This window comes from Penicillium hordei (assembly GCF_028827395.1).
Source record: "Penicillium hordei strain IBT 12815 chromosome Unknown utg000001l_segment0_segment0, whole genome shotgun sequence".
In the NCBI taxonomy this organism is placed as follows: domain Eukaryota; kingdom Fungi; phylum Ascomycota; class Eurotiomycetes; order Eurotiales; family Aspergillaceae; genus Penicillium; species Penicillium hordei.
The window spans coordinates 7496780-8387741 of NW_026623142.1; the positions used below are offsets into that span (position 1 = coordinate 7496780).

At 48.7% G+C, this 890962-nt stretch overlaps 362 protein-coding genes across 362 annotated transcripts; 174 read left to right on the top strand and 188 right to left on the bottom strand.

Moving 5' to 3' along the window:
* Window positions 1-4123: 4123 nt before the first annotated feature.
* Window positions 4124-6363, top strand: N7537_002829 (fungal specific transcription factor domain-containing protein; the record flags this gene model as incomplete). Its single annotated transcript, XM_056893887.1, has 5 exons — window positions 4124-4450; window positions 4507-4587; window positions 4642-5282; window positions 5336-5521; window positions 5592-6363. The coding sequence occupies 5 exons, from the start codon at window positions 4124-4126 to the stop codon at window positions 6361-6363; spliced, it is 2007 nt and encodes a 668-aa protein (XP_056758882.1).
* A 592-nt stretch (window positions 6364-6955) lies between these two features.
* Window positions 6956-8467, top strand: N7537_002830 (ClpP/crotonase-like domain-containing protein; the record flags this gene model as incomplete). Its single annotated transcript, XM_056893888.1, has 5 exons — window positions 6956-6969; window positions 7302-7453; window positions 7561-7698; window positions 7798-8343; window positions 8418-8467. The coding sequence occupies 5 exons, from the start codon at window positions 6956-6958 to the stop codon at window positions 8465-8467; spliced, it is 900 nt and encodes a 299-aa protein (XP_056758883.1).
* A 196-nt stretch (window positions 8468-8663) lies between these two features.
* On the bottom strand, window positions 8664-9590 carry N7537_002831 (uncharacterized protein; the record flags this gene model as incomplete). Its single annotated transcript, XM_056893889.1, has 3 exons — window positions 8664-9173; window positions 9233-9488; window positions 9553-9590. The coding sequence occupies 3 exons, from the start codon at window positions 9588-9590 to the stop codon at window positions 8664-8666; spliced, it is 804 nt and encodes a 267-aa protein (XP_056758884.1).
* Window positions 9591-10299: 709 nt separating this feature from the next.
* N7537_002832 (thiolase family protein) lies at window positions 10300-11649 on the top strand (the record flags this gene model as incomplete). Its single annotated transcript, XM_056893890.1, has 2 exons — window positions 10300-11397; window positions 11449-11649. The coding sequence occupies 2 exons, from the start codon at window positions 10300-10302 to the stop codon at window positions 11647-11649; spliced, it is 1299 nt and encodes a 432-aa protein (XP_056758885.1).
* Window positions 11650-12246: 597 nt separating this feature from the next.
* On the bottom strand, window positions 12247-12939 carry N7537_002833 (enoyl-CoA hydratase/isomerase family protein; the record flags this gene model as incomplete). Its single annotated transcript, XM_056893891.1, has 1 exon — window positions 12247-12939. One exon carries the CDS (start codon window positions 12937-12939, stop codon window positions 12247-12249), a length of 693 nt encoding a protein of 230 aa, XP_056758886.1.
* Window positions 12940-13651: 712 nt separating this feature from the next.
* N7537_002834 (uncharacterized protein) lies at window positions 13652-15575 on the top strand (the record flags this gene model as incomplete). The annotated part of the gene is made up of 5 exons (XM_056893892.1): window positions 13652-13905; window positions 13956-14326; window positions 14379-14450; window positions 14513-15190; window positions 15250-15575. The coding sequence occupies 5 exons, from the start codon at window positions 13652-13654 to the stop codon at window positions 15573-15575; spliced, it is 1701 nt and encodes a 566-aa protein (XP_056758887.1).
* Window positions 15576-17064: 1489 nt separating this feature from the next.
* N7537_002835 (uncharacterized protein) lies at window positions 17065-18705 on the bottom strand (the record flags this gene model as incomplete). The annotated part of the gene is made up of 3 exons (XM_056893893.1): window positions 17065-17388; window positions 17447-18228; window positions 18360-18705. The coding sequence occupies 3 exons, from the start codon at window positions 18703-18705 to the stop codon at window positions 17065-17067; spliced, it is 1452 nt and encodes a 483-aa protein (XP_056758888.1).
* A 2309-nt stretch (window positions 18706-21014) lies between these two features.
* Window positions 21015-21654, top strand: N7537_002836 (phosphotransferase family protein; the record flags this gene model as incomplete). Its single annotated transcript, XM_056893894.1, has 2 exons — window positions 21015-21187; window positions 21243-21654. 2 exons carry the CDS (start codon window positions 21015-21017, stop codon window positions 21652-21654), a joined length of 585 nt encoding a protein of 194 aa, XP_056758889.1.
* A 773-nt stretch (window positions 21655-22427) lies between these two features.
* On the bottom strand, window positions 22428-24649 carry N7537_002837 (putative phosphoinositide phosphatase (Sac1); the record flags this gene model as incomplete). Its single annotated transcript, XM_056893895.1, has 3 exons — window positions 22428-22604; window positions 22666-24392; window positions 24442-24649. The coding sequence occupies 3 exons, from the start codon at window positions 24647-24649 to the stop codon at window positions 22428-22430; spliced, it is 2112 nt and encodes a 703-aa protein (XP_056758890.1).
* A 388-nt stretch (window positions 24650-25037) lies between these two features.
* N7537_002838 (Rab family GTPase) lies at window positions 25038-25979 on the top strand (the record flags this gene model as incomplete). Its single annotated transcript, XM_056893896.1, has 5 exons — window positions 25038-25107; window positions 25175-25194; window positions 25254-25280; window positions 25364-25555; window positions 25632-25979. 5 exons carry the CDS (start codon window positions 25038-25040, stop codon window positions 25977-25979), a joined length of 657 nt encoding a protein of 218 aa, XP_056758891.1.
* Window positions 25980-26994: 1015 nt separating this feature from the next.
* On the top strand, window positions 26995-29077 carry N7537_002839 (MICOS complex subunit MIC60; the record flags this gene model as incomplete). Its single annotated transcript, XM_056893897.1, has 4 exons — window positions 26995-27108; window positions 27169-27277; window positions 27351-28963; window positions 29033-29077. 4 exons carry the CDS (start codon window positions 26995-26997, stop codon window positions 29075-29077), a joined length of 1881 nt encoding a protein of 626 aa, XP_056758892.1.
* Window positions 29078-29542: 465 nt separating this feature from the next.
* Window positions 29543-33169, top strand: N7537_002840 (uncharacterized protein; the record flags this gene model as incomplete). Its single annotated transcript, XM_056893898.1, has 1 exon — window positions 29543-33169. The coding sequence occupies one exon, from the start codon at window positions 29543-29545 to the stop codon at window positions 33167-33169; it is 3627 nt and encodes a 1208-aa protein (XP_056758893.1).
* A 735-nt stretch (window positions 33170-33904) lies between these two features.
* On the top strand, window positions 33905-35137 carry N7537_002841 (uncharacterized protein; the record flags this gene model as incomplete). Its single annotated transcript, XM_056893899.1, has 1 exon — window positions 33905-35137. The coding sequence occupies one exon, from the start codon at window positions 33905-33907 to the stop codon at window positions 35135-35137; it is 1233 nt and encodes a 410-aa protein (XP_056758894.1).
* A 565-nt stretch (window positions 35138-35702) lies between these two features.
* On the bottom strand, window positions 35703-38292 carry N7537_002842 (elongation factor G; the record flags this gene model as incomplete). The annotated part of the gene is made up of 4 exons (XM_056893900.1): window positions 35703-35757; window positions 35822-37851; window positions 37920-38031; window positions 38090-38292. The coding sequence occupies 4 exons, from the start codon at window positions 38290-38292 to the stop codon at window positions 35703-35705; spliced, it is 2400 nt and encodes a 799-aa protein (XP_056758895.1).
* Window positions 38293-38901: 609 nt separating this feature from the next.
* On the bottom strand, window positions 38902-39384 carry N7537_002843 (50S ribosomal protein L36; the record flags this gene model as incomplete). Its single annotated transcript, XM_056893901.1, has 3 exons — window positions 38902-38941; window positions 39023-39057; window positions 39136-39384. The coding sequence occupies 3 exons, from the start codon at window positions 39382-39384 to the stop codon at window positions 38902-38904; spliced, it is 324 nt and encodes a 107-aa protein (XP_056758896.1).
* Window positions 39385-39989: 605 nt separating this feature from the next.
* On the bottom strand, window positions 39990-41807 carry N7537_002844 (threonine dehydratase, biosynthetic; the record flags this gene model as incomplete). Its single annotated transcript, XM_056893902.1, has 3 exons — window positions 39990-41290; window positions 41350-41566; window positions 41628-41807. The coding sequence occupies 3 exons, from the start codon at window positions 41805-41807 to the stop codon at window positions 39990-39992; spliced, it is 1698 nt and encodes a 565-aa protein (XP_056758897.1).
* Window positions 41808-42587: 780 nt separating this feature from the next.
* rcf1 (respiratory supercomplex assembly factor RCF1) lies at window positions 42588-43309 on the top strand (the record flags this gene model as incomplete). The annotated part of the gene is made up of 3 exons (XM_056893903.1): window positions 42588-42631; window positions 42728-42798; window positions 42885-43309. 3 exons carry the CDS (start codon window positions 42588-42590, stop codon window positions 43307-43309), a joined length of 540 nt encoding a protein of 179 aa, XP_056758898.1.
* A 937-nt stretch (window positions 43310-44246) lies between these two features.
* N7537_002846 (MARVEL domain-containing protein) lies at window positions 44247-44884 on the top strand (the record flags this gene model as incomplete). Its single annotated transcript, XM_056893904.1, has 3 exons — window positions 44247-44322; window positions 44374-44659; window positions 44722-44884. The coding sequence occupies 3 exons, from the start codon at window positions 44247-44249 to the stop codon at window positions 44882-44884; spliced, it is 525 nt and encodes a 174-aa protein (XP_056758899.1).
* A 448-nt stretch (window positions 44885-45332) lies between these two features.
* Window positions 45333-46908, bottom strand: N7537_002847 (uncharacterized protein; the record flags this gene model as incomplete). The annotated part of the gene is made up of 9 exons (XM_056893905.1): window positions 45333-45405; window positions 45466-45649; window positions 45697-45775; window positions 45844-46200; window positions 46262-46361; window positions 46415-46458; window positions 46508-46637; window positions 46702-46749; window positions 46811-46908. The coding sequence occupies 9 exons, from the start codon at window positions 46906-46908 to the stop codon at window positions 45333-45335; spliced, it is 1113 nt and encodes a 370-aa protein (XP_056758900.1).
* A 663-nt stretch (window positions 46909-47571) lies between these two features.
* N7537_002848 (bZIP transcription factor) lies at window positions 47572-48120 on the bottom strand (the record flags this gene model as incomplete). The annotated part of the gene is made up of 1 exon (XM_056893906.1): window positions 47572-48120. One exon carries the CDS (start codon window positions 48118-48120, stop codon window positions 47572-47574), a length of 549 nt encoding a protein of 182 aa, XP_056758901.1.
* Window positions 48121-49407: 1287 nt separating this feature from the next.
* Window positions 49408-49750, bottom strand: N7537_002849 (LYR motif-containing protein 2; the record flags this gene model as incomplete). The annotated part of the gene is made up of 3 exons (XM_056893907.1): window positions 49408-49499; window positions 49557-49614; window positions 49667-49750. 3 exons carry the CDS (start codon window positions 49748-49750, stop codon window positions 49408-49410), a joined length of 234 nt encoding a protein of 77 aa, XP_056758902.1.
* A 410-nt stretch (window positions 49751-50160) lies between these two features.
* N7537_002850 (NAD-dependent succinate-semialdehyde dehydrogenase) lies at window positions 50161-51928 on the bottom strand (the record flags this gene model as incomplete). The annotated part of the gene is made up of 4 exons (XM_056893908.1): window positions 50161-50278; window positions 50329-51598; window positions 51661-51748; window positions 51806-51928. The coding sequence occupies 4 exons, from the start codon at window positions 51926-51928 to the stop codon at window positions 50161-50163; spliced, it is 1599 nt and encodes a 532-aa protein (XP_056758903.1).
* Window positions 51929-53667: 1739 nt separating this feature from the next.
* Window positions 53668-55179, top strand: N7537_002851 (uncharacterized protein; the record flags this gene model as incomplete). Its single annotated transcript, XM_056893909.1, has 1 exon — window positions 53668-55179. One exon carries the CDS (start codon window positions 53668-53670, stop codon window positions 55177-55179), a length of 1512 nt encoding a protein of 503 aa, XP_056758904.1.
* Window positions 55180-55750: 571 nt separating this feature from the next.
* N7537_002852 (uncharacterized protein) lies at window positions 55751-57793 on the bottom strand (the record flags this gene model as incomplete). The annotated part of the gene is made up of 1 exon (XM_056893910.1): window positions 55751-57793. One exon carries the CDS (start codon window positions 57791-57793, stop codon window positions 55751-55753), a length of 2043 nt encoding a protein of 680 aa, XP_056758905.1.
* A 1055-nt stretch (window positions 57794-58848) lies between these two features.
* N7537_002853 (TolB family protein) lies at window positions 58849-60882 on the bottom strand (the record flags this gene model as incomplete). The annotated part of the gene is made up of 1 exon (XM_056893911.1): window positions 58849-60882. The coding sequence occupies one exon, from the start codon at window positions 60880-60882 to the stop codon at window positions 58849-58851; it is 2034 nt and encodes a 677-aa protein (XP_056758906.1).
* A 1825-nt stretch (window positions 60883-62707) lies between these two features.
* On the bottom strand, window positions 62708-63364 carry N7537_002854 (phosphoglycerate mutase family protein; the record flags this gene model as incomplete). The annotated part of the gene is made up of 1 exon (XM_056893912.1): window positions 62708-63364. One exon carries the CDS (start codon window positions 63362-63364, stop codon window positions 62708-62710), a length of 657 nt encoding a protein of 218 aa, XP_056758907.1.
* A 557-nt stretch (window positions 63365-63921) lies between these two features.
* N7537_002855 (NAD(P)-dependent oxidoreductase) lies at window positions 63922-65224 on the bottom strand (the record flags this gene model as incomplete). The annotated part of the gene is made up of 6 exons (XM_056893913.1): window positions 63922-64190; window positions 64255-64424; window positions 64478-64649; window positions 64702-64858; window positions 64950-65134; window positions 65188-65224. The coding sequence occupies 6 exons, from the start codon at window positions 65222-65224 to the stop codon at window positions 63922-63924; spliced, it is 990 nt and encodes a 329-aa protein (XP_056758908.1).
* A 532-nt stretch (window positions 65225-65756) lies between these two features.
* Window positions 65757-65955, bottom strand: N7537_002856 (uncharacterized protein; the record flags this gene model as incomplete). Its single annotated transcript, XM_056893914.1, is given in 2 exon segments — window positions 65757-65892; window positions 65909-65955. The coding sequence occupies 2 exon segments, from the start codon at window positions 65953-65955 to the stop codon at window positions 65757-65759; spliced, it is 183 nt and encodes a 60-aa protein (XP_056758909.1).
* Window positions 65956-65979: 24 nt separating this feature from the next.
* Window positions 65980-66510, bottom strand: N7537_002857 (uncharacterized protein; the record flags this gene model as incomplete). Its single annotated transcript, XM_056893915.1, has 3 exons — window positions 65980-66244; window positions 66358-66405; window positions 66446-66510. 3 exons carry the CDS (start codon window positions 66508-66510, stop codon window positions 65980-65982), a joined length of 378 nt encoding a protein of 125 aa, XP_056758910.1.
* A 4-nt stretch (window positions 66511-66514) lies between these two features.
* N7537_002858 (uncharacterized protein) lies at window positions 66515-66835 on the bottom strand (the record flags this gene model as incomplete). The annotated part of the gene is made up of 2 exons (XM_056893916.1): window positions 66515-66689; window positions 66732-66835. 2 exons carry the CDS (start codon window positions 66833-66835, stop codon window positions 66515-66517), a joined length of 279 nt encoding a protein of 92 aa, XP_056758911.1.
* Window positions 66836-67269: 434 nt separating this feature from the next.
* nop7 (mRNA-binding ribosome synthesis protein NOP7) lies at window positions 67270-69410 on the bottom strand (the record flags this gene model as incomplete). Its single annotated transcript, XM_056893917.1, has 3 exons — window positions 67270-69173; window positions 69237-69335; window positions 69389-69410. 3 exons carry the CDS (start codon window positions 69408-69410, stop codon window positions 67270-67272), a joined length of 2025 nt encoding a protein of 674 aa, XP_056758912.1.
* A 170-nt stretch (window positions 69411-69580) lies between these two features.
* On the top strand, window positions 69581-71069 carry N7537_002860 (GPI-anchored transamidase subunit GAB1; the record flags this gene model as incomplete). Its single annotated transcript, XM_056893918.1, has 5 exons — window positions 69581-69722; window positions 69774-69838; window positions 69902-70104; window positions 70160-70779; window positions 70831-71069. The coding sequence occupies 5 exons, from the start codon at window positions 69581-69583 to the stop codon at window positions 71067-71069; spliced, it is 1269 nt and encodes a 422-aa protein (XP_056758913.1).
* Window positions 71070-71147: 78 nt separating this feature from the next.
* On the bottom strand, window positions 71148-72118 carry N7537_002861 (N-terminal L-serine N(alpha)-acetyltransferase NAT4; the record flags this gene model as incomplete). The annotated part of the gene is made up of 2 exons (XM_056893919.1): window positions 71148-71932; window positions 72037-72118. The coding sequence occupies 2 exons, from the start codon at window positions 72116-72118 to the stop codon at window positions 71148-71150; spliced, it is 867 nt and encodes a 288-aa protein (XP_056758914.1).
* A 787-nt stretch (window positions 72119-72905) lies between these two features.
* On the top strand, window positions 72906-74165 carry N7537_002862 (zinc-dependent alcohol dehydrogenase family protein; the record flags this gene model as incomplete). The annotated part of the gene is made up of 4 exons (XM_056893920.1): window positions 72906-73067; window positions 73170-73559; window positions 73619-74065; window positions 74121-74165. 4 exons carry the CDS (start codon window positions 72906-72908, stop codon window positions 74163-74165), a joined length of 1044 nt encoding a protein of 347 aa, XP_056758915.1.
* A 681-nt stretch (window positions 74166-74846) lies between these two features.
* N7537_002863 (putative raffinose synthase protein Sip1) lies at window positions 74847-77765 on the top strand (the record flags this gene model as incomplete). The annotated part of the gene is made up of 2 exons (XM_056893921.1): window positions 74847-75035; window positions 75132-77765. 2 exons carry the CDS (start codon window positions 74847-74849, stop codon window positions 77763-77765), a joined length of 2823 nt encoding a protein of 940 aa, XP_056758916.1.
* A 307-nt stretch (window positions 77766-78072) lies between these two features.
* N7537_002864 (tyrosine--tRNA ligase MSY1) lies at window positions 78073-80120 on the top strand (the record flags this gene model as incomplete). Its single annotated transcript, XM_056893922.1, has 4 exons — window positions 78073-78389; window positions 78475-78628; window positions 78683-78969; window positions 79034-80120. 4 exons carry the CDS (start codon window positions 78073-78075, stop codon window positions 80118-80120), a joined length of 1845 nt encoding a protein of 614 aa, XP_056758917.1.
* Window positions 80121-80425: 305 nt separating this feature from the next.
* Window positions 80426-84319, top strand: N7537_002865 (mismatch repair ATPase MSH6; the record flags this gene model as incomplete). The annotated part of the gene is made up of 5 exons (XM_056893923.1): window positions 80426-80755; window positions 80821-80868; window positions 80924-81101; window positions 81157-83567; window positions 83621-84319. 5 exons carry the CDS (start codon window positions 80426-80428, stop codon window positions 84317-84319), a joined length of 3666 nt encoding a protein of 1221 aa, XP_056758918.1.
* Window positions 84320-84803: 484 nt separating this feature from the next.
* On the bottom strand, window positions 84804-85187 carry N7537_002866 (uncharacterized protein; the record flags this gene model as incomplete). Its single annotated transcript, XM_056893924.1, has 1 exon — window positions 84804-85187. The coding sequence occupies one exon, from the start codon at window positions 85185-85187 to the stop codon at window positions 84804-84806; it is 384 nt and encodes a 127-aa protein (XP_056758919.1).
* A 220-nt stretch (window positions 85188-85407) lies between these two features.
* On the bottom strand, window positions 85408-85734 carry N7537_002867 (uncharacterized protein; the record flags this gene model as incomplete). The annotated part of the gene is made up of 1 exon (XM_056893925.1): window positions 85408-85734. One exon carries the CDS (start codon window positions 85732-85734, stop codon window positions 85408-85410), a length of 327 nt encoding a protein of 108 aa, XP_056758920.1.
* Window positions 85735-86361: 627 nt separating this feature from the next.
* On the bottom strand, window positions 86362-86901 carry N7537_002868 (uncharacterized protein; the record flags this gene model as incomplete). Its single annotated transcript, XM_056893926.1, has 2 exons — window positions 86362-86736; window positions 86800-86901. The coding sequence occupies 2 exons, from the start codon at window positions 86899-86901 to the stop codon at window positions 86362-86364; spliced, it is 477 nt and encodes a 158-aa protein (XP_056758921.1).
* Window positions 86902-87328: 427 nt separating this feature from the next.
* On the bottom strand, window positions 87329-87750 carry N7537_002869 (uncharacterized protein; the record flags this gene model as incomplete). The annotated part of the gene is made up of 2 exons (XM_056893927.1): window positions 87329-87571; window positions 87637-87750. 2 exons carry the CDS (start codon window positions 87748-87750, stop codon window positions 87329-87331), a joined length of 357 nt encoding a protein of 118 aa, XP_056758922.1.
* A 1594-nt stretch (window positions 87751-89344) lies between these two features.
* Window positions 89345-90118, bottom strand: N7537_002870 (putative histone h1.3.; the record flags this gene model as incomplete). The annotated part of the gene is made up of 2 exons (XM_056893928.1): window positions 89345-89959; window positions 90023-90118. The coding sequence occupies 2 exons, from the start codon at window positions 90116-90118 to the stop codon at window positions 89345-89347; spliced, it is 711 nt and encodes a 236-aa protein (XP_056758923.1).
* Window positions 90119-90782: 664 nt separating this feature from the next.
* N7537_002871 (uncharacterized protein) lies at window positions 90783-91689 on the bottom strand (the record flags this gene model as incomplete). Its single annotated transcript, XM_056893929.1, has 3 exons — window positions 90783-91198; window positions 91253-91414; window positions 91470-91689. The coding sequence occupies 3 exons, from the start codon at window positions 91687-91689 to the stop codon at window positions 90783-90785; spliced, it is 798 nt and encodes a 265-aa protein (XP_056758924.1).
* A 279-nt stretch (window positions 91690-91968) lies between these two features.
* N7537_002872 (glutaminyl-peptide cyclotransferase family protein) lies at window positions 91969-93168 on the top strand (the record flags this gene model as incomplete). The annotated part of the gene is made up of 1 exon (XM_056893930.1): window positions 91969-93168. The coding sequence occupies one exon, from the start codon at window positions 91969-91971 to the stop codon at window positions 93166-93168; it is 1200 nt and encodes a 399-aa protein (XP_056758925.1).
* A 318-nt stretch (window positions 93169-93486) lies between these two features.
* On the bottom strand, window positions 93487-94535 carry N7537_002873 (YeeE/YedE family protein; the record flags this gene model as incomplete). Its single annotated transcript, XM_056893931.1, has 2 exons — window positions 93487-94191; window positions 94248-94535. 2 exons carry the CDS (start codon window positions 94533-94535, stop codon window positions 93487-93489), a joined length of 993 nt encoding a protein of 330 aa, XP_056758926.1.
* Window positions 94536-95253: 718 nt separating this feature from the next.
* N7537_002874 (FAD-binding oxidoreductase) lies at window positions 95254-96764 on the top strand (the record flags this gene model as incomplete). Its single annotated transcript, XM_056893932.1, has 2 exons — window positions 95254-95512; window positions 95578-96764. 2 exons carry the CDS (start codon window positions 95254-95256, stop codon window positions 96762-96764), a joined length of 1446 nt encoding a protein of 481 aa, XP_056758927.1.
* A 663-nt stretch (window positions 96765-97427) lies between these two features.
* On the top strand, window positions 97428-98862 carry N7537_002875 (uncharacterized protein; the record flags this gene model as incomplete). The annotated part of the gene is made up of 3 exons (XM_056893933.1): window positions 97428-97967; window positions 98024-98221; window positions 98281-98862. 3 exons carry the CDS (start codon window positions 97428-97430, stop codon window positions 98860-98862), a joined length of 1320 nt encoding a protein of 439 aa, XP_056758928.1.
* Window positions 98863-99388: 526 nt separating this feature from the next.
* N7537_002876 (putative ABC bile acid transporter) lies at window positions 99389-104257 on the top strand (the record flags this gene model as incomplete). The annotated part of the gene is made up of 3 exons (XM_056893934.1): window positions 99389-99715; window positions 99803-102397; window positions 102455-104257. 3 exons carry the CDS (start codon window positions 99389-99391, stop codon window positions 104255-104257), a joined length of 4725 nt encoding a protein of 1574 aa, XP_056758929.1.
* Window positions 104258-105270: 1013 nt separating this feature from the next.
* Window positions 105271-107454, top strand: N7537_002877 (aspartate--tRNA ligase MSD1; the record flags this gene model as incomplete). The annotated part of the gene is made up of 3 exons (XM_056893935.1): window positions 105271-105481; window positions 105561-106276; window positions 106336-107454. 3 exons carry the CDS (start codon window positions 105271-105273, stop codon window positions 107452-107454), a joined length of 2046 nt encoding a protein of 681 aa, XP_056758930.1.
* A 1023-nt stretch (window positions 107455-108477) lies between these two features.
* On the top strand, window positions 108478-110122 carry N7537_002878 (uncharacterized protein; the record flags this gene model as incomplete). Its single annotated transcript, XM_056893936.1, has 4 exons — window positions 108478-108709; window positions 108771-108964; window positions 109076-109434; window positions 109747-110122. 4 exons carry the CDS (start codon window positions 108478-108480, stop codon window positions 110120-110122), a joined length of 1161 nt encoding a protein of 386 aa, XP_056758931.1.
* Window positions 110123-110321: 199 nt separating this feature from the next.
* Window positions 110322-111061, top strand: N7537_002879 (succinate:quinone oxidoreductase subunit C; the record flags this gene model as incomplete). Its single annotated transcript, XM_056893937.1, has 3 exons — window positions 110322-110364; window positions 110429-110516; window positions 110596-111061. 3 exons carry the CDS (start codon window positions 110322-110324, stop codon window positions 111059-111061), a joined length of 597 nt encoding a protein of 198 aa, XP_056758932.1.
* Window positions 111062-112035: 974 nt separating this feature from the next.
* cox10 (protoheme IX farnesyltransferase) lies at window positions 112036-113637 on the bottom strand (the record flags this gene model as incomplete). The annotated part of the gene is made up of 1 exon (XM_056893938.1): window positions 112036-113637. The coding sequence occupies one exon, from the start codon at window positions 113635-113637 to the stop codon at window positions 112036-112038; it is 1602 nt and encodes a 533-aa protein (XP_056758933.1).
* Window positions 113638-113800: 163 nt separating this feature from the next.
* On the top strand, window positions 113801-114767 carry N7537_002881 (putative monosaccharide-P-dolichol utilization protein; the record flags this gene model as incomplete). The annotated part of the gene is made up of 2 exons (XM_056893939.1): window positions 113801-114427; window positions 114498-114767. 2 exons carry the CDS (start codon window positions 113801-113803, stop codon window positions 114765-114767), a joined length of 897 nt encoding a protein of 298 aa, XP_056758934.1.
* A 198-nt stretch (window positions 114768-114965) lies between these two features.
* med8 (RNA polymerase II mediator complex subunit MED8) lies at window positions 114966-115823 on the bottom strand (the record flags this gene model as incomplete). Its single annotated transcript, XM_056893940.1, has 2 exons — window positions 114966-115584; window positions 115699-115823. 2 exons carry the CDS (start codon window positions 115821-115823, stop codon window positions 114966-114968), a joined length of 744 nt encoding a protein of 247 aa, XP_056758935.1.
* Window positions 115824-116827: 1004 nt separating this feature from the next.
* On the bottom strand, window positions 116828-118267 carry N7537_002883 (uncharacterized protein; the record flags this gene model as incomplete). Its single annotated transcript, XM_056893941.1, has 3 exons — window positions 117899-118267; window positions 117591-117830; window positions 116828-117504 (listed from the first exon to the last, which is right to left on the bottom strand). Exons 1-3 carry the CDS (start codon window positions 118194-118196, stop codon window positions 116828-116830), a joined length of 1215 nt encoding a protein of 404 aa, XP_056758936.1. The 5' UTR covers window positions 118197-118267.
* A 984-nt stretch (window positions 118268-119251) lies between these two features.
* Window positions 119252-120151, bottom strand: N7537_002884 (uncharacterized protein; the record flags this gene model as incomplete). Its single annotated transcript, XM_056893942.1, has 1 exon — window positions 119252-120151. The coding sequence occupies one exon, from the start codon at window positions 120149-120151 to the stop codon at window positions 119252-119254; it is 900 nt and encodes a 299-aa protein (XP_056758937.1).
* A 1021-nt stretch (window positions 120152-121172) lies between these two features.
* On the bottom strand, window positions 121173-121438 carry N7537_002885 (uncharacterized protein; the record flags this gene model as incomplete). The annotated part of the gene is made up of 2 exons (XM_056893943.1): window positions 121173-121313; window positions 121379-121438. 2 exons carry the CDS (start codon window positions 121436-121438, stop codon window positions 121173-121175), a joined length of 201 nt encoding a protein of 66 aa, XP_056758938.1.
* A 213-nt stretch (window positions 121439-121651) lies between these two features.
* N7537_002886 (uncharacterized protein) lies at window positions 121652-122464 on the bottom strand (the record flags this gene model as incomplete). Its single annotated transcript, XM_056893944.1, has 2 exons — window positions 121652-122310; window positions 122362-122464. 2 exons carry the CDS (start codon window positions 122462-122464, stop codon window positions 121652-121654), a joined length of 762 nt encoding a protein of 253 aa, XP_056758939.1.
* Window positions 122465-123358: 894 nt separating this feature from the next.
* Window positions 123359-124750, bottom strand: N7537_002887 (uncharacterized protein; the record flags this gene model as incomplete). The annotated part of the gene is made up of 4 exons (XM_056893945.1): window positions 123359-124285; window positions 124345-124488; window positions 124550-124651; window positions 124712-124750. 4 exons carry the CDS (start codon window positions 124748-124750, stop codon window positions 123359-123361), a joined length of 1212 nt encoding a protein of 403 aa, XP_056758940.1.
* A 453-nt stretch (window positions 124751-125203) lies between these two features.
* Window positions 125204-126064, bottom strand: N7537_002888 (uncharacterized protein; the record flags this gene model as incomplete). Its single annotated transcript, XM_056893946.1, has 1 exon — window positions 125204-126064. The coding sequence occupies one exon, from the start codon at window positions 126062-126064 to the stop codon at window positions 125204-125206; it is 861 nt and encodes a 286-aa protein (XP_056758941.1).
* Window positions 126065-127889: 1825 nt separating this feature from the next.
* On the bottom strand, window positions 127890-128335 carry N7537_002889 (uncharacterized protein; the record flags this gene model as incomplete). The annotated part of the gene is made up of 2 exons (XM_056893947.1): window positions 127890-128117; window positions 128183-128335. The coding sequence occupies 2 exons, from the start codon at window positions 128333-128335 to the stop codon at window positions 127890-127892; spliced, it is 381 nt and encodes a 126-aa protein (XP_056758942.1).
* Window positions 128336-131044: 2709 nt separating this feature from the next.
* Window positions 131045-131550, bottom strand: N7537_002890 (uncharacterized protein; the record flags this gene model as incomplete). The annotated part of the gene is made up of 2 exons (XM_056893948.1): window positions 131045-131296; window positions 131365-131550. 2 exons carry the CDS (start codon window positions 131548-131550, stop codon window positions 131045-131047), a joined length of 438 nt encoding a protein of 145 aa, XP_056758943.1.
* Window positions 131551-134692: 3142 nt separating this feature from the next.
* On the bottom strand, window positions 134693-135214 carry N7537_002891 (uncharacterized protein; the record flags this gene model as incomplete). The annotated part of the gene is made up of 3 exons (XM_056893949.1): window positions 134693-134724; window positions 134789-134839; window positions 134899-135214. 3 exons carry the CDS (start codon window positions 135212-135214, stop codon window positions 134693-134695), a joined length of 399 nt encoding a protein of 132 aa, XP_056758944.1.
* A 1086-nt stretch (window positions 135215-136300) lies between these two features.
* On the bottom strand, window positions 136301-137236 carry N7537_002892 (uncharacterized protein; the record flags this gene model as incomplete). The annotated part of the gene is made up of 1 exon (XM_056893950.1): window positions 136301-137236. One exon carries the CDS (start codon window positions 137234-137236, stop codon window positions 136301-136303), a length of 936 nt encoding a protein of 311 aa, XP_056758945.1.
* Window positions 137237-139439: 2203 nt separating this feature from the next.
* Window positions 139440-141911, bottom strand: N7537_002893 (putative Patatin family phospholipase; the record flags this gene model as incomplete). Its single annotated transcript, XM_056893951.1, has 3 exons — window positions 139440-140682; window positions 140733-141577; window positions 141651-141911. The coding sequence occupies 3 exons, from the start codon at window positions 141909-141911 to the stop codon at window positions 139440-139442; spliced, it is 2349 nt and encodes a 782-aa protein (XP_056758946.1).
* Window positions 141912-142623: 712 nt separating this feature from the next.
* On the bottom strand, window positions 142624-143696 carry N7537_002894 (uncharacterized protein; the record flags this gene model as incomplete). The annotated part of the gene is made up of 2 exons (XM_056893952.1): window positions 142624-143389; window positions 143449-143696. The coding sequence occupies 2 exons, from the start codon at window positions 143694-143696 to the stop codon at window positions 142624-142626; spliced, it is 1014 nt and encodes a 337-aa protein (XP_056758947.1).
* Window positions 143697-144047: 351 nt separating this feature from the next.
* N7537_002895 (uncharacterized protein) lies at window positions 144048-145442 on the bottom strand (the record flags this gene model as incomplete). The annotated part of the gene is made up of 1 exon (XM_056893953.1): window positions 144048-145442. The coding sequence occupies one exon, from the start codon at window positions 145440-145442 to the stop codon at window positions 144048-144050; it is 1395 nt and encodes a 464-aa protein (XP_056758948.1).
* Window positions 145443-145910: 468 nt separating this feature from the next.
* N7537_002896 (proteasome regulatory particle base subunit RPN2) lies at window positions 145911-149647 on the top strand (the record flags this gene model as incomplete). The annotated part of the gene is made up of 5 exons (XM_056893954.1): window positions 145911-146124; window positions 146224-146393; window positions 146452-146975; window positions 147042-149279; window positions 149330-149647. Exons 1-5 carry the CDS (start codon window positions 145985-145987, stop codon window positions 149645-149647), a joined length of 3390 nt encoding a protein of 1129 aa, XP_056758949.1. The 5' UTR covers window positions 145911-145984.
* A 436-nt stretch (window positions 149648-150083) lies between these two features.
* N7537_002897 (uncharacterized protein) lies at window positions 150084-150275 on the top strand (the record flags this gene model as incomplete). The annotated part of the gene is made up of 1 exon (XM_056893955.1): window positions 150084-150275. One exon carries the CDS (start codon window positions 150084-150086, stop codon window positions 150273-150275), a length of 192 nt encoding a protein of 63 aa, XP_056758950.1.
* A 255-nt stretch (window positions 150276-150530) lies between these two features.
* Window positions 150531-152375, top strand: N7537_002898 (putative acyl-CoA dehydrogenase; the record flags this gene model as incomplete). The annotated part of the gene is made up of 4 exons (XM_056893956.1): window positions 150531-150645; window positions 150711-150722; window positions 150784-151061; window positions 151140-152375. 4 exons carry the CDS (start codon window positions 150531-150533, stop codon window positions 152373-152375), a joined length of 1641 nt encoding a protein of 546 aa, XP_056758951.1.
* Window positions 152376-153094: 719 nt separating this feature from the next.
* Window positions 153095-154891, top strand: N7537_002899 (uncharacterized protein; the record flags this gene model as incomplete). The annotated part of the gene is made up of 1 exon (XM_056893957.1): window positions 153095-154891. The coding sequence occupies one exon, from the start codon at window positions 153095-153097 to the stop codon at window positions 154889-154891; it is 1797 nt and encodes a 598-aa protein (XP_056758952.1).
* Window positions 154892-155951: 1060 nt separating this feature from the next.
* spt5 (transcription elongation factor spt5) lies at window positions 155952-159265 on the top strand (the record flags this gene model as incomplete). The annotated part of the gene is made up of 5 exons (XM_056893958.1): window positions 155952-156053; window positions 156117-156296; window positions 156361-158408; window positions 158461-158639; window positions 158691-159265. The coding sequence occupies 5 exons, from the start codon at window positions 155952-155954 to the stop codon at window positions 159263-159265; spliced, it is 3084 nt and encodes a 1027-aa protein (XP_056758953.1).
* A 377-nt stretch (window positions 159266-159642) lies between these two features.
* gmdB (general amidase GmdB) lies at window positions 159643-161565 on the bottom strand (the record flags this gene model as incomplete). Its single annotated transcript, XM_056893959.1, has 5 exons — window positions 159643-159776; window positions 159826-159913; window positions 159985-160863; window positions 160921-161196; window positions 161263-161565. The coding sequence occupies 5 exons, from the start codon at window positions 161563-161565 to the stop codon at window positions 159643-159645; spliced, it is 1680 nt and encodes a 559-aa protein (XP_056758954.1).
* A 1429-nt stretch (window positions 161566-162994) lies between these two features.
* On the top strand, window positions 162995-164581 carry N7537_002902 (NAD(P)/FAD-dependent oxidoreductase; the record flags this gene model as incomplete). The annotated part of the gene is made up of 2 exons (XM_056893960.1): window positions 162995-163618; window positions 163676-164581. 2 exons carry the CDS (start codon window positions 162995-162997, stop codon window positions 164579-164581), a joined length of 1530 nt encoding a protein of 509 aa, XP_056758955.1.
* Window positions 164582-165361: 780 nt separating this feature from the next.
* Window positions 165362-166117, bottom strand: N7537_002903 (Major facilitator superfamily domain general substrate transporter; the record flags this gene model as incomplete). Its single annotated transcript, XM_056893961.1, has 3 exons — window positions 165362-165486; window positions 165642-165684; window positions 165806-166117. The coding sequence occupies 3 exons, from the start codon at window positions 166115-166117 to the stop codon at window positions 165362-165364; spliced, it is 480 nt and encodes a 159-aa protein (XP_056758956.1).
* Window positions 166118-166182: 65 nt separating this feature from the next.
* N7537_002904 (Major facilitator superfamily domain general substrate transporter) lies at window positions 166183-166437 on the bottom strand (the record flags this gene model as incomplete). Its single annotated transcript, XM_056893962.1, has 1 exon — window positions 166183-166437. The coding sequence occupies one exon, from the start codon at window positions 166435-166437 to the stop codon at window positions 166183-166185; it is 255 nt and encodes an 84-aa protein (XP_056758957.1).
* Window positions 166438-167286: 849 nt separating this feature from the next.
* N7537_002905 (GNAT family N-acetyltransferase) lies at window positions 167287-168252 on the top strand (the record flags this gene model as incomplete). Its single annotated transcript, XM_056893963.1, has 3 exons — window positions 167287-167335; window positions 167430-167866; window positions 167920-168252. 3 exons carry the CDS (start codon window positions 167287-167289, stop codon window positions 168250-168252), a joined length of 819 nt encoding a protein of 272 aa, XP_056758958.1.
* A 161-nt stretch (window positions 168253-168413) lies between these two features.
* N7537_002906 (Zn(II)2Cys6 transcription factor) lies at window positions 168414-169979 on the bottom strand (the record flags this gene model as incomplete). The annotated part of the gene is made up of 4 exons (XM_056893964.1): window positions 168414-169187; window positions 169254-169516; window positions 169582-169653; window positions 169706-169979. The coding sequence occupies 4 exons, from the start codon at window positions 169977-169979 to the stop codon at window positions 168414-168416; spliced, it is 1383 nt and encodes a 460-aa protein (XP_056758959.1).
* Window positions 169980-170698: 719 nt separating this feature from the next.
* Window positions 170699-172324, top strand: N7537_002907 (carboxylesterase/lipase family protein; the record flags this gene model as incomplete). Its single annotated transcript, XM_056893965.1, has 1 exon — window positions 170699-172324. One exon carries the CDS (start codon window positions 170699-170701, stop codon window positions 172322-172324), a length of 1626 nt encoding a protein of 541 aa, XP_056758960.1.
* A 726-nt stretch (window positions 172325-173050) lies between these two features.
* Window positions 173051-174700, top strand: N7537_002908 (carboxylesterase/lipase family protein; the record flags this gene model as incomplete). The annotated part of the gene is made up of 1 exon (XM_056893966.1): window positions 173051-174700. The coding sequence occupies one exon, from the start codon at window positions 173051-173053 to the stop codon at window positions 174698-174700; it is 1650 nt and encodes a 549-aa protein (XP_056758961.1).
* Window positions 174701-175223: 523 nt separating this feature from the next.
* On the bottom strand, window positions 175224-177697 carry triA (uncharacterized protein; the record flags this gene model as incomplete). Its single annotated transcript, XM_056893967.1, has 3 exons — window positions 175224-175397; window positions 175458-175913; window positions 175985-177697. 3 exons carry the CDS (start codon window positions 177695-177697, stop codon window positions 175224-175226), a joined length of 2343 nt encoding a protein of 780 aa, XP_056758962.1.
* A 1538-nt stretch (window positions 177698-179235) lies between these two features.
* Window positions 179236-179865, top strand: N7537_002910 (uncharacterized protein; the record flags this gene model as incomplete). Its single annotated transcript, XM_056893968.1, has 1 exon — window positions 179236-179865. One exon carries the CDS (start codon window positions 179236-179238, stop codon window positions 179863-179865), a length of 630 nt encoding a protein of 209 aa, XP_056758963.1.
* A 679-nt stretch (window positions 179866-180544) lies between these two features.
* N7537_002911 (acyltransferase family protein) lies at window positions 180545-182173 on the top strand (the record flags this gene model as incomplete). Its single annotated transcript, XM_056893969.1, has 1 exon — window positions 180545-182173. The coding sequence occupies one exon, from the start codon at window positions 180545-180547 to the stop codon at window positions 182171-182173; it is 1629 nt and encodes a 542-aa protein (XP_056758964.1).
* Window positions 182174-182914: 741 nt separating this feature from the next.
* N7537_002912 (uncharacterized protein) lies at window positions 182915-184918 on the bottom strand (the record flags this gene model as incomplete). The annotated part of the gene is made up of 4 exons (XM_056893970.1): window positions 182915-183339; window positions 183397-183477; window positions 183532-184135; window positions 184187-184918. The coding sequence occupies 4 exons, from the start codon at window positions 184916-184918 to the stop codon at window positions 182915-182917; spliced, it is 1842 nt and encodes a 613-aa protein (XP_056758965.1).
* Window position 184919: 1 nt separating this feature from the next.
* Window positions 184920-185328, top strand: N7537_002913 (uncharacterized protein; the record flags this gene model as incomplete). Its single annotated transcript, XM_056893971.1, has 2 exons — window positions 184920-185027; window positions 185071-185328. 2 exons carry the CDS (start codon window positions 184920-184922, stop codon window positions 185326-185328), a joined length of 366 nt encoding a protein of 121 aa, XP_056758966.1.
* Window positions 185329-185377: 49 nt separating this feature from the next.
* N7537_002914 (putative pantetheine-phosphate adenylyltransferase) lies at window positions 185378-186589 on the top strand (the record flags this gene model as incomplete). The annotated part of the gene is made up of 1 exon (XM_056893972.1): window positions 185378-186589. One exon carries the CDS (start codon window positions 185378-185380, stop codon window positions 186587-186589), a length of 1212 nt encoding a protein of 403 aa, XP_056758967.1.
* Window positions 186590-187124: 535 nt separating this feature from the next.
* Window positions 187125-188821, top strand: N7537_002915 (F-box domain protein; the record flags this gene model as incomplete). The annotated part of the gene is made up of 2 exons (XM_056893973.1): window positions 187125-187607; window positions 187668-188821. Exons 1-2 carry the CDS (start codon window positions 187244-187246, stop codon window positions 188819-188821), a joined length of 1518 nt encoding a protein of 505 aa, XP_056758968.1. The 5' UTR covers window positions 187125-187243.
* Window positions 188822-189118: 297 nt separating this feature from the next.
* N7537_002916 (histidine phosphatase family protein) lies at window positions 189119-190708 on the bottom strand (the record flags this gene model as incomplete). Its single annotated transcript, XM_056893974.1, has 1 exon — window positions 189119-190708. The coding sequence occupies one exon, from the start codon at window positions 190706-190708 to the stop codon at window positions 189119-189121; it is 1590 nt and encodes a 529-aa protein (XP_056758969.1).
* A 1294-nt stretch (window positions 190709-192002) lies between these two features.
* Window positions 192003-193250, bottom strand: N7537_002917 (M6 family metalloprotease domain-containing protein; the record flags this gene model as incomplete). Its single annotated transcript, XM_056893975.1, has 1 exon — window positions 192003-193250. One exon carries the CDS (start codon window positions 193248-193250, stop codon window positions 192003-192005), a length of 1248 nt encoding a protein of 415 aa, XP_056758970.1.
* A 1203-nt stretch (window positions 193251-194453) lies between these two features.
* N7537_002918 (uncharacterized protein) lies at window positions 194454-197357 on the top strand (the record flags this gene model as incomplete). The annotated part of the gene is made up of 1 exon (XM_056893976.1): window positions 194454-197357. The coding sequence occupies one exon, from the start codon at window positions 194454-194456 to the stop codon at window positions 197355-197357; it is 2904 nt and encodes a 967-aa protein (XP_056758971.1).
* Window positions 197358-197785: 428 nt separating this feature from the next.
* Window positions 197786-199029, bottom strand: N7537_002919 (TFIIH/NER complex subunit TFB3; the record flags this gene model as incomplete). The annotated part of the gene is made up of 3 exons (XM_056893977.1): window positions 198987-199029; window positions 198690-198930; window positions 197786-198620 (listed from the first exon to the last, which is right to left on the bottom strand). Exons 1-3 carry the CDS (start codon window positions 199021-199023, stop codon window positions 197786-197788), a joined length of 1113 nt encoding a protein of 370 aa, XP_056758972.1. The 5' UTR covers window positions 199024-199029.
* A 194-nt stretch (window positions 199030-199223) lies between these two features.
* Window positions 199224-200984, top strand: N7537_002920 (prefoldin-like protein; the record flags this gene model as incomplete). The annotated part of the gene is made up of 1 exon (XM_056893978.1): window positions 199224-200984. One exon carries the CDS (start codon window positions 199224-199226, stop codon window positions 200982-200984), a length of 1761 nt encoding a protein of 586 aa, XP_056758973.1.
* A 746-nt stretch (window positions 200985-201730) lies between these two features.
* On the bottom strand, window positions 201731-202790 carry N7537_002921 (uncharacterized protein; the record flags this gene model as incomplete). The annotated part of the gene is made up of 2 exons (XM_056893979.1): window positions 201731-201842; window positions 201901-202790. The coding sequence occupies 2 exons, from the start codon at window positions 202788-202790 to the stop codon at window positions 201731-201733; spliced, it is 1002 nt and encodes a 333-aa protein (XP_056758974.1).
* Window positions 202791-203237: 447 nt separating this feature from the next.
* N7537_002922 (Zn(II)2Cys6 transcription factor) lies at window positions 203238-205666 on the top strand (the record flags this gene model as incomplete). Its single annotated transcript, XM_056893980.1, has 5 exons — window positions 203238-203302; window positions 203361-203983; window positions 204045-204076; window positions 204157-205479; window positions 205544-205666. The coding sequence occupies 5 exons, from the start codon at window positions 203238-203240 to the stop codon at window positions 205664-205666; spliced, it is 2166 nt and encodes a 721-aa protein (XP_056758975.1).
* A 282-nt stretch (window positions 205667-205948) lies between these two features.
* Window positions 205949-208073, bottom strand: N7537_002923 (protein kinase IKS1; the record flags this gene model as incomplete). The annotated part of the gene is made up of 2 exons (XM_056893981.1): window positions 205949-207971; window positions 208018-208073. Coding segments are annotated over 2 exons (2079 nt in total), but the record flags the coding sequence as incomplete, so codon positions are not given.
* A 385-nt stretch (window positions 208074-208458) lies between these two features.
* Window positions 208459-210925, top strand: N7537_002924 (uncharacterized protein; the record flags this gene model as incomplete). Its single annotated transcript, XM_056893982.1, has 4 exons — window positions 208459-209131; window positions 209182-209206; window positions 209256-209822; window positions 209878-210925. 4 exons carry the CDS (start codon window positions 208459-208461, stop codon window positions 210923-210925), a joined length of 2313 nt encoding a protein of 770 aa, XP_056758977.1.
* A 642-nt stretch (window positions 210926-211567) lies between these two features.
* On the bottom strand, window positions 211568-213827 carry N7537_002925 (putative GTPase NOG2; the record flags this gene model as incomplete). The annotated part of the gene is made up of 3 exons (XM_056893983.1): window positions 213644-213827; window positions 212832-213579; window positions 211568-212419 (listed from the first exon to the last, which is right to left on the bottom strand). The coding sequence occupies exons 1-3, from the start codon at window positions 213739-213741 to the stop codon at window positions 211568-211570; spliced, it is 1698 nt and encodes a 565-aa protein (XP_056758978.1). The 5' UTR covers window positions 213742-213827.
* Window positions 213828-214104: 277 nt separating this feature from the next.
* N7537_002926 (uncharacterized protein) lies at window positions 214105-214974 on the top strand (the record flags this gene model as incomplete). The annotated part of the gene is made up of 1 exon (XM_056893984.1): window positions 214105-214974. The coding sequence occupies one exon, from the start codon at window positions 214105-214107 to the stop codon at window positions 214972-214974; it is 870 nt and encodes a 289-aa protein (XP_056758979.1).
* A 711-nt stretch (window positions 214975-215685) lies between these two features.
* N7537_002927 (uncharacterized protein) lies at window positions 215686-216092 on the top strand (the record flags this gene model as incomplete). Its single annotated transcript, XM_056893985.1, has 2 exons — window positions 215686-215834; window positions 215960-216092. 2 exons carry the CDS (start codon window positions 215686-215688, stop codon window positions 216090-216092), a joined length of 282 nt encoding a protein of 93 aa, XP_056758980.1.
* Window positions 216093-217478: 1386 nt separating this feature from the next.
* Window positions 217479-217989, top strand: N7537_002928 (DUF2462 domain-containing protein; the record flags this gene model as incomplete). The annotated part of the gene is made up of 3 exons (XM_056893986.1): window positions 217479-217528; window positions 217636-217717; window positions 217828-217989. 3 exons carry the CDS (start codon window positions 217479-217481, stop codon window positions 217987-217989), a joined length of 294 nt encoding a protein of 97 aa, XP_056758981.1.
* A 464-nt stretch (window positions 217990-218453) lies between these two features.
* On the bottom strand, window positions 218454-221068 carry N7537_002929 (uncharacterized protein; the record flags this gene model as incomplete). Its single annotated transcript, XM_056893987.1, has 5 exons — window positions 218454-219050; window positions 219103-219428; window positions 219485-219593; window positions 219646-220771; window positions 220845-221068. The coding sequence occupies 5 exons, from the start codon at window positions 221066-221068 to the stop codon at window positions 218454-218456; spliced, it is 2382 nt and encodes a 793-aa protein (XP_056758982.1).
* A 1460-nt stretch (window positions 221069-222528) lies between these two features.
* N7537_002930 (5'/3'-nucleotidase SurE) lies at window positions 222529-223857 on the top strand (the record flags this gene model as incomplete). Its single annotated transcript, XM_056893988.1, has 3 exons — window positions 222529-222540; window positions 222850-223724; window positions 223788-223857. 3 exons carry the CDS (start codon window positions 222529-222531, stop codon window positions 223855-223857), a joined length of 957 nt encoding a protein of 318 aa, XP_056758983.1.
* Window positions 223858-224377: 520 nt separating this feature from the next.
* N7537_002931 (DUF5427 domain-containing protein MTC1) lies at window positions 224378-225955 on the bottom strand (the record flags this gene model as incomplete). Its single annotated transcript, XM_056893989.1, has 2 exons — window positions 224378-225351; window positions 225412-225955. The coding sequence occupies 2 exons, from the start codon at window positions 225953-225955 to the stop codon at window positions 224378-224380; spliced, it is 1518 nt and encodes a 505-aa protein (XP_056758984.1).
* Window positions 225956-226676: 721 nt separating this feature from the next.
* Window positions 226677-227240, top strand: N7537_002932 (carboxymuconolactone decarboxylase family protein; the record flags this gene model as incomplete). Its single annotated transcript, XM_056893990.1, has 1 exon — window positions 226677-227240. The coding sequence occupies one exon, from the start codon at window positions 226677-226679 to the stop codon at window positions 227238-227240; it is 564 nt and encodes a 187-aa protein (XP_056758985.1).
* Window positions 227241-230931: 3691 nt separating this feature from the next.
* On the top strand, window positions 230932-233220 carry N7537_002933 (uncharacterized protein; the record flags this gene model as incomplete). Its single annotated transcript, XM_056893991.1, has 1 exon — window positions 230932-233220. One exon carries the CDS (start codon window positions 230932-230934, stop codon window positions 233218-233220), a length of 2289 nt encoding a protein of 762 aa, XP_056758986.1.
* Window positions 233221-234179: 959 nt separating this feature from the next.
* On the top strand, window positions 234180-235552 carry N7537_002934 (putative C2H2 finger domain protein; the record flags this gene model as incomplete). Its single annotated transcript, XM_056893992.1, has 3 exons — window positions 234180-234342; window positions 234401-234780; window positions 234839-235552. 3 exons carry the CDS (start codon window positions 234180-234182, stop codon window positions 235550-235552), a joined length of 1257 nt encoding a protein of 418 aa, XP_056758987.1.
* An 808-nt stretch (window positions 235553-236360) lies between these two features.
* N7537_002935 (TMEM14 family protein) lies at window positions 236361-236786 on the bottom strand (the record flags this gene model as incomplete). Its single annotated transcript, XM_056893993.1, has 1 exon — window positions 236361-236786. One exon carries the CDS (start codon window positions 236784-236786, stop codon window positions 236361-236363), a length of 426 nt encoding a protein of 141 aa, XP_056758988.1.
* Window positions 236787-237237: 451 nt separating this feature from the next.
* N7537_002936 (M28 family metallopeptidase) lies at window positions 237238-239674 on the bottom strand (the record flags this gene model as incomplete). The annotated part of the gene is made up of 3 exons (XM_056893994.1): window positions 237238-237294; window positions 237357-238732; window positions 238783-239674. 3 exons carry the CDS (start codon window positions 239672-239674, stop codon window positions 237238-237240), a joined length of 2325 nt encoding a protein of 774 aa, XP_056758989.1.
* Window positions 239675-240107: 433 nt separating this feature from the next.
* N7537_002937 (RTC4 family protein) lies at window positions 240108-241836 on the bottom strand (the record flags this gene model as incomplete). The annotated part of the gene is made up of 2 exons (XM_056893995.1): window positions 240108-240366; window positions 240425-241836. 2 exons carry the CDS (start codon window positions 241834-241836, stop codon window positions 240108-240110), a joined length of 1671 nt encoding a protein of 556 aa, XP_056758990.1.
* Window positions 241837-243051: 1215 nt separating this feature from the next.
* N7537_002938 (uncharacterized protein) lies at window positions 243052-244795 on the bottom strand (the record flags this gene model as incomplete). Its single annotated transcript, XM_056893996.1, has 2 exons — window positions 243052-244335; window positions 244400-244795. 2 exons carry the CDS (start codon window positions 244793-244795, stop codon window positions 243052-243054), a joined length of 1680 nt encoding a protein of 559 aa, XP_056758991.1.
* Window positions 244796-244976: 181 nt separating this feature from the next.
* N7537_002939 (uncharacterized protein) lies at window positions 244977-247509 on the top strand (the record flags this gene model as incomplete). Its single annotated transcript, XM_056893997.1, has 3 exons — window positions 244977-247115; window positions 247170-247235; window positions 247306-247509. 3 exons carry the CDS (start codon window positions 244977-244979, stop codon window positions 247507-247509), a joined length of 2409 nt encoding a protein of 802 aa, XP_056758992.1.
* A 456-nt stretch (window positions 247510-247965) lies between these two features.
* N7537_002940 (TMCO4 family protein) lies at window positions 247966-251359 on the bottom strand (the record flags this gene model as incomplete). The annotated part of the gene is made up of 2 exons (XM_056893998.1): window positions 247966-249249; window positions 249305-251359. The coding sequence occupies 2 exons, from the start codon at window positions 251357-251359 to the stop codon at window positions 247966-247968; spliced, it is 3339 nt and encodes a 1112-aa protein (XP_056758993.1).
* Window positions 251360-252604: 1245 nt separating this feature from the next.
* Window positions 252605-254493, top strand: N7537_002941 (uncharacterized protein; the record flags this gene model as incomplete). The annotated part of the gene is made up of 2 exons (XM_056893999.1): window positions 252605-252614; window positions 252674-254493. 2 exons carry the CDS (start codon window positions 252605-252607, stop codon window positions 254491-254493), a joined length of 1830 nt encoding a protein of 609 aa, XP_056758994.1.
* A 1742-nt stretch (window positions 254494-256235) lies between these two features.
* N7537_002942 (uncharacterized protein) lies at window positions 256236-258630 on the bottom strand (the record flags this gene model as incomplete). The annotated part of the gene is made up of 2 exons (XM_056894000.1): window positions 256236-257203; window positions 257283-258630. The coding sequence occupies 2 exons, from the start codon at window positions 258628-258630 to the stop codon at window positions 256236-256238; spliced, it is 2316 nt and encodes a 771-aa protein (XP_056758995.1).
* A 1939-nt stretch (window positions 258631-260569) lies between these two features.
* N7537_002943 (uncharacterized protein) lies at window positions 260570-260935 on the top strand (the record flags this gene model as incomplete). The annotated part of the gene is made up of 2 exons (XM_056894001.1): window positions 260570-260668; window positions 260822-260935. 2 exons carry the CDS (start codon window positions 260570-260572, stop codon window positions 260933-260935), a joined length of 213 nt encoding a protein of 70 aa, XP_056758996.1.
* Window positions 260936-262386: 1451 nt separating this feature from the next.
* On the bottom strand, window positions 262387-264414 carry N7537_002944 (uncharacterized protein; the record flags this gene model as incomplete). The annotated part of the gene is made up of 5 exons (XM_056894002.1): window positions 262387-262624; window positions 262684-263160; window positions 263217-263811; window positions 263860-263933; window positions 264026-264414. Coding segments are annotated over 5 exons (1773 nt in total), but the record flags the coding sequence as incomplete, so codon positions are not given.
* A 1225-nt stretch (window positions 264415-265639) lies between these two features.
* N7537_002945 (putative C6 transcription factor) lies at window positions 265640-268147 on the top strand (the record flags this gene model as incomplete). The annotated part of the gene is made up of 2 exons (XM_056894003.1): window positions 265640-266233; window positions 266291-268147. The coding sequence occupies 2 exons, from the start codon at window positions 265640-265642 to the stop codon at window positions 268145-268147; spliced, it is 2451 nt and encodes an 816-aa protein (XP_056758998.1).
* Window positions 268148-268637: 490 nt separating this feature from the next.
* Window positions 268638-269387, top strand: N7537_002946 (putative oligosaccharyl transferase subunit Dad1; the record flags this gene model as incomplete). The annotated part of the gene is made up of 3 exons (XM_056894004.1): window positions 268638-268901; window positions 269040-269221; window positions 269321-269387. 3 exons carry the CDS (start codon window positions 268638-268640, stop codon window positions 269385-269387), a joined length of 513 nt encoding a protein of 170 aa, XP_056758999.1.
* A 426-nt stretch (window positions 269388-269813) lies between these two features.
* On the bottom strand, window positions 269814-272732 carry N7537_002947 (putative mRNA splicing factor RNA helicase (Prp16); the record flags this gene model as incomplete). Its single annotated transcript, XM_056894005.1, has 3 exons — window positions 269814-270215; window positions 270282-271822; window positions 271877-272732. 3 exons carry the CDS (start codon window positions 272730-272732, stop codon window positions 269814-269816), a joined length of 2799 nt encoding a protein of 932 aa, XP_056759000.1.
* Window positions 272733-273372: 640 nt separating this feature from the next.
* On the top strand, window positions 273373-274023 carry N7537_002948 (putative prefoldin subunit 2; the record flags this gene model as incomplete). The annotated part of the gene is made up of 4 exons (XM_056894006.1): window positions 273373-273412; window positions 273482-273572; window positions 273706-273898; window positions 273991-274023. The coding sequence occupies 4 exons, from the start codon at window positions 273373-273375 to the stop codon at window positions 274021-274023; spliced, it is 357 nt and encodes a 118-aa protein (XP_056759001.1).
* Window positions 274024-275398: 1375 nt separating this feature from the next.
* Window positions 275399-276439, top strand: N7537_002949 (nuclear transcription factor Y subunit beta; the record flags this gene model as incomplete). The annotated part of the gene is made up of 4 exons (XM_056894007.1): window positions 275399-275552; window positions 275829-275939; window positions 275996-276123; window positions 276203-276439. 4 exons carry the CDS (start codon window positions 275399-275401, stop codon window positions 276437-276439), a joined length of 630 nt encoding a protein of 209 aa, XP_056759002.1.
* A 681-nt stretch (window positions 276440-277120) lies between these two features.
* Window positions 277121-278380, top strand: N7537_002950 (Gfo/Idh/MocA family protein; the record flags this gene model as incomplete). Its single annotated transcript, XM_056894008.1, has 3 exons — window positions 277121-277161; window positions 277215-277940; window positions 277999-278380. The coding sequence occupies 3 exons, from the start codon at window positions 277121-277123 to the stop codon at window positions 278378-278380; spliced, it is 1149 nt and encodes a 382-aa protein (XP_056759003.1).
* Window positions 278381-278691: 311 nt separating this feature from the next.
* On the bottom strand, window positions 278692-281225 carry N7537_002951 (uncharacterized protein; the record flags this gene model as incomplete). The annotated part of the gene is made up of 8 exons (XM_056894009.1): window positions 278692-278779; window positions 278838-278887; window positions 278939-278952; window positions 279017-279076; window positions 279138-279231; window positions 279297-279818; window positions 280813-280915; window positions 280972-281225. The coding sequence occupies 8 exons, from the start codon at window positions 281223-281225 to the stop codon at window positions 278692-278694; spliced, it is 1185 nt and encodes a 394-aa protein (XP_056759004.1).
* Window positions 281226-283124: 1899 nt separating this feature from the next.
* N7537_002952 (uncharacterized protein) lies at window positions 283125-285596 on the top strand (the record flags this gene model as incomplete). Its single annotated transcript, XM_056894010.1, has 3 exons — window positions 283125-283191; window positions 283334-284447; window positions 284504-285596. The coding sequence occupies 3 exons, from the start codon at window positions 283125-283127 to the stop codon at window positions 285594-285596; spliced, it is 2274 nt and encodes a 757-aa protein (XP_056759005.1).
* Window positions 285597-286016: 420 nt separating this feature from the next.
* N7537_002953 (TatD family hydrolase) lies at window positions 286017-287201 on the bottom strand (the record flags this gene model as incomplete). The annotated part of the gene is made up of 1 exon (XM_056894011.1): window positions 286017-287201. One exon carries the CDS (start codon window positions 287199-287201, stop codon window positions 286017-286019), a length of 1185 nt encoding a protein of 394 aa, XP_056759006.1.
* A 254-nt stretch (window positions 287202-287455) lies between these two features.
* On the top strand, window positions 287456-288838 carry N7537_002954 (uncharacterized protein; the record flags this gene model as incomplete). The annotated part of the gene is made up of 1 exon (XM_056894012.1): window positions 287456-288838. One exon carries the CDS (start codon window positions 287456-287458, stop codon window positions 288836-288838), a length of 1383 nt encoding a protein of 460 aa, XP_056759007.1.
* A 321-nt stretch (window positions 288839-289159) lies between these two features.
* On the bottom strand, window positions 289160-291063 carry N7537_002955 (putative alpha/beta hydrolase; the record flags this gene model as incomplete). Its single annotated transcript, XM_056894013.1, has 2 exons — window positions 289160-290659; window positions 290719-291063. 2 exons carry the CDS (start codon window positions 291061-291063, stop codon window positions 289160-289162), a joined length of 1845 nt encoding a protein of 614 aa, XP_056759008.1.
* A 387-nt stretch (window positions 291064-291450) lies between these two features.
* Window positions 291451-292842, top strand: N7537_002956 (Spo7-like protein; the record flags this gene model as incomplete). The annotated part of the gene is made up of 1 exon (XM_056894014.1): window positions 291451-292842. One exon carries the CDS (start codon window positions 291451-291453, stop codon window positions 292840-292842), a length of 1392 nt encoding a protein of 463 aa, XP_056759009.1.
* Window positions 292843-293436: 594 nt separating this feature from the next.
* N7537_002957 (MCM DNA helicase complex subunit MCM3) lies at window positions 293437-296417 on the bottom strand (the record flags this gene model as incomplete). The annotated part of the gene is made up of 7 exons (XM_056894015.1): window positions 293437-295515; window positions 295574-295837; window positions 295897-296002; window positions 296057-296103; window positions 296159-296210; window positions 296267-296285; window positions 296345-296417. The coding sequence occupies 7 exons, from the start codon at window positions 296415-296417 to the stop codon at window positions 293437-293439; spliced, it is 2640 nt and encodes an 879-aa protein (XP_056759010.1).
* Window positions 296418-296892: 475 nt separating this feature from the next.
* Window positions 296893-297171, bottom strand: N7537_002958 (Nucleic acid-binding OB-fold; the record flags this gene model as incomplete). The annotated part of the gene is made up of 2 exons (XM_056894016.1): window positions 296893-297043; window positions 297140-297171. The coding sequence occupies 2 exons, from the start codon at window positions 297169-297171 to the stop codon at window positions 296893-296895; spliced, it is 183 nt and encodes a 60-aa protein (XP_056759011.1).
* A 669-nt stretch (window positions 297172-297840) lies between these two features.
* On the bottom strand, window positions 297841-301800 carry N7537_002959 (putative translation regulator (Cya5); the record flags this gene model as incomplete). The annotated part of the gene is made up of 1 exon (XM_056894017.1): window positions 297841-301800. The coding sequence occupies one exon, from the start codon at window positions 301798-301800 to the stop codon at window positions 297841-297843; it is 3960 nt and encodes a 1319-aa protein (XP_056759012.1).
* Window positions 301801-302232: 432 nt separating this feature from the next.
* N7537_002960 (signal recognition particle subunit SRP68) lies at window positions 302233-304199 on the top strand (the record flags this gene model as incomplete). The annotated part of the gene is made up of 3 exons (XM_056894018.1): window positions 302233-302423; window positions 302489-303622; window positions 303692-304199. The coding sequence occupies 3 exons, from the start codon at window positions 302233-302235 to the stop codon at window positions 304197-304199; spliced, it is 1833 nt and encodes a 610-aa protein (XP_056759013.1).
* Window positions 304200-304997: 798 nt separating this feature from the next.
* On the top strand, window positions 304998-306785 carry erg5 (C-22 sterol desaturase erg5; the record flags this gene model as incomplete). The annotated part of the gene is made up of 4 exons (XM_056894019.1): window positions 304998-305166; window positions 305238-305388; window positions 305451-306699; window positions 306750-306785. 4 exons carry the CDS (start codon window positions 304998-305000, stop codon window positions 306783-306785), a joined length of 1605 nt encoding a protein of 534 aa, XP_056759014.1.
* A 778-nt stretch (window positions 306786-307563) lies between these two features.
* On the top strand, window positions 307564-308392 carry N7537_002962 (uncharacterized protein; the record flags this gene model as incomplete). Its single annotated transcript, XM_056894020.1, has 2 exons — window positions 307564-307869; window positions 308000-308392. The coding sequence occupies 2 exons, from the start codon at window positions 307564-307566 to the stop codon at window positions 308390-308392; spliced, it is 699 nt and encodes a 232-aa protein (XP_056759015.1).
* Window positions 308393-309088: 696 nt separating this feature from the next.
* Window positions 309089-312400, bottom strand: N7537_002963 (putative mitochondrial translation initiation factor IF-2; the record flags this gene model as incomplete). Its single annotated transcript, XM_056894021.1, has 3 exons — window positions 309089-309332; window positions 309429-311875; window positions 311960-312400. 3 exons carry the CDS (start codon window positions 312398-312400, stop codon window positions 309089-309091), a joined length of 3132 nt encoding a protein of 1043 aa, XP_056759016.1.
* A 525-nt stretch (window positions 312401-312925) lies between these two features.
* Window positions 312926-316946, bottom strand: thtA (the record flags this gene model as incomplete). The annotated part of the gene is made up of 5 exons (XM_056894022.1): window positions 312926-314353; window positions 314407-314579; window positions 314640-316227; window positions 316286-316400; window positions 316459-316946. The coding sequence occupies 5 exons, from the start codon at window positions 316944-316946 to the stop codon at window positions 312926-312928; spliced, it is 3792 nt and encodes a 1263-aa protein (XP_056759017.1).
* Window positions 316947-317550: 604 nt separating this feature from the next.
* On the top strand, window positions 317551-318006 carry N7537_002965 (uncharacterized protein; the record flags this gene model as incomplete). The annotated part of the gene is made up of 2 exons (XM_056894023.1): window positions 317551-317642; window positions 317702-318006. Exons 1-2 carry the CDS (start codon window positions 317624-317626, stop codon window positions 318004-318006), a joined length of 324 nt encoding a protein of 107 aa, XP_056759018.1. The 5' UTR covers window positions 317551-317623.
* Window positions 318007-318178: 172 nt separating this feature from the next.
* Window positions 318179-319536, top strand: N7537_002966 (TBC domain-containing protein; the record flags this gene model as incomplete). The annotated part of the gene is made up of 3 exons (XM_056894024.1): window positions 318179-318404; window positions 318470-318601; window positions 318656-319536. The coding sequence occupies 3 exons, from the start codon at window positions 318179-318181 to the stop codon at window positions 319534-319536; spliced, it is 1239 nt and encodes a 412-aa protein (XP_056759019.1).
* Window positions 319537-319838: 302 nt separating this feature from the next.
* On the top strand, window positions 319839-320901 carry N7537_002967 (Yip1 family protein; the record flags this gene model as incomplete). Its single annotated transcript, XM_056894025.1, has 4 exons — window positions 319839-319883; window positions 319934-319985; window positions 320049-320754; window positions 320811-320901. 4 exons carry the CDS (start codon window positions 319839-319841, stop codon window positions 320899-320901), a joined length of 894 nt encoding a protein of 297 aa, XP_056759020.1.
* Window positions 320902-322663: 1762 nt separating this feature from the next.
* On the bottom strand, window positions 322664-324828 carry N7537_002968 (TFIIB-type zinc finger domain-containing protein; the record flags this gene model as incomplete). The annotated part of the gene is made up of 7 exons (XM_056894026.1): window positions 322664-323649; window positions 323705-323843; window positions 323904-324009; window positions 324081-324334; window positions 324389-324498; window positions 324551-324641; window positions 324724-324828. 7 exons carry the CDS (start codon window positions 324826-324828, stop codon window positions 322664-322666), a joined length of 1791 nt encoding a protein of 596 aa, XP_056759021.1.
* A 595-nt stretch (window positions 324829-325423) lies between these two features.
* On the bottom strand, window positions 325424-326282 carry N7537_002969 (Eukaryotic translation initiation factor eIF-5A; the record flags this gene model as incomplete). The annotated part of the gene is made up of 4 exons (XM_056894027.1): window positions 325424-325491; window positions 325550-325682; window positions 325735-326001; window positions 326172-326282. Coding segments are annotated over 4 exons (579 nt in total), but the record flags the coding sequence as incomplete, so codon positions are not given.
* Window positions 326283-326533: 251 nt separating this feature from the next.
* On the top strand, window positions 326534-328770 carry N7537_002970 (putative GARP complex subunit (Sac2); the record flags this gene model as incomplete). The annotated part of the gene is made up of 5 exons (XM_056894028.1): window positions 326534-327409; window positions 327462-327756; window positions 327804-328588; window positions 328637-328672; window positions 328726-328770. 5 exons carry the CDS (start codon window positions 326534-326536, stop codon window positions 328768-328770), a joined length of 2037 nt encoding a protein of 678 aa, XP_056759023.1.
* Window positions 328771-330643: 1873 nt separating this feature from the next.
* Window positions 330644-331777, top strand: N7537_002971 (putative choline kinase; the record flags this gene model as incomplete). Its single annotated transcript, XM_056894029.1, has 1 exon — window positions 330644-331777. The coding sequence occupies one exon, from the start codon at window positions 330644-330646 to the stop codon at window positions 331775-331777; it is 1134 nt and encodes a 377-aa protein (XP_056759024.1).
* A 1469-nt stretch (window positions 331778-333246) lies between these two features.
* Window positions 333247-334538, top strand: N7537_002972 (zinc-dependent alcohol dehydrogenase family protein; the record flags this gene model as incomplete). Its single annotated transcript, XM_056894030.1, has 5 exons — window positions 333247-333354; window positions 333410-333478; window positions 333551-333767; window positions 333836-334294; window positions 334345-334538. The coding sequence occupies 5 exons, from the start codon at window positions 333247-333249 to the stop codon at window positions 334536-334538; spliced, it is 1047 nt and encodes a 348-aa protein (XP_056759025.1).
* A 350-nt stretch (window positions 334539-334888) lies between these two features.
* N7537_002973 (uncharacterized protein) lies at window positions 334889-335836 on the top strand (the record flags this gene model as incomplete). The annotated part of the gene is made up of 2 exons (XM_056894031.1): window positions 334889-335253; window positions 335395-335836. The coding sequence occupies 2 exons, from the start codon at window positions 334889-334891 to the stop codon at window positions 335834-335836; spliced, it is 807 nt and encodes a 268-aa protein (XP_056759026.1).
* Window positions 335837-337040: 1204 nt separating this feature from the next.
* N7537_002974 (PSP1 family protein) lies at window positions 337041-339694 on the bottom strand (the record flags this gene model as incomplete). Its single annotated transcript, XM_056894032.1, has 3 exons — window positions 337041-337554; window positions 337611-338238; window positions 338299-339694. 3 exons carry the CDS (start codon window positions 339692-339694, stop codon window positions 337041-337043), a joined length of 2538 nt encoding a protein of 845 aa, XP_056759027.1.
* A 4077-nt stretch (window positions 339695-343771) lies between these two features.
* Window positions 343772-344931, bottom strand: N7537_002975 (NifU family protein). Its single transcript, XM_056894033.1, has 3 exons — window positions 344615-344931; window positions 344012-344545; window positions 343772-343944 (listed from the first exon to the last, which is right to left on the bottom strand). The coding sequence occupies exons 1-3, from the start codon at window positions 344897-344899 to the stop codon at window positions 343801-343803; spliced, it is 963 nt and encodes a 320-aa protein (XP_056759028.1). The 5' UTR covers window positions 344900-344931; the 3' UTR covers window positions 343772-343800.
* Window positions 344932-346721: 1790 nt separating this feature from the next.
* N7537_002976 (zinc finger HIT domain-containing protein) lies at window positions 346722-347374 on the top strand (the record flags this gene model as incomplete). Its single annotated transcript, XM_056894034.1, has 2 exons — window positions 346722-346792; window positions 346861-347374. The coding sequence occupies 2 exons, from the start codon at window positions 346722-346724 to the stop codon at window positions 347372-347374; spliced, it is 585 nt and encodes a 194-aa protein (XP_056759029.1).
* A 1233-nt stretch (window positions 347375-348607) lies between these two features.
* N7537_002977 (putative Ras guanyl-nucleotide exchange factor RasGEF) lies at window positions 348608-351889 on the top strand (the record flags this gene model as incomplete). Its single annotated transcript, XM_056894035.1, has 6 exons — window positions 348608-348859; window positions 348955-349279; window positions 349335-349529; window positions 349717-351215; window positions 351270-351698; window positions 351751-351889. The coding sequence occupies 6 exons, from the start codon at window positions 348608-348610 to the stop codon at window positions 351829-351831; spliced, it is 2781 nt and encodes a 926-aa protein (XP_056759030.1). The 3' UTR covers window positions 351832-351889.
* A 647-nt stretch (window positions 351890-352536) lies between these two features.
* N7537_002978 (LYR motif-containing protein) lies at window positions 352537-352902 on the top strand (the record flags this gene model as incomplete). The annotated part of the gene is made up of 1 exon (XM_056894036.1): window positions 352537-352902. One exon carries the CDS (start codon window positions 352537-352539, stop codon window positions 352900-352902), a length of 366 nt encoding a protein of 121 aa, XP_056759031.1.
* A 577-nt stretch (window positions 352903-353479) lies between these two features.
* On the bottom strand, window positions 353480-354721 carry N7537_002979 (putative PP-loop ATPase superfamily protein; the record flags this gene model as incomplete). The annotated part of the gene is made up of 1 exon (XM_056894037.1): window positions 353480-354721. One exon carries the CDS (start codon window positions 354719-354721, stop codon window positions 353480-353482), a length of 1242 nt encoding a protein of 413 aa, XP_056759032.1.
* Window positions 354722-355361: 640 nt separating this feature from the next.
* Window positions 355362-357147, bottom strand: N7537_002980 (uncharacterized protein; the record flags this gene model as incomplete). Its single annotated transcript, XM_056894038.1, has 3 exons — window positions 355362-356062; window positions 356271-356462; window positions 356517-357147. 3 exons carry the CDS (start codon window positions 357145-357147, stop codon window positions 355362-355364), a joined length of 1524 nt encoding a protein of 507 aa, XP_056759033.1.
* Window positions 357148-358097: 950 nt separating this feature from the next.
* Window positions 358098-359426, top strand: N7537_002981 (Herpesvirus glycoprotein N; the record flags this gene model as incomplete). The annotated part of the gene is made up of 1 exon (XM_056894039.1): window positions 358098-359426. One exon carries the CDS (start codon window positions 358098-358100, stop codon window positions 359424-359426), a length of 1329 nt encoding a protein of 442 aa, XP_056759034.1.
* A 165-nt stretch (window positions 359427-359591) lies between these two features.
* Window positions 359592-360992, bottom strand: N7537_002982 (uncharacterized protein; the record flags this gene model as incomplete). The annotated part of the gene is made up of 2 exons (XM_056894040.1): window positions 359592-360795; window positions 360856-360992. The coding sequence occupies 2 exons, from the start codon at window positions 360990-360992 to the stop codon at window positions 359592-359594; spliced, it is 1341 nt and encodes a 446-aa protein (XP_056759035.1).
* A 2184-nt stretch (window positions 360993-363176) lies between these two features.
* On the top strand, window positions 363177-364666 carry N7537_002983 (uncharacterized protein; the record flags this gene model as incomplete). The annotated part of the gene is made up of 4 exons (XM_056894041.1): window positions 363177-363332; window positions 363382-363655; window positions 363710-364065; window positions 364136-364666. The coding sequence occupies 4 exons, from the start codon at window positions 363177-363179 to the stop codon at window positions 364664-364666; spliced, it is 1317 nt and encodes a 438-aa protein (XP_056759036.1).
* Window positions 364667-365340: 674 nt separating this feature from the next.
* On the top strand, window positions 365341-366219 carry N7537_002984 (uncharacterized protein; the record flags this gene model as incomplete). The annotated part of the gene is made up of 2 exons (XM_056894042.1): window positions 365341-365491; window positions 365546-366219. 2 exons carry the CDS (start codon window positions 365341-365343, stop codon window positions 366217-366219), a joined length of 825 nt encoding a protein of 274 aa, XP_056759037.1.
* Window positions 366220-366481: 262 nt separating this feature from the next.
* Window positions 366482-367945, top strand: N7537_002985 (Zn(II)2Cys6 transcription factor; the record flags this gene model as incomplete). Its single annotated transcript, XM_056894043.1, has 1 exon — window positions 366482-367945. One exon carries the CDS (start codon window positions 366482-366484, stop codon window positions 367943-367945), a length of 1464 nt encoding a protein of 487 aa, XP_056759038.1.
* Window positions 367946-368026: 81 nt separating this feature from the next.
* N7537_002986 (Glucose/ribitol dehydrogenase) lies at window positions 368027-369004 on the bottom strand (the record flags this gene model as incomplete). Its single annotated transcript, XM_056894044.1, has 3 exons — window positions 368027-368376; window positions 368438-368893; window positions 368974-369004. 3 exons carry the CDS (start codon window positions 369002-369004, stop codon window positions 368027-368029), a joined length of 837 nt encoding a protein of 278 aa, XP_056759039.1.
* A 2313-nt stretch (window positions 369005-371317) lies between these two features.
* On the top strand, window positions 371318-372509 carry N7537_002987 (uncharacterized protein; the record flags this gene model as incomplete). The annotated part of the gene is made up of 5 exons (XM_056894045.1): window positions 371318-371477; window positions 371531-371598; window positions 371656-372029; window positions 372087-372157; window positions 372223-372509. The coding sequence occupies 5 exons, from the start codon at window positions 371318-371320 to the stop codon at window positions 372507-372509; spliced, it is 960 nt and encodes a 319-aa protein (XP_056759040.1).
* Window positions 372510-372791: 282 nt separating this feature from the next.
* On the bottom strand, window positions 372792-375758 carry N7537_002988 (uncharacterized protein; the record flags this gene model as incomplete). Its single annotated transcript, XM_056894046.1, has 4 exons — window positions 372792-373040; window positions 373099-373203; window positions 373256-374343; window positions 375296-375758. 4 exons carry the CDS (start codon window positions 375756-375758, stop codon window positions 372792-372794), a joined length of 1905 nt encoding a protein of 634 aa, XP_056759041.1.
* A 373-nt stretch (window positions 375759-376131) lies between these two features.
* N7537_002989 (ketopantoate reductase family protein) lies at window positions 376132-377238 on the top strand (the record flags this gene model as incomplete). Its single annotated transcript, XM_056894047.1, has 2 exons — window positions 376132-376339; window positions 376412-377238. The coding sequence occupies 2 exons, from the start codon at window positions 376132-376134 to the stop codon at window positions 377236-377238; spliced, it is 1035 nt and encodes a 344-aa protein (XP_056759042.1).
* A 268-nt stretch (window positions 377239-377506) lies between these two features.
* Window positions 377507-378574, top strand: N7537_002990 (amidohydrolase family protein; the record flags this gene model as incomplete). The annotated part of the gene is made up of 2 exons (XM_056894048.1): window positions 377507-377617; window positions 377684-378574. 2 exons carry the CDS (start codon window positions 377507-377509, stop codon window positions 378572-378574), a joined length of 1002 nt encoding a protein of 333 aa, XP_056759043.1.
* Window positions 378575-379814: 1240 nt separating this feature from the next.
* N7537_002991 (Hsp70 family protein) lies at window positions 379815-382165 on the bottom strand (the record flags this gene model as incomplete). The annotated part of the gene is made up of 9 exons (XM_056894049.1): window positions 379815-379844; window positions 379908-380210; window positions 380270-380492; window positions 380556-380665; window positions 380715-380814; window positions 380862-381129; window positions 381192-381258; window positions 381331-381943; window positions 381996-382165. 9 exons carry the CDS (start codon window positions 382163-382165, stop codon window positions 379815-379817), a joined length of 1884 nt encoding a protein of 627 aa, XP_056759044.1.
* Window positions 382166-383102: 937 nt separating this feature from the next.
* On the top strand, window positions 383103-384450 carry N7537_002992 (uncharacterized protein; the record flags this gene model as incomplete). The annotated part of the gene is made up of 2 exons (XM_056894050.1): window positions 383103-383817; window positions 383888-384450. 2 exons carry the CDS (start codon window positions 383103-383105, stop codon window positions 384448-384450), a joined length of 1278 nt encoding a protein of 425 aa, XP_056759045.1.
* Window positions 384451-386233: 1783 nt separating this feature from the next.
* Window positions 386234-389086, bottom strand: N7537_002993 (uncharacterized protein; the record flags this gene model as incomplete). The annotated part of the gene is made up of 1 exon (XM_056894051.1): window positions 386234-389086. The coding sequence occupies one exon, from the start codon at window positions 389084-389086 to the stop codon at window positions 386234-386236; it is 2853 nt and encodes a 950-aa protein (XP_056759046.1).
* An 846-nt stretch (window positions 389087-389932) lies between these two features.
* On the bottom strand, window positions 389933-390716 carry erg2 (C-8 sterol isomerase ERG2; the record flags this gene model as incomplete). Its single annotated transcript, XM_056894052.1, has 2 exons — window positions 389933-390270; window positions 390344-390716. The coding sequence occupies 2 exons, from the start codon at window positions 390714-390716 to the stop codon at window positions 389933-389935; spliced, it is 711 nt and encodes a 236-aa protein (XP_056759047.1).
* A 1145-nt stretch (window positions 390717-391861) lies between these two features.
* N7537_002995 (S1/P1 nuclease) lies at window positions 391862-392887 on the bottom strand (the record flags this gene model as incomplete). The annotated part of the gene is made up of 3 exons (XM_056894053.1): window positions 391862-392431; window positions 392485-392585; window positions 392647-392887. The coding sequence occupies 3 exons, from the start codon at window positions 392885-392887 to the stop codon at window positions 391862-391864; spliced, it is 912 nt and encodes a 303-aa protein (XP_056759048.1).
* A 1572-nt stretch (window positions 392888-394459) lies between these two features.
* On the top strand, window positions 394460-395155 carry N7537_002996 (YukJ family protein; the record flags this gene model as incomplete). The annotated part of the gene is made up of 1 exon (XM_056894054.1): window positions 394460-395155. One exon carries the CDS (start codon window positions 394460-394462, stop codon window positions 395153-395155), a length of 696 nt encoding a protein of 231 aa, XP_056759049.1.
* An 805-nt stretch (window positions 395156-395960) lies between these two features.
* Window positions 395961-396763, bottom strand: N7537_002997 (uncharacterized protein; the record flags this gene model as incomplete). Its single annotated transcript, XM_056894055.1, has 2 exons — window positions 395961-396494; window positions 396542-396763. 2 exons carry the CDS (start codon window positions 396761-396763, stop codon window positions 395961-395963), a joined length of 756 nt encoding a protein of 251 aa, XP_056759050.1.
* A 4966-nt stretch (window positions 396764-401729) lies between these two features.
* On the top strand, window positions 401730-402567 carry xgeA (putative endoglucanase; the record flags this gene model as incomplete). The annotated part of the gene is made up of 2 exons (XM_056894056.1): window positions 401730-402091; window positions 402171-402567. 2 exons carry the CDS (start codon window positions 401730-401732, stop codon window positions 402565-402567), a joined length of 759 nt encoding a protein of 252 aa, XP_056759051.1.
* Window positions 402568-402981: 414 nt separating this feature from the next.
* On the top strand, window positions 402982-403215 carry N7537_002999 (uncharacterized protein; the record flags this gene model as incomplete). The annotated part of the gene is made up of 1 exon (XM_056894057.1): window positions 402982-403215. The coding sequence occupies one exon, from the start codon at window positions 402982-402984 to the stop codon at window positions 403213-403215; it is 234 nt and encodes a 77-aa protein (XP_056759052.1).
* A 2075-nt stretch (window positions 403216-405290) lies between these two features.
* On the top strand, window positions 405291-406590 carry N7537_003000 (cyclin family protein; the record flags this gene model as incomplete). The annotated part of the gene is made up of 2 exons (XM_056894058.1): window positions 405291-405940; window positions 405996-406590. 2 exons carry the CDS (start codon window positions 405291-405293, stop codon window positions 406588-406590), a joined length of 1245 nt encoding a protein of 414 aa, XP_056759053.1.
* A 660-nt stretch (window positions 406591-407250) lies between these two features.
* Window positions 407251-408245, bottom strand: N7537_003001 (uncharacterized protein; the record flags this gene model as incomplete). Its single annotated transcript, XM_056894059.1, has 2 exons — window positions 407251-407712; window positions 407838-408245. 2 exons carry the CDS (start codon window positions 408243-408245, stop codon window positions 407251-407253), a joined length of 870 nt encoding a protein of 289 aa, XP_056759054.1.
* Window positions 408246-408700: 455 nt separating this feature from the next.
* Window positions 408701-410431, bottom strand: N7537_003002 (GNAT family N-acetyltransferase; the record flags this gene model as incomplete). Its single annotated transcript, XM_056894060.1, has 2 exons — window positions 408701-408896; window positions 408978-410431. The coding sequence occupies 2 exons, from the start codon at window positions 410429-410431 to the stop codon at window positions 408779-408781; spliced, it is 1572 nt and encodes a 523-aa protein (XP_056759055.1). The 3' UTR covers window positions 408701-408778.
* Window positions 410432-411009: 578 nt separating this feature from the next.
* Window positions 411010-412458, bottom strand: N7537_003003 (putative proline utilization protein PrnX-like; the record flags this gene model as incomplete). The annotated part of the gene is made up of 1 exon (XM_056894061.1): window positions 411010-412458. One exon carries the CDS (start codon window positions 412456-412458, stop codon window positions 411010-411012), a length of 1449 nt encoding a protein of 482 aa, XP_056759056.1.
* Window positions 412459-413397: 939 nt separating this feature from the next.
* On the top strand, window positions 413398-414329 carry N7537_003004 (pyrroline-5-carboxylate reductase; the record flags this gene model as incomplete). The annotated part of the gene is made up of 2 exons (XM_056894062.1): window positions 413398-413434; window positions 413488-414329. The coding sequence occupies 2 exons, from the start codon at window positions 413398-413400 to the stop codon at window positions 414327-414329; spliced, it is 879 nt and encodes a 292-aa protein (XP_056759057.1).
* A 143-nt stretch (window positions 414330-414472) lies between these two features.
* Window positions 414473-415732, bottom strand: N7537_003005 (uncharacterized protein; the record flags this gene model as incomplete). Its single annotated transcript, XM_056894063.1, has 1 exon — window positions 414473-415732. One exon carries the CDS (start codon window positions 415730-415732, stop codon window positions 414473-414475), a length of 1260 nt encoding a protein of 419 aa, XP_056759058.1.
* A 984-nt stretch (window positions 415733-416716) lies between these two features.
* N7537_003006 (uncharacterized protein) lies at window positions 416717-417442 on the top strand (the record flags this gene model as incomplete). The annotated part of the gene is made up of 1 exon (XM_056894064.1): window positions 416717-417442. One exon carries the CDS (start codon window positions 416717-416719, stop codon window positions 417440-417442), a length of 726 nt encoding a protein of 241 aa, XP_056759059.1.
* Window positions 417443-417681: 239 nt separating this feature from the next.
* N7537_003007 (DnaJ family domain-containing protein) lies at window positions 417682-419290 on the bottom strand (the record flags this gene model as incomplete). The annotated part of the gene is made up of 2 exons (XM_056894065.1): window positions 417682-418863; window positions 418925-419290. 2 exons carry the CDS (start codon window positions 419288-419290, stop codon window positions 417682-417684), a joined length of 1548 nt encoding a protein of 515 aa, XP_056759060.1.
* Window positions 419291-419580: 290 nt separating this feature from the next.
* N7537_003008 (mitochondrial 37S ribosomal protein mS37) lies at window positions 419581-420094 on the top strand (the record flags this gene model as incomplete). The annotated part of the gene is made up of 3 exons (XM_056894066.1): window positions 419581-419710; window positions 419844-419923; window positions 419996-420094. The coding sequence occupies 3 exons, from the start codon at window positions 419581-419583 to the stop codon at window positions 420092-420094; spliced, it is 309 nt and encodes a 102-aa protein (XP_056759061.1).
* A 683-nt stretch (window positions 420095-420777) lies between these two features.
* Window positions 420778-422445, bottom strand: N7537_003009 (cytochrome P450; the record flags this gene model as incomplete). Its single annotated transcript, XM_056894067.1, has 3 exons — window positions 420778-420914; window positions 420967-422060; window positions 422117-422445. The coding sequence occupies 3 exons, from the start codon at window positions 422443-422445 to the stop codon at window positions 420778-420780; spliced, it is 1560 nt and encodes a 519-aa protein (XP_056759062.1).
* A 750-nt stretch (window positions 422446-423195) lies between these two features.
* Window positions 423196-423609, bottom strand: N7537_003010 (uncharacterized protein; the record flags this gene model as incomplete). The annotated part of the gene is made up of 2 exons (XM_056894068.1): window positions 423196-423358; window positions 423581-423609. 2 exons carry the CDS (start codon window positions 423607-423609, stop codon window positions 423196-423198), a joined length of 192 nt encoding a protein of 63 aa, XP_056759063.1.
* A 41-nt stretch (window positions 423610-423650) lies between these two features.
* Window positions 423651-427281, bottom strand: N7537_003011 (Disease resistance protein; the record flags this gene model as incomplete). Its single annotated transcript, XM_056894069.1, has 3 exons — window positions 423651-425506; window positions 425554-426251; window positions 426323-427281. The coding sequence occupies 3 exons, from the start codon at window positions 427279-427281 to the stop codon at window positions 423651-423653; spliced, it is 3513 nt and encodes a 1170-aa protein (XP_056759064.1).
* A 2508-nt stretch (window positions 427282-429789) lies between these two features.
* N7537_003012 (FAD-dependent oxidoreductase) lies at window positions 429790-431755 on the bottom strand (the record flags this gene model as incomplete). The annotated part of the gene is made up of 4 exons (XM_056894070.1): window positions 429790-430920; window positions 430973-431177; window positions 431240-431628; window positions 431726-431755. The coding sequence occupies 4 exons, from the start codon at window positions 431753-431755 to the stop codon at window positions 429790-429792; spliced, it is 1755 nt and encodes a 584-aa protein (XP_056759065.1).
* An 809-nt stretch (window positions 431756-432564) lies between these two features.
* Window positions 432565-434331, bottom strand: N7537_003013 (uncharacterized protein; the record flags this gene model as incomplete). The annotated part of the gene is made up of 3 exons (XM_056894071.1): window positions 432565-433017; window positions 433070-433630; window positions 433684-434331. 3 exons carry the CDS (start codon window positions 434329-434331, stop codon window positions 432565-432567), a joined length of 1662 nt encoding a protein of 553 aa, XP_056759066.1.
* A 703-nt stretch (window positions 434332-435034) lies between these two features.
* N7537_003014 (uncharacterized protein) lies at window positions 435035-437135 on the bottom strand (the record flags this gene model as incomplete). Its single annotated transcript, XM_056894072.1, has 2 exons — window positions 435035-436661; window positions 436714-437135. The coding sequence occupies 2 exons, from the start codon at window positions 437133-437135 to the stop codon at window positions 435035-435037; spliced, it is 2049 nt and encodes a 682-aa protein (XP_056759067.1).
* Window positions 437136-437285: 150 nt separating this feature from the next.
* On the top strand, window positions 437286-437505 carry N7537_003015 (uncharacterized protein; the record flags this gene model as incomplete). The annotated part of the gene is made up of 2 exons (XM_056894073.1): window positions 437286-437366; window positions 437395-437505. The coding sequence occupies 2 exons, from the start codon at window positions 437286-437288 to the stop codon at window positions 437503-437505; spliced, it is 192 nt and encodes a 63-aa protein (XP_056759068.1).
* Window positions 437506-437811: 306 nt separating this feature from the next.
* N7537_003016 (uncharacterized protein) lies at window positions 437812-438649 on the top strand (the record flags this gene model as incomplete). The annotated part of the gene is made up of 3 exons (XM_056894074.1): window positions 437812-437898; window positions 438005-438387; window positions 438451-438649. 3 exons carry the CDS (start codon window positions 437812-437814, stop codon window positions 438647-438649), a joined length of 669 nt encoding a protein of 222 aa, XP_056759069.1.
* Window positions 438650-439617: 968 nt separating this feature from the next.
* Window positions 439618-440535, bottom strand: N7537_003017 (uncharacterized protein; the record flags this gene model as incomplete). Its single annotated transcript, XM_056894075.1, has 1 exon — window positions 439618-440535. The coding sequence occupies one exon, from the start codon at window positions 440533-440535 to the stop codon at window positions 439618-439620; it is 918 nt and encodes a 305-aa protein (XP_056759070.1).
* Window positions 440536-441132: 597 nt separating this feature from the next.
* Window positions 441133-442646, bottom strand: N7537_003018 (ankyrin repeat domain-containing protein; the record flags this gene model as incomplete). The annotated part of the gene is made up of 2 exons (XM_056894076.1): window positions 441133-441672; window positions 441723-442646. The coding sequence occupies 2 exons, from the start codon at window positions 442644-442646 to the stop codon at window positions 441133-441135; spliced, it is 1464 nt and encodes a 487-aa protein (XP_056759071.1).
* A 936-nt stretch (window positions 442647-443582) lies between these two features.
* N7537_003019 (F-box protein) lies at window positions 443583-445400 on the top strand (the record flags this gene model as incomplete). Its single annotated transcript, XM_056894077.1, has 1 exon — window positions 443583-445400. The coding sequence occupies one exon, from the start codon at window positions 443583-443585 to the stop codon at window positions 445398-445400; it is 1818 nt and encodes a 605-aa protein (XP_056759072.1).
* Window positions 445401-445912: 512 nt separating this feature from the next.
* On the bottom strand, window positions 445913-447266 carry N7537_003020 (nucleolar and coiled-body phosphoprotein 1 family protein; the record flags this gene model as incomplete). Its single annotated transcript, XM_056894078.1, has 2 exons — window positions 447171-447266; window positions 445913-447088 (listed from the first exon to the last, which is right to left on the bottom strand). The coding sequence occupies exons 1-2, from the start codon at window positions 447207-447209 to the stop codon at window positions 445913-445915; spliced, it is 1215 nt and encodes a 404-aa protein (XP_056759073.1). The 5' UTR covers window positions 447210-447266.
* Window positions 447267-447811: 545 nt separating this feature from the next.
* N7537_003021 (non-canonical purine NTP pyrophosphatase) lies at window positions 447812-448602 on the bottom strand (the record flags this gene model as incomplete). The annotated part of the gene is made up of 5 exons (XM_056894079.1): window positions 447812-447877; window positions 447936-447997; window positions 448058-448361; window positions 448432-448482; window positions 448525-448602. 5 exons carry the CDS (start codon window positions 448600-448602, stop codon window positions 447812-447814), a joined length of 561 nt encoding a protein of 186 aa, XP_056759074.1.
* A 619-nt stretch (window positions 448603-449221) lies between these two features.
* On the top strand, window positions 449222-453914 carry N7537_003022 (GTP-Rho binding exocyst subunit SEC3; the record flags this gene model as incomplete). The annotated part of the gene is made up of 3 exons (XM_056894080.1): window positions 449222-449396; window positions 449579-451818; window positions 451881-453914. The coding sequence occupies 3 exons, from the start codon at window positions 449222-449224 to the stop codon at window positions 453912-453914; spliced, it is 4449 nt and encodes a 1482-aa protein (XP_056759075.1).
* Window positions 453915-456806: 2892 nt separating this feature from the next.
* On the top strand, window positions 456807-463190 carry N7537_003023 (guanine nucleotide exchange factor DCK1; the record flags this gene model as incomplete). The annotated part of the gene is made up of 1 exon (XM_056894081.1): window positions 456807-463190. The coding sequence occupies one exon, from the start codon at window positions 456807-456809 to the stop codon at window positions 463188-463190; it is 6384 nt and encodes a 2127-aa protein (XP_056759076.1).
* Window positions 463191-464094: 904 nt separating this feature from the next.
* N7537_003024 (calcium/proton exchanger) lies at window positions 464095-465535 on the top strand (the record flags this gene model as incomplete). Its single annotated transcript, XM_056894082.1, has 2 exons — window positions 464095-464505; window positions 464597-465535. The coding sequence occupies 2 exons, from the start codon at window positions 464095-464097 to the stop codon at window positions 465533-465535; spliced, it is 1350 nt and encodes a 449-aa protein (XP_056759077.1).
* A 583-nt stretch (window positions 465536-466118) lies between these two features.
* On the top strand, window positions 466119-471302 carry N7537_003025 (putative plasma membrane phosphate transporter Pho87; the record flags this gene model as incomplete). Its single annotated transcript, XM_056894083.1, has 7 exons — window positions 466119-466451; window positions 466540-466926; window positions 466997-467404; window positions 468217-468560; window positions 468715-469915; window positions 469972-471094; window positions 471157-471302. 7 exons carry the CDS (start codon window positions 466119-466121, stop codon window positions 471300-471302), a joined length of 3942 nt encoding a protein of 1313 aa, XP_056759078.1.
* An 837-nt stretch (window positions 471303-472139) lies between these two features.
* On the bottom strand, window positions 472140-472936 carry N7537_003026 (uncharacterized protein; the record flags this gene model as incomplete). The annotated part of the gene is made up of 2 exons (XM_056894084.1): window positions 472140-472146; window positions 472251-472936. 2 exons carry the CDS (start codon window positions 472934-472936, stop codon window positions 472140-472142), a joined length of 693 nt encoding a protein of 230 aa, XP_056759079.1.
* A 985-nt stretch (window positions 472937-473921) lies between these two features.
* Window positions 473922-474453, top strand: N7537_003027 (uncharacterized protein; the record flags this gene model as incomplete). Its single annotated transcript, XM_056894085.1, has 2 exons — window positions 473922-474373; window positions 474447-474453. 2 exons carry the CDS (start codon window positions 473922-473924, stop codon window positions 474451-474453), a joined length of 459 nt encoding a protein of 152 aa, XP_056759080.1.
* A 602-nt stretch (window positions 474454-475055) lies between these two features.
* On the top strand, window positions 475056-475694 carry N7537_003028 (DUF2470 domain-containing protein; the record flags this gene model as incomplete). Its single annotated transcript, XM_056894086.1, has 1 exon — window positions 475056-475694. One exon carries the CDS (start codon window positions 475056-475058, stop codon window positions 475692-475694), a length of 639 nt encoding a protein of 212 aa, XP_056759081.1.
* Window positions 475695-476471: 777 nt separating this feature from the next.
* On the top strand, window positions 476472-477183 carry N7537_003029 (40S ribosomal protein eS8; the record flags this gene model as incomplete). The annotated part of the gene is made up of 2 exons (XM_056894087.1): window positions 476472-476545; window positions 476655-477183. The coding sequence occupies 2 exons, from the start codon at window positions 476472-476474 to the stop codon at window positions 477181-477183; spliced, it is 603 nt and encodes a 200-aa protein (XP_056759082.1).
* A 466-nt stretch (window positions 477184-477649) lies between these two features.
* N7537_003030 (uncharacterized protein) lies at window positions 477650-478678 on the top strand (the record flags this gene model as incomplete). The annotated part of the gene is made up of 1 exon (XM_056894088.1): window positions 477650-478678. One exon carries the CDS (start codon window positions 477650-477652, stop codon window positions 478676-478678), a length of 1029 nt encoding a protein of 342 aa, XP_056759083.1.
* A 436-nt stretch (window positions 478679-479114) lies between these two features.
* Window positions 479115-482135, bottom strand: N7537_003031 (glucan endo-1,3-beta-D-glucosidase; the record flags this gene model as incomplete). The annotated part of the gene is made up of 7 exons (XM_056894089.1): window positions 479115-479134; window positions 479191-479450; window positions 479524-479585; window positions 479646-481370; window positions 481430-481575; window positions 481629-481875; window positions 481935-482135. 7 exons carry the CDS (start codon window positions 482133-482135, stop codon window positions 479115-479117), a joined length of 2661 nt encoding a protein of 886 aa, XP_056759084.1.
* Window positions 482136-483223: 1088 nt separating this feature from the next.
* On the bottom strand, window positions 483224-486156 carry N7537_003032 (UTP14 family protein; the record flags this gene model as incomplete). Its single annotated transcript, XM_056894090.1, has 2 exons — window positions 483224-483406; window positions 483466-486156. 2 exons carry the CDS (start codon window positions 486154-486156, stop codon window positions 483224-483226), a joined length of 2874 nt encoding a protein of 957 aa, XP_056759085.1.
* Window positions 486157-486360: 204 nt separating this feature from the next.
* N7537_003033 (mitochondrial 54S ribosomal protein mL41) lies at window positions 486361-487002 on the top strand (the record flags this gene model as incomplete). Its single annotated transcript, XM_056894091.1, has 2 exons — window positions 486361-486645; window positions 486709-487002. The coding sequence occupies exons 1-2, from the start codon at window positions 486424-486426 to the stop codon at window positions 487000-487002; spliced, it is 516 nt and encodes a 171-aa protein (XP_056759086.1). The 5' UTR covers window positions 486361-486423.
* Window positions 487003-487372: 370 nt separating this feature from the next.
* N7537_003034 (uncharacterized protein) lies at window positions 487373-487632 on the top strand (the record flags this gene model as incomplete). The annotated part of the gene is made up of 2 exons (XM_056894092.1): window positions 487373-487423; window positions 487474-487632. The coding sequence occupies 2 exons, from the start codon at window positions 487373-487375 to the stop codon at window positions 487630-487632; spliced, it is 210 nt and encodes a 69-aa protein (XP_056759087.1).
* A 129-nt stretch (window positions 487633-487761) lies between these two features.
* On the top strand, window positions 487762-491587 carry N7537_003035 (HECT-type E3 ubiquitin-protein ligase; the record flags this gene model as incomplete). Its single annotated transcript, XM_056894093.1, has 3 exons — window positions 487762-489764; window positions 489822-490824; window positions 490916-491587. The coding sequence occupies 3 exons, from the start codon at window positions 487762-487764 to the stop codon at window positions 491585-491587; spliced, it is 3678 nt and encodes a 1225-aa protein (XP_056759088.1).
* A 252-nt stretch (window positions 491588-491839) lies between these two features.
* Window positions 491840-495015, top strand: pab1 (polyadenylate-binding protein). Its single transcript, XM_056894094.1, has 5 exons — window positions 491840-492044; window positions 492170-492224; window positions 492409-493916; window positions 493971-494545; window positions 494608-495015. Exons 3-5 carry the CDS (start codon window positions 492426-492428, stop codon window positions 494753-494755), a joined length of 2214 nt encoding a protein of 737 aa, XP_056759089.1. The 5' UTR covers window positions 491840-492044; window positions 492170-492224; window positions 492409-492425; the 3' UTR covers window positions 494756-495015.
* Window positions 495016-495537: 522 nt separating this feature from the next.
* N7537_003037 (transcription factor domain-containing protein) lies at window positions 495538-497639 on the top strand (the record flags this gene model as incomplete). The annotated part of the gene is made up of 2 exons (XM_056894095.1): window positions 495538-497024; window positions 497093-497639. The coding sequence occupies 2 exons, from the start codon at window positions 495538-495540 to the stop codon at window positions 497637-497639; spliced, it is 2034 nt and encodes a 677-aa protein (XP_056759090.1).
* Window positions 497640-497840: 201 nt separating this feature from the next.
* N7537_003038 (uncharacterized protein) lies at window positions 497841-498233 on the bottom strand (the record flags this gene model as incomplete). Its single annotated transcript, XM_056894096.1, has 1 exon — window positions 497841-498233. One exon carries the CDS (start codon window positions 498231-498233, stop codon window positions 497841-497843), a length of 393 nt encoding a protein of 130 aa, XP_056759091.1.
* Window positions 498234-499944: 1711 nt separating this feature from the next.
* N7537_003039 (uncharacterized protein) lies at window positions 499945-501092 on the bottom strand (the record flags this gene model as incomplete). The annotated part of the gene is made up of 2 exons (XM_056894097.1): window positions 499945-500774; window positions 500846-501092. The coding sequence occupies 2 exons, from the start codon at window positions 501090-501092 to the stop codon at window positions 499945-499947; spliced, it is 1077 nt and encodes a 358-aa protein (XP_056759092.1).
* A 137-nt stretch (window positions 501093-501229) lies between these two features.
* Window positions 501230-501994, top strand: N7537_003040 (Zn(II)2Cys6 transcription factor domain-containing protein; the record flags this gene model as incomplete). Its single annotated transcript, XM_056894098.1, has 1 exon — window positions 501230-501994. One exon carries the CDS (start codon window positions 501230-501232, stop codon window positions 501992-501994), a length of 765 nt encoding a protein of 254 aa, XP_056759093.1.
* A 1589-nt stretch (window positions 501995-503583) lies between these two features.
* Window positions 503584-504748, bottom strand: N7537_003041 (uncharacterized protein; the record flags this gene model as incomplete). The annotated part of the gene is made up of 3 exons (XM_056894099.1): window positions 503584-504324; window positions 504377-504648; window positions 504700-504748. The coding sequence occupies 3 exons, from the start codon at window positions 504746-504748 to the stop codon at window positions 503584-503586; spliced, it is 1062 nt and encodes a 353-aa protein (XP_056759094.1).
* Window positions 504749-505508: 760 nt separating this feature from the next.
* On the bottom strand, window positions 505509-507094 carry N7537_003042 (sugar porter family MFS transporter; the record flags this gene model as incomplete). The annotated part of the gene is made up of 2 exons (XM_056894100.1): window positions 505509-506567; window positions 506621-507094. The coding sequence occupies 2 exons, from the start codon at window positions 507092-507094 to the stop codon at window positions 505509-505511; spliced, it is 1533 nt and encodes a 510-aa protein (XP_056759095.1).
* Window positions 507095-507941: 847 nt separating this feature from the next.
* On the top strand, window positions 507942-510631 carry N7537_003043 (fungal specific transcription factor domain-containing protein; the record flags this gene model as incomplete). Its single annotated transcript, XM_056894101.1, has 6 exons — window positions 507942-508945; window positions 509000-509208; window positions 509255-509387; window positions 509447-509668; window positions 509757-509912; window positions 509977-510631. The coding sequence occupies 6 exons, from the start codon at window positions 507942-507944 to the stop codon at window positions 510629-510631; spliced, it is 2379 nt and encodes a 792-aa protein (XP_056759096.1).
* A 982-nt stretch (window positions 510632-511613) lies between these two features.
* Window positions 511614-513450, bottom strand: N7537_003044 (flavin-containing monooxygenase; the record flags this gene model as incomplete). The annotated part of the gene is made up of 4 exons (XM_056894102.1): window positions 511614-511750; window positions 511834-511970; window positions 512022-512555; window positions 512621-513450. The coding sequence occupies 4 exons, from the start codon at window positions 513448-513450 to the stop codon at window positions 511614-511616; spliced, it is 1638 nt and encodes a 545-aa protein (XP_056759097.1).
* Window positions 513451-515402: 1952 nt separating this feature from the next.
* N7537_003045 (uncharacterized protein) lies at window positions 515403-518276 on the top strand (the record flags this gene model as incomplete). The annotated part of the gene is made up of 7 exons (XM_056894103.1): window positions 515403-515478; window positions 515535-515589; window positions 515672-516698; window positions 516757-516879; window positions 516941-516991; window positions 517056-517180; window positions 517235-518276. 7 exons carry the CDS (start codon window positions 515403-515405, stop codon window positions 518274-518276), a joined length of 2499 nt encoding a protein of 832 aa, XP_056759098.1.
* Window positions 518277-518983: 707 nt separating this feature from the next.
* Window positions 518984-519379, bottom strand: N7537_003046 (uncharacterized protein; the record flags this gene model as incomplete). The annotated part of the gene is made up of 1 exon (XM_056894104.1): window positions 518984-519379. One exon carries the CDS (start codon window positions 519377-519379, stop codon window positions 518984-518986), a length of 396 nt encoding a protein of 131 aa, XP_056759099.1.
* Window positions 519380-519883: 504 nt separating this feature from the next.
* Window positions 519884-522152, top strand: N7537_003047 (uncharacterized protein; the record flags this gene model as incomplete). The annotated part of the gene is made up of 4 exons (XM_056894105.1): window positions 519884-520021; window positions 520073-520198; window positions 520296-521274; window positions 521680-522152. Exons 1-4 carry the CDS (start codon window positions 519917-519919, stop codon window positions 522150-522152), a joined length of 1683 nt encoding a protein of 560 aa, XP_056759100.1. The 5' UTR covers window positions 519884-519916.
* A 337-nt stretch (window positions 522153-522489) lies between these two features.
* N7537_003048 (HECT-type E3 ubiquitin-protein ligase) lies at window positions 522490-526189 on the bottom strand (the record flags this gene model as incomplete). The annotated part of the gene is made up of 3 exons (XM_056894106.1): window positions 522490-523412; window positions 523462-525585; window positions 525649-526189. The coding sequence occupies 3 exons, from the start codon at window positions 526187-526189 to the stop codon at window positions 522490-522492; spliced, it is 3588 nt and encodes a 1195-aa protein (XP_056759101.1).
* An 888-nt stretch (window positions 526190-527077) lies between these two features.
* Window positions 527078-528052, bottom strand: N7537_003049 (60S ribosomal protein eL15; the record flags this gene model as incomplete). Its single annotated transcript, XM_056894107.1, has 4 exons — window positions 527078-527218; window positions 527284-527510; window positions 527598-527754; window positions 527966-528052. 4 exons carry the CDS (start codon window positions 528050-528052, stop codon window positions 527078-527080), a joined length of 612 nt encoding a protein of 203 aa, XP_056759102.1.
* Window positions 528053-528767: 715 nt separating this feature from the next.
* Window positions 528768-530202, bottom strand: N7537_003050 (RING-H2 finger protein; the record flags this gene model as incomplete). Its single annotated transcript, XM_056894108.1, has 3 exons — window positions 528768-529438; window positions 529489-530029; window positions 530101-530202. The coding sequence occupies 3 exons, from the start codon at window positions 530200-530202 to the stop codon at window positions 528768-528770; spliced, it is 1314 nt and encodes a 437-aa protein (XP_056759103.1).
* Window positions 530203-531364: 1162 nt separating this feature from the next.
* Window positions 531365-533503, top strand: N7537_003051 (histone acetyltransferase NGG1; the record flags this gene model as incomplete). Its single annotated transcript, XM_056894109.1, has 3 exons — window positions 531365-531887; window positions 532002-532468; window positions 532520-533503. 3 exons carry the CDS (start codon window positions 531365-531367, stop codon window positions 533501-533503), a joined length of 1974 nt encoding a protein of 657 aa, XP_056759104.1.
* Window positions 533504-533964: 461 nt separating this feature from the next.
* N7537_003052 (nitrogen permease regulating protein NPR2) lies at window positions 533965-535797 on the bottom strand (the record flags this gene model as incomplete). The annotated part of the gene is made up of 4 exons (XM_056894110.1): window positions 533965-535011; window positions 535071-535207; window positions 535260-535688; window positions 535755-535797. The coding sequence occupies 4 exons, from the start codon at window positions 535795-535797 to the stop codon at window positions 533965-533967; spliced, it is 1656 nt and encodes a 551-aa protein (XP_056759105.1).
* A 1535-nt stretch (window positions 535798-537332) lies between these two features.
* On the bottom strand, window positions 537333-538226 carry N7537_003053 (uncharacterized protein; the record flags this gene model as incomplete). The annotated part of the gene is made up of 1 exon (XM_056894111.1): window positions 537333-538226. One exon carries the CDS (start codon window positions 538224-538226, stop codon window positions 537333-537335), a length of 894 nt encoding a protein of 297 aa, XP_056759106.1.
* An 825-nt stretch (window positions 538227-539051) lies between these two features.
* On the top strand, window positions 539052-541595 carry N7537_003054 (uncharacterized protein; the record flags this gene model as incomplete). Its single annotated transcript, XM_056894112.1, has 8 exons — window positions 539052-539079; window positions 539129-539146; window positions 539195-539328; window positions 539389-539487; window positions 539540-539693; window positions 539745-540013; window positions 540063-540623; window positions 540675-541595. 8 exons carry the CDS (start codon window positions 539052-539054, stop codon window positions 541593-541595), a joined length of 2184 nt encoding a protein of 727 aa, XP_056759107.1.
* A 684-nt stretch (window positions 541596-542279) lies between these two features.
* On the top strand, window positions 542280-542699 carry N7537_003055 (uncharacterized protein; the record flags this gene model as incomplete). Its single annotated transcript, XM_056894113.1, has 1 exon — window positions 542280-542699. One exon carries the CDS (start codon window positions 542280-542282, stop codon window positions 542697-542699), a length of 420 nt encoding a protein of 139 aa, XP_056759108.1.
* Window positions 542700-543059: 360 nt separating this feature from the next.
* Window positions 543060-543260, top strand: N7537_003056 (uncharacterized protein; the record flags this gene model as incomplete). Its single annotated transcript, XM_056894114.1, has 1 exon — window positions 543060-543260. The coding sequence occupies one exon, from the start codon at window positions 543060-543062 to the stop codon at window positions 543258-543260; it is 201 nt and encodes a 66-aa protein (XP_056759109.1).
* A 117-nt stretch (window positions 543261-543377) lies between these two features.
* Window positions 543378-543755, top strand: N7537_003057 (uncharacterized protein; the record flags this gene model as incomplete). The annotated part of the gene is made up of 1 exon (XM_056894115.1): window positions 543378-543755. One exon carries the CDS (start codon window positions 543378-543380, stop codon window positions 543753-543755), a length of 378 nt encoding a protein of 125 aa, XP_056759110.1.
* Window positions 543756-543959: 204 nt separating this feature from the next.
* N7537_003058 (urease Ure) lies at window positions 543960-546776 on the bottom strand (the record flags this gene model as incomplete). Its single annotated transcript, XM_056894116.1, has 5 exons — window positions 543960-545957; window positions 546048-546425; window positions 546536-546562; window positions 546617-546703; window positions 546756-546776. 5 exons carry the CDS (start codon window positions 546774-546776, stop codon window positions 543960-543962), a joined length of 2511 nt encoding a protein of 836 aa, XP_056759111.1.
* Window positions 546777-547444: 668 nt separating this feature from the next.
* Window positions 547445-548784, bottom strand: N7537_003059 (uncharacterized protein; the record flags this gene model as incomplete). The annotated part of the gene is made up of 3 exons (XM_056894117.1): window positions 547445-547870; window positions 547947-548321; window positions 548716-548784. The coding sequence occupies 3 exons, from the start codon at window positions 548782-548784 to the stop codon at window positions 547445-547447; spliced, it is 870 nt and encodes a 289-aa protein (XP_056759112.1).
* Window positions 548785-550093: 1309 nt separating this feature from the next.
* N7537_003060 (cytochrome b5 reductase family protein) lies at window positions 550094-551212 on the bottom strand (the record flags this gene model as incomplete). Its single annotated transcript, XM_056894118.1, has 4 exons — window positions 550094-550662; window positions 550713-550790; window positions 550845-551112; window positions 551168-551212. 4 exons carry the CDS (start codon window positions 551210-551212, stop codon window positions 550094-550096), a joined length of 960 nt encoding a protein of 319 aa, XP_056759113.1.
* An 864-nt stretch (window positions 551213-552076) lies between these two features.
* On the bottom strand, window positions 552077-553314 carry N7537_003061 (60S ribosomal eL20 domain-containing protein; the record flags this gene model as incomplete). The annotated part of the gene is made up of 5 exons (XM_056894119.1): window positions 552077-552235; window positions 552296-552472; window positions 552530-552714; window positions 553125-553224; window positions 553306-553314. The coding sequence occupies 5 exons, from the start codon at window positions 553312-553314 to the stop codon at window positions 552077-552079; spliced, it is 630 nt and encodes a 209-aa protein (XP_056759114.1).
* Window positions 553315-553479: 165 nt separating this feature from the next.
* csn12 lies at window positions 553480-555107 on the top strand (the record flags this gene model as incomplete). The annotated part of the gene is made up of 6 exons (XM_056894120.1): window positions 553480-554048; window positions 554100-554172; window positions 554227-554379; window positions 554438-554499; window positions 554547-554967; window positions 555021-555107. The coding sequence occupies 6 exons, from the start codon at window positions 553480-553482 to the stop codon at window positions 555105-555107; spliced, it is 1365 nt and encodes a 454-aa protein (XP_056759115.1).
* Window positions 555108-555159: 52 nt separating this feature from the next.
* Window positions 555160-555403, top strand: N7537_003063 (uncharacterized protein; the record flags this gene model as incomplete). Its single annotated transcript, XM_056894121.1, has 2 exons — window positions 555160-555211; window positions 555258-555403. 2 exons carry the CDS (start codon window positions 555160-555162, stop codon window positions 555401-555403), a joined length of 198 nt encoding a protein of 65 aa, XP_056759116.1.
* A 237-nt stretch (window positions 555404-555640) lies between these two features.
* N7537_003064 (BTB/POZ domain-containing protein) lies at window positions 555641-556854 on the bottom strand (the record flags this gene model as incomplete). The annotated part of the gene is made up of 4 exons (XM_056894122.1): window positions 555641-555694; window positions 555754-556027; window positions 556123-556524; window positions 556631-556854. The coding sequence occupies 4 exons, from the start codon at window positions 556852-556854 to the stop codon at window positions 555641-555643; spliced, it is 954 nt and encodes a 317-aa protein (XP_056759117.1).
* Window positions 556855-557617: 763 nt separating this feature from the next.
* On the bottom strand, window positions 557618-559029 carry N7537_003065 (ubiquitin-protein ligase RMD5; the record flags this gene model as incomplete). Its single annotated transcript, XM_056894123.1, has 4 exons — window positions 557618-557836; window positions 557895-558659; window positions 558715-558842; window positions 558909-559029. The coding sequence occupies 4 exons, from the start codon at window positions 559027-559029 to the stop codon at window positions 557618-557620; spliced, it is 1233 nt and encodes a 410-aa protein (XP_056759118.1).
* A 2556-nt stretch (window positions 559030-561585) lies between these two features.
* N7537_003066 (Frag1/DRAM/Sfk1 family protein) lies at window positions 561586-562547 on the top strand (the record flags this gene model as incomplete). The annotated part of the gene is made up of 5 exons (XM_056894124.1): window positions 561586-561637; window positions 561694-561775; window positions 561841-562083; window positions 562141-562346; window positions 562408-562547. 5 exons carry the CDS (start codon window positions 561586-561588, stop codon window positions 562545-562547), a joined length of 723 nt encoding a protein of 240 aa, XP_056759119.1.
* A 999-nt stretch (window positions 562548-563546) lies between these two features.
* On the top strand, window positions 563547-563926 carry N7537_003067 (uncharacterized protein; the record flags this gene model as incomplete). Its single annotated transcript, XM_056894125.1, has 2 exons — window positions 563547-563861; window positions 563912-563926. 2 exons carry the CDS (start codon window positions 563547-563549, stop codon window positions 563924-563926), a joined length of 330 nt encoding a protein of 109 aa, XP_056759120.1.
* Window positions 563927-565444: 1518 nt separating this feature from the next.
* Window positions 565445-567982, top strand: N7537_003068 (putative Sin3 complex subunit (Stb2); the record flags this gene model as incomplete). Its single annotated transcript, XM_056894126.1, has 1 exon — window positions 565445-567982. One exon carries the CDS (start codon window positions 565445-565447, stop codon window positions 567980-567982), a length of 2538 nt encoding a protein of 845 aa, XP_056759121.1.
* A 256-nt stretch (window positions 567983-568238) lies between these two features.
* N7537_003069 (Tim10/DDP family zinc finger protein) lies at window positions 568239-568655 on the bottom strand (the record flags this gene model as incomplete). Its single annotated transcript, XM_056894127.1, has 2 exons — window positions 568239-568416; window positions 568558-568655. 2 exons carry the CDS (start codon window positions 568653-568655, stop codon window positions 568239-568241), a joined length of 276 nt encoding a protein of 91 aa, XP_056759122.1.
* A 199-nt stretch (window positions 568656-568854) lies between these two features.
* On the top strand, window positions 568855-570897 carry N7537_003070 (uncharacterized protein; the record flags this gene model as incomplete). Its single annotated transcript, XM_056894128.1, has 5 exons — window positions 568855-568907; window positions 569122-569384; window positions 569435-569599; window positions 569657-570082; window positions 570134-570897. The coding sequence occupies 5 exons, from the start codon at window positions 568855-568857 to the stop codon at window positions 570895-570897; spliced, it is 1671 nt and encodes a 556-aa protein (XP_056759123.1).
* Window positions 570898-571120: 223 nt separating this feature from the next.
* N7537_003071 (uncharacterized protein) lies at window positions 571121-572329 on the top strand (the record flags this gene model as incomplete). Its single annotated transcript, XM_056894129.1, has 3 exons — window positions 571121-571187; window positions 571241-571393; window positions 571467-572329. 3 exons carry the CDS (start codon window positions 571121-571123, stop codon window positions 572327-572329), a joined length of 1083 nt encoding a protein of 360 aa, XP_056759124.1.
* Window positions 572330-573153: 824 nt separating this feature from the next.
* N7537_003072 (acetate uptake transporter family protein) lies at window positions 573154-574122 on the top strand (the record flags this gene model as incomplete). Its single annotated transcript, XM_056894130.1, has 3 exons — window positions 573154-573488; window positions 573558-573732; window positions 573799-574122. 3 exons carry the CDS (start codon window positions 573154-573156, stop codon window positions 574120-574122), a joined length of 834 nt encoding a protein of 277 aa, XP_056759125.1.
* Window positions 574123-574459: 337 nt separating this feature from the next.
* On the bottom strand, window positions 574460-576890 carry N7537_003073 (uncharacterized protein; the record flags this gene model as incomplete). The annotated part of the gene is made up of 4 exons (XM_056894131.1): window positions 574460-576108; window positions 576160-576355; window positions 576410-576498; window positions 576710-576890. 4 exons carry the CDS (start codon window positions 576888-576890, stop codon window positions 574460-574462), a joined length of 2115 nt encoding a protein of 704 aa, XP_056759126.1.
* A 312-nt stretch (window positions 576891-577202) lies between these two features.
* pxa1 (putative peroxisomal ABC transporter (PXA1)) lies at window positions 577203-579668 on the bottom strand (the record flags this gene model as incomplete). The annotated part of the gene is made up of 1 exon (XM_056894132.1): window positions 577203-579668. The coding sequence occupies one exon, from the start codon at window positions 579666-579668 to the stop codon at window positions 577203-577205; it is 2466 nt and encodes an 821-aa protein (XP_056759127.1).
* Window positions 579669-581067: 1399 nt separating this feature from the next.
* Window positions 581068-582987, top strand: psrA (putative general stress response phosphoprotein phosphatase Psr1/2; the record flags this gene model as incomplete). The annotated part of the gene is made up of 5 exons (XM_056894133.1): window positions 581068-581155; window positions 581232-582337; window positions 582419-582568; window positions 582623-582721; window positions 582775-582987. 5 exons carry the CDS (start codon window positions 581068-581070, stop codon window positions 582985-582987), a joined length of 1656 nt encoding a protein of 551 aa, XP_056759128.1.
* A 1151-nt stretch (window positions 582988-584138) lies between these two features.
* N7537_003076 (putative protein phosphatase PP1 regulatory subunit Sds22) lies at window positions 584139-585658 on the top strand (the record flags this gene model as incomplete). Its single annotated transcript, XM_056894134.1, has 7 exons — window positions 584139-584274; window positions 584348-584379; window positions 584448-584519; window positions 584665-584961; window positions 585027-585101; window positions 585158-585560; window positions 585642-585658. 7 exons carry the CDS (start codon window positions 584139-584141, stop codon window positions 585656-585658), a joined length of 1032 nt encoding a protein of 343 aa, XP_056759129.1.
* Window positions 585659-587362: 1704 nt separating this feature from the next.
* N7537_003077 (cytochrome P450) lies at window positions 587363-588645 on the top strand (the record flags this gene model as incomplete). The annotated part of the gene is made up of 4 exons (XM_056894135.1): window positions 587363-587863; window positions 587930-588247; window positions 588315-588425; window positions 588484-588645. The coding sequence occupies 4 exons, from the start codon at window positions 587363-587365 to the stop codon at window positions 588643-588645; spliced, it is 1092 nt and encodes a 363-aa protein (XP_056759130.1).
* An 844-nt stretch (window positions 588646-589489) lies between these two features.
* N7537_003078 (uncharacterized protein) lies at window positions 589490-591013 on the bottom strand (the record flags this gene model as incomplete). Its single annotated transcript, XM_056894136.1, has 5 exons — window positions 589490-589655; window positions 589716-590000; window positions 590050-590148; window positions 590201-590788; window positions 590853-591013. The coding sequence occupies 5 exons, from the start codon at window positions 591011-591013 to the stop codon at window positions 589490-589492; spliced, it is 1299 nt and encodes a 432-aa protein (XP_056759131.1).
* Window positions 591014-592119: 1106 nt separating this feature from the next.
* N7537_003079 (uncharacterized protein) lies at window positions 592120-593385 on the top strand (the record flags this gene model as incomplete). Its single annotated transcript, XM_056894137.1, has 4 exons — window positions 592120-592235; window positions 592339-592653; window positions 592732-592948; window positions 593221-593385. 4 exons carry the CDS (start codon window positions 592120-592122, stop codon window positions 593383-593385), a joined length of 813 nt encoding a protein of 270 aa, XP_056759132.1.
* A 144-nt stretch (window positions 593386-593529) lies between these two features.
* On the bottom strand, window positions 593530-593904 carry N7537_003080 (uncharacterized protein; the record flags this gene model as incomplete). Its single annotated transcript, XM_056894138.1, has 1 exon — window positions 593530-593904. The coding sequence occupies one exon, from the start codon at window positions 593902-593904 to the stop codon at window positions 593530-593532; it is 375 nt and encodes a 124-aa protein (XP_056759133.1).
* A 200-nt stretch (window positions 593905-594104) lies between these two features.
* Window positions 594105-594842, top strand: N7537_003081 (uncharacterized protein; the record flags this gene model as incomplete). The annotated part of the gene is made up of 2 exons (XM_056894139.1): window positions 594105-594249; window positions 594295-594842. 2 exons carry the CDS (start codon window positions 594105-594107, stop codon window positions 594840-594842), a joined length of 693 nt encoding a protein of 230 aa, XP_056759134.1.
* A 243-nt stretch (window positions 594843-595085) lies between these two features.
* Window positions 595086-596550, bottom strand: N7537_003082 (serine/threonine-protein kinase; the record flags this gene model as incomplete). Its single annotated transcript, XM_056894140.1, has 3 exons — window positions 595086-595621; window positions 595690-596261; window positions 596333-596550. The coding sequence occupies 3 exons, from the start codon at window positions 596548-596550 to the stop codon at window positions 595086-595088; spliced, it is 1326 nt and encodes a 441-aa protein (XP_056759135.1).
* A 1170-nt stretch (window positions 596551-597720) lies between these two features.
* On the top strand, window positions 597721-599874 carry N7537_003083 (uncharacterized protein; the record flags this gene model as incomplete). The annotated part of the gene is made up of 4 exons (XM_056894141.1): window positions 597721-598440; window positions 598513-598545; window positions 598593-598708; window positions 598845-599874. The coding sequence occupies 4 exons, from the start codon at window positions 597721-597723 to the stop codon at window positions 599872-599874; spliced, it is 1899 nt and encodes a 632-aa protein (XP_056759136.1).
* Window positions 599875-600138: 264 nt separating this feature from the next.
* N7537_003084 (NAD(P)-binding protein) lies at window positions 600139-601205 on the bottom strand (the record flags this gene model as incomplete). Its single annotated transcript, XM_056894142.1, has 2 exons — window positions 600139-600250; window positions 600301-601205. The coding sequence occupies 2 exons, from the start codon at window positions 601203-601205 to the stop codon at window positions 600139-600141; spliced, it is 1017 nt and encodes a 338-aa protein (XP_056759137.1).
* Window positions 601206-601937: 732 nt separating this feature from the next.
* On the top strand, window positions 601938-602529 carry N7537_003085 (uncharacterized protein; the record flags this gene model as incomplete). Its single annotated transcript, XM_056894143.1, has 2 exons — window positions 601938-601976; window positions 602092-602529. The coding sequence occupies 2 exons, from the start codon at window positions 601938-601940 to the stop codon at window positions 602527-602529; spliced, it is 477 nt and encodes a 158-aa protein (XP_056759138.1).
* A 266-nt stretch (window positions 602530-602795) lies between these two features.
* On the bottom strand, window positions 602796-603806 carry N7537_003086 (uncharacterized protein; the record flags this gene model as incomplete). Its single annotated transcript, XM_056894144.1, has 1 exon — window positions 602796-603806. The coding sequence occupies one exon, from the start codon at window positions 603804-603806 to the stop codon at window positions 602796-602798; it is 1011 nt and encodes a 336-aa protein (XP_056759139.1).
* A 447-nt stretch (window positions 603807-604253) lies between these two features.
* N7537_003087 (putative aldo-keto reductase (AKR13)) lies at window positions 604254-605538 on the bottom strand (the record flags this gene model as incomplete). The annotated part of the gene is made up of 6 exons (XM_056894145.1): window positions 604254-604549; window positions 604620-604814; window positions 604867-604980; window positions 605042-605185; window positions 605241-605319; window positions 605380-605538. 6 exons carry the CDS (start codon window positions 605536-605538, stop codon window positions 604254-604256), a joined length of 987 nt encoding a protein of 328 aa, XP_056759140.1.
* Window positions 605539-606452: 914 nt separating this feature from the next.
* On the bottom strand, window positions 606453-607672 carry N7537_003088 (lactonase family protein; the record flags this gene model as incomplete). Its single annotated transcript, XM_056894146.1, has 2 exons — window positions 606453-607257; window positions 607311-607672. The coding sequence occupies 2 exons, from the start codon at window positions 607670-607672 to the stop codon at window positions 606453-606455; spliced, it is 1167 nt and encodes a 388-aa protein (XP_056759141.1).
* Window positions 607673-608623: 951 nt separating this feature from the next.
* N7537_003089 (uncharacterized protein) lies at window positions 608624-609022 on the top strand (the record flags this gene model as incomplete). The annotated part of the gene is made up of 2 exons (XM_056894147.1): window positions 608624-608779; window positions 608843-609022. 2 exons carry the CDS (start codon window positions 608624-608626, stop codon window positions 609020-609022), a joined length of 336 nt encoding a protein of 111 aa, XP_056759142.1.
* A 560-nt stretch (window positions 609023-609582) lies between these two features.
* Window positions 609583-611076, bottom strand: N7537_003090 (glycoside hydrolase family 76 protein; the record flags this gene model as incomplete). Its single annotated transcript, XM_056894148.1, has 3 exons — window positions 609583-610167; window positions 610225-610916; window positions 610980-611076. 3 exons carry the CDS (start codon window positions 611074-611076, stop codon window positions 609583-609585), a joined length of 1374 nt encoding a protein of 457 aa, XP_056759143.1.
* Window positions 611077-614316: 3240 nt separating this feature from the next.
* N7537_003091 (uncharacterized protein) lies at window positions 614317-615110 on the bottom strand (the record flags this gene model as incomplete). Its single annotated transcript, XM_056894149.1, has 2 exons — window positions 614317-614910; window positions 614970-615110. The coding sequence occupies 2 exons, from the start codon at window positions 615108-615110 to the stop codon at window positions 614317-614319; spliced, it is 735 nt and encodes a 244-aa protein (XP_056759144.1).
* Window positions 615111-615774: 664 nt separating this feature from the next.
* N7537_003092 (uncharacterized protein) lies at window positions 615775-616858 on the bottom strand (the record flags this gene model as incomplete). Its single annotated transcript, XM_056894150.1, has 3 exons — window positions 615775-615801; window positions 615869-616656; window positions 616714-616858. The coding sequence occupies 3 exons, from the start codon at window positions 616856-616858 to the stop codon at window positions 615775-615777; spliced, it is 960 nt and encodes a 319-aa protein (XP_056759145.1).
* Window positions 616859-617455: 597 nt separating this feature from the next.
* Window positions 617456-619949, bottom strand: abaA (transcription factor AbaA; the record flags this gene model as incomplete). The annotated part of the gene is made up of 3 exons (XM_056894151.1): window positions 617456-619224; window positions 619282-619458; window positions 619514-619949. 3 exons carry the CDS (start codon window positions 619947-619949, stop codon window positions 617456-617458), a joined length of 2382 nt encoding a protein of 793 aa, XP_056759146.1.
* A 1290-nt stretch (window positions 619950-621239) lies between these two features.
* mrd1 (RNA-binding ribosome biosynthesis protein MRD1) lies at window positions 621240-624146 on the bottom strand (the record flags this gene model as incomplete). The annotated part of the gene is made up of 4 exons (XM_056894152.1): window positions 621240-622454; window positions 622507-622779; window positions 623032-623820; window positions 623919-624146. 4 exons carry the CDS (start codon window positions 624144-624146, stop codon window positions 621240-621242), a joined length of 2505 nt encoding a protein of 834 aa, XP_056759147.1.
* Window positions 624147-624373: 227 nt separating this feature from the next.
* Window positions 624374-624983, top strand: N7537_003095 (dynein light chain DYN2; the record flags this gene model as incomplete). Its single annotated transcript, XM_056894153.1, has 7 exons — window positions 624374-624413; window positions 624465-624487; window positions 624543-624576; window positions 624628-624662; window positions 624715-624741; window positions 624791-624860; window positions 624919-624983. The coding sequence occupies 7 exons, from the start codon at window positions 624374-624376 to the stop codon at window positions 624981-624983; spliced, it is 294 nt and encodes a 97-aa protein (XP_056759148.1).
* Window positions 624984-625478: 495 nt separating this feature from the next.
* N7537_003096 (rhodopsin family protein) lies at window positions 625479-626310 on the top strand (the record flags this gene model as incomplete). The annotated part of the gene is made up of 7 exons (XM_056894154.1): window positions 625479-625509; window positions 625653-625706; window positions 625768-625801; window positions 625864-625888; window positions 625959-625991; window positions 626046-626086; window positions 626163-626310. The coding sequence occupies 7 exons, from the start codon at window positions 625479-625481 to the stop codon at window positions 626308-626310; spliced, it is 366 nt and encodes a 121-aa protein (XP_056759149.1).
* A 402-nt stretch (window positions 626311-626712) lies between these two features.
* N7537_003097 (sodium:solute symporter family protein) lies at window positions 626713-628951 on the bottom strand (the record flags this gene model as incomplete). Its single annotated transcript, XM_056894155.1, has 4 exons — window positions 626713-627304; window positions 627363-628533; window positions 628598-628770; window positions 628830-628951. 4 exons carry the CDS (start codon window positions 628949-628951, stop codon window positions 626713-626715), a joined length of 2058 nt encoding a protein of 685 aa, XP_056759150.1.
* Window positions 628952-633647: 4696 nt separating this feature from the next.
* Window positions 633648-634113, bottom strand: N7537_003098 (SEC61-beta family protein; the record flags this gene model as incomplete). The annotated part of the gene is made up of 2 exons (XM_056894156.1): window positions 633648-633682; window positions 633765-634113. The coding sequence occupies 2 exons, from the start codon at window positions 634111-634113 to the stop codon at window positions 633648-633650; spliced, it is 384 nt and encodes a 127-aa protein (XP_056759151.1).
* Window positions 634114-635185: 1072 nt separating this feature from the next.
* On the bottom strand, window positions 635186-636354 carry N7537_003099 (uncharacterized protein; the record flags this gene model as incomplete). The annotated part of the gene is made up of 4 exons (XM_056894157.1): window positions 635186-635470; window positions 635522-635719; window positions 635776-636208; window positions 636269-636354. The coding sequence occupies 4 exons, from the start codon at window positions 636352-636354 to the stop codon at window positions 635186-635188; spliced, it is 1002 nt and encodes a 333-aa protein (XP_056759152.1).
* A 2976-nt stretch (window positions 636355-639330) lies between these two features.
* On the top strand, window positions 639331-641453 carry N7537_003100 (cytochrome P450; the record flags this gene model as incomplete). The annotated part of the gene is made up of 8 exons (XM_056894158.1): window positions 639331-639644; window positions 639695-639725; window positions 639775-639918; window positions 639970-640099; window positions 640157-640787; window positions 640845-640978; window positions 641254-641319; window positions 641371-641453. The coding sequence occupies 8 exons, from the start codon at window positions 639331-639333 to the stop codon at window positions 641451-641453; spliced, it is 1533 nt and encodes a 510-aa protein (XP_056759153.1).
* Window positions 641454-642131: 678 nt separating this feature from the next.
* Window positions 642132-642532, bottom strand: N7537_003101 (uncharacterized protein; the record flags this gene model as incomplete). Its single annotated transcript, XM_056894159.1, has 2 exons — window positions 642132-642425; window positions 642476-642532. The coding sequence occupies 2 exons, from the start codon at window positions 642530-642532 to the stop codon at window positions 642132-642134; spliced, it is 351 nt and encodes a 116-aa protein (XP_056759154.1).
* Window positions 642533-642809: 277 nt separating this feature from the next.
* Window positions 642810-643671, top strand: N7537_003102 (uncharacterized protein; the record flags this gene model as incomplete). Its single annotated transcript, XM_056894160.1, has 2 exons — window positions 642810-643014; window positions 643097-643671. The coding sequence occupies 2 exons, from the start codon at window positions 642810-642812 to the stop codon at window positions 643669-643671; spliced, it is 780 nt and encodes a 259-aa protein (XP_056759155.1).
* A 522-nt stretch (window positions 643672-644193) lies between these two features.
* Window positions 644194-644376, top strand: N7537_003103 (uncharacterized protein; the record flags this gene model as incomplete). Its single annotated transcript, XM_056894161.1, has 1 exon — window positions 644194-644376. One exon carries the CDS (start codon window positions 644194-644196, stop codon window positions 644374-644376), a length of 183 nt encoding a protein of 60 aa, XP_056759156.1.
* A 716-nt stretch (window positions 644377-645092) lies between these two features.
* N7537_003104 (Proliferating cell nuclear antigen) lies at window positions 645093-648904 on the bottom strand (the record flags this gene model as incomplete). The annotated part of the gene is made up of 9 exons (XM_056894162.1): window positions 645093-645110; window positions 645176-645462; window positions 645547-645976; window positions 646041-646081; window positions 646989-647510; window positions 647563-648014; window positions 648070-648551; window positions 648608-648801; window positions 648856-648904. 9 exons carry the CDS (start codon window positions 648902-648904, stop codon window positions 645093-645095), a joined length of 2475 nt encoding a protein of 824 aa, XP_056759157.1.
* Window positions 648905-651773: 2869 nt separating this feature from the next.
* Window positions 651774-652742, bottom strand: N7537_003105 (uncharacterized protein; the record flags this gene model as incomplete). The annotated part of the gene is made up of 2 exons (XM_056894163.1): window positions 651774-652469; window positions 652533-652742. 2 exons carry the CDS (start codon window positions 652740-652742, stop codon window positions 651774-651776), a joined length of 906 nt encoding a protein of 301 aa, XP_056759158.1.
* A 1337-nt stretch (window positions 652743-654079) lies between these two features.
* N7537_003106 (uncharacterized protein) lies at window positions 654080-654445 on the top strand (the record flags this gene model as incomplete). The annotated part of the gene is made up of 1 exon (XM_056894164.1): window positions 654080-654445. The coding sequence occupies one exon, from the start codon at window positions 654080-654082 to the stop codon at window positions 654443-654445; it is 366 nt and encodes a 121-aa protein (XP_056759159.1).
* A 191-nt stretch (window positions 654446-654636) lies between these two features.
* On the bottom strand, window positions 654637-655632 carry N7537_003107 (Zn(II)2Cys6 transcription factor domain-containing protein; the record flags this gene model as incomplete). Its single annotated transcript, XM_056894165.1, has 1 exon — window positions 654637-655632. The coding sequence occupies one exon, from the start codon at window positions 655630-655632 to the stop codon at window positions 654637-654639; it is 996 nt and encodes a 331-aa protein (XP_056759160.1).
* A 469-nt stretch (window positions 655633-656101) lies between these two features.
* On the top strand, window positions 656102-657193 carry N7537_003108 (uncharacterized protein; the record flags this gene model as incomplete). Its single annotated transcript, XM_056894166.1, has 1 exon — window positions 656102-657193. The coding sequence occupies one exon, from the start codon at window positions 656102-656104 to the stop codon at window positions 657191-657193; it is 1092 nt and encodes a 363-aa protein (XP_056759161.1).
* Window positions 657194-657688: 495 nt separating this feature from the next.
* sha1 (putative calmodulin-binding protein Sha1) lies at window positions 657689-658600 on the top strand (the record flags this gene model as incomplete). The annotated part of the gene is made up of 1 exon (XM_056894167.1): window positions 657689-658600. One exon carries the CDS (start codon window positions 657689-657691, stop codon window positions 658598-658600), a length of 912 nt encoding a protein of 303 aa, XP_056759162.1.
* Window positions 658601-660590: 1990 nt separating this feature from the next.
* Window positions 660591-660857, top strand: N7537_003110 (uncharacterized protein; the record flags this gene model as incomplete). Its single annotated transcript, XM_056894168.1, has 1 exon — window positions 660591-660857. The coding sequence occupies one exon, from the start codon at window positions 660591-660593 to the stop codon at window positions 660855-660857; it is 267 nt and encodes an 88-aa protein (XP_056759163.1).
* Window positions 660858-661710: 853 nt separating this feature from the next.
* Window positions 661711-662989, bottom strand: N7537_003111 (alpha/beta fold hydrolase; the record flags this gene model as incomplete). The annotated part of the gene is made up of 3 exons (XM_056894169.1): window positions 661711-662363; window positions 662467-662669; window positions 662727-662989. The coding sequence occupies 3 exons, from the start codon at window positions 662987-662989 to the stop codon at window positions 661711-661713; spliced, it is 1119 nt and encodes a 372-aa protein (XP_056759164.1).
* A 1045-nt stretch (window positions 662990-664034) lies between these two features.
* On the top strand, window positions 664035-665657 carry N7537_003112 (uncharacterized protein; the record flags this gene model as incomplete). Its single annotated transcript, XM_056894170.1, has 4 exons — window positions 664035-664080; window positions 664146-664524; window positions 664591-665374; window positions 665463-665657. The coding sequence occupies 4 exons, from the start codon at window positions 664035-664037 to the stop codon at window positions 665655-665657; spliced, it is 1404 nt and encodes a 467-aa protein (XP_056759165.1).
* A 1675-nt stretch (window positions 665658-667332) lies between these two features.
* On the bottom strand, window positions 667333-667552 carry N7537_003113 (uncharacterized protein; the record flags this gene model as incomplete). Its single annotated transcript, XM_056894171.1, is given in 2 exon segments — window positions 667333-667401; window positions 667421-667552. The coding sequence occupies 2 exon segments, from the start codon at window positions 667550-667552 to the stop codon at window positions 667333-667335; spliced, it is 201 nt and encodes a 66-aa protein (XP_056759166.1).
* Window positions 667553-668414: 862 nt separating this feature from the next.
* N7537_003114 (uncharacterized protein) lies at window positions 668415-668699 on the bottom strand (the record flags this gene model as incomplete). Its single annotated transcript, XM_056894172.1, has 1 exon — window positions 668415-668699. One exon carries the CDS (start codon window positions 668697-668699, stop codon window positions 668415-668417), a length of 285 nt encoding a protein of 94 aa, XP_056759167.1.
* Window positions 668700-674448: 5749 nt separating this feature from the next.
* On the top strand, window positions 674449-676620 carry N7537_003115 (DUF2457 domain-containing protein; the record flags this gene model as incomplete). Its single annotated transcript, XM_056894173.1, has 1 exon — window positions 674449-676620. The coding sequence occupies one exon, from the start codon at window positions 674449-674451 to the stop codon at window positions 676618-676620; it is 2172 nt and encodes a 723-aa protein (XP_056759168.1).
* Window positions 676621-677467: 847 nt separating this feature from the next.
* On the top strand, window positions 677468-678691 carry sar1 (Arf family GTPase SAR1; the record flags this gene model as incomplete). The annotated part of the gene is made up of 5 exons (XM_056894174.1): window positions 677468-677486; window positions 677734-677837; window positions 678022-678127; window positions 678247-678546; window positions 678651-678691. 5 exons carry the CDS (start codon window positions 677468-677470, stop codon window positions 678689-678691), a joined length of 570 nt encoding a protein of 189 aa, XP_056759169.1.
* Window positions 678692-679657: 966 nt separating this feature from the next.
* On the bottom strand, window positions 679658-680771 carry N7537_003117 (aminotransferase class IV; the record flags this gene model as incomplete). The annotated part of the gene is made up of 3 exons (XM_056894175.1): window positions 679658-680488; window positions 680537-680641; window positions 680697-680771. The coding sequence occupies 3 exons, from the start codon at window positions 680769-680771 to the stop codon at window positions 679658-679660; spliced, it is 1011 nt and encodes a 336-aa protein (XP_056759170.1).
* A 718-nt stretch (window positions 680772-681489) lies between these two features.
* On the top strand, window positions 681490-683206 carry N7537_003118 (Major facilitator superfamily domain general substrate transporter; the record flags this gene model as incomplete). The annotated part of the gene is made up of 5 exons (XM_056894176.1): window positions 681490-681678; window positions 681738-682160; window positions 682213-682374; window positions 682433-682889; window positions 682947-683206. 5 exons carry the CDS (start codon window positions 681490-681492, stop codon window positions 683204-683206), a joined length of 1491 nt encoding a protein of 496 aa, XP_056759171.1.
* Window positions 683207-683282: 76 nt separating this feature from the next.
* On the bottom strand, window positions 683283-684542 carry N7537_003119 (fungal specific transcription factor domain-containing protein; the record flags this gene model as incomplete). The annotated part of the gene is made up of 3 exons (XM_056894177.1): window positions 683283-683733; window positions 683798-684367; window positions 684430-684542. The coding sequence occupies 3 exons, from the start codon at window positions 684540-684542 to the stop codon at window positions 683283-683285; spliced, it is 1134 nt and encodes a 377-aa protein (XP_056759172.1).
* A 2538-nt stretch (window positions 684543-687080) lies between these two features.
* On the bottom strand, window positions 687081-688330 carry glcA (type 1 serine/threonine-protein phosphatase catalytic subunit GLC7; the record flags this gene model as incomplete). Its single annotated transcript, XM_056894178.1, has 4 exons — window positions 687081-687176; window positions 687251-687550; window positions 687675-688076; window positions 688154-688330. 4 exons carry the CDS (start codon window positions 688328-688330, stop codon window positions 687081-687083), a joined length of 975 nt encoding a protein of 324 aa, XP_056759173.1.
* Window positions 688331-690185: 1855 nt separating this feature from the next.
* Window positions 690186-692691, bottom strand: N7537_003121 (leucine-rich repeat domain-containing protein; the record flags this gene model as incomplete). Its single annotated transcript, XM_056894179.1, has 2 exons — window positions 690186-692552; window positions 692650-692691. The coding sequence occupies 2 exons, from the start codon at window positions 692689-692691 to the stop codon at window positions 690186-690188; spliced, it is 2409 nt and encodes an 802-aa protein (XP_056759174.1).
* A 4496-nt stretch (window positions 692692-697187) lies between these two features.
* On the top strand, window positions 697188-699388 carry N7537_003122 (patatin-like phospholipase domain-containing protein; the record flags this gene model as incomplete). Its single annotated transcript, XM_056894180.1, has 2 exons — window positions 697188-698627; window positions 698678-699388. 2 exons carry the CDS (start codon window positions 697188-697190, stop codon window positions 699386-699388), a joined length of 2151 nt encoding a protein of 716 aa, XP_056759175.1.
* Window positions 699389-701255: 1867 nt separating this feature from the next.
* N7537_003123 (MFS transporter) lies at window positions 701256-702847 on the bottom strand (the record flags this gene model as incomplete). The annotated part of the gene is made up of 3 exons (XM_056894181.1): window positions 701256-702137; window positions 702203-702481; window positions 702539-702847. The coding sequence occupies 3 exons, from the start codon at window positions 702845-702847 to the stop codon at window positions 701256-701258; spliced, it is 1470 nt and encodes a 489-aa protein (XP_056759176.1).
* A 4297-nt stretch (window positions 702848-707144) lies between these two features.
* On the top strand, window positions 707145-709009 carry N7537_003124 (uncharacterized protein; the record flags this gene model as incomplete). The annotated part of the gene is made up of 2 exons (XM_056894182.1): window positions 707145-707829; window positions 708159-709009. The coding sequence occupies 2 exons, from the start codon at window positions 707145-707147 to the stop codon at window positions 709007-709009; spliced, it is 1536 nt and encodes a 511-aa protein (XP_056759177.1).
* Window positions 709010-709905: 896 nt separating this feature from the next.
* N7537_003125 (tetratricopeptide repeat protein) lies at window positions 709906-713445 on the bottom strand (the record flags this gene model as incomplete). The annotated part of the gene is made up of 5 exons (XM_056894183.1): window positions 709906-710798; window positions 710851-711066; window positions 711120-711936; window positions 711995-713015; window positions 713066-713445. 5 exons carry the CDS (start codon window positions 713443-713445, stop codon window positions 709906-709908), a joined length of 3327 nt encoding a protein of 1108 aa, XP_056759178.1.
* A 779-nt stretch (window positions 713446-714224) lies between these two features.
* Window positions 714225-716157, top strand: N7537_003126 (RNA-binding protein VTS1; the record flags this gene model as incomplete). Its single annotated transcript, XM_056894184.1, has 3 exons — window positions 714225-714726; window positions 714782-716049; window positions 716101-716157. 3 exons carry the CDS (start codon window positions 714225-714227, stop codon window positions 716155-716157), a joined length of 1827 nt encoding a protein of 608 aa, XP_056759179.1.
* A 163-nt stretch (window positions 716158-716320) lies between these two features.
* On the top strand, window positions 716321-716649 carry N7537_003127 (uncharacterized protein; the record flags this gene model as incomplete). Its single annotated transcript, XM_056894185.1, has 2 exons — window positions 716321-716366; window positions 716411-716649. 2 exons carry the CDS (start codon window positions 716321-716323, stop codon window positions 716647-716649), a joined length of 285 nt encoding a protein of 94 aa, XP_056759180.1.
* Window positions 716650-716716: 67 nt separating this feature from the next.
* Window positions 716717-717305, top strand: N7537_003128 (EMC6 family protein; the record flags this gene model as incomplete). The annotated part of the gene is made up of 2 exons (XM_056894186.1): window positions 716717-716791; window positions 716919-717305. The coding sequence occupies 2 exons, from the start codon at window positions 716717-716719 to the stop codon at window positions 717303-717305; spliced, it is 462 nt and encodes a 153-aa protein (XP_056759181.1).
* A 321-nt stretch (window positions 717306-717626) lies between these two features.
* On the bottom strand, window positions 717627-718736 carry N7537_003129 (3-methyl-2-oxobutanoate hydroxymethyltransferase; the record flags this gene model as incomplete). The annotated part of the gene is made up of 2 exons (XM_056894187.1): window positions 717627-718256; window positions 718350-718736. 2 exons carry the CDS (start codon window positions 718734-718736, stop codon window positions 717627-717629), a joined length of 1017 nt encoding a protein of 338 aa, XP_056759182.1.
* A 286-nt stretch (window positions 718737-719022) lies between these two features.
* Window positions 719023-720652, bottom strand: N7537_003130 (uncharacterized protein; the record flags this gene model as incomplete). The annotated part of the gene is made up of 4 exons (XM_056894188.1): window positions 719023-719190; window positions 719260-719698; window positions 719792-720046; window positions 720159-720652. The coding sequence occupies 4 exons, from the start codon at window positions 720650-720652 to the stop codon at window positions 719023-719025; spliced, it is 1356 nt and encodes a 451-aa protein (XP_056759183.1).
* A 1008-nt stretch (window positions 720653-721660) lies between these two features.
* Window positions 721661-724250, bottom strand: N7537_003131 (SLC26/SulP family anion transporter; the record flags this gene model as incomplete). The annotated part of the gene is made up of 2 exons (XM_056894189.1): window positions 721661-723736; window positions 723795-724250. The coding sequence occupies 2 exons, from the start codon at window positions 724248-724250 to the stop codon at window positions 721661-721663; spliced, it is 2532 nt and encodes an 843-aa protein (XP_056759184.1).
* Window positions 724251-727885: 3635 nt separating this feature from the next.
* On the bottom strand, window positions 727886-729483 carry N7537_003132 (uncharacterized protein; the record flags this gene model as incomplete). Its single annotated transcript, XM_056894190.1, has 3 exons — window positions 727886-728563; window positions 728631-729134; window positions 729286-729483. Coding segments are annotated over 3 exons (1380 nt in total), but the record flags the coding sequence as incomplete, so codon positions are not given.
* Window positions 729484-731684: 2201 nt separating this feature from the next.
* Window positions 731685-739335, top strand: N7537_003133 (uncharacterized protein; the record flags this gene model as incomplete). Its single annotated transcript, XM_056894191.1, has 4 exons — window positions 731685-732216; window positions 735235-738810; window positions 738861-738981; window positions 739044-739335. The coding sequence occupies 4 exons, from the start codon at window positions 731685-731687 to the stop codon at window positions 739333-739335; spliced, it is 4521 nt and encodes a 1506-aa protein (XP_056759186.1).
* A 2024-nt stretch (window positions 739336-741359) lies between these two features.
* Window positions 741360-742828, bottom strand: N7537_003134 (type I HSP40 co-chaperone YDJ1; the record flags this gene model as incomplete). Its single annotated transcript, XM_056894192.1, has 4 exons — window positions 741360-741676; window positions 741743-742567; window positions 742641-742710; window positions 742793-742828. The coding sequence occupies 4 exons, from the start codon at window positions 742826-742828 to the stop codon at window positions 741360-741362; spliced, it is 1248 nt and encodes a 415-aa protein (XP_056759187.1).
* A 1003-nt stretch (window positions 742829-743831) lies between these two features.
* On the top strand, window positions 743832-744492 carry N7537_003135 (cytosine deaminase; the record flags this gene model as incomplete). Its single annotated transcript, XM_056894193.1, has 3 exons — window positions 743832-743990; window positions 744080-744345; window positions 744471-744492. 3 exons carry the CDS (start codon window positions 743832-743834, stop codon window positions 744490-744492), a joined length of 447 nt encoding a protein of 148 aa, XP_056759188.1.
* Window positions 744493-744634: 142 nt separating this feature from the next.
* Window positions 744635-745908, bottom strand: N7537_003136 (uroporphyrinogen decarboxylase HEM12; the record flags this gene model as incomplete). The annotated part of the gene is made up of 4 exons (XM_056894194.1): window positions 744635-744705; window positions 744766-745689; window positions 745764-745805; window positions 745854-745908. The coding sequence occupies 4 exons, from the start codon at window positions 745906-745908 to the stop codon at window positions 744635-744637; spliced, it is 1092 nt and encodes a 363-aa protein (XP_056759189.1).
* A 935-nt stretch (window positions 745909-746843) lies between these two features.
* On the bottom strand, window positions 746844-748452 carry trm82 (putative tRNA methyltransferase; the record flags this gene model as incomplete). The annotated part of the gene is made up of 3 exons (XM_056894195.1): window positions 746844-747216; window positions 747271-747948; window positions 748004-748452. 3 exons carry the CDS (start codon window positions 748450-748452, stop codon window positions 746844-746846), a joined length of 1500 nt encoding a protein of 499 aa, XP_056759190.1.
* Window positions 748453-748699: 247 nt separating this feature from the next.
* On the top strand, window positions 748700-749776 carry N7537_003138 (60S ribosomal protein uL10; the record flags this gene model as incomplete). Its single annotated transcript, XM_056894196.1, has 2 exons — window positions 748700-748814; window positions 748891-749776. The coding sequence occupies exons 1-2, from the start codon at window positions 748762-748764 to the stop codon at window positions 749774-749776; spliced, it is 939 nt and encodes a 312-aa protein (XP_056759191.1). The 5' UTR covers window positions 748700-748761.
* A 2166-nt stretch (window positions 749777-751942) lies between these two features.
* On the bottom strand, window positions 751943-752954 carry N7537_003139 (SDR family NAD(P)-dependent oxidoreductase; the record flags this gene model as incomplete). Its single annotated transcript, XM_056894197.1, has 2 exons — window positions 751943-752154; window positions 752231-752954. The coding sequence occupies 2 exons, from the start codon at window positions 752952-752954 to the stop codon at window positions 751943-751945; spliced, it is 936 nt and encodes a 311-aa protein (XP_056759192.1).
* Window positions 752955-755584: 2630 nt separating this feature from the next.
* N7537_003140 (uncharacterized protein) lies at window positions 755585-757164 on the top strand (the record flags this gene model as incomplete). The annotated part of the gene is made up of 4 exons (XM_056894198.1): window positions 755585-755846; window positions 755903-755942; window positions 755997-756203; window positions 756267-757164. The coding sequence occupies 4 exons, from the start codon at window positions 755585-755587 to the stop codon at window positions 757162-757164; spliced, it is 1407 nt and encodes a 468-aa protein (XP_056759193.1).
* A 299-nt stretch (window positions 757165-757463) lies between these two features.
* N7537_003141 (kinase-like domain-containing protein) lies at window positions 757464-758938 on the top strand (the record flags this gene model as incomplete). The annotated part of the gene is made up of 2 exons (XM_056894199.1): window positions 757464-758707; window positions 758764-758938. 2 exons carry the CDS (start codon window positions 757464-757466, stop codon window positions 758936-758938), a joined length of 1419 nt encoding a protein of 472 aa, XP_056759194.1.
* Window positions 758939-759195: 257 nt separating this feature from the next.
* On the bottom strand, window positions 759196-760436 carry N7537_003142 (uncharacterized protein; the record flags this gene model as incomplete). Its single annotated transcript, XM_056894200.1, has 5 exons — window positions 759196-759598; window positions 759663-759744; window positions 759801-759839; window positions 759892-760076; window positions 760138-760436. The coding sequence occupies 5 exons, from the start codon at window positions 760434-760436 to the stop codon at window positions 759196-759198; spliced, it is 1008 nt and encodes a 335-aa protein (XP_056759195.1).
* A 465-nt stretch (window positions 760437-760901) lies between these two features.
* N7537_003143 (alpha/beta hydrolase) lies at window positions 760902-762066 on the top strand (the record flags this gene model as incomplete). Its single annotated transcript, XM_056894201.1, has 2 exons — window positions 760902-761135; window positions 761200-762066. 2 exons carry the CDS (start codon window positions 760902-760904, stop codon window positions 762064-762066), a joined length of 1101 nt encoding a protein of 366 aa, XP_056759196.1.
* A 1307-nt stretch (window positions 762067-763373) lies between these two features.
* Window positions 763374-764870, bottom strand: N7537_003144 (GNAT family N-acetyltransferase; the record flags this gene model as incomplete). The annotated part of the gene is made up of 2 exons (XM_056894202.1): window positions 763374-763657; window positions 764393-764870. 2 exons carry the CDS (start codon window positions 764868-764870, stop codon window positions 763374-763376), a joined length of 762 nt encoding a protein of 253 aa, XP_056759197.1.
* A 472-nt stretch (window positions 764871-765342) lies between these two features.
* Window positions 765343-768082, bottom strand: N7537_003145 (putative GARP complex subunit Vps53; the record flags this gene model as incomplete). The annotated part of the gene is made up of 3 exons (XM_056894203.1): window positions 765343-766089; window positions 766152-767947; window positions 768010-768082. The coding sequence occupies 3 exons, from the start codon at window positions 768080-768082 to the stop codon at window positions 765343-765345; spliced, it is 2616 nt and encodes an 871-aa protein (XP_056759198.1).
* Window positions 768083-768606: 524 nt separating this feature from the next.
* N7537_003146 (uncharacterized protein) lies at window positions 768607-770920 on the bottom strand (the record flags this gene model as incomplete). Its single annotated transcript, XM_056894204.1, has 3 exons — window positions 768607-768642; window positions 768709-770277; window positions 770468-770920. The coding sequence occupies 3 exons, from the start codon at window positions 770918-770920 to the stop codon at window positions 768607-768609; spliced, it is 2058 nt and encodes a 685-aa protein (XP_056759199.1).
* Window positions 770921-771729: 809 nt separating this feature from the next.
* N7537_003147 (retrograde cargo receptor ERV46) lies at window positions 771730-773212 on the top strand (the record flags this gene model as incomplete). The annotated part of the gene is made up of 3 exons (XM_056894205.1): window positions 771730-771922; window positions 772020-772200; window positions 772270-773212. The coding sequence occupies 3 exons, from the start codon at window positions 771730-771732 to the stop codon at window positions 773210-773212; spliced, it is 1317 nt and encodes a 438-aa protein (XP_056759200.1).
* A 478-nt stretch (window positions 773213-773690) lies between these two features.
* N7537_003148 (uncharacterized protein) lies at window positions 773691-775334 on the bottom strand (the record flags this gene model as incomplete). The annotated part of the gene is made up of 1 exon (XM_056894206.1): window positions 773691-775334. One exon carries the CDS (start codon window positions 775332-775334, stop codon window positions 773691-773693), a length of 1644 nt encoding a protein of 547 aa, XP_056759201.1.
* Window positions 775335-778004: 2670 nt separating this feature from the next.
* Window positions 778005-779344, top strand: N7537_003149 (glycoside hydrolase family 28 protein; the record flags this gene model as incomplete). The annotated part of the gene is made up of 4 exons (XM_056894207.1): window positions 778005-778256; window positions 778310-778732; window positions 778806-778935; window positions 779016-779344. The coding sequence occupies 4 exons, from the start codon at window positions 778005-778007 to the stop codon at window positions 779342-779344; spliced, it is 1134 nt and encodes a 377-aa protein (XP_056759202.1).
* Window positions 779345-780456: 1112 nt separating this feature from the next.
* N7537_003150 (uncharacterized protein) lies at window positions 780457-784245 on the bottom strand (the record flags this gene model as incomplete). The annotated part of the gene is made up of 4 exons (XM_056894208.1): window positions 780457-783525; window positions 783580-783734; window positions 783793-784155; window positions 784230-784245. 4 exons carry the CDS (start codon window positions 784243-784245, stop codon window positions 780457-780459), a joined length of 3603 nt encoding a protein of 1200 aa, XP_056759203.1.
* Window positions 784246-786626: 2381 nt separating this feature from the next.
* On the top strand, window positions 786627-787208 carry N7537_003151 (uncharacterized protein; the record flags this gene model as incomplete). The annotated part of the gene is made up of 1 exon (XM_056894209.1): window positions 786627-787208. The coding sequence occupies one exon, from the start codon at window positions 786627-786629 to the stop codon at window positions 787206-787208; it is 582 nt and encodes a 193-aa protein (XP_056759204.1).
* Window positions 787209-787401: 193 nt separating this feature from the next.
* Window positions 787402-789439, bottom strand: N7537_003152 (MDR family MFS transporter; the record flags this gene model as incomplete). Its single annotated transcript, XM_056894210.1, has 6 exons — window positions 787402-787830; window positions 787896-788056; window positions 788110-788613; window positions 788670-788940; window positions 789018-789096; window positions 789180-789439. 6 exons carry the CDS (start codon window positions 789437-789439, stop codon window positions 787402-787404), a joined length of 1704 nt encoding a protein of 567 aa, XP_056759205.1.
* A 1162-nt stretch (window positions 789440-790601) lies between these two features.
* On the top strand, window positions 790602-792292 carry N7537_003153 (uncharacterized protein; the record flags this gene model as incomplete). The annotated part of the gene is made up of 4 exons (XM_056894211.1): window positions 790602-791370; window positions 791428-791508; window positions 791545-791761; window positions 791791-792292. 4 exons carry the CDS (start codon window positions 790602-790604, stop codon window positions 792290-792292), a joined length of 1569 nt encoding a protein of 522 aa, XP_056759206.1.
* A 591-nt stretch (window positions 792293-792883) lies between these two features.
* Window positions 792884-794614, bottom strand: N7537_003154 (uncharacterized protein; the record flags this gene model as incomplete). The annotated part of the gene is made up of 2 exons (XM_056894212.1): window positions 794503-794614; window positions 792884-794442 (listed from the first exon to the last, which is right to left on the bottom strand). The coding sequence occupies exons 1-2, from the start codon at window positions 794585-794587 to the stop codon at window positions 792884-792886; spliced, it is 1644 nt and encodes a 547-aa protein (XP_056759207.1). The 5' UTR covers window positions 794588-794614.
* A 228-nt stretch (window positions 794615-794842) lies between these two features.
* N7537_003155 (DNA-directed RNA polymerase core subunit RPO26) lies at window positions 794843-795569 on the top strand (the record flags this gene model as incomplete). The annotated part of the gene is made up of 4 exons (XM_056894213.1): window positions 794843-794880; window positions 795017-795286; window positions 795357-795476; window positions 795536-795569. 4 exons carry the CDS (start codon window positions 794843-794845, stop codon window positions 795567-795569), a joined length of 462 nt encoding a protein of 153 aa, XP_056759208.1.
* A 913-nt stretch (window positions 795570-796482) lies between these two features.
* Window positions 796483-797842, top strand: N7537_003156 (MCT family MFS transporter; the record flags this gene model as incomplete). The annotated part of the gene is made up of 2 exons (XM_056894214.1): window positions 796483-796661; window positions 796714-797842. The coding sequence occupies 2 exons, from the start codon at window positions 796483-796485 to the stop codon at window positions 797840-797842; spliced, it is 1308 nt and encodes a 435-aa protein (XP_056759209.1).
* Window positions 797843-798251: 409 nt separating this feature from the next.
* Window positions 798252-798959, bottom strand: N7537_003157 (peptide alpha-N-acetyltransferase complex B subunit NAT3; the record flags this gene model as incomplete). Its single annotated transcript, XM_056894215.1, has 3 exons — window positions 798252-798423; window positions 798484-798715; window positions 798791-798959. The coding sequence occupies 3 exons, from the start codon at window positions 798957-798959 to the stop codon at window positions 798252-798254; spliced, it is 573 nt and encodes a 190-aa protein (XP_056759210.1).
* A 432-nt stretch (window positions 798960-799391) lies between these two features.
* N7537_003158 (uncharacterized protein) lies at window positions 799392-800729 on the top strand (the record flags this gene model as incomplete). The annotated part of the gene is made up of 2 exons (XM_056894216.1): window positions 799392-800098; window positions 800171-800729. 2 exons carry the CDS (start codon window positions 799392-799394, stop codon window positions 800727-800729), a joined length of 1266 nt encoding a protein of 421 aa, XP_056759211.1.
* A 624-nt stretch (window positions 800730-801353) lies between these two features.
* tif32 (putative eukaryotic translation initiation factor 3 subunit EifCa) lies at window positions 801354-804688 on the bottom strand (the record flags this gene model as incomplete). Its single annotated transcript, XM_056894217.1, has 4 exons — window positions 801354-801837; window positions 801895-804269; window positions 804351-804575; window positions 804647-804688. 4 exons carry the CDS (start codon window positions 804686-804688, stop codon window positions 801354-801356), a joined length of 3126 nt encoding a protein of 1041 aa, XP_056759212.1.
* An 861-nt stretch (window positions 804689-805549) lies between these two features.
* Window positions 805550-805952, top strand: N7537_003160 (guanine nucleotide-binding protein subunit gamma; the record flags this gene model as incomplete). The annotated part of the gene is made up of 3 exons (XM_056894218.1): window positions 805550-805701; window positions 805759-805816; window positions 805890-805952. 3 exons carry the CDS (start codon window positions 805550-805552, stop codon window positions 805950-805952), a joined length of 273 nt encoding a protein of 90 aa, XP_056759213.1.
* A 957-nt stretch (window positions 805953-806909) lies between these two features.
* On the top strand, window positions 806910-807729 carry N7537_003161 (Rdx family protein; the record flags this gene model as incomplete). The annotated part of the gene is made up of 3 exons (XM_056894219.1): window positions 806910-807050; window positions 807248-807419; window positions 807566-807729. 3 exons carry the CDS (start codon window positions 806910-806912, stop codon window positions 807727-807729), a joined length of 477 nt encoding a protein of 158 aa, XP_056759214.1.
* A 928-nt stretch (window positions 807730-808657) lies between these two features.
* pdeB (3',5'-cyclic-nucleotide phosphodiesterase PDE2) lies at window positions 808658-811676 on the bottom strand (the record flags this gene model as incomplete). The annotated part of the gene is made up of 2 exons (XM_056894220.1): window positions 808658-811437; window positions 811496-811676. 2 exons carry the CDS (start codon window positions 811674-811676, stop codon window positions 808658-808660), a joined length of 2961 nt encoding a protein of 986 aa, XP_056759215.1.
* A 2832-nt stretch (window positions 811677-814508) lies between these two features.
* Window positions 814509-815745, top strand: N7537_003163 (glutathione-independent formaldehyde dehydrogenase; the record flags this gene model as incomplete). Its single annotated transcript, XM_056894221.1, has 2 exons — window positions 814509-814899; window positions 814991-815745. The coding sequence occupies 2 exons, from the start codon at window positions 814509-814511 to the stop codon at window positions 815743-815745; spliced, it is 1146 nt and encodes a 381-aa protein (XP_056759216.1).
* Window positions 815746-816040: 295 nt separating this feature from the next.
* On the bottom strand, window positions 816041-817287 carry N7537_003164 (NAD(P)H-quinone oxidoreductase; the record flags this gene model as incomplete). Its single annotated transcript, XM_056894222.1, has 3 exons — window positions 816041-816667; window positions 816729-817087; window positions 817263-817287. The coding sequence occupies 3 exons, from the start codon at window positions 817285-817287 to the stop codon at window positions 816041-816043; spliced, it is 1011 nt and encodes a 336-aa protein (XP_056759217.1).
* A 710-nt stretch (window positions 817288-817997) lies between these two features.
* Window positions 817998-822918, bottom strand: N7537_003165 (DNA-binding E3 ubiquitin-protein ligase SNT2; the record flags this gene model as incomplete). The annotated part of the gene is made up of 2 exons (XM_056894223.1): window positions 817998-822316; window positions 822372-822918. The coding sequence occupies 2 exons, from the start codon at window positions 822916-822918 to the stop codon at window positions 817998-818000; spliced, it is 4866 nt and encodes a 1621-aa protein (XP_056759218.1).
* Window positions 822919-825590: 2672 nt separating this feature from the next.
* Window positions 825591-828911, top strand: N7537_003166 (DEAD/DEAH box helicase; the record flags this gene model as incomplete). Its single annotated transcript, XM_056894224.1, has 9 exons — window positions 825591-826421; window positions 826478-826660; window positions 826711-827179; window positions 827234-827405; window positions 827455-827616; window positions 827678-828124; window positions 828199-828619; window positions 828703-828817; window positions 828880-828911. 9 exons carry the CDS (start codon window positions 825591-825593, stop codon window positions 828909-828911), a joined length of 2832 nt encoding a protein of 943 aa, XP_056759219.1.
* Window positions 828912-828947: 36 nt separating this feature from the next.
* Window positions 828948-829645, bottom strand: N7537_003167 (NuoB/complex I 20 kDa subunit family protein; the record flags this gene model as incomplete). The annotated part of the gene is made up of 2 exons (XM_056894225.1): window positions 828948-829398; window positions 829464-829645. 2 exons carry the CDS (start codon window positions 829643-829645, stop codon window positions 828948-828950), a joined length of 633 nt encoding a protein of 210 aa, XP_056759220.1.
* Window positions 829646-829910: 265 nt separating this feature from the next.
* N7537_003168 (Zn(II)2Cys6 transcription factor) lies at window positions 829911-832182 on the top strand (the record flags this gene model as incomplete). Its single annotated transcript, XM_056894226.1, has 7 exons — window positions 829911-830053; window positions 830103-830888; window positions 830943-831009; window positions 831066-831252; window positions 831310-831469; window positions 831530-831679; window positions 831732-832182. The coding sequence occupies 7 exons, from the start codon at window positions 829911-829913 to the stop codon at window positions 832180-832182; spliced, it is 1944 nt and encodes a 647-aa protein (XP_056759221.1).
* A 276-nt stretch (window positions 832183-832458) lies between these two features.
* Window positions 832459-835064, bottom strand: vtc4 (putative vacuolar transporter chaperone (Vtc4); the record flags this gene model as incomplete). The annotated part of the gene is made up of 4 exons (XM_056894227.1): window positions 832459-832859; window positions 832921-834451; window positions 834512-834974; window positions 835060-835064. The coding sequence occupies 4 exons, from the start codon at window positions 835062-835064 to the stop codon at window positions 832459-832461; spliced, it is 2400 nt and encodes a 799-aa protein (XP_056759222.1).
* A 995-nt stretch (window positions 835065-836059) lies between these two features.
* Window positions 836060-839189, bottom strand: N7537_003170 (MCM DNA helicase complex subunit MCM4; the record flags this gene model as incomplete). The annotated part of the gene is made up of 3 exons (XM_056894228.1): window positions 836060-836650; window positions 836706-838828; window positions 838898-839189. 3 exons carry the CDS (start codon window positions 839187-839189, stop codon window positions 836060-836062), a joined length of 3006 nt encoding a protein of 1001 aa, XP_056759223.1.
* Window positions 839190-840133: 944 nt separating this feature from the next.
* On the top strand, window positions 840134-843964 carry N7537_003171 (putative DUF221 domain protein; the record flags this gene model as incomplete). Its single annotated transcript, XM_056894229.1, has 3 exons — window positions 840134-840300; window positions 840368-842886; window positions 842937-843964. The coding sequence occupies 3 exons, from the start codon at window positions 840134-840136 to the stop codon at window positions 843962-843964; spliced, it is 3714 nt and encodes a 1237-aa protein (XP_056759224.1).
* Window positions 843965-844085: 121 nt separating this feature from the next.
* rmt2 (protein-arginine N5-methyltransferase) lies at window positions 844086-845357 on the bottom strand (the record flags this gene model as incomplete). The annotated part of the gene is made up of 1 exon (XM_056894230.1): window positions 844086-845357. The coding sequence occupies one exon, from the start codon at window positions 845355-845357 to the stop codon at window positions 844086-844088; it is 1272 nt and encodes a 423-aa protein (XP_056759225.1).
* A 392-nt stretch (window positions 845358-845749) lies between these two features.
* On the bottom strand, window positions 845750-846840 carry N7537_003173 (prohibitin subunit PHB2; the record flags this gene model as incomplete). Its single annotated transcript, XM_056894231.1, has 4 exons — window positions 845750-846073; window positions 846134-846489; window positions 846547-846615; window positions 846666-846840. 4 exons carry the CDS (start codon window positions 846838-846840, stop codon window positions 845750-845752), a joined length of 924 nt encoding a protein of 307 aa, XP_056759226.1.
* A 53-nt stretch (window positions 846841-846893) lies between these two features.
* On the top strand, window positions 846894-847946 carry N7537_003174 (putative polyadenylation factor subunit CstF64; the record flags this gene model as incomplete). Its single annotated transcript, XM_056894232.1, has 3 exons — window positions 846894-847068; window positions 847121-847414; window positions 847444-847946. The coding sequence occupies exons 1-3, from the start codon at window positions 847017-847019 to the stop codon at window positions 847944-847946; spliced, it is 849 nt and encodes a 282-aa protein (XP_056759227.1). The 5' UTR covers window positions 846894-847016.
* Window positions 847947-849352: 1406 nt separating this feature from the next.
* N7537_003175 (putative SNF2 family helicase) lies at window positions 849353-856079 on the top strand (the record flags this gene model as incomplete). The annotated part of the gene is made up of 5 exons (XM_056894233.1): window positions 849353-849662; window positions 850001-850139; window positions 850192-850947; window positions 851025-855719; window positions 855791-856079. The coding sequence occupies 5 exons, from the start codon at window positions 849353-849355 to the stop codon at window positions 856077-856079; spliced, it is 6189 nt and encodes a 2062-aa protein (XP_056759228.1).
* Window positions 856080-857716: 1637 nt separating this feature from the next.
* N7537_003176 (putative metalloproteinase) lies at window positions 857717-858404 on the top strand (the record flags this gene model as incomplete). Its single annotated transcript, XM_056894234.1, has 2 exons — window positions 857717-858317; window positions 858373-858404. The coding sequence occupies 2 exons, from the start codon at window positions 857717-857719 to the stop codon at window positions 858402-858404; spliced, it is 633 nt and encodes a 210-aa protein (XP_056759229.1).
* A 1458-nt stretch (window positions 858405-859862) lies between these two features.
* Window positions 859863-860827, bottom strand: N7537_003177 (complex I 24 kDa subunit family protein; the record flags this gene model as incomplete). Its single annotated transcript, XM_056894235.1, has 3 exons — window positions 859863-860261; window positions 860317-860607; window positions 860708-860827. 3 exons carry the CDS (start codon window positions 860825-860827, stop codon window positions 859863-859865), a joined length of 810 nt encoding a protein of 269 aa, XP_056759230.1.
* A 338-nt stretch (window positions 860828-861165) lies between these two features.
* On the bottom strand, window positions 861166-861507 carry N7537_003178 (uncharacterized protein; the record flags this gene model as incomplete). The annotated part of the gene is made up of 1 exon (XM_056894236.1): window positions 861166-861507. One exon carries the CDS (start codon window positions 861505-861507, stop codon window positions 861166-861168), a length of 342 nt encoding a protein of 113 aa, XP_056759231.1.
* A 947-nt stretch (window positions 861508-862454) lies between these two features.
* Window positions 862455-863105, top strand: N7537_003179 (uncharacterized protein; the record flags this gene model as incomplete). Its single annotated transcript, XM_056894237.1, has 1 exon — window positions 862455-863105. The coding sequence occupies one exon, from the start codon at window positions 862455-862457 to the stop codon at window positions 863103-863105; it is 651 nt and encodes a 216-aa protein (XP_056759232.1).
* Window positions 863106-863385: 280 nt separating this feature from the next.
* N7537_003180 (uncharacterized protein) lies at window positions 863386-863754 on the top strand (the record flags this gene model as incomplete). Its single annotated transcript, XM_056894238.1, has 2 exons — window positions 863386-863497; window positions 863537-863754. The coding sequence occupies 2 exons, from the start codon at window positions 863386-863388 to the stop codon at window positions 863752-863754; spliced, it is 330 nt and encodes a 109-aa protein (XP_056759233.1).
* A 289-nt stretch (window positions 863755-864043) lies between these two features.
* On the bottom strand, window positions 864044-864871 carry N7537_003181 (uncharacterized protein; the record flags this gene model as incomplete). Its single annotated transcript, XM_056894239.1, has 3 exons — window positions 864044-864366; window positions 864430-864563; window positions 864591-864871. 3 exons carry the CDS (start codon window positions 864869-864871, stop codon window positions 864044-864046), a joined length of 738 nt encoding a protein of 245 aa, XP_056759234.1.
* Window positions 864872-865613: 742 nt separating this feature from the next.
* N7537_003182 (OPT family oligopeptide transporter) lies at window positions 865614-868513 on the bottom strand (the record flags this gene model as incomplete). The annotated part of the gene is made up of 13 exons (XM_056894240.1): window positions 865614-866237; window positions 866297-866406; window positions 866467-866663; window positions 866713-866748; window positions 866801-866916; window positions 866967-867067; window positions 867117-867234; window positions 867287-867535; window positions 867600-867724; window positions 867775-867811; window positions 867861-867934; window positions 867985-868190; window positions 868245-868513. 13 exons carry the CDS (start codon window positions 868511-868513, stop codon window positions 865614-865616), a joined length of 2262 nt encoding a protein of 753 aa, XP_056759235.1.
* A 1166-nt stretch (window positions 868514-869679) lies between these two features.
* Window positions 869680-871459, top strand: N7537_003183 (M20 family metallopeptidase; the record flags this gene model as incomplete). Its single annotated transcript, XM_056894241.1, has 3 exons — window positions 869680-869999; window positions 870051-871252; window positions 871305-871459. 3 exons carry the CDS (start codon window positions 869680-869682, stop codon window positions 871457-871459), a joined length of 1677 nt encoding a protein of 558 aa, XP_056759236.1.
* A 1339-nt stretch (window positions 871460-872798) lies between these two features.
* Window positions 872799-873473, bottom strand: N7537_003184 (uncharacterized protein; the record flags this gene model as incomplete). The annotated part of the gene is made up of 1 exon (XM_056894242.1): window positions 872799-873473. One exon carries the CDS (start codon window positions 873471-873473, stop codon window positions 872799-872801), a length of 675 nt encoding a protein of 224 aa, XP_056759237.1.
* A 2934-nt stretch (window positions 873474-876407) lies between these two features.
* N7537_003185 (dienelactone hydrolase family protein) lies at window positions 876408-877377 on the bottom strand (the record flags this gene model as incomplete). The annotated part of the gene is made up of 5 exons (XM_056894243.1): window positions 876408-876447; window positions 876498-876704; window positions 876764-876825; window positions 876894-877225; window positions 877284-877377. 5 exons carry the CDS (start codon window positions 877375-877377, stop codon window positions 876408-876410), a joined length of 735 nt encoding a protein of 244 aa, XP_056759238.1.
* A 1588-nt stretch (window positions 877378-878965) lies between these two features.
* On the bottom strand, window positions 878966-880033 carry aah1 (adenosine deaminase; the record flags this gene model as incomplete). The annotated part of the gene is made up of 1 exon (XM_056894244.1): window positions 878966-880033. One exon carries the CDS (start codon window positions 880031-880033, stop codon window positions 878966-878968), a length of 1068 nt encoding a protein of 355 aa, XP_056759239.1.
* A 450-nt stretch (window positions 880034-880483) lies between these two features.
* N7537_003187 (L-threonylcarbamoyladenylate synthase) lies at window positions 880484-881782 on the bottom strand (the record flags this gene model as incomplete). The annotated part of the gene is made up of 1 exon (XM_056894245.1): window positions 880484-881782. The coding sequence occupies one exon, from the start codon at window positions 881780-881782 to the stop codon at window positions 880484-880486; it is 1299 nt and encodes a 432-aa protein (XP_056759240.1).
* Window positions 881783-882364: 582 nt separating this feature from the next.
* Window positions 882365-885815, bottom strand: N7537_003188 (putative DUF814 domain protein; the record flags this gene model as incomplete). The annotated part of the gene is made up of 4 exons (XM_056894246.1): window positions 882365-883976; window positions 884027-885603; window positions 885668-885736; window positions 885783-885815. 4 exons carry the CDS (start codon window positions 885813-885815, stop codon window positions 882365-882367), a joined length of 3291 nt encoding a protein of 1096 aa, XP_056759241.1.
* A 2278-nt stretch (window positions 885816-888093) lies between these two features.
* On the top strand, window positions 888094-888524 carry N7537_003189 (CFEM domain-containing protein; the record flags this gene model as incomplete). Its single annotated transcript, XM_056894247.1, has 3 exons — window positions 888094-888177; window positions 888247-888385; window positions 888475-888524. 3 exons carry the CDS (start codon window positions 888094-888096, stop codon window positions 888522-888524), a joined length of 273 nt encoding a protein of 90 aa, XP_056759242.1.
* A 566-nt stretch (window positions 888525-889090) lies between these two features.
* On the bottom strand, window positions 889091-890617 carry N7537_003190 (60S ribosomal uL16 domain-containing protein). Its single transcript, XM_056894248.1, has 4 exons — window positions 890473-890617; window positions 890167-890316; window positions 889770-889945; window positions 889091-889699 (listed from the first exon to the last, which is right to left on the bottom strand). Exons 1-4 carry the CDS (start codon window positions 890611-890613, stop codon window positions 889255-889257), a joined length of 912 nt encoding a protein of 303 aa, XP_056759243.1. The 5' UTR covers window positions 890614-890617; the 3' UTR covers window positions 889091-889254.
* Window positions 890618-890962: the final 345 nt, after the last annotated feature.

Below are 890962 nucleotides of genomic sequence, written 5' to 3' on the forward strand. Positions count from 1 at the left end.
TTCAAAATGCAATAAAACGCTCCTCTCCACCAACCGATGTTATTTTACTTTAAGCTATACGACTACTTATTGTAGGATTCTTCTTTACACTACAATAGGCTTAGTGATATCAAATTGGCAACGTACCTGCGAGCTTGACCTTGGCCAAAGAGTTGACCTTGTGTTGAATGACTTTATTCAAAGCCCGAATACAGATTATTTTCGTTTAGTTCTAATCGTATCGGACATATCTGAGTTGTAATATTAGGATGCTCTATGATTTCAGGCGAGTTGTGGCTAGGGACGATCCACTTTATCTGTGTGTGTGCTGATGCCTCCTGGACAATCAAGTCCAGAAGGGAATGAAGATCATTTGTGCACTCATGCTACGCATCAATCTAAAAAGGTTACAGGACTATGCAATTTTGATTACTTATGTCGCCATGTTGACGAGCCCGCCCATGGACTGATGGGTGTGCGCGAGGCTTTTCGTCGGTCCGAATTCAACCCTGACATGAGTCATCATGCAATATGACATGCTTTGAACGGTCGCTACACTATGCGGCTTCGGCCATATATAGGGTAGTCTGAATTGCTAAGTATCACATTACGAATTATGTCAAGTGTGGATTGGGGGAGTCTCGGCGCCATTTCTGGGAGTGGTGGTGCACAGCGAGCAAGAAAGTTGACTCACCACGTCTAGTGTAAAAGACTTCCTCTGCATACTCATCAACCCCTGCCCACCCCCCGCTCAGTGAGTGGATGAAATTCTTTTGGCAGAAGGTCTGGGGTGCTGGATTATGGGATCTATAATAAATGACTAGCTTTTAAGATCGACTAACTAGGAAGATTTCTTGTTTTATAGATGGATTATATAAGATTATTAAGAAAGTAGGCAACTTTTATAAGTTATAGCTACTAGATATAATTCGGGTTTATCCTATTTTCTACTTAAGTAAGTTACAAAGGCCGTGATAATGGAGCCTTTATAGGGTTGTATACACATCCGCCGCTGCCGATAAAGATTATAGAAATAAACAAATAAGAAGTCGAGAAGATCTTGATTACCAGAATACACTTCCTAGAACTAGGTATAGGATAAGCTCTTAATGCCTAAAAGATAACAAGATTACGAGGTATCTTGCGGAATTAAGAGATAGAAGCCCTAAGTATTCTAGAAAGAGTATGATGTAAGGTTCCTATTCTTCTAAGGCTAGCATGTGATATTCTATCGATCCTAGCTAGTAGTGTAAGCGTTAAGCGATTATTCAATTACGTTCGCGATATCTACTATCGTCGTAGTCAATTAAAACTAAGTAACTACGACCCGAGGACTTAGTTTGTATGATAAACCTTCCATTTTTACACGAGTGGCAAATTTATATGAAAATGATATCACAGATTGGGGCCTGAATCACTTCTGGATAGAAGAGTATTTTATACCTCAAATCAGACTGATTGCAATACAAAAACAAGGTGGCCTAGTTCCTCAAGGCCTAAATGTAAACAGTAATGATGACACTTAGGCCACTTGATCGCCCTTATACATCTCAAAGGTTGGGATATTGATAGGCGTGGTGTTTCCCGCCCATAATCCGGCACATCCTGCCCAGTCTGCGATATTGGTCAATACCACCTTGCTCACTTTGACAAAAGGGACCGGAAATATATTAGGACTCACAAGTAAGGAATGCGACAACTAAGCCAAACGAGTACCCAGCCCTTAGCAATGCAGCGCTGCCAACCATGTTCCCACAGGCGAGAAGCAACAAACAAATGCTTAGGAAGACTAGGTCCAGGAATAAGACCCAGGAAGAGCGCACCGCCCCAATAGATAATATCACTGTCAATATAAACCATGCCAGAAGAAACATAGCCAAAGCTTGCTCAAACTCGGGTCGTATCGCTCCTGTTTCAGGATCGGTATATGCCGCCATGATCCCTGTACCCGGTAGGTAAATCATCGCATAGGAGAAATTAAAGGCGGCGTATGAAGGGAATAAGGTAGCCCCAAACTATTCAGATAAGAGTGAGAAAATACTGACAACTTGCTGGCTCTAAATTACCAAGCATGTAGTATCAACTTACTATATTGCCGCTGAGGAATTCTATAACCCCAGCAATAAACTGACAGACGCCCCCAAAAAACATCAAAACTCCGATGAGTATATTGGGCGTGGTAATTGAACGGGCTTGAAGCCCCATAATGGAGATAAGAAATATTCCTTTGATCCACATAAGTAAATGCTCTCCGAACCGAGAACGAAAGGCTTACCGGTAGCAAAAGAGAGCAATCCTAGGGGCGATGGACTTGCAAGAGTGCGGTTGACTATTGGATAGTCAGGGTGGGGCCAGCGGTTAAGGTGACCCCCATCCGTGCTCTTCCGTTCAATGTGGTCAGAGGCATGTTTATCAACAGGCTCCACGATGTCCGACATAGTGCGAGACTGGGCAAGACAAAAACAATATCCGGAATGATGATGTTGATCTTTTCGGGTCCTTCTGGAATCGCCGAAGACAGATTATCTGCCAGAGGACTTGCATTCCTCTGGGTTACCAATTTTATATCAACCACTGCAATTGGAATCAGTTGTCCAAAATTACCGATGCGCAAGCGGGGTCCCCATTGTTCTCTGTGGGCGCGCAAAGTTCAAGCAGAGCCACGAACTAGACTTTGTCCCACTTCGAACAAGAGCCAATGGGTGGCTTAGATTCTAACCTCGGAACATTCGGGATCTCCGGGCCAAGGTTATCGGTCCAGGAGGATCGCCCCAATAATTACATCCCATGCCTCTGGCGGTGTGCGGTGGTTCTCGGGCACGGGTAACTAACCAAGTGTGCTGATCTAGGGTCACTCCTTAAGGAGTCACAATTATTATAACAATAATATCAGAGCTCATTCAGCTGCTCGCTATCTTACAGAGGAGCCTCCACCCTCCAGTCGTACCTGTTACTTATAAGCTCTACAACCATTCCTAGGTCATTGTTGAATCATCTGCACGTCGCTTCGCCCGTCTATAATTACTACTACTTCACATATAATGGATATATATACAGGGAAATGATCACATACTTCTGCTAAGGGATTTATCTATAATTACTTATAGTATTATTATAATTTAATATTTATCCGTCGAGACATATATATTGATTGGCCTTTGACTCAACTGATATAAAAAAGAGCAGCTAACATCAAGATTAGTCGCCGTTGGTGTATCTCCACGATTAAAGTGAACCTTTTCCAAGTACAAGTGTTAGCTATATGCTACATCACCAAACCAATTCAAAACACAAAGCAAGGTTGAATGACCAATCGGATTGCTAAGGGTAACTAAGTTCACTAACCAACTGAATGACATTGTCTGTTCTTTTTGTGGAGTAGCCCCCGCCCCCGCCACCGCGATGATCCATACTTCTGACTGAAATATGGGGTCTCTTCCCCGATTCTTGAACGCGACGTGATCTAGCTCTCCCCTACACAATTCAACCCGACCTTCACTTCTTTATCTGGCCCCGATTTCCCGTCAACTACTGTACAGTGGTAAAGAATCCTCCACAGGAAGGCCCAACATGACCGATACCTACAATGCGTCATACCATTCCTCACACACCGAACTCCCAAATCCACGGCGCAAAAGAGGCCGGGTAGCCTGTGACTCGTGCCATTCACGTAAGGTTAGATGTGATTTTACTTCTAGCGGTATGCCCTGTACAAACTGCCGGCTTGATAAGCAGAAGTGCTTCCCGTGGAAGCCACGCAACAAGTGAGACCCTCGAACCTATTTACTCAGAGGACGTGACCTAACTCGATCATAAAAGACATAGAAAAAGGCATACCAGCAATTCTCCCGACACGAGAACTAATCAAACTACCACCGCGACCGTGACCTTCCCTCACAGTCCGCTGGATGTGTACCCACCATCTTTGTCTGACTTCCCAGATCCCAGGCCGGGAGTGAGTTTCGATTTTCCTCTCGCTCCTACTTCACTACCATCACCCAACGGCTCTTCTTTCCTATATGGGAATGAGGAATCAATCAGGGGACTGGTTCTCCCCGGTTCGCCTTCAGAATGTATTTCGGAGTATTCGTCACTTCGACGGAATGTTTCCAGCACGAGCTCACTTCGCTTTTCGGTACCGTCGATGCTGGGCGAGAGTGCATCCGAATCAAGCAAGAGAATTTCTGACCGAAGTGTCGTCTTCTCGTACTACGAATTTCTAGGGTTACAGGGTCTTCCCAAATTGCTTTCAGCGGACGTCAAATATCTCGAATCTAAGGGGTGTTTCCGGGTTCCCAGCGATAATTATCTGGACGATTTCATGCAGATGTATTTTCTCCACGTCCACCCCTTCATGCCAATTCTCAACGAAGGAGACTTCTGGAACTCATATGGGCAGAAGGACAACATGCTTGGTGCCTCCAAGGTCTCCCTCTTGGTCCTCCAAGCCATGCTGTTTGCTGCGTCCGCAGTATGTAACACGGTTTCATATCATGATACTAGTTCTTGTGCTAATACAGTTTAAAGTTTGTTCCCCTGCGCACATTACGAGCCTGTGGTTTCAGAGACTCTCATGAGGCCCGGGAAATGCTCCACCAGCGTGCTGCTGTAAGGAATACAGAGCCCCTCTACTATTATCTGCTAATGATGGTGTTTCAATAGCTACTCTATCAGTTTCAATCAGAATCAAACTTATCCTCCATAGCGCAGGCATCCCTGTTGTTGTCGCTCCAATCGTCCGCCCGTGATGTTCATAACAATACGTCATTCTTGTCCATCGCCATTCAATGCGCTCGTTTGGACCGTGCCCACCTCTACAGTGTACTTCCCCAGATGAGCGCACGAGAACGACAGGATAAAAAGAGACTGTGGTGGTGTTGCCTTGTACGTGACCGAGTCATTGCGCTTGGGGTGCGCCGGCCACTTCAGATCACCCCGGACCAATTTGATCAGCATAGGGAACCTTTCGCAGAGGAAGATTTAGAATGCGAGGTTGGACGATCTAGGGTTTATGATTCGGAATCCAAGCGGTCGCTCATTAAGATCTTCGTTACGCAGTGTGAACTGGCAGCCGCGCTCACATCAACCATCATGGCTATCTATCCGCCGGACAGTGTTCTCATGTCTCTGCCACACGCGAGCCCAGATCTGGCGGGGCTGTCCGGCAGGATAAAAAGTTGTAGACAGGACCTCAATACGTGGTCCGATGCTGCAGAGGCACGATTAAAACACAACTCTGGAAAGGACGTTCTGGGTGTTAACTTTGTGACGCTGTACGCAGATCTGTTGCAGATATATTACCAGTAAGTGGACGCTTATGTCCGGCCGCATTATCCAGTTAGCTCATTCCGCTTAGTACTGCCCGGATGGCGCTGTGCCATTTCATTATCTATACTTCCAGCACGTGCTATGCTCGCAACGCAGACTGGACGATGCAGTTGAATATCAGCGAGGGTGATCTCAAGTCAGCCTACGCCGGCCTACAAGATGTTTTCAAGAGGCTGGTGAAATCCAACCTCGCTGGCTATCTTCCGATTAGCGCGTATGCCACCTTCATCTCGTCGATTTCCATTCCGCTGTCACCAAAGGCTACAAATACTGATCGATTGCAGATCCGCGTATACGGCACTACCTCTGCTATTGGCCTCTCTCGACGTCTGCCTGTCAACATCGGAGTACCAGAAGAAAAGGCATATGCGAGACCTCTCACAGTGGGCAGAGGCCATGCGACAATACGAACGCCGTTTCAGATTCGCCAAATTTGTTTCTGAGATAGTTCGTAAAGTTCTTCAGTTTGTGAACTACGCATCATCGTCAAGGGCTCCTTGGTCCCCAGTCGACAATATATCCGGATTGACCGCATCTACACCAAACCACCTACCTCGAAACTGGAGTGAAATTCATGCGCAGAATCCGCAGCTATATTTCAAGCTCTTGTTCTCGCTGGACCATTCCCTATCTTACGGGAAAATGCCGTCTTTAGGTGAACTTCCTGATTGGTCTCTTGCGCAACGCAGTCCCCGGCGAGATAAGTCACTGGACGCTACAGGATGGGCAAACGGAGATCTGGATTTGAACTCTTCAGCAATGTTGGGTACTTTTTCTCCGGGTGTACTAGAGCGAAGCGTCCCTTTTGACTGCTCATCAAACGAGCAGTGGGAAACTGTCCTTTCGATTCCGAGATTATCGCCACCTCCCTATCTCCAGCCGTCTCAACCGCCTGAGCATGAGGATGTTGTGGCCGGATCCCAAACAAATCTTGCTTCCGTGCGCTCTGAGCCCCAGGCATATCACAATGACAACGAAGTGGATGCCGGTGACGACCAATCAATGTTCGACACACTTTCCTTCCTTCTCCAGTATTCATGCCCCTCTATTGGATAGTAATTACGGAGAAGTAGGTTTGTGTGTGTTTTCGAATTGCACATTGCTGAAATAATTATAGATAACGTCCTCTTTTGGTAGATGTTAGTAAACCAAGGTGAATCTACTTTCAATCGGCGTCTTTCACTCTACGGAATGGTCGTAGGTAGCAAACCTCTCCAGACCAACGAGAGACATTTGTTTGTGTGCTACAATTCCGAAATTCATACTGGAATGGAATTAACCATGCCTCGAACTGTACTTGCAACGCCGGGACCTTACGATCTTCAATTCTGGGAAGCTCTAGTGCTGTTTAAATATTGCTTTTCTGCTGGAGAATAGAGTTCTGTATAAGTTGTATCAAATCATGCGCCACGGCGATTTCCGACTTCTTTAGTCTGCTTTCCCTCCTGATCACCCCACAGTAGGAGATGCAAGCTTAGAATTGGCGTACTGAGGGGCACATGGCCATCTCCAAGTAGGTAATTAAGCCAGAGCTATGCTAGTGCGGATGTCCATGGATCTCCTCATTGAGGATATGGTATGTGATCCAATATCCAGGAGGATATGCTGTATTCTAGTGGCGACAGAACAATACCATCGAGACTGTCAAATGAAGCTATATTGGTATGGCCCCGTATGGATGCAGGATGAATAAGGCCAAGCGGAACCAGAACAGAATGAATTGGTTGATTGATCGGAGAAGAAAATTGGAGGATCAGCAAATACCGAACCTCATAATTACCGAGGCCGAGCCGGGGAAGCCTTCCCGAGGTCACCACACGCCCTGGGTGTTGCATAGAAGAAGAAAACGTAGAAAAGGAAGGTGGAAATATCAAGCTGAAAAAAGGGTTTCCTGATCCTACGTTCTTCTGTTTGGTCACACTGGGACCCCCTACTCTAGGTTGACTGAATATTATCCATCTGCGCGGGTAGCAGACTGAGCTGATTAGTTCCAGTCTGTTCTTAAGAAAACCAAAACGAAAGGTCGCCACGTCGTTCCACCTCTCGTTATTTACTGTGCTCAGTGCTAGCAGTGAATCTTCTAATGGCGTCGTCAACCGTTCTACCAGTGTACGAGCACATCATTTGCTCAACTCCGAAGCCCAGGGTAGGTCTGAGTAGGTTACCAATTCCATTGTTATTTATCACGCAGATCGTGGACCAGACATCCCACACGTCCTAGATGTAAGGATCCTCACTCACTAACAATCGCAGTTGTGCTCAACCGACCGCAAGCGCTGAATGCTCTCTGCAATGCGCTGGTTACTGAACTCAACGACGCGCTGTCTCACTTCGATAAAAGCAGGAGTATTGGTGCGATCATCATAACTGGCAGTGAGAAGGCTTTCGCTGGTATGCCTGAACCCAAACCATCCCCGCTTTCCTTCCCATGAGCATCAGCTTTGTCGAGTCCGGTGGGCTGATCTGGTACCCCTGTGTGTCCAAATGTAGCCGGCGCAGATATAAAGGAGATAGCGGAGTTGTCATTCTCGGCCGCATATTCAGAAGATATTGTTGCCTTGTGGTCGCACCTCGCGAACAATATCCGGAAGCCTGTCATTGCGGCAGTCAAAGGCTACGCGTTGGGTGGAGGCTTCGAGCTCGCGCTCATGGCGGACACTCTCTATTGTACCTCTGATGCAATGTTTGGTCTGCCGGAGATCAAGTTGGGGGTTATTCCCGGTTCTGGAGGCTCGCAGCGTTTGACGAGAATTGTTGGAAAGAGTAAGGCTATGGAGCTGATTCTAACAGGCGAATATCTCACTGGTAAGGAGGCCGGGGAGTGGGGACTTGCGGCCAAAGTGATTACCGGTGGAAGAGAGGAATTACTCGCTGCTGCTATCAAGACAGCGGAGAAAATCGCCAGTTACGGCCAGATTGCAGTGCTAGCAGCCAAGGAGGTGGTCGGCAAGAGCCAGGAATTACCACTCAGAGAGGGTACAGAGTATGAACGACGACTCTTCCACGGGCTGTTTGGAACAGCAGACCAGAAAATCGGTTTGTCACCCTTGTCTATAATAGGGGCCGTGAATCATGTATAAATCCTCCGCAGTTGCTGATAGTTTATACAGGAATGACCGCCTTCATGGGCAAGAAAAGGCCCGTCTGGTCCCGCATATAGATACAACTCATTCACTGCCAAGTATTCTTCGATCCCCCCTTTTTCTTTAAATGGCTATTTATGGTTACAATTCGTAGAGTAACGGATTACGTGTGAAAGATTAGCTGCTCAAGGCAGTATTGGATCAAAGTGAAAAACACTGAAATCAATTCTATCACTAGGTATTGGATAGCCCTGTAGATTCATGAAGCTAGGATCACAATTTAGAAGGTAACCTCATTGCCCCATCAAGCCTCAAACAACATCCATTAAGCATCCGGTTCCGACATATTTCTAGAACAAACTCTGAAAACTCGTCGGGCTTTCCCGCTCGTTTCGGCCATTCAAAGTTGCGCTCGATCGTCTGTCGTGCCTTTTCAGGCAGTTTCCCCTTCGCGGTCATAGCAGTGGAGAAGAGACTAGGAGCAATAGAGACAGCTCTGATCCCATATCGACTCAGATCTCGTGCCAAGGGTAGTGTAAGTGACCGGATGGCCCCTTTCGTAGCTGAATATGCCACTTGGCCCGGCTGTCCATCGTATGCCGCAGCCGAAGACACCATGACGACGACCCCTCGTTCATATTCGTTCCCAGGGTCGATTGATTCGGGTAACTGGGCAAGCTGGGAGACCACGAGACGGATAAGATTGAGGGTTCCGACAAGATTGATGTTGATGGCATTTTGGATAGTTGAAAGAGCCAACGGCTCGAAAGAAGAGTTGATTATCTGTTTCTCGTTAGATAGCGTTCCTTTGTTGAAGTTGAAGACCAAAGGGTGTGAGTTACCATTCCTGGGGCAAGAACACCTGCGCAGCAAACAGTGCCCCCTAAGGGGGCGTGGGTCTCATTACTCCATTTGACAGTATCTTGCACTGCGTCTGCAACACTTGTCGTGGATGCAATATCTACTGGGTAGAATTTCACCCGATTGGGTGGGAGTTTCTCCACGATGGCTTTGGCAGGTTCAGTAAGATCAAAGACAGCAACATATGCCCCATTGTGAACTAAGCCTGTGGTAGTTGCCAGGCCCAGCCCGGAGGATCTACATGCAACAATGTTAGTGACCTTGAGCCTGATCTTAATGATGGTTGCGTGATCCCGCTTACCCGCCGGAGATAATAAATGTTCTATCTTGCACTCTCATTTTTCTGTTTGGTTCTCTTTTTTCTCAGAACAATAACCGCCGCAAGATAGGTGGCCTTATAGAAGTATACATATCTTGTTTGCTCAAAGTGGATGGTCTCGGCTATCGGGGAGGCAAGCTCGGTAAACTACTGCGGCCTCCTCGGTTCTGGGGGGCGAAAATTATCTATATTAAGATCTATATTTTACATAAATTCGGGTTAAAATAGGTTATTTGTAGGGTTTTAAATCGGGAATCATAACCCTAACCCGCAGCGATTTCGGGTGTAGGTTGAAGGTCTTAACCCGTATTGCGGGTTATGGCGTAGACTAGCCATACGTGATTAAGGGAATCGAGACTATACAATTTTCGCCTATGCGGAGATTATATGAACTACTCCTTTGAGTGATACTATTTTCGGCAAGAATATCATCGATGGTCTACAGTTTAGGGGCGTTCTTCCTCGGACCGATAGGACCACTTCCCGTGGCCTAAACTGCCTCGGAACTGAACTAGTCCTTGCCTTGTCCCGTACCCCTCGTTTCAACAACAGCCCATCATGCTTCCTGATTGACTTATATATAATTTCTCGTTTCTACCGTATTGAAACCATTCCTAATCTTTTGGGCTGATACTCCTGAGCAAAGCTAGCTCACTTATATCGTCACTTGCTTCTAGCCGCATATAACCCACCTTACCTGCGCAAATAAGTGGAAAGTTGTCTTACGTCATGTCTTCCAAGACTTTGGAGCCCACTGGCATCTCCTCGACCGCTGCCGAGCGTCTCAGCCAAGTGGGTCATCATCTAAATCCGACGACCACGGAGCGAACAGAGATTCTAGACGTATATATTCTGAGCGCCGCCAGGACTCCGACCACTCGCTTCGGTAGTTCATTCGCCAACGTGCCGGCTCCACAACTAGGAGCATACGCTATTAAAGAGGCACTCAGAAAGTCCAAGTTGCCTCTGACCAGGATTACTGATGTCTACATGGGCAACGTCCTGCAAGGATCTGTTGGCCAGTCACCTGCACGTCAAGCTGCAATACTTGCCGGACTCCCGACAACGGCCGAAGCGGTCACCATCAATAAAGTGTGTGCATCTGGTCTCAAAGCGGTCGTGATGGCCGCCCAAAACATCCAGCTAGGGTTATCCGAAGCGCAGGTCGCTGGAGGAATGGAAAGCATGTCCTGCGTTCCGTACTACCTTCCCAGAACACCCCACTTCAGTCCACCTGGACATATTAAGCTAGAGGATGGCCTAATGAAGGATGGTCTTTGGGACGTCTACAACCAGATACACATGGGAAGCTGTGCGGAAAACACAGCTCAAAAGCTCAATATCTCTCGAGAGGCTCAGGATGAATATGCCATCCGTAGCTTTCTACGAGCACAAAAGGCATGGGCTGAAGGGAAGTTCAAGGACGAAGTTGTTCCAGTCACTGTGAAGGAAAAAGGTGGAGAGGTTGTAGTCAGTCAAGATGAAGGGTTCGACAGGCTTAACGTGGACAAGGTGCCAAAGTTGAAGCCGTCATTTACCAAAGAGAGTACTGGAACTGTGACGGCTGCAAACTCTTCACCTCTTAACGACGGCGCGAGCGCGCTGGTTTTGGTCAACAGGGCTCTTGCTCAAGAGTACGGGTCTCAGAGCAAAGTTTTGTCAAAAATCATCTCAACGGCTGATGCTGCCGTTGATCCTATTGATTTTACCATTGCCCCGGCCAAGGCAGTGCCGATCGCTCTAGAGCGTGCAGGATTAAGGAAGGAGGATATCGCAGTATGGGAATTCAATGAAGCATTTGCAGCGGTCATCAAGGCTAACGAAAAGGTAGTCTTCAAGAGCTTGTCATGTCGTACATATTTGCTAATCTGTTCTTAGATCCTCGGCCTTGAAAACGCGAACGTGAATCCGCTAGGAGGAGCTATATCTTTGGGCCACGCTCTCGGCAGCTCGGGATCCAGGATTCTTACCACTCTATTGCATCAGCTTAAGATCGGGGAGTACGGCGTCGCAGCGATTTGTAACGGCGGTGGTGCAGCAACGGCAGTTGTGGTTCAAAGGGTTAAGAGTGTAGATTAAGACAGAACGGTCAATCCAGGAGGTTATGCAATCATTCTATTTGCGGATAATACCTTCGCCTCATTTTGGATACACAATTATGTTTGAGAGCTAGGAAAAAGGGTCCCTGAAACTGTAGGTTGTTCAGATTGCCCGCCCGAGACAGAGGTCAGATTTGTTCGCGGAGGCATCGTTTTGGGATATCTAGAACATACGAGAGTACGGAGTATATATGCAAAGGTTACTTCCGTCAGTAGGTGGAATAGACTGCCGAAGCTGCCACCCGTGTGGTCAGTCTTTCTAACTAGTTACCAAGCAAGAAGTGACACATCTCTATTGCCGGCAGGTAAAGAAGTGCCCAGTTGTCGAACGTCGCTTACCATCCTGGTATACTACAGTTAGAACTGGAAGAGTGCTTGCTTGAGGCACCGAAACCTCAACAGACGTTATATACTTTTAGCAAGTCCTTTATCACAGAACTACAGTACTGGTAGTGGATATTACTGAACAAAGTTGTAACTCAGCTATGTTGTCGAATAAGTTCTTGGATCACTGTGAATAAAGCACCCTATGGCAGCGAACTGATCATGGTATAAGGATAGTCTATCCCAAGTCATGTTACAGACAACCCTTAGCATGTCCATTATCTTTAAGTCTGCGTTTCTGGCGTTGCGCACTTTGGAATTGCTCTTTGCCCCTTGCAGGATCCCCACTTGGTATCCTCTCCTCATGGATAAGATAGCATTCACGATCATTTGCTTCCAGTAACTCGTTGATAACTGGTTGTTTCATTAATCGTTTAGTTCCCAAGAGAGAACCAGTTGGGGACAGGGCAAGGTTTTCTGCGATCTCGATAACTTGGTCCAGAAAGTTTGCGGCTGGGAGGATCTTGGTGACCAGACCTAATTCCTTCGCCTCTGGGGCTAGGATCCGCTCCGCTGTAAGACATAACAATGATGCCCTCTGGTGGCCCATAAGCTTTGCGAACGTCAGACTCGAAGCAGCCTCTGGGGCCATTCCCCATTTGACGAACGGTGTGAAGAAATAGGCGTCCGGGATGGAATAGACCAAATCAAGCAATGCAAGGCTGCTGGCACCATATCCAACAGCAGGCCCATTCACCGCGGCAATTAGGATCTTCTCACACAAAATAAGTTCCTTGTTAAGTTGATGGAAGTCCGACCCGGGTGCGAAGGACATCTCCTCGTCACTGACTAGTTCCATGCCGGTGCAGAAGAATTTACCGTTTCCTGTCATGACAATGATCTTGACGTCGTCGTTTTGTCCCGCCCACCGAATGGCCTTCAACATGTCGGCCACTAGTCTAGGATGTAACGAGTTTCCTGCCTCAGGTCTATTGTACTTCAATAATAAAACTCCATTATGTGGTCCCTGAAGCTGGATGAACCTTAGTCCAAGTTCATCTGCCATCTTGACCTGTTCAATCCAGATATATTAGTTATGAGCTCCCTGTTTATTGTTGGTAAGGAGCACTCACTTCTCGGTCTGTTATCAAAAGTTCAAATGTAGAGGTTCTGGTTTGACCGCAGAGATGCAAACGCAGGGGAGATTGCACAGAATGGTTCGATCGCTAAATTGAATCTCGGTTCAAAAGTAATCAAGCACGTTAAATTAACCCTGAAGCAATTCACCAGTGACAGTTTTTAGCCTGAATTCGAGCGCCGAGGCGGGATACTGGTGTACCCTTGATTCTCACCCTAGCCGTCAACCTCGGGCCGTCGGTCGCCCGGGCCGTCATCAAGGACTGGTAAGGCTGCCATAGCTCTAAAATATTGACGATATTTGCGGTGAATGTTAGTTAATGAGGCGCATTAATATTTACTCGGCCCGATTCATAGCTAACCGATGTTGCCAAGAGCGATGGTGGACTAGACAGTTGGTAGAAGCCCCATGCCCCTGGGGGCAATGGCTGTACCCTAATGCCAAATAGATATAAGTAGCTCGCTTTCTTCGCTTTAGCTTCCGGAATTTAACGTGTACGAACCTCATCATTAATATCAATATGGAGTCCCTTACACAGAGTCCTTTGCAACGGCCAGATCATTTCAACTTCGCAACTGATGTTGTTGATACCTGGGCTGCCAAATCGCCCTCCTTGCAGGCCATGTTATGGGTGTCTCACGATAAGGCCACCCAAAAGTTGCTGACTTATCAACACTTCTCCCAGCAGTCACATCGCATTGCTCTCTTACTCGACCAGCTGGGTGCACGCCCAGGAGATGTTATGCTGCTAGTCCTTCCACGGGTTCCAGCATGGTAAGCGTTTTCTTTGACACTGGGTAACCGACTTTCTAACAGGTTTCCAGGTGGGAAATCTCTACAGCCGGTCTCCGCAGTGGAATTATAATTGCCCCGGCTACGACATTATTGACCGCGAGGGACATCGAGTACCGCTGTCAAAAAAGCAAAGCAACGGTTTTTGTCGGTGATACCACGAGTGTCCGCAAGGTCCTGCAGGTCCGTAACAAATGTCCCTCTCTCCGGGTCATCATCCAAGCAGAGGGTGAGCCGGAAGCAGGGGTAACGGACCTGTACAAGTCCCTTCAGCGGATCGAGACAACCGCAAGGTACTGCTCAGTCCGGCGCCCTTGGAATTCTCCGGCAATCGTATACTTTACATCAGGCACTTCTGGTCTACCTAAAATGGTGCGCCATAATCAGGTCTCTTATCCATTAGGTAATTTTAGCAAAGTACCAAGAGTCGCGGCAAGATTAAACTAACAACACAGCACATCTCCTCACCGGCAAATATTGGCTCAATTTAGGGCCTGGGAAGCTCTGCTGGAATTACACCGAGCAAGGTAAGTAGATGCCGACATTATCCCCTTCTAGTGAAATCTCTGCTGACTATTTGGGACTCCAGGATGGGGAAAAGCGGCATATTCTTACTTCGGAGCGTGGAACTGTGGCGCCAGTTTGTTTATCTGGGACGACCGTGGAGCATTCAATGCAACCACAATCCTCGAGCATTTGCATGATTTTCCAATCACAACACTATGTGCCCCTCCATTAGCCTGGCGGCAGCTTGTCCAGCAGCAGTGCCAACAATTCTACCGCAAGCATGCCCCGCGTGCTCTCGCACAATGCAATTCAGCTGGGGAGCCACTGGATAGCACAGTAATTAACCAATGGCGTGGCCTCAGTGGATTAACAATTTGTGAAGGTTACGGCCAAACTGAGACAACCTTGATGTGTGGAAACTATGGTGGTTTTGCAGTTCGCCCTGGGTCGATGGGCAAGCCGATTCCTGGAGTGCCTTTGTATGTCATCAACCTAGCTGGCGAAGAAACTGCAGCGAACGAAGAGGGGGAGTTGGCCCTCCTAGTTACCGATGGAGATTCTCCGTCAGATTTCTTCGGAATCTTCGACGGATATGTTCGTGATAACGGTGAGGTGACACGCAGCGAGAGAATCAGCACCTTCCATGGGAGGACCAGAAAGTGGTACCTGACTGGTGACAAGGCCAAGAGAGACAAGGATGGATATTTGTGGTTTGTGGGTCGCGCAGACGATGTTATCAACTCCTCTGGCTATCGAATCGGTTTGTGACTGCATCCCCAACAGGATCTGCGGAGCTAGCAGCTGATATCTCTTTTCTAGGCCCATTTGAAGTTGAATCCACACTGAAACAGCATCCCGCTGTGGCTGAATGCGTCGTGATATCTTCCCCTGACATGGTCCGTGGAGAGGTGGTCAAGGCTTTCATAGTTCTGACCTCAAGATACGCAAATTCCCCCCAAGCTCAGCTTACAAAGGAACTGCAAACGTTCTGTAAAACAAATTCTGCGCCGTATAAATACCCGCGGAAAGTGGCGTTTGTCAATCAGGAATTCTTACCCAGGACCAATAGCGGCAAGATCAAGAGGGCAGAACTGAGAAAGCTGGAAGGGCAGAATATGAAACCTGGGAACCTTCCTAAGTTGTAAGAGGTGGCGCTTACCAAACAGTATACTACTTTGTGCAACTAAAGGTGTATGTTTCTGTTTATAAATTACTATCCTCATCATCAGAGTTTATTCTTTATATCAAAACAGTAGCCTCTCCCCCAACTTTCTCGAGTAGGTTGATTTCATTCTATTATATATGCTTAAATGGCGACTCCCGTAAGGCCAAAATTGCTGCCCTACGATTGAAGAGAACCGGTGATTGCACCCAATTGTACCCTGATAAAGAGAATGCAAGCAGACCCAAGAGAAGATGATGAACATAAATTTGAGGGTAGTTGTGGGTATTTAACATCTCGGTCGTCACTACGATCCCAGCACGTAAGTCTTTACTCAGGAAAGAGATATGTCGAAGTATGTGGAATGGTAACTTACCACGAAAGGGCTTATTCATCAAGTGCCCACTTCACCATGCTTTTTTATAGACTGCGCCTTTTACCCTGTCCATGGGCACTAGGAGGTGCCCATTACCCGTGGGCATTTTGAAATTACACGTCCATCGCCCATCATTATGCAAAATTAATGTGAGAATTACCATATTAGGCAATTTTATATACACAATTAGCTCTTGGAAGTCTCCACCTTGCCAAGAGTGCCCATGAATGTCTTGGCGACGCTAAAGATGTCTCCACTATAATGGGCGTTGCAGTTTAGTTATAGGGTACTTGACGCCTAAATGGGTCATCCGTAGACTAGGCCAGGTACACCGTTTAACTAACTAGTAGGGGATGATTACACAGATGACGTCAAACTGGACAGATTGGGGACGGTGGGACGTTATTGGACTTCCAGCGGCTCGAGTGCTTGTGGCAGTCGGTTGAGAATATCAAGTCGTGGCTAGACGAGTTCTACAGAATTCCCTGCTCGAAACTTGTTGGCCAGCCCTTTCACCTTTGGTCACAGATGATTCTGAGTAACCCCCTGTCTATGTGGGATGAACAGAGCAATCCCAATAATGTACTTGATTTCAAAATTTGATGCGGATTGGTGGAGATATAGGGCCTTAAATTTATCAACTTTTGAAGTGTAGCAGTTCCACAGAATATCCGTAGTAATGCTAATATAGTACCTGAAACTCACCAGGCCCAATTCAATACTTAAATATATAGCCTCCTTATATACACGTCTCTTGCCTAGACTGATTGAAAAATTTTCTAGTCTATATTTAGACTTCTAGGATTCTTGTATTAATTAGCTAGATTAATCGAAGTTAGAGGAAGTTACTAAAGTGCAATATAGAATATGTTATTGACATTCTTCTATTTAAGGCTAGCTATACAGAAGACTTGGTAGTTTACCGGTATGCAATAACTAAGCAACGAGGCGGGAGAGATGTGACAGCATATCTGAGAGTTCTTCTGCTATAGATGTCAATTCTCCGCTGAGAGAAATCAGGAGCAGAAATGAGACAAGACGTGACATGAGTAAGAGGGTACTCGGATCGATGCCACAGGCCACAAGAACCAGAAATCTAAACACAGTGGTAGCTCTCCGCCAAAGTCGGGTCACTGCCTAGGGTGTAGACTGACTTCTGTGGATATGGGCAGAGGATTTGGTCGTAGGTGGTACCTTTGGCGCTAGTAAAGCTAACAGGCAGCGTTTCTGGAGCAGTACCATTCTCAACCCATTCCACTAAGGCCTCTAGGACTGTATGAGGTTGACCTCCAGAGCCCCCAAAGCAATGCGCTACTCCGGGGGCAAGGAAAAGTCGATAGAAATCATGAATATCAGGGTCTAATTCTTGAACAGCATTGTAATAATGCTCCGAGCCTCTGGTAGGGATGACGGGATCAGCCTAAGAAAATTAGCTTCTTACTGTAGTAAATCGGGACTATAGATAATAAGTTACTTACCAGGCCATGGAAGGTTAGAATTTTACCCCCGTGAGTCTTGAATTGCGAAAGATCAGGGTCAGCTGTCTCGATGGTGCTAGCAAACTGTTGCCTTCCAGAGTAAACAATTTCGTCGTACTGTTCATGGGAGATGCTGGTGAGATCGAAATCAGGGTTCCTTTCAATGAAGAGTGCCATCCACTCTGTACCGAGATAGAGTGGTGCTCCAACGCAAACATCGCCAGTGCAACGTGTCCCAGCAAGACCAAAAGCGGTAAGAGCGCCGGAGAGATCTGCCCCTCTATGCGGCCCATACCATAGGAAGTTTCCTTTGGAAGTTTGTGGGCCTGACCACGTAGCATTTGCTACTACTGCTGCCGTGTGACTGACCTGCATTGTCGTATTTGTGGAAGCGCAGTTAAAGACAGTGCCGACGACCGTGAAGGGGTCAAAAACGCATGTATCTGCATCCGAGATTACACCATCTAGAACGCCATCCAGACCATCGCACGCGGATACAGCTGCTTCAGTGATTGTGTCCAGCTCGCATCCATGAGGATATTTTCCAGCCAAGTTCATAATGAGTTGAGGCCAATACATGGCGGTGAAAAAGGCATTCCAGTTAATGGCCGGAGCAGCAGCAGCAACGCCATCATACAAGCCAGGATATCGTTGTGCGAGCATCATGCCCTGACGGCCGCCCTGGGAGCAACCGTTCCAGTATGACTTTTTTGGCGATCTGCCGTAAAAGTCCTTAATGAGGCTTTTCCCAATGACTGCCTGGTCGTATAACGAGCGAGAGGCTAGATTTTGCATATTATAAAGATTGACGTTGCCGGGGCTCAGTAGCGCCCATGCACTGGCAGATATATCCACCCCGACATTCAAGCCCGCGCATCAGTTGTAACGCCGGCGTAGCCAGAACTGATCGCACTGACGAGTTCTGGGTAGGCCAGTTGGCTGATAGGACCACCAGCAACCCATCCTCCGCCGCCAACTCCTTCCATCCGCTCGTTCCACGAGTCAATCGGCAACCATGCCGTAACGCTGATGTTGTCGCCTTGACCCGGGTGGGTATAGGAAACTGTAACATTGCAAAAGTCCACGTTGGTAGCATTCGCAGTAGGCGTGTTGAAAAGCTGTTCGGCCGGTACAATTGCGGTGAAATTGGTAACCAAATGTGTATTGATGGAGGTTATCTCAGCACCGAAGACATGTGGAGGGGTAAACGTTGACGGGATACAATGCGCATGCCCCGTATTGATGGTAGGATAGTTCATTGTTATCCACTGATGAAGAAGGTAAGACAATGGAATGATAAGAAGATAATAAAGCATCCCCTTGATAAGCAGATATTAAAACATTTCCTCGATTGCAGTACATGGTGACCTTCATATACACCGCCAGGGCTCAGTCCGTGATTTGGATAGTTCTGGAGATCTTGCCCAAAACAAAAGTACCTCGGCGGATTAGGCTCTGCATGCAAACAAACCTTATTTCCCCGCGAAAGCGAAGCGAGTTTAATATCAACTTCCAACTACCGGCTTTTCGGCCGGTTCGGCTTCGGCTCGGTTCGGCCCCGGTAGCCCATTCCTGTCATTCAGTTGTCTGTTGACATTTCACCAACTTGTTGCACGTATAGTGGTCTGCTGATTATTTGGCTAAGTGAAGGAAGGGGGTCGCTTTTGAGAGCTATCCCATAGCTCATATGAGCATGCTGACGCCTGTATGGCTGGTACTTGGCAGTTACAACGCTCGAGTTCATGCGTAATTCAGAATTACAATGCTACAAAACATGAGAAAAGTAGGCACTTGATGAATAAGCCCGTTCTCGCCGGGTAGTAAGTTACGACTCTATATACTTCGACAATTACATATTTCTCTTTAGGATTCATATATATACCTTTATTATACACAAAAGCCTTGAGCTAAACTTAGCTAGTATATTAGATAAACATTTATACTAAATCCTGGGGCTTGATTTTAGAGTACATAATACTTTCTTTAGACGATAGTATTTTTTTAGGGTTGTTAAGGATTTGGCTGCGGCCACTCTCGTGAGTTGCAGTATTTACTTCCAAATAGTTCAAGATCAATTTTTGAAATTGGTTTTTTAAGAATCCATGGTTGGTTGGTATTCAATTCTCGCCCAACTACCTAATAAGAATTTGAAGATCCATATAATAATTACCATCTATTCAGCCCAAATACCCGACTATCTCTTGGAAAGTCTACAAAATATACCTGACAAGGATCAAGCGGAGTAGATTGTGGCTATGAGAGCTGCCGCCAGGAAAAAGAGATTAAAGAACAAAGATAGGACATTTTCTATCAAACAATGGCACCCCAATAGGTCATCATCTAGATCAAGTTTAATTTCTCACTGATCACCCAGTGAATGCTCACAGGTCCCATTAGCCCATAACTTTGCCTCTCGGTATTTGCAAAAGTCGGCGCCATTGTCGACAATGGGATCCCAAGAGCAAGTAGACTGTCTGCGTCTGCCCTGACCCGTTGTACAAAGTCGTAGTGACCTCAATCTTAACCTCATTTTCTTTTCCGCAAGAAATTAACCCACTGATATCCATTTTTGCGTTGTCGTAACCTTTTATACTTCTAGGTTTGTCTCCTCAATCCAAACTCTAGAAGTATTATGCAGTTTTAAGAATACGTCCAGCAGCTGATTAAAAAATTGCCTAATGAAAGCATTTTGTGGCTAGTATTAATAAAAAATTGATTATATACATCCCATGGCAACATACCGTTTCTATCAACTAATAAAATGGCCGGACCTGGTACTTTATTGCATTGCATATACAGTCCTAGTAGAAAGTGGATCACATCTATCCTTGTTACCGACAGTCACAATATTATTGGTGCTCGTATCAAAGTACCCAAGTACCCACTGCGTTCTTCGGTCTGGATTTTGGTGGCGAGTCTGCTTTGACGTCCAATGTTTACACATAAATACCGCTCCTGTTCATAATTTGAGTTTTGTGATTTCGACATTCTTAAGAGTGATGCATTCCTTCCTTCCGCCATCCGCTAAAATCCTATCTGCCTTGGACTCCACTCAATACGCTTGTACAGAACTCATTCCTCTATCTGGGGGCTTCGTGAATTTCATCTATCGCGGGACTCTCATCTCAGCTCTCCCTACAATTCCACCGACCGCCGAGATAATTCTTAAACATGCTGAGCCTTATGTTGCTGCCAATTCGGCTTGGGACTTTGCTATATCTCGCGTTGTAGGTTGTTTGTCAATAAAACTTGCCTTACATACTCATGTTCTCAGCACTATGAAGCTCTCATGCTTAGAGCCCTAAACGCGCTTCCTCGAACAAATTTGATGGATGATTCCGTGACTACACCCTTTTTTCACGACTATTTGACACAATGTGACACCGTGGTTCTGTCGAATTTCGCAGGATCTACTCAACTCCAATCATATCTCACTTCGCACGACCTTGGTGAAGTTGCAATCCACAGATTCGGATTATCATTAGGACAATGGATGAGACGATTTCACGAATGGGGCGCTGCTCCAGAGCAAAGCTCACTGCGCACGAAGATGAAAGGAAACTCCAAAATGGCTGAAATGAAATATAACATAACCTACGGTCGCTTGAAGGAGGCCATCACTAGGTTTCCAGCGATACTTCAGGAAAGTATTCCTGTTTTCGAGGAGTTAGCGCAACGACTCGAGACCGAAATGGCGACCGGAGAAGGCCAGCTGATACATGGCGATTTTGACTGTCGAAAGTGAGTCTTCGATTATGACAATGTGCTTCTATGTATTGACTTTGCATGGTTCAAGTGTTCTTATCTCGGATGGGCCTCTAACAGTCGGTTCCTGTCCCATCTCACTTTGTGTAATTGACTGGGAATTGTCACGCATTGGTTCAATAGCTTCTGATGTTGGCCAGATGTTGTCTGGCATCTATCTCCTCACGGTCTTCAACTCCTTCCAGGCTGGCCCAAAAATGATTTCCTCATTCATGCACGGTTATGGTCCAGTGACTGATGAACTTGCATTCCGTATCGCTTTGGATGTTGGTACGCAGTTGGTGTTGTGGCCATGCCAGCAGGCTGATAATTATGATGACCACCTTATTGAAATGTGTGTCGATATGGGACATAAAATTATTCTTCATGCTGAGAAACAGGCTAAGCCATGGTTCCGTGGTGGGGTGTTCGATAGCATTTTCTGTTTCATAGAATCTCACTGAATAAATGACGCTGCTTCAAAACGGAAATAAAATATACAGTAGAGCATCAATCGCGGATCCCGGAGGCAAGCCAGTTAGTAAAGAAAGATCACCATCCCTCTTCCTCGCAAATTTATTGGGTTTGGTTCTGGCACAGAGTCAGCATGATCTCGCACTGCTAGAGAACATTGGCTACTTGGTGAAGAATCGACCGCTCATGATGGGCAATTCAAAGGACGTGGGCGTTTGGGTAGATGCGAACAAATTGTTGAAGCTCTCCGTAGTTAAGGTTTCTGTGCTATAATGGCATATGTTGAGCTCCATCGGGTGTCAAAATAGCCCAATTGCTTTAGAAGTGAGCATCGCTTCCAAAGGGAAATGAAGAACACACACAAACAAGGGTCGTGCGGTGCTTTAAAACTTATTTAGAAAGATATGCAACTTCCTAATAAGTAAATTTGAATATGGATGTAGGTCTTCTAAAGTGTTCATGTACTGGCTAAGGGAACTGCGAGGGAGAATCCGAGCAGCAAAGACGATGGGGACCGATTTTAAAACCCATGGCAGCAGCATACAGCTAGAAACCCTCGTGGTGGTTCCGAGCCAGGAAACAGTGTATCAAACAAAGGGGAAAGACGATTAGAATCGAATTGAAGGGGCAAGGAACAGAAAGGAAAATGCCGGCGGGCCTGTAGTGGTGAAAAGAATGGTAATAAAACATACAGCCATGGAGTATACAGAAGATGAGAACAAAGGGTAAAAAGAAATAGCCGAAGAACGCCGGAGTGAGACATTTACTCAATCCTCGTCTTGCCCTCTTCCAAAAAGACGAGACGGGCATTGCTAATACCACGCTGGTGTCGTCTGGCAGGAAGCCAATTACCGATGATAGGATCCGAGCGTGCTTTGATGAGAGCATCCTGATATCCCTCAGCGCCAGCGACCGGCGTGTTCAGCTTGGGCCAATTCACCTATAGAAAACAGGGTCAGTGGGACATACTTTGGGTTTGTTAAGGACGGTAATGAGCTTACATAGAGCATGCCGTGGCCATGCACGAAACGGAAACAGTAGACCGCCACCAACAACCAGAAGATCGTGAACAAGCGAAGTGGCCAGACAGCGGCATCGGGCAATCGCCGTGTGAAAAGCGCTACCAAAACCATGAACACACTAGCAGCGAGAACATATGGAACTGACTGGATGACAAGTGGTCGTTGGTCAAGGAATAGCTGGATGTTCGCAAATGTTGAGTCCGATGGGAGATATGTGCCCAAAAATACATCGAACCCATCTTGTCGAGGGCCGTCCATAAAGTTGTTGCGTACATATCGCGTAATGGAGTTGTTCAAGTCTTGCAGCATGCCGGCCCGCGTACGCTTACCAGTCCGAGTGAAATCAGTCTTCAGGGCACCAGTACCGGAATAAGACTTGGAGACAACATCTGCGTTGTCTGCCCAGATATTCCGGAACAGGTTTTCAAACTCCTGGTCATCGTTGGCAGTCTCTCCGGGATGGAGAACGCCTGCATCCATAAGCTGCCGTGTAACCGCCCAGCGGCCGAGCATGCTCTGCACTACATTAGTGCGGTCCAGGCAATCCATACAATTTGTTCGGACAACGCTCGTTTGCGTAGAACGAGTATCCAACTGGCCACCAGCAGCACCGGGACTCTCCACTCCGCGGAAATAACCACCCTGGGTCAGCCCATCGTTCAGGCGGCCCATGAGCAACTCTGCGCGATGCCATTTGAGGCCCTTGGTCTCATTGTGGAAATCAAAGTACACATAATGCAGGCGGTCCATCTCTTTCTGCTGGAGCCCTGGTTCCAAAACATGCATCTTTTCAGGGGTGCGCTCATCAGCCTCGGTGCTTTCAGATGTGGAAGTAACTAATGTGCGAACCAGCTGCTCATATGCGCGCTTGACATTCTCCTCCCTCCCTTTCTGGTTCACGAGATTGACCATGTAATTTTCTCCATAGATGCGGATCTGTTCGGCGAAATGCTTCCGCGCAGCTTCGACGGAAGTCTCAACTTCACGGACCTGAAGCTTCGGTGTGTATTTGAGATCGTTAACTTCAGCCCAAAACACGGGGACACTACCTCGAGTTTGGACAAAAGAGTAGACTTGAAGGTCTTGTCCAGCTTTGCCACTGGTCATTGATTGGCCTCCACCAAACCCGGATAGTCCACCGGTCGAGTCATTCAAGATCACAATCTGCTCGGTCTCGTTGTAGTTTGAAACATTGCCTTGCTCGTCGATTCCGCGAGAGAAGTATCTTGTTCCGGCCCGGTGTCTAGATCGCCGGGTGATAAGCGCGAAGGTGAAGGATGTTGACTTCACTCGGGCAGGAGTAATGCGCATCATGCCGAACATCACTGGCAAGATATATGGGTCAGCCCCTGGTTGGGGACCATAGCGAATTCCACTTGTGTCATTTGTTCCAAGGCTAAAGTTGATCAGATCGGATTGAATGAAGCGATTCCAGAAGAAGCGGTCGTCTGCACTCTTCCACATCGGTACATTAGGGGCATTTTGTGACTGTCGCTGGAAATTATTGGTGATATCGAGGGAGTAGGAGAAGTACATGGGTCCCCTTCGAAGTAGGTCTTTCACCACTGTAAGATAGGCATCTTCGTCGGTGTCGTGTAGCGGCCGTTCTCGCATGGGGAGGAATTCTGTTCCGGCAACTTTGTAAACCATATGGCCGCGCAACCGTCCCATGGGCTGAGCTTTGGTGATAACAATGATGTATTTATCTGCGAGCGTCAGCGCAACCTCCTGAGTTTCTATTGCGAGCGCAATTACCAAGCTTCAACTTGAGGATTCCAAGAATTCCAGCAATACTTGAAATGCGCTTGGCACCTGGAAGGGGGCCATCGTTCAAGCGTAAATCACCAGTTGGTCGGTCGACTACTAGAGTGGGTGCCTGGCGTGATGATGGCGAAGTAAAGGCATAGTGGGAGGGCGACGCGTGTAGGTTGATATCCCGAAACGGGAGAATAGGAGGAGTCATAGTTTAGAAACAGGACCTCCTGAAATGAGTGATATGAGTTGATTACAAGAAAATATGAAAATGAAGAGACATAAGTAAATTCAAGTCTCCCGAGTCTCCAAACAGACACGGGAAGGTACAAAGTTACAGCGGGCCACTGTGGTCAGTACGCAGCCACACCGCCCCGCTGCTCCTGTGGCTGGGCCTTCCGTCATCTATTCCTGTCTGCCTTAAACTACGAGTTGAAGTGTCTTGAATCTTTAAATCTTTGTGCTCCATACCCTTTGGATCTTACGGTTTCTTTACTCTCCTACCGGTCTTAAGACCTTGAATCATATATCTCAGTCCCTTGACCCTTTCATCTTCCTTCCTACCCTCGCTCCCACACCCTCCATTCTCTCTCCTGATCATGGCTTCCAGGCAAGCAGCAGGAGCCCGCCCGGGCGCAAGATTTGCTCAGTTCAAGCTCGTCCTTCTTGGTATGTTCTGATGTTGCTCTGCTTTTTGTTCAACTTTGAATATATGACTGACATGCTGTGCTTATAGGAGAGTCCGCTGTCGGAAAGGTTTGGGATACCATTTGCGATCTTCTTTATCAGCCGCTGACTTGACCGCTATCTTCCAGAGTTCGCTAGTCCTCAGATTCGTTAAAGTGAGTCTTCGGCGATTGCCACATTACTTCCCGCGGCGAGCCGAACGTACATGGAATAATAAAATGCTAATCTCATGGTTCAGGACCAATTCGATGATTATCGCGAGTCGACGATCGGAGCCGCTTTCCTGACACAGACCATCTCCCTCGATGATACCACCACAGTCAAGTTCGAAATCTGGGATACCGCCGGCCAGGAGCGTTATAAGTCGTTGGCTCCCATGTACTATCGCAATGCCAACTGCGCTGTGGTTGTCTATGACATCACCCAAGCTGTAAGGTCCAGTCCTGCATCATATCTTTCATTTCATCGCCAGTATAGAAGCTAATGTTCATGAAACTACCACATAGTCGTCGCTGGACAAAGCCAAATCATGGGTAAAGGAACTCCAGCGCCAAGCGAATGAGAACATTGTGATCGCCCTGGCAGGTAACAAGCTTGATCTTGTCACAGAGAGCCCTGATAAGCGAGCAATCCAAGAGGCCGACGCCGAGGCCTACGCACGTGAAGCGGGCCTGCTTTTCTTCGAAACCTCTGCCAAGTCCTCGACGAACGTCAAGGAACTATTCACCGCCATCGCCAAGAAACTACCTCTGGATCAGGCCGGTCCCCGGAACTTGCGGGCGACCCCTCGACCCGGCGTTGACTTGCGACCAGAGGCCCCTGGAACCCAGGGTGCCGGTGCGTGCAATTGTTAAACAATTACCCGATCATACTCCCTCTTAGCCAGTGCGCCTTCGTCTCCCCCACCGTTTGAGAGAAGGCGCAGGCTACACATCCCAGCATCGTTTAACGGTGGTATAACTCTCTGACTTTCTATGATTTCGCCAATGTCATTTGATCGGACCCTGGCACCATTCCCTACTCGCTACGGAGCCGAGGGATAGACTCTCGGTTCATGATCAATCTAACCCTCTCGGATTTTTCTTTGCTTCTTTTGTCCTTGCTCAGCCTGCTCAAACGTGGCCTCACAAGTCCCCTGTTGGCAGAAGGATTTAACTTCCATAGGCCTACATGGAATTTGGCTTTAGACATGCTGCAGCTGGATCTGTCGGTGCTTTGATGGTGCTATTCCTTCTGTACTCCTTGTTCCTTCTCACCTGGCGTCTGCATCTGCTGTTTTTTTTTCCTTTCGTCCAATGTCTTGGGCTGAAGTCTTGATATTCCCGTTACCCTTGCCTCTCTCAGAATTCTTAGTTATGCTCAAATAATACATTTTCCTCACCTGTATGTACAGTGGAGACCTACAATATGTTAGTGGCGTAGGAAAACCAAAATACATAGGCACATCAACTCTATATACCTTGATTCCGAATACAGCCAGGAAATGTAGATGTCTTGTTACTTTGTTTTTTGAATCTATAAGTGTTGCTCGTGTCGATATATTCCTCGGTTGATGTTTAGAACTGAACCACACCCCCCCCCCTCTCCCCCAAACATTTAACCAGTGGTTAATATCCGCGAAAGGATGCCCCCATGTTATAGGCCAAGGCTATTTTATCTTTCATTACACTGAATCCAAAGCCCAGCTAGATATGTATACTTCTAATGTCAGTATGTACGGAAGTGGGCATGAAATGGCGCGCAAAGCCACTCTGACCGCCCGCAGGATTATCGGGGCGGATCGCAACTGAGCAACAAGTTCCCGTTTTCCTACTCATCCATCTTTCTGATCACCTTTAGCCACTAATTTCGGCGATTGTGCGGCTCGTCATGCTGCGCTCCTCGATTGCTCCGGGTCGGCAATTGCTGTCAAACCCTGTCCGCCAACGGATTCCATCGCAATGGCTGTCCAGAGCCGGTGCAAGCAACCGGCTGGCAGGTCAGGTAAAGAGAACCATATCCCTAAGCTTCTTGTCTCTTCATACTCACAATCACCACGCGTAGCGATTCTTCGCCGATTCTAAGCCCCCTACTACCGGTGGTCCGACACCAGCCTCCCCTTCCTCCGAATCCAGTGTCCCTCCCGAGACCATCTTGAAGGCCGCTGAACAAGGTATGACGACCCCCTCGTTCATCAATTACCATTGCGGCCTAGCCCACATGTCCTAATGCGATATTTTTTGCAGAATCTAAGCTTCCTCCCTCGCCTCCGGCAGCTGCTCCTCGCAAATCCGGTCGTTTCCGTCGGTTCTTGATTTATCTGATCCTCACATCCGGCTTTGCCTACGGTGGCAGCATCTTCCTGGCCTTGAAGTCTGATAACTTCCACGATTTCTTTACCGAGTACATTCCCTACGGTGAAGAATCCGTTCTTTACTTCGAGGAGCGCGACTTCTACCGCCGCTTCCCCAACGCCCTGAGACACCAAAACCGTCTCCCGGCTGCACCCCGAGAAGAGGGAAAGCCCGTCACAATCCCTGGCAAGAGCGGCCTGTCTTGGAAGCTTGCTGAAGAAGAGAAGGCCGACGCTGATGCTAAGAAGGCAGCTCACGAGAGCCAAATCAAGCCCGCGGCCGCCAAGCCCGAGGATCGGAGCGCTACCGTGATCAAGGCCAAGGAAGACACGGCCACGAAGCACAGCTCCAAGGAAACTAAGTCTGAGTCCGAGTCCGAGGCGAAGAAACCCGTCTCACTGGATGAGCCTAGAGAACCTGCTGTTGCTGCCAGCACCATTGAATTGCTCCAGTTGCGGGATGGTGACGACGGTGTTGTCCAGGATCTAGTTAAGACCTTCAACGACATCGTTACCGTCATTAGTGCCGATGAAAACTCCAGCAAATACTCTGCACCTGTCGCCAAGGCCAAGGGCGAGCTGGAGAAGATTGCCGAGAAGATCGCTGCTATCCGTAGCGAAGCTCGCAACACTGCCCAGGAAGAGCTTAACAAACTACATGCTACTTTTGATGAGTCTGCACGTGAATTGATGCGCCAATTTGAGGAAGTGCGCTCCACTGATGTTGCTTCATTCCGTGAAGAGTTCGAGGCCGAGCGCGAGAAGCTCGCCCACGCATACCAGCAGAAGGTCAACACCGAGCTTCGCCACGCTCAGGAGCTTGCTGAACAGCGTCTTCAGAATGAGCTTGTTGAGCAGGCGATCGAGCTCAACCGCAAGTATGTTCACGAGGTCAAGGGCCTGGTCGAACGCGAGCGTGAGGGTCGTTTGAGCAAGTTGACTGAGCTCACAGCCGACATTAATGAGCTTGAGAAGCTGACTGCTGGGTGGAGCGATGTTATCGATACCAATCTCAAGACTCAGCAGCTGCAGGTCGCCCTGGACGCAGTTCGCACTGTGGTCGAGCGTGCCGAAACCCCCCGTCCGTTTATCCGTGAGCTTGTGGCCGTGAAGGAGCTTGCTGCTGGTGATTCCGTCGTTGAGGCTGCCATCGCATCTATCAACCCCACCGCTTACCAACGTGGTATCCCCTCCACTACCCAGATCTTCGAGCGTTTCCGCCGAGTTGCAAGTGAAGTCCGCAAAGCTAGCCTGCTGCCCGAGGATGCCGGTGTGGCCAGCCACGCTGCTAGCCTTGTTCTGAGCAAAGTTATGTTCAAGAAGGATGCTTTGTCCGAGGGTGATGATGTCGAGAGCATTCTCGTGCGCACTGAGAGTTTGCTGCAGCAGGGCGATGTTGACGCTGCCGCTCGTGAAATGAACACCCTCCAGGGCTGGGCTAAGATTCTGAGCAAGGACTGGCTGGGTGATGTTCGCAAGGTTCTCGAAGTCAGACAGGCTCTCGAAGTAAGTTTTTGTTCGCCCTTCCGGTTGGGCAATTGGCAACAAATTCACTAACAACTTTCCTTTTAACAGGTCATCGAGGCCGAGGCCCGTCTGCAGTGCTTGCGGGTTGAGTAAGCGCATATTTTGAGCGAAGCTGAATTCATTTTCCCCTGTATATCCTCGTCTTTTACAGGAACTGTACCTTTAGTTGTACTTGTGCTTTAGACCCAAATGCTAGAACTTTCCCGTGTCTATTGACTCGTCTAAGGTGTGCAGCATGTAGCACCTGTACTCTAGATCTCAATGCATCTTTTGATCCTAAATTCAATGCCTAATAAGTTTGATGCTCAAGTCCTCCAGGGTTTCGTGCGCAGGTGGCTGCAAATAAAGTGATTACGTAACCTTGACTGACGCGCAGTCTGATCTACACTGGGGATAATGTTACGTCTTGCAGGCTAATCATGCAACATTGTCTTTAATTGCACTAGTGTTTGAAACCCTTGCCAACTTGACTGATCGCACCTATGCTTGTTTCTGCCCAAAGTATGCCTGTCTTTGTCTCGAACGTTGTCATCTAGCATTGTTGCCCTTCTCGCAGCGATGTCGCAACAACCGAACAAGCCCCTTGTACGATCTTCAATGTCTCCGGCGGATATACAAGACCGATCCTCGGGAACTGCACCGTCTTTGCTCCGATCCGATGGGGGCTCATTTCGCCAGACCCCGCCCCGACAGAACGACGACCGAGCAAGCGGGGAGTTGGAAGGTACTACACTGGGCAGCGGTTCCCGTGATGGAGATCGAAGAACACCGGGCCAGCGGAGGACCCAAAGCTCAAGTGGCTTCTTGCTCGACTCGTTACCTCGCCAGCGAAGCACCAAAGTTAGCCTGCACCGCCCTGTCCCGTCAGAACCTCCCCAGCCGAAGCGCAGCGTTCCCGAACCGGATATCGTGGTCCCCAAGAAACGCTCTAGATTTCCATGGAGCCGGCATAAGCACCGTGAATCCGAAGCGATGCCAGAGGATGCGGGTTCAGTTCCGATCGGTGCTCCGCAGGCTCCTACGCCTCCTGGTAGACAGCCCTCCGGAAGCTCCTCACAGCCCGAGGTACAAGAAGACAATGTGACACATTCAACTCCTGGGCTCGATAGGGATTCGATCCAGATCGTCAACCTAGCCTTGAACCTTAATGAATCTCGGAGAAGGACAGCTTCTGGAATACCCCCAGGCTCCGAGAGCCGAAGACCAATATCTGTCTCGCAACCTGCTGTTCCCACAGTAGACGACTATGCGTATTCCCCACGAGCGAGGAACTTCCAGCGCGATTCGCCGTATCGCAATTTTACTCAAGTCTCCGGTAATCGTTTGTCACAGGGGACACTGCCGAGCTTAGAGCGATCATCTGTTGTGGATTTGTTGCCTCGATCCGCGATTGAGGATCACAGGGCCTATGAATTCTCCGAAAGCACTTTGGCTCGTGCTGAGAGAGCACGCACTCATTTTGATTTATTTCATGAATATATGCGCCTCCTGCCTTCATTGCCACCTCTTCGAGATGCAGTCAAGGGTGACGCTGAGTTTACACCACGGAAACCCTACCGTGGCTATAACCCGCTTCAAATGATTCGCAACCGGAAAGTCAGATATCGTGAGAAATGCACCATCGATCTAGCCGCAGAAGGATGGCATGACGTTGAAAGAGTCCACCAATGGATCAATGAGGTCGAGCAAAAATACAGCCAAAGAGAGTACGACCCGCTAGATTGCTTAAAGCTGCCACCTTTCCAACAAGGTCGTCGCCATGTATCTGTGGGGGAACATGAAGATATAGATATGATGCCTACCTCTCCGGGATCAAGCTTGCGGCGAGTCAGCCGAACCAGCAGCATGAAGGCCCGTCGACCACGTCTTGATTGGAAGACCTCGCCAGCAGAGCTTCTGGCCGATGCCGCCTGGCTGGAATATGGTGTCAACAAGACGAAGGTAGTCGACAAGGATGGCTTTAAACTCTACCCCGATTCTACCAAACTAGTTAGCATGGACACAAGCGACAACTTTGGGACGCCTCATAAGCAACAGCGCCTTCCGGTTGAAGTGGCAGATCCTAGGGAGGCACGTTCGTCACCGCACACTTCTGTGTCCAGCTCTCACCCTGCATTGGCGCAAGAATTTAAGAGTGTTCGCCGCGGGCGGCACAAGCACAAATTTCGAAGTCATTCACACAGCTTACGCAGTCGTAGTGCTTCCAGCAAACGAAAGCCGTCACGATGGGATCATGTCAAAATGCGTTCGGGCAGCGTCTCGAGCTCTTCAAGCTCAGATACCCGCCCTTCCGTCGATGAAAAGCCTCGCATGTCTCGTGAGAATATCCGCGACCATGTTCAACGATTCGTGGAACACGCACACTCCGGATCTCGGACATCCCGCGCCAAATCTCCGGCTGTTCGTAACGATGAATATGGTCGGGGAAGGACACCACAACCAACCGAGCCGTTATCGGTCAACACGAAGCAATCCCGCAAGCACAGAAAAGGTTCTTTCTCGTCGGCAGGCAGTCTTGATGACCGGCACGATCCCCGTATGTCCCTGGAAGGCATGGATAGCACTGCGCCTAACTCTCCCACTCGCGTTGGCTACTTCCCGAGTATAGCAGTAAACCTGTCACCCCCATCAAGTCGGTCTCCCTCGCCCGCAAAGAAGGGTCTCCGTCATAAAATTGTTTCACGCCACGAGCGCAGCAAGAGCAAACACGCAGAGCGAGAGCGTGAAGATGAATTGCCGGAACCTGATACTTTGCGTCAGCGAAATCTGACGGCGCCTGCACAGACGGAGGGTGCGTCCAAGCTCGAGCCGAGTCCTCTTCCTGACGTTGTATCGTCATCCTATAATGATGATCAAGGCACGCAGGAAGGCAATCGGGTAGATGGACATCGGTCCCGTAAAGGGCCCCATCTTCCCGAATCAAAGCTACGAGGAATATTTAAGGGACCAGGTCGCATAGCAGAAATCGTGGGCAATGAGGTCTCTAAGGTCGGAGATCTCATCCTGAAGAAAGACGCAGATCCTGAATCTCGGAAATCATCGTCCGCCACAACTTTTGCATCAGATGATAGCGATTCTGATGAAGAATCTAGAGGCGACAAAAAGTCTGGCTCCAAAGGCCTTCTGCGGCGCCTGCCAACATTTACGGATGAGCCTGGGCGACTGACTCGCAGAAATTCCGAGAAGAACTCATCCCGGAACTTCATTCCCTCTCTGCCGACCTTCACATCACCCCTGCGGCAAGACGAACGAAGTGAAGCAGCAGAGATGACTGATTTCAGCAGTCCTCGCGAACGAGTTTCCTCTCCAAGAAATTATGGTTCTCGTGATTCTCCCAAGAAGTTCTCGCTGCCACGCGCCAAAACGCTTGATTTCAGCCCTTCTATGTACACGGGACGGACAAAGCACCACGAGATTAAAGACCCTTCCGTCCCTTTCAGCTTAACACGGCCTCCTGTCACTGGGCTCGCCAACGCTCGAGCATCACCAGGGCTTTCCCCGGAGGGAAGACGCACAGGTCTTTCAGGTGCCAGTCGCGCCTGGAGTATATCTGGGCGCAGTATCCACACCTTGATTGACACTGGCGTACCTGGTAAGCCCGAAGTAGAGCGCACACGGGCTCTTCTATTGTCATCGGGGATTAAAGCGCGAGAGATTACTCGCCGAGCCCACCCTCCCCGTGAACAAGCTCCTAACTGGCTTCAAAACTCCTTGGGCCCTGGTGCATCTGTTCCACGAGTGACGCGGGCCAGCGAGTTCGACCTCGCTGCTCAATGCCTCCTCCAGCGTTTCGAGCACACCCAACAATCGTTCCAACAATCCATGCATCAATTCTCCACCTCCACCTCATTGCCTCTCCGATCCCAGCTGAGGAACCTGGAAAACCTAATCAACAATTCTCTGGCTCCTCGCGTCCGAGCCACGGCAAATGACGCCGAGGATTTATGTGTCCAGCTCAACACCACCAGCACACTTGCTGTTAAGCAATTGAGTGATGCCCTTGACAAAGGCCTTCGTAAGCGTCGCCGTCGATTGCGGTGGATCCGTCGCACTGGGTTCATGGTTTTGGAATGGGCCTTGGTTGCTATGCTGTGGTGGGTGTGGCTTATTGTCATGGGTTTCAAGCTTGTGCGTGGTGTCTTCCGGGGTGCTTTCACTGGTATCCGATGGGTCTTGTGGCTTTGATTACAGACTCCATGTGCATATCTCTTCTTGATTCTTTCTTTTCCCCACTACCTTGGGGGGCTTTGCTATTTACATTACTGATTTTTAACTCCATCGCCTCTATTGGCGTGCATATACCCTTGCAGTGAGCTTGTTATACCCGCTGTCTTCTTTTCTACTTCACCATATTATGATTTAATGGAGCGTTACATCTATTTCAAGTGATCCACATAATATTTTGTCTTCACCTTTTGTACATAATTCACCTGTCCCGTCTCTGTTCCAATGCATTTCTTTGCATTCAAACAATGCTCATTCGCGTCTTTGATGGCACCTGTCCACTGCTTGCCTTTCAGCCCGCGGGAGGTGACATGGGCATAATACAAGATGATATTCCCCTGCAAGCAACCGGGGTCGACAATGAATGACTCGAACCCTTTGGAATAAAACGATTCGCTCTTCTTTGTTTGGCGCTGTTATTTTACTCTTTGGATATTTCAGACCAATATCTTCTTTGATCCAAAGACTTGAAAGTGTGCAGGCATACGCACCTCTTTATTCTCTTTCTCTTGCCTATGCTTAAACAATGGCACCTTCACTATATAGAAAGGAACAAGAAGCATAAATACCTGGAGATCTCCGTTAGGTTCAATCAACTCTCACATATTTTGACACGCAGCATTTCTTTCAAGAAACATACCGATCCTCCCTCAGGTACATTTTTTCACAATATATCGCTCATCTTATACACCGAAAATGTCCCCAACAGGTAACCAGTTTCCCACTAACTCCTCCAGCCCAGTACAACCCCATCTAAGCCGCTTCTACAAGGAGGCCAGCACCAGCCGGTGGCAACTAGATGGCCTCTTCCAGACATTCTTGGAGGACAGACCAGCCGACACCATGCTTGCCGTTCAGGAACGCCGCCTTCTCATTTCCTGGGACCTCCAGGCCATCTATTACTTGAGGAGATGCTTGAGGACATGGATTCAGGACAAGATCCCCGGCGACGCCATTGGTGCATTCCTCGTGACAGTCTTGTACGAACAAGACTTTCATCTGGATTACTTACTGACTATGATGGTTCGGGATGAACAAACCCAGCTACACATCGCTCGTCGTCTGTTGGCATTCTACCAAATCCGAGACGAAGCAGGAACCCCCGTCTGGGATAATGTCGCCGTCTATTCCGAAGACACCCACCAGAATCCACCAGCTCTTCAGAGAAAGAGTGTTGCTGGAAGCTCCGCTATTACCAGGAAGGAGCTTCCACATCGCATCCCTACACCGCCGCCTGCTGATCCGAGATGGCCCCTCTTCATGAGTGCGCTTAGCGCCCCGGAGATTGAAGACCTCATGGACAAGTTAGACGATGATCAGTATCCAGACGAAGATCTGGCCCCCTTGTTCACCGGTGTGAGTGAGGAAGATATTCTCATCATCCAGGCGTTCCGCAGATTCAATCTCCACAAGAATGATTTCTCTAAGGACCTCCCTCTCCCTGAATCTGGGGCCGATCGGATTGAAGATATATCCAAGCAGACTAACACATCACAGGATAAACCCCTCCCTTCCCTTCCTATGATTCTTCGGAAGCCTCTCCCAACCCTACCCACTGACAAGGCTATTCCCCGTAAAGCCCTCCCCCTCCCACCCCTTTCACGCCCCTCAAGCCCGAACCCCTCATCTGTGCGTGTGTCGACTTTCACATCGGAGAAGAAGAAGTTTAGAGTCCGATGGGCGGACTGTGTGCCAAGCGAACATGCTAATATTGAACAGGGAAAGGGTAAGGCTGACCTACGTTCGTCTGCGGCAGCTCGTTCAAAGCCTTCCCTTAACCTCAATAAACCAAATGCTCCTGGTCCGTCTGACACTGTTTATGCTTATATTCACAGTCCTTGGCATTATAATGTTCCCCCACCCCCTCCTAAGCTAAAGAAAAAGGCAGGAGTCGAGGACTTGCGCCAGGCTCGAGAGCGTGGTGATTGAATGACTGAGAGATGTTGAGTCGATACATTAGGGTTAGGCTAGAGTTCTGAATCTATACTTGTCGGGATTAATAATCAATACATGTCTTCTGTTGTATCGGGAAGCCTATCTTGAACATACGAACTTGGGAATTTGGCAGGGTATATATTTTGGTCCTGGTGTTCGAGACCTTTTTATCCCAATAATGGTTTGCAACGATAACACTGGTCCTTTGTTTTGTTTTTGTGTTGGATATATTCTTGTCTCATGAACTGGATTCTTTAAATGTACAACGCTCGAAAGAACAATTTAAAGAAAAATATATTGAAAGAATAATGTATTTGTTCAGACAGGAGAGTAGAAAGTAGTATCTTGATCTTGAAATACAGGTCCCAGAAAGTCACAATGTGATATAGTGCCATGCGTAAATAGTACAGGGGGGAGTTGTTGATGATGGAAGAAGCAGCAGGGATTGAAAGCAAAATATGCTGCTTCTGAGCTCCAACAAGAGCCAATGCCAGGCACTGCCTGGCTTGGGTTGTTAGAGTAGTCGGAGTGGGTGGGGGTTTATTACATATTTTATCGTTTATTTCTTGTGTCTGTCGGCCTGGGCCTTCAGGTACTTGGCAATGAGTTCCTTTCTGTAAGAGAAGCCGGTTAGCAATGGACACTGTATTCAGAGAAGTAATTCCGGTTAAAACATACTGCATGTGAGGAGGAGCCTTTTCGTAGTGGCTGAACTCCATGGTGTATTCACCCTTGCCCTGAGTAGCGGCACGCAGGTTACTACTGAAGCCGAACATGCCGTTCAGACTGCAGTCAGCGTAGACAGTGAACTCGTCAACACCGGTCTCGGTGTCGTTGATAGTGGCACCGCGCTTGTTCAGCAGGCCGATGACATCACCCTGGAACTCAGTGGGAGCGGTCACGACCGTCTTCATCAGAGGCTCCAGAACAGAGGGCTGACTTTCTGCGAAAGCCTTGCGGAACGCCTGCTGGGTGGCGTTCTTGAAGGACATTTCGGAAGAATCAGTCATGTGGGTGGCACCGTCGTTGATGACCATGCGAGTGCCGAGAACCTTGTGGCCGATCAGAGGACCCTTGTCACAAGAGAGGTTGAAACCCTTCTCGCAAGCGTACAGGAACTTCTCCGAAATGCTGCCTCCAATAACCTGCTGCTCGAACTTGTTCTCCTCGAGGACACCGGTAGGCTCCATGAATCCCATAACACGGGCGAATTCACCAGGTCCACCGGACTGCTTCTTGAGCAGGTGGTCGAACTCAACGCGGTTGCCAATGGTTTCACGGTAGGCGACCTGGGGTTGACCGGTCTCGCAATCGACCCGGTACTCACGACGCATACGCTCGACGTAGATGTCAAGGTGGAGTTCACCCATTCCGGAGATAATGGTCTGGTCACTTTCGCTATCGTAGGATACTCGGAAGGTTGGGTCCTCTCTCTGGAAGCGGGCCATGGCCTTGGAGAAGTTGGCACCGTCCTTGCTCTGCTTGGGCTTGATAGAGAGCGAAATGACGGGCTCGGGAACGAACATGGAGGACATGCTGTAGCCGAGAGTTCCATCCGTGAAGGTGTCACCAGATGCACACTCAATACCGAACACGGCACAGATCTCACCAGCGCCGATCTCGCTGACTTCTTCCATGTCGTTGGAGTGCATGCGGACGATACGGGGAACCTTGACCTTTTTGCTGTTGCGAGCGTTGAAGACGTTGGCGCCCTTGCGGAGAGTACCCTGGTAGACGCGGATGTAGGTCAATTGACCGAAGTTGCTCTCTTCCAGCTTGAAGGCCAGACCAACAAAGGGAAGAGAGTTATAGGGGACAAGCTTGACAGACGCTTCGTCACGCTTCTGGTCAAGGGCCAGGTTCTCAACCTCAGCGGGGTTGGGAAGGAAGTCAACAACACCGTCTAGCATGGGCTGAACTGACTTGTTAGCCAAAGCAGATCCCATGAAGACAGGGGTGAACTTCAAGCCAATAGTAGCACGGCGGATGGCGGCTCTGATCTGATCCTCGCTGGGAATGACCTCTTCCAAGAACATCTCCGCGATCTCATCGTCGACATCGGCAAGAGTCTCAATGAGCATGGTGCGACGCTCCTCGGCAATGGCCTTGACCTTCTCGGGAATTTCATCCTTCTCCATGATCTCCTCACCACTCTCGCCAACGTTGTATAGAGCCTTCATGCGGATCAAATCAACGACACCCTCGAACTCATCCTCGGCACCGATGGGGACCTGAACAGCAGCGGCGGGGATCTTAAGCTTAGTGTTGATCTGGTCAACCGCCTTGAAGGGGTTAGCACCCATACGGTCCATCTTGTTCACGAATGAGATACGAGGAACGTTGTAGCGGCGCATTTGGCGATCGACGGTAATCGTTTGGGACTGGACACCTGAGACAGCACACAGAATCATGACAGCGCCGTCCAGAACGCGCAGCGCTCTCTCGACCTCGATGGTGAAATCAATGTGACCGGGGGTATCAATCAAGTTAAGGTGGTACTTCTGGTCAACACCCTCCTTATCCTTCTTAACCCAGTCACAGAAAGTGGCCGCGGACTGGATGGTAATACCCTTCTCACGTTCCAAGTCCATGGAGTCCATCTTGGCACCGACGCTGTCACGCCCGCGGACCTCGTGGATAGCCTTGATACGACCAGTGTAGAAAAGAACTCGCTCGGTACAGGTGGTTTTACCGCTGTCGATATGGGCCTGTGCAGGAAGACTTCATTAGACAAGAACAAAAAGCAGGAACGAGGCAATCGGGATATATTACGTACCGCAATACCGATGTTACGACACATGTTAAGACGAGCGGCCTCGACCGGATCGAGACTGTCGATAATGGCGGCTTGGGACAGACTCGCCGGGTCGGCCTTAGCAGCCTCAAGACTAATAACAACATTAGAAAGAGTAAAATAAAAGGGATCGGTCCGACGAGAATCCTTACACCGCAGAAGCAACAGCAGAGGCATTTCGGCGCTGGTCCCATTGTCCCAACTTCGACTGATAAGCCGGCGTAACAGCGGCGGACCGGAACGCGGCCGTAGAAGCGCATCGTTGGCGCAGAAGAGTCTGGGGTTGGAAACGAGCTGATCTGGTCAAACCAGACACTGCGCGGGATTGTAACCGTGCAAGAGAAGGAGACCGCATGGTGATGATCCAACCACACCAGAATTGATATGATCAACGCGAAATTGAATGTTTAGTTGGCTCCCCGAAAAAAAAGTTCGGGGAAGCCAGGAACGCGTCACGTGATTATTTACATCGACCCATCAGAGCCGGGAGATTACCATTGGGTGGATGGATAACTATAAAATGAGATATCAACATTGAAATCGGCGATATCTTGGTTGTTTGAGGGCTTGAGTATGGTGTCAAGCCATTGTTTGGAGCAAACTGCGCGTATATCCATAGATACTGGCAGAACAATAAAGACAGGACTGGAGATCATGATATGAGTTGAATTGAAACATGAAGACCTAATAAACTTGATTGCCACACTAATATACAAGAAAAATACACAAGCGCCGTGGTACCCAACCACTGTCTGGTTTTGAAACAAGAATGCAAAAGTATGCCGCAGATCCGAGTTCCGCGACGACAAGTCGTGTATCCAAGAGATTTAAAGACGGCCTGGGTATCGAGTGCACATTTGTATGCCTGGAAATATTGCCAATATCTCAGATTGTTCGAGTAAAGGCTGCCGCGGAAGGATAAAGCGATGCACGCTGTCGGAGAAATTGACGAAAAGCGACGACTCTATTTCCCCTGCCGTTGCTTGTGCTTGGGGTTCTTCGAGCTAAAAGAACAACGAAACAACATGTTAAAACTGAACGGTCTCAAGCACAGCCTTCGATGGCATAGGGTAATCACAACTCACCAGATGATGTAGACACGGCCTTTGCGGTGAACGGGCTGTTCAGTAGTTAGTATTAGGTAAACATAATTTCCTAACCATTCCAACATGAACATATTCAATATGTCATATCATACCTTGCAGCCATCGCACAGTCTCTTCACAGAAGACCGAGTCTTCATTCCCCGAACCTGCTCCACCTGTCTAGCAGATCCATTTGCCACAGCCACAGCATTGCCGGAATTTGCTTGTGCACGGAGCCTCGTTAGGCTGTTGCGAATCATGTGCGAGAAAGGCCGTAATGAAGCGGTCCGGGTAGTCACAGAGGGGAGGAATTGGCGGAGAGCCCCGGAGGAGGCACCGAAGACGGAGCGGAGGGAGAACATGGTGGCAGTTTTCGGATTTGGTCTATCCCCACAGAAGGTGATCAATTGGAGGCTGCGCCTCGAGTATCACCTTATGAAGAACAAGAGGTATTGGGGTGCGGTGCGAGGTTGATGTTTGGCTCCAAAGGTTCTCTCGTGTTGCGATCGCAGATGTTGGCCGGAGCTTCTGTATCGCCGGTGGGCCGAGGGGGTGGCCGCTGTGATTGGTCGGGTTTGCACTACAAGTATAAGGGCATGGGAAACAGGAAGATAGTGCGAAAGTGCGTATGTATTTATTTAGAGATTCGATAGACAAGTCGGTTTTGTTTATTGAGATTGTTTAGGGATGCTAGCCGGAATATATCTGCTGGGCCGAAATGAAGATCTGATCGTCAAGACAGTAATTGTGCACGAATGCAACCGACATTTGAGGATATTTGTACCTATGCAAGTATGTGGTAAGGACCCCGAAAGCAGACTATATGACCTATGATACAGAGGGTCTAACAAAATGAACCAAACGCCAAACAAGAGACAAAACTAGGCCTGGACCTTAAACCGCTTAAACCACAACAAGCTATGAATAATGAATCTTCTCGTTACCCACCATCTCTTCTTTTGCGATTCTAAGAGCGCAAGAAGGTCTTGTAAGTGGGAGAGTCAGTGTGCTCACTAAACGGATAGCCCAGATCCCGAAGGAATGCCTCCAAGTCCTCCTTCTCAGGCGACGGGCACTGGATTCCAGCCAGAACCTTGCCCACATCACCGCCATAGTTGCGGTAATGGAACAAAGAGATGTTCTGTTCAGGACGGAGGGTGGTGAGGAACTTTGCGAGAGCACCTGGACGCTCGGGGAACTCGAACATGAAGATACGCTCATCGGCGACCTCGCAGCGGCCGCCGACGAGGAAGCGCACATGACGCTTGGCAAGTTCATCATCACTCAAGTCCCGGCAGCTCATGCCGCCCTTCTCTAGCTCTGCCATGATCTTGGCCAGGTCTTCGCGGCCAGTAGAGGCAGATAGCGAGATACCCATCAGCACATCGGCCGAGTCTTCGCGGGCATAGCGGTAGTTGAACGCGGTAACAGCGTGGGGCAGAACAACCTCAACGAGTTTGGCGAATGCACCGGGCTTCTCGGGGATCTTCACGCTAAGGAGTGCCTCCTTCTTCTCGCCAAGGGCAGCGCGCTCGGCAACAAACCGGAGACGATCGAAGTCCATGTTGGCACCGGAGGTAATGGCAATGAGCTCGCGGTTGGGGTCAGGGCTGGGGTTCTTGGCAATGTACTTCTTGAGTCCGGCAAGAGCGAGAGCGCCGGCGGGCTCGACGATGGACCGGGTATCCTCGAAAGCGTCCTTGATGGCCGCGCAGGTCTCGTCGGTGGACACCTGGATGACATCGTCGATGACCTCGCGGCTAAGACGCCAAGTTTCCTCACCAACAGACTTGACTGCTGCACCGTCCGCAAAGAGGCCAACCTCCTTGAGGAAGACTCGGTTACCCGCATCGAGGGACTGAGCCATAGCGTTAGCATCGTAAGCCTCGACACCGATGACCTTCACCTGGGGTGCGATGCGCTTGAGGTAAACTCCAATGCCGGCAATCAGACCACCTCCACCAACAGCGCAGAAGACTGCCTCGAGCTTGTCCAAGTTTGCCTGGCGTAAAAGCTCCATACCGATGGTACCTTGACCAGCAATAACATAAGGGTCGTCGAACGGTGGGATGTTTGTCAGACTATGCTGCTTCTCCAATCGGTGGGCCTCATCCTTGGCAGCATCAAAGTCCATTCCGTGAAGAACCACACTGCCTCCCAAGCGAGCAACGTTCAGGTGTTTAATGGCCGGGGTGCCGGAGGGCATCACGATGGTAGCGGGGATTCTCAGCTTGCGGGCAGAAAAGGCCACACCTTGAGCGTGGTTTCCTATATTGAGTGAGTAAGAATCACTTCCAGCTTGTCTCATCTATCAGGTCTAGACTCACCAGCAGAGCAAGCAATAACGCCCTTCCAACGCTGCTCATTGTTCAAATGAGCCATCTTGTTGTATGCACCACGGAGCTTGAAGCTGAACACTGGAAGCAGATCCTCACGCTTGAGAAGGACCCGGCTTTTCAGCCGGGCACTCAGGTTGACAGCATGGGTAAGAGGGCTCTCTTCAATAACATCGTAAACTCGTGACGTCAAAATCAACCGGAGATACTAGAATTGCGGGGCAATGTTAGAATTTGAAAATCTGTGGGAATTGCAAAGCTTGAATTACATCTGGGTAGCCGTTGGGAAGCAGGAAGGCTTCAGGGATTCCCCAATTAGGAGGCAAGCCGGGGGTTCTCTGCTCGCGTTCAGAGGGCGGCGTCGGAGCGGCGGTATACTCGGTCAACGCAAGCCCACTCATCTTGGGGGTGACGGGCGTCGTGACGCCGTTGGAAGTCTCGTCAGACATGATACGTTCAGGTTGATTTCTGCCAAACGATGGAGACAATCAATCCCAATTTTGATGAGAAAGAACTTGACAAGTCGGCAAATTCTAAACTGTGACTCTTTTTTCTTGCAGAGGCGGGACCGGTGATCGGAGAACCTTATGTCATCAACCCCGACTGCTAGCCCTAAATAAAGCTTGATTTGGGGGATTTAGGAGTGTTGAAGGGATGAAATAAAGTATATGAGATCAAAGTAAATATTAAATTTTCACACAGATGTGAAATTGTGTAACCCTTAGACTAAATAACTGAAGAGAACGTTGGGTAGCAGCCCTGGAGGTATAGGTACAGGTAGGACGTCCATAGTAGATAGCGGTCAACAATGAGGGGCTAATTGTACTTGTTTTGCGTTTTTTATTCTATTTCATTTTAGGCCAATCATAAAATAAAAACACTTATGAATAGAAGGATTTAAGAAAAAAAAAATATAAAGCCTAATGTCCTTGTAGCGTGGTAAAGACAGTCCTAGATGTAGTACTCTCCAGCCCAGGAGGGGTTACATAACCCGATATGTTTGAAAACTTGGCGTCATACCACAGCTCGACCCTGTGCGCCCCAGCATCTTGAGGAGTCTATTCCAACATCGAAAATTTGCAATTCCTCGCCGAATTTAATCCTTGCCACTACACAACCCGTTTATAAGCGTCGACCAAATATCCCCGACTCAAAACCTCCGCATCCCGTGGACGCGATTGGACTCCGCACGACCACTGTCATCATACCCGACCACGATCAACTTCACGATGAATCGGGAACCCGTGCCTTCGTCTTTTGACGAGGGAAACCCGTATGTATCACACATTATCCGCATATCCCGCAAGCAGCACCGGAAATTCCGCGGAGAAAATGGAAGGCTCATCTGCTAACCCTCGACGTCCTACAGTCAATTTACAGAAGAGACCGGCGTCGAAAAATTCACACGGCGCCTCAAAGAAGAGCCGCTCGTTCCACTTGGTACGAAATCCCCCTAGCACACGGCCTCACGTTCTCCCTCGGGATTTCCTTCCGAATATTAAACAAACTAATACATACTACCATAGGATGCGCCGCAACATGTTATGCCCTCTACCGCGCCTACCGGTCGATGAAATCCGGCGACTCGGTTGAAATGAACCGAATGTTCCGCGCCCGTATCTACGCACAAGCCTTCACACTAGTCGCGCTAGTCGCCGGTGGAATGTACTTCAAGACGGAACGGCAACAGCGCCGGGAATTCGACCAGGCCGTGGAAGTTCGGAAGAAGCAAGAAAAGCGTGACGCGTGGTTGCGCGAGCTGGAGATTCGTGATAAGGAGGATCGTGAGTGGAGGGAGCGTCACGCTTCTATTGAGGCTGCGGCTAAGGAGGTCGGGAATAAACCGGCGCCACCCAAGGAGTCTGAAGCAGCGCGGTCATCGATTGAACCTGCCGACGAGAAGTCTATCGGGATTGTGGATGCTGTGAAGGCTCTTATTTCACGGGACTGATGGCATGCGCTCTGTAAGATAGGAGAGATTCGTTTTCCTTTTTTTGTACATATGCATCGAAATTCTCCAATCGTATTTGGATTTTCAACTGATGAATTCTGCTATTCTGGAATGTGTAAGCACAAGTGGCAGAAGTACGATTACCTCATTTGCTTGTCATATTTAACTATCTGGGGTCGTACTGTATACGGGAAGTCCGACGATCGACATGCCGAGGTTGAAATGTCCCAGTTGATCCGCACCAAACAAGCACGGCACTAGCACAACAAGGTAAACCACCTTCTTGGCAGCATACTGGAAACCGAAAAAACCAGCATGGGTGATTTTGGATCAGCATGGCCGGAGTTATTTGCTTGGCCGAGGCTTTCATGTGAGATCGACAAGGCTAGCGCCGTGCGGCAACCTAACATATGATGCTTAGGGCATATTCGGAACGGGAGGGCCGTCAAGTGCATTGAGTGTGTTTTTGAAATGACATATTGAATCCTTAAGGGTATAGGAAAGTACAAGATGAATGCGCTTTTCATCTTGAAGACTAATATGGTCAGATGTATGGAGGAAGGAGATGATCCAAAGGCGGGGAAGTCGAGCTACTCGACACCAAACCCTAACTTGGAAACCCCCAGGGTCTATCAGAATGATCCTGCGTCAAACTTTTCAGTCCCTGGTCCGAGACTCCACCCTTCATCCAGCCTAAGTCTTGCTAATCTTCTCCAATGCATATTCTTTCCCGAGTTATAACACCATGACGTGTGGAGCACAAGCTAGACGCCCTATGGGCCGTCTCTCACGAGAGTATAAAGGCCTATGGTACTCCCCTATTACCGTAGATCTCGTTGTCTAAACTTTTCCTCTATACCCCTGTCAAAAAGACATTACATATACCGACCTGTATACGTAATTACCCAGCAAAAAAAGAACCGTTCCCACATTCAGAATGCTGTCCTGGATCTACCCATTGCGAATCGTGCAGGCTATCCTGTCCCTAGCCACAATTGGTCTTACTGCATATGGTTTGTTTTACGGTGCATGACGTCTATCAGGACAACGCTAACTCTATCTAGAAATCGCCTCTCTGTACGACAAATGGTCCTACTCAAATGTAGTCTACTACATGCTCTTCAACGGCTGCTGGACAACAGCCATCGCAGTCCCATACTTGGGCCTCGCACCCCTACGCTTCCCTCGCTTCTCACATGAGATCGCCATTCCTCTCATCGAGCTGCTCACCGGTGGCCTCTGGCTCAGCGGCTGGATCGCCTTGGCTGTCATGATTCCTTCGCCTGGCGCATGTCACTACGCCAGCTGTCACGCCCTCCAGGCCTTGATTGTCGTCGGGGCTATCCAATGGTAATAACGAATGTCCAAGTATTAATGCACACATACATTCTCTAATACATTGTTCTAAACAGGGCTACTTTCGTTGTTACAAACACCTTCGCCATCCTAGACCTGAAGAACTCACGCCGCAACGCGAAGAACCACCGCGACGATGCTGCCCCCGAGATGACTAGTGTTGATGCTAATCCTACTGGCAATACGACCACTCCCGCCACCGCCGATGCCGCTGTCTAGATGGGTGTGTCCATACCCTGAGGATTCGTTTTACCAATGACACTTGCACAACTTGCAAGATATGATACGCACGCGGTCGAGTTTCCGTTTCCTAAATGAAAGTGATACCCCACTTGGTTGATTTGATGAACATATGCCCGACCCTGTTTATATGCCAGGATTTCTTGATAATGCCAGACATGGTCTGGTCATGTATCGAACTAATGTTAATACAATAATCTGTTCCTACGCTCTTTCTCTCATCCATTCCCGAGGGTGCAACTTAACTTATAGCACCGTCAAAAGCAATTGAACCATATTAAATTTGAAATTATTAATCATGAATGTATGAATGTACTCTAGATTAAAATGTATAACCAACAAAAATCTCAAAACGAACGTAAAACAACCGAAGATACCCCGGAAATATATGCATTTTTGCTCAACCGATATCCTTTCCAGCCACCTGTTATACTGATTTCATCGGCCCCCTTTGGCCAGATTGGTTCATTTCAGCGTGGAATGCCAGCACCTCGTTGTACCTAGAAAAGGTCAGCAGAATGTCCTGAGATGCGTCAACATGCACTGCATTCAGGACTGACATGATGGTCTTCCAGATATCGGCTGGGAGATTTGCTTCCAGGAAGGCCCAGTCAAATGCTTCCCTTGCGACGGGTTCGTCGTTGGGGTCGTGGTATGGTTCGAGATATGGGAATGCGAGGGCTTCTGTTGCAGATATTCGTACTTGAGGGTCAAATTCAAGCATTTTGTCGATCAATACCGCCGCTGATGTTGTTAATATTTGATTTCTTGCAGAATAGCTTGAAACGTACCATCTGCGTTGGCGTTGGGGATGAGCTGTGATATTGGCTTGCGGTCTCGGTTTGGGAGTGAGTTGATAAAGTTCAATGTCTGCGGAGAAATAAGAAGAAATCAGGAGACCCATTTTCTTTCAAAAAGACATGTTCTCAACTACTAACATTTTCACTTGTAATATTGTTAATGACTTCCTCGGGGGGATTCCCAAGTAGATCGGTGATAACACAAAACTGGTTGATGTGATTCGTTCCGGGGAACAAAGGCTCGCCCAGAAGTAATTCAGCGAAGATGCACCCGGCACTCCATATATCGACTTTTTCGTTATACTTTCGCCATGTAAGCATGATCTCCGGGGCACGGTAGTACCTCGTCGAGACATAGCCTGTCATATGGGGTTCTTGGATGCGGGCCAGGCCAAAGTCGCATATTCTCAGGTCGCAGTTCTCATTCACAAGAATGTTGCTTGGCTTTAGATCTCGGTGGATGACACCGGCTGAGTGAAGATATTTTAGACCACGCTGGAATTGTTGATGGTCAGAAGATCGTGCTTGCTGTGGGGTTGGTATAGATGATACCAACCATTATTTGATACATGAAGTATTGGGCAAATTGGTCTTCGACTCTTTTCGCTTTCAAAATTGTACCAAGGTCGGTTGCCATAAGTTCAGTCACAATGTATCTAAAGTTATTAGTACTTTCAATGCACGTAAAGAGAGTGTAGTCTCTTCGTACATGTCTTCAGAGGGAGAAATGAACATGTCAGTTAGGTTGATGATCTGGCGGACAATTAGACAGTTGTTTAATACTAGCTGTGGATATACTCACGTTTTCATGTCGCAACTGTCTCAATAATTTTATTTCTCGAAACATGTGTCTTGCAATGGCTGGTGTCTTGAAAGGTTCCGCGAGTTTCTTCACGGCGACAGTCCGATGAGCAAGCTGATCCCTTGCAGAGCTATACGAGAAGTAACTATTAGTTTCGATGGATCACGGTATGCTCCAAGACAGGGGAGTGATACCAGACAACCCCAGATACCCCAAGCCCGACAGGCTTCCACTCCGTATAGCTGGTTTCATATAGTCTTAGCATACAAGATATAGTGTATTACTGGCTTTAGTTGTTCTAACCGTTCAGTTGTCTCGAATATTGTTCCCATTATTGATTTCTGGGAGAAGGTTGCCATTTGTTCCCCGTAGGGTGGCGTAAGTAAGGCCTTGGGCATCATCGATAGTATAGAAGTAGATAAACTGCTATAATACAGAGATGATATAAAATATATATGTATATAGGTATGTAGGCATGTAGGCATATAAGCATATAAGCATATAATGAAGAATAATATGAAATCGGAAGAATAGAAATTAGAAATGCCAATATATACCCTTTTCGATGTCGTCAGAGCCCTCGGGTAGTGACATCAGCGGCTTTGCGGGTCTCCCCACATCTCCAACACATCCAGCATATCCAGCACAGACACGCAGACACACAGACAGAAGAATCTTCCACATTCCATTTGTTTTTGTAGATCTTCATGTCTGTCCACCCCGATCCGAATTGTCTCTCAAATAATAATGGTTCGATCCATACCGGAAGGCTTTCGAGGTTTCTACACGAACTTGTCACAAGGGGGCATACGCCTCAGCGTCATGGGAGTACCCGTTCCATGTATCCTATTTTTTTTTCTTCTGTGGAATGTGATGCGCAAATAGTATCCATGTCATGGGCAGGATCGTACATTCGTTGATTCGTAACTATCAAAAGTTTTCAATATGAGTGTAAAAGCTCCTCCGAGCGGCAGGGCCTGCAGTCCTGAGATTAATATACAACATTGAAGTTAACGCCCATCGCTAAACATAACAGCCTTCCAAACAATGGGGAAGGTGAGTCCTTAGGTATACCCATTGTCGGCATTGATAAAGTTTTCAAACATGGAATCGGCAACAAAACCATTTGGCTCGTAAGGGGCAAAGTCGTTCGCAATGGCAGGCAATACCGTCCAGTCGTTGTTATACGCGCCCGGTCCGATGGGATTGGCACCTGTATCCTCTGTGACCGACTCGTCGGAATAGGTCCCAGTTGAAAATGCGGGCGATAAGCCGGTTGGTAAGTTGGAATTCGGATCCTGGTTGGGAGGACTTTGCAGGACGGTCTGGGTCATCCTGGCGAGTTGGTTGTTGATTTGGTGGTCTTGGCAGTCGGCGTGTTGGAAGATGAGGTTTTTCAAGTTCCACACTTCTTCTCGGAGGCAGTTCAATTGTGCTAGGAGGATGTCTTTCTTTTCAGTTTCGTCGGTGAGACGACGTTCGATTTGTTTGTGTTCTCGCTTCTTTCTTTCGCGACATTTGTTGGCGGCGACGCGGTTTCGTTCGAGGTGCTTTGCCCGCCCGGGGCTGACGGGGTGGGAGTGGGAGGGAGAGGTGGGTGATACGGATTTCATTTTTTTTTTTTTTTTTTGTCACACTACCAATTATGAAAGTATTGGAGGTGATAAGAGAAGTAATAGAAAGTAATTTTGAATATTATAGAATTGAAGAGTTTTTTTTCTTTTATAGTTTTCCAAGTCAATGAGCAGAGTAATTCCAACAATTTGCCATGTAGAGCTCTGACTTGATATATGAACCAACCCTACAGTGTGGGCTCTCTCACAAATATATAATAGAGTCTGGACTAAAATCAATGACGTATTGTGTCAAGGATCTAGACAGGATATAGACTATAAAGCAAAGCAAGCCTCAAAACAGCTGTAACCCGGCAGCCGTTTCCGTCCAATCGTCTATGCCTCAGGTCCACATGGAATTTGTAACATATCATCTGGGAAGTTGGAATAAACTTGAGAGTTGTGGGTGGAGGTGGCAAAATATTATACATATTCATCTATATCGTCCGCTGTAGATCCATATTAATCGCCAGGATTGAACTGGGATTAAGGATGAGTTCTGACATCATATATCTTCACAGGATCAACATGGCCGAGTTTAGTTATGATCTAGACCATCTGGCCATGCACAATAAGAGTACAAAATATTCAATAGAAAAGAATTGACGAATTGAAAAAGATTGAAGACCCAAGTTTGTTGGAATACGAGGACATTAAAACGCATATCTTGATGCGGAAAGATCAGGCTAACCTCGGGATTCTCCAACCTCGCCACTTTGCTCGAAAAACTTGGCATTCCTCCCGTGCTAGACCTAGCCTTGGATACCATAACACAGAAGCTCCCTCCGAGAAATGCCTTGTCAATCCGATAGTTTGAGAGAGATTCGTCAGCAAGACCATACCCTCCATCCAAGCGCAATACATAGTCTTTCGTTATGTTCCTGCATATACATGCAGGCTTCTGGTGATCTTCCGCCAATAGAAAGACTCCAAATCGGATGAGAGCAGTGCAACCAATAGTATGAAGGTCAACAGCGTGCACTCTTGGCTCGGCATTACACGCCATATTTCTTGAAACAAGAATTGATTTAATACACAGAAAATATATTTACATAAAAGCCCATCAACACAGGTCAACCAGCGATCTGTTCATCGATATAGCGTCTCATCGTCTCGAATTCTGATTTGCCTGTCTTTAAGCTCGTTAGCAATCCATAGTGTTAAAACAAATCACTGGAGCTTCATACCGAAAGCAAATATCTTATGTGTTGCTGCAGCAAGAAAAAGTCAGTCAAATATTCTCGAATATGAATATTCCCATGGAACCGAGAACAAGAACATCAAACATCAACCTACCACATCCGATACTCCACGATGGCGCTCGAACTCATCGCGTGCATACTTATGCAGCTCAGTCCTTGTTGACGAAGGAGGGACTTCTGAGCATGTCTCTGTTAGTCACATACATGGCCCGGTGATTGGGATGGTGAGCGTACTTATTAATGCTCGGACGATTTCCCGCCATAATGACAACACACGCTGTCTTTGGATGAACTATACGGTCAATTAGTACATATACTTCAATCCAAGCTTGATAATTACTTACATGGTCTAGACTGATGGAAGGCTTCTTCAGCTTGGAGGGCTGGCTGCGCGAGATCGCGGCGAGGAAACGGTGTGAGGGACGCATTGGATCAGATCATACCATGGCCTTGTAGATGAAACAAATGATTGCACGCGTCTGCAAGGTTTCTTTTTTGATGATAGAGATTCCGATTAGCTGCTTGTAGGAGAAGGGATATAGAGGGCGGTGAAACAGTGAATATTTCTGCCGTCAGCATTATGTTTGACACGGTCAGGTGATCTGCTATATACGACGAACCAGGGTGTCAACATAACACTGTTTGGCTTCCTGTGGAAATTGCCATGATATCGGAAGGTTATAGGGTCTGGTCTGTACGAACCAGCTATGACTTTGGGTAATGTTTAAGACTAGGCATGGAAGGTGTAGAAGAGGAAAAATGTTCATATAAATGCGTGGTAGGGTTTAAATGTTAAGAAATATATATAGTGTTCAAGTAGATCATTCGTGTCCAATTTTTACTCCTGTAGAGGTTGGCTCATGCCACCAAAAGTGATGCTCTTGATAATCATGAACTCGTCGATACCATACTTGCTGCCCTCACGGCCGAAGCCACTCTGCTTGACGCCACCGAATCTATAAAGGTTAGAGCTTGGTATACCAATTGTGGGGAGATGCAAACTTACGGAGAGGCAACATCACTGATCAAACCAGTGTTGACACCAACCATGCCGACCTCCAGGGCCTCAGCAACACGGAAGATGCGGTGAACATTACCACTGAAGAAGTAACCAGCGAGACCGACCTCGGCATGGTTAGCCAGGTCAATAACCTCCTTCTCAGTCTTAAAGGGGAAGAGACCAGCTACGGGGCCGAAAGTCTCCTCGGAAGCGAGAAGCATATCCTTGGTCATACCAGTAAGAACAGTAGGGTGGTAGAAGTTAGGTCCAAGTGCGGTAGCTCTTTGCCCACCAACGACAACCTGAGCACCTCTAGAAGTGGCATCCTGCACATGCTCGTGGGCCTTGTTGGCGGCACGCTCGTGAATGACAGGTCCGTGAGTGATGCCATCCTCGAAACCACCACCGAGCTTGAAGTTCTTGACCTTCTCGACAAAGCGCTTGGCAAACTCTTCATACACGCCGTCTTGAACGTAGATACGGTTAGCGCACACGCAGGTCTGGCCAGAGCTGCGGAATTTGGAGTTGATGGCACCCATCACGGCTGCGTCAAGGTCCTCGACGTCATCGAAAACAATGAATGGTGCATTACCGCCGAGCTCCCAGGAGACCTTCTTGATTGTAGACGCAGACTGCTTTCCAAGTATGCGGCCGACGTTAGTCGAGCCAGTGAATGACACCTTACGTACCTCCGGGTGGGTGGTAATGAGCTCGCCCACTGCAGGGGTGTTCTTCGAAGAAGTAACAAAATTGACAACACCCTTGGGAATTCCAGCCCGGTGCGCAAGCTCGGCAATCGCATTCGCTGTGAAGGGCGTCTCCTGGGGAGACTTGGCCACGACTGTGCAGCCCGCCGCCAGGGCGGGGCCAATCTTCCGTGTAATCATCGCCGCGGGAAAGTTCCATGGCGTAATTAGACCGCACACACCAACAGGCTGCTTAACAGTAATAACCCGGTTTCCGGGGACGGAGGCGGGAATTGTGTCGCCGTATGTGCGGGGTGCCTCCTCACTGAACCACTCGAAGAAGCTGGCGGCGTAGTTGACCTCGCCCTTCGCATCAGCAAAGGGCTTTCCGTTCTCCCATGTAATCAGCTTCGCTAGATCATCTGCGTTCTCCACCATCAAATCGTACCACCGGCGCAGCATGCGCGCACGCTCGCGGCCTAGTGTCGTGCGGAATTTGGGGAAGGCTTCGGAGGCGGCTTGAATCGCCTTCTCAACATCGGATGTATCGAGCTCGGGGCATGTTCCGATCAATTTGCCAGTAGCCGGGTCTGAATGAGACAAAAAAAAGTTAGCGATTTATCTGAACTGGAATGTTCAATTTGGTACTTACCGTGGACTTCGAAGGTCTTGCCGGACTTCGCATCAACCCATTCGCCATTGATGTACGCTTTCTCAATGAACAGCGATTGGTCTTTCAACTGTAACCCATTAGTATAAACTACAAAAAAAAAATCACATTCAATTGTAGATCTTACCTGCGGCGCGCTGTGTTTCATGCTGTATAGTCTCTGTGCGCGAGCAGTTGGGGGGATGGAAAAGGGATATCTCGATCGGGGTCTCAATAATTGGCGGGCGACGGGGCGGATGATGCGGTCCATTATAAAATCAAGGCAAGGAGGAGCCTTGGAGAGAGGAAAAAGGGGAATATAGAGAAAGTTTTATTGTGAGTGCGGGGAGCTGGAGGTTGGGGAGTTGGAGATGCTTTTAAAGGGAGCAGTTCAACAGTTCTAGTGGGGGTATCGGTGTCTCGAATTGGTGACTCAATGGTGATTGCTCTCTGTGTCCGAGAAGCACCGAATATGTGTGTAATGAGAATGCTAAGAATGAGAGATGGTAATCTTCGAAGGGGAAGCTCCATGCTTAAAGCGGGGATCTGCGGAGTTGATGTCATCTATACTTAACCTCGGGGCCATAGATCAACACAGTTTTGTTTTTGATTTCGTTCTTTTTGGATATGTTCTAATACGTTCTTCAGTGTCTTTTTTCACGTTATATTGACGAAAAACTAACTGAAATAGAGACAACTCTTTCGATAGAAAATGCTTCATTTCATAGATCTGGTAATTTAAGTAATTTTTGAAATAAATATTACAGATTACGGCTGTTTCAGCCAATGGAAGTCTCAGCCTTTCAGGAACGCGGGATTTACAACCAATGATTGCCGATCTTGGACCTCCGGCCTTGAGATAGTGTATTGGAATTACCCCGAGCTCATCTACCACGCATCGGTTTATTCCCCCACAAATCACCAAGCACCCTCGAAGCAGAGAATGGGAATCTTTCCTTTTTTTATAAAGGAAAAGCGCGATAGAATAAAAAGCAAAAGTGACTGTTGTAGATGGACATGGGGACTGCGCAGGGTGCACAATCACTCAAAAGAAAATGACAGGGGTGGCCGCCTCTAGCAATAAGTAGTGTTCAAAGTCCTGCTATGCCATCACTATACCGAAGCATTTGATACAAAGCACGATATGTGCCTCTTCCAGGAGCAAAATGGATATCCCAGAGTGGTAACAGGTTGCATTTTGCGGGTGAGATCCAAGGGCTACCTGTCTACTCGCAAGATGAGACCATCTAACACGCATCCGGACTATACCAATGGATATGTCTACAATGAACCCCAGACGAGCGTACGCATAACACAAGTGACTGTATTAGACTAGAAGAACTCCTATACAAACTGGTCTCATGGATATATCTTGACCAAATCGTCCTTTTTGGGTTTGGTCCGTTTGGAATATCCTGCCCTAGTACCTAATAAAGTCATTAGATAGAGGATACTTTGAACATAGTACCCTAGGCCACAATAGAATATCAGAATGGCAAATGTGACAATACTCTCTTACCCCTTAAAGGTTACCACCAACCTTCTTTCACTTAAAAGCCAATCGACAACCCCATCCCATTTGCCTTCTTCACCACCTCTCTACTTCACCATTCACCACTTTACCCTTTAGTACATCACCTTTCATTACTTTAATCCTTTCCCATTTTGCCAGTTTGATACCTTTCGAACAAGGCTCTCAGCCCAAATTCGAACAGCATTTTCTCAGTCTAGTCGAGACAGCTCGCTACATTGCTTTGCCTGAAGGTTGGTGTCACGCTCTCATTTGAACTCTTAAAATCCATAGGCTAACAGAACTCATCAGACACCAGCCATCTACCTATTTGCAAGCTAGCCCGGGGACCCAGTTGTCCTTCTGTCTCCACATACCCACCAACATTCGCATCTTTAACCCAATACTCCTCAAATCGAGTCGAGGTGCCTCGATACGACACGAACGGATCCTCCGCTGTCCCTGATGTGAACCAGCACATCACGGGCACCTCGGAAGGCATGATTACCCAGCTAGACGACTGGTCAGCTGTTGTCCCAGACAGAGACGGTATGGATACCCGACTTGACGACTGGTCACCTACTCTCCCTGATATCAATCAGCACATTGAAGGCTCTATGAACATACAAGTTGACATCTGTCCACCCACTGTTCCCTCAGTCTCAAACCTGAGTTCGTCTTTGTCTGCAAAGTGCACCCTCTCGCCACCACGGGGGACCATAGATCGATTCGGAAGCTTGCCATGGTTTGCTCTCGAAGAAATCCTCTTTCACTTGCCTGACTTGTCTACCTTACATCAATTGTGCCAAGCTTCGCCAGCTGTGGCTGAATATCTCAGCGACAAGGTTGGAATATTTCCAAAGGTTGTTGAAAAGATCATGGATCCGTGGATTGACCCTGTGACTAGCGAAGATATAGATTTCCGTACCATACGGCACCCTGATCGGGGTGTCATAATAGATACCTCTGTTTTTTTTCGAACTCTGGTCTATCTCTGGTGGAAAGAGAATGTCGTGGCCACAGGTGTGCCTGCGGATGAGAACCCGTTGCCGGATGACTTCAACGATGTGTGGCTCTACCACATCAATATCGGTTTAGAGGGCTTCGTGGAGCCAAAAAAGGTCGGGGAGATTCCCCTCCCATTTTCAACTCCGCCGAAGATTCTGCGTTATCTGCTGAGTCTTGCAAGCCGCATCCGGCGGGATGCCCATGCCTTCTTCCACAGCGCCATGGATCTTTTCAAGTCTAGCAAAATCGAGGAGCTCTCGTACAAAAAGGGAGTGTGGAAAGAAAACGGGACCCGTCGCCCTCGTGGCGTTCCGATTGACAGCAGTAACGCGGATTGGCCTCTCACTTGGTTGGAGGAGCAGCGCATCATGCAGGCCCTGTTGAAGCCGTACATTTTCTCGGTACTGCGCCGCATGGTCTGTGAGACAGGGCTACTGAAAACCAACGCTATTCCTCCCTCTCCCAAGAGACCGGATTCCACAGATACGCTCCAGGACCTGCAAAAGAATGCATTGGTAAACTTCTGGGCACCTTTTTCATTCGCTGGTATGACGGGGAATGAGCCGCTTGAACAACTGGAGACCATCTGTACCTGGAAAGAAGGAAGACGGTCGCACGGAACGCAACCCAAGCGAGACGCCAAGTTTACCACATGCTGTCCGAAGTTTAGCCAGCTGAGCGACGAGCAACTCAAAAAGGGCTTGTGGTCTCTCCAACATAGCACGCTTCCGGGGCCATTTTTGGCACAAAATTCCACTCACTCTGTTGTGAGAGACGCTGGCCTTCGCGGAGACTTCCACAAGTTCGGCGTAAGCTTCTGGGACATGGATAGAATGCTCAACTTGGGGCTCGCGACTCATAAGATGCACCGGGAGATAGACAAGAAAGACCTCGCGTTTCGTTGGTTGACTCTGCTGCTGTCGAACAAAGGCCCCAGAAAGTACGGCCAGAAAAGGTTGGGTCGATTCCGCAGTCGTACAAAGGCTATTCCGGTAGCCAAGTAGGTCTGCTGGACTTGACCAGGTTCACGCCGGAGGATGGGGCTTCCGCTGACAGAAGCCATATGGGTGGACATCTTTTCAATTTCTTTTCTTGATCTATTCGCTAATTTGGTTACCGAGGGAAAAGGGAAAAAACGAAAAACGAAAAAAAAGCACACACACATCGTGAAGGCGATGTCTTAGCCGTGAGGAACGGCTGATTTCGCTATTGAACTAAAACAGAAAAAGGAAAAACACAAAAAAAAGCTGTGGAGTACATTCATTGATCGCACTAGTAACCCCAAAAGAGACATACTTAAGATTATCACGCATTGTAGACAACTCAGTGATAGACACTTGCCAGCAGTCACTCTGTTCTGTGGTTTTTATAGCGGGACCTGGCATTTTCATCGGCTCTCTACTAACTTACTGACTGCATCATGGTTAGGTTAGACACATGTTCTATTGGAAATCTAACCTCTAGACCAGTTTGAAAGGCATAACCCAAATAGTCTTGACCAAGCCGGGACTAATCTATGGATGTTGATAGGTACTTTGATTCACACTTGCGACTGACGTACATAAAGAAGACAACCTATTCGAGTACGATAACCGGATCATCCTGCTCAATCGAGGCTTCATTCCCAGGAGCAACATGTATACCATGCGCCTTTTTCAAATGCTGGTTCAGGTTCCATTTCCGTGAAAACCCATTCGTATGCCGAGTGCAAGTCCTGACAGGACAGAGGATATCCACTTTCCGATGAGGACCCTTTCCAACGCCCGGTTTAGCCGTCTTTTGTTCTTGGTCGGCGGCTTGTTCTGTGTCTACAGTAGGTTCCGCCACTGGATTTGTCGGCTCCTCCGGGGCTGGGGACGGGGATGCGGAGGGAGGAACGATTGCAGGACTCTTGTGTGTCTTCGAGCGTCGCTGGCCTGCTATCCTCGTGTTGGATTTAGGAATCTTTGATTTGGGGTTCGGTTTGGGTATCGCCGCTTTGGCTTTGGGTATCTTCACCGTGGCTTTCTGTTCAAGCTTAGGTTTGGTGATCTGCCTGCGATTTGGCTGGGGGGTTGGCGGAGGGATTAGCCGAGGACTTGGTGGTGTCGAGTCGATCTCGCTCTCGCTTTCGGTGTAGGCGTATTCTTCTCGAGCACCTGCCTTGCTCCTCTTTTTTACCCTGCCTTCAGGCATTATTCGGAATTCCATATCCTCGCCAAAAAGGTCGGCGCATCGCTTTGATGCGCGCATAACAGCAGGGGTGGGAAGGCCCATCATTGATGCCAATCCCATAACTTCACTCCAGTCTCGGAGTTTGAGTCGGCCCTTGATGTGTTGGTTGTTATCGTGGCCAACAGAGGAGTCGCGAGATTGCGCTCGGGTTTGGGAAACATCTGGCAAGTTTTCATCTTCCGTCTCTAGTCCAGTGGACATGCGTGCACTGTTGGAACGGCGTGATAAGTCCCGTTCCTGAGACTCCCGTCGAGCACTTCTTCGACCACGTGATCGACTTCTGCTTCTGCTCTTGTGGCTCTCTCGAGTCAGATAGTCTTCTTCATCTGAATCACTCCATTGCTCATCACCAGAATCTTCCTCGAACTTGCGACCCTTTATGGCGCAATGAAGTCCGTATAGCAGGCGATCTACTTGTGATATCACATTGCGGGCTAGCGGACGTAATTGGCGAATAGATTTGTCCTCGTCGAGGAGGACGGTCGGCCGGAGGATTCTTGTATCAATTGGCTCTTCTTCTTCGTCCTCCTCCTTTTTCTCCAATTCGTCGTCCATCAATTCATCCCCGTCGAGCATCTTATTCCGGGGGTTATCTTCAATTTCCTCGAAATTCAACTCTCGGGCTTGGAAGGTCTCCTTGGAAGTCTTCAATATGAACGCTGTGATGCATTCTTCCAATTCTCCACTGGGTCGGGAATCAGGTTCCATTTGAAAAATATCAGGGGCGTCCATTCTCCTCTGAATCACCTCGTTGGATCGGGGAACTGTGGCCGCATGAACAGGCCATGCAGCCCATCGCTTGTTCACACGGAGTGGTGCTTTGTCAATGACCCCAGGGTTCTTCCGAGCACTGTCCCGCGCTCGCCTGCGAATCGCGTGGGCATTGTAAAGGTGAGCCGCTAAATCTCTGGTTCGGTGGGTAACCATTGCATTATAGGCTCCGATTTCATCGGCATTGTAGTTTCTCCACGAATTGGCGTGTCCATCAAACAGATTGGGACGCTCAACTCCAGGTGGCAGGTCAAGACCTCGGTCAACTACGTAGTAAATTGGATCGTGTTGGGGCTCCCGTGGCCCTTTTGAGCGTATGCGACTTCTGCCACGATTATTGCCTTCATAGCTTTCGTCTTCAGAGTCATCCTGGAACGCCAAGGGCGGTTCTCGCATTGTGTCAAATTCATTTTGATCTAGCTCCTCATCCATGAGATCTGCTTCAGAAAGAGGCTCTAGAGGGGCATCTTGATTAATGGGGTCACCAAAAAGAGAACTCCTTGGTGGTTCTGGTTGAGAAGAAGGTTGTAGGACATCACTGCTTGGGCCTCCAAATAATGATTGGTGTGGCTGGGCAGATTGCGGCGGAAGAAGTTCTGGCAAGGGCACTTGGCTTCCATACAAATATGACATGACGGGAAGAAAGTTCGGTCTCTTGCCGTTGTATGCGCAAAGAGTTTAGACCTGCAGGGCCTAGATGTCACATAGGTGCGGATTTTTATTGGACAACATCCGACTTAAAGGTCAAGAGGACATCCAGTGTCAGAAATTTGAGTAACGGGTGGTTTAAATGGTGAATTTTGACTCTTCTGTCCAACAGTTCAATTGTTTTCGAGTGTTGAAGATGTCAAAAATTCCAGGCGGGTGGATCACAATACGGTCACATGATCGATATACAAGTTCCCGTCCAAAATATGTGCGCTAGTCCCAAAATGGCAGTATATAAGTTTCTGCCCTATGTAATCTCTACTATGTCTATCACGATGATAGGATTCCAGCGATCACGCAATCTCCAACTGCCTATTAACTCTGGATCAAGCTTTCCAAGTACACCGGCAGAACACTGCTCGTGCGAGGCTGACGTGGTACTGTGGAACAGTCAGATACCCGTGGAGGCACAAAGATCGTCGCAAAGACTAAAATTGTGTTATGGTAACCTGAGCTCCTCATTCTGGAATACCTTCAAGCCCACCTGCGACGCTCGATCCTTCCATGTAAGAGCCAGGAGGAACTACATTGACCCGAGTGGGCTTTGAAGGCAAATCATATTATTTCAGCCACCATATCATTTCAGCCCTAAACACAGTGCTAGGACGAGCTAGCATACTCGAATCAACTCCTATCACTGATGTCTCCGGGCTGCTCTGTTTTCCAGCGCCCTCGGAGTCAGTTCCTCAGTGGGGTTTAGTGGTCCCCACAACTATAACTATGGACCAATCAATTTACGTTGCTGGCGTAACTTTAATGTATACTATTTTGCTCGATAGAACTTGAATATGTAGTTGCATGTGAACGAGATATTGGTAGAAAGATAGATATTTATGCAAAGGAAAAGGGTAATGATGGTATTTCAATAGTAATATAGCCCCACGGCTCTATGTAATTATTCAAAACGAATGAAAGTGAGCAAGTCAATTGCCAGAAAACGGAAGTGAAACCACCCTTCTTTTATACTTTGAAGCCGCATTCTAGAACCCATCTTTAGGAAGAAAGAGCGGCATAGGATCCTCCCAGATGGAGTTGGTCAAGGCACGCTTATTGGACCCATCGGAGTCCATGATCATGATCTGACCGTAGGGCTGGAATGTCTCGTCGTACAAAGGGCACTCATACTGGAACCCGTACATTCCGGAGGACCACATGATTTTTCCATCTTGGCGCCAAACGGCGTGGGCGTCATTGGCGCCGCTCGACGTCAGAATGCGAAGATCAGTGCCGTCAGGGCGAATGATACAGACATCGTAGTTAGTCGGAGAAACCTTGCGGGTGAAGACTATCCGTTCCCCATCGGGCGAGAAAGAGGGAAGATTGTCCCAGCCACTGGTGAGTTGGGTAATCTCTCTAGTCTCCATGTCGATAACGCGTAAACCAATATCTGTCGCGTCGCCGTACTTAGCGGTGTCGGCACCCCAGACGCGGTAGACCACCTTCTTGCCGTCGCGAGAGAAGCTGGGAAAACCAGTGTTTAGGTCCTTGGTTCCATTTATCCAGAGGTTGCTAGAGGTGAGGACGTCGATGTGGCTGCCGTTTGCAGTGGAACGCACAATCCAGCCTCCTCGCCAATCACGCGCCTCAAACCAGGCGCCTACTCCGAAGACGACCCATTCGCCGTCCGGGGACCAGCTGGGACTGTAAGCCCCGGCCAGACCTTCTGGAATCAGAGTCGTGTCGAGAAGACTGGTATCATTAGGGTTGTAGAGTAAGGAGATCTCCCTATCCTCTAGGTCAAATGTGGCAATTGAGGAGTTCCCAAGTTGCCTTTCAGTCAGAGCCACACGATCGTCCGACGAGAGTTGAGGGAATACATCAGTGAAGCGGTATTCCCAGTCACTGTCCCAGCTGTAGAGCTCTTTAAAAAGAGGGCGGATAGACCAATCAATTTTCTCGTAAACAATGTACTTTCCATCAGGAGACCACGAGGGAGAGCGGATAGTGGTATTGAAGTACGTACCATTTGTGAGGTACACGCCCTCCTTAACGCCACCCTTCAGATGGTACCCAATGGTGGAATTCGTCACGTATTGAGGAAATGTCTTGACACCTCTACCGCCAACCTCAGTTCGAGGGCCATTGCCGTCGATTCCAATTGACAAAATTGTGGAATTGGCAGCTGCCACGAGCTCAGGTCGATGCGCATGCCATGTCCCATTACAAGTCATCTCGTAGAATATGAGGCGCTTGCCATCAGGTGACCATTTGGGAGACCCAAGGCAGTGGCCTGTACGGTTGACGATACGGCGAAGATCCGAGCCATCAGGGCGAATAACATAAATTCCGAGTTCTTGAGTGTGCTCCCAGCCATTCAGACCGAGATAGGTAAGATTTCCGTGGCCATTCCATCTTGTGTTGCGATCTGAGGAAAATGCAAGCCAGTTTCCATCTGGCGACCAAGCTGGACGGAAGTGCCCGCGCATCATGTCCTCATCTGGTCGGTTAGCTGGTGTATCTGTGATATTCCACTCGGCCCCAGTCTCCAGGTCTTTGACCCAAATGTTAGCGATGTAACTGTTGGCTGTCGAAACATATGCTGCCAATGTTCCATTGGGTGATATTGTAACGCTGTCTTCCACTGATGGGGATGTCACAATCGGCTGTAGATCGGATCCATCTGGGCGCACACGCCAGATATCGGAGTTTCCATCGCCGTTGCGCTCACTGGTAAAGCTGATCCATTCACCATCGGGAGAGAATTCGGCATGGTATTCATAGCCGGGGTCTTTCAATAAAGGACGCTCGTTGGTGCCGTCTGCGTTGGCGATGTATAGTTCTGAGGCGCCGGGCGCAATTCGGTTCATCAACAGCAGACCCTTTTTCCCAGCCGCTGCGGAGGGAGTAGGAGACGCAGCACTTGTGGTTGATTTGCTCAGAATGGCGTCTCGAGGTAAGTGTGCATGGAGAGTGGCACTATGGTCAATCTCAGTGCCCGTATCTCGGCCATAAGGGCAGTTCGCTAACGCAGGGGCAATAGCGAGACCCACGACAGCGACAACGCTAAGACGCATTTCAAATGCCGTGGAAAATCTTCGAAAGACAATGGTCTCCGGTAAAAGAAGAAATCTCCAGGGCTCTTCCAATATTACAAAAAAGAAGTTGTCACAGTAGTAATATGGAATGCGGGAATGAAAACCCGGAAGGTGCTACCTACTTGTAGGTAGCTGTACACATGGTCTTATAGCCATAGGTTTAAAGAGTTTTGTTTGGGTGCCCTATCTAATTCTTTGCTTACGAACGATTTATATAATGGATCATTTAATAGAGAATCTCCCAGTTTAGCCGAACCTGTCATCTGGATCAGGAACTCATTATCTTATATTGATTAGCATCCTATATATTCAACAAGATCGACGTCATTCTTGCCATGCTCCATAATACTTTAGCTTTTCGAATAGAAAGTTGGCAGACTGCTATACGATAGTTACTCCAAGGTATTGGTATACAATGTCAGCGAGTGGTACAACTTCGCAGCTGAATCGTAGTTTTAATCCGCATAAGAGAGATCTCGAAATCGTATGTTTACCGTCTAAGCTTTCCCGACAGTAGCTAAACTAGTTTGACCGTCAGAAGAGCAAGGGTCTGAAACATGGGTCGACTCTGCATACTTCCCCGAGTAACCCTAACCACGTCGTTTGCCATGTCAAGAACATGGAAGCTATCGAATAATAATAAAAAGGTGCAGAGTGAGATTCCAGACAGGGTTTTCACTTCCGGTCAAAGATTATGGTTTTATACTCAAAGGCAGGAAATATCGTACCTCATCGTCAACTGGCAAGCACCGCGAGACCCCGGCCTAGGACCGAAAATCTGCGGAACTAGCTCCGTATGGGTGGAAGCAGCGGCTTGAGGGATCCGATCAAGATACCACGAAATGAAATAGTCACCTTGATATGCATATTTTGAATTACTTTATGAAGCATTCCTCCGGTCAGTGTTCTTCCAGAGTAGGCGCCCTAGAATTTGGCACAGAGACAGTAGTTGGGGTCCACCAAGTCGGATCAGAATACAAGAATTTACGACATGACATTCCAGAGCGACAATGGATCACATTCGAGTGGCATTTTCAGTAACTACTAGTGGCATGGAACAATGTATGATGACTTCTTTGGCTACAGATGCCACAAGGAAACCATGAGACATGCCCAATCGGAGTCAGCAAAGTACCACCAGCCTAGCCCGGATTTTTTTCGCATATGGTACAGCTAAGAGATGTTTATCCGCATACATCGTTTCACAAAACCGATCAGTGGAAACCGATGTATATATTGATACTAGCCCAAACCGATCTATATCTTCTCATACTATTGAGAAAGTGGGAAACGCCACAGAAGGTTTGACGGATTGCTCACTAAAAGCTAATGGTGAAATTAATACAGCACTCTATCGTGAGACCATATATTCTTGTCTGACGGCTGACATTGAACACGAGGGCCGGCGTTAGGTGCCGACGCGGTTGAGGTCGCGGTAGAGCTCTGGCACTTTCTGACTACTATTGTTACTAAAACATAGCCTGCCAAATTCATCTCAGGTTTTTGGATTTAAATCCTCACATCACCAATGGTAACTTTGAAATCTTAGCGGACAATTTTGGGACCTGTCGGATATAAATGTGGGGCTGTAGATCGTGGTCCTCGAGACTCGGAGATGGAGCTGATGCAGGCATACGCCACTCATTTCGCCATTTCTACTGTTTAGGATTGGATAGTAGATTCTTCCTTATGCTAGAAAATACGAAACATAATGGCTACACGCACATAAAAAGGGAAGCACAGGTTCGCTCTATTTATTCATGGACATGTTGCCAACCACTCAACAGGCGAATCAAAGTCTTGGTCATTCTTCCAAAGCGGATTCCACAACAATTCTCGAATCCTGATCAAATGTAACAATAAAAGTCTTCCACTTTGCCTGTTCAACTTCTGTTTTCTCCTGGCCGATGACAAAGCTCAAAAACCCGCCATGTGTAACAACGACAATGTCTGGTCTTCCGCTGTACTTTAGTTCTTTGAATTTCTCCTCCAACCGACTCTGGATCCGTGCTCTGCGCAACTTCAAGCTCTCGACATCACTGGCATAAAGTCCTTCCTTTGCTGGGAATGTGGGATCCAAATCTAATATTTCCCAGGGTAGATCGTAAAACTCCGATTGTAAAATCGCGATGTCGGAGCCAGTATCACATGGTCGAGCGGAGTGTGCCTGCACATCTGGCTCTAACAAAAGACGGGCGCCATTTTGAATTCCTGCCCCGGAGCCTGGGGCATAATATTTCTCATCGATGCTTTGTTGGAGGCCTAGACGCGCCGTTTGAAGAGTGCGTCGGAGTGGAGATGTCACCACTAGACCAACACTCTCCTTGAACGGAAAGTCTTGACAGAGTTTTAGGCATTGTTGGATTCCTTTTTCTGTCAATGGAGGGTCGAGAATGGTTCTGTCGTGGCTGGGATTGTGGGTTCCCTCTGCGTGTCGGATGAGATGTAAACGGAAAGACATTTCGGCGGCGGTTGGATGGTGATTTTGTGACCGAATTGAGAGATACAGTAGAGCGATCAATACGAAGAGGCAGATGAGTATGAATCTCATGAATATTTTCATCTCCGTTCTGAATCTAATGATCGGTAAGAGTACAGGGCCCCGAAGCTTATATCCGACCTCGGGAGCTTAATCGGACCTCCCTTCCAACTTGGGGAATATCGGCCGCGGGCATAGAGTACATCGGATGAGATGGAACCGGACCTTTTCTGAGAGATGATCTTTGACCAATGAGAAATAAGACATGCTGTGGATCGGTTCCCTTCGTGGATATATTAACATTCAAAGAAATAAGAAGGTACAGAAGGATGGTAAAATAGGTTATGCACTGACCTCTGTCAGAAGCAGTGATGGAAGAAAGTCAGTGTCATTAAGACAGCTTGAGACGTCGCGGTTAACACCTACATACTCGATCACTTACGATCCAAAACATTCCAACCTTGGAAGTGATCCTGAAAGCTGTCGTAAGTGCTTTCTCCACCCCCGGGACCCTCCTGACTGCGTATGCGGAAAAAGTACTATCGAGAAGAATTGTCTTCCTTCCTGGCGTCTCGTTCCTTCACAAACGTATTTTCGAAGTCAAGCCCACAGTCCTGACGTATGATACCGTACCCAGACGATGAATCCAAAGGCCGGCTGCCATGCGCATCTGAGAAGTCCTTCGCCCGTACCATATTATCCAGTGCCACCTCGGCAACTTTTAATCTCGCACCGACGTCTTGGGCGCAACTGATGCCGTGCTGAACATCTTTGATACCGAGATTCAGGTTGGACAAAGGGGCTTGACCTAGATTATACGATCAGCAAAAGAAGAACAAATCGAGTATTCCCAATTGGCGCCATATCCATACCTTCCTCTGGCAGGTAAACACCCTGCGTCATGCGCCTAGAGCTGGAATGAATCAAACCTCCAAAATTCAGTTCAAGCAACTTTTCAAGCATGCCTGTGCTGAGATCGCTTTTCTCCGCTAACACCTGGGCTTCTCCCACGATTTCCATTGCTCCTGCGACGAGAAAATTACTAAATAGTGTCAGTAAGACTGGTATGACAAGGTATATTTGTCGCAATCCTACCCCAAAGTTTTGAGAAGAGTGGCTTTCTCAGGCTGCTCCGAGACAATCATCACATCCCGAGCAATGACATCTTTTCCGAAAGGTGTGATTTTATCAATGGCTTGACTTGGGCCGGCCATCGCCATCAACACTGTACCACTTTCCGCGGCTGGGGTGGCTCCGAAGACAGGTGCTAGTGTAGTCCATGAGAAACCACAAAACATGACTAAGGTGGGTTTACTTACCAGCAACGAAGGATGCATTTCGTTTCTTTAGTTTTTCATTTGTCTCCTTGGTCGTATTTGGATGCACGGTGGTAGTATCCACAAACAACTTGCCATCAATATCTTTGACGGCCAATATTTGGTCAATGATAGCATTCAGAGCTGCATCATCACTGGTCTGGTGCTCAAGGTTAGTGATAACGGTTTATTCTAAATCTGGTAGATCTGTGAAGGGTCCCTGAAAATGAATTGCCGATTCATATACTCACAGATATGAATATCAGATCACATTCGGTGACAAGTTCGGCGATAGACTCGCATCCAATACCTCCATGTGATTCAAGTGGCGCGCCGCGAGACCTCGTCCGATTCCAGAATCTTAATTGTGATATTGTGTCTTGGTGGAGAAATCTTTGCACATTTTGCGCCATTGCAAGTCCCATACTCCCGAGTCCTAGAGGAAATTAGAAACGGGAAGCCCAATGGAATTGTTCTTCATTGCCGTACCTATCCATCCCACAACTTGCGGTTTGATTGTCGCCATGGTTGATTAGTTTGTTTAAAGCTCGTGTGCGCCGATACTGCTTGATATGTGTAAGTTATTACTTGATGTATCCCAAAGCGAAAACATCAGCAAATATACGTGAGACCTCGGATGTGACCCGAGGGATGACTCACCAATAAGATGTCCCCGGGAGGGGCCCGAACACTCTGAGTATAGCTGCCCAGGGCGTAAGATAAAAGGGAAGAAGATGGGTGTGAGGAAGAATGTATTATTATTAAGGCATAGATGAAATTAACTAACCTATCCCAATTATTAACATCAAACATCACTAGAATTCCCACAGTTATCAACGATCGGAGCTCGTCTTTCTATCCACCTTCTACATCATCGTATTCTTCACAGGATGCAGCAGCATATGTGGTACCGGTAGTCAGTATGGATTTCCGCACAAAGAAAAAATCAATCTTACCTTCTCTGCATCACCATCCCTCAGCCAGGCTCTATAGAGCCTCCCAGAATATTCCGAATCGAATATATATGTCATATTTTCCAGAATATCTTGATGCATATCTCAAGTCCAGATACTGTCACTCCCAGAACTAATAACCCCAGCCTCATCGGAATTCACACGGTGATTCAACTCCTCAGGGTTCCATTCTTGCGCATGGTAAATGGGTTGGGGAATCTGAACCGACTTCATACAGAGCCTAGGAGGTTGGAGACATCTCTGAGCCTAGACCCAGGCCCTTTTCAGTTAGATCAGCGTCCATAAAGCGGAGCAGACATGCTGAAAGTCAAGACATGGAAATGGGGGAAGCCCGGCGTGGGGTGTCTGATCTTTCGGTGAACTCGTAGATCATATTCCGCATCGGCCAACCCGTGTTCGCTGGATTAAACTGTGGAAGCCAGGTAATCACATCTGCTTCCTCCCCAACATCCCAGCTCGATGTTTCCATTTCTAGTATCGGCATGGTCGCGGGAAAGGTGCCTCCCTTGAGACATTTAGGCCCTCCACTGGCATTGGACCCCAGATAGTTGGACGGCTCACCATACGTTGATCTACCATTCTGTTGAATTGATCCCAGGTATCATGGACAGTGGGGATGTAAAAGTACGAGTTACGCTCCTAGTGGTGTTTCCGGGGGTGTTGTTTCGCGAATTCTGTTGCTTACCCTAGCAAATTATACAGATGTCCAGTGTGCCTTCCTCCTGTGCTTTCACTTCATAGTCATATGCGCCATAGCGGGATGATGGATCAACACAAAGACCCCTATCAAGGTTTCACGCCTCATACGAACCGAAGATAGGAGTAGGGAATTCTGCATATGATTAATCGAGCTGGAGCTCTGAGTGATTCGTAATGATCTTGCTCAAACCACAAACCTGACTGATTCCAACGGTATAGCCTTTCATCGCTGTGTTTTTGTTCTTAGGATCCAAAAGCGCCCTGTCGGGACCAATACACGATTGGTAGGACCCTATCCACTTTCTCTTCCTTGCAGCACTGTTGTAGTCGGGGTATGGATTACATAGGATCGGTCATGACGTGGAAGAATGACCATCTTTCCAGAGGCGCAGCTGGAGAATGTGCTCATTGATCTGTGGACGAAGGAGGATCATTCCAAACACATAAGAAGCAATAACAACCATGCTGAGCTTCTGGAGCGCTAGGTCAGTCAGTACCTTTGAACAACATTACGAGTCGCTTCACGAAAGGAATGACGAGAGTGTTTATAGATGTAGGTAACTTCCAAATTCGAGTTGTTCACGTGGATACATAGAACGCCATTGACAACATGGGGAAGGCACACGCCAATGTTAACGATCATCTATTCACGGCCTAGGGTCCAGTATACGTGTTGAAATGAGTTGCCAATATCCTACATCTGGCGATAGGTTGACCAGTTGGACTACACAGGGTTTCAAGATGGCAGAGGACAGACAAAAGCTATACATATAACTGGGGTGTTACCCCATAAATAGCATTAAAACTTCACAAATTTTTGAGGTGCCTATACAGGGGACATATCCAAACCGCAACGCCCGGCAAAAGCACTATCTAACATGCACAAATGACCCGAGCTTTAGTTCTTCTCGCCCTTCTCGCCCTTCTCAAGCTTGCGTCTCTTGGAGCGGAGCTTGGCGGACTCGTCAGCGGTCTTCTTGTTAGAGTACATCATCTTCTCAAGCAGCTTGCGCTTCTTCCGGCTCATCATCATCTTCTGTCTCTCGAGCTCCTCATCCTCGCTGCGCTTCTTGGCGGCAACCTTCTTGGACTTGGAGTTCTTCTTCTTGGCAGCTTCATCAGCAGCGGCGTTAGCGGTGAAAGGCAGACCAGCGGCTTCGGCCTCAAGCTCCTTCTGGTGCTGAGTGCGGGCAGCCTCGTCGTCATCTTCGGACTCGGATGCGGCTTCTTCGTCAAAGCCACCGAAGTCTTCGTCTTCCTCCTCGGAATCCTCCTCGCTCTCGTCGTCGTCGGTGCCGGCAACATCCATGCCTCCGTCGACGGACTCTTCGTCGGACTCCTCGGCAGTAGCAGGCTTGGCGTCAACTGCGGGTTCATCCTCCATCTCCTCATCGCTATCAGAGGCCTCGGCGGCAATCTCGGCTTCATCCTCATCCTCCTGATCGGCGAGACTGGCGCGGGGGTCGTAAGCGCCACGAGTGGCCTTGACCCAAGGGCTCAAGTGGGGTGGGAGAGTGGTACCGGGTGCGTAGAGATCAGCTCGGAGGAGCTTGCCCTCGTTAATGCAGTCCCAGACCCACTGGGGCTGGACGTAGGTACGGCCAGGAATGCGGGATCCAGGCTGGACCTTCTGAACGGCCTTCTCATCGGCAGCGGGAATAGCGGGAAGAGATTCCTGGGGAAGTTGGGGACGATCGACAATTTGGTGAGTGATGCGGGGGTCGGCCTCGTCGTGAGTGAAAGCTCCATCTCCCAGAACGGAGGCCCATCCAACGCGCTTGCAGCCGAACGAGCGCAGAATGAACTCAAGGGGAGCCTTGGGGGCTTCACGGGAAATGTAGAACACGAAGGGGGCGAAGAGTGCACCGGCCTCATTGCCGCTCATCGCGGGCTGGGGGAGAGTGTCGGCTTCGGGAGCGGCGGGCTCGAAGTGGTCGATGGCATCGGTTGCCTCGTCGGTAGTGTCGACCATCTCCTCATCCGTGCTCTGTTCCAAACCGGCCTTCTTAATCACCTTATCAACCTTGGCTTGAAGTTCCTTGGAAACTTCCTTGTTGGAGTTGCCGTTGCTCTGAGCCTTGCTAGCCTCAAGAGCCTTGGGCACCTCACCCACTGTGCGGCCCTCAAGAGTGAAAGCTGCCAACTCGGCACCATTCTCGTCACTGCGGGTATCGAACTTAGGGGGGTATCTCAATCCAATTGAGGAGTACAGGCGGAAGTTGACAAAACCCAGAAGGGTGGTGTAAAACTCAACAAAAGTAGCCATGATACGGTAATCGACGTCGCCATTGACACGCTGGACGAAACGGTATGGCACGAGCCACATAATGTCTTGGCCCTGAATCGTAGCCTGGTAATAGATACCCTTAATTGAAAGGAAGGATCTGCGCAGAGAGTTGGTCATGATCAGGTAGTGCTGGAACTCATGGCAAAGGCGCTGGCAGAGCGCAACGGTCTTAGAAGGAACATGGTCGGTGGAGGGAAGGGTAGCGAAGAGGAATAGAAGAGACAAAGCGTCGTCGAGATCACGGAGGGCATCGATAAAGGTCGGGTAGCGCTCTTTAATGACATGGTCCAAGGTGAGTCTCGGGGCGTTGTTCTTTTCTAAACGGGAGGCATCGCTGACTTCTCCACGGCCGAGAGAGCGGGCGATCTTCTTTGCAAGTGACTTCTGGTCACGGAACTTGTTGAGTAGGGGCTCGTGTAGCAGGTACTGGATGTCCTTGGTGTAATAGAAGGTGGTGTTGGGAGTAGACGTCTTAGAGGCCTTCTTCTTACTACGGGGCTCGCGAGGGTAGATACCTGATATCGGATACCATGTTAGTCTTGCGATTCAGATGGAATACCCATAGAAGAGGTAATTACCCTTGAAGATGCATAGTCGGCGGAAATCTGGCAAAGAGATCTGAAGTTTGCGCACGGCCTGAGTTCTGGTAATGTAGTTCTTGGCTGCGCCAGAGGTACCTGAAAGGAGTGTCAGTAAATTCAATTGAAATTCCCGGTTCAATTCAACATACCCTTCTTCTTAACTTTACCCATGATGAAAAATGGTTGTCAAAAGATCCAAACGGCTGCTGATAAGAAGAAGAAAATTTCTCGATAACTTTTTTTTCTTACCGCAACGAAAGTGGTCCGTGCCCGAAGGCGGAGAGAGAGCCCTGGGTCCATAAGGACCAGCTGGAATCAAACAACTAAAGCCTCACCCCGTCATGGCTGTAGACCGACGGAAGATCGCTGTGTTCGGCGCGGCTTTTGTGCTGCGTCTACTTCTTACATGTCTTTTTCCTTCATTGCCTGATTTGTTAACGGGGAGAGTCGAAGTTTCCACTCCCGTCAATAGCTTCAAACGCCGTACGTGTCTCCGACTATTGACTCCGCATTCTATAAACTAATTATATGTAGTGCAAGAAGGTCTATTCTTGTACACAAGAAATGTGTCGCCTTATGATGGTGGCGTCTTCCACCAGGTTCGTGATTCTAGATCCCTCTGATTCCGTTCCTTGAATTGACAATTCGATCCGATGATTTAGGCGCCGCTCCTGTTACCTCTCTTCGCACTACTCCCGGATGCAAAGAGCTCGCCTTTGCCAACCGCAATTTTCTACTTCATTGTCGACCTCTTGAACGCACACGCATTGGTAACCGTCTCTGCGTCAGGCCAATCGTTTAAATCGAGACTACACTCAGCGGTCCGGAAACATGTCCGATGGGATGGAGTGTCCGTTGCAGCATGGTATGGATCTCCTGGCCTGGCAATCGTATAAATTTACATACTTACCACGGAATAGGTTTTTGTTCAATCCTCTCACAATTGCGACCTGTTTAGCGCGATCAACCAGCGTATTTACGACATCAGGAATCCTCTTCGCCGTCTCTAACGCAGTCGCTGGAAATAGCATAAATGCGATGCTAGCCCTGGGATTGGCTTCATATCTGTCTCTATACCCGGCGCTGCTATTTATGCCGTTGGTCCTGCTATGCTATGACCGACGCTTGGGGGCACCAACCCCACCCAATGTTGGATCTTTCATTGTTCAACACGCTGCCCTACTGCTGGCCAGTGTAGCAGGCCTGCTTGGTCTCTCCTTTCTGATCACCGGTAACTTCTGGGAGTTTATCTCGGCAACATATGGTTTCCATCTGTTGGTTCCAGACTTGACCCCCAACGTGGGGCTGTGGTGGTACTTTTTCATTGAGATGTTCGACTCATTCCGAGAGTTCTTCCTCGGCGTTTTCTGGCTTCACCTGGCTAGCTACGTTGGGGGTCTCACCGCTCGCTTCCGCAGCCAACCTCTGTTCGTCATTACCTCGCTATTGGGTGTCTTCGCCATCTTCAAGCCATACCCTAGCATCTCAGATGCCTCGCTGTTCTTCGCGTTGCTGCCATTATATCGCCACCTTTTCCCATGTGAGTATTTCCAAACATTGAGTATATATGTCAAAACCTAACTTGGTACAGTGATGCGGTATACCTTCTTTGCGGGCTCAGCAATCTTGTACTCCAGCCTACTCGGCCCGGCTTTCTACCACCTTTGGATCTACGCAGGATCCGGAAATGCCAATTTCTTCTACGCCATTACCCTTGTCTGGAGTTTGGGTCTCTCCATCCTGTTAGCCGACACCGTCTTCGCCGCTCTCAGAGATGAGTGGGAACAAGAGCGCCCAGATCAGGTGGGCGAAGAGGTGCGACAGGTGTAATGTATACTAACTTTTGCACATCACTATTTTCATATCAAATATTTGCATTCAACCCCTTGACAAAGAGATATCCAACTATTATAATTTCAACGTCTTCGACAAGATCAAATAATCCACATCCTTAATAGTCCCATTGCGCAACATGCGCGGTCGGGGCGAGTACTCATCAACCTCATACCCAAGCCGCTCATAGAACCGCCGAGCAATCTCATTCGACTTGAAAACCGTCAACATAGACTTCTCTAAGCCGACAGCACGACCGATTCCCTCCATCCGACCCATAAGCAACCTCCCGACGCCCCGTCCCCGAGCCGCCGGCGACAAGTGAATCTCGTAGCAGTAAACAACCTCCTTTCCATCCTCGTAGGTAACCATAAATGATAAAAAGCCGAGCACATTCGGAGAACCAGCACCAGACGATGAAATAGACTCATCGCCTTCTTTCGGAGGCGGAGACGGAGCATTGTTGTCTGCGACATCACTCTGCTTCGCTCCGGGAACTTGCCCGCTAGAATCACTAGAATCATTCGGCGTATCCCGCAGAACCAAATACTTCATGTCGGGCAACTTCATCTCTTTCCGCTTTTTGGTGCGCGACCAGCCTGCAGGCGACGCGCTGTAGGCTTCGCTCGAGGTTTGCTCGATTAGATCCAGACATGCATCCAGATCAGCAGCGGAGATTGTTGCCGCGGAATAGACGTCCACGCGTGGTGCGGGAGTCATATCCTGCTGTGGCTGGTTTTTGGATGGATTTGGTTGATTAATCGCATCATTATTGGCTGGATCTCCTGCTTGTGTTGGAGTCACGTAGTGAGCGATGAAGTCGTCAATGGACAATGCGTTGGTCTGTTCTACCAGTGAGACTACGTGATTATTAGCGCGTCATTCATTGAATATGATCGAATCATGTAAATCAATAAAACAAGCTTTGGGGCTGAACTAGCTTGCGAGTGTGGAATTTATTCACTTTTGTTAGAGACGCGTCGGGTTGTGGTTCGCGGTCTCTTGGCTTTTAATTTTGTGACTCGGCCTTCTTTCACGGGCGGCATGGTTAATTCAAGGGTTTCTGAAAGGGTGTTTGATAAGTCCAATATCGATTGAGTGTTGCTTGAATGTAAGAACTTTGGGTTCATAGAAGAATGTTGTGGGTGAAAGGCCGACCCCGGACTTTGACCGCAGGAAGTATACTCCCATGCTTGCGCTTCTCTAATATCAAAGCCTCTTGGTCTCTTTATATATTTTTCTTCCTTCGGAAACCATGAACAATCCTCTTCCTCGCATCTTTGAATGCCACATTTTATTCACCCTTTCTTCTCTTTTCTTGCTCAACCACACCACCATGCCGCCCTCCCGACTGGGTTCCACTACACTACCTAGACCCAGCTGCAGCTAGCCTAACATGGGCCTTGTGCTCTCAACGGATCAATCGCCTATTCCTTAGCAGGTATACCACAGGGCTGATCAGTGGCAGCCAATTCACCAAAATACCCATTTCTGTTATGATCCGACAAATATATATCCTAGAATTTTCGAGCCTGGTTGCTTATATCGCCTAGCACGTCAAGCTTCAATTTGATAATTGATCCTGAAAATTCTTCTCAATACACGTGAAGCTAGACCCTCAAATAAAATTAAGTAACGATTTACCTAGATAGAAAACAGGTTTCGTTGGACTCTTAATAATCTCTCCGTCACCACTTGAGTGGATCTTTCGCTCAAAGCAGGAACACGGCAAATACGTCAGGCTTGATATAAACTCCCCTCAACCCCACCATAAATCATTTCGCGCTACGTTGTACACTGTTTTGAGTAAATTGGTCTACCTTATACGGTAAAATGTCTCCCTCCACTATGAAGCAATGGGTTGTTGAAGATGGAGAGCACGACTTCGACGGTCTTGTTTACAAGGACGCAGCTGTTCCTAAAGTCGGCGAAAATGAAGTCTTGGTGAAGCTCCAAGCTGCGTCGCTAAACTATCGCGACCTGACTATTCCCAAGGTATGGCCTTGCAAGAGAAAAGCGGAGATTTTCAATCTTGATTGAATTGTCTGCGCAAGATTTTTCTTTTGCCATAACCAACCTCTAACCTCTTTCCCACAGGGCCTCTATCCATTTGCTCTCAGTCTTCCGGTAGTCCCAGGTTCTGATGGTGCCGGTGAAGTTATAGAAGTGGGATCCAAGGTTGTTGAATTTAAAAAGGGTGACCATGTTGCCACTCTCTTCAATCAGGGCCACCAATACGGCGAGATTGACACATCCGCAGCGGGTACTGGCCTGGGTGGTGTAATCGACGGTGCCCTGCGTGAATATGGCGTATTCAATGAACAGGGTCTTGTGAAGGCGCCGAAAAACCTCGATGCCCGCGAAGCTAGCACCTTGTCGTGCGCAGCGCTCACCAGCTGGAATGCTCTATACGGTCTGAAGCCTTTGAAGCCCGGCCAGGTCGTTCTGGTGCAAGGAACTGGTGGTGTTAGTATGTTTGGCTTGCAGGTTAGCACTGAACTCATATATATTCCATCAGAATGGACTCGGCTAACACGGCCTTATAGTTCGCCAAAGCTGCTGGCGCGATAGTTATTGCGACAACCTCTTCTGCAGAGAAGGCCGAGAAACTCAAGAAGCTTGGTGCTGATCACATCATCAATTATAAGACCGAGCCCAACTGGGGCGAGGCTGCTCGCAAGCTGACTCCTGACGGAGCTGGTGTAGACCACATTATCGAGGTGGGTGGTAGCGGAACGCTACAGCAGAGCTTCAAGTGTGTGAAGTTGGAGGGTATTATCAGTGTTATTGGTTTCCTTGGAGGCGTGGACCCAAAGACACAGCCGACTGTTCTGGAGACGTTGACTCATATCTGCACTGTGCGTGGTGTTTATGTTGGTAGTAAAGCTCTCATGAGGGATATGATCCGAGCTATAGAGGCCAATGATATCCACCCTGTGGTGGATGAGAAGGTGTTTAGCCTTGACGAGACACGGGAAGCCTATGATTATATGGTAAGTTGATTATCACCAGTGAAGAGGAATTGCATGCTAACAGATTGGAATTCAGTGGGCCCAGAAGCACTTTGGAAAGTTGACTATCAAGATCAACTAAAAAATGGGATGGAAAGAGGCTAGGAGGCAACGTTAATGTAATATGAGTGCTGCTGGCATATATTGGGACTAGGTACCTTCCAAGATTAGAAATGGCAAGTTAAAAGGAAGTACAACCCAATACTGGTATCCCCAACAGCAGGTGGCCGAGTGGTAACAGGTTGCACTTGTGTACTACGAGAGAAGTGCCGAAGATCTTCTACTACCTGGACTGTTCCGGTTCGACTCCGGTCGTTCTCGCGTTTGTCCTCTCTTTTCCCCCCTTTTTCTTCATCCCTTGAATCTGTAAATATCTCGAATTGACAATGATTTTAAGGTTTGATAGTGGGGCCTGCCATATTCAAAACTGTCCCAGGGTCTATGTTAAGCATCTTCTTGAAGTGTTTCGGTAGTTGTTAAGAATGTGCATAGGCTATATAACAACTAATAGTTCGTGATATGTTGATGTTTGGTGTTGAGGCGAGGCTCATCCTGGTTGGTAGACAGGGCAACTGCGCTTCCCCGCCACTTCCCCTGCAGGAGTTAAAACCAACCACCTGCAAGCTTCTTTCTTTCTGTTACACTCAAGTATACACGTTTTCTATAGTCTCCTCTGAGATAATTCATAAATCAACATTTTTCTTTTGTCACCTATTTTCCGCTGCTGAGACAGACACCTGATCCAACACCCTACCTTTCTTCAATGCAGGTCAACAATAGAGATACCTCAACCCTCCCGATTCAGGGCCCTAGCCAAAGCGCTCGAAAGCCACAAGCATCATTTGCTAGCCCGGTCCAAATGGCCATGTTTGCACGGGTAACATCGTATCCCCCGCTAGGACAAATCACTTGTCTCCAACCGGCACAGGTATCACGGTCTGAGGAAGATGCGGTGAGTCACCGAATATGATCATATCTGATGTCGCCAACAATACTTTCCCAGGCGTTATTGAGGCTAGGATGCAAATCCATACTAATATCATTGAAGCTGCGTTTCACGGTTACCATCGAGTCCAGTAGCTCATTCCCCGCACAATCATGGGAAGCGCAGATCTGGCATAACATCACTAGCCCCGAATGGGGTTCTCTACCATTAAAGAAATATAACACAGACCATGCAGCTCTTTTGACCGGAAATGGTAGCGACTACCACTACCATCGCTATATATTCTCAACAGAGATATTACTGCCAGCCGCAGGAGGTCATGCCCAGTTCACTGTCCGGTTCCGGACCGGTCCAGACACGGAATGGCAGTGGGCTAACCAAATACACCCTGTCAACGACGGTGAAATTATATATAGCGCATGCCACTCTGATCTCGGCAAGGCTGTGTCCACTGATGTCGCCGCACCCGCCCCTAAAGAGCAACTGGCGAAGTACATTGATAATCTTCATGATGACTTGCAAATTGAGTCACGGCTTAGTGAATCTCCTGGATCGGTCCTTTGGGCGCTTTTGGGTGATATAGATGCTGCCCAAATTGGAACTTCAAGCATCAAACGACTTGCGCTTGGCACCCCTTCGTCGGTGGTGAGGTATTTCTCACTAGTACGTGTTTCGAGTCCATGGCTGGGTCCTAGACATGGCAAAGAAAACTTTCGACTTACCGAGGACGCAATACTTTGCTCTTTTCTGCGCGAAGATGGCGTGAATCTTGTTCTACTGGCTGTTTCCGGAGTCAACGATGTTTTGACCGTATTCCAGTCAGGCGAGAACGGTGAAGTTGTGATCTCCGCAAAGAGTGACGATTTAGAAGCATCAAAGTTCCATGTGCTTATCAGCGCCGCGGAAAATTTCGAAGTTGCTATGTCTGCAGTAGTCTATGAGGCACGGAAAGTGGTCCGGCCATTTGCTGATGCAGCTCATCTGGATTTGGAAGATTCGGTCCCGTTGTCTCCCCCTGGTGATGATATGGTCCTTGTTGAGAAAGACCCAAGTGCACAGTGGCTTTCTGAGTGGTTTGACGGTCTCACATATTGTACTTGGAATGGACTGGGACAGGAGCTAAGCGAAGAGAAGATCTTGCATGCCTTGGACTCATTGAAGGCGAATGGGATCAATATCGTCAACCTCATTATCGATGATGGCTGGCAGACAAATGACAATGAAGGGGAGTCTCAGTTCAAGCAAGGCTGGAAGCAGTTCGAGGCACATTCCAAAGGATTTCCTAAAGGATTGAAGCATACCGTGGAAGGTATTCGCCAAGCACATCCCAATATTGAACATGTTGCGGTCTGGCACGCCTTGCTGGGTTACTGGGGAGGTATCTCACCAGATGGAGATCTGGCTCAAAGATTCAAAACAAAGCAAGTGAAGATCAAAAACCCAGCTGCTAATGGGCCCATGCCGGAGAGCCTACCACATTTTACAATGCTTGCCATTGATCCCGATGAGATTAAACGATTCTATGACGAGTTCTACAGCTACCTTACGTCTGTTGGTATTGACTCGGTCAAGACCGATGCACAATTCTTCCTCGATCTCCTCGAGGATACAACGGACCGGCGGAGCTTCATGACTTCTTACCAAGATGCATGGTCTATCGCATCACTCCAGCACTTTAGCACTCGGTCAATCTCATGCGGGTCAATGACTCCTCAAATTATCTTCCATTCACAAATGCCCACCAACAAACCGACACTTCCATTGCGAAACTCCGACGACTTCTTTCCAGATTCTGTTGCCTCTCACCCGTGGCATGTATTCTGCAATGCTCACAATGCACTATTCACCCGATATCTGAACGTATTGCCAGACTGGGATATGTTCCAGACAAGTCACACATACGCATCATTCCACGCCGCAGCACGATGTGTATCTGGAGGACCAATCTATATCACTGATGAGCCGGGCAAACATGACCTAACCCTGATCGATCAGATGGCCGCACCTACCGTAAAAGGAATCACGGTGATCTTGCGTCCTAGTGTAATCGGACGCACGATAGACATATACCACGACTACAACGAAGGACATGTTCTGCGCGTTGGAAGCTACATCGGCTGGGCCAAGACCGGAAGTGGAATTTTGGGCCTTTTCAATATTCGATCCGCCGAGGCGTCGAGCATAGTCTCGCTGATGGATTTCCCAGGAATTCACGACGACTCCGATGGCCAGTATATAGTGCGTGCACACAGCAGCGGTAAGATCTCGCACCGTATGCGGCCCATCAGGGACTCCTTGGTGTCACTTGTTCTGGAGCCAAAGGGTTGGGAGGTTCTCACTGCTTATCCGACCCGGTCGTTCAAGCTGACGGGAAGCCACGGCAACAATGTCAGTCCAACACATGTGGCCGTGCTGGGCCTTTTAGGAAAAATCACTGGCGCAGCTGCTGTAGTGACTTCGGATATCTCCGTTGCTGAGAACGGCCGTTTGCGAGTCGATGTCAGCTTGAAAGCCTTGGGGACTCTGGGGATCTATTTCTCGGATCTACAAGACAAGAGCATTGCACGGAATTTCATGGTCATGATTTTGGGTCAGCCAATCCCACAAAATACAGTGTGGAAGCAGGGCGGAGAGAATGCTAATGTGCTGGCAATTGATGTATTGGCGGCATGGAAATCCATGAAGTTGGACAGTGGATGGAGTAACGAGGCCTTTGTACAGGTTTTTGTGGGTTGAGGTAGCACCTCAACATTATTCGTCTTTGAAACTTACCATCGTGTTTTATCGATAGAATTAGTATTATTCTAACGCAGCATCTTTTCTCTACCCCAGTCAGTATATACTTCTCGGGCCCTAAGCCCTCAATCCAGTCCCGATTGGGAAATCGATCAACATGTCAAAGATAAGGGCCGCATCATCAATGTTCCGGACTTATCGAAGGAATCTTGGACATCTGGAGCTAGCCCTGGAGGTATTGATCGTGTTTAGACTTGAGTCCATTGCGACCCATTTTTATTAATATTCGCATTCTCAAACCGGTCCAATGCGGCCACAGTCGGCATCGCTCGGCCAAGCGCCGTACCGCAGCCTTCTCACCCCCCGTCGGATCCCGTGCGGAGCGCGCAGTTTTGCCGCAACAACAGCAATTCGGCTGCGCGGTGACGGAACTCGTCCAGTATTGTCCTCTTCGCAGTCTGGGACATGCTTCCAGCAGCAGAGATGGATTACACAAAAGTATATCCAGCGTATGAAAGACGGGGAAAAGGAGTGGGCTGGGTTTGCGAAAGAAATCAAGGCCGGCGACAGGAAGAACTTCGCGCAACACTTGGAGGAGCGAGGCTTGATTCATGATGTTGTCGGGTATGTGACTGGGATATAATGGATTGATAGCATTTGCCGCAGAAAACATTTGAATGGCTCGCTAATCGTTTCCTTTGGATTGCAGCGAACGGGACTTATTGCATAAGGTCTTCACGGAGAAGCGGGCTGGAATATATGTCGGAATTGACCCGACTGCCCCCTCAATGCACGTTGGACACATGCTTCCTTTTATGGTTCTGGCCTGGGGATACGTCTGGGGTTTACCTGTGACATTCCTAGTAAGTTTCCTGCAACTTCACGCCCAATTGAATACCCCAACTAACACCCTCTAGCTTGGCGGTGCTACTTCTAGAGTCGGCGATCCCAGTGGGCGCCTCAAGGGCCGAGATGCTGTTCATTCCTCAATCCGAAAAGCAAATATGGCTAGCATGCATATGCAGTTGAAGAAGTTGGGCTCTAGCATTGAGCAGTACGGCAGGAGACACGGACATGAGAGACGCCCGATGTGGAAGCGGGCATTGGAGAACAATAACACTTGGTGGAACTCGATGCCTTTCCTTGAAGTGTTGCGAGACCTTGGCGCTTTCATGCGACTTGGTCCCATGCTCGGCAGAGATACGTGAGTTATAAGCAGGTCCGACGGCGTTGTTGTCGCGGGTTTACTGACATTTTATGTTTACCAGTGTCAAGACACGATTGAACCAAGGCGATGGCATGTCATTTGCTGAGTTTTCCTACCCTATTCTCCAGGCTTGGGATTGGTGGACCCTGTTCCAAAAGGGCACCCAAATCCAAGTCGGAGGTGCCGACCAATATGGTAACATCCTGTTTGGCATGGAGGCTGTCAAGTCTATCAGCCGAAACACTGCCGACGAACAAGTCCGCAACCCATTAGAGTCAGAATTAGATCGGCCGATCGGTTTCACTACGCCGCTACTGACAACGGCGTCCGGCGAGAAGCTTGGAAAATCTGCTGGAAACGCTGTTTGGCTCGACAAGGACCTGACTTCTACATTCGAACTTTACCAGTACTTTGTGCGCACGCCTGATGATGTTGTCGAACAGTACCTCAAGCTGTTTACTTTTATCCCCTTGCCTGAAATCGCCACCATCATGGAGGAGCAGAACAAGGATCCATCTAAGCGCGTTGCGCAGCACAAGCTCGCCGTTGAGTTTGTCGAGCTTATTCATGGCAAGACCGAAGCTGATGCCGTAGCTCTCCAACACCGCCAGCTTTTCCGTCCCCGATCATCAACCGCAGAGCCCACCCCTCTTCCTAAGTCATCCACTCCTCAAACTGGTCACCCGCAATCTCCCACCGCTGGCTTCCAGACTCCTCAATCTGGGAACCCATATGCTCCTCAAACAAACTGGGCCAATATGGGCGATATTAAGGTCACCCTCCCCGAATCCCTTGTTTTCAACCAGCCGTTCAACAAAATTCTCTGGTCAGCCGGCCTTGTTTCATCCAAGAGCGAGGGCCACCGAGTCATCATCAACAATGGCGCCAAAGTTGGAAGCCGTCCTGGTGACAGTGGTCCCATGTCGGACCAATTGTCTTTCACGCCTATCCGGCCGTGGGAGGCAGACAAGACGAAGGAATTTGTCTTGAATGGTAATCTCCTGATGCTGAAGTTGGGCAAATGGAAGCTCAAGGCCGTTCACATTGTGACCGATGAAGAATACCGCGCACAAGGGCTGACGGCTCCTGGGTGGGAGACCGAAGAGATTGAGTCCACCGAGCCGACACAGCCGACTAAGTCGGACTAAAGTGCATGTCCACTAGATCTGTAATTCTACAATATCCAATCTGTACAATAGTATAAATATTATGTCGTCACCCCTCAAGACAAATAAAACCCAAGTAATAAGTACCCCGTAGCGAGGAAAGACAACGTCGGGGGTGTGTCGATCAGTTGATAGGTCGAGTCTCGGAGAGAGTGCTTTACGCGTCGACGCGACCCGCGCCTTATCTCCACCCTGTCCCCGATTCCCTTACAACTCCCCTAATCACCATGTTGAGTTGAGAGTATATTGCCATTTAGTCTGAATTGCTTTTATTCTATAAAAAAAATATGGCCAAACCATCGGCCTCATCTCCGTCCGCCGCGTCATCCCCCGCGCTCAAGCGCACAACTCCCAGCACCCAGAACATGCGAAGCCAGAAGTCAATTCTTGGTTTCTTCCAAAAGTCCTCGCCAGCGACTCCATCAAATAATCGGACGCGAGAACCCGCCTCGTCCCCCGCACAGAGAGCCTCCGAGAAGCATAGTGAGAGCGCTGTCAAGCCCACACCGAAGGAACAAAAGCGAAGCTTCTCAAGCTTTGCGCAGGATTTGAGTCCTGTACCAAGCAGCGATCTTCCATTGCCGGAGGAGGAAGAGGATAATGGCAGTGTTTTAAAGGTATATTAATCTGATATCTCCTGTTTGTTTGTTCCTTCACTCTGACTGAACTCTTCTCTCCTTAGACCACCAAAGAGGCGCAGCAGGATTCCACGATGTCGCCTTCGCGTCGGGTACGTGTAATACTTTATTGCTCAATTGATCTATTCCGCTGACTTGTTTGACCAGGGAAAAAAGAAGGTCAGCTACAAGGAGTCTGACTCCGAGGGCGAGGACGACGACGAGGTTATCTTCCGCCCTAACCGCAAGGACCGTGTCTCCGGCCGTGAAGCTAAGAGAAGACGAACTGAGCCGGAAAGTGAAGATGAGTTCAATGAGGCAGGAGATGGAGGATACTCGGATGATGGTATGGATTTCTGTTGCTAGTTGATTTTGCTGGCACACGACTAACCCGGATATAGAAATGGACGATTTTGTCGTTGCAGATGACTCCGATGAAGAGATAGCCGCATCTTCCAACAAGCGGAAACGACCATCCACACAATCGGCACGCAAGCCTACTTCCAAGTCTTCGTCCGTCCCTGCTCCTCCTCCACCCGTCGATGACATCGATCTCGATATCCCAGAGGGAGAAGGTTCAGCTGGAACCGCGAAGAAATGGGCGTTTGATCCGGAGAACACAGAACCTCGGAAAGAAAGAGCTGCCGTGGCGTCTTCCAAGACACCGTCCAGCGCGAAAAAAGAAAAGGCCCACATCAAGGAGCCTGAGCAGCGCTATTCGTGGCTTGCTAATCTCAAGGACATAGATGGCAACCCCAAAGGCCACCCTGACTACGATCCCCGAACTATCTACATCCCTCCGCTCGCATGGTCCAGATTCTCGCCTTTCGAGAAGCAATACTGGGAAATCAAGCAGAAATTCTGGGATACTGTGGTTTTCTTCAAGAAGGGCAAGTTCTATGAGCTCTATGAGAACGATGCCACCATTGGTCACCAACTTTTCGATCTCAAGCTCACGGACAGAGTGAACATGCGCATGGTTGGTGTTCCTGAGATGAGCTTAGATCACTGGGCGAACCAATTTGTGGCCAAGGGCTTCAAGATTGCCCGTGTGGACCAATCCGAATCCGCACTGGGTAAAGAAATGCGTGAGAGAGAGGGCAAGAAGCCCACCAAAGAAGACAAAATCATCAAGCGAGAGCTTGCATGTGTCCTTACTGCGGGTACACTGGTCGAGGGCTCCATGCTTCAGGATGATATGTCCACATACTGTGTTGCGATAAAGGAAGCGATTGTGGACGAGCATCCCGCGTTCGGCATTGCCTTTGTCGACACTGCTACAGGTCAATTCTTCTTGTCTGAGTTTGTGGACGATGTTGACATGACCAAATTCGAGACTTTTGTCGCGCAGACCCGTCCTCGGGAGTTGCTGCTGGAGAAATCTTGCGTTTCACAAAAGGCCATGCGCATTCTAAAAAATAACACCGCACCCACCACTATCTGGAATTTCATGAAGCCTGGTAAGGAGTTTTGGGAATCCGATATCACAATTCGCGAGCTCGAGGCAAGCGAGTACTTCGTCTCGGTGGACGATGACAATCTCACGGCCTGGCCTGAGACCCTGCGTCAAGCGCGCGAGAAAGAGTTACTGATGTGTGCATTCGGTGCTTTGGTTCAATATCTGCGAATGCTGAAGATTGAGCGGGACTTGATCACCATTGGCAACTTTACGTGGTACGATCCTATCAAGAAGGCTACAAGTCTTGTACTGGATGGCCAAACCCTGATCAACATGGAGATCTTCGCCAATTCTTTCGATGGCGGGTCTGAGGGCACTCTATTCCAGTTGCTCAACCGATGCATCACGCCCTTCGGCAAGCGCATGTTCAAGCAGTGGGTATGCCACCCATTAATCGATTCAAAGAAAATCAACGCAAGATTGGATGCAGTTGATTCACTCAACGCCGATCCCACTGCCCGGGACCAGTTTTCCTCCCAGTTGACAAAGATGCCGGATCTCGAACGACTGATTTCTCGTATCCACGCTGGCAACTGCAAAGCTCAAGACTTTGTACGTGTCTTGGAAGGATTCGAACAGATCGATTATATCATGGGTCTGCTCAAAGAAAGTGACACCGGCTCAGGCGATAGCATTATTGGTCAATTGACAACCGCGATGCCTGATCTTGCCTCTCTGCTGGGATACTGGAAGACCGCATTCGATCGTCCAAAGGCTAAGGAGAGTGGAATTCTTGTTCCAGAGTCCGGTGTCGAAGAAGACTTCGATAACTCCCAAGAGATCATTGAGCAACTCCACCGGGACCTCGACACCATGCTGAAGAAAGCTCGCCGGGATTTGGGGTCGTCTGCTATCTGCTACCGGGATAACGGCAAGGAAATCTACCAACTCGAGGTTCCAATCAAGGTGAAAAACATTCCAAAGGATTGGAACCAGATGTCTGCGACCAAGCAGGTCAAGCGGTACTACTTCCCCGAGCTTCGTAGCCTCATTCGCAAGTTGCAAGAGGCCCAAGAAACTCATAGTCAGATCGTTAAGGAAGTTGCTGGACGCTTCCACGCCCGGTTCGATGAGCATTACAGCACATGGCTGGCGGCTGTTAGAATTGTATCGCAACTCGACTGCCTAATCAGTCTGGCTAAGGCTTCTAGTGCCATCGGCCATCCGAGTTGCCGACCTGTGTTTGTGGAGGATGAGCGAAGTGTCTTGGAGTTTGAAGAGCTCCGTCACCCTTGTCTTCTTTCATCTGTCGAGGACTTTATTCCCAATGATATCCAGCTTGGTGGCAAACATGCTAGCATTGACTTGCTGACCGGTGCTAATGCTGCCGGAAAGTCCACAGTTCTCCGAATGGTGTGTTCACCTGCTCCTCCCCTTTGCTTTAATCATTTTACTAACAAGTATAGACCTGTGTTGCTGTGATCATGGCCCAAATCGGTTGCTACCTTCCCTGCCAGTCAGCCCGACTGACCCCAGTCGACCGTATCATGTCTCGACTCGGTGCAAACGACAACATCTTCGCCGCCCAGTCAACATTCTTCGTGGAGCTGTCCGAGACAAAGAAGATTCTTTCCGAGGCTACCCCACGCTCACTCGTTATTCTTGACGAACTCGGCCGTGGAACTAGCTCTTACGACGGTGTCGCCGTGGCCCAAGCCGTGCTTCATCACATCGCTACCCATATCGGAGCCTTGGGCTTCTTTGCCACCCACTACCACTCGCTTGCTGCGGAGTTCGAAAACCATCCCGAGATCGCACCCAAGCGCATGGCTATCCATGTCGACGACGTCGAGCGCCGTATCACATTCCTGTACAAGCTTGAGAAGGGTGTCGCAGAAGGTAGTTTCGGTATGCATTGCGCATCCATGTGCGGGATTCCAAATAAGGTCATCGAATGTGCGGAGAATGCTGCCAAACAGTGGGAGCACACTAGCAGGCTTAAGGAGAGTCTGGAGCGTCGTAAGGGCGGTGGCTACGTCGGTCTGGGCTGGTGGAGTGATGTGGCCTGGGCCTTGCGTGACACTGTCACAGAGGAAGACTCGAATTCAGGCGATGTCTCGGATCGTGGCTTGGATGTCTTGATGAAGGCAATTGAGGCGCTTTAGTGTTTGAGATATCTGTTCGGTGGTATTTCGTTCTTTTTTCCGTTCATCATAATGTGGGTCTATGATCTTTGTGTCTTTCATTTCAACTGGCCGTTCGTGTCAGATTTCATTCTGTTTTTTTTATTTTATATCTTGGTTCAAAGGGCGTCTTTGGATCTGTTCGGTTATCTAGTCTCCTATTCCTATTACTATGTATTCATCTCCTTAGCAAAACATGTTTTTCATTTCAAATCAACCTAAAATCCATCATTGAATCCAACTATCAAACTCGGTGACCAATGCCATTGCTTCTTCGGTTTTGGTTTCTCAGATTTCTTTTCTTTCTTGTCCTTCGAATCTGCCAGCTGAACAAAACACAACAAAACAGAACCATTGCCACCAACACGCAGTCGAACAACCCAGCAATTTGATCATAATCCATACCTGCATGTATATTCCCTCTTCTTCTTCTTCTAGCAAACACGATACCTCCAATCAATCAACATCAGACATGAGTTTCGTCGAGCTCCTCGGGTTTCTCGTTCTCATGCATGGAGTCAGCCCTTTCATCATGCTTTTCTTTCGTGGTCTTCGCGGTGCGGCCACTTATCTTTGGTGCATCCCCTTCTAGAGGAAGACCATTCATAGCTCCCCCAACGACATCTTTATCCGGTGACTCAGCGAGTTCATTGATCTCATCAAGCTCCTTGTGATTCACAGTCTGGGATCTGGCCTTGACCGAAGCGGACTTGGTATATGCTCGAGCAGGTCGGCGTTCGACTTCCTCCATGTCACTATCGTTGCACGAAGTATCAGCCAGTTCACCGAGGTCTCCAAGTCGCTTGCACTTAGCTCTGCCATGGCTTGTGCGGGAAGAAGCAGCGCTCATGTCTTCGCCGGGTCACTCATCGGCACTTTCTTCTTTGGAGTCATCCTGGTCCGCGTATTGGTTTCTGCCACGCTTCACACCCGGTTGCGCTCGATGTTCTGGTAGCTTGCGCGGGAGGGTACGGGCTTGATGCCTGCATATAAAGGACTGTCTCTTCCCTTCTCACTCCATGACTTGGAGAGTGCTTGTTGTGTCTGTTGCGTTTCGTAGCTTTTTGTTTCTAGTTCCGGCGTTGGGTCTTGCTTGCAGGGTTGAAGTTCACCAGAGAAGACTCGTCGCCTTCGACCTCGCTGTCCTCGATATTCTCACTTGGGCTGTCCAGAGACATGCGCTTGCCTACTCCCTTGCGTTTGGTATAGTCTTTGCGCTTAGCGTTCTGGCGACGGTCCTTTGATCGAGCTTCGTCGATCTCTGACTCAGAAGACTCCGCTGTGCTTCTTCCATCAGACTCGTTGGGCAATTTCTTGTGTTTTGGGAGATTTTTTGGTTGGTCATCGAGGGCCGTTTTGAGAACATCAGGGAATGGCTGTTGTGCTAGAGTCGCCATGATCAGTGAATTAGCAGCACATAACCTGAGTAGGTTTCGCTTGTCGTTTCTGAATCTATTTCGAGCACATGCGGGTTTTACACTTGCAAGACGTGCCAGTTTATTGCTGTCAATTTTCTGAAGGCTGTTTAGCAGGTACAAGTTAACATTCAGAGTATGTAGGTAACAACCTGTGTGGCATAGCAAAAGTCTGCAAGAGCTAGGAACTTGACATCACACCCTGACAGACCCGTCCATGCAGGGTTCAGGACTCTAGAGTGATAAAACATGATGTGTTCATGATAGCCTTATTCCTTGTTAACTGGACGAACAAGAACCAAACCGGGAAATACAGAAGAAGGGAGTGTGTAGAAGGAATATGGAGGATAAAGGGAAAGCAAGGGCAATTTATACCACAAGTTCACACTAGACAACGTCTACGCACATTTACATTTGCCGGTGACTATATCAAGTTGTGCAATGGGTTTTCATTGTTGGGCAAACATCCGTGGCCATTCCATATGAGAGGGCGAACTAGGTACACTTGATAAACACTCTTTCTGTCATGTACCTCCGGTCAAATCAATTTCTTAGTTATCTCAGATCCCATAGAAAGTCCAGGAGAAACTGCATTGACGACAAGACCACTTAGTCAATAGGCTCCGGCTTGATTTTGATATGGGCATCGGTATCGGCCTTGACCTTCACCAGACTGTCGGTGCTCTCTCCCGATTCAACCACAATCTCAACTTTCACAGTATCCTTGGTATCCTCTTCAGATTCAGCCTCGGTCTTGATGTCATGTTTGGGCTCAAGCTGCGGGTCAACAGCTTTGTCCCGACGCTTCTTCGCGCGGCTGTTGGCTGGAGACTTTCCCTTGGCATTCGAGTTGGTCTGGTCGTCGTCTAGGTTGTCCAGCTGATCCTCAAACATCTTTTCCAGCTTGCGCTTAATGGAGGGAAACCGGCTGCCTGCTGATTTTCTCTTCATATTGCTCAGCTTTCCGAGTTTTTCGGTATCAAGCTAAATTGTAGACACGGTCAGTTTGAGTCATGGTTCGGAGGCTGGTACAGAGAGTGTGCGTACTTTTCCACCCATGCACAGGACACTGGCCATAATGAGCTTTATTTCACCGGCTGTGAAATCACCCAAAATCCCAGACTTTTTGGGAGATGGGGTGGTCGACATCGTGTCAGTTGATATCCTATGTGACAGTGTGTTTGTCAATGGATGGGCTCGTTCTTTTTGATGAAGTGTGGGTTTATTGGGGTGTGCAAAGGCACTGGATATGGGTTGTAGTAAATGATGTTACAGAGCACGATCTGTTGTGTGAAGAGCAAACAAAGTTACGTGCACTTTGTGGAAATAAGAAACTGTTGTATGGGACTCGAAGACTACCATCTACATTATGTCCCTTGAGCTAGCCTAATATTAGAATTTCTTTTATCGTTTGAATCATGGATCTTCAGATTCTGTGTGATGCACTGCAAATGAAGCCGTACCTGATGATTGAGCTTCAACACAACATGTAGGGTCCTTAGAACATCAATCCTAGGTTAAATCTGCAAAGTTGACCAGTGGAATTGATCTAACCACTGAAAGATCTCATTCCATCCTAATGCTCAGTATCCTCAGCGTGTGCAGCCTCCACAGCCCCATCAGAATTCTCATTATCGCCCTCATGCTCCTCGGCTTCTTCAACTTCTTCGAGTTCCTCGGGTTCCTCAGCTTCCTTGATAACCGCGCGGGCGCCCCTGTTCTCCTCCCATCTCTCAAGGCATCGTCGACCCTTGGTGAAGACAGTTCTAGCAGAGGAAGGCGTAACGTTGCAAAGCTCCCCAAGCTTCTTCCAGTCAACCTGCCAAGAAGACTCGCCATGAGCTCAAATATCGCGGAGATTAACAAACACACTCTTCCACTTACCTTGGGCTTTTCCATGCATAGATATCCCATCAGAAGGTGCTCTGTCTGGCTTGGAGTGAGTCCTACGGACTTCGCCGGGTCAGAGGTCTTCTCTTGTTTCTGTAAGTGAGACATGGTTGTTGTTTGTGATGTTAGATAGTGATAGAAGGCTGAATAGGAGATTGTAGAAGCGAGTCTTGTAGATATTAAATTCAGAAAGGCAGATGACTGTTGATGGGGAAGGAATCGAGGAAGGGGACCTGAGAAGTCAGTGTATAAATAGCATCCTACTTGGGAACCGATGCACATGAACAATTCACGTTCCAAACAGCCACCACAATGCATCATGTTGACAAAACCAACACTTCTAGCTCGTTGGCATCAGATAAGCCCATTTCCTGTCCTCTCAATCGATTCTATACTTCTAAATGGGTTAATCCCCCAGTGGGCGAATCTCGCCGTAGTGAGTCTTGTCGTATCTAATCTGTAGCGCTTAGAAAACTGCTTTCCATGAAATCTAGAGCCAATATCTAGTACAAGCAGTTTGTTCCATTCGTCAGTCACCCACAAGTATTACTTTATATCAGCCTACAGGAGGTACGAGGGACTATTTGCTCTGTAGCCTGTGTTCCCTCTACAAATTGTACTTAATTCGACCTACTCACTCCAAAGATCGTATAAGATCCCAGCCTCTGTTGACCTTGTTCCCGGTCTGTCTATAGGGAAGCAATTGCCGGTCCTCCATAAAGCAGTTTACAGGTACTATAAAGCGATACACCTTCTGTAAGGTTCTGAGCGTATTCCTGGCTAACACATACGAAATTATCATGTCTTACTTCCAAGTTACCTCCAGAGCATCAAAATTCTTAATATATCCTCGATACTACGTAACATCCTACCTTCATTCGTATTTGATTATTAGTATTTAGATGCGAAATAGAGTCTTAATTCAATGCATATCGTGGGTTGGGGTGGCCTGTAATCGGCTAGCTTCGGTAGGTACATCCTTGTATGTAGGGTTAGATACTGATATCAATAAATCGACACCTCAGGAACCCCTTTGCAGCCGGCCGTTTGTAGGATCATAGGTAGCCCCATGCTGTATACTTAACCCGCTAGTATATACAACTAATGTCCAACCTAACTAACGCTTAAGTAACGTCTAAGCCAAGTGCCTACATAACATCCAAATAACGTTAAAGTCACGTCCAATCAGATAGTCAGTCACAACCCGAACTATGTATGATACACGTTTTAAACCTAGCGGTACACAACAGCCACTCTCCTACCACACAAGACCTGTATTATAGCTTGTTTAGACTCTACTCAGATATGCTACGACCCTTACGAACGTCTAACCTAAGTAATATCTAACTGACGTCCGATTAATGTCCAAATAACGTCCAAGAAACGTCCAAGTGACGCAACATTCAGGGGCCCTCCGCGGGTCAACGGTTGACTGCATATGCATGTTATCCCAGATATACTTAAAATGTTAGATACGTAGTTAGAGCAGCAAACACAATATCCATTGTTTTTCATTTGAATGCTTTATCACTGGTTTGAGATGAAACCCAGTAGATACTTTTTTTTTTTTTGTTATTAAGAGCATTCACAATTCCCCTTGATAGCATCCCCATATTCTTCTCATAACCATGTGAAAATCTGGTAAAAAGTACGAGTTCTCAAATCCGTTCTACCTCGTGCCTGAGTGTTCATAAGCTGAGAATTAATTCTTGTGCTGGTCGTTCTCCTGGGCCTTTTCCTGCTTGTAGGCGCCGTCGTCGTCAGCGGACAGTGGGGACTCAGGAAGTTGCAGGTTCACAGCCAGTTCAAGCTCGGCGTTGATGTCCTCATCGGCCTTGACGTTTGCCTGCTCTTTCTCGGTCTGAAGCTTGATTGCATCAGCGGTAGTGGCGGGCTCAGTGAGAGACTCAGCAGCAGCGGTTTCAGTGACAGGCTCAGCGGCGGCAACAGCAGCCTTGCGGGTAGTATCCTCAGCGAGGTTGGCGGCGAAATCGAAATCAGCAGAGAGAGGACTAAACTCGAGCTTGACGGAGACATCCTGGTCGTCGGTTCCCTCGGACTTAATAGCGGCCTTATCGTCCTTGGTGGCCTTGGCCGACTTGGGGGTCTTGGGAGACTTGAGAGTGCGAGGCGCCTTCGTATTGGCCTTTCCGCGCTTGGAAGAAGTATCCTCGGGCGACATGGTGGCACTGGCACCATCCGCATTAGCATTGTCATCGGCGTACAGCTTGTCTAGCTTGCGCTTCGCATTGCGAAAGAGCGTATGAGCAGACGAGGCCTTGAGGCCAGCATTCGAAGCAAGCTTGTCGTAGTCGATCTTTATGGTCCCATATTTTAGCAACGTAATTACACTGTGAGAACTTGGGACCGGATAACATACCTTATCATTCTTCAGGCAGACATTGGCCAGGACCAAAAGCCTGGTCTCAGTGGCGGAAATGCCGGGAAACAGGGTCGGCTTCGCCGGAGAAGACATTTCGGATCAGGTTGGTGGGATTGGATAGAAATTTGGTGGTTAAGGTCGAGTTTCAAACTGATTTTGAACTTCAAGTAACGGATGTACGAGGAAGAAGAAGGAGATTCCACGGCAGGTGGAAATAGTAAATGAAATAGCAAGCGGCGTCGATCTGAAACGGGTTAAACTGTTTTCCAGAACGCGCGTTGAAGTGAATCTCTCAGCGTAGGATGTCAATCTGGATGTCGGAAAGGAACTTCGGCCACATTACGACTGACAGGTATTTAATTGCATTCAAACGTCCCATCACGGTTAATAGTAAGAGAGTATATGGTCCCTGGGGGAGTCTTTGGTTCAGATATGCCCAAGATGAGAGCTAAGTGAGATCTGAGGCCATATGAACAGGCTTTATTTCACCCTGGAGCATAAGAAAACAAATTGGTAGCAACTGAATTCTTTGCGTTAACACAATCCATACAAGTTAATTGCGGCTGGGACCTCATATTGTTTACTGTGACGAAGGCCCAAGAGCCTGGGGTAAATGGATATGAAATACACATGACAGATCCAGTTATTAATTCATAGCTACCTTCGATTAAAGTGACTGAGATTAGGCTCCGTCGATAAATCACTGAGAGAATTGGGCGCCAGACCATCAATGGAACCAGCCATAAAATTGCAGAGATCAATGAGGCTGTGACTTGGCCTTTTGAATCTGCTGATAAATTCCATTCCACAATTCAGGGAAGAAAGCCGATGTCTGTCTCCCCGGTTTGCTGTGGGTTCCAGTATAGAACTGGGTGGGAGCTCTTCCCTGCCACCATCGTTGCGGTGACGGATTCAGATTCTGGAATGTGACGGGCCGCAACGCGTCTTTGAAGGGAACGAGATCTCCAAGACGGACAGTCGTTTGTCGGGGAATGGTATTGAATCGCATGCTGGTGAGATATAGCACTGCCGTTGGAGGCAGGTCTTTTGCGTACTGGACAGCGGCTTCCCGCGACTTCCTCGCGAAGGCAGGCAGTGCCAAATGAATAAAGTTCACATATGGGGCAGCAGTATACGAGACGAATAGCATTGGGAGGGCGCCAGCAGCAATCACTAAAGCAAAATTAGCATAAACGCTCAGGCGGTGTAATGTCCAAGTTGGCTTACCCGCAGGTGTGCTGTACCAGGGGTAATCATCAGCCACGGAGCATGCTGGCGCAACGATTAGACATGCTGCACCAAATAGAAGCACTGTGGTGATTCGCAGCGTCCCTAGAAAGATAGCTCTGCCCGTCCCTCCATAATAGACCAAGATTCGTTCTGGTGGCCCTGCAACTATAGCTCAGCAAATGCGCTTAATAGCAGTGGGGAGGGTTCATATTACCTGTCCTAGTGGTTGTCTTTGGTGGTGTGAGGTTTCTTGTGACTGGAGAACGTGTAGCTGGGGGGGTTTCCTTCGATTTTGGTAATGGTGAAAGATGCTTCTGCGACGGCCGAGGGATCTGCGACTTGAAGCGAACCCAGACGTTCCTACGAAGACTGCGCTGGGCACATTCTGGTAGAGTTGTGCGTAATTGAGGGTGAAGTAAAATCTGTAGTCGCATTGTGCGTGTGTAATGTAGTTGGCTTGGGATTTGGATGTTGATTGATCTCCCCAGTAAATCGGCGTCGACGCCGATCGCGCGGCAAAAAAGGTGACCGCCTTGGCTTCCGCTCTGTTTAGATTGCTGGATGTGCTGACCCTTGCCAGGTTTTTGACACATTCTCCTTTGATATCATACCATATAATATCGTTGATTACCTAGCTAAATTAGGCTTGAATTCATCTTATCGTTGCTTTGATGCAGGTCGTGACCCGTTAGCGCGAGCTTTCCTTTAACGCCATGTCTCCGGCTTATCGCATGCCACCTGGCATTGTGTCACTTTGGCTATGCCTTCTTGTAATGCTTCTAGCATGTGTAGAAGCATACGAGGAAATATCAGATAAGACATTGACCGGACTCCTGCGGCCCAATAACGACTTCGACATTCACAATGGCGCTCTGTTGTCACCTATACTAAGGACCCGCGTCCCTGGCACCCCCGGTTCCACCGCGGTGCTCAATCACTTTGCCGACTTTTTTCGAAACACATTGCCCAGATGGACTATTGAGGTTCAGAACTCCACAGCCAAAACACCACTATCCAAGGGGAAGGAGGTACCTTTCCGAAACTTCATCGCTACTCGCGATCCTTCTTGGGCCTCGGTTGGCGACGTTGGCCGGCTCACTCTTGTCGCCCATTATGACAGCAAGATAGAACCGGAAGGCTTCATCGGAGGCATCGACAGTGCTGCACCATGTGCGATGATTATGCATGCCATGCGCAGCATCGACGCCGCGCTAGAGAAGAAATGGTCCGCGCTGCAGGAGCAAGGACTACATACCTACCTCGAAGAAGAGCGGGGTCTCCAGGTTATATTTTTAGATGGCGAAGAGGCCTTTAAGGACTGGACTGAGACCGATTCCCTCTATGGAGCTCGTGCTCTGGCTACACATTGGGATGACCAAGTCTACCCCGCGATGTCAGAATTCAAGGGTCCCTTGTCATCGATATCTTTGTTTGTCCTTTTGGATCTGCTGGGCTCGAAATCCCCGACAGTTCAATCTTATTACGAGACCACACACTGGGCTTATCAAAGCTTGGGCGCTCTTGAAAAACGGTTCAAGTCATTGAAGCAGTTCAAGTCTGCCTCGGCTAATCAATGGTTCGTTGATACCGAAAAGGACGGACACAATCTGTCGCCTATGGGTGGCATCCAGGATGATCACCTTCCTTTCCTCGCGAAGGGGGTTGAGATCCTGCATCTCATTGATTTTGCCCCCTTCAAGGGATTCCCTCCTGTTTGGCATACACTCGACGATGACGGTGAACATTTAGATTTGGATACCGTCGAGGACTGGAGCATGCTAGTTACTGCCTTTGTTGCGGAGTGGATGGAGTTGGAAGGCTACTTTGACCATCAATCTACTCCCAGTCCACGCAGTAACGACAAATCTGCTGAATTAGAAGCGCTCCGCATGGACAGGAAGACTGAGTTGTAAGCAAGCCATTCTTCCGTTTACTCACCTCTCTACATTTTCAGTCCCCTGTCTAGTCTTTTTCCCTGTTATATACCCAATGCATTTATTCGCGGGCCTATGGCATCTATTCTCAGTTCAACCGACTATGTACATATTCTGTGGCATTGCTAATCTGGTCTCGGACGCAGCTCCTGAGATCTTCGGACTTCCATCTTTTCTTTTCTTTTCTTTTCTTGCATAATCACGCACCGATTTCGACTCTATTCCCCCGAAAAGACGCCAAAGTTCAACGAAGCTAATGAAGAATTAAATGTCTATAATTTCCATATCCCATTCCCTTTAAATGAGGTTGCCCAGCATGTAACCGCCCATCGTGATCAGTCCCCAAGTCGGCTGTAGGACTGTTCGCAAAATTGCAGGCCCCGGGCAGACCCCTCTCAGTCCCCAGGCTAGTCCAAACGTCGCAGCACCCGCAACAAAGCGCCAATCTATGTCGCTCACCGTGGCCGTTGGGAGTCGCCAGTTCTCGGCAAGGGTAGGCTTCGCAATAGGCTTTCCCTTTTCAACCGCTTGGCCTGGTTTCTGAGCCAGGAAAGTGAACAGCGACGGTCCAATTCCAAACAGAATTATCAGCGCCAGCGATGGATCAAACCGGGATGGCTCAGTCAAGAAGGCAAAGAACCCGAGCACCTTGGCTGGATCCGCCATTCCAGATATCAAAAGGCCCAGACCAAACTCCAACCCTGTCACATAAGAATAGACAACCCTAGATTCCTCCGACCGATGGACCTTCTGCGGGACAACCATGAAGTTCATGACAGCCGCCAGCAGCACTGCACCAGCCATGAAGCCGAACTCCGGCCCAGATGGATACATTGGTGTATAGCACGGGGTCGTACCGCAAGACGGGATATTAGATCCGCCCTCAACAAAGTTCGCCGTGAGCAATGCAGTTGTGAAGAAGATGGCGGTTGCAATCAGCGAGCGGGGTGAGAGACGCGAAATGCCACACAGCATATGTCCCGAGGTACAGCCTCGACCGTTCTACTTCACTTAGTCAACCTGTTCCTCGTTCGCCAATTATAACCGATACTCCTCACCTTGGTTCCCCACCCTAATAGGAAGCCCACTCCCAACGTTGCTGCAGCAGAAGCCCATGAATGTGGCGGCGCAGAATAGTCCGGGATCAGTGATGGTGCCAGCAAGTACACCGGTACAATACTGGATACTAAACCCGCGATGATGGGCACATTGTCACGACTCGGGTTGAAAGCGCACCCGGATAGGAGAGAGGATATACCGAATATGGCGCCGTTGTGTATGAGTAGGCCGGATGAGCCGTGGAATAGTAATAGCGCGCCCAGCGTGGTATGAATTGGGGTGAACATGATGGTGATGCTCTGGCGATTGTCTTTGGTATTAAGGTTTTCTTCCTGATGTCATTGCGGGAAGTGCAGTCTGGGGATGGATGGTATGGGGTATAAAATGCCAAGGAAGTTGGGAAAAAAACAATAACCGGCGACTCTCTCGTGTTCGATGTTTGAAAAAAAAGGAAGCAAAGAAGTAAAGAAACAAAGGAGTCGAATTAGGGTTTCCATATTGGATGACAAGGAATTTCCGGATCGGGGACCATTCACGTCGCCGTTATAGTTATAGTGGTCCCCGAGCAGTTTCTTTCGGCATCTCTCGGTATTCACCTGGGCCATTATGAACTGATTGGTTGACTATTATATTCGAACATTTGCTCTCAATTTCGTCATCTCAAGCGCTCCGATGTATTAATTCGCCGTGTTACTCCAGAGTCCCTTCATGCAGTAGCATGACAGCCAAGTCGAGTAACTATGTCTAGACGAAGATCCTCAAATAATCAGAAGACCCCCTGAGTACTAGCAAAGGATGTGACAACCGTGGCATATGTAACAACTGTCACACCGAGAAAATGAGACGTCGGAGTGAGCAGAAAACTTGGCCGCGGTTCTCCGTCTCGTGAAGCAGTCGCGATCCCACCCCTTCTATATGTCCCACCGGCCATTACAGATCTTCTCCCTTGCATCCGCTTTACCTGACCATCTTGGGAGTAGTCTTCAATTTTCATTCTCATCTAAAATGGGAAACACATCCAGCATCGCCGGCCGTGAGTGCTTCATGGCTGCCGTGGGAGGAAACCCTACTATGGCGACCTTTCGGGGAGATCTTTCATATGAATTCCGGACCTTGCCATCCTATAACCTGGCCATTCCTGTCCATCCCGCGGTAATCACCTATCCGAATACTACGAGCCAGGTTGCTGAAATTGTGCGTTGTGCCGTTGAAAGAAACTACCGGGTGCAAGCTTACAGTGGAGGTCACAGCTATGGCAACTATGGTATGAAAGTACATTCTATATCCAAATCATTATGTAACTTTGCTAAACCAACTGCACTATGGTAGGTCTGGGAGGAGCCGATGGTCACGTTGTCGTCGACCTAAAAGGTTTCCAGAACTTCTCCATGGATCCGCACACCCATATCGCTACAATTGGGGCCGGTACAAACCTGGGTGATCTCCAAGACCGCCTTCTGAACGCAGGTGGTAGAGCGATGTCACATGGATCTTGTCCACAAGTCGGAGTTGGTGGTCATTTCACCATTGGTGGTCTCGGTCTCATGTCACGACAATGGGGAACTGCGTTGGATCATGTGCTGGAGGCTGAAGTAGTCCTGGCCAATTCCAGCATTGTGACAGCGTCGGATACCCAGAACCAGGACATTTTCTGGGCTATCAAGGGTGCGGCCGCCAGCTTTGGTATCGTCACTGAGTTCAAAGTCCGCACGCAGGAAATTCCCAAGGGCGCTGTGCAATATACGTATACTTTCAGTCAAGGAGATGTACTTGACAAAGTTAAACTCTTCCAAGCTTGGCAGTCCATTATTGCAAAGCCTAATATTACGCGGGATTATTCCACCGAGCTCACAATCTTCCAGGAGGGTATTATGATCACGGGCAGCTTCTTCGGAACCAGAGAGGAGTTTGAAGAATTTGAGCAGGAAAACAGCCTCCCAATCCACAACAAGGGCAATGTGGCATACATCACGAACTGGCTAGCCTTACTAGCCCACGCGGCTGAGAATTACCTGGTCTCAATCGGTGGAGCTTTGCTCACTTCGTTCTACTCCAAGTCTTTGTCATTCACAGTCGACGAATTATTCACTGAGCAGGGGCTAGTCGCCTTATTCACGTACCTCGACACGGCGCCGAAAGGCAGTGAGAACTGGTGGGTTATTTTTGACTTGGAAGGTGGCGCAACCAACGATGTTCCTATGAATGCCACGGCCTATGTGCACCGTGACGCTGTCATGTGGATGCAATCCTATGCTGTTGTCGGCTTTGAGCCTCCTGCATTCATTCCCAGGAGGTTCCTCGATCGCTTGCATCAAGTTGTGATTCAACATCGACCACCTGGGCCTTTACGTTCCTATCCGGGATATGTTGATCCTTATCTTGAAAATGGTCAGGTGGCCTACTGGGGATCGAATCTTGGGCGGCTCCAAAGTATCAAGACTCTTGTTGATACGAAAGATGTCTTCCACAATCCGCAGAGTGTGGCTGTTAACCCCATTATCAATTCTCACAATTAAGGTTACTTGAGGGAGAAGTCGGATGTTAGTCTCATATGTTTTATCGGCACAGGAGCGAGCACTATGGTATAACTTTGTTGGTAGTGGTTTTAGTTCATCTCACATGCCCTTCCGATAGTGCATCTGTCTCTACTCCATTCCGCGGACAAGCAGCGGAAGTACGGTTGTATAACGGCTGACTCCAGCTCATTTTTGCTTTTGGCGTAAAATATTTAGGCGGAGGTCACTGTATCCTTTCTTCCCGATGGTACTTTTTTTTTTCCACCCAGGCTGTATTTTACAATGAGGCTAAAATAGCCACCCGATGAGATTATATATAAGGGAAAGTCAGCCACCACCCTAGCCTCCGAGTACTTCGGATGTAGAGAAGCTGTCAAATTTGCCATCGATCTCATAGTCCTCTGATTCTATAGATATATAATTGGCCGGTGACTGATTGGCGTTTTCCATCCTAATTATTTTCACGTCGTTGGCTCTGCCAAAACTTCCAAGTTTGGAAGTCAAGCTTGTTAGTAAGCTGCGATCCCGGGGACATCACCTCAAGCTCCGTTTGTAAATGTCATGCAGGTAGTACATGAATCTAATAATATCAATGATGCATGTCATTCGTGTAACTCTCGCTTGATCCCGGCTGCGACACACGTTAACCCAGGTGCCCCAATCATGAAACGCGCATGCAGCCTAGAATCCAGCCCGGAGCATGAGCTAAGAAACGAACTTCCGCTAAATGACCAGCGCCCAAATCTCTTAAGCTTAAATGCGCCTATCTCTCCACCACAAAAGAGATTATCCACCAAAAGGGGCAAGGATGGAGAAGGAGACGCTACTCTACTGAATGCATCACAACTAAACACTTTATCCAGCCTCGCTGCTATCGAAGCAGGTCAGGTTAAAGTGACCGACCACCTGAGTACAATTTCAGCAAAGCTCAAAGAATGTGTTCGCCCTCTTCCAACACATCCATTACCGCATCTGCCTATCAAGGAATGGATGGAATTGTACAGACGCAACGAGCAACCAGAAGGACGCCATTTCGTCATCCATCAACATGACCATCCCATCGCAGGACCCCATTATGACCTCCGTCTCCAGTTCTCGGAGACCAGCTCTGTGAGTTGGTCGGTTATGTATGGGATGCCTGGGGATCCGAATAGCCAACGAGTGAACCGGAATGCAACTGAAACTCGGATCCATTGTTTGTGGGTGGGTTTATAATCTGGGATGAGATGGTATGATATCGATTACTTACACCTTTACAGAATCATCTCATTGAAACAGCTTCCCACCAAACGGGGAGCCTGATTATCTGGGATACTGGAGAATATGAAATTCTACCTTACCAAATGGACCCATCTGGCCCGGAGACCGACGACTCTCGATCAGAGGTCTCCGTAGATAGTCATGTTTTATCGGAGCCAGTCCCAGATAGTGCGAAGTTGCGAGAAGCTTTTCAGAATGTAGGTATATCCCTGTACAACGTGGAGAAAAAGGGGTTCTCTAACGCCGAAACACCAAGCGCAAAATCCGACTCCGACTACATGGAACCCGTTTGCCAAAAGACTACACTATTATTCTACGGATGGACAAAACCACCGATTTTGCGAGGCCAATCCGACAAGGCCCCAAACGGCGTCGCCAATCTCGGCCAAGGGCGCCACAAGCGCGGTTTACCTCGGACTCCGGATCACCTTCGCCGCCACCAAACAAACAAAATTTGAGAGTGGATCTAACACCTCAGAATAGCCCGACTAAGGCACATGCAGACGATACCTACACCGCCGACATGGAAATCCAAAGAAACAATGCCTACCCGGGGTCCAGCAACACGATCGGCTCGATCCACCAACGGCGGTGGTATCTTAGTCTAGACCGGGAATCCTCTGGATTTGAACCGACGGTAAATCCAAGGGAGTTGAAAGAAAAAGGCAGGAAAAAAACGTGGATTCCCAAACTCGGACAGGGATTCGAGCCGTTCTACGTGCACGGCCCAGATTCTGAGCGAAGCGTTATCACTGCACGATTGGGGCGTGATGTCTTGAATGATGAAGCCGTGGAAGAGTTTGTGCCGAGACGCGGGTGGAGGCCCGTCCTGCATTAGGAGGATATTAGATGGATACAAGCTATACAAGTGGGGAATGGTGAATTCTCCTTGAATCCGAGTTGAATGTTTAATGATTGTCCTAACTCTGGTTAGTGAGTATAGATATGCTATTCCGCACATGACCATTAGAAGACGCAATACCCCCAACCTTGTGGGGGCTCGGAGAGTTCGGAGTTAGCCTGTTGCAAGAGGAATATGCAGCCACTAAGAAGTTCAGTCATTGAACACGAGCAGTGCACAATATAGTGCGTGTGACTCAATGCACAGCCCTAGGGGGAAATTGATCTGACAGTTAATACTCATAGAGTATTATGAAAAGGTATTGGTATTCTGAGTCACTGGCGGTCTAAGATCGGTCTATTCCCTTCTTGTTCCCCGCTCAATGTCACGATAGCTCGCGCTAACATACAGCGTATTCGTTATAGTCACTGATAACGCCTTGATATTTCCTTTTGTCTCTCCTTTTTTTTTTGTCTTTTTTTGTCTTTCTTTTTTTTTTTTTTTTGGCGTCCGAAAAAAAAAAATGGCATACTTGGCGACATCTAGTTATCTAGCCTTGTCGCTAGTTGCTCTGGATAGTATACCTGCTATTAAGAGTATTGCCCACCGCATTTCCCTCAAAGCTCGTGATTACGAGCCCATCCAATTAGCCAAAGATGTTTACAGCGACGAAGATGGAGAAGCGACAGAGGAATCCCTCCAAGCTTTCTCTGATAAATGGCAAAGAGTCCTCATCGCCCTGTTCTCCATCGCCGGGTTTCTGGTGACGCTCGCATTGGCTGTTCTTGCGACATTGAAGCTTACCATTGCAAATTCCACGCCATTGATCTGGCTGCAGTTCGGAGTATGGGTATGTAGAAAACCCGACCAAGAACACAAAATAACACAAAACCATTCGATTTGAATCAAACTAATGGCCAATTCTTGTTTATTTTAGACTCTGCTCACCATTCAAGCTATTGCTTTCTTCACCGAGCCCCGACCGACAAGCCGATATGTTCTCGGCCACTTCGCTTTCTGGGGTAGTATCATTGCCACTGTAGTTCCGAGCATGGAAGTGGGTATTTTGGCAATCTCTCAACTCGGACTTCCCCATGGACAAGTTGGGGTCAGGCTGCAATTGGCACAAATTGCTAGCGCTGCTCTTCGCGCTGTGTTTTGTGTTCTGATACCACGTCGTCCAGATGTTTACCATGAAGATAAGCTGGTTGAGCGGGAACTTTCAGTCTCCCTACTCAGTCGGTTCACTTTCAGCTGGGCCAATGGGTTGCTAAACTACGCCGTGGAGCACAAGGCCATGGATCTCGAGGATATTCCCAAGCTTACAGCATCGAAGCGGGCTGATTTTCTCCGTGAGAAATTCGAAATTGCCCGGCAGAACCGGAAATTGTGGCTAGCGATTGTCTTTGCGCATTTGGGGCCACTGATCGCCCAGACCATACTTAGTCTGCTGATCTGCTTTCTGAGCTTTGGACCCCAGGTCGCCCTATTTCAGATTTTGAAAACACTCGAACTGCGCGGTACTCCGGACTGGAATGTCGGAGCATCGTATGTTTGGGTCCTGGCTCTGGGTGGTCTGTTGTTTCTTGCCTCGACCGTCGAGTCATGGCTGTTCTGGGTGGTCTACTCTAAACTTGGAGTTCCGATCTTCGCAGAGCTGTCAGCAGTCATTTTTGCCAAAGCCATGCGTCGGAAGGACGTGAAATATACAAAGAAGTCCAAAACGACAGATGGATCCGATAGTTCCAGCAAAGGATCCGGGGAGGCCGACGATGATGACGAGGATGCATTGAAGAAAAGTCGCCAGAGTATTATCAACCACGTGGCCGTGGATGCTCGACGTGTTTCCGACTTTGCCGCTTTCAACTACATTATCCCGCAGGCGATCTTCCGAATCATTATCGGTGCCGCGTTTCTGGTCCAAATCCTCGGCTGGCCCAGTGCCTTCGCCGGTCTTTCAGTCTCTCTTCTTGTAACACCACTGAATATTTACGCAGCTAAGAAATATTCGAATGCCCAGGACCGACTGATGAAATTCCGTGACCAGAAACTGGCGATCGTTACCGAAGTGCTGCAGGGAATTCGGCAGATAAAATTCTCGGCCTTGGAGGAGCAATGGCAGAACCGCGTCCGGGAGACTCGAGAGACCGAACTTGGCGCATTGTGGGCTTCCTTTGTAGCTGATATTGGCCTGCTTGCGATCTGGGTTCTCGGTCCTGTCGGCTTATCTGCCGTTTCGTTGACTACATATGCCATCCTTAACGGTACTTTGTCACCTTCTATCGCTTTCACGGCTATGGCAATCTTCAGTTCTCTCGAAGCGTCGCTTGCTATCATCCCAGAGCTCACATCGATGGGTCTGGAGGCGAAGGTAAGTTCGGACCGTATCGACAAATTTTTGGCTACCTCCGAAAATATTGTCAATACTGTCCCTGCTGATTATATCGCGTTTGAACACGCCTCCGTTGCATGGCCCGCAGAGGAGGAAGATATCGAAGCTTCGGAGGATCGTTTCATTCTGCGTGACATGACCTTGAAATTCCCGACCAAAAGTCTAAGTGTGGTATCGGGCAGAACTGGCTCTGGAAAGAGCCTGCTTCTCTCGTCGATCCTAGGTGAATGTGATGTTCTCTCCGGAACGATCAAGGTACCCGTTCCACTTCCCATTATAGACCGATTTGATCACCTTGCGACAAAGGCAAATTGGATTATCGACTCGGCCATCGCCTATGTTGCGCAGATGCCCTGGATCGAAAATGCTACGATCAAAGCGAACGTTCTCTTTGGACTACCGGACGACCCAGAGCGCTACCAAAAAGTCATCTTTGCTTGCGCCCTGGCAAAGGATTTCGACATGCTGCCAGACGGCGATTTGACCGATATTGGTGCCAATGGTGTCAATCTGAGCGGTGGCCAACGCTGGCGTATATCCTTCGCCCGTGCATTATACTCCAGGGCTGGCATACTTGTCATGGATGACATCTTCAGCGCCCTCGATGCCCACACAGGTCGTCACGTCTTTGAGAACGCCCTTACTGGTGAACTTGGTCAGAACCGAACCCGCATTTTGGTCACTCACCATGTCGCACTGTGCCTTCCTCGCACAGAGTACTCCGTGCTGTTGGAGAATGGTCGTATTAAATATGCAGGTACCATTGATGATCTGAGGGAATCACACCATCTAGAGGATATCCTTCGCGAGGAACAAGCTGCTGAACAAGCCGATCTTGCAGCAGATGCAGAAGACTGTGAATTCCTCAATGATGAGGAGACAACCCTCCAGAAGGTGATCTCGAATACATCCCACAGAAGACCGAGCACGGCTGCAAATGGCCAAGCTCCCAACGGAAGTGGGGTTGCTGCTACACCAGAGACGTCTACACCGAAGAAGTTCGTTGAAGACGAGAAACGGGAAATCGGTTCTGTGCAACTATCTGTTTACCTTGCTTTCTTGAATAAGGGTGGCTCCTTGGGCTATTGGTTGTTGACGCTCGCGGTCTACCTAACGTATTCGTCTCTCTTGGTTGGACGGGTAAGTGCATAAAATCACAAAACAGGTGTATTTGTTTAACTAATCCTTATTTATCAGTCTTGGTGGATCAACATTTGGACACGTTCAGCGTCCAATACTCAGGCTCATCCTGAGCAATACAGTGTCCTATTGCAGCATACCATGCAGCCGACTGCACCGGTCCAACAACACGACGACCTCTTTATGTACCTCGGAATCTATGTTGCGATCTCGGTCACTGCCTGCATAATAGGAACAGTCCGTTATTACTGCATTCTTTCGGCATCAGTCCGAGCCTCCCGGAACCTGTTCAATGGCTTGATCTATACTATCCTCCGCGCGCCACTCCGGTGGCTGGACACCGTCCCATTGGGACGGATTCTCAACCGCTTTACAGCCGACTTCCACTCAATCGATTCACGAATCGGATACGACATCGGCTTCTTCGTGAGCAAGATCCTAGATGTCCTTGCAATTATGATTGCAGGAATGCTTGTCGACTGGACGGTGATCTTGCTCGGCATGGTCCTGCTGCTAATTTGTGTAAAACTGGCCCTATCCTATCTTGCAGGTGCCCGTCAAATAAAACGTCTCGAGAGCACTGCCAAAAGTCCTGTGTTTGAGCAGTTCGGCTCTAGTCTTGCTGGGTTGATCACCATTCGTGCCTTCAGCAAACCAGGTACCTATGTCGAAATCATGTACGGCAAGATCAATCGCCATGCGCAAGCATGGTGGACCCTGTGGGTGTTCAACCGCTGGCTCTCATTCCGCATGGGCATCGTGGGCGCTACGTTCTCAACTATCACTGCTGGGCTCGTGGTCTATCTACCGGGTATCAGCGCTTCGCTTGCTGGTTTCGCTCTCAGCTTTGCGTTGCAGTATAACAGTGCGATCACAATGGCACTACGGCAATACGCCAACATTGAATTAAACATGAATGCCACAGAGCGTGTCATCGAGTATTCCAACATCGAGATGGAGAACCAAGGAGGAGCCGACGCACCGGCGGCCTGGCCTACAGAGGGCCATCTCGAAGTTCACGATCTCGTGGTGGGCTACGCACCAGATCTCCCACCTGTATTGAACGGGCTCAGCTTCTCAGTTGAGAAGAACCAGCGCGTGGGTGTGGTTGGACGCACAGGAGCAGGCAAGTCCTCTTTGACACTTGCACTCTTCCGATTCCTGGAAGCACGCTCTGGCCAAATCTTCATTGACGGAATCGACGTCTCCACGATCAAACTACACGACCTCCGTAGCCGACTTGCCATCATTCCGCAAGACCCAGTGCTATTCTCCGGTAGTGTGCGATCGAATCTGGACCCGTTCGACGAATACAGCGACACAGAGCTATACGATGCGCTAGCACGTGTGCACCTCATCTCCGAGGCCGACGACGACGAGCTCACCCTCACATCGCGCACTGCTACGCCCCGCCAGCCCAGTGAAACGGGCGCCACGACACCACCGACGGCACAGAAGACGAATTCTAACGCTTTCACCTCTCTGTCCTCGACTATCTCCGAAGGCGGCCTTAACCTCTCCCAGGGTCAGCGCCAGCTTCTCTGTCTTGCCCGTGCTATCGTCTCGCGACCCAAGATTATGGTCCTAGACGAGGCGACCTCGGCTGTTGATATGGAGACCGACGCGTTGATTCAGACGTCTATCCGTGCGGAATTCGGACGAAATGCTACCACGCTGCTCGTCATTGCGCACCGGCTTAGCACCATTGCGGACTTCGATCGTATTCTTGTCATGGATGCTGGAAAGGCGGCTGAGTTTGGTACACCTAGGGATCTTATGGGGATTGAGGGTGGTGTTTTCAAAAATCTTGTTGAGAATAGTGGAGAGAAGGAGGTGTTGGAGAAGATGATCTTTGCGTGAAAAAGCGTTCAAAAAGATGATATACGCGATTAGGGGACTATATTTTGTTTTGGTTATTTTTTGTTCTATATAGATTACTTGAAGCTGGGAAAAATCAGCATGCATATCAAAATTCATTGTTGCGATTCGAAATTCACTTGCATGAAGAGCTGTTTTCAAATAAACATACGAATCCAGGTGGCCCTTTTAGAGATAGCTATAGTTAAACACGAAGATACATGCGAGGAAGTCCTGCGTACTAAATTTGATATTTTAATCAAGCCCCTGGTATTTGCTCATGTCCGGTGTCTTCTCATCAGTGAGGTTATAGAGAGCCGACAGCGACGCAGGCGACTATGCCTGTGATGAAATTGACTCTTCTATAATCCTACTGCCGAGAAGAGACCGACATAGGAACAAGTCCCTGAGGCCAAAGTATAGCTAGCTAGATGCGAATATAAGAGCCGAAAGAGAGAACCTTGGACACAAAGGTATCGGTGCCAACACCCGTCCAACATTCATCTATCCCAGCTTCGAGGGAAGCCCCTAAACTATGGCCCAAAGCCAACAGTTACACCTTCAAGTCTTGTGAATAGGATCAGAGATGCCTTCATCGCGTCCGTCATGTAAACAAGGTTGGTATGCCGAACGCATATATCACATACCCTGCCCTCGATTCGTACAGCCCTTAAGCCCTCCGAAGAGAGAGAGCCGCACGTCTCAGAGGGAAGAGACTGTCTCATATATAACACACTAGGCTTTCATCATTCTGGGAAACAGTCAGTACAATGGTCAAAAATGGTAATTCCCCTTTGAAAGGGGCCAGGGAACAAGAATACTCACAAGTATAAAACTTGGAAGGATGAAGAAGAAAAGAAAAGCAGCCGAGCGAAAAATCCCGCGCTTTTTATTTCTGCGGGCGCTAGTCCGCTTCTAGGGCGGGGTGGTTTTCTGCCGGTTCTAATGGTCAGATTGTCCGGGCATGACTCGCTTTCTTCTGGTTTGGCTGCAATTGCATTCGCGACAATTGAAATATGCCAATTGCTGCCGTGCAGCTCCGCTCTTTGCGGTTGAGATCTAGCTACATCGAAATCTCGAATCTTCTGCGCGGTCGATCCGTTGCTTCGCCGAGACAATGTTATATGCCCGTTCAGACTCCGCGGCAGTTCCATGCTCGGGCTTGCTTGCGACAGGGGGAGCCTCCTAAACAGCTTCCTGCTTTTCTGGAAGCGTACAAGCGGGCTGGTATGTGGATAGACTCTGCGGAAAAGCTTGACTTTCCCATAGTTTGAGATGGCTGTGGCTAACACATGATGCTCTACAGTGGACTTCCCACCTGCCACCCACGACTTCGAAACGTTCTTCACACAGGCTGAGCCAAACACAGAAGTAGTGCTACATGGATACCTTGGAAACCGCGCAGATCTGTCCAAGAAACTTTCCTTCGTGCGCCTATCCGATCCCACCCTACAACACAGCCTACAAGTTGTAGCATTCGCCAAGAACGATGCCTTCGAGCAGCTAAAGACCGTGAACGCAAACAGCCCCGTGGCTGTGCGCGGGACAGTTCAAAAGAAAAAGACCAAGCCATCAGAGGGGGAGAATACACCAGCCCAAGACCAATGGGAGCTCGCATTGGAAGAAATTCACCCGCTCAACGACTTCCCCAAGGACTTAATCATGACACCTGAAACGGTCTTCCCACCTGAGCAACGTTACCTCCAGCTGCGCTCGGATGCGGAGCTGCGTGAAGCACTGCGCTTCCGTGCCCGCGCTCACAATATTTGCAAAAAAGAGCTGGAGCAGTGTCGTCCGCCGTTCGTAGAGATTGAGACTCCGCTGCTGTTCAAGTCTACCCCGGAAGGCGCACGGGAGTTCATTGTGCCTACACGGAGGGAAGGGCTGGCTTATGCGTTGCCGCAGAGCCCGCAGCAGTATAAGCAGATTCTCATGGCTAGTGGTTTGCCAAGGTATTATCAGTTTGCGCGCTGCTTCCGGGATGAAGATTTGCGTGCGGATCGTCAGCCCGAGTTTACTCAGGTATGGACTTCTATTGTTTGGTTGGGTGATGGTGATATAAGCTAATTGGATATCTACAGCTTGATATGGAGATGTCTTTCGCGACAGGCGACGACGTCATGCGCACCGTGGAAGGGGTCATTCGCCAACTTTGGTCATCATTGATGAAGGATCCTGCCCCGGAGGGCCCATTCCGCAAAGTCCCCTACCAGGAAGTCATGGCCAAATATGGATCTGACAAGCCGGACACGAGATACGGAATGGAAATCATTCGACTTGATCATGTTCTCCCCGTGGATCTAGTCGGCAAGATTTCTGGCCTTACTAATCCCATCGTGGAGGCTTTCAAGCTTGAAGGAAATAACAACGATCCCGCTGAGACCCACAAGTTCATCACCGAGTTCCTCGACTCCCCGGCAGGTGCGCCGTTCAACAATAACCCAGACGGCGGCCCAGGCGTTTTCATCTACAATGGCAAGCAGCCGCTTTGCGGACTACAGCCCTTCGGCTTCGAAGCCGCCGAGCAAGTCGAGGAACTACTAGACCCTGACCACGGTGACCTGATCGTTCTGCAGGCACGCCCCCGTGCTCCTTTCTCCGGGGGTTCAACCCCCGTTGGCGATCTACGCCGTGCACTACACGCAGCCTCGGTCTCAGCAGGTTTCAAGCCCGCCGCGACCGGATTCGACTTCCTCTGGGTCGTCGACTTCCCCCTCTTCTCTCCCTCCGTAGACTCAGAGCCAGGTCAGGGCGGCGCCGCAGGCTTCTCCTCCACACACCACCCCTTTACCGCACCCAAGACCCCCACCGATGTCGATCTCCTCCTCACAGACCCCACCAAGGCGGTAGCTGACCACTACGACCTCGTCGTGAACGGCGTCGAGCTTGGCGGTGGTAGTCGTCGTATCCACGACGCAGCAGTGCAAGAATTCATCTTCCGTGATATTCTGAAAATGCCAGCTGAGCGGTTGACCGACTTCTCGCATCTGCTCGATGCCCTCCGCTCTGGCTGTCCGCCGCATGCGGGTCTTGCGCTGGGCTTTGACAGACTTGTCGCTGTTATGCTCGGTAAGGAATCCGTACGTGATGTGATCGCTTTCCCGAAAACTGGTAAGGGGGGCGATGATGCCATGGTTGGTGCCCCGAGCCCCATGACCGAGGAGGCATTGAAGACGTACCATCTACAGTTGAGGACGTAGATATTGGCTAGCGCCACTAGCGATTGTATATCACTTTGTCCTTGTGGACTATACATTTTGTACTATATCGATGGACTATACTCCGTACCCGGTTTTCATTAGCATTTGTCTAGGAAAACCCTACAATTCTCTTCGCAGCATCGACTAGACCAAACCACGTGCAACATACACCGTACTTTGTCCAGTCATATCAGGGGTCTAACTTCTTAGTGGACTACGATACCTGAGACATGCCAGAGCCACACCCCTGAGCATCGCCCGGTTCCCACTGAGAGTTCAGGAACGCCCTGGTACGATTCCTGCGAGGACTATTCTCCACACTTCTGGACCTTTTTTTAGGGCTGGTCTCGGCCGATTTGGAGTTCAACGGCTAAATTGCCCGATTGAGTACTGATAGACCCATTTTTGAGAACATCCCCAATCCTGGGTCCTTGGAAGGTTTGGTCGGCTTCATTTAACTCAAACCCCAAAATCCCTGTGTCTCATGACTTTTGTGGTAGATCTGTCATATCTTCAGATATATTACATGGATATACGAAAATAGATACATCAGCTGAAGACGATTTAGAAATGATTGTATGAACTAGAATACCTATGTATACCTATGTTAAGAGACAATTTGACCTTTCTAACTGATCTTCACGTTCAGATCCGAATACAGAAACCCGGGAGAGCCCGGGATCCATTCAAGATCTCTGGTAGGGCTACTCCGTGTGTTCTCCAACGATCGGGACTAAAAAAATTAGTATATCCCCCACAACAGGGGGGTCCAAGGATGAAACAGGATCTCGTTTCACTAAATTTTTAGTTTCAGACGTTCCCCAATATACTATCCTTCCGAGGTTAACCCGAATCCAAGTACCGAACAAGTCAACAAATACAAGTATATAAGAATGAATCATTCCTCTCGAGTGGGTTGTATCCCCATTCATTCACTCTAATCCCACATTCATACACTATTTTACACTGCAGAGCTGGTCTCTCAAATCCATTCTTTGACAAATATAATTCCCTCGTTTCAACATGAAGTCTACGACCATCCTCGCCTTGGCTAGCATTGCCATTGCAGCTCCCACCCGCACCATCGAGAACCGCCAGCTGTCCGGTCTCGGTTCCAGCACTGGGACCAGCAGTGGCCTGGATGCCTGGAAGTCTCTCATCCCAGGAGCTTCGGGGTCTAGCAGCAGCTCCGATGCCTCTAGCTCAGACACCTCGTTAGGCAGTGGACTCAGTGGACTCAGTATCCCCGGTTTGGGTAATATCCCCCTTACCAAGCTACTACATCTGAGAACGCAATGCTAACAGTTAACTTCTAGGCTCGGGCTCTTCCACCGAAAATGGCGTGACCCAGAATTCCGGCTGCAAGGAGTACACATTCATCTTTGCGCGCGGAACTACCGAGACGGGTAACATGGGCACGGTCATTGGACCCCCTCTTGCCAAGCAGTTGAACTCCCTGACTAGCGACAAGGTCACCGTCCAGGGCGTGGATTATCCCGCGGACGCAGCGGTATGAGAACCCCTTCCTTTCCTTATCTTCAGTATTTGACTTGGCGTTGCTTTGTGTACTCCTGTCAAGATCATCAAACCAGATCTGTCAACTAACACTCCATTCGAACAGGGCAACGCAATGATGGGCGCATCTGGCGGTCCCACCATGGCTAAGCTCGTCAAGCAGGCTCTTAGCCAGTGCCCTAAGACCAAGGTCTTGTTGGGCGGATACTCCCAGGGTGCCATGGTCGTCCACAATGCTGCCAACAGCCTCACTGCCGACCAGATTACCGCTGCCGTTCTTTTCGGTGACCCACTCAAGACTCAGAGTGTCGGTAAGGTTGCCGATGGTAAGGTCAAGGAGTTCTGTCACCTTGGTGACCCTGTCTGCCTCAACGGTGCAAATGGCATGGCGCACCTTACTTACGGCACTGACGCTGAGGCGGCTGCGAAGTTTTTGATTGAAGCTGCTGGTGGTTCTACTTCTTCGTAGGTTAATGTCTGTGGTTGTCTGTGGTTGTCTGTGGTGGTGATGATGTGGAGTGGATGGGTTCGAGTAATATGTGGGATAATGTAGGAGAACTAATATCAATACATTCACCAATCGGGAGTTCTGTTTCAATGAGTACATGTATTGTCTAACCGTAGAAGCGTCCGGTGTTCCAGACCAACGTGCAACACTGCGGGGAAGCTTGACGACAAGAAGCGTAGCGGTTTACAACCTTTGACAATCACTATAATCTAAGAATGCAGTCTGTCCAGGTTGGCGAGCGAGTCTGTGTGCCTTCGGCAATAACCCAGACCGACCGCAGAACGGAGCGTTTGCGCAGTACATCGCCGCGCCCCGGCCGGCTTTGACTATGCTTCGCCGACCTGCGGCCACGATATCCGGGAATTTAACCACACACGCCGACACGCCGAGCTTCGCGCTCGGTTGCATCATCGATCTCCCCTCGATGAGTATCTGCTACAAGGCAACGGCCGCGATGGGGACCAGTATCTGAGCCTGGAGCCGTTTCCCTTGCCCATCAGCATCGAGTCGAGCCACCCAGGATTCAAGGGCGTCATTGGCGGCTTGGACGCCGTGCACAAAGGCGAAGTTGCTTGGGTTAACCCTGCGCTATCACACCGAGGAACACACAAACTACCTAACTACCTAATACCTACGCACCCGTAATGCAAGGTCTCGGCCGGACCGCTACAAGACCGACAAGACCGACAAGACCGGACAATTCATGCCAGCGAGGGTCAAACAACGCTAGGCTGTCTGCCCCTGCAATGCTCTTTCTCTGTCCTTTTTTTCCTTTCCATTCTCTCCTTTCCCAACTTTCTCTGTCTCTCTCTGTTCCTCGTGAGGAATCCACATCCCATCCACCATGGCGGGCTCCACCCAAAAGAATATGATGTTAACGCAGAAGGGTGAGTCTTCTGTTGTATCCGTTCTTTTCGTTACGTTCGATGTCAGCTGACAAGCAGCCCGCAGCGTCGTCCATGTTCAATCGACGCCGTGCCACAGTAGCATCCCCGCCTATTACGCCGGTCATGGGTCTGGCGTGGCAACAACAAGTTCGGTATGCCATACACAAGATTTAGAATAACATGTTGTTATTGTTGGGAGATATGTATTGACCGATGCGACTTTCCCTCCAGGATGCAGACTACGAACCCCATTACGACACCACTGAGGGTGATCACGGCGGAATCCGCCCAAGAAGGACTCGCTAACCAACGCCTACGGCGGCCTGTGGCGCCTCATCTGTCCATCTATAAATGGCAGGTTCACTCGGTCAGCTCCGCCATGGAGCGAAACACGGGACTTCTCCTCGCCGGCGGCCTGTATCTCTTCGGCACCTCCTACCTGGTGGCTCCCTGGCTCGGTTGGGATCTGTCCTCGGCCGCCCTCGTCGCGGCCTTTGGCTCTTTACCGGTGGCCGCCAATGTCGCCCTCAAGTTCTTCGTCGCCTGGCCCTTCACCTTCCATCTCTTTAATGGCATCCGGTATCTTGTCTCCTCCACTGGATACACGCTGAATAGTAAGTCTCAGTTTATCAAGATCGCATGGGCGGTCGTCGGCTCATCGGCTTCGGCGGCCGTTGGCTTGGTGGCTTATGGTTAAGGGAGGGGCCATTCAGGGAAAGTTCACTCCCTAGATACGTGTTTCAAAGAGAAGAGTGGTCATTCCGTACATGTAGTCAAAGAGGATTATACAAATTCTAGACAGGCTTTTGTAGCAAAACTGAGGCGAGAAGTACGCGGCTGGCATCTAACTATTTGCTTTTAGAAGTATTTTTGGCCACCTTGGAATATCATGTCCGGAAAGAAATAGAGAAGAGACAACAGCAAAAGAATAGAGAACTAATCTCTCAGCCAAAGCCCGAACAATTACGTACCCTAAGGAGATTCTATGGTGTCACTGTGTGGGCGAATGGAAATGCTTGAGTTACAGGTCAGGCTGTAAAAGACTAGGAGAGTTTTGGTCATATTATATAGCCTTATACGGTCATCAAACTAGTTTTTTGATTAGGCTATAGAGAAAGCATGGCAGATAATAGTCTAGAAGTGGTGTATTCTGGAGAGGAAGCAATCAATACGGAAATATATTTCAGAAGTTGAGCAGGGCCTTCGAACTTCACGTATAGAATATATATAAAAACAATGATATCTCTGAAGCTTCGATATCCCAAAGCCAAATTGTTAACCCACTGCCCAATATCCCCTCTACCAAATCCAGTTTCGAGGGTGTCGTTGCCACTCACCATATTCTTTGACAGCTACGTCTCTGGATTTTCAATGGACATGCCTCTATCAAAACTGGATCAGCAACCGTATTGGAAGTCGTCACATCCAATCCAGGAGAGTGAGACGGCAGAAAATTGAAGTTGATAGGCGCGACCGCGGCCTAAATCTGGTACATGCAGCTACATATAGGAGACGGGTGTTATACAAACAAAAAAAAGAAACGCCACTCCAAACCGCTGTATAAGACAAAATCCCAGAAGAAAAAGGTGGTTCGAATGAACAAGGTGAGGTAACTCAGTGAGAAGAAAGAAACTGGAAGGTATCCAGCACGAGGGACTTGTAGTTCAAAGCTCATGCAGTGGACAAAGTACTTGTCCGGGTTGATGGAGCACGGGATGATGCAGCATCTTGGAGTTTAGCCTTCTCGCCTTCCAACTCTTCTTCGCCCTCGTAGTAGAGATACTCCTCATCCTCTTCATCGGCTTGCCCGAATATATTCCTCCAAACGCCATCCCAGAGACCCTTCTTAGTCACTAGGCCGCCGACTAGGAGAATAGGCAGTTGCCAGATACTGGCCCAGAAGAGGCCACGTGCAGTGCCATTCGCACCCTGGTGTTGATAGAAACGGTATGCCTCGCGGACTAGCCAGCCATTGGCGAAAGTGCTACCGACAAGGAAACCATGTCCGACCACATTGACCCACCAGAGACCAATGGAGATGGGGAACATCATAATAGAGTAGCGCAGAGCAACCCGGGCATTGCGAGCTGGGTTCACCCAGCACAGCATCCTGTAGCCGGCTGCTTTGTACTCATCCCGGATCAGGTGGGACAAGGCGTTGAAGTGGGGGAATTGCCAGGCGAATAAGATTGCACCGAGTAGCCATCCTCCAATGCTCTCTTCGCTGAAGAGCATGTCGCGCCATGTGTCATGACCAATTGTCGCTGTCTGGCCTGCTGCAGCGATCCATCCCATGAGCGGTGGGATACCACCCACCACCGCGCCAACCCAGGTATTGATTACGTGGACTCGCTTCAATGGTGTGTATACAAAAGCATATAGGAAGATATTGGTAGCGGATAGAGCGGTAGTTGTCGGGTTGGTCCCGACATAAAGGAGCGAGAGGCCCGTGATGGCGGTGCCAATCGCGAAGAGCAGAGCTCCCCGACGCGAGACAAGTCCGCGCACAATAGGACGATTACGCGTCCGGGACATAAGTGCGTCGAATTTCGGTTCGAACATCATGTTCAGTGTATTGGCGCTGCAGCAAGACAGGAAGGTGCCCACCGTCAGGTATATAAAGGTCAGGGTCGAGGTCGAAAGTGTGGGGAGTGGGGTCATGGCCGGGTCGAGGGTGAGCAGGGACGAAATTGGATACATCCCGTATGCAGTGGTGGTGGTGAGTACGACCAAGAAGGACAGTCGCGGTTTCGTCAGGGCGAAATATGCAGCCAACCTGCGGCGGAGGGAGGTAGTGGGGAGTGTGGATGAGAAGTTCGACAATTGCGCCGAGGCATCAAGCGGGAGGCTGGGTTCTGGTTGTCCGGTTGAATTGATTTCCTCCTTCAAGCGCTTCCGTCGACGATGTGGCAGTTCCTCTGGTGTTGCTTCTGTCGCAATCGCGGCGGACGATGCTGTTGCAGTCGAATTGACTTGACTGACGTCCTGATCGCTGGGAGATGAAGCGGTTGATTTGCTTTTCGTATTGGAGGACGCAAGTGAAGACAGCAAGCCACCTTTATTGTTTGACCCGTCGTAGAATCGATTGGCCGAGAAATATGATTTGTGGAATACTGAAGGGGACTGGTCATCCGCAGTCCCGGTCCGCCGTTTCGAGGATGATAGGAACCCCCGAATGCCCTCGGGGCGCACATAACGAGGCCCAAAGAGACATTGTGAGCACACAAGCGCCTCTCGAGGCCTCCGTAGAATGGATGGCCGCAGAGGGATCATGGCGGGTCGGTCATGCAGAAGGAAGAAAAGTGGACGAGCGAAGTTGAATTTCCCCGGTGGTGCACGGGCCACATCCGTTCACTTTGGAATGTCAACAAATTGTTCTTCGTGACATTGCCTAATCCAACACTGCTCTCTCTTTTTCTGATCATTTGCATTCATTATGGATACCATTCAGAACACAGTGATTACACCTCTTCAGCCATATTTGGCGCCTATTGTCTCGGCTATCCCCGAGCCAGTACATGATGCCGTTGTGTCCTTGATTGGAAAGTCTTGCCACGGCGCACTGTTGGTCGATCTCGATGTCACTAAGGACCCTGCTTGCACATCACTCGCCATCTCCAAGGCCCTTGGCATTGCCATCGTCGGTGCCAGTGCAGTCGTCAAAATTCCGCAGATTCTGAAGCTGATTAACTCCCGCTCCTCTGCCGGTGTCTCATTCGTCTCTTACGCCCTCGAAACCGCTAGCTTGCTCATCACTCTCTCGTACAGCGTGCGCAACCAGTTCCCATTCAGCACCTATGGTGAGACCGCTCTCATCGCCGTCCAGGATATCGCTATCGGTGTCCTGGTCCTGAACTATGCCGGACGCTCCGCCGCTGCGGCGGCTTTCATCGCTGTCGTAGCTGCCAGTGTTTATGCGCTGTTGTTCGACCAGACCCTTGTGGATGCGCAGACCATGGCCTACCTTCAGGCTGGTGCAGGTGCTTTGGGTGTTGCTAGCAAGGCGCCTCAAATCTACACTATCTGGCGCGAGGGAGGAACCGGACAGCTTAGTGCATTCACGGTATGATTTTCTTTACCTTCTAACGTGATCCCAGTTCAAATACTAATTGTTTTTTTCTTCTTTTAATTAGGTGTTCAACTATCTCATCGGATCCCTGTCCCGAATCTTCACGACCCTCCAGGAAGTTGATGACCAGTTTATCCTCTACGGATTCATTGGCGGCTTCTCCCTCAATGTGATCCTCGCGATCCAGATGCTCTGGTACTGGAACGCCCCGGCGCCCAAGCAGAAGGCCGCCGCCCCTCGCCCAAAGGCAGTTGAGAAGGCACCATCAGCTCAGAGCACGGGAGCGTCTCCCAGACCTAGCGTGAAGACACCCACCACGCGCCGCCGGGGTTAGATAGCTCAGCGATTGCTTCCCTTCGCTTTTTCCGGGTTTGGTTAAAATAGTAATAATGCCGTCCGTTTTGGAACCATGCAATTGTAGAAACGAGCTACGAGAAGTTGTATTCATGGGAAAAACCGTGGACCAAGTAGAATCGTAAACGCAGGCCACATGTCCTGAGTCAAGACTATCCAGTCTCTAGAGATCGCAAGACTACGGCATGCGCCCAGTAGTCATATGTCTCAAAATAAGATCCAACGGCACAAACGGCTGCACGGGATGCGGGTGATGAGGAGCAATATTGTACTCCAACTCAGCAGCACCAGGCTTCCGATGAACACCAACAACATCCATCTCCTCCGCATCCCCCTCCTCGCCATCACTTTCCTCTTCGGACCCATCATCATCCTCCAACTGCCTCCTCAACCCAGTAACAACATTCTCAATCCCAGCCTCGCGCTCCTCAAGCGTAAAATTCCCACCCCAATTCCTCCGCCGCGCTTCCTGGTTCGCCTCGAGCGGCGCCCATTCCCACAGCTCCGCGAGTTGTGCTTCGCTCAGCGGTTTGTGCGCGGCATCAGGGTCGGAGAAATTAGACTGTGCTGCGGCGGGCTCTGTACCGGCTGCACGACCGCGCGCAACCCAGTCTTCGACACGGGGATCGAGTTTTGTGCGGAGGAGTTGTTCGAGGGTGTTTGCTTGTGTTCGGCCTGGGTATTCTGGGCCTGGGTAGGCGACTAGGTTGGAGAGGAGGTCGCGTTGGTCGGAGAGTTGGTCGGAGACGCTGATGAGGTTGTTGGAGATGATGCTTGCTTGGGATTGAAGGGAGGTCCTGCAGGGGTTTTTTTTTGGTTAGTTTGATAGGTTTGATTACTTATTGCCTTGGTGCATTTGGCTGCTTAGGTCTGGGAATGGGATTGGTTGGCGGAGATGGTAGAGCTCTTACCAGGGCGGAAGAGGGTCGCTTTGGTTTAGACTTGCGATCAGCGAGCCTAGTGAGCGAGTGAGCTGCACGAGACGCTGCCGTGATTGTTCGAGGACTTTAATTTGTTCTTGGGTTAGGTTGGACATGGCTGGTTGAAAGATGGAAGGTCAAAGAGCTCTCCAATGTGAGGGGAAGAGATAAAAGTGTAGATCAACGGCGGAGAACCTGAGAGCCCTCCAGTTGACCTCTCTTACCCCAATTTTTTTCAATTTTGTTTCCAAACACTATATTTCTAGTCCAATTGGAACTCTTTGGTTTATTTATTCTATATCAAAACAATGTACCTAAGTGCACAAGTGACAGTGCTCAAGTTAAACAACCCATACCGCTAAGCACTCAGCACCAAGCCCTCCAACACCTCCAACCCCCCATAATCAAACCCAGAAAATGACACCACAGTCTACAAATCCAAGAAATCCAAAAATAACCTCAAGGTCGGCCATCACATCTCCCATTGGACCCTTAGACCCTTGGCGGTGCGTGCTGAAACGCCTGCAGAACGGCCGACCAATCTGCAGCGACGCTGGACCATAAAAGCCCGTCGCCCAGAGGTTCTATAGCCGATGATCTCGTATTATCTGACAGTTTGGCTTGCGTAGGTTTTGCTTGTCCCGTTGTTGGCATTGCTGGGCGGCTTGTCAATGTTATTTTCGGATCTGTGTGGTATGTGTGTGTGTATATTTAGATCGTAGAGGGGTGAGGATTGATACATAAGTCCTCCTGCCGCCCTTTCTGGTGATGTTGGATGCTGTTCTTTGGTCTTCTGTCTTCTTCTCACTGTTCTATTTTAAGTACTATGTTGTATTTTACTGAGAATCTTTGGGTGCTGAACACTTGTTTCTCCATTTGGCTATTGACTATACTATATACGCCAAAGATATGCAGACATTGCAAGATGTCGGGGATATATTGACGCGATGGAGCAGAATAACTCCGTAAAACAATAACCCAAACGCCGTCAACAATGAGGTGAGCTGATATCCTGATCTCATTACATCCAAGCCACAAACTGACTCTGCTATCCACAGACATTTCATCAATGCTATACAGCAACAAGGTAAACACAACTAGGTACAAGTTGTCACAACAGTCACTGCCACTGCTGGGGGTTCTTTTGATCTGGATCAAAGGTCTGAGGGTGAACAGGTACCTGACCATGCTGACCCTTTTGGTCCGGCTCAAAGATCTGAGTGTGAGCAGGGACCTGACCATGCTGCTGCTGGTGCTGCTGCTGGTACTGCTGCTGAGGAGATTCCTCAATAATATCCTGCGAAAAGCCCGACTTATCCTGCCCCTGGAAGTGCTGCTGGTACTGTTGGTTTTGATAATGTTGGTCCTGGTGGCCATACGCAAGCTCTTGTCCACGGCCATCATTATCAACAAAGCCAAACCCAGACCCGTGTCCATACCCGCCAGAGTTATACATCTGTTGCTCGGCCCAGGCTTGCTGCTGCTGCGCGCTGGTCAGCGATGCCCCGTTCCAATGGTTGTACGGGTTAACCGCGTGGCGGTTCCGACGGGTCTTCTTGCGTCGGTGCCGGATGAAGAAGAAGCAACATAACGCGAGCGACGAGACCAGGATTAGGAATCCTACGATTGGCACGGCGATCACCACTCCCAGGTCCAATTTTGAGATTTTGGAAACGGGCGTTGTGAGAGAGAGACTTGAGGGGAGGAGGGATTGGGTGAAGATTCTTGTTGGGGCTATGTCGAATGCCTTGCCCGTTACTGTCTTGAAATGGCAGTTGTAGCGGATGGACTCGAGGACTGGATTTGGAGCATGGTTAGTTGTGGTTTTCTTTGGATTTGCTAATATCATATGCACACAGGAATGGATTGCAGGGCATACGTACAGTTTGCCATGTACACCTGGGTGGTTGTCAGATTGTAGCAGAACTCGCAGGTGTTGACGACATTATCTGCGAACGACGGGGCGTCACACCACGAGTCCAAATTCGATGTGTCTGGGGTTTCAATGTTGGTTTCGACTGCTACACGCACGCCATCGCATGCGACTGGGCACGGTGACGAGACATTTGAGATTGAGTCTGGAGATCCAAACACACAGGTCGAAAAAGCGTAGCGCAGGTTATCTGGTTGAATTGGTTAGATCGGAGCGACAAACCGCAATCTGCGATCTTTGGAAGGTGGTACGACATACAGAGTCCCCAGTTCACATCCGACTCTCCAGTGTTCGCATCGTTGAACTTGCTGTCCAACTGGCAGGAGATACATTTTTGGAAACCTTTCCCTACTGAGGATTGATTGTATGATTGATCCAAACACGCAATCTCGGAAGATGTAGTGTTGGCCGTTGTACCACACACATCTGTACAGGGCGAACCCGGTGTGGTTTTCAATCCGAAAACCACAGGAGCTGGGCTATGCAGCAAAATCGCAGCCAGGACAAAAGCCAGCATCCTGGAGGACCTTAAACTTCCGTCACTTAGCCCGAGCATGATGAGCCGGAGTGAACAGAAAGTTCAACAGCTTTTCTGTTCTTACAGCGACCGCCAAGGAGGTGGATGAGAGTAGGCAGAGTGCCGGATAAAATGATCTCACGTTCGCATGAGAAACGGTAAATGTAACTTAGGATTGTGAGTTCTTTTTCTCGGGGCGGGAAAGCTTCTTTTTTTCACTGCGAGCAGCTCTCGCTCAGTTCCGTTTGGATGTGACGACTAGGTGGAGTGATTTAGTCGAAAGAGCTCACAGGACAGGGAAGTACTGCACAATCCAAGCACCTGAAAAGCTACTAATGCTTGGGCGAGGGAACGGAAAGGATGCGCCGGTCGAATCAAGCACATTCTTTTGCTCCCAGCATTGGTCCTCGGCGCTTAGAGAACGCCATCTACAGGCTGGTTGGTGACTGCACTCTGACTGGGGAATCGAGGAACGGTTGGTGGGGATGGAGTGATCGCCCCGTCATCCTGCTTCTAGTGGATATGCTGCAGGAGTACAGAGTGTGATGGGCTCTGAGGCTTGATTGGTGAGTGGTGGTTGTGACTGTGATACCGTCTGCATAATGCACGGACGGGCGCATGTTCACCCCCCCCCTCATCTGAGTGAAGTCGCAAAATCCGGTCAGGGCTTGTTGGAAACGGGTGTCGGCATCCCTCGACTGGAAAAAGAGCAAAAAAGAAAATATTTGAAGTTTTGATCTGCCAAGGGATCCCCCCTCTTGCTAGGGCCGGGAGAAGAGGGGACTCGGGATTTTGAAAAGATCCAAGTATACCCGTACTCTGTACTCGGTATAGACATAAAAGGTACAGATGTACAACATAGATTTCATTGATATTCGGTTCAAATAATTGTATGAAATAACTCAAATTGCAAATAAAACCGCCATAATGCAAAATAAACAAAATTAATAAATAAAATTGAGGCAAATCCAGTCCAACGGGCGACCACAGGTCTTCCGAACAAGACTGATTCGAACAAGATTGATTGGTTACGCCCAAAAGAGAAAAGTTACCACCAATAGACTTCTAGTTGAACATAGTTTGTTCGGGACATATCAACCATAGAGCTCATCGTAGGAAGGCACCATTTCCTGTCGAGGCGCAGGCTCAGGTTCCCGCTGTTTTGTACGGGGAGGGTATCTTTTCTCGAAGGGAGGTTGCTTTGGGGTATTGTATGCAGCGCGAGGTGTAGAGGGGGGCATAGAGGGAGCAGAGATAGAGGATGCAGTGGTGAAGCTGGTTCGTCTCGAGTTGGTGCCACCAGATATAGATGCCGTGGGTTCTGTTGCACAGCTTTGGAAGCTGCAACGGCGCATGCGTGAAGTCACAGCGAGCGGAGGAGATATGGCTGGGATATCGAAATCTTCGGGATCGTCGCGTGTTGTGTGCGACATATCTCCCATGCCGTATTCTCGAGGGCTTAATTCAATTCGTGGGCCCAGAGTATCTCGTTCTTCCTCTTCTTCGTCGCATGACTCATCGGTAGTGCATTCGTCATTGATGAAAGAGCTTGAGGGTCGGCGATTTGGCCCATGCCTGAGATCGCCAAGGCCGAGTCCTTGACCTGGTGGTGTGTGAGATGGCGGGGTGTGTGTATCTCTATCTCCCACACGACGCCGTATGTTTTGGTCGAAATATCCTGTAGGGAAGGATGGAGTGTCTCCCACTTGGTGTTCTCGGGTGGCTGTGCTTCGCGATCGTCTGCTCGAGGTGCCAGAGATCGGCTGGCGTAATGGGCCACCCGGGAGATATTGTTGATTTTCTTCAGACTGTATGCCTGCCGTCGCTGGTGCATTCGTGACAAAACCAGAAGTTTGATCCCACTGATTCCAGGACCCTTGCGTGGGATAGGTGATAGAAACATCACCCCAGCGAGAGTGGAGTTCTGTGGACACTCTGCGCTTCCTTTTGAACTTCTTCATAAAAGTCGCCATGGCCTTCAACCAATTCTTCATGGGAGCTTGAGGGGCGGCGCGTTCAGGGTTCAAATTTAGCAAAGGGAGGACAAATCACTCCCTAGTGCGGTGCTCATCTCAGAACTTATCAACCTCCCCACAGAGAGCATGGGTTCTCTCCCCAGGGCGACAAGTCAAGCGCAGCAGACGAACAAAGAGAGATAATGACAATGTGGCCAGGCAGATAGATCGCCTGCATGTGTTGAAGTTATATCAAAACGAGTCGTCCATGGAGGCACACTAGCCAACCACTGCATATCCGTTGGCAACCAAGAAGAGAGAAGATCTTCCGAATGAAGTGCCTGACGGGGATGGGGTTAGTAGCCAACTGACCCAGCGAGTGATTAGAGACCCGGGACTGAACCCGGTGGTCTGGTACAACCCCTCTACTGGTGGCCCCGGTGGCGGAATCTAAGAATCGAGACAATGCTGCATCTCACAGAAACAGCAGCGCCTCGGGGAAGAAAAAGAAAATCAGCGAAATGCAGGGCTAACAGTTGACCGGCTCAAGGTCCAGGCGGGTCGCCGAAAATGAGAGGCTCCCATAACTGCATCGTAGGTAAAAAAAATGCATGTGGGAGGGGTAGTTGAGATCCCTGTTCCCCTTGGTCATTCTCAGCGAGATATTTAGTTGCGAGGTGCGGCGCAGTCAACTTGCGTGGACAAATTGACGCGGGTCGGCCATAGGTTGCATATAGTGTGTCTGTATCAACGGCGTCCTCGTCGTCCGTCGTCTTGGCATGGCGCTTGTCTAGGGATCTGCACACACAAGAACAAAGACCCTCGATATGATGATCGGATTTGGGGCTAGACAATTTGAGTGGCAGATTTATCTCCTGAATTCAGGGATCACGATGCAACAATGGAGGTGATAGTGACATTGAGGCAGCTTCTTCTTGACCAGTCATTTGCTAGTATCGACGAGGAAGAAAAAATACCAGGTGAAAGACAGGGATCAAAAGAGGGGGTTGCCCCCCTCTCAAGGCGTAAAAAGTGCGAGAAGGCGTAAAAAAGCACTGTTTCACTGTGACGCATCTGAATCCCTGCAACGAAGTGGAGTGGAGGGATCAATATTCATGGTCGAGTTAGCGTAAATGTAGTGTGCAAAGTAGACAAGGTACCTCAAAGAATGTGCACTTCCTAAAAGAGGAATTATTAGAGACTAGGATCTTAGGAATGATCAAATTGAGGCGTTTGAGCCGGGGATATTCCGGTAGATGTACGTACTGTAGGCGCCGAGAGGGTGTGAAAGGGGAAATTGCCGGGATGATCGATATTGGAGATCATAGCACAGACCAGGTGTCTGTCAATCTACCAAGTATTTTACTATGAGAATTAGAGCGTTTTCACCGGTTAATGAAGGTTGATTTTCGAAAACTTGAATAAATCAAAATGTAACAAATAACAAATAACCACCCCAGTCACATTTTCCGGAAAAGAAAGCGCCATGTCGTGATAGTCGTAAAAACAAGAAAACAAGCCCAAGCCACTGTCACAATCTCAACGGAAATTGGTGATCAGCCGCGACAGAACGGGTTTAGGTTGTTTTGGGACGGCCTGGGCCGAAGGCATTGGCTCAGATGCACTCCTTTCTCTCCTATCCCTCCTGTCCCTGCGTTCCTGTCTGTTCGACTCCGGTGGAGGTGGTATAGCTGCCTGGCGCCTCGACCTATTTGGAATAGCCACAGGACCAATTGGCGGCCCATGGTCAACCATTGAAACCGGCCGGGAGGTTGCTAGCCTGGCGTCACCGTAGTGAACTGCGCTCAAGCGGGAAGAGGGACCGGGGTGTGGATTGGCATGATTGGTGGGGTTATAGGTATAGGTGTGGGCGTTAATATCGCCCACCATGGAGGTTGGCCGAATAGGTTGATACCGTGACGGATCATATGTTGGCAATGTGGGGTATGCCGGGGGTTGATCGTATGAAGGCCGAGACAGTTGCTGTTGGTACTGTTCCGCGTGCTGGGCCTGGCGACTGTAGTCCGGCGCAAAGGAGGATAAGGGCCGGGGTTGGGAGTGGAGACCCCTGGATGTGCCTAGTTCGTCCGTTTTATAGGCTGGTGGTGGTTCAAGAGGAGAGAAGTCTTCGGAATGTTGGGCATTTCTTCTTCTGGCCCGTTCTTTTCGTGAGAAGAGGTATAGTAAGCTTCCAGTCACTGGTTTAGGTTAGCTTTCTTTCTGGGCGGGTTGCGGCTCGGGCTGCATACTTGCTAGGAAGATGAGGCTGCCAGCTATCGCGCCAATGATAATCACGGGGGTCCGAGAAGAGTAGTTATCAGAGCGGGGGTCAAGAGAAGAATTAATTGACATAGCCCAATATTTAAGGGTAATTCAACGGGGATGTGTTTGCCGGGAGGACAACCAGGATATAGATATTCAAAGTAAACAAAGAACTGAAGTCAAGACGGATTTGACCTCCACGATCTTGTATTAAGACCAGAAAGACTTTAGAATTGAGCCTCAATTCTGTGGATGCTAACAACAACCCATGCTCTGAAACTGCGAGGATATAGATATATAAGACCCTGAAACGGGATCAACGAAGCTTAGTGCCAACCTGACACACGGTCCCTGTTTCAAAGATATTTTGAGCTCGCGGGGGAAAATAAAGATAGTATCACTTAACTATAGATAGATTTGCCCAAAGGCGACAAAATTAGCCAGCATTAGTTCAATTAACCTGCATAAGCGGCGGGCTAGAACCTCGTAAATGCACCCTAATTTCTAAATTAAACCTGCTGCATCTGTGAACAAATCATGTTCATGCATTTGCCGTCGCCAACAATGTTGTTGTACGTTAACCGGTTCGTCCAAAGCGCTTGGCAATCAGCAAATGATATCCCCCGATTAATCCAACACCACAGCACAGAGCTGTATATAATGAAAAGGCTATCACCGCTTGTTCACCCAGGATTATGAAAGATCTACAAGATGTGATGAGTGTTGATCAGCTGTCAGTGCTCTGATATGGTCCTCTTCTACCCATTTTTGATTCGACGGGTTGCTCACCAGATATGGAAACCGTCACACCAAATCTAAGACAGCGCAAGCCCTACTTCAATCTTCCAATCCCCGATTTGCAAACTACAAGTACAAGTATTCTCTTTTTTTTAATTTCATACAATTTATACCCTTTGTCTCTATTCCCTTCCTCGCAAAATGACTCACTAAAAACCCCCCCACCCGAGCCTCTTCCAACCACTTTTACTCCGCATATGCCCGATAAACCGCCATGCCCTTGTCAGTCACAAAGTCCAACGCAATTCCCTGCCCCACAAAGAAAACATATCCCTCCTTTAACTCAGCGGTCTGATTACCAGGGAATTTCATCTGACCGTCACCTTTGGTAACAATCATCAAACTCGGCCCAAGAATGGCCTTGTGTGTCTCACTCTCCCCAGCCCCAAGTGTAGTACACAGCACTGAGAATTCACTGATAGGCGGTGCATAGACATCCGTCTTGCCATTCAGGCCCTTGTCACTCTTTCTACGCGGCAGCAGCGCATCCTGCGCATTATGTGGTACAAAACTCAAAGCCTGTCCGAACAACTCAACGCTGTCGCGGTCTGCAGCCGGACAGAACCCTGTGTTGATGACATTGTCTGAGCGCGCCATGCACTCCACGATATCGCCTTCCAGGTAGGCGTGAATGCTGTCTGCGGGGACGAAGACGGAATCTCCCGGGCCTAGGGTCATGTAGTTCATCAGCAGGGCGGCGACTAAGTTTCCGTTGTCGCCTTCGCCGTATTGCTTTGCTAGACGGCTAAGTAGGTTGGGGATATAGGTGTGTGCGCCGAACTGGGATTCGGGGATGGCTTGTAGATCTTTCATTGTCTGTGCGACTTCTTTGGGTGGGGCACTCAGTAGAGCCTTGCATACTTGGCGCAGGGTTTCGTCGTTAAATTGTCCGGATTCGGGGATGTATCTTGCTAGGTGGTTCAACTCGAACAGCGCTTGGATGTCTTTCAGGGGCTTCCAGCCAGCGAAGAGCTCGAATTTGGACAGGGCGATTGCAATCTCTGGCTTGTGCATTGTGTCGCCATACTTGTCGGGATGTTCTTTGTGTAGTTGTGCGGCGAGCTTCAGGTCTGGATGGATTTGTAGGGGCAGCGCTTTGCTAAAAGATAGAATCTAGATCAATGTTAGTTTATCTATGTGCCCACACACTAATTCTTGGCTTTTGGGCTTGCCTTTGGCAGAAATGGAATCTCTGGACCCCATCGGTCGTGAACGGACTTGCCCACTAGCTCGGGATGCTTCTTCAGGTACTCGCCGAGGTGTTCGCCCGTGGAAAGTAGATAGGATGGGTTTGAAGGGTACGTGCCCAGCCACATCTATTCAAAAGGTCAACATGACTGTACTTATAGTAGCCAATAACTCTGACGAGAAGCTTACCTCGGAATAATGCTTGGAGTGGTCAATTGCTGCATTGTTTGGCGTTTTAGACCATAGCTGCGCAGCAATCGACTCTTTTCCTTTTTTCCCCCAGTCGTCGTTCTGTTAATCCAGGGTAAATAATTAGTATTGACGTAAAATATATAGGCAGAATATACTTGCCTTGACACCACACCGAAGTTGGACTACTGCGTCTACCATCGCGGTCACAATGGTATTGAGATAACGAGCTCGCTATTGTCAGTGTTCAATATTTAATGTTCAACTCGCAATTAAATTGCTTCAGACCGCCGCTCTTATGTGGAATTTTCTATTGGCTGGGGCAAAAGACGTTGATATGCTGTCATAGTGATATACTCAGGTCGAAACTTGAATTCCATGACGGAATGGGGGGAAATCCACCAATTGGAATGCTATGAAGAAGTGCTTGAGTTGCATGCCACTGGGCCAATGATAAATTCCAAGGTTGAACGGATATTACCCAAACTTTTAGCTAAATTCAGCAAAGCTACTGTAGAGTGAATAGTGAAAAAGTAAATAAATGGTTTCATTCTGAGGCGTTATTGAAAGGCCAATAACCACCAAAAACACCCAACACCGGGCAATGATGCTCAATAAAATCAAAATGTAACGACCGAAATACACATAGACCCATTACTCATAGAGATCATCAGGATCAGGAACCATAGCCAATGTCATAGGCTTCGAGATCGAAGAGGCCCTCTTACTATCAGCCGCAACAAAAGGCGACGTCCGCCGTCTAGGTGGCAGCCCATAATTTCGCCTAGAACCGTCCGAGCTATCACGAAAGCTAGTAGAGTGCAAACTGCGACGGTCATCCTCCTGATAGGTGCTCCGGACAGGAGGAGCGTAATGATCGCGATCGCGACCGCCGTATCGCCGGTCACTAGACTCAGACAACGAGCCCCGCCGCGAGTGAGAGCTGCGGGCCGAGTTGACAGATTGGCTGCGCGGAGTCTCAGCGCCCGAGCTCTGGAGGTACCGTCCGTTGGTCGGAATGTACTTGAAGCGATTGCTGGGATGAGTGTTGTTTTCGACTACTTCGGAGGTGTAGTCCTGTTGAATTGGTCGATATGCAAACTCAGTTCGCTTTTGCTCGGAGCGCCGGGCGTCTCTTTCCGACTGTGATTCGCCCCGCAGTTGTTTCGGACGCGAGGCGAGGCGCACTGAGAGCCGACCCGGTCGCAGGCTTCCAAGGGAGAGTGAGCTGCGCCGCGAGACTGTTGAGGCTTCGCTGCAGACGCTTCTGGCGTCGTCGTCTTGGTCCTCTTCTTTCACTGGGCGGGGATTCCGGCGGTCTTGCGGAGAGCAGTCCGGCACGTAACCTGGCCCGTAGGTTGATCTCTCTTTGGCGGGTCGATGGGGGTTGTCGTATTGATTCCACGAGCCGTCTGTGGGCACGGAGATGGACACATCCCCCCATCGAGCATGGAGAGGTTTTGAAGAGTCCGACTTGCGGAAGAGAGATAGAGGTCCGTTGACGATTCCCGCCATGATATCTGTAAGATTTTTGTGTGATATCGACTTGTATCACTCTGATATCACCCCAAAGGAGAAGCAAAAGGTGACATCCGTTTAACGGGGGGGAGTAATAATCGAGCGGGGGAATTATAGGACAGGGTTGGTATTAATGCGTTCTAATGAGAACCAGCAAACAACCGGTGACGAGGACCAGCGGATAAGTCCCCAAGTTGGCAGAGTAACGGGATTCGGGTGGCCCTTCTGCAATGATCCAGAAACAAACAGGTGGCTAAGGCCGCGGATTGGATAGTAGCCAGGATGACGATAAACAAGGGTCTCGAGAGACAATGGAGGGGTCGCTAATGAACTGAATCCTTGTAAACAGGCAGGCTAGAAAATAACAAAAGAAAGCAAATCAAAAGCAAATCAAATCAAGTGGGAGTCCGCCAGGGACTTTGGTCAAGCCAGTCTGAAACTGAGAGAGAAAGACCCTTCATTTCAGCGGAAGGCGTCCGGATATAAAGCTTGGTCTCAGAACGGGGACAGTCTAAGACCACTCTAAGAGATGTGTAAAGCGCTTTGTGTCAGTCGGAGATCTCATTGTAGCTGTTGACACCGACCAATAGGGCGTAAGCCTTACCGCCGAGAGGTGATGCAGAGATCTACACTCTGCGCTTGACAGGGGGACTTGTTCAAATGTTCCTTAATTAGTTCGCATATCGGCCACTTTGGGTCTTAAAATAGATGTCAATTAGCTCCAATTTACATTCCCTACTTGCAGCTTGCATAATGTACCTTTGGGAAGTATTCATCCACTTCACATGTTTTGTATCTCTTTTTTAATCTCTATCTTGACTATTTTACAAAATATATTGTGTTTTTATCTTGGTTAGATTCTATTTGCCAGTTTCTGTTTGGTGTCTTTTGTGTTGTTCTCATCTTTGTTGAGCGATTACTTTCGAGGCCACGCTATAAACATACACGAATGTAACCCACCATGAACAAACCCAGCTAATTAACGATATTTATAGAAATTCTCATTAATGCGAAACTGTACTTAATGTATGTACTGACTAATGTATCTGCTCTCGGGCTACCTACCCTAAATATGCACCCTAGGGCTAGAATATGAAATTGTATACAAACATCAAGTACAAGCGCCAAGCCGAAAATAAAACTCCAGGCTAAGTTTGAGCCTTTTTAGTAAATAACAAAAGAGGCGCCTATAGAAATGCTTTCCCTACCTTATTCGCCCGGAGCATACATTCGACCGAGCTTCCGTCAAACGGTAACTCGACTAAAACACAAAAGCTGACCAAAAAATATTCCCTTGTGACAGATCATGTAGTTGAGCATCATTCTCGAGACCAGCTTTAGGTCTGTACCTAAGTACATTCCTCGTTGGAGTGGTGATTTAACCTGATCGTATGTCTTGTGAACAAAGGTCCCCGTGTGCCGTCGGCTTTGGGCAGCGGACTACATTGGGTATTGTACGCCTTAATCCAGTGACAATTACAACTATGGATTCATCTTGACTGGGCTATTTTTAATATATTATCTGACGATCAATCTAGTTCAATGTCATCTACCATATGCATATAGATAGAACAATTCGTTATGTACCATTGAAAAGAACAGATTTCTCAACGCCGTTGTGGAAGTAAACGATTTGGACTGTCTCACCGCGACGAGCTCAGCCACCTCGACCATCTCCAAGGGCTCGACTGTATTCGTGGCGTCTCCCCCCACATCAACCCTCAACCTCGTGCCAGAAGCACGGATCTACTTCAAGAAGGCGTGAATTCATGGACATGGCGCCGAACCCATCATACGGCGGAAAGAAGACATTATTGTCCATTTAGATGTCTTGCATTTCGCTGATCTTCACAGGGGTATCATCATCCTGAGTGTCATTCTTTAGACCTTCTTGGTTGGCAGGGGTCTTCTCACGCTCTGGTTGATCACTTTGAACCGAGTCTTCCTGGCCATTTATGAAGTCCCCAATGTCCTTCAGCAGCCGAGTCAACTGCATACGAGTGGCATCTTTAGTCTTCCCCAGTGCGTTGCCAATCGCCTCGTGGTCGAACTAGAAAAAGCCACGGTCAATATAAAATCTAAGAGCAAGCGTGAACCAAATGAGAGATAACAGACCTTCACCGCGCTATTCTTGATGGCGAGGTAGAAGAACACTTCATTTTCGGTGAAGTTCTTCTTGGTGGCTCTCATGGCTTCGGTCTTCGTGACCTTTGAGTGAGGCACGGCTTTCGCCGGCTCGTCCATTCCCTTCTTTGCACCAGGGGGCATGACGAGAAAGCAAGTTTCCTGTTGGTGAGAAATGAGGTGAGGGTAATAATTAGTAGGTCTTTTGAATGAAAAATGAAGGAAGAATGCGGAGATGTATGGAGAAAGGGAGGAGAGAAGAAGAAGAGAGGAAGTAAACGAGGAGTTGACAATTTCAACTAAAATTGTGGTCCAAAATTGGCCAGGCAAACGTTGCTGTCATGAGAAGTAGGCATACGAGAGCTGGCGTGTAGATCTCTCAATTTGATGAGACAGTAAGGCGCACGTACTACAAATAACCTTGCTTTTATATCAGATCTGATGTCCAAGTGAGGCTGAAGTGATCCACAATATAAATCAAGCAATGCTGATATCATTGAAATGAACTGATCACAGCGAGGACGCTAAAAGCAACACACTTAAATTCATTGTCAATATCGCTCTATCAAGTTCTACCCAAAGTGACTTCACATTATCTATAATCTGACGTGAACGTACCTCGCGGCGATGTTGATTGATGGGTACATTCTTCGAGTAGGATTCGTGCTTTTCCTTTTGCTGTACAGGCTAAACACAACTCCTCACCTGCCACTTTGGGTCGAACAGGCTCTTTCCCCTTACCCTTCGACTTGTGGGTTGCTGGGGTAATTCAACGAAAGTTTCAGTTAACCGGCATACAATATATGGTTCATGAACATGTGTATGTCAACAGTTAGTCGCTTCTGGTGCTCAGTTTCCCGGTTGATCCTACTATATTTGATGGCCACAAAAAGGAGGATTCCGTGCTTGGCAAATGCCTGCCTCACGTGGGCTATGACTTTTGCCGGTTCCTTTCCCTTTTACGAAGTTGAAAATGTGAATCAACAGCAGAAGGATCAAGGCCTTGAAGGAAAGAAATGCGGCGAGTGATAGAGAGAGGTGAGGGGAAGAAGTAGAAAAGGTTCCGGGCATTTGTATATCTGCGCTTTGAGGAAACATGCCTCGGGCAAATGTGGGGATTTCTCGGTCAGATATGCTTGCTTAGCATAACTGTATGTGGACTCAATAGTAAATAAATATATATGATCAGTGGGGTATAGGCACACAGAAAGAATCAAGTAATACCAGCGATCTTGCATCCAACGGGGATAGGAGGACACTGAATGTGAGAAGTATAGAGGTAGAAAGGGGCAAGGAGTATAATTACTGGGTATGCTTATCAAGCGGCAATAGCTAACCTTCATGGTATTCAGGAGAGCCAGAAGGAACCTTGGAACTCCTCGTCGCTGACCTTATTGACATTTAGCTTGAGCTTAAATTTGGCCGGAGCCTGATCAGGCACCTTGCCTTTCGCCTTCGACTCGTTGGTTGCTGGAGCCATGGTCCAGCTTTGTTTGTTAATTGATATGGTGAGGTGGAAAATCTGAATGAAGAGATAGTAGTGATGATCAAAGGCCTCCCTGAGCTTGATCTTGGTGGCGAACTTGTTCTTGGTGTCATTGCTTCTCGGCACAGGTAGAACACCGAAACCCCCAAGGTTGTCAAAATAACACCGTTAGGGGCTCCAAGCAGTATATATTTAGTTTAATAGCCCAACCTGACAGTTCCCCACGACAGTGACAACTCCGGGCCTAAAATCCCTTCAGTTGCTCACTGGAAAAAAAGGGTTTCGTAACGACAGCCCGTGTAGCTCCATGGTACTTTCTTTTGCTGCAATCGATTTATTTGGAAATTTTCTGGTCCAAAATCCTTGAATCAATTGTTGGAGTCTTTAGGTTCTTTGAGTTGGTGTTCTATTTGCAAAGCGGGTGAAGCAAACACGAGAACGAGCACAGCGAAAGACTCCTTGCAAGGCTACCTGGGTCAAAGAAACCAAGTCGACCACACAACTACCCAAACAAGGTGTGCGAGGAAATGGCTCGAAGGTGTGTGTTTTAACTTTGGCTTTGGACGGCATCGTTCGAGCATGGCAGGGAGTAATCCAACATTGTCGACACAGGCAGGAGCCCGAGTTGGATGCAGAGGCGTAGTTAAATATATACATCCTGGTGGCAAAGAAATCACTCTCTAGTGCCATGGTCACGATGATCTAGAGAAATCCGCATTTGGTATAAGTCAGGGTCTGACAATAAGCATATAAGATGCCACCAAGGACAAAGTGAGAACCCACTGACTTTGTTAGGTATTGCCTAGCTTCGATGCTTTTGATGGCCATACTGAACGATTTCATCAAGCCTGATGCAGATGTAGCTTGTTCATGATAATAACACCGAGACATATCTTGAATAGAAACAACAAAGGCATGGAATCATAGGATAAGGCTCAGCAATTATGAGGCTATCCAAAAGGAAAGTTGATGTGTGAAGACCTCACTGAGAAATGAAGAAAAAGAAAAAGGAGATTTAAGTCTTTTAAACGCAAACTGACCCATTGAAGACCTGACATGTCAGGTATCAATGAGGGACAAACATCTATCAATGAAATTAGAAAATAGACTCTCAAAATCAGGTGTAGATTGTCTCAATGTGATGTGTCTCGCAACATGGGGTGAATCGCGGTCTATTGTTGGGGTTCTGTGTCACCATCTTTTGGACCGTCTGAGCGAATATTGATGAAATACGACACTACAAATTTACAGAAGTAAGAGAAATGAGAGTCAGAAATCTCTTTCATTGTTACATGTCATTTGCCCCCTTCCAGTTCCTTCTGAATCAAAACTTAATTCCACAGCTGTGGCCAGTGTGTGCGGGTACCTCAGTTCTCGGTGGCCTCATCCTCGGTGGCCTCATCCTCGTTGGCCCCCTCCTCAGCTACATCGGACTCCTTGGTAGGAGTTGCGTCCTTCTCGGTAGTCACTTCCTCGTTATCGGTAGTAGGTGCCTGCTTATGGCGAGGCGTGCCCTTTCCCTTCTTCTTGAATCCATACTTCTGCTGGAGGCGAATAAAGCGCATTCGGCATGCCGCTTTATTTATGCCGAGAGACTTAGATGCAGTCTCGTGATCGACCTGTCGTGAGGTTTTGGTTAGTATAATCTAAAGTCCAGCCATTATGTATCATATAACAGATAACCAACCTTGGAGCTGTTGAGAAGAGTCAAGAGAAATTCCTCATCGCTGGTCTTTCCCTTTGCCCCAGTCTCGGAGACTTCGACCTCAGCCTTCGGGGCCTGGACATTTAGCTTCAGCTTCAATTTGGTCGGGGCCACGGCAGGCTTCTTGGCCTTGGCCTTTGCCTTCTCCAACTTAGATGTAGTAGCCATTATAGAGGTTTGATGGCTTGTTGGTTGGGTAAGATTATGAGATTGAAGATGAGACGGAAGTGATGAAAGTTCTGATGAAAGTCCTCGCTGTGTTGAATCAAAATTCCAAGATGATATGTGTAGAAGAGAAGAAAGGAACAGGGAGGAACCAACATCTGGAAAGGCTTTTATACCTCTAGATTTTGAACAAACGCGCGGGAATCAATATAACAAGCACTCGTTTGTGGGTACTGTACTAATGCAGCATATTACCCAATACGGTACATGTTAGAGCCTCGGGGTACAATCAAACGGTTGTCACCGTCTGTATCTCAAATACGCAAGCAAGAACACTCAGTTTAGAATCTATAGCGGCCCAGCGTAGCTACTCGCGACACTAACTTCTGTTGGGGACTTGACAAGAGCCAAGCCGAGCTTCACTCTCCCATTGATGCCGCGGATGAGACATCGCAGGTGACAGGCCTCTCTTCTGTATATATTGAGTGCATAGGCTAACATTACTTCCACTTTGTAACTACACTGCCGCTCGTCCTACTCTAGAACCCTCATGTCTTCGAACTTGACGTCGTGAGTGGGCCATAGAATCGGCTACAAAGATGCCCAGAGAGCGTAGATAACACTAGAGATCCTTTGTTTAACGTAATTGGGACACCTACAATGGCTAGTACTCTCTTAAATGGTTGTCGAACTCAAGCCAGCGAACTCTGAGCAAACAATACATGATAAAGGCACTCCCTTTTGTGCTGCTCCCCGCTCTTCACTAAGAGCCTGCTTAAGCGTCTAAAGCACGTATGGATCACATCTTTACTCGGGACTACATACATATTTTGTTTTGAATCATCTCTAGAGCTAAGACGGGTGAATTCTCTAGGAGACTATAGTTGACAGGGTCCTCGGTGTGACCACATGTGGAGTTTCAATACGAATCAGACGACAGTAGAAATACAGTATCCTTCGGATTTCTAGCCACTGGTGGTTCATCGTGATATTACAGTTGTCTATGTATGAATAACTACACATAAATAAAGTTTCTGCCATATATCCATCTTGTACCATCAAGTGTCGTGTCACTTGAGGCTCTTGCATTGAATCCCCACAGGTGCCCCACTTTTAACCTTAATCCTAGATGTCATCGTGGATCTAGTTGGAATCGATTTATTTTCAGAGCCCATGAAATTTGTGCGTAGCAAGATACTAAACTGCTTTCTCTTTCTCGCCATCATTAGGTATGATGCTACCAGCACATTGGAACTACCGGGACTCGGTTTCATCCCGAGACCCCGTCTATCACTATCTCCTGCGATGGGTGATGGATCATCAACCTCCCAATCCAAGACTTTGTTCCCTATGTGCCATTAGCAAGTCAAATATATCCTGGGCAGACTAAGAAGATGCACTCAACTTGGTGAAAGGTGCTGAAACCTAAGACACAAAATTTGTCAACTATCGATATATTGTGAATCAGCCTCCCATGGGCATTCAGCCATTCCAAGGCACGCACCTCTGCCCTCGCGGGTCTCTTTGGGCTGGATGTCTACATCCTAAGTCTCCTTGATCCCAACTTAAATGACACACAACTTGTGAAACTGATGTCCGAGGTCCCCTCACGCTGTATCGTTTGGCTGGAAAATGTTGACGCCCCCAGACTGGGTCGGCAACATATAAAAGATACAGGTGTTCGGCCGAGGGCTGTGAGTAGTGTGGCTTCTTCGGTGGATTCGCCCGTTGGACGGCCACCTGGTTCAATATATGTGGCCCCCATCGCTTCAGTCTCACTATCGGGTCTTCTCGATGATATCTACGCGGTGTCTTCACAAGAAGGACGAATCCTAACCATGACCTCCAACTCACCAGAGAGACTCGATCCGGCGCTCATCTGACCGGGCAGAGTAGATACGCACGTTGAATTTGAGCTCCCCTCCCGCGAACAGATGCATGCCATATTTACCAATATGTATAGCGACGTGTCCGTTTATTTATTAAGAGACAGGGAATCAGGTTTGAGTCTTGATGCGATGGCCGAAAGGTTTTCCTCATCGATCGCAGAGAGATAGATCAGTGGGCCTCGCGCGGCTACAGGGTTATTTGCTGCAGTACAAGAGATACCAAGGCAAGCAAGTGAAAATATGGCCGATTGGATAAAAAATAATAGTGCATAGTGAATGCAATCTGGATAATGGTATGGCATTGGCCAGCTCGGCACGATTCAACTATTGAATATTACGTAATGCAGCAGCATTTTGTACTCAGGTTATATCCAGTCAGGAAGTCTATAGAAAATGCGGTGAACTAGCTACAGTAAATCTCACGCACGTGCATACGGATATCTTGCTTTTACGAACGGATGCTTCAATCATCCACCATGTTATAACGAAATTTTCGCCTTCCTGCGAACTTTGTTAGCATAATTTCTTTCAACGTTCTATACCAACGTTTATTTAAACTGAGTCAGTCGCAGGTCTAACCGTGGACTTGTGAACAGTAGTATATACATACCTAGGTTCCCGAAGGAGTGGAGAGACCTGCCGATGTGGCTTGATCCACTGAAGTGTTTTTCTCCCTCCATAGGGTTAAGATCTATTTGTATAGTGATACCTGTCAACTAGTTAACGATGTATAACATAGGGATCCAATATATAACCTATCGCATGGTCCTCAGTTGAGAGGAGAATTGAGTAGAAGTTAGGTAACCAATACTGTATGGGACCGGAATGGTAGTCTCGAACTAAGAGCTAAAATTGACAGTTCTAGAGGACATACCACATAGTGACAAGGAGCAATATGCGCTTTTTCCAAGAGTACGTGAGGCGTCCAATACTGATGCCGTAAGATTCTCGAGTACGGAGTACATACCCAGAAATCCATGTGCAGATACGTCGTTTTTCCGACAGAATCTGTTACACCATCCAGCGTGCAAAAGCTGGACAAGACTTAAGAGTAGATCTGGTCCTTGACAGGTTTGCGCCATCTTTCCAATGTACGATCAATTTGCAGCTGTACCCCGCACCTAGTGATCAAAGTAGAGACCTATGTAACTAACATACAACTGTACAGAGGTCTTCTCCGCAGCACCGGTGGCAGTCACTTCGCAAGTTTGACCTCCACGCTTGGAATTGCCGTGTTCCAAAGTCAACCAAATGCTTCACTGCATTATTATCTCCGCTTCGTCAACGCCTGCCTCGGTATTAGACAAGACCATTCCCTCAATTTTGCTAAAGGTCGGAGGTTTCCTACTTACCATTAATTAGCCATGCATAAACTTTCCCGTCACGTTGCTCCAAAGCTGTGCCTGTAGATTACGTTAGTGGCACTCCTATTTTGTATAGATCATCAGTTGTCGTTACATACCTCCCACGCGCAGCTTGTAAGAGTCTCCATCAAGATAAACGGAAGTGGGTTGAACTAGGTATCCAGAGGCCGTATCTTCCTTCTTAACCCAATAGACGGGTTTAGGCAGAAGACTTTTGTCTTCAGTAATATGTCGCCCCAGAACCCATCCATCAGATTCCAAGCGGCTACCGCCAACCCACGTGAAAACGGCCTGGTTGGAGCCAACCTTTGCTTGGGTCCAGGACTCAGCATTTTCCTCGGGCTGGGTTATAGGTTCGCCCTTGACGCGGATGATGAAGGGGCCGATAGTAGCATGCTCATTATCCCCATCCATTATAAAGATTGTTTAGGGGGAAGATGAAGAGTAATGTTCCTGATGGGATGGAAACAAAAACTTCATAGCCGATATTTATAACCAGCGAACGTAGGCGGGGTCATGGGTCAGCCAGCCACAGTAAAGTGGCCAAAGTTGGTGGTAACTATTGGATTTTTCAGGACTTGTCACATTACGAGCGATGTAAGACGTAGTTCTGCATGAATCGAAGTTTTCAGTATGTACAACTAAATAGACAACATTCAAATACCCAGTTCTACTTGAGATGACATCAATTAGAGTATGACCACCGATTTAAAATTGATAGTCAAGGACAGCTAGTGCTTACCTGGATGAGTCTCTGTGATAATGGCTTTTCCTTCTCTTAGATCAACACCATGCAAAGTGAAAAATAATAATGAAACAAAAAACTAAAACAAAAAACGGAAAAAAGGAAAACAGGAAGGGAATGGTACAATTCCTTAACGTGTAATATGATAGGTCATATTATAGCATACCGTTCGAGGCTGTCGGTTTTCCTATAGGGCAAAACTCGGGAAAGTAGTACGAAGTACAACATATGGTTCTGGAGTAACCTACGATTAGAAACCGACGGAGTTGGTTAGAGTACTATAGCTAGATTGGCTCAGGCCGATTTTCGTCTGAGATATTTGGCCCTAACATCCGAAGCACGTAATCTACTATTCCAAACATTTATACCACAATATTAACACTCTAAAAAAGATCAATAGCTCAAATGAGTGTGTATTCCAAGGTGGAAAAATAAATTCAAACATTGAAACTGACAAAAGAGCCTGCGTGTAATTCATAAAGAATAAATCGTCTCGCAGACCCAAATCTAACCAAAAACATTCTAACAAATCTATCCCATGACCCGTAACCCATATATCCTGTACAATACAGTACTGGGCACTTGAGTCAATCAATCCCAATACATCGAATCCTCACTCCACTGTACAATATGTACAAAGCGCGAAAGGCGTCTTGGGTGTGACATCAAACATCAATTCATATCACAAATCCAAGACTAATTTCAGCGCAGCAATAGATAACGAGGAGCCACTCAGCCGCTCAGATACTCAGTATTTACTGAGGGGAGGGCGTGGGAGAAGGTCCACTGGGAGTGGGGAGGCCAGTGGGGAACTCCTGGTGCTTCTCGAAGGGAATAGAGAAGGGCAGGTCGGTGGGGAAACCGGAGGGGAAGGCACTCAGGAATCCGCTAGGGATGGAGAAGGGGAGGTCTGTGGGGAACTGGCGCTTCTCAAATCCGCTGGGGAATCCGCTGGGGAAGCCGGTGGGGAAACCGGTAGGGGCGGGGAATCCCCAGGAAGGAGTGCCAGTGGGAGTCGGGAAGCTGCTAGGAGGAGGCCCGCTGTGAGGACCGTTGAAGGGAGGGCCATGGTGACCGGGTCCGTGGGGGAACTCTCGCTTCTCGAAGGGGAGACCGGTGGGCGCGGGGAAGCCACTGGGGAAGCCACTGGGGAAGCCGCTGGGGAAGCCACTGGGGAAGCCGCTAGGGAAGCCCGAGGGAGGAGGACCAGTGGGAGTCGGGAAGCCGCTAGGAGGAGGTCCGCTGTGAGGACCGTCGAAGGGAGGGCCATGGTGACCGGGTCCGTGGGGGAACTCGCGCTTCTCGAAGGGGAAACCGGTGGGCGCGGGGAAGCCGCTAGGGAAACCACTGGGGAAGCCACTGGGGAAGCCACTGGGGAAGCCACTGGGGAAGCCACTAGGGAAGCCACTGGGGAAGCCGCTAGGGAAGCCCGAGGGAGGAGGTCCAGTGGGAGCCGGGAAGCCGCTAGGAGGAGGGCCGTCGGGGAACTGGCGCTTATCGAAGGGGAAGCCGGTAGGAACACTGGTGGGAGTGCTGCTGGGGAAGCCGCTGGATGGAGTGGGCGCGTCACTAGGGGCGCCGGAGAAAGGAGGGTGTCCCTGGGGCAGCTCGCCGATGAAGGGAGGAGGACCCTGGGGCAAGGCGAGGGCACAGCCCATCATGCCCATAGCAGCGACGCCGGTGTACTTCATTGTGATTGGTATAGATTAATTGGAAGATATATCAAAGGAGTGGAGAAATTTAGATGGAAATCAGACTTGGATATATGGGTTGTATATCTGACAGATCTTATAGTTTAGAGAGAAAATCTCGGAGGGCCTGGGACGGGTTTATAAGGCTGCCGACTTATCAAGCTTGTTGATCTGGGAGCTTGGTCCTGCCGAAGTAAATTTTGTGATCGCGCCATGACTTCAGTCTGGTTGCCTCATTAAAGGCTGGGCAGGCCGGAAGGTGGACTGGCGGGACGACGATAGTACCTTGAAACGGTAGAAGTGGATGTGTCGATCTTAACTTCAGGGACCTTAGGGTCGTTAGGGACCAGACACAAAGTAGCCGTGGGCGGGCAGAGGTGCATGGCCTGGGGCTGAGTTATTTTCCTTCGATCCTTCGCTGGTCAGCCAACGCGTCAAAAAAGGAAAATAGTGGTTCTGGTACGTTCGACGGGGCAAGTATCGACGGTACGGTTGAGCTACAGACGCCACAGCCAGGTACCAAACAATGGTGCGACGATCATCTTCCGCGTGCAGAATAGCATAAAAGGCAAATCGATGATTGTCGGGATGTTCTGACCGTATCGAATGCTTCATCTCGGAGCGTTCCTACCTAACAGGCTCGAAACCAGGCACGGCCAAGAACGAAACTAGTTCTTACTCGGCTTCAGGGCGACTGGCGCAAGTTACCCCTTTTTTTTGGCCGTAGCACATCATGTCAGAGATGATTTGCTCATCTCGACTTTTCCAGCGTCATTAGACTTTGTCCGTAACAGAATGGCTGGTTACTGGTTTCATGTGTATTTGTTTCGCCACGGCGTGCGTAACAGGAAGGCTGATACACAGCCTGTGTGAGGAGGTGCGAGTTGTCCAGACGAGGGTGGACTCGACGTGGCTGGAAAGGGTTGGGAGAGCCACTGATTGATAAGTCAGGACCAATGGTCACGGCCTGATCGGCGAAGTGGACCACTTTTGAGCCAATATTTTCTGAGTTGCGGACATTTAGGCTGGTTTTGGATCCGTAATGGACATGCGCTCAGAATGAATGGCTCAATTATAACGGAGTAGTCTCCCCGGGGTTAAGCTCTGATGTGTTCCACTGAAACACAGAAAGTATCTCCTGTTTCTACTCCGTACAGAAGTTCGAGAACATTGAGATACCGCAATCTTGGAAATGGCCTGGAACATTGGTTGATGGCCGAGTCGTCGTCAGCCCTGGGGTGAATGGGATCTAGCTGGGCCCACAGTGGGCCCCGTGACATAGAATCAACGTTGGTAGTGGATACTTCCACTTTGCCCTCAAACCACCTGCAACAGGGACATCACGATAAAATATGGACCTGTTTCGTGTTTAGATTCAATCTATCGGCATATCTGTATTAACATCCATAGATTGCACAGACACGTGTACGGGGCAGGTAATCAATGTATCCATGACCCATCAATGCTCACTGCCGATTCTTTCCTGATACTAATTTGCCTCTGTACTCCACCAGCTTCTCTCTAGTTGGCTGTACACCAAAGGCGCCAAGCATCCTTTGTGACTATTAAGCTCACTAAGCGGCATGTTCTCGGGACTTGAACTGGGAAACAGCTTAGTTTCAGGGATATTAGCGCTGACGGTGGAGCCTGTATCAACCCTTGAATGTGGAATTATATATCCTTATGTAACTTAAAATGACTAGTCGATTGAAGGTCTAAACCCAAACTCCATTTCATCTGGGGATTCAACGCCCCACGATGTGTACGTGGAAAACTTCCCCACTATATACAGAAAACCGCTGTATGGCTGTCATGTTGTAGATAGCAAAAACGAAATGGAAAGGGAAAAAGCAAACTCCGCGAATCCTACGGATTGGGTATACCGAAAACAGAACCCCAAGGAGGGATTATACACAAAAGAGGATCTAATAAGTGGACTTCGGATTGAACAGACCAACGGAGGAAATATAACCGAGCCAAGAGATACAGTGGATGCTTAGGCTGCAGATATACAGGATCACAGAGTCTGCAGAGATCAAAAGTTCTTCCGGTCCGAGTGTCTTACATCGTACGGAGTACGGGGGTATGAAATTAGTTTGATTTGAGGGGCAAGCCTGTATGTGTCAAGGAGGCTGGAGTCTGCGGCCAGTGACTCCTGAAGAAATGAGGAACGGAGTATGCTACACGATTAATCGTATATTCTTCAATGCCGCTGTTTGCGCGTCAGGGAGTCAGGCGAGCTCGGGTGGACGGTTGGCGTTGGAGTCATACTGAGCAGATGGCGGGACGAAGGTGGTACGGTCATGGAGAGATCGCGAGCCGACGGCACATACGCCTGCTTTGGGGAACTGTGACGAGCCGTAACGGAAGAATTGTAGGCCGGACCAGAAGAGAATGAGGATCGTCGGGACCGAACGGGGCTACGGGGTCCGTGACTCCCAGGTGCTCCACCGAACGAAGATGACTCTGAAGATGCTCGGTGGCCTGCAAGTTTGGGACGAAGGATGTATGATTGTTCGAGCTCGTCGTCGCTGCTTGATCCGATGTCGAATATCGCTCCGTTATTGAAGGATACTGAGGATGTACGGCGGTGGGTCCTTGGGGTCGACATGAGGATTGACTCGCTCGACTGCGAGAGAGGCGGGTTCTCCAGTGAAACAGTGCTTCGTGCCTTTCTTAGTTCCCGGGCTGGTTGATGCCGTGCTTGTCTGCCCGAGTGCCTCTTTTCCAGCTCGGGGCTATGGGATCCTCTTCGTCTGTCGCGATAACGTCCCCTTCCACTGCTGTCTGCCGAGTCAATCGAGTGACGGCTACGGTTCGGCATACGTAAATCAACCTGGCTCGGACTGAAGGCTACCCGGGCCCGCATATTTTGAATGGCATTATCGAGTGCCAGCTCAATGGCGCAGTGATTTCGGATGCGGCTTAATCTTGGCCATGTCGCCCGCTCGCCACTCAAGCATGCTGAAAGCATGAATTCCGTTGTCGGATTCTCCAGGAGCCGTGGAAAGTTGGAGGAAATGAGTTCTGGGTATATGTTGATGTCCCCATGATATTTCTGGTTTACGATAGAGGCAAACTTGGTCATTGATGTTGGGAAGACTCCAAGCTCTGAGAGGACGTTCATCCGATGCAGCACCTCGTCTTTGGCAAGGTGTGTCATCGTGTTCATCCATCGAGGGATGAATGAAGGGCCACCGTTTGACTCGTCCTGTGGGCCTGTTTCCTTTGAAAGGAACGGCACCACATGGGGATTCACCTGGGAGACAATGAAATGGTTCACATTAAACATCTCTGATAACCGTGTCATGGGCAGATCTCCGTCGACAGAGCCATCGATATACTGTTTGTGAAGGTCATTCCACGGGACTGGTTCCCCTGTCAACGGATCTTTGGCCATCAACGTAAATGGCCTAAATACAAAGGGAACAGAGCATGATACCGCCCTTGAGAGAAGTTAGAAATGTGTTGGGAGGAAGAAAAAGGGGGAACTTACACAGCAGACCAGATCAACACATTAGGCGCGGAAATATAGTTCAACAGCCGTGGAAGCTCATACATGCCGGCACTCGATACACAGATGTTCAGGATTCTGCGGGTGCGGTTATATGCTTCCTGAAAGGTCATATCTCCCAGCCAGTTCCTGATGGTCTTCGCCAAGTGGGATATGTCAAGAAATGATCCAAACTTCAAAAAGCGAGTCATCTTCTGCAGGATATTTTCCTCTTGGCCCTTCTCATTGAAGACATCAAAATCCCCATGTACGTAGGTATCCAAAAGCGCCGGCAGTTCTTCATCTGTGCGCGTGCAAAAGACCGCGCACACAATGCTACCAGCAGAGGCACCTGAGATAATCCGAGGGATCATGTTCGCCTCATAGAGAGCCTTGAGAACCCCGATATGGGTCATGCCAAAAGTGGCACCACCGGAAAAGAGGAGCGCACTGCGACCAAATGCCTGTCGAGCTGCCAGCAGCTGGTCCAGGATATACTTCAGCTCCAGTCCATCGCAGCGATCATGCACCGACAAATCCACCAGTGTTGTGATGGTCTCCAAAGCCGTGGTAATATACCTATCAATCAAGTCCTTGGTGCCGATATGCGAATGGCGATAGAGAGAGGCATTGCTCATATGCGCCAGGTCCCGACTTAGCGCAGTGCGCACCAAAAACAGCATACGGCTTACGTCGCAGCTGATCCGAGCATCTTCCAATTGTCGCAATCGATCCTGTACCAAGCGAGGATCATATTCGGCGGACTCGAGGGTCTGCTTCCAGGCATTGTTGTTCTCTAGCTCATCCAGTTCAATGGCGCAACTTCGCCATTCCTCGTACGACACAGCCTGCAGCCTAAGGGTTAGAAAGGGTCACTCTGCAGATGCGATCGCCTGTCCCAGGTACATCGCATGTACTTACATTCTTTATTTTCAAATATAGGACTTGTTTGCGGTCCTCGATTTCCGCCCTTTGCTTCCGCTGTTCCTTGGAGAGGCCATCGCGGTAGGTGTGCAGAGTATCACCGGCCCAATTCCACGTGTCCTTCACGAGCGACGATACAGCTGGGATGGAGATTGTTCTGCGGAGAGGCCGCGGAGGTGGCTGGGATAAGGGGTGTTCTTGGGAGTGTTTGCGCCCATGATGGCACTGAACTATTGTGGGGTCGCCCAATACCGACATGGCAGGCCTGTGCATTGGGGAAGCAAGCCATCAGCCGGGGTATGAAATGCGGAGATCTGTTACCTTTAATAAATCTCGTATAAAAAAAGAGAGTAAATGAGTTATAAAAAGTAGAGATTCTACCAGTTCAAGTCAAGTTTGGCGGTGACCTAACAAACGTCACGAGGGCCAATGGTAGCCAGTTTCCTCAGGCCCTTGGGCTGTCCACTTTTGGTTCCTTTTTATGACGATTTCACTATTCCTCGAATACTACTGGACTCTATTACTCCAAGTGGAGATGTTCGATTTATAATATTTCAGTTTATTTGGTCTCCATGAAATATCAGAAGACCTGTTTTTCCCCATGATCTCACCCCCACGATCAGCTACCCCATGACAGTGGGGAAGCATCATAATACTTGCCTACGGAGTACTCCGTACAATGTACAGGAATTTATCATAATCTATCACTATTTTCTTCATTTAATTTCAATAAATATGCCTCTAATATCCTTTTCTGCAATCATTGGAATATGAAATTCTCAAATAATTGGGCATCAACCCCGTGGAACCCCGGCCAGGGGCATCTTCACATGCAAAGCGGCATGTGAGGCCTTCAGGGCTGATTTTCGCCTTCCTATGTCATCTTTCGAGATTGTGTCGCTACAATTCATGCGTATATGGAAAAAGCTGGGTATGATTGGACAGCCAAATAACCAAAAGCAGAAGCTTATCATATTTCGCGGAGCCACTCCTTCAACGCATGTCTTGCTCGCACCTCGACCCCATTCTCGCGCCAGAAGTGGCCCGCGCCATCGATCATCCGAAACTGGAACTGACTGCATGGCATGTGCACCATCTCGTCTGACCACCTCTGCAGTTTCCCAACGGAGGTGAAGGTATCCTGGTCCCCAAACAACGCCAGGGTATGGTGCGTGCTCTGCTGGTCTGCTGGACGCGGGCAGGGGATGTGGGGACCTTTAGGCGTATCCGTTTTCACGTTCAGTGATAAGGTCGAGAATACAGTTAGGAATTGGCTAATCGGCGGCAATAGCGGAGACACGAGGAGATAGGAGATGGATGTCGTCAATGCACGGAGGTCTGGAACATCGGCCAGATTATGACTCATTTGAAGTTGCTCTAGGGACAATGCGGCTATGCGTTTTGCTGTGCTCCTAATCTCGTGTATTGGTGTTGATTCGTTTGTAGGGGTTGTAGTTGGCGTGGATTGGAAAAGGCTGAGCATAGTATCGAGGGTCGGTACATTTGAGGCAATCAATGACCCATAAGAATAGCCACCAAGAATGAGATGAATATCTGTGTTATTTTTCACTCCGTCGATGACTTTGCGGGGCTTTGAGGAGTCTACTTCCTCCCTTGGGGTCAATGCGAGATGGAGGAAGTGCAGATATTGCAACATGAATCCGTAGAACGACACATAATCACCAAGTTCTGGTTTTGCAGTCCAGCTTGTTCGTCCCTCAGAGTCTCCAGCTCCACTACATATCATTCGTTAGCAACTTGGTCATCGCAGAGTGTTAGCAACGTATGATTATACCGAAAGTTGAAGGTCCCCACGACGCAGCCGGCTTGTAGAAGCTCACTGCCAATGAAATTGACGACTGGATCATCGTAGCATCCTCCTAGAGTTGCGTAGGGATGTGCGACAATAGCACCGCGGTTGGGCCAGGTTGTTGCTGATTCTATATTTTGGAGCGCGGACGGGAGATAAATGCGACATTCGAGTTTGGTGCCATCATAAACAGACGGGAGGAAAAAAGAGAAGCGTGCTGATGGAAGATCCATGGCCGGGTCTAATTTATTTCATATTTCTTTGTTTTGAAATGCAATGCTTACACTTCGATGTTAATAGGAAGAGGTCGAGGGTGAGGCGAGGTTTCGGTGTTCCGCCAACCCCAATAATCCGAACCAACTACCAGATACATTTTGAACATCGCCTAGAGCAAAATATGAGAAATACGGGTATATAGCGAGAAATATAGTGATCGGATTTATCAATAATTACAATAAGACAAGACTAGAAATTCATTTACATGGCCAAAAGATGAGATTACCACTCGGCGGGAAGATGCTATGTAGATCGTATAGATTTGAGTTGTTATTGATAATCATTTAAATATGTTCTAAGTGGACTGATCAGGTCAACCATGACGGATCTGGCTCATCGTCTTCATCCGACCTGGAATCCGACCTAGCATCCAAATGATGGGGATCTGCATCTTTGAGCAGATCGGCTGGAGGTTCTGGGTCGTCATTTTCCAGCTGCCCAGCGCGGGAGTCCTCATGGCTCTCCTCCAAGCTGTGCTCGATCAGGGGAGAATCTTTGGGAAAAGTAGAGTTCACGGGTGCATCCTCTTCATGAAGCGGGAGGCCGAAGGCGGGAAGAAGCAAGCTCCTTGCCTCTCGCAGGGCCTCTAGCTCGGCTGCAATGCAGCAAACTAATAGCTTCCAGTCCTTATCCTCGGCGAGCTCTAGATGTGATTCGATCCGGTGAGTGGTTCTCTCCAAGTCATCCAGAATACTCCTTACGAGTCCATCTTTGTAACCTGGCGGTGTGGATCCTCCTGACTCGGTCGTTGATGTGGTCATCTCGACATAATGTCGCATGTTGGATTGTAAGCGCTTCTCAAAACTAGTGACATCGGACACCGCTTGTTTCCATACTCCGCCTCCTTCTTCCAGTGCCAGTATTTCCGCATCCACTTTCTCTTGCCTACTGTGCAAACCGACTTGTTCGGTGTTCCAATGCTCCCGGGCCATGTCAAGTGTGCGGCGTTTAGGGTTCAAAGAGTGAAAGGTGGATTCGCCTGAGTTTTGCGATAACGGTTGGATCGGAGGGTCACGGAGGTAGTTTCGGATGTCGGAGTCGAGCAAAGACAAAGATTCGGTATAAGAAGAAAGCTTGGCATCGACCGAGTTGTTGATGTCTGAAATCTCGTTCACAAGATGTCGATGTTTAGCTTTCATCTCATACAGCCTGGTCTCCAATTCATGAATGTCAGTCTCAAGGTTCCGAGCCTCTTCTTCTAGTTGCTTTGAACGTCGGCTCTCCTCATCTCCATGTATAGTTTGAATAGCATCTTCTAAACCTGTTCTTCTCGACAGGAAGCCTTGGATATCTTGCAATGCGTTGTCCCTTTCATCGGTTTGAGATACGAGAATCTCTCGTTCTTCTTCTCGTAACTTCAGCAGATCATATATTGATTGAAATATGCCCTCTCGGGCAGCCCGAAGCCCGATCTTCTTGGGCGCGGGCTGCCTAGTGGGCACTGTGGGAGGGGATTGTGGTCGACTCGCATTAGATGACAATGTTGGAGTTAAAGTTCCGGTTGAGATATCATCTGCTTGAGGCCCAGCGAGGACAGAGAGAAGGCCTTCGCTTTGAGCATCGATCAGGACTTGGAGATTGCGTTGTATGTGTTTCGTCTGACGTTCAACGTATAAGAGAGGGTCATGGTGGTATGTAGAAGCTCCAACCGGCACAGGCGGCAGCCTCTTACCACGAAAAGATTGTTGAAGAAGCGTTGACATGACAGAGAAAGGAGGGTGGAGGGCCAAGCTTCGACCAGAGGAAGAGTTGGAGCTTTATTGTGGGAATCCTGGGTAGGAGGACTATTTAGTAGTTCCAGTCCAAGATCTGACCTATTCTTAAAACCATCACCGGATTAGAAAGAAATAATTCATTCGCCAGCTGATGAGCTGTTTACCGCGGACGGGGGCCGCTCGCAGCTGACCGAGCACCATCCACGTGATCCTTCATGTACAGTCAGCTCCGCTCAGGCGTTGACGTTGCTCTCGCGCCAGCAAAGCTTCTGACAACTGCTCCCTGCTTCCATTCGTACGTGCACTTCATCCATTTCGTTTCTTTTATTTAATCAACTTTTGTCTTTCTTGTCATATTCTCATTATTTGGGGTGACTGATTCCCCCTTGAAACCTTGTTCTGCGCTGGGGCTGATTCGCTATTTCAAGCTCTCTCCCGATTGACGTTGCTTCATCCCAACAGCAACAAAACACCTATCACTCCTCCAACTCTGTCCAACAAATCGTGACGCGAATCGTTTTTCAATAAAGATGGTCGGACTCGTATCGGCCGCCGGTTTGGTTGGCTTCCTCTCCGAGCCTGACCCAGAGCTCAAGGTCTTTGCTTTGAAGACATTAGATTCTCAGATTGATCATCTCTGGACAGAGGTTGTCAACTCTGTTCCTGAAATGTGAGTTTGTTTTGATGTGAGAATGAGCTTCATCTCGATTGTTGCGTCATCTCTCCCGAGTCCGACCGGCTACTAGGCCTTTGCTGACTATCCATCCAGTGAGGCTCTCTACGAAGATGAATCATTTCCAGAACGTGGCCTTGCAGCACTAGTCGCATCAAAGGTATATTATCATCTGCAGGAATATAATGAGAGCATGGTTCTTGCTCTAGGCGCTGGAAAGCTGTTCAAGTTGGAAAACGGCGGCGAGTATGAGGAGACCATTATCGGTATGCTGAAGAAGATCCGCGGCATTGACTATCTTTGATACTAACATGTTTCCTCCAGCAAAATGCGTTGATACCTTCGTCTCTCTGTCTGCTGCCCAACGGCCTACCGCAGGTGACCAACCAGCTAATCTGAACACTGCATTCCCTGCATCGGGCGACGGTGCCACCAGCACATCCGCCAGCCTCACTTCTCCTATCACACCTTTCTCCAAATCCGCACTGCCCTCGAAATCGTTGCTTTCTCGCGCGGAGGTTCCCGGCGTGGACGCTGCACACCCTGGTGGCGATGACACTAGCGCTCAGCACGAGGAAAACTCCCTTGTGTTGAAGCGCGGTGTCCAGAGTCAATTGAAGACCGTTATTGAGCGATTGTTTGAAGCATGCTTCCGACAAAAGCGATACCGTCAGGTCATTGGAATCGCCATCGAGGCAAAGAACCTGGATGTGCTCCGCATGGCTATCCTTCGCGCCAGCAGCGACGAGAAGCAGGAGGAGGGCGACTCCCGTGGCAGCGAGGAGCTCATGGAATATGTCCTAGACATCTGCATGGGGATTGTCCAAGAACGAGCCTTCCGCAGCGAGGTTTGTGTTCCCTAAAGATTTCTACAACATTTGCCCGGGCCGACTAACCAAGTCTTAATTTCCTAGATCCTCAAACTAATTTTGGAACTTCTTAATGAAATCCCGGCACCCGACTTCTTCTCGATCGCCAAATGCGTTGTCTACCTTAATGAACACTCGATGGCCTCCGCCATTCTCCGTCAGCTTGTTGAAAAGGGAGATGCGCGATCCCTCGCCGTTGCTTATCAAATTTCCTTCGACCTTTACGACAACAGCACCCAAGAGTTCCTTCAGAAGGTTCGACAAGAGATTGCTGAGCTTGTCCCCGAAAACGAGGCGGAGAAGGAGAACAATGAAGAGGACAACGAGCCAAGAGAGTCTGACGCATTACTCGAGGACCAGGGAAGCTCTTCCCGAACCTCGGATAAACATTCAGATCTATCAGAGGATGCGGTGACTGCATTCAAGAACATTCTCTCAATTCTCGATGGAATCAAGACCATCCAGTTGAATCTGGAGTTCTTATACAGAAACAACAAGGCTGATATCGCAATTCTGAACAAGATTCGTGACAGCCTTGAGGCTCGCAATTCTATCTTCCACACTGCTGTGACACTTTCAAATGCGTTCATGCATGCGGGAACCACCCACGATAAGTTCTTCCGCGACAACCTAGAGTGGCTCGGAAAGGCCGTCAATTGGTCCAAATTCACAGCCACTGCTGCATTGGGTTGTATCCACCGCGGCAACCTCAGCCAGGGCCAGAAGCTCCTCCAGCCTTACCTGCCCCGCGAGCACATCGCTGGAGTTGGAGGCTCAGGATCTGTCTACAGCCAAGGTGGTTCCCTCTATGCCTTCGGTCTCATCTATGCCAACCACGGTGGTATGGCAGTTGACATCATTCGCGATCACTTCAAGAAGGCTACGGAAGAGGTGGTTCAGCACGGTGGTGCTCTTGGTCTCGGTGTTGCTGGTATGGCGACAGGCGACGAGGGCATTTATGAAGACCTGCGGAGCGTTCTCTACACTGATTCCGCTCTCAATGGTGAGGCTGTCGGTCTCGCCATGGGTCTCATCATGCTTGGCACCGGTAACATGAAGGCTCTTGAGGACATGATCCAGTACGCACACGACACGCAGCACGAGAAGATCGTTCGTGGTCTGGCTATGGGTATGGCTTTGATCATGTTTGGACGCCAGGAAGCTGCCGACGAGCTCATCAATGGTCTCCTCGGTGACCCCGACCCAACTCTGCGCTACGGTGGTATCATGACCATTGCCCTGGCTTACTGTGGCACTGGCAGCAACAAGGCAGTCCGCAAGCTTCTGCACGTCGCTGTCAGTGATGTTAACGACGATGTGCGCCGAGTTGCCGTGCTCAGCTTGGGATTCATCTTGTTCCGCAAGCACCAGAGTGTTCCTCGCATGGTCGAGCTGCTTTCCGAGTCATACAACCCTCACGTCCGATACGGTGCCGCCATGGCACTCGGTATCTCCTGCGCCGGCACCGGCTTGGACGAAGCCATCGACCTCCTGGAGCCTATGCTTAAGGACTCCACCGACTTTGTCCGTCAGGGTGCTTTGATTTCCCTTGCCATGGTCCTCGTCCAGCAGAACGAAGCCATGAACCCCCGTGTTACCAGCCTCCGCAAGGCCATGATGAAGATGCTTGGTGACCGTCACGAGGATGCTATGGCTAAGTTCGGTTGTGCCATTGCCCTTGGTATCATTGATGCTGGTGGCCGAAACTGCACTATTAGCTTGCAGACGCAGACGGGTAACCTCAACATGCCCGGTATCGTTGGTGTTGCGGTCTTCGTGCAGTACTGGTACTGGTTCCCTCTCACACACTTCTTGTCGCTTAGCTTCAACCCCACATCCGTGATCGGTGTCGACCAGAAGCTCGAGGTGCCACACTTCAAGTTCCACAGCAATACCCGCCCCAGTCTCTTCGACTATCCCCCTGAGCAACAGGTGAAGACCGAGGAGGCCCCGGAGAAGGTGAAGACTGCCGTTCTTTCTACCACTGCCCAGGCCAAGCGTCGCGCGCAGCGTCGGGAGAAGCAAGCACGCCGTGAGAGCATGGACATTGACCAAGCGCCCACAACACCTAAGGCTACCGATCAGCTGGATACAATGGACACAGACGATGTTGCTAAGGAGGAGGAAGAAGCCAAGGAGACAGAGAAGGGTGTGGCCGAGGTGCAGAAGAAGAAGGCCGAGCGGGAGAAGGTTGGGTACGAGCTGGACAACCTGTCAAGGGTACTTCCAGCTCAGCTCAAGTACCTCACTTTCCCCGATCCGCGGTACGAGCCGGTCAAGAGGGTATGTTCATTCCTATTTGTCCCAATGAATCCAATGCTAACAAATTGCAGCCCACTGGCGGTGTTGTCGTTGTTCTCGACAAGCAGCCCCACGAGCCTCGCGAGGTTATTGAATTGAAGGCCAGCAAAGACGCTCGCCAAGCGCCTCCTCCGACCGAAACCCTCCAGGATCGCCTGCAGGCCGCCATCGGAACCGCTGCTCTGCAGACCCCTCAACGGGCTGATGCTCGGGCTGCTCTATCCGCTGCCACAGGTGGTGCTGCGGCTGGTGCCGGTGTTCTGACTGCGGTTGATGAGGACGAAGAAGGCGTGGAAGATGCACCCGTCCCGGATGAGTTCTCGTACGAGTCAGATGGTGAAGATCAGTAGAGGACTGATGCGGCATAGAATCTTGATGCTGGATGTATTACTAGACTAATCAGGCTGTCTACGCCGACGTGATCTATTTGGGGGCTAGTATAGCTTCCGTCACTGTGATTGATATGAAAGTTTCCTATGTTACTTTAAACTACCCTGCATTCTTTTCGTATTGTACGTACTCGTCAGGAGGCCCACTGCCGCCTCGCCTTGATTTGAACCCACCAGTTAGACTTGGACTGGCTTGATGCGCAAGGGTTTTGGATGTAGTACTTGCACATGCATGCGAGAGGTACATCACGAAACCACGAACTAGACTTTGTTGCACAAAGTAGTTATTCTCCTATATAAGAGTTACATTTTACAATTTCTATAACTGTGTCGAGATATCCTCGGAATTGTAGTCTATATGGAATATAATCCAATCGCAAACTGGCCGATACTTCACATGTTCACATGTCTCGGCCCTACCCGGAGCCGACTACTGATTCTGACTCAGCAATCCACTGACCTGCAGAAGGCTGTGATGCCTCGGCACTGTTGTAATGACGCAGCACGAGCCAATGAACTGTCTGTCAACGCCGATGACCGAGATGATCAGCAGCCAATGAAGCACCGACCGCTACAACGTATGTTTTAAGGTCCCAAGGTATACGTTGTGTGGGAGCATGTGAACTGGTACTGTAATGCTCCGAGGCCCCTTTTGGTGCATCTTCATGACCAGACTTGGAATATCACCCGAACTTAAGCGGAAATTATTTCTTGCCCCATAACTCATATATTCCCCAGCTTCCCCGGAATTGGAATTTTCTTCTCTCCTACTACTGTTCCTTGGCCATAATATAAATCTTTGTTGTGTGCATTTTGCCTTCATCCCTTTTCACCCATCGCCACCATGGCAAAGACATTCAGCAAAGAGGACGTCGCCTCGCATAGTAAGGGCGACAGTCCCTGGGTCATCATCGACGAAGACGTCTACGATGTTTCCAAGTTCCAAGACGAGCACCCTGGTGAGTGAAGTCATGTGTGCAGGTGGATGGGGATCACATGCTAACATTCCTTTTTTTTTGAACAGGTGGAAAAAAGAGTACGTTGGTCCGAGAGTATCCGCTACGCCCAATAAATCTATATTGACAGTGTATGTCTAGTTCTCCAGCGAGTTGCCGGAAAGGATGCTTCAAAACAGTTCTGGAAGTACCACAACGAAGGCGTTTTGAAGAAGTACAAAGGTCAGCTGCAGATCGGTTCGTTGGATACGAAGAAGACGGCACCGGCACCTCCAGCACCAGCGCCGGCCCCGAAGAAGGCGGCCCCCGAGCCGACGCCTACCGCCTCTTCGTCTTCCGTGACACCGCCTGCCACCGGCGAGCCCCAGGACCCTTATGGAGAGTTGATCCCTTTCGCCGATCCCTCATGGTACCAAGGTGTAAGTTTTGCGTTTACTACCTGTCACATACTTGTGAGGTTACAGTTACACAGAGGCTAATATATATGTCGCTCATAGTATGCATCCCCTTACTTTAATGAATCCCACGCCGCACTGAGAGACGAGGTCCGCCAGTGGGTCGAGTCCGAGATCGAACCAAATGTGACCGAATGGGACGAGGCCAAGGAAGTTCCTGGCCACATTTACAAGCAGATGGGTGAGCGCGGCTACCTGGCCGGACTGCTGGGTGTCCACTTCCCCGAGAAGCACACCCCGTATCGCGTGAAGTCTGTGTCACCAGATCGCTGGGACCTGTTCCACGAGATGCTGCTGACCGACGAGCTGTCGCGTGCCGGCAGCGGTGGTCTTGTGTGGAGCCTGATCGGTGGCTATGGAATTGGCTGCCCGCCTTTGGTAAAGTTCGGCAAGAAACCGCTGGTCGACCGAATCCTGCCAGGTATCTTGGCCGGCGACAAGCGCATCTGCCTCGCTATCACCGAGCCCGATGCGGGGAGTGACGTCGCAAACTTGGGTTGCGAGGCTAAGCTCACTGAGGACGGCAAGCACTATATCGTCAATGGCGAGAAGAAGTGGATCACTAACGGTATCTACTCTGATTACTTCACCACCGCCGTGCGCACCGGCAAGGACGGGATGAACGGCCTCAGCGTGCTGCTCATCGAACGCGAAGCCGGCGGTGTCAGCACCCGCCGCATGGACTGCCAGGGTGTATGGTCTAGCGGCACGACCTACGTCACCTTTGAGGACGTCAAGGTGCCCGTGGAGAACCTCATCGGCAAGGAGAACCAAGGCTTCAAGGTTATCATGACCAACTTCAACCACGAGCGCATCGGCATCGTGATTCAGTGTGTGCGCTTCTCGCGTGTCTGTTATGAGGAGTCTGTGAAATACGCACACAAGCGCAAGACGTTCGGCAAGCGTCTCATCGATCACCCTGTTATTCGTATGAAACTCGCCCATATGGCCCGCCAGATTGAGGCCACCTACAACTGGCTCGAGAACATCATCTTCCAGTGTCAGTCCATGGAGGAAACTGAGGCTATGCTTAAGCTTGGTGGTGCCATAGCCGGATTGAAGGCGCAGTCTACGCAATGCTTTGAGTTCTGCGCTCGTGAGGCTAGTCAGATCTTCGGTGGTTTGAGTTACAGCCGTGGCGGTCAGGGCGGTAAGATTGAGAGACTGTACCGTGATGTGCGTGCCTATGCTATCCCCGGCGGTAGCGAGGAGATTATGCTTGATTTGAGTATGCGCCAGAGTTTGCGTGTTCACGGCATGTTTGGCATGAAGCTATAGAGCATTTCCTGGTGTTTTTCGATTGCGGCGGTAGAGCATGCCCATTTTGATTCATTTCTTTTGCTGCTTTCGGCTAGATATCCTGTTGTCTGTGACGACATCTATTTTATATTGCTATGATCTGATCTGCCTTGTACGATAACATTACATTGGCCTTTTTTTGGTATATTTCACGATTTACGGTGTACGTCGCCGCCTTTTGAATATTCCCTGCATATAACTCATTCTCAGTCATAGCTAAACTCCTGGTATCTCCATAGTTTGCGATATTAGCCGCCCATTACGTTGGCAAGAAGAATCATGGCCATGGCTGATAACGAAAAGCATCAAAAAATCCCCCAGAGGAATGGGAAATGTTACGATCTCCATGTCCCGAAATCTCATCTTTGTTCAGACGAGTCAACTTATGCTCGAGGGTCCAAGTTTCATGTTCAGCCCGCCGAATCTCTTTCGATTTCACTCCTTTATTCTCATTTTCTTTGATGGGATTCGAGCTGTGATCAGGATAACCCTGAGAACCGTTAAAATTGTGTTCGAAGTTCTTTGATGCCAATCTATTATTAGGTAAATGTGGTGAGCTGGCTTCCTTTCGAGTCAAAAGCCGGGAATTCGATGCGGAAATATAACGTCGAGAGGTGCCCATCTGCCTATTTAGGACTCTTGAGGCAAGTTATTTGTGCCTACACCTTTCCTTGAAAATTATCTGCCAACCCTTCACGATGTCTTTACGATCGTTTGATATGAACGACAGTGCATATGATATTACAAGTGATATCGATGGAATGGTTCAAGTTGTATCTGATGAGCATTCCGCCACATCGCTCATACTTGCCAATCTGGTGGCTCGACGAATGCGCGAATTCCAAGAGAACGAAGACGACTTCACTGGCTCTGGGACTGCTCCAACTGACCTCCTGTCAAGTCTTAGCTCAAATGATACCGATGAAGTTAGCCACGAGTTCCTACGGAGCATAGCCTATTCCATGGATCTTACGACCATGCCTGAAAACCTACTGCTTCTGGTCCTCCCTATGCTGCTACATGTTGATACAAAACTTCCAACCCCCGAGGACCTTCATGCTCTGCATGAATTCGCTGAAGCATCCTCTATGCACCGAAAGCATGTGGAAACATGGTTGAGATCTGAACCAGCTCAAAGCACACTTGAACAAGTTTTCAAGCCATGGATGAACTACTACAGCTTCAAACCCGCGTACCAATGCAGAGACGAGATTGCGGGCTACAAAGCTAGCAGAGGCGGTGTTGGTTTTAACTATGCGTATGAATTTGTGAAAGAATGTCAATGTACAAGCTGTCTCTCACTTCTCGGCAATCTTGGGTTGATTGATTTCAGGAACTACGACCAAAATGGCAGGAGCTTCCTCCATGCAGCCATTGAGGGCGGAGATGCCGAAAGTGTAATGTTCATTGTCGCTATCTTGCTGAAAGGAGAACTGGATCCTCGGCACTTTCCCACGTCTATCGATGGAATGTCGATTCCCCACCACGTCGCTTTGATGCACGACAATGACGTCTTTAGAGGAGTCATCGAGTTTCTAGAAGATGCAGGCTACCCTCTGTCTGTGTGGAACGATGACGGCCTCAAGCTCGAACTGTGCAGCTTCATCACTGCCGAAATGGCCGAACGGCTCTTGTCGAAGGGGTTCAATATCACTAAGCTCCCGAGAAATACACTTCCAATGTATCTGCCCGACGAGGATAACCCTGAGTACGACTCCGGCGAGGAGTGGAACCGCGATGCAGAATACGGTGATCCTATCACCCGGGGCGAAGACTTCGACCCCGACAATGACAAGCTCGACCCAAACTCGATTCCATATGATGCTATTGGAGTCAATCCAATCGAACTCCATGCCACCTCTCGAACCATCTGGCACCGAGCAATCGAGAACCCCCAAGGCCCACGAATCCTTGACTGGCTATTGGATCACTCGTATACCCAGCCAGGGTGTCGGACGGACTTCGACCGCGACACCGGTGAGACTGCTCTAGTAGTAGGTGCAAGAGGAGGCGAGCCAGCAGGCATTGATTGGTTCTGTCAACACTGTGACCCCATGGCGGGACGGGTCCGAAGTTCCCAGGATACCGAGGGCGATGAGACCGCAGGTGCTTATGCGTTACAAGTAGCAGCCCATAACCTGCGGCCACATTGCGATGCCATTTTCAAAAGGCTTTTGCGTCATGTCGACCAGAAATTTTACTGGGATATTTCTATGATCAAGGGTTTGTATTGGTTGATTATCAAGAATTATCGAGATATGTACCGAAGGTTAGAAGATCATAAGGAGCCAGGCCGTGAGAGAGCTCAACAGATGGCCCTCCTGCGCTCCCTCACTTCGGCTAAAACCAGAGCGCTGAATAACAGACTCGAGCCATTCTGGGATACATGGGGGCTGTCTGAACAGCGGAATTGGCTCATTCAGTATTGTACGATTCTTAGGTTGAATTTTCTGGTGAAAGATTTAAGTTCGGATGTTTGGGATGATTCTGATTAGGAGCTTCAAGCGTCCTCGAGGGAGTATACTCGAAGTCAAACAATACAAGGCTAATTTGGTCACTGACCTACTTGGATGTATGTACGATCCTTTCCCCTGCTCCTTATGGGGTTCATTCTTTCCGAGGTTGTTGTTTGCAAGCATCACTCGATTTTTCTTTTGTCTCCTTGGTCGATGAGTCCTCATACCGTGTGTTAGCTCAAGGTAAGAAAATAGATTGATCGGGACATTCACTCGCAGCAGTGTACTTGCGAGGACATTGTAGTTTGTCCTGGTTCTCTAATCAATCCTACTTGATCTTGTACATCTGGCAGGGTTTGCATTTCAATTCGTAAACTGTTGGAAATAATATATATATGGGTGTATCCAAATGGAAACAGAATAATCATAGCTTCTTCATTAACTTAGTGATATGATGTATGCTCTTCAAGCTTTCGAGGTCTTCGCGAAGGATGGAAGTTGAGAAACGCCAGGCTCCAAGGCGGCCAAATACGGCGCGCCACAGCGACCGGTTACGCAAGGATTATGCCTCTGAGCAACACGACCTCCACGCTTCGTCACTTCAATTCCTCATTTGCCCTTTCTCAAACTACCCCTTACAAGCAGTGCTATAAATTGCGCCTGCATTGTGGTGTGGTTGTCTCTTCTTCCTAACCCCGAGATCCCCATTCCGATCCGTGTTCTTTGTAGGCGGTCGCGGAACTCGGTGATTGCCCGCAGAGCTCGACTGTCTGCTGTGCTCCCTCTTATCTTTCCAGTCGCTTTTCTCTCGTCTGAATCAGCCTCATTTCACTCAATCCTACTCGGAATTGGCTGTCATTCGGAAAATATCGGGCTGTTCGCATCCTGTTCGTCTACGTTTTGTCTCCCAACCCGCAAGTTGTAGCGCGGTTTCCTTAGATACGGTATGTCTTGCTTCTCCCATGTTCTCTTTGTCATTTCAGTTGCTGATTCTCCTGATGATCAATAGGAATCTCACTGTGTCTCAACTTCAAATTACGACTTGCCAAAAGTGGCGACTGGATCATCTACAATAGCGCGTTAGACACTATCTACCACAATGTCAAACTTTCTCAACCACGACTTCGGGTCCGAGGACGAGGAGGATGATTTCAACCCTGCTCCCCAAGAAGAGTCTGATGTAGAGGAGCCCAGAGCCAAGGTCCGTCTACAGATTCGTCCCAAGCCTCAATGGATAAAGCGCTAACAAATGGGCGCGAAACAGCCAGCCAAGAATGAACACGACGGTGGCGATGGTGCCGATGAGGAGGAGGAGGATGATGTGAAGTACCCTCGCGACGCACATGCACATGAGGAAGATGCCAAGGATGTCGAGGATGACGACGAGGAGAATGAGTTGGACGATGAAGACGAGGAGGAGGAGGATGATGAGGAAGAGGATGTGGTATGTTCTCCATGGAGACCTGGTAGTTCACGAGCACTTAATTAACCCATAGTCTCTATTTTAGGCACGTCCACAAAAGCGAATGAAGCGCGCTGCCAATCCTTTCATCGAAGACGAGGCCGGCGTCGATGATGAGGAGGACGAGGCCGATGATGAGGAAGATGAACTCGCCGAATATGGCATGGAAACACATCCGGATGATCTTGATGCGCTGCCCCAAGGCACCGAGACGGACGACCGCCGCCATCGACAGTTGGATCGCCAGCGCGAGATTGACGCCAGTATGGACGCAGAGAAGCAGGCCCAGATGCTCAAGGAGCGATATGGACGCAACCGTGCTGCCGCAACAGATTCCCTTGTGATCCCAAAACGACTGCTGCTTCCCAGTGTGGAAGATCCCAGCATTTGGGGTGGCCGCTGCAAGCCTGGCAAGGAGAAAGAGGTCGTATATTCAATCCAAAAACGAATTGAAGAGCGCCCAGCAGGCTCCCGCAACCCCATTCGAATTATCTCGGCTTTCGAGCGCGGAAACATTATGCAGGGCTGGTTCTACTGTGAAGCGCGCAGGCAGGCCGATGTTATCGAAGGCCTCGAGGCCATCAACTTCTACTACCCATCCCAGAAACTGACTCTGGTTCCAGTGAAGGAGATGCCAGATCTTCTTCGTGTCCAGAAATCGGAAGAACTTTTGCCTGGTGGCTGGATTCGCATCAAGCGTGGCAAATACCTCGGCGATTTGGCCCAGATTGAGGAGGTCGAAACCAATGGATTGAATGTCACCGTGAGACTTGTTCCCCGACTGGACTATGGCATGAATGACGATGCTTTCGGTGCCCCTTCTGCGGATGCTAAGCGCAAACGCGGTGCTGTGAACACCGTCCGCCCTCCCCAGCGCCTGTTCAGTGAGACAGAGGCGAAAAAGAAGCACGCAAAGTATCTCTCGTCTACTTCTGGTCTAGGCGGAAAATCATGGAACTACTTGAATGACAACTATGTGGATGGGTTCCTCATCAAGGATATGCGTGTCCAGCACTTGAATGCCAAGAATGTCAACCCACGACTAGAGGAGGTTACAATGTTCGCGCGTGGAGGAGAAGACGGAACTGCCAATCTGGATCTGGCGTCGCTGGCCGAGACTCTGAAGAACTCTACCGCTGAGGATTCATACCAACCGGGTGATCCAGTGGAGGTTTACCGGGGTGAACAGCAGGGTCTTATTGGTCGCACAGTGTCAACTCGAGGTGACATTATTTCATTGCAAGTTACCGAGGGCGAGCTGGCCGGTCAGACAATTGATGCGCCGGTTCGAACTCTCCGTAAACGATTCAGGGAAGGTGATCACGTCAAGGTTATCGGCGGCAGTCGATACCAGAACGAACTGGGCATGGTCGTGCAGGTCAAGGACGACACTGTCACTCTGCTCAGCGATATGAGCATGCAGGAGATCACAATTTTCAGCAAGGATCTTCGACTTTCTGCTGAGATGGCTGCCGATGGACAACTCGGTATCTACGATGTTCATGATCTCGTCCAGCTTGATGCCGCCACTGTCGCTTGTGTTATCAAAGTAGACCGAGAGTCTCTCCGTGTGGTGGACCAGAATGGTTCTATCCGCAATATTCTTCCTACGCAAATCGCAAACAAGATTACTCCCCGCCGCGATGCTGTGGCTACTGATCGCAATGGCGCAGAGATTCGAAGTGGTGATACCGTTCGCGAGGTTTACGGAGAGCAGCGCAGTGGAGTAATCCGCCATATCCACCGTTCGTTCCTTTTCTTGCATAATAAGGCCCAAGCTGAGAACGCCGGTATCGCTGTGGTGCGAACAACGAATGTTGTTACCGTGTCAGCCAGAGGCGGTCGGCCCACTGGACCGGATCTCACTAAGATGAACCCTGCCCTGGCGATGCAGACTCCTGGAGGCGGCGCTGCAATGCCACCACCTCGTCGCGGCCGCGACCAGCTGATCGGAAAGACTGTGACTATCCGCAAGGGTCGTTATAAGGGTCTTGTCGGTATTGTCCGCGACGCAGACGACAGCTCCGCTCAAGTTGAACTTTACACATCTAACAAGCCCGTACATATCCCTCGCGACATCCTGACACCTAAAGAGTATGTTCTCCCTCTCTTATGTTTGATCCACAGTCTTCCTAACCTTTTACAGTCCTGTTTCCAAACAGCCCCTCTCCATGGGCCGTGGAAGAGGAGGAGGTGGCCCCGGAGGGCGAACTCCATACACTTCTTCAAGCGGTCCTGGAAGAGATAGTTGGGCCGGTGGTCGAACACCGATTGCGGCCGCTGATTCGTCTAGAACACCCGCTTGGAATGGCGCTTCTGCCAGAAGTAAGTACACCCATATTGGAAAAGTTGACGAAGATACTAATCATCATATAGCTCCCGCTTGGGGTGGCGTGAGTGGCGGCCGTACCCCGGCCTGGAGGAACGACGGCTCTCGTACCGCGAACCCTTACGAAGGAAACCGCACCGCATATGGAGGAGTTGGCAGCCGAACCCCGTCCTGGACCTCGGGATCTAAGACACCATACGACTCCAGCTCCGGCTTCGACGCTTTTGCCTCTGGATCCCGCACTCCTGGCTGGAACGCCAGTGGGGCCAACGCAGGAGGCCGTACTCCTGGCTGGAACAGCATGTCCGCCGGCAGAGACCAGCGTGATTTCGACGATGCCCCAACTCCTGGTGGAAACTACTCCGCCCCTACCCCCGGCGTATACGCTGCTCCGACCCCTGGTGCACCAACTCCTGGCGGATGGCCCGAAAGTGCCCCCACCCCCGGTGGGGCTTTCAGCGCGCCCACACCCGGTGGCCCCTCGAAGCGAGACTATGACGCTCCAACCCCTGCGGCGTTCGATGCGCCAACTCCGGCAATGGGTGGAATGGCTGCTACGCCTGGTGCTGGGTATGGTGGCAATGATGGAGGACCACGGTACGACGACAGCCCGAGTCCGTAGTTCTTGTTCTCTTTCTCTTTCAAGTACCAAAAGCTTGTCCTTTCCACACACCTTAAGATATCAAACGGGATAGGACCGGTTCACATATGTATTCTACCTTTTGAATTTATTTTCTTGCAGAGCAGCAGCCGGGGCCAAATGATATTTCTTTGTCGCTGAACTCGTATGATCTTGAATGGCTCATTGGTGGAACTTAATATCTCTAAGAAGCAAAAGAAAAGAAAAGAAAAGAAAAGAAAAAAAGAAAGAAAAAAAAAAAGAAAAAAAAAACTTCCATGACTTCAAGCGCGAGGGAGCTGGTACCCCTGCATATCCCAAGTGCAGCCAACCGGCCAAACTTCCATTTTGGGGGACTTACGGGGATAGACACATTGCCATCAACCATGTAACATGCCATCAACAGCCAGAGCCCGGTCAATAATATCCGCTGCCCACAGACACTTCTCATCCTGGAAGCGCGGCGTGATGACTTGGATTGCGCATGGAGCGCCATCTACCTCATCGGGGAGATCTGGCATCTGTCAGCAATCTATTCGATAACAAGGGACAAGTTCACTGACAGTCCGGCTGCGCATCATCGCTTGTTGTCATAGGCCCGGGATCAAGCTCTTTGGACGCATTTCCAAATGGAATAATGCATGCCGGATACTAGATTGATAGAAGTTAGCACACCCTGGATAGTCAAGGCGACAACAGTAGAGACAAAAAGAAAGACTTACATCCAAGACATTCCACATGACCGTATAAGGCGGCCATCCATAAGTATCATGGCCCACAGCTGTGCTCTGAGCTCCAGGAGCCAGAATCACATCAAGCTTCCGATCCACCCATGTCTGCCTCCAGGCCTCATGAACCCGCTTGCGAGCGGCATGCAACGCCAAGATAGTCTCAAATGGCCCTAGATTTTTCTGAGCAGGGAACGGACCAGATGACATCGGGCTCGCAGCCTTAGCAACCGAAGTTACAAGGGGCTCGCCACTGGCCGCGATGATATCCTTGTGTGGGCCATAGGTAAAATACTGAAACGCAATGCGCGACGCATATGCCAAACTATGTGCTTCATCATCACCCCGAAGTCGGATTATACGATGTCCTGCACGCGTCAAGGCCTCAACAGCCCGATCTAGAGCCCTCTTTACAGGCGGGTGGAGCGGGAAATGGTCATCCTCAGCAAGCACACCGATGGTCAAGCTTTCGCTATCGTTGATACTAGACGGGATGGTTTGCCAGGGAACCCCGACGGCAGCAGAGTCATACTTCCACGCCTGGCCGTTTGCGACAACGGAACTCATCAGCAGTTTGAGATCGGCGATGCTATGTGCCAGTGGACCTGCAACTGGAACAAGTCCCGGGATCCCCTGCACGGCGCCGGAGACCTGTCCACCGAAGGGAATACGGTCGGCTGTGGGCTTGAAGCCGTACACGCCACAGCATAGCGCGGGGATGCGAATCGAGCCGGCGATGTCGGTTCCCACGCCCAGAATCGATCCCCGGAAGGCTACTAGTGCACCCTCGCCGCCGCTGGATCCGCCCGCTGTTAGGGTTGTTTTGTGTGGATTCAGGGTGCGGCCGAAGACGTTGTTCTCCGAGTCTGCTGTCTAGGTGATTGTTAGCTTTATGCTCTGAGCACAGCCTGAGCCATTTGGTGCTTTTACCATCATAGTTTGTGGAATGTTGGTCTTCACATATAGCACCGCGCCAAGCTCCAGAAGCATCTTCACTAGCGCTGAGTTCGTCTTCGCGGGTTCGTTCTCGAGAAATGCTACATATCCTATTGTTGACTGCACGCCCTCGACGCAGAAACTATCTTTTATGCTGATCGGTAGACCATGTAAGGGACCAACGGGCTTTCCCTCCCGCTGGAGGTACTCATCTAGGTACTTAGCACGCTCCAGCGCCTGGGGGAAGAAGGTCTCTGTGAGACACGAGATCTACACAAATATATGTTAAGATCATTCCTTTTTTTTTTAATTCTCTCCTGAATAAAGTGTACTCACAACCTGCTGCGCAATAGCAGCCCTCTTACAAAACGCCGTTGTAACAACCGCCGAACTGACCTGCCCCGAGGCTAACTTGACCAACAGCTGGCTTGCGGTATAATTCTCGGTCAGGTCCAATTCAACTTCGGAGAGCAGACCACTACGACGAGGAAGATCAATATCCAGTATACGCGGGGTTTCTTGTGCGAGCGCAAGCTGGTCAACGCCTAGAAGCCAGTCGCGAGGAATCTTCTGCTCGCATTCATGACGCTTGGTGGCAACAAGGTCTTGCCAGTTGCTGAGGGATGCTTCGGATGCCATTTTGGAGATGGGATACATGTGATTTCACGTTTGTGACCATCTCCCTTTTTATATGATTTTTTATATACTTTTCATGCTCGCCATCGTGGAATTCACCCGCTAGAAGATGTTCCCACCTCCGCTTTTTCCGCTCGTCTTGACTCCCCACTTGGTGTGGTCAGGTTAAAGTGTGTGTCGACCTGCCGCTTTGGGATAGCTTGGAACCGGGAGGAGTCCGCGATAGCGTTTGATCGTTTCAGTTGCATTACTGTTGTTTTTGCGGGGTTCTCCTATCAGATATTAGGAAGGTAACGTCGTAGTGTGAACATTGGCTATAGTAGACTCTAAATCTCCTACTCTCGAATCGGCAATGTAACCCCCTCTATCTGCCGTCGGTTATCCAACCCCCTCCAATATCAAATCGGATATTGATTTTATTTACTTGGATAGAATATCTTTTGACTTGATATCGGGAGCAAATTGCCCAGATAATACCCCATCGATCCAGATTTCCCCCTCACGGCACATAATACCGAGACACACCAACCTATTCCGCCAACCGTGCAGACCAGGTCTAACCTCAAGGCGAAATGTAGGAATAACTATAATTCCTCTCTAGAATATTATCGTAGGCGGAATAGCGTTAGGATAATCATCGATAGACTTGGTGTCCCTTGTTCCTGGACCGGGGACAGACTGTGCGGCGGATAGCGAGGTGGTAGCTGTTGGATGTACGGACGGTGCAGTGGAAATCTATAGTGGTGGAGGGTGAAACAGTGGTATGATAAGCTGCTTGGAGTCGAGGACATCAAGAAAAAGATCTAGGATCTCCTAGGTGTGTTCTCTTCTCTACTATTGCCGGCCCTCCAGATGTGTTCTAAAACGCCCCGCAATCTCCAAATCTCAAACGAGTAAGCTGACCCACCGGCGCATTATCTAACTCTATCAGATGGCCCCGGGCGCAGGTGCCCCGGGGTCTCCACGGAAATGAAAAACTGGGAGACCGGCCCACGCCCGAGGCGGTCTACACAGCGGTGACCATCTCCTATTCTTCCGGCAAATCCTGTTGTGACTTTCGTCGAAAACCTTGGACATACGTAGTACATAGATTAGCTCATTATCTGAATGCATTAGTGAATTAGTGTTTTTAGTATTTTATAGTCAACCCTGGGAAGTGTCTTAGGTACCGAGGTAGGCAGGTCCAGCAGGTCACTTCTTATTTGCGATCTGATATTGGCCGGACTACTTCAGCCTCGTGTTTTTATTTGATTTTTATTTGATTTCCATTTTGTCTCATACGTATCTTCTGAATATCGCGTAAGACCCGTGTTTTGTCATCTAGTGCTCTTGCCATTTGCTACTTATTCTCACCACACACTATTCTTCCTTGACTTCCTTTCACTCAACACAGATTTCTACCCTGTACCGTGGCTCTGACATCTCAGCAACCATGCCTTTCGCTACAGAAATCCTGACTGACCCTTCGATCTCAGCCTCTGCTAGACAGCAAGCTCTCAACCGCATCTACTCTGACCCAGGCCTCCCCCAGAGTTTGACAACTTCGTCGTTCTGGACCCGGGGACCCCACAGCTTCAGCCAAGGAGCAGCAAAGCCTCTTCCCAATGAAGCTGATATTGTTATCATCGGATCTGGCATTACTGGAGCATCTATTGCGCGGACTTTGCTTCAGAACCGTGCGGCAAATACCTCTTCTACCTCTCATCCATCTGTTGTCATGCTCGAAGCCCGCACAGTCTGCAGCGGCGCAACCGGCCGCAATGGCGGTCACATCCTAGAGTCAGCCGATGAGTACAGCGAGTTTGCCGATGCCTTTGGCGTGGACGCCGCACGCAAGCTTATCCGCTTCCGATTGGCCCATCTGCAGGAGATGCTTGCTGTCGCAGAAGAGCTTGGCATCACTACTGAGACACAAGCACGGAAGGTTCAGTTCCTGAGCGTTTACTTCGGTGATGAGGATTGGAAGGCAGCGTTGGAGCGTATGAACCGTTTCAAGGAGGGGATGCCGGAAGAATCTGCTGAATGGACATCTTATGAGGGAGACGCTATCCCGAGGGTACGTTGATATTTTATATCGGACACCTAAAATTCCTACGCTAATGTTCTTTTTTAGGAGTTATGTTTGACTCGTGCCCGAGGCGTCATTTCCGGCCCTGCAGGCGCCCTCTGGCCCTACAAATTCATCGTTGGCATCCTTACTCGTCTCCTTGCCGACTTCCCGGATGACTTCCGCGTGGAAGAAAATACCCCCGTGACCGCTATCCATGACTATACTGCCACCAACGGCCCGAAATACAAGGTGCAGACAAGCAGAGGCACCATCACCGCCCGACACGTTATCCACTGCACCAACGCCCACGTCAGCCACCTGGTCCCCGGCCTCCGGGGCCGAATCTTCCCCGTGCGCGGACAGATGTCCGCTCAAACCCCTGGTGACAACTTCCCGAACCAAGCAGCGAATCATTCCTGGCTCTTCAACTACGACCGCGGATTCGACTACATGACCCAGCTGCCGGAGGGGCAAGTGATGCTCGGCGGAGGCTTTGCGCAGGCCGAGGCCGGTGGTCTAGCGGATCTGGGAATCTCAACTGACTCCGATCTTAGTCTTTACATTGATATCCACTTGTCTGGGGCCCTGCGTGCCATCTTCGGAGCTAAAGACTGGGGCTGCGTGCAAGGCGAGCCCGTGCAGGCAATGTGGACCGGTAGCATGGCGTTCAGCTCTGACGGGCTCCCGTGGGTAGGACAGTTGCCTGGGGCTGTGACAGGTCGGTCTGAGCATGGGTCTGAGGGGGCCGAGTGGGTTTGTGCTGCGTTTGGTGGGGAGGGAATGGTTCAGGCTTGGCTCGGTGGCAAGGCGGTGGCGACCATGTTGCTTGCACGAGATGCTTCGCTGAGTGAGACGATCAGTGCGGATCTTTCGTGGTTCCCTGAGCAGCTGCTTGTTTCCGAGGAGAGATTTGCTGAGGCGGCCTTGCCGAAGGAGGTTGAGGATGACCTGCACAAGGCGAATCTTTAGATTGCCTCTTGGGATTTTATACATTAGATTTTCAAGTGCTTTGATTTTTCCGCTTATCTGACTACGCGGTATTCTTTTTTTTCCCCTTTAGCCTATCATCTTTGATGGTTGAATAAAAGAAAACATTTGTTTTTATGCAGTCTTACAATCATATTCTTAGTCCTGTGGTCGTGTATATGGTAGGGTTAGGGCTTTCTCATATGGCGGCAATCTCTTTCAGATCAGGCTTCAATTTTATCTCGAGGCTAAACGAGGGATGTGAAACCTATTAATAGTGGCAATTGGTGAAAAGGACGTGTCCTGTACCCCATATCATGCACCATATCAAGGCACCCCCAAAGCTACCGTATCATCTCGTACAACCTAGGTCATCTCTTAGGAAAGGCATCCAATGCCGCAACGTCATGGCCATAATGTCAATAAATACAGGTTATCATTTCGAGTATGCAATGAAAGCTATAATCATCAATATACTTGATTCAAATGACATCCCGGGGGACATAGGTCAATATCACCCGACTCCCAAATGGCCCGCCACAACAACTCAAGTATCTCAACCCAGGCAGCCAGAATCCGCCAACCTCCAGTGGGAAATCCCCACCGCGAGAAGAGAAACACGCAATATCCAGGCATGACGTAGCCAGGTAACACAGCAAGCTGTCAAACAGTATGGCAATCCTCTACGATATCAAGATACCGGTTTGTCAATGAGCGCCGGGCAGACTTTCCCCAAATAACCATTGGGATAATTATACCATTAGTAGCTAGACCCATCATCCCTCATGATATGGACATATTCTGTATATCATTGCGCTGGATCCATGGGGTGGTCGCGAATGGAATTGCGATACTAATTGCGTTGCGCATGAACGCCACAACAGTGAAAACGTCACCGCTCCGGTGACCTAGAAACAAATTTTAATACAAACGGCTCACTTGAAACAAAAGATGTATCATATAGGGCGTATCATGTATCTCGAAACGAGATAGCTTTGAAAGCAGCCAAATCATGCCTCTCTGTAACTGTCCATGACTAACGCCAATGCAGTAACTAATTAACTAGTTATCACTAATACTGCCGAGGCCAAACCCGAAGAAGACACCTGCAACGTAGGGTCAGATCCAGTGTATTCCATATAATCCAGAAATAAGAATGTTAGCACTCATTCATCAATAGAGCCTCAGCCCGAATGAAAACTTTGATTGTGAATGTTGTTACCTTACCCTAGAGATCGTTGCACCGAACATAGTAATGCCACCTGCCATGAAAACGGCCGGAAGATGTAAGATGTACAACCCCATCTCAGGCTCGTAATAGCCCTGGTTCTGTTTTGCGTAGTACAAACTTGGCCGATCATCGAGGAACCCGCTGTACAGTACACCGAGGATGTTCCCAACCAGGGGACTAACGTTGGTGTATCCCATTTGTGCAGATGAGAAGAGGTATGATGACTCTGGGAATGCGCGTGACAAGATGCAGGAGATCGCTGTCAGCCAGCCTACTCCAGCTGCGTACTGAAACGCGCCAAATGCCATGGCCGGAAAGACGAGAACGCAGAAGGGGCGGTGGAAATGCGGCCAGATTGGTTCTGATGTTGGTGTTACAGGGCAATTCGCTTGCGCCATGAGTTCTGCGGTACGGTAATGTCCAGCACATGGTGGGAACGAGCCTGATCAATGATAGAGAGGCCTTTGGCTGCAGGTACCGAGTCAAATTTGACCAGGCCATCTTCTTTTATTTCAATTTCTGGGTCGTCTTCAATGATAGGACCGGCTTGCGCAATAAACGCAGGGACATGTTTCGTTTTCTCATACATGAGGAAGAGAACTAAAAGGACGGCATTGAAGATCCCCATGGTCTGATGGGGCGAACGCTAGCGGTGCTGTGTGGCTTGTTCTTCTGTAGCCATGAGAGTCAAGAAGCTCTCTAAATTGATAAACATCCCGCAGCTCGTTCTGAATGTCTTCTAGTGGCTACACATGATAGACTTTGATCTCTTCACTCCCAGTGCAAGCGATGCCACGGATATAGGAATCCAGGCAGAGAGATAAGCCACGTGTTCTGTGACCCGGATAACATCCAGGACTCGCACATCCATCACAGATGCGGAGAGAAAGACCCCTGAGATAGAATGAATTCTGATTGTCAAAGGGCTGATGGAGGTCAGCTTATCTTCTGATGTTTCTTTCCGCCCAGATTATCCGTTGCGTCAGTCTTGCTGATTGGGAATAGTGTGCGTTCATACTTGGCCCTGGGGATATAAAAAGGACAACTTCTTGCATGTAACTGCTAGGTGTTGAATACTCTTTATCGTTTGGTAATAAAATAACGTGCTAGAAGGTAGAGAGTCCAAAAAAAGGCTTTCTCAAAACAAGAGCAAAAGGAGAAAATTGGGGACATGAACAGCCAGAGCTATAGCCAGTTACACGGCAGTTAGAGAGAAAAATGGCATCTCAAAAAATGAACCCTCACAATTTAGGGCTAGAAAGCTGCGATAACAGTGGTGCATGTATCGGGTTGCAGGGGTTGCAGCGCCGGCTCAAGCCGACTAGACCTAGACTGTATACGGTAGGTGGACGTCTGGTATTTTCGACATGACTCCGCTAGTACTTTCCAACTTGGGAATAATTTTATATCACTAATAACCATGTATATTTTTGTTCTTTATGTTCTTGTCAATAGCCACTCTCAAAGTCCCTGGGAAATGTCTGCCAAACCGCTGGTCAAGGTTGACCTCTTTCGTGTTCACAAAGGTACGGCTTTTATATCTTCCTCTCTCTTAATTAAGTATAGACCATGCTTATGGAAGTGGCGATCAGCGAAACTGATAAAAGACAAATGGTGTAGAGTATCTTATTCCCGCCATCGCGCAAACGGTTCATCTCGCTTTCTCTTCTGATCCTTTGATCCACTGGCTAAGGCCAAATGCTGCACCGTGGGCTGAACAGGATACGGGCAGATGGAGCTGGCAGTATCGTCGCATCCAGCGCATAATGCTCAAGGGGGAGGTATTCAATTCTGCCAACGTTAAACAAATGACAGAAGATTATCCGGGGAATGGCAGAAACAAATTATCGACAGACACTCCCATCTCTGCTGTTGCCACATTGCCTGGAAAACAGCCCGGAACATCTTCGCACAAAGACGACAACGCTGGTGCTGTGGTGTTTCTGCACCCACCACCGGGACGAAAACCCTGGTCCCTATCGCGAATATGGCTTGCGTGCAAGTTGTGGTTATTAGATCGTCTTGTACCAGTACATGATAGCGGAGCGAGAGATAAGGTAAGCAAAGCGCTACCTATGGTCCTGGTTCTTTGTTGACTCGACTCTCTTAGCGCGTTGAAATGCTCCTCGACAGACATGAAACCTGTTCGAAGTTATTGGAAGCGAGGTACTCTCGACAAAAGCTATGGTACCTTGAGGTTGTTGCTGTGCATCCTTCACTGCAATCACGCGGGCTGGGTGGGGGCGTGATGAGATGGATTTTGGAACACGTTCACGGCGACCACATATATCTTGAATGTACCCGGAAGGAGAACGTGGCGTTCTACGAGAGCTTTGGGTTTCGAGTTGCCGAAGAAGTTGAGCTGGTGGATGATGCGAGTCAAACTGGAGAGCATGTGTTTAAGCACTGGGTCATGGTGCATCCGGGAAAGTTAATGCTGTAGAGCTCCAATATCATAGGATGGAGGTGGGTTCAGTCTTCGCTCCTTTTTGTCCACTCTTAAAGCGCCTATACGGATGATCTAATTTTAACAAATAGCTTGGATATCCCATAGTCAGATTAACATACAGTCGTGGCATATTTACAATTGTATCCATCTATAAATCATATCAATCCCATCTCCAGGCCTTTTTGTTGAGCCAACTCATGCACACTCAGATTTGGATCTTCCTTCTGCCATAGCTCTTCCAACAGACTAAGAAGGGTTTCACACTGATGAGATCCTAACAGAGCCTTCCTAATGGTTTGTTGCCATTCTGGCTTGTGACACATGATACTGACTTCCAATCCAGCGACAAACATAGGAAACACGATTGCATTTATGGTATGAGCATCTTCGGTTGGACGCTCAATCGACGCGAGACGGAGAGCATCAAGGCTGGCCAGAATCCGCGTAACAAGAACGGATGTATCTGCTGGACACTTTTCAGGCTGCCGCCATGCCGAAAGATTGTCGAGAATAGGAGTAGAAGACGAGTTAGCTTGTTTTCTGACGGTCAGGATACCGGCCAGTCGATGCGCCTCCCACAGGTAACACTGTAAAAAGCTCCCTGACTCGCCAGGCCAGTCCCAAAGAGTTTGTTCCGTGGTCTCCGCGCCTATCCCGGCAAGGATATCAAGTAGTGTACGAGGAAGACCGCTGACAGGCTCAATGCCATACCTGGGTGCCGCGGGCTGGCAATATCGGCGCCAGATGCCAATCTCTGGACCCCGGCGACCGATAGAAAAGCAGGCCATATCCAATACCCCCATCACCTCGAGGAGGTGGATACGAAATTTTGTTTGGGTAGAATGGTGGTGCATATCATCGAGGCCATGGCTCTGCAAGATTTTGTGCATACCTTCCAAATGCATAGTCCAGGGCAGGCCGTGGATCAGCTGAGATCAAATCAGTGTTAGAACCTTAAGCCAGAGGATAAGCGAAAAAAAGTTGAGGTTACACACGCCAATGCTACACAGCAGCAACCCCGAAGTCAACGTTCCATCGGATAGGGTTGTGCTGCACGCCAGTTCTGATCGAAAGGTCCTTAATGCGGTGTCGAAGTACTCGCAGAACTGAGAGGTGCTTGTGCTGGATAGTGCGAGTTGGAATGCAATGCAGATAGAATACAAGGCGCTGGATTCTTGACAAAGCTGTGGGAGACGCGGATGAAGCATGCTATCTCTTGCTTTTGTTGAGTGAAGCACGTTAAAGCCATTATTCATGACTACTCGATATCAGTGTCAGTGTTGCAACCCGCCGTACTCGAATGTTTTCATGCTACAAACTCACATTCGTTAAAAAGAGCCTCATCCTCAACTGCCCTTTGCGAAACCGCTGGTTCCACCTCCGGACTCGCTTCTGCTACAGACCAATCAATATTAAATGATCTTACCGGTTCACAAACCACACTAACCGGAATCCCCCTCCAGTTCCACCCGCCCTTTTCTCTCCTTGATGAGATCCCTTTGTCTTCCCTTCTGTCTAGATGGCACAGAAGTCTTGACCGGTTTATCAGCACCAGTAAAATGACCGCGCGATGCAATCCCCGTACCCCATCTTAGCCGAACCTCATAGCCCTCGCACACAACCCCACGCTCGGCACAATTTTGACAAGAAGGGCGCGCATTATCACAGCGACGCCGCCGTCGTTTACACGTCCAGCAGCCTTGGTGTGAGCGGGTCGACATGCCTGGATTTGGGGTGTTGTACTTGAAAGCGTTGGGCGGAAATGTGATCCCGCCATTTAATGTAAAGCGGGGCGTAGATAATGTGGGTTCCGCGATAGCGCGTCCGACTGCCTATTTGGGATTGGTAGTTTATGAAAGCAAGAAACGTTCTAAATGATCTTTATTATTATTATTGTTATTATTATTATCATAAGTCAAATGGCTGGTTTGAGTTATCAAGACTTATGACAGAAATATCTCGTGCAACATCGAAGTGTCGTATTAATTGGCCAAGAAACCGATGATATTTACTTCGGCATGGACTTTCATATTGGGGCTAGTGTATCTCGGACATTCGGCATATCGTTTTCGACTTTGTCCGAGTCTCCTTCGCTTTTTGGTATTTTTGGAGCACATCCACTGTCGATCAACCGGCACCTCAAATAAACATGCTTCTTTAGCAGTGCCGCGTGGCGCATGCCGCGGCCTAATAGACAGCCATTGGTCTCCTCTTACATTTAGGGGCAGCTCCATCTTTAGGAACTCGTCGTCCAGCATGAGCTCCACGAGGGCTTCGTCTATAGCCCACGTAATTATTGATTTTCCATGGAACGATTTTGAGTTCTAGGGCTGATCCTAGAGCTGGATTGATATTCATGGATTATATAGAGTCCTGCGAATCGCCTCTTGATTAATTGTAGCCTACAGAACAGTCAATCGAGAATATCTTCAAAGGTCCGATGTTAAACCTCCTTCAAATTCTCCTTGCCACCCCGGCACTCGCCGCAGCTGCCAGTTTCCCCGTCATCCAAAGTAACCATGGGCCTGTCAAGGGTGCATCATCGCCTTTCCGAGACGGCGTAACTGTCTACAAGGGCATTCCTTATGCTGCACCTCCCACAGGCTCGAAGCGTTGGACTCCTCCCACCAAGCCCGACTCATGGACTGAGACGCTCCACGCAACTGAGTTCGGTCCCCAGTGTGCCCAGCCATACTCTGACGCCGGTATCTTCTCTTCTGGGAAGAACTCAACCAGCGAAGACTGTTTGACCCTGAACATCTGGACCCCTACATACGACACCACCTCGGCTACCGAGATTAAGAATAAAAACCTCCCCGTCTACGTTTGGATCTTCGGCGGCCGTTTCGAAGGAGGCTCCGGAGATGTCATCACCTATGATGGAACCGGTCTTGCTTCTAAAGATATCATTGTTGTTACTATGAACTACCGTCTCGGTGCTTTTGGCTTCCTTGCTCACCCCGACTTGTCCACCGAGTCTGGACACAATAGCTCTGGAAATTACGGTATCTTGGACCAGCAGTTTGCTCTCCGCTGGGTTCGAGACAACATTGCCCACTTTGGTGGAAATGCCAGCCAGGTGACTGTCGGTGGTCAGTCTGCGGGATCCGCCAGTGCATTGGACATGATGTGGAGTCCTCTCAGCAGCGGTTTGATCCACGGTGTAATTGCCGAGAGCGGTGCTCGTGGACCTCATGATCCTGCCACTGGTAGTGTTGCTACCAGCTACAACACCAAGGACGTTGCTGAGGACTTTGGTGTCACTTTCCTCGAGACTATGAATGTTTCGTCGATTGCTGAGCTCCGCAAGCTCCCTATGGCTGACCTTATCGGAGAGGGCCAGTTGATGGAAGACGATTACTTTGACGGCACTGCCTTCTCTGACCTCTGGTCTGGGCCTCCCCGCTGGCGTCCTGTTATTGATGGCTACGTGTTCCGTCATGGATACGGCGAATCTTTGGATCTGGGTGCCCACGCCGATGTCCCCATCATGACTGGCAACAACAAGAACGAGAATGATGGAGGCGCCTCCACCGTTTCCGATTACAAGACCCTGTGGACAAAGGTGTTCGGCAACTACTCCTCTGAGTTCTTCTCCCTCTACCCCGCCAAGACAGACACTCAGGCTAGCGATAACAGCGATGCTGTACTGCTCGATATGGCCCGCATTGGAACTTGGGAGTGGGCCGCCGAATGGGCCGCCGGTGGTGCGAAGAGTGATGTCTTCGTGTACTACTTCACCAAGGCTCCTGCGGAGGATGAGGAGGGCGGCGCATACCACGGTGCTGAGATCTGGTATGCTTTCAATAACATTCCTTACTCGGACTACTCCAATGTTACTTGGAATGCCACCGACTACAAGATTGAATCTGTGATCTCAGAGTACTGGGCCAACTTCATCCGCACGGGTAACCCCAACGGCGAAGGCTTGGTCTACTTCCCTCCGTCCTCCAACAACTACTCTGCTATGCAACTGGGTGAATCTTTCGGCGCGGTTCCAATCGCCGCGTCCAAGAAGCGCATCAGCTTCCTCCGTCGCTGGATGTCTACTTTGCACCAGTACTAAGCAGGGCAATTTTCACCGTTGATTCTAGTGCTTCTGCCATGTCAGACAGTATTTTTGTTATATAGTATACGTAGTTTAAACTATCCTTGCAACTACCAAGGTCAAAACATGCTATTGTTAACATCTCCACTTTGACGTACTCTTTAAACAAGCCGTCTCAGATTTTAGCAATCTATCGATCCAAAGTACTACGCTTAAGGCTCTACTTCGGGGTTTAAAAGGGGGCTAGGTTTATCTTAGAGCTAAATACGTCAGACTGGGATATGGGCCCCCTAGGCCCTAAACAAGAACTGAGGTTTTTGTTATGGTCTAGTAGTAAAATTGGTTGTATTTGTCTAACAAAATATTCAAGTACATTCCGACTATTTTACATGAGCTCTAATAGTTTCACGATCTCCCGTCCCCGAATAGGAACCCGGTATCCCCGAGGCAGATCTGCAACTCCACATTTATGTCCGAGGTCTCGCCCCTAGTACTTTCAAATTTGAGAGGTATTACTGAAGATGTGGGTTGGACCTGAATCGTAATCACCACTTTTCTATTCTGAAAAGGAAACATGGATGGCAGATCGTTGCTCAGCGGCCGCGTTATCATCCCCTGGACGTATTTCCATGTTTCGATTTAATAGCAACATGTGCTATCTATATAACATTTGAGCTCACAGTCTTTCTCTTCAGTTTTCAGACTTTCGCTTTGATCTATCTCATCCATTCCTTTAGACCTACCATGAAGCTGCTTTCCACACTCGCTGGTGTGGCAGCCTGCGGCTCGTCCATCGCCTCTGCCCTAAGTCCCCCAGTTATTGACACTCACTACGGTACAATCCATGGCGGTGTCTCCCCCTTCCGCGGAGGTGATAAAGCCTTCGTCTATAAGGGTATTCCTTACGCACAGCCTCCTACAGGTGCAAACCGTTGGACAAAGGTTGCAGGTCCATCGAAATGGGGCAAGCTGAACGCGACCGAATTCGGACCACAATGCGCGCAAACAATCAGCGATGCTGGCATTTTCTCTAGTGGCAAGACCACAACCAGTGAGGACTGTCTTTACCTTAATGTCTGGACTCCGGCCTACAAGAACCAGACCGATATGTCCGCCAAGAGGCTGCCGGTACTTTTCTGGATTTATGGAGGACGATTCGCTGCTGGTTCCGGTGATGTTAAGACCTACGACGGCACTGGTCTAGCAATGAAAGACATCATCGTAGTGACCATAAATTACCGTCTGGGACCATTTGGATACCTCGCCCATCCCGAATTAGCGGCCGAATCGGGCCACAACAGCTCTGGCAACTATGGCATTCTGGATCAACAAGCAGCTCTGCACTGGGTCAAGGAGAACATTCAACTCTTCGGCGGTGACCCTGATCAGATTACCGTCGGGGGGCAATCCGCTGGATCAGCTAGCGCCCTCGATGTTATGTGGAGTCCGCTGGCTAAGGGCCTCGCCGAAGGTATCATTTCAGAGAGTGGTGCGCGAGGAACACACGATCCTATGACTGGAACCGTTGCCACTAGCTATCGGACCAAGGCAGCCGCTGAAAAGCAGGGAGTTGTGTTCCTCAATGAAATGAACGTGACATCCATTGCCCAGTTGCGGAATGTGTCTATGGAGGCCCTCCTAGAATATGACTCGCTCTCCGATACTATTTGGGAAGGAACTCCTTTCGCTAACCTCTCCGACATTTTCATGGAGCCACCCATGTGGCGGCCCAACATCGACGGATACGTCTTCACTGACAACTACTCGGAAGCGTTGCGCAATAACTGTCATGCCGATATCCCCATTCTTACTGGAAACAACAAGGACGAGTCCGGTGCCAGCCCAGGCCTGTCGTACACTGTTTCCAACTACCGTGCTCTCTACAGCAAAATCTTTGGCGATCTTTCAGATGAGTTCTTCGCCTTGTATCCCGGTGCAAATAGCACCCAAGCATCGGAAAGCGCCAAAGAGTTCTACCGTGATCTCAGCCGTGTCGGTACCTGGCGTTGGGCCATCGACTGGGCTACAGGCGGCGCAAAGAGCAACGTCTACACTTACTACTTCACTCACGCTCCTGCTGAAAACCGCGAGAACGGTGCTTACCATGGCTCCGAGCTCTGGTACACCTTCAATAACATTCCCTACGCTTCGTACTCCAATGTTACATGGAACAGCGAGGACTATGCTGTCGAGAACAAGATGGCTAACTACTGGGCGAACTTCATCCGCACTGGAAACCCTAATGGGAATGGGCTGCCGCAGTTCAAGCCCACTACTAAGACCTCTGAGAAGACTATGTGGCTGGGTGATTCGTGGGGAATGGGCCCCCTGACTATGAATAGCAAGCGCATCCAGTTCTTGCAGAAATGGACTGCTCGTCTGCCGACTTGGTGATTTTCAAATTTTGGATATGGCCTGTGTGAGTTGTATGGCTAGCAGCCTACATTCATTCTTTTTGATGTGTCATAAATTATAGATCACTCTATGATGTGAATGGAACCAGTTGTATACCATTATTCCTTAGTCCAATATTTAGCAATATGCGTCCTTGAGATAGATCGTTGGCCATGTTTGTGCGAGTCATCTGTAGGTAGCTTACGAAATGGGCAGGGGATGCTTCCAAGGTTCTCAATCCGTCGTCAATAAGTACTGTGGGATGGGTTGTCACTTTCTTTTCTAGAACATTTACACAGGAGATATTTAGCCAAACCGAGGCGACCAAGAATAATGAATTTAGGACATTCCCTTGTCTAGGTAATGTCGCCCTAAAACAACATATAACCCATGCACAATATCTATTGCAGTGCGTACTTTTTTACTACAAACCAAAAACCATATCTGCAGTGAACCACAAACTAAACCCTAGTAAAGCCTAGATCAGAAAAAAAAAATACATAATACAAAGCGGTAAATACCATCATGGCGGCACTGCTCGAGCCAGCAAACGGATATTATCCACAAAGCCCTTGACGAGGTCCTCGTACTGGTTCTTAGGATCGCCGGACATAGCAAGCTGGCCCTGACGACGAATTTCTTCAGCCGAGACTTCAACTTCAAGCTCGTGCTCGAACTCATTCTTGCCCGGTTGTTGCTGTGATATGTAGTCAGAAGACTGTTTTCAAGGGTGATACAGAACATTGGATAAGCTTACATCGGATTTGGCTACCTGGGTCAAGTCCACCTGGTAGGCCAAGTGGCGGTAGCTCATGCGATCTTTGATGCGATCGCCTCGTCCGCCTTTTATGACAGCTGCATCTATCACAGGGAGATTGCTGACGTCGCCTGTGTATTCCATTTCAAGATTGACACTGACGCGCCAGTCCACGGTAGTCCGGGGACTGCAGACGTCTACGTCGGCAACTCGACATTTGACGATTTTCGCGAGGATTTCACCGGTTCGTTCATCGGTTGTCACCCGGACTTTAGGTTTGTGTCTCGGGTTCAAGTTTTGACGAATCACGGGGGGTAAATCAGATGCTTGAATCTCATAGAAGGTGTCGCGTTCTTTCTTGTGCACATATGCAAGTGGGATTCGGGTTGAGTTGGGTTGGGGCATTGACGCTTTCACAGCCTCATTCAGGAAATTATTCATGGCTCGATGTTGTTCCTGTGGATTGGAGTAAGTAAATTTCATCGGGATCGAGGCATACTCGCTAGGACATCGGGCAATCAACTTACCACAGTCATTTTACTCTCAAACGAGGTTCGAATCCGTGCATTATCCCGGTTGAGGACGCTCTCAGTTAGAATTGGAAGGTGGATCCGGTCTCTGCTGTCCATGTCGATGATATGGCCCAATTTCGCCTCAATTTCAATGATTGTCCCCTGGCCGGCAGCAGCAGAGCCTGTTGGTCCGGCATTCACATCGTTTCTCATGACCACATGTTGAAACAAGAAATCACAAAGGGTTTTTGTAATCTCCTCGTGTGGAATGAAGCCAGTAATAGACGGCTCCCAAGGGCCCAGCGATCCTACCGTCTGAGAAGTACTCGGTGGACGAAGTGAGGGAGTCGGCAGAGCTGAGGGAGCTTGCACGCGAGGCATACTTGTGCTTGGTGAAGCAACGGCAGGTGCTCGTGTGACCCGTGCGACGGGTGTGACAGCCATTATCGAGGAAGACCGTCTGCGAGCAGCCAGGGAGGGATCCTGCTGGCTCTGTCGCGCGTGTTTCGGAACTGGGGGACGGGGATTGGGAATAATTGGGCGTCTGCTTGTGTTGCGGGGTGTCAGCCGAGCATAGAGTGGAGGCTCGTTGTACCTCCTTCTCTTTTGCTTGGGCTGTTGTGCATCGACACGTGGTTCGTGGTCGATTTCCATGTCCACGGCGTGGGCGCCTCCACGAGCGCCGGAGGGTGAACTGTTCATTTGACTGCCTGGTGCCAATGGAGAGGTTAGGAACTCCGATCCTGCGACGGTTGGCTTTTGTGCGGTGGGACTCTCAACCAGCTTTCGGTCTTCGGAAGAACGGATTGGACCAGCAGTCGCTGAGTCGGAGGCCGTGACGATGCTGTTGTGACGGGAGATGGATTTGGGACTAGCGCTTTCGGTTGGCTCTTGCTTTAAGCCGCCCGAAGGGAGATGAGTCGGCTCGGAAGGTCGAGAATTATGCGGAGAGAATTTTCGCTGAGTGACAGGCGACTGCGTTGGAACCTGATCCCGTATTAAGGCCACCGGTGTGGGCTTCGGGCTGGATAGGGGATTGCCAGGGGAATCGTGTCCGGAGGACGGCGGGCGGGCAGTTGACGGCGACTGGTGGGTGGCAAAGGCAGGAGGAGGACCTAGGGGGGTGCCGGAAACAGATCGATGTGCAGTGGGAGAGAAGTGCTGCGATGGAAGAGGTTGTGATGCAACAGGAGGGCTGCGGAAAGATTCAACTGGAGCTCGGGGTGTTGTCATCACCGACTGAAGTGATTGAGAACGCTGTTGAGAACGCTGCTGGGCGAAATAAGTCTGTTGTTCTGGGTGCTGCGGTCCAGCACTCAGAGGCTGTGGTGTGTATGGCGAAACCAGAGGACCGCCGGGGTGTTGTGGATGCGACCCGTATGCCGACGCGCCAAATGGGTCATGCGTGCCGGGACCATACGGTGTCGAGATGTGTGGAGGTGTCTGGCTGCGCTGAGACCTCACCGCTGTGTTGATCACTGGGCCAGAGTTGAATTGTTGGTAAGGCGATTGAACGGATGCGAAAGGTGAGCTTCGCTCTGGGGAAGCGTGATGCGGGTGTTGCAACGGAGGAGGCTGAGGCGGACGTGTAGGATATTCTGAATAAGAAGCTGACTTCTTCGGGCGCTTTTGGGGGGTTTGATCGGATATGGGAGAACTGGCCGAGTTGCTTGGAGGTGGAGGATTGGAGGCGCCGCCGTCGGTGTTCATGATCGTGCGCAAATCCATCGTGACTGCACCCACTTCGGGACCACTTCGACCACGCGAGCACTTTTATCAAGAAATGCACGCGACAGGCGATCGCGACATTCAGATCGTATCGCAAGATGTCGGGGAGCAGAAAGAAGGCGGCGGGAAAATGAGCGTGGATGGACAAAGAGGAAGGGAGAAGTTCTCGAACTGCGGAATTGCGCGAATCAGGGAGCTGAGAGGATCATCGCCGCTTTAGGGAACCGGCGACATCAAGGTCCAATGGTCTATATTGTGTGTCAATCTGTATCGATCACAGAGATGTCTAAGTTCTACGTTGGGAGCTTTGGAGCTCAAAAATGTCCAGCGAAGCTCCCGTGGAAAACGGAGCTCTTGGAAGTATGATGCATACGGAGAGCTTGGTAGAACGAACTATGGAAAATGTCTATTATCTTTTGGAAATCACCCAATTCATACAAGTTCTAACAGTGTTTGACATGATATATGTGTTTTCAACCTCTTGAGTCCTCTACGATGGTAAAAAGGCCACGGTTGTGATCTCGAGATGTCTTGGCATTGACACCTGAGGCATAAAATAGTGCGCTAAGCCGCTTTTGGAACTATACACTGTCCTTCCATCAACCTACAACCTCAAGGTATATATGTATGAAAGACAGATCTCGGTGTGATGTAAGTATAATGGTAAATATTCTTAAATCTGTAATCTAGTAAGCCCACACGTTCATTAGTTCTATTACATACCGAACTCCTTTGCACTTCGGCGTCCCATATCCTTAATTCTTGTTTGCCTCCAGGGCTATACCTAGTTACCTTTGTTTGTCAAAGGCCTCTTTTCTCAGGCCGCTGCGAGATATATATAGTTTGTAAATCTTCTGCCTCTAGAAAACTAATCCATCTTTCTTTCTCCCCTCTTCTCTCTGGGGCATCCTTGTAGGTGTCCTAAAATCCCTCCTCAACCATCTCTCCTATTACCACTGCTATGGCATCAAATCCGTCAAGCAAACCCCGGGGTAGGAGTATTACTTCAAGATATGCAAAATTTTAGCTGTCTAACACGTTTATATAGCCAAAAAAAAATTGTCGTAGATTAAGCAACGAGTCCAGCAACGAGTCCTCTGGCTCGTCTGTAGAGACTAACTTCCCGCCTTGTTGGGACCGTGAAGTTGTTGCCGCCGCCCAAACTGCTTCAAAGGGTAGGTTATCAGGTTAATATATATTCCTTTCAATGGTGCTCAGACCTCTTCCTGCAGTTTCATTCTAACATTTTCGACAGCCCACACTTGATACTGCAGGGAATCCAATGCTCAGTTTTCGCAACACTCGATTACAAATTGCAATAACTTCATTACCTCCAGTCTGTGACCTTGACTGGCGTCATGATATTAAAAAATATCTTAACTCTGAGTTTCAAGGTCGAGCTGCGCTTGGTCAAAGCTTAGGTACGGTTGCTTTGCCTGGACAAGAGTGTGCACTGCATGCAAGGGCTAGGTTCTTTCAAATCTTATGTTGTTTTTCCAACAACCAGGTTTCCGAGACCTTTGTCTACTGGCGCATATATGAACTGCTCATTTAGTAAACAAACAAGGTGTAGCTTCCCGGGCCCTCATCCTCCGAACTGGATCATCCAGTGGCTTCGTGCGAACGAGGTCGATCTCGCCTTGCCGGCTGGTAGTGTTGCTCGAGTTGCAGGACCTATCTCTGTGCTTGCTCATGCTGGCGTTCCTTTTTCGGTCGATGAAGGATCAGTTCCCTGTTCTACTTCGACTCGATCCAAGCAGCATAGTCCTGAATACTCTACCAAATGGTACAAAACCCCTTTGGATGACAGATCGCTAGCAAAAGACATCAATGGCATAATTGTCGCTTGTAAGAATCTACGTGAGATTCGTGTTCGTGTGGCGTATGATATCAAGAAGCTGTCTAAGTTTACTGGAGACGGTGGGTCGTCGGAGGAGACCCTGGAAGATGACCAGCCCAACCCTTTTTACGATTCTGATTCTGAGCATGGTGATGATGATACTGGTTCGGCGGATGCCAGATCGGAGAATGATGGATTGGAGGTTAATTCTGTCAATTTTGCTCTCGGTGTTGGCTCTGTCGATCTGAATTCGGATGTTATTGATTCTGATAATGTTGATGGTGGCGATGTTGATTCAGATGTGGACACAAGTCATATTGACAAGTAAACAGATTGGTTTCTTTTCTACCTGGAATACTAGAAAATGATATGAGAAATTCTACTGTTGATTCAGAAGTAGGAAAAGTAACATAGGAACCATTCAGCTATTCAATAGGAAGTAGTAGAAGTAGATATATATAATTATTGACTACTATTGATACATCAGACACCCCGAGGACACATCCATAGATATCAAGGTGTCTATAAATCAAAATTCCCGAATGTAATTGAATCTTGAACTATAGCCTCATTTATATAAGAACGCCAAGTGCTTTTATGGACAATCACGTTCTAAATGCGGATTAACGAAAACGGAAATCGATCGGCGTCTCTCTGCCTTGTCTTTACTTTAATCTCCTTGACTCTTCGACTCTTCTTGAATATCCCTGACTCTCATTTAATTTCCGATTTCACCTCCCTGATATTTCGCCATTTCCAGTGGCGGTGAACCAGGCCCCTTCCTGCTGACGTATTTACCTGAATTCGCCGACCTCAGCCCCCGGGGCCGCATCATCGGCTTTATCGCACCTCGCTGGACGAGCGAACTGTCCAGTTCCATTCTCTCGACTGTCTCAATACCCTATACCGGCCTAGATGCTTCCCTTTGTCTATTAGAGCGTCTAATTTAAGGCTTTTGCCCCACCGGACATGCCCACTTGCGATCGACCCGACCTGCAGAACATAAAATGACATCCCACCTCGATCGGGCCACCACCTCGGCCTCCGACATCCCTTTGAAAGATCTCGAATCTGCCTCCTTGGAGTCCCATTCGACGATTACACCCCGCTGGAATGGCTTCTCACAATTTCACCCCTCAAACATCCTCGCGCATCCCGAGGGACTGACACCGAAGATGTCGCAAGAGGACTGGCTGGCATATTCTGAAGACACATGGCACAGGTTGACACTTGCGCTTACGCCAAGTTTTCTACAACACTTGCTGGGCAGTTCACCACCCCAGCCTGCGAAGCTCCACGCCATCGCAGCTCTAGATGGGCTGCGTGGCTGGGCCTGTCTCCTCGTCTTCAATTTCCACTTCTTTTTCACATACACATGGAAGGTCGCGATAGGATGGGGGTTTGGCGGTGAAAACTTTGGAATTCACCAGTTGCCCTTCTTCCATATGCTGATCTCTGGTCACATTATGGTGGCCATCTTCTTCGTCCTATCCGGCTACGTGCTGTCATATAAACCGCTGAAAACGATTCGGAGCAGGTCCTTCGATCAAACTTTCACCGTTCTCGCATCAGGCACCTTCCGCCGAGCATTTCGTCTATATATCCCCGCAATTACTGGGATTCTTTGCGTCTTCGTGGCTGTTCGTCTCGGGCTGTACAATTACTCCCACGGCGTCATCAAAGAGGGACACACAATCCTCGGCACTAACGAGCAACATCCACATGTGTATAAGTCCTTCTCAAAACAAACCGATGACTTGTGGGTCACCTTGGCCACCTTGATGAACCCATTCGACTATGCGCTCTACTACAACTATTATAACCCGCACCTTTGGACAATTCCTCTCGAATTCCGCTCCTCACTTATCCTATTCGTCGTCATCCTGGGGACATCACGCTTGGTGGCACCTGTGCGCATGACAATGGTTTCTGGCTTGATTTGGTTCTGCGTGCGTTATGGTCGCTGGGAACTCGTCCTATTCCTCCTTGGCATGCTGATGGCCGAAGTGGATCTCATCAATGGAACCTGGGAGCCTTCCGCACGGCCGGCGGTAGAAGACGATAAAACAACCATACGCCTCAGTCCCGGCAGCAAAACTACCATCAGAGTATCCCGACGTGGGCTATGGATCTCACTCTTCGTAGTCGGTCTCTACTTCGGTTCATGTCCCAACATCGGATTCAAATGGACGCCTTTCTACAGCTGGCTGTGGCACATCACCCCCAAGACCTACCCAGAGCCGCACCGCTTCGCCCAGACTATCGGAGCCGTCCTCATCGTCTTCTCTATCAATCACTCCCCTGGTATCCAGAAACTCTTCACAAATTCCTTCTCCCAATACCTAGGCAAGATCTCTTTTGCATTCTATGTTGTCCACGGCCCCGTCCTCCATTGTCTGGGCTACTCCATCATGCCCAATATCTGGAATCTCACCGGCAAAGAGACAAACTTCCAATATTGCCTTGGCTTCCTCATTGGCTGGCTGATCTGCCTCCCCATCGCCATCTGGCTAGGCGATGTGTTCTGGCGCGCTGTGGATATCCCGAGCGTCAAGTTTGCGCGCTCGCTCGAAGATCGTCTCATTTCCAAGGGTTCAACACTCGGTCGCCCAACCCTGGCTACCCACGCAGAGTGAAATTCTTCGTTGACTTGGCATGGACCTGTTTATATTAGACCGCGATTGTCTAGTGGTTGCTTTTTCTGTCTTACTACACCTGTACTCCACATGATACCTGCTCGCTGGGCGAGGCATTTTGGTTATTTTTACTGCATTGTACTGTCGTTCTATCCATACTCCTAAATTTTAGATTCGTGATTAAAGCAAGACTATCACGTCATACACTCGTTCAACAGAACATGAAAGTAAATGCATATCTCATTCAAGCTGTCAAATCCTTACGGCGGGGTTGGCCCCTATCATCAATCCTAGTTGTTCCCAAAGGAGCTACGAGCTCGAGGTAATGTGATTGCAGTGATTTACGTAGAATAGGCGCCCAAGACCATTCCTAACCAATAGCAAATGGTACATATCCAATGTATAGTTCATTCATTCGTTCACTCGTACCAAACAAGTCAGAAGTGTGGCCAATCAATAGACACAAGAGTCACCCATGAAGATCATCGGGTTTCTCACTCGACCTATGCAAAGAACGTACCGGGTCCGACACAGAGAAGCCGACCAGTACCAGCGAAGCACACATACAGCAAAGCAAAGTAAAAATAGGAGACGCTGTGCGCACGCGAAGCAATAGATCGCGGCAAACAGAAAGAAATATCAGAGAGATTGGACCATCTAATGCAAGAACCATGGTTGTCGGAAAGCACCAGGGAAGAGAAGAGACGTCGTAAGGAAATCAATACTCCTTTTTTCGTTGGCTCATAATGCGACTCCAGTTAGCCCTCGTCCGCCGCACACTCCCAGCCATTCCCGTGGCTGGCCGGTGTGGTTGGGTCCGCCTTGTGGGGACCAGCTGATATTGGAAACTTCGTATTCGCTCTGCCAGACGCCGGCTGGGCCGCGCTCCGAGGTTGTGGAAGGCGGTGCTCCTGGGGTGGTAGAGGGAGGGGAGGCGACTGGTGCAGCGTTGTGCTGGTTGATGAGGTCCCAGAGGAGAACCATGCTATCGTCGCCGCCGGATGCGAGGATGCCACGACGGCTTGGAGACCACTCTACGCAGTTCAAAGCAGCCGAATGGCCCTTCAGTTCCAATAGAGCTTGGCCTGGTTGTCGGACGTCAAGAACGCGGACCACACCGGAGTCTTGTGAGAATGTTGCCAGGAGATGAGCATCATGAGGGGATGCTAGGATATTGTGTTAGCTTGCGATTATCCTCTGTGTCGGGATCGTGTTGTCCATACCTGCGATTCTCAACAACGGCGGAGGGTATAGGCCGGCCTGCGATTGGCCAGGGGGGCTGGAGCTTCCAGGGGTCATCACTGCTGAAAATATTATCAGTATTCAGAGCCTATAATTATATTTTGGCAAACACTTACGCTTCTCGTTCTTATCCGTCGGCTCGTAAATGATTGTGCTATGCTCAAGGCTTCGCAAATCAAACATTCGAACACTGCCATCAGCGCCACAGCTAACAAAGACATCAACACTGTTAGCACAGAAGCGAACGTCATACACCTCCTTGTCGTGGGCAATCAGTTGCGTCTTCGCTGTCAATGTGGGAATATCCCAAATGGTGCAAGTTGTATCAATGCTCGAAGTGATGATCAGACTTGGAGAAATTGTATTCCAATCAAGAGATGTAATAGGAGCAGTGTGCTCAGGAGATTTTGAATTAGACAGCAAAGCCAGCGGGGAAAGCTTGGAGGTGGCAGGATCTCGCTGGTTCATTGGACGAGTGATCGAGTTTGAGCTTTGTAGAGGCTGAGAATTCGGCAGTGACCATAAGCGAAGGTGATCTCCCGACGTGGCCAGCAAATCAGTCGATTGCTTCTGAGATGAGGGAGGTTCCCAGAGGATGCGGGTAACCGGGTAAGAATGTGTCGCCTCGGCCGTTTTCACATAGTCCAGTTTGATTTCTCCCGCAGCCGCATCTGGTGTATCGGGATCTGGCTGTGTCCAGTGTGTATCGAGGATTTGAATCTATTGACTGATTAGCATAAACATATTTATCCATAGGATGAATGCACATACATAGTTGTGACTGTCTTCTAGATAACTTCCCATGGCTAGCTTTCCACCAAAGCCCGAGTTTCCTGTGATAGGCCATTTGCACCAATCCACTGCATATATAGGCCATGGTGCGACGTAATTGCTGTTGGTCGGCACCTGGTTGTCTCCGTTGGTGTAAGGCATCGATGATATTCCGGGGTTCATAAGTGCTTCGCTCAACATGTGTTCTCCGGAGGGCCTGATGTCAGACAGACCCAGGGGAGAGTACTTAGAGCCTTGCGGGGTGTGAGACGGGAATCCTCCAGGAGAGGAAGGATATTTGGAGCCATCGGCCCCACCATGTTGTTTGTACATGGATTGGTCGAACCCGGCCGGGCTAGATCGCGAATGTCCATGTGAATTAATCATGCTGGCTCGGTGGTTTGTTTGCGACGACGACGGCGGCATGGTAGGGACAACCGATGGAGCGGTATTTATTGATACTGCAGCCGGGCGGTTCTGATTTCCTGGCTTCAAGGCTCCGGGAAGGGCAGTGCTGCTGTTGTTCCCGTCGCCGCCGTACTGAGAGCTCTGTTGTACGTTAATCGAGGGAAGCCGGGCACCTGCGTCCGGCGTGGCGGGATAGTCGTGCGAGGAGGATTGGCGGGACAGGTTTGGATTGATTAACCCGGTTGATGGAATGTGAAGCTCCTCCGGCTGGCGACTGAACACAGCCGACCGCCGGTGGGAGTCGTAGGAGGCGGGATTCGACATGATGTGGCCTATGCTGAAGAGCAAGAGCGCCGTCTATGCAGGGGATGGTGCGATGGATCGTAGTTGGAGGATGAGCTCCACTGTTTCTCGATCGAGATCAGTGAAGGAGGTTGGGAGATGCACCAAATTGGGGATATAGCGGGGCTTCGAAGGAGCTCCAACCAGAGGACCGTGTCAGCCAGATATCATTCCAGCTTATCAGGTCACTTGGCTCGCAATGGCATCCTCATCTCAATCGGAGAGTTGTAGAGTGGAGGACAGAGGGCGGTGTCATCCTACCAGAGCAGCTGACTCAGCCGTGTACCCCAGCCTGCGATGATGGATCCGATCAGTTCTTCAGGGTGGTGGCTCCTTTTGCTTCTATGATTTCTCTGAGATTTCTTGGTTTCTTGAATTCTTTGTTGGCTTGATATCCGTGAACCCCAGTGATTGTTACTGTAGTTATATATTCTTAACACCATGGCTTCCGATCATACCAATTCACCCACGGCTTTACTACTACTTCCCCCGCCTCCAGCCTTTTCTTTTGTCCAAGTCAAAGATGCCTTCCAGCCATCCTTGGTGGATGTCTACACTAAGCTCTCAAATGCCTTGATTGGATCCAACCGTACGGCTATGCTGGATATTGCTTTGGCCATTCCAGACCTTCTTTCCCCAGCCTGCCAACCTCGGGCCAGAGTGTTTGCACAACTCCAACATTATCTGAGCAGCGTCTACACCCTGGTTGGTGTTGTCTGTGCAACACAGAACATTGAATTGGATTCTCCGGGTGGCATTGATACCCGGGTGGTATTTATCAATGCAAGTGAGAGCACCTCGACCATCCAGGCTTCTGATAGTCCTCGCTTTGGACCCATTCTGGACATCCAATCACTAGCAAATTCAAGGCGCCGTTGGGATCATGTTTTCTATATGTCCAACACAAATGGCCAAAATTTGGCTAATTCCTTCACCAACAGTGTTAGCAGTCAGACTCGGGACGGCACGGCGGCAAGCATGCAAGCCATTACCAGCCAGCCTGACTGGGAGATCTCTGACCGCCTGTTAATTCCTGACGACCAACATCCATCCACTCCATACTATTCCGTGGTCGTTGGTGGCACATTTGATCACCTTCATGTTGGTCACAAGCTCTTGCTCACGGCAGTTGCATTGGTCCTGGAACCGCTGGACCGGGAGCAGGAGGGCCGCCTGACCATCGGAGTGACCGGGGATGCGCTGTTGGTCAATAAAAAATATGCCGAATTTCTTGAGAGTTGGGAGGAACGTTGGCAGAGTACTGCAGATTTTCTGACGGCCATTATGGATTTCTCTCCTGAAAAGAAATCACCGCAGATCGAGCGTGTTTTTGCGCCAGGACCCAATGGGAAGACTGTCCTTGTAAGGATCCAACCCAACTTGGCTTTTGAATTTGTGGAGATCTCCGATCCTTTTGGGCCTACGATTACCGAGGAGAACCTTGGAGCAATTGTTGTTTCAAAGGAGACACACTCCGGAGGGGCGGCCGTCAACGAAGAGCGGTTGAAGAAGGGATGGAACGGCCTTGCTGTATTCGAGGTGGATGTACTCCAATCTGGAGAAGCAGCCACGGCCACTGATCTTGAAGGCTTCGAGTCCAAGATCAGCAGCACAGATATCAGACGGCGCCGAGTCCATCTCGCGAAGGTCTGATAGGTACACACGGCACGTAATGATATGGAAGATCCAACAGCTAGTAGATAATCTCTCAAACACTTGTACATACATTAGTTCATCTTGGTTTCGGCCATTAACCCCCAATCAATAGTTGCCTACCTCTTGGGCAGACACATAATTCACACGCATGGTCCATCACTCTGCATGATGTGACGACTTCCCGGCGGGGTCGACATTGGCCCCTCCAACACTACTCGCTCTCATTCAATGGCCTTTCCTGCAGGTTCGCGCGCTGGCTGGCCGCAGAGTCAATCAATCATGTGATTCTGGTGTGGCAGCGTCACCAATGAAATTAAGCGGATCGTGTCAGAGAGCCCGGCTTGTCAGTGCAGAGGGCGCTAAATCAGGCACTTGACGATCATCCCCGGTCGCGAAATCAATCGTTAGGGCGAGAGCTCTCGTTATGCATGGTGAGACAAGTCAACTGTCCTACTAGTGTCTGCAGGAGAACGACGAGTCGAGTATTCGACATGGTTTTTTTGTTTTATTTTATTTTTATTTCTTATTCTCTCCCCCTTTCCCCAATTCCCTCCGTGATTTGTCTCTCCGGTCTTGGGGACAGGTTAAGAACATCGATTTTCCCTCAATTCCTCCATATTTCCATGTTGCTGCTACTTCAACAAGCAGCCGATGCTTCGGCTGCGCGCGCCGATCATGGCCCAGCCACGTCACATTTATGATCTTGCTGACGAGCTACTGAGCGAGATCTTGTCATTTCTTCTCGAACCCGCACCTCGAGCCCTAAATGGCAGATTCAATGGAAATGGACATACTTCCAGGCCTAGCAACCACGAACATGAAGTGTCCGATCTTGATCACTTTCGGCTCGTCTGCAAGCGCTTCATGCGAATCGGCACCCCTTACAAGTTCAGTCGATTCACTCTACGCTTTTCTGATCATGGCTTCCGGCGATTAGATGAGCTGGTAGACATGCAGTTGGCCTATTATGTGAAAACCATCACATACATGGTGCGACCCTTTTATCAAGGAAGCGGTACCAGCTCTTCAATCTCTCATGCACAACCGAGCAAATTAAACTAATAGCAAAATACAGGATGGGCCCGGACACTACGAACTTTGGGGTCAGAAAATCCCGAAATATCCCAACTACACAGTCGCCGACTACGTGAACAAACCAATCTAACTGAAACCAACAACGACCAAACCCGCCTCCGCCGTGCAATCTCATCGTTCTCGGCTCTACAGGAAATAAAACTCCTAAGACTGCAAGACGAAGCAGACGAGCACCTCATCGACTTTATACGCGACCGCTCACTAGGAACCGGCAGGACCGCAACAAGCGTCCGCTTCGACTGGGAAACCGCCTGTTCGCGCGCCGTAACAAGCCTCAGCATCGCCCTCCTCGACTCAAAATGCAGCTCCATCCGTTTCACAGGGCCCCAAATCAGCCCCGAAGCAACCCTCCAGCTCCTCCGCGCTCCATCAACAACTCTCGCCGCCATGGGCGGACGCCTCACAAGCCTCGACATAAACTTCCACTCAACAACCGACATCACCGCAACAATGGCCGATCTCTCAGAAGTCTTCCACCGGTTCTTCGTCGCAGCCAAGAACCTCATCGCCATCCACATCGGCTTCCTCAGCAAAACACCCTTAGACCTTGACCTCGAGCTACTCTTCCACCACATCCGCTGGAAAACCCTCCGCAAACTCAGCATCCAAGGCTGGCGTCTGAGCGCAGACGAGATCATCGCACTCGCACGTCGTCACAGTCCTCAATTGCGTGATTTCCGCTTACTCGGCATCTACCTCCGACCTGGCGGTCAGTGGCGCGATGTGTTGGTTGTCCTGCGCGAGGAAATGGAGCAGCTGGAGCGGTTGGTTCTGAAGGATATTGGTTATGCTGCACACTTTGATTCGGTTGCTGTCTCAAACGGTGTTGAGGTGTTCGATAATTACCCTACTGGCCCTGTGCCATCTTCTTTTACTGTTGCGACTGGTACGTCCTCGGCTGTTCAGTCGCCGACTGCTGCCCCGCTCGCATCTGATGGACTCCCTGCTTTATTAGGGGGAAGGCGATTGCCGTTGAGGCGGACTTCGCTTGAAAGACTGCGTGCTTTGTCTAGTGAGGACTTGGGGGATGATGGTGTACATGTCTTGCATGAGCAAATGCCTCTTTGGGAGGCGTGGGTTATTTCTGCCCCGCATCAAGTGAAAAGGAATGGTCAGCCACATTGGAGTATGTAAAAGTGAGAGAGGTAGAGAGATGCCTAAAACGTGCTGATTATTATTTGGACTTTGCTTTGTTTGGAGTTGGGGGCTGTTTGGATTACCTTTTTGATGACTTGCATGTGTTAGAGCCTTTTGATTATATATTTGGATGCAATTATATTGTTTTCAAGCAGATTTCGTAATAACGTGTAGTGCATTAATATTGGCCAAAAGAAATAAGGATATGTATGTAAGGATGCAATCTTTGGGGTATCGCTAGACAAAAGTACGTTGGAAGAGGACCAACCCTGCACCAATTATTTTCAAAATCTCCTATTCATAGCACTGGGGCCAATCACCGCCAGAGCGCGCAAAAGTGAGGCCCTTGACGAAATCGCGACGGCGACAACGGCCAAGCTTATCGACGGGGCAACCATGCAGCGGAACAACACGGTCGTTAACGAGGACTCGCACGAGCGGCTCCGGGTCGCGGCGACATTGCATCATCTCGACATAAGCACGAGCACCGAAAGGCACCGTCCAGGCGGCTGAAAATCCGTCCGTTTCGTTAGTTGACTGGGCCTTGGTGAGGGAGAGTGGAGAAGTGCCGTTGTACAGTCCTAAAGCAGAGAAGAACGGAATCATTCCATTGTCGTGCGTGAAGTCTGCGTACATGGTGTAGTTGAGGGGGAATGTCGCAGCGCCGGGGGCATCGAGTGTACGGTTTGTGCTTGTGTTGTCGACCACTGGGGCGTGAGTGAGACGGGCAATGAGTTCGTTCACGAAACCGACACCCTGGGTTGGGCCGAGCGGGTTGCCTGCGCCATAACCGTAGTACTTGCTCAGTGACTGGAGGTAGTCGTATTGGTCCCATTCGGCCTGGGTGAAGAGGTTGCAGAATGGAGATAGCTTGGATCCATCGCTAGTCAGGGACACTGTCTCGAAGGGGCAAATATCCATCAGATTGATCACATCGATGTCTTCAAGTTTGATGCCAGGGAGGTTAGCCTCAAGACGGGCTCGGATGGGCGGCACAAAGATTGCCATGTATTTTTCTTCGACCTCGTCGCCTAGTTCACTTTCTTCGAACTTGGCACAGATCTCACTGTGGTTCAGAGTGTTGTTGGTGCCAGACTCTTCCGAGATGAGGACATTGACCTTAGGGCTTGATTGACGGTGATTGGCATGCTTGTCATTCAACTTTTCCTTCTGAAAGCCCTTGATGAAGTTCACTCCTGAAGCCACAACCCGCTCCGAGTCAGATATGCGAATGAAAGGCACGGCCTTTTTAGCCAACGCCGCATAGCGCTGGTAGAACTTGGTTCCCGAGCTCACCATCTGGTTCACTCCAAAGGGTACCAAATCATCACCGCCCATGGTGTAGTTGTATGAGCGGATGAATTCCGTGTTGCCCTTGTATGAAGTCGCGTTCGCTTGGATGCTTTTAACGAGCGCGGCATATGCCTTGCTCTTTTTCGCCGACGGGAATCGAGCACCATGACGGGAGATCACCTGAGCAAAAGTGATCTGACAACCGTGAGGTACCTCATCTGAGATGGCCGATTCGTCAGAAAGAGAGAAATAGGGCGAATATTGGCCCCACTTGTGCGAGAGCGAGGAGTTGCATTGATAACCGCCATCAACAGTATTGCAGGCATGTTCGTGATGCGATGATCGCTTCGACTTGTTCAGGGGAAAAGCCACAGGTAGGTCGGGCTGGGTTGTGACATGCGAGGGGGGGCGGTTGCACTGGGACCCCTTCGCGAAGTACACAAACAGGGCGAAAGCGCCCAGCAGGGATACTAGGGTAATTGTACGCCATTTTCGGGCCGATCGCTGGCGTTGCTGCTTCCGGCCTTGATCTTGGCTCTCGCCAAGTAGGCCCTCTTCCTCCCCATGCTTTTCTTTGGAGAACGCTGCCATTGCACCTAGTGAATGAGTAGAGGGTATCACGACAAGTACGTGGAACCTGCAAGGATATCGAATGCGAAGAGGGGGAAATCAGTCCATTTTTAAATGTCGACCTGGCTCTAAAGCATTTGGGTTAACCCCTTGCGGAGGTTGTGCTCGTGAGTGTTTTGATCCCGCTGATTGGTCCGTTGTTCTTTCATGAAGCTGAAACACGTGGGCCCGGAGATGCCCTACCTGTGGTGGGATACTTAGCAGTACTTGGCTCTTACCATGTTTTAGTATACAACTTGAAGTCACTAGAGGTACCCAGTTATACATTAGCCCAACGGGGTTATTTAACTAACATGTGGTGATCTTCCTAATTCTCGCCCTACAAGGACAATTCTATGTACAACATGATCCTCAATTCATATCAATCTACATAATTACTTCCCCTCTAGGGCAGTTTCGGGCAATTAGCCCGTGTCTTACGTCGCATCCAAGGAAAGTTCAAGGGAAGCCCAACACTAGCTTGTTTCTTAGGTTACTCATATAAAGTTTTGGTGGCTTATCTCGTGTGGAGCCCGGGGCATATATTTCCGTCCCTATCAGATGAGATTGTCTTTCCCCTGGACTGATTTAGCATATTGAGATGCAGGGGCACTGAGGTAAAAATAAAATAAAATAAAAATAGTGATCATTGTTCGCTCGGTTGACTATTTGACTAAGTTACTACTTTGCACATGTATATACATATTTGTGTACCTCCCCGGATAATACGCCACGCCAAGAAAAACCATTCCCACCAACTACAAGAACCCAACGCCCCATGTGCAGTGAATTGACTTTCTAGTAAATTATGACAATATAATTTCAAGATCCTAGAAGAAATACAAGGAAGAATAAGCGAGTATGCATATCGCATACCCGCCTACTCCGTACTATGGAGTCCATTTAGGTACTGCCGAGGTATATAGGTGATAGACCAGGCTAGAAGTCATTGGCTTTAAAAGTACGCGTTGCTGCAGTGCGACGATTAAGGCATAGTCGTCTGTTTCAAAGACCAGCAGACGCGTAGATCGTATGTAGATCAATTCGATCACTGACCCGGAGTCCATAACGGCGCTAAGTAGTACGGAGCACCAACACTAATACCACCTAGATAAGGGGGTACCTAGGATAGGTATAGAGTCGGATATAAAGTCCAAAGGTATACTATAGTACATGCGATAATAAACTAATATAAAGCAACGTCTAAGGAGAAGCAGCCCACGAGGGTAATATATGTTGTGCATAAAAATCCAGCCACACCGACGATGTACTCCACTCACTCCACCTCGACTGTAACGGTATAATCATCTCCCTTCTGCCCGACCACAGTAATTTTGACCCCATCCTCGGAAACAAAAGTCTTCCGGCCTGCCTCGGTTGTAAAATGGGCATCATTGAGCTCTTCACCACCACAACCCCCAGAACCTGGAGTCGCATCATGAACGCGAATAGGGCCAGCGCCGGAAGCCAGGGATGTTGATACCGTATAGATAAGGACCCCGGAACTGCAAGCCTTGCTATCCGCGCCAGCCTTGGCTCTCACCTCAGCGACAATAGCAGTAGTCTCGTCCCGCTTCACAACGACTCCCTTAACACCCTCCTTGGTTCCAACGGGGGTAATGGTGTGAGTGGTCGATCCAGCACCGTCCACACAATCGAACTGGTTGTCAGAAAACCAACCCAGCTTCCACTTGTGCCACGCGAAGTAATCCGGGAGCCCCCCGCTGATCAAACCCATAATGTCATGTCCGCCAACATACATGGTGGTGCTGCCGCCGGAACCATCCGAGGGATACAGATCCGGTAAACCCATTGTGTGTCCTGTCTCGTGATTCATGACCAAAAAGCCCCATGCGTCAGGAGCGTCTTGGCCGAAGGTGACAGTTTTGCTGATGATAGTTCCATCCCCCGCCGTCAGTTCGCCCATGAAGGTAGGCGAGAACGAGATGTGCTTTGCTGCCTTGGTCGGAACAATGTAGAGAACGTCGGTGCCGGCGAAGTTGATGGCCTTGCCGACTGAGTCGAGCGCATCCTGTATGTATTTTGCTAGAAGCTCTGAACTAATTTCACGATCGTAGGAGTAGGTGGAGGACTCTGCGGGCATGCGGTAGAAACGGGATGTGTCGGCGGTGACATCGAGAGTAAGTTGGCCAAAAGAAGAATTGGCGTACCAGTCTGGTGCACCGGGAATGAAGAGCTGGTGTAATTCTTCTGTGGGCTCTGAGGCCGCTGCATCAGGGAAGTCGACGAAAATCATGTAGGCGTTGAGGGTGCCTGTGCTTGGCGCAAAAGTCTGGTCTGTAGCACCGATACCCTCGGTGAGATCGACGGAAGTCGGCTTGAGTTTGCAGGAGCTATTTCCGGCAGCGCGTGAGTTGATAGCACGAGCATGATGATGTTGGTGTGCAGATCCAGTCTTATGAGTAGACGTAGAAACCGAAGGGCATGCATTGACAACTTGCGTCAAGAGGCAGAGCAAGCCCCAAGGAGCGAGCCCTGACAGCTGATTGAAGTGGGTCTTCATCTGTATAGCTCTCTTGATTTGGATGATTTGTGCCTTGTACTACATCCTTGACTGGCAATCGAGGGCTTTATAGTTAGGAAGAGCATTCTGGTCCAAGTGAGACATGAGGTGAGAAAGAGAATCATTATGAAACAATCAAGGCAATTCAAAGGATTCCTTGGTTCCATATTCATCAAGCCAAGATCTATTAGTCGTCTGGAATAAAGAGAAGTAACTAGTACGGGGTAGATCGAATCTTGTTAATATTAGACTACCTCTATTGTTACATTGCCTATCATGGCTTTTTACTCGTATAAGAGATATGTACACTCCTACTCCGGAATCCTTGATCGGTAGCTACAATAAGTGGTATAGATACGTCTCTGCATATATACTTACACTCTTTCGACACGGACATGCCGGAGAACCTCGTGGTTTCTGAGTTTCCTTTCTTGCTCTTTTTCATATTATCTGGGAGGGGGACATCTGCATTATGAGTGGGGTTCTCAGGTACTAAGGGGCTAGCTATGTACTCCGCACCACGACCGACGAGAGATAATAGGGGCATTACTTTGTCGATCACGCTTGGCGTGGTTATAGATACACGTGACGCCACAGCAGCCTTATTGTTAGGTGTAGTATGAGGTCTAGTTACCGAATCAGACTTGTGTTATATATTAACTAGTTAGTGCCTTTTCTCTTTCCTTAGTCACACACTTCGAGGGTTAAGAAAACCCACATGGTACCAACATAAGTCAAAGGTTATACATAGATAAGTGTCTTGCACAAGGTATGCTTTTTTACTGCCTTCGTATATATATAAAAAGACATAAAAAGACATCTAAAAAGAGCATCTAAAAGACAGGACAAGGCCGTATAAGCCATCTATTCTTGTATTATTTGTATGGGAAATCATATGAATGATACCTGATTTCTAGATTTTTGTATGACTTACCCATGCTAGAATGCAGCAACACTGCTCGTGTTAGTACAATTGGCACTACTCTTAGTATTTCCAGCAAATATAATAAACTTCTCTCCATCTAGTACATCTGTTTAAGTAGAAATAAAGAAGTTGAACAATTCGATTCTGTACTTCGGCTGTGGGGGGAATCCAACCAATCAGAATTCCCGGGGTTGCCGAGACGCGCCCGACCCAAACATTCCAACTTTGCTCCAAAACAAACCAACTCCAATCTTCAACTTCACCCTTTTACACTTAGAATGCCTCCAATGAACAGAAATTCTGGTTTACACGACGATTCATTTTCGCTCACCAATTTGGACGACGAAATAATGGGCACCTCAACACGACGTGTCGATGAGGAGCTTGACTACGATATCAACACATCAACACTTGACCGTGCTTTCCCCGAATTTTCGCAAATACAGACCTCCGAAGAGGAGGAACACGAGTTGGACGACGATCTTTCACATAGCGATCTCGACATGTCCGTCGAGGTGGGACGCGGTGCTGAAAAACCAGAACGCGACGACTCGCGCAGCTCTATGATGAGCTTCGAAAATAGTGTACGCTCATCATCACCCGCCATTCGCGTTGAATACCCCACACCACAAAAGCCAGTTACTGCCACGCGTCCATCGCGTCGTGCTGTTAGTGAAAATCTACGCAAGAACGCTCAGGTGCGACGAGCGACCCAAGCACAGAAAGAAACTATGAGTCCGCAAGTCTCGAAGGCTCAACGCGACCAGCGCCGGACCTTCTCCGATATGCACGCCAAAGTGCGTGACAGCTACGAGGGCTCATTTTTGGGAGATGAACGGCCTGCTCCTATCACCACGAAGACGCGTTCGACGCGTTTTGGAAACGCAAACACCTCACAGGAGATTGCAGACGCAATTGAGCGAGCTTCGCGGGACGCCTACGCGAAGGAAATCCGCAAATCGACTTCCAACTCCGCAGGAACTCCCCGAAAAAGCAGTGCTAATGCAACCAACACCAACACTGTTGGTGATACCATGACCCATCAATCATTCCTTCTTCCCGACCTCCCTAACATCTCTGAACTCGTCTCCGGTGTGTACGAAGATGGCACACCTGTTTACTCCCGACAGGGCAAGATGCGCTCTACCCGATTTGTGTCCCCACTTCATGACCACACAGACGTGTCTCTCCCTCACGAGCACATGCCGCTTGATGCAGTGCCTGTCCCCGAAGATGAGAAGGCTTTGTTTGTTCATTTGAGACTACTTCAGGATAAAGTGGCAGAATTGGAGATGTTCAAGTCCGAAGCAGAGAGAAGAATGGACAGTTACCGCCAGGAGAATTCATCTTTGAAGGCGAACAGACCTCGCCAGTCATCAGCGAAGTACGAATCAGATGATAATTCGCACAGAAAGGGATCTAAGCGTTTGGAAAATGAGAACCAGAAGTTAGACGCTGCCAATCTCGCTTTACAAAACCAGTTGGATATTGCCGATCGAAAGGCGCAGGTCCAGGAGTCTGCCATCAAGCGCTTGAACCATGACAGAGAGTCGGCTATCTCACAACTTGGAGCCGCTTATCTCGAAACTCGAGAGCTGAAGGCCGAGAACGAGGAATTACGACAGGAAAATGCAGAACTCAAGTCCCAGCTCAGCCGAACCTTGGGCCGCAAGGCTCGCGAACAGGACACCATCGAGTCCGAAGCTAGTTCAGCCGTGTCTGATGATGTCGACGACAGCCAATCTTACACTGAACCCAGTGGGGACGTTAGCCGGAGCACCAGAGACGGTACATCGAAGAGCAACCGCTCCACTACGAGAACCAGACGCCAGGATGACTCCCGCTCGAAGGTGTCTACCCAAGTGAATAAGGAAATTTCTCGCCTTGAGAAGCAACGTGCCGATGAGGCCCTTTTCTCTATTGAGATGCCATCATCAAGACGTACATCGACCTCTAAGCCATCGAAGTCAGCTGTGTCTCGCTCGGCCGACTCAAAAAGCTCCCGTAAACAACCCAACACGAGCAAACAGCGTGTGAAGCGAGTGGTAGTTGAAGATGTGGCTGGGCCGGAGGTGTCTGAGCAGACTAAGGCTTCATCCGAAACAGACGTTACCCTCTTGAGTGTTATTGATGAACATGAAATCTCTCGTCTACGCAAGACATTGGAAGAAGAAAGGATGATCCGCAAGCAACGACGTTCGAGTGCCCCTAAGGAATCCAATCCTACAGAAACCGTCAACTCGACTAGACAGAGCATTTTGAAAACTCCTGCCCCTCGCAAGTCATCACTTCGCGATTCCAAAGCAGAAATCCCTCGCCCAGCCTCTGCTACTGGAGACATTACCACCGCCTCAAAGGCCAATACCGATGGAGACGGTAGTCTTACAGTACCAATTGCCGATCGTTCTCGGCGTCATTCAGAAAATTCGTTGCCCGCAGTATCCCAGCGCAGGAAGCAGCGAAATGCCACTGACGTGACCTCCGCTTTCATCCTTCCTGATATTACCCTCCACCACGTCGACCTAGCGGCCGCTGATCCATCCAAGTTGCCACAAGCCACCCAAAAAGCATTGGATACCATTGCTCGACACAATGGAGAGAACTGCACAGTTTGCAACGGTCACTCCGCTGACGGCACCTGCAACCACGAGTCCGTGAAGGTTGCCAAGCCCATCCCTGTGTCAGGGCGTATGCCCAAGCCATCCGTCTGGAATGAAGAACCAACTATGCGCCCCTCGCAACCCCCTGCCGTCGCTCTTGCTATTGTTCTCAAGGGCCTGGAGGACGAACTTTCTCACCTCAAGATGCAACTGGCCACATACCAAAGCGCCTACAACAAGCTTGACCCATCGCTCGGCAAGCGCCCGCGCAAAGCCCTGCAAGAAAAGATTGACAAAATTTTCAAGGACATTGACATGAAGTCCGACCAAATCTACGCTCTTTACGATGTTCTGGAGGGCCAAAAGCAAGACGGGCGTGAGATGACCGAGCAAGAAATGGAAGTGACTCTGGAGTCAATTGGAATTGATGTCGGCATGTCCCATACGCCTGATGTCACTGGTACTACCGATAACTCTTCTCGCCACGGCCAGATTGACTTGGATGATGAGGAGGATTTGCCCTGGGAGGGTATTGAGAGCACTGGTGAGATGACTGGCCACCTTTCTCTGGGCGGCCACTGAGTTTATTGCATCGCATTGCGTATGTTTATACCATTCTGGTTATTTTGATGCTACTTTGGCGCTGGTTCATGGAGTATGGTTCCATCTGTATGTTTAATTCATTGATTTGGGTAATCGATTGTTGGTTAGGTAGTTCTTGATACTCAAATGTCATTCGGTCGTATCGCGGCCTTGGAAATAACCTTTTCCATCCCCCCTTCAAGAGTTCAATGTAGCGGTAGCTCCCTTTCCGACCGTTTACTTATTGTATGCTGTATGTATCAATCTCAATATCTTTGTCACATTTTGGTTAGATGACGGTAATATCATATGCAGTGGCTGGGATACCCCAAGCGAACAGAAGAAGAAAAATACGCCATCGCTGTGCTATAAAAGAATCCAATACCATGCAAGCCCCAAAGCCATTGCAAACCAAGTTGAAGTGGCATTTAGGCAGTGTTCTCCCCACCCTCCACGGCCATAGCAGCACCCTCCGTAGCCGTCGACTTTGAAATATTAGCAGCATCTCGCTGTGAGATTTCCTCCCCAACAAAGCAGCTCAACCCAGCAAAAGCCTCAAGCAGGGTACGCGAGTAGTATTCACGCAAATCATAACCACCAGCCAGCATGCGCGCATCATTGCGAATAGGATCAAGATACTGCGACGGATAATACGACTGGAGAGTATAATAATCGCGCTTGTCGGCCACATAGCCCATAAACGGATCGTACGGTTTCTCTGGCTCGGGCGTCTTGATCTTGCGCAGACCCTTGACAAGTCCCGTATCCGCCGCCCCAGCATGATCCGCCGTAGAAAGATTCGTCCCGCGCTTGGTCTCCGACCGCAGCGCAGCCTGTTTCTGTCGAATGCGTTCTTCCTCGCTGCGGCGCGCGGACGACTTCTTGAGTAGTACCTTGTGTCCTTCGCGCGCGATGGCTGCGGCATCTGTTGACGAACCGGAGGCGAGTCTTGAGAGGAAATCTTCGCGTCCGGCTTGGATCTCGCGTCGCTCGGTCTCGTATTCCTGGCGGACTGCTTGGCGGCGCAGTCGGGCTTCTTCTTGTTCGAGGGTCATGCGGGCTTGGAAGGAGGAGGCTTCCTCGGCTTCTATGGCTTGGTTTGTGCGGATTGATTGCATGTTGTCTGCGGCGTATTTTTGGAGCTGGGCTTCGGTCTTCGCCACGTCGATCCGGCTTACTAGGTTCGCGATTATGTCCTCTCTTTGTTCGAGGAAGTCATCGTATGCACGTTTTGAGTCGAACTCTTCTTCACGGCGGTTCAGGCTGATTGAGATAAACTGTTAGTCCTCGCATACCACAGGGTTCTTCGGGGGTATTTAGCAAGAGACGTACATGTGCATCACACGCCGCCGGATATCTACTTCTCTTTCCACCCCGATATCTTCGAATGTCTGCTTGCGGAACCGATTTTTACGCAGCGTCTTGCGACATCCAGCTACCGGACAGTTTGCAGGACCGGATGAGAAGATGCGGTCCACGCACGACTCGCACATCTTGTGGTAGCATTCCGGGTTGATGAGAAAGCGCATGTCCGGGTTGAGGTATCGTGATGATTTGCAGACAGGGCAAACCTCTGTGAAAAGATGTAGTTAGCATTATATATCGCGACAAAGCTGAACAAGACCTTACCGTCTTCATCACGGCGAGAAGCCGCATCGGAGGCCATGGTGAGAGTAAAGTGACGTGGGAGAGATGGACCACGACTGGCTTGAGGCTGATAAGCAACTTATGCGCACGGACCACATCATCATCACCTTTTTGCGACTTTTTTCTTTTTTTGCCTCCGGCAACCCCTCTCTTTGCTCCGTTTCATTCAATTTACATTGCCTGTGCAAAACTGCCACTGAGTTTTCGCATTTCACAACCATGGGAGTACCGAACCCCAACCTCGACGCTCTCGAGGAGCAGCGCCTCGCGCTCGAAGAAAACATCCTCCAACTTCAAAAATCACTCTACCACTGGCGAACCTGGGAAGCAGAATACGATGGACTCCGCGAGGAGATCAGCAACCTAGAAGATGACGCCAGCACAGACGACTTCTTTGCTGTGGCCCTGGAATTCGGTGGCACGCTGGTGGACCAAAAGGAAATGCAGACAATACTTGGTTCGCAAGGTGTGACTCGGTCTCGCGGGCAAGTAGTTGATCTTCTTGGAAGACGCATCGACTACGTGCAGCAGAACGTTGCGACTATGGAAAAGAGGCTTTCGAAGGCCCAAAATGAGCTGCACGCTTTGGTCTTGAATGATCAGCCACCGCTGCAGGACGGTGCGGAGTTCCCGATGCAGGAGATTATGGAGGAGCTTGATGAGGATGGAAACGTTGTCTCGAGCAAGATCAATACACCTGGCAATGATGCTTCGGAATTGCTGGATGTGCTGAAGAAGGCTGGTGTCAAGGATATCCCGGAGACGAGTGAGCCGATAGCTGCAACTCCCGCCAATGCTACTACACGCGAAGGCAAGGTGGATGAGCCAGCCAGCTCAACGGCTACAGATCAGCAGAATGGTTCCTCGAGCGACATTACAACCACGGAGCCAACTGGCGCATCCCTGAAATTCTCTCAGCCCCAGTCCGTGGTGACCGCCGAAGATCGCATGCAGCCACCTGTCACGGACGTGAATGAATCTGCGGAAGAAGCAAGACTCCGCCGTGAAATGCTCGACTATGGAATCAACGAGGTGGGGGCTATTGTGGCAGAGTTGGAAATGGACGAGTCCGGAAGTGACATTTCCTTCGACGAGGACTACGATTACGACTACGACGAGGAAGATAACGAAGATGAACATGGTCGCTCTCACACCCGCCTTCCGGCGGAATACCACCAGCAGATGATGGAATTGGAGGCCAAGCTCAATGCCCGAGGCTTGATGAACATGGGCAAGGATACCGAGACGTTCCCCAAGGAAGTGCAGCAAGAGATCGCAACACCTTCTGAGGTTGAAACTTCCACCCAAGAGAAGAAGAAGCCTAAGAAACGAGTTGCGTTCGCCGATGACCTTGATATCGCACCAGCTCCCGCACCCTCCATCGCCGCCGAGAAGGCTCCTGCTTCTCAGGCCGAGCCTCAGGTGCTTGCTGATTCCATTGTTGAACGGACCAGCCATGCCCTGGAGCCCTCTCCAGCCACCCCCGCTGTTCCCAAGAAGACGTCGCGATTCAAAAGTGCTCGGGCCGCTGCTTTAGGTAGTACTGCTAGTGAATCTATTACTGCCGGGGCTACAATTGCAAACCCCTCTGAAGTCACCGAATCCCGCCTTCGCAAACAGGCCAATACCGCTCCATCCGTGGTACCTCCGGTCCTCTTCCCTGCGACACCAAAAGAGCCCAAACCCTTCTCCACACCGATCTCCGATGTCGTTGAGAAACCTTCTCCGCCTCAATTCCCACATGACCGAACTCTGGCCGAAAAGGTCTTTGAGCGACAGGTCAAAACAGGGGCTGCAGTGGCTCCTGAATTAGACCACTATGACGAAGAGCTTCACCAGAAGCAGATTGCGTCGGAGTTCTTCAATATGCAAAAACGCTTCAACGGCACATCGAAAGATGACGAGGAACAGGATACTTTCCCTCCTGAAGAAGATCAACCCAAACGTGTCAGTAAGTTCAAAGCTTCACGAATGGGATAGTTTTGCAAGAGTTGAAGGGCTATCTAGACTCAACTTCACCTATGTATGTACTTGTCAGGAAAGACCATTCAACTGTTTGTTTTGTTTGTTCCCCTAGGCACCCTAGTCCTTATTAAAACCCTCCTTCTCTCCCTCTTCTTCTTCTTCCTTCCTCCTGCCTCTGACCTACGGGCTTCCAATTTCTTGTGGGTTTACCCCCAGGAAAAATACCAAGGTGCATACCCCTGTCTCGTGAGATGGGAAACCGTGGTATCACTCACCAACTGAAGTCCAAGATCAAAAGAGAGCTTCTCTGGCTGCCCTCCTTCAATTTTATCAGAACAGGAGAGAAATCGTATGTTACTCGGGCTTCTCTAGGGAGGTTCAGAGCAACTACGGGAGTATTGACTAGCTGGAAAATTGATAGATGGAGTGTGGTTTATTTATTCTCTCTCGACATCACACATATAGCTTAACTTGAAGTGAATGCATATATCTCGACTTTATTTTTCCCCCTATCACCTACCTGGGTGCATTGTCACGTAGTCCCCCGCTTGATGCTTCGTCGTATTTCCTCCGCTTTTACCGTGGGACTGATCTGGCTTGTACCCAAACCTACAAGACTGCATGTCTTTGTGACAGCAAGAATCGGATTGTCGATATCGCCATATAATTCCTCATTTTCTATCATTAAACCTATATCTGCCCACGACAGAGCCCAAAGTGCAACATAGTTCCCAGCATATCAACAAACGAAGGACATGACCTCAGAAACAAGATGTCACGCCTGGTGCAATCTTCTCTAACTTGGTAACCAACTCCTCGAAAAACGCTTCCTGGATTAAAACTCCCTTTTTATCGGTCACGATACAAGATGGGCTAGAGAACAGAGTTAGCTGACTTGATTTCCCTAAACAGACATCAACAACCAACTGACCTGTGAACACGACAGTTTGTCAAATACTGCCCATTACTTTTGTCATCAGCCATGATCCCGTGTACCAAAGCCCGACTACCCTCCTCCGTACTGCGAGCCAGCAGCTTTTCAAAAGCACGGAAACCGACATTGTCCATTTCCCGCACCAATTGAGACTTGCAGAAACTGGGGTTTGGCGTGTTGATGATAACCAGTGGTGCTTTGCTCTGTGCAAGCTGATCTGCGAATGCACGCACACCAAATACCACCAGCAGCTTTGACAATGGGTATCGACCCGTCATATTGGAAGCTTCTTTGTTGTTGAGCGATTTGAAGATACCGCCCTCTTTTTGCGGATCCAGGTGCTCAAGAGAAGCGATGTAATGCAGAGCCGAGTTTGGAATGGTGATGCGAGGTGTGATATTGAACTTGGAAGCCGACTCTCGCAATTTGGGAACCAGTAAGGAAATAAGCAAGAACGTGCTCACCACGTTGACGGTAATGGTTTTCTCGTCCTCTTCCGATATACTGAATGTATTGGTTGCTAACCCTGCATTTGCTAGCAGGGCATCAAGACGCGATAGAGCTGCAGCACGGCTGGCAAAGCTTTTGACTGAAAAATAGCTATCCATGTCCAGCAGCCACACCTCGACTGAGCTTTCTTCGCGGCTGGTGGATTGTAATAGTTCTTGTCTTGCAGCTTCGCCCTTCTTCAGATCGCGTACGGCCATGATTAGCTTCTCCACGCCTAGGCGCAACAGGTGGCGGCTGGCCTCGAGACCGAGTCCTTGGTTTGAACCGGTTACGATGATTGTTTGTCCGCTGAGATCGCCTTTGGGGTATGGGAGCTCGATAAAGGTGTTGGAGAACACCGTTGATGAGAGGCCCTCTAGAGATGAAATCAAAGGCATGATTCTGTCTTGTTTGATTGAATTCGAATGAATATGAACAAGACAATGGAAGAGGTTGCGAATTGTAGTAGCGAAGTATCACTGTTCAAGATTCAACGGATACTTTTCTGGTTGCTTTAAAAGGAAGCCGTTTCCTTCAGCATTCGGACTTATTATATCCATCCTCGTCATTCCAATTTAACTCTGTAAAGGAGGCTGAAAGACGCCTTGTAGGGTTTTATTATCTCCGTCTACTACGTATATATTACGCACATCCGTTTGCGGAAAAAGGTGTGTAATTATGGATCTAAGGTATCAATACCGTTAAATAACAGACCTGGCGGGGATGGAGATAATATCTCCGCTTCGAATCGCCCCCCTTCTTTTTTATACTCCAAGATAAGTTGTCAATCTGTTACGAAAATAACTTTGAGACTTTCGCTTGACTAACTAAACTCATTCATGGAAATGACTCTGAAATTTGAAAAACGAAATCGACCGCCTCTGTCCTGCGAATCATGTCGCACACGGAAGTAAGCATGCATCGCATACTACTCCCAGGATCTGACCTCATAGACTCACTTTCCCTAGATTGAAATGCAACAGATCTCTACCCTGTGATACATGTATCAAACGCAATGTGGAATCTAATTGCACATACGCTTCTAACGCTGTACGCGGTAAGACGCGTGCTTCAAGGGAACGTGCCTTGAGCGATAGACTGAAGCGTCTCGAGGATACAATCCAATCATTTGTCGGGGGAGAGAATGTGTCCTCGACAAACCCACAGCCACAACCAGAAGGGACACATACAATTAGTGAGAGTGGAAGCGTTCCTAGTACTCATGGAGTTTCCGTCACCGCGGCTGGGTTGGCTACCAGCAATGGACGTCGCACCGGAGACCAACCTCTCCAACAGAAAGTGGTATCCAGTAATTTCAATGCTCATAGTGGTAAAAATAGCCACGTTGATTCCAGTCACTGGTCTTCTATATTGGAGGATATCAAGGAAGTCCGAGAAAGCTTGTCTACCGTTGATCCCTTTTCGCTCAGCGAGCCGATAAACGACAGTGGAAGTGGACAATCAGATCTGAGCCTTGCTCCTGGGAGTGAAGCACGATTGAACATCAATGATATTCTTACCTCGCTCCCAACGCGCCCTATCTGTGATATGTTGGTCTCTCGATATTTCAATGCTCCGTTCATGGTACTAGGTGAGATATCATTTGCAACTACCCTCCATCGTATATCCCGCTGATTCCAGGACACTGACAGGTATTGTGCACTCGGGCAAATTTCAGGATGAAGTGAGTTATATATTTTGTGTTGTACTTCCTTTTTGAAGCTACTCGATGGAACAATCCTTATCCTGACTGACTCGTGACAGTATGAAGAATTCTGGAAAGCACCGCACAAAGCTCCCGTGCTTTGGGTCGCGCTTCTTTTCGGTATCATTAGTGTATCAGTCCATTTCTTCATGAAAATGAACGCAGACGGGGCTTTGAATGGTACAATTCCATCGCCCGATACCCTTCAACAGAAGACAGCCCAATGCCTCTTGCTGGGAAGATATAGAGTAGCCAATGCCTACGCACTAGAGGCATTGCTTCTGTATATTCAGAGTGGCTTCTTGGGTGACATGAAAACCGGCTGCCGGCAATGGTTCGACATGGGGATCATACTGAGGTTAGCGTTCCGCATGGGCTACCACCGTGACCCCAGCACTTCTCCCGGGACGATGACACCATTTGATAGCGAAATGAGACGTCGGTTGTGGCTGCATATCTTCCAGCTGGATGCGCTCTTGAGTTTCCAGCTAGGCCTTCCAAGCATGATACCGGCTGAGTGTTGTGACACACATGTTCCCAGGAACTTAAACGACGCCGATCTCCAGGTTCGGATGTCGGCATTGCCTCCATCTCGCCCGTCCTCGGAATACACCCCTTTCCTCTATTTTACCTCCAAGGCCGGTGTAATGAGAATCTTCAAAAAGATCGTTGCCCATACAATCTCGCTCGCAACACCATCTTACAGCAGGACCCTTACTTTGGATGCCGAGATGCGAGGGGCTTACAGTCTGGTTCCTGACTTCCTAAAACGGAGAGACACCAGTCAATCCCTCATGGATTCATCCGAGATAATTTTAAACCGATGCAATATCGAACTCCTGTACCTGAAAGGACTCGTCGTTCTACACCGACGGTATATCCGATACGAACACCAAGACGCCAAATTCGAGACTTCACGACGCTTTTGTGTGGAAGCAGCTCTTGAAATCCTCGCCCGCCAAGTAGACTTGCATCAAGCATTTCAGCCAGGTGGCCGTCTGCACGAAGACCAGTGGATGCTTTCCTCACTGACAATTCACGATTTCCTCTTAGCTGCAATGGTCATATGTCTGGATATATCTGTGCGTCTCGAGTCTCATACAACAGCGTTTGTAGACGAGCGCGTAGACCACGGCTTTGTTTCAAGAGAGATTGCCGCGCTGAAAACCTCCCAACGCATTTGGGCTGCTAACAGCCATCGTTCGCCGGAATCTCGCATTGCATCGCTGGCGCTAGACTTGATGGCCCGGAAGGTGGCTGAGCGTCAGGCTACCTTCTCGTGTGATCACGCTGCGTTTATGGAAATTCCTCGAGTGAGCCCGGAGTTGCCTTACATGGAGCCAATGTCGGAAATGATTGATGGGTCTGAGACATTGGACTGGGTAAGTCCTTTCATGGAGATTGAATTGATTATGAATAATATCTAACTATCTACCTCTCTCCTAGCTCTTGTTAGACCAGTATTTCCAGAACTCTGGTCTCGAGGCGCCTCAGTTAGACCTAAGCAACGATATGGGTGGGTTATTTACGGATGTTCCTGGAGCATTTGACCCTTTCGCGTATAATTAGCTACAGCATCAAAGTAGTTGCCTCGGAGATAGGGAAGGAAAGCTGTCTGGCAACCTGTGATTTACTAAAGATTTAAGCTCACTACATATTTGGTTCCAGAGTCTGCTATGTAAAATTCAAGTAACACTTCAATACATTACACCGAGAGTAGCTGTATGCCTCCATGTATGCAATGGAATATCTCATTAACTCGTTAAAAATATCAGGGGCATCATCGTGACAGTGACATGTAGATGTACAGTAAAAGGGCTGGAAAAATAGATGCAATGCATCCTAGAGTATTCACAAGTTCATCTCCGAGTTTCTGCGCCAGATACATAGGGCACCTAGACGGAAACCCAGCCCGACGACCAGGAGGTGTAGAAATAGGGCAAGAGCCTGGGTTTGAATACTGCGGGCTCTTAGAGTAAATGCTGCAGAGAGTAGAAGAGGGTAGAGGATCCAGGGGTTGACAGCCAGCGGTGAACATGGATGAAGAAGAGATGTGATCTTGACAAGGAAGAGACTGAGCTGTAGAACAGACGAGGATGGGAATGGGTTCAAAGATGCCAAAGAATTAAGGATGGGGAAGCGGCTCGGTGGGGGTGGGAGGAGATGATGTTGAGGGATTGGTTGAGGCTGAGGCTGCGGGTCGACGGGCGGTGATGATTCATGAGGAGGTTGGGCTGGAGATGACGGCGGGGAAGTAGAGTAGCGACGCCGGATAATCAATTCTTGATCTGGGCTAACAGAAGGGCCCTCTAGATTGGTGTCAGACACAGGCGCCGTATTGCTTCGAAAATGACTGGGGTCAGGTATCGAGTCACGCCGGAAAGATGCTGGGTTTCGGCGCAGATTTTTGGTGGGAGAGAGTGCTCGCTCTACTGATGGTTGCTGACTATCTAATGGGCGGATTCGAGCCCCAGGCAGGTCGGAGCTTCCCGAGCTGGCTTTCCTGAAACGGAAGTTTTCATTTGAATTGGCACCGACTTGGATGCCGTTTAACACATCGTCAGCTGAGGGCCGCCGGCCGGGATCAACCGAGAGCAGGCGCTCTAGGAACTTATAGAGCTTTTCGGGGAGATCGGAGCGAATAGCTCGTGCGTGATCAAACCCAGCCCAGCTGGTGATCTCTGCACGGAGCTGATCCAAGTCTTCTTTTTCTTCATTTATGATGTCCGCATTTGTGTATGGAAGAGCTGCAAAACATAGAAAATAAAGGATCATTCCAAGTGAGAAAATATCGGACTTGAACGTAAAATTGCCGAATGGTCCGTCGGTATATTCTTGGCGAAGAACTTCGGGTGCGCAATATGAAAGAGTACCTGTTGCACCAGTCGACTTACGCATTGAATTTTGAGTCTGCACCTCACCGAAATCACTGACCAAAACTCTAATACCATCACTGGTCTCGTGGAGCAGGCAGTTGTGTGGCTTCAGATCACGATGGATATATCCATTGGCGTGAAGATACCGAAGTCCAGAGGTGATATCACGGAAGAAAGAATAAATTTCATCCAGCTGCAGCGTGCGAGCTCCTCCAAGGTTGGTTCGAGGCTCTGGTTCGCCTTTAGATTTGCGGCGAAGGCGGTCCTTCAACTGCTGCGCAGTGGTCGAGGTTTGAACAGAGCCACAGATGTAATCATGTAAATCACCGGCATTGCAGTATTGCTGTAGAATAAATGCGCAAGGTACACTCGGGCCGAAGGTGCTTATTTTCGCATTTTCCAGCCAGACATGACGGTAGGAGACAAGATTCTGGTGCGAGAGATGCTGTAACAGCTGCACTTCGCCCAGAACCTTTTCCAGCCACTCATGATCATCGCCGACGGGGACACGCTTGCAGGCATAATGACCAAGAGATACACTGTCTAGGACATGCTTCACTAGTAGTACCACCCCTTTTCCACCTTTGCCTAACACTCGTTCCTCCACAAAGAACCTCTTGAAGTAATCTGGGCTGAATGCCGCAGAGGAAATTCCCTGTGGTGATGGCTGTGAGGATGAGGCAGGTTGAAGGGGCCTGTTATTGGTAGGCCCGCGGGGTAGGGCGGGCTGAACAAGGCGGTGGCTTGGAGAAGGAGGTCTCGAGGATGTTGCGGAGCCGGGGAGGCTATTGTTGAGCATGCGAAAGTAGTTTGGGTTAATGAATTCGCCTTCGGGCTCAGTATCCCCACAATGTCGTTCTCTATTATTATCGCGCATTGAGCGATGACAGAATGGGCAGTTGGCTAGCTCCAAATTGTCAATGTCTTCATCTGACGTATTGCGGAGAACGAGCTGTTGAGAATCACGGTCAAAGACAACCACCGAGTCATTGTGCCGCCTATTCCAGTTAGATAACTAGTAGCATAGATTAGAAGATCACTTACAAAACGACATCACGGTTGCCCCCATTGTAAGGGACCATAGACATGTCGACGGGTATTCTAGCATCGATGTGAGGGAATGGGGATACAAGCTGCCATCGATGACGATGTAAACCTGGGGGCGGTGAGGGCACGGCGGCGGATAGTGACACTTTGGTCGATATTACTCTTAACCTTCCTTATATTCCTTGTCTGTACTCTTTTATGAGCAATGAGATGAAATTGGAGTCTATTTATACCTTATCCCAGGCAAACTCGAAGTTGCAGCCAAATCGAGACCCAATTCGGGTATCCCTCACGAGAGCTGAAACAGCGACACTAGGCTGATCTATGAGTGCCCAGGTGGGGTAGAGTTTACACAACGCACACAGCCCTTTCAATATAGCCCGATAATTACCTCAAATACGTGGACTGAACCCCAATTACAGCCTGATTTGAATCCCAATGGACCCGATTTCTATCACCGGTCTTGTAATAGAGGTCAGCCATGTGCTATCGAGCCTGATCAAATATGCCAAAGCGGTGCAGACGGCAAAGTCCGAAGTGCGAAAACTCAGCGAAGAGCTCTTTGCGCTAAAAGGGATATTGGAGCACCTGGCAGCACAGGTAAATGATGTCCCCAACTGGGAGGAATCAGAAACAAGTCCATTTGACCGCGATGTCATGGCGAGAGTATTGCATACAACAAATGAGTTTCTCCAATCCTTACTCATGGGCTTGGAAACGGCTGAGACCAAGTTTAAGCGCCTCAAGCAAGCTCTGAAATGGCCTTTTACTCAGGCGGAAGTCAGTGAGCATCTGATCCGCCTGGAAAGAGTCAAATCGTGGTTGGTACTGGTTCTCATTGCAGACCATAAATCGGTGGATCGGGAAATGCAGCATGAGATTCGTGACCTGACAAATACACTGAAGGAAGACTTGCAGATTCGAGCTCAAGAGCAGAATCAACTTGCTAACAGGGAGCTTTTGCGATGGATAGCTCCTGTGAACCCTGAAAGCTCTCATCTGCGGGCGTCGAAAAGAAATAGAAATGGGACTGGTAGATGGTTTGTCGACGGTCATTTAAAGACGTTCCTCGATCAAGACGAAAATCGGACTTTCTTCCTCTTTGGAAAATGTATGTACCCATTGCAATTTCGGGGGCTTTCAACTGACATAGTTATGAAGCCGGAACTGGAAAAACCACGCTGTTGTAAGTGCCGTTGACAATCGGGTTGCTTCTTTTATCTGACGTTCGATAGTGCGCAGGTTGCCGACGAACTTACTTCTATGGTTTCTCAAGGCCAATCTACGTGTCTTGCCTATTTTTATTGTACAATTAGCGATTTTGGCTCCCAGAATGCACGAAATGTTCTAGGATCACTTGTGGCCCAACTCTCGGGCACAATGCCTTCAATATTGGATGAGATCCGGTCTGTCTACAACAAAGGTCCAAAGAATCAGGCGCACAGGTTCCCTATCGAATTGTCTGTTCTCGAAGCTGCCATCCTCAAATCTGCTTCCGAAAAGGCAAAGGTTGTCCTTCTGGTTGATGCAATCAACGAAAGTCATGATATGCAGCTCCTTGAAGCATCGCTTCTTAGGCTTGCTAGTCTGTCCACGAACATCCGCGTGCTTATAACCACTACCAGTGCTATGAGTTCCATCAAGCACCCCAATGCATATGTTTTAAACATAAGCGGAAAGTCGAGAGGGGACATTGATAGTTTTATCAAATACAGACTTGAGACTGATGATACATTGAGAACTTTGGCACCGGAATTCCAAGCGGATATTGAATTTACTCTTCTTCAAAATGCCGATGGATCGTCAGTATAGTATCGATCTTACTACGCTTTCTGTTATCTAATTATTTCTTCGCAGATTCCGCTGGGTCCAGCTCTCTTTGGACAACCTGAGCGCGCAGCGATCTGTAAGGGCAATGCGACAGGCCTTGAAAACGCTTCCCGGGACTTTACGCGAGACATATGCAAATATGTTGGAAAGAATCGCCCCTGACGATTGGAAGATTGCTCATGAGGCCCTCTTTTGGCTCAGTTTCGCCAAACAGCCTCTTACTTTGAGAAGTCTTAACGAAATAGTGGTCACGGATGAGACAAACACGACACTTGATGAGGATATGATGCTCGTTCCTGCCCATATTCTTCTCCAAATTTGCCAAGGACTTATCACCGAGGACCAACATGGCCACCTAAATCTCGCACATGCATCTATCAAAGATTTCCTAACATCTGATTGGATTCGCTCATCTCGAGTCCAATATTTTGCCCTGGATCCTACAACCGCAGACCTGAAAGCCATGCACAGTTGTCTCACCTACCTGTGTTTCGAAAATTTTGCACAGGGATATCTAACATGTCCCAAGAACCCAGCCAATGTACGAGAGAAGCATCCTTTCATCAATTACGCCGCAAACTTCTGGCCCCAGCACGGCGCTGCTTGCGGCTTTGGGGGTCCCAATGAGGACATAATCCATAAATTCTTCGGCACAAGATCTCTTCCCGGCCGGGGGAATTACGGCACATGGATGCAGGCGTTGTTACGGACAACCGCTAGTTCAAACACGAACGATGCTATAGCCATTGATGGAACGCATCCTCTATACTACGCCGCCTCGTTTGGTATGGTTCCAGTCGTCGAGTCTATTCTCGCTTCTGAGCCAGACATCGATATCAATGCTCCTGGGGGCCGTATTGGAGCTACATCAGTGTGGATTGCTAGTCTTCGATTCAATTTTGAGGTTGTGGATATCCTCCTGCGTGCTGGAGCTGATCCATCCATCCGGGATCCAGGTAGTGGGCTTAATGTGCTTGATCTTTTGAGGATGGTACCGAACCGGCATCGAAACTACCATGGTCTTCGGCCCATCTTAGATCGTCCAGCACCTTGGAAGGATCAGTTGAAACAATGAAGTGGAAATCAGTGCGATTTTGTTGCAAATTGCCAAGTGAAGATTTATTTGACCAAGTATGTCGCTATTTTCTGCCACGCTGCTCCCCGGATTCAATCCGTGGTTGAAGAGTGGAACCACACAACCTTGGAACCAAACTCAGCTGATCACCTTGCTGTCCACGGGTGGCTCAGCCGCAGGTGGAAGATTGGATTATAGAGCAACACGTACGAAGATACCAATTACAACACTCTGAACGAGAAAGGGTTTAAGTAAAAATTATTTTCATTCAATTTGATTCCTCATCGAATCGGGTATCTGAGTTGGAGCTAGTGACTGAAAAACACCAAAACTCCTCGGGTTGTACAAATTAAGTACTTGGATGCTCACGATTGATCACGCGGCTTTCAGATGACAGGCGCTCTTCGGGCCTGGGCGACATGTCGCAAGGCAGCCTTCAGACTTCAGTGCGATAAGAGCACGCGCCGAATGCGTTGTGTAGAGTCAAGTCCGCTCGATGCGGACATGGTGAGGAATGACTCGGCGGGAAGCTCTGGTGTTTCAAGAGCTGGCATAGCCGATCTCATGTCGGCAGACTTTCTGTTTTTCATAAAGCAGAATGGGGATGACACTCGAGTGCCGTAGAGAACACCGGTGGATCAATCACTCCTCCTCGCCACTCTCCACATCGCTGACCTCCAAGTTGGCGATCGAGTCAGCATCGCTGTCCTCGGCGTCGACCGCCTCGTCCTGCGCAGACTCAGCCTCGGCCTCAGCCTCGGCATCCTTGACAGTAGGCTCGTTGTTTTCATCCAACTTGCGCTTGCGGGGCATCTCGCCGAGGCGACCTTCACGGCCCTCGACACCGTCGGCAGGTTCCTCGTCCTTCTCGCCCTTATCACCCTTTCCGGTACCCTTGGGTGGGGGTGTGTACCAAGGGATCTTTCCACGAAGGAAATCATTGATCACCATCTTGGCGACACCATCCAGATCGGCCTCACCTCCCTTGAGGAGACGACCACCCTGGCGAGCAAGAAGCGCGAGCCAGTCGAGGTAGTTCTCCTGGTGCTTGATACCGTAGGTGCGCTCAAGGTGACGGGGCAGGACACGGCGGAGAACAGCCGGAATGTATTGCTCTGGGTTGTGAACGTTCTCCACTCTGCAGACTCCACGGAGAAGGATGTCCTCCTCAGTGTCGTTGGCGTTGGGCGGGACCACACCAGGACAATCGATGAGATAGATTCTCTTCATCAAAGTAATGTACTGCCACACCTTGGTCTCACCAGGAATGGGGGCGACTGTGCACACCTTCTTGTTTCGGAGAGTGTTAATGATGGAAGACTTGCCCGAGTTGGGGTAGCCGATCAAGCCAACAGACACCTGCTTGCGGTCGGAATGAAGGGACGAGAACTGGCGAAGCAGCGAGATCAAAGAACCCTTGCCGAAAGAGTTGTTGATATTGGCGTGGAACGCAAGACAAGGGTAGTCCTTAGAAAGATGACGAACCCAAGCGGCCTAGTCAAAGATGCAAAGTTAGCAATCAGTCACTAGCAATGAATAAAACATTGTGTAAAGGTAGAATGTGTGGGATGTTACTAAGAAGACTGCTACAATGCCACCAAAAAAGGCAGAAGCAGACTTCTACTCAAAAACAAAACACAGCTGGCCCTTTGCGACAGGCTTTCAAGACGAAAGCAAGTCAACCTAGGTTCATAACGAAATTCGGTGCGGGCCAGTGTTAATATACCAAAGCTGTAACAGACGGAATTCCATTGAAACAAGCACAAACGAAGTCGTGCACGACCGAAGTCGCAGGAAGAGGCCTTGACTTAGCGATGGAACAGGGGGGTAACAGAAAAATGCAGAACAAAAAAAGCAAGAACGGTGCGATAAGAAGGGATAGCAAAGGGGAAATAGTGAAACTTACAGCAACGCCAGTGGGGACGAGATCGCACTTGTTCAGAACGAAGATCAAGTGCTTGTGTGGTGCCTCCTCTCGAATGTATTTCTCAACACTTCTGCAACGAGTACCTTCGGGGTCACGGGAATCCAGGACATGGATGATGACATCAGAGGAATCGATAACCTTGTAAAGTTCGTTCCAGATACGCTTACTCTGTCCCTTAGAGAAGACAGATTCACGAGATGTAGTGAGCAGACCCAGGTCTTCGACCGCGGCAGTGTCATCACCGCGAACAATCGCACTTCCATCGGCATGAGTTCCTTCATCGTTCTTCTCGATGTAGCTGTCCTGCATCTTGGCTGTCTCGCCAGCGAGGTCTTCGAGAGACGACACACCAAGCTTGACGCGCTTGCGCTGAGCCTTGGGGCCGAAGGTATCATTGAAAGGAGAAGTCTCAATAGCCATCTTAGCCTGATGTTGCTTCAGTCCGTTAACTTTATCATTGTCCCGAATCAAGCTCATGGGGAGCTTGTTAGTCTTGAGGAGGACTTGATACGGATCGGCAGCACGCTCAGCAACAGCATCACGGAACGAGGTCAAAGCCTCTTGTGAGATGACACGGGAGTTAGCAAACCATTTACGGTTTGGCTCGATGCGGGCTGTGGGCAACTCTTTGGATTGATAACTCGCAGCGACTGTGATATCACCCTGAGCGTTGCGGCGTGGAGTACCATCCTTGAACATGTTCAAGGTCTTGATCTTCTTGGCATCACTGGGAGGCGAATCAGTATTGATTATTTAAAAATAATAACGATTTTAGCTGAGGCTGTACATACCGGTAAAAATTTTCACCTTTGGTTTTGACATTGCCCATGCCATCGTTGGGCTTCCCCTGCCGCACTTTACGAGCGGCCTCCTTCTTTCCTGTACCCATGATAGCGGTTGTGGGTTGAAATGTGAAGGGAGAAGTGAGTGCCTGACGAAAAAAAAAATCGAAGGCAAGACCAAACACGGAGAGTGGCAGAGTGCAAAGAAGAGAAGAAGAAAAATAAAAGGCGGCGAAGGAATTATTTTTTTTGGCGCCAAGACATTGCCGTGCACGGACCAAGGGAAAATCGCTTCTGTTTCTTCCGACTTACTCGACCGCGTATCCTCCCTATTATACGGCAATCAACCTCAGGTTACGTCCCGGCTTAATTGAAGGTCGTGTCATTGACCTTTGATTCGATCATCTACTTTACAACAATACCCTGCCAGTTTTATCACTCCCTGGAGTGACAGGGTTGAATTGCGCCGCATGTCTGTCCTCCGCAATAGCCGGACTGCCACTGTGCAGGTCCGTGGATTTGCTTCCTCCTCCAACCTTCGAGTTGGACCCGAATCGCCTCACTTCATCGATGTGCCGAGAATTCTCCAGCCTACCAACCCCCGCAAACCTCACGTCAGGGGTACTCTCCCCGTGCCTCGCGAGCTCTTCCCGGCCCGCCGAGCGGACAAGCCCCGGATACAATATCTCAATGCAGTCACACAACTCCCCAAGTCGGAACGGGTAGTGAGCCCAAATAGCAGCAACCCCGAGAAGCAGGAATGGAAGCACAAGATGGCGGATCTGCGGAGACAGAACCTGCGGGACGGTCTGCGAGACCTGTACTCGCGGAAACGGTCCGCGGATGCAAAGATTGTCAGCCGCAGTCTTGAGAGTCAGAATCGGCGGGACCGCATTCTTCAGCAACCCCAGCGCGAGGATGAGCTCCTCACCCGGCCATCGACCATCGAGGCGATGATGCCCCATAAACAGCCAGTCTTGCCCGACCCCAACCGCGAGGAACGCCTTGCGCTCTCCCGGGCACGTCTGGAAGCCAAGCAGGCACAGAAAGAGATTGAGCGGAAGGAGCACCTCCAGTCGTTGTATGTGAATGCTCGCACTTTCATCACAACTGAGGAGCAGCTCGCTGCTGAAATCGACCGGGTATTCCCCGAGGGCGAGAACCCAGCGTGGCGCAACGACCACCAGCCTGGCGAGAACATCTGGAACCTGGGTAACCCCCCGACTGTGTTCAATCTTGCCAACAAGACCCGTGCCAACGAGGCTGTTCGCTGGGATGTCTCTCAGGAGCGTGTTAAGAAGCTTGGCGAGGCACTTACTGGAGGTAAGATGCGAGAGTAATCGGTTTTTTTTTGGGCATCATGTACAATATCTATCAAGCTATAGCATTTCAAAACTCAAATCAAGAGATCCTTTGAGACCCTTTTATTTTCTCAAGTATTTTCTCAACTCGAGTTCCCATTGCGATTCAATGCAAACACAAGCAAGGTTCCCCTAAGAGTGGATACAACTGAATGGCGAGATTATGCCAAAACAAAAAGCAGTCTCACCTCGCTAGCCACCATCGAACCTCGGAACCTACCGCACCATATCCAAGTTCTTGACTCCGTCGGCAACATATCCTCAAATTTAAGCAACCACCATCCGAACAAAAGAGGGAATCCCTATATGTATTGTAGACATTTTCTGCTCTTGGTCGGTTTAATGCCTGGCAAGATGGGTACCACATGCAAACATCTCATCGCGTCTCAGTATCGTAGCTGAAAGGGATCTTTGGTGTGGCATGGTTGATTCTAGCTTCAGGTCAAGTGTTACTCTCCTCGGGCCTTTGGTCGTAATTGATAAATAATGACAAAGAAGAAAGATTGAATATACAATATGAACATGGACATGGATATCAATGTATTCTACTATGACATGACAAACAATTAACAGGGTACAACAACAAAAGACGACAGCAGAGATGACAGCAGAGATGGCAACAACAACAAGAGATGATGGCAACAAGAGACAAGAGACAAAAGAGACAACAATGGAAGTGGAGCCACAAAAATGAATCTTGAAGCAAAGTGTCAGAAAATTTGTCGGACAACAGAGAGCTATCTCTGTGAAAAGGTCCCAAAAATTGGGTTGGAGATGAGAACAGAGCTCCGGGAGACCCATGTGGGTAACCCCAGGAAGGGCAGTCAGTATCCGCAGAGGTGAGTAGGAGTGTCTCCGGCCAGGTGTCCCAGCCCTGTTACCTCCACCGACGTGCTTCGTACCACAGCCTACCCTGAGACCCCAACAGAGACCAACGAGTCAAAAAATTGGAGGTACTCAACAGGAACCACGATGTGCAATGTGAACCTGGAGTGTGGAGAAGGAAGAAAGAAGAGAAGGAATTGGGACGGGGAGAGGATATTTATACCTTCCCCGTGGCTGAAGGCAAACGGGGAAACTGGGGTGACAAGTTTTGACCCAAAATGGAAGGCACCTGGTCGGGGGATGGTGCCGCAGTTGTCATGTTTATCTAAGCAATTTACTCGGATAAATAGCATGTGCATGGTTCCTTTCTTACTGGAATGCTATGATTGAGCTTGTTGGGCTTGGAACGTCAGGACATCTTGAGCATCCGGCACCGTGGTATGTTGAGGCTTTCTCAATTACTATTGCTGGTGAGTGAACTATTGTTTTGTGTCGTGGTTATGACTTGGCTGGTTTGCTTTAGCAAGCTCAAACTGTCCGCGCTGGTATCATGGCAAAGGCAAGAGCCCTGTCTCTCAACTAGTGTGTATCTTTTCGTGCAACTCTGACATATTCTTGCTCTAGCATCAACATCTACGATCAACGGAAGCGAGCCTTCACATTAACCACACTCGTCGGCGAAGCCAGTCTGGGAGGTATTGTTGGAACGGCAGTTTTCCTGATTGTTAGTGCCGGTGGAAAGTCAATTGAGGGACAGGTTGGGTTTAAATATCCACATCATGGATGGCCGAGTACTGGAGATGCATTTATTTCTTTCTTTCTGGTGTTTGATCACTATCTCACTATGCTACTGGCTTTCCTCATTTGACTGGCAACCATCAGTTGAAACCACATGTGATGTATCTAATATGGTAATAGAGAATGAAAGCCTTCAGATTGCTTGTCCGTCCCGATGATATATCGATAATGAGAGTCTTGGTAAAGCAAACATATAGTTCTGGCCTAAGTCCACCATCATTCATCATAGAGACATCAACATATGTATTGACCACGCACTTCACACAGCCCTAGGGATGAATTAAAAGGTTCAAGATAAAACCCATCGTATTCCTTTATGCATAAGCATGGGTCTGAGGTACAGACTGTGTCCCTTTGTGCATAAACAGAGTAGAAACTTTAAAAAAGTGTATGTTAAAAGGAAGTATAACCTAATACTAGTATCCCCAACAGCAGGTGGCCTAGTGGTAACAGGGTGCACCTGTGTACTACGAGGGAAGTGCCGAAGATCTTCCACTACCTGGACTGTTCCGGTTCGACTCCGGTCGTTCTCGCGTTTATCTATCTTTTTCTTCCTTTTCTTCATCTTTTTTTCATTATCATTAATTTCATCCTCATCATCTCTAAAATTATATTCCTCAGCCAAATGCGTAGTTGTATACTTCGGAGCGGAAAATACATGCCCCAGGCCCACAATGCACGTGATCCAGATAAGCCGATAAGCAATTTTCCCTCTGGCAACCCCCCCGAAAAAAGAAATAGAAAGCCCAGAATCACTTCGTGCTGCTGGCGGTGCTACTTTACAAAATTCATCTGTCTCTTTCTCTTGTGGCCATCTGCATACAAATTCCCTCCATACCAACCTCAACCCCAACACAACCATGGTGCAAGGATCATTGAAGAAGGCCGGTCCTACCGGCCCAGGCAGGAAGTAAGTGACACTCACAGAGACAAAACCACCACTACAGACGACAGTCACAGTCCCATCCGTCCACCCAGGAGAAAAAAAAAAAAAAAACTAACACACCCGCTCACCAGGCCCGCCAAGACCACAAGACCCGGTGTCCGCTCCGTCGCGCCCAAGAAAGCCGGCCTGATTAAGCAGAAGAAACTGACCAAGGTACGCACCGATCCGCTTCCAGACCACACTCTGTGCCCTGTGATACAAGACCAAGCACAAGAAAGACGAAACAGGACCAAAGAAGCAAAAATCACTAACATCGCTTTTAGCAACTCACATCCGGTCTCGTCTCAATGACAGAACGCAGTCTCGCGACAAAGGCAGGCCATCTTGAGCTGTTGGCTGGTGGAAAGAAGGACCGTCTGCAGAAGGAGCGTAACGCGGCTCGCAAGGATGGGACTTTGAAGTCTGGTCCTAAGAAGGCGACTTGAACTTGCAGTTGTGGGGAATTCAATGTTTTAAAAGATTGAGATGTTTTGGTCTGACTCGATCGTGTTTACAATTCGTCTATACAGAGCTCGTTATATGAGTGCATGAAATCGATACCCTGTTTCTATTGTCTTTTGATCTATATCTATACAAGGTAGATAGGTTGTATGAGTTGGGCGAGAAGAAGTAGATGAAGTAGAGATGAGAAGCATTGTATATCTGTCGATAAATAGTAATTCTATGTACAAATTGTGAAAGAACCAACCGAATAGGATAGAACATGCGGAATAATCATCAAATCATAAGGCAGATCTTGTATGTAAAAGTCATGATGCATCCAATAGAAACAAGAAATCTCGAAGAGGAAAAGGAAATAAACGAAACAAAAAAAAGGGTATCTATAATTCTAACTCCAATGCCATTACCATCCAAACCATGTTCGCAGATCAGATCTGCCATCCCGGTCTCAGAACTTCGAGATGCGGTTCGGAACACCAGCCTGCTCAATCAGGTCCTGGCCACGCTCCATCCAACTATTGAAGCCGTCATCACTGGAGTCCGAAGGGAAATCATCCCAAACGGCATTCTCCGAGTCCGCATATGTCGACCAGATGCCCTTGGGCACATCAGCCGCCGACCAGGAGGGCAGCTTCGCCAGAACGCAGGTGTAGTAGACGTAGAGGATGCGGCAGAGGAGCTCGACACGGTCGACGTAGTGCTGCTGTGTGGGATCGGGAGATTGGCCGCCGTCGCCGAGCCGCTTCCACCAGCTCACGCGCCATCGCAGCGTTAGCAGGATGTGGCCGAGTTCGCCGAGGAAGCGGACGTGCGTCTCGTGGGTGATCTGCTTCCACTTGATGTTGTAGAAGTCGCGCTCAAGCTTGCGGAAGCCCTCGACTTCGAGCATGCGGCAGAAAATTCGGGAGAGTTGAGCTGCGAGGAGGATTTCGCGTTGGTCTTCTGGGTTGTTGATGTCCATGGTTCGTTCTTCGCCTGCTGAGTCAAGAGGCACAAAGCTATATTTGGCGCGGCTGGGCATATTGTTCCACTGGGAGAGGAGGGTCTGGGGCTGGTTAGTTTTTGTACTCTTGGCATATGGAACAGTGAAGTCTTACATAGGCTTGGTTCATTGGGTCGCAATCGGCAACGCAGGACAGCCAGTTCTTGGACTTGTCCTTCGAGTCCACAATTCGTCGGTCGATGAACTCGAGGAAAGTGGACTTCGAGTTGCCGTTGTACTCGCTCAGGGTCTTCAGGAACTTGTAGGTCTCTCCCAGGTCAAGGACGTAGAGAGAGCCCCAGGCCTGGCTAGCGCGGATGTTGAACCGCCCCTGGCGCTCAGCGAGCAAAGACAAGAGCTGACTGAGGTCAAATTCAGATGGGATCGCCATCCGGACTCGGTTAGAACCATCCATCGTAGGGTGGTTGATAGCTCGTTGAGCTAGATAGGGTCAGCCAATTTGAAACAATCCTTGGGGAGATTTGCTGGATGCTTACAGATGTAGTTGCAGGTTCCAAACTCGACAATGCTGGAGAAGCATGCACGAGCGCATGGTTGCTCGTGAAGTGTGGGCCGACAAGCATCGCAAGGGGCGCTTCCGTCACACTGCAAATACGTTAGCTTTATGAAAATATAAAATTCATGCGGAAATCCTCACCTTGCGCTTGTTCAGTCGACACTGAACACAAGTGTCCTTGTTTTTGCGGCGCAGGCCTGCATTGGCCCGTCCAACCATACTCAATGGGCCCTTACGACGGGCGCCACGAGGGGGCGAGACGAAGTCTGCAGACGCAATGGAGCCGCCTTGGCCATCCTCCTGGACAATTTGCAGGGGTCTTGTGATGCCCTGATCCATTGAAGCAGGGTTCCTGGCCTTGCGCTTCTTGACTGTAGCTGAGGTCTGCATGGCAAGTGGTGCCGGTCGACCGGCACGCTGGCCAGCGGTCGACGAAGCCCTCGATCTTGCAGGAATAGTGGAAACTAGAGACTCCACAGGGGCCTCACTTACCATGAAGGCAGTGGTCTTGAATGCAGGCTGTGACCCCTCCGGTGAACTAGATTCATGCGGTGAGGTCTTCCACTGGACATCGTCGTCTTCCAACTGACGGTCCGCAAATGCAGGGGTCTCGTCGCTAGTGGCGGAGTAGGAGCACTCGTATATTCCCGACAGATCGCCTGACACTGAAGAGTTTTCGGATTTGAATTGGAATTCCTGTCCCATGTGTGCGTTTTGGGGGCCAGCAGTTTGAGAGACCGGCGTGATCTGCTGGGTGGGCAGTTGGGATTCCAGACTATTCAGCCATCGCGATTCCAGCGATCTGATAGAAGTCTGGAACCCCCGCAGGGAGTGATCCTTGGGGTTCTCCTGTGCGTCCACCGAGAGTGCCATGGACTCTTGAGGTGGAGGCATATTCTCCACGGGAATGCCATGTTGAATTTCAGTCCACTCCTCGGGGATCATGGGAAAGGACTGCGGAATCTGCTGGAAGGACATGATGCCTTCTACCGGGGCATCCGGGAAATCACCATGAGGCATCTCCCCAACATCATCGACAATGACGGCCCCATTCGAGTGGTTCGGTCCTTTCGCGTAGGAATAGAGTAGAGATGCATCCATCGGCATGGCCACTGAGTTGTACAGTTGAAAGTGTGGCCAAGCCTCGTCCGAATGGTAATTTTCGTCGGCGGAAGATGGGATGGTCTTGGGGCTAAGAGTGCCACTGGCAGTTCCCTCAACGAGGCCATCGGGGTAGTTCAAGTTCTCGGGTGCTACATCGTGCTTTCTATAACAAAACAAGTGTCAGCCACATCGACATCGGACTTTTGCGGTTTCACATCGGGAAAGGGTTTCCGGACCTGTTCTCCAGACTACGGAATTCTCCAGCCAATGGGCCATGGAAGGTCCCTAAGTCCGCGATATCCGCATCGCACTGACTCGATTCCTGGCTGGTGTCCCACTCGGGTGGCTGGTCATAACCCAGATGTTCCCATGAAGCGACAGAAAAGGCGCCCTCAGTTTGCCAATTGTCCAAAATTTTGGGGTCGATCCCCGCAGCGGTCCCAGTACTTCCACAGTCCATACAGGATAAGAGGGTGAGGTTGCGGCGACGACCTCGTTGAGCAAAGTTCCCAAAAAGACTTGGCTTTTTGAGACTTTGCGGGTTCAGGTGGGTGGCAGAATGGGTGTTATATAGATAAGCGGCGAAGATGTGTCGATGTGTCCGAGTATCGAATGGATATAGGTAGTGAATTGAAGAGGAGAGAGTTGAGGGGCCAGAGGATTGTTGCAAGGGCTGACGGGGTTCCCCACCTCAAGATTTTCTGCGATCGTCTTTAGCGTGCTGCGGCACAGACCACTTTAGTATTTGCCTTTTACAACGTATGAAAATAGACTCTGGGAGTTGTATTTAAATATTTGAATTCCAAGATTAACATACATATGCAAATATAGGGGATATATAAACCCATCAGAACATATGTTTATTGTGTACGGAGTACGAGCCGTATACCTGGCGATCGCCGATAGGCATCTCGCGGCACAGTGGTCTCACTGGTCTTACGAGTGAGGATGGTCCACGGATGTATCAAAAATGTACGTGGCGGGCCCCTGAGCTATGAATGGTCCAGGAACCTTGGTGATTTTCTTTTTTTCTTTTTCTCTTTTTCTTAATGCAGGCGCATTACGCCGACTAAATGTAACATCAATTCTTCAGTTAAACCCCAAATAAAAATTTCCATCCAGACCCTGTTCTACCGTGTAGGTTGCAGCACTGCCTTGGCACTTGGCAGGGTAACTTGGGACAGTCCACGGGTTGCAGGACGGATTACCTCATCCCTCCTTTTGGTTTCCAAGGTTGGGCTTTAAACTTCTATAAACCCTAGAAGTATAGAAGGATAGAACGTATTCTAGGTGCATATAGGTATCTTATGACTTAACGTTATCTCTAACCTTTATATCATCGATTATATAAACCTTGGAACACATGATTGTTATCTGTTACTAAATTATATAGATGGGCCCATATATACAAAGTAGGCGGCAAGTTTTGAACAGCATTTATAATGAACTATGAACTATTAACTATTAACCGGATGATATATCCTATCCATTACTACTCCAGTCTTGTACAGCGCATAACATATCAACCTTGGAAGCCCTCCAGAGTCATCAACATATCGAATAATAGAAAACTAATAGTCAGCGTCCCCGAAAGAAACCCGAATCGGTTCACCGCACGCTGCATTCGGTTCTACCATTACCGTCCCCGCAGCCTGAACTGCTTCACCCCGGTGTGTAATTCGGTGTGGCCAATGGTTCATTCTTTACCCTGATTCCCCCAGGTATAAGTGTCCTGCACCCCGAGTATTTCCGGGGTGCAGAAATATTTCTTTCTTTTCTTGTTCTCCTTTTAAAAAAACACTAGAAAAGAACCAAAAACAAAATCACCGTCCAAACGGCCACAGGGGAAACCAAAATCAAGATCCAAATTGAAACTTCGGATATTCACCCATAACGCCCTTGGCGCTGCTTAATCCCGTCATGCACATCCTGGTAAGTGACATCACGGGCAATATTTCCTTTCTTTTTCTTTTTTCTTTTTTCCCCCTCCTCCTGGCGAAACACGGAGTACGGAGTTACGGAGTATAGAAAGCCATTTCCTGCAGGGATCTGCTCATAGATCCATACTCCTTCGGGAACATCATCACGGCATGATACTCCACTCGTTATCGCAATTTCATTGCATTTCCTTACGCCCGAGCAATACGTTGCACAAACGTAGATAAAGCAAAAAGAAAAGAAAAAAAAAAAAACAAACCAAGAAAAAGCCAAGACAAATAAACTAACAATTCCCAAAAATAGGTCGTCAACGACGATGGTCCCCCATGCACCAAACTCTCACCATACGTCCGACCTCTAGTCGACACCCTCAAAGCAAACGGCCACCAAGTCTCCGTAGCAATCCCCGCAGCCTCGCGCTCCTGGATCGGAAAAGCCCACCTAATCGAAGCCTCCCTAACAGCAAGCTACGTCCACCCAGACGCCTTCAACGCAGACGGCAGCTGGGACGAGAGCTTCGAATCCCCAGACCCGGAGAATGACTGGGTGGTGATTCGCAACGGCACACCGGCCAGCTGCGCCCAATTAGGTTTGCACAACCTATTCACCGAGCGCGCGCCCATCGACCTCGTCATCTCGGGCCCGAACCACGGCCGCAATGCTTCCACCATCTACAACCTGTCCTCGGGGACGGTAGGCGGTGCGCTGGAAGCGGTGTTCTGTAGCAAGCGCGGTATTGCTATCTCGTTTGGTAGCAAGGACCCGCAGCCTGATGATATTATTGCGGCGGCGGCGAGACTCGCTGTTAGGGTTGTGCAGCATCTTTATGAGAATTGGGATGAGAGGGTCGAGCTTTATAATATCAATGTTCCTATGGTTCTTGATGTTGAGGAGAGGCCTGTGCTTTATACGCGCACGTTGCCGTATTATTGGTCTAAAGGGTGTTTGTATGCTGAGGAGGGGACGGGGAAGAAGGTTAATGGTGTGGACGGTTTGAACGGTGTGAACGGCGTTCATGTCAATGGCGAGGCGAATGGCACAGCTGTTAATGGACATGCGCCTGCGTCTTCTAGACAGCGTCAGTTTAAGTGGTCTGCTGATTTGTCGGATATGAAGAAGACGCTCCAGGAAAGTGAGGTTGGCACAGATGCTCATACCGTGCTCAATGGGTCAACTAGGTAAGAGATGGGTTCTTTTTGCTCTGCGCTGCTGGGACCGGATATACTAATGCTGTGATTTAGTGTGACTGCCCTCCGAGCCAACTTCTGGCATGTCCCCGGTCTTGAAGGACCGCTGCACATTGATGCTTGAATGAGTTCTTGAACAGATTCTGAATGCTTTGGATGATCCTACGATACCCGCCATGGTTTTCGAAAATGCATAATACGGTGATTTATGGGAAGACCGGTCCGTTTTGTACATATACGGGAATTACATACACGATTTTCTTTTCTTTCTTTTCGCAAGTGACAAGAATAGTCGGCTGCTTATAAGGCCTTGTCGTATCTTTATAGTGTCTTTTTAGGTGTATACGCAGGCGGTTAAAGAAGCATACTTTGCGCAGGACTCCTTGTCATGTCTTTCGGGTCTTTTTAGATGTATAAGAGAACATACTTTGTGCAAGAGACTTTTCTATGTATACATAACCTTCAAGGATTTCGATAATGGTCATTTGCTGTTATTCTCACTACTAGAAATCCCGGCGTAACCACTGAAACAAAATATAGATATAGATATAGATATAGCTAGTGCGGGTGTATCACATAAACGACAGGAGATGCTGGGATAAGAGCGTCAGCTCTTGAGCTCGGTATAAAAGATCACAGCAGTCCTAGAGCGCACGCGCAGCTTCACCTGCGCCACTATCCACAGTCGACGCCTGCTCAGCTCGCATCTTGCCCTTGCCGATACCTCCCTCACCAACGCCCATTCGTCGAGCCACGTATCGCTGCGCGATGATACCAGCGGTCAAAGAGAGGGTTTCCTCGATCCACTCCGAAACCCACTCGCGGGGGTCGACACCTCCACTCTCAACGACCTCAGCAATGGCTTCGGGCACCACAATACGCTGGACATTCGCATCCTCGGCCTCGGGATTCTCGGCGGCTGGCACCGAAGCATCGAGCCATTCAATCCATGTCTGCGGTATACTCTGAGAGATGGCGTGGAAGGCAATGCCATGTATGGGGTCGTGGAGGTACAGCGCGAAGGAGATCTCCTCTTCTTGCGTGTCAGCTTCCACGGCTCCTTCGGTAGCCTTCTCGCCAGTCGCACCCGCCTGGAAGAGGTCCTTGGAAGTAGTCTGGCTGATGGCCTGGATAGCCAGGAAGATATCGCTGCTGCGAACTGGGTTCGATTCACTCAGGACTTCCGAAGCGTGCTTCGCGGCCTCTTCGACTCCGCCACGGGACGAGAAGTACTCGGCGGCATAGGACTCGGCGCTGGCTCGTGCGAGCTTAGAACCCTCCACGGTGCCTCGCACGGAAGAGATGCTCCGCGGTTGTCCAGGTGTGACCGTCCGCCACCAGGGCCCGTCATTCCAACCGGCACTGGTCATATAGCCGGTAACATCGAGCCCGCGCTTCGGGGATGACTCCTGGCCCCGCTGGATCACCAACAGGTCCCCGCCCTCGACTTGGGACATCACTCGCGAGAATACCGCGTAAACTAGCGGGTCGATACCTGGGTAGCCGGACATATCGTGAGTCACGTGGATTTGTAGACGTTCATGCGACGAAATTGGAGGGGCGAGGGTGTGGATGAGGTTGGTGAATGTCGGGATTGCCCTGTCTCGAAGCTCGCCGCCTGCGTGTGCTAGTTAGCTGTCTACATGTAGGAGAGCTTTTTTTTTTAGAAGATCCATACCAAGATCACGAAGAGCTCCAACATTGCCCTTGACCTGCTGAGCCCACTTCTGAGCCTCCTCGTTATTCTGAATCTCCTTGACCGCCGCCTCGGCCTGTTTCATAGCCGCGGTGGCTGTCGCGAACAGGCCTCCAGACCATCCACCCCACCAGCCAGCACCCTCCTCGGCTGGTTGCTGTGCGGGGACATTCTCAGGCTCAGCCTTGGGCTGTTCTGGTTTTGTTTCTGCGCGTGAAGACCGGCTGGTCTCCTCAGACTGGCGGACCGGCGCCTTGTCCTCAGTCGGTCGGTCAATGGTCGCACTCGGACGGGGAGATCGCGTAGATGACCTGGGCTTATCAGAAGACAGGCGCGGAGTACCTGGTCCACTGGCTGGACGCTGCGTGGCTAGGTGGTCCAGCTCGGCCAGGATGTCCTCCTGCCCGCCCTTGGCATTGTCGGATACGATAGCTTTAGATGTTTTGTTGCCGGATTTGTCAAGACCGAGGTCGTCAAACTGAGCTAGAAGCTCGTCACTGGTGGGTTTGGGGGCCTTTGGAGGCATGTTTTTTGGGGGGGAACAATGTTCAGGAGAGGTGACGACACCGTGGGAGCTTCTGAACTTGTGGAGATCATGTGCCAAGACCAACCGGACGGCAGATGCTTGATTAAAGTAGAATTTAGTTAAACAATGGAGAGAAAGCTTCAATTCTTTGATTTAGATATTTTCATTCGATTCTTAGGGAAAACATAAGCCTTGGAATATTAGATTTTGGACCACCTGGACCTTGAATTCAAATGTATCACCCCGGCACAGTGCAGACTCTTATAATGTCAACTGTCTTCGCATCTTCGCATCTTCGCATCTTCACATCCTCACATCCTCACATATTCACATCTTCACATTTTCACATTTTCTTTTCACAGGTCCATACCTGGAGTGTTAAGCACAATCAAAGCCAAACCTGCGGAAGCAACTCGGAAGCGTCCCGCGACTTTGATATCCGCTCCGTCTGGACCCACGCGGGGTTGCCGATAAATAGTTGCACATTCCCCGTAGCCCCAGTTCCCATTGCCAAAAAAATAAGAATAATATCTTGCAGCTTTAAATACAGGTACCGGATACCTGCCTCTCATTCAAAGTAGCTGTCTGTTCCAAAGCACAGCCTATCGACTCATACCTCTAACTGACCTCAAACCCTAGACCCTAGATTCTACTCATATCCAGCCATTGAACGAACCAACTTCCAACTAAGCTCACCTACAACCTTTGCATACCACCCACCATGCGTCTCCCATACGTTGCAGACCCTCCAGCAACTAGCACACCAGACGAAGCCAGAATCCTAGCCAGTGTCCAAGCCCGCCGAGCCCCAAACCCACTCCTCCCCCTCGACCTAGCCCTCCTACACTCCTACCCAGTCACAGAAGGCTGGAACTCATTCATTGGTGCAATCCGTACCCGGACCACACTTACAACCGTTATCCGTGAACTAGCCATCTGCCGTGTCGCAGTGGTCAACGGCGCCCTGTTCGAGTGGGAACAACATTCGCCTCTGCTTGAGGAAGGTGGATTGAGCGCAGAGGCATTGAAGTTTATTGGAGATGCTCAGGCGGACTTCTCGAGCGAGGCTGCATCGTCGGTCTTGAGTGCTGACCAGAGGGCTGTGCTGAAATATACCGATGCTATGACTAAAACGGTTACGGTGCCCGATGAGGTTTTTGCGGAGCTGAAGGGGTGCTTTGATGAACGAGAGGTTGTTGAGATTACCGCTACGATTGCGGCTTATAATTGTGTTAGTCGCTTTTTGGTGGCTTTGGATGTTGGCGAGAAGAACCACCTGCACTGAGCTGTAGGTGTTTACAACCCTTCTGGCAAGATGGACTGGTTTTAGAAGAGCCATTGGCCCTTTTATTAAGAGGGTCTTCTAGCTTGATACTTGGCCGCAGTTAGAGGTCCTATAGCCCAATGCTCGTAATGATCCACGTTTAAAACAGAATGTGATACATCCAAGTAAGGTGGCACCAAGCATTCAGTTATAAAGTACACTATCTTTCCTTGACTTCCTTCTCTTCTCTTTGTTTCTCTATTCTGATGTTTTTGTTCTTCTCCATGTGGTTCCTTTCTCTTTGAAGGTCGCCCTGGTTCAGTCAATTTTTCAGTGTTATGCCTAGGTGAACTAGACGCCTCAGCGTAATGGCGGCATCACTACCCCTGTAACTACTATTCGAGATCGCAACACTCCTACGAACTGACGAGATTTGATTTCTTTGATTCCATACACTCATGTGTGTCGCTATTGGTAGGCAGCCCTTGAGCCCCTGGCATATACCAATCACGCTGTCTATAGTGACAGTTACCATAAAGAAAAAGGGCGACGTAGAATTTCCTTGACACATTTTCAAAAACTCACATCCGGCAGTTGTTCCATACGACAAAACTAGATTCGAAGGCTAGAGTACGACATCATCGTCCCCTGCAAACTACTGGACTGGACCACAAGTAAGAACCCGGATTATAGCGTAGACAACCAATTAAGGCAGGCCAATGATTTCGCCTCCCAAACGGCTATATTTGAATATTTGACCTTTGACAAACGCTTCATTCGTGGAACTAGCGTTGCCGTCTTAGCTTGCATCTAGGGCTTCGAGAATCTCGACACAATAAAGAAGAACAGGGGCTTCTACCGTATAGATCGGGTTCCTGCTAAAGGTGTCCTGGGTCATCATCTCTAGGCGACCTTGGCGTTTTTGTTGGTTCTTTGTCTGTAGGTGTCTCTGGCATCTTTCTCCGCCAAGGTAATACCACAAGCCTAGCCAACTAATTATGTTACGCACAGATCAGTCCTTGCATATTTTTTGCTACGGCGTAGTATATACGGACCCCGCTGAGTGGCTTAACATTATGCATGTCAAATACAGTTGACATTAAGGAATGAATTTTATTGGATATCGTCCAGTCGAATCAACATTGGAATTTTGTTTATCGATAAACACTGCTTTCGTGCGACATTGCTTCGATTCTTGTGCAGGATTTATATAGTCCCTGCAGTATGTCGTATTTTTCTAAGCAGTTTGTATGACCTTGTATATACCTGCCATTATGCTTCTTATTTTTGACGCTTACTACGATATTCACTGGGTCATGAGCACTCTCCAGCACTTCCTATCTCAGTGTTTTTCCGCGGAGCTGCTTTGGGGTCCAACGTTAGCTCTGTCAACATATAATTCAAAAAATAGCAATGAACTAGTCCCTATTGCTATGCTCTAGATTACTACAAAAACTCTACATGAGATAGAGTAGAATACTAGAAATTATTCTCGAGTGACCCTCGGCATTCACGGGTCGAAGGAACATTCGAGGAATATTGGGGCGACCCCAGGGACCCACTCATGGTATATTTCCTACCGGGGCTTTTTGGCTGCCGCTTTTACCCTGCTTTTTATATCGTTTCTTACTCGTTTTTTTCAGTTGAGCTCCAATATCTGAAAGAGAGTTATGTCTAGTAGTTTATTGTGAGGTTTCCTTTTTTTTAAAATAAATAAAAATGAAGTTGTAACAAATTGAGATAAACTATGCTCGGGAAGTATAAGATGGCGCTATGAAGAACGCGACAACGTACCATATCTAACCAGCCAACTTATGATCTAGATAATAATTGCGAAGGTAACCAAGATATATCTGGGATAAAGTTTCTATCTGAAAAGGCCCGGAGGGTTATGGTATGTCGTTTAGGCGATGGAGATATGAGCGGCTATTTTTTCTGGTGACGAGGCGGTTACTACAAGGGTTATTCTTGGCTAGAGTGACATCATACTGGATGCTATAGACCGTGAGAAGCTGGAGTTAAACGGTTTTCTTTGGTATGTATAGCTGGTTTGGGTTTGGCATGCCTACTGCCCCTACTCGTGACTTGGTGTATGAGACAATTGTTGAGGGAGGTACATATGCAAAATCCATCCTATGTACTATCTATACTACCTATAAGCAGACATAATATAGTACGAGGTGGCAATGTATATTCTAGTCTATATATCTTAATGGGGATACACGCCACTCCGTTCCTTGTGACACAAGACATGGAGACCATGCACCAGAGGGACCCTGGCTCACCCATGGACATACACATGCGATCTAGGTGCTATCTAAATATAATCCAAATAGCTGGCATTTGGTTTCCTGTCGCTTGCTCGTGACGAGTATAGAATAGATGTAGCCAAGTCCATGGGTCTGTTGACGGAGGATTCCCTGGAAGTAAGCGCATAGAACTTTCTCCCACCGGGGTGTCTCCAAAGCTTTATTCCAGTCCAGCTGCCGACCTCAATAGCTAGCTATCGAGGAGACACGCTATTGTTCGACTCTAAAGTACGTATCATGTGACGCATGAAAAAACAAAGGTTTGTACAAAAGTAGGCGACAATGCAAAAAAATAGAGACCATGGACAGTTGAAGATCAATACAATGCAGAGAATCAATAAAATCATCGATGAATCGTGATGAATAGTGATCAATCCAAATCCCCAAACCCCCTTTCCCCAATGTAGTCAAATGTGGCTAGTAGATATGAGACCTCTGATTGGTCGGGTCAGGACGGGGTTTCCACTGCGTATGAAACTACAAAACTATCTCTCTCTCGACTTCAATCTCTTCTCAACCTCATCATCCTTAGCCCATTTCACCTTCCGATTTATTTTCTGCTCCTGTGCTCATTCTGTTCTGTAAACTCCCTTCATCTATTGTCTTTGTTTTCGTGTCATCTTCTTTGCGCGGTGTCGCGTCGACGAAGATCATTTTTTTCTTCATACTACCCGGGGCCGCAAGATCTGCGCGCCAAACACAACTTTGCGACTTACTCTTGCTTTTCACATCTTCTCTATTTCACCTGTCTCCTAAATCTTTCCCCTTCTCCACATTCTCTCATCCCACTTGTGTCCCAAGTGGACTGTCACCTACCCAGCCTTCCCCAGTCAGATAAGTAAGTACACATCCCTGGCAGCCACTCATGCCCATCCTGCACCTTTCTTTGCAGCACTCACTAACAGCGAGCAGTCATTGGCTGTGACTCGTGTCTTCTATCCACAAGAATTCTACTCAACTTTAAACATCTCATGGTAAGTGTCGCGTCTTTTCCACTTTTTTTGTATGGCACAGTTTCGCAGTGTACTTCCAAGGTTCCCGGTCAGATCTTGATACATGCATTTTTGCCCGACCGTGTCTTCTGTCTCATGGGTTTTCTCATGTTACATGTTACAAGTCGCCTTTACTGGGTTTACAATGTCTTGTGATTCTTGTGTTCACGCTGGTCCATGCCTTGTGCCTTGGCCCTTGGAACCGCGGAATTGCACTGCGATTTACTGGCGTCTTGGCACCCGCAAGCGAACCAACGCTGACCATCTATACAGATTCTTTCTTGACATTTTTCATTCTCTATTTGAGACCTTTGTTTTTTTCTTCTTCTTCTTCTTCTTTTTTCTTCTGTTCATTAAAACACTCATACCCCCTCTTGTTCTTCCTTCTTTTCTTCGTCCATTTACGCCAAAATGGCCCCTATCCCAAGGGCCGATTTGGATGGGGACAATCCTTCTTCGGATATTGGTGACAGCCAGGACTCCCCGCTGCGTCGTCAATTTTCTGAACCCTTTCGTCCCCAATCTACTTCCACCCAAATCTCTCAGTCCCCGGAGCCCATGCCTCGACGGCTCAAGTGTGACTGGTGTGGGAAGCTTTTGATGCTCCCAAATGACGCAGACGTCTCTGAAGAAGATGTTCTAAATGATCATATCAACGAAGCTCACCCAAAATCTATCAACTTCTCTGGGTATGATGGTGCCGAAGATGGCGCCGAAGATCTCGCCGAAGATGGCGCTGATGACACTTACGATGAGAATGGCGATATCCAAGATGACGACGCCATTGAACAAGAAGCGGCCATAGTTCAAGCTGCCAAGCCAGAAGATGGCGAAGAGATCATAGTGGAACTGACCACTGACGACAACAATGGCACCCTGCCAACCGCAATCCAAGACAATGTCAGCCACATGCCCGAAACGAAACGTGACCTGTTGGACTGGCTCTCCAACCCGCGTACTGGATATTCCGAGGAATATCGTGCCCGCGAGGCCGAGTGGCGACGACCAGATGTAAAAAAGCGCCTTGACCGCTTCTGGAACGTTCATGATGCCAACCAATTCTCCCCCAACTACGACCAGGAAGCTGCCAAGTGTGAATCTACTTGGGACAATGCTTTCCACGACCCTTCGAAGACCAAGAAACGTGATGCCCCTGAACCAGCCTCTCGTCCCCTTCCATACAAGAAACCTAGAGTCGACAAAGGTCAATTCCTCGAAGTACAGGCTCAGGAACTCGATGAGCTTGTCAGTATGCTCCGCAGTCCCGAAAAATACACCCCAGAAGAACTCTACGCACTTACAAAGACCGCCGCCTTTGCTTTGAAGTCATTTCAAGATGAATACCTGGCCCTCGATGACCTTTACCTCAAAGCGCATCGACACAAACGGGATGAACCCTCATATCAAACAAAACGACATCAAATGCAAGGTCACAAGAAAAAGGGTGGAGCCCCACTGGCTCACGTCAATGAGGACAAGCTTGACTTCGAGGATAAGAAAGAGGCAATGCTCTATGGTTACAAACACAATTACTTCTCGACCAACACCCCACTTGTTCCCATCCGCACACAGCAGGATCCATTCGTGCAGGGAGGCTTTGTCCCAACTCCCGCGCAAGCCAGAAAGATGATTGCTAAGAACAAGGAGAGTGGTGATCTTAACCCTGATGGGTGGGCAGCCATGAAGAAACATGGCGTTGAGTATCACCCTCAGTTGTATGAACCTCGACGCGAGCCACTTGTGCCAAAAGTCACTCGGAAACGCAAGGCTGCAGAGGTTGAAGTACCAACCAAAACTACTGATGCGGAAGAGACTCAAAATGAGAGTGCGGATGGTGATGAAACCGATGAAGACAACCACCCCGCAAAGCGACGCACCCGTGGCCGTGGCGGCAAAACCGTCGTTGCCGAATCTACTCACTCTGATACTAACTCTCGCCGAGGCTCTGGCCGTGGCCGTGGCCGCGGACGCGGCCGTGGGCTTGGTCGCCTTGGTTCCTCTCGGGCTACCTTCGAAGTCACCCCTGCCCCAACTCAACCCTCATCTCGGGGTCGGGGTCGACGTGGCGCTAGCAGCCTGGCCTCCTCATCACTCCCTCCAGCAGAGACCTCCTTCCCGGCCGTCGAGCCTGTGGCCACCGAAAGCCCTGTCGAATCCGCTCCGACATCGGCCAAGAAGGAGGCTCTCTCTGCAGAGGCGATCGAGGAGGCCAGGCGACAGAAGATCGCCAATTCGAAGAACCCAAAGAGGACCAAGGCGATGCTCGATCACTGGGACCGGTTCAACCGGGAAGGACGCATTCGAAACCCAAAGCGATCCAAGGCCCAAATCGAGCAGGACCGGACCGTCGACGGCGCCGCCGACGAGGTCCCCAAGCCCACTGGCCCCGGCCGCCGCAAGAGGTCGCCCTCGCTGGCACCGCTTGCTGGCAACCTCGCCCCCAAGGGGCCCACCGGCCTGCCCTCAATGGCAAGCGTACAGGCGCAGCAGCAGCAGCCTATGCCTCCCACCCTCCCTCCTATGGGAGTGGTCTCTCACTACGGCCCCGGCCCAGTGAACCCTTTCGCTGCTGCTGCGCCTGTTGCGCCTATGGCGCAACTGGGGCAACCCATGCCGCCCCAGTACGCCCCATTCCCGTACGTCCAGTACCACGGGATGGGTCCCCTCCCGGGTCATAACCCGCGGGACCCACGCCGTTGAGGGCAGGCCGGCTTCGTCGAGGCAATCCCCGGTTTTCCCTCTCTCTCACTTTAGCTATTATCTTACTTCATGTTCATTTCACTTTTTATTTACGAGTGAGAGAGAGGGGACTGGGGATTGCCTCGACACCAACTGATCATTGCTTCTTGGCCCACCCCAGGGTTTGGAATGGGATCGCAAGGACACCCCTTCACCCCGGTTTATCTTGACTGCTTGGTGCTCGGCCCTCTTCGTGACTGGGCTGAGCCCGCGGTCGATACGCCGGGGTGGATGTGGTTCCCTGTGGTCCCAGGCCTCCCTGGGGTGTGGGCTAGGAATGCAATGATCAGATACATTACGAAGATACCGGTGCCCTGGCAGTGTCCGGACACTGCCAGGGCACCAATACATGTACTCTAGGGCGGGAATTCAAGTTGTAAAAAAAAAAATCTTATTCACTATCCGTAGTTAGGTTGTAGATCATATCTTGGAGTTTAGACTCGGGGTTTTGTTCAATATGGGTAGACCCCATGTTATAAATCAGTTGTATGTTACACCTTCCCTGCCTATGTTTCTATACTGTGTGCCCAACACCAATAACGGGGGAAATATCTAGAAAAAAGACTACCAGAAAGATTATCATAATTGGACATTCTACTCCCATGTAGAACATTCTCACAAAAGGTAGCCTAGGGCAACGAAATGGAATTAAAGTGAGGAAATTCAGTTGCAGCAGACAAACCAACTCAGATTGTTTCCCAAATACAAGCAAGAAGATAAAAAAATATCTTCAAACCGCTTTAAAGTTCTTTCACTCACAACTTCATCCTTCATCTAGAGCTAGTCACGTGGTAGTCACGTGATACCGGCTTGCATCATGGCCGGATCTGCGACACACTCCTGAGCAAACATCCCTCTCTTTTGCAACCCCACACACATTTGCGGTTTTCGAATTATTGTTTGTCTCTATCGACACTACAATGGGCAAAAAAAGACGCGGTCCCTCTCTCGAGGAGCTACTCGATCGCCCATGGTGCTACTACTGCGAGCGTGACTTTGACGACCTGAAGATCCTCATCTCTCATCAGAAAGCTAAGCATTTCAAGTGTGACAACTGCAATCGCAGACTTAATACCGCCGGAGGTAAGTTGCATTTTGTCTAGATAAGGTGGGCGCATGTACTGATGGCTTGTGTCGTTAGGCCTATCCGTGCACTTGAGCCAGGTCCATAAGGAACAATTGACTCAGGTCCACAATGCGCTACCGAACCGTATGGGCGTTGATATTGAAATCTTCGGTATGGAGGGTATCCCCGCGGATGTCCTCAAGGCCCATCAGCAGCGTGTCGCTTCACAATTTCAGCAGGCCGAGCTGGATCGCCAGCATGCGACAGGCAATCCTCCTACTGGCGCCTCTTCTGGTGGGCAACCGGCGAAGAAGCCCAAGCTCGAACCCGTTTCAGATCTTAAGAAGCGACTGGCTGAGCACAAGGCCAGGCGTGCGGAGGCGCTTGCCGGAGGTAGCAGCGGCGATGTGACACCCTCTAGTGCCGCTCCGTCTACATCAACACCTGGTGGATACGTAAGTCGTATCCTGCTATTCAATGTGAAGTGATTTAAGAACTAACAGTTGTTTCTAGGCGCCAACGCCTCAGGTCGCAGCCACTCCGCAATATTCTTACCCTCAGCCCTACGGTGGCCCACCCGCTGGTGTGACACCACATTTCTCGCAGACTGGCAGTCCTGTCTATTCGAGCTACTCCCCAGTTGGTGGACAACAGGTCCCTGGTGCCTCACCTTACACCCCATCCGGGTATCCCTCGCCATTCCCCGCCGGACTTCCTGCACAGCCACCAGTCTCCTACGGGGCTCCTCCTTTCCCCCAACAACAACCTCCACCATCCGATAGCAGATTTACGGGCCTACCGGCCGCCTCAAACCTTCCTCAGCGTCCTGCTTTTGCTGTGCCTTCAGTCAACGCGCACGAAATGCAACAGATGCACATGGGACACGTCCCGTCCCCCACCCCCGCAACTTCGGGTTACTCTAATGGATCCAGCGCCCAACCAACCGAGAATGTCTCCACACCTGTTGACAATCAAATTTCAGGCGCAGCCAGTGACGTCGCATCCAAGACAGAGGGTGCAAGCAAACCCAAAAAAGAAAAGACCAAGCCCGCAGTCCGATTGGTTTACAATGATGACACGCTTAGTCCGGAGGAGAAGATGGCGCAGCTACCTCGATATGCATACGTTCCCGACAAAAGCACGCAAACCGCCCTCAGCGAGCTCCCAGGCAACGCAATCGTGGGCGCCATTCAAGATTCCGATACGGTGATCGATCCGGCACATTAAGTTCTGCTTTGTTTTTTCCTACTGCATTTGCAAGTGATGGAGTTACGGAACCCAGCTAAGTCGACACATCAAAAATTCTAGTTACATATGAGCATTCTTCCGGCTGGATCTTTGCTTGTCATCAGTGGCTCTGATTCCAAATCCTAGTCTGGCGAGTCCTCCCCCGTCCCACCATCTCTCTCTCTCTCCCAACAACCCCAGGAAACGTCGATGCTGTTTGTGTTCGATGCTGCCAGATAAAAAGAACATTTTGAAAGACATTGAAGGAGAAAATCGAAAAACTCCCAAAAAATCATCAAAAAAATACCCAAGAAAGATTTGAGATATTCCCTTGAGTCGCTCGTTCGGGGAAGGGAGGTCCAGGTCTAAGCTATTGGCTCGTGAAAGTCACATCGACGAGCCTACGTACAGTACGTGCCTTGCCCTTTGATCCTCCCTCCTGACCCCCCACTGGAGGTTTAACCCTGGAGGAATCTGTTTGATGTGAATGCCTGAGACGGCAAAATGATGCCATCTACGGTCGATGTAAGTTTTTACCGTTTTCCTGGAGGTAGGAAATCCATCTTGGGGCGTTTTGTGGAATCTCATGCCCTTTGCGTTTTTTACCAATACATGTTTTATTCCAGTGATCTTGTCTGTACCTTGTATCCGTAAAGTAGCACCAATCTATGTATACAACATACAACTAAAGTCAATACGCAGATAGCTGATGAAAGACTCAATTGATATACAAGTACCACTAAACCCGAACTAACAATCCAATTCCATTATCTCTCCTACACCCTTTCCATTTTCCTTCTAATCCCAATCACGCCCTCTTCTCCTTAAACGCAAACCCAAAAACAAAAAGCCCATAAGTAGCTAGCACAGACAAAGCCAACGGAACAGGCTTTCCACCCGTCTTAATCACGCGCGGAACAGAGCTTCCACCCAGCACAGCCGATGCCAGAAGACCAAGTTCCTCGCCGTAGGATTGACCGGCGCGCAGACGCAGGAATGAGAGGAGGTAGACGAGGCCGACGGAGACGCCGGCGATGATTGAGGGGAGGGACCCAGTCCGTGTGTAGCCGATTATTCCGCCCAGACTTGTGAGGAGGGAGAGGGCTAGGGCAGAGGTTGTTGGTGGGGCCTGGGTTTTGTTAGCTTCGGTTTTGGTTTGTCTGGGACAGATATAAGAGGTGGGTGGTGGCATGTTGGTGGTGACATGTTGGTGGTGACATGTTGATGGTGGCATGTTGATGGTGGTATGTTGATGGTGGTTTGGTTTCATTGGGGTGGGATTGGATTGCGGGCGGTGGGTTGGATTGAGGGCGCGGTGCGGGGATGTAGATCTGTGGACATACCATCTTGTAGATTGAGGGTGGATTATCTCTTCTTTTCTGGAGGTTTGGAGGATTACGGGTCAAGAGGAAGAGGGTGAGATGAGGAGAGATGTAAGTTACTCAGATGAAGCTCGGTCATGCAATTGATTAGTCAGATGACGAAGTCTGGGGTAAATGTGCACACATAATTTAATGCTTGGAACTATATAATTTATGTGTTGGGATCTGTTTACATGACTACGATTTCAACGTCGTACTCATGGAATGTGTTCATATCGATGTTAATGTGCATCTTGAAGGCTAACTATGCTATCTTTTCGACACTTTATCCTACCTAGGTAAGATAGTCCGTTTACCAGCCATTTACAGCAGCAGCTTGGTCGCAGCACCAATTCGTTCCTGGATGATGGAGCTCCATTTCTAGAAACATCGAAGTTAGAAATTGTACCTAATGTAGAAGGGGTTCTCAAATAAACACATACCTCGGCGTTCTCCACATCTCCGGCCTCAAAACTCTCTACCAATCCAGGGTAGGTGGCTCCGGAGTAACCAGTCCAAATGCCAGGGGCAAAGACAACATGCTTGAACCATTCGCGGCCATCCAGACCAGGCTGGTACAAGAAAGCCCGCTCAATGCCCTTGTATTTCGCATTGGTAACGCGAATCTGGAACCACAGTCTCACCTTCTTCCACCAGTGGTACCAAGGCACATCATCGCCAAGCTGGGACTTCAGGTCTGCAGCGTGGGCATCGAAAGCCTTCGCGGATTCTTGGAACTCAAGAATGGCCCTATCTAGAGGTGCGAAGTCGAAGTAGGTCTTCTCGGGGAGATTGTCCGCCGCAGGCTTAATGTGGTCTAGGTAGGATCCAAGGCCGAGAGAATAGTCTGTGGCGTTAAGCGCAAGAAGAGGAGACTCCACCAATTGTGCCGCTGCCAGAGCCCAGAGCTTTGTGCAAGCTTGATGGTAAAGGAAGTCCTTGTCACCGTACTTCTCCATCCATGCGAAGCTATCGTAGTTGGAGTGGTAGTGGTAGACTGGGTCATTCTTACCACGACCAAAGCCAAAGTCGAGACTGGCGACACCGGCGAAATCTTGGAAGGCAGTGAAGTCACTGCCGCTGCCCATTGTCGAGATTTTGCCACTCCAGACATCGCGGACTGTCTGGCCCCGCACGGTCTGGTTAGGGGAGAGTACCAGAGCGGTGACATCATTGATGACCTTGTTCAGCAAGGGACTGGCCCGAGGTTCGAAGTTGGTACCCGCAGCAGCCACATCGACATTTAGATAGGCGATGTTGGCCTTGGAGAGCCATGGGAGGTATTCTTCTACCCACTCGGTCGAGCCAAGCAGGCCGTACTCTTCGCCGTCCCAGCTGGCAAAGACGACAGTGCGCAATGGCTTCCACCCTGCCTTGAGAGCCTCGCCGAAGCTGCGGACGACTTCGTTTAAAGCAGCGGATCCACTGTTGGGATCTCCTGCGCCACCGGCAATCCACGCGTCACGGTGGTTACCGAGGATAACAACCTCATCGGGGATATGGCCCTTGATGGTACCAATGACGTTCCATAGTGGGGTCGTCACATACTCCTGGAGGTTGTGGAGGTTGATCACCACATCCTCGGGAGATGGTCCGATGTTGTACTCCACACCCTTGTAGCCGAGGCCGCCTCCCTGCCAGTACTTGTTGAAGTCCGACGCTTTGGGGCCGTGACCGTTAAGCGCCTTCAAGAATGGCAGAACCTCCTTGTACGAGATTGGGAGAGATGGGATTGAAGGGATGGAGTTGTGCGGATCTTGGCGTTCAACTCCAGGCTTAGATGCGTATCCCGGGGTTGTGGGGTCACCAGGAAGGATACCTTGTTCAAATTAGCTTTGTAATGCCATTACTTTGGAAGAAAAGCCTTACTGAGGAATTGAGTGCTACCTCTCTGGATAGCGCTGGGGTTCCGTGCAGGTCCATTAGGATAGGCTTCATAGCCATTTTCCTCGGTAATTTCACCATCTTCCTGAGGATCACTGTAGATAACTACGCCGACCATGCCGAGCTCCTGTGCACGCTTCACCTTCAACCCACGGAAAATCCCACCGTACTTGGCAATGGCAATCTTACCCTCCAAGGTGATGTTGGCATTGACAAGGTCCTCAAAGTCCTGGTACGTGCCAAAGTTGACATACACATACTGTGCAGTCACATTGCCGGTAGCAGAATAGCCATGGAATACTGGGATACGGTCTGGCAGGCCGGAAGTAGGATCCTCTTCGAGGACATCCTCCTCTAACGTAGCTTCGAAGGTCACTTCGGTCTTATCACCGGAGGTCTTCAAGAGGGCCAGACGGTGTTCGAGCGGGTAGTTGATGTAAATGTCATACGCCGCGAGCCCGGTATCCTCCACGCCGAATTCCTTCCATTTTTCCAAAGTCCAGAGCGCCTGGGATAGGTTCTTTCCTCCTAAGTGTGGGCCTGCGGTATAGTATCTGCTCCACTCTCGGGCCTTATCTGCGGAAGGCACATTGAGGAGAATCTGCTGGAGCTGTTCGTATGGCAGACCATAGCTCTCTGGCCACGCTTCGTGGGGAATTGGATGGGCACCAGGGAGATAGGACCAAATGGAGCCACCCTCTCGAGGTAAAATGGCCATGGGAAGTAGGAATAGAAGAGTCGCCACGGAAAGCAGGGCTGCAAGGGAGATAGTACACGCTCGACGAAGAGCATGGTGCGGATATCTATGCCGCGGAGGAGCGACATTGACCTCCAGCAGAGGTGTAGTCTCTGAATACGGCATGTCTTTCTCCCTCATCTCGTGTGTGAATGAGGGAAGAGTAAAAATGTCAATCTTACCCAAGTGGAATGCTTCTCCGCATGGTATCATCGACCGAGCGATCACCTTATCGGCTGACAAAGCTACCCCTCACGGGCCAGCCCGCCATAAAGTTGCCTCTTTGGGCCGAAATATTCTCGATCTATGCGAAATACTCGGTTTTTCTCACTAATGGGTAACGATCATGTGCTGATTGGGTCTTTGATTGAGAATAAATATAAGTGGTATTCTAGTAAATATAAGACAAAACATGAGTGGTATCATAGTGGCTGTCTATATACAATCGCTCAGAATGATAAACTGCATGACTCTTGAAATGGGGGCAAAAAGAGATAAAACACAAGTCACAGCCAGAAATGAGATGAGGCAATATAGCACCCGTGGTATAGAGTGTAAGAGAATAAGCCCACAATCATGATTCTTCGACATCTTCCGGTATTGGGACAACATTGAGGTCTGGATGGACTCTTCGACCAATGTCCATACTCTCCCTGATAATCCGACGGGCATCTTCGTCGCTAACTTTCATGTCATCCTTAACCATAAGCACAGCCAGCTCAGGCACAAGGACAGATTGTGTGTAGCCAGCCACGCCCGCCGTCTTGATTAGTTCATCTGTAGTCGCCAGGCGACGTACAACCACAGAAAACCGACGGATGATTGTTTCTAGTCTAGATTGAACACAGATGTTAGCGTAGTTCGACAAGCAAGGGGTAATATACCACATACATTCTGGTTGCACCCCTGGTACCATAATAACCACAGGTCATCGTCTCAAGTGTCTTGTCATCATCCACTCTAACACGGGAGTTTCTCGCTTTCCCTGGTGTGAAAGAGGTATTAAGGATGTTTCGGTAATAAGAGAAAGCACCAGGGACAAGTAGTTTTTCAAGTTCGGGGAAATAGCTCTGAACACGCTCTTCAAACCCATTCCAATCAATGTTGGGGTACCCTCGGTCACGCCACAAATCCATCGCACTGCGGAGTTTGTGTGATTCACAAAACATCATCTGTTCGCGAATACGTTGCTTCGGCTTTGATTTGAACAGTTCTAGCGAAGCCCAGTCTACTTCCTTACGGCATATCGGGCACAGGGCTTGGCTGGGTGGGGATGGTTGGCGCTTCTCTTTCATTGTGAATTCATCAAGCTGCGACATTTCCTCACAAGTGGAAGAAGTCGGAGATGAGAGAGGTGAATCATCGTCAAGCAACATTGCTTCGTATTCTTCCATTGTGTATGGGCCGTGCGAGAAACTGGAGTTTGAGTTTTCCCCGCCACAAGGTTCTCTAAAACTCGAATTTTCAACATCCTTTGGCATAATAAAAGTCTCCTCGGGTTCTGTGGGGGCTTCCTCCACTGGCGACGGCTCTTTCGATTTCTCAGTCGGTCGTGGGGGGAAAGATGGCCTGTTAAAATAGCTCGTCTTGGACACAGACGCATATTTTGTTGCCTTTCGCCGCTTGTGACTCTGCGAGGAGAAGGAAAATAGATCGTCACTATCAGAGCCCATCATAGCACTGAGGTTTCGTGAAAATTCGCTTTTGCGAGGGTTTCGACTATGGGTTTGTGGACTACTGTATGTCTTATCGTTTCCTTCCGCAAGCTTCTCCTCCAAGGTCGTAGTCGTATAGTTCACGTCTTTGCGACATGGGGAAGCATCGCTATCGCTAGCATGCTCTTCATCGGAACTTAGAGGATCAGCATCGGTGTCGATATCCCACTCTTTCTTGTTGCTAGGCTGAGCAGCATTTGAAGCCGGGTCTTCCGATTCCTCTTCATTGTAGCCGAGAGGCGGGGAGCTTGGAGGCGGGGAGCTCAGAGGTGGGGAACTCAGTGGGGAGCTGAGAGGATCGATGTCTGTATCAATCTCTAGCTTGTTCTCGATGCTAGGTTGAGCAACATCCACTTTGGAGCCTTCTGCTTCCTCTTCATCGGAGCTCAAAGGCTCAGCGTCTGTATCAATCTCCAGTTTTCCCTCGTCACTAGGTTGGCCAGCCTCTTTATTTTTTGTCGCGAAATCGATCCTCGCATCTTCAGGCTCAGTTTTATTGAAAGTAGACAAAAGATGCTTGGGCGGAGGATTGCTCTTCGTCATGCGATTGGACGCATAGCTGGAATCAGGTTTGGCCTGAGCCACCATGGTGGACGGTGGAGGATTTCAATTGTCAATTGTCAATCGACAGTTGTGGGCACCAAATCAGGGTGCTGAAAGCTTCAAGTCAAAGAGAACTGATCCGTGTTCATCTGAAGCGCGTTGCTCAGACTGGGGGGAATTCACGGGGCGACGCGTTTTTGCGCGTTTTAAGCTCTCTGGGGAAATGTGTCTGCGGCCAAGTTTGAGGTGAAATGTTGAATTGGGGTTGGATTGGTCTTTTGGTCTTCGAAACAAAGAACACTCGGTTTCGAGAAGCTGAGACAATGGGGACACTTGGCTACGGCGGACTATAGCGGCATATCAGACATCGGGAATTTGATTGGTTGAACCGTCGCTTTTCATCCGGCAGAAAATTATTGAGTATACCAACATCTAACTATAGATCTATCCATCTAGTTAGTTGTATCTATTGTAATACTCCAAAAATTGCATATTGTATAGTGAAAAGTCACTTTACAGAAACTATGCTCCTCACCGTTGTTCTATCGTTTTCAGTTATCCATTTCCAATCATCTTTCTAGCCACAACATTGAGACGGGCCGGAAATACTTCATAAAGAGACCCAAATAGGGCATCCAAAAGAGACACCTAGAAAATACCTATGAAGAGACAAAAAAATCTAATACAGCCGCCTAAACAGACAGCTAAAAACGTTAGAATAATATCAAAATGAGAAAGAGGCGGGGAGCAAGGCGGTGAATTAGTCAGCATTTTAAACCAATCAAATAGTTGCTCCAACTTTATCCGATGTGTCGCTATCTGCCTCCGTAGCCAGCGCCAAATTGAGGGGAAACGCGTGACACGCGATTGCCACTCTGGTTTGATACTACACTTTTGTACAAGTCTTAGGAATATCGAGGTACCACTATGGAATGGATATCCACTGCCAGCTAAGGCTTTCCTATGCTAGCTACGGCCGCTTTGTATTGAAATCTTGAGCAATTTCGCGGTATACAGACAGGTCTTAGGGGGAAAGGCCGCATACTCATCTCTCTGGCGACAGACTTGCCCTAGATCACTTTCACTTTTATGTCTACCCCCTTGAGATCTTCCTCTCTTCTATATCCCACTACTTTCCGGGGACGATATCTACATATGTTGTTCGCAGACGAGATAACTTCCGTCGCGGCTAGGCGCTGGTCGTACATTGAGAGAGCACGAAAGGAAATCATGCAAATATACATTCAAGCTGTGTTTATATTATGCTTGGCCCTCAAAATTGCTTAGGTCTTTCAGCAACGGGGAAACGATAGTGTCGAAGACACGCTCCTCGAACCTTTTCTCGCGACATAGACCAGACCAAGTCAAGCAGCTATTAACCACATCAGCATAATTTGTCCCACTCTCCATGTACACCATTTTGACAAGCCATGACGCGGTATTGAATCTGGACAACAGTGTATCCTGATCCCCATCCTCCAGATCCAACAATATCTGGAGAGGCTTTCCAAGAGATAGCTCCACCAACGCAAGCCCCAGTGGTAATAGACGATTTTCCCCGGGATCAGAATACTTAGTATCATTCCGAGGCCCTGGTATTGCGCTGGTGGCGGAAAGAGGCCATGATAGATATAGATTATCCAATAGTACATTGTCACCGTCGTCGCTTGTAGCGGCCAGGTAGACATCAGAGATGTCCCACCAGGATTTCAACCAATTACCGCCGAATTGGATCATACCACATGCTAGAGCAGTTGCAATATGAAGGCGGTCCCGTCGACTGATATGCGATAGTACCTTACGGAGAGGCTTTTGTGGAATGCTTTTTGGGAGTATCTTGACGGCATGCATCGTGTATTTCACAGAGGCATCTAGGTCATTCGAAATCGAACCTATACTTTTCCGTCGCTCAATTTCTGATTCAGCGATGCAAAGAGACGAACAGAAGTCTTGGATTGGTGGGGCAGATAGAGCCTCTCGACGTTTTTCCGATGACCGTGCTTCCTCCGCAGGAGGCATGTCAAACTGAACCCTAGGCTTCTTCTGATGATAGGACTTGGGGTCGTCATGCAGAGAGAGACTAGCAAGTGTAACTATCTCTTCAACCTGCCAAGGTTCAAACACCACTTCTGTCCAAGTCCATAGGCAGGTTAGATCCGCCTCTTTTGTATTAGAAAATATCATTCGAAATTGGGATATGGCGTCAACGTCGCTGTCGGGGTATTCTTCCGTACTCCGTAAGGAGTTTATTTGCAGCTGGAGGTGGACGCAATGGTGATTCTTGCATTGACAGCCCCAGTATCTTCCTCCAATGATTGCTTTAAACAACCCCTCGGCATGCTTACGGGCCTTTTGATACCGTTTCAGAAGGTAGCCCCAGCCCTGCCGCTTCTTCTTTGTATCTTCTAGATGGAATGAATAGTCGACCAGAGTCTTGAGAATTGTATTGGTTCCATCAATTTTCACGAGGAGATCGTCGTAGACTGCCTTGCTGAGGATCTTTCGAAATTTCCATATGTTCCAGGCTTCGGTGACGGGTGTCGTCTGTTAGGAGAATAAATCAGGTTAAGGACTGATTAGATGGTCATTGGAAATGCCAACTACTGACCTTTGTATCGGTTGCGCCAATATCTAGTTTATGTGATAGTTGTTCCAACAACTCAGAGAGGCCAGCCATATTGCCCATGAATACCTCGTAATTTCGGTCCAGCTTCGAGCGTAGTCGCTTTTGCAAGTCCGGATCCTTCCATCCATCACCCTGTGGATCGCAGATGAGCTCAGAAACTTGATCCTCATCGTTCACGACACCTTCCAAGGCTTGTTCCAGTGTATTCAGTAGAATCGCATGCTGTGTACGGAGGTTTATTGCATAACCTTTAAACTCCCGTCGATAGCGCCTCAGACCCTTGATCTTCTCTATGCCGCGGACGTAGGCATCGATCTGGTTCACAAAGAGCGGGAGAATCGCGAGAGCGAGCCCTGCAGCCTCGATTCCGGTGACCATGTCTGGTTCTTTTCAGTCCTTGCAAAAGAGAAATGGGGGGGTTTTTTCAGCTGAACAAGTGCTTGCGCTAGTGAGTACCCCGCACTAGAGCCGCAATGAAAGATTGCCCATGTACATCCTAGCAACCCATCTAGCACCTTGATAATGCCAGAGGCCTTGCAGCTTCAAGAATTACCGCATAATGGTGGCAATATCGGAGCTGTTGCAGAGCTGTCTCAATCAGTTTCTCTCATTAATCAACTCAGACACGCTCGCCGATCATACCGAGGTCCTACTGCAAGAATGGAGGGACGAACTAGGCCGACTTCGCGTGTGGGCATCAAATATCGGTGCCCATCAGACCCGTCAATCCTCGCTGGATTACCGTCTTAGGGATGCTTCGCATATCAAGAGTCAGGTAGTGAGGCTCTTAGAGCGGTTCCAGGAACTGCTCACTGACCTCGAGGATGTGCTTGAAGAGAGCAGTGATGACGAAGCCCAAGACCATCAATCTGAAGATTTGGGAGATTCAGAAAGCAAGAACTCCACCACCGAGATTCAAGAAATCCACCAAAGCCTCGTTGAGACGATCGACCAACTCTACCAGATGTCCATGATCATCCGCAAACCCGCACAGCATGATCGACTGGTCGGAACCAAAAAAATGGATTCCGAGCCCTTCCAGTTGTGGGCTAAGCAGCATACCTCCACCAGATATCCCAACGCAGATGCGCTGGCTATCAATCGTATCAGTTCCGCAATGGCACGACAGAGGGCGATCTTGAAATATCGTGAACGACATCATGCGAAATTAAGTCAGGGCATCGTTTCCGAGAGTGACGGTAAATCGACCATACTATCAGAAACGGTGGTGACAGATGTGTTTGAGGAGATACCTGGCCAACTTAGCGACATGACCTCCGATGCTGGCGTATCTGAAACTTCATACGCAAGCACCCTTCTCGAGGGCACTGGTGCAGATGCCCCCCAAATACCACCCATACCGAAAAATGGCACAGAAAGGAGACCCTTTGAATGTCCATACTGCTTTTACATTATCACGGTTCGTGACAGGACCGCATGGGCGCGCCATATTTTCCGCGATCTGATGCCGTACGTCTGCATTCTCCCAGGATGCTCGACACCCAACAAGCTCTACGGGGGCCGTCGACAATGGCATCATCATGTCCAGCAAACACATGCTTCAGTGTCAAGTATGGATGGTACATATGACTGTTCTATCTGCAAACAGGGCTCTCTTCCCACTGCCAAGTTTCATCAACACGTGGGTAAACACTTGGAACAGCTTGCGCTCTTTTTGCTACCACGAACAGACGAAGATAAAGATGAAAACAAAGAAGGGACGGATGAGAATCTTAGCAGCCTATCTTCGGACGACAATTCAGTGGAGAGTGTCGAGCAGCGCGATAATATGAACAATGCAGCAACACCAGCTTCCGATTCCAATCCTAGTAATCACAATCCATTAGGAGGGTCAAGCAAACATTCCACATCTTCAGTCGGAGCGAACCTGGGCGAGAGAGAGTCCCCGGGAGATCTGGAATCCAACGTGGAGGACGAAATGCGCGCTTCATCGTCCCCTTACAACCGCGAATACGAACTCGCTATGAGCCAGAAGCTCCATGAGAAGAGCGACCCCCAGCAGTACATAGACATCTGGAAGAAGCAGCAGGATACCGAGCGTCTAGAGCGTGAACCGGAGAAGCACTATGACCCGACTTACCCGCCCGACTCCAGTGAGTCGCAGCTAGTAATTGAAAAATTGAAGTGGTCCGAAGATGAGATCAGTGGACAGAAGCGTGGGTCGGAGACCGGCCAGTATCAGAAGAAGCTTGAAGAAGCGGAGGAATATGCCGCCGAACGTGCATTCCGCACAGAGGAGTCGATAGAGCTTGCCTGGCGTAAGGAACAAAATAAGCTGCCTAAAAACATTAATCAGCAGATTCAATATGAGGATAAGGGAAAGGCGAGGGAGACCGAGGAGCAGAGGAAGGAGTGGCTTGATATAGAGGCTGCTGCTGCTGAGAAGTGGAAGCTCGAACAGGAGCAGATCAAGCAGAGACAGGCGGATGAGGTGATCCGGAAGGCGAAGGAGCTCCGCGGTCACCTTCGCGACATTGGCTATTCCGATGAGGAGATTGATGCTATCATCAATAAGAAAAAGAAAGAGAAGCAGAAAGGCGAGGAGTTGAGTGAGCAACTGCGCACCTCAGGGTACAACGAGGAAGAAATCGAGCATATGCTCCACGATAAAACCAAGGAACAGGAGGAGAAGCACAAGGAACATAAAGTGGAAGAGCCAAGGATAACTTGGATCAAAGTATGAAGTACCACCATCACATCGAATAAGGGTTTCTACTAACACCATCCCCAGTGCCACCGCAAGCACCTGCTTCCCGATACCTTGATAGCCTACAATCTTCCCTGGGACTGGGATGAGGTAAACCTATTATCCTCTGTACAAGCATTTCTTGATGTGACCCAGTGCTAACCCTATTTTCCTCTACCAGCACGACTCCAACTACATCATCATCAAGACATGGGTTGGCGAAGACATCCAAGAACAGCTCTTCGCCCACACCCGCCGCTTACGCGAGGGCAAGCTCATCACCCAGACCTCCAGCTCACCACCGGAATCGCCCACTGTAAATAAGGATCGTAAGTTTTTCGGACGGAAGAAGAGCCCTAGCGGTCGTCTAAGGATATTCAGCTAGTTTAATGAAATTAGGCTCAAGACAATATTGATCTCATCCCTCGTCTTCGATGTAATATATAACCAAAATAATCCACTAAACTCGCTTTTAGTGAAGCCTTTTGAATAATCAATTATATTTGATGGTATTTGATGGATATTGTATAGTTGTACAATTTCTGTCTCCGTCGCTTCCACGGTAGTTACTATAGATAGATTGATTCTACGAGAAAACAGACAAAGAAGCCAGTTGGGCCAATCCGTTTGCGTGTAACTTGAGATCATATCGTGATAATTGTTGAAGCTAGGGCTGCCTCTATACATAGATGGATGGGCATATACACAATCAGATCCTAGCGAAGCCAAATACGCATGTGTAAGCCATGCGCCTCATTAAGTCTCGGAAACCGAATCAACGGAAGGAAAGTATAAGGGGAAAGAGAGGAAAGGCAAGATGAGAAGAACCCTTGAGCCGACACTATTCAAACGTCATGGAGATCTCGCCATCCCGATGTCCCTGATCATGGTCCGCCCAGGCATTAGGCTCCATAGCCATGGCTCCGAGGGCGCTGGAACCAACCGTCGGCATTGTGGAGGCAGTTCTCAACTCTGGACGGGAGTGAATTTCGTCGTGTTGGTATCGTGGGGAGTCATGGAAAGATGTGTCAAAGGTCATTTCCATATCTTCGTGCTTAGGCACGTGAGAGAATTCATTGGGCCCGTGAGGAGAATACTGCCCCGATGCGAGCGGGGGTAGCGAAGAAGTCCGGGAAGCAGCTGGAAGTTCGGGTGTCTTGGGCCTCTTGGATACAGGGGGAGAGGGCTGAGCGGGTTGTGGTTCTGTCGGAGCGTTCAGGTCTAGCTTCATCAGAGGCATAGTCGACTCTAATTCTTTAATTTCGATCGCTTCGGAGTGCAACTCGGCTCGAATGGCCTCGATGTCGAAGAGGACAGTGCCGGGGGTGCTTTCGGGCTCACTGGAATCGCGAGGGGCGGTGCTTTTGTCGACATCATATGTTTCCCACTTCTTCTTTTCGGCCATCTTGCCTCGCTTGAACAGGCCGAAGCGCTTCTTCTCTGGCTTGGCCTCTGCTTCTCGACGGGCTTCATCAATCTCGCGGATCAATTCGCGCTGTCGTTCGGCGTGGTTATCTGGGTCTGGATCCTCAATCTCTGCAAACTCATCCTCAAGAACCTCCCAACCAACTTCCCTCAGGATTCGAGGCATAGCCGTACGATAATCCATGTGACCATTCACAAGCGTGGTAATATCAAAGTTCTCGATGCCCGGTATCCCTTCGACAGCTGCGAGGCCGGCGACTTTCATGATGCCACCACTTGTTGCCCGGAAGAGGTAGCCCAGAATCCAATCATTCGTGGCATAACCATTCACAAACCGGCCAGACACCACACTCCGAGCCTTGAGGTATTCGTCTTTGTTCGCGACAACGGGCGAGCCAAATAGATATACATTCTGAATTAGACCGTGGGCGCCCTTTTCGGCTAGCTCTTTCAAACAAGAAAAGATCACACGCGCACCGAGGGAGAAACCAAGCAATGTTATAGGCCGATTGCCAAGATTCCGCTCTCGCAAGGAATCAGCCATAACGAGGCCGGCTGAGTTGGCGCGTGCCAACGAAACGATCCAGGGATTGTCGATCAAATATGCGAGTTTAGTGAGGACAAGTGGTAGTTGCAAGGATGCCATCAGCGCCATCAGGACGGTACTACCTAGTACTTGTTGCAGACCTTGTGTTAATGCCTAAACGAACCAGTTAGTTTATTAAGAATTACCGCACCTCTTGGAAAAAGCTTACCTCTGTTGCCAAAATATTGATAGTGTCACCCATGCTTCGAAGCATATCAGGCTCCCATAGCACGGAATAGATATCGCCCATGATGGGATCGACAGTACTGAAGGGTAGACGGACATCATCAACCTTGCCAGTCATCCAGCCAGAGACCGTCACAATCAAGTTGACCTTCTTATTATTATGAAGAGGTCGATATTCGAACGTTTGAACTGCACCCATACGCCGCTGCGAAGCCCTCATTCCAATGGTGCTTCCACCTAAAGTAGCACCAGAAGCGATCAAAGCTGTGCCGCCGGCTCCTCCCAGGAATGCACTGGTGCCAGAGATACCGACTGTAGTAAACCCAGCAGCAAGACCAGCTCCGATGACGGGTGCCAACAGTCCAGCGGAAAGGCCAATAACCAGTCCACCGCCAACGGTCGCTAAACCCATAATCATATATTTCCGCTTCAAGGCCATCTTGCGGCGTTTTTCCATGTGGTCTGACTCGTCCCAATTCTCTTTCTCTGCTTGTTCTTGCATTTCAAGAGAGTCTGTGACTCGCTTTTCGAATCGCGAGATCTGTAGCCATGTTACATCCAAAGCTGCGCCGACCCTTTCCAGAAGAGTCCGTGACCGAGCGTCGTATGCTGAATTCGCGATGAGCACAAGGAACAGGTCACAGAGGACAGTCCAGCGGAGATCGATATCTATGCGATCAGAGGTTGGCATCTCAGAAGGCATCTTGACCTCCGGGGGCTCCTCGGTCTCGTGGGCCTGGTATGGCGGAGGGGGATCTAGTTCAGATGAATCCGTCTCTGCGGAGATTCTAGATGGGGAGTCGAGTTTCTGACTGGATGTAGAGGTTTTCGGTTCACTCTCTGCCATCGGATTCTTGACCCGCGCATTCTGCATGAGTGGTGGCACCAGATCTTCTGGTTGCACCCCATGTTCCGCGAGCTGTTCGATCATGATTTGCTCAGCAGAATTGATATCCATATGAGCATAGACTCGTCCCATGATCGCCTGGCCCCATTTTCGGCTGGCATCCGAGGCTTTCTGCATGGTTTTGCGCGTGGACTTGGTTGTGGCAATCGATGCCAGATCATGATTCATATTATGGATTGCCAACCTGACAACCCCCACATACGCGATCTTTTGAGTCTCGTTGAGAAGGTCTTTGGTGGCCTGGAGCTGACTGATGGAATCTCGCATTTCTTCGCCAACCAGACCAGCAGAGTTGTCGCCTGCCTCTCGGAACAGGTAGCTTGTATCGTCATCTAGACTTGTGGCAGACTGAGCATCTTCATCGAGCTGCACCCGAGTATAACCCTTCCCTGCTCCTCCTAATCCTTGATATACAGCCTCGTCGCCTTCTTCTTTGGCGCCACGAGCAACGAGTCTCCCATAGTCGTCATAGTAGTCAAATTCTCCAAGTGCAGGCATCGATTGCCATTCATCGGGCTCTGCGTCTGACTCTTCACTCTCGGGGTGATGTGCATCAGGTTGGGCGAGGCGCTGGTGCGACCATTCCGACACCTGGGCGGTTCTTTGCTTCGATGTTGAGGTCCGAGGCTGGGCATGTGCACCAGAGGCCGGTGAATACTCCGGAGGTGCAGTAGTGTCCTGGGCCTCTGCGCCCTTGCCTCGCTCTTCTGTATTATTCGAATCGACTGGCTCAGGGGCCCCGGAATCCAGCTTGCCCTGTGGCAACTCCGGCTCTTTCTCCTTTTTCACGGCGTCACTATATCCCGTCGAGCTCACCGTCACATTCTGAATGTTTTGGCTTGCATTCTCTCCTTCGGAAGTCTCGCTGGGTGCGGGGTCGGGTCGGCGTGCTCGAATGGGAAGGCCAAAATCATCTACTTCATCTGATGCGGGAGGATCTTGTTTAGCAGACCCTGTAGCAGGCTCGGATGCTACTGTTTGGGGCGATGAGCCCTCCGTCTCTTTTCCATTTTGATTTGTGGGGGATTCGCCCTTCGATTGGGGCTCCTGCTGGGACGAATTGGTGGCGTTCGGTGGGGAGGGTATAGGATGATCGGAGGTGTCTACGGTGACACCCGAGGCTGCGGTCATGATTTCATGGACTTGAGGCTCTTGGGGGCTTTAAGGTAGTGTATCGGATCCCAGTTGTCCCTTGCGTCCTCACGTTCCTTCGCGATACCTTCGGGAGCTCACCCATCCGGCCTCACAATTGTTGCGTTGAGCTTTTGAGCTCTTATTTGGGTGTTTGTTTTATCACGAGTTTCCCACGTCCGATTGTAGGCCACTAGATGGTCGGACAAGCTTGAGCAATCTCCGGCAGATGACGGTGTGCCACGCGGCGAAAAAGGAGGGGCGGAGAATGCGGCGGAGAGATCAATTAACCAGCACAGCAGCCACAACAAAGGATTCAAGTCAAATTTGTAATTAAAAAGGTTTAAAGAGTTATTGAAGAGAGAATACTTGGAGGTTTGGGGGTGGAGGTTAGGCAGATAGCAAAAGGAACTGTTGAGGGACCGAAAGCGGAAATGCGCCCATCGAGTCCGATGCTAAATAAACAAGTCTGAATGAAAACAGTAGGTATTTAAATACTTGAATACTATATACATTCTTTTGAATATTTTTGATATTCTCTACTCTTCATTCTATGGGAACGTTGCACACTTGACAGGTCAAGGGTTGTAGGATCCACGTCGAAATAGCTGCATGTCTACTCCATACCAGGTTTGTGGCTGCCTTATTGTATTTTGTTGAACATAGCATAAGAAATCCCAGGAATCGGGGATATCGGAACCTTTGAATTAACTTGAACTTTCATTCCAGATCCCAGTTCTTATGATACGAGGTAATTGCCACGATGCTTCGCCCTGGGAGAAAACCCGGGCAAAGGCCAAGGGTAGGGTCTTTCACAGGCATCCGAAGACCTCCGGTAGAGAGTCTGCCCTTTCGATACAGGCGAGACAGTCTTGATAAATTAATCCAAGGCAAGGAGCCGAGTGCAACGTCGTGTCGATCGAAGTTTGAGGCAGTGCCGGCGGTACTTTGGCCCGGGACTTCAATATAACAAGGAAAAACACGTACTATATCATTTTAGGTTGAAGATCGGCTTCGCCCGTCCTTGTAAGCCAACGAGAAGGCGAGAAAGCATAGATTATGACGCCATGAATCGTGGGGGTACAAACAGATAATCCCCGGGGGTTCAAAGGCATATGTCAGACGTGAGTCACTTGATATACAGTAGGCTTGCGGCTCTAATTCTTGGCGGAGAGTAGCTCAGAGGTTATGATTGTTGGGGAAACCCACTTTGTCTTTTGATATGATCTGAGACACTGCTTCACCATGGCACAAGGTATGACCTTCACTTTAAGATGTTGAGAAATCATACTAATGAGCTCCTTCTCCCCAAAGGCTCACAGGCTTCTATTGTTAAGATCGCCGGCGCGGGATTTCGGCTCTCACTGCTCCTCAATGCTGCCGCCTGTCAACTCGCTCAGTCGAGGCTGGAAATTCATAGCATCGCCAAGGGGATCTCTCTTTTTGCTCTAGCACTCAAACATGTTGGGCAGACTATTGAGGGTACCGATGTGGACCAGTCTCCAGAGGCAACAGAGACGGCCTGGGAGATCGCCGGGCAAGGCCAGATGATCTTTATTGAACTCGAACACATGCTAGATAAGCTGAAGGCAACCGATAGAGACAGTGACCTTATAAAGATCCCATTGCAGGAGAGACTCAAATGGTGTTTCCGGAAGCAACATGTCACTTATTTACTAGCCCAGTTGGAATCTCTCAAGCTCAGCCTGATTGTGATGGTACAGACTCTGCAGCTTGGAAAAGTCATCAAATCCAACATTGGCGAGGGGTTTGATACTGATTCCCTTACATCCTCCGCCGATGATGCGATTGCCCAAGAGAAAGCGGAATCTCAGAACATGATCATCGTCCGATATTGGTCTGTCAAGCGCCTCGATCGTTTGTGGGATCTTGTGGAACAGGAGACTTTGGATGCCGCCAAGGACCCGACAAATCAGAGAATTAGTTCGAATTACTCGTCCAATATGGCATCGAAGCCCTTGGCTACGGCAACCAGAGGCTCGGATCCGACAAGACTGTCCATTATTACTCTTGGAGACAGTGACGTGGGTCTGAGTGATATGGAAAGATCCCCGAAGGATATGGTGCAACTATCCGAGAGCACATTGAACGGGCTGCTTTCACTCTGGGTGCCTTTGATTGACCCTTCGAAATTACACCACGCAAGCAAACGTTCCAACGCATCCAACAAGCTAGTCCAGCCTCGAGTATACGTCTCTTCAGACACCGAAGAAGACGATACCGAAGAGCTAGACTTTGATGGTCACGAAATCCGAGGTTACTACCTCGAAGGATCAACAGTGGACTGGAGAGACCCTCATTCCCAAGAGGCCCGACAGCATGCAGCAGAGCTACGGCGAAAGTACTCCAGCTACCAGGCTCACGTTGAAAGCGAACCAGAGCCAGATGAATTCAAGCATCGAGATAAGCCTCGCAGCGACCCAAGGGTCATCGACTCAAGTGATGATGAGGACGAGCAAAGAGCTGACACCCATCGGCCCTCACACAGCACCAACCCCGTGCAAGGTCACCGTTTCCACTCCAACAGCCTCTCATCCAGGTATCCTCCGGGTCACACCAATCCCGACAGTAGGTCCAACACATACCCAAGCGGCAGCTTCCCCACCCCTAGCCATACCATACCCCGTCCTCCACCACTACCTTCACACACACTACCGGGTCCTCCCCAGCAGCCATACAAATACCACCCAAACCAAGACTACGCCACAGCCCCCCGATCCATCCCAATGAACATGAACCAACCCAACAACCCAGCCATCACCATTCCCAACACCAACTCCTCTCCCAGAGGCCTATCGCCAAACCAAGTCCACTTCGAGGATCCCCGAGCCCGAAATCAGGCATACAACAACATTATCCCTAATAGCAACAAAACCCAACCCCGCTACCATCCATCCGCATACCCACTTTCTTCCTCATCCCCTGAGTCTAGCTTCCGAGCCTCGCCGACTCGCTCGGATCAACAATCTCCATCGGTGCACCCACGCCGGTCCTCGCACAAAGATGCCAAGGATCGGCATAAGGCTTTGACTCGTAATGCTACAAGGGGATTGGCGGGAATCGGGGCTATTGCCGGGTTCATGGATGCGCTAGAGGCATTTTCAATTTTATGATTTACATTGCTTTACTTTTACGCTTTTTCTTTAGTTCGGTGCATTGGGTTTTTGATTTTTCCCGGGGAGTTGAATGGGCCAAAGGTCAAATGCCTGATTTCGTAGGGATGATGCGTTGATATGCCTGAGTCATAGACTGCTTTCGACACCGCTCTATACCGTATACTGTAAATTTACTGTAAATTGAAGCTATTCTTAGTTATACATACCATATATAAGAATAGTTGGCTGGTTATACGGTCTTGTCGTGTCTTTTTAGGTGATGTGTTTGGATTTATTTTTGGCTAGTCTTTTAGATGTTCTTTTTAGGTGTCTTTTTAGGTGTATACAAGGGCGGTAAACAAAGCACACTTTGTATAAGAGACTTTGAAATCTCTATATTCCTCAAAATTGAAGCTATTCCCACCCACAAATGATCAGTTTCTTCGAATCCCCAACATCGAAAACCGTCCCGAACCGCGCAAAACATCTCCTTATATTAATCTCGGGAGATATGTTCGGTCGCAATAGCTTCAACGCCTAGAAATAGGCGCATACAGTGATGTATATTGTAAGAATAACTTCATTCTTATGAACTACCTAGGCCCACGGGTGATCTGTTATAATTCAGGTATCTATTTTGATTTCTGCCCGTCTATGTAAAATAAGGCATAACTAACTAGTTAATTCAAGCATATTCGGGCACCAAGCCTACAAAATCAGGCCTTTGACCATTGGTTGCTCTGCCCCTTCGCATTGGTTGGTCCTGGTTTCGGTTGGCTTTTGATATCCATGTTCTATCTATGCAATGAACCTATTTTGATTGAGACTAGCATAAAGTATGATTAACGAGTTGTTTATGTATTATTACGTGATTACTCCAGGGCTGTCTACTTATCCATGGGTTCGCATCTTCCATAGATCCTGGCTCTAGGGTGTTATACAGCACATTCTCAAATAGGTAAAATCCTCTCGAAATAGTGAAAAGGAGTGCTCCCATCGAAATACAAGAGCAACGAAGCATCCACAAGCCAATCTAAGAACGAGGAAGCCTTGAGACCCTCACGATCAAATGCGGGTTCGGCTTCGGCTCGGAATCAGCCCGAAGGCCGAGTACACAAGCCAATGCCATCAAAGACATATACCAATGCAACCAATGCAACCAATGCAACCAATGCAACGTACTCTGTACATGTAACATCATACCCCATAGTGCAAAAAGAGCCAAGGTCCCGAATAAACCCACATCAGACCTGATAATTCATCCCATCCCGGTGGGTTCCATCGCGGAAGTTCCGATTCTCCCGAGCTTCCGACAGCGCGTTGCGAATTGAATTTGTTCGGGCTAATTGGGTTAATGTGACATCCCGTTGTGGGATTTAGCATATTCTCTTCTTTGTTGGGGTTTCTTCTCTTTCTCTTTCTCTTTTCTTTTCGTCTTGGTGACTTGACTGTGTCTAGTTTTGCTGTGCACTGGTGGGTATGGGTATGCCTGCTGCCTTCCAGGTTCTATACTCCCATCTATATATCAGGGTTGAGTTATTGGGCTGAGCTCTACCTTTTTTGAGACTTCTTGGATCTTCTTAGATCTTGTTCTCGTCTATTGGTAAGCATAACATACTTCTCTGGTATGACTACGGGATATCAGTTTGAAATACTAACAAGCTGATATGTATATACAGTTCATATTCATGATCTATGACCTTACATAGACTGACATGCGCATCCATTCCAGGCTTCCCCCATTCAGGGTTCCAATCATCTCAAAACTCAGGCAAAGGCTGCACGCCAAAAATACTCCCATCAGGAAGCCACCCATCCAACTCCATGCCCGCCCTAGCCATATGCTGCCCAGCAGCGTTAACCGGCATCATCTGCGGCCTATATGAGTACTGAGGTGGCAACGTCGCCTGCGCATGCGACACCGAAGGCTGATACCCTGCCGTGCTCATGGGGTAGAAATGCGGGTTATGCCCACCATCCATGGCCCACATGTTGGCACCACCCATCGGTACGTACCCGTCGCGCATGCTGTCTATCGCCGGCGGCATTGGGGCCATGGGAACGATGGGGAATGAGTCCATCGTTGATGGGACTTGCTCCAAATGTGCATCTTGGCTTTGGCTTCGGCTAGGGTGTGATACTGGACCCGAGATCGACTCTGCAGTACCAGTCGACGGACTCCCCGATAAAACCCGAGAACCAACTTCGATCCCTCCACTATGCCGCCTCTCCAGCCGCTCATACCAATCCCGACCCTTGACGCCCACAACATAATACCACCGACTGGGGATATGGTACTTACCCCCACCACTAGCCTCGCTTAGCTTGTTTGCTAGGGCGTCGAGGTAGTAGGCCATGTTCACGGCCTGCGCCGTGACAACTTCCCCGAGAGCACCGGTACGGACGGAGAAATGGATTTTCAGCAGGGATGTCACGGCCATCCCGAACCGGGTGTACATGAGATTCGGGAGTTTACGCATCGTGTTCGTGCTGCAGGTCAGCACAGCGTCCAGCAGTTCATGTGCGGCGTTCATCCATTTGATGTTGATGTCGATACGGATTGCGCTGAGTGGGCCGTCCGGTGCTTCGCTGCCGCCGTTGCCTTGTTCGTCGAGGGTCGGCAGTGTGTAGTATCGTCGCTTTATTGCGTTTGGGTCGCGATAGCCTTCTCCTACGCCGAGTTCGTACATCGCTAGTGCTGTGTAGCGGTATTCGAGGATCATGGGGACTGGTTTGATGTAATAAGTTAGCATTGGGTGGTTTGTGGACGCATCATGACATAAATCGAGAGGGCTGGTGTTGCTTACCGGTGAGCAGTTCTGACGGGGTGTTCTTCTTCCATGTCTCGAGCCGCTTGTCGAACCAGCGTAGCACAGCTTGGACCCGCGACTCGGTTAGGGGCGATGTGGTACTGGTGTCGTCCAGACCGAATGAAGACTTTGCTTCATCGGTTATCCGTTGGAGCTCGAACCATGTCGCCACATGTTGGTCCGTTCGATGCGGCGAGTTTTCTAGGTGGCTGAGACACTCGGTCATCCAGTCATTGAACTGAAGCAGATTTGGACGGCGGGTTTTCATCGCAACACTCGAACCGAGATGGTAGCAGCCGAGGACTGCTCTCGCCTGCTCAGCCAGCACGTCGTCATGTTTACTGCTCTTGCGATCGGACTTTTTCGAGACACGACGCTTATTAGCTAACCCAATTTCTAGCGCCATCGTCGAGGCGATGTGCGTGTACTGATAAACCTGCAGCTTCAATGGCGAAGCGGGCGGGAGATAAAAGATGATCATCAGCAGCAGCGCTTGCACTAACTCTAGTGACTTTTCGCCTTCGATGAAGAACCGCTCTGAATAGAGACGGACCATCTCGCGGTTCAGTACGGTTGCCAGGCTTGCATCGACGGATATGGATGTCGCAGCAATCACAGAGAGAAAGAGAATTGGCTTTGTTTGTCGCAGTTGAGCTGCCGTGGTATTCGAAGGCAAAACGACCAATGGAAAGAAGAATGCGAGTTCGTGAATGAAATACGCCACCAATTGCTCTGCATCTTCGAGGGATAGAATCCCCCGATCGATCACGTCGTCTGCCGGAGGAAGCCTCTCCTGCTCGGACACAAAGCCAGCTGACATGCTGGTGAAAGTCGGCGGTGCCGAAAAGCCACCATTATCGTGCGGGGTATTTAATAACTCAGGGGAATAATCCATGTAACGGACATCCTCGGACGAGTGAGCTGAATGGTCCCGCAAGGCGAGACTGCTCTTAAAATCAGCATCGCCCGAATCATGATCCTGGACATCGTCCACGTCGCTTTCATCACTAGAATCCGGTTCTTCTTCTTCGGGAATGCGATTTTTCAACAGCGAACGCATCATCCGCATCTCCTTCTCGAGCTGAGCGACACGCGAATCTGTCCGTTTCCGGGGCCGCCGTCTCTGCGGCGCCACGAAGACACATGATCGCTTGCCCTTAGCGCATCGCTGGCATTGATTAGGCGTGGATGGGCTGGGGAGACAGCGAACCTTGAGACTTCGGCAAGACTCGCAGGATCTGTTTAATTGCTGGGCGGGTGATCCTTGAGGGTTGCTTGATTCGCCTTGGGGTGTGGAAGAGGTCTCTGGCATATTCACACACATAGGCTTGCCAGAAACCGTCATGGAATGAGAGTTTGGTGGTTGTTTCGCATAAATTATGAGACGGCCTCAATGGTACGTCCTAGTAGCGATTGTTACTGGGTATATCGAGTCATTTTATCGAGTGAAAATCGTGCAATGGGGGGGACTGACATGAAAGTCGAATCAACCAAAAGTTGTCTGATAGATTTCGATGTCAGACCCCACAAAGATATGAGTTAAGGAATCCAGGAATTTATCATGTGAAAGCTAGAAAATTAAATCGAAGCTTAACGCAAAAAGATGCTAAAAGCGTTCAGGGAAGGCTAGAAGCCCTGGAGAAGTGGAGAGGGTAAGAATCCTTGTTTCTCCGCGCTACGTTGTTGGATAGAAGTTAAAATACATATAATGTATAGTCTGGTAATCTTACATACATATATACATCAGATTCCGGCTCTCCTTCTATTTTAGTGCTTATCCCTTGCCGCTTTTTGAGTAAACCGGAGCACTTCCCGGAGTATTATATATTTACATTCAAAACTCTTCAATGTTCAACGTTATCCTCTAGCTGGGAAGCATAGGCATAGGGGGCATTTATTAGCATTACTATTCCGCGGCTATGCCATTATTTATGCCACTATTTGACTCGTTGACGGTGCTTGAGGTCTCATAGACGTGTTACACGTTAATAGATTTTGAAGAAAACAAGGGAAAGCGCATTTAATCATTAATATTACCATAGGAGATAAAATAGTTCACGAACTCTGCAGGGAATGCAATCGCCCATGTCTATAGATTGTGGCCTGGTTTGTGAGGCATTTTAAACATCATTTCCTATCTTGGTAACTCAATCGCTCAGCGCCTCAGCGCGGTTTTTGTTCAATTACGCAGGCATAAGCGAGCAGATCTTCGCGGACAGCAAAGCTAAACATAAGGTTAGATCAATCTTCCCACCCCATCAATAACATTTTTTTCCCTATCAAAATCCACATCTGAATACGCTGTTGAATATTCATACTCAGATGCCAACAGTCCAAAACTATATATATATATACTTTCAACTCCACTGGGTAATGTTAAGCGTATTATGGAGTAGAAAAAATCAATCTATGTTTTTATGTGTAATAATTACAATAGTTTCTTTATGGTACTTATTCCTCCACATTAGATATCCAGGATTAATCCTAGTATTCATCCAATTGTGCCGGACTTATATTATATGTGAGTAAACAAACCAAGTGGGCAGGCAAGATGCTAAGCGCCCTAATAAAGCGGCAACACCCGTTCGGGAAAACCTAGATCCGGTACACACAAGTACACATGTAGGGCACTACTAACTAACCGGCTCTTTCATAAATTACAGTAATTACAAACCCTCTTGCTTGAGAGGGTCCGTACTTTTTGTAAAAAAAATTCAGGGGCCGGTTACTAGTAACATTCGAGTGATCGACCAATATTCTTTCATGGTGGCTGGTTCAGGGAGGAGATAGGCACCAGCGTATAACAACCTACCAAATTGACTTCTAAATGAAACGGTTATGAAGATTGAAAGACTAAAGCTAAACATAGCGAATCATTATGCTACCATATCTCCACTGAAAGCCATTGGCATCGACAGTCCATTCATTACTGGCCTATCGAAAGTGCCCGACGGTTAGGACCGGTTGTCCTAATCGGTTCATGCGCCTTTTATTCTCGCTATAACTTCCTATTTGCGGAGACGAGCGAAATAATGCGTACTTTTATGGATATAAACATAGCTTCGCTGTGATTTTTTTTTACCATATACGAATGATTTATCAAAAATTGGAAAATACCAACGGCCAATTCTCTGAATACCCCGGCCGGTCGGTGAAATAACACTGTGTGGGATATCCACTGAACAGAGTATTAGAGTCTCACCGGGATATAGATTGTCTTCACTAAAGAGTATAAATTAACCCTTGAGCCATATCTGCGTGTCTCAATTGTTGTTTACTCCACAATGAGCCCACTTGACGATGAGCCGGAAGACGATCCTTATAAGCATGTGACAGAGGATTCGGTTAATATCCCTCTAGAAATGATATTCTCGGTATGCCGGGTAAGTGGGCACTATGGAACATTCGAGCAAAAAAGGTGTTCTTTGACATGTGCTATGTACTTTGTAGAGTTGAATGTGGATTTAAAGCTGTAGGATGCGATTTCCAATGCCAGTCAGTCAATTATATAGATACATCCAGAGTATCAATGCTAGTTTATTAAGGAGATTCATGCGGCCTCTCTGCTTGTTATTAACCAGTTGCGAACTATCTGGGTAGGTTTATCTCTCGTGTCCGCTCTGTGTCCCGACAAGCATTTTAGCGCATGAGGTTTCTGGTGGTAACGTCCGTGGTTTATGGAATAGATGGATATCTCTCTGAATATCTTTAGGTTCTATGTATGTTGTATGTGACCAGCTGACATCTTCCCCTGCAATTATCCATGGGTACCACATTCTGTTGTCAATCTGTATGTTTATTTTTTAATTTGCGTCTATAATATGGAAAACCACATGCGACAACTTCCAGAGTACTCCACTTTCATGGCCGGGACAAGTGACGCTTGGAGGGACAAGTCCACCTACAACATAAGTATTACACCCCTAGGCACGTGCTCCCATTACTTCGAGTTATTGAGCTTGTAAGCTACTACCAGCAGAAATGCTATCCTTCCGACGTCGTGAAGAGGACTGGTTCGGGTCTGCCCGGTCGCACGGCGGCTACGGCTGGAAAAGAAACCCGATCCATTATAGTCGGCATCGGGAGTCAAGACTACTTAGAACAATTTTCCAAATCAGGCAAGCTTGATTTTCATTTCCCTCTTGTTATGGCAGCAGGAAGATCCGATGAGGCTCGGGCTCGGGGTTTCTTCGGGGAGCGACCAGTGCACAACACAAAAAGGCTTAACTTCTTGTGCAGTCTTGTATAATTGGCCAGCTCCAAGCTGTGCAGGTTACCTAGGTCCCTAAATGAGCTGCGATGCGCTGCTGTTGATCAAGTCCGGGGAGGATCTACTGTACCGTCCATCTTCTAATATGCAGCTGATGGGTCTTTTGCGTCGCTGTAACGCATAATGGAACATTGGAGGTTATTGCTGGAGGCGAGTGGGATTTCGTTCGGAAGTTACCCGAGGACTTTGACACAAATTTGGGGGGTTCTTAGTTGATCATGCAATTTTAGCCGGAGATCAGCCGAAGTAGCTGGTAGCTGATATCTTGGTGAAGGGCGATCCATCTTCAACCTTAAATCCATGAACTCTATAATTGTGCGGGATAGGAGACCCGTATGCCGGGTTCCAGCTCGGGGATACTCAGAAAATACCTCGGGGATACCTAGGTACCCTGATTTTCGTTTATGTAACCAGCTAATCTCGAGTATCCCCCAGTTGCTAGACCTGAGGGATACTCGAATCACTTGATTATATAACCACAGCAGCCAACCTTGGAAGCTCGAGCTAGGAAACGGCAACGGACATAGCGTTAGCAGGATGCGCGTCCTCGTCAGCTGTGGACATATCAGTCTGGAATTTGCGTTTTACTCATAGTACCCCCAGCCACAATTGTCAACGCGGCTCAAGACAGGCTCATTGCCATGTATACAGACCCTGCAATTGTTCTTCCATGGAAGTCATCAACTCTTGGATATGGATTCCGGAAAAACCAAAAATTAGAAGAGCTGCAGGTTTTACTATCACCGAGATTAATATTCAGTTTCTAGAATCTAGCTTAATCGAAAAGAATAGAATAGAACAAAAAAACAAGAAAGAGAATAAGAATCATCTTCAAGACACAAGGTCATAAGAAATCTCGATTTCAGTTCCGACAAATTTGACATCTCTTTTCTCCTGTGCTATCCTCTGGTAATCTCTAGCTTGGATCTTTTTCTGCCGGAGAATGCAACTGAAGCATTTCAAATTTGCGATCACCTGCGCCGTCTTTCTTTGATTCGAAAGATCCAACGCCCACGCGCTCACTTCATTGATTCGCGGGTGATTGGAATACTTCCCACTTGCTAAAGACCTATTTGAAATGATTAAAATGGGTGATATCTTTAGGTATTTAGGTAATCAAAGCTTTACTTGTATAACTTTACCCAAAAATTGTCCAGACGCCATGTGAACTTGCTAGGGTCCCCAATAAACACAACTCCGCCCATTGGCCAGTTCTCGTGTAAACACTTTTGCAATAGCCAAAGAGCATCTGATGGCTGTGGGTTACCCTGGTAGGGCTGCAATTCCTCCGTTGACCAATTCAAACAGACAAGCGACCTGCTTTCTCCTTGAAAAAGCTTTGCGCGGATTTCATTGACACTTTCTAGTGCATTAGCTTCTGTCATCCCAGCGGCCCTTCTGAGTTGCTGCACTACTATACTGCTCCACGTAAGCCCGGTTTCCTGCTCCCACAATCTGACAAGCTGGTAGCCTAGATATTCTTGATCCTGGGTATAGAACAAGCGACAAAGCGGAAAGGTAGCAGAGGCGCCTGTGCCAAGAGTTCCCTCTTGTGTTCGATATGGGGTACCATTGTCGTCCCACAAATCAATCCCGTCCTGAGTGCTAGGTCATCTCTTAGCAAGTTTTATTCAACAAGGTAACTAGTCAGCATGACACACAAGAAAATAAATTTTCCCTTCGAAGAGAGGGCCTGGTTAGTTGAGCTGGGTGCACAGAGGACAAATTTGAAATTTTGCCCATCGGGGTCCTCCCAGAAAATCGCGAACTTGGAATTTCTCCAAATGGCCACCGGAGCTCCGTTCCAGCTTTGCTGATATTGGGCTTGGAATCGACTTGGCTGACTTATTCCCCACTCCTGCTCGAGAAATTGGCAAGCATCGACCAATTGTGATGGTAGAAGAGCTATTGAAAGCTCACTAGACACCAATTCCACGGCCACTTGGTGGTTAGTTGGTCCAGATAGCTTGAATGAAAGGTCCTCCAGAAATCGTCTTATGCTCGATGGAACAAAATCACGGTCGGTGGGAACATGCAGACCCTCCGAAATGGTGATAACCTCGTCCGTTTTAAAAGGTTCTTGCTGTAGTTTCTGACGTTTCCGCGGTCTCTCTGTTGTCCCTAGAGATACTTGCTGCCTTCTCGAATGTTCTTGCGAAACAAAGGTAGCGCCGGGCCCCAGAATGGCACTCACGCTGGCATCAGCTAAGAAAGACGAGCCTTTCGTGAGCTTATTCGCCCAAAAGAACCAGTCGTCTTTTCTCTGGCGATTTATGTGACTATGCAGCTCTGTTTAGATGCCACAGAGTCCAGGCTTGTTGTCTTCGATGGGAGGAGCCTGGCTCATCGACGGCAAATCAAACCATAAGAAATCGATCCTATTATCGGGTCATTAGAATGAGAACTCTGGAGAGAGATCCGGATATTTTTTTGTGGATGTCATAATGAACATATCTTTATTGGTCGTGACGCCACTGCCAGACGAGAATGCTCTCGCATATTAAGTGTAGTCGAGGACCATTTTGGTCTTTCACCATGAAGCTGAGCTTTCAGGTCATCGTAACGACCGTAGAAGTTCTGATCGTTTAATGTTTTCTCCACGGTGCTCTTCATGTAAATACAGCAGTCCTCTCGCGACCGTTCCTCGAAAGTAGCCGCGGAGTCTAAAACAACGCTTATAGCCAGTAGTAATGTCCACATCGTCATGTCGAGGACTTTGGCAAACATTTCTGGGTTGACTGAGTACCGTGCCAGGCCGGGGTGGAAGCATGGTATCTGGATACAACAGACATCCGCTCCACAGTGAATCAAGTTCAACACCACAGGACAGGCCAGTTTTAGTATAGATTTCTTAGTTATTCCTAAATATGTATCCAAGTAGGACCTGTGGCGCAGCGGTAGCGCGTGAGATTCCAGACCTCAAGGTCATCCGTTCGATCCGGGTCGGGTTCAATTTCTTTTTTTGCTTTTTTCCCCTAGTAATTTAGGTTTTGGGGAATTAGATTTTTGTTGCGTAGTGATAATTCACCAACAATCTTGTGTAATAGTCTTAGTAGGTTTGTTTCCCATAAAGACCACCTAACCAGTTGGTTGTATATATTATCCATGGGGCAACGATCCAGGCGTGTAAAATTATAACATTACCAAGCATTATTTCGACCTTCCTGGCGTCAACTGTACATGAATTTTCTCGATGTCAATACCAATTATGTGGTCAAATCGGAGAGAGACACTTTGGATAATATCGATGCCCGCTGTATTGATGTGCCGTCCATTTTCATTGATATCACTGCTGTGTGCAGATATGAGGATAAACGGCAGAATCGCCATACGAAAGCGCTAATTTGCAGGGATAATCATCACTTTGGTGTATATTATCTATTGCTATATATATATATTCTCGACGGTGGGTAATGCAGGGGAGTGACGTATCCCCCTGCGTGACAGTCTCTTCAGGGGTCTCCCGGTCAATTTTCCATACGCTTATATATATATACATATCCAGGGAGAGTATGATAGCCCGGAGGCACCTCACCCGAACAAGGTTTTATGGATAAGTCCTAGACTGTCCTATACCATAGATTAGCTTCGTTGGCAATTCGGCTACAGTCAAATAAATATCAATGAACATACCCAGGTTTGGGAGTCCGCGATGTGATCTATAGCCATCATATTTTACTTGGATGACTGACTGATTTCCCTTAGGCGCAAATGCAAGCGCTCGCTTCGACGAGGGTCGCACTGTAATGATAAAAGCCGTAAATATACCGCTACCTAAGTATCTATTTAGCTTCAGGCTTTTCAAGATGTGTATGATCTTCAGGGTCGATAGAGATAACGGCCTTTTCCCTAAACGGGACAACAACCCCCACCTCCTGCCCCCGGGGCTACGGGCCAGACCCCGTGCTGAGTCATCGCATTTTGCAACTCCAATCAGCCAGTCACATGCCCGCATGTCGGGCCCAAGCGATCCATGGATAATTTGATGCATATGCGATTACTCTCGTATTTTTGCCAGATTCCCTTGAACTACTAGGCTTCGGAGAATATGGGAAGCGAGACCCGACTTCCTTAACTCAGCGCTATGTCGTTCCATTCAGCTTCGCCAGAGGAGCTGAATCTCTTTCCCGTCAATAATAATACTCTACCTACGAATTTGACCGCCACTTTTCCCCGCCACGCGGGTGACGAACCCCCGAGCTCTCGCAGCTGTGTGACCTGCCGCCGCAGAAAAGTCCGATGCAATAAGAGGTCCCCGTGTTCGAATTGTACCAAAGCCGGTATCGATTGCATTTTCCCCCCTCCTGGCCGTGCGCCGCGGAAATCCAAGCGCCCACCGGACGCGGAGTTGCTTTCGCGGTTGCGTCGTTTGGAGGGTGTTATTGATCACCTTAGAAGCGGTGGTAATACAGAAGGTGCATCAACATCGGCCCAGGCACGGTCATCTACGCCTGGATCCTCGACCGGTCGCAGCGAACCGACTGCGCCTACGTCTGCCTCGACCGAGCCACAGAAACCACCGAACCAGGCTGACGGCGGACGTCCCTGTCCGTTCGAAGAATCGGATCCGAAGAAACTTGCTCCCAAAAAGTTTGAAAATGAATTTGGGCGGTTGGTCATTGATGAAGGCCGGAGCCGATATGTCAGCAATCGGCTCTGGACTAGTCTAGGGGACGAGGTAGATATCCCCCATTTTCTTTTGCTACTCAGCGTACTTTATACTAACATATCTTAGATCGAGGAGCTGCAAGATATCATTGATCACACATCGTCAGAGGAAGATGATACACCTTCACCGGAATCTTCTCACTCCGGTTCACATGACGGGTTCCTTCTTGGATTCTACTCACTTTCAAAATCTCTTCAAGAATTTCATCCCCCCACGCCCAAGGTTGCAATACTTTGGGAAGCATATCGGGAAAACGTGGCTCCTTTGATCACCATCGTACACCGACCGACTGCTAAAGACCTATTTGCCGAGGCAGCACGGTACCCAGATGCACTGGACAAAAATTCAGAGGCACTGGTATTTGCCATGTATCTCTGTAGCCTTGTCAGCATGAAACCTGACGAGTGCTTGAGCCGGTTCGGCGAAGACCGATCTACTGCTGTCAAGCGGTACAGGTTTGCTACAGAGCAAGCGCTGGCAAAAGCCGGGTTATTGAATACACAAAGCCTGGTCCTTCTACAGGCCGCTGTCTTATTCTTGGTCTGCGTGCGACGAGAAGATGATAGCAAGTTTGTGTGGTCCATGACATCGGTCATATTGCGCCTTGCTCAGGGCTTAGGCTTACACCGGGATGGCACCAATTTCTCTCTGAAACCTTTCGAAACAGAGATGCGACGCCGATTATGGTGGCATATCTCGCTGTTGGATGTCCGCTCATCTGAAGATCATGGGACGGACCCGCTCATTCACGAGAACATGTACGATACTCTACTGCCATTAAATATCAACGAGGACGACCTGTCGCCTGACATGGAAGAGCCTCCCAAAGAGCGAGAAGGCTACACGGATGCAACATTCTGCCTCATTCGCTGTGAGATCACGAGCGCTTTGCGGAGAGCAAATTACGTCTGCCCCAGGGCCCAGTTTCGTGCACCTAACAGTTTACCGCCCGTAGATCGTGCTGGGCGGATGATTCAAATTATCAGTGATCGATGTGAACAACGGTATATCAGGCACTGTGATATGAACATCCCCGTGCAGTGGTGCTCCGCCACAGTTGGGCGTCTGATCCTTGCTAAGTTATGGTTGATCGTCCATCACCCAATGACCCGAAGAGACCGCGGAAATGTGTCACAAGCAACCCGAGAGAGCTTGTTTCTGACTGCAATCGAGGTCCTCGAGTTTGGCCACTTGCTTGAAACTGATCCCAAGACCGCCAAATGGGGCTGGTTGTTCCGGACCAATATGCAATGGCACGGAGTCGCGTTTGTTCTGTCCGAAATATGTGTCCGACCAATTTGCCCTATGACAGATCGAGCTTGGACCGCTGTCAGTTCGATCTACACGGAATGGGCCGCGCAGGCCACGCATAAGAAGGGCATGCTGTGGCGGCCGCTCGCCGCCTTGATGAAAAGAGCTTCTGCCACTCGGTCCAAGCAACAGCAAGAATTGCTATACGATTTTGGACCATTACCCACCAGAACAGAGCCCATTCAAAGTATCTCTAATAACAATGCCCTTCCCCGGATTCATATGCCAACGGGGATGTTGGATTCGCCCCCAACAAATCGACCAGGCCCAACAGAACAGGTTATAGGTGATGCAGACTACAATATTGACCTCAGAAATGGACCAATAGGTGTTTTTCAAGACATGTTCCCTGGCACGAACATCCTAGCGACATCAAACGATCTATTCGATGCTCCACCGGCCCAGAATAATGTCTCGGCACCAAGCTTTCTTGCAGGCCTGCCCCACAACACAGACACGAGCAATCCATTCTTGAATCAGATTCCACTTCCCGAGGCCGCTCAGCTCAGCTGGGAGGAATGGGACCAAGTCATGCGTGATTTCCAGATGGATGTTGAAAATGAGGATTCTCAGCGAGCCAACACAACCAATGTCACCGAATGGTTTGTCTAGCCTCTTTATAAAGGGCGACTTCTTTCTTGCCTGAAGCTTTGGCTATTAATGATGTGATGATTCATGGTGTTGGTTACTGGATGATATCCCGCTCCCCTCACTATTACTATTCTCCTCTCTCTTGTGTATTACATATATCAGCGACATTTTGCTGTAGCACTTTATACCCAACATCAAACACAAATTCAAATAAAAAAATCCATCTAAATACATCAATCAGTGATTCCGCCATTAAACTATGAACCGAATAGTTAGAATATTCGTTATCACTTAATTGTATACTTCCAAATCGGGATCTACTCCACCACGTGATCACAGTGATAACAAGCTCCAAGCTGGCATCAACCAGCACTCTCCACTCCGCCATTGTCCACCAACCCACCGTGTTTGCACTAATTTTCCAGTGAAATCTCCATCCGCACTATCTACAATCCATTCACTCCCAATTACACACACCCAATCACCACCGAACCCCCCAAATCTCAAAATTATGGCTCCCAAGCGCCACGCGGCCTCAACTACCTCCGCGGCACCCTCTATACCCACGCCTGCGTCGGCGCCCACATCATCCAAGCTCTCCTCAGGCCCAACAACCCTCAAGACCAATGCATCAGCTGCTGAGATCGCCGGTCATGTCTGGCAGCAGTATGCATCCACAACGCCGCAGCGGACACTCCTCCTAGATGCCTTCATGGCGTTCTTGGTTCTTGTTGGTGGATTGCAATTCGTGTACTGTGTTCTAGCTGGAAACTATGTAAGTTGAAGCCCTGGCCTGCAAATGCTGTTTTGGTTCTTTTGTTTTTGTTTTGCCTCTCTTTTTCTCTTGTCTTCTATACGACGTGTGACTTGCAATTGGAAATATATAGACCGATAACTAACATCTCCTGTATAGCCCTTCAATGCCTTCCTCAGTGGCTTCAGTGCTGCTGTTGGCCAATTTGTCCTTACGGCAAGTCTGCGCATGCAAACTAGCGATAGTGGTACTGGTTCTGGATCGAAGCCGAGCTCCAAGGGGAAGAATGCGCGCTTTGCGGATGAGAGTGAAGAGCAGGGGACGGGTACTTCGCACGAAAGGCGAGTTTCTTCTATTTCTTTTATCTTTTTCATGGTGATATTCAATGTCACAATTGCTTTCCCGAGGTTACGAATACATATGCTGATCTTCAATTCCAGGGCCTTCGCCGATTACATTTTCGGAAGCTTGATCCTACACTTTTTCTGCGTCAACTTTATCAACTGAGCTGTGCTCGGCGCTCGAAGCCTCTGTTCAGTACCATGCTGGCTCATTCTGTCTGGGGTTGGTTTATTTCGGTCTTCAGATGGAGTGGGGGATGTCGTCTCTTAGATATCCTTACACGTTGGAACTTTTTTTAGCCGATCTTTGTTTTAGTCTTGTACGCTTCGTCTATGGTCGAGGTGAAAAATGTTGTGCATATTTGACCTATCTGTTTTCACAATATTGGCTTGTTGGACAAGTATATGTCATTCAAATGGCCCTATGTCAGAGACAGCCTGGTGTAGAACAGACTACTCGGAGATGAGCCGAATAAGCACGCAATGGCGGGTATCGATTGAACAAGGTCCATCCTAGATGGATTAAAAAACGAAATGATGTTATACAAACAGGGTGCCTCAAGCCCCCAAAGAAGTTGTTTTCACCGCAAAATTAGAATGCACGTCCAGGTCTCCGAGGCACCGTAGGCCTCTTGACCACACTGCTTCCAGGACGACTTCCACCGCCGTGTGCTCCATCGCCACTGGCTCCAGGTCGCGATGAAGAAGAAGAAGAAGAAGACGAAGCAGTCAAACCGCCGACCTTGCGTCCAGGTTTGATGATAGGTTTACGCACGGCGGACTTCCCGCCAGCCTCAATTTCCATTCTGCGACGGGCGGGGTCGTTGCGTTCCTGCTCGCGCAATTTCTCAGCAGCAGCGCGTTCACGGTCAGCTGCCATCTGCTCTTCGATTTCCATGCGCTTGTTGAACTCGATTTCTGTGACGCGGCGGTTGCGCTGCGAGTAGCCTTTTTCTTTGACGGAGTAGAATACACCACCGAGTTCGGCGAGCCACTGAGAGAAATGAGTTAGTTGAGTACTAGATGACACACAAGCGGGATTGGGGGAGTGGTAACCTACATGAGGATCAACAGATGTCACTGTGGACATGTATTCCTTGGAAGTCAAGAGCAACTCGTGGTAGACGACGTACTCGGGCACATGGCCGATACCGTACAGGGCACTTGTAGGGTGAAGTGCCATGGTCACGCTGGTGCGGAGGTTGATGAACTCGCCGATTCCCTTTACTCGTGCGGCTTGGTGGAAGAAGCCCGAACAGATGCACTTGCGGATGGTGTCCCAGTCTGTGCCGCAGCTGATGAGGGGCATTTTTTGTTTGGTCATGATGTCAAGAAGTTGGTCACGGACTTCCTTGGCGCGGCGGAGGGTTTTGGAGTGCAAAAAGTGCTTGGTGCACCAGGCATCCGAGTGACCGTTGGTTTTCCATTGAGTGTAAACATGGAGAAGAGTCAAGTGGTCGGATTCTGGAACGAAGAATTTCTCGCGAGCTGAATCAGATTCCTCTTCCCGTTCTTTGGGACGATAAAAGACGTTTGGAACCGAAAGCATTGCGACGATGCTTAACATCTCCTCGCTGCACTCGTATTCATCAGAGGCCATGATTATGAGCTTGGCAAGAGGGGGATCCATTGGGAATGGTGTCATGCGACGTCCTAGAGGTGTAAGATCGCCCAGGTTATCCAGAGCACCCAGCGCCCAGAGCTCGAAAAGAGAGGTGGAGATTGTCTCTTGTGGGGGAGGATCCATGAAGTCAAAGTCCAGAAGGTCCTTCACGCCAAGGGATTTCAGCAAAAGGATGGTATTGGAAAGACTGGTTCGCTGAATCTCAGGGATAGTTTGAATGTAAAGTTCGTTCTTGTAGGCTGTCTCCGTGTACAGACGATAGGCCTTGCCCGGGCCAGTCCGCCCAGCACGTCCAGATCGCTGGTTTGCATTGGCTTGGGAAATTGGAGTGACCTGGAGACCGTCCATACCCATGCGAGGGTTGTACACCTTCAGCTTTGAGTAACCTGCATCCACGACGAACATGATACCGTCGACCGTTAGACTTGTCTCAGCAATGTTCGTAGCCACGATTACTTTGCGCACACCCGGAGCGGCCTTCTCGAAGATCTTTGCCTGTTGCTCGGCCGGCATTTGACTGTAGATGGGTAAGACGCTGAGTTTCGGTGGATCATTCAGCTGCTTCAGCCTCTCTTCGACTAGATCGCAGGTTGCCTCGATATCTTCTTGTCCAGTCATGAAGACAAGAATATCACCAGCGCCCTGGGATACATGAATGGCTAAGACCTGCTTCACCGCACTATCAACATAATCTTCACAAGGTGTGCGCGAGAAGTGAAGATCAACAGGGAAGGTTCTGCCAGGAATGATGAATTCTGCGGCACCGCCAAAGAAACGCGCAAATCGTTCGGAGTTCATTGTTGCCGAGGTCACGATCAATTTCAGATCCCTGCGCCGGGTCAGAACTTTCTTGAGGAGACCCATCAAGACGTCAGTGTTCAAAGCTCTTTCGTGTGCCTCGTCCATAATGATGCACGAGTATTTGTCGAGATCCTTTTGCGTGAGAGATTCTCGCAGTAACACACCATCCGTCATATCTAGTACCTAGATTAGCTACATGATCACACTAAAGCGAAAAGGGAGAAACTCACATTTGATCACAGTCTCATCGCTCGTACAATCCTCGAAACGGATGGCGTATCCGACGAGTGCACCGAGATCAACATCCATCTCCTCACTGACACGCTTCGCAACACTCATAGCAGCCACACGGCGAGGCTGCGTGCATCCGATCATACCGAACTTAGAGTAGCCCTCTTCGTGTAGGAATTGAGTTAGCTGGGTGGTTTTCCCAGATCCAGTCTCTCCGACGACCACCACAACTTGGTTGTCCCGGATGACCCTCATTAGATCTTCACGCACGGCAAAGGCGGGCAGATACTCTCTCTGTTCGCGCATGGTTTTGCTACTGCTGAAAGTGCTGGCGCCACCACCGCTTTTCTTCATATGTTTGGCAAATTTGTTTCCTCCTCCTTGGTAGGCTTCCTCGATAGGCTCGGCGACTGCGCTGTCTCCTTCGTCCTCTTTGATGCCCATGAAGTTGCCCAGGGCTGTGCCGGCGATATTTGTCGCCTCCTGCGCTTGCTTCTGTCGTTCGCGCTGCTGTCGGCGCTCGTTGACGACCCTGCTTCCTTTCCGACTGAACACCGCCATGTCGCTTTGCGGATCACGAACAGCGGAGATTGGCTCCAGCTGCTTCGTGAAGATCGTGCGACCATCAAGAAAAGGCGGGCGGAGGTCATGGACGAGCAAATGCACTCGAGTCGCTTCTTCGTCTTCGGGCATGAAGTCACCCTCATGGTCTCTTCGTTGTGCCACACCAGAGGTGAGCATTCGATTTGTCTCCCAGTTGTCAATATCCTTTCGTTTTGCGTCGCGTAGGCCTGCAGGGAGGTGTCCAAAGCCCTTGTGTCTTTTGGCCGGAGGGCCCATATCGTTGCGAGACATGTCGTCCAGCCGGGCTTGTAAGCCAGGTTCAAGGCTGGGGTAATTCGCAATGTACGAGCTGGTCAGCTCTGCGCGGGGTTGAGTTTAAGAGAAAGTGATTCCGCGGAGTCGAACCTCTTCCTATAGCGCTCAAGCCTCACCGCCATTTATTGCCAGAAGAGAGTCACCGCCCTGGCAGTCTAGTTTCTAGTCTTCTAAAAAGATAATGCCATCAGGGGGAGTTAGCTTCAATTTATTAAAGAAGTATTTTTTTGGGAACCTGACACGAAGCAGCCTTGTCTTCACATTCTAGAAGATATGTAATTGGTGGAGTCGACCTCCAGGTCTTGTCTCGTCCCTATCGCATCAAACATTACAAACCATGATATCAGTCACGTGGTTTACCACTTATTTTATGAAGAACATAGAATTGGTAGTATAGAGTTATAATAATTATTATTTTAACACTCTTTGCAGTTAATTCGAGAATTCGATTAGGTATAAGTGATATCCAGAGCTAAAATCACTTATTTATGGGTGTGAGGTGTATCAAAAGTTCCATAGTAGTGGCCTCCACCAACACCGAAAAGCAACCGCCCCGCATCGTCATCTCAATTTCTCGAGCTTCCACTTGCCGACCACACCGTGACAAACAGCCATCATGTCTAGCCAGAAACAGATTGACCCCAAGAAGCAGCAGGGTATGCTTTTTCCATTGTCCCTACAAACCCTAAGAAATCACGAAAGCTGATGCGAACCTCTCAATCCAGAGCTTCAGCACCAATACACCAACTTCAAGAACACCCTTCAGCAATTAGCACAAAAGATTGGTGATATTGAGCAGGAGGCAGAAGAACACAAGTGAGTCACTACCAGGATTATGTGCTGTCCCCACATCGTGGGATCTTGCTAGGCTTGAATCCCGGGCTACCCCACGGAGCAAGCACAACCAGCGATGCCTTATGAATGTATAATGCTGACATTTTTTTTTTAGACTTGTGATTGAAACCCTCGACCCTCTCGCCGCAGACCGAAAATGTTTCCGCATGGTGAATGGCGTTCTAGTTGAGCGTACTGTCAAAGATGTTCTTCCTACACTCAAGACCAACTCGGATGGGTTGAAGCAAGTATTGGAGGATATGCTCAAGCAGTACAAGACAAAGCAGGGCGAGTTGGATACCTGGAAGGTAAGCGCATCTCCTGTCTCAAGGCCGTTTCTCAGCCTGAATACCCTGGGAACTTGGTATGGGCAATGCTAACCTTAATTTCCCCTTTGCAGAAGAAGAACAACATTCAGGTTGTGCAGCCTTAGTGGCATTCCTTTTCTCTGTATACCTTCAATTTACGTGTTCCCGGGTGGTGCTATCTGAGCGCGAGAGCAATAGGCTACCGGCGTTACTGGGAACGGCAAAAGACTAGACATAATGCAGCGTTGATTTGTGATTTGATATCAAACCTGCAAGATTAGCTCCTTATCATAGTTAAAAAATTTTATACCCATAAGTTTTGAATCATAGATATTTCAGCTGGGGCTCTCGGACCTCAGCAGAGTCGCATATATCAGCCTAAGCTAACCTCCAAGGTTGAAGAAAGACCGCAATTGATGCCTAACTCAAACCATCTGGTCAATACTTCAAGAGTCATACAAAGTTAGATATGCCTTGTACATCAATGTAGGTGCCTAGGATGCTTTATGTAACTACATATAAAGATGCAAGCCTTGATGCCTGACTAAACAGCAAAATGATTAAGCCATCATATTAGGTTGGGCCTTGAAGTACCTAACTTATTGAAGATGGATATGCAATGTAAAATGCAATAAAACGCGAGGAAATGAAGTTCTGAATACATGTATGATCCCAGCTTCTATAGATCTGTGACGATAGTGACACAAGTTGCACCAACTAATTAGTACGTCATTATGCTAATAGGTAATGCTTTTGAATAGTACGTGATATGATTGATTATGTGCTCTTTATCTCCTTGAAACTTAGAAGACCGGCGTTTCGTTTGTGCTTTGTCTCGATAATCAAAAAGTTGATACAATTGTAGTTCACGACCAACCAAAGCGATCGAAAGGCGCCGATCCGCCAGAACTTCTGGTTCGCCAATTAACCTCCCCCAGATCCCCCAGATCCTCCAGATCCTCCAGAAACACCTTAACTTTAGCTCCAATAAGAGATCAGATCACACTAATTATCTAAAGGCTCCCTCTTTTACGCGACTTGCGACTTGCGATTTGGGAAGTTGGGCTCTCCCCTAATCTAACGCCTCCCGAGGTCATTGCGCGTCGCATCTTCACTCCAAATCCCGACCACTTGCGCATATTCGGTGTTTGTAAACGGGTATGTTGTACGTGATCGCGTTCCATACTAAACCCGAATCCCTGTCCTTGGAAGTGCCCCATACCATTTCCCAAACACGAGGCTAATTGGTGCCATTTCGCGCGTCGCATATAACAGATCTAATATCCTACATTGTCAACCCCTGGGCTGACGCTATCCTTAAGGCTACTGTGAAGTTTGTACCCAGCCAATACAACCCTGTCTACTCTTGGAGCCGATTCTGCGCTGTCTGAAACAGAGGCGATCGCCCAGCATTGTGATCTGACGTGGTCTGACAACAGAGCACGCGAAACACACATTGACGCCCAAGCCGAGGATCCACAATCTAAACCACTTATAATCATGTCGAACTCTCCTTCCAAGGACGCTGAACTTGACCCCGAAGCGCAATCGGGAGAAGAACAAGATCACATGGACAAGGACCATCATGATGTGCAGGGACACCCGGGCGAGTTTGAGGTGAAGGAACAGGATCGGTGGCTTCCGATTGCAAATGGTATGTCGCGTCTTGCATTTGGTCTGTTCTGATTTGCGCGTACCTTGCCTTTGCCCTGATGGGCTCCTTTTCTTTCCCCCGCATTTCTGGTCTTGTCCAAAGTCTCGGATCCTTTCGTCCTAAACCCATACATATAAGCAGGATGTCTTTTCCAGATCTTTTATCGGTACAACTTACATATCCAACCCTTCCCGTTATCCCCCCCTCAATTTTGATGATCTTACGCAAAATACCCCCATGTCTCCACAACATGTTAACATCACCAATCTTATTCAGTGGCTCGTATTATGAAGTTGGCCCTGCCTGAAAATGCGAAGATAGCGAAAGAAGCCAAGGAATGCATGCAGGAATGTGTGAGCGAGTTTATTTCATTCATCACAAGTGAAGGTGAGTCTGGTTCTTGCTTGGTCCAAGTGGGACATACTAATCGGCTATATTCGCAGCTTCGGAGAAATGCCAGCAGGAGAAGCGTAAGACAGTCAACGGCGAAGATATCCTATTCGCTATGACATCGCTTGGATTTGAGAACTACGCCGAAGCACTCAAGATCTACCTATCCAAGTACCGCGAGGTAGAGCCCCGCAACCCAAGAACAATCCCTGGACCAAGTCTTGAGCAGTCGTTAATTCCGAAATACTAACTCGACCTAGACTCAATCTGCCCGTGGCGATAACCAGAGGCCCCCCAGCGCTGGTTATGGAGCTGGGGGACCCGTCGGTGGCCCTGGTGGACCCGGTTCAGCTCGTCCCACAGGATTCCCCGATTCCGAAGGCGCAAACCCTATGCTGAATCCCAACCTCGATCCATCCGAGCAAGACGCCTCCGGCTACGGCTATCCTTCCATGGTCGGCCAGCCTCACAACGGCGCGGGCGGCGAGTCATACTAAGGTATGATGCGAAGGAGCTAGCCAAGAGACACTGTACCCAATTTTCATATAGGACGCTCCTCGATAGCACTAACGAAGCAGATCTAATTCGAACGTGACCAAAGACGTCTTCTGTTTCTTGGGTGTTTATCTGCAATAGTCTCTTGGCTGATCGATGTGTTCGGGGTATCTAGAGGGCTTAACGGCTTGCCTTTTTTTTTTTCATTGGATTTCGGTAGATTAGGATTTTCGTCGGGCTTTGTATTTATTTCTTTTGATTTCGGAGTTTTGCGGCGAATTATAGGCGGAATGAGGACATCTGTATCTACGACAGTGCGAGGTACAGGAGACTAAGTCTACAATCTGTACCTCCCAATGTTGGAGTAAATGCAATATTCTTCCCTACTGCATGTCCTGTTTTGCAATTGTAAGATCTTTAACGTTGATGGTAGTCGTATTCAGCAAGTTCTTAAGTTCAGCGGGGCTCCAGAGCTGTTCCACGCGGGGCATCAGATCAGCGCTCTTTCAATCCAATTTACCCAGCATATTCGCTCGAAACATTATTCGACCTGATACGTTTATTGTCCTGCACGAATTATCCTGCGTGGAATTTTTCTAGAATCAACATTCAACCTTGGAACCTCAGGGTTCTCTAACAATTACGTCATTGGAGAAGCTGAAGAATCACCTCACACATTCAAGATGGGCACCGACAACAGGATCCTTCGCGTGGGAATAATTGGGTAAGAAACCTCATTATCAAAGCGCAGTATAATGATACTAATATCCCAACAAGATGTGGCGAAATCACTCAAGTCGCCCATATCCCAACTCTCGGCTTCCTCTCAGATTACTTCCAAGTCACCTACCTATGTGATGTCTCCGACAATGCACTCTCGCACTGTGCCAAAAAGGTTATCGGGGGTACTCCAAAGACCACCCGCAAGGCAGAAGATCTCTGCGCCTCCCCAGATGTGGACATCGTAATGATAGCCAACAGCGACGCCTTCCACGTTCCGCACGCCGTCCTAGGTTTGAAGCACGACAAAGTCGTCTTCATCGAGAAACCCATGGCTCTCTCCCTACAAGACGCGGACCGGCTCATCGATCTCGAGAAGCAATCTTCCGGAAAGGTCATGGTGGGGTATATGCGGCGGTATGCGAGCGGGTTCATCGACGCGGTCAAGGAAATAGGAAGCTTTGATCAAGTGTGCTATGCGCGCGTGCGAGATATCGTCGGCCCGAACTCGGATTTCGTGGGCCAGTCTGGGACGTTTCCTAAGGTTTTCTCGGATTACAGAGAGGAGGATGTGAAGGAATTGTCGAACAAGACAAGCGAGTTCTTGGAACAGGCTTTGACGACGGAATTGGGGATTCCGGTTACGGCTGATACTGCTGCTCAGTGGAGGAATTTGGGGAGTCTTGGATCTCATGATCTTAGTGCTATGAGAGAGGCTCTTGGTATGCCGACGGCTGTGCTTGGTGCTTCTTTGTGCTCTGCGACGGGACCGCCGTTCTGGAGGTAAGTTGTGAATTCTGTATCTGTGGTTCTGGGCGATATGTTGATCTTTTTGCTCCAGTGCACTCTTCCAATATCCTTCTTTTGCTGTGTCTTATGAGTCTGGAATTGATGATGTCCCCCGTTTTGACGCGTCGATTGAGGTCTTTGGTGGGAATAAGACTGTCAAGGTCTGCATTGATTCGCCTTATGTCAAGGGGTTGCCTACCACTATGCACATTCGTGAGAAGTTGGAAAATGGCTCATTCCGGGAGTCTGTGGTTCGGAAGACGTATGAGGATGCGTATACTTTGGAAATGAAGGAGCTTTATGCATTTGTTGTTGAGGGTAAGCCGGCCAAAACCACTTCGGAGGATGCTAAGAAGGATCTTGAGATCTTCGGTATGATTATGAAGGCAGGTCTGGAAGGACAAGCTAGACTTAACAAGGTTGTTCAAAACTAGTTTATTTTGAACTTTTGCCCATGCTGTCTGTGTACAAACCCGTGGATTGTGATGGAAAAGTACCAATAAAAAAAATAACAAAAGTCATCGCCTGGAGGCGATCCGGCAGCTTGAGATCAAACGGCACTCAAACTGAGAATGGACGGGGATCCAAAGTAGCGGTGCGCCAAATGTCGCCAACGACAACCGCTAGGCCAAATGCTCGTCCATCCATTCACATAGTGCAATGCCATTTATCATATTAAGTGAAAAAAGAGAACTGAGTTCTAAACTATATACCCTTTATCCATCACGTTCATCGATGGTTCTTTCTATTTGGCCGCTTTCCCCCAATGACCGTTCGGGCCATACTGTGTAGGAATACTAGGCCACGTATCTATGCCGTCCAAGATTGCGAGTCTAAAAGTTTGGTTAGTATCTGTTCTAAAATGCTAACCTCAAGTTACTGGCAACTTACGCCATTCCGCCAGTGAGATGCGGATCGATATGGCAGTGGAGGAAGAAAGCCTGTCTGGTTAGCGGGAAATTCGAGAGGTTCTACATGGATCAATGCCTTACCCCAGGATTTTGTACTGTCAAACCCAACCATATTAGCTTTTTGATCCCCAGAAGAAGAAAAGTGAGTGGAGTACATACCATGATAGCGAACTGCCATCCAGTTTGGCGCTTCTAAGGAAGGAAGCGTTGTGAAGGTATCTGTCCCATCCATTAGTTCCCAGAACTAGGAAAACCATAAGGAAAGCTGTGTATCTCATACCTCTCATTGGTGGGTCGACCAGGTTCAACTTATCTGGGATTTCCCGTTGAGCCTCTGCAACAGAAGTCCAATTGAACTTGCCCGTGCCAATACCCTTAAAACACACAAATTAGAATCCATACCATGAAATTTGTACTCGAAGTGTTCAAAATAACTCACTAGAACATAGACCCTGTTTGAGTGCTTGTGAATCGGATGACCAGGCTGGATAGTCGATGCTTCTCCAGACACCGTGAAGACAATATCCACCCAGGTATCATTGTTCGTAGCAATAACCAGGTCACTGTCTGCCTGTGATTGAGGGTCCCATAACATCGGCTTCTCTGACTCCAGAGACATACTGTACGAATTATCTCCATTGAGAGACCATTTCCAGGCTTTTTCAATCCGGCCAACGGTGAGCAGGTATGTTCGGTCCGCTTGTTCACTGGGTCGACTTGGGATAAGTGGCTTAATCTTATTTTCCTTCAGAACAACAACATCTGTACTGATGCTGTTTCCCCCGTAGTCGATTGAGGGTTTGCCCACGACGGATGGGTCACCGTCGACATAAGAGAAAGTGCCGTACCCGGCAATCTTTTGGTTGATTCCTGCACCGGCTGCTGTGATCGAGTAGTTACCTGGCGTCTTGTTCAATTGAACTAGAACGGAGTAGCGAGCACCGTTGTTGAGTGTCAATGCCTGGAAAAAGATTATTAGTCAGTGCAGTGCTCATGACTTTGCAGAGTATAACGTGAGATGGGTAGTATCATACATCAACTTTGGTGGGTACAATATATTGACCATCGACTTCATAGACCCAAAGAGAATGGTTGTTGATAGAAACTGTATTTAGCGAATAAGCTTAGCTTACTCCTGGAACCTATGAAAGCATAACAACGAACATACCTGATGGGATTGAGATCGATGCTGAACTGATGAGATTGAGGCTTACCCAGCCCTTCAGAGGATCAACTTCGATCACTTCTTCCATTGACTCTGTGGCATTGCATTGGTCAAACATGGATGGTGGAATTGCGGTGTAGTTATGCTGAGCAGATGTTGTTTGAGCAAAGGTATTCCGAACTGGAAGACATCTTATGTTGAACTAATCGTCAGCTTTTTGACCGGCAATTTGGAGAGTTAACACCTACCCTTTTGCTGTATAGTTCGTGCCCTGAAGCAGGTAGGTCAATGGTTTGGGAATTAGGGTGGTCAAATAGCCAGGGTCGAGGCAGCGCACTCTGCCTTTCCCATTGATCAAAATAGAATCCGCACATCTAGAGTTGGTATAAGCTATTAGCCCGATTTCTCATAATGCCTCTGTGGAACTTGCAATGTATCCAGGTTTGCAGAAACTGCAATATCCCGGAGCTCTTCTGATGTATTGTGAAACCAATCAGAAATCATCAGCAATTCGGGGTCTCGAATGGCATTGTTGATCTGAGAATGTGCCCCTGTATCATTTGATATCATACTAGCCAAATTGGCAGCAATATCTCGCGGCCTGGATGTTATAAATACTCAGTCGCCTGCGCGAATAGGTAAGATTTTGATTTGGGTAGGTATTCGCAAACCTGATGTAAATCGGCCCATATAGGCCATCCATTATTTGTCCCGCGCAATGCGAATGATACCTCCAAATGTTAGCAAAAAAGAACTAATTACTAGGTAGGAAGATCATGGACCCACTTACCAGTATGTTCCGTATTGTGAAGTAGTAAATTTGTAAACAAATCTTCCGCCAGGGGTAATAGGTTTCTGCGAGACTCCAGGCACACCATCTGACCACGATGTCCCTTGTTGCCTATTTTTGTCTCAGTGATAAGCCAAGTTATTTTCCAAGAAGACTCACTCAATGCCATGCCAATGCATCGTGGTGTTATATGGCAGGAAATTGTTCACTGTCACCTCCACATTGTCGCCCTCATCGAAGAGGAGAGGGGGCCCAGGAAATTGGCCATTGATCAAGCTTTGCTGGCGTTCAACTCCGTCGGGCGCCTTGGTGTCCCATGTTAGGTTAAGCTCGAACTTTTTGGTCGGGGCTGACGGAACAAGATGTAAAGCAGCACCTAGTCCGATGAAACAAAATAGGATAGATGGCTTCATATCTAGATTGGTGGGATCCTTGACGTTGTGCAGGTAAGAATTGAAATTACAATAAGATATTAGGAATACATTCAAAGGGCAGGGGTAGATACACGAGGGAGGTACGGATTCCGGATGGAGTTCTTAAGTATTGAGCTGCAGGGTGAAATGACTCGCATTAATAGAATAGTTAGTTCGGCTATTTAATTTGAGAACTATGTACCTGTACATACTGTGTAACTATGCATCCCTTCTCGTATGTATGTAGATCGTTTTCCAGGGGCAATTGACCAAGAACGAGAGGCTTCGGCAACCCGGTTGGGCCGTCAGCCTCGAGGGCCGACTTTTCGGGAATAGCTTGGGCCCATCTCAAATATTACATAGCTCGGAACGGTTCGGCACACTGCGTCTAGAGGAACCTTTGAAGACCACAAGCCTTCAGTCGGTAGAGCCTCACCAAGAGTCAAACGCCCCTTCATACGTAGAGCGAACAAGGGATGGAGTGTACAGAGTACGGAGTCCACGGGTGTAATGTTGCCGCGTATACCATGAATTATTTCCTGCCTAAGTTTGAGATAGATTCGAATCCCAAATAAAATGCTGGCTGCAAGAGTTGAGTTGCCACAAAATCCGTGGGGCCAAAAAGCAAGTCCATCTATTGATTGATAAACACCCCCTAAATAAGATAATTGGATGTTAAGGTCTCACTTGGCATTGGACTCTTGTTCAAATTCCTGGGCTGAAATAAGGCAGATGTCAGCCTAGGGGTCAGTGACAGAGATCATGAAACTAGAAGGAGGTGAAGCTGATATACGAGTCGCAGATCTTCCGAGGTTCGAGTTAAGGGCACATCTAATGTTGTGGCGCACCAATAATGGGTGATAGGACCCACTCCGTAGTCTCTACTCGCTATCTTCTTCTTTCCTTCCTATTTGGTTTTGCTATACGGCGTATCAAATACACTGCGCTCCGATCATCCCCAGTACCACTCCTTAGCTAGATCTAAAAATGTTGAAAACTTAGATGGCGATCTTCAGATATTTTTGTTCCATCGGTTGATCTCGTTGGTCTTCTTTCCCATTTTTGGACTGAAGCGAAAGGTTTGGATGGGTGGCCCGGAGTAAAAAGGATGTTCATTTGATTTATCACTCATCTTGACGTGCCTGGTTTATAGACCGTGCAGGCATGTGGCTTACGTTAGGTCCTTGAGGCTCTGCATATCAGGCACACAGCCCGGTACACAATGAAGACGAAAATCTCCATTATGTACTATACCGTCCAGATTTGTTCGGTTACATTAGTATAATTCTTGGATGATTCTTTTAATGAGTCAGCGCAATTAATTCAAGGCTTTGACCTACTATTACCTGTAAGCATTTCTTCTCCAAATAAGATTCATTGGTGATCCAAGTTGACAGGAGACATACAGAAAAGTAATTCATAAACTTAGGCGTTCTACAGAGTACTAGTAGACTGCATATATGTGAAATGCGTAATACTGTGGCTGTGCGTGCAGATGTATATAGATCGACCCGTGCACCATATTCAGCCCACCAAAGAGAAATTAAAACTTGCTCTTGATGTTCTAGGAGAAGATGAGAACTCCCTTGCATTGATTGAGAATACGATATATCAAATCCATGCAATTCCCAAGGAAGGAATATGACACTGTGATACGAATTTGGCCTGCCTTTACATAATCGGTTTCTCCGCATCCACGTGAGTCTCCACCAGAGACCCGATCCCGCAGTTCCCTCAACTTCCCGACATTTTTGCTTCTTTGATTTTGTTGTTTGTCGCATTATCCTCGGCAATCGTTTCGGAGTTCGCCCATAATGCCTTGAAGTGACTGGTGTTGGTGACTCGAATAATGCAGAATCGTGGCCGATTTGGACGAATGATGTCAACGGTACTCCTGCCATGTCCTCCGTCAACGATAACGCCCCCTCGCCGCTCCCGGTGGATGGGGTGAGCAAGCGCAAACAAGGTAAGCGCTTGTGCAATACCCCCTGTCTGCCCGATTACCTGATTGTTGTGTAATTTGATTTGCGGTTTCTTTTTTTTGTTCTCGGTTATCGGTTATTTTTGCGCGATCAGACTCGCTAACCGGTGACTCAAAAAACTCTTAGGCTCCGCAGCTTGTGTCCACTGCCACCGGCGCAAGGTTCGCTGCGATGCCCGTACCGTCGGGACACCCTGTACCAACTGTCGCGCCTCCGGAAAGGCCGACTGTCGCATACACGAAAAGAAAAAGCGTCTTGCAGTACGCTCAATCCTAGATCCCGTTCCGATCCGATCTCGGCCTCTACCCACATCCGATCCCACCTCAAACCCTGCTCTTGCAGCAGGGACACCATTACCACCAAGTTTTCCAACTGCATTCCAAAGCGGCCATGCTACACCGATATCTGGGGGCCTTCCGCAACATGGATTCCAGCAAGGCACGGGATCGGAGGCATTTGGCCGGCACGGCCACGATATGGCGCATGCCCATGAGGCACACACGGAGATGGAGCAACATCTCGTTAAATTGATAGATGAGGAGGAATCCGGCAGAAGGGAGATCCAAAGAGGCGTGCGTGCCTTCTATGTCGGACACGAACATTCGAACATGTCATTCTTGTTCCGACAACAACGAGAACAAGATGACGATGTATACCATTTTGCGAGCAACGAAATCCCACGGCGTCAAATGAAGACGGGTCATGATCAGCTGCTTATGGATGCTCTAACACTCCCAGAACCGGCTCTCGCAGACGAATTGGTCCAGGCTTATTTCACATATGTCAATCCGGGGTACCCCATCATCGATGAGGATTTATTCATGACACAATACCGGAACCGGGATCCTGCAGATCCTCCGCCAGTTCTACTTCTTCAAGCAATCTTGTTGGTTGGTGCGCATGTTTCTCGCGCAAAAGTAGAGCGAGACGCTCTCAAAGAAATTTTCTTCCGCCGCACCAAGTATCTGTTTGACAATCGCATCGAGCGAAATCGCGACATTCTTGTCCAAGCGGCCCTTCTTTTGACGTGGCATTCGGACAGCGCAGATGATGATGTTGCTGCAGATGCCCATTTTTGGGTTGGGGCCGCTGCACGTATCGCCACGGGGCTTGGAATGCACCGTAATCCCGTTTCCAGTAGCTTCGTGACTCGTGATAGGCGAATGTGGCGGAGAGTTTGGTTCATTTTGGTCCAATTTGATGTGTTGATCTCCCTGTCATATGGCCGACCTCAAGCGATGTAAGTCATCCCCAACGGCCAATTTGCAGCAAATACTAATCAAAATTTCAATTCAGCAATCTGGACGATTCCGACGTGTCTCCTTTGACACCCGCTGATTTTGAGAATTGTGGTCCTCTTGTACAAGCAGACTACGTGATTCATTTTACCGAACTTTGTACGATGATCTCTTATCTCATTCGTGATCGATTTGGACTTCGGGCAAGTGAGGAACGGCGAAAGGCCGTTCTTCAAGAAGCAGACGGATCACTGGCAACCTGGTCTCTGAAACTTCCTGATAATCTTCGGCTACGCGCCTCTGATATGGATCCTTGGTCCGCCATGCTTCATTTGACCTACAACAACTTCCTCATTCTGTTGCACCGGCCTCACCCCAGAGCCTCGGCCTATTCCGATGACTATGGCCCTCACGATGCAGAAATCTGCAGTGCAGCCGCCGGGGTTATAGCCTCAATCTTTGAGGAGCTCAGGGTGCATGAGCGTTTGAAGTTCCTTTGGTACACTGGCGTCCATACGCTCTTCACGGCAATGATTCAAGTCCGAGTTGAGCTCCGCTTCTCAAATCCAGTTCTTGCCATCAATGCCTTGCGCCGCTTCGATTCTGCCTCTTACTCGCTGCGCGAGTTGGCTCAATACTGGGTCCATGCTGGCACAATCCTGCGACTCTTCGAGGACTCCAAACGTCTGCAAGAGGATCTGCGGATGGCAACTACGGAACGACCTAAGCCGTTCGGCGACCCCCATCATGCGCACAAGATGCCCATTGCCTCTCCTGTTCCATCAATTACCATGCAGACCCCCGGACCACTCTCCTTCGGTGTGCCCACCCCCGAATCCACCCCTCTCCAACAAACCACCCTCTCACCACAACCCAATCCTCAATTTAATAATTGGATTGCTCCTCTCCGGCTTAATGTTGGCCCGCTGGAAAGGAACGATCCTTTCTCAAGCAGCATGCAAGTCGATTCCATCGAGCCAGCTCGCGAATATCCAGACTGGAGGCAGTTGTTTGCCTTCGGTGATGTAGACCTACCTCCTCCCGTGGGAGTTGAAGGTCTTCCCGAGCTTGAAGATGAATGGCGGCAGATCTACTGGCAGGATGCCCCCATGGCAGATCTTATTCACGATGGAGGATGGATACATAGCTAGCTTTGTCTTGCTACCTCTGGTTGATGACTGTATAAAGCTGTCATCTTTCCATCGCCTGCTCTCCAAATACCTTTTCTACTTTGACGACGAGACGAGCCATGCCAGGGCACGCAGATACACGATACATCTTTAAGAGACCATGTCAGGTCACAGACACCTACAGACCCAGCCTATGATACCATGTCACAAATGATCACATACAATGATAGAGATATACCACATCATATAATTGCAAATAGTGATATCGGATAAAATTAGTTGGGGCCTTTTCGTATATTGAATGAGTCACCTAGATCGCGCTATAATATGCATTTTCGCTAATCGCACCGCTCAAGAAACCCGCTCAAGGAAACTGCAATAAATCTAGAAATCGAACCCATGCTCACCCCATGTAGGAATAGAAAAAATGAAACACAAGACCTAGCCAAACACAAACCGCCGCCAATTATCCGCAAGCACCTGGACACCATGCCGCAACTCCCATCCACGTAGCTGACAAACTTGTCGGGCCACATCTTCCAGCAACTCATCCATCTGCGCACCCGCAACATGAAGATCACTTTCGATAAGAATGCGGTCCTCAGGCAAAGCCTTTATAACATCGCCAACCTTCTTCTCGGCAGTACCGGAGAAATTGATCATTTTCGAGAAAGAGAAATAAACATCCGACGGATTCGACCGATGCAAGAACTGGCGAATAGGCTCAACAGAACCGGTATAAGAGTGCATGCAGATACGAGGCGGGAAAGGCCGATACGATTTCCCATTGGAGTCGGATGCTTTAGTGGACTGAGAACTATCAAGCGTCTTGTCCTCATCATCGTCGTCATCGTCATCGGATACGGCGCCTTCCGCATCCCGCTGCTTGTCTCTCTTCCGTCGCGATAGCACAACCCGTTCATGTCCTGCCCAGAGCTCCTTGAGCACATCAAAGACCCCGCCGTGAGCTTGCACGCTGTGCATTGAGACGGCACGGTTCATTTCTCCCGCTAGCTGTAGCTGCGCTTTCAGCACGGTGCGCTGGTGTTCTGGCTTGACACGGTAATTTGAGAGACGTCGGCCCTCGCGTGAGCCGGGGGTAAGCTGATCACCTCTGTTATCGGTATCAGCTGGAGTCCATGGACTCGGGAGTCGGAATGACCTGTCCAAGCCCACTTCGCCGACTAACGCATTCGGGAACTGTTTGAGTCGGTTCCGAGTCTCAGATATTAGTTCTGAGAGGGGCTTGGGAATAGGAAGTAAATCGATGAATGGCTGGTCGTCGGCTGCAGATGGTGTTAGGACGGTGGTGTAGTGGGCGGACTTGTGCTCGGCTGGGTTTTGTGTTGCTGTTGGTTGTGCAGTGTCGTCCAGGATCTGGTGCGAGAACCACGGGTGCCAGCCGAAGCAGGGGACTACGCGGTCTGTTGTTGATTGGCTTTCCTTGGCTGAGAGTGACACCGCTGTTTGTTGTACGAGATCTTGATCTTCCCCGCGTGTAGCCATGATTGTCAGCGTTGTCGCTTTCATCCGCGGGATGTCGGCCACTGAGGCCAATGTGTCGGTGGGGTGACAGTGGGCATCGTGGACACCAATGTCCCAAGGGAAGGGTTCGCCTTCTGACATATTTTGGAGGGATATTCAATACAAAAATAGAATAGTTCCTCCAGGGCTACCATGTAGATTCTAAGTTTTTGATATACCAAGGCTGAAAGTTCCCGAAGTGATGTAATTGGCGTTTTGTGCCTGGGGCATCAATCTCACATGCTTTCTCCGCAATTTGTTGTTTGTGCTGTGACTGGGCGTTGTAAAATGCCGAAAGTCTTATAATCATGGACTTCCGGTGTTTTGATCCCTTGGGGATATAGACTGACTCCTCAATGTGGCCCTCCATATCAACGTTGCTCGCGCTGCCTATCCTGGGCCTCATCTCTGTCCCACTCGTTCTCTCAGCATGGGTTACAATCTCCGCTGCGCTCTTTGCACTGTTACTCAGACTCTCAATAGTCTGTATTGAGCTAGTATGCGGATTGGCCATACATTTCTTCTCAGTGCCAACCTCATCTACCTCATCATTATTGGCATTCGCAGCCTCAGAACCTACAACCCCAGCTGCTGGTAGATCAAGAAGGAACTCCAGTCAAACAAGGACACATCCACGAAAGACAAATGACGTTCTCAATTCCTGGGGCATTGGTACCAGTATGAACGATGCAGCAAACCGAAAGAGGAACTCTTATGCACGGAGCATGATCGAGGCCCACAACTTATCTACCCAAACACCCGTCTACAGCCTGCCTATAAGCGGCGATGAAAGACGAGACTTCGAAGGCGTAGGTGGCTGGCGCTCGTACCGAACATCCAGAACACGCAGCTTAAATACTCCACACGAGAAAGCCACAAGCTCAACCTCGTCCTCTTCAACATATAGCACCGGCGACATCGATCCAGACGTAGACATCGACGCAGACGAGCGAGCCTGGCTCTCTCTAAACAACCGTCTCGAGCTCCCCTCGCAGCTCGTTACACTATGCACAAGTGTCCACCCCGGAAGCACTCTAACCAGCCCTGAAAGCGCCGACTGGCGCAACGGCCGAAGCAATTTCCAACCACGGACAGGAGAAACGGATTCACAGGATATCTACCCGGAGGAGCAAAAAGACGGGTCAAGACACCACCAACGCTCGCTGACGACTTCTTCGCTGACGACATCTGACCGACGCACGGGAACGGGACTCTCCATAGCGCTGTCAACCAGGCCTGATAACGTAGCTGTTCATTCGAGGGAGTACGGTCAGTCGATGTTATCATCGACAGCACGACTGACGGCCCCGTTCATGACGCCGCAGCCATACGCGCGACTGGATTCAAATTCGCTTTCCCAGTCGCGGGCTCTCCCGCGCGCTTTCAATGCTAGCGGTGCACCGTTCACGAACTCATATCTCTCTAGCTTTGGGGATGGGCTGGGACAGAGCTTCGGGAGCAATAGTAGTGGTGGGAGCTTTGCTAACGGAGGTGGGGGTGGGTACTTCTCATTGAGACGGCCTGGGTCCTCTGGTAGCCATATTCTCTCTGGAAGAGTTAGCCCCAGTACTAGTGGGTATAATACCCCCGCAGTTGGTCTGTCGACTGAAGAGCGTGATGCTTCATCAGTGGGGCTAGCGCGGTTGATGGCGCATTATCCCAATAGCCCTAGACATCGGAGACAAAGTATCTCTGGGCCGAATTCGAGGGGGCTGGCTGCTGGGGATCGATACGGATGAAGGGCGTTGGTTCATTTTTCTTCTTTGGGAGGCGCAAGGAGCACAAATGATTTAAAAAAATGCCATGAAAGCTGTTTCTCCGATTGGGATATTCATAGCAACTGTCATTGGTTTTGTTCAAGTCTATCTAGTCAATATGTACCGTACAGAAGTGTAGCCACGTAAAAAAAAGGAGGGGGGGTGGTACATAAACACCAGGGGCAAAAAAAAAAGAGAAAAAGCCACAATAAACGAGAGACCAAGCCAAAATACATCACACTCCAGCTCTAAATTGAATAAAATGATATTCAGGACAAAAGGAAAGAAGCCATATCCACATCATTACTGACGACTTCTCTCCCTCTGGTTGACTTCTTCCATCTCGGTGAGCACAATACTGTTGAACTCCTCCCAGCCATCGAGATACAAATGGTGGCCAGCTTTATTCACGACAACCACTCTAGAGGAACCTTCATCGGCACGCTTCTCCTCTGGAGTGGCCTTTTCCAGGACTTTGCGCTTTTCTTCTTCCAATTTAGCGACTGCTGCATGGCCGCCTGAGACATCCATCCAGTCGTGGTCGCCATACATGAATACCACGGGGAGACCCCTCTCGCGCCGAGCGGGTGCCAAAGACTCAGATGAAGTAGCGGCGGTGGACGCGGGCGTACCCTCAGAGGGCGTTGATGAAGTGGTAGCAGCGGCAACTGGATGAGGGAGGCCGCTTGTATTTTGGATCAGTTGTCTTCCGAGGCCCTGGACACGGTGGATCAGAGGACTGCGAGCAAAAGCACCTGGGGCAAGAATGTATGCCAGCGCATACTCGCCGCTGCCGCGAAGACTGAAGATCGAGTATGAATAGTCGTGGAGTGCCTTAGCTTCATCGGCTGGCAGGTGGGAGAAACGACGAGAAGTCCATCCGGACACTAAACGTGGCCCTAAAGGACCGGCCCACCGCACTAGACTGAAGGGGGAGATATTGGCATCCCATAGATACGCGAACCACTTGGGGAGAACCCGTCGTGGGGGTGTAGATGAAGCGGAACTGGCCGGAAGTGGTTGGCGCCCAGTGATAAAGCTACCGTCACCGGTCTTTGGCGGAATGGCAGACGAACTGATATCGCGCTCGTCTTGGGTAAGCTCGTTAGACAACGTTGACGCCGGAGGCTCGGCCACATCTGCAGTGACAGCATATGGGTCCTCTGGAATTCCAACTGGAGATGCCAGGATAAGCTTATTCAGATGACCAGGGTATTTCAGCGCGTACGCGACCGCCATGTACCCGCCAAGACTGTGTCCAAGCAAGGTGAAGCGATCAATCTTTCGTTTGATGCGCCATTCCTCCAAGGCATCTACAAACCATGCTTCGGCCTCCCTGATGGCTTCTTCTCTTTCCTTTGCCTTGATTTTGAATGAGGGTCGAGTACTCCGGCCCATGCCCAGCATGTCCAAGGCATGGAGTTGCCAGCCCTTCAACCGACTCAGTGGTTCGAAGTTTTTATAGAAGAACCCAAGTCCGGCGCCGTAGCCGTGGAGCATGACTAAATGCTGGTCTGCTTCCTCGCCGATCCTCTCCACCGAGAACTCATTGAGCGCGCGGTCTTTCCCGCTCAGTTCTACCATGCTGGAGCGCCATCGGCGAGGGCCGTAAGGGTCATCAAGGGAGTTACTGGTGACTTCTCCCAGCTGATTAGGGTCTGCACTCTCGAGACTGGTAGGGGTAGTGCCATCGGGGAGCTCTGTTGTCTGTCCAGTCTGGAGGTGGGTGGGGGGCTGGTGATGCAAGTAAGGCAGATAAGATAGGACTTTGTGTTCGGCAGCAGCTGCAGGTATACGAGCCCACTATAAAGCAAATGATCAGCAGAATTCAGCAATGGGGGCGCTCCTCGGTTATAGGTTACCCATTGGTTGAAGCCTTCGCGGTAACCCAACGGGAAAAATGCGCGCGCCGCTGCCGCGCCAGCAGCAGCCTGATTCGCATATGGACTTCCCGAGATCCTCTCGGGATGGTTTTCAACTGGGCGTTGATGACGTTCATGAACGTCCTCATGGGACGAGTTCAATGATTCTGACGCCATTGAAGACATTCGTTGCCTCCGAGGGAGGGTGGCAAAGACGACTGAGCGAAGTCTAGCCTGATGTTGAGGGATTGAAAAGGGGAAGGGAAGTCGTGAAGCTATTTCTGCGGTTCGGAAGTTGGTAAGACAGAGGGTTTCTGCTAGCAAAAGTTGAATGGTGGCGCTCATGGGCGTATAAGAAGGGAGCACGGAGACAATTCGGTCACTCCGCTTAACCCCGGTAGGCCTAACATGCGCACCGGGCAGAAGATGTAATATCCGGAAGAAAGCCGATGAAATTAGAAATATGATGGTTGAATTTAGGTAAGGACAATGGACAATGGGTAAAATAGAATTACTTGTATAGAGAGAGGGAGAAGAAAAGAAGCCAAGTCAACTGGGCAGATGATGTCGATCCAACTTCGCTTCCTTTCAACTTCCCGCCTTTCTCCCTCTTCTTCACATGCGATGACACCAATGACATTCGCTCTGGGCCGGATCGGCCAAGTTTTGATTTGACTTTAACTGACGAGCTTTGCTTTTCATATTCTATTCTCATCTTAGGACTCTTTTACCATGGCTTCGCCTTTAGACCAGGTGGTCAAAGGTGCCCCAACACCAGATGCTCGCGCCTCAACAACCCCAGAGCCATTGAACTCCTCACGGTCATCTCAAGCTCCCCGTTCAGATCCCTCCCCTCAACGTCCCTCGACCCCAGACCCGCTAGCACACCTGCCCTCCTCCCCACCCCAGATCTACCTAAACCTTTTAATACTCGAAACCTCGCTGCGAGCCCAATATCTGGCCCTGCGCGAGCGTCGCCGTCAGAACACATTCTTCCTACTTTTACTAGCCGCTTGGCTTGCGCATTTTGCATATGCCCTTTTCCTTCGCCCGCGTGAAGATGGCCGCGGGGTCGGCGGCTCTGTCTACTGGGTGGTGGAGATGGCGGAGAAAGTCGCCCTACTTGGCGGGGTGGTAACCGCATTGCTTGTCTGGGGTACAGGGCAGTGGGAACGAGGGATCAGATGGCCTCGGCGCTGGCTCGCTGTCTCCAATCGCGGCCTGCGCGTAATGAACACCAAGATCATCATCATCCGCGGTCCCTTCTGGCAGGAGCTACTCTCCTACATCTCATTCCTGTTCCCATTCTCCGCCCCGTTCTTACCCTCTCCCAATGGGAACTACCATTTCGTGGAGCAGAGCCCCTCCGATAAACGCGCTGGTGGTAGTCGGCAGCACTATCAACAGTACTACAACGGTGCTGACACCGAGTCCGGCCTAGTAGAAGAAGACCTCAGCCCGGGAGGCGACTACATCCGTCTCCTCCTGCTACCCAAGTCCTTCTCCCCGGAATTCCGCGAAAACTGGGACGATTACCGCACAGATTTCTGGGAAAAAGAAAACGAGCGTCGCGCCCAGCTCCGCCTGAAACTACGCGAGCGCGAGCACCACCTCGCCCAAACAGAAAGAGGCTGGCTCAACCGACTCGGGTTCGGCTGGCGCGCCTCACAGCGCCGCCGCCTTGTCGCAGGAACCCTGCACCGCCCAATCGAGCCCGAATTCAAACACCGTCTAGGCCACGGCCACCACCCCTCCATCACGAAACTCAACCAGGAGCAACGCGGCCCATCCTCCCGCCGCAATACCCGCTCCGAGTCCCATTCCCGCACCTCATCCCGCAGCACCACTCCCGTCGACACAGGCTTCGAAGATCGTCCCCCTTCTCGCTCTTCCACTTCCAGTCGGCCCCGTCGCGGAAGCACCGCCTCTGGACAGGACGCGAGCCCGCAGCAGCGGAAACGGAAGGGCTCGACGCTTCGGAGGGGTCTGTCGCCTCTCACTCAGGCGCAGATTCGGGAGGGTGTACGTACGCCGTCCTTCTCGTCTGATGACTCTGTGTTGCCTATGGGTATGATTGAGAAAGATAAGGAGGAGGCCATACCGAATTCTGTTCCGGAATTGTAGTTAATAGCACCTTAGTACGAAATGTTGTTCATGCTTATGCTGTTCATATCTCTATACCCTGTTTTTTTGGTTTTTTTTTGGTCTCTTGTCATGTTTGCCAGACAATTGTTGCTCGGAGTGCTGTCTTAGGAAACTTACATTAGCTATGTATACATATCCCTTAGAGCGCGGTGTCGTGAGTTCTATAGATAAGCACTAATGCCTCGCCTATATATGATGGTGTGTTAGATTTGATTCCTTTGGAAACTCCTATTTTACTGCATCATCAGTGTCAAAATAAACGAATCACTGCTAATCTGATCACATCACATGGCATGGCATTACGATTGCAGGTGAGCTAAGCGTAGGACTACCATTCAGGTCTTGGTGGAAGTCAAGGATCGAGTATTCATTCATATTTCTCGTATTGAGTTCACTAATATTCCCCCACAAACCCACTCCATACGCCAAACACACAAAAAAAAAACATGCAATGATATCAATCCCAATGCAATGACAAGAAAGCATGCTCGTAAAACTGGACGCATACAAATCCAGTATTCTCCCCTCCACACGAGGAGAAAAGTATTAACAGTGCCGCATAACCCAGATAAATTAGACCCGGTACACATCCTCCTCGTCCTCGAGGTACATCAGGATATTATCGTCGTTCATGACCCGCAAGGCCTGGATAGCCTCGGGGCGGGAGAAGACGTGTGAAGCGCCAAGTTTGGACGATTCCCGGATAGCAGTATTAACAGCATTGATCAGGTCGTCAATCTTGCATGTATCGCTGTCCTTGAACACAGTCTTGCCCATGAGCGGGCCCAGAGTCTGTCGGAAGACTGCCATGCGGGCAGGGGTGATCGGGGCATCTGTGGAAGTGGACTGCGAGTCTGTCTGAGATTCAATGAGCTGCGAGGCTGGCTGTGAGGATGCCATTGACATCTGAGAGTCTGTTTGTGTTTGAGCGCGGGCTGTCTGGCTCGAACGCAGGCGTTGAGCGCGAGGGCTGGCTGTGTATAGGCTGTCTGGGTCTTCGTCCTCGTCGAGAACTGGAACACTGGACTGCGTTGCAGTGCCGCGGGTGCGTGCTGTGCCTGTACGTCTACCCGGTGTGGCGGTTGATGTGTTGCGGGCGGTGGTGTCATCATCGGAGTTGTCGTCGAGTTCGGCATCGCTGTCGTCGTCGGAGGAATCGTCAAAGGTGGTCACCTTGCGTCTCTTCCGGCGCTCGTCTTCGACCACTTCCTTGAACATGGCGAAGCGAAGGATAGCCTCGGCATGTTTGGCATCCTTCTCGTCTACTCGGTTAGACAGGCGGGCCTTAGCATGTGCAGTGGACAGACGAATCAGTGTCTCCAGGGTACGTGGGGTAATGGGCGATGTGCGACGCTTATTGCCGGTGAGTTCATCGTTTCGCAGAGCAGAGTATGTGGCGATGACGTGGTCAGCAGCACCCTTGGTCAAGACGGGCATGATTCGCTTCTTGGCGTATTGGATGTACTTCTTGATGAAGGGAATACTGATGATTTCCACATTCTTGCCACGACGGCGGCCAGCATTGGCAGCATCAACCATACCACCGTGGAGCATGACATTAAACTTCTCGAAAACCTCACTTGGCGCGTTGGCATCTTGGCGGTCTTCACCACCCACGCCCAATGTTTGGTTAAGCTGTTCACGAACGGGCGCGCCCTCCTCAGTTCCAGGCTGGCGGTAACGGTGCATGCGTAAAACGTGCTCGGAGATTATTCGGTCGTGTGCGTCCTCAATATCATCAGTCACGACGAATAGCAAATCGAAACGAGAAAGCAAGGAGTCGGGAAGAGCAATGTTCTTGTGCGGGTCCTTGTGGGGATCATATTGGCCATAAACCGGGTTGGCTGCTGCAAGGACACTGCAGCGAGCGTTCAAGCTTGTGTGGATACCGGCTTTTGCGATTGTCACGGTCTGCTGTTCCATGACTTCGTGAATGGCGACACGATCCACATCACTCATCTTGTCGAATTCATCAATACACACCACACCACGGTCACCGAGGACCATAGCACCAGCCTCCAGTCGACGCTCGCCGGTTTCTTTGTCAGATGTAACGGCAGCAGTCAAACCGACACCGGAAGAACCACGACCGGTAGTAGCGATTGCCAGTGGCGCGGTATTCAACACGAAACGCAGAAGCTGGGACTTCGCAGTCGAGGGATCACCAACCATAAGAATGTTGATATCACCACGAAGATGGGTTCCGTTATCCAAGTTCTTCTCCATTCCACCAAGAAGCATCAGAAGAATGGCTTTCTTGATGTAGTCATGTCCGTGGATACTGGGAGCCAGAGACTTGGACAACAAGTCAAATACGTTCCTCTTCTTGGCAATCTGGTTGATGTTTCGAATATCCGTATCCGTAAGCACGGCCTCTGCAATACCTCCGCCGCTTTTCGACGACAACTGGATAATGTTGTTCGCCATGACGACGGTGCGGAAGGTCGACGAGCCACTACCTCCATTACCGAGGGTACGGTAGATACCGACCAGCTGGATTCTGTCGCCAGGCTTGGCGGTGTCGACGAGGTCGTCGTCCAAAATGACATCGACACTTCGAGGCAATTGTCCTGCCGGGGCACGTTCGGGCATCTCTTGGATGGAAATCGACTGGTGGTCGAGATATGTTGAGTAACCGTACTCAGTGATAAGCTAAAAATTATGTCGTTAGTCTCAAATAATCGAGTGAGATTGTCCGAGCTAGACTCACAGGGTTCTTTTCATCGTCCTCTTGAGGGTAAACGTTCAAACTGGTTGCGCCGCTGGCACCCATAGTTTGATCACGATATTTTCTGGCAACAAACCGATCCTTTCTCTCGACGTAGTGAACACTCTGGACGACCTTGGGGCGTACCAAAGAGCATTTTGTCACAATTCCCTCGAGTGAGACCATGTGGTTCAATTGTTCTGAGCCCAATGTGCGCGGGTTGCAGGAGAATTCTCCAAATGCGCCGACATAAGCGCAGTAGTAGTTCTGTCGATATCGTTAGACATTCAATGTCTGCTAAGAATCATCCCAAACCGAATACACACCGCTTCATCTGAGGTTTCTCTAAGTGGTCGACCGGGTAGGGTTTTGACAACCGCCTTCAACGCAGCGTCAAAGGCTTGTGAATAATCGAACGGCGAAGAGAGCAGCCTACAACCATTAGTTGGTGAACCCAATTGCACTTGTTATAGAGGTATGAGTTACCCATCGGCAAGCTCCCGGTTGTGTGCTCTGATTTCATCGATGCTGACCTGTCCAAAATTATCAGCACCAGCTCCTGGCAAGGAATTTCGCAGATCCACGCACTGTCAATCGTCGCGCACCCTTGTTCAGCATAACCACAATGTCTGCTCGATAACTTTTCCAGTCTGTTAGATATATATTGTAGCACATTAATCTTCGAGATCGACGAACCTGCGTGCCCGTGCATCATCTGAAAAAAGAACTTTGTTAGTTTTAAAGGGACCATAACACTTAACACAATGGACTTACTAGGGTCAAGAAATTCAGTTGCGGCACGCACGCGATCCTGCGCGGCCTCATCACGTAGTTGTAAACCGTCCATGATGTGTGATGCAATATAGTGTTGGTGGGAAGGAGGGAGTCGAGGGGGCCGATTGGGATTTCCCGATTTGCTAAAGTGGAACGCGTGAAGTTGCACGCGAGAAGGCGCGTCCCACGGATACCACGGGCCGTGCTGACTCAGCGAATAATTTTTCAAAAGCTATATAAACCCCCATCCCCCCGATCCTTTTCTTCTTCTTCAAGCGACTCTACGTGCGTTCTCCTCCCCCCAAACAGTTGGAAACCTTCCGGGTTTTCCATACTGGACATTGGCATTTTGAACTTTTCAACTGACTTTTCTTCCTCTACAGTTCAAAGAATCACTTTAGAGTAGACGTCCCCTTTCTAAACTCTTTAAAAGAGCCACAGAATCTCCACCCTTGCTGATGACTACATGTCCTCGATGCCCTAAAGTGAAACCTTTTTACTCCCGCCTCGACTGTTACGCGTGCTGTCCGCAGTGTCTGTGTTTCGGTCTAGGGAGTGGTGATGATCTTGACCTGGTCTCGACGTCTGACTTCGGTCGGTCGGTCCTGGTGGGTGTCGAGGAGGTCTGAAAGGTCCTCTTCCATTTCGGTTGACGGTGTGGACCGCTGTGTGTGGGCTGCTAGCTGTTCATTTAATATACTGTTTATCCTCAATGAAAAAAGAAATTTGATTCAAATTCAATACCCGTAAAGATTCTCGTAACTGATGTTCCGTCTATATTACGTACGAACTTACCCTAGGCGTGTAGTTGTGAAACCATTCCTCATGTTAATACAGTGACTGGGCATTAGTTTTTGCACCCCTGGCCCCACACCCCGATGATTATATAATATTCTGCCAGCCAAAAAAAAGCATATATTATAATTATCTTTAATAATAATAGTGTATAATAAAAGCATTCGTTTTAAAGGTCTAGAAATGAAGAATACACCATTTTATTTCCTAAAAATCAGCTTTACGTGCTATTTTATGGTGATCCTATTCATGGATACTACGCGTTTTAGGTAGGCGGTATAGATATATAGTGGCGGTGAGCTATGTGGGGCTATGGGGGGTGCAAAAACTTATGTCCACTGACTGTAGATGTTCGGCCCAATATGGCATTTTGCACTCTACCGTTGCCGGTTCAACGTACCATAGCAACGACGAAATAATACTACATAGATTTAAGAAGACAAGAGAATTTGATTGCTTATGTGGCCTCTATACTAGTAAACATTGCGATATCTCTTTGAATTTATCTTTCCACTCTTGGTTCCATAACTAGAAAACGGAAGAATAAGGAGCCAAACAGTACACAGACTTGCATATATATATATAACCAGTGATACCTCATGAAAGTTGAGAAAATCAATGTATTGTACAAAACTAATGTTAGAAACAAGGATATATATACAAGCTAAAATTACAAAGTCACTGTACATGGAGCACGCTGCTCAACGGTCGTCGCTCGGTTCTTCCCTGGGCGTCGTCCAGGGTCCCTTGTACTTTCTTCGCACGTTGTCTCGTTGTGAGGGTGTTCGTCCAGGTTTCACATGCAGCCCAGAATTGGGTTTGAAGAGAAGGTGGGTTGGAGTATGCAGCTTCCACTTGCGGTTATGCTTGTCGAACAGTTGCCGCTCAGGGGTCGGCTTCTGGAAGTCGGGATGTTGCAACCTTCTCAAACGTCGCTTGTAGGCCTCAGCGGACGGGATATTATTGGACTTGAACGCCTTCTCCATACTCTCCTTGTAATGGCTGGCTTTGAGCTTCCATTGTGTTGTCACATTATATTCCTCGTCAATTGCGGTTTGCAGGTCAACTTGGTCCTGGCGAGGAAGGATGCTTGCCAAATCGCCCAATGAGCTCTGTTCTGGACTGCGGAATAAGCCAGTACGATTCAACTCGTCCGCGGAAGACACGGACAATTGGGTTTTGTTCGATAGGAGAGGCTCCTCAGCCGCTCTCTTAAAGCTGCGTTCTTGTCTGTTGCAACGAGGGCCAAGAGCACCAGTGCGCGAGGAGAACAGGTGGGCCTGGCGTGGAAGCATCTCGCTTCTTGCTGCATGGCCGCGCAGGATTGTACCCTGATGTTTGTCAGGCACATATGGCATCGCGGCGAGGGTATCGACAGTCCGTGGCGCAATTTTGTAGAGATTTGCCAGATGCTGATTCCCCTCCATAATGCTTGTTTGCCGGAGCCTTTGCAGTGTGCCGGCTAGTTGGACCATGGTAGGGTAATGGGGGTGCATGTAATCGGGCTCGATTTTGCGCCAATGTTCTCGGGCCAATTTTCCCATCATTCTCCGAGGTTTAGTGATACCCGAGCGACCTTCGAGATGGAGGATTGTCACGGGGGCATTGAGTGGTCTCACGCCATATCCCTTGAGAAACCATGACCAACCAGGGAAATGAGCGATGAACTTCTCCTCGAAGAGTCGAAATGCCTCCACATTGTCGGGATAATTATCAGATGTCGCAAGCGATCGAACGTAAGCTGACCAGTTGAAACCAGTCAATGCAAAGCCTGCTGTCTGAACTTCGGCCACAACTTGATGCATTCTCTCAAACATGCCTCGGCGAGCCAACGAGTGCAGGTAAATCGAGAGTGGAGAGTCCAGGATGAAACGTTGGGCAGGAATGATTTTGGGCTTATCTGATTGAGTGGTGGGCATTGAAAGCATTGACGGGAGAGGGGACTCAGCTGGTGCTGGCAGGGTTGACATCGGCGACTGTGAAGACAAGATTTTGTCAAGGTCACAGGTACCGGCCGTCTTGCTTACATTTGCCATAATAGTGTGCCAGCACTCTTCTACTTTCTCGTAGTTCTGGGTTCTAAGATAAGCATTCATAACGGCTTTGATGAAGTCAATCGGTAAGGATGCCAATTCATCGCCGTCCGATGATCCCGCAGTTCGTCTGGATTGTATGTAATGGTTGAAGGTTTGGAGTGCCTTTTCAGCGCCACCATGGAGGCCGTATGCGTCGATCAGCCGTTGATAGTGGGTATCACTGAAAGACTCAACAACAAAGCCCTCTAGCGGGCTAGATAATCGACTGTTGGGTGGCGAGGGATTGGTATCGAATCGTGCGATTGATTCAGCAAGTGTCTTTTCTGCGTTCTCGAAGACAATATCTTCAACAGGTGCCTGAAGATCTTTTGCGCTTTCCACGTCTCTCGCAATCTGCATTCTCAGGTTCAACAGGCTCGCCTCCATCCCAACTCGACCGAAGCGTGCTTGCATTTCGCGGGAGATGACATGCACCATATCGCGGTTCCGTTGCTTCACATATCCGAGCAAGAGAATACAAAAATGGTGCTCGGTTGCTTCGAATCCAACTTCATGCATCTTCCTGAGAGTAGTCTGCGCACGATCCACTTGCTTGGAATAGACATAAGCAAGCATAATAGCCGCGTAAGTCATTTTATCCGGTTTCAAGCCTAGCCGTCCCATGCGGTCAAGGACGCGTCGGAAGGAAAACTTGGATACCCTGAATGCATATCGCATTAGAAGAAAATTCCACATTCGCAAGGGAGACCCCCCCACCGCTAAATCCCAGCTGCTTGCGACAAGCTCTTCTGCATGACCCAATTGCCCATTCTTGCAGTACGCCTGAACAGCCGAATCAAGCATCGGCCTCGTGATTCGTACTCGGCTCTTCTGCGCCTCTTTGAGTAATTGACGGATGGCTTCGATGTCGCCTCGCTGGGCGAAAATCCCCATCAGTGTGCCAAACGTGTACGAGTTGGGAGGTACATAGTTTTCTCGCATTTCTGAGAAGGCAGCTATAGCACCTGATAGATCCTTGGCAGTAGTGTGCGCCAGAAGCAGTATATTCCAGCAGACTGTGTTCAGCGGGAGGCCAAATTCTGTAGGAATTCGATCGAATTGTCGCCGTGTTTCGCGCACATCACCTAGCCGCGCGTGAACGACAAGAAGGGGGGTCACCGACCTTTGGGTCTTTGGGCTGCCGTGATCTGCAACGAACCTGTCGAATAAGTGTTGGACGGTTTGCACATCCCCAGTCTTAGAAAAAGCAACCATTGCGTCATTGTATGAGCGGACGCTTGTTTGTTTATCCTTATCAAACTCCGCCTCTTCGTCCAAAAAGTATGGCAAGCTGTCGGTCATCTTGAATTTCAACAAGCTTTGAATGATGGAACGAATCGTTTGTATGGTTGGCCTTGCTAGCTCATGTTGTTTGCGCAATTGGCGATACAAAAGGATGCAATTGACAAATTCCGACCGCTGCTCTGATCTTAGGTAGACATTTATCGAAAGAAAATAGTGAGCGGGGGTCGTAAAACCGATATCTCCGTACTTGAGCAACAGTGAAAGCATAGTTGATATCGGTGTGAGTTTGACCATGTCACGAGACTCGAAAAATCGTTCAAATAGACGGGAGCTAAAGTCTCTGGCCGCAGGGGTAAGATACTTGTTATCGGCTGCCAAGTACTTTCTTAAATCAAGGAGATGCCTGGGTAGGGAATAGCCAGGAAAGTGAAAGCGATCAAGCCGATCTAGCAAAGATTCCAATGGCGGTCGCTCGTTTCCAGGAGTCTCCAATAGGGAGCTCCATAATGAGACAATTCTGGGCCACTCTCTGTTTTCCACCATGTGCATCAGGCCCAGCGAGATGATCTCTTGAGCAAATGGCGTGGAAATGGCTCGCCGGCAGATACCGCCAAGATTCGCGGGTTTTCGATCCGGCAATGATAGAAGCCGTGAGCTTATAATGTTCTTAAAGTCTAACTCAGTGAGATCTTCGGGTGCGATTGCTCTGAAGAGCGTCCATGCTCGCATTTGTTCCTTTTCTCTGGATGATTTACTCATATATGCACAGAGTGCAGAATTGAGTTCCGACGGACATCCGGCTGCGACGTACATCACCCAAGCTTTATCAAATTCGCTGCCATTCTTCTGAAGGAAAGCCCGGAGTGTTGCGCTCGCTTTCCCGTCCTTATCAAGAGATTCTGGATCCTGAGGCTCTTGGGCCCGGTTGGATGCGTCTTCGTGGGTGGATGAAGTCTTTGCGGTAGCTTGTTGAAGACTTGAAATGGAAGCATAAGATCTGGAAAAGCCCAGGTTTGGTCTCCTCCGAAATCCAGTCCTGTTCTGGGAGCGAGGCAGACGCGAAGCTACCAAAGTTTGAGCATGCCCAGGATATAAGAATTCGAGCGATGGCCCTATCCCATCGCTTGGCTCTCCGCTTTCGTGTTGACTGCTAAGAACGGGGGACGATCGTTGGCCTGACGCCTGCAAAAGCGCGATAAACCACTGAGGAGCATCCGCTCCGGCGCCATTGTGCTTCCAGAAATGACCGGACAGGCAGTTTCTTTTTCGGATCACGCCATTGGAATCTTGAAGGAAACGCCGTCCCGCGTTCTCGAGGCAGCCTGTTGCACGTTCGAGCATCACCCTCAGTCGTAGTTTGAAGCCGCAGGATGCCGTTATGATTCCGCGGTTTGTATTGTGTTCGGTTCAGAAGCTCTGTCTAGATAATACTCGAGTCAGAAAACTGTCCTAACAAGCAATTGAGCATGTTGTCCTTGGTGGTGCCATTCGTACCAAGGAAAGAAAACCAGACTCCTCGAATTGTGGACCACAAAGTCGCTCACACACAGATCCCGGACATGAATTGCCAATCAAGGTCCAAGCACCTTGATTTGAACAAAAAGGCAATGATAAATCCAAGGTCCCATAAGCTTGGAGAAAACAACGCAAAAGATTCGGAGGTGCATGAAATTGCCGGGGGTTCACCGCCTTTACTGAGCCCACCACTTCAACCGTGTCCCTCCCATTCTCATCACAAGGACCCCGAATAAAAGAACAAGAAAGGAAAATATCATGGAGGTCACTGATTTTATCTTCAAAGAGCGAGAGGAAGTTCTCCTGGTGGGTGACTACAATGCCTACCGGGCACACACTACCAGAAAACTGCAGAAACTCCGCAAGAAGCTTGGTCAGGCCACAGTCAAAGGTCGCAAGTATACTGCCAAACCAGCTGTGACTGCTGAAAATGTTGGAAGCAATGTGTCGTATGTTGCTTACCCAAATTTCCATTCCCAATTACTGCTTTGACTAGATTTCTAACATACGCTAGATATGTACATCTTTTGCTTCTTAGTTCCGAACGAGCTTGGGCGCAAGCAATGCACATGAAGTCCACACATTCCGCAGATACTTCCGCAAAGGGCATCTCTGGCGCTGCTCGGCGTCACATCATTTCACGACTGAACAAGGCCACTGGGTATGCGCAGCATCTAGTCTCGCTACTTCACGAACAATCACTTTCTGGGACAAGTGACATGGATGTCCTGGAGACTCGGGCTTATTTGGCAATGATTTCCGGTACTCTCTGGCTTGAAAAGCGGAAATGGGAACAGTGTCTCCAAGACTACTCCATCGCAAGAGTGATTTACACGGCTTTGGGTCAAAGGGTCAAGAGAGACGCTTTTCGGGATCTGCTCTCGGGGACTGTTGACCCAAGTCTCCGATACGCCGCCTATCAGATGAAGCTTCCCCGCTCCAAACCTACCTCATCGCTAGCCATTGAATTCTTCCCACTGGATTCAGAGATTCGCGCCGAGGTTGAGAAGATCGACCCCTCTTGTCTCGCCGAAGAAGCAGCCGGTACTCGACGAACTGCAGAGGGAGAGGTGCAGGAATTGCCCCAATCTGTCACTTGGAGATCGCGAACTGTCCCACTGGATGACGCCTCAATTTCTCAATCGCTAGCTGCTGCTTCGGCCGCGGAGGCTCGCCTCACTACTTGGCTGGCAGGCGCAGGAAAGTCGGCCGCTGCTAAGGATAAAGCTGCTGCATATGACAATGTGATTATTGCCAGTCAGGATGCTGTCGATGCTACCAAATCTGCCATTGATGACCTGGCTAGTGAGGGTGTTGATCCTAGCGATAAGAGAATGCAGGCACTGCAGATCACTCGAACTGCAGTTAATTATACTTTGGTTGGTTGGCGAGTCGGCCGTAACCGGGTGTTGTGTGGAGAAAGGGACGGTCTGTCATTTGAGGAACAGCAACCGACGTCGAATGGAAAGGACACTGCGAAGCACACTACAGGCAATGGCAAGAAGTTGAACAAGCTCCGTGAGCGTGTTGTCCTATATGATTCGACACTCCAGAGCTTAGAATTTATTCTCGAGCTTCCTGGTGTTGCCGCCGACTCGGCCTTTGTGCAGGATCTAGAGGCAAAGCGGCACTACTTCCGTGCTCTCAGGTATGGCTTTTCACCACGATCCTCACTGATTTTCGCAACTAATCACTTTTTTTCTCCCCCCTTCTTTAGATGTCTTGCTTTAGGAAGATCCCATGGAGTGCTTTCGAAGTCAAAGGAGGCTCTTGCGCTGTTTTCTCAAGCCCTGAACCTCGTAGCATCCGCTTCTCCCCAGTCGGCAACAAATACTGAAGGTGTCCCCAAGCTCGACGTCTCCCGAGTGCAAGCAAGTATCTTGGAGTCAAGTTTGCGAGAATTGGTTGCTCAGTACCGTGGACTTGTCACTCTGGAGAAAGTGACTGCTGAAGAGGCGGCACAATCGAGCCAGCGGCCAGTAGTAGAACGACTACAACAGTTCGCAGGATCTGGACTGAACCTTAATAATTTGGTGCCGTATCCACCTCAAATGCAGCCCATCCCCGTCAAGCCTTTGTTCCTTGATGTGGCATGGAACTACATTGATTACCCGCGCGAAGGTGGCCAGCGACAGGAGGGTCCAACTCAGGCACAAGCTCAATCCCAAGGTGCCGAAGAAGAAACGAAAGGCCGTCGTGGATGGTTTGGTTTTGGCGGTCGCTGAAACCCCTTACATAGATGCCATGCTACGAATACCCATTGATACATATCGATACCTCTAGTAACTTTGAATGTGTACGACATAGTACGATATGTACGTAGTAACAAGCATGAGCACGTGCATATATGAACCCTTACTTCACGACCAATCAGCGACGATCCAACTCTCGGGAATTCTCTAGCCGGTGTCACGTCGTGCTGAGTAATTGTGATATGGCTTTACGCTGACTTGTTTGTATTCTTGGATATACCTAGTTGTCCTACTTTATACGGAGTATAGACTAAGGCTTTCCAGCATTATTTTGTTATTTTGGAGAACTCCCAGAATAAAATCCCCTTGGAAACCCACATCGATACTCCGTATCCGTATCCGGATCATCATATCATTAATATTTAAGCCCGGCTCGGAGATTAGTGCTGAGAACCCCGAACTATATAGGCTTAAAGCAGAGATTGTCCCAAGAATAACACAAACTAAACACATGTACGAGTACTCGGTACAAAAATTTTTTTTATCTATATGAAAATCAACCTAACAGAATCTATTGAATATTAATTAGGCCAATAATTCAAATCACAATGAACATTATTTATGCATCTGATATGGGCTAATGCTGCTAATGCTGGGCATCCCGGGGCCTCCGTGTAATTGGCGTTCCCGCCCCTGAGGGCCCCAGTCAATTCTTTCTCCCCTCTCTCCACTCACTTTTTTCCCTTTTTGTTCTGGCTTCCTCCCTTCTCATTAGCAATTCCCTTTCTCTTCAATTCTTGCTCGGAAATTTGACCCCGTGGACTCCCCAGCATGGTCAATATGGCCAACCTCACCGGGAGCTTCGTCTCGCCATCGGCGGATGCGACGGTCTCGCCCCAACTTTTCGCGCCGTCCGGTCTCGTTGCCACCATATTGGATGGCTTCACTATCTGGAAGGGCCTGTTGACTCTATTTGTCGCCGCCGTCATCTATGACCAGGGTGAGTGCGAATGCGATATGGGTGGCCTTTCAGATCGCGTCTTGAAACTAACCACGACCCCCTATTTACAGTCAAGTACCACTACCTCAAGGGCGCCATTGTTGGCCCTATGTACAAGATCCCCTTTATGGGCCCATTCCTGGAATCAGTCAACCCCCAATTCACCAAATACAAGGCCAAATGGGACAGTGGAGACCTCAGCTGTGTTTCCGTCTTCCACAAGTGAGAAGTCCCAAATGTACTTATTTCCTGTTGGGTCTGCTCTCTAACAATATTCTACAAAGGTTCGTCGTCATTGCGTCGACTCGTGATATGTCCCGGAAGATTTTCAACTCGCCCACCTATGTCAAACCCTGTGTTGTGGACGCCGCGCACAAGCTTCTCGGCAAGACTAACTGGGTCTTCTTGGATGGCAAGGCCCATGTGGATTACCGTAAGGGTCTGAACGGGTTGTTCACTCGCCAGGCCCTGGCCATGTACCTCCCCCGCGCCGAGGAGGTTTTCAACTCTTACAACCAGCACTTCCTCAAGAAGTCCGCTGCCACCAACTTCACCCCGACCCCCTGGATGTCCGAGTTCCGCGAGCTTATGTGTGCTCTGTCTTGCCGTACCTTTGTCGGTTACTACATCACTGATGAGGGTGTCCAGAAAATTGCCGATGACTACTATCTGATCACTGCCGCCCTCGAGCTGGTTAACTTCCCTATCATCCTTCCCTACACTAAGACCTGGTACGGCAAGAAGGCCGCCGATATGGTGCTCATGGAGTTCACCAAGTGTGCTGCTAAGTCCAAAGCCCGTATGGCTGCCGGCGGCGAGATCTCCTGTATCATGGACGCCTGGGTTAAGGCCCAGCTGGATTCCGCTGCATACCGCGAGAAGATTGAGAAGGGAATCCCGGTTGATTCTTCAGAGAAGCCTAGCCAGGTTCTTCGTGAATTCTCCGACTTCGAAATTGCCCAGACTATCTTCACCTTCCTGTTCGCTTCCCAGGATGCAACCAGTGCCGCCTCCACCTGGTTGTTCCAGCTGATGGCTGACCGCCCCGAGATCCTGGACAAGGTCCGTGAAGAGAACCTTAAGATCCGTAACGGTGATCGTGATCTCCCTGCCACAATGGATATGCTAGACCAGATGCCCTACACCCGCGCCGTCGTTAAGGAGACACTGCGCTACCGCCCTCCTGTCATCATGGTTCCCTACCTGGTCAAGAAGGACTTCCCTATCAGCGAGACCGTCACCGTCTCCAAGGGCTCGATGATCATTCCTTCCGTGTGGCCCGCATGCCACGACGAGGAGGCTTACCCCAACGCCGACTCGTTCGATCCAGACCGATGGATCACCGGTACCGCTGAGCAGCAGACCAAGAACTGGCTGGTCTTCGGCACAGGTCCCCACTACTGTCTGGGTCAGACCTATGCTCAACTTTCCCTGATGTCCATGATTGGAAAGGCCAGTATGGTGATGGACTGGGAGCACACCCCCACCCCCGAGTCAGAGGACATCAAGGTTTTTGCCACTATCTTCCCTCAGGTATGTTCAAATTCATTTTCTTTCATGATCAATTCACTAATATCTATTAGGATGACTGTCTTCTTACCTTCCGCCCCCGCGCTTAAATTCTCCCTTTTTGTACAAAACCCCAAAGCGAAGTTGGAACCCAGCCCCATTTTCTAGACAGAGGGCTTGGTTACCTTGACATGATGCCTTCCTGTCCTGGAGATGGGGTGGTCCGCTGACACTTTTCTTCTTTCTTCGATTTTGATGCACAATGAACGCTCAATACAGGACAAGTCTTTAGCACATGTTTCTCTTAGAGGGACCTTTCATACCCTTGCGCAAAGAACCCCCATTGCGATTATGATTACCTGTTGCCCGTGAGGGGTCGCGGGGGGTTTCTTGTTTCTTTTCTTCAAAGTGACGACTCCTAGGGCCATGCATATTAGAACAATATTAATTATCTTTCTTTCGCTTAAATATTTATGACATGTCAGATATTTGTTGATACACTTGAGTTAACTAAACATCCTATATCTTCTCACACCTTGGGATCACGTTTTTATATACAGCTTGGGTAAATTTTTCAATCACAAGATCTTATTTACTTGGTATACCAACACTCCACTATATATCTGTGCTATCTCGACTCCACACGAAATTAAACAAAATCTATCTTGACTCTCAAACAAAACTTCCCTAGCCATAATTTACCCAATTGATTCATTTCCACCAGTCAAAAATCTCAATATTGCCTTAGTATTGCCTGTATAATACCCCCTCAAAAACCCTAAACCAGTATGAGGTCACGTGCAACAGATACTGACATCACAGTCCCTCATCCCGAGATAATAACTCCCGACTCACCTCCGCGGACAATCAAAATCCAGAATCAAAACGATGGCTTCAACATTATCATCAAAGATCCAGCGATCTGCTATCGTGCTGTCTTCCGCCGCAGTCAGAACCCCGGCGCGCAGTGCGGTATCACCAGCCGCATCCTTGCACCGAGCTATCTCCGCACCAGCAAGAGGACTAGTTACTTCTCCTCAGAGACGTGTTGTCCCTGGTCTCCTGGCACCATCATGCAGTCTCCAAACCAAGCCAAGCCTGAACACCAAGAGTGCGAGTGCGCGCCAAGTGCAGACACGGTGGAATAGCGATGACGCTAGCTCGGTCAAACTCCGGGAATGGGGTTTCGAAGATGTATGTACTCACCAGAGCAGACCGGCTCGGACATTATTCCTCTGCTCAATTAATTCCTTCCTTGAAGCGAATATCCCAATAAGCACAACCATAAAACTGTCGTTACGAAACTAACAAAAAACCAAATCAGATCAATACTGCCCTCCCAACCTCATCCCCCGATTCCCCAACCCACAAGCCCATAATCCTAGTCGACGTGCGCGAGCCCGCCGAACTAAAAGGCACGGGTATAATTCCTACTGCAGTGTGCGTCCCGATGGCATCACAGGGAGACGCATGGTACCTCACGCCAGACGAATTCGAGACCCGGTTTGGATTCGCTAAGCCCGATCCCACGGAGGGCGAGGGCGAGCCTGCGCAGATGGTCTTCTATTGCAAGGCTGGTGTGCGGGCTGTGGCAGCGGCGCAGATGGCTGTGCAGGCTGGATATGATCCTGCTAATATTGGGGTTTATTATGGTAGTTGGTTGGATTGGGAGAGGCACGGAGGGAAGGTTGAGAGGTGGGATGGGGATGATTATTGAGTTAGGTTCATTTCCTATGTGTTTGATAGTGTTTCTGGGGATAAAGGCAGTTTACCGAGTACGTTGGTCTTGGTCTGTGGGCTGAGAAGAGGATTGATTGTACATACTACATAATGCTGAATAGGATATTGAAGGATAGATAGATCATCTTGTCTATTCTAATATTCTCAAGCAACCGCTCGATTTGGTCTGTGTCCTAAAGAAGACCGATCTTAAGTTTCAAAACTGGTTTGCTCCCGCGGGTTAAAGACAGATAAAGATCAACTATGTACTCAAAAGTATATTCTCTAATGCAAATGCTTGAATAGTATAAATTCAAATCACTATAACAGAAACAAAAGATATGGTATCGACCAGGCCTTGCTTTTCCTATATCATGTACATGCGACTTCTCTCGCTGTTCATCCATCAAGTCATGGTCATTCATTGCATGTTCAGATCGTAATCAAAATAGAATAACTTTTCCGCTTTTCGATAGCAATTGTCATAGCCTAGTAGATTTCGATTCGTTTCCTCCAAACTGGGCTATGATGGAACCGAAGGCCAGAGGGCCGACGGAGAACAAAGCTCGCCACTTACTGGCATTTGATCGTCAACTTCGCTCGAGGATAGGTATCGCAAGGCTGGAATGGGTCCGGTGCTGACGATTCTTGATATGAAAACATCGCGCACCGGAAAGAAGCCCTAAGACCGAATTCAAGGAATGTCGAACACGGGCTTGAGCTTCTTGACCAGAGCCCATTCCTCCATAGAGACTTCGGACCGGTAGAACTCCTTGAGGGTGTCGATACTGGCACGCGAGATGTGCGAGATAAGCTGGTCCTTCTCTTCGAGGTGACGACCATACATGGGCTGGTTGGGTCCCTCGACCTTAACAGCAACGGAGGGCTGACCTCTCTTGCAGACAGGGACGGCCTTGTGATCGCGCTCGATGGATGTGCTGTGAAAACGGTTGCGTTAGAAATCAGACAAAAAAAGAAACAAAAAAAAAAAAAAAAAAAGAAAAAAGAAAAAGATGAAGGGGACCAAAACTTACACTCTACCAATATCGACGATCTCCCTTACACCAGCAGAGTTGGTCCTGACCGCAGCCAGAGGGGTGTGGAGACGCAGACTTCCTTCAATGACATCCACACCGATGACAATGGGGTCGGTCTTGTTGAAGACAGCAATGGGCTTGATGACACAGGGGAAGATAGCAAGAAGCTTAGCCTCCTCCTTACGCTGCTCTGTGATCTGAGCCATGTGCTCAGTGAAGTTATCGAACAAGTGGTAAATGATGTCGGCGGTGAAAATCTTGACACCAATTTCGTTGGCATAGGCCGTTGCATCCTTATCGACCTTGACATCGAAGCAGAGCATAACAGCATATTCCTTACTCTTCTCTAGCATGGTACCAGCCATCATGACATCACGCTTGTAAACGGGACCGATGGAAATATTGGCAACAGGAATCTTGGAGACCTTGAGGAACTCCAGGAGAGCCTCAAGCGAACCCAGGGTGGAGGCTTGGACAGTGACACCACGCTGATCAGTCGAGACACGGCTCAGCAGGTTCTCCAGATCACTCATGACCTCCTCCTCAAGATCCTCCTCATCATCGTCAGGGCCGACGACAAGCATGCGAGAACCAGCAATAGCGTGCTCCAAGTCGTTGGCAGCAATCTTCACACCGAGGGCAGCCTTGACCTCCTTGTTGTGAACGTACTGGGACTTCAGACGCAGCTCCTTGAGCGGTGCTGGCGTCAGAAGAGCACGGATATTGGTTGTGATAGGACCGTTGAGACCGCACATTACGATGCGATCACCCTCGCGAAGGATACCGTTGGAAAGGATAACGTCAATAGTGGTACCGAGACCCTCAATGACCTTGACCTCCAGAACCGTACACTCGACTTCGGACAAGTACATCAGCGAGTTGGTCATACGCTCTTGACTCAGGCTGGTCAGGAGCTTCAGCATATCAGGAACACCTTCTCCGGTGTGGGCGGAGGTGGGAACGAGAGAGACGTTGCGAGACAGAGACTTGTTCTCGAAGAACAGCTCGGAGTTGAAACCCTGCTCGGCGAAAGCAAGCTTGGTGGCGTCGAGACGAGTGCGGAACTCGTTTTGAACACCCTTGTTCTGCATAGCCAAACTATCCTCGAAGCCGTTGTTGTCAATCTTCTTCCAGCCGTAGAGACGATCGATCTTGTTCAATGCGACAATGAAAGGAGTCTTGCGGTCACGCAGCAAACGCATAGACTCAAGGGTCTGGGGCTCGAGACCGTGCATGATATCAACAACAAGGATAGCAATGTTGCAAAGGGAGGAACCTCTTGATCGCAAGTTGGAGAAGGACTCGTGACCGGGGGTATCGATAATCAACAGACCGGGGACCTTGAACTCGAACTTGCCATCCTTGTTGACAACTTGGGTCTTTGTGCGTAGAGCGTCGACAGGGAAGTAAGTGGCACCGATCTGCTGGGTAATACCACCAGCTTCGCCCTCCTGCACATTGGTCTGTCGGATCTTGTCGAGCAGCTTGGTCTTACCAGTATCGACGTGACCAAGAATACAGCAGATAGGAGATCGGAGATCATCCTTTGAACGAGCGGCCAGAGCCTCCTCGTGCTTGAGCTTTCTCCGCTCAGCAGCCTCGGCCTTTCTTGCCAGAATGGCCCTTTGGTTGGCGGATCGCTCTTCATCAGATGAGTCTTCATCCGACGAGTCGTCGGAGTCGGAGTCGGATTCTTCTTCTTTCTCCTCCTTTTGGGCGGGTGCCTCCTCAGCGGGCTTCTCTTCCTCATCTGATTCCGCATCCCAGCTGTCCTTGACATCTTCGTCGGCAGCCTGCTCCCAGTCTTCAACGGCGTCCTCTGCCGCAGGGGCGGCAGCAGCAGCAGCGGCCTCAGCCTTGGCTTTCTCCTCGGCCGCCTTCTTTCGGTCTTCAGCTTCGCGCTGAGCCTGGGCTCGAGCGGCAGCAGCTTCGAGGTCCTCTTCCTGCTTCTTGCCAGCCCTCTTCTTCTTGTTCTCATATGTAGGGCGGGTCTTCTTCTCGCCGCCCTCCTGCAAGCCAGCAACCTTGCCACCGGCGGCAATCATCTGCTGCAGGCGCAATTCACTGCGCTCCTTGGCCTCGCGCTGAGCCTTGGTGAGCAGCTTGCCTTCCCTGCGGAGCTGTTCCTTCTTTTCGCGCTCCTTCTCCTTCCTGCGCTCACGAGCCTCGGCACGCTTCTTCTCTTCCTCTTCATCGAGAAGTTTCTGCTTGGCCGCGGCAGCCCGCTCTTCTGCTGCAATGCGCTCCTCCTCCTCACGTTGCTGTCGAAGAAGCTCCTGTTGCTTCTGAAGAGCTGCTAGGTGGGGAGGAAGCTTCTTCTTCTTGCCAGTCTCTGGAGCGGGTGCAGCGGCGGCGGCTTCATCTTTCTTGGAGGCCTCGGCGGTGGCAGCCTTCTTGGTTTCGGCCTTTTCTTGAGCAGGGGTGAGCTTCTTCTTTGTGGCAGCCTATATAGACGAGAAAGACACGTTAGTACATGGGTTCGACACCCGTAACGGTCTTTCAGCATGAAGAAAAATGTAGAAACCTACCTGCTCCTTCTTGCGCTGCTTCTCCTTCTCCTTCTTCTCACGCTCCTTCTCCTTCTTACTCTTTACTCGGAACTCGCCCTCGGGCTGCTCTTCCGCCGCAGGCTTAACCACCTCCTTGATGGGCTTGGTCTTCTTTCCAGCGAAAACATCGTCATCGTCGAAGTTACCCTCCTCGGGCTGCTTGCTAGCCAAATCGTTGGCACCCTGGGTATCGGCACCCTCGACGTCCTCACCCTCGACAAAGTCATTGATCTTGCCCTTCTTAGCCTTCTTGGCCTTATTTTTTCTCAAGGCAGCCATAAGGCCGCCGACTGGAGCAGCCTCCTCGTTGGCATCGTTCTGGGGCTGCTCATCGGCGGGAGCAGTGGCGGGAGCGGACTCGCCGAGATCAGCCTCCCAGTCCTCCTCCTGTCTCTTGTTTCCCTTCTTCTTGGGCGCCATTGCAATAGATTTCCCTTGGGGGGTTTGTTGATGATCCGATTCGAGTGGTGAACGGGAAAATGTAGCGCACAAACGGAGTTAACCGGTTATTTGCGACTCGTAGTAATACGCACACGTATTAAAAGGGAGAGGATGACAGAAGTAAAAAAAAAGGACAATCCCCAGAATGAAAGGCGAGAGATAGGAGCTCTCTGTAAGGTGGGCCTAGAGAGGGGTGTGGGAAGGGAAAAGAATTTCGGGAAGAATCATGGCCGGTGGGGAACAATGGCATCGGACTTCACTTTCTAAGTCGCCACCACGAACTGGCTGGATTTCCCCCCATATCCTGTCAATAGTTTTCTTCCGAATATCTTACATAGAATGTGTACTAATCTACCAGAAAACGAACTCCAAACATTACTACTAACGTTTTAATTTGAGCTGTGGCGTAGATACACTCTTACAAGTCAATTCAAACCTCCAGGGCTATGTACTTCCAAGCTTGGTCCTCCACACTTCTTCGCCCCGGTCAACCCCCCCTGGGGATTAAATCTCAATGTGCAGCAGCTTTCGAAGCCAGCTGAAAAGTGCCTGGGTATGGTTGGCACGAACCCCGAGCACATCCTCAACTGCCCCAAAGAACATGTGCACTGTTTCAGGGGTCAAGTCCTTGAACTGACTCCTGTTGCATGCCATGAGAATCTCATCCAGGTGTTTCGAGTTGCGACTGGCAAGGCGACCCAGAATGTTGCCGTCGATATGCATGTTGTTCTCGACCTGGGAGATTGCATCAAGGTAGCGATGTCTGCGGGACAGGGAGGGACAGATGACCTCATCCCTAAGGCAGATGTTGAGTATAAGTCGAAGGAGGTGCCACTCCTTCGCATCCAGGGGCAAGAGCCTGTAGACCGATCCATTGATGCCAAAACCATAAAAGGTGTTGGTGGTCGTCAGGGAATCTGGAGACTTGATGCCCCGAGTGAGCTTGATCAAGGAGACGGGGAGATCGGCCCTCGGACAAGGCACAAGGTCCCCTGGTTGATCGAGGTTTGTGAAAGCCCGGGTAGCTCCACCTCGGGTACTCACAAAAATGACATCCGGATCAATTCCATACCCGCGCACTAAAGTGTGAGACAAACCATCGCGTGCAACTGGGTCGAAACTATGCATCAGGATGTCTCCGTCCATAATCTTGTAGACTAGTAGGGAATGTCTCGAGGTGGTGACGTAGATCATGCTTCCTTGCACTGTCATCGCGACAGCTGGGGATGGAAGGGTAGCTGTAATATTTCGAACCCATTTTGTTTGAGAGTTTCGTGAAGAAACCGTGAAGAATTTCTTCCCGGAGACAATGATCAAGCTATCGTCGCATGCCGCCATCGCATAAACTGGGTGATCAAACAATTGGGTATGTTTGTCAATGCAAGTGATCTGCTCAGGATAGTTGGCATCCCGAGACGCTTGTATGAGCATCAATCGACCTTTGCGGTTATTGGGTTTGTGAGGCAGGCTGATTGAAGTCCCAATAGCGATAAGATGGTATGCATTGCCCTCCCGTTGTGGCATCCAGTCAAAAATGCATGTGATTTTCTCACCAGGGACTCCACGTGGTCTCCAGGGGAGAAGGCCGCGATGAGCCATGTCCATATCGTTAGGGACCACTGGCGACTGTGTGTCTGGGTCCACAAACTCGACGCATGCCGTGCGGGCAAGATCGAGAGGCCTTTCTTGGTTTCCGATCTGGGCGACAGAATATGTAACGATGAGACTCCGGAGATGATTGGAGTAGGTGAGCTTGCTGGGATTTCCGGGAATGTCGATGCGTCGGGGAACAACCTTTGCTTCTTGTTCCAGAGAGCATACCAGAAGCTGACCATCTGCAAAACAAAACAAGTATGTAGTTGGAACCTCAGACCAATACTCTCTTACTTCGACAATATCGAAGCTGCTAAGTCTGGTAGGGAAGTATGCAGGCTGACATGAATGTTAGGCCATAGCTCAAAAGGACAGAATGTGATATAACTTACGCAGTTCTGATCCGTAATCCAAACACGAGACAGGAAATAGTCAAAGCCATTGCCATCTGGGGCATATGACACACGCCAGAAATCATCCCCACATGTAAACAACGCAAATTTGTCGTAGGATTTGAGGTTGATTGATGTTTGCCCAAGATCGTGTGGCGCTCTTTGTTTCAAACCTGAAGAGAAAGTATGTGGTTAATGAAAGAGACCAATAAATGGAACAAAAGATGACTCACATTTGAAACCGAAGCCAGGGTTACCGTGACTATCAACGACATCTGTATCTATCTCAAACGGAACAAGCGTGCCACTTCGCAGCCCGCAGAAAAGGAATGCGTGAATTTTATCGTCTGAGGAAGTGTGGATAACAGCGAGACTTTCAATCGTTTTTGACATGCCTTCTGGATTGTCGACGATATCGATAAGAGTGTCGGCATGTTGTGTGATTCCACCAGTCTCGTTGCAAACCTCGAATGACAGCACTGTGCCATCACTGGTGCCCAGGAAAATAAACCCAATTCCTCCCCAATTCTGGTAGGACATACAGATGGGCTCTTTTTGGAGCGGGTATGATAGAGCCTCATGATCAGATAGGGAGGGGGGACTTCCTTCAGTCGTGACTATCCGAAGAAGATGGAGAAAAATTCCCTCTTTACTTCTTGTAGTTATGATAACAGTGGAACTTGGGCCATCCACAATAGCTGCCGTGACAAATGCAAGGGGATCATGTTGAACACAGTTGTTGAGAGTGAAATCAGTAGGGACGAAAAAGTGCACGGCTCTTTCTGTAACCCGAACAATGATACCGGAAGGCGTACAGTCCATTGCCAAAGTCTGCTGAATACCCAAGCCTGAATCGTCCTCAAGCGCAGTAATGCCATCTCTCATGTCGGGAGTCGTACGAAGAAGCAGCGACGAAAGCGGGTCGGAGGCGAGCAAATAGATTGAGTCCTTAGCACCGAATGACACAGCCCACATACTACGTATGCTGGACAATTCACCCAATGAGGCTGAGATTCCAACCTGAGCCTCAATGCCGTACCGAAGTTCGGTGATAGCTCCATTGCCTGAAGCAGAAGTTGAGCCGACGAAGAGCCGATCGTAATCATATGGATTTTCTTTGGAGACGGCTGGGGAGTTTGAGGGAATAATAACTGCATCGGGAACTGGTGCCCAGTTGAGGAATCGCTGAACACATCTGGGGTGATCCCGTGCCTCCTGGACAAACAACCCACCATCGCCCTGGCTTCCAGCAGCAATAATGAAATCGCCACCTTCATGGCCCATATCAAGAATATCAAATGCCGTATCAACATCGCAGTGGAGTTGACCCAGAGAAGTCTGGGTTTCGAGTTCCCCATCGTTGCCGAACTCGAGATAATAGATCCAGCCTTTCTCTTGACAGAGGAAGATTCCATCGTACCTCTGACTGTACATCCAGTTCCGCGAAGGTCTGGCCCAGCGAGTCCACAGTCCAGCTTCGGATGATTCTGCATCAGGAATGATCGACGGGTATCGCATCGGACGAGACAAGCAATTTGGTGTGTACATTGCCATGGAATTTGTGGTAATTAGGAGGTAGGACGATTCTTTGGCCAAAGGAATGACCATGCTAGGCAACTGGTCTTGCCGAGGCAGAGGAGTTGAGGTGAGTTTCGGACTCATGCGGTTGAGCATACTGGCTTCATCCCATTCAAACACCATAGATCGTGTTGTGCCAAGGTTATGGACAATAAGCAGTAGAATAGTCCGTTTGTCATGGTTGTCCTTCGGGTAAAGGAATTCCATAAACAGGATATCGCCATCCACTTGTAAGAATGTTTCCTGTTCAAATATGGTTAATATCGGGCACATGATAGATAAAATAATAGTGAGCAAATACACTTTCAAGTGGGCTCAGCTTCCCCTGAGCCATCTGCCTTTGGAGTTCGCTAGGAGATTTCAACCACAAGACACCGAAGAAATTCCGTGACGCGCTAACTGCAACCGCACGCGATCTGGGTCATGGTATAAGCATTCGTGGATCCAATTGAATTGGTGATAGGTGATACTTACTTGGGATCAACAGCTATGTGCTTGCCATACTTGTCGGCTATGTTGACGTCGCGGGGTAGAGGTCGATTGTAGGAAACAAATGGGCCGCCTCCCATCTCCGAGTAATATATGAAAAGGAGCTCATTTGAGTCCGTAGCAAGAAAAAGAATGTGAGGAGGCAAATGATCAGTGTCGTAAGAGTTGTAGGAGTGAGCCAACAAACTTGATGGAGCTTCAGTTCCCCAAGGCAACTGGGTGCTTACATTGATGACCTTTGCCCCAATAAGCGAGCCTTCCAGGTCGGATTTTTCGACAACATCTTGAAGATGACCACTGGGCAGGGCTTCTTTGATTTGAATTCGCCGCTCTCCAATGAAAACCACATCGTTGTGGGTTTTATTGCGAAGACGCGCCGGAAGGATCCAGTTTATGACAGGGCTGGGGATCAATGGCTGGGTAAGCAGTCCAGTCATACGGGTCGAACGCGTGACGGGCTGGTTGCCAGACATTGCGGTAATTGGGTGGGTTTCACAAGAAACCGAAAACAGAGTAGAGCAAACGAGGAAATGATGCTGGAGACAAAGTCGTGAAGCGGGATAGAAAGATGTGAAGAAGCCCGAAGAGAGAGATGAAAGATGAAAATAAAAGGTAGAAGGCGGAGTTATAAGTGAGTGAGTTGGAAGGGAAGTAGGTAATAGGCAATATCAAGAGCCGGTCAGGCAATGGCCTGAGGCGCAAGCCCCAAGATCTGCTTGCACTGCACCACACTTCTTATGACTTTTTGTATTCAAGAAACTGGGGGCATTTGATATTTGCGAGGTCCACTTGTCTTCATACTTCAAAGGGTGGAATATCAAAATGCAATATTTGGCTGTGAATTGATATATGATGCGCAACCCGACCCTAAAGAGAGCACAGAAGGTTGGTTGTCAATGATCCCACAGTCAAGTATGTCCCAGACAAGCCCTGTGATGTCTTTATTAATCATTGTATCCCACACGTGAGGAACAAATCTCAATGTGAGACTTACAGCTTGCCCGGACGCTATACAAGTAGTAACAGTCCTCGAAGATGTGCAAATATCTCCCATAAGCTCCATTAGTTTCTTTCCAGAAAGCCAGTCTTTATCACAAGAGCTAACACTGTCACTGGCAGACGACCTGGAGGGCAAGCCAATTGCGGAGTTATGCAATTACCACCCGTCGGTGAGCTGTCGCAACCCCAGAGACCGAGGACTTCTAAGGGTGCACAACACGGCACACAGCTATATGCGTCCGAGATCTTGCGACGAATACCGCAAATCTATTGAACTGGAGCGTTGTGCCTAAGCCTAGCATAGAGCGAATGTTGTTATCGGCGAAAACATGTCGCGGCTGCCGATCGCTGCCTAAGGCCGGCAAGTGGGACTCCGCCGCCTTTGACCTCAAGTCTTCCACGGCTGGGTCTATGTGCCTAGAGTATCATCAGTTCACGTTCAAAAAAACTTCATTTATTGAAAAAAAAAAGCCATTCTGTCACATATCTGGCATTGAGTCGTTGGTTTGGACACGCCGTTTCGTTATCTGGTGAAAAGGCGTAAGCTCCAATCGATCTATATCCGATCAGTCTCTCGATATTGGGCTAAATTCAGAACACACAACGTGAATTTTGTTCATTCAGGTCGAGAATCACTGAGTAATAACTTCATCTTTTCGTGTTTAGCTGCTTGATCTCGTGGGGAGGTGACATTAGCAGATGAAGGATGGAGGATACCGGAAAAGAACATCATTATCCCAGCTCTGAGGACACGTCTGAATCAGAAGAATTTCCCAGAAACTTGAAAGAGAAGCAAGAAATAAGACAGGTGGCTCGAACAGAAAAGGCGAGAGCCATCCGCAAAGCGTGTGCAACGCGCGATGTGGAAGCTTTAGCTGTGCACGCAACTTCAGCAGGCGGGTTACTTGAAGACAACTTGAGACAGATAGCATGTGAGTTCAATGTTGTTATGATCTATACCAGTGCACATTCATGGAATCACCTAACCGGTGAACAGGGCCTATCTTGCTACGATGCGATGAACGAACGCAGCAATTTGATTCAGTTCCAAGGAATGAACTTTCACGACATGCCGACGAGGAACAGGTAGAACTTGATGTCAACCGGTCGTTTGTCTACTACCCAAAAGGTATGTTATTATATCTCTCCCCGAAAGACGAGTTTGTATGTTAATAAAGTTTAGCTCCCGAGGAGGAAATGTTGAAAAAGAAAAAGCAGCTGTCCAACCTGATCTCTCAAGTACTAAGAGAATACCCCATGCTTTGTTATTTCCAAGGATATCACGATATAGTCCAAGTTCTTCTCTTGGTACTGGGCGAGAAGCAAGCCTTGCCAGCAGTGGCGCAGATATCTCTTTTCCGCATACGTGACTACATGCTACCATCGTTGTCTCCAGCTGTGAAGCATCTCCATCTCATCCCTGCAATCATTGAGACAACAGATCACGAGCTAAGACGACACCTTGGCAACATTGAACCATTCTTCGCTCTCGCAGCTACACTGACTCTATACGCTCATGATATTCAAGAATACAGCAACATTTCACGGCTTTTCGACTTCCTTTTAGCTCGGGAACCCGTGGTTGCAATCTACCTCTTCGCAGCAATGATCCTGTCTAGGAAAAAAGAGTTGCTTGAAATTCCAGCAGATGAGCCTGAGATGCTTCATTTTACGCTTTCCAAGCTACCATGCCCACTTGATCTAGACGGACATATTCTGCATGCGGCTCGGCTCTTTGAGGACCACCCGCCAGAATCATTGCCGCTTGGAGCTTGGAAACACATACCCTGGTGCAGCGTGCTCAAAACCTCAAGAGACCCACATGGGAAGTACACCGCGTCTTCTGCAGTGTACTTGTTTGAAAGGCAATCTCAACAGATTCGGTCCGAGGAGCGCAGGAAACGAGCTCTGGATTTCTTGTGGAGCCACCGTCGGTCCCTGGGTTCTGTGGCGTTTGCTATTTTGGTTGGAGCCGCATCTTTCTACATCCGCAAAAAGGGACTCGACACCTCAATCTGGTCTTATGTTGGCCGAATTCAAAGGGCAATCCAAAACTGGGTTTAATCTTCAAGGCGATGTATCAGGTATCGTGGATGCTTGGTGCTATTGCATGTGTATAATAATGAGAAAAAATAATAATAGAACCAAGCTAAAAAAAAGATCCCTATGTTTGAAGATCATGAGTTAAAAACTCATATATAACAAAAATATAGTCAATTTATACAAAACAATATGCATTTGATACTCGTGTATGATATTGGGTAGTGGTACCCACAATTGTGGCTTGAGCGGTGGCTTTATCTGCGGAAGCTGATGTGTACACTTAACCACTCCCCTTCCAACAGCTTACCTCAAAACCAACCACAATGGCGAACCGAGGCTACGATGTCGTAGTAGATGTGGATGCAGAGGTAAGTGCATTTGAATGAACAATACATAATTTAAACTAACAAATCAGCAGGGCGACCTTGGCCACACTGACCTACAAGAAGACCTCGAATTCCACCCCTCCAGTGAGTTCTCCAAACAAACCGGCCCAGCCCAGCTCTGTCTAACCAAGGAATCCTCACACCCAGACTTTGAAAATGACCAAAGAACCGCCAAAGTCCAAGGCGACTCCGCCCCATTCTTGGGCGGCGGGCCATCGCGCCAGCGTGACCGGTCCCCTGGCGGTACGCCGACCAAGCACAACTGGTGGTCGTTGCACTACTACGAGCAATTTTTCGACGTCGACACGAACGAGGTCCTCCGCCGCTGTGTGGCGACTGTGTACCCGCGCACCAACTTCCTCGATGTGCTAGAAGGTAACGCAGACCTGTACGGACCGATCTGGATCGCAACTACAGTGGTTGTTATCCTGTTTTTGACGGGTACTATCTCGCAATGGCTGTCAAACAATGACGACAAGCACTTTGAGTACGACTTCACGCTGCTATCGGGCGCGGCTGGCCTGGTCTATGGGTACACGGGTATCTTGCCTATTGGCCTGTGGGGTGCGCTGCGTTGGTTCGGCAGCTCCACCGCCGACCTTATTGAATGCTGGGCTCTGTATGGGTACTCCAATTTGGTTTGGATTGCCGTTGCACTGGTTAGCTGGAGTCCGTTGACTGCGCTTAACTGGGCGCTTGTTGGCGTTGGCTTTGCTTGGAGTGTCTTCTTCCTTCTGCGGAACTTGTATCCCGTCTTGAATGCCACTGATGCCAAGGCTAGCAAGATCCTCTTGATCTTGGTTGTTGTGCTACATGCGGCACTGGCTATTGCTATCAAGGTGCTTTTCTTTGCGTAAGTTGTGTCCTTGTCTGACGAACCAATTGACATTTAACTGACATATCTACTAGCCACGGGAGCCCGGTCTCAAAGAAGAACAAGGACAAGGACCAAGACGATAAGAAGACTGACGACAACAAAGGGATGATGTTCCGGGCATAAGCGGGGAAAGGAAAGATCATTGGCTTTCATCTGGAATACTGGCCATTCCGTCGATTCTTGCTCAGGTAGCAGGGCTCGCAGCTCGAGGTTTCTAGTCGTGTTATTGAACGCATGCATGTATTGTACTCTGTATTTATCGCAGATGGAATTTGGAGATGTGAAACAATTCGACTTTTTGAATTTTACACGTTTCATTTCATGGAGTGCAACTTGGTCGTCAAGAGGAGCCAACTAGAAAAAGTATGACTGTGGCTGCATTGATTTTATCATCATATCTAACGCCATTTGTAATCCTCTCCATGTAGCAGTCCAGCCAATCCCCATCTCTGGAATCTGCACCACAGCACGCCGAGCACAAGACCGAGGAGCGAGTCGTCTATTTGAGCTTCTTCTTGGGGCGGAGCTGGTTGGTGTGTCCGCACTTCTTCTTGCGGCAGTTGGTGGCACGGGGAGGGAGACGAGCCTGTAGAAGGTCCGAGTTAGTACATGTGTTGACGTAATTGATGGCCTTGTCACGGAAGGCGGTTTCATGACGATGATCGGGCGCAGGCGGAGAGGCAAGGTAAACGTACGTAGCACTTGCGGCAGATGGCCTTGTCGCAGTTGAACTTGGAGGCAAGGGCCTTGAGGGAAGGCTCAATGATACCACCACGGAGACGCAGGACAAGGTGAAGGGTGGACTCCTATAACGAGTTGATATCGCATGTTAGCGAATGTTCCACCAGGTCGCAGACCGTAGACCATAATGTGAAGCGATGATTCCTCCTCTTGCGTATCCGTGGGCAGAGTCATCTCTGGGCAAAGAACATGTCGGATTGATCCGATCCACCCGAGATACCATAACGCCCCCACTTTTGGTCCAAATCATAAAGGTTGAAGGTCGATCCCTACCTTCTGGATGTTGTAGTCGCTTAGGGTGCGGCCATCCTCGAGCTGCTTTCCGGCGAAGATCAGACGCTGCTGGTCAGGGGGAATGCCCTCCTTGTCCTGGATCTTGGTCTTGACGTTGTCGATGGTGTCGCTCGACTCGACATCGAGGGTAATGGTCTTACCCGTCAGGGTCTTGACGAAACTATATCGCACCGTATTAGTCCATGTTCTTATTCCTCCTTAGGCTTGGGTCGTATCGGCGATGGATCGGGATTGTGGTTCGCGATGACATTCGAGGGGTTCAGAAAGACCTACATCTGCACTGAAACGGCGCGGAAAAAGACGATGTTAGCTCACTGAATCCATAGCGATGCATAGATTCTGTTGCACGGGGTGTATGGGACGTACTGGTTGCGAGTTTTCGTTGTTGTCGGCTGTCGGTCGCTGTGTTCCAGGCGGAGCTGTCGATTGTCAATTTGAGGATTTCGCTCGCTTAGCAAAGGTGGACCGATCGGGGTACCCTAAGCCCTAGTTGTTACCCATTTGCGTTATACATTATGTAAGCAACCCCGGCCGACCCGGCCAATGATAACTTGGCAGTGTATCTACATACGTCAGGTATAGTAGATAGCCCTGGAGATGTTCTACTAAAAATAAATGAGCGTCTTTTCTGCTCTTAAAGGTGTATCCTGATCAAATACAACAAAATTTCGATCATGAGCTTAGCTGGAAATATCAATACGTCAAGAGAAGGCAAGAATAATTCACAGCAAACCTTAGGATATCAAATAATGCAACTAGAGATAGAAAGGTGTACAAAGGTGAACGCCAGATACATGATCCCAAAGCCCCAACGCCATGCATATGATACAACAGAATTTCTCATCAACCCTTAGATGGTCGACCACATCCTTGAATCGGACATGAAATCATCGTCGTCCATATCTTCGGACTCCGCATCGTACATGTCCTCTTCAAAATCAGCAATTCCATACGTCTGGTCCACATCGCTTTCGTCAGTGTCCATTCCTTCTGCCCCCAAACTAGCGAAGTACTCTCTGTTCTGTCGCTCTTCATCTTGCTGTGCGATCCTAAACTCAACAACTGTGACAGCACGGACAAGAGTTTTCAATGGGACTGCAGCAAGCTGTGCTGCTAGCTCGTAAAAAGTCCGTGCTGGGCCACTGAGATGTGATTCCCATCGATACCTGTGATACCACTCGCCGGGACGCCTGTAATCGACCTCTTCGTCGTCAGGGATGACCCTTCTGGTTCTAAGGGTTTGCATGACTGTTTGTAGCAAAAGGTCGAGCTTGTCTCCAGTCTTAGGAGGAGGAGGAGGGGCAGAAGTAGAGGATGATTCCGGGGCAAGGGATGGATCAACTGGAGTAGAAGTAGAAGATGGTTCCGGGGCAGGAGTAGAGATTGGATGGATATCTTGTTCTGTTCGGCTGATGGGAAACATTTCGGCGATGCGATTGGGTTCCTTAGAAGTATCCAGCCAACTGCTTTCGTACCAGTCCATGTAATGGTCAAATTGGGCAGGCGTCATGTTCAACACGTCTTGATCTGTGATCTGAATGGCAGTCCTTTTTCCAATCTTTCCCCCAAACGGCAGATCATGATCGAAATTGCTCTGGGCCTGTGCCCAGAGGGTCCAGTCCATGACCTGCGCAGCGGGCTCTTTAGCTGTAGTGGGGTACCTTTTCAAATCATCGATTGGGAAAAGTAGTTTCGTAGAAATGACGATCAACACTATCAATTGCAGATCGGGAAGAAAAAGTGTTGTTTTTCGGCCATCGTATGAACTTGGCGTCGGATATTGGAATGTGAAGCCTAGTAGATCTTGCAAGATCTTAGTTGCTTCATATATCTCAACTAAGACTTGTTAGCTAAGATAAACTGGACAACCATGTGGCAACTGTTTTCATACTTGGTAAAGCTAATCTCTTGATGAGCCGGAAAAGAACCATGGGCGAATTCAATGGAGGAAAGTCCAATTCAAATCGGCGCTGATAGAATAGCGCTAGTGCCATGATGCCGCGGTGGAAACGATCCGCATTAGGTATTGTCTTTGTCAAAATTAGTCCAAGGCCAACCTAGAAAGTGTTCCAGAGTCAGAGTAGACTCACATTGACTTCAAGGATCGCAGTCAGCTCTGGCGGAAGCCTATCCCTCATTTCCCGAGGGACGGTTGTTAAGACTCGGGCGTAGGGGATCTCCTGTCGCATTATCATACTATAGAATGTGAGTATTGCTCATCCTAGAAGCAAACGACCGGGTTTGCATAGAGGAAACAATACACATACTCGTGAAAATCAATGACACAGACAGGAAGCCGCATCAAAAATGCTGCGAGATAACACAGTGCAACAGAATCAATCAGACGAGGCCATTCAAGATATCTCGAGTTTGGTTTAAATCCATCACGAGATTCATCTTTCCCTTCGGGCTGTGAGCTGAACAGCTCAGATTCGGTATCATCATCATCATCTTCAGTAGCATCAGTGATTCTTGATTCAAAATCTTGCAGACGAAGAGCCCAGAGATCGCGAACAACAACCTAATGTATGATGAGCTTTGATCCTTGAACATATAGAGCAACATGTGGACGTACCTCAAGTTCCTCTGGGAACCCGTGATCATGAACCAAGACATGACATTGTTTCCAAAGGATAAGCTGGTAGGTTTGCAAGAATAATGTGTACGCCGGACGGCCACGAAGTGCTTTTGACAAAAGTCAGCAACGAGAACGATGTTCAAACTGCTGATTACATACTCTTGCTGGCCTTCTCCCTGGTTTCTCTCTTCAGGCGATGGGTTTTGCCTAGGTTACCAAAATTATCGGCATCTTCTGCGACTTGGACACCCTACGCAACCACATCAGCTGTGTACTTCTTGACATTTGATGCAGCCATAGGATAAGGTTAGGAAAGCCGTTGGACGCCATACCTCCTGCAAATGACCGCGCCGACAATACCAAAGTCCATTGTCGAGATAGTATCGGGTCTCACGGCAACCTTCTTGACCGCAGACCCCTCGGGTAACGTAGTCCATCCCCAAGGGATTTGTTCATGCTTGTTTGAAAAAGAAGGGTTGGTATACCGAAATGGCGGGACTTTTTTTCTGCCTCCATCCAGTGACCGCCGATTTTGTCGCTCCACATGTCCCGCAATGCGCGCGCTGTGATTGACCCGTGGACTATCTCAGACGATTAAATATCTCAGAAGATTAAATTGCTAGGTTTTATGTACTTATGTACTTTGAATTATTATTGTTGTTTTCTGGGGTTACACTTGTGTATATATTGTGGTTTGGGGGGTGAAATTGAGATCTAAATCCTTTCAACTACGTTATAATTACTGGAACCCATGTAGTAGTCAAGCAAGATTGAGTATTTATTCATTCATCACACTATCATGAGATGCTGAGACTCAGAACTGTTCGGACAACACATATCATGCCAACCAAAGCAATTCTCGGTCCAGCCCACATCCAAGGTTATGTGGGGGACAGATCTTGAAGCAATGAGCATAATCGTTCAAAGAATCGTATCCTCCTTTGAACCATGAAAGATAAAATTTTTGGCGGGCTTTGAGCCCTCGTGGAACATAAAGGTTGGCATAACAGGTAATAAATCCAAGTATTAAATTTAAGCCTTGGGAGCCTCCTTGCACTCCATGGCGGCCTCCTCGTTCATGGCAGTAAGGACGACGATGTCTAATGGCACCATGTCAGCAAAAGTTCTCTAGTAATTTTGGATATTGGTGTGACTTACTGCAATCCTTCTCCTCGGTAAGGAACATCTGGTTGATCTTCTGACCAACCTCGTTGTCGGGGACCTTGACATCCTCCTTGGTGTCACCGTTGTCGGTCATGAGGGACATGAAGCCATCCTCAGTGATATCGAGCTAACTTTTGTCAACAAAACAGTCCAAATTTCAAGTCATCAGAGACACTCACGAGCTGGTACTCCTTGCGGGTAACGTTGGGGACATCCATGTTGTGGGTGGAGGGGGAGAGATCCTCAAGCTTCTTGCCGGTGAAGATATCGGTGGCGATCAAGTGAACCTTGGCGTGACCGTGCTTTCCAGTCTTGGAGGTAGACATGTCAATGATTTTGCAAGGGCGGTTCTTGATCACAACGTGGCCGTTCTTGCGCAGAGCAGAACACTGCATGGGGTAAGTGAGCGAAGCTCCGGCATCAGCCGAATCGAAAGTGACATCGTGCTGTAGTGAATCATGTTAGCGAGCGCTTCAAAAACTGCCAATATGGTGGGGTTAAGAGTCCAGGATGGCCTCGTGCCCTCGAGAAGAAGAGGGGAGCCGCATGCGGGGCTGGGACAGAAATCCTCAATACCGCCATTGGGGATCTCGAATTTGTAAAAGAAAGTACATACCTCCTCGGCAGACATGGTGAAAAGATTTGGAGGGGTTGAAAGAGGGGGGTTTTGCGAAAAATTTGGGGAGGGGGAAAAAAATGAAGAGAAGAGGAGAGAGAAAATCAAACGAACTAAAATCTATCGTGGGCGGCGACGCCGTGGCGGGGTCGCTTACTGGATTCTGATTGGCCATAGAGGGTTGTCAACCTTGTTGGGTTTAGTGTATATGTGAGGAGTGTCCGAGTGTCCTGAAACAACCTAACAACTACAACTGTTCGACCTTATTCTTGAGGTTACTTGGGTTACTTGGTGGATTTCCAAGTATACTCTAGATTCCTTGATTTTGTTCTGAACTCCCATGCCGTTCATCCTTTTACATAATGTGGCGTGACCGGATATCAGTCCAGTCAACTCCCTCCGGAGCCAATAGTCGCAACCTTTCTCCTCTACCGCGACGATCATCCTCCCAACTATCTCCAAGTCCCTACAATAGCCGCCCTGGTGTAACATCTAGAACTTCATCAACATCTCTTCTCGTGACCCCCAACGACTCTACAGCATCTCTCCCAACTGCACGGGCGACCAATGGCTCTCCTTTAAAGCAGACGAGTATTCAACGACCTCGACCGGCCAATGTCCCGGATCCGCTAGAAGTCTTGAATGAAATAATCGGGAAGGAAACCCAAACAGATAAGCATGTACCGCAACTATCTTCAGTGCCGGAACGACCAGGACAATTGGTGGAAGCCATCCGTTTCGACGGGCTGAGCCTCGAGGACTTTCTGGAAAAGCAGGACCCAGCACCAAGGAAAAAGACCCGGGAAAGTGATGTAAACGCGCAAACTGTTCAGCAATTTGAACAAGAACGAGATAAGTTCCAAGAGTTACACACATCCATTACTGGATGTGATGAGGTGTCCAAGTCAGTTGAGCTGTACTTGAATGATTTCCAGAATGAACTGGGTGCCGTATCGGCAGAGATCGAAACTTTGCAATCTCGCTCAACACAATTGAATGCGATGCTAGAGAACAGGCGCAACGTGGAACGGTTGCTGGGACCCGCCGTGGAGGAGATCAGCATATCCCCCAAGGCTGTACGGACAATTGTCGAGGGTCCAATCGATGAGAATTGGGTGCGTGCATTGAATGAAATCGATTCTCGAACAACAAATATCGAAGCCAAGGCCGCCGCTTCCTCCAATGGTTATAAAGCCGTCGAGGATGTACGACCCCTTTTGACCGATGTGAAAACCAAAGTGAGTATCCACACCCCTCAAATTATCTAAAACTGCATTAACATATATACAGGCAGTTCAAAGGATCAGAGACTATCTTGTGTCACAAATTCGTGCTATGCGATCGCCAAACATCAACTCTCAGATTATCCAACAACAGCGTCTGGTGAAGTTTAAAGATCTATACAGTTATCTTTCAAAGGTCCACCCAAAGCTGGCAGGAGAGATATCACAGGCATACATCAACACCATGCGCTGGTATTACACATCTCATTTCACACGCTACCTTCAAGCACTCGATAAAGTCAAGGTTTATCCTCCTGACCGCAACGAGGTGCTTGGAGGCGATCCATCTACTCATCGATCAGGTATGAGCTATGCTTCTCTGATACCGCCTATATACTGATTATTTCAGGGAACATGATGCCTGGCGGCCGAGCTGGCTCTGCCGTGCATGACCCTTTCTCCCTGGGTAGACGTATTGATGTCCTCCGAACTGGCAATCTCCAGGCGTTATCATCCTACCTGGCCGAAGAGGATAATACCTACCATGGAATCGAAGTTCCGTTCCGAAACTTCAACCTCGCATTGGTGGATAATGTGTGCGCCGAGTACTCTTTCCTGACTGAGTTTTTCTCCCCGAAGACCTTCCATCAAATCTCTCGCAATGCCGTGGAAATATTCCAGCAAGTCTTTACCCTTGGCCAGAACCAGACTAAGAAGTTAATCGAGCACACCACGGATTCTCTGGGTGTCCTCATGTGTGTTCGCCTCAACCAACATTCGGCTTTCGAGCTTCAGCGCCGAAAGGTGCCCGTCGCTGACTCGTATGTTAATGGAACCAACATGCAGCTCTGGCCACGTTTCCAGGTGATCATGGATCACCACGGTGACTCACTCAAGCGAGTTGGATCTAACACTGGGCGCAGTGCTGTCTCTGCCCTTTCGATCGCTGGCGGAGACGACTTGAAGCAGTCTTCAGCGCCTCACTTTTTGACTCAACGATTTGGACAGCTTCTTCATGGAATCCTGGTGCTCAGCAGCGATGCTGGTGACGATGAGCCGGTGTCCAACAGTCTGGCCCGGTTGACTGCTGAATTCGATTCTCTTTTGACAAAGTTGAGTCGCAACGGCACAGACGCAAAACGAAGAGAGCGATTCCTCTTCAACAATTATTCATTGATTTTAACCATCATTAGCGTATGTTGTTGTCTCTGTGTTTTGGGGACGCGCGCTAATCAGAAACAGGATACCCAAGGCAAATTAGCAGTTGAGCAGAAGCAGGTGAGCATTTTAAACGTGGCTATTGGAGATTATATGACTAACTTCCCCTACAGCATTTGGAAGAGATGCTCAAGAATAGCAGCAGCACCAAGCGGTAGGAAGCGATTGCATACACCGGACAGATGCACATTCCATGTGGAATAACAACATAATGCATTTAGATATCCTTTCACATATAAAGATTTTAATTGACGTGTATACTTATCCAGACACTTGGATGCAACTTCGCACCTAAAAATGTCGAAAGAGGACCTATAAATATATATCGTAACAACACAATAGTGGATTCAAGCCCTCGGATTGGAAGCACGGACTGAATCATCTGTTACCCTTGAGAACACCTGCCTTTTCGTGTAGGAATGAATATATATCTCTCTCAATTATCGGCTTTTGTATAAACTGCCGTATGCAGCTAGACACTAGACATAAGGATGTTGATCTTCACGGCTATTCTACCCCACAATTTGTCTTCCTTACCATAACTCGGCTATGACCAGGATCCCTAAAGCCCTCGCCAAGGCATGTCTACACTGTCGATCTCGAAAGATCCGTTGTGACACGATCCGGCCTCGCTGTTCGATTTGCGAGACCCAAGGCGGGGAATGTATTTATCAGGTGGAGACGCCGTGGGCATGTTCCCTTGCGTTTTGGGTACTTGGCGAACTATTGTAGACCGACCCTGTCCCAAATAGGCCGGCTACAACGAGAAAATACGGAGCTCAGATCCTTCATTGAAAAATTGAAAGGCGAAGAGAGAAACATACTCAGCCTAGCAGTGGCTGAAGGTCTTGAACCCAACCAGAGGTCATCCAGTCAGAACCGCCGGCAAAGCCTCGATAGTATAGCTACTTCTTCAGATGAAGAATTCGACGTTGCACCTTTTATATCTGTAGATGAGGCAAGTCGACTTGGCACTTTTGGGCTTTCACCTGCCCTACATTATCCAATAAAAGCGAATCGTTGCCCACAGCGCCTTCGGCTCAATTGTTGAACAGAGAGCACATGAAGAACAAGCTTATAGCTAATGCAGCCCCACAAAGACAAAATGAGCGTCTGCTATTAAATCTTCCAGATATTGATGGTGTACCTACTGAGCTCACCCTGCATCTGTTAGACGTACATTGGGCTCAGCAACACCATGCCTTTCATCACGAATATCTCGCTGGCTGGCCTATAAATCGCCATACGGTCTCCACAGCGCACCCTACATCCTCAGCTACGCCATCTACGTAGCATGCACAATCCGTGCCCGAAACGCCTTCGCAAAAGCACACCACAAGGAGCATATATCCCGCTTAAAAGCAGGTCTCACCTGTCTTGATGAGATATCCGTGGTGAATCCTGATGTTTGCAAGCCTGCAATCGTCATACGGAAATTGACCGAGGCAAGTAAGCTTGACCTTCCCGCTGCTGATACAATGACCCCCGCTTCCCAGGTTGAGATTGTTTCTCCGGCGGATGGTTTGAATGACCTGGTTGAGCTTGATGCTATCGTTGGGATGTTCCCAAGTAGATATTCTGTTCTTGGTAATGGTCTAGAGTTTCCCACTGGACAGGAACATGATACGGGGTTTTTTGGACTTGATATTCCATATGATCTGTTGTTTGAGCTTATGGATGCTTCGATGAATCTGCCCCTGCCAGAGACGGCTCTTTTGTTTACTGAGAATCTGTGAGTATGCTTGTATATTACAAAGATACAATATCATTTGTATGAACTGGCATGACCTTGAAATAACTAACCATCATGTGATCGACCACTTAACCTAACCTCCTTAGGCAACCACAGCCCCCTGGGGGCCGGATGACTCACAAATAAAAGTACGACCTTTTCTTTGTATATTATTTCAAATAGATAACCTTGGAAGCCCCATTCTGCCTAAGTGAAAAGATTATCTATGTCTGCTATTTGTCTGATCTTTTGACAACCAGACCTCCTAGAGACTTATCGTCTCACACGGACACAACCAGATGATAACCACCACAAGCATCCCTGTGACTATTCCAAAAGATGGCTCACTGCCCAAGTCCATAATCAAAGACATTATCAGCACGCTACTCACCGGTGAGTGGCCCAACGTGGACCCAGAAACGCTCATTGTGACACGCAATACTGGATACGCAAACATAAACTGTGTAGTGGAACGACCAAAGCCAAGGAGCGACACACATTCTGAGCCTCTCAAGGTATTCCTCAAGCTCCATGGCGAACTCGACGGAGAAATCGAGGTGTTCAAACACTTAGTTCCCAACAAACACGAAGAGGCACAACTATGCTCTGATTACGCCCAATCCGGCCTTGGTGCCAAGGTGTATGGTTTCTTCCAGACACGGGATGGCACTTTCGGAAGGATCGATGAGTTCTTAGATGCACGCAATTTGGAACCAGCAGATGTGGAAAATGCACATATCCGAGCTGAGGTTGCGAGAGAAAATGCCGTTTTTCATACTATGTCCACACAACGGGAGAAGAAGCCGGTTCAGTTATATTACGATGCAGTGACCAGAGAGCTTGCAAGATACCATAAGATGGAAAAGCTAAAGAGGCTTGCCAAAGAAGGAGGCGTCAACATGGACGATCTTGTTGAGTATGACTTTGTGTCTAGAATAAGACGAGTCACGGACAGACTGGAATCCATGGACGGGAAAAAGGGATGGTGCATCCACGATGTTCAATTCATGAATACGATGGTGAAGAACAGACCCAAGGAAGGAGAAAGAAAGATCGTGCTTATAGATTTTGAATTCGTCTTTCAAAATTACCGAGGGTTCGATATTGGTGGGCACTTTTTGCAAAAGATGTTCCAGTGGTTTGATGAAGAGAACAAGATTGCTACCTGTCGACCATATACGGAGGAAGAGAAGAGGCATTTTTGTGAGGAGTATGCGAAGCAATGGAACGAGGAGACTGGTGATTCGGATACAGGAGAGCAGGTTTTTATGGAATCCGAGCTGGGGTTTATGTTGGCTATCACATTTGAAATCCATAACATGCTCTGTTTTATGGATGAGGATGATGATAAGGATCCATTGAGCATCTTAGGGCTTAACAAGCTGTTTGAGGAGTTTGTTAATCAGTATAAAAATCTGGGGCTAGGGAGTTGAGAGGGCTTCAGCGAATGCAGTATCCTAACAACGTATTCTTGACTGTTCATTCTGTTATAGAAGATCAATGGAATAAAGCTTATAATCTGTGTTTTATCTTCAGCACTTCCGTGGGATAAAAGTCATGCTCTTCCGCATGTTTCGGATATTGGAAGCTCGTTGGCGCGGTGACACGTTGTAGCACTGGAACATCGATTTAAGTAACCGTCAGTATCAAGGATCCTTACCGCGGCCTGATTTGAGTCAATAGAGTATGAAGTAGAGTCGAGTCAGTCGATTCCGCAGAACGCAAAGAGACAACAAGACAGCCAAGATAATTATGACCATCTGAGCCAACAGCAAAGTCCAAAATCCGTTGAGGAAGTACCTTATAATTCAAGCATCCAGATCCAGATCCCAAAAGACCAATCAGACCCTTTCCCAAGCATAGGCACCCCTTCAATCCAGGGTAAACCCGAAGCACGTAGCTGCATATCCGGTGTGACGCATATGCACCCGCTATATACACCTCAAGACACAATAGCCGATAAAATCGTATCCCACAAATAATTCGCCCCAATTGACCAGAATCACACAGCCCACCTGTAGTATCCGTCCGGGTCCAATTCCCGCTCTTACCGCAGCGGTCAAGTTATCACATGTGTATCGGTGAGTCGATTTGGACGCCTCATTTGACAGCTTTGACAACCCCCGGATTGAAATTTAAGCTATCAGTTATATCCCGCTCCGCGTGACCTGGCTTTAATCTTTCTGATTTGGGAATTGCTTCTTTTTAGGTTGGCGGGTGCCGCGGGGAAGGGAGCGGTGAGGTGATTGGAGGTTCTTGGTGTGAGATTGGGACTTCCTTTTTGGCTTCGTTTCGCTTTTTCCGAGGAGCTTGGTCAGCTGTTGGGGAAGAGACTTTTGGCTTTTGGCTTTAGTATGTCTGGGAAATCGGTGCTGACAGGTAGGTGTTTTGGCTGTCTATGTCTTCATGAGATGCTCAAGACATCCATGTCATTGATGATCAATCAAATTAATCAAGTTCCATGACTGCTGAAGTCCGGGATGAACCCCGACACTGAGCTCCGCGGGGTTCTCCCGATTCGACCTCACTTGGCGCAAACGTAAACGTGAAACCCATATCTGGGGATTCAGAACTGTTGAAAACATGAGAAATCACGTAGATAGCGATCTCCCATATTAGTGGAGGCGAATGCAAGCACAAAAATGACACCGATCTCGACCCTCATCGAATTGCAAGGGACAATCTGTATACTTCGTCCGAAGGAGGCGTTTGAATATCGCATGGGGCGCTTGGATAAGACGGGTTGAGAAAAGCTTCCCTCATTTCATAAGCTCCCTTCTTTCATAAGCTATATATATTGCTGGGATCATCTTGCTTCCTCCCCTTTCCATTGCAAAAGGTTTTGGTATCCGATCAACCTTTCCGTTCTCTTTCCTCCTCTTAACACACCATACCTTCAATCATGGCTACCTCCATCCCTAAGACCATGCGTGCTCTGCAGTACTCAGAGCCCAAGAAGCACAATATCGTTGAAGTCCCCGTGCCTGAGATCCGCGAGAACGATGTCCTGGTATGGAAGCCATCCGTCGATTTGCAGGGAAGCGAACTGACCAAATCCTCATTAGATCAAGGTCAAAGCCTGCGGTGTTTGTGGCACTGATCTTCATATCCACGAGGGTGAATTCATTGCCAAGGTAGGTCATCCCACCATAAGAACTCATCGTGTATTGGTGTGTATCGTGTATTGGTGTGTTGACAGTCTATAGTTCCCTTTAATCCCCGGCCACGAAACTGTCGGCGTTGTCGCCGCCATTGGATCCAAGGTCAAAGACTTCGAGATTGGCGAGCGAGTCGTCGCCGATAACTCCGAGCTGTGCGGAACATGCTTCTACTGCCGTCGTGGTGATGAGCTGTTCTGTGAGGACTTCGAGGCTCACGGTGTGACGATGAACGGTGGTTTCGCTGAGTACTGCGCCTACCCTGGTAAGTAGAGCAAGCTGCATATCAAAAGCGTACCGGGCTCTTGATACTGATTTCGGATGTCGTTTTAGCTGGTAGAGTCTTCAAGATCAAGAACCTATCCGACATCGACGCGACTCTCCTCGAGCCTGCCTCCTGCGCCGCCCACGGTCTGGACAAGATTGCCCCGAAGATGGGCTCGTCCGTTCTGATCTTTGGTGCTGGTCCTACGGGTCTGGTGCTGGCTCAGATGCTGCGCCAGAACGGTGGTTGCAATGTCGTCGTTGTTGCTCCTGGTGGTTTGAAGATGGATTTGGCTCAGAAGCTTGGTGCTGGTGATAAGTACATTGAGCTGTCGCGTGAGGCTCCCCAGGCTCAATTCGATGCTCTTAAGGCTGAGAATCCTTATGGATTCGATATTGTCGTTGAGGCTACTGGTAGCCAGAAGATCCTTGAGGACTCCATTAACTATGTTCGTCGTGGTGGTAAGTTGGTGGTATACGGCGTGTACTCGAGTGAGGTTCGGGTCTCGTGGTCGCCGGCTAAGATCTGTAAGTTTTCTTGTTCCGTTCTCTTGAATCCCTTGCTGAATTCCTTCCAGTCGGTGATGAAATTACTATCCTCGGCAGTTTCTCGGAGACCTACAAATTCCCTGCTGCTGTTGACTATCTTGACTCGGGCAAGGTCAAGGTGGATGGCATTGTGAACAAGGTGTACAAGATTGAGCAGTGGGAGGAGTGTCTTGAGGCTATGCGTAACAAGACCGCTATCAAGGCTGCCATCACCTTCGATTAGATCTGGATATCGCCGTGAATTTCATCATACACAAGTACAGTTCATAGAGGATAGTTAATAGAATTGACTCTTCCTGGAATTATGGGGTATCCTGACTTTATATGTACTTGCAAGTGAGGACCTTGATAGACCAACAAGGTACTTTTGAGATTAATGATATTATTATGAGATATGATGAACGATATTCCACTAAGGGGAATTTATACTAACAAAACATGAGTCTATAGATACAAAAGAGGAAAGAAAGTCGAAAACGGTGTCCATCATCAGCCAAGCTCGGCCTCTCCCCGCCTACGCAAACTCTCCACCCAAGCTCCAACAACCATCACCACCTAATTCCACAACCCACAATGGTCAAACCTCTAACATTCAAAGGCGACAAGCCAAAGAAACGCAAGACTCGCACCACAGACAATGAAGCACCAACCCCCAAATCGCGCAAAACCGAACCCGAACCAGAGGACAACCCAGAAGACCAAAGCTGGGTCTCCGCCGACTCCCCAAGCGACATCGCCGGTCCAGTAGTCCTAGTCCTACCCTCAGACGACCCAACCTGCGTCGCGAGCGACGCCAACGGCCAAGTCTTCGCCAGCAAACTCGAGAACCTCGTCGACGGAGACCCAAGCACGGCAGAACCGCACGATGTGCGACAGGTCTGGGTTGCGTCGCGGGTAGCGGGGACGGAGTCGTTTAGTTTCAAGGGACATCATGGGAAGTAAGTACATTAGACTGCGTTTTATCGCGCCAGACACATATTTACATTTCCCAATTCCTATTCCTACTCTGCATTTTTCTTTTTTCTTTTTTCTTTTTTCCCTAATCCAACCCAAAAACTAACACCCAACCCTCCAACCAGATACCTCTCCTCCGACACACATGGCCTTTTCACGGCAACCGCCTCAGCAGTCAGCCACTACGAATCCTTCCTCGCAATCCCCTCCCCGGAAGTCACAGGAACATTCTCCCTCCAAACACACGGCGGCGACGGCGAGTCCTTCCTCTCAATAAAAGAGAGTACCAAAGCCGCATCCGGCGTTGAGATCCGCGGCGACGCGAATACGATTTCATTTGAGACGACGGTGCGCGTGCGCATGCAGGCGAGGTTCAAGCCGAAGTTGCGCGCGTCGAAGGAGAGTAAGGCGTATGAGAAGATTAGTAAGAAGGAGCTTGAGGGGATTGTTGGGAGGGGCCTGGATGATGATGAGGTTAAGAGGTTGAGGAAGGGGAGGAGGGAGGGGAATTTCCATGAGGTTTTGCTTGATGTTAAGGTTAGTGGGAAGCATGATAAGTGGGCTTGAGATGGAGCAAGTTGGACTTTTGGTTCTGTTTGCCCGCGAGATTCTTTCGAGTTGTGCGAGCTGCGGGTTCGGGTGGATGGTCATGATGGATAGCATCGGGGCCGGATCGCCATAGGCTTTCCGATGTTCTCGCCCATTTGTTGGTCTAGCCTGTTGGGATTTAGGACGTTGCAAATGCATCGCGCGAGCTCCGTTCAGATTGAGGGAAACCTCAACATGCTGGGCCTCGCAATTATCGATTCTGGCCCCGGCGAGGGAACCGTGTAGGTGATGCATGGTATCTCTGTAAGCCTTCGAGGTCCCCCATGAAGAGAGACGAGGGAGGGGGTTTAACGGCCCATGATATCAGCCTAGATGGTGGTTCATTCCTCTATCAAACAGAGCACTCGAATATCATTTTAGACAATGTACAGCGAAGTACAAGACATGATGAATGACACAAATCTCCCTTCCGGGGCTGTACGAAACCCATTTTATATTTTCTCCTCTTGTAACTGTAAGCCTCAAACCCTTTTGATCTGTGTACAATTTGGAAAAGTTAAGAAAAATCAAACATCAACGGAATACAAGACAAACACGAGAATTTCAAATCTCAAATCAAGGAATCAACTTAACTTCAATTAACACAAACAACGCAAACATCCATTTGTAGATAGAGATAGTTCTGATTATGGAAGACATAATTCGTCACGCAGAAACAGATCTATGGCAAGAGGGGGGCGGTAATGACAGAATGGGGGAATGTGTCCCGTAGAGCAGCAAGCCCTGGGTATGAATTCTAACAACAGTAGTACAAACAAGACCTCGGAACCCCGAGCAAAAGCGAGAAACGGGAGCACAAAAGAAAGCATGACGGACCGGAGTTCAGTGGGAACATAACAGAGAGAAAAAAAACAGCAACCGCGTCCACCTTGCGGAAAGCATTCTCTGAGGAAAAAAGGAAGACAGATAAAAGAGAAATAAACGAAGTGGCGGAGCGATATCTGTGTTGAAAAAGAGAAAGGGAGAAAATAGCAAAACTGGTCAAATCTAGGTTCGTAAGGAGTCTCTTTTACCGCGAGGATAAATCCCAGAAGATGGGACGGGATGCAAACGGGTAGGAAGGTAGAAGCAGACGATTGTACAGAGATAGGCGAGGAGCAGAGGAGGAGCCATTGGAGATGGAGGAAGGAAAGGCAGCAAAAAAGGGGGGGGGGGGAGGGATCTAGGAGTTGAGCGATAGGCCCTGGAACCGGTTGATCCATTCGCCCTGCGCTGGGTGCGTGCGGGAAGAACCATTGGAGCCGCCGATGTTGCCGGGGTATTCGAATGAGTCTGCAGGACCAAAGCTAGATGGCAGCTGTGGGGAAAGGACGTCCGAATGAGCAGGTCCTTCTGAGTGACGGGAGGGCTGAGAGAAAGGCTGGTAGGACTCTCCGTAGGATGTGCGAAGCATGCCCACGGGGTTTGAAATTTCTCGGCCTGTGTCGATGGTATCTCGCGAAGCGGAATAGGATCTGTTCTCAAGTTGGTGGCGACGGTCTGCTTCCTGGCCATAAAGGGGGTTGGGCATGGTGCCAGGACCTGGCAGGCCAGCCGTAGGGGGTGTGACAAACGAGGCCGGGTTGATAGCTGACATCCAGATGCGAGTCTTGTAGATCTTGAACAGGTCAGTCACCAGCGAGTTGAAGTTGATGTACGAATCAGCAAAGTAGTAGAACGTAAGCTTTTTCCAATCCCTGCATAACAATTAGTTCAACCATCACGGGTGGCAATCGGAGCCAAGTAGACTTACATTTGAAACTCGGCATCAAGGATCTCCATATTAAGTCGGTGCTCAACAACTTTCTGCTGGCAGACCCGCTTGGCTTTGGCTTCATTTCCTTCTTTATCGTGCAAAGTCAAAACCTCATGTTGCTGTGCCAACCGCTTGATGAGCTTTGGCTTGATGTCTGTCGCGGGTTCCTGTGCACTGTGGGGACCATGGGGACCCATGCCACCTGTGGCACTTCGAGTGTTCATGCCCGAGTTGGGGTTGATGAGGGTGGACCCCTCAGGCTGGCCGTGTCTAGAGAAAATCATGAGGGTCTTGTAGTGCTCTTCCGCATAATGCTGCTTCAACTCCCGTGCCTGTTGGAGCGAGATGTTTGCATGAATGACGGTGCCCAGATCTGTTCCTCGATCTGCCTCCACAATGACGAGATCACCGGTTTTCACCTGAAGACCGGTGTCTTCTTGGATGTAGAAAACGTCCGCGCGGCTGCATTTGAAGGCGACAATGTACAAAAGCTGATTTTGATGAGCATGTGACAATGCGGATGGCTGACGACCATACGCATTCGACATCGCATATTGGCTGAGAGATGGCGGAATACCCGAGGAGCCATCTCCACGCAAAGTTTGTTCACGGGAATAGTAGGGCTCTGCAGAAGATATTAGCTCTGAGTTATAGCAAAAAGGATGTCGCAAGTAGATAGACTCACGGTTGGAATAGTCACTAAGATTACCATAGCCGTCATCGCGGTCTCCCATAGTTGCGCGAGGCGTAGCAGTAGAGTGTGAGTCCACAGGACCGATTGAGCCATGACGCATCGGAATCTCGGCGAAAGAGTGTCGGCGACTTTGAGGCATATCACTGCCACCGAAGCCTAGAGACGTTTGCCAATGAGCCTTGCGGACATTATCTAGAGCACGGTTTTCCAGCGGGGAGGCGAAGGACGAGAATTGCGATTCCGGGTGCGCTAAATGCTCAGAGAAGCGACGACGAGAATTGCCACGCAGATTATTGTATCCGGTAATATCACGCAATTCTCCTGGATCCTCTCCACCCAAATCTCCCTCTGGAACACCGCCTCGGATACGATGCAGTGGATGACCACTACCGATTGATGCGGCTGATCCAGCTCGCTCACGGTATCTGTTATCCATTTGACCTGCCGCAGCTGCTTGCCTTAGGAGTGCGTTCTCGCGTGCCAGCTGCTCGATCTGCCGAGCCTGACTCGCTGAGTAGCTCATGTCACTTTCCGAGCCGTTAAGGCTCTCGTCGCCATCATCATCCTCGCGGACTCGGCCGAGCATTGCGGTATCGTGTCCTAATTCACCGAGCATACTAGGACGTGATGCTCGAGGCTGAACAACAGACATTTGGCCGGGACCGCGGGAGCGACTTCCTGGGTATTGTGCACCGACAGCGGGAGCCGCACCGGGCTTGCTAGCAGCAAGACCGAGGAACTCAGGGTCCATCTGACCAACAGAATACGACTGAGAGCGGTAGGCTTTGAGAGTTGGTTGTAACGGGATGGAGAATGGGATAGCAGATTCACCAGATATGGTACGGGTGATTGGGCTCAACATTTCGTCTGGCACGTTGCCGCCCGCAGGAGGTGGGTTGGTCATTGTTGGAGAGGGTACCATTTCAGCCAAGCGAGAAGGCGGTTCTTTGCGAGATTCAGTGTTCCAGATTCCTGTGCCTGTGCCCCAGGAAAATGCACCTCCTCCGGGTTGGTTCCAATTGAACGATGCAGCAAGACCTGGGCTCGTAGTAGTTGCCCATGGTGCCTGATCACTAGCGGGGCTTGTAGGGTTAGATGGGGAGGAAGAAAGGTGCCCTCCAGACAGCGAATGTTTGCGCTGAGCGGAAAGCGGAACCTCATTCAGCCACGAGGTGCGACGGACTGGTGGTTTGGTGGTAGGGGGGATAATGTTCTGGGCTTGCGCTCCATGCTCCCCATCCTCGTCCGAGGAAGCCAATGCATCCGAGTCTGGGGTGGAGCGGCGCACGCCTGGATGAGTCTTCTCGAGGATGGCAGATGCTGTCGCCGCAGCGGGTGGGGTAGATGACTGAGCCATCGAGGTCGGTTTGTTAGAGGGCGCTGCCATTCTGGTAAGAGGAACACTGTTACAACGTTAGTATAGGATTCCTAGTGTAATATGTGTGACAAACGGGATCATTCCCTGCAGACCGTGTCACCATGAGCGCCATTTGACACCCAATTAAGCAGCACAACCAGAGCGGGGTTGTTTAATCAAGGAATAGCCCAAAGCTATGGGAGAATGAGAGATAATTCACTGACCTGTACGATCTTTGTTAATGGCAAAGCTGTGCTGTATAGGTGTCTCTTGGCTCAAAAAAAGAGAATGAACACATGCGATAACACCCGTCTTTATTCCACGTGCTCGATGCGGTTTGGGTAGAGGATCGATCTCTGATCTTTAAACGGAGGACGGTTCACTAGGTGTATGCGCTATGTTCAATTCTGGTTAAAGTAAAGTTAGCGATTGTTCCCATAATGAAGCCAGATAGTAAAATAGGGGGCAAAAAGCACAAATAAAGGGAAATATAAGCATATGTGGGTGTGGCATGACCGAGAACTGTAAGGTAAAAGCGGAGATTGTGCAGATATGCATACCCTCGGCCCCTCCTGTGAGAGGGTCCAGAAGTGGGGATACTAAAACAAACCCCTCAACCAAGAGAAAGCCGTGCACAACCCCGAATGACATGGATGTGAAGTACAATCGCGAGTAGAGTAAGAGAAGAGTGAGAGATGCCAACAGAGAAGAGAAATAGAAAAATAACCCGTAAGCAGATAGCGCCACGAAGAGGCACATTGCTCAAGACGTAGGAAAGCAAAGCGACCGAGAACTAGACTCGAACGTACCTCAAGTTGGCGTCAAATACTTGAACGAATCCTTTTAGCTGGCCTAGCTGGCGCGTGTAGATCACCAGACACCTCTCAAGCAAAATAGTTATCCACGAAGAAAACAGAGTCGAAAATCAAAAGCAGTCGCGTGATCGCAATTGTGTCTAGAGAATTATCCATTGTATCAGCCCAGTCGCGTCCAGGACAAGGGAAACTCGGTAGAAATGTTGCGCGACTCACCACTCTAATCGTTTCTCACCAAATGTCTATTTGCAAGGTGCGTACGGTGATCGTGGATCTTGTCAAGAATGTTGGGGGAGTTCTGTGCCTGAATTGCACAGGTCAATTTTCGAGGTGAACGGAGGAACGAGGGCGACGAGATGAGAGGTCAGAGAGACAACCGGCGAGAAGTAGAAGGGCCTTATTTGCGGGGAGAGAACGAGGCGCGGGTCAACGAAGATGCTGAATTTGAATGTTCGATAGTCGGTCTATTAGGAGATGGGAATGCGCTCGGTGAGTTTGCACAATCGAAGCTGTGACCACAGATGACGTTGAGCGAGCCGGGACTGGGCTGAACCCCTTAAGGATGGCGCATCTTGAGATCGAAGAAGAGTGTTGATGATGAAAGTGGGAGGTGAAGGGGGGAGGGGGAGAATGTAAAAGATGAGGGGAACGCAAAGAGCCTGGGGTAACTTCTGTTACGGATCTGGCAACGTTGCCCCGGAGGACACGGACCACTATGGTTTGATCTTCGAATTTTTTAGTCGATTTTTTAGTCTTTTTTTAGGGGGGTTTTAGTTGTAGTGAGTTTTTTAGTTCTTTTCTAAAAGAGATGTAAATTATGAAGATATATTAGATTACAATTTTCGCTATAACTATATGTGAAATTAAATAGAAGATGATCAGGAATACGGAGCTCTCCATAGGGTTAGGGAAAGTGGCGTAGACCCCCATCCAGAACAGGCGGGTCCCTTGGAAAAATAGGCCGATCATCTGGGGTTGTGGGCACTCCCAAGTACATCCAAAGCAGTACAATATATCTAGGTATATAATATTATATCTATATCTACATCCACAACTACTAGTACCCTGTAAAAGAATAACCCTCACACGGCCCTCGGGTCGCACACTTGCGGGGCAAATAAGCCCAGACTGTTCTTCCATTTTTACCCCGGATTGATATGCATTTTCTGACACTTCATATTCCCCCCTCTTAATATAAAATGAGCTTCCACTCGACCCCTCTTTTTGCGGGGATATTCTTCACATCACAAGCCATACATAACCCATCCATCTCTCTATATCCTCGGACAATGCGTCTAGACCATTGAACAGCTGTGGCACATGGTCGTGTAGTACAATAAATAGCATTGTCAACGTGACTCTTTTGCCCCCTAACCCCTCAGTGGATGATTTCACCCCTTGTGCAATATATTGGGAAACAAAAATATATACACCCATGGATATATAAAGTACTGTCAATGAAGGGAACTCAAGGATCAATTTCCAAGGTTCATCTGCAATTGCTCTCCTTTCCGACAAATCATGCTATGCCCCGGGCCCTCCGACCGGGGTTGATCCCTGGCACAACATGTTGCATCCAACCGTTGAGTTGTGGTCAAATTTTTTTTTTTTTTTTACTTGTCTGCTAATGTACGCGCTATTCCAGGGTTGTTATTAGGTGCCGTTTGTAGTTGGAAAATTGCGTCCTTCCTGTCCTTTCCTTTCCTTTCTTTTCCTGCAGTTACATATTACCCCGCAATTTGAGGAGCTATATCCAGTCTAAAACAATGTGTCCACAGTAGTCACTACTAATACATAAATAGCACCTCTGGAAATTAGTGTCATCACCTAGGATGTACAACATATAATATACACACTCTGGGTTGTTTCTTAATCCCTTAAGCCAAACTACGCCAAGCTAGGATAGTACTACATAACTCTTTAGAATGATTAATTGATGCAGTACCATGTATCTTAGTTTGGTATAATACATGGTGTATGTAGTATGTCGTCACACCCAAATAAATGTCTTCGTGGACAACCAATCATTTCCACAAACATGCAGAGCAAAGTGAAAGGGTCAAGTGATGGGGAGCTTGAAAGGAGGACCCACTAATTGGTTGTTCAACAGCCAAGGGGGTGGACTGCAAACCACAGTCCCCAACCTAACCAAACCTAATCTACCAGACCCCTGGAATTGTTCAAGCGTACCGGTTGTTACTATGCTGAATGCTACATCTGCAAATGTTAATACACACTCGCCTGGACTCGTGGCGATTCTCTAGACAGGCACACGGTTTCCTATCCACTCAATTCCATGCCCGAAAGACAATGTCTATGTTCACTTTCAGTGCTCGGATGAAAGATGATGTACACCGGTATACGGCTCGTTCAAACGTATATTCTACATCAAATAGAAGACCCGGCATGTCCCAGTATAGGCTGATTGAAGACGTCGAAGACCTGGACAGGTACCAACCTGGAGGATATCACCCTCTACAAGTCGGAGATGAGTTAGATAATGCCTGCTATCGAGTGATTGACAAGCTCGGATATGGAGGATACTCGACCATATGGCTAGCCCGTGATCTCTGAAAGGCCCGATGCGTGGCAGTAGCTGTGGTCACTGCTGATGCTAGTGGCTGCACGCAGGAGGATAGTCTTATATCTGCTCTTGGGAACGCGGCATCTAGACCTGGAAAAGGAATTATCCCACCCCTCATCGACAAATTTTGGGTTAATGGCCCTAATAGGAAGCACAAGTGTATTGCCGCTCCGCCTGCACGCATGAGCTTGTCTGATGCCAATCGATTCTGAAGCCAAGGATGTCTGCGCGCAGGGCCTTTGATCAGAGGGTTGAATACCCCAAGAGCCATGGGCTGAGGCGGGCCGGGAGACCGACGGAGAAAGAAAGGAGGGCGTTTGAAATGATGCTTCGGTCGATGTTGATATAACGGCTGAATGAGCGACAGCTCAACAGGCATTGCACCCAGAAGGGATGAAAGACTGAGGTCAACCAGCTTTGTTCCAAAGCTGGAGTATTTCTACGAAAGAGTTATGAGAATAGGTGTATTATACCAGAACAATTATTACTATGTAAATGGTAGATCATCCTTAGCCCATGTTATCCAATTTCGAGTAAGCTTTCAGGATAGCCACTAGAACCCCTAGCCACTTTCTAGTTTGCATTTGTACAGTACTGTATTGTAGAGCCATTGAGAATATTAATACTCAGATCGACTTCTACTACTAGTAGTAAATAAAGTTGGAATCAAATTAGTTAAAAATTCATTTCCCTTCCCCAAACTAATGTACAAGGTATATGTTCCCAAATGATCTATTTTACGGTGCACTGTCCAAAGGCGCACTAGCCGTAGCAGCAGCACCCTTCTGCTGGCGCAGTTTCTCCTCAAACTTGGAGAACTCGTGCATGGAAATAATCTCCTCCTCATCCATAACCTGCTCAACACCCTTGACCTCCTCAATCTAAAAAAGCAAAGTTAGCAAATAACTCTTATATCAAACCTGAATGGGAAATCAGGGAAGGACTTACATAGTGCATAAGCATAGACTCAATACCATTCTTCAGCGTAACAGTGCTGGAGTCGCAAGTCCGACAAGCACCACGCAGCTTCAGCATAACAATACCATCCTCAAAGCCTTTCAATTCGATATCACCACCATCTTCTTGGATAGCAGGGCGAATACGAGTCTCGAGCAATTCCTTGATCATACTGACAACCTCATCATCATCCTCGTTAAAAGAGAGCGAGTCCTCGCCACTCTCTTGCTCGCCATCAATAGCACCCTCAACTGTCGTCACGATGGTCTCGCCAGATGTCACGGCTTGCGTAATGATGCTGAAGACTTCCGGCTTGATGTGCGCCCAGTTCGCGTCGCTGCCTTTCGTCACTGTGATGAAGTCTGTGCCGTAGAAGACGGATGTGACACCTTCAACATCAAGCAGTTTCGCCGCGAGCGGGGATGGGTGTGGAGGCGCGAGGGTGGATCGTGGTGACATGTACTCGAGGAATGTGCTGGGGAAGTCCTCTGGGAGGACCCGGTGGTTAGGGATGAACTTCAAGGCCTAGATTATCGAAGAGAAGTCAGTTCGGGTTCTTTCGTCAAGATCAGATAATTGAGCTCTGGAACTTACGTCAGGGTTGGGAGTGTTCTCGGTCTGGATGAAAATGGTGCGCTTGCTGGTTGGCGAGAGACCGTTCACTCCACCCTGCGAGGCGGACTGCTGGTGTGGTCGCACTGTTGGTCGGCGACGGGTCTCTGATGCTGTGATGGTCGGGAGTCGAGCTGCGCTGGAGACATATCTGTAGCGTGCGAATGCCGGTCTGATTGTTCGGGCGGAGCACTCGACGGGAGTGGCCAGACGGCTGCTTAGTAGAGCGCGGCGAAACATTGTTGTAGATGGAGTGCTTAAAGACATTATGTCGTAGAATGGAATGTGCAAAGATAGTTGATAACAGGTGAATTGTAGAAAAAAACACTCGTCTCTTCGGCTGCCGCTCTGACGCAATTTGATTACACGTGATCTTGAATCATAGCCGGATGACAAATGAAGTCAGTTTCTCGGCCAATGAGAAGAGGTGTTTTGTACAATTACACAACTATGGATGTGCCGAATGTCGGAGGTTGAGAAACCGGTAGTTCACAGTCAATTGTCATCCTAGATCATATATCGAAACGAGATTTTGTGATTCGTTCTACACTCAGATAGAGTACCATCATTTCCCCTCGCAATCAGTCTTTAGGGAAGTGAGCTTCTTCCCAGTCTTAGCCTTGTAGTAGAGTTTACCTTCTAAGAACCTGGAAATTCCAAAGTCCCATGACGGAAGGACGTTGAAGTATGGACTTGGCCTCGCGGATTGTAAGGAGCAGGCCATACGGAATGAAAGTCGTCTGGTATCGCGGATGTAATCCAGCCCTCTTTCAAGAGGGAGCCTCTGAAAACAGTCTTTGAAGGCTTAAGCTATGCAATGATTGAGCTTAACCCCAAAGAGAAACTGACTGGGACAGGACCACGTTGCACCACGTTATATTAAGCTTTCTCTCGCATTTCACAAATACAAGGATGAGTTTATCCTTCAAGGACAGCTAACAATATAACAAATGCTCTTTAATAGAGCAACCATGCCCTGGGAGTTCTCTCTTTTCCATAGTTGATAGATGTACCTGTATGCATAGGTCTGCATTCCAACCACATCACACACCCGGTAAACCCGGTCATTAGACAGCAGCAGTAGGCGCTGACTTTGTGATGGCAATCCTGATTCGGCTATGAAAGAAATCCTGATCCGTGAGAAGTAACCACTTTATCTAACATAAGTTGCGGTGGTGCCTGTATAGTACTTGCAGAGGTGGGATAACAAACGGAATATAATATGTGGAGCCATCAACACCTCATTGATGAGTTGAATCCCGTAGGTTGTGATGGCTCTAAGAGGGTGGTGAGAGAAACCAGGTACCTGGAAAAATCCCTTACCGTCTTAGACTAAGAAGCAGCAGCGGAAGCAGCATAGTGCAGGTATCACACTTTGCATACCTGTAGGGCAAGTGGCATCTAGCAACTAGGACTGCTCGCAACAAATCGGACAGAGTGCCGTAGTATCTTGCAGATGGGTACCAACATGGTCTCAACAAGTCATAAATCAACCGGCGGACACATCAACTGAAAATTTGCAATAAACTGCACTCATACCTGGGATTTGCATCAAATAAAGTGAGACCGGGATCCACCTAGTATGGCCAGGTTGGTATCCCCACAAGTGTTGTCGTGGCCATCATACGAATGTCATGCTTTGGCTCCCCGAGTGGTGGGTGAAGACACGATCCCCTACGTATCCCATGCAAACGTGGCCGGCTCTTGATGTATCGCGTGCATTTTGGCTTTGTTCCGTCACACTGAGACAGTGGTTAGATTTTCCAAGGTTGGACGTGGATGATCAGGCTCCAACCAGGTCTTGGGGAAAAAATCCGACATCTGCTTTGCGCGTTTCGCATATATTGTGTAGCCTTCGGATCTAAATATATAGCACATCACCTATTTATGGAGTTTCTCGTTATGCGTGTGCCTGAATACGGTTGATGCCTGAGGCATTAAAGCCGACCCGAGCTTCTTTGATTTTCGTGCAAATCATGCAAATCGGGTAGCTTGGCCTTATCCTTCGAGCAGGACGCGGACCAGTGAAAAAATGAGGGAGCAAGTTTGATCACTGTGCAGCTGATGGATTCATTGGGAAATCGACACAATGCCTGGTTCCTGTGAGGTTTGCTCTTTAGAGCCCTCAAAATATCGCTGTCCCATATGCGGACTGATGAGGTACTGACATGATTATGCTTCCATCCCTATCCATACTTGGAACCAGTTGCTAAGAGTTATCGATTTAGTTGCTCACTTGCATGCACCCAGTCACATAAGATATATTGTGCCCCGAAGCCACCATCGAATGAGGACCCGAGTCATGATCCAGCGCCCGATGTCAATCCCACACCCGAGAACGATACCAACGGCCCTGAACCTGCAGAGCCAACTGGCACGAGCGCTCCCTTGATGACCCCTGCAGCAGTGGCAGCATCATCGGAGATGAAAGAGCTTCTCACCCAGCACCCCGAACTCCGCAGTCAGCTACAAGATATGTTCCAGTCAACGCTGGAAGAAGAATGGGAGGAATCATACACAGCCCCTGCACGTGGGCGTGGACATGGCCGCGGGCGAGGCCGTGGAGGGTTTGCTCCTCGTAGCCGTGGCCCATGGACGTCCGAGAAAGGCTTCAACCGCGGCCTGGGCAGAGTCCGTAAGCTAAGGCAGGATTGTGAGGAAGGGACGGAGACTGGCCAGGCCGCCGAGGCGTTCATGCGGTTTATGGCGCTTGTCAAGAACAGCAACTCAGACTCAGCTTGAGTCATCTATATTTTCCGGTGAAAAGCAACATGCCAGTTGGACGATCGGCACATATACGTGCACCACATTTATATGCTGAGTCCGTGTAAGTGAGACATGCAGATGCTACGAGATGGTGGGGCTTTTTGATCTACCCTAGCTGTTCCAATAGAGTAGCTGTCAGACTTGACAGCTTGAGCCATATTCAGCCTCATGCAACTCATGAATACGGCCTTAGTCTTACATATGATTCATTATTCCATGCTACCCTCGGTTCCTGGGTCTGACAAACGCATTTGCTAGTCCACGGGTAGATCAAAGCGATGAGCACCCTAGGGTGTTCAGGCCCATCAAGTGCAATATCGCACATACAAATACAGCGTACGTTAGCAAGCCAAAGGCTAGCCGAAGTCCTACATAGTGTCAAATTAGCGGCGCTTTTAGCGCCCCCAAGAAAGCGGAGCATATGCTAACGGCCCAGACTCCGAAGACCAAAATTTTGGTGGAAAAAGTACCAAAGTACTGAAAACTCGGAATCTGCATGTTTCTGACTAGTCACATGGCGCATGAAACATTAGCAGATGAGGGTATGGAGTAGAGTACTCTCTGTACGGAGTAGAGTACCTACTTACATAGTAGGCACTCAGTATTGTAAGACAAACAGCTCCGAGATGACACGGCAGAGTCAAGGCAGCTACTGCAGCTCTAGTCAAGTAACAAATACCAACTTTTTAGGACATAATGCAACACTGTAGATCGACTAAGTGAAATCGTCTTAGACCCAGCCTCGGTTTTAGTGGCCACTCATTTTGAGACCTTGGGATATTACCATGTGTCGAGTTCAGCTGAGCCGCTTTAATAAACACGAAGATCTTTTAGACTTCCAATGAAACGCGAGAATAGCATAAAAAAAAAGGATGATCCCAAACCAATTTCATATTCCTCAATATATTCTCCAATCTTCTCCAATCTTTGTGATCTGTCCATATTTTCGGTTTGCTTTATCATTTCTCTTCCCCGTTGCGCCAAGACAAAGATATCCGACGCAGCTCCGGCTAATTAGGGTAGTTTTCAAGTCAACTCGGAAGCAATTTTGATAAACACATTTCGGATGGCTGCCTCGCTGCTCTACCGAACTTGATCTGTTCCAACAATGGATGCGCTGCAGTGCTCGTTCTCTGAACTTACACAGTAATCAGAGCGCTGTCACACCGGGCCATTCCGTGGCCTCAGCAATTGCCGACCGCTTCCGTTATGATCTCACAGCAATCTCGCCGAGAGAGAGCTTACAGCGACAAAGCTCAAGCAATGACTGCCATAGCGTCCCAACGACCAGGCATGGGAAGTCGAACCGCTTCAGCCCCGGCTGGGGGTCTTTATAAACTCGATGTGGCGCGGAAGCCAGGAACGGGGACACAGGCCGAACACACATTGCTGGAGGAAGATGAGGGGACGCCATTTACGGGCGAGGCGATCAAGCGCACACGATTCAGTCAGCAGGAGGGGGTACGTTTTGAATTGATCCAGGGCGATGAATGATTCATGGCTACGGTGTACAGAGAGCTTCAATTGCTGACGGCTCCTTCCCCCCCCTTCTATAGGAATCCACCAAGACCGGCTTCCCCGAAGTGACCATTGCAGTGGCCGGCGAAGAAAATGCCGGAAAGTCCAGCTTCGTCAAATGTGCCCTCGATATGAAGAACCCGCCTGCCTCCCCTATGAACAAGAAGAAAATGTCATTGAACGGATCGGTCTATATTGTCCATCTGATGGAAGTCGACCTGACCCAGGTTCAGTTCGACCAGGACAAGAATATCATCTGGCCGCGTACAGGGCGCGACAAATCCACGCCAGTCATTGATGGAGTTCTTGTTCTACATGATGCCACCAAACCGGATCGACTCTCTTTAACAACGAATCTTATTGGTAGGTTCAACCACGGGGTGTACCTGGTATGGGGACTGATTTTCCCGGAATTTAGACTCATTGGCTGCCTCGGACCTTCCTTTCCTGCAGGTTGCCTGCAAATGTGATGTCAACCCCGAACCTTTGGAAGACAGTGAAGTGGATGCGATCCATGATCGATACGAGATCTATCGAACGTCGTTTTCGTCGCCTCGATCTCAACGCATGTGCATAGCGTTGGTTTTGGGGGCAGTGATTTCTACTCGAGAAGGTAAGCAAATTTCCCCTTTCCCCCTTTCTGTTCTCGAACACAAAACCATTGGAGTTGAAATGTGCCTTGACCCCCCAAGCGGAAGCGGGCCAATGTGGGTCGCGGTAGGAGCGTTCGCTACTTTTGTCATTCCCCATAGAACTCGGCTTTTTTTGCTTTTCTCCTTCTAACCCCTCTTCTTCATTAGATCTCTCCAATAATCCTAATACTTCTTTGTCTTCGCCGACGAAAATCAAATCTGCCCACGATTGGCACCATACCCGTGCCAACTCCGAAAACCCCTCAGCCGTGTTCACAGCCGCCGGCGGCACACAAACGGCCTCAGATCAATGTGTCGACGGGGATGGTGAGGACCGTCTCCCAACCGATGAAAACAACTTGCAGCATACGTCCAATTCCCACCGTTATGCCCGCAGTAACTCACAACCGGTGCGACCGCAAACTCCGCCATCTGGAGCGCGTTTAAATACCCACAGACCGCCGGCACAAGAACTAAACTCTCCCAATCACGATAACCGTCAGCAACGATTGCATAACGCCTGGCGACACAGTGGAGGATCAGACGCTTTCAACAGTTTCTTAAACATGGATGACGAGGCAGACGATGAACAGAGCCGGCCCACGAGCCCTGGCGCAGTTCTACGGCCAAAGCCGAGCAGCGAGAGCAACTCGAGTGCAGAGACAGGTCTATCGTTCGATGAGCTAGTCGATCGTTTGATTTCCTTGCCGATGTCGAAACAAGACCAAAAATTCCGTTCTACATTCCTCTGCCTGTACCGAAAGTTTGCCGCTCCCGCAAGTCTGTTAAGTGCCTTGATAAGTCGATTCGAGCGAAATGAGATGGGCAACGAGGACCAGCTGGCCCGCATGGCGGATCAGCTGCGATTACTCGATGTCATGGCGCAATGGGCGTCGGACTACCCTGGAGATTTCGCTCACCCCAACCTTCGCAAACGGATCCTTGAATTTGTCGCTATACTCGAAAAGAGCCATTTCTACATGTTTGCTGCCAAGGAGATCGGGTCGCAATTAGACTCCAATGCACAAGACGATGATATTGGCTGGGCATATGGGGGTGATGGTGATCTCGAGGAGTCCGAAATGGTTGAGACATTCTTCGACAACTCCGGCCGAAGTTCTCCAGCCGCTGTTCCCACTGGCTCTGCCCCTGTCACTAACACTTACGACACCGAGGAAGAACAAGACCCCATCTATAGTATGAGTGCGCTGGATCTCAGTAGTGGGCCGCATGACTCAACATCAAGACTCTCAGGCACTCTTTCAGTCTCCTCGAATCCCGACAAATCGAACGGCATTACCAGTCAGTCATTCACATTGTTGAGCCTTGACGCAGCCCAAAAAGAGGCTTTGCGTCTTGAATTAACACATAAGACTTTACTTGGCAAACTCCAGTGGCGGATTTTCATGGATACCCCAGAAGAGGAGTTCGCACGAGAGCTGACGCGGGTTGACTGGGTCATGTACAACTCATTCCGGCCGCGTGATCTTGTGCGTCATGTCAGCATCTCGGGTATGGACAAGGATAAGATCAAGAGCTTGACGAATGTCAATCGGATGATCAAGCAATTCAATCATCTGGCGTTCTTCGTGGCCAGCCTGATTCTCTTACGTGATAAGCCTAAGCATAGAGCGCAGGCGTTGGAGAAGTTCATGAACATCGCAGTGGTAGGTTTTCTCAACCTAGCTACTATAAGGTCAGCAGCAACTAACAGCTCCCAGAAACTCCGCCGCCAAAACAACTACAACTCCTTGGGTGCTGTAATAGCTGCCATCAACGGCACCCCTGTCCACCGCCTCACACAAACTCGAGACCTGATCCCCATCCCAGCTCAGAAAGAGTTCATGCGTTTGGTCATCCTCATGAGCACCCAACGAAGCCACTTTGCCTACCGCCTTGCCTGGGATAATTCGTTCTCAGAGCGAATCCCATTCTTACCTCTCCACCGTCGCGACCTTGTCTCTGCCGAAGAAGGCAACAAGACATTTGTCGGCGAGAACAAATCTCGCATCAACTGGAAGAAATTCGAGGTCATGGGTGAGGTTGTTCTCGGAATTCAGCGAAGCCAAAAGACCCCTCATCCGCAGGCTCAAAAATTCGACGATGTCGAGCGACTGATCCTGGACTCGAAGCTCTCTGGAGACGAAGAGGTAAGATCTCTATTATCGCGAATCATTGTTTCTTCTCATTAACGTCATCTAGGACTTGTATGCTCGTAGCTTGCACGTCGAACCGTCCACGGGAGCTGAGGGACGAAGGAAGTTCGGCTGGTTACGCTCTTAAACCCTGTCGCTTCTTCGACCATATCTCTGACAACCCCGGGCACTCATCTCCATCAGCCTCAACACGAATTGAAGCTTCTCTCCTACACAACCATCTCATCTAACATCTTTCCTCCTACCTTCATATCTACCCTACCCTTCTTACCCTTCCTACCTCCCCCTCCCCTCTACACTTCCTTTCTCATGTCGCCACGCCCCTATATGATTGATAAATACTGTCGTTGTCTTTTGCCTGCTTTTCGTTATGAACTCGGTCTCCCGCGGGGGTCGATATGACACTTGTAACGGTGATGTATCTTAAAAAAAAAAGCTCCGTTACGACATTTTGTACATATGTGTGCTGAAGTGGGCAGTGATGGTCATTGACTGTCTTGCGGATAGCAGTTCCCTACCCTGGTATATATTGACATCTTTATGCATATATCTCTTTCTATCCTCCATCTATCCAATAAAGTCGTAGCCATAACAAACAATATCGAATAGTTATCAAGATCCGAGCTAACATTAAAACTAGTAGCACTAAATAGCGGAAGCCGCATACATTTCTAATCACGTGAATTACTTATCCACCCGGTTATCTCAACCTCCGACCAGCTCCAAGACCAAAGACAATCTCACCTCCAAACCTCCGGTGCACCAGGGTCTCAAAACCACAAAACCAAACCGATAAAATCTACCACAACACCCTACATCCTCCGTCATCAAAATGTCCACAACTATCCAAGCGCGCACAACCTACCGCGCCCTCCTCCGCGAACTCCCACGCCGCCACCTCAAAACACCCTCCCCACTCCACCAACACCTGCGCGCGATCTTCCGCTCATCACCAGTGACATCGTCACAATCAAACGCTCTACACTTCTCAATTCCAAATACAGACGAGGAACGAACACTCCGCGTCCAAGAAGCAGACCAATTCGCTCAATATGCCCGCGCCCAGCGTGTCTACTCTGACCTCCTTGAGCGCTATAACCCGGGTATGAGTATGGATGAGGAGGAGAAGATTCGTCTTACAGCGAGACGGGTTGGGTTTGATTTGCCTGAGTTGCATGTTCCTGAGGGAAAGGAGTAGTTGAGCAGTGCTGAGGTGTTGGTATTGCTTGGCTTTCCTTGGTTCGTCTTGTTCTGTCAGTGGATTGTCGATTGTGGAGATGGTCTGCGTTCTGATTATACGGCAGAGGCGGATTGTTCTAGGCTTGGTTGGAAGCTGTGAAGCTGTGGTTTTGCTGGAAAGCATGTATTCCATGGAATGGCGTTGTTATTGTTGATTTGGGATTTTGTATACTACGGTTTTCATGTATAAAATAAAATAGAGAGCATTTTCAAGTACCATGAGCTTGTTTTTCATTTTGAATTTCTTTGTGCTATGCATTAACTTTGGATAGAAAGGCATTTGGATTGACGTTCCAGTCGTAACTTGGGGTATCTGATATTCAGATCCAAGGATCTGAATATTTGTTCAAACAACATGGGTTGCCGCACAGTGTTTGAGGGCACCGAGAATGGACACCTGATGTTGACACTGAGTGTGGTTGCGTTGCAGAGGCGACGGCCTAGCAAAAGGGTCATGGTGGAAATGTTCCGGACCCGAGAGGACGCTGGCGCTGAAAGTTGGGCGTTTGAATAGACGTGCTTCCATGGCTGACTCTTCAGGTAGCACTGAGCTGGGCACGCTCCATCTGTCTCATCAAAGTCGAACTGCTTTCTTCGTCTTCCATGCCAACCCCAACTTCAATCGCAGTCTTGGGTCGGTTCCGGTTCAGACCGTCTAGCAGCGTGCACGCTTTGCAAATCCGTTGACTGGAAATGTAGTTACAGCGCTCGCAGTGTTTGATAGTCTGCGCCTTGACGGCCTTACCCGTTGGCCCGCGGTTCGGCTTCACGCGTACACCGTTAGGAATCTTGATTTCAGTTTCGAGCGACTCGGCCGCGTCATTCTCAGTGAGCTGCTTCTCCATTGCAGCCATCTCCCCCCCACTGGTTCGTCCATTCTGACTACCACAGCCACCAGCCGATTCCTCTTCTGCACCAGCCTGCTTGGATTTACCGGCACCCCGGACTTCCACGGGTACAAGCGCGGCCATGTCCTCGCCACTCTTGACAATGTCGAGGATCGAACTGGGGCGAATCTTCTCAAGATCCTTGATCAGGGTACGAGCACTGCCGCGGAACGCCTCAGGTGAGTAAATACACTCGGTGGTGAAGTAGTCTAGCTGACGGTGGTGGGCATAAAGGACGATCTCCTTCTCATAAGCGTACTTGAGAGGCTTGCTGCGCTTGATATCCGAAGCGTCGGAGCTAGTGACGATACTAGTACCGCGCGACAGACGGGGCAGATCACCACGCAGGAGATTCATCATAACGGTCTCAGCAACATCGTCCGCATTGTGGCCTGTAACAACATGCTTGATGCCCAAGCGGGCGGCGCCTCGATCGAGCGCCTGCCGCCGGAACACACCACAGTACGTGCAGTTTCCTTTTTTGCCCACTTGTTCCACAACCTGGTCCATTGTCCAGCCGTAAAGCTCGCTATATCCCAGGATATCAAGCGGCATCTCGTATTGCAGAGCGTTACGCTTCACAGTCTCGAGACTGTCATCGCGATAACCGCGGATGCCCTCGTCGATGGACAGTAGACATAGATCCAGTCCGTAGTTATATTGCTCGTTGAGGGTTTTCAGTACGGCTGCTAGTACTGTGCTGTCTTTGCCGCCGCTGGCTCCGATCGCGACTCGCTCGCCGGGGAAGAAGAGGTTGGTGCCGATGATGGTTTCGTGTACTTCGGTCTCGAAAACCTTGATGAAACAGGCACGGCAGAGTTTGTGCCTGTTCTTAGGTCGGATGATGACGGCGCGCGCCTCTTTGCAATCGAAACATGCCGTCGGTGCCATGATGAGTTGGTTAGGCCTGGGACTTGGTGGCGGAGAAGAATTTCTTTCTCCCCCGCGGTCGATCGAGTGGTCCGTGCGCAGTGCATGGGTTCCAAGGTTAGATCTATATCAACGGGCTATACTCGGTCTTTGCCATTGGAGAAAAGGAGCCAGTCTAGAGAGTTAAATGGCCTTGAAATGTCTTATTTATACCCCAACTGATCTGATTGCTCATTTGACTGCCATTCCAACCCATGTGAGATGACACACTTCCCACATTGACGTTAACAATTCCCAATTATCACTTTACATAAAGACAGAAGGTGAGGCTTATGAATTTACTTTCTTTTACTTGTGTTATGAGGCTAAATTATTTACTGCAGTCAGTTACTTGCTGTTTGTTAATGTAATCATCATGCCCACAGATCTGATAGTTTAAAGTACACAAGATGGTTATAACACAGCATAAGCGTATGTTATAGCCAAGACAGAAACCAAAAAAAAAAAAAACCCCCAGTGAGTCAGGTACAAAAGAATTGCGAGATAACAACCAATATAATTTGGTGCACGGTTCAAGGGTGATGGATTGAAATGTGTGGGCGTTGTGACCGGAATCTTGGGTGTTATTTCCCTCGTAGTTCTGAATTGAGTAAATCTCAAGTTATTGTTTACGCTGCCTTTTCTTCGCGCGGTTCTCTTCAGGTACATACTCGAGGATAACATCATATTCCCTAGGCGAAGTGGGTCGAATCGAAAAAGCTTCTCCCAGAAGCCTGTTTTTTAAGCGGAATCCAGGTTCAAAGGATTTTAGGGCCGAATCGAGGTATGATATTTGGACATAATGACCCCCTATAGCCGGCCTTGGACGTATTTTGACTTGAACCGTGCCTGGTGAACCTTTCAAGCAAAGTTGGTGGGAGGGCGATTGACCAGGGGCGAGAAAGAGAGCATCTGAGTTGTATTGGGAGGTGCCCAATAGAACTTCAAACTTTTCGCTCGCTTCATGTCGCATCTGGAATCTCCATTGACTATCCCGGATGATGTCGAATCCATGATAGAGGGAGCTATCTGATCCGTAAGTAATGAGATATTCTCCTTTCCTCCTGCCAGCTACTTGGCATTTAAACTGACTGCCCACGTATGGAATACGGAGGAGAAAGGCTTCAGATGAAGGTTCAGCATTATCCATTGGAGCTTTGTATCCAACTTGGCCGCGACATGTTGCGAGTAATTCGAATCCAGGAGGAAAGTTCAATCGCAAAAAAGACGCCTGGAAGGGGAGATCGAACCCCTCTGTGATAACGATAGACCTTCGGCCCAAACTCGTAAAATCGATGCTGCTCTCCCAGCGAGTGGAAGGATCTGTAATAGCGCTTAGATGGCCAACTCTTTCGAAAGTGTACCCAGAAACCTGAAATGATTTTGTTTGCATCAAGTAAATTCCATGCTGGTAGGGACCTTCCCCTATAAATGCAAGGAAGAGGGTGTAACGGCGCCACTGTCCTATTCGAAGAAACCCTCCGTTTAGCTCAAGTGTTTCATATTCAAAACTGAATGGCAGCCAACTTACCATCGCAGTCACCAATCATGTCTGTTTTGAGTAACATCAAGTCGACATCTAAATGTAAACCTCGTGCAGATGTTGAGAGATTGCACCCCGGTAATCTCCAGCTTGTTTGAGTATCGGATCGCGGTTTGAAACAGGAGAGCGATGGGGCTAGAGCACCTAGTCGTTGTGGAATGAGGTTCTCTTTATTGAAATCTTTGATAAGTGTTAGTCATTGAAGGGACACTCTTGTGCTTGGAACACACTCACCGTGTGCCTCCCAGAGCAAGAGGCTTGCATCATCGTACTTTCTGATGAGCTCTTGCTGTAACCGCAAAAACGCCCGATCACCCTCACCATAAACCAAAGGCATATTAATCCCAAAGAGCCCAAAAAGGGAATAAGCCCTGTCTTCTACTAAAGTCGTCTGTCTCTGTGAAGCCCAAGAAAAGCGTTCCCGGATAGAGCACTCATAGAATTTTCGTAATTTATCGGGTTGGATGCCCGTAGCCCTCTCGATTTGCTTTAGGCCGTTGTTTTTGTCGACGATTTCGAGCCAATTCTTGTCAACGAACAATAGAGATGTCGGAGCTATGAGCTCTTGAAGTGTCCACCCCCTCGTAAACCACCTCGCACGGATAAAGGAAGTCTCAAGAGATTTTGCATCTTTCACGTCGACATCTTCAAGGTACGCATAGCAAATCATGGATTCTTTGTACCAGCGAAACATGGCGTTGATAGCTTCTTGTGTGTCAGACGTGTTTGTTTTATCAATGCAACAGGTATCCATCCAAGCCCATTCCCAGCCGTTTTCTCTCGCAAGGTCACAGTAATTCTTCAGCTTTTTCCAACCCTCGGGTTTGAACCGGCCACCCATCAACTTGGAGTAGGATACCTTCATATCTTGATAGGTGACCTCACTGACACCATTTGAATCATTCGGGAGCCATGTATGTGACAATATAGCATATTGTGGAAGCGGACTTCCATAATGTGGAAGATCTGCCTGTTCGTAGAGCCTATATGATTGTGTACAGAGAAACCTCATGGTGCAGAGCTCTAAGGTAGATGAACGGTGTACAGATATTGAAGACTGTACAGTATATATGGAAAGGTGTATCGAAAAGAGTAATCGTGAAAGAAAGTCTACTCACTTAAATCCTAGAAATCGAGCCTATATTTATAGCCTCACTTTCCATTCCACTTCAATAAATTCCGCATGCAAGGACTGTTTATCTCAAACGAGAGAGGGATAGCTAAAAATTAAATCCCGCAATTTCCTAAGCGAATCAACCCATGTATTTCTACTTCATGAGTACAGAAATAGCATTGGAAGCGCTAAGCTTGCATGCGGGCAATTGGTGTTGATTGGGTATACCGATTGAACCCCAATTCCGTGGTAATTACTGTCCAATGGATATATTCGTATCACTCCTAAGACATCAAAAACCACCAGGATGAGACCAGGTGCTTAATAGTTGATTTATGAGGCTTTCGAAACGCCATCTTCCTGCGCCCCACCACGTATTTTTGTCAGTTATCGGTGATGTCACGTAAGTGAGGCTGAATATTGGGTTTCCATAGATAAACTCATTCGTAAGTTTCAAACAGGCATATTGTATATACGCCCTGGCGATAACATGCGGGCTTTGATTGGCGGTTGGTGGTGCGTAGATGAGGCTGAGCGCTCTGGCGCAGACCTGGGCGGCTGCAGAGCTGACATAGCGAGTCACCATAAGTTGTGCTGCTCCCCATCTCAATGTGATAAAATCCAAATAAATCAAGGTTCTCGGATTGTGCGAGACCGCTTGCTTCAAATTTTGATCCGCTACTCTGAAACAATCACGAAATATGACTATCCAGGTCACGCTAGGCACTCTAATGTCAACATACATCCCAGTACCCTCGGTCCCGCAAATAGTATCGGAATGGGCCTCTTTGATTCCTCTGGCCTGCCATCTCGCTAGTCCCCAAGATGATCACTTTACCTCGGGCGATGTGTCTCTACATGGGCGAATTTCATTAATTCTATTTCCCCGCCTTGGGACTTTGTGGGGGCTAGGAAGGCTCTTCAGCAAAGGTTCGAACTATTTTGATTACGCGAGCGTCAAAGGAGGCGCTGCTCGAACAGTATGGGATGTCAATTGGGGATCCGAATTCCCCTGCGCAAACGGTGCTGCAAGTGCAGCAATTGAAGATTTCGCCCTTGGGCGTCTTACGGACCAAACAGGGGTGATACCAAAGCTTCCAATCCCTATTCCAGATAGCTATGTCACCGCTAGCTCCCCAGAAACATCTCTAAACAATGGGTCAGATGAGGCCCCAAAGATTCGCAAACAAATATTGCATGTCTACCAGTTTCGGTTCTGTCAGCCCCGACGGTCGATACGATTTAAAGTCGACAGTTTTATAAGATCAAGGATTCCTACTGCACTCATTTCCATTATCCTTTGCGGCATTTCAGTTATATTCGGTCTTGTTGGCGCGTATGGAAGCGCTGGCCTCATCTTGATCACCGCAATCTCCAGACTGGTTGCCTGGGCCATAGTCATTCCTCGAAGCGCTGGGTATCTGAGCAACAACGAAAAACATGACATTGCATACATGTTAACGGCATCACACGTCAACGCCACGGAGTGGAGTCTATACACTGGAGATCGCGCAATTGTTGACACCTTGCTCAATAAGCCGATGGTTCATTTCCCAGAAGGTAAACAAGCACAGTTAGCAGCTCGCTGGTTTTACTTCGCACATGCACTTCAACTTGTCGCAATCACATACGTGGCGGCACAGAAAGGCTGGGATGGTATATTCTTAGTGTGTGTCCTTTTTGTTCACAATATTTACAGTTGGACACTTTGCGGCAATGCAAAAGCTGCTGACTGGATGGCCCGAGAGGGTATTGAGGTCAAAGTGAAGAGCTATGAGTTTGGCTGGCGAACTGCTATGCTAGGTTGTATACAGGTATTCAGCGAGTCAAAGGTCACCCGCTGGATGGATTCGATAGTGGTTCCACATGTGCGACGTGACGCCTTTCTCGGAGTTATTCAGGGAAAGGAATTGGAGAATTGCTTAGAAGTCCAGCTTGATGAGTATGATCTGAACTGGATTAATAACGCAGCGTCACTATCCGTTCAGGGAGGAGAGGCATTAAAGCGTGATTTCGGTGTTGGCAAGTGAACTTATTGTATATTAGGACTTAATGTTTAGTCACTATATTCGAGGCTGGTGATTTTGAAGAACCTACAGCGTTGAATAGGATTTGCAAAGAAAAACACCCTAAAGATTCTACCCTAGAAGTGTTGTGGTGCACCGCGCCCAACCACTACATGCGTACTTTCGCATTCATGCCTTTACATTCTTATCTAGATGCGCCACAGGCCTTCCCTTTCGACAAAACAGCCTAGCAAAGCACAGAGGCCACTGCTTCTTCTTAGCCACCTCAACGGCCTGACGATGAATATGATGTCGTCTCAAATGCAGAGAGTAAGGCTTCGACCGATCGGCAAACAACTGAAGATTCTCCTTCTCCTTGTCGCCTAGCTTCTCTGCAGCCCTAACAGTTCGCTCCTGCGAGAACGCAAACGAAGTCCCAATAATCTTGAACCGCCGAGCCATATAATGGATATGGGGAGAATGCCAGTCGTCGGATACCCAAGAGGGCTTTGCGTTCCATGGCAGCCGTCTCTCCTTCTTGAACGCACGCCACCATTCCTCAGTCGATAACCGGCCCTGCTCCCCACTAACTGCATGGACGCATCCACTCGTCCCCAGCGCCACATGGACCAGAGTTCGATCCACTACCACATCAACCGGGACTTCGTCGATCGTGGATTCTTGATTTGGATTTTTATATCGCGTTGAGAGCTTGATTTTCCGACCTGGATGTAACATGTACGCTGCTGCACAGGCTGTCGATGGGGCTCCGTGTGAGGTCGCGAAACCGGGGTATGGGAATTTATCAGCTGGGCCAAGGACAGACGGTCTGATAATTAGGACTTTGTCCATTTTGTTACGCTCGGCTGCCTTCTGAAAGACTAGTCGTTCGGCGAGATGTTTGGCGTATGCATATGGCCATGGAAAATCATGGGCGTCGTATTCGTCCGATGAGCCGGTCTTTTGTATTGCGCTCCATGCTTCAAGTGCAATTTTGAGGTAATCTTCCTCCTCCCTGCCGAGGGGATAGATTCGCTCGTCAACTGATACGTCGTGCGGTTCGTGGGATTTCCATAGATGGGCATTGGCATATGCAGTGGAGAAAAATACGAAGCGCTCGAGGTTCGGGAATTTTAGGGCGTATTGTGTGAGACATACGCTTGGCGCCAGCACAGTATATGATAACTCTCGCAGAGAATTGTGTAGTTGAGCTGATGATGCGATATGGAAGACAATATGTACTTTCTGTTTTAGCATCTGTAGTGTCTCTTCTGATAAATTCATTGTCGCGGTATTTCCCAATTCGCCATCGAGGATAGTTATCCGCTCGTTTTGGGTGAGGATCTGTGCCGCGGAGGGAGGAAGTATATCAGACCATTTTGCCTTTGCTTTGCTGGTCATTCAAGTCAGTAACCTTGGAAGTATTGTTTTGACTTGTATTTTGGTCACTTACTCGGAGCCACCCCGACATAGTACGTATACTCGTTTCGGAGACGACTGGCTCAAAAGTCGACATAGAAGCGCAGTTCCAATAAAGCCTGTTCCTCCGGTGATGAACAGAGTCCTGCCATTATAATAATCCCATATCATGATGGACTGAACCTCCAATCTCCACCTTGATGGGTGGAATGGAAATATGCGGCATATATAATGCAATAAACTCGCACACAGGAGCCTTCAGGTGGGGTCTATGGTCATAATAAAAAGCAGGTTAGCATTGTCCTTTATTGGATATTGTGGCTGGCAATTCGATGATGGCAGTGAATTCCGATTTCGGGTGCATGCATATCTGCAACTAAGATGAGGTGGATGCAGCCGTGTGATCCATCACACTAGGAGAGTACGCAGGGACCAGCCATCTGAATTGTTTAGTAATAGCGAAGCGACAGGTATGGAAAGAGAGTAAATGTTCGTGACGTTCAAATTGATACTCACTAGTGTGAGAAAGGTAGTGCCGATGTTAGCATGTACTGGATAGGCTAAAATAACAGGAGCGTGATGAATACGTGTATTATGTCGAATGATCTATCTCAAATATCGAAACACTAATAGACCAACCTCGCTTAATGCGTCAGAATCAGTGACACAAGGGGTGAGATTTCAGTTTGCCTGTAGATACATGCACACCGCTTCATGCACCACCTAGCCAACGAGACGACGTAGCAACTTGAATCTTCATGCATCTATATGTTAAGGATGCATTAGACAACAGCAGATCTTTTATTCTATTCGTCAAGCTCTATGTTCATGCCGAACGGATCACCATTACTTTGTACATCTGCTGCCAAAGGCGGAAACAGTCTCAACCCTATTAGTGTGTAACTCCTGCTATCTATATATCTCTAGCATATTTCTCAGTTGTTTTCTTTTCAAAGCCAAGGTTATTGTGCATGGATTCGAACGATGTGCATGTTCAACCCTCGTGCACGGTAGGGAGTAAATTAAAATCCATGCTGGGCTGCTCATACTCCGGCTCAAATACATCCCACCAGGTTCCCACCTCTAAAGCCATAAACATCATTAAAAGGATTAGGTCGATCTCCATAAAGAAAGCCGTGCACCTCGCGGTCAAGCCAGATGCCAAATCCTGCCCGGCGCATGGACTCCGTTATACCAACCACGAGTTTGGGTCTTGACGACTTCTCTCGCTGACATAACATAATGTATCGCGTATTCCATTGAGCAGACCATGCCAGTTTCCATTGAGGAAGTCAAGCAAGCCCAACTCGATAGAACACACGGTCTTCGGAAGTGCAGAGTGGAGATCTAATAAGTGGGATTGCTTCACTTGGAAACCTGATAACTCGAAGGAACGGAGGTTTGATCGCTTCTTTACAGGGAGTATATTAATTAGTGGGATGGACGCTGTGGTATCTCTCTGGGTGGCGACCGTTGTTCCGAATTTGAAGTACCTCATATTCTTCGCCTCGGACAGAGCTTGCTTAAGATAGCCGCTCCAAAATGAGGGCCAGTCTTCTTGCTCTTACTCGCCTACAAGAAGTAGAAGATTTAGACGACAAAATCTAGGGCTGTGAAGTATCGAAAGGAAGTTATCGTATTTCTCGCACGGTTGAGCAAATATGGTACAGTCGAGCCCGGTCGGAAGGTGATCGACATCCAGAACCAATTCTAAGACACGGTGCTTGTAGTGAAACTTGCTATATCGAGGTCAAATAAGCCGACTACTGACCATTGTTGTCTTTAAACGTCTTCCTCGCGGCCAGAATTGCTGGTGATGTTTAGTTGGTTATTACAAGAATACGAGTCTAGCATCATACTTGATGTCAAAACAAGCTGGAATTCGTGCCTTGCAGTCAAATAGGGAATGACAAGAGTTAATATTTACACAAACGTTGACTAAACATGCGATTGGCGCAGGACTATCTGTCAGCGCATTTCCAATCTCCGTTAACGAGACTGCTACTGGGTTTTGGCAATTATGAGCGACAGATAGGCCAATGTGGGGATAGCTGTATCACACAGCATTCCAGGCACGTCTCTGCCGTAGTGCAGAATTCCCAATTGTGTATATAAAGAAGCTCATTGGCGGGGATCCACAAAGCGGGCATTCCAGAGAGCAATTATGTGGGGAGGGACAACAGAGTTGGGATAAACATACATATACCAACATGTTTATTTTGTGACGGCCTCATCTGGTCTCTTTTATCATTAATATAGCCGTCTGGGTTGATTTCATAGGGCGCGGTTTTGCGTCTCGTCCTATTTTACTATCTTTTGCGAAACCCGTTCTGCATATCCTTCACTTCTGTCAACATGAAGCCAGGTCTACTCGATATGGGCTATGGCCGACCTTTGGAGTTTACTCTCTCAGTCGTCGTGAAGACCAATCCTAGTCCGCTCGACTTTCAATTCGCTGCCGATACCCTGGTCTCACAATGGCCTGTACTGAACTTGCGAATGGACCCGTTGGTACGTACTCAGTAATATGAACCATTGCGCAGAGACTAACGTCGGGCAGAAAACGAAATTCTTGGAACCAAAAGACCCCGGGGACCTGGCCGAGGTATGGGAAGGAAGAACTCTTAAACAAGAACTCAGCGACATTCTCCAATTTTCCCCCGACCCGGACTCACCGCAACTGATTGACTCCGAAACGCTCGATAAGGTATTGGATTTCGAGTATGGAATCTTGCATGCATGGAAGCAACGAGTCTTCTCCATCCGAACGGTAGACTTGATTGATGCTTGCATAATAGGGTTCAAGTTTCTGCAGCCTCTTTGCGATGCAAATGGTAATTGACATCTTGGGAAGCACCAAAGTAGTAGAGCTGACAATATGATTATAGGCGCCCATAAAATAGTGCAGGCTTATTGCAGCCTGCTCAGGGGAGAGCGCATTACCCACACCCTCCATGGCCGGCCACCCCTGTCACTGAAATCAGAAGTACTCGAAAAATGCGCCGAGAAGGTTGAGTCTCATCAGATCGCAGACCTGCACAAACATTCGATGCATCGCACTTGGGTAGCCGGAATCGGGGCTCTCGGGAAACAAGTTGCACGGAGTATATGCTATCCTTCTGCTAGACGGATCGGCAAGACCTTGTTCATCCCCCGAGGACGAATCCAGAGTTGGCTAGAAGAAGCCGAAAGTATAAAGGCCAAGGTCACTGAACATGATCTCTTGTTAGCTTTTATTTACCAGGTGAGGAATGCTGCCCTTTATTCAGTCAACCCAAAATTGAACCAGTTCACTGAGAACATACCTTAAACAGGCCGCTTTACACCCGCCTACTGCCCACAGCTTTGGCCTAGCCATTGATATCTCAAAACAACTCCAGTCCGAGGCAAACCTCTCCAACCCATGGTACATGATGCCCCTGCCAGATCCAATTCCAACAAGCCAATATAGCTCTCCTTCATTGGTTCGACTCGCAATACACATTCGGCGTGCGGTTCACGAGGGCCAGCAACCAGAATGCATTGGAGAGATCGTCGATCAGCACAAGAACCTCAAGAAAAGCCCCATGGTGCCGAAATCCTATGGCGGCCGGGTGGCTCAACCGCGCATTGCTTCTTGGAAAAACTTGCCGCTTTATGATCTCGATATCCAAGGCGAAAGTCCGCTCTTTGTACAAGGTAGTGTCGATTACTGCGGGCTTCTGCGCGAGACTAAGACTCACTTGGATGATTTGTTGGTAACATGGAAAGCGCACGGTCGGAATGGGGAGAATGGTGGTTATTGGGTTCATGGAAGACTGCCTGAGGCTGTTTGGAGGCGTATGGCGGATAATTTAGGCTGCTGATGTTGATTCGCTGAGGTTGATTTCTTTTTGTTTTCTTTACACGACTGGAGCGTGTCTTTATCTTTGTGTTATACAGTATGATTTTTAATTAAAAGGTGAAGATACCACGTTTTAGCGGACTAGTTATCTTTAAATATTATTGCAAAAGAAGGGTGGAATATGTTGCAAGACCTTGGCAGGCTCAATACGGCCTCCACATTCCCTCTCGCAAAAAAAAATAGAATTAAACAAGCTATGTATAGCTTGATAAGCCACCATCACATTTAAGCGTAGGTCAGTTTCATTTATGTTGTGTCTGCCCTGAGTGATGTGAATAGAAAATAAGGTAGATTAAGCTTTCCGAACCCGACCCCGAATACGAACCCGACCGAAGTCTCGCACAATTGCTCTGCCTGAAAACTGAGACTTTGTATGGAGTATGTTGTAGAAACAAGGTATTCCCAAGGGTCACTAGGCTGCCATGAAGCCTCTATTAGTGACCACTCTCCTGGCTTCTGATCTACATAGGATTAAGCGATCCACTGTTGTGTATCGAGACTGCCTTTCCAGACCCGAGCTAGAGTCCTGCTATAAATGCCATGGGGGATCTGGGGTTTCAATGCTTGGTTCCATTACTACTCACTTATACCTCTAAGAGCAAGTCTTGTCTTTGTGTTTTATAAAATCTTAACAGGATGTCTTCGACTTCCTACTATGCCTATACGCCAAGTTTGATTCTTGCGGTGGTCGGAGTGGGTATATATTGCGCTCTCTTTGCAAGCCATGCTCTCCGTGTATGGCGCTTTAAGGCATGGGATGGGATTTATATGTTGATGGGAGCCCTGGGTAAGGAACAACTAGATCCAATTTTAAATTGTCTTCCCACTAACATCTTAATAGCTCAGGCGATGGGATTAGGAGCACGAGTGTACTCCTCAGAAGATACCGGTAGTTTTAGAGCCTATGGCGTTCAGAATTTGCTTCTTCTCCTCGGGCCTACCCTATGCATGGTGACCGTCAATCTTACTCAAGTGAAAATGATGCGCTGTTTGAGATCCGAAAACTTTGGTCTCCTCCCTGCTCAATTTCGACTCCCTATCTACCTTACTTCCAACATCCTCCTTCTTCTACTTCAAGGTATCGGCGCCGTAATCATTTCTCTGACTCACAAGCCCGCGCTCATTGAATCTGCAATGAAGATCCTCACGGCGAGCTATGTATGCCAGATGATATTTTGGATGTTCACTTTGGCGGAGAATATCTTCTGGAGTTTCCGATTTGGACGATCTTCGTTCTCCAACACCCAACTCATGATGCCTCACTGGAAACGGTATAATCAGCTGTTTGGCCTTGCGATCTCAATTGTTGCCATGGGTCGCAACATGGTGCGATTGACACAGATGGGCATGGGACCCGATGGCTTTTTGACGGCCAATGAGTGGACGAGTTATGCATTTGACTTTTATCAAGCGGCGATTATTCTCTTGGCGTGGGGAATCTTCTACTTGCCGGGGATTTGCAAGGAGATCGAGTTTCAAAATGTGCATCAGGCGTTGCAGAATTATGAATGTTGAACAGAAATTGTGTGGAATTAGATAGAGATAGAGAGGAATCTAGGATCACGCGCGAAAACGGCTACCCGACGGTGTAAGGTTGTAGATGTTGCAGATCCCCGCACGAGATGGCGCTTGTGCGGATTAGTCAAGTCTACCCGACCTTATCGTTGGGGACTCATTATTGGATATGGATATCACTCTCCCACAAACTCATAATCCTGATGCCTGAGATTAATACCTTCCACTGAATTCATTGAGCTGAACAACTTCAAAAACCAATATGTCCTCAGCCGTTCCAAAAAGAGCCTGTGATCAGTGTCACACACTGAAAGAAAAATGCCGACGCCTGAGTGCAACAACGTCATGCGAGCGATGCGATAGACTAAACCAAACCTGTGAAACGACGCGAAATCTCGCGAAACTCGGACGAAAACCACGCACCGCAAGAACATTATCCTATAATCTCCCAACCTCCAATCCCAGCTCAGTTACCTGCAACACAAAAAAACTCGATCTATCTTCACTCCAAAACAACAACCTCTATCCCCATGTTTACTTCCCAGTCGACAAGGGTCTATTCAGCAACCCAGCCCTATTCCCAGAACTAGACCAGTGGGAAAGAAAGTTCCTAAATCTTATGAAAGATCTCGACGGACCTTCCCCACTAGACAAATTCCTAATCGGACCAAGCTTCCACGAGTCGCACCACCGTTTCTTCGTGCAGAGCCTTCTCCGGCCCGCGCCTACGTCTATATTAAAAGACGCCACAGTCGCCTGTGCCGCAGTACTCCTTGGCGACCAATATGCGCAGTACACGAAAACAAGCGTCGAAGTCGGGCATCGACGAGCTGCGCTGGCTGTTTCGGGACTGCGGTCGTTGCAGATATCCCAAGAGCAAGATTTGGTTACTGCAATCCTCCTCAGCGTGAGTATAGTGACCTTCGCTATGCATGTTGTTGATGGACAACCGTTTCTTATATCGCATTACACGCTGGTGCTTATTAAGCCGGTTTATCACACTCTTTTGACGATGGATTCTGGTATTATGGATTTGGTGATGTGTTTGGTTAGTACGGAGACTTTTGAATGTCTGATTCGGTCGGAGTTGCCGACTATTCGAGTCGGTGAACGTGATCGTTGCGATGTTGTTGATCGGTATATTGGGATTAGCTCGTCAATTTTTAGTCATTTATATGATCTCTGCGAGACGAGTCAATTGATGAGACTTAGTGGTGGGAGAATGGATATTGACATGGTTGAACGATTGGACGCGATACAAGGTTCCCTGGAGCGATGGAAACCTTCGCCACCGCCTGATCTCATTGAAAGATTTACTCAGTCTGAGATCGTTGGGATGCTTGCCCAGGCCCAGGTCTTCCGTCTCGCGGCATTACTTATTGCCCATCGGCTACGCCATCCCTATGGGCAATGTGACAAGGAAGCATTACAGTTGTCCAGCGCTATTACCGCGGAGATTGATATGGTTTTGCAATCTACAGGGCGTTCAATGCCATGCATGACACTTCCATATAAAGTTGCATGCTTCGAGATCACTGGGACTGAAGCGCGAGCAACAGTCGTTGATAGGATCCCCGAAGTTGTGACTTTCTCCAGACATTCACAGCTTCAAGTTCGGCGCACCCTGTCATCGGTGTGGGGCGGGAGGGATGGCGGAGACCAGATCTACTGGTTCGAATTAGATAATTATATACGCAAGACGCCTTCCACATGGACGGACGGATAATGTTCTAGTCTAAAAATTGTGCTACTGTTCCAACATTTGGCCATAAATCAATCTCACCAGCGTGCCGAAACCCTCAAACTTCTATTTATGCCCCATCATTGCAGCCCATGTCATCCGAGTCTGCTCGTCATGAATCTCGGGCTTTTCAATGAAAAGGAAGCTTTTTCCTGAAACGTGAACAGCCCGGGAATGTATCTCATCACCAGCGACACGCATCCCTTTGGCATCCACCATATCCACCCCAGACAGTAATTGTGAAACTACACCAGTTACAACGTCCATAGGAACAAATAATTCCCGTGGAAAGATCGCGCAAAACGTTTCGTCAGCAAGTAAGGGCGTTTCCACGACCCCAGGGCATAGAGCGTTAACCCGGACTCCCTCTTCCCAGAGTCTCTCTCCGACAGAGCGCGTGAATCCAACAAGCGCATCTAGAAATTCATTAGCCATGCCTTGTATCAGAGTAATTTGACTTCTTTCTTCTGAACCCACGTTTAGTGCTAGAATACATCGGGGTTAGCATACAGGGGTATAGACCCCCGATACTCGACGTGAGTATTAAGTTCCTATGCCCTTTCGTTGACTCCGGAGAGTGACGGAAATAGTGCATCGCAAGGTAACTGGTATATAGAACGCCATTCAAGTTGATATCAACAATTTCGGAACTCGGTTCGGGCGGGATGCCGGCCTCAGACTTGGCGAAGAAATCGGTATATTCTGCTCTTCCGGCGTTCGCGAAGACAAAATCTATTCGACCAGTCGCATTGAAAATCTGGTCAAATACACCGGCTAGTTGTTGGTAATTTCGTACGTCGGCTTGGTAAAATGTGGCATTGGGGAGGGAAGCTGCTGCGTCTTGGCCGCGCTCTTTGTTGCTGCCGATAATGTTAACCTGCCAGCTGCCGGTCTGGATCAGGTCATTGGCAACTGCAAGGCCGATTCCACTAGCTTGTTTTTTTTTAAATTTTTTTTAGCTTTGGTTCACGAATGATCGACGATCCATGCAGGGATTGCCGGGATATACATACTGCCACCGGTGATCAGAGCGACCTTGGCCATATTCGCTGTGTAGAATTTCCAGTCGAATGATGATATTTCAGTGAAAAAAAAAAAGTCGGGGACGAAATGTTTTGGTGGGGGGCTTTCTTTGATCGATCGTGTGGCTTGACGCTAATCGTCGATGGTATGCATCGAAAGCATCGTTTCTCCTTGATTGGAAGGGTCTATGCCTAGTTGGATCACTATCGGAATCAACAATTGGATCGGAAGGGTAATTAATCGCTTCCAAGGTTCATTGCAGGTCCACAGTGGAGTCAAAAGCAGCAACGATACCACATGGTTGGGCACCGGGAGTGGGTTGGGCTTGAAACCTTGGTGGATCTTCCCCGGAAAGTGCACTCCTGGAGATTGGGTGCGGCTCCCGAGGTCTGAAACATTGATGCCGTCAGCCTTGTGGGCTGTAAAGCTTGTGGGTTGCAAAGCTGCAGGTCAGAATCGGAATCGCGACAGCTGCAAGTGTGTATAACGGTTCCTCGTGTCCGATTCATTAAACGCCATCCTCAGGAATTTGGGTTATATTCGGAACCTCCTTGTTTTTCGAGTGGCCCTGTGCGTTGAAGGGTTATGTATAATTTGCTCGTAGTGTGGATAGCAATAGCAATATTGGAAGACACTAACGGTTTTGAATTCTCGCTCCTGGATTGAGATAGTACGTCAGGTCAAAGTAGACATACTTTGGAGCGGGACATCTTAGACTTTCCGACTTTGAAGTTTATCGAGGGTATTGGGCGACAGAACGGCAAGGGCGAACGGAAACTTTGATGAAAGATGAGGTGGACCTTCCAATGACTTACTTTGAAGAGAGTCGCGGTAGATGTTGTATTCTCCGATTCTCCGATGTAGCCCCTTGCGAAGATCGGGGATCTTCAGTGCGGAGTACCAAGTGGGTTACGTGGATTCAGGGCATATTCCATGGCGGACAATTAAGCTATCAGTTGTGTTGCACAAAACTGTGCTTAGAACAATGTATTGAACAATTCCAATTAAGATTGCATTCAACATTGCATTTATGCATTTCTGTGCCATAATTTGGGAAAGGCAACTAAAGATCATCAATCCAGGTGCAACAGAAATGCAATCCGGCTGCATGAGATGTATATCAACCTCGTAATTAATGACAAAAACGCTATCATGTGGATTAAACATAACGGCTAAAAAGACTAACTTCCACCATGTGGGGTGCAATCGGATGTGTCCGCTGTCCAATTGACGTATCATATCGGGTAAACCCCAGACCTTCACTGTCTTATTGTACGAGGATTTACCGAAACGGCGACTTCGGAAGAGTATTTGATGACCCGTATTTCTTTCAATTATTGGACGATCATGGCGTTTTTGGCTACGTTGTAGGTTGTGCATGGGGAGACAGCTGTCAGTGACTGGAGGCATTGCAATACTCCGTACGGAGTGTATGCATCTATTTCTGGTTATTCTCCTAGAGCATGGGAATCCCTACCCCGGGTTTTGTGTATGTCAACAATGCGTGGAATTTTTGATTGTTAATCCCTTGCCTGGAATATAGGGATGAGTTCGGGAATTTGGTTGATTAATCTTCCGTTGTGAGAATTTGACTGCAAAGCAATGAACAATCATTCTCCGCTGCATATTTTCAATAGTTATCTCAATCAAAAAGCAATGTGCCAGCACATTCTGTCATACCGCTCAACGCGTCCTATCTACTGGGTTTGCGGGCTGATTGTGGGAAGAATGTCTTGCAACAAAGTGCATCTCACAGGTGTCAGATCCAAATCTGATACATCCACTCTCCTTAGATGACACGTCGGGAAAGGATTCCTATGCCTCGATATGATTGGCGAAATCTCTACGGTCAAGGCACATAATACTTTGCTGTTTATGATCTGACAGGCCGTTGATTAGCAACGTCTTGCTTTTTCTCTTGCTTTTTCCCAGGCAAAATAGTCCCACAACAGAATATGTAATCGTTCGCACTGGAGCATGTCTGGGCTGAAATGCCATCTGCACCTAAGCCACGCCTTGTCATCGATGTGATCGGTAAACCTGTTCATATCATCTTTGCGTTATTTTCATAGTTCTCGAGAGATATGACACATACATAGATGGGGTTCCCCCCCTTCCCCCCTTTCTCATCTCCTCGAGGTACATTAAAGACATCAAACGCAGGCTTAAATGATTCCAAATTATTCAAACCAACAACTTCCTCTCGTTTAATTATACCTCGTTGTTGGGGTTTATCCACCACACCTGCCTGTCATGTCTTCCACAGGACATTCCTCCACCCCCACGTGGACACCGGGAGACTTCGACCACCCGAATCAGGACCTACGCAGGTCAATGATTATTGCACTGGTGTTTGCTTACACCTTATCCACTCTCTCGGTTGCTCTGAGGATCCTGGCGAGGAAGGTGACGGGAAGCAGGCTGTTCCTGGACGACTACTTGATTATGGTTGCTCTGTTCTTCAAATATGCATGCTCCAGTGGAGTGGTTGTTCGTGAGTGACAAAAATACTGCATGAAGCCAACTTCATACTAACACCAATATCAGTCCTATTCAATGGAATGGGCTCACACATTACAATGATCCCAGCGAAGAATCTCCTGGTTTACTTGCAAGTACGTTCACGTAAAAGATTCGGCACTATACCAAATACACGTATTAACTCAAGATAGCTCGGATTCGCCAATGCCTTTATATACACCGGCTGCATTGCCTTCATTAAATTCTCCATTCTAGCGCTGTACAAGCGTCTCTTTGCAGTCCGACACATGACAATTGCAGTGAACGTCGTGTTTGTATTCATCTGCCTCTGGGTTGTGGGTGTTTACGTTGCCGGTGCTCTTATTTGCATTCCCGCCAAGAAGTTCTGGGACCCATCCGTTGAAGGAGCCTGCCTTGACTCGGCCAAATTTTACTATGGCATTCAAATCCCAAACATCCTCACCGACCTTATTCTCTTGATCATGCCCATGAGAGTCGTGTGGACATTGCCGATTCCCAAGGCCCAGAAAGCGCTTCTTTCTGCAGTCTTCCTTGTCGGTGGCCTGTATGTTTGATGTCCAATTCGTGTTACAGTGGAAGAATTCTAACACTTCGTTTCTAGAACCTTGATCTTCGATTGCTTCCGCCTCAATGCCATGATTGAATTGGTTAGGCAAGGTCCTGATATTACCTGTGAGTATCAACATGCTTTTTATTTCTTTCAATCCCCTGATCTATATCACTAACTATTTATTAAGACAACCAAGTCCCCGTCATTGTGTGGACTTGTATCGAAGCAGCAGTTGGAATCACAGCTGCTTGTCTCCCTAACCTCCGCCCTCTCTTCAAGATAGGTCACCGCAACTTCTGGTCTCAGATTCGTTCCTCCAACAACGTATCCGAAAGGACTCTTGTCGGTTCGAGCAATGGTGGAGGCACTATCACTTCCAATCACAAGAAAAGTGACTCATTTGCGGTTCGGCAAACTTTTGAGATGCCCCCATATGAAGAGTACAAGGATGAGAAGGCGGTGGAGAGAGTCTAGGTCTGCGGACCCTTTTTGGGGAATGGGGAGGCTCCATGCGGACTGCACAGGGTGGTCGGCGGGATTCAGGCGAAACAGGAAAAGGAAAAATTTAGCACGCTCTTTTATATTCTTCTTTGTGATACCTTCTTTAACACTATACACCTTTAGTCTTCTTATTTATACTTTCACGAGCTTATCTCAAAATATTATACCATTTCTTAATGTCAGAACTAGAGTTTCAATAAATACAAAAGCGACGTCCAATTTCTCGTGCAAATATCCAGTTGTAAAAGTTTGTATCTAGATGGTCCGATGGCTAAGCTGATTCGCCGCCATTCTTCTATAACTCGGTGCCGTGGCAATCCTAGCCTTCTTACCCCAGATGAGAAGTGGGACGGGGAGCAAGAGGATAACAAACGAGAGAACCGCACACAGAATATGCAAGTCTCGCAGGCCCATCTTATTGACCCAAGGTGTCAGCACAAAAAGTACGATCACCGAGAAGATGTTTCGCATGAAAACCACTCCAACTAACGCGTCGCCGATAATCTAGAAGCCATCAAATTAGAAAGAGAACCCAAGCACTCAAAGTGAAAGAAGCACTCACGTCTTGATAGCAATCCATGAGATACGAAAGCGCAATTCCGCCAATGGCGGCAAGTGAAAATCCAAAGACTCCAAATCCGACAGCAAGAACAGCCCAATGCGCACCCTAGACAGTGTTAAAAAATATCCAAAATCTTTGTTTCGGATGCGTCACTCACATAGGCAAGGCCCATCCCGAATATTAGTATTCCCGTAGGACTGGTAATGGCAACAGGCAGAGCAAGCCACAGACGCATCTCCGGTTCGTAGATACCACCGTTGCGCTTGGATAACCACAAAATAGATTTATCGCTCAAATATCCACCGAAGGGGAAACCGAGAACGGCGCCAACAAATGGTGCCACATTCATCAGTCCAACTCCAACAGCATTGAAGTTATAAGGCGGTATAATCATGTAAGAAGCCTGTAGCGAAGTCAAGATAGCGAACCAGCTCAGCGTAGAACCATATGTAATAGCCACATAGGAAACAGCCGGGAAAGTGAAGAGCGTCACGATCGGTTGATAGTAGTGCGGCCACAGCGCTTCGTCGGTGACGGTCACCAAAGCCATTCGCTGGGAATAGGGTTTGATCGAAATATCCGAATTGGTATTTACGCGACTGGCGGACGTCTCCTGGGCGCTCTTTGAATCCACTGCGTCCCCATCTTTGTGTGATTTGGACTGTTCACCGGTCACTTGTGTATTCGCGGTAACATTGCGACCATCCAGACAGGGGATATATTTCGATTCCTCGAAAAGAAATATCACACAGAGTAGTGTGACTCCGAAGAAAATCACACACCACCACCACATCCACCTCCACCCTTGTGCAACCACGATGTATCCCGAAGCTACGGGACCAAGGGATGCGCCCGTAGACTGGATGATGGCATACCATCCGTTCATCGTGGCGTGCTGATGCACGAAGAACATGTCAGCGATGGTAATCTGCACGATGATCTCGCTGATCGCGCCGCCGATGCCGGATATCAGGCCGCTGCCCATTAGATCGCCGACGGTGGACATATTGGCTTGCCAGATGCATGCTGCGAACTGTAGGGAGATGCTGAGGATGTAGATTGGGCGTCGGCCGTATTTGTGGACTAGCGGCATGAAGAAGATGCAGCCTACGGCGAGGCCGCCGTAGTTGACGGCTGCGTTGGTGTTTAGAATCTCGATGGAGTAGTTGAGTTCTTCTTGCATTGGACCCCATGCTGTGAAGCCGATGTCGAGTTGTACGAAGGTCCATAGCACAAAGAAGCTTACTAGGGTGAAATTGAGGATTTTGCGAGATTTTGACCAATTCAGGGGGTCGTTTGGGTCGGATGATGGGGTGGGGAAGAGGACCAGTTGGTCTCCGGATTGGTGGACTGGCTTGGTTAGTCAAGTTGTACATGTTGTGTACTATTGTGGGTTACACTTACTATCCTCTAGTCTGACTGTTCCTGGAGCCCAAATGGTTCCATCTTGGTAAGTGTCATTCTCCATAGTTGAGAGTTGGATACTGAAGAGAAAAGTGAATTTGATGGAGCATGATAGGCATAATCGTCCGTCTATTTAAGCAATTCACCGATGTGCGCTTGCGGATACTCCATTGCATGTCTTATCAAGCTTGAATATAGACTGCGGGGAAGCCTCGAAGTCTACAGACGGGTAGACTTGATACGCCACTAGGTCGAATCAGGATGCGTTAAACATGCCGGCTTGGCGGGATTCGGGATTAACAGGATGTCTCAACCGCGGATTTTATTATTATTTTTGATCCACACATAGGCCTGTAGCTGCAAAATCGAAGATTTTGCCTCAGCTTAAGCTTCCAACGCCCGAAAAAAAAATTAGTTTCACCCCTGGAACGGTGATAAGCAAAGCGGCAATTCCCTAGAGCTCTATACCGAGCAACAGGAAATTCCCGAGGTCGATATCCTTCCAAAAACTATAAACAAAAAGCCAAGTCAAGCGACCTAGTCAAGCGACCTAGTCAAGCGACCTAGTCAAGCGACCAAATATACGCACGAAACATCTCTCGACTATAATCACTCCACGGGTAAACAGTAAGATCAAACTCCGGCTGCAACATCCTCCGATCCCTCTCGGTAAGTTGGAATTGGCGCAGATCAATACAACAAGGACACTGAGCAGTGCAATGGCCCCAACCCTTCCTCCTGTTCGGATCAGGCAGATTCTCACAACACTTGCACTCACGACCACAGCACCCACCCCGTCTCGCACAATCCTGGCGCAACCATTCACTCTTCAGATACCACTGCGGCTGCTTTCGAATCCACATATACCCGCTCTTGATGGGTCCCACGGGACAACCCCCTAGGAGCGTGTCGTATATCCGCTCGAGACGTGTGTACTCGTGGTCCAGAGCTATTAACTCTTCGATCAAATCTGGTAGAACGAATTTTCCTGCTTCGCTGGAGCCGTTGTGGAATTTATGGATCCACTTCTTGTGGAAGTTCTCACGTTGGGTGGTTTCACGTAGACGCTCTTCTGTCTCGATGATCGATTGCGCCCATCGGGATACCACGTCCCAGTCTGTCTCCCACCATATATGTCGCTTGCCGCGTATGATTTGCCAGTTGACCCATCTGCCGGAGGTTTCTGCGACATCTTGGACGTACTCGAGGAAGTCTTCGAGCGCTGAGAAGCGCATTTGCTTGACTGGGTTCTTCATTTTGGGTTGCGACTTTGGAAATGCATTTGGAAATGCATTTGGGAGGTGACTTGAGGTTATTTGGAAGGGTAGAGATGTTACTTACATCACTTTTTATCATCCGATCACTTGGTGTGGATATAGTTTGCACGTCCATGGTGAAACGTTGGTATAGTTTACTCCCGACCATTCTAAGAAGTGTGACTGAGTGAACAACAACCAAATCGGGTTCCAAGGTTCAAAGGATTTTGGCGTTATCGCCCAGTGAGGGGAAGAATGCTGATAAGGGGGAGACTCCGAGGTCGGAGCTCCCGTATTGCACGACGGCTTTGGTGGTTAAATGTAATTTCTTGACATTATATCCTCCAAAGTTATTAAACACAATCAGCCCAGCATGTCCCACGATACTGCTACGGCTAAGCGCCGAGTGTTGGTGATTGGATCAGGTGGTGTGGGGACGATGGTCAGCGTTGCCCTCGAAAGATCTGGACAGGCATCAGTCACTTCTGTTCTCCGATCCAATTATGAACAAGTTGTTCGGCACGGATTCGAAATCGAGTCTATCGACCATGGAAAACTGTCATCCTGGAGACCAAGCGCAAGTATGTAAACTCCCAAGGGTTGCAGGTCAAAACACAGCTAGCCAAGCCTATCCGAAGCTAACACATAGATAGTCGTCAATGCTGTTCCCCTAGCCGACGCTAATACCCCATTCGACTATGTGATCGTTACAATGAAGAACATTCCCGAAGTGAACAACATCCCCAAGATCATAGCCCCCGCCATAACCCCTGCTTATACAACGATCGTCCTATTCCAAAACGGTCTGTACATCGAACCACCAATAATCGCAGCATTCCCCTCGAACGTGGTATTATCAGCGCCGACTTTCATCGGCGCACACGAGCGCAACGGTCACGTTATACACGACGATCACGACAAGTTCTACATTGGCGCATTCCACAACCCATCCGTGGATGCGGCGATTGAGCGCACCAAGCTCGAAGAGTTCGCAGCAATCTATAACGGGAGCAAAGTGGTTAATGCCAATGTTGTCGATGATATCGTCTTCTATCGCTGGCGGAAGGTGCTCTGGAATGGAATTTTCAATCCCATGTGTGCTATCACTCAGCTTGACAGTGCTGCGGTTCGACGGTTCGGCGGCGAGCATAGTTTGATTCGGCCTGGTATGGCGGAGATGGCGGCCATTGCGAAGGCGGATGGGTATGATCTCGGGCCAGGGATTGTGGATGAGATGGTTGATGTTACTCCTCTCGAGTTGTCTTTCCGGCCTAGTATGTTGGTGGATGTGGATAAGGGGAATCCGATGGAGGTGGAGGTTATCCTGGGGAATGCTTTGCGTGTTGCAAGGGAGAAGGGTGTGAACACTCCGATCTTGGATAATACGTACCGGTTTTTGAAGCTCACTCAGGCGCGGCTGTTGGCTGCAAGGGGGTTAATTGTTGAGCCGAAGGAACTGCCAACAGTAGATCTGATATAGTCATTTGTCTAGACTGTGTTTCGGTTCAAAGATGTGTAGTTAGCCTGTTAGTTTCATTGTTCTACGGCATTGACAAGAACGAGAAGTGGTAACACAACATGTTCCCTTGTAGTTAATCTCGAGTCGGTAAGCAGTAAGCAACCGTGTTTCATGAGAAAATCGGTGAAGAATACGAACTAGAAATGTCGGTCTCAGTTGCGGGGATGCATGTAAGACTATAATACCAGCAACAATCCCCCCAACTCCATACATGCTCACAAGATCCAAAATGGATAGAATCGATGTTCACACTCATTGTGTGCCACCTTCGTATCGCGAGTATTGTCTACAGAATGACTTCGCAGGCAGAGGCCACCCAGATGGAATGCCCGCGATTCCAGTGAGTCCCTCTAAGCGTTAACACCACAACACATTGAATCCCCATGCTAAACACAATATAATGCAGGAATGGAGCGCCGAAGCACACATTGAACTAATGAACAACCTAAACATTAAAAAATCAGTACTGAGCATGTCCTCCCCGGCCACACACCTAACCCCGGGCAACGACGAAGAAGGCAGAACCATAACCCGCCGCGCCAACACGGACATGTCCAAGATCTGCGCCGATCACCCAAACCACTTCCTCTTCTTCGCATCTCTCCCCCTCCCAGACGTGGAAGGCTCCCTTGCAGAAATAGACCATGCACTAGACCACCTTGGCGCAGTGGGGTTTCAAATCCTGACCAATTCGCATGGCATCTACCCGGGCGATCAGCGCTTTAGTCGTGTTTTTGACAAATTGAGTGAGCGCAAGACTATCGTCTTTTTTCACCCTACTACCTGTCTTATCCGGCACGACGATGACTCACTTGAGAAGGTTACGCCACTTCCCGGTGTTGCTGCGCCTATTATGGAGTTCATGTTTGATTCGACACGGTCGCTTATGAGTTTGCTTACTTCTGGGACAGTTGACCGGTGTCCTGGGATTACTTTCGTGGCTTGTCATTGTGGTGCAACTTTCCCTCCCATTATGGAGAGAATCGCGGAGTTTTCGTCGATGGTTCCTTGGGCAGGTGATGGGATTAGCGGGGCGAGGATTAAACAGCTGTTGCAGACGCGTTTCTATTTTGATCTTGCCGGTGTGCCGTTCCCAGATCAGATTCATGGCCTACTGCGGCTGGTTGATTCGTCTAGGTTGCTGTATGGGAGTGATTATCCCTATACCCCTGCAGCGCTGGCTGAATCCCTGGCTCAGAGAGTGGATGATGGATTGCAGAGTCTATTTGGATCGGAAAGAACAAAACAGATTTTGTTGGACAATGCGCAGGATCTTCTTGGAGCAAACAGAGAATAGTCTAGGATTGCAAACAATTCATGATTAAGGAGAGGGACATTCTGATCTACAATAGAAAACTCATAATTTGGGCTGGTTGTAACCAAATATGGTAGAGATCCACCATTCCAGTTACAAACAAGCTGTGTAGTACCCATCGATAGGATTCCGAATGGTAAGCTTCTATAGATCCTGTCATCCGGAACGACGATATTAAATTAAATCTCACCCTGGACAGATTCAAGAATTATCATAAAACCGTTGGCATGGCGTAGGCCTAGTTGCATAGTTGATAATGATGGGCTATAAGCCACCATTTTTTCACTAATTGTAGATAACCGACAGATATCTATAACATCTGTGGGCAGTGGATTATCCATTGCACGGCGGATTGAGAGCAGTCCAGGGGAAACAACCTCGATATCAAGAGAGATTGCATCAATCTGAACCACAAACTTGTGTTGGGTATCTTTGATATCAAGTGAACATGGCAGATCTTCTTGCTTAAGGAGATAAGACGCACTTCCACTTTTGCTAGGGAAGCTTTCGCACCAGTTTTTCGAAAAGCCAGTGCTCGCAGGTTTCGTTTCATAGTCGGATTTAAGGCCCGATATGGGGGAATCGTGACGGAAATAAGGTTGTTGTGTAATATTTGAAGTATCACTCACTGTCGAGCCACTAGTTAGAGGTAAGAATGCAATGCTCTGCGCTGCATACTGGCTCGGAGGGCGAATATTGAACCCATTTCCCCGCCTCATGTTCTTTGGAACATCCTCAAACGAAAAATCCCCGGGAATATCGACGGCTTCCAAGAATTTCAGATCGATGGCAAGCTGGAAGCCTTGACGGTCGGGCAGGCCCCCTTAGCTACCATATAGCTTTTTACATGAGACTTTTTAGCGCCTTGACTAACTCCCAATGCTAAACTACAGACGATATATAAATCTCAGGGGAATTCTATGTTGGGCAGCCAATTGTTCTTAGAACCTTTAGTGGAAGAGTCGGCCCGGCCCGGCTCTTTTTGTCACTTCCTATTGGCTGTCGCTATAGATAATGATAATCACATAACAGAAGTAAGATTAGGGAAGATTACGTCTCTCTCACTTCTTCTCGTTTTGATAGAGGAACGGCCAATAGAATTGTTCACGGTATCTGCTTACAAGAATAATAATATTTGTCCGCAATCGCCACACAACGTCCAGTCCTGATCCCAAGGATAAGGAGGGCAATCCCCAGTACGCCAATTAAGTGCGCTAAAGATTCAGACACAGCCTTCAATCATAGAAAACAGCTACAAGTTACCAGTTATCGCTCATTGGAACTCCACTTCTGCTTTTCCCGATCCCAGACTCACTCCTTGATAATAGACTATGAACTCGTTCGAAGCCCCAGAAGGCACCATCTCGATTTCAAACGACCATCTTTTCACCCGCACGCCATCATTTCTCACGAGATCGGGAAGAGAATTAAAAGGGATGTGCTGGCGGTTAATGTTTACTGTGCATAGTTTGTGGACCTTCGAACTGCGCCTGGATGGTGGATTTTCATCATCACACTGGAAAATTTCCAGTTGGAAGGGTTTCACAAACTGGTCCTCATTTGTGTGGCACTCGTACCAGTCATGTCGAACAGGTTTTGCTTTCGAGACATCCCCACCCTAATGTGCAAGTTAATACAGACTGTCATATATCCTCATGGTTGGATTAGGGAAGAGACCTTTTGCATGTACCACTCCATCTGGTTCCCAGCCTTCCAGTTACCTTCCACTTCATCGTAGTATTTGTCCTCTGTCCGGTGTATATCAATGTTATACTCTGCGGAGTACTTAATACCTAAGCTTTGTCGTGCGATGGTTGACACGACAGTAAGATGAGAGCCAGCACCACCGTGTCCGGTTAAAAAGCCTTTAACAATGGCACCACGGCAGATAGCCGTACGACTAATAGACATACAATATCAGCATACTGCCTAGATATCATATTTGAGCAATGGTAACACTTACGGTGCCATGCCCATGGATTGTATAATCTCTATGCCGTGTTGCGCGTACTTCGCCGATAACTGGTTAGAGAGGTAAGGACTGCAGCCAAGTCCGCCGACAAGTATTATTTGCTGGTAATCTTTGAGCATCAATTTATAAACAAGGGCTATTCATACGAACTTTAACCGGAAGACCTTTCTCTCGTGTCTTGCTGAGTTGCTGGTCAATGAGCACCTCGATATCGGAGAAAACCGAGGTAAATGCCTTTTGAATATCGGAGCTAGATCCATCAGTCTTGGACTTAGGGGAAGGTGGATAGTTGCGAACCTTGAGAAGTGAATTCGCCCATTTTTGATAAAAGGCTTTCTGGATTGGTCATTAAGCTCAGCACCCTGAAAAGCCTCGGCAGGAACAGAAATAACGAGTTCTCGGACATCGGTGTTCGGCTTGTACGTCGGTTTGTAACCGTATTCCCACTGGTCTTTCAGTATAGATTTCACGCCTGTCGGGCTAAGTTTGTTCCATTGTCTTCCCAGACGATCTCTGCAGAGGGTCTCGAATGCCTCGTCGACAAAGATACCACCACAGAGACCACCTTGTCTCAGACATGTTAGCTATCGGTTACCAGCAACACATACTGGGAGGTCGGCTAATTACCAGTCCCTATCACTGCTTCATGCATCTCGATTGGATCCAATTCTCCAACTCGATAGGTGATGAGATCCTGCGAGATTATAGTTCATCAGCACGAAATATCCAGCTTCGCGCCTGTAGGCTTCAACATCCACCAACGTACCACAGTGCCTCCGCCAGCGTCGCAGATCACATAAACATCATCGGTCTCAATGTCATGTTCACGGCCACGTTCGCAGAGTGTTACAAGAGCAGCTGCCTCTGGCTCCGGAACAAAGGTGAGGGTCGTGGGGCCAATAGGACGGGCTTGTAAAATGCCAGCGTTCCGTGCAGCCTCTTCCATAGCCTTGCGCGCATAGTCCTTCCATATAGCAGGCACAGTAATGACAACGTGGAAAGTGAGCGCAGAAATGACCGACTTACTACGAAACATGTGAATTGTTTCCATGGTATGCTGCCACAATAATCGGAGGTAATCCGCGACCAAGTCCGTCGCCGTTTTACCCGTCTCTCGCATCAGCTTTCGTGCACGCAAGAGAGGTTCAGATTGATGCTGCTCTTCGGTCATGTCTTCATCACGTAAGAGCAGCAGCTTGAACCAACGCACAGGGTCCCCGTCATGTGGGATACCATATCCCCACATCACTTTTCCATTCTCATAGAGCAGCTCTGTAGGCGCTTTTGGTTCCTCTCTCGCGTGTTCAGGCCAATTGCTGATAATATTAATCTCATCTCTCTCAAAATCTTCCACCGTTGCCCATGCCACGCCTGAGTATCTGCACTTCTGTTAGTACCAGCTAATATGGGGATTGCACAACCGATGCTAACGTGGTTCCAAAATCAATTCCGATGACCAGAAAGTCGTCTAGGTCAGATTGCCTCTTCTTTCTAATTTTTCCAACTAAACCTCTGAACCCTCGTTCATTGCGGACTTCCGAGGTTTTTCGCAAAAAGCTCTCTTTCTCCCCGGATTTTGGTTTGCCCTTTCGGAGAAACATCGTGTGCACTTGGAGTAGTGTATAAAGGTCTGAGATGACTTGGACTGAGTGTATTAGAGCTTCAAGACTAAACAAAAGAACATGGAATATCGTGGGCTTCGAATATAAATTTAGCCGCTCGAGGTCACAACCTTTGTCACATGTACTTCCCAGGTTCGGATCAGCTTGCCCAATCTACATCTTACTGCATTATACTAGCGGCTTGGATAGGCCCATGTACCGTTTGCCAAAGCTGATGCATATCCATACTTCGTACGCTGGTAACACCTGCATATCTACAAGCAGCCCGAATTGCAATTCCCAATGTGATGCGGAGTACATGTCTTTGGGGGTTGTTGGCGCTTCTCTTCATCGGTGATTGGATATATTAGTGAGGCTTAGCGAAAATACGGGAATCTATTTCATATGTTCCAAGGTTAACGCCCGGGCCTTTATTTGCTTTTTCGAATAAACATAACATTAGCATGTAATTGTGGTGTATGCTACTACCCCTCTCCCACCCCTTTTAGTACATCTACTTCGACTCATCGTGGATGGACTACTCCGTACCTCGTACAAAGTACTAGCCTTTACCAAAATATGGGGCGCGTATTCATTTTGGGGGGGCTGTTGACCCGGGTGAAAGGCGCTGTACGGAGTGGCATAGGATTGGATGCCTCGTTTCAAGAGTTGGGAAGATAACACGGACCCAAAGGATTTGTCTGTGTTGGATACTAAGCTGTCGGCCTTTATGGTGTGCTCGGTGCCAAGTACCTTTTGGTCGTTGGGGCATGTCCTGGATTGTCACGCTCTCTCCATCAGAGGAGTTGTGAACTCTGCGGCTGAGTACGGACCTCAGGGGTATTCCTAGATACAGACTAAAGTCACGCTCCATCTCCCTGTCTTCTTCCCACAGATTCATTCACATTTACTGCCCTCACGGCTATCACTCGAAAACATGGCAGATATAGTGTCGGATTTACCACAAGTTCCTCCAAATTCCTTACCCCCTTTACCACCACGGCCAGGTCCACGCAATGAGGACAACATATCTCTGAAGCAAGAAGAACTGGCGCCTTATAGGCCTTATAGTAGAGGAACGACCGACGATGTTAGCCCACCAGCCTCGGATTTTGCAGCAACTGCGACTTCGCAACCTGCAGATCAGGTTCCTTTCGTTCAATACAATGACCTCGTCCAGGAACTAGCAAAGGCGAAGAACGACCTCAAAGAGGAGAGGCAGGCACATTGGCAGACCACGTTGGATCTGAGACAGAAAGAGCAGACCGCGGCTGAATTTCAACGATATTGGCGGGACGCGATCAACGAACTGAACCGATACCTACGTCTGAGTCATGGTAACAGCCAAATGACCGATGATATCTTGGTACAACATGTAAATCATCTGCGGCAAAGTATAACGGCATTCTCAGCGCAGTGCTTCAGCGACAAGCTTCACGACTTCAGGGCCTTAAAATACGGATATGGCCTCTTCAAAGAGCACATAGCAATATCGCAGAGTGAATGGGAAGGCTATATGCGCTCTGCTAGCCTGCGCGCGAACCTTATCCAGGCCTTTCTATGGGGTTTCATCAATAGCGAGATATTTGGTAAATTCTGCTGGATGACAGACAAGTCGGGGTCAAGCGTATATCATATGTACGAATCATTCGGTCAGTATTATGTGGCTTGGATCCACGTTGCACATATTCAACGTATAAAGCTAACGTACATGTTCCACAGGCCAGCTCTACGAGGAATCGGAGGACTTGGTTCCGGATGCACGACAAAAGTGTAGCATGTGGCGAGCAAATACATGTAATTTGATGCTCGACACTATGGAATTACAACGGGACGAAGTTCATAACGATCCACCGGAATGGGTGGAGAGTGTTGAAACTGTCAGCAAGGTCCTAAGTTCATTCTCGCGAGCGAAATTAGCCACCATACGGGACAGATTGCAGGAGCTATTTGCGATTAGTATAAGTCTGGACCAAGCAATCAGTAGGCAAGTTGCCATGATTACCTGGGACTTTGGTTCACAAATACCCAGCCCATTTGACCCGACACGCATGGTACTCGAGGGTGGATCTCAGCCGGAAGGTGAGAAGCTGGTCGCGAGGCTGGTACTTGCACCAGGTCTTCTCAAGCGCGGCAGAGCGTCAGGGGACAGGTTTGACGAGACCACACGACTCCTAAATACGATGGTCTCTTGTGAGTTTCCGGTGTATAGGGTAGCCCGTGACCAATCCCACGGAGGTCCGAGTCTCAAGCCCAAATGGTTAGATAGGCGCCGGGGTAATTAGGAACAGAAATGATTGTGGATTCGAATTATGGATGACTGTTTTCTTTCAATGTTAGTTTCAAAATCTCGATTCAGCCTTCATGACAGGGATAGGAAGCAACATTGAATAACAGAAAATGAATTGCTCCAATGCATATATAGAGTGACGTATTCTAGGCTGTGTGAAAAATCATACGCATATCAACAGCACCCTGACTTTACTCAGTGCTAAGTGGAAATATGACGAAACTCACTAGTGCCTCTGCAAAAAAGAAGTTAGCATATCTCTAGAGCGTCAGCACCTTCAACTTACCCTCTGCTTCTTTTTCTTTCTCTCTGCAACCACGTAGCGATATACGTGCAAGTTATGGTAGTAAATGTTGGTCTCAAGAATCTTGTTGCGACGAAGCGATTGTAGTTGCTTTGTTTGTTAGGCCTTTACTCCTTTGTATATATATCCTATCTTTGAATGCCTTTTCATGGATGTGTACATATCAACCCATACCTTCTATCCTATAGGACGTTGTTTTGCAACTTCAGTTGGCTGGGCCTTGAAGGCCTGCCCGGCACAAGGGGAGCTATCTCCACTACCACCCTCAGTCTATAGGAACCGAGCGAGCATGCCTCCGTTCTGCCACTCTACCCGTTTCATATAAATTCCCTCTGTGCAGCATCCGGTCATTCAACTGGGGAGTTATCTTGGTTATCTCGATCAAGGAACCGAACCTCCGAGTTATTTACGCCTTCCTATTCATCCTGTATCGCCATTTTCTTTGAATGGAGGAGTCATCCACTGACATTTGCGACCCGCTTACAACTCCCAATAAATGGCTTTGTAAACAACCCTGGAATGCAAGTTTGACAAGAGAGAGGAGAGAAAAGGAGGACATGTGGTATTGTCTACAAACAAACTGAAGCCAGCTAAATGGCCTATGAAAGCCTGGCAAACAAGGTACATAGGAATTTATCTCCCTCTACTTTTTCTTCTCACCTCCCTAGTCTCTTATTTCTCATTCTTCTTCCACCATGGTTTTACTTAAGAAGTCCAACAGTTGGTAGAAATGATGCTTCCTGCAGAGATCCAACTTCACATCTTTCGATAAGTGGTGGACATTTTGCCTTGGGAGGATTCATGGAGGGCAAGACATGTGAGCAGTACGTCAATTTCTTCGGTTAGGGTGAGAAAAATGTGTCACCGCTTGATGCGGCACTGGAACTCCGATCACCTCATCGCGGAGAAGGAATTACCCATGAAATGGAGAGGAGCAACCCAGTTGTCGAGTTTCTTCTATAGAACGGGGTCAACCCGAATGGATGTGTGGAGCCAGTGGTTTGTGGAAGCAATCGCGACTGAAAACATCCCCGGCGGCCTCAATGCTATTCGAATATGGCGCTACAGTGGATAAGGACCGCATTCTATTACTTATGATGAACGAGACCGATTCTAATTGGACCGATTTATTACGACTTATGAAGATCATCACTTAGGGAGGATTCATAGATATCGGCAGATTTATCAGTTCATCAATATCAAATCATTCATACGAAAGAATTTCCTGATGAGAAAAGAACAAATGACTACACACGTAGCATGGCGATAGAAGGTGGTCGTATGCCATTTCCTGTACTTTTGGAAAAAGAATGGTATGAGAGTTTTCCTTCCATTTCAAAGCTATCCAATATTTTTGTCTTTTTCCCCTTTTTTTACTTCAACCCCAAGGAAATACTATCATTCCATAAGCAATCTCGTAAGCAAATGTGTAAGAACCGATATTGAAGTCCACCTTCTCCACCGAGTTCATCTCTTAGATCATATCAACAATCTCATCACGGAGTGATTCAATAATAGCCGCAGGTGAACCTCGATCCCGCATCTTCTTCAACTGGAGTGGAACCCACTCGGAAGCCTTGGCATGCACAAGTTCCCAAACAGCCCTCAAACCCGGATGTTTCTTCTGCAGCCATCCCATCGCGAGCAGCGTAGCGAGAACAGTCGCCTCATCGCCATGCGGGAACCCTTGTTCAATCCGTCGATTGACACTGTGGTACATTGTGACCAACTTTTTGGTTGTTGAGTTCATGTTACACTCCAAAAGCTCGAAGAGCTCGTCCGACCACATCCAGCTGCCTTCAAAGGTTTGCAGCTGAATAAGCTCGTGCATTCTCATCTGCGAAGTTTTGGTCAAACTAGGAGTCGGGGGTGTTGCAACTGATCTCATTTGGTGCAGCATGCCACCAAGCCTTGGAGCTGCAGGTGATGCAGTTGATCCATAGAGAGGCATCGGGAATCCAGGTTCCATGGGTGCAGGTGCTGGAACTTTGGCTTGCACCATACGCATTGGAGCTGCAGGTAATGCGGTTGTGCGACACAGACGACTTGAATCTCCAGGTCCTATGGGTGTAGAAGGTGCTACTTGGGAGTTGGAAGTGTGGTGGGTTCCAACATACTCAGAAAATGCCTGCATCTGGGGGACACCCCAACCATGTACACCGCCAGTGTGTGTAGGTCCAGGACCCAAGAACCTAACAGACCGTGACATGGGAGAAACACGCTCTACGGCATGTTCCTTCAGCGTATGCTGTTCGCCTTGTTGTTCTGAAGAAGAAGAGCTGCGCTCTTCCAAGGCCACGAACGAGCAGTATTTCCCAGTGACCTGGAACTTGATTCCCAGGTTCTGGCATTCAAGCTCTGCAAGTCTCTGCTTTGTGTCGGCGTGGAACTGTTTGAGTTTGTTTCCTTTCTCGTCTTCGGCATGAGAGAGCCAGCCGTGTCCCTCTTCCAGCTCGATCACGGCCTTTCGCGAAGCCAGGTGATGAATTGTTTCGCCGATTCCGATGTCATAGATCGGGATTCGCAGCTCCAGTAGACCATCGTTGGAAGTAGCAGTGAACTTCAGCGACTTGGGGATCTTCTCTGGCGAATGCGGGTCCATAAGGAGGAAGACATTTGTCCTGATGAATGGGTACAGAGGTGGGATGTTGTAGGGAGCTTGGATTGCTCTTGGAGGGGTGAGAGTGGGAAGGGTTCCAGTTGCTCTCTTTTCGGCATCAGCATTCATGTCGGATTCCTGGAAGTTCCCATCGTACAACAGAATTGGCTGCGATGAGCTACGTGTTGTTCCTTCAATGGAAATGTCTCCACCTCCCTCCTTCTCTTTGCCCTCCGCCTCAATATCGGTAAAGTTCTCAGTATCACTCACAAAGTCGAAATCAAGCTCTGTTTCGGTTTCATATTCAATTTCGAGTTCGAAGTCGTGGATATGAGGGGTCAGGGCACCCTTGAGCATGCGGACGACCTTGCGATCGAGTTCTTCGTACTCCGTAACCGACTGGCAGAATCCATTTCCGACTCTTGCAATCCCCTCAATCAAAGAGTGAGATGCTGCTTCCCCAATACCAAGGGAGAAGAACCGAGCAGAATTGTCGGCAGCTTTTTCGCGGACGAAGTCGAACAAACGGTCCTGCTGGTAGATCTGTCCATCAGTGAGGATCAATACATCCAAATCTTTGAAATTGAGTCGATTTTGAACAGTTGCCATGACCGCTCCTTGCATCTCCGTGCCACCCATATTCGCTTCGACATTGTCAGCAAAAGCCAAAGCTTGCTGCAAGCTGGATGCATCGTACACCTTGCTCGTTGGCCACATGAACGAGTAGGAATTTCCGAAAGAGCAGATATTGAAGCAGATACCGACAGGCAAAGACTTCAGAAAAACCTGGAGTGCAGATCTCAAGGTTGGGATTTTGTGTCCCATGCTCCCACTTCTGTCAATGACAAAGACCACCTCGGGATTAGCCGGTCGGAGGCTGAACTTTGGCACAAGGGTTGCCATCAGGGCTCGTTGGTTAGGGATGGCTGGATGTCTTTCAAGCAATGCGCACGGTGTATCAAGCCCATCTGCTTTGATGAGAACGACAAAGTCTTGTTCCAGCACCACGGATGTATTTCTCTGCTGATGAATCACAGACGCAGATGCTTGCGATGGTTCAAAGGTAGTGGACGTTGCTGGCGTAGAAGAAACACGGCCGAGAGAGACCTCGACCCGGTGGCTTGGGGATACCAGTTCCCGGATCACCAAGCTCTTCTCCATCTGAACATCGACGGTGATAGACATCCCCTGAAGGTTGGTTGACAGACCAAATGAAGATAATTGAGTTGAATCGTAAGACTGTCCAGTTCCATAGCGAGGAGCGATGGTGCTTGGCAGTGTGTAGCGAATGCCATCAGTCTGAGAGTCTTGTTTCAACTCTCCCACGAAAGTAATATCGACGTTGATCTTTCCACGAGGGGGGGCCTTGCCGAGTCGAATAACGAAAACATCATTCATGGAGGTGTGGTCCATAACAGCAGCAGTCTGATCTTGAGCCACCGCATTTTGGTAGTCTGCATTGGCTTGGGACTTGGTTTTCACTTTGCTGTGCAGCAGACGAGATCCAACCTTGCAGTCGAAACCGACAACACTGACCCCATCGTAAAGAGGGAAGTGGTAGGATATCTCTTCGATGACCCTGTCAGATGGGTTGATAAAGGCCTGTGTCAAGGTTGTACGGGCTGCAGAGGAGAGGATAGTTGCATGGGCCTTGAGTGAGACCTGCGGGAGATACTGAGGTTGCCAGTTACCAGGCTCGTACCAAAGGCATCCAGAGTAGCCAGCCATGATGGGCTATCACACTGGAGCGAAACAAGGACAGCAAAAGTAGTGTGCGATAAAATGCGATGTGTTGAGTACTGGTTTTAATAGATAAATCAAATATGAAGAAGAAGAAGAAGAAGAAGAAGAGAGGTGCAAGCAAACTGCAAACTTATATAAAGTTATTTGTACAGGCACCCAGCTCGGAGAGTGCCCTCCCGTTTGCTGCCTACGCTTCAGCAAATGCTTATTTTGACAGACAATTTACTTTGGAGATAAATTTAATAATACTCATTTGATTCACAGGGATCTACTTAGGTAGTATCAGGTATATGATGACTGAATTACACTTTGACCACTTCGGAAACTCTGGATCCTGAGTCTTAACTACAAATTCTGCATTTTATATGGCCAAGCACATGCTATTAGTTAAAGTGTCTTTGTTTCCAAGGGTAGAGTTAATATATCTTCATTTGTAGTGGATTCGTGAACCATCCAGGTAAAAACAAACAGGAAAGAGTTAGTGCTTTCACTGAGCATACACATTTGGCTAGGTCACTTAAAACTACATAAACCTCTCGCGATCTACTAGGGACCGTTGGTGGTATTACGTTGAGAGTATCGATTCCATACTTTGACCATGCCTCAATTCCAATGATCAATGTTGCAAAAGCAGCTCGACAACCTCAGCCGATGATTTCATTAAAAAAATGTGCTACTACCAGTTAAGCATTCACCATATCCAATAAATTTTACAACCAAAACGGCACCTCGCCAGGTTCCCAACCAATGCCCATATCATACATTCCACATAGACCTCATGAATTCAACTGAAGTCTTCCAGATCAACAAACCCCAAAATTTTACACACAATTACAGCTTGTACTGCAACAAGTTGCCGACCATCTCACGGGCAGTGATGCGTGTGGTAGCCCACAAGGTCGGGAAGTCCAGAGTGCTCGAGAAGGTATCGGCGTAACCGAAGAAGAGCATGGGAGGGATCCAGCCACGGGCGTATTCCAGCGCGAAGCAAGACTCATCCATCTTGTACTGCTTGACCTCGCCGCGGACCAGGTGGTGCACGCTACCGGGCGGGTAGACCTCGGGCTTGAACTCTCCGGGGACGTAGGCGAGCTGGGTACCCTGGAGGATGTTGAAGTAGTCGTCAGCAGTGTGGCGACCAGAGTGGCCTTCAGTTCCGATAGCGGTACCTGCGCAGAAGTAAATATGGTTAGAAGGGGAAATGGAAATGGTGGTAGACATTGTTGCGGGCGTAAAACTCACCGAAGACAATCAGGTACTCGGTGATACTGGCGTGAATCACGTACATGGCGCCCATAGCGCCGCCGGCGTTGTTGAATACCCACTCCTCCTGGGTGCTCAGGTAGTTGGCGCCGACCTTCTGCTCCAGCTCGGCGACGATGAAGTTGACGATAGAGCGGGTGTCCTCGCCGTGGGCGCTGATGGCGCGCTGAGACACATCGTGCAGGTGCTCCGGGTCGAAGATGTAGAATTGCTCAAGGCGCGCATCGAGGTATCTGTAGACGGCGGAGAACAGGGCCAGGAAGATGGTCAGGTAGCTGAGGGTCTTGAGGGAGAAGCAGCGGCAGCGACAGCCGGAGCTGGAGCTGGAGGACTTGGAGGATTTGGAAGGCATCTTGGGATTGGGGAAGGGTCCTAGAGTAGCAAAAAGAGGCAATCGAGCATTTAAATTTATTTTCCGCCCCTGGCGAAAACCCCGGAGTTCCACCCGGGTGGGGCACCAAAGCAAAACAATTGATTAATAGTTAAACACCCTCGCTTTGGTTCAATTCATTACTACAAAGTACAGTCTATATGGATCAATTCCTTGCTCAAATATGTCTCATTTCTTGCTTCAATACATGCACCTCCCATGTACTGGGTGTCTACTTTGTAGGGTGTTTGAAATGCGTTTGTAGATATGTTTGTATCTGTTTGCATTGTTTATTTTGGCTGACGCATCAACAGCCCATGCCGGATGCTCGCGATCCGAATTGGCGTCTCTTTCATTGGTCAATTGTCCTTGTTATCCCCCTTCAGCAATGATGTTGCCTCCATATATTTATTATACGGAGTACACTATCCAAACATCTAACCGTGCCAGGCCCACCAGCAGCTACCTGGCATTAGAAATACAGGATGATTACATATCATCTACTCCGTACCTAGGCACTATACAAAAGTGCATATTACAGATAGTCATCAATGTCCGCACAAATTGTTGAAATGGCGGGTTTTGTCATTTTACTTAGAGTCGTCAACATCGGTCATCTGTTGTTCGTACTGTTTGAACTCTCAGGTGTCACATTCTCCCATAGTAGTAGATTAGCTCTCTTTCCTCCTACATCCATCTTTACAACTATCACAAATCCACAATACATTAGTTACATTGTGCTGCTTCATGATCTCATCTACTCTGTAGACTTCAACACGTACACCAGCTTTCCGTCAAGTAACCTAAGCTATTGGCTCAATTTGTACTTTAGAGTTCGATGTAACATCGCCTTTTTTCTCACTTTCCCTTCTTATAGAGCCCATTTGTGCTATGATCCGTTGATCGCCCTTTCAACCTTATTTGACGTCTTCTGATGATTATCTGTCGTGTGGGATTTCTGCAACTAAGTTTTTTAAAAAGAATATGTAATACAATTTCATAAGATACGGCGCAAAAAAGCCACTTTTGATGGCATAACTCCTGCTCTCTTATACGAAAATTGTACAGAGCCGTCGTAGGGCCATCCCGCCATGAGACCACCCTAGAATAATCCAGTCTCATGGACTTCAGAGATCTCTCATCCGATCCCCCTGGACAACAAGCGCAGTTTTGGCGCGACTCTTCTCGGCAAGGGCATTGATCCAGGTTGCCAGACGCACGCCTGCTTTAAAGATTTGTTCCGCAATGACCGGCGCGGCATCGTCATAGTATTCGCCCGCAAGATCTTCGCCGTTAAGATACGGAAGCCCCTTTTTGAAAACAACGGCACAGTTCAAACGATTTGTCTCCTCTGCCCACTGCTTAACACATGTCTGGGGGTTGGTCACATCCGCACATTCGACAGCGGTCGTGGGTCTGTGTATGTTCTTTTGGACGAGATGCTTCGCCCACTTTAGGGATGCCACTTTTTCGTCGTTATGCTTGAGTCGATGTTTGATGCCGTTGATCTTGTGTGGCATGTCTGTGTCCCAGATACTGTGAAGATTATCTTTGTGGCCGTCAAAACAGACCATCACCTTATTTCCTCCTTCCTCATAACCTTCCACATGCAAGGGCATATGAAGGTCCCCAAAGAAGTGGAGCAAGAACATGATAGCTTCTGTTTGGTTGAAGCTATCATCATTCACTTGAACGGTCTACTGCCAATTAGATTGCGACCAAAATTACCACGGGCAAATGGGAGCCTAACCATATCTTCTATGGCCGAGATGATGCAGCCTTTCGTGCTTTTGCAATCCTGTGGGAGGGATGATATATTACAGGTATTCCGCAGGGGATCATCCTTCACATCTACATTTTCACGGACAATCAACATTTAACGATAATCCATCTAGTGAGAATTATGACATACCCACATAATGCCAAGGTTTGGTCTCAGGATGCTTTCGTTTGATTTCATCGGCCCATGTGGCCGCGTCTGAGATGTCGAACTGCTTGTTCTGAGGCAGGAGATTATTGAGAAACTTTGTGCCCTGCTCGGTGAGATAGTACTCAGCTAGATATGCAACAGTACGATGGCCGACATCTCCCCATCCAAGAGTCGGCCCACAAAGAAGATACCAGACGGATAAAATTGCAACGCCAGAAACCATTTTGGTTCTGGTGACGACGGGATTTCTTTTACTGGGCGCAATGGTACTCTCATAAGAGTCGAAATATTATCCGACGTAGATATTGAATCGTCTAGTATTGCGACTATCCTTTTATATGTAGGTGAATAATCCATGTCAAACACCCATAGTCTGGGTAGCTATTTGCTATGAAGTCATGATCCTCTACGCGATCTAGATTTTACAGACTCTATTATTGTAAAAGCAATCTAAACTAGCAGTAGGACCCAATATAGGGAATATTGGTACGTGCTAAACTTTTTAGAGTCGGCAATTTTCGAGATACGTATTATCGTAAAGTGGCGGCTTAACCCAACCAACCTTCTTCAAATTCATCCAACTCCTTGTTAATATTGCTGCAATCTTTCTCGCTGAAAACAGCTTATCTAGCAGGTCAGGTGGTTTGTAAAAAGAAATAGCAAGAATAACTTTCTACGGTTCTAGGGGCGTATTCCAACCCACGGATAGATCTTCTTGGCATGCAGCATGCTCAGTTAGTCTAGAACGATAAAGGCTTTCTCTGGGGCCATGTAACTGACATGTATAGGTGCTGGAGGAGGAGGCGTCATTGATAAGAATTATAGTCTATTTACCTTTAACAATGGCTTTAGGATTCCGCGGTCATTTTAAAGAAGATTTAGGGTCAGCTTGGCACTAAGCCCAATTGCTATCATCCAACCATGGGGACTGAAGAGTAGCGCACATAGGCGTTCATAGAAATAGTTCTAGGCCTTTGAACTATGCTTTGCAAATTATCCTAGCCTGATAAGTAGGGGATTGATTGGGGGCTATCCCGCGGGTTCTCATATTCTCCCTGCTCGCCGTTAGAATAGCCGGGAACGAGCCCAGGTCCTGGCGGCTTTTGGGTAACGGGTAGCCCCGTAGGTAGTGGCGAGGTCTAACACCGGCCTAGATTGACCGTAATCAGTTATTTGCACTACCTAATATCACCCTCCCACTCCCTATAGGCTAAATAGAACAAATTCTACTCGATCACCGCCAAGTCTAGTTATATGTATCATCTTGTCTTATTATGGTATATAGTGGATCTTCACCACCCCGGAGTAGATTATCTACTACTCTACGTATCCACGGCTTAGGCTTAGGGTTAGGGAAGGAACTGGTTGTCTTATTATAAGTAAAGTATTGATCGGGTCGAGTACGAGATCCCGCGAAATAAACTGAGGGGGCTAAACTTTAACCGAAACCACCGATACGTTTTTCTGTGTGACGACTACGCGACCGGTGCGCTAGTCTATAACAACTTTCTTTTGATATACGAAGTAGGATTCAGACCATAGAATTTGTTCTACCGTGGGAGACCAATAGTGAGACTTGACTAAAAAGTTCGACCTAAGAAGCCTGCCAATGGCAATGAAATTCTGTAGCGACAAATCATCATTCCATCGTTGGGATAACCTACCCACTACGTCAACAAAAGGAATAGCAGAGCCTGTAAGGCTATAAAGCAGGGCTGATCGTATATTCTAAGGTTACGATTCTAAAGCTGCCTCTATCTTGGACTGAGACTTTCTATTTCAAAATTCAAACCACATGCCTGTTCCCCACTACGGCGTCTGGGCTTGCCGCCCAACTAGGTATGATGCTGAGAGACAAGGAGTACCCACCCCACACATTGAGCTCTTTTTCACCGATGATACCTCGAAGGAGCGGAGGGCTGCTATTAACGTCAAATCGAACGGTAAAGATTCTCGCCTCGTATTTTGGGTTTCACGCGACTTCTCCCATCCCATCACCAATCAACTCTCGGATTTGGACCTAGGCTTTCACCTAGTCCAGGATTCCAACAGTGACGATGGCCGAAATGATCGCCATTACCGTTACAGTCACTATTATTCACAAAACCTCGATTTAGAGGGTCTCGACTTTTATCGCATGAAGGACCTTGTAAATATTCAATCTGGAAAAGCCCTGCCGCATGATATCCCAGGCCAAGACAATGATATCTTGGACAAGGTGAGGCCAATCCTCGATGATGCTATCGACAACTCGGCAACTGCTTTTATCTTTGGGGCCTCCTTCGGGTCGGGTATCCATAATATACATATGAACCAGGGCAGTCTTCCTAGGTATGACAATGGTGTCTACTCGGACGGAGCCGTGCTGTTCAAATTTGACGATGGGCACTGGGAAGCGGTGTTTTTGGCCTTTGCTTCGCAGAGGCTCCCAACCGACGGGCAAGGAGAGCCGGAGCCAGGCAGTAAGACCTTGATCGATATACTTGAGTAGCGGGAGGCACATCATGTTAAAAGTTCATTGGTAAAAGCACGGCATTGGTATTATGATTACTTTGTTGCGAACTGGTAAAATTGATACGGCCATGTGGTGTCTGACCAGAGTTTGTATTATTTTCAATAATGATGAATATCAAGCAGATTTATAACCGTATTGTATGATGGTATTTGTAAACTCTCTCGAATCCCACGTACCGTGAGCAAGAATAACGTTTGGTATCACAGTTGGTCTCACATTTCATGTCGCATGGGCACCTTGACCGTGGATATAATGCCTACTCGATGTAGCATGGTATATCGATGATATAAGTGACGAATAATAAGACAAATCATACATTCATTATGTTGTAAAGTAATAATTTCATACAACATCAGCTCGCGATAACCAACACGGTGAGCTGGAAATGAGCCGTCGCACCTTCTTGTTACTCAATGCATCACCCGAGGATATTGTCAAAGCCTTATTCTGGGGACTTGTTCGTAAAGAAGCAAATTTGCTTGATGAATGTCTTCAGGATGAAGTTTTCGAACGTTGATATGTAGTAGAAATCAGGCAGTTTTAGTATCATAAATCAGATTTGTAAATATCAAACTCTGTGCTCTTCAAACTATGGGGAAAATTGGCAACTCTGTAGGACACTAATTGCAAAGATGGAATGCGTTTTCCCACTGGAGAATGGGCTCTGTTGTCTGAGCTAATTCCACTGTAAATCCTGCCCCAAGATCCGATAATCTACCGGTAATCCGTGTTTTTCTTCTTCCAGATCAACAACCACCTGTGCGTCCGATGAATTTCCATATCAGTAGCGCTCCATGATGAGCTGCGTCTTTAGCGAGTCCTGTGCTAGAAGCCAACCCCTGCTTTGCAAGTAATTGGCTAAGCTGTTCTGCTCAACCGAGGCTGTCGTGCGACTCTTCGTCTTGAAAGAGGCCTCGACGATGTGCTCAATTTCCGTACCCGGGAAGTTGAGGAGGGGCCAGACCTCGAGGTATAGCTCCATCCCGTTCCACATGCCAACAGAGCGCCTGACGACAACCGGGCCAAAAATACGTGACATTGCTAACGCTTTGGTGCCCCATTTGTTGTGATACCAGTTGTCGAACTTGTCCGGCGCTTCATCGATCAGCATTTTACGCGACTCGCTTGTTCCCGGCAAGTCTGTTCCGCTATTCCTAGATTTCGCTATATCTTTCTTGCGGCTGATAGATAGTGTCTGCTTCTCGTAACCCCATTCGACTTGCGCCTTATATTTCGTGTCGCCGGCGTCGAAACCATCGCTATTACCCGTAGTAAGAGCGGCATCAATGTCGCCACCTGTGATGGCATACCGCTTCTTATACGTCAACTCAAAGCCGTCCTCGTTTTCAGTGTTGCGTATACGCCCCCCCCCCAGCCGGCTGTATAGATATCCTTAGAGCACGTGTCGAGGAACTGGACATTTATCTTGGCGATAGTCGGGGCCGTATTAAAAGTCGATAGAACAGTGTCCGTAAGCTCATGTTTAGAGCTGAGGACCGCTGTTGGGTTGAGCAAGAGCTTGACCTCGTAATCGGGCGTCATATTTGGCACTTCCTTTGTTGGAGAAATGACAGTGGCGGTCATGGCGAAGGATCGGCGCGGTGAGAGACGTATGGTAGATGAGAGCTCGCGGGCTGGACGTGGAAGAAGTACCTTGAGCAATAGAGGAACTGTTATTACACGACAGACCAAGATGGTTCTTAATGACTGTTGTTCGCAAATGTAGGAGTTCGACTCTACCTAACAGCTAATAAATAGAGGGAGCAAAACAGTACGAGTTCTACGCAGAGTCCACTATTCAGTGAACCAAATCATCTAAAATACTTGCCGCCAAACCATATGATGATATGATTTCCTATTCCGAGCAGAGGTCTTCTCACCTATGCACGGCACCTCAACCTTCATGACACCATCGACTCTCGCCCCATACGCCTGAGTTGATTAATTTTCGATTGAGAACCCGTGACATAAAACAATACTGCATCGAATCTTGATGCGACAAGTTCGCTATCATTGTGATAAAGCGTAGCTTGTATATGCGTAATTCCTGAATTATTAGATAATAACTTTCTGAGCTTCCCTGGCACCAGTTTCAACGCTAGATCAATACCATTTCGTAACAATTCCTATCTCTCAAATTGCATGGATCACAAACCCACTATAGTAACACAGATACAGGCCTAATCCCAATGCACAAGCGATGTGTATCAAGATGATATGGCAAGACAATACCTACAAAACTGGATCCAACATCGGGTCCCCGCCATTTTCAGTACACCACATGACACATGTCGATCATCCGAGCTCACAACCTTGTGCTAAGATGGTCCATGGTTCGGCCATCGGCGAATCCACGTCACTGTGGACGTCACACCCGGGCCATAGGTGGCAGTAAGATACAAGAAGTTATCAATGCTGTCGAATACTAAGTCCGAATACATGGTAGAAACCAGGTATTATACCCGGAAAATCATGTGACATTGGGTACCAGGCATACCATACAAAAGTGTATATCACAGTTAGTCATCAATGTCCGCATAAATTGTTGAAATAGCGGCTTTTGTCATTTTAGAGTCGTCAACATCGTGTTATCTATACCATACATTGTTCGTACACCAGCTTTCTGTCAGAAATCAAATAAATAGGTATCCCTGTTTGAATCTAATCAAAGTTAGTATTTAGCTACATGAAACATTCAAACTTAACTATTTGTTTTAGTATCACAGTCACTACAAGTTTCACAAGTGTGTTGAGATCCTTAGACAAAGTCCCGCAGTCCGCGGAACCCAATCGTCAGGGATATTAAACTTTATTCTTCTATCATCCTCCCCGAGGTCAGTTGGTTCAGCGGGGCCCATATTGTCGCTAGCCTAGCTTGGAGGTAATTCTTCACCGATGCCTTCTTTGAGTACGTTGTAACCGGTGAAGACATAGATTCCTTTCTGGGAGTAGAAATCATACGTTGTTTAGGTTGCACTGTTAGAGGCATTTGCACGTCGTCCTATCACGCCTCTCCGCGCTTGTTGAAGTCATGGTTGAAGCTTTGTGCGCGGTACGATGTGGACAAGGCGAAGAGGATGTAGCTCATGATGGTGTCGTTTGGGTGTTGGCTCTTCGGTACCAAGCAAAACTTATTGTCCGGTGTAGACTGAAGCAGACCGAATGCCCCAATGATGACCAGGTCTCCGTGGGAGGTCCAGGTACATATAAATCTATGACTATCGAATCAGAAGCCAGTTTGCCATTGAGCATATCCCTGTGTACCTGGCGTGAGGCTGTCACCGACAATCAACATCCGCCTATCCGAATAGCGCTTCCCTAGGGGTGGAATGCTAGGTTTCATAATTTGCTTCTCTGCAATTTCTGTGTAGTGTGACAGGTGGGAATGTTGTCGTTGTCGGTTTCGTCGGGAGTCACATCTAGACCTCTGCATAGCCCATAAAGCCCATAGCCCATCGGCCGGCTATGGGCCCATTGGGGCCCATAATGGGCCCCCATTATTAAGCAAACAATACAAATATGCTAATGTATCGCAGCTGTATAATTAATGCATTTTTTCCCTGTTTTTGGGGGGTATTGAAATTACCACTAATTGATTTGATTTTATTTATAAGATATTAAGTAATAGATACTAGGAGGCCGAAAAACAAGAATCAAAATTGATTTTCTAAAGCTTTACTTTTTTATAAGAGGTACTTATTTTTATTAGGGGTTTACATAGTAAGTAGAGCTACTATAAGTGTTACTACAATTGACCATAGAAAGTGGTATTCATCCTCTATAGATAATATATATCTCTTTATACTAATACTTAGTAATTCCTTCTAGGTGCGAATTCACGGTTAAATTGGATCTTTTTGGGGTTATTTTGTAGGAAATTTTGTATGAAATTTAGTATTATGATGCTAAAACCAGTATAAAATCCACTTAATTCCTACTTCTTACTATGATAATATAATAATACTGAAGATATAGATTAGGACCTGCGTAAAATACAGTCATTAATCATCTGCTTTACGTATGCCAAGACTGTATTTGTGCACAGAAATGGGCTTTTGATGGGCTTTGATGGGCCCCCATTAATGGGCTGTGGGTTGGGCTTTGGGCCGGGGGTCTGGGCCCATTGATGGGCTATGTAGAGGTCTAGTCACATCTTCACCCCTGAGCACAGATTGGGTAGAATATTAGCTTTGGTCAGAGGGTTGGAGATTGGACTCAGTGGGATTGCGCGTGATGGACTGTCAGTGCTGGAACATATGGCTGGTTTGTGTGTCTTGGCGGGTATGCTTTTGCTGGTAAGCAAAACATGAGATATTTTGAGGTCTGACCTGGCCATCGACGATACGTATCTTCGATAGAAGTGCACCTAGTCTCGAGTCAAGTCCACTGGGTACATATATCTATGGATGTTTTGGCGTCAAGCTGCACTAGCTGTTACATAGTTTGCGTAATATCAGGGAATATATAAAGATCCCCCCCTCCTTCTTTCTCTCTTCTTCTTCTTTCTTCCTTCTCCATTCCGCCGGGTTCGTGTTACACATCGTGGTTTCAGTTGTCCAGCGAAGATATCCAGAACGCACTGATGATCTTTGAAGCGGTCCAGTTAAGGCTGAAACTGGGTTAGGGCCTCGGTCCTAATTTAATGGTACGAAGCATGTTGGGCGGATTATCCGAACGGGAGCCTCCCTTGGGAACCTATCCGGCTGTCTAAACCTGACCTCTATGGATACAGACTCTGATCTATGAGGAGTTGAACACTGTGCTCTTTGGGCCAATTTTTGGGACCTATCATACAGAGACAGCACTCGCTCTGTTGTCCATGGGTTCCTTCCGAGCACTTTTTTTTTTTTTCTTCTTTTTTTTCTTTTTCTTTAACGTTGCCGTTTGTTGATAGTGTGGTTGTCTATGGCCTAGCTGTTGGTTTACTCCTTGACTTGATTCTTCTCTTTTTCATACATGTTGTTCGTTGGTCATGAGGCTTGTTTTCATTGACTTGCTTTTTCTTACCTGTGTACTTAACTATCAGAAATATATTGTGCTTTGTCATTGTCCCTTATTCTTGTATCATTCCTATTTGTAGTTCTTGAAGACTAGTCAACTAGGCGTCGGGCACATAGTAGCACGTGTGGCGTACCTACTATATCCATGGGAGCCACTATGTTTCAGTTAGCTAACACCGCCTAAATGTAATGTTTTGTTCCCACGCAACATAGCCACCATGCACAGCACTCTTTGGGGTAATACGAGCAATAACCTCATGCCCCACCCATATTCACTCTACAGAGATCAAAGCTAGGAAACAAAGTGATTGCCATTGGAATATCACACTTAGGAGCGTGGATCCTACATACCAGTATGAAATACTACTTCCATCGACAGCTATTCGATGTATCCAAGATCAAAGACAGCTTCTCCTGAGTTAATTGCTCACGGAAGTAGGCGGGTCCGTTTGGTACGTGCACTAGGTCCTTGTCTTTTGTCTTGACCACTCCCATCGATTTCCAGCGAACAAATAAAGGGTGCTTCGAGCTTGTCGGGCAACATGCCATGGTCGATCCATGTGAAGGATTTGGAGCCAGCAAGATACAAGCTCAAAACAGTGGTTGAGTGAATAAGATATTCATATCTGACTAAGCGGCTCATCATCACCTGAGCAGGCCCCGTGGACCTTCGAAAGAAGCTCGGGGGGCGATCTCCTGATTAAGGATGGCAAGAACCGTTTGGTCCCTGTACTGACACGTGCATTTGAAGATCATGGTCCATTAAAAAACGGTCGGATTTCCGCAATCTCTCTAGGGCCCGGAACAATTCTTCAGCCAAGATTTCGGAGTTAGCATCTATTTTCCGTCTTCAAATGAGATTATTGCGGGGTACGCACATATTGGTGCATGTGCATGAAGAACCGATGTGGCAGTTCTCCTTGCGTTGAATTGACCATGCGTTTGAAGGATTTCGATGACACCCGGAGAAACCTCGCAACCATCCTAATGGTTTATTCAGGGGGAAATCTCGAAAAAAGGTGGATACCTTCCACAATCTCAGGTACCCCATTCTCTTCTAGAAGCAGCATCTTCTCCGCCCCGCACTGTGCCGTCGTCTCACACATGCTGCCAAAGGAGATATTCCGAAATGCAGGGAAAAAAAGACCAATACGAATACGCAGTGATCGGATAAAGTTCTACATGGCAAGGGTCCATGGCTAAAAAGGCACATGTTGTGACAGCGACAATCTCTTTCCCGGATACTCCGTGACCTTTGCTCCACGCAAGCTTTTTAGCTTTTGGAATTATCCGGATGTTGTGGAGTTCCGGTCGCGATTTCGTTGGATAGCCAAAATGAAATGTGAGACAGGACTGCTCGGTGCTCTACACGAAACATGAGTCCACCAATCTAGAGTCCAGATTTTTCCCCAAATGGACGACTTCCGAAAAAGAGAACATGGACAGTATAAAGCAGACCGAGAAACCCGACTTCATGCGATATGAACAACTCCCATTTCCATACACGCACCCTCTCCCATCTATCCTGAACACCAGTTCCAACCGCAACCATGAAGTCCTTCATCGCACCCATGTCTCTCATCTCCCTGGCTTTGTCCGCCATGGGTGACGCCGCTACCGTCCCGGTCAACGACATCGCCCGTCGCGGCACAGAATTCTGCGACCAGTGGGGCACAACCACCACGGACAAGTTCACCCTCTACAACAACCTCTGGAACCAAGCCAAAGACACCAACGGCAAGCAGTGCACCACTCTGGACTGGAGCAACGGCAACACCATCGCATGGCACACCTCGTACTCGTGGGCCGGTAACGCACCCAACGAGGTCAAGAGCTACGCCAGTGCCGCGCTCAAGTTCACTCCTCAGATCCTGAGCACTGTTAAGAGCCTCAAGTCCGCCTGGACCTGGAGGTAAGTTTTCTTGACCCCGTGCCATAGTTACATATGTACTTCCGAATGAACAGCCCCCCGCTAACTGTCTCCGGAATAGCTACTCCAACACCAACATCGTCGCCGATGTCGCGTACGACCTGTTCCTCAGTTCTACTCCTACCGGCAGCGAGGAGTACGAGATCATGGTGTGGCTTGCTGCCCTCGGTGGTGCCGGCCCCATCTCGTCCACTGGCAAGGCCATCGCCACTGTCAAACTCAATGGTGTCGAGTGGGATGTCTGGGTCGGTCCTAATGGTCAGATGACTGTCTACAGCTTCGTCGCTAAGTCTACCGTTACTGACTTCGGTGGCGATCTGTTGGACTTCTTTGATTACCTTGTCAAGAACCAGGGTCTGCCCAACGGCAAGTACTTGAAGACTGTGCAGGCTGGCACTGAGCCTTTCACCGGTACTTCTGAGTTGACTGTTTCCAACTACTGGGTTGAGCTTCTGTAAATCGTCACACGGTTTAGCACAGATGGGTGATCTGAGACTTGAATTTCTTACCTTGTTGCTGCTGAAACGGCCAGGGTAGTCTTGGAAGTGTATGATTAGGGCTTGAATGCGATGGTGTATTCGTTAGGAAATGCAAATTAATTTAGAATCCCCCAAAGTACCGAAATGTGCGATAATCCGCACTCCCAATAATAGAAAGACGTATAATTACCAACAAGACACACGGAAACATTACTCTCAGCCCACTACTCCTCTGTGCACACGGTCGCATTGTCGATGTTTCACTCTAATACCACCCTGCAGAGCACACAACACGATCTCTAACCGCCGACCCAACGCTGAAACAAGCCCTTTGATCCTGAAACCCATGCCAGCGCCTAGTCTCCACCAAACTTTTGGGGTCCCAACGGCCCCATGGAGCCTGGACCACACCGATGGGAACACATGTGGGAACACCAAACACATAGGAAACCCCCGAGCACAAAGCAAGCACTCTCAACCAACCGTATATCCAACATTCCAACGGCGATAAAACAGCGAGACGCCATGCTGAAACGAGGCGCAGTTCACGCATCCAACATTCCAGATCGTAACCTGATTCGGCTTGGCGGAATGGCGGGTGATGGGCCGCGCATGGATCTGGGGTAGTGACAAAGCAGGAGAGCGCGCGTAGAGAAAGCTAAGAATAACAAGACCTACATAACTACATATAGACAAGGAAAAGATAAAATTAGAAACGCGAAACGTCGCAGCGCTTCCATGGTGTTGGGACTGTAAGCGCTGGGCGGGAAGGCGGAAAGGGAATTTGCAGTGGAGGGGAGACGGGGACACAGGCGCTTATATAGATGCATAATGTATGCATATGCAGTGTGTTCTGTCTTTTTTCTTAGGCTATGGAGTAAACGGAGAAAGAGTGGGAATAACTAAGTACACGCTAAGAGTGCTATGCACGGATCATTGCATGCATCCCACGGGATTGCAATATACATTACTGCATGGGTCGGGGAGATAAAAAAAAGAGGTTGGGGAGGAGGTTGGAAAATTCGATAGATCCAACGGGAAGGAAAAGTATCGTGATGAATGATTGTGACGTACCTTATGTGAGGTGGGAGTATTTCAAGGTTCGGATAATTATTTGGCTCAAATAGTAAATTGTTCTCTAGGAGGCCAGGTATGTTGAATCCCTCGAACACACTAAACTTCCTTGACAGGGGGGTTGGGGATGGGATCCAATGAGGAAGGGGAAATAGGCACAGGATAGTTATAAGCTGTAAAAGGATTAAAAGGATGAAAAGGGACACTTGACAGGGATTCTAGTTTCGCCCCATGGTGATATCGGAAACTGACAGGTTTCGAGTGATTGGGCACTAACGCGAGTTCGCGGCGCCAACTTGAAATCGCCACCTGTTGTTATTTTATTTTATTGTTTTTTTCAGCTGAGGTTGGTTGTTAGATTGTTGGATTGTTGGATGTTGGTTTTTGAGGAGATTAGGCAGTAAGGTAACATAATGTACATGTAGATAGTAGAGTACTATTTTGGTACGCGTTCAAGGAATGGAATGACCCGTATGAGACGGTCAGTTTCATCGTTTCATAGTTCATAGGTGAATAATTGAGTGGACCCTATAATGGCGATCCTGGATCAGGTGGTTTAGTATTGGATCCCCCTCTTATTTTGGGTTTTCATGTATAATGTACAATACTATCACATTTAAATCAAATGTAAAAGTAAAAGTAAATGAAAATGAAAATGTAAATGTAAATCAGAGTAACTAAAAAACCAACATGAAATACCAACCAGTACATACATGAAAATGAGGCACTCAACCCGCTATTGGATGAATCTAGGGATAATAACGCACAGGTACAATAATAGTCTATCAACTGTACATCATCCGTTCTCTTGACAAATCAGCTCACTTTCTTTCGTCTCAGACTCCGCGCGCCAAAAGGTTGGACCATCTAAGATCCAACTATGCAGGTTCGCTCTATTCTACCCCTGTGCTTGGCCTATTCCTTCTGTCTTCTAACTGGATGACACGTCCTTGCAGGGGAAACACCGTATCTCCCCCTCTGCTCCCACTCTGGCGCATACCAGATACTATAACTAGACAGGTATTCCGCCCAGATTCTTCACGAGATTCATCCACATGCTCAACGTCGTCATCCTTTCCTTTTTATAATTCCCTTTTGCTTTGATCATTCGCCTTTTTCTATAATAATTTCCTACCAGAAACATTATTTTCAATTTATTGCTTACTTGCAGTGAACTGTGGATTGTGTCTCGAATAAATATCCGTCGCGGGTCTCAGTTTTGCTTGAAGCTCTCAGTTAGGGCTATCGATAGGCGTTGACACGACAACCCCAACTATCCCATCCTTACTGCAACATTCTTTTTTTTTACAAAGAAAAGAGTACTTCATCTGAAAGTTATCCTGCTGGTCAGGAATTCAATTTTCTCATTTCCGACGTGTATTTGCTTCTTTGAATCTGATTTTCGCTTTTGCTTCACTTTGTGTCGACTTTCATCTGATACCCTCGCAAACACAAAGACCATTGTCTCGTTTGCCCAAAGATTCTTGAGTTGGATTGTCCGAGACAATTCATTACCGGGAACATTCTTTGATCTCTGCCTGTTTGTCGACATACTTAATTCCCATCCTCGACCGATCTTCTCCGACAACCTCTATCAAAATCCCTCTACCATATCACTATATCTCAATATGGATTCACTGTCACTCAACCGAGCGGCTCTCGATGAGTTCGTCACTACCCGAGTCACTCGCGAAATGGTGTCACACCTGGCTCAACAAGCAGCCCAGGTCATCCGCTGTGAACCGCATGTGACCAACACCGTCAACCAGAATGGCCAACCTACACCACCATCCACGCCTCCAATGGAACCCTCTAACCTGCCTGACCTCCCCTCAATCGAGGCCTTCATCGCCTCACTTGTCGCTCGGTCGCAGGTGCAGGTGCCCACTCTCATGAGCTGTCTCGTCTACCTCGGTCGTCTTCGTTCGCGTCTACCACCAGTCGCAAAGGGCATGCGCTGTACTGTCCACCGCATCTTCCTCGCCTCACTCATTCTCGCCGCCAAGAACCTCAATGATTCGAGCCCAAAGAACAAACACTGGGCCCGTTACACGGCAGTGAAGGGATTCGAAAGCTTCGGCTTCTCCCTCCCCGAGGTCAACCTCATGGAACGCCAGCTCCTCTTCCTGCTTGATTGGGACCTGCGCATCACCGAGCAAGACCTGCTCACCTACCTCGAGCCCTTCCTCGTTCCCCACCGCCAGCGTCTCATCGTCCAAGAGCAAGAACGTCTCGCTGAAGAAGAATATCGCCACAAACAACAACAACACCGTGAATGGTATGCTATCCCATTCCCTAGATCTTCCTCATGACACCCACTAACCGATCCCTAGGCGCCGTCTCCACGCATCAGCCGATCTGCTGGCCAGCCGTCTCCGCCGCCAAAAGCTCGAAGCCCGTGGTGAGACCCGTCGCGCAAATGACAACTCCCTCCGCCGTCTCCCCAGCCACGTCTCGTGCCCAACAATGCACAACACCCACTACGCAACACAGCATGTTGCAGAGCACGATCGCTACAACCCTTACCAGCGCCAGCGCGCATCCCCCACCAGAATCAACCGCTCTACCTCTCCACCATCCGTCCGTGACGTGCCACCTCTCTCCCACGCCGAGACATTCAACTCTCTCTGCTCGCGCTCCTCCAGCGTCGCACCAAGCTCGAGAGGCACACCGGCTTCCATCAGCACGGTTTCCTCCCAGGGCGCCGACGACATCATGCTCTCGGACCCGTCCCGCAGCCCGGCATCGCTCTCTCTGAATTACGGCTATGTCAATGTCCCCCACCTTGAATCCAAGAAGTCCTTCGAACCTATCCGCCAGCCGTCCAAGAAGCTGAAGACTAGCAGCCACACCCACAGCGGCGGCTTTGTGGCTCGCTTCCTGGCTTCTGCAACAGGCTCTTACATGGGCGGTCGTCGATCTCACTAAATCGAGCCGGTTCTCGATTTTTTTTCTCTTTTTTTTCTTTTAGCAGCCTGATCTTTTACTTAATCACCCGATGCTATTCACGCATCTCTCATTATTCCTATCTATTGACTATCTGATTCAACACACATTCCCATATGACTTTTATTTCCTTTTCATATTTCCATATTGTTGCTTTTGAAAAAGCTGTTCACCCCGTTGATACGCACATGTGCCCATACCCCTCGCTCAGACCTGTCTATTGATGTTCGCAAACGTCTTACACTATGTATGAGCTTGATTCCGACCAGAGTTGTCACCCTCTCTGCTTTCCTTTCGTCTTTCATCTATTCCACTCGCTACTGCATCTGCCTCGTGCATTCGGCGTTTGTATGTCTGGTATCTCTTATGCTTGTCTTACCCTTTCACTCGTTTTACACTGGACACTATCTAAGAATCGCTATGTTTAGACTTTTTTTGCTCACGTTTGCGATCTACGTTGTACTTTTGATGTACTTACCTCCTACTTGGACAATAAAACTTAACACCTAATTTGGATCTTGTATAGTATTGTAAACTGTAAGAATGTGATGTAGAAGCCTTGTTGTAGTCATAGTAAGAACATTGAACCTAGTCCTCCCACCCCCTTGCGCAACTATTCAGGACAGTATATTGCATACCCCTTCACAACCCGAACCGCTCATTTTCCTGTCCCTGACCAATACCCTTACCCTTATCTTTATTCTCAGCCTCAATCCTCGCCTTATTCTTAACCTCTTCTTTCTCCCTAAAGAAATCCCCTATCATCCTCCTAGGCTCCGACCCATCCTCTCCAACCACAAAACACTCCCCAAAAGCCTCAACACCAGCTTCAATCCCACCCTCCAGCGAAAGCTCCTCCCACCTCGAAATCAAAGCCTTCTGCCTGCGCACAGCAAGAGGCCCGTTCCTCCCTATCTCCGAAACCCACTCCAACACAGCACCGTCAAGATCCTCATCCGCAACAACCCTCTCAACAAGCCCCCAGCTAAGCGCTTCCGTGGCAGAGATTGTTCCTCCAAGTAATAGTAATTGCCTTGTACGGCCCCAGCCGATTAGGCCGGGCAGGAGTGCTGCTTCGACAACGGAGGGGATGCCGAGACGGACCTGATGCATGTTACTATTACCCATTCCAACATATGTGCTTTCAAACTATGTGGATCTGTATCCATCCACGCATCTCATTCCAATATCATAGAAATACAATTATAAATAAAGAATGAAAAACAAACCTCCGGCATCCCAAAAACAACCCCCCGACCTGCAACCCTCAAATCACAAGCCGCAGCAATTTCCAACCCTGCCCCAAGCGCGAACCCATTGATCCGCGCTATAACGGGGACGGGACACGTTCGGATTGCGGTGCATGTTTCGTGGACGTTTATTATGAATTTCCGTGCTGCGGTGGCGTTCGGTAGGGTTGATAGTTCGGTTAGGTCTGCGCCGCCTATGAAGGATTTCGAGCCCGCGCCGGTTAGGGTTATGGCAAGAAGGTTGGGTGTTTTTGAGATTTGGTGCAGGGTTGAGGTTAGGTTTGTTAGGAGGGGGGTGGTAAGGGAGTTTAGTTTTTTTGGGCGGGAGATTGTTAGGTGGGCTATTTTGGAGGTTTTGTGGGGGGTCCAGGTTGTTAGAATTGACATTTCGGTTTGGAGGGATATATTGATTTGGGTGCTTGGGGGAGGAGTGGAAGGCTGATATATGGGCTAGTTTATATCTTGAGGCCGAGAAACACCGAGGCGTGGGGAAGATGTGTGTAGGTAGGCTTCCCCGCATTTATGTATCCTCGGATAGTTTAAGCTATAGTATATTGAAGTCTTGGTATTGTTATAGGACAAGAAAGTAATAGTTAAAGGGTCCCTTTCAACATGGTCGTCGGAGGGTGAGAGCTGAATCAAGGATCCTATTACTGGGGAAAAAAGGTATCTGGAGAGTGAGCTCGGGACAGGAGCCTAGGAAGAAAATCAAAGATAGGTGAAATTGAACGTCATACAATCCAATACAAAATAACCAGAACAGTCGTTCTATTGAGATAAGCCGCCCATGGCACCTAAGTAAATGGCCAAGACAATGTTTCAAGCAAGTCAAATGTCAAATAACAAGAAATGTCAAAATCCAGGCAATGCTAGCTGTTTCGTTAATCGTGATCATCTCAATGTAAATCGCCGTGATGGCTCTATAGAGCCGGGCTTTCCCAGTACTCGCGCTTGATCCTCATAATAGCAGAGTGCTTATGCGGGAAGCTGACCTCGCCTTCTTTGTAGAAGCCTGCTTTTTGGAGGTAATTAATGAGTCTGCGAGAAGTTAGCACATCCATCTTCCTCTTCCTCTTCGTTTTCTTCTTTCGTTTTTTCTTAATAATGTTGGTCACTCACTTGATATTATCAATCCGCGGCTCCAACACCACAGATTCAGTCCGCATATCCGACAAGAAGCAATGGTGCACCAATGCACTCAACCAAACCGCAACACGATGCGCACCCCGGTACTCCTGTTCCCCAACGAGCAGATGAATCCCCCGATCAAAATTATCCACATGGTCCATAAGTCGTCCCAGCCGATCTTCCTTGACCCAGTAAATCTCAAAATAACCAAACGGCTTCCCGTCCCAACATCCGATAACAGGGAAACTGTGTCGGCTAGTCAGACTAGCAAGCAGGAACTTCTCCTGCACAGACTTCTCTCCACCTTCACCCCACATCGCCTCCACCCGCGGCACATTCATCCACCGGTGCAGCGTGTCCAGATCAGAGCAGATATTTTCGGTCAGATGCTGCGCGATACTAGTCACAGCCGCGGTAACAGGCGTCCCGGGCCGACTATCAGTAGCCCCCTGCGCGGCCGACATCGGCACAAACGCAACGCGGAACGAGAGATACTGACTTAGACTCGGCACGTAGCGCACGTAGAAGACCTCGCCCTGGTGCGGCGGCTTCGGACGCACGGGGTGTCGCACCCCGTTCGTGAAGGTGAACTGCATCGGCGGAGGCGGGTAGTATGTTGGTAGGTGGCTGCCAGAAGTGAACGGTCCTATCGAGGTGAATGGGCCCATATTCGCCATGTGGAAGGTTGCTTCCATGGGCGCAAGCTCCAATGGCGTTGCGACGGATGGACCGCCGTCGGGCGCGGGCGACGCATTCCGCGACCGGTAGGGAGGAGTTGTGGGGCGATCTCGACTTGGCGTGAGGGTGAAGAGGAATAGACGTGGGTCGAGCTGCCAGAAACTGCGTCGGCTTACGAACATCGTGGACCAGCTGCTTGAGTCGCGGGTTTCTATGGGCTGGAGACCGACGGAGGAGTCTTCGGTCGCTATTAGGCCCATGCGCTCAAGCTTCTGGAGCAGATTCCGGCCTTTGAAGATTCCTTCGCGCTTGATGTTTACGCGCCAGACGCCTTTTGGTCGGCCGTCGGGCGGGGTCATGCTCGATGCGGCAGTCTCGACGTGCAGATCTGGCTCGGGTTCGTGGAAGTACCACCATAGAGTTGCCCACAGCATCATGGCGATATGGCGCGTGGGTGAGGTCACGGGCTTGAAGTCGCTTGTTGGTGGGTTGACCATATACGAGATGTAGAGGGAGTCGCGGGTCAAGGTGGGGGTGGTGAAACGGGTGAAATTATCTTCATCATCGCGGGATTTCTCCTGGTCTGGTTCATCTTTCTGCTCGTTTTCCTTGGGAAGCTTCTCGGTATGGATTATGATTGTCCAACCTGGTGGGAAGGTGGAGTTGTGCTGGACGTTGAAATCGGCGGATTTGAAGGTGACCCCACCAAAAACGGGCGAGACGTTGAAAGTGAGGCCATTGGGCAAGTAGCAGGTGGTGTTTCGCATGGCGAAGATATCTTCGATATCTTGGGGAAATTCTGGGGAGTCACAAGACCCTCTTTATAGAGTAGCAAACTTTTTATCTCTGCTTTGGCCCCTCAGTGCGTGGGGTGGGAAGAATCGTGCAACCAACAGCAACTAAGGCAGCTAAAGCAAAGATATCCAATGCCAATAACTTAATTGGTAATGCGAAGTTGGAGATTGTTCAGAGAAAAAAAGAGAAGGAAGATTCTCGGAGAGGTTACATGTCCGATGACGCAGACCATCAGCCCACTACCACTATGGGTCAAGCTTTTAACTTGATCACCAAGCTATATAGATGTTACCTATACATTTATTTTTCTTATTTCCAGTTCTTATTTCTTATTTAGAACGCTATATGCTATACTCTGATCAAGCTATAGCTATATTATTTCATGTATTCAATGTTATCTCAATTAAAGATTTGTGGCTTTCCGGTAGATCTTGTTGATCTTCGAAATTTCCCTGGAACAAGGCAAGTCCCAAAGATCAGCGCCAATAGGAAGCAAAGTAAAATAAGTAAAAGGTATCGAATTAAAGTCGCCAAAGTCCAGTTAAACGACCTAAAAGTCCTCCACTGTGGTCCCTAACTTCCGCTCCCGCGCCAAGCGCACCAAATCTCCGCCAGTCACGAGATCCATCAGTCCAAGCCCAACCGATTTGTAGATGACATTCCCCCGCTGTGACCATTCACGCAGACTCTTTTCTTCATCCACAGTTGCCGCGTCACGGGTGGCATCACGAACCATAAGTAGCTCGCCCAACTCGACAACTTGTTTCGGCTTGATTCCGGCTTGAATAATCTCGCCCGCCTCTTTCATGGCCGCGTCTAGACTATCCACTACAATCACACCACTACGGTGGATATGTTTGTGCCAATGACGATGCGCGGGCTGTACATTGACCTCATCTCGGAGGATATCGGGATGAATCTCGGCCATGTGTGCCTTGTATGATCCAATTGCACAAATCAACCGACCCTTTTGACGGCCTTCGCCTGAGGTGACATATTCCGCAGGGAAAAGTGGTTCGGGAGAGGGAGTACAACAGAAGATCGCGTCGGCCTTGCGCACATGATCCTTTAAAACGCGGCTATACTCGCCGAAATCCGTGCTGACAGCGGAAAACTTGACGTCTCCGCGCCATTGGATATTTTCGGGCTGGTAGATTTCTTGCAGAAGCTTGGCTGCGCGATCGAATGAACGGTTCACAATGATTACCCGGCGGATGTCCTCACCGCGGAGAACCAGCGCCAGGCGGATGTGCCAGTAAGCCTGGGTGCCCGCTCCGAATACAACAATGGTGCGCACCTTCTTGCGTCTGTTGAACATCATCAGCGAAGCCAAAGCCGTGCGGAATGCTGTCAGTTCGTGTGCGTTGATCAAAGCAAATGGCAAACTTTCGCCATCTAGGAGCGTCACACTGCCACGCGGCGATGTGTCACGAGTTCCTGCGCCCGGCCACGCGCCAAGAGTTTTAGAAATATTCGAGGTGACATTTTGCTGATTGACGCAACCAGTGAGGAGTGTGGAATTATCCGTGCTTGATCCTGCCGTGCTGCTGCTAGTGGTGGTAGTGGTGACAGGACTGATCGAGTTACTATCCTCCTTGTCCTCTGAGCCCACAGACAAGTCACTCAAGTCGGAGGATATGGAAGCCACCGAGTTTCGGAAAGAACCTCGTCTGCGCGAGAAAATCTGTTCCTTCTCCTGCATATCCACGGTGTCCCGTTCAATAGCACAGCCAGCATCGCCCCCGTCCTGCAGGGAAATCATCTTGATGCCGATTGTCTGACCCGTGCTTGCGGGCATGAAGATAGTGGTGGTGCCATTCTGACGAGTAATGGCCGTTCGCTGGGGTTGATAGGTCGCTGAGCAACCTTTCTCCTGGGATCCACTGGAGTATTCTCGTAGAGCCTCGGCGAGATTGCGCTGCAGGTTTAGAATCTCGTCGCGAGAGAGCGCATGCAGCAGCTCGCGGAGCTGGGATCGGGAGAGGACGGTGAGAGGCATGTAGATGGTTCGTATTGGAAACACAAAAAGGAGAAAGGTGTAAACGAGTAGCGGAGGACGAAGGGAAGATAAAGTCTGAGATCTGCGAAGAAGGTCCAATTAGTCAAGTCCTAATCTCGCCTCTGCCAAGCTAAGAGTGAAACAACTTACAGCCTATTATTGTACACACAAGTTCTCCCACGCCAAGTCCTAATGGAGTAAAAAGCAGGGGACCGAAATAGCTCGGGGCGTCGGGAATAGCAAACTCGCCTCCGAGGATGACGACAACTGCGACTTTGAGGTGAGGTGGGGGGAATAGCGGGGGCGATCCGCGAAGTTGATAAAACAACAGCTGTTATTAATTCAACGAACAATTCAAGTCATAGGCTCAGATTTTGACAAGCATAGAAGAACTATGCAGCCAGAGGAGGAGGAAATGTAGAAGATTGGTGAAAACGGACCCTGCTGCATTCGGGGATGCAAAGCCAAGCCCAATGCGGAAATCTGTTATACGCCACTTTTAGGGCCGATTGGGTGCCTGAGGCAAGAATCAGATATAACTAAGTTGATGTGTACGTCGCTTGAAATGGACTAGATAGATTATGCTCATATTCTGGGCTGTCTCCAAGGGAAATAATAAGACAAATCCACTTTCAACCACCCTGGCCTGGATGATGTTTCGGATAACCCATGTATCCACCTATAATCATCGAGAAATAATTATAGAGAATGGCTCGATAAGAGCAATTGGCCTATCATCTCAAATATATCAGAAAAAGACAAGTTCAATACTCTAAGTTCTAATAGAATATTCTAAGATAAGATGAACGAATCTCGGCATCGGCTACCGCCAATGTCGGACACCTCACCCGAGATCCATATGAGTCAAAAGAGATAGCCAACCCCTCAACTCAGAACACAATTGACCTTCCAACTCTCTCAGTATCTATTTAGAACATCATGGCCTCAGGACAAACCCTCGGATTTATCGGATGCGGTAAGTAAACATGTCCATCCCTCTATAGTAAACCACTACTAACAAACCCCAAGGTAACATGGGAGGCGCCGTCCTAAACGGCCTCCTAAACACCGCATTCTCAACCACAAGCACTGAAACCACACCAAAGCCAATTACCCGTTTCATTGCCTGCACAAAAACAGCAGCCTCCGCAGCCCGGCTCCAAACAAAAATTGCCCCAGAGCACGAACAACTAATCAAAATTGTCTCCAACCAAACCGTCCAAACAATGCAAGATTCCGACATAATAATTCTCGGCTGCAAGCCCTTCATGGCCGAAGCCGTCTTAAGCGAAACAGGCGTCCGCGAAGCCCTGTCTAATAAACTCGTCATCAGCATGCTCGCAGGCCCCACATGCTCAACCCTAACCCTCCTCATCAACCCAGACCCCAGCTCTCCAGACCAGCCGCATCTCATGAAAGCGATCCCGAATATGGGCGCGCAGTTCGGACAGTCGATGACGATCATCGAGACTCCTGCGCCGACGATCCCAGAGTCTATGGTTGCGGTCACGGAGTGGATTTTCAAACATGTCGGTGCGGTTAAGTATCTAGGTTCTGAGCAGATTGGACTGGCGACTGTGCTTGTCGGGGCAACGATGGCGACGTTGACGTTGCCGATTGAGGGGTTGTTGGATGGGTGTGTTGCGGAGGGATTTAAGAGGGTGGATGCGATGGAGTTGGTTCTGCAAGGGATTAGAGGGTTGTCGGCTGTTTTGGAGTCTGGTCAGCATCCGGCTGTTGTTAGGGAGAGTATTTCTTCGCCGAGGGGGTGTACGATTCAGACGCTTTTGAGTCTTGAGAAGGCGGGGACGAGGTCGGATTTTGCAGAGGCTATTGTCAGGGGGAATACGCATTTGAAGGAGAAGATGTAGATACAGATGTAGATTCTGAAATAGAACTATACAGCCAGTGTATGTATGTGTGAACATTTACTTGTAGATATATGACGGATTAAAGCAATTGCACTTGAACGCCTGATTTCCAAATTTAATTCATTTCTCATACTGGGTTGACATCACCCCCAAATATCATCATCATCCTTCACCAAATCATCTTCGTTCAATACTTGCAGTCCATTCCCACGCTCCTCCCGCTTCCGCTGTCGCTTTGTCACCGTGCGCCCCGGGGTAAAGGGCGTCACGGGAGTAAACGGCATATACGGACTGTACGGCGTAGCCATCCCCGTAACAGGACCCGCCCGGTTCTTCACAGGTCGTTCCAAGATAGTGGTCTTGGTAGCCGGGGCACTTTGCGGCGGGTATGCCTCGCGGAAAGGTAAGTTGGACGGGATGGTGGAAGAAGGCGAGGGAGTATTCAGGGTTAGAGGGGCCGGTGGACGGGCACGCCCCGGAGGGGGTCGAATTATCTCGCTCGCCTGCAGCCGCGGCACTACTGGTGGAGGACCGGGGTTATAAATCCGTGGGGAAAGAGGCGGGTTTTCGGGTATATAAGCTCGGGGCGTGGCCACTGCTGGCGAGGCTAGTGGAGAGGAAATGGGCATTTTGCGGATAGCCAAACGCGGGGAGCGCACTTTGCTCGGATCTGGATTGGCGCGCGAGCCTGAGTTAAAGAGCTTGGATAAGCGTGAGCTGTTGAATCCCTTGGTGGGGGACTTCAATGGTGGCAATGGTGCCAATGGTGCCAAGGAGTTATCTGAGACGTGGGAGCCACGGTCAGTGAATGGGTTTGTGATTTGGCTGTCTGGTGATTGTGCTTGGAGGTCTTGTTCTCGGACGGACAGATCAACTCCGGAAGCCTTTTGGGCATCATGTTCCATGACTGCCGCGTACAGCATCTCCATATCATGCTGGGCTCGTTGTCGGTCGTTTGCGACAATGGACTCGTCGATGGTCACCATGCTGCCGTTCATGGACGGTTGGGAGGGCCTGGTGCTTCTGTTCAATGATCCCCAGGACTTAAATCCACTGGACTTTGGACTTGGGAGGTTGTGCGACATTGGAGAGACTGGGCTGGGATCCATGCTGAGAGGCGGTCTGACGGGCTTCAGAATTTCCATATGCAGTGTATAGTTGGAGGACTGGACTGTCCGACGCAGGCGACGTCCAACGAAGATAAGTAGAGCTAAAAGGAGAGCGACGAAGATCACATAGGCTCCCACAATGCTTCCAATTTGAATTGCTAGCAATGGTTTGTTCAGTGTTGGGGGCGCAGCGGACTTGGATTCACGTTCGATGTTCTGGGCCTCAACCGGGGCACTATGTACAATCAAGAGCGTAAAAAGGACGGACAAAAAGAAGATTATCGGGGTAGTCATTTCCGCCTGGATTATAAAAGAGATGGGAGAGGAAAAGTAATTATTTTAAAAGTAGTAGTCACTGATCGACATTTCGAAACGTCGAATCTTACACGAGGATTTGGGGTGATACATGTTCCAAAAGTGACGGGGGCGGCAGGGGGAGGGGTCACATATAAGAAGCAGCCTTGCATAGGATGTGATGAAGTGAAGGGAAAGTTAGCACAGAGGCAATCAAGTCTTCAGCCTGTCGTTGGTCACAAATACGCGCCCTCATGCACGATCGTCACCTGGCGGCGGCCACTCACAGGGGAGAACCCTAACTCCCCCAAAGGTCTTGTTTTGGAGTTATTTTAGAACATTTTCCAACTTGTGATTTAAGTAAGGAGTACTCCATACATTCGATCGTCTCAAGCCATATTTAATTGGTCGAAATCAAAGCATATTATCGTTTGGGTATACTAGAATCTCCAGTTAGCGCATTCCTTGCCAAATAGCATACTATACGCACGTGCGCCATAGCGAAAATCAATTCGCATCATCTGTAATGACGAGAATATCCGAGAGAAAGCTTTCGAGAATCTTATATATGAATGCTATTATCCTGTTATAATTTACAACTAAGCCATAATATACAATTTTATCAAGCATTTAGTCGAAATAAGATATCTTGTCCACTTCTTCATATTTTCAAAAAGATGAAAACACTTCCGTTGCTTGTTCGTTGAATTCCTAGAGAATAGATACAAATTCAAATCGAGAACTTGGAACATTCGTCTCTCTGTCACTGCAAAAGATACACCCCGATGCAGCTTCCCTCTTTCGCTCCTTCCAAATGATATGACTCCAGGATCACCTACCCACAGGTGGTCAACCGAGCAAGCTCCCCAGTGAACTCATCCTCATCCTCCATCACTGTCTATGTACCTTGAAAAAAATATCACTCATAAAAGCTCATTCATCACTTATATCATAAAACACATCTACCAATTTGTCCCAAGACCCATGGGCAATAAGATCTCCGCAGTGCACGGCGTGAAGTCAGACCATTTCTACGACCAAGGCAACGCCGTCAACGAGATCTGGGTGGGCGACGTTGAAGTCATCTCACGTTTACCCTTCGGCGATTCCGACCTCGAGCAAGCCGGCTGGCCCAAGGGAGACTTCCCAAAGATCCCGTGGCATCAGTTCATCATCCCCATGCAAAAACGAGACGAGGCCAGCAACACGGCTACCAACCCTTCCTCGTTGGCTATAGATGGGACTCATTGTACTTGTCGAGACTGGCTACCAGAACATGGGTACCTGGGCATGTACACGAGAATCCACCCAGATGCTGCAGATATGATTGGGGCTTTGTTCCTTTCAGTCGCTGGCTTTCTGTGGATATATTTTACGGGCAGACTCTGCAGGGCTTTCAGGACGTGGCAATGTGTACGGGAGGCATCACTGCTCCTCCCAGATCCGGTCGCGGCCAGACGTAAGGCTAACGGTGACCTTTGGATTCGCCTCGGTCAATCATACGTTGTGTTTGTTCTCTCCATCCTCTGCTTGGTGCTGGGCTTGCCAGCGATCGCTGCTGGCGCAAAGAAACTGGATGCTGCGAGCTTCGTTTTGTATAATGGGTTTTGGGGTGGCCTTGGTGTTATTATCAGCGGCCTCATCATTTACCCTTTAGTAATGTGGTGGGATGCGAGAAAGCTACGACCTGCGAAGAGCGACGAGCCCTGAGAGAGCTGAAGATTTCCATCCAAGTTCGTGAGGGCAACGTCCAGCTTTGTGGGGAAATTGAAAGGCGGGGAGGTAGCGTTGGAAATATCGTTTTTGCTGGCTTTATTCTGAGTGGCATCACTCGTCATGTTCGATGTCACATTATTGGTGTATTGTTATCTCTGGTATGGCCCCGCACAGGTTGAACAGAAGGAGGGAGAGGTTCTCTGTTTCTTTTTTTTTTTTTTCGTTTGCTTTCTTCAGGCTTTAGTGAATAAATCGCGCCACAGCTCTTTCATACCGTAACCCTTCGACTGATCTTCTTCGTGGACTTTGACAGACTGCGCCATCCCCAGTGACCCAAACTTGCTGGAGGAAGCCGGCGGAACGATTGATGTCGGGCGCGCACGCTCCGTTGCTCGACGTTTAATTTCCTCCGCTAACTCAGGCGCTACTGCGGCATAGCATGCGTTGAGCTCTCGATCAATATTGATATATGGTTTGTGGGCGAAGGCTGGAGCTTGCAGGTTGTATGAGCGTGCAAGAGTATTGATTTGTTTCACGGCGAGTTCGTGATAAGAACGCTCGATTGCGAGGTAACCGGGGTCTCGTAGTGGTGGGAGATGGGCTAGATCTTCCGAGGTTTCCTCGTCATTCTTAATTGCAGGTGATTGGGATGTCTCTGACTTGGAGGTTATCCGGCCATCACTGTTAATCTCCGAGACGGATGTATCTTCTTGAAGTGAAGCTTCCAACTTTGCTTTGTCTGCCAACCGAGCCTCAGCTGCAGCATAGGCTTTTGCCCGCTTCATTTGTACGTCCAAGGACCCACCCTTACTGGCAATCAACATCGCAGCATGTCTCCGCCAGTCCGCTCGAAGACGTTCGCGGAATCGGTTGAGCTCCGAACTAAGCTGCTGTTGCTTCTCGATCCACGGCGGCACAATTTCCTGCTGCTGGATGATCTTATTCATAAAATATTCAGTTGTATCAATGAATGCGCTGCTCGCATTGGGATCCGCCTTCGTATTGACGCCTTTCCCACGACGTATCTTCTTAAATTGTCCGCGCGCGATCGCATCTTCGATTCGCTCATTTGCTAGCGACGAAAGACCCGAGATCGAGATCGGCATGGAATGCGCCCCGGGTGTCAACTGCTCCCTCATCTCCCGTCGCATATCCTCGCGCTCCTCTTCGGAAAATCCAGGCGCCTGGCTCAGTGTGTAGGTAGACGTGCGCTCTTTCGCTTCGGCAATTCGCTCTCCGCGAGACTTTTTGGGCTTCGGCGTGAGTTTGAGGTTCACAGGATTGGGGATTTTGTAAGGCATTCGGATAGGTTTGCTCGCATCGTCTAGCATACGCAGAGTCGTGTCCTCAACGCGCTCTACTCCTGTCCATTTAGGAGCGGCGGCGTTCTCGCGTGTGCCCTGTCCTGCGGCAGACTGCGATAAGGAATGTAAGTTAGTGATTGTTAGATAACAGGGCATGATAAGGACCACATACGGGCATTTCGACTATAGAATGAGCAGCAGCATACTCGCTCCTGAATGAAGTGGCAGCAATGCGCTCTGCAAGCTCATTTTTCAGTTCTTCCGAGAACCCTGCTTGCTCAATGTTGCGATGTGCAGATCGTCCACCTTCTAGCATTGCATCTTCAGTCATTTGAGCCAGACGGCGTCCCATCGGACTATCCTTTTCTTCTCCCTTTGAGCCATCCTTATCCTCCGTCTTGGTCGTAGACGAGGGCGATGTCTGATTCAGGTGGCATGCTGCGGAGAACCGCCTAGACGCGGGAGCTATCGGAGCTCTGAAGGTGCATGTTGAAGAAACACCACGGAGGTGTGTTGGCAAACTGTATTTTCCAGGCATAATTAATAGCTTGCTGTTATATTCAACGAACTTGCGATATCAAAAAAGAGTGTGTAGGACTTGTTAATAAGGTGGCAAGCCCTCGACTTGATAAAGAGAGCCGGGGCGCGACCAATATTAGTCATCCACCTCCGCGGAGTCGAAACTTCGGATTTTGTTTGTCGAAGATCCGTCGCCGGCGTCAGTCTACCATCGTTAATCCCACACGCGGTCGCTTCGAGGCATTTCGCCTTTTCTCGCTCCAATTGTTACCTTTGTTTCCAGTTCTACGAACCGAATAATTTCCCACCATGGCACCCAAAGGCTCCCTCTCCACCCGGCTCAACCCGATGCGTCTTAACACCATCAACCACCTCCGTGTTCGCCGGCCGAATCAGAATGAGCAGAACCCCTGCGTGGTAGTGATGTCGTCTATGCTTAGTATGTTCATTCTTCTTCTGTGGCGAGATCGACTCTGTCAATCCCTTGTCGCCCTGGCTTCACATTCCAGCTGCGAAGTACCTTGAATCTCGAAATCCTGAGTGGGTTACTGACAATATTTCGTTGCAAATAGACTGCTGGGCTTCCGCTGGATACGGCGCAGAGGGCTGTGCTGCTCTCGAGGCTCAATTGCGCAAGTGCATGGATGCACCGGTACGTTATAATCCACCGCCGTTCTTTTCCTTCATTGTCGACATCCCCCTAACAAGTTCCTCCCGCATATAGAAATCCAGGGAGCAGAAGAAGAACACCGTCAACTACCACCTCATGAGAATGTACCCCAAGGTTGTTGGCCCGCGCAAGAAGGATGGTGTTCTCGGTTAAAATGTTCTTTACACTGGATTGTTCGCGATTGTCTATCCGGACTTGGCAGCACAAGCGAGTTGTCCTGGAGTTTTGGGTTTCTTTTTGATACATTATTACGCGAATACTCGGGCCTTCATCGGGATCTGCTGATTTGGTCCGCTTATTTTGCATCAGAGGCTATGGGAGTTGGCTTTTACTCATATGTACAGTATACAACTATGTGGGATATGGAATCACCTTTCAGAACAATTGATCATACTTTTATTTGATTATATAGCCCCCGACACAGATTATAGCTGAGATGAACTGTCGGCGCTAGCAGGGTTATGGACAACGGCGAACTTCCCTGAGTCACATCCCTCGCTCACAACTTCAGTTCTCTTCTTCGAGGCCATCACTGCTGGTAAGATCAAGGCTCTCTTAGTGGATGAACAAGGCCAGAGCGTGTGGGACAATGTGGTGAAGGCAGATAATGTAGAATTGTGTCTCTTTGGCGCTAGGGGACTGTGTTAGTCTTGCGGAGATTCTTAATTGGCAGGCTGTGCATGGCGCATTGGTCGTTAGATAGGAGTCTCATTAATCTTGTCACTTATTCTTTTAGCTGTAATATCGATACTTTCTGATTGATCAAATCCATTTAACTCTGAGTTCGTACTGCTTGTAGTAGGAATGGCTGCCTGCAAAATCCTTCCCGTAACATCTCAGACAGACTCAAACTTGAGGATCAGTTTATCGCCTGTCGGTTTCACGGTGTAAGCATCGATAGCTTCAATATTGTCATCGTTGACAATGGTGGTGCGGAAGCTAGTATAAATCGCAGCCACGGCGAGTTTCATTTCTGCCAAGCGGTAATCAGTATGATTCAATGATTGGGATCCTTAAATTCATACCTTGCAGTGCAAGATTACTTCCCACACACATACGTCCTCCACTCCCAAACGCCCAAAACCACCGCCGTTTCTCTTCCAGGTTAGCCGGCGAGTTTTCAGCTTCCAGCCAACGCTTCGGCTGCCAGGCCTCTGGCTCTGGGAATACTTCCGGGTTGCGGTGCAGTGAATATCCTTGCGCATTCACTCTGGTGTTGGGTGGAATGTCTGCATACCCGGCGAGAGTGCACGACGGAGATGGCGTCACCCGAGGTTGAATTCCAGGGATCGGGGCATGAAGTCTCAGGGTCTCTGTCACGATCGCTTCCAACAGGGGCAGGCTATCAATTGACTTGGCTGGCGGTAGATCGGCTGACTTTGGGTATGAAATCGGGGGACTCAGAGTGAGTAGCTCCTCTCGAAGCTTGTCCTGCACTTCTGGATGTCGAGATAGTTGCCAGAATAGATATGTGAGGCCAACAGCACTGGTTTCAAAGCCTGCAGTCAGCTGGTCGTACATCTCGCAAGCAATATCGAGTCGCTGTTGGGCTTTGTCTGGCTTTGTTTCTCCATTCTTTGTGGAATGCTTGTCCAGAGATTCTTTCAATTGCTTGTAGACAGTTGGCTCGATGCCTGGCTCGGAAGATGAAATTATCTGCTCTGCTCTATCGCATAGGTCCAGAGCCCAAGAATCAAGCATTGCGTTGGCTTCGTCACAGTATTTGGGTATCACACGAAGACCAATCCGTCTCAGCCACCCATCCAAATATGGAACTTCCTGGGCATAAAATTCAAACGGCTTTCGGCACATGTAAAGGTGAAGCCAGTGCTTGCGGACCGAATTATCTTGCAGGTAATTAGTGCCATTCTTCAACCCGAATAGATAGGAGGAGACGAAGTCCATTGTTAGTCCCTGGTTTAGATCATGTACGTCGACGGATTTGCCGGACATTGCTGCTTCTTGAAGAATCGGCAGCAGTCGATCGAAGATGACTGTATCTGAAACTATCCGCATATGAGGGGATGTTTGCAGAGTCGATTTGGAGTATATGTTGGATAGCATCCTTTTTCGAGTTGAATGTGTCTTGCTTCCGGTCATGGTGAACATGCTCACTGTTCTGTTTCTCATGGTGAGCTACTTTTTTACTATCAATCAGTGTCTGCGCATACTAACCCAAATGATGCGAAGACTCGTGGATACCAGTCATGCTTCTCAAATCCGCCAGCATAAACTGACTTAATTCCTCCCTCGACACAGTTGATCGAGATCTCTGATGGCCCTAGCCTAACAATAGGACCGAATTTCTCGTGTGCGGCCTGAATGGTCCGGTTGTTCTGGCTTGTGAATCGCCTCCATAGCATCCATACCGGCGAGAAGGAAGCACTCCAGTGTACGTTGGGGATCTTCGACAGTGGGGAGAGGAATGCTGGGTAAATTAACACTTTGTAGAAGATGAGACCAGCAAAAAATACTACCGCCAGGGCAGTGATCGAATATGCCATTTTGAATGCGGGGAAGCTTTTATTTGCCGTCCACTGTGGTAGATATCTGGTGGGAATTAAGATGTATAAGAAATGCGGCTTGAGAGTCCCTCCGGGCCTGGAGGTTGCATACAATGGAGATTGCCGATACCGCTATGCCACTAGCTGTTAGCCCAGCGAACGCCCATCCGTGTATTACAGGTGGTGCCGAGTGTGATCCCTAATTGCAAGATTAACCAATAAGCCCCATACCGATTCAGTTCCACTCACTCTGATTCGTTGTGTGTTTGCCGACAGTGAACAGTTAGGTAATGGAAATAGAAGATTGTGCAAGTGGTCAACTTGAGCTACATACGGAGCACCTACGTCCATGTAGGTTTCGATAGGGAAACTCCAGGCCTTGTCCAATGACCTCGGCGACCGTACTTCCCCGCGAAAGCGATAAGGCGATAAGCGTAATGGACTGTGACCTGGTACCCAATGTATGATTTTCCGGGTATAATACCTGGTTTCTACCATGTATTCGGTCTTGGTATTCGACAGAATTTGCTTTGACAGAAGGATTTAACTCGAACAGTTCGAATATCGTGACCGGGGGAGAGTGGGGTTTACTAGGTACCCTTGTGCCTTTCAGCTAATCCCGGTTGTCAACGCCCATTGGTGCGTACGCCAGAAACATTGACATAGACCGAGAATCTGGTCGCTCTAAGGTTATTAGTCCAAATTGCCGTTCGTGCGACCCGTTCCCAGCCGGATCTGGTCCCCTGGAAGCTAAGGCCACAGGGTTGTCACAGACCCCTGGTCAGCTTCTGCGCCGCAGACCATTGTAGGCGCCGTGGTCAGTGAAAGGGCACGATGGTCTTCGTAGGCTAGTACAGTCATTAGCGAAATCTGCTTCCGCTCCTCACCGTCGAAAGTTTTAATGAGAGCTGCTCTGCCAAAATGGTGGTATATAAATAGAGTCTACCATCATCTATAACTCGATACCTCTTGTAATTTTGGAACGATACGAAACGTGCTGGAACACTGTAACTTTACAGAACACATAGATGCATCATAGTGAAGAAGGCCGTACATATATATAGGAAGATAGACTAAGAACTAGGTGGGAGGCATGTCTGAATCCTTTGCAGGGCTTATTTATGCTTGTACATACCGGAGAGCTTCGCTCTCACTTTCTTTCATTTTGTTCCCCGCTTTGTTGTTTTCTTTTGAATAAACTCTTCTCAGTCAGAAATCTCACACACGTCACGCTGTAGAGATCTTAATCTGTTGGAAAGCCAGGTATATCGTTCGCTATCCTGGCCCCAAACAGCCTCAGTGCCTACCAGCGCCCGCTGATAATACAGCAGAGCGGTATCAACTTTCCCATTGTTCTCACATAGAAGGCCAAAGTTTATAAGAGTGTTCAAGGCAGGGATGTAGGTGAAAGGTGAGGTCGCGACAAAAGCCTTCTCGTAGCCTTCCAGCGCTCGTTCGTACATCGCCTCTGCCTCTTGGAGCCTGCCTTGATTTTTATAGAGGATGGCGAGGTTGTTAACGGTATCTAGCGTCGACGTATGTTCTCGTCCCCACGCCTTCTCGTAGCCTTCTAGCGCTCGTTCGTATATCGCCTCCGCCTCTTGGAGCCGGCCTTGATTTTTATAGAGGATGCCGAGGTTGTTAACGATATCTAGCGTCGACGTATGTTCTCGTCCCCACGCCTTCTCGTAGCCTTCTAGCGCTCGTTCGCACATCGCCTCTGCCTCTTGGAGCCGGCCTTGATCTGTATAGAGGTTGCTGAGGTTATTGACGGTATCTAGCGTCGACGTATGTTCTCGTCCCCACGCCTTCTCCTTGCCTTCTAGCGCTCGTTCGTACATCGCCTCTGCCTCTTGGAGCCGGCCTTGATCCGCGTAGAGGCTGCCGAGGTTGTTAACGGTATCTAACGTCGACGTATGTTCCCGTCCCCACGCCTTCTCCTTGCCTTCTAGCGCTCGTTCGTACATCGCCTCTGCCTCTTGGAGCCGGCCTTGATCCGCGTAGAGGAGGCCGAGGTTGTTGATGGTATCTAGCGTCGACGTATGTTCTCGTCCCCACGCCTTTTCGTAGCCTTCTAGCGCTCGTTCGTACATCGCCTCTGCCTCTTGGAACCGGCCTTGATCCGCGTAGAGGAGGCCGAGGTTGTTGATGGTATCTAGCGTCGACGTATGTTCTCGTCCCCACGCCTTTTCGTAGCCTTCTAGCGCTCGGTCGTACATCGCCTCTGCCTCTTGGAGCCGGCCTTGATCCGCGTAGAGGAGGCCGAGGTTGTTGATGATATCTAGCGTCGACGTATGTTCTCGTCCCCGCGCCTTTTCGTAGCCTTCTAGCGCTCGTTCGTACATCGCCTCTGCCTCTTGGAGCCGGTCTTGGTCCGCGTAGAGATAACCCAAAGAATATAGTGCCTCCGCATCCTCACCTTCAACTTCTAGATTATTTATTATCTCCAGGCATCTATCTGCATGTGCAATCAGCCGCCGTTGTATAAGCCAGAATCTGTGTTCTTCCCGCCGAGGCACATGCGCCGCTACGCATTTGACTGCTATCCAGGCCATACTCTTGTCAAGCCCCTGGTTTAACACATGAATCATCCACGAATGAACGCAGCCATGTACGCTATACCCTCGTGACTCCACACGCTGTAATATGGTAGTCGGATCAGCTTCAACGAGCCCGTGGCTGCACAGAAGTCTCAAGCTTGCATGAAATGTGAGCTTGTTCTCTGTCAGTGCGCACAGCCATTCCGGCTTCTCCGGGCCGCTATACTCCAGCAGCTCATACCATAAGTCTTCATTAGCGAAATAGGCCCATTGTCGGAGAAGCATAGCCGCAATAGGACTCTGCTGCTGAATGTATCGATACGAAATATTCCAAGTTGAGTACAGCGTTTGATCGTAGGCCCCTAGCTGTGGCGTATCTTCGTGTAATCTCTGCCATGATTCTCGGTACAGCTGGAGGTACTCAGTGTAGCTGATCGATACCTGCTCTAAATACGCGCCAGCTGTCGCGAGGGCCAGAGGAAGTCCATCGAGTTGCCTTGCAAGATCAGTGGCTACGGGGTCTGCTTGATATCAGTAATTGATATTGGACTATATGCTTGATGCTCACCTTCTTTTAGATCTTCACGGCCAGAGACGGAAGCCAGGATCTCGAGACTATCATTGATATCCTCTAGCTTGCGCAAGTGAAGTGTTTGGCCTAGCTTTACCATAGAGGACCGTGTGGTCACAACAATGGCACCATGGTCGGTCTCGGGCAGAAATTTCCGAAGATCAAACGCCTTTGCAAGATCTTTGTCATCATCGCTATGTATACCTGCCTCGACAGAGGAAGCATAGCTTATGCCTTTCCTCGTATGGTTGCCCGGTAGGGGATTATCATAGTTATCATAGATGATCAACCAGCGATCGTTCATCGGGTCGTCCAACCATCGCTTGGTCGCATTCACTGTCTCGTCCAGATCTCGACTCTTCAAAGCACTGGCAATGTATGTAACAGACGGATGGTGGCGTAGAATCCACTCGGCTGTGCGAGCAAAGCTTTGCTTCAATGTTGTTTCATCCCTTGCATTTAGCCATATTATCGCTGAGTAATGAGACCGATTCCGTTTGATATATGCGATGGCTAGCTGCGTCTTACCAATACCACCTAACCCATGCACCACAACAATACGGCGTCCAACAGATGTGTCAAGAATACCATGCATTCTCTCCAGCTGATCTTTTCGTGCAACGAATCGCGTCACTTCGGATATGTCGGACAGATTAAGCGGGAGCTCGAAATTGATAGGCATTGAGTTCGGATTTCTAGGTCATAGATTGATGAGCTATGAGCATACATTTGTGGCCTCCCTATATTAGGCCAGAGAGAAATTTACCGTTGTGCCTCTTCAATGGACATATGGAAGAATAACTGACGTGCATACGCGGCCGCTACCGCCGCTGCATAACCATGCCATTGGTCGTTTTTATGCGAATCGCAATAGTCGGAGATGCCTCGAATCACCATACATGGGAAATCAGTAAGGGCCCCTGCAGCCTCCATTTCGAAGCATAGCACCCCATGCTCCTGTGCCAGATCATCTCTTTTCTTAGCATCCTTGATCACCATCTCCCCTGAAGCTATTGTGCCTCGGTGTACAACAATAAACGAGTCGTCTTCCTCGTCTATCGGTCGCTCGATACGCTGCCTCGGGTCGCATCCACTATCTTCACATGATATCCCTTGCTGCCCATGTGTATAGTTGGCTGGGTAGAGATTGTCATTCGCAGCGCCGGGGAACTTGAAGCGACGAAGTGGTCGACGACTAGTTTGGATTCGCTCCAGGTTCTTCCAAATTGGATCATAGTCCATCCTATGGCGCCGGATAGCCACCTCCCGCGCAGCGTTAAGAAGAGCTGTTGGCGGAGGTGCGAGGAATCCTTTGCGTTCAAAGTGACCCGCGTTCGCTTTTCCGTGATCGTACTGTACTGCTCCAGAGTGTACACCAGTCGGTTCACTAACGACCACATGACCTAGACGGATCATTCCAAACTCGGTCTTTGTCGGTACGCCGCCCCCAATCCCGACCAGTAGGCCATACTTGAGGTTTGGGAACGTCATCTTCATTTGAGTGACGACAGTAGCTGCGGAGCAGTTCCCCGCCCGAGGAAGACCAGCAATAACCACGTTATGGTTGTTGATGCTGCCGAGGTTGTAAATGTTTGTATCCCCGCTGGGTTGCGGAAGACGTTGGTGCTCCTCGTCTAGCATCTCCATTGCCGCAATTTGTTCCACCTCTAACGGGCATATCCATCCCACCCGGTAGGAATCGCGGCTCAAACATTTCAGCGACATTTTCGGCTGCACGCTCGGCGTACTTCACCAGGGGGGATTTCAGGCGAAAAGGCTTCGATATTGTAGCAGTTATAGAGTGAAAACTATCCGAGGTAAGTAAGATCCCTAGTAAGACTAGAACTCGGGCGGGCGAGCACAAGGTTTCGCAATTGTGGCCGGAGGAGCGCAAGACGTAAGCGCCAGCCTCGTGCGTTGTGGGGAACCATCAGCCAACCAGACACGAATACGAGTCACAGTAGGATGCGAAGATAGTTGCAAAGAGTGTTGTAACTAATTTCCACCATATTACAAAGACTAAACATGGCAGGCCATTTGAAAAGAGATATATCTGGTATCAGACAGGCTATTGTACCTAGTTAGTGGCACTTCATGATTGATACTAAACCGTAACTAGGACCTAGTCGAAGAGCGAGCACCACCTCACGATGCATTTCCAATCGCAGCAGCGTCTATGGATACCTTTACACTACCCTCGGTATCTGGACAGTCGACCACTTTACCCACAATCGTGTAGGGGTCCAAGTCACATGAAGTTGGATCTGTGATTAGCTTATCAATGACATCGTCTATTGCATCGCAGGTCTTGATAGCTGCATGATTGATTTGTTTCAACGCATAAGTATGGATATTCCGTCAAGGTGTTCCTCACAAAAGTCGGCAAAAAGTCACCAATAGCAAATTTTGTAAATTCAATTCCAGGTGCTGACCATAGGCAGCCACACTCTATCAGAATCATACCCACAAACTTTGCTGGCCAATCAACTCATTGACAATAATTGAGAGAATTATTGGATACTGTCGAATAACTCGCAAAATCAATTCGCGCAAGTAATTGCGCGAATCTACAAGTTCAAAAATAGTGTGGCAGTGAAGCAAGCCCTGGCAGCGCGCAATTAATTGCGCTTGCCAAAATGGACTCCACGATCTTACATGTTATTCTTACTCCGAGATTCCTTGGCAAAAGTCGTGAGCAGTTCTCGCTTTTATATATAACGTGAAATTAGAACCAACTTAATGATTAAAAACAGGCTCAAAAGATTCCTGAGAATTCCAACTGAGTGTGTGTGTGAGTAGCCAGGTTTTTCTCCAAATGACAAAGCAAAAGGCTGACCATGTGCTTGAACAGCAGAATTGAGACTTCTACTCTTGCATATCATTCCAGTTCAATTTCAAACCATGTGTCTTGCTCTAGGATTGCTCTTCAAGGACAAGTCCAAGGGGCAGAAAGCGCCTATGGGACCTGGCCCTCGTCCCCACCCTATGACAGCACGCCCGCCCAACACTTTGCCTCCGTCTAATCGAACTTTTGCACCATCTTGACCGCAGAAACATGGGGTGGATTGCTCTATAGGAAGATTGATTTTAAAACATGTTTTGCTTATTCTTTCTGTTTCCCCCTGGAAGAAAACGCGCCGGTCTAAGGCGTAATTTTCACCTGTATAGACGGGTAATGCTTCTGTCTGCGCATTTCTATAATGAAACAAACTCGAAATAACATCGTGAAACTCCCAACGTCCTCAAAAAAGACTCCTGAGATTTTATAAATACTCAACAGCGGAATCCAGATAAAACCCACCAAGGAATTGCCAGGAGAAAGTTCAACATTAGCCCATAGGAGTATTTATCCCCACGACCAAAAAAGAAGATTGGAAATAGAGCTTCATTAATAAAAATATGTACAGCATCGGGCGTGATTTTGAGTTTGGTCTCTCTTATATTTCCAGTAGAGAACGATTGTGAGGCTTACTGTATGTGACCAGTTCGGATCAAGATGACCACAACGTACGCACCACTATCAGCCCTGCCTACGACACCTTTCTCGATACACACTAGCACTACTTTCAGCCACTGCTTGTGGGAGCTATTAAGTGAAGCGTTACGGTCGCAGAAGTTCTAAAGACTTCTGCTCTGGCAGCTCGTTGTACTCGCAGTACGAGCTGTGGAGCACCACAAAACGATGCGTACATTTGTCAGAGACAAATGTTAAGGTCTAGCTTCACTGCCGGCATATATACGTCTCGAATGGTGACAGAACTCTTCGACAAGTTCTGGGCTTCAAGAAAGCGCGGCTGGGATGATTGTTCTAATGAGCTATACTTTTTATGGAGTCTACTAGGAATTGACAGTAAAGGGGTTTGGAGAGCGATGCCATCTTAGAAGCTCGCTCTTTTTATCGCAGTATTGTATTCTGGAGCGGATAAATACTCTAGGAGACTAGTGAAAATAACGTTCGGTACATATTCAATAAGCCTATGGAGATCACAATGGACGGAGATCACAATGGTTGAATAGATCGATCAACCGAGCTGTCTACCATATACAATAGAAATACAAAGCGAAAGAAAGAGAACCGAGCAGAGCTTGCGGTCTTAACAACCTTGGAGGAATAGCGAACAATTCTGCAGGACCGTGCAGCAGGGCCCGACGGAAAATCCAGGTAGCGAGCCATACGTGTCGTGCCTGTGCAAATCATGTTCGAGCAAACCATTTTGGTAGACCTCAGTGACATCACCCTGAAGCCTGGTCAGTCTTACACAAGGGCCCGAAGGTCGTGCCCCCCTTAACTTCTTCCCAGCCCTCATTTCCAACGCATCGCCAGCACCAAAAGACGTCTTCCGGGTCATACTTGCGCTTCACGGACTTGAGCCAATCGTAGTTCGCTCCAAACCAATTCTCCCGCCATTGAGGGTCAAATCCGTCGGCTTCGTTGAGATAAGTGCCCATGCCTGGTGTCAGCTTCTCCATAGCCTTAAGTTTCTTGAAAGTAGCCTTGCCCTTGACTTCCTGGACGCCTTGTGCCCCCTCATTAAGGGGATATAGATCGACATGCGTCAAGAGAGTATAAGTCTTCCGCCATGCTGGGTTGACAGAGGTGTGCGGCTCCGGGTGTAGGACTTGACCACCTCCATCGAGAGACAGGCTGAGTCCAGATCCAGAGGGACGGGCCCCTGGTCCTGTCTCGATGAACAAAGTCCTGAGCATACTCGACAGGCTTTCATGCTGGGACAACAAAGAATCCTTGTTAAAGAACCGAGAGACCATGAGCAGACTATCTCCGGCATTGGCTTGGTGACTTCCCGAGGTGAAGTATTTGTGGAATGTCAGGTATTGATTGAAGGAGGAGACAATATTCAGCTCTGTATTGTTATACAGAAGTAACCCACTGATCAGGTGATCGTTCACAAACTGCTTATCATTCTCAATGGTCTCGGAAGAGTTGCCTTCAAGAAGCTTAATGAAAGTGTGACTGTAGAGAGTCGATCCTTTCATATTCAGCAGCGCACCGATACCTCCGAATCCCCGGTCCGAAAGAAGCGGATACTTAGACAAGGCGTTTCCGGAGGCATTAACTAGACTGGTCAAGTTGCCTTCTTTTAAAGTCATGAGTAATGTATGGGCGAGGACCGGGCGCGTAGGATGTACTTTGATCGTAGCTGATACGACAACACCGAACGTACCACCACCTCCACCACGCAGAGCAGTGAATAAATCTGGATAATAGCATGCGTTTGCTATAACAATCTTTCCCGATGCTAAAACCACTGTATATTCGAGGACTTGGTCCGTCGCTAGCCCAAAAGCGTGGCTTGTAGGGCCATGGCCAGCGCCCTGGATATAGCCTCCAATAACTCCCACAGTCTAGCAAATGTTAGTTGACTTGATACCAACAACTCAAATGGTGAGACCTTACTTTGTCATCACCACCAACAGCAATAGAGCTGTGCTTGGCTGCAAGTGCATACACATCCTCCCAGATATATCCGCCACCAACTGTGATGGCGCTTCCAGTCCAGTTGGCTCGACAAGAAAAGTTTGATGGGACGTAGCGCTCTTGGAAATGAAGTCCAGTCTGGATATACTTGATCCAAATCATCAAGCTGCCGTATCCTTGCGATCTACCACCAAAATGTTAGCGCACAATAAGACTTGTACGAACGCGGGATTTAGGTTGTCCCACCTTTGCACGATATCGTGGCCAGTATTTTTTATCACAAGTCGCAGATTGTTCTCTTTAGCAAATCTGATACCAGCCGACACATCATTTGCTTTGGTCGCATTGATAGTGTATACTGGGACAGCACCCAGCTGGCACAAGGGGTAAACGGCCACGGAGGCGTTGATTGGTGGACAAGTGTCAGCAACTGGATAAGTGTACCCGATGGGGGAAGCTTCTTGAAATTTTGAGTTGGTCCATTCCTGGCTGATATCTTGACATAGCTGGGCATCATAGCCTATACCGGGGTAGCACGGTTTGGCAATAGGTTGGTTGGCGATGAGCTGCCCGTCAACGGATGCGTTAAGGGAGTTCCATTTGAAAGATGAAGGCCAGCAGCTGTCAGCGGGTGTCTATTGTCATCTTACAGGTTAGATGTCGAAGTTCAATAGTTCAAGTTGAGAGTTTACTTGCACATTTACAAGTACCAAACGCGGATTCTGCGCTAACAAGGAGCAAGAAGAGACTTTTGAAATGCATAGTTGATAAGTTTGTTAAGGCATCAATAACCGAGGCGAGGCTAGTTACTTTATATCCCATCTAAGTTCCGATGTCCGATGGTTTGGCTACTAGTTGAGCCTTAGTAGAACCACTCCATGAATTACAGCCCCGTTCTGGTGCACAGTTATCTTTCGTATTCCAGCCAAAGAATATAACCATGAAACCAGGTATATTAGTGGATCAGGTAAAAAAGACTAGCTCTGCCTCTAATTGGGCCGTAGGTTGGTTTAAAAGTTGATTTTCAAACATTTTGCGGTCACTTGAGCACCGCCGAGTAATGTCAAGGGCTATGGAAGTGCGCAACGAGCGCGCAATTTCCATCACTTGGTGGGGCCAAAACTTGTTCCCAAAATTGGTGATTTCTTGGCTTCAATTCTTACCTATATGGGTTAAACCGATATTTGAATTTCAACTTGTTGGTTTTCCAAATTTAGTAACATTCCAGTGTAAATTGTAGGCTGGTGCAGACTCATCTCAGGCCATTGATCACTGTTTGCCTTGGCTCAGTCAGACCTCTTTTGGAAGTTCTATAGATCTTTCGCTTTCTATTCTGTAGATAGTTTTATCAAGTTTGTAGATTGGCCTCTCCTAGTCAGCAAATAGATTATTCCCTTTTTCTTTTGTCTCCTGATCTATCAATAGAAAACGAAGAGTCACCGTTAAGTCCTCATATCACTCGGAAACTATTCATAGAGTAGAATCATTTGTTTAAAATGCTTTTGCTGACAAAAGGGCGGATTTTGTGCCATAATATTTATCTATCAATCTCTAGTAGCTATACAGTGCGTCTAAGTTAGGGTCCTGTCGGAGTTGAGTTCAGAGGCGGTCTCCGGTCGAGGAGCATGACTAGGTTCTCCATCCGAACGGTTGCTTTCGCTTTGCTCCATCATATTGTCAAATTGTGCCTTCAAATCTTCGGTCTCTTTTTCGGTGGGAAGGTTCACGACCGCAAGATATAACACGTTTTTTTGAAACACTTTCTTGATGTAGTATTTTCCTGTGCTGGGGATCACTCGCCCGTCTTCGGAATCTACTGGTTTGCCAAACAGCCGGTTGATCCCTAGCGCCTCGTTCCTCTTAGCGAGTAGTTTGCCCGGCCCTGGCAGAGGAACAAGACCGCCCGTGACAAGAGAGATAATCGATCCGCTGTTCGCTGGATGATCTGGATCATTGAAGCGTGACTTCATAGGCTTCCGCTGTTCAGAAGGTACAACCATTGGGGTCCCAGGGTGTTTTTTCTCCTGCTTCATAGTTAGTGGTATTATTGGAAGTAGCGGGGAAAGGGAAACAGACATAGAAAACCATCGCCCTTCTGTCCATATAGTCGGTGGCCCATTGCCCGGCATCCCTAATCTTTTCAATAATCCCCTGTGACTGCTCTTCCTTGTAAGTACCCGAGGCAATCTGATCTAATTGGGGGTAGATTAGGCTTGCACGCTCGGGTAACTCCAACTCAGACTTGGTTTCGCCGCTCTGCACCCGGATTTTGTCAAGTGCTTTTCCGAAGTTTGACCTCTTTGAATCAGTATCGCTCCATTTCATAGCTGCCTGATTGATGTCCACTTTCTCTTTCTTGAAGAGAGATTCCTTTAGTGAATTGGTAGCTTTTCCCAGTGGTCCTTGTTGCTCGCTATCATCTGGTTTGAACGCCATCACCATGACAAATAACCCGCGTGGCATGAAAATGTCACGATTGACCATCTCGAGAAAAGTGTTTGAACGAGTACGTTTCTGTAATTCACGAGCGGTGCCTGCGATTACCGATAGAACCGTACCTACAGCCATGGCCGCGGGGAATGGAAGCGATGATGTGATCTGAGCGGCGATGAAAACAACTTCAATCCAGGCAGATGCCTGCTTACATTGTCAGTGAATGGAAATTCAAAATAGTAATCATTTGAACATACGCGATTAACCGTGTCAAGGTACTGAAGGAATTGCAAAAAGAATTCTTGCTTGATACCGCATTTGTCGAGGTCGGGTGCATATGCGCGTACGAATCCACGGTCTTTGTTTCTCGGTCGACGTTGAGGAATTATGACGGGACAAGGAAGTCGCTGTAATTCTTCCGGAGCGGGCCCTGCAATGGCAAGCAGCTCACGGGCTAACGCTTCTCTCTGTTTGATTTTCTCTTCCTCATCTTGCTCTGGCCCGCCATGTAGCTCGGTCAAATTATCGCTATGGGGGAGCGAATCCGAGTTTTCACTGGAGTCTGGCTGTTCTAAACACTCAATCAAATCATCAAGTTGCCACGCGACCTCGTCCTGGTCGGCACTAGCCACTGACTCTAACGAGTGATCTCTTCCGACATGAGAAGTGTGTAATTCTCCCTCGATGATATTGCGATCGTGTGGCTGTTCCGATGGTGAAGACGAAAGAGAGCTGTCAGCACAAGCTTTCTGGTCAGAGGCCGGGGTTTCGAATTTGTCTGCCAAGCAGTCGTTGGGCAAATTATATAGGGCTTGATCGTTTGATGCGGAGCGATCCTTGGCAGTATGAATTGCTTCTGATACAAAGCCAAGGCCTGTTCTCAAGATTTTAACAACAAAAACCATATTAGAAGAGCTTGTAACTAATGGAGTAAGATGGAAAGGGGGCTGGCTTTGTTCATACGCTTGCCAGTTTATCCTCTTTTTACATGTCCACCTTGACCGGGGGTTTATCTGTTTCGGGATTTAAAATGGAAAAGAAAAGATAAAGTTTTACAATTCAAATTAAAACCCGAGCTTGTAAAAACCTCCGACATCAATTTTATCCATAGTGAGGTTGGGATGGATCGGCAAGTTCCACACAGCTCTAAAGGACTATGTACTATAGGGGCCAAAACACCTCTCACGCACTGAGACAACCACCAACCACGAATCATGAAGAGCAGTGATCATAAGCGGACCCCATTCTCATACGTTTGCATCATCACATGGACATCCACAGGAGCGGACTATCTGAGTTACGCTGTGGCATCATTGGTTTAAAATTTGCGCCCTCGTTGCGCTTTTTGTTGACGTGGGATCGACGGGCCTAGTGCTCGAAATTTATCAGTTGCGCATTTTTGGATATTCCTTCTGGGATTAGTAAAAAGTTATGGATCGCAAATTGCCACCGGATGATCACGTACTTATCTTCACTGTATACATACTCATTATTTTAATTAGGCATCGGTGTAATGTGTTTCACAATCTTTCCATTGTACTTCAAAGCAAACTGAATCCACACTATGCTTGGTGAAACTCAACAACAGACAACTATACACAGGCCCTCTTAGAAAAGATTAGACATCCCCAGGCTCAAGTTAGTCTCTGGAGCATCAATCCAGTCACACAGCTCCTGTGGGTTGGAAAGGGGGCCAAATCCTCCAACATACGGCCAGATGTTCCATGCTTCATTTGACGTATTCAAGTCAATGAAAAGTTCTTCGCTGAGATCTGTGAACATGTTGGACATGTCTAGCCCCTGCCGCTCCTCTCCGTCCTGGAATTTTTGTTTCTCACTTTCTTTCAAAATCCTGTCTTTCAAGTTTTTCATTAACTCACAAAAGCATCCTATCATTTTGCTACACGCAGAATAAACGCAGCCATTGGCATACGCCACTTCAGTTGAGATCCAAGGTACCGCAACAATGGAGTCAAACCGCTGTCTGCATGTTTCAAAGAGCTCGAGCTGATTCTCGAAATTGGGGTTCAGCCGTCCAAAACACTTCAAATGAACTATGTTGTTTTCAGTGAGATTTTTGCAATGTGTGAGAATTTCGAGAGCAACATGCTGAAGTGGGGGGCGCAATTTAACATCGCCAAGCTTCAAATTCGTACACTCAAGAAACATCTCGAGAAGACATCTCAGCTTTTCAGGGTACTTTACTCCAAGTTGACTCAAGACCATCGCAAATGGCTGAGCTGCACCGGCGAGCACGTCCTCCCTGCTGGCCCTGACTTGATCGCTAATTTGAATTGCTTCATGACTCTCAATTTCATCTTCCCATCTGATTCTGCCTTCCACCGACCTTGCTTTCAGAACCGCAGCATATAACAGCCCGAGACCCCATATTCTAGCAAGGACAGAATTGAACCTTAGCTCTAGTAGGAGGCGAACGGCCATTATTTCTCCTGAGCTGTTCTTCAATATGGCGTTGCTGGTTTTGATTTCTTCAACACACTTCGCCTCGGTTTGTTCAAGAATCACAAAAAGGGCCCCAGGGTCGTTCCATTGTTCTTTCAAGTTTGCCAAAGCATCCAGCAAGATGCAGACTGATATAGCCCAATATATATGGAAGATTGTTCTCGGTGAGCACTGACGATGTTCCAAAATAAGCTGGTAGCCATCAATCACAGGCATTATCTTCCCCAACGCTTGTCTTAGAGCTCCATGTGATTTTGCAATATACCCGTCCAAAAATGTATCATAAACCAGTATTTGTAAATGCTTTACAGTTTGATTGAAGCCTGCATCGAATTCGGTACCACCAACCATGTGTAATTGTCGGGGAGTTGTCTTTTCTTGTTCAAACTTTTCTCCCAGCCGATGTGCAATTCTGTGTGCCAGATGAATAAAAGTCTCAGATTTGACAGCGCGGTGCAGCACAGTTTTAGTTGTAGCCAAAACTGTTGGTTTATAATCGGCCAAAAGAAGGCAGACTGCAACTGAGTCGTGATGTGTAGGTGGTGAAAATATGAAATCTTGACCAAGATACCCCACAGCAGTACGTATACTCAGTCTCAATTGGGGATGTTGCTCGTTTAAAGCTTGATCAATGTCTAACGCAATCAAACAAAGCAGTGAAAAGAGCAGTTTCGTAGCGGAATTGATCGACATGAACTCATGTGATGTCAAACGGCCCCTGAGTTCTATCAAACTTGGCATTGACGGCAGGAAAAAGCGATGCCAATGCAAACTATTTTAGCGAGTTAGATAGGTTGACAAAAGGTCGAGTCATTAAGACTTACCTTCTTTCGAGAGATATTGCAGTGTTATCATCAACGAGATCAGGAAGAGGTACGCTCCAACACGGAGGCACCGGATCCAAGTGGGCCCCAAATGCTTCATCTCTAGCCAATATGGACGAGAGAAAGTAATGAGGCTCTATCATGGATTGGAAAAGAGCTTCTTTAGACGGCAACTCAATTGCATGCGACGTGGGACCAACCTCTCCTGTATCAGAAAATAGAAGGTCTTTGATGTGCATAGTGGAAGGAATAGTATCGGACCCACTCGCACGGGACTCCAAGCCACGAAAGCGCTTTATAGCGGGGCGTCCTAAGAACGTAGGCTCAAAAACACATTCCAGATTCATGTTCCGGCATCGTTCACAGGATTTTTCTGGGGGCTGCGGAATACCAAAGGGCTTGATTTCATTTCTATCCTGCATGATGCATTTAATCTTTCTTGATCGACAGCCGCGACAGATGATGCGGGCATATCTTCCCCTCGGAGTTCGCTTGGTTGCTTGGCTTTGCATGTTTGGGACCTTGGGTATTGTATGCGGCTGATTCATAAAGGATTATGAATTAACGGCAATATGTGTGGCAAGAAGTGGTGGGAGAATCATAATTTGGAGTCGGAGGTCGGAATGATACCCGTCTACGCTATGCCTTACTGGGTAAGCCACAGGCGTCTTAGCTGATTAGGCAAAAACCCATGCCAAGACTGCTCAAGTCAAGCCTTTGCATCGCCCCTTCGATTGCAGATCCCTGAAGCCCGACGTGGGTGGCATTGAGAACAAAATTTGCGCGCGATGATCCCTAAGTTGCGCGATGAACTCGGCGGTGATCGTCGCTGCCCTATGCTATCGTTAGACAAAGTGCTATCGCCCATACTACCTACGGTGATATGGTCGCCTGGGATGGCTTAGTGTAATTCTCATCCGATCAATTTGGATTATCTGTGTAATATTTTAAGTAATCTTGAAGGCATAAAAGGAGCACACGCTCCCTCAACATTGAAAATTATCATCCGCATTCATCAGTACATCTATTATCCCCCATATTTTGAAGACTTCAGACAAATTTCTCAATCTATACCGAGTAGACCCGACTTCCTTTCAAATGTCGTACGCCAACGGTGAAATTTACGGTAATTCCGCGGAGGCTGGCTATTTTGAACAAGCACACCAGCAGAGCTCTTGTCTTCAGGTCAGTTGGTATCTGCAAAATGATCCTAGGTTTAATGCAATCGAGCGAAATCGCCGGCAGCTTAGGTGCTCAAGTAACAAGCAATACTGAACATCACATTTTAAAGCAGCAGAATACCTATTCTGGACAGCAATCTAGTAATGTCCATGAAGCTCCCCCGCCCTACACTGGCACAAACTTGTGTCAATGCGGCTCTATACATCCACCGGCCGCACCCAGGGTAACTCAACCTCCTACCTCCGCCCCACCGTACGAACCACAACAGCAGCGTGGTGAGAACGCCTCCTATTATGATTATGATGGTCCATGCCAACAAGCAAAAGCGCCTCATGGTTTTGAGGGCTCAGATGGTGAAAAGGGCCTTGGGTCTACTGTCGTAGGTAGTGCCGCTGGAGGATATGCAGCCCATCATATGGGCGGCGGAAAGCTAGCCACTGCAGGAGGTGCCCTTCTGGGGGCTGTCGGCATGAATGTGGCAACCCACAAATTGTATGCTAAGCGTGGATTACCCTGGATTGATTCTTTCGAAAAGTTATAGCTAACTTTGAGAAGTAAACAACACCAATATCAACAACAGCAACCTGCACAGCAACCTGTACAGCAAACTGTGATTATCCCAGCTCAAACGAATGCATTGGGCAATGGTCTGGGCGGAGGCCTTGGTTTGGGTTCAGGCTTGGGTATGGGTGGTGGCCTTGGACTTGGTCGGGTACAGCGCAGGCTCGCCCGTCGCGGAATCGGCATGTATTAGTGTTTATTAGGATAAGATATTATCATTCCATTTTGTTAATGGGTTGGATCCTTCAAGCAAGCTGTTTCGTCTATTCGGAGACATTAAATCCCAAAATAGGTTCTTTGTATAGGAACGGTCCTGCCTCGCGGGGTAAAGGTGCTAAAGTATACCGCGCTAGATAGTAACTATCTAACACTAAGCTATTAATCTATCAAATATAAGGTTACACGGTTACATAACGTACTCGAGAATTGTTAAGAGAGTCTAGTTAGATAAGATATCATGTAGTGTAGAGATAGGATATCTCGTTAAGTATATTTCTATGTACCTATACAGAGTATAGTTCTATAAAGGACGTACTAGTACAATCTATCGACAGGGACTGTTTTAGTACAGGGGAGTCCACCCTTAGTGGGTGAATCCATGCCGGGAATTTGCCCTCAAGTATCAATACGCGCATATAATCTCATTCCTTTGGCTTAGAGGTCCCAGCTCTTTTGAGACCGCTCGTCTATTCGATAAAATGGTCTACAGATCTGTTACGTCACTGGTATCACGGTGCTGGATAAGTGTCCATTGGCGACTCTCCCCGCCTAGTTCCGTGGGTATCGTGCCGCGATGAAAGCCTTAAAGCCGACGTCCATTACTAGAATGCATACAATTAGTACATTCAATGTCGATTCTGCGACTAAGTTCATCGCCACACCATAGATTGGGAAGCAAGGGGTTAACATCTTTACATTGCGAAGATATGGAAACTTAACCTCGCTGCTTTCCCTTGAATGATCAACGCGAGGCTGCGTATGAAATCTATGAGAAAAGGCCGATATACGATGCGGCTCTATCACATCTGATGAATCAATTCTGAACGTGTGTTGTTTTTGTGAGCGCAGAAAGTGCACTCCAGGAGACGCACTGCGTTCATGGAGGTCAAACACATCTTCCAGTGAGCCTCGTAAGTAAACGAAAAAGGGACGAAGATGAAATTATTCTTCATTTAACATAACCCTTCTTTGTCTCTTATTTTCATGCAGCAGGTATAGCTCAGACTGGTATTGCTCAAGGGCCCGGTTGCCGCCAGACCGTCGGAGGTGCGAGAAATCCTCCATATCTACCTCACAGAGATCCCCGAGCTTTTGAATGTCGGTCTCACTCTGCCCCTTTATTCTCATTTCAGCCCGTATTTGTTCTTGCTTGTTCTCAAATTGGATCAGAAAGTTGAAAATGTCGGTATCGATCCAGCCCAAACCGTGGAGGCTATCGCATATCTTCTGCTGGAAAGGAGTCAAGTTAGAAAGATATGCGATTTCCTCGGGGGATGGTTCGCTAGTACCGGCCACATTCTCAGGAGGGTTTCCGCCTTCACGATCCAGTTGCTCTTGGGAGACAAATGTGAGTTTGAGGTGATCGCCTCTGAGATTGGGGGCTTTAATTCCTTCAACTGGCTCCTTTGGCTGAGTGTTGGGAGCATCCATGATGGAACCTTTGAATGCTAAACCGTTGAGTTGGGGGATCTGACTAGGGACTCCCCATGTCACTGCTTGCCTGAGAAACTGTTGAAAGAGCTGTAGGAGTTGCTCAGACACCTCAAAATCAACGACCAGTTGTCGTCCTCCGAGATCGGCAGCCGCATGATCGGAGAAATAAAAGTATCCTTTGGAACCCTGAAAGGAGACCTGCTCTAGCCCGCCATATATCGTCACTTCAGATCCAAGGGTGACACAATAACTGTTGTTGAAATAGTCATCTGTTAAAATATCACCATTCCAAGGCTCTTCCGCAGAGAGTTGTCGCTGGAATGTCATCACCAGGCCCGACCCGTCGGCACCTTCAGCAAAGAATGCCTCGAGAACATCATAATACTCGTCAACTTCGCCGCCAGCAACTTTTGCAAGTATATACATTGCGGTCAGGCTCCTGTATCCTGAAATTATGATTCTTGGCTTTCTTGCTACATGTGAAGAAACATAGACCAGTAATTCTCAAAAGCCAGGAGATTGGGAAAATCGGAGCATGAGTTTTGCTTCAAAGGGGTGAGCTTAGTTCAACCTTTTCCAAGACACGTGTTCATTCAGCTTTACTCGTAAATAAGCTTTCCTTGCATCCAGTTCTAACCAATGATTTAGAAGGGTCCCAAAAAAACCAACAGCTTCCAAGCAAGAGCAGATTCGGAGTGTCCAACTTCGTAGGAGTGGTGGAATGTTTTCGTCAGGAACGGGATGAGATTGCACCAAGAGATCATGCGCTTCACTTACACGCGCAGGACACAGTAGTTACCAGCTAAGGAACCCTAATGCCAAGTCGCACTAAACTTTATTAAGGAATGGAAATATTGTTCTTCTAGTTTCTTATAGATACAGGTACATACAGAGCTAAAGTTACGTCCTGCATGTTCATTTGTGTATAGAAATACGTGTATTGCGAGAAACTTCCGAAAACAATTCAAACAACAGTGGTGGATCGATCGGCTAGTCTTCCTTTACTGACTTCTGACTTTGGGGTCAAAGATATGGCGCAAACATTTGTTGAGACATATCACCCCAGTAATCCGGCATAAACCCTAGGGGTGTTACACCGTGATTATTATGGACATGAGGGGAGGCTCCCCGTTTCAACAACGCCGTCACCAGAAATGGCTGCTGGCTATCGAAGGCCAAGTGAAGCGGTGTGTTTCCGTCCCTACCAGCCTCTGAGAGTGCTTCCGGACGGACATCAATTACAAACTCTGCAGCATCGATATTATGTTGTACTTGATCGTCGTCAAACGGATCAAATGTATTACCAACAATGCAGTGCAGGACATTGTTGTCTTCACGCCTGGCCGCGAAGGAAATTCCTCTGGCCAACAGTTCCTTGAGTAATAGTCTGTTCCCCCGCCAGAATGAAGCGCGGAACAGAATCTCCTCGCCTATTTGGGCCATATCGAGTTGATCTAATAGCAGTGATATCATCTCGGGAGATGTCGGGAATGCCAGAGACATAATATAGCGGTCAAATTGCCTTGCTTCCACCCCGAAGGCCGGCGAACCCGGTTGCAGCCCCTGTGATGGTACACGAAATCGCCACAATGTCTGCTACAGGATTCTCGCACTAAGCGTGGCGACCTGCAACAGTTTCGTTGACAGATATCCGGTCCATGGCTAGGGGACAAATGCAGGGTCCGCAATTTGTCAATAGCTGCTGTAACCACCATCTGCTCCTTGGAGCCCCGGGTATTGATATCGGCCCCGTGGTTAATCATCCAAGCGACAGCATTTAGATTATTTCCCCGAGCAGCGGTATGAAGGGGGGTATCGCGCGGATGCTCGATATCAAGCCCCGGCATATTGACATCCGCTCCTCGTTCTGACAGTAGCGCCACGGACGAAACATGGCCAAACATGGCCCCATAATGAAGAATATGGTTAAGATCAGCCTGTCCCGGAGCTGGATCGATCTGATTGCAATCGAGAATAATCCGCAAAAGTTGCTCATTGTGGAGCTTCAAGGCATGTTTCCCGAGATTGATCCAGCTTTTCTTTGAGATCTTGCTATGCTGTAATAGTCGCTCGGTTAAGGCCAGGTCATTCCGATCCATCATGCTCTGTACCATGGCAAGCACAGTGGAAGTGTCAAATGTCTCATGCTGCTCTTCCATTGCGGTCAGTAGCATCTGCACCCACTCATATCGCCCTGCGTCTACCGCACTTTGAAGCATATAGTTCATTGTGTCGGGATAGCTCTGATAATCGAGACGGCTGCGCTGAAGAACTTTCTTTATTATCAACGTGTTGTTGGTCGAAATAGCATAAGGGAGTAATTCCACGGCACTATTTATGCTGGGTTGGAATTCCATTGACAGGTCTGTCAGATCGAGGCTTATATCCGCATTCTCTTCAAATCGCCATAGTATTGGGTGAAGTAGCTCTGTTAAGCGACGGTTTGTAAGGATTAAACTGTTCAGCACACTAAGGGGGGATACTTCTCCTAGAAGTAGGAGAAGCTCGTTGGGTAGATATAGAAGACTGATCGCCATGGTGTGTGGGAACTCAGAATTTTGTCTTATGTGCGGTTTGTAGATGTGGTTGTTACAGCCGTAGGGGGACACAGTATATAAACTCAATATCATGAATCATCCGATTGTGCTCGCTCCTCAATACGAGGTGAAATAACGATGATCTCCGTTCACACGCCATTCATGTGAATCATGTCTATTTTCGGATAGACTGTCTTCTGCCGAGACCACAATACCTTAGTAGGAAGTGATCGTCATTAGTACTTTGTCAAGAGGATTCTGATTGGTTCTTCAACCTTGGCTTTCTTTAGCGGAGCGAGCTGTCAGTTGAGAGACTCTACAACATAGTTAGGGCTCGTAAAATGGCTTACATAATTTATTACTTTCGAGTCTCCCTCAGGTCCCAGAGCTGAGGGAGACTCGCGGGTTTTAGTTTCTTCCTCTCCTAACGCAATACAGAGAGTTTCCAGTGTACTCAGTACTTCTACATTGTACAGTACTTCTACATTGTAGTCCATAAGTCTCCTCTCTAACAATAGTCTTTCACTCTAATTTATAGCTCCAAAGTCTACTTAGTAGCTTCTCTGGTACAGAAAAAAATGAAGACAACCCTCCAGAGCTGTCCAAGCGCCCGCGCGAGGCCATGTGCTTACGTCATAAGGCAACCGGTGCCCACAGGGGGCAATTTGTGTATTAAATTGCTGCCCTACGGCATAATGTATGAATATATGAACATCACACGACCAACAATTGTGGGGTAAAATATAGATCGAAGCTGTAATCTGCTTGTCGTTGAATGAACAGAGCTGTCTCTGCAGAACTTCCCTTTCCAGCACACTCAATGAACATCATCAAAACACACAAAAGTGGCGGAAAACGAATAACGATGGCGATAGTCTGAAAGCACAAAAGCTTTGTTCCTTTCACATCCCTGTCGATCAGGCTTACACTTTCAAGATGCTCTCCGAGCTCCCATCGGAGATCATATATCAAATCGCGACACATCTCCCAACTGCCAATGCATTAGCCCATTTGTCCCAGACATGTCACCGACTACATGATATTGTTACAGCTGAAAATTCTCGGATCTTCCGAGCATTTGTGCGAAGCAAATTCCCATCTATCGAAACACCGCCGTTCTGGAAAGATGCAGCGCAAGCTTTGACCTCCAGGTCCCGGGCATTGGACAGGAAATCCATCATCGGACGATTTGTTGTGCCACCTGAAACTGCGACTCGAATCGGTTCTCACGAGGTAATTCGCCAGGACAATCCGACTCTTGGGTATAGACCTGCAATTGATTCTTACGAGATCTGGAATGGCCAACGTTGGGCTGATAGGAAAGAGGTTCTTGCCTGGGGTGCTGCCAACCAGCTTGTGATGAGGATCAAGCAAACTGGTGCTCGCTCGCAAGAAGACTGGCTTGTGTTCAATGATATTGATCATATTAGCACATATGATGACATTTGTTCTCTGCATCTTTTGTCCTCGGGGAATCAATACAGCAATGATACCAGCGTGGAGCATCTGATCTTTGGTCGGGTTCGAGGTGATATTGCTCATCTTGTCATCTCTCCCAATGAAGCAACATTTGAGTACAAGCAGAAGTTCATTGCACATGGACTAAGACTCGATAAAACTGATCTGAGCAGCGATACCGAATCTACTTTGGCTGCTCATTTTGAAAATGGATCCATCGCTTTCTACCATACCGAGACCGACAAAGAAGAAATAGAGCCATTCACATGGCTTATCCCGGAAGGCTCCTCGCGAAACAACTACTCGAAGCTGCTATCCTCGTCGCTGGTAGCAGTCGGAACCGGAAATGTAGAAAACTCCTTGTCCATCTCGAAAATCACCCCAGACGGCGTTTCTGCATATCGACAAATCGGAATCGGCTCTTTAGACACCAACTCCACAAACCTCAATTCCAATGTCAATATCGGTGCCATTGAATCCCTCAATAAGCATAACTTCGCAGGCTCCCCGGGCGAAGTCTTCCTAACCGCCTGGGACGACCACACCGTCCGACTCCACGATCTGCGCTCTCCAAGTCCCTTCGAAGTCTCCTACAAAGATGCCACAGACTTCAACCCAATCTACAGCCTCCACGGATTCGGCCACGACCACTTCCTAGCCGGAGCCGGCGGCGAAGCCGTAGTAAAAATCTTCGATCTGCGCATGTGCAACACCTACAGTTACCTCGACGCCCAAGTACCCGCCTCGCAATCACAGAGCACGCAAACGACAAGGAATACCAAAGCCAACACCAACCTCAGAACAAACGCAAAACCCCGTCCTAAAAGGGGCTTTTCCATGTTCCTTTCCTACCCACCACCCAAAATATTCCCCCAACAAACCCCACCCCCAACCCGCACCCGCCAAAGAGGTCCCTACCGAGGCCCCATCTACACAATGTCCTCGCCCTCGCCTTCCTCACCAACCGTCTACACAGGTATCGTGGATGGGGTCGTCCGGCTTGATTTTGCGTCTACGGATGACCTAACCGGTCCGCAAAAAGAGTGGTACGAATATAATCTGGACCTAGGCGTGAATACGGGTTCCGGGGATTTACCACGCTGGAACGCCGAGGCGTTCAATCTGGCTGGGTATGAGCGTCCGGATGAGGATGACTTCGCTACTATTTCTAAGCTGAGGAGTCAGCGCACGTTTGCGGATCTTGGGCCTGGGGATGTGGAAGAGACACATACGGGTTGGGATTATAGGTGGGAGAGCTTGGAGGAGCCTGGGGCTTGGAGGAGAAGGGATGGGTAGGTTGTACATTTTGAGTTTTTTGTTTTTGTAGATTGCACTGTTTTTCGTAGATTGTCAGACTAGAAGGTGTGGTAGGTTACGTCTTTGGCTTCTTTCATACTTCAAAGGGGGTTGCAAATACTGCGAAAGTTCGTCGAGAACGGATCCCAAACTTTTGATTGATGTAAGCTAATGAGCAAAAAAAAAAAATTTCTATGGCAAATGTTGAGTCCAACGATCTAGTCCATAGCTCCGTGTACGCCGTGCTGAGTGAAATTGGTAAAGTATGATGTGAGATATGAGAGCCTTATCTCTCCATATTCATCCATTGCAACAAACCTGAGTTGCACTGCAAAGTCTGCAGCGACAAAAACATAGCGATTCTTCCCTTCGGCAAAGCGACATCCAAGACAAAAAGCCCAGTTTCGGGGGTCCTTGTGGGTTTGGTGGCAAATGTTTTGATTAGATGCTGACGATAGCCTGATATTATGGACTAGCGAATATGGTTGTGTCGCAAAAGCAAGAGTCGTCGTTTAGTCCTCGAACTTGAAAGAGGTGGTGCCGGGGGCGATGTCGATGGGACCGCCGCGGTAAGAGCCACGCTTCTTCTTGTTCTTTTCCTTGGTGAATCCCTTGCCGCGAGTCACGGACAGGTCCTTCCAGGCGCGGTCTGCGTAGGCGTACGACATATAGTCGTTAGAGGGGTGGTTGTGGGGCAATTCACTTAGGAGAGCCAGAGGGGTGGGGCGAGCTCCGGTGTGCTTCTTCTTAACAGGTCCGTTTCCAGGAGCGGGGCTGGCGCTCGAGGAGGTGGACTGCACAGCCTCCTCAGCCTTCTTGACGGGCTTAATCTCGGTCTCCGAGGAAGGGGCGACGGTGTTGCTGCCGGATGAGGAAGATTCGGAGTCGGAAGAGGAGTCGGACTCGGGGAGAGGAGTCTTCTTTGCCTTCTTCAGGGCCTTCTTGGATTCCTTCTCGGACTCGGACTCGGACTCAGAAGAAGAGTCGGACGAAGAGGAAGAATCAGAAGAGGAGTCGGAAGAAGATTCAGACGAGGAATCGGAGGAATCAGATGAAGAAGAGTCGGAGGAGGAAGAAGAAGAAGAGGAGCCCGACGAGGAATCGGAGTCAGAGCTGGAAGAATCCGAAGAAGACGAAGAGTCGGATGAGGACGAAGAAGAAGAAGAAGAAGAAGCCTCCTTAGGGGTGGGAGAGGTCTTGGCCTTCTTAGCCTTGGGGCTATCATCTTCGGACGAAGAGGACGAGTCAGAGTCCGAAGAGCTGCTGGACTCGCTGCTGGACTCGGCCTTGCGCTTCACACCGGCAGACTTCTGAGCGGGGGCGGGGGCAGGGGCGGGAGCCGCAGGAGACTCATCATCATCCTCGTCGTCCGCATCACTGTCGGAGCTGGAAGAGGAAGAGGACGAGCGAGTGGCGTCGCCCATCTCAACATCCGAGTCGCTATCAGAGCTGCTGCTTGAGCTAGAAGAAGAACTGGGGCTAGCAGACTTCTTAACGCTGGATCCCTGCTCGGAGGCTTGGAAGAGTTCCAAGAGAGAGGGTGCATTTTTCGCATCGCTCTTCTTGCTCGACTTTGCCGCTTCCTTGGTGAATGCGGTGCTGGTCTCGGGGAAATTGTCCGACAAGAAAGCCGCAACTGAGGCGATCAGCTGAGGGGGAATGGACTTGGTAGTCTTGGAAGACTCGGTCTAATTAGGACATTGTCAGTCTGATCCTCTGGTCTGTTTGTAGATCATGCCAATCGACATGTCAGTCGAAAGTCAAGCATACCTTCTTGACCGAAGTCTTCTTGCTTGAAACCTTGGCCATAGTGACTGAACGGTTCGTTTCGAGGATAGCGAAAAGAAGAGAACCTTTGGGGTAAAGAGAGGCTATTTAGAAATAATCTGCCAGGAACCAAAAAAGAAAGGGAGAAAAAAAAAAGTATATAAAAGGCGGTAAGGCATAAGCTTTACGGTGATTGGCGAAGGTTGGTGAGCGTTGATTAGTGGAGAGAGGCGGTGGTTAGCACGCGGCTATTCCGACAAATGTGTTTCGGTTCGCTGATTGGTCCTTTCACCGCCCTCATCCTGCGATCCTCACCTCACCTTTTTCATTTTCCAAGATTTGTTATTCCACCGCACGTGTATCTTATCGTTCGATTAGGGTCTACATGGTGCTTCAGCTCTTAATCAAAAGCAAATCAAGGCAAGGCAAAGTAAAGCAAAATGGCAACCTATTATTCAGACAATAGTGGCTCTTCAGGATCAAAGCTAGGCAATGTACCTAGGGCTTCTCTATTCAAATGCAGATCACATGCATCCATAGATGTTCCGATATAGACTATCCATTCATATAGCTTATTGCGGAGCTAAATAACTCTGACGCTTTCAACGCTCATACGACAATGTTTAGGTCTGATGACAGTCCAGTCATGCTGTATTCCTCAGCCAGTCCTGCAATTTCTCCAGGGCTTTGAACCTCTCAGAAACCGTATTCTGTTTGCTTAAATTAGTGACTAGTGAATTCACAAGATGCTTCCCCGAATCAACGCACCTTGTATGCAAAACTCATTTCTGCATAGGTTTGGCCTTCGACTTCAAAGATGGGATCAAAACCTGAAGAAAGATTAGGCTTGGTCTCTCGTGAAACATGCAATAGACGATTAGAAAACATACCAAACCCACTTTCTCCCCTTTTATCGACGATTTTGCCTTCCGTATGTCCCTGAAAAAGGAGCGGCTCAGATCCTGGGCCGGCAGAGAAGGCAACTGTACATACGGCCGTGGCTGCTTTGTCGTCATAGCCGGCGAGTAGTTTGCATAGGCCATCATCACCTAGAGCAGAGTAGAACGACTTTCTGGGAGGTATTAGAGAAGACCATGACAGCAATTGATATCGGACATGCATATATGGCCCAGGTAAACCTTTGAGTGCCCTGAATTCAAGGGCACTATCCTCTGTCAAGACAGGGCCATTGACCTATGGAAAGAAACATTCACATTTAACCTGAATGTGCTCTGCTAGCAGAAAATGTTTCATAATGGCACACTGCTATAGCTGCTTTTTGACACTTGTCTCGCGCAATTTCTGAAAGAGGACCCTAGATTTCAGGGATCTCTATATTTCGATTTGAAAGCTGCACCGTATCACCCAGGATTGTTCTAGCTTCAACAAGCTTGTTCTTGTTCCCAATGATGAAATTGATCTTGCTGGAGGACATTATGACTATAAAAAGCTAACGCGATGTATATGATGTATGTATTAACTTGAAGATATAGTACAATACGCAGTTTCTACCCTCCAGGCACCAGGGCTGGAGCCTGGATCTGGCGCCCAACAGCCGGGCATGGGGATGGATGACTAATTTTAGGCTGGCAATTAAAGGTCAATAGGATCAAAGTCAAGCGATAACACCTCTGTTTGTCAATACACCAAAAAGCAGGTCGTATAGTGAGACTCTAGTGGACAATGTCATTTAAAAAAAGCCTGCGCTCATTTCAATGTTAATCTCTAACATTCCGCACGTTTGTTTACAGCTCAGCAACCCCGGATCAATTCGATACTCCGCTCCAAGCTCTCCGCCTTCCAAGGTTCCGCCGAGACACGTTGATGAGCTAATTCGAAGTTCAGCGCTGGCCACTTGCAGTACTCTGGCCTACAACGTCTATTGCTTTACACCTCGTCATATTCCGCCGTGTCACAAACGCCTTGTCACTTAACGGATTCCAATTCCTTCCGCGCGTGGTGCGTAGTGGCGTCGCCCGTTTCCGACCCTCCCGACCATGTCCCCTTGATCTCGCGGCTACCCACACGTGAGCTTTGTGTCCCTCGATATCATAATGAATGGCCGAGACCGTCCCCGCGGGCCTCCGCCAGGCCCGCTACCACCTCGTGGAAATCTGCAATCTGATTCGGGCTCTAGCCCGAGTACCATGACAAGAGGGGCCGCCTTCGAGGATGAGAAGAAGCGCATCATTCATAGTTGTTTCGCAAAAAAGGATGAAGATGGTCTCTGTACGTACACTATCAACGTACTTCCTCGATTTTGCCCACCCACCCAAGTTCAGTCAATAGTGGTGTGTTTTGCAACACATTGCGAAAGTGACGTACAGAGCCTAGACGGGATCGCAACGCGTTTGCTTCGTTGAAATATCATTTTTCCCGCGCTCTCTGCTAACCCACTTTTTCGCTTCTAGTGCTCGAATCCTATATAACGCACGTCCGCATCACCGAGGATTCAGCGCATCCCTCCAGCCCTTCCCCGCCAAACGGGCCACCGGAGAACAAAAAACCTCGTATCATTATTATATCGGTTCGAAAGTCAGGTAGAGTCCGCATACACAAAGCTCGAGAGAACAATGAGGGGACTTTCTCTATCGGCAAAACTTGGATGCTCGACGATTTAAGCGCAATTCAATCATTTGCGTCTCTGGTGCCGAGAACACCAGGGGAGCAGCAACAAAAAGAATGGGCGGGCAATGTAGGATTCACAGTAACAATTGGAAAACCATATTACTGGCATGCCAGGACTTCTAAGGAAAAGGAGTTCTTCATCGGGAGCCTGGTCAAGATCTACAGGAAATACACCAATGGAAAATTCCCCAACCTCATTGGATTTGATGACAAGGAGCGACAAATGCTGGCAAGGCATGGACAATCGGCACAGCCAGGACAGCCAGCGCAACCAGCGCAACCAGGTGGGCCTTCAAACGGTCCACCGTCAAGGGGACCACCAGCACCACCGACACAACCAGGCGCTCCTTCAAATGCTCCGCCGCCAAGGGGACCAGGTCCAATTCCTTCAGCCTCGGACAGCCCGATGCCTCCTTCGCTACAACCATCATACAGAGGTCGTGATGCCAGTCGCGATGCGCCTCGGGATGTCAAACGGAAGCCTTCCGAAGACCCCACACTTCGCACCCAAAAGAGCCATGAGCAGATATCTCGGCCGTCGACCGGTTCTCGGCCATCTACAGGACAAGGCAGATCGGCGCCATCCCCCTTTGATCTACACAAATCTCCTCCTCCGTCTCTCCTTTCTGGGCCACCTCTGGACCAGCAACCGCCGCTACGCACAGCCGAGCGTAGCGCACCAAACGCAAAACCCCCGGGTTCGCAATCGGAGCCCAGGGGAACAGATAATCTGACTGTTGCAGCGCAAGCCAGCAACTATGCCGGTATTCCAGAGTCACTCCGCCCTTCTTCTGCTCCCAAACCCCCACCTCTTGCTACTCAGCCAGTTCAGAATAAGGCACCAGAATTCATGCGCAGCAATGATGCACTTCGTCCTACCACTTCTGGTTCTTCCAATAATGAGAATAGGGACACAGCCCCACGTCCCACGCCCAGCTTTGGGCCAAAGTCGCCCCAACGTGGTGGCGGGGAGAAGGCATTCACGTTTAATCAGCCCTCTTTGCCTCAAGAGAAAAGTGCATCGGATACCTTGTTAGCTGGACCTTCCGGACAGCCGCGGGAACCATCTTCATCACCAGCAATCGAGGGACTGGTTTCAGAGCCTGCTGCTATTATGGCGGCGAATCTGCCCTTGCCAGAGCCTATTCAGCCTTCCTATCAAAATCCCAAGACCCCTATCGAAACCGTTCCTGCCGCGGACTCGCCATCTCAACCTTCCCCGGAGGAGGTTGAAGAAACTGGCGAATTCGAGCCGCATCGCCCGGGGCTCGGTCCTATGGTCAAGAAAAAAGAAGGAAAAGACATTGCAGGCGCCTGGAAAAAGGCTGCAAATGCTTATGCTGGTTTCAAGCCCAGGGTTGGTGGGGCTGGTGAGCGACTGCTGGCAGCCGCGAAGAAGTCACAGGCCGATGCCGAGGGCCCTGATGGTATCACCAGCGTTGTTCCAGCGCCGTCCCTCTCCCGGTCGGCAACTGATCCCCCGCAGAGTCCAGTGGTAACAAAGTCGGAACAAGATCTACAACTCCCCGCGCCTGCTGCAGAGCCGGAGACACCAACGGTCGAGATTACAGAGCCAGCACCCGAGGAGGTCGCAGTTGCCCCTGTTCAAACTCCTGAGATATCACGGGAGAACCTCTCCGATGTTGTTGTAAAGGTTGAAGATCGTTCAAGATCGCCATCCCCGGCAACTCAGGGACGTCGTCGCAGACGCCATGAAGACCACACTATGAAATATTGCCAGGCCCTTGGAATCGACCCCACCGTTCTCGACGGACGTGGTATTGATTTTGATGACATCCTCACTGATTTGGGCTGGAACGGACGGTTGGCAGATGAACAGAAGATTGAGGATTTGGAAGCAGATGTTCGCCGTGAGATTGGCCGTGTCGAGGCCACCAGCTGGCTTGGCAACCTTGAACAGCAGGAAGGAAAGGTGGAACAACTTGCGAGCTTGATCGATAGGACGATTGAGGAGTGTGATGAGCTGGATGGTCTTTTAACCCTTTACTCTCATGAACTGAACGTAAGTTTTGGCATTACGAAATCGGGATTGATCTTTAGTCGGCTAATGAGACTACATTACAGACTCTTCATGAGGATGTCGCCTACATTGAAGCTCAAGGTCAAGGTCTGCAGGTTCAAACAGCAAATCAGAAGCTCCTGCAAAACGAACTCCAAACACTATTGAAGACACTTTCAATATCTTCATCCGAGCTGGGACCCCTCAAGGAAGCCTCTTTGAGCAACCCCGATGGGTTGAAGGATACTGAAAACGCTCTGGCGACGTTGTACAAGGCCATGCTCACGATCGATTCTGACATTGGACAAAACAAGAAGCGTCAAGTCGATGCAAGTGTCGGTGTCTATGCTGATACAGAAATCGGCCAGATGCGTGCGATCAAACAAAAGAAGGAAGAGTATCGCTCTACTGCAACCATGTTCCTCAACCGACTGCAACAGTTCATGGCCCTTGCCTTCAAAATGGCAGAGCAAAAACGCGTTGATTGGACCAACGGCGGTGCCAAGGATGCGATGAAATTGGACAGTGCCGCACGAGGACACTTCCGTCAAGAGGTCTGGCGATACAATGCCCTAATGCTGTTTTCTAAGGAGGTTAGCATGGCAGAGTGGCGTAGCCTTGTCGGCCTCTATGAGCAGCAGTCCAAGCCTTCGTACCAGGGCGACTTCCGCGATAATAATACGGCTTGGAAGACGACCGCGCGCAAACCAACGGGAGATGAGCAGGAACTCCTCTTCACACACCAAGAGAAAGAGAAAGAAGCCGAGGGTCTCACCATGGCTGCACGGAAACTGACCGTGCGACGAGGCAAGACGGTGCGAGCTGCCGCTGGGCTTCGACTGGCTTCGGGCGGCGCGAAGAAGCAAGGAAAGGCTGAGCCATCTGAGGCATTTGCTGGGACTCTGCGGGAGACATTGAATATGATGGCTCAGGAGCAGAACTTCGTCGTCCAATTCTTCCATCTCAATTCTCTTGCCAGCGCCGATTTCCCCGACCTGGTGTCTGCGGCCATCCCCGAAAACCGCACTTGTCCTGATTTCTCTGCCAACCAGCCGCATGATCCTGATCGGGGAATGGCAAAGAGAGTCGAGCAGATTATGGGTGAGATTTACTCATTCTGGCCGAACGATATGCAGAGCATGGTGGACTGGGCGATGCAAGCTGATCCTCTCCAAGGAATCGGTATTCTCCATGCCTTGGAGACTGCCATGAATGACTTTGATGACACGAACCAAGAGTTCATTCTTCATGCACTGCAGAAAATCCATTCTCGCTTAATGGGATTGTTCAACCGATTTGTAGACGAGCAAATCCGAGGGATTGAGGATACCAAGGTCAAGGTGAACAAGCGGAAGGGAGTAATTTCCTTCATGCGGGTGTTCCCCAACTTCTCCAATGCGGTAGAAACCATGCTATCATCCCCGTCCGGCGCCTTCTGCGACATTCGCGTTAGCGTTAATGACGCATACGACCGCATCAACCGTGCGATGTGGGAGTCACTCAAGTTCATTGCTAAGGAAGCACCCGGCCAACCTCCGGGTGTCACTGCGGGCGCGGGTGATCCGGAAGACAAGGAGATCCTGAACTACCACATCCTCCTCATCGAGAACATGAACCACTACATCGAGGAAGTAGATGTACACAACATCCCCGCACTTGAACGCTGGGCCGGTCGGGCCCGCCAAGACTTCCAGGAGCACATGAACCTCTACCTCAACGCCGTCATTCACCGCCCACTAGGTAAACTGATTGATTTCGTGCAGTCGATTGACAACCTCCTCGCTGCGGGCGGTAACCCGACCGATATCGCTGCCCGCGCCAGCCACTCCCGCATGATTGCGAAGAAGGTGCTTGCCTCCTACGATAACAAGGAAATCCGCCGTGGCATCGAAATGCTTAAGAAACGCGTGGAGAAGCACTTTGGTGATGCCGATGATCCCGGTCTTAGTCGTAGCCTTGTTGTCAAGGTACTTCGGGAGTGCGAGAACCGGTATGAGAAAACGTATGACCGCACCCGACAGATTATTGAAGATGTCTATGAGGGTCAATTGGATCTGGACTGGCGCAAGGAAGAGACCCTTAGCATGTTCCGGAAATGAGATGTACTTATTGAAAGTTAAATCTATTCCCCTTTATTTTGTTTTTGCTTTTTTCCTAGTTATTCGCTTACAAGTATAGTCGGCTTCTTATGCGGCCTTTATGCTTGAGGACGTAAAACTTTGATATTCCGGTCTATTTGACTCTAAAATATCCGGGAATATTGAGGACATTGTGTGCAAGGATACTCCAATGCTCTACTGTGTTTTTCCAATCTTCTTTTTGTGTCTTTTTATATGTCTTTTCGATTTCTTCTTAGCTGTATATAAAGGCTATGAAAAGCATAATCTGTGCAGAGGAATTTTCTATGTATAATCAAGGGCTTGTATCAATTCCATCTTCGGGGAGGACGGACAAACTGCCGGAACACGCAACGCTTCAGTGCAACTGAGAAGCCAAAGGCCTAGATAGGCCATTATCTAGGTGCACGGTGGAACGTGAGAATGGGGAATTGTTCAGCGAAAAAGCCAACCTACAGATAAGACTATGAATAGAACTTTCATCACAAAAATCCCGATCTAGTTATATCAAGATACTTATTCCCACCACCGCCTAGGCTTCAAGAAATAAGCCTCTGCCATCCTAGTGATATAGGGTAGATTTATATCCTCGACTTTGCTTCTAAGTCCATCAACAGTCTTTCGCTCCTTGCTTGTATTATAATCAAAACCTCGCACAAAGCAATAATGACACCAAGTTGTACAGTGTCCTATACCTCTAGTACGGTTGGTAATTCATAGGCGTTTTTTTGCAGCCGCCACAGCCTCGACCACAACAACCCCCTCTCCCTACGACAGTCTTGAACTAGTTCCTCGCGAAGATACTATGTTGGATCTTCTCTTAAGGAATCGTAGGGCTTCTGTAAAGGGCTCAAAGGAAGCATCGATTCGAAGAGGTAGGAACTCTGCTCAATCTCGCTGTATTTATGTCGACGGGTTTGATAGGTGTCTTTTGATGATATTTAATGGCTGCTCTGGACATTCTCTTAACAGATTCCTCCTGCTGAACGGGTTCTCGAAGAAGATAGCCGGTAATGATGATATTCACGAAGATCTTGCTTTCAATCCTGAGGGTATTGCCGTATTTGAGTAAATCCGCATTTTCTCTTCATTTGCCCGCCTCTCCGGAGCATTCAATGGGTCTAAGCCTCTTGTTTCTTTTGAGTATATTGGAGGTAAGGTTTTGAATACGTTAGTGCTTTGTGTTAAGGGGTAAAAGTGAGATAGAATAATTGCTATGTAGAGCGGAGTATATAGCCCTAGAGATGTATATATGATGAGGCAAGCGATATGGCCATCACCTGAACGGGTCTAGGCGGAAGTTAGGGTCGATTGGTATATAGCGATTGCCTCAGAACATCGAATCTACTTACAATACCACTCTAAGTCGATGTCTCATTTTGATCATGGGAGATCAGTTCGGTACCACAAGGGAAATTTTTGAGTTATGGCTCTTTCTCCTTGTTCTTATCATTGTCGTGGATGTATGTAGTCATTGCTGCTCTGATAACTTATATGTGTATGAAGTCCGAGGAAGCACGGCAAGAACCCTCTCTTTATCTTGGATGACTATAATAGGATCCTTGATAGTAGCAATTTGGAATCTATATATAGTCCTTCAGAGAAAGTACTTCTTGAAGCCCCTAGAAGACGCAACACGACTGTAGCTTATGACTACATGTATGTTTGTACTAGACATGAAACCGTTAAGACATTACTCCTATACACGGTATTCAGAGCTCTAGGATTCTAATTCTATTGAAGCATATGTAGCCAAGCATTCAAACTATCCGGCGTCGACTAACTACTAGACTACAAGACTACTACCACAGGACTGGCCAGAGACCCAGAAGAAGACCCTGGCGATAGGCTGAAAATGAGATGTTACATACATACCTGACGTACTTTTGAAACTGAATGCTATGTTTTGTTTTTGTTTTTTTGCTTTTTTACTCTTTTTACTCTGTCTTCTCTTATAGGTTGTAAGAGATTCGATCTTCTCATTGGCCATATTGACCCCACCGTTCGGGGCTTCACATTGTTTCAGGGGTATGGAGTGTTGTAGGGTACGGAGTACGGAGTACTATGTATGAAGCAAAGTATGTAAGGATCCATCACATTTTAATTGTAGATATGCACTATTTCAGGCGAATGGGAATAAACATTGAACTGTGTTCGTCAATTATTGATTGAACAAGCACATATGTTAGGAGAATGTAATCTTAAAATGTGTAGCTAACGGCAGATGAAGCAAGGCGAAGGCAGTTATCCTCCGAAGTCCCAGCTTCTGGTCCAAGAGATAGGCTGTGGGGGTGATCTTCGATCTTCGATTTTAATCTTTTCTCCTTTCAAGCTCTTGTGAGATATTTCCATTTCCTTCTTTTTTTTCATTCTTTTTCTTCGGATTGTGTGTTATTCTTTTTTTTTATACGGTGAGTGTCTTCCCCACGTCTCTTTAAGTGGCCTCCAGGTCTCCACCGAAATGTCTCTCAAGGGGGGCACGGATACTTCTCATTTGCGACTCAGACATTTGTGTCTTTTCGTGTAGAGAAACTACAACTCTCTGCGTGTTCTTTCCTCGCTTTCCGACAGGGCGACAACTCTTTTGGTCCTTGTACCTCCCTAATCATGCCTCTTTAGATCATTACTTGTCGCATAACATTCCTCGGATTCCCACATTCCTCTCGTTATTCACCCACGCCCCCCTCCGGGACCCAACGACTATCTCCCACTACATGTGGCTTCTGATTGACCGAAACGAACATTCCTCGAACTGATCCACGCCTCAGAAGCCCCTTCCCGCGAACTTTGCGGTCGGAGACCCATTTGCGGGGACTGGCACGCCACAAATCAGGTGTCTCGAGCTAATCGCGTCGAGCGATTCACAGCTCAGCCATGCCCTGGCGGCCGCTGCCTCGCATTGCCTTTGCTGTGGCCATATACCCTTTCAACCCCTCTTCCCCCGCAGATCTACCATTGGAACTTGGCGATGAGCTCTACATAATTGAACAAGGAGGCACGGACGGTGAATGGTGCCGAGGCTATCTAGTCGCGCCGCCGTCATTGCTGGCCGGCTTAACAAGCACCAAAGGCCAGACCCTCGAAGCTCGTGTGTTCTCGGGTATCTTTCCACGGAACTGTGTTGAGATTAGAGAGGTGCTGGGCGACGGTGATGGATACAAGGCACTACTCAATGCTGATCGGAAAAGCATTGATCGACTGACCTTGTCCGGTTTGGATGGAGACTACCTCCCCCGTAACAGTCTGGCTTATTCTGTCAGTGACTTACAGGCTGTTGGCGAGGTGTCGGACGTTGTCTTTGCGAAAAAGGGGAAACCTTCTCAGATTATCATTCACAAGACCGATGGGTCAGACCAGGCAAGTCCGCGATGGCGGACGGGCTCGATCCCGCATACGCCGGTCTCCTTTACTCCCCGTGACCCTGATGCGCCCAAACCTGCTGCCCCGGTCCCAATGCTCAAGATCGGTGATGAAACTCCGACTTCTCTCACAGAGCCACTAGTCGATGAGATCGCATCCTGTCTGCGCGAATGGCATTCTACTAATTTGCATGAACTGCTCTTGGAACGCCGGTATGGTGTGTTGGAGGAAATGTCAAACATTGTACAAGAGCTGGACTTTGCGAGACGACAGTTGCTACACAATGTTCTGACTGGAAAGGAGAAGGAAGCATTGCGGGACGAGACTGTCTGGAAACTGGTCAAGGCAAACAAAATGCTTAGTGGGGACGTGATAGTCCGCGATCCGGAGCAGAGAGGCCGTTTGCTAACAGGTGATGACTCTGCCATCCAATTGGCAAAGCTGCAGTCCGAGATGAGTATGCTCGACTCCCGTCCTACCCAAACATCCGATGCTACAGCCCTTCATCATTTGCTGCTAGAAATCAATGCGGTATCAGGCAATGCGCCGGGGCAAGTGACCATTGGGATCCAGCTGTTTTCCCGATCAGACGCCGGTTCACTCAGTCCATTATCTGAGACCTTTAGCTTAGATATTCCGTCTCCTGATAAGTTTGTCAACATGAGCCAAGGCAGTAGACTGAAGACACTGTTCACCGAATTGGCTGCAACAGACATCGGAGATGGGTCTGCGAATGGGCGGCAGCTCTATCTAGTTGCTTGGGTCCGTGCTCCAGAGTCGCGATCTGCAGCCGATACCACTCCCGTGTCGAGGTCATCAATCTCACGAGAAAGTCCGACCCCGACCAAGGCCGCGACAAATGGGGGCATTCAACCCTCGACCAAGGGAAGTTTGAGAACGCGACGCAGTATGATGTGGACGCCCAAGCAACGGGGACCGAGCTTCGATCAGCCATCTAAAGGCACTACCCAAAGCATTCCACGAACATCAAGCAGTGCATCCAGCGTCAAAGAGGCAACTACCCCTCAATCCGCCCCAACGAAGGAGGTCTCGGCGATTCGCACTGTTGGCGTAGGCATCTTGGAGATCTCGCCGATTCTCCGACAGGAGAAGGATGCTGAGCAGGTGATCAACATTTGGTCGCCCCGTCGAGACGGCGAAGACGGCGAGGGGTTGACGGATGGCTTTGACAAGTTAATCCGTGCCTTACTTCCTAGTCCCACCGGCCGGTATGTGCGTGCCGATCCTGCTGCACGTTTACACCTCCATCTACGCCCCTTTGTCAGTAGCGACGCCGAGTGCCTGATTCGTCAGAACCCTACCATATTACACGATGTCATCCAGACACAGCGCATTGGATTCTCCAAGGCTCCTACGAAGCCAAGATCCGATATTTACGTGACGCTCTCTCAGGCCGTATTCCCTACAGATGCTCTTCTGTCTCACCCGCAGGCTGGTCAAATTCCTCTGCAGGCAGCCAGCGGACTCCACAACCTTCAGCTTACTCTCGAGGTACGTGATGCTAAAGGAGCACGGATAGACAAATGTGTCTTCCCTTCGTCATCCAATACTTCGAACACGGCATGGCGCACTACAATCGCCCAGCGCGGCACGCCTTGGAACCAGACCATTCGCCTCAAGATCCCCACAGAACAAATTCCTGGCTCGCACATGGTGATGAGTGTTGCAGATGCGCCCGAATTTCCCTTTGCTCTTGCCTGGATGCCCCTGTGGGACCAGCAGGCTTTCATTAAAGATGGACGCCATTCTCTGCTGTTGCATGCTTATGACAAGCAGACATCTAGCATTGAGAATGGCAAGGGTGCTTATCTGAACCTCCCATGGAGCGCGCTCGGCAAGAATGAATCCGCTAAAGATGAAGCTGTGACGGGGCCATTGGCCACTTTGCACCTTGAAACTCACCTCTGCAGCACAGAGTACTCCCAGGATCAAGTCATTCTCAGTCTTCTCAACTGGCGAGAGCGGCCCGTGGACGAGGTCTTAGATACGCTGAAGCGTTTGCTCTTTGTTCCTGAGATCGAGATTGTCAAACAACTCAGCGGCGTCTTTGATGCACTGTTCGGGATCCTAGTCGAGAATGCTGGTAATGAAGAATATGAGAACTTGATTTTCAACGACCTGGTCACTGTTCTGGGTATTGTTCATGATCGACGATACAACCTAGGCCCGCTGGTCGACCGCTACGCCGATGAGCAGTTCAACTTCCCGTTCGTCACCCCATGTCTCATTCGAAGCTATCTGCGCCTCTTGAACGCAGCGACCGATGGTACGCAATCTCGCAATCTTCGCGCCGCCTTCAAGGTAGGACGCCATCTATTGAAGTTCATCATCAAGGCCCGCGAGCAGCAAAAGGCCAAGGAGGAAGGTATTGGCATCACCACGGTGCAATCCACCTTCAACAGAGATATGCATACCATTTTCAAGTCTCTGGAGACTTTGATGAAAAACTCCTCGCCGGCTTTGGTAGGTAGCAAAACACTGGTCGTTCAACATTTCCATACGTGGCTCCCTGAGCTCTCCCATGTTCTGAGCAAGGATGAAATGATTATGATCGCTCTAAGTTTCATGGATTCATGCAAGGATGTCACTGGCATGTTGATACTCTATAAGCTGGTTCTCATTCAGAACTATACCCTATTTGAGGTTTTCGCCTCTGGCGACGAGAGACGAACCTTGATCTCCAGCTGCGTTGGCTGGTTGGCTCCATACTGGGGCGCCACCTCGGGCGTCTCGGATTTGTATCGTGATCAGGTGCGGCTGAGCAGCTCAATTGTAGCTCAACTGCTCAGCCAGTCGGATCCTCTGCTTTATGGATTCATGCCAAGTATTGTCGCCTCTTACTGTGCTATCTCCACTGAAGGAGTAGAGGAGACGGAATACCTGTCTTTGCTTTTCAGCAAGGCTTTCCCCTTCCAGATGAAGACTGCCAAGACTCCTCAAAGCTTCGATGAGTCTTTGGTCGAACTGTCTGCGCTTATGGCTGCCATTGCCAAGATCCCGTCTCCCAAGCTTCCCAACTTGAAAGAATTGGAGCTTGCACTGTTTGTTGCTCAGACCCTTGAGGCCCACAACTCCATCCTTGACTGTGAGGCTTATCCCGAGACCTGGTTCAGTATTCATGTGTACAACCACCGCGCGACTATCAAAAGTCTTGAAATTATTGCAGTGTTGCTAATTGATAAACTCCTACCGGCACCGGATGATGCAGACACATTCGATACCAAGCTGTGGGAGTCATTCTTCACAACTCTGTTGAAGGTGATTTCTAGCGATGTCCTTGCGCTCGAGACATTCCCTGAGCAGAAGCGCCGTGCTGTCTGGAAGATCGCCGGCGATGTTCGTGAGCAAGGTGCGGACTTGTTGCAGTCTACGTGGGAAGCCATTGGTTGGGAGACCACGGATGACGAGAGAGGGCGCTTCAATTTGAAGAAGCTGGGCGGTTATCAAGTACAATATGTTCCCGGTCTGGTTCCTCCCATCATTGGTCTGTGTCTGAGTGTCCACGAGGGACTGCGACATGTTGCTGTACAGATACTGCAAACAATGATTCTGAGTGAGTGGGATCTGAACCAGGATATCTCCATTATTGAAACGGAGATCATCTCTAGCCTGGATGCCCTATTCAAGTCCAAGCAGATGAATGAGAGCGTTAGCCAGAAGATTTTCATCGGTGAGCTGTTGGATCTGTTCGAGACTGAGACTATATCCGATGATCTATTGTCGAACGCTGTCAAGAGTCTTGTCGGGACAGTCGATGAACTCTTGGATCTTTTGGTGGCCTCTCAGAGCGGCGCCTTAACGCAGAGTCTGCACGCTCTGAAACTGATGGAATATATGAAGGACATGGGTCGCGAGGATATCTTTATTCGTTATGTTCATGAACTTGCCGAGGCTCAGGCCGCAGCAGGCAATTTCACTGAAGCAGGTCTTGCCCTTCAGTTCCATGCCGACCTCTACGAATGGGATCTCACCAAGCCTCTGCCGGAGCTGCTCAGACCTGCATTCCCACCTCAAAGTGCATTCGAACGGAGAGAAGCTTTATACTTCTCCGTTATCCAGAACTTTGAAAATGCCATGGCCTGGGGCCCCGCGTTGGCTTGCTACAAGGAGCTGGCAGCGCACTACGAGCACACGACAATGGATTTCGCCAAGCTCTCCCGAGCCCAAAGCTCCATGGCTCGAATTTACGACTTCGTCGCCAAGGGCGGCAAACAATTCCCGCGTTACTTCCGTGTGGCGTACAAGGGTCTCGGATTTCCTCCCGGGCTACGCGACAAGGAGTTCATCTTCGAGGCATCCCCGACAGAACGCATGGCCTCTTTCGTGGATCGCATGCAGCGGGAACACCCTACTGCGCAGGTCATGTCTACTGGTGAAATTCCTGACTACGAGGGCCAGTTCCTTCAGATCAGCGCTGTCAGCGCATACCGCGATGTGTTTCATCCTGTCTACCAGCGCCCCAAGGTTCCGTCCTCTGTCCGCGAGCACTTGCTGATTTCGGATCCATCTCGTTTCTCTGCCACCTCGCGCCGACACACGAGCAGCTCGGACGTCCGTGAGCAATTCGTTGAAAAGCTCGTTTTCACTGTCTCGGAAGCGTTCCCGAATATCCTCCGTCGTAGTGAGATAGTTTCTGCTCAGGAGGTTGCTTTGTCGCCTCTGCAGACTGCCATTGAGCGCACGTGGCGCAAGACACAGGAGCTTCAGCTTATTGGCCGCCGTGCTGCGTCCGGTGAGGATTCTAATCTATCTAATCTGACTGAAGCTTTGGAATCACTGCTTGAGGTCAGATCGTCAACCTCTAACTGTGTGGCATTGTACCGTGTATTCCTATCCGATGCGGAGATGGCAAGGAACAAGCTGCTTGAGGAAATTGATGAAGATGCTGAAGAAGTACAAAAGACACAGCAGCCTGTGGACCCAATGGAGACTGCGCTCTCCGTTGCACTCGTCGACCATGCCTTGGCTATCAAATACTCACTGTCTCTTTACCAGCGTCCCGCTCAGCAAGCTACCCAAGCCGAACTGCTTCGGCGATTTGAAGATGTCTTCGAACCCGAGCTGGGTTCTCTCGCCCCAGCTCCGGAGTATTCATCATCTACACCCACCCAAACAGCCCGCCAATCACCCTCCTCGAGCGACAACCGCCGAATGCCGCCCATCCAGCGAATTGTCAGTCCGGAACAAGATCAAAACCGCGCAGCCCGAAGCAATGCCCACACGCGCAAGCGCTCCGACAGACAATCTGTCAGTCACCGGATCAGCATAATCAACCCCTTCAAACGATCCCACGGCGCCACCAATTCCATCTTCACAATCCAGCAATCCGACAGCAAGGGCCAAATAGTAGGTGAACAAGACGAAAACATCGACGATGACACGGCCACGATCCACAGCCGCACAACCAGCCACTCCCGCAGCGGCCGAAGCGAGAAGCGTCGCAGCTTCTTCGGCGGCGATAAGACATACAAGCACGGCTCCTCGCCGTCCGTCGCCCATGAATCCCAGACCTCACTGAACGCCCACAATGCCTCCCGAGACACGGCCACACGCTCCACCGACGGTCGCAGTCGCGCTGGCTCTCAGCACCGCGGCCCTACTGCCAGCGGTGCTGCCACGGATCGGGCTGCGCCCGCTTCCAGTGGTGGGTGGTCGACCCTCCCGTCCACGCGCGATTATTCGCGACCTGTCACACGCGACAGTAATGCGATGACCCTCACGACTACAAATGGCACAGCCCCTTTGTCCCCTGTGCTCAATAATAATAATACCGGGATGCGGGACTCTGTGCTCCGTCGTTTCAGTATGCTCAAGGGTGTTGGTCGCAAGAGCAGTCGGATGGATTTTAAAGCTAATGGTGCCCTTCCGGAGGAATAATGAAACCCCTTTCTTTTCTTTTTCTTTTTCTTTTTCTTTCCTTTTTTTTTCTATCCTTTATACCTCTTTTTTGTTTTTGTTTCTGTGTCTTGACCCTCCTTTTTTAACTTTTTTTCTTTCACTTCTTGATGTGACTTACTACCCTGATGTATTCTTTGCCTTAACTTTTTTTTTTGTTATGTGGACTGGGGTTCTCCTTTTACTGGTGTTAAAATATATATACCATGTGCTATATAGTTCCAATCTACATAATGCTATTTCCCATCTTAAGATCAACAGTGCTTCCAAGCTTCTTATATATACTAAAGTCTAAGTCGTCAGCATCCATGGATCTCCAAAACACAATTGTCCGTGCATCCAATCGTGGAATGTGGCAGTGCATGGTCTTGGCTTTAAGCTATAACCAATAAGAGTGACTAAAAAAAACCTGGCATGTGGAGTTCCAAGGCTGGTGGGTCGTAATCTCAAAGCTCGTCTCCCTCCCCACTGACTGGGCCACACTGGGCCACACTTACCTTGGCCACCACCTAACGCTCCACTTTTCTCCTCATGCTCCTAACATCAAGGCTGTGCTAACCTTGATTCCCACGGAAATCTCATGTTACAGTCGCTAAGAACGAAAAAAGTGGCTCGAACCCCGCCAATTATTTGTTCCTCAACCTCTTTGAAAGCTTGGTAGAAATCATGTGTGCGTTGATATACTCTCCTCCCCTTCCCCATCCCCTTCTCCCATTCTTCCCATCCGCTCCTTTCCGACTTTCTGTGAAAGTCCATCAAATTATAATCCATCCGTTCAGGCAACGGACCATAATTCATCAAACTAACTCCAGAGAAAAAAATTTATATTCCAGCTCTCCCAAACTTCCGCTCCCACTTCAGAAGCCACACCTTCGGGCCCAGAAGAATGAACTCTGGCAACAACGGCTCCCTGAACGCCAATGAGCGTACAGGATTACTTGGCGCACACCGTGGCTCCTTCTCTGGCCTCGAACCTCACGAGCACATTGAGCATGGACAGCACCACCACCACCCAAAGGATACCCGTGTGTGGGTGCACTGGCCGATGCACGTCGTTCATCTGACGTGGAGAACCATCGTCCGTGACTACGTCAATGTCCTGCTCATCTTCGTGCCATTGGGCATCATTTCCGGTGCCCTCGAATGGAACCCAACCACTGTCTTTATCCTCAATTTCTTTGCTATTGTTCCCCTCGCTTCGCTGCTTAGCTTTGCTACCGAGGAGCTGGCTGCTACGCTCGGCCAAGCCCTTGGTGGCTTGATGAATGCCACTTTTGGAAATGCTGTTGAGTTGATCGTAAGCTTACCCAACCCTCCCCGAATTGACGCCCTCAAAGCTAGCGGTTGATATGTTGGATATTACGCTAATTTTCTTTGTTCCTTGATAGGTCAGTATCATTGCCCTAAGACAGAACCAGATACGCGTCGTCCAGGCCAGCATGCTGGGCAGCATCTTATCTAACATCCTGCTCGTCCTGGGCTGTTGCTTCTTCGTCGGTGGTCTCCGCTACCGCGAACAGTCTTTCAATACCACTGTGGCATCAACCATGTCCTCGCTTATGGCTGTGGCCTCCGCGTCGCTTATCATCCCTGCCACACTCTACGCCGCGATCTCGGATAACTCCGTCGCCAAGCCGGACGGCACAGGTGAAATCACGGACCCGGACCGCGCTGCGCAGAAGAACATCCTCATCTTGTCACACGGCACCTCCATCATCCTCCTAATTATCTACGTCATGTACCTCTACTTCCAGCTGGGTTCCCACTCCGACCTCTTCGAGGAGACGAATGGCAGTGATACCGAGAATGTTGCTGGCACCGAGGAGGAGGAAGAGGAGGAAGAGGAGCGTATTCTCAGCCCCTGGGCTGCGGCCGTTGTTCTCGTCATCGTGACTATCCTCGTCTCGATCTGCGCCGATTACCTGGTCGATGCTATCGACCCCCTTGTAAAGACGACAGGTATGAGCAAGACGTTCATTGGACTAGTTCTGATCCCGATTGTGGGCAATGCCGCGGAACATGTTACTGCTGTTGTGGTTGCGTACAAGGATAAGATGGATCTTGCGATCGGAGTTGCTATTGGTAGCAGCTTGCAGATTGCGCTGTTTGTCACTCCCTTCTTGGTTATTCTCGGCTGGATCATGGGTATCGAGATGACACTCCACTTCCAGACTTTCGAGACCGTTGCGTTCTTCATTTCTGGGTTGGTTGTTACTCTGCTTATTCAAGATGGAAAGTCCAATTACCTGGAGGGTGGTATGTGTCTCGGCATGTATGTCATACTTGCCTTGGCGTTCTACGTCTACCCTGATACTATTACCAATTAAGCTATGGCTTGGGTTTGCGGTTTTATTTTCGGCTTGGGGAGGTTGTCGTCTCTGATGCTGTCTCTTTTGTTCATTTGAATCATCCATGCCCTAGCGTCTACCGCTTTTTCTTGTATTCTATGTCAAAATTCTTGTCTATAGTACATTGGTAGTCAAAAATTGCAAGTGCGGGTATATCTCTATAGGTATCTGTGAAAATTAGCTATAAAAAAAGTATTGTTAAAAAGCGAATTACTTGATGGAGTTATATTGACATCTTGTATATCTTGGAAATATATCTATGCTTAAAACAACTTAGAATCAACAGAAAACATATTCTTTTCACACATAGCCTTGAGCAGACAAATTGAAGCTTATGTTACCCCTTTCTTTCATCGTAATTTAAACTAATTATCCACTTATATCCATGGCCTTTCAATCCTGTTTCCATCAGTTGTACATTTCATGACCTCACATCGAAATTCTTGGCGCTGACTAAACCATACCGGAAATTTGCTCGAGACCGCAAACTTTCCAAAGTAGGCCGATTAATCACGACCCTGGTTCAATAATTGTACAGGGGCCAATTCACACAACCGCAAAAATGGCACCTCGACTCAACCTCTTCACAGCCAACAAGGCCGTCTCGGCCCTGCGCCAATCCACCACTCCCGCACTCTCCTCCCCCCGGAGCGTCGCCATCCCTCTCCGATTCCGCGCCGTCCAGTCACTACCCATTCAGCGTCGATGGAACTCTTCGCGCGATGGCTCGAAGAAGGTCGAGCCCCAGCCTGACCAGCAGACTTTCCCAACTGCTGATCAGCTGCCCGATGTTAGCGAGGAGGCCAACGAGATCTCCCGAATTATGGATAAGGAAAAGCGCTGTGATGGTATTCCTTCTACTCCGGAGTTGGATCAGGGGTCGCCTGTCGAGGAGGTGAGCAAGAATTCATAATACAATGGCTTGTTGGAAAGCCGAATGCGAAATCGCTGGATATGGTTGTTAACTGTGTTTCGTGGAATAGATCCTCAGCCGCGACGAGGACGCAATGAAGCACATGCCCAAAGTTATGCGCGACGCATTGAAGAAGTCTAGTGGCTCGCGCTCGTTCTCGACTTCCGCTCGAAGCCTTATGAACGATCTGCAGGGCGTTGAGCCTAACAATGAGGCTAACCTTATTCCTAATGTGCCTGGACTTGAGGGTGCTAGTGATGAGGCTGCTGCTGCTCTTGCTAGCATGATTGAGCAGGTGCAGGGCCAGGCGCTTGAGGAGAACCCTGGGCTTAAGTTCGATCCGCCTGCTGTTCCCGAGGACCTGAAGACGTTGAACTTCCGCAAGCGCTACGATACCATGCAGGACCAGTTCACTAAGATGATGATGGAGAGTGGGAAATTGACTAAGGCGCAGAAGGTACGGTTTTCTTCTCCCCGATTATGTCTGGTGTGGGTGTAGTTGAGAAAATTGACTAACTGAATATTAGAACATGTCTCTCATCCTGGACCACCTCCGCACCTCCTCTCCTCCCCAGATTAACCCTCGTCGCCGTCTTCTCGGAGCTCCCCCTGCATCCCAGCTCCCTCTCGACCCCGTCCTCTACCTCACTCTCGTTGTCGACTCCGTGGCGCCTCTCTTCCGAATCCGTCAGCAGAAGGGTATCGCCGGTGGCGGTACTGCCGTGCAGATCCCCCACCCGCTGACTCTACGCCAGCGCCGCCGTACCGCTATCAAGTGGATTCTTGATGCGTCTGATAAGCGACGTGATGCGCTGTTTGCGAACCGTGTTGCGGCTGAGGTAGTGGCCGTTGCTGAGGGTCGTAGCGGTGTCTGGGATAAGAGGGACCAGCAGCACAAGATTGGTATTTCTGGTCGTGCGAACTTGAACACTAACGTTCGTCGCTAAATTTGCCTTTTATCGGCTTGTATTTCTTCTATCTGGGTTTTGGGGTTTGTCTTGTATCTCTGAGCACTTCTGCATATGTACATTTATATAGTCTGGTCAAAAAAAATTGACTTTTATTCTTCATGGACTTATTGTATTCTCCGAGACAAGTACTACACAGTGGTCATCCTTCGAATTTGACATATGCCACGGAGTTTTAATGTGGCTTATGATCTCTCGATATCATTGCCCTATATAGGTATGGCTTACTCCCTAGTGTTACATGTTCTATTATTGGAGGACCACCTGCCCTGAATCAAACTTACTTGCACACCTTGCATATTAATTGCTTCTATACATTAACCCTATCTTGTTCTCTGTGACAGCTCTCCCAGTGTTTTGTATAGACCGTTGTCTGATAGGCCCCCGCCAAGCAGCACGCTTACCTAATATACAGCTTAGCTCGAAGCGCAACTTGTTCTTGGAGTCGGAGAAAGAAAATAAAAACGCCAATACATTCAATATTTTACATGCCTACAGTCTCGGAGTTGATTCCAACCGAATACACGATACACTTCCGATCAGTGGAGTGCCCCGTGCTATCATTGCGGACTTGACCATCACCCAGTGCAACCCCAAGCTACAGCTGACCGGCCTTCTCGACCCTCTTCGCGCCCCCACCCACGATAGAGCCCCCTCCTACATTCCCCTCGCTCTTGCGCCTCTCTCTACCCTTTGGATGACCTAGGCCGACTACCCTCCGGCCCCCTCCTTCGACGGTGGCTCCTACCTCGCACACCGATTCCATTGAACTTGTCGAGTACAACCCTACCTCCCACCCAGCTCCCACAAGCGCATCTGGCCCCGCTCGCTCAGACCGATATCAAGAAAGTGCTGGGCGGTTAGACCCTTCCGCCAACTCGCAGCCGCTTGCGGATCTTGATACAGTTGGGGAATCGCAGGAGAAGACATTAGAGTTTGACCGGCCTCAGGGCTCTCGTCTTCGGTTCTGGGCTGAGGCTCTCCGACGTCGCGCTCATTACGCATCGCACGGGAGCGTCGATCCTGATTCCAAAGCCAAGATGAAGTTCTCGCATAGTGTTCAGTTTAACGCGGTGCCCGATTGGAGCTCGAATTACATCGCGTACAGCAATTTGAAGAAATTGTAAGTTGTTGGCTTAACTTAGTTCGTGGGCTCGGTGGATGTGATTGTGTATACATGCAGATTCGGGGATCTGGATTGGTGTCACATTGCACAGGATCGATGCGTCTGGTCGGATAATTGCCTTAAATAGGTGCTGACGTTGCATTGTGACCAGGATCTATACCCTTGAGAAACAGTTCAATCGCATTGAGGGACCGGCCACCACAGATGTAGAGTCCGCTCCGCTTCTGGGTGCTGAACCGAGTAACCCGGATGCAGTCTTTAAACGGGCTCTTGATGTTGAGATGGATAAGATCTGTTCCTTCTATCGGAAGAAGGAGGCGGAGATTTTTGAACTCGCGGATGAGCTCATTAAAGACGCCGATGTATATCTTTCCGAAACGGACGGTGTCAACATGGATCCCGTCAGCGAGACAATCATCAAGGCAAGCTCCCGCCGCAACGGCAATACCTCGATTTCGCGTCGGCGGTCTAGTGCTGTGAGCAATGACTCGCTGGCAGACGACGAAGGAGAAGGTGGTGATAGCGACGATGACCGGTCCCCGACGACCCTCCCACAGCGTCGGAGATTACTGCGGTCTATCGATGGCGAGTCTGGTACTGACGACCAGTACGGTGATATGGTAGACTCTTCCTACTTTGGACAGTCGACTACCCGAGAACCGCACGACTCGCACTTCAACGACGAGGATTTCCTCGCTCTTTACAACACCGGTATATCGTTGAAGAAGCGCCTGATCGAATGCTACGTCTCGCTCTGCGAACTTCGCTCCTTCATCGAGCTGAACAAGACTGGTTTCTCCAAGGCACTGAAGAAGTATGACAAGACCCTGGACCGCAGTCTGCGTCGAGACTACCTAGCCTCTGTTGTCCACCCTGCGCCTCCTTTCACCGACAGCACCATGGCTGAAATCGATCGGCATATTGAGAATGTGGAGGGTGTGTATGCGGGCATCGTCACAAAGAACAACAGACAGTTTGCTAGACGCGAGCTCCGTTTGCATTTGCGTGAGCATGTCGTCTGGGAGCGAAACACCGTTTGGCGTGAGATGATCGAGATTGAACGTCGTGCGCAGGCCGCCAATGTTGGTATTCGCCGGACCCTTCTGGGTGGCGATGAGGACCCGGCCACTGCAAGGCGCCAGGGCGACAAGAATGAGATCCGCACCCAGGAGATGTCAACGCCGCTTGGTCGGTTCCAGTTCCCGTCGTGGCTCTGCAGCTTGAGCTTTGGTACGCTGGTATTTAGTATCGCTCTATTCGGCGCAATGCTTTCCGTGAACGTGATGGAGACTCCCGAGGAGCAGAATTGCTTGGCTATGTTGATTCTCGTCAGTATCTTGTGGGCCACTGAGGTATGAGATACTGTTTGTTTATTTCGCTCACATTGAATGCTAACATCGAGTAATAGGCTATTCCGCTGTTTGTCACTTCGCTTCTTATCCCATTCCTAGTCGTGACTCTAGGTATCATGCGGTCAGACGATGAAATTCCCGTGCGGTTGGGACCCAAGGAATCAGTCGGTAAGGTGTTCGCAGCGATGTGGACTCCTGTGATTATGCTGCTCCTAGGTGGCTTCTCAATCGCAGCGGCACTGTCCAAGTACGATATCGCACGACGCATGGCCATGTTCGTGCTAAGCAAAGCCGGGTCAAAGCCATCTGTGATGTTGCTGACCAACATGTTTGTAAGTATGTTCCTGAGCATGTGGATCAGTAATGTTGCATCTCCCGTGCTCTGCTTCTCGATCATCCAGCCTTTGCTGCGCAACATGCCTCCCGAGTCAGACTTTGCCAAGGCACTCGTGTTGGGTATCGCATTAGCCGCCAATGTCGGCGGTGCAGCGTCCCCAATTGCGTCGCCCCAGAACATCATTGCCCTGCAGAACATGGAACCGAACATCAGCTGGGGTACATGGTTCTTCATCGCACTGCCCGTCTGCATCATCTCCATTCTCCTCATCTGGGTTCTGCTGCTGGTGACATTCCGTCCGGGCCGTAACGCAACTGTCATACCTATCCGCCCTGTCAAGGACCGCTGGACCGGCATCCAGTCCTTCATCAGCATCGTCACCCTCCTGACGATCATCCTCTGGTGCGCTAGTCACCAACTCGAACACATCTTCGGCGACATGGGCGTTATCGCTATCATCCCTCTCGTCCTCTTTTTCGGAACCGGTATCCTCAACAAAGAAGACTTCAACAACTTTCTCTGGACAATCATCATCCTCGCCGCCGGTGGACTGTGTCTCGGCAAGGCTGTCACCTCATCCGGCTTGCTACACACAATCGCAATGGGAATCACCGCCCGCGTCGAGAACCTCAGTCTGTACAGCGTCCTCTTGGTCTTCTGTTCTCTCATCCTTGTCATGGCCACTTTCATTTCGCATACTGTCGCCGCCCTTATCATTCTCCCGCTTGTCCGCCAGATCGGCATTAGTATGGAGAACCCTCACCCCAACTTGTTGGTCATGGCTAGTGCATTGATGTGCTCTGTTGCGATGGGGTTGCCCACGAGTGGATTCCCTAATATGAGTATGTTCTTCTCTTCCTTCAGCTCACTTGTATTGAGCTCCTTGCTAACTCGTCCTTTTTAGCTGCTATCATGACCGAAGTACCCCAGACAGGCCAGCGATACCTCCAAGTGCGCCATTTCCTCACTCGTGGCGTCCCTGCCAGTCTCATGTCCTTTGTGGTAATTGTCACCCTTGGATATGGACTGATGTATGTTGCGGGGTTGTAGGGTTGATGGTGTGGTGGGATGGTCTCGTGACACTTTTGGAGAAGTTGGCTGTCTGCTGTTTTTTTTGTTAGATCGGTTTATATACTCGGCATAAACCAAGAGAAGAGAAGATATATGGCTTGGATATACTACCTATTCTTTTCTCCTTGTGTTAAGTGTTATTTGGATTCATTGTATTTAATTTTCTTCGCTTCGCTATGTCCGGTTTCTGTTGGGATTGGATTGCACAAATGATAATAGATCACTACATAGTAGATGGGTTGTCCAGAGTGTTTTAATGCACGTGTCTTTCTAATGGCTTCGATCGCGTATGAGTGGTTACACCTGTCCGACTTCCTTTTCCAAGCAATATGGACGCCTGAATGACATCTAAGAGGGTTCTGTGCAAGGTTTGGGGAATCCTCTTTCCCTGCCTTGATATTTACTAGTTACCTTTTTTCAATCTACGCATCGTATTGAAGACAATAATAACGCAAAAGCATAGTTCATTATCCCAATGCTCCAGACCCAGATACTTTATAAGACTGAAGGCTGAAGGTACCGTACACCACAAAGACACCACACTTTGAGGCCAGATCTAGGGAGATGACCTCGCTGAAGACAAGAAAGACCAAAGAAAAGGAGGTAGAGATGAGAAATGTAAAATAAAGTAATAAAAAAAAATCAACCCATGCATCGTGCATCACCGTAATATAGCCCATAAACAAGTCATTGAAGGTATCCGTAAACACACCCGATACACCCATACAACGGGTCCCAGGTGTTCATCGAGATGAGATAGGATAAGCAGATATAGAAGGGAGGTATATACTCTTTTCTATTTTCTGAGCGGCAAGATTAATTACTAGATCGTCAGTCAGTGAAATGCACTAACGGTAACATCGAGTCAAGTTACAGCGACGGGGAAGGTTAGGGTTAGATGTGACGGGACAAAGGGGGGATACTAACAGCAAACCAATCGTCAAATCACCATGAATCTTCGCCTTAAGCTGAACCTCAATATCCAGATTCAAGTCCAACCGCAAACGAAGCTGCTCGTCCCGACCACCATCCTCCTCCTCCTTTTTCTCTCCGCCACCGAGGATCCCGCCAACGGCCTTGCCCGCACTACCAGTCGCCCCGTTCAGGGCATTACCAGCTGTGTTCTGCACGAGTTGGCCGGCCTGGTCGACGCCACCAACGCCCGGAAGTCCGCCGAGCGGACTGCCGTTTTGTTGCTGTTGCTGTGGCTGGCGCTGGCGACGGACACGACGCTGGGGTCTGGGCTCTGGTTCCATTTCGCTGCGGGCGATGGACTCGGTATCTGATTCTTGGGGGCGGGGACGAGGTCTGCGACGACGACGTTCGGGCTTGGGTTGGGGTTGGGGTTCTGGTTCTGGGTCTGCTTCGTCTTCTTGTTCTGGCTCAGGCTCAGGCTCTGAGTCTGGTTCTTGTTGTTTGGCGGGTTCTTCGGGCTTGGGGTCGTCTTCTTTGGGTTGTTTGTCCTGGTCCTGGCCCTGTTCCGAAGATGGAGGGGTTTGTTCTTGCTTGGCGGGAGATTTCTTGCCTAGCTTAGGAGGGGCACGTTTTGGTTTGTTTGGAGTTGTGTTTGTTGAATCGGGATTAGGGGTGGGAGGTTGTTCTTGATCGGACATGTTGGAAATAAAAGAAGGAGGTTGTTAAGGAGGGAAATGAGGGGAATATGAATTGATTCGAGAATGAGATATAGAAGGACAATGCGTCAGAAACGGGATAAATGAAGTACTATGTAATCGTGCGTATAGTGTAATGATGTAGATTGCCCAACCGTTTATATCATCGGAGGAGCCACTCGGCTTGGATAAAACCGGGCCTCGTAAATAGAATCTAACCGCCTCCGACGTCAGTTTGGAATTTGTTGGAGACCTCTACTGTAGTTCAGAAGTCAGTGGGTACTGCATAGATGATGGGGAGGGGGAATACTGAAACAGAAGTTATGACGTCCGGGACAAGGATCAAGGCGTGGAGTATGGAGCAACCTTGTATAACATCAGGTTCACGCGCCAATCAGATGAGATGTCGGTGAATTTAGTGCATTGACGTTCTCCACTGAAATCGAAATAGATTAAGTAGACGTAAGTAGACGTAAGTACTATCGGAAATGATATGACGCCATTCGACGTCAAGGTCTTCATAGTAATAAAAAAATAAGTCGGCCAATGATCCATCCCACAGATGAAAGGGACTTTTTTTCTTGTTCCTGAGGTTGTTCTATTGGTTCAGGCCAGTCTGCCCGTTGTTTCCACGGATTGGGATGGGGCCCGATATGTAATTGGCGGGTTTCCTGACATTCACCGTGGAGTATTCTCTGTGGACACGGCCATTGTGACAAGTCTAGGGAGATGTCTGATGACGGTTGTGGAGGGAAGGAGAGCAACAGCCTTCAACGTCATGCCCCATCCTTGATATGATGTCGGTGCCATTTCCCCTTCCATCATATCATATTGTCCCTTTCTTTCCTTTTTGGTTTATGTTTAGGATATCCTTCTACTTTTTATACACTTTTTTTTTTATAACTTTTTTGAAATATATCTTCCCACCTCTATACTCTATACTCTATAATCTAGTCTCATATCATCCATCTCATCCATCTCATCCATCATGGCGACCGTTGAAAAGACCAAACAACAGCCCAAGAAGCTTCCCGTCCAAGAGGACCTCTCCGACGGTGAAGACTATGACAGCGCCGACGACTACACCGACGAGGAATATGAGGAGGAAGTACCACAAACCAAGACCCAGAAGGGAAAACAACTGCAGAAGAAACCCCTACAGAAACAGAAACAACCCGTTCAACAATACGATGATGACGAATACACGGACGGATCGGAATATGGCTCAGACGAGTACGAATACTCCGACGACGATGAAGCCGTACAGCCCTACTCAAATGAAAATTCAGACTTCAAGCCCAACGGAGGCATGGACGTCCTCCACAAGGAGGAGAAATCAATGCTGGACGAGGAAGGCATGAAGTTGAGATTGGAACTGAATCTGGAAATCGAGGTCGAGCTCAAGGCACGCATCCACGGTGACCTCACCCTAGCTCTCATGTAAGTAATAACCGAGGCATGCAATCCCTCCCCCAAGACCCCTTGAAGAATGTCTGCTCAAAGACCGAACTAGGAGTTGATCGCGTTTTATCAACAACAGGGCTTGATCACCCAATTACCCATTCTGGTTCCATTGCCAATATCACGAAGATCCGACGTCGTCACGAGTGATCCTTTTTTTTTTTTTTTTTCAATGCTTCAATGCTTCAATTGTTTCAATGCTTGTCATAGAGCCATGCTTTTTTTTGGGGATTTAATATCTTTCCATTTGTTTGGCATCCTTTTCTTTTTCTGCAATGGTTTTCCTGGTCGGCGCGTAGGGCCAATGGATGCAATACCCCGGAGTGTATACTGCTATGTATATTCCTTGGGCAATCACTTGAATGGAGTTGGATTCAAAAAATTTTTTTTTTTTTGCTGCAGTAGCAGCAGTACAGCAGTGCAGAAATGGAATAGTGTAGTAGTGTGGTGTGATGAACGTCAAGTGTCATGGCGGAAACTGTGAAGCCGAGGCCGGGGTCTTGGCGCAGATTTTCGACTGACCCGCTGTGTTACTCCCCTCTTACATTGTACTCGGTGTTATTCTGTACTCGGTCCATTTTCCAATTTTCAATTGTCTCACTTGTTTCTCATAATCCAATTGACACTGTACACCTCTCTCCCACCCAATACAACCGCCACCATGTCGTCCAAAGACTTCATCATCAAGCACATGAACGCCGACCACCAAAACTCTCTCGGACTATTCCTACAAGCTTACTGCGGTATCACATCCACCCAAGCCAAGAACGCCCAATTAGAAGAACTCAGCACCTCAAATTTGATCATCACCGCTCACGGTACCCGCTACATCGTCCCTATTGAACCCCCAATGAAGAACTACTCCGAGGCACGCAGCCGAATGGTCGCCATGCATAAGGAGAGTCTAAAGCGTCTGGGTCGCAGCGAAATCACACTTACAGAGTACCGTGCCCCGCGCGGCATCCAGGCCGTGATCTTTGTGCTGTGTTTGTTGTTCTACGTCACCTGCTTCCAGCGCAGCAACCTGCAACCCGGTGCCGATCTTTACGAGTACTTGGGACTCCAGCGTGTGCCCTGGTTCCCGCGTCTCGTCTGCATTACCCAGCCGTTCGTCGTGGCTATTCATATTATTGAGACCATCGCGCTGGTTGTGACTCAATTGAAGCCGTTGAATGTACCTGTTATGTCGGGTTTGTGGTGGAAGTGGGTTGCGTCGTGTTCCGTTGAGGGATACGGTTCATTCTCGCGCATTAAGCAGTTCGTGAAGGAGCAGGAGGCGAAGAACGGCAAGAGCCAGTAGAGGGTAGTGACATGGGCAGTCAGCATGGGTAGTCAATGGTGACACCTGCAATTACTGGCGGAGAAAGTCGATCATTTGTATTTGTATGGATTTCGGGATTTCCAGGATAACTAGAAATTGACACAATTAAATTTTCAATGCTGTACAACGTGAGGATGTAAATGGCTTGAAAATGGTCAGATCGTGGTCGATGGCCCCTTCCAGATCATGAATTACTATTTGTAACACGTGACTATGTGCTGAGTCAGGCGCCAAACATCACCTGACCGATCCAGTGACCGATCCAGTGACTGGGGCCACTAATCCAAATCTGGTCTAGTGTCGGTTAGGGCACTACACAAGCGAGCGACACAGTGCGCCCTGCGAAATTCAGCGACTCCACGACCTCAAACTCCCACGACAACCCTACGACAACTAATCTGTGTTTCTGGTGAAGGGCTGCACATTTAGAGGTGAGTTATCCGGCTATCTCAACTCCTACAAGGTTTCTTTCGAAAAATTCTGTTTCGCTCGCTGCGCCCATCAATTTCGATCATCGGTATTCAATTCCTCTACATTCAACTTTCGATCCTGTCTCGCCTTCAACGGTCATTCAACCACTCCGCAACCACCGTCGCCCAACTGTTCGATATTCGAAGATTGATTTTGTACGGCGCTCGCGACGAAACAGAAGGATTGAAAGGGAAAAAAAAAGAAGAGAAAAACTTGTTAAAGGTCCACAAATCAACAACATCTAACTTGTGTCCGTCGACTTAGACCCCTCCATCAATCGCAAACATGGGTATTTCTCGGGATTCTCGCCACAAGCGCAGCGCCACCGGTGCCAAGCGCGCTCACTACCGCAAGAAGAGGTACGATTCTATCAACCCAGCATGAGGTCGAACATTTTTCTTTCTTGGAGGGAGAAAAAAATGGATTCGATATACCAGTTGCAGATTCTTACATGTCTTCGTTCTACAGAGCGTTCGAGAAGGGTCGTCAGCCCGCCAACACCCGTATTGGCACCAAGCGCATCCACCTTGTCCGCACCCGTGGTGGTAACCAGAAGTTCCGTGGTCTCCGTCTCGAGTCCGGTAACTTCTCGTGGGGCTCCGAGGGTATCTCCCGCAAGACCCGTGTCATTGGAGTGTCCTTCCACCCCTCCAACAACGAGCTGGTCCGCACAAACACCCTGACCAAGTCGGCCGTTGTCCAGATTGACGCTGCCCCCTTCCGTCAGTGGTACGAGGCCCACTACGGCCAGCCCATCGGCCGTAGACGCCAGCAGAAGACTGAGGCTACCGAGGAGAAGAAGTCCGCCTCCGTCGCCAAGAAGCAGGCCGCCCGCTTCGCCGACTCCGGTAAGACTGAGTCTGCCATCGAGCGCCAGTTCGAGTCCGGTCGTCTTTTCGCCGTTGTTGCCTCGCGCCCCGGCCAGTCCGGCCGCTGTGACGGTTACATTCTGGAGGGTGAGGAGCTTGCTTTCTACCAGAAGGCTATCCGCAAGTAAACGAAAAAATAAAATATTCGGTTGTTGCAACGGGTGGATCGGAGTTTCAGCTATGTCATGATCAGAGCATCCACAGGATGCAATTTGTCTGTAGAGCTCTGAGCCGTCAAATCCATGGGAATTGTTCCTAGTTTCATCTCTTCTTTGATAGTTGGCATTCCTTGCGTAGTGAGCTTGTGTAGTGAGGATACAAGTGTCGAGTATCGTGACACTTGGGAATAGTACATTGTCGACAAGCTGCGGCACGATATACTTGGACTTGGGTACAGATGATTAACATACGAGTACTATGAACATAGTTTGATGTTTTAATTTATTCTTTTCTTACAAAATTCATCAATGCTCCTTGTGTCAAGTGTAGATCCTTGAAACATAGAAGGAACACTCTCCGGGGGTACTCCCCGGGCCCGAGCTCGATCCTTATCCATCTCACCCCCGCAGCCCAATCTTCCCTCAAACAACCAACATGACGACCATCAAAACCCGCATCTGCATGATATCAGACACACATACAGCCCCTCCATACCCACCCCAAAGTACAGACAATGCCTACCGCTACCCCCTCCCAAAAGCAAACATTCTCCTCCACGCCGGCGACCTCACAAAAGTGGGGTACCGCGTCGAGCACGAAGCAATGATCGCCATGCTCGCCGACGCCGACGCCGAGCTCAAACTTGTAATAGCAGGGAACCACGACATAACCCTAGACGAAGAATACTTCACAACCGTCGGCTACAAACGCCACAAGCGCCCAGAGAAACTAGGCGAAGAATCCATCCTGCTCTCGGACGATAACCTCCAAACAACCCTACGCACCTCTTCAACCGAGAACCCAAACACAGACTCTCTAAAAGCATACGTTCGCTCCATAAAATCACTCTGGACGAGCGATGCCGCCCGCAATGCAGGGATCATCTACCTAGAAGAAGGAATCCATTCCTTCACACTCTCAACAGGTGCAACATTCACTCTCTATGCATCTCCATACCAACCGGAATTCTACAACTGGGCATTCCCATACCCCCGTGATCAAGACAGATACAACCCCGCCCCCGCTGCACACCCACAACCTCAAAATCCAATCCCGGATTACCCGGCCATCGACATCCTACTAACCCACGGCCCGCCCGCCGGAGTCCTGGATCAGGTCCCGCCTGATTTGAACGTTGGATGTGAACATCTCCTTCGTGCGACGCGGCGCGCAAAGCCGCGACTACATCTCTTCGGTCATATTCATGAAGGGTGGGGTGCGCAGCGTGGGGTGTGGGATGATGAGGTCGGTAGGGGTGGTGTTAGACTTGAAGATGTGCCGACGGATGCGGAGGAGATGCTAGAGAATCGAGGCGCGTTTTATGATGTTAGTGCTGGGGCCGAGCGGCCGCTGCGGGTTGGGGAGGAGACGCTTTTTGTTAATGGGAGTATTATGACGGTTAATTATCAGGCGAGGAATGCGCCGTGGGTGGTGGATATGGAGCTTCCTGTTTCCGGGGGATAGATGTTGGTGGTTTATTGTTCGGTGACTATGGATAAATTACTGGACTATAATAGGAAGTTGGTATTGATGCTTGGGGAATAAGGGGGGCGGGTAGAGAGACTGGGTTGTATCCAGATATATATTTACCAGGGGTTAGGATGAAGATATATACACACAAAAAGAAGTATCGATTGGGAATTATTTCTACAATCAAGGATAGTCGGCCCAAGGTATAGGAGCCAGTAAATACCTATCTGACATTGTCATTTCGTTCTATATACACGCAGTACAGCACAAGAAATAGCTACGAAGAAAACCCTCTGAACCAACACAGTACCACCCGAGAAACAGGTCAGAAACAGAACAAGAAGCAAATCAAAATCAAATCACAAGGCCAAAATAAATAAACGTATGCAAACTAACTCGCAACTCCATAACTCTAAGAAGTAAGACCCCTCTAAGAAGCACCACCGAGACCTATGATATTTGTTAGCTTTTGCAAAGACATCATATTCTAGACGCAGGAGACTCACCAGCAGCAAACGCCAGGTACCAAGTACGCGAAGCACCACCATCAATCCAGCTGTAGTCGAAGTCCGGCTGTGTGAAGAATTCCCACGACGATTTGGGATCGACGAGGGCCAGGTTGGCGTATAGCACACCCCTCCATCCGCCCTCGACCTTGGAAGCCGGGGTAGAGGCATTTTCAGCGAACATGGCCTGCCATTCCTGGTGCACGAATTCCTTTCGGCGTGTGAAGGGGCTGTGTGGCATCAGTGGTAGCATGTGGATACTGTGGTGTTTGTTAGCAATAGCTCATAGTTCAGAGTGAAACAATAGCGCGAACGGTTGTATAGTATACATACCCTTGGATGAATTCGAGGTTGGCGCCGAAGTAGGTAGTGTGATCGACCTTGTTCTCGAAGAGCTGTTTTGGATTTGTTAGTCTTGAGTTTGGTTAGACAGGGATGAAAATAGCGGCACTTACAATTCCAGTTACTTTGTTTGCAGTAAAGTTTGCCGGTTGGTTGACATTGTCATCCTCCATCAAGAAGTAGTTATTGAGCGACCGACCCAGGATGCCGAGCATGATATTGCCACGAGCTTCCATGCTAGCATCGCCGGTTGTCTGTCCCCACATTTTGATCGCATACGCGAACATGGTATCTTCCGAGGTCGATTCCTGATCCTTTCCATCGAAAGACTCGAACAAACCCTTCGCCCACGAGTGGCCGTTATACCAATCGAAAGAGCGCGAGAATGGGAAGTGCGGGTCATCTGCAACAGAGTTACCAGCATCACGAACGAGCATGTTGACCCACTCCTTGTTAGCGGCTAGCCAGCTGGGATCAAGAGAGCCGATGATAGCGGCTGTTTGGATGAAGTAGCCGTAGTGGAAGTGGTGGTCATTGTATGCGGTGTTTCCGAAATCCTGGTTCAGGTCGCCGTCGTAGCCGGCGGTCGAGACAACACCCTTCCAGACGGCGTCGTAGGCGAGCGGGTATTGCTGCTTGTTCTGTACGAATAGATCGAAGGATTTCTTGAGTTGTTGGAAGGCGTCTGTTGCTAGATCGACATTGTTACCAAGCTGGTTGACAGTGTACACGAGCGTTGCGAACTTGCTCAATGCCTTGCCGCTGTAGTACATGCTGTTGAGGCTTGTCTGCTCTGAGATGTTCTGTTTGAGCTCGTGGGGAGCAGCCTCGAGAATGGCGTGCTGGGCTGTGGCGGAGAGGTTGTGGGCACTGCCATGAGTGGTTGACCACGGGGCGAATCCGATATCGATGGGGAGATTTTGCTCGACCATAGTCCAGCTTTCTCCGATCACGGCGGTGGAGTTGCCCTTCGTTGTGGTACGGAGGTGAATATCGGTGATACGGCCCTGGGTGGCATTGTCGAAGGAGTGGACGTGATGGGGTAGAGCGAACATGATCAGAGGCGTACCCTTAACATCCTTTCCGGCCTTGGTCCAAGAGAGCGTGTAGCTGCCCACATCATCTGTTACAGAGCCAGATATCTCTCCTGCTACCGGGTAGACACCAGACGAGTTATCATAGAACTTCTCGCCAGAATTCCCTGCGGGGTTCTTCGCGACTTGGATAGTACCAGAAAAGCCCTCGGGACCGCGGAGATTAGTATTTGAGACCAGCTTGAACTTCGGATCCTGGCCATCGGCCGGAGTAGCATAGACAAGCCAAGTCGTGTCATCCTCAAGGAACACCTGGTACTTGAAGATACCGGGCCTAGGCGAACCGGCGCTGACGACCTTGCGGAAGAAAACACCACTTTCGATCAGGGGCTGCAGATCATTGTACACAGCTGTTGTGTAGCCCATGCCTTGCACAACGGGGAAGGTGATCTGCTGAGCCGAGCCTGGGGAGCGCTTGATCACAGCGTGGGCCGAGAAAGCCCTTGGCTGTTCGACGTTCATGACGGAAGACTGGTCAAGTTCGGTTGCAGAGAACACCAGATGTTGAATGCCGACTGGGTTGATGTAGTACTGCACTGGCTTCCCGGGGATTTTGTCATTCGGGGGCCCGTATGCGAGCATGTGAGCCTCGATATGGGAGATACCCATACCCCAGCTCTTCAGGGAGCCGCCTCCTTTTGACCATCCCAGAGAGTAGGGCTGAGCAAAGGTAGCATTGGTCTGAGAGCCCAGGAAAAGGCCGGCGTAGAACTTATTCGTCGCAATAGGGTCTGTGGTATTGGCCTATATTACAACGTTAGAATGTTCCATCTGTATCTTGCCCGCATTGGGGAGTATCTTACGTGTTCGTTCTGCACAGGGTGGTCATCTCGAGACTTGATATTAGCAGGGACAGAACCAGTCGCAACTGGCTGGAAGATATCTTGGCCGTGCATGGTTTTAGGATGATCTGATGCAACTGGGGGTGAAGAAACTGTGTCCACAGGCCCTACCAAGTATTAGAATATGTATAAAGTGTTAATATTTCATGTTCAATCATACCGTGCGCCACAGTGGTGCTTGGTTTGGCCTGTGGGGAGTTTGTCACAGATCCAGCTGTAGGAATTGGCGCTGAGTGTTTAGGCTGTTGTGCTGAAGTTGTCGCTTGAGTCGCAGTCGGTGCTGGTGCAGCAGTATTACCACCTATACCCAACAGACCTTCCAAGCCGTCAACGAGTCGGGCAACGTCAATCTGTGGAAAAGGCTGCTGAGATGAATGACCGTCCTTTTCTAAAGCTACTCGATACACCTAGTCCAAAAGGTCAATACCATGCCATATGCCATGTAGCACATTCCTCTGAGACGTACTGGGTGAGACTCAGGAACGAGCAGCCTGTCTTCAGTGTTTGAAGGTGGATATTGAGTCTCAAAGGCACCTGCAGACTCGGTAGTTGTGGTTTGCAGAGCAGCTTCTACCCCATTTCCCACATGCGGGAGACAGTAGGCTATGTCTGTGGCTAGAAACCAAGTCAGCAAGGCTGTAGACTTCCATTTCAAGCGTGAGTCCATGATGAAAAGCCAAGTCTCGTCAGGAGCGTTAAACACGCGGAACTTGTAGGATGTCTGTGTGCTGTTCCTCAATTCAACCCAACCGGATATGAATTACTCGAGGGTAGACAGCTTCAGAGGAGTCCAAAAGGCAGGGTGAAACCGGCAAAGGAGATAAATAAATCCAGAGGAAAGCACACTTACAAATATGTAGCTATAGATTCCAGGAGACGGACTATACCCCCTCGGAGCTCAGACACTCAAACACTCAAGTCCAGATTGGGACAACACAAGGGCTGGTTTGCGGTGAATGGCCCGCAGATAGATTCCGTAGACTGTCGATCTTTCATAGATATTAGCAGTGCACAGTCTTTAGCCAAGGGGAATGACGTGGGTTGAATATCGTGTCTGGCTCAGCAATGTAGGGAGCACGCAACACGTCGAGTCCGCGTGCGCTCCCTACCCTCAGGAATGTGTGCGGGAATCACTGCAACGACCACTTACTGAATTACACGGGACTGAGTTACCCAGTGTTAATTGGCGTTAATTGGGAGATAGTTGTGATCACTACCCCGTAAGCTGAAGATGTCAACTCCAGGCACCACTTGCCAAGAGATCGCCATGTGGAGTAGAATCCACGACAAGATGGAAAAGGAACAAAAACATGAATATGTTCGGATTCAAATTGTTAAAAGAACTCAGGAATGACACAATATGAATCATCAGACTATCCATGGACACTTTTTAGTTACTTTTTAGTTACTTTTAATGGAATCATGGGACATGTTCCAATGGTTTATCCATAGTCGAAGCTAACATTCCATCGAGGCATCTGGGTTGTCTAGATAACATGTACTTAAGATGATTGTAATTTTGCATGAGGACAAAAGTCCAAATGAAATTATGGTTGGATGGTGACAGGGTGTGCGAAGTACTCCATCGGAGTATACGAACTAAATTGTATAAACTATATTGTGCACATGGGCACCTGGATTACCTGAAGTACAGCAAGAACGAAATGCTTTTAATTCAAAAGGCGCCGCATAATGGGTCGCATTAGGTGCTGACATTGAACATGGCATATGTGAAGTGAAATAAGATATCTACATTCATTGCATGGGCTTCGACATGGGCTTGATGATGCCCTGCTTGATCATGACACGAGGCTTGGTGCCACTCTGGAAGGTTTCTTTCGTAGACCACTCGGGGCCCAGGGGCAACCGCAGGGATCGTTCGTACTGCTGTTTGGTCTCGAACTCATGCGGCAACTGGCTGGCCATGTACTTCTTGTTCTAGAGTAAAAAGTTAGTGAATTGTCCGTCTTTGAGTGTGGGAACAAGACTTGGCTTACCTTCTGTACTCGCTTCTGGTTGATAATGACCCGATCAAGCTTTGCGTCCTTACGCTGATGGGGCTTCACACCCGCCACAGTAGTCAGGTCTCGCTTTTGCTTCTTTTGCTGTCTCTTGCTGACACCTTCGCCGGCCCAGCTGCCCCAGCCCGGGAGTGTGTTGTCTACAACCTGGTCACCTTCGTCTTGGACGGTGTCCATCTTATCTTGTTCGAATTCTTGGACAACTTCATCGCCGGCAAAGGCCCTCTTCACGAGGTCGTGGTTCTTAAGCAAGACGGGCACCTTCTCCTCATCATCGCTGTCATTCTCGTCGAATTGTTGTTTCGCGAGGGTTGCCTTGGCGTTCTTTTGCTTCTTGCTCTGTTGCTTCGCCGGGGCAACCTCGGGCTGAGTAGCATCGAGCGAAATGTCAATGCTCTCTTGGGCATCTGGGGCGGTTCGGCGACGGTTGGTCCGTTCTGTCTGAATCAACCAAGGGTTCTCCTCCTCCGTGGGAGTATCCTTTTGCTGATCGGAAGAGTCACCTGAAGGTCGTGAAACCTTCTTGTTGCCGGAAGCTCCTGACTTGTGCTTGGTAGTACCATTGACAACAATGTCAACATCATCGTCTGATACTGCTGCATGTGCGGCTTCATCGTCAGAATCTAACTTTTCCTCGAACTCATTCTTGGGCAACTGCTTTGCGACAGACTTGGCGTCGGGCTTCTTTGATTGACCAAACTTTCGTCGACCGACCTCCGACTCTGCCTCAGACAGAGATTCCTCTCCGTGGAGTTCACGGTTGAGTTGGCGAAGCTCCGCATCGTTCTGTTCTTTGCGGGCGGCATCGGCATTTTTCATGAATTTCATTTCGAAAAGGTCAGCATGGCGCCCTTTCACGACATCCCCAGCATCATCACCGCCCTCGAGGGCCTTGAGCTTCTTCTGTATCTTTTGTCTTTCCACATCGGAACCCTCCTCGTTCCAAGGGTCCTCATCTTCTGAATCGGAGCTTGAAGAGCCCAGGTAGTCATCGTCTCCATTGGAAACACGCTTGCCTTCGATTCTCTTCCGTAGCTCCTCCTCTCTTTGGGCCAAGTCGGCTGCACTGTTGCGGGCCTCTTCGTCCCAAGCAGTGCGACCGGTCTGTTTCAAGCCCTTGGCCCATTTGCTTTCACGATGCTTGGAACCCATGCGAGCCTCGGCTCTCAAACGCTCGTTTTTCTCCTGGTCCATCTCGTCCATATCCACGCCGGCTTCCATGAGTGCATTTTGCTCCTGTTGCTCCATCTTCTCGCGCTCTTTGCGGTGAACACGGCGATAAGACTTGCTCTTGATCTTCTTGATGCGCTTGGCGCGCACTTCCTCTCGGAAAAGGAGGTCACGTCGCTTGCGGAGTTCTGCGCGACGAGCCTGGATCTCTTCGATAGGAAGATTGCGGGCCTGTAATTCCTCGAAACTCTGAATCTGGTCCTCGGCTGACTTGCCTTCAGCCTCAGCCAGTCCACTCTCCTCAAGGATGTTCTGGATGGCGTTTTCAAGGTCTGTCTGCGGCTTGGCAGCTTCCAAGCGGTGAGTCTGCTCAGCATCAGGATCACGTAGTGGGAAGGAAAGGTGTTCGGCTCTGCGGTTAGCTTTGACGGTTTCGAGCCATCGGTTCAAAGTCTCCTTGCTCTTCTCATAAGCAGCAGTCCGGTCAAGTCGGTCCTGTTGGCGTTTTGCTAAAGGAGCATCTAGCTTGCCAGGAATGCCCGATTTTGATGCCTGGACAACAGAGTCGATATGTTTGAGCGAGCTCTTGAGACGGGAGTCCGTGATTGAGGGTAGAAGATCGGCGACAGTCAACTTGTTGGCAGATGTCAACCCGTATTCCGAGGGCTTGCCTTGTTCTTGTGATTTTTGAGCGCGTTTCGTCGGTTTTTCGGTCTCCATAGACTGGACAAAGTCTTGTAGTTTCGAAAGTCCGTGCGGATCCGCATCGGCATCGTCGTCCGAAATAGAAAGCCCGTCGTCGCTGGTATCGCTTTCACTGTCCCCCTCTGACCCAGAATCCTCGTCGCTATCGTATTTCGCAGCCCGCTTGGCTTTCTTAGCTGCTTCTTGGGCCTCTTCCTCCTCGGCCGCTACATTCATATCCCAGGCGGTCGCGAGATCAACGGCGTCTTCTCCTAGGTCATCATCCTCGTCGTAGTCTTCACCGTCGGATTCTTCCTCCGACTCGTCGACATCCTCAGACAAGCTGATCTCTGTAGCCTTCTTTGGCTTGGGTGCCGCTTTCTTCGGTTGAGATTTGGACTTGGAGGCGCGGAAAGTGAAGCCCTCGAATCGCTCTTCGTCGCTCTCGCCGAGAGCTTCGTCGCTGTCCAATTCGCTGTCGTTATCGCTGTTCACTTGTCCAAGTGTCCATTCATGTCCCTCACTGTCGCTGCCACCATCGAGGCTTCCGGTGTCCTCGGTTCTGCGGCGTTTATATTGGGCGGCGGTATCCTCCTCGTCGTTCTCGTCGTCATCGCCGCCAGTGTTTCTCTTGCGGTTGAAGGTGCCATCATCGTAGGCTCCAAGACGACTGCGCTTAACACCTAATCTAGTGTGAATTGTCTGCTCTGCAATAGACAGTGCATTCTGCGACCGAGTGCTTTTCCGCTTCGGCGCTGATTTTCGCGCCGAGCGGTCCTTCGGACCCTGCTTCTGAGTCTGGCTGCGAGGCATAGTGGCGTATAAGTCAAGAAATCAAATTCTTGACTAAGAAAAAAGCTTCAGATCAGTACTAAAAAAGTACCAAGTGATCTGATGGCTGCTTTTAAGAGGGGTGTAGATGGTGTTGAACTTTTTTTCTGCCGGGAAAAAAGTTCTCGGCGCGGAGATTAGCGCGACCCGTTCATTCGTCGAGTTTTGTCTTCCAACTCCCACCGGGACAACTCGACTCGCTTTATCCCCTTTCTGTTCCAACTTCGAGGCTATAGAACTGTCGCCATAATGTTCAAGCCCACGCAGCCAATGATGGTGCGTTTGCGCTTGACCACCAAGCAGGTCAATGGTGGCTACTACAAGGGAAACCGGACCGGCTCCATGGGTCACTTCGACAAGAGAGGCACATACAGGCCTGATTTGACAAAGCACCGTGTGTATATGCCTGCGGAAAAGCTCGAAATTCCCGGGTGGCGTTACACCGCTGAGACTGCGAAGGAGCCATTCACCGTGAGCATTCATAACCATTTGATACCAGTTGACCAAGATGCGGATTTGCTAACATGGCTATAGCTCGCCCCCTTCATCACAAAACACATGCGCAAGACACCATCGAACTACGTTCAAGATATCGAGAGAAATGGCCGAAAGATTACCGTAATCAGAGGATTTGAGGGCAAGGACTATCTGGAGAAGTGGGCCGAGACCGCTGAAGCCGAAGAGGCCCGACTAGCACAACCCTACACCGAGAAGACCAAGAAGATTGAGACCAAGCCGACGCCGCAGATTGAGCAGATTGAGAACCAAAAGCTGGCCCAAACGCCGGAGACGCCGGAGACGCCCAAGCCCTCCAAGACCCTTTTCTAGGAATCCCAAAAGACTGAAACCGCATAGCGGGGATTGTCTATGTTTTCAACTGAATTGGGTGCGCCTACCTAGGCGTTTGAGAGCACTCCCTAATCTTTATGCTAGCGGCCCAGCATACAACCACCTTCGCTGGGCATCACCCAACAATTTCATTGATCAACCTCTCCGTTGATTGAATATATCCCATGTATTATAGTCTCTACAACATCAACTTGATTTGGACCACGGAGGAGCCCGAATGCATCGGTGGACGTGTACCATTTGGCATCGAGACAGGAGCAATTGTGTACTATTTTGACAAATTCCATGAATATCAGATTATAAAGAAGTTCAAATGGCATATCGCCTCGTTTGGCATTTGTTTGGCAACATGTCTTTTATCCATGTGTCTTCTAGTATCATTTACTTGAAAGCTGTATGGGTAAGAACCATTTAATTTGCTAATTTGCCAATATGTTTGTTGTATACCAGGCACTCTACTCAACTGTCAGCTTAAAGTCCAGAATGTTCCGGTGGCAATTCGAGTGGAAAGGTACCTCACATCTTGAGGTGTGGTCCGTGCTCAACAAGTCCGATAAGCCCGCCATGCTCTACCGTATCGGCAACCCAACAGGGACGGCGATGTCATAGTTCTTCACCTTTTCCCTTTTCTCCCCCACCAGTGACGCGGGCTTATGTTGACTTGTTTCTCTGCGTCTAGAGCGTTCGTGTTATCAGACCTGCTGGCTATTTCCCCATCAGGCAGCTCCTGCTGCAACCATGTTTCAATCCTTCACTGGCAACTCTCGTCGCCCGCGGCAGGTGAACCTTAGTGGCCGGGCCACTAATCCTTTCGCTGCATTTCCCGGAAACTCGCCGACCAGACAAACACCTCATGCTGCAAACCCCGAGAGCGCAGTTGCCATTGCCCAACGAGAGCGAGCACTGAGACAGCATGAGAGAGATCGACAGACGGCATCTCGCACCGTTCAGCGAGTTTGGCGGGGTCACTACAGCAGGCAAGCAACATATAAGGGCTGGAAGTCTGAATGGGATACCTTTGAGTGGGAGAGGGTTATCCGTGCCCTGGAATTTGACGATAATCGGGACCCAACGACGGAGCTTGAGCGTCTGGAGTGTCTAGCACGTCTTTCCGCCCCACCATATCCCACAGCGGAACAATGTCTGGACCAACTCAGGCTTCTAGTTCAGTTTGTGGGACTGGTAAGAAAGAAAGAAGATGTTCTACGTCTCGTATACTTCTGCAATGTCTTTGAGCAGACCTTCCATGCTCTCCCCACGATCGCTACGGAAAATGATTGGACCGAGCTGTTGAAACGGCTGGCAACCGCTATTCTCCATGCTCTCAGCTCAGCAACGGAGAGCCCGACTCATGAAGCAGCAGTCCTGCGTCTTCTTCGGACGATAGTCTTCCTGGTTGACTTGATACCAAAGAAGATGGCAACAATTGCCAAGCACTACTATCAAACGATGGCGTTTTTGACGAAGAACATCAAGCGCTGGGAAGGCACCCTGTCACCGGAGAATGTCACGAATGCTGTTCTCGCTCTTCTGAGACCAATCACCTCAGAAACGATGACAGCCTATGAAGCTCTTGCTATGTCGTATCTCACCATTCCGAACCTACCCGCTCATCTTGGTGAGCTTGATGGATTCGCGCACCAAATCAACTACAAATTACTGGCGCCTGCAATCGAATCATGTATCCCTCTGACCAAAGAACGCCTTTCGACTGACGATGTCGAGGGTATCGAGGGTCGACTTTGGCTGCTTGCATACTTGATCTTCTTTCACCGATATGCTCTTCCAGGCCAGGCCAACCTGCAAGCACCAGACCTCGGTTTCTTGAATGTGGTCTCTGGGTTACTTAACTCGACCTCTATTTATCTTACAAGGTGCTTGGAAGCGGACGAAAATGGCCTGGATCCAGTCAAGGGTCCTTATTTGGATCAGTTTGTCACAGATCAAGTCAGTAGCCTGGTGAACCAAAGTAGCATCACGGGGCTACTTTCTCGCATTAAAACGTCCCAGCTTTCTCTCACAGATTCTACAACCAACGAATACAACGCTTCGAGAGAAGCAAAAATTCTTGCCACGTACGCTCTGAACTTGCTGAGGGTGTTCCCACGGCGCGGAGATGATATTCGGATGTGGTTATACCTGGGCTCAGCGCCTTCAGCAGGTCCGGCTTCTGGCCAGCCAGGTGCGAAGACACCGGCAATCAAGTACTTTTGGCACGCATCAAAATCTAGTCAGATTTTTGAAACCATCAGCAAGGACTCGACCCAGGTTCTCCCATTGCTCCAACTGCCACAAGATGGGAATAAAGAGGATCAAGAGCAAGAGTGGACGATTATCCTGCTCTTTTTTGAGCTTTACACGTTCGTTCTGAAAGTCATGGATGACGAAGAGTTCTTTTCAAGCGCGTCACCATTTGCAGCTTCACCAAGTGTGCTGTCTTCGTGGACGAAAGAGAGTGCGCTGCCGCTGAAAGACATTAAAGACATGACTGTCTTCCTGAAGAACCTCGCCTTCACTCTATATTGGAATGTTGCCGACTTGACTAAGAAAGGGCCTGTTCCCTCTTCTGCTGTGGACCTCAGAAGTTATTTTAGCAACACAGCTCAGGTTTCTGGACCAATGGAGCGTGCTGAAGTGGAGACCAAGAAAGAAATCAATGATCTTCCTGGCGTGACAGGTATCCCACTTGACTACTTCAAAGGCTTGGTTACAGGTTTGCTCAGAATGCTGCATGAGCGAGAGTGAGTCGAAATGTTCCGTTTTCCATGATGTAGGCACTTCAGCTGACGCGCTTTTAGTTCTCGACGCAAATTCCTCCCTCCTAATCATTGGCTAATGACAGATCGATTCGACATGGAAGGCTTTATCCCAGCCGTTGTGGCAGAAGAGGAGAAACGTCATGAATTCCAGGACGACGATGGAGAGTCCGAACCTGATCTTCTTGACGAGGAATACCCGGAGCCTTCTCACCTTGTCGGCAATAGTCATGCGCGACGACTAATTCACATTCAAGCCATGCGGAATAGCCAACGAAGACAAGCACAAAACAATGCTCTGGCCGCCATTGCACCACGGCTAGAGATACTTCGAAATATGCCTTTCTTCATCCCATTTTCCACAAGAGTGCAGATCTTCCGTCAATTTATATTTAGGGACCAACAGCGTCGCCGGAAGGGCTTCGTGGATCCTGAGTCCTGGCGCCTATCTGTGGCCCAAAATGCTATGATAAATGGACCGCCTGAGGGTGCGGCAGATATCTTGGCCCGACACCACGCCGACATCCGGCGTGAGAGTGTATTTGAAGATGCATTCTCCCAATACTACGGCTTGGGTGACGGTCTCAAAGAGCCAATCCAGATCAGCTTCATTGACCAGTTTGGAGCAATGGAAGCCGGCATTGATGGTGGTGGTGTGACCAAGGAGTTCCTGACTAGTATCACTAGCCAAGCTTTCAAGACGGATGATTATGAGAGCATGTTTTCGGAAAATGATCATCATCTGCTGTATCCTAGCCCGATAGCGGTTGACCAACTCAAAAAGGTTCTCAGCGAAGCTGGACTCACAAGTTCAAGCCTAGAATGGCAGGATGACGTGCGCGGTCTTCTTCGACGATATGAATTTCTCGGCCGGATCATTGGAAAGTGTCTTTACGAGGGGATCTTGGTCGATGTCAACTTTGCACCGTTCTTCCTCTTGAAGTGGGCCTTGACAGGAGGCTCTAGGTCTGCGGTGAAGGAATCGTCCTATCGTGCCAATTTAAACGATTTGAAGGACCTAGATGAGGGACTGTACCAGGGTTTGGTAAGTAGTGTCGCCCGGCAAGCTCGGGATTATTGTTTTTTTTTTTTTTTTTTTTTTTTTTTGTAACATGCAGCTGACCAATTTGTTCCAGTTACAACTGAAAAATTATCCCGGAAATGTTGAAGACTTTGGTCTCGACTTCACCATTAACAACATAATTCGGATGCCCAGTGGAGCCAACCGCACTGTCACGGCAGAGTTGAAACCAAATGGTTCACAGACCGCTGTGACAAACAAAAACAGATTAGTCTACATTTCCTACGTGGCTCGTTACCGTCTACAGTTGCAACCTGCTCTACAGACGAACGCCTTTTTGCAAGGTCTGGGCCAGATCATTCAACCTGCCTGGCTATCCATGTTCAATCAATCCGAGTTACAAACCTTAGTGAGCGGAGACAAGGCTGATATTGATGTGGAGGATCTGCGACGGAACACCCTCTACGGAGGCGTGTATGTGATTGGTGATGACAATTTAGAACACCCGACCATTTCACTGTTCTGGCAGGTTATGCACGAGATGACCAACGAGGAGCGTCAAAAGGTCATCCGATTCGTGACGTCTACCCCTCGAGCTCCATTGCTGGGATTCAGCCACCTTCGTCCCAACTTTAGCATTAGAGACTCCAGTGAGGATCAGGAACGTTTGCCGAGCACCAGTACTTGTGTAAATCTTCTCAAGTTACCACGGTACTCTGATGCAGACACATTGAGGAGCAAGCTTTTGTATGCCGTTAGTTCGGGTGCTGGGTTTGATTTGAGTTGAAGAGGTTTTGTGTACATTTTATCTGGTAGACAGTTTACTTATGATTAATTTTTTGCATGCATAGCATGGGGTTCTTTTGGAATCTTCCGACAGTGAGATGTACTTTTATGTCCGAGGTTATACTTAATAAGCCCTTAAAGCGGCAACCCCATCCCAAATAGGACTAGTGTCCCCATCTCGTGCAGCCTCTGAGTTTTCCAGAACCAATTGCTTTTGAACGGCTCAACTTTTTTTTCTTCTCCTCTTACAACCTCCCCCTCCATCTTGTTCTCTCTTTCTTTCCAGGGAAAAGTCTTCCTTTTCTTTTCGAATCCTTAATCGAAAGATACAAAATCTCAAAAAAACACGAAAAACCCAGAAAAAGACTTTTTCCAGTTATCTTATCTCATCCCCGATTGTGCGGTGTGTTGTGTGGAAGATTTTCTTTCAACGCCTCCATCGTCTTCATTTTCACCTGGTTAGTCATTTTACTTTTTGTCCTCTCTTTGATTCCTCGTTGAAAACAGTGTCCTATCTGCTTCTTCTTTTCTCTCTTGCGCATGCAATACACTTTGATTCCCTCCCCCGCTAACCAGCCATCAGTGCTCTCTGCTCAAGTGAAATTTCTCTGAACTCTTTGTTTCGTGGATCCTTTGCTGTATGGCACCCCTCTCTTTTCATTGATTCACCCCTCGTTTTTCTCATTTCCCCTTGGTTACTTGCCAAAGAGACTGCATCAACTGCGGTGTAACCTTATCTCATATGCCTCCTTGATTCCCCCTCCCCCTCTCCGCGATAGGCTCGGTATGCACATGCTAAAACTTTTTTCTTTCTTTTCTCAGTGAAAACAGTCGCCATCATGTCTGCTGAAGCCCCCACCACCGCTCCCGTCACCGACAACGTTGTCGCCGCTGCCCCTGAGGCCAATGGCACTCCCGTCGAGGCCACTTCCGAGGCCGCCGGTGATGCCAACAACCAGCCCCACTCGGCTTCCCTCTACGTCGGCGAGCTTGACCCCTCTGTGACCGAGGCTATGCTCTACGAGCTCTTCTCTTCCATCGGTCAGGTCGCCTCCATCCGTGTCTGCCGTGATGCCGTCACCCGCCGCTCCCTGGGCTACGCCTACGTCAACTACAACAACACCGCTGACGGTGAGCGTGCTCTTGAGGACCTGAACTACACTCTCATCAAGGGTAAGCCTTGCCGCATCATGTGGTCCCAGCGTGACCCCGCTCTGCGCAAGACTGGCCAGGGCAACGTGTTCATCAAGAACCTCGACAACGCCATTGACAACAAGGCTCTCCACGACACCTTCGCTGCCTTCGGTAACATTCTCAGCTGCAAGGTCGCTCAGGATGAGTTCGCCAACTCCAAGGGTTACGGTTTCGTCCACTACGAGACCGCCGAGGCTGCCAACAACGCCATCAAGCACGTTAACGGTATGTTGCTGAACGACAAGAAGGTCTTCGTCGGCCACCACATCTCCAAGAAGGACCGCCAGAGCAAGTTCGAGGAGATGAAGGCCAACTTCACCAACATCTACATCAAGAACATCGATCTCGAGATCACCGACGACGAGTTCCGCGTCATGTTCGAGGCTTTCGGTGAGATCACCTCCGCTACCCTCAGCCACGACCAGGATGGCAAGAGCCGCGGTTTCGGTTTCGTCAACTACGCCAACCACGAGAGCGCCGAGGCTGCCGTGGCTGAGATGAATGAGAAGGATGTCAAGACCCAGAAGCTTTACGTTGGCCGTGCCCAGAAGAAGCACGAGCGCGAGGAGGAGCTGCGCAAGCAGTACGAGGCTGCCCGCATGGAGAAGGCCTCCAAGTACCAGGGTGTCAACCTCTACGTCAAGAACTTGACTGACGACATTGATGATGAGAAGCTCCGTGATCTCTTCACTCCCTACGGTACCATCACCTCCGCCAAGGTTATGCGTGATGCCGCTGAGCGCTCTCCCTCCCCCGAGGGTGAGGAGAAGGAGGCCGACAAGGAGACCAAGGACTCCGAGGAGAAGGAGGTGAAGACCGAGGAGACCGCTGAGGTCAAGGCCGAGGAGACCACCGAGGAGAAGAAGACCGAGGAGGGTGCTGAGTCCGAGGAGAAGAAGACCGAGAAGAAGGCCTTCGGTAAGAGCAAGGGCTTCGGTTTCGTCTGCTTCAGCAGCCCCGATGAGGCCTCCAAGGCCGTCACCGAGATGAACCAGCGTATGGTCAACGCCAAGCCCCTCTACGTTGCTCTCGCTCAGCGCAAGGATGTCCGCCGCAGCCAGCTCGAGGCTAGCATCCAGGCTCGCAACACCATCCGCCAGCAGCAGGCCGCTGCCGCTGCCGGTATGCCCCAGCCTGTAAGTTACAATTTTCATGATCGGTTATCTACTCAGTTACTAACTTTTGACTAGTTCATGCAGCCCGCCGTCTTCTACGGTGCTGGCCAGCAGGGCTTCATGCCTCCCGGACAGCGTGGCGGTATGCCCTTCGCCCCCCAGGGCGGTATGCCCATGCCTAACATGCCCGCTGGACGTCCCCAGTACCCCGGTCCCTTCCCCCAGGGTGGCCGTGGTATGCCCCCCAACCAACAGCTTCCTCCCAACTTCCAGGGTATGCCCATGGGCATGCAAGCTCCTGGCGGCATTCCTAACGGCATGGGTTACCCTATGCCCCAGGCCTTCGGCCGTGGCGGCGGTGGCCGTGGTGTTCCCGGTATGCCCATGAACATGCGTGGCGGCCCCGGTTTCGGTCGTGGTGGTCCTCAGATGGGTCGTGGTGGTGGTCGTGGCCAGCCCGCCCCTGGCGGTCAGCCCGCTGGTGGCGAGCCCGCCTCTGCCAACCAGGCTCTCCTCGCTGCTCCCCCCGCTCAGCAGAAACAGATGCTCGGCGAGGCCCTTTACCCCAAGATCCAGGCTCAGCAGCCCGAGCTTGCTGGCAAGATCACTGGTATGCTTCTGGAGATGGATAACGCTGAGTTGCTTGGCCTGTAAGTTACACTATTGTTTTCGTTCTATGTGTGAGATGATTTACTGACTTTGCTTCTTTCAGGCTCGATGATGAGGAGGCTCTCCGCGGCAAGGTTGATGAGGCCCTTAACGTCTATGATGAGTACATGAAGAACAAGGGTGATGGCGAGACCGAACCCAAGCCCCAGGAAGCCGCCAAGGAGGCCCCTGTTGAGGAGAACAAGTCTTAATTGATGTGTTCACTCTTTGTCTTCTCGGAAATCCTGGACGCACGTTTTTGACGACTTTTCCTTTCTCTTATCATTATTTGTTCCCATCTTTTACCCTTTCTACCCCTACATCTCCCTATCTCTGATCCTGATATCCCTCGGTTCGAAAAGTTTGTTCTTAGGCAGTCACCTTCCTGGTGTTTAGTTGAATGCGGTATGACATTCGGATTTTTTTCCCCTATTTTCCGGTTTCCCTAGTACAGTCGGTTTTCCTTTTGCCTTTTCACTCGGACTGGACTATATTGAACGTTCACCGATATTGGCATGGGTAAAAAGTCTTTTCCCTTATTCTAGGCGCTGGGCGTGGTTCCTTTGACAGTCAACCTTTTCGCTATCTTCGTTTAGTTTCTTTTTTTTTTTTTTTTTTTTTATTCGGCTGGGAGGGATTTGTGAAGTTTCTTTGTTTCCACAGCTCTCCCTTGCTCTCCCTTGCTGCCTTTTGTTCAGATAGATTTATGAATTCCTCACGGAAAAATCCGGTCGTTCTTATGTCTGTTCTCGGTTTCGAGAGAGCAGCGCCAGACAATCAATGGGATGGCCGTGGCCTATTTTGCTTCAACTTCCTTTCGACTGTAGAGTGTGTCTTCTTTATTTCCCGAGATATTTTGACCTTGTGGGCACTATTGTGCGCCTTCTCTGATGACTCAGCATGTCTCGAATGACGCCCGGTGGATGGATGATTTCTGTGGAAAGAATCGAGTTTTAAAGAGATCATCTCATACACACGAGATGATATATGCACAATGGCATCGGAATTTGTACCCGAAACATCTGAAATTGGTTCCTTGACGGCACATTCGAACGAGGATAGTCAGTTCGTCGGTAGCTCAAGCGGTGTCTATTTCATCAAGACAGTGAAACGTGCATTCAACGACCTAGACGGCCCAGGTTCATCTGAGTCAAACTTTCCCACAGCAGAGGAAACGCTCGTAGGCGCCGAAACCTCACCTCGTGACAAGCGCCAGCGCACCTCATCCGTCAGAGAGACTGCCTCGTCCTTGGTGGTTGAATCTCCCACAGAATGGACCTACGACCCAACACTGACGGCATCTCTGGGAAACCTCCCGCCCCCAGATGTCGCAAAGGGCCTGATGATGATGTATTTCAAAGTCTGGCACCCTCTATTCCCGTTCCTACATGGTCCCACCTTCCTGCAGGCGATGGAGAAGGTCTACTCCAGTGGGAATGAACCTCAACACACGCAAGAACCCTGCGTAGATCACCGGAGTACATGCTGGACAGCCATTTTCCAATGTGTGTTCAATCTAGGCAGTCTGCTAGCGCCAGAGTTAGAGCTCCCGTTGGAATCGAAGATCCAATCACCAAACAGTTTTAATTCTCTGCTCGGGACACTCTCCTCTCGACATGATATTGTCTCCCTGCAAACGCTTCTAGCAATCCAAGTATATCTCGTCGCGACCATGTCACTTCGACAAGCATCGACCGTCGGAGGTTGTATCCTACGCTCGATGCTCCATGCCGGTCTCCACCGGTGCCCATTTCGATACAAGCAACTTTCCACCCACGACCGACAATTGCGGAAGCGGGTCTTTTGGTGCGCTTATGCGATAGATAGATATCTGAGCCAGGCTTTGGGTTTGCCGCTTGGTATACAGGATTCTGATATCGATGTGTGTCTGCCTGCTGCCCGGGAAATGCATTCTCCTCGAGGCCAGACGACGCAATCTGCGAATGATATCTCTGCGTCGCAGCACGGGAATAAAGAAGACCACGGCAAGGAAAGCGTTCTTGCCAGCTACGTTGATTCGGGCACTTTGACGGGTCGGGCGTTGGAGCTCTTCCATAAATCAATATTGGTTCGATCCGTTCGTCGCAGTTCGGTGTTGTTCCTCGTGACAGACGTGCATAAGTGGTGGAATGGACTTCCTGCCGATCTCCAAAGAAGGCCGGCGGTATTTGAACAAAGGGTGGGATCTGCGATGGCAGATAGTGCGTTTGATTTTGCTCCTTTTTTCACTGTGTTGTATCAACATCTCATTCTGATCATTCATCGGCCTTCGCTGTCACTGGACCCATCGACTGCGGAATTCTGTTCTGGATTACAAACTTGCATCGGGGCCGCTCGGGCTATCCTTTTAGCACTCAGGTTGCAAGTTGATAGCCACCAGGCTTTATTCTGGCCCGGTTTCTTGTCGGCTGCGTGGATGTCTGGGTTGGTTTTGGCTTTGGCTTGTCAACTGAACCAATATGTGTTGACAAAGGGCCTTCAGTATGTGACGTGTTTCTGTTTACTCTGGTTGATCTTCGATTGATTACGATGTACTAACTATCCGATAGGGAAATTGAAGAACTTTCGGGATTCCTGCGTTTGATGTCCACTCAATGGGAGACAGCCAAACACTGCCACATATCGCTTTCAGTGCTGGCTGCGAAAATCCAACAGTCAGAAAGTGGCTCCGATCCAACATCAAACTCCCAAGCATATGTGGCCAGGGGCTCTGAGGGGAGTCAGACACTTGTGGAGTCATTGACTGCACGCGAGGAGAACAGACGGAGACTTGGTCGTCTATCGCACTTGCAAGAAGAGTCTAGCTCATCCGTAAAGCCATCCGATCTTGAGCAACGGAGTAACGCATGGGGAGAATCTACCTATAGGGGGCATGATCCCACGGTAGTTCCTTCGACGTCAATGCACCTGTCACATATGAACGAGCAGGGTATCCTTGCTGATTCACCCTCTTCACTGCAGAAAGATCTACAGGACATGGGTCCTGCACAACTCGAGGGCATATCGAATTTCGACTTGAACATGGTCGATTTAATCGAAGGCGCTAACTTCGACACTCTGTTCGATATGATCGGACAGCAATTCCCAAGCTTCTAAGTTTATGCTACATACCACTAATAAAAAACAATCTACAATCTAACAACGAATCTACATGAACAATACCAAAGGTAGACAAACCAAAATAAGGCATATTGTTCGCGTAGTGGGTATGTGTATTCCTCTCAAACGATCATCATCAAATCCCCCATTCATTCAGACCATCAACCCGCCCTCAGCACCATAACCATAACCATCACATCAATTCTGATCCCGCACCTCCCGCCGAAAAAGCAAAGCCCGATTAATCTGTACTCTCCCATTCCGAATCTCTTGGCAATAGTAGTCAGCCTGCAGTTCCGCGGCTGCGAGAATAGAAGCCTTGTTGGAATGGTAGTCTCCGGGCACCTTGATAGAGACGCACAGGGGGTAATCATGATGCTTGGCATGGACGGAGATGGATACGGTGCTTGTTCGGATGTAAGCTGCGACTGTGCGCATGAGGGTCTCGTCGTCGGAGTCTGAGTCCCGTGCCTGGATGAAGACGTTCACCCAGTTGCTGACTTGACGTGGGTTGTACTCGGGTTCGGGGATTAGCTCTCCGTCGAAGTAGAACATGCTCTGCATCTTTCCCGTAGAGGTGAGGATGTCCATTCCTTTGGATAAAGGGTTTGTGGGATTTGCTTACCTTGTGGGTTGTTTGTTTGTGGTGAAGTAAGTGACTGGGGAGGAAAGGAAAGGTGGAAGATGGGAAGGTGGGTTTCGAGTTATTGTAGGATTATATGGGCTCTGTTTATATACTCTTTGCTTCATCATTCTCTACTGTTTATAGTCGTCTCGGGAGCCTGAGTAGGAATAAAACAAAGGAGTTATGGTACAATGCTATTTTCAAGTGCTTTCATCTATTTCCAGGATGCCTTTGTGTTTCTGTAGTTATTGAGTCTTTGAATCTTTCAGTGGTTTAAGGTCTGCCTAGTTCATTACTCGAAGGGAATCTACGTATTCTTTCCTACTCTATCGACAATGGGCCTTTTACAGTTAAGCTTGAAAATACACGATGTGTTCGTAGTATGGCTATTTTGACTAGCAGCACGGCATAGTGGCATAACGGCATACAAGGCGATGCTATCGCAGCATACTGTCTCGAAATCTCAGACCTCAATGGACAGCTATCTAAGTTTATTACTTTCATCTAATTAGAGTCAGACTCCAGGGTTGCTTATACAAGTGTAAACCAACCAAACTTCTACAGCACACACATTGGAAATACAAAGAACAAAGATACTCCAATTCCCCATTCTATCAAATAACATAACCAGTCTAAACAATCTATAATTCATTCAAGCATCATAAAATAAAGACCTCAGTCCTAGCAAAACACCACCTAATCCCCTTTCCCCAAGAACCGAACATTATCTCCGAAAAAGCAAAGCCCGATTAATATGAACCGACCCTCTAGCAACCTGTGCTCGAAGATATTCCGCCGACACCTCCGCCGCAGCAAGAATTGACTCCTTATCACCATGCTCTCCGGGCACCTGGATCGAGATACAGTACGGGGTATCGTGGTGCATAGCATGGGTGGTGATACTAATGACTCTTGTTCGGATGCAGATGATGACTGTGCGCATTATAGCGAGGTCATCGCATCTGTAGTCGCGTGCATTGAAGAATATGTTCACCCAGGTTGCTCGAGAGTTGTATTCGGGCTCTTGTAGCAATATTCCGTTTTGGTAGAACATCCCTTGGAGAGTGTTGGTTGGGTGGGTTTGTGGGTTTGTACCTGAAGGGACTGACTTTGTTTCTTTTTATGAATGGATGGCTGTGTGAGTTTAGATAGATTCGAGTGGTCGAGTGGATTTGGCTTTGAAGGCCCGTTTAAATGCTTTCTGAGTAACTGTGAAGTCCTGATATAGGGTGCTAAGGGCCGTTTAAATGTTGGACTATAAGACAATATCATACTGATCTTGTTTCTACTCCTTTTATATAACGAAAAAAAAATGTCATATTGCTATAATGGCATTTCCGGGTTTCTTAGTTCATGGACTCCTGATCTGTTCCGTCTTGTGCGAGATGCCTTTGAGATTTTCTTTATGGATATTCATACAAATTTGACAGGTAAGTGACCTTCTGGACTATTCCCAAGAATATATTGCCCATTTACTCAAAAAGGGGTCTTCTATGGGTTAGTTTCTATAGTCATCTGCCCATATTCTGTGACTATTGATATTCAATGTAAGGTCAACTGATCAGTTCATTTAAAGCAGTATTTCAGATGACACCAGACGACAAAGAAAGACAAAGAGACTAAGAATAGAAGAAAAGAAGAAGAGAAAAAAAAAAACAATGAATTGTCTTAGACCTTTCAACCCAACTTCTCAATCTCCAAACAAACAGCATCCACAACCCCCTGAGTGTCAGAACTTCCCCCAAGATCACGAGTCAAAATCCCCTTAGCACAAACCCGTTCCACACAACCCATCAACTGAGCAGCAGCATCCTTCTCTCCAATCCAAATCAACATTTCCGCCGCCGACCAAAAAGTCGCAACCGGATTCGCAACCCCCTTGCCCGTAATATCAAAAGCACTACCATGAACAGGTTCAAAAATCGACGGACTCTTCCGCGTAGGATCCAAATTACTGGAAGGCGCAACACCAATTGACCCAGCCAATGCAGCAGCCAGATCCGACAAAATATCCATATGCAAGTTCGTCCCGACAATCGTATCAAGAGACTCTGGCTTCATAACCATCCGAACAGTCATCGCATCAACAAGCATCTTATCCCAGCTGACATCGGGGAAGTCCTTCGCGACAAGACCAGCAATCTCATCCCACAATACCATCCCGTTGCGCATGGAATTGCTCTTCGTGACGACGGTGAGGAACTTACGCGGCCGCGACCGTGCTGTCTCAAATGCGAAGCGCATAATTCGCTCGATGCCAACGCGCGTGAATAAAGCCACTTCCGTCGCGGCTTCCCATTGCTGTCCGATGTGAGAGCGTCCGCCTTGTCCTGCGTATTCGCCTTCGGAGTTCTCACGCACGAGAATCCAGTCGATGCCGTTTCTTGCCGTGTTGAGAGGACATTTGGTTCCTGGGAAGGTACGGACTGGTCGGACGTTGGCGTATAGTTGGAGTGGGCCGCGGAGGGCGAGGAGTAGGCCCCAGAGTGAGATGTGATCGGGTACATCTGTTTGTGTTAATGTTTCCTGTTTACTAGTCCGGTAATTTGATATGATGTATGCAGTATAGATAACATACCGGGCGACCCAACGGCTCCGAATAATATAGCATCGTACCGGCGTAGAGTATCGAGGTAATCTTCAGACACGTATCGTCCGGTTTGCTTGTAGTACGCGGTTCCCCATGGGATATGCTCAAAGTTGATATTGAATGTGCCCAGGGTCTTTGCGAGTTTCTCGATGACCTGGATAGTAGCGCTGACTACCTCGAGACCAATGCCGTCGCCTGGGATTGAGGCAATGCGATATGAATTCTTTGAAGCCATGATGAGAGAGGAAATACGTGGAACTAGAGAAGATGTGGTGAGTATTTCCAGACAGGTAAATGCCAGACTATATATAAAACATGTCTGCAATCAAATATGGCTGATAGTTCACCCTGCCATATAAACTTTTTGACCGAATGGCCGCTGTAACGACGAAGGCCTTTCGGCAGAACTTTCAGGCGATGGGATTTGCCGTTCGCCACTGTCCCACACGCTCTCCTCAACACACTGTTGAATCAACCACAGAAAATAAAATGCCATCGAAATCAAAAGCAAAAACACCAGCGCGTATAACAATCGCTTGCAATGCGTGTCGTTCAAAAAAACAAAAATGCAGCGGCCGAAAACCAATTTGCGAACAATGTCTCGAGAACAATCGACCATGTAACTGGCCCGAACAGCTTCGAAGAGGACCTGAGAAAGGATATGCCGAAGCTCTAGAAAACCGACTCCAGCTCACTGAGAGCATTCTTTTAAATTTGCTTCCACATGTCTCGGACGAGCAGCTGTCGGCTGCGATTCCTCGCCGAGAGAGCAGCGGCACGTATGTGCCATTCCCCAGACTCGAGAAGAGAGGGATGGAGAGTTGGTCGCAATTCCCTCTTGATACTTATCATGGTATTCGGAGGTGGCAACAGGCTTGTACTGAGTCTGAAAGGGTGGGTTCGGAGGTACAGCAGGAGGGCTCTAAGAGAAGGCGTTTGCAGAATGGAAGCTCGGATGGTTTGATTCAGACATCTACCACAACACGAGACATCAATGGAAGTTCCAATGAAACCACCAACCGTGCGGTCCTGGAGTCGTCTGGTAATGCACGTGAAGAGAGTGCCCTGGTTGAGAGAATGATGAGCTCCTGGCAGGGGGCCCCTTCGGTCGAGTTTCAACGCCAGTTCCTGTGGTGAGAAAACAGAGGTAGAATTCTTGCTTTGAGTTTGTTTCCTATCTACACTGGCACTTCTAAGCGAACTATAATAGGCAGTGGGCTTTGGGCAATCAAAATGGGTTCTGAGGATATCAACCATTGAGAAAAGTCATGTTAAAGATTGACTAATATCAAGCAAGTTTAGCACAGGAATCACAACCCTATTTTACATAGTCAACTAATCAGTGAAAAATATTCCGTTTGTACTCTGCGCCCTCATCTAGCCCTGATATGGGCTACACTAGGAAAAGAAAGACATAAGAATCCTAGGTGTGAAAAGAGGCACCACCCCAACTACGTCTGAAAAATTCTTTTGATATACGAATTTAGTGTAGGATAAGTGCCCAGGTGGTCAGCTTTGAAACGTTTGACCAAAAAAAAAAAAAGAGATATTCCTGCAGGAACGGAACCAAATATTAGGGCCAATGGCGTCATTAGGTTTATGTCACCACGAAGCTCCGTTCTTATTTTTTTAACACGGAGGGAGTCGACCGACGAGCATATTTAAGTCTTGACCGGGGGGGGGGGGGGGGGGGCAGCTATGAGATGCTCACCCATATTCCCCACGCAGATGGCTGCAACTGCCGCAGGTATCGCCACTAGGCCACGGGTATCGCCACTAGGCCACGGCCACCCGGGGATTTGCTATATTAGGATGACTCTTTTACATATAAGAACATTTCTTAGCTCTTACTTTATCTATGCCTCGCTTTAGATAGTGAGCTTCAGAAATTAGAATGGTACAAAGATTGAGATTTTATTTGAGGATATTGTACTTACTAGTAGAATTACTAGTAGAATATGGCTATTAGAGATTCATCTAGATGAGCCTGTTGTAGATCTTAAAGGTTGTAGTCTCCCCTACGAGACATTGGAGTCATCCTTTTTGAAGAATTTAGCGATCTTGAATGTGCCCTGCTCGATTTCCTCACCACAGAGGGTTTTAATACCTGCTTCAAGATGGAGTTGCACCAATTACTTCGGCACTATTATACGGTTCCCATTGCCCGGCGCGATCATGTTTCCCAAAGGAAAAGTTCCACAATGAGATCTCCATCATGCAATTTATCTTGGAAAAACTCCAGATAAACTCCCAATCCCGGTACCTTCCGTCTTTCGCTGGGGAGAGACAAAAGAGTCTCGGGGCTGGGCCTTTTCATCGTCATGAACTATATCCCCTATAAGGGGAGTAGGGGTGATCTTCTTGAGACACCAGGACGTCAAGCAGGACAGGCTAGTACTTAATCCGGACCTCAAGCCGGTCAAACTAGAAGCTCTCTATAAAAAACTAACCAACATCGTCCTTTCGTTGTCTACACTTTCTATGTTTGCCGGTATAAGAGCAACCAGTCAAGTAAAAGAAGTTGTTTGAAATCAGTTGTCTAGATTGCTGAAGGTTGTAGTAGGGGAATAGGATGAACAGGATGCGAGAAAGCGCGTTGTAGATAATTAAATGGTGACATGTCCACGGGTGCGACGTGAGACATGCAAACAAAATCCCGAAAAATACCACTTTGATATCTATTGAGTACAAAAATCGGACAGCTTCATGTGTAAGGTGTCCTGCATCTAAAGTCTAGCCTCTTTCCCAAAATTGAAAACGATCTTTTCCCCAGTAACCAAACTCTTCTGCAAAGCCGAACCAATAACAACTGCCTTCACTGAGCTTGAAAGGGACACTGGCGGAGTCGTGTTATCCAAGCAGGAAGCAGTAAACTCGTTAGCTTCCGTGAGGAAAGCCTCTCTGAAACGCTCATAATAATGCTTAGGTAGATCGCGTCTAGCTCCCTGCCCATCATGGATCTCAAGGTGGTTCTTCCGGCCTTGCATGTTGACTCTGAGTGAGCCTTTCTCGCAGATGATCTCGGTAGTATCTTCCTGTCCAGCAGCCATCATACGCGAGCAGAAAAGGGTAGCAATCTTGCCACCGTCAAACTCGACCGTAGCTACCGCGTTATCACGGTCCTTGCTCGAGTCCAATGCAGTATGGACGGCAACGACTCCAACGGCTTGCAAACTTTTGATATTGGTGTTCTCGCCAAGGAACCACAGCATGAGATCAATATCGTGGATGGAGCAGTCGAGGAAGATTCCACCACTGGTCTTGGCGTACTGCACAAACGTCCCAGTAGTGTCGAGCATATCTGCAGTTTGGGATCTGAAGACCACTGGTCGGCCGTGTTGACCTGATACCATTCTCTCGTAGGCCTCGCGGTAAGAAGCATCAAAGCGACGCGAGAAACCGCACATGACCTTCTGGTTGGGGTGGGTTTTGAGAGATGTGTTGTACGCGTCGAGAACAGATTGGGCCTGTTGTAGTTAGACTGTGTCTCTGTATTTGGTCTCACGTAAAAATGCTTACAATCTTGATGTCAAGAGACAAAGGCTTCTCGCACATGACATGCAATCCCTTCTTGATAGCCGCAATGGTATGATCTGCGTGGACTGCAGTAATACCAGCAACGACTACAGCATCCAAGTTTTCTTTCTCGAGCATTTCATAGTAGTCTTTATAAATTCTGGCTCCCGTGAGGCTTTCTGATGCCCATTTGTGTTCGTTGAGATCAGGAGAGCTTGCTGCTACCACTTCGGCACGAGGCGTGAAAACATGGTAGTTCAATGCGTGTCTCTGGCCTGGTATGTGTCAATTGAAGACCTTCGCCTAATCGTGAGAACAATGCTTACCCATTCGGCCAAGACCGGCAATACCGACGCGCAACTTCGGGGCTGACATTTTAAGAGGAAGGGGAGTTTTGTTTAAGGGAGTAGTAACAGATGAAGACTTTGAAAAAGTGCTTTCGAGAAGTAGTCGCTTCAACAATGTCTCAGCCGGGTTTATATATACAATCGTTGTTCGGAGTGGATACAATGCTTGGCCGGGAAAGGGAATCCGAATAGAACTAAGACTTGCCAACCGATAATGCTATCCCACTCGCAAGAAGCATCGTCGAAGTTATTTCACCACCGAACCTATTATGCTACACCCGCCTATTTTCTAATGTATTTGAGAAGGGCCAATGTCATGGTAGTATATGCCTCCCTAGTCCAATGCAAAAAACCTTTAGATTTTATTTTATGAGCAAAGTAACTTGAACTAGCAAACTATGATGAATACTTGCTAGACTCTTCAATAATATCTGAGACATTCTGGGGTTTCACAGACAAATGCGCTTTGCCCTAGGATGAATGGGATCCAGCCGCCCCCGGGCCGCTTAGTCTTTACCCCACAAACTTTAAAAATAACCCATTCCAAGGTTAGAAGATTGGCTTCGGGGAGCATGTCCGTAGAAATCTTTTTATGTTGTTACCTACGGAAGAAATTTGGATGGGAGACCGAAGCGAAATATATTCTTTGGTTGTCTGTTGGAAGAATATCTTCCAAGGTCACGAGGTGGGCATCTTATAGGTGTGAAGTAGCCCCAATACTGTCTTCCCAGGACTGCCTTCTATATCTGTCACAATCTATACAAGTTAAAGGGACCCCAAATCCAAAATCAAGCCGCAATCTCACAGTGCTCAGTGTCAAGATTTTCCTTCCCAGTGTGTGCCAAATCAGAAATAACCTCCGTACGGGCTATCATGGTTGCCTCCGTCCAACTAATTGCATTCCCAGCCTCATGTTTGATTTCAAAGAGTCTGTCAATCTGCTCAAGAGACAAGTTCGCAGTCTCAACATAGAAGTACCAGATAATTGGCAGGAAACTGAAGTTGAAAATGGCAAAAAGCATGTAATACTTCCACTGAATGCTTGCGATGGCCGTTGGAGTAGCAACAACGATAACATAAACGAACAACCAATTCGTAGTGGTAGCAAATGAAGTACCAATATTGCGCATTTGCTGGGAGTTTATCTCTGCCGGGTAGATATACGGAATCGATAAGAGTGACGTGCCGTAGAAGATGTAGTAGACGAAGATGAACACCACAGCTAGAACAGACATGCCCTTGTTGTCGGGTCCACCATACCGCAGTCCAACGGCAACAAGTGCAAAGCAGACGCTGCTTCCAGCGGCGCCAAAGAGCATCAATCTCTTTCGGCCAATGCGATCGATGAGCATAGCTGCAACACAGCCCCAAAACATCAGCGAAATAGAGTCAACGGCTGACAATATCAGGGCCATTCTGTTGTCCAACCCAACTGATCGAGTCAGAACCACTGGTAGATAATATGCGATAACGTTTGTTCCGCCAACTTGCTGAAAGAAGGCAGTACCAGCTCCAAGAAGAATTCTGCGCAATGTCTGTTGCTTGCTCTTACGCTTGAAGATTGCCTGTAAAGGCTTCGATTGTTGGACTTCGGATTCATGGTTCACAGAAATCTCTAGACTTTGTATCTCGTCCACCACTTCCTGGTCATCGGTTGACTTTGCAAGGAGTCGTGCTAGGATTTCACGGGCTTCATTGGCACGGTGTTTCATAACAAGCCAACGCGGTGACTCTGGGGCGACAAGAACGAAGGCAATGGTGACGAGGGCAAAGAAACACTGGAAGCCAAGAGGAAATCGCCAGCTCACTGGAGAGTGAGGAATAAAAGTGAATCCATAGTTCATCCACTGCAAAAAGAATCAGCATTGCTCTCTCTCGTGTTGTGCATGAGGTAGCTTACATTTGTGATGACGATTCCGAAAATATTCGTTACCAACTGAGCAACGATGAGTTTCCCACGATGCTTTGCACGTGCAGTTTCCGATTGCCAGATAGGAATTGCAATTGTGTTCATTCCATTTCCCACGCCTGCAACAACACGACCGACAATCATCTGCGCGAGGGAATAGGATGCAGTTTGGAGAATCGCGCCGACGATGAGGATGCAGCACCCGATCAAAATTGTCCGTCTTCGACCAAGTTTGTCTCCAGCGTACATTGTCACCAAAGTGCCTATTATACAGCCAATATCATAAGTCGCAACGATTTGACCTTGAATGGTCACGCTTGGGTTTCCAAATGTCTCGAGAAACGGCTTGTTGTCCAAAAGCCCGCCAAAGACTCCCTGATCATAACCAAAGAGGAGGAAGCCGGCACCGCATGCTGCAGTAATTCTGTATTGAAGCCATTTCCCCTGTGCATTCTGGAAAAACATGATGAGTAGGGTTTCCTCAATGTACCCAAGAGGTGTTATATTAGCACGGACCACTCGTGTGCAGTTTATATCAGTATTTATATACAATGCAATCTACTTTCTGTGATAGGACTACCAGATAAACCAACTAATCCTACGAAAACCTGGGGTGTTGCAGAAAACGTGGGGTATCGAACCCCCACCCCGGGTATTGATTCCCGTAGGCGTGGTCTATTCCTAATTAGGTTAGATCCAACTCCGGATATACCAGCGATTGGTCCCCGGAGGAACCACTGGAACAAAATTAAGGCGACATCTCCGTCGTCAACGCCGTCTATCATAGACGATGAGGTCACTCGCAGTTTACATATACGAGTCTACTCCGTTTGAAGCCCCAAAAATACAAATGCGGGGATTGACAGTGGTCCTTTTAGTAGAGCCAATAAATGGCAGTGGAAGCTTTATAGTTCGGATTAAACATTTCCCCTTTAATCTCACCCCGCACTTCACTTAGATCTTTCAAGTCACCCTCGATATTGCTAAGAGCCTAGTCTATTGCAAACGCATAGTCTCATGGCAGCCAGAAGGACGAAGAAAATATGCCAAAGCCCAGTGTCCCCCCAAAGAGGCACCATGCCTCCATGGCATGCGTATCATGCCGGGAGAGTAAAGTCAAGGTGACTATCAATTAGCCCGGTGGAAATTGCAAGAAGCTAATCCCAGCAGTGCGACGGTGGTAAGCCCAAATGCTCCAGCTGCATAAATAAGCACCGCGAATGTCGATACCAAGCTGTAGACAAGAGAAAGTAAGTGACCCATCAAGTCATTCCATAAAAAAATGGCTGTCGGTTAGATCATAGCGCTGATCATGTTCAGACTCCCACTCCGTGTTGCCATAGAGCTTCTATCAAGCAGAGTTGAACAGCTCTGTCTTTTCATTCGCGAAAGTGGATTAGAGGCCCCGCCTATGCCGCAAGAAAAGGATACGGCTCTGGCTAAAGTACTTGATCTCCTTGGCTTGACTGAAGTTCATTCAGCTGCAGGAAACAATTACACTAAGAGAAAATCCCCCAATCACAACTCCCCATCTGCAAAGGATGATCTGCCTTCTGATGCACCAATTTCTCTGCCATTCTCCGCTGCTGGTATAACAAATGATTTGAACAGCACTTGGGCCCAGGCATCAAAATCCCCCGATAACACATCGCAAAATTCCCAGTCGAGTTTTGCAATGCTTTCGAATCCTCATGCTGTGTCGACACTGCCAATGATCCTCGACACTGGAGATCTGGACATCTCAATTGCAGAAGAGTATCAACCCGTGGATGATCACTCGGATCATTCATTGGCCAATTGGGACTGGACCTTGGATTTTGGAACATGCATTACACCACCATCTCCAGATATCCAAGACATTAGGGTAGAGCCACTACAATCGCCAGGGGAGCAATTCGAGAGACGACCTGAGCCCTTTGAGCCTGCCGCCGTTCAAACCCCACCCAATCTCAACAACGATACTAGAAGCACCGAAGAGATTGAAGATCTTATTGATGAGCTTTCTGATCGGATGGGCACATTGCGCTTTGGCCCTGGAGGACGAGCTCGCTTCTATGGCCCGACATCGACCTTCAACCTTGCCGACGCTCCAGTGTCTATCAACACGCAGAAACAGCGTACCGTCGATTATCTCGACGACATAGAGTATGACCAACAAGTTCCAATATCTCTTAAGGAGCATCTCCTCAATCTCTACTTTACCTGGCAAGATCCATCGTTTCACGTCGTCGACCGAGGAATGTTCGAGAAAGGAAAGACAGCCTGGGATGGGAGAGAAGTGACCCCGTTCTATTCCGAAGCACTCTGCTATGCAATGTGAGTTTGTATCAATTCGACAAACTAGATAAGTGAAATAACATTCGGAAATAGGTGCTCTCTCGGCGCTGCTTTTGAAACCCGTTACCACCCATCCTTTGTCACGTTCCCAAAGTCTCTCGGTGAATTCTTTGGTGACCGTGCAAAAGAGCTTCTGGAAATAGAACTAGACTCCCCATGTGTTGCAACAATCCAGGCGCTAGTCATCTTGAGCAGCCATGAAATTGGTGTGGGCTCAGATACACGTGGATGGCTATACAGTGGTAAGCTCTATTGAAAGTTCCTGGGTTGCTTAGCTTACAATCATAGGGATGGCCCTTCGACTTGCTTTTGATCTTGCCTTGCATATTGACCTCTCTCCCTATGTTGCTCGTGGGTCTATTACCGCTGCCGACGCCGAGCTGCGTCGAACCGTCTTTTGGGCTGCGTATATGGTGGATCAGTGAGTTCCCACGGTATTTTCGTATTCGCTTAGGCTATACCTAATCTGCTAAATTCCAGTCTTGTCGGCTTCTACCTGGGCAGACCTTTTTACACCAACATGGAGGATGTGACAGTGAAAAAGCCCAACGACGACGTCGACTACCGAGCACCTTGCAAATGGACGCCCTACGCATCTCCCATTCCATTTGACAATAATTCGGGATTATATGACTGTGTAGGGGCTGTCAGTCGACAGGAAGTTTCACTATGTGAGCTTATGGCACCTTGTGGCTACTTCCTGTAAGTTCCCGTTCTCGTTTGTCGTCTCTCCTCGGCTGCCTCCATTGGGAGTCAGTGCTTCGGCTAACCTAACCTTCACCCCGAAAAGATATGGAACATCAGGTATTCCAAGAGCCTTGCTCCAACAGCTTAATGCAAATAATGTTGCCAAGCTTCTCAATTGGAAAGCTCAGTTGCCCTCATTTTTACAAATCGACCTCAACAACCACACTTCTCCTTATCTTCCGCATGTGCTACTACTTCAGTGAGTTGCTATTATACTTGTCTTCAAAAGTCTTTGGGAACATGTTTACTAACTCATCCTAAAGCATGCAATATTACCAGAACCTCATCTACAGCCATCGACCCTGGATGTCAAAAGGCTACCTCCAACCACAGCCCCCGAAGGGACCTGGTTCCACCCACGCTCGAGAAATGTGCATCAACTCCGCCATCTCCATTGCCAAGATCCTTGTATTATACGAGACCCGATATACCCTCCGCCGCATAAATATCAAAGCCGTCTCAATTACCTCCTCTGCCGTGCTCCTACTTCTCTTCGCCGCCGTGTCCCAATACCAAACCCCCGAAGGAGAGAATATTATCGCTCACCTGAGTACCTGTTTCAGAGCCCTCGATGAGTTCTCTCTATCCTGGCAGAGTGCCAATCGCGCTAAAGACCTTCTGGTAAGGCTCCAGCATAAATGGGAGATCCGTACACGTGCTACCAAGCCGGACCGCGGATCTGACGGGACTGATTATCCGCCAAGAAAGCGGTCGCGAACACTTAATGGATCTGACGCCATAATCCCTAATCCTGGAGGGCTTACAAATACACAATCTGAGACGCGTGATTTTCAGTTGGAGTCTGGGTTGGGCTGGATGCTTATGCTCAGCGGCCAGCTGCCATCGGATGGGGATGAAAATCTCTATTCATTCATTGCGAACACGGATATTCCGGAATTCGAATACGACACTAGATAGACATTAGGAGATTCCAATTTATTTAAATTTGGAGATGGTGGAATTAGCTTCAAATGTGCACATCATTGGTAAAAGGTACAACGGGTGATCCACAACGGCGATCCTCCCCAAAAGTCGGGTGCGTTTTTAAATTGGGCTGGGCCGAAGTTCTGCCAGAGTTTTTTGCAGGTTCAGCCACTTAATCAATTACAGTTCACATGGTTCGAACCCCTGTATTTTCTGCACCAAGAATTGCTTATTTGCGCCTTTTAGGGTATCAACCTACCAGACAGAGCACCCTGTATTTTCTGCACCGAGAATTGCTTATTTGAGCCTTTTAGTGCATCATACCATACGAAAGTACGCTTTCATATATGATATGTATATTGTTCTCTTATCCTATGCTTTCGACCCGCAGTTGCCCCTGACTCCAACCACGATCACCCCTGCTTGTTCCATCACCGCTAGTTTCACCACTTCAATCTATTCCGCAACCCGTTGCGAGCCTATCGCAAGCCTATCGTAAGCCTATCGCAAGCCTATCTCGGGAGTACTTCGGGGCGTGTCTCGGTGATTGGTGCGGCACATTGCGGGACAGGAAGCCCGGTGCAGATTCGGGAACGAGCTCGGCGGAATCGGAGAATCAATCCTCTAGCTATAGAGAAGGTATCGTGGTAATGAAACAGTTGATGAAAATTTTACTAGGGTAAGAAATGGGGTGAGAAATGGGGTGAGAAATCAGGTGAGAAATCACATGTGATAGGTGTGGTTTATTTTTATTCGGCGTTTACGTATGGAGTGCAGGTATTTTATGGTCACTGTTTTAGTACATTCTACGCCTAGATAGGGCAAGAGCGATGCCCAAACTAGGAAGGCGAACCTAAAATTCCATCCTGGTGGAGAGGTGGGTCGCTATAGCATCGCCATGCTCAACCCTAAATGAAGACCAACGGTTTATTCGAACTTTCATCAAATAAATAACGTGGCAATCTCATATGTAGATCTATTTCAAATAGAATGCCAAGTCCGCCCCATCTTCTCTCTCCCACTCTAGTTCTCCATTTCCGAGATACGAGAACGGATCCGAGCTGTTGTTGTACCGGATATCGAAGTCCTCACCCCGAATATCCTCGATAGCCTCTATTGCCAAGTCAGTACGGAGTATGATCAGGAAATATTCCTCCCATGCCAATTGTCAAACTTGCCTTTGTAATGCAACACACTACCTGGGTACATCGCCGTAACAGCTTGACCGTTGTTATACCAAGCATGGCAGCCCTTGCTCCACACAGTACGCTTTAGACTTGCTTGCGCACGACGGTTGTAGTTTCGAACAGCGGAATCCTTTACTGCTACGGACCTGTTCAGATATTAGTTGGAGACCATGTATCCCATCTCACACAATACTCACTTGATATCCTCCCGAGCTATCTTCTTCAACCATTTCAGTATGTAATCAGCAGTCCAACTGATCATCTGGGGCACGCTGCCATGGCCAATGGGACAATTGGGCCCATTAAACATGAAGTAGTTTGGTATTCCACCGGCGCAAATAGAGAAGTATGCCTCAGGTACCTTCTTCCACTCCACATCAAGCCGTCGACCTTCCCGAGCAACAAGCTCCCACCCGGGAACGAAGGTAGTATCAAACCCAGTCGCACAGACAATCAAGTCAAACTCCTCTTCACCCGCTGCCGTGCGAATACCGGTCTTGGTAATTTCCTCAATACCTTCAAAGCACCATTCAGCATTTGGTTGCTGTAGCGCTTCGAGATACCCATCACCAGGACTCAATCTGCGACATCCAATTTCGAACTCGGGGATAAGTTTGTCGATCAGGTCTGGATTATCACTGAGACGCTGGCGCATAGTTCCTGAAATGGCATCAAATAGCATTTGGTTATGCTCAGAGCCAGATAACATCAGGCGATAGACGGTGTTAACACTTCTCATAATTAGTCTGATTCAATTGAAGAAGAAAAAAAAAAAAAAAATTAAGCAGTAACCTACGAGCAGTCAACCCGTTTCCTGTACTCCAGGAATGCTTGGGGATCATCTCGGAACTTGGCTTTCTCTTCCTCGCTATATTCAAAGTTCGTTCCCATTCCATCCTTTGTAATATCCGGGCAGAGATTGACCGACACCCAGGTCGGGTGGCGAATGTAATTGACGATCTTTGCGGCCTTGGGTTGGAGTGCAGGAACAACTTGGATACCAGATGAGCCATTGCCAATGACTGCTATTTTCTTGTTGGACCAATCGTACGTTTTGTCCCAAGCAGCCGTGTGGGCAAGCTTCCCAGCAAACGTCTCCAAACCGGCGATCTCCGGCATCTTCCATTGGTTGAGAATACCAGAACCATTGATAAGAACCTCGGCTTCATCATGGATTATCGTGCCATTCTGGTTGAGCTCGAGTGCCCATTTGCCACGCTCCTCATTCCAAATGGACTTCACGAGCTTGGTATCAAACACAATCGGATCTCTCAATCCATATTTATCTACCGTATCAACAATGTATTTCTCAATTTCGTCACCACCAGCGTAGCATTTGGACCAGTTCGGATTGGGCTCGAATGGTAAGACATAGCTGTGGGCGGGGACATCGCATCCAACACCAGGGTAGACATTCTCAAACCATGAGCCTCCAACCTCGCTATTCTTTTCGTAGATCGTGAAATTCACAAAATCAAGTGGATGCTCATGTTTCAGTTTATGTGCAAGAATTATGCCAGATATACCTGCGCCGATGCAGATGACTCGGAGGTTGCGCTCCTTGAAAGCATATTGACCGGGGTTTATATTGATAGTCTCACTGGAAAGGGATTCGTTGGATGGCATGGTAGCGCACATCAGTGGAGGTTTTGTTTTGTTTTTTTCCTACCTGTTTCTTATCCCACTCTCCACTGTGTGTGTGTGAAGACGGAGAACTTCCGGTCAGACGAAATACTCCAAACTCAGGGGTTGTCTCCATAGCTTTAGCGTCATAACAGTAGTACATAGTAGCGTTGAGTAGCGTTGAGTAGCGTTGACCGGGGTTTGAAATTAAATCCGAATCCTTCTGGGCGAGGATTAAAAGCCACGTCATAGGCCAATATCATTTGATGGGTTTCATCCAAGACGGGAAGTGGAGATCCGATTGATATTGCCCACGCCTGGTATTGGGGCCGTTCCTTGGCCATGCATTTTAAACCCTGTGAAGAGATTTAAACTATGAATGTATGAATGTATGAAAAATCTTAATTTGGGACTGGCTTTAAAGATAGCTTATCCTGTACTCACCCTATTTTTTCATCGGATGTGAGACTTTTCTCTACTTCTCTACATGTCGCACAGCCCGATAGGGCAGCCTCCACCAGGCACGGATCTATCCGCCGATCACCCACTGAATATTTCTTCTGTGATCGCCACCTATGCCATTGCAGTGGTAGCTGTCGGGCTTCGGTTCTATACAAGATTTCGAGTGCAAGGTGTACGAGTACTTGCAGATGATTGGATGATCGTGCTTGCCTTGGTATGTGATCACTGAAAAAACAAAAAGAAGAGGGGGGAAAAAAAAAACAAGGAATCTGTTTCTGACAGACATATACAGCTGGCTGTAACCGCAGGTTTCGCTTTGGTCGTGATTGGTATTTATACATCCTTAGTCGGCGCAAAGCAATCTCAATTCTGAATTCTGACTTGTTGGTAGTAAATCGAAATCCTTGTATCGGGAGACATGTATGGACCGTCCCTCAGGTCCAAGTCGAGGATATGATGCGCATTCTCTTCATCTTCGTCGTCCTCTACGTGATCAGTGCGCCACTCATTAAACTGTCCATCATTCTTTTCTACCGCCGTATCTTCGGCATGACATATTCGATCTGGTTCTGCGTGTTTCTATCGGTTGGATATTTTGTCTCTGGCATAATCGCCTTTCTGGTTTGCTGCAGACCAGTTCCATACTACTGGACACAGTTTACAAACCCTGATGGAGGAAAATGCGTCTACAACCTCTATAACTTCTATATCGGCTATGCTGGCGTGAATGTGACCACGGATGTGGCCATCCTGTTGGTTCCAATGCCCATTGTGTGGAAACTGCAAATGCGAAGGACACAGAAACTCCTAGTATGCGGCATCCTTTTGATTGGAGGATTGTGCGTCACCTCCCCCCTAGTCAATTGTATTTGGCTCAAGCTTATATTTTTCTAGTGTCTGTGTTGCAAGCCTCGTCCGAATTTATTACATAACCTTCCTCAAATCCGAAGATTACACCTGGGTCATCGGCAAAGTCTTCATGTGGTCCAGCATTGAGCCCTGCATCGGCATTTTATGCGCCTGTCTTCCGACATTGCATCCACTGATCCGCGCCGCTATGTCTTGCATGTTTGGCACTAGCTCGGCGAGGTATGTTGCTTCAAGGAACCAGGAGACAACGAATAAAAAGACATTTATTCGTAGACAAAGGCCACTTGACTGGGATGAGACCTTGTTAACTACACGTGACATACAAGTCGAGATGAGCGGAGTCAGGAGGGATCATCATGCCGAGGATGGGCATATCACTGTGGACATGGAGTTTCAAATCGTCGAAGAGAGCAACCAACTAAATAAACGCTAGCGGGTAATGCTTTACCCCTAAAGTTAGGGCATATTATGTGCCTGTTTTCTAAGGTATCTACCTTCCCAATACAGTCAAGTCAACCTTGGAACCCCGGACTTGCTGATTAATATATCTTCCCCTCCAGGGCTCGGAGCAGGTCTCGAGGGCTACATGTACCGTAATCACCCATCTTTCCGAGAGCGCCGTAATGGTGTTAAAAAAATGCTCCATCTGTTCGCGGGTGTTCAAAAAAACCGAACACTATAAGAGACATGAACGGTCGCGTCAGTCACGTCGAACTCCTGCAAGAGCTACAACATAAACCTAACATGCAAAACAGACACCAAGGAACGCCCATATGAATGCAATATCTGCCATAAACATTTCTCTCGAAGGTAAATTCCGTTGAAGGCGCATGTGAATTGTAGCAATATTCAATATTCTATGTTCAAATCCCTGAATTGAATGAGCATACAGCGATGTCTTGAGCCGACATGCCAAAGGCCATAATCAAGCCAATGCGACAGCCGGTCCATCGGAAGGGCCAAATCGACAGTTATCAGTAATTGCGGGTGCACCATCAACGGTCCCCGGATCAGAAAATGGTTTCAGCAGCGCAGAAGCACAGATTCCACCTCTATCTAGCACTTCGCGAGATGCGCCTCTCGCATCAATGGAGCTTCCATCGTCCCTAGATTACCTAGCTGACATTTCAGCCCACCATGGCCGCACCGAGCCAGATCTCGGCGTGATGATGGACGACCAGCAGCAGTACTTCGGATGGAATGCAGTCACGGCTGCAGATCAGGTGTCACATCGAGCCGACTTACCCTTTGGTCCTGGGCCAAAAGACATGCTGCAAATGTGGCTTGAACCTCGCACGGATTCAGGGTCAAATGACTCGCTAGATTTGATACGCGATAGCCATTTCCCTTTAATGGGCGGCAATTTGATGATTGCTCCAGACCGACAGAATCAACATTCAGTCGACGGCAGCGATAACATTCCCAATGAACGCTTTGCTAAGGTCCAGCAGTGCTGGCTAACACCACCGAACACTGGGCGCCTTATCAACAGCTTATGGCGGGATATCGCCATGTCGCCTGTTGATAATATCCTCTCGGTTCAGTCATCACACTTTCCTAGAGAGTCAAATTTCGTTCAAGGATCGCGGTGTGGATTCGACGAGGATTGCAGACAGCGACTGCAGGCAGCTTTTGGGCCGACGACTGTTTCTGGGCATATGCAATCCCCCATAAATAGGAATATCGCTCCAGACACGCCTGCCTCGAGCTTGAATCATTCTGATTTCCCTCCTGCTGAGATCTTGGATATGGCACTGGATTTATTTTTCCGCATCTTTAATCCCCTCTTGCCGTTCGTCCATCAGCCGACATTTTCGGCAAAGAAGGCGCGACCATCTCTCCTATATGTCATGACACTGGTTGGTATGACATTGCTTGGCACCAAAGGAACAACTGCGTTTGTGTCCAGAAATTTCTCGGTATGTCAAATATTGTTAAGAGCGTCGTATATGCAGGTAGCTTACTGGCAGTCATTAGGGCGCTTTGGACAAGGTCACAGCTGAATTTTCTCGATGCTCAATGGGACTTGAGAGCGCTTTCGGCACTATGACATTATTTGCGACAGTTTTGCTTTTATTAAACCTGGCTGGTTTGACCGGGGTATGAATCCCTCAGCCTGAATTTGCTGTATCTGAAGGTACTAATTGATGTCATTTTACAGGAAAAGGTACATCTGGAACAGTGTCAGCCTCTTTATATCAACGTCATGTCTGTAAGTGTGAAGAGAACCTACTTGTTTTCCTCTATCGCCGTGATACTAATGACAACTACTGCAGGTCGCTCAAAGACATGGGTTGTTTTCAGCCACTGAGGGGCAAATCCTTGACATGACTCTGTTCGAGACAGTTTCCGATATTGAGCTGAGATGGAAAGCCTGGAGCAAGGTCGAATCAACCAAGAGGTATGCCGCGATTCCCGCTCATACAACAGTGTTCATCACTAATAGTCTCCCCAGAGTAATCATAGGACTACTGCTCCTGGACTCTTGGTACTCTTCGTTCCTCTCAACCGGCCCAATCGCAGTCCCAGATTCGATCCAACTCATCCTCCCCTGCAGCGAATCTCTCTTCAGCGCCCAATCCCCCGCCCAATGGACACACCTAATCCGCAACGGCAAGCGCATCCTCTCCTCAACAATCCTCGCCCCATCCGAAAACATCAACGTCCCCGCCCTAGAAGCCCCCGCAGATGACTTCTGCATACAAGTAGTACTAGCAATAGTTCAACTTCGCCAGTCGGAATCCTACCACCGCCTCCTCTCCAATAGAGCCAGCTACCCCTTTGCTCCATGTCACACCTACGCCATGGATGGCCGAGCCAGGTGTCTCCCCTCCCTCCAATCCCAGCTCATCATAAACTACGGCGAAACCCTTGACCGGCTAAACCCCAACGCTCTCATCACATGGCACAACATGTGCATGACTCTCACAGCCGATATCCAAATATTCGACCTCGCAGCTGGCCGTGCAGGTCCAGCTCCCGCGCGCAAGGCCCTCGACGATATCCGCGAGTGGTCACAGACACCTGCAGCCAGACGCGCGTGTCTGCACGCTGCGCATATCTACAAAGTCATGACAAATCGCAAAGCATCCGACCACCCCACGTTCCAATCTATGTTTTCGCTTTTTTCGGCCGGATTAGTGCTCGGTCTGTATACGTTCATGGTGTCGGAATCTGCGAGTTCGCCGTCTAGTGCCGGGTCAGTGGAGTTGATGGATGATGTCGACTGGAGAGAGGTGGGCACGGAGGGGTTCACGAGTTTCATGGAGCCTAGTGGAAGTCAGACTCTCGCCCCGATGGATGATTCTACTGTTAATTTCATTCGCCATGGGGCTTCTATCTACTTGCGAGGACTGCCGTTGCATGGTGGGTATCAGTCTGCGCGTCGGATCATGCTTGATTATGCCTCTCTCCTCAAGGACTCTGGGAAGTGGAATGTCAAGAAGTTCTCTTATATTTTATACATAATGAGTGATGTTCTTATGGATGTCGAATGATAATGTCCCAACTGGGATTGACGAAAGAAACCTATTCTGGTTGATTCTCTTTTACGTCCATATTAAATCAATTTCAACGTAGGAGTAATCGGGCCTGGGTGAGAAAGGTGCCCAAATAAGGGCAAGTCCCACTCGGTTAACCTTCCCTTCCCTTCCCGCACGGAGTAGCATCATTGGATCCTCCTTGTGTACCTCAATTGAGCTAGACTGACTCGAGTTAGCCTTGAAGGCTCAGCTACATGGGGCCAATTTAAGAATGACTGACCTCAGATCACACTCCTGGATAGTATTATGCTACACTGACATTTACTGTCACATGATATTGGTGTCATGGCTCCTAATGAGAGTATATAGAGTAAGTAGTAGCTTGAATATTCCAAGGTACTACATAACTATGTAAATTATGATGGCGAATGATTGATTCTGGAAACGAACCACCCATCCAGCAACATATGTCTTTGGCAGTTTTCAATGCAGATATAATGATATAATAATTTGTTGATGGTTTATTCCACTTCTCCATCTTTACTAAACCTTCTATAGCCCGGTTGAAGCTTGTCTTTCACAGCATTATGTGAACTGAAGATAAACCATTCTTCTTAAATTGCATGTTACTACATTTTTATTGATTTGAATTGATAAAAAACAACTTGAATTGACAGCATTAGATTCCGTCAGAATCTAATCTCTATGATCGATCCTCCGTACTAAGCCCCGTCGACTTTATTACGAGACCCCCTGGGATCATCACCCAGAATACGCTGAGTATCAACCAACAGATTACCGGCCATAATCTCCTCCCAATGCGAATCAGCAATCTCAGCTGCACGCCACAGAATATGAACACGTACAAGCTCAGCATCCCCCACGACGGACAACGAGAGACAGCATGGTTGAGTGTGGTGCAGAGGCGTAGATGTAATAGTAGCAACTCCGGATCGACACTGCTCGGCCATAAGACGCATCATCCGGTCGCCGCTGTGAGGCTTGGTTCGTCCGCCAAATCTAGTGAAATCTACCGTAACCCAATGGACGAATTCTGTCGTATCGATTTCGGCGATGTTGGTGCCATCGGGGCGTGAGAACATACCTGGTGAGGACATCTTGGTTGAGATGAGAAGGGTGGATTTAGATAGTTGAGTTGGTATGAACTCAAGGTAATTGTGATGACTAGCTCGAGATGGGCTCAGATGAGATGATGAGGTTAATTGATGGGATGCATGGCTAGTTAAATACTAACTCCAGTCCACATGTGCATGTTGTCGAGTCTTTGTTAGAAACAATTGCGTTCACTTTCTTTCATGTCTATATCCGAGCCTTCGGGGAGTTTTCCCTTTACCTCTTTGTCCATATTTGGCCTGAGGCTAGGGTCCATTTGAGCTCCGGCTTGCTTTCCTCCTACATATTTATAGATGTGAAAGATGATATAAGGTGATGTTATCTTTTTATACTTTTATATTTTTATAGTTCCATGGGTCACAAACTTTTGAGTTCGATCTATGTTCTCCAGGGCTTAGCGTGATCCGGCTTCGGGATCGCGTCATTCCTCCCGAGGTCATTACCGAGGTCGCGGGGGGGGGTGCTCCTCCTAAATTATCCTTCCTTCCTCGCAATCTGCTGGTCAATTGCGCCTTCCCGATATGTCTGCACGTGCACTGTTTAAGCAGCAATTTAAACTTAAAAATAAGCTTCCCATTCGCTGCTTTTCCAGCAGCCGATCCACCAATGCGGACTTCACTCATGCGGTACAGTGCACGAGATCCAAGACAGAGACCTAAGGCTAATCTAAATGAAAGGTAATTGGCGCAGGCGTCGTCGGCCTCGCAACCGCACGACAACTTGCAGCTCGCGAAGGCACCTCAACCATTCTACTAGAGCGCCATGACGCACCAGGGACAGAGACAAGCAGTCGCAACTCCGAGGTATGCATGCTATGCGATAAAGCCCACCCCCAACGTTTGGCAACAGACACCATAAACCAAACAAACAAACTAAAAACAACAACCCCTCACCAACTAGGTAATCCACGCAGGCCTCTATTACCCCGCAACCTCCCTCAAAACCAGCCTCTGCATCCGCGGCCGCAACCTCCTCTACGACCTCTGCGCAAAAAACAACATCCCTCACCGCAACACGAAAAAATGGATCGTAGCGCAAACCCCCACGCAATGGGAAGCCTGTCTGAAAATCCACGCGCACGCACAAGGACTAGGCGACGCGCCGACACGGTTAGTGGGACGTGAAGAAGCGCAGCAGCGCGAACCAGACGTCAGGGCCGACGCAGGCATTGTCGAGAGCGAGACATCCGGTATCGTGGACAGCCACTCGTTGATGACCTATCTGCAGGGCGACTTTGAGGACCGGGGCGGCGATATTGCATTCAAGACCCGCGTGACAAGCGTGGAGGCTATTGATGGCGGCCGCGGCGGGTATAAGATCACCGCTGTCTCGGATGAGGATGGCTCGGTTACGTCCATTACCGCTGAGACGCTGATTAATAGTGCTGGTCATGGCGCGTGTGATATTAGCAACATGCTCCTCCCACACGAGCGCCATTTTGTCCCGCATTATGCTAAGGGCACGTATTTCTCTTATGCGTCATCCAGACCCAGGACTTCGGTTTTAGTTTATCCGGCGACTTTGCCGGGTACTGGTGGGCTTGGTACGCATCTGACACTTGATATGGGTGGCCGCGTTCGCTTTGGGCCGGATGTTGAGTGGGTAGATAGTCCTGATGATTTGGTGCCGAGTGCTGCACGTTTGGAGCGGGCGTTGCCGGAGATCAAGGCTTATCTGCCTGGTGTCGATGTCGATGCCATTGCGTTGGATTACTGTGGTATTCGCCCTAAATTGGGGAGGGGTGGTGCTGTAAATGAGGGTAAGGGATTCCAGGACTTTATCATCCGGGAGGAAGAGGGTCTGCCTGGGTTCATCAATTTGCTGGGGATTGAGAGCCCGGGTCTGACGAGTTGTTTGGCGATTGGTGAGATGGTTAATGGTATTTTGTACCGTTAGGTATCTCTTTCAGCTTGTATTTTGGCTTGTAATTACTACATTTTGGATAGTATATAGAAAATACATAGAAAGAAATGGACACTGGACATAGACCATTGGCCAAACCATCCCCTCATTGTTTTGCGTAGAATTTCAGAAAGAGCACGACCTTCGGCTTTCTAATTTCAAAGCCCACAAAAAGTACGCGTCGAGGCTCAAAGACCAATGACATCGAACATACCAGGTGAGATTTTAGTTTCATTTCCTATACAACAACCAATGACATTGAATACATGAGGTGAGATTTTAGTTCCATTGCCTATATCAACGACCAACCCCAATCACTACATCACTACATACATCAACTCCCACTTATCCTCAAAAATGGCATCCCTCCTCACAACTCTAGGCCTCCGCGCCTCCCTCAATCCCACCCCAAACCACGGCCCCACATTCCTAACGTTTAACTTCCTCCTCGCCTACGGCATCCTCTCCTCGCGTACCCTAAAGCAATGGTACGGCCTCGACCATCAAGTCTCGCCACGCGAAGACCTGACCAGATACGGCGAGACGGCAGTGCGTGAAGGCAAGATCACGCGCAAGCAGCTCGATATGCTCAAGCGGAATGAGTCGGCGCATGCTAATGCGGTGGAGAATTTCCCATTGCTGGTTGCAGGTGTGCTCTTTGCATCGTTGGCTGGTGTCCCTGCGCAGAGGGTTAATGCTGCGGCCTTATCTTATACTGTTGCGCGCGTTGTTTACGGTGCTGTTTATATTTTCGTGGATCATCCTACGTGGAGTCAGATTAGGGGGCTGGTGTGGTGGTGGGGGAATGTGAGTTGCTTCTTTCTGTTGTGGAAGGCTGGGGACTTGTTGGCTTGAGGGATTGGAGCTTAGTGTATGTGAAGTGTACTGTATTCTTAGCGAAGTAGAATAGTGCTAGAATAAAAAGAACATGCAAGAAGGCAAATGTGAAGGAGAGTGAGTCTGGCAGTCATCAAGACTGAGCAATAAACAAGACAAACAGCCTCATGTGCAATGCACAAAGCGAAAAAATAACAGTACCGGTACGCCACGACAAGATGAAAAGCAAGAGCAACCCCAGTGCAAAGTATGAACATGCAAAGCTCACTCCGAAGTCAACGTCCAGCGTCTATACAAAAACTCAAACACCACGAGTAACGCAAGTTCTGAACAGTAATACACAAAAGTAAACAAATCATTTCAAGCCAAATCCTTCGCTATTTACAACTGCATCCCAGAGCAGCCGCTGGAACTTCTCCCGCGTAGGATAGCGGTAAAGGCCCAGCGTGTTGAAACATGTACGCGCAATCGGGTAACGGGGACAGTCATCCCCAAGACAAGCAAGTCGGATAATAAGGCTTGTAGCCCCCATGGCAGGGATTCGATCGCTGCCAGTAATGAATGACAGGATCTTGCGCTGATCTTGAGGCTGCGATTTCTCAAAGAAGTCCCAGAACCATCGCACCACGGGGAGCGACTCTGGTCGTGGGTGTGACCAGTTGTCGTAGGTGGCCACAGCCCGGAGTGAATTAACATCGAGTGGTTCATCTGAGCCGCGGACTAGCATTTCGATCTCTTCTGGTCGGAACAGTGATAGCGCATTGCCACCGCAAACCGTGAAGAACCCGCGTTTGAAAGGTTCAAACTGTCGAGCCACGGCTGCGTCCAGCAGATATTGAACATACAAATCCACAAACTCACGCTTGTTAGAGTTGGTCACTGGCCGGTTCTCGCCATTTGCACAAAGTGGCACACTGATGATCTCGCCGTAGCAATCGACCTGGGCAACGAAATCATAGCAGAATGTCTCGGCAACATTGCCTTCAAATTCTAGTAGACCCCGGAGTCCTTTGGCGAGAGTTGGCCGGTACTCGGCAAGATCTTCTAGAGTGCATTTAAAGGTCGAACGCATCGATGTAGCCGTTTGTGGACCGCTGGTGTGCGGCGCTGATGACAGCAGTTTCTTGAACGCAAACGGCGGGAGATCAATATCAAGGATAGTGGAGTTGTAAATGGCGAGACCTAGAAGAACTCCAACCAAGAAAAATTGTTCAGATGACTCAAAGCAATAAGGATTGAAGTAGCAGTACTTTGAATCATCATCGTAGATGAAGAGGCCTATTTTGAATTAGTGAGATGCTTCACTCTAAAATCGGAGAACGCTTACCATGAAGTGGGTCAAAGACTTCTCGGACGAGCAGAAGGAACCATTCCTTCCGCAGGCCACCAGCGTCAATGCCTTCTTCGCCCGAAAATTCGATCCGGAGACCCTTTTTGATTTCTTCTTGGCCAGTACCAACAACTTCACTTACCCCCTTAAGGCTGTCTTCAATCAAACACTCGCGCCGTACCTTCAACACGAGGTACTGACTAACCGCCGTGTGGTTGAGGACACTGTTGAAAAATGCATCGCGTGCTTTCACTTCCATTTGACGACGCGCATCATGCTCCATGATGTGAATTTTGGCCCAGATGCTGAGGAGGAAGGGATACTGACAGAACGAAAACTTCGCGACTTTAGCTTCCCAGGTCTCGAAGTCCGTCACTAGATCCGAATAGTCCAGCAGTGTGTTGTAAAACGTGCTGATCGGAATCATATGTCCCTGACGGGGTCCGGGGTTCTTGGGCATTTCAAGACTGCGCGGGGTTCCATCAGACTTCCTCGCTGAAGAGGAGATGTTAGCCGTAAAGAACAGCGACATTACTCTTGCCGCTGCTCTGACCTGCCAGTCCTCGGCATATATTATGGGGTCTTCGGTTTTTTTGCCAGGCTTCTTGTTCGTGGTACTTCGATTAATCGCAGCGTGAAGTTCCGCAGCAGTATTTCCCGAAGCACTGGCGAAGCTCGGTATTAGATCGTCTCCATTTTGAGGGCTTTGAAGGTTTTGAGGGCGTTTTCGCCCATGCTGACGACTCAAACGGTAAGTGAGAAATCCACAGACAAGTTCTACCAGTCGTTCAAAATGTCTGACAGAGAAACGGGAAGCCCAAGACACGATGTAGTGGTGGCAGTCATTAGGCAAGTTAGACATGAGTCCCAGGATTCGTTTGATAATCCCATAGTGATGTCTGGAGCCCTCTTGACGAGCGGGTGCCTTGGTCGACTCTTTCTGCAAGGCTTTTCCGTCTCGGGTTGCCGACTTCGGATAGTCTTTCGGATGCGAGGGGCGCCTATCGTCTCCATGAGGCGGCAAGGCGGGCGCATGATGGCAATAAGCCGCAGGTGAATACAATAGAGGATTCGCCAACAAAATGAACAAGAACCTGGTATCTTCTGGTTTCTTCAGAACACGGCGCGGGCGCTTGAGGGCGGCCTCGGTAGCTTTCAACAGTGCCCGTTGTAAGTGCAAACGAGACTCGCTGATTTGTCTCCCAATCAAGGATGGATCAATAGACGCCCATATCTTGGCTCGTATCGAATCAGCTTCAGACCGTGTGGGGTCAGGTCTTTTGGCGGCCCAGAGCTCAGTCCAAGAATTCCCCGCTGACAGAATTGAATGATACCACTGGGCTAACTCAGTCCAGTTGACCCGAGGACTTCGCGATGATATCATCCGAGACTTTGAGGCGGTCTTCTCTTTTGAATACGCGGGATTATGGCCTTCAGCCTCAGCCCACTCATTCATCCACCAAGAGGAGTTCTCGGTCAAATCTCCCAAAAGAAGAGTTTTGGCATCCGGTTCAAAGACAGGAGCGTCATGCGCTGGCTCGGGCATTGTGGTCGGCTCCATCCTCATTCTCGGCGGATTACCATTACTTGCTGATCGGGCTGATCGAGGAGGCGGGTATGTGGTGAAAGATTCATTAAGGCAATCACAACCTTTGAAGGCAGTGGCGATGGTATTTTCCAGCCGTTTGAAAATGTGTGTCCGATTGTCTGAGCTTTGGAACTCCGGGTTCCCAGCTTGTGAGGTATCTTGCGGGTGGCAGTCTGGCTTTGGGGTTGATCGAATATCTGAATTTGCTCGAATTCTGACGGGCGTATCATTTCCCTCCCAACGAACGGAGTGTGGCGTCAAGTAACCTGAGTTCTCCTTTGGTGCCGCCAACCTTTCCCGTTCGCTGGAATGGGAAGCACTGCGGCCCCGAGAATCCCGAGTGCGAGGGGGTGCGAGATTGTTTGGACCAGAGACATGAGCCTGCATTGGCGGAAGATCAGGTAGTGGTTTGTTCTTTCTGTCCTCGTCCGACGGCGACCATGACCGAGATCCATTGTCCAAAAGACTATCGAAATACATATTGAGACACCCTCCGATCATACCACGGGTTTGATTGGCCGTCAAAGGAAACACTGTGGTAACAAATCAGCATTTCTTACAATTCTATAAAGCAAAACTAGCATTGGCGGTGTTACCTTTACTTGCCAACTTAGACGCTCCACCCTGAGACGCTTGTGGGGGGTTGTCTTTTGACTCATGAGGCATCGGCTCGAGGTCTGTGACCATCAAGCAGTCGGTGCATCTAAACACCTTCAAGTGCCGAGGCCACCGGACAGTAGCATCACAAGTCTGGCACTTGCCCTCGACGATATCATTTCCAGCTGCTGCACCTTTCCGGGGACTTGACGACTCGGGCTCCAATGGATAGGTTACCTCATCATCATCATCATCATCATCGTCAGAGTCCCAGGCCGCATGCTTGGGGGCTGTCTTGTCCCGTTTTCGCCCAAAACCAGCGAACGGATTGCTGATCGAGCGTGAATGTCCTCGGTGGTACGAATTCTTAGGCGTACTGCCGTTTAACGCGGGCATGATCGAAGCATCGCGAGGCCGAACTATGCGGCGTGGGCTGACTTCCAGTCCAGGGATTTGAGAAGGGTGTAGTTCAGGGATGACGACGTTGCCAGCAGTTGAGATCGGGGGGATAGGCGGATGACGTTCAGACCGGGACGGCATAGAGGCGCATCAATTTGATTGGGCTCTGATTTGACCAGATTCAACCTCTCCAGTATGGTATCCAGCTCGTGGAGCTTGGTCTTCGTGCCAGACACATGCGAATAGCTCGAGGAGGACGGAGTAGGGGTCAGGCAGACGAGTAAAGCGAGCTTTGCTTCTTTGTTCGGTATATGACAGGATGGTCTATTGCAAAGGTGGATATTCAGTAAGCAAGTCAAGTCTCGCCAAATAAAGAACTCTCTTGCCTTGGAATCCAATAGAACAGTGATATGGGGTTACAGCAGCATTTCATAGTCTGTGGACGGATTGGGAAAGCGGCCGGGGGATGGAAACGGTGCATGCCTCAGGCGCGCAATCTCTATTTATGGATTCACCGCCTGAAATCGCAGGCGAAAGGTCTATTTTTGTAACTAAGACAACGCACATCCTGATGATCCTTAATTAAAGACAGTATTTGGCGTATAAAATTCCCCAATTTGCAAGACATTTTAGCTTCTAGCCACAAATGGGCTAGACCACTTGCTAGCGATCCGCTAAGGCACACTACCATCTGACGGCGGTTCGCAAGTATGGCACTAAAAGACGATAACCAGTCAGATTTCACGTAAGACATACATACATCCATGGAACTAGACAAAAAGTAACACTATTCAAGTCTACAAATTCTACGGTACCAGTGGCATGGAGTTGAACCAGTCATACTTCGTTAATAGGGGAATTGAAAATAGAACAAGATGGCTTTTTGGCTAACAACAGAACCGGCTGGTCTGCATTAAAGTTGAGCCCAGCGTGGATAACACAGTCTGGGAAAGAAGTGTTTGAATAGATGACCACATGCCGTAACCAACATTTTCCAACCGAAACCACTGGGAAAGTGCACTATCGCACTTAACGGTAACGCCAGTAGCTCTGAGTGTTCTGGCGCTTCCAGGTGTGGCGGCGACCAGCCTTGGTGTTGTTGTAGCGGTGACCCTTGTTGATACCACGGGACTTCTTGCCAGTGGCGGTGAGGCCACGGGACTCGCGGTGCTAGAAAGAAAAACCTGATCAGCAAAGCTCTCGAGCATCGAAGTTGGATTTCGAGCCAAACTCACCTTGTGAACGGGGTTACAGATCCAGTTGATGCGGGCATCACGGCGGATGGCCTTGTGCTGGGGATCGACAAGGATGACCTCGTAGTACTTGTAGGTGGAGTCCTGGTTGATCCAGTAGGAGTTCAGGACGCGCAAGTTAGCAGCGCGGCGACCAACACGCTCCTCAGCGGTGGACTTGAGAGCACGCTGGTACTTGAGCTGGTTAACACCGTGGTTGGTGGGCTTGCCTGTTCACACAATCGCACATTAGCCAAAAAATCCTTCAATTCCCACAGATCTCGAAAGATCTGCTTCGCGACAGGAAAAATTCGTACCGTAGGTGGCACCCTTGGGGACAGGGCGTTTGCGGCCACCGCGGCGGACACGGGCACGGTAGATAACGTAACCCTGCTTGGCCTTGTAACCGAGACGACGGGCCTTATCGGGGCGCGAGGGGCGCGAGGCGCGGTGGATGGCGTTCAGCTGGCGGAGCTATATTATGCACTCTCAGCAAAGTTCAACGAGTGTATAGCAAGACACATGAAGCCCAGAAGGGTTTTCTTGCGTGCCACAATCATTTCCGCCGAATGACTTTTGTTCGAGCCGCCTAGCAATACCACATGAAGACGGCATATCCTAAGGCAACGCACACGAGTGCTCGGCGGAGATGTCAGGCAATCGGGGGCGAAGGGTTTTATCTCACCTCCCAGCATCGGACGCGCAGCAGGAAGCGAATCACATCGGACTGCTTCTTCTTCTGGATTTCTTCCACGTACTTGAGGGCACCCATCTGGACGGTTGTAAGTCAGAGAAATGCACTGGCGGTAGAGATTGGATTGAATGAAAAATGATGAACGTACCTTGTCGGCTGTACGAGGTCGTCGGTTGTCGTTGTCGCAAAAAGTTCGAGGAGGAAAACGTCTAGAGGCAGAGGTTGTGTGTGGGACGCTAGCGATTAGCGAGTTGACCCACCGTAGCCAATCACGGGATGAGCGAAATTAATGCCTTTAATATAAGGTGTCAATACCATTCCGCACCTCAGGCACCTCAGACTCCTTGGTCTAAGTTGGCACGCTTTCGTTCATTTTCTTACTTGGGCAATATTGAATGAAAATCAAGGCTCTTCTTTAAGGATTATGCTTTTTTTACGTTCTGCTCGTAGGTATCCACCGCATGGTTTATCTTATAGACCAATAGGCTAGAAGGGAAAAAAAGAGACATACTAAAAGCTTTTTTTCCAGATCATCAAGGACAGAAGCGTATAAGTCAACTGATTGTAATTCCATACTTGGATAAATTTGGTTAAATCTTTTGATTTTGAGATGCATCTCCAAATACTCAATCGCTATCAAAATATCGTACAAAAACATGAAGATCGTCAAGTCACCTCGCTCGGTAAATGCAACTAATAATCCTCGCTCTCTCCATGCTGGCGTGGCATTATCTTCCAAAATCGAAAATCAAAGAACTAAATGCAAGCAAAAGCAGTCTCCTTTGTTGCAATTTCATGGGCGCCTCGAAAGATTCTCTCGTTCAACCATTTCGTTGGTCACAGAAATGTAATATGATCCCGCGGGCAAAACGCTCTTCTTGCACAAAGGACAAAGACAACAGTTCTGGATCAGGAATGGATCGATACACGCTGAGTCAAATATGTGTCCGCAAGGAAGCTCGCGGACAGTAGATGATTCAGCGACAAAATCGTCGAGACAAATAGCACAAGTTGTTTGAGTATGGCTTAGGCGGTACTTGCTTCTGCAAGAATCATTTTGTCCAGGTTTTATCATCGCTGCTTCGGGTTTCTGGATGGCAGCATCATCCTGCGCATGGTTGTCTTCGTTGGGCGATAGCGAGTAGGTCTTGTCGCCAGAATCATGCTCGATTGGATTCGCTGATGTACCATCTTGTGGAAGCGTTGCTTCTGTTGGAGATTTGACCCCCAAGTATGTATAAAGTGGCATTTTGCTAACCAATTCTTGAGGAGCCGTCATTTGGTTCAATACCAAGGCTTCGATGTCGACTTGACCTGCATCAACACGTCTCTGGAGCTGAACCCGTCTCTTGCGCAAGACAAGTCGATAAATAACGATTACAATGATACTGAGTATGAGAACTGTTCCTGCAATTGCAAGTACGAAACTCCAGACACTTGTCGACGAAGTTGCGGTTTCTTCACCTACGATATGTGAGCATATATTTCGATAGTGACGCATTTTTGTGACCTACCAGTTTCAATCCTAGCAAACAATCGGTTCGTCTTAGTCTGTAGTGCAAAATTTTCGGTCGAGTTGTCTCTCTTGTCGTCGGGTGTTTCGTTAGAATACCACGTGAGATCATTGATCAATGAGATTCCAGCTGGGCCTGGAATGGCATACACTGGGTAATTGTTGTCTGTTCTCCATTTATCTCCATCGTTGATTGCCCACCGAGAGTCGTTCGAGTCAGGTGGTATGCTGGTGTCGTTATCTGATGGTTGGAAAAAGATCATGGCATGCGTGCCGACCTTTTGGGCGGCAGTGAGAAATGATAGCGAACACTCGGCGGTTACCCATGGAGCAAGGCCAACGAGGGAGTATCCGAAGTCTGACACATCTTCATAGCGGGTCACATTTAACGGCACAGATGAAGCGGTAATGTCATAGCAAGGATCATTCGGCTCTAGATTGGGTACAAACAAGAGGCCTGATACCAATCCGTCCTTGGGAATGCTGTTGCTCGATATCGTTTGGACCTTGCGGTCAAGAACAAACCGATAGGCAACATTCTCCTATTCAATTATGTGAGTTAGTTTCAGCCCCAGAGGCTTATGTAAATTTTGAGTGAATAAGGCATGCTTACTTCGACTGACGAGGTGGAATTTGAAGCTTGCCCTTCACCTGCCCAAAGTGTAGCTGTTCTACCCACGGCGTCATTTCGCGTAGATACAGTAGCATCTGACATGATGCTTGATATTGGTTCAAGTGAATAGTGAAGAGGAATGGCAAGTAACGGATAAACTAGAGGCTAAATGGTTGAGACCAGTGAGGAAGGCGTGTGCATGGAGGAAACAAGTTGAAATTTGAATATGAAAGAGTTCGAACATAGCAACCACTACGGTTTTAGGTAAATTCATTTGAGACGACACTCAGCCCTGAAGCATCCCATACATCCCCATTGCTAATTAGAGCTCTACAATGGAAGAATGCGAGAGTCAATCGGGACCGTCACTGGAATGTAGAATAAGCCTGGTTCCAACCACGAGGCAAGAGGCAAAACGTTTTGGCTCAAATACACTAAGTTTCACATTTCGAAGAAATCTCCGTGAACGAGTAAACAAATAAAATTGGCCGAGCGCGTGGTCTACATCGTATACTTCGCTAAACATGGCCGTTCGCGGTAGACCGTTTATGGAGATGATCATCAACAGACAACTCTTTAAGCTTTTACACTTGCCATTTGAATTTAGTTTGCGAGATTGTATTATAAATAGTAGTGCTTCAACGCTTGCAATTCATAGATGACTTCGCTTACTCTCATAATTCCTCATCCCTTTGAATGTGTTCGGAGTAGCCGACATCGAGGTTCTATCCGGGAAACTGTAGGAATGTGTGTCAACTTTCAACCTTAACCACATTTTTGGGCGCTAGGCCATGTGTGAACCTTCAACTGGTGAGGCGCAAGCCCATACAGTGCGTTATAGAATGCAAATAGTTGAATCATCTGCAAACCATGTGCTCACTGCCGAGTGCTCAGCCAATGAATCGAATGGGGTGCACGTGATGATAGGCGTCGTATCGCCATCACGTGCGTATACTCTGGCCGACCGCCAGCGACCGCCAACCATTCATCACCTCTAGAAAGTCATAATTCATCGTGATCGAGAAGATCGCTTGCTCTGTATCTGCTTTGGCTCATGATCAGACAACTTTGGGGGATATTCAACTTCCTTTTATTCTTCTTCACTCGCAGTGACGAATGACAGCATGTGTCTGTCTAGTCCCATTCACACCTCTTAGGATCCTTTCTATCGACCAATCTCTCTTTTCATTGATACTGTCCTTGATATCTTAATCATTTCATCCCTTCGTTTTCCTTCGTCCGAGCATCAGTCTGAAGAAACACCATGCCGCCCGCATACAAAGGCAAGGGTAAAGGCCGCGATGCGCGCCAGTCGCGTAGCCGCAATACCACCCCGTCCAGCGCTAGTGCTCCCACTATCCCAGCACTGCCCATCCAAAGCTACCTGGAAAATGATGTCACCAAGCACATTGACTTGGCTAGTGTGCAGTATTCCGATGTGTTGGACCTGGTATCCGCGCAGAACATTCCAGATTCAAAAACACTGGAGACGTTGGTGGAGCACCTGAAGGGTCTTAGTGACATGGCCGATCTTCGTGGCGAGGTTTGCAATGCGGGAATGCGCGAGATGTCTCAAAAGCGCAAGGAAGTGGAGGATCAGGAGCTTGATCGTGAAGTTCGAGATCGCTCCAAGTTGAAACGTGAAACCGAAGAGGATGACGATATTCATAAGGGCGGGAAGCTGAAGAAGCGGAAAGAGCGCCCAAGTGGAAAGGAAGATCGGCCATTAAGTCATGGTGCACATGAGGTTGCGCGCCAGGATGGAGCTGAGACTAAGGTTGAGGGAGGTAAGAGATCCAACTCGGCGCTTTCTTCCCACTCTTTGTTTTTACCGACCCATCTCCACAACTCTGATCTTCTTTCACTTTCCCCACTGTTTAACTTTCTCTAACCATCAACAGCGGCTTCTCCAACATCGAAAAACTCCAAGAATGCCATATCGGATGAAAGCTCCTCGCTTTCACCTCCATCGATGATGTCCCCCAATGGCACGACCACTGCTGGCGAAGGCCCTCCCCCCGGGACCCCCGGGTCTGAAACCAGTGCCGATTCCCATCAACCTGAACCACAACCTGCGATTCCTCAAGTGCAAGTCTTTGGCGATAACCCGCTGAAGTTCGACGACCCGACCATTTACAACATTCGAGATGTTCTCCCAGGCATGACGGACGATGAGAGGAAAGAGATTTACAGCGTTGCCCACTTCCCAAAGACCGATCTAGCCCACATGGCAGCTGGTGTGGCTCCTGACAAGGACTTCAGCAACGCCAAACCTTCCAACCAAGTCAGCGCGAATACTTTCCAGACTTACATTGAACCTTACGTCCGGCCTCTTACCGAGGAGGACATTGCCTGGTTAAAAGAAAGAGTAGGTCAATTACGGCTTAATTTTATATCAACGCAAGCTAACCTGTCACAGGGTGATCGCACTACTCCATTCATCATGCCCCGTCGCGGAAAGAAAAACTATCGTCAAATCTGGGCGGAGGAGGATGGAGTGTCATATGATTCGAGTCAAGATGACAAGGACCAGCTGCCTTTGAATCAAGGCCGTGGCAGCATTGAACAGCTGACTGACGATAAAGCCGAAACCAACGAAGTCTCGGTTGGACCTCTCCTCAGCCGACTCTGCTCTCTCCTCCGTTACGAGCACCGTACCTTTCCCGAAGATTCCAACCCAACCGCAAATGGGGATACCGCTAGTGTGACTGGACTGGGTGGAGATGCAATGGACATCGATCAACCCACTGAGGAGAAGGAGAACAAGAGCGAAACAAAGCCCCTCCCTGCTGCAACTACCTTCCGCGACGCAGATCCAAACGACTTCAAAACCTCGGTCGCGAAGCTGGACCATGCCCAACTTGATGAACGCGCCAAAGCCGAACTGCGATTCATCGGTTTCCTCGGTGCAGATGATAATCCAGACTACGACGCTCACTACGATGATGAAGTTGCTGAGCGACTCCGCCTCCTCCAAAGCGAACTCAAGAAGCAAATCGTTACCAACAACGCGCGCAAAGCTCGCATTCTGAAAATTGCCCAGGAGCACATGGCCATGCTTGAGTTTACTACCATCCAAGACGACCTCGACTCTCAGGTCCAACAGGCATATCTCAAGCGCACCCGCACAATGGGCAAGAGCAAGAAGGGCGCTCAGCCCAAGCACAGACCTGGCGGCGCAGGTGGCGGCAGCCATGTCGCTGGTTCTGCGGGCGTTTCCCGTCCTGCTGTGGGAGATGCTGCCAAGATTGTCATGGACCGTCGTCGCCGCTGGAACGAGGCATTCCTGCCTATCTTTGACGATATCAAGACTACCATTCCCTCTGAAGGAGAGACGATCTTCGACCCGGAAGTTATGGCTGAGTATGAGAAAGCCGAGCTTGAGAACTGGGACGAAGAATAAATGCTCCACCCTCTCCAGTCTATTATGGGTTTTATCACTCGACGACTCGTCTTCTGCCCTTTGGCTGTTTTTACCACCTCTACCTTGTTTTGATTTATTTCCCGCACGATACGATACGAATGCATGATGGATTGGCGTTGCGTTAGCGGATACCTCTTTTTTTTCCTCTTCCACCACATCGAATATTGAACCCCGTGGCTACCTATGTTGCAGTCCGCCTGAAGATACACACAGGATATTTTCCACATGTATCTATCTAGTTAGATGTGACTATGTCAGTGTATTCTTATTCTTAAGCTATAAGCTTTCAATGAAACCAAATTCTCCAATCTTCAAATTTCCAGTAGTATCCGGAACTCCTGATATATATATCCGATCCCACCAACCCCAAAATGATAAAAAGTAGGGTATCCATCAATTCTAGCAATCCAAAAAGAGAAATAAAAAAAAAACTAACAATATCATCTATGAAGAATCAATACCTCCCAAGGATACCTCTTAAGTCTAGCCGTCAACTCCCTCTCACTCATCTGCAACTCCGTACAAATCTGATCAAAGCAATGCGTACCATCAAGATACTTCCCAAGAACCTCATCCCCAACAACCTCATCTTCCTCTTCCCAAAACGCCGACGGTGCCCCTGTACTCCCATTCCCATTCCCACTCCGACCCCCACTAACCACCGACCCAGCCCGCTCCCGACTAGACTCCCTCCTCGCAGCCGCCGAGATAGGCGCGTCCTCCGTCACACTCGAGGCCGTATAGGGCGTATTATTACCCGTAGTAGCGCGCGACGACAACGCCGTCGGCGTGAACGATGAGGGGCGTGGCGGGGGCGCAGGCTGGCTCGTTGCGCATGCATATTTATGCACGCGGTACAAGAAGCCCTTTATCACGCCGAAGGTGATGAAGCGACGGATGTCGATGTTTGCTAGGGAGCGGCTGTGCGCTGCGTACCATTGCTTGACGCTCTGGCCTTGTTTCAGGCTTGCGTAGAGCTCAACCAGCGCGGCGCCGTCGACAATTGCGGGTTTGTGGAGTGTGTTTGTTGATGTTGGGGAGGTGGAGGAGGGGGTTTCTTCGGTGCCGAGTAGGGGCCAGATTTCCTCGGCGTCGAAGCGGGATTCCTCGCGTACAAGGCTTGGTGTTGGGTCTGTGAGGGAGCTGGAGAGGTGGGCTGTTCCGGTGCTGTCGTTTGTGCTGCCGTTGGCGCTTGGGGTTGGGATTAGGGTTGGGGGAAGAGGGGAGGAGGGTCCGGTTGCTGGGTGTGGTGCGAAGCGGAGGTTTACGTAGCGGGCACATTCTAGTTGCATTGCTTCGTCAGAGCCTATTGTTGGGCTGAATTGGGCGGTTGGGGCGTAAATCGCGGAGAAGGAAAAGATGTCGAGGATAAATAGGCAGCCGTAGTAGAGGAGGTGTCGGAGGGCGCGGCAGGTGAGAGAGAAGTCTGTGTCAGCTAGGACGGAGATGATGCGGACGCTATTGACGCCGTTGATATGTGGTACGATCTGGCTAGGTTTAGTTGTTGTGTTTTCTAGCCAACGGGACAGGGTCGTCTTTCACATACCCTTTGCATGGTCAAGTCCCAGTTCTCATCCATGAAGGCCTGGTATCGCAATGTGAAGAGCGGCACTTGCCAGGCCTTGACGGCCGGGGGAGATGGATATATCGGGAAAAGCTTGATGTTCAGAGTGTTTAATTCGTCTAGATGTAATAGTTAGTAGCGGAATCATACTAGACAGGTTCATTGACATACCGATGGGAATCATGCACTCGCAATAATTGTTCAAGTCCTCCATCAACATCTCACAAAGACTATGCACCTTCCCTTCGCCACCCTTCGAGAAATCGCGAGACAAGAAACCATTCTGCTCTTCCAGACCATGCATTAGGTCTGCTAGCTTCTGCACCACGCTCTTATACGTGCTGAAGTCGTCCTCCTCGGCAAGGACTATGCAGAAGTTGAAGATAAATTCATTTCGGTCATACCGCACTGACTTCATGCAGATTGGGTAGCCCAGGATACGATATCCGTTTGTGCAGACTTGCAAAAGGTTTCCACAGAGCTCTTGGCGGGGGATCACGAAGAAGGAGACATCGGAGAAGGTGAGGAAGGGTGGTTGTGAGGGCGCGGTGGGGGAGGGTACGATGGCTCCGTCGGGAACTTGGTGGACGACTTTGGGTCCTGTATAATAGTGCATAGTCAGTATATAGGCAATTGAAGGTTTATCAGCGTCTTGAAGGTCCTTACCCTCTATCGTGTCGAATTTACTGTAGAATATTGCCTTGATCATGGTGGAGATGCTGTATGGTAGGGAGGAATGCTTGATAACCAAACTAAGTATGAAGCAGTGCAGTCTATCGGCCAAATTCAATCAGATACAGAGCTGAAACGAGGTTCATGTTCATGGCATGGAGATCAGTTGCGGAGCGGACCTCGGAGCGGAGAGCTTATCGAAATCAATATTTCCCAGGTTATTCCAAATTAGGTTAGACTATATGCGTCTTGTTTGCTTGATTGGCCGAACCTGGTTGATGTTTAAATCACGTGATATATGCTCGAGCTATCCCCGCACTTTGTTTACCAACTTACTTACCCTCATTCAGTAACAGCTTCAGGGTACCTCACATATGTTGTATGTCTCGTTTTTCCTATGCAATGGTATACTGCTTCTTACTTTTTACGCAATGGTCTTTAATCGGCAAGTATCTCCCACTCTCCCTCCAAACAATAGCTATGAGATAAGATTGGGACATACCAAAGTGCCCGAGATCAAATCAACAAGAAAGGAAAGAACAACCCCTCCGTTTTAGTATTTGATCAAAGAGACCATGTCTTCCACTACCACAATAGATGGAGGATGCAATACACCCATAAGCGGCAGTGTTTTGCCATGGATCAATGAAGGGTTTGTCCTTGAGTGACTCAATTGCGATGCACTCCAAGAACTGTCCTTAGAAAGGTAGATCATTCGTTATTCACAATCCTCATACGAAACTTGTGATTGGGCTTCAAAAAGGTGATTTACACCCTGTCCCTGAATGCAGTGGGCATGGGTTTCAAAATGTGGTCTCTGGCACCTTTATCGGGCATAAGAGCAACGGTGTTCTATCCAGCGCTATATTCAGTGCGCAGGATAGCTGCACGGGGAATCATAATCGTTTTGTCTGCGCGCACATCCAGACGGCTGCTATGTCCTCATGAAACAGGCATGTGGGTTCTTGCCGGTGCAAACATGCATGGACAGATGGTTCACAGTCGGCACTAACAAAGATGAGGGCGTAGCATGGGGGATTATTCGGGTCAAGGATGAACATGCTATTTGATTTTAACTCTTTTTTGTTCCAATCATTGCTCAATACAACCACAATGAAGACCCAGTCTGTATCTTGAGCTCTACTGTACTCATCTGTCAGACGATCATGGGACCAAGTGATATTTCATAGATATATTTCTGAGAAAGCTAGAATAACTTTTGCCGTTTGCTGAAAATCCTCCGATTACCACGTTGAATATGAATATACCCGGCAAAGCAAAAAAAAAAAAAAAGCTAACGAGTCAAACAACAAAGCAAGGTGAGGAACAGGAGCATGAGGGTATTAGAGAAAATGAGATAGAAGACAATGAAATCTACGCGTAAGCAACAGACTCTTCTGGAGGCGTAAGTAGAGCAATGGATATAGATAAATAAAAGCAAGGGGAACCCCGAGAAGAAGGAGCCAGTCCACTTCAGACAATGCGAGAGAGGTAAGATGCGCCGTAAAAAATGCAAACAGGAATCATAGCGGGGCCCTGATCAAAGGGTCTGATCGAGTAAATAGCATGCAGTCATTGAGCCGTTCCAGAGGCATGACTGGAGGATGGGAGAGTAGTGTTTGTTGTGATAATGCTGTCTGGCACTGTGAACAAGGTCGCCCTTGTCACCACACGAGCCGCACCGCGACCGCGTGGGAGTCGGACATTGTCAGCGACAAGAGTCAAGGGCTGATTCGCACGAATGGCATGCACCATCTCGCCGAAACTGCCACGCTCTCCAGCCTCCTTCAACCATTGTTCCCAGTCTTCATCCAGCGGCACATCAGTGCCCTGATCGCGAGCGGCCATCGCAGCAAGGATACGGTTGTTGAGAGCTACTCCACAACTTTCCATTTCCTCGTCGCTGAGTTCGTCTTCAATTTCGTGCTCCTCCTCGGCGGACCGGTAACTGGAGGCACGGGAATCGACAGCACGGACTGTATCATTGCTCTGTGTCTCGATGATCTGGTCATCCTCCTCTTCTGTCCCGCAGAAGTCGCAGTCGTTGAAGTGGATCTCGATCGAAGGCGCGGGTTGCGGGGATGCCGGTCGGACGGAGTGGGCTGTGGTATCCCGCACGATAATCCCTTCTTCTGCCTCGTACCGCTGACGCGCGGACTTGGTCCCTTCCCACCGACACAGATTGGAGATCTCCATCTCTGTCAGACCGAGTTCGTCAAATGTTTTGAATAGCTTTCGGTGCCATGGGAAGCGACTCAGTCGCATGCGATGCGGTCCATACGAGTAATCCAGCCCCGGGTATTGTGCTTCGATGCAGTCTAGCGAGCCGTAGAAAAGGGATGTTTCGACACGTACTTCTGGGACGAGGTTTCGGGTAATGTGAGCACCAAATGAGCCTGGGTCGTTTGTGCGAGGTCGTGGGAACGTGGCGTTATACACGATCTGGCCCACGGACGGTTTACGCATGGTGAGGTTCGGATGTGGAAGGAGTTAGGAGAGGAATGAGGAATTTAAGGAGACAAGGTTGTCCCAGACACCTTGGAATGTGATGATTCAGGATTTCCGGCCCTGAAGGGTTCCCCCTTGCCCTTTGTCAAATTCCCGGACGTTTGGAACGTTTTGGGTGTGTTTTGAGGGTGGGAGTGCTTCAGCCGTTGACAGTAGGGGGGTCACGCTAGAGAAAGCGCGTAACAGTATATCCTCAAGAATATAACAGAAATGATTCTCAACCTGGATATCTCGCAATCCAGGTCAATGGATATAATAATTAAGGAAAATTCCGATCAGGTGGCCCAGCTGACGTTTCGGCTCTTTGACCCTTGAGGAATTGAAGGTCTCACAGGCGTTCCCATTGACAATTAGAAGGAAGAAAAGAAGGAAAATGGAACGAAAGAAAAAGAAGAAGAAAAACAGAATAGATTGGGAAGAAATAGGGCTTACATGAGTTTATAGTTAACTAGTCATTACTCCATAGTGTGCGTTGGCATGGTATGGCCACGATGCACGGCCAGCTGTTAAAGGCGTAGACACATTCCTTTTGGGCTTGTCCAGGTGGATGCATATTTACATGTGGGTAAATATGGTCGAATCATAATGCTCTGAATTATGTAGAAAGATTCGACAGGTTTAGAGACATTCTGACATGTTCGCATGTTCATGTTTTATTGTCCTCTGGGGTTTTTATCTCATCACGTGCAAGTAACAGAGTACAGCCCAGCACATCTTCACCTGGGCAACTTTGGAACCTTGGGAATCCTGGTGCAGATCTGACCTCAGCTTCTAGATGTTACCATGTCGACCTTCGATGGAATCGTAGAAGGTGAGACCGACATTTCCCACGTCACTTCCGTACTAATCATGCGATACAGAGTTTCCCGACATTCGCAGTAAGTCTCACCTATGAGATCAGCCAAACTAAAAACTAAGAAAAGCAGTTGACTACTTCCGGAAATGCCCAGAACGGCCGGCGCCACTAGCTTGCTTCCTTAGCCATGTGCATAGCGATCATTTACAGGGTCTCGAGTCCTTTCGGGCACCGTTTATCTATTGCTCGCCGGCTACGCGAGAGGTATGCTCTTGTTCATGCCATTGAAATTCTATTGAAAGTCATTAAACTGACCATGTGCAGCTGCTTCTCCGGATTGAAAAATATCCCCACCGGATGAACTTTAATAAAGGCATCTTGGAGTCACGCAGATTGCACTATAAGCATCTTGCAAAGCTTCTGGTTAGTATCGGGTGCTAAACGTTGACTAGAACTGAGAGCTCATTCCGCACAGCGTCCGATTCCACTGAACACCCCAACGGAAATTGAACTCACACCCCGACGTCATGTCAAGGTGACATTGTTCGATGCCAACCATTGCACCGGAGCTGTGATGTTTCTAATTGAAGGGGGCGGGAAGACAATCATTTACACAGGTGACATCCGAGGTGAGTCGATAATCTCTCTTTTTCATTGGAATGTTGGCTGATCACCTTCAGCCGAGACATGGTGGGTGAGCAGCTTGGTCCGCCACCCGGTCTTGATACCATATACTCTGGGTCAGAAACGGCTGGATAAGTTGTATCTGGACTCTACCTTTGCAAGCAAGACAAATCCATTCCGCGAGTTTCCTTCCAAAGCCGAGGGACTGTCTGAACTGTTGCAGAAAGTCCAGGCTTATCCGAACGATACAGTCTTCTACTTTCGTGCGTGGACGTTCGGCTATGAGGATGTCTGGATAGCGCTCTCGGCTGCGCTAAACACAAAGGTAACTAATATCACGCACATCAGATATAACACTGGCTAATCAAACATAGATCCATGTAGATCGTTACCAGATGGGACTTTATCGGTCTCTGGCCCAGATTCCAGGTAATAAGGGGGTTAGTGAAGCTCCTGTCCTCTGTGGCTTTGAGCTGGGAAACAGAGCTGTAACAGGCTGCCTAAGCAGCAACGAATCAAGTCGAATTCACAGCTGTGAGCCTGGAGTATCATGTCCGGCAGCTCGCGGCGCTAATGTAATCTACATTGTGCCTATTGTGAATCGCACAACCAGTGGAGCGGAAATTCCCGAGGTCGGTGCGGGCGGTGGTATTGGGGATCTGTACCAAACACATGAACTCGAACTGCCAGACGAATTTGCATTGGCCGAGTTAGAGAAGTTGTGTCTCAAACACGTCCAGGACAAAGAAGCCCTTTCTCAGATACGGAATTCGCTCACGGATGCCTTCCGGTCAAGAAAGAAAGCACTATCGCTTGATACATACGGTGTGAAGGAGGAGGGCGAAATTTCGTTGAAAAACCTAGTGACTGCTCTAAGCCATGGTCCATCCGATATCTCCAGCTTGTCATCCCAGCCAGATCTGCCCAATACGATTGTAAGTGGAATTACTGTTTTCTTTCGATCATCCTCTCTAATGGCATTATAGCGATTCCCATATTCACGACACTCTTCTTACTCCGAACTATGTGAGCTGGTAGCTGCCTTCCGGCCCAAGGACATCCATCCATGCACCGTGGATCCAACGACCTGGAACGAAGACGTCTCCATCAGACGTCTGTTCGGCCACCTCTGTTCAGGAACTGACTTTTCGCACGACACTTACATGCAGCAGACTTTAGCTAACGATATTGACGACGAGGGAGATTTGCGCGCAAGAAAAAGGGCCCGATACGACATGAGCCTCTCCACACAGTCCACACAAGAAACCAGTAATGACATTGAAGATTTTAGTCTGGGTACCGCCGATGCAAGCCAGCATCATGATCAGAAGCAATACTCTCTACATAATTTGAGTCAATCTGAAGAGGCAGCCAGAGTTAAACGCAACGAAATCCGTCTAGCACACCGCTATCTTCAAGAGCATGCAGAGCCTAGGCTCTTTCAAGTCAATCCTCTCCCATCTACATGGCCGACAGAAAAAGAAGACAAGTTCGATCTGGCCAGTGGCGAGGGAAGTGAAGAAGAGGATACGCTCACACCCGACCAGCCGGATTTAGAACCTTCGGCTACAGGACTCCGACTTAGGTCCGAACCAAGCACATCCACAAGAATCATTGACCTAACTGGTGATGGTACTACATCTCCTCGTCCAATAACCCAACAAACAGACAGTCAACACACAGACGTATTTTCTCTCTCTATCTCTGAGTCGGCATTTGACTCTCCGGGCCAAAATTCCGTTGAAAATGGGCTACCGGACCCAGCGCGAAGAGAAGAAGCTCTGAATAGATCACGCCGTGCACGTGTCGCTGCTTACTTAGCTGCGCGCGAAGGTACTTTCACTGCATGGGCCGATGTGTCGCTTGTTTCGACGGATAATCATGGCGAGGAGGAGATTGAGCTGTAGGCTTGATGTTTTTTTTTTCTTGTTTTTTTTTTCCATATTGGTAGGCGGATAGATCTGCTTCTCTTCTTTTTTCTACCTTCTTCAATATTACTGTGTATGATACCCCTTTTTACTATCTTGTTATCGATCTTGTCATCTGGTGTTTCGCCGATAGAACTATGTCTGGTCCACTATTGAAGGCCCTAGTTGGCCGAAAGTTGGCCGAAACTAGATCACATCGTCAAGACAAGCCCTGAAACTTAGAGGGTAAACCATCGATATAAGTGATCTGATAATAGAAGATAAAGAACGAAACAAAGGCCTCGCAACGCTAAAATTATAACAAAGCCTCAGTGGATTTACCTTGGAACTACCTTCGCCCTTGTATACTAACTGCTTTCAATGTCATGGTAGCTTGCAAATATCAAAAAACAAAGAGAGCAAAGACTCCCAACAATAACTCATATCTCTTTCATTCTTTTCTTCTTGACGAATACTTTGTATCCAGTCTGATCAACCCAGTACGACACAAATGCATAAATAGGCACCGATTCCTGGACCGTTCGAGGTATCATCCGCTTCACAGTTCTTCTTCCATCAGTACAACCAGCTTAGCTTCACAGCTACTCCACTAACCCTAACCAGGTAAGCGATACATCTCTATCATCTCCTCATCTCTCCCTTCTACCACCACAGCCCACCACGATGCCTGAGTCTATCGCCAGCCGACTCTTCCGCGGTACTCGCGCCATCCTCAAGTACCGTAAGGAGCGCGGTATCCTGGTGAACAACATCCGCGCCTACATCTCCATTTTGCGCCAGATGCCCGAGGGCAACTATCTTATCGAAGTCGCCCTCAACGTCCAGTCCCTGAAGATCCAGGCCGACAAGGTGAAGTGGGCTTCCCAGGCTCTTGCTATCGACGCCGCCGACATGGTCTTTGTCACTACCCATGGTATCGAGCACTTCGCCCACACTGTCCCCCATCTCTGCGACGAGATCGGTCGTGAGACTCGCCAGATGGCTGAGACTCTCCATGACCATATCCACAAGCCTGTTGTCAACACTGAGCACCAGGTCGCACTTGAGCTGGAGCATGCACTTGCTAACATGGGATACGTCTAGATCAGTATTTTTACACTGAGTCGCGGACTCTTGCCGGGATCAGCTGTAGCTATAGCTGTAGCTGTATATCAGTTCCAGCATCCAGGTACGTCCCAATACATTCATTCACATTTAATATTCCAATCTCCATCTAGATCTATAACCCCCACAATCCACATTCACTTTATACATTTCTCCATGGCCCATATAAACCAATCCACCGTTACCAACTTCCGCAGAGCCCGCGACGACCTCGTAACCCTGCTCGAGCAACAATCAACCTTCCTTCGGCTCGACATCAACAGCCGCACCTAATTGATTCCAAACCTGCGCCTACAGCTAATCCAGCACCTCAACATCGTCGCCTCACTCTCGATGAATATGGCCGTCGACAGCCGTCACCACCCCTACGTCCTAGTCCACCAGAACGATTCCTATGTGTCCATTGTTCCTATGCACTGCGCCGCGCTGAAGAGCCAGTGTGCTCATCTTGCGGATCGACTCCGCGATAACCTTGGCACTGATGCTCTTGTTGCTGTGGCGAAATTGATTGATCAGATTGTGGCTAACTCGTGCTTTTAGATAGATTTGGAATTGGATTGTTCATTACTGGTTTAGTATCATTATTCTGGGTTAACGTATACATTACTTCCGACGTACCACGTACCACGTATCCTTTCCTCTGGCGTTATGCCTACTATGCCTCCCCGGCCCGGCCCAGTATCGAAATTTAAACACGAGCGCGCGACTTTCGTCTTCGATTTGGAGATGCAGGCGAGGATTCTGAGGTCTGATCCCCAGGCTGGTGGGGATGTTGCTGAGAATCTACATGATCTTGTTGGTAGTGTTCATCGGCTTAAGGATGCCTCTATGGCTATGGCTGTTGGTGCTCGTGGCAATGCATATGTCCTAGCGAAACCGTACGGATTTTATAGCTATAACGTGCCGCGTATGTGCAATGATATCGTTGCATCTTTGTTGCACTGGGCGGATATTCTTGTTAATACTGATGGGCGGAGGACGGATGGGATTGTTGTTGATTCTATTGAGGGGATGTTAGTTTCTCTCGGGGTTTGAGAAAAGAAAATAGAAAGAAAGACGGCTTTACCTATTGACTTATATGTGCATCGTTTAGGGAAGTAGAAGAGGTAAGAAAAGTAAAGGGATATAGAATTCCTATATCACGTAAAAACCAACTCGAAAGAGCAACGAGGTATATAGGAACTGTAAAGACCAAAATCAAAAGCTAAGGGTATGCAAGAACAAAAGCCACCAAACAACTCAGAAGATATAGTACGCCTGCGTCAAAGGCAACTCTGAAGCCGGTTCCGCATCACAAAGCATCTCATCCGCCTCGACAGTGTAACTCTCCGGATCAACCTTCATCTTCGGCATAACATCATTAAACTTCATATCCTTCTTCCCAACAGAACGACAATCTCTCACAGCCTCAATCCGCTTCTTCAATCCATACGTCTGCACAACGCCCGCATCAATAGAAGCCTGCGAAACAAACATTATGGACGTAGCCGGGACGCGCGCAGCGAACATCGGCCGTGTGATCATTGGCTCGACAGTTGGGATTGACGCATTCGGATCTCCAACTTCCGCTATAACAATCATTCCGCTCTTCAGGACAGATACGGGTTTCGTGCCGAATGTCGCCGCCTTCCACATTACCAGATCGGCGACCTTGCCCACCTCCACAGATCCGATGACGTGTGACATTCCCTGTGCGAGAGCGGGGTTGATCGTGTACTTGCTGATGTATCGCTTTACGCGGAAATTGTCTGCGCCGCTGTCGGCGTCGGTGCCAAGAGGTCCGCGCTGTGTCTTGTTCTTGTGGGCTGTGTGCCAGGTGCGGAGGATGACTTCGCCGCAGCGGCCCATTGCTTGTGAGTCCGAGGACATCATGCTGATGGCGCCGAGGTCGTGGAGGACGTCTTCGGCGGCGATGGTTTCGGCGCGGATGCGGCTTTCCGCGAAGGCTACGTCCTCCGGGATGTTCTTGGATAGGTGGTGGCAGACCATTAGCATGTCGAGGTGTTCGTCAAGGGTGTTGAGGGTGAAGGGACGGGTTGGGTTTGTGCTACTGGGGAGGACGTTGGGGTGTTCGACGACGGAGATGATGTCTGGGGCGTGGCCGCCGCCTGCGCCTTCGGTGTGGTAGGTGTGAATTGTGCGGCCTTTGAAGGCTCCAATGGACTGCTCGACGAAACCGGATTCGTTCAGTGTGTCTGTGTGGATCATGCACTGCACGTCGTATTCATCACAAACTTCGAGACAGTTGTCGATTGCTGCCGGGGTGGAGCCCCAGTCTTCGTGGAGCTTCAGACCTGCTGCGCCTGCTAGGATCTGCTCTCTGAGACTCTTCTTTCCGCAGTCGTTGCCCTTACCCGTGATTCCGAGGTTGATCGGTAAGCTGTCGCATGCTTGCATCATCTGGCGCAGGAGGTTCGGCGACGGTGTACATGTCGTCGCGTTTGATCCAGTGCTGGGGCCGGTACCGCCGCCGAGGAAAGTGGTGATTCCCGAGGCCAGAGCTTCATCCACCTGTTGCGGGCAGATCAAGTGGATGTGAGTGTCGATACCACCAGCGGTCACAATCTTGTTCTCTCCAGCAATGACATCCGTAGACGAGCCCACCACCAGATCAGGATGCACGCCGTCCATGACATCTGGATTTCCAGCCTTGCCAATACCAGCAATAAGTCCATCCTTGATACCAATATCTGCCTTGTAGATACCAGTCCAATCGATAATCAACGCATTCGTGATAACAGTATCAACACACTCAGTAGAAGACCGGTCAGACGCCTGTCCCATTCCCTCGCGCAGCGTCTTTCCTCCACCAAAGGCACACTCATCGCCATAATTCGTCATGTCCTTCTCAACCTTAATCCACAAATCTGTCAACCCAAGCCGCACCAGATCTCCCGTCGTAGGACCAAACATGCGCGAGTACGCCTCGCGCTCCATCGAGAACCCAGAAAGAAGCGCACTATCCGCCTGCGGCTCCGGCACATGCGCGAATCCAGCTACCTGCAGCTTGGACATGATCTCATCGGCACGACTCATATCCACCGGCCCATTCGCCAGCCAATTTCCACCACGGATGATGCGATTTCCACCGATCTCGACAAGCGTGACCGTCTTCGTATCACCGGGCTCGAATCTGATCGATGTTCCCGCGGGGATATCCAGTCGGAAACCGTACGACTGCAAGCGATCGAAGTGCAGCTGCGGGTTCGTCTCGATGAAATGGTAATGCGATCCGACCTAGCAATCAACACTGTAATTAGCACCACTCCTTCTCGATCTTTTTTCTTTTCCCCTTTCCGCTCCGGGTATCAAGTACGATGTACACACCTGAATTGGCCGATCTCCTTTACTCATAACCTTAAGCCTAATCCGCCTCTTCCCAACACTCAATTCCACGCGCGCATGTTTGGCAGGAATAACCGCGCCGGGCATCTTCTCAGGCATGAAATCCTGCGGGTCCGGGTCTGGGAACGCCTCGGGCGCGGGGACAGGCAGGAAACTTCCATACAGGGCGCGCTCGAGATCGCCCTCGTCGCTACTGATCGGGTGGTGCACTGTTACCAAGTAGGTGCCGGAAATGAAAGTTCCCTCGACTTGTAGCTCGACGAGGGTTGCTAGTACGGAGGGGAGGACGTGGCGGCGACCGAGCATTGTTTTGCCGATGGACATAAGATCGGCAACGGAGTAGTGGCCATCGCGGATTAACTGCGGGGGTTTTGGTGTTAGTTTGCGCCGTTGGATCAATTGGGTATATGGTTTATCGTATATCGTATGTTTCGGTGCCATTGTCGGGGATTGGATGGGGGTTATCGTACCTCGTGTAGCACTGAGGCTATCAGGGCCTATTGGGGGATGTGTTAGTGGTCGTGTCCTACACCTGTAGAATGTATACATACCACAGCTTCTGCATGGTTGAGCCGCACTCCACGTGCTAAGCGACGCTGTGCCAAGAAGCCTAGGTGGGCGATGGTAAGCTTGTCAAGCTGCAGGGGTGTTAGTAGTGTTGGTGTCTCGGGCAATGTATGTGCGACTTACCTCCTTCGGAATAAGCTGCATGGTTCATGTGGAACCTGAACCTGGCAGTTCTTGGCGTGCAGGATTATTGGTTTTGGAAGCAGTTTGAAGCGGTTTTGAAGCGACTTTGAATCTCAAAGTAAGTGAAGGTGTAGAAGATACAATTCGAGGAGATTCCCAAAGAAAATCAAAAGGTCGAGGAATGTGGGGATGCGGTCCATTTCAAATGTGCTTGCTCCTCTGATAAGGTCATTGACGATGATAAGTGCCCGCAGAGGCCGATTGGGTCGGGGGACAGAGTTCGGCGGCATTAGTCAAGGGTTTGTGAAATTGATAATGCACTTGGGTTTAGCCTAAAACTGTCTGTAGTGTGTTTTAATTTTGTTCTATTCTTGATTTTTATGTTATAGCATGTTGTATAGCTCTGGTGGAAAAGTAAGGTTGGGCCCGACTATGCAATATAGAGTGGTAACTATACAGCCCTAACCTGGCCATGGGTACTGAGACTCATGATATCTAGAAACCACATCCCATGATCAGTCCAATTCACTAATTCAAGCTAAGTAGGTACAATTTTTCCCCAAACGCCGGCTGAAAAAGGCAAACCCGGGAGGGTTACACATCCAGTCCACCGGACCGAGTCCCATCTCATCTGACCTTAGAGTCAAGCAAATCAGAGATCAGAAAGCAGAAAGCACCAACAAACTCATTTATGCCTCGCTCTTGCGCTTCTTGCTTCTGCGGCCCTTCTCAGCGGGTGTCTTGACAGCCGGTGTGGACACCGGCTCCGCAGCCTTACGGCCGCCCCGCTTGACAGGCGACTTGGCAGGAGTCTCAGCCTCCTTGGCCTTGGTATCGCTGCGGCGACGCTTGGTGGTACTGCGCGGGGGAGTCGGCTCCTTCACGGGGGAGGGGGAGTGAGATTCCTCGGATGATTCGGTGGACTCATCGGCAGACTCTTCGTGCTCGGCTTCAGCCTCAACATCGGCCACAACCTCGGGCTCAGCACCGGCAAAGTCCTGCTGCAGTTGGCTGGCGGCGGGATCGTGCTCCTCGTCAACTTTGCCGCCGGCCTTGTAGGCTGCCATGTCGCGCTTGTACTGGTCATAGTTGGCGGCATACATCTTCTTCCAGACCTATGCGAATGTGTTAAATCTGCATACTTGCAAACAATATCAAACTAGGATTGCTTTGTTCGCTGCCTATACATACCTCCTTCTGGGTATCCTCCATGCTCTGCCAGCGGCGGGTGCCCTCGTCGGCGACATCCTTGGGGCGCGCGTCACCGCCCAGATCATCGGCGATCTTGCTGCGGTTGTGCTGCATGTACAGGAAGTAGGGGGTCAAGGCACGCTTGGGGGCATTGGGGTCGACGGGTGCGCGCTTGCGCTTCTTGGGACCACCGGCCTCGGACTTGGCGCCGGGGCTGCCGGCGCGGAATGGGATGTCCGGGCCCATGAATCCAGAGGGACCGAGGGGGAGCTCAATGTTGGCATCACGTCCCTCGGTGATGTTGTTCACGTGCTGGACGTAGGCCTTGCCCAGGTCGGCGATGTAAGACTGCACCTCCATCAGGCGCATGACGATCTATGAGGCATTGTTAGTTATGTTTTTTCAGAAACAATTGCGCTTGGACATTGTATGTATGTATAGTATAGACTTGGGGAAAGAAGAGGGCATTTAGGCAGTGCGTAAGTTGGCAAGAAGTGTCGATGTCAAGACAGGTGTTTCAGGTCTAAAGGGGGGAGAAGGGGTTGGGAATATTTCTTTTTTTTTTGCACATGAAGCTTGCCAACATGATACAGAAGTATGAGAAGGCATAAGTTAAGCTTTAATAGCTTATTGGATAGCTTTATAGATCCTCGAACGCGACGCGTAGCAGGCGCGCAGTGGGGATGCGCACAAGAAAACAGAAAAAAAAAGAACCGAAACAAAGAAAATGCAAAAGTCAACAGATTAAAAATGGAAGGGGGGAAATTACCAAGTCGCCAGCCCGTCTGAGCTCTTCTTTGTTGACCTGAACGGTCGTATCATCCTGATTAGAAGCCATTGTTTTGAAGCCGAGTGGTTGGTAAGAAAAGAGAATTTTCTTGTGTTTCGGGGGGGGGGGAAGGGGGGAAGAGACCGGGGGGTGGAAAGGCCGAGGGGGGTTACCCACTAAATAGCAAAAGGCACCCCGAAGTGCCCCGGGCCATTTTCACGCTGCTTTAGGCTTAGGCTCTGTCATGAGACACCCTCCCCCTCCCCTTCCCTTCCCTTCCACCCCCCGAGAACCCTAGGCAACACAATCAGTCTCCTTTACTCCGTATATTATTCATGATTCTATTCTAGGTACTAGATTTCATTTCTTAAACTATATCATTCGTCTTCTTCTATATCATAGTCTACAATAGTATAGGGCTAAATTATTAATAAATACATAACATACATAACTATTGCATAACGGGCTCTTAGGCGCCCGAGGGGTAACCCATGAGCCACCTAGGCATATACACCCGTCGACTTGTATACTTACTAAGGAAATAATTATATGTATGATTTAACAATTTTATTTCTCTGTATAAATTCTCACGGTCATTTTGTTATATCTCATGCCTATTTCCTCACAACATTTCTATTTCCCTACTCTTTGCGCTTTTCTTAAGGGGGGGCTGGGATATGTTCAGGTGTGGGCTATGCTCCCCCGCCGAAATCTCAACTTCAGGGTGCCCAAGCCCGGTAGAAGAGGGGCTCAGCTGAGCACAAGGTGTCGAGCTTGTAGTACGAACGCCTGTACTAACTTCCTATTTCAATTCGTTGAAACTGCCTTTTTGGTTCTTTTCTCTCCGGTGTAAATGATTCTAGTGTACCTCCATAGTCTAATGCCTAGTTTTGTCGCTTGGCTACCAGTAGGTACTTTATGTACACATCCATATATGTAGGGTTTGAGGACAGCTTGTACACTCATAGGCAATGATTTGATACCTTTTTGGGGTGTATATTTCTTTACTGCTACACTGATACATAAATCGTGATTTGGGACTATCTTCGCTGGTTATGTTGTATTCTACGATGGCATTCCCGATGTGCACATATATATCCACCACCTTTCCTCTCTTCACCACGGGCCCCACGCTTTTTTTAATGTATTGAGTGTTTGCTATTATCCGCGCTACCAGAGATAAATACACCTACTAGATACACGTGAATTAAGTATGTATGTATATATATATATTTGGAGACAAAATGTATTTCTTCAATGAAATGACGTCAGAGACGGAGCAACACGCTGAAAACAAGATGCACCAATCTACATGACTATCCTGTCGCATATCTAACCAGCGGCATATTCTAGTTACATACATGTATTGCACAATAATCTAGAACTTGAAGACCTGGTCCTTGTTGTAACCCAGATCCTTCAAGATACCAGTGAGTTCACCCTGGTCCTTGGGGCTAATCTTACCGCCGGAGATAGCCTTGTACATGGGGGGAGGGCCACAGACGAAAAGCTTGATGTTCTCCTCCTTGGGCTCTGGCAGGACAGTCTTCAGCAGCTCTTTGGTGATGAAGCCCTTGCCACCGGTCCACTCCGCAGGGGGGTTGGTCAGGACGTAGAAGGCACGGAAGCGCTGGGGGTAGGTGTTCTCCAATTCCTGAAGCTCCTTCTTCAGGAGGATATCTTCTTCGCCGTCGTTTCCGAAGACCAGAGTGACCTTGGTCTTGTCCTCGGGGTTCTTGAAGATCTCACGGGTGAGCTGGTACATCGGGGTGATACCAGTACCACCGGCGATCAGGCAGATGTGGTTGTGCTTGTTAGCCTCCCAGGGGTACTTGACAAGAGGTCCCTTGAAGGACAGGCGCTGGTCGATGTTCATGGAGTGCAGGTGCTCAGACATGGGGCCGCCGGGGTAGGCCTTGACGACGAGCTCAAGGTAGCCGGGGATATCTGCTATGTATTAGCAGATGAAAATCAAGTCGGGTCCATGTTAATCCTACCCTCATCACTGGTGGGGGTGTAGGGACGGAGAATGTTCTTCTCAGCACCCTCGGGCTTGAAACGGGTCAACAGAGCAGCTAGATGCCTGTTAGTGATCGATTGGAAATCATTCTCAGAGTCAGTCTACTCACAGGCAACAGGAAGACCAGAGACAGCCTCCTTATCATCGTACTCAAAGCGAAGACGCTTGGTGTTGTGGCTCAGAATCTCAATGTTGGCCAGCTTGAGGTCCACCCAGCCCTCACCGTTGAAGACCTTGGGGCGCTCCTTGGGCTCAGCAGCCGCACTGGTGCTGTAGCGATATATTCCAGCACCGAGACCGGCGAGACCGACACCAACATAGATGGGGGTTAAGTTGGACTTCTTGGGAGCGGCCTCAGCAGAGTATTTGCGCAAGCTCTGATTGAATGGCTGTTAGTATTGTTTCGAAATTGAATCGAGGACCTATTCGAACCTGTTTCAAGGGCTGTGCACAACGGAAAGATTGGCGAGCAAACATGATTGCGATGAATTGGGGGAAATGGAGGTACGTATATGTAGAAACCTTGGAAGGGAGTTCTTGGAAGGTCCCGCGGGCCCCCGGGGCCGGTGAATCGGCTTACATATGCGAACGCGAACGCGGAAACGGACGCCTAGCCAGCTCCCTCCCGACAAAATCTCGAAGTGCAACAAAATTTTCCGGAGGTAATGACTATTTGACCAAAAATTGTCATGATGTCTCAGCCTCTATCCTTCATTCCTGACAGGCCGAAGGAAAGACTCGCAAATATGTTGTGTAGAATGGCAATTGAACATGTGTAAACAGGATAACTTACGGATTTAGTTTATGAATGCCTGATATACAAGGCATCAAGATTCGATCTCGCTGAAGAAACTCCGATATCTGACACTTACTCCGGAGGATATGATCGACCAGTATGTATTTGATATGATATTGTTAATTCCCATGGATCTATATGTATGTAGTTCGTAATGAAATATATGACCAGGAGTAAGCGATTTGCAACAACTATCTTGTGTGCATCCATACGACCGCATTGTGAATGGATCGACTTGAAAGAAATCGGAAGGCCAACAGCCCATTAGTCCAGGTTGATACATCTCTGATAGGATGACGCCTTAGCACCTATCAAATAGGCCTACTCTCCATGTATGCCAATTGTCCTACTGGAACTCGAATAATTCAAGAAACCCGATGATTTTTTTCAAAATAACCTAAGATGCCACCATACGGGGAACTAGAGACATCCAACCATCTCACCCGTGGGGGCGGTGGTTTCCACGCGACCATCTTTCATGCATGCTATGGCCATAAACAGTCATTCATCCACACACTCCAAACCCAACACCCAGAACATCACATTTAAGCAAAGGTAGAGGGGCGAGAGTAGGCGAAGACCTTCTTGCCGACCTTGCCACCGGCGCGGTGGGGCAGAGGGAACTTGAGGTCCTTCTGGAGGAGCTGCTTGATGTAGGGGCGGCGGATGCTGTCGTTGTTCTCGATCTCAACAACCTTGAGGATCTGCAGGGAATAACAATTAGAATATGATTATGGTCGAAAGGTTCGGGTAGCGTAACATACGTGGATGGAACCGAAACGGGAGCGGTGACGGGCAGCCATGTCCTGGTAGAGGGCCTCAACAGCGTCGGTGCGGCTCATCTCACGGAACTCCTTGTACATGTTGTGGGTACCGGAGCGCGAGTCGTAGCGGATCCAGATACCGAAGTTCTTGACCTTGAGGGGGCGCTTCTCCTCGATCTAGACACAAGAAAATGAGCACCATTCTATATCCTCGGATGTTCAATCCCAACATACCACGTTCAGGGAAACGATCTCGCCGTTGGCCTTCTTGAGCTTACGGAGCTGGGCCATGAAGTACCAGAAACGCGACTTGGCCACAACAGTGTTGGGCGCAAAGATGCGCATGCGGTACAGCTTGGGCGTGGGGTTCGCCTCGTTGGGCAGGTGACGCCCGATGACCTGGTACTCAGTAAGACGCCCTGGGAATCCGTCAGCCATTGTTCGTAGTGGATATTCCAATCGCCCAGATGTTCAGTTCGAGAGATTAAACGGTGCGCGACGCAAATGGGCGAGAATTCGAGAAGACCAAGGGTGATTTGTGGATGTTGAAAAATTCGAGATTCAACCATGCGTAGCCCTGATGGACGGTGTTGTGCGTTCCTTCATAAACAATTCCAAGCGACGTCGATTTGCCATTGCGTCCACCTCTTCTGCCATCCCAATGTCGATATTGTCGGGGTCTTTGCGTCTCGAATTTCCTCCAACCATATGCGCGCACCGTTGTCTCGAAAAAAATCCTGAGGTATCGGGAAGGGAATAGAAATCACTCACCCATCTGGAAGAGTTTGAGGTTAGTATAAATCTCCGATAAAAATCGAATGGTAGGTACTCACTGTGATTGTCGCTGTGGTGGATGAGTCGTTAGTGTGCCGTCGATGGAAAATGAGAATTGTGAGGTTCCAATTGTGCTTAGGGTTGCCGCCCTTGCCCTAAGCGAGTGGAGGCATTCCGTTATGCGCTAGTCCCATTCGGTAGTATTGCTGCGCCACTGCTCTTCCGCCACATCTCACCAGCCACATTGCATCGCGTTCCCCACATGTCTTCTCCAAAAGTATGGCGTTCCTCACTTGTTTGTCTTTGTCCGGTCGGATCTCAACCTTGACCCCACCTCGAATGCTTCTTTACAACCCATAACTTGCCAATCAATCTAACCGACGCGCTCTTCCGCCAGAGTGCAGTTCACCATGACTTCTCTCGCGACCGCGTTCAAGAACGCATACCTCAACGGGTCCGGCCCGGAACTAGCTGCAGTGCTCACCCCGATCGCACCGCCTGAAGATCGCAATCGGCTGCGCGACTTCTACCGGTTCTCCAACGTCGAATACATATCCAAAGATCTCAGCTACGCTCTCTTCCACGGGAAAAGTCTGAAATTGCCAAAGGCCGAACAGGCTGCCTGGGTTGACATCTTTGTTGTTTACTGGGAAGCTATAGGCGAAATACTTCAGTGTGAAGATCGCCTTTCGGGTGCTAGCGTCATTACCGTCTTCAATGCCTGGAAAAAGGTCGCCAATGCCCTCATCCGGGGATACTCGGGCTCTGCCGGCATTCCGGCTTGGACATTGCCGTGCTTGTACACAGTCGGGAAGTACTTGCGTACTTTTGCGATCAATGCCGATCTCGAAGCAGCTTCCCAAGGCTCCGCTGGGTTTGGCTTCCAGGATGACATCGCAGCCGATGTTGAGAAGAACGCCAACTTGGAGGAGGCTGCTCGGGTCATTAACCGGATGTTCACTCTGTGCCTGAGTGATAGGTAAGGATATGATTGAATTATTTGAGTTGTTCCATTGCTGACTAGACCTAGAGCACCCCTCGAAGAGTCCCGCAAGTGGGGTATCTACAACATGACCAATCTACTATTCAAGACGTATTTCAAGGTACTAAATGTCGACCTCACTGTCGCCAGCGAAAGGCTAATCTCTTTCTTTTAGATCAACTCCGTCGGCCTTACCAAAAACTTGCTCCGTGCCATTAAAGCCTCGTCGGCCGATCTTCCCCCTCCCGAAGTTTTCCCCAAATCCCACATTGTCACATTCGAATATTACGTTGGAGTCATTCACTTCTTGGATGAGAATTATACAGAGGTATTACCAAGAGCTGTGTTTCTTGGACCATTCTCGCGACTGACTATTTGAAACATAGGCCGAGGAACACCTGACATGGGCTTGGAAGATGTGCCATCGAGACGCTATCAAGAATCGAGAGTGAGTAGCCCTCCAGCTATAGATATATTCCCACTAACCACTGGTAGATTGATTCTTACCTACCTTATTCCCTGTCACCTTGTGACCACACACACTCTTCCTAGCAAGGAGCTTCTTGCGCCATTCCCACGTCTCGAGAAGCTTTTCCGGTCTCTGTCGAACTGCATTCGAAAGGGTGACCTGGTTGGATTTGACCAGGCTATGTCTGACGGCGAGGAAGAATTTGTCAAGAGACGTATCTACCTGCCCTTAGAACGTGGACGTGATATCGCTTTGCGCAACCTGTTCCGCAAAGTTTTCCTCGCTGGTGGTTTCGATGAAGCCAAGGAGGGTCAGTCTCCGGTTCGACGTACCCGTGTCCATGTGAATGAATTCGCGGCAGCTCTCCGTGTGGGTACTTCTACAAGTGGTCGATCACGCGTTGATATTGATGAGGTGGAGTGTTTACTCTCCAACCTCATCTACAAGGTAAGCTGACAAGTATGATCAATCCGTAAGTGCTTACTGACATGTCGCTTTAGGGACTCATGAAAGGATATATTGCACGTGATCGAGGCATCATCGTTTTGAGCAAGGGAGGCAGTGCTTTCCCAGGCACAGGTGTTTAAAGACGCTTTTAGGCGGCAATGCACTGCAACGTATTGAACCCCTTTTCGTCTAATGCCCATCGACAACTCCCTCGGTGATTTGCTAGCATCTTCAAAGCCGTCAGGTATGAATCCGCCTATGACTTACATTCATACAGCTATATCATTCAGCACACCAGAATACCGATCAGGCAACACCACTGCCGAAGAATTTTGGCATCACGCGATACACATTGCACACTAGCAACGTTATACATGGCCATTGCTCGGATCGAAGCCCTAGCTTCGTCGGTGTCATCCAGTCCACGCTTGCCTAATACATGAGAATCAACTGGGGTAGTTGGACTGCATTAGATTTTATCTTTACGAATTTACGAATAATTGTTCCGAGAACTTAATCTTCAAATATGCTCTCCATTCTGTAGATAATGAAACATAGTAGTACACGGGTATAAAACACTATAAAACACTGCCAGCAGCGATATAGAATAGAAACCACGCAATTAGTCAAAAACCAAACAACTTACCACCTAAACCCGGAATCCTGACCATCCCTAACAGTGAGTCGTAACAGCCGAACTGTCAACCGATTGACCAGTATAGTCATCCTAACCGTAACCCAAATTAGCACCTCATCCCATACTCACACCAAGGGAAAGAAACTCACCATATGATTACACAAAGCAACAAAAAGATCAAAAAACAACTTCCCCCCACGCTCCATTTCCGCCTGCATAGTCCCACTACGCATAAAAGTGCCCCTAGATCGCACAATCAGCGCAAGGTAATGCGCCCGCAGTTTCGACTCCGTATCCGGCGTGTTGGCGTACGCGAACCGCGCACTCGCAAGAATCGTACTACACTGGATTCCAGTGTGTAGACCTTGCTTGCGCAGTGCGATACGCTGGAGATGGGGGAGGTTGTATTTTTCTGCTGCGCAGCTGTAGAAGACATACATTAACACATATTCACATTCATAATCACATCCATAACCAAATGAAAGGAATAGAAGAACGAAAACAAGATAATCACTTACTAAATAGCCGTATCCCGCAATATCACCCCCCGCGCCCGATGATGAAACACCGTCGCCGTCGCCTGTCCCAATTCACCACTAGTGCCAGCACCAACGCCCGCATCTGCGTCTTCTAGTTCCCAAGTCTGGGTCCGGCTGTTGTGTCGCAGGCGCGGGTAGTAGTCGCCCTTGTAGAGGTACTCGAGGACGCAGGAGAGGACTTCAGCTTGTTCATCTGGGAGGTCGATGCGCTTGCTTGGGGATTGCTGGGCGAGTCTAGGGCGTGGCGCATTCGGGTTGGGTGTTTGGGCTGTGCAGTGCGCGGCGAAGAAGGGGGATGTGCGGAGGATGGCTTCGTGGGCTGCGAAGAGTCGCTTTTCGGGGCCCACACGGAGCATCACTATCGGGCTTGTTGGGGGTATTCTGTGGGGATGGTTAGTGGTTGGGTTTATGAATTGGTATAGATGATGAGACGATGATGGGATGCAGATAGAGATAGAGATACATCCATGTTGTGGACAGGACTTACGTTACATCTGGGGGTTTATCGAATCTTCGACGCTGCTCGACTGGTCGAGTCTTACTGCCAATCGAGCCAGAGCCCGAACCCGAACTATCTCGCTCTTTGTCTTTGGGTGCCCGGTCTCTGGTTCTCTCGCGAGGAACCCTGCGCGACTGCAGCGTGAAAGCTGAGGCCTTTGCCGCGCGATACCGGCCCGGAATTGGACTCTCTGGAGTTCTTTTGGACAACATTGCTATTATATTATGGGTCTGAATAGGAGACAGGATTGGGGAGAATACAGAGACAGCAGTGGATGGATTCAGGGGGGCAGATGGGGTGCTATTTATAAAAGACAGAAAGGACTGCAAGCTCCCGTTTGTTACAGAGACAAGTCATATCGTACGTTATATTGTATTGGGTGGAGATTACAGGACAGCGCCGGACGGTTTGTATACGGATGATCTGCTGGATAGCTCCAATTAGCCTGCGCAGAGGGGTAGAGCTTGACGAAAGACGCGTCACAATCAGTTTCGAGCGCGTAAAGGGGTTTTTTCGAGTCGCCAAATGGGCGCGAGGTCACGGGCCTCGATTTGGCCAATCAGAGGTCGCCATTGAGACAAGGGGAAATTACGACTTCCTATTTGGGAAATAGATGTGGATTGCGGTGGATTATTGCTTCGCATCGGAGGCAAATTCTGATCTTCTGTTTTTGTTGGAATTGATACGTCCATTGGGCAAGAATATCTTGGAGTGGTGATGTTGTTGATTTACCCCTTGAACTTGGTTACGTTCGAAAGTCAAGTTTGAATAAAACTGCAGTGCTCCGTACAACTTTGATTGAATGAACCTGCATTGCAATGTCGCAACAGAGCCCCTGAACGCCGACGCTAAACGCCCTTGACAAGACCCGGTGTTCCCGAAGTTACCCGTCCCATCGTCACTTGCCATGGAATGGAAAATACCCGGAGATATGGAGACAAAGAAAAAAAAGAAAGAGAAGGAAAGTGACCTACGTTACAGGAATACTTTCCTGGCATCCTTAGGGTGGCTTTCGCTAGGACAATACGGGCATTTGAACCGATTACCCTTGCCCAAGCGTTTCAACGATTCCTGCGCAATGACATGTCCACATGGCATCATCATAGGAGGGTTCTCATCGGTCGCCTGCTCCTTTGACACCGGACAGACAAAGATAGAGTGGAAGAGATATTGGGGAGGAAGGGGTATTTCGACCTGAAGATATGATATAAATATTAGCATTGATTCGTACACAGGGTAGCGGTTTTCTTACCGGAAGCTCGTTGTCGGATGTCCACTCCGTCCGCTTCGACTTCATAATCGTTTGTAGCTTCAATAGCGTCGGCAAAGCGATCGCGCCCGCTGTAGCAGCAATGTACAGCGGCGAGTCCGCCGAAAGGCCCAGCAAAGAACAGAACTCGCGAGTGAAGAAGTGAGCTACGTCATCCCAAGCCGAGCTGTTGTTGAAGAGAGCTGCATATGGCGACCCGCCGAGGTTGGGCGAGTACGCCATTGCTCCGACCAGTTGCTGAACTTCTCTCAAATATCGGGGCACGAACACATGGAACTCCCGCCGCGCATACTCAAGCGCAGCGAGCCATCCACTTGCGGTTCCCTGGCTGTTTGCTCCACCATGGTACAGCCATACATATTGTAGTCGACAAAGCTCGAATTCAAGGTTGCTGCCCCGCGCGTCCAGCGCCTCGCGGTTTTCCCTCGACCATTCGATTGCAGGCAGTAAGTTCCTGTTCTCTTGTAATTGTTGTAGGATATAGTACATTGAGGCGAATTGTTTCCGGATCTCGGTCGAAGGGACTTCGTCCATATCGAGCAAGCTGGCAGGTGGATTGGTCGGTCCATGTCCATTTTGGGAGACTGGATACATTGTCTTCTGCTCGGCAATCTCGGAAAGGAAGGTGGCGGCCACGCCGAACTGGCCTTCACGAAGGAGATGCATGGCGATGGCGCGGTTGATGAAGTTTTCGTGTGTAGAGAGGCCATCTTCGTCGGTTCCAGGCAGTGGTCGATCTTTGAAAAGCTGTGCCCGATGTTAGATTAGTGGCAAGGCATGGATGACCCAGTATTCCCAATACCTTATCTAGAGATTTGGTGTACTTGTTGAGCCCACTGTGAGTCTCTTTCAAGCTGTCATTGATAGAGTCAAAGGAAGATTTGACCGAGTTCTGAAGTGTGGCTAGAACTGCAGAGGCAGAAGATGGATCTATTTGGGGAGAAACCGGTGTCGTCAGTTCAGAACCTAGCAGGTCCACGTTCATAAGTTACTGACCAGCAACGATGGCATCACGGGCAGACTGCAGTGAATCAATAGCAGACTCAACATTCTTGATGCCCTGAGAACCTTCGGTCCTCTTGATGAGTCGGCTGTGTTCTTTCTGCACTACTTCCATTGCAGATGGGGTTCGGTTGACGGGGCTCGGAGGTGACTGGCGAGGTTACCCAGTCTCGCCATGTGGAGAACTTTCAGATAAGAGCTCTTTTATCTCGGCGCCTTCCAAAATGAATAAACCATACAATATATTGAGGCAATAGGAATCTTTCCTTCAAATAGATGCAGCTATAACGAAGATAATACCCAGACGAAACCAGTCGAAATGAAACAGAAAGACAAGCTGTTCCGGGTGATCTTCCACGTGATTCACCCCTCCATCCGGAAAGTGATTGGTAGGTGATTATGGAGCATTAGGCCTAGTACATGGTAGATGAGGGCTCGTCTTTCTTTAATAGGTAGATTTAAGTGAATACATTTCTTCTTGCATCGGAACCATAGCTGTTCTCGTTCTCCTTGTTCTGTTTATCCCATATACCGCCTTCTAAATCTGTTCACACTGGACGTTTTACCACCCAGTACTCGGAATAACTCGGAATAACCCCTTACAGAACTCGGAATAACTTCTCACATCCGGGATAGTGTTTTCCCGCCACAACACGGGATGGCCGGAGTATTGTTAATCCGGGATCCCAGGGGAGGAATATAAATAGCTGGTCCTCCCCCCCGGATCTTCCTCTTCTTTTTCTTTTCTTCTTCATCCTGGTGCACGGGTTTTACACGTATCAGTGAGGAGACATCCGAGATCGTGTTTTTGCTAGTTGAAAACTACCAAATTGACTACTTCAAGTGAGCCTAATCGCACACTTGGGAATTTTTGAAAACATCTTGCCTCAACTCCTTGACTCTTTGCAGTCCTCGAGTTGAATTTGATTCTTCGATGGGAGACTTCCGTCACCCTCAAGTATCTTGAGTCTTTTCACTACTTGTTACCCATGTTGGTGGCGCTTAGAGAAGAGATTACCTTTTAGATGTCTGCCTAGATCGATCCCCTGTGAAGAGTTTTTCCCAAAATGAAGCGTGTCTCGCGCGTTGTCCCGCGCGTCTTCGTGTTATGATTCCTCCATCTTCCCCGGTCTCGTACCACTAAATTTACCACCCACGTTGTTGCCGCCCCAGTGTCCCTTTCCTCATCAATGTCCATGTCCGGTCGGTATTTTCGTGATCATTCCTTCCCTTGGCACTCTTTACTGCCAGCGTCCAAGGTTGTCCTGAACTGCCTTATCAGTCTTTGGAACCTCACCGTATCCACATGATTCTCACAAAAAAGTTCATATTGCCGTGAGTCTCAGCACTGTGCCCCACTGATGCAATATACCTGAGGTCTGAGCTAGAGAATGTCTCAGGGTAACATAACCCCCTTGATCGCGTCACTTACCTTCACTATTTGGCAACTCCAGGCCGGTCCATACAACATACATAGTAGTCGAATACCACGCTATCAAAAGCCTCACTCCTTCATTTCAATGGAGCTCCTCTGATGGCACTACAGTTACTGACGTGTCACTATAATTCCTCTACTAACTGCATTCCCACCGACCAACAAAGCCATCCTGTCTGTCTCTTCTCCGGACCGTGAAGTTTTGTGCGGTCGCAGCAGGTCGCAGCAGGTCCAAACAGCAGACACCTCTTGATGATCATCGAACTCGTGGGACGATCCTGGATTCCATCTCCTACCGACGTCTGTGCCCTCGCATATCCCCCTATGATATACCCGATATCGAAGTGATAGATACTCCTCGCCTATTGGCCTTCAACATCGGCATGGAGTACCTGAAATCATGCTGCAGGTACGGTCGCAGTCAGGGGAGAGGCAGCTGTTCTGTTCTTACACCTAGATTCGAGACCTGCGAAATAGTCATGGGATTTGCGTTTCAGACCCCAGTTTCCTCGAGCCTTGCCAAGGAATAAATATTGGTCGCTTGATGCAACTCTGATACACTACTCCATACAGCTGATAGGTACAATGAGAATACAACCTTTGTTGATGCATGAGAGAATTACTTCCATCTCCACGTCTGGGGTATCGTCCTCCGCACGATGAACATTCTCCTTCGCTTTTCAGACATCGAATATATCCCCAGCCCCGCCCCCCACCAATGATACTGAGTGATATATATCTAACCAGTTTCTCAATTCAATGTTTTATGGAGATTGGTGGATCAACAGTCAGGCATCAGCCAAAACGTGTCAAGTTCATTATCTACCTGCCGAGTTTGAAGAAAGCAATATCAATACTCCCTACATGGGTCTTTGTGCTAATTTTGTAAACCCGCTTCTGTCTTTCGACGTACGAATACGCACTATCTTTCATATACGGATACGAAACATGGGCTTTTTATCCGAAACAACCATCAAGGGGTTGCCAATTCCTTAATAGACCCACATACCATAACTGACTATCGTCATAGGGGCAAGAGAGAAGGGATCGACAGGCACAATCTCTCGCTGCCTGACTCCCAACGTAAGGATCACTTTCTTTCTTTGTCAACTGCTCGAGTAAAGCGATGTGGCTGGTATCCAACTTCACCAGCCCACGCTCTTTGATACTATCGCTATAACAAGACTATGACTGCTGCTCCAAAACACACTCCCTAGCTATCCGCACACCCCCAAAATGTCACCCCCATCCTGGGTCTTTCCGGCCATAGCCGCGTCCACCTGGCTAGGTGAGGTCTCCAATTATCCACGGTCGCATGGGGCAATGATCTAACACTGCATTTAGCAATGCTACTTGCTATGCTAGGACATTGGACTATGATCGGTGAACCGAGATATGGCTTGATGAAGCCTGGTCAGAATATCCCGTGAGCAATTGCCGTCTTTGTCCATCCCCATAATCATGCCAAGATTCTTAACGGTTTTTGAATAGATTCATTTCAGATATCGGAGCCCAGGAATTAAAGCCACTGTTCATGATCGGATCTATTATGACAGTCCTCCTTTTAAACCTCTCTTTCTACAAACATGTTCAAAACAAATCATATATCAGCAAAGCGTGCACGCACGGTTCATTCTTTTTCACAGTCGTCGGGAGCAGCGGCTTGATCATGCTCTCTGTCCTCGATAATATCGCCCACCATTTCGTGCACGATGTCTGCGTGACGATCTTTATGTATGACCCTTGCCAAGACCGATATACGTCTGCGTTACAATGTCCTAACGGTTTCAGTGTGGGGTTCCTACTGAGCGCAGCCTTGATGTGCTTGGATTATATCTACCTCGGAATTGCACATGCTCTGCGGGAGCCTATGCTCATGACAAGTTTCGTTATCAAATCTTCGTTCATCGTTGTTGAGCTTGCCCTCATTATCGTCTTCCGCATCACCGAGCATACCCACTACCAACAGAACAACACGGCAGCTACTCTTGAATGGGGTGAGTAGATATATCGTCTCCACCCCTCCACTGCCCTACATTGTACTAATTTGCTCCACAGTCATCGCCTTTGTCTTCACTGGGTATATTCTTTCTTTGATCGTCGATCTCATGCCGTCCGCACAAAGGAATCTCCACAATCCAAAGGGTTATCAACAACTCGAGATGAGCACGGGCATAGGCACGGGCTTGCTGCCTTAGCCTGTGGCTTGATTGATTCTTTGTTATAGGCGCCTGGCTGTAACTTATAGCGTTGGTTCAGTTCGCGGCCTTTTTTTAAAATGTACATATATATATATTTCCGTGATCGTGAAACGAATACCAAGACTTCCTTCCTTCCTTGTGGCAATTCCTATGTCAAAGTAGACCCAATTGGCTTCCCAAAAAATAGCAACACCCGCTCATTCTTTCCCTTTGGGATTAATTTATTCGATATCAGATAGACCAGCGGAAATAACCTGTCCAAACCCTAGTTCCACTTACCAGTTACCACCCTTACAACCGATACTCGACCTAAAAACAAGGGTAGTTAACTCCGAGGACGGCCTTGGCACTCTCAAAACCCATGAATCATTAGCAGTAGAATCTCGGCAGTAAGATGGTGGATAGGGCTGGAGCTGTGGGGAGGCATACGTACGCACCGACGTATAGCTTTTAACGCCAAGCCTCGCGGCGGAAGACCGAGCAGCAATCCACGCCCAATTCGTGGGCGCCAAGATAATCTGCAGATGCTAATATTGCATTGCAAAGCTTGGCTGTTTATATTGGAATTGACACTGAAGGGCTGAAAAATCGAGTTCAAAGAAAAGCTCTACCTGAACCAAATACGTATTGTACCGAAGGAATCAATCAACAGATCTCAGAAATGCCAATCGATCTACAAAGTAGTGTTTGGTTACGTCTTCATCGATCGATGCTAGTAGCAAGTGGCGGAAGTAGCTTGTCCCAATCATGGGCTCCTGCCACTCCACAGTGGGAGTCGTAAGTGATGCCATCATCCCGATCCAAGACTGGGTTCAGCCCCTAGTATCTGAGCACTAGTGTAGCTTCCTGGTTCGTGACGCCACTCAGTGCTTATAAAGGCAGCTTGGAACCCCTGCATCCTTTTCTTCTCAGAATTATACTCACACTCAAATACCCTCTCAATCTCATCGTTCATCAATCCATTACCTTCCCACTTCCTCATACAAATCATCCATCATGGGTCTCTTCAGCCACCACCACCACCACCACCACGATAAGCACGACGAGCACAAGAACCACGAGGGCGGCCACCAGAACGGTCACCAGCAAGGTCCCGGTGGACCCCAGGGCGGATTCCAGGGACAGCAGGGTGGTCCCCAACACAATGGCGGTCCTGGATTCGGAGGGCCCCAGGGTGAATTCCAGCGACAGCAGCAGGGTGGCCCTGGTGGCTTCGGAGGACCTCAGGGTGGTCCTGGAGGCTTTGGCGGACAGCAGGGTGGACACGGCGGCCATGGCGGCCACGGCGGACCCGGTGGTCCTCAGGGAGGCGTATGTATAGCTCGCTCATTGTCATGAGACTTTTACTGACGTTTCTATAGCACGGTGGACGTTAAATTGTCTAGTGTGGATGCGATTGGAGGTTGATATCCTTGAGCTTTTGCAGGAAATGTTTTGAATTGCTAGACTCATAACATGGCATAGTTTTATAAATGTGAATCATGTCTGCCATCTCGCTGGTCGAGCATTTTGGTGATGGCTTTCGAAAATCGTCTCTTCCTTGATGCCGTAGTTGATCTAGAGGAGTTAGCATGAAGTTTCAAATAGTACTTAGAAGAATACTGAGCTTTTCCTTTCTTGGGAATTTAGCAGAGACATGTCGCAATTTGTGAATGCCGACTATCATCATGTGGTCTTTCTCAAACTGTCTGATCTTCTAGAGCGGACTGGGCAAGAATTAGCAAGGTGGACCTCTGCTCATAAGCAACCAGCAGTCAATTCCATTAACAATTATACCTTGAAGAGATACTATATCTTGTACGGTCACAAGTGGCATAAAATAAGGTGAGATGAGCTGGTGATGTCTCCTGTTGTTGCTGGTAACCACCAGTAACAAAATCCAATCTACCGCTCACGCTCGGGGGACTTGATAGAGATGTGACGAACGATGTTAGCAGGAATCCTTCCTCGGGAGGTCTTTCTGTGGACCCGTCTGCGACAAAATCAAATAAGAAGCGAGATACTGGAACTGTGCTTGCACTTCAGCTGACACTTGAGAGTAAGATGCAGATTAGCCCCAATGCCTTCGAGTCGACATTACTCCATATTGATTCCCAATCTCTACACCAGATCGACAGCTTTATGCGAATCAAAGATGATGGGAGAGCAAGCGGGACACCCGATTGAATGCATCACACATTCTGAATACGATCAATAATATTGTTGAAGAAATTGACAATGGCCCGAACGCTTTCATGAGCCACACGGAGAGCTGGGATGTTTCGTCTTCATATAAGGGGAGACTTAAGCACCCAATGTCCAGCACATCAAATGTTTGAATAGACAGCTTGTTTGGGGGAAAAGACTGTCGCTGTTTGACCAGCTATAATGCTGCCACCAGAATCGTCAATATGTGAGAGCATCATGTGTGTATTTAAATGTAGTGAGCTTGAAACCAAGCACGTTTACTATATACTCTCTTACTAACAGAGACAGACCTAACTAACTATAAATCGTAAGGAGAGCCGATACAGAACCCCATTTGATTGGACCGCCTATTTTACGTTGGCGGGACCGACCAGACAACAACGGTCACATGATCTGTCCGCCGTAAGGTACGGAATGACGTCGCCACTTTTGCACCTTCGGGGGGTTTTACGGTTTTCAAGGCGTTCGCCCGAATTACGTTTGCCTGTCTCCTTTGACTTTAGGCTCATACTATGCCTCAAAACCTGTTGCCTGGATATGTCACAATTGTTTCTACGTGACCAAGAGTGCAGGAGGACTGAAGGAAGGCCGGTACTCCCTTCGCATCTTGAGCTTAGGAGAGGTGACCTGGTTTAGGGTTGAATGATCGGTGCTATTTCCCTTTTTGCTCCCCTTAGCAAAGAAGCCTGGACAGGAGACTAGTCGCCATGCAGGCCAACGCCCCGAGTGTCCCTCCGGTGGATCGCGCCGATTCAATGCCATCGGAGGCTGCCTCCTCCGCAACTGGATCTGAGCGTCCCCCACCGCGAGGCCACCAGCGACTTGTGTTCACAGATGCGGTTGCCCTCCGATACCTCGAAGAAGACCCCTCGACCGATGTGCTCCAGCGACGTGTAACACTAGAAGGCTATGAAATTTATGCCGTTGAGCAATGGGCCTGCTCTCGCGTGCATCCGACATTCATCATCTCGACCTATACCGGTGACCCTTCGCATACAGTGATTGTGGGAGTATTGAGTGTTCCGACCAATGAGGCTACATGGTCACCTCGCTTACGGATGTATTTTGACGCCATGAAGCAATGCCACGCCAGAAAGAAGGAATCACCATTAGGGACGGTCATGGTTACGGATCTGGCCTCATTCCCTTCTGCCCTGAGTCTAATTCCAATACCCGATGGCGATATAAAGAAACACCGGGAGGACTTTATTGTGAATGAAGACTTAAAGAGACTTGGGTGCGCAGGCCGCGCGGGATTGAAGCTTCAATCTCCTTCAGCGGCGACCGAAGCCAAGTTTCACCAGCTGTACCGAACGAGCGAGAGAGTTCCTTTATACAATGCAGTCATGGAATTGGTCAGACAGTGCCAGATTGCCTTGATGGTGTTTGACAAGCTAGCCCCGGAATATGTGGACGGGCTACTTTGTGATGTGACTGAGGCGGCTGTTAGCGACTGGTGGACAGATATCGGGACAGACCTGTACAACATTGAACCAAGCGACAGCAGTCTGGGACCCACCAGCGTGGCTGCGTTGCTGGGCACGTTGCTCGGAGCTCGTAATCGACTGCACGCCTATGGCGCCCCTGTGGGGAAAGACGCATTCGACTTTCCCAACCTAAAAAGAGGAATCGGTGGATTCCAAAAATCTCAAAAGATGAAGCGATCGCGAAGGCTGGACCGACTCACATTGGACCGGTTACACCGCGTGACGGCCAAGGCTGCCAATGCAGAAGGCTGGACCGATGCAGTGAAGTCAACCATGGCAGAGCTTAGTGGACAAGGTGGTGAGATGGTTATGGGTATGGTCCGCGGGCGTGACAAAGGTGGCATTGCCGATATCGAAACACTGGATCTTGACACCTTCGTACAGTGCTGCAATGGCGAGAGAGCAAAGTGGCTGTGGTTGGGTAAACCGCGCAAAAGTGGTGTCGAAGACGGGTTCGCTCGCGGGACTGGATCGGATATGATGTTTACCACCGATGAACAAGGCGGTTATGTCTGGACTAGTCGCAAGAAGCATTCGACAGAGGATATGCATGTCGAGCGAGTAAACTCGGGGCCGGATCACTCTTGGAAAATGCCAGAACCGACTGTTGAAGAAAAGGATCATCGAAAAAAGGGCGTCAGCGGACGAGTTTCAGATGCGCGAGCAGGGCTAGGACGTTTCAAAGATGCAGTCGGACTGCAGGGCCTTCGCCATCACCATCATCCCTCACGAGACGGCCCCGATTTAGCACACGATATTGCATACCGTCCGTCCATCGACAGTGACAACGAGTCACCGTCAACAAAAGCGTCAACAAAAAACCGGACTGACTCTGGGTTCCGGTCAGAAAGAATGATATCAGGCGACATCGAAAAGCTTAACGAGGAGGAAGGCAAGCCGCAGCTGTCGTCAATTCGCGACTCCGGGAGAAAAGCTCCTGAAATCCATATCGAACCTGTACCAGAAGATGAGCCAGAACCGCAAGCTCAAGACTGGCCCATTTCACAGCAGCCTCCAATCATTGAAGAGGATTCCGATATGGAACGCGTCATGTCTCGGTCGACGGCAGCATCAACAGACCGCGAACGTGACCGTGAGAGTTCGATGAGCGGGATGGCTGTCATGGCCCTGCGGCGGTCGCAAAGTTTCGAAGAATTCAAAAGCCTTGAAAGCGAGATTGAACGGCGAGATAACTTCTGCGCACGACACCTGTCGTTCAGCACAGTTGAAGAAGTGATATTCAAATGGGAGCCGCTAGGCGGGAAACCAACCGTCAAAGAAACTGATAACCTAGAGGAGGCCATAGTTCAAGAAGACATGCTTGCCTCAGAAGGGCGCATCTTCAGCTCGCGGATTCAAGAGCTGAACCAGCATACTGTGCCTTGGGTTGAGCGACAAGTGGATTCTGTGGACGGTCTTAATCAACTCCTATATGACCGACACGAACAGCTCAACTCAATCTACCTGGAACGCTTCACCGACTACCAGAGACTGCGCGAACGATCCAGTGACATCCTCATAGATGAAAGTCACCACCTCACCGATGGCGTGAAACGCGTCGAGTTGCTGGGCGCCAAACTGGATTACGAACTACACGTTCTCGAGTCTAAAGTTGAGGACGTGGAAGCCGGCCTGAGCGACTTCGACCGTCACATTGTAAATGTCGAGATGAGAATCAAAGCCCTGCTCAAAGGCGAGGAACAGCACGATCTTTCCTGGACCGCATGGATAGCGCGATCCATGGGGTTCTCGACCTAACAGCCATACTTGTATCATATTTTCTTTTTTTCATTCTCTGTTTTACCCTTATCCACCATATTGTACATAGCCAGAGATAGACCGGCGATCGTGCCTCCCATTTGCGATGGTATAAAAGTGAACCATCATTCAAAACAGGCTCCAATTCCAGTAGGCCGAACCAGTCAAATAGCCTTACATAGAAACAAAGACCACCGAGCTCTCTAGCTTCAAGGCTACCAGAGCTCCTTCCCAAGAAATTTCGTTGTCAACCCGTTTAGAAGCCCATGCCACCCTTGTTGGCATTGGCCTCGCCCTGCATCTTCTCGCTGACCTTGATGTTGACGTCGAAGAACTTGGACACGCAGCGGTCGAGACAGACGGACTCGCCCTTGTTGAGGTCACCTTCGCGGTAATCGGCGGGGATACACTTCTTGGTGCAAGACTCGGTCAAGCTATGATTCGCGACGGGAACAAGTTAGAATGTTTTCGGGATATAGATAGTTCGAAGATGCATTGGAATGGGGTTTCTGCAGCCTTGCTGGTTTCTGAATCGAGATACAGCGCTTGGATATGCTGTAGGTCTTCCAACATACCGGTTGAACATGTCTGAGATCATCTCGACTTCTGTCTCGGCAGCAGCAATCTTCTCTGCCGAGGACATCTTGGGGGCACCGCCGAAGAGGAAAGACATGATGTACGAATAGATGGAATGTAGATGGTAATGAGTAGATATGTGGAGTAGAGCACCAAAGAGTCCAACGTATTCGGAGCACGGGAGGTCGGAGAAGCTTGGGCCACCCGCGTGGAAAAACTCGGTTCTGCCGCTTCTTTTTTTTCTTCTTCTTCTCCTTCTTCTTCTCTCAACAATGTGAGAGCCATTGGCATTTGCTATGCTTTCAATTCGCCCTAGATGGGCTTTATCTGGCTTTGGCCTGCAAAACAGGTAAGATTTGCATTTACTTTTTACTGTTTTACTCTCTCATTTCCCACCATCCCCCATGACCCCCTTATATGATGATTTATCCCCGCATTAGAACCGCTACAGTGATGTCCTTTTGGGCACTGAACGTACTGGATTTTATCTGACAAAAGCTTATTGCTTAATTTTGGATCAATTGTGTCAATTTTCTCGAACATTGCTAACCCAAAATCTTCAGTGCAGGACTGCGACTCGCTAGACAATCACGCATTCAGAGTCCATTTACATCACGACTAACCAAGCAACCAATTCGGAAGAATAGCTCTACAGCATCACCAGGGAAGGCCTTGCAGGACCGCATACAGCAGATCAAAGATGCCTGCGCAGACCCATACCCTCGCCTAGCGGTGGACACACGCACCGTGAGCTGTGCCGAGTTTCGCTCTCGCTACGCCGAGCTCGCGGACAATGATTCAGTAGAAGACACAGTCGTCGTCTCTGGTAGGTTCTGTTTTCTGGCCTTTACAATGCCCATGTACTTAGAATAGTAGGAAGAATCCGTACCTATAGACTCGCCGGAAGCAAATTGATCTTCTTCGATATCGTGCAAGACGGTCATAAGGTCCAGGTGATGTGCAACAAGCGTCGTCTGGACAGTGTCTCTCCCGAGGATTTCAAGAAGTTCTATCGTCTTCTGCGTCGCGGTGACGCTTTCTGTATGTCTCGTTTCCGTCCGGCTTGACTCGAATGTCGCCCGCTAAATGCTGTTCTAGCTGTAACCGGTAGACCGCACCGCACTGGACGAGGCGAGCTCACCATCGATGTGAGTGAGCTGCCGCAGCTGCTCGCGCCGTGTCTGCATGATGTCCCCGTTCACGATACCGAGCACGAGACCTCTCCATACCCTCGCCATGTCCAGTTCCTAGCGAACCCCGCGACGGCCGATATCATTCGAGCCCGCGCGGCTCTCATACAATATCTACGCCAGTTCTTTATCGACCGGTCCTTTATGGAGGTTAGCACACCGATCGTCGGGGCTGCGGCAGGCGGCGCAATTGCTCGTCCGTTCTATACCTCCGCCACTGAGTTCCCAGACCGCCAGCTGTCGTTGAGAATCGCACCGGAGCTATGGCTCAAGCGCTTGGTGGTTGGCGGATTCGACAAGATTTTCGAAATTGGACCTTCGTTCCGCAATGAAGGTATGTTGAAATAAATAAAATAACCTGTCTAGCAAAGCTGATGAAATATAGGCCTGGATAAAACCCACAACGCAGAATTCACCACCTGTGAATTCTACCACGCATACGCCAACCTCGAGAACCTAATGACCATGACCGAAGACCTCCTCTCGGGCATGGCAGCCCACATCCGCGCCTTAAACAAAACAGGTACTCTCAATCCCACAACAGCCAACTTCACGGCACCATTCCGCCGCATCGACTTCCTCATCGGTATCGAAGAGGCCACCGGCCACAAACTGCCTAATCTCGAATCCTCCGATGCCCTAGATAAAGTCCGCGCTATCTTCACCGAACTCTCCCTCCCACTCCCAACAAACCCTACCCTCCCCCGCCTCCTCGACGAGCTATGTAGTATCTATGTCGAATCGCAATGCATAGACCCAACCTTTATCATCAACCCACCCGAATGCCTCTCACCACTCTCCAAATCCTTCATCCACCCAACGACGAAGCAGCGCGTCGCCGCGCGCGGCGAACTCTTCATCGAAACCAAAGAAGTGGTGAATACATACGAGGAGGAGAACTCGCCGTTCGAGCAACGTCGTAAATTCGAGGACCAGCTACGGTTCTGCAAGGCTGCTGGTGAACCCGGCGAAGTAGACGAGAGCTACCTCGAAGCCCTGGAGTGGGGGTTGCCTTCTACTGGTGGATGGGGTTGTGGCGTTGATCGTCTCTGTATGCTGTTCACGGGGGCTAAGCGAATTACCGATGTGTTGCCGTTTGGTAATCTAAGGGCTGTAACTAGACGGCATGGACAGTCGAGTAGCGAGTGAGGATTTTTGTACTATAAATCTGGTGGCTTGTACGATATACTACATAAGAATGGGACCATATGAATTTCTCGACTTCTATTGGATATGTTATTTATATCCCTGCGTCAAGTAACATCGTGTCAAATTTAGTACAAATAGGCGAGTAACCTTTGATATCGTTAAAGATAGGCTAAACCGATAAACTCTTGGAAGCGGGGAAGTTGATTTTGATTTCTACAACATCATGGAGACCAACACGGTGGCTACAGTGGCTGAAGCCGTTACTGTCAGTCTGCAGGAACTTGTAGATGGTAAGTTGAGGGCTTAGAAGAAAAAGAAAAAGTGTAGATGCTAAGCGATGCAGGAACTGTGTCTTTCGACACTCTAACCGAAGCCTTTGGACCGTCTTCACTGGGCATCATCGTCGTCAAAGACCTACCCTCGACTTTCAGCGACCTGCGCACAAAGGTTCTCTCCAATGCCTCGTATCTGGCGGCTCTTCCTGAACCTGAACTGGGTAAGTCTCCAAACCCCAGAGATACCCCCACCAGACTCCAACCGGTAGCAAAATCAGACTAACCTCCATGTAGACTCTCTCACTAGCCCAGAATCCAAATACCTGGTCGGCTGGTCCTGCGGTAAAGAAACCCTGAAATCAGGCCATTTCGACACGCTAAAGGGCTCGTACTACGTGAACTGTGCCTTCTACCAGGATGCATCTCTAGACAGCGCCCCCGCAGACGATTTCCCAGATCTACCCCAGTATACCGCACCAAATATCTGGCCTTCACCAACCAAATTACCCGAATTCAGGGGCAGCGTGGAGTCACTATGTGGGTTGATCATTGATACCGCGGCTCTGGTCGCCAAGGCATGTGACCGGTATGCAGAAGCCAACATCGAAGGCTACAAGCCTGGATACCTGCACCACGTCGTGACAACTAGCCTGACAACCAAAGCGCGACTATTACATTATTTCCCCGGCAATCAGGAAGACGAGTCTGAGGCTGAGGCCAGTGACGACGACTGGTGCGCCACGCACCTCGACCACGGCTGTCTGACCGGTTTGACATCGGCCATGTTCCTCGACGAAGCGACTTCCCCTCCAACTCTCGATCCATCGTCGGGGTCTGCGTCTGGCCCTCTCCCTGAACTCCCCCGTTCCCCCGACCCTTCGGCTGGACTGTATATCCGCTCGCGCACTGATGAAATCGTTAAAGTCAATATTCCTAAAGATTGTCTCGCTTTCCAGACTGGTGAGGCCTTGCAGCTGATCACGCGCGGCAAATTTATGGCCGTGCCGCATTTTGTCAAGGGGGCTAAGGCTAGTCCTGGGCAGAAGATTGCGAGGAATACTCTTGCTGTGTTTACGCAGCCGAATCTTGCGGAGGAGGTTCAGCCTGGATTGAGTTTTGCGGAGTTTGCAAGGGGTGTTGTGCAGAAGAATTATTGAGTATTTTGTGTTTGTAGTATGAGTTTTGATTGGAATGAGGTTAATTCAAATCCTTGGGGGGGGGGTTTCTTTTTTTCTTTCTTTTTGGTCTTTAGTGACTGGGATAGGATGGCCAACCAGAAGCCTGGAGAGATTTCCCCGGGGGGCGAATTCAACTCGGATGAATCCAGAGAAATGAGTGACGCACTTCAAAACCCAATGCCCATGTCGGCACATGAATCTCGGCATTCATAGAGTTTCCAAGTCCTGCAGCCAAGTAATTGCACTATAATCCCAGTGCCCAAGATGCCGAAGCGTGGACCGAAACCCCACACAGCCCCCTTATTTAACCCTGGTTAACCCTGTTAGAAGCAGATCCAAGATCTACCCCAGGAGATCTCCGCATTTCCCCATAGTTTTAAGTGTGGAATGAGATCTGCGTGTTGATCTTCACTCAATCTATCACTCCGTGAGCATCTACGGACGGACGGAACTGTATACTGTCCCCACTACCGAGTACTGATGCTAACAATGCCAACATTGTTCTCACCTTTCTGAGACTTGTTTTTGGGTTGGCCCCTCCCCAGCACTATCGTTGATCTTCCCCAGGAATTATGGTTTCATGGTCATGATGGCCACGGTGCCTAGGTGGTGGTGTCATGGTGCCCACGACTGTGTGAGCAGTATATAAAGCAGAAAAACTCGCAATTCGATTCAATTCCTTCTTGCCAGACTGATCCAGAACTACTGCACTATTTTCCTGGCTATACTCCCTTCTCTTGAACCATACCCCCCTTTCCCTCCTCTTCTATACCTTTACATCTACGTCATACCCTCCATTCACAATGTCCCACGAAGAAGGCATCAGTGTCAAAGACACAAACAACTCCTCCTCCTCAAATGAAGACTACGAAACAGGCCACTTCGGCCCCCTAGCCCACGTCAACACAGCCTCAAGCCGCTACCCTGCCTTCGGTGGTGATCTCCAACCAGGTCTCTACCGCGTCCCCAAAGACCGCAAGCTCGCCAATCCCGCACCACTAGGCCTCTGCGCATTTGCACTTACTACCTTCGTGTTGGGATGTCTCAATATGAGTGTTAGGGGTATCACCACGCCTAATATCATCGTCGGGCCTGCATTGGCTTATGGTGGCTTGGTGCAGCTCTTGGCTGGCATGTGGTATGTTGCCCAGACAGATCGTGGAAGGGGAAGGAGAAGTATAGATGGGGTTTTTGTTAACGAAATTAGGGAAATGGCTATTGGAAATACCTTCGGTGCGACTGTGCTCTCATCTTACGGTGGCTTCTGGATTTCATTGGCTATTACGTTCATCCCTGGTGGGTTTAATATTATGGGGGCTCTTGAAGAAGCGGATCATGGGTCTCCTGCTATGTTTTACAATTCGTTTGCCCTATATCTTTTTGTATGCTGTTCCTTATTCCGCGTAGAACGAAAAGAAGGGGGGAAAAGCTAACTTGTTTTTCTTTAGGGCTGGTTCATCTTCACTACGCTTATCACGATGCTCACCCTCAAATCCACCGTCGCGTTCTTCTCCCTCTTTTTGTTTGTCGACGTTGCCATTCTCTTGCTCGCCCTTGGATACCTTTTCAATGTGAATGGAGCGCCAAATGAAAAGTTGATAAAGGCCGGTGGGCTCTTTGCTCTGCTTGGTGCTTTCTTGGCTTGGTATAATGCCTTTGCTGGTATTGCGGACAACAGTAATAGCTTCTTTTTGCCTCCTGTTGTTCATTTCCCTTGGTCTGAGAAGAAGAGGTCTGCTAGACGGAACTCTGCTGGACAGAGCGAGGTCTAAGGCGTGTACGAAGCTATGGTATATCGCGTATTTAGATATAGATAGGATACAATAATAGCTATTGAATCTACTTCTCTTTTCGTATATTGTGTTGGAATAACATGTTCGTATTCTGGGCTTATCCTTCTAGACGTTGAAGTGGACTCTACAGAGCTGCTCTACAGAATCGCATAGCTGCGAGATCATAAGAATACATTGAATTACCACTCCGAATACTTAAACATTGCAGAATTCGCACATAAGTACATTTGGCTAAGACAGAACCATCCCTCCATAACGCCCATGGGTATCTTGAATATGCCGCTAAAACGAGCGAAAACAGACGGGGCACATTGCATCAAATCAATTTATGCAAAGGATAATCACGATCCTCCCCAGAAGATTGACCTCCGTGAAGGTTCAGCCCAGAGATACCACCAGACACTTGATCACCAATCAATCCATTGCCATCCTCGAACTGCTCCTCAACAGAGTCATCCTCAGTCTCCGGCGCACTGCCAATAGCAGAGCTGACCAGCTTACTCGTCTGCGCATGTTGCGCCAGACCATTCTTCGGTCGACCCCTTGGAGCGGACGAAGACGAAGTATTAAAGGGCCGACCACCGGAAGAAGGAATCTTAGCCTGGCGCCGGAGAGCATGACTGACTTCGCCCTGCGAAATTTTGATAATCGCCTGCCACTTGAGTGGGTCTTCGCGCTGTGCTGCCGTAAGACCGCATTCCACACCGTTGATCTCTGTTAGTCCGAGTGTTTCCACCCGGCAATCGCCCCAGAACCACGTGTTGTCCCCGGGCATGCGCGTATCGACTTGTGATGAGTATTGACGGCCTTCCATGACGCCGGATACGTCGTAACCCAGGGTGTGGGTGCCGAACATGAGCTCTGCCGCGAGTGGTTCGTAGCAGCGACCGACGATCCAGTGCGGGGAGACGTTGCAGGTTTTGCCGTTGGCCATACGGTACCAAGGACCGTAGTCGCTCATGCTGACCTGGCGGAAGGTAGCTGTTGCTTCTTCTGTGGTGAGTGGGACCGGGTCGGTTGCGGCCTCGGTGGTGGATGGTGCGGGGTTTGTACCTTTAAATGGGCCGTCTTCGGTAATGCGCTTGGGATCGGTGGTGTACACCTTACCGGAGATCAGGGCTGTGAAGTGTTTTGCGAGCTGCTCCTCGTCGTCGTCGATACAGTCTGAAAGGCAGAGTGCGACTTTTTCAATGACCATCACGTCTGTCACTTTGCGGACTGTTCCATTTTTGAGCTGGTTGGGATGGAACCCTTGTGGTCTTAGACGGACGGTGTCGTGTACAGCAAGGAGCTCGGCTCCGATGAAGATTCCTTTGCAGTGAATTCTGGCGTTGGGCCATTTGCCAATGACATGGAACTTGTGAACTATGCTCCAGGAAGACATAACGGTCATGGCATTCTCAATAGATGGATGAATGTTATCTCGCTCTTGGCCATTGAGGTAGAGTTGCCATGTGTTAAAAGGTTTGATGTTCCGCAATGGAACGTAGGCGTATTGGGCGGAGTAAGACTTGTCGTTTCCTAGGGGATCTGGAAGGGTTTCCACACGGAATCCCGAGTAACTCAACCCGCGTGGGCTGTCTGGGGTTTCAATAATGTTCACCATATGAACTTCATCCTCCGGGGTTTGGGTGACCACACCGGCGCGCCAATCAGGTACGCCATGCCACTCGTTATCATTACCGAAGATTTCAACGAGGCCCGTTTTGGGGTTTCGCATCAAACAGCCATCTTCTAGACCCTGCCAGACCCATAGAACAAGCTCGCCACGACGAGGGATGTAGGCAGGATCCAGAGCGAGTTTCACGAAGTAGTCTGAAAGCCATTCGTGTGTCAAGACCCAGTCAATATTGAAGCGTTGCTCAATATCTTCATCGAGACTCTCCTTATCTTTCAATTTCATAACCAAGATCCGCCAGTAATCTGGCCCCTCTGCATCAGTGGGTTGGCGCTCATTATCGGTCACTTAATATGTGTCAATAAAAAAACCTAACATAGAGGCATGATAGGACTCACTTGTATTCATACCACGTTTAGCCCGTTGCACCGCAGTCCCCTGCGGTACAGCGTCCTGGCTCGGCTTTACTCTACTGCAGAGCTTGCATCCGCACTTGTCCAGCTCGTTCTTGACCAGAGACAAGAAATGAGGGAAGAAAGATTTCTGTGATTGAAAGTACTTTCCACTTGGATGACCGAATAGGAAAGAGTCGAACTTAACATACGATTGTTAGTTGCAAATCAAGATGGGAACGCTAGGAAAGCTCACGATATTGGGATTGGTGGTACGTTGTCGCACGAATAGACAGTATCCCTCAGGCAACTTCTCAATCGTATGAACGACACCTGATGTAAGCTCTGTCAGCCTGAGAGCAGAGATATGAAGGATAGAAATAGAGAAGAGAGGATGGAACAGGCCAGTATGAAGCACAAAGAAGTGAATGGCTAAACGACAGTTGGATGAGGTGACAGAGGCAGTCACCAAACAAAGCGACGCGCGAAACAGCACAATGCAAAAAAAGCCAGCATGCTAAGTAAAACGTGCAAACGAAACCTGTGGTCAACTCACCTTCTTCGTAAGTGCCCATCTCTTTGAGCCAGTTCTCAGCAAGTAACTGCCGCCAGCGAATGTCGGGGCGTTCAATGTAGGGACCTCCAGACGGCCAGGTATTCATGTCTCCATCGCTGGAAAAGTTATCCATTGGGATAATATTGACATTAGGGTCATCATCCTCGCTACTAGAAGACATGTTTGTCTTCCTCGCCTGGAAGCCCAGGGAATGTAGATTAGATTGGTAATGAGCAATGCTAGAAAAAAAGAAGCGTTGTTGATAGGATGAACTATGGAGGGAGGCCCATGGTTTTCTGTGCTGGGCTTATCGATAAGAAATGCCGCTGTTTTAAGAGGGCGGTGAAAGAAGGGGAAAGCCTCGCTTGCTGCTTTAATTCAAGTCAATAACACAACTAAACTGAGAAATATCTATATTGTGCATAGGAAGATGGATTTATTCAACATCATTCTAACATCCACCTTCGAAATTGTCTATGCTGACTGTGTAAATTCAATTGGCAGTTGCTTCAACTAGAGCCTCAGAGCCAGAGTGCTCTTCTTCTTGATAAGGCGGTGGTGCAACTTCACCACTATTGGCCCAAACCTTCTGAAGCTCCTGATCAATTTCCTCGCGGCGCTGCTTCCACTCATCCACCTTATCCAGACGCTTGCGCAGCTCCTGAAGTTCTTTCTCAACACCAAGCTTCTCCTTCTCAGTACCGATTCTCTCGAATTCCCAGACCTCGCCTTCGGTGCCCAGGCCAAGAGTCAGGTTATAGGTATGGTACTTCTTCAAAGACGCCCGCGTCGAAATGGTGATGAGTGTGATACCTCGCTCCTTGGCATTGTCGTATAGCAAGCCCTCGACGTCCGAGGAAACAGCCGAAGTGCCTTCGTCCATGAACGCATATCGCGGTTCATGGTAGAAGAGCCTTGCCATGCCCATGCGCTGCTTCTCACCACCGCTCAAAACGTCTTTCCACTCCTTGCGAGCGTCCCAGCCGCCTTCACGTTGCGGCAGATAACCAAGATGGGCGTCGTCGAGGATCTTCTGTAGAGCTGCGTCTGTCTCGCCAGCTTCGCGCATATCAACCTCCGTGTGCGGGTAGATTACTTGGTCTCGCAGAGTGCCGACGCTGAGATACGGCCGCTGGGGAAGGAACATGATTCCGTCAAGGCCGAAGCCTCGAGGGCGGCTAACTAGCCCGCGGTATACGGGCCAGAGCCCGGCCACAATACGGGGGATTGCAGACTTGCCTACGCCGTTTGGACCTGAGATGAGGAGGTGTTCGCCCGAATGGACGATAAATGAGAGCGACTCGATGAGTTCGTCGCCGCCCATTGGGTGGAGAGATGGTGCGACGATCGGGACCTGTTCTAGACGGACGCCGTCGAAGCCGTTGTGGGTGGTGCCCTGGGAATCGGCAAGAGAGTATAGTTCGGGATGCGAGCCCCGTGGGGTGTAATACGCATCGGCGTGGACACGGTGCAAGGTGGCAATGAGGCTATAGACGCGAGAGGTATAGCCAGCGAGTTCAGAGATATCCTTAATGCTGTACATCATGCGACCCCCAGCATCAGCGAGCGAAAGCATGAGGCGTTTGTTAGTGATGAACTCCTTCATGCGGCCACGCTCACGACCCATGCCCTCGGGTGAATCGGCCAACTCCATTGCACCACCCGAGCCACCCCAGGCGGGGAGGAATATGGGTAGGGAAGTTATCAAGTAGCCAAATGCCGACCAGGAGTACTTTAGGATCATGTCTTCAAGCATGTTGTAGCGGATCTTGAGACTGTAAATGCCCTCCATCCATCGCTGCAGCTCCTTGAAGCTTCTGACCAGGAATACTCGCTCGGTATCAGCTCCGCCATAGAACGAGATCTCTTCGGCATTGGCTAGAAGTCGAGAGTGCAGGCCACGGAAATCTCCTTCCTTCTTGCCCTCTACTGCCTTAAGTTTTCCAAATGGTGGTGACAGTTTCCGGAGTACCACGGCTGTGCTGAAGTACCCAGCCAAAATGCCACTCAGGGCAAGGGGACCAAGTGAGCGATAAAGTTGATAGTTGAATACGAAAAGATCCACCAACGGCTTTCCCATTGAGGAGTATAGTGATGCGGCAGCTGTGCAGAACAAGGTAAGATCCTGCGTGATAAACTGGTCGGGCCCTTGGCCGATTCCCCCGTCCAAATTCATCAACTTATAGTAATTGTTATTGTCGGTCAGGTATAAGTCGTGGATATACCGGGTTAACCGAGTGCGGAAGGCAATGGATACCTTCGATTGGAGGAATTTGATCATCGCATTGGTATATGAAGCAAGGGTTCCGATTCCACACCACTTAAGAATACCCCAAAGGAAAGCCTTTCCTTTCCCAGCAACCAGATCCCTCACAATCTCACCATCAAGCCGTGCGACCAACAGTGAAAGATATGTCCTCATCAAGAGAAAAAGGCCATGGCTCATCAGCAATCCAGTCTCTTTGCTTCCCCATCTTGGGACCATGATACTTCCCAAGCTCAAGAACTGATGCAGGAATGCCAAATTCAGACCTGGTTTGGTTGTAGGGGGAGGAATCTGACTTGCCGAGCCATCATCTTTGCTACGAGCCGATGCCGGGGGGTTGAGGAATAGGCGTCGATGAGCGTCAAAGGTAGTAGGTTTGGTGGGATGTATTAAGACCTTGGAGGTTAGGGAGTCCTTGTATGGCACATAGATAGTACGAGATCCATCTTTACCCCGGATACCAGAGTTCCGGCGCAATAGACGGCGACCCTGGGCTCGCTCCTTGGCTCTCCCTCGGAACCACTTATAGCCTCCATAACCGGAGCCGATGATGGAGAAAAGAAGGGCTATTGTTGCAATCAAGCGGGTGGTTTTGGATGTGCGGTGAAACTTGGAGCGTACGAGATCGGAGTAATGACGATATAATGCCAGGAGGGGATCCTCCGGACGCCGAAGGGTTGACTGGACGGCCATCTTTAAATGGCCTGAGACCTCCGACTCACGAGGTAACTGAGGGGTGATCCCTAGACTCGACCGAAGGCCATGAGGTTAATTTTGAGTGTGTTGCAAACCATAAATGCATTTGAAGACAAGAAAGTGAAGTTGACACGAAATATTTGGGGGTTTGCATCATTGCATGTGAACCTCGGATATGCGGAGAAGCACCTCACGTGGGGAAGCTGACTGTTCTTCTTCTGCCCAGCCTTGCTCTTCCAATGATCTTCCAATGAACTGGGATTTTGGACATGGACTTGGAGATAATAATAGAAATGGGGGAAACCCCGACTTTTTTTTTTTTTTTTTTTTTTTTTTTTGACTCTGGCCCTGGGGATATTCCCATAGATTCTATCCTAAATCTATACGGGGTACGGAGTACCCCATTGTTTTTCTTTGATATCCTTTGTTATTATATTCAACTTCCCCTATATGAAACATTCCAACCCATCGCTGTGCACCTCGAGAACTCGAACAGTCACCAACAGGTATAACCCAGTTTGTAGTTTGTAGTTTGCGGCTTGGGGTTTGGACTGGATCTAATTTCAGTCAAATCAAATGAAATCAATCACGTTTCGAAGGCCATAGCTCCTCCTACTGGCCATATGAGTGGCTATTAAAGCATAAAAGTGGCCATAAAAAAGGGGCCGTACATAACAATCACAGTGAATATCCACAATGAGATCCCCCCACAGGCCTTGATCGGGATCATCACGAAAGGATTCTGTTCTGTTCTGTTCTTTTTTTCTTTTTTCATTCAGGCCCTGTGTTGTAGGGTTGTATGATTGATGTATGGAGTGTACGAATAAGAATCCCGCATTGAAGGTGAAGGTACTTATTGCCCGAGTACAGGGTACTCTGCATAGGGTGATAGCAAGTCGGTATTTACCGTAGCCGCTGAGGGCTTGTAGTAGCGTGTGAAAGACGGCACCCCTGTGCTTTGCTAGCCTTGTTAGCCCTGTTTAGCGTCAAAAAAAAAGGGAAAAAAGGAAATAAAATCCCATTTCCCTCGACCCATTTTCCCACACCGTTCACGTGACATACCCCCGACTCCTCTCGACTCCTCTCCCCCCGAAAATCCTCCTTAAGACGGTAGAAGATATCACATCCCTTTTCTGTTCGTTTAGCTTGTCGTTTTCGAAAAAGTGTAATAGTGGGTGTTGGATCACTCCCCGGGGCCAAAGGCGGTACGTGCGAACTTCCCCAGAGTGCTTGCTTATTATCTAGGAGGCGTGTTAACGTCCCCTATTAGCCGCGCTCTCGACCTTGGAGAGTTCTGGCATTGACTCAGCCTTTCAGACCTGGGATCTGTTTCGCCTCCCTTCCTTTTTTTTATATTTATTTGTGTTGGGCTACCTGACACCGCAGCCACCCTACGATGAGTGGAGAGAACGCCGCGCGAGATTCAGCTCCGGAATCCGCAAACAAAGCACCTATGAATACCTCCGACCTCCCGGGCTCAGCCAGTAAGTGAATGCGCTTGTTAATTCTCACCTGTTGTACCCAAGAAGGACATGATTGCTGACATCGTTCCTTCCGTAGTTCCTGAGCCCGCGCAGGGTAGCGGTACTGATGCGACCGACATCCAGGACGCAACCTCTGTCGCGCCTTCCGACCTGGCCTCCTCTTCCACTGCACCAGCGGAGAATACACCGGCCGCTGCTGAAGGCACCACCACACCGAAGAAACGCCATTTGTTGATTCCAATCCCATCACGACGATCTTCGAGAACAAACAAACAACAGGGGTCGGAAAAGACTGAGGAGGCAGCGCAAGATGAGCCTTCTCGACGGAGTTCCAAAGTGAGCATCCTGCGGCCGAAACGGGATCACAGTCGGGCAAGTAGCCGCCGGTCGCGCCAGGCTCCGAACGGAGTGAATACGGAGGAGAGTAAAGAGGCGTCGACCATGCCCGAGGACAGTCCCTCAAAGCCTCAACAGAAGAAAAGTCCGTCTAAGTTCCTGGCTTTCTTGGGCTGTTGCTCCTCTTCCGACGTTGATGCGGATGACACTGCTCTGCCTGCAAAGAAAACAACCATGCGGCCACCTGCTTCCAACAGGTTGCCTACTCCAGACAAGACAGAGGCTCCTACTGGTGACTCAAGCACTGTAGAATCGGGGGAGCCATACTTAGATGAAAAGGCACACTCTACAGTCAGCGCGGATCAGCCTGGCGAAGAAGACCGCAATGTCAAGCCTGCCACGGCCAGCGTGCAAGCCGATGGTCCTTCTGCGGATGCCAAACAGCCAGAAGTCTCAGGCCAGAAAGATCAGACTAATGATGTTGCCCCGCACGATCAAACAGGAATCGTGACAGGATCAGTGCCTGAAGTGAACGCAGACGCAAACACTCAGGATCGTGAGGGTCAATCAACCTCAACCGCCGAGGACCTTACTTCTGCATCAACGGCAACCATCCCTAAAGATTTTGGCACTGACGGCCAAGAAGAAGTCACCTCCCACCAAGAAATGAAACTCCCCGTAGTTATTCCTCCGCCGCCACCACCGCTGCCACCGGCACCCCCGGCTCCTGCTCGAGGCTATGAGGACGCAGCGCATCCTTTGCTACCTGCGCCTTTGCCCCACTTAAGTGGTCGAAAGTGCTTGGTTCTCGATCTCGATGAAACACTGGTTCACAGCAGCTTCAAGGTAAGTTTTCCTCGCTTTCAAAATGCGCCCAAGGCGTATAAGCGTATTGTTGTATCATCTCACTCACTATTGATTTGACAGGTTTTGGAGCGTGCCGACTTCACCATTCCAGTTGAGATCGAAGGTCAATATCACAACATCTATGTGATCAAACGTCCTGGTGTGGATGCATTCATGAAACGTGTTGGCGAGCTTTACGAAGTAGTGGTATTCACTGCCTCAGTCTCAAAGGTCAGTTGATAGTTGATGATTTTGGCGCGTGGCATATACTGACTCGAGTTATAGTATGGCGATCCTTTGCTCGACCAACTGGATATCCACAACGTGGTTCATCACCGCCTATTCCGAGAGAGTTGTTATAACCACCAGGGGAACTATGTCAAGGTGAGGACCCTTGTTCCTCTTTGGCCATCGAGAAAAAGCTAATCATTGTCCAGGATCTTTCACAAGTCGGTCGAGACTTGAAGGAAACAATCATCATTGATAATTCCCCCACATCCTACATCTTCCACCCTGAGCACGCGATTCCCATCAGTAGCTGGTTCTCTGACGCTCATGACAATGAGTTGCTCGATCTCATCCCTGTGCTCGAGGATCTCGCCGGGGCCCAAGTCCAAGATGTCAGCATGGTCCTGGACTGCGCCCTGTAGATGCCTCGATGGGATCCTTCTTACGCCTGAGATATCCATTTTGAGCGAATTGTTTTCTTTTCTACGCGAGAAAAGCCCTTCCCTTTTGCGTTCCTCCAGCATTGCTGCCATTGATGGGCAGTCGCCCTATTTCCTACTACAGATTCGATTCCCCTTCTCGACGACCGAACATGGACCCAGATGGAACTGGTATCCTACTGGGCCAAGGCCCCGTCCCCCTGCATTTGTTGTTGTTCTTGGATAGCACATTAACCTGACCATCTTCGACCTTCTGCGTTGCAATTTGACTTTGTATCTCACTACGCTCCGAGCGAGCCCATTCCTCCTTATTTTTTTTTCTTTTTCTTCCCCTGTGCTTTACCAACACCCCGTCATGTCCTGATCTTCCCTTTTTTGTGTATTCTCTCCCTATCCCAAACACCCAACAAGTCCGCTTTTTATGCATTCTGCAGGCGTCTCTTGGTTATCATGCCCCGCTGTATCCCCCCTATGTTATTTCTTTTCTCATTTCTGCCTTGCTACACGGCCTTACTGCCTTGATCTCAGCTCACCAATACACGAGCATGCATTTCATTGTGTTCTCTCCTTTGCTGGACCTCTGCCTGGCAGTGGTATGGCATCTTCTTCATAGCGAGCAGTGTCTAATAATTTCCTTTATGCTGCCAAAGTTGGAGGTTCTTTCATGCAATGTACATGATCAATCACGGCTCTCGATGCTGTATATAGCCCCCGGGACAACGTATCCAGAAAACAAACTGGAGCCAGTTGTATTAGAGTAGAAATGAATTTCACCATTAATTGTTATCCATCTACAATCTATACTTCAAGTAAGTAAGTCCCTAGGTAAATAGGTTGAAGTGCCTCGGGGTCATTCCGCATTGAGACCGCATTAAGACGATGATGTAGTCAACCAGTTGATCTCAGCCTTCCCGAACACCAAGGTTTCAGTTCCTAACTCTCGGTGCAACCTCTTTATATCCTCTTTATTGCTTCTTTGTTCTTTCGAACCCATCTCCTTGGATTCCCCTTTTTGCTTTTCTAAAATCCCCGATTGGCGATCGTCTCCCGATAAAAACGCCAAAAGCTCCCCGCAATCGCGATTCCCACCGCCCACCTCCAAACATCCCACAACTTTCACGCTGGCTGAAATCATGAAGAACAAGGAGGGCTGGGATGGCAAAATGAGGATGGAGCCAAAGGCAGTTATTACAAACCCGGAGGCGTTGGAGGATTCAGATTACTCGGATCCGGATGCGCCTCCGGTCGAGGAGATTGAGGCCGATGAAGGTACGGTCGCTGGATGATTGATTGCTCAGGGCTGGGCGGTCCTTGGCGAATTGATATACTAATGGCTGTTCAGATCTATTGGCAGACGAAGATGTTAATGCAGAGGTAGGCAGCCCTGGATTCTCCGCTGATCGACGCGCGCGCGACGTGATTGCTAATCCTTCTGCTGGTAGGATATCGACCTCGTGCACTGCCGGATATCGTCGATTTCTGCTCTTAAATTGGAACGCTTCCCTAAACTTCAGGTACATACCCTCAACGACCCTGGAATCCGCATGTGTCTGGCAACGGAGAGGGGCATATGGTACCACTTTTTTCTCAAAGCACAAAAGCCCAACGACGCGGCATTCCTTTCGTTCACCCAGATGGCTAACGCGCTGGGATATACAGAGACTATGCATGCGCCAGAATCAAATATCACGCATCAACTTCCCTCCAAATGTCGCCGCCAGTCTGACCGAACTCGATCTCTACGATAACCTCATCTCCCACATCAAGGGCCTGGAGGACTTCCATAACTTGACCAGCTTAGATCTGAGCTTCAACAAGATCAAGCATATCAAGAATGTCTCGCATCTGAAGAAGTTGACCGAGATTTTCTTTGTACAGAACAAAATCTCTCGGATCGAGGGCTTGGAGGAATTGACCGGAATCAAGAACTTGGAGTTGGGCGCGAATAAAATTCGGGTTCGTACTACATTATATCCGCATACGAGGCGAACAACGGAAAAGCTGACACGGGGTCCGTTCAGGAAATCGAAAACCTGGACGCACTGACCGCATTGGAAGAACTCTGGCTTGGGAAAAACAAGATCGTCGAAATGAAGGTGCGCAGTTGTCACCCAATATACCCGAACAAGTAAAGAAGCTGACACCCTCGCAGAACTTGGACAGCCTATCAAACCTCCGCATCATCTCCATCCAATCCAACCGCCTCACCAAAATCACGGGTCTCTCCGCGCTCCCAAAGCTTGAAGAGCTCTACCTCTCTCACAATGCAGTAACCGACCTTTCAGGATTGGAATCCAACGAGACCCTGCGCGTACTCGACTTCTCCAACAATCAGGTCTCCCATCTTGAACATCTTTCGTCACTAAAGAACCTCGAGGAACTGTGGGGGTCGAATAATCAGCTTGCTAGCTTTGAGGAAGTCGAGCGTGAGCTCAAGGATAAGGAGAAGCTGCAGACTGTTTACTTCGAGGGTAACCCGTTGCAATTGAATGGGCCAGCTGTTTATCGGAATAAGGTGCGCTTGGCGTTGCCGAATATCCAGCAGATTGATGCTAGTAAGTCTCTCGTCTCGCTCTGTCTCTTGTGGTACACACATTGTTTCGGATATAGTGCTAACGTGGTACTCCACTCTCTAGCCTTTGTCCGAGTTTGAGGGAATGAGGGTAATGCCTTATTGTCTTTTTTACACTCTGTCTACTTGACTAATGGCTCTGGCGTCTTCCGTTCTATAATCAACTGTAAGCGGATTGATTGATTTATTTACACATAGAATGTGAGGACCTATAAAATTGATGTCGAAAGGACTGCTTTTGGAGCTGGCCATGATCAGCTTTTCATTCGTAACTTGTCGATGCTAGGTAGCAACATAACTAGAATTGATGCCGAATTTATGGCTTCTCTTCCACCCCTATAGATTTATCTACTCCCCTCACTATACATCCGTAAAAAAGCGAATCAGAAAGATATTGAATAAGCGGCGACAGCGTTAAACGCTAGATTCTCCTATATCTAATTGACTAAAGGCAGCCTGGATTTGAATCTCACTCTGGGATACAACATTTCTATAGGTTATATATAGAAATGGGTGATAGAGGCGTCAAACTGCATCAGTGCCGCTAGTCCGGTTTCTATAGTAGTTCAGGATTCTTAGTATGTAAGAATTGGCGTATGCAAGAAGTGATGTATACATAAAATCAGTCAGGGTTAGCCTTGAAAGGATCCAAAGCTATATTAATTATGGATTATTAACTTGGGTTTTCAACTGGAAATATATCAGTTTTGAGAATGAGTCCAGTTGCGGCCTCGTGCATAACGACTGTTATGTTGTCCACACATTTGCATGCTACTAACGCATAAACCAATCCCCACTTCGTTTTGTTGGCTTGCTCTTTTAAGAAAAAAGCATCACCGTTCTGGAGCTTGGTTAGGACATCGCCTGTGATGTCGCTATAAGAACACCCATGTCCAGGTCGTTTCGCATTATACGATTCATAGTCTGCAATCCACTGCCACGTTCATCCACAAGCTCCAATCCATTCCGATAGGGTCCACCGATTAATAGGATCATCGCCGCAGTATTATTGCTCTCACATAAGCGTCACCTACATGCGCGTACATTTCGGCACCTTAGGAAATGTGAATAGATGAGAGATATCACAAGGGCGAGACCCAAGCGGGGTGTGACCCTACCAATGTCAATTCCATATCTCAGCTCAGGCGGGAAGGGACGCTAATGCATGCACGCCATCAGTAATACATATACGGAATAGTATTATTTCAAATTATTTCAAGTGCATACAATCAGTTGAATACAGAAAAAGGTATGAGTCACGTAGGAGTTGAGTATTCTGAATTAATGGTATTGGTATTACTTGCCAAAAAGAAGCAAAGGCGTTTGCATTAGCGGTCTTTCTCGCCTGAGCTAGCATGGTAGGGTATGTAGGGATGTGCAAGGAAATAGGTAACTAGTCAGGCCAGCAGTGTGTTATAAGTACTCCATACAAAGCACGTTGTGTGATTTTCCTGATCTCCAAACAAGCCTATCGTTGCCAGAATGATCTGGCCGTGGGTGGTAGTCGTCTTACTGGGGCTTCAGTGCCTTCGTATGATTTATAGGCTGTATCTCCATCCCCTTGCCCGGTTTCCGGGACCGAAGCTGGCTGCTGCCACGCACCTTTACGGCGCTTATTGGACGTTAATTAAAGGGGGCCAATACACTCTAACACTTCCCGAACTTCATCGAAAATATGGTAGGGACTTGCATAATGCCGTTTCCGCTCACATCTCACATCTCACATCCCCTTGGTGCATAGGGCCAATTGTTCGAACTTATCCCGACGAACTGCATATCCACGACATGGATGCTTACAACGAGGTTTTCAGCGTCGGCACAAAATTTGACAAGCAGGGTCAATTCTATGATCATCCCCTTTTGGAGGGATCTCATTTCAACATGTCAGACCTCAAGTCTTCCAAGTCGCGACGTGAGATGTTCGCGCCATTTCTCTCTAAAGCATCCGTCACAAGAGGCGAGCCGTTGATCCAAACCACCATCATGAAATTCATAGATATTCTGAGAGAATACGGCAAAAATAATAGAGTAGTTGATATTACAAGAGGCTATCACTCGCTTACCACGGACGTGATCATGAACTATGGATGGCAGAGGGCATCTGGGGCTCTCGATTTCCCAGATTTTTCTTATCCTTCTGTCGTTTATACGAATCATTTTCTTGTCTCTATGGTCGTTCTCCGCACATTCCATGGGGTTTTCGGGTTCATGGCCGGTCTTGCCCTGCAATTCCCTATTCTTGCAAAGTGGAATAAAATGTTTGCTGCAGGGCTTCACCTGCGCGCTGTGAGTTCATAATTTTCTTGCATCTTTCTTTCTCTTTTCTTTTATGGCTGATGTTTCCGTGCATAGCAAGCCCAAGACTTACTTCTAGATGCCATCAATCGGCCGAAATTGACAAGGCAACAGCATCCGAGCTTGTTCGACTTGGTCTTACAGCCAGATCCAAAAACAGGACTACCAGCACCATCTATTAATGATCTCACGGCCGAGACCCTAGCCTTCCTAGTTGCCGGAGAGGGCTCGCCAGCAAACACTTTGATTCATGGTACTTTCCATATCCTAAGCAACCCGCAAATTAAAAGCAGACTCCAGCGGGAGCTTTCCAGTGCAATACCTGATGGCTGCCAAATGCCAAGTGCAGACACACTTGAGAAGCTACCTTATTTGGTGCGTAACTGAGCCTTCGTTTGGATTATATATAGGGCTCGAAAACGACTAATCATAACGTTTGTAGAGAGCTGTTGTGAAAGAGTCGCTTCGCTTCTCTCATGGTGCCCCTGGGCGACTCCCGCGTGTTGTACCATCATCCGGTGCCACACTGTGTGGACAATATATACCTCCTGGAGTATGCTTCGTGGTCTCACGAGTTCGCATGCCACCTTGACCTACTAACTGTACTACAGACCCTCGTTTCGCTTAGCCATTATGTTTATAACACCGATAGCTCGATATTTCCAGATCCAGCGACCTTTAGACCTGAGCGCTGGCTTGGTGATGACTTGCACTTGGACCGCCACTTAGTATCCTTTTCTAGGGGCTCGCGGGGCTGTATCGGGATCAAGTAAGTTACGTTATGCTACGCTTATGCGCAATTTTTGCCTTGATTGTTGTGTTGTATATTCGAACTTACAAGAGCAATTGTTCTCTAGTCTCGCTTATTCCGAGTTATACTTGGCCTTTTCATCTATGTTTCGCTGTCTCGACATGCAGCTATATGAAACAACATCCGATGATATGAAATGGGGAGATTACTTCTCACCAATAACAAGAAAGAATTTGAAAGTGAAGGTTCTCTCAAGTACGAATTTAGCCTTTAATAAAGTGCTGGCTTAGATATCTGGGTGATTGATGGCCTTTGCCGGATCGGGAAAGGAACTATACAAATACAGGGTATATCTTTTGGTTTTAGAATGTCCCATTTACCCCAAAGACCAAAAAAAGACACGACAAGGCCAGCTGAAGTAGTGTTCTCTTTCTAATACAAGAAAGAAAAAGAATTTCTTCCTAACTGACGGAAATGAAATAACAGACGAGGCGATGGAGCGCAATGTTTGTATGCCTAAAGACTAACGTAAAGATTACGCGGTATACCAGGTTTGGCGGAGTGCAGGAATGTCTGAAGTAGCGGGGAGGTTGGCAATGATGCCTACGAATCTAACTCGCTGGGTTGAAAATTGAGCTGTTTTCTAATCAAGATAGGAGCAATTTTTATATTCATCATTCTTAGAGGGGAGATGCCCACTTATTATAGTAGCTGTAACATTTACCACTTACTTGACATGCCATGTGATAATCCGTTTTCTATCTTATGTTCGTTCTAACGTGTACCTATTGTGCATCCTTCTTGGACAAGTACTTATATGCTGATTCATCGACTCTCGTTGAAGAAAATCGCCAATCGCCTGACCATCAGACTCGCCAGGTTCCTCGGGAGCGAGCCATTTGATATGTCGACATTGCGAGGAAGCATGCACCAATTAATGCAGACACAGCAGCAAAGATCTCCAGGCCAGCGAAATTCTTCCCGCCCTGTTGTTTCAGGATGGCGCCCATAATAGGGAGGCCAGTAAGACATCTATAAAGCGAATAAGCGAAAGCAACTTAATAGAAAACAAAAACCGAGTCAGAAACATACCCGAGAGCAACCACCATTTGGAAAGTTCCGAATCGGACACCCAATGTTTCCAGCTTTCCAGACTTTGCCACGCAGGGCATCAGTAGCGAGACAACGGCGCCCGTAACGAACCCATAAACCAACGCAAAGACGATAAGCCCCGCATGAGAGGGGTGATAATGGAAGGGCAACCATAGACAGAGTATTGAGATGGCTGTCGACAATGCGCAGGTGGTGATTACATTGAAATGGCCGACATGATCGGCAATATGCGGAGGGATAATGCGGCCGGGAATTGATGTAGCACTTCGCCACTAGTCAGCATCGGGACTTTGGAAAGAACCATGTTACTCACTTGATTATCGAGATCAAATACAAAGCTAGGTCAGGAGAGAACTTTGCTTCTTCTTGAGCCATGCTAGGGAGGTAATCGAATGGACCCCAAAGTCCCCACCTGGTCACCGGTTAGCAATAAATCTCGATAAATGCACGCGAAACGAACGAACATCACAAAAAATGCACCTAGGCAATATAGAGCAAATTGCTTCTCTTTGAACAGAGACAAATCAAGCCAGGGCGCGTCTTTATTCCATGCCTTCCGAGGCAACCTTGATGTGACCATGAAACACGACCCAGCCAACAGGATACCAATGAACAAAGCTGTATACCGGATTGCGCCGTAGAAGCCCACATCGCCGACCATTTTGTTCAAGAAGACGGGGAAAATCACACCACCGGTACTCGACCCACATGCCGCAATACCGAGAGCCAGTCCTCGTCTTCTCACAAACCATTGGCCAACACAGACCATGGCAGCTGTGAAGACTCCTCCGGCACCGATTCCAAATCCAAGGCCTTGTGCAAGGAAGATTTGATAGTATTCATCTGCCAGGCTAGTCATACACAAAGCAAACACACATAGTAAACTGCACGGGTAGAGCACTGGGGCAGGCCCGAAGGTATCGAGGAGACGTCCGTATAGTGGACCCAGAGCCCACATCAAGCATAGCTGAACGGCAAATATCCATGAGATATCGGATGAACTATAATCTCGGAGGGAGTTCTGTTCGTAATGTGTTTGGAAGACTCCGATCCTGTTTGTGTTATATAGTTAGATTTGGGAATCGTGGTTCTGATTATAACTTTGGAAGTCCTTACGCGTTGAGAAATCCAAAAGTGCAGAATAGGCAAATAAAAGCCCCAACCACACAAATCCATCCTCGAACACCTCCCTCTGGGGGAAGATCTGGCTCGGTGGTTATGGGAACGCTCTCTTTGGCGGTTTCGGTACTTGGGTTGCTTGAGTTGCTTGACGACATCATTAGCTGAATATAGAGAAGGTAAAAAGTTGATTGTACCTGCTGGAATGTCTCTCATCTTATGTTCTTATATCCAAGGTCGCATTTTAACCTTTAAACTGTTGGTATTGCTGAGAGCATGTCGGCCGCCGTGTGGGTCGGAAAGGACGATCCCGTCAGATCAGACCCACAGGCGGCCGCCTCAACTGGACCCACTTGAACGCACCGCTAGCCGCCTTGGGATTAGATTCATCCAAATCCGATTATGTAATCATGATTGGACGCCCGCTGTACGAGTGCTTCTTTATTCTCTACATACATAGTAGGGACGGTGCTAGCTCTTGCCTCTTCCCTGCATTGAATCGTTTGAATCTGATAAGGTCTTTCGAGCTTCTTTTGACGTATCTCTCCGACTTTGCCATGGCCTCCACTCGGGTATCAAACCTGGTCTGTGTAAAGTGTAAGCTTCGCAAGAAAAAGTGTGATAAAGAGCGGCCGCGCTGTGGATATTGCACCCGGTAATCCTTCTCTATGGCTTGCAGCGATAACAACTCCCTAACTCCGACCATCGTAGGAAGAACCTGAACTGTCAATACCCATCTGTGGATACCAAGTACCTGACAGTCAGGCCCCTCTTGGCGGTTCCTAACCCGATCATCCGTTCATCCATGCTTTTGTCGAATACTCTATCGGATGTTCTGCAGTATGAGCCAACAAACCTCAACTCGACGTTGTATCTGCAGATTATTCGAATCATTCGGTTGGCTGATCAGTCTGTGGACGATATCAGCATGCGCTACTTTCGGGGAATTCATACTTTCATCCCTGTAATATCGCCCTGTCGTTTCCGTCAAGAGGTGCTCCACTCGAGCACATTGCCCTCTGCAACCTTCTCATTATTGCTGTTGTCTATGTGCCTCATTACATATCATCCTGGGCTAGCAAAAAGTCCATGCGCCATTGACCACGCCACTCTCTATTTAACTACAAAATCTCTTTACACCCAAATCCAGAGTTCATTCCCAAATTCATTGCATCTCATACAAGCAGGCATCATCATCGCCAGCTATGAGTATGCGACTAACAAAATCAATGATGCTTTCGCTTCTATTGGGGTGTGTGCAAGGATGGGCTATGCTGCCCGCTTGCACCTTGTCAACCTTGTAGAAGGACTGGGCCCCGTGGAATATTCACAAGCCGATGAAGAGTTTAGCACGTGGTGGGGAATTGTCATTGCTGAAAGGTAAGATACCGAATCACATCACCTGGATAAGATATACTGTCTCACATCAGAAAAGGACTATTTTTTGCGAAGTGGACACCGTTCACCAGCCTCTCATATCCAGGTGTCCAGATAAAGACCCCCGACTACCCAAGACTATCTCACAAAAATGGAACCCAGCTCGTTCCCCAGAAGCTCTCACCCCAGAGGGCAATTCCCTAAGCTCATCATTTGTTGACTGTGATGGATACGCAAGTGTGACCCAGGCTGCGTGGCTTCTGGATCAAGTCTTTAAAAGCCTAGAAGTGCAAGACATTGATAGCAGATTAGTCCTGCTCGATAGACTTGACCATGCTTTTCAAACATCTCTAGCCCTTACCATGGAACAATCCCAAGGGCGATGGGGGCTATTCTGCACGGCGAACGCCATCATGATCAGGTAAGCTCGCGCAGTTCATATTTCTACGACCCAATCACTAATTATGAAGCTCCACAGGGCCCTTTATATCATACATAGACACATCATCGAGCTCACAGCGGAAATGACCCCGTCACAAGAGAAATCTCCGGACCAATGGCGCGACAGCTCCTATATTGCACTCGAGACGATCACACAAATGATGCAGGATATCGCAACTTCTCAAGATGATATGTCCCTTGAAGAGATGGATGCGCTACCGCCTAGCCGTGCCTTCGTTCTCAGGGAAGCGCTGCGATATGTTGATGACCCTGGGGTGAAGTGTAATCGATGGGATTCTGCTCGAGACCAACTCGAAGAATCCCTTAGAATGCTTGATGAACGGTGGAATGTGAGCTTAGAATGAAATATGGATAACTTCTTTGAATCGTGTGTCGATGTGGTGTCAGCAAGGGGCGAAAGTGCACAGGGACACTTTTGGCACGCAGGATGAACCGTTGAGAGAAACCAGTACAACTGCATGTATTTACCACACGGGCATAGTTTAGAGTCCCTCACAGGTGATCATGTGTTAATGCACTGGGTCAGAAGGGCAAAACAGCTTTGCACTATACGGTGCGCAATGGAGATACAGATACACCAAGCACCTCTCCCCTTGACAATATAGGATTGGATCTAACCATCTCTGATGCTGGTGGATATACGCTTCTTAGCCATGCCGCATTCAATGGCGACCTACGAATGGTGGAATAATTTCTCGCAACATACAGAAGTGAACGTGCAACGGGCTCCTCAACTCTTTTTATGTGGCCAAACAGGGGCATTTCGAACTCGTACGCAGACTACTTTGACTCGACACCACCCATGTTGACCAAGAATTTTGGGCTAAGCGAGCGATTAAGTTACCTTCCCAGATGTCTCCTGTTTGACTGGCTGAAGTTCAATATTTACCTCCTGGGTGACTAGAATCCGCTGCGAGCTGGTGTCCCAACCTGCACCATGCCATTCCGAAGCATTGTTTGTATGGTCGGAGTTGGAAAGCCCCTCCACGGACCTTACATCCCCAATATCATTATAACGCTCCTTTGTTCTAGACCACGGTGTATTGCTTGACGGTTGATGGCTGGCCTTCCCGCTGGACATGTCGAATATTTTCGTAAAAGCGCCACCGAAGGCAGTCTTGAAGAGTACTCGCATCGTTGGCAGACATGTGCAGACAATCCCGGTTGAAACCTCGATAATGGACCACATGTATCCCTTGCATAGAGCCATGTGGAGTCGTACTCACCTAGGACAAGCATTGAGAGTAGAAGGCGGGCTATAGCCGCAGCACAATCACTGAGAGGGAACGGTGTGTTAGCAAGGGCATAGATACTGGCACTTATCTGTACCTTTGAGGAAGAGAAAAGAATATTCATACAAAAGACCCAACGCAAAAATCAGGGACAGAGCATATCTTAGTTTTGAGGTAGATGACTCTTGAAATTTGCAGCAATATCACTGGAATCACCACCAACCCACACAATACCGCTCTCACGCCAGGTGGTTCTTCTGGCGGAGAATCAGCAGCCCTGCAAGCCCTCTATGGCAGCCCTCTGGGAATTGGCTCTGATATAGGTGTGTTGCATCCTCTGCATTGATTCTTTTCATTGTTAACAATAGATCCAGGCGGTAGTATTCGCTCCCCCGCCGCCAATTGTGGCCTCTACGGCCTAAAGCCATCCACCGGTCGACTGCCACTAATCGGATGCGTTTCCTATGTTCTAGAGTGTGAGACCATTATAAGAACACTGAGGCCTATTTCACCAACATTTAGCGGTATCGGGCTTTTCATGAAAATGATCATCGAATCAAAGCCTTGGATCACGGACTCGATGATGCTCCCAATCCCCTGGAGAGACCAGGATGAACACATTCACCGGGATAACAAGAAGCTAACCGTCGGTGTGATGTGGACCGATGATGTCGTTGCTCCCGCATTCCCCACGCCCGCCCCCCTTCACAACACCTCGAGGTACTGGGGTTACACTTCTTTATTCAATCTTCTCGATTATTCTGCCCTTGTGTTCCCCGTTACAAAGGTGGATCCTGAGAGAGGTGCCAAGGACGCCACTTACACCCCAAAGAACGAATTCGACAGCTGGTCGTACGAGCATTATGACCCGGTAAAGCAGAAGGATGCACCTGTCTCTTTGCAGCTAGTTGCCTAGAAGTCAGAGGAAGAAAAGTTACTTCAGGCATTCAGAGAGATCTAGGAAAAAGTCGGCCTGCCATTTGTGAATTGTCTGGCTTGATTACGCCTCGAGGTGATGGATTTTTGTTTGTAAGGAGATTGCGGGTTTTTGTCTGGTGTCGGTTCCAATTGACCTGGATATTGCCCCACCCACAAATCAACGCCAGAGACCATACGCCGAGTACCAATATCCGGAGAACAACGACGACGACGCAAGGTACTAGACTATATTTACCTTGGACGAGTCGCTCTCAACGTCAATCTCGCAGAACCACGGATCAGATAATATTTCTGCAGGTGAAGGTCTCTTCGCGGGATCATATTGCAAAATCCATCGAATGAGCGCCTTCACTTTATGAGCTTCCTTCTCATCAAGATTTGGGCCTGCCCGATCGAATGACTCTTCCATGGATGTCTGCTCCACTATAAGAGGTTCCTCCCCTGGAGCGACTCCCCCAAGCTGAGAATTAAAGAGCTTCCTCTCGGGCGTAAAGTAGAGCGACGATGTCCCCCAATGCTTGAATAACTCATCGGGGAGGGCACCGAGCTGGGCGGCGAGGGAGAGAAGATGATCGTCGTCTTCCATCTCGGAGTATGGTATACAGAAAAGTGGCTGTCCGGTGATAAGCTCAAAGAAAACGCAACCGAAACTCCAGACATCAAGGGTATTATTAACGGCTCCGGTAAGAATCAACTCGGGAGCTCGAAGACCGAGTGGGGTAACGGGCTTTTTTGGCGGATCGGTAAAGAAATATGCTAGTTAGAGTGTGAGTATAGATATTCCTCAAGAAGAATGAATAAATGATCGAAGAGGAGGGACTGACCACCGCCCATATCGGATAATATGACCTTAAACCCTTCGGCGGAGCAGGCAAATGGCAACAGTGGCTGCGCAACACAAAGATATAGAGGAGCCCATTCGTCTTGTTTACCGTCTAGCCTCTGTACAGGAGGAGAGATCGACCGGGCTTGTATATCTTTCTCTTGTCGGAGTAAGTCCTCGGGCGTCGAGTCGACATCATTAAGAGTGAAGAGTATGTTTCCTGGATGGAAGTCTCCATGGGCGATACCATTTTCGTGGAGAAATGCAAGACCCTGCAAGGATTGCTTAAGGATGCTCTTTGCCATCCAAAGCGGATAGCGGACCTTCATTCCCCGCCTACGAGGTCTAAACTGTGGCAGCTCCTCAACCATAGTGTTCACACTCGGACCCATAGGCTCAAATACCAGGCACTTGTGGACGCCATTAGGCCCGCGGTGTTCAAACTCGCCTAGCAGTTGCGTGATATGCCGGGTTCCTTCTACTGGTGCGATCTGGGAGATATGGCGTAATATTCGTAGCTCGGTTGTCGATGCCAAGATTTCCGACACAAGGATCTTTAGGGCGACATATCTACTATTTCTTAGAGGAAATGAGTAACGATCACACATAGCGTCGCGGGTAGAAAATTCGGAGGATGAATTTACATCTGGTCACGGGCGAGCCAAACTGTTGAATAGGAGCCCTCACCAAGCTTACGGATGACCTTGTACTGGCTGTTGAGTACGTCGCCGAGAACGACTGGATGATAACCACCTGGGCGGTAATCCTCCACCCACTCACAGGGTAATGTAATAGTTTTGAATCTGCGTTCGTCATCCATTGAGGCCTTTGATGGCGGAGTGGGAGGAGACGAGGTACTCATGGCCGCGATGGAGCTGCGTTGTCCAAGAGGTACCAAGCGAAATGTTGGATTGTGATGGGGAAGACCAAAACTTCGGGAGAAACCGAATAGACATTCCCAAGGGTTGGGCAAAGACTCCGTGGTACATTTATGGTCGTTGAGGACCTGTTACGCGCGCCATACAAACTAGGTAATTTCAAAATTTATCGTTGGCCAGGTCTGACACCTCGGTGGTGTTGAGTGTTTGGCACAGTTGGGACATAGTCTAGCATACCGCCATATATACCGCCAGATTATTAAGATGCTCTCAGGTCACGTGCTCGTTTTGGGCCGGCAGAAATCGCCTAACACCCAAATGGGCTAGTAGGCGTGTTCTTGTCTGACGAGGGTACGGGAAGTTAGCCTCAGATTATATTCTATCCATCATAATTAATAAAGCTCAACAGCCTGGTAGTTGCGATGAGATAGATGTAGTGGCTGTCATGAAGGAGTTGATCATTTGAATAATGTCACATTTAACTCCCGAATTCTTGAATCGCGCGAATCCAATCCTGTCATGCCTGGCATGTGTGCACTGCGCGAGGTCCAAAGCCAGGTGTGACAGAAAGGTACGGATTCCAACGAAAATAAACGAAAGGGAGGTGACTAACGTGAATTGCATGCTAGGTGCCATGCTCGCGATGCGTGGGGAAGAAGCTCACCTGCCAAACTCGGGACCCGCAGCGAAGAACAGGGCGATCAGCTCTCAACAATAGGTCGAAAGAGCCAATATCCACAAATGCCAATTATACTGCAAATGACCCCGTTGAGTCTGGTGGAGACAACGTTAGCGCCAACAATGGAGATCCCAAAACAGCAACGCCATATCATCCAGCAAGCAGTGGAATATACATGGACTGGAGTCATTCAGTGGCGCATAATTGGGGCGGAAATCGTCAAAAAATTATGTCGGAAGTTGCTCGGGAAGAACATTATTTGACTCGATTCATCGCGGCTGTACCTAGCGCAGATGAGAGCTTTCCTCGCAGTATTCCCCTTTCTTCTAATCTCATACAACCGGGAATTCCTCCCACGAATGAACATTTCGACTTGGCTGCACCGACTACAGTACTATCTCCGACGAGTCAGTTAATCCATCTCGTGGGGATTCATTCCTGGGACCTAGAATTTCCCATTAATGAAAACGATGCCATGGATGGCTACCTTCCGACAGCATCTTCATCCACCTCTTTAGATGGTGGAATTGCCAATGATGCTGAGTTACAAGCGCTAGAAGGCTGGCCGCTCTTTCAGTGCAATCCTGTTACACCATCTTCTGCCTGCGTACCCACAGTCGCGAACCACGTCAAAAACCTATCGGCTCTCCTTGGAGATGGAAATATGATAATTCATGAACATCAGCCGATTGATTCAGACGTCGCCATTGAATCTCTCTTAACTAGCACCAGGGAGAAACTTAGCGCTAGCCTGCAAGGGCTTTACAAAGAAGCTCAAGAGCTCTACGGGCTGCGAGGCCGGAACAACGGAAAACTAGACCATAATGGAGCATCCGTTCTCACACTGCCTTCCCCACCCGTGTGGGAATTTCTGTTCTGCGCCTGCCTCCGCTACTGTGAACCGTACTACCCTTTTATTCCTACAGCAACATTGAAGATTAACGAGCGCATGGAAGGAAGAAACACTATCTTACCAAGCATACTGCTACTTTTAATGCTCTCTATAGGCGCCATGGCAGCTGGTGAGAGCGAAATATCCCCGAAGATCGCGCATGGGCTGGTCGAGATATGCCGCATTTCACTGCGGCGTCTCATTGAACAGGATATCAAACTAGCGTCGAATCATGAAGTCTCGCAGTGTGCACTGCTAAACATTATTGCTTCCGCATGGAGCGGAGACAAGTGGCAAATGGATGTATGTTTTACTTTCGATTGCTCCCTATGAGAGGGCTTCAGATGGATGCTGATATACTTCTTTTCTGTGTAGATTGCACATTATCAGAAGTCGATGTTCTTGGAGGTAATTAACGCCCTCACTATTCCAGTTGACGTTTCCTAACTCTTTAGATGCATCTGAAAGCAGAGCATCATGTTCACAGAGATGCCCAGGTGGCTCGCCTAGAAGGTTCCGATAATGTCGCACATTCTTGGGAAATATGGAAAGAACAGGAGAGGGCAAACCGGTAGATACTCTCCTATGTATTATGGGCTGCACAGGTGAATTGACTAGAGATCATGCAGAACTACACATTCATGGCTGATTCTAGACCACGATATATGCCTGTTCCAAGATATACCGACCACATCGTTCCTCTCTAGCACCAGCCTCAATACGCCCATACCAAGCCTGGATGCCACATGGAACGCCCAATCCATCAACCACTGGATCGAGGGAATACCTTCATCCTCAGGACATATCATCATTCCTCCGTCTCTCGATGATTGGATAAGGTGGTTCTCGGACACGAACGATATCAGCAGTGCCACGCATATTTCACCTATCACACTGCGACTCCTACTCTGTGATCTTCAAAATCAAGTCATCTACCTACGAGCCAACATTGACAAGAGCCAGGGACCAGGTCAAACTTACAGAAACCCACAAAACTTGTCCATTGTGCTAATTCCAGTGCAAATGCAAAGCGTGCAAGAATTACTACGAAAGTGGTATGATCTCGCCAAAACACATAGGCCAAGCAAGAAGATTTGCCCAGCAACTGCCTCCAACATGATACTCTACCATCTTATCATGCTGAACGCGGTAGTGAGTTTTCCTCAAATAGAGCATCTAGCGCGCAGCAGCCCTGAAAATGACACGGGCTCCAAGTCGCCCAGATTTCATGGCTTTAAACAACCCCATCATTTGGAGAACACAAGAGAGATATACTTCCATTGTGGCCAAGTCCTGCGCCATGTCCAATCCATACCGGAACCTACTCGGCCACCCTGGTGGGCTGGTTCAGTATACAGGATTGCCCTAATTGCCTGGGCAAATGGCATGGTCTGTACCGGCGTGGACGACGTCCATCACGAGGGAGATATAGACACACAGACGACGCTATTCTTGGATGCGCTCCCGCCAGACCATGCGTCCATTATGGCCTATTTGAACCATCAAGGTGGTATTCCTGCATTCTCGGGCTCGAATGGTGCCATGGTGCTCCTGGGCAATTCTGTCGGGGTCATACGCTACTGCGCTCATTTCCTGAATACTAATATCAAGGCCAGTGTTACTCTCGGAATTCATCGAAAGTTGTTAGCCATGGCGCAGCGGTGGGAAAGTGAGACACCTCAATATTTGGGATCCGGTTGGAGGCCTCATGCCTTCCATGATGATATGACCATCTAGCTAGCCACAATTTACGGTTATGAAAGTATAGATATAATTGCAGATATGTATGAAGTATATACTGTATTCCACACTACCAATTACATACGGCCTATCTACCTTCTATCACTGGCCAAAAAATAGTTCAGAAAACAAATGTATTTCGTATCAGGCGCATGATTGTACATTATACCTCTAGGCTACGCTGGTTACGATATTTACCACGGGTCAGCTTTGAGGTATTAGACTTTATGTCCTTATCCATGGATATAGGTTTTATATTACTCAGTACTCAGTTTGGATCTCCGGATCAATGGTCCGCAAAAATGTGGTGATCTCCGCCCATACCTTCTCCCTCACATCCACCGCTTCAAAGTCCGTCACAATCTTACCGGGGCTTATATGTACATCAGTAACGGGGACCTCTTAATGAAAAGGATAACTTACTCTGCGATGGCCTGGTTTTCCAACCACTTCCCATGAGACTTCGACCCCTGCGTTACTGCATGCAACAAAGTTTTGCTGCCTTCCTCCACCGTCCTGGCAATCAAAGCCTGGACCAATTTCAGGATCCATGGTGCCTTCTCCCTAGTAAGGAGATCCGATTTGCAAAATCCGGGTGTTACCGCATTCACGACCACGAGCGGCTCTGCATGCGCGTCACGTGGTACCAGTCGAGCCAATTCCATAGTGATAAACAAATCCATCAGCTTGGTGACCCCGTAGCGCTCGGTGGGTCCACCCACAGCTTGAGATATCTGCCACTGTTGTTCCTCGTTCAGGACAGAAAGAATCTGGTCCCCGTATCGTTCGGGAAATTTGATTGACTTGTGAATGTCGCTCGTGAGGATGGCTAGATGCGGTTGCGCTGAGGGATCCCGCTCCTTTGTCCGCAGCAATAGCGGTAGAAGTTGCAGGCTAAGAAGCGCAATCGACAACACGTTCACCTGAATTCCCTTCTCCCAGCCATCTCTGGTAGCAGCGTATTCGACCGATGCAATCCCTGCATTCATAATGGCCATGTCCAGTCGGCCTCCATCCGACACATGTTTGCGAACCCTGGCTGCAAATGCCTGGACGCTGGCAAATGATTCGAGATTGATAGGCCATACGAGAACCTTATCCTTGTCAGCACAGCCGGTGCTCGCTTCGATGTTAGCTTTGGCCTCTTCGCCTTTGCTCAGAGTGCGAACGCCCAGAATGATTGTGTCAGCGCCCAAGGCAAGTGCATGCCTGGCAGCTTCCCGACCGAGCCCGGTATTAGCACCAGTGATCAGAATGGTCTTCCCCTGGATGAAAGATGGGGACGGTAACGTCAACTTGGTGAAGAGAAGGCCGTATAACCCACTCATGTTGATGGTATAGACGTTGCGCTGAGATGATGGAAGCTAGGAAGCCTTAAGAAATAGTGTGCGCTTTTTTATGATCGGGACTTAGGCCAGATTTATACCATAATTACTACAATTAACTACCTTAGTAGGTATACACGACATTGTACGCTACGGAGTCGGGAGGATATCCACCCGTACCCGTGGACCCACTTTCCGCTAGCAACCTTGGGTTGACCGAAGCTTAACTCCGAGATAAGAGTAGATGACGTAATCCCCTTTCGAGGCACCTCTACAACATACTGAAGGTAAAACTTTTTAAGCCAAGTAGTATATAAGTTTTACCTATGGTTGCAGTGGCTGAACTATAGCCATACTGTGTTTTCAGAAGCACACATAAGTTTGGAATGAATGGTGGATTCGGGAATTAGAGATTAAAGATATACTGCCGTAGTAAATGGGATTAATAGCTGGTTCTCCAGAGAAGCACCTCACGAAGACAGTATATAGTTATAGATAATATACATATTAGTAGAACAGGCAACTGCTACTACAGACGAGACCATGATCTCAAGGCATCCACTTGACGTGGACTGCATTACCGCATGACACCAGGTAGGCACGGCATGGATCAAGAAATAAAAGTCACTCAACGGAGGAGCAGATAGGAGTGATTAAGCAGGGTAAATAAAGCCTTTCGAAATCCTTTCATATCTGTGTTTTCTATTGGAGAATTTCTAAATTTACCTGCCAATCATGGAATTCCCCCGTCTGATGTCTAGCTGCCTTAGTAATGTAGGGATCGGAGTCATGGAATATAAAAAAACAGGACAATAGTTACAATGGCTACCTGATTGGTGACGCTCAAAATGAGGCAGGTATCTTTAAACTTGGACAAGTGCATAACCAGAGCTACTGGACTGACTTCAACGACCGTCTGTACACATGCGCTGACGTCGTGAGAATTGAGCAAAGTATCGCTGATGGCAACACAACCTGGAGATGCCGCTACTTCGGCGACTCCCCCAACTTAATCCTTACTACGCCACCGAGCGGTGCCTACCACACTGCTGATCTCTATCCGTTGTTTGACAACGTTAACCAAACCTTGCTCGCTAGTACTCCAGCTGAAGTCGCTGTTGGAAACTATCTCCGTGAGGTCTGGTCCAGCTTTGCCAAGAACCCCCAGCACGGTCTTGATGCTTTCTGGCCTCAGTACAACGCGTCCGAGAAGACCTTGGCTCGTACTGTTTTCAACAATGAGACAATCAGCTTGGCGCTGGGTAACATGTATGATCATGTTTGTCGCTGGGCTTATGATGGTGTCAGTGACCCAGCCCCCCTGTAATGGGTTCATAGGAGATTTTTGCGTCTGTTTGAAGGATGCTGTGATGTATATGTGTATATTATCTTATGTACCTATATCCCAAAGTGACTGTCAAGCCCCTTTTCCTTTGGCTGTCAATCGTTCGTATTCTATTGGGCAGCCAACCAGGCTCGTTTCAAGCTCGCTTCAATATTATTTGCTACGGTAGTAAAAAGATCCATAGAATTTGGATATTTGACTTCATATTCCTTCAGCTGGAACCAATCAACTCACTCGGCAGGACCAAATCATTTAACCTTTGGAAGATCTACCCGAGCGACAATACCACCAGTTATCGTAGTATTAGTACCAGAAACCGCATTGAACGGCCCTGCAGAGGAAACGTAAAGACTATCCCGATCGAACAGAGTTCGACCTACCGACACAGAAGATGCTGATTCCAAATACGGCGACTCGACAACAACCCGCGCGCTTTTTCCAGAAATATCGACTTCGAGTAGAGTGCTTTGAGAGTTCAAAGCAATCCATGCAGTTTTCCCATCTGCAGAAACGGCAAAATCATCGCCTTGGACACCATTGACAATAACCTCCACAGGGCCAGTGGGGAATCCAGTGGACAGGGAGATAGGGATCCGACCAAATATGCGCTTATTGAAGTTGGTGAAGAACAAGTGTGAACCTCGCACATGAATTCCATTCACGCCAATTTGTAAGCCTGTGGGGGAGGACTTGAGGGAGTCGTCATCGCTGATTGTTCGGTGTGAGCCGGTGCTCACGTCCAATTTGTATATTCTCCCAGCCTGTGAATCGCTAATCAAGAGTGACGTTGTGTCATTGCCTGCCAAGCGAGACATTCCATTCATCAATTGTGCATCGGATACATTGGCCACGATTGATGGTGAAATTGGTGCCCTTTCCGTCCGGCGGTCACGCACGTCAAACTTCCAGACAAAATTGGAGTTAGGGATACCTTGAACGCCGGTCATATTTGCGCTTATCACATAAAAGATATCCTCTTCCAATTCTGCAATACCAAACAATCCAGCCGTATGAGGGATATCAACGATGGCTTTCATGGCGCGCTGACGAAATGGGTCAACCTGATAGACTTTGGGGGAGACGGTTGAGGTCAAAAGAAGCTGGCCATTGTGTCTGGTTGCAATATTTTCAAAGGTTTGTGGCTGGGTCACGTTTTTGATCACAGTAAGGGCATAGTTGGTGTGCCACGGGAGGGCGAGAGAGAGTTGGAAGAGGATAGAAAGCCACACTAAGTGCTGTAGTGCTAGGGCTCGTAACATTTTGAATGGATTGTCAATGGCAGCTAGAAATTCATGTCTATAAACGGGGGTCTATTGACTAATTCTAATTTTAAAGACTTAACATGTATGTTAACCTTTCGGGGCTAGCGGCCTTAAGGTCAACATGCTGACACTCCCGATGATGTTTTCTCCACTTCTCCTTCCGGGGTTAAGAACTTTTGAAGGTAAGCAGAAACAAACGGCTAGAATATGAGGTGTACCTTGCACAATGCACAACTAGCTATTTCTGTCCTGACGGATGGCTAGTCAACTAGTGCCATTATTTGGTTGTTTTGGTTGGTCTATATCCGAACACCTCTTAGCTGTTGCCGGTGCCGTAACAGTGTGTGACCTAAAAGGGAATTTCAACCCTATTTGATAATTTTTTAGCGATTTTCCATAAATCTTTTTTTTTTTAAAAAAAACCTAATTAAGTTGCTACAGACTCTAGTGGCCAACCATTGATTGGAAGATGGCAGAGAATCTCTCTCCAACCGGCTTGGCAGCCTCCACAATCGCTCGCATCTCCTTCAACTCTTCTTCTGTCAATTCGACCTCACGAGATGTCCAATTTTCTTCCAAGCGCGAAGCTTTGGTCGTTCCTGGGATAGTAATCAAGCCTTGCGCAGCAACCCAAGCCAGGGCGATCTGTGCAATCGAGCAACCCTTTTTGGTGGCTAACTTCTTAATTTCGTCAACAATAGCCTTGTTCTTGTAGAAGTTTTCACCTTGGAACTTGGGAACTGAGATTTGTCAAAGTTAGTTTACCCGAATCCAGCAGAATTTTTGCAAAATCAAAAGGGCGTGACGTACCAGTGCGTCGGAAGTCATTGGGGGCGAAGTCATCAGGAGTCTTGAACGGGAAGTCATCCACAAGCCAGCCATGTCCCAGAGGGCTGAACGCCACAAAGGCCACATTCAATTCCTTTGCCGTATCAATAAGCCCACTAGTCTCGTGCAATGTCTCAAAAGCAGAGTACTCGGCTTGAACGGCATCGATTTTGGCGACTAAATTATGTTAGCATGCACTCTTGTGATCTGTAGTTACACATAAACTTACTCGCGTTTGCTTTGCGCAAGGTCTCAGCAGAACATTCGGATAGGCCAATGTACTTTGTTTTTCCGGCGCGTCGGAGTTCATCCAGGGCACCGATAGACTCCTCTAGGGGGGTGTCTTGAGTTGCAGAGTTAGTATACCGATTTGAATCAAATTGTTTTCGGTGCATGTCACATACTGGGGTCGATTCTGTGGAGATAGTAGAGATCGGGAGTGAAACCAAGTCTGTCGATTGTTCCCTCGATGTATTCTTTGATGTGGGCGGCCGAGTTGGTTACTTTTCGTTCAGGCCCAAAGACTTCAAATCCACACTTGGAGGCCACTGCGAGATATGAGCTAATGACACAATGTAGAAAGACAAAAGACAAATTGCTCACCGAAAATCTTGTCGCGAACGTTGTGCTTTTTAATGAAGTCTCCAAGAAGTTTCTCATTTTCACCATTTTTGTAGGCAACCTAGGGTGGGTGAAAGTTAAAAACTATCGCACTAGGGGCAATTCGAAGAGAAGGGCTTACTGCGGTATCCCAGAATGTGCAGCCGAGCTCAATAGCTTTCAAAAGAACAGGCTCAGACTGTTCAAGATTGAGGTCTGACCCCATGGCAGAATTAAGGCCCATGGCACCAAAGCCGGGGACGGGGACCTGCTGTCCGCCAAGCGAGAGTGTCTTTGTCATATTGGTTTCGTGAGCTTAGGTACCGAGAAGGTGAAAATTGGAGGTTCATCCGATGACGAACCTCAGGCTTATTTATATTGCCGATCGGTACCACATCGCAGTCATGATGCGACAAGGACGGTGTCCCACGGTCACCTCCTGCACCATGATGACAAGTCGTATCTCATTGGTCGGATGCTACAACTATAACCAGCCCCCGGTGGGGCGGGTAAATTGGCAATCGTGGAACCTCAAGCTACTTGAGCCCTATTATATACATACTGTATTTTCTGCAATTGATGACATCTTTTGTAGTGTGAAAAATGGAGATAGCCGGTCAGCCACCGGTAGTCTAATACTAAAGCCGTTTTATATCCGGTTGGCGAGCCACTGAAAACTAGCAGATGAGCTCGACGGCATGAAAGCACATATCACTAACTTATGCTAAATTCAAAGGTTGATACCATATAAAGTCCATAGCCAGATACTTTGTGGGGTTGGGAGAATTCAATTCCCGAGGTCGGTCTACCTAGGTATGCACGTACTTTCTAGTCAACATATCGGTAATTCATCTATTCCCTTCCCCGCGACGGTTACTAATTTTTTTTTACTAATCATACTAGCAACACCAATCGACTCTTGGCGAATGTATGGGGTTGTTACGTGAGGGTTCCGTACATTATCTTTCTTTCTTTTTTTTTTGCCGGGCACGATTGGATTCTAACAATTATACATCTGTCAGTGGTATGTTAAGAAATTCTCATGACAACCATGTCTTGCATTTTTGGCGCATTCTATGTACATCTTATCTTGCTCTCTATATATAATCATCGCTCCAAGTATAGACAAAAATGTTCCTGGCTCGGAAGAGGCGACCTTGACAGCTCCCTGGATAATGTTGGTGTTCCTTGAAGAGTCCAGTTGAGTTGGAGAGCCTACTCTTCCCAGATGATGCTGCTCAAGCCCGACGACGAGTTACTAGCCTGGCCGGGCTGTCCAACCTGCAAGTTGGCGACTAGATTGCCGAGGGTTCCACTCCGCGGGTCCCTTTTGACAATGGCAACATTAGATGAAGCCTGGTCCCCAATGGCCACTAGAGTACCCTGCTTATTGATGACAAAAGTGCGGGGAATGGTGCCATATGCAGAGGTGATCTGGCTGAAAGACACCGTGCCATTGGAGGAACGAACCATAGTCGATATGGAATCATTCGGGGCGAATCCTTGATCAAAGCGAATCGAAGCGTAAAGAGAATCCCCAGTCATACGGAGCTCTGCTGGCGCACCCGCAGCCGGTAACTTTCCACCTGGGTATGGCACAAAGGATTGAGTCTGCTTGAACGCAAGACAACCGGAGGATAAGTAAGAGACAGCAAACGCATTGAAGTGACCGCCCAATTCACTGACGGTGTACAGCATAGTCACTGGGGCGTACCTTGAGTCCGAGGGATTGGATTTCCAGAACAGCCCGTGTCGCGGTCCACTGCCAGCGGTGTAATTAAGACTAGGGCACACATTTAGGTGTCCTGATTGCTGGTTGATGGCGTACACGCGGACTTGGTCGGCTCCTAGATCTGGAACAAGGATAAAATCACCGGTTGGATCGAGGATCACCTGATGCGGGTGCGGCGAATCCTGCTGAGGTTTGATACCGGGCTGGGACATTGTGTAGCGGAAGACCTCTAAGGGGTTCTTGTCGGACCTAAGGGGTAAATTAAAGGTCGAAAGGGCGGAACCGCCGCTGGTGAATGTCAGTTTGTTTGTACCTAGCTGACTTAGACATCAATTACTCACTAATGCGCAACAGCCAAGTACTTTTCGCGTCCGTGCTTGCCACCATAGATAACACTATGGACTGCGGCGCCCACATCCACGGTATTTGCGAGCTCTGTCAGCCTTCCATTCCGATTCACGGAGTAGGAGCTCAACAAGCCATTCATGCTCGCATTTCCCGCATGGTCGGAGCAATACATGGTACGCGTTGACGAATCGAACGTAAGCCAGCTAGGGCCATCACCACATGATTTCAAAGATGAAGTGACCGAAAGCGAGTTTCCGCTATCAAGAGAGAGTGAGTAGATGTTACCGTCATAGTGAGTGGCATATAGGTTCGTGGCAGCTGCCAGGGGGATAAAGAAAGGAAGACAGCGAACCATGATGGGATTGGGAAAGGCGGGAGAAGGATAGAGGGGAGTTACAGGGTTAGCGAAGAAATATATACTTCCAAAGTTACCTATACGGATCTAATTATTCCGTCTTAGCTTAGATGCGTTTTGTCTCGTAGGTTTCCCCGCAAATCACCGCATGTCTCAGCTCCTTTTAGGCGCAGTCCTCGGGCCATACGGTCGGCATTGACTCCACTATGGATTACCATTACCCATCCTGGAAATTGACGCCTGGCCGAAAAGAGTCAATGTTCCACTGTTTATTCCGTTTAATGCCAATAACCCAAAATATCCTTATAACTCCGCTATGAATTGTCACGACCAGAAACAATCGAGTCCGACCAGCCTATCTATTGACATCTTAGGTACAAAACCAGGCCATGTCTTTGACGGTGGTTGTGAGGCTCGGCAAAACGTGGGTCGGGTCGGCGTTTGAAAAGGGTATTGAAGATATAGCGACAGTGTTTGAACGTTAAACCCCAGAAGGAGAAATCCAGGGTGGAATTCATGTAATTCTAGCACAACCGGGTTATTCCACTTGTGAAGGTAGTTATTTGTAAAGCGATCAATGAAACACCTGCTATAGGTCAGTAGTTTATTAGTGGCCTCTCGTGAAGATTGCGGTAAATGATTCTCCTCTTACCAAGTCTGTGATAAGCAGAACTAGAGAATCTCTCCAGGCATTCCTGAAGAATGAAGGTACTTCGTATTTAAGATCTAAGGTCGTGCCTCACAAAATATCGTCCGAAGTGCCAGGAAGCAGACGCCAAAGTTTTTTGCTATTAGATCAGCATCTAAATTCGATCCTCGAATTTCGTTTGTTCTTCCCTCTTCTCTCTCCTCAGGTTCCTTAATCTAAGCAAAGTATCTCTAGAGAGCACTTTCTCTCCGCGTTTACATTTACATCAAACTCATATCATCAACTAGTCATCCATCTTCACCATGGCTTCCAACAAAGTTAGCAAGGCTAAGGCTACCAAGAAGGCTGTTGCTAAGCCTTCCCCCAAGCGTGCTAAGGGCGCCCCGGAAATTGGCCGTGATATAATGGAAGAGAGGCTTGAGTTCTTACTTACCTGTCTCAAGGAGACAGGAATCAAGGTTACTGGTCTCTCACTAATCCATCAGCTAGTTTTCAGCACTAATATCACTATCATATCCTAGATCAATTACGCCGCTGTCGGTCAGCACTATGGCATCTCCGCCAATGCTGCGTATCTGCGGTTTCTACGTTCCAAAGATCATGTCGCTAAACTTGTGAGCGCCAGAGAGGCAGCTCGGAAGAGTGATGCGGCTCTTAAAGATGACGAGGACCTCGAGATCACAGAAGATGAGGAGGCCTGAGAGGACAAACAAAAAGAAAAGAAAAAAAAAAAGAATCCGCACTGCACATGTTAAGGAAGGCTTTTACCGCGACATGATGTTAGAGGTGTGGTTGTCAGAAGCATACCTGCCCTCCTGTTTGTCCAGGATATCCTTCGCTGCTAGATACATTCTCTCCTTCCATAGTTTGTCGCTGCGAGATAATCATTATCTTTTCCACGCGTTACCCCCACATGATTGTCGCGCAGAACCAGTCAACATCAACGTCTCAGGGACATTGTACAAAGATTTCTTCTCAACGCTCGAATCTTAGAGACGCGATAGTGCCGTCTCCTGTATGTAGCAATAGTTTTCTAATCACCGATGACATCTAGATCTACCAACTCTCCCTCTTCTTAATTATTGCTATAGGGTGAGCTCATAGTTTGACCCGCACAGCTATTCCGCATCGAGAAAAGAAGACGAGGGTATAATTGTTAATAAGTTTTTCGTATCAGAAAATAACACAAAAACGCCTGGGTTCCTCAGGGTACCAATATTCCAAATGTACATGTATTTAACGCCTTCAAATTTGAGTGCATCTACGTGCTTCCAGCAAGCATGAAAGTTATACCCCCGACCCAGAGTATAACGAAGATCGCAGTCAAGATTCCCGCGCCAACTCTATCACCTGTAGTGATAGGTCCAGGTCCCACGATATCCTTGGTATTACTGCCCCCGTGTGGGTCACTTCGGGATGTGCCACCATTGTCAGCATTGTAAGGGCCCTGAGCCTTGAATGGGACCATGGCAGCATTAAGAACACCCAGCACAGACATCTGCTGTTCCAAGCCCATAGTTCCATCCCATTCTGCTTTCTTCGTCCAGCGAATTCCACAATGCTTCCCATCGCTTCCGCCGGAACATTGTTGCCCAGCGGCAACAGCGGAGGCCTTGAATTTCCCCATTACCTCCGCCGTGACATTGGCCGGTACGATCAGGGATATGAATCCGAGCCAGCCAGTGAAATACGCCTTAAAGGTTTTCTGGTTGCGATCACACTTATTGATGGGCTCGCAGGTGATGTCGGATATGATTTGGTTCCCCCCGGAGGCAGGGAAAAATTGATCAGATGTCTTGATCAGTCCTGTCACACCTTCGAGCCATTTGCTTTCGGTGCCATTGGTCTATATAACCAGTTAGTTGGAATAGTCAATTTGCTGGGGACGGGGGGATAGACGTACGTAGTTGTGCATGTAGCCCGCACCGGAAATATATGTTGCGTAATTGTAAGTCCACTGGTGATCACCATGGTCCTTACAACTCGCAGCATTAGTAGTGGTATCGGCGATAACCCAAGTTTTCCTCAACAGCGGCGTAGATGCACTCCAATCCCAAATCTTCTCGGCCCACTCCGCATAGGTCGCATTCTTGGTATATAGTGCCAGACGCGCTGACAGCTGGAACAATCCGCCGTTGGAGATGGCGTTTTTCAAATTATATCCGTCCTGGTAAGGCCAGATCTGCCATCGCAAACCTCCACCGCAATTGTTCATATCCCAGCGGGGAATCTGTCCATTGAAGACACCCTCGGCCAGAGAAACCCACGAGGCCTCGTTTTCTCTTTCTGGGAAGTTCAATTCTCCGGCGGTTATCGCAGCTAAACCCCAGAAAACCTGATCGTCGTTACCCAAGTATTGGGAGTAGTTGCTTGGAAAGAAGTCGTTTTCGCCCTTTTGCCAGTACATGCCTTCCTGGATGGCATCGTTGAACTGGCTGTCGCCTGTTAAATACCAGTACTGGATGAGAGTCATGAACATCGAACCACCTTCCCACCAGGTATCATCCATTTTCCCTGGAATATCTTTCGAGTCGCGGGCATTGTAGAAATCCATCATGGTGGTGGCAACGGTCTTGGCGGCATTTTTGAGGGAGGCTGTCGAGAGAGGTACCATGTCAGTCATTTGAGTTGCTTAGCCAGCGTTTGAAACAAACCCACTCTCATCCTCGGGGTTAACCTCAATTGCGAGGGCATTTTGTATGAGAAGGCCGGCCAAAAGGGTGGCCAACCACCTAGATATAATAACAGACCTCATTTGACACGAGCCGAGCGGTGACCGACATCGGAAGAAATGCATGGGACTGAGATATGAAGAGCAGAAGTTAAGTGCATTGGGATTAGGAGGATAATATGAGTGCGCATCTCCTGGGACAAAAAGGCAATAAGACAATGGAACCCATCAGGTTATATCGAATCATCACGATGAAACCAGTCACTTGGCACCGAGGCGCCGTATGAGCGGGACTATGTACATGGTGATATTCCAAGACATTGGCATAGCCAATCCTGCTGCCTGCCTTTGTTCTGGGTGCAGCTCTTCTCAGCACTGCCCAGTTTTCTGGTGCTTGGCGTTGAGTTTTCCTTTGGGAAATGAGAGTGTAGTAATGCCAAGAGACCCCCTTACCCGGTGTACCCGGGGTAGGCGCTTAGGGGACGCATAAACTCTGCGCTCGAATATCTTTTCAAAGTCTCTTGACGGGAGAAAATATGGAAGTCTCCCGACGTATTCGGCTTGGAAAAGGGTCTCTGAATGTCATTTCATCAAGAAAGAGGGCAATATGCCAAGTCGTTTCCGCTGGCGCGGAGTGTCATGAGCGCCAAATTGGTTCTTGGCGCTAACATATTTTTAGGTGCGCCAAGGGATGTGCCAAGACCTGGCACTGCCACTCTCCCCCTTTGCCCTTTGAGAATCACCTGCTTCTGGGCTAGTGTTTGAAGCTTTCATAGTTCCATCCATATGTCAGATCCTGGAGAAGGCCCTAAAGTTAATATGACAGATACGAATACGTATGTTGTAGTTTCTTTCCGTTAGCGGTACAAAGTATTCCCCTATCTATCGAATGATCGGAGACTCACTTATTCCATTTTGGAGACAAAGCCTGAGATAGTGCTGCGTTCTTTGTTTAGTGAACGTCTGAGATCTGAGATTTTGAATTCAGCCGTATATAATTCTTGCTTTCTTTCGTCTCTAGCGTCTTCTTCCTACTTCTCTCTTTTGTCTTCCTTCTTCTGAAGAACTATACCGACTCGTCTCTACGCATGGCCATCGGTCAGTCTTTGAGACCCACGATGAAGTTAAGTCTACTTAGCTCGATAACGTATTTGTCGAACACTCTCCGGGCACCCGTACATCCTTTGCGGCTCGCCATCAGGATCGCAAATCTTACGTGAAGAACCTCAGCACATCCACCTGGTTCTGAGGACGTTCGCGGCGGACTTGCACAGTTAAGGATATAATGCGACAACTACCGCAATATGAAGAGCAGCTTCAGGGTAGCACAGCGATTCAGTGTCAGGTTGCTCAAACGTCCAGGACAATCCCCATATGCTGGTGGCAGCTCGGTTGGAAATCTTCCAAGGCAAGCTCATTGAGCCTCTTCCCTATCTATGACGACCGGATTCTTCGATATATCCATGCCTAGATGTTTCCTCTTAACAAGGCAAAGGTCAAAAACAAGGAGATCTCTACTGTGCAACAAGAATCCGCCCGTTCCGGTCGCGACAGTGCTGGTCCTTGTTGTGGAGTAGGGAGCAAGGTGATTGCACCTGCCAAAGGCAGCTTTGCAATGCCCACTACAGGTTGACACGGTTATTATTCGAGCTGTATAAAATCACTTTCCATATATTTGGGGTTTCAGCTGCACAGTTTGGGGACAGGGACCATGACAGGCTAGAGGAGCCAGTCATGCGGCTGATGTTGACAAGATCCTCGCTCGGTTCGGTCTTGAAAACTGCAAGGCAGTTGCCACCCTAATAGACGAGAAGCAGGCTTTAGTTGAAAGGCCTACATCGTATGGCACTGCTACCAAAGCAGAGATCAAGGAGTTTCAGACCAAGATCGGCACATTGATCTGGTTGGTGGTATCTACCAGGCTAGATACCTCATTCGTTGTCATTGCTAGGCATGCCAAGAACACTGGCGAACTAGGTTTCAAGGTGTCCAAATTTCTAAATCAACGAATTCCTCAACGTGTAAGAAAGAACCGATCATTTGTCCGTCACCGAATCTGAAATTCCATATCGAGGAGTTTAGGTAGACAAAGTTACCTTCCAAAAGTGCAGACCATCAGCCGTCACTAGGTCCACAGTAGGTAGGTCGTTTCGCATCTGCACTCAGCCGCCACACTAGACACTTCAATATCAACCTCTTTGTCGCATAACCTAATAGCATCGTGTCATAGCCGCAAGACCCTTGAGCATCCCGAGCTCACCACTGCCTGTGTCCAATTAGGCTGGGGCGTTACCGTCCAAGTTGACAAAATCTAGGCCTGCCAATTGGGACTGGAGACTGCCTCCAAAGTCTACATCTCGTTCAAGATAGCAAAGATCCGGCTTCAACCGGCAAAAACAGGTTTCATTGTGAGTTGGTTACCTGTCATCCCAGGCACTGTTCAGCACTAATACTATTATGTTATAGTTCGCATTCGCCGCTGTCGACAAATCCTATATATATGATGTTTTGCCTAGCAGCAGAGATGAACCTCCAACTCTGTGGTATCGCAGATCATACCTCACAACATGATGAAGGAAGTAATGGTTTGGGTGTCTACCGTTTATGTGACATTCAAAAGGGTCGATGAGATATCGACCTGAGTTTCTACCAATGTAGCTCTATCAACTACCAACCTTCTTATTGGACAGTTTCAACTGCGTGTAGCCTGTATCCAATTCACTCTAGCAAGTGTGTAAGTCACTTGCCATTACAAGCGTTTGTAGAAGGCGAAGGACCATTCCAGGGGTGTGAGAAGTATCATTCTCATTTCGTATAGAATTGAACTGTATGTACATGTAGTTGACTATCACAATCGGCCGGTCCAACCATTCGTAGACTCTCTGCATTTCGCGGCCAATTGGGACCGGCCTGGTGACCTGGCAAGCCAATTGCTTTAGTTGCAGGGGACATGTTCGTTAACATAGTCTACCCGGCAGAACGATCCATGCTGGCCATATATATGTTATGGACCGAGGAAGTTCGGAGCGGTCATGGCTAACAGACCAGATGGGAGAACGAGCTTTCGCCAGCAGACAGGTTCTGGCTGCAAGTCCCTCATATCAAACCACGGTCGTGGAAGCTGATATAAGGAGGGGAATCCCACCCACGCATTAATCCCACAGCCAAATCAACTGCTCAGAAAAGGGGAGCGCGTATCCGGGTAGATTTGTTGATCCGGGTTTAGCCATAGAAGTCCCGAATGAAAAAAGAATAAAAACAGAAGATTCTCCCCTCTCTAGTCACCATGTAGGCAACAAGAAAGAGCCAAACCCAGTCTCCAGTTCAGACCATCGAACTCTGCTTCTCGTCCAACCCCTCCCCAGGCTCCCTAATACCACCACCGGCCTGCTCAATCGCAGATGGATTTTCCCCAGAACCCTGCCCCTCATTCTGACCTTCAATATCAATGCCCATCCCCTCCTTCCACATATTCACCAAACTCGTTGCGCCCATGCGCCGATTCTCCTCCTGGATATTAAACTTGACGCCCGAGCCGATGGGATACTTCTTACTCGAGAGTGTATCAGCCAGTTCCTTGAGCGGGATACCGGTCTCATCGCTGATCAGATCTTCGTATATGGGATTGTTTTTGAAGAGGTTGTAGGTGGAGTAGAAGGGGCTGCGTTTGAGCGCGGAGGCGTGGTTGTGGCGGGAGGGTTGGATTTCGAGGGTCAATGAGCGCGGGGAATTTGAGGGTTGATTGGTAGATGTGAAGGGGATAGAGATTGAAGGTTGATGTTTAGAGTACGTGGAGGTGGGTGTTGGTAGGGGAATAATTATGGGCGAAGCTGCTATCGCGCGGTCTGCTGCGTCGGATGTCTCGAAGATCGCGACGATAGGGCGGTTTGGGTTTGGCGAGGTGTTTGTTGTGTCGTACTAAGGGAATTGTTAGATCAGGGCTTGTTTAAACGGTAATTGGGAAAGAGCGCTCGTACCTTGAGGTTGCGGTATGTTATTACTTCGCCGAATTTCTGGAGCGCGGCCAGTAGCAGCTTGCTTTCGGATAGGTTCTTTGGCATTGGAACTCCAGTTATGTGAACTTGCGCGGTCATGCGCGCTAGAGTAGGAGACACCATTGTGAGATTTGTGAGATTTGTGAGATGTGTGTTATTGCGAAGTTGACAGAGACGGAGGTTGGAGAAAAATGGCGGATCGAGATACGTCTTGGCGGAATTGCCTATCTACACATGTTCTAGTACGAGATTTGTACGGTCGGGAATAGCTTCAATTGCATTTACAAAACATGGCTAGAATGCTCTTAATTTAATCAAAGGAGGTAATGTAATTTGTATTCATCAACTAAAAACGTGAGGTAGCTCCTATTCCCTCGATATACTCGCCATGTTAGGCCTCAATTGACCAGAGAACTGAAAATCGATGATGAATCGGTGCGTGTAGCAAGTTAGAATGCTACAGCGAGGTCAGTAAATAGATACCTAGGATTATCACACGAACTTGATATTACAAGAACCCTTTTGAGTCGAGAAGACTGAGAAATTACAACGTCCAAGAATCTTAGTGATTCTACTCTGGCCTCTCAACAGTAAATATGGAGCAGACTTGAACGCTGCTACTCTGGCTGATACGGAAGATCTGATTGGGAAAAAAATGGAAATGGTATGTCTTTATTTAATTTATCCAAGGCATAAAAATCGTCATAATATCGCGGAGGGTTTCTCTCTCCGGACACGGCGGACACGGGATTTCATCCGTCTCCAAGGCTTTTGATTCTGAACACGCTTAGAAAATGGGGATTCCAAGGCCGTACTAAATAGAGAGAGAAAAAAAATCAGTCAGTATCAATAGTCAATATTCCCGCAGAAACCAAACTTACAGCAATGGGGTCATTGAAACGAAGACCCTTGTCCAGAGCACTGATAGCCTCAAGCTCACTGGTCTCAAGATCGAAATCAGTGACAGTCAAGTTCTGAGCAAGACGAGTAGGGTTATTGCTCTTAGGAATAACAGCGATGTTACGCTGGGTAGACCAGCGCAGCAGGACCTGGGCAGGGGTACGGCCGTGCTTCTCAGCAATGGCAGTGATAGTCGCATGCTCGAAGAGCAAGGGAGTATCCTTAGCATGCTCAAGATCAAGCTCAATGAAGCTCAGAGGACCGAAAGAAGAGTAAGCAGTAACAGTGATGCCCTCCTTCTGAGCGTAGTCAACAAGACGAGTCTGGGTGAGATAGGGGTGGTGTTCGATCTGGAGGGTAGCGGGACGGACGCGGGCGTAGCGGAGCAGATCCATCAGCAGCTGTGCGCTGAAGTTGCTGACACCGATGCTGCGAGCCAGCTTCTTGTCGACGAGGGTCTCCATTGCGCCCCAGGTCTCGTGGATGGGGGCGTTGGCGAACTCGATTTTGCCATCGGCGGTGGTCCAGCTGGGAGGGTAGCGCACGGAGGGGTCGAGGTACTTCAGGGCCACGGGGAAGTGCACAATGTACAGATCGAAGTAGTCGACGCCCCAGTCGGCGAGCTGCTTGCGGGCGATGGGCTCGACCTTGTCGGCCTCGTGGAAGCTGTTCCAGAGCTTGGAGACGATGAAGAGCTCCTCGCGCTTGACCAGTCCGTCCTTAATGGCGCGGGCTACACCCTGGCCGGCCTCAACTTCGTTGCCGTAGTCTGGGATTAGTGGTGTTAGTGTCAATTAGGGCTCGGTTTGGGGGAGGAGAAATGTACCGCAGGCGCCATCGAAGAGACGGTAGCCAGCCTTGATGGCGTTGTAGATCTGGTCGGCACAAGTGTCATTGTTGACCTTCCAGAGGCCGAAACCCACAATGGGCATCTCATGGCCGTTGCTAAGCTTGACAGTAGGGGCAACCATTGTGAATGTAGTTTAAAGAAGTCTAAGGAAGAAGACAAGAAATTGGGGCATGGAGGGGTATATAAGTGCCCCGCCTAGTATCATTTCAAATATCCCCAAAAAAAAAAAAAAAAGAGCTAAAGGTCCAGGCTAAATCAACCGATCATACCTCAAATTGGTCTATCGTGGGCCTCCTTTGCTGGGAAATCCCCAGAATTGCCCCACTGTTTTGCGGCTAAAGTGGTTAAATGGGACAGTTTAGCCGACAAAGGGAAATATCAGTAATATTAGTGCAATCAGAAAATATAATAGCCAAATAGAGAGTAGTTGGTGATTACAGTATTCCCATTATTCCAAGTATAGTTATTCCAAAGAGTATTCCAAGGAGTATCCCAAAGTATTTTGCTCCAAACACCACCTAAGAAATTCCCCTGCTATCCCAATTGTATCACCTAAAAAAACAGAAATAGAGAAGAAGAGAAGAGAAGAAGAGAAGAGAAGAAGAGAAGAGAAGAAAAGAAAGAATAAAGAAAATAAAAGAAAATCACAGATAAAATACAAAAGACCACTCCCAGAATGATTATCATTACTTTAGTTTAGTTTTTGTAGGATATGTCGTTATACCGCATCCACCGTGGCGTTATCGTACGCATCGGGGCCCGCCCCATGCATACTGGGACCATTGGACATGCGCCCGACGATCTTATCCATTAGGTCATCTGACGGCAAGATACCGTCGAAATGGTGTGGTTGCTGCGACTCACGCGACACAGATTCATGTCCATGCTCGGCCTGGTAAGGGAGATGGTAGCTCCCGGCGCCAACATCTCCGGGAATGGAAGTGGAGTGCGCACCCCATGTGGCCTGGCCGTGACTGAGATCATCAAGCGGCTGCGTGTTAGAGCCGAAGTAACCTAGCACACTGTTGCTGTCGTGCATGTTCACACTGTGCTGTTGAGAGGGCACGTAGTGGGATGCTTCGTGACCCATTGTGTAGCCCATTCCTGGGTGGGAGAGCGGTAGGTCGTGCACATTAAGCAAGACTGGTGCACCACTGGAGCCGTGGAGGCTTGTGGATGGGATGTTCTCTGGCGCGAGGCTGGTGGAGAATGAGTCCAACACGGAGGTGACGGCGGTTTTGTCATTGAGGCCGTCCTCGGCTTTGCTAATAGATGTCAAGAAGTCGAGTTGGCCGGCAGAATTAAAGAGATTAGCTACGTTGTCCTGGTGGGATGAATGGTACACAGGCCATTGGGTGTGGGATTGGCTCGGATGGTGGATGAGGTCATGGGACTGAGGAGCCGGGTAGACACCCTGGTGGGAGGATTTGTTGAGAAGCATGGAATCCAGAGAGAGGGGAGGAAGATCAACACCAGAGACTTGGCGCGGGCTGTTGGTTGTGGTCCGGTCCGGCGCCGGAATTAGTCGTCTCCAAGTAGTTGTGCCAACTTCGCCAGGCCGGGTTTGTCGGAACTTCCAGGCGAGAACGGCCATGCGCTTGCTCTCATCGCCGTGGTGGCTTTGGTATTGGTTGGAAAGCCGGCGAGAGCTGGGCGATGTGGCACGGAGCTCTTGTACTGCAGTCAATGAGCGGAAGAAGTTACGGGTTTGGTCGTCAGCGTCGCGAGCAGCCTGGGGATTTCCGGAGTCCTCGGCCATGCGCTTCTCTTGAGTTAAGTGAGTGAACAACTGAGCCCACCAAGATGATTCGAAGAGAGGCTTGACCTTGGTCGACTGGGGTTTGGGTAGGTCGTGGTAACTCTCTCGGAGCTTCTGGCCATCTTCATAGATTTGCGTGCTGCAGGTCCAGTTGTCCATCTGGCTGACTCCCAACACATCACCAGCACTGGGGTGACCGTAGTCAAGGTCGAGCTGGATTCCGAGACGTGATCTCGCAGGAGGGAAGTCGGTCATTAGCTCAAGGTTCACTTCTAACAAAATGACATCGCAATCCAGGGGATTGTTGATGTCATCCATCATGGAAGCCAGGGCAGGGAAAGAAGACCGCCATCCGTTCAAATGCTCCAGAGGCACGGGTGGTGCAACGGGGTGGTGCAGATCACCCTGTAGACGAGTGTATGCATGCAATGCCTTGTCGATACCATTGGCCTGCTGAGGAGCGCTAACCCACATGTCGAAGCTAAAGCCATGAATGGTGCTAGCAGCAGCCTCCTGCAGATTGGAGCCAAGGGTATAGTGTGGGGGTGGGGGATCTCCAGCGTATGGTTGCATGGATCTCATATGGTCATGGTATGAGGGGTGTGTGTGGCTGCCGTAGTGGCTGGACGCCGAAGGGTGCTCGACTGCCGACCTCCATTTGGGAGCGGGTGCTGACCCATGCACACTCGACGAGCGTTCTGGTGATGTCTCACGGACAAGTCGCTCCCCTGACATAATGTATTAGTAAAGAGAAGACGTAGAGATCCTTCATATTTGTAACTCACAATCGGGATCACCCTTCAGGAAAGAGTCGAGGACCTGCAGATGGCTTGACACCTGCTTGCGGGTCCTCCGCTTGCCAGTCAACTTGAAGATGTACTCAGCAATCAGCTCGTTGCGGCCATACGACTTGCCCCGTTCGGACCACTTTCTCCGACCCATGGGAGGGTTTGCTTCGAGGGCTGGAATCGGTTGTCAGCTTGTGGTCAATGCATCACTATGGTGGTATAAGCCTACCCTGCTGGAAAGCGTCCTCCAACTCGTCGGACCACACCGGCTCTCCATCCTTCCCAGTATCACGACGAGGGCGAGCACGGTATTCCAAGTACTTCTGAGACTTGAGGTAGCTGCTTCGTGCCCGGCGAGATTGAGAATTGGGTCCAACCGAGTTAAGTCTGCGAAGCTTGCGTTGATGAAGCCGAGCTGCTATATGCGGATGATGCAAGCCAGGCGCCGCCGACAAGGGTTGAGGGGGCGGAGGATGAGGATACTTGAAGCCAAGTTGATGGAGCTGATCCTCACGAGCAGCGATATCAGCATGAGCTAACTGGTCTGAATAAGACTGGACATTCCCAGTGGTATTCTGAAGAGCTCGGTCAGAATGAGCTCCAACAGGATCCAGTGGTTGCTGGTTCTGAGTGACAAGGCACTCTGGTTGCCAGTCAGTAGCCATGGGGAGGGAACCAAGGACGGGCTTCTCGAAAAGAATGACAGATTCCAATGAGGAGGGGGACTGAGAGGCACCGTCAAATGCTTACTGCCCGGCAAAGAACGCAGCTCAGTCACAAACAACGACCCAAAGAACGCAATATGTCAAGAGAATGTAAGAACCTGGGAAAGAGAATGTGAGAGCGAGCAAGATGGAGTTTATAGGGAACTATAACTCCCCTTTGGAGAGGGGTTCTGTAGAGTAGCAACATTGCTCCGCCAGGTCTACTTTGCCTGGCCTACGTCCCTCGAACGCCTTGTCCATACTCCTCGGCAGGTCCTGGTCCTGGCCTGCGCACATCCAGGCGCGTTTGGGGAGCAGAGGACCAAAGGACGACGGTAAGCCGACCTTGCCGCAGCAAATCAGGAGTCAGGACAGGACTCGATATGAAGGAAGTTGTCCACGATGCAAGGGATGCTCAGCAGCACGAACCAGTGACGAGTGGGTCGGAGATTTTGTACAGCACGAAGTGACCTTCAAAATTCATCGCTCGGACCAGCATCAACAAAACAACACAATAATCAGTGGCAATCATCGCGTCGCAGGAATGTTTGTGGTCCAACGACATCGTCTTCTCGCACGGGACGTGGAATGCTCAACCACTGCCAGACATCACCACCGGAATGCAGGTTTGGATGATCTCTGTTGATGACAGTCCTGCGTACCATCAAAAGGATAAGCTACATTAGGGGAAATGACCCTGCAATCCAAGGCAGTTTAATGGAAGTTGTGGGGGAAAAAAGAAGGGTGTAGTATGCACAGTAAGGTAAAGTAGGGTTACAGTTACGCCTGGATCAAGAGGGCACGAGACGCACGAGGGACGGGACTACTGCAGGGTAATTGACAGCCGCAAAGAACGTGTTCAAAAGTATTCGAAAGTATTCGGGGTATCTTTTTATTGCCATATTGTAGCTATGGTAGTATGCAAGTAATCGTACATGGTACATTAATCCACCTTTTCCCTGCAAGGGATGTTAACAAGCCAATCCATGGCCGTGTCCTTGTCAAAGGGAGAAGGGACGAGGGCTTCACTCTTCCTCCTGCCCTCGGGACTACTGCAGGGTAATTGACAGCCGCAAAGAACGTGTTCAAAAGTATTCGAAAGTATTCGGGGTATCTTTTTATTGCCATATTGTAGCTATGGTAGTATGCAAGTAATCGTACATGGTACATTAATCCACCTTTTCCCTGCAAGGGATGTTAACAAGCCAATCCATGGCCGTGTCCTTGTCAAAGGGAGAAGGGACGAGGGCTTCACTCTTCCTCCTGCCCTCCTACAGTGAATTTCTTGCGCCCGGCGCCAGAAGTAAGCTGTTGAAGTTTGACCCTGTCCATCTGCTCTCCTACCTTCTTCTCGAGGCGTGCGAGCTCCTCCTCGGGATCGACGGCCTCCTCGTTCACGAACTCCAAAACCAATCGTCTCCCCAGGAGATGCGTGTTTTTCAACGCGTCCATGGCATTTTCCGCTTCGCGAGCGCTTACAAAGTCTGCAAAACCGAAACCACGAGCAGTGTGATCGAACTTCTGAGGTACACGTACAGACCGAAGTTGTCCATATGCGCCGAATAGAGATCTGATATCCTTCTTCGTGGCCTGGAACGGCAAGTTCTTGATGATGATTTTCGTTCTGCGTGCCGCAACCTTCTTTGCGGTATCTTCGCGTCTCCGCTCCTCGGCGGCATCCTTGCCCTTGTGAGACGCACGAATGAGAAGCTCGTGCTGATCCAACTTGTAACCGTTCATAGCTGAAAGAGCAGCCTGGGCTTGACCCTTGGTTTTGAAATCCGCGAAGCCGAATCCCATGCTGAGGGTCTGTCCTGGCCGCTTGGGATCGGGTTTGGTCTTGATGCGACCGGTGATAAAGCCATCCAGAGGTCGGAACACTTCCAGGAACTTCTCATTGGTGGTTGAGAAGTTCAGGTTCTTTACGAACAGTGTTGTGGTTGCTACGCTGTCATCGGGCTCATCTGCAGCAAATGTGTCTGCAGTTGAGAATCCTTGATCCTTGCCCCGAGTCTCGGGAGCAAGTGCGCGTGGAACCGCCGAATCATCGAACAAATTCTTCGGCGCCTTCTCCAGGAACAAGATGGAATCACCCATCTTGCGGTATGCCATACCTTTGAAAGCCTTTTGAGCCTCATCGGGTTGCGCAAACTCCACGATCGCAATAGTGCCACTCGGTGGCATCAAGAGTCGAATAATCTTGCCATATGGGTCGAACAAACTCCTGAGCTCGGCCGACGTGACACCATAGGAGAAGTTCTTAACTAAAATAGCCGTATTCCCACGTTCACGCTGCTTGAAAGCATCAATATTAACCCCATTCGAGGCAAAGTAGGCTTTCGTTTCTTGAATCACGTGCGTTTCAGCATGTGCTTGCTTGACAGCAGCGTCTGAAGAGGTGGGATCAAGCAGTTCAGATTTGGAGACTCCGAGCCTTCCAGCCACTGATGACATCACAGCATCGGCCTGTAAGAAAATTAGTCTCAATATGTTGGTTCATGATTCAAGGCAAACTCACGTTCATGTACAGAGAGTTCCAGCTGAATGAGGACCCAGCAGCGTTTTGTTTCCGCTTGATCTCTCTTTGCTTTTTGAGAGGAAGCTTTGACAATTCGTACTCGTCAATCTTGTATGTCTTCTTCGCAGAAGCAGGCAAGATATGGAGCAAACGACCCTGGAAATGCTTTCCATCAAGAGTCTGGTAAGCATCAATGGCTGCATCGGCATCGCAGTATTGCACATAAGCAAACCCTTTGCTGGTTGTAGAGCGAGTATCAAAAGCAATATGAATCTATATCCAATTAGTACTCAAAGTCATTGAATATGATGTGTGAATGTGCAAAAGTGGGTTTGAGTTGGCTCTTTCAGATAGTCAAGAAGCATCTACTAAAATATCTTGTCCTGATAACATCATATGCAATTTGCATCAGATGTCCCTATCGGGAAAGTCATCATACGAGCACTCGTGGCAAGCAGGCTGAAAGCCAGCTGCCCGGTTGGAGGGAACATGTTGGGCAGTATTGACCAAAAAAAAAGGACTAACCTCTTCAATCTTTCCAAAGCGTTCAAAGATCGGTTGGAGATCCGATTCTGTTGTGTCGTATGCAAGATTTCTAAGGAACAAACGGGCGGAGTTCCGAATAAGATCAATATTCGGATCTTCCGGCGTTGCCTCGGTGATGCTGTCAACGTCAGTCATGTTGGGCGCGATTTTCTCAATGGCCGCAGTGCGCGATTCCTCGTCACGCTGTGGCGACTCATCATCAGACGAGGCAGGTGAAGCAGCTTTTATTGGCACAGTAGTCGTCGTAGTAGTGGGCGCGGCGGCCTTGTGCTGATCAAACTCATCTTGCTCTTCCTCATCGAGAAGACCCAACAGACGACTCGTCTTAGACCGTAGCCAATCTGCATCAGACACAGGTGCAGCCTCCACTTCAGGCTCCGCAGAGTTGTCCTGTTCTGGTGTTTCTTGAACCTCCTCTTCCTCACTCTTGTCAATGACCATAGGCTCAGGCTGCTCAGGCTCTGCTGCCGTAGGGGGTTCTTCTGTCTTTGCCTTTTTCCGGTATGAGGGCAACTCCTGGATCTCTTCTTCCTGCGGGGGTTGGTTAATAACGGGAACAGTGTCCACAGCCGGCTTGATCATTTCATCATCATTGGCCCATGTCCGGGTTTTTGATGAAGATCCCATAAGAGAAAGGTATTCTTGTAGCTTAGGGTCCTTCTCGCCGTCCCTCTTGCGCTTGAGGTTGTTATCCAACGATGCATCATTAACATTCATGGTATCACGTCTTCGTGTGGGGTGAGCATCCTCGGCGTCATTTGAATCAATCTGCAATAATACGGGTCAGTCTCAAGACCACCTTAATTGGTCAGCGTGCACAGGCGAAAGGAGAGTGGCTGAAGCAAAAGAGCTGAGAATTGACATACCGGACGAGCGATGTCTACAGCGATCTTTGACATCTTCATGTATGTCTTGTTGAAGTGCTTCACAGCTTGTTGGGCAGCCTCATGGCTCTTGAAGCCGACGAACCCCATCCTACGTTTGGGTAGGACATGAGCATCGGTGACTTGAAAGCGAGTTGCAAAATGTTTCTTAAGCTGATCATTGGAGCATGTTGGTGGGAGACCACCCACGAACACTCTTGTGCTCTCCATTTTGGGATTTTGTGGTGAGTGTGAAGACTCAAAGTTTCTATGAAAAAAACTTTTTTTTCTTCTTTCATAGTGCCGCGGGCGGTCTGATGTGCGGGCGGTGTGTTTGTCTACCGGCAATAAAGTTACCCTGCCTGCTTCACGTTATCGCGAGATTACACTACAGTCTCTTTTCTGTCGTATCACCCAAACAACCCTTTGAAGTTCTTTCAATACAACAATTACTAACAATGGCACTTCCCCCAGCCGAGAAGAAGGAGCCTATGGAGGGTAAGTTTGTCTTTCGTGAGTTAGTGGATAAGTGCTAAATGCTCCGTGCAGCGCAGATTAAGTCTGTGGACATGGTAAGGACACTTCTGAGAAAAGGCAATGGCCAATTGATTCTGACATATTTTCTAGACCGAGGATATGCAGCAGGAGGCTATTGCCCTTGGTATGAAACATAAAAAGCGCTCTGGATAAACAAGGCTAACCTACCCCTCAGCCATCGAGGCCACGGAGAAGTTCAGAGTTGAAAAGGTATGTGCATTCCTCAACTACTTGATATGAACAAGATTTTAACAATTTATAGGATATTGCCCAGTACATCAAGAAAGAGGTTCGCAATTCTACCCCGCGCCGATCGCATTTCTAACCCCATACATCAGTTCGACTCCCGCAAGGGCGCTACCTGGCACTGCGTGGTTGGTCGTAACTTTGGAAGCTTTGTTACCCATGGTCTGTGAATATTGGAACTCTACTGTTGATAACCAGACACTAAAATTGTGTTCTACAGAAACCAAGCACTTCATCTACTTCTACCTCGGACACTGCGCAATTCTGCTCTTCAAGACCCAGTAACTACGATTGATATGTCTACGCTCAATGTGCTACACTGATGTGGAGGTGATATCCGGAGAAATGCGTTTTTTCAAGCGACTCTTTTGTCTTCTAATATTTGGTCTTTGGGGCTGTTATCCTATGGTGAACAGCCATTAGTGAATTAAGCGCATCTGCCCAAAACACATAAAACAATAAAAAAAAGCATTACCCAAGTTTAGACCTCGGGGACAACTTTGTGCACTACACTAAAAGTACCTGTAAATAGCCGATAGTCTACGGACCCTGCTGGAATCGACAATCACATGTGCTTTTTTATACAGGGGCGCTTGGCCAATCACGCACCGCTATAGCTGACATCACGTGTCGCTTTGCCAAGACCGCCAAGCCACAGCGCCACACCCCCAATCCCGCTGCCTTCGCCTTGATCGACCTTTAATTCCTCAAATAGCTCTCATCTCTCTGTTAATTCTCTTTCATAATTGTGTGCCAGCTTTTTCACATCTCGCAATCACCATGGCCTTTTGTATTACCTTCGGAACGCATGGTAAGTCCTCTTGTTTTGACCCAGAAACCAGAGTGGACCCTGTCCCAGGAGTTATATTAGGTGACGGGTATCGCATCCGTACTGTCGACGTTTCGAACATAACCTGTCATACATACTGAGCGAGATACTGACGATAAATACAGAGTTCTCTTCTCAGCTAGAGGGCTATGAGCATGTTCGCGCATACTGCTACAACTGTAAGTTCTGACGTCAGTGATCTATTGGCCCTGTGATGGTTTGTTGATTCTCCACTTTTAGGCCAACATTGGAATGGTCACTGCATCACCCGATGGTATGTTTATGCCCCAAAGTACCCAATCGGGGTAGATTGAACTTATCTAATGCTTCTTCAAGGCCATTTTTCACTATCTGCTTCATCGTGAGTTCATGCTCGGCTGAACATCGTCCTAAGAAACAGCTCTAGATATCTAACCTTTACCTCCCTGCAGCCATTGATTCCCCTTGCTATGCACAAGTACAAGGTAAATTAGCTTCGATCAATCACGTCTTGGCTCTGTTGTTAACGTACTATATAGGAGGTCCAATGCTACACATGCCGTTTTACACAAGACCTACGGTAGGCTCTACTCCGGAATAATCAGATATCATCAGCTTGGTAAGCTTGATAATGGTACTAATAATGACTACATCAGTGACCGGCCTGACATCACGCCTGACACACGACCTCCGGCAGGCATGCAATATGGCATACAGCCGCCCCCTCAAGCCCAAGGAGGCTGGCAGCAACAGCCTCCTCTGCAAGCTCCTCCCCAAGCACAGGGTGGACTTGGATACAAATGAGTTTCTCAGGATGTTCAAATTGCACTAGCATGATGACGCAGCAACTTTTACGGGGGTGGGAGGCAGAATGAGGGTGTAATAAGAGACGCATGTTGCGGCTTAATACCGGGGGTTTACCCTTTGGCGTTGGGTATTTTGTTTTTATTTGCTATCGAATCTCGAACTTTTATTTGATCAGCCTAGCATTTTTTTGTTCCTCGCAATGAATACACATGGTTGTTATAGAATACTGGCTTGCTACCACGGACTATCTACCATGATTGGAACATATAATGATTAAGTGGATGAATTTCAAATTCAGATAAACTAGCAAGTAGGGGTATATGTAGCCGTAAACAAGATATTAAACCAAGACCAAGGCGTAAAGAAATAGCCCGGTAAAAGGTAGCACCATCAAGAACCTCAAACCTCCCTCTCCGAGGCCTTCTTATCCTTCTCCCCCAAATCCGTCGGTGTAGCAACCCCAGAAGGCGTAGCCACATCATCAGCCCCAGTCTTCGTACCCCGATAAACCTTAGGCTTCTTTCCCACAAGATCAAGCGACATCATCCGCACAACACGAATAATACTCGTCCGTCCCTCGTACAACGGGAACACCACAACACCAAACAGGGTAAAGAACAACCAAATAATTCCAACAACAACCCAACCAGTGAAGAACTTCTTGCTGAACACATACGACGATCCGTACATCGGGATCGGCCAGAGGATGAGGAAGGCAAATGCCATGAAGACTGTCAACGTGCGCGCGTAGAGTGCCGAACGGTTGAGCAGACGTTCTTCTTCTTCGCTCTCATCTTGCGAGGGACCCGTCTCACCTGGAACTAGTTCCAGGTCGACGTGGGCTTCGGCGGCGACTTCTGTGTCATCGACTTTGCGGATTGCGCGCATGGATTCGTAGTCGTAGTTTTGGGGGCCGAAGACGTAGGTGAAGAGTGGGACGAAGACTACTGGGCTGAGAAGGGCGGCAACATTGCCGGCGAGCATGGGGTAACTGGGCCAGTTTGTTAGATTTGGGTCTGCAGTATGATTATTAGGACGGGAATACTTACTTGGCACCGGTGGTGTCGACTGTTAGGGTTCCGTATTGCTTCTTAGCAGTAACTAGCCAGGCAATGAGGGAGACTGCAAGACCGAGGGGTGGTGAACAGGCTGCTGCGATACGATTCTGGCCCTTCCAGAGGAGGGTCATTGCACCTGGGAAGACGGCCGAAGAGATGATCACACCCATCAGCAGGTAGAGATATCCCATGCCGATGCCAGCGTAGTAGAGACCGGTCGCAAAGCCGGCCATGATGATTGAGTAGACGACGCAGGACATGTGCGAAATCCAGACCAGTCTCTTGCCCTTGGCGCTTGGGTTGATGTAGGCCGCGTAGATATCGTAGGTGAAGATTGAAGAGACGGCGATCAGCTGCGCCGAGAATGCGGATGTCACAGCCATGAAGATCATCAGTGTTGTGGCGACAGCACCGCTGTAGCCGAGCAGCTTGACAGCTGCGAAGGGGAGCACTAGTCCGGCGGTCACGTCGTCAGAGCTCATGCGATTCGAGCCCTCTAGTGCCAGCGCGGAGAGACCCATTGTGCTGGCGCATAGCCAGGGAATTGCGAACCAGCAGATACCCCCAATCACGTATCCTGGGAATGCGTGGACGGGGCTGGCGGCGATAGCCTTGTTGTAGTATCCGTTGTCCAAGAACACTGTACCGAAGTTTCCAACCAGGTTGATGATCCAGAAAATGCCACCCTCCTTAGAGCGCATAGTTAGGTAGCTGCCGTCGGCGTTACCCTCAACGGGGTGACGCTGAGAGGCTGCAACTAGTGCATCGTACACCTTTGATGGAGATCCTAGCTCGGCGTTTGTGGCATAAGCGGAAAAGGCGAAGAGGAAGATGACGACCAGGATGACCACGGTGTGCAAGTAATCTGTGATAAAAGTAGCCTTAATACCACCGAAGAGTGTGTATAGTACCACGCCAATCGGGAGCAGGAAGCAGGCTGCCGCAGTGGGCACTCCGGTCAAGGAGGTCATCACGGCCGATCCACCGGTGAGCAGCATTGCAGTAACCAGGATGTTGGTCATCAGGCAGAAGACTATGAACACAATGTGCACAACGGTTCCATAGCGAGCGCGGATGACTTCTAAGAAAGTGTGTGCATTCGGCGCACGGCGTTTGAGCTCGATAGCTAGTGTTGCGAAAAGAAGAATCTGGACAGTGGCGCCTATTGATACACAAAATGTCAGATATAGAACTTTTCGGATTATACTCATATAGTGGGAACTAACCTGATGCGTAGAAAAATGGACCAGAGACGCCGTATTTGTATGCGACTGCAGATGACTGGAGGAGAGTTGCAGCCCATGTCCAACTACTAACAACGGCGGCGGCAACCAGTCCTGATTTGACGGACCGGCCTGCAGTTGAGAACATCTCGGATGTTTGGACTTCATTCTGATAGCTGTATAGGAATATTTCGTCAGCTTATGCGACGATGTCAAATGAAGCATCGAGACGCACCGTTTTAAAGCCCAAGTAATAAATATCATCAGTAGAGCAAAGGCAAAGCCTAGTCCCAGAATAATTCCATATCCAAAACTCGGGGACAAAGGCGCTGTGAAAATAACGCCGTCGGACGACATATCAAAGACGTGTATAACCAGGGACTCAAAAAGGGTATATAGCCAACAACAGAGAGGTAAATGTGAAAGATGTTGGCAATGTGCCTCAAATTGGGAATCAGCCACTAATGCTCCAATTGATATGGGAAGTACGCTTTATACAACTCTCCAATGTTAACTTGGCATATGAAAATATCAAGCTCCCTAGATGCGGAAGATAGCAACCTCATATAGGAACAGCATCAGAAACATAGTACAAACCCCAACTCCGAATTCGCACAAACCCGGGGCAAATCTGGACCAGCATGACGATCGCTGACCTGAGCTTAGATAGGGATGCTGCATTTTGATTGTCAGATAAGGGTATGCTCTCGTAATGCCATGGCGCACATGGCAGGGATGTGGACCTGCTAGGTACGCCACTAGAATTAGAGAAGCAACATCTCAATGGAGAACTGCGCGGGGATTTTCGAAGAGCGGGTGAAGTAGAAGGAAGTTTTTCACCGAGGGTATACACGTCGTCGGTCATTGGTTGATGCTGGCTGTTATCAGTTACCCTTTTAGGGTACTGCGGTTGGGTGGTTGTGATTGGCTGGAGAAGATCTAAGATAAGACATTACCAGTCGGCAAACTCGCACTTCGCACTAGACACTAGACGGTTGGAGTTTACCTGTGAGACTGCCAGTGCACATAGATTTGCCGATGTAGGTGGGAAATATCGGAATGTCCCGGCTCCAAAGAAGCTTAGGGCTGGTCAAGATATGCTTGGCAGTGAAGGTTACTCATTCTTATTATAATATTTTCAGATCCACTATCTCCCCATGTCCACTTTAAATTCTGTTAAACGTTATATTATTACCTAGCTTAATCAGACCGTCTGGATTTAGCCTTGGCGTGAGCAAAGGGTAAATTAAATTCGTTATCAACGACCTTAGTCTGTAGGCCGCTTATCCTCATCCTGCCTAGACTGTATCATCAAGCCATAAACTTTTAATACACCCTTTGTATACTTGTTAAACTGTGGGAATTGAAAATTATACGAATCTATCTCTTTTGAGGGGGGTTACTTGGTACCTTTGCGCGCCTGGTGTGGATATATATATATATAGATATAGGGTGTGGAGCTATGCACGTGGAATATAGCCTTGAAATTTATAATCGACGGATTATAAGTACGAGAAAAAGAACTAGGAAAATGCTATGCATAATATACTTACTCCATAGTGCAGGCTACACAACCAAATCGACGAAAAAGACCACTATATGAAGAAAGTTGGGGATTATATTCCAACTCTAGATTGTAGCTTAATCCAAGATCGGTCCAAGGTACATAGGAGATAAGGTTGTCAACAAATTCTGAATTCTAAATCGTCTGTGAAGCAAGGGCCAGGGGTTGGCCTTGGTGCGTGAACTATGGCATGGCCCGGAGCCCCTAGTTTCTTCATCCATCGACGCTTGCGGTCATCTTCGCGGGCTTTCTACTCGATAACTACATTTGCAGCAACCGTATCACCACTAGGGTCCACAACTCGCTGCCGTGTTTTTGATAGATGGACGCTATAGGGAGGGAGAAGGTGTTATTATATATCATAGAAAGGCGTTGTGGAGTGTTGTATAGTGACTACAGTTTCGCGGGTAGTTAGACTCCGTAGATAGCTCTATAAGTGCCTGGTCTCCCACAGCGCCGTTCGCATTCCTCTGTTGGCCATTCCTATAAAACCCCCATGTTCCTCAGAATAAAAGTTCATCCCTGTCTTCATCCCTTAGCTTTATTTATACTCCTCGCTATAAACAGTTATATCTCTATCCACCACCTTTTTCAGCCCGAAATTTCTTGCTTCATCCCACATCACTATTCTTCTATGCTCATCAAGTTATAGTGGAATACCCATTTTCTGGGCTGTGCTATTGGCCCTTGTTCCGTTGAATAACCTCCAGCCACCGATGGCAATGGAGTATCTCTCACTGCTTATGTATGATACTCAACTGTCGAATACTAAGTCGAGTACATGAGTTTTAGGTATAATACCCAGTTCCAATCATCTAATCAACACTAGTAAGCTGGCAAGCAGGGTCCACGTGGGGGTGGGTTATGGTGACACTAAACTTGTTCTTGATTTGATTTTGCTTCACCCGGACACTATTATTTCCAGATTTGTTCCAGCTCTCCAGCTCTCCACTACCCTCTCAAACCAATCTCATTGCGTTTCCACGCCGTCCATCATGTCTTATCAACCAGTCAATCCGCCCGTCGTTGCAGGACCATGATGCCCTGAGAAAAAAAAAGTTCGAAGAAAAGGCGGCCTCTATCCTGGATGGGCTAGAATCGAAAAGCCAGGTCTCTTATTACTGTGATGCCCTCCGTGAACTTGGCGTTCTTCTCCACTATGCCGATCTCACAGAGGATGCTATTTCGACTGACTAAGAATTCCTCGACTTTAAGCTTTTATCCAACATAGAATACAGCACGACAAAATCGACAGCCCTAGGATCCCCAAACACTTGCGCCATCACTATGACGGTTTTGACGTGGCCTTTCATTGGCCTACGTCATGGTCACTATCAGACACCGAACTCATGTATGAAAGGCCTTCCAAATCGTCAGATACATCGACACCCCCATAGACTACTCCAGGAAAGACGACGTTGTGCAGTGGTGGCCGGTGTGAGGAAGATACAATTGGCTATAGGATTACCTAGAACGGAAGGTCTGAAGCTAAATTGAACTGACGGTTACCGTGATGGTCAGGATATGAGCAAACGGATGTTTACTAGCGAGTCACCAGGCCCATATAGAAGATAAAAGTACGTTGGCGGTGAATATAAAGGAAAAGGTAGCGATGAATGTGTGGAGTGGAAGTAAAGGCAAAAAAAGGCACATAACTCTCCCCATGCTCCCACTCTCTCATTCACTCCCAAATCCATTGTCTTATATTGCGATGAGTGCCTTGGAGCAGTATCGTTGCTGCCGGCTGCAGTTCCATGACCCGTACGCACATCGTGCATTGCATGTGTTGCTCTGGCGCCTAGATCGGGAGAATGAGAGCAGCAGTGTACCTCCAGCCCACGACAGCCCTCGATAGCGTCACCGTCTTTGGCCTCAATACGCAATTCGGTTAGGTCGATTTCGGTATCATCGGCGCTAGTGCAACAACTTTTACAAATACAACGTGTACAAAGCTGGACGGATTTGATAAAGCCACACAAACGGGAACGGGGACGACCACATTCCCACTGGATACGAGAAAGCACCAATCTAGATTTGAACATGAACAGCAACTTGTGGAATGAAAACTTTCCTTGCGAAGACACATGCCCCATATGGAGATGTTTGATGTTAGAAAAGGACGACGGCAATGTGGTGTGGGAGGGGTTATTCATCTTGGACAAGCCTTGTTATCCAGGCTGACAATACTGGAGTATTTGCATGGGTGAAATGTCCAGAGCATCATGGTCGAACAGATCATATTACTATTAGATATCAGTTCCGCGCAAATTGCCTCTAGTACAATGAGCTGCGACCCAATGCTTAGCTGCGGATGCCTTCACTAAACCTCTTGATGCTACTGCCTTTCGTCGTTTTCTCGAGAAGCTAGTCCTGGAGGGTACGTGATTACTAAGAACAGAGAGCGATCAATGACTTCGCAACTGCAGGTTTCAGCTTCGTGATCTTTGAGGAAAGGAGGCTTATAAGGAGACCAATTATGTTAATCTGATCGTGAGGTTGTTTGAAATCTCTCATGATTACATGATTCCTCTGCAGTATAAGGGTTCTCACAGTCCTTTCCTTTCCTTCCCTTTTGTATAGTTCTGTGCTGTATAGAATATATCCCTTTGTTCATTACCTGCTGGTGGCAATGGGAGCCAAATGACGGCTTGCCACCTTCAATTGCGTTCGTTTGTCATGAATTAATACATGGATGGGTGGATAGCCCCAGATACACAACACTCTGTGGTTCAATGACAATGGAATGGTAGCTCGGCCCTTCTTCTACAGACACAACTAAGAAACTTTGGATCAGTGTATGTTCGAGTTGTATGAGGAGTACTAGGGAGAGAGGTCGTTCTAGGTGTATCGCCCAAAGCATTGAACGGAGAACAGAGCCTATTCGCCATCCCATGTACTCCGAACCACTCCGAGATTCAGCATCAGCTTTGGTCAAACTGACCAGAAGCTTGATATTCTACAAATATACCAGGAAAGCAAATTCAATGCCAGAATCAGATTCAATCGGGTCTTTATATTGTACAGACAAATGTCCGGATAGAACAGACACCACCCATGTTTCAGTCCAAGCTGCCACAGCCACAGCCCATTCCAGCGCATGATATCGCCAGGAAAAGAGCCAATGGACATAACAAAGATATATCAAGACGCATACACGACCTGACTAGTTCTACCCAGAATGACCTATACAGCAGATAGGTCGATGAGTAACTCTCTTTTGCAACGCAAATGAAAACACCACACATCAAAATGAAAACGGAAACGGAAACGAAAACAGAATCACGCCAGTTGTTTCGGAAGGGTTGATTTGGTTCCAGCGCCACCAACGAGAAATGGCCCAAGGGTCACGGGGTATAGGAGTGCGTAAGTGAGACGGTAGGGGAGGAAGATTTGAGGTCAGGAAGCACGCAGTCAACGCCCGGGATAGACAAATAGTACACAACATTGTTATCTGACGGGATCAACTGCGCAATTAAGCTGATGAAGTGCCTAAGCAGAGAACTTGCGGGTGATCTTGGCGATGACTAGAGAGAAGAAAGGAATTAGCAACCAATAATCCAACCACAACTTCAAATATCCATCCCATCTCCAGTAATGAATTCTTACCGTGAAGACCAACAACTGAGAAAATGAATCCCAGACTCAGGACGAGGACAACAACGGGGTCAACGCGCAGACCGGGGCTCTCATCGGTGTAGAGCTTGAGCATGGTTCCGGACGAGCCACCGGCGCCGGCAGAGCGGGTGGAGCTGGGACGGGCATTGCGCAGAGTCTCCTTGTGGTCGGCAGTGGCACGGCGGCGCATGGCAGCACGAGGACCGCCGGGGGTCGAGGGAGAGGAGGGACGGCCGACGGAGGTACCGCTGGCTGCGGCGGCACCGGACTTTGAGTCAGGGCCGGACTCGGCACCTGAGGTGAGGGGAGAGGCTGGGCGGGGGGAAGCCTGGTGGTGCATTGTGTTAGTTGTGGGATTGAGGGATTGAGGAATTGACTAGAGGGTTCGCAATGGGTTGTTGCGTTGGCAGTGGATGGGGCAAGCTGGCTTGATCGTCGGATGAACGGTTGATGGGGCTCGGGTTTGGGGTAGATGGGCTTACCATTGTGATTGATTGGGAGTGGAAGGGTGTAAAGAGAGAAAAAAAGGTATTAAAAGGAAAATGGAAATGCAGTTCAAGAAAGGAAAGGAGGAGCTTGAGAGAGTCTGAAAGGAGGTTTGCGGAGTTGAGGCCACGATCGCGGTTTCTTGGGTAATACCGTATTTGACTTGTCAACCCCGGCAGTTGGGGGCGAATTGGGTGATAATTACCAGTATTTACAGTACATAATAATCCACCAATCAGAACGACTCGGCGCACATTACTGCAATAGCGTAACTCATCTACGAGACATTCGTTAGCGAGTAAGTTGATTCAGTGTAATTATATGTACGAATGCGTTACAATTTTTGACATACAGAAATGGCAGTGGGCAACAATACTCATTTTCAAATACCACCGCTACCCAGTGTCCCTACAAGGTACTAACAATGATGTGTGATATGGAATCAATCAATTCTATAAATATAGCTACTAAAATACCATCCACGTGTCTAGTCCATTGAATTAATAAGAAAGACTAGCTCACATTAATCGGAAAAAGCATTGATGGCTGTCGTAAGACATGAAGAACACCTCCGGGAATCAAATCATCCAGATAACGCCGTCGGTGCACTCGTGTAGGAGGGGTATGAGATATGGGGTATGGATATGAACATGTAAAGGGAATCAAGGAAAGTAAAATCACAGGAATTTTTGACAGCTCAGAGCCAGAAAAGATGGGAGATGGTGGGCAGAGCACATTCGACGGGGATGAGGTATGATACTGAGGCGAAAGCCCAGAAGAAAACAAAATGCGTAAAGAGATCAGGCTAAATTTCAAGGTGTCCACACAGACACGAAGTTCACAGATTAGAAAAAGACAGACGCCCCAAAATTCAACGCCCCGGGAAATTACTTATAGAAACACCACCCTTTGTTCGCACCGGGTGATTAATCAATCATCATCCGTGATGGTACTTGGGTAAGGTTTGAAGAGAGCTCGGTTGTCTTTTCTGCTTCCTTGTTCTTCTTCTTGTTGATGTGGGGCTTCAAACCGCGGTTGAAGTTGTGGGCGCACAGGCAGGCGTTAACGATAGTGATCACAATCAAGATGATGGTGATGATGGCGAAGAAGGTCATCGATGGTCGAGCGGGTAGGTATTTGAAGTAAGTCAGCGCGGAGTACATCCGGAACAGCTTGAAGCAGAAATATCCCATCGCGGCGAATAAGAGGAGCTGGTAAGATGGTTAGAAGCCAGATCGACATTGCTGGTATTTTCGACTTACAATGATAATGATCATGCCAACCATGGTTTCTCGGCGCACGAACCAGGCGCCACAGACCAAAATGAGAATGGTCACGGGGATGGCAGCCACAGTAAGCGCAAATTCAGCATCCATGCTGGCCGAGGAGACCAAGACGAGGAACTGCACCGTAAAGCCCAGGAAGAAAAAGAAATCGAATTTCAAGAGAGCGATATAGATCTGTTTTGTGAGTGGTTAGTCGTGTTGCGGATGGGGAGGTCGAACGAAACACGAACCTGATAGGTAAGGTAACGACGCTTCATTTGCAGATCGGCACTGATATGCTTGTAGATTGTCCATGCAAACTCGTCGTAGAGTTTATAGGCCACGAAAGTGATCAATAATGTCCCCAATGCCACAATGCATGGAATGATGATTAGGAACGGCTCGGACTGAGCCCAGACAATCGGACTGATCATATTCATCAAGGCCAAGGTAGAGACAGCCTCTCGAATTTGTTTCACTTGAACAGCGCCGTAAATCAGGAGACCAACATTGCAGAGACACAGTCCGATGACTTGAATTGTATTTTTCATGCGCAGAGCATCATACACCAGCACAAGTTCGTAGAGGAAACCGAAACCGTATAGGGCGAGGAACGTAGGGATAGTTTTCGAAGCGGGACTAGTGTTTGGGATTTCTTGGATTTGGAAATTTGCGAAGATGTAACTAGAAAAACAACGAGGTTAATGGTTGCGTTCCGATGTCCGCTTCGGCGGAGTTCCATACCTTTCAAGGCTGAGTGTTACGACTGTTTGGACGAGTGTGACGATCGCAAAGGACCACGTCCAATGTGTATTTGGGAGATAGCACATCCTGGTTTTATTGGTTGAAGCCGTGACATTAGAGTATCCCTCTCTTGCGCGAAAACCTCCTGGCCCTCGTCGAAAGGCGGGATCGAAAGACCCCCCTAGGAGAGAAGCGCGCGACCCGTGTGAAGGAATCTTGCCGAGAGGCTCCGTGGTGGAGCTCAAGTCGGCGGAATGCTGAGGGAAAGACACGATGGCAGTGTGACCACCTGACGGTGGCTTTCTCTTTTATAAGACCGGTGGGAAATAGGCCCGATACGGGGGGAAGGGGCAGATCGAAATAACCGGAGGCTCGTGTGCTTGTTGTGGCTTGGCAATTTAGTTGGCCTCAAGCCGGGATTCGTCAGGAGACGTGATTTAACGCAGGTCTCAACAGGGGCATGCGACCGTCAAGCAGACTGCTCGAACCGGTTGAGTCGAATTAAAGATAGACGATGATTTCTTTTTATTCCGTTTGTTGTTTTCTTTTTTTTTATAATCCCGCGGTGTTCCGAATTGTCAGGTGGGGTGTGGAGAGAATGTGTATGCAGCGACCGTACAGTGTCAAATGCAACCCTTGTACAAAGAAAGGGAGGGAAAAAGGAACGAGTGACAGAAAAAGAAAGTTGAAGAAGGAAAAGAAGGACCAGAGGATTCGAGACGGGAAAGTAGGGGCACATCTGGGGTTCAGAGTTGTCCACATACCATGGGGCGGGTCACACATTACGCAGTATGCAGGCTCCTACGATGTACCTACACTATGGAGTACACCCGTAACCGTACTGGAAGTACGAAAAGTACAAATTGGGAGTCCTGCTTACTACAAGGATTCTAGACACTCCGTAGAGTCCCTGAAAAGGTAGTTTCTCCAACCCGGACGAAGCCACACTATTTTTGCCAACGCCTTTTTTTCTCCTGATTCGAAGCCTAGTGGAGTAGACCCCATCGACATGCGACAGGTACCAAACTTAGCCGAGTCTGGACTCTCTCTTGTTTTTTTTTTATTGAATTTTTTTTATATATATATATATATTCTTCTCTTATTTTTGTGTCTTACGTATATCAATAATCTTCTGGTTCGTCGAATTTATCGGTGAAGAGAGAACACCTATATTCTTAAACAGGTTCAACACCTTACGGCTGTCGCCTAGGCGGGCCCCCGCCGGCCGCCCGGCCCATTTGACTTACTTAATCCTGTCAGTGGTGGAGTAGGTAATTAACTAGGTAAGTCTGTACCCTCCAGGGCTGATCTAAGGCCAACTTAACTTGTTACACTGGCCTGTCAATTAGTCCAAGCCACATTGAGCCCTATCCCCAGAAAGTAATATGGAGGTGAGGCTGTGAAACATCCATGCTGTAATACCATATGGAGAGCTGGAATCCGACCCGACCAATGTGGCTGAGACAAGAGGTGGCTGAAGCGGTTTAAAGGTTGTCCGAGCCGTGGCCCCTGACCAGGTCATCCTTGGTTCATGCAGGTGTGTTCACACCTGTACCTCGGTACTGAAATATAATTGCATCACCTGTTTGATCTTGTTTTCATCTCCAAGGCTTTATTTTGGTATCTTTATCACCTCATCTTCACTCTCAGCCTAACATTGCCAAAGCCAAGTGCTTCCCCATGTAAAACCCGAAGGCAATGCGTCCACCGGGATAGGCCCCAATGTGTGCAAACCATACTTTGCAACGAGAAGGCCAAGGCCCATATCCATCGTATCATAGTGGGTCAAAGTCTACCATCGTTCGAGATTCTTAGGTCCAGACCAGATGACTTGTATAAAGTCGGATAAATGATGCGTTAATCAATGCCGACACATCCCCAACCCAATCGAAGCATCTATGCACCCACATCGATAACCGTAGTCTAGAACATGATTGTCTCCAATCCATGCTCCAGAATTGCCCCACAACAACCATAAACGAGTGACGAGTTTTCTGATCTGGGTACCGGTAACATCTAGACAAAACTGGCCAGCCAAATCGCAAAGGACCTTTTGGAAGAGAGGCACTGGATCGGGTACACAGCGCCAGATCCTATCAACAGAAAAGCCCCCTAAGCTTACCCGAGCCAAACTCTCACTTACGTGTTGCGCTAAACCTGGTTCGCGCGGCTAGGCGACCAACGAACCACAATAGCCCGTTTGTAATTTCTCTCAGGATAGTTAATAAGATCGTCACTACCTATGTCAGTACCGAGGACCCGAATTTAAGAAGCTATCCACTATAGAAAACCAGCTCAGGACTAGCTTATACACCTAAGCATAATATATGTGAACCCATAGCTTCTCTCTTAGTCCCACTGCTAGGCTATTAGTTTGACCCAACGCACCATCCATCGATTATTATACTAGCATGGTTCATGCAGCTTTTAGGGATCAACGCAAAATAGATCTGAAGTGTTTCGTGATTTCGATTTTGGCCTCGGCTGCAGCCGCAGACCTCATGTCCGAGAGCTTGTTTGGTAACGTCCATGGCACCATGTGCATCGGACAGATCTTCGAATGGAGTTATAGATATCCAACACCTAAAGTAACCTCCGGTGGATAATGGCTTTACTTACTGGGTTCACCTTCCCTATTTACTCAGTCTGTTATAGAAAGAGTCTTTATCTTCCCTCTGGCATACGTTCTAGATATGAACGCCACGCAGGATTGGGACAGAGATGAGTAAGGAGCAGAATGATGCCTATAAGGAACAGTCAGTTTTTCGGAAATCCTGCCATCTCCTCATATTTCCCTTTTTAGTTCAAAGTCTCAAATCTTATCGCAACCTAAGCCTAGTCCGGAGGTCCGTTGGTCGCCCTTCCCCGCACTGCGATAGCGATGATATCGGCAAATCCTAACCGTTTGAGCATAGACTATCAAATCTCCAACTTAATGTCTATTATCTAATGGGAATTGCAGATCCTTCAATCGTATCTAAGTTATAAATAAGCATATGATTGCCTATTCGCTATTCTTCAAGACAGACCTTTCATCATCTGGACTCTGATACGACAACAATATGCTGTCTTTGTGGGCTGGGGTAATCTTCCTTTGCGGGTGCATTGTAATCTTCGGATTCCTTTCGCCGTTGTCTACAATTCCAGGCCCGTGGTATACTCGATTTACAAGCTTTTGGATTAAGTATCAGGAGTTTACTGCAAATCGACGAGAATCGGTCCACCGCTTGCATAAGATCTATGGCCCTGTTGTCCGGCTAAGCCCTAACGAACTATCATTTACCAGCCTGGAGGCGATTAAAGAGATCTATGCGTCCGGGGGCAGTGGGTATGACAAGACCGAGTACTATGACCTTTTCAGGCAGTTCAGGATTAAGTAAGTATTTGCACCGGAGAAACAGTTGGCAAAGGCTAAACCAGGATTAGGACAATGTTTTCTACTTTATTGAAAGACGAGGTACTTGCTCCTACTATAAATGAAATACTCGAACGCTAATATCCACCAGCATAGCAAAAGAAAACGTATCTTTGCCGATAGATACGCCATGACTAATATTATGAAAGAAAAGCCTATGGCTGTTATCCACGAACGGGCCATGACGTTTGTATCTAAGTGCGTCGAGGCTGGCCAAAAGAGTGTAGATGTTTACGTGAGTTGTCGAGAACATTGCATCCAACATGGGTAATGCTAACCTTCTTAGTCTTTGCTTCACTGCTATGCCCTGGACTGCGTTACTCACTTCATGTTCAGCCCCTGTGGTCTCAAATCTCTCAATGTAGCGGAAGACTACGACATCATGCACGAACTGACATATCACCAAAGTCTCCAAAGTAGGCACAGCCTAATTTTCTATACTCCCATGATCAATAATACTAAAAGAAAAACAGAAAACCTTCTGGAGTACTACCTCCCTTTATTAGCACCATATTTCCCCAAATTCCTCCACGCCCGCAGCTCCCCAAAAGCAAACCAATACGTGATAGACATGGCCGCCCAAACCGGTCTCGACGGTCACTCCCTAATGGAAAAACTCAAGCGCAAAGAATCAAACCTGGAACTAATGCAGGCCGCCGCAGAGTGCAAAGACCACATGGCAGCCGGCATTGACACAACAGGCGATGGTCTGTGTTTCTTAATGTGGGAGCTCTCACAACCTCAGAACCTCTGTTTCCAGGACAAACTTTACAAAGAGCTTACAGCTGCGCCGGCCAATGCACCCTTGGATAGCTATGTGTATCTCGATGCTGTCATTAAAGAGGCGCTGCGGTGTGCACCGCCTATTCCGATGTCGCTGCCTCGCTATGTACCTGCTGGTGGAAGGGAGATCGATGGGTTCGCCGTTCCGGGGAATACTATTGTTAGCTGTCAGCCTTATTCGGTACATCGGGTGAATGATAATGACTTCCCTGAGCCTGATCGTTTCAATCCTGATCGCTGGCTTGTTGAGGAGGGAGCTGCTGAGCGGAATAGGCTCTTCTTTTCTTTTGCTACAGGTGGGAGGGGGTGTACGGGGAAAAAGTGAGTTGGTTTCTTTTTATTCTTTGGTTACTATTGCTGATTGCTGATATTGTTTAGTCTTGCGTTGGTTGAAATGAAGATGTTGCTTCGGGAAGTGTATTCTCGTTATCGGACGACAGTGGCTTCGGATATGACTGCTTCGATGAAGCTGGAAGATCAGATCATCTCTTCAAGGCCCAAGGGACAGAGTTGTAAGCTGGACTTTGCGGAAATAAAGTGATGTTGGGTGCTCCTAGAGAGGTGGTGTTTAGCTCGCTTTTTTGATGCAAACCAACCCCTTCAGTGAGGTCTAGATTACACCAAATAATATCTGATCACAAGTTGCATGCCCCCAGACAAATTATTTTGCTTCAAGAAGTTGTAACAAGGGCTTCCACCACTTCTCATAAGTGATTGAATCAAAAATGCTGAGAAGTTTCGGCTCAGCCCGGCCACAATTGACTACTTACCCACACAAACATAAAAGACAGTGGGAGCAGCAGCTCTGACACATCGAAACGGGATGAAAAGTGGGGAGAATGGAGAGTTGAAAGTATGCGGACTTCAAAAGATTATTTGCAAGCATTTGCTGACCCTTCTTTAGGCACCGAATATGTTGCCGATATTGAAGACACCGATGTTGATTGGCTATTGGGCGAATCTGAAAACGAAGGCAACGTACCTTGATTTGTATATGTATTTCCCCCCCCTTTTTCTTCTAGGAGCAGAGTAGACGGCATGCGAGAGCGGTTTGATTGCTAGTACTGCGGTAACTTGTTCATTATCTTTTCTAAATAGGGTTTGCAAGATCATCTTCGGTCAATTGATAGAGTTCCTTCCCCAACTCCCCGCTAACTCGATATTTGTCCCCTACTACGGTATTTTCGAGTAATCCGCTGTCCATCCATTTACTTATGATACCGAATAGATCGTCAATCTCAGGATCCAGACGGCCCTCGCGAACAATGTTTCAAAAGCCATCCAGATAAAGTAGCAGTGGACTTCCAGACTGGAAAGCTTCCTGGTCCATAAGGATTAGGCATGTCCTCGTAGAAAGTTTGTGAAATCTAATTGTAAGGCTCTCAATAGTTGTATCCCGTCCACCCTCACGCCATTCCTTATGGTTTTGTTCTTTCGCCTCCGCAAGTTGGGCTTTGAATTCGGGACGTACATAATCAAAATACTCCGGACCACGAAATCGCGGTACCCATTTATCTTCAACTTTCGGAGAAAGTGGACCAGCGACTTCAGGAAGAACTTCGTATATCCGCCGCCAATCCGACCCAAAGTCAAAGTGCTCCGCGTTATCAAGGACAGCCCACCAGGATTCTGCATCAAATGAGCCCGAATCGATCCATATATCCATCAATTCGTCGTGTTTAGCTCGCTTACCTTCTTCGGTGCTGTAGTGTGTACGTAGTAAACAGGGGATGCTTCGTCATGGAACATATTAGCTGCGCGCCACCGAAGGGCGTCCACCCGATAAGGTCGGAGAATAGTGTCGACTTCCTCCACTGTAGGCGCACGAGGCGGAACTGAAAGGCTTTCCCAATCCTCATCTAGCCATTCCATTGGAATAAGATTCAGGTCAAGAAACCCAGCGACTAGTCTTGTTCGCTGCTGATCTGGGGTTGCGGTTGAGGAATAATCCCAGTTTGTCTGTGCGGGGGTTAGTAAAATGCTTGCCAATGAGTTCAGGGGCAAGATACAATGAAGTATTGTTCAACGGCTAGTGTGCCCCAAGGGGGACCAGTCATGTCCTCCATAACAGCCCTGTGGAGAAGATGAGAAGGGAAGAGACAAGAGACGCAGAGAGTTAGAGCGGGGCAACGCCCAGACCCGCGGAGGTACGACCATCCATAGATGTCATTCAGATAACATGTGCAACCTTAGCATTCCTTTGATAGGACAATCTTTCTCTTCAACATTCCTAATCTGGCTTCCCATAACTCTTTATATCTCTTTATATCTATTTAAGATTCTAGCTTCGGCTCCCACCTAATATAGTCAACCACCTCCATCCACCCAAATCCTACACACAATATGGCCAGTATCAAACCCGACCAATCCACCTGTCGCTTCTCCAAGCGAATCTCATTCCGATGGCTCACAACGCCCGCCGAGGAAAAAACCGATACAATCGTGATGTCCGTGAAGGACTGGTACGTTGATCTGCGGATCGAAACGGCAACAGGCAAAATAGACTGGGCGATTGCCGGACAGAGGATTGTAGAGAGCCAGGAGCCTTGTGAGTTAACTACATCTTTTACTAAAAAGATGCATTACATTCAGTGAGACGATCACGAACAACCCTTTAACCAACTCAATAGTGCGGGTGACCTTCTCCCACGAGCTTGACTCTCACAATGCGTTTGAGACTATTGATTGTGGTACTTTCGTACCCTTGCCAAACGGTGATGATCTCGAGATGGGGTCGATGCCTCGTCATGATCTTCCTGGTGCACCTGACAAGGAGTATGAGGAGGTATGGCGGGAGTTGCCATTCAGAGAGGGCCCCGAAGGGCCTAAGAAAGGTCTTTCGTGGGTGCTGGAGTCGGATGATGGAGATCTCGACAGTGGAGAAGGAGACGTGACGGTTACGAAGACTTTTATCGGTCGCATCTGGGGAACGTATTTGGCGCTGAGCCAGACGCAGACTCATACGCGACAGAAGACTGCATCTGGTGAACTGGCTGTTAAGAAGTCGGGCGCTGATGTTAGTGCTAGACGGGAAGAATGGGAATCGGAGTGGAAGGAGAAGTATTTGGTTGGGGAAGCTGCAGGTTCTCTGCCTTCGATGGTGGGTGGGTTTGATGGAGAGGGGGTGGGATCTTGGAGAATACCTGGGGAGAAAGTAGAAGTTCAAGGAAAGGCGTACATCGTTCGAGCTTTTGAGGAAATTTAGTAGCACCAGGGCTTTTTTCGATTACGACCAACATTTGTATACACATATATCCAAGCATAGCTCTGGTGATATCGGATAATTACTATTGGATCTCCCATCTTCAAGGTGTTTCGCCACCTCGCCATTAGACAACGAATTTGGTATAAAAAGAAAAACACACACACCACGCTGTACTCTCATTGTCTGGCCTTGCACTGCATCTAGGTATGCAAGCTATGCATGAAGCGCTGAACAGAGGGGGGAGGTCTAATCCGAGAGTATAAGCTTGAATCAGCCATGACTTGCCCAAAATCAGATCAGACAATACAAAAGCAAAAGCCTTCCAAGGTTTCATCCAGCTTGACACAAAAACAAGCAACATAACCGACCTTCGTAGCATAGGTAACCCAACTCCCAAACCATCTGCCCTATACTTTCCCAAACAGGCCAAGCGCATAGATGACTCATCCCACGTGACAACAATATAAAACCCGCAAACCCACCCAACCACCAAATTTCCTCCCTCAAGCGCCATCCCCACCAATGCTGCGTTTCTTTGCTACACACGGCGAGCCTCACAGCTCGTCCTCGCGACTCTGGGTCCCGCCCAGAGCTTCGCGAGACCCCTTGCAAATGAGAAATTCGGAGGAATCTTCAAACCCCAACCCGCGCCGTCGTTCGTTCGCGCGCGTCGGCGTCGGTCCTGCCCGTGAGGGCCTGGTGTGATCTTAGATCACTTCTTACCCACACTTGCACTTGACATCAGAAACATCGGGGGACGGGGGCTTGCTCCTGGACCCCTTGGGAGAGTCGGTGCGGAGATTGTGTGTGATGACACTTTAGTGCAATACGCAGCATACCTTGCTCTGTTTCTCTTCGGAGAGGCGGATGGTATCATTCGATTCCGATCATTCTGGTGGGGATGGCGCTTCACCTCTTTTTTTCACGGTCAGTTTATGTTTCCTCCCCCTGGTTCTTTTTTGGGGGGTGCCTGGGAAGAGTTTTTTTTGGCGACCTTGCTGATTAGTGGGGTTGTGGACCTTGCGAGGTTCCTTAGGGTCCCTTTGCCTGCGGGCTCGTTAGGTTTCGGTCGCTGGGTTTGGTGTTGAGGTTTTGTGGGGGCTTTATTCAGAGTGCTGGATACAATATAATATATGAACTCATGTAATACATATTTCTGCCAGCCCAATGACCGGTGGAATATTCTAATAGTCTCGTAATTGTGTTGGAAATCTTTGAATTCTAAGTGACGGATGCGTGTTTAGAAAAATTTGCGAGGTCGAAACCTCGACCGCTGAATGTGTAAATTATCGTGAACATCTTGTTAAAAACCCCTGTTGTCAGGGATGTAGTGAAAGAACATTTCCTCCAAGTTCTCTCTATTATCATCGAGCTTCATTTTTAGCATTGCCCATATCCCCTCAAATCACCAGATGATTCGTTTACTCTTCGTCACCGATCTGTGTTTAAACCCACGTTAGCTTGGTTTCCAATGATGTCGACCTTTGAACAACCAAGAACTTACCTTAGGAGCGAGGTAGAAACGCAGGTGACCACTTCCCAGACCGTACTCAACAAGCAGAGGCACTTCCTGGGAGAGGTGCAGCACGACAGATGAGGACAGGTTGGAGGCCTTGCAGAAGTTGACGAGGTACTTGAGGGAGAAGGTCAGGGCGACAGGTTCGGAGAGGTTGATGACGACGTTCTGGTCGGGCTTGTCGACGTTGGTGTGCTGGCGGATAGTGACGGATCCGTTACCGATATCACCCTGGCAGGAGAACTTGACACCCTCCTTGCTGGCCTCAATCACAACTATGGAAGAAATTAGCATGACGGGACTTGTTTTTTTGTCTGCCACCCGGGTTTGAGTATTGCTTCGAGAGCAAAGCTACGTACCAGACTCAGACAGTGCGTTGAGATCTCTGCAGATGCGCTGGAACTCAGAAGAAGGCATCTCCACGGTAGCGGCGTACTCAGTCTCAGGGATGGCCAGGTGCTCCTGGTCAATATCCATGAGCTTGATGTCATACTCGCTGAGTCGGTCTGTCTCTGCACTCTCGAACATGAGGTTGACGGCATCGGGTGAGTCCTCGGCCTTGAGGGTCAGGATGTCTTCATTCTGGGCGGCGCGGAGCACCTTGGTTAGGGAGAGAAGGTTGATGCCGAGGGCGATGTTACGGTCGCAACGGTAAGGAGAGAAACCCTCAGCACGGAGCAGCATGGAAACTAGGGCAACGTGCGAGTTGTCCATGGCCTGGAGGGCGATTCCGGAGTCATTGCAATCGAAATTGCAGTCCTGGACAAGATCCTTGATGGCGTCGACGACCTACACACAACAGTGTTAGTAATTTGACGATTACTGAATTGGTTGAGTGGTATAGATCACATACGCGCTTCAGAAGGCTGGCCTGTTCCAATCGTGCTTCCAACACTAGAGAGTGGGTTAATTGGTCGGTTCTTCGCACACAACAATCTTTTCGATTTTGGGGTTGGCCGACTTACTCTTGATGGTTTTGTGTGTGTTAGGGTATTTAAAACGGGTCGTAAGGAAAGAGGAGGTGAGAGTGTGCCTTTTCGAAGTGAAGAAAGTGGTAGGGAGATGAGGATAGTGAATTGGGTATGTATTTGAAGGAAGATGAAAGAGGCAGCAGATCTAATATAAGGATCGCGTTGGAGGGTGGGGAAGACGCGGTCGCGTTTGGCGATATGTCCCTTTCGGGTTAAGTTTGATACCTCAGGCAGCAAGGCAATAAGGCCTCCTTCTTGTATATCCCCGTAAGGGTTTGCCGATATAATGATCAACAATTACGACTGGTATGGATATTGGAAATTAATTCATTTGCAGAAGAGCCAACTGTAGTGTACAAGTTGGAAAAAGGACATCGAAGTTGATCCCCACACTCAACAGAGACGAATGTCGAAAGAACCGCGATCCAAGACCACCTAAAGACAGACGAACAGATAATAATGGCACAAAAGAAATAAATAATAAGCAAAGTAGCCAGAAGCAAAAAGCAATAGTCCTCGAATAAACACCGGTGTCGCCGAGCCCCGTCTATATGTACATGTTGTGGGTATCAATTTATGACTTCCCTGCTGCTAGCGCTGGTTGAAGTCAAACCTGTGCCGGATGGCGCAGACGAAAACAGAGGGATTCTGTATGGAATGCATCAAGCATGGGACAGAAATCCGAGCCTTGTATTAGATGCTGGTAACTCGTTTTGCAGAGTTGTTTCCTGGTCGCTGCTTGATGACCATTTCCAGTTCCCTGAGCATGTTATTGCTGGCATCTACCTTTTCTCTGGCAGTCGCCTGTCTGGCACGGTCTTCTCGCACACGCGCAAGACGCTCGTCTCTTGTCAAAGACATTCTCTTGTTTCTCGAGGCCGGGAGTACAACAGCTTCGAAAATTTCCTCATCATCATAGGTCTGGGTCAGATCCGGCCGGCCCTCGCCAGTTAAGGCTTTCAATGCATCCGTTGGGCTGCCCTCAACCGCCGTAGATCCTCCCAGGCTGGGGGTGGGGGACATGGGTAACAAGAAAGTACTTGGTGGTCGCGAGGGATCCCCGACGCTAAGGCGATCGTGGTGGTTTACCAATGCGGCTTTACCAGCTTCCCACTCTTGGAGAAGAGCCCTAAGATCACTGCCAATCGAGTCATATTGCGTAAGGAGGTTGGTTTCGAACTCATCAGGGTCTGAGCGTTCTAGATTGGCATGTGACTCCTCGCTGGCAATGTGCATTTTAGCATGCAAGGCACGGACCCCTTGTGATAAAGAGTTGAGCCGTCGAAATTGAGCACGCAGGTGGTCCTTGCTTGGTGAGGCGGAAGGTAATGGGGATGGAGGAATAGTATCACCTGCGCATATTAGCCAACTTCTTTGTGTCATAAAACAGGAATAATCACTCACGGTCCTCCTCATTTAAAATTGCTGTCATTTTCAGCATGCTGTTGCCGGTCACTGTAGCGAGCTCACGCATTTCCTCGACAGCAGAACTCCACCGAGCAATATCGGAGCCACCACCGTCGGCGCTGAGGGCTAGCAAGCAGCACAGCACGCTTTTCCTCACACTATACAGTTTTCCAAATAGATCCCTCAGAGCGCGCAATGAGTACTGGTCTTCGTTGGCTCGCTGCGACAACGACGCCTCAACCGCTTCGAGTTCTTCCAGTCCAATGTCATAAATGTCGTAATATTTCGCAAGATTGCCGTCATCGGTAAGTGGGCGTAATGTGTTCTGGGATTGAATATACCGTTCGAGCATGGAGTAGAAGCATTCTGAGACCGCTCTGCGTAATCTCAAGCACCGTCGCGTTTGTACTAGATCCTCCAGCCGACTGATAGGGGGTAGAGGAGTGCTTCTGTGGGAGTTGGTTAGCCCCGTTGTAATCTCGAGCAAAAACGGTATGTTCTTACATCCGATAACCTCTCGAGACAAGTTCGACCTCCTGAATAAAGACCACAGAAGCTGACGCAGCAGAGTCAAATCCCTGAGCGTTTCCAATGAAAGCGCCAACTGCCTCAACCGCCTGGTGCCGGAGATATTTCAACCATTGCCGTTTTGCGAAAGCATAGAACAAGACACCGACAGCGGGCACAAGTATCAGAAGCACTCCAACCTTCTTGAGACTGAATCCTGACCCAGTCCTTGAACGGCTCCAATGTAATAACCAAGCGATAGAAAAAGAAGTGGCGGCTGTGACAATGGCGCCTTGAATTCCAAAAGTTGTAGATAGGGACGGGAGAGCGGAGGGTTGCTTTGCAGACAGGACATCTGCAGCGGATGTGTAGGAAGGAGCGCTGTGTTCGTTTAACAGTTGCGATGCGACAATAACGTAGCCAAATTGTTCCAAAAATCGTTTGTTATCGCTTCGTGCCAATCGGATGTTCAGGGCAGACTAGACGAGAAGAAGTGTCAGCATGATCCCCTGCTATCGTAGAGGAGGGGTCGTACCGAGCAGGTGTCATATAGTTTCTCGATTAGTTCCCCCTGCGGTGTGCCTCGTAGATTGAGAGGTTTCGGCAGCTTGTTTCGAACGCGATTCTGGAATTTGGAAGCCCCTCGAGGGGCAAAGTTGCAGGAACGGGTATGATCATCGTCGCTTTGATTCTCCTCCACGGGGCAGCTTTCTTCGTTTCCACCCTCCCCTGGCAAGGATGTCAGTTGATTTAGATTCCCCGGGTATGTCGGACATAGCTCACCTTCCAAATATTCGGCCAAAGGCGAGTTCTCATACACGATTGATTCCATGCTTGTGGGATCATGCCGCGATGATAGGAGAGCGGAGAAGGTGGGCGAGTGGTGACGCAAAATAGATGATGAAACAGGCGGTTACAGATCCATGTCGCAGAAGGGTAGGCGCCAGGCAGACAGATAAGGGAAATTACCGGGTAAAGAATGTCAATGTGCAAGGTTGGAAATGCCTGGGGCCACGTTGAGGCACGTCCGGGGAAAGGAGGTCTCCCAGTCACGAGAGTCCAATTTAGACATGACCCACTTACCTGTTCCTGGCGATGATTTAATGATTTAACAATGTAAGGGTGTCTATATTTAATTTAAAGGAGATTAGATGATACATAAAACTACGATGTACAACATACATGTACATGTTTAGTTTCCATCCAATCTGATTAATGGAGATCAAGGTTTAATGTACCTCTTGCTGAGTTGGCCACAAGCTCCATGCAAGCCCTCTGCCACCAGTTTTATGCATTTTCCAGTGCTATGCACGTAATGCTGAGTCATCTAGTATAATCTGCCAGCCTAGTAGATCTGGCATCCACATGTATCCATTTTGAGGATAGATCACCATCCACGATGCTTCTAGAATGACGATCATGCTTCTGTTTTGTTTTTGTTTTTTACTGGAAATGAATCAATGAATGACTGTCTTCGAAACAGCCACGATGACTGAGGTCTGCATCATAACGTTATTTGCAAAAAGACAGCTCTCTCTAGCACAAACATGAAACACAATGTCTCTGATATTGTCTCGGCCCAAATGGATAAGATAATCTAAATCCCAGTTGTGGATAGAGGCCATACAGAGCACTGCTCAAATAAGAGTGCAAATAATCTTCAAGGCAGGGTAACGATAGCGGTGACTATGATGTATGTGTTGTCGTAATTGGACCCTACCGCGATACTCCGTGCATGATGTACACCTGCATGTCATCAGAAGTGTTTCACTCTTTCACCAGTATATTCCAGATATGAAGGACCAGATAATCAATTCAAATATGCAACTTCCGACCAAACCAGGATGATATTTCGCAGGATATCAGGTGCCTTGCTATCCTCCCAGTCATGCGGAGTCGCCCAGAGGTAAGAGAACTTGACTTCCAAGAGAGATTAGCAGGTACGAATCTCCGGCAAGTAAGGGGTTGTAGACTTCACTTCTCGCTGGCTGCTCTGTTGATGCTAATGTTGGCTTAGACTATGTCCTTCTCACTATTCCTACCACTAGTTGGAGACACCTACGCTACTAGGAGGCAAGATACATGTATAAATGAATAGTTCTTGTTGTCATCATGATTAAGTATATTCTATAGCCTATTGGTCTATTTTCGTTGAACGCGCATCTAATGTCATGTCATAATAAAAGGAAAGACTTCGCGAAAAGCAGACTGATTCAAACCGCACCTTCGACATCCGACATCTTTTTTTCAGCGGAATCTCTCCACAACGATCACTACAAAACCAACGACAAGGAGGAAATTATTGCCAAAATTGTCATCCACCACCCAAATCCAATATTTCCAACGCAATCGGCGACAGCACGGTGCTAATATTCCGGACTAATTCAAATCAGCAACAACTACACGCACCAGCTCCCGGCTTGACATCAACAAGGAAATACATGACCGTTGAAGTGACAAGCATGAGCCCTAGTCCATACAGGAACGTTCCGACGAGAGGGGCAATCCATAACACTTATTTCTCAACCAACCAGCCTTAGATCAGTAGACCTGCCGGCACACAACCAACGCCGTACCACACAGTCTTCATTCTTTCGGTTGGGCGAATCTCTCCATTGTGGCTCAACTGGTATATTGAAGTTTTGTTTGGCATCGCTCAACTTTTCACCGACAACGCTTCCAATGGCGTATCCGAGACAATTTCTGATATAGCAGAGACCAATCTCGATGGCGGAGAAGTTACAGGGCGCCGCTGAGTATGCATAAGGAAGGGTGATGTTGAAGCAATAGAGACTAGCAAAGCAGATGCTGACGCAGGCGATGGTCAAAGCGATCGAAGGAACTGCCAATTTTCTTGTCCTCTGTCAAGGGGCTCATGGTCAGACAGTCTCCATCGGAGTCAAATCTAACTAAATTCGGCATGAATCTATTGATTTTGGCAATTCACTCACTACTGCTAGAAGCTCAAACCTCGATACTTCCTGTTGATATGTCCGCCCTAAAGGGAGCATTGCAAACATGGCATATGTCATGGGGGCAGTTTCGAAGACGATACCAGCACCAGTATGAATTGAGTTGGGGAACCCTTTTTATCGAAAATAGTCTCTCACTGTATTATCTGGCATTCCACTTTTTGAGAAATGGGGGCCCGGTACTAATTAGAAAGCATATCTGGAGAAGTCTAGGGTTTCAGGTAATCCATTTATGATTAGGGAACAGGTTTATCAGGTTGAACTGACGAGATGCGTTCGAGAAATGCTTGTTGAGTTTCAGGAGGGAGAGAATGCAATGGCAATGCTTTTATAGATTAACACGTTATCGATGAAGATACTCTTTGGGGAAAAGGACACTTTAATATCAGTACCTAGCTATAGACGGCCGCTTATGCGGCCTCTATACTCGACGATGTAAGACTTGGATAATTTGAATATCCAGTAAGTTGAAACGCACAATTCGAGAAATTCTGACAACAAAAAGGGCATGAAAGCGTTGCCACCCAGCTTGACACAGGCTGGGTGTGGATCGGATTGTGCATTTAATGGCTGTGGCCACCGATATTGTCGGGGTACTATACCCATGGCGTATGGCTCAGCGCTCAGCTCAGGCACTTGGAGAGTTGATACTAATAGCCGGAACATGTCCGAATTCCCGTCATATGCATTTGCCTAATCAATCCCAATTAGGCATTTAACAAAGTTATTCTATAGCATAAACCACTTCTTCTCTTGTCCTGCGACAGTAAGTCCAACCTTCCCCTCATCAGCTAGTTTCGATAGAACCTGCGCTATGAAAGGCCCCGCCATCGCCTCCATCTCGGGCCCGTATAGACAAATGATGATCTCCCGCGTCGTCAAGGGTGCTCTTCTCTTCGTGTTGCCCCCGATAAAAGCCGATAACACCTTTTTCTCTCGCATTTCCCAATGTCTGCTCCAGATTATGAGTTTGGCTGGTAGGTCATCTATCACAGCACCATGGCCGGGGTATCCAACTGCTATATCTTCATTGCACACACTTTGGGTCATGACTTTCAAACTCTCCATGTATGGTCCTAGATCTTCCACGACGACACTGCTTCCATGTCCAAGCACATTGTCACCTGTGAACATGGCGCCGCTGTCCTCTAGTACAAAACACATGTGGTCTTGACTATGTCCGGGCGTAAACACGGCTCGCAGCGTAGTTCCTTGAGCAGTAAAAGTCTGTCCATCGCGAATTGGATGTTGGCCCCGGTCCGGACGGGCCTTGTGGACCACACCGGCTAGATGTGGATACTGAGCCAGTAGTGTCGGGAGACCACCGGTATGGTCGGTATGCCAGTGGGTCAGCAATACTTTGGATATTCTCAACTGGTGTTTGTCAAGATAGTCGACCAAAGTGGTGAGCCAGATTGGACATCCCTATCGACATGGTTCTCTTGTTTAGTCTCTCAGTACGACACCGGGATGTTCAAAATCGCTTACCTGTCCTGTATCGATCAAAATCCGTTCCTGGCCACTGCCGACTAGATACGTATTGGTTCCTTGCAATTGCATGTTGCCCGGGTTTCCGCCAAGTATTCGTACCACCTCCGTGCTGAGTTCCGCGACCGCTGGGAGATATGGCAGTCCGGAATTTCGAGAGGATAGATATTCCTGCCACGCTGGCTGCGTCCACACTTTTGGGGTAGACATGTCCCTTGCTGATCGACTCTAGACGTTCAGGTAGGCTTTGCGACTTGAGTAAGCGATGTTGGAATTGCAAGGTGGGGGCTCTTAGATTTGGTGAGCATAAGCATATGCAAACGGCAGGCAGGGGTGCCTGATATACAAGGCATCAATCTTCAAGCCAAAGAGGAAATTCTCCAAGTCCTATATATTTATGTCTCCCTTCGGGGTTTATCCTTTTTTTTTATGCATAGAGGAGAGGAGATAAGGAGGGGTTACAGAGGAGGTAGGAAAAAAACGCGCAAAGAATATCAACAACCACGACCGGAAACAAGCAACAGACCTTGCATAAGGAAACTAGGACACGACCTCCCTCATAATAAACGCTAGCATACTCGTGATCAACGAACACAATGGGATCATAATTGATGGCGGCTCGTGTTGAGGGCAAATTTTCCACGAGTCAAGATGCGCTGATCGAAATCAATGGTCATATCCCGTTTCTAAGACAGAAAATTCATGGATATCACCGAACATCACAATTTACCAACCTACGTATGTAGGCAGTGTCATATAAGGGTACCAATGACCTGAAAGTAGTAAGCAAGGAGACCAACACGCATCTATACAGGGTGTTAATCAATTTCGGATTTCTCTCCTGCAATCGGCTTCCCGGCAATGAATTGACCTGCAGCCGCACCGTCATCCACTTGCCAAGGCGACTGCACAATGCCCGATAGTCAGTAGCAGTTGTAAGACCAGAAATTGAACAGAGTGTTCCAAAATTCATGAAGGAGCAATTCGGGAAGTAGTGGATTTTACGTATAAAAGGCCGCCTCGTCCTTAGAAGTGAGAGCCACAAGCCCTGACACCGAGTTCGGACAGTATATCATTCCTCTCAACTTAACTATGTTCTTCTTTTCAAGTGTTTTTCTCGTTTTCGCGACGACTTGTGCACATGCTCTACCAATGTTCACTCAGCTCCTCGCAAACTACAAATGGCCTATCCAGTTCCTCCGGAGTGGGGAGACAAACATTCAAGTTCTCATTCAAGGTGCAGGTCCCACGGTTGTGATCATCCCCTCGTACGGATGAAATGGATGTGATGATTGCAACTATTTCAGCAACTCACTAGTAGATGCAGGGTACCTTGTGTTGCGACCTCAACCACGGGGTGCTTTTGGGTCCACGGGACCGATCACCAATGTCACACTGGAAGACCTAGCAGCCAATATTGCAGCCGTGATTGATACACTTGGCGGAGGGCAAGGTATCTTGATCGGCCATGCATTTGGTACCTTCCTGGCCAAAGTGAGCTCCGTACTCTACCCGAAGAAAATACCCTACCGACCGATATCGCCAAAATGCCTTTCATCACTGCCAACACCTCGTTTGCTATCCCCGAAAGACTCAAGGCTCTTCAAACGGCCTTCTTTGCGCCCAATCACGATGCTCATATCTGGATCGATGGATGGTACCCCGACGTTCTTACCATGGAGCATGCCGCTATGCAAGCTTATGGTAGCTCGGCATCTCATTGGGGTGGTGCCGATATTATGCAGGTCCTCGAGCTGATTCCAGAGGATGACCCTTTTCAGCCAAGGGCCCAGTGGAATGTGACAACGGATTTGTATCCGAATCGAGCCACATCGAAGGTTATTGCCGATGCGTCGCATGCGCTGTTCCCTGAGCAAGGAAACCCATTTTGGAGGCTGTTTTGCCATGGTTGAACCAACAGAGCTCGCACCTTTGAGCAGGAGGACAGAGCTTACAAACAATAGGATCATGGAATGGGAGAGAGAGTTGAATGTATTGATGTAAATATATCGTTTTGTATTCTTATATCTAATGAACTACCTCGATGAGATAGGACAACTATTTGGTGTGCAAAAGAGCCCACATAGAAGAGCCAGATCTAGATTCATCCAAGCCAATAAGTAGCGTCATTCGTGATTTGCTGCAACCTTTCACTCAAGAAAGTAGCCATTCCTGCCATGATGTCCGTTGGCAGCTCTGGTCTACATCCCAGACCCTCCCAATTTGAAGCCCCGTCCCCTTCATTATACCGCTCGGTAAGCTGTAAAATTAGCCTGGCCAGCTCCGAAAGCTCTGTAAAGATTTGCATAGCCGTAGCGTCATGCTCAGTGGATCTATTAAACCCGACAACGGGAATCTCCCATGGTGTCGGTTGACTGAGTAGCCCAGCTGGAGGTTGGTCTTTCGCGAAGTTCGAAATTGCCATGGCATGTATATCAGTGATGGACATGCAGATTGCCGAAACGAGCATCCCCACCTCCGCTCGCTGAGAGCAAGGACAGATCAAAATTCCAGAGAGGCGATGGAAGGCTGCTGTGATAGTCTGTGCAACTGCGTTGAGAGGACTTGCGTCGACGGGTAATACCCGTCTCAATTGCTCTGCTGATACTTCTAGTTCGGAGAATATTTCTAGAACGACTAGCAGGCAATCCGGATCGGAGACGTCGTGGCTCTTTGCGGTAATAGGGTCTGCCTGTGCCGCTTGGTTGTTGAACGGAGTGGAATTTGGGATTGGGATATTGGACGTCACGTTGGCAGGTGTGGCGGAGCCATTGAAGCGGGAGTATAGTTTCGCGCTCTCATCTACAAACTGGGTGGTTGTTATATCTCTCGCAGAGAGTGGGTTTGATTCTTCGCTATTCATTCCCTCTGAGAACTGGTTTTTTGACCGGTAGGGGCGGCCAGCCCGTCTTGCTGGGCTGTAAAAGCATGTGTATCCGAGCTTGTCACAGCGGGAACAGAAGGGTTTCTCCCTTGTACAACGTACTTTCGAGGCAGAGCATTTGTCGCAGGAATCTTTGAGTTTTGGGGTCTGTAATGGAGAGGCGGTACGCGGAGTGGCTTTGGACGATCTAGAAGCTTGAATGCGATTGCGGAACATGGCGTCGGTCTCTGCTTGCCATGGAAGGATTACTCGTAGACCGAGGTCCTGTTAATGGAGCTAATGGAGATAGTTCCCCTGTTAGCATTTTTTTCGGGCATCTTAGGCTAGATTTTGTCTTCACCTTCCCTTACCTATGTAGATCGCTTGACGTTGGTCCCGCTTACAACCCACTTCCGCCCCTCCTTGCCAAGAAACAAGAAATATGCAAGTGAAGCTGAGTAATTGGCCGCATGGAGCTTTATCCGGGCAGTCTTCCAGGACACGACCTCGACTTCACAATTGTGGGATGTTTTCAAAGGTTAGAGACTGGGAGAGAAACTGACGTCGTGATGTGACCTCGTGTCCCCAGCTAAAAACTTTGGCCGACACGAGATCGAGCTAAAACAAACACTATCCCAATCGGGTTAGGCCCCACTTGACGGGCCGAGCATGAGGCGGCAATCGGGGAAAAAAGTACTACTGTGCGATGGAAGCCTCTACCCCTGAGTACCCAAGCCTTCTCGGGGACTCAATGCCTATTGGAAACGACCACTGGCAGTCAATATTCGCCCAATGTACAGCCCATGATGATCAACTCCATCCATATATGGAGTTCGGTGATGGTCTGTTCGCAGATGCATCGATAGACAACTTAGATCTCGACCGGAGTGTCGATCTTGACCCCAGTGTATACCTTGATACCTTTGGAGCGGGTCATCCCAACCCTTTTGGCACTGTTCCAGACCTCTGCTCTGTTCCTGTACCTCTGCACCCCGATGGACTTCACGATCATGATGAACCGACGCTGGATTGCTCCACGCTTCCCGATCTCTCCACCCCACTATTCGCCGTGCCAGATTCAATCCTCACTCCAGTCCAAACACCACCCCAAGCTGCAGCAGCTTCTTGTCACTCACAACATCAAACCCCTTGCATAATAACTGCGACGCAATCCCTTCGCTCACTCCACATCCCCCAGACGAGTTGCGTCTCCCGCCGAAACGCCGGTAGCCATGATGGCAGTGAACTCGAGCCACCACGCATGTCCGGCTCAGTTCTTAAAGCAAATAAAGATGCAGGCATGTCAGTCTGCCGCATGCTACAGTGCGTCTGTGCTCTCCGCCCACAGAACCAGCTGATACTAGCAATTATCTGTTCCCGACTAGTTGCGTGGTACCGCGCGATGATCCGGGCGTGCTTTATGAACGGACCCAACAGGTCCTCCGGAAACAGTGTGAATAGTGGGCCCGACGAGGCAAGGCCCTCGTTAGAGAAGGTGGTTCATCAACCCGTCACGATCGGAGACCACTCGGTCGATGATCAGGCACTGGGATTGACTATTCAAGCGCAAGTCACGCTAGGTGAATTACAACATATGCAGCGACTGGTTGAGACTCTGTCGGCTCGCATGCGGGAAACCGCTCACCCATACCCGGAAGGGATGCATGGCTTTGGAGCCGAAGTCGGGTTCCCATCAGCCGGGCTCCCAGACACCACGCATGACCGATTGGTGGCGCACCTGTTGAAGGAAGTTCATGCAGCCAAGGCTGATTTAATGACTGCTTCGGCGTCACCATGATCTAGATCCTCCTCGGGGAAATGATAAACAAGTACATATGTTGGACTAGAGTCATATCCGACTTGAACGATCTGCATTCGTAAAAACGTACAGGAAGGGAAAGAATACCTGAGTGTACGTACTCTCGCATTAAGAACTTAGTGTGACTGCCGGTTTACCCTGCAGAGAACATTCTATCTAGATCCAATCTGTTCCTCCTGTCCATCTGGTACTTGGATACTGTCACGTGTTTACCCCCACGTGTTGCCCTGGACAACGCGTTCACAGGTCAACACGAGACTTGGAGTAATCGACTGTTTCAGACACGCGATGCTCGATCTCTGTTGATTTGATGCGCCAATCTACGGTTGCCCGAGCTTGTTGATAACATCAAGTCTCACCCCGCGTCTTCCCCGCGTTAGAGTTGATCCCTTGATTGACTTCACCGCTTCTCTGCACAACAATCTCGACACATTCCCTCACTTTCAAAATAGTTGACCCAACCATCATCTCAATATGAAATCTCACTTCTTATTCGGAAGTCTTGACATCACGTCAGGTTTTCTCCCCGAAGCTCGAACTCCCCGCTCGTCGAGGCACGAGTCTTCAACACGATGTGATACAATATACATCCCATCTGATGACTCTATTACTCCCACCGTCTTCAAGGGGTTTTACAGTTTATCTAAGCGAGAAACTAAAGACACAGTTCCACATATATCAGAGGATGCCGGGATCAACGGCTTGAAGTCACAACATGCTAGACGCCAGCCGCAAACCTCGTTGGCAAGATCTACCTGGAGAGCTCCGCTTCAGCAAAGTGTGAAGGTTCTCCAGGCCGGAGCGACAACAGTTGATGTCCCTGGAACAGGTGGTGGCAAAGAAAACATTCCTCCTGGTTTCTCTGTCATCGCCAACAAAAAAAGCAAATCAAAGATCCATTCACCAGTGTCTAAAATGGCCCGTCCAGCCATGCAAAACGCTACTCCCAGAACACGCGTATCAACCAAGCCCAAAAAAGCGCGAAAAGAGCCACTGAAGCGAGCGGCTCTGGGTGAAACCCGAGGCAATGTTGTCAGAGTCAGAGTCCCCAAAAAGATAGAACATTCACCACCTGCTGAGACTGTTTGGGTCTCTCCCTTGGAGCGTACCTACTCCGCCATTGTCATTCAACGTACATGGCGGTCATTCACAGAGCGACGGAATAAGCACGCATGTACAATAGCGACGGTCAGGACGAAATTGGCATACGAGGTGATTGCTCGATGGTGGCGCGGTGTCAAAGCCCGCAAGCTGAGAGAGCAGACAAATCAGGTCAAGCTGATGGAGAGGACTGAACAAATGCCCCGACGTAAATCTGCTGGTCAGAGATCGTCTGTTCGCCAGAACCAACCCAATTCTGGTCGCCGAGGCATTCGGCGCCTCTAATGCCGTCTTTCTTTCCCTTCCCTTTTCCTTCCCAAATTTCTTTCTTTCTCGTCTTTTTCATCCTCCTCATTTTCTTTCTCGTTTCTCTTTCTTATTTCCATTTCCTTTTCTAATGTATGAAATGATACCCCTAACCGCGTTTTGACAGGCAGGGTGTTTCATCCCGGGTTTTGTTTTGCCATCAGATTGCTTTTGCCATGTTTCTTTCACTACTTCAGCTGGGGTCACCATCAAAAAATATTGATTGTTGACTCTGTTTCCCCTCGACCTTGTTTCACAGAGACTGCTCTTGTTTCTTTCACTTCAATTATCTGTATAGAAGAAAGCAAGCAATTTGTTTTTATTGTTCTCTTGGATTGCTACAGTCTTATCATAGACTAGGAAGATACTGATGTTGGAGTTCATACTACGAAGAAAGGATCTGGGTTATGGGAGAGCTATGTAAAATGCAAAGCTCTCTACTAGCATAGCATGATCGTGTACGGCCTCAGATATTGTGAATCCGTATAGTGCCTGGCTTCCTCCTTGCATGTCTGCCGGCTGTGATGACGAGGCGTGGATTTAGCTGACGTAAATCATGCTATCCTGCTCGTAGGAGTAGTGAACTTAAAGTCGACCTCAATCTAGTGAAGAATTCCATCCTTGTTGTGTTCAGTGCTCTTTTTTGACGGGCTGGGTAAGCACTATCCGGTGGGTGGAGTGGTCGGTCTTAGGCTGGCGGAATTCGCAAGTGATGTTGATGGGTGAAGCCGTTGGCGCGGTGTTAATAATTATTATCAGTGCGACAGAGACGAATTCGAAGGCGTTGTGAGTAAATCGAATCAGTGGGGTGGTTGGTGATGTGCGAGAGCTTGTGCGGAATGACTGAGATACCCGAGGTTGTAGCGGAGTATGAGCCACTGGCTTTGTGGCGGCAATGAATAAGAAGCACTAGCTGCATGAAGGTGTAGCAAAAGGAAGATGACGATAAGCTGCCTATACATGCAATAGCTGAGAAGCCGCAGCAACACATGCTATTGCGCTCATAACTTCTTTTGGTGTACAGATATCAACCAGTACGAAAATACATACATATATATGTATGCATCTATCCATGGAGGTACTAACCTTAAGATGGTCCCGGGGATCCACGAAGCAGTGACATAATACCAAGCACATACCAACTTATAGCCCAGACTACAAAGAAGGCGATCCCCCTACCATGGAGGGGTATGAAAAACCAGAAACGTGGCGAGTGATCAATGGTAGATAGAATATAGATTGCCTCCTTTCTCGGTACAACTCTCCATCTGCTTCTGGTCGTACGTACCGTACTCCCAACACAACCAGCGTGAAAGTAATTTATCTCACTGTCAATCCTGTATCTCCTTCAATCGTATGGTTACCGGCAATCTTCTAAAGTAGGGCGATTTCCATTGCGTGCTTACATTTTCATGGATCTAAGGCATAGGGAGAGATGGGAGTTCTTTTTCTAACAAATCAAATATATTTCCACAAAAGATCTCTTCTCTTGATGACATTGTCTTCTTTTAAGATACAAGGCTAATAATAGCAGTCAAACCTATCATCTTTGAAGAGAACAAATGATTAGTGAAGCCTATGGTGTGGCTACCATACGCAGCGTGTCAACTTAGCCTGTCAACTTAGCGACATACTATAATGCCAATGTGAAAACACCACCAGTGTTCGATTTCCGATCCCGTGATATCGTGGCCATTCCATCATTATTACCTCTTACATCATATCGGATTGTTATTGTAAGTTAGAAACCAATCTATATTGCCCTGGGGGTATACAGCCACTGAGCCACCCAATGATGTCATAGGGAGCACGCCCCAATATAACAATGCCCTTCTGCCACCCTGTTTCTTTCGATTTACATATTTACCACAATCTACAATTATCCGCATTCCACTCCCTTACGTTCATTCCGAAACTCGAGAAAATTCCTTCGAATCCATTCAATTCTACCAAATTCAATCAAACCACCATGCCGATCGAATCAAATCAAGACAAAGGCGTCACCGGAGCCGCCAAATTCGTCACCTCCACACTTGGAAACACAGTCGGCGGTGTCACCCGTACCGTGGGAGGAGTGGCAGGAACTGCTGGGCGAGGTATCGGCGATACCATCACAAGCGCGACGGGGAGTGCGGGCGAGCCGATTGGTAATGCGCTCGGTAGTGCAAGCTCGGGTCTTGAGAACGGGGCGAAACGGGTCGCTCAGGGAACGGAGGATGCTGGGAAATGGAAATAAGATCTTCTGTCTCTTCTTTTTCGCACCAGAGTCATAATGAGTTGGATTATCGCGCTCAGAGAGGATTTAGCTTTGGCAGACTTCGCGGCTTTTTCTTCATGCATCTTCCGCTGCTCGTTTAAATATGTAATTAGCGCAGAATCATTGCTGGCCTTGGTCCGCTGTATCTGGTTCCGTAACTCATGGCCTTTTTCGAAACCTACGTAGAGAATCGGCTTCAATCTAAAGCCTTTGCATGAATTTAACAATAAGTAATTAGACCTCCACTTCTCGGGCTTTCACTACGAGTATCAATGCGGCTTTTGGGCCTGCTTGTCGTTCTGATACCGATCAAAGGTATCCTCGGTGTACAAGCGAAGCACGGTTAAGTAGAACCGTGAAGTAATCTAAAGAATGAAGTTAGTGTCTTCAAGCCGCGGCCTCAAAGTAGGCAAGGATTATTGACATGTTATAGGGAAATGCGAGGTGGTAAAATTCGAATAGGTTGAGTTGAGTCGACTATTGGGGAGAAATGAAGGGAAAGAGAAGGGAAGAGAATGTGAGAAGTAGAGGTCGAGTCTGCCTTAGACAGTAAGGCTGCCTCAACACGTTCAAAATGGCCAGTCGACGGAGATATATGCTCGGGTCCGATTGCGAGGTGTTTGCTGTGGCTCTCGGAGTTATTTTGTGTATATGTATGCCGTTCGCCTCCGAGTACCATCGTCCACAGCCTAATATATCATGGCTTCGTGCAGCTCGTCTTTCATCCACGTTCCTGAGTCTTTAACCGTAGACGCACTCTTTCGTATACGCTGTACACATATATACATGGACATATAGTAGCTCTTAGGTTAAGCCAATGGTATATCACGAACTATATTGAACTATGGTCTTCCGCTCCTTGCATTTTCTTGAAAATGCTCTCCCACACTTCCGCGCACGGTACCAAGCTATCATGGTCAGTGCCAGACACTACCCTCGAATCGAATTCAAGCACGCCCCTCGAGTCCCCATCATCCACTTGATGCCAACATCTCTCAACATAAGCTTGGCCCTTCTGGCCAATCATACTATCAGACTCAGCGAACAATGCCTGAACTTTCAATGGCGCTCCATCTCGTCCTCTTTCACGCTCTACCAACTCGCGCACAAAGACCTCGTAGTCTGCACATTTGCCCCACGTGTTAGGCTCCTTCCGTAGACACTGTAGCGCCTCGCTATTAGAGCCAACCGTGTCCTCCTTGAACATATACTGCATCATGGAGGAGTCTATCTCCTTCTGCTGGTCTAGGTCTAGTCCATAGTTCTGCGCGATGTAGAGACGATTCTTTGCCTGGTCATCGCCGCTCTTTGAGGGAAAGGAGGCAGTGAGTTTGGCAATCATCGTTCCACTCGTCGCTGTTGCAGATCCATCATTGGCGAGAAAGAGACGTGGGATATGATGCCAGAGCTTGAAGGCTGGAGTAGGGATATATTGGGCCATTTTCATGGAGGTGGTTCCTGATTTGGCAGGATCGACCCATGGTGCTATCGTGTGGTTAGATCCCGAGCTCTTATGTTAGGATATGCCCATCCAATATGAGGAATGTGCCCAAAAGGAGTATACTGATCCGTGAGAAATGCAACATACCTAGCAGAGTGACCATCGGTTTCTCAGGATCCAGAATATCCCGACAGTGATACAAGGTGTTAAACAGATACATAGTACCAGCACTATGCGACGCCAACGAAACATGCTGGATGCCTACATGGGCTAACAGCCGTGGGACGGTCTCGATCCAAGTGGAGACTCGCTGCGCCAGCGGCACATCGGTTGAATTTCCCATTCCGGGACTACATGCGATGCAACCTTAGTTCATGTTGCATATAAGAGGTCTGGGGTACGCCTACCGATCAACAACTAAAACGCGCACGCCCCATTTATCGGCAATTGTGTGTAGACATATTCCGATGTACCGGGATGAAAACATGCCTGGCAAAAAGAGGAGTGTCGGGGTAGTCCCATTCTCATTAGGTTGACGGCCGTACTCGCCGTAAGTCACATTGAGAGGGCCATGGGTAGAAGTTGGCTCGATGGTGAAAGAGCGATGGAAGCGGGAGTTGGAAACATAAGAGGCAGCAAACGATTGGGGGGATGTTGGGTTATATTCCATTTCTTAGACAGTCCAAATGGAGAGATGCATGGATGGTTAGAGATAGAGGGGAAGGATTTCCATCTCGTATTGAGGTGAGAATAGGCATCTCTCAAAAGATAAGCCTTGGTGTCGCGGCCTGAGGTTGATATTTTTTTTTTGGCCCCCATTTCTCCTTTCAATCTAAGTGATTGGCTTCCATTGGCCTCTTTGCCGGTATATCAATATACCACGTCGATAGGATATCGATGGAATATCGAGAGACTGGGGAACATCGAAGCGGAGAAGGTCCACTTTCATCCCCCCAGCCTCATGGAATGTGCACAAGCCATTAAGAGCATTCGGGGAAATACCGGATATAGAAGCCCAAATTTTTATAAATCTATGAATTGCCAAGTCAATTCTATCTAAATAACCTTCACACGTATGATGGGCCCTTCAGATTGGTCACTCTTTACGCAGTATCTCGATAGTCTTCCAGGCTGTGCCGCTGTGGTGGTCTTTGTCCATCACTATAGTCGAGTCTATCTGCGGAACCACATGGAACATATATGGCTTCGGAAACCACCAATATATCCTGCAGCTTCCGATCCTCCGTCCGATCTATTCAGGTTTCCCGATGATGGCAATCTTCTTTGTGTTTTCCGGCTATGTGTTCTCTTCCAAGTCAGTGCATGACCCACAGGCAAGCAGACTCTCTCCGGCCTTCCGTCGGGGTATCCGCCTCTTAGTCCCTCACATCGTCTCCACATTTCTGGTAATGCTCGCTGTCCAGCACAACCTCTCGCTTACTCCAAAAACGTGTAGCTTAGCATGCTTAGCCCATGTACTAAAATCCTGCGGCTCACTTGCGCGGAGATAGCCGAATATGCACCATAATCTACAAATGAACTTGCATTGGCTTTTGAGAGTGGCTACCATAAATGAGCTACACCCCTTCCCCCGCGCGCCTCTCTCCCCTGCTCCCACGGATAATCTCTTGATATTGGTCGCAATAGCTGTTAGCCTTTAACTTGCTGAAACTCCGTGTTCCTTTCAGGAGAAGAGCTAGCAGATTCAGAACAGAATGGAGGAATCAAATACGGCGCGGGATCATTTGCCATCTAGCAGTGGTGAGTCAAAAGAGAGAATGGGTGAATGGGTGAAATCAAACAGGATTTATTGACAATAGAAACAGACCCATCCCTGACCAAGTCAAGTGTCAACCTAGATAAAGCAACAGTATCCGAATTATTTGCAAAGCTCCAGATAGCAGAGAGCCAAAGTGACAATGGCAAGGAAGCAAAAGATATCGAATCTTACAAGTTCTGGAAGACACAGCCAGTGCCAAAATTCAATGAGGATGGTGGTAAAACAAAGGGAGGGCCGATCAAGGTGATCAATCTAGACGAAGTGCCAAAAGGTCCCTACCCACTATTAGACGGCTTTGAGTGGGGAACAATCGACCCAGAGGATGAGAAGGAGGTGGGCGAGCTGCATGAATTACTGTCAAATCATTACGTCGAGGATGATGATTCGACCTTCCGACTCAACTACTCGCCGGTGTTTTTGAGATGGTCGGTTAATTCCTACCCAAAACCGAGATCTTCCCTCAAGTGCTGAATTTATCTTCTTACGAGCAGGGCCTTAACTGCTCCAGGCTGGCAGAAGCAATGGCACATCGGAGTGCGCGCTTCCGCATCGCAAAAACTAGTCGCCTTCATTAGTGGTTTGCCGGCCAACATCAATGTTCATGCACAAACGATTAAGGTGATCGAAATCAACTTTCTGTGTATTCACAAAAGACTTCGCTCAAAGCGTCTGGCGCCACTCTTGATCAGGGAGATTACCCGGCGCTGCTACCTCCAAGACATCTACCAGGCCATCTATACCGCTGCGGCAGTCTTGCCCACTCCGGTGGCATCATGCCGATACTATCATCGCCCCCTGAATTGGCTCAAACTGTGCGAGTCCGGCTTTTCGCACCTGCCATCGAGCTCCACAAAGGCCCGACAGATTGCAAAGTATCATCTGCCAAGCACTACCCAAACACCGGGCCTGCGCCTCATGCAAGCGGATGACCTGGATGCCGTCCATGAGCTGCTGGGGCGATATCTGCAGCGATTCGATATCAGTCCAACATTCAGCATAGACGAACTCAGGCATTTGTTGTTCTTTGGAGCCGGCCAGGCGAAAGAAGCCTCTAGCAAACGGGTGGTATGGGCATATGTTGTGGAAGATCTAGAAACCCGGAAGATCACGGATTTTGTCTCCTTTTACTCCATCGAATCTGCGGTGCTCTCGCACTCCCAGAATGACGTGATTCGAACCGCATATCTGTATTACTATGCATCGACGGACAGCACTCCGAACCTTCAGCAGCGCGTTCAGGGTCTTATCAACGATGCCCTTATCTTGGCAAAAAAGGCAAGGTCATGTCGGTTTCTGTTAACCCGGAACTATCATCCTTCCATCCCTCCCTTATTCTCGAGCTAACTGGTATATACGTCATCAGGCTCGGTTTGATGTGTTCAATGCACTTCAGCTCCAGGACAACGATCTATTCTTAGAAAAGCTTCGTTTCAGCCCTGGCGATGGCCGCCTTCATTACTATCTCTTCAATTACCAGGTAGGTCCAGCGGTCAATGAAGATGCATCAGATTGCTTGGACAGCCAGAGGCCTGGAGGTATGGGCGTGGTCATGTTATAGGGTTTCCGCGCTAGGACCGGCTCGTGTTATAGACCCTAGCTAAATCTCCGATAGTTTCTCTTGTATTATGAAAGATACTGTCGGATTTCTTAGCTTCTGTAACTTGGCTTCTTTAACAATCTATCTATCCCCTATCTACACTATGCACTTCGATGTCGTCCTCCTGACAGATACACTCAGCCTATAATAAACAATTTTTCTAAGGGGTATATGGGTCGCGTTAACCAGCATGTTAGCTTTATCCCTCTTTTCCTGCGTTATAGTAAAAGGTGATAGCCGTTAGCCTTTAAAAGGACTTCTTCAAAAGCCCTTTAAGTATAATATTCCTTGATTTTCTAACCTATTTTCGTCCTTTTATTATTACGTTTCGCTTTCTTTTTGGGAAACAATCCCGACTTGGCTTTTTATAAAGAGACAAGTATCAAATAGAATCCAAAATCAAAAGAAGATGTTTATTCCGTGGAAATGAGAGTGGTTGCCTGGTCGATGATGCTTGCATCGTATAATAGAATATCGATAGAATGTCTATAGAAGACATAGCCGACAATGATCGAAGCAGAGAAGGTCCACTGTCACCCCTCAGCCTCGTAAAATGTGTACGAGTTATGAAAAAAATATTCGCTTCATTCTATCTGACTCACCTCTTTTTGGATCTATTAACTCTAATTTCCGAGGGAGTGTCCTAATATGACCACAGTTTCTTATATCCCGTATACTTTCAGTGTAAATGAAGGGCGAGGTGTACTGCTAGCTGGGATACACACAGCGACAGTGGCAAAGACAAGCAAAATGGATGTATTCCTCCTGAGGTATTAAGGGATTAGTTTGTTCCATATGTCAATATATATTCAGCCATAGCAATATTCCAATATTCCAGACGACCTAGTAGGCAACTTCCAAGCTTGCTGTTGATGTTGGTAGGACTCTAATGCTAGATCAAAAGGACTAGCTTAAGCCTCACCCTATGATGGTGTTTAGCTTACTTCGTCCCTATCTTGTTTGGACTAGTTCTGATCAATATGGCAGCCTAGGTTTCATTGTTATCACTAAAGATCTCGTCGTTCTAAAGGAGGCACGGTATGCGATTATGAGGATCAATACTTCTCAGAAACAGCGCATCATACAATAAATGTATTGTATTTATTACGTGCAATTTGTGAGTCAGATCAATGAGTCATCTAGACGTTGAGAGAGTTAGGGAGTTTGATGGGGGATGATGTTGAATATTGATGCATTTACTATGACGCAAATTGATATTGCAAACAGACGTTTTACTCAAACACGGGATCTAATTGTCACGAGGTCGAGAGAGAGATGTATGACTCATTTTATATAGTATCAAGTCTAGGGACAGCACTGAGAGCAGGTCGGTGACACATGAATAACAACCAGAATAGTGCTAAAATGAGTTATTTAACATGAAAGGGAAATACATGAGATAATTCACTGATTCATACAAGTGTGTGTACATTGTATTTCGACTGTAACTATGGTTGCCAGTTTAGGAAGTGAGATATACAGTTGTGCTTCCCTACACTTTGAAACATCGAATCAGAAGAAAGCAGTTTGAATATCCTAATCCGATATCGAAAATAAAAAGCGTCACCATCATGCCCTGTGATTCTATCAACGAGATATCTCATATCAAATCATTTCTGCTAGTGCAGATATCGCATCATACAGTTGTGGCACCAACATATATCTCCCACGAAGATCCCCAACAATAGAGGAGACCCCACATTATCTTACCAATAAACACTTACAATCTTGATCGCACGGCCATCTATCATCAATATGTTGCATACCAGAAGCACACCAGAAGCCCGACGTCGTACATCGTATAGGGCAAGCACTGACGTACGGTGTAGATCCACACCGATCTGACGTAGAGCCATATTGAAAGGCACCGACCGTACCTAGTGCAGGTAACGATCAAAGCACATGCAAGCATAGTAACCATCTACGCGTTCAATCATTGTCCCACACCCATCTCCATCCGTGATGTCACCCGTGCGGAGTGTCAAATGAGCATCTAAAACGTATATTGAACGTTAAAAGTAAGTTAGAAGCTCAAGCCCCCCATCTCCGAACCCATGGATAGCTGATATGATATCAAATCCATCCACAGGCCGACTAATCCCGCGCTCGCATTATCCGCAACCGCTAGAATCGCCTTTAAAAGGGTCCCTGCTTAGAACGGGGGTCGTATTGGCCAGAGATTGGCTGGCGGTCGAGCGAATGACGGGTCGACGTATTGGAGGTTCTGACGCGATTACGTAGGTCGGGTTTTATTCGAGATAACTCCCGCTGATAGCGCTCATCTCCTCCCTCTTTCGGTGATCGTCGATGATTAATTCCGTGGTTGGATGTATTGTGGTTGGGGTTATTGCGATGGACATGAAACTGCTGGAACTGGTGTCGTTTCTTTTGCCGCTTCGTTACCCTGTGTACATATGTACTCCGTATGCGGTTTACAATATATTGGTTAATATTGTAGGTTTGGTTCTGGTTCTGGTTCTGAATTCAATATTGCTTCGCATGGGCGATACCCGACACGTGTTTCAAGTCCCGTGTCATCTCGCCCTATTAAAAATGATATCATACCGCCTATATCGTATAGAGATATAGACAATTTCAATAATCGTCGCTGTGTCATGCGCGAAGTTTCTCAAATTGCATCATGGTCAGTTGGGCCATAGATGCGACCGCCATGATACCTATAATAAGATTGGAACTGTCAGATGGTCATGTTAGTGGCTAGCCGAGTTCTTCCCGACTCCTAACACCCAGATGCGACCGTTCCAGGTTCTTCTCTCCGTTCGCGGTCTGCGGACTCACCCAAGGATTAATTCCCCGGCATTCGATGCCGTGCACTGAACGCGCACGGGATTCCCATGTACCCAGGTTCAACTGGACGATCATTGGCAAGTCGATTTCGGACCCGATGATCAAACGTGAGGCCAAACCATGTTCTACGGAGAGGAGGTCCATGGGCAGGTGGGGTTGATTATCAAGCATTTCTGGAAGATTTGCACCTGTCATGTTGAACGGTGGCGATACGTACGTTGAAATTGAAATGTCAGGAATGTCGGGGGTAGGTATTCCGGTGCCTAGGACCTTTCAAAAGTTCGGGCGCATCTTACGTGGATTTGCAGGGATGAAGGCTTATAGCGATGGGAAGAGCCGCGATATTGCGCAAAGTGGCGTGGGCCAAGGCGTATGTCGATGCTCTATGAGAGGTTGCTATATTTGTTCGCGCAGGTCTCTGGATAGTTACTCTGTATATTTGCAATAGAAGAGATGAAGGGACGCCACAGTGTCGATCGTATCGTATTCCCGATGATGAATTGTATGCATCGTACATTCGTACGCATAACTATCTATTGCAAGGGAAAATCCGTGCCAACATACTCCGTACTAGGCACCAAAATAACCAGGTAATAGACAGTGCATAAACAGGCTTTCAACACCCTGGCAACTTACAGATCTCAATCGGACCGGACCGAGTCAAACGGCCAAGCCTGTAGCCCGTCGATCCCGAGCCAAAATAACACAGCACTGCCACTGTAACCCCCTAACTCGACGCATTATTGTCACTCCGTGCTACGGCTTGGCACAAACAATAGCATGTAAATAGTCAAGACCGGTGCCAAGACTATATTCACGCAGCTCGTCGTGTCGGTATGATCACCATGATCGCCCTTGGCGAGACCATTCCCCCATACATTGGCATTCGATAACCGCACTACCGAGACCAGGCGTCAACGAGCTCGTTTTTGAGAATTCGATCTTGTGTAGCACAGTGCTTGGCATCGAGGGGGGATCCTATTATGGAGCGGATGGTTATCACAGGGTTTAGTGCCAAGAACTCTTCAAGAAAGGGGGTGTATCGAAATAGATCAATAGAACCTCTCAACCCCCTTTGTGGAGAACTCGGCATTTCTTTTCCTTCTCCTTGCTCTTTCTACCCCGTATTGTCACCCCCGGAAATACTCATTGTTCTTCAGAAGGGTTCGATACCACAGCTCACGTCGTACCGGACGCATTCTAAGATTCACTGCCTAGATCTTGGCAGTTTGTTTCACCTCGCGCTGTCGCCAAGCATTCCTCCGGTGTGGCCTTGAGCAAGTAGCCATCTCCTTGCACTATGCACTGCCGGGTAGATCATTTATTTGTTCTACCTGTCTTTCCGGGCAGGGTTTTGTGAACCCCCAGGTTTGTCTTGGCGGGGACGTCATGAGGTTGGTGTTAAGGTTGTGACGTTCCTCTGGGGAAATCTGCTCAATGGAACGGTGTTACCAGTGTGAGGCACGGGGTGGACTTGGCATTAGCCATCCGAGTCCGACTCGGCAGTCGATTCTTTGATGTGTAGATCTGGGGTATTGGGGTATGTATCGGGACTTGGGATGGTCCATACTGGAGATATCCTGCACAGAGCAGCAATTGGTATGGTTTATTAGCCCTTGTCTATTGTCTTTGTGTGAAACATGTACGGAGTAGGGGGTTCTCTTTATTCTCGGGTAGAATATTCGTCTGCCAAGATCATAAGTGACATTCCTATATTGACAGAACAAAGAGAGGATAGCGTCTTTCCCAATTGGGATAGAGATTGAAATCAAATCAGTCGTTGAATGGAAGCCAAGAACAGAAACATGAACATCCAAAGTCAATTGGTAAAAACAAACAGCAAATGCCGACATGGCGTTAGTACATAACTGCATCAGGCACAGTGCAGTAGCCCCAAAGTGGAGGATTGAAAATGCCTCATAGTCTTGTACAGGCACTCGGATTATTTCCAACCCATTTACCCGTCCCGCTTATCGCGCATTGCATCTGTCCAATTCCTTTGCTCCTACTCGCTCCACTTTCCCCTTGTGTTCCCGGTCAATGATTCTAGTGTTATTACACACATACACTTTCGCTTCAGTTGGGGTTCTAGGAGAATACAACATACATTTTAAGAGTGTTCTAGGAGTAAAATGAACATCCCGCTCGTGCCATTCCCTGGTCGGAGTCCGTATCCCCACCTGCACAGTTCACACCTTATTACGCTAGACACACGTAGTAGACCTTCATTTGCTTACACTTAGGAGACTTTGGACTTGGGGACTTGGGGTAAGTGGTATAGAGCGGGTCTCGGTCAATCGTCAATTGAGTGCCACGATACTCCGTAGTGAGCGGAGAAATTCCCTGCCACAACTTCATCGTGCCACGAACACAGCGCTACTGTAGTAACCCCTTCAGATCAAACCATATTCCCCTATAGAACCTCCTGTCGTACAAACTTCTCACTCTTTCCTACTCCACTAGGGAGAACTTCTCCGAAGGATCGGGAGGGGGTCTTCTTGGCCCATTCCACAACATCCCAACCATATGGTGAGAATTGCCGCCTAGGATTAGATCCCTTTCTAATTTCGCTTTCCCTTTTTTTTTCCTTTTTCCCTTTTTTTTTTTTGCGGGAAAGGGAGTCCAAGCCCAATTCCAAGTCCAAGGAGTGAGGGGTGGCCAAGAAATCAACCGTTTCTATTCCCGTCTGCGATATCGCTGTCAGCGCGGGAACTTTTGCCCTGCATGTAGAGTACAGAGGACTTTGTACGGAGTAGCGTACGTTCGTATCCTTGTACCTTTCTGGATACGATGTATATTTTCAAAACACTGTTTTGCGCCCCGGCTGCCTTCTCCCTATGGGGAAACTGAAGAAGCAAGATAATAAAAATACAACGAATCGCTTTATATGCAAGTCCACCCTCGGGAGACAAGTATCATTGTCTAATTTATCTGAAATGTACCCCCGTAAATAAAATAACAAAGTCCGACAGAGGAAAAATTGTTGCAATATGAATTCAATGGCTTCAGCCCAGGGTAATCCCCCATCGCAAAGCCGTTGTGTTGCTAACAAGCTTCTTCCTCAATTCAATTCCAAACTCACCCAATTCAGAACATGCAATCCAGTGAGCTTGGGTTGTGCTTACAGGGGTTATGCCTGCTCGGACAAATGGACTGTGGGGTGATCTTCTCGGATTCGAGAAGCTTGTTGCGATCTAAACGGGTGGTTCATGACCCTACAGGTTTCAAGAGGGGGTTGTGACTGCAGTCTGCATATCTCCGGGAAACCAGTATGAATGTCAGCCTCGGTGATCTTTCGGGCTACTGGTGGAGCTGATTTCTTTTCTCTTTTTTTTTTCCTTTTTTGCTTTTCTTCTGGGAGTTTTTTTATTGTCCGAGTTATGCGATATACTTTGGAAACTGGTTTGCGATTTCAGTTTACGCAGGGAAGATCTGGCCCGGTCAGCCGGTCTAGGGCAGATCGTGATCGCGGCTGACCGCTGTTCTTTGTCAACGTGGGAGTCTTCGTAAGCTTAATGCAGGTTACTCGGGCTTGTCTGTCGGGCATGGAAAGGGATTTTCCTTTCAGATCTCGGTGACTAATGTGGAGATGGATGATAAACCAACCTGCCTGCTGAAACTCAACTCATCTGTACTCCGCGAGGTGTATTGTAGATCGATTGTATGCCCAACTTGGCGATCATGATCACTTCGCCTCTAAATGACGAAGCAATTTAGATCTAAATTTGGAGGGTCAATCGAGGCCGTGCTGGGGAAGGGTTAAGCTGGACATCCCTAGAAAATATGACTGCCTTTGGACTTGGCACTGGAATTAAAGCCAATGGAGATAATCGATTCTATCTACAAATTACTCGGGGCACAGCCTGTACTCCAGGGCTATGTGCTATGTTTATGTATACCAAGACTGATCTACCGGGAAGGAGCAGAGCCAAGAGTCCGTTTTGAGGTGCAGTTCGGATGGCAGTGGATACTACTTTGTGCTTCTGTACACAACCTGTACGGCGTATAGTATATTGTACTATATGTAACACGCCATTTACCCAAAACCACTACCCGAGAAACTCCGACGGGCTTGAGTCATGGGGATTGTGTGAGGCTAAGACGGGATAACGAGTAATTGACTAATATAGTCCATGTCACTCTACGTCAGATGAGAGAAGTCTTCCCGCATTTGGAGCAAGGGAAGAGAAATCAATACCAAGCATTCAGGTATGACTCGAGATCTCGGCGAAAACCGCCAAGAGCCCTGTCGTAGACAATTAAAGTAGAAACCCATGAAGGCGCGTACGGCGCGTTTATAGTTTCAGTTATCATTATCTCATTACGAGTTTTGGTCGAGTAAGAGAATTCATTCTGTTAACCCTGTTAGCTCTAGGGCAAGTTCAGCCAAGGCTGACGGCTCGGCAGCGTTCAGGCACAATCGACGGGTGGTATTTTTCTTTTTTCATACCGGGTTATATTATGAGAATGAGCCTCTATAACTTGGATATGACCATACCGATACATCTTCAATAAATAAATTACCTGCAGTGGAGGTTTATGATGTACAGATATAGAACTTCCAATGTACAACATACGGTGAGGATGTTAAACCAGATTTTTCCCCAGTATGGAGTTACTCTGTACCAGAATTTCATTGTGTTGGCAAGTGGATTCGCACAGTCACGGCATTCAGAGATTAAGAGAGGTCAGGTTCAACAGGGAGTTTTCAAAAGGACAGTCTAAAACGGGTTTAGTCCCAGCAACAAAATCCCTCATAGCCAGTCAACCACCAACTCAACAGACATTAGTCATCAATCGTCCACTCGATACTCGACATGAAACCCTTTATACTACAGAGTACACTTAGTGTCTCAGAATGAATATAGAACATTAATATAGTAATAAAGGAAAGAAAGAAATATACTATGGTACAATGTACGAAGTAGTAGCGCAGGAACCGTGTCCAGCGGATAAATGGCAAGACATCTTTAGTCAGAGATGTTACAGTCCCCGGGTCTCCAGGGCTCAAGGCTGTACAACATGGCCCTACAGATTCAAGTATTCCATGTACTCCGTACCCATACATTGTAAGGGAATTTCCAAAAAATGGGGGTCAGTTTGGGGGTTCAGTGGGTTAAAAGTGTGAAAAAAAAAAAAAAAAAAAAAAAAGGAAATCCAAAAAGGTTAGGGAAATTAGTAAAATTACAAAGAACGGAAATTGAAAAATTGAAAAATTAAAAAAAACGTGGGCAAAAAAACTTTTTAAAACCACCCAAACTAGTCCTAAAACGACAGTGCCGAGCTGCCGTATCGTCACTCCCACTCTCTCTCTTCCCCCCTCCAAGACATTAGGAGACCCCTGCACCTTTTCTATGCGATCTTCCTATTCTGTTTCTGTTATTATTGTCAACCTTTCCCCGAACTTCCCCTTCTTTTCTACTTTTTATTCCTCTTTATAATCTCTACTCCATTTCTCGTTTTGACATTCTCGACATTCCTGACCTTCCTTTCTTTTTTTCTTTTATCGAGATCCCTCCGAAAGCACGGACCTTAAAAGCCTGGAGGTATTCGACAAACAGATCTAGTCCAGCTCCCCAACATTGAGTTGCCATTCTTAGGAATAATTATCGATCTTGGCGAACACCCTCCTTCGTCTCGATACCCCCTAGTCATGCGGTTTATATCATGACATTAGTCCTCGCTCGGGACATCTTGTTCTGCCCTCAAGGTCGATCGATTTAACATTGATTGATATCAAGGACAGCCTTTGTTGAATGAAAGACTTTGTTGTATCTTTCCAACGTCCCAACTTCGCCTTAAAACTCGATCCTACGCCACTCGCCTCACCCTCATCCTTCTCTTTATATCTTGGAACTATACCGCGAACCCTTTCTTCCCCTTTTGAAACATGGCACAGTCTCGGGATGGAGAAAGAACGTTTTCTTTTCACAACCTATTGAGGATGCTCATCTCGCCTAACTCGTCCAGCAAGCCGGCCCACGACGGCGCCGACTTGGCCGAGGATGTCGATGAACCCCCTGAACACGTCATGAACGCCACGTCGAACCCTGATCAGATCGTGCTTTCTCGGCCAACAGTGAACCGCAAGGAATCACTGCTCACCCGCGCGTTGAAGAGCAGCCCGGAGATGTCCCCAACCGATCCACACGCCTCCCACTACGACTCCTACATGTACCGATCCTACCCTCATAGCAACATCAGTGGCGTCTCGACGGCCGAATTGACCAGCGACGGCGGCCTCACAAGTCCATCCTTGTCTAATACTCCCAGCCCACCTTTACCTCCTCAGATGATGAAGAATGCTGCGTTGATGGGAAAGAAAAATCCAACCCCTAAGGTGAAGGTTGTCGATGCCAGTGAAACTTCCGTCGAGGCCAACCTTGGCCGCAAACGATGCATTAGCTTCGCTTGTGGTCGTAAAAATGATAATAGCGAGTTGAGATCTCCCGTCTCACCTTCTGCGTCACAAGAACTCCCACCCAAAGCCCAGGCACTAAAGGAGCTTCCCACCGAGGAAGCCTCGATTCAACCCATTAAGCGCAAAACCACACTTACTTTCGCGTGTCCTGGACGGGAAACTGTTTGCCGGAGAGAGCGATCTCCCGCGGCCAAGTCCTCCATCCGGCCGCGATGCCGTGGCTCCCCTGCACCTACTGCCCGCAGAGCTTCTCCCACCTCGAAAGAGACCACTAAGGAGGTTTCCAAAGAGGAGGTTGTCTCTGTAACTACAGAACGCAAGGGTGTCCCCACCAGTGGACTCGGTAAATTCGAGGAATCTGAAGCTACCCGATTCCATGAGTTTGCTAGCTCTATGGACGAAGACGATGAATGGGTGAACAAGGAGGCGGACTATACGCAAAAGATCACTTTGAACGACTGTATGAAGAAAGAAATGGCCATCAGACGGCTCGGCGAACAGGCGGAAGAAGAGGCATTGGAGGAGGAAGACGATATGGAAGACCTTCCTGACGACGACGAGACTGTGCATGACTTCTCTTCAGACGACGGCAATGAATCGGACAACGAGGAAGGCTTTGCAGAGTCGGACGAGAGCGACGATGATGGATCGGACGTTGAGTTTTGGGGATCATCACCCCGTGTCCCAGAACCCACCAGTCAATCCATCGATGCACGCCCCTCGACCGTGGAACGCCGCGCCTCGAACACATCTTTCGACTCGATGACGGACGACCACTCGAACTGGCTTCCAGCCCCTGTGCAAAGGGTCACTAGCCGTCGCGCTTCGAAGACCTCCAAGAGCATCGGGATTCGTCCGAGAACCCCGAACCTTCCTGATAGTACCGACTTCGTCTGTGGAACTCTCGACGAGGATCGTCCCCTCGAACTCGCCTACAAGTCTTGTCTCGAAGAACGCCGCCGTCTTAAGGAAATTGTCATCCCGCAAGATATCGACCCCAGTTTCCCTACCAGCGATCCGGAGGACAACGAAGACCTCGAACCATCCGAGGAGGAGCTTTCCAGCGTGCCCTCCTCCACAGGTCACCGTGATGAAATTACTCGAGGACGGCCAGAGGGCGAGGCCCGCAAGCACTCACCCCGTCGCTCTCCTAGGCGTTTGATGTCCCCACCACCCCGTCGCCCTGGCCGTACCTCTCCCAAGCGTCTCAAGTCCCCGCCTCCACGCCTGAGAGCGAAGTCGCCCACCCCAGCCACCTGGGAACTCACCGATGATATGCCCATTGTTGAGTCTCCCGGGGGTGTCAACATCAGTCACTTAGTTCAGCGCCGGCCTCTCGTCCGCACAAAGTCACTCCCCCGTGTCCCCAACCCTTTCTTCGCCGGCCTAGACAAAGATCACCGCTGGCAAGGTATCCCACCATTCTCTGAGTCACCAGAGCAAGAACACTCACGTACCCGTGAGCTACACACTCGTGGCCCAGTCGACATTGTCGAAGGACTCGAGAAAAAGCGCCAGAAACGCAAAGAAAAATTCTGGCGTCAACACTGCCGCAAAGCTGCCAAAGAGCAGATGGGCAAACGGCCTATTCCAGGCCATGGAGCCGAACGGATGAAGGAGCTTGGCCTCGAAGTTGCTGAGAGGTGCAGAGCTTACGGCGTCGGTCAAGACGCCCAGCTCGTCCTATCCGTTTAGGTATCTCTACCTATGGAACTTGTATGAAAAAGTTTCACCCCTCCGTTTTTTGACCTGTATATACCTACTTTTTTGTCACCTTTTTTTTGGTTTCGGGGTTTTTTTGTTTTACCCTGCTCGGTTAGCGATCCGAGTGCCTTTCGCTTTCTTACACATATTAGCCGACCTCGTGTTGTCCACATGAATGGTTTCCTTACTCTTATCCCCCTTTCACCCTTTTCTTCAATAATTCCTACACGGAGGTGGTTCTTTCTTTGCATTTTCTGTCGGAAGTACATCTATATCCTTTCTTTTCCCTCTTTCTATACGGCGGTCCTGAGGACTTGCTAGAGGTCGCTTCCTTTGTTGTCTTGCATGGCTGCGGTGCATATACCCCTATCTGGCTTTTCTGCATTGTGAATAAAGAGATCCATCGGTTTGATGGGAGTGAATATGAAATATATTTTAGATGAACATCATTTTTCCTATAGTAGATGGTAACAGCAAACTATGAAGGTCGAGTAGTGGCGAGTCTTCGCCACGATAAAGATTCAGAGAAAAGTACGCAATTATGATCAACACTCCCAACAAATCATAGAATAATCTACAAAATCATCCCATATATACCCAAATACCCAAATCAACCCAAAGCCCCCCAAGTCGTAGCTTATCGCTGCGCGAGGATTCCGTCTTCCTGCCTAAGGCACCCAACCCGATCCCCGAAAACAACATCAAACCTGTCTTCTTTGCTTCAATCTCTTCCACCCCCGTCCATCCACCTCTCCCCAATCAGCTTGTCACTGATCTTAATCTGTGATCCCTGCTCGTCTCCCTAAATTCCATTACTTGCTGACTCCGGCCCTTCACCATGTGGATCGTCAACTGGTGTAAGTACCCTCCCGACACAACACCTGATCACCTGCAGTCACCGTCCGGGGCCGATCTCAAGCACCGAGGAAGAGGGAGCGAGATGTTTCTCTGGGCAGCTTAGCTGCATTGGAACCGAATATGTCTTCATTCCGACTCCGATATCGAGTCATGCGACGGCTGTGCTGCGGTACCGGCTGCTTGTGATCGGATGTACATCTCGAAGTACAAGGTGCAATTTACTAATTTTGCTTCTTTTTACTATAGTCTACGATGTCCTGGCCTCGCTGGGCCTCCTCAATAAGCACGCCAAGCTTCTCTTCCTCGGTCTGGACAATGCCGGCAAGACGACACTGCTGCACATGTTGAAGGTGAGTTGGTGTTGAAGTTGGGAAGAGATGGCCTAGCCCTTTGGTATTCAACTCCGCTGGCTACAAGGCCCAGATCTGGTTGCGCTGGGTTGTTGCACAGATCTGGGAGCTTGGATATAGCACGACGGAGATATGAAGAACTAGGCGTTGTATGGGGCTTGTTTGCTGACAGGATATTCAACAGAACGACCGTGTTGCCGTCCTGCAACCTACCGCACACCCTACTTCCGAGGAGTTGGCCATCGGCAACAACCGCTTCACGACCTTCGATCTCGGTGGTCACCAGCAGGGTGAGTGATACTTTTGATGGGGAATCGTGATGTGGCGCAAGCATACTGCCAAGCAACTCAACACCCCTCCACGATTCTTGGGATTGAACATAACTAATGGACCTACCTCCTCCCTTCAGCCCGCCGTCTCTGGAAGGACTACTTCCCCGAAGTGAGCGGAATCGTCTTCTTGGTTGACGCCAAGGATTACGAGCGCTTCCCCGAATCCAAGGCCGAGCTCGACGCTCTCCTCGCCATGGAGGAGCTCTCTAAGGTTCCCTTCCTCGTTCTCGGAAACAAGATCGATCACCCCGATGCTGTCAGTGAGGATGAGCTGCGCCACCAGCTTGGTCTCTACCAGACTACTGGTAAGGGCAAGGTTCCTCTCGAGGGTATCCGGCCTATCGAGGTGTTCATGTGCAGTGTTGTTATGAGACAGGGTAAGTTGCGTCGAGTTCCAGGGAAATACCATCGGATATACAGTGCATGGTGGCTAAGCACACCTTGAAATGATTATAACTAACCTTTCTCCTTTCTCCAACAGGATACGGCGAGGGCATCAGATGGTTGTCCCAATACGTTTAAACAGAGAGTCCATCGCTGTTCCCCCGACGCAACCGATTTCCTTCCCTGACCCGTCAACCCCAAATCCATATTCATTCCACTCGAGTAAGAGTCCAAGTGAAATGAAAATATCTCTGGTTTTGGCTTTGGGCTTTGGGCTTTCTCCAACATTCCTCTACACCCGAACACCCAATATCTAGCTACGCTATCCATCCCCTCCCACAAACCTAGTCCAACTCTTTACCCCCGCACGTACCTGTATGTCTTGAATGTGTTACTTGACAACGCTGTACCTCGCTCATCTTGTCACGTTTGTTCAATCCTTGTTCCTTCTGTTCTGCGCTTTTGCTCGAGCTAGCTAGCTGGTTTCTTTTCCTGGTCACTATAGTCTAAAGTCTTCAATTTCTTTCTTCTTTCCTAGTATAAAGCATAGGAATGATGTGTTACAACACCGATGAACTAAATGAATGGTCCGCTGGTTCCTCTCAACCATCACCATGTAATAAGCCCCGCCTACCCCCGCATCTCCCCATCTCCGCATCTTTCCCTTTGCCTCCTTCTAAGATTAGCCTTTCTTCGTCATGAATGGCATGGATTCTTTGCCTCTCCCTCCATAGGCGACACTGGCCGTTGAACGTTCCTCGACATGGAATCCATCCCCCTTGAATGGACCGAAGATTAGGATAACCTTCCAGGTCTCGATCCGCCTCGCACACTTACAACAGAGGAAGTGAACACAATCCTCGGAGCTTGGCGCGAGGATAGACATGTGATTATCGATGGCTTCGCGATGGGATTACAAACTTTCTTTTCAATGCGATACCTCCTTATATCTATATCGATCCTCAACTGCCATGGAGTGTAAGAAAATGGGTTGATATCATCATTTGGTAGGAGTTGAAGATTTATCAATCTTGCTGTATATGTACATGCTTTCCGCAACATAAGCATTGAATTCACCGATTGGAACCTTTTCACTTAAATACTCTAGAGCTTGAACGGTCTCGTTGCTTCTAGATCCCGTTCAATATCCACCCGTGTTCTCTCTGTGTCCTTTGCCACCACCTTCATATACAGCTGCTGAATACGCTCTGTAATCGGACCACGCTTCCCACTTCCAATTGTCCGTCCATCAATTTCTCGCACATGAATCTGCGAGGGAAATGTTCCGGTACAAAAGGCCTCATCAGCACCATATGCCTCTGTAAGAGTAAAATCGAGCTCTCGAACAGGAATTCCATTGGCCCGACAAACATCAATAGATTTCTGCCGGGTGATTCCCTGCATCTGATTATTCTTCGTCGGGGCCCATACCTCACCGTCACGAACAATGAAGAAGTTGGTCGAATTGCACGTCTTGACGAACCCATTCAGATCCAGCATCAGGGATTCATCGGCGCCGGTGACATTGGCACTGATACACGCTTGTACGTCTGTGGCTTTGGAGATGTGGTTCCACATCTCGTCTTTGACATCAGGGGGCCCTCGGCGAATGTGCGACGTGATCAATCTTAGTCCCTGCATTTTAACGCCTGGGTCTGTAGCTTTAATCTCGGGGATGATAACGATCAATGGGAGACCAATGTTCACTGAGGGGTTTTGGTAGGGTGTCGATTTTAAGCCCCGGCTTACAACTAGCCGGATATGAACGTGTGGCTCATTGGACATCTTGTTTGCATCAAGAGTCCTGTGGAGAAGATCCAATAGTTGAAGTTTGGATAGTCCAAGATCCATGAACATTGCCTTGGAAGATTGGAAAAGGCGGTTAATGTGATCTTTGGCGAACTGGATCCGTCCATTCCTGGCGCGCACTCCTTCCTGTATATCTGATCAGTAATTATTCCCTCTAGTTGGATGGTTACATACCCATATACCATCGCCGATTAAGAAATTCGAATCAAACACGGAGATGACTGCCTCTTTGCGCGGTACCAGTTTGAAGTCACCGCTGACACCATCGCGCATCCCGATCTATGGCTGGTCAGAAAGTGAACACCTATCGGATTATCCCTGAAGGTAAACTCACCAGGATGTTTTGGTTCTTCTCATTTGGAACTGTTGCGTGGGTTGCACCCTTTTTGCTCTGATCGAGGGGGCTCATTTTCACGTTTGTTCGGAATAAGGAACAAGAATGGAATTGTCCAATGCGTCTTTGTTCTCACGCAATTGGAGCAATCCATGGATATTTACGCTTTTTAAATACAATCCCCGAGAATTCTCGGATGAGTCTCCACAAGTCGGGATATACGTCGGTGTTGACCGAGAGGCTGAACCAATTTCGCTCTCGGTGTGGTCCGAATATGATTAAAAGTTGGCTGTCGGACTAAAATATGGCCCCCGCAGGGCCGAAACGGTTTTTGTTATGGTCTAGTGGTAAAATAGCCTATATTTTTCTTCCTACGTTGGTGATATCTTGTAGGCATGCCAAGCCCTAAGACCCACCTTTCGGTATAGACCGAGATATAATCTCGCTTGACCCCGAGCAAAGGAGTGGACAAGCGAATTATACACGCGCATTCCCAGGACTCCATATCATCTCCACAGTTTAATATCAGACGTTTAAAGTATGATAAGATTGATTTCATCAGACGATAGCTAGATTGCGTGCTGATAGAGCTCGAACAGGCATAATATAAGAGCGAATTCTTCGTCTTCGGTTTTTTAAGTAAATTTTTATTCGCGTCTTTGGAATGATATGTGATAACTGATGACCGACAACATATTTTTTTAATATTTATCTTTATTCGTGCTACTTTATCTAGGAGCCAACGGGCACAATCTTCACCAACACCCCCCATATTCCCCACGGCACATTCAAGATGCATCAAACAGCCAATGTCGATACTAAAGGCTCTGCCACAGACCCTGTCAGCATATTATGTGATATGCGCGATGGGGAGTTCGAACCTGAAGTTTCCGCTGCAAAATCTCGTCGCGTATTAATGAAGATCGACGCGGTTGTGATGCCTCTCATCGTCATTTCAATGACACTGGCGTTCTTAGATAAGGTACCGTCTTCCCCAATACATATATACTCATTAAATACACGAGACTTACGATCACATAGAATGGACTTGCCTATGCGGCAGTATATGGCTTAAAGACAGACACAAATTTAGTCGGACAACAATACAGCTGGCTGGGAAGCATTTTCTACTTCGGCTACCTTGCCATGGAGTTTCCGAATCTTTGGTTGATAACAAAATTCCCAACCGGAAAATACATCGGAGGTTGCCTCGTGGCCTGGGGTGCATGTTTGTGCTTGCTGGCGGCATGCCACAACTTTGCCGGACTCGCTGCCATTCGCTTCTTACTGGGTGTTTTCGAAGCTGCTCTACTTCCATGCTTGTTACTAGTCAACTCAAAATGGTACCGACGCAATGAGCAGCCTTTGCGCACTGCGTTTTGGTATAATACATTTGCCGGTGTCTTCGGTGGTATCTTGAGCTATGCTATCGGACACATCAAGGGAGATCTGCCTACATGGAAGGTAAGTCAATTCACTTCTTCGCACTATGGTGTACGTTCTAATGAGGATACAGTATATCTTTATTATCTACGGGGCTGTGACTATTCTCGTTGGCAGCTTGGTTATCTTTGCCTTACCTGATGGCCCTGCAACCGCCTGGTTTCTATCAGCGGAAGAGAAAAAGATTGCACTTTTACGTGTTGCGGAAAACCAGACTGGTCTAGGCTCTCACAAGGTATGGAGTTTTCTAAAGCATTAAAGGGAGCTGAGAGTAATTGTATTTGTTCTTTTAGGACATGAAGCTCAGTCAGATCCTGGACGCTCTCACGGATCCCAGATACTACATACTCATGACATTCGCCATAGCCCAGTCAATCACGAATGCTGGAATCACTAATTTCAATCCGCTTATCATATCTGGATATGGATTTTCACAGGCCAAGACAACCCTCCTCGCCACTCCACAAGCAGCAGTTGCAATGGTTGCGCAGGCAGTTTTTACGACTATCGCATTCTTCGTCCCCAACATCCGATGCTTGCTTTGGGTTATATCCTCCCTCATTGCTATGGCAGGAGCTATAGTGGTTCATCTTATGGACCCGACCACACAGCGTAATGCCTCACTGGCTGGAATTTACATTATGGGATTCTACAACGTGCCCTGGGTGCTCGCATTGAGTCTGCAAACATCGAATACTAGCGGAACAACGAAGAAGAGCTTCGTTTCTATCTCCGTGGCTGTATTCTATGGTGAGTCTCTCTCCTTGATATTTACTTTTCGAAATCCTTGCTGATGTAGGATGCTAGCTGTTGGAAACATTATTGGTCCACAGTTCTTCCGCAATGACCAAGCACCGCATTATCCACTGGGAATTGGGGCAATGCTATGCTGCTTTGCGATTATGACTGTAACTGGGATCTTGTATTTCGTGTCTTGTTTAATTTCTAACAAGCACCGTGATCGTGTTCATGGGCAGGTTAGCGAAAGGCCAGGTATGGAGGGGATTGAGGCGGATCTGGATGATTCAACTGATCGGGAGAACAATAGGTTCAGATACGCATATTAAATATATAGTAATCTAGGTACGATTGGGACGGAAAAATACAATATTTGAAATACATAGCATACACACATGTACCTTGTCACCCTATTCGCATATTATCGGTATCTCCAACGTCGTTGAGAACGGACCCGTACCACGCCGTCAGTGTATCATCGATATCAAACACCTCGTTGTCAAAAATGGTCGTCATTTGGTTCAAATAACTTTCGAGGCCCTCTGATCCCATCGAAGCCATGCCATTTTCGGTATTAGGGACACGATGGCTATCTTCCCGAGCCCCGGTTATATCAGGCGCACTGGTATATATTGGAAGGTCAGGCACCTGAGCATATGGAATGCTCTGGCTTGCTTCGTCAAGCCCAGACGCGTAAGCGTATACTTTCTCTTTGAGGGAGTGGAATATCCTTTCAAATTTCGAGAGAGAAGGGTCGTGAAGATTTGAAATTCCCTTGCGAAGTAAGTCATGGCAGATTTCAGCATCTTCAGGTCGGAGAGTTGGTCTGGGTGTTGGTGCAACCTTTTGCATATGCCTGGTCATTTAGCACCTTGTTCTAAAGATTGAGATTAAGTAAGAGAGAGCCTCTATTAGCTTACCAGTCACTGTATAGACGAACAAGGCCTGCCATGAGAATGTCGTGGAATTGGCGATAGCACCGACAGATAGCATCTATCCCAGACTCATTGGATATCGCAGCCCATTGTTTCAGAGCGCCGGATGATGCGTGAGAGCAGATGGCAACCATATTTTGTGAGGGAACCATAAAAGCTGGTGAAGGACGATTTAAATGCATCAACATTATGCAGTATTCAATTCTCATCGATTTATATTCTCGTGATGAGCCAATTTCTGCAGCATCAAGGTGGTTTTTCCAGTTGTCCAACTGCCGATGCAAGTCGTCCGAGATAGAGCAGAGTTCTTGGAATGTGAGTGATGAACATCGCCCTTCCCGATCTCGAGCGATATAGATTGACTCCAAAATGCGTCCGGCGATTCTTCGAAGTTCAATCATATGGACAAACAGCCAAACAGATTTGGCATGGAACAAAGTGGCTGTCTTCGCCTCTTGCTCGGTAAGCTGGTCAAGGCTAGTAAACGAAGGGATTGCGGTATCGATTGCCTGGTCGCGCACTGATAAGACTCTCCCCGTGTTCAGGGCTATGGATCTGCTAGCAGTATTAGATGCGATTGTCCTTTTGTTATTCAGGGGCAATGGTTGGATACGAACCTCTCCAGACTATATACAGTCCACCATGTACGAGATCTAATCTCGATTTCTTCGGGGCCAAAGCGCCAGGATGGATTATGTCGATGAAGACCCAGCTCGAGGGCAATGGACATAGCATATCTTGTGAGATGCCAAAGATCATTGCTATGGTTGCAAGACGGCGAACTTAGCATCCAAATTGTCATCAGTAATATAGCTTGAAGTCCTGAGAGGTCGCGGGGATGCTCCCGGAATCGGTTGAAGAAATGAAGTGCAGTTTGGAAATAATCCTGCGGAGTATTATAATCCAGCATTGAGGTATAAGCATCATCAACACGGGCTTCGTCCGAGGCCAACGCAAGGATTATAAAGAAACTAAACCTCTCTAAATCTGTGCATGCTCGTGGTTCTTGATAGAGCCTTCGGAAACAAGATCGAGTCCGCCGTAGATCTAAGAAAGGCCACCACAGATGAACCCGTGCGATATAAGTAGAAAGTAAATACCCAGAGATTCCTTTTGATGGGATTGAGGCCGTACATGTCGGTAGGTTTTCATTCTCTGGATTTTCTTGGTTGCCCGAAGAATTGGTCATGCCCACTTGTTTGAAAAATATTCGTGCGAAGGTTGAACCAGCAGCGGCTCCCACTAGGAATCCCAGTTAGCTGCATAGATCGAGGCGTACCTTGAGATGACTTGAGCATTTTACCAACCGTATTTGGAGTGAGAATAGCGATCAGCAAATCCAATGGCCAGAACGCCTACTTCCTCGGCTTCTTTGCTCACCTCTGCTGGAACCGATTCTCCTGCAGTCGGCTGCCGATTGGAGTACGGTCCAAGCGTAGGGCCATTGAGGGATGGTCCATGAGCCGAGCCATTCGTACAGGCTGCAAGATCTTCCTCAAGTTCTTTTACTTTTGAATGAAGACTCTCCACAAGTGCATAGGGATAGGCAACGTATTCGGTAATGTTGCAGACCTCCCCCTGTCTTTCGCATGCCGAACATTGGGGCACTTTCAGATCACACTATCTACACATTCAGCACAATGCAATTGAATCGAATTTGGGGAAACCACCTTCACTTTTCTGGACCGGCATCTGCTACAGGACTTAACCACTGATGGCGGATATTGATCCATTACCCCGATTGAAGCCATGGAGAAAGCGGAGCGTCGCACTACCTGGCCATTCAGTATGTGTCTATAAATGCAGAGAGTGGCCCAGGAGCCAACAAGAGGAAGCGGACTACACGAAGCCGGGACATGAGAGGGGCCGAGTGATGCCTAAGGCCACAATGATTCCCTCTAGAAAATCAATATCGAGGTTGAAAGGAGGCGCTGTCTACTTGAAAGGAGATGTGTAGATTTGAGAGCTTAACATTCTCACTTTTCAATTATTCCCCTAAGATTACAAGTCAATTGGTTTCTGTTGGCCGAGCACCAAATACAAAAACTAGCAGAGCGTTATAGCTGGAGGCCCGATAGCAGGTGTTTTGTTTTATCGAAATCGGGCTGTGTCGTTAATAACCAGTATCCAGTTCCATATATCCCTATAACGTATCATTGCACTGCGCAGCCGAAAACCCATAGTGAATGCGATATATGCTACACTTGTATCTCAACAACCGACGCTTTTTGACTATTTATTATTTTCTGATAGCTATTGATAACCATTTTGGGTAGTGTGTATCCACGCTGTATGAATTGGCAACCAGAGCCCTGTTAAGATAACTATTCATATAGAATTTGACTGATATTGATTGTTGTTGCTACGTAGAATACCTGGTATAGGTATTTTCATTACTATCCCTATGCCTTGAATTGAGAGATATTCCAATTCCTCAATTCAGGTAAGAATCTATTTCGAGTATGTATCAATACAGAGACGGAATCGACTGCCCAAAAAGAAAATACGAGATATCTTGGCCTACATAAACATAAACTCAAATGTGATTCTCACAGGCCATGTAACGAACAATCTAGACCTCCGAAAAAAAAAAAAACCTCCCATTCCAAGGCCGAGCTAGATCCACAGAAACACCGCGAGTAACAGTCTCCCATTCCCAATCCAGTATACGATGCACCAGCAGAGAGAGGTACCTACTACCACCTCGTACGTGTCGGACTAGAGAATTCGAAAGACGAATATGATTCGATAAGAAAACAACACATGCGGTCAAGGAACAGGACAATAAGAAGTAAGAAAAAAGAACAAAAAAGAAAAAGATAACCAGTTTCCCTTCCCCGTTCCCAGGATGCCGAAAGGAAAAAAAGAAAAACTTTCCAGTCCAGATGGTTAGAAACAGAAAGAGAAGTCGAGAACCAACGAAGAAATAAGCATTTGAACTCCGCTCCGGAAGTACAGTGGGTCGCACGGGCCAGGAAATGATGTGACTGTTGTTTTTTTATCGCATGTCGCACTGGGGGAGAGAGCCCGGGGGTCTGGGAGGAGTTGAAGAATGTGACTGTGATATTATCGGTGGAGTTGAAGGGGAATATCGGACTGCCCTGGGTGCGGATGAGGGGTTCCTCGGTCGTTCATCGTTTTCGTGGATCCGGGGAGGGACTCGCGGGGGTTGTAGGGAGGGTGTCATGAGGGCGCTGTTAAAGAGATTTTGTGAAAGGCTTATCTCCGCCCGAACCTGCTGCACATGGGGAAGCTCGTATTGATTCTTTTATTTCTTCTTTTGCTTTCGCGGAGGAGTGACGGGACCGCCGGCGCTCATGCCACCGTAAACGTACTTTTGCTTTTTCTCGGCTGGTTTCAGGATCTATCGGAAGAAGAAAAAAAATAGGTTAGGAACTGAAAAAAAAGGTCTCGGTGAATGAAAATTCCATAACTCACCTGGAAGGAGCAGAGCAGACTCTCGTCTACGCTCATCATTGCACCGGCATTATCGAATTCACCACAGTAGTTGGGCGCACTGAATAGTGTAACCAACTGGCGCTTGGAGAAGAATTCGTATCCATCCTCAACAACTTGGTGTGCACGGCAGATCAGATCCATATCGTGTTTTTGAAGGAAGCGCGAAACCACATCGGGGCCGAATGTGAATGAAACACCTCTGTCGTTTTCGCTCCAGCCGGTGATATCCTTATCGGGGTCGGACCACAGGAGATCGCACAGGAGACCGCAGTCAGGGATCTATTGCAGTCAGCAATCTTGGCCTTTAGCCGAACGAACCCAGCGCCACGCTGCCACTTTTGTTTTCGCCAATAGAACCACATTTACCAGTGAGGGGTGAAATCAAGGAAGGGGAGAAACTTACATCCGTGGGGCGCATGACACGGCGGATTTGCTCCATCGAGTTGAGATCGGGGCTCAGGCCACCGTGCATGGTGAAGATCTTCTCATCAATGATGGCGGCAATGGGGAGACAGTTGAAGCAGTCGGTGAAAGTCTTCCAGAGCTTGATGTTGTATCGGCGCTTGCACTCATCGTAGAAACCGTAGATACGGTTGATCGAGGCACACTCGTGGTTTCCACGCAGAATGAAGAAGTTCTCGGGGTACTTGATCTTATACGCAAGGAGGAGGCAGATGGTCTCGAGAGACTGCTTGCCACGGTCGACGTAGTCACCGAGGAAGAGGTAGTTAGCCTCCGGGGGGAAACCGCCATATTCGAAGAGACGCAGGAGGTCATAGTATTGGCCGTGGATATCACCGCAAATCTAGCAAGACACGCATGTTAGACGGGGGCCTATTCCGACTCGAAAAAAACCGTTCAAGCACAAAAAAAAATCCTTACCTTGATAGGCGCTTCCAGTTCGAGAAGAATGGGCTGAGAGATGAAGATCTCACGAGCCTTGGTGCAGAGGAAACGGATCTCTGACTCGAGCAGCTGAACCTGCTTTCCAGGGCGGCTACCCCTCACCTCCAAGAGCCGGTCGATGATCGAGTCCAGATCCACTTCCTGATCGGCCATGGCGAATAATGTCTAACGAAAACACGAAAGAAAGAAAAAAAATGGACGAAGGAAAAGAAAAACGAAAGGTGGAAGAGAGACTTCCGGGGCGATCGGGTGAGAATAACAGAGATTTGATGACGCGGCAACTATGTCCTGTTACTGTCGGAAAAACAAGTTAATGAAGCGTCCCAGATTGAGATCAAGTCCAGTTTGCATTGCAAGTCCCAAGTTGAGGCGAAATTGAAGAAACGCGCTCGAATTTTTTCCGTTGATTTTTCTTCCCCCTTTGGGCGGTCGGGTTGTTGGGAGCAGCAGCGGGTGGGGAAAGAAATAGAGAGATGCCTACCAAACAGAAGATTTCAAGACCAAACAGATCTAAATTAGGGCCCGACGGCCACGGGAAAGAAAGAAGAAAAAACAGTTCTGGCAGAGATGCCAGACGGGTGTGGACGGTGGTACCTATCCGAGGTGTTGTGTACGCGCACGGTGTAGAGAGAAGAGAATGGGCTCCTAGACGCCTCACAAGATAAACGAGGCTGAGCGAAAGAGCACTGAACTCTTAGCGATTTGACTTGATGAAAGCCAAAGAGTGGATGAAGTCAAGATGAATGGAGAGATATCGGAAGGGAAATTTCAATCAAGGGAGAAAATTTTCTCGGTATGATAGGCAGACCAGTTTGAATCTCAAAAACATCAACAACGTAAACGTAAACGTGAATGTGGAGATGGGGTTGAAGGTTGAAGAGAAGAGAATATTTTATGAAGAAGAAAGCGGGAAGTTCCTATTTTGTGTTTGCGCGTGTTTGATCTTCCCCCGAGGAGGGGGGTTAGGTTATATATAGAGCGCTTATAAAAGAACCTATTCCCCCTTTCTACTCTGCAATTATTCTATTGCTCTATTATTCTAGTACATTTATTCATTCTGTCTCTTCTGTGTTATAAGCGCTTTGATACAAAAAAATCTGCAGAGAGGGGGGTTCTAGGTCGAGACTGCCAACGCCCTCGACGCCAAACGGGGTCCAAGCACGAAAGAAGAGGCGGATCTACTAAAATAGTGCATTTAGATTGTGCATCTAGACTGAGATCGTACTATCATGCCATTCTGTAATGCCTTTGTATCTATACCTACGAATCAAACCCATAGTATTGGGTCTTTCTGCTCTACGGAATGGACATCTAGATGCCTAATAGAGAAGTAGAACCGTAGAAAAGTAGAAATATAGGAAACTCTCCAAAATAGTTGGTATTCTTCACAAATGAGCTCGGGGCTCTAGTCTTATACAATGCTGCTTGTCCAGAAGTCATGCAGCATTATACAGAAAAGGAATTGAAAACAGGAGAAAACCAAGTAACAAGAGGGGAATTAAACAAGTCAAAAGATCCGACCAACGCCAACATGCCCAAAATTCAGAATCATACAGTACAACGCTAGAACCGAAAACAAAATATCTTTCACTGTGCCTTCCGTGAATCAAGCCGACTCCCAAAAACCGGGGAGCCATGGCAGGATGCGTTTTGGGAAAGAAAAAGAAATAGAGACATGGAAGAGTGAAAAGAAAAGCAAAAAGACGGCCGTAAATAGTTCATACATCCAACCCACCATGTCTCATAAGTCATCCAACGCCGAAAACAATGCATAGAATGATCAGCTGCTGGTGCTGGGGATATGTTGTTCAAATGAGCCCCGAGGGACTGCACGAGGGGAGTTGGGTCCTCGTAAATAAGGAGAAAATAGATGACAGAACCCGCTGAAGCGGGTAAACATCGCATCCACGGAGAAAACTCCGGGAGTCATGAGATTGAAACGTGAGAGGCAAACGGAGTCCCGGCAGGAGAGGTCATGGGCCGAGAACTGTAATAATAAAAGGGTATTTTATCCGCTAAGCGCATGTCCGCTCAGGATCGCTTGGGTATTGGCGCGGGTGAGTGTGGGTGGGGAAATATGAGGGGAATGGTCCAAGCCCGCGCCAGAGCTGTGAGCGAAGTCTTTATGGGAGTTATTCCAGTCATTCTCGCCGAGAACAGTTAGCCAGTTATGGCCCACGTCCTGGCGAAGAACTTCCAGCTGCTGGCGACAGAACTCTTCATCCATCGTCCTGTCCTTGCCCTGCAAAGCCTGTACAAGAGGAGGACTCGAATGCACAGGTTTTTCAGGGCTTTGGATGCTTGACGATCCAGAATGTGCAGCGCTGTCCAGCCTCCACGGCTGGTCAACGGGGACAACAATCGGATGGTCAACTGGCGGTTGGATTTGCTGAACGGGAAGGGCTGGAAGAGCTGTGCTGCCGGCGTTGCCTGCGTTGCCCAGACCATCGGTAGTAAATGGATTGTCCACCGAGATATCGACTATCCTGCGTCGTTGGAGCTTTTTGCGGCGGTTGGTTCCCCCGTCACTTTCCTTCGGATGTGTGCCATTAATGTGCAAGTCTCCCTCGTCTTCTTGGGGCTTGAAGATTGCAAGATCGTGGGGCACTTTTGAGATAGTAGACTTCTGCACGACACTTGAGTCATCTGCCGGGCTGGAGCGTACAACCGGTGCAGCTTGAGGCTCTGCAACTCGCTCAACAAGTTGCTTCCTCTCGGTGTATCCCGGACCTCTGCCGTCAATTATAATGTCCTCGGAATAACCAGGCGTCCGGCGGAATAGATTCATGATCACAACTCGATATCCAGAGTGGGTCTTGACGAACGGATTGCCAGACACCCAGATCTCCCGTATTTCAGGGAGACTAGTCAGCCGTGCAATCTCTGTCGGGTCTGTGAGGTTGTTGTCACGAAGATCCAATCTTTCCAAAGAGAGCAACCGCTCAATGCCTGCAAGCGAACGAAGGCGATTCCCGCGGAGGGTAAGAACGGTGATGGCGGGAAGGGGATTCCGGGTGAGGGAGTGAAGAGACTCAATCATGCAATGCGACAAATTGAGGGCTCTCAATGCCACCAGTGACGCTACGCCGTCAGGAATCTCCGTCAAGAGGTTAGAGGACAGATCAAGGGAGTTGAGACTGTTGGCGACAGGGGCGAGGCTGGCAGCAGAGACAGATGTCAGGGAATTTTCAGGGAGGCCCAGGTGTCGCAGGAATCGCCATTTTGAAGGCGAGAGGACGTCTGCGAGTAGGTTTGTAGAGCTTCCATTTCGATGGCCGGTAGAGGTGTCGCTTGATTCAGAGCTTGCGGAGCCCGTGCGACGAATTTGACGAGACTGGCCTCGGCGGTGACCGTGCTTCGTGTTCGGTCGAGTGGGAGAGACACTCCCGGCCCTGGCGCGAATCTTGGCGCCTTCTGAGCCGGCTCGGAACATCGGGGAAGATCTGGGACTGGTGCTGGTTCCGAATGCTGTATCCACGATAGGAGACCCAGGGGCTGAGATGGAGTTGGCCTGGTCAGGGGTGTGAACTGGCTGACTGCTCCATCCCAGTGAAGGCGACTGTTGAGACTTGGCAGACCGTCGGCGGCGTTTATCAATGTCGTCCAACACAATTCTCGTTAAAAGATCGGCCGGATCATCTAAGTGGGCTCTCTTGATGGTCAAGGTGCGTAGTTGCTCAGACAATCTGTCCCAGCCATAAAAAGAACGGTAATCTAGATCAATAATCTCTAAAGCGCTCAAATTCTTAAAGGAGTGCAGCGGCACAGCCGTATCGAAGGGAAATTCTTCATATCCAGAGATCAGAGGAGCACGGTGGTCTGGGGCAAGACGAAGACACGGGATCTTAGTAAAGGCAGAGTATAAGTACTTCAGGTCCCCTTCCAAGGCGGCCTTGGCCTTGTCCGATTTGGTTGGGGTATCCTTGGATCCAAGGCGGAAAGATGACCAGAGATCAGTCATACCAGACATCACACTACGAACACTGGACACCGAATGGATGGAGGCCCGGTCGCCCCGGGACTGTTGGGGCTTGTTCAGGAACGAAACATAGGATTGCGAAACCTCGGTGTGAATGTTCTCCAGTCTGATGTTCATAGGGCCCACGGCAATGGTCAATTCCTCAAAACGGGAGAGAAGGTAGAAAAGGTGGTGGGGAGTCAATGTCAGTTTGGCGGTTTTGGCGTTCTGCGACATGAATTTCAACGCTGCGGATGAGAAGGCCGCGGCCAGGGTTGACGAAGTCGAGGCGAAAGAGCCACCAGGGGTCAAAGGAACACTGGGTGATTGTGGAATAGCATTTTTGGTGGGTTGACGACGGAGTTGTAGTGCATTGGCGAGGGCCTTTTCGTGAGTGCGAACGTAGCTAGCGACATTCTATGGTAACCATGCGCGTTAGCTGTCTGTGGGACCATGTACCCAGACAATCTCTATCATCTCAATGATCAGGCGATCGCTGTATAGAGACACAAACCTTTATGAAAAGTTGTCCATCCCCTGTGTTGATTTTCTCCATGGCGTCAACGGGGGGTAGTATGGTGGTGGACCGGGAGAACTCTGAAGATGGATAGCTCAACAGATGTTACCAGATGTAGTCGACATCTTGCTTGTGCGACCCGAATGAGACCCAAAAAAAAAACGAGCAATCGAGGCTCTAAATGCGAGGGTTAGCAACGGTGTGCTGAAATTGATCAGTCTCATTGGAGATGGAGGGGGGATGTTGGGGAGCCCGGGAGGCGGGCAAGTGAGAAAGGATGATACCTGGAGAATGAAATATGGAGAGTCAAAAAAACGACTCGATCTCCTCTCTGAGACCTCGAAAAGTGAGATAGAGATTGGAGAGGAATGACAAAAGGTGAAAAGGGAAAAGGTGGTGGCACGGGGTAACCAATTATTTAGCTAAATAATACAGGCTTATCCTGATAACACAATACACAGCCCATATACGCCGTAATACACGTTTACCAACATTTTTATTTCCGATTTCCGATTTTTCCTTTTATCAGCTGAGATATTTCAAAATGATAGTCGTCTGATATACTTGCTGATTGGATTTTATTTCTCCTGATATTTTTTATTCTGACCTCGTGAATGCAATTGTCCGATTCTGGTTTCTCTACATATACGCTGTCCTCTTCCTAAAAATTTGACCTATCCAAGTAATCTATAAGACACAGACTACTCCGTGCTCCGTACTCCGTACTTAGTCTAATACCGTATAACCATAACTAATATAAATAAATATTTGCTGCTAATGCTGCAGCTACTATACCCGGGTGGGAAGTGGCGAGCCTATGGGGACAGCGCCTAGGATTTTAGTTCGCCGAATTCGCTCCCGCGTCTATCAAAACGATTAGTACCCTGGTAAACCCCCCCTACTACCCTATAAGGAGATCAGGAAATTTTTTCGATGGTTAGCGAAGATCAGTCTGTGATGGCTTAATCCCTCTTGCATAATACAACCATAGAATTCGCACATAGCGTCAACATTATGAGCCGATCGTGGAGCAAGGAACTCAGACCATATGCTATCGGTGGGTCCTGTACCGAGGGGCTCTCTTTGATCGACGTAAAAAAAAAATTAACATCTTCCCATTCATGCAGTTGAAAGTTGAAACCCACCCCCTCCTGAGAACTGTTGAAACTTGTCATGAATCCCATCTTGGTGGCGGCGTGTTGATCAATCTCCGACGCAGCCACACGCAGGCAACCTCAGTCCACGATGCAGACCGGGTGGGAATGCCGGCATAGTTGCCCTGTGCTCATTTTGGCCCGCTTTTCTACTTTTTTTTATTGGATCAAGTACTCCATACGGAGTATCATCTGTTTATTTTCCCTAAACTACTCTGACTCTTCAACGCAAACCCCGAGAGTACGACTCATACGCCGTGCCCTTACCAAATATGTCGTTGGTCATCTGTAGGCGCTGAAGGGGGTGCAGGCGATCAAATCAGGGTTCAGATGGAAGCGAATGATCGCACGAGGCACACGATTGGCGGGGGCGCACATGCATGGGAGCATATCTGCATGCTCGCAGGATGCCTCCCTCCTCAAATGGGAAATAGTGGATGCAGTCATTCAGAAATTCAGCGAGAATGAGCATAAACAGAGGACCTGGTTGGCGCTATACCTTGATGAATCCCCGTAAAAGAACGAATCAGCGACCTTCAACTAGAATTCGCCATTACGCTATCTAAGATCGTCGGAGTCCGTCAGCTCGCACTGACATCTGACATTCCTTTGGAGAGTGGAGACAGGAATCGGAAATGTGTTTTAATTTTCTTTTTCTTTTACTCTAAATATACTCCGTATATGAACGCCAGAAAATCTTCTGATGACATCAATAACTTACGAGACATTAGTGTCACAAAGTTGAAGTAAATATGGTTTCATCCCATCCATGGTTCTACTCGACTTCGTCTCCGATATCAGCTACACCGCTTCTACGGAAAACGTTGGAACGGATAAGGGCGGCTGTCCCATGGTTCCAGTGCTACCCCTTCATCTCTCTTTAATTCCTCTATTTTATCTCTAGAAGGAACTGTGTTGACCGTTGACATCCCCCTCCCCTAGAATACTATTGTATTTGCGACACGAATTATTATATTGCGAATGTTTCATATTTGAGGATCAAGGACAAATGCACCTCTAAACTTTGTGCACAGGTATAATTTCCCATTTATTCTTTTTTTTTATCCCTGCGACAGATCCTAGAGCGCGGGGTATAAGTGTAGTTAGATCAAAATATTGAGAACTAACATTCCAGGACTTTTATGTAAATGCGCCGCAAACGCTCGGTTCAACTTCAGATCCCAGCATTGCTGCATGCGACACTGCACTTTTCATGCGAGGAGTCTACAGCATCCCTGCCGTTATTGAAGTGTGTGTTATGAATCGCATATGTACTCCGTGTGTACCGTACCATATGGACACCCCCTGTTCTTTCCAGAACTCCGTACTTCGTATAACAAAAGGAAACGCCAATCTTTTTCGCTGATCAGGGCTAAATACCCCCTCAAAAACCCCCTCAAAAACCCCAGGTATGTTCAACACATGGAGATTACACCTTTTGACATAACTAAGGGGGAGGGGACACATGATATGATATCAACTAGATCTACATTGCCCCTCTGTGCTAAAATATTGTATGTACATATCCAGTACTCCGTACCGTAGACAACATAAAACAAAGGCCAAGTTGGTCCTGAGTAGGAAATGCTTTCGGGCGTTGCCCGGCCTCGGAGACCCGAGGACATTTTCCACACCCTTGGACGATCCCCGCCAAGTACGCAGTGCGATATGGGACATACATGGGCGTTGAGTCTGCTCATTGGCTGAAACGCGACACGGGTCATTTCCAGACGCATTCCCTTGCCAAGACTAAATGTGGCTCGCTGAGCTTTTTTTATTTTGCTTTTGCCGCTCATGTTCGAGGAGTACTGGGGGTTAGCTTCGTAAGCGGGGGAAAGCTTTCTCACCGGCTCTAACAACGCCACAATACTTCGCGAGGGAAGATCCATGATCTGCATATGGCCAAATAGGGAACGATGACTCGAGTTTGGATTGAAGATAGCGAAAATGCCAAGGCGTTCTTGACTTCAAAGAGCGGGGCATTGGAGAACATGGTAATCTTGACATGAGTCGCACTTAAATTCGGCGCTCCCGGCACGTTCAGGGATGTCGTAAAAGGCTAAAGCAACACAATAAACTAGCGGCTACCGCGCAACACGGGACAATAAATATTCTTCCTGCTGTGTGCCGCTACAAGACAAGCCGAAGGTTGCGTCCAAAATGATGCTTAAATCATGTTAGTATAAGCGAGTGTAGAATCGCAAAGTAGCAATGGAAAGAGATGGCTTATAACATGTTTGCTTTTCGCGTCTGCATTTAAGACTTTAGCAGGCTGATCAACGTGATCAGCATTGACGACGAACACAACCGAAAGGAGAAGCGTCCGGAATATCCTCTCATAAACGGGTCTAATTATGGACGAATCCTGCAGCCCGTGACGACGCTAAGGATATTTAGTCGCTGCAAATCATCCTCGGTATGAGATTAAGGGCCCGTTTTTAACATCAGGTGACCGAAATGACGTTTCCTTGTCGTATAATATAAAAAAGGTGGCCGATATTCCGATCTACTACTTCATAGTTTATGTCCGATACCAAGAGCACAGAGCACTTCCTGGTCCTTGATGCATGTGGCTACAGTAATGTTGGCCCCTGCTGCCAGCCCATAGGCTGCTTTCCCGGGCCTCCAATTCGGCTGCGACAAACAAACTCTCCCGCCTACCAATCACGGGAGGACACTGAGATTTTCCTCGATGTTCGCGCCGCCGAGCATGTAGCGGTGAGCTATAGTATGATTCTTTGAGCTGGGATTAAAGAAATCTCGCATTTAGCCTTGAGAGAGGCGAGCGCGATGACCCCGCTAATTGAGCATTGAGCCATTGAATAGCAGATTGCATGAAGGGATGCTAATTACCCCCAGATGGCGTGCATGGAGGGGTACATTCCAAGGATTTTTCAATGCCATCGCACGGGCGGCGGTATTGTCGTACTCAAATGCCGCAGGATCTCAAGGTGGGATGATGCCTGCCATAGTTTCTCAAAGTTAATTGATTCACTCTCGATACAAAGAATGTTGAGCGAGGTTGAAAATTGCGTGACCATGAAAAATTCAATCCTAAATAGATTGCTACTGGTAGATCTACACAATTCCCTCGTTTTTGAGAACAACAAAGTTCTCAATGGGAATCAATTGCTGTTTAGCTACCGAGGCATCCATGGTTCGGTATGTTTTTTATTTCTTATCTGGCGGGGCAAGATCTGGATGACTCAGCTCATATAAAACGAGACTAGCTGTTTTAGGAAATACACTAGCCGCAATATGGGGATAAGCTACACGTGACGCCAACGTCATGATCCGTACAACGTAGCTTCCCCAACCGGATTTCCAGGTACCTCTTGTGACTTTCAACATCTTCGTTGGTGTATTCAGAATGTGTTGAACATGACCACTGAGAAGAAACCCGCATTGTACGACCCTTACGATCCGGCCTGTCTCCCTGACTACGACCGCGATTTCATCCAGCCCGATGAACTTGACCGATTCGAGAAGGCCCTGAATGCCCCAGAAGCCTCCCCATTGACAGCCATCAACGACTGGCGCCCGATTAATCAAAGAGTCCGCAAGAGTCGGGGTCGTCGGAAAACACCAAAGCGAAGCAAGGATGAAACGAGGGAAGGCGTGCTATATACTGTTCTAAAATGGCCCTTTCTCTTCATTGTATTCACGTGGCTCACAGCACTGAGCTTTGGCTATGTTTTGGTGCGCGTCTATATATTACTGTATGAGCAGTGGGTGACATGGCGGGGAAAGAGGGAAAGGCTACGTCGAGAGCTATCTTCACAGAAAAACTACCCTGACTGGCTGAAAGCAGCTCAGGCGCTGGACGTCCATCTCGGAACCGAAAATTGGAAAAAGACAGACGAGTACGCTTACTACGACCACCTCACTGTCAACAAAGTAGTGTCGCAACTGAAGCAGCTGAGGAAGGATGCGGAATGGGAAATGAAAAATGGTCGGGTTGGCTCCAGCGAGGTACCTGTCATTGAAGATCTCCGGGCACTTTTGGAGGCTTGCGTCAAAAACAACTTTGCCGGTGTGGAAAATCCTCGGATATACAGCGAGACCTATTCGGGAACCAAGGAGCTGGTTCAGGAATACATTGATGAAGTGCACGCATGCATACAGATCGTTTTGGACAATAAACAGATTGACAAGGATGACAAGTATCAACTTTTCAAACATCTCGATACAAACTTCGGACGCACCGCTCTTTGTCTTTCGGGTGGCGCTACATTCGCTTACTATCACTTTGGGGTTGTAAGAGCGCTCCTAGATAATGATGTCCTCCCAGAAATCATAACTGGCACGTCAGGCGGAGCACTAGTGGCAGGGCTAGTCGCGACTCGAACCGACGATGAGCTGAAGCAGCTGCTCGTTCCAGCTTTGGCGCATCGGATTCGCGCATGTCACGAAGGGCTGGCAACTTGGATCCATCGCTGGTGGCGAACTGGTGCTCGGTTCGATACTTTAGATTGGGCCCAGCAGTGCGCCTGGTTCTGCAGAGGCTCGACGACCTTTCGCGAAGCTTATGAGCGGACCGGGCGCATTTTGAATGTCACCTGCGTGCCCTCGGATCCTCACTCACCGACTATCCTGGCCAATTATCTAACATCCCCCGATTGCGTCATATGGAGCGCTGTGCTTGCTTCGGCGGCTGTTCCAGGCATTTTAAACCCGGTTGTATTAATGACTAAAAAGCGTGATGGAACTCTTGCGCCTTATTCGTTTGGACACAAATGGAAGGATGGTAGCCTGCGGACCGACATACCTATCAAAGCGTTGAACCTACATTTCAACGTGAACTTTACGATCGTATCCCAGGTAAGATTAATTCAGACCATTTTACCCTTTTGTTACTAACACTACCTCAGGTTAACCCCCACATCAACCTCTTCTTCTTTAGTTCCAGAGGGACAGTAGGGCGACCAGTCACACACCGCAAGGGCCGTGGTTGGCGCGGCGGCTTCCTCGGCACTGCAATCGAGCAGTACATCAAATTAGACCTCAACAAGTGGCTTCGAGTTCTTCGACATTTAGAGCTCCTACCACGACCTATGGGCCAAGATTGGAGCGAGATCTGGTTGCAAAAGTTCAGTGGCACTGTGACTATTTGGCCCAAAACCATTCCTTCCGATTTCATCCATATTCTTTCCGATCCTACTCCTGAAAGACTCGCCCGCATGATACATGTCGGCCAGCAAAGCGCTTTCTCCAAGATTCAATTTATCCGAAACCGGCTTAAGGTCGAGAATGCGATCATGAAAGGACTACAAGAATCCAGAACGGGTGGACGCGCACTCTCCCCGATCCTCTCCCGCCGACTCCGCAGTCAAGAAAATGAACATCCACACTCCACAGTTGAGCGTATAGATGAAAATTTCCGCGAGCGCGATGGGTCTAGCTACAAAAGCGAGTCCCGTTTTGGTGACTTGTCAGATAGCATGTCCCAGTCGACCAACTCATCACGTCCTCAGACCCCAAGTTCCCGACGGGGAAGCATGGTCGAGGAAATAAGACGCCAGTCTGCCGTTTTCTTTGACGATGCGGACTACTATCGGGACGAAGACGCCGTGGTCATCTGATAAAAAATACAGGCGGCTCGAGCGGCTCCATCAAAGTTTATGGCTCAGACTAGGGTCTTTCTACTTCGGGGCACCTGCAGCCCTATCTCATCATGCTACTCCGCACTTCCCGCTACTTTGGATATCCAATATCCAGAATGACAGGCGGCTCTTATCGCGGGCACTTTCAGATAGTACACCCGTTGTGCTTGTCTAGGGTCTTTCCTTTTCTGTTTCCCACTTACCCCCCCCTTCATCAGCATAGCAAGGTGTCTTATGTCTTATTGATATGCATTTGATCATTTTTGGCCTCGCCTTTATTCTGCGGCCGTTGCACTCGATCACATACTTCGCTGTTCCTTCTTTTTCTTATCAAAATGGGCTATGCGTGTACATATACAGCTTCACCCGTACGAATACTACGGTTTGGAGTATACATATTATAATCAACTGCCTCAGGGTAAATTTGCCGGATTAATATAGTATCAAAAACTATCATCTGCTACAATTCGGCTTGGCCGAGCGGGGAAGTATCAAAAGTGACATCAGCTCCTATGTAGGTAGCTTCAAATGGCTTCCACAAGGTTCTCAGCACTATATATTTAGGAAATTGGTTTTTTTAAATAAATAACGAGTGGCCCCATGCTAGTAACTTGCAATAACCGTTTTCTTTTTCAGTTCTCGTCTGTTATCCAAACGTAGAGCATTTATATGTATTAAACTTACTTATACATTTCCAGCCCTGTATCAGGACAATACACCGAACACTGCTGCACGGTAATATAGATACAACTTAAATCACTTGTAAAATGAACGCAAATGGAATTATAAATGAGGCAACTGAGCTAGTTAGTTACCTAGTTAGATAACTAGAGTTCATAATCTTGCTGTAAAATATCTATTATGGTGTCACATACAGCAATGAAGATAGTATGTACACATATTAGATCTTTTGATAAGCTTGTTTAGGTGGCCTTCAAGTTAGAATAAGTATAATCTAGTATAATAATTCTGGTAGTTGATGGTTTAACCAATCGCTTGATGGGATAGATATTTTCACTATTGATGTACTTTAATGGTTAACCGAACAATATCTCCACAGCATCAGTGGTCTAGTGGTTATGATGCTAGTCTTCCATGATCAGGATTCTTCCTTTTCAAGTTAACTGGCGAGGGGGGTTCGATTCCCTCCTGATGCATTCTTTTTTTTCCCCGATAACAGATTTGGGGAGAGGATTTTCGCTGAACTACGCTTTTTTTTTAATCTTCTTTATTTATTTAATCTTCTTTATTTTTTGTAGGCTAAAAGAGCCCAGATAGTAGCAGCAGGGTTAATTAACACATTTGTACATACGGAGTACATGGAGTTATATTTACCTACAATCTTGGGACAGAAATAGGCGGATATCGAGCTGTAATCGATATGTAACTGATAGGCGTTCGTCCAATGTAACATTGTTAAATTAGTCTGCACGCCCCGAATTGGGAATTGGGCTGGTTAACGTCATCGTACATCAGAATTGATAAGGACTCGCCAAATTCGTCTCGGATACGTTAAGCGTACGAAAAGTAGTTCCAGGCTGGCAGTAATTTGGTTCGAAGCAACACAAGAGTTAGGTTCCATAAACGCGAAGGCCGCACCTAGGTATCCAGGTTTCTAATTGCATAGCTACTGTTGTTCTGCTATGTAAGCTTGCTGTTAATGTGCGCTGGTGTTCATTAAATCTCAAATGAAGTTTATATAATCTGCCGTAGAAGAGTATTAATAAAATTCAAGATTGTTATGTTTTGACATATATATATATATATATGTAGTCTACAGCGCAAAGCATATTAGCAGGAACAAAAATTTCATGGAATAAAATAAAAACCTAAGCACAGCAGGAAATCACTCTGTTCGTCGGATACGAATGCCACCATGCCACCCAATCCACCCCTTCTCAGCTGGGCCACGAAGAAGACAAATAATTAGCGCCGCCCCAATAAATGCCAAATTAACACTGCCCGACAGAATCCAGCCCCCTTCACTGTAAAGACGATTCCCAACAGAGGTACCCATAAGCTGACCACAGAACACGCCAATCATGTATCCGGTGTTAATCCGATTCCGCGCCTTGGGCGCAACACTGTATATTGAAACGCGATTGGCAATTTGACTCATCTGCAGACCGAAATCCTGTAGCGCAGCCTGGAGAATTGGGCCTGCGACAGTAAAAGTGCCTGTATAGGTACCGATGCTGATACCTGTGATCATGATACCAAAATTAACGAGGATGGAGAACTGCGGTACAAATTTGTCGATCACGTAGCGTGAGAAGAGTGGGCCCAGGAACATGGGCGTAAGACCTGCCAGAGAGAATAGTCCAATGGTCAGGGTTGGGTAGTTGTATGGATCGCCGGATAGGAGGAATGTGAGTGTTGTCCAGAAACCGGTGAATGTGGCCGAGAGGAAGAATCCCATGAGAGTTGCCTGAACAAGCACCGGGGATTTCCAGTAGTATCCGATGATGGAATATAGTATCTTGAAGTAGGAGATATTGGTGTTTGTTGATGGGTAGTCCGGCATGAACAGCCATAGAAGGGCGAAAATGAGGAATTGGAGGGCTAGTGATAGCCAATAGATATTTCGCCAGTGTGAGTATTCTGCGACTATACCCGAGAGCAGGCGGGCAAAGAGAAGGCCTAGGACCAGTCCCGAAGACACGATTGATAGGGCTGTTGCACGACGAGCTGGGGGGACGAGATCTCCGACGAGAGGGAGCATGACTTGCTGTATAGACGGTAAGATTTGTGTTCTGCCCAGAGCATTGGATATGCTTGCTTGGAACCACTTACTGGAGTTACAGTCGTGACCGAAGACAGATAACTTAGAACAAGGAATACCTCGAATGACTTGGTGATACAGACACCAATCCACAATGCTGCAGTAACAAGCGTCAACAGCAAAACGAAGTGCCTTCTTCGAACCAAGTCCCCAAGAGGACAAAGAAGGATTAATCCCGTTGCATATCCAGCCTGGCTGCAGGTCGGGATTAATGATGCTCGCTCATGCGAGACGTCAAAGAATTGGGCAAGAACATCAAGAATGGGATGTGAATAGTACAGATTGGCAACCTGTACGACTAAATTAGCAGTGATTATGGCATATCTGGATACTTTTCTATGGCACACCGTGAAAGTTCCCGAGAATGCGAACAGGATATTCAAAGGCAAGCCGAATTTAGTCGGATTCTCTGTATTCCATCGACATCGCGGCGGTGTCCATGAAACGACACCGAGAAAGCGTCTCCAATACTTTTGTTTCCCCAATGACTCTTCTGTCGAGCTTTGAACATTGACATCATGGCCTTTTTCGTCTTCACCAAATCCCTGGATCGTGGGGGAATTAGAGCGTGCTGAGGTGATCGGCAATAGTTCTGCAGGACTTTCAATTTGAGAGCTGGAATGATTTTCCGCTCTTTGGGTGTCCCCTACAGTCATTTGCTAGGGTTTGAGATATTAAGTGACTGTATGCTCTTTTTTATCTCAATGACTCAATGACATCAACGAAGGCCGAAAGACATGGGCATTAGGGTTAGGGGATTTATGCGAAATAGGGCCGAAACAGCTTGAAGAAGATTATTCCGTCGACCTGTAGACTAGGAATATCTGAGCTAGTAATAATCCATAGCCGTAAGGCTTAGTTATATATTGCGTGAGATATTGATTAGCAAGAATCGCCATTCCACCCCCATTTCCGCATGCATTTCCGCATTACCCCCACATTCCTGTGGGCAGATCCGCTATTAACCCTCCGTACTTACCCCTCCCTATATATAAATGTTTACCCCGCTATTCCTCTATCATTAACTATAACCTTAGATCTCTATCAGAGCCCTAAAACCAATGAGGCCGTTTATCTTGATCACTATTTCGGATCACTGCTCGGCAGTCTTATATAACACTCATTCGGAGGCTTGAAGGAGAGAGTCTTGAAAGATTATATACGCACAGGAGGTATGAGAAATAAGTGCTGAATACCTAGGCGTCTGCATCTCTCGGAAGAAACCCAACTCTACAGCGAAATTCGTGCATCTATAAGGGTAAATATTTATATAACACATATTTCACGATCGTTTGAGGATATTCAGGGTCTGATATTTGCTTAACTTAGTGTAAATTATTCAGCATATATAAAGTCTTTGGAAATGAAATGAGGATTGAATTGAGGGGAGTGCAGAGTAGTAGGACTTTTCATTGCCTGCCTCATGATAAGGATTATTGTAGGAATCTACAGGACTTCTGGTATTGATTGTGCAAGCGCGATGACCACAATGAATAGAATAGGTAAGGTGGATTCCTCACAAGGGTTGCATCTTTCAAACCAATTAATTTTTTCGGGGGCCAGCGGTTAGGGTAGATAGAGCATGCATACAATTGCATGCGGTTTTAGAATTAGGGCGCATCACCTGGGGGTATTACCCACCTCCCAGCCTATAGGTATGATTTACAAACACACCTGTACAGGAGCTGAAAAAAAGGAAATGAGTAAGAATAAGCCTGGGCAATCCTGGTCCTATGAATAGTTAGCGCCGTATTTCCCGATTTAGTAATGATCACCGACACCTGGGCTATTCCAGGTGATCAGGCACATAAGTTGTATGTTGTATGTTGTATGTATTTAGTAAAGAGATTTCGCCATTTACTTTTCTTAAATCTGGACTATTAATTACTTGTCCTACAATTTTTTTTATTATTTTTTTTTATCTATTCAGATAAAAACCTTACGACAAATTCCTCGAGTCCTTATTTATCTTGACCATCCATCAATTTCCCTCAATACACCGCAGTTTATCTTGCTACTTGCACCGTGCAGTACGATAGCAAAATTCTCGAGATATCTGAAAGGCTTGATGACTGTAAATCATTCCCTGAGGTTCCCATCTCTCGCGGGATGAGCAATGGATCAGAGAATAAGTGTCACTTGACAAAGCTGACACGTAATGACTACGCTGTCGGATGGATCTGTGCATTGTTTGAAGAGCAGACTGCTGCGACTGCTATGTTAGATCAGGAGCATCCTGATCTCCCTACGCCGCCTGATGATCCGAATACGTACACACTTGGGTCCATCGGGGAGCACAATGTTGTCATAGCCTGTCTACCAGAAGGAAGAATGGGTAATAATGCAGCGGCCACTTGTGCGACCCAAATGGCGCGCACTTTTCCATCCATCAGAATCGGCCTGATGGTAGGCATTGGTGGTGGCATCCCTCCCAAAGTCAAACTCGGAGATGTTGTGATTAGCATTCCTGTGGACCAGTATCCAGGAGTTGTTCAATGGGATCTTGGCAAGGCAGAAGATGGCAGGAAATTCAGGCGTATAGGTGCTTTGAACAGCCCTCCAAGCACACTTCTGACAGCTGTGGCCAAATTGAGAAGCAGGAACAGGCTCAAGAAACATAGGCTTCTACCCCAATTTCTACAAGAGATGGGCAAAAGATGGCCAGATCTAGTGCCCCAGTACAGCGAACCACCTTCGGAGCTAGCCGATTCTCAGAACGAAGTGCGCATGTCACGATCCAACTTTTCTGTGATATGGGATATGATACTGGCTCTTTTTGGTTATCTCTTGGGATGGCAAATTCTAGCCCCTGCAGATCGTGGTGGCGAGCTCGTCCAGTTGAAGTCGACACCAAAGCAGCAGGGATTAATTGACGTGCACTACGGTCTGATAGCCTCCGGAAACCAAGTCATCAAAGATGCTGGGCTTCGTGACAGTGTCAATGAGAACCTCGGAGGAAAAGTCTTGTGTGTTGAAATGGAGGCAGCAGGGCTGATGAATGACTTCCCCTGCATTGTCATACGGGGGATTTGTGATTATGCCGATAAAAGAAAGAACGACGAATGGCAGCCATATGCTGCAGCTGTGGCTGCGGCATGTGCGAGGGCTCTTCTGGAATATGTGCAGCCAAGTCATGTCGCCAGCGAGCGCCCGTTAAGAGATATTCTAAACCAAGGTTAGTTTAAGAACTTGAATATATTAGACATGCTCTGATAAGGATGTTAGTCAACCGTACTATTGGTAGAACAGAAGCTCAAGTTCAAATAATGAGCTCCAAATTTGAAAGAAAAGAAGACCTGGAACTTCTGGATTGACTTTCACCAATTAATTACGGTCATCAACAGAGCCAATTTCTGAAAATGCAACAACCAGGAACTTGCCATTGGTTCTTACAGTCGGGTCCGTACAAAAATTGGCGAAGCACTTCCAAGCAGACGCTATTTTGCCCAGGTATTCCCGGAGCAGGAAAAACAATCATGACCGCAATGGTTGTTGACGACCTTCGCCGAAGCTTTGCCGACCCCACCGTTGGAATAGCTTATATATATTGCAATTTCAATCGGCGACACGAGCAAGGTATCGACGACCTTGTCGCAAGTTTGACGATGCAATTAGTCCAGAGCCGGCCTTCTATACCAGAAAATGTTCACGGTCTTTATCACATGCATATGAGACAACGCACAAGACCGTCATTTGATGAACTTTCGAACGCTCTATCATCTGTGGCGGTGTTGTTTTCAAAAGTGTACATTATTGTGGACGCTTTGGATGAAGCCCAAGCACCAGATGGGCGCATTTCAAGATTCCTGTCTGAAGTGTTCAAACTGCAACACACAACATGCCTCAATTTCTTTGCTACATCAAGACCTATCCCATCGATTGAAAAAGAGTTCAAGGGATGCGGTTCACAGAGCATATCAGCATCACAAAATGATATAGGTGTTTATCTCGATCGTCACATTGATCGGCTGCCGGTGTTTGTGCATGAAAAACCAGAGTTGCAACTGGAAATAAAACGCCAGATTATAAACGCAGTTGATGGGATGTTAGGAGTCCCAATTCTTTATTTTCCGTGAATTATACTGATATTCTACGTTTACCAAGGTTCTTGCTTGCGAAACTTCATCTGGACTCTTTGGTTGGAATTAAATCCCGACGGCTGTCAGAATTGCTCTGCAAAAACTTCCCAAGGGGTCGGAGGCATACGACTTTGCATACCACGAGGCGATGAGAAGAATTAAAGGCCAAGTAATTCATTCTCAAGCATTAGCAGAACAGACTCTCATGTAGATTTCCCGTGCAAAGAGACAGCTTTCTATCCAAGAGCTCCAGCATGCGTTAGCGGTAAGACCGGAATTGGACGAATTTGATGAAGAAAATATTTCACAAATTACCGACATACTTTCCGTTTGTGCTGGATTGGTGACAGTGGACAATGAGAGCAACATCGTACGACTAGTCCACTACACAACACAAGAATATTTCGAACGAACGTGGAAAGATTGGTTCAAAGATGCAGAGGCAGAGATCGCAAAAACCTGTGTATCTTACCTCATGTTTCGTTCGTTTGAGGATGGGCCTTGCCAAAGCCGCTTACAGTTTGACAGTAGACTGAAGGTATATAAGCTCTATGACTATTGCGCAAAGAACTGGGGCCATCATGCCCGCGAAGCGTCGGCTGTGTGCCTAGAAGTCATGGACTTTGTAGCATGTGAGATGAAGTTTGATGCATCAAAACAGGCATTACTGAGAGCCAGAAAGTGGCGACATCAGGAACACTTCATGAATCTTACTCATGAGACCGAAAACAGAGTGACAAGCCTTCACATCGCATCGTACTTTGGTGTAACGGGACTTGTGAAGATGTTACTCGGAAAGAGTCTTGCGATCAACTCCCAGAATAGGTGTGGCCATGAACCAATTACCAGGCTACAACTTGACGACGGGATCGACATGGAAGCAAAAGACCACGAGGGGAGAACGGCCCTGGACATGGCCGCAGAGTCTGGCCGTGGGGAAGTAGTCAAACTGCTGATTGGCCACGGGGCCAATATAAACGCCCGAGACAATAATGGGAGAACTGCCCTTTCCATAGCAGCAGAGGCTGGACATGAGGCCGTAGTCAAATTGCTAATTGATCAGAGGGCTGGCATGGAGGCAAAAGCCAGTGGTTTTGACCAATCGCCACCGGCATGGGCAGCAAGAAATAGACATTGGACAGTGGTCAAATTACTCTTGATCCGGGGTCTTGATATAGAAGGAAAGGACGGATATGACAGAACAGCTCTATCCTGGGCCGCAACGCATGGAGCGGAGGCAATTATCAAGTTACTGCTCGACAAAGACGCCGATATTCACTCAAAAGACCGCTCAGGCTACACACCGCTGTCAAGAGCAGCAAGGTCAGGAGCAACGTCAATTATCACACTCCTGCTCAAGCACGGGGCAGAAATCGACTCTGCTACGATTGACGGATGGACACCCCTTCATTTCGCCTCAAAAAATGATAATCCCGAGGCTGTCAAACTTCTTAAGAAAGGGGCAAATATCAACATGACAACAGACAGCGGATCTTCAGCATTGAACATTGCCTTGCATATGGGTAATTCCGTGATGGCCATGCTACTCCTTGAGCAAGGTGCTGATATCGGAACGAGGAAAAGAGATCGGCAAACTACTATTAGATGGAGGCGCAAACATCAATTCCATAGCGCCAGATGGGAGGACGCCACTCCATTTTGCCTCTTTTCAGGGCCACGTTGAGATAACCAAATTATTGCTACAGCAAAAAGCAGACCCAAGATTAGCGGATCATGAGTTCCTCACGCCACTTTATCTAGCCTCGCGAGAAGGCCACCTTGAGGTAGTTAGACTTCTCTTGGAGAACGGTGCAGAATGCCAGCGCCAGGGACAATGATGGATGGACCCCAATGCATATGGCTTCATGTAACGGTTCTCTCGATTTAGTGAGTCTTCTTATCGAGAAAGGGGCGGCAATCAACGTTAGGAGCACCCGTGGACAGACACCAGTGAATTGGGCTTCGATGGGATATCAATCTGCCGTGGTGAGAACTCTCCTTGAGAATGGGGCCGACTTCACAATTGCAGACGACACCGGGACAACACCTCTTGACTCTGCATCTGAGGTTGGTGATCCACAAACAGTCAGAGCTCTCCTAGATTATGGGGCGGAGAGCATACTTGCAAATGAGCACGGTATTATACCACTTCATAGAGCTTCATCAGGCGGCCATCTCGAGGTAGTGCAGCTACTCCTTGAGTCTTCAGAAGCTAGCCTTGAAATTCGGGATAATTGCGGTCGCACACCTCTTTTCCATGCTGCTGCAAGGGGTCATATCCAGACTGTCCGGTTGCTGCTTTCATATTCCGCTCTTGCCAATGTGACTGACCGCTATAAAACAACTCCGCTTTGCGCCGCAGCACGGAACGGTCATGCCGAGGAGGTTAAACTGTTACTTCCGTTGACAGACATTGAGAACCACTTTGAGGATGGATTAGGTCAGAATCTAGCCTGGTGGGCGGCAAAGTCCGGGTGTGTCGAAATCATCAACCTTGTGCAGCAATGGGCTCAAAAAATGGGGTTCGAGATCGGTGAGAATGACTTCAGTCTTGGGTCCTCTCCAGTTCCCCCCGATGAATATCCCGAATACTGCGATGTGTGCACTCGCTACATTATGTATGGTGGCCCCTACTACCGTTGCGAAACTTGTTATTATGCTCTTACATGCGGGGAACGTGCTGAATTTGGGTTTCAATGCCTCGATGCCTCTCACAACTGCGATCTCTACAATCCTTGAAGCTTGCTTCTACTCCCACTTCCGATCCACTAGGCTCTAGGCGTCATTTTGTGTCTTAAAATTGCCTATCAAACACAAGCTTATAAGGGAGTTCGAGGATTTCAGGGAATAGCAACAACAAAGCTGTGGCCAAGTTGACACTAGCGGTTGAAGGTTTGCCCAACGGGTTCATATGGGTGTTTATTACTCGTTTCAGCCCCAAATCAGTCAGGTATATAGACACGCCGCGCGAGTCAGCACGATTGTTCCACCTCAAGCGGGTTCTATTTTCCTTGGAACAAGCTGTCGAGGCTGCCGAGCATTGTTCAATCTTAACTCATATCTTATCCATCTCTCGGGCATTTTACTTTTACTGGTTAGACCTGATTCAAGGAAGCCCTGAACGTAGAGAATTCCAGTGTCCAGCAAAGAAGTGAGAGTAAGAGGGGATCCACTACGTGTAGGCCTATACTTCATGTGTCGGGGTCTGAATCTACCTAGTTTCCCCTCCAATTCTGATCGCCAGGACGCTGGTCTACGATCAAACATAATAACTGGGAGATATACGGTTAGCCCGGTGTTTTTGGCCTTGATCTGGCCAGATATCACGCCTACGGCATAGTTTGGAGGAAGCACGGCCTTCTCCCTATGTATGTACAAGAATAGTCGGCCGCTTATGCGCCCTTATCACGTCTTTCTGAATGTCTTGTTGGCCTTTTTAGGTGTATACGAAGGCGGTGGAAAGAGCATTCTTCTATTTACTAACCTTTGATTCGCCCAAAGCCGCTTTGAATACAATGGCTGGTAAATTAACTTGATAGTCTTGGTTTTGAAGTTCTAATCCATATGATACACATTAAAAATGAAGGCTAGTTGTTCGCAACAGTCAGGAAAGCAGGTAGAAGCATAAACTGGTATCAGATGACAAGCCATTTTTCTGTAACAGCCTTCGCCGTCTCTGCATTGCCGCTGAGAACGTGAATACACTGCAGCGCATAAGCGGCCTCGCGGGAGAAATCCTCAACGCAAGGCTGGCCAGTGGGCGATGAAGTCCCCTGGGGTTTGCCGTCATCGCCCGTAACCAGACCAGCACCATCTGTTGTAGATGTGGGGTCTTGAAGAGACTTTTGCTTGGTCTGTTCTTGAATCTGCTCGCCGAGTTTCAACACCCGGTCGTACCCATCGATAGCAAGATGAGCCAGACCAAGCGAGTGCCAGACACGAGCGAAGTTGAATTCCATCTCCTGTTTTTCGGGTAGAAGAGTTCCCGGCTTCTCTCGAACCAGCCGGTATTCATGCATAAAGGATAGTCCTTGCATGATGAGGTAGTGACGATTCTCGGATTGTCGTTTGAGAGAGTGGTGGATGAATGAGAGGGCGATGGAGAGAAGAACGGCCGGATTTTGGTCGTCTAGGGCGTATGCTCGGAAGAAATAGTTCAGCGCGGGGTAGAAACTGTTTCCAGAGTACAGCATGTGGCCATAGAGCACGAGAAGAGCAATGTCTAACGATTTCGCGGTGATAGGCTCACCGGCTTCATCCCGTGTCGATAGAGTGGCGCGCTCTTTCCAGACAGAATGCCGAATGGGTCGAGGGGTATCTTGTGGCATCGTGAAGTCTATCGCCTTGATTTGGCGAAGCATGAATTTCATGTTTCCCGAGGAATGGAAAAGAGATCGGTGAGGGTCGCCACATAAGTGGCCCAGCATGGAGAAAAGTCGATAAGTGTCGGTGACAAACTGGTATTCTTTGATGAACCAGCGGGCTTCATTGGCCAGTGTCTCTTCATCTCGTGCGCGGAGAGCGCATGCTATAAAAGGTGTTAGTAGATAATTACTTGCTAGTGAAATAGACGAACTCACTAAACCAGCAAACATGGATTAATCGCGACTTGGGCTTAGAGTGCAACCAGATACTTGCAATCGCCGCAGAATCAAGGGTCTCGTAAGCTTCTTCTGGCTCGCCTTGTTCTGCTACGAGTAGAGCGTATTGCAGGAAGATGTCAAGCCATTCATCAAATGGTATTCCGTGGTAGTCAGTGGGAATGGCGCCTTGCAAGGGCTCCTCTGAGACATCTCCTAAATGTGACATTAGCATGGTGTATCTGGATGGATTGAGCAGGATGACATACCTAAGGTTTCTTGAAGACGGCCCGCCATTTCCTGCATTTCATCCATCATTGTGCCATTTTTGGTCTGGTTCTTGGATTTTGCACCAGTCGAATACCCCCTAAAGGCAATACTTCGGTCCATCGGATAGAACGCGCGATTGTTCCGGAAATCTCGCAATAGAGCATCGGCAATGTCCAGCCAATCCTCAATGGCTACAGGGACACCATCTTTGACTTGTGGATTCAACTCCAATAACTTCGCATACAAGAATTGAATATCATCAGTCCTAGTACCTTCGCCAGGTTGCGCCCGTCCTTTGCCGGGGGCCGAAGGAGCTGCGTTCATCAGTGTTGCTGTCTGTGCCGGTTTGGGTGCTATTGACCGGAGGGGTTCTGATCCAGCAGCCATCTTGAACTCTATGGCAAGCTGTTCAAGTCTGGTGTCCTTTCTTCTTCCCCGGCTGCGAGTTTCCTGCCGGCCAATCAGAACTGCCTCGCCGACATATTTCATAGCCTGCTCGCTCATCCCGAGGCTCTCATAGAGCTTAGCTAGTAGTACTCGTGACTCCATATGACTAGCATCGTGTTCAGCGACGAGTAGATAACAACTTTCAGCATCTTCCATCTTGCCCAGCTGCATACAGCAATCAGCCATGGCCATGAAGAAGCTGATATCGGCATGTTCAGCGGTCTGCTGGATGGGCGTATAGTATCGGAGTGCTTCTTCGAAGAGGCCGACTTGTTTTAAAGCATCTGCCACTTCCCTGAAAAGATCACCATAGTCGAAAATCCGGGCACCTTCGGAATCGTCTTCTGGGTTAAGCCATTCAAAGTGATGCTGGTTGTATCTGATTAGTATTTTTATTCAATCATTCGTTATCTGGCACCAAACTCACCAATGCCTCGCTGTGATGCTTGTCACCCAATTTAAGGCGGAAAACACCCATTTTTATCCGAAGCTCTAGGGGAAGGCCAAGCCCATACGACTCTCGAGGCCATTGACCGGGAATAAAACCATCGGTTTTGATGCGTCGAGGCGAATCATCGGCGTCCCATTCTCTGTCGTCATCTTCGTGGCCGTCCCACGCTGAGTCTTCTCCGCGACCTAGAAGCCAACGTGCAAGTATTTTTAAAGAGATGAGCCCTTCTTCGGGTTGTTTGAGATACCCAAAAAGTTCAACGTAGATATTGAGATCCGACCAAGTGAACTCGGAGTCCTCAGGGTTGAGAGACAGGTAGTGGTCAATGCTGTCCGCATAATAATCTGCTGCTTTTTGTACGTCATTGAGATCAATGTACGTCTCTGCAAGATGGCGCAGTGCTCTGGCACTGTGTGGGCAGTCCTTGAGTAGTCTCTCATACTCAGCTGCGGCTCGGCCATTGTGGCCTAGCTCACGATAGATAGCTGCTCTCTGGAACCGAATATTGGTGTTGCCGGGGCTGACCTCGAGGATACGGCTGTAACAATAAGCAACATCATGCAATGCGGATTGCCGATCTTCTCCAGCGCGATCCAAGATGAGCCGAGCAACTTTGACCCAGACACCTGGATCTTTCGGCCTTGTATGAGCTCCGTTGAACAGAGCTGCCAGGGCTTTATCGTTTTCTCCTTGTGCGAGGAAAATTTCTGAGAGCAAAGAATGAGCAGCGAACATCTCGGGATTAATCTGAATCGCCTGCATCACCAGCTCAATGGCCCGTTCGTAGTCTCCATCAATGAAGGCAGAGGTAGCCCCCGAATGAAGATGTTTGAATTCTGGACTGGGCTCTAGTGGTTTGCGGGGTCCTCTTTTGATGCCCTTTCCGCCGCGAGCGCCATACCTTCCGGAGAAGCGTCCACCTCCACGACGGCGGCGCCTGCTGGCGCCTGAATGATCGTCGTCATCATCCTCCGCTAGTTCATCCTCCTCAGACTCACTACTATTCTGTTAAATAAAGTCGGAGATGCGGTATCTCAGCATACATACCTCTCGCTTTCGTCTTCGGATAAGGCAAAGTCCTCGTCCGATATAGCTCCATCGCCAGGCACGGGAGGATACGATACTGGGGGATACCCACTGTCATATTCGTTTAAGTAGAAGCCATCAGCCCCTTGCTCTTCTTCGACTTCGCCTAGGCCTTCGGTGGGATCTTGAGGACATTGATTGATGCTTTGGGGTTGAGTTTGTGGGTTTTGGTCTCCAAACAAACGAGGATCAAGCACGGAGGAAAGCATATCCCCGACGTCAAAAGATTGCTCATTTTGCCATGGATAGTGAACAGTTTCATCGATATCCGGATATGTCGACTCTCCCTCCTGCATTTCCTCATCCAGAGGAATCCCGTCCGGGTAATGCTGGGAACTCATGGCCACTGATGATTCAAAGTTCAATAGAGAGTGTTTCCCACTGATGATAAAAGGTATAGCTTAAGATAATCATCAGCGATGTGGATCACCAAGGGAAGTTCATTATCAATCCAGTATAGTTGAAGTGCACTGGATTTACGAATGGATTCAGGTCTAGGCTTGGCAGATATTCATAGTATCTGTCTCCACCAGGGCTGAAGAAAATATTCAGATTTGACCAAGAGGAGAATTGCCAAGAAAGAAAATAAAATAGAAGATGTCCTTTGACTCAAAAAGCAGAGATACGGAGAAGTCAAGAAAGAATGTTGAGGTTCTCGGTGAACCCGTGATCCGCCTGAAACAGAAAAGCCTCTTCACCAAACTTCTTCAATCCCCGACTTTCCTCCTCTTCCTCTTCCTCTCTCTCTCTCACTCTCTCTCCACCTAACCTCTTCTCTTTCCCCCTTTTCCTTTCCTTTCCCTCCTTCTTTGGGACTCGGTGGCTTGACTGTGTTTGACACACTATTGCTTCAAGTCTCAATTTCCTTTCGTTCCAGGCCTTAATTTTTCGATCTCAAATTTCCGAGGTGCAGCCCACTGGACTGGTCTGTGCCATCGAACGAGAGAGATCTGGATCTTTTCAGCGTCATCTGATACCTTAGGATCTTAGCCTGGATCCTGGTTCAAGGATTTTTTGATTTTATTTGTTACGCAAACTCAGCAGGTCCTGCAGGTGTTTTGCAGTAATCATTTCCCCCCACTGTATTTACTAGTCCTCACAACACGTCGCCTTAAAAACCATGGCCAGTCATATCATTGGAAATCGCAACAGCACTCCTGAAGCATCAAATTCAACTCTCCGTCCTCCATCTTCATCGCGAAACCTCGGATCGCACCAGCTGCGGGCGTCGGCAGACATGTCCGGGTTTCCTTCGCCGCTGTCCGCCCGAAGCATCCGTCCATCATCGGAGGTCTTTTTCAACCAACAAACCCAAGGTCAGAACGCGACGGAAGATGCTTTGGACCGTGCCGCTCAACAATGGCTTGCGGACATTGATCAGTACGAAACTACATTGGAAGAAATGGCAGCTGCCACGCTTGATCAGGATTTTAAGGATGAACTCAGTGCTATCGAGCAATGGTTCCGTGTTCTGAGTGAAGCCGAGAGAACCGCGGCCCTATATGCTTTGCTGCAGCAGACCACTCAGGTGCAGATCCGGTTTTTCATCCAAGTCCTGCAGCAAATGTCTCAAGGTCACCCGATGTCCGGCCTGCTCTCTCCTGCCAATTTTGGCGAAAAGGGTATGACAAATTGTCCATTCGTCTTTTGGATGTAACTAACTTACTTTTCGTTTAGATGCCATGTCCAGCCGTCTGAGCGATGCTATGTCGAAGCTTAATATGGACACCTCTTCCCGGAACTCCCTCGGACGACCCCCGCCATCCCCCGGCGCGAAGCGCAACTCTGTCCTTGACCCTTCCACCATCAATGCGATGTTCCCGGATGCTGCCGCGGCCATTGCGAAGAAGAAGGCCGAATTTACCCAGCAAACCGGCAACGCACCCCCTTCCAACCGCAATAGCGCAGTCTTTGATCGTGCCTCTTTCGTGGCGCCCACCATCTCGGCGCCCGACAACAACTCGGACGGTCTGGGCCAGCAACCTGGCTCTCCGTGGGCTCAGCGTGGTGTTTCAGACACGCAGCCTCCGATCGCTAGGCCCAAGTCATCCTCCGGACACCAGCCTATGGGCCAGTTCAGCCAGCCCTCTGGCATGCGCTCGCCTCTCCCCCAGACTGCCAACATTCCCGCTCCCGATATCGAGCCCCCCCTGCTTTCGCCATACAACGTCGGCAACCACAGCTGGGCGTCAATGACCAACACTCCGATGACTGCGACTTTCGGTCAGCAATCGCACCAGAACCCCAACACCCAAGCGGATATGGTGGCCAATGCCACGGCAATGAAGCTGGCAGCTTTGTCGACGGTGAACAACCGCATTGCTCTGGATGATGCGCGCAAGTACCGCCGTGCTCGCTCCAATGATGGTCAGGGCAAGAACTCGCATGGAAACCCGATGCTCTCCCAGGGCTTGGCTAGCCCAGGCCTGGGTGGACAGCACTTGGTCGCCGGTCAGCTCCTCAACTCTCAGCAGCTGGCAGCTCTGCAGGCTCAGCAACAGGCGGCTATGGCCGGTGGACGGTCTCGCCCAACATCGCCCGGAATTGCTATGCACGGTGGTGGTTTGACTCCCATGGGCTTTACCTCACCGCAGAACAATGGGTTCCTGGCGGCGTATGATCCCAACAACCCTCTTATGGGCAATGGATTGGGCTCTTTGAACATTGGGCAGTTTGGTCTGGGTAGTGAAGGCTACCTGTCAGACCACTCGGAGGTTACACGAGGCCGCTCTCCGCGGGGTCGCCGTGGTAGCTCGAAGCCGCCCGAGGACCCCACAGACCCGGCTCTTCTGAAGGATATCCCCAGCTGGCTGCGATCCCTCAGGCTGCACAAGTATACCGACAACTTGAAGGATCTCCAGTGGACGGAACTGGTCGACTTGGATGACAAGGCCCTGGAAGATCGCGGTGTCAACGCTTTGGGTGCACGCAACAAAATGCTAAAGGTAAGCATTGCTTGATATTTGATTCTGATCATCCACTAACATTTCCATCAGGTCTTTGAGCAGGTCAAGGAGGCCCGTGTTGATGGTAAATTCGAAAATCTGGTTTAATGTGAAATTTGAATTTAAAGTCAGCGACATCATGGTACTCGCATTTTCTTTCTGCTATGTTTCGCAGCATAATCGAGGACAAATGTATCAAATGGTGTGATGTGAACAGATTCATGAGAAAGGCTCAGGATTATTGAACATTGGATTCGGGTTAATAGTAGATATGAACATGAATTATTTGATTTACGTTAAATACTCTTCTAAATTGGGTTTGCGCTCTTGAATGTGGTGTAGTGTAAGGTAGTATACTAAGTCGGAATATCACTTTGGGAACCAGGTGGAAGTGGCCCGTGCACTTCTAGAAACTCGCTGCCACCTCCGACCTTCATCTGTTCAAGCCGAAAGCTGCTGTGTCCACTCCTCCACGAGAATATCTCTTGGTGCAACGATTTCACCGTCATCGAAGAGCAACACCCCTGTGATCTTGGTCAAGCTCAACAAACCTCCGCTCAAGGCGTGATCAGTACCCGCCACGAACACCGAGAGCCATAGCTCGACCTCTCAAACCAAACATCAACTACAACAAATCGGGAAATAAAAAGACACCAAGCCAGCCAAAATGGCACCCACAAAGCAGGAACTCTCCCTGCTAATCACCCCTCTCGTACCCGAGGCCGTCCAACACAACAACCGCGTATGACATTCCCACATCCCACATCCCATCCAACCACCCCTATCCCACATCCATATTCCCTACACCAATACCAGATCCGGATCCACATCCTCCATTCTAATCGCACACAAACTAATACGAAAAATAGGTCCTCTCCTCCCTCCACAGCCTAACCTCCTTCCTCCTCGGCCTATCCGCCGGAATCCTAGCCCTGCAATCCGGCTACGGCTTCGCCTTCTACTTCCTCGGCACAATCCTAGTATCAGGGCTCTTCCATGCGGTTCTGCTCCACCGCTCCAGTGGCGCAGGTGCCGGCTCGTTCTTTCCTGGTAGTAACACTGGTGAGATCGAGGGTGTTATTGAGATGGATGAGAAGAGTAAGGCTGTGCGCATGCAGCTTGGTGGGAAGGCTGGTCCCAGGAAGATTCTTCGTAAGGGTGCTTGGAGGGATGTTTGGTTTGGTGGTGGTGTTATGAGCGAGGCGCTTAGTGGGTTTGTGCTTGGGTGGGCTGGTGTTGGGGGTGTTTTGAGGTGAAAAGAAAAGAAGTATCGGCTGGTAGGATCTTGGATTCTATTTAAAAGCTTGATGGATTTGTTGGGGATGTTTAGGGGTTGTATATGCTCTGTAAAAATTGAATTGTTGCATTTTAATTGATACTCAGGGACTATTTTTTCTGAGATGGTGGTTTTCCTATCTTGGTATATCCTAAAGCATGTCTGCAGGTTGGAAGCTCATTTTGAGTATTACGTTGCTGGGCAGATATCAAAGGTCAAGACTATGGCCCAAGGCCTTCAGCATATATATAGATTGTCTTGAAAAGCAACTAAAGATCCAAAAAATACACCAGATGCTGGTTCATTCCTCCTTCTCACCCGCAACCTCATCAACAACCTTCTCGAACTCTTCCAAAACCTCCTTAGAAACCGGATAAGTATACTCAACCGAAGGAAATGCTCTACTCTTAACCTCGTCCCTATAAGCCTCAACCCCCCTCCTCGCCTCCCCCCAAACATCCGCATAAGTCTTAACGAACTTAGGCAAAAACCTTCCCTCCGGGAAATTCCCAAGCATATCAACCTGCACAAGCACCTGCCCCGAACACCCATTCCCAGACCCAATCCCAATAGTCGGCACGCTCAGCCGCCGCGTAACAATCTCTGCAATCCCAGGCGGCACAGCCTCAATAAGTACCATACAAGCACCAGCCTTCTGCACGGCCAATGCATCCCGCAGAAGTTTCACTGCGCCCGCGGCTGACTTGCCCTGCACACGGAACCCGCCTAGCGAGTGCTGTCGCTGCGGTGTTAGTCCGATGTGTGCCATGACGGGGATCCCGGCTTGTGAGATCTTGCGGATTGTTGATGCCATTTCCGCTCCGCCTTCGAGTTTCACGCCTTTCATTCCGCCTTCTTTTACCATTCGGATTGCGGAGGTTAAAGCTTTTTCTGGGGTTGTTTCGTATGAGCCCATTGGTAGGTCTGCGATCTATAGGGGTTATGAGATGTTGATGCTCGGTGCGTTTTGGTGGGGTGGGGTGGCGTGTAGTATGTATTCGGGATGGGTTATGCGTATACTTACTGTAAAGGCACTCTTGACGGCGCGGTTTACGCTGCGACAGTGGAGGAGCATCTCGTCCATTGTTACTTCATTTGTATCTTCCATTCCCATTGCGACCATTGCGAGGCTGTCGCCTACGAGCACGATTTCCATTCCGGCTGTGTCGGCGACATGGCCGCTTGGGAAATCGGACGCTGTGAGGACTGTGATGGGTTCGTTCTTTTTGTAAAGGCTTTGAATTGTCTGGATTGTTACTTTTTTGCGTGTGCTGGTGGTTGTTGAGCCCATTGGTGAATGGGAGCTATATTGTGCGATGCATGATTTGATTGCTGATTGACGTGAAGGACTGGCCAAGCTTCTGAAGTACAGTGCTGGACGTCTAAGGCAATTGACTGCTTTTAAAGTCATTTTGAATTGAATATGTTTTAATAGATGCCTGTACAAAAGGAACGAGAGGTGAATATAAGAAAAATATCTCAAGTTGACGTTCTGGTGGATGCGGCGTAGTTCGCAGTACTTGGAACTATGGGGCACAGTTGAACCTCGGCCATCTATATGCCTCGCTTGTTGACTCCTCTTTTGTCTCTTTGTCTATTTCTCTATTTGTCCATTTATTTATCCATTTAAATTCTATTAATTTACAGGTGGGACATCCTAACATCATACGATATCCATAACCCCAGGCATACCCACCCTAGAGCTTCTTGAGCAGCTTCATATCAGTCTTCAGCCGAATAGAAAGCCCAATAATAGAAGCAACAAGAGCCATTGCACCAGCATAGAAAATAGCCGGACGGTACCCTGTAATACCCTTATTCTCCCCGCCAGCAGCATCGAGGATAAACCCGGCAATGGGGGCGCCCTGTATGCATAGTTAGTACTGCAAGCTCATATATCAAACTACATCCACAACCACAGCCAATCAACTTACAAGCAAATACCCCCCAGCCCAACCCGTCACAACCATCCCCATAACAACAGACACCCTCGCCGAGCCAAATGTATTTCCAACAACGGTAGGCATAGTTGAAAAGAAGCCTCCATTCGCCATACCGTTGACAATAACAAAGACGACCAACGGCCCCAGTGAAACCGATATAGGCCAGATAATCAGCATACTCAGCGCGCTTAGCAGGAGAGAAATGAATAGCGTATTCAGCGGTCCGACGAAATCACTGCACAGTCCGCAAAGTAATCTACCCAGTGCAGAGGAAAAATTGAATGCTGCGACGATGCCTGCTCCAGTGCCGGATGACATCCCCAGTGAAGCTGTGAAGAGCGGTAGGAAGAAGGGTGGGACTAGGAGGGGGAATGTGGCGATTGCTCCCATTGCAAACAGGAGGACGAAGCGAATGTCACGGAATAGACGCCTGTAGAAGTCGTTAATTCTGGGGATCAACAAGGACAGTATAGCAAAGCGAAAAGCAATGCAGAAATTTAGCAATGTAGGTAGTAGAACGCACCAATCCACAACAGCCGAAGGCGGAATCGGAACTCGCTGCTTAATCAAATACGCAGCTGGCAAGCCCGTGGCCCAAGTAGCAAACCCGATAATCCGGAACGTCCACTGCACGCCCACGCGCTCGAGCAGCGCATTCATCACGAAGCTAATCACAGCACCGCCAAGTCCACCCGCTGCATAGACGATGCCATTCGCGATTCCGCGCTTGGCTCGGAAATACTGCGCCGGTGTGACGGAGACGACCATGAAGCAGAGACTAGTAACGCTGGTTAGTAACAATTTCCCAGGCATGGAGCTCTGGTATATATCCAGTGCCCACAGATACTTTATATACATGGACGCGAGTCCCAAACAGGATCAATTCTCACCTAATACCAGTCCCCATAACAATCCCAGCCGTAGCGAACAAGCCCCCAATATTCATCGCCGAGAACCCACTCAGCACCTCCCCAAGACCGAGAAAGAACACACCCGCAATGGCCGATCTGCGCGTCCCGAGTTTACGGATAATGCGCGCATTTAGAATACCCAGGAAAGAGATGCATGCCGTTGCGAGGGATCCGACAAATGCCAGCGTTGATGATGATGATACGCCTTCTTTGACAAGCGCAGCTTGAAGAATTCCCCAGCAGTAGGAGGTTCCGATGAACCACCATGTTACCACTGCGCATCCTGATATCACGACCCAGGCTTCGCCGCCGTCTGGGACTTGGGAGTCTGCTAGCAGGGATTGTTGCATTATGTCTGTTTCGGAGGGGGTAGTTGAGAGGTCATTTTGGGTTGTTCGTGCGGGTCTTTCTTCTAGGTTTGGTTTTAGGTCTTGGAGGGAGATTCCGGTGCTTGTTGATTGGGGATTTGCCATTTTGGTGCTGTGTAGCTCTCCTTTGGGGGATTGAGAAGGGAGAATGAGATGGGTGTGAAATATCTGTTTTATGGAATAAATACCATGGATCCACCTAGGGAACCCTTTTGCTGAAGAAAGTTAATTGGGAAAATTATATATGCCCGTGATATACATCATAGATGTTTTTGGAAGTCGCTAGTCCAAAATAGGAAACCATCTTGATTCTAGAGGTCATCATGTTAACTATCTTAACCTTTGCAGTCCTTAATTACATACATTGAAACTTGTTGAACTATCAAAGCTTTCGCTTAGCTCGAGTAGCACTTGGAAATATTTAGACAAAAAGACAAGGTAGAGCTGGAAATTTGCCGATATGTGGATCAATTTGGGGTTGCGCGGTTAGGCTCGGAAGAAGTGGAGATCACTAATCTGTAATAGGGCGTGGACGAGGATGACCGATTACGAATCAGATATTTGACACCTGGACACATCCGAAGGCTGGTTTACTAATGATGGGTTACATGGAGGTTTGTTAAGGAACTACGAAGTATGAAGGTCATGTTCAAATGATAAGGTGGAATAGATTCACCAATTGTCTATCAAAGATAGATATATGTAAGCAAAAGGGGTATGTATCTCCCTAGGAAGAAATCAAGGAGCCAAGTCCATTCCAAACAATCCGTTTCTTCCCAGATGCAAAAGAGTTAACAAGACTCAGACCAAATAAACCAACACACGCGAACCAAGGGAATAGTGCTGAAAGAATATATCACAACAACAGGATGTCCAGACAGTGCCATGGAATACATCCAACATCGACAGTGCTAAGTGACAAAACGTATAGAGGGGAGTGAAATGACAAGAGCGAACACGATATTAACAGGTCATAATCGGGGTATATCAGATCAGACTCCAAGCCAGGGAGGAACAACTGATCGATGCAGACACGTAGCAAGCAGGAGATGCAGTGTAAATCGAGGAAATGAAGCGCAAAAAAAAAAAACAAGAAAAGAAAAACAAGACGAATCACTCGATGTGGGGGATCACATCCGAGGAATTGGCAACGGCACTTTGAAGAGCGCTGGTCAAGTCGATGTGGAAGAAAGGCCGGTTCATGCCCTGCACGAGCGCAACCTTAGGACGACGCTGGTATGCCTTGCTGTCCGTGATATCGCGGTTGAACTTGTCCTCGCGGATGACCTCGGAGTTCTCGGACGCGGTCTCGATGCCGTCGGTCTCCAATGCGATGGTGTTGGATTCAGACTTGAGACCGGATTCGATATCCGTGTTCTTGTGGAGGGACTGTTCGCGTTGGTTGGCGACGATTTCGGCGTGGGCGGCGGCTGAGGCGTTGCCTTCAATCTCGGCCACGCTGAAAATGGGTTTCCACCGGTGGAAGCCGTCGCTAGCGACGGGTGTCGGGTAACCGAAGCCTGCGGCAGCCAGGCCGCGCTTTGTCCAGCGGTTGTTGATGTGTGCGAAGTGCCATTGAACGGTGCGGGGGGAGGCATACATATCCAGCTGGTTGCGGACGTCGATCAGGTTCTGAATTGAGGTTACGTCGACATTGTTCACGGATGAGAAGTCCAGAATGACGGCTTGGAGAAGGGGCAAGTGTGAGTCGTCGTCGCTGCCTTTCTTGCCGCGGCGGGGACCAGCGTCATTCCAGGGACGTTCACCACGGTTGCTGTAGGCGTGGGGGTTCGTTCGGCGGGTATTCTTGAAGATGTTTTGAACCAGGGAATCGGTGTAGTGGTTGGCGTTAGGGTAGTTGAAGCCTTCAGCAAAGCGGTAGATGAAGATGCCAGGAAGGGGCTGCTCCACTTCGATATCGGGGTTGGAGCCATCAGTGTGGTTGATGGGAAGGAAGATGGTTCGTTGGTGGTGATCCTCGTCGTCAGAGGGAGACTTGTTACTTCCGAACGATCCGTACTTTCCATCGCCATCCAACAGGTGGTCTCCGACAACGGAGTGGATAGTGACACGGCCCAGGAACTGACCGCGGGCCTTGGCCACTCGGAAAAGCAGGACTGCAACCGAAACACAAACTGTGCAGTAGATACCATTTTCAATGGAACTAAAGATAGTGACAATGACACCAATAAAGAAAATAATCGCATCAAGCGGAGATACGCGCCAGAACTGGTAAACAGTGTTCGGGGGAGTGATCAGATCGCCAACGGCGTGGATAATGACACCAGCCAAAGAAGCCTTGGGGATGTAGAAGAAGAGAGCGGGAAGGGCGTAGATAGCCAAAAGCACCACGATTGCGGTAATGACACCAGCAAGGGGTGTTCGCACTCCGGCTTTAGATTTGATAGCTGTCCGGGAGAAAGATCCAGTCGCGGGGTAGCCACCGAGGAAGGGCCCGAGAAGATTACTCACACCAATGGCCACAAACTCCTGAGAGGGATCGATAGTGTAGTTGTTGACACGACCGAAAGACTTGGAAATGGCAATGTGCTCAATCAGAAGAACAATGACCGCAGCCGGAAGCTCGCCAATGAAGTCCTTAATGATCTTACTATCCATAGTCGGCACGGCGGCTTGCTGGAATCCTCGAGGGACGTCCCCGAGGAGCTTAAATGCCGGGTGGTCCCTTCGGTGCAAGTTCGTGGCGGCACTAATCATAGTGTAGAACAAGATCACAAACACGGTCCGAAGAGTCGAGATGAAGAACCACATCTTGGCCCTAGCAGGCTGCTTCTTCGCGGCGTAAGTGCATGCGGACCGAATAATGTACAGCATTGCACAGGCAGTGACACCCATAGCGGCATCTAATGTCGAACTGGGGAGGTGTTTGAGGGTGTTGATAATGACCATGTAGGTGGCACCGCGCGTACTAAACTTGGCCGTCTCACCCAACATAGTTGGAACTTGTCCCGCGCAAATGCTGATAGCCGAGCCGGTCATGAAGGCCGAAATAGCGGGGAGAGAGATGAAATCGACAATGAATCCAAGTCGCAGGAGACCCATCACTAGAACAATACCACCGCAAATGATAGCAAGAGCGGATGCAATCAAATGGGCAGGGTAACCGGGGTTTTTATCCTGGACTTCAGCCACAATAGTTCCGGTAAGAGTTGACATAACGGCCACGGGCTATGAGATGAGGTCAGTAATGTTATTTTAGTTTTCAACCGGTCGCAGTCTCACTCACCCCAATGGTAATATCCTTTGACGTGGCAAAGAACCAATAGATCAAAACTCCCATGAACGAGGAGTATAGACCGTACTGTACCTCCAGTCCAGCCAGGTTAGCATAGGCCATACCCTGTGGCACAACGACCGCTCCCACGGTGATACCGGCAACCAAGTCACCGTACAGCCATGTTAGGTTGTAGTTGCCAATCCATGTGAGGAAAGGGAATAGACTGATCAGATATCTGCCGACTTGGGCCCCGGACGGGGTGATCTCGCGAATCCAATCGATACTTGTCGGCTCGGGCTCGTTGTATGAATATGTGTCGACGGTGCCCATGGAAAATGCCGATTCTCCTCTTGTAACGGTCTCACCGGTAGCACCCAGAGGATCTCTGTATGCGAGCTTGATACCGAGGACCTTGGCCAAGGAATGGCCAATATTGGAACTGGCCTCGCCCGATTTTCCGAACATGATGAATATGCTTGTACAGACCGGTATTGATAATATCAAAAGCCGGGATTGGACGAAGCTTCACCACAGAGGACGATGTGTGTTGACGGAAGTTTGGAAAGATGGAGTCTCCCAAAAATGTGGTAATGATCAGGGATATAAAAAGAATGTCAAATCAGACGATCACGCAGTTTGCATGGCGCGACAAAAGAGTTAAAAAAAAAAAATATTAAAAAAAGGCAAAGAATGTGCCTCGGGTTGGATGCGTGATTCGATCGCAAATGGCGCAATATCTAAGCTCCCCAGATTCAAATTAAGATTTGCCCCAGTGGAAATTTCCGCTTAGCTCGCTTGAATCAAAGTCGAATTCACGCAAGGGTTATACGAGAGCTGGACTTGCACAAACTCGTAAAATAGTCATAAGAAAAAAGCAAAAATTGGTTGAAAGCGAGCCCACGTTGTTAAAAACCAGGAGGGATTTCACGCTGCCGGGTCCACCGATGATCCGAGTTGATCAAAGTGAGTGTAAACCGACAGGTTACCAACAGGTTCCACACGGTCTGGAAGAATGACGACGGGTCGTGGAGTATATCCGTTTTTAACATGGGGCCCATGGTCGACATGAGACGGAATACTTGGCTTATTATGTGATAGTTGTTTCAAGCACTGTCACAGCTGTCACAGTTGTTAAACTATTGAACTATTCCTTGTTCTCATGACATTTAACTCACCTGATCATATAAATCGTTTAAATTTGATAAATATGAACGTCCTCGATGACTAAATTGGGGACCAAACTGCAGGAGCCGTCCGTAGTGCCAAGAAGGGTGGATGACGAATGACAACGCGCCTCAATGAGATTTGCCCCAAGAAGATCAACCAGTGGGGCTATCAGGCCAATCACGGACCTTCTAGAACGCGCAATCTGGAGTCGAGATGGTGAAAGGGAAAAATGAGGTTCCACGTTTTGAATGGTACGTTTGTGGTGGATTTTGGTGGATTTGGGTGGATTTTGGATTTGATTGTTTCAAGAATCTTCTTAGCTGATTAACTTTATTCCACCGCCTTTAGATATCATGTTACATAATTCTAAAGCTTCATTTGATTTTTGAAGCGAACCGTACTCTACAATATGCCCATAGCTCCCCACTCTGACCTCGGGATCTAAATCATATTGATCATCTGCCGCGTGGTCCCGTTACGGAATGGTCCATTCATATTTAAATTAAAGATAAACAGCTCGCGTGGGGTCTATTTGGGCTCGGGGCTACTCTATCTGTTAGGTGCATATGTAGGAGAAAACGCCTGTACGGAGTACCCATTTTCCTAATAGATACGGAGTACTCCGTAGACAGTTGCTTTTTTACATAGCCACATCTCTGAAGTGATCGACCTTAGTAGAACGTTGGCTACGCTCGCTAATATAACCCAGTACTCCGTACGGAGTAGAGGGAAACCAAGCCCGTAGGGTGTAGTTGCCTTTTTTTATTATAACGGCGAACGGCCAAGGGTTGAGGCATATACTTAACTTTGATATGGAGCTTCAAATATGCATGTCTTTCCCCTGTCTCCTGCATCCTTTTCATCCACTCTTCAAAGGTGCAATCAAGATCTAAATCACGCCATCGAGCTTTATCCTTAGCCCGCGTCTAGCGGAATATTCCAACAAAACCAAAGTACTAAAGCAAGTGTTACCTACCTACAGAGTACTCCATACATCCGTAGAGCTGCGCCCTTAACTTAAAATATGGTGCCACGAGGCTACCCATGCTACTCTTGGCCATTCCAACAAACGTATCAGCCATCTCTGTTTACATCTTCCACTTTGGTGGCTTGCCAGTCTTCCTAGTCCATTCCTCGGCACTTTCGACCATATCATCCAAGATATTCCTTCCGGTATTCAGGCTACATAGGTAAATACCCAAGACGACTGGATTCTCTTGGCTACCAGACTAGATGTTATAGCGGCATACGAGAGAAGAAATAGGCGACAGGAAGAAGCAAAAAGGAAATAATGTGGCGTTCGCGCCGTTCTTCTTAGGCAGCTGACCCTAAGACATGCTCGGATCTGCAGCTGGTTAGGGTTGCATAGCCGTACTCATGCGAACAAGCATCTACGTTACACAAATTACATCGTACACAGTCCTTCTCCTCGGAGATGCTCTTCAGTTTCAGCCTCGTCTTGCCTAGACGGGGTCGCATTTGCCTTGTTTTATACGAGAACCGTGTCTTCTATATTGACTAGTGATCCAGGTGGTTGAATTATTGGCCTTTTTGATTCTTTTCTCGCCCTTGCCGCTAATATAACATAGCGTCGTTAAGCTCGTTCGGGATTCCGCGTTCTTGGCTTCCGAGTCCCCTTTTCGCCTATTCTACATCTGCATACGGGTTCTTGTGTATGATTTGGAGATCTTTTTACTGGAGCACGCCATGGAACATCGTCTGTCCCATCCCCCGTGTCTGTGTGACTGATGACACGAGATGTTCTAGGTGCTCGCTGGTCCCCCTGTGCATGTGTGTACAACATATATGCAGGGGCACCTATGTGGGGAAACCTGAAGAGGCGGCCCGAATGTATTGTACGTAAGGAGTATCCCTGGACCTTGGTGGGCAGTTGTTCGCCTATCACGCCTAATCCTTGTCCTTAACGAAGAGCTAGCATGATCATGAAATGGGGTGCAAATTCCCTCAGAGAAAAAAAAAGCACTAGTTCCAGGATTTACCCCGAAGGTTCTCCGGCCCTTACGGAAAACTGTTGCACCTAAGACCTCAGCCATGTTACTAATTACATGAGACTAGCTTTGTTTTAGAACATATGGTCACTTCCCATTCCGATACCGGTGAGCTCGGGGCATTGGGACGTAACGCACAGATATATATGGCTTCACAGCTTAAGATCAGGGCACGGAGTACTTGGTCGTAGATGAGCAATACTGATATTTCGCAATCGACACAATCCCTAGTATATCGTGATCGGACCCTTCTTCTTATTAGCTTGAAGTCAATACAAAGTAGAGTTGAATGTCTAGTGCCGGCCTAAGTCCTTAGTACTATTGCGTGCTAACACAATCGCGTGATTTATCTCGTCATCCAGGAAAGTGCAGATACTTTAGCAATCAATAAATTTTATTTGCCCCATCTACTTGAACTATTGATATCAGGGCGTATGAGAGATCTGACCGCAAGAATTTTACCACTATCCGCTAGCCACATCATTTGTCCAGCTCTAAATATCAGTTCATCAAAGTTGCTCCACAGACTCATGATATTGATCTGATTCAGGCAGGTGAGCCGGCTAGATTACTGTCTTACCACTCTCCGGTTACCTCAGAATTTGCGTTGAGACAAAGATCCGACTCTATGCAAATTGGGACTTGGCCAAAAGTCATGATAAACACATACTGCTAAGCAAGACAGATACCTCATTGCGCACATACCTCTATTGACTACCTGCTGAGATAGATGTGGATTGCTTATGATTTCAGGACAGCAGCTGAGCTTAGAGCAGTGGGTTGATACCTGGCTATTTCCGCGAATCCTCTTCTCTCCAGACAATTGACTCTCCTCTCTCAGTTTTCTTCGTCCCCGCCGTCTCTCGCCTCCCCGAAAAAGTCAGATAACTTCGATATTTTGAGGCTTCTTGATATTCTGGCGTCCTAGCTCCTCTTGAGCCTATCCAATAGTTCAACCAATACAGCACGCGAGGTATCATTCCACTCTGTCTCCCTCACAACACCCTTTTTGGTTGTCTCGAATTTAAAATGCTGCTCGCCCTGGTTTGATTTCTCCTTCTTTGCCAGTAACCTTTGGAATTCGGCATCGAAATAGCTTGTCACATTTGGCATCTTGGTCCCTTTCCCTAGATTTTTGAAGGCGGTTTTCATATTCTCCGGGCGGCGGAAGAATGAGGGCTCGGGGGTGGGATTATTGACCAGAAGGTCACAAGAGAGGAGGAGACCCGCAAGACCTGAGGCGGCAGCTGTAGCGATGGAACTGCCGGATTCATGGGTGAAGGTGCCTTCCTGGTTCTCGAAAGGAATATCTTTACCGGGGAAGAGGAAGTCGACTAAGCCTTCGCGCACCCACGTGAGGGCGCGGCCGGAGGGGTCGGCACCCCCGATCTTGATACAGTTACCCGTGTACGCCGGGTAGCACTGTTCCTTTGACACGATTCCCTGATCGCTCGCCGAACAGATTATTAGGATATTTTTGGCGTGGGCTTGGTCAATTGCTTTGACAAGGTCTTTGATATCTTGGCTGTCCGGGTTACTAGATTCGATGGTCCAACTGATGGAGATAATGTCGACATTACAAGCGGCGGCCCAGGAAATGGCCTAATTCGAAAGGAATTAATGATCAGCATTGTGTTCGCCCCGCTGAGACTAAATTTATCAGACATACCTCTGCTGCCGACTTAGCGGTGATTTGTCTCTTCCCATCACCGAGTGGGTTGGAATGTTCATCTAAACGGGCAATGTACAGGCTAGGATTGGGACACAGCTTGCTGATTAGAGTTGCCATCCAGGTCCCGTGCATTCCTGAGGGTGCAAAATAGGCACTCATGAGATCTTTCGAGTTGGGATGTCGGCAGAAGGAATTCCCGCTAGTGATAATTTTCTCAAGGATGGGGAGAGAGGTATCGACCCCATCATCAATGATGGCGATCTTCACTCGCGGGCCGTCGTGCGACTTGAGCCTCGGCGAGTTGGCCAAAAATATTTTGAAGTCTTGCAAACAATCAATCCACGGGCTGTTTCCTTCGTTGAATCCTCGCATATTGGAGAAATCCGAGACGAAACTCACTGCCATATCGTCCTTGTAGGCATTTACCGTTAATGATTTTTCCTCCAATGCCTCCTTGAACGCATTAAGATTGGATTCAAGTCTCTCATCAGTTTCATTTTCCTATGTTGGGTTAGCTCCAGTTTGAAGAATTGTTTTGACTCTAGGGGAATGTACCCATCGTATGTACAGATTCACCGTTTCCAGCTATTAGATCATGTTAGACGACCCCTTTATGAAATTAGGTGAGTTAACAAGGGAACTCATGCGTTACCTCAGGAAATTTTTCGGCGTTCTTGAATCCCGCAGGACTAGCCCATCCCATTAAGACTGCATTGTTGCCCGAGGAATAGAGCGAAATCTCTTTCACAGACCTACTGGATTTTGAAATAGTGTCCGAACAGATGTCTACCTTCTTCCAATCCCAAACCTGCACGCCAAAGCCACTCAATGCCCCTTCAATGGCGGTGTCACTATGGTAAGGATGCTCATCATCAATGACTATCACCTTGATAATTTTCTGCACACCGTTATCTTGGAGCCAGCGGAAAACTTCTTGTAAATCAGTTCGGCCTTTCTGAGTGGGCAGGGCTTTTCTACATGAATGTGTCAGTGTGGGCGCCATCTTCACCGAGATCGGAAAATGGTCTACCAACCTTGTTGTGCGTTTCACCTCTTTAGGTGCCTCAAACGTAAGCCTAGGCAGAGCGACATACTTGAGAGTACTCTCAAATCGGATATGTCTGGCTAGTCCTTGCAGATAGGCTCTCGTGATGGCAAGGTTGGGTAGTCCGGCCAGGTCAAATTCGATGTGCCTTTCTGAGACTCAGAATGCCTATTAGGACGCACTATTCTATATGAACAGGATTTTGTGACGTCTCTTACCTTCGCCCGCCCGGTACAAACACTTCATGGTGGTTTGTCGCGAACTGTTCGACATACAATACTCTCGAATATAATTGGCGAGCTTGTCTTCCACGAATATTGCTCGGAAAGCGTGATCCCTCTTCTCAAACTCGACACGATCAAGGATCTCCACCACTTCCTCATCAGCGCTGAGAAAAGACTCGCGAAATTGGTAGGGAGTCCGCCCGTCCCTATCTGTGCATTTAAGGCTATCGTCTGCTGCTTCAACAAGCGGCCTGATGACCTCGTCGAGCCATTCTTGCGTTTCGTTCAGGTTCAGATCAGCCGATGCAATCGGCGGCTGCCTAGGCTGCGGACCGATGGGGGTCATCAACCCTGTGCTACGCTTGCTGAGGAGAGAAGGCAGATGAATTCCTTCTTTCGTATGCGCTGGGTTTCTCAAAAATCCTTTCTCCTCCAAAACTCGACCAATTTCATCTTGTTCTGGCTCAAATCTCAATGCTAAATGAAGTGGGGTGGATCCATCAAGACTCCCCTCCATGAAGAGCTTGGGGATACTTTTGCACCTCTCGATAAGGCCCTTCAGGTCGGAAAATCCATGTTCGATTGCAAGATGGAGGCAATTCTTCCTCTCCGGTGTGGATTTCCTCAGCACTTTGTCTAGGTTCTTTGCCTCGTCAAAGTTGAGAACTATTTCCACAAACTGGTGATTCTCAGTAGCAAGCGCCTTATGCAATGGTGAAATATTTTCTCCACCTTTCTCCAGCATCTCCGGGTAGTTCTCCAGGAGCCAGGTCAAGGAGTTCTTAAACCAGGAGTCATTGGTTTTTGTCTCGGCCATTTGGTAGAGGATTCTTTGCCCCTTCCCGTTAAGCTGTGCCTTAAGCTCTTTCGTTGCTTCGGCATCACTGAAGTTTACTTCTCCAAGACGCTTGAGGATGTCATGGGTGTCATCATTCACCACGTACTTTACCCGCCTTCTCCCTATACTCAAGTTTGTAGGCTTCTTTCTGTCTTCCTTTTTCGGATCCAGCTCCCTAATCGGCACTGTATTTCTGACCATATTGCGAGAGGATTGGATTTTCCGTGAAATAGGGGTGTTGAGGTTGGTGACTTGAAATTTACCTTGAAGGGAAATGACGGAAGAGCTATGCACGGCATCATATTTCAGTCAGATCAATATTCTGCACGATACCTAGCGTAAAGTCTTTTGCTTATGCGACGTAACATATGCAGCATGCAGGTATCCTTGCTATCCATCACATCTCACCGCATATAGCCCCTAGCCAGCTCACCGTCAAACGTCACTCACAAACAAGGTCTTATCGCAGTAAAATATCATCCGGCGACTATCATATGAGCTATGAATCCAATTGGATGTACGTTTATAGAGATTACAATGATGGAGGGGGCCTTCCCCAGCTACTCTGACCCCTCTAGGCTCAAGTGATACTTCTACGCTTAAAGTTCTTATGAAAGAGGGTGTGTAGCCTAATGCTACCGTAACTCACACTTTTTTTTGTTGTCTAGATGGTTATACACAGAACCACCTCGCTATAATTGTCTATAGAGTATTGCTTAATACATAGGTATCCTTCTGGTTTTAGCTTTCATTGGATGAAAGGGATGGGAGTGGCTAGGGAGAAAGGAGGGAGAAAGGTGGGAGAATGACGTGGTCCGAATAGCCAGGAAGGGGCGATGATGGGGGTCCCTGTAGCATCATCCTATAAAAGGTCCCGCCGCGAGCTTGCATATACCCTGATATTCGCCTTGTTATTACCTTTCTCCGACAAAAAAATCCCTACCATGGAAGACATCGACATATTGCTCTTGCCCCAAGGGGATGAGGGTTCAGGCTTTCGCACTCAAAATGTGGGCAATCAGAGGGCTCGCCGCGTTCTTGTCGACCGTGGTGACACATTGGTGGCCCGGTCGAGCATTGTCACTATCGATCATGGAACTTTGACACCTGACAATGAGGAGACAAACGAACTGGGAGAACCAGCTACGCTTCTGGTGTTCGAGTTTCGGTTCATTTGTCACAAACAAAGTCGCCGCTTCTGCAATGCGAAAATCACCCTCACCTTTGATGACGCTAGCGGAAATACCAGAAACCAGCCTGAGATTCATCGGATGTGGCCAGAAGGTGCATTCGCACTAAACAAGAAAACCACCACCCGGAACGTCAAACATACTGTCAGCGGGGGTCTGAGTGCTGGGAACAGCCCAATAACCGCAGGAAATCTCGGATATGAGTGGCAGATGGAGGCTCCGCAGGATCAGGTCCACTATACCAGTCTCAGAGGTATCAAGCGGATGTTCGATAAAAACATGGGCCGTGATAACGCGGTCATTTGGTCACTGGACGAAGATCAGCAAACAAATACGGGGATCCCTAGCTTTTTTCGTGCCGTCGTAATGTTGCGGCGGATTGACGATGTACCCTTTCAATTCACCATCAAAGTGCAGACAGAGGTCGACTTTGTGGGGTCTTTGCGGTCTTTACTGGGTCTCGAGCGTTCAGATCCCGTTGATCCTGTGGAGATAGGCACAAATACGGATTTGAAAGGGTTAAGTATCAACAGCCTAGGTCCGACAGTCAATCTGACACATCTTGACATACTCGATCTGAACAAACAGGCCGATGTAGTGCTCGCGACGGAGCTGAATATGCAAGGCTGAGCAACGGGCGGGGCATGTCCAACAACAACCCCTGTATGTTGTATCGCAATAATTGGCTTCTGGATTCTGCTGAGTTGTTTAATCTGTTATTATTGGGGCATTTCGGTTTCCACTACTTGTTGGATAAGCGCCCTACACCTGATTTTGGAAGACCGCATTGTACATGCATGCGTTCATGGATGTGACTATGTGCGATGGATGTTGGTATTTTAGTATCTAGCATTCTATACCGTGCAAAGACCTCCACCGTGATGCAGATTCTATCCGAACCAAGTTTAATATTACCTAGTCATCCCATGTAGCTAGTCACCCCCATCCCCCCAAACCCCCCTCACCATAAACAGAAACAGAGCCCACAATATTCATGACAAGTGATAATGGAAAAACTATTCCAGTAAGACACAATTCCGGACTGAAATGTTATTCCTGATTAGACATTGACCGATTCACAGTCTAGTTTGGATCCATGGCATCCCCCCACACGCTTCCAACAGCCAACGCACCCAATCCCTATCAAATCACTTCCCTCGGGCCACGATCAATCAATTTACCCTGCTAGGGGAATATACCGATGGGATATCACAGCCAGAGTTTCTCCAGCAGAGAGCACGGGATACATTGGAGAATATTCTGAGCGAAAGGCAAGATAATTCGGTCAGTTCCTTGTCCTGATATATTTTGCAACGTATTAGAACCTCACAAGACTTGGATAGGATCAACTTCCCATCGTTTTCATTGGACATCAGCTGGGTGGATTTCTCGTAAAGCAGGTAAACAATTATCCGATTGCATCGTTCGCCTCGTGAATTGAACACTAACCACCCCTGGTAGATCCTAGCCCTGGCTGGTCGAAGCCCACACTATGACAGTATCACTCTTCGAGTCGCCGGAATTGTATTTAGAGCTCTCCCTTCCAATCTGCCTTCCGGGGATATTTAATGGTCTGAATCAATTTGCTGACTCGGGTACAGCTTTACGTTGACTTTCCGAACCTTCCTCCGGATGCCGCACTCTGGCCCGGTCAGGTTATGGGCCTCCTAGCCAAGTATATCCCAAAGCAGATTGAAGGGCTACCAGACCTGTTGCGGACCCTTTTGGCCTCTTCCGCCACGGTCGAAACGGACTGTATTTTGATATCGCGGAAGGCCCAGATAATCACTGTTGTGAAACGGAAACACAACGGATTTCCCTCACCATCGGTATGACCCATTGTTCTTCTTCGTTAACCAGGTAGCTATTGTAAAACGCTTCGTTGGAACCCTAAATCTGTTGACACCCTTATTATCTAGGAAGTGACCCAGTTAGCTGGTGAGGTTGTGGAAATAAACCGTGATCTTGATGACATTTGTTGCACTGCAGGCGGCAACCGCGATGACGGTGATGACGATACAAAGATTGTCTACAACAAAATTAGAGAGTTGGGCGAATTCCATTCGCAGTGTGAGTCGAGCCATGCCCTTGTTTAAACGATATTGCAGTAATATCTGACCAAGGCCAATAGCACGGTATCTGGATCAAGTCGGACAGACTTTACAGGCATGGTCTCTCATAGATCCAGAAGCCCATCACGTGCGCTCCAACCATATCATCCCGGTATCTAACGTGCCATTGATCCCAGCTAGCAATGTATTTGTGGACCAGATGTGTAAGCCGAACGATGAGGTTCTCCAAATCAGAAGTCCTGAAGGATTTGGCTACATCACAGCTGCTTATCACATATCAAAACTTTCAGGAAAGCTCCGAGAGAGCGGGGCAGTTCTCAGTTATGCATTCAACCATCACCACACCGTGACCTGTACAGCACGAATGGTTTGGCTTTCACTTTGCCGACAGTTCCTCCTCCAACAACCTCTGTTATTCTCGCGCATATCTGGGATGGGCAGGGCAATAATCCGGTTGACATCGTTCTCCGAAGCGAATTTGAGAACCCTCTTTGTTAGTCTTTTGCAGCCCGCAGGGGAGCCTGTCTTTTGCGTGATTTATTCCTCGCAGATACACAGAAAGTCAGCCGAGGAATTCCTAAGGCAGCTCCAGAGTCTAGGGAGATCCCCGGCAACGCTGAGGATAATCCTTGTTCTTGAAGACGAGTCCCAAAAGGATGATACTGCATACAGCACCAATGCAGAAATCTCTTTCGTGAATAATGAAGATTGGTTTAGATCTTTCAGCGGCGAAATTAAAAAGCTTACTACCCGTCGTCTGATTGGAGAGAAACCTCATTGGTACATCCACGAATCTTCATTGATACAGACTCTGTCCGTGGTTCCAACTGCATATCTATTAGGGTTGGCTAAAATGGGCTGGGATGGATTACCTTCGTTACCGCGGATGAGGTCTACAATGGCAGACCTGATCCAATGCCTGCCAGCATCGCTGGAGGAGTGGTGTGAAGTGACACTCCAGATGATAGAAAAGCCCGAGAACCATTGGGCTCAGGCCGCCTTGCACTGGGTCTTACATGCGGTGAGACCATTATCGCCTCTAGAGCTTGCGGTTGCCGTGGCCTTCCGTAGGCCCGGGGAAACCAAGTCATGTTCAACGTTGAGAGATCACATTCCCTGCGATATCTTAGGGGATCTTGCAAAAGTCATCGGTCCGTTGATTCAATCTGCCGATAATCACATTTTCCTACATGACGCATGTCACTCTGTTCTTGTCCGACGATTTTGCCAAGTATTTAGCCACGAAGCCTTGCTTGAAAGTTGCCTTGACTATCTCGACCTTGTCCTCCCACAATTGAAAAAAGCGAGTTCGCACAACTCACTAGCCCCTGAGCTCGGCCTCCTCCGTTATGTCACGCTGTGTTGGCCTAGGCATTGCCAAGAAGACGAGTCCGACAAGTCTGTCATCCGCGCGTTTCAGTTCCTGTCCCGTGAGAAAGACTGTGGCGTTTGGATAATGTGGTATAACAAACTCGAGAGGAATGGGAATCCTATTCCCGAGGCAGAACAAACACCGCTTCAAATCGCCTGCCGCTTTGGACTGGTTGGGCTGGTGAAGCATTGTATCCCCATAACCAAGGTGGCAGAGAATGCACAGCCCATAATGGACGGAGCGATAGAGATTGCAGCGAGATATGGGTACGAAGAGATCATTAAGGTCCTTCTTTCCCATAGCGCTGTCGCATCCCCCATAGCCCTGAGCTTGGCCGTACGGACTGGATCAGAAAGCTGTGTAACCGAAATAATCAATGCAGGCGTCAACGTTGACCAGGAGGATAAAAAGAGCTACTCCCCCCTTCACTACTCTGTCTTGGCCGGCTTCCCTGGGATTACCGCCCTGCTATTGGCAAATGGCGCCACAATCGACAAGGCGGGTCCAGATGGGGCTACTGCCCTGCATCTCGCCGCAATGACCGGCCATAATGTGATGGTGGAAGGTCTCTTAAAGTCTAATGCAACAATTAACCTACCCGATGCCTCGGGATATGATGCCCTGAAAGCTGCTGCCCGTGCTGGATCAAGTGGGATTGTGAGATTGCTGATCGAAGCTGGCGCAAACCCGCACACTTTTGCAAATGACGGGAACAATGCCCTCCATGTGGCCTTGGAGGCCGGAGACCTGGCTGTTATCTCTATAATTCTTGATCGGACTCAAGATGTAACATCATGCAATCAAGCGGGGTACAGACCCCTAGATCTTGCCGCTCAACAAGGCAACCTCCATATTTTGCAAGAGCTGATTCAACGACTTGGAAATCCCAGTGTGGATAACATCATGCAATATGGTGATGAGTCTACGGAGGATACTTGGCGGTTCCCGGAAGACAGCAGACTGCCGCTGTTGGCAATTTCCGCTCGGCATGGCCACAGGGACATAATCAAATGGTTCCTTCAATCCTCTAATCGCATTGGAAGGGAGGCAGGTAGTTGGGCTATTTATGAGGCAGCAGCAGGGGGGCATGTCGAGGTCTTGGAGGAGCTTCTTCCGCGAGGAGAATCTGAGAAATGGCCTGTTGCTCTGGACCAAATGGGCCAGACCCCACTGCACATGGCAGCCAAGCGAGGGAATCGAGCAGCACTGGAAGGGCTTTTGGAATATCATCAATTCCATGTCGATATGACCGATGGCAGAAAATGGACTGCTCTTCACCAAGCAGCAGCGTCTGGTAATAACAGCATCATAGATCTTCTGATCGAGAATGGCGCTACCATAGCCTATGCAGATTGCGAGGAGAAAACCCCTTTGCATATCGCCGCCCAGCAGGGTCAACTTAAGGTACTGCAACAGCTCTTGACTGTTATGTCGGAAGTTGATGTGATGGATTCTAAGGGTGAAACTCCATTTTCTCTCGCTGTGGAACAAGGTCACACAGAGATCGTATCATATCTCTATGAGACTCATGACATCACCAAGGATCTAGGATATCACAAGCCTGTGCTCCACCGTGCAGCTCTGTATGGACATAACGACCTAGTACGGCTTTTCATAGACTATAAGTGGGACGTTAATTCCCGTGCAATATTTGGGCAAACGCCATTGCACTTTACGGCCCACAATGATCATTTGGAAGTCGCTAGTACGTTGATTGATGCAGGTGCAGATTTCAACACCGTTGATGAATTCGGGCGGACACCGCTATACCATGCGGCGTCACATAATTCTCCAAATGTCGCACAGCGGCTACTTAAAGCAGGGGCAAATCCCAACCCTCTGGACAACGAGGATGACACTCCACTGTATCAAGCAGCCTACAGGGGCAACCTGGAGGTAGTCAAGGTGCTTTTAAGTGAGTTGTTACACGAGGGGCTGAATCTCCAGTGTTCTGGAGGCTGGACTGCACTTCATGCGGCGTATGACTCTCCTGAAATTGTCAAGACTTTGTTGGCCGCGGGAGCCAATCCATTTATACTGGATAGTTATTCTAAGACATCACTTGCTTTAGCTTTCGAGAATAGCTATGAAGAAACATGCAACGAACTCATCTCAGCCATGGAAAAGCAAGCTCTACAGGATGTGAATTTACAAATGGCTGCCATCCATGAGATTGCGGCTGTGGGAAACATACAGGCTCTGGATAGGCTTTTTGTGAGCGGTGTGGATTTTGATATTCGAGGTGAAGATGGGGCAACTGCTCTTCATCATGCTTGTCGAAATGGACAAAAGGAGACGGTCGAGATGTTGATCCAGAGGGGTGCAGACATACAGAGAGTTAGCAGCCGCTGGGGAGCTCCTATCACCGCAGCGTCAGCGGGTGGCTCCGCTGAGATTGTGGAGCTGCTGTTAAGCAAGGGGGTTAAAATTAACAGTGTTAATGAAGAGGATGACACTGCCTTGACTCTTGCTTTGGCGATGGGGCATACTGAGATCGCCCGGTTGCTGCTCAAAAATGGGGCCAACCTGAATCACATGGGCAGGAAACATGGCTCAGCACTTAAAATTGCCATTGAACGGGAGAACTTGGACTTTGTGAAGTTGCTTCTTGAAAATGGAGCAAATTTTGCCATAGACACACCTGGATCCCCTCCATTACTTCATGTCGCTGCCCAAATCAATAACCGAGACATCATGGAGGCTCTCGTTGAGGCGGGGATGAATGACTTGGCTGTCCGTGATTCCGCCGGGCGCTCATTGCTTATTGTTGCAATTTTCAACAAAGCACAGCAAATCGTGGATTTCTTGCTCGAACACCGAGAACTCAATTTGGATGTGCAAGATGGAGCAGGGAGAACGGCCCTCATCATTGCAGCCGCTCAAGGGAGCCACGTCGTGACCGAATTGTTGCTTAGGAAAGCCAACCCAGACATTCCTGATATGGAAGGGAAAACAGCCCTAATTCATTCCATTCTGAGTGAAGACATCCAGACCATCCAGGAGCTTTTGCAGCATCAAGCCAGCCTGGCAGTATCAGACGTCCGGGGGCACAATCCGCTATATTGGGCATGTCTAACGGATAACACGGAAGTCTTTGAGGTCATCCTGCAGGCTGCTCAAGATTCAGAATCCCTCATTTCGCTGAGTGAATATGCCCTTCAAGCCGCTGTTGCTGTAAAGCGCTCCGACTTTGTGCAAAAGCTCCTGAGTAACCCCGATGTCAACCCCAATGCCCCGTCACCGGACGGATGGTCCCCTCTGTTTACAGCTCAACATCTCAAGCTACCAGAGATCGAGCGCCAACTGCTTGATGCAAACGCGGTTGAGGACGTTCCTACCTCCTCGGAGCCTTATCCTCGTCCATCTCGCTTCCATCCCCAAGATAGGCATGTGGCTTTACATGTCAGCGAAACTGGAAAGGAGGTGACCGTTGGTGGTATGTTGAGTTGGTTCCACCTTTCTTAATATACTAACTCAGTTACACAGCTTGTCCTATCGATCCCTATAATACCGATGAGCCTCACGGTGCCATCCGGTCTGATTATCCCATGAATGGCATCGGGTTCTTTTATTTCGAAGTAACCATCAAGAAAGGAGCGGCGGAAAAGTATGAATTCTCTACCAATTCCAAGTCCTGAAAGTCTACATTCAAGCTAATGTAAATGACAGCGTTATCGGGGTAGGATTTTGTGACGAGAAAGCGCCGCTTCATCACATGCTAGGTTGGGATGAAGGCTCCTGGGGGTATCATGGGGACGATGGAAAAACTTATGGACGCGGGTTTGGGATTGAATATGGGGACGTCTATTCCACGGGCGATACTATCGGCTGTTACGTCAATCCTAGTCGAGGAACTGCATTCTACACGATCAACGGCAAATCACTTCGTCAGTCTCCCTTTCTAGCCTTTTTGCCACCCTTGATTTATCCCCCTTTGATTATCCCAAATGCATTCGACTGACCAATGCAATATTTAAAACTACTATAGGCATCGCTTTTCATGGCTTGGAAGGGAAGCTTTATCCCGCCGTTTCTTTCGATACCAGAAGTCCCGGGTGTAGCGTCTCGGTAAATTTCGGAGATGATCAGACCCGACCATTTCAATTCCAAGGGCCATTTGACGATTTCGAGATCCCGAGACCCCCTTCCCCTCTTCCCGATGAACCAGCAGCAATAGACTCAATTACCAGAATGCAGCGAGCGTCACGACAGAGGAGGTTATTCAGTCAACTGCGTCCCATTTAATTGTATAGGGGCGCTGCTACGTCCATAATATGGGACAATCCCACAATAGAGAACACAAAAGTTCGAATTGAGGAAGGAACTGGCGAATCTTGCTTGGATTCTAATATACTGTAGTCATAGCACATGATTTACAATCTAGATAAAAGCAGGTTGCACAGCAGACCAGAATCTATGTTAGACCGGGAGAACGTTTCGAAGAGTTTATTAGACACCTATATATAGTACCCCCTCGCTCTAATAGCTCTAGATGTACAGTGGACTTATAGAATTTCACTTTCCCTCTATGAGAAGCTAATCCCTAAAGCAATATGCAAGCTACAACGGCTATATATCATGATAAACAAGTAAAGGTAGTCTCAATTGGGTGTTCTCTTGGCTTAATGGGCAGGATCGGCGAGATAGGGAGATGCTAGATAGCGAGAATGAAGAAATGTAATAGCTACCAACAACCTTGATAATATGCATTCGATGCCATTCTAGACACATTACCTCGTGTCATAGACGAGATAGTACGTAGGCAAGTCCCAGTGCACTCCGGGCAATTCTTCCCCTGTAGACATATCCTTCCAACCGCCATATGTAGAGAAGGCAAGATGGGAAAGAAATTATAGATTAAATTGAAGCTGTTGACTGGGGACAGAGGAAGGAAGATCAAGTACTCCGTAGATAAATGGAGGAGCGGCCTTAGGCAGTCAGGCTGTCTCAACACCATCTGGTGTTTAAATTGTCGTTGAATACCGAGTCTCATTAGTATTATTGCCGAGGTAAAGATGAATTGTCGTGTCAAACCACAAACCAAAAACCAAAAACCAAAAACTACAAACGTATATCTTCAGAATTTTGCCCCAATAGCCCACACCAACTCAACTACGAGTTAGCCATCCATGGGCGAACCACTCTTTCATGTACCCATTGTACATTGGTCAACATATCTACCATTGAATTTCACAGGGCGGCCTTGGAAGTCAGTCCCACAATAGCACAGAGGACCTTGAGGACTTCCAAGGAAGCTATCCCGTCGCATTCCCATCTCCTTTACTTCACACTTACAACTACACGTATGACTACCAACAACATCTCATATCAAACAAACCATCCATAGGATGAGCAAATGCATTGGAACGAAAACATACAATGTCTATTCAAAGGTCATCATCAGAGTGCAGGCTAACAAAAAAAAAGCACGAATCCATCATGATCACGCCGCGACCCTCGTCCCAAAGCTTCGTCCTAGGACAAAGTCAGCACGGGTAACATAGATCTTTTAGATCCGTTGGCAAGGGTCAGGCCCGCAATCGTGGTCTCGTCTCATCCATCTTTGATTCATAACTCTTTCCCATCGTCAGCGCAACTCCACCACACAAACCCCGGTTCCCATGGAAAACATAAAATGGGCGACAAAAGCGAAAAAGCAATGGAAAAGCAAGGATCAAGGACCCGAAACGTGTATGCAAAAGAAGAAGAGAATAAGAATTGGACAGGCGAGAAGGGATTCGAAAGAGGATTACAGGAGAAATTGGGAAATGGAACCCGAGAAGACAAAGAGAAAAAAGAGAAAATGATATCTTCCAGGTCTTCGGAGGAAACGCCATTGCAAAGCATAAAAGAAAACAAACAGGTTCCCCGCGTCAAATCGGGGTTAAGGAGAGGGCCTCCTTCACATGGTATCATAAGCGAAGTCTCCATCATTGGCCTAGCATCAACCCCATTTACGGCATGGAAATTGTCTCCGAAATCCTTTTACTGCGATGCGCACTGCACCCGCTCAGCACCGCCGGGCACGTCATCGTCCTCCTCGTCCATGCCGGCCGCGGCTGCGCCGTGTGCGCGGGCCTGGTCGTGCTCGTTCTCGGGGTCCTCAAGATCGAAATCCTCGACCATGGCGTCAGTCGGGGGAACGACCTTCTCGGAGCGAGGAGGAAGGACCTGCTCAAGGAGTTCCAGATTCTGGAGCTCCTCCTTCTTAGGGAACTGGACATCGAACTTGATGTACAGGTTGCCATGGTCGTGGTGGCGGAATGAGGGCATACCCTGGCCGTGGATAACCTTGATGGCATCTAGAAAGAATTGTTAGTAACAAATTTCACGAGGCTTGTGCGGGGAAAAAAAGGTAAGTCACATACCAGGAACGATAACTTCGCCAGGGGCGATGTTGATGGTCATCCACCGATCATCGAGGTGCTCAATGTGAACGGCACCGCCGGCAAGAGCGGTAAGCAGATCGATCTCGGCCTGGTAGAACAGGTCGTCACCCTTGCGCTGGAAGCGAGCGTGGGGCTTCTGCTCAATCTCGAACACGACATCACCGGGCATGACACCGGGCATCTGGTCACCCTCGCCACGGAACTCAATCTTGTGGCCGTCGCGCACACCTTTGTCGACGTGAACGTGAAGAACCTTGCGCTCAACGACGGTCTTCTTGCCGTTACACTTCTTGCAGCGATCCTTATCACGGACGATCTCTCCCTCACCGTTGCAGTCGGGGCAGACAGTCTGGAAGCGCTGGATCATGGGACCCATCTGGCGCATCATAGTCTTCATACCGCTACCGTTGCAGCCCGCGCACTCCTTAACAGCGCCCTCCTTTCCACCGCGGCCATCACAGCCACCGCAGATGACGGACTTCTGGAGAGCCAACTTGGATACCTTGCCCTTGTAGATATCCTCGAGGTTAACCTTGTGCACGTGGTGGATTGTGCGAGCCTTCTTGGGGCCTTGGTCACGCATGCCGCCGCCGAACATTCCGCCGAAGGGGCCGCCGCCGCCGCCGCCGAAGAATTGAGAGAACAAATCTTCGGCGTTCATGCCACCACCACCACCGCCGTGCTCCAGGCCTTCCTCACCGAGCTGATCATACAGCTGACGCTTCTCGGGGTCGGAAAGAGTCTCGTATGCGTGGGACAGTTCCTTGAACTTCTCTGCGGCATCGGGGTTGTTGGTGTTCTTGTCTGAATGTGACAAAGGGATGTCAGCTGATTGTTTCCATATATGCTATCCGGAGTCTCCGGGATTGTCACATACCAGGGTGGTACTTGAGAGCACCCTTCTTATAGGCAGTCTTGAGCTGAGCCTCGGTGGCAGTGGGAGCGACCTAAATGAAAGAAACACCAAGTCAGATTTCAAAGCACGAATGAAACTGGTCTTAGAACCAGCCAAGTATATTTTGAACATACCCCGAGGGTGTCGTAGAACTTCGTTTCCTTGACCATTGTGAAGTATGCGGGGAATCAAGAGGCGTGTAAAAGAATATCGATATCAGGTATTCCCGTGGAATCCAGATATGAAGCGGGAGAGAGGAGAGAGACAAAGGCGCCGAAAACTTTTAAGACGGCTTTTATTGAGAAATGCCAAATGGACAACGATTGCGGGTATTTGAAGTCCTGGCTGGAGTGATGAGAAAGTGGAGGAGGGGGAGAGAAAGGGCGAGATGGTTATCTGAACAATAATAATCGAAGCCAAAAAAAAAGGCTGAGTAACTTTTTTACCCAGGCACCTGTATGGGGCTCGTAAAGTTACCCAATAAATTACCAGGGCAACTAAGGATTGACGACTTTACACTAGTTTTCTTTGTCTCGCTTTGAAGCAGATTTTGCTATTTTTCAATCCAGAATCGACAAGTTGCTCGACAATACCGGCGATTTTTCACTTTCAACTCTTCTGGTGGCTTCTATGTATATCCTGAATTGGCCCGAGCGCTGATTCTACGGGATTCTGCGGCCTTCGATGGCCTTCGCAAGTTTTCTCCGCGCTTCCATGTTCGTTTTTATCACTGCTGACTAAGGTATATTTCGCCCATCAGGCGCCCAGCTGTATGTCTAGATATCGAGAATAAGATCCTTCTCTAAATGGCAGTTAATATAGTGATGTATTGGCTTAATAGACAATATCATACAAGGGTTGTATACGGGTTTTTGCATACTGTATCCTGCATACAATCCCTGTACACGTACCAGTAACTCACAATGCAGAAATTTTGAACCCTCGCCACTGACAGCCACCCCCAGCCACATATCTATCTCTCTTATCGATAAGCCAAGAGGCGAGGGGAAAAAAGCTCTTCGCGGTCCACTCGGTTCCATCGTCATAGAGGGGTTCGGAACTCTCCGATTACAACCTGGAGTTATATTTTCGTATTCCGTATCTTGTAGTTTTCTTATCTTGCCCCCTCTACTCCGTAGCCCACACTCAGCTCAACTACTACACTTTTCAAAAATGGAACAGGATCCCGGATTCATTGCCGCCGTCGAAGAGGCGAAGCAAGGCCTCTCTGAGGGAGGTGTGCCCATCGGTGCTGCCCTGGTCTCGAAGGATGGAAAGATCCTTGGCCGTGGTCACAACATGCGCGTACAGAAGGGAAGCGCTGTCTTGCATGTCAGTATAGCGTGATATACTCCAATTGATATCAATCGATCTATATCTATATCCGCAAGCATTCATAAACTACTGCTAACATACCTAAGGCCGAGATGTCCGCCCTCGAAAACTCCGGCCGTCTTCCTGCCTCCGCTTACGAAGGTGCTACTATGTACACCACCCTCTCGCCCTGTGATATGTGCACCGGTGCTTGTATCCTCTACAAGGTGAAGCGGGTTGTCATTGGTGAGAACAAGAACTTCCTGGGCGGCGAGGAGCTTCTACTCAACAAAGGCAAGGAGGTTGTTGTCTTGGATAATGCCGAGTGCAAGGAATTGATGACCAACTTCATCAAGGAGAAGCCTGAGCTATGGTATGTTGTGTTTGATGCTTGGCCTATCGCAATGCGTAAAGCGGCTCTCGTTCTGCTCGCAGTTGCATCGAGGATTGTTGGCTGTTTCATAATCATCAATACTAACTGTAGTGTCTGCTATACAGGAACGAGGATATCGCTGTCTAATTTCACAAGGCCTGCTTATATCATAGCCCTAAATACCCCGAGAATTGAAAATATTCACAACCAAAAGGTGTGCTTTTAGATCCAATGTAGTCTTTTGATATGAGTCGGGGAAGAAGCCGACTGCTTTTAAGGTTCAACACAATTATACGGTCAAACGGTGGATTTCTTCAAAGAAGAACTTGAGGTTCTCGGGGTCGACGAATGGAGTGACACCTGCGTTGAGAGACAATTAGTTAAATGATATGCAGCTCCAAATGGTAAGGTTCGACTAACCGTGGCCCAAGTTGCAAATCCATCCCTGCTTGCCCTTCTTGAACCCCTCAACCATAGGCTCAAGGGTGGCAGTGATGGCCGGGGGACCACCGTAGAGCATACCAGGATCCGCATTGCCCTGGATAGTCACACGGCCGTTGGCAATGCGCATGGCCTCGCCGGCATCGTGGAGCCAGTCCAAGCCGACAACATTGTATCCCGAATCGCAAAGGTCGTCCAGAGCGTACCAGGCGCCCTTGGCGAAGACGGTCATTGGAACAGGCTCCAGGCCCATCTCCTTCAGCCGCTTGGGCAGGTTGGCGGAGATGTGGCGCAGATAAGGAAGCGAGAATGACTTGAACGAGACGGGAGACAGCTCGCCGGCCCATGAGTCGAAGACCTGCACCAGCTGCGCTCCAGCAGCGACCTGGAGCGCGAGATATTCCACACAGATCTCAGCAATCTTCTGCAGAAGAGCCTGTGCCTCGGCAGGGTACTTGTAGACCCATTTCTTGGACTGCACGAAGAGCTTGCTACCACCGCCTTCGACCATGTAGCACAGCAGCGTCCATGGTGCACCACAGAAGCCGATCAAGGGCACCCGGCCCTTCAGCTTGAATCTTGTGAGAGTAATTGCCTTATAGACGTAGTCCAGCTCTGCTTTCACATCCACCTTCTTCGCCATCACCTTTTCGTACTGTCCGTCTGTTGGGGAGTCGAGCGGCTCTGGGAAATGAGGTCCCTTCTTGTCCAGCATCTCCACGACCATACCCATGGCCTGGGGAATGACTAGGATATCGGAGAAGATAATTGCGGCGTCGATGAGGCCTTCATAACGCTCAATGGGCTGGAGGGTCAAGGTTGATGCGATTTCGGGTGTGCGGCAGCATTCGAAGAAGTCATGGCCGGCCTTCGCCTCGTGGTATTCGGGGAGGTATCGGCCAGCTATTGAATAAAGAAAAAAAAATTGTTAATTAATTATTCTTGGGAGAGTGGTGCACGAATAATTCTTAACTCACCTTGTCGCATAACCCATATCGGTGGACGTTCCACCTTCTCACCTGCGATTGTCAGCTCCGTTTAAAACTTCAAACACGGAGTAAACATACCCCGTGCAGCCCTCAGCAGCAAGTCGTTCTTCAAAGGCTCAAATTGTTCCTGCATTGTGTTGGTGGAATATGTAGGTTGGATGGAGGGGAAGAAGTGGGATTATAACAAGGTCGGGTGCCGCGGCCCGTGATTATCGGAAAACCAGTGGCACCTTTACGTACATACGTAAACCTGCCTTTTCTTCCTGATTCTTTTTTTTTTTTTTTTTTGTTATTACTTTTTGGCGATAATTAGGTAGTTTTGTGTCAATTAGAATATAGCTGTAATTTGAGTGTCAAATCCGTAACATGTGTGTGTGTGTTTAGCTATGGACATCACCGGCACACATTGTCTCTCCCCTTAAACAACTTGTTCTACTAGACGTTGACCTATCTGCCCTTTTATCTTTACTAGGGTTTCCCCCCGAGGAATCTTACTATCGGTCAAAAACAACACGTTGTTATGATATGTAGCCCTACCCGGGTAGAGATACCCCGTAAATCAAACGCCGAGTCACCGAGAGCTTAAAGATGCTCTAGTCTGCGTCTAACCACCGTAAGTCTAACTGAGAACTAGTTATGAATTGGGTCCGATTGGATGGGATCATTCCCCGAAGATCCTCAGCACATCTTTGCTGCCGTGATGAATTAATAATGCCTCAGCCCGTCAGGGCCCTCCCTTGGTGCTCCGAAGATGAAGCAACGATTATATCCCTGGTTCCGGTATCCATTTCGAAAAGTTCCTGAGGGCCGTTCTTCTATTCCTCAACTCGGGTCTGTTTGACATTTGATCTCTTTTCTTTCGTAGTAGGGGTCAAAGGAGACGAAGTGGCGGTTAAATAGCATGGAGTGAGAAGATTTTCGGAGATATATATTTTGATCGGGGTGATACAAATTTTACAGCTAGCTATTTTTTTTTGCTTTGAACGAATTATAATGGAGACTGCTGCATTATATATGGATTTGAAATTCTAATTGATCATTTGCTGTACATTCATTAAAAGCACGCTTTTATTCGTCGGAGTCACCTCTCTTGCGCAGGTTGCCCAAATTGTACATTGAGTCATTGAGCTCTTTCTGCTGTTTCTCCTCTATTGTCGTAGGGAGGTTTGAAGTGCCTTCGGAGTTGATTTTGATGACCATGGAGTCCTCTTCTACAGGAGCCCACTTCCCAGAACTGAGGCGGAAGGCTTCAAGAGGAGGCTGGGAAGACGATTTCCAGGCGCTTGTCGAATCGGACTGCCGCAAAGTATCAACGGCAACAAGAATAGAGCCTCTTGAATCAAGGCCAACGAGTTCAAGAACGTTTCCTGACAGCTGGAGGGTATCTTGGTGAGTTATCGTGTTGTCGCTTTCGAGAGTGTAATAAAGAAGTTGTGAAGACCTGCTCTCAATGTCAGGGGAATTATAGATATCATCAATGGTTGTTGGAACGTACCCTTCAAGTGCAACAAAGATAGCCTTCACAGGATCGGCATTGTCTGTGGTAGGTTCAAGGGAAACATCCCAAATTCCGCGCACTGTAGTCTCTCCTTCCGCCCCAGGAAGCTGAACTTTCTGTAATATCTGATTCTCGAGCCAGTCCCACACAAGCAGGTAGTTGTCACCACCACCCGAGACGAGAACCTTGGATTCGAAAGAAGGGACGCACAGACTGCTAACAAATGAAGTGTGGCCAAAGCAAAACTGTTCAATTACATGCGCTTGGGGAACACCACGAGAGACACGGATGTGCTCATCACGATCCGCAGTCAGGATGTAATTCCGCTTGCCAACGGTCGAGTCCGCAGGCCGGGTAACGGAGATCAATTCTGTCAACAACGAAACGTGACCGATAATGACTTGGTGCTCAAAGTTCAGCACAACTCGTTCTGCTTGGTTGGTCTTCGAGAGAGCGGCCTGTCGCATTTGTTGCTCCAATGATTCAAGGTTGCGTTTTGTGTGCACTGTGAGGTTTGTGGCAGATGGTTCGTATGGTTTCGCTGGGGCCTGGACCTTCACGTATTCTCCGCTCGGAATTAGTGGGAAAGTGTACACATCTCCAAATTTGTCACCCGTCAAGATGTTGTTCTCATCGGGAGTCAGAGTAAGCGCAGAGAGTTTTTTGGGCATTGTACTATAAATGATGAGTTTGGCGAGCTTGCATATAGAAAACAAAAATAGTCACTCACCGAGCATTCAATTGCTGGAGTTTGCCTTCGTTGTCCAAACTCAGGACTCGAACACATTTGTCCTCGGAGGTCATGATTACTACATATTTGCCGTGGGCAACAGTCACGAGAGGAATGTTGGTCCAGGAGTTGGAAGCTTCTTTGTTCGAACCCTTAGGATTTGCCTCAGATTTGGCATCCTTTTGTTCCTCAGATGGCGAAGACAGCTTCCTTCGCTTTTCTGGCGGGCCTTGGCTTTCAGATGCGGGAGCTGCGTCAGAGCTTTTATCCTCCGCATTATCCTCCACATTGGCGTCTACGGGTTGAGGCCACACATCGAGGCGCTGACCACTGGACGCATCGTAAGAGTAAAGATTGCGACCAGCAGTGGCAATAAGGATATCCGATTGGCCCGCTGACTGCCTGTTGACATATCGCAGACACTGGAACGGGTGTTGGAGACCAGTCATGATGAAGTGCTTTGCTCCACAGAATGGGAATGATTAATGAGTTCACAAATATGCCAATTGGGTACTAATTGTAGCCAATAAGACAACAAATAACAGAAGTAGGAGCTCCCGAGATCCCTCTGATCGAATTCCGGCCATCTCTGTCCATCTTGGGCGGGTCTACTTTTTACGTCACGTGACCCACTAGCGAGCGCACCACCAAAATTGATTTTCCCGAAATCGGCAAGCTCTTCTTTTCTTCTCTTCCATTCACCACCACAACAACAGACTTTCCCTTAAACAACCTATCTTCACTGAAATCAAGAAGAAATGGGGGGCAAGTCCGCAACCAAGACCGCTTACTTCGAGAAGCTGCGTGCTCTGTTAGTTTCCCCTCAATGGCGCCTCGCAATTGACATGATTCCAAATTTCTAACAATTTTTTTTTTCTATATTACAGTCTCAATGAGTACAGCACCATCTTCATCGTTGGAGTTGACAATGTCAGCTCTCAGCAGATGCACGAGATCCGTATCTCCCTCCGTGGAGAGGCCGTCGTCCTGATGGGTAAGAACACCATGGTTCGTCGTGCCCTTAAGGGTTTCGTCGCTGAGAACCCCGAGTGGGAGCGTCTCCTTCCCCACGTTCGTGGCAACGTTGGTTTCATCTTCACCAACGGTGACCTCAAGGCCACCAAGGAGAAGATCCTTGCCAACCGTGTCGCTGCTCCCGCTCGTGCCGGTGCCATCGCCCCCGATGATGTCTGGATCCCCGGTGGTAACACTGGTATGGAGCCCGGTAAGACCGCCTTCTTCCAGGCTCTCGGTGTCCCCACCAAGATTGCTCGTGGTACCATTGAGATTGTTTCCGACCTCAAGCTCATTGAGGCTGGCAACAAGGTCGGTGCCTCCGAGGCTACCCTCCTTAACCTGCTGAACATCTCTCCGTTCACTTACGGTATGGCCATCACCCAGGTCTACGAGAACGGTCAGTGCTTCGGCGCCGATGTTCTCGACATCACCGATGAGCAGCTCTTGGCCGCCTTCTCCCAGGCTATCTCCACCATCACCGCTGTCTCCCTGGCCACCAACTACCCCACCCTTCCCTCCGTTATCCACTCCGTCATCAACGGATACAAGAAGGTCCTCGCTGCTGCCATCAGCACCGACTACAGCTGGCCTGAGATTGATGATCTCAAGGACCGCATCGCTAACCCCGATGCGTACGCCTCTGCTGCCCCTGTTGCCGCCGCTGCCACTTCCGGCGGTGACGCCGCTGCCGCCCCAGCTCCCGCTGAGGATGAGGAGGAGTCCGATGAGGACATGGGCTTCGGTCTCTTCGACTAAGCGCTTCCTCGACGGGATGCGAATGCCATGTATTAGATTTACTTGAACCGGCGCTTGAAATAGCGACCGGGAATGAAACAACATGTCTTGGCAATGGATTTCCCTCGGAAACCTAGGACTCGTATAATGGACGTAGCTACGCCCATTGTTCGTTTCCACAGAATTGGTGAGTTTGCAATTATCTCTTGTCTCTACCCCTTACCCACACCACCTCACATCACCCTGGCGGATGATTATAAATTTTTAACCCCGAGCATTTACGCCCCCCTCCGGGGCGCTCTGAAGATTAAAATAATGCAACAACAACACTCTAATTTTTTGATGACGCCATGCCTTTACTCTCACATCATTTTGACTTGAACTTTTGACTCCTCAATTTTCAAAACAATTGCTAACATGTGACAAGATTACAGATGCCCTTCATATGACCTGCGGTAGTAGTGCCAATATGTTGTCGCCGTAGCCATTTTTGTAGTTGGAGGCTGTCGGAAATCCTGTTCGCTATCTCTATTTGTGCAACTGCCGTAATAGATGGTTGCTCAATGAAAACATCGTTCTCCAAAATTTTGTTCTTGTTTGTAGCGCTCATGTAGTACCAAGTACTCGTGGCAAGCCCAACACCTACCTGTGGACCCGGCAGAGAGCAAATTGTAGTGTTAGGTATCTTTTGTATAGCAACTCCACACAAAAGGTACATAAACCCTTGTTTAGACGAGGGTTCTCAGCACCTACCTACGACATCCACTGTCCTATCCGACTCCTTATAACCGACTCCCTCGACCCTCTGGAGTTAAGCATTATGACCATAAGAGCCGTCGGTTGTCCCTCGTTGTTGATTCTAGCTTTGGCAAGTGCCATCTTAATACCGTTAAGCTCGGCAGCGTACACTGTGGACTTGGAGTCTGTTCCAAGATAACGTTATGAGGATACCCTGATCCAGACGGCGGATTTCCGCCTTTCAGAAGGAAAATGAAGGTGTCAAATTTCTTAGTCGCGTAACTTAGGTTCTATAACTCAATTACACCATGCATCTCGATGTCCACCACGCAGACTCTCCTGACAGAAGTATAAGAGGACGAGAACACGAAATGAATCCAACCGTGGCGATGATTGATGTTCGGAAAGATACACGACCAAGACAAGAAAGTTGATACCTGCATAATAGTCCCATGCATCCTGAGTACTTGGGAACTGGTCCAAAATCAACGGCAGATACGGTTGCGACCATTCTGATTTCCACTAGGCCGTATATCGGGCTTTGCGAGCCTCCCAGTATGCAGGTAGCCACCCCAGACTGCTCCCAGTCAATTATGCGACAAATATGATGAGTGGGTGTTATGATACTATTGCTATGATGCAAATCACCGTGGGTGAAGACAATGTCGCTATTGTCAGATAACTCGGACCGTAATAGCCCTAGAGGTACCGAATGTAGATCTAGCATTTTCCATCAAAAGAGAAATGTAAACCAACGATTGACTTCCCGAACAGAAGGAAAGGGACATGCTTCTGATAGGTAACTCGGATGGAATACTCTATCGTAAAGCGGGTAAGTCTGTGAGATCGTACTGAGAGTATGCCGGGTAAGGTATTGAGCTTCGGCGTTGGCGCGAACCTCGTCTGGAGAAGGGAGCTGACCCCTTTCCTCGAATAGGGAGGCTGGGATAACGAAATCTAGGGACACTGGTATGGAACGCATTGCCGTATGGGGATCGAGAAGTGATCATTTTCTCTGACAGCCAAGCTGCCATCCAGGCAGTCCAAAACCCACAACGACCATCTGGTCAGTATGTGCTAGCACTGATATACGGTCACGTACGGGCTATCCGGTCGAAAAACCAACCCAATATCACCATCAGGTAGATCCCTGCACACGTTGGGCCTAAATCCATGGGCTTTGCGGAAGTCTACCACTGATAAGGTTGTACTAGTCCTATTCTGACAACTCCAGCTACATAGGTCATCCAGGCAGCTCCTTCCTTCTCTTCCTTTCTCTCACTTTCTCCCCACGATAACCCCCCTCCCGCTGCTGGATCTTCTCTTTCTTTCTTTCTTCCTCTTAATAGTAGTCTTCATCAATTTGCAACTCAAAGGGAGGTGGGTACTTTGAATCGTGTACAGTCCCTCCAGTCCGGGATCGCGATTCTCATACAGGGGATCGTTCGCCTACTGGGTGCTTGGCAAAGGCTGGCCACCCATGAATCGTGGAAATCCTTGGTAGCCAAGCCAGAGCTCACCAGTTCCTGGTGGGCCACCGACAATTTCCTTTTTACGAGCCTTGAGCTCATCAACGTCCCACGAAGCGAAGACGATCTTGTTTTTAAGAAATTCTGCCTCGGGAGAGACAATCCAGACAAGGAAATCGGCGGGAAGAGAGACTGCGAAAGAATAATCGTTAGTTACTTAGATATAAAGACTGATTAGCCGCGAAGGACAAGATTAGTTTATACTCACTGTCATCAAAGGCAAATGGCAATTTGATCGACTCTGACAGCTTAGCAGACATGGCCGTTTGGAGGAAACCGGGATGCACATGGTGAAGATGCACTTGCGGGTTCTCAACGGCGAAGGACTGTAAGACCTTCACGGCAGCCATCTTACTGCTCACGTAGGCACCCATACCGGTGAACGGGGGGAATATGATGCCGGCCGTGGTCAAATTGATTAAGGTGACTGGCTTGTCCTCGTTAGGGCTGACTGTTTTGTTTGCTAGGACGACAGCCTGTGCTGTCACTAGCGAACCGACAACTGTAGTCTTGTAGCCGTCCAGAAAAGTAGCTGGATCGGCTTCTAGAAGCGGAACAACGGGGGCTAGGACGCCGGCACAGTGGATGAGGATGTCGATGCCACCAAACTCGGCAGCCACCTTATTCATGGCATTGCGGACGCTTGAAGCATCGCACAGATCAGCCTCGTGAGTTTGGATTGTCACCTCCGTGTGGCTGGCGCGGACAGTAGCGGCCGTTTCTGCCAGGGCGTCGGCGCGTCGACCGAGAAGGATGAGGGCTCGGGGACCCGATGCAGCAAAGGATGAGGCTGTGGCTCGGCCAATACCGCCAGATGCACCTGTAATCAACACAACCTTGCCCATAGTAGAGAGCCCCGGCTGAGTTGGATTGATGCCAGCATATGTGGTGGAGTGAATGACCTTGGTGTACGAGGGTGATGGTGGTGCCATTGTTTCAAATGTTCGGCACTCTTTGTGGTTTGTTTTGTAGTGTGTGTCGTGGAAAGGAAGCGTGTAAATAGTCCAACTCTGGCGTAAAAGTGGAATGGCTTAGATGTTGAAAGATAAAAGTAAATACGCAAGATTGGGCAAAAACCGTGAAAACAGAGGTGAAGGCGAGGAGTATGGCTGGTCAAAAAGTGGCGGAGGAAGGATTATATAGGCAGGCCGGTCACGACCAAGGGGGGGAGGCCACCTGGGTCGAATCCATTCATCTTGGTCACTATTCATTCCATGAATAGTATTCTACTTGTCTGCAGACGGCAAGTTGGAACCTCAAAGCCCCGAAATGGAAATGATTGGATCTCAACCTGTTCCCCACAAGGCTTAACCACAAGCAGAACCCTCGGAAGATTAAAGATGATCCACTTACTCTAAAGGGACATGAAAACCCCCCGAAAGACCAATAATAATGGTACAACTGACCCCACAATCGTGCCAATCGGATATCCGCAGGTTCGTAGTTGTGGATACCCGAGCGCCACATTAGGCCAACATGAACAAATAAGGGGCACGCAAATCACCGACTACAAAGTATAGCTTGTAACCACAAGGGGACAAAGAAAGTCTGCAATGGAATAGAACTGACTTGGATGCGAGTCCATCGACAATACAATAGGTACAACAGATCTTGTAGTCGTCCTCCACCTAGATATGGTGCTTTATATCTTTTAAGTTCCCCTAGAGTCTCTTACTGCAACGACCTAAGATATACTATAGGTATATATAATACCTCGGCAACAATTATACAATAATCTAAATCTTTAAGGTGTGATGTGGACCATCACAGGCTAGGCGATAGCCTCGCGTATGTGATCAAATTAGGTAAGGTGTATATGCACAATATATAGCCAAAAGCATGGGCTCCAATAAATAAGGTCCTATAGCAAAAGTAGGACATCAAGGATCAAAGAACTAATGCATTGACATGGTCACACAAGAAAGAGCCTCAACGCCCCAAATGCAACTAGCAAGCATGACAAGCCCACCACCTGATCCACTTTGTTAGCATTTCGAGGTTATATAGCGAGCAGCTTGCTGCTCTTTGCAATACACACTTATTTTAAGCTCTGCATAGCAAGATCCTGGTATTAGTTTATGCCAGTTCCACCTTGTCCGATATATCCTATCTTCTACCTGGTATATCCTATGGAACACAGTCTGCGGCTTTTCTCACACCAGGGGCTTCTCCTAGCTGGACGGATTCTGAGTGGCCTGGGGGGGGGGGCAGTGTAGAGTATGCGATCTTAACCCCGGTTCTGACAGACTATTGGCGTGTAGGGTAGCGCGGCCATTCTTTTCCAATCGCAACTTTCGTGCCCCTTGTTAGGTCCGGTTATTTCACTTTGGCATTCATTATGATTGGTTTTGGTGTGCCAGCACCTTTTCTTATATTGACATATGGTGCTAGGCTCAGAGACAAGGGGAAGCAGAGGGCAAAGGGGAAAGTGTCTCAAAATGTGATTATGCAAATACACGGTATTTCACAAAAAGACATGTGATCATACATTAGTTGATCATACATTAGTCTGATAAAATGTTCCAACGTGCAAATGTCCCAGTTAGCAGGGTAAATCAGTATACGTTCTTAACATTTCCTAGGAGAGAAACTAAAAGATAAGTCGATACGCAACATGCGTGCAAGCTCGTAGTAGAAGATGAAGCGGATAACCTCGCGTATGCGAAGGGGCAGAGCGGCCAAAGGTCAAATGCCTGATTTTGTAGGAATGATGCCTTGATATGCCTGAATTATAGACTACTTTCGACACCGCTCTATACCATATACTGTAAATTGAAGCTATTCCTAGTTATACACACCATATATAAGAATAGTTGGTTGGTTATACGGCCTTGTCATGTCTTTTTAGGTGATTTGTTTAGATATACTTTTTGCTAGTCTTTTTAGATGTTCTTTTTAGATATTCTCTTTAGATATCTCTTTAGATGTCTTTTTAGGTATATATAAAGGCGGTAAAAAAAGCAAACGTATAAGAGACTTTGAAATCTTTATATTACTCAAAATTGAAGCTATTCCTACCCCACAAATCATCAGTTTCTTCCAATCCCCAACATCGAAAACGTCCCAAACCGCGTAAAATGCCTCCTTATATTAATCTCTCGAGATTTGGTCGGTCGAAATAGCTCCAACGCCTAGAAATAGGCGCATACTGTGATTTATATGGTAGGAATAGCTTCATTCTTATGAACTACTAGGCCTACGGGTGATCTGTTATAATTGAGTTAACTATTTTGATTTCTGTCAGTCTATGTAAAACAAGGCATAATTCAGGCATATTCAAGTACCAAGCCTACAAAATCAGGCATTTGACCTTTGGCCGCTCTGCCCCTTCGCACGCGTACATACTCGGTAGGTAGGGGTTAGCCTAACTCGAAGTTCCATAAAATATTTAAATTTCAAATCTCGTGAATTTTACCTTAATCTTCCAAATGCTTGATAGGGATGCGATTTCTAATCAGAATCAGGGTTGCATTCAAATGTTGGCTAGCGCCGTTTGATTTAAATAAGCGGTCGCATGACTCGCCAACATTCCCTTTCCCTCTCATATCTACGACTACTCAGTATGCTTGAAGAGACCTCTCTACTGCTTGGTGGACAGCAGAAAATCACGAGATGGTCCTCAATCTACTGGTTGTCCGCTGTCGTCTTCTGTCTGTCCGCTTCGGGGGCTTTGCTCAATGTACCCCTAACACAACTCATCGAGGACAACATCTGCAGCCGATATGCTCAAGGCGCTCCAACCGAAGAGCTCTGCAAGTCTGATAAAATACAGTCCAAATTGGCTTATCTCAATGGCTGTCTTCCCCTGGTGGAGGCCGTAGTTGGTACGTACTATGAGCAATTGTTTACCAAGCTGTCCGGCACTGACCGGTTACTCTAGGTCTTATTGTGGCATTTCCATTTGGAGTTCTAGCTGACAGGTGAGGGCCTTTTCTGAATTGGTTTGAAAAGAATGAATACTCATTTGTCTGTAGAGTCGGTCGGAAACCCATTATTGTTCTCTCAATGATTGGAACCTCCCTCACCTTGGCCTGGGAATTAGCTGTAATTGCTTTGCCTAGCATCATTCCAGTTCAGTTCATCCTGGCTGGTCCATTGTTTGCAGTCATTGGTGGTGGAAATACTGTGCTCATCGCTAATCTGTATTCGATCGCATCGGATTTGGTGGTTCAATCAGACCGGTATGCTTTAACAGACACCCGTGGACTCATCTCGATAAACCATGATATCTAACATATAAAAAGAGCATCCGCATTCTTCCTCATGGCATTCGCCAGTCTAGTTGGTGCCTCTGTTGGACCAGCTATTTCATCCATTTTTATGGAAACTTTTTCACCCTGGATTTCAACCTTAATCGCCTTCTTCACCAATCTGGCCGCTCTATTCCCCCTTTTCTTCGTGCCCGAGACGTTGTCACCATCAAAGCTAGACTCCAACTCCGAGCAAGATGCAGAGTCAGAAAGAGGGCCCTATAGCTTCCGATCACGCCCATCTCAGTCCCTTCAACTCGGTGCTTCCATCGCACCGCTGATGTCTCCTTCCTTGATTCTCGTCTTGGCAACTTTTCTCACAGCCGCACCCGAGGTCCTGGGTACTTCCCAGTTTTTGGCACAGTACATTAGCAAGCGGTTTGGCTGGCCTCTCTCCAAAACGGGCTATCTCTTGACCCTCCGTGGGGTCATCCATTTGGGAATCTTGCTCTTTACACTTCCTCTACTCTCCAACATACTTTTGCGATACTACCGTGCACCTGTCAAGGACTTGATTCTTGCCCGTGCCTCGGTTGCAATTGCCGCTGTCGGAGCACTCTTCATGGCTGGATCACAGATAGGGTTGGTGATCACTGGGCTAGCGGTTCATAGCCTGGGATCAGGTCTGGCCCCGCTTTGTCGCTCACTAGCAACCAGCTATGTGGCACCACAGGACACATCCAAATTGAATACGGCCATCGGTATAGTTATGACGACAGGGTCTTTGTTCGCTGGGCCTGCTCTCGCGTGGTTGTTTGAAATTGGAATGAAACTGGGAGGCACGGCGCTTGGACTACCATATTATGGTCTAGCAGGATCGTTCGTATTGTGTCTGCTGGGCCTGATATTTGTTCATCCCCCTGCCCAGGAAGAGGGGACCGATGAATCTTAGCTGTACTGTTATCCACTTTGGGAAAGCAGGATCAGCTTGAGACTACAAGCGATTTTCGCCTATGGGTAAGGCCAACATGAAGCATTGAGCACATACGTTGGGCAACTCTAAATAAACCAAATAGCTATAGAGCCAGACTTGACTAGCTACCCGCAACTACCTGACAATGTTTAAGCTTCTCAGCCTCAATCTCATCATAATTACGTCATATATTACGGAAGATACATAAACAACCCCAGAGCTTTAGATGCACCACAATCAATAAATATGTATCATTCGCCGAACGCAGAAAATACAGAATGCAACAAGAGAGGTCTCAGGATACTCATCCACACCAGCGCTTCGTGCATGTCCAATTACCTGCACCTCCCTTGTCATCCCATATTCACCATACGAGCAAGGAGAATGACAGTGAGACAAAAGATTTTGAGATCCCTCACAGCCTCGATAGACTAATAAATATCGTGTCTGGGTGGGGAAGGTTGACACCTGAAAGTGAGGGTCCTCATTTGAGGACAAACTTGTCAGGTCATGGTTCTCCAGGATTTGCGACCGCTTCTCATCCACAAGAGACGGCTTCGGATCAGACGCAAATAATTACAGAGACCAACAACAAAACGGAGGGAGAATCGCAGGCATCGTTTGCAGAGGATTATGGGAAATTTAACAAAGTCCTACATTACGAGGGATCCTATACTGTTGAATTATACGAAAAGAAAGTACCGGCTGTTGATCAAACCACATCGCCAGCAAAATTCCCGCAAAGCCACATTCTGGAGAGAATGAGGCGAATTTCTATATCCGATACAATTAAGGAACTCTATGCAATCAAAGTGTATCGCCACGCCAAAACTGCGCTATCTCCGCCAGCCAGACCTCTTAGTCGGACTGTCTCCCTATGTCACCCTAATATTGTCCCAATCATCGACATTATCTATAATAAGCAAAGGAATCTCTGCCTTGTTATGCCGTACTACGCTGGCGGCACCTTATACTCTCTTCTTTCCCAAGATAGGAAACCAAGCGAGAAACTGTCCACCGAGGAGTTGAACTGTTTAACTATACAAATCCTGCGGGCAGTGGCCTTTCTACATGAAAATGACATTACCCATGGCGACCTGAGGCCAGAACATATACTCCTAACAGCCCAGGGCGCAGTGAAAGTGGGTGGTTTTGGTAAAGACGAAGATGCAGTTCGAGAACTAGTCGAACTATCACATAGTGGTAATCTCACATCCGCTTCGGCACCAAACCCTAAGTCAGCTCGGAAGTCTGAAGATAAGCCAACCCTGTGCATTCGGAGAGGGGTCTCGGAGTCCAGTGTTCCTTATCTTCCCCCGGAGAGGTTTCCCGGTCGCCGTGGCTCTCGTCCTCAAAGCTATACCTATGAATATGTCTCTGACCTCAAACCGGGAGATATATGGGCATGCGGCATAATCTGCATGCTACTTCGATCCGGTCAATTCCTGTGGCGCAGCGCCCAGAGAGTTAATCCTGACAAATCCTTTTCCGATTACCTCCACTGCCGTCTAGAGGAAGACGGGTATGGTCCCATACAAGTTCTTGAAAATGTAAGTTCTATATATCGTCTCTTTCTAGTGAGGTTGGGTATGAGGAAAAGTATCTAATCTCGGAATTCAAAAAGCATTACCGAAACGTGATTTACGCGATGTTACATCCCGATTTGGGACCGAGGATTACTGCAGCAGAGGTCTTGAGATCTGAATGGGCCCTCGGAGTTGCAGTTTGTGAGATTGGGGAAATGGGGTCTTGATCAAAATGAAATTTTGAACGACTTCCATATGCATGCCATTGACGGGAAATGTAAAGGTTCCATGTACATTGAGTCTACACTCACTATTGAAGACTAAGATTGGAATCTGGATGCGACAGATCTCTCTGAAGTGTCTCTTCGGCTTATTAAGATCTGAAAGACTCAGTAAAACCGGATCTACGTGCAGTCTTTTGTCTGTCTATATTCAATATTTATTAGAAATCTATTTTAGCCCGGAGCTTTGTCTATTATACTCCCTATTTATCCAGGCTTCGAGTCAACGACTGACTACTCTCGCCATCAATCTCCAAATAATTTCTGGACGATAACTTTGAACCGATAACAGACCCTCTCTTACTGTGACGAGTCCCTTGAAGTTCGAATTCAGGCCCGTTTGCAGATCTCTTTTGAAGTCCCTGGCACGACGGCCCACTTGATACGGCTTCTGATGCGGCGTGCTTGGACCTTTGTCTCTGACCCTTTAGGAGTCCATACAGGACGGGAGCGTTGGCTACGATAGCGGCGGCGAGTAACTCAATAGATGCCCAAGTAGTTCTGTTTACTTGCGCAGTGGGATTTCGGGCATTTTGAGGTAGTCTAGCGATGGTGATCGCGACGATGAAGAGGCCGACGGCGAAGAGGATTGCCAGCTGGATTTTCCTAGAACGAAGGTGTCAATGAGATCTATATGGTGATACATCTAGGTAGGTCGGGCCAAGCTTACTCCATAGTGGATCGTTTAACCATAACCAGGATTGGAATCGGCAAGGCGATAAGCATAATATCGGTGATGACATTGAGGACACCTGGGGAAAAAAAAAGTTAGAGGTATTACATTGAGACAGGTTACAAGAAGGCATACCGAGGATGATCAATTGGAGCTGTGCCTGACAGCATACGCCTGCATTGTATTAGACGGTTCAACGAAGACGAAAGATAAGGGAAGGGAATACCGGGATCCGGCAATACGATCCAGTAATGATTGAATGGATCGCACTCGGTGAAAGTCACAATCTGTACGACAGCGTACGTCGCAGCGAATATACCGATATACGACATCATCGTGACCTTCTCCCAGCGAAGGTGGGTGAGTAGTCTGCGGTAGGTATCGAGTAGAACCGACTTTTGCAGCCAGAGACTAAAAGAATTATGAGAAAAGAAAATAACCTTAACTGTAAACTCCATTGTTCAGGACGTACTAGGAATTATAGAACACTCGATTGGCGAGCACAAGTTTGCTCGCGATCTCTCTGCGACGGATCTCCTCGGGAGTGAAATCATGCGTATGCCTCATCTTCGTTGACATATTGTTGGTTCCCCAGATGAGAATAACGTGGACCAAGCCAAGGCGCACGAGAGCACAGAGAATTGCGCCCATTGCGAAATAATCGCCCAGGACGAACTGGAATCCTTTCAACTTCCGTACCATCAGCCGAAGGACAATCAAAATGATTGTCACCCAGGTGAACACCCAAAGAATGATGAGGGTGTAATCCATGGCTTTTGGATCTAAAAAAAAAAAAAAAAAAAAAGGGAAAGGAAAGAAATAGAAAAAGAATAGAAAAAGAAAAAGAAAAAAGAAAAAGACAGAAACAAGAGACGGGATGAACTATGTTGTATATCTAAGGCTAATGGGACATTCCAATCAATTTTCTCGTATTTGATAATATAATTTTAAAGATCTAATTTACCTTTTAGAGGATCCAGGAAAAGAAGAGTCCAGACGACTTTGGAAGTTCGCTTAGCAAAGTATATCGGTAATTTCTCCGTTTGCGTTCCAGTAGACTTCCAGTAGACTTCCATTAGACTTCCAGCAGACTTCCAGTAGACTACCAGATCTCGTATCGAGATGGGAACCCCCCCACTACGGAGAAGCCTCGGCAAAATCTGCTTAGCATCCAGGACATAAATTGAACCCCTGATAAACCTTATTCCTATTTCATTGACCCCCTATCCTTTCAAGATGCATCTCAAGACAGGATTATTCTTGATCTGGGCAATTGTTGCGGCTTCAGGCTGGTGCGGGGAGGTGCCAGCCCAGCGATCGTACATGTATGTTGGAGGACATTATATTCTGAATAGTGCTGGTCAACATGTCTTTGCCGATCAGATGTACGTGGAAAAGCTTACTCCAGCCGCGGGGGTGACCAAGCCATATCCAATTGTCTTCATCCATGGACAAGCTCAAACAGGCACCGTACGTATCATTGAAAAGAAAACCCCTTCTCCCCTTTACCAGAGGTTAACCGTAAGTCTGGCAGAATTGGCTCAACAAGCCCGACGGAGGAGAAGGCTGGGCCTCTTACTTTCTCTCTGAAGGATATGCATGCTACATTATCGATCAAACCTTCCGTGGCCGCAGTGCCTGGTTCCCTGGCAATGGGACGATGAGCACCTACAGTGCCGAGATATTACAGCAGCGCTTCACCGCACCAAAGCTATACAACCTCTGGCCGCAGGCGTCCCTTCACACCCAATGGAACGGGACTGGCATCATGGGCGACCGAAACTTCGACACATACTATTCCTCGACAGTCGAGTTCCTCAGTTCGGCAACCTACCAGCAGTCAACCGTCCAGGCCGCCGGCGCCGCTCTGCTCGACACCATCGGATCCCCCGTCATCCTCCTCTCCCACTCCCAGGGCGGAGTCATGCCCTGGCTCATTGCGGATGTGCGACCGAAACTCGTCCACTCCATCGTCTCGATCGAACCTACCGGCCCTCCCTTCCAGGAGGCCGTCTTCAGCAACACTACCACGCGCGCCTACGGGCTTACCGATATCCCTCTAACCTACTCGCCCGCCGTGGCCGATCCGGTCGAGCTCGTGAAACACGTCATTCCTTCCAACTCGTCGCTGTACTCCGACTGCGTAATCCAGGCTGATTCCCCCGCACCGAGACAGCTTGTCAATCTCGCCCAGGTGCCCGTTCTGGTCCTGACGACTGAATCCTCCTACCACGCGCCGTATGACTGGTGCACGGTCCGGTTCCTGCGACAGGCAGGCGTCCCCGCGCAACATCTCCAGCTGGCGGATATTGGTATCCATGGAAATGGACATATGGTGTTCATGGAGAAGAATAGTTTGCAAGTTGCTGCTGTTCTGCAGCGGTGGATGGAGAAGAAGTAATTTGTACGATATGACACTTTGTTTGGACAAAGCGGAATTCTTGCAATCATTTTCCTTCGCTACACTGCCTAGTCTCGATCAAAGCATGTAGTTCTTCTGGAACGTGCTCAAAGTTTGAGGCAAGGGCTTGTGCTTCCACTTCATATTCAAGATTCTGAAGTGCTCTTACTACGTCTTCTGTGGCGTCTCTTCGGCCCTTTGCTCTAGGCTACCTCGGTTAGGTTGGGCGGGCAATTTTTGAGGCTGCTGTAGGTCCCTTGTTGGAAACTTGCCGTACTTCCCCAGTATTTGGGAGCTTTTCACTTGATCCAAATGGTGCCATTATTCACTGTCAAGGCTCTTCTCAGGCTTATGGATACTTTTTGATTCCTTTTGCTATCCATCCACTTGGACATGTTATATATAGAATTCGTTTAGTTCTTAAACATGAACCAGTGCTACTATCAATACAAAGAGAATCCCTGCTTCCCAACCATTGAATGCCATCTTACCAATGAATGATAGAAGAACCGAGCACACGATGATTGCAGCCATAACCCTAAAAGTCTTCTTCTCCTCTTTTACGTAAATGGCTATAAGTTGCCAATAGCCAAAGCCACGGTAGAATCTTGTCGGCTTAAGACATTTGTTGGGTAACTTAGTACAGTACAAAAGGCAGGACAGTAAGACCCACTCGTAGAGGTAGAAATACGGGCTATGTGGGCTCGAATCCATAGCTCGCCTGAGTATATCCTGACCCGCGGCGGGTTGAGGATGTGAGAAGAGCCTTACTAATATCTTTAGTTAACCTTCTTTTATTTGATGTAAGCAGACAGACGGTTAGGGAGACGGTGAGCATCCTGTCCAGAAATGTGACATTGGGGCTCTGCGGTCCTGCGCTCGGACGGCCATTATAGTCAATAACGGCCTATTCCGGAGGGGTGGTGGGTACTTAGGTAAATAGCTATTTTGGCTTTATGATCAAGCCGATGACAGTGAGGTGTTATTGGGAAGGATTCTGAAATGCAAGACCTGGCTAGAAGCACACATTTCAACATTGAAGATAATATGTCTTAGGGATCAGAACCTCAATCAGATGCCATTACCTTAGCCACTAGTAATCTCCTTATTCTTTAAAATTAATACTCTATACGATCGCTCGCTGGATCTCCCAAGGCCACCATGCAGGATTTGTCGTATGGAGGGTCAGGCAGGAGGGCTTCCCCTAATTTCACTGGATTAGATATGCAAAAGAGAAGAGAAAACCCAAAAAAATCAAAACAATCAAAGGAACTAATAATATCACCCTCAGTCCCGGTCCCGCTTAGTCAGCTGCAGTAACTCCTTCCAAGGTTCATCTGCTTCGTCTTAGGCCCCATGAGCGTCCCAGCTGTCTTGTTGGTACCCACAACTTCCGGAATATCCGGGTACTGGTCGGGCTCCTGAGGGAGGTACGCATTCAAGGCGGACTTCCGGACGTCGTCAGTTTCAGTCTGCTTGAAAGTTAAAGACGCCTCACGGCCCACATCGTCTTTTCTCACTCTCTTCGTCGCTTGTCTTCGTAGCTGGTCTTGGCGAGGAAGGTTCGGCGGTACCAGAAATGAAATGCGGTCTGTCAAAAGAGGCGGGAGAAGTCTTTTTAGTATCTTTTTCATTGTCTTTTTCAGTCAGTTTTTCAGCCAGTTTTTCAGTCTCTTTTTAGCTATCTTTTTAGGTATTCTTTTTAGATGTTCTTTTTAGGTATATATAAAAGCGGTAAAAAAGCACACTTTGTGTAAGAGACTGAAATCTCTATATTCCTCAAAAATGAAACTATTCCTACTCCACAAATCATCAGTTTCTTCGAATCCCTAACATCGAAAACCGTCCCAAACGGTGTAAACTGCCTCCTTATATTAATCTTAAGAGATTTAGCTAGTCGTAATAGCTTTAAGGCCTAGAAATAGGCGTATACGGTGATTTATATAGTAGGAATTAGACCTCCGCAGAGCCCATAAAGCCCAGAGCCCCTAAAGCCCAAAGCCCAGCCCAACCCAACCCGCAAATAAGTTGGGTTTTGGGCCCGGTCCTTAGGCCTATCGATGGGCTATGGGCTTATACCTCGAGCCCACTGTGGGTTAATAGGGGCCCAAATTGGCCCCATACAATATAAATATGCCGAGAATTTCGATACTAAGATAAATTGAAACCCCCTTTTAGGATTAATTAAATTACCTCTATTTTACGTCCGTTTCTTACCCTAATCCCTAAGGTAATAGACATGTGCATATAGACCCACCTTCCCTTTTCGGAAACATGTATCCCCCTCACAAAACCAACTCCCAACACTCCCCAAAATGCCCCTCACCAAAAACGCCATAATCCTCAGAGCTAACATGCTGATAGCCCTCCTTCGCATACAGCCTCCTAGCCGAAACAAGCACATTCTGCGTCCAAAGCCGAATCCGCGTATACCCCGTCTCGCGCGCAAACCGTGTGCACTGCTCGATCAAAGCACGACCGAGCCCAAGGCCCCGCGCGCTGGGCTCAACAAGGAGGAGACGTAACTTGGCCGTGTTGACGAGCTCACTGTCTCGGACCAGAACTATACAGCCGAGGGACTCGTCGTTCCGCTCGGCGATCCAGCACCGGTCTGTGGATGCGTCGTAGTTGTCGAGGAATTCTGCGCCGACTTTGCATACTAGCGCTTCCATTTTTGTACCCCAGCCGTATTCTTGTTCGTAGAGTGTTGCGTGGCGGTGGATTATCCATCCTATATCACCGGGTCGGTGGGTGCGGAGGGTATATCCCGGGGATTGGGGTTCTTGGGGGGTTTCAGGATTCATAGGTTTGAATGGGTTGGGGTTGTCTTAGAATAGGGAAAGGAGGTGATTTTGGGTGACGGGAGAACGCCGATATAGATGTATTGTGTACACCCATGGATGTACATAGACTCCTTCCTTATCGCGACATGTCATTGGAAGGGCGTGGACTAAAAAGAGAATATTTTCGAAGAAAATTGACCCACACCAGACAATAGATTTGGGTTTTGGTATGTGCAATAGAAAAATATAGACGAATTAGATCCAAGATAACACGGATGTCGCATTCAATGCATTCAATCCAAGTGGTATACAACTGCAAAACATGAGGTCAAGACTCAATGTCCCGAGCATACATAAACTAGACCTTTGGGTATGCAATGACCCGAACAAATAAGCCGAAACGGCAAAGGATATTTCTACAACGGTGTATCCACGCTCGAGTCGAGATATAACCAGAAACAGATGAGACAGAATGAAAATAGGTGGGGAGGAGCTACGCCCCATCCTCAGTACTCCGTCCGAACCGGCCTCCAAAACCGCCGAGGTCGCGGCGGAAGAACTTGCCAATGTTCTTCAGGTTCTCATTGAGATTTCCTGTGGCGCTTTCTGTGGGAGTGTTTATGGGATTAGATTGCAGGGTGGAGCTAGCCAGGGAAGGGGACAAGGCGCCTGATGGGCTGGTCACGCCAGATACAGATGTAGCTGTCCCAGTAGCGCCAGCCACACCAGCACCCGGCGTGCTCAGACTGGGGTTTCCGAAGCGATCAACGCTGTCCTTGGCAGCGGACATGATGGCAGAGCCGAGCATAGAGGCATCAAAACGGGAAGGCATAGCTGCGGCGGCGCTGCCTAGACCCAGACCTTGGGATACTGAGCCCGTGGCGGTGGCGGACGGCCCTTGGAGAGAGGCGAGGATTGGGTTGCTCGGCTGCAGGCTGGATGCATAGCGGTCTGATGCACGGTGAAGTTGAAATAACTCCACAAGGTGATTTTGATCTTGGCGGCTGCGGATGCCTTTGAGATCGAGGACTTTGCGGAAGTTGTTATTGTTGCGGTCGGCAATGTGGATGAGGTATGCTTGCACAAGAGCTTCCGGTGGTGACGGCCGGACCTGGAGGGTTTTGAGGAGAGTTTCGATTTTGAAGAAGCTGCTGTTCACACGCTTGACAAAGCCGGCGGGTGCTGGAGCAGGTAGCAGGGATGAAAGGCCGCTCTTGAGAGTGTAGGAATCGAGAAGCATCTATGAACGGAGTTAGTAAGATATACAAGTACATTTTCAGAAGGGGGGGGGGGGCATCATACCTGTTCCGCACCGGTTTCCGAGAGTGGCCTGCATTGGAACACGTTGCTAATGAACTGGCTTGAGATGAGCTCCACCAAATGATCGGAGAAGGCACGCGCATATTGCTGCTTATGCAACAACTGTAAAATCCCAGTTGCCTTCTCCTTTGTCCGGGAGAGCATCTCGCTAACGTACGAGCTCTGATCACTGACAGCCTCAATCTTAGCCCAAGGTGTATTGCGCATTTCGCGCCAGGAAGGCTCGAGATCGATTTCGACTTGGCGCACAAGACCTCGTACAGAAGCAGATGCAATACCCATGAAAGAGTCTGCCTGACTTTGCAGATCAACTGATTGCTTCAGGTTCTCATCCAACCTACCCCTGATCTTCTCTTCCAATTGGGAACAAGTCGTGTAGCAGTAATCAGCAGTGTTCAAAACTGAGACGTAATCTTCCACCGAGGGCACCCTAGACGGCGTGTGAAGTGTTGGTCGTTCACTAATATAATTGAGAAGGACTTGCTGTGCATATTGATCCAGGTATTTGGCGAACACCTTGGCCAGCTCCGCCAGACTGCCACCAGTTGAAAGCTTTGCACATTGTTGCAAAGCATGACGATAGAAAGTGAAAAGCTCAGTAGAGGATGAAATCACGATATGAGAGTTGAATTCCTCGTCCGGTACTTTGAGCGGCTGTTGGCGGTATTTCGGCAGCAGCGCTGCGAGTTGCTTGTCTTGTGCCTCGACCCAGACACTAAGGTATGGCTCGAAGGCCTCGGAAATTGATTGACTGAATACAGGTGGTTCGGCGGAGGCGAATGTGTCGACAGATGCACGCGATGAAGGGGCGAAGCGACGCTCAAGAGAATGCTCGAAATCAAGCGTCTCTTGCAGGCACGAAAGGAGCAAATTGACATCGATAGTCTGTCCGCTTCGTACAGACCGGGATAAAATACCCTTGAAATCCTCTCGCGTACCCTCACAGAAAACATTTGACAACACCTCATTTACTCTCCACGAAGCCGGGAAGATGGCCGCGTTCTCTTCGTCGTATATCTTCAATATGCGCCGGAACCATGAATATCGGCGGGAGATGTTGTCCAATGATCCGGCTTCCTCGTTGTTCCGGAAGACCTGCCGGTACTCACGAAGCTGTGTATTGCAATACCAAGTCACCAGTCGGGACCGTGCGTGTTCACCTAGAGCGTCTGCGACTTGACACGACTCCGCGAGCATCGCGCGCTTCGAGCCTACCTCACCCTTGGCAAAGGCCAGCTCGAAGTCCTCGCACACCTGCTCTTGCAAATCTCGTTGTATGTCCGCGACATTCCGACTGAGCATTGCAATTTGGTCAATCGATCGGTATGACTTGAAATGGGCCATGAGCTGAATGACAGCTTGGAGTAGCTGTGCACATTCTCCATATTGCCGCGTCCGACTGAGAGCTTGGAGCTGGTCGTATGCCGTAGTTAACATCTGCAGGCGCTTGAGCGCCGTCATCGATAATGTGAGGTTCTTCTTTGCGTTGTCCAATTGCTTGATGTCGGCTGTCATATCGGTAATTGCCTGCTCCGTCTTCAATGCCCGCTCCCGCACGTCATCGATTTTCTTAAACAGCTCCGAGAGGTCGGCCTTGGCCGCCTGAATTCGTTCCACGCTATCGGCATTGGAGGTGACCTGCTCCTCCACTAGCATGCCGATGTCATCGTCCAGCTCATCTTCGCATTCGTTCAGGGCGTCGGCGATCTGAGAAACGGAGGAGAGGGTGGATGGATGGGAGAAAACGGCATTCAAGTGTTCAATCGGATCGTAGTCCACTAGATGTACCTCGTATGTTAGCATAATCAGCAATGAGCACGCGAGGTTAATTGTTCCGCACCCGCATCCAAGGCGTCGAGGCTTGGTTCCTCGTTTGGCGACATATGGCCGGTGGTTGAGGCAGTGGTCGTCATCCCATCAGCTCACCATAATCATCCTGCCCTTGGTCTCAACTTGCTTTTTGTGAGGCCAATGCAGAATTCGTGGGAGGGAGAAGTTGAATGGGGGATGTTGATCGTGGCCCGCATGGCCTCTAGCGCGCCAGCTTGGCATCTTCCGCAACTGCCGCCATCCTCACAGGGCTGTTTCTTAGGCACTTACAGAGACAACCCTTGAGATTCACAAGTCTACGCTTTGTTACTTATATTCTGAGTGAAAAATTGGGATAGAGTATTCATTTGATTCATTCATTTGATTGTTTTTAGGGAGATTTTGTATTTTTTTTACATAAGGTTCCTAGCCCAGTGGCCCATGTCCATATTTCGAAATAATCAAACCATTGCCGTTCGCCCAAGCCATGCAAGTAAAAAAAGGTACTGTCACATCAGATGCATTAGGCTTTCACGAAACCACTCCCGAGGACTAGCTAACAACAATGGAAACGGGAGTGGACGTGGAAGGTTTCAACAGAACCAGCGAACAGCCGAAGAGCAAGTGCTCAAAAGAAAGCGGTCGGAGGAAGTGCATTGGTAGCCTGTTGTAGAGTGTCGTTAGTATGATTCCATGCCAAATGAAGGGACTATCCTTGAAATTAGCTTACCTTAAGCTGTTCGAAGTTCTTCCAGGCAAGCTCGACATTCCAGTCATTTCCCGCGAGGGCCATCTCTGAGTATTCGAAAGTCATACCCGACTTGCCACTCATTTCAGCGACCATCTGCTCCTGCCGAAGCTGGGTGTCGGACTTTCCAGGTCGAGGCAAAGCGTATCCTTCAGCAACATTGCCCATCGGGGCAGCTGCGGGGACTGCGGGGACTGCGGGGAGAGAGGAGGGTGCAGGAGCCGCAGTGGGAACAGGACCGGGAGCGGGAACCTGGGGGACCTGGGAAAGTGCCTGGATCTCAGGGGACCATGCCTCATGTCCACCGAAAGCGCGCAGGCAGAAAATCTCGCTGACAACTCGGATGCCACCGGGGGTGTTACCGGGGCCAATAATAAAAGTTCGATCGAAGCTGCGGATCTCAACCTTACCACCAACGCTCTCCTCAAGCTGTCCGTGCACCATAAGGGAGATGCCACCAACGCCAGTGGGGCTCTGTCCAGTAGGGTCGGGGAGATGGGGAACCGGGTGGCATTCAAAGAGCCATTGCTCTGCCTTAGCAACAAGGTCTGGGTGGCGAGTGGGCGGGAGCGCATTGAAGACTTCGCGGATTTGCGCGACGCCCTTGAAGGAGCGGGACATGCGTGCTGAAAGGTGACTGATCTTGTCGAGATTTCGGCTCTTTCTGATGTATTCACCCCAACCTCCTGTCTCGGTTTGACCGGCCCGGGGAGCTGTGGTGTTTACATTCAGCGAAAAAGTGGATTGATCATCGTAGACAGTGCTGACGAGGCCGTTGCGATCGTTGTCATAGCCAGTGAAGAAAGCACGGACGAAGTTCTCGCCGACTTGAGACTCGTCAATGAAGTGAGGTGGCAAGACCGGGATCGGGGTCTTCTTCTGAGCTGCGACCTCTTCCGGGGTTCGAACTTGGACGTTGTTCAAAGTTTGCAGCTTGGGATACCACTTGAGCATGGTATCTTTGAAATTTGGATCGGAACTAATCTCGTTCTCAGTCAAGTCGAGGAAGATGAGGTTGCGGAATTTCCAGCGCCATCCAATCATCGCCTGCGAATTCTTGATGTCGTTCTTAGAGAGGTCCAGGTATTGGATATCGGGGAAAGATTGTGCGAGGGTCGTCACGGAGGCAATGTTGCTGAGCTTGTTTTCCGCCAGACTGACAAGTTCGACCGCCTCGCGTCGCTCAGCTACAGTCTTGAAGCCCAATTCCCAAACCTTCATGAGAGCAGGGAAGAATTTGGACTTAGTAGAGACAGTGTCGAAGATCCCCATCTCATTTAGATCGGGGTCGTCCGCCAGCTTCGACAAGTCAAGTAGCTTGGTGGCGGGGAAGAAGCGTTTGCCGAGGATAGTAGTCATTTTAACCTTTGTATCGGCGGTCGAGCCAGGAACGGGGTCCACTGCGGCCAGTTCGTGATCGAGTGCGGTAGCGGCAGTGTATTCTTCAACGGTAACATGAGCTCCGGCGAAAACATTGTTGTTGATACGAAGCATGTGACCCGCTAGATCTGGCCGAACGAATGCCACAAGAGTGTCACCTTCAGTGCGTGACTAATTTGAATGTTAGAAAGGTGCCAGGGGACCTTGAAAACCACGGTCACCCAAAGGGGAGGACGCCAAAAAGCCTAAAATGTGTCGATCGTCGTTTTGTAGGAGGGCCGTCCTCGAAAACGAGAGGACAGTGAAGCGAGGAACGTCGAGGACCGATGTTGGTGACCGCCATTGTGAACGAGAGACATACCTTTGTAATCTTTGCGCGGGGTCCGGATTTGATGAATGAGTTCATGCGTCGCTCGAGGAATGCGATGAGGCTCTCGATGCCGCCATCACGGTTGCTTGCCGCCTTACTTGATTTCCATCCTCGGACACTGAACTGTTCCAGGTCGCCGCCGGTTTTTTTCTTGTTGCGTTGGATGTTTGCTTGGCTGTCGGCGCTGTAAATGGCTCTTTGGATCAGATCCGAATCCCGGGGCTTGTTGCGAGCCTGGGCCCGGTTGCCAGCTCCTACAGCTCGGCCACCTGCGCCTGTGCCAGCGGCGCGGCCACCCAAGGCAGACTTGTCGGCACGGTTTCTCTTTGCACGAGCACCGCCCGCATCCATGTCCATATCGCCATCTCGGTCGGTGCGAGTAGGGCCCCGCTTGCGGATTCCCCCGCGGTCATTGCCGCCGCGGCGAGACTTCATGCTCTTCATGGCGGTTGAAGGAGAGAGTTGAGAGGTTGGTGGGATATCGGAGGTTCTTGTAAGGGGGGTTAAGCTGAAAGAAATCTGAAACTGCTAGGTTGAAGCGAGCAGCGCGCTTTGCGCCTCAGATCAGGCAGAAAGAAGTTGTTGGCATATGCGGAAAGCGCAGAAAGGTGACTCGGGAAAGTGGGAGGTAAAGAAAGAGCAAACTGAAAAGACTGGAGAAGAGGGGGGAGCTGCAGATTATGTAGTGCAGCTAGACAATAATAAAGTGACAGTGAATGACCAAAGAACAATAGAGCCGTGAATAACTAAAGTGAGTTCAAAGAAAAAGTGACGATTGGCACGTGATGAGGCGGCGTCCGCTGCTACTAATCCCGATTAGGAATCATTGACTCCCCACTAGTCCTGATTAGGTGATGACTCATTTCTTTGTTTCAGGTGGGCCAATCACATGCTGTCGTCTGTCCTCACGAGTGCTCCTCATACATTGAGCCTGCAAGTATGCCTGGCCACTTGGAGGCTTCAAATTGGCCTTGCTCTTGTCTCTATTGTCAGTCGCATTGAGTTTGAATTGACTCACTCGTACTCTATTGTTGGTATGGTTGCCTTCCCCGTCTTGTTTACTCCATTTACTTTGTTTGGTCTGTTTATTTGAATGGGATCTCCCTCATTCAATGGAGCTTGCGCGTCCAATGACCACGTAGCTGACCTATTCGTGTTCTTTTTGTCTTACAGGCATTTAATTCTCCGCCGCTGTCCACGATCCCTCGCTTGGCCTTTGCGCTTCACCCTATGGTCGTCAATTGACTGGCGAGATGTCCGCAAAGTCGCGATTCACGAGGCTAGACGCCTTCGCCAAGACCGTTGAAGATGCTCGCATTCGCACGAACTCCGGAGGTGTCATTACAATTGCTTCGTTGTTGATTGTTATGTGGCTGGTATGGGGTGAATGGGCCGACTACCGACGAGTTGTGGTGCTGCCGGAGCTTGTCGTCGATAAATCGCGAGGTATGAATAGAGTTTGGACTCAATTGGACCCACGATGGACCTGCAGAAGATACAATGTATAGGGCAAGGTCGCTAACGGCTCAATTTTGCTGTGCAGGAGAGCGGATGGAGATTCATTTGAACATGACCTTCCCTCGGCTGCCATGCGAGCTCTTGACCTTGGATGTGATGGATGTCTCTGGTGAGCAGCAGGTCGGCGTTGCCCATGGCGTGAACAAAGTCCGCCTGAGCCCATACAATGAAGGCGGCAAGGTGATTGATGTCCAGGCTTTGGACCTGTAAGTGCCAGTCCTTCCACCCGAAATCTTTCCTATCGTGATCACAACCTTATTATCGTCCTTTCCCAGACACTCTCCATCAGAAGCTGCGAAGCACTTGGCTCCCGACTACTGCGGTGAATGTGGTGGAGCTACGCCTCCCCCCAATGTTATCAAACCAGGATGCTGTACTACTTGTGAGGAAGTCCGCGAAGCATACGCCGAGAAGCAATGGGCCTTCGGTGACGGCAGCAACATCGAGCAGTGTAAGCGTGAAGGATATGCCGAGAAACTCGCCGAGCAGCGCCGTGAAGGATGTCGGATCGAGGGTGTGCTGAAGGTCAACAAGGTGGTTGGCAACTTCCACATTGCACCGGGCCGCAGCTTCACCTCTGGCAACATGCATGTCCACGATCTAGACGCCTATGTAGTCCCTAACGCAGGCCCATCGGAGCAGCACACGATGTCCCACTTGGTCCACGAGCTTCGCTTCGGACCCCAGCTCCCCACCGAGCTTGCCGGCCGCTGGGGTTGGACCGACCACCACCACACCAACCCGCTCGACGATACCAAGCAGGAGACTGACGAGCCCGCCTACAACTTCATGTACTTTGTCAAGGTTGTCTCGACATCGTACTTGCCTCTAGGCTGGGATCCACAGTTCTCGACCTCCATCCACAACGCCTACGACAACGCGCCTCTTGGCTCCCACGGCCTCGCCTACGGTTCTCAGGGTAGTATCGAGGCTCACCAGTACTCGGTCACCTCTCACAAGCGTCCTCTTTCCGGTGGAAATGATGCTGCGGAGGGCCACAAGGAACGCGTACATGCCGGCGGCGGTATTCCAGGTGTCTTCTTCAACTACGATATCTCCCCTATGAAGGTTGTCAACCGTGAGGCTCGCCCGAAGACTTTCACTAACTTCCTCACTGGTATCTGTGCTATCATCGGTGGTACTCTGACTGTCGCTGCTGCTTTGGACCGCGGTCTGTATGAAGGTGCCATACGTGTCAAGAAGTTGCATTCGAGCTAGATGTTGATATCTAGTCGGAGATAAGATAAGATTCAGTATTTACAAAACATCTCTTTGCATGGGATGATCTACTCTAGCATGAGGTAGGTGCTTTTTCGGCGTGGAGAGGTGAGCTGAAGCATCGTGGAAGCGAGGGAAGTTGGCACTTGTGGCGTTCTTGGGATACCTTAATAAATGTTTTGCCATTGCGCTATTTTGAGCTAAGATGTAGCTATTCATCTATCGATACCATCGAATCTTTGTGACTGAAAAGTAAATTTGCAGTTGTTGCAGCTGATTGCATTCGAGTTGTTTGTCAGGAGTATATCGTCACGTGATGTATACCCACTTTCCCCTTTCGGAAGTATATAGTTCCCCGGGTTCCGATAACGAACTTTTTGACGGCACGTCTAGACTGAAGTATAAGGGTAATACTCTAAAAACAATTATCACATACAAGCGAAGAGAGAATATAATCCATCAACCCCAAACACAACAACTACCCCACAACCGAAGCTCTCGCCCGACTATTCCTCCTACTCTCAGTATGCCTCTCCCGATCAGCAGCCAGCTGCTGCGCGAATTTACTCTTCGCCCTAATTTCTGGTCCCTTCCAGTAGAACACATAAATCGGAATCATAACCAAGAACCCCACACAGCCGAGCAGCGTACTCGCCCACTGGAGATGATACTTGCTCCCCATATTCTGGTACATGGGGGTTGAGTACATGGTCGCGACACCAGCGAGGAAGTCTCTCGAAAAGCCATTACCTCCCGTTGCAGATGCAGAGTACGGCCCATACGCTGCAACCATATAGTCTATCGTCGCCATGTAGATTGCGTAGTTTGCCATTGCGATTAGACAGGCAAAGATGCATGGCGCGATCCATGGGATTGGCGGGCCCATTGATGTCCACGCGAAGCCGAGGAGACCGATTGGTTCGAGGGGTGCGATGAAGAGGAGGAGGAGGAGACGGCGTTCGGCCAGACGACTTGCGGGGCCGCTTTGGCGGCGTATTTGGATTTGGCGGTGGATGTCGGGTAGGAAGATTATATATGCTATTACGTAGCCGATGAGAATTGAGGCGAATGTTAGGCCGACGGCTAGCACGCTGAAGGACCACTGTTCAAAGACTAGAGTGAAGGACTCGGTGAAGACGAAGATCAGGGCATCCGAGAAACCGGAGAGGAGAGAGAGGAATAGGACGATTGGTTCGCGGAGGAACATCTCGAATGGCCGGATCCAGATTCGTAGGACGTCGTGGAAGTCTAGACGTGGGGTTTTGAGTTCGTTCGGACCCCAGATGTCTTCTCCGTTCTTGCGGCGGCGCTTCGCTTCGCGGTCGACCAGGATCGTCGTGCGGGTTTCTGGCACGATGAAGAAGTGCAGGATCTGCGTTACGGCTCCGACAATCAATTGGATCCAGAATACCCATCGCCAGGTGAGCCATTCGCCAATCATACCGCCGAAGAAGGGTCCGACGGTTGATCCGCCCACTGACGAGAGAACCACAAAGGCTACCGCATAGCCTTGGTCGTCGGCTTCCCACATATCTGCTGTCATACCGAGGGTGACTGAGCCTCCGGCGGAACTGAGACCGCCGAGAACACGACATACGACGATTGTGCCGTAGTTGGGTGCGAGGGCGCATGGGATTTGCCAGATGTTCACAAGGAATAAGGAGAGCTGCATGATGGGCCAGCGGCCGAATTCCTCGCTCCATGGTGCCCAGAGCTCACATCCGAATGCATACGCCACTAAGAACACACACTGTCCGACTCGCGCGGCTTGTTCGCTGATGTGGAATTTTTCGGTCAGACCGGCGACAGCGTTGGCATAGACGCCTGTGTTGAAGTTCATAGACATCTGGACTACGAAGATGACGGAGAGAATTGTCCATTTCTTCCATGTTGGGAAGCAGAAGCCGAGCTTTTCGTAGCAGTCGTCTTCTGTGAGCTCGGGTTTGCCGCCGGTACGCAGCTTGGGTTTATCGTCGTGGCTTGCTGTGTCGGAGCTGGAGGCGTGTTCGGCGTGGGTGTCGACGCCCCTTTCTGTTTCGATCTTATTTGCTTGTGGGTTGGCTTCATCTTTGAAGCTTGATGTCCTTGGCTTCTCGGGGTCTAGGGAGTCCAGGGCAGCCATCTGGCAGGTTGTGTTGATTGAGATCTATTGTATAGATATGCTCGGTTCACAATGGTACATTGGAAATTGGAGGATCATAAACAGAGAATAAACATATGGTTTGTTCTATGCATGAAGATTGCACAGAAGATATCAGGCTAGTTATTAACGTATCGAGAAGCAGCGCACTGGCCCGATATGCCAGAATAGCGGCCATGGTCATTCGACACTATCACTAGATTTATGTACATAGTACTTTTGTTCAATGGGATATCCAATGATATCCACTCAAAACTTGAGAAAACCTGTTCCCCAGCATTGGGATTCTCCGCCCTACGAGCCGGAGCGTCGGCAACCCTCCACTACGTCATTCCAGCCCCAGGCTACGTCAAATGTCGAGGATTTTATCTACTCCCCGCAGCCTCTATGTTCAATCATATCTTTCTCAAATGTTTTAGTTTATAAATTAGAGGAATTAGGTGGGGAAATGCTGTCATAGAATATTGTCTTTGTTGGTCCCATTGGCCCAAGGATTCTTTCTATATCGTACATAACATCCATAACCACCGAAGTAACACCAATGTAGATTGTTGTCATACGATGACAGTTATTGTACCATACAAATATAGTCCTAAATATAGTCCTATGGCGCCCTAGTGTGGTGTGACGTAACACCCTATGTAGTCTATATTTCTCTTGAATAATTTTGCATAAGACTTAGGTATTAAGCTTTGGCATAAGAAATAAATGAGTCATGTAGATATTTCTACTTGATCTTAATTGGCACTAAGACTCCCTTGGTAATGGCCGGATTTTGTGCTCATCTTCCATATGAACTATATAATATATGGGTGTATGGTGTATTTTTGAGCCTTATGGCAAGCATAAAAAGGTGTGGAACATGCCGTCGCTTATATATCTTGCTAACTACTACTTCATGTATATTGTAGCTTATTCTGGATTGGTCCATAGCGAAGTCTTAGAAGATACATGACTCCGCTACCAGATCTTCCGATTATACGTATCGCCACTCTTGAACCCGAATATTAGCTTTATAACGTACCATGTCGTATACATTGGAGCTTTCTGATCTTCCGATTTTTTTTTCTAAAAGCCATCTTTTACATCACCAAATTGCATTCCATATTTTCTTTGAGAGTAACTAGCTGCCTATTATGTCCACGGGTACATACTCTCTTTATTACTACAAAGTGCTTTTTCAGGAAAAGTACCACAGAAAAAATAATGTAGGAAATACCTACGAAGATGAATGGTGGGAAGTAAATCTACCAGGGAGAATTGCGGACTTTTGTACCCCGCGTGATTGCGCTTCGGGCATCTGACTCTCAAGGTTATACATACAAGTTACATAAGTCTTACAGGGTATACCTAGGACATTGAATACTATATAAAATAAGGATATACTATACAGATAGAGATCTGTATCTACAACACTCTTAACTAGAAACCCTTTACCCTCAGCCTCCCCATCCCTCACAACCCTCACAAACCGCGTAACCACTCTCGGGACATCTTAATAAGCGTTGACATGGCTACTAGGAGCAAAAGAGGGGAGAAAGAAAGATTGATTTCTGCTACCAAACATAGAGCTGCTTAACTAGTTATACTTAACTATGTCTGGATGAAGCCTGGGAAACAAGGCATCCAAGAGACATCTAAAGTATTCATCCCAACCAGTGTCTCAACAAATTTAGTCGGTAACACTATTTCCTCTTCGGGTTTGCGTTTTCGTATTCTAGATATACGAAGGCAGCAATAAGAGTCCTGTCTCAGAAGATAGGGGTATAGAGCCAAGTTGTGCTCCGCATAATAAGCAGTGGAGTGGAGACTGGGTGCCCCTTTAGGTATAGATTGAGCGGTACCTGAAGGCTTGATATATTGCGCATTCCTCCGACTCTTCCGCGATGTACACGATACTCGGCCGCGTATGCCTTGCCTTGCGAGGTCTTTTTCAGAAGTCCTTTTGGATATCTTTCTAGATATCCTTTTAGATCTCTTCTTTTCGTAGATATTTTCCCAGATATTTTGGCAACCTTCCACAGTTTCATAGATCGGCGGAAAAAAAAGCGGGAAAAGGCTTAATTTGTGAAGCTGGGTCCACGTACATGTCTACATATCTGTTCTCTCCTACACATGGCTTTCGGAGTTGACAGTTCTAAGACATATACTCCGTATTTGTTATAGCTATTAATTCATCCGAAAATTCACCGGCTTCACACGTTAAACCAGGCCCATATTAGTTTAGCCATCGGCTCGCACAACCTCGTTCAAATCCACTACATGGTGGATCCCCACTTAGAACTCTCAACGTCTTTATTCGAAACAACCACCCAAAGCCCCAAATGAGCTTGACTTATTCTACCACCCCTTGGCCGGATACGTGTTCCATGTCCATGGCCGGTTTGAATCTGAAACGGGGGCCCGCAGCACGGATAACTTCCAAGGTCCAGCATCACATTGGAGGAAAATTCATGCTCCCAAAGAATTCGGCCCAAGGAATATTCGGGTTCTTCACGTTTTAATTTGGTTCTAGCTCTGGATTCTAGTTCGTTTCAGAATGACCCGTAGAAGTATATAAGACTCTCCTTGTCTGCTCTTTTGAAGAATCACAAAAAAAACATCACGCTCTTTCTAAACTTCACATTCATTTCTATTCATACTTTCTTTATCATGGCTTCCAGCTTCAAACTTGGCTTGATTGCCCTGCTCGGTGCTGCTGCTGTCAATGCAGCTCCCGCCGCAGAGGCTAACGTTCTTGGAACCTCTCTCCTTGCCCCTCGTGCTTCTTGTACCTTCTCCGGCACCACCGGTGCTGCAGCTGCCATCAAGAGCAAGACTTCTTGCTCAACCATTACCCTGAGCAACGTCGTTGTCCCAGCCGGAACTACTCTGGACCTGACAGGACTGAAGACGGGCACCACCGTAAGCTCGTCACAATCTCCAACCTGAATCTCTATACTAACCACACCGCATAGGTCATCTTCGAAGGAACCACCACCTTCGACTACAAGGAATGGGAAGGTCCCCTGATCTCTGTTTCCGGAACATCCATCACCGTCCAGGGAGCCGCAGGCGCGCAGCTCAACGGAGATGGTGCCCGCTGGTGGGACGGCAAGGGAGGCAACGGCGGCAAGAAGAAGCCCAAGTTCTTCAACGCCCACAGTCTGACCAACTCCAAGATTGAGAACATCTACATCAAGAACTCCCCCGTGCAAGTCTTCAGCATCAACGGCGCCAAGGAGTTGACTCTCAGTGGAATCACCATCGACAACGCCGATGGAGACAGCCAGGGCGGCCACAACACCGACGCTTTCGACGTCGGCTCCAGCGACGGTGTCTACATCACCAGCCCTATCGTCCACAACCAGGATGACTGTCTGGCTGTCAACTCCGGCACTGTATGTATATAGCCAAAACATACCCAAGCCGAGCTTATCTTATTTGGACCCATGAGCTAACTAATATTTCCAGAACGTCCACTTCACCGGCGCTCAGTGCACCGGCGGCCACGGTATCTCCATCGGCTCCGTCGGCGGACGCTCTGACAACGTCGTTAACGGTGTCACCGTCGAGAACTGCACCATCAAGAACTCCCAGAACGGTACGCGAAGATGTTCACCCAGTTTCAGTTGCATTAAAATTCTTTATCGATGTTAGTATTCTAATACTCCAGTTCTACAGGTGTTCGCATCAAGACCGTCTACGGCGCCACCGGCTCCGTCAAGGGCGTCACCTACAAGGACATCACTCTCTCCGGAATCACCAAGTACGGTATCGTTATCGAGCAGGACTACAAGAACGGCAGCCCTACCGGTACCCCCACCAACGGCGTCCCCATCACCGGTCTGACTATCGACAACGTCCACGGATCTGTCTCCAGCAGCGCTACCGATACCTACATCCTCTGTGCCTCTGGTGCTTGCTCCAACTGGTCTTGGAGTGGCGTTGCCATCACCGGTGGTGAGACTAGCAAGAAGTGCACTGGTATTCCCAGCGGTGCTAGCTGCTAAATGCCACTTGGGATTTTGAGTCGGACTGTGTAGACCTTTGGACTCTTTTTTGATTGGGTTTTGTTGGCTGTTTTGGGCTACTTGCTCACCTCGTGTATACTATTTTGCCTCTAGAGGAGGCACCTGAATCGAATTGCAAATTTGTCATTTGATCAAAATATTTCTTACTATAATAGCTCTTTTTAAATCTCGTATGCCAGGGCAGAATGAAATTCAGAACGAGGAAATCCACTTGCATTATGTTATGGTCTGCTTATTATCTCTTTAGCATTTGCTAGCAGAACCAGTGGCATGGCTATGGATAGGTCCTGGATTCTGACAGATGTGTCATCGTGCGCAGACTGCTTCCACAAGCCGCGGAGACCTTGATAAAGTTCTTCCTGTATGTGCGGCAGTCTTTTTTGATGTAATATTTATCGATTCAAATGCCAGACGCTGCACATTGTTTAGATCATCCTTCCCAAAGAAAGATTCGTGAAGAATCCGCAGATCTACCGCCTGGTAAGGTAATTCAAAAGCAAATGACGTAGAGCCTGTGGGTGCAACTAACTGTGATGTAAATTTACTACTACAAAATATATTACTCGAAAGAAGGAATGTGAAAAAGAAAAGGAGTAATCGCCTGGTGTGATATCCATGGTCAATCTATACCGCGTACATACAGGCCGCATATTTCCACGAGTCTGATCTACATGTTAAACAAACATGTGAATAAAAAGAGGAGAGTAAAGGCAAGGACCCCGATATAATGATAAGCAAGTGGCTCGCATGAAAAAATCAGGGACGGACGATCCCACCACGCCCATCTGGAACTCCGGTTGGATGCGTGATGCAAAGAAGCAAAGAAGCAAGGAAGCAATGAAGCAATGAGAGACAAAGAGATGATAATGAGTGATGTTTTAGAGTGTAAGGAAAAGGAATGCGTGTAGGAGAAACGAGTTGGAAGCCAAGTGCAAAGGTTTGATAGGTATGCAGGAATGGTGAGTTGAACATAAAAAAAGAATGACGCTGCTAATGATGTGTAGGGAATGAGGACTGAAAGGAAAGTTGAGGTTGTGATAAAAACAATGGATGGGTGACAGAAACAGTCAGACCCGAGGGGAGGAACCGGTTTATTTCGCGTGGGTATAGTACCTCGGTTCTTGGCTATAGGGCTGGCTTTGTTGATAGCTAGGCAGTGTTTGAGCTTGCGCAAGCTGTCCGTACCAGGATGATCGACGGGGTTCGTCGGGGCGGGCTGTCTGGTTTAGGGCATCCCATGTGTGGCTGGCAGCCGGCATGTTGTACATGGACTCGTGGCGACCATGTTGAGATTGATACACAGAACCAGCCTGTTGGGGCTGCATATGCTGAGGTGCGAACGACGGCGCGAACTGCTGAGGCGCATACTGTTGCAGATTCATCAGGTGTTGCTGACGGTGGGCAATGGCCTGTTGAACCGCCTGATTCGACATTCCCTCCCGCATTTCACGCTTCTCGCGCTCCCGAGCATCGATATGTGAGACAAGGCCCATAGGGTTCACCGGCGCCTGTGGTTTCCGGTTGTCATTTGACATATTGAAGAATGAAGAACCAGTCATGCGGGCAACATGCTCCTGTTCACGAGCGGAAAGATTGGTTGAGGCCTCGTTGTAGTTAAGCATACCCTGGGCACCACGAGACGAAGGTCGATAGTTGGGATCTCGCTGAGGGGCCATGGGCGAATTGGGATGGGCATACTGTGTCCAGTCGCCAGATACTGGACGGTGTACCGACATAGGATTGGAAGGGGTGCGATTGTGGAGATGCACCGGAGGACTGGGGGCGGCCCGTTGCTGCACGAACTGTTCCGGTGTAAGACCTCCACCTGGGGTAACAGGGCGACCGGAAGCCATTCCAGGCTGCCATAGCATACTCCGTCGAAATTCCTCCCCGGTGGAAGGCCGGGCATTCGCTTGATCGATTGCTTGAGTAGGAATGGAAAATTTGGTTCCCGATGAATCATTGCGTTGGTGCATTGGTTTTCTCAGGGTGTCTGATGTGGTTGGCCGCCCAGTAGTAGGCATATAGGTCATAGTTGGGCCGAAGTCAACAGTGGGAATATCCGGGTTCGAGGTTGGGGGCTTGTCCATAGTATAATGAGTATCGCCAATGACATAATCTTTGACAGCTGGGACTCCCACAGTCTTCATGACACCCATTCTGGGTTTGGTGGACGCAATAGATTTCTTGCTGTAGACAGAACCGTGGGTGCTAGCATAGTCAGGCGAAACCGTCGATGCATCATCATAAATGCTCTCGTCCTCATTCCCGTTTCTTTTCCCAGTAGATGAGATTGGGGATGGAAGATGAGGGGCAATTTTATTCAACGCATCTTCATCAAGGGTATGGCGAAGATCCTCGAAACTCGGTTCGCTTGGTGACTGTGGCTCTGTCACGAAAAGGGTTTTCTGGGGGAGTGGCTTGCGTCGCACGGATTTGTTGGAGTCAATCTGCATCCGTTGAGGGGAATATCTCTGGGGGGAAACCCGCTGTGGACTGCCAGTAGTACTGGGTGTGTTCGGGCGATGCTCCGGAACTGAGGGAGGTTGAACAGGGAATGCAAGGCCTAAGCCCTCGTCACTTGATGAAGCTACAAGAGAGTTTGTGGACACAACGGGGCCAGGAGTATAGACCCTGTCGAAGCCCCTGTCCTGGGGCTGTTGGTTGTTCGTAGTCTGTGCCTGGTGGCTTTTCCATGCAGCACCGGCGGCTGCCGCGCTCAGTCCCATCGTTCCGACTGATGTGAGTTGCGAAAGTGTTGCGTGAGACATCCGGTTGTTTGCCAACCTCTGCTCCGAAGAAGCCTCTGGTCGGTTAATGGGCATCTCTTTGGGTCCATGCGAAAATGCGGGTGGATTTTCAACAGGAGCCGGTGGGGTGCGTGGAGGGAGCTGTTCTTCGACTGGCGGGCCACGGGGACGGTCGAGATTTGGGTCGCTCCCGGAGCTGGTACTCTCAGCGATAGGCGCGACCGCTGGAACGCCACGGTGCATCAGATCTTGAGAAGATGAGTCAGGTGAGCTCTCAGGTAAAGACCCCCGGCCTGGCCGAGAGCCAGTGTTAAAGCCCGTGGTATCAGAAACCACGCGGTTGTGATACACAACGGGTGAGCCCTCGTTTTGGGGGACTTCATGAATAATAGCCTCAGTAGAATTGTTGAATTCAGGCTTGTTCTCGAGACCCGCAAACTGGCGGCGAGTAGAGTCCATAGGGATATCACTGGTTCGGCCAGACATTGAGCGATAACGAGGTCTCGTGCTGTTGACACTGTTGGTTCGGCTCCTGCCAGATGAAATTCGGCGCTGTGTTGCCTCTTTGAGCTGTTTCCTCCACTGAGCTTCGCTCCATTCTTGGCTTCCCGGGGTTTGAAGAAGACTGGCAATGTCAAGCACATCAAGATAACCGTAGCGTCGCTCCTTGGGGAAGGCAAACATGATACTCTTAATGTGATTAGTGTCTGCCACTAGGCGAGTAGGACGGCCATAGAGATTGAAAGTATCGAATGTCGGGAAAAGGAAGCGCAGCATCATCTCCAATCCAGAAACCGCGGCATGTGGCTCAGGCATGACAAAAACAAGACCCTCTGAGGAAGAATCCGGCGAATGCGTGGTAATCCATCCTTCCAACTTCACCAGGGTGGATGCATCAATTAGTGCCTTGGATTGTGGATAAATCGCATGTGCCGAGTAAACCTGGGTAACCGTTGCAATGGGAATCACCTTTTTCGTCTTCTTCGTCTCGTAAAACTTGATGTTTCCGGTAACAGGCATTGTCAATCGATCATATGCCGATTTCTTCATGACTTTCCGCGCCTTTTGGAGCTCCTTTTCGTCTGGTGGGCTGATCACAAACCAGCACCGTCTCCACGGGGTTCCTGCTCCAAATCGTACACGCGCCCAATCCTCGTACTTGAATTTGGTGGGCGCCATGATAGAGTTGATTCCATTGAGAGTTCTTCCTCTCGCTGCAATCAAAGAACCGGTGTAAGCTTCGTACAAAGAAGTGTGTTCGAACATCGCCAGACGAATCGCCGCAGTCCATTGGGTTAGTGAGTTGAAAGAATTGAAATGCAAGAGGTATCGATTTTTGCCAGCGGAAGAAAGGCTGAGTACGTTCTTCAATGGTTGTACGGCTCCATTTTGGATCGGAAGAGTCTCAATCTGCGAGTAACTGGTGAGTTCAGGTCTGACAATTCTGGGAAGCTAAAAGCGCACCATCTTAATAGACGCATCGGCCAAGTTAATGAAGGTCGCCGGGACCTCTTCTCCACCTGCTGCGTCCAGCGCAGCGCCATCCCACAGTGAAAGAACAGTTCCGACCAGCTGTGCGTAGCATTCCACCCATTGCCGATCACCAGAATTTCGTCCGTCTGCCACGTGTTAGCCCACTTTTCCCGCAAGGTGCCGGGGGGGTGGAAGTTCACTTACGAGAATCCTGATCATTCAGTTTTAAAAAGTATCCTTCATGGTAGACCTTGTTTGTGTGGATATTGAGGAACGAAAAGATTGGCGATAACTCCGGTGGTGTATCGCCCGCCTGCTGCATAAGAGGTGGGTTGCGTGAGAAGATCATGGATGCCGGTCGCGAGCCATTTCCGACTCTTGGTCCAGAGCTCGCAGGGGACGATGATTCGGTCGGAGGAGACGGTGTATCGGGAGGGGTTTGCCACTGGGGTGGTGTGTCGGACGGAGTCACGTTGGCCACTGGCGTAACGTTCTTCGCCAACTTTTTGCTTTCTTTAGCAGAATCATTGTGCTTCGATCCCCCCAAGCTGGATATAAACGAGCGAACTAGTAAAACGCAAGGGAGAGTCAATAACGGGCTCTAGTGCACTTCCCGGCATACCCGGGAAGGATCGACTTACCACGCGAACGGCCCATGACGTCGGAATGTGATGTGCGGACAAGAACCTCAGTAGACTCTTTGAGAATTACCCCTCACTGAGTTCGACTGTGAAACGTGTTGAAAGTAAAGAGAGGGACTGGAGCGTAGTGGGATTTAAAAGGAAACTGTCCGAGGTAGGTCGAATTGCGCTGAACGAGAGACTGTCAAATAGCGACTGCGCCTTGACCGAATATGAGAGCAATCAATCCATAGAGTCCACACAAGGTGAAGGAAGAATAAGAATGAATGAGAACGAGTGGTTGGGTCGGAGTTTAGGAGTGTAGGGAAATCGAGCTCTGCCAAGGAAGATGACGTTACAAGCTGGGTACGTCTTCGCTAATCACCGGGATTAACGATCCTTGTTTTTTATTTTTAATTTTTTCAGAGACAAAGGAGAGAGAAAGAGAAGAGGATTGGGATAATTAGAAGAATAGGAGGATTAAAGAGAGAAGGAGAGGAGCCAAAGACGAACCAAAACTACCGGTCATTTGGTCATTTGGGCAAGTCCCGAGAGAAGACTAAACATTCCACGCTACACCAGTAATATACTTATAACTACGGAGTATGTACGTATGTTGTAGTCCATAGTTAGAGAGTACTCCGTATTATTATATTATTATCTCGGGTGACACTTAAAAAACCGAAGCCAAGCCAATTTCTACTTTGTTTTTTTCCCCCCTCTAAGACCTTCAACAAAGGTTTTTGATTGGTGTCATCCGGGACCCTCTTGGATTATCGGTGGAGAGACAACGAGACTATAAGTAGACTAGTAGTATGCATGGTGGATAAATATAGCTATAGATGTCTTATGTTCGAACACAACGGGAGTATAAGGTATGTTATGACTCCCCTGAGTTATACTCCATACGGAGGGAGTACCTACTCCGTACTCTCGGTTTCCTCTTCTAATTTCCCCCTTAAATTCTGCAACAATCCCCATTTGTGGCCAAGGCTCTAGTTCCCGCCACTGGATGTAAAAAGATGTAAAAAGGACAGCCGGATGTGAACGTGGGCTTGGCAAGTTCTGCAGTTTCATTGCCACTTCGGACTCTCACTCTCTCACATGACTCTTACACGTTGCCTTTCTTACCTACAACATACTCCACACATCATCTGCACACCTGGTCCGCTTGACCACGCGTATATCCTTTCAGCGCTGGAGAGCCTATTATTTAATAGATTCCATTCTAATCTTACTCTACAACATACATAATACAATTCAGGTACTCAGGTACTAATTTTGTTCCCTGTTTTCTATTTACCCCGCCGGGACCCGGATGTAGTTCATGGGCTTTTCACACACGGGCCTTTTCACTCCTGCATTAGGGCACTCCAGCCACAATATTTGCTCAGGTAACCTAGGAACGACGCAATTGTATTAGGTATGGCGCACATCTGGATATGAACATGGTGTGGAGCACGGAGTAATCCCAGGTAGCTCCGTGCAATGCCCAGGTATTATATGGACGGTCGCAGTCTTGGCATTGGATGAAATGAATTAATGATTTTCTCACCTGCATAGGATCAGCATGGCCTCATGGAGATCTGACCTAACGCGTCATCGGTACGTTAAAAATTTTAAAAATGTAGATCATCCATGTGGAATTTGGAGGCGACTTTCTTCCCAGGCTTTTTTTTTTTTTTTTTCTTTTTTTTTTATCTTTCCAACTTTGAACGTGGCTGTGCGGGTTCCACGGTTAATATCACCCTGTTGAGGAAATAAAGTTATTCCAAGGTTTGTATCAACATGCATCGTATCAATCTACTCATATAGAAAGCTCCACCTTCCTCTATCTCTTTAGACTGGACTAGACCTAACTTTATCAGATGAGGTCATTTTCCAAGATGATATGTTGAAGATATGTTGAAGATACAAGCAGATGAACCGACGTTGAGCTTCGAGCAGATTGCGTGTGTCGAAATAGAGCTTCTCGCTGAGATGACATTAATAGGCAAACATCGCTGCAGCTAAGGTCTGCATAGCCGGACAGAGACATGTCTGGGCAGGCGTATGGCTATCTTATGTCGCCGACGCAAAGTAGCCTTGAAAGCAGTGCTTGGGGTGGACTAGAACGTCTCGACCCCAGAGGTACAAATGATACCGCTCGGGCCGTAACGAACCCTAAGAAGTAATGACTCAACCGGACCTCAACCGGACCTCAACACCGGGCGTCGGTCTGAATAACGTGCAATCCCGCCCGTTATAAACATTTGTGTTACAACCCCTAAACCTTCCAGAGCTTTTAACTCTGATCATGGCGATACATATACATATAACTCCACTCAAGTCTTGGGCTGGCTTCACTTTTGCTTTAGTTTCCTCCTATACACACCATCCCGTCTAATCGGTGCAGCTGAACCTCTTTCCTCTGCAGAAATGACATCAGTAAACCGAGCAGCCTGGATCCCCGGGAAAAAGGTCCTATCATACAAAGACGGCGACTCCCGCCATAGCTCTGGCCAGGTCGTAATCAAAAACACTGCCGTGGCCATCAAGCCTTTCGACTGGGTGTTACAGTACGCCAGCCCAGCACTTGCCGGTTATATCAAGAATTCATTCATCTTCAGCGCCGATGTTGCCGGTGAAGTCGTCGAGGTCGGCCCCGACGTGGAGCGTTTCCGAGTAGGCGACCAAGTCTGCGGTAGTACTGCAGCCATTGCAAAAAGAGGTCAACCGTCCGGCCGAGGGAGCTTTCCAGCTCTATACGGTAATGAGACAGAACATTTTGACGCCGATGAACAGGCCAGTATATTGGGACTGGGTCTTGGAACTGCCGCATACAGCCTCTTCCACCCGGATTATCTGGGTCTCGACATGCCTCAGATCCCAGCACCTACTAAAGCTGTAGAGAAGTCAGGCTTGTCACGCACTGTTATCATCACTGGTCCCATGTCCAGGCGCGAATGCGGAATTCCTTTATTATCTTTTCGCATCGGTAAACTTGATATAGTGCATTGAAAAAAGTGACAGAAGAAAATATTAAATGTTGTATAAACTGTCCGGGCAAGGTTCCTCAAAAGAAATTCAATTCTAATTTCCCCCAAAAAGACAGTGAAATAACCCGTTGACTACCGTGTCGGTAGATATGCAACCATATAAAGAATGACGAATAGTCTTCCAAGGTTCCCCACTCCATTGCCGACCAACGACCCTACTTCTCGCCAGCCACAGCCAAATCTTCATCACCCCCATCAGGAGACTTATCAGTAATGGCCTGAAGCTTGGCCTTCCGGATATCCTTCCATCCAAGTCCCGGAGAAAACACTAAAACGGCGATGCTAACAGCAATACCGAGATACATAACTTTGTCGATGCTTTTAGCGTATGCTTCGAGCACAGCGGTTAGCTCAGAGCCAGACATCATTTCACGGATGGAGCGGACTCCAGCATTGATAATAGCGTCTGGGGAAACGCTAATTTGTGTAGCGCGTTTTTGAAGCTCGGAACGAAGGCTATTGCTAAAGATAGCGTTTGCAGCGATCAGAGAAGTGGCAGCACCTATATTTTGTGCAAAGATGACAATAGCCATGGCAATGGGAATCTGCTCTGGAGCCACGAGACCTTGGATGGCTATATATGGCTAAATGGAAGATGCAGATTAGCACGAGGTCTATTATTTGACAACTTTAGAAACATTGAACTTACGGCTGCAGTCGTACAACCGCTTCCAACGCCGTAGAGAACTTGGTACCCAATCCATTTTGCAACCGAGGTAGTAGTATCCAATGTGGACATGAGTCCGTAGCCAATAGATGATACCACACCCCCCATAAGAAGGAATGGGAGATAGTAGCCCAAAACGGAAACTTTCTAGTATTAGCGGCGGGTAGTGTACAAAATCACGACTGGAAACACTTACTCAGGGTTCCCGAGATCATAGTAAATAGAACGATACCGAGGGTGATTGGGAGCATATGAACACCGCTCATTAAGGGTGTGTCATCGTGGATTGCCTGGAAGTAAATCGCAATGTAGAAATCAGCGACAAGAATACTAGACAAGCTGAAGAACATTGTCATTGCAGCCGACCAGATAACTCGGTGTTTAAGCATAGTAAGTGGCACCATAGCATTATCCCCTTGTCTCCATTCCCAGATCAGGAAGACAACAAATGTAGCACCAGCGCCGACTAGCAAGCCTATCACGACTGAGCTATCCCAGGCGTATTGGTTGCCGCCGAACTGGAGCCCTAGGAGGAACATGACGACCGCCGGGCAAATGAGCATGAATCCGGGAAGATCGAGAGATTTGATGGCAGAGCTGAGAATCTGCAGTGGCGGATCCTTGGGTTTCGGCTCAGGGATTGTGTTGAAGAGGAGGAATCCGCCGACGACAACGCCCAAAGGGAGGTTAATGTAGAAACCTAACGTAAGAATAGTCAGCGTTTTAGGGATCTCAGTAAGAAATAGAGCAACATACACCACCGCCAGGACAAATTCGTCGTAAATGCGCCTCCAATAATCGGCCCCGTCGCAAGGCCCACCTGGCCTATACCCATATTGAGTCCCATGAAAAGGGCCTGTTTCTGTGTTGAGAGGACGGCGGAGATGGTTGTTACTGCACCGTTGGCCACCCCAGCAGACCCAATACCCGCGATAACACGACCGATGATGAACATAGCTGACGAATGCGCAGCTCCGCATATAGCAGAGCCAACTTCGAAGATAACGAAGAAGACAAGAAAGGTCCACTATACAATGATCTTGTTAGAATTTGCCTTCGTGTTCACGATCCGTGCGTCGTGAATTAACGTGAACTAAGACATACCTTGATAGAAAACTGGCTGTAGATCTTACCGCTTAAAGGCTGAAATGCTGCACTTCCAAGCTGGTAGGCACCGCCATACCTAGATGAGATGAATTAGTATCTCGCAAAAAGATAAAACGACGAACAGTCGTGGCCCAGACAAGTAAATGAGTATTTACTTACCAACCAACATCCACCAACGAGTCAAACTGGGTGGTAATGGCCGGAGTGGCCGTGGAAATGACAGCAAGGTCCAGGAAGAATAGGAAATAGGCCAGAGTAACTGATGTCAGGATAAGAGTGACCGCCAGGCCCGAAGGATATTCGCGCTTGAGCTCTGTATTATCGCTGGATGCACTGAGCTTGACACCATCTTGTTTTTCTACCAAGTTGGACGAGTCTATAGGTGGCCCATCCGGAGTGGAATATCTTGTCTCGGCCATTGCAAGACAAGAGGTCTAGTCAAGTGACGTGGGGGAAGAATTTGTGTTGGTATGATGCTGTGATTACTGCAGGATCTTGATGATAGTATAGTACAGTTATATACTTTTTATTCGACTGTTGATTATAAATGGAGTACACTGGAGTACACGAATATCTGGGTGTAGAATGAAGCGGACTTTTCCTCCGAAGTCCGTAATTGATCAGGGGCTTCTTTCACCTGCGCGGATTTGGGCCGGAATATTGGGCGAGTCGGATTCTACTTTCAAAATCCGAAATTTATCTTCGTCAAACCCCGAGAGTTAAGCTTACAAGGGTTTCTACCTCCCTACGTAGATTCCTCGCGTTCGGTACAAATTTATAGATGGAAAGAAAGCTATACCTAAAGCGGATTAAAGGTGGGTCTCTAGTTCGGGAGCTAAGGAAATGAACCTTGGCACCGGTATGCATCTCAGTATGCATCTCAGTGTACATTCATCTCAATGTGCATCTGCTTCAGTCTTGTATTGGAATATTTCTTTTTTTAGGTGTTCCTCTTTTTGTTTAAATATCACACATTCAAGAGTAATATAGGCGTTCTTTCTGATAACATGGACATGGACATGAACATAAACATAGAGAATTTTGGTGCGTCGAGCTAATGCGAACGCGTATCGGTAATCAGCAACCAGCGCCTGGAAAGTGTAGTGCGTAGTTCACCTGTGATTTCCTCATCACTTACCTTTGCTCATCATCCTTTTCCCATACCATCACAAACCCTTGTCTCACTCTTCCAATGAGACCATTTCAACTTTATGCTTCACCGATCACCCAACATCTTAATCGTTCTTTCCCATTTTCCGATTTGAATTCGAAGTGAAAGTCGGACAAGCACACAGTATGTCTTCTCTCCCAGTCTCACCTATACTAGAATATTATGGTAGACTCGAGAAACATGAGACTACAGATATAAACCTGAGATGCTTCATTGTCTCTACTTTCTTCTCGCCTCGTCCCCTTCTGGTTTCCCGCCGGTTGGCCGTAGCCATTGGGATGTGGTTCAACTGGGATTGACTTCCCACGCGCTTACTTCTCTCTACATTGTCAATCACTACAATTACTCTGTCTGACTCTCGAATAGTTTTCTAGTACACAACCCAGGAGCAGAAGCATTGAGATCTTTACATGCCTTCCAGCCCGCGAGCATTGATTAAGATGCGCAGATACACAGTTCCACAACAGGAAGTCCAAGTTAAAGATGATGAAAACTTCCCACATCTTCTCGATGCATTGGATCTCCATCAGATCTATGAACCGATATCACCTCCTACAATCATTTACGAGTCCCCTGTACTTTCATCCGAAGGGCACATGCCACGACTGCTGCATTGGAGAGCTGAGCAGAGTGGTAATCTCGATTTTTTGCGAGAAGAAGTCTCATACTTCGTCATCGGCTTCAAGCTAGATGATTTACCAGATATGATAACTTCCTATCTTCCTGGTTTGAGAACAGACACTCTCCCCGGATCCTTTGCCCATCTTCTTTTCTCGCTGTTTGGCCCATTCGAGGAAGTTGCTGAGCTCCAGCGATCTCTGAGCAATATCCCGGACTATTTTAATGACTACAGACACCGAGCAATGTTTGCGAACAGAATTCGAAACATCAATCGCGAGCCAAAGGATTTCAAGTGTGGTGCTACCTTCGCGCCTCAGCTCCCGCCGTCCTGGAATGGTGAATGGTGCAGGAAATCCGACGAATCTTTATTCTCTCGTGAGCTGCGAATGCTCAGGGACTTGGTGGAACCTCTACGTGATACATCCAAGCCTATTTACTGGATCACGGACCGACTTGAGACTGCTGTGGAGATGGACACTGGATTCCTGGCGTCTAAAGAATTGATCGCAGATTTCAAGAAGGAGCTCTATGAGACCGCGTGGAATCGCCGCAAGAACTGTCTGCAAATACTCCATACATTTTCTCCAAATGAACTGACTTTCTAAACATCTTTAGACACAATCTATGACCCCCGTCCTACCTGGGACAAACAACAGAAAGCAACAAAGCAGCTCAGAGAATACCGCCTGCAAGCCTGTAAAGGGGCGCTGTACTGAGACCGCTGGCCTCCAGTGGAGGAGCAGTACGACAAGAGAGTCCTGGCCGCAAAGCAATCCGCCATTGACAACAATCCCAAAGCCGCTCAAGCCCTCGGATTCCTGTCACCAGAGAACCCTCAACCACCAACAGTCCTAGTCTCAAGCCAACCAGGCATTGAACTCGCACGCATCACCGACCTTGACCACTACGACGACCAAATCATGATCATACTGATTCGGATCAGCCAATGGTTAGCTCTCGCCCGCGGCTTCCCAGCAGTCCATCTGTTCTGCGACATCGTCCACTCTTCACCATCTACGGCGTCGACGTAGCAAACGCCGTTCAAGTGGAGTTCTGCAAGCATCTAACCAGCTTGTCATTATTCGGTTGGGACCATGTCGAATTGTCACCGTTGTTTCCCTATCTGGAAAGCGAGATCGAGGCACACGAGCTCTGTCCCGAAGAAATCCGGAATCAGAATGCACGGAACAACTGGGCCGAGAAGCAGTTGATGATTCACTCCTCGCTTTGGTGTAAGGATGATAACGCTATTGCCTGGGACTACCCCCTGCAGACCCTTGTATGGGAGAAGGAGGATGGCCCGGTGCTTAGGCTTAGGTCTCCTCCTTTCCAGGATCACGCTAGACACATTCCCTGGGGTTTGGTTGATATGATGAAGGAAGGGCTATGGGTTGGGGATTATGAGGATCAATGGCTGGCGCAGTTCGTGGGGTTCAACAGTGAGTACTCCGGTGGCCACTCTTTCCGCGGTGAAGAATGAGAGACAGAAATGAGGCAAAGGCAAAGGATGAAAAAAAGATACCGAGAAGAAAAAAAAGATGGCTGAATACATATGGATGGAAGTGCGATACCGTATCTATTCATACCCAGTTATATCAAGAGCTAGAAAGAAGCCTGACTTATCTGAGATGCACCAATTCCACAACATGTAGTATTTGGCAGCTCTATGTATCACATGCCATTGACAAGCATGTTGTTTCACGGGGGTAATATAGAAATAGGAATAAACCAGTTATTATAAGACGAGGGCGTCCTCGTCTGTGGACCTGAAAGTACGGTCTTTAAAACTTAGGTATGGGATTAGGATCAAGTTTGAATTCAAATAGAAGCTGGTCCACCGTGTATTGGATTTTTCGGGTTGAAGACGGATGAAGTCAACATCCTGTCGAGAAATAGGGACTTTCTTTAAAGAAAAGTCCACTGGTACGCACCAAGAACGCTAGATATATAATCATAACATCGTAGAAATGCCCTTCATAATTGTTCCATCGCATAGTAAGCATTGACAGGGCCAACTAGCGCCGTCTAGTTACGGCTGGGTATCATAGAATCAATATCGGGTATTAAAGAATCAAATGCTGTCAACTGCTCTCATTGGGAGATCGTCTTGCATCAAATAATCAGAATCCAACCCCGGCTGACTAGGGAGATAAGACGAATCGTTGGATTGTGAGCCGAAAGCAACATCTGAGGAATGATCTCCTGCCGTATATGATTGGGATTGTTGGTAGTAAGACCGACCATCCTGATCATATCCAAGACCATAGATTCCGAGCGAGTTGACTCCAAGACTGGATTCATCGGTAAGCAATGCGCGCTGCATGAAGAGATTCTGGACCTCGTCTTCCGTGCAGTAGTGTTTGGTCGTCATGTGTACCCACAGATCGTAATTGCGATGGAAACGATGTGGGCACGTCTCGGGGTAAAAGCAAGCGATCTGTCGTCCTGTTTCCTCGGCATAGCCTTGACCCGTGAGAGCGGAAAGAGTGGAAACGGAATTCTGCGTCGACTTTTTGTTCGTCTTTGCCTGACGTCGTTTCCTGGCATTCGGGAGACCCAGGTGTGTAACGCGGATGTGGTCTTCAAGTGTCAGTTTGTTGCCGTAGCGCTTGCCGCAACCGACGTGATCCCATCCATCCAGCTTGGTGGATTTTGAGAGATCTGTTTCGCCGCAGACGAACCGTTTCTCGCCTTGGTGGACTGTGCGGATGTGGACGGTCAAGTTGCCTTGCTTGGTGAAGCTCTGCCCGCAGCCAGGAACAGTGCAGGGGAAGATCTTTCGTTCTTCGAGGGTGACGTTGCCATGGGCTATCTCGAGGTGGCGCCGCAGTCCCCGTGCTGTGGAACATACCAATGGACACTCGGGACATGAGGGGGGGTGCACAATTTGGATGTGGTTTTGTAGACTGGCATATGTGGGGAATGACACATCCTGTTTTGCACTGTCGTCGGCCATTTCGGATGATTGTGCTTCCATATTTTCGGCACATTCTGTACAAGTGAATCGCTTCTCAGAATGGACTCTGCTCTGGTGAGTCCGTAGATTACCAGCCTTGTCAAAAGCCATATCACATTTCTCGTTTGTGATTGGGTCGACATGATTACATGGGAATGGCTTCTGGTTCAAGTGCACAACTGTGACATGTTTCTGTAGCGTCGAGTGCTTCCGGAATGTCTCGTTGCAAGGTGGGTACTCGGTACAGCGGTACTTATCATGTCCATCGTGCGTAGCAACGTGTCGGCGAAGCCGTGACCCGTTCACAAAGCTCTTTCCACAACCCGGGTAGTCGCAAACGTAATCTCGAACATTTGTATGTGCACTCTTGACATGATGTTGAAGATGGGTAATGCGTAAGAATGTTTTGTCGCAGTCTTCAACGTCACACTTGAAGATTCTTTCGTTGTTGTGTGATCGGATATGCTCCTGTAGTCGAGCCGGACGATTGAAGGCCTTATCGCACCCTTCGAATGGGCAAGGTAGGGTTTTGAACTCGGATGGGTATCGGTCACGTCGGGAAGAGGTAGCCGAGAATGGGGTCGCCGGAGAATCGTCCATGTCTTCGCTCATTAAGCTTGGAGTTCCAGGAGCTGAGTACTCGGCATCGGAGTGAGTTTCCTCATAGATCATGTCTAGGCAATCGTCAGCAATTGGATCATTTTATTGAATATTATCTAAAGACGTAAACTTACCCGAATTGTCCAGGACAGTCTGCTTCTGGCGTCGTTTGGGGGTTGTGACCCCCTCCGATGATACCTTCCGTTTCAAGGCCATCATGAGAAGTCCTAAAAAGGACGATTGAGAAAGAGAAAGTATCTCAGGGCATGAGGAAGTTCGGACATGAATGTCGAACTAATAATTTTATTTTTGCCAGAAAGGCGGTGACGGTCAACAGAGAGGAAGTTTTTCCGCTCCCAGGATTTTTAGCATCAAATCCCACCTCGACCCCCCGACTTGTCTCATACCTCTGGGTCTTTCATCGCTCGCTTCGGCCTACGAATACTTCGCTCCTTTACAGGTTTAATTGTCATTATGTCTGACTACGGCAACGACGACGATGTCGAAGAGACGTAAGCTATCTCCCTTCACCAGATTTCCCGGGGACCAGGCGCAAGGAGCTTTGCTTCCATTTTGCCTCCGGACAGCTTCACAATGTGTTCGCACATACTTGTAGAACCCCGTTTTCTGACAATTTGGTGTGCGCAGCTTCGACTACGAGCCCGGCGAGGATGTGTTTGACGAGGAGCCGGAGGAACAAGATGGCCTCGAGGGCGAAGACGGGGTTGAGGGAGAAGATTACCCCACCACAAACGGCGAAAATGTTGTTGTCTCCGGCGATCCCAATGCCGGATACGCAGGAAAAGTGATGGAGCAGTCGCGCGAGAAGAAAGTACCCAATGATCAGCGCACTACCACTCCGTACTTGACCAAGTACGAGCGCGCGCGTGTTCTCGGTACCCGTGCCCTGCAGATCAGGTACGTTTCTTGTTGTGCAGACACTTGCGCATATATTTCGTTAGATTGGGCTTGCTGACGTTTGGCTTAGTATGAACGCTCCTGTTCTTGTCGACCTCGAGGGTGAGACCGATCCCCTGCAGATCGCCATGAAGGAATTGAACCAGAAGAAGATTCCCCTGATCATTCGCCGATACCTTCCCGATGGATGGTAAGAAATGCCCTGTCAAAAACCAGCCGCGGCCCAGATCTAACAATGTTTGACTTTAGGTATGAGGATTGGACATGCGAGGAGCTGTTGTAGTGGTCAAAACCGTACCGTTCTACACGGAGGCTGTTTTCCATCTTTTGCTTTTCTTTGGGTTTCAGCATAGCGTTTGGAGTTCTGGGATTCGAAGAACCCGTCGAAAAAAAAGAGACTTGAATGTCCTTGATGAAACATGGGACATCAATGAGACTTTGTACATGAATCTAGAACGGAAAAAAAAACATATCCAAAAATAGTTTGACCTGTTTATCTTCTTGCATATACTCCCTACATGCTTTGACTTTATAGAAGAAGCAATTATAGCGCATATAACCCACGTGAAAAATGTTGGGATTTCAATGGCCTAAAGAATTTTGATATCTTTCCAAGTATAAATCAACTCACTGGGATAGGATACAGGCATTGAGTTGATAACATATTTGGAGTACACAAGTCATATCCACACCTCCATCCTTACAGGCATATACTAATTCCTGTGCTAGGATCATCCTCTCGCTTGACGGAAATTCACGGTAAAAAGCAGATTTGGCTATTCCCAATGTTGCATCCCACTCAGCTTATGGATCTCACTAGTAATTAGGCCAGTTTCGGTACCAGGGCAACCGATTTGCCGTCAATCAGCATTTCAGCATTGAGATTTTTATAACGAGGGAAAAGTATGTTATTTCAGTACATTTAGGTGAATATAACATGCTCAAGTCAAATTTTATATCCTATTCTAAAAAGACTCCCCCCTGTTATTTGTGCCATCAACCTACTTTATATCTCGAATGGCCGAATGGCCGACCTCGGCAGGTCCCAGCTAAACCCCGCTAACTTGTGGGTTTATAAGCCACTGAAAATTTGATAGTTATCTATTGCTATTTCGTCTTGACTTTATAATATTACACGAACTAATACCCTCACGCTCTCACCCGTGGGGGGCATCTATTTGACCGATATATGAGACATGGGGTCAACTAACTTGGATATAGAGCAAAAAATCCTTGCTGATTCTTCAGCCACTCAGGAAAATGCCAACTCCAATATATCACAGTCAACAGACAAAGAGCCCGAATTAACATTCGATACTGGGCTACAGACATGGCTCCAAGTTTTGGGCTCATTCTTTCTCTTTTTCAATTCATGGTAAGAATAAATTCTTTGATATGAAGATTCTATTGCTAACGACTTAAAATAGGGGCATTATCAATACATGGGGTGCATATCAAACCTATTATGAGCGAGAGTTGCTCGCCGGTACTTCATCATCAACCATTGCCTGGATTGGATCATTGCAGTCTTTCCTTCTGATGATGGTTGGGGTCATTACAGGTCCCCTGTTTGACGCTGGCTACTTTCGAACCCTCATCATCTTCGCCGCATTCCTACTACCCTTTGGCTTGATGATGACCAGTCTTGCCACAAAATACTGGCAGCTGATTCTTTCCCAGGGCATTTGCGTCGGACTCGCAGCAGGCTGTCTTTTCGTGCCCTCCGTCGCCATCCTGCCACAGTACTTCCGCCGCAAGAGAGGCCTGGCTAATGGCTTGGCTGCTAGTGGCAGCAGTATCGGTGGTGTGATCTACCCAATCATGTTCGATCAGTTGCAGAAGAAGGTCGGTGTTGCCTGGGCTACTCGAGCACTTGGGTTCGTCTGCTTCGGCACAATTTGCATTTCGATTAGCATCATGCGCTCGCGGATCCAGCCGAAGGAGAAGCGCAAGCTCTACCAGTTGTCTGCTCTAAAGGAACCGGCTTTTACTATCTTCGCCATTGCCATGTTCATGGGCTTCTTGGGTTTCTACAACTTCCTTTTCTATGTGCAGTCATACGCCATAGAAACAGGGATTGTAGACGCTAACCTGGGATTCTACCTACTCTCCATGTTAAACGCAGCCTCGACTTTCGGTCGTATTGCGCCCAACTTCCTCGCTGACCACGTCGGCCCTTTGAATATGCTCACACCCGCCGTGACCATCACTGCTACCTTGGCGTTCGTCTGGATCGGTGTTCACACCGTACCCGGCATCATCATCCTTGCCGTCTTCTATGGATTCTTCTCGGGTGGATTTGTGTCCCTACCGCCTGTGGTCATGGCGAGCATGACTCCGGACGTGCGTAACCTGGGAACACGCTTGGGCATGGTCTTTGCTATCACTTCCATAGGCCTGTTGATCGGTACCCCCATCGGTGGTGCTATCCTGGCCGATACAAACAAATTCCTCGGTGTTCAGCTTTTCACCGCTTGCTGTCTCACTACCTCTGCGGTTCTTATGACCTGTGTCAGATTTCTACGCTCGGGTCTTAAGTTCCATGTCAAGGCTTGAGTCTCGGCTGCTACCTGCTGGAATGTCTTATAAAATATACCCATCGCCTCACAGACGTTTCAGGTTTTAGCCTTGTTCGATTTATTTCTTGGTATAAAAATGTTGGGACAACGATAGATACCGTTGTCTTCATAATTCGGCCATCATTTTGCATATTGCATTACCTCCCGACAACTCGTGTTGCTTCGATCCAGTCTGTGGGAGGCACGGCGCACTTCATGATGTACTTAGACAGAAGAGACAAACAAGAATCATAATCATATGTCTGATTCTATATGAGGAAATATAATAAAACACCCAGCCCTGCATAAGCCCTCCATGCCATGAGAAGCCCTTGAAGAAAAAGGCAAGAGAGATAGAAAAGAATGCCGTCCATGGCTGCTGCAATAAATACCAAACGAAGAATGGTTTACATCACATCCTCCGGCCCAACCGGGAAATTCTCACCATTTTCTCGTACATGCTCGAGCTTTTTATCTCGACTGCATGGCTTGCGCATATCAAACGCATCTTCCCCAGTCTCCGACATCCCCGATGGATCATCGCTATAATAATTAACCACCCGCCGGAAGACGGAGTATCTGTAAATACGTATGTCAGCACTCAATTTAGCATTCACGTATCTATATCGCTTCACTTACCCCATTCCTTTGTACATGTCATATGCAACTTTATTTCCGGCGCGGACGTAGAGATCCACAAACCAGGCGTCGTTACTGTCAGATCCTCGCTCGAGCTGCTCGGTCAATCTGCGGGCGAATCCGAGACGGCGCCAGGCTGGGGCGACGGTCAAGACTGTGATGTGTCCGTGCCATGGTGTGTAGTGCTCGGAGTGGCGCATTGCAGGGTGTTGCTCTTCAAGCTTGCCCATAACTATATGAAAATGTCAGGCATATTGCATAAGATTTGAGAAGAACTTGCCCGAGTTAGAGCTTGAATTGAACATACTATAACCTACGATGCCGGCATCATGGTCCTTGACGGTGCTGAACAATGAGGGCCATTTGTTCAGGTAGTTCAAGTAGAAGCCGAGATCATAATTCTCAGTGAGGGGGTCGAGGTTTGTGAGATTAAGGTCTAGCAAGTCCAATGGGGACATGCGCTCAATCGAACTCATCTTGATATCGTCAACGTGAGAATCATAATGTGGGGTTTGATGCTCTCTTGTTCTTTTTTTGCCGGGCGGTAACAAGTAGAAGTCGGCGGTGAGGGTTGAAGTTGAGTTGTTGGTATGTTGTACCCCTCCTGTATCCTGGTGATGCATTCACTCTTTTGTTGAGAAGTCGGTCCTTTTCACGTTTGCTTTATATCAATTGACCTTGGCTTGGTCTTTGTTCCATTGCTACCGCGCTATACTACGACATTGACTCCGATCCGGAGCTATCGGAACATTCAATTGGGCATCATAACCAAAAACTATTCCTCTGCAGCTGGACTACAATCGCTTGTTCCTTTTCTCTGGCTATATTGCCCTAATTTAGCCCTTTCAGCTCCCAAATAAAGCTTCCACCAATCCAGGAGGTCCCGTGTGATACCTCCAAACGACCCAATGCCCCTCCCTCCATCTCCCCTGAAACTCTCACACCGCTATCCATCGGCCACAGACGACTCACCCATCTCTCCCGGCACAACTGGGGATACTTTTGCACTTGCAAGCCCCCGATCACCGCGGACACCCCGATTATCTGCACCACCGTCTCCCATCGCGTCGCGTCATAACTCAAACGCCATGAGTGGATCCCACCGAGAATCCGGAGATTTCTCTGGAGCCGCTGATGCAGGCGGCGGAGGACTTGGAAACCTAGCTGATGAGCTAGCTGATGCTTGGGGAGAAGAGGAAGATGGATATGGATATGCGTCAGGCCAGGAAGCCAGTCGTGCGGGGTCACAGCAGATGGGTCACAGTGATGGGGAAGACATGTATATGCAATCAGCGCACAGCGTGCGCTCCCGGTCACCTTCCATCTCATCAGAAAGAGATTCGCTCCACCCCCCAAGGAACAAAAACCGTGCAAATCATTTGCGGCAGCACCGCCGGCAGGAGTCGCAATATGATGGCTCGGACTATGGCCCCGACTCCGACTTAGAGGAGGCGGATATCTCCCCCGCCTTGGAGAGCCAAATGGCTGAGATTGAGAGTCTCGTTCGGCGGGGTATAGAGAATAACGGAAGTGAAAATGACCGTGTCATTCAGCGGACGGTTGAATCTTTGAAAGATCTTGGTGGACAGAGTGGAATTGAAAACAGCGCCATGAGGTAAGTTCATGTTCACCATCTTGAAAGTATATCACAATCCCACCAATCGCGATAGCTAATCGCTAATCGCAGACTTATCACCGCTCATTCCTCAATCACATCACATCTCACCCACCAAACACGCGCCCTCCAATCCCTCGTCCACCCACTCCTTTTCTCTCCATTCCCTCTCCTCTCCGAAGACGCAATCGACTCGCTTATGCCCTTTATCGACGAAGGCTTATTGCCAAATCTCCCATACCCCTTCCCAGAACACCAAGACTCCCAATCAACCACCGCTCAGTCCTCCGCGCAAAACCCCCTGGCCTCTCTCCAAGCCCTCATCTCGCAAACAGCAGATATCACACATACCCTTCGTGGCTTAAGCGATACCCTCTACGAATCGAGACAGTTAACTTCAACCGCTTCCCGTCGGTTACGCTCTGCGCGCGAACTCGTCGCTGATATCCGACGGGAAGAAGAAAGTCGCGAAGAGGGATCCCGGTGGATCGAGCGCGGTGAGTGGGATCGTCGGATCAAAGATCGAGAGGCAGGCAAGGTCTGCGGCGATGTAGTCAGTGGCTTTGAAGCTGTGTGTGGAGAATGGAGGGAGAAGCTGTTTGGGACTAATGCCGAAGTGGCTGCTGCATAAGTTTGGTATTGATGTTCATGACTTGATCATTTTTGCGATTCTGTTTCTGTTTCCTCAGGTCAGGACATAGACTGCTGTCTTTTATTTTATATTCTTTTGTCGGATATCCATATTGATGTTTACTGGGCCATCTTTCATTATGTTTTCGTCCTATCTGTTCATAGAAAGCTTCCTAGGTTACATACTTAAGAAGCTTGAAATTGTGATACCATTCAGTTCAATTCGATTAGTAGGTTCATTCTTTCTCTTCTATTCTCAAGCTTAAATTCATTAAAAAGGTACCTGCGTTCGACATGCATGCTTGTATGCAACCTGTACCTGTGTGGAGCCGGTGCTGTCGAAGGTTGGGATCAGCTGAACTCCTCCGCTGTCAATAGATAGGAATAAAAAAGACTTAAAACATCTACACCACCAAATTGTACCAAAATTTAAAAAAATAAAACTAGGAAAAGATTATATCATATTCCAAGCGAGCTGAAAGGCAGAACTGGGGGCCCCCATTAACAAGTTACGGGGTGAACATGGGTGAATGATACACGAAATATGCAGAAGGGTCATGAGAATAGCGCCAAAAAGAAAAGAGCTTGGATACACTTTTTAACTGGAAAGTCGTAGCTCGGTCGTTTACTGCTGCTGCTTCCACTTAGGGACCCACTTGCCACCGGCGGGCTTGGATTCCGAAGCGGGAGCAGGAGACTGAGAGGAAGATTCGCGAGGTTGACGGGGCGCCCAGCGCTCGGTGGGAGCATCACGGGGCAGAGCCTCGCGGGGTTCGCGGGGAGCAGGGGGAGGGGGGGCGGATCCAGCGCTGGCGGGGGCACCAGTGCGCAGGTGAGGAGGAATGTATCCACCCTTGCGGAGAGGGGCGGGCTCTTCGCGGACGGGGGCGCGGACGGGCTCACGAGTGGACTCGGCGGGGGCACCACCGGCTTCCTTGAGGGCTTCACGTTCTCTCCAGGTGAGGGAAGCTCCTCCGGTACGTGGGGCGACATTGAGACGGGGCGCGGTTCGTGCGACTGGCTCTTCGAATCCACTCTTGCGAGCTGCGCGGCGGGCTTCGGCTTCGGCCTCTCTTTGTTGCTGCTTGATAGCGATCTCGTCCATTTTGCTGTGTGCCAAGTTAGTATCAAGATTTGAAGTGGAACTAAAATTAGGGAATACTAACGATCGCTCTTCATCGCGCTTGGCCTTCTCCTCGGCCATAACACGACGGCGCTCCTCCTCGCGAGCGGTGCGTTCCTGCTCCTCGCGCTCGGCACGCTCCTGCTCCTCTTGGCGACGAGCCTCCTCTTCCTCGCGCTCCTGCTTCTCGCGGCGGCGGCGCTCCTGGACCTCCTTGACACGCTGCTTCTTCTTAGCCTCGAATTCGCGCTCGGCGGCCTTGCGACGCTTCTCGAACTCCTCGTGGCGCTTCTCGGAAACCTCTCTGCGGAAGTTGCTGAACTGGGGAACGAGACGGCCCAGACGGTGCTTGAGGGCAACGGCCTCGGCGTGCTTCTCCTTGGACTCGCGCAGTTCCTCGGCCACGTGCTTCTCGTAAAGCTCAGTGTCGAGCTTCTTCTGGGCGTCGTAATCGGCGGCAATGTGCTTCAGCTCCTCGCGGCGGAAGGCACGCTCCAAGTGGTCGATACGCTTAGCGGTGGTGCGGATACGGTCGTTCAGCTCGTTCTTCTCCTTCTCAAGCTGAGCCAGCTTCATGGCGCGCAGGCGGTTGGCATCAAGATCCTCCAGGTCGATCTCGCTGACGTCAATACCCTTAACACCAGTCTTGAGCTCCTCGAGCTGCTTCTTGAGCTCCTCCTGGCGGATGCGGTCCTGCTCATCCTTGATGCGCTTGAGCTCACGGTCACGCTGTTCATCGGCCAGACGCTGCTTCTCGGCATCCTGGAGTTGCTGGGCACGGACACGCTTGCGGGTCTCCTCCTCGCGCTGCTTGCGCTGCAAAGCATCGGTAGCGGCTTCCTTCTTCTTGTCGATAAGAACGCGACGGGCGAGGGTCTCCTCGTGCTCCTGGGTGACACCAGCAATGGCGCGGGCCTGGGCAGTCTGCTTGGCCTGAAGACGAGCTTGGCTGTAGGAGGGATCGACGTACATGCAGGTGACGTGGAGAGTCTTGGCGAGACGGGCGACCTGGAAACGGGCGATTTCGGCGGGGGTGTGCTGCAGACGCTGAATGGAGCCAACCTCACTCTCGGCGGAGCCAGCGCCGCTGCCGGCGTGGGTAGCCTTGGAGGAAGAGAAGACATCGGAGTCGAAAGTTAGGACGCCAGAGATGTGATCAACGCGAATAGCAAGGTCACCCTTCTTGCAACCGTTCATGATGAACTTCTCGATCATGGCGGGGGTGATCTGGAAAGGAGCGGGGAACTGGGCAAGCTCGTAGACAAACTTGAGCTCAACGGACTCATAAACCTGGGACAGCTGCTGGAAGAGACGGGTGAGAATGACCTGCTGCAAAGGCACAACGTACTTCTCCATCTCGGGATCGTCGCCAATCTGCTTCAGGATGGGGGTAATCTTCTTGCAGATAGACAGAGGGTGGAAGTCAACCTCGAGGATGTTGTACAGCTCGCGGATCTCGGGGCGCACACGGCGCAGCAGACCCTTGTTCAGCGCATCGCGGAAGAGCACATCACGGGTAGGCGAGGTAGCCATACCGAGGAGGTTAGTGAGACGGGTGTTCTTGTTCTTGCGAGCCTCGTCCACATCGACCAGAGCGCCGCGGGAACGGGAAGTGCTGATAACGGGGATGGACAGAGCGGAGAGAAGAACGAAGGAGGCGGCCTTGGTCATCTCGGCCTCGGTGACGGACGGGTTCTCCTTCTTGGAGCTCTGGCCGCTGGCCAGGGCCACGGAAGAAAGTCGGAGAAGGTTGTAGTAGCGGTTGTAAGCGGCGGCGTGGAAGAGGTAGTTCTCGCTAACAAGGAAAATGCGGGCGAGCTTCTCGTAGTAGTTGGCCATCATAATGTTCTTGGCGGGGCGCTTGCTGAGGTTCAACAGGGTGTGGATATCCTCAATGCTGCGGAAAGCCTCCTGCCACAGCTCCAACTCAACGGCAACGTTCAACTGCTGGAAGCGAGTGTCGAGGTGGCGCTGCAGGGTGTCGGCGTCGCTCAGGTTGATAGCGTGCATCTGGGAAGAGTACTTGGCGGCATTCTGGACGTGGTTGCGCAGAAGCTCGCAGAGGCGACGGAACTCAGTCTTGCGGGCGTACTTCTGGCAGAACTTGAAGGCCTGGAGGGCAGTCGACTGGTACATGATCTCGAGACGGGCATTGTTCTTCAGAATCTCGAGGACGGTGCGGTAGGTCTCCCACAGGAACTTGAGCCAAGGGGTGACAACGGCGCGGTCGGTACGATCGCGAGACTGCTCACCGGAGACAGTAGCAAGGAGGATGGTCTCGGGGGTCTCGATGGCCTCCAAATCCTCAACGTTGGAGGAAGGAGCGGCGGACTCAAGGGTCGACTGGATCTCATCGGCCTTGGCCTGAGCCTCGGTGACCTTCTGTTCGGCGAGCTCGATGAACTTCTTGAGAACAATCTGCAGAGATGAGATAAATCCTAGATTAGTGACAAGTCATATAAAATTTAAATTTTTTTTTGGGGGCGATCATCAACAAACCTCGATAGTGCCGACATTGGTGTTCTGAGCGATGTTCTTGTACTGGTAAAGACCATCCTTGGCGGCCTTGCCCTTGCGAAGGTCGACGGACAGCTCAACGAACAGGAGCATCACCGGCTCGAGGGAGGCGATGGGGCTGCTACGGGTGCGCTTGGAGGTGACATGTTCGTGGAGGACAGTCAAGGCGGCGGGAGCCTGACCGACGGCGATGAGTTCCTGTGCCCTCTGTGATAGATAGGGTCATTAGTAGCCGATCTATCTTATTTTTTCGCGACGACAGCGACGGCGACGCTTACCTTGAGGACATTCTCAGGCTTAATATGCGGAGGGGGCGGCATGATGGGTGGATGCCCCTTGGGAAAGGATCAAAGGTAACTGATAAGAAATTAAAAATTGGAAAAAAAAAAGGTCTAGGTGAAGCCAGCGACACACACGGGCAGCTGGGAAGAATGCGATTAGCCTGCCACGCGAATACCCGATAACGAGGGGAAGATTCACAATGTGCGTGTTGAGGCCAGAGCAAAAATTGGATCCCGCCAATGGTTCCCACTTCGCGTTAAGCGATGGCGATCACGTGTTGTGGCCTGAGGCATGAATTCAAAAGTACATTGACACCTAGTTATAGGTGTCGATGAGGATGTGTCATATTTGATGACTATACATTGTGATTATGATGTATTATTGGCTGACTGAAATATCTCGAGTCATCTTCTAATATTGTAATTCGAACTACCTCATTCCGACTCCGATAATAGAAATAATTTAACTAGTTAGCTACTTTATAATAGTTATAAATCCAAAATTCAAATAGGAAGTACTGGGTACATGTTGTGTATTGTCCCCACCCTATAAAACAATAGGTACCGGGTACTTCCCCCCCGAAGAAATTCCCTCCCCAGTATAACATGTACCAACGTAACGTGTAAGGAAAAAAAAGGGAAAACCCACGGACCTGCCCCCGGGGATCTTCTCAAATCCCCTCTAAACCAGATTCATTTGTCCATTCTCTCTCTTATAACACTCGACATCCGAATCCTTCACCTTCTTTTTTTTCCTTTTCTTCTTTGTCCGGCGTCTTGGCCCCTGATTACCCGGCCCCCCCTTAACCTAATTCTTACGCCCTTGAGACACCTGCCGATCCAAACCCCCTCTTCCCCCTTTCTCCATTTCGCGCTTCTTTCACAGCTCAACCCGTCACGATGGCTCCCTACGAACTTCGATCCGGGGGTGATGTCAAGAATAAGAAGCAGAGTGTCGCCGACTTGAAATATCGTCGGTTGACTGAGCTCAATGGTCGTCTAAAGGAGGATCTGGACCGTCCACGGGTCAAGGTCTCCGAGGCAGCTCTCTCGTCCGTTTCCAACCCTTTTCTTTGTTGAAAAAAACAACAAACTAACGCCTTCAACAGTCTCATCAGTTACTGTAACAACACTCGCGATTTTATGGTTCCATCCGTATGGGGACAGGTATGCGACCGGCCTTGTTTTCTATCGTCTCATCGCGTGCGCCCATATCCAAAACTAACTCCCATTTTCTTAGGTCGACAAGCGCGAGGATCCTTATGCACCCCAGCAACAGGGAGGTTGCTGCACCGTCATGTAATGCACTCACGACGGGGATTTTTCGTCATGACATTTCACTCTCCTTTCTTTTTCTCTTCTACTTAATTCCGGACCCATTCACGACCACCCCCTTGGACCCGAACAAAGCACTGCGATTGCTCGCGCGGACAAAGATGTCGGCCTGAAAGAATCGTCTGCTGGTCTTGCACGAAACCTTCCACGCCTCCGGGGATTATATGACTCCCGTTGTGTTTTGTCGCCCTTTCCGCTACCCCGGTCTCCCTTCGTCCTCGGACTCTGCAGACAGTGCACTTGACGATGCACCTGTTGCGCTTTACTTCTTCTTCACTGAATTGCACCATTCCCCCTTATCGCTCTGTTTGCTTGGAATCGGCCTTTTCTTTTCTTTTTTTTTTTCTTTTTTTCTCTTTCTCTTATGTATCCTTTTCTTTACGGGTTCTCAAATCTTCAAAAAGCCTCTTATGTCAGTCAGGGCGTGAGAGTTGCCATTCATGTATCATAGATTCGCATGACCAATACCATACCGATCTAATCGAATTTACGCAAAGCGCATTTTGTAATTCGGCCCCAAATCCCGACACGTCTTGCGATTTGCTTGGGATGACCCGAGAGTCCGGTTCAGCCGTTGTTTCGGCTCGCATGGCCTAAATTGGCAATTGGGTAGATCTTGCTGAAGTAGACTTTTGCATATGAATAAATATAGCAGATTTCTTATTCCAATCTGTAATATAAAAATTGTGAAGAAAGTCCTTGATATACAGTCCATCCCCGCTGACATCATCCAAATTCCCATCGATGGATCCCACTAAGCTCTGGACATCTGAACATACAACTTACAACGTACCTCCTATCTAACCAGAAAGACGGCCCCCCCAATCCATCCGCCTGCATACTACACCCCCCTCATCCGAAACACTCCACCCACTACACACAACTCCCTCATTGCAGTCGCATCGGCATCAAACCACCATCCATCATGGCTGAATCTACATCGACATCGAAACCATTAGACTCAAACAACGATAATGGCGACAAAATCGCACCAGTAAACGTCCATCTCCCCCGCATCTCAATCCAGTTCTGCACACAGTGTCGGTGGATGCTACGCGCCGCATACGTACGTGGTTATTCTTCTGTCTTTTCTGACCTATCATGTTCAAAGTTTTTTTGGTTGAATCCTTTCTAAGCGGGGTTGTTTTATATTGGTTTTCTTGATACTTCATATATTGTCACTGTCAACATGATCATGAATGAACATAATATACAGATCTCACCGATATAACATTTGAATGCAAATGCTAACAAAAACAACAGTTTGCCCAGGAACTCCTCTCAACATTTGGCACAGACCTTGGTGAAGTAGCCCTCGTCCCGAAAACCGGCGGAGTCTTCAGGGTGACAATATGGCATGGTACGATGATTGATGGGGTGATCACGACGCAGGAGAGTATTCTCTGGGATCGGAAGAGAGATGGGGGATTCCCTGGTACGTTTTCATGTTTCCTTTCCTTTGTTTTGATTTTCTGGTTTATTTATTGGGGTTGGGTTTCTATGCATTCAATATATACTGCATGGAGACTTGTCTAGTTATGCCACTCGATGCTTGGTCTAACCATTTCTTTCTCCATTCAGAAGTCAAGGCGCTCAAGTCTCTCGTGCGGAATGTTATTGCTCCTAATAGGGATCTAGGACATACGGATCGGGCGTTGAAGAAGGAACACGGTGAGCAGAAGGAGGTAAAGAAAGAGGAGAAGGAGGAGAGTAAGGATAAGGCGGCCTGTGAGGATTGTCAGTAGGAGGATGTATTGGGTCATCTTCCTACTTAGTATCTACATCTACCTTCAGTTGCTTTATGTATAAAATCCAATTTTTAGGTCGTGCTGGTAAATGCTGGGATTACATACCACTAGAGACATCCTTGAATACACACCTGTTACAATTACAAACCTGAGAACAAGAATCGAAAGTCTCACTGTACACATCACATTCATTATCGCGCAGAGCGGAAGAGTCTAACAAGAGTCCATGTAAAAAAGAGAGAGAGAGAGAGAACTAGACACAAGACACAAGAGGATCAGGTACAGGGGAGAAAGGGGAAAAGCCCACTCCTGTAAGAGATAGAACGCCGGCCTATTACCGAACTCTAGGGCAAGAGGACACCCGCCCCAAAAACATGTGACAAGGGCGGAGCAGAAAGACGAAAAAAAGGAGATGAAGGAAGGCGTGGGGTAAGGATAAAAGAAGACAAATATTCGTGGTCATCACACAGAAGTAGGTGGGCGAGCCCGGTGCAAATAATCAGATGACAGATGTAGCGGGAACACCGATGCCAGTATCCATTGAGAGGAATACATGATAAAGCGGGACTCTCAATCTCAAAAGGAGAGAGGATAGAGTAAAACATGCAACTCATCTTGTCTTGACAATATAAATGCTCAGACAAGCTTTGCATTTGCTTTCGTGCCCGAGACAAACTCAGACATTTCAGCAGAAGGTAAGAAGGTATCGTTATCGACTTCGTAGAGTCGTGACCAGGAGAGCCAATGCGGTGGGGAAAAGAAAGTCCAGAGTCAGGGTTCTTCGACTGGTCGAGTCGTGAATTCATCGAACACCAGTGTGGTCTCAAGCCTCATTGCAAAATGAAATGTTCGTAAGACCATGGCAGCATTATACACAGCTGGAGATGCTTCAAAAACGCAAAAGCATCAACCAGGATGGAAACAATCAGGTCTCACCGCGGACCTCGTGCGAATGGTTGCGGCGCTTCCAAAACGCAAGTCGAAGCCGACTCCTCCGTTTAGGAAGTCTACGGGTACCATTAGAGTCATCCACTTGCGGGGTCTCATTTTTGGTGCTCTCGCCAGTAGTCGTCGACTGGGTCGTGCTGCGGGTTCCGTGAGCTCCCAATCTGGAAAAGTCTTTGCTGGCACCGTCTTCGGACCGAGTTTGGCCACGAGCGATGTTAGAATTACGACCGGGGCTGTAACCGCCTGCGGGCTCTGATACATTTGAAGGATACGCGTCCGCTGTGCTGGGACGTGTGCTGTTATCGTCAGGTCCTCCAAGGTCACTTTGCGTGACACTTTCCCCGGAGACACGCTTTTCGTCGCCGCTATCCACAGCCAAAAAGCTTGAGGCATTAGTTGCGGGAGAGATTGGTGTCATGGTGTTGCTGTAGGTGCTTTGTGTCCGTGTGCAACTATTGCGATTTGAGCCCGTGCGAGCAGACGAGCTGTTGTGTGCATGGTGACGTTGGGAGCCGCGTTGAGAACCATGTGGAAGACCTTGGCGGGAGCTGCTTGGTCTCTCGGTAGACCCAGACCCATGGTCACGCCCCACTGGTCCTGATGAAGTACCGCCACCGAAGGCCGAGTTGGCATACAAGACGGCAGCTAGAACAGCCGGATCATCGGTAACAGGACTTGTTTGCGTGGCAGGGCTGTGTAGCTGTGTCGAAATAGACCCGCGGGCAGACTCCGGAGCTCCTGGGATGGAGAAACCAGAAAGGCCCGGCATGGCACTAGAAGACTTCCGAGATGCAGTCGTCGGCACCAGGGGACTTCCCGTGATCTCAATCTGGGGACCTGTGGTATCAGGCGACACAACCGGTTCAATGTTGTTTTCGTTGTATCCACCAGAGCTTGAACTCGTGGGAGATCCGACTTCGTCCGCTGCGCCATCTCCTGAATCAACGTGCAGCTTGTCAGGAAATTCAGGGCTATGGGAGCGAGGCGAAACAGTAATCTCGGCCCTTTTCTCAATCGGAAGACCTTGCTTCTTCAGCTCCTCATTAGAAAGTTCTTGCCACTGTGCCTGATTGCGAAGGATATGGTCGGTAGTGAACTGCAACTGCGGCAGAAGGTCGGAAATGCCTTCGAAGAGCGGCAGGGCGAATATTGACATGAATCCAATTTGACCAGTAGCCAATTTGTAGATATTCCCTAATTCGGGTGGCCCGCCAAACAGTGCAGTTTCCATTCCGACCTCCCTTTCCATCTCGCCCTGGTTGGCGAACTCCTCTTGCAGAATTTGCGTCCACTTCTTGGCAACTTTCCACGGTCGAGCCACATTACTGATGTCGGCACATTTGATCAATAATCCACAAACGAGAGTCTTGTACATGTCGACATCTTGCGGCTTCCAGCCATCAACAGATCTGTTGTTTTCATAGAATTTTTCTTGGAATGAGCCCATACGCTGCATGAACTTCTGGTGTACGCCCATATCTGTGGCCAGGATAGAGCTGATAAGGAGCTTTCGCAGCTGATTGTCCTTGAATGCGGCAGGCCAGTGCCGACGCAGAATTTGGGAAAAGGCGGCGCAGTGGAACGCCTCCAAGACGGAATTGTCATTGTAGAGTTGAGCCAGAGGTGCGTTCAATTTGACGAGGAAAAAATTATTGACACCCGGGTGACCAACGTCATGACCAATGGCTGAGATAAGGAGAGTAAGGGCATCGAATGGCGTGAGAAGGGAGGTGATGGGAGTGTCGGGGACGGGAGAGTCCCCAACTGATTCATATGGAGGCAAAGCCCCAATGTTTAGCAGGAAGCAAAAGACCGATTGCAGCACATCAATCGCATGGCGGAAGTTGTGATAGAGCACGAAGGAGTTATAGGCGGCACGGCAGGCGAGGAGGAAAGTTTGCAATTCATCGGGGGTCAACCGTAAATTGTCCAGTCCCGGCATGGTGAAAGCATGCTGTATCATCTCACAAGCACCAAATACCAGTTCGTCCTCGGTAAACTCATGAGCGCAGAACCTCCAACTGCCTACCTGCTCTTTGATAAAAGGGATACGTGCGGGATCAATGTTGAGATCCTGTTCCTGGAATTCATCATGTATGACTTCTTCTGGGTTGCAAATTCCTTTCATCAACTTTGAGACCATGGCTTCTCTCAAATAAGAATATGGTTGTTCATCATGCACACCAACCCAAGAAAGCTTTCGTTGCTTTCTCCGTGCAAGAAATCGGGACATCTCTCTTTGGGCCGCTTTACGGGTGCGGTAGGCATGAACCACGAGCCCTTGAATCCGCGACCGATCTAGCGGAGTGGTCAAGACATCCATAGCACCGGCATCAAGACAGCGGGCAATCTGCTTGTGCTCCGCCGTGATAGGTCCTTGAGAAACTGGTTGACTGGTAGGGCCGGTAGCCGCATTGTCGCTGGGCGCATCGGGAGGAAGACGCAAAATCGCAATGGGAATGACCAGATTTGGCCCCTCTTGGGCTTGGATATCGTTCGAAACACCTGATAGAAGGGACAGGCCCCGTGCTTCGTCAGACTGCGTTGAAAATGTGAAAGTACGGTGGATGGAGCCCGGTGACGGGGGAGCGTTGTCTGCCCACGAGGCGCGACTGGCTTTTCGACGAGCCAAATTTGACTCTTCGCCGCTAAAATCCACCTCGAAGAATGCGAAAATCGGGTTACACTCGCTGCCCGACCGGTCGCTGAGCTCGGCCAGCTTGGTGGCAAAGGAGGAACCGTTGTGGCAGAGATAGACTGCAAGAACGGGGGTAATTAGTAAATCATCAAACACAACGCAGTCTGCAGAACCTACCTTGTTTGCACACTAACAGCAACTGCTCCACATCCGCCTGCAGGGCCTCTGGTTCTTCAGAGGTTGCAAAGGAACCTGTGGACGATATCGTTGAAGCATCGATGGAATTTTTGCGCACCCATCTTTCCGACCGCACTCGGTCATCAATGTAGAGACCCGCGCAATCCACGCGGTCAAACATGATGTTAGAAGGTATAGAACGACTGCCGATTAGGCTGTGTCGCTGGAATCACAAGACCGACAAGAACTCAATCGGAGTGAAGAAAAGGGAATGGGTTGGTCGGAGCGGTCCTGATTCGCATATGGCTCAGATGACGAAGACCGAGGCGTTCGGCTGGGGGTGTGATGGAAGGTACGAGTGACGAGGGCGGTTTTTGGGAAGGTGAGAAGGGAAAAAAACGAGCGGCGAGGTTGAGGGTGAAATGGAAGATCGGAGGAGGTCCGAGTAAATCGGCACAAAGAAAGTCGGGAGAAGGAATGGCAGTCGGGAAGCAATCTCTCAGTTCACCGAATCGAACAATGCAGTTGTTTCCTGCAGCGAGGCAGTCCGAGTCGCGTTGTGGACTGGAGGTTCCGAGACAACCCCCCAGAGCCTAGACTTCTAAACTTGTCGCACTAGACAGATCGAGCGCGCAACCCACTTTTTCCACCCCGGGATCGGAAGAGTGATGGGATGAAAGCGACACGTGAGTTGTCGAGGACGAAGGGGGTTCAATTGGAGATGAAAGAAGAGAAAGGGAGCGGGAAAGGACGTCAGTTCGACATTGTGTGTGTGTAGCGTGTAGCGTGTAAGCGGTGAGAAATCAACAAAGAAAAGAGGAAGTAAAGAGGAAGAGAAAAAGGGAAATCAAGAAGTTGGAAAAGAGCAAAAACAGCCCAAAGCTGAGGACAGTGGAGGGGCGAACACGGGGAAGGGGCTTCTTTCCTCCTTCCAGAAGGCCTTGGGGCGGGACGGGATGATCCTCAGGTAATCTTAGTTACAGTCACAGTTACAAGTTACTAGTAAGGTATTGCTTTTTGGTTAACAGGGTATTTCCTACTTGGTCTTCGTCTATCTATGCTATTACAAGATTATATAGGTAAATCATCATCTATATACTATCTCTCTTTATATTTCTCTATGGTATCTCTTCTCCGGCAGAGCCTCCGATCGTAACCAGTGGACCCAATGACGCCTCTCTCTCTCTTTTTTTTTCTTTCTAGAAGGTTAGCGGGTTAGTAAGCGCAGATTCTGTAACACAATACACCTGGGTAGTGCTGGGGTGGCTATGCAGTCTAGATAACATAGGAAGCTCTGGTATTTTGTTTAGTTTTACCCCGGACATATCTATAGTTGTAGTGATATATACTAACGTAAAGATAGTTATAATATTACTATCAAGATATTTAAGTATATTATAAGGACTATATTGTAAACCTACGAGGTATATATATCCACCGTCACACTCTGCAGAATCGAAAAAAAAAAAAAAAAAAAAAAAGAAAAAGAGAAAAAAGAGAAAAAAGCAAAAATCAAGAGTGGATAGGGCGTTTGGGCCCATTTGGGGCCAAATCTGACGGAATACCAAATAATCCGAGGTGATCTCATTGACTGCTGATTAGTCCACTCTCCCGTCTCCACTTCCAGAAATGGATCACCTGCAGCTACAATTGTATGCATTCAGTGTCTCTAACCTGACACAATAGTTCTTGATTCATCTACATCAAGTTTATTAAATATATGTAGAAATTATAGAAATCAAAATGGCATAAGATATAAGTATAATAATGTCTGATATGACTGATATGACTGATAGAGGTGGTGATCTTACCCTAATTTCCCTATCACCTACGGTTCAGTTGCTGATCGGCTCCATGTGATTCAGACCCTGGCCAATCACACGAGACAGGGATAGCTGCATGAGGCGGGTACTTTCCAACTTTCAACCCCTACAAGGTCTACATACATACATGGTATGTGTGTATATACCAGATACTTACGATATATTCTCGGGTGCTTTATGAGGGCGCTCACGGTGGTCGGGATTTTACACAGATTACTTACCATGCATTCGGGCATAGTTATTCCCACTTGAGGTGAAGCGCAAACCTAAAACTAATGGCCAGTCATAGAGGCCGCAATGAATCAATGGGAAATAGACGGTCTATGGGCACGCTATGGCTGCCAATTAGGTGCGATTGTAGTCGTCCGACATAGATGAATCACGTTCGTTTAATCTTAAATTTCTAGAGTGTCTATTTGACCGCCCAAAATATATTAAGATCTACCGTCATTTACAAGACCAAACCAAGCACTCTTCTTCCGCTAAGGATAAGGTCTCCACAATTATGGCACTGGCATCCCAGTCCGATAGCGACATTCTTCAGCCCAAGAAAAACAACATTCCATCTAGCTAGCATATAATAGGAACCGTGAAGACGGGCAGAGTGTCAGTGATGCCGATATCGATATTCACTTCCGTGTCTTTAGGGCGAAACCCCACGTGTGGTTGACATGTGTGGTGCCAGTTCTGATTAACAATCATATGTAGGCCACTACTTATATGACTGGGGCAACATGTGTAGATGTCTTGATTCGCGAATATAAATTACATATATAACGGAACTGACCTTTCACATCGCAATGACTTCCTATCGATTCCCAGCTACGGTTCCTGCCCTGCAACAGGCAAGAATCATGATTCCCAATGTGGTATCCCGTAGGATCCAACTTGGGCTTTCTTTTCTTACGTCAGACTTAGCCTAGGCCAACTGAAAATGAGACCTTTGTAGTGTATATGTTGAACCTGACGTGTTATGAGGTGTCGAATACTTGAAATGTGACGTCAGGTCCTATGTATACATGGAATACCCATAAACGGGTTTATACTAAATTGCTATATAAGGACCAGTGACTTCTGAGGTATGACTCCTAGCCAAGTCAACCACACAAAATTCTCCGTGTTTTACAAGAATCACTCAAGGAATAATCCCATTTCCAACGCTCCAATACCATTATATATTTTTCTGCATAATGGCAGAGATGCATAGCAATAGCGGAACTATGCGGTCCGTCATTTTCGATGGCCATCCGTTCAAGATTCACGTCCGCGATATCCCCAAAGCAGAAGTCGTCAAGCGAACGGATGCGGTGGTTCGGGTCACTACAGCAGCTATCTGCGGCTCCGACCTGCATAACTATCACGGCGTCTTTGGCAGCACCAAGGTCCCTTATCCTATGGGACATGAGGCCATGGGTATCGTCGAGGAAATCGGAGCAGATGTTGATTCCGTGAAGGTTGGGGATCGGGTCATTATCCCTGACATTCCTAATGGCGTGGGGCTGGATCTAGAACCAACAATTACCCCTATAGTTCCATTGTACGGAGAAGGATCCGAATTTGGCAATTTGGGAGGCTGTCAAGGTACGGCTGAGCCCCGCAGAACCCCCTTTTATTTATTGCATTGCAAGGGAAGAGGACCTGTGTCTAACTGGCCCGCGCCATTTCTCAACAGCCGAATTTGTCCGCGTTCCACTTGCGGATAAATCCTTGATCATCCTCGATAAGGAATTCGATGAGATCAAGGATGAGGATCTAGTTGTTCTTTCTGATATCTTCCCTACTGCCTGGACGGGGGTCAGTTGGTCTGGCTTCGAGGCCGGAGATAAGGTCGCGATTTTTGGCGCAGGTCCAGTGGGACTTCTTGCTGCGTATTCGGCAATTATCCGTGGTGCCTCTCGCGTGTATTCCATTGACTGTGTCGAAGACCGACTCGAACTCGCTGCTTCCATTGGAGCCATCCCGATCAACTTCACAAAGGGCGAACCGTCGGCGCAGATTCTGGCCCGGGAACCAGGTGGCGTTCGACGCACTGTAGATTGTGTTGGGGAGGAATGCGTCAACGAAGAATTGAAGCCCGATCAGTCCTTCGTTATCACACAGGCGGCGAAGTGCACTAGCGTGAATGGTGGGTTAGGGGTTATTGGGGTACACTTTGCTGCACCGAATTCCGAGGGAGTTCAACGGGGAGATACCATCTCACCGTATATGATGTTTCCTATTACTCTCTTCTGGGAAAAGAACTTGACCATTCGTGGTGGTGTGGTGGACAGCAAATTATTTGTTGAGCCACTGCTGGAACTTGTGAAAAATGGCGTGGCTAATCCGGGCTTCGTCTTCTCTAGCACCATCGATATCGAAGAGGCACCGAAGGCATACCAACGATTCTCTGACCACCTGGAGACGAAAGTCATGATCAAATTCTGTTAGGATACAAGTCAGGAGCATGCTCGGTTTTACTGAAACAGCGGCAAGGGGTGAGCACTAAAACGGAAAGGGAAGCCATCCCGGCCTGAAATTCCGGTGTATATATACACATGTAGTTAGGTTGCAATACTTAGGCCCTATTCTGTATTCTGCAAATGGCAAGAGTGGAGTTCTCTACATTGTCGATCTCTTGACTACAACCTATCAGATTATGTGCATATAATACATACAAAGTTATACATGAATATCCTCATATCATGATCTGTATTAACTATTTAACTATTCCATGCTACTGAATCTACTCCAAACTAACAATAATCTTCCCCTTAGTAGTGTTACTCTCAAGCAACCTATGCGCCTCCTCAATCCCCTCAAAAGTAAAAACCTTCTCAACAAAAACCTTGAACGTCCCATCACAGAACCGAGGCAACGCATGCTCAACGAGCGTATCCCTCAATTTCCGCTGGTACTCCAGATCCCGACTGCGCAGCGTACTCCCCTCAATTCGCACACGCTTGAACAGTAACGGCGCAATATTAACCCCCTCGGGTAACTTGCCGCCACCCATAAGACCCAGCAGCACGATGCGACTGTCGCGTGCCGCTACGTCGAGATTTCCCTGGAAATACGTCGCGCCAATGAAGTCGACAGTTAGATCGACGCCGGCGCCAGATGTCGCGGTTTGGATCTCAGTCGCCCAGTCCTGGGTTTTGTAGTTGAAGGCTTTTGTTACGCCGAGTTCTTTTTCCAGGAAGTCGATTTTCTCTTGCGAGCCGGCAGTTGCGTAGATGGCTTTCGCGCCTGCGTCTTTTGCTAGTTGGATTCCCGAGATTGAGACCGAGGAGGCGCCCGCGTGCCAGAGGACGCTTTGACCCGATTGGAATTCGCCGATTAGGAACAGGGCTTGAGAGGCTGTGATCCAGGTCTGTGGGGGGTTTGGTTAGTGAAGATCGGTGAGGTTCTGGGAAAGAAGATAATGTGCGCACCTCTGGGACTCCGGCTGCCTCTTCCCAGGATAGCTGTTTAGGCTTGTGCACTAGCATATGACTCGAGACAGCGATGTACTCTGCGTACGCGCCGCCGTATGCAAGGCCAAATACTTCATCTCCGACCTTGAAGTCTTCGTGTCCGTCTGATCCGAAGCTCTCGATCACGCCGGAGAACTCTACGCCCATGGTTGGTGGTGCTTGGGGTGGGAGGGGGTATAGGCCCTCGCGCTGGAGCAGATCCATGCGGTTTAGTCCGAAGGCTCGGATCTTGATGATCGCTTCGCCTTCTGCGGCGGTGGGCTTGGCGATCTGGTCGATGAAGAGGTTTGTTGCGGGGCCTTTGCCGCCTTTGATGCCTGGGGGTTGTTAGTTTAGGGCTCACATTGTATAGAGTGTGTTGAGGTGTGAGTATAGAGCAAAGGGAGTGAGTGCAGTGAATTGAAGGGCAGATGGGTTGATATGGTTCATGTATGATCCTCAATGTGGCTGATATCAAGTGGGGGGATATTCTTCAACCCCGCGTTAACTTACCGATAGCTCGCATGGTGTCGCCCATATTGAGTGATATGTACAGTGTTCAGTGTCCAATTGGTATTCTCTATGCAAATATTGGGAGAAGATATCTCTTATATCCCCAGCAGCTAACAGTGATCCGGCTGTGACGACCTGACCTCATCCGTTTTGATCGGCATTTGTCAGCATCGCCAGCTTCCGAGATCCACCGTACCGTTGAGAGGGTTTTATGATCCATGCCCAGGTGCCGAATAACCGAGTGGATAATGTAGTGTTGAAGAATCTGAAATTTAGATCGTAGCAATGCTAATCAATTCATCTAGCTGGAAATAATGGGTAATGGTAATATCAATCATAAAGTGGCCCAGTCCTACTCCATGCAATCCATGATTTTCGACGATATCAAGCCCTCCAACCACTCCATAACAGACTCCACGGACTTTTCCAAGGGTGCCGTAATTCAAGACGCCGGGGAACAAAAAACAAACACATAAGAAAAGAAGAAACCATGCAGCACAAAAGATGGTGACCGACAGGATCAACCGAGAAAAAACCCGGGATCTCCGTGGCTGGAAGGGAAAGAGAGAAAAAAAGGGAAAAGGGGAAAAACAAAGTGAAAACGAAGCCCAGCCCTAGACACACTTTTGTTCATGGGATGCCGTGGCATGCATATGCAGTAGCAGTAAAAGCAAATAGGAAAGGATATAGGTCACTATCATACAACTCGATTATGAGCACTCGTGTAGGATATCGTTATGAGAGAAGGTTCTTCAGCGATGGACTTGCGCTCGCTCCGGTCCCAGCTGCTGTACCATTGACCCCAGAGTGTCGACTGCTCGGTGGCCCGCCCATCAGAGAAGGTGGTGTGTCTTCCGGTCGAGTAGGAGGGGTGGCAGTGGGCCCCCGCGGGCCAATACGTGCCTGCGTCACTGGTGGTGAGTGAGAGGGAGCTGCTACCACACGCTCGACAGAGTACATGCGAGGCGGCGGACCGCCATTGAGAGCGCTCAGCGAGGTCTGAGGTGATCGGTTGATCGTTGTCGCTTGCACGATTGGAGGGGACGCGGACGCTGCGTATGATCGCGGCGGTGGCTGCGAAAGATGTGGCGAGCGGGCTTGCACAGGGCCATACGGGCTCTGATGGGTGGGATACGGCGGCGGTGGTCCCGAAGGCCCAGCGCTGGTATAGTGTTGAGGTGGTGGGCCTGCGGGGTGCGGTGGCGGATAGTTACTCATGTGGTGCGGAGGTGGCTGTGCTGGGGGATAAGGAGACGGCGATATGCCGTTGCGAAGACCGATGTCGGGCGTGTGGCGTTGCTCGTATGGTCCAGTGTATCCAGGTCCGGGAAGTCCATTGGGTGGGTGAGCGGGAGGCATCGGCCGCCCAAGCACACTGCCAGGGGGAGGAGGGGGATGCGGGTGTTGGTGGGGATGTGGGTGGGGCAAAAATGTATGTCCTGCATGGCTTGCATGACCTGCATGAGCGGGCATTCGTGAAGTGGGTATCATAGGACGTTGAGCAGAGTAAGGCGAAGGCCGTTGGTCGGGCATAGGCTCTGGTACAGGCGGAGGTGGAGGAGGCGCCGGGTTCTTCAAGTGACATTTATGGCATTCGTACGCCAATTCGGAATGGGGGAAGGCACCTTGAGGCGAATGATGAGGGTGTCCTGAGCCATTAGCCATGGGAGGTCGTCGCCCAATGGCCCACCACCTGGGACTAAAGCCGGTGGCACATCGGACGCATTTGTGATTAGTCTCCACACCAGGAGCAGCCGGTCGCGGTGCAACATGGTTGTCGGTATCGATGTCCATGGGATCTTCAGTCACTTGCTCCAGAGCGGGTTGAACTTTGTGGGTTTCCTTGGAAGCAGGCATAGCAGTCGTCGAAGCCCGACGGTTCGCATTGGTGGAAGGATGCGGGGGAGCTCCAACAGATTGATGCATGTACGCCGCTTTGCGAACGGTTCCAGTAAGGGTAAGATCGGCCTGTTTGTAGGTCTGGGCGAACAACTGGAGGGCGTTCAGATGGTCCTGGTTTGTCTGCTCGCCAATTGCGTGCAGAACAGTCGGCACGTTGTGATTAGGACAGTAAACAGCAGGTGTCGCTGCTCCAATATCTTCGCCCAGACGGATAGCTCGCATGCTGTCGCGACGCGAGCTCTTAACGGGTGTGATATCAAAGCCGAACCGGTAGTGTGCTTGGAAAGCACAGCCAACGTGGAAGTGAGCATTGCAGCCAGCAAAGCTGCATGACACACATGCGCCCTTACTTGATTTGCAGACCTTGCACGTCTCGCGCCACCGCTCCTTGGGAATAGATCCGAATCCTTCCGCAGGTTCAAGCTCCTCTGCATCGCCGTACTTCAACTCCGGGGTCCACAAGGTGCAAAGCACGTGGGCCCAGTTGTTGCCTGCAGTACGCTTCAGTGGTTCCCGAGGACCCACAGGCTTGCCGACGGCCTCCTGCCGCTGGCGATAAAGCTTGATCGCCTCAGCAACCATCTCCTTCTCCATGCGCTCCTTTTCCTTGTCACGCTCGGTCTTTTTCCGGGAGTTGTTCTTGGGCGTCTCCATGAGGTCGTGCTCGGTCCATGAGACTGGGCAAAGAACGCATGTGTAGTTTGTAGAAATCGAGGGAGTTCGGTCATTGGAGCACATATCACACAACCATTTGTTACTAGGGCGCGAATCCCGCACACCGTAGCAATTGCGATGGACTGTAAGGCGGCAATCCCGACATGAAAGATGCTCTTCACCCGAAGGTTCGACTTGGTTGCAGATTGAACACGGGAGAGTCTTGGCCTTTGGCGGGTCGGGAACAATCGGAGGAGCTTCCACCACTTTCTCGGGGACTGTCTTTTTCTTCGGCATAGGCTCGACAGATGTCGTGGCTGAAGGTGCGGGGGTTTCCTTGGCCTTCTTTTTCGTCGGATCCACCTTACCTTCCACCTTGGCCTCCGCCTTTCCTTCCAACAAGAGTCGAGGGTTTGTATCAAGCGGAATTCCCATCGTGGTAGCCGTAGTTGCCGTAGCAGGGGTGATCATGAACGGGGTTTCGGTAGCTACAATCAGTTGCGCGAGCATTTCCTCGTCGATGCGGCGTCGCCATGACTTGTTACCACTGCTTGCAATCCTCTTTGCAACCTCGTCAACATCCTCATATTGAATCCCGTACTTTCGCCATAACAGAGCGCAGCGAAGACAGAGTGCAACGGTGAGCATAGGGCCCTTGTCTTTCTTGTTTGAGGGCTCAGACGGAACAACGGTGCCGGGCGGAACCAAGGGCGCACGGCGCCATTGGCGCGAATGGCGGGTAGTGCAGAACTTGCAATGGAATCCACGCTTCTGGACAATGGCTTTCTCGGAGTCAAAGGCGGAATCATCATGGTCATCGGCCACGTCGTCGAGAAGTTTAGATGAAACTACGCTGTGGCGGCGTACCTCCTTCTTGCCACGTCTGCCTTCATAGCTCCCCCAGATCTTCCGACCGCTGGGTGTTTTCTTCCACATGTAGTAGAAACGAACGATCTGATAGATATGGACAGTCTTAACGTGCTTCATGATATTGCGCCATTCGGATCCATACTTGGCGACACCCTGTTCGAATAGCTTGAGCTCCTCCGGTCGAATGTGAGGCTCCTTGAGATCCTTGTACTTGTTGGTTTTCTTCAGCTTAGCCAGAGCAGCCTGAACGTCGAAGCTCTCAGAGTAAAGAAGTGCAAGGGCTCTGTCGAGGAAATTCGTGGAGTATTTCTCAACTCCGATACCAGGGGCTAGTTCCTTGGCTTGGCGCATGTAGTCGTCGATGAATTTTTCTCGATCCGCATCGCTTAAATGAGAGCCAGGTGCATCATCTTCGCCACGGGCGGGGATCTGATCAGAAGTGGGCATTTTGAATTGAAGTTCGGCTGTGCGCGCCTGTTTTCCGTTGATTGCGACCGGTTCATCCAGACCACGATGCACGTAGCCTGTTGGCTCATCTTGAACCCACTTTGGTCGGTTTGCCCTCTCGTGCTTTGCAGCCTCCAATGCTGCCTGCGCATCCTTGGAGAGCTTGCCATCCTTTTTGCCACCAGGAACCTTTGATTTTTTCTTCGCGTCAAGAGGCTTCACGTATTCAACCGCGCGTCCTGGCCAAGCGGGAACCATTGCCTGGTGTCGAGTACCTAGACGTGAGCTAGCTCGGGGGTAAATTCGATCATCGTAGTCCAGAGCATCCTCCACGCGGCAGTGAATACCCAGGTATCGATAAGGCCACATTTTAGCCTGTGCAATTTGTTCCACGGTTGCAGGCTGAGGCATGAAATCTTCCTCGGCTCCGGGAGTGCTAGCGGAAGTGCCATTTTCTATGCCATTCGCATGGTTATGAGGATCCTCTTCCTCCTCTTCTTCCATGATCACATCTTCGCCATCTGTTCGGATGCTGCCAGTTAACGGTGTGTTGCGTGCCTCCAGTTTGCGCTCTTGGGCGCGACTGCAAGCGGCACAAGCCCACGCAAAGCCTCGAGCGGGTTTCTTGGTCAAGGCGGGTCGTACACATTGCATGTGATATGTTGAATGACAAACTGCGCAGTCCACGGATTCGGAGTTTGCAGCGTATAAACGGCATCGCTTGCAAGTCTTGACGGCACCCGTCAATTCTTTTCCCTTGCCGATTTCGACAAGAATGAATTTCCAGCGTTCGTCGAGAACCTTTTTGACGTTTCCCGGAACATTAATGATATCTTTAGTCGGAATAACATCGTAAAGACGATGGATATATCGGTCGAACATTTTATCGTACCAGAAACTGTTCCTTGTCTTCTTGTAACAACTAAGGTCCTCGATCTCTGACACGTGTCGAATATCACACTTGCCCCGCAATGAAGAAAGGGGGCAGGTGTCGGAGTGCATTGAAGCAAAAACGAACCGTGTGTCTGGAGAATGGCGCTGGATATCCCGTGGACGATAATACCAGTTGACTCTCATCGCCTCAATGAAGCCACCCGGCTTGGTTTTGGATGGAAGAAATTCCATGATGCGGGCTAAATAATATGGCTCACCCGGAGGTTCGCAAATTAAATAAACATGGTCTATAAAGAAAATATTAGTTTCGTAATAATTACTTTGAAGGAAGTGGAGACTAACCATTGAGGGCAAAAGTGGTGCCATCATCGGCTATTAATTGGCCATCCTGAAGATAGGGCCCTGAGTTTTCAAAACTCATCATATTGGTGAAATAACCCCCCTCGGCATCGCCTGGAGGGGTGGTGAATATCTTCTTCACCGCGCCACCCGAGTTCGGAGTTGAATTTGGCGTGCTGGCGGGTTGTTTGCGTTTTCTCAAATTAGATCCATTCACGTCTTCCGGTCTGGCAGAAAATGAAGAGGTCCCCGGAATGGCATCTTTTGCCGAACCATTTGCGTTCTGGCCATTAGTCAGGCTCTTTCGTGGTTGCGCCGACGAGGTCTTCTCGTCGATATTGGCGCCGTTGACAATGTTGTTGAGTGCCACGCCGCTATTTCTTTTGGCAGACTTTGAGTTTGGCGCCGAGAGATCAATGTCCGCGTCCAGATCACGGTCCTCGGCGTAATTTGGCCGAGGGGCATTACGACCTCTCGATCGCGTGCCATACGCGGTGGCGGAGCCGTTGGCCGCATCGGCCACTGCCTCCGGAGAGTTGGGAGTGGTCATTGAGGGAGTCCCTTAGTCATCCACGGGCAAATGAAGAGTGATGGAAGATGAGAGAAGGGGAGATATAAAAGATAGGGAGCTGTGGCGGGTGATTAGTGGGAACCCGTAATCTTGGAGAACTTTAAAGAGAAAGACTTGGAAAGTGGACGAAAATCTCAAAATACGGGTGGGCAGATATAATTCACCACACGCGAAGAACAGGGAGTTGCGAAGGGGGAAACCGAAAAATAAAAGTGGGAAAGACAAAGAGTGGACCGCGCCAGATCTTATTCTCTGCAGGGGTGAAGGGCGTTTCCCGATATCAAGAACAATCATAGAGAACAATTGATAGGGGACTTTGCCTAGAACACAATAGCAATATTGGGGGAGGAATAGAGGAATGATAGATGAGACGGAGAATAGTAACTTACATGAATGAATAGAAATAAAAAGGAAAGGGATTGAAATCAACAATAAGGGGAGAAATAGAAGAATAGAAGAATAGAGAGGAAGAGTAAAGAGAAGAGAGACAAGAGACAAGAGTAGATAGAGTGGAGGGAGGGATGGGTCGGGAGAAGCGGGTCAAAAGTGATTTAGCGGGAAAAAAAGACGATATAGCCCAACGGGGAATGGGGAAGGGGAAAAGAAAAGAAAAAGGGAAAAAAGAGAAGAGAAAAAGAAAAGAGCGTCGAGGATCCCGACCTGGCCCCTAGTCCCAATATGTTAATATGACGGATCCCCAAGGACATGGGAACCAGAACCTCTTTTGGACCTCCCTTGCTCGATCTACTTAATATGTTGGATGTCAAAGTACGGACACTGGGAATGCTGGTATGCGGTATCATCAGAACTTCATAAAGGGGATCCATTATATGGCATGAGGTCTAGTTTGAAGCTATCGAAAGAACATCAGTTTGGTGGACTGATATTGGAAAAAAAAAAAAAAAAAATACCAGATACCTGGCCAGATACCTGGCCAGTACTATGGATACTATTTGCTATTTTATGCTATTTTGATGGGGTTTCCCCGTTCGTCTGATCCTGTGCGACCAAACACGGATTGACGAATCTCGGGAGAGGCAAAAGGGGGGAGGGGGGGAATCATCTATAAACTCGTGTACAATAGAATACTTGTGGGTCCATAGACGCGATTATGATGATATGGAGAGTCTATGAAATACATATACAAAAGCAACCGCACGGTGAGTATTAGAGTATCAGAGTGTCCAAGGGTAATCATAATATATGTAGGTAATTTAAACTACTCGCTCCAATGACGATCGATGCCGCCGAGAACTGGCCGACAAGGTCTGAACTTTTTGGGTATAACGTGCCGGACTACTCCGTTAGGAAATCCACCCATGGGACCGGGTAATTTCATGGAACATTAAATATAATTTGAATATCATCAGGAATAATCTGTGTGCACCTATGAATTCCAAGATTGACCTAGGGTTGAAGTAAGGTCAGGTTCATGTGGGAGATATATAACGGCGATCAGACCTCCGAGGGAACAACAGGTCCAACCCATTTCGCCTGACAAACAATTACAATTCTCATCTCTACCATTGGCTTGAAAGATGTTCCCTGTGTCTCCTCTCTGTATCAAGACGCGACTTTGAAACGTTCCCTTGCAAGCTTCTTCTAGAGGAGATAGCGAAATAAGAATACTTATTGGGATATATATCACATTCCACGATGCATGACTGAATTCCATATTATCGCCATACAATACTGAAACCTCACAATCTTGCTAACATTGGATTACTGCTAATCCTGCCAATCCTAATGCATAGGTGGTACGCGCAACTCATGATACAGTTGTTATGACGCCTCCACCCCGATCGGGTCTCACTGGTCTCGGGATGGGCACCTAAATTTGGAACCTCGTCTATTTTTTTTTTTCCCTCAGCCAATTTGCTCTTCTATTTCTCCCAGCAAGTATAGCCAATGTAAGTTCACATGTACGTGGATGTTATACGTTGTAAGTTCCGAGGATGCTTTCCGAGGATGCTTTCCGAGGATGCCACGATGTCTTCCAGCCGCGTGCAAATCCACCGCTAGCCCCAGATCGTCAGCCGACCTTCTCGGCTCCGACGACACGGGTTGGATGAAATCGCACTCATTGCTCCTAGGCATCCGTTGACACGCATGGGGCTACGAATATCGGTATTTTGCTCATTGTGCGCTTCTACCCGCCCGTAGGGAATAATCAGGGTAGGGCTTAGAAGAACGGCATCCACATAAGCCTCCACCCAAGTACGATCTTGTACAAGGTTGGTGTAGTCCCCGAGCAAGGGACTCCAGGTTTGCCACATCGGAATTACAGTTCAATCATGCAAAGAATGGGGGCATGGGGGCATGGGGGCATGCAATAAGAGTAATAATCCCGCAATACGCACATTATTGAAAACACAACGATCGTCGATGTCTCTCAGGCACATCGAGTTTAGACCCAGCCACAGTCCCGGGGAGCATAAGAGTGGATGACATAATTGCTGATATAATCTATTATGCCTCAGGCATCAACGAAGACTAAGCCGCGTAGAATAAAACAAAAACATGGGGAAACAACATCAAAATATTATATGCAAACATCAAACATTCAAAATTTAGACATCTAGAGAGATGGCCAATTTTGATTAAATCAAACTTGGTTTTATCCCCCAGACGAATGGGCTAGTGTTGCAGGCATGTCGACATCGGGTCAAGTCCAGTCTCGCTTCCAGACATCCATTGATATCGTCCGTCGACAAGCGTATCACATAGCGCCCGTGGCAGGACAGAAGCGACCACCAACAGAACCCAGAGAGCCCACAGAGCAAGTCCCCAATATCCCACCTCTTGGTCCAGTCGTAAAACAAGCTACTTTCCCTCGCCAAAATGTCAATCCAGACACCATATTGGAATCAGCTCCGTTGCAGTCTACCCGAGACCTGCTAACCGCCCCCCTCCATCGTTTTACTGCCAGCAATATTAATCCTGGTGCAGGCGTGGGCGCGGAGCCACCCCCAGATGATCATCAAAAGGCTGTGGCTGCGACTGCCCCGCCTTCCAGTCAGAATCCACTGCTATCCCTGTCTAATCCAAAGTATGGTCTGCCGCCTGCTCTCACGGCTAATTTTGCCGCACTCGGCGTTAGAAATATCTACCCGTGGCAGGCATCGTGCCTGCTGGCTAGGGGTTTGCTCTCTGGTGAACGTCATTTGGTTTACACGGCTCCGACGGGCGGTGGCAAATCCCTGGTTGCGGATGTGTTGCTGTTGAAACGCATTATCGAAAACCCGGGGCGTAAAGCGCTGTTGGTTTTACCTTATGTTGCTTTGGTTCAGGAGAAGCTCAAGTGGATGCGTCGCATTGTGCAAGATGTGGATAGGAATATCCCGGACGATGGTGACGACAAATTCCCTCGCAGGCAATGGAATAAACTACATAAGAATATCAGGGTGACGGGCTTCTTTGGTGGAAGTCGGACGACGGCTACTTGGGCTGATACTGATATCGCCGTTTGTACGATAGAGAAGGTGTGCACGATTGCCGTTTAGTGTTACTTGCAGAGTTCTGATATTCCTTTTCCTAGGCCAATTCGTTGATAAACAGCGCGATCGAAGAATGTAGCATTGGAGACTTGGGAGTCGTGGTTCTCGACGAATTACACATGCTCGACGACGAACACCGGGGTTATCTCTTGGAATTGATGGTCACGAAGTTGCTGTTATTACAGAAGGACATCCAGATTGTTGGAATGAGTGCCACGCTTTCCGTGAGTCTATGGTTGCAATCATTCGATGAAATGCTCTAACAGGTCTACAGAACACCGAGATGCTGGCACAATGGATGAACGCCAAGTTCTACATCTCCACATACAGACCAATCCCCATCGACGAATACTTGGTATACGAGAATGGAATCTACCCTGCTGCAACCTCGAGGCAACTGTTCCAAACGGCATCCAAGCTGACTGCTGCTGCGTCCTTACACGATACCATACCCCCGCACCGAATTATTGAACCTTCTACCTTCAAGCAGCTCAGCAACTCCGCCACAAATGCCATGGTAGCGTTAGCAGTGGAAACTGCAGCTGCTGGGTTTGGATCATTGGTGTTTTGTGGTAGTCGTAATGCATGCCAGATTCATGCCGCGACTATCGGTGAAGCGATGCCGCCAGCAGAGGCGGAAGAGTTGAACAAGCGACTCGATCTTATCGCAGAGCTGCGTAGTCTCGCTTGTGGGTTGGATCCGGCTTTGGAGACGACAATCATCAAAGGGACAGGGTTTCACAGTTAGTATTCTGACATCCATGATAGAGCTTTTAGTTTTACTAATGACTACTTAGATGCTGGCATGACCACCGAAGAGCGGGAGCTAATTGCACAGGCCTATGACCAGGGCGTGATCAAAGTCCTCGTGGCCACATGCAGTCTTGCCGCTGGTGTAAACCTCCCAGCGAGACGAGTCATCATAAACGGTGCGCGTATGGGCCGCGAACTAGTAGGTCCGGCCATGCTGTAGGGTGCCTCCTTCCTGGAGTTGGGGGTATGAGCTGACAAAAAACAGTCGTCAAATGTGCGGTCGTGCTGGCCGCAAGGGCAAGGATGATGCCGGCGAAACCTATCTCATCTGCGTGAAAGCTGATATGCAAGCTGTCTGCGATCTGCTGGACGCTGATATGCCAGCCATCGAGAGCTGCCTCGCACCGGAGAAAAGAGGCCTCAAGCGGTATGCATTTCCCGTCTCACTCTATTTTGTTGTTCCTAGAGCATTCGCTCACACCCCAAAGGGCTTTACTAGAAGCCGTGGCAACGGGATTGGTATCCGGCTGCGAGGCGATCAAAGAATATGTTCGATGCACGCTTCTTTACCGCACATTGGACAAGAAACTCGCCTACACCATCATGAGATCGGCTCTTCAGGAACTAGTCGACGAAGAACTTCTTATTTTCGGAGATGACGAATTCTACGAAGCCACGCCATTAGGACAGGCAGTCGTGGCCTCGGCATTCTCACCTGAAGACGGCCTGTTCGTTCACGAAGAGTTGAAACGAGCATTACAGGCTTTCGTCATGGACGGTGACATGCACATCTTCTACATGTTCACCCCGCTCCAAGCAGCCATGGACACTCCCATCGACTGGCAAATCTTCCGCGATCAACTAGACCGGCTAGACGAGAGCGGTCTCCGAGCTCTACAATTTGTCGGAGTGCAACCGGGTTTCGTCAACACAATGTACGTCTCCTTCCTACACATATCCACACACACCTCCCAACTCAGCCCATTCTAATCCTAAACTCCAACACCAGGGTTCAATCAGGTGCCTCGCTAAAAGAAACAAACCCAACCCAAATAAAACAAGCTCGAATCTACCGCCGCGCCTACACAGCCTTCCAACTCCGCGATCTCAGCAACGAAATCCCCCTCTCAACAATAGCCCAACGCTACCAAATCCCCCGCGGCACAGTCCAAACCCTAGCACAGCAATGCCACGGCTTCGCCGCCGGCATCGTCAAATTCTGCCAGCGCATGAACTGGGGCATGATGGCGGCCGTTTTGGATCATATGCGTGATAGACTTGAAGCTGGCGCGCGCGCGGATCTGCTCGAGATGGCGCAGGTTACTTTTGTTAAGAGTTGGACCGCGCGGTTGCTTATGGAGAATGGGTTCAGGAATTTGAGGGCTTTGGCTGAGGCGGAGCCCAAGGATTTGGTTCCTGTTCTTATGATGGTGGGTTCTTTTCGGACTTTTTTGCATGCCTTGTTAGAGAAAGTGTGTGTGATAATCTACTAACATGTCTCTGGTGTGTTTAGGCCAATCCCCGCAAAGCGCAGAAAAGTCAGCTTTATCCGACAGAGGCGGAGAGGTACACTGCGAAGGTGATGGCTAAGGCTGAGACGATCATTGCCCATGCGATTAAGATCTGGGGTATGTACTTCGTGATGAACACAGAATTTGTTTCGGATATACTGACGTGCATTGTTCACTAGAGCGAGAGATGCAAATCGAGATCGAGGAATGAATATTACAGTTTCATATACCCCAGTTCAATATTCCCTTAACGTCTATACCACATCCTCGTCACCTGCGTTCTCCGCATCTTCTTCTGCAGAAGAAAAATTCCCTGCAAAAGCGCCTCCGCAGTCGGTGGACATCCAGGCACATAAATATCCACAGGCACGATGCGGTCCACACCACGCACAACATTGTAACTGTAGTGGTAATATCCTCCACCGTTTGCACAACTGCCCATGCTAATTACCCATCGAGGCTCGGGCATTTGATCATATAGTTGTCTCACTGCCGGAGCCATCTTGTTGACTACCGTACCGGCTACAATCATCACATCTGCTTGTCGTGGTGAGGCGCGGAAAATAATGCCTAGTCGATCTTGATCGTAGCGTGGCATTGAGGTGTGCATCATTTCGATTCCGCAGCAGGCAAGTCCGAATGATAAGGGCCATAGGGAGCCTTGTCTTCCCCAGTTTACGAGTTCGTCGGCTTTTGCACTGGGTAGTAGAAAATGTTAGGACTAGATCAGTAGGGTTGTGAGTTGACGTAGTATTGAACATACAGAAGATACCCAGACGCTCCATCTTTCTGCCTTTCAAATGGTATGGGTGTAGATGTAGAGCTGCTAGGTTCTGAAGATGTGCGTAGGTATCGCGTTGTTGCGATGGTGGGTAAGAGACACTGTGACCATTGCTTTGGATTGGAGTGACGGAGTATGCTTCGAGAGGGTGAATTCAAAAGCATTATCACCAGCTAAACCTGAGGATTTTGCTATCTTGAGAATTCAAGTGTAAAAGATAGAATCAGCTCACTTCTCCCTCCTTGGAGAAGTTTTATAGTTATTTCGACGCAGCTGGTGTTGAGCATCCAATGAGAAGGCAGATACCAAGACGCCAACCAATCAGGCACGCAAAAATTCGGCGACTTGGTGGGTCCAAGCTCACCAAATTCGCCGAAATCAAGACGCCGAACTTACTACAATCAGACAACTGCCTTTCACAACTATTGAATGCCGCGCAGCAGTCCAGTCAAAGTCGCGTGTCGTGTATGCCATGACCGACGAGTAAGATGCGATCGTAGTGAAGGTGCCGCGTGTTCCAACTGCCAAACTGCCCGGCGCCAATGTGAGCTGATTATATCTCGGCGTGGACGGTAGGGCTGCAAATACCAAGCCATCATATTACGACTAATTCAGATGTAGGAAACGAAAGCTTCCTCTCCTACCCATTGAGGCAGGCACTAGCAAGGGCCTTCCACAGACCTCTTGTAATGTGTCGTATGAAGGAGTGACGAGTCCAAACCCACCTCTGGCCACCCATGCTCAAGACAATGAAGATAAACTACAACAAGAGCCATGTTTCCCAGCTCTTGGACCAAGCGGAAAAACGCCGTATGTTGGAGACACTTCTAATCTCAACTACTTGGTCCAACAATTTGGAAATCCTTTCGGGGGTACGACGGATGTTCGTCCACTTCAAGACCATCTCCATGGGGCAATGCTGGCTCGGTTGGGCAGACCGACGACGCAGGAAATTGAAAGGCTCCGCATATCTACTAGTGAAAGTCTTAACAGCCAAGGCGCATTTGATCTCCCGTCACAAGAGACCAGTCAGGCCCTTCTCGACGCTTACTTCCATTTTTCACTTGCTGCACTGCCTATTCTTGACTGGTCGAGCTTTCTCGTCTCTCTCTCGGAAGGCAAATTTTCGCACTTGCTCTTGAATGCGATTTACATCGCTGCTACTGTGTATTGTTCGGATTCAGTCATTGCTGATGCTGGATTTGTGTCCCGGTATGCTGCAAGTCTCACTTTTTACCGGAGGGCTAAATCTCTTTATGATGCTGGATATGAAACAGATGCCATCGTGACCATTCAAGCTACATTTCTTATGTGCTATTGGTGGCATGGACTCCTAGAGCATAAAGACCCTTGGTACTGGGTTGGTATCTCTGTGGGAATGGCCCAGGCTTTAGGATTGCATCAAGCGTGAGCCTACTCATCCCTCCATCGCGGACTAAGGGTAACCAACCAATATTCTAGAAAGTCATACATCCGTCTCGGAGACAAAGATCGAAAATTATGGCGAAGACTCTGGTGGATGATATATGTCAGTTATTGTTCACGAACCCCCAGGTCTATTGCTGGTCTGACTTTCTGTACCAGGCTATGGACATAAATCTCTCTATGTTTCTCGATCGTCCTCCACACGTACAAGGAAGACTTTGCAATGTTCCTCCTCTATCGGAAGCAGATTTTGAACAAGTCGGGTCTCAAGAGACAGAACCTTCCCGAGAAAGCTTCAATGAGGCAAATACCTTCGCGATAAATGCGGTGCAACTAGCTCGGACAGGTTCGACATCCCATCATCCTGTTTCGAAATGTACTTCCCTGCTAAGGAATATTACAGTGGATCGCTACTTCACTCTCAAATTCGAAGAAGATACCGGCCACTCACAAGATATCTGCTTAGAGCAAATTTCCTTGTGGGCTTCATCCCTTCCCCCGGAATCCAAGTCTTTGTCAACAAATAGTAGCAAATGGGCTATATTGACTCAGATATCATACCAGTAAGTTAACCTTCGAATGGACTCTTCAGAAGCCATTTATTCTGAGCATTGAATCCACAGGGGATGCCGACTAGTTCTACACCGAAGCAACCCAAGATTCTCTCTTAATACCGGACTAGACACCCCAACATTCGAGATATGCACAGAGGTCTCCCGTATGCTCGAAATACTCATGGCAAAGGATCTTCTATATGCAGCCGCAGCTACCATGTACGTTCCGTTCCCCCAATCCCCCCTGATGGGTTTGCTAAAGTCTTTCCAGAATTGCCCCCGTGCTGTCCGTGCTCTCAATCTATATAGTCAACATCCACAGAGGAGATACCGGTATCCAAATGATCTCACAGCATCGTGCGCAGTTCTGCATGCTGATACTTGAAAAGTTGCAAGACCGGTTCCCGGTCATTGCGGCCTTCTATCCGATCTTTGAATCACTGCTTAGGCGATTCTCTGCTGGTGCGCAGACACATGATGGAGCAGGGGTACCAGAGCGTCCGGTAACAGGATCTTCGATGCAAAATGGTCGTCAACTTGACGAAAGTGATATTGGTAGTATGAACACTACTGGGGGCTTGTTTGATCAAGCTCCACAAGATGGTATGGGCATGGCGTTTCCTTTCTCGTTTCCGTTTGGCAATCTTTTTGAAGATGTCTTTCTGAACTCGCATTCTCAGTCTACACCTTATTGTGAAGACGATATGTCTTATCCTGAATAATATTGCTGAATATCCATGGATAATCCATGGATTGATGTACAACATCTACGAAACAAAAAGCAAAGAAACCCCCAAAAAATAGACATCGAGTGCCATTCTCATATTTGCAATAGCATGGATGCAGTTTGTACATGATTTACAATCCCTAACGCCCCAGCCCAAGCGCCACGTAGATACAAACATAAGAGCCCGCCCACGAGCAGCGGAGAAAGTGGTCAACCCCAAAGACAGAAGAAGAAGAGAAGGATTCCGTTCTTCTTTTCCAAACAAAGAGTTCTACAATTCACCATGCCCACCATGGCGATGCTCACCCTCCGATCCTGGCGCAGCCATAAACCCGCCAGCGCGCACGCGCAGCGCGAAGTTAATTAAAATGATTACGACGAGTCCGACACTGACAACCGTCGGACCCCAGCGCTCGTAGTAGACGCGCTTGACGTCGCGACGCTTGCGGATCTTGTCGACGCGCCAGATGTACAAAAAGAGACTGTAAACGAGAGCGCCGGCGGCGAGGATGGTGAAGGCCCAGGAGGAGATGAGGGTGGCATTGTCGAAGCCGAAGTTTAGGAGGGTTGCGGCGATTCCGCCGAGGATGATGGAGAATTCTAACCAGGAGAGGAAGGTTCGCTCGGCAGCGAAGTAGACTTTTGGTTCCACGCGGATGGGAACGAAGATGCCTAGTTTTTGGTTAGTTTGGGTGAGGTGATTGATGCACGGAATGGTATGGATATGACGTACGTTTGCCGGGGGGAGCCTGGAAGCGCTGTAGGGTGCGTCGGTGGTTACTCAAAACAGCGATCCCACGCTGTTCGGGGGGAGGTAGGGATGTTGGCCGGGGGCGGGGGATTATCGCCATGAGACCCTGTGCGACAGCGTGACCAGTTTGAGTGAGGTAGTGTTTGGCTAATTGCTGCGCGTAGTACGCACCCCCTATGCGACGGGCTTCTTCGAGTTCGTCGGAATAGACCGATTCGTCGTCTGAGTCGTACAAGGGGTAGTCTTCGTCGCCAGGCAGAGGCTGGGCGGCGATGCGTTCTTCGATATCCAGTTCGTTGCCATTGGTCTCAAACAACCCATTTTGGTGCTCGGTGACGTCTCTGTTAGGTGTTTCTTGCGAATCAGGGGTTTCATCATCATCCGAATCTTCATCATTGGCGGATATTGAGGTACTCGCCAGCGGTCTGTGGATACCGAATTCACGACTAGCGGGTTTGCGGATGTCTACACCCATCTGTGGGAACCAGAATGGGAGCAAGTTGATGCGAGTAGGGAACATGGTGGCTGTTCCGTGGATGAACTTGCTGAATTTCGGGACTGCCTCAACCAAGTGACTGGCAGTCAAATCCCGAATCCACTGGGGAGGTTCTTGGCCCGCCTGGGTCTGCAGCTTCACCTCCAGTACGGCATAGGGGAATCGGTCGATATCCTCCGGGGGCAGCTGGGAGAATGGGAAGTCGACTCCGATATCCATACGACGCCAGTTCTTCCCAGACCGTTGGCGGCCGTCCAGGTTATCCTCTCGGATCATGGTCAATTCCGTATCAAGAGAGATTCGAACACGAGCATCACCTGGCAGCTGGAATGCAGTGCGGTGGTAGAATGTACGGGTGACAGGCACCAAGCGGCGAGTAAGGACGCGGTACTGAATCTCGCGAGCCAATTGCTCTAAATCATCAATCTCCGACGGGCTTTTCTTACCCTCCTTGCGCATCTTGTCGAAGATCTGCTCAACTGTCATGCGGCCATCGAGATAGGCATTGACGTTCTTCTCCTTGAGCACGAAACGCGCCTTGACGGACTTTTCTCCCGTCCAGTCCTCGCGGTGGGTTTTCCGCTCCACGAAGATCTGGTCACTCTCCATTCCACCGTACCAACGCAGTCGAATTGCCTCGGCGCCTTCTGTTTTCTTCAAGCGACCCTGATACAGTTCCCAAGTATCCGTGTTGTCATAGTAGATAGAGGAGATAGCCGTATCCTTCTCCTCGAACTCCTTGCTGGCATTGAAGACCAACACAGGCAAGTGCTTCAAGATCACCAGCTTCAACTCCGTAATATTATCCCGATGCACCCAATATTTTGTGGTCTGACGCACAAAATTTTGTTGGGTACCACCGGCAGACGCGTCACCTTTAACCGGGTTACCCTTGGTCCGGACCAGGTCATAGAGCTTGGATAGTTTAATCACGAAAGCGTCGTAGTTATCCTTGAAGAACGGCTTTGCCTTCAGACGTGTCGCGAAAACAGGCTTGAGGTACCATTCAGTTTCTTTCTGTGCGATTGTTAGCGAATTCGGGGGGGGGCCGAGTTGAAAATTGGAAGGAGCACATACGTCATGCTTCTTGATGATCTTCTGGAACCCGGTGTAGTTCAATTGAGTGAATTTGGCCAAGTCATGAACATCGGCAATAATGTCACTGAGTACCTGCTCAAGCAGCAAGAAATCCGCATCGGTGGGCGCGGGGCGAGAAGCTCGAATACTCTGGCGACGGGAATCGGTCGAGCTGTCCAGACGGGAGACGACATCGTTTACCTCGAGCTCGCTTTCTTGGATGCGGGCGACGATCTCCTCGCTTTTGCGCTTCTGGAAAAGGAACACCTTCTCTAGCTCACTCTCGAGCAAGGAGACGAAGTGCGTCTCATCGTCCTCGGTCCATTCTTTGCGGGCGGGCTTGGTGTTATCGGGGGTTGGCTCGTCCACGAAATCTGTCTTGAGAGCTTCCTTGAGATCATCGTAGGCAATGTAGTAAGGATAGAATTCCTTAATCATGGAAGAACGGAGATATTCACCGAACCTGTGAAACAATCGAGTCAGTACGTTCGAGGCGCGGGGAGTGGAATGGCTGAAAGATAACGAGATTGGGATTGCGAGTTACATACCTCATGGTGGCGGCTGGGAGAAATGTGAAGAGGAGTTTGTGTTGATCCCAAGCTCATGACGGGAAAGAGAAGAAAAAAAAAAAAAATAACCCGGCGAGGGGAGCAGGGAGGCCAAATTCGGAGGGTTCTAGCTCTCCGAAGGCAGGTCAAAGAGGTTATAATGGGGCCCCCGAACTCGGCTAGTCCGATGACTAGCGGATGACGGCCCCATCTTCTTTCTCATCGAGGTGTGCTAAGAGTTAAGGCGATACAATCTGATCTAGTTTATTTGAATTAGAGGTGGTTGACTTGGTAGGTAGCTGAGGAATGCCATTGGAATGTGCTATTTAGGTATAATAAGGTCAACCCTCCTTTCAATGGCTATATATTGGTGAAAAGGAGAATGATGCTGGCGATCTAGATGTACATCTGGTAATTTTGGTAATTTTGGTATGGTAACTTTGTCTCCCCCATACCTCCACCCCTTTGGTGACGTTAACAATCTGACCAGTCATCAGCGCACGTGGGCACCTTTGTCTCGCTCTCTCTCTCTCTAGATTGTGTCAGGTCTTCTCTGTGTCTACCTCATTTTATATTCCAATGCTCATTAATTTATTCTATATCAATGGATTATATGAAGAAGTACAATCTACAGAACCAAAGACTATTACACTTTCCAATCTTAAACATTCCTTCCAATCTCTTATTCGATGCTTGTTGCAGGACAGGGATATGAGTCGCCATATGCAACACGATCAAGCCCCACTCGGGGCATTGTGCTTGTTAGGTCTAGATGCATGTGAGTTAGTACTTTTTCATCTAACTATGTCTTAGTCTAACAAAGCCAGCAATTTTGCGGAATCCATGAAATTGGAAAATATTAGGATCAATCTACAACGTACAACAATTCTGAGACCGAATCCCATAGCATTATACATAAAAACACCAACGCCAGAACACCCTCAGTCAGAGATGACATGCAGCCTAATCTATCATCACATCATGGTATCATCGCAGCCACCTAGGACATGCTCATGGCCGCCCGGCGGATACTGCGACGAGCACCCTCACCGAAGACATTCACTGAGCCCTCCGTCTCCAACGAGCGCACCGCATCACCGAACTGGTTGTGGTCGAGTTTGTTGTCGCTCTGCTCGCTCACATCGCGATACAGGTCAGTCCAGCGGACTGCACCGCCACTCACTCCGCCACGTTCATCAAGGCGGGACAGCACTGCCTTCTTCAAGTCGTCGCGGAGACGACGGTCAGCGGCACTGCTACCTTCGGTCAGAAGGCCCATATCGATGAGACCGGTTCGGGCATCGGTGGCTGCCGCCTTGATGGCGGAGCGGATGAGACGCACGGCTTCCTCAACATCGCCTACGGTGACTTCGGTGGACAGACGCATGCGAGCGTGCGCCTCGGAAAGTCGGATCATCGATTCCAGCTGTCGAGTGGTGGCAGTGATACGGCGCTCTTGGGCGCGGATGTCATCGCCTAGCTGGCGCATAGCCACGTAGGCATCGGTGAGTGCAGCACCGGCAGCTGGGGTGATCACAGGGTGGCAGTTGGTCTTGGCGTATGTAATGTAGGCTGTAAGGAATTCGATGGGCTAGGTAGAACTGTTAGAAATCTCGCCAATTGATCGCACCGAAAAGGTCACTTACCAGAATCTCCTGTGAGCTGGCATTCTCAGGGTTATCCTCCAGATACATGCCAACCAAGTGCTTGGCCAAGCGACGATCTTCCGTCTCGTCGACATGGTCAAGAACCAAGTACACCAGGTCGAAACGAGAGAGCAGAGTAGGCGGTAAATCAATGTTCTGTGGAACAGCCAGTCTAGGGTTGTACCTACTGCCGATGGGGTTGGCAGAGGCCAGGATGGATGTTCGGGCGTTCAGGGTAGTAATAATACCGGCCTTAGCGATAGACACGGTCTGCTGTTCCATGACTTCGTGAAGGACGGAGCGCGTGGAGTCGTTCATCTTGTCGAACTCATCAATACAGCAAACACCACCATCGGACAGAACTAAGGCACCGGATTCGAGAACCATTTGGCGAGTCTCCGGGTCACGGGTCACGTAGGCAGTCAAACCAACAGCCGATGAACCCTTACCACTGGTGTAGACACCGCGTGGGGCGATCTTGTGAACATAGCGCAGTAGTTGGGACTTGGAGGTTGAGGGGTCACCACACAGAAGAACGTTGATATCACCACGGTAACGCGGGTTGCCTCCCTTTTGGAAGGTCTTGTTGGTACCTCCAAACAGCTGTAGCAAGATACCCTTCTTCACGTCGTCCATCTCGTAGATGCTGGGAGCGAGGGAACGAGACAGCAGGTCGTAGATGTCGGGACGAGAGGCAGTCCGCTTAATCTTTTCTTCTTCTTCAGCCGAGACTTTGCGCGCCTGATCTGCCTCCGCCGCTTGCTCAGACATTTCTTGCTCGACTGTGGACATGTCAATGCCCATCTTCTTACGGTCAAACTTCTGCACATGAAGAACATCGATATACGTCTTGAAGAGGGACTTCTGCGAGCGCTGACGAGCACTGACACGCATGGGGTTGCACCGGAAGATACCAGTCACCTCTACACGGTCACCGGCCTTGCAAACATCGACTAGCTCATCGTAGACACACAGAGACACCGAGTGAGGAGTCTGGCCATCAGGAATGTTGTCCGGGGTTTCCTGGAGCTTGATAACTTGCTTGTCAGAGAAGGAGCAACGGTTGTGAAGGAGCTGCATTGAGTTCTTCTCTTTGCAAGAGTCTCGAGGGCAGACGGTTGGCTCGGCAATTCTGCCACGATCAATGTCGACCTGCACACCATAGCTGCAGGCGCTGCACCGGAAGAAAGCTTCCTTCATATCGGGGATGATGGGAGTAGCACGAATGACCAAACCCTTGATGCTGACCAGCTTGTCCATATCGGCTGGGTCGAGATCACGCATGTTCACAGTTCGATCCAGACCGAAGGGGAGTACCTTGAATGTCATAGCCTCCACTTCACCAACCAGATCCGGCACATCGACAGTAGGAAGCACATTGTCTGAGGTAAGGATGGGCTGACCACGTCGATCACGAGGCTGAGCAGCGCGTTGGCTTTCTGACCGAAGAACGTCCATTTCCTTGAGGGCTAGATCGACCATCACATCTTTCAAAGCTTGATCCATCAGAGGGATAATTTCTTGCGGGTATGCGGAAAGTTGGTGCCACAGTTTGCGGGTCAATGGGTATGACTTCAGGTTAGCAGCATCGAGATTGAACGTGGTCACACCGAGTCGGCGCATGTTGTTACACATGGTAATGCACTCATGTCTCTCTGCTAGTTCTCCCATAAGTCTGGTTTCGTCCTCGGAGGCACCGTCAGCCCAGAGGCGGTATTTTGTGGCGAAATTATACAGGAAGTTCTTGAATGCCGACATTGAATCCTGGATCGAGATGTTGGTACCCCAGATCACACGAGTCGAGTTTCCGGCCATGGCATCAGCCTCAGAGGTGCCGGGGTTGATATTCGAGAAAGTGGCATCGGAGCGAGGCAAGGTATCACCTGTGGGCATCCCATTGGCATCAATGAACACACGGTTACGGCGACTGGGAGTAGACCCAAAGCCACCGGAGTGCAAATCGCTGCGACGAGGACCTCCCCGTCGGCCCTGGCCTCCCGGTGACACAAATAATCCGCTGCTGGCGGTACTCAATGCATCGGAGCGGATGTCGGAACGGATATCAGACCGACCCAAGCCTCGAGTTGGGCTAGAACTGGGAATATAATGAATAGGAGAAGAGTCTGGTTGGCGGTTAGGGATCTATATTGAAGAAGAAAAAATTTGCTGTTCTGCTAAAATAAAATTCATACCTCTCACACCGGGGTTGCCTCGCGGGGTTCTGTCGCCATCGTCTACCGTTGAGCTGGCATCGGCCATGCGTTCGTCCGGAGTCTCAGCATTGTTGCCTCCCTTGGTCGGGGATGATTGGAAAAAAATGGGGGATGAAGAGGGTGCGACTCCCTCGCCCATTAGACGTCTCGAGGCACGAGGGGTGGCTTGAAAAGTCGGACTGCTAGGGGGCTCCTGTCGAGACGATGAACTGGGCGATGCAGTTGAATTTTTGGAGGAACGACCCCTCCGTCTTTGTGTTGGTGACGACATGGTGGATATGAATTAATGTGTTGATACCAGACGATGGTCAGGTGGATTGGTGGTGGTATGGGATACAAGTGAAGAAAGGGAGAGCAAAAAGCTGTGGGCGGAACACGGTTTCTGCCACCCTGGACGCGACTTGGCGCGTTAAGTGGTTTCCCCTTTGGGACGACGTGTTTTAACTTCCGCCACATGCAGTGCCTGATCCTGTGGCTGGTGCTTGGGTGGAGTTTTGAGCAATTACATAATGCACAGCCACATCTTTAACCCACGAACCAATCACCGCTCTTTCCCTTTTTTTCCCTCCCCACCAAACCCTTCAAGAGGCTTCAATACTACCTACCGTTGTAGGCATTCACATCCATAATGTATCAACGTGTCATAGATGAGAGGAAAGAAAAGGTACTGTTCCTTGTTATAAATTTAGAATATGAAACGCTGAGGCGCTAGGCTACACAAAGCAATATTATTTGTTCTCCTTTTAGAGTCTGTCTAAAGCCGCCATGACTTAGTTGGCTGTTTCACCTAGCGCCTGATGTCATGGTATCCTCGATCGGCGCTCCCACGATCGCTCCAATCATCCCTGTTCGTCAACGTCTCAATTTCTTGATCAGATCGCTAGCTCAATCCTCGCGCCACTCACCTCATCAACCAAGATATTACTGAAAGACCAAATTGGACATTATTGGCTCTCTCCTCCCCCACAGGTGATCAGGTTGCCGCCCTGTCTGCTCAAGTGGGTTTCTCTTTGTGATTTTTTTTCCCTCTTATCACTGAGCTCCTTCTTATTCAACCCCTCAGTCTACAGGAGATTACTTTCAATATCCATCCGTGCCTATAAGAGATCTCGTGATGCTTCTTGCGGTGACAGCTGCTTTGATACCCCTTTCAACGTCTTAATTTCACCATTCCCCACGGTTGGGTTTCCCTCGGCAATAGCCGAGCCGATCGCCATGCCTTCAGGCTTGGAGGAGGCGCTGGAACACACCGGTGGCCACGGCCGAACCGCTGAGGGTGTCTCAATCTCGACTTTCCTGGCGTCGCTGGCGACAGCCATCGTCGTCTTTGTCGTTGAATTTCTTCTCTTTCTGTTACTTAAGGGTAAACTCAGTCGTATATAGTAAGTCCCCTGAAGCCCTACCGGGAAGGAGAGCGCAGACATTGGACTGACCAAAATCGATATCTAGTCAACCACGAACCTATTTGGTACCAGATAGAGAACGCACAAACCCATCACCGCCAGGTCTCTTCCGTTGGATTGTCCCAGTCTTTCGTACCTCCAGCTCGGAATTTATCCAGAAATGTGGGCTAGATGCATACTTCTTCCTGCGCTATCTGCGTATGCTTCTGAAGATCTTCCTTCCTATGGGCCTCGTGATTTTACCCGTTCTACTCCCAGTCAACCGTATTGGTGGCAAGGGCCAGACATACGAACATGGTAACTCGGGCACGAAGTATTCTGTCACTGGGTTGGATCAGTTAGCTTGGGGTAACGTAACACCCGATCACACCAGTCGGTACTGGGCTCACTTGGTAATGGCTGTGGTTGCCATTGTCTATGTTTGTGCTGTATTTTTTGACGAACTTCGGAATTATATTCGCCTGCGACAGGCCTATTTGACATCTCCCCAGCATCGACTCCGTGCTTCTGCTACCACCGTGCTCGTGACTTCTATTCCACCTGATTGGCTCGACACGGATTCCCTCGATAGGCTTTTCGACGTTTTCCCTGGAGGCGTGCGAAACATCTGGCTCAACCGCAACTTCGACGACTTGAACGAGAAAGTTAAAGCACGAAATGATCTTGCTCTCAAGCTTGAGAGTGCTGAGACGGATCTGATTGCAAAATGCAAGAAGGCACAGCTCAAAAAGGCCAAGGCGGAGGCAAAGAAGGCCGGCAAGAGTCAATCAAGCGCAGAGAAAAAAGAGCAAAAGGCGGCCGACAAACGGGCCTCCCAAATGGCTATGGGTCCTGGTGTCAGCTCTGGTAATCCTCACCAGGCCCACACGGTACGAGAAATGCTCTATGGACAACCAGAAGGTCCCCAGGAGAAACGGTCCGAGGACGGACCTCGCCGAGTGTTTGACCCTGCCTTTGCCGCCGCTGGGGCAGTTGGCCAAGGAGTGGGAAAACTAAGCAAGACAGTGCTCGGAGGCTTCAAGAAGGTTGAGCAAGGCTTTGAGAAGCCCTTGTCTCGAACAGGGGGCTTCGTTGCCAATACCGACAACATCCTCCCGCCTCGTTCTCGTTCAAATAGCCCACCGGGCCAGGATAATTCCGCAACTACAGATCCCCTCCCGCCTCGTCCAAACACTCCTCCAGTCCCCGATCCTCTTACCTCTGACAGCCAGTCTGCTCCAAAGTCTGCCAGACCCGTAGGGTTGCGGCGAAGTCAGCACTTAAGTTTCAATTTAGATCAGGTCATAGGATCGGAATCAGGACAGGATGCAGGCCCGGATAACACCATGGGTTCTGACGTAACGACTCCGCCGAAGCCACCATTTTGGAGACGAAAATCGTCTCATCCAAAATCGCAGGGTGTGCGTGAGATTGACGAATATCCGCTGACTGCACCTGAAACGCCTGTCACTGATGCACCCCGTCGTGACTTCAAAAAGCCCGACAAAACAGACAAAACCGAACATGGTCGAAAGGAGGGGGACAAAATGGAAGGGGAAGAATATCCCATCGCCTACAATGAGAACTTCGAAAATGAAGACTATGGAGAACCGCTGTGGAAAGAATACATCCGGCCCAAGGACCGAGATACCATGCGTCTACCCATATTTGGTTGGAGTTGGATGCCTTCGATTTGGCTTTTGGGCCAAAAGGTTGATACAATCGATTACTGTCGAAAGGAGCTCGCTCGTCTGAATCTGGAGATCGAAATCGACCAACAGCACCCCGAGAAGTTCCCTCTGATGAACTCGGCCTTCATCCAGTTCAATCACCAAGTCGCCGCCCACATGGCCTGCCAAGCTGTCAGCCACCACCTTCCCAAGCAGATGGCACCCCGAGTCGTGGAAATCTCTCCTGACGATGTCATTTGGGATAATATGTCGATCAAATGGTGGGAACGATATCTGCGTTCTTTCGGCATCATCACACTGGTTTGTGCAATGGTCGTCGGATGGGCGTTCCCCGTCGCGTTCACTGGACTATTGTCGCAATTGGCATATCTAGAGGGTGCATTCCCATGGCTTGCCTGGCTTGGCAAGCTACCAGACTGGTTCATTTCAGCCATTCAGGGTATTCTTCCTGCGCTGTGTTTGGCTATCCTGATGGCACTGCTCCCTCTCATCCTTCGCTTCTTGAGCCGCACACAAGGCCTCTTCACTGGCATGTCCATCGAGCTCACCGTCCAGAACTATTACTTCGCATTCCTCTTTGTACAGCTGTTCCTGGTCGTCACTATCGCTTCCAGTTTCTCGACAATCATTGAGAACGTCACTAATGTGACCAGCTGGCCTCAAATGCTCGCAGTGAACATTCCGAAGTCTAGTAACTACTTCTTCTCTTACATGATTCTACAAGCCATGTCTGTGAGCGCCGGTGCTCTTGTACAAATCTTTGGCCTGGTGAGCTGGTTCATCTTAGCTCCAATTCTGGACTCAACTGCCCGGAAGAAGTGGGCAAGAACAACAAACCTCAATCAGATGCAATGGGGCACATTCTTCCCTGTCTACACCACCCTAGCCTCTATCGGTAAGTCGTCTCGTCTTTTTGACTGAATTCATTGTCTGACATTCTCCAAGGTTTGATCTACTCTGTGATCGCACCTCTGATTTTGATTTTCAACATCATCACCTTCGGCCTGTTCTGGTTCGTATATCGCTATAATACACTCTATGTCACCAAGTTTCGCTTTGACACCGGTGGCCTTCTTTTCCCTCGAGCTATCAATCAGCTATTCACTGGAATTTACGTCATGGAAGTCTGCCTAATCGGCTTGTTCTTCTTGGTTCGGAACACGGATGACGAAGTCGCCTGCAAGGGGCAGGCTATTTGCATGATCGTGGTTCTTATCTTGACGGCCGGTTATCAAATTCTTCTCAACGAAGCGTTCAGTCCACTGATCCGATATCTGCCCATCACCTTGGAAGATGAAGCTATTCGGCGCGATGATGAGTTCCGCCGTGCTCAGCACGCTCGCCTCGGTCTCGCTCTTGACGATGACGATGACGAGGATGGTGATATTGAACACACCCTCGCTAAACGTGAACACGAAGAGCGCGACCACGGAAAGGAGATAAGAGACAACATCGAGCTGAAACCTCTGGAGACCAATTTCTCAGACCAGAAGCGACAGAATTCAGATCTCTTGTCAACTCCGAAATTTGGACACAAAAGTCCATCATGGGCCTCCAACTCATCAAACCGAAAATCTAAATATTTCGGTCAGAAGCCAACTTCCTCCACCCCGACACTACGGAACATGCGGGAAAAGATGGCCCAAGACACCGAGGCCCAGGGACCAGCTCCCAACACAGTTGGCCAAGCCCTCTTTGCTGGTATCCACGATGAATTAGAGGATCTTACGCCCGATGAGCGTGACCAGCTGGTGCAACGTGCCTTCCAACACGAGGCCCTTCGCGCCAAGCGCCCTGTTATCTGGATTCCGCGTGACGATCTGGGCGTAAGTGATGACGAAGTGTACCGAACACAACGATTTAGCAAACATGTCTGGATCAGCAATGAGTACCAGGCGCTAGACGGCAAGTGTCGGACAATCTTCAGTCGCAGTCCTCCAGATTTCTCCGAGGTGGATTTGATTCAGCTGTGATACCATTTGTACATTGTTCCTTTTAGCCTTCTATAGCATTTTCGAGCGTCGCATTCAGTCATAGACATCCAATGTCCTTTTTTCTTGAATCCCATTTCCATGAAATCATCCAATATGTCCTTTAATCCATGAACTTGCATAGAGGCAATCTGTAATCATCCACAACCCAATAAGCCCGACGCACACCTTCCCATTCACCATCCAACTTCGGCACGGCAATCTCCTCCCACTGAACGTCAAACCCAGCCTCGAAGAGATCCATCTCCGCAACCTTCTGGTAGACGTCATATGAGATCTGACGATCAGCACCCATCCCATTAAAGAATCCCCACCGACCCTCCTGCTCCAACAACCCAATAACTTGCTCAGAGAAGAAGTCCCGGAAATCACCATACGACTCCGCAAACGTATCGTAGTAGATAGCATCGAACGTCTCCCCAGCCGCCACAAGACCAGGAAGAATATCCTGCCAACGACCCTGGTGGATAACAACACCGGGTTTAGTATCCCACCCGCGTCGCTTCATCTCCGTAACGACCTCCTCGTGCGCTTCGACAATGTGGTGCACAGCCGGTCCCTGTTCCTGGAAGAATCCGTCCACAATCCCCATCCCGTGACCGATGTTCAGAACCTTCAGTCCGGGTGTCGGGAGCAGCGCTGTCGCGGACTTGCGCATGATATCGCTTTCCCAGGCCATCATCACGCCGTTCTGGTCTGCGTCCAGGATCCGGTCGTTCGAGATGTTCAAACGCGACTCCAGATACTGCGAGTTGGACACTTCGGGGTTGGCAGGGGTGGCTGTGGTTGTGGTCGTGGTTTCTGTCGTGGGTTCGGCGGAGGCATCAACGAGTTCAGGTGCTGTCTCGGTCTCAGCCTCAGCCCCAGCCTCAGCTTTCTCCTCTTCGTCGTCGTCATCGGATAGCTCTTCGTATGCGTCAAGGCGGTTCAGCAGCAATTCTGCGCGAACACCTGCGTCGACGATCAACTCGTATAGCTCGAGAGCGCCGATGCGACGCGCGATACAACCGGGTGTCTCGTTGTTTGCGTCGAGATCGTTCCAGATAGCGCCTTCCTGCAGGAGGAACTTGACCGTCTCCACTGCTGATTTCACAGTCTCGGCGTCCAGACTGGGGTTCGAGTCTGAGGTGGTTGCGCCATTGGTGCTGACGGTCTCTGTGTCGGGCTCGCAGGCGGCGATTGCGGCGTGCAGAGGTGAGAAGCCTGTCTCGGTGTCTTTCACGTTTGCGGCATCTGGTAGCATGGACTGGGTGCGGAGGAGCTGGCGCAGCTTGGACTGGTCATGCTGTGATGCAGCGAGGAGGATTTCTTGCACGTCAAGGTCGATGTCGACCTCAGTGAGGTGCACTGCGGTATCGTCGATGACTTCGGGCATGATCTAGGTGCTGTTAATGGGAGTTCGCAAAGATTTATTTCCAAAAAAAAAAAAAAAAAAAGGGAATTTGGCTGATTTTTTTTAACTGGTACTCACGAATTAAATGTGATACTTGCTAGTCAATGCTAGTCAAGTGTGTTAACTGTTATCAACGAAAGTGGTACCCCTCCGAGTCAGAAAAATCGTCTCGCCGCCTTCGTCCCCGCATGGAGAAAATATATATCAGCCTTGGGGATCTACAGCTACTACTTACATACAAAAAATTTACTATGTTTGAAGAAACCTTGGAAAATAATAGAGAAGAGACCACATTCAGATGCTTGGTAATCCAGCTATTTGTACAATAATTCACATCCCTCCAGCAGCGCCATTAAGTATCAAGCGGAATGAATTTATTTGCCCTCCTCGCTGTGGGCGTTGACGTTCAGGCCTAATCCTTGGCTGTCCAGGTAGAGCTTGTTCTTGCCACCACTCTCGTGTAGGACTTGAGCAATGTGACGGGCATTTTCAATCTTCCGGAGCTCAATGTAACTCTTGCTCTTCTTGATGGCGTCACCAATAAGCTCGGCGGAGCGGGCCTCACCTTGTGCGCGGACAATGAAGGCCTGCTTCTCTTGGCGGGCCTTGTCCACCATGAATGCAGCACGTTGAGCGTCTTGCTGTGCGACCTGCTTGGCCTCAACGGCGGCCGTGAACTCGGGGGAGAAGGTCAAGTGCTGTGTGGAGATACCGTGTTAGGAGCAGTTTCGGCTAGAAGTGGGGAAGAGGGTACGTACTGTCAAGGAAACATCGTCCAGAGCAATGTTGAAACGGGCAGCCCGGCGAGCCAAGTTGTCCCGCACTAGACGGGCAACGTTCTCACGCTGTGTGATCAACTGGCTGGCGTTGAACTGAGCAACAACGCTCTTCAGCACCTCGTTGACGATGGACGGCAGAACACGCTCATCGAAGTCTTGGCCAAGAGTTCGGTAGATCTGGGGGAGAGCATCCACACGGGGTCTGGATAGGACACGGCAGGTAATGTTCACCATTTGCAAGTCCTTGGTGCCGGTAAGAGAAGGGATGCTGCGAGGCTTTGCGCGGACATCGTAGATGATGGGAGTTTCGAACCAAGGGATTTGGAAGTGAGTTCCTAAAGTCATTCCAATGTCAGAGAGAGCTCTTTGCTTCAGCTAGTGAGTTTTCATACCTTCGTTGTAGATCTCCTTCTGGACACCACCCAATCGCGAGTATTTGATGGCACGGTGACCACCGTCCACTAAAAACTAGTTAGAAGCTTGATTCCTTGGGTAGATGAGTGTAACGTACCGTTAAACAGAGCATTAGACGCGACGTAGGTGCCAATACCGGCCAGAACAAGAGTTCCGACAAGTCCCATGCCTCCTCGGCCACCACCGGATGGGAATCCGCCACCGAAGCCGGCCTTGCGCTTCGACAGCATAACTTGCAGGCGCTCCCAAGCCTCCCTTTGATTTTGAGACATGATGTGTGGAAGTGCGCGGAGAGTATTGGAGATGGATAGAGACTAACTTGGTATGATGCTCGAGCGGATGAGGTGAGGTCGCGGGCGGTAAGAGAAAGTCGGGCAGAATCAGCGTTTCTTTGCTTGCCTCGACTTCTTGCCTCTCTCTCACTCGCATTTCATTCCCTATTGCAATCATGGCGCCCGACCGGACTGGGAAGAGTGTATTCCTGGGGAATATCCCCTACAGTATGTCGATACAGCTCTCTGTCTAACCTATGCGATTCTAATCTTTCTCTAGACCTCACCGAGGAACAAGTCAAAGATATCCTCAGCACGGCCGGTACCGTTACCAAGTTTCGATTGATGATGAACCCCGAGACTGGCAAGCCCAAGGGCTATGGATTTGCAGACTTTGCGGACGCCGATGCCGCCGCCTCGGCGGTGCGCAACCTCAACGATCACGAAGTCATGGGCCGCAAGATCCGTGTTGACTGGCCTCACAACAACGAGAAGGACTCCGTACCTCCAGATTACTCGCAGCAATCGCAACCAATGATGAACCAAGATCCCATACAGCAGCAACCGATTCAAGGTTCCGCACCGCTGCCTCCTCTCCCCCAGGCGTGGAACTCCCGCCCCAAATCGACTGCCCCAACGCCATCTCCCACACTCTCGCATCCCTCCCACCAAACCAACTGCTCGATGTTCTGACACAAATGAAATCTCTTGCGGTTGCCGACCCGGCGCGCGCCACTGAGCTGCTGCGCCAAGCGCCTCAGCTCGCCTATGCCGTCTTCCAGGCGTTACTCCTCATGAACCTGGTCGAATACCAGCTGCTTGGTTCCATCGTCGAACAGGCCGCCCAGCCTCCCCAAGTTCCTCAACAGCCAACTCCTCAACAATTTCAACAGTACGGTGTTCCTGGCCAGATCTCTACACCGCCTGTCACCGGAACTCCTTTCGCCCCTCCCCCGGTTCAGCCTGCCGCCCCGATGCACGGCCAGGAGGAGCTCCTCCAGCAAGTCCTCAGCATGCCCCAGGCTACTATTGATGCTTTGCCTCCTATGGAAAGAAGCCAGATCATGCTGCTACGCCAGCAATTGATGCAGGGCGGCATGCGGTAGGGTATTGTCCTCTTGATACTGCATATGGATTCGGATATTTTGTGGCTTTGCTCGTCAAGAGCAAGCCTGGCATGGCCAATAGTTTATTTTTCTCCTTTTATTATGCCACTGTACTAGGCGAATGGGTGGCGCAAAGGGGTTCCCAATTTTCTTTTTTTTTTCCCATTGATTTGCATACCAGTCAATCTCAAGCTCTACCTTCAGAATAGTAACAGAATGATATCTTGATTCTCTCGGCCCTTTTATTTCTCTAATAAATATTTATCTTGCCGCCCCTTCGGGGACTTTATCTAAAAGGCAACATGCTTCAACCCGTGGACGTCTTAGGCGCGTTTGTCAGTTCCGGAGAAACCTAAGGTTGTTTCACTTTGTGACCTTCACAAAGCTAGCTGCATTGGCAAGATTCAGATTTGGTACTCTAGGTACTCTCTTGCCATGGCTGGCAAACTTCTTACAATGATGTTTCCGCATATCCTACATATGATTTTCCATGTTCGGTGAGTAACTGCCAACCCATTAATTAGCCGGCACCAATCACGTCAAAGACCGTCATAATTCATAGTCTTGAGTGCAATATATAAGGCTGCAGAGAAGACGCAAACATCAATATATTATTTTAATAGAGGCGCGTAAGTTCATTTGTTACTTGAAGCTATTGTCTATCAATCCATATTGGTTATATCTTCCACTGAAAGATTTACTGGGATCTGCTTAAAAGAACCCATAATGTCCGTTAATAGTCCGTTTACCGCCGTTCTAGTTATGTTGCCACGAGAAGCATGTTGTTGCTAGAAGGGATATTGGACTACTTTGGCTCCAGTGTTTGATTGGGCCTGGGGTCCATTGCAAAGAGATCACGCTAGTATTGATATCGGAGTCCTGGAATCGGTGTACTCGTCGGCGTGGGCAGTCTGTCATCACAGGAATACCACCAATACATGGGTAGTCAAGCATCGCCGGAGTATCCAAACCTGGCTGTCGTCGCGCAGCAGTATATGTCAGCGCAGGTATGTGTACGTCTCAGCGCAGGTCATCGTCACATGCTGTCACGCCAAATGGGGCGAGAGCTACCCGGGTTTCGCGCGTGAGAATAGATCACTGTCGCATGAGGTGCCTACCTGTTCTGATGAGAACAAGATCGTTGCCTGGGCGTCACGCATATATGAGTGTCTCCTATTTCTTCTCTTCTTCTTCTTCTTTCCTTTCACCTTTCCAAACAATCACCGGCCCATCATTGATTTGCATGTTTGAAGCTTTGCTTCGTGCCCTGAGCCGGTGACCAAGGTCATCACACTGTTTATACCTCGGTTTCCGAGGTTTTTTCGGCGTGTTTCTTCTTGACTGGCTTGCCAGTATCATCTAAATTCGACTACCTCAACTTCTCACTCCCTCCACCAACGCAGGTCATGGCGTCAAAGGGGGTTCCTCAGCAGCAGTCGGCGGTGGGTTTGGTAACGGGTGATCAGGAGCCTAGGGGCCGGGCCGATGAGATTCCTGAGCTGCGGCGGGGATACACGATCCCTCGGGGTCGGTATCTAGCCAGTGACCTTCCGCCTCTGCATACGCTGACAGAAATTTTCGCTGACATGGCATCGAACGCCCTGAAAATGGGATTCGAGCATGTCCTCAGTCGGCTCGGCAGTCGACCACTTCGGGTGGCGACAATGTGTTCAGGAACGGAAGCCCCGCTTCTAGCCCTGGAATTGATCCAGACGGGTAAGTGCAGTGTCTTGCTCTTTTTTTTAAAAAAACTCCTTTTCTCCAGTTGTTTATTTGCTGCTTCGATGTTTATGTTGAGGTTCATGTTGCTTGTGGGTGGTTCCATGGTCGATGTTCCTCACCTTGTCCCGCATCCAAGTCACATGTTTCCTCCCTTGCCCTAACTTTACATTGACTTTGCCCTGACTTCCATGTCATGATGGCTTCAGCTTGGTATTGATACATCATTTGCTTTGCATTCATCTCATTCTCACCTTTCTGTCTGATATCTCTCACTTTTTGCTTGCTTCCTCCTGGAATATGATCATGGAACAATTGCTAATATACCTTGACAGGTTTGCCAGAGGCCCAGCAACTACGGATCTCGCACGCTTTCAGCTGCGAGATTGTTCCGTTCAAGCAATCATACATTGAACGGAACTTCCGCCCCCCTATCCTCTTTCGGGACATCACCGAACTTGGAGGGGACGTGGCGTAAGTACTCATTCATTTCCCTCTGACTCTCATACTGACTTTGATTTTGCAGGCGGACCGCCTACGGGTCATCGGAAGTGATTCCCGGTGACCTTGACATCTTAGTTGCTGGAACTGCCTGTGTCGATTTCTCTCCGTTGAACAACCGCAAGAAGACGCTGCAGCAAGGCGGCGAGTCGGGAGCGACGTTCGACGGTCTCTTGCGGTACGCGGAGAGATATCGACCCCGCATGATCGTCCAGGAGAATGTCCGGAATGCTCCCTGGGATCAGATGAAGGGAAAGTGGGAAGAGCTTGGATACATGTCGGTTTGTGTCAATGTCGACACAAAACATTACTACATCCCGCAGACACGCGAGCGCGGGTACATGGTGGTCATTGACAAGCGCCGCTTGGAAGCAGCGGGCCTGCTTGGAAGCCCCATGGACCAGAGTGGCATTGACAGTGTCACTCAACGCGTTCGTGAGCTCGCTGGTCAGTTCAAACGGCCAGCGAGTGCGCCGGTGGGGTTGTTCTTGCTGAGTGACGACGACCGCCGACTCGAGCTCATCGAGATGAGAGCCCGCCTTGAGTCCAGAAGCGAAACGAGCTGGGACCAGTACCAGATTCGCCACGAGCGGCACCGTGGCGAACTGGAACTAGGCATCGAGAGGCCAATCACTCGATCCCTGCCCGGAATCAATGACCTGAAGGCACCGGACTTCTATTGGCATCGTTTCTGGAAGACACAGCCGGAGAGAGTGTGGGAGACCGTGGATATGAATTTCTTGAAGAAGATGCTTCAAGATTATGACATGAACTTCAAGGAGTAAGTTTTTTCAATCTTCTCTCACTTTCACTTCACATTCACTTCAGGAATATTTTACTAACAATTCACTTTCACAGGCGTTGGATCGACTTGTCTCAGGGAGTCGATCGAGGGAATGACAGTCTTGCCGGGTCCGGGATCGCGGGGTGCCTGACGCCAAAGGGCATCCCATTTGTGACCACCCGCGGGGGGCCCGTATCTGGCACGGAAGCCCTTTCGTTGCAAGGTCTGCCTCTCGATCGAATGCTACTCACGAGAGAAACCCAAGCCGATTTGATGGACATGGCAGGAAATGCAATGACGAGTACGGTCGTGTGTGCAATCATGCTGGCTGGTCTGATAGCCGTGCATGAGATTCTTGACGATGATGAGGAGGGTTCAACCAACCCCGGCGACGCGGAGGCCAAGTCCCTTCTCGTTCTCAGCGAGGTCCACAGCCTCGTGAGAAGCAACCTCCAAATTGCCGCAGCTCCCCTCATCGACCATTCTGTTCTCAAAGCCAAGGCAGCGAGCAGCGTTCTGTGTTGCTCCTGCGAGAGACAGACTGGGGTTCAAGATTCAATTTACAGTTGCACACTGTGCGGACATACCGCTTGCAAATCCTGCCGTGGAAATCCCACGCATTCGTATCTACATGTTTCCCTACTTTCTCGACAAAAGCCGTCTGAGTTTATAGCGAATTTGAAGGGACTTATTCCCATGAAGCTTATGCTGTCTGGTTTGTCCGTCTTGGACTTCGAGACGTTTAGAACCCTTTACCCTATCGACAACCTCCCCCGGTTTTGGCCCGACTTTATTCTGCGCGTGAAGGCAGCTATGCACGACGTTTTCCGGTTTTATGAGATCAAGCGCGGAAGAAAATGGCGAGTCGTTTATGATGGCACGTACTCCAGCTTGTTCCTTGATATCGGCCCGGACTCCATCCAATGGCTTTTGTACGCAAAGCCCCCCAAGTCCGCGAGCACGAGAAGCGTCATCCGAGAAGTGCTAGCCAAGCCAATCGCCAGAATGAGTCCCACCTCTGGGTCGTTTGTCGAGGGTACATGGGAAGTTTGTTCACCTGTTAGTACCCCATTCTCACTGCAGATTTCGGGCCGAGGAAGCCAACTCCGATCATTCCAATCGGAGTGCGGTCTCAAAGCCGCCAAATTTGTTGATGCAAAAGTTTGGGACAGTATTCTCGTTGAAGGATCCAGTCAAGATGTCGCAGTTCTTGATCACGACGTCCGAGGAACCTACCAATTCCTCCCTGACTGTGGAACAGCGCTTGGTGCATTGTACAGAAAAGAAGCCACCACCCATGCGCCTTCAATGTTCTTATTTCTTGACCCAATGAAGACTGGACCCCCTGATGAAGATGCCTGTGTGTTCGCTCTTGACCACAGCCGCCTTTCTGGATATGAGATGAGAATGACGATCGCCGAGTTATCACCAACTTGGAGATCATTGGATGTCACCCCGGATTCGAAAGATGTGACAGCGTTCTGTCGTCGATGGGCCAAGGCCCCCGAAGCGCAGTTGAACCATTGTCCTGCCGAGCAGATCACCCTTCGCACATTGCAACAAGGAATCCAAGTCTCGATTGAAAACCATCACTGTCTTAATGCTTGTATTACCCTCACCTCGCTGTCAGCAACAGCAGCGATTCTCAACCTGCCCGACGCAAATTCCGATTGGCAAGCCTGGAATCCCGATGTCTCTATGAGGGAATTGAAAGGTCTCGCCTGGTTGTTCCCAAAGATTGCCGCCTGGTCCGACTTTGAAGACTGGAACGAAATCATCCGTCTAGACTATTTAGACCTCAATCATCATTCAAATGGCAATTGCAACACCTGCAACCCACCCACCCCAAATATCCTTTGGGGCCGCGACAACAAAGACCGAATCATCCCCTACGAGAATCCCCAGGACGCTGCTGTCTACGAACGTGCCATCAAAAACCGACCCTCGCCATTTTTGGTCTTCAGACGAATCAGTGAACATGGAGACGCCGAATTGCGTTTCACCCTCAATGTTCAAGCTCTGACGCACCAGGCACAGGGAAAATTGGTTGGCACCGCAAGCCGCGAGACAGTCACATCTCGCTGGCGACTTCTTCCTCATGCGTACGACATGGCTCAAAAAACTCCTGATATGAGCCAAGCCACCCCTGACAGGTTTACTTTGAAGAATAATGACAACGACAGTCCTTCGCCACAACCTCCTAGCTTCAAATTCCGATTGCGTGATGAACAGCTTCGATCATTGAGCTGGATGATTTCACAAGAAGCAGAAAACATGGAACCATTCATGGAGGAGGAAGTTGAAGAATCCACCCTCCCCTTGATGCCCTGGCGCGCCGAAGTCAAAGCGACAATGCCAAATGTTGTTCGCGGTGGCGTGCTAGCTGACGAGGTTGGATATGGCAAGACAGCTGTCATTCTTGGTCTCATCGACGTGCAGTATGGAAGCGACACCAAACCCCCTGAGGCCGACGGGTTAATCCCAACAAAAGCAACCCTGATCATCGTACCCTGCAACGTTTTCAAGCAGTGGGTCTCGGAGACCAAGAAGTTCCTCGAAGGAAAATACAAAGTTTTGGTGATAACGTCAATCAACAAGATCACCATCCGGGAAGTCGAAGATGCAGATATCGTGATTTTGTCATGGGGTACCCTGGCCAACGATGCATACTACAGCCGACTTCAACAATTTACCGGAACACCCCGGGCTCCCGCAAAATCGAGCGGAGGAACAGGTCGAAATTTCGATAGCTGGTTCCACGACGCTCGTGCTTCCTTGCGGGAGTCCGTTAACATATTGAAAACAGAAGGGCCTGAGGCGATGCTCCAGAAATTGGAGGCCAGACGTCGCCGAGTCCAAGAGACACAGGCCGACTTCACATACATACCCTCTCGACGCCTCCGTGGCCAGGCATTCGCTGATGCTAATGATGGTCCTGACGAGTCTGATGCAGAAGCAGAAGAGGATTTGGACTCTGAGAATGACCCCGGGTTTAATGAATTTGGTGCATCTGGTGTGAGACACTCGACCGGAACAGCGAGTTCTGTGGGCCAGCGGAAGCGGGGGCACAGTAGGAAGTCAGTGGAAGGTTCAGACGGAAAGCGACAAAAACGCCAATCGACGGACCCGGCAGAAGTGACCGACGACAAAAATAAAAGCGAAGTCAAATCAAAAGCCGTGAAGGATGACCGCAAGGAGTTTAATATCAAAAAGAACTCCAAGCAACAATGGCGCGATATCACAGCCGTATTCATTCACGCTTTCAACTTCAACCGGTTGGTTATCGACGAATACACATATGCCGGAGAAGAAAGACAGGCATCCCTGCTCTCATTGCAGGCACGCTCCAAATGGATCCTTTCTGGAACGCCAGGTCTTGATGAATTTGCCGACATAAAGAGTATTGCGCGTTACCTTGGTTTACATCTTGGTGTGGATGACGATGGCGATTGCGACAAGCCGTCGCAGAACCTCAGACTACGAAACATCCGGAAGAACCACACAGCAGTTGAGGCATTCCAATATTACCAGGCACCCCACAGCAACGCCTGGTACCGAAACCGCCGAGAACATGCTCAAAGATTCCTAGACCGGTTTGCGCGTCAGAACATCGCACGCATCACACACATTCCATTGATACCGCACCTTGCCATTACCGAGCAGTCGGCCGTGGAAAAGACAGCGTACGATACGTTATTCCGAGCCGTCAAAGAAAACAAGAGACGAATCCCTGGCCCCCTGAGCGCGATTTTATCCAAAAGCCAGTTTCCCCAGGAGACTCTCATCATGTCCTGCGTCACATGTCAAATTGGACAGCCTCCATGGAATCTCGAGAAATGCCGCAAAGGCTCGGTGAACGACAAAAAGAAATCTACCGAGATGTGGGCTAAAGTGGACTCGATCACTCGACAGGCAGCGACTGTTTGGTATCGCGAAATGAACAATATCAATCTTGAAGACTGGCAGAACGCCCTGAATGGCGTCGCCAAGGTTAATTTCGGGGACCCCGAACTCAACCAAAGATTCAACGATCTCTTGAAGGGAATCATCCACACATACAGCGAGTGGAAACTCGTCCAAGAACACCGCCCAACCGAAGGTTTGCTCCAGGCGCGATTCCAAAAGATCCAGAACGCGAAGACTGGCAACACAGCCACTGGAAGATCGGTTTGGACTGCTGTCGAAAAAGCATTGTCAGCTGATGCCACATCTCTCTTAAAGCAAATCCTTGATATTGACCGGGAATACCGATTCTACGAACATCTGGTGAGGATCCAAACCATTGGAATCCCACCATGTCAAAATTGCAAGAGGGATTTGCAAGAAAAGGAAGATGTCAACATTCTCAAAACATGCGGTCACGCCCTCTGCAAAGGTTGTCTTCACACCGCGAGCAACAGACCACGCAAACCCTGCCCCATCCTTGGATGCAGCGCCCACATTGCCCAATCCAAGATCGTGCCCGGTGAAATCCTCGTCAGCGAAGACCAAGCAACCCAGAGTACCAAGCTCAACGAGCTTGTTGAGATCATCCGCAGTGTCCCAGAGGACGAACTTGTTATAATCTTCGTGCAAATCAGCCATCTGTTGCCCGTTGCATCGAATGCCCTTAAAGCAGCAAACATCGAACACCGCATGGTCACACAGACCAACTTGAAGGGAATCGGCGAGTTCACTGACCCGCCTAAACCAAAGAAGGGTGAGACCGAATCACCTTCCAGACCCAAGGCCTTGATCTTAAATCTTGGAAATTCCATGGCAGCTGGACTGTAAGTTATCTCTCTCTACTGTTATCTATTCTTCTTTGTTTGAAACATTACTAATCTGATCTGATATACAGGAACCTCCAATGCGCAAACCATGTCATCTTCCTGTCACCCTATTTCGCCTCTTCTGACCATGACTACGATGCGGGCATGACCCAGGCAATTGGACGTGCTCGGCGATTTGGGCAAAAGCGCGAAGTCCATACCTATCATTTGCTGGTGAAAAACACTTACGAAGTCAACATCTTCCAAAAAGCTCAGTCAAGCAAACTCGTTGAGCGTCAAGGTGTTCCAGTGTTGGTTCCAGAAGGACAAGTATCACCAGACGACGTGACATATGAAGGGGAGGAATTACCAGAGTAGGGCCGCGCGCAGGTGTCATTTGTGCAGTTCGGCTTTATGCTCGATCACATGACAATCACCTGACAGTTACTTTTTTTTTTGCGTTGAATTGAATTTACACTCGCCGGTCGACATGATGGACACGGAAGAATAGATTCATGTATGTGATAGATTAATGTATGTTGTATGTGATACCTACAATGCATCTTATACTTAGTACACCGATGACACCCGGGTAATCTTCCCGTGTTTTCTCTTCTGCCGAGTGGTCCACTGCAAAACACATAATAAATGCGAAATGCGATGAATTACAACTTCTTATCCCAGCAAAGATAGTCTATAGTTACTCCTCTTTTTTCCAATCCCCATGATCCGCCCCCGGTATGCTTTTACCTCGAAGGCTGGTTTCCCTGTTTTTTATGCTTTTTTTAGACCTCTGCACCTGTTATTAGCCCTTTTCTTATCACTGTTTTGATGGCCACGTTTATTAGCATTACTATATATTCTGCTTATGCCATTATTTACCTACTCGAGTCTCGTATTCATGTTCTCCATACATATAGTTGACGGAAATATCTAACCATCAATTTTGGGTTCTGTAATATCTAGAAATATCTTAGAAAAGCTTACGGAAGAGTTAAATAATTTATAGGTCATAAGACCCCAACCTAGGCAGGCAATAAGATTCAGGATTGATAGCTCATTTGATGTAGGGTTTTCCACGGGAAAGCAAGTTCGAAGTAGAAAGGGTCTCAAATTTTGATCTCCACGGGACGAACAGGCTAAAGACACTAAATCTTAGATTAAGTGTTTCAGACCAGCACACCCGAACCAATTCTATTTTGGTCAATTTAGTGGTTCAGATGAAGTGCCAATCTATGTTGTAGAAAAATGCTGTCTCTGAATAACTTGTATAAGAGATCTCAGAGGTTGAAAGTTTTTCTAATACCGGCAGGCATCTCACGTCCTGTGCAGATCAACTATGTAGTTCCTTATCTCACAGTTGTAAACGAATATTGTCACCGCTTAGTATAGGAGACTAGGAACGGTTCATTCTAATCTAGGGCTGGCTGCCATAGCGTGAGATCCTCATCCGTGGGGTGGTGGAGTAGGGTTCTTGAGACAGGGGAGTCTTGGCTGTTATTTTGTGGGTTTCAGCGAAAAGGATGCAACGCGGCTGATGTAGGATGACTACAGAATACAAAAGCGAAACTACACCACAAGACTATAGCTATCTGCTTTGATTTCTTGTATGAGCCACACTGTTCGTGCCAGAAGTGCCCAAGAAGTGTTCTATATACAACACAAGTCCTTGGTAGTAGGCACGACTAAATCATGGGGTTAGAGCCTTCTTCCGACATCTATTGCCATGATCAGCACTCTGACGTGAAACATGGGGCGAAAATATACAGACAGATTAACGAAACATAATGAAACGGCTAGAGATATATGTCTGTGGCCGGTTTAAGTTTCTATACTCTATAAAAGATGGGTGACCCTGTTGATAGCCTTCTCCTTAATAAACATCTTCCTTTCTACTTCTATACACTCGTTATAAGTAAGCCCTGGTGGCCGTCAATCATTACTTCTTGGTCAATCGTTTGCCATAGTTATACTTTTGTTTCCATTACCAAATCTCTTTCATTCTAGTCATCAAAATGCGCTTCTTCCAAACCCTTGTCGCTGTCCCTCTTATCGCAGGTGCTGTCGCCAGCCCTCTTGAGACACGCGCTACCCTTGAGAACTGCTCTGATGAGAGAGCGCAAATGATCGACAACGCACTCGCTCGCGCCGCAAAGATGGCCAAAGCCGGTGCCAACCTCATCCGCAGCGAATCGGACTACTCCAAGAACCTCTTCCAGAGCTTCTTCAAGACCAACGACGCCCAGTCTCGCAACCGTGTTGTGGGTGTCTTGGACAAGATTGCCACGGAGGCCACGGACGGGAACCAGGGTGTCGTGAGCTACTACTGCACTCCGGCTGGCATCAACTGCATTGATAACCACTCTTTCACCATGACTGCCTACGGTGAGACCGATGGGACCTACGGAAGAATCCGGACTTGCCCTGCGTACTTCACCAAGTTCCCTGCCTCGTCGAACATCTGCAGTGTTCTGGACCAGGCTACTTCTACCCTGCACGAGATGGCCCATACCAAGGGCATCTTTGGTCCTGAGACGTATGGGTATGATCAAGTGCATGGTTTGAGTTCTTCTGCCGCTCTTGAGAATGCTGAGAGCTATGCGTTCTTTTCCAAGTGTAAGTTTCCCCATTGTTTACTCGTAAATAGCATATCACTAACGTTGTTGCTAAGCTGCTTTCCTCAACTGCGATGTCACCAACTAAGCGGATGCCTTTGAGGACGACCGTTGTGTCATAGAGCGCTTATTACCGGGGTCAAGACCAACTCAGGAGTAGAGTCGAGATTGCATTTGATTATCCTTAGTGGCTAGCTTTCATTCATTTCGTCACAGTTTAAAGGATTTAGTGATCACGTTTCAGCTCAATCTTTCTTTCTATAAGTACCGCGCACACACTTTTTATATCGTAACATATACACTAGGTGTTTCATGATTGCCGAAAGGAGTGAACCAGACCTTGGCATGGTATATAAGGACTCTTGGCGCTGCTTTTTTCTTTTTTCTCGTGTTGGAGATCGTGCTTATACGCAATGGAGTAGTAGGGTGAGGTAGCATATATTGGTACTTACCTATTCCCTCTATTGGAAACTTTGAAACAACGCTTATATGCAGAGGAAAGAATAGATAAAGGCAGAACTTTGGCTTGTACTCGGCTATGTTGAAACTTGGGACCAGTTTTGACTCAGTGGGGGAGGTTGAGATCCGTATGTGGTCCCTAGAGAACCTTAGGGCCTAACATACACATACCGCTGCGACGATAATCGGATTGCTTTAACTTGGTTCATCTACTTGTCAGTCTTCTAAGATCCCTATATATATCTACGCGAGGTATTCTGTTGAATAGTACTGTTCTCACTGTACTGCATGTAACAAAATAAAGGGATCTTCTGCAAAGTGATACTATGGTATAGTACCAGAAATGAAATTGTATCCCACCGTACTATGTCCAGGTGGTGAATACCTGGTTGAATATATAATTTACCCGGAAAAACACGAGATCTCCAAACTGGCGACCCCACACTACTGCAGTACATAGGTTGCAGTGGCGCACTGGAACCTATGTACTGAATGGAGCACCTGCTGTGAAGCATTTGCATGGACTAGCTAGGGGGCTAAGTGAACACGAATAGCGCAGAGCCTAAGCAGATGGCCCTAACTCAGACAGCCAACAAAGAATGTCGAAGTGGATACCTCAATATGATACCATGCAATGCAATAGGTTTTCTCCATACAACCAGCAGAAAGAACTACTATCCTGCACAGTGTACTCAGGTATCTACAAGCTCAACACCCAGTATAAGAAAAGGAAATGGAAAAAAATTCTGCGATTGGTCCTGCCGATATCCCACAGCGACTGGGCCAGATCTGCATCCGGGCTCCGATCACACCAAGTAAGAGCTAGGAACAAACGTACTGTACATGGTATGTTGTAGACAGACAAAAAAAATAGGACGCCTCAAGAGTGGTTATCATTCAAGGCGCCTTAGGGCGAGAGGCGCGGTGACCTCTAATCATTCCCCGGCTTGACCGCAGTGCCCCAAGGCGGCTTTTGCTCGTCCATTCGAAAAAAAAAACACAACCATTATAATATCCTCCCCATCCGGAATTGACCCACGGCAATGAAGAGCTGTTTTTTTAATAATCTTTCTTTCTCTTTGCTCTTCTATTGCTTGGGCGCGGCGTCCAATGCATTGTCCTGGCGCATCATAGTCTCCGGGTTCCACACTACCTCAGTCAGGTTGGTCAGGCCGGCGCTGTTCTCACAGGTATCGCGCCCGCTCAGCGGGCCGGGGGCGGGAATCTTGGTGCCGGCGCCGGCACCGGTAGCGGTGGCAGAGTCCTTGAGGGCAGTCAGGATGGTCTTGATGGACTCCGGGGTCAGGTCCTCGTAGTAGTCATCGTTAATCTGGACCATGGGGGCGTTGACACAAGCGCCCAGGCATTCGACTTCGATGTATGTGAAGAGGCCATCCTCGGTGGTGTGGCCGGGGGTGATTCCGAGGTGTTCGGTAATGGCCTTGACAATGGCGGTACTACCGCAGCCGCCGAGCTGGCATGGGGTCTGGATGATTCCGAATTAGGAAGAGTGGGAGATAGGTTTGACTTCAGGTGCTTACCGTGGTGCAGATCTGCACGAAGTACTTGCCAACCGGCTCGCGGTTGTACATGGTGTAGAAGGTCGCGACCTCGTAAACGCGCATTGGGGGCATCTCGAGCATGCGAGCGACCTCGTTCATGACGCTGATGCTGGTGAAGCCATGCTGGCGCTGACCGAGATCAAGCAGAGGCATGACGGCAGCCTTCTTGTACTGGGGAGGGTAGCGCTTGAGGATCTCATCGGCGAGTGTGAGGTTCTGCTCGGAAAACTTGAACGGGAGGGTCGGGTTGTTGTTGGGCTTGTTGCGGTGCTATTGTAGACAATCACAGTCAGTATATGAGTCTTTGATTCTCCAATCCTGAGTCGTAATTGGCGCCTAAAGCACAGGAGGGGTCGAAAGGAATACTCACCACCGAAAGGGAGTCACTGAACCGTTGCGAACTGGCGGAGAAGGCTCTGTATTGGGGTTTGGGGAGCTGGTGAACCAATTGGCGGCCGACCCGCGGGACTGAGAAGAGTTTAGAGGCCATCGCGGGCAATGAGTGAGGGTCAATTCGGGAGAGATGAGGTTGGAGGTTGGAGGAGAAGTCAAGTTGACGAGGCGTTTTACTTGGGGCGGGCCCTGGGCAAATCAGCGTCCAGGGATTACTACCGCCTTACCAATCCGCTGCCATACAGTTGCCCTTCAATGAAATCAACACAGTACTCATTTTTGGAGACAATCATCCTTTCAATTTGTTTTTATCGAGACTGGAAATTCGTCAAAATGTAGATTGGAAAACTGACAAATGCAGAAAAAGATGACTACCGTCCCAATCGCATAACCTTATTGTGCCGCATCCTGTCAACCACATGTTCAGTCGACCAACTAAACGTTCTCCATCTTATAAACCTCATAAGCAACCTCTTCATACGGATGCGCGGAGATCAAAGCATCGACTGCATTCAGCATAATACCCCGGCCAAGGCACATAATCTCAACCCTGACCTCCTCGCACCGTTCCAAAGCTCCGACAGCTCCGACCACCGGGTCTGCGCCCTCGTTGGGCAGAAATTGGCCCGTGCCAACAGTCTGGAAACAACATTTGGTATATTTACCACCTGGGAATGACCCTGCGCCTGTGGCGAAGATGGCTTCTTTACAGGGCTCCACGTTGGCGGTCGGGACGAAGAAGATGAGCTTGTAGCGCTCTGGAGTGGAGTTGGACATTTTGTGCTTTGAGTAGATGTAGCTCTGTCTGTGACTTCGTTCAGAGAGATTAAGTAGTCTTGCGCCTTGCTGGGGGTTTATTCTTGGGTTGATTGCTGCGAAGCTCGATGCCAGACGTAGGGTATAGGGTTTCTGGGACCGTAGTCGGGGCGGCAAAGTCGACCTCGTAAGGCTCCAGGTACCACAAAGGATGTTTCGGGGCATCAAATACTGTGTCGTGCAGCAGGGCTGACTGTCAGACAATAAGGGCACAAAGTGAGGAGTCGTCTAGGCATTGGTCCTATGAGGCCTGATTTACAAGGCACCAGTGATATCAACTAGTTATGCTAATCCCACGTCAAAGATTTGTTGATACGCCTTGGTGGAAAGCCCTCAAAAAGGATGACCGGGAGCTACCTGAAAGATTATCTTGTGTCCAGAAGATGGCCCTGGAATATTATTTATACCGAAATTGTTTACGTGAAAATCCCTCGGTCAAATAGTTGCGCCTGGCTTCTAGCCACCTGGGTAGTCGATCGTGATAGAGGCAACGATCTTAGTGAGGTAACACAAGAATAATATCCCCCTAGGGGGTCGCATGCACATTAAAGAAAGCTACAAAAACCAGAGCCCGTCCGTACTCTTCAACGCCATACAAGTTGATATTTGTCGCCTGACCCACAGTAGAGTTTCCAACGAATCCAAATTTTAGACCAGATCGGACAAGATATCTTTGCAGTGGGGATATACAGAGACCAATCACTTTTTGAACAACGGAGCTCGAATTAGTTGGCGTAGGCTAGCTACCATGGCTTTGGATGCCGTATTAGGCGGCGGCTGGAAGCAGATACATGTTATTCTGCTAGTTAAACCTCCCAATCCCTGATTTTTTTTCTCCTCAAGAAATCTCCATCTCCTCCCTGATACAAAACTTTCACTATACAATACTATTTTAATCATCTCTGAAAATGTCCGAACTATTGTTTGAAAGCCAAGAATCGAAGACAGGCCCCGACTGCGACGACTGCCCTTCACAATACGACTCATGCCAGCCAAGCCAAGATATACTCACGTCTGTTATTGAGAACGAGCGTACTCGCCGGATATTACTCCAAGGACTAGACAATCTGGGGCCGGAGCTCCTTAACTTACCAGAGAAAAAGCCCACCGACACTGATTACCTTCTACTTGAGGAGTTGTTTCAAGAGATGGGTCGGTTATTTACAGAGGCGGCCCAGATGGCTACAGAGTTGGCAGATATTTACAAGGAACGTATCGTTGGAAACACCGAACTCTATACCGCTATGTTGAGGCTTACTGTTAGTGAGTTCGACCAGATCTATGCTTCTTTAAGGCGGGATCCAAACCGGCAGATGCGACACGAGGGATACAATTCTCAACGCTCTTTGGGGACCAAGCAGATAGAGAGAGCTGAATATCCGTGCTCTTGTGACCAGTTCTTCGAGCTCTCGGCAGAGGAGGATAAGATCAATGATCAACTTGGCCAAAGCCTTCAATCCCATGATATGGCCAATGTTTCAAAGACGACTCATGATGCTCCTTCAAATCTACACAGGAGCCTTTGGAAGAGAGCTTTGAGGCATTTAGCTCGACCTTAATGGTGAAGTAGAACGAGGGTCTCTAGAGTGATCAAATTATGACAAAAATGCAGAATATTGGTGGTGTGCAGGTTATTTTTGAGGGCTTACTTTGAGATTCCAATAACCTCTTTCTTAAACAATTTGCTTATCCTGTGAGACAGAAGATTTTATATCGGTCTAAATGTCCAATGCTTAATACTTCTTCAAACATTCTTTTTCAAACCCACCATGATAGTAGATCAATGAGGATTTACTACAGGATCCAACTACAGTGGGCAAAGAGTCTACAGTGAAGAGTATGTCCAGGAGAATCAAGGTGCCCCAAGGCGCCGACAGTATACATTCAGACATAGTCACCCCCGAAGAGGGCCAGTCGACCAAAAGTAAAGAGAGACAGAAACAAAAGCAAAGTAAGACGAAGCAAAAGTAAAGATATCCAAAAGCAAAAGTAAAGACAGACAAGAACAAGAACAAGAACAAGAACAAGAACAAGAACAAGAACAAGAACAAGAACAAGAACAAGAACAAGAACAAGAACAAGAACAAGAACAAGAACAAGAACAAGAACAAGAACAAGAACAAGAACAAAAACAAAAACAAAACAACCTCTCTCTCACCTCCACCTCACACCTTCACCCAGTTTTCTTCCTTCATCTCACCTCGCTGAGGTTCTCGGAGAGAAGCAAAAACGGTCAAAAAGCCCCAGAGGAACGCCCCAAAAAAATCCACTCTTCGTCCCCTTCATATGCCGTTTTCATTCAGCTCACCTCGCTAAGGTTCTCGGAGCGAAGAAAACGGCCAAAACAACCGAGGAACGCCAAAAAAACCATCTCCTCCTCGTCCCCTATATGTGTGGTACTTCCGTTTTCATTCAAGCTCACCTCGCTAAGGTTCTCGGAGTGAAGAAAACGGACAAAACAACCGAGGAACGCCGTCAACTCAACATCCCTTTCCCTTCATGCAACCGGGGCAACCGCCGCCGTACTCCCCTCGTCGAGGACCTTCTTGAAACCATGGCTGACATTGCGCACAGTTGTGGTGGTGGCGGAGAGCGCAGGAGGGTCTCGCTTCTTGGGGCGGGGGAGAGGAGACGCCGCAGACACGACCACAGACGCGGGCGGGGCGGTGGGAGCAGGGGGAGGAGGGAGAAGCCTGTATCCCGGGGGAACCGGGATGAACTTCACCTTGTCACCAGTCAGGCTAGCCGGGTCGGGCGGGGTCACATTGGGGCCAGTGGCCTCTATTATGACGGGGAGAGGGCGGTCTTGAACATGATCCACTATTGTCAGCATTTACTACTAGGGCATAGGGACAATGATGAGGCTCTTGAGTTGTAACTTACCATCTCCCCGCAGCCACCTGCTGCTTAGGGCTGTCTGGGGGGTCAGAGCAGCCGCGGCCAAGGTATCGAGGCTGTGCCACGAGATGTCAGCCAAATGTGCATAAAGACCCTCCAGAATACCCCCAAAAGAGTTTCTACGGGGATTATGGTCTATAACTTACGGGATCCCCTCGGTCTTCTTGGGCTCCTCGCCCTCCTCCTCCTCCTTCTTCTTGGTCGCTTTGGTGTAAGCGAACCAAACTATGCCGCCCACGAGGACGGCTGCCACGAGAATAATCAAGGCCCAAAGGCCTCCTGGCAGCTTATTCAGGTCCTCGATGGCCGTGGAGGACTTGGAGGGCATGGAGGGAGTGGCGGAGGGAGCGGGTGGGTGGGTCGCAGAGGGGTGCACAACGAGGGTGCGGAAAATGGTAGTACTCATGGTGGTGTTGGTGTACTCCATATTGAGAATGTTTTGGAGACGAAAAACATCTGGGGCCAGGGGAAACCCGATATACCCTCTACCTAGCAGGTTCGTGCCTGCCGAATCTGTACTATTTACGTTGTAACTACGTCTGTAGCTTCCTATTCTATGAAGATAGCCCGACCTGGTCTTGCCTAAATGGTATCCTAGGGTGAAGGATAACCAAGGTACAAGTGAAGTGAGGGCTTGTCAGATTTCTGTCTCTGTAACTTAGCTTCTTTAGCTTAGCTCTCTACTCAATATCTCACATCGTACCATGCTCTTTTCAGCGTAGCCCTCTTGACATCAATAATCATAAATTGAGACTGTCTTGACCAACATTTTGCTTTTGTCTCTCTTTACTTTCAGTTTCGTCTCACTTTACATCATGGTTCATATTAGCAAACGATGGTATGGTTTAGCAAATCAGACTCATGAGAGCATACGAAGCCACAATGCCTGCTAGTCAGCTTCCATATTGACTAATGTGAGAGGAACAGACTTCCTGCTTATAGGGTTTAACACCATGTTCTTGATTGACGTGATACCTACAGTGTGAATATTCAATTTCAAATCTCTCAATAAGATGTATCTTCAAGCCCTGAATACACTGACATGTCTATAGACCGTTCATGCCCACTTTGAGATAGTAAACTTGCCCATAAGTAAGTCTCTATATAAAGCCCTAGATAAAGAATACCATTGTTAACTAGACAGATGTACTCTTAATTCTGTAACCCTATCACTTTAAGGCAAAGCATCTCTCAACACTATCAGCGTTGTTACCCCACCAATGCACCATCTTGGCACCGGTTGTCCCCAAAAAGATAAAGATAAACAATAGATTCGCGTTGAACCCAGTGTCCAATGCTGCACCACTGATATAGGCCCACTTATTCCAGAAAACCCTCCTATAACGATAGAGAAAGAAGTTGGTAAAAGTGCCGACGAGAAAGGTTGTGAACGGCCCAGTACTGAGGTTACCATAGAAAACTGCTGCCGATGCGAAGAATATAGTCGTATTCCACAGATCGAAACGAGCACGAGGGAACTTTTTGTGCAGTAGCCATATTACAAAGGGAGCAAGTGCACCTGCAAGGAAACCCCAGAGGATGGGTCTGAAGAAGTCCGAAGCGAAGAGCTTACGAGGGCCAACGAGAGCATACTGGATGCCGGCTGTGTTGTATGACTGGAAATCTTGACCGGTCCACTGACCGAGGGGGTCTTTCTTTTTGCCGCTGACGTAGTCGAATTTGGTGGCTATGACCCAGCGCATCACGCCATAGTTTATGGGAAGTGCAAGCATGTTGGCAATAACTTGGATTCCAATGACTTGTCGTGGAGGTAAGTGAAGGTAATGCCCAATCTGGAATCAATAATAATCAGTCTTCTATCACTAATGAATGGCATGGTGAACGATCAAACCTTTTGATCTTCTAGAACTATACGAGCATCGTACCATACATTTCCAGAGATAATTCGATAAGCAAGTTGGCCCAAAGGATGACGTGATGAACCCTTCACATCAATCATATCTGTAGAGGTGAACCAGTCAGTTGGAAGTAGCTATAGGACTTAGGCTCACGTCAACTTACATCCATAAATAAGCTCGTTGAAGTAGCCGACCTTTATGGAGAAGCCCGATATGGCATATACGAAGCTCATCGGTAACATTGATACTGCACCGAAACCTAATGCCACGAAGTACGTCCAGATCGGCATGTAGATTGTCTTGGAAACAACGACACCAAGAAGCATTAGGGTTGGTACCAGAGTAAGTGCAACCCATTCCCTGTCATTCCTTTTAGTTAAAACCGTAACAAAGAATGGGAGGATCTTACCACTTCGTGATACTGGGGTACCGGTGGATGATACGGCTAAAAGTCGTCAATTACAGAATTCCGATAAATTGGAACCATGCATAAATACCTCAATCTATCCTGATAATAGGCTCCTGATTGCTTTCTGGCTTTCCACATTCGGTATATCTTCGGGCCTAGAAACAGACCGCACCAAGCGAAAGACGACATATACGAGGCCACCCACTGCGAGAAATTTAGTAAAGAAGGAATGTAGTAAAGCGAAAGTTGTTTACCATAAACATCTGCCACGTATACTGAGCCCCCGAGTAGGCAAGGCCCACTTCATCGTATTTTGTCTCGTTAAAGTGTTGCATGCCGTTAGAATCAAGGTAGACTTGAAGATCATCAGTATACATCCTATAATTTCATAGTGAGATACCCACTCAGATCATTGAACGGATATACTGTTCCATTCTTCATGAATACCCCGTTGGACATAATGTTATAAGTCGGTGACCCCCAAAGGTTCCCGAAATACGCAATAGGAATCAAGATCCAACACTGGAAGAGATCAGAAGATAGCCTTTCGATACAGGATATTGTCTCAACTTACCGTCAAAACAAATGTCAAGAAGATAATCACTTGTACACTGTAGGGATATGTGATAACCACCGAAGTGATGTTGGACCAATCAAGAGTTATGTTTAGCAATCCCATGCCACCGCGCCCAGCTCCGATAAAGTTGACAGTATGATTGCGACTAGCAAACCAACAAAGAGGAGCCAGAGATGCTACAAAGGGAAAGATGTATTCCGGCAGGAATTGCCAAACAAATGTAGCCAGGAGTAGTATCCAAAATACCTAATGACAATATTCAATTAGCCGGTTCAAAGGAAATGTGATCATGGCTGAGAGAAATACGTACCTTAACCTGCTCCCGCGCTCTTGTCTGGTCAGGTCTATTCTTGGCATCCATGCTTCGGTATAAGGTCACTTGTTGTAAGGACAGAGGAAATATGAATTCAGGATCATCAATTAGGACTCCGCGAACTAGATAGGTCAATTTCCATTCAGTACCAGATACCATGAAAAGGACCTACCCATTGCAGCAAATGCAAATCCAAGCAAAGAACAACCCTGGTCTTGAATTAGTATGTCCTTTCAGTCTGTTGAGGTTCGAGCCTACCCATCCAAAAAATAAAGCAACTGCCGGGTTCATAGTGATATTGTAGTATAATGCAGCATTTGTAGGCAAAAAGGCTTTTGAGATTAGCAATGCTGGCATGTCAAGAGAGATCTAGATTTCTTACTAGCCCATTGACCCTGACTTCCAGCATTGGCGGCAATGCCAACAATTGCGTGCTCCTTGGTCGACCAAGGGCCCGGATTTAAAGAGAACGAAAATCTTCCCAATGGCACCCTATAGGCAGGCAGGACACGTGCCATGAATCGACCGAGGGGGTCAGACGCTAAAATCACAAAGAATACTGGAAACGGAGCGTATGTTGTTCGAAAGCTAGTAGGTTGTAAGCTGAGAGTTTGCTGCCAATTTTCCGCCCGCGAAACTCACTAGGATAATTGAGAAACAATACTACCAATTGTGCAAAATAGTGCTGATAGAAGAATCGAGCGGAAGGTCAAGACTGGAAGTGATGGGTCGTCCTCAAAGCCAACGACCGTCCGCACCAGCTCAGGTATGTCCTTGAATTCAGCGGAATCGAAGTCATACTGCGACTCGTCGAAAGAGTCAACTTCCTTTTTATCAATTGAGGCGAGATTTTTGACATCGAGGCGCTGAACGCTCTCAGGAAGCTCCTGTGGTTCTTGTCCTTGTGACATGTTGGTGTGAGGTTTACTGTCTGAAAGGATGCAGCTGCTGAGGTCAATCGTTTCCTACTTAAGTTGTGCTCAAACGGGTATTTCCCGGGACTTCTGTGGTGATAGATAGGAATCGTGCAATGCTTGGCCCAGATGATAACAGCACTGCGTGGAAGAGGGTCCTAGATAGGAAACCCTCCGCTCGGGATATAACAAAGTCTTCTTACTAGGTGAAGCCCATCCACCTTTTCCCGGGGTTACTTGAACAGGAAAGGTGTGCCACAAAGGACATTTTTAAACCATCCGCAATGATTGAGGAGCACTTTGTAAGCTAGGGACAAATGCAGGCAATATTTTGACTATGCTAGATGGGGTTCGGGATTTCACAACGGCAAATGGATATGTAGGGCGAAAAATGACAGACCCCGACATTGGTTCGATAACTTTTAATCTAAGTTTTGAGAGTTTGATGCTTCCCTTGCCCTGGACATTTCCGTCCATCGGTCTTTACCTATCGCTGTCGTTCTTGTTGTGGATGGTGGGTATGGTACAAGAATAGGGTGGAAGGTGCAATGAGGGGAAGCCGAGTTCGGCCTCGAGAGAGCTTGTCAAAGGTAAATACTAGCTTCACTCTCCACTGATTATCTCAGGCCTTAATTATAACGGCATAGGATTCATGAGTTGCCAGATTGCCTAACTTTAAGCCGGTTCCTATTCTATATCTTTCCTGCTCCACAAGATAAGGTCCCATTTTTCTTCAAATATGTTAGAACAAGGTGTTCTGTTCGAACGAGAAAGAAACGCCAAGATGTCAAAGCGAAGAATAGTTGAGATGAAATATGACGCCATGGCTGGGGGATATTAGTTGCTACCTATATACTTAGTACTTCAAGTGAGAATAGGATTGTCTTGGAATCGTAACCAAACTTAGCATGAAATGCATGCATGTCGTAAACTCTTGGTGGTATTCCATCATCAAGTCTTAGTAAACTACATTGTAAATATTCGATTGTCTTAGTGTCTTACTGGTTGCCCATTATCATTTCCCAGGGTCTCTCCCCTTTAAAAGTGCGGTTTTCGTTAAAACCTTTTTATTCTCTCTTCGTTTCCCATTATCTATCAATTTATATTGTGGAAGTGGGTTGACTTCCGAAACTTAACTTAGAAACATGGCGTCTCTACGCTTAATGGTCCTGGCAAATGGCATTGTTGGTGCTTCGGCTTTCGTGCTGCCCTTTCTTGGTCAGACTCCGATGACAGTTGGAAATCCGGGTTCTGATTTCATATGTGATCTACCTCCTATTCTTGATCCTGCCAATGATGGGTTACCCTCGGCAGTGAGCTTGTTTTCGTCAGATGAGGCGTTGGAACGGCAGGTAAAACGTCATCAGGCCATTGTGAAGGTTCCGTCAGTCTCCTACGACGATTTAGGCGAAATCGGCGAGGATGAGCGATGGCTTCCGTTTTACAAGCTTTTTCCAGTTCTCCAAAAGTTGTATCCCACAGTGTAAGCTAAAAGCCCACCGTGAAAATCGTCTTCGCAGCTGATCACTCCAAGTCACAAGCGTGCAAAGCTAGAGAAAATCAATACCTTCGGGCTGCTTTACACATTTGAAGGCTCAGATCGAACGCTGAAGCCAACCCTCCTTACCGCCCATCAGGACGTGGTCCCCGTTGCTGATGCATCCACGTGGACTTATCCACCTTTCGAAGCTCATTTCGATGGCGAATTTATCTGGGGCCGGGGTGCATCCGATGATAAGAACAGTCTTTCAGCCATCCTCTCTGCCGTAGAAGGTCTCCTGTCCGAGTCTGATTGGAAACCTAGACGAACCCTCATCCTAGCATTCGGATTTGATGAGGAAGTTGGTCTCAACCAAGGTGCTGGACAGATCAGCAAGATACTTAAGAAGAGATATGGTGACGATAGTTTTGCTATCATCCTTGACGAGGGTGGTTTTGGCTCAGAGCCTCTTGATGACAATACCATATATGTCCACCCTGCAATCACCGAGAAGGGCCATTCCAATCTCTTCTTCGAGCTTCATACCAAGGGTGGCCACAGTTCTGTTCCACTACCACATACGGGAATCGGCATCATTTCCGAGATTGTTGTTGCGCTCGAGGCCGATCCGTACCAGCCTAAAATTATCAAGAACAGTCCCATTCACAAACGTCTGATTTGTCAAGCGCGATACTCTCCTAACACCCAGCCCAAGATCGAAGAGCTATTGCGGAATGATGATTTTGATGCACTAGCCACTGAATTCGCCAGCACTAGCTCATTGAATCGGTTCGTTGTTCAAACCTCACAGGCTATTGATCTAATCAACGGTGGGGTAAAAATCAATGCCATGCCAGAGGTCGTTACCCTGGCTGCCAACTACCGTGTTGCACACCATGAAAGGCCGGTACAGGTTCAACACAAGGCTATTCAAGTGATTGCAAACGTAGTTGAGAAGTATGGTCTTCAGGTGGATGCATTCAAAGGCGACAAAGAATATCAGGATTATGTCGCAGAGCTTTATCCTAGCGATATACCACATCACAGCGATCTAAAGCGCCATGATGAAGTTGACTACAACGGCACTCTTGTCATCAGAGCCACAAAAGCCGGAGCCGCACCGGTGTCTCCCGTTAGTGGTCCTATTTGGGAAGTTTTTTCGGGGACAATTCAACACGCTTTTGCGAGAGACAATAAAACTGTCGTGCCAGTAGGAGACGTCATGACCGGTAATACCGACACTCGGCATTACCTCAGTAAGTCTCACTCTGGTTCAGCGCATATATCACATACTGATTGTATTACCAGGCCTTTCCCGCAGTGTATTTAGGTGGACCCCATCGATCAGCCGGGGACTGGACAATATTCACACTGTCGATGAGCGTGTCAGTATCCTTGACCACTTGAGCGCCGTTAGATTCTACTATGACTTCATTCGCAACTTCGATACTGCGGATGTATAAGAATATGTCAACGTTGGGATATAAGTAGAAGGAAGCGAGTTTATCCACATAAAATTCAAGTTACTCAATAAGCAGCAGGATTGCCGAGAACCGGAGGGTGCAATGGCACCGGAACAGAGGGAAGATGAAGCATCCTGTGGGCACTCAACTAGGCTACGTACGACAAAAATATAAGGACACTCATTCATGTACTTAGCCTAGTTCTGCATCTTCAATCATACACTGTTACTTTACTTGTATTTACACTTCCGAACTTCGGAGAGACTTTACTTGATTATAACTTGACAACACTCATGAGTAGCCCGATACCCAGATATAGAAGCATTCAGTGCTCTATTTGTGTTCTGTTCCTCGATACCTCAATAGGACTCATCCCGCAGTAAGGCCAATTAAGCAACGGCCCAGTTGAGAATAGATATTGTTGGTGTTAGAAGGTTGAGAAGCGTAAGGCAAATATAACCCTCAACCCTTCTAACTTGACTGTGACCGGTTGATCGTGCGTAACATGTCCCCATTCTACAAGGTTGTTCCAAATGTACGATCAATTACTGCCGTTTCTAAGAGATAAAAGATGGTTAGGTAGGTTATCGGATTTTATAGAAAAACATGGTGATAGTATCAACATTAAGTTACCCAAATGCCATGTGACAGCAAGCGCAAACTACAAAAGCCCGTATAATGCCAAGATATGATTTTCTTCATGTGCAGGATCCTTAGCTATTTGATCGGTAGTATGCCTTCCTAAAATATCATCACTATCCCAATTCCCGCATTCATCAACGTTGTATAGGGCGTGCCGATGGATCGTGCCGAGCTAGATCGATCAATAAAAGTAGTAGACTCACAAATTTGTTCTGATTCGCGCCCCCAATTCGTTACATTCTATAAAAAGTCTCTTGCCATGGTGTCTACTTGATCCGATTCATCACATACGCCTTCTTCATTCTTCAGCTAAGCCTATGCTGTTCAACTAAGCCGATGCATTTAGGATCCATCCAATGATCTGTGCCGCTATGTAGATCGTATATGACGTGTAGCAAATATCTGCGCATTCTTTTCAGAATAGAATATTCTAGTTACCTGCCAATTAGATGACCAGACCCCTGAAGATTCAATAAATTTGACAAATAAATGAGCAAACACCACGGCGCTACCGAATAGTTTCATTTCACACGGTAATTTTTAGCATGAATTAAAGCTCTTATTACATGCAATTTAACACCCAATATCCCTAAACACAGCATTGTAATATTTTGTTCTTGATCTGCACCAGGCCCATATAACAACGCTCCAGATCATCTCATGTATGGGTCTGCATCAATATACACCTGCAATCTGTCTAAAACCAGCTTCCAAAATCGAAAAATTCATCTATGTCTCCAAGTTTGAATTCCCCAGCATTGAATATATCTGTCAACGATTCGCCGCTGATTTCCAAGTGCTCGGTGTTGCCTATACCAAGACCATTGCCCACGGTCACAGCAGAACCATCTTGGTGAGAGCCAAAGGGTTGAGCTTGCCAATGTTGGTCAGAGGGCCCTGGGGCAGTCGCATTTGGCATAGGTGGGGACTGAATATCTTCTGTAACAGCCTGGATCTGTAAATGGGGAGTTTGGCCGGGCGATTGGGGACGTTGGCTTCCAGGAGCGTTGGTTTCTATAGTTTGTATCTTCGGTTGGATTGTAGCCCACTCAATCGTTTCATTCATTGAGGAAGATAGCGCCTGACCTATCTGGGGATACTGATGCTTTTCTCTCCTGAGGCCCGAATTATGAATGCCTTCGTCGGATTGCTGAATCAAACCAGCAGCCAATGGAAGAAGACTGGGCCTTCTTAAGTGAGAATCGGGCCTCTCTGAAAATACCATTCCCGCGAGCGAAGCAGTATATGAGTCATTGGGAAGACCGCAATTGTGTTCGGGTGTTTCCATTAAACGCACATTCGGCATCTCGGAGTCAAAGTCAAGCAACCTGTCGCGAACCATTTGCAGATTTTCCGGAAGGGTCGTGGTCATGGTCTTCGGTAAGTGTGTCAGACAAGCATAGATATGTAAGGCACGGAAGTAGGGTTGGCACTCACCACTAGTATGAATTTGAACCGACTAGCAGGGTAGCTTTGCTTCGCTAGTTTGTCTAATAACTTCCTTCCAGTTGCCAAGCTTTTGAACAATGACTCTGGTTGGAATGAGCCTCGGGAAGCAAGTATAGTGTAGAAGAGCGTTACGACGGAGCTGCATAGCATGCGCATAGCTGGCCAGTTGCCTCCACACAGAAGGTCTCGCTTACACATGTCTTCACACAGTAATACGATATTTTGGCTAGCCTGGATGCATGCGATGGCATAACAAGACGACTCTTCACCGTAATAAGGACTTTGCTCGGAATTCCTGAACATATATTGTAGAAAGGGCCGATAGAGATAGAGACGAACGTAAGCATAAGAAATACAGAGTACATACTGAGCCCTATAAAAGGTCAGTGATGAGCAAGAAGGTAGCGAGAAGTACGTTTACCTTAGGAGTCTCGGTTCTCTGCAACATGTTCCTAGCAGGTACCCCCGAGGTATGGTATCAGCCCATTCTTTAAGGTCATCTTTGATTCTGCGTAATTTCTCGAAATTTGCAGCATATGGTGTCGAAGCATGCAACTGATCATAGCCCAAGTCTTCAGCAGAATACATTTGCCTTGTGACCTTATCCCGAATCATTTGAAGTCGATAGGAGGCATTTGCACCGGAAATATGGCAGATCTCATTTTGTGGCTGTGTCGATATATATCTGCTTGTGATGTAAGCATCGTTGACCTCTCTTGGAAATTCCTGGTCTATATCGTTATTACTTAAAGGCCTTGGCAATCCGCAACAAGAGGCGACATTATCGACAAGAAGCCACAAGGCCCAAAATAACCTCTTGCCGATTTCTTGAGAGATCAGGTCATGGTTAGTGTTAAGAGACCGATGGAGGCCCATTCGAACCGCAATTGACAATGAAGCACAAAGATATGTATAACAGGTCGAGATTCGGTTTGTGGTGAGAAGGAACAGATTCATGAAGACGATGGCTTGAAGAGAGACAAGATCTCGACAATTCGCGATATCCTGCAGTTGCCTGCTTGTGGAAAAATATTCTGAACTATCGGAACGTAAGTGGCGGGTTAAAGGCATCGTGGCACACTGATAAAAAATACCCCTTTGCGATCATTTCGTGGCTGTCTTGATTTTCCAAATCTGGTTCCATGAACAAACAGCCATAGGCAAGGACTGCGTAAAGAAGTGGCAAGAATAGCACCTCCCTTGTCCCATATTCCAATCTGTCAAGGGAATAAATCAAATTGAAGGAAATATTAAAGCTTGGTCGGTGTATAATAGGCTGCAGTATCTGTGCATCCAAAGCTGCATCCACCAGTTTCCTTGCTAGTTCTTTCGTGGGTAAGTTGACTTGATCTGATGTTTGCCTATTGGACTCAAAGAGTCCTGGTAAGGACCTGTCTGGAGGGAGTTGACTGCACGTTATTTCACCACCATCCCAATCGCACAGCTTTGTCTTGAGGTCTTGAATGAACGTTCGATCTCCAGATCGGCCCTGGAACTCGATTTCACCTTGCTCGATGATATGGTATGCTGTTCCATACTTTCTATCTTCTGGTGGGTTGACATTGCTATTGTTATGTGGTTTGGGGGTAGCGGGGTATTGCCCGTGATTCGCATTGTGAGAACTGATGGACGCTGTTACTGTCGGGACTGCGACTGTTGAAGACTTTGCCGGTGCTAGCGGCATAAGTGACTCCATGGCCCTCAACCTGCTTTCGAGGAAGACTATTCGATCGGAAGAAATCCCTGACTTTTTTCGCCTTGGAAGAGGCTGAACGTAGACGCAATCTTAGGAAATCAGTTTCATATAATGCACGCAACTTATAAAACTCCTAGCATACCATAGAATGATGACGTGCATTGGCTGCATGGATTTCGTCTGTCACATTTGATTTTGCGCTGGCGACAAGATTCGCAGGATCTCCTTTTTCGGTCATTGTCGCCTTTTGCCGTTTGGGCTTCAGAGGTGGTGGTTTGACCGCTGGTCACCGAAATTTGGGAACAACGATATTGACTGTTAGAATAACTGGAAACTGTAGTTTTTGAATTCCTTTCAAGCGCCATAATTAAGATCTGGTCCTCGCCGACTTGAAGGGCAACTGCCTTGTACAGAACAAGGAAAGTGGTAAAATGGCTGTATTTCGTTTCACAACGACAGTTCTTGTTCCCGTTAAATCCGACCTACCTAAAACCTAACCTAGTCCGGTTTAGCTTCGGGTTAGTTAGGCCTTGCCGAAGTCTAGAAAACAACGTGGACCGCCTAGTTTCTATACAAGGACGGTGATTATGGATTGCTCTGTCTGTATAGGCCATCCAAGATTTACCAACTTACTGTACCTTGTCGGTATCCAAGTTCATTCCAATTTTCATCCAACGCAGTTTTCTTTTCTCCATATCAGGCGTCTGGTCCTAAAGATGTCATGTAACCAACCTAGCTTTGCCTATCATTCCAGTAAAGAATTAATAATGTTCTAGCAAAGACATCAATAAAATACAAGATCAGTGGACCTGACTGATTAGGTGCTCGTAGATAGTATAATCAAATAAAGTGCTTCGTTATTTGCCTTTAGGTATCTGCCAAAAATTCAAATCCCACATCTACAACATGGCTCCCTTCATCTCTCCACAGAGGCTTAAGCTTTTTTTAAAAGAGTTTAGTGGAAGAGAAACCTTACTTTCCACGTGGTCAATTTCTAAGAACATAGAACATTTTGAAATCACTGGCTGATGGACCGAGATGATCGCTACCTTCTATCAACTTAGCAGTTTTATAGAGCGAATCAACATATCTTGTTATTCAACTGATAGGGACTCAACAGAAATAGGGCTCGATGGGCGTGCGTGCTGAATACAAAGTGCCTTATAGCCATCGCTCGAAAAAGGCGGCCACCTGCTTATATCTGCGCACTGTCAGAAATGAAAATGCAATTTGCCATGCGAAATCACTTACCCTCTAGTAAACTCCAGAAGATTGTTCTCGTCCTCAAGGTTTGCTCGTGCTCCCATCCAGCCATGGAACATCGTACCGTATAGCTCAAATTCGGAGTGGTCCGGCAAAGCTTCCTTGTACGGCTGTAAGATGTCTGCAGGTTCATCAGGGGATACCAGGCAAATGTGCGGTATAGACATGCGTTTAGCATCTGCAATGTTCAAAAGCCTAAGCATGCAGTCAGCAATAGGTGGACCTCTCAATCAGGACAAAGGCATGTCACTCACGCAGGATGGGTTTGACCAGAAGCCACAAATGGCGTCTGATCAGCGGAAGCCAATGCAGCGAGCTAGGCAGGAGGTTAGTAAATTTCAATCCCCGAGACCTTTCTCGGTTTGTGGGAATAGAAATTCGTACCTTTCCACCCCAGCATAATCCTAACACAGCCCATTTTTCAACCGTGGTATAAAGACTCTTAGCTTCGTTTGCTACGGAATAGAGGGTTGCTAGGTTCTTTTCAGGGCTTGCCTTTCTCGCAAAGAACCCCATCATGCTGTCTCTTTTTTCGGCAGTATCCATCCCCACCCATTCAATATTAGCTGCTTCCCCATTGAAGAAGTCTGGGATAATAACCAGACAGTTCAATTCTTTTGCAAGGAGCGCGGCTCCTTGCTTGGTCTGTTGGTAGAGCCCAAAGATATCATACACAAGCACCACGCCTCGTTTGGCGCTCCGATTACCGAACACGTCTGCATGTAGAAACGTTAATCAATAATGAGATATGTGTATTCAAGAAATTGTACGAACACAGGTTAATTCCTGCCGCTTGGTCGATTTGATCCTCCGAGACAACAGCTGGCTCTCCTTTGGGGGGTTTGTTGCAGCATGCTTGGCTTGCCATCGTGTCAGGTAGAGATAAGAACTAATATATTTGGAGGGTACAGAATATGTGAACGTAGAATATTCCTCTGTTACACATTACTGAGCAATACTAGAGTATATTTACTACTCGGATCTACAGTATAAGCATACTATGTTCGGGAATTAGACCAATCTGGAGATAAGGGTAAACTCCGTCTGGTCCCTTATTGGCCTTTTTTGTCCGCAATTCAGGTTAGACTCGGATTTTTTTTCGCATTTTTTGACTATTTCGAGATGGCGCTAACCCCAAGTGCGCAATTTGCTGGCACCGAGGTTCTACGTAGTTCTTTTAATGTATCTACTACCACGAGAAGAAAAAGAAAAGGCATTATGGCAGCCATTATGAAGGTCATTGATCATCACCATTTACTTCGATTGGACAGTTAATTGTTTGTTTTCCTTCATCTCCTTTATCTCATCATCTTTGCTTCTCGAGTGACTATTTTGACCGCGGTGCCATCAATCCTGCGATCTGATAATGGTAGAGCAAGATGAAGAAAGGGCAGAGGTTGTGAGTGAACTACCCGGTTTTAGGAGGTAGCTGTATGCTAACAAGATGTCCAGGAGTCACCCATCGGAACCCCTAATACATATCCTATTACAGACCTTGACCAAGGCATTGTGGGATGGAAGGGTCAAAATGACCCGTTGAATCCAAAGTGAGTGGGTATGGATGCTTGGGCCACTGAACTGCTTCTGATCTGATCATTGCATTAGAAGTTACCCTGTAGCTAGGAAATGGTTTCTTCCTGTCCTCGTCAGCATGATCACTTTCATCAGGTAGGTGCACGCATATTCTTCCAACATAAAGACAAGGCCAGAATCTGAGCATGATACAAGTCCATTTACATCCTCATTATTTGCCCCTGGTGTGGTAGATGGGGATCGCGGGTTCGGTAACAAATCGTCTATTCTGGGTTCGCTGGGTGTGACATCCTATCTGTTTGGCTACGGTGTGAGGAAAATCCCATACCTATTCCCAGTAACCCATTCTCTAATACAGTTTCCAAGGCCTGTCCATTATTCCTGTCGCCATTGAGCGAGATATATGGGCGGAGAATCTTTCTCAACATCTCAACCTCATTTTTCGTGCTCTTCCAGATTGGGTGTGTACTTGCACCAAATCTCTCCGCATTGATATGTTTTAGGCTTCTTACAGGAATAGGAGGCTCTGCATGCTTGACTATCGGCGGTGAGGTTGTATCAGACTTGTTCGAACCAGAACAGCGCGGTATGACCATGTCAATATTCAGCGCTAGGCCTTATAATAAATACCCGGGATAATGATTGTTCCTTATCTCTGTTCGCTCGTTGTACTCTATCGCATTTATTATGCTTTTAGAGGTGGAAATTATGGCTATCATCATCAGATATTAGTGGATCATTTACCCATGCCAGCTCCAAATATCTTCCAAGGTACTTCGCCGATAAGAGAATGCGAACCAATATTTAACTTGTTATGTTCCTGGTATATACTTTAGTTGAAAAATAGTATACAAAAAATGTTGAAACACAGGGTATCAGATGCACCGCTCACGCCCACCACAGCCAACTCCAACAATCAGAATTTACACAGCAATTGTGTGCATGCGTGTATACTTGTTGACATGCTCCTCAATACTCGCAAGCATCTCAGCCTTGCGCGAATCATCTACCCAGCTCTCCTGCACACTATTCTCCGCAATGATCCTCCACTCGAACACATTCAGGTTAAAAGCCTCCTGCACAGCGCAGTAGTTATCAAGGATATAACCACCGAAATAAGCAGGATCATCACTGTTAATCGAGAACTTGACTCCAGCCTCCAAGAACCGCCGAATAGGCACCTCCTTCACAGAGGTAACACAACGCAGCCGCACATTCGACAACGGACACACGGTAAGCAGGATACTCTCACGCGCAACACGCTTCATCAACTCCTCATCTTCAACTAGCCGAATACCATGGTCGATACGCCGGGCACCAAGCTCAAGCGCAGTGCTAATATAAGTCGGATCACCTTCCTCGCCGGCATGCGCCGTGAGTGGGATATTCTTCTGCGCGGCTGACGCATAGATCTCACGGAACATGTCCTTCGGCGGGCCGACTTCTGAAGAAGACCAGCCGAGTCCGTGCACAACGCCAGACTCGAAGTGCTTGTGGGCCACGAACTCGTCGTAGACTTCCTTGGCCGATGCGACGGGGAGATGCCGCACGAAACACAGGATTAGTCGTGTGCTCAGGCCGAGCTCGGTCTCGGCGCGCTTGCAACCCTTCGAGAAGCCTGTGACGATCGTGTCGTATGGTACACCGCGGCTTTCGTGGACTTGCGGGTCGAAGAAGACTTCTGCGTGATGGACACCGTCCGCGTGCGCCTTTTGGAAGTATGCCCAGGCTAGGTCGGCGAAGTCTTCTTCTTTGCGGAGAACGGCCATGCCTTCGAAGTAGAAGTGTAGGAAGTCATCCAGGTTGCTGAAATGCTCATATCGTTTCTTGAGTGTTTCGACTGAGGTATAGACTGGGTCAGTCGGCAAGGTGATACCATTGCGCGCCGCGAGCTCGAAGATGAGTTCTGGCTCAAGGGTGCCCTCGAGATGAACGTGGTGTTCGCATTTAGGGAGGCCCTCGAGGAACTCGTGTAGAGGGGATTGACACATTGTTGCGAGTTGTAGTGAGGAACTTTTTTTGATGTGAGGATTTTCAATGTTCTATATCAATGCGGGATAAGCGCCGGGCGAGTTTCTTTTTTCCCCCGCCGGTGTCTCGGGGTTATCGTGACTCTTCTTTTCGTGACACAGTCTTTTATCGCCTTTTTAATCCCAAAATTAGACTCATCTATAAGCTTTTCTCCCCGGAGGTCTCCGAATTCCGTGTCGAATGATGATCAATAGGATTTACTAAACGGGTAAGTCCAAGAGACTCCAATCATACCTCCTCTATCAACTCCGTGCACATAAAATGTCGATCATACACAATATTGTATATGTTGTATGTTAAAATATGTTTTAATCTAATATTGACACTTTTAAACGTCTATCCAAAACCCGCGAACCCCCGACTTGGAATAAAAGAGAATATATATACGTAATCATACCCCATTTTCAAGGTTAAACCCGCATTTCAGCACCAGCTGCCTTTCGTAGCCGGTTCATGACAGCCGCAGCCAGGTCACCCTCGTGATCCGACACACCTTCCACATAGATAACATCGACATCTAGCTCATCTAGCCCACGTAGGGCGGCAAAGAGACCATGCGCGATAGAAACTGCATCTGAACCAAGATGATAATCATATGCCATCTTTGTGCGGCTACTGGCGTTTCCACTCTCCACCACAGGGATCGGGAAACCGACAATATTCTCAATGGGAGAAGACACAGGGCTCATGGTATCGGCGATTTGGTCTTCCGAAGCGAGCTCCAGGCCACGCTTCCAGTTCCGCGTGCGAATAATGCCAACTCTGTGTGCGCCAATGGCTGTGTCATTCAAGTCCTTCTGGACATGTTTCCTCACTCCAGCCGGGTTCGATGTCGACTCGAAGAGAACAACCCGTGCTTTTGGCGAATAGTGACGGTACTTCATTCCTGGTGCTCGTGGAACCTCCTTCACATCTAGCGTGCCGTCTTTGTAGCCGACTGCGACATTTTCCCACCCTTCGCATTTCCGGATTTCGTCGATGCCGATGCCACCGGGGCGTAGAATTGCTGGTGGGTCGCATAATCCGTCCACCACGGTGCTTTCGACCCCAACGCCGGATGCGCCGCCGTCGAGAATCATCTCGATGCGGTCTTTGAGATCGTGGTATACGTGCTGCGCGGTTGTGGGGGATGGTTTGGTGGATGCGTTTGCCGATGGCGCGGCGAGGGGACGGTCTGTTGCGTGGATGAGTAGACGTGCAAGTGGAGAAGAGGGCATGCGGACGCCGAATGTGGTCAGACTGGAGGTGACCTCTGGCGCCAGTATGGATCCGGATGGGTTAGGTAGAATGATTGTCAGTGCGCCGGGCCAGAATTTGTCGATGAGAGGCTTGTAGATCGAGGGGAGGGCGATTTGCGGCGTTTTGGTTGAGTTAGAGCTGCCTTGGGAGGTGGGATTAAGGAGACGCTCAAGCATGTCGAGTGAGTCGACATGAACGATCAAGGGGTTGTCTGAGGGCCGCTGTTTGGCATGGTAGATTCCTTGGACAGAAGCACTGCGCGTGGCATCGGCGCCCAGGCCATATACTGTCTCGGTAGGGAAGGCGACGGGGATGTCACTGGAGCGGAGGAGTCTGGCGGCTTCTTCGATGGCTTGGGACTCGGGTGTTTTTTGGTTGCGCTCCTTCTCCCACCATTCTGCCAGAGATAAATGGCCGGGCCCTTGGCTGAGCCGTTGAACGGGGACAACTCGCGTTCGTGTAGGCATCATGTTCAAGAATCTGGCACAACTGCGCTGACAGTGGCCGGCAAAAGCGCGAGTGAAAAGCAACGTGATGTTTGAGAAGACCTCAATGACGCACTATTCGGGCGCACACGTTATCAGATGAGGGGCGAAATGATGCCCGAGGGGGCCGGGTGCTGGTTGCGCGGGGCAAAGTCTCTTTTCTCTTGGCTGTAGAATCGGAGGTCGTTCTAGCATACACGGTCGGCTATCATTCTGCACAATGCCGTCAGAAGCAATTAGAGGCCTTATATGGGAAGACCGCGAGAAAATCGGTTCGGGTCATGACGTCGGATGACTCAGCGCATCAGGAACCCGTCATATCGTCAACGACGTTGTTGGCAATAGAATTGGAAAAATTGAAGCTATTCATAATTGTATGAGGTTGAAATAGGTGTAGATAAACTAGTTGAAGCGGGGTTGTGGCTGATCAGCTGGCATAGAGACCAGGCTTGGTATACATCGGTTTCACACCAATGATAATATCTTGTATAACCTGGTTGAATCGAATCGGCCGGATTGAATTCAAAGCTCTAATCTATGTACTCTCTATGTATATGCAAGACTCGATCATTTCTTCTTACTCTTACCACCTCCTCTGCCGCCTCCACCACCACCCTTTCCACCTTTGCCCTTGCCCTTATCACCACCACCGCCGCTTCCAGCTCCTGCAGTCATGATGCGCACCTTGCCCACAACCATAGTGTTGATAATCTCTGTATCTTTCCATCCCTTGATGAGCTCTCCCTCTCGTTCCCGGAGACGCTCAGCATCGACACGAGAGATCCCAACATCTTCGGCGTGCTCCTTTTTAACCTTCCCGGTGGTGGTTTCAGACACCCATCGACCGATGATCTCCTTGACGGCCTTGCCCTTTTTTACGGAGCCTGGCTGCAGCTTGACTTTGTATTTGTATCGTCCAAGGGCAGCCCATGGGGCGCAGACTGGAATAGCAGCAATAATTTCATCATCCGTAGTTGGTGTACCCACCAAAGCTGGGATCCAAGTAAGATCCGCAGCTTCGGCGGCAACTGTCTCTTCGTTGTAATCATCCGTTCCATTCTCCGTGAATTGGGCCTGGCGTTTGCGCTCGGCTTCAGCAGCACGCTCATGCTGGGCCCGTCGTCGTTGCCTTTGCGCCTCGGCCTCTCGTTCACGTTGTTCCTTGGCTTCGGCTGCCTTAGCCGCCTTTGCGGCTTTGCCCTTGTTGGCGCCCACCAACCGAAGAGCAAGTTCCCGCTCATCCTCGTCTTGGTGAGCGTACTTGGCAGCAGCGCGCTTGTCCTTCGCCCGCTTGCCACGAGTGGGGGCGATGCGGGGTGCAGCTGGCTCTGCCTCGCCGGGACGATCGAGAGGCTTGCCTTGTCGCAAGGTACGTCGCTCTCGGGCGTTCAAGTTCGATTCTCCATTTTGCTCAGGTACAGAGTTTTGACCTGCTATTGATGTAGCTTCTTCTCCCTCCGGCTGATCTTCTGCACCTTCTTGCTCCAGCTCATCTTTGGGCTCCTCTTCCGGCTCAGACTCAGAGTTTGATTCTTGAGTTAGCTGAGAGGCCAGAGGGTCGGAATTGCCTCGCTGGAGAGGGTTCCTCGTGGCGGCTTTCTCGTCTTCATCCTCCTCTTCAGATCCCGCATCTTCCTTCTCTGCGTTTTCGGTGGCATCTGTGGTGGTTTCTTCGGTGGCCTGTGTCTGCTCCGAGGCTACTGGCTCCACAGAATCCTTTAGCTCAGAAGCCTCAGTCTCATCTGCAGGAGTTATAGCAGCTTGCGGAACGTCAGATGTGTCGAATCGCTGCTTGTGGTTCCGAACGCTTTCCTGGCTGACTTGGAACATAATACCAAATCCAAGCACCAGTTGCGATGGGGCCAAGAAGTTCTTCTCTCCCTTGATTTGGAAAACACCCGTAGGCATGATTCCGCTGCCGTTTTCTGCCGTTTTCGATACCTGATGAGCATGTGCCCACCAAGCAGACATGACAGCCTTAGATTCCCAAGCAGTTGAAGTCGCGACGCAAAGGTTCCCGGCTTGAGACAGTGTGCTTGGAGAAATTGGTGCGTCTGCACTGCCGGCTCGGTTCTTCACCACGATTGGCGTCGCACCTTCGAGGTCAGCATGCACAAAAATATCGCCCTTGGATAAATAACGCCGGTAGAGTAACTCGCTCTGCATGGCGTCCCGTGCACTGCTAGGATTAGTAAATGTCATAAAACAGTGTTGAATGGAGCCACGTACCCTATGACTAAGTAACCCTCTGAAGAAATGAAAAATATAAATTTCTCGAACCAGAATGGTGTTCGAGCCTGTCGAAGCACTTGCTTCTCTTTCTTCAACCCTCGCTTGAGGTCAGTCGTCACCTTCTTCTCGTGACTCTTCAATGCCTTCGTAGACGACTGGGTTGTTCTTTGTTCCTTCTCCGAGGCTTGCTTCTTCTGGTCATAGTATTGCGATGCGTTCGCCCATGGGCTCAGACCAAGGTCAATGTCAATGGTCAATAGCTTAGACTCACGTTCCGCGCGGCCTGTCTCTTGCTCTGCTTCGTTCTCCGAGTCAGAGTCTGATTCGTCGCTGCTAGAGAACTCCTCTTCATCCTCGTCGTCGCCAGCCTCTCCAAGAAGTAGGGTGACCGTGTTTTCGTACAGTTTCAAGGGCAGCTTGATGGTCTGCGCCACTGGATTGCCGCGATCCTGTTCCATTTCAATCAGGCGTGCAATCTCACCCCAGTCCATCCCCTGGGCCACCAGTCCATTGACAGCATCCATTGCCTCCTGGACTCGGTAAACATTGTCCTGAATAGCATCCGCTTTACGGATGTGAAGCTCTTGTACATTCTTGAGCTCATCAATCCGCTTTTTGTGCTCCGATCGCACGGATTCGAGCTTTTTCTTGGCTGCCTCCTCGCGCTCTGTCAATCGCGACTCGAGTCGCTGAGATTCAAGAGATGAGAAGTACTCGTCGACCGTAGCATTGAAGCGCTCGAACTCTAGAATCTTTATTCCTGGTTTATTTTCGAACTGTCGAGGCTTGAAAGGGTGGAAGTCTTCATACAGCAGACCCGGGGCCTTTGACGAAGTCTCTCCTTCCGGGATGGGTCGCGTGTCTTCTTTCGCAACAATGTAGCCCGGATGGCTGTCGCCAGAGTCAAAGGTGTTGGAAATTCGTTGTGACTCTTCTAGCACCTCCTTCACGGCCTGCAACAGATCTTGACTCCCCAAGACTTGATCCAGTGGCGTTGTAGTATCAAATTCCTTGATCGCAAAGACGTGGTCTAGGAGCAAGGGAGGATATTCAGGAAAGCCTTGTGACAATGCCTTTCGCAAAACATCCGTTCCCTTCTTCTTAAACTTTTTGGGCGCATTTCCCTCTTGGGCAAGAGCCCCCTGCGCCTTTTCCAGTGTTTGCAAAACCCGATCCGCTGTAATGTCCGGAACCCCATCATAGTTCTGTTTATTAGACACAGTGTACTTGAGTCCGGCCTTGATCTCTTCCTGGCCTACACCGGCGGCAACTTGGCGGAAGAAAGCAAGAATGTTGTATTCGCGGTCCGTCAAGATAATGTTACCACCGGCGAAGAATTCGAGGAAGATATGGTATGCGCCATCGCTGAAAGAGAAGTCGATGATGCGATCGGTTCCGATTTGGGAGATGCCTGTGATCCGACGAGACTTCAGGTACTTTCGGAGACGGGTCACAAAGGGCGACGGTGTGGTTGCGGCGGTTCGCGAATATTGGGTGACATGGGTGCGAAAACCGGAGTCAATAATGAGTTGGCGTCGATGGTCCGGCTTAGCGAGTTTGAAAAGGAATATACGCTAATAGGGATATTGAATCAGTTCGGTATCCTTCGATGGCAATAGAGAAAAGGATTGAGCGTACCGAGGACAGGTCGTAGATGTTGGACACTCGCAGGTTGACACACTCTGACGCCAATTCCTGCGTGATGACCTGGAGTTGTTAGCATATATCTTCTTCGCGGTAGATTTGAAGGTACCTTGACGTCCAAAGATGAGAATCTCTGCTTCATAGCTGTGTTTGTGAAGAGAAAAGGGATTTTCGAGGGTGACGTATGCGGGGCTGGAACTAGCTGTACAAAGAAATCGACCATGCGAGTTAATACTGCCTGGCAGAAAACTAGTTACTTACCCCACTCACCTATAGTATATAGACTCTGAAAACCGCATGAATGTGTAAATTGGTAGGGCTCTATAAAGTAAACTGGGATTTTCCCGTGTATAGATCTAAGGAAGAAATGACGTATAATAAGAAAAAAGGAAATTTTATTAGACATCTTTACATATTGCATCAAGGCGAAACAAAGGGCGGTGCACTGCGCAAGCCCAACCAATCAAAGTTATCGAGGGATTTTCTCTCGGGGTCCTAATTCGGAATAGCGACAATAGCGGCCATCGGGCATTATTTATATACTTCGTCTCTTTATAACCAGTATGCACTGTCTTCAATGGGCTATACTTGCAAGAGATCTTATGAACATACTTATCTATGGAAGATTCTTTGCGCCGGGTTCTATAGAGGTCCACGCCTCTTTTGCCCTATGTACGTAGGAAGAAAAAAACGGAAAGATTCCAGGCATAATTATATCCAAGGCTCTCGCACCCTCGCCTCTTACCCCTAGCCGCCTTGACTATGTTTATGTTGTCTATCTACATTTATGTGACCTTATTCCTTCTTGTGTCGTCTACCTTGACTACGAAGAGTTCACCCAGTTCATCATCTTTCACGTTGCAATACTTTACTTTACTTCATCTTCATTTTCTTCCATTTCTGATTCGTCACGTTTGAAATCGCATGACTACCCTCTCGTGAAGATCCTACTTAATCCTTCTGCCAAGGAGTACACGGTCTCAAGAGCCGGTCTCGTGGATTGGTCTTCTTATCTTGTCAAATGTTTGGCCGCGGCTTTGCAGAAGCGAAAGAGCAATCTGCAATAATGGAAGAGATTGACGGTGTTATTTCTATTCGAACCTTTGAAGTCCTCCTGACTTTACAGTACACTGGCGGGATCAATGTTGGGATCCAAGAACCAAACCCCAAGACCTTGCTGCATCTTCAATGACGCCTGCCTTGACGCTGTCATGCTGTCCACTTCACCATCTCTAACATTACCAGCTTTCACTTCGTAGTTTTTCATTTCTCCTTCCTCCATTCTCTTTTCTCGGATCACTTTTCAGACCATCCTTTATATCAACAACTTGGAGTCAACCCCATGGCATATGACCTAGGTGCCAGCCCGTGGAGTTTCTGGGGCTGGAAGTGGGCATACTGTCTCATTCTCATTCATATCAATATTGACCAAAATGCTTGTCTCTGGTGGCCTGCCTAGTCTTTATAGCTCTTTGATTAAGATCCGACTTGTCCACACCGGTGCCGAGTACACCCTATCGAAAGAAGACTATGAATTCGCCTAGGTAGCTCAGGAAGTTCCTGTGTTTAGGGCTGATCTTCTCGTTAAAGTCCAAGCCACACTCAGAGGAATCCAATACGATCGCTCTTGGGGGTCATACATAATGGACCCCATTACCAATAGGCCACTGCACCTGACTAAATTGTGATTTCTTTATAAGGATGGATGTTCCCAAGTTGTTCTTGAACGCGTAGCACCAGTGGGCCGCTCCTTTCATTCGGTTTCTTGCCATGGGTATCTCTAGCCAACAAAACAGCATTATTGAGAAATACTAACCAAATAATCTTAAAGTACAATGTAGGCTTCAATACCAAATCTAGTAGTGGAGCTGGTTATAGCCCCGTTCCGAGCAACAACGCAACATACGTACATATGGAGTTACATGGGAGCTTTATATTCAATAGTACTGCCGCAAATAAATTGGCTGATATCTTGGCGAATCAAAGTGATGACTTATTGAAATTTCTCGTGGTTGTAAAGCTATCACTGAGTGGCCAGCAAAGAGTGCCCGAGGAGTCACATCACAAAATTCAATATTTGCCTAGGACCTTTAATATAGTCAAAATAATGTTTCATTATCTCTAAGCAATGGTTAGACGTGGTATTCAATATATTATCCAACGTTGTAGCCTTGATATTTCCGAAAACTTGGGTGGTCACATTCCAACGATATCTCATTCCACAGATCACCCAGACACCGGGTTGTTGATTATGAGATACCGATATGGTAAAGAATGCATTGTCTCTCCTAGTGCTCCGCAAATATATTGACTATTGATAAAACCAGCAAGGGCGCTGTGTTCATCAATTCCTCCACTTTCATACTCCAAGACTCTTATCACCATACCACTACTAAGCCCACGTTCAACATCAGCCCAAAATGAAGCTCACTATCTTCTTCCCGCTGGCTGCTTTCCTGTCATTGACCATCGCTGGTCCTTCGGATGATGCCAGTCCCTGCCTTGTACGTTGTCCCTATCTGCGTGTATGATTTGGACTCAGAAGACTAACCACCTTTCCGTACTGTGAACAGAATCGCTGCCTCAGCGAAGCCTCTGTTGTGGCAGGATGTGTCTCCTCTGTTGATTACGAGTGCACTTGCCCAAGCGAAGCGTTCAAGGACGCACTCGGTACCTGTTTGAAGGATTCTTGTACCTCGGATGACTTGACAGGTATACCCTCCTCGCCAATTCCGATTCCGAATCAATCACACACGAGATTCGAATTGTTTGTAAGACTTGGGCTAATTATTTCCCTTTAGCTGCCGGAGAATTGCACAAGGAACGTTGTGGTGGGGACCCACCCCAGTAAGGAGGATATGTATACTTTGATGTCCATGTGGTCTTGTTTCTCGAAATCACGGATATAGTGGGATGAATAAAAGGATCAGGATTGATCTTGAATCGTATTCCTGCTAGTAAACATAAATATGATCTGGTCCTAGTACTAATTTTGATGGCAGATGTAGGATGTGTGACATTATATATATTGAAGACCTACGATTAACGTTGGGTTAGTCTGATTTTTCTTGCAATCGAATTACACCTAGCTCCTTGAATTATGCACCTGGATATAAATGTTTAAAACTCGAGGGGAACAAGCAATACAGTCCTAAGGAGAATAGCATGCGATGGATGGGTGATTTTGCAGTCTTCGTGATGTGATGTGACATATTCTAGCTCTATTCCATCTGTGCTCTGAACAAAGCCCAATATGGACTTGGGTCTAGACTTCTGCTAGTAGATATATATCATCGACATTTAGCAATTGCACTTCGCATGATACGTGCATGGTCGGAAAAGCTCAAGTATTACCTACTCCTGGGTCGGAACGACGGGATTACATAGTTTACGGGTGTTCACTTTAGCTAGGAGATGAACAATCTACAAGTGCAATATAAGCGAGCAAATGAAAAGACCCCTGGAAGAACTCCATCATTGCGATTGCACGAAATATCAAGATGAATGGGACAAGGTAAAGACAATAGAACATTCAAGTATTTTTCGTTCTGAACTTCATATTCTGATCAACCCATCAACATTTATGCGACGTTCTCGTAGGCAACAGGGAAGCGCTTCATGTTCTTCTCAACGGAACCGTGGCCACGGAGGAACTGAACGTAAGCACCGTCCTGGAGGAGCTTGCCCTCCTGGCGGAGCTGGACGTACTCCTCGCGGCGGACGGGGGTGAAGCCCCAGTTCTTGGAGACAATGATCTTTTGGCGACCGGGGAACTTGTACTGAGAGCGGCGGAGGGCCTCGAGAGCGGTAGCACGGTGGGCGTCACGGGTGCGGACGGACAGAATGATCTGGCCAATGTTCACACGGGCGACGAGACCCTGGGGCTTACCGAAGGCACCACGCATACCGGTCTGCAGACGATCGGCACCAGCGCAAGACAACATCTTGTTGATACGGACGACGTGGAAGGGGTGCACACGGACGCGCAGGTGGAAACCTTCCTTACCGGCGATCTTGACAAGGTACCTATTGAAAGTTATGAGATTGTGTCCATGGATGTCAGGCGAGAGAGGTGGGAGTAGATCGGGTAACGTACTTGTTGGCGCAAATACGGGCGGCCTCGAGAGCCTCGGAGGACAGCTGCTCGTACTCGTTGGAAACCAAGTGGATGCACATGGGGAAGTCATCCACGTTGGCCTTCTTACGACCAAGATCGAAGATACGAATCTTAGGGTCGGGAACACCACGGTTGAACCGGGACTTGGGGTAAGGCTGGAAGTTGAACACTGATGTCAGCGAAACCGCCCATCTTAAAAAAAAAAAAAATCCAAAAGATGCACAAGCACAAGGCTACGAGGATCGCTCCCCATAGCAAAGGTGATATTCCGGTCATGGCGAGGTGGTCGTTGACGATGTATTGATGCACACTCCCCACCACAAAAGATAACCCGCACAAATCTTCAAAAGCTCGCGAAATCGAAATCGGAACGCACCTTGTTCTTGCAGTAGCGGTAGCATCTCGCGGGACGACGGGCCATTTTGAGTGCTGGAAGGGTGGTGATGGCACTTCCTGCGAACTGGGTATAGGTTGTCGGTGGTTGTCGAGGGTTCGGAAGGAGAAAGAGAAAAGAGGGTCGATTTCGCTGTGGTCACGGGTCTTGATTTCCAAGCAGCACTGTGGCAAAAGGGTTTAACCCTATCAATGCCTGAGCGCTCAGGCCCCCACACAAGGCTTCCTACGCATAGAGTCTCTTTCTGATTGGCTGAAAGCTTTCTCCACTAATCCCGTTTTGGCCCACTCTTATCGTGCTGATAAATGGAGCACTCCCTCTCTTCGATGCACTTCCAAGATTGAAAGCCCTGGAGGATTCCTCGTCCCGGTATTCAATAACCCGGGTAATTGAAAGTTTGCTTGTAATAAGAGCCATACCCTCCTTCATCAATCTATGCTATTTGATGAATTATTTAAAAGCCTGCCTCGACCTCTATACTATAGGAACAAGATGGAGAGAGTAGACACCCCCGAAGGGAATATCAACCAACTACAGAGTGCAAGAATCCAAGTTGATCACTTTCAGATGCTTTCAATCGCATTAAAATGGATGTTGTTTTATCCCGGGAGCAACTGGTGAGCTGACAAATGTTGCAGCCAGATCAGATGTCATAAGCCCCCTCGACATCATCTCCACGTTCTCAACGAGGTGTTTATGATTCGTTTTTCCTGCTTGTGTGAACGGAATCCTTGCCACAGGCATCCATTTGTCTGGTATTGCATAGCCTCTTGGAAGG

Excerpts from the sequence above, each read along its gene's own strand:
- N7537_003190 (XM_056894248.1), bottom strand. The coding sequence starts at position 890,613 with ATGAAGGAGGGTATGGCTCTTATTACAAGCAAACTTTCAATTACCCGG. Across the intron at positions 890,317-890,472 it reads CATTTATCAGCACGATAAGA|CGAAATCGACCCTCTTTTCT; the intron begins GTGGGCCAAAAC and ends CCGTGACCACAG. Across the intron at positions 889,946-890,166 it reads ACCGCTACTGCAAGAACAAG|CCTTACCCCAAGTCCCGGTT; the intron begins GTGCGTTCCGAT and ends TTCAACTTCCAG.
- pab1 (XM_056894094.1), top strand. The coding sequence starts at position 492,426 with ATGTCTGCTGAAGCCCCCACCACCGCTCCCGTCACCGACAACGTTGTC. Across the intron at positions 493,917-493,970 it reads CTGCCGGTATGCCCCAGCCT|TTCATGCAGCCCGCCGTCTT; the intron begins GTAAGTTACAAT and ends ACTTTTGACTAG. Across the intron at positions 494,546-494,607 it reads AACGCTGAGTTGCTTGGCCT|GCTCGATGATGAGGAGGCTC; the intron begins GTAAGTTACACT and ends TGCTTCTTTCAG.
- N7537_002975 (XM_056894033.1), bottom strand. The coding sequence starts at position 344,899 with ATGTCTTTAAGCACTCCATCTACAACAATGTTTCGCCGCGCTCTACTA. Across the intron at positions 344,546-344,614 it reads AGAACACTCCCAACCCTGAC|GCCTTGAAGTTCATCCCTAA; the intron begins GTAAGTTCCAGA and ends TCGATAATCTAG. Across the intron at positions 343,945-344,011 it reads AGTCTATGCTTATGCACTAT|ATTGAGGAGGTCAAGGGTGT; the intron begins GTAAGTCCTTCC and ends TTGCTTTTTTAG.